The sequence below is a fragment of the Xyrauchen texanus genome, chromosome 6, assembly GCF_025860055.1.
Source record: "Xyrauchen texanus isolate HMW12.3.18 chromosome 6, RBS_HiC_50CHRs, whole genome shotgun sequence".
Taxonomy (NCBI): domain Eukaryota; kingdom Metazoa; phylum Chordata; class Actinopteri; order Cypriniformes; family Catostomidae; genus Xyrauchen; species Xyrauchen texanus.
In genome coordinates this window covers 41,806,843-42,931,212 of record NC_068281.1, presented here as the reverse complement: position 1 = coordinate 42,931,212, position 1,124,370 = coordinate 41,806,843, and the positions used below count along the sequence as shown (strand labels likewise).

The 1,124,370-nt window shown below is 39.6% G+C and overlaps 36 protein-coding genes and 5 long non-coding RNA genes across 84 annotated transcripts in view; 22 read left to right on the top strand and 19 right to left on the bottom strand.

The window, feature by feature from the left end:
- Positions 1 to 887, bottom strand: part of LOC127645531 (interferon-induced protein 44-like) — a 65,134-nt gene extending 64,247 nt beyond the window's left edge. For both annotated transcript variants that reach the window (XM_052129179.1, XM_052129180.1), the window contains exons 1-2: positions 797 to 887; positions 661 to 694 (exon numbers count right to left, since the gene is read on the bottom strand). In XM_052129179.1, coding sequence (XP_051985139.1) covers positions 661 to 694; positions 797 to 839 — 77 coding nt within the window. In that variant the 5' untranslated portion in view covers positions 840 to 887. The remainder of the gene's footprint in view (positions 1 to 660; positions 695 to 796) is intronic.
- Positions 888 to 2,838: 1,951 nt separating this feature from the next.
- On the bottom strand, positions 2,839 to 16,755 carry LOC127645469 (gastrula zinc finger protein XlCGF49.1-like). The gene is made up of 3 exons (XM_052129096.1): positions 16,682 to 16,755; positions 13,910 to 14,156; positions 2,839 to 6,181 (listed from the first exon to the last, which is right to left on the bottom strand). Exons 2-3 carry the CDS (start codon positions 13,992 to 13,994, stop codon positions 5,472 to 5,474), a joined length of 795 nt encoding a protein of 264 aa, XP_051985056.1. The 5' UTR covers positions 13,995 to 14,156; positions 16,682 to 16,755; the 3' UTR covers positions 2,839 to 5,471.
- Positions 16,756 to 19,513: 2,758 nt separating this feature from the next.
- LOC127645354 (zinc finger protein 239-like) lies at positions 19,514 to 32,316 on the bottom strand. Its single transcript, XM_052128944.1, has 3 exons — positions 32,176 to 32,316; positions 29,634 to 29,854; positions 19,514 to 25,278 (listed from the first exon to the last, which is right to left on the bottom strand). Exons 2-3 carry the CDS (start codon positions 29,716 to 29,718, stop codon positions 24,533 to 24,535), a joined length of 831 nt encoding a protein of 276 aa, XP_051984904.1. The 5' UTR covers positions 29,719 to 29,854; positions 32,176 to 32,316; the 3' UTR covers positions 19,514 to 24,532.
- Positions 32,317 to 37,619: 5,303 nt separating this feature from the next.
- On the bottom strand, positions 37,620 to 41,400 carry LOC127645454 (uncharacterized). 2 transcript variants are annotated; one of them, XM_052129075.1, is made up of 7 exons: positions 41,371 to 41,400; positions 40,272 to 40,329; positions 39,893 to 40,120; positions 39,401 to 39,774; positions 39,188 to 39,254; positions 38,841 to 39,006; positions 37,620 to 38,159 (listed from the first exon to the last, which is right to left on the bottom strand). In XM_052129075.1, exons 3-7 carry the CDS (start codon positions 39,945 to 39,947, stop codon positions 38,003 to 38,005), a joined length of 819 nt encoding a protein of 272 aa, XP_051985035.1. In that variant the 5' UTR covers positions 39,948 to 40,120; positions 40,272 to 40,329; positions 41,371 to 41,400; the 3' UTR covers positions 37,620 to 38,002. The 2 variants fall into 2 exon arrangements, with proteins under 2 accessions (XP_051985035.1, XP_051985036.1); XM_052129076.1 differs by lacking the exon at positions 41,371 to 41,400 and having other exon boundaries at positions 37,620 to 38,170; positions 40,272 to 40,540.
- Positions 41,401 to 41,830: 430 nt separating this feature from the next.
- Positions 41,831 to 48,499, bottom strand: LOC127645314 (gastrula zinc finger protein XlCGF49.1-like). The gene is made up of 2 exons (XM_052128892.1): positions 48,309 to 48,499; positions 41,831 to 45,206 (listed from the first exon to the last, which is right to left on the bottom strand). The coding sequence occupies exons 1-2, from the start codon at positions 48,397 to 48,399 to the stop codon at positions 44,695 to 44,697; spliced, it is 603 nt and encodes a 200-aa protein (XP_051984852.1). The 5' UTR covers positions 48,400 to 48,499; the 3' UTR covers positions 41,831 to 44,694.
- Positions 48,500 to 51,862: 3,363 nt separating this feature from the next.
- LOC127645567 (zinc finger protein 239-like) lies at positions 51,863 to 54,286 on the top strand. The gene is made up of 3 exons (XM_052129227.1): positions 51,863 to 52,118; positions 52,219 to 52,362; positions 53,076 to 54,286. The coding sequence occupies exons 2-3, from the start codon at positions 52,269 to 52,271 to the stop codon at positions 53,834 to 53,836; spliced, it is 855 nt and encodes a 284-aa protein (XP_051985187.1). The 5' UTR covers positions 51,863 to 52,118; positions 52,219 to 52,268; the 3' UTR covers positions 53,837 to 54,286.
- A 5,890-nt stretch (positions 54,287 to 60,176) lies between these two features.
- On the bottom strand, positions 60,177 to 68,374 carry LOC127645434 (gastrula zinc finger protein XlCGF57.1-like). The gene is made up of 4 exons (XM_052129052.1): positions 68,288 to 68,374; positions 66,645 to 66,721; positions 64,570 to 64,853; positions 60,177 to 62,530 (listed from the first exon to the last, which is right to left on the bottom strand). The coding sequence occupies exons 3-4, from the start codon at positions 64,664 to 64,666 to the stop codon at positions 61,347 to 61,349; spliced, it is 1,281 nt and encodes a 426-aa protein (XP_051985012.1). The 5' UTR covers positions 64,667 to 64,853; positions 66,645 to 66,721; positions 68,288 to 68,374; the 3' UTR covers positions 60,177 to 61,346.
- Positions 68,375 to 71,695: 3,321 nt separating this feature from the next.
- On the bottom strand, positions 71,696 to 92,332 carry dhx30 (DEAH (Asp-Glu-Ala-His) box helicase 30). The gene is made up of 20 exons (XM_052128179.1): positions 92,157 to 92,332; positions 91,940 to 92,067; positions 90,189 to 90,299; positions 89,373 to 89,539; positions 87,442 to 87,550; positions 87,168 to 87,317; positions 85,962 to 86,114; positions 85,388 to 85,864; positions 84,803 to 85,186; positions 82,018 to 82,093; positions 81,826 to 81,930; positions 80,109 to 80,284; positions 79,799 to 80,005; positions 78,786 to 78,867; positions 76,700 to 76,893; positions 76,412 to 76,559; positions 75,671 to 75,828; positions 75,200 to 75,303; positions 73,625 to 73,764; positions 71,696 to 73,514 (listed from the first exon to the last, which is right to left on the bottom strand). The coding sequence occupies exons 1-20, from the start codon at positions 92,323 to 92,325 to the stop codon at positions 73,249 to 73,251; spliced, it is 3,504 nt and encodes a 1,167-aa protein (XP_051984139.1). The 5' UTR covers positions 92,326 to 92,332; the 3' UTR covers positions 71,696 to 73,248.
- Positions 92,333 to 97,333: 5,001 nt separating this feature from the next.
- On the bottom strand, positions 97,334 to 98,217 carry LOC127645729 (SLAM family member 6-like). The gene is made up of 2 exons (XM_052129391.1): positions 97,875 to 98,217; positions 97,334 to 97,779 (listed from the first exon to the last, which is right to left on the bottom strand). The coding sequence occupies exons 1-2, from the start codon at positions 98,188 to 98,190 to the stop codon at positions 97,334 to 97,336; spliced, it is 762 nt and encodes a 253-aa protein (XP_051985351.1). The 5' UTR covers positions 98,191 to 98,217.
- Positions 98,218 to 106,382: 8,165 nt separating this feature from the next.
- On the top strand, positions 106,383 to 127,466 carry LOC127645728 (zinc finger protein 135-like). The gene is made up of 4 exons (XM_052129390.1): positions 106,383 to 106,469; positions 106,566 to 106,977; positions 113,774 to 114,451; positions 127,276 to 127,466. The coding sequence occupies exons 1-4, from the start codon at positions 106,383 to 106,385 to the stop codon at positions 127,464 to 127,466; spliced, it is 1,368 nt and encodes a 455-aa protein (XP_051985350.1).
- Positions 127,467 to 128,286: 820 nt separating this feature from the next.
- Positions 128,287 to 141,063, bottom strand: LOC127644809 (alanine aminotransferase 2). The gene is made up of 11 exons (XM_052128188.1): positions 140,342 to 141,063; positions 140,075 to 140,164; positions 139,890 to 139,998; positions 138,442 to 138,575; positions 138,048 to 138,291; positions 136,819 to 136,898; positions 136,590 to 136,726; positions 136,272 to 136,446; positions 135,952 to 136,107; positions 128,982 to 129,094; positions 128,287 to 128,885 (listed from the first exon to the last, which is right to left on the bottom strand). Exons 1-11 carry the CDS (start codon positions 140,444 to 140,446, stop codon positions 128,795 to 128,797), a joined length of 1,434 nt encoding a protein of 477 aa, XP_051984148.1. The 5' UTR covers positions 140,447 to 141,063; the 3' UTR covers positions 128,287 to 128,794.
- An 8,393-nt stretch (positions 141,064 to 149,456) lies between these two features.
- On the top strand, positions 149,457 to 160,112 carry LOC127644819 (gastrula zinc finger protein XlCGF7.1-like). 3 transcript variants are annotated; one of them, XM_052128214.1, is made up of 3 exons: positions 149,457 to 149,711; positions 151,422 to 151,547; positions 157,918 to 160,112. In XM_052128214.1, exons 2-3 carry the CDS (start codon positions 151,439 to 151,441, stop codon positions 158,754 to 158,756), a joined length of 948 nt encoding a protein of 315 aa, XP_051984174.1. In that variant the 5' UTR covers positions 149,457 to 149,711; positions 151,422 to 151,438; the 3' UTR covers positions 158,757 to 160,112. The 3 variants fall into 3 exon arrangements, 2 of the variants coding, with proteins under 2 accessions (XP_051984174.1, XP_051984175.1); XR_007970721.1 differs by lacking the exon at positions 157,918 to 160,112 and adding an exon at positions 151,923 to 152,210 and having other exon boundaries at positions 149,458 to 149,711; XM_052128215.1 differs by lacking the exons at positions 149,457 to 149,711; positions 151,422 to 151,547 and adding an exon at positions 153,853 to 154,001.
- Positions 160,113 to 176,291: 16,179 nt separating this feature from the next.
- On the top strand, positions 176,292 to 627,904 carry LOC127645727 (zinc finger protein 420-like). The gene is made up of 9 exons (XM_052129389.1): positions 176,292 to 176,539; positions 177,598 to 177,722; positions 182,381 to 182,422; positions 198,764 to 198,781; positions 589,460 to 590,633; positions 608,051 to 608,070; positions 615,509 to 616,457; positions 617,730 to 617,905; positions 624,848 to 627,904. Exons 2-9 carry the CDS (start codon positions 177,626 to 177,628, stop codon positions 625,621 to 625,623), a joined length of 3,252 nt encoding a protein of 1,083 aa, XP_051985349.1. The 5' UTR covers positions 176,292 to 176,539; positions 177,598 to 177,625; the 3' UTR covers positions 625,624 to 627,904.
- Positions 190,007 to 316,461, top strand: LOC127644814 (gastrula zinc finger protein xLCGF3.1-like). Of its 4 annotated transcripts, XM_052128208.1 has the most exons (4): positions 313,101 to 313,190; positions 313,443 to 313,536; positions 313,801 to 314,013; positions 314,284 to 316,461. In XM_052128208.1, the coding sequence occupies exons 3-4, from the start codon at positions 313,917 to 313,919 to the stop codon at positions 315,303 to 315,305; spliced, it is 1,119 nt and encodes a 372-aa protein (XP_051984168.1). In that variant the 5' UTR covers positions 313,101 to 313,190; positions 313,443 to 313,536; positions 313,801 to 313,916; the 3' UTR covers positions 315,306 to 316,461. The 4 variants fall into 4 exon arrangements, with proteins under 4 accessions (XP_051984167.1, XP_051984169.1, XP_051984166.1 ...); XM_052128207.1 differs by lacking the exons at positions 313,101 to 313,190; positions 313,443 to 313,536 and adding an exon at positions 190,007 to 190,098; XM_052128209.1 differs by lacking the exons at positions 313,101 to 313,190; positions 313,443 to 313,536 and adding an exon at positions 190,112 to 190,628 and having other exon boundaries at positions 313,718 to 314,013.
- Positions 214,944 to 222,710, top strand: LOC127644826 (transcription factor aptf-4-like). Of its 5 annotated transcripts, none has more exons than XM_052128228.1 (5): positions 214,944 to 216,583; positions 216,728 to 217,807; positions 217,971 to 218,161; positions 222,221 to 222,350; positions 222,451 to 222,710. In XM_052128228.1, exons 2-5 carry the CDS (start codon positions 217,698 to 217,700, stop codon positions 222,617 to 222,619), a joined length of 600 nt encoding a protein of 199 aa, XP_051984188.1. In that variant the 5' UTR covers positions 214,944 to 216,583; positions 216,728 to 217,697; the 3' UTR covers positions 222,620 to 222,710. The 5 variants fall into 5 exon arrangements, with proteins under 5 accessions (XP_051984188.1, XP_051984186.1, XP_051984189.1 ...); XM_052128226.1 differs by having other exon boundaries at positions 216,680 to 217,807; XM_052128229.1 differs by having other exon boundaries at positions 214,944 to 216,727; positions 216,824 to 217,807.
- On the top strand, positions 286,412 to 294,896 carry LOC127644817 (gastrula zinc finger protein XlCGF7.1-like). The gene is made up of 3 exons (XM_052128213.1): positions 286,412 to 286,551; positions 287,721 to 287,845; positions 293,522 to 294,896. Exons 2-3 carry the CDS (start codon positions 287,749 to 287,751, stop codon positions 294,373 to 294,375), a joined length of 951 nt encoding a protein of 316 aa, XP_051984173.1. The 5' UTR covers positions 286,412 to 286,551; positions 287,721 to 287,748; the 3' UTR covers positions 294,376 to 294,896.
- LOC127644828 (uncharacterized) lies at positions 316,468 to 329,765 on the top strand. 2 transcript variants are annotated; one of them, XR_007970725.1, is made up of 5 exons: positions 316,468 to 319,261; positions 319,858 to 320,072; positions 320,354 to 321,735; positions 323,870 to 323,970; positions 327,842 to 329,765. It is a non-coding gene; the product is annotated as an uncharacterized LOC127644828 (long non-coding RNA). The 2 variants fall into 2 exon arrangements; XR_007970724.1 differs by lacking the exons at positions 323,870 to 323,970; positions 327,842 to 329,765 and having other exon boundaries at positions 320,354 to 321,864.
- Positions 396,097 to 398,550, bottom strand: LOC127644831 (uncharacterized). The gene is made up of 3 exons (XR_007970728.1): positions 398,459 to 398,550; positions 397,661 to 397,873; positions 396,097 to 397,438 (listed from the first exon to the last, which is right to left on the bottom strand). It is a non-coding gene; the product is annotated as an uncharacterized LOC127644831 (long non-coding RNA).
- On the bottom strand, positions 426,415 to 442,830 carry LOC127644808 (gastrula zinc finger protein XlCGF57.1-like). 2 transcript variants are annotated; one of them, XM_052128187.1, is made up of 3 exons: positions 442,695 to 442,830; positions 441,771 to 441,896; positions 426,415 to 429,750 (listed from the first exon to the last, which is right to left on the bottom strand). In XM_052128187.1, exons 2-3 carry the CDS (start codon positions 441,877 to 441,879, stop codon positions 428,360 to 428,362), a joined length of 1,500 nt encoding a protein of 499 aa, XP_051984147.1. In that variant the 5' UTR covers positions 441,880 to 441,896; positions 442,695 to 442,830; the 3' UTR covers positions 426,415 to 428,359. The 2 variants fall into 2 exon arrangements, 1 of the variants encoding a protein (XP_051984147.1); XR_007970710.1 differs by lacking the exon at positions 426,415 to 429,750 and adding an exon at positions 440,648 to 441,671.
- On the bottom strand, positions 455,200 to 486,401 carry LOC127644815 (gastrula zinc finger protein XlCGF8.2DB-like). 2 transcript variants are annotated; one of them, XM_052128210.1, is made up of 3 exons: positions 486,237 to 486,401; positions 483,903 to 484,028; positions 455,200 to 458,720 (listed from the first exon to the last, which is right to left on the bottom strand). In XM_052128210.1, the coding sequence occupies exons 2-3, from the start codon at positions 484,009 to 484,011 to the stop codon at positions 457,804 to 457,806; spliced, it is 1,026 nt and encodes a 341-aa protein (XP_051984170.1). In that variant the 5' UTR covers positions 484,012 to 484,028; positions 486,237 to 486,401; the 3' UTR covers positions 455,200 to 457,803. The 2 variants fall into 2 exon arrangements, with proteins under 2 accessions (XP_051984170.1, XP_051984171.1); XM_052128211.1 differs by lacking the exon at positions 455,200 to 458,720 and adding an exon at positions 472,167 to 473,416.
- Positions 491,660 to 499,375, bottom strand: LOC127644810 (gastrula zinc finger protein XlCGF57.1-like). 2 transcript variants are annotated; one of them, XM_052128189.1, is made up of 4 exons: positions 499,332 to 499,375; positions 495,881 to 496,083; positions 495,248 to 495,389; positions 491,660 to 493,077 (listed from the first exon to the last, which is right to left on the bottom strand). In XM_052128189.1, exons 3-4 carry the CDS (start codon positions 495,342 to 495,344, stop codon positions 491,882 to 491,884), a joined length of 1,293 nt encoding a protein of 430 aa, XP_051984149.1. In that variant the 5' UTR covers positions 495,345 to 495,389; positions 495,881 to 496,083; positions 499,332 to 499,375; the 3' UTR covers positions 491,660 to 491,881. The 2 variants fall into 2 exon arrangements, with proteins under 2 accessions (XP_051984149.1, XP_051984150.1); XM_052128190.1 differs by lacking the exon at positions 495,881 to 496,083 and having other exon boundaries at positions 499,332 to 499,373.
- LOC127644824 (gastrula zinc finger protein XlCGF7.1-like) lies at positions 561,127 to 571,698 on the top strand. Of its 3 annotated transcripts, XM_052128222.1 has the most exons (4): positions 561,127 to 561,232; positions 561,938 to 561,994; positions 567,890 to 568,003; positions 570,890 to 571,698. In XM_052128222.1, exons 3-4 carry the CDS (start codon positions 567,907 to 567,909, stop codon positions 571,558 to 571,560), a joined length of 768 nt encoding a protein of 255 aa, XP_051984182.1. In that variant the 5' UTR covers positions 561,127 to 561,232; positions 561,938 to 561,994; positions 567,890 to 567,906; the 3' UTR covers positions 571,561 to 571,698. The 3 variants fall into 3 exon arrangements, with proteins under 3 accessions (XP_051984182.1, XP_051984184.1, XP_051984183.1); XM_052128224.1 differs by lacking the exons at positions 561,127 to 561,232; positions 561,938 to 561,994 and adding an exon at positions 561,769 to 561,896; XM_052128223.1 differs by lacking the exon at positions 561,127 to 561,232 and having other exon boundaries at positions 561,880 to 561,994.
- On the top strand, positions 577,172 to 944,730 carry LOC127644811 (gastrula zinc finger protein XlCGF7.1-like). 21 transcript variants are annotated; one of them, XR_007970714.1, is made up of 5 exons: positions 701,344 to 701,531; positions 704,688 to 704,801; positions 708,987 to 709,096; positions 710,257 to 710,345; positions 712,085 to 714,297. XR_007970714.1 is itself a non-coding variant. In XM_052128191.1 (5 exons), exons 4-5 carry the CDS (start codon positions 723,384 to 723,386, stop codon positions 939,366 to 939,368), a joined length of 1,215 nt encoding a protein of 404 aa, XP_051984151.1. In that variant the 5' UTR covers positions 701,344 to 701,531; positions 704,688 to 704,801; positions 717,221 to 717,248; positions 723,367 to 723,383; the 3' UTR covers positions 939,369 to 940,387. The 21 variants fall into 21 exon arrangements, 11 of the variants coding, with proteins under 11 accessions (XP_051984162.1, XP_051984154.1, XP_051984151.1 ...); XR_007970713.1 differs by having other exon boundaries at positions 709,225 to 710,345; XM_052128191.1 differs by lacking the exons at positions 708,987 to 709,096; positions 710,257 to 710,345; positions 712,085 to 714,297 and adding exons at positions 717,221 to 717,248; positions 723,367 to 723,492; positions 938,263 to 940,387.
- On the top strand, positions 638,992 to 639,846 carry LOC127645725 (oocyte zinc finger protein XlCOF26-like). The gene has a single exon (XM_052129388.1). The coding sequence runs from the start codon at positions 638,992 to 638,994 to the stop codon at positions 639,844 to 639,846; it is 855 nt and encodes a 284-aa protein (XP_051985348.1).
- LOC127644806 (gastrula zinc finger protein XlCGF26.1-like) lies at positions 648,973 to 671,104 on the top strand. Its single transcript, XM_052128184.1, has 4 exons — positions 648,973 to 649,156; positions 652,977 to 653,102; positions 662,881 to 663,303; positions 669,606 to 671,104. Exons 2-4 carry the CDS (start codon positions 652,994 to 652,996, stop codon positions 670,610 to 670,612), a joined length of 1,539 nt encoding a protein of 512 aa, XP_051984144.1. The 5' UTR covers positions 648,973 to 649,156; positions 652,977 to 652,993; the 3' UTR covers positions 670,613 to 671,104.
- Positions 679,249 to 730,252, top strand: LOC127644821 (gastrula zinc finger protein XlCGF49.1-like). 2 transcript variants are annotated; one of them, XM_052128219.1, is made up of 3 exons: positions 679,249 to 679,461; positions 685,481 to 685,606; positions 727,020 to 730,252. In XM_052128219.1, the coding sequence occupies exons 2-3, from the start codon at positions 685,498 to 685,500 to the stop codon at positions 727,682 to 727,684; spliced, it is 774 nt and encodes a 257-aa protein (XP_051984179.1). In that variant the 5' UTR covers positions 679,249 to 679,461; positions 685,481 to 685,497; the 3' UTR covers positions 727,685 to 730,252. The 2 variants fall into 2 exon arrangements, with proteins under 2 accessions (XP_051984179.1, XP_051984178.1); XM_052128218.1 differs by lacking the exon at positions 727,020 to 730,252 and adding an exon at positions 687,741 to 691,816.
- On the top strand, positions 752,519 to 758,607 carry LOC127644823 (oocyte zinc finger protein XlCOF15-like). Its single transcript, XM_052128221.1, has 3 exons — positions 752,519 to 752,675; positions 755,255 to 755,383; positions 756,404 to 758,607. The coding sequence occupies exons 2-3, from the start codon at positions 755,284 to 755,286 to the stop codon at positions 757,087 to 757,089; spliced, it is 786 nt and encodes a 261-aa protein (XP_051984181.1). The 5' UTR covers positions 752,519 to 752,675; positions 755,255 to 755,283; the 3' UTR covers positions 757,090 to 758,607.
- LOC127644829 (uncharacterized) lies at positions 772,049 to 779,483 on the top strand. The gene is made up of 3 exons (XR_007970726.1): positions 772,049 to 772,165; positions 777,271 to 777,412; positions 778,101 to 779,483. It is a non-coding gene; the product is annotated as an uncharacterized LOC127644829 (long non-coding RNA).
- Positions 780,203 to 823,602, top strand: LOC127644803 (gastrula zinc finger protein XlCGF57.1-like). 2 transcript variants are annotated; one of them, XM_052128182.1, is made up of 3 exons: positions 780,203 to 780,399; positions 797,693 to 797,836; positions 821,563 to 823,602. In XM_052128182.1, the coding sequence occupies exons 2-3, from the start codon at positions 797,722 to 797,724 to the stop codon at positions 823,020 to 823,022; spliced, it is 1,575 nt and encodes a 524-aa protein (XP_051984142.1). In that variant the 5' UTR covers positions 780,203 to 780,399; positions 797,693 to 797,721; the 3' UTR covers positions 823,023 to 823,602. The 2 variants fall into 2 exon arrangements, with proteins under 2 accessions (XP_051984142.1, XP_051984143.1); XM_052128183.1 differs by lacking the exon at positions 821,563 to 823,602 and adding an exon at positions 807,259 to 809,271.
- Positions 827,144 to 848,984, top strand: LOC127644802 (gastrula zinc finger protein XlCGF57.1-like). 2 transcript variants are annotated; one of them, XM_052128181.1, is made up of 3 exons: positions 827,144 to 827,243; positions 837,690 to 837,815; positions 846,837 to 848,984. In XM_052128181.1, exons 2-3 carry the CDS (start codon positions 837,707 to 837,709, stop codon positions 848,567 to 848,569), a joined length of 1,842 nt encoding a protein of 613 aa, XP_051984141.1. In that variant the 5' UTR covers positions 827,144 to 827,243; positions 837,690 to 837,706; the 3' UTR covers positions 848,570 to 848,984. The 2 variants fall into 2 exon arrangements, with proteins under 2 accessions (XP_051984141.1, XP_051984140.1); XM_052128180.1 differs by lacking the exon at positions 827,144 to 827,243 and adding an exon at positions 831,556 to 831,746.
- LOC127644807 (gastrula zinc finger protein XlCGF57.1-like) lies at positions 877,734 to 890,826 on the top strand. Of its 2 annotated transcripts, none has more exons than XM_052128185.1 (3): positions 877,734 to 877,771; positions 878,014 to 878,141; positions 886,063 to 890,826. In XM_052128185.1, exons 2-3 carry the CDS (start codon positions 878,066 to 878,068, stop codon positions 887,517 to 887,519), a joined length of 1,533 nt encoding a protein of 510 aa, XP_051984145.1. In that variant the 5' UTR covers positions 877,734 to 877,771; positions 878,014 to 878,065; the 3' UTR covers positions 887,520 to 890,826. The 2 variants fall into 2 exon arrangements, with proteins under 2 accessions (XP_051984145.1, XP_051984146.1); XM_052128186.1 differs by having other exon boundaries at positions 877,755 to 877,790.
- LOC127644827 (oocyte zinc finger protein XlCOF6-like) lies at positions 891,951 to 922,487 on the top strand. Its single transcript, XM_052128231.1, has 4 exons — positions 891,951 to 892,400; positions 898,065 to 899,020; positions 907,573 to 907,591; positions 919,476 to 922,487. The coding sequence occupies exons 1-4, from the start codon at positions 892,316 to 892,318 to the stop codon at positions 920,507 to 920,509; spliced, it is 2,094 nt and encodes a 697-aa protein (XP_051984191.1). The 5' UTR covers positions 891,951 to 892,315; the 3' UTR covers positions 920,510 to 922,487.
- Positions 944,731 to 960,648: 15,918 nt separating the features above from the next.
- Positions 960,649 to 966,900, bottom strand: LOC127644820 (gastrula zinc finger protein XlCGF8.2DB-like). 2 transcript variants are annotated; one of them, XR_007970722.1, is made up of 3 exons: positions 966,729 to 966,900; positions 961,357 to 962,206; positions 960,649 to 960,804 (listed from the first exon to the last, which is right to left on the bottom strand). XR_007970722.1 is itself a non-coding variant. In XM_052128216.1 (2 exons), exons 1-2 carry the CDS (start codon positions 966,811 to 966,813, stop codon positions 961,422 to 961,424), a joined length of 870 nt encoding a protein of 289 aa, XP_051984176.1. In that variant the 5' UTR covers positions 966,814 to 966,900; the 3' UTR covers positions 961,021 to 961,421. The 2 variants fall into 2 exon arrangements, 1 of the variants encoding a protein (XP_051984176.1); XM_052128216.1 differs by lacking the exon at positions 960,649 to 960,804 and having other exon boundaries at positions 961,021 to 962,206.
- Positions 966,901 to 971,385: 4,485 nt separating this feature from the next.
- LOC127644832 (uncharacterized) lies at positions 971,386 to 972,596 on the top strand. Its single transcript, XR_007970729.1, has 4 exons — positions 971,386 to 971,422; positions 971,544 to 971,588; positions 971,680 to 971,729; positions 972,579 to 972,596. It is a non-coding gene; the product is annotated as an uncharacterized LOC127644832 (long non-coding RNA).
- Positions 972,597 to 1,001,159: 28,563 nt separating this feature from the next.
- On the bottom strand, positions 1,001,160 to 1,008,360 carry LOC127644822 (gastrula zinc finger protein XlCGF7.1-like). The gene is made up of 3 exons (XM_052128220.1): positions 1,008,331 to 1,008,360; positions 1,007,737 to 1,007,923; positions 1,001,160 to 1,004,543 (listed from the first exon to the last, which is right to left on the bottom strand). The coding sequence occupies exons 2-3, from the start codon at positions 1,007,888 to 1,007,890 to the stop codon at positions 1,003,864 to 1,003,866; spliced, it is 834 nt and encodes a 277-aa protein (XP_051984180.1). The 5' UTR covers positions 1,007,891 to 1,007,923; positions 1,008,331 to 1,008,360; the 3' UTR covers positions 1,001,160 to 1,003,863.
- Positions 1,008,361 to 1,016,861: 8,501 nt separating this feature from the next.
- On the bottom strand, positions 1,016,862 to 1,032,032 carry LOC127644813 (gastrula zinc finger protein XlCGF8.2DB-like). Of its 2 annotated transcripts, XM_052128203.1 has the most exons (4): positions 1,031,618 to 1,032,032; positions 1,023,379 to 1,025,366; positions 1,022,972 to 1,023,113; positions 1,016,862 to 1,019,044 (listed from the first exon to the last, which is right to left on the bottom strand). In XM_052128203.1, exons 3-4 carry the CDS (start codon positions 1,023,045 to 1,023,047, stop codon positions 1,017,945 to 1,017,947), a joined length of 1,176 nt encoding a protein of 391 aa, XP_051984163.1. In that variant the 5' UTR covers positions 1,023,048 to 1,023,113; positions 1,023,379 to 1,025,366; positions 1,031,618 to 1,032,032; the 3' UTR covers positions 1,016,862 to 1,017,944. The 2 variants fall into 2 exon arrangements, with proteins under 2 accessions (XP_051984163.1, XP_051984165.1); XM_052128205.1 differs by lacking the exon at positions 1,031,618 to 1,032,032 and having other exon boundaries at positions 1,023,379 to 1,027,967.
- Positions 1,032,033 to 1,035,594: 3,562 nt separating this feature from the next.
- LOC127644830 (uncharacterized) lies at positions 1,035,595 to 1,037,474 on the top strand. The gene is made up of 3 exons (XR_007970727.1): positions 1,035,595 to 1,035,679; positions 1,035,990 to 1,036,313; positions 1,037,201 to 1,037,474. It is a non-coding gene; the product is annotated as an uncharacterized LOC127644830 (long non-coding RNA).
- A 1,005-nt stretch (positions 1,037,475 to 1,038,479) lies between these two features.
- On the top strand, positions 1,038,480 to 1,042,871 carry LOC127644816 (gastrula zinc finger protein XlCGF8.2DB-like). The gene is made up of 2 exons (XM_052128212.1): positions 1,038,480 to 1,038,733; positions 1,039,860 to 1,042,871. The coding sequence occupies exons 1-2, from the start codon at positions 1,038,667 to 1,038,669 to the stop codon at positions 1,040,771 to 1,040,773; spliced, it is 981 nt and encodes a 326-aa protein (XP_051984172.1). The 5' UTR covers positions 1,038,480 to 1,038,666; the 3' UTR covers positions 1,040,774 to 1,042,871.
- Positions 1,042,872 to 1,045,131: 2,260 nt separating this feature from the next.
- On the bottom strand, positions 1,045,132 to 1,060,389 carry gpaa1 (glycosylphosphatidylinositol anchor attachment 1). Its single transcript, XM_052128790.1, has 14 exons — positions 1,060,307 to 1,060,389; positions 1,060,138 to 1,060,208; positions 1,059,503 to 1,059,607; positions 1,059,215 to 1,059,394; positions 1,056,474 to 1,056,585; positions 1,056,050 to 1,056,197; positions 1,055,351 to 1,055,452; positions 1,053,610 to 1,053,806; positions 1,053,331 to 1,053,527; positions 1,051,111 to 1,051,264; positions 1,050,688 to 1,050,756; positions 1,050,320 to 1,050,516; positions 1,049,634 to 1,049,804; positions 1,045,132 to 1,047,082 (listed from the first exon to the last, which is right to left on the bottom strand). Exons 3-14 carry the CDS (start codon positions 1,059,574 to 1,059,576, stop codon positions 1,046,839 to 1,046,841), a joined length of 1,845 nt encoding a protein of 614 aa, XP_051984750.1. The 5' UTR covers positions 1,059,577 to 1,059,607; positions 1,060,138 to 1,060,208; positions 1,060,307 to 1,060,389; the 3' UTR covers positions 1,045,132 to 1,046,838.
- Positions 1,060,390 to 1,060,631: 242 nt separating this feature from the next.
- exosc4 (exosome component 4) lies at positions 1,060,632 to 1,064,244 on the bottom strand. The gene is made up of 3 exons (XM_052129073.1): positions 1,064,007 to 1,064,244; positions 1,062,423 to 1,062,629; positions 1,060,632 to 1,062,244 (listed from the first exon to the last, which is right to left on the bottom strand). Exons 1-3 carry the CDS (start codon positions 1,064,175 to 1,064,177, stop codon positions 1,061,885 to 1,061,887), a joined length of 738 nt encoding a protein of 245 aa, XP_051985033.1. The 5' UTR covers positions 1,064,178 to 1,064,244; the 3' UTR covers positions 1,060,632 to 1,061,884.
- Positions 1,064,245 to 1,071,231: 6,987 nt separating this feature from the next.
- On the bottom strand, positions 1,071,232 to 1,085,605 carry LOC127645310 (cAMP-dependent protein kinase catalytic subunit beta). The gene is made up of 10 exons (XM_052128883.1): positions 1,085,294 to 1,085,605; positions 1,080,232 to 1,080,293; positions 1,077,871 to 1,077,999; positions 1,077,508 to 1,077,606; positions 1,077,312 to 1,077,394; positions 1,075,594 to 1,075,720; positions 1,075,358 to 1,075,453; positions 1,074,950 to 1,075,072; positions 1,074,678 to 1,074,842; positions 1,071,232 to 1,072,879 (listed from the first exon to the last, which is right to left on the bottom strand). Exons 1-10 carry the CDS (start codon positions 1,085,337 to 1,085,339, stop codon positions 1,072,754 to 1,072,756), a joined length of 1,056 nt encoding a protein of 351 aa, XP_051984843.1. The 5' UTR covers positions 1,085,340 to 1,085,605; the 3' UTR covers positions 1,071,232 to 1,072,753.
- Positions 1,085,606 to 1,124,370: the final 38,765 nt, after the last annotated feature.

The following is a 1,124,370-nucleotide window of genomic DNA, read 5'->3' as shown; positions in this document are numbered from 1 at the left end:
ATATGTGTATATATGTTATATAACTGCTAATATACAAATGCACTTGCAATTCTATTGATTTTGTGATTTATTTCTTATAATTATTTGTTGAATAATCTATTGGGGGTTAATATCAGACATAATTGTGTCTATTGCAAAGAATGTAAATGAAATGTAATGTACAATGTAATGAGATTTGAACAGACAATAAAGTATAAAAAAGATCAATGAAAAGGTTAGTAAGTGATTTTATCACACTAAAATCATGTTAACAAAATATTGTTTACGTATTGTAGTTATATTTTTGAAACAGTGAGTATTTCCACGTTTACGGATTCACTTTCATTTTAAATATTTCACTCTAACCCAGATTTTTTCTTTCTTTTTTTAGAATCTATTTTTGTGGTAATCAAAATTATGCCACGAATGCTGTCAATTGAACTTAACTTGTATTGAACCAGGAATGTGCCCTTAATAAAAAAATACAGAGAGAGAGAATTACCCATGATATTGTCAAAGGAAATTACATTTGGCTCATAATCATCCATTCATCTCATTGGATCTGTGCATTGGCTGCTAAGCATGAAAATGAGGAATACACAAAGTAAATAAATGACTCAATATGATGGCATAGCTAGAATCTCCTATGTACTATACCTCATTTCTATGTATTGAACTTACTTCCAGTCAAATGTCCTCCAAGGTGTTTCCAATTCTAGGGGGAAATTTTAAGTTTAACAATAAGCTGAGGTATAAGTTGGTTATTTAAGTACTATTAAAACTTATATATTGCTGCTAATAAATAAAATCTTCTTACCCTGAAATGGTGTTTGATCCACTTTTGAGCCACTGCCTCCCATTCTTTTATTTTGTTCTTCCCAAGAAAAGGTGACTTGTATCTCACTCACCAAAACTCTGAAGCCCAAAGTAGAAGCTCAACTGTGACTTTGAATTATATACTTAATTTATTTTCACTTTCAATTTTGGGTGGGGTGAAGTTCTTGCTGAAGTTCTATACAACTTTTGTTTGCCAAAGGGGCAATGTTAATAAAGATTTTTATTAAACAAGTTTATTCTTTCATTTTTATAACAAGTCTGTTACAAGTCTAGATGATTTTACTATATTATGTTGTAGCCATAAGAAAGTATTTTGCTTAAAATTGTGCTAAATATTATACATTTACAGATTTTAAATATTGTAAGTGTACTTCTCAGATTTGGTAATGTTATCATATGAAAAGATGTCTTTATTTTTAGACAAAAAGATACAATTATGATTTAAACAAAACTGTTCTATTTTATTAACTCGTATGTGCTGTTGTTCAGACATTTTTGTAGGTATTAAGAAGATGCCATATTAGTATTTATTCATTTAATGTCCCTTGTTCATTTTAGATACAGTTACAGTTGTTATTTACACAGGCTAAATATACCATTAATGAAATCTTGTTTTATTACGTATCGTATTTCAGTGGGGATATCATTTATTACAGCTGACAGTTACTTGATGGAAACCAGGTTTGAAGAGGATAAACTGAAATTCACGGCTGTTTAACACTTCTGTGCACAAATTTCAAGACTACTTACTGGATAAATACATGTAAACGTCATATTATGTGACTAAACATTACTTTATGGAGAGCTTATGACCTACTAGAAGTTTGCCTTAAGAACAGGTGATGCAACCAAATTAAGGACTGACTTAGTTGCAAGCTAACTAGTAGTTACTAAGCCCTTAGTGTGAACTTTACATCTCAACTTAAGTGAGACCTCCTGCACTGTTGGTGCAACCCTACCCTAAAGACTCTCAGCAGGGGAGCGTCAGTATTGAGACTCTTGTATGGTCTCATCCAATAGCGTGGCTGAAGGTCTCCTGCACGTTCTGTCTCTGTTCATGTGCATTTAAATAATACTTTGATTATTTGATTTGAGTTTCATGTTTTAATTAATCTTATAATGTATTATTTTCTTTATTTCATCTGACTCCAATTGTGAAAAACCTTGTTGATGTATCTATGCTCTGAATATAATTTTGTATCTTATTAATTTTAGTAATTCTCTTCTAGACTGCATTTGTTATTTCAATGTTATTTGGGTCCTGTGCCGGCCGGATGCAGGTCCTTTAACTACAAACTCTTCAGTTTCAGATATTAGTCAATTTTAGACTAAGTCCTTATAGGTTCTCTGCTTTATCAGTTTAGTCTTATTTGGCTAAGTTCAGTATAGTTTCTTGACTCACCGTTCAGCCCCAGTCAATTAAGTTCTGTATTATAGATTCTCGGTTCACCGTTTTGCCTTTTAGTACATATTTAACTAATGGGTTACTTCTGAAGTAGATTAGTTAAGCCAACTCTGACCATAGATTTGTAGTTGATAAGAAATATACTAGAAAACAGTCCTTCAGAATGAATCATTATATAAATTTATTTCACCAGGTAATAGTAATACATTCAAACAATCCAATTAAAATAATAAATCAAACTCAAAGCTATCAGTGAACCAAGCATAATAATATAATTAAATTTGCATTCCATTCAAACATTCACCAAACATAAGAAATTCAATATTATACCTGGTAGAGTAGAAATGACACACAATGTTTTCTGTGTGGGTCTTCTGGCTACAGAGAACTACACACAGCAATTGTGTGCGATATCTGACTACAGACTACCCGATTCCTTTATCATCTCTCCTTAAATACCAAACAATTCTGTTATTTCATATGTGTGTGTTTGATGTTATTCAGGATTTGGTTTACAATTGAAGGGTTTGAACAGAAAGACTTTTACAGAAATTGATGCAGACAATGTTGTGCCAGTCTTACACTCTTCAGATTTCCTTAACTATATTTTTTTCTAGTTTACGGTTTTAATTTTACAGCTGTGATTTTATAACTACAGTTACCAAATCTGGTGAACTTATTTGACACTTTTCTGATCCACAGGAGTTGTTAAATAAAAATCAAGAATGGTCACCAACCACTTTGTTCCTCTGTCTCTTTATTCTGCAGTGTGAATGGTTCTGAAATACAGATGTCTTCATTCTCATATTTAACAAACTCCTCTTTAATAAATTCCATCTTTTCAGGTATGTGTCTTGAAGGGTACTTAAGTAGGTTCCACGAGGTAGTTGGTATTTCATTTTATTTTGTTAAACTTATTGAGAAAGAAATGGCAAATTATTATTAGGGCTGTAAATTAATTGGAATAATTAATCATTATTAACCTCAAGATTGTTTTTCTAGGTAATGCATTGCTCCTTATTTACAGCCAAAGTAAATGATTAAGTATTAAACAACATTTCTATATTTCTCAAATTGCCCACACATTATGGATTATGAGCCTTCATATATAGCAGATCTTTTGTACTCTGATGGTCTATATCCTCGTGTGACCCTGTGCACACTGCATGCATGTTGTATTTTGTCTTAAATGCAAATGGACTGATCTCAGTTCAGAAGATTCTGGGCTGTCAGTAAAGGGTTAAACTTTAGACACATGGAGTCATGTGACAGAACAATATGGCATGGATCACTGTGAAGTTTTTCTTTAGTGCCATTTTCCCTAAGAAATGCCATATTCATTGTGCATCATCACATTGAGAATCAATGGGTTCCTCCAAAAGCTGAAAAATGCTGTTATCAGATGCTTTATATACATTTACATTTATGCATTTGGCAGATGCTTTTATCCAAAGTGACTTACAGAGCCCTTATTACGGGGACAATCCCCCCGGAGCAACCTGGAGTTAAGTGCCTTGCTCAAGGACACAATGGGGGTGGCGGTGGCGGTGGGGATCGAACCGACAACCATCTGCTTAACAGTTTTAGTGTTTAGCCCACTACACCACCACCACCATATGGAGTTAGGATGAAAATAAGGTACATTTTGAACTGTTCTGACACCAGTGCAGGCAGAAAGCCATTCACTAAATAGAGAGCTTCCTGTAGCTTTCCATTTAAATGGATTTAAATTACGAAAACCAGAAACTCTTTCAGCTGCCGCGGCTGCAGACCTCAACCCTGAAATGGTGGGAAAATGTTTTGAACAGTTTGAGGCCCTCTTGGAGCAACTGGGCATAATAGATTTTCCTTCGTACCTGTGATGAGTGTGGTGTGCAAGACCAGTTCTGCTCCAGTCGAGAGATTGGGGAGGTAGGATAGCCATATGTGGAGATTACAGCGGGGAGAAAGAGGCCTATAGAAGCCTGATGTTTTAATGATTTAGTTAGAGCATTTTATGATCATAAAATTATCCAAAAGAATGTTACAAATATCCCATTTATAACAAAAGTAACGTTCTGTTTTTATGAGAACAACCTTTAACTTGTAATGCTACACATTTGTTGCTACACAGTTTAAGAAACACGCACACACACACACACACACACGTTCTTTTATTGTCCTACTACTGTACACCTTTGTCATGTCATTTTGTTTTAAAATGAAGTGAATTGTTCAGTGATTCATTGGCATGTTTAGTTTGAAATTGTCTGGTGTAATTTCCATGATAATAGTGTGGTTGTCTTTTTAGGTGACTCTTAACAAATTAACTGCTGTCGAACATGAACATTTTGTCTTACCAGTATGTGTGAACACTTTGAAATCATGCGTTACAACTAGTCGCACATTAAGATGTGACACGCACTCCACTACAATAATTAAAGAAGTGCAACTCGATTTGTTTACAAGAGAACGCTGTTCACAAGCTTCATTGATTTCACTTTAATTTGAACATGCCAGCATGCTTGCGTCACATGAGAGGCTGTGGATCCCTGGATCACCATTCACTTGCAATGCATGGAGCTACAGAGTTGTTCTTCTAGAATTCTCCATTTGTGTTCAACAAAATAGAGAAAGTCATACACAGGATGGCATGAGGGTGCGTAAATGAGAGAATTTTCCTTTTTAGGTGAACAATCCATTTAAGAGCGAGGGATGCTGGCAAAGCAACAATGTTATGCTTGGTTTCTGCCTGTTAGATCCAGAAAAGAGAAGCCTTCAAAGTTAGCTAAAATATAAACAAAGAAAATTATGTGGCAGTCTGCGCCCAAGTTAGAATTGTTTTAATGAAGCATAAATGTAATAGGAATACTGGAATAACCAGAATAAACTTCCTTATACAGTTATTTATATCCTTATATTTTCATATTCAAATCCTCAATGCATCAGATCCTTTCAACAGTGAACAAAATGTAACAAATTAAACTCATTACAATAGTTAATATTTCTATAAGTACATTTCTATTACTGCTACTACCCATCATAATAGAAAAGGCATTCCTAAAAACTCTTTTTCAAACTCACAATTTCATTCATCTTTACGTTTACCTGAAATTCAAACTGTATAAAGCATTGGACCTGAAGATGATCCTGAAGAGCAGCTCACTGTGACATTTTTCCACAATGCTTTTTTTCAGTTGGGTGCATGATGTGGGGAAACTTCCCACTTGAAGACTGTAAAGGATTGAAACTCTACACATTATAAACACTTTTAATTTGTTTCTTTAATATGGACTCTCTGGTGTAATTTCAAGTTGCCGGCTCCTCTAAAGACATCACCACACTCAGGGCATGCATAAGTTTTCCCAAAAGTATGAATTTCCTGGTGTTCCTCGAAACAGTTCAGGCATGAAAACCTCTTTCCACAGAAAGAGCACAAATGGGGCTTCTTGTGAATTTGCAGGTCTGATTCCGAGATCAGACTTTTATCGCACTGATCACAGTTTAATATGTTTGCACCAGTGTGCAGAGTGTGAAAATGGCATTGTAGATTATTTAAATATTTTAATCTCTGTCCACACCGATTGCATGTGAAAAGCATCTCTCTAGTGTGAACGATCATGTGCCTTTTAAGATTGTCTTTCCGTGAGAAACTCTTTCCACACTGAGAGCATGTGTAAGGCTTCTCTTCAGAGTGAATTCTCATGTGACTGGTAAGTTGTCCTTTTTGTCTGAAACTATTTCCACACTGAGCACAAGTGAAAGGATTCTCTCCAGTGTGTATTCTCAGGTGTTCCTTTAGGGTGGATCTACATGTGAAACTCTTTTCACAATTAGGGCAGGTGAAACAATTGGTAGTTTCTGTCCTTTCGGTTGTTTGCTGTGAGGAATTATTTCCAGTCTGTGAGCAACTAAACTGACACGATGTTTCCTCCTCCACTTCATCTAGTTCTTGTCTTTCTGTTTTTACTTCCATCAGGCCTAAAAGAAGAACATTAAATGGTCAATAATAATCATTTAAGGACAACAAATGTAAAATGAAAAGGAAATTAGTCCAGCGATATGTCAGACAAAGGTCTTGTTAATACATGGGTCCCTCATGGTTGTGTCTGATCACCAATATAATTTTCTCAGTATCTGTAACCTTCATTTTTATATTTTTTAAATATGCAGATGAAAAGATCTTGGTGGGCCTCCAGCACAGGAACAATGGAAAATACTTCAATATATAGATCTATATATGAACTGGGCAAACGTTTTCCTGAAATGCTCCACTGTCCATGCATAGGAGTTGAATTTAAATAAAAACCAAAAGAACTGATGATCAGCAACACAAGTCACAGTAGTGCCATCTTTGATTTTTTAAGTAAATAAAATTGAGGCTCTCTTTAATGGCACATTCTGTATAAAGCTAGAAGATCCATCTAATTTCTTTTGTTTTTTGTCTACTTAATGTTCCTGGAAATACATTTTTAAATTTTTGTCAGCAGAACAATCCAAAAACACTTTGAACTGTAGTACAGCCCATTGAAGAGACTTTACGTCTATACCTCACAGCCTCGTTGTCATTCCCGTCAAGGATGTTCCCCCCCCAAGGACAAGCACTTTGGTCTGTAAGAGCCCAGAGATTGTTAGCCGGGAGATTGTATTACACTTCAGTGACTATGAAGGTAAATCTTTGCGATAGCTGTAGAGGAAGCCCTTGCGTGCAGCCCTCTTTGTGTGAAGACATATCTTGGGTAAAGACCTGCAAGTCTACCTGCGCGAGCCCACCGCCAAGGCACCATTCACACATCACAAGTTTTATCCCCTTTTTTTCCTTTTTCTTCTACACTAGTTACGTTTCATTTCTATGCTTGTAATATGCATTTCCAGTGCATTCCAATTGTTTCCTGTAGGCAAAAATCCACAGAAACGTCATACTACGTACTCCAGAACAATTGAGGTCGCTTACTGCAGCCTCACCACAGACTCTCTCGGTCTCAGTTGGACTATGGAACTGCCAGTCAGTGGTCAACAAAGCTGATTTCATCCCTGCCTTCACCAGTCAGTCAAAACTCAATATTCTGGCTATGACTGAGACATGGATCAGCATAGACAACACTGCAACTCTCTTGGCTCTCTACCAACTTCACTTTCACCTACACTCCTTGTCTGACTGGGCAGGGTGGGGAAACTGGTTTACTAATTTACAACTCATGGAAATTCACTTCTCTCTCTCATCTCTCTTCAATAATACATCTTTTGAATATCATGCCATTACAGCTACTAATCCTGCTAATATTCACTTTTTGGTCATCTATCATCCTCCAGATCAACTAGGCAACTAGAAGCTAGATGTACTGCTATCCTCATTCCCTGAGGATGGCACTGTGCTGGTGGTCCTTGGGTACTACAATATCCAATATCTGGATTAACCTCAAGCTGCTGAATTTCTAGCTCTTTTCACCTCATTTGACCTCACAATATTGCACACCCCTGCAACATACAGAGCAGGAAAACAGCTAGATCTCATCCTTATCCATAACTGTATCTCCGATTATCCTCTTGTTACTCCTCTACATATCTCATCTTCATCTTCTGTCACTTTCCCTTTTTCCTTATCTCACCTATGGTTTCTTTAGTAATCTCCACTCTCTCTCACCTACTTGCTTCTCTTCTATGGTCTCTGCATCCCTTTCCTCCACTAAACGCTTCTCTTCACTTGATGTAAATAAAGATACAAATGCTCTTTGCTCAGCATTGACTTCTTGCCTCGATAGCGTATGTTCTCTTACCTCACGGCCAGCACGTACCACACCCTCTGGCCCCTGGCTGCCAGAGACACTTTGTGACCACAGCACTGAACTCAGGGCTGTGGAGAGGAAGTGGCGCAAGACAAAAGATTCCTGCTGACCTGAGCAAGTATCAGATCAGTAACACTTCAGATCCCCGTAAACTGTTTTCAGCTTTCTTTTCTCTATCCTCACTCACCTCCTCCCACTTCTTCTCTGACTACTGATGAGTTTGCAAAATTTTTTACTGACAAGGTAGTGAGCATCAGCAGTAAGTTCTCTGCACCACATACCCACAACTGCTCCCTTCCCACATTCTATACTCTCTTTTCCTCTTTCTCTCAGAGACCGAGATCTCAAAAGTGCTTCTTTCTAACCATCATACCACCTGTTCCCTTGACACTATCAATTTCCATCTTCTGCAAGCTTCATCTTCATCAATATTACCCACACTCACATGCATCATTAACACGTCTCTTATAACTGGATATTTTCCCAACACATTCAAGCAGGCTCAAGTTACCCCACAGTAGTTGATAAATACACACCAGTCTCTCTCCTATCCTTCCTATCTGAAACTCTCTAGAGAGTTGTTTTCAAACAGTTGTCTGCTTTTCGTTCACAGAACAACCTAAAAAAAAGGGAAACTTAACAGATTGCTACTGGTGAGAGCTAACTCCAAAGCATCCGTCCTCATCCTCCTTGACTTGTCTGCTGCTTTCGATACAGTGAGCCACCAGATTCTCTTGTCAGCACTCTCTGACCTAGGCATCTCAGGAATTGCACTTGGATGGTTTGAAACATACCTCACAGGCATATTCTTCTAGGTCATCGTGTCTTAAGATTTGTGCAAAAAACAAATGTCAAGCTTGTGACTTAATGTTTGCAAATTCTAAGTATGTGTATATACAGTATTACTCTGTTTTAAAAGAGTAATACTGCGTAATCTAAAGATTAATCTAAATATTTGGTTCCGTCCAGATTAATGTTGATAATTAAGAGTTAATATTGCGTGTTAAACAGCTGCTTTAACAGAAGACATAAAAAAACTGAAGAAATTAATTCTCGAGATTTGAGGAATCTAGCTGTAGTTTTACATACAGTATGCCTAAAGCTGCTATGGAACAATATGTTAACCTGCCAGAGTACAAATAGTCTACCAAGGTCAGATTAACTTTCGGACTGGGGCTGCAGCTGCCCGAAGCCTGAAGAGGTTTTTACTGCTTTGCCTATGGCAAAGAAGAATGTGAATAAAAAGGTAATTTATACGTACTACTATTAAAATAATAAATAAGACTACAGGATATAAAGACTTTTTTATGGGATGGCACCCTTGCCTTTGACTGAGACGTAATAATGTTAACCATATAACGCTGTTTTTCTCACATATGATAAACAATGTTTGACGGCTCCTGTCTTGTACTCTGTTGAAGCTAAAAAAAAAGTTATACATGTTTATGGTACTATCTAGTGTTTATCTGTGAAAAGAAAAATGGTTTCATTGTTTATATTGATCCATTTAAATTGCGGCAGACTTCTGCAAAACATTACTCTTATTTTGGGATAAATTAGAGCTTATATTAATAAAGTAAAAGTGTCAGTAGTGATAATATTGTTTCTGATATTTAAAAAAGTTTTTACTGAATAAAAGCAACTTGTGCTTGGTTAAGATGTTGTATATTATTTTATTGAAAAGCACATTGAATTGACATGCATCAAATATGATACAATAGGCTTTTGAGGTATATCTCTCAATGACCATTACATCCCATGCATGCCTACTATAAAAAAAAAAATATATCACAGAGCTTTAAAAATTCTGACATATTTTTTAAAAGATATATTTTAAAGTGTGAACTAATATTTCTGTGTATTTTCATATATGCAGCCTGCTCTGTCATTACAAAGATTTTCAAATTGTTCATCGAAAAAAACTATTTTATTCATATTGTATTTGATGAGATTAATTGATTGTTTATTAACTATTAATGCCATGTCAGCAACAATACTATTCACATGCCAAGCACATGGTAAACAATGAATACAATTTACAAAGCCAAGTCATTTGAGATTAATGCAAGAAACTACGTTCAGGTGATACCTTTCTAAATATTTAAATTAAGTACGTCTCTGAAAAAATCTAGTAAAAGAGGATTGACAGGGAAGGCATAGACTTCAAGTTAGAAGAGAATCTTCTTGTACTGGTGTTTATTTCATCCCATTCCGTCTGCCACTTTTTAGAGATATTAGGAATGCCCCCGACCAAAGATTTTCCTAGTCGACTAGTAGGCGTTAGTAAGCCATTAGTAGACTAGACGCACATTTATGATATTAATTTAATTTTAATATATATAAATAAATAAATATATATTGTAGCGTATGAATGAGAATCAGTGGACTCATCGATTCTGAATACAAAGAACCCCTGTAAGATCACTGAAATGGCGCCAGCTAGTCTGTGAAGTACAATGCGCTATTGACAGAGGGACACTCCAAAGTCTCGTGCTTTACCATGTGAGAAAGGCACGTGAAAAGTTGGCAACAAAGTGTGTGTCTTTCATTTAAAACCTAGAAGGGCTTATTTTTAAGGAAATATGTTTAATCCTCATATGTTTGTGTATTTCTGATTGACTTCAAACTAGTTAAAATTTGCTTAGTTGTGTTAGTTAAACTCTGAAGCTTTAAATAAAAGCCTGAGTATGTATATCCACTTTTAAGTGTACTAAATATCAAATTAAACCTTACGACTTGTCCTAGCTGAATATAAATATAAGATTACATTAAAACGTATTCTGCTATGTGTTACCATCGTTTGAGTGATTCAAACCACATCCAGGACTCTGTCATAAATTACCAGCCTTGACAAGACAAAGGGAACCTTCTCGCGCCAAAACTGAGGAGCCTCATTGGGTCATTCCTCCCTACCTTAAAAGTCCGGATCTGGTGTTGAATCGGCCTCTTACCTCTCTTCTGCTGAACATTTCAACTCTCTAGCATCTTTCTTCTCTTCTGCACTCTTCCCCTGTTCTTCGGAACAACCCTTCAACTCTCTCTTCCCCTCCCTCGGACTCCCCTGAACACTCTGCAACCCTCCGGAACACCCGTCGACTCTTCAACAGTTACCCTCTAAGACGCTTTGAACTCCCCGCGAGCAACCCACGCTCTGGGAGCACCGACAGAAAGCCCATCTCACGGACGCCACGAGGACATGACATACTTGATGCAGTCTTGCTCAGCTACACAAAGGTCCATTGTGCAAGTATTATTTCATTGAAATTCAAATGCGTTACAGTGTGTAACTTCCGTGCTGGCTCTAAAGGGTTAACTGTTGAAATAAGTTTGCTATACCTCTAATTCTTTATTTTCCCTTACTGTGTGTACTTTGTTTATTTTATGTTTATTCTATGTTAAATGTGTGTTTGTTAAGTGTAGTGATATATCCTAGTTCCTTGTATTAAACCCGATTATACGCTTGATTGTCTGTGTTTGTTGGTCATAAAACAAAGCCTCTTTAATGTGCGATCTAAAGCTACGAGCTGATATTATCAAAGTAAGTTAACATGCTTTGATGAGTAGGCTTATAACTAAGAATAAACCTTCTTGAGAATTGATCAAGAGTATTTAGCAAAGCGGTTCTCTGGACGAACTGGTTGGTTGCGATAGCCTACGGGTCAATTCCATTAAGGTGTTCTGAAAATTAATACAGCCTGTCTGCATACGATGTATATTCCTAATTAATTATAATTTGTTGTGTATATATATATATATATATATATATATATATATTGGAAGCAGACTCTTGGACTATATAAGCCCTTTTTGGGGCGTTTTTGTATGTATTGTTATCTAGTCAAAACCGTATGATTAATCATTGATTACGATCATTAATATTAGACGTACATTCCCCAAACCTGACCTAGATACCCTACAATATAAATAAAATAGAGAGATAGACAGTTGAGATTTAAAGTTGAAAAAGGACCTGAACTTCTGAAGATATGGAATTAACCACTTATCTTCCCGGCCCTGTCCTGCTCACCACAATCACACTGACATATAGTAATAAGACCCTTAATTCAGTATTTAGTTGAAGCAGTGATTACAGACTCTTTTTGGGAATGATGCGACAAGGTTTCCAACATAGATTTGGGGATTTTCTGCCATTCTTCTCTTCAGATCCTCTCCAGCTCTGTCAGGTTGGATTGGGACCATCGGTGGATAGCAATTTTCAGGTCTATTAAGAGAAGATCGACTGGGTTTAAGTCCGCGCTCTGGCTGGGCCACTCAAGGACATTCACAGAGTTGTACCTACGCCACTCTTGCGTTGTCTTGGCTGTCTTGGCTTAGGGTCATTGTCCTGTTGGACGGTGAACCTTTGGCCCAGTCTGAGGTCCGGAGTGCTTTAGACCAGGTTTTAATTAAGGATATCTCTGTATTTTGCTGCATTCAGCTTTCCTTCAACCCTGACCATTCCCTCAGTCCCTGCCGCTGAAAAACACCCCACAGCATCACGCTACCACCACCATGCTTCACCATTGGGATGGTATTTTGCAGCTGAAAAGCGGTGCCTGGTTTCCTCCAGACATGATGCTAGGAATTGAGGACAAACAGTTCAATCTTCATTTCATCAAACCAGAGAATCTTGTTTCTCACAGTCTGAGAGTCTTTTAGGTGCTTTTTTGCAAATTCCAAGGGGGTCTTGCACTGAGGAGAGGCTTCTGTCTGGCCACTCTGCCATAAAGCCCAGATCGGTGGAGTGTTGCTGTGATGGTTGTCCTTCTGCAATTTCTCCCATCTCCACACATGATCTCTGGAGCTCAACCAGAGTAACCATTGGGTTCTAGGTCACCTCACTAATCAAGGCCATTTCCCCGATTGTTTGGCTGGGCGGCCAGCTCTAGGAAGAGTTCTGGTTGATCTTCCATTTAAGAATTATGGAGTCAAATGTGCTCTTGGGAAACATAAAAGCAGACAAAAAATGTTGTAGCCATCCCAGAGCTGTGCCTCGACACAATCCTGTCTCTGAGCTCTGCAGGCAGTTCCTTTGAACTCATGGCTTGGTTATTGCTCTTGAGATGCATTTTCAGCTGTGAGACCTTATTTAAACAGGTGTGTGCATTTCCAAATCATGTCCAATCAATTTAATTTTCCACAGATGGATCCAAGTGTAGCAACATCTAAAAGAATTATCCAGATAAATGAGATGCACCTAAGCTAAATTTTAAGTGTCATAGCAAAGGTTCTGAATACATATGACAAATCAAATCACTTTGTCACTCAACCATATACACAATTGCAACAGTGGTTGGAAGTCTTGAGTGCGTTTTCAAGCAACATAGCAGTATGACAAGTACAATAAACATCTGATTTACACAACAGTTTACACATCTGTTACACAACACAATACACACCCCCAAGTAATCAAACAAAGTCAAAGTGATATTTTAGTTTTTTCTTTTGAATACATTTGCAAAGTTATCAAAAATCTAGTTTTCACTTAGTCGTTATGGGGTACGGAGTGTAGATTGATGTTAATTTTTTGAAGGGATTTTAGCATAAGGCTGAAACCAAAAAATAAATTAAAAAAATGAAAGTGTCTGAATACTTAATGAATGCACTGTATTCATCTAAATATCTTCAATTGTGTTCAGCAGAAGAAAGTCATACACATCTGGGACGGCATGAGGGAGATGGGAGATTTAAATTTTTGAATGAACTATCGCTTTAAGATGCACTTCACGTGTAGTGGTCACTGCTCTGTATACGGTTTTTTGTGAAGCGATTACAGAACATTTTGGAACCATTTTGCACTTTAATTTAGCGCAGACCACTTGTGATCAGAACACCGGAACCCAGCTTTATTCCTGAAACAGGGTCAGAGACACTCATAACACATCAGTGGTCATTAAATGAAGAATCAAGAATAGACACTAACCTGTTCGATCCTCAGTATCTTCGATTTTCACTATGTATATTTCTGGATACCCCGTGTCCTCTCTCTCCTCTTTAATAAAATCCATCTTTGCTGTAGTATGTCAGAAAATTGTTTACACACTTGAACTTTGTCCTGCTCTTCTGGAAATGCGACTTTGATTCAAAGATGACAGGAATATTCAGAGCATTTATTGGCGAAGTGCTCTGAATGTGGATTCACAATCACTGTGTGGTAGCGAAGATCAGACCTGCCAAAATTAAAAAATAAATGTCAGAATTTAACATTTTATGAACAAACACCTTTGAGTTTCTTTGCTTTAGTTTTTGCATATTTGTATTTAGAAGATATTTACTTATTTCTATCCTTCACTATTTACTCTATTTTTATACTTACATTTCACAACATACTTTAAAAGCACTCTCATTAATCACTTCTTGAAGAAATTCAATTCAAAATTCAAAGAAATTTCACAAAAGGAAGAAAAAGAAAAAAGTAAAATGATACAAGACTTTGCAACCTCTTCAATTCTCATGGGTCTGAAGGCTAGGAGTACATCTTTTTTGCGCGTTTCGGATCAGCTGGCGTCCGGTAGACCGCAATTGCTTTTGAAAGTATACTGTTCTGAACACGAGCCAATACGAATGCATTCGACGCATGCCAACGACTGCTTGGTGATGTGGCCAGATGAAGACCACGTCAAGGTCCTGGTATACTTCCTTTTTCTACGTTCGAGATAGGATTGCGCCCGGCCGACCACGTTGCCTTTTGGAGTATACTTTTCTGACCTCGAGCAAATATGAACACGTCCAACGCATGCCCATTACAGCGGCTTTGTGATACTCTTTTAGTACAGTCAATGGCCGGCGCATACGCGATGATGCGCACAGACAAGGAGTGCAGGCTGATGACATTGCATTGCCTATAATGTACGCACAGTGAATAGCAACGTGGATAACCGAAGGGTAATCAGGCCTTCAATGTTTTGAGAAAACTTGGGCCCTGCACGAGGTCAGTCCGCACAACTGTCCCGAGATGAAATTTGCATCACGCATACTGTGCGCGGACCGATCCAGAATACGGACAGGTGAAGTATACTTCGGTCCAATTCACACCAAAATAGTGCTGTTTTTGCGAGTTAAACTTTGGATGAATGGTCTATTCAGACAGAGACTGTAAGAAATTAAATGGAAAAACTATTTCACCTCTGCACGGCAGGCATATGTGCATGAGTTATAAATGTTCTTGAATATATTTCTGTGCTCATTCTTTTACAAGACTCACACAAAAACACTAAATTCAGTAAATCATGAAGAAGCTGTAAACGCATTTACTTTTATTTGTATTGAAGTGAGGGGGCAATATGGGACCGCACAGAAATCAAAACTTAAGAGAACAGAGCGCCAGATGGCACACTAGAAACTGCAGATAAGACAAATGGATGTGAAGTTTATACTAGCTGGCTCACTTTTTTTCCCCAACTGTGGTCGAACTAACAAAATATAAATATGTTGGACTTAAATAAGCCAGAGATTGAAGACCCACTGCAGTCTCTAAAATCTGTTGTTTGGAAGCACTATGGTTTCACAGTAAACTACAATAATACTGGCAATGAGTAGTGAACAGGATGAAGGTTGTGTGTCGGCTCTGTTTCACCGAAGTCGAGTATGTCTCAAGAAGCACATCTAACATGATGATTCATTTGCGGCGACATCATCCACATGTGTCTCTTGAGCTTATGGGAGCAAAACATAAACAGCCTGTCTCACCACGGCATTCAAGCAACCTCTCGCTGCAAGCTCAGCCAGAGCTAAAGCGATAACGAACGCCATAGGAGTATTTATTGCTGCAGATATGCGACCATACTCAGTCACAAAAAACACAAGATTTAAGCTTACGCTTAAAGTGCTTGAGACCCATTATAAAGTTCCTACAAGTTCGCATTTCAGCAATTATGTAGTGTTCGCTCTATATAAACAAGCATTTGTTGTAATTGTCCAGCAGGGGACATTTGACAATTCTAACCGATCCGCCCCATGTACACTGATAGTGTGGATATTCAGATTTTCCTGAAAACAAATGGTGAGCTGAAAGGCAAAAAAAAAAAAGAAAAAAAAAAGGAAGAAATCTGCATTGTTAATGTCTTAATTTTGTTACAATTATTATAATTGAACTTTGTTTTACTTTTATTATTAATTTATGTTTTACACAAATGTGCATATAAGAAGCTCTTAAGTTTTGTAAAGTAATTTCGTTGAAGAAATAGTGCAGTCATGTATAAATGAGCCTTCACGATAAGAATTGTTGCCCATGAGCCACTGTGTTTACACTACGAACTTGGTCCAAATGAATTGCTGAAACTCACTGCTGTTTTAAACGCCAGGAATATATATCTCATACACATTGATGTACATATTAAAGAATGTACATTAAGACAAAACACCAGTTAAATTATAAAAAATGAGCTATCTGCACATTATTATGTACACATGTACATAAATTACATAAATAATGAGTTTACAGCTTCTTCATGATTTACTGAATTTAGTGTTTTTGTGTGAGTCTTGTAAAAGAATGCGCACAGAAATATACTCGAGAACATTTATAACACAAGCACATATAATAAACACAGACCGGGTTTATGTCTGCAGTAACAAATGTTGATGAACTGTAATACAGTGCAACTGTCTGTTTCCGGAAGTAAAACACATTCATTTATTGCATAGACGAATTGATTTTTAACAATAAATTACAAACATTTAAAGACAGACTTACCGTGAGCTCTGAAACTGTTAATCGACTATATTTGCTCCTGCTGAAGCCATCAGTCCGTGTTATTTCAACGTCATTCCTGTTTCTTCTTTGGGTTTCCGCCGGTTGGCAAACTAGCTTTTGTGCATTTCCGCCACCTGCTGGGATGAAGTCTGACACTGTGCGTCCCCCTCACTTTTAATAAAACCAAAGTTCGTCCACTTGCGCTGTCTTTCATACAGCAAATATCTAAATATTTATATACTTTTAAGAATGTTTCGGTATGTTCTGTAATGCTGAGACAGATTTGAATTCTTCTTTGAGCTGGAGTCTTTCTCTGTCATCTGCAATGCAAATTAGCAGCACATGCTCAACAGTCTCAGGAAGACCACATTTATTACAGTTACCAGATTCATGTTCCCCTACAATGTAAAGTGACTGATTGAGTGCTGAGTGTCCAATCTGTAGTCGAGAAATTGCTGTGTCATCCCTTCTATTGACAAAATGGCTCCTCTCATAATCAACTTGTCTTTGAATATTGAATAGATGTCACCCTTTTACTTCCTTGTCCCACCTCTCTTGCCACATCCCCTTAACAGCCTCTTAATGGTGTAATGATGTCAATTATTAGATGTGTAAGAGCCTGATTGGCCATATAATCCACCTCCTCATTACCCTTGTGATGTTGCAGCAGTTATTACTACTGTAAAATTACAATAGGTTCATATTGGATCTCCTTTAAATAGGGTAAAAAAATGTTGGCCAAGGGGACGGGAGGAGAGTCCTTTGGACGTTTCGCCAACAAGACACCGCTTGGGTGTAGGCTCTGTGCAAGCCGGTGCAGCTGTCCGTTTACAGTTTCTACTTAAGCACAAGGTAGTTAATATGGTAATGTAACCCTTCCTTGTTCTGATGGGTCAATTTGACCCTTTTAACAATGATTTACATCAACTTAACTTAAGTTTTGTTTTTATATACCAAATCTTGTAACAAAGGCTCTGTTTGCTCAATCTCTCTCATTTTGGTCTTAAATCGTTCCACTAGATGGTAGCAAACACTAGAAAAATATATTTCTTAATCAGCTTCTATCACAATATACAGATCTGAAAGGCAACGGGGTTTGTGACTTTGCCCATATGGCATCCAGACTTTATTAGGACAGTCTTTTTATAAGTACACTCATACTCATACACATCATTTCATGCACTCACATCACATGAATACATCACAGACACTCACAAACGGTCATTGACAACAGACATATTATTATAGACATGCAAGATTATTGATATTAATTTGTTCAAAAGTTATTTTACTGTTAATGCAGTGTTCATTATGTTTATTAAATGTTCGACATGTTCAGTTGACATACAGGAAAGAAATACCTAAAATTTGTTTAGAATAAATGCAAATTCAATTAATTTGGAATAATCATTTATCATTTAATCAAAGAATTTCATAATGAAATTGTGAAAAAAAAGTGAGAAAAAAACTCATGTCTGCTCAAATCACTGATTCTGTGAGCCCCAAATAGCCACAAACTCTTCATCAGCTCTTAGGTTGTTTTCTATGAGTCTATTTTTACTTGTCTCTCAGCTGGTCTGGGAAAATAATCCACTGTACTGTCTCAAATGTTCAGGAAAAAAAGTTTTTTTTAGCTTTCAAATGATACCAAGGTCACGTTTGTAGTCCATTCAGAGGTGGATATTCCACAAAACATGGGGAAAGTGCGGGGCTTCCCAAAGAACACTGGATGTCAATGGGCTGAGTCATAAAACACGTTGTTAATACCATGGAAGGGTTAAAAGGATATACAGAAAAAGGACTTTTCAGGAGAGAGTTAAGCCCTATTCAGATGGGATTCGTTTTGCGTACATATGTCTTTAACTTTGACATGGCTAAATAAACACTCGACAGAATAAAATGCCTGAGAAAATTGCTTCAGTCTATGCACAACAGCCAGCGTTGTCTTCAGACCCTTGAAGAACTTAAAGTTAACTTACATTTTTGGGTTCACTCAAAAATTAAGATTCTCTCATTATTTACTCACCCTCGTTATATCCCAGGTGTGTTTGATTTTCTTTCTTCACCAGAACACATTTGAAGAAAAATGTCTTAGCTCAGAAGGTCCTTAAAATGCAAGTGAATGGAGATTTCTCTTTTGAAGCTCCAAAAATCACAGATATTGCATTGTATGGACCTACAGAGCTGAAATATTCTTCTAAAAATCTTAGTTTGTGTTCAGCAGATGAAATAAAGTCATACACTTCTGGGATGGCATGAAGGTGAGTAAACGATGACAGACGTTTCATTTTTGGGTGAACTATCCCTTTAAAGCCCAGTCCACAAGAGGCATGGATTCCTCTTGGAGAGTTAGTTTGGTTGTAGTATCCGGTTTTCACTCCTGCATTTTACTGAACTGTGTATAGAATGGGATTAAGCACGAAAAAAGAAAAAGAGTGCCAACAGAATTCAACTGCATTGTGTAGATGACCATAGACAGCAGTCTTTGAGGGATTTCAATGCAATAGAATATTTATTTCTTTATGCGTCACTAGAATATAGTGGCCTTGGAAATAGGGCTTCAACACTTTTTAAGAATTGCTTCTCAGAACTTTTCTAACCACTAATGATTATTCCTCAAATGTTTTAAAATAATTTTTTCGAGATTGTAGGGGAGGAATTCCTTGCCAAGTAGTCCACCAATCCTAAGAATTAAGAGAATACACATATTATGCATTGTACTTATTTGATAACACAATTACACGTATGTGTGCCTACAGAAAGAAAATACCACTACTACAACTAATAAAAACAGCCGAAACACATTCACAATAGAACTTTTCACGACTTTTATCAATTTATTGCACATCAGTGACTGTTCCAGGCCTGGAAATGACATATTATTGAATGTTTATTGATTTTGAACAATAATGACAGACAATATTCAAAGAAAGATTAAAATAAAAAGGACAAAACTATTAAAGTACAGAGCAAAAAAGAAAACTCACCCACCCTCACCCAGGATAGTGCACATACAAAGCAGCAGTATTATAATATGCAACAAAGTTACTACATTTTCCAAGAAATGTCTGATTGACCAAGCTCTAAAGTTTCATTAATTGAATCTGAGAGGGTTTAATGGAGACCAGGTATGTCAAAACACATTTACATTCCCTTTAAATTAAGAACTAGAAAATCTCCTGATACCACATGCGAATTGATGGTGGTTTATCCTTAATCCAATCTTCGGCCAGTAAAAAGCAGTTTCTGTACAAGATTTATATCCCCCGGTGTGAATGTCAGATTATGTACCAGTCCTATCTTTACCCACAGCATAACCAAATATTTTTCCTAATTTCCTTTGAACCTTGCTCCAAAATTGTGAGATTGATGGACATGACCATAATATATGACTATGTGTACCAATGCCACTCTTGCACTTTGAACAGACGATCACTTTGATGATCTTTGCAGGTTTGTTTTATTAAGGATATAATGGGTGCAATGGAGATGAGCAATTTTAAACTGCATTTCCCTTGCTTCAATGCAGCTGAATGTACTACCAGTATGTTTGAAGGCTTTCTCCCAATCTTCATTCTTGGTGGTACTACCAAAGTCTTTCTACCACACACCCCTATAGGCTGGAGTACTGGGAACAGTGTGTTTAAGAAATAAAGAGCAAAAGGCTGAAATAATTTTTCTTAACTTATCTTGAGAGAAGTAACTCAACCAGTGCTGCTTTTGACAAACTAGGAGAAGGGTGGGGGATCTGAGTTAATATAAGATGTTTAATTTGTAAGTAACCAAACAAATGCTGTTTTGGAATATTACATTTATCTTGTAGCTGCTGAAATGATAAAAGTGAGTCACCTACACAAGTGAAGTAGAAACTTGATTCCTTTTTATACCAATGATGGAATACACGGTCTTTTACCCCTGGAACAAGTTCCTTATGAGAGGCATCAGTAAAACTGTGGAATTGTTCCCACCATAAAATTTACAGATATCAAACCATACCTTAAATGTTCCCTGGAGAAAAGGGATACATTTCATATTTATCATAGTTTTGCTTAGATCCCCATTAAGTAAGCCAAGCGGAGAGTATGGTAGGGTAAAAAAAAACGAATCAACATCAGAAACAGAATACCCATCCTGACACCACTTGTGGAGAATTCTAGCATGGCAAGAGCAGTTCTAGAGGGCCAGACCACCTACCTACATTATCTGGTAACTGCAGTTTGGATATTTTTAACCTAGGTTTCTTCTTATGCCAGATGAACCTCGAAAACCATCTTTCCAAATCACTAATCATGTTCTTGCAAAGGTTAAGTGGAGTAATTTGTAATAGGTACAGTAGTCTGGGAAGAATGTTCATATTAATTAACCCTATCCAACCCAACCATAATAAATGCAGGTCCATCCACCTGACAAAGTCTTTAAAAATTTTATTAACAACAGGGGTGCAATTAAGATGAAGGTATTTAAATCCCATTTAAATTTGTAGAAACATGAATTAGCAAATAACCGAAACAGTCGACCAACCATTTAAATGGAAACATGGGCATAGCCTTTATGTCACCAAATGCTCCAAGTGGCATCGCCTCAGATTTGCTAAAAAGTTTATTTTATAACCTGAGAAGGAACTGAAAATGTATGTTATTTTAATGACAGTCAAAAACAACAACATATCATCTATAATTTTAATTTCATCCCTTTAATTTCAATACCCCCTACATCTGTGTGACTTCGAATGGCCTCTGCTATTGGTTTACGAACCAAGGCAAAGAGTAATCGTGACAGGGGACAACTGCTGGGTTCCTCGAAGACTAAAGGCAGGAGAAAGCATACCATTCATCAGAACAGAGGCTTGTGGTGAGCTATAAAGTATCTGAATCCATTTCACAAAGTCGTTTCCCAGTCCAAAGCGCTGCAACACCTCAAATAAGTATGTCCATTCTACGTGATCAAACGCCTTCTCTGCATTGAGTGAAGCCACAAGGACTCTTTGATGGGTCTGATAATAATATTGAATGATACAGAGAAGAAGCTGCATGTTGGTAAACGAATGACAGTCACATATGAATCCTGTTTGGTCAACCTTAATTGAATAAGACAAAAATGTCTCCAATCTTCTAGCTAGTACCTTAGAAAAAAATCTTGCAATCAGGGTTAATGAATGAAATTGGATGATACGCTGAGCACTCGTATGGAGGTTTATTCTTTTTAAGAATAAGAAATATATTTGCCTGATGATTGAGGTAGCGTTCCCTTTTCAAACGATGAAAAGTAAGCATTGCGTAGTTGTTATCACTAAATAAATGTCTGCATTTTTTATTAAAAATCCAGACCTAAACCATCCGGTCCTGGAGCTTTATCATTCTTCAATTAACCAATTGCCTTCAGGACCTCCTCCTTTGTAATATTACATGATAAAACTTCCCTATCGTCCTCACTTAATCTAGGGAGGTTTAAACCCTCTAGGAAAATGTCCATGACATTTCCAGATGACAAGATGGGGACTAATATTCTGTCATGAGTTTATCGACTAATAAAAAAATTGTTTTACCACTGTTGTCTTTTAATGAGGATATTACATTAGCTGACGGTCTGCCTTTAACCAGTCTTGCCAGCAGTCTTCCTGGTTTATTTCCCGATTCATATATTCTCAACCTGGCAAAAAATAAAGAGTATTAAGCTTTCTGCATATAAAGTTGTTCAAGAGCTGATCTGATCGTCTGCATTGCCCTATACAAGTGCTTGTCTAATGAACTTTTAAACCTGGATTCTAAATCTGCCAGTTTAGACTCAAGTTCCATCTGTTTTCTAATGGTCTCCTCCTTCCTCAATGAAGCATAAGAAATTATGGCACCTCTCATAAAAGCTTTGCCTGTTTCCCATAAGATTAAATGGCAAACACCCAGTGACTCATTAGTTTCTAGAAAGTAGTTCCACTGCATTTCCAGGTAATAGAAAACATTTGGACTGTAATATAATGAGTAATTGAGCCTCCAAGATTTACATGAAGGGTCCCTAAAGGGGGGTTCAAATCTTATACTTTAAGGTGCATGGTCCAAAATAGAAATTGATCCAATGTCAAATGATATAGTTCTATCCCAAGCTAACCTAGAAGCAAAGAAATAGTCTACACCAGAGAAAGACTTTTGTGGAGCGGAATAAAAAGTGAAAACTTCAATCAGAAGTCGCCACATATCCAGGAGGTTAAGGTCGTTACATAAATCGCTTAAAGCTCTATAGTTTCTACCGTCTCTGACAGGCAGTTACAGTTTTTGGTCAAGGTCAGCATTCATGACACAGTTGTAATCTCCACCCAGGACTGTGAATGGGCTGAGACAAGATGCTGCATCTCTCAACAACGATGGAAAAAAACATTTTTTGAAAGAATTAGGGGCATACACTGAGCCTATCATTACCATCTCTCCATACAGGTAGCCAGAATTAATCACATATCTGCCTTCTTTATCTTTAATCATGCTCAAGTTTAAAGTGGAAATGCTTATGTAGTAGTATAGCGACACCTCTACTGTTAGATTTAAAAGAAGAGAAAAATATCTGAGCCACTTGGTCTCGTTGTAATTTTGCATGTTCAATATCATTCAGGTGAGTTTTTTTTAAATGGGGCAACTTGAACCTTTTCTTTTTTCAACAAGGACAGAACTTTCTTGCGTTTACACACGTGGTTCAACCCCTTCACATTAAGGGATGGTATATTGAATTTACTCATAAGATTGTAGTACAATAATAAAAATAGGAATACTGCAAATGAAAAGCAAAAAAACAATCCACAAACAATGGGCCGCACACTAGCCACCCAACCCAGTTAAATCCCCAAGAGACAAAATCCAGAATGCATAACAACTGCTTCTCATTGGTGCAACAGCAACCAAGACAAATATTAACCATAAGAGAAAATAACAAAACACAAACATAGTTAAACAGGAGAACATGATACTGGAGTAGTTTTACCACTAATGAAGTTTCTCGCACTAAACAAAAATATTCGGCCAAGAGAAAAAAGAAAAAACGTGCATAGTCTCCACTAACCCGTCACCTTTTATGTCTTTCATAGTTGTTTTACCCATCTTTCCACATTTCGGAGATTACTGCCTCTGCTAGGCATTGTCACGCAATCGTTTCATATAAATATGTCTAAAAATATGAGCAAACTATGCTTTAAAAGGGTAGTGTGTGAGTGGGAGGCGTGGATCGCTCCTCTCAGTTAGGTGGCATCACGTGACCCCCGGAAATGACTATTTTGAAATTCCCTGACAATTCCAGGGTTTCCACTATATAATTGTGGACAGAATAAAAAAAAACAGATGTATTATGAACCATGCCCAATTTAGAGTTGTTTTCACAAAGCAAAAACTTTATATGAATACTGGAATTACCAAAATGTATTTCCTTAGAATTTCCATACACCAATGGTGGCAGAGCTGCCATGCAAGGCGCTAGCCTGCCATTGGGAGCAACTTTGGGTTCAGTGTCTTGCCCAAGGACACTTCGGCATGTGGAGTCATGTGGGCCGGAATTCGAACCACCAACCCTGCGATTAGTGGCCAACCCGCTCTATCAACTGAGCCACAGCCGCCCCCAAAATGTATATTATATTACTATTTCATACTGCTACCAACCATAATAAAAAAAAAAGTAATTCCTAAATACTCAAACTTTCTACCAAAAGAGCAATTTCTTTCATCTTTAGTTTTACCTGAAATTCTACACTGTGTAAAGCATTGGACCTGAAGATGAACCTGAAAAGCAGCTTTTCCACAATGCTTTTTTTTCTCAATTGGGTGCATGATGTGGGGAAACTTCCCACTTGAAGACTGTAAGGATTTTCTCCTTTCATTTTCAGGACTCCTGAGTGAGTGAAACTCTACACACATTATAAACGCTTGTTTTTTCTTTAATATGGACTCTCTGGTGTAATTTCAAGTTGCCGGCTCCTCTAAAGACATCACCGCACTCAGGGCACACATATGTTTTCCCAGTATGAATTTCCTGGTGTTCTTTGAAACAGTTCAGGCATGAAAACCTTTTTCCACAGAAAGAGCACAAATGGGGCTTCTTGTGAATTTGCAGGTCTGATTCTGAGATTAAACTTTTATCACACTGATCACAGTTTAATGACTTTTCTTCAGTGTGCAGAGAGTGAAGATGACATTGTCCTTTTAAATATTTAAATGTCTGTCCACATTTACGGCATGTGACCGGCCTCTCTTCCACGTGAACGATCATGTGCCTTTTAAGGTGTTCTTTCCTTGAGAAACTCCTTCCACACTGAGAGCATTTGTAAGGCTTCTCTCCAGAGTGAATTCTCATGTGACTGGTAAGTTGTCCTTTTTGTCTGAAACTATTTCCACACTGAGCACAAGTGAAAGGATTCTCTCCAGTGTGTATTCTCAGGTGTTCCTTTAGGGTGGATCTACGTGTGAAACTCTTTTCACAATTAGGGCAGGTGAAACAATTTGTAGTTTCTGTCCTTTCGGTTGTTTGCTGTGAGGAATTATTTCCAGTCTGTGAGCAACTAAACTGACACGATGTTTCCTCCTCCACTTCATCTAGTTCTTGTCTTTCCGTTTTTACTTCCATTAGGCCTAAAAGAAGAACATTAAATGGTCAATAATAATCAATTATGGACAACAAATGTCAAATGAAAAGGAAATTTGTCCAGCGATGTCAGACAAAGGTCTTGTTAATACATGGGTCCCTCATGGTTGTGTCTGATCACCAATATTATTTTCTCAGTATCTGTAACCTTAATTTTAATATTTTTAAATATGCTGATGATGTTCTTGGTGGGCCTCCTGCAAAGGAACAACGTAAAAGAGTTCAATATATAGATCTATATATGAACTGAGCAAATGTTTTACTGGAATGGTGCATAGGAGTTGAATATATATAAAAACCTAAGAACTGGTGATCAGCAAATACAAGACATGAAGTCATAGTAACTCCAATAGTGACATTTGTGTCAGGAAAAGAAACAGCTTTGGTGCAGGGGTGGTTCAAGTGTCATCTTTGAAGGGATGAAAATGAAAAATGCTTTGAAGGGTGTGGTCAGGACCTTGTGTTAATAGCCTTTTCTGGGTTTGACAGTGGCTCTTGAAAGACAGGGGCCAAACACCAGACATGAATTGTCAACTGAAAGTACATGCAGGTCACCTACCCATTTTACTGAGGCCAGAGCAAGCAGTAGTGCGGTCTTAATGGCGAGCATGAGCAAATCAACAGAGTCCAAAGGCTCAAAGGGGGGCCCTGCGAGAGCTTTTAGGACTAAAGTTAAGTCCCAAGTCGGGGCTGCAGCCGGCCGAGGTGGGTTTAATCAACTTGCTCCTTTAAGGAACTTTTTGATTAATTCATGCTTGCCTAAAGAGGCGCCGGTTTCATGTGCGTGATACGCAGAAATAGTTCCAACATACACTTTGAGATTTGACGGGGTGAGTCCTGTGTCTAATCGCTCTTGAAGAAATATTACAATTTCATGTATGGGGCAGTTTACTGGTTCCTTGCTATGCGAGAGACACCAATCAGTGAAAACCTTCCATTTTAATGCACCTTGTGGACGGTGCTCTGGCTTGTAAAATGGTGTTCATGACTGAACGGTTCAGTTCTGGCATGTGTAGAGCGCCCTGTTCAGGGGCCACACATGCATGTTCCACAGCTGGGGCTGGGGCTGGGGATGCCAGATTGTGCCCTGCGCCTGAGAGAGGAGATCCCTCCTCAGTGGTATTTCCCATGGTGAGCTGCACAGCATCTCCATTTCCGGAAATCATGGCTGGTTGGGCCATTTCGGTGCAACTAATAGCACCGTTTCCTTGTCCTCGCGGACTTTGAATATGATGGGAGTGGATCAGGCATATTGGAGGAAATGCATATTTGTGTTTTGCTGGCCATTTGTTTGCCATAGCATCCGTTCCCAACGGGGCTTGGGACTTCGAATACCAAAGGGGAGAGTGCGTATTCTCCACTTAGGCAAATATATCCATTACTGCTTTGCCGAATATTTCCCAAATCCTTAACACCGTTAGAGGATGACGTCCCCATTCGCTCGGTATCACCCCTTGGCGTGACAGTAGTGGGACAGATGTCGCTCTTAGGGAGAGGAGATGATGCTCGTTCCATAGGAGGAGGCGCCGCCTCAGTCTCAACAGTGGCGGTGAATGAGTTCCACCTTGGCGGTTTATATATGCCACAACTGTCATGTTGTCTGAGCGAACCAGGACATGACAGTTTGCCATTTGTGACTGAAAAGCCTTCAAGGCTAGAATTACAGCCGATAGCTCTAGGCGGTTGATATGCCATACCATCCTCTGACCTTTCCAGGTGCCGAAAGTTGGGCGCCCATCGCACACCGCCCCCCAACCTGTGTTGGAAGCATATGTAGTCACCACTTTCCGCCTGATCATTTTACCCAGCGCGACACCTCGCTGGTAAAATGCAGGAGCCGTCCATGGTAATAATGCAGCTATACAGTGGCGGGATATTATTTTCGGTTATTATACGGTTATTATTTTCAGAGCTGTTCTGCTGCAGGGTGAAGATGAATATTTAAAAGAGTCTACGTCATATCTTTCTCATAACTCTGTACAGATATTTTCTTTCTGTTCTTTGTGTATCAGTCAGTGTTGATCTTGTTTTTGTTGTCTAATTTCAAGTTTATATCCATACTCTTAATTTACAAATTAGGCCTAATATCTACCTACTGTATATTACACATCACAACCGATTAAGTAGCAAGTCTCCTCTCTCTGGGATTCATTTGTTTATAACATTCAGCCAATAATCAAATCTTTAACTTAGTGACTAAATCTTTGATTCTGCTTGAGAAAACTACACAGAATATTAAGGGGTCATGAAATGGAAAATCTCATTGTCCTTGATATTTAGACATCTAAGAATTAACTGTAATATAAAAATATACTGAACATTTTAGAACTCAAAACTTCATCCCTAGTCTAAAGAGTATTTATAACACATTTAAACGTCTCATTTTGAAAACTGTATATTGCTCAGTTGTATTTACATGCCCCAGAACATGCGTCAGTGCAACCTTGGCCCCGCCCAATGGCGTTCAATTCATATCGTAAACAGAGGGAGAGAGACCGGCCTAGTGTTACCAACTATATCTGAACATGGAAGGGGACACATCTGGACTATTTCGAATTTTTTTGTGCATGTAACATGCATTACACAGACATCTTTGACAGTTGTCATGTTTATTGCGGCACTTTTAAAAGACGCAGTGTTGGTTACAACTCAGAAAAGGACACTCTGTTTGGCTTCATTTAGCTGCTGTGTGTCTTGCTGTTCTTGCACCCAACTACATTATTTTTAATTGTTGGTGTATGTAAATAAGCACTAGCTGGATGTCTTTGACTGTTTGGATGCATTTCTGGCAATCTGTGCCCAAGTGCACCTATGTGTGTGCAGCATGTTTTAACGTGCTATAGTCTGTGTATGTACGTCTAATAGCATGGACTGCTTTTGAAAGGGTCATAATATGATTCAAGCTTTGCAAAGGAACTTTTTTTAAAGAATGGGGCAGTTAAAAACTTGGACTAATTAAGTTCTTAGAGTGTATTACTCTTTGATTTAAGGGTTACGACTCGAAATATTTGGTACTGTCCAGAGTAATGATGATAATAACAGCTAATATTGTGTGTTAAACAGATGCTTTAACAGAAGACATAAAAAACCTAAAGAAATACAGCTAAATTCATTCACAAGCTTTGAGGACACTAGCTGTAGTTTTACATTTTTGCCTCTGGCTTACTGTCACCAGACGAAAGCTGCTATGGAACAATGTTAACCTGTCCAAGTACAAACAGTCTACCTGGGTCAGATGAACTTTCGGACTGAGGCTGCAGCTGCCCGAAGCCTGGAGAGGTTTTCATTGCTGCTTCATCTTTTTTCTCATCTGATGAATTGCGTGGTGTGTTTTTGTTTTTTTTTCCCAATTTGGAATGTCCAGTTCCCATTATGCTCCAAGTCCTCGTGGTGGCATATTGACTCGCCTCGTGGTGATGGAGGATGAATCTCAGTTGCCTCCACGTCTGAGACAGTCAATCCACGCATCTTATCATGTGGCTCGTTGAGCGCATTGCCACGGAAACATAGAGTGTGTGGAGGACCACGCCATCCACCGTGGCATCTATGCACAACTCACCAAGTGACCCACCGAGAGCAAACCACATAATAGCGATCACGAGGAGGTTAACCCATGTGATTCTATTTACCCTCCCTAACAACCAGGCCAATTTGTTTTTTTAGTAGACTTGGCTGGAGTCACTCAACATGGCCTGGGATTCGAACTCACAAACTCCAGGGGTGGTAGCCAGTGTCCCAGTGTGTGTGTGTTTGGGATTGCTTTCTTTCACCACTACACCCTGCTTTCATTCTTACTCAAATACGGGAAACAGATGTGCACGGCAGTGTCCCTTTCAGGATTGTAATAGCATACTAGCATAATACTCTTAATATTTAGGCCGTTTCTATATATTGCTGAAATAGTAAGAGTAGTATGGTTGTATGCTATTGCGAATACAGCCTATAAGTCCGCACGCCGGCAACTTTCTGCTCGTATAAAGTGGTGGTGGGGCAATGTCACAGCTCTTGGCAACCATAGAAAGAACTCAGTTAACAGACTGGGAAAAATATAGACGCACGGTATGCCTACGAGTACGAAAGATTTCAAGCTATAGAAAAATTATCTGAGGGTATTATAGCCCGAAAGCCCATGGCTTTCTACACCACTGCTTTGTGTGATTCAGAACTTCAGATTTCTTATAAAAGAATGGTTGAGAGATTTTAAGTTATCTTAATTTATCATCTTGGTATGGGCATTTTAGCTGTAGACATAAAAATACCTTGAGTGGTTAACTGCCAGTAAAAAACATTGGCAACCCTGGATTCAGTAGTCATTAAAGAAGAATCAAGAATATATACTAACCAGTTCGTTCCTCAGTATCTTCGATTTTCACTATGTATATTTCTGGATAACCCGTGTCCTCTCTCTCCCCTTTAATAAAATCCATCTTTGCTGCTTGAACTTTGTCCTGCTCTTCTGGAAATGTGACTTTGATTCAAAGATGACAGGAATATTCAGAGCATTTATTGGTGAATTACTCTGAATGTGGATTCACAATCACTGTGTGGTAGCGAAGATCAGACCTGCCAAAATTTAAAAAATGTATGTCAGAATTCAACATTTTCTGCATTAAGTTTCTTTGCTTTAGTTTTTGCATATCTGTATTTATAAGATATTTACTTATTTTGTATCCTTCACTGATTTACTCTATTTTTATACTTACATTTCACAACATATTTTGAAAGCCCCCTCATTAATCACTTCTTGAAGAAATTACGAATCACAAATAAATACATTTCACAAAATAAAGAAAAATGATACAAGACTTTGCAACCTCCAATTCCCATGGGTCTGAAGGCTAGGGTGTACTTCGTTTTTGTGCATTCCAGATCAGCTGGTATCTGGTTGACCATGTTGATTTTCAGTATACTATTCTGAATACAAGCTAATACGAACACGTTCAACGCATGCCAACGACTGCTTGGTGATGTGGCCAGATGAAGACCGCATCAATGTGTCGAGAAACTGTGATGTTAGTCCAAACAGACTGTGCTGATGACAAAATTTGCATCACGCATACTGTGCACAGAGCGAACCGGAATGATGACAGCCGAAGTATATTTTATAGTTCACCCCAAAAAATTTATTATAATTTTCCAGGAGTAAATGGGGTCTGAGATCCTCATAACACATCAGTAGTCATTAATGGTCTTCTTAAAGGCCTATTCATACCAAAAGCATGTTGTTTTTTATTTTTTTTAGACGAACTTCGGACACAGGTCTATTCAGACAGAGATTGTATGAGGAGGCGCTGTTGCTATTTTCCCACTGTCAAGAGATCTCATCAGAGATTAATATATTGAACGCTGTTAAAGATTTTATTAGGCTAATTTGGCATAACTATTTCATTATGTACTATTTCAAATGCATCTAAACATCTATGTTTAGATGCATTTTGAGGAATATAGAATGTCTTTTTATGCGAGTGAAAATATACATCCTGTGTCTTGCACACCCACAACAGGATGCTGCCTCCCCCATACTTCATGGTTGGGATGGTGTTCTTCGGATTGCAAGCCTCACCCTTTTTCCACCCTTACCAGAGGACATTTCTCCAAAAAGATCTAAGATCTTTGTCCCCATGTGCACTTGCAAACTGTAGTCTGGCTTTTTCATGGCGATTTTGGAGCAGTGGTAACTTCCTTGCTGAGCAGCCTTTCAGGTTATGTTGATATAGGACTCGTTTTACTGTGGATATAGATACTTGTCTACCTGTTTCCAATAGCATCTTCAAAAGGTCCTTTGCTGTTGTTCTCGGATTGATTTTCACTTTTCACACCAAACTACGTTCATATCTAGGAGACAGAATGCATCTCCTTCCTGAGCGGTATCATGGCTGCTCACCACGGCATTCAAGCAACCTCTCGCTGCAAGCTCAGCCAGAGCTAAAGCAGTAACGAACGCCATAGGAGTATTTATTGCTGCAGATATGCGACCATACTCAGTCACAAAAAACACAAGATTTAAGCTTACGCTTAAAGTGCTTGAGACCCATTATAAAGTTCCTACAAGTGCGCATTTCAGAAATTATGTAGTGTTCGCTCTATATAAACAAGCACGTGTTGCAATTGTCTAGCAGGGGACATTTGACAATTCTAACAGATCCGCCCCATGTACACTGATAGTGTGGATATTCAGATTTTCCTGAAAACAAAAAAAACTGAAATCTGCACTGCTGTGCTAATGTCTTAATTTTGTTACAATTATTATAATTGAACTTTGTTTTACTTTTATTATTAATTTATGTCTTACACAAATGTGCATATAAGAAGCTCTTAAGTTTTGTAAAGTAATTTCGTTGAAGAAATAGTGCAGTCATGTATAAATGAGCCTTCACGATAAGAATTGTTGCCCATGAGCCACTGTGTTTACACTACGAACTTGGTCCAAATGAATTGCTGAAACTCACTGCTGTTTTAAACGCCAGGAATATACACACACACACACAACACACACACAACACACACACAGCACACACACAGCACACACACAGCACAACACAACACTACACACAACACACACACACACAACACAACACACACAACACACCAGGTAAATGATAAAAAATGAGCTATCTGCACATTACATAAATTACATTTATTACATAAATGCGTTTACAGCTTCTTCATGATTTACTGAATTTAGTGTTTTTGTGTGAGTCTTGTAAAAGAATGAGCACAGAAATATACTCGAGAACATTTATAACACATGCACATATAATAAACACAGACCGGGTTTATGTCTACAGCACAACAGTCTGGTTCCGGAAGTAAAACACATTCATTTATTGCATAGACGAATTGATTTTTAACAATAAATTACAAACATTTAAAGACAGACTTACCGTGAGCTCCGAAACTGTTAATCGATGATATTTGCTCCTGCTGAAGCCATCAGTCCGTGTTATTTCGACTTCCTTCTTCTTCTTGAGTTTTATTTCATTAAAAAAAGTGGATTATCGCCACTAACTGGTAAGGAGTCTCTCTGTGTGTGCGCTTGTGTGTGCTTGTGTGTGTGTGTGTGTGTGTGTGTGTGTGTGCGCGCGCGCGTGCGTGTGCGCGCGTGAGTGCGTCTTCTACTTGTCTCGGTTACTGGAGGATCGCAATCAACTTTAAGGCACATACCGCCACCTAACGTACAAGCTTTTCCTTCTCCTTTTCTAAGTGGAACTAATGTTACTTCCTTTTGCAATGCCCTTTTTTCAGTTTATCAGCACACTCATTTCCTTTCAGTCCCTCGTGAGCTGGTACCCAACAAAATTGTACATCAATACCACCTCTATGAAGTCTAAATAAGTAAATGAGTAAATGTTCTCTGACAATTTGTGTTGATTGTACGCTTTCCAAGACAGCTGTTGAATCGGTACAAATCACCACCCTATCTTGTCTGACCTCTTCAACCCATGATCTTAACTCTCTGGACTTCTCTAGCTTCTCTCCATACGCAGCACTATGCTCGTCTCCACAGTTACAACATTTAACCTTGGCATCCTTTTCACATTTTCCATACTCACGTTGGCCTCCACATCACTAACTAAATTTCCCTGTTGGTAAAATCATAATTGTTGCCTAGTTTTTGTTGTCAAAAATAATGTTGGTTGATTAAATAATTCAGTTTACACAAAATATAATGTTAAAATATAAATGGTACTCTTTATTCTAGGCCTTAAAAACTAGTTGGCTTATACAAACTATTCTTTACTGTTTATGAGATAGTCCTAAAGAATGAGGCTTAATGTCAAACTGAGGTTGAACTGATAATAATTTAAAGTTAGTTTGTCACCATTTCATTTAATTATTTGTATTCATTATTTTATTATTATTTTAATTTAGCAATGCATTATATTACAGTAACTAAATATATGATATAGATTTATTATATGTATGTTCCTTCCTTTTCATTTTATTGGATGTGGGTAATATTAGTTCCGCTTTCACTTGTTTCCGCGGGGAGTGTCATAAGAGCGACACACACTCAAGAGATGTTTTTTTTTATTTTTTTATTTTTTTTATTAGCAGAACATAATATATAACATTATACAAATATATACAGAAAATACCAGAGTGTACAAAATGTTAATTCCTTAATCAAAATAATAACCACGAAAAATACTACAAGTCTTTTTTGCTTTTTTGTTGACAATATTCTCCAAACAGGTGCTGTAGTTCTTGATCTCCTGGAGAAAATGAATGAAATTTGGCTTGGACCCTGACCATTTCTTTTTATGTATGTGGAACTTCCCCAAAATAATAAAAAGTTGCACAAGAAAAATAAAGTTTGAAAATTATTTAGTTTGAATATAGTTTTGGTTTTCCTTCTGATAAAATTTTCCATATCCACCCAAAACATTTTAGAGTATACGCAATTATAAAAAAGATGTTCAATAGATTCTTTTTCAGTTGCGCAAAAATCACAGGAATAATCAATATCTAAATTAAATCTCTCTAATACACTTTTAGCTGGATATGTAAAACTTTGAATGTAACCTCTTTTACTTTATTATTTAAACAATATTTTCACATATATTCCAAGCTTTAGCCCAGTTTAGTCTAAATACATTGTTCCACAATTAACTTTTATGAGTAGCTGTTTCGCCTATTCAAATATTCCTAATATGTTTATTGGTACAATGGTGTTTAAGGATATCAATATCTCCATTGTCTCAGAAATATCACTTCCACAAGCTCTTACAAAATGTGTAACCTGCTGAGGTATGAAAAGCTTCTTCTCAATTTATTTTACAGGTGGCTGCATTCGGTGGATGCCAAACCTGGCCTGAACAAGATGATGCTGGATATGCTGGAGAGAAGATGCCAGGGAGACCAGGCTAAATATGGATGTGTTTCACTCATGTTGGATGCCATGTCCATCAGAAAACATATGCAATATAATCCACATACACAGTCAATGTCTGGTTTTGTAGACATGGGTGATGGAAACAGTGAGACTGATGTTGCTACTGAGGCTCTTGTGTTCATGGTGGTTGGCCTAGAAGGACATTGGAAGGCTCCCATTGCTTACTTCCTGACCAAGTCTCTCTCTCCAGAAACACAAAGGGTCCTTCTCAGTCATGCTTTGGAGGAGCTGCATGCACGGGGCATTAGGGTGGTATGTGTAACAATGGATGGTCATGCCTCCAGAGTGTGTGTGTGTGTGTGGAGAGAGAGAGAGAGAGAGAGAGAGAGAGAGAGAGAGAGAGAGAGAGAGAGAGAGAGAGAGAGAGAGTCACAAATCATTATAAATAGTTTCTTCAATGTATTAAAATATCTTACTTTACTGCAACTATCTGTTTCTGATTCTTTATCATATTTATAGTGTGTTATTTATTAAATACCTTATATCCTACATCACATATTTTGATTTTGGACGTCTGGTCACTTTATATCTTATATATCAGAATATTATATTACTGTTAAGCCTACTATGAATATTAAAATACGCCGAACCATGTGTCCTGTATCATAGCTACATGAATGACCTTTGCAGCAAAAAAAACTCCGCGTGAAAATCAGTTCGGTATTCAGTGAGGTATGATTAATCAAATGCGCTGACAGTTCATTGCACCTGCCATAGAGATTACACTGAGTGGAGCGGGTGACCGGTCTAAGATGGCGGCGCCGCGGCTCGTCCGCGCCTCGTCCGCGCCAGTAGGCATAGCGGTCGATTATGTCTATGTGTTTCTGGACTTACTGTTAATGCTGTTTGCTCAGCAATCATTTAATACAGATGTTTGAAATATACCTCATCTTGTATTCTGCGTTATTATTATGATACGGTGCCTTGCGGAGACTGAGATGCTGCTACCGCAGATAATAATAAAAAACGCTTCACGCAGGACGTGCCAGTTTAGTGTAAATAAACTCGCGTAAGCAAACGGAACCGAACTCTGATCACTTCTTTTACTCTTAAGCATGAGAGGGAGTTGTGGAGCACAAAACCGCTCTGAAAACACTGTAAGAATGCTCTAATTTGATAAAGACTGAACTGAGCAGCGCAAATATACTTTGGGAAGGGAGCTATTTATTTAATTAAATCGCAGCCATTTGCAATTTAATAATCGCACAAGGTCATATCATGGTTTCGATTTATTTCGTTTAATTTTTGAAGCCCTAGTACAAACTGATCATTCTTGCAAATATGTCAACATCTTTGTTTCAATAATGTTTGATTTTCATTTGTAGCCCATTTAAACCACCGGTTTTATTCTACAAAATTGTAACATTCACTTTTAATCAGGGCATTTTTACAATCAAAACATTGTTTCGGTTGTGTGCCCATTTATAATGACCCATTTACATTCGAGTTAGAGGAATCATTTTAAGGAATATTCCGTGTTCAGTACAAGTTAAACTCAATCAACAGCATTTGGCATAAATGTTGATTACTACAAAAATGAATTTAGACTTTTTTCTTAAAAAAATAAAAAGCAAAAATCAAGGTTGGTCAGACACTTACGATTAGACTTACAAACACTGATGAATTCTTCTGTTAAAACCTGTGAATTATTTGAGCTATAAAATTGTTTAAATTGGCATTTTGTTGACACTGCTGTCATGGTAATGTAAAATTGGCTATAACTTTACACAGAAAATGTTAGCAAGTGATTTTATCACACTAAAATCATGTGTAGCCTACACACATATTGTTTAGTGGCTTTACATTTGAAACAGTATTTTAATGTGTACGGATTGAGGATTGTTGGATTAATTTCCTTATGTTGGTCCAACATAAGTTATTTAATTAATCATGCCAGGGGAGCAACTGTCAGTACAGTGAAACTGTTGCAGTCAATTAAATAACAACTGCTTATAGAGCTAAGAAACACCCAAATTACCACCCCTGGGGTCACAAGTTCAAATCCAGGGTGTGCTGAGTGACTCCAGTCAGGCTTCCTAAGCAACCAATTGTCCCGGTTGCTAGAGTCACATGGGGTAAACTCCTCGTGGTCGCTATAATGAGGTTTTCTCTCGATGGGGCAAGGGGTGAGTTGTGCATGGATGCCATGGAGAATAACGCGAGCTTCCACGCATACTATGTCTCCACAGTAACACGCTAAACAAGCCAGGTGATAAGATGCGTGGATTGACGGTCTCAGACACGGAGGCAACTGAGATTGTTCCTCCGCCACCTGGAATTAGGTGAGACACCATGAGCGCTTTGGTAATTGGGCATTCCAAAATTGGGCAGAAAAAAAAAAGAAATATCCAAATTAATTATGTGTGTGTGACAGAAGCAAGTAATTGTTGCGTATTAGATGGAAACGATGTCCAACGACATAATTGGCTATAGTGAATTAGTGCGAGTTCATTGAGTGCAGTCAGTACAATATTATACAATTAGGCCAAATTTAGAAAATTTTCACCATGACATTCATGGTGAAAATTTTCTAAATTTGGCCTAATTCGTATAATATTGTACTGACTGCACTCGAATGAACTCGCATCTAATTTCACTATAGCCAATTATGTCGAGTGAAAATGTTAGCTTTTCGAATTAACAGGTTTATTAAGGTTTATACATGTGTAATATCATAAGTTCAGTAAAAATGCTCTTGCTTGTTCTTCCCTGCACTCGCTCACACTAAACTCAAGCGTCAGCTGCTACTCTGACAGAGAGATATTACAGAAGTATATTATTATTAGAGTTTTTATTTATTAATTACCTGGCACCTTATTTTAGTTCTATTTTTATTATTATTTTTTGTCTTGTCATCTTATTTGTGTATTAACGCTTTTGCAATATTGTATGTAAACACAGTCATGCTAATAAAGTACTTTAAAATTTAAAATCTAATATATATATATATATATCACTGCAACATTTTTCGTTGTGAATTTACAATAAATAATTGGATAAATTTTGCATGACTTTCATAGTAAGGATTACAGCAATATACTGTGAAATATACTCACAGCATTTTACTGTAATTTTATATCTGTGATATTACAATGCATTGTTGTGAAAGCACAACTGTATACTGTAACTTCACAGCTTCAATGACAAAGCAATTACTGTGATATTACAGTACATTACTGGGGAATTACAATCTTTTGCTTTACATCATTACAACAAGGCCCTGTACTTTTACAGTGTGTACTGTGAAAGTAATGTACAAGTTGACAATAATTTACTGTGAATTTACAATGTATACTGTGGAAGTCATGCTAAAATTGTCCAGTAACTTACTGTAAAAGTAATGCAGATGAAGCTTCCATTTACTGTGAATTTACAATCATTGTACAATTAACCCCCCCCAACAAACAACTCTGAGGTAAAGTCAATGTTAGCCCAATGGCATATTTATTAACAAATACATATTTTTCAATGTACAGCAGATGCCAAGAACTTCAAGAGTTCAAGAAATTCAACTTTCTAGTCATAAAAGCCATCTTAAAATGCAGAAAATGCAGAGAAATTGTGCAAACTTGCAATTCAACTACCTGTCTCACAATTCAACTATTCAACTAGTGTCACAATAACAGTAATGGACAGGATGGGAATGAGGCCTTCATGGCAAGATAAGAGAGCAAGGGAGAGAGCGATGAAGGAATGTCATAAAGGGGTCAGGCGCTCCTCTCAGTCTCAAACATTATAATGAGTCCACACGTAACAGCATTGTGTAAAAATCTTGTAGTGCAAAGTTTTCTTGAAAAATTACAAAAAGAACAAGGCTACTCAAAACTGAGCCTGACAACTACCGCTGCAAAAAAAAAATATGATGCCCACTCAAAGTCAATAAGTTTCCTCAAAAGGGTGCTCACATGAGGGTTCATTGTTGTCCGCTTCTTGGTCTTTGAGCCTCTTTCAGGATTGATGCCCAGGAAGCACCTGTTAATAAGCTAAGATAGTTTCAGTTTTAAATAGACTTACAGTATGTATTGCAGACAGCATTTATCAAGGTGTGCTTTTTGCTGTGCTTTTTCCCCACATCAAACCCTAATAGATTTATAATCCAAACTTGTTAGATCTTACTCTCACCATTTTTTTTTTAGCCATTTTTAGCCAAGGTGCCTCAGGTTAGGTTTGCCTGAGGCAAAGTGGTTGATTTTCTACTATGAGAGGCCATATCAACGTGCGCTGCCACTGAAATGCATCTTCACGCAATTGGCCAGTTGGTAAATTAAAACCAAACCCTGTTGAAAGTATGACAAACACATCCTTTTCAAGTAAGGGCCTGAGAGCATTTTGTTCTGCTTTTAAAGAAAATTTCATCTACTTCATTCAATACATTCGCATTTCGCAATAGACGTTTCGAAATCATCATCACATAGCCTGCCCCAAAACAAAATAAATAGCTGTGATTGGACCAGCAGGTATTTGCATAACATGTGTAGAAAACCAGACTGATCTGCAGAGCGAAATTGAATGAGTTTGCGAGATCAGGATGGTCTCACCAGGCTAGCCTCAGGTACCTCGTTTGTCAGCATTTTAGACCTCAAGACAATCATTGAGTTGGAAGCCTGTACTATAATGTGAATTACAAGATTAAATGTGATCTTTATAAAATACCTTTGAATGAACTCCAGCGTCGACGATCCAGCGGCAGGATACTCAAGGTTGAAGACGTAATAGCTGCTGAAGAAAGCAGCTACTCTGTGTAAAAAGAAAGGGTGTGGGCCCATCACGACATGTCCCTCGATGGATATAAGCCATCCAGAGGGCTTCATCATGTCACCTGAAATGAACAGATACAACATTATGTGTTATGAGCACTTTGCGATCTGCTTAAGATACAAAGGGCTATACAAATGTAATTCTTATTATAATTATAATTATTTATTGTGGTCATGTAGATTTCTAGAATGAAACCAAAATAATGAGTTAGAAATGTCGATACTAGATCAAAGTAACATTACCTTGAATGATCAAGCAGGGGGTGCTGGGGAGTTCTGCAGTATTGACGTCCACAGCAGTGGCACATGGCTGTAACATAGTTAACACACAATAGCATGGATTTAGGATAAAGGATAAATATTGTTCATTTGTCAGAGGTAGTAAATCATGCAAGGTAAATGTTGATAATGTAATCACTCATTTTGCATTTTAAATATTTGAATAAAAAATCTTACATCAACTTCAAGCATCAAACTCTCCTTCGGCTCTTTGAAGTACAACATTAGGAGCAGCAGGATGCAGGCAGCCTTGTCAGAGTCTGGATCATAGCAGGCCAGAACATCACGGATCTTGGGGTTGTCCAGTGTTGCACAGTAATCCAGGATGGTCTGTCCTCGTCGACTAATTGCCTCCTGTAGCTTCTGAAGGACATCGACGTCCGTCAGGAGGCCAAAGTGTGAGAATAGGCATTTCTGAGAGAAGAGAAATGGCCATTCCTGTTTGATCTCAGACATCGCTGCAGCAGGCACTTTGTTAAGGTATTTCCGCAGGATGACGTATGTCTTTTCCATCATTGGTTCTGCTCTCTCTGCCCCACTCATTCCTTCCTCTGTGTATACAGACATACAAATGTATTGTTAGTACCCAAGTAACAATTTGGTCTTGTAGCCGCCCAACACACACAGTATTCAGATGTTGACCAATTACTAAAGTCTAAACAAAATTACCCAAAAAGACAGTAGATGGCATGTCTGAGTAAATGTTCAGCAGATCCCTCTTCATATTCTCCAACGTTGCCTCGGTCTCACCCTCTGACCAATCTGCTGGGCCCCACCTGACACCCTAGAGTGGGCATCACAGGGTAACAATACTATTGGGGATGGTTATAGCCCAGAAGTTGGAGCAAGTCGTCTCATGACTGAAGGGTCAGCAGTTTGATTCCCTGTTGTGACTGTCTAAATAGACCCATCCCACAGAAGTTATGTTACAGTGTAATAGTGTTGTAAACACAGGTGTATTTTATCAAACTAATTAAAGGGATATTCCACCATTTGGGGAATTAAGCTCATTTTCCACCTCCCCTCGAGTAAAACAATTGATTTTTACCTTTCTCCCATTCATCCAGCAGTTCCCTGAGTCTGGCGATACCACGTATAGCTCCAGCCTAGCATAGATCATTGGATCGGATTAGACCATTAGCATCTCGCCCACAAAGTGACTAAGATTTCCGGAATTTTTCCTATTTAAAAGTTGTCTCTTCTCAAGTTAGAACGTGCAATAAAACTAACGGAAAATGAAACGTGGCGATTTTCTAGGCTGATTTGACATGGAACTATACTCTCATTCTGGCGTAATAATCAAGGAACGTTGCAAACGTACCATGGGCGCAGTGATATCACGCAGCACCTGAAAGTAGTCCCCGTTGCATTCTACGGGGACTATTTTCACGTGCTGCGTGATATCACTGCGCCCATAGTACGTTCGCAACGTTCCTTGATTATTACGCCAGAATGACAGTCCATAATCACAGTTAATTAATTTACACCTGTGTTTACTATTAACATCGCAACATGCTTGCTGTGAAAAGGGTCCATGTCAAAGTGTCAGTAAAGTAGTCAAGAGAAAAGTATGTTTTGTCCTGTTTCAGGGTTATTCGTGGTCATATAGAATGCTTTCGAACAAATATTGACAGACTTTACATATTGCCACATACCCGTATGGTCAACAGGACCTCTTGCCAGTCTGGCCTCTCCTGCCAACCCTCCCGTTGTCGAACACGACATGAGACTAACTTACTCCAGTTAGCTCAGTCATGTTGTAACTAGGATATCCGCTGGAAAAATATTTTTTCATGGACCGTTTGAGTCACTAAGTTATTAAAGTTAAACAGCTAACGGTTAGCCCTGCTAATCTATAATAACCTTGACTAATTACAGAAATGTTCACACATAGTAATGTTTGTCCCATCATTGGTTTTATAAACTTTACAAACACCAGATTTGTCTAAACGGTGACAGTGACATGAAAAATTGTAGCGAAACTCTCGTCATTACTAACATTACTACTATTAGCAAATGCTGTGAGAGAACTTTCAACAATTCCGGGCACTTGCTAACAAAATGTGAACTGTGTCATGCGATAAACGTTTATTTGAAAGTAAATATTATTATCATATTAAAATAACATGGGTGTAAGTGCTGCTCACCTTCTCCATTCAGCCCGGAATAGAATGGACACGACGGAGCCTTCAGTTCAAAAAAGTTCGGTTATGTCATGTGACTTCCCAGGGCATATTTCAATACAATATTTCACTGTAATAATACTGTTTAATGCTGTGAAATCCTTATTTTTTTTCACTGTGTTGCTGTGATATTACAGACCTTGTTGTGATATAACAGCAGGTTTTAGATTGCAAGATTTTACTGTAAAATAAGAGTTAAATGCTGTAAAATCCAAGGATTCTGTAGTTTTTACAGGTATTCATTGGAATATTACAGGGAAACTTAATTACAACAAGTTACTGTAAAATAATACTGTTAATTATTGTGAAATGCTGGTAATTTCTAACAGTATACTAAAGATATTATATAAGACTTTTTATGGACTTCATGGAAAGTAAATGTAAGACTTTTTGTTATTAAATTTTTTTATTTATTCCATCCACAAGAGAGATAAACACAACATCATAAAATGGGAATCAGTTATATAAATTAAACCCCCCACCCCCGATACAAACACGCACTACAGTGGTCACTTACAATTATAAAATAATATAAAAATAAAGCTGCCACCCCATCCATCTCCCTGCACCACTCCCAAAACTTGGGTGCCCCAGCAATCTTCCACCCCCCAAGAATAATTTGTCTGCCAATCATCACTCTGGCTAGGACCCAACTTTTTAAGTGGCTATCCCCAAATGAATGACCCCATCACCTAAGAGGCTGGGGCAAAATAAATATTTGTGTCTAATACATCACACCAAAATCACTGAACCCTCAACCAAAATTCTTGTATATTAACATAGCCCACAACAGGGTTGTGTCCCCGTCTTCTGATTGGCATCGCCAGCAGGTGGGTGTCTTTAAGATCAAGTCTATACAATCTAGAGGGTGTCGAATATAATCTATGCAAAATCTTAAATTGCATCAGACGCACCCTTGAATCTCTAGATGTAGACGTTTTTTAAGATTCTTAGCCCCCACATCCCCTCCTCCAATACCAAGTTTAAATCTCTCTCTCATAATCTTCTGAGTGAAGTTGAAGCTCCGTCCCTCAGACTCTGAATTAGCAGGGAGTAATACACTGATGCTTCATGACCTTTTCCAAAAGCAGTAATCACCACTCCCAGAGTATCTGCCACTTTACAGGGGGTGTATGCTACTCCCAATAATAGTACAGAACTAGTGGCACAGCTGTAAATACCTAAAAGAACTGAGATCTGGGAATCCTGAAATATTGGACCATATTTTCAAACGATCCCAACACTCCACTCTCATTCTCTGTATTAACCTCCCTCACAATCCACTCTGACCAGCAGAAAATGTAAGACTTTTTAAGGACCAGTGAGTACCCTGATAGATACAATTTACATTCATATAGTTTTCACAGATCATTCCACATCCTTGTATGCAAAATATTTCAAAACATCCTTCCAATAAACTAAAAACCACAGGTAAGAGAGCGTTCTCTTTTACTGACCCCAAGTAATGGAATGCTCTTCCCATTGCTGTCCGAAATGCCCCACTCTGGACTGTTTTAAGAAAACCCACCTTTTTAATATAACTTTTACTGGATAGAATGTTTCATGCTGTGGTATATGTATTTAAATTTCATTGTTTGAAAATTTTGTTATTTTTCCTAAGCTTGTAGCGCTTTGGGTTGAGAAGAGTGCATAACAACTACAATGTACTATTGTTATTATTATAATATATTTGTAGCATATAATTCCCCAAAAACGAGTCGAATCTGAATACGCAACATGCTCAAATATCTGAACTATAATTTTATATTTATGTTTATAAATGGTCATATATTAGATTTCTTTATGTGAATGTGTTATGAGTCACTGAACTTCTCACACAGCACTTTGAAGTAAGAACAAACATGGCAGCCAAGCTGCAGGGTTGTTCAAAACACAAATTCAAATACAAATGACTTGTTAAATAACAGCAATTCCAAACTGACTTATTGAGCCCAAAACCTTTTAGCCCTCAGAAACTCTCACATGGTAAAGTCGTGCAAGGGAAGAGGGCACAGGGATGGTCACTTCCAAATGTAGCCCACCCTGTCGTTCTTGACTGAAACAAATGGTATTATCCATTATTATGTCAAATCTAAGTGTTTATAGCTTTACTAAAAGACGAGTATGCATGAGTTAGTAGTTTCTGCAACACTTGAGCCAACGAATGGAATCACAAATTTTTTTTCAAAACAGCTTTCTGAAGACGGCCCTCTTATGCCGTTGATGAAACAAAGAGATAGTCCCGCCTCCACCTCATGCCATCGGTTGAGCAATGTTGTTGGGTAGGGTCTAGACAGGTCACCAAAAACAAAGGTATTTTTATAGCATCAGAGAGACAGCGTTTACAGTTTACGATAAAATGGCTTACAGTTGTTTCTGCATATTCAGCTGGGATAGGAGAAAGTTTTTTAACAGAAAAAGGTACATACTTCAGCTTTAAGGGTTAAACATGTACACATTACCAAACATGAGTAAATAGGACGTGCATACATGTTTTTTCACAAGGAAGGCATGTAATGCGGAACAGTAATAAAACGCTTCTTAAAATTAAGGGCATTTAGCAAACTGGCCTCAAAGAAAGTGGGGAATTTACTGTCGCATGTTCTTGATGTCATCACAGGTTTCTTTAGAGGTTACCCTGGCAACTTTTTCAGAAAAATTAAAAGCATTAAGAGGTTCTCTGACCGGAATGTTGTAATCTGATAAAGATTTGCAAGGTATAACAATGTGCTTTACTATTTATTTCACTTTGTTGTCTATGTACCTGCCTCCAAAGCGTTTTGGTCTACCAGCATTGACATAGACCATACGCTATCATGTGAATATGATTTTTTGATGCCTAGATTCAATTCTAGAAAATAACACCAACTTCATCTTTCCACAACCTATCGTTCTTGCCATATATATTAATAAAAAATAAATAAATGCAAGAATCAATTAACTTTTTTGAAGGAAGTCTAAAGTTGAAAATGTTTTTTTGCTCCATTTCATCACTGGTAATTTCATACTATTCAGTCAAAACAGTGTACACTACATATTAGAGAACTTATCTTATAAGATATAGTAATAAATAGCATTGTTATTAATATACATTATTTAACTACAATAACTAGTACATGTCTATACTATACTGATTATTGCTATTAGTGGAATTTTCTCACTAGTATGTATTGTCTGGTGCCTTTTTAAACGATGCCGATTTATATAAAGAGGGCACAAGTAAGGCTTCCTATTTGCAGGAATGTTCAGGTGTACTTTGAGACTGCCACACTGATGTCACGGGAAAGGTTATTCTCCAGTATGAATTTGCGTGTGCAAATTAAATCTTCCTTTACGCATGAAACTCTTCCCACAATGATGGCACGTGAAAGGCTTTTCTCCAGTATGAAGATGCATGTGCACATTCAGGTTTACTTTCTGTGTGAAACTCTTTCCACACAGATGGCAAGTGTAAGGTTTCTCTCCAGTGTGAGTTCGCATATGCATACTAAGGTTTCCTTGAAATGTGAAACCCTTTCCACACTGACGACAAGTGTGAGGCTTCTCTCCAGTATGACGTCTCATGTGAATATCCCGGTTTACTTTTTGAATGAAACTCATTCCACACTGATGGCATGTGAAAGGTTTCTCTCCAGTGTGAATTCGCACATGCATAGTAAGGTGTCCATGATATTTAAAACTCTTTCCACACTGATTGCACGTGTAACGCTTTTCCCCGGTGCGAATTCTTATGGGATTCTGACCGTGATCATGCTTCCGCTCTTCATTCAGTTCTTGACTTTCCACTTTCACCTTTAAGTCTAGAGAGAAAACAACAAATTAATGAAATAAACTTCAAAGAGGGACAAGTAGGAAATGACAGGTTATAAAAGTAATCAACCTTGAGAATACAGAATGCTATCTTACAGATATGTACAGTCTCCTTCAAAGTGAAAGTGTAAAGCCATTCTCACACTAAAAAAACAACACGATCGCACGAGATATCGACATGTTGCTTCTGAAAGTTCATGTACCCTGAAATCAAACCCATACAGCTGAATAACTGAAAATCTCTTATTTCCCCATCACACATTTGTGCATTGATTCAAGCATTCAATGACATCATCCAGGACAGGCAGAAATCTTGGAATAATTTTTGATAAGTTGAACTTTACAGACCAATTTGTGAAGACAGATTTGCACTGTACAGCATTAGGAAGATCAGACCTTTCCTATCGGAGCGTGCTACACAACTCATTGTCCAGGCTCATGTTATATAGAGATTGGACTACTTCAGTGCTGTTTTGGCCAGACTTCTTGCATGTACGCTCTGAGTGTAGTGTCAGAAAATGTGTAAAATTCATTAAATAGGATTAAACATCATTATCAATGTTTTAACACCTAAATTTAAATACGCATGTAAAAATGGTCACACAAGCCCATTATAATATATGTCATGTCTAGGTGTGTCATTACTTAGTGTGAAAAACTCCAGATGCTGTTTTTCTGTCATTACTTCAGGAAAGATCTGTTCCCTCTTCGAATGAGCGCTGTGACTGAAAGGGTGAGCGCTGTCTGCTGGTGTATTTTAGCATTTCTGCACATCAAGATGAGCGGAAGAAAAAATAGTTCCAGAGCCATGCAACTATTAGTGCAGTCTGTCTCTATTAGAGCGGTCTATGCATGGCCCAGACAGTGAAAGCAGCAAACCTGCTAATCAGATGGCGGGATGTGTCCCTCGCATAAGGAACAATTACAAAACGACTTCTTTAAAAAGATGCGAACACGTAAGCAGCTCTTTTAGTAATATACACTCACCTAAAGGATTATTAGGAACACCTGTTCAATTTCTCATTAATGCAATTATCTAATCAACCAATCACATAGCAGTTGCTTCAATGCATTTAGGGGTGTGGTCCTGGTCAAGACAATCTCCTGAACTCCAAACTGAATGTCAGAATGGGAAAGAAAGGTGATTTAAGCAATTTTGAGCGTGGCATGGTTGTTGGTGCCAGACGGGCCGGTCTGAGTATTTCACATCTGCTCAGTTACTGGGATTTTCACGCACAACCATTTCTAGGGTTTACAAAGAATGGTGTGAAAAGGGAAAAACATCCAGTATGCGGCAGTCCTGTGGGCGAAAATGCCTTGTTGATGCTAGAGGTCAGAGGAGAATGGGCCGACTGATTCAAGCTGATAGAAGAGCAACTTTGCCTGAAATAACCACTCGTTACAACCGAGGTATGCAGCAAAGCATTTGTGAATCCACAACACGCACAACCTTGAGGCGGATGGGCTACAACAGCAGAAGACCCCACGGGTACCACTCATCTCCACTACAAATAGGAAAAAGAGGCTACAATTTGCAAGAGCTCACCAAAATTGGACAGTTGAAGACTGGAAAAATGTTGCCTGGTCTGATGAGTCTCGATTTCTGTTGAGACATTCAGATGGTAGAGTCAGAATTTGGCGTAAACAGAATGAGAACATGGATCCATCATGCCTTGTTACCACTGTGCAGGCTGGTGGTGGTGGTGTAATGGTGTGGGGGATGTTTTCTTGGCACACTTTAGGCCCCTTAGTGCCAATTGGGCATCGTTTAAATGCCACGGCCTACCTGAGCATTGTTTCTGACCATGTCCATCCCTTTATGGCCACCATGTACCCATCCTATGATGGCTACTTCCAGCAGGATAATGCACCATGTCACAAAGCTCGAATCATTTCAAATTGGTTTCTTGAACATGACAATGAGTTCACTGTACTAAAATGGCCCCCACAGTCACCAGATCTCAACCCAATAGAGCATCTTTGGGATGTGGTGGAACGGGAGCTTTCTGCCCTGGATGTGCATCCCACAAATCTCCATCAACTGCAAGATGCTATCCTATCAATATGGGCCAACATTTCTAAAGAATGCTTTCAGCACCTTGCTGAATCAATGCCACGTAGAATTAAGGCAGTTCTGAAAGCGAAAGGGGGTCAAACACAGTATTAGTATGGTGTTCCTAATAATCCTTTAGGTGAGTGTATATATACACACAATAACAACAATAGCTTATAAGGATACAAAAAAGTTTTACAAGTAAAGGAAAGGGTCAGTGTTAGAATAATAATATCTAACACTGTGTTTCATAAAGTTTTCTGAGAGTTTAGAATCATGAATTCAGTACTCTAAATCAAACCAAAACCTTACGCACTTTATTATTTTTTTTTTTATCATATTTTAATAAAATACAGGAAATAACATTTTGTTTTTATTCAAATAATTTATTAAATCAAAAAAAGAATTTAAGATTAATCGATTATCAAAATAATCGTTAGTTTCTGCCCTAGTGAGGATGTCAGGAGATACCAGTAATTGTATAAATCGAGTCTGAAAGAATTTATAGACATTTGTATGGGTCTAAACTCCTAAAGAGAAATAGCAGGCAGTAGATGTCATAACTCTGCCCCACCCTGATCTCAAACCCCAAAGTGTACCTCAAGTTTGACGCAAACTCTCAGGTACAGTCGATCGCGAGACTGTCAAAGTACACTACGTTCGGCGCATGCGTGTGGCGAAAGCTCATTGCAGAGACAAAATCCTGTACAGTAAATACCTGCGACAGCCTAACATTCATGTCAACATTTAACCAACAACTTAGCGATTTTAAGGTTTCAATTTTTTTTTTTTACATTTAAAGTATAATAAAAATGGTTTTAATTCAAAGGAATCTACAGATAGCACAAGGAAAATACTGGACATAAAATACACTATACATTGAAATAATGCACTTTTTCTGAGGCTGAGATAACTCCCTACATTTTATGTGATTTCAGAAATACTGTGATTACAAAAGCACCATGTCACCCTTACTTGTCTGAAGCTTTGTTACATTCATGTTCATCAGCCATTGTGAAGAATCTAAATAAATACCAACCTATTTGTTCCTCGATATCTTCAGTTTTTACTCTGCATTGTGTTTGATCAGTCATGTCTTCACTTTCACTCTCTTCTTTAATAAAGTACATGTTTACAACAGGATGTCACGCAGATCTACAGTCTCGGAAACGTGCAAAGATGGTTAAAATTTGTAACAAGCCACTATATCCACAAAAGGAGTCCAAAGAAAATGATTCTTCTTCTGAAGTTTTATGACGTTTCGAAAAACAGCTTTTTGTGCTTTACTGCCGCCAACTGGACAGGAATGTGGCAGCGTCGAAGGAAGGCAGAAAAAAACTCCAAATAATTCGTTATAAATTATCTGTTCATTGTAGCTATGTGACGGCGCTCATCAAAGTGTTAATACTGGCTTCTGAAATTAACCCTTGTGCGACCTTCGGGACATTTTTGTCTTTTTCAATTTTTCAATAATTTTGGCTGTGTTTATGCCAGCGGCATACGTTTTGCCAAAGATGTATATTTTTGTGGGAATTTTGATATTTCATCCACAGTTACTATCATGCATCAGTAACACACTGTGTACAAAAAATTGTTACTCAGGACCTTCAGGACAAAAATGTCCCTGTTGAAACACATTGAAATTGCAATATTTGACCCCAGTGCCATTAAAGCATAAAATCATGAATTCTAGGATATTATGCTTTCATTCCAGAGCCCTGGCTTCAAAATGTAATTTAAATATATTTTCCACCAGATGGCGCCATTTTTGCATGTTTAGCCTATGGAGCAAATACATGCTTTTTCCCTATTTTGTGTTTGCTGTATTATAGAGCACTGCAGGCCAACTGAATAAATGATGCAGAAAAAATTGTGTTGTATGGATGTCAGAGTGTGTTTTGTATGTGTGTATTTAGTCATTTGCGTGTGTGTGTGTGTGTGTGTGTGTGAGCATGTATTTATCACTTTGTGGGGACCAAATGTCCCCATAAGGATAGTAAAACCCGAAATTTTTGACCTTGTGGGGACATTTTGTCGGTCCCCATGAGGAAAACAGCTTATAAATCATACTAAATTATGTTTTTTGAAAATGTAAAAATGCAGAAAGTTTTCTGTGAGGGTTAGGTTTAGGGGTAGGGTTAGGTTTAGGGGATAGAATATAAAGTTTGTACAGTATAAAAACCATTATGTCTATGGAAAGTCCCCATAAAACATGGAAAAACTACTGTGTGTGTGTGTGTGTGTGTGTGTGTGTGTGTGTGTGTGTGTGTGTGTGTGTGTGTGTGTGTGTGTGTGTGTGTGTGTTTTTTTAGGCATACGGTAGGAATATGGTGGCCGGGCATGCAGGCTACATGACCCAGCCAACGCAAACTTGCATGCCGGAGGAGCTCACCGATGGGACTTTGTCCACATCTTTCCAAGATTTGTGAGCTCCTCGTTAAACCCAGGATGGATCTTAGGCAGGCCAGCCTAAATGTTTCTAACCGGCGTTCACGTTTCGCAAGCATAGAGAAGGGAGGGAATGACCATGGCCAAGAATACCTGAAGCTTCGTGCGGAGAGACAAACCGGGTAGCTTCCACACAGCGTTATACAACCGATGAAAAGATAATGCCGCTCGACTGATTCGGAGTGAGACCTCTGCTGTCAAACCGGAGCTGGTCATAAGCACACTGCCCAGGTATGGAAAACACTCTACTCTCTCCACAACTGCCCCATCACCAATTGGGAGTTGTGGGGGTGGAGTGTCCAATGGTACATAATACCCAGGCAGGTGCTTAGTTTTGGTTGGGCTGATGGTAAGGCCCCATCTCTTAGTGGCAAGCTCCAGGTTCATCAGTAGTACCCTCAACTCCCCCAAGCTCAACAGCTTTTGTTCAGCCGGATAAAGGGGGCTAAGCGGGTGCGGCACGGGCTGGAGAAGAGATGGAGTGATGTGGTACAGGAGGATGTGGAGGTGAGTGGACTTGCCGATGACTGGTACCAGCAATGTCAAGATCGGCCTCTTTGGAGGAGGCTTGTGAAGGACGCTACTGGCCAGTTGGACGCAGTCGCCCTCCAACAACAACGGAGAGCAGAGGAGCGACGCTCATAACAACTAGCAGAGCGCCGAGTGGCTAAAGCACACCAAAGTAGGTTTACGTAATTCCCTTTCGATGAATTACATCTTCTATTTGTAATGCTTTATTGTGTCTATACATTCAATGCATTTCTCATTACATTGCACATTCCATTTACGTTATTTTTCTATAGACACAATTATTTCTCACTTTCACATTTGTTTTTTTTTTGTCTTATCAATTTTCTCCCACCACCAATACATTATTCAGCAAATAAAATAATGACAATAATGAAATAAATTACTCCTAATCAATAATGCATACACAGAAGCTTTAGAAGTTTAAAGAAGAATAAAAGGGGACAAGTTTATATAATATTCCAAGAAAATGGTTGTGAAAAATTTGATAATATTAAATAAATATGGTAGGCTACATAGAATATAATGCAAAATAACAGATCGTTTTATGGGATCAGAGTTATAAAGGACATTGTGGCAGCGGGGGTGTGGTCAAGCGCCCGTCCGGGAGAGGAAAGCGGTAAGGGCGCTTACGCCTGAGCTAAATTATGCCTAACACCTGTGTATAATTCCAGTGAGCACGAGGAGAGCGGCATAAAAGCAGACCCAGCGCCTCCAGTCGAGAACCCGACAAGCCAACCCAGTGTGCTTGTGTTGTGTTGTATTGTGTTGTATTGTATTGTGTTGTATTGTGTTGTGTTGTATTGTATCTCTGTAAACCATTGTGAGGAAGATAGCAATTAAAAGCCTTACCTTTTTGTTGAAGACTCGTTTCCTGTCCTCCTTCCCGTGATGGTTGTTACAGACATATAACAACACAATCTCCATTTTGGAAAGATTGTGTATGCAAAAATATATGTAAGAATGGCTAATGAGAATCTTCACAAAATAATTTTTCATGTTTCGAGAATACCAATGCACCCAATGCCACTTCCACAGCAATTCACCAATAAATGCAGTGGCTCAAACTAAGAAAAATGGTTGCTGTTCTCCATCTGGATAGCTTGTTTTGGTAGTTTTTACCCTGCGTCTTGAGATCAGAAACAGAAAACAGGCAATTAGAATCATCATGGCGCCAACCAGTGATGGCAAACGAAAACGTGAATAGCCCAATTTTACAACTTGGTATGTCAAACATCAAACGACTGTAAAAATGACAAGTTAAACAACTTTACAGCTCAAATATTACATTTTTAATAGAAGACTTAAAGAAAATGCTTTTATGAAATTATGAGCTTCACATTTTTTACTTTAGACCCTCCAAATATTGGCCCCATTCACTTCCATTGTAAGTGCCTCACAACCTCCATGTTTTACCTTTTTTTTTTTTTTTAATGAGGTACTAGTCTAAATTAATTTTGTGGTAATCAACATTATGCCACAAATGCTGTCGACTGAGTTTAACTTATATTGAACCCAGAATATTCCTTTAAACCACGTTAAGCGTTCTCCACGACAAGCTGTTCAAAATGTCCCCTCCGAGTTGCTGTTGTTTACGTCACGCAAACATGGCGGCGCTCTGGTAGATTTGCTGTTGTGATAAACGTTTACTTTAAAACAAATAAAATGCACCAATGAGTAAAATAAATTAAACACAATTTTCCCATTATATGATGCTTAGCACACGTTTGCCGACATATGTAAAACGGTAAGCGATTATCTCTGTTGATACCCATATATTTGCAAGAACATCTACTGGCATTGTTGTTTTGTTTGTTTCTACATTATTGGAGCATCGGACAACAGACCGCCGCATGATTGAAAACCGGATAAGGTAGAAATATCCAGCATCCCACATGGAATAACACAGGCTAACAACAGACGTTGCAGCTAATAATATTCTCATCATCCTCAACGAAGACTTGTTTCAACAGGAATAACTCCAGGTGTTTCAACTGAGATCTGCTGGATAAAACATTGTAAAATGATGTTTATTAAAGAAGAGAGTGAGGACATGAGTTATCCAGAATCATGCGGTTCAAATGTCATGAAAAATGAAGATACTTTGGAACAAAGAGGTTTGTGTCCATTCTTCATTATGTAGTATTGCCTGTTCATAACATTAAAGTTCTTAAAGGGATAGTTCACCCAAATGAAAATGTACTCTCCCTCATGTCACCCCAGATGTGTCTGACTTTCTTTCTTCTGCAGAACACAAATGAAGATTTTTAGAAGAATATCTCTACTCTGTAGGTTCATACAATGCAAGTGAATCCAAAAATCGGATACAATCAGCATAAAAGTAATCCATACGACTCCAGTGCTTAAATCTATATCTTCAGAAGTGATATGATAGATGTGGGTGAGAAACAGATCGATATTTAAGTCCTTTTTTAATCTGTTGCTCACCCACACCTAACATCTCACTCCTGAAGATATGGATTAATACATGAGTCCTATGGATTTCTTCTATGATGCATTTAAGTGCTTTTTCTGTAAATTTAAAGAGCTGAAATATTCTTTTAAAAATCTTCATTTGTGTTCTGCTGAAGAAAGAAAGTCATACACATCTGGGATGGCATGAGGGTGAGTAAATGATGAGAGAATTTACATTTTTGGGTGAACTATCCCTTTAAACCTCTCAGATTAGATCACACTTATAAAGATCACATTAAAATAGATACTTAACACCTGTAGCTTTCTGCTAGAAAATTTGGGATCCATTTTATTTTCTGAATTTGAATATTTGTTCTGTGAAATGAATTATGACCATTTTGTGCTTTCATTTTAGATCTGATGGATGTGAAAGAGGAAAGTCAAGAACCGAATGAAGGGGAAGGGAAATGCTATCCAGATCAGACAATTTATAGTTTTAAAATGGAACAAAACTCTTTTAGTGGCTCGCAGACTAAAAGTATTTTCTCACTAAAAAGAACTCAAAGAACAAGAGGCAAAAACTCTTTCACCTGTGACCAGTGTGGGAATACTTTTACATGTAAGGCGAGTCTTAATAAGCACATAAGAATTCACACTGGCGAGAAGCCCTTCACATGCCATCAGTGTGGAAAGAGTTTCAGAGAGGCGTGTAGTCTCAAAAATCATCTGTCTGTGCACTCTGGAGAAAGGTCATTTAGCTGTGATCAGTGCTGCAAAACATTTTTTTCAGCATCAGTCTTAAGAAAACACCTGAAAGTTCATGCAAATAAGAGGCCTTTGTGTTCTATTTGTGGAAAGAATTTTACATTCCTGCACAATTTAAAACGGCACCAGATTTTGCATACTGGTGTGAAAGATCACGTGTGCTCTGAGTGTGGGAAGGCCTTTTACAAAGCGTATGACTTAGAATGTCACTTTAGAGTCCATACTGGAGAAAAACCTTACAAGTGCTCACACTGTGAAAAGAGATTCTCTCATTCAGGAAACCTGAAGAAACATGAGAAAGTGCACACTGGAGAGAAGCCGTACCACTGCGCTTCATGTGGGAAGAGTTTCACCCAATCAAGTAATCTACAGGCTCATAGAAGAAATAATTGTGCAGGTTTGTCACAGTGAGCAAAGTTAATCTTTATTTGCCTGGCAAATTGGGATGAAATGTAGAAATAACAAGATAGAATTTCTCTGAAAAGAACAATTACAATTAAGTGGGTGAATCGCTGTCATTGTATGTAAGTGGAAGAAGGATGTTTGTACTTTCTTAACAAACTAAAAGTCAAAGTGTTTGTTACATAAATCTATTGCAATACTGGCAGATGTCTTCCAGAAGTAAACACAAACATCAAGCAGACTTCTGGGTGATGTATGTGTGCTATGAGGGAATGATGGTGACTCTCAACACTACATTATTAAAGGAAAAGAACAAACACATGGTGGGGTTCAAAAGCCTGATTCAAATGAACCTGAAATAAAATTTCAGGATTTTGACAAATGTCATAAAAGAAATATGAAATTTCATTTTAAGGTTTCACACAATTTCTAGGTCATTAATCAAATAATAAAATGTTATCTCCTTTTGTAAAGGTCAGTTTTTCTTGCTTTCATATAGGATGACACTTGCACAAGGCATAATATACCATTGTAGTTTCCATTAACACCAATACAATTCACATTTGAGTTTCTATTTATTATTTTGTTCTGCTGGGGACAATTGAATCCTTTTATAAATTACAAAATGAGGCTATCTGGGGTCTGAATTATTGTGGTTTGAGAACCCCTGTTGTAGTACTAAAAGGAATATTTTGGGTTCAATACAAGTTTAGCTTTTGTGACAAAATGTTGATTACCTCAAAAATCATGTAGACTCGTCTCCACGCCCAAAAATCGTGGTTACAGTGAGACTTACAATGGAAGTGAATGGGGACATGAACAATATGTGTAAATATGATTTTAGCGTGTTAAAATTATCAAATTTTACTCTGTTGCCATGACAACGTAACACGGTAAAACCCAAATACATAAAAGGACTGTAAAACAAGGATTTAAACAGCTTTAAGGCTCACATAGTAGACATATTTTAACAGAAGAATTAATTATTTTTAATTTCATATTCAAATTTTAAGCTTCACATTTCTGCCTTTAAACCCTCCAAAAATTGGCCACATTCACTTCCATTATAAATGCTTCACAGTAACCTTGATATTTATTCTCTTGCTGTGTTACTTCTGTTTTATCTATCTATCTATCTATCTATCTATCTATCTATCTATCTATCTATCTATCTATCTATCTATCTATCTATCTATCTATCTATCTATCTATCTATCTATCAGTTTGCTTTAAACCGTTCGTTCGTGCCTGACGCAAACAACTGGCCATTTTTTAAATTCAAACCTGCTTTCGCGCCGCCGCAGCTGCTGCCGCTAAGCGCTTGTCATTTATATGCCTAAAACAGCTGCTTGAACAATCTTTTCAACCACAGAACATTTTTATTGTATTCAAATAACCTGAAGTATTAGAATACAAGTTTCATGAGCATATCTACACATGGGCGGGTCTACGTGGTGGCCAGGGGGGGCACCGGCCCCCCCTGAAATTCGATTGGCCACCCCAGGTGCCCCCCCTATAAGATGTCTTGTGATTGGTTCATTTTACGGCCAATCAATTTATAGACTCTGTGATTCAAAGAAGTTTTTTTTTTTTTTTTAAAGCTTAATAAAGTCATCTTTATTGCCAAAAAAAGGATACAAATCACAAGTGACTTATCAAAATATACATACAAATTTTCTCAAATAACTACTGTTATCCTTCAACAACACAAACAAACAAGGTACATCAATAAATCTCTGAATATAACCTCAATTGTTCAGCCATAGGTTGAGCATAGCTAGTACAAAGAACAGAAAACACACTATGAACAAACAAATAATTAAATAGAAAAAAAACTAAAATAAATAAAAATGAAAAAATAAATAAAAAGGGACTTTTTAAATTAATTTAAACGTATCCAAAAGAGAAATCAATTTAAGGGCTTTCTGATTTTTAACAAATTTTAAAGATTTGCACAAGAGTTTAACCTCATTCATCCCGTGATTAAAGTTGGGTTTAGATTTAAACCATCTGCATTTATGAATGAAAAACTTTCCAAAACATAACAAGAAATGAATAACAAAATCACAATCTTTGTTTTCCAGACAAACATCAAACTTAATTAACTTCCACGTGAGAGGTAGGAGACCTTAACCAATTCTGCACCAGATCAAAGAAGACATGCTCTAGATTTTCAATATTTGTTTCACAAAAAACACAATTATTCACATCAAAATTAAATTTCAATCTTAAAAATTCTTTAGTAGGATAAATCTCATTTAAAATTTTGAAGTTCACCTCCTTAGCTTTAGGAGGGAGAGGAAAGGACAAATCATTTGTCCTAATTTTTTTTATTTCAACCTTATCAAAATCTTTAAGGACGTATTCCCATCTAATTGGGTTTGGGTAATAAGCCTGTAAAAAATGTTTTCTAATGACTCTATTTGTACATTTTTTATCACATAAATCCTAACCTTCTAAGGAGAGCTGTCTCAGTACTGGGGAGATTTTGGAGTACAACATGTCTTCTTTAACCATTAATCTTAACGGAATTGGTATAGCTCTAATCATTCTATTACAAATATTAACAGTACACTGTACTTGGAATTTCTCACAAAACTCTCTATACAGTAACAAATTTCCATTATCATCCAAGAAATGGGCAATAGCCCAAATCCCTTTAGATATCCATTCCTCAACAGATTTTCTGCCAAACTTTATAAATCTACTATTCCAAACTGGAGTGTTGTGAGGAGTGAAGTTATGTTTGAACAATAGTTTCCAATAGAGCAGCACTTGCTAATGGAAGGATGAAAGTTTAACTGGTGCACTCAAAGTCACAACATAACAGAAAGTGTATTCCCCCCAGTTTGTTAAAGATAGCATTGGGGACAATAATCCAAAAGGTGTGGCTATTCTGAATGAAGGATTTTAACCATTTCAATTTCAAAACACCATTCATAATGTCAAAATCGATAGCATTCACCCCACCGTCTTCATATTTATTAATCATGTCCTCCTTTCTAATGTACTGACACTTATTTCTCCAAATAAATTTAAAATTCACCTTATTTATTAAATTAATCATTCGTGTCGATATGGGCAAGGAGAAGGCTGGATAGATGAGTCTGGACAAACTATCCATTTGAGATAAAAGAACCCTTCCAAAAAGTGTACGATCCCTCTGCCGCCATCTATTCAATATGGACTTACATTTATCTGTTATTCAACACATTTTTATTCTCCATAACATCTTTATCTTTAGAAATAATAATCCCCAAATATTTAACTTCCCTTTTAATTTGTATATTAGATAATGACTGCAAAGGAAACTCATGCAGGGTTAACATTACACATTTGTTTAGGTTTAAATGTAGCCGAAGCTTTAGAAAACTGGTTAATAGAATGTAAAGCTCATGGAATTTGATATTCATTCTTTAGAAACAATGTTGTATCGTCAGCAAACTGACTTATAAGTATATGTCTATCCAACACTGAAAGACCTTCAGTACCATTATTTTTAATCAATATAGATAATAACTCTGCAACCATTATAAATAATACTGGTGAGCTTGCCAGTCACCACCGAAACTAGTTGAGGTCTGCCTTCTTTCTTTTTCGACTGTTTTCCTCTCTTTCTGCTACTGTTTTTATTGTTTCTAAACTAAAGACTGTTCTTTAATATATTAGCAGAGCACAATGTAATGGATCCATATTTTATTTTTAAACTGTGGTGTTTTCATTTGAACTGTTACAGTGCTAAAACTTTAACTCTGTGTTACTCAGCTTTTTTGTAAATTAATCTGAAAGAAATGTTGAATGAAACACTATGATGTTTTGGCCAAACCATTTGAATTATTACAGTGGGGGGAATTATTTTGTGAATAAAACTACTGTATATTGTAATGGCCAAACTAATTAAAAGAAAATAGTTGACATCGTTTCTGTTTCTGGGTTTTTAAAATTGCTCATTATTAAAATTGCTTTTATTTTATAAACTTGTTAGTTTTATGAAAACACTAAAAATAATAAACACTGGCTCTCAAATTTAACTTAATGGATATATACAGGGATGACAAAAAACTAAATTACTACATGCTTTATTACTACATTTGTTTACAAGTAACTTTATTCAAGTTAAAAAAATAATAAAATCAATAGGATTTACGTAATATACTGTAGAATTTAGCTTTTTTTTTTTGGTCACTGGCGGCCACCCCGTTTGGAGGCAGTGCCCCAGCATGCCCCCCACTGAAAATGCTCTACACACTCGTGTCTTTGTTCTCAGTATCTATGGACATCACTAGTCTTCCCTTTCCCGCCGGTGACAAGTGATGACACATCACTTTTACCTCATACTCGCATCGAAGCTCCTCAATCTATTTTACACACACAACTAATTAATTTGATTTATTTTCAGTTTTATGTATACAATTGCCAAAGAAAAAGATGTCTGCTTTAAAAAGAAAACTAATTACAGATGAGGAGATCAGAGAAATACTTTTTAATTCTGATGAGGAGGGAGATTTTGACAATGAAGTGACACAGATGAGGAGATGCCCCCCAACCTCCAAGCCCTTGAGGTTGTTTTAGTGCAGATACTGCTTCTACACTAAAACAATTGAAAATAACCCAGTTTGGGTTGTTTTGCAACCCACGGCTAGGTCAAATATGGACAAACCCAACTGTGGGTTATTTTGACCTAGCATGTTGTGTTGTACAATCAACCTAAATCTATGGGTTGATTGTCTAACCCATCTTATGGGTAGAGATAATTTTTTGTTGGGTTGCATCAACCCAATGTGTAGGTAATGTGTTTCAAGCAGTGTATGACCATATCAGTGTTTTATGCAGTTTTTGTGAATTTACAGGTGAAACTCGAAAAATTAGAATATCGTGCAGAAGTTCATTAATTTCAGTAATTCAACTTAAAAGGTGAAACTAATAAATTATATAGACTCATTACAAGCAAAGTAAGATATTTCAAGCCTTTATTTGATATAATTTTGATGATTATGGCTTACAGCTTATGAAAACCCCAAATTCAGAATCTCAGAAAATTAGAATATTACATGAAATCAATTAAAAAAAAAAGGATTTTAAATACAGAAATGTCGGCCCTCTGAAAAGTATAATCATGCATATGTACTCAGTACTTGGTTTGGGCCCCTTTTGCATTAATTACTGCCTCAATGCGGCGTGGCATGGATGCTATCAGCCTGTGGCACTGCTGAGGTGTTATGGAAGACCAAGATGCTTCAATAGCGGCCTTCAGCTCTTCTGCATTGTTTGGTCTCATGTCTCTCATCTTTCTCTTGGCAATGCCCCATAGATTCTCTATGGGGTTCAGGTCAGGCGAGTTTGCTGGCCAATCAAGCACAGTAATACCATGGTCATTGAACCAGGTTTTGGTACTTTTGGCAGTGTGGGCAGGTGCCAATCCTGCTGGAAAATGAAGTCAGCATCTCCATAAAGCTTGTCTGCTGAAGGAAGCATGAAGTGCTCTAAAATGTCCCGGTAGATGGCTGCGTTGACTCTGGACTTAATAAAGCACAGTGGACCAACACCAGCCGATGACATGGCTCCCCAAACCAACACAGACTGTGGAAACTTCACACTGGACTTCAAGCATCTTGGATTGTGTGCCTCTCCATTCTTCCTCCAGACTCTGGGACCTTGGTTTCCAAATGAGATGCAAAATTTGCTCTCATCAGAAAAGAGGACTTTGGACCACTGAGCAACAGACCAGTTCTTTTTTTCTTTAGCCCAGGTAAGACGCTTCTGACGTTGTTTGTTGTTCAGGAGCGGCTTGACAAGAGGAATACGACATTTGAAGCCCATGTCCAGGACCCGTCTGTGTGTGGTGGCTCTTGATGCAGTAACTCCAGCCTCAGTCCACTCCTTGTGAAGCTCCCCCACACATTTGAATGGCCTTTTCCTGACAATCCTCTCCAGGCTACGGTCATCCCTGCTGCTTGTGCACCTTTTTCTTTTGCCATTACCTTTTGAGGCTTTCCCTCTTGTGGAGGGTGTCAATGATGGTTTTCTGCACAACTGTCAGGTCAGCAGTCTTCCCCATGATTGTGAATTGAACTGAACCAGACTGAGAGACCATTTAAAGGCTCAGGAACCCTTTGCAGGTGTTTAGCTGATTAGAGTGTGACACTTTGAGCCTACAATACTGAACCTTTTCACAATATTCTAATTTTCTGAGATTGTGAATTTGGGGTTTTCATAAGCTGTAAGCCATAATCATCAAAATGATATCAAATAAAGGCTTGAAATATCTTACTTTGCTTGTAATGAGTCTATATAATATATTAGTTTCACCTTTTAAGTTGAATTACTGAAATTAATGAACTTTTGCACGATATTCAAATTTTTCGAGTTTCACCTGTATAACAACTCAGGTTTACTTCGCTTTACTGCAGAGAGTATGTCATAGTTTCATATTTTACTACCTTCCATTATTGTAACTATACACAGACAAAAAATAGAAATCGTGTTTTATAGAGAAAGCATAAGTATATAAGCATATTTTCATTCTCTTTAAACAATAAAACAGCAAATAAACCATCTCAATTCATCCAATTTATGCTAACAAACCTTAAAAAAAATTACATAAATAGCTTTGTTTCAACAGTACATTTAACATTACAACAATAAGGTTAACAGAAAGTGGCACAAGAACACAGTGGCACACGTATAAAAATGCATTATCAGCTTGGTCAACCTCTGCAACCAGCTGGTGAAGATAGTGGAGCATCTAACAGCTAAAATATATATTTATATATATAAATAAATTGTTTAAGGTAGGTTTGACAACTTTCTTCTTCATACAAACTCACATAACAAATGTGGTTCCAGTACTGCTTAGCATGACAAATAACCACGTAGCAGTCTTATTGAAGGGGATTCTGGTCCTGTGAGTTTGTAGACAACGGTCTGCAGAAACTCCCACACGGGTGCGCACTGCGTTGGGAAATTAATGTCCGAATAATATTCTTCCATGGTCCAGTTCTGACGTTCACGTGCCCATTGTAGCCGCTTACGGCAGTGGACAGGGGTCAGCATGTGCACTTTGACCGGTCTGCGGCTACGCAGCCCCATACGCAGCAAGCTGCAATGCACTGTGTGTACTGACACCTTTTTATCATGGCCAGCATTACGTTTTTCAGCAATTTCTGCTACAGTAGCTCTACTGTGGGATCGGACCAGACGGGCTAGCCTTTGCTACCCACACGCATCAATGAGCCTTTGGTGCCCATAACCCTGTCGCCGGTTCACCGATTGTCCGTCCTTATACCCCTTTCAGTCGGTACTAACCACTGCAAAGACCTGCCGTTTTGGAGACACCCTGACCCAGTCGTCCAGCCATCACAATTTGGCCCTTGTCAAAGTCGCTCAGATACTTACGGGTGCCCATTTTTGCTTCCAACACATGAAATTCAAGAACTGACTGTTCACTTGCTGCCTAATATATCCCACCCCTTGACAGGTGCCATTGCAATGAGATAATAAATGTTATTCGCTTCACCTGTCACAATGACAGTTTTGGACAATGCTTTTTTAAATGAGTCTGTAGATTACTTGATGAGCTGAAACTCTTCCCACATGAAGTACAGTGGTATGGCTTCTCTCCAGTATGCACTCTTACATGTGTTTTCAGGTTTGATGATGTATCGAAACTCTTTCCACAAAACGAACACACGTGAGGTTTCTCATTAGTATGAGTAATCAAGTGTGCCTTTAGATGTGATGCCAGCATAAATGTTTTGCCACACTGATCACAGTTAAATGGCTTCAATCCAGAGTGATACTGCAGATGAAGTGTGAGATGGCCTACTTGTGTGAAACTCTTGCCACACTGATGGCATGTGTAAGGCTTCTCTCCAGTGTGTATTCTCATGTGATTCTTAAAGTGTCCACTCTCTCTGAAACTCTTGCCACATTGAGGGCATGTAAAAGGCTTCTCTCCAGTGTGAATTTGCATGTGACGTTTAAGGTCTCTTTTAAATGCAAAACTTTTTCCACATTGAAAGCACGAGAAAGGCTTCTCTCCAGTGTGACGTTTTAAGTGAGTGTTAAGGTTTCTTTTGTGTGTGAAACTCTTGCCACACTGATGACAAGTGAAAGATTTCTCTCCAGTGTGTATTCTCATGTGACTCTTAAAGTGTCCTCTGTCTCTGAAACTCCTGCCACATTGAGGGCATGTAAAAGGCTTCTCTCCAGTGTGAATTGTCATGTGACACTTAAGGCCTCTTTTAAATGTGAAACTTTTTCCACATTGAAAGCACGAGAAAGGCTTCTCTCCGGTGTGACATTTTAAGTGAGTGTTAAGGTTTTTTTTGTGTGTGAAACTCTTTTCACACAGATGGCAGGTGAAAGATTTCTCTCCAGTGTGAACTATCATGTGACATTTAAGGTCTCCTTTTTGCACAAAAGTTTTTCCACACTGAAGGCAGGTGAAAGGCTTTTCTCCAGTGAGAAATTTTAAGTGAGCGTTAAGGGTTCCTTTTTGTGCAAAACTCTTTCCACAGTGAGAGCAGGTGTACGTTTTTTTGCCTCTTGTTTTTTGAGTTCTTTTCTGTAAGAAATTATTTTCAGTCTTTGAGACAGTAGAAGATTCTTCACCAGTGACGAAATGATCAGATGCCTGATACTGATGGTGTTTCTCCTCCACGTCATTCAGTCCTTGACCTTCTTCTTTTACTTCAATCACATCTAAAATTAAGAGGGTAAATTGAGACATGTAAAAAGAGAAGTACAATAAAACCCCAATTTATTGCCAGCAAGCAGCAAAGGCAAAGTGTCTACTTTGTGATCTTTGATATGCTGAAGTTTAGTTCTGCAATTCTCATGAAGATTCTGGTATCATTTGTTTGTTTAACTATTGTTAAAAGTTTAACATTATATAAAAACACTTGCTTTAATTCTTCTGTTTAAACTCTTTTAAAAGTTTTTAGAAGAACTTGCATAAACGTTTTAAATTAACACGCATTATTAACAGTATACAGCACTCGTGTCGAGCAATGTCTGAAAACACTGATTGTTTTGTAAACATCTTTTGACCATCGCTGTTGTAATTGACTGCAAAAAGAAAATGTTCCCAGAAAGGAGAAAGGCAGGGGGCTTCTCTATCAGTGACTCTTTTTCACTGCTTCCCATTTTCAACTACATACAACGCATACAGAACAGTGATGTCATCAATTTGACACACTGAAACACAGGTAGAGTGTATCCATCTACAGATCCATTCAGGTGCATTAGCAGAGGTTGAACGTGTCCTGTCTGTTTGAAGCTTTGTTTTCTTGAACAAAACTTGTGCACCAAATGCATCTTTTAACCTGAGGTGAACCGACCGCGGTGCCAATGCTTCCTGAACCGTGGGTGGTGAACCATATGGTTGGTTTTTTTTACCGAGAATTGTTACACTCCTAATCCACACCTATCACATCCCTTCTGAAGATATTGATTTAACCACTGGAGTCTTATGGATTACTTTTATGCTGACTTTGGGTGAACTATCCCTTTAAGGGCTTTTGTCAGACCTGTATGAATGTCAATAAGAAGAGAGGCTTGGAAACGGTGAAAACGTGAGCAATGTCCCACAGGGACATTATATATAATGCTGAAATATAAACTAAAGCAAGATCATGCTTTATTAATGCCTACTTTTGCTATTTCATAGATTTTAATTCTTAGATCAGCGTAGTAAAATGTTTTAGTGTAGAAAGAATTTAGATTATTAGTTCTGGACAGCAGTAAATCCGCTCCCTAAACACAAAATACACAGCCTGCGTAGGGCACCAACCCCGGTTGCGCAACACTCTATTTGTCATTGCCTTGCGCCTGCACATTTCTCACACGCGCACCTCACTGTGCACGAGCAGAACTACTGTCTGTTCGCACTCCAGTTGTCTATTATATGTTCAACAGAGCTAAATGCATTTACACTTAACGTGGATGTTTACACGGACGTATACAGTTAATCAGCTCAAAATAGCTGTGTGGTGTAAATGCGTAAATACTGCTTATTACATGCAGGACGCGGGACAAAGCGCACTGATATACTGCAGCAAATTTTAAAATATACACTTAAAAACTGACATCACAAGAGCCCAGTTACATTATCACCTTGAAAATTACCATCACATTACACAAAAAAGGCCACACTATAATTAGAGCCACAACTTCTCTCAGCGTGCTGCCTCAATTTGGAGCTGAAATTTTAATCTTTAAAAATCTGCTTCTCTTGGTGTTAAATGAAGGCATTTCATGATGAAACTAATGTTTTTTCACTGTGCGGAGCAAAGAAAGCTTCACTTTGAAGATATTGTTGCTGCAGCAGTGATGGACTTGACTTGCGTGACATTCTGTGACAGCACGCGCAGCTGTGTAAATTTACGCTGTCGTAAAAGTCCCATTCAATAATCTCTCAATAAATTATGCATTATTTAAAATTAATCCCAGTAATGTAATGGCAGGAATGCCGCCCATTATAATGAAGTAAAAGTACATTTTTCATTAGAAATGTACTTGTGTGAGAGAAAAAAGTACCTACATTTATTTAATTTTAAAATCACTCAAGTGAATGTAATGTAGTAAATGTAGTGCGTTACTACCCACCACTGTGATTCAATATACATTTTTGTGGTAATCAATATTATGCCACAAATGCTGTCGATTAAGCTTAACTTTATTGAACCCAAAATATTCCTTTGTTCCTCAATGAAGATGAAGAATCAAGATTGAACACCAACCTCTTTGTTCTTCAGTATCTTCATGTTTAATTCTACATGTATCTGTTATACTGATGTCTTCACTCTCCTCTTTAAACTCTTCTTTAACACACTGCATTTTTATAATAGTATGCCAGTAAACTTCAGTGGTTCACACTTGGAGTTGTTCCTCTTTATAAACCACTTTTTTCTTTCTTCACTTGTTGGATGATGGAAATAATCACAGCATTTATTGGTGAATTGCTGTGGGAGTGTCTTCACTGCAGAGGTGAATCATGATCGCTGTGTGGTATGGAGGAGCTGATCTGCAAAAAAAAAAAAGTGACCAAATTCCTTAATTTGTACAAGAACACCTTTTGTAGAAAATCCCATTTCCCTTTTTTCCACGTATAACCATAGCTCGGCCTTGTAAAGTACAAATCAACCAGATAAGGCTTAGTACCGCTGCAATCACACCGTGAATTAGTCATTAGCAACTTTACATCGCTAAGGGCGTATATAACATATATATATATATATATATATATATATATATATATATATATATATATATATATATATATATATATATATAGGCCAGAGCTGAGCCCACAGAAGTCTCTCCCAATGTCACGACCATTCAGTTTGTGGCAATAATGTTAAAGAATGTTAAGACCTGTGTTTTTTCTCTGCATAGTCTAGCCCATATTTTATATTTTTAAAAAGGATTATCAAATGTGAATTCATATATATGTATCATTGTGTCATATTATGTTACATTCTCCTGGCATTAAAAACTAAAGAAAAGGTGATCAGAATTGGTTCTATGTATTATTTTACTTTTACTGAACCCACTTTTCATCCCATCTTACGACAGCGAAGACTCTTTCTTTTAATAAGCATAAACAAAATATTTTAAAGGGTTTTGTGTAGACATGTTAAACAATTTCCTGTAACACATTTTAGTACATTATTAAGGGCTTTTTCCAAAACCTTTTTTAAACTTACATACGTTTTAAACACCCGGCGCAAGCAGCAGACATTGGGGACAACAAAGCTACAGACCGGAAGAGGGCAAAAACAACTGATCGGGATGACCGCCAACTCATTCGAATGTCACTCAACAACCATAGGATGACATCAAGTGACCTAGAAACAGAATGGCAAATGGCAGCTGTGATGAAGTGCACGGTGAGGACTGTTCAAAATGGGCTTCTAGGGGCAGGGCTGAAGTTGTGCAAAGCTAGATAAAAGCCCTTCATCAATGAGAACCAAAGAAGAGCCAGGCTGAGGTTTACCAAAGACCATAAGAATTGGACCGTAGAGGACTAGAGTAAGGTCATCTTCTCTGATGAATCCAATTTTCAGCTTTGCCCAACACCCGGTCATATAATGGTTAGACAGAGACCTGGAGAAGCCTACAAGCCACAGTGTCTCGCACTGATTGTGAAAATCGGTGATGATCTTCTGGAATCCGGCAGATTCGTTTTTGTGAAGGATGCATGACTCAAGCCATGTACAAGGTTATCTTGGAAGAAAACTAGCTTCCTTCTGCTCTGACATGTTCCCCAACTCTGAGGATTGTTTTTTCCAGCAGGACAATGCTCCATGTCACACAGCCAGGTCAATCAAGATGTGGATGGAGGAGAACCAGATAGAGACCCTGCCATGACCAGCACAATCTCCAGACCTGAACCCCACTGAAAATCTCTGGAATGTGTTCAAGAGGAAGATGGATGCCACAAGCCATCAAACAAAGCCGAGCTGCTTGAATTTTTGCACCAGGAGTGGCATAAAGTTGCCCAACAGCAATGTGAAAGACTGTTAACGATCATGCCAAGACACATTAAAGCTGTGATTGAAAATCAGGGTTATTCCACCAAATATTGATTTCTGAACTCTTCTCAAGTTAAAACATTAATATTGTGTTGTCTAAAAATGAATATGAACTTGTTTTCTTTGCCTTATTCAAGGTCTGAAAACACGGCATCTTTTGTGTTATTTTGACCAGCTGTCAAATAAATGCTCTAAATGACAATTTTATTTAGAATTTGGGAAAAATGTTGTCAGTACTTTATAGAATAAAACAAAAATGTTAATTTTACTGAAACACATACCTATAAATGGTATATCCAGATATGCAGATCATTTTGCAGTGGTCCCTTAATTTTTTCCAGAGCTGTATATGAACCATCTAAACGAATCACAAGAACACATACATTTAAAAAATTGACTACTGCTCATCGTGTCTGCATGTGCACTGGGGAAATTCCAGAGAATGATGTAAGAGGGAACCCCCACTATCACAAAATGTCTTTTGCGATCTGGCTCTTGTCAATAGACAAAATGTCAGAAAATACAATCATCCGGAACACAGATGAGCCTTCTCATTTTACATACGCTGTGGTTGCCAGAATAATTATGTAAAAAATATAGTAAAAATTGAAACAAATTTACAGAACAACCTGTACATTTTACAGTTTAAACTGTTGTATTTTACACGACCACGATGGCACTGTAAAAACAACAAAAAAAATCTGTTAAATTTACATTTAAATCAACTTGATATTAACCTTCTGAAACTGTAGAAATCTGCTTTTTACTTTATAAGATATTGTTAATAACCATAGTATTTACAGAAAAGCATATGATGACCAGGAACAATGACCAATAAACATGTAGAGACAGCGCTCAGCGTCACTCACGCAAACACTGAACACCATCAGAGTAACGTCTGAAATTAAAATAATGCAAAATAATAAATATTAACTAAACTACATTCAATATAACACATAACACCCCGATGTACATAACTAATATAAAAAATAAGAAACAATTCCAATAACATATTATAAAATGGTCATGTGGGAATGCTCGATTATTTTTTTTTACAGTAATTTTAATAATAATTTACTGTAAAAGTACATGTGCTCTTTTGTTTAAAATAATGTACATGTATACCATTAATTATACAGGAACAAATCATACTTTTTACATCTAAACACGTTTATTTTTTACAACATTTTATTGTAAAAACTACTGTATTATCTTTTAAAATATATATATAAAAAATGTTACTGTATATTTTACAGGTAATTCTCAATAATCAAATACCGTTACAGTGTACTATTCAAAATAAATATTCTGCAGTTACATTACAGATGCTCAATGAAGCACAAAACGTCAGATAAATTAAAGATCCAATCGTCAGGGAAGTAGACCCGTGCAAAGCAGGAGGACTTTAATAGTGTCATAATTATTTCTTATTATTGCAACTGATCTTTTATATCACTTCACACAGTGATCAAAGCTAAATCACAACAGAGCTGCAGTTCTAACTAAATCCACACAATACAAAGACATCCGGGGAAAATTTGACCAAAAAAATCAAACATATTCAAAGCACATTTGACTAACAAACAATAAAAATGTCTTTCTCATGAGGACTGAACACAAGGACTGCTGTGTGATAGCAGCTCACTGTCTATGCCTCGTTCTGGTATTTATTTGTCCTTTATGTGTAACTTCATTTTTACCATTTAACAGTATCCTATTTACCTTATTTGTCAACTATACATGTTGTCTTTTTGTCCTGATTATGTAGTATAATATTGTGTTGCACTGTCTTTGTTTTATATGCAGCTTAGCTGTAAACGCTTCAGCAATACGAAAGATCAAATATTTGCCAAGAACAATAAACCACTTCAAAAAATAACAAACGCGTCACTTTTAAAAGTACTTTGCATATGAAAACACAAACCTTACAGCAGACGAAGGAGCCTCTTTCTTCCTCGTTTATTGGTGGTTTGGCGCCACGAGCACATACCGCCCCCTACCGTGCACTGTGGATCCAACCAGGGTTGCCAGATTGGGCGGTTTCCAGCCCAATTGGGCGGTTTTGCAATCTTTTTTGCGGGCAAAAATGGGTTTGGGCGGGTGGATAAAAATTGGGCTGGTTTCGGATCAGTTCGGCGGGTTTTTGTACCCGAAACATCGGTACTTCAGATCCTTCTTTCGGCGACTCTCTGTTCAGTAGCCTACTCTCACTCACTCACTCACTCACACACACACACACACACACACACACACACACACACACACACACACACACACACACACACACACACACACACACACACACACACACACACTACAGGTCTGGCTGACGTGCCCCCTAAACTCACAACAGACACTCCCTCCCTTCAGCTCACGTCACGCACGGATAGGCTAAGTCTAAGGTCGATGTACTTTTGCGTCCATTCCTTTTTCCTTTTTTAATTCCTAATTGAATAATGAAAAACATGCTTTCTTCTTTATTCGTTTTTAGACTGGTGAAACGATATTCACAAACTTATTTTCCTTATATAGGCCTACAATGCTTAGATATTTAACTTCACATATAAAAAAGAAAGCCTAAAACAAAAACATTTCAAAAACTGTAAAATGTTAAGTTATATAAAAATAAATTATTTTATGATACACATATTACTGTCTTAAGTGAACTCATTTATAAACACCATTAATAATTGTCATTATTATTATTAGCCTAAAAATCACCCACAGCCTAAATCACCTCTCTGTATTGTTCCAGAGACATGGCTCTTCTCATTCAGCACTGCATATATATAAATATTTTAACAGCAGCATTTGCAGTTCAAATTAAAATTTTGGTGTTCAACTTTGCATTTTAAAAATACAACAACCGTTAATTTTTGATTACAGGTTAAAAAAGGAAAACGAATGGACGCAAAGTACACGGACCAATGGGTAATTTTAAAACTCGTTAATAATTATCATGTGTTTAAATGAGAAACCATAGCGAGAAACAAGCCAATACAAATTTGGGCGGTTTTTTGTGCATTCTCGCAGTTTTTGACGAGGTTTTGGGCTGGAAAACCTTGCTGCCATCTGGCAACCCTGGATCCAACACGATGACTGTGTGCAGTGCGTGATCTGGGCTGTTGTGTGTTTAGCGCCATAAGACTGCACCTCAGGGTGTTTGTCAGTTCTATGTGTGTGTGTGTGGAATTTTTATGTTATATTAGTACCATTGTAACTCACACTGTGTTGCGACGAAGTCTGTTCACCTTATGTTTGCCCTTTGTCGAAGTCTGTTCCCCCTGTGTTTAATGTTTAACGGCACTATGTGGAACACTAACCGCTGTTCAGCCGTGACGTCAGTTTGTTGGCTAATTCACCATGGGTTCATACAGGATTTTACTATGGGTTCTAATAATACTTTTTGGTTTATGAGTAAAATAAAGACTGGTAAACATTACTTTAGGACATGAGGGCATTTTCTTCTACTCCATAAATAACACACACTCATAGCCTTCTGTATTTAAAGCTACACTATGTAACTTTTTCGTTGTTGTTAAAAATAACAACATCTGAAAGTAAAAGTTAAAGTGGAGATTTAGAGTTAAAAAAAGGACTATTATGTAGGGATGTGGCCGAAGCTGAATATCTTATTTGGAAAGGGACTAATAATGACTTCAAAACAAATAACTGATTCTTCCGAATAATATAAAAAATATTTGTATGACTGATTATCCAAGAGGCACAAGGATAAAGCAACAATTTAAATAAACAATCAAAATTACATACAAATTATGAATCTGTGCAGCCAATATTTCTAAAGTGTAAACCTTATGAATGAAAATGTGACATGGGGAAGACAAAGGACCCAAAAGCAGAGATGGCAGTTAAATGGTTTTATTAACAAGTTCTCAATGTCAAGGTGAGGTTTGCAGAAGGCAGAGATCCAGTGAGCCGCTATGGGCTAGTAAAGAGTGTGTTCATATGATGGGTGTGTGCATTGTGGAAGTCTGTTAAAGCTGGTGTGGTGTGAAGCAAAGCCCAGATCATATACTCCCCTGAGAAATGGACAAAGACCGAGGAATCCTCCTCCATATGAACTGGGCACCGAACTGGCAAGGGCGACAGCAAATGGGAAGGTAACCGCGAATCTAAGACAGGCAACCAACAGACAAACAAGCATGCTCTAACTACACAAGAGAGCACAGTTAACATTGACAGCTAACAATATACTGGCAAATAAAGAGTGGAAACACAAGGAATAAGTAGGGAGTGCAATCAGAGTGAAGCAGGTGAATTTTAGGATGATTTTTATGGATGAATTTAGGACTTATTCATTGTTAGTTGTTTGTGTGTGGGTTGGCCATGGTAAAGACAGCAAAACAAAAGTCTCAAAATTAAAATAAATAAAACAGAATAGACACAAAAACAGGATAGAAAGATGCATGTATAACATTTAGCGAATTGATGGATGAAAATAATTTTCATACTATATTCATCCCATACAGTACAGCCCATTGAGGAGACTGTTGTCATTCCCATCAAAAAATCATAGATTGCAGGCATGCAGGACTGGAACCATTGCATTAAAAGACTTTCAATTTCAGAGTACTAATAAATAATGCAATTACATGAAATATTATGTACTTAATATTATTAAGTTTTGGAACAGCATGTACGTACACGTTGTGATGAGTTACAGTATGTGTAACAGACAAGTATTATCATGTACAACAGGCCAGTCTTGTGACACACCTATTTGATCAATAGTTTCAGTTAACTCACTAGTACACCATGTAATGGCTTCATAATTACATTAGATTAACACAATATAAAACCGTATTAATCACTGTACGGTTGCAGATGTGGTAAGCCATTTAAAGTTACTTAATGCCCACAAGAGTCAAGGGAGCATGATTGAGGCCTTTAACATTGTAGGTGTGGACTGTAACACCCTGTGTCTGTCTGCTCTCCTGGCAAAAGCTTTATTGCATTTCCAAAGCACCCTAGTGTCCCACTATTCTACCCCAAAAAGGAGAAAATTGTAGAACTGTGAAACTGATGTGTGGAATCAATGACTCCAGAATTGGCTAATTTTGAACAATTAACCCAATGGTTCAAGAATGGTAAACTGTTAAACTTGTTACTGTTTAGAAATAGGTCTAATAAAAAAAGAAGTGTGTGCGCGCGCATGCGTGTGCATAGGGTTGGGGAGAAACAGAATACATGTAAGTGATAACATATTTAAAATACAAAATATAAGTAACCGTATTCCACTACAGTTACAATTTAAATCATTGGTAATTAGAATACAGTTACATTCAAAAAGTGAAGATATTACTTTGCATTTTATTGTCATTTGTTTCATTTAATATTTAGTCCTTTCAGATGGAAAACATTTATACATATAAATGATCCAAAGTGCATTTGAACAGTGATGAAACACTTTCTTATGATGACTTACATTCATACGAGCAGACAGAGAAGTTTGAAGTAAGTTTGGAGCACAAGTATGACGACACGTCTTCAAAATGTTGTGATGTTACATGTATCAGGCCATTATCATCCAACAATATTTCAGTACCCACTTAAGAGAAACAGAGCTGCTATTGAGAAAGTTTGACAATTATTTATGAATAAATAATAATGAAATTTTGTGTTCTGTTAACTACGTACAAATCTTTGAATTGTTTAGCTCCACAGTACTTAAGTGACCTTCTACCATGCTATATTCCATCACATTACGATCACAAACTTCTGGCCTGTTAATAGTTCCTAGAATATCAAAATCCACAAGAGGAGGAAGATCCTTTTCATATTTGGCTCCTAAACTATGGAATAGTCTCCCTAACACTGTTCGGGACTCAGACACACTCCCTCAGTTTAAGTCTAGACTAAAGACTCATATATGGAGTTTTGTGTTCCTTGCCACAGTCGCCTTCGGCTTGCTCACTAACGTTATAAATAGAATTATTATTTACTTATTTTTAAACACTATTAACAATCTTATTTTATCTAATTACACAATGATGACTCATAGACATTATAGATATTACAGTTTTATTGTCTGTTAATGCCTGATCTTCTGTAAAGCTGCTTTGCAATGATGTGTGTTGTGAAAGGCGCTATACAAATAAAAATGACTTGATTTGAGAAATGTATCAATATTTTTTGTCTAAAAGTTTGTCTAAAAAGTGTGATCACGAGTGCATACTGGAGAGAAGCCATACAGCTGCACTTTATGTGGGAGGAGTTTCAGCTCATCGAATTATCTACAGACTCAAAAGGAAAAAAACATTGTCCAAAGCTGACAGTTTATTCTCGTACGATTTCATCACGTGCAAATGTCCGGATGTGTAATATGGAAGTCGATTATAAACAGGAGCGATAGTGTTAGCGATAGTATCGCTGGCTTAGAGATGCAGAATAACGCGTTTATGAAAGTTTGTGTGTGTAACTAGTATGTTCAGAAAAAATGCACGTAAATGTCTGTTGGCTTCAATGTTGCACTTGCACCAAGAAATTAAGCAGTTTTATGGCTTATCTTCATTTTAATATACTATATTACTGTAGATATATATTCTTTTCGAATCTGGTGACATCAAACTCCACAGCAGTCTTTTTCTCCTTTAACAGACACATACAGATGCATATGTACATGCAACATTTATAATATTTGAGTAATATAGCTCATTTCATACACCCTTAGGAACAATTCTAGTTTTAAATTAGATTAGACTTTGCAATACAACATTCCCCAAAGAATCATTCTTACAGCTCAGTCTTTGTTTGGCTGGAATGTGAAATGTTTCAATTAATTGACAGCATTACAGACACTGGGCACGCTTACATTAAAAACAGCCTTGCCCCAACATTTGCAGTCCACTTTTCCATGTTTATTTGTCATTGCTCCACTGATCCATTATCACGATCACTTCTAGCACCTGAATCGGTGTTATTCAGAAGGTCTACTAATAAAGATATAAGTTGACTGTCTTGCCAGCTGTTTTCTGAGGAGTTGGATTTTAATCCAGAGGGTCGAAGTTTCCTGTGGATCATAGCCTGGATGGAAGTGCGCAAATCCCACAGCAACTCCCAAGTGTGAGGACAAAACTCCCATCGTATAAGTGCATGACCTGGTAAAGCCACCTCAACACGATCTCCTATTACTTAAAAGAAAAAGAAAAAAACATTTGACTCCGATGTGTCAAAACAAATCAGATTTTCTGAACAAAGTGGGAGATACAGTATTGTATTTGCTAATATGCAATTGTATTACCTCTCTCAGTGATGTCACAGTCTGTGAGGAGCAGCACAGCGAGTGGGTGAACCACTGAAGAGTCTCTGATGAAGACTTGACCGTTTGACATCACAGCAGAGAAGAACGTGAGCCAGCGACTCGAGAGTTTCTGCTCTCCCCTTAACAAGACAATGACACACATCAGATGACACATCCAATTAAGCAGAACAATTAGTCATTTCTTAAAGGAAAAAGTTAAACATATCCAGTCGTGTATGGTATGGCTATTGCCCAGTCAACAGACTTTAATTAAAACATTAAGAGATTGAAGTATGCTTTTTGAAGTATGATAAGCTAACGTTTAGTCTTGCGTAGCCAGACTTTTGACAGTTGTCATTGGTCTGTGGGTGTGTCGTCCGAGGCGGTGACCTGAGGCTGCTTCCGAAGCACCCACGCATATGCATAAATCATGGGTCTAGCCAACTTGTCCTGCCATCAGGTGTACGTAAGATATAATTGAATAAGTAGGAAAGGTTTGCTGCAATGAAGATTTTTTAAAAGGCTTTAAAGCCTTTCACACCTCAAGCAGCCACCTCATGATACAATATGTCACGATTCGATATATCGCGATACATTTCACAATTTGATAAATCACAATACATCATGATATCATGATTCGATCCTGTTTATCATATCATATTACATATATACATTTTGCATGCAAATTTGTACTATGTACAATATTAGTGGCTAATCACAGACAATTTAGTCGCATTTGAGAGTTATTTACGCATATTGTAGAGGGTTGCACATAGAATAAAAGAACACACTTGAGCAGGATTTTAAGAATTAACATCGGGATCTTTCAAATGATGATCGCGGTTAAGCGGAAAATCGATATTTTTGCCCGGCTCAAGTGCCAAACACGTGAGAGAGGACCGCTTTCAGGATTTGCACTTATTTAGGCAACCTGCTTCTTCATTGAAATGCTTGACATGATATGAATACACAAATAAATAGTGGTAAATGGATATAAAGTACTGACACAATATCATTCTGATATATCGATATTAAATTGCATCCACACAGCCCTAGTTTCAAGGTCACCGCCTCTAGGGAAAGCTCCCACAGCGTCAGCTACTGATGCAGCGTCAAAGTGATCGACTTGAAAGAGAACTCGCTCGCTTGTCATTAATACTGTGATTCCATGGTTGATTCGCAAATATGTCAAGTACTTCTCATCCGTATTAGGCAGAGGGTGGACCGGCTGAAAGGCGCATTGCTCAACTTATGGAGTAAAATTGACTGTCAATCAGCAACACCTGTTTTAAAGGAGTGTATGTGCTAACATGGTGGTGGTGCTTGGTTTTTGGTGTGAAGGGACCATTTGTTAGCAATACGCCTCACTTTCTGTGTCGTGTCCTGTGTGATAGGGCCTTTAGAAGAAAGTAACTGGAGTTTTTTAACAAGATCCATGATCATTTCATTCTGACATTTTACATTCAACAGTTTGAATAAAGAAAAAAAACCCCTCCCTGTACATTTAGTGCAACTGAAGGTACTGTCTTTTTCTACAACAGATTTAAAATCTTTCTCTATGCTGCATGAATTTACCTGTTGACAGAGGAGCGGTGCAGTAGCACAGGACCACTCTGTGAGCGGAAGGAAATATTTTCTGGACGAAATCTTCCGCCTTTAGTCACTGCGCCTCTTTTCACCTGGTAAAATTCAGATACAGGCTTATTAGATATGGATGTACCAATATAGAATAGCCAGATAGCCAAAATATTTTTATGGAGCATATAATAACGATGTAATTGTTGAAATTATAAAACTGTTCTTTTTTTGCCTGTTTGGAAAAAAGTGAAATCAGGCATCAAAACAATGTACAGCAGGAAAAGGTGGACTAGCTTACTGCTTTTGAAATCGATCAAAAATACATAAACTCTTTGAATAAGGGTGTAAAATGATCTGCTTGTGTTAAGAACATTGCTACATATGGCTGATACTGATCCGGTTACCGATATTTTGTGCATCATATCATAATAATATCACTATAATGAAGCAAATTAGTATTGGGGTCACCTGTATTAGATTGGGGTAAAGTCCTGCAAGCAGCACTGCTTTAATGAGCTGTTCCTGATGACTATGCTGGTTGAGCCGTGAGGAGAGACGAATACATTGAGCTGATTGGTCCACCAGTCCAGCCTCACACACGTTTTCACTGAACTGCTGCATCAGACCTGTTAAGAGAGAAAGAAATTAGGATTCTCATTTTCTGTTTGTTTGGATGCTCTCGTCAGCATCTCGCTGAATGGCCTGCTCACAGAAATGGGTGTGTCCATATGTTCCCATTGTTTTTCTATGTAAACATGCATCTCAGTAAATGTCTTGTTATTGGACACTTTCACTTTTGGATTCAATTGTAAGCTATTGATTTTGAATAATGCTGCATCCACACCACTAAGGTGTCACTAGAAGTCCAAGATGACACGAGCAAAGTTACAGAGAGAACCTTTAATATATATTATAATGGTGCCGTTTGGTTTGTATGTTTTCAGACAGCATTGTGTCCTCTGGTGGCGTGTCTGGGGAGCATACATTTACAGATATCTAAACAATTTTAAGCTGAAGAGGAGACTTGATTGACAAATCAGACGAGATTTCAAGGTCCTGATATCTTGAGATTTAGTCGTCATTCAAGGTTCTTCTTCTTCTTCAACTTAAAAGTATTGTGTATGTATATGCATGCTAACCAGACAAGCGGGACGAAGTCTGGTTGTCTTGTGACAGCGGGCCTCAGTATCCCATAAATGGGTGTCTCACCATGTATAAATCTCAGACTGGCTCCAGACAGAGTGTATTTGTCCAGAAAATCCTGTCTGTCCTCCTTATGTTGCTCTTTCCAACTCTGAACAGCACGACTGAAGACCAGATAATCACTGCAGCTTGAACCACTCAAAGATTTCTTAGCCTGCAGAGAGTGACAACAAAAAAACATGTTTAGTTTCTTTTTCCTTTTTGTTTTAATTAGGGCTGTCAATTAATCAGAAAAAAATGGGTTTGGAACAATTTTATTTTGGGGTGACCTATCCTTTTAAATTGTTCTCTGACCTTGGAGACAAGGGTCCGGTTCTGCATGCTGTTGTAGAATGGATCTCGAGTCAAACACGCTACCACAGACAAAATGGGGAGAACACAAGAGAACAGAGCCGAGAAAACCAACACTTTCCCCAAGCGCGGGTCACATGACATGCAGGCCACTCGCTCTCCCAGTGCAGTCAGATTCTCAGAGCCATCCAGAACACCTGACGAAAGAGAGAACAATCAAGAATGTCCTGATCTTCTGTACTGGATCATGCACAAACTTTAACTCAAAATACAGTCGCAAATGCGAGTGATTAACAAACAATGTAGAGTAAAAAATCTGTTGTGCACAGAGTAAAAGATCGATCTTGGGATTTAAGTATCTATATCAGGAACATTAAAAGAAAATCGTGATTAATTAAAATATCTATATTTATTGAACACTAGTTTAAAAAAGGAATTAAACAGCACAGTTTGGGCCCTGTTGTTAATTTGTACATATTGTATACATCAAGTTTCCTGTATAATTTACAGCATTAGCTGAGAGAATCGTTTTTCATTTGTGAGCAAAATGAACATAAGTGAAATTTACCCATATGAATCAAATCAAATTGGGAAATCTACATCGATACCAAACCAACAGTGGACTAAAATTATTGGCACCCTTGGTAAATATGAGCAAAGTAGTCTGTGAAAAAAATCTGCATTGTTTATCCTTTTGATATTTCATTAAATATAAATACAAATCTAAACTTTAATTGAAGTAAAACAATTGAAACGGGGGAAATAACTCTTTATCAAATCAATATTTTTCTCCAAAATGCATTGGTCATAATTATTGGCACCCTTTTATTCGATTCTGCAACCTCCCTTCACCAAGATAAGTTCTGAATCTTCTACTATAATGCTAAATGATGAGGTTGGAGGACACCTGGCGAGGGATCTGAGACCATTCGTCCATACAGAATCTCTCCAGATCCTTCAAAGTCAGAGGTCCATGTTGGAGGACTCTCTTCTTCAGTTCACCCCACAGGTTTTATATGGGGTTCAGGTCAGGAGACTGGGATGGTCATGGAAGAACCTTGATTTTGTGGTCAGTGAACAATTTTTGTGTTAATTTTGATGTTTGTTTTGGATGCTGGAAGATCCAACCACAGCCCATTGTAAGCTTTCTGGCAGAAAAAAAGCCCCACAACATTAAAGATCCAGCACCACATTTAACCATAGGCATTGGGTACTTCATCTCTGGTGTTCCATCTGAACATAGAACCTGGTCGCATTTGAAGCTCCAGTAGTGTCTGGCAAACTGAAGACGCTTGGGTTTGTTGTTGGATGAGAGCAGAGGCTTTTCTTCTTGAAACTCTCCCAAAGAACTTATGGTGATGTCTGATATTAATATTTTTTAGACTTTCTGACCCCAAGACTCCAACTAATTTCTGCAATTCTCTATCTGTGATCCTTGGAGATTCTTTGGCCATTTGAACCATCCCCCTCACTGTGCGTGGAGACAATATAGACACACGTCCTCTTCCAGTCTGATTCTCAAGATCTCCAGTTGATTGGAACATGTTAATTTTTGCCCTGATGGTGGAAATGGGTATTTTCAATGCTTTGGCTATTTTCTTACAGCCACTTCCCATTTTGTGAAGCTCAACAACCTTTTGCCACATCAGAACTATATTCTTTAGTCTAAACCACAGTGACTGATGATTAAGGCAACTTTACCTGTGTGTTACCTCATATTTATACTCCTGTGAAACAGGAAGTCATGGCTGAACAATTTCATGTTTCTAGTCACCCAGGTGTACTAAAATAATGTAAAATATGAATGGGAACAAACAAATATATTTTACTCAAAATCATTTCTAAGGGTGACAATAATTGTGGCCAATGTATTTGAGAAAAATATTTAATGAGATATTTCCCTTTTTACTTCAATTAAAGGTTAGATGTTTGTGAAATTTTGAGTGAACGATCAAAATGGATAAACAATGTAGATTTGTTTTCCAAAGACTTCTTTGCTCATATTTACCAAGGGTGCCAATATTTTTGGCCACCACTGTATATTACAAATAAATTACAATAAATTACAAATATAACCACAAAATCATACCAATATCCGTTAAGTTCTTTACAGCAACTTTCACTGCACGCTGGTCTGGGGAGTCCAGCACCTGTGACAGGAAGTCCACAACCTTCATGAAGATGACAACACAAAAGACAGGATTAAATGGTTTGTAAATAAGCAAATAGAAACATTGACACACCATTGAGGAGTACTGCCAAAAATAAGATTTAATAAAGCAAAAATGTAGTTTTGTGGCTTCTAGATCATTTAAAGCAATATTCTTGTGTATGCCTAAAAGTTGAACATTTTCACTTTTAGCAGAGATACACATTTAAACTTACAGTTTTTCTCTTCTGAGAAAAGACCAAAAATAGTGATGATCTTCCACTATGCAGATTTTTGTCCAATCAAATGCTCTCTAGAATGGGAATGTCACTCCCCTTAAAGGTATAGTCCAAAAATGAAAATTCTCTCATCATTTACTCCCCTTCATCCCATCTCAGGTTTTCTTTCTTCAGCAGAACACAAATTAAGATTTATAGAGGAATATTTAATCTCTGTAGGTCTAAACAATTAAAATGAATGGGTGCCAAACTTTTGACACTCAAAAAGCACTTAAGTCATCATAAAAGTAATCCAGACTCCAGTGGTTTAATTCATTTCTTTAGAAGTGACATATAAAACAAGAAAAGACTTACTTTTTCTGACCTACACCTATCATATTGCTTCTAAAGAAATGAATTAAACCACTGGAGTCCAATAGATTACTTTCATTTGCCTTTATGGAGCATCAAAATTTTGGCACCCATTCACTTGTATTGACCTACAGAGCTGAAATATTCTTCAAAAAATCTTTGCGTTCTGAAGAAATTAATACACATCTGGGATGGCATGAGGGTGAGTAAATGAGAGAATTTTCATTTTTGGGTGAACTATCCCTTTAACACCAGCTGCAACCAACTAGCAAGGTTTTCTTTACACAAAATGTTTAAACAGTAGAACATAACCACAGCTGTGGAATGCTTTTGAAACAGAACTTAGAGCATTCAGTCCCTCACTTTGCTCTCTGGACAATGAATCTTAGCCTGAATCACAACACTCTCCAGTGGGGTTCGGAGAATTTCAGGGACAGGAAACAGGGTCATGGTGTCCAGGTGTTTTCGTGGGAACAGGTGGTAGGCATATCCAGGTTGACACCGACCGGCCCTTCCTCTCCGCTGAGTCACATTTGATCTTGAAATCCAAACCGTATTTAAACCAGAGACCTAAAAATGCAGCATAACAATCAGTTTTCACTGAAGACTCGTTTGGTTTTACAGTCTATGGATTTCTGGTAACATTAAAAAGGAAAATTCTGTCATCACTTACTTTAGTCCTGGGATCGTAGTTCTGTTCTTTCTGACAGCCCACATCTACCACATGCACAATGTCGTCAATGGTGATAGAGGTCTCGGCTATGTTGGTTGCCAGGACGATTTTGCGCTGACCCTCTGGGGGGCGTTGGAACACAGCTTGCTGCTCCGCTACAGCCATACTGGAGTGCACTAGAGGATAACATGGAAGGGAGCTCTTAAAATAACTGTGGGTGGATATTAGACCAATGACATACAGTATATGAAAAGCTAGACAGACTTCAGTGATACCGGCTAGGCTGATTAATGAGACGATATTTGACTATTTTCAGATTATTTTCCTTGATATTACAGTGAATTTTGAGTAAATACAATGTAAAAGTACATGTATGTGTAGTATTACCATCTCATTTGTCATCAAATAATTGTATTATATCATATTGTGGAGGCAGAGGCATGACCCCAGAAGCAGGGAAGAAAAGTGGTGAATGATTTCCACCTGTGCTAAACATCTGTCTTGTGTTTCAGTGAGGAGTGATTGGGGCTTTTAAGGAGAGGAGACAGCAGCAGTCAAGAGAAAGAGCCCAGCTGATTTTGGGTATGGCATTTTAGTCTTTATTGGGGACATTATGTGCGGATGGGTTCTGCACCAGTGTATCGGTGTGTGGTTTGTGATTCGCTTGCTGGGGAGGCGGAGCCGGGGCCGTCTGTGTCAGCTCCGTACTTTTCTATTAGAAATGATTATATCGAGTGATGCAGGATACTCAGACAAAAGAGGATAGAACCCAGTAATTGATACCGAAGAGCTGTTGGGAAATGTTATTCCAGACATTCCCTCAAGATAATCAGATGTCGGGTCACTTAAGGTGTTAGGAAAAAAACACTAAACATATATAATGGCCCATTTCTATTGGCCAGGCATTCCTGGACCTGTTCGCAGGTGGTGTCTGGCATGCCGTGAATGTCAGCTGGTGAATCTGCCGGCCACCCCAAAAGCGCCTTTGTGCCCGCTTCCTTTGAGTTCCCCTTTAAAAGAATTGGTATGGACAAGATGGCACACTGACATCGCTTTGTATTGGATTTGGTGGACTACGCAACGTGATATTCGGAAGCAGTGCCTCTACGCAACATTTCAGCACGCAGTGTTGCAGAAACACTCTTCAAAATCATCTCCCGAGTGGGGATTCTGAAGGATATCCTGATCAAGGTACAAGTTTCATATCACGTACAATATGCAAGCTGTAAAAATTATTGGGTATTAAATCGATTCGGACAAGCGTGTACCACCCTCAAACGGACGGCTTGGTCGAACGGTCCAATCAAACCCTGAAATATATGATTTGAAAGTTTGTGCACGAAGTTGCTTGGAATTGGGATAAGTGGCTCAAAGCCCTGTTATTCGCAGTGCGAGAAGTCCCGCATGACTCCACATGTTTCTCCCCGTTTGAATTATTGTATGGCTGTAAGACCCATGGCAGATGGTTCCCTGGCCTGAGTCAGACAGTGGGGTTATGTAGCGCTCAAAACAAAAAGCCTACAAATGTAAAAATTACATTTTAAGATGGGAAAGAAAATATTTTAACACAGAAATAAATGGACATTCTTTATCTTTAAAAAGGCATTATATTTGCCATTCTGCCCAGAAAAACCACTATATTGTATGGTGTAATCTTGAAAGGTCCCCTGTATCGTCTCTTGAACCCCACAAATACACCTACAGCTGGTGTCCTTACAAGGTAAAATCAACTGTGAGCCTGATCTGTATGCTGCTTTTTCTTCCAGTTTCTGTTGCACAGCTTTAATGTCTTGCCATCCCGGGAGGAAACACAGCACAGCACCTGGAATCGAGTAAACATGGTTATCTCTCAACTCTGCAAGCGTTTAAAATCAGTGTTTAATCAGTGCACCTATCAAATGATCTATACCTGGTTCTCCACGGCAGTGAATATGGTCTATCACATCAGTTACTAGGTCAAGATCAGGAGCAGCATCATTTTCTTCCTTAAGACAAAGGACAAAACATTTTAGCTGATGGTGAGTTTGTGGTCTGTTCACAATGAAAATCTCTAGGGCACTTAACTTAAACTCAACTGTCTAACTCATATTGATGGGTAATCATAATACATTTATATGATTATATATAATCATTTATATATTAGAGACAGTCTACAACATTTAAGAATTATTGTCAAGGCAACTAAAGATGTCTTTTAAGCACATCAACAACCAGTACTTACTCTAAATTCTTGGTTCATTTCAAGTCAGACATGACGAATTATTAATTTACAGTACAGTCAATTTTAGGTCTTGGAATTATGGAATTGCTGTATGTTTCGCACTGTAGGTTCAAAATACCCAGCTCATTAGAGTCATTTTGTCAAAAATCATACTACAAAAGGTCACATAAATTTTTCACACTGTGGATTCAGTCAGTGCTGAATAATGTTAGAAGCCCCTTTCCCACATACAGTTCCAGTACTTCTACGTAGAACTTTCTAGATGAGAACTATTAAGAGGAACGGGAGACTTTTCCCTCTATTGCAATCGCACACTAAAAGGAAACCCCAGAGGCGTCATCTATCTAATGCAAACCATTCTTCCTCTTAAGTTGTTTGCACGCACAATTCAATAGGAACACCACCACTGATGGAGGATGCCAGTATCGGAGTTACACTTTTGTTAGGGCTGTTTTACACAAACCATATCTTCAGGATACGGCCTTTACAATGTGCGTGCTGTACTGCTTCCCTAAAGCCACAGTGGGAGGAGAGATGAGGTGTACGATCAGCCTTTTAACCATGCAGCAGATGTAGAACTCAACAGAAAACAAGTTGAAAATGCACTATAAACCAATTCATCAACTCAATCTTTTACAATAAAGGCTTATATTACTCAACATTACTGTACTGAACTACTCAACCAATGACTGGAAAAAGATGTGTTGATACAAGTCAACCACGCAGTAACATACAATACTTTCCTCATGTAAATTAGACTTCATGACAGTCAAGTTTATAATAGACTTCATTTACAAATTCTCAACATACATATTATGTCCATTATCCCAGGAAGAATTTGATGTATAGCCACACAGAACAGATCTCACGTTGAAGTAACACAGCAGCTCTGGTCACCACACACACGCACACAGTAAAACTCTTTGGACACTTTTTTGGTTTCATCTTATTTCTGTTAAGAGAATTTTAAAATTAGCACAATCCTCTGAGTAGCAGGCTAGCAGCTACAAGTTTTTTTATTCAAGGCATTGCAGACTCCTCGCATTTCTCATTGCTTTGTGCGGCATATGTGTTTGACCTTTGACAGTCCTGCTTCGCCTACCCACAGCACATACCCCAGAATAGTTTCTCAAGTGAAAGTGACGAAAAGAACTAGTTCAGAGTAAAAGCACATAAAACAGGCTTTAGTTCCTGAAGTGGGAAAGGGCCTAGAGTAGAGGTAGACCGATATATTGATATTTACTGATTAATCGATGTCGATAGTTGCTTTTTGGAACTATCGGCAAAAATCTACTTTGATAGTTTTTTCATCATTCCGTCATTTCAAAATAAGAGTCCCCGGTGTGTTTCGGGGTTGTTTATACTTAATATTCCCATGTTATGCACCAAATCGTAATTGATTTACTTTTGGGGGGGGGTTTGAACAATAAACTGCATCTGGGATTTTATTAATTTAAGGCCCATTCACACCAAGAATGATAACTATAAAGAAATCTATATTAGCATCCACAACAACAGAAGATACATTTCTATTTATTCTATGTGCGCACTGAAGTTTTGTTCACAAGAACATTTTTGTCAAGAAACTTTAGATGAAGTGCTACTGCTCTGTTTCGGAAAGAAACCAAAAGAAAAACAGACGGATACATCTTCAAAGGAGACAAGACAATGTTGTGGACAATAGCGCTAGATATCTTCGGTAATTTTATGCTACCAGCTTGCGCTAGCTTATCATCATCTCCTTTAATACTGAAGAAAAAAAAATTGCCGGTTCTTGAGTTAACATTTCGTTCGTGTGCATTACAAATGGTGATCCGGTGCTGAAAAGTGTTATTTTGAAGATGAGTGTACGTTGTGGCTCAAGCCCTTAAAGTTTGATGGATTTTGATTGGCTGTCAACATTTTTATCATTCATCAGCTGGAAAAAACAATTGCTCGAAAAGTGATCCCAACGATATCATTCCACGGTGTCGTTATCGTTGTGGACTCTTACAGTAAGAACGATTTTTAAAACTTAATGGTTAAAGTAATCCTTATAATTCTTGGTTTGAACAGGCCTTTAGGACTCTTTGTCTGTGCCCATCACAGTAAGGAAAGAACAAGAAATTGACATTCTATAAATCAATTTGAAAAACTATCGGACTTCCCTACCACATTAGTTATCGGTCAACCTCTAGCCTATCACTGTCAGGTGTCCCAGGCAGAAAAATGCATGTTCAAGAACAGAGAACTGACAAGAAAGTCCAATATTTTATTTTTTTTTTTTAATTGATCCAGTTCTGAATCAGAAATGGTTCTTGGTTCCCAAGTAAGGTCAACATAATAATCTTTGTTAGCAACACGTTTAGACTAATCTTGAAAAATGTAATCTTTGTTGCTATTGGAAGCCAATTTGTTTTAGTGTAGAACATTTTTATGCACAATTATAGCAGCATTAACCACACAGCCAAGCCAAGTCTTCATCTAAACTGACCTGTTTGTTTCTCTTCTCTCGGATCATCTCGTGTAACGGTCGACCCATCTCTGACACTACATCCTCCAGGTACTTCTCCTGCACGGGATGCATGAATCCAGGCACACGTACCACCGGGCATCCGCCGAAATACTCAGACAGTCGCTGTGTGTCACCCGTCGCACTCATGAGAACCACTCGAAAGTGTGGATTCTCTTTGAGGGCTGAACGCAGCAGAGCCAGAAGCAGATCAGTGTTGACGTCTCTCTCATGGACCTCATCCACCACGACATGACTGATGCCCTGCAGACTGGGATTAGACTGCAGTTTACGGAGGAGGACGCCAACGGTGAGAAAGAGCATAGCTCCACCGCTGCGCTCAGGTGGACGCGACTCAAGACGCACCTGTACGAGGAAGAGACATCTTTTAAACGCTGAACAATACTCTCCATTCCCCAAGTGACTTTATATAACATAAAAAATCCACATTAATGTGTTCGGCTATTAGAATGATATGCTGTGAGGTTTGCGAACACAGCCAATGTTTGGCAGTTTAGACAGAGAGATAGAAATTTCAAAAGGCTGAAGATATTTGTATGTTCTTGCCTGGTATCCCACACAATGCCGGAGCGCAGGACCCATCTCATGTGCGACGCGTTGTGCAACGGACACAGCACTGATCCGGCGGGGCTGCGTGACCAGGATGTTGCATTTGGCCCCGTCTCCCCTTCTGACGTTCCCCTCCAACAAAAACCGTGGGATCCGTGTGGTCTTCCCGCAGCCAGTCTCTCCTGCAATCACAACAACCTGTGAAGAGTCCACCGCTGAGAGCACGCTCGCTTTATAGGAGTCCACCGGTAGCTCCGCACCCTGACCAGGCCCCACCCTCATCCACAGGCTGAGGAGGTGGTCACTCAGATTCTCCGCCTCTTCAGGTTGCAAGGCACGGTATGGTTTATTGGTAATAGCATCTGTAATGATGTCATCATCATCATCATCATCATTAATGGATGATGACTCATGCTGAACTGCAAGCTCTTCCTCTTCATCCCACAATCTTTTGACTTCAGTCTCCACTGGATACTGAATAAATAGATGTCAAATGGTTACGAAATCATAAAATCAAGTGAGATGCTGATTTGAAAAGCATCAGTCCAGCGTGAATACTTTTGCACTTCACCTGTGTGAGGTACTCTTGAATCCTCTGCTCTAGATTGTCACGTATCTCGATTCGACAAGGCTGTCTCTCTCTCTCACCAGCTTCACGTACTTCCTCCTGATAGTATCTTGCATGAGTGAGAGGATTGTTCTGCTCGTCTAGGAGCTGCAGTTCCTGTTGGGATAAAGTCATTAATGAATGTAAAATGCTGTATGAAAGTAAAACACTCACCGACCACTTTATTAGGCACACCTACATATTATGCTATTAGCTAATCAGCCAGTCATGTTTCAACAGTGCAATGCATATAAATCATGCAGATATGGGTCAGGAGCTTCAGTTAATGTTCACATCAACCATCAGAATGGGGAAAAATGTGATCTCAGCGATTTGGATCGTGGCATGATTATTGGTGCCAGACGGGCTGGACAGTTTAATACTGGAAAAATGTAGCCTGGTCTGATGAATCTCGATTTCTGCTGAGGTACACTGATGGTAGGCCTATTGCAGCCTCAGTTTTATTTTCTTGGCTTACAGAAGTGGAACCTGACGTGGTCTTCTTCTGTTGTAGCCCATCCGCCTCAATGTTTGACGTGTTGTACATTCAGAAATGCTTTTCTGCATTGCACTGTTGTAACGTGAGGCTGTGTGTGTTACGGTCACCTTGTTGTCAGCTCGGACCAGTCTGGCCATTCTCCTCTGACCTCCATCATTAAACCGTTTTCGCCCACAGAACTGTCGCTCACTGGACGTTTTTGTTTTTGGCACCATTCTGAGTAAATTCTAGAGACTGTTGTGTGTGAAAATCCCAGGAGATCAGCAGTTACAGTCTGGCACCAACAATCATGCCATGTTTAAATTATTGAGATCACATTTTTTCCCATTCTGATGGTTGATGTGAACATTAACTGAAGCTCCTGACCCCTATCTGAATGGTTTTATGCACTGCTGCCACACGATTGGCTGGTTAGATAATCTCATGAATAAGTAGGAGTACAGGTGTACCTAATAAAGTGGCCGGTGACTGTAGATGGCCTCAATGCTAGTTGACAAGGATTTAAAGCCACAAAACAACAGTTTCTTTTTCATTCGGTGTCTGCCTTAAGATGCATCTTCAACAAATAGGAATTATTTGAGTAAACACTATAAAAAAAACTTTGAGTCGACTGCTTACTAGCACCAAGTTCTTACTGCACTATAAAATGCACAAACAAATCGAAGACCAACCTTAAACCGGAGACAGGCCAGTGCTGCTGCTTTTGATTCTGCCTCCAGTCTGCGACGGCCACAGGCTGTGAACTTCATCTCCTCTGGCCAGTGTACAGTCAACTCACATGTCTTTACCTTTCCACCTAACGTTCTGTACTGAAGCAGCTCCTATATATGGGAGGAATGAGAGGTTGTAACGAAGAGTAAGAAAGTTTGTCCATTTCTTAGAATAATCCTCTTAGAGTTATTAAAACAGAAGTCAGAGTTGTTCAATAGATGTTACAGAACTTACTCGGACTCTACAGGATGATGTGGCCACCTGAATGACACTTGACAGAAGTGCCTTTGGCTTTGGAAACATGGAAAGTGCTTCGGTGACTTTTGGATCTTCTTCGAATGGCCTAAAATACAAAATAAATATCTATAAATGAAGATCATTCCAAATGCCCAATTATGACATGAATGAATAAAACTCACTGATGCCGAACAGTGTGTGATCGATTTGTATCGAAATAGGATTGTAACGGTCTTCCTCACTTGAAGGGGGGGAGCATCTAAGGCTTTATTCTGTGCACAACCCTGGTTTGTTTTTCCAAGTCTGATCCTCAAGACTCACTATCTGCTCAGCAAATTTGTTCGGGCATCAATTTGTCAATTTCCAGTATATCTACATCAGGTGCTGTAGTTATAATGTAGGCATTAATCTGATAACAAGTGACTAAAGATACCAACTGACAAAAAGAATGGTCAGCATTGAAAGGCACACATTAAACTGGAAATGGGTACTTTTCTTACAAACGCCTTCGTGTTTAGAAGTGGTGCTGAGCTCACTTACATAGTTTAAAAAAATACAAAATTTAAAAGAAACTGACTGGTAACGGAGGCTGTCATTCCTGTGAAAAAATTGTGACATAGTTGTCATTTTTGGGTGACCAAACCCTTTAGGATTTCATTCACACCGTTTTTGTCAGACTGCATAAAAGTATTCAGATTTGAATTTGGGTTGCCAGTGTGAACAAAGCACAAGGCTACATCGACATTAATCCGGATAAATGTGAAAACGTCAATTTTGTTTTAGAAACGATCTCCATCCACACTGCTGTTTCTAAACATTCTCCAAAAGGTGCTCGTCCACACTGAAACGTATGAAAATGCTTAAATCCTCGTTCTCTGCATGCGAAAACAGCACAGGAAGCATGGCCGTGTTTTTTCCATGTACAGTCTGAAACGCAATTGGTCCACGTGTTCTGCCGGCAGACTGCAATTCCACATAAATTCCCATTGCCTTGGAAGGAATGTAATGTAAAGATTGTACAAAGCAATATTTATCTTTAACAACACTCTCAGAATAAATATTAGGTACAACAATGATGCTACAACGTGGACTGCCATCATGAACGTTTTTGGTTGAATGGATCACATGACTGCATCACATGACAACAAATACGTCGTTGTTTTCGAATATCACCATTTTCCCTTTCCACACTCCACGCGAAGAGGGCATTATCAAATGTATTTGTTGACAAAAACAACATCTCAGTGTGATGGAAGGCCAAAACGTAGAGAACAAGTGTGGCTGTAGCCTAAAACTCATAAGCTAACAACTGGTGTACCTCAAGGTCCAGTGCTCGGACCACTTCACTTCTTGTTATAAACAACATCAGTGGGCCCTATTAATCATGCACATTGCTTTTCCTTTTGATGTTACATCAATGAAACACAGCTCTCCCAGTCATTTCAACCTGACGACTCAACACTCCTTCATGAACCTCCGTTTGCTCTTTCACAATGCAGCTTTCAGCAAAAACCCCCGGAATAAACAATTTTCTTACATGCATGTGAGCTTAATATCACAATGATGTTGTAGATTGAGGAGATCAACTAGTAGCTGATGTACTTAAAATATATCTTAAAAATCTCCCTGTGCCCTGCATTAAATCCATCACTATTATCCCAGTGCTGATGAGAGAACACCCTTATACTGCTTATGGCACCATTTACTACATGTATATCCTATTAATGATCTCTTATGTACACAGTCTATTATTTGTATTTCGCCCAATGTGTATTGTGTTAACAACATCTGTATACTGTTGTAATTGCAAAGGGGTCCTGGAGCCATGTTATTTAATTCTACTACATATTTTTGTATATCTGTAATTACCAAAAAACTTGAAATGATGAAATCAGGGAATACAGTATTACAGTAGAGTAAAAGATTACCTTTGGGCTATTAAGGGCTTCCGTGATGTGCTCTTCTGGATGGGCAGAGATTGAACGCTACTGCAGACAGCCTCAGCCTCCTCTTTATCTTCCCACACAGAAGTCTGCGTCTGTCTCAACATCCCCTTTATGGACGGCTGCTTTCCTTGACCAAGAATACCCAGCTCCTAAAAAAACCCAACGCATGATTCTTTAGATGACTTAACCTGCAAAAAGTGTCCACATTTCTGACACTTCCACCGCTGAAATTTTATTTTGTTAATACTTAAGATATGGGGGGGGTCAAAATTAAAAAAATAAAATAAAATGTGGGTCACATGGTACGAAACTTCCGTGCAACAAAACTTACAAATAATATTGAAACTGGGAATTACATTTTCAATCTTTGCATGTAATTCAACAAAGTGAGTTCAAGTCAACTGATTTTAGTAATATCTCTACCCATCTCTACCTACTCGGGTAGAAATATTAATAACGGTTTGCCACCTTTCTAAGGTTATTTTTGACCAGTAGTTTTGCTCCAAAATCACAGGCGAAATTTGTCATTTTGACCCCCTTCTACAAAATAATGGATTACTAAGAACATATTTTTCCATGGCACTTTTTTTAATCATTTATGTTCATCCACCACCAGCAAAAGACAGAGACTTCTAGCTAAATTGACACAGAATGACCCTATAGCACCAAACGCTGAAAATTTGTTTTGTATTGTTATAATGCATGTTGCACAGCTGAACATACAATTTCCACATAGATTTTCAAAGACTGTATTCTGTTCTAGAGTGAAGTTCAAGTGAGACAACAGCTCATACTTACTCTCAGCTTACAGCAGGCCGCCGCTGCTGCTTGACGTTCTGCTTCGATCTTGCGAGACCCGAAACCCTCAGTCTCGATTCTCATTGGCCAGTGAAGTGTGACTGTGGCTCTCTGAAGAACACATCAACTGGACAGTTTCATCACAAATTTTCAGATACATTTTAAAGGAATCAGTGGCGTTGGCAGGACAGACCATAACAATAGACAAATTTGCACAAATCTTGACTTTACTAGAATTGAGGCTGCAATCATAACAGATTTAAGGTCAGATGATGTTTTAGAAATATTAATAAGATTATATTAACCAAACTTACATTAAATACTGATCAAATTGCCCAGTTATGATAGGAACACCACAAACACCACAAACTGTAATAATAATGAAATTCAGATTTTTTTTGCTAAATATAAACATATTAGCAGTCCAAAGGGAATAACCTCATTTCTTAAAGCAGTGGTTTTCACTTTGTCTTAAATATCATAAAATATTAATTGATATACGGGTCAATGACGTGATGGTCATATATTAATAAATTATTCAGAAACAAATTACAAATGTAATTCACATAAAACAATGACTTGAATACACCTCTGCGATGATGAACATGTTTTCAATTACTGAGTTAAGTCATGTTTATATTTTTTCAGGGTCTTAAATGTAAAAAAAAAAAGTCATGTGGTGTTACCGACTGGAGACAGAAAAGTCATCAAAAAGCTAAAATTCTTAAATTAAAATTAAAAAATCATTGAAATTTTTTTTTTGGCATTAATAGTGCAGAATAATGGGATAAAATGGGATTCATTTTTGAAAAAAAACTTCTGTCCATCGAATAAAAGTCATGTGATGTAACCAACATGCAAGTAGCCATTTTGTTGTCATGTGATTTTTCATCTAATTAAATATCAATATTTTGACATTTGTACGAAATGGCACATTTTGTTCAGGTTATTTGGCATAACCCAGAGAAAATATTGATATTCTTGACATAAAAATTCATAATATTACAACTGATTGTCATTTAACCTGTGTGTCAATTTAAAAAAGTTAGGACAAAAATGCCACTGCCATAATAATATTATATATTAATATTATTTTCCACTTTCACAGACTTTTTTAGCCAACATCAGTCCTGATCATAACTACCAAATATTCAATCATTTTCAGGATTTTAACTTTTAAATGGCAGTTTGTTTACATAATACCACTGTTGTTGTTGTTTTTTTTTTTTTCACACACACACACACACACACACACACACACACACACACACACACGCACGGAAATACAAAACACACTCTGACATCCTCACCCACACAATTTTATCTGCATCATTTATTCAACTGGCCTGCAGTGCTCTATAATACAGCAAACAGAAAATAGGGGAAAAGCTTGTATTTGCTCCATAGGCTAAACATGCGAAAATGGCGCCATCTGGTGGTAAATATATTTAAGAAATTACATTTTGAAGCCAGGGCTTTGAAATGAAAGCATAATATCCTAGAATGTTTCAATGGGGACATTTTTGTCCTGAAGTTCCTGAAGTAACTATTTTGTGTACACAGTGCATTATTGATGCATTATAGTAACTGAGGATGAAATCTCAAAATTCCCCCAAAAATATACACTTTTGGCAAAATGTCTGCGTTTGGCTTTAACACAGCCAAAATTATCGAAAAAAATAAATAAAATACAAAATACAAAAATGTCCCGAAGGTCACACAAGGGTTAAATGAGTAAACAGTAAGTTCACCTTGACTTCCCCATCAGTGCAGCTGTACTGGATGTGTTGAGAGAGGTCAGACAGTCCCAGTGATCGGGACAGTGTGGCGTGCAGCAGGTTCTTTGGTTCAGGAAACTCTTGAAGAAGGTCAGGACGATCTGTACGGAGGTATATGGGATGTGCACTGTCAGCGACAGGTATATGCATTACATGATGTGTTTGTATTCTCTTATGTAACATCACTTACCTCGGTTAACTGTTTCTGGCAGAGAATGTTTATGAATAACACCAGCTTTAGTCCTGTATCGACTAACAAATGTCCAATGTGAGCCGACCTGGTTGGTAATTTCAAGAGTATTTCTCCTTAAAGCGATCAGTGATCGGACTCGCATGAGTGCTGTACAGGACATCGCCATGTTTAAATGTCTTCTTTGCCGCTTTACATGCGAAACTGTGCGAACGCAGTTACAGCGGCATCTACTGAAATTAGTGCAAATTGAACGGAGTCAAAGTCTTTCTAGCGAGTCAGTCCACTATCGGCGATCATTGGAACGCTTCCGGGAGGCTATTTCCAGTCATGACAGTGCAGCTTCTATCTTCTTGAATGCGAAAAGACCGAAATCTAAAAAAAAAAACCGGTTAATCATAAATTGTGCGTCTTTACCTCATATTACGCTAAAACACGCAATGTCTTTTCCTGTCTTGTATAGCTAATGCGCATGCGATTTAGCAAGTTGATTGACAGGCGATGTCTGTCTAAAAGGTGATTGGCTATTTTACCTGTAAGGCGGGACTTCCGTTCCAATGTCGCCCATTCATTTTAATAGAAGTGGCCTATCTCTGCTAAATATTCTCTGACTGAGTGTCGTTCGAAGACCTATTTCATAACAAACATGCCATCAAATTTAATTGAGTAATCTTTTAACAAAATAAAAATCTATATTGAATTTAGTTGTACAACGGGGTTAAAGCACTTTTGACATGGATTTTCTCCCAAAACACTAAATAGCAATAGAAACTACCACAGCACTTTCCTAAACACCTGTTTGTCACGATACGTTGCTAAATTGTCACGATGAGGAAATATTGTGCAATGTCTAAAGGTTAATTTGATCTAATTTTGCAAATATATATAGCTATTGAGGATCCCTAAAATCATCGCATTTATTTTGAGACAAAATACTTTTGTCATTTTCAGTTTTGTTCAAGGTGTTCAAAATGGAGACTCGTTTGTTGAATGCTGAATGTGTAGGGTCAACTTTGTGACCAGGAAAAAGTAAATTTTTCTTAAGGAAATTGCAATTGTATCCAACAAGGAATATTCATAGCTATATGAAAGCATGCAGTGAATGTGCTCAAACATGTCTTCCCGCCAAAAACTGGACAAGGGATTCAAGCAGGCCATTATGAAAGACAAATAATCAAACACTTTGACTGAAATGATGTGTCTCATTTGGGTAAGAAGACATACAGAGCTCATATAGAGCAAGACTTCAAAGGTTTTGTCTTATTTCCTCCCCAGGACTTGTCCACACTGATGCTCCTAACAAGGGCACTTAATACTGTACGTCCACCAAAAGACTCAAGGTCATCTCATAATTAATTTCAATTACATTACTTAATAACTTTCACAATCAGCCATGATTAATTTAATCCATGAGTGAAAGTGCCTAATAACCAGGCAGTTACTGAGATTAAGCGAGTAGCTTGTCATGTGATTGTAACATGGCTGCCCCCATGAGGGCACCCCAGCCACATGTAAAATAAAACAGCATTTATAAAGTTACTGATATGACTCGAGTCTTATGCCTTATGTGAGTGCTCATGATTTTATACATATGTTTCAAAATTACAATAAATTTCTGTAGGAGAAACTTTTTTTTATGGGGAAATAATTACTGAGTGCACTTTAAATAATTTATTAAATTATGATGCTGTTGTAATAAATTAATGCTAATCAGGGCTGCGTTTCCCAAAAGCATTGTAGGATCCAATGGTCTCCACGATCAACTCGTGGAGACCATGCTTTTAGGAAACGCAACCCTGACCCGACTAGAGCAGGAGAATTGACAAGTCAAAGAATTGTTGCACCTTTTTGGGATTCTTTTCCTATATAAGGATATGCTGATTTTGTACATTTTCACACCACTCTTTACCCTTAAATGCATGGGGATTTCATCAAACACGCTTACATATTCTGGTCTTTAAAGACCGGCACATATCTTTCACACAAGGTTCGACAAAATGCCCAGACAGGGTCAAATTTGACAAACATTAAGTCAATTAGAAAAATAAGGGTGAAAAAAAGGAATATATTTTGATGTTGCAACAAATCAGGACAAATCTAGAACAGAATTCATTACATTCACACTGAAATTTCACGAGGTGCAACTGGCAGTCAAACACATATTGAGCTAAACATATGTATTTTCTCAGGCAATCATGGAGTCTAAACAGATGCATAACTTACAAAATTTCAGTCGTACACCCAAATGCCAATAGCATATCATACTGCTCATGTGTTACACTTGCTATAGTTTACTTCCATGTTGCTTCTTCATCAAATAGCATTGTCAAATGTAAATCAAGTTAATCACTGTATCATCAGCGGCACCTTGAGTAACAAATACCATGTATACTATAATATGTAGGTGTACACGCATATGGGATACTGATTAGAGTTCAACCGATACCAATAACTAAGGTGGCGGGAAAGGCCGTAACAGATTAATTGGCTGATCATTTTAAAAATGGATTAATAGAATGTCAATTAATGTCCTAACTGTGGCAGGCACTGAAAAACAACCCAAAATTAATAGAATCCCAGATGCAGTTTATTGTTCAACGAAAATCCTGAAAATAACCACAAAAAGACAAAAGATTTGGTGCATAATGCAGGACTTAAGTATTAACAAGCCTATAACACACTGGGGACTCTTATTTTGAAATTAAGAAATTACAAAACAATCTATCAGCAACTATCGGGATAGATTTAGCTGATAGTTCCAAAAAGCAACCATCGGCACCGATTAATTGGTAAAACCAATATATCGGTCTACCTCCAATACTGATAATTCACCATTGTTCATAAATCATAGAAAATCACAGAGATAGTCATTTGTTTAAAAAAGTACTAATCTCTCTTGTAATATACGAAGAATTTTTTTTCTTTCTATGATCGTAAACTTAGATACTCGAATGATTTTGTACATTTTTTGTGTTACAATATTTATAAGAGACACGGAGGAAGTTGGGCTAAAATGAATGAGGTGCAAGGGGCGGATTGAGGTCCCGGGTCACTAAACACCCGAGGTATGCTCCTCGTGCTGGTATGCGTATAAGGGTTAACAAAAAAAAAAACACATCCTCAAATGCATAAAAACAACATTTAAAACAGTTTATTTAAAACAGATCCATGCTTGCAATTTGCATTTACAGAGCAAAACATGCTACAGCTGCAAGAAACTCAATAAATACATCTATAAAACTAAATAAAAATACATTTACAGGCAGAAACGATGATCTGGTATGACGTGCTTAGTGTTTAAATGTGGATTAAAACATCAGTTCCAACACAACAATGTTCAAGCAACACAAAAAGTGAAATATTACAATTCACAGAGACATGTAAAAACACAGCTTGAGCCAAACACTGAAGGTTTTTAAAAACATACTGCATCAGACAACCATCATCATCTGAGTGATAGTAACACCAACACACACACACACACACACACACACTACATTTTGTACAAATGAAGCATTTTGGCCTCGGTTGTTGCAATATTCAGCTATTTTCCTCAGCTGGTTAAAACAAACACACAATTAAATGTTAAAGGTGCAAAACTATGGACAAAGCTGACTGATCAACAAATCTAAACTTACCCTCTTGTTCTGCTTTTCTACGTTTCCTGCAGACACACAGTATCATGACGATCACAGCGAGCGCTAGAGGAATCAGCCCGAGGAGAATCAAACAGTACAGCAGAGAGATCTCTGGAACGACAGAAATATGAATCTGAACACAGTACAATAAAACATTTCTCCATGTAGGCAATCAATGTAATGGAAGTATACTTCGATACTATTTGTTTAAGAGTTTGATGCTATATTTAATTAGCACAGGTGTCTCTCGTCTCTTTGAATTACAGCACACGACCTGCAGGAACATACTACTGTATATCACGCCTATTTTCTGTACAACAATGGTCAATTATCAGTATCTCATGTGTGCGCACTTATAAATGATGATATTTGTTACTATATTGATTTATATTTGACGAAGAAGCAACGTGGAAGTAAACTATAGCAAGTTACTGCAACACATGAACAGTACAATATGGTTTTCACCAAGCAAGAGTCACTCAGAAAAAAACAAATCCCCCCCAAAATAGCATGTAACTGCCATTTTCTTGTTCTTATTATTTGGTATTTTATTCTTGGTATTTTTTTTAATAATTAGTGTATCTAGATAAAAAAAAAAAAAATTGTATTTCATATTCTGTAAATGGCTATACTGTGTACTTTGTTTTAATGAACTACACAAAAATGCAAAAAAGTATTTTTCTTGGGGGAAAAATAAAGGTTGCCATGAGTAAAGTGGATTAATCTTTCTTTATACATTTCCTAAAATGTAAGCTGTGAAACAATGGTTTTAAAATGTGATTCATATTTAGAAACACTTTTGTCAGGGGGGCTTGGGTATCTCAGCGAGTATTGATGCCGACTACCACCCCTGGAGTCGCGGGTTTGAATCCAGGGTGTGCCGAGTGACTCCAGCTAGGTCTCCCAAGCAACCAAATTGGCCCGGTTGCTAGGGAGGGTGGAGTCACATGGGGTAACCTCCTTGTGGTCATGATTAGTGGTTGTCACTCTCAATGGGGCACGCGGTACATTGTGCGTGGATCGCAGAGAGTAGCATGAGCCTCCACATGCTGTGAGTCTCCGCAGTGTCATGCACAATGAGTCACGCGATAAGATGCGCGGACTGACTGTCTTAGAAGCGGAGGCAACTGAGACTTATCCTCCGCCACCCAGATTGAGGCGAGTAACCGCACCACCACGAGGACCTCCTAAGTAGTGGAAATTGGGCATTGAAAAAGGGGATACAAAAAATTTAATAAAAAAATACTTTTGTCCACCAAATCAAACATCAAGCTAGACATGTTTGCGTTGGAAAACAAAAACAGAGAGGATCCCTCTAGGCCCACAAGACTAAGAGTGAAGTCAAAATGCCACTTTGGTGAATAAAAGTACCAATTTCTTTCCATAAGTTAAAAATCTGTATATAATTCCAAACTTTTAGCCACCAGTGTATATTCTTTTCTAATTGAAAATGTAACGCTATCTGGGCATTTTGTAGATCCATTTCTGACGGACCGAGGTATGTAAAAATGATTGGCAAAACACCCATGCATTTAATGGTCAAGTTAGCAGTCTATAGGTTGTTATTGTGCGCCCATTAATATGGTCAAGACAGAATAAAATGCAAAGCCCTTGATTTAATGTAGTCACATGTTCATCATCATCTGAACTTGTCATACCTTCAGTGTTGTTGAATTGCCTCGACTGCCAACAGAGATCTGTAATGTTGACATGTGCAGTCTGGCTGCTGATGGCATTATTAACCACACAGCTGTACTTGTTTTTATCATCATACTCCACCTCCAGAGGTAGAGACAGGGTGCTGTTGAGCACAGAGCCACTGATGTTGGAGATTAAACCGCTGCCTTTGTAATAAGAGAGTGTCACCTGTGTTACATTCCTCACAGAGCACAGCAAGACACACTTTGAGCCTGAAGATCTTCCTGATGCTCGAGAATTTTGTGTTTGTGAAGAGTCCCTGGTAATGACTGGAGTGGGCAGAGGAGCTGGAATATATGACAAATACATACAAAACCACTTTTAACCCTGGGGCAATATTTGACACTTGCCATTTTCAAATAAAATGTAACAACTTTCTCACCATAGACTTTAACACTGAATCTCTTGTATGAAGTCTTTCTTTTGTTAATGATGGCTAATTTATAAAGGCCAGAGTATTCGAGTCCGATGTTCTTAATGGTCAGAGATCCATTTTGATGGTCCAGTCGCAGTGTGTCTCTGAATCGCCCCTTGTTGCACACGTATATGGAGAGCATATAGGACCATTTAAATATTTCCGCTATGCGAATGTTTGCACTGTCAGGTCCAAACATCCACACGATGTGATCATTTCTTTTGATTTCTTTAAAATCACTGTGTAAAGTGATTGAATCTCCCTCCATCACTCCCACTGACATGGTCTTGTTGTCTCTCTCTGCACCAAACACACCTGGAGATACACGGAAACACAATGTATCAGTGATGAGGACACCATCTTAGCAGAACAATACTAGATTTGAGAACGAAGAAACAAATCATTGGTGTAAATTACAGTTTTGTGCAGTAGAAGTTAAAAGGCTAAACGGATGCTGGTTTCATAAAACAAAATTACAGAAGAGGTGAAAGAATGAGGATCATTCTGTGAAACAGGTGCCGTTTTCAATTTAAAAAGGCGATTTTTTTTAAATATTCAATATTCCATTAGAGAAGAATGTCTTTAAGTGTGAAGAAATTGAACTGTGCGGCATACCGGTACTAACAAACTATCACTAAACCAAAAATTACAGTATACTGCCATTAACAAAATGTAATGTAATGTGAGAGTTTTGCGATGAAATCAAAGACCATTTTAAAATAATAATTAAAAAAAAACCTCTATATGGACAAGTGTGATCATTAAACAGCAGATGTAATTTAATGAAATAATAGGTCACATGCACTGCACGCCACAGTATGTATGAGGCGCCTCTATGCCCCGTCATCTCCTTCTCACACAAACAAAAACGCAACACACACTACTGATGCATGATTTTCATGCAGTGTGTCCAATAGTATCCATCTGCAGAGCCACAAATCACCGTGTTAAGTGTATGAAGGGTTGTGAACTCTCAAATGAACCCTTTCTCTGTTTTGCAGCTTGCCGATTTCAGCTTGTGAGTCATGGGAAGTTTAATATAATGAACTCTTCACAAACAAGAAGAACTTCAATTATCTTTCAAAATAACAGTCATGCTGAATTGAGATCTCTATTCATCTAATTGCATGAAATTGAAGACATTATGACAGAACAATATTACTACTGTATAAAATATATATTCAAAGCAGTCGCAATCACACTCATAGTAACAATAATATAATATTAAATGGTTATATTATTAGTATTATCTGTAAGCAATAACATAAAAGCAAGTGAACTGAATATCAGCATGTTGTGATTCAGCCATGGAATCGTTTTCATTTATTGTTTTCATTAATACTGTAAAGCTCTGTTGTGCATCTATTTTTAACCAAAAATATTTTACACACACACACACACACAAAAATGTATTATATTTTCATTTGATTAAAGCTGTACAGTGTGTACTTGATTAAACACAGTTTGATCATAACATTTAATTAAAATATTTAACATACAAATGAACAAAAAAGGCATCATTTGTATCTATAAGAATTGGTGCAGTACTTTCAGACAACTAATTTTCTAAGTACTTTCATAAAAAAAAATTTTTTATATCTTGTTATCAAGTTAAGGTGGTCGCACACCGCACATGAATTCCACACTGCGTCATGTTTAGGACATGGAACAGGTATCAAACACGGGGCACATTGATGTGGTTCACGTGGCAGACAGTACACACAAAAGTTACCAAGGTTTTTCCCTTCAACAATGAAGAACACTAAAGTAAATAATCCCTGTCCATTGATCATGATTTGGGTTGAATTTAATGTAAACTTTTTGAGTTGTGTTCTATGGCGCAGCAGAAATTTGAGTACCCTCCGGAGTTATAGCTGGGCACACCCAAAAGACACAGATTTGTGGTGGCGGTGTGTATACCTTCATTGAAAACAGTTGTTTCGAATTTTAGTCTGGTGTGCATCCCCCTTTAGTATCGATACCGAAGCCAAAATGTTGGTATCAAAGCAACACACACACACACACACACACACACACACACACACACACACACACACACACACACACACACACACACACACACACACACACACACACACACACCTAAAGGATTATTAGGAACACATACTAATACTGTGTTTGACCCCCTTTTGCCTTCAGAACTGCCTTAATTCTACGTGGCATTGATTCAACAAGGTGCTGAAAGCATTCTTTAGAAATGTTGGCCCATATTGATAGGATAGCATCTTGCAGTTGATGGAGATTTGTGGGATGCACATCCAGGGCACGAAGCTCCCGTTCCACCACATCCCAAAGATGCTCTATTGGGTTGAGATCTGGTGACTGTGGGGGCCATTTTAGTACAGTGAACTCATTGTCATGTTCAAGAAACCAATTTGAAATGATTCGAGCTTTGTGACATGGTGCATTATCCTGCTGGAAGTAGCCATCATAGGATGGGTACATGGTGGCCATAAAGGGATGGACATGGTCAGAAACAATGCTCAGGTAGGCCGTGGCATTTAAACGATGCCCAATTGGCACTAAGGGGCCTAAAGTGTGCCAAGAAAACATCCCCCACACCATTACACCACCTCCACCAGCCTGCACAGTGGTAACAAGGCATGATGGATCCATGTTCTCATTCTGTTTACGCCAAATTCTGACTCTACCATCTGAATGTCTCAACAGAAATCGAGACTCATCAGACCAGGCAACATTTTTCCAGTCTTCAACTGTCCAATTTTGGTGAGCTCTTGCAAATTGTAGCCTCTTTTTCCTATTTGTAGTGGAGAGGAGTGGTAACCGGTGGGGTCTTCTGCTGTTGTAGCCCATCCACCTCAAGGTTGTGCGTGTTGTGGCTTCACAAATGCTTTGCTGCATACCTCGGTTGTAAGGAGTGGTTATTTCAGGCAAAGTTGCTCTTCTATCAGCTTGAATCAGTCGGCCCATTCTCCTCTGACCTCTAGCATCAACAAGGTATTTTCGCCCACAGGACTGTCGCATACTGGATGTTTTTCCCTTTTCACACCATTCTTTGTAAACCCTAGAAATGGTTGTGCATGAAAATCCCAGTAACTGAGCAGATTGTGAAATACTCAGACCGGCCCGTCTGGCACCAACAACCATGCCACGCTCAAAATTGCTTAAATCACCTTTCTTTCCCATTCTGACATTCAGTTTGGAGTTCAGGGGATTGTCTTGACCAGGACCACACCCCTAAATGCATTGACGCAACTGCCATGTGATTGGTTGATTAGATAATTGCATTAATGAGAAATTGAACAGGTGTTCCTAATAATCCTTTAGGTGAGTGTATAATATATATATATATATATATATATATATATATATATATATATATATATATATATACACACACACACACACATATATATACACACACACACACAGATCAGCCACAACATTAAAACCACCTGCCTAATATTGTGCATGTCCCCCTCATGCCGCCGAAACATCGCCAATACGCATCTCAAAATAACATTCAGAGATTACATTTTTCTCACCACAATTGTACAGAGCAGTTATCGGAGTTACCATAGACTTAGTCAGTATGAACCAGTCTGGCCATTCTCTGACGACCTCTCTATTCAACAAGGCGTTTCCAGAACTGGATCACTGGATCTTTTTTTGTTTTTGGCACCATTCTGAGTAAATTCTAGAGACTGTTGTGTCTGTGTGAAAATCCCAGGAGACCTGAAGTTACAGAAATACTCAAACCAGCCCGTCTGGGACCAACAATCATGCCATGGTCGAAATCACTGAGATCATATTTATTTCCCCATTCTGATGGTTGATGTGAACATTAACTGAAGCTTCTGACCCCTATCTGAATGATTTTATGCACTGCTGCCACACGATTGGCTGATTAGATAATCTCATGGAAGATTGTTGGTGCAAGACAGGCTGGCATTTACTGGCAGGAAAAATATCAATAATAACTTCAAACTTGTAAATTGAAAATATGCTCATAATAGAAGAGGTTTATTCAATAATGTTTTTGTAATTGAATGCAAAAAAAAAAAAAAAAGAGCATCAATGTATATGCATATACAGTATAATTTTCACTAAAACATAAACATTTATGTAATACTAACGACATACTTATACTAAAACTCTCATTACAGGTGTTTTTTTTTTTTTTTTTTTTTGCTGTTGTTTGTTTTAAAAATCTATATATTTGTTAATACCCAACGACAAATTGGAAACACAGGCTGCAGTCATAATAATAATAATAATAATAATAATAATAATAATAATAATAATAATAGTAAAACAACTTATAAATAAAATTAATTTACTGGAATATGCGGTCATGAGGTCGGTTGTAAGGGTCACCAGCTATCCATTCTTAAAATAATTTACACAAGAACAGTTTTAAACCAAGGAATTGCAATTAAATATCACTGCACGTGCTGAAGGCTAAAACAGCAACTTAATGTGTTCACCACCAAAATCAACTTACCGGCCATCGCTAATAAAGCCAGAAAATACACCGTGTTGAGACGCATTTTCCTCCGGATCTCCAAACAGTTTCTGATGACTGAGTTCATGAGTGCGTTTGATAAATAAATAATAGTCCACTAGCTCAAACTAGTAAGATTCTCAGATGTGATTAGTGATTGACTCCTCTTACTAAACCAATATCAACAGAATCAAAAAGTGTCACGCGGAACGTAAATCGCTTTGAACCGGATTGAAGCCGGTTTTGATGCGTGAGCGTGTTTGTTAGCGCCACTAGATGACAAACGTTACTAACTTAACTCTGGAGCATGTGAGGCACTAATTGGTCTTGACTGGCTGTTAGTTAGTAACCATTTCGGCGCGAAACACTCCGTCCAGTAGGGAGCAGAAATACAGCAAGTCCATTTGTTTGTCAACCATAAGACGCCTGTAGAAGCGTTTCTAATCACGCTTAATTAACAACAAGTGTTACAGCTGAAGTCTTGACGATTTGCCCGTTTCTAAGATGGACATGATGAGAGGTGAGTGCGACATTACTGCAAGAGTATACAGAGAAACAAAGAGGTTGCTGTCTTTATAAGGAACTGCAGACAGTTTTTGTGGCTGTATTCAGGGGCGATTAGCATTTCAGTCCCCAATGACACTATGAGATGTGCACTTATTAATCTTTATCAAAGACATTTTTTTTTAAAACTATGTTTCTATCATTTAAGATAGCCAGCTCATATTCATTCAGACTATGGTCATTTTCTAAAATAAAAACACTTGTACAGTTATAAAAAAAAAATAATTGAAACTGCTTAAAGTACTGTTTAAAAAATAATTTATCTTCCATTTATTAACAAAAACAGCCTTTTATGGAAAAGCAAGCGTTTGTAACTTCTATAGATTAAATTTAGATCAAACATCACAAAACCTATTATTATTTACTACAATAAATGTATAAGTTGTCTCTGTAGTATGTCTTTAACTTGTGAATTTTAATTAATTCAAAAGAGAAAGTCAAATGAACATCTTTTGTGTGTTTTGGGTGAGTTATCAAACAGAACCCAGTGTTATTATACTATATCAAATATAACATTAATATCTGCGTGTGCTAGGAGACTTCAGCAGGGTATTTATTCATCACAAGCATTTTCCCACAAATGACAACAAAGCATATCATTTTGTGAAGTGCTGTGCATGACCATCCAAGTCATCCAAAAAGACAACATTATTAGCCTAATTTTTTTTTTGTGTCCTGATGTCATTAGTCACTTTTACTCCGTTCATCCAGACCCTTTCTCTCCTTGAGAGAGATATATATATATATATATATATAAACATTTGGATAATTTAAATGCATTACATTCTTGTAGCAGAAGAGTTCATCATTGATAAGACGATACAAAAAGCGGCTTTAGAATACAATGTATTGTTTACTACCATATTATTGATCATAAGTCAATCATTGACACACAGTTCACAGCAATCCATTTCACAAGTGAATTTGTCAATCAGTTGGAGATTTATTATGAGGGCTTGTTTAAGGACCCGTCAATTTACACCTACGTTAGACGTCTTAGGTGTGTTGCGTCATAAACCTAAGATGTTTATGTCACTGTGTCAAGTTAAATATAGTTTAATACTCAATATGTAAACACATCTTGAGATCCCTTAGTTCGCATTTGCGCTCCTTCGAGTGTTTTGAACGCAAGAACGTAACGCATGTACAGTGGGTATGGAAAGTATTCAGACCCCCTTAAATTTTTCACTCTTTGTTATATTGCAGCCATTTGCTAAAATCATTTAAGTTCATTTTTTTTCCTCATTATTGTACACACAGCACCCCATATTGACAGAAAAACACAGAATTGTTGACATTTTTGCACATTTATTAAAAAAGAAAAACTTAAATATCACATGGTCCTAAGTATTCAGACCCTTTGCTGTGACACTCATATATTTAACTCAGGTGCTGTCCATTTCTTCTGATCATCCTTGAGATGGTTCTACACCTTCAATTGAGTCCAGCTGTGTTTGATTATACTGATTGGACTTGATTAGGAAAGCCACACACCTGTCTATATAAGACATTACAGCTCACAGTGCATGTCAGAGCAAATGAGAATCATGAGGTCAAAGGAACTGCCTGAAGAGCTCAGAGACAGAATTGTGGCAAGGCACAGATCTGGCCAAGGTTACAAAAAAATTTCTGCTGCCTTTAATGTTCATAAGAGCACAGTGGCCTCCATAATCCTTAAATGGAAGACGTTTGGAACGACCAGAACCCTTCCTAGAGCTGGCCGTCCGGCCAAACTGAGCTATCGGGGGAGAAGAGCCTTGGTGAGAGAGGTAAAGAAGAACCCAAAGATCACTGTGGCTGAGCTCCAGAGATGCAGTCGGGAGATGGGAGAAAGTTGTAGTCAGTCAACCATCACTGCAGCCATCCACCAGTTGGGGCTTTATGGCAGAGTGGCCCGACGGAAGCCTCTCCTCAGTGCAAGACACATGAAAGCCTGCATGGATTTTGCTAAAAAACACCTGAAGGACTCCAAGATGGTGATAAATAAGATTCTCTGGTCTGATGAGACCAGGATAGAACTTTTTGGCCTTAATTCTAAGCGGTATGTGTGGAGACAACCAGGCACTGCTCATCACCTGTCCAATACAGTCTCAACAGTGAAGCATGGTGGTGGCAGCATCATGCTGTGGGGGTGTTTTTCAGCTGCAGGGACAGGATGACTGGTTGCAATCGAGGGAAAGATGAATGCGGCCAAGTACAGGGATATCCTGGACGAAAACCTTCTCCAGAGTGCTCTGGACCTCAGACTGGGCCGAAGGTTCACCTTCCAACACACCACTAAAATAACGAAGGAGTGGCTTCACAACAACTACGTGACTGTTCTTGAATGGCCCAGCCAGAGCCCTGACTTAAACCCAATTGAGCATCTCTGGAGAGACCTGAAAATGGCTGTCCACCAACGTTTACCATCCAACCTGACAGAACTGGAGAGGATCTGCAAGGAGGAATGGCAGAGGATACCCAAATCCAGATGTGAAAAACTTGTTGCATCTTTCCCAAAAAGACTCATGGCTGTATTAGATCAAAAGCGTGCTTCTACTAAATACTGAACAAAGGGTCTGAATACTTAGGACCATGTGATATTTCAGTTTTTCTTTTTTAATAAATGTGCAAAAATGTCAACAATTCTGTTTTTCTGTCAATATGGGGTGCTGTGTGTACAATAATGAGGGAAAAAATTAAGGGGGTCTGAATACTTTCCATACCCACTGTATGTGTTGTTCTGCCTACTGAAGTGTTTTCTTCACTGTAATAAACTGTGTGTTGCTCGTACAGCTGAAATTTCATTTACTGCCCTCTGGAGTAAACAGGTGGTACTACAAGCTTGCATTTCTCAGGAATCTTCCTTATTATTGTCCGTGGGCATTGCGATTAATTGCGTACATTTTTTTAACGTGTTATTTTTGGTAAAATTAATCGCACTGAATTAACGCATTAAATCGACAGCCCTAAAATATATATATATATATATATATAACAGTCATAGTTAAAAATTTGGTCCTAAATGGTCATAACATTGTATGCAAGTCATAAACTGCAAAAACGTTTAGTATTATTTTTGTCTAACTTTTCCAATAAAATATCTTGACATCCTTAAAACAAGTAAAATGATCTTTCTTGCTGTTTTTCTTGTTGGATATTTTCTTTTTTTTTCACCAAAATCTAAAACTAGATAAATTAAGGCTAATTATGAAGATAATCTTGACATTATGCTTAAAATGTGCCTTCACTTATCAAATGTTTAGATATATTATTATATTTTTGATATAATATTTTTATATTAATAATTAATTTTTATAGCACTAAGTAAACACTTCAATTAACGATCAAATAAAAATAGACACTTGGCCTGTTTCTGGCAATAAATTGGAGGTCCTCTTGATTTGTTTTCATTTTTACAATTTAATAGGTTAATTTTAGACCTGATGGAAGTGAAAGAGAAAAGTCAAGAACTGAATGATGTGGAGGAGAAATGCATTCGGAAAAGACCTCAAAGAACCAAAGGCTCTTTTGCATGTATTCAGTGTGGAAAGATCTTCACACGCAGTGATGGCCTGAAGAGACACTTGATAATTCACACTGGAGAAAAACCTTTCACATGCCTTCAGTGTGGAAAGAGTTTCACACGTAAAGAAATCCTGAAAGGTCACATGAACATTCATTCAGGAGAGAAATTACACCACTGTTCTCAGTGTGGCAAGAGTTTCACATGGGCTTCAACTCTCAAAAATCATCTGCGCTATCACTCTGGAAACAAACCATTTAACTGTGATCAGAGCAGTCAAACCTTTCTTCCGGCCTCAGACCTGAAGAGATGCAAGAAAATGAATGCAAATGAGACTCGTTACTGGTGTGCTGTATGTCTAAAAAGTTTTTCACGGCTGGACAAATGTAAACGGCACCAGGAAAAACATACAGACGTGAGTGCCCATATGTGCCTTGAATGTGGAAAAACCTTTGCTAAAGTCTGTGACCTGGAAAACCATCAAAGAATTCATTCTGGAGATGTCCGCAGAACAGGTAATAATGTACTACTTCACAACTTTAAAAGCTTTGTCCAAAGTTGTCGCAGTTTGTCGAAGTTTTTTCCGTTCCAACATTAATTACATGAAATTCAGAGAAATTCCAAGCATGAAATCTCTCCCAAGTATGTAGATTTCATCTAAGAACATTCTTCGGGATAAAGACCATGTGTTTCATCATTATTGTCCTCGTCATCAAACATCGGTATGGCTAGGTTATACTTGTTTTTTCGAACGCTGTTTCGTTTCATGCACTAGCACTTAGCTTTTTTTAAAGTACGCTTGTATAGCAAGGTAGACATATCGGCCTGTGCTGCATTTCCCAAAAGCATCATAAGCCTAAGTAAATCCTAGAAACCATTTGTACCAATGGTCTCTAAGCTTGCGATACTTTTGAGATGCCCAGGCCGATTATTTGTTGATAAAAGAAAGGGGAATCTGGCGTCCTCGTGGTGCAGTGGGGAATATGAGACTGGGTTAGGTCCAGGTATCATGGGTGAGGTTCAATGGCCCCATGCTCTTCCCTCATGGGTCTGGGTGTGAGGGGCATGGAAATGTTTTTTGAAGGTGGAAGTTCATAATTGAACTCCATTCCTGTTAAGAGTGCAATGTTTCTTTTATCATCCTTAATTGACGCTTTGAGCTTGAGACTCCAAAGAGTATGGAAAATGCTAATAAAAACAAAAAGGAGTGATTTTATTCTGTTCAGCCTGTTCTTGAAACCACCACAACAAATTTTTTTGTGAATTTTATTCACACCAGATGATTGGAACATTCTCCAATATATTTGGGACAGTCGAGTGTTTACCGCCGTGTAACATCACCATTTCTTATCATAACACTTAAGCGTTCGGGCACTGAAGACACAAGTCTAAGTTTAGCAAATGGAATTTCCCCCATTCATCCATTATGCAGGTCTTCAGCTGCGCAGATTTAAGGGGCCTTCGTTGCTGTGTTTGCACTTCAATTTACACATTCTTAATTGGAGACGGGTCAGGACTGCAGACAGGCTAATTTCCACATACACACTGCAGTTAAATACGGTTATCAGTTCACCCTTTTAGTGCTTAATCCTGTTCTGTTCACACACATTTCGTTAATTTACGGGAATGACAACCGCATTCTACAACCAAATTAACTCAAACAATTAATGTAGTGACAACCGCATTTTCCGAATTTCCACGCAGTGGACAGAACCGAACAACAAGTTGTTAATGACATGATCAGTAGTGTGTGATGTGCCCATCTTCTCCTGGTGCAAATCACTCAAACTGAGCTATTTGTCTTCGTTCACTTGTACAATGCCAAGAAAAAGTATGTGAACCCTTTGGAATTACCTGTGTGTGTATATATAAATTTGTCTTAAAATCTGGTATGATCTTCATCGAAGACCCTATTTACACCTGGTGTTAAGATGCGTCTCAGATGATCCGATCACATGTAGTCAGTTGAGACACATCACTGTTTACACCTGGTCGCTTTTCTGGAGAGATGGGACACCGTTTCAAGATGACATACATCAATCACTATGTCAGTGTGTTGCTGCATGACATTATAGCGCAACAAAGTCAGAAAAGACAAACACGCTATTTATCCCAGATCTAGATGAAATGTAATCTAAGCACAAAAGCAAACTTTCGAGCAGGATTTTCTGTCATCTCTTTCATATGTACGATCAAACTTGTGGGATTACACAAAGCGTTGCGCATAGCCGTCAAGCGCGATCACGATTGCATCTTATCTATCTTTAAAACCTCATATGTTTAATATATTATCTGTCCTCCAGTGCATCTGCTGTGAAGTGTAAGGAAAGAATCGTTTTTTATGACAGCGTGCAATAAAGAAGTTGTGCTGGGAGATCAGTCAGTACAGGAGAAACTCACATGCAAAAAGTTTATTTTAGTGGATTACCTGTATCAACCTGAGCTGCAGATGTTCGTGCTTCTCATATGTATCCCTGCATATTGATTTCAGACACACTAAAGAAGATCCGTGTAGTTCTCGTGTTTGTGTATGTATCCACTTTTTTCAATTTTCCAATCATGGCAAAGTTTAAACTTAAGTTTAAGCACAATCATATGCGTGTTTGACCACTTTCATAAGTGGTTTTTGTGTTTTAGACCCCGTTTAGACCTGTAATAAGTGCTGACCACATTTGATCGGATCACAAAAAACTGTTACAATATTGATGAAACACGATGTGTTTTAACCAATAACACACAAATGATTGTATTGTTCTTGTACATATTGAATACATCTTTCAAACATTCACAGTGTAGGTTGGAAAAAGCATGTGAACCACTGAGCTAATGATGACAGCAAAAGCTAATTAGTGGAAGAATTTGGATGAGTTTGGAGGTGTGAGTTATAGCTACTTTGACTTGTAAAAAGCACTCAAACATTTAGATTTTGCTATTCGCAAGCATCTGCTGACATGGACCGTGCCTTGCAAAAAACAGATTCCAGAAGACCTACGATCAATGTTTGTTGCTTTGCATAAAGCTGGAAATGGTTACTAATGTATCTTGACAAGCTTCGATATTCGTCTGTCCACAGTTAGACAAATTGTCTATAAATGGAGACTATTTAGTACTGTGGCTAATCTCCCTAGAATTGTCCATCCAGCAAGATGACTCAAAGGGTACACCACAGAATTCTCAATGAGGTAACAAAAGAACCATTTAGTGATGGCTAAAGACTAGAAGGAATTACTGGAACTAGTTACTGGAACGGCTGCCGGTTCATGCACATACTGAATTCAAGGCCCTGATGCTGGCATACAAAACAGTCACTGGGTCTGCTCCAGCATACCTAAAAACATTTATGCAGAGCTACTTTCCCACCAGAAGCCTGCGGTCGGCTAAGGAACGTCGCCTTGTCGTACCAAAACAAAGAGGCACCAAAACACTTTCCCGGACTTTCAGTTTCATCATACCACGGTGGTGGAATGATCTTCCCAACTCAATCCGGGAAGCTAACTCACTCTCTATCTTCAAAAAACGGCTAAAAATACATCTTTTCCAAAAGCACTTAACCGGCCACAAAAAAATAAAAATAAAAATAAATAAATATTATTTACATTTCTTGTTGCACTTAAATCTGTTTTGTATACTATTCTGACGATAGTGAAACTTTGTAATATGGCACTTTTCATACCACTGTCTCCCTAAGATGATTCACTGATGTTTTTCCTCTTTTGTAAGTCGCTTTGGATAAAAGTGTCTGCCTAATGAGTAAATGTAAATGTAGTTAACATCTCTCTCCATGAGTCTACTATATGGAAAACATTAAACATTGATGGTGTCCATGATAGGACACCACGATGGAAGCCACTGCTTTCCAACAAAAACATTGCTGCATGCCAGAAGTTTGCAAATGGCCAACTTAACTCCACAACACTACTGGTAAAACATTTTGTGGACTGATCAAACTAAGGTTGAATTGTTTGTGAAGAACATGCAGTACTATGTATGGCGTAAAAAGGGCACCGCATCCAAAAATAAAAACATCACCTGAACATTGAAGTGCGATAGTTGGAGTATTATGATTTTGGGCTGCTTTGCTGCTTCAGGGCCTGGACTACTTGCCATCATCGAGGTGAAAATTAATTGCCAAGTTTATCAAGACATCCTACTGGATAATATAGGTGTGGCTGTGTGTCACCTGAAGCTCAGTAGAAGTTGGGTTGTGCAGCAGGACAAGGCCCATTAACATTGAAGTAAATACACTAGAGAATGGCAGATTATTTAGGAAGATCTGCAGCTACAGGAAATGCTTGGCTGCGGTTATTGCTGCCAAAGGAGGATCGACCAGATATTAAATCCAAGGGTTACCTTTTTCCACAGCACTGTGAATGTTTAATGGGTGTTCAATAAAGACACAAAAGACTATAATTTTTTATGTTGTTCGCTTAAGCACATTGTTTGTCTATACTTGTGACTTTGATGAAGATGAGATCACATTTTTAAACAAGTAAATTCCAAAGGGTTCAAATACTTTTGTTGCCACTGGATATTCCAGTCTCTCTCCACTGTAGTTTTCTCATCAGCCTTGTGGTCTCGGGATAACGGTACATTACAGTCCAGAGAGAGTGCATGCTTTTTAACAAAAACCACTTGGATGCACATACAAAAAACGCAGCAATATTGTCAAAGACAGCCAATTAACATTGCCGGATAATAATACATATCTGGTGGATGATCTCTTTGCTAAAAAACAGCAAACTCAAAACAGGTTTGTGACGAGGAGGAGTGCATGGCCGGGCCGGCACTGAATTAAAGTGAGATAAAGGGCGGCCGGAGACACCAGTTCGAGAGAGAGAGACTCATGCACTTCATGTGTGTATGTGTGTGTCCTTCGGTTTTATGTTGAGTTTTGCATTAAAACTTTGACTGTTCAGCCAGTTCCCGCCTCCTCCATAACTGTTACAGTGGTGGCGAAGCCTGGGAGGGAGGAGGGATGCACTGTTGTGGAGTCCTCGCTGCTGCCGGCCGCCAAGAAGGAGAAGAGTGGTTCCGTCCACCAGGGCGATCGAGCTGTTGATCGAGCAGAGGGTGGAGGAGCAGTTGAGGACTGGGAGACAGTGTTTCTGGGGTGGACCACCAGCTGACAGAATGGCTGGAAAGACAGCATCTCCCCTCCCGATATGTGACGAGGAGGAGGGCGTGGCCGGGCAGTGAGGGTGCATGACCGGCATTGAATCGGATGATCAGTGGGAGAGAGAGATGAAGAGGGGCCGGAGACGCCAGTTCGAGAGAGACACACGTGGCCACGCTGCATGCGTGTCAGTGTTTTTTTTATGTTTGATAATAAAAGTTTGTTGACCTTTCAGCCGTTTCCCACCGCCTCCTTGCCCCTTTAACCATTGCAGGGTTAAACCAGTGGCATTCATGTTTCTTGTTCACAGGTGCAAGATGCTGCAGCATTGCTATGGCTATCACTTGTCAATCGCTGGGAATCAGTCCTGCATACCGTACACACGGAATAAAAATTTAGGGGCTTCACTCCCGCATTTAAATGCAGTTGTCTCTCCTGAAACTTTGTAGTGTGTACACGGACAATCTAGCACACCTACTCTCTGCTTGCATAGCCTTGCACTTGTAATTCAGGCAGTATGTGGCTTGACGTTGTCTTGCTTGAAAATGCGGCGACATCACTGAAAAAGACAGCGTCTGCATGGCAGTGTATATTGCTCCAAAATTTTTAAATATCTTTCTGCATTAATGGTGCCCTCATGGATATGCAATTTACCCATGCCATGGGCACTGACACACCCCCATACCATAACAGACACTGGCTTTTGGACCTGATGCTGATAACAGCTTTGATTGTTCTTTTTGTCTCTTTGGCCCATTTGGCAACAAGATTCCACTGTTCTACTTTCCATCTCTGATGAGATCGTGCCCAGAGAACTCAGCGGCGCTTCTGGACAGTGTTGATGAATGGCTTCTGCTTTGCATTGTAAACCCTTTACTCGCATCTGTGGATGCAGCGGCTATTAGTGTTGATTGACAAAGGTTAATCAAAGTATTCCCGAGCCCATGAGCCCTAAGTTACTACATCCATTATAGACGCATGGTGGTTTGTTGGACAGTGATGTCTGAGGAATCGGAGATTTCACGCATTTAGAATTGGTTTTCGGCCTTGCCCTGTACTCATCAATATTTGAACTGATTCCTTTTAACAATATTGTGCACTGTAGATGGTGAAATGCCCAAAATACTTCCAATATGTCATCGGGGAACTTTGTTTTCAGAGTGTTGAATTATTTGTTAATGCATCTGTTGGCAAATTGGTGAGCCTTGACCCATCCTTGCTCTTGAAAGTCTAACACTATTGCCTCTCCTGTTTAATATCAACTTATTACAACTCTTCAGATTGTTATTAGTCCTAAATTGCTTGTCTTAACTTTTTTGCACCATGTTGCAATCACCTGATTTAATGTATATTTTCAAAAATAAAAGATTTAATTCACATAGAAAAACATCAAATAATGTGTTGTAGAGCTTCATTGGAGAACTGGGAGAATAGAATTTACAAATCACAAATTTTTATTAGCATTTTCCATACCGTGTTAAACTTTTTTTGGAATTGAGGGTGTAAACGGTGTAGTGACAACATTATTATTCCTCAACAGAGCCGTTGCAAAAAGAGTAATGATGTCAAATTGTATGCTAATTTGCCATGTGTTCCCTCAGGAATTTCCATTGGATTTTAGAACCGCATATTCAGGACCAGCACTGGTCAAATTGATTCCCTACACAAGAGTTCCTTGATCATTGGTGGTGGGGTTTGGGGGGTGGCGGCGTGGAGGTAAGGGTGTGTACAAAGCGATAATCTAATGTGATGTTCCACCACTGCTATCGGATCCTTCAATAACGGATAACATGCTAGAAAGAGCAGATGTTGGAGTTTCTGGTGCACCCCTAGGGTAAGATGGTGCCCACTTAGGGAGCTGGTGCCCTACACGGACTGTGTAATATGCTTCTCAGTAGTGGCTGTACTGAGCATATTTATGATTTATAAATCAAATAAGATCTGTGGTTAACAGTACTTTTATTGCACTTTTTTAGCTTAAAGCTTCTATTAAGTTGCTACAAACAGCAGCCCTTTTAGGTTTAATTTTGTTAATCATTGCTGTTGTGCTTGGAGTGCTAATACTACTCTCACGTAACAGTAGAATATTATTTTTACATTTAACATTGCACCTTTTGATACATGTCACATACCTTAGTTGATGATCATTCCTCATTTGTGCCTTTTGAATAAAGTTTTGACAAGTTTGTTCATTTTAGACCTGCTGGAGCAGAAAAAGGAAAATCAAGAACTAAATGAAGTGGAGGAGAAACATCAGGTTCAGAAAACTCATGATTCCATCAAAGGAGAAAATTCTTCCAGTAGCTCACAGACTAAAAAGAAATTCTCTGAAAAAAGAACTATAAGAACAAAACCAAAAGAATATTTCACCTGCCCTCAGTGTGGAAAGAGTTTCACACATAAAGGACACTTTAATATCCACATAAGAACTCACACAGGAGAGAAGCCTTACAAATGCCAACAGTGTGGAGTGACTTTCACACGTAAAGACAGCCTTAAAGGACACATGAGAATTCACACTGGAGAGAAGTTACACCACTGTTCTCAGTGTGGCAAGAGTTTTGTTCGGGCATCACATCTCAAAGTTCATCTGCGCTATCACTCTGGAGAAAGACTATTTAACTGTGATCTTTGCAGTAAAACATTTTTTTGTTCATCACACCTGAAAAGACACCTAAAAGTCCATGCAGATGAGAAGCCTTACTTGTGTTCTCTTTGTGGAAGGAGCTTCTTACAGCTTGACCATTATAAAGAGCACCAGGAAAGACATACAGATGTGAGTGTCCATATGTGCCTTGACTGTGGAAAAACCTTTACTAAAGCCTGTGACCTGGATGACCACCAAACAATTCATTCTGGAGATGTCAACACACCAGGTAATGATGTATGACTTCACATTTTAAAAGCTTTGTCCAAAGATGTAAAAGTGAAAAAAGTTGTGTTTAAAAAAACCCCAAGCATGAAATCTCTCCCAACTGGCCAGTTTCATTGAAAAGAACACATGTTTAGCAAAAAGTAGCATGTGGCACAATTTTTTTTTTGTAATTTTGTGCATTTCACCAACAAATTGGATTAATGTATAGCTTTAACATGGCCCATAATCATAGTGCACATCATCACACTACCTTACAGACCATTAAGGAACCCCAACAGATCAGATTCTGTTATGAGCCATTTAACCTCAACAAGGTGCTAAACAGAACTTGTGACAACATGGCAACATACACAAGCATCATTCTAGATCACATTATTGAGATTCCTCTTTTGGCGCAGAGGAAAAGAGTTTAAATATAAGAATATACATTTTTCGAAAGATTATTGCAGATTAAGAAGTCTTCAAATTTCCATTGTGATCGCTGGATCAGGAAAAATATAAAAATCATGAGCTCCAGACCAGTGACGGGATTAGTGCGAGCACTCCTTAAAATGTGAGCTCTCGTGACTAATGTAGAGAGGATTAAATGCGCGATTAATTCGGGCTTACGTCATTCCATCGTTGCGCGAGCATCCCATTTAAATTTTACATGAGAATTTGCTATTTTAAAATACTATGGAGTGGTTCAACCATCATGTGAAACATCTTCACAAAGCCGACATTCTGAACCGCACTAGTGAGAGAAAGCGAAATCACCTGCTGCCCAGCACCTGCATCATTTATAAGACTTTACACATCTACACATCAACACTCAAAGAAGCCGGCCGTCTTCGCCACCTTCAGCCGTCCTGCGAGCTACGCCATCCGGCGACGTATCCTTTTTAAAGCAAGCTAGTTCTTAAGAACTTCACAAAAGAGTACGAGCGTCTTTTTAAAGATGCTTCGCTCCACTTGCGCCTCATGCCGCGCCCCTCTCAGCACCGGAGACCGCCACATCATCTGCGCTCTCTGCCTGGGACTGGGGCATGCAGAGCTCGCCCTCGCTGAAGGCGGATGCGATCTCTGCGAGGAGCCGCCGATGTCGACCCTGCGGGCTCGACTCAAAGCGCTCAGGACCGAAGCTGCCGCGCCGCCTTCTATTCAGCCTCGCAGAAAAAAGCGCCGCTCTCAAAGGCTGCCGGAACCAGTGGTAGAAGCGATTGCCTCGCCGGAGCCCATCCCTCGAGCATCGCCTTCACCCTCCCCGCCCACCCGGGACGCGCAGTTGCCGCCGAGCGGCTGCTCTGCTGCCATCTCGGACGAAGAAGCGGAGGATAAGGGCTGTTCCATCATGGCTTCGGACAGCGAGGAGTGGCTTCGGACAGCGAGGCTCACACGCCTCCTCCTCGGCCCAGGAATCCAGCAGGACCTGCGCCGGAGTCGAAGGGGAACTAACACGCTTCCTCACACAGGCCGTCGACCGCCTCAGGCTCGAGTGGTCACCGCCCCCTGAGCAGGCACCCAACAGACTCGACGGCGCTAACTCCTCTGCAGGCCGCCCACGTGAGCCTCCTGTACGAGCCTCTTCACAGCGGCAAGTTCAGCAAAGCAAGGCTTCTCAGCGTCGACAGGGCGGCTGCCCTCGATCGCGTTCAGACAGCCGCCCCACGGGTCTCGGCCTAGAATCGCGCTGAAACCTGAACAACCGAAGTCCTCCTAGCTTTGTTGACAAAACGACGGATCAGTCCCGCCGCGGCCGGACCACCGTCAAAGCTTCGCCCCCTGTCAGTCCCCTTCTCTCAGGCTACTACAGTGGTAGATTCAGCAGCCAACAAGCCGGTGTTAACACCCGCTTGCCTGCGCTCAAACGCCGTTTTCACGGCGACCCAAAGAAATCTTGTAAAGAGCAAACATGCCCTATGTGTAGAAAATGTGCCCACAACCCAGTGTTCACCCCTACACACAAGCATTACACATCCCGTGTCCCTATCAGAGCACACTCACATAAAGCGGTTACGAACCGCTCGAGTGTTAGAGTTAATAAACGCGCCCACGAGCCCGTGCGCGCGCCCCTCCTCTGCCCGCTGTGTCACACGGCCAGCAAACACCTCTCCGCATGTAAGTCCCGTGCCCGTGATTATGCTCGCACATCACTTATCAGATGTGACTCTTTCCCCATTTACCCCAATCGGGAAGTCACTCACAGAACAGCCTGTCTCTGCTGTCTGCGAGCAGTCTTGCATAAACACACTAAGCGCGCTCACACATTCTGTTCAGCGCGCTGTGTGCAGCAATCAGGGCGATTTGGCCATTCACCCTCTAACATAACGCTTCAAAGCGTGGGAAGATATTCCAGGGATATCCGAATGGGTGTTAAGCACAATAAATCAGGGCTATTTGCTACAGTTCGATCGCCGTCCTCCTCGCTTCAGAGCGCGGCTCGAAACTACTGTGAACACGGAAGCAGCATGCATGCTTTGTTCAGAAATAGCAAACCTTCTGTGTAAAAGGGCCATAGAGAGAGTGCCGCCGCCTCTGAGCGAGTCGGGGTTTTACAGCCGTTATTTTCTTGTCCCCAAGAAAGACGGCAGCCTCAGACCAATATTAGATCTCAGGGTTTTGAACAAAGCGCTTGCAAAAAGACCGTTCAAAATGCTTACATCCAGCAAACTCCTCGCGCATGTGCGCCAGGGGGACTGGTTTATTTCTCTCGATCTGAAAGATGCATACTTTCAGATTCAGATAAATCCCGTCACAGGCCATTCTTGAGATTCGCCGACGGCCAGGTTTATCAATACACCGTCCTTCCGTTCGGCCTGTCCTTAGCACCCCGTACTTTCACGAAGTGCATGGACGCGGCGCTCGCACCCCTGCGGAGTCAGGGTTTGCGAATTCTGAACTATTTGGACGATTGGCTGATTTTGGCACAATCACATACGGAGCTCCTGTCTCACAGGACAGTTCTCCTCAGTCATCTGAACTGTTTGGGCCTTGCAGTCAATTGGACCAAGAGCTCACTACAGCCCAGTCAGGCAATTTCCTTCCTTGGAATAGAACTAGACTCCGTGGCAATGACGGCTCGCTTATCTACACAGCGCGCGCGCCGTGTTCAGCGACTAGCCGCGTCCTTTCAGATGAACAGCCTCACGCCTCTGAAAAAATTTCAGAGAGTGCTAGGTTACATGGCCTCAGCCGCAGCAGTACTTCAGCTGGGTTTACTGCGCATGCGCCCGCTTCAGCATTGGCTAAACACCCGCGCGTCTCGCCGGGCTTGGGCCACAGGCCGCCAGCCGATCAGAGTGACTCAGACCTGTATCTCAGCTCTGCAGCCCTGGACAGTGGCCGAATGGTACCAGCGGGGAGTGACGATGGGAGCTGTATCTCGCCGAAAAGTCATTTCGACAGACGCGTCCAACACGGGTTGGGGCGCGGTCTGCGAGGGCTCTCCGGTTTTTGGCCTATGGTCAGTTCAGGAAAAGCTCCTTCACATAAATTGTCTGGAAATGATAGCGGTCGAGTACGCGCTCGTGCGCTTCCTCCCGGTCATTCAGGGTCACCACGTCCTGGTCCGTTCTGACAACAGATCTGTGGTATCCTATCTAAACCGTCAGGGCGGTGTCAGATCCAGGAACCTCTTCCATCTGACGAAAAGCATACTGAGTTGGTCCCAGTGCCACCTGCGCTCGCTGAGGGCGACGCACGTGCCAGGCCACCTGAACGACGGCCCAGACAGACTGTCCAGAGACAATATTCCCCCAGGGGAATGGTCCCTGCACGCTCAAACAGTCCAGACGTTATGGTGCATATTCGGCAGAGCAGAGATAGACCTCTTTGCGTCAGAAGAGAACTCTCACTGCCCAATATTTTTCTCGAAAAGCGAGGACGCGCTGGCCCAGGACTGGCCCAACCGCCCGCTTTACGCCTTCCCTCCCGTCTCGCTATTGCCACAGGTAATGCAGAGGATCAGGGAAACGCGCCACTCGGTGCTCCTCATAGCCCCGCGCTGGGAGAATCAAACATGGTTCCCGGAGCTTACGCAGCTGTCACTGACAGCCCCGTGCCCCATCCCAGTGAGAGCAGATCTCCTCTCGCAAGCTCGCGGCACGATCTGGCATCCCCACCCAGAGCGCTGGGCGCTACACGCGTGGGTGATCAACGACTACTCGTCGCTTTGCCAGAAGGAGTAATAAACACCATCATACACGCTAGAGCCCCCTCCACGAGAAGACTCTATGCGTCAAAATGGTCTGTGTTTTCAAAATGGTGCACCGACAGAGACCTGGACTCACGGACATGTGGGGTGTCGCCGCTGCTCGTGTTTTTACAAGAGCTGCTGGATAAGGGCAGATCCCCGTCCATGCTCAAAGTATACGTGGCGGCCGTCGCGGCGTTTGCTGAACCCCTGCACGGCCAGTCACAGGGTAAAAACGAGCTGGTCATCCGCTTCCTCAGGGGAGCTAGAAGGATGAACCCTCCGCGCCCCCCCATCGGTTCCTATCTGGGACCTTTCTATAGTTCTCGAAGCTATGAAAGCCCCTCCCTTCGAACCGCTTCAATCCGTGGATGTGAAACACCTCTCACTTAAAACCGTTTTTCTAACTGCCCTATCATCAGTTAAACGGGTGGGAGATCTTTACGCGCTGTCTGTTAGCGCTGCGTGTCTTGAGTTTGGACCAAGTGACTCCAAGGTCATTTTAAAGCCGAGACACGGCTATGTCCCCAAGGTGATCGGTACTCCTTTCAGAGCACAGATCATTTCCTTGTCGGCGCTACCAGCACCTGATAGCGAACGCAACGCCAATCTCCTTTGTCCAGTCAGAGCACTGAGATTGTATACTGCGCGCTCCGCATCTTTCAGACGCTCTGAGCAGCTTTTCGTTTCGTTTGGAGGGCGCACCAAAGGTCTCGCCGCCTCAAAACAGACACTGTCCAGATGGATAGTGGACGCTATTGCTGCCTCGTACGTGTCAAAAGACCTACCATGCCCGCTAGGCATTAGGGCTCACTCCACTAGAGGCATGGCCTCCTCGTGGGCATGGTCCAGCGGGATTTCCATTCACGACATATGTGTGGCAGCGGGCTGGGCTTCCCCCTCCACCTTTGTCAGATTTTACAATCTGGAAGTACCCGCTCTGCAGGCTAAACTGCTAGCGGTTTAATACGCTACAGCTCCCCTGGTGAGCTGCATTAATGGGACACATTCCACACAGACCGGCACCGCCGCTCTGTCTATGTGCTTATGTACTACACACACACAAGGGCTCCCCCGGGTCCCCCTTAATTCCCTGGGGCTCATGCAGTGGATGCTTGGCGCGCACGGCGTTAACAAAGGGTTCCCGTAGCGTAAGCTAGCTTACGCAATACGAGAGAACCTCTCGTAAGAGAACGAATCGGTTACTAACGTAACCTTGGTTCTCTCTAGATGAGGGAACGAGTATTGTGTAACCGGCCGTGCTCGCGCCACGAGCGATTTTTCGCTTCATTCAATGAAAACCAGGGTTCCAGCCTACGAACTACGCTTATATGCACTCTAGTCATGCCCATTTTGGCGGGCTTTGATGCAGTGAGCGCGCGGACGCCTCTCATTGGATGCAAGTTCGCCCGAGCTCGTCTATAGGCTGCAGCAGTTGCCGCAGAGCAACCTTTGAGCTCGCTAGCTAGCCCGCTCAAGGTCTGCAGCTGCCGCACTGCGTTGACAATGGATACAAAATTAAGGATAATTTTTTGGCTTCAATATCTCAGAAAAGATGAATCTTTCCCGTAGCGTAAGCTAGCTTACGCAATACTCGTTCCCTCATCTAGAGAGAACCGAGGTTACATTAGTAACCGATTCGATAGTTGGAAACAAGTCATGTGTATGAGTACTGTGAATTGGATTAAACTGAAAAATAAGCTGTAATCAAACGATTGATGATCACTTGTGTGTGACGTTATTTTTTTATATTATTATCGGTGTATTTTTTTTCAACATCCGAAGTACCTTACTGTGTATGTCCTAATGTGGATACTAAATTTGCTTTTATGAGCGCTCAATACATTCAAATTATTCTAATCATACCTATATAATAACTAATAAAAGTAAACATGATTGTATAATAGGGGTCCAAGCAGCTGCTGAAACCCTATTGATATTTTCGTTTTGCACATAACTCCAGAACTGTTCATGCTAGAATCAAACTTCTTTCCTCTGAATCCTCCGGTCAAGCCAAATGTTTACTCTTATTCAAATGTTTGGCCATGTTTCTTGTGAGCACAAATTACAAATGTCACAAAACTGTGTACCAGGACAGTCTGAGGACAAATGCCAAATTTCATCCATTTATGATAATAGGGGGATTATATATTTAAATAATGAATCTAATTAGTGTTGACACTTTTTATTGATTTACAATGCTAGGGTGCACTATAAATTAAGACAACCCTCAAAACGGTTTGAACAAATGAATCTATTCAAATGTATCCAAAGCATTTAAAGGTTCTGTTCTTTCAAACTTGGCAATTAAGGCCAAATTTAGCCAATTTTACCCAATTTTTCAATCCTCCTTGGACCCCACAAATTGACGCTTGTGGCTATATTTACATTTAATAATCTTTTAAGTGGTATATAAAACTACAGCGCTGCCCATATCCACCATTGATGCTCAAAAGAACCCGGATGCACAGCTGCCTTTGGAGTGACATCTGTAATTTTATCTATTGAACCTAAAACTTCTCGAAATTTCAACTCTTAACTTCCTTTCATTCTACATTTGTAACTTTTGAATTGGAGTTTGACCATTTTATGTTCGTTTTAGAAATGATAGAGCTGAAAGAGGAAAGTCAAGAACTGAATGAAGTGGAGGCAAAACATCAGGATCAGAAAACTCAAGATTCCATCGCTGGAAATAAGTATTTTAGTTGCTCACAGACTCGAAGAACAGGAGCCAAAACACACAGAGAACTTTAATATACACTTAAGAACTCAAACTGGCGAGAAGCCTTACACATGTGAACAAGGTAGAAAAAGTTTCACATATAAAGATTATGTGAGAATTCACACTGCAAAATTTTATAGCATTATAAGTAATGTCAAAACTTTACTTATGTGTGTGAATCAGTGGCGGAGCTAGGGGGTGGCCAGGTGTGACCATGAACCTAAGCCTGGCCACCACACTCGCAATGCTGTTTTAGTCACTTTTTTTTTTTTTTGTTTTTTTTGGCATAATTTAGTTCTTTATAGGTGAAATCATCTCTGTACAAACTTAACATGTGTGCACACCAAGGTTGCCAAACTCTTCCTCTCCGTTCCGGGTGTCATTGTATGGTAAATGGTCTGCACTTATATAGCACCTTTTTAAACTTAGCGGTATTCAAAGCACTTTACACTGCGTCTCATTCACCCATTCACACACACCAATGACAAGTCGGACGACTCTCACCAATGACAGAAGAGCTGCCATGCAAGGCGCTAGCCTGCCATTGGGAGCAACTTGGGGTTCAGTGTCTTGCCCAAGGACACTTCGGCATGTAGAGTCGTGTGGGCCAGGAATCGAACCACCAACCCTATGATTAGTCGACAACCCGCTCTACCACCTGAGCCACAGCCGCCCCATTATATCCACTCAGCCCAACATTTCTGTGCCACCGCAGACTGATCACTTGCCCCTGCCTGGCCACCCTTTTGGAAAAACTCCTGGCTCCACCCCGGTGTGTAACACGTATGAGATTCTAACTGTTTGAACCAGTTTAACTGATACTAGTGATGAACCGAAATGAAAATTCTTGGCTGAAACTAGGATGTCACATTACTCTATTAAATTGTTATTGTAATTTGTATCTGGCTTTTATTTTGGCGTAACAGTCCAGGAACTGCATGTTATTAGTGTGCGTCACCAACAGATCAGCACTTAATCACTGAAGCGTGCTGCAAATGCAGATTCCCTGCAGACTATATTTGACGGAGGATGCGCTTCTCGGCTGTTAAAACAGTATGTTCTTTTAGGTATGCATGCGAGTAGTATGAATAGATTTCGAACATACTTCATCAAGGGATGTGGCCATCATCTCATTACAACCACCATGAAAATATTCACTCAGCACCATTTATGCACAAGGAACAACTTTCATGGTGTGTATATATAGCATTTACAGTTAAAGAGAGTCGTCCGACTTGCAGTTCTCCACCATTCTTGTAAATCCAGTGTTTTGAATGTGACATCGCCTCAGCTCCCGAGGTATTTTTGGGATCAAAGTATCAAGTTGATCAAACTTCAGAATTTTACCGGAAATAGTATGTGTCCGTGATGAAGTACCTCCGGCCCCTTATCAGTCTAATCAAGACGACTAGAGGGATAAAGGCCACCAGAGGCGGCAGTTCAATGGAGCGAGAGCTACAGGCAGCTGCCCAATATGTGTGTGTGTGTGTGTGTTTTTGTTTAATTAAATATTACTTTGATGCTTCGTCCGGTTCTCGCCTCTTCCTTTCCCTTTTACCCCGTTACTGTATGTCATCTGGGTATTTCTCGCTTAATGTTTCATGAATCCTGAGAATTCGGACCTACTACTCTATTGGAATATTGCATTCAGCATACTATGTAGTAGGGCAGTGTGGATATACTTATGTAAGTATGTATGTAGGTATGTATGTATGTATGTAGGTACGTAGGTACGTACGTCTTGCAATCCACAAAACTGTTTAACTTGTGTAGAACCTGGAATATTCTCAAAGTTTCAAATATTCTCATTTGTCTTTACTGAATTTAATTTCATGTTAATTTCAGACCTTATCGAAGGGGAAATGGAAAGTCGTCAACTCAATGGAGGAGAATCATCAGTATCAGAAACATGATAATGTCATAATTGTTCACAGACTGGGAAGGATTTTGCACAAACAAAAACTCCAATAATGGATGGCAAACATTCTTGTCCTCCATGTGAAAAGAGTTTCAACCAGAGAGGACATCTAAAGAGGCACATGAGAATTCACAGTTTTGGCCGTGTTGAAAGAATTTCAGCTGAACATCATTCTGGATAAAGGCATTGAACTGATCAACATAATGTAACTTGAAAAGACGCTTGAACTGATCCAAATGGAAACTGTCACGATCAACTTGAAACAAAATATTCATTCTCCATTCCAATATAAATGGAATGAAATTCCGAATGAATAATGAAATATGTCCCGAATGTATTAGTAGTGAGTATGTGAGTAGTTTGAAGCAATGCTTTTCTTTATGATTACATTTGATAAAAATAGGAATTGATTATGATATGGCATTAATGGAACAATTAATAAATACATTTTATTTATGATGTATGAGTAGCAATAGGACTTATTTATTTTACCAATTACAACATAAGTTTATTTCTCAGTTCAGTTTATTTTTGTTAAAAATAAATGCAATGCTAATGACAATGGACGAGACATCTCTGTGGGAACTACTCTGTGGCATTAAACTATGTAAGGGAAAATGTACAGTCAATTGGTCATTATTGCTAAATAAACAATGATGCCTAATTAATGGGACAACCACTGTAGTCTTTATGTAGCAACTTGCAAGTAACTTTATAAATAAACCACACAAGCATGTAAAAACTGCCTTATTGTGTCAGTATATTTATTAAATGTTGTTTTGTAGTTACTGCTATGCAGATTTAGCTGCATGACTAAATGTAAAGGACTTTATATGTACAGTACAGGAGCAATCACTCAAACTGTAAAGTGCAAGAGAGACTTAAATAAAAAAGATGCCATATAGATCAGTAGTTCATTTTATTGGCTTAGTGTATCTTATTGGTGTTTAAATACTTGGAAAATAGTAATCTTAAATATAGATCTTTAAAGGCTACTACATTGTTTCTCTGTATTTCCAACAGCAAACCCTTAATGTATTCATTTTTAATATAAGACAAACAAACCTCTCCTAATTATCTTGAAAATAATTATCATGTAATTGTCATTAGTATCCAACAGAAATAAAAGGGCGTGCACTGTTAATGGATGTGTTGAATTGTTTTTTATATGTCAATAGGTCCCTGTTTTCACCTAATGATGGTGATTGACTAGGCTGTCCATCTCAATGTTCATCAAAATTGACGTACAAACTTTCAATATCCATTTCAAAATTGGATAACTCTGTTTAAATAGTTAAAGCATTTGACTAAAATTCTATAAAATGACAAACACTTAAAACGCCTCTCATCTCGGATACTATACTTGGATGTTGCCACCACAACATTTATTTGTCACATAAGAGGCTAGAAGACTTTTTCAGCCATAGGGGAAACTGTCCATTGACCTGAAATCCCCAACTGCTTTTAATTATTTACTCTGAAAAATGCTTTTTAGAAGAGCAACACCAATATAATGTTTTCCAGGTAACAACCAAGTTAAATGTCAAATTAAGCGAAAAATATGTTGTAGATGGTAAAACTCAAACTGAGGGAATTGTTTCAGATGAATAAGTGTTTGTAAGTTTAAAACATCAGGAGGCACTAAGGGTACGGTATAACATTTAATGTTATAAATATCGTTACTGTTTTACATGTTAGAAATCGCTCCAAAATATTCAGAGCTAGAGCCGTCTAAATGATTGTGTGAATCATGAACCAATTCAGACTGTTCTCCCAACACGGTTGAACCCTGATAGCTGTACATCACCCAGACGTCTTTTTGATGTATTTACATCCGGAAGATGGATTTCTGTTTCACCTTGGCGAAGCCCCTGGTTTTGGCTATTCAGGAACAAGTACAAAATAAAAAAAAACCTGACAGACTGCCATTGTAGGATTAGCAAATTCTCCACCCATTTTTTCGAAACTCTTTTTAAAATGGGCAATTCTCATCCACACACCAATCACAAATCTCATCTCCAGTGAAGCCCCTCCCACAGCAATTCACCAATAAATGCTGGGTGTATTGTCATCATCCTACAAGACTGAAGATTGGATCCACACAAGGAGCCAAATCCACATACCATTGTAAAAATGTATTTGATTAAACAGAGCGAGTACGTGAGTGGTTCGGAATGTGTAATGAGCAAAGAAGATCCTAAGGAACAAATAGGTTGGTGTCCATTCTTGATTCTTCGTTACTGATTGCTGAGGGACATTAAGATTTCAGGCAAATCTCTAGATTTGGTGGCTTGGACCAGTTAAAAAACATATTAGGAGCTGTGAAAATGTTAAACAAACATTTTACAGAAAAAGAGACAAAAATACAACCTCTACAATGCTAATAGCACTAGATTAACATGAAAATACTTTCTGCATTGGTTTTCACGTTTATGTAGCATCTAAACTTTAACTTTTAATTGATTTTTGTAGATTTAATGTTCATTTTAGACCTGATGGTTAGATCCAATGCCAACTAAGCTCTTAAAAGAGATATTCCCTGTAATCTCAGAACCTTTTCTTAATATTATTAACTCCTCACTATCCTTAGAACAAGTCCCAAGAAACTTTAAAATGGCAGTTATCAAACCACTTATTAAGAAGCCACAACTTGATCCTGGAGAACTTGCTAATTATAGACTGATTTCAAATCTCCTTTTTATGTCAAAAACTAGAAAAGGTATTGTCCTCCCAAATATTTTAATTTCTACAGAGAAATACTATATATGAAGAATTTCAGTCAGGATTTAGGCCCCACCACAGTACAGAGACTGCACTTTTCAGAGTTACAAATGACTTGCTCTTATCATCTGACTGCATTTCTCTTCTAGTGCTTTTAGACCTTAATGCTGCATTCAACACGATAGATCACGACATTCTGTTGAATAAGCTAGATAATTATGTTGGCATCTGTGGAGTTGCATTAGCAGATTGCAGACTGCTACCACTTTGTCTATGTAAACGAGGAATTGTCAAATCAAACAAAAGTTAATTTCAGTTATCTCAGCCTGTCCTTGCTATCCCAAGGTCACCAGAACCGGCCAGGTCCAGCTCCATTCCTGCTTGGTATTGGACTCCACTGCTACGTGTCTCTTGAGTAACAATGACTAAATGCAGCCAGTGCCAGCCAGACATCACTTCAGTCTACTACGATGGACTTCAGAGGATAAACTGATGACTGACTTCAAAAATATTAGTCTAATCTTACAGTTCTTAGACAATCTTTGTTTAAACACTGGCCCTTAACACTTACTTAGTTCAATAATTTTAAACCATAACTTGCACTGCACTATACAAAAGTAATATTGTCGTTATATTCATGATGTTAGCCAGAGGGGAACTGGCCCCCACAGTGATTCTGGTTTCTCCCAAGGTTATTTTTCTCCATTAATCAACATCTTATGGAGTTTTGTGTTCCTTGCCACAGTCGCCTTCGGCTTGCTCACTGGGTTTCTAAATACAATTATTACATAATTATTTATTTTTATACACAATTCACAATCATACTTGATCAAACTACACAATGATGACACTAAGACTTTATATATATTATGGTTTCATTTTCTGTTAATGCATGATTTTCTGTAAAGCTGCCTTGAAACGATGTGTGATGTGAAATGCGCTACACAAACAAAAATTACTTGACTTGATGAAAGTGAAAGACGAAAGTCAAGAACTGAAAGAAATGGAGTAGAAACAACAGAGCTAAAAAAAAATAGGGACCAAAAAATCCTTCACCTGTCCTCAGTGTGGAGAGTAGTTTGCAGTGGCAGACGCTCTCAAAAAACATTGCTGTTCTGAAGACCATTTAACTGTGATCAGTGCAGTAAAAACTGAAAGTTCCAATGTGAAGCCGTACATGTGTCCTCTTTGAGGAAAGTTTTTCATGGCTGTACTATTGTCAAGAACACCAGAAAACACACAGTGATATGGAAGTTCATGTGTGCTTTGAGTGTGGGTGTACCTTTATTTGAGCCAGCATCCTGAAATTGCACCAGAAGATCCATACTGGAGAAAAACCTTACAAGTGCTTATGTTGTAGAAAGGGTTTCACCAATTCAGGACTCCTAAAAAGACACGAAAGAGTGCATACTGGAGAGAAGCCATACCACTGCACTTCATGTGGGAAGCATTTCATCCAATCAAGCACTCTAAAGAGTCACTAGAATTTCATTGTCCAAACCTGTCACAGTGATCGAAGTTCATTTGCAGGTCCAACGAGATTCAGATTCAGCCCAAAGATTACGTTTCTCACAAAAGAGCAATTTCATGTAAAAAGCTAATTTTGTAAAATACATTACCTGAAGTTAAGTTTGCGCTTGCTTATTCAACAAAGGAAATTTAGAGGTTAATGCACTAGTTCACCAAACAAATGTATTTGTGGAGTCTTTAGCTTGGGTGGTTTTATGTTTTAGAGCAGCAATAGCATTACATTAATTGTGTGGTAGTGTGGCATCATTTGGCAAACTTTGGCAAGATTACTCCTGTTCATGCAATATTCTACCTCATTTGTTTCACTCATGTTTGTGAATTGCTTTTTTTGCAATTGTTTGGCTTGTCTGCCAATCCTGCACTTATAAACGTGCATACAGGCTTTGGGTGTAATATTTAACTGTCATTTTAATAAACTCCTGCATATGGGATCCAAACCTGTCTAGAAACCTGATCCATTGCAAACTAAGACTGAATTTGAATCAAATGGCATCTGCAAACAAATTAAATGATAACTTTCTCAGTGCCAACTGTTACCATTTTTGCCATGACATTTAAGCATCTGGTACCAAGGTGATTTTTAGTGGAGAGTCTCTGTTTCTTCAACTGTCAACCTTAATCAGCTGTCGAATTATGCATCAGCTTGTATGATGTGGTAATATGCTAACATTTAGTAATGGAATATTCTATTATGTTGGTGAGAAGCAATAGTATTACATTAAGTAGATTAATCATTTATGGTAGCATTTTTTAAACAAAGTCCATTATTTCTCCAAACATATCTTTATTTTTTGTCATCATAGAACTAAAGTGACACGGATCAATCTATTACAAACCTACTAACATTTCTACTGTATACAATGTGTACAAAAATGAAGTTTGTCACGTTTGGTGTTAAGTTAAATGTGTGCTGTATATATAGGTGGTAGTATACTTTCATAAACTATAATAAAACTGAAACATTTATTTGAGCAACATATTTAATAAGTACAGAAAGGTTTCCGTTTGTTATATTAAAAGGTCTTACATTCTGTCTAGCATCTCCTTTTGTGTTCTACAGAAGACATGAGTGCAAAAGAACATAAGGGCTGAATTGAAATTTTTGGGTTAACAATCCCTTTCATTTTCAATTTTGCTTTTAAAAGAACAGCAACATTGTATTCAACATTATCTTAACTCTGCAGGAAAATTTTGTTGACATTTTCTTTTTCAATTTACATCTAAATACACATTTGCTCTCATAATCTGGTCTAACAAATACACACAACCAAGATGGCATTAGCTAGGCAAACTCTTTCATGAAACACTTGTGGAACGTTTTCAGTCGTTGTAGAGCATCTTCCATGATATCCTCTTCATTTGCCAGACAAAGCCTTAGAGACAGAAAGATTTTGGTTTTTAAAGTATGTACTAGATGGGAAATTCTACAGATGAATTTGTATGAGGCAATCATTCATATCAGTCCTAACCTGATGTGATAGCTGTCCTCTTTTTGTCCATATTCACAGCCTGGTCTCACATGCAGACCGGTCTCTTCAAGCAAATGGAAACAGTAAGCCATGTCTGGTTCCATATTTTTATTCTAAGAGAGAAGTACTTCTTTTACTGCAGGACAATACAAACTTTAGAACTCTATTTAGAATACTGCAATATAACAACTCTTTAAACTGGAAACATATAACTTTTGCATGTGAACCTCACTCCACACAACCAGAGGGCACTTCAACACCTGGGTTGTAAAATGTGCAGGGTCACTCACTAGTTAAATGAGGCAAATTACAAGGCAAACGAGGGGGTGGGAAACACAAGACAGGGAACAGTAGGAGAAAAAAACTCAGCCCACATACACAAGGAACAGAAAGACTGGATGGACCAGGGGGGTTCCGGCAGGGATAAGCAGGGGGTGCATGTGAATCAGGAGACCATATGGTTGGCTCGGAGGATGGGGTAGTGTCCAGTAGCTCCACGGTAGTAGCAATGAACCAAGAAGGTGGCGGCAATGTGGCAGGGATTAGGTCAGGCAGCTCTGGGACAGGGGCAGGTAACAAAGGGTACAACAGATGTGGCGAACACTGGAGAACCGGCTGTAACAAAGTTAGGTTGTAGAATGTGCAGGGTCACTCACTAGAGAAATGAGGCAAATGAGAGTGCAAACGAGGGGGTGGAGAAAAACACAAGACAGAGAACAAGAGGAGGAAAACACAACCCAAACACGCTAGGAACAGAAAGACTGTATGGACCAGGGGGGTTCTGGCAGAGCTAAGCGGAGGGTTGCTGGCGGCGCAGGTGAAGCAGGAGACAACAAGATCCTGGTGGAGCTGGCCAAACGAGGTTTGGTGGTTGAAGCCATGGGGTGGCTCTGAGGTTGGGGCGGTGTCCAGCAGCTCCAAGACAGGAGCAGGGAACCAAGGAGGCGGCAGCTACAGGGCGGGGACTAGGTCAGGCAGCTCTGGGACAGGGGCAGGTAAACATGGGAGCATGAGACGTGGAGATCACTGAGATTCCACCACCCAGATTGAGGTGAGTCACAATGCCACCACGAGGACTTAGATTGCATTGGGAATTGGGCATGCCAAATTGGGTAGAAAATGGGAGAAAATATAAATAAATAAATAAGTGTCAAGGGTGGGCACATCCAAGGGAGCAGCAGCAACAAGGGCGCAACTTTTATCCTTTTTCGACAAAGGGCCTTGGGAGGACCAGAGGATTGGCTCAGCACATAGACATGTATATTTGTAGTATGCACATACAGTTGAAGTCAGAAGCTTACATACACCTTAGCCAAACACATTTAAACTCAGTTTTTCACAATTCCTGACATTTAATCATAGAAAACATTCTCTGTCTTAGGTCAGTTAGGATCACTACTTTATATAAAGAATGTGAAATGTCAGAATAATAGTAGAGAGAATTATTTCTTTCAGCTTTTATTTCTTTCATCACATACCAAGTGGGTCAGAAGTTTACATACTTTGTTAGTATTTGTTAGAATTGCCTTTAAATTGTTTAATTGGGTCAAACGTTTTTGGTAGGCTTCCAAAAGCTTCTCACAATAAGTTGCTGAAATTTTGGCCCATTCCTCTAGACAGAACTGGTGTAACGGGGTTTGTAGGCCTCCTTGCTAGCACATACTTTTTCAGTTTTGGCCACAAATGTTTGGTCGGATTGAGGTCAGGGATTTGTGATGGCCACTCCAATACCTTGACTTTGTTGTCCTTATGCCATTTTGCAGGTATGCTTGAGGTTATTGTCCATTTGGAAGACCCATTTGCAACCAAGCTTTAACTTTCTAACTGATGTCTTAAGATTTTGCTTCAATACATCCACATATATTTCCTTCCTCATGATGCCATCTATTTTGAGAAGTGCACCAGTCCCTCCTGCAGCAAAGCACCCCTACAACATGATGCTGCCACGTTTGGGATGGTGTTCTTCGGCTTGCAAGCCTTACCCTTTTTCCTCCAAACATAACGATGGTTATTATGGCCAAACAGTAACATTTTTGTTTCATCAGACCAGAAGATATTTCTCCAAAAAGATATTTGTCCCCATGTACACTTGCAAACTCTAGTCTGGCTTTTTTATGGTGGTTGTGGAGCAGTGGCTTCTTCCTTGCTGAGCAGCCTTTCAGGTTATGTTGATATAGGACTCATTTTAATGTGGATATAGATTATTGTCTACCGGTTTCCTCCAGCATCTTCACAAGGTTCTTTGCTATTGTTCTGGGATTGATTTGCACTTTTTGCACCAAACTACATTCATCTCTCCTTGCTGAGCGGTATGATGGCTGCATGGTCCCATGGTACCTTCAGGCATTTGGAAATTGCTCCCAAGGATGATCAATGTTTTTCTCAAGTCTTGGCTGATTTCTTTTGATTTTCCCATGATGTCAAGCAAAGAGGCACTGAGTTTGAAGGTATGCCTTAAAATACATCCACAGGTACACCTCCAATTGACTTTAATTAGCCAATTTGCCTATCAACCTATTGCTAATTTGCTAATTGCCTAAAGGCTTGATATAATTTTCTGGAATTTTCCAAGCTACTTAAAGGCAAGTTAACTTAGTGTATGTAAACTTCTGACCCATTGGAATTGTGATATAGTTAATTAAAAGTGAAACAATCTGTCTGTAAAAAATTGTTGTCTTGTGTCATGCACAAAGTAGATTTGCCAAAATTTAGTGTGCTAATATTTAATCTGTGGAGTGGTTGAAAAATTTGTTTTAATGACTTCAACCTAAGTGTATGTAAACTTCTGACTTCAACCGTATACTGTATGTCATAGGTCTTTGGCTGCTGCTTTGCGTCTCGTTGTTCCAGTGTCTGTTCAGTATCATAGGCTGTTATAATGTAGTCTGTTACAACAAGTACAAAAGAGGGCACAACTAAAATATAATGCATGATATTTTGTCATTATGTGAAGACTTGCTGGCCAATTTAGTGAAACAATGCTTAGAACACACATCTCTGCTCTTCTTCAGGTTACCATAATAAGCTTTGTAAGTGTGCACCACTGTTTCTGAACTGTGGAAACTGCCAGTCAGCTGTGACTGACAAAGCTGACTTCATTCCAGCCTTTGCAACACAGTCCACATTCAGCATCCTGGCATTGACAGAAACATGCATACTGTATGTCCAGAGGATACAGCAACACCTGCTGCTCTCTCCAACAACTTCTCTCACACCCCTCGGCACACCGGTAGGGGGAACCGGTTTGCTCATTCTAAACAACTGGACTTTTTCACAACACTCTTCACTATGTAACAACACTACTTTTAATTCCATGCTATTACTACAATGCAACCCACAAAAATACATGTTGTTGTCATCTCTCGCCCTCCAGGTCAGCTAAAAAACTTTCTCGAGGAGTTGGATGTCCTGCTGTCCTCCTTCCTGGAGGATGGTGATTTCAACATACATAAGACAAGCCCCAATCCACTGAACTTAATACTATTCTGACCTCATTTGACTTGGAAAGTCTAAGCACCACAGCAACTCACAGATCGGGCAACTAACTGGACCTCATTTTTACACTTAACTGTACCAACTCAAATATTCTTGTTACTACTTTACATGTTTCTGATCACTACTTTGTTCAATTCAACTTGACTCTCCCATCTACATTAAAACAGAATCCGCCTTTGGTTTCCTTTCGCCATAACCTCCATTCTCTTTCACCCTCTCACTTTTCCATTGCTGTCTCTACCTCTCTTCCCACACAACATTTATTTTCCACGTAAACACTGCCACAGACACACTAAGCTCTATTTTAACAACCTGTCTAGACAGCATCTGTACTCTCTCCTCAAGGCCAGCATGTACTACACCACCCAGCCTCTGGCTCATGATGTCCTTCATGAAAATGACCTCAGGGCAGCTGAGAGAAATATAAAAGAAAAATAAATCTAAAGATCCAGCAGATGTAGGTAAGTATCAGTCTCTGCTTGCAACTTTTTCAGATAACGTTAAATCTGCAAAAACTTTCAATTACCAGAACAAGATCAACAACACCACAGACACTGGCAGCTTGTTTAGAATATTCAACACACTTCTCTGCTCTCCACCTCCTGACACATCAATGACAGCAGATGTCTTTGCCACATTTATTTTACAACCATCAGCAATACATTCTCAGCACCACACCCTGTCAAACACCCATCTCCTGTATGCAACTCTTCTGTCTCTATGTTCTCTCCTGACTGACATTGAGGTCTCTAAACTCCTCCCATCCAACCACCCCATCACCTGTTCCCTTCACCCCATTCCTTCTCACCTTCTCCAGGCTATCTCTCCGTCCATCCTACCTGCACTCACACACATAATTAACACATTTCTACTTACAGGCACTTTTCCCACTACATTTAAGCAGGCTCGAGTAACCCCACTGCTGAAGAAACCCACACTTAACACCACACAAGTAGAACACTATAGACTAGTCCCTCTCATCCCATTCATGGCAAAAACACTTGAAAGGGCAGTTTTCAATCAAATCTCTGCCTATCTCTGACAATCAGTCAGGCTTGAAAAGTGGACACTCCACCGAGACTGCCCTGCTGTCTGTCACTGAGTTGCTGAGACAGGCGAAAGCTGAATCCAGATCATCCATCCTGATTCTGCTGGACCTTCCTGCAGCCTTTGACACAGTCAACCATCAGATCTTTCTCACCACCCTCTCTTCGCTGGGTATCAGAGGAACTGTGCTTGACTGGTTTAATTCCTATCTCTCAGGTAGGTCCTTCAAGGTAGCCTGGAGAGTTGAGGTGTCCAAGCCACATCGGCTACTTACTGGGGTACCTCAGGGTTCTATTCTCTATATACACAACATCAATGGGACCCATCATTCAGGCACATGTTTCTCTAACCACTGCTATGCTGATGACACGCAACTCTACTTGTCTTTCCAGCCCAACGACACCACGGTGACTGCTCGAATCTCTGCCTGCCTTGCAGACATCTCAGCCTGGATGAAGGAACACCACCTATAACTTGACCCAGCCAAGACCAAACTCCTTATCTTTCCAACCAACCCTGCTGTTGAACACAACATCACTGTGCAGCTGGGTGCAACTACAGTATTGCCTTCCAAAATGGTCAGAAATCTTTGGATAACTATCAATAACAAACTAAATTTCACAGATCACATCTCAAAGACTGCAAGATCATGTAGATTTACACTCTACAATATCAGGAAGATAAGATCCATCCTCTCTGAACATGCCACACAACTTCTTGTTCAGTCACTTGTCATAACTAGACTGGACTACTGTAACACTCTCATTGCAGTCCTCCCTGCATGTGCATTCAGACCCTTGCAAATGATCCAGAACACAGCAGCACTTCTGGTCTTTAATCAACCAAAGTTAGTGCATGTTACACCACTCCTTGTCTCTCTTCACTGGCTGCTGGTTAATGCACGTATCAAATTCAAGGCTCAGACGCTGGCATACAGAACAGTCACTGGGTCTGTTCCAGCGGTATGCATAATCATTTTAGTAGAGCTATGCCCCCACTAGAAACCTGCGGTCGGCTAAGGAACGTCGCCTTGTTGTACCAACACAAAGAGACACCAAAACACTTTCCCGGACTTTCGGCTTCATCATACCACGTTGGTGGAATGACCTTCCCAACTCCATCCGGGAAGCTGACTCACTTTCTGTCTTCACAAGATGGCTAAAATCACATCTTTTCCATGAGCACTTAACCAGTCACTTGTTGCATTTTAATCTGTTTTGAATGCTATTATTCTGTTTCTAGTGAAACTTTGTAATATGGCACTTTTCGTACCACTGTCTCCTTAAGACGATTCGCTTATGTGTTCCTCTTTTGTAAGTCGCTTTGGATAAAAGTGTCTGCCAAATTAATACATGTAAATGTGTATCTGCAAACCCCCGGTTGCCATGACTGGACATGCCATAACCTTCATGTTTTTAAAATGCTGTGTTTAGTTGAAAATAGTTTTGAAGACCCTGTGTTCTTTAACATTTAGCTGTGCTTCATCTAGATGTTTGAATGAAAGATTTTGCCTTATGTGTGTGTGTGTGAGTGTGTGTGAGTGTGTGTGTGTGTGTGTGTGTACTTCTCCAGAGAGTAGAGTGCTCCCTTTGCCCCAGACAGAAAGGTATGCTGTGCTCTGTTGGAGTTTGTTGTTGATATCATGCTTCCACTCATTTATCTCGGAATTTAAAAATTCATACTGGGAAAACTGCAATGTAACACCGCTTTATGTTTGACTTACAACTTGGAAACTCGTGAGAAAGTCTCAAGCTCTGATTTCACTGAGATGCAGGTGTGCTGTCACTCAAACTTGACGGCACCCAGGGAGATTTAGAATCAATGATAAACATTCACTTTTTTAAAATAATATACATTAATGAGTCAAAGTTTCTACATTATATGACAATAAAAACTTGTTTAGCGAACAAGTGCAGAGACAGGTGTTCAAAACACGGTTAATTATACACTCTTTTGATTATCGTAAACCTGTAGAACAAGTGTAACATTTCAGCATCATTTATCAGTTTGTGGTTGCTATGAGATGTCTCTGTTGGCAATCAAGGTTCCGCTGAAAACTTAATCAATCTCAAAATGTAAAATAATGCCCCTCTTTGATACATCTGTGTATAGTTGTCAGGTAGTTGTCTGTGAATTTCGAATTCAGTGAAAAGTCACATCACGCATTCTCATTATTGATCATCGTTTTCATGATCGATCATTGCTGTTACTTCTGAGTCCTCAGGTGGCCCATCCCTATTATTTTGGTATGTTACTCATTTTTAGACTTAATGGTGAGATGAACAGCAATTGTTTCAAGGATTGGAATCAGCTGTCATATATAGATAAACTGATTGATGGATGGATTGATTAATTTGCAGTTTAAGTGCTACTATTGCTGTTTTAACTCACTGTTATTTGCAAATGTATATAAAACATAGATTCTGACCTTGGCCCACTGTATTGCCCTATGAGGGAAATATAGACGTGGGAAGACAAAAAATCCCCCCTTCAGTGGCTGGCAGCTTATTCCTGGCATCTCTTCAAAAACTTCCTGCATCCGATGAGTGTTTTTACATATCATATTTTTAATTGACTGGACCTCCTGGTAGAAAAATTAAGTACAAACTATTAATACAGAAAGACAAGAAGCTGGTTGTATTTCCAGTGTTTGGAAAATGCATTACAAATGTGTTCATTTACAAGTTTGAAATATTTGATGTGCATCACTTTCCTATGTCTATTAATTGTAATATGGAGTATATGAACCTTAGAGAAGGTGGGGAATGAAGGATCTCCAGGTTTTGGTGGATCTGCCATGAGGTCAAGTGCAATTTGTCCACCAATAGGTGTGCAGGACTCAGTGTAAAACAGTTTACGGATATATTCCATAACTGAAGGGTCAAGATTCACCAGCTCAACATAGCCACCACGAAGCCCACACCTGGGCACAAAAGAATTATCAGTGTTATTTGAATGTAGTCTTGAATATGATTTAGAATAACATTGATATGGCAAGGGTACAGGGCAATGGTATGTGCAAAGAAATCAAGAAAGAAGAATAAAACATAACAGCTGGCCACTCACTCTCCCATGAAGCCCTTTGAGGCAGAATTGAAGGAGGCTAGTTCCACAGTGGTGGAAATAGTTGAGCCCATTTCTGATAACACTTTCTTATAAGAATAAAACTCAGTTCCTGCTCCATACACACAGTTCTGGTACACCTGATGTAAAGGAACAGCTGTAGCTCACTACACAGATGTTTCTTTTCTTTTTATTGACCATGTGTTCTTATATTTGTTTAAGAAGAACTCACCTCATCAACCAGTAGGAAGACCCTTTCTTCGGCGGCAAGCTGAATCACCTCTGCTATGGATTCCCTGCTCTGTACATGACCTGATAATCAAATAAATAAATAATCCATCTACAATTTTAAGAAACTAGACATTTTGACCAAGTATGATCTTTAAACGGTATGCAGAGCTTGTTTAATCTGTGATATGTACACCACCAGTGAAAAGTTTAGACACACTTACTTATTCCTTCACCCTGATCACATGAAAGCTACATGACCGTGGCGAAATTACTAAATTACATGATTCGTTACATTTCGCTGCACTTTCTCAGTGAAATGTCCAGCGAAGGGTGACAAAAGTGAATGAAATGGTGTCGTAATCAGACAAGGTGAATGTTAGAGGTTTTAATGAGTAAAACTTACCTAGCTAAGACTTTAGCATAAACCTAACCGATAGTGCCCTAAAAATGCGACATGAAAAGCACATTTTCTAAAGCAACCATGTTATGTTTTGTCACTTTTAAGACACTTTCATCTCACGTGTTTGCTTGCATGCTAGGCTGGGCTTGAACTGTGGTCTTCCGAGTCAGGTGAGCTACCAGAAAGCAAATCACTTTGGACTAAATGTGTAAATGTAGGAGAGTCTGTAATAAAGCAATAAAATGTACAGTTTAAAAGTGATTCGATATCACAACATAGCAGTGTGTGGGTAGTAGAGCGAAAACAAAGTGTTTATAAAGTCATAATCAGCCGATGTACTCCTGATATGTGTGAAAGTGATTACGTGAAAGTTAACAAATTTTAAGAATTTACGAATAGCTACCACCCCTGGAGTTCACAAGTTCGAATCCCAGGGCGTGCTGAGGGACTCCAGCCAGGTCTCCTAAGCAACCAAATTGGCCCGGTTGGTAGGGAGGGTAGAGTCACAAAGGTCAGACTATAATGTGGTTTGCTCTCGGTGGGGTACGTGGTGAGTTGTGTGTAGATTGCCGCGGTAGATGGCGTGGGCCTCCACACGCACTATGTCTCTGCGGTAACGCGCTCAACGAGCCATGTGATAAGATGCGCGGGTTGACGTCGCAGACGTGGAGACAGCTGAGATTCGTCCTCCGCCACCCGGATTAAGGTGAGTCACTACGCCATCATGAGGACTTAGAGCAAATTGGGAATTGGCCTTAGACACATCAGCACACTTATATTTTTAAAACTCCTGTTCAACATTATGCAGTATTGCAGTGACCACTTGTTACCTGTTGGATTTCCAGGGTTGCAGATATAGAGCGCTACGGGATTGCAGGTTCTTCTTCCTGCGTGGAGCGCTCGGCGAAGCTCTTGCACCTGCAGTTTCCAGCCCTGCTCCTCATATAGCTGGTAAGGTATCATGACAACACCCTGCACTGTCAGTGCCAGGTTAAAGGACGCATAGGAGGGCACGGGTATGAGCACACCAGTCTGACACGAGTCTTTACTCTGAACCAGAAGCTTCAGCATTATCTATGATGGAAATGGGCATGTTTTCCAAACATTACAAAATCATTTTACATTTTTAACAAATCGTTTTGTTATATTTTTCAATTATTGTACTCAAATTTTGATCTTGTTCATGACAGATGAAAAATTAATAATTGTTTTTGTTGATCAAACCATGAGAGCCCGCTGTGACCCAGAAGTGAAGAAGATGTTTTCGGGTGAGGAAGGAGCTCCTCCATCTCTCCTGGTAATGAACTTAGACACACAGTGTTTGATTTTGGCAATTCCACATGAATCTGTGTATGAGCCTGAAGAGATTAACAACACATGAATATCACATTCAAATAAAAACATTAAACATAAAAAACTTATTTGGTCAAATCTGGCCACAGTGTAAAATTTCAATTCATTCAAATGTAAAACTTAAAGATGAAGTGTGCAATTTCTGCAGCTCATGTGTCACCACGTGAAATTTCAGAAATAATTACTGTTTCCAAATAGGTTTCCTGAACACTCCCCGTTTCTGCAATTGGTCAGAAAAACAGATACTTCCACCCCAAACTCATGCCATTGGTTGAGCCTATGTTGCTGTGGGGCTGGTCGGGATTCTCAAAACAGATTAAAGTTTTTAAAGTGCCGCAGAGCCACAGTATTTACTCTTTTCGGGGAAATCTACGTGAAAGGCGTCTGAATTATCCCTGCATATTACACTGGAAAAAGAGAAGTATTTTAAACAAATATACAGTGTTCAGTGCAATTTAAGCTCTATCAACAGCATTTGTGGCATAATGTTGATTTCCACAAATATTAACTTCGACTTCTCGACTGACGACTTTGTCCCTTCTTTTATAAAAAATAAATAAAAGCAAAAATACGTGTTACAGTGAGGTGCTTACAATGGAAGTGAATGGGCTCAATTGGTAAACATTAAAATACTCACTGTTTCAAAAGTATAGCCACAAGACATAAACAATATGTGTGTTAACATGATTTTAATGTGATAAAATGGCTTTCTAAACTTTTCTGTGTAAGTTATATCCAATTTAAAAATTTGGTTGCCATGACGATGGAATGCCGTACACCCTGTAATCCCATAAAAAATACCATTTAAACAACTTTTCAGCACAAATAATACTCACTTTTTAACTAAATAATTTATGTAAGTGCTTATATAAATTGAAAGCTTTACATTTCTACCTTTAAACCGTCCAAAAAACTGACCACATTCACTGCCTTGATTTATTTTGTTATTTTTTTAAACAAAAGGAAAAAGCTTTTTTTTTTTTTTTTTTAGGTAATTAACATTTCAACACATATTGAACCTGGAATATCCCTTTAACATAAAATATTACACCCATCACCAAGTGTATACCTTAGTTCAAAGTAAATTTTAAGTGGTGTTCAAAAAGTATAAATGGCAGTGCCAAATTCATTGCATTTTTCAAACTCTCAATTGAATTACAGAAGAAGAAACTGAGCTCAGAGAACTCTAAATTGATAGCAAATAACAGAAAATATGAAGTTAAATTGATATAACATGGAAACTGTAAAGTGTCTCAAAATGACCAGGTATGTAATTACAGTATATCTATGCGCTCAACTTCTTGGGGACAAAAACTCACCGACGCTTCCACCCTCGCATTCTCTAAGGAGACTTTGTGCCCTTTTTCTGACATCCAATGGCAGACTGTCATCCTGCAAAAGAGCGGGATAGAAGCAAGCAGCAAGAACCTGAAGAACAGAACAGAAACATTTGAGCATCATGGAGGATTGTTCCATTTAGGTTTCAGCCAAAGCTGCTACCCACCTGACGAACAAAGGTGATGGGTTTTATTCCCCCTCTGTGGAGATCACCCGAAGACAAATCAAGCACCTCAGTATAGCCTTTTCTCTCACCCTACAGACAGAATGGGTTACTAAAATCAAGACTAATATGATTCAGTTCAGACCACACTGTCAATGACTGTCATTAGCATGATAATATCAACTCTTCAAATATGAAAAGATCTAGCACTTATTAAAGGTTTTTCAATTAAGGAAGATGAGAAACCAGAGTTAAAACGTGTTATCAGACCTGGTGTATTTCAGCTGTGATCCGTGCAGCATGACTTGCTAAAATATCCTTCTCTGAGACAAAAAATTTCTTCGCCATTGGGCTGATCTCTCTCAGGAAAGACATAGTCGTTGATCCGTCAGAATTTTGTGTCTTTTCTATGGAGTCTAAATTCCTTGCATTGATAATTACCCTTCTTTTTTTCTTTGCTAGCTTCTATTCCTGGAGAAATGAACTTCAGGAAGATCTTCACATTCAAGCCGAATGCTTAAAAAGCACGTCTTACCACTGGACGTGATGTGTTTAAGAAGTCTATTTTGTGGGCAGTGGTTATCAAACTTGAATACTCAGTCTTCTGAGTATAATGCTTGGGAGCAAAGTTCTCTAGGACGGGCTTCCTGAGACGCTGACAATGAAAGACATTTTAGGACAAATTGGTGACTATTCCCTGCTCAATCTCTCACCACAGGAGAGGAATGAAAATCATCTACAGTATTAAGATCCTGTTTGTCATCATGACTATACAAAGTATCATTGAAATAAGTGTAGACTTGAAGCACAGGATTAAAGTAGATATGCTAACTTAATGAAAAAAGGAGTACAATTTAAACCAAAATACTATTCCATTTTTTAACCCAAAAGTACACTTAATGAATCAAAACTATACAAATTCTTAACAAAGAATAAGCCTTATAGTAATTAATGGTTTTAAATAGCAAATTTCCCATTTGATTGCGGCAGAGATGGATGGATTTGCAAATATTAAATAAAATACAGTCTTTACCTCCAATTGCAACCCCTGGGAAAATGGTTTAATTCTTTGTGCAAAGCACAATAATCATTTTAATGCATGATCATTTTGGCAATGTCTCTTTGAAGAGTAAAACATTCTGAGATGGAGATTAATCTTTGTCAAGTTTTTGCCTTCTTTGCCTTTTCCACAAAAGTCACTTATTAAGCCACAATATCAAAAGTCTTTGATTGCTAAAGTTCAACAAGACCCAGACCATAATTTCTCCAGTTGCATGTCCGCACTGTAGCAAATGAGCCTTCTTGAGTAGGTAGGCCAAAAGTTGAGGAGAAAGCCTTTTTACATTCAGTAGTCTACACAGTTATGCAGTTTATGATAACAGCATACAGTATACTACCATAATAAAGCTCCAAACACATTTACATTAAGTTTGTTAACTTCCTTACTACATTCAGCATATTGTGTGCACAAACAGCCAATCAACCAGAATGGGCTAATCCAGTCATAGCAGTGTTGTATAAAGCACTCAATTGCAACACTTCAGTAAAATATACCTTCATGGATATTTACTCCAGTAGAAGTTAAAGTAGCTCTTAGGAAAAAATACAGGTACTAAAGAAACTGTTATCAATGTACTTAAGTATCAAAAGTATATGTACTGTAAATGCTATAAATTACAGCATAATATTAGGATACTGTACAGTTCACTCATGAACGTTGTCCGGGGTGCTTCCCTGTGGGATTTTGATTCAGATTTGCAATCACTGAGACTTTTATACCATGTAATCTCAACTTTAATACTTCAAATAGAGAGAACCTAACTAGCTAGTGCTAGTGAAAACAAACTAGTGTGCTAGCATGCTGAATGCACGCTAATTGGTAACACTATGTTTGATATAGACATTGCTTAATGAGTTAAAGCTGAAGTATTTAACTTTTTCTGTGTTCAAATCATTTCTCCTTTCCCAGCTTAATATGCAGAGACAACTATGAGACATTCAATGGTTAATTTTCTCAAAAACTAGAAGCATTCTTTCTCTCTGGTGCTTTCAAAATGTATATTTATATGATCAGGTCTTAAAAAGTCTTAAATTCGATTTTAAGCAACCCTGTTATAGTGTTTTAACAATGTATTTCTTATGCATAACACAGAAATAATGTTTTTAATGAATATCCCGCTCCATCTATTCAATACAATGGCAGTTGATGGCAGCTCCATTGACTATTTCCTGCATGGTCTACATTTATGATCTGTTTGGGTGATTTTTAGCTTTGAAGAGAGTCCACTGCTATTGCACTGCATAGATGAACCGCACACTCATTAAAAATGTCCCTTATGTGTTCTGCAGAAGAAAGAAAGTCATGTATTTTGAAAAACATAATGGCTAAGTAAATTATGTTGTTCTCATGTTATGTTGTTCGGGTGAACTTTTTTGCTTGCATGAATCTAAAACAGTGTCTATAAATCATCCAACCTCAGTGCTCAAAGATTAAGCAGCAACTTGTCAAAAGTTCAGATATAAAAGTTTAATTTAATGCAAGTTAACGATCAAGCTCTTAACTTCAACAGAAGGTAAAAAGTGCACTTCACCCTGTTTCTGAATGTAGTTGTATGTTTTTGTTCCAAACATGATTAACAGGCTTCAATGAGAATCCAAATCAGTTAGATTAGGAATAATTTTAATATACATCACATGCATTCATGAACGTTTCATTCAGCTGCAATGTTGTTTGACTCACTACATACTGGCCTTGTCATATAATGTAATTATATGAAGTAATTCTCACATTTGAAACTTTTGTATATACTTGTGTATTTACAACCAGGTTTCACTGATCAGATCTTCTTACTTTTTCCAGAAAGAGAGAAAGTGCTTATTAGTTCACAATCAGTTTCCAATATCAGCACAGTCAAGTGTTGTGAACGGGTGTTACTGTTGGGTGAAGTCAGTCACCTGTTGAATGCTATGATTAGGAAGGTTCGGTCGATCTGTGCTGCAGATTTAACAGCCTGGTCTCGTGGACTTATTTATAAACGTACAGTAAAGACAGGACCATCCTGACTAAACAGAGAAATGGATAGAAAAATAGAAAATAAAAAAATAGAAGGGGGGAAAAAAACTATATCATAAAGATATACCATCTTTATGAAAGCAACAAGTTTGAGTTCAAACTCATTTTAAGTCATTATATTCCTTTTCTGATTCCTTTTTTAACTCTTATGTTGTGTTCTGGTAATTTTGACCCAGAAAACATTTTAGGGGTGCACCCCATAACTCAGGTGCACAAATGCACACCCATCTTACCCTATGTGGCACTATAATAAACACTTGTGCCGTAAGGGCTAGAATTAAAATTAAATTTTCCTCCAATTCCTGGAGTCAAGACCTAGAAATTGTACACCTCAGATACTTTCGAACTCCTCTTAGACCATTAGTCAGATCAGTACGAAATTTAGTATACATCATCTACTGGCCCCTGTGACAAAAATTATCAAAATAATTTTGATATTTCAAATCGTTCCAAAGATTTCGGTTTAGCACAATTTCAGTAATTGATCAATATCTACCCAACGCAAACTCCAAATGTAACCAAACTGGGTACACATAGTCAAAAGTAATTTAGAAGATGTCAGCAAAGTTTCATACAATTCCACACCTAGGGGGCACTACAACTAAAACTATGATAACTTTGCAGCTGTTTGAGCGACAAAGTTGAAATTTAAATATGCATCTTCTTTGGTTCAAATGCTAACATATTCTTAAAAAATAGATTCCTCAAATTCCTCAAAAAAATGGCAGCAAATGAAATGTAATCACCGTATAACTCATATTGGGAATGGCAGAGGGTTATCGAAATTACTATACACAAGCAAGGTATCTACACAAAGCCGCATAGCAAAGTTTGTTACAATCTGCCACAATATTTAGCTAATTCATGTTTTTGCTAATATCTCCTAATATCTAATATCTTAACTTTTGATTAAATCAAGGTTTCTGATAATTCTGTTGCACCAAACATTAAACTTTGTTAAAAAAAAAAATAATCAGGGTTACATTTAAATCAACGTTTTTATCCTGATTTAAATTTCACAGCAAATCTGAATTGACTTCAATCCTGTTACTTTATTACTTTAAACTCTGATTTAAATCTCAGTTATCTATTAACTTTAAACTTGCAGCTGAGGTGGTTTAAATATTAAATTGACCGACAATAAAACGTGTGTGTGAATGACTTCATAAGAGAACAGTGAATATGCCGTCAGCCCTCTGAAGGTGGTTAGGGATCCATAGAATGTTTCCTGTCAAATTAGATTTTCTTTGTAATTTTTCCATATGTGCTTGGCCCCCGATAATTGCTGCTTACGGCTATATTTATTATTATTATCCACTCTAAAACTGATCATGCAGACCAAACTGTAAGGCCTAGATACTTGAAACTTTTAGGAATTGTAGTACTCCGGCTAGCTCGCCATAGGCTTTGAATCGGCTCAATCGGCCCAAACGTGGCACTATAGGGAACAAAATGAGAGGTTTATTTAGCATTTTTTGGCTGTAACTTATGAACAATAATGCCTAGAAACAAAATGATATGACAAAGACAGCAACTTAGCTAAATAAATCTAATGCATTTCTAAATATGCAACTTAAATTTCTTAATCTAAAATATGCTGTAGTTGTATCTTCAGAGGTGTGTGTGAGTGTCCTCACTATATACAACCATCTTAGCTGTGTGTAGCATGTATGTGTACAGTATGATTGTTTACCTGTGTTGGTGTGAAATACAGAAAAAGAATACTAATGAACTGAATACATTTCTGAAAACATTTGCAAACAGCTTTGATCTTTCCAGTGTGAATATACAGGTTTGCTTGTGTATCATGCATGTGTGCATGTACAGTATGTCTCTTTGTGTGTGTACATGTGCAACATGTGTGTGTTTACACAATTTCACAGAGAGTGGATTATTTCTACCTTCCTGCTTGTGCTCGGACAAACTGAGTATCCTTTATCACTTGTACTTCGGTAACGCTATTGCATTGTGTCTGTTTAATTGTTTACAATACATACTGGACATAAGAGCCGTTTTTCAAGATGCCGTTCTGCAAAAAAAAAACAAAGCGAGTCGCCTCTCCTACTACGGCAGCTGCAGAGGGACACACAAGGAAGCCACGTGAGGATGGGGTAGAGCGCAGAGTTTTGAGGAGGATTTGTTGTCAGCACAGCTTTGCATGCCTCTCTCCTCCAGCGAGGGCTCGCTGAGATTGATTGTGAGTGCATGAAATCTTGAAACGCTTTAGTTTCGTTTTCAATTTGAATAAACAACTACACTCCGCTGCAACCATCGTAACGCAGCTCACTCATCTGCCATCGCCTCGATTCGTGTCCTAAATGCCATGGTGGTTTGTTAAAGCGCATGCACATTAGCTGACACAGCAGCACACATAAAAGTACTAAAACTGGAACGTAATACATTAAAATTATAAAATGTATTCTACTTTATTAATATTGTTGTCTTAGCAATAAATGTGTAATCCAATTACTGTAATATTATTTGTGTCTATAACTGTAATCAGATTACTTAATTTTAAAGTAAAACATTAAATTCATAACTTACCACAAAATGTAATTAAATGACAGTAATGCATTACTTTGTAATGCGTTACAGCCAACACTGGTTTTACCTCATTCCAATTTTTGCTATGACCTTTTGTTTTTATGCTTTTTTGGATTTTGTGAAAACAAAAACTAAATCTAAATGAACTGGTCCTAGGCCGTTCACCCAATCAGAACGAAACCAGTGCAAAACGATTCAGCAGATTCCCAATATGAAAATTTGGCAAAATTATTTTTAATCAGCACTCCAAAACGCGCTCTGCCAATTTTACGTAAATGGTTATAAGTCTTGAAGGGACAGAGATATTGTCACCAAATTTACACCTATGTAAGGGGTCATTCCAAGCACAAAAGAAATTGCACATCTCTTCCTCTTGGTGGCACTATAATAGTTCAAAATCTAAAAATGTCTCTAACTATGGAAATGTTGGATCAATAGACTTGAAATTTAGCATGCATTGTCTTTTTCCATGGTGCCATCAAGGTCTGTGAGGACAGTTGCATATTTAAAAACATGGCCGCTATCAATAAAATAATACTTTTTGCAGCTTGTAAAACTCTCTCTCTCTGCAAGGACAACAGGAAACAGGTCTTCAGGATACGGTAAGCTTTAATTATCTTCTTTCCACACTATTTTACAGACACTACATATAAATGGCAAAACACTGGGTCTGCTTGTCGGTCACCCTCCCCTCCTCTGTGGCTGCTGGCATTTTAACCGCTCTCCTCACTCTACTGCAATTAGAGACAGGTGTTAGACATAATTTGGCCCAGGTGTGAGCGCCCTTACCGCTTCTCTCTCCCGGACGGGCGCTTGACCACGCCCCCGCTGCCACATACCCCCACCGCCCGACTCAGGCCGGGGCGTCATCCGGCCTGCCTACCACTCCCCCCCCATTTCTGGAGAGGAAGTCGGCGGCAGCCATCTGCACCCCCGGTCTGTGGACCACCTTGAACTTAAAAGGCTGGAGAGCCAGATACCAACGGGTGATCCGGGCATTGGTATCCTTCATGCGGTGGAGCCACTGGAGTGGGGCATGATCCGAACAGAGGGTGAAGGCCCGCCCCAGCAGGTAGTATCGGAGGGTGAGGACCGCCCACTTGATGGCCAGACACTCCTTTTCCACGGTGCTGTACTTAGTCTCCCTTAAGGAGAGCTTCCCAATAATCTTTGTTCCCGGGTTTCGGCACCAGTGTAAAACTCTCTCTCTCTGCATGGACAACAGGAAACAGGTCTTCAGGATACGGTAAGCTTTAATTATCTTCTTTCCACACTATTTTACAGACACTACATATAAATGGCAAAACACTGGGTCTGCTTGTCGGTCACCCTCCCCTCCTCTGTGGCTGCTGGCATTTTAACCGCTCTCCTCACTCTACTGCAATTAGAGACAGGTGTTAGACATAATTTGGCCCAGGTGTGAGCGCCCTTACCGCTTCTCTCTCCCGGACGGGCGCTTGACCACGCCCCCGCTGCCACACAGCTATTTGAACTAGACCTAGGCAGTTCGCTCGATCGGAACCAAACCAGTGCAGAAAAATTCTCTTTTCCATTCACCGTCAATCGTCATTGAACCCCGTTAATCGCGGCTTGCAGCTATATTTTTTATTTATATTCTTACTCCAATTGTAATAAAATTCCTTGACTTTGTTCCGATATGGTATCTGAAAACAAAAATAATTGACAATTTTCTCAAATTGTTTTTATTTCACTTTGTTACTATTATGGTGTTCCCAGTAAAAATGACCAGCCATTGGAAAGGAAAGGAAAGGATTAGACTAGAAAATATAGAAATATTAAATGTTCAGGAGCATCTCAATCCTTTAGATGAGCACATATGTGAATGTGTGTGTGGCAGCGGGGGCGTGGTCAAGCGCCCGTCCGGGGGAGAAAGCGGTAAGGGCGCTTGCACCTGAGCCAAATTATGTCTAACACCTGTCTCTAGTTTCAGTGAGCACGGGGAGAGCAACATAAAAATGGCCACAGAACCTCCAGATGGGGGAGAGAACAATGCGTCAATCCAGTGTTGGCGTAGACAAATACTAAGAGAGATTTATGTTATACAGAGAAGTTTTGTTTTGTTTGTTCTGTTCATGGAGACTTAAAGTTTCCATGAGCAAAACAAAACTTCTCTGTATAAAATAAATCTCTCGGAGGAAAGAAAGCCGCGACCGGAAAGTTGCCATGGTTATGTGAGAACAATGAGAACATGATCCATTCATAAAACGTTGCCTGCGTGTGATCGCAGCCCAGACACGCGAGGCAGCTCTTATGATCGTCAGAAGCGGAGAGATATCTGCCGGAAATACATCTTTAAAAAGACACATCTTTAAAAAGACATTCAACGCCAATTTTGTATACTCTTTTAGAGGAAATATTCTCTTTTACAGGTCTATGTGCTCTTTAAGGAAACACTGTCGAAGCACTCAGGGGCATGGACTGCACTGGCGTGCAGAGAAGGGAGAAAGCCGCTGGTAATGCGCCATAGGATCCAACAGCAATGCTCTTAGAGGCGTTCAGTAGTGGAACACCAACTTAATGATCACACAACCACTCGGCTCCGAAGAAAAAATCTGACTAGACAGATGCACGATTCCCTCCTTTTATAACCATATGTCCGGGGGAGGGACATGCAAATTCTGTCTAGTACAATCTCCTTTTGCATAAACCGTAATAAACATTATTCACAATGTATAAAGACATTTCCAATGTTCAAAAATGTAATTACTTAATGGTTTCAAATGTTACCATCTTCTTTTAATGTTTTTATACTTTAACTGTCCATTTATTTTCACTTTCTATTTATTACCTTCTTATATTTTTACTGTAAATGACTATACATTTCAATGAGTACTGGTTTTGTGTTACTTTGTATGTAAATCAGCACCGATTGGCTGATATTTGCTCATGTCAATTTGCGTCTGCTTTAGTAAATAAAAATTCGAATAGGTTTCTGAAGTGTTTCTACACCTCCTCAATATAATATCCTCACACAAAGTGCAACACATTCACTGCCACATACAGAAACACCTGTTATTAAGTAATAGCATTTTGGAAAATTGGAAATTTCTTTATACATGTGAATAATGTTTATTACGGTTTATGCAAAAGGAGATTGTATTAAAGAGTTATCCAGAAGGTGGGTTCACATTGGTCTGATGTGTTGTCACTGTGATCAGCAAGTCTGTGGATCCATGGGCTCTACAAGAAACATATTTTGGCAGCATACCAATTATAAATCCTGGGGGAAAGTGCATGACTTAAAGATCTTAAAATAGGCTATATACTCAGAATAACTGGAAGCCAAAGCAATAACATCCTTCAGAAATGGTGTGTGCTCTTTTTCATGTTTTATCTTATCTGTAATACACATAACAGCAAGGCCTAAAGCCTCTGACACCTTGTCATTTTGCACTCTTTATCAAATGTACCTGTAGATGGTGTTTCAGGTTGTGGCCCTAGACCTGCTGGTGTTGTGCTGATCAGGGTCTGAAAAATAAATAAATAAGTAATAATGTCAAGAATAAAAAAGTAAAGGGCATAGCATTAATGTGATAATGTTTGAAACAGCACAAGGGAATAGAAGAGCAGAGGTGTAGTTAACTAGGTTAAATTGGGACATACAGGTTTGAATTCATCTTGGGAAATTAAGGGTAAGGATTGAAATGGGATGTGTGAATTGTTGTGGTGTTTGAGAGACTGTGGAGCATGTGTTGTTGTTATGTAGTAGACGGCAGAGTCTCATGGTTTCAGCGCATCATTTGTGCAGGATGATACAGCAGGTGGCGGTAAATCTCCCAGTGAGTGAACAGACATTGAACAACAACAGCAAGAATCTCTGAGGCAGTTGTGACGTCGTAAGAGCTGCGCTAAAGCTCAGTCTGCTGCTTGTTGTGCTGTTGGGAGACTTTTGTGTAGATGTAGAGGATTATTTTTAAATGATTATTATTCTGTCTGTTTCAGGAGGCACCACTGAGATTTCAGAACAAACAAATTAAGAAACTGCTGCACGTAATGAAATCGGTGAGCGTTTTCCCCCTTCTGTTCATGTGTGCTCGTACGTCAGACTTGTTTTGCGTTTCAGGTGTTTGTGTATACTTATACTTGGCTGTGCACGAGATTTATTCTAATAGATTATCTGACACATCTTGGTGACACCACAGCTTTAATTCTCCTAAGATTTTGAAGCTCTTCAACTTAAACGAACCCATAATATCTTTATAGTTTTTGAGCAGGTATACTTTCTGATGTATTTGCTTTTACTTTGCCTTTACTCCTCCATAACAGGAATCAGTATTTTGACGACCAGATAATATATTAGAATAAATATATTTGTGATCACAACTGTAATGATCGGCTGGAATTATTATTTAATAAATAGTTTTGCGAGCCCTCACAATAAATTTACCATGTTTCCTTGCTGTAGTGTAGTCACCAAATTTTTTTAACCTTGATATTCGTTGTAAAATCGGAAATAAGACAGGAAAATAATAACTATGGTAATCAAAAATATAATGTCGTGGTTAATAAAACCACGATCACTATTATGGATACAGAATAAACAGTTTTTACCAAACAAAAAAACATGGTTACTCAGCCTAACTCACTCACTTAGCCTAACTCAGCCACTTAGCCTATCTCAGCCACTCAGCCTAACTCAGTCACCTAGCCACTTGGCCTAACTCAGCCTAACTTGGCCTAACTCAACCTAACTTGGCCTAACTCAACCTAACTTGGCCTAACTCAACCTAACTTGGCCTAACTCAGCCTAACTTGGCCTAACTCAGCCTAACTTGGCCTAACTCAGCCTAACTTAGCCTAACTCAGTTGGCCACATAGCAGCAACAACATTGGATGTGCATGTCAAGTGTGTGTGTGTGTGTGTGTGTGTGTGAGGAGGTCTGGAGATACCTGCATTTGTATAACTGGAGTCTGAAAGACATCTTTACAGGTCTGAACTCCTGAAGAGAAATAGTCCAGTGTCTTATAACAGTCGTAACGTGCATGCTCCAATCGCCTGTGTATGTGTGCTGTGGTTTGTATAGGATGATTGCGTCCCGGCTCCTTGGTGATTCTAGGTACAATTTTTGACAGCTGATTTACTCCTAGAGGAAAAGTTGTGTACCAGATGTTGTCGTTAGCTCCAAATGTGCTTCTAGGGTGCAGTTAGAGTGCTTTTGCATTCGGTGGTATTTTGCTGAGATAATTCTCCATTGAGGAAACTTCACACCCAGTGTTACAGGTGCCCCTTCTATTTTCTGTGTCTATCTTCAGTGGGTTTTTGTTGTTCTCATTGAAACTCATTGTAAAATATTGTGAACTGTTTTCATCGTGCTTCAGTGCAAATGATTCTGGTTTAAAGGGATCGTTCACCAGAACCCATTTGAGGAAAAGTAAAAAAAATATATTATCTCAATAGGTCTTTAAAGTACAAATAGATGGTGATCAGACTTTTGAAGCTACAAAAATCACAGACAGTCTGCATAAACATCATCCATACCGATTAAATTAATGTCTTCTAAAGTGACACAATTGCTATTGGTGGGAAAAGGATACAAATTTAAGGTCTTTTTAACTAAGTTGATTACTATTTCATCTTTGGTTGAACTATCCCTTTAAGTTGTCGATTGCCCTCCTGCCTTCGTTCAAATGAATTTCATACCGCAGAATTTGTAATTGCAATTTTTTCTTTTTTTGCACCAAATCATTTTTCTCACCCTCTCTGACCCTTAGAATAAAATCTACTTGACATGCTACTGAAGATGGAGTTTGTTAAAGAGGAGTTTAAAGAGGAGAGAGAAGACTTCTCTATTTCAGAACCATTTAGCCTGAAGAATGAAGACACTGAGGAACAAAGAGGTTGGTGCCATTCTGATTTTTAGTTAAAGTAGTTCACCCAAAATTGGAAGTTCTGTTGTCATTTACTCCCCTATAAGCCCTGTAATTATTTTACAATTGACTGACAAATATACAACAAATAATAAGGCTAAATAATTATAAAGAAAGGCGGCAAAGTAGTCTCTACATGCATGTGAACGATTTGGTAAACTTCAGTGTTGTGGCTGATCGTGTCGGTGATAAGAGCAGCATGCACACCATCGCCTGTGTTTGACAGATGCTGCGTGTCTCTGAAGGCCGACAGGCAACAAGCTCTAATTGCTCTTCCAAACATTTACATTTATGCATTTTGACAGAAGCTTTTATCCAAAGCGACTTACAGTGCCCTTATTACAGGGACGATCCCGGAGCAACCTGGAGTAAAGTGCCTTGCTCAAGGACACAATGGTGGTGGCTGTGGGGATCGATGCAGCGACCTTCTGATTAACAGTTATGTGCTTTAGCCCACTACGCCACTACCACTCCATTAAACCAGATGCAAGGTATCCTAACTGTTGCTGTGACAGACAGTGTATGGTGTATAGAATTTATGCATGCGTCTAGTGCTTCGACACAAAATATTTCCACAGTCTAAATAGCCTCTTTTAGAAATGTTTCAGCCAATTGTTACATAAATGCTATACATACTCAAGAAAATAATAATAATAAAAACATTTCAAACTGTCACCTTTTTCAACAGTACAGAGTTTGCAGGTATCCTGCTCAGTCAGTCTCCACTTTCACTTTCTTCTTGTGTTTTTGGTGGAGGGTGGCCCGGACGGTGGAGCTAAGGCTTGCTTATGACATGGCATGGAGCAGTCTGGGTCTCGGCTGTGACATGGCATGGAGCAGACTGAGGTTCGGCTGTGACATGGCCATGGAGCAGACTGAGGCGTGGCTGTGACATGGCCTGGAGCAGGCTGAGGCGTGGCTGTGACATGGCCTGGAGCAGGCTGAGGCGTGGCTGTGACATGGCCTGGAGCAGGCTGAGGCGTGGAATTCTGGCTTGGTGGCCATGACGTGGGGTCAAGCTGTGGGAGGCTCGAAACTAAGTGTCCTTATTGAGTGGGAAAAGACCTCAGTGGTCGTGGGCCTGTACAGAGACTCGGAAACAATCTCCGTGGTCGTGAACATGGGCAGAGACTTGCAAGCGACCTCCACGGTCGTGAACATGGGCAGAGATTTGCAAGCGACATCTGTGGTCGTGAACATGGGCAGAGACTTGCAAAAGACCTCCGTGGTTGTGAACCTGGGCAGAGATTTGCAAACGACCTACATGGTAGTGAACGTGGGCAGAGACTTGGAAACAACCTCCGTGAACTTGGGCAGAGACTTGGAAACGACCTCTGTGGTCGTGAACATGGGCAGAGACTTGGAAATTACCTTCGTGGTCGTGAACGTGAGGCCGAAATTGGTGGTGCAGGCTCCGGGACAGATGAGGCTGGCAACGCTGGCTCTGGGACGGACAAGGCTTCCAGCTTGTTGGCCATGGCAGGCGTGGGCATTGGCTCGTTGGCCGTGGCAGGCATGGACATTGGCTGTGGCAGGCGTTGGCTCATTTGCCGTGGCATAGGATGCTGGCTCGTCGACAATGATGTGGGACGCTGGCTCGTCGACCATGATGTGGGATGCTGGCTCAGCATCTGCCTCACCCACCGTGAATGTAGAACCAGTAATCGGCAGGGCAAGGTTGATACACTGAACCAGACTGAGGGAACTGCGACCACCAGTCACCAATGAGGAGATTTGCTCACTCAGTCCGATACGGAAACAGTCTTTGAGGGCTACCTCATTAAAGTCAACCTTGCTGGCCAGAGAGCAGAAGTCCCCCAACATAATCCTCCAGGGATCTATTCCCCTGATGTAGGTGCAGGAGCTGAATTGCTGGATCCATTATGGGCAGTCTAGTATTCTGTAACGACGCTGACAAGGACAATGATGAAGACTATGATGAAGACGTGAAGATGGACCCAAGTGCAGATTATTTCAAATCGTGATCAATCCAAGAACCAAAAACAAAACATGAACAAGATAAGACAATTAAACTAAACCAATGACAAACTAGAACTGATAACAACCTAATGAAACAATAAACCAATGAAAACAAGACACATGAACATGGAGGGAAAACAGGACATCACATGACTAGGGAATCAGGAACTAAACTTTTCAAAATAAAAGACATGTATTCAAAACATGAACAAAAACACATCTAAACATGACACTTATGGCTGCAGCAGCGGTCACACCAGTCCCGGCGCCATGGGTGGGCATTGGGGGGCCTGGCCCGCCCTGTGAGTCACTAGTGCCCGCCCTGGATGATCCTATCAACTCTACATCACGTCTCCCATCTCATTTAATCGCGATCTCACAAAGCTCTTTTACTATGCAGCATGCAGAATTCAGCACTGAACAAAAACTCCAACGTTTTGAGCGGTGAGTGGATTTTGTCTGAAATGCATCTGATTGGCCATTGCGTTTCAGAAATCAACACATGTCTGTGATTGGCAACATTGCACAACACTGCAAAAACACGTTATAGGCTAATGAGAACATCTACTTATGCTTGCGACTGTAAATCGTTATTTTGTTTAGATGTTCTTATTGCTTTTGTGCAATAGATGAATAACAATGTATTTGTTTTTGGATGTTTTATTTAGATAGGGAGTCCCACGAATCGTTTTATTCTCCCGCAACCCATTACCGCCTGCGCCCGCACTCGACCATCAAATCTAGTCGTAAATGTTAGTAGTCCCGCGGGAGTCGACCAACCACCAGTCCTTGCTTGTTTGCACTTTTATTTATATTTTATCAATAGGCTACTGTAACTTTCGTTACAAGTTGGTAAGTTGTCGTTTTGTATATACATGATGAATAAACTCCTAAATAAAAATGTGTTTGGTCTGATTTAAAAAATAATATTTTTAAATGGATTTGATTGGTTTGTCGATAGTGAGCGCGGGAATATTTCTTTGTGTACTAAGCATAGTAGCGCTTAATAACGATAGCTGTTATTTTTTTTAAACTACTATGCTGAGCTATTTCGTGTGACAGTTACCATGGATATACGGCGTTTCTTTAATCAAAGACCACCAAAGTTGGCAGAAGAGAGCAGCGAGGTAAGGGGAGAAGACCCAGTTCACAAGAGGTCGATCCAACTCCTAACACTGCAGAGGCTAGCCATTCCAGTGATACTAGTTGGTCTAACGTTACTTGCCAAAGCCATAGCCTCAAGCAAGGGACGTCACGGCCACAGGTGGCAGGCGGTTGACTGTGAGATGCGTTCTGTTTCTGCTGGGATCTTTGTTTTAAAATAGAACAAAAAGTCAATATTGCATGTAAAATGTAAGTGACTTAATATGAATTACTTGTTTATTGAACTATCGAAATCAGTGTTACATTTTCAATCGTGATGGTATTCAGCACTTGGTTGTATGGTGTTGCTTCATGTTATAAATATAAAAACTAACTTAGACATTTAGAATTTTTTACCACAGTATGCTAACTGAGTTTCTTTGTGTGAGCTGCAGTTAGGCCTATTTGTTTCATCGAGAGGCTGCGCAAGCCTAAACAGCACAAATCTTTAGCGTCAGTTATGAATTTGAATAGCGTCAGTACATTATGTAACAGGCTACTATCGATCATTATCATTGTATCATACATATTCAATTCATAATCGGTCATATCATTTAATGTTATTATGCAATTAGGGAATTAGGTTTATCTCAGTTGTGCCCCCCTGAAAAAAATGTAATGCCCGTCCGTGAATTTGTGTCTGGCGCCGGGTCTGGGTCACACCGCTCTTTGATTTTGCTGGCTCAAATCAAAGGTACCTTGACACTCAAGGCGAATCAGTCGCTTACATCTTGTGGTATCACACTGCTGTCTGGCCATGTTAACCACTTGGAATATGCCCAGGTTTTATCAGACGGGCTTAACGCTCCGACAAGTAGCCAGACACAAAGTGGTCACGACAGTTGACTCCAACATGGGCTGGGGAGCCCAGCGCAACAAACGTGCGCCTATTGGCACCTGAACAGGTGCACATCTGACCTGTGACAGACAATTTATTACTACTTACTATATATCTATCCTTGAGAGTCTTCTGGCCAGTCTTCCAGGGCTTTCACATTCTGGTCCGATCCGACAACACAAGTATGCGTTCCCTCCTGTCCACTTGCTTCACGTGTTGTGCAAAATATGGGAGGATGAGGAAACTGTACTGTTAGTTGCGTTGGAATGGCCCAACCACCTCTGGTTTCCAGAGCTAATGGAGCTCTCGGATGCCCCACTGTGGATGATTTTACTGTGCACAAACCAGTGCTCGCAAGCAGGGAGAGGGGGATAATTTGCCATCCAAACCTAGAATAGTGGACACTTTGAGTCTGGTCCCTAAATGGAGCCCGTACGAGGGTTGTTGCAGTCAGTGCTCGACACCATATTACTGGCTAGAGCTACTTGAACGAGACGTTTATACACTGGAGGTGAGGACCTTGTACATTGCACCGTGTAGTCTATACTCAACATTCTGCTGGAGCGTTTTGACACGGGTCTCACCCCGTCTATGTTTAACGTGTTTGTCGAAGTGATAGCAAACAGAAACGTTCCCCTGGGTGGTTCGTCAATAGACAGTCATCTACTGATTGTAAATTTTATGTGGCGGCTGAGACTATCTCCCTCCTTCACTGTACTAGTTTGGGATTTAGCGCTTGTTTTAAGAGCACTCACTGGTCACCAGTTCAAGTCATTAGCTACAGTGGTGTTACGTACACCCAAGACTGCACTGCTTTTCGCTTTGGCTTCTGTAAAACATGTCGGGGACCTTTAAGCGCTGGCAGTCGATGACTCTTTAGATTTACTGGTTTTGTCAAGTTTGCCATTCTAAAACCCAGGAAGGCCTACATGCCGCTTCCTGGGCATGGTCTAATGGTGTTTCCCTAGAGGACATCTGCTTAGCAATGGGCTTAGCTTCCCTTAGCACTTTTGCTAGGTTTTATAATCTGAATGTCACCTCTTTCTCTTCCCAAGTGCTTACTGTGAAGGAGGGTTAGCCCTTGAATTTCACTGCAGTACTAACCAGTTTTTCTATGTGGTCATTTCATAAGCTGCAACCTGCAGTTATCCAATGTTGTTTCATTACCCATCTGGAAAGTGACTTTACCGCTCTGTATAGCCCTACCACAGTGCATTGACAACAGTAAATTATGTTGCGCTACCCGGATTGGCTAGCACCACAGGCTTGAGAACCAAACGATGATCTAACTGACAATGATACTACTTAACCAGCCCACAAAAAACACAGCACATTGCGGTCTTTGCTTGCAACGAGGCTGGAGCTGCTATCCAAGTTTAATACAGATTACAATACAAGTTTAACGAGAAACGAGCAAGTAGAAGTTGACAATATATTGATGTTGTATTGTAATTCAAACTTTTGCCTAAATAAACATAATAAACACACTGACAGTGATGCTGTTTCTTATACTACTGTATATATTAGTATTTATCAGAGAAAACTGCATTTACCATTATTTATACCAGGTAGAATGTGCCTAAAATAAATGTTTGAGTCCTGAATGAGTATTTTTATTTCTTTTAATAAGCTTTGTAATGATTGGCTTGACCTGTAATGTACAGCGCTATAGGCCAGTATTTCCCAACCACTGTCCTAAAATAAACCCAACACTGCACAGTTTTGATGCCTCCCTAAATTAACACCCAGATTGAAATCTATAGCTCGTTGGCAGATTCTCCTTGAACTTGAAATTACGTTGCTGGTGCTGGCAATGACAAAGACAATGACGACCGTTTAAGAACCCAAGTGCAAATTTATTCCAACCTGTAATCCAAAAACCCCAACTACAAACATGAATCAAACATAAACTAGATTTGACATGAACTTGAACTCGCAACCAAAGTTGTTGACATCAACAAACATACAAACAATACCTGACCCTGATACAAAGGAAACATGAGACTTAAATACATGAACAAGGGAAACATCAACCAATGAACAGGCAGAACTATAAACAAGATAACAAGACAATGACTATGAACCAATGACACAACAGAATGAATAACAAGACACATGAACATGTGAAACACATGACAATGAAACAGGAAATAACATGACATGGAAGTACATTTCAAAATAAAAGACATTAACACAAAACATGACATGGAAACATGAACACCTTGGGATATGACCGTACTGAATTGGGTTCAAAGATAAATTAAGAGTTAATCTTGAGGATAAAAAGATTACGCATAAATGAATACTTGACCTCTTACTTTGCGCTATTGATGCGGCCCCTCTTGTATTTATTTTGACTTATTTATGTTTTGATTTTAGACCTGATGAAGCTGAAAGAGGAAAGTGAAGGACTGAATGAAGTGGAGGAGAAACATCAGAATCAAGAACCTGATAAATTCATAACTGGAGAAGAATCTTATAGTTGCTCCCAGACTGAAAAGGAATCTTCACAGAAAACAACTCGAAGAACAGAAACAGACAATTCTTTCACCTGCCCTCAGTGTGGAAAGAGTTTCGCACAGAAACGAGTGCTTAAAAAGCACATAGGAACTCACACTGGAGAAAAGCCTTTCACATGCCAGCTGTGTACAAAATGTTTCTCAGTAAAAGGAAGTCTTGAAAGGCACATGAGAATTCACACTGGAGAGAAGCCTTACATGTGCCATCAGTGTGGAACGAGATTCAGACATAAATCAAGTCTTAATATCCACATGAGAACTCACACTGGAGAGAAGCCTTACACGTGCCATCAGTGTGGCAAGTGTTACAAACATGAAAAAAGTTATAAGGATCATCTGAGAATTCACAATGGAGAGACACCATATATATGCCTTCAGTGTGGAAAGAGTTTATCAGACAAAAATGCCCTTAATTATCACATGAAAATTCACACTGGAGAGAGGCCTTTCATGTGCCCTCAGTGTGGGAAGGGTTTCATCAACAAATATTCCCTGAAGTATCACATGAGTGCTCACACTGGAGAGAGGCCTTTCACCTGCCATCAGTGTGAAAAGAGTTTCACGCATAGAGGAATTCTGAAAGTCCACTTAAAAACTCACACTGGAGCAAAGCCTTTCAAATGCCTTCAGTGTGGAAAGAGTTTTGCAAGAAAAACAAAGCTAAGAGCTCATATGAAATGTCATTCAAGAGAGAAATGACACCAATGTTCTAAAGACTGAAAGAGTGATATGGTGATAACTCTCATTGGATGAAAAAAAAAAATGATTATTTTGGTCATACCAGTATGCCCATTTAGGAATACATAGGAATGGAGAAATCATAACACTAAATATGGCAACTGGTGGAAATACAGTTCAAAGTATCAATCATCAAAAGTAATTTTCTGTCAGTGTACTTGAGAATGTCTATGTGCATTAGCTGGACCAACCTGGAATTTTTTAACATTTTATTTACAGTTATTATAGCTAAAAGAAGAAGAAGAAAAGAGTTTATTTCTGATTTGATTTATGTTGTGAAATTAATCCTAGGCCCATATTCACAAATAATTTTATTATATCACTAGAAGTTCTCCAAAGAGTTCCAAGCTAAGCAGTTTTGTGAATAGGTTGTAAGCAAAGACTCTAAGAGCAAGTTTTACAAAGGAAATCTTAAGGTAAGTGCAAGTGGAGTTGACTTTGTTGAATGCTAACTTATTTGTCTGTAGCGAGACTTCATCTACAGAAAAACATATGAATTGACTGCAGGTGTGGATCTAGACTTATAGGGTGGCATGCAGACTGTGAGGGGTGGCAACACCAAAGCAAGTGCCTATGCTTGCTCCTTATAGATTAAGGTACTAAGCATCATTGCAACAAGTACTAGTTCATTCATTTGAGTCACTGTCAAATTACAAATGCATCTCCACAGGAACCACGTAATAACCGTTTCGCTAGCGATTTGCCAACATTAAAATGAGTTTTTTTGCTTTAATAAAAAAAAGTAACAAAATGTCTGTCTCCAGAGAATCAAGACATGTTCTATTAAGCACAACAACAAATTCTAAATGTTCTTTAGCTTGACATAGAGAATTGGCAATTGGACAAAATGTCACCACCTTATGAAGATAAAAAGGGTTTTTTTATTGTGGTAAGTGTACCCATGGTTATTCTGCTAATAAAGTCATTTAGGCTTTGTAACAGCTTTGTAACAGCTAGAATAAGCCATTCGATAGAGCATTAACACAACGTTAGTTCTTAATGAAAATAAACAGAGAATTGTACTGTGAGTGGCAGTGCTGTGAAACTCATGACTATGAATTGTTATGCACAGTTGAAGATTCGGTAACACTTTCTATGAAGCCCATATTTATAATGCACTGTAAAGGCATTATAATGCATTAGTAATGTTTCATTATACACCTTATAATATGTTATTACTTCTCATAAATAATTGTAACCACAATTATAATACATTATACTTACAGTTGTGGCCAAAAGTATTGGCACCCTTGGTACATATGAGCAAAGAAAGCAGATAATAATCAGCATTGTTTGTCCTTTTGATCTTTCATTAAAAAAATTCACAAAAATCTAACTTTTAATTGAAGGAAAATCTCATTATTAAATAAATATTTTTCTCCAAATCATGTTGGCCACAATTACTGGCACCCCTAGAAATTATTCTCAGTAAAATATATCTGAAGTATGTTCCCATTCATATTTGAAAAATTGTAGTGCACCTGGATGACTAGGAACATGAAATTGTTCAGCCATGACTTTCTGTTTCACAGGAGTATAAATATGAGGTAACACACAGGTAAAGTTCCCTTAATCATCAGTCACTGTGGTTTAGACTAAAGAATATAGTTCTGATGTGGCAAAAGGTTGTTGAGCTTCACAAAATGGGAAGTGGCTGTAAGAAAATAGCCAAAGCATTGAAAATACCCATTGTCACCATCAGGGCAATAATTAACATGTTCCAATCAACTGGAGATCTTGAGAATCAGACTGGAAGAGGACATGTGTCTATATTGTCTCCATGCACAGTGAGGGGGATGGTTCAAATTGCCAAAGAATCTCCAAGGATCACAGCTGGAGAATTGCAGAAATGAGTTGGGGTCTTGGGGTCAGAAAGTCTCATAAATAATATCAGACATCACCTACATCACCACAAGTTGTTTGGGAGAGTTTCATGAAAGAAAAAAAACCCTCTGCTCTCATCCAACAACAAACCCAAGCATCTTCAGTTTGCCAAACACTACTGGAGCTTCAAATGCAACAAGGTTATATGGCAAGATGAAACAAAAAAAAGCTTTTTGGCAGCAAACACCAGAGATTGGTTTGGTGCACACAGAGATGATGAAGTACCCAATGCCCATGGTTTAATGTGGGGCTGGATCTTTAATGTTGTGGGGCTGTTTTTCTGCCAGAGGTCCTGGACATCTTGTTTGGATACATGGTGTTATGGACTCTATCAAATACCAACAGATAGAAAATCTAAACCTGACTGCCTCTGCCAGAAAGCTTACAATGGGCCGTGGTTGGATCTTCCAGCAGGACAATGATCAATACAAACATCAAAATCAACACAAAAATGGTTCACTGACCACAAAATCAAGGTTCTTCCATGACCATCCCAGTCTCCTGACCTGAACCCCATAGAAAACCTGTGGGGTGAACTGAAGAGGACTGTCCATCAACATGGACCTCTGAATTTGAAGGATCTGGAGAGATTCTGTATGGACGAATGGTCTCAGATCCCTCGCCAGGTGTTCTCCAACCTCATTATTTGGCATTATAGGAGAAGATTCAGAACTGTTATCTTAGCAAAGGGTGGTTGAAAAAAATATTGAATAAAAGGGTGCCAATAATTATGGCCAATGCTTTTTGGAGTAAAATATGTATTTAATAATGAGATATTTCCTCTATTTTAATTGTTTTACTTCAATCAAAGGTTAGATTTTTGTGAGTGTTTTTTTAATGAAAGATCAAAAGGATAAATAATGCATATTTTTTTTCACAGACTACTTTGCACATATTTACCAAGTGTGCCAATATTTTTGGCCACAGCTGTATCTATTCATAGTTATACCTCATAGTATAAAGCTTTAGAACACAAGCAAAATACAATTTAGTTATGATTTTATATATATATAAGATATATAATAGGTATGCATTAATAACGTGACAAAAGCAATGTCTTCTTATAAACATCCATCCATCTTCAACCGCTTATCCGAAGTCGGGTCGCGGGGGCAGCTGCTCCAGCAGGGGGCCCCAAACTTCCCTATCCCAAGGCACATTAACCAGCTCTGACTGGGGGACCCCGAAGCGTTCCCAGGCCAGTGTGGAGATGTAATCTCTCCACCTAATCCTAGGTCTTCCCCGAAGCCTCCTCCCAGCTGGGGAGGCGGCCAGGGGGCATCCTTACCAGATGCCCAAACCACCTCAACTGACTCCTTTCGACGCAAAGGAGCAGCGTCTCTACTCCGAGCTCCTCACGGATGACTGAGCTCATCACCCTATCTCTAAAGGAGAAGCCCGTCACCCTTCTGAGGAAGCCCATTTCGGCTGCTTGTACTCGCGACCTAGTTCTTTCGGTCATGACCCAGCCTTCATGACCATAGGTGAGGGTAGGAACAAAAATTGACCGGTAGATCGAGAGCTTTGCTTTCCGGCTCAGCTATCTTTCCATGACAACGGTGCGATAGAGCGAGTGCAATACCGCCCCCGCTGCGTACTTGAACTCCTTCACTTGGGGCAGTACCTCCTTCCCCTCTTATAAACATCCATAAGATAATTTTAAGTGGTATATACATTACACATGCACAAATTAACACATTCAGTCTAAATTGAGATATTACTAAAAACACTTATAAAGCTACAAAGTTGAAATCTATCAGAAACGCTCTCTTGAGAAAAAAATATGTATGTTGATCACACATGTAGTTTAAACTCACCCAAGAATAAAAATCAAACTGATTCTATAGACTTGTTTTATGATGGTGGCGTAGTGGCTAAAGCACAGGGCTGTTAATCAGTAGGTCGCTGGTTCGAACCCCACAGCCAACCACCATTGTATCCTTGAGCAAGGCACTTAACTCCAGGTTGCTCCAGGGGGATTGTCCCTGTAATAATTGCACTGTAAGTTGCTTTGGATAAAAGCGTATGCCAAATGCATAAATGTAAGATATTGCTTTTGTATCTTAAAGCAGGCAAAGACCACTAATAATATGACCATGTCATAAATCATTTTGACTATTTACACTATGCTGCTTGTGCATGATGGTACTTATACGAGTAACTTTAATGTCTTCTGCTGTTAAAAGTGGACTTTGCTTGTGTTATAATGCATTATACTCTAAAGTATAACTGTGAATGGTGGAAGTCTTAAAATGTATTGTAACTGGTTATAATTATTTATGAGAAGTTGTAACTTATTATAAGTTGTATTATGAGATGCTAATACAGTATAATGCCTTTACAATGCATTATAAATATGAGCTTCATAGAAAGTGTTACCGAAGATTCTTTTAAATGACCTTTTTTGATAAACAGTCATTCTTAATGACCGATTCAAGCACTCAAATACATATTTCATGTAATTATGGTTGATGACAGTTGATGAATTCATAGATCATCACTTTGATTAAGAACATGACTGATTGATCTAGTGGTAACATGCCTATAGTTTTTAGAGGCTCTGTGTAATAATTTGCCCAAATAAATGTTTTATTGTAATAAACCAAGATTGCATCTGTACGTCAGTGGAAATAAATGCAATAAAAGCTGCGGGAAGATGAGAGTAGTGGAAACACAGATGCATTTATTGACAGTTCTGTATATGAAAAACAGCAAACTTCGAAGCTCAGGCAGCGACAACCACAAACTCTCCGAACCAGCACCGGGAACCTGGAAAAAAGTAAATGTGCACCTGAGCACCCATGAACGAGTTGAATCCGTACAACCCAGCCATGAAACACTCTGTTTATATGGGAAGAAAACACACTGTGCACCTGGATACCCTCACAACTGAGTGCAATAAAGAGAGAGGGAGAGAAAAAAACAACACGCTTGTAACGAACGCTAATCCCCAAGTTCACCCCGCCCCCTCTAGCTCTCACACTCGCTCCCAATCACCGGAATATTAGTTTCACCTGCACTGTTCTTTTCCCCTGTTTATACCCTGCCCTTTCTCCCCACAGTTGTTGGTTATTGTTTAGTTTACCCCTTCGCTTTGCCAGCTCTAGTGTTTCGCTAGCTTTCCCCTGTTTAAACTACTCTCTTGTTTGTTTGTTATATTCTGATCTCCCGGCTTCGACCTTACGCTTCCCTTTACTACGCTTCTTTGGATTTGCCCCTTTGTTATATTCTGATCTCCCGGCTTCGACCTTACGCTTCCCTTTACTACGCTTCTTTGGATTTGCCCCTTTGTACTTTTGCCATTCTGCCAATAAAGCAGTTTTTCCCGACATTTGTGACTATCTCTTCTTGTGCGTGTTACAGAATAACCAACCCCACAAAATTTAGTCACAATGGATTCCGTGGAAAACCTCCAAGGCTCACTAGAGCGGATTTGTGCGGCGATTTCTGCCCAAGGATCTACCGTGGGGAGACATGATCAAGCACTTACAACCCAGGGGCAGCAGATACAAGAAATACTACAGACGGTACGTGCTCTTTCTGATCAGCTTAACCCTGTTCCACCTGTGTCTGTCCCTGAACCCGTTGATGCTCCCAACGTGTTCCCGAGCGCCGTGAGTTTTCAACCCCCCGAGAGGTTTGATGGCTCTTCGGACGCTTGCCAAGGGTTTTTAATGCAGTGCAGTGTTTATATGAAGTATCACCCCCTTTTACGCGCTGACAGTGAGAGAATTCATTTTTTGATCTCACTTCTCACTGGCAAAGCACGGCAATGGGCCACCGCGTTGTGGACGGCCGATAGCCCACTTCTTACTTGATACGATCAGTTTTGCCACCAGATTGCCGTGGTTTTTGATCACCCTGCAGCTGGTAGAGATGTGGGCAGCCGCCTCGTGTTTCTTAAACAGGCGTCACGCACCGCAGCCGATTATGCCCTTGATTTCCGCACCCTTGCCGCTGGCAGCGGGTGGAGCGACCCCGCTCTTCTAACTGTCTACCGCCTGGGTTTGAGCAGTCAACTGCAGATGGAGCTAGCCTGTAGAGGAGAATCACTGTCGCTGGAGAATTATATTCAACTCTCCATTACGGTTGATAATCTCCTACGCGATTGTGCTTTTCGTAGTCCCTCAGTCATCCAAGAGCGTACAGTGGGCTCCAACTCGTCTCACCCCCCACCTCTCGAAAGCTCTTCCAACTCTGAACCCATGCAGCTTGGTCGCGCTCCGTTAACCCCTGCAGAGCGCACTAGAGGTTTGACACAGAGCCTCTGTCTGTACTGTGGCAAACCGGGTCATCGTATTTCCTCATGCCCAGTCTGTCCCCAGCCTTCTCTCTCCAGAAGCCAGGTTAGAACATCCGTCATTCTTAACATTACCCAGAAACAAGTCTGCCTCCCTGTGGTTTTGATTTTTAATGATGTCTCCTTTTCTACCCCAGCCCTAGTTGATTCCGGGGCAGCGGGGAATTTTTTGGACGATGGCTTGGTCCAAAGACTTGGTATCCCACTTAGTCTGGTTGTGCCACCTCTCAAGGTTAATTCTTTGGATGGGGCACCCCTCGGATCGGGATTCATTTCCTTCAGAACCATGCCATTGTCCCTCCAAGTAGGCTTGTTCCACAAGGAGGCCATTCAGTTATTTATTGTTCAGTCACCCAGGGACCCAGTAGTTTTGGGTCACCCCTGGTTATCTCTTCACGACCCCCATATTTCCTGGTGCACGGGGGAGCTGTTGTGCTGGACTGACCATTGTTTGTCCCACTGTATTTCCCTTCCTGTCTTCTCAACCTCCGTCGAGAGCCCCGAGGTGAGGTCTCCGGTCTCCATTCCCCCGGAGTATTCCTCTTATGCCGATGTGTTCGAAAAGACCCAGGTTAATCTCCCTCCACATCGTAGTGTGGACTGCGCCATCGATCTTCTTCCGGGGTCCCCGCTCCCTAAGAGCAGAGTATACCCCTTAACGCTGCCCGAAACCAAGGCCATGGAGGACTACATCGACGAGGCGCTCAGTCTCGGCATAATACGACCCTCCACCTCCCCAGTAGCATCAGGCTTCTTCGTAGACAAGAAGGATGGCGGGCTTCGCCCCTGCATCGATTACCGTGCCTTGAATAAAGCAATGGTAAAGTTCGCCTATCCCTTGCCTCTCATCCAACCGGCCCTTGAGCAAGTCAGCAAAGCCAAGATCTTCACCAAGCTTGACCTCAGGAGCGCATACAACCTCATGCGCATTCGAAAGGTGGACGAGTGGAAGACTGCGTTCATCACCACCAGGGGGCACTACGAATACTTGGTGATGCCGTACGGCCTTGCTAACTCCCCTTCGGTGTTTCAGTCGTTCATGAACGAGATCTTCCGAGACATGCTGGACCAATTCCTCGTCGTCTACATAGACGATCTTTTAATCCACTCCTCCACACTCTCGGAACACACCAATCACGTCTCGAGGGTGTTACAGAGGCTTAGAGAGCACGACTTGTTTGTTAAGGCAGAGAAGTGTGCCTTTCACTGTTCCTCCGTCTCCTTTCTAGGCTATGTCTTGTCTGCAGGAACGATGAAGATGGAAACCAACAAGGTTGCCGCAGTCCTGTCCTGGCCGGAACCTAGGACGCTGAAGGAGCTCCAACGGTTTCTGGGTTTCGCCAACTACTACAGGCACTTCATCCGAAACTTCGGTAAGATCGCTGCACCCCTCACTGCTCTGACACGAGGCAACCCGAAGTCCCTCACATGGAGCACTCCCGCTCAGCAGGCCTTCCAAGCTCTAAAAGACGTTTTTACCACTTCCCCTGTTCTCCAGCAACCCGATCCCACTCTCCCGTTCGTGGTAGAGGTGGACGCTTCTGAGATGGGGGTGGGAGCAGCACTCTCACAACAACACGGGACTCCGGCTAAGCTGTACCCTTGTGCCTTCTACTCCCATAAACTGTCCTCCCCCGAACAAAACTATGACGTCGGGAATAGAGAGTTGCTGGCCATTAAGCTAGCCCTAGAGGAATGCCGTCATTGGTTGGAGGGTTCTAAGTTCCCTTTCGTTGTCTTCACCGACCACAAGAACCTGGAGTACATTCGCTCAGCCAAGATGTTGAACCCCAGACAAGCCAGGTGGGCCATGTCCTTCACCCGTTTTAAATTTTCTGTCACTTTTCGCCCAGGCTCCAAAAACACCAAGGCTGACGCCCTCTCTCGGCTCTTCAGCTACGGCTCTAAACCTCCGGGGCCAGAGACTATTCTCCCTACATCGTGCGTCGTAGCACCCGTTAGGTGGGAATTGACGGAGGCCATCCTACAGGCTCAAGGCAACGAGCCCGTGCCTCCTCAAACCCCCCCAACAAGATGTACGTACTCACCATTATTCGCCCTCAGCTAATGCAGTGGGTCCACACTTCCCTTTGTTCCGGCCATCCGGGTATCACCCATTCCACTGAGCTACTCGCAAGGAGATTTTGGTGGCCCTCACTCAAGGACGACATCCATGACTATGTCCTTTCCTGTCCAGTCTGTGCCCAGTCCAAAACTCCTCGTCACCTTCCCGCTGGGCTCCTCCAACCGTTGCCCATACCTGATCGGCCGTGGTCCCACATCGCCATGGACTTCATCACCGACTTACCTCCCTCCGACGGTCGGACGGAGATCCTAGTGGTGATAGACAGGTTTTCAAAGATGTGCCACTTGATTCCCCTACCTGGACTACCCAACGCAACCCAACTGGCCGACCTCATGATCAACCACGTCTTCCGGAACTTCGGCATCCCCGAGGAGATTACGTCTGATAGAGGGACCCAATTCACGTCTCGATTCTGGCGAGCCTTCAGCGACAGACTAGGCATCCAGCTAAACTTCTCCTCGGGATACCACCCCCAAACCAATGGTCAGACTGAGCGCCTTAACCAGGAGATAGGTAAATACCTGAGAGCCTACTGTGCCCAGAACCAGGGTAACTGGCACACCTACCTTCCTTGGGCCGAATACGCCCAAAATAGCCTGGTCAGCTCTTCGACTCGCCTCACCCCATTCCAATGCGTCCTGGGCTGTCAGCCACCCCTTTTCCCTTGGGAGGCTGATCCCAGTGACGTTCCGGCGGTGGATGCCTGGGCCCAGAAGTGCACCCAGGTCTGGAGAGCCACCCATGACCGTCTACAACGCTCCACTCAGACCCAGAAATCCAAGGCAGACCGCCGACGCCGACCCACTCCTATATTCCATCCGGGCCAGCAGGTGTGGTTATCGACCCGAGACATCCGTCTTTGTCTCCCGTCCAAGAAGCTGAGCCCTAAGTACGTCGGCCCTTTTAAGATTGTGCGGAGAATTAACCCTGTCACTTATAAATTACTTTTGCCACCCCGCTACAAAATCTGTCCTGTGTTTCATGTCTCCCTTCTTAAGCCCGTGTGTTACAGCCCCATGTTCCCGCCCACTGCATCCCAGACACCCCCTCCACCACTCGATGTCGGAGGTCAGCCCGCATATACTGTCCGGGCCTTGTTAGATTCCAGACGTCGGGGTGGCCAGTTGCAGTACCTGGTAGACTGGGAGGGCTACGGACCTGAGGAACAGTAGTGGGTGCAGTCGAGGGATGTCTTGGACCAAGCTCTCAAGCTTGATTACCATCGCCAGCATCCCGATCGTCCCGCACCACTTCCCAGAGCGCGGCCGTCCGGAGCCGAGGGGGAAGTACTGTAACGAACGCTAATCCCCAAGTTCACCCCGCCCCCTCTAGCTCTCACACTCGCTCCCAATCACCGGAATATTCATTTCACCTGCACTGTTCTTTTCCCCTATTTATACCCTGCCCTTTCTCCCCACAGTTGTTGGTTATTGTTTAGTTTACCCCTTCGCTTTGCCAGCTCTAGTGTTTCGCTAGCTTTCCCCTGTTTAAACTACTCTCTTGTTTGTTTGTTATATTCTGATCTCCCGGCTTCGACCTTACGCTTCCCTTTACTACGCTTCTTTGGACATTGCCATTCTGCCAATAAAGCAGTTTTTCCCAACATTTGTGACTATCTCTTCTTGTGCGTGTTACAACGCTACATAAAGTACACACAAACAAGAAGGCCATTGGACATTGTTGTTGTTGTGGCTGTTGAGAAAATAAAAAAACTCAACCCGCGAAAGCCCAAACACTGTACATGTGCTGTAATAACAACTATGCGATTGGTCAATGCTGTTATTGGCTGCTACAGTTGTCCACTCCTGTAATTTGTGTCTGGTATTGGTCTGTGTAGTAATTTGTGTTTGGTGAGATTTGAGGCAGTTCGACATGAATAAACCCCACACGATGTCAACATTAACTATAATATACTTACATTTATATTTAATACATTTGGATACTTATGTCGGGGTTGCAGATGAGGTGGCAATGCTATTTCTTAGGGTGGCATTTGCCACACGATCCCACCCCGGTATATCCGTCCCTGACTGACGAACAACGTACTGTCTGGAGAGGGCATTATTAGTTGTATGGATGATTCTACTGACTGATGACAAAGTAATTCCCAATTCATCTGCACTGCACAGGTGCACTTTATTTCCGGTGTAATTGGGTTGTTTACATTGCATTCCAAAGTAAGTTAGCAATTATAAAAACACCCTCCAGGCATGTGATCGGCTAGCACAAATTTTTTTTACTATGCCTTTAGGCAAAATAACTCTTTAACAAGAACTTTTTTGAAGTGGTCTGTTTTCATAATTTATGAAATATGATCATTTGCTGTACACCATACTGTTAAACATTCAGGAAAAACTTTATACAGATTGGAAAGGTCTCGACTAGAATAAAACAAGTATTGTTTCACTCACATACTAGATTTACACTACTGTTCAAAAGTTTAGTGTCACTTACTCATTCTTTATTTTTTTCACATTTTAGAATAATAGTAAAGTCATTGAAACTATGGAATAACATAAATGGAACTATGGGAATTGTGTTGTTACTAAAAAAATCAAAACTGTGTTATATTGCAACATCTTTAAAGTAGTCCCCCTTTGCCTAGAATTTGCAGACATGTACTCTTGGCATTTTTAAGTATTGAAGGAGTTCCCATACTTATTGGCTGATTTTCTTAATTATTCGGTCCGAGTCATCCATTTCAAACATGTTTTTTTTTTTTTTAATCAAATTTTAGTTTTGTAATTAAATAAATTAATATGGTGGCACAATTATATTTTTGTCTCTAAAACTAATTTCAAACATTTTATCATACGCCTTCAGATCAAAATGTTTTTAAGATCACTTTAAGAAAGTGTTTCAAAACTTTTGAACGGTAGTATTGAGTAAAAGACCTGAGAAAAAAAGCACAGTATAAGTTGTAAACGTGTGTTTTTAAAAGAATATAAAAACAGCATATGTTCAAAATAAAATGCAAAGCTACCTCAGATATAAATATTTTTTCATGCTCGGGGTGGTCTTTCATTGCACAGCGAACTATTTACAGCTGTTTTGGTCTGCGTTGATGCATCATGTAGTAAAATTTATGAAGAGCTGCATGTTAGGCTACACCGTAGACTACGTCTTAACTGCCGTATATTTTGAGTAGCCTATGACATACAGGACTGTGCAAAAGTCTTAGGCACATTAGATGTTTCACAAAAACATTTGTCTTAAGATGTTTTTTTATATCTTCAGCTTTAGTGTGTCAATAGGAAATATAAATGTCTCCCAAACATTCCTTCTGCTAATAGAAAAGATTAGAAAAGAAGAACAGGGTGCCCGGCACATCGTGTCAGTCTGAGATTAAATAAAGAGACAGAAGCAATTGAGACAGCCTAAATAGATAGAAGAACTGAGGGGTATTCTTCAAGAAGCTTGGAACATCCTATCTGCCAGCAACCAAGAAAAACTGTGTCCATGTTGTACCAAGAATTGGGGATGTTTTAAAGGCATAGGTGGTCACACAGAATATTGATTTAGCTATTTTTTTATGTTTACTGGACTTTATATGGCATTAATAGATACATTAAAACTGTTTATGTCATTATTTTTGAAGACATCCTCACTATGCAACATTTTTCACAAGTGCCTAAAACTTTTTAACAGTGTTTTCACTTAAAATGACATTTTGAGTAGCATCATCTCCTCCAAAAAGCTCACACAAAGCGTTTACACCTATGGAAAAGTGCACAGAATAATAAGTGCTCTAAAAAACAAAAAGTATTTGCATGCTGGGCCAATACACCATGTGGCAGGACATGCAACAAAACAAGTATTTCATCATAGATCAGTCCTAGTGTGTGTATCAATCTATAGCAGCACAGGTGGAGCTGCTCTCCCCAAAAACGGATCCACAAGAATTTTCAACCTGTGGGAAGAAGCTGTTTTTCAGTCTATTTGTATGTGTTGGCACTGTTCTGAACCACCTTCCTGATGGCAACAGCTCAAACAGTTGGTGTCCCGGATGAGTTGGGTCTTTGCTAATGCTCCTAGCCTTTTCAAAGTGATCTGGTATTTGCAAGAAAAAGATTCGGCAGTCCGGTCTGTATGGATTTGTTTTTAGTCTAGTTCGTATTCTGGCTCTCTTTCCCCTCTTCTGTTTTCTCTGCCTCCGCTGCCTGTGTCTCTTCTCCAGTGGGAAGTACTAACAGTATGGTGGTGTGCGTTGTACAGTGCATCCGGAAAGTATTTACATAAAAACATTTTATGTTACAGCCTTATTCCAAAATTGATTAAATTCATTATTTTCCTAAAAATTCTACAAACAATACCCCATAATGACAATGTGAAAGAAGTTTGTTTTAAATATTTGCAAATTTATAAAAAAAAAAAAAAGAAAAGAAAATCACATGTACATAAGTATTCACAGCCTTTGCCATGACACTCAAAATCGAGCTCAGGTGCATCCTGTTTTCACTGATCATCCTTGAGATGTTTCTACAACTTGATTGGAGTCCATCTGTGGAAAATTCAGTTGATTGGATATGATTTGGAAAGGCACATGCCTGTCTATATAAGGTCCCACAGTTAACAGTGCATGTCAGAGCACAAACCAAGCCATGAAGTCCAAGGAATTGTCTGTAGACCGCCGAGACAGGATTGTATCGAGGCACAGATCTGGGGAAGGGTACAGAAACATTTCTGCTGCATTGAAGGTCCCAATGAGCACAGTGGCCTCCATCATGTGTAAATGGAAGAAGTTTGGAACCACCAGGACTCTTCCTAGAACTGGCCACCAGGACTCTTCCTAGAACTGGCCGCCCGGCCAAACTGAGCGATCAGGGGAGAAGGGCCTTAGTCAGGGAGGTGACCAAGAACCCAATGGTCACTCTGACAGAGCTCCAGCATTTCTCTGTGGAGAGAGGAGAACCTTCCAGAAGAACAAACATCTCTGCAGCACTCCACCAATCAGGCATGTATGGTAGAATGGCCAGACGGAAGCCACACCTCAGTAAAAGGCACATGACAGCCCACCTGGGGTTTGCCAAAAGGCACCTGAAGGACTCTCAGACCATGAGAAACAAAATTCTCTGGTCTGATGAAACAAAGATTGGCCTGAATGGCAAGCGTCATGTCTGGAGGAAACCAGGCACCGCTCATCACCTGGCCAATACCATCCCTACAGTGAAGCATGGTGGTGGCAGCATCATGCTGTGGGGATGTTTTTCAGCGGCAGGAACTGGGAGACTAGTCAGGATCGAGGGAAAGATGAATGCAGCAATGCACAGAGACATCCTTGATGAAAACCTGCTCCAGAGCTCTCTTCCAACAGGACAATGACCCTAAGCACACAGCCAAGGTAACAAAGGAGTGGCCCATACTTGAACCTGATTGAACATCTCTGGAGAGACCTGAAAATGGCTGTGCACCGACGCTTCCCATCCAACCTGATGGAGCTTGAGAGGTCCTGCAAAGAAGAATGGGGGAATCTGCCCAAAAATAGGTGTGCCAAGCTTGTAGAATCATACACAAAAAGACTTGAGGCTGTAATTGGTGTCAAAGGTGCTTCAACAAAGTATGGAGCAAAGGCTGTGAATACTTCCGTTTTTTTATTTTTAATACATTTGCAAAGATTTCAAACAAACTTCTTTCACATTGTCATTATGGGGTATTGTTTGAAGAATTGAGGAACATGATGAATTTAATCAATTTTGGAATAAGGCTGTAACATAACAAAATGTGGAAAAAGTGAAGCGCTGTGAATACTTTCCGGATGCACTGTATCTCCATTAGAATAGTATTTTTTGTGATGATTACTTTGCAATCCCAACATGATTCTCTGATTGCTAATAACTCTAATCGACTGTAAGATTTAAGTGCAGTGGTTGCCCTTATTGCTAGACTGGAGACTACATATAAAACACAAAAAACAGTAAAGGAGCTACTTGTCACATGAGAGCCTTGTGTGTACATGCGGCGCCATACTTCTGTACTTCACATAGGGCCTATAACCCTCAGTTATTTAAATTAGTTTTGGGCATTAATATATTATTCTGATGTTATCGTAATTCTATATTTCTTAATATTAGTTTAATATTGTGTTTATTATATTTTGGAAGTTCACTTTGCACTCTTAGTTATTTAACCTATAGAGACCTTTATTTTGAAAGGCCGCTTGCCGGAAAAATGAACAGATCGCTCGTACACAGAGAGCGCGCATACAGATAGATTGCTGACAGACGGAGAGTCTGGTCCATTGTACACATTATGGATGGGGAAGGAAATTTCCTTAGTTATGACAATTTTTGTGAAAGATATAATTTTATTTGCACTCAGAAATTATATGTGACTTTGTTAAAAGCTGTTCCTGGTGGTTTGGTTCAGATGGTTAAAGGTGCATTGTGTTATTCACCTGTGATTCCGAGATTGAAAAGTTTAACAATTTCTGGTCTTAATTTTACAGAGGAGGGATGTAAGATTAAAGTTTTAAGAACATTGGTAAATATAGAGACTTTCCCTGTAGTAAAGAGCCTCTTATATTTGATTTCCGAAAGACAAAGTGGGTCAAATTAGAACAAGATTTCTCACTTTTCCACTTTTTCCAAAGGTAAAAGAGGTTCAGTTTAAAATTATTAATGATATTTATCCTTGTAATGATTTCCTCAGACACAGATTTAATATGGATTGTACTGAGTGCACCTTTTGTGAAGCAGATATAGAGTCGTTGGAACATTTATTTTATTTATGCAAATTCTCAAAGAAATTCTGGGATGACCTTTATGGTTGGTTAAGATTGAAATATGAAATACCTGACTTTAATTTTAACTTTAAAACTATAAAATATTTGTTTTTTTCTTTGAATTACGATCATGAGTTTTTGGTGAACAATATTGTGCTGTTGGCCAATTACTTACACAAATGCAGGTTCTTTAAGAACCCTCCCATTTTCTTACTTTTCCATAAAGATTTAATGATCTTTTCTAAATCTTTAAGACTTGTGCATAACAAAAAAGCCCTTAAATTGTATAATCTTTTGAAGGTATTTTTTTGATGATTACCTCCTTATGTAATATTTTATTTGTTATTTGAGGTTTTTTTTTTTTTTCAGATTTATGGTATTTATTTATATTTTGTGCTGCTATTTAGACTTCTTTGTAATTGGATAAGATTTGTATCTTGAGGTTTGTTTGGTATTTTGTATGTTTCTTTAAGCAATAAAAAAAAAGCTGACAGACGGAGACACGGAACCATGTGGTCACGGATTCACGGATCTGAATTCGAGTATTAATGTCACCTTTAAGTGAATTGAGGCATCTATTTGCTGTTGGTTTTTATTTTGTAGTATGTTTTTTTTTGTGTGTATATTTTTTAGCACCTGGTTGGAAAGGAGTACAAGGTGTATCATGTAGGCCTATATTTATGCGCTTGTATAATGTTACATAGCATATCTTGTCTTTTATAATTGTTTTATATGTGCTTGTTTCATTTCTAAGTAATTTATGTTGTTTAAAGTTGTTTATGATAAATGTTAGTATTAATCTCGTAATTTTGTTGTTATGTAGTCTTCTGTTTGTTTCATTTATATGTACGTGAATTATTTACAAATTCCAATAATGTTAATTCATCTGTTCTAGCTCTTACGGTGTTGTGATGGTGTTGTGAAGGTATTAAAGACAATAAACTGACAGCATCAGTGAGAGAGCGAATTTCCTTGATTCCAGGCTGCTACAACGCCCACTTATCTTAGCATTAGAAGGATGGCTTCTCAGCAGCTGTCCTGCATACTTATGCAAACTGGGTTTTTTCATAAAGAAAACATCAATTTTCTCATCATTCATACACCACAGAATGCTCTAGGTTTGGGCCTCCTTTGACTCGCCAAACACAATCCAGATATATCGTGGAGTGGTGCAAATTCGGAGGTGGAGTCAACAATCCCATCTGCGATGTCTTCACGCTGTTACGCCAATGGACATTTTCCACACCTATGGGTTTTGGAATGTGGAATTAAATGATTGCAGGGTAAACCTTGATAGTGGTGAATGGAAGACCACAGGAAATATTATTTTTGCTTACCAATTTGCTCCAACATCAAAACAAAAATGGCACTTTTACGTTTACACAACTTTCAAAATGATAAAAAAAAAATTGTGGTGAATTACTACAAGTTTACTGGCCCTCCCTCAGCAGCTGTTTTAGAAACCTCATCACATCGGTGGTAGTTTAAAAAAAAAAAGAATTCCGGGGTAATATAATACAAAGAATAATGTTATACATTTACATTCAATAATTAAAAAATGTTAAAGAATTGTGAAAGGCTAGATTTACCGGAAATGTGTCATCACAGTCTTTGAAAAGTTTCCATCGTGTCACCTGGATGGAAATATCTCAAACAGCCCACGTAACGGGCGTCCCTACTGTTTACTCCAATCTCTGTTAAGCTTTTAGTAAAGCCAAAGCTACTCAGCTACCTCCTCACCGAACTCAGGGTTGTGCCATCAAGCCCCTAAGAGCAATGTTTATCCTCTGTCGGCCTTTAAAAACCCCATTCATGGAGGAATATATCAATGAAGCTCTCAAATTTGGATTAATTCGTCCTTCCACTTCCACAGCTGCCTTTGGCTTCTTCTGGCAATTTTACAGCCATGCATTGGTTATCAAAGTCTCGAATGCTATAACAATAAAATATTGTTATCCATTACCCCTGATCACGGCCACTCTGGAGCAACTTCTCAATTAAGTGTTCGGAGATCTGATGAACAGGTGGGTGATAATCTGATGTACTGTCCCTTACTCAAGTCTCACACTCGGTCTAGTCTTACAGCGACTAATTGATAATCAACTGAATGCAAAGGCTGAGATATGCAAATTCATCGTACCACCATCTTGTTTTTGGGAATATATTCTGAGTGCACAAGTGGTAGCAATGGACAGCACAAAGTTCCAAGCAGTTCTGAACTGGCCCAAGTCTGTAAAGGAGCTTCAATGCTTAGAATACAGGTTTGAATTCATCTTGGGAAATTAAGGGTAAGGATTGAAATGGGATGTGTGATTTGTTGTGGCGTTTGAGAGACTGCGGAGCATGTGTTGTTGTTATGTAGTAGACGGCAGAGTCTCATGGTTTCAGCGCATCATTTGTGCAGGATGATACAGCAGGTGGCGGTAAATCTCCCAGTGAGTGAACAGACATTGAACAACAACAGCAAGAATCTCTGAGGCAGTTGTGACGTCATAAGAGCTGCGCTAAAACTCAGTCTGCTGTCGGTGAGGAGGTAGCTGAGTAGCTTTGGCTTTACTAAAAGCTTAACAGAGATTGGATTAAACAGTAGGGTCGCCCGTTACGTGGTCTGTTTGAGATATTTGTGCTGTTGGGAGACTTTTGTGTAGATGTAGAGGATTATTTTTAAATGATTATTATTCTGTCTGTTTCAGGAGGCTCCACTGAGATTTCAGAACAAACAAATTAAGAAAATGCTGCACGTAATGAAATCGGTGGGCGTTTTCTCTTTTATTTATCAATATTTTAAAAATAAAACCACATTGAATTGTTTTATGTTTTTGACTGTTAACTTGGAAAATGTATAATATTATCCCGCCGATATTATTGCTGATAACTTGCGGCTAATAAAAGTAAAACGATATTCTGTTTGTTTCATCAACATTAACATATTACATACTTGCATTTGTTATTCTGTGAATGTGTTGTATTGACAGTGTTTTAATTTCATATTTTGTGCTTTATATTGCTTACTCTTCAACTCTGGGGCATTTGTTTTTTAATTCACTCAATTTTAAAAGCTCAACATATACATGAGGTGGACTAATCCCAAATACATATAGTGGACTATCTGACCACTGCAAAATGATCTGCTTCTCTGGATTTACTATGTATAGATATGTGTTCGAGTGAAATGAACATTTTTCTTTATTCTAAATAAAATTATTATAATTTAGAGCATTTATTTGCAGAAATATACAACTGGTCAAAATAACACAAAATGCCGTGTTTTCAGACCTCGAATAATGCAAAGAAAACAAGTTCATATTCATTTTTAGACAACACAATAATAATGTTTTAACTTGAGAAGAGTTCAGAAATCAATATTTGGTGGAATAACCCTGATTTTCAATCACAGCTTTCATGCGTCTTGGCACAAGCATCAAACAAAGACGTGCTGCTTGAATTTTTGCAGCAGGAGTGACATAAAGTCGCCCAACAGCAATGTGAAAGACTGGTTCTCTACCAGTCTTTCACATTGCTGTTGGGCGACTTTGTCACTGCTGGTGCAAAAATTCAAGCAGCACACCTTTGTTTGATGCTTGTGGCCATCCATCTTCCTCTTGATCACATTCCAGATGTGATCATATTACAGGATTTTACTTAGTCAATAAATTTGAATTATTACCTTCACTTAACCTATATGAAGAACTGTTTCACATTCACAAACATTAAATAGTCAATTTTATTCACAGAAGCTTATCAAATATTTTTTTATATTTTATTTTGTCACCAAATCTTCACAACTTTCCACCCTCTTTCTGGCCTTTAGAATTAATCTGCTTGACGTGCAACTGAAGATGGAGTTTGTTAAAGAGGAGTTTAAAGAGGAGAATGAAGATGTCAGTATTTCAGAACCATTCAGACTGAAGAATGAAGATACTGAGGAACAAAGAGGTTGGTGCACTTTCTTGACTTATATTTAGTCACTTCTGAGGAGCATGAAAGGGTTTTATTCATTGTGCTGTGTCTGTTTTAGCATAAGAATGTGAGTCATTGAAAGTGCTTTGCTCACATTCAGTATTCAAATGCTCATATACGAATGTGCTCACATTCAAATGTTCAATTTATTTATATTAATCTGCTATCGACTCGTTTTCCCACCTTAATAATCGTATCAGTCGACCACATTTTTTAACCCTTTTTTGCACCCTAATAGTCTGGTGGAACTACAGTAAATTTTGACAGAATGCTACATTACTGCTGTTGATACATGCAAATTATTATTTTCTGTTTGTGCGGCCCAAGTTTGGTCCCCGCTTTATGCCCCTCTCTCCTGCCTATTCTGTTTTCTGTCTCCAGTCTTAATATTTCATTTAATACTACTTCTAATAATAAATAAACTGAATATTTAACAAAGTAGGGTGTGAAGATGTTGGAATAGGGAACAATTGTGATATGTGGTGAGATCTAGGGGTTTACTGGTTCTCTGTAAAAAAAACGAACTAAACCGTTCGCCACCCACGATTTGGGGTGCATGATTGGCATCTGGAGCACAAGCTGATTAGTGAAGAAAATAAAGCTTCAAATAGAAATGCACATTTACAACCTCCGCAAATGCACCTGATTAGATTTGTAAGGGTGTGTTCACACTTGGCAGTTTTGGTTTGATTAAAACGAACTCTGGAGTGATTGCTCTGTTAGTACGGTTCATTTGAACAAGTGTGAACACTGTCACACGAACCTTGGTGTGCACTAAACAAGCAAACTGAGAGCAACAGAAAAGTGGATCTCGGTCCGCTTCCAAATGAACTCTGGTACGGTTCGATTGATATATGAACGCAACATGGTCCAAAAACATCTAAATGGACCAAAAACATTATAACAATAATATTGTTGTAACCATGACTGCTGTCGGCATAGTTTTCTTTGCAGAAATCATGGTTTTGATACAATTAGTTTTCATATAGTAACTGTGATTATACTATATATTGTAAACATGACAATAACCATGTGGATTTTGTGGTTACAATGTTTTTACTACAGATACCATAGTTAAACTAGGGTTACTGTAAAACAATGATTAAAGGCAGTGGTGGCTCAGTAGTTGAGGCTCAGGGTTACTGACCAGAAGGTTGGGGGTTCAAGCCCCAGCACCACCAAGATGCCACTGTTGGGCCCTTGAGCAAGGCCCTTAACCCTATCTGCTCCAGGGGTGCCGTATCATGGCTGACCCTGCACTCCGACCCCAGCTTAGCTGGGATATGTGAAAACTAATAAATTTCACTGTATATATGCTAAAAACTGTGTGTATAATTTGTGACCAAAATAAAGGATTATATTCTACTCTATTTTCATTCAGGGAAAACCTGTTGAAGTGTTTATTACCAAATAGAGTATTCTTACTTTGGATTTGGCAGTAATATTTTTTTTTCTTTACATTGCAAATACCAAACTGTACCAAAACAGTGACCCTAAAATTGTGATACAAACTTAACCATGAGAAATGTGAACCGTTACACCCCTAGTGAGATGTATGTTGAAGAGGAAAAGGGGTGGGGAGGAATTATTTTTGCTGACCCACTCCGTCCTTATTCAGGGGTTTCTTGAGAGGCATTGAGTGTGGGAGCATAACCAGGCCAATCTAGGCTTTGGAGGGGCAGGTGATGCAGTCTCGCCTCATGTCGCTCTCCTACTTGATTTGTTGGAGGACTGATTTATGGATAGGCACTGGACTGGTGGAAGGCAGAGATTGATTGTTTTTTTTTAACAGAGAAGAGGTTATTAGGGTTGTTCTGCTCGTGGGTGGGGGTGGATTGTACCCTGGTTGTATGGTATGTCTTGACTGGAAAGGAGGAATGTTGTTGTGCGCTATGTTCAGGATCGGGTTTGGTTATTAACAATAATGAATAATTATCAAAGATAATTATTAATTATTAAAATCAATTGAACATTGATGAGAATCAGTGTTAGCTTTTTAATGGAGTGGTGGTGGTGTAGTGGTCTAAGCACCATAACTGGTAATCAGAAGGATGCTGGTTCGAGCCACACAGCCACCACAATTGTGTCCTTGAGCAAGGCACTTTACTCCAGGTTGCTCCGGGGGGATTGTCCCTGTAATAAGGGCTCTGTAAGTCGCTTTGGATAAAAGCATCTGCCAAATGCATAAATGTAAATGTAAATCCTTTAAATCAACAATCATCAAAGATAATGATCAAAATCAATAGAATAATAATTATTATCAAAGATAATCATCCGTTATTAAAATCAATGGAACATTGTTTAGAATTAACACTAGCTTGTGGATCCTTCAGTTTCAACAGTCATCAAAAATAATTATAATTTCAACAGAATATTAATAAGGATCATCAGGGCACCACACTGGAATCAGGGATTAATAACCAGACAGTTATACACTATCTCAATATAGTGTTCTCTTAGGAAAGTCGGTGTCCAGAGAACATAGACGTTCAAAAGGAAAACAACGAAGGCTTGAATCTGAGCACTGACATCCCCTGCCAGTCCTTGACACAGGTGTATGCAAAACAAACCAAAACACTTCTCTTTGAAATATAACAAAGGTTATTGATGCAGTAATATCAATTAATTATCAATACAATGCAGTCAATAAGCTTCCAACTTCCAACTACAAACTAAACAGTGACATGATTAGATATGGTAACAAAATAAGACGTTGGCAGAAATACACAACAGTCTAATGTGGTTGGACAACAACAAGCATATCTCATTCGTGATAACAGTACATGACAGTAATACCTTGAGTATTATTAGCAGAAATGGGCGGACTCAGCGGTCCATATACTGTAAAAGAAATATCCTTGATACACAAGAATAACACACTACAATAATCTATCTCTGCCTCTAATCTAACCTCTAACTTGAATCACGTGAGGACGTGTGTAGAATGTGTGTATATCCATCGTTTGACTCCGACTCTGTTCCTCAGATCTCGGGTGATGACGGTAGTCCGTTTCCTTGCTCTGTTGGCGGGCGGTATGGTTACTTATTCTCGGCTGAGAAATCAGCGATGTTGAAGCGGGAAGAGAAATCTTTCTTCACTTCTGCGAGCAAACGGGTGAAGACGCGGATTGCTCCGCAGTCTCCTTTGGATCCGTTAGTGTGTGCGGTGTCCAGCGAGATGTAGATTGTATGGCCACAGTTTCAAGACATACGTTACTTCCTTGTGCAACGAGTCTACACCTGAGAGCAGCAATCGCTGCGTCTACGCATGGCACGCAATGTTGCTGGAAGCGATGCCCAGAAGGATCTCAAAGGTTTTTCTACTCCCGATGACATCATGGTTGAGGGGCGTTCTGTTCCTCATCCAATAGGAGTTAAGGGTTTGATCCTTTAGGATTTCACACATAGGTGTAAAGTGAGCATGGTTTCATGGGATTTGTAGTCTGTTTTGCTGTCCCTTGTTTGATTTTTGCGGTTTTTATCAGTAAGGTTTTATGTGTGCGTGCGTGCGTGCCTCAGTCAGGCTTTACAACTGTGTAGGCCCTGAATGCATGAGGCCCAACAATGTCTTGATGGGAAAGCAAGAACGAGAGGCACTCAAAAGTGTCCAGCTGCAAGGGTGGCAGGAAGACATCCCTGACCACTGTCCCACCACCAGGAGATGTTCTGGGATTAATTGGGTGAAACATCTGTGATAGGTGGCTCCTGGCTGATGACACCGTAGCTGGACAACTGAGGGCACCGGTGGAGATGCAGCAGGCAGTAATGCGCAGCAGGTTTAAACATATTCCTGTGCATCTGATTAACAGCTGTAAGGTTAATTTCCTCATATTGATTTGGTCTTAGTGAATGTTGGATAGTTCAGAGATGGGTATGGTTTGGGTAAATGGTGGGGTCCGTCAGTCATACATGCTCCCCTCCTGGCCGTGAGGAGTGACCGCTTTTTCCTGTGGATCAGCATCAGTCATGACAAGATTTGTAGATTTCTCGAGTGAAGGTCTAGAGACTAAAGTTAAGGTTAGGTTTAGGAGTAAGGTTTCTGTGGGACTACAAATAAACACTGTGTAACAATGTCAGGAGGCAGCAATTGTCTACGTGAGTGTTTTATTACTCCTTCAGCGTGAACAGAAAAGGGCTCTTAGTTGCAAAACACACACACCAACGAGTCTTTGAGGGTTCACTCCCTGATATGACAGCCAAAACTCTCTAGTGTCTCTCTCTCTGCCACTCGGATGCGTTCGTGCCCTTTTTAGGTCTCCCTCCGCCATCACTATAACAAGAAATGGGTGTTGCCTATAATGACAGCCCAGGTGACGAGCCGCCTCTTTCTTTCCCGCAGACAGATACATGACCACGCCCCTTCCCCACACACTGCCAGTGATGAGACATTTTTCATGGTTAACCGACTAGAGCTCAAATCATTTTCAATCAGAGGGGCACTTGGAATGTTGTTTCCTGTTCCAAGATAAACCAATGAACGTGACAATGACAGAGTTAACCTTGAGCATAAAAGAGATAATTTATAAACCAATTCTTGACCTCTGTTGTTTTCTGCTATTGTTTGATTCACTTATCTACTTTCTTTTCACATTTATCCCTCTTGTATTGATTTTGTAGTTTTGTTTTTATTTTAGACCTGATGAAGCTGAAAGAGGAAAGTGAAGCACTGAATGAAGTGGATGAGAAACATCAGTTTCAGGAACCTGACAAATTCGTAAATGGAAATAAATCTCATAGTTACTTACAGACTGAAAAGAAGCATTCTCTAAAAAGAACAAAAACTGAACATTCTTTCATCTGCCTTCAGTGTGAAAAGAGCTTCTCAGTAAAAGGATCCTATGAAAGGCACATGAGAATTCACACTGGAGAGACTCCATACAAATGCCTTCAGTGTGGAAAGAGTTTATCAGACAAAAATGCCCTTAATGATCACATGAGAATTCACACAGGAGAGATGCCTTTCACATGCTGCCAGTGTGGAAAGAGTTTCAGGTATAGAGCAAGTCTTAATAATCATGTAAGAACTCACACTGGAGAGACTCCTTACAAATGTCATCAGTGTGGAAAGAGTTTCAGATATAAAGGAAGTCTTAATATCCACATAAGAATTCACAAGGGAGAGAAGCCTTACATATGCCAACAGTGTGGCAAGTGTTTCACACACCACAAAAGTTATAAGGAGCACATGAGAATTCACACTGGAGAGACTCCATACAAATGTCTTCAGTGTGGAAAGAGTGTAATAGACAAAAATGCCCTTAATAATCACATGAGAATTCACACAGGAGAGATGCCTTTCTCTTGCCTGCAGTGTGGAAAATGTTTCTCAGTAAAAGGAACTCTTGAAAAGCACATGAGAATTCACACAGGAGAGATGCCTTTCACGTGCCTTCATTGTGGAAAAAGTTTCTCTAGAAAGGGAAGTCTTGAAAGGCACATAAGAATTCACATTGAAGAGAAAGCTTGTGCATGTCTTGAGTGTGGATAGAATTTTAATGACAAAAATATAGTAATAATCGGGGGCCAAGCACACATTATTCACAGTAGCCCCATATTTGTTTTTTGACTGGATGAAAATGAGTGTGAGGGGCAAACTAACATAAATGTGATGTTTTGGAGATGAATGCAGGAATTATTATTTTTTGTTTGCAATGATGTAACTGTTATCATAATGAAAGTCTAGTCATCATGTTGTGTTACATGGATGTGGGATATTTCTGCTTGATATCTTTGATGTTTGATCATAAAGGCATTTAATTTCATGATGGTCGTAATATTATAAGAACAAATTGGAATCAGACTGTTATTAGAGACATATCAGAGCAACCATATTATAAATGTTGCTGCAATGCTCGCATTTGCGTTATTACATAAGAGTACAATGTTGCATGATTAGAACACGTGTCTTTGCAAATGATTGTTAAACAAGTTTATGTTATCATGTAATGCAGAACCTTTGCTTCACAGAGTGATATTTTTTAATTAAAATCAAGGTATAGTACCAAGTTTGTGCATCTTTCTGGTTTTGGAAAGTTTGTGTGACGACAGGCCTTTGAATCTTGGCAAGTATGGAATACAATATTTTGTAGGAATTTCCAAGTTGGAAGTCTAACATCAGGTGGTGGTAGGAATTATAAAATTGTTATTTTATTATGACATCTATTTATCTATCTAAAAATAACAAGCAGCAATAATTATTTTTTTTTTTTTACCAGCGCGGGAACGCAAACTCTATAAAATGTCTGTAAACACAGTCAAATATGTCTTAAGTGAAAACGGGCGAGACAAAAACAATTTAATATGATCAGATAGGACCTGATTATTAAGCTTTGCAGTGTGAGCAAGTGTTGGTGTCAGGTTACATCTGCACCAAGCGCTTCTTTGTCGAACACTACTTAACCTTTTCATATACAGATCTTAAATAATAAACTGGAGAAGACATGAAACACCTTTGATGATAAATAAATGGGAAATCCTTTGAGTGTGTAATGTTGTGTTTTTATACCCATTATTTTTCCATAAAACAATTTAACTTGGTCAATGACATACGTGAAAATATATATATATTTTTTTACTATTGCAATGTGTTCCACAAATTGTCCTGCAAAATACTCATGAACGAGCATGACTAGAAGAGGTGCCTCCGAATACTACATCTTGTGTACAACCGCCTACACGCGCTACTAAAAGTTTGTCATTCTATGAACCTGCTCTATTTAAACATGGATTTTTTAGCATGAACAAAATATTTAATCTATTGGTGCAATAAATATGAACTTTATTATATATAAACCAGGGGTATTCAATTAAAGTTCCAAGAGGTCCGCTCTCTACATTTCCTTCCCAACAAAGGTCAATAATGGTGTCAGTAGTCTATTACTAGTAATGTAGTGAAGTTCTCATGAGAAAGTTTCCATTATTTTATATTTATATTCCATTTATAATTCTACTTAACTTTAGCTAACAGTATTTTAATATTTTCTATCTATAAAGACCATGTTTATGCCAGTTTGCCTGTCAAGTAAATAAATCACATTTTAAGAAAGTTTAGATATTTTCTAAAAGAATGAAACAAAGATAAATCATGTCAGAAATTTTTCCACCTTTTATGTGACCTATAACGTGAACAATTCAATTGAAAAACAAACTGAAATCTTTGAGGGGGAAAAATAAAAAACTCACAATAACCTGGTTGCGAATTGAATAGTTTTGGTGATTATTAAGTTATATGGGGTGCCAACTTCACTGAGTTGTTTTTTACCTGTGTAGAAACTGCAATCATGTTGCTTTTTAAACTATGGCAGTATTGTTAGAAACACACAGCAATAATTAAATGAAAAGGTTTTATATTATTTGCTACCTTTACTCCTAGAATTTTTTGCCATCCTGACTGCCCATGTTAGCTGTGTTTTGTGCCAATATCCAAGATCTCAAGTTGTTGGCTAACATTTGATGTTTAGAAAATAAATATTAGAACATTAATTGATTTTGATTGAAAGTAGTTTAATAATTACTAGGTTAATTGGTGTCTCCAAAAAAATTGCCCTAGGTGTGGATGTGGATGTGGAGGTGAGTGTGAGTGTATGTCTGTCTATGTGTGGCCCTGCGATGGACTGGCGACCTGTTCAGGGTGTCCCCCGCCTTTCGCCCAATGTTAGCTGGGATAGGCTCCAGCCCCCCGCGACCCTGTACACAGGATAAGCGGTTGACGATGGATGGATGGATGGCTGGATGGTAATTTAATAATTGTCACATAAAAATACTTACTCATGCAGGAGGTGATGTCCCAACAGTGTAAAGCAGACCTGGGCAACTTACGGCTCCTACCCCACACATGGTTTAATGTGGTCCATGACTCATTTATCCTAAAAGTGTTTTGTTCTGTCACAAAGCCGTAAGCTGACACAAATACCTCCTTCTTTAAAACACATGAATGCAAGCCATTTCCTTCTCAACAAAATTATGGTTGGAAAACTGAATAAAATGAACACTTTCAAACAGCCAAAGACACACCTACGACCCATGTTTGCTGATTTTCTCGCTCGACAACGGCGACTTTGGCACCAGTGTTGCCAACTATTTCTCTGGTGAATAAGGCCCTGAGAATTGAACATGGGAAACACCAGGGTGTTGTCAAAACAAAACAATATTTGGTGTAAATTTTATTGGGCTAATAATGATTATAAGAAATTGTGCAGCATGTGTTATGAATCAACCTCTTCATGATGACCAATCTTTGCAACCTCTTGGAATCTAGGAAGTTAGGAATTAAGTCAGACAGAAATTCAAGGTGAGTACATTGACTGTTTTTGATTATTACGCTTCTATTCCAGCGGCAATTGTGATTTCCAACATCTCATCACAAACAGTTAAAAATTTTGCTCACTTTGACTATTTGTCAGCTATTGACCGGGTAGGGAAGGAGGTATTGCCTCAAGTGAAGGAGTTCAGGTACCTCAGGGTCTTGTTCATGAGTGAGGAGAGAATGGAGCAGGAGGTTGGCCGGAGAATCTGGGCAGTGGGGGTGGTATTGCACTCACTGTATCGTACCGTTGTCACAAAAAGAGAGCAGAGTCAGAAGGCAAAGCTCTCGATCTACCGGTCAATTTTCATTCCTAACCTCATCTATGGTCATGAAGGCTGGGTCATGACTGAAATAACTAGGTCGCGAGTACAAGTGGCCGAAATTAGTTTTCTCAGAAGGGAGGCCGGCTTCTCCCTTAGAGATATGGTGAGGAGCTCGGAGTAGAGCCGCTGCTCCTTTGTGTCGAAAGGAGCCAGTTGAGGTGGTTTGGGCATCTGGTAAGGATGCCCCCCGGGTGCATCGCTGGGGAGGCGTTTCAGGCACGTCCAGATGGGAGGAGGCATCGGGAAAGACCCAGGACTAGGTGGAGAGATTACATGTCCACACTGGCATGGGAACGCCTTGGGGTCTACGATGAAAAGACTACCAGTCACTGCTTATCACAATATTTGCAAGTTGTATGAAACTTGACAAAATAAAAATATAATCTGGTTATGAGCAAGCAGTATGCGGCCGAACCAGATGATATTAGTAAACCCTGCAACCGCTGACTATGAACGGAAGTCCTAATTTCTTCAGTTGCTGATTGCTCAGTTGGAAAAATGTTTGTCTCAGATTGCACCCTGCTGTGTTTAGAAGTTTTGTCACATATGGAGAAAAGGAAATCATATAGTTGGCACTTTAATGTATCCCTTTTGCAAAATCCTGAATTACAACAAATGTTAAAGGCTGAAATCAATATCTATGTGGAGACCAACTGGTCCTCAGTATCCTCTGTGGGCATGGCTTGGGAGGCACTTAAGGCAGTTCTTATGGGCTGGATCATACAATATACCACATTCACCCAAAAATCCAAAGCGCAAGAATTCATGGAATTAGAAGGGAATATTAAAAGTGCAAAGGCAGAGCTGAAGCACCAAATGTCGTCTAATGGCCTCAGAGATTTGATCTGACTGAAATACAGATCTAAAACTATTTTGTCACGGAAGGTGGAGTTTTGGCTATTCAGGGAAAGACAGTTATACTTTGAGTCGGAGAACAATGCAGGAAAACTTCTTGCTAGATATATAAAACAGAGAGAGTCTTTTTCTACCATTTCCTCAGTGAAATCTGCTGGTGGTGAAATATTTACCTCAGCCATTTATATTAACAATGTCTTTAAAGAATTTTATCTTGATCTTTATAGTTCCACATCTTCATCTACTGAAGAAGATATTAGAAACTCTGTGGAACCACTAGAATTTCCTAAACTGACGGCTGAGCAAAAAATTATCTTGATTCTGAGATAACCTTGGAGGAGCTTGGCAAGGTAATTAAGGCCTTGCCCACAGGCAAGACTCCGGGGCCAGATGTCTTTGCTGCTGAATTGTTTAAATCTTATGCTACAGAATTGGCTCCACTTTTGCTAGAAGTTTTTATGGAAAAAATTGATAGATTTCACTAACCATGACACAAGCCTGGATCAGTCTGATTCTTAAAAAAGGACAAAGATCCAAGCGAGTGTTAAGTTACTGTCCAATTTCCATGATGTTAAGATATTGTCAAACATGTTGGCTAACCGATTAAGTAAAGTTATGACATCTCTTATACATATATCAGGTGGGGTTTATTCGGGGCTGTAACTCTTCTGATAGCATTAGGCATTTCATTAATGTCATGTGGGCAGTGGATAATGATCAGACTCCGGTCACTGTTATCTTACTTGATGCTGGAAAAGTGTTTGATATGGTAGAATGGGATTATCTTTTAGGATTTTGGAAATGTTCGGGTTTGGGAATAATTTTATTGGGAGGATTAAGTTACTTTATAGACACCCGGTAACGGCGGTTCAAACGGATGGATTAATTTCAGATTATTTTACTCTGGATGCCCTATTTACCCCTTATTGTTCTGTCTGGCCCTGGAACCATTAGCAGCTGCGATAAGAATGGAAGATGATTTTCCAGGGGTGGTGGCGCATAAGCTTTTGCTGTACATAGATGGCATTTTATTATTTGCCTCTGACCCTATAGATCTTCTATGCCTTGCCTCCACAGAATTATTCATCCCGTTCTCAGGATATAGTCAATTGGTCTAAATCCGAAGCTTTAGCTCTGACAGCGTACTGCCTGGTAACAGCTTTTCAGCCAGGCGTCTTCCAGTGGCCCAAACAGAGTTCAGTTTGACCCATTAATAAAAAGGTTTTCGAAGCTATGTGAGCAGATGGGCTTCATTACATTTATATATGACTGAGAAGGTTAATGTAATTAAAAGGAAACTACCTGCTAAAATCACTCCCTATATTCCCAATAAATTAGATTTTGCCCCAGACTCATATTTTAGGTGATGGGTCAGTCATTAATGTAAGGGATAAATGCATTAAAAAGTGGGTCCTAGCCAGTGTTATGATTGACAGACATTCAAGAGTGGTGCACAGAGATGGGCAGGGTATACATATATATAATTATATATATTTTATATTGGCATATATATATATATATATATATATATATATATATATATATATATATATATATAATTTCAGTTTTTGGGTAAAAATAGGGTCAGGGTGGGGTTGGGAATTGGGAGGGGGAAAGGGAATAATGGGGGTTATAGTTGGTTGTATGAATATATGTTTTGCTTTTTGCTGCACATCAAGAAGGAAAATGTTGTGACTTCACCTGATTGGTTTTATACTCACCAAGGTTGGCAGGCTCTCTGGGACGACCAGATCAAGCTGGAGGAAGAGGGCAGAGAGTCAGGTGCTGGTGTGACAATACCTAGCGAGTTGCTGCATTTGGTGTTGGGTGGTTGCACTGGAAATCTACCATTTGATTGACTTTTTACTTTTCCTGATGTCATATATTTTTTATATTGATATTTTACATTTAGTTATTGTCATCGACAAGTTAACTATCTTAACTCACTATCTAGCTCGATCACGACCACTGAGGTATTTTCCAAGTCATTCAGGATTCTTAGTTTCGAGCCTCCCACGGCTCTGCCTTCCACGACTTTGCCCCCATCACGGCCGCCAAGCCAATTTCCATGTCGCAGCCAGGCCAGAGTCTGCTCCAGGCCATGTCGCAGCCAAGCCCAAGACTGCTTCATGCCATGTCGCAGCATCTGCTCCACGTTCCTGGCCCTCCTCTGCTCCCCGTTCCAGGCCCTCCTCTGCTCCCCGTTCCAGGCCCGCCTCTGCTCCACAGGGGACCTCCATCCCTACTGTTCCAACTTGGTCCTCAGCCCCAATGGCTCCACCCATCGAGCCTCTCATAGCTCCACCCCCACCACAGGCTCCACCTTGATTCCATGCTCCACGCCCTGTCATGCCTTGTAGTCATTGGTTGTATTGTTACCCATGTCTGTGTATATAAGCCTTCATGTTTGCCATTGTCTCTTGTCAAGTATTGTTTGTAAGTGTAAATTTGTTTAAACCATGCCAAGTCTAGTTTATGTCAAGCCACATTTATGTTTAGCCATGTTTTAGTCATGTTCATTTTTATGTCTAGTTTAGTTCTCATTTATAGTTAGGGTTTTGGTTTCACATTTATTTAATAAAACTGCACTTGGGTTTTTCACTCGATCCATCTTTGTCATTGCCAGCAGCAGCAACTTCGTTACAATGTGAAAGAGCCTTGAGTTACTGTATCAAGCCTGTAAATGTTTTTCTTTTTCTCTTGGGTGCAATACTCATCCATGCCACCATAGGGCAATAAACAGGGAGTATTTCACAGAGTTGTCTAGAAAGAAGAGTGAAGAAGACGCACAAGGAAGTATTGATGTATGTTGATTTTGTCAATCCATCTAAAGTCCGGATTGAGGAAAGTTCTTTTGTTCAGCCCTTATGTAAGTTGATAGTTTAAAATGTTGATACTAGTATTAGTACCTTTTTTGTATTGTTTAATCTCTGTTTTTCCAGATCTTGAGTAATTGTCCTGTATAAATGTTTGTTAGATGCAGGATTGTTTGAAACCGCTTTTGATGTTTGTTAAATTGAATTATGTTGTTGCTTTTTTTTTTTTGAGTATGACTGGCCAGTTGGAGACTTTTATTCTTGAGGTTTAATTGAATTATACTAATTTTCATCTTCTCCATCAACAGATTTAAAGCCTGCCTGCATTCATGTATCCACTTTAAATGAGCCATTTGAGACTGGACTATTGTTGAATGCCAAATTCTGTTTCTTGATTGTGATGTAATCTTCAATACATCAATTTTGTGGATTCATGTTTTTGTTGCAAATTATAATCACTTAATTTCTAAAGGACTGTGTGTTTTATAATGAATGTTGAATAATCCCTCCTTTAATCCATGTAATTGTTGAGAGTATTTTAGATGCCATAAAGATGATTATAGCCTAGCTTTGGTTATACATGGTTAATAGGGTGATGGCATTTCCTACAACAATGGGATATTGTATAAATTAAGGAATCTGGGCCTTTTTTTTTTTTTTTTGCCAGATCTTCTCCATACCACACGGCGATCCTGATTCACCTCTGCAGTGAGAAAAGGTGGTTTATAAAGAGGAACAACGCCCAGTGTAACCACTGACGTTTACTGACATACTATAACAAAAATGAAATGTGTTAAAGAAGAGTTTAAAGAGGAGAGTGAAGACATCAGTATTACAGAATCATGCAGAATGAAACACGAAGATACTGAAGAACAAAGAGGTTGGTGTTCATTCTTGATTCTCAATCTTCATAATGATAAACCGTTAACAAAGCTGCATACAGTTCACCAGATCTTGCAGCTGTAATTATAAAATCAAAGAAGCAGTAAAATTACAGTTAAACAAACAAATAATACCAGAATCAACATATGACAGAGAGGATGATCTTCAGCCAGTCAGAGATCACATTAAGTAGATTCTTGTCCTTTGTTTAAATAGTGGTTCAGTTGTATTTCTTTTTTCACATGTGTCTCAATTTACTATTCATTTTAGACTTGACTGAAGTAAAAGAAGAAAGTCAAGAACTGAATGACATGGAGGAGAAACACCATGATCATAAATGTGATCGATTCATGACTGGTGAAGAACCTTTAAGTGGCTCAAAGACTGAAATTAATTTTTCAACGAAAAGAACTCGAGGAGCAAGAGCCAAAAATTCTTTCACCTGCCATAAGTGTGGAAAGAGTTTGGCACATAAAGCAGATCTTCTGCGTCACATGATAATTCACACTGGAGAGAAGCCTTTCACCTGCTCTCAGTGTGGCAAGAGTTTTGCACTTAAAGCAAATCTTCTGCGTCACATGAGAATTCACACTGGAGAAAAGCCATACCACTGTACTTCATGTGGGAAGAGTTTCAGCCAATCATGCAATCTCAAAATGCATCTGCAGTATCACTCTGGATTGAAGCCATTTAACTGTGATCAGTGCAGCAAGAAATTTACACTGGCATCACAGCTAAAGTTACACCTGGCAAATCATTCTAATGAGAAACCTCACGTGTGTTCGTTTTGTGGAAAGAGTTTCGTTACATCATCAATCCTGAAAACACATGTAAGAGTGCATACTGGAGAGAAGCCATACCTCTGTACTTCATGTGGGAAGCGTTTCAGCCACTCAAGTAGTCTAAAGACTCATTTAAAAAAGCGTTGTCCAAAACTGTCATATGAGCAATGTTAACTTCAGGGCCAAAATGTATTAAATGTAATCAAATGTCAGTCAGTTCACTAGATCTGTTTGCTGTCGACTGAAAGTAATGAAATCGTTAGAAAATAGAAACTGAACAAGTGAGAGGACAGAAGTGCGTAAGTTGAGGCTCAGATTTTGAAATACTTTGTTTTAATTGACAATGATCTCTTGTGTTACATGACAGCAAGAAGAGCCTTTCTTCAGGAGCAAAGTGTGTAATTACTGTTGTGGACTCTCTGCTATGTACAGTGCCTTATAAAAGTATTCAGACCCCTGACCAATTCTCTCATATTACTGAATTACAAATAGTACACTGAAAATTCATTCTGATTGATATTTTATTTTAAAACACTGAAATTCAAAATCAATTATTTTACGTTGACATTATTTTTTTGATGGGAAATATTTGTATGAAATTCAACCCCCACATGGTAAAATTTGATCGAGCCACATTTTGCTGCAATAACTGTTTATTCTTCTGGGGTACATATGTAGCAGCTTTTCACACAGTGACAAAGTGTTTTTGGCCCATTCTTCTCAGCAGATTTTCTTCAGGTTGGTTGGGGGATACTTTTGGACTGCAATTTTCAAATAGTGCCACATATTCTCAATTGGATTGAGATCAGGACTTTGACTGGGTCACTGTAAGACATTTATATTTTTGTTCATGAGCCACTCCAATGCTGATTTGGCATTGTGCTTGGGATTATTGACCCGCTGAAAGGTGAATTTCCTCCCAAGCTTCAGTTTTTTAGCTGACTGAGGCAGGTTCTCTTGCAGTATTTCCCTATGTTTTGCTTCATCCATTCTTCCTTCAATTCTAACAAAAAGCACAGTCCCTGCTGATAAGTATTCCCACAACATGATGCTGCCACCACCATACTTCACTGTAGGGATGGTATGTCTTGAGGCATAGGAAGTGTTAGGTTTGCACCACACAGAGCACTTTGAGTTTTGGCCAAAAAGCTCTATCTTGGTCTCGTCTGACCACAAAACCTTCTCCCACATCTTACAAACCGGCAGCCATGCTTTCAGATGGTACATTTTGAGTAACGTTGCCACCCTCCCATACAGGCCAGCGATATGCACTTTTCTTGATATGGTTGACTGGTGCACCATTACTCCACTCCCAGCCACTGAACTCTGTATCTCCTTCAAAGTGATTGTTGGCCTTTCTGAGGCTTCTCTCACAAGTCTCCTTTTGTTAGAGGGTGTGGCCAGCGCTGAGTTGCTTAATCAACAGGAGAGCGGTAGAGGAGGAGCCGGGGACGCCAGAGAGAGGAAGACGTACGCGGCTGCTGTGTGTGCATGTCTGTGTTTTATGTTATGTTTAAGTGCCTTTGTACCATTAAAGTTTATGTTGACTTCTCAGCTGATTCCTGCCTCCTCCTTGCCCATCCTTGAACTGCGTTAGTTAAATTTAACACCTTTAAAAACCTAAAAAATATGATTCATAATTTTGTGCCCAAGGATGCTAGAAATTGGGACAAATGGCTCGATCCCGTTATTCACAGTTCGAGAGGTTCCACAGGGTTTTCCCCATTTGAGCTGCTGTATGGGCAGTGTGCCTGATGTCTTATGCGAAGCTTCGTCGGAGGGGCCTTCAACCAGTAAGACTAAATTCAATACGTTCTTGATCTTAGAGCAAAGGTTCTTAGGTTGGTTCGCAGTCCTTTTCTGCATATCACAGCGCCGTTTTGTGGTCCATTTTGCTTAGCGCCCCAGCTCATTTTTGCTTATTGCGGCCCATTTTGCGACCGGCCGACTCGGTTCTCCCGCTGGACAGTCCGCCCCTGATCGGCCGTAAAGAGAGTCGGCCCACCGGGATAATGCCCAGTTTGCCAGATTGCCAGTCCAGCCCTGTCAGAGACCCCAGTTATTGAACTAATTTAAATTCACCAAGAAAACGCTTAGACCTAAACAAGTCTTTTTATTATTTTCTGATATGAAAGCAACTGCAAGCTTTTTTCTCTCTTCCAAATACATGTTTTCAATGTTTCTTGTGCACACTGTCATGTCTAGATGTGTTTTTGTTCGTGTTTTGTTTTCATGTCTTTTATTTTGAAAAATGTCCTGTTTGTAACGCAGTTTAATAGAAAGGAGGCGGCGAGAACCGGCTTGGCAATATAAATAATATTTTAAATATAAACTGAAACAAAAGACACAAACACACACATGACGGTCAGCCAATCTCTCTCTCCTCGCACCACTGTCTGCAATCGGCCTTTATCCCTCTCAGAGGCTTAATTAGCCTGATAAGTGACCGGGTGTGTATAATCACGACCCGGCCCCGCCCTCCGCCCTGCCACATTCCTCCCTCGTTCTCTCAGGCTGGGGTGCCCTGGCATGACGTACACCCCCCCCCCCCTCTCTTTCCCTGGGGAGGGGTGTGCCTTCCACCCCGTCTGCCGGCAGGTCATCCCCGTCTTCCTGGATGAGGGAGGGGGCAAGGGGAGGGAAACAAATAATTAAATAGGGGGGGTACTACCTGTAATAGTGTAGTACCCCCCCAAAAAACACTGTAAAATTTAAAAGAGAGGGAAAAGGCCAACGCAGAGCGACAGTGAGAGAGAGATTAAAAAAAACTTAGTCACCAGTTCTCCGATACGCCGTAGCTTGGTCCCCGGCCACTTCTCCGCCCTCTAACAGACGACAGCCGCGCCTCACCAGGCGGATCGGAGGCTGTCCTCCAGCCCCTGTCGGATGGAACGCCCCGCCGCATTCTTGGGGAACAGAAGGGGTCTCCCCCGCCCCTGGCAGTGGTTCTCCCGCTCCAGGCGGTCGGGGTCTCAGTCCCTGCCATGTTTCAGCGGCTGGTAGGGGACTCCTCCGCCCCTGGCAGTGGCCCTGACCGCTCCAGGCAGTCAGTTAGGAGCCCCTTCTCCCCTCGTGGGTGGCTGCTCCGTTGGGGTGGACAGTAGTGGCGAGAACTCTACTACGCCGTATCCCTCCTCCTTCCCGGGTATCGGCACCAGTGTAACGCAGTTCAGTGGAAAGGAGGCGGCGAGAACCGGCTTGGCATTATAAATAATCTTTTAATTATAAACTGAAACAAAAGACACAAACACACACATGACGGTCAGCTGGCCGTAAACGATCTCTCTCTCGTCGCACCACCGTCTGCAATCGGCCTTTATCCCTCTCAGAGGCTTCATTAGCCTGATAAGGGACCGGGTGTGTATAATCACGACCCGGCCTCGCCCTCTGCCCTGCCACACTGTTTCATGTCATGTGGTTCCCTTGTCATGTGATTTAATGTTTCCCTCCATGTTCATGTGTCTTGTTTTCATTGGTGTATTGTCTTATCAGTTCTAGTTTGTCATTGGTTTAAAGTTATTAGTATTGTTATCTTGTTTATAGTTGTGTCTGTTTATTGGTTTTCTTGTTATTGTTTTATGTCTGTGTATTTAAGCCCTCATGTTTGCCATTGTCTCTTGTCAAGTATTGTTAATGTACCACTGTTGTATTGTTCAAATCAAGCTATAGTCAAGTCATGTTATGTCAAGTCTAGTTCATGTTTTTAGTTAGGGATTTTGGAGTACATGTTTGGTAAATAAACTGCACTTGGGTTCTACATCTTCACGTAATCGTCTTCGTCATTTCCAGTGCTAGCACATCGTTACACACACCTCTCGTTTTTTTTATGTGGCAAACTCATAAAATTGCACCTCTGTGACACTTTCTGCAACTCTTGTCTTGTGGAGGGCAATGCAGCGCTTGACTCCTCGACTCAACTCATGTGAAATGCACTTTACAATGACAAAAGTACATTATTGAAACTCAAAATGATTATTATTTGTCTATTGTCTTTTCTGATAAAAGCCATGCTCAGCAGTTTAAATAGGCTACTGTAGGAAAATGATACTGTAGATCTGCTTTGTGTTTATAATTCTTATACTGAAGTCAGTAGATTTGTAGTCATGCAAGATTTAATAAAGGACGTTATTGAAACTCACTATTATTGTTGTCTTTTTGGATGAAACATAATGCTCAGACTGACTATAGATCTGCTTTGTTCTTTTAATGCTTAAACGCTATAAAGTCTCGATAGATTTCGGTCATGAACTACTCAAAATGATTCACTGACTCACTCATCACACATAAGACGCTCATTTGTCGCCACCTAGTGACATTTCCAGAAGGGGTCACTGAACTAATCAGTTAATAAAATGAAATAAATTTGTGAAACATAAGCAAGCCTCACCAAAATACTCTTTATTTTGCAGCTAATTCTGCACAATTGTAAACTTGAATCACTAAAATAGCTTGAATTGATGCTTTTAGCTTAAAAAAATATCTCCAGAAAAAATGTTTATGGACCATTGATTGTCTTACCTTTTTTGCCCCTCATGAGTTTGCATCCCTGTAATTTGTTGTGGCATTGCAAAAACAAATCTACAAATTAGAAAAGAAAATGTGTCGTTTTTCATCACCCATTTAGAGCTCTTGTCACCTGTTACCTCACACAACGTAGCCACGTGATGTTTTTTTTTAAAGGAAACATGGACAAGTTCTTGAAAAGGAAAAATATCGATTATGTTTAGCCTATGTGGGATAGTGGTGTCTCGTAGTATTTTTAGTCGTAAAAGGTTGGGAAACGCTGTGGCTGTGTCTCGTTTGGAAGGCTGCGTCCTGCAGAGGTTTAAAAGAAACAACAACAATTTGCCTGTAAATATGATGTTCAAACGTGTTAAATCCCAAGTTTAAGTACCTCAGTTGATGGGTGCAGAGTATATAATATGTATAATTATATGAATAAATCATAAAATTAAATTATTAGACAAAAATAACACCTGTAAAAATCGATTTTCTTTTATCTCTACATCTTTATAACTCTCCTAAAATGTACCTCATACATTCCCTTCTAAAGGGACTTTGTTACCTTCTCACTCAAAGTGCTCGCGCTTGTTAAAGAGTGGCGTGCTGTCATAGCAACCATGTTACGTTCCGTTTCCGTTCGTCCTGTGAAGGCCGTCTTGTTTAAACGAGTTTTGTTTAAAGGGGGAAGCTCGGTATTCAGCAGCCTTCTTTAGGACGCGACCTCCGGAGGACGTATGCTTCCAAACAAACACACACACCCACACAATAAAAAAAGGGGCTTTGCGTTTATCCTGTACAGTAGGTGGCGGTAATGCTGCTAAGGAGTCAGCGGCCGTTAACCAATAAAGCGCTGCGCTGCGTCTGCTCGTTCTCTGTGTGCTGTTGGGAGACTTTTGTGAATTATCTTCTCTTGTCCTGCATATGGAGGTTTACGTGCTTAATTTTAGAAAGCAAATTAAGAAACATTGTTAAACACATTTTCATTTGGATTCTGCCTGATTGTGGAGGTACCAGTAAGAAATCTGGGCAAACAAAACAATACGGTGCTTCTAATGAAATTGGTGAGTGTTTTATTTTCACGTGTGCACGTGCATCAGAATTGTTTGTGCACGTGGCGATATTTCAGATGTTTGTGCAAACTAATATTCGGCTGTTTTTCATATGTGTTCTTATGTGTGTTATAGTGTGTTTTTATGCTCTAAACATTACCAAGGAAAATAGTCTATGGTGCAACAAAGCTCATAATTTAATAAAAGCAATTCCATTAATTCTTCGGTTAAAACTGGTGTAATATTTGAGCACTGAAGTTGTTTAAATGGATGTTTTTACAGTCATTTTAGGGTTTGTTGACATTACGTCGTCATGGTAATGAAGGTGTAAAATTGGATATAACTTTACACAGAAAAGTTTAGTAAGTGACTTTATCACATTAAAATCATGTTTACATGCATATAGTTTACGTTTTGTGTACTTTTGAAACGGTGACTATTTTAATGTTTACGAATTTGCCCCCATTGTTAGTGTTACTATAATTCAGATTTATTTATTTTAAAGAAAAGGTTTGAGGAGTCTTTTAATTTTTGTGTAAATCAACATTATGCCACAAGTATTGTCAATTGAGCTTAACGTGTATTGAACCCAGAATATTCTTTTTTTAAAGTTTAATTTTGCTTTCATGTTTTCAAACTCCATTTAACCCTCCTTTTGTCGTAAGGTTTTACTACATCAGATTTCCTACATCAGATCAGAATTTTGTTCTTCCAAATAAAATTGAACATATTTATCTCAGTTGCCTCCGAGTCTGAGACCATCAACCTGCGCATCTTATCACGTGGCTTGTTGAGTGCATTACCATTGAGATATGGGCAAGTGGAGGCTTCATGCTGTTCTCTGCGGCATCCATGCACAATTCCCCACCGAGAGCGAACCACATTTTTGCGACCACGAGGAGGTTACCCCATGTGACTACCCTGCCTAACAACTGGGACAATATGGTTGATTAGGAAGACCAGATGCTGTAGCAAAAAACTAAAGAGCTTGTGGGATCTGCTGTATGTCTTGACGAAATATAGTGTCATCTGCTAATTGACTAATTGCTATAGGTTTTCCAAACACATCCGATTTCTTTACTCAGGCTAATCATAGTGGTCAACATATCTGCTGCAAGAATGAAGAGGAGGGGGCATAAGGGGTGTTTTTATGTTCTTGTGGATTCGTTTGACATCATAATCCACTGCTGAAGTTCAATTAAAAACTGAAGAATGTGAGTACCAATAATGCTTAAAGTCACCCAAATGTGTTCTCGGTCAGGGCGAACATTTAGGATGCATTGCATAGACTGAGCCCTTCATAGGTTCATATAATTTTTTTATGTGATTCTTATAATGGTACCCCCAACAAATCGTATTAACTTTCTGCTCTCTCTTAGAATGAAATCTGCTTGACGTGCTACTGAAGATGGAGTTTGTTAAAGAAGAGTTTGTTAAAGAAGAGATTAAAGAGGAGAGTGAAGACATCATGATTTCAGAAACATTCAGTCTGAAGAATGAAGATACTGAGGAACAAAGAGGTTAGTGCACATTCTTTATATATTTAATCACTGCTGAGGAGCAGGAAAGGGGGTTGTTCACCCAAAAATGTCATTTGCTCATCTTCATGTCATTCCAAAGAAATAAGACTTGAATACTGTCCTTATACTGTCGTCTCTGCGCAGCACAGGAGCGTTACTCACAGTAGCTGATTTGGTTTGATTCTAAAATTGATTGAAATTTATAGTCAAAAGTGGTGAATTTGTACTCAAACCTTGCTTTCAGTAAAGATGATCAAATGAGACGTAACTTCTCTTAATAGACGGTGAGCTGAGGGGAGATTTCGTGTTTTCAGACGATCTGTGGGGATGGATAACCCAGTTTTTTTATAACCACTACACTTCTCAACAAAGCAAAAACAAATTGTGGACACTCACATACTTTGCACATTACTATAATATCTAGAGGTCGACCGATGTTGTTTTTTTCAGGCCGATGCCGATCTTTTGAAATCCGGGTCGGCCGATGGCCGATTAATGCTGCCGATTTATTTTGGCCGATATGTGCTTGTTTTTAACCTCTTATTTGAACCTTTTATTTGAAATATAAAATGTAACACAAATAATTACTTAAGATAGACAACATTTCTCAACAAACACATTTATTGAACACTTGACCGATCTGCACTTGTACACTTAAATTAAAAATGTATAATGTAAAAACATATTGTATAAATGATGTATAACAAATATATTAAATAAACAAAGCAGGTGTTACGAACTGCTCCGAGACACGAAGGTTGAGATCCAAATGCAGCTTTAATTAAGGGGCAATCCAGACACGTAATCCAATATTCAGAGCATCCAAGAGAAGCACAGGCATAACTAGGGATGGGTATCGTTAAGGTTTTAATGGTATTACAATCTTACCGATACTGTTTATCGATCCGGTACTTTAACGGTATTCTTAACGGTTCTTTTTGTTATATATATATATATTAGTGTTGTCACGATACTAGAATTTCTAGCTTCGATACGATACCTTGAAAAATATCGATATTCGATACCATTTTCGATACCACAGAGAAAAAAACTGCCACAATATTAAGAGGGTAGAACTGTCTAGAACATGACAATGAGGTATATTTTACATGAACAAAATGTCCTGAGGTATTGCACTTGTTCAAAAGCCTCTCAGATTGCCATACATTCAAAAACCAATAAAGTGCAAGTAAATAAAAGTGCAATCTTTTGTATTTCCAAGTCAAATCAAATCCAATCTCAATGTCAACAAAAGATACTTAAACGTCAAGGGGGGTTGGGGTTGACTAGCTTTCATAAGGTCTCTCGCTCTCTCCCTCTCTGCCGTGCACGCTTATGTATGTTGTGTGCGCGCTATCTATGTTATGCGTGCAGTATGTTCTGTCTCGCATGTGCGCTATAGATTCCGGGAGATTTGAACTAAATTGCGGGCATCAGGGAGAAGCTATCAATATGCGGGAGACTCCGGAACTTCCGGGAGACTTGGGATGTCTGGCTTCATATCAAAAATATTTCCAGATAGCACTCCTGCTGTGTTCTTTATCAAACAAAACTGGTCGCTGAGCGCCGCGATGCACTCGCTATCTTTACATTCACTTCACTTTTGCTATTTAACCAGAGCGAATGAGAGGAGTGCGAGTGTGTGTGGTGTTTGTCAACGCGCCTTTGGAGAGAAGTGAAAGTGACAGCTCGGCTAGTATCGATACTTAGGGAAATTAGTATTGGTACCGTTCAGATATTTCAGTATCGATATTTATCGAAATATCGATATTTTTGACAACACTAATATATATATATATAATTACACAAATATAAACGTTATATAGGCACAGTGATTTAATTTCAGGAAGGTCTACTAACATTACTGTTCAGGTGTGGTCTAAAAAGAAATCTAATAAAGTAATCAATTGTAAAATAACACTGCATAGTTTATCATAGATAGATTAATGCTTATTAATGCAGAAGTTATTCATTTAAGAGCTGTAAGTGATTTTGTCTTTGCCTTTTGTTGTTTGATTCGCAGTAATGGCTCAATCGTCACATGTTTAATAGACAGCTTCCCTTTAAGACCGAAGTTCAGATCTAATAGGCTCCTGATGCAGCATATTTTCTCCCCAACTATTTCCATAACTACGTCCATTTAAGACATAAACTGTGTTTTAGTGAATCTCCAAGCCGGTCGTTTTGACATATTTTTGTGTATATTTGATCGTTTAGACGCAAGCACATGAAACCCAAAGTAGCCTATACTTTGCTTGTCTCTTTGCGATGTGTTTCGAGCGTGCGTCGCCTTGGGAACGGTCTCTCTTGCGCTCTTTTTATTATTAAACGCGTCCCGCAATTTAGCAACAGTAGCATTTTACAACAATCACCGATCGTGCTGATTCTGACGTTAAGTTTGAGTTTTAGGGAGAAATGTCAGTGCACCGCTGTGAACGGAAGGAAGTTGTGCTAGACAGAATGCGGCTTATGTATAAATATTCTTTTTATAATCTTTGGAAGGCAAAATCTCAAATAAAATCAGACTAATAATCACAGATCTAAACCAGGCTATGTCTGAATGTTTAGTTCTGTCACTCATTTAGCAGGGCTCGTGTTGTGCTCGCTGTGGCACCGCGTGAGCGAGTTCTCTCTCTCTCTCTCTCTCTCTCTCTCACTGCGAATAGCTAAATTGCATCACAGACGAATGGTTTCATATTATTATACATAGAAATGGCTGGCGAGATAAAATAACTTTCTCTTTATAGCAATAAAGAATGTATTTTCTTAATTTCTCCAGTACTGACAGCAGAACCGATAACGTCCGAGCTTACCAAAGCCAGTACTTCACTAGCCTATACTGCGTTGGTATATTTTTATTACTTATTTATCTGCATTGAGTGACAACCCTCTCAAATATAAGACACACAAACAGAACAAATAAAAGTCTCAGATTCACGGTCTGTAATTGCAAAATTCTTGCTTGCTTATTGTGACATGATAGCAACCCTTCTGCTGTGATAATGCAACTTCAACTACGCTATCAATATGCAAAGTAGCCGAACGTCATGTCAACTACCGCGTTTGTCACGTTTTTTCTTGAAATTGGCAGTAACATATAAAAAGTTTTTAATTAAATCTAAAGAAGTTATACAAATTTAACCCTTTCTGTTTTCTCCAAGGAACTTAGCTCCTTCCTTAGGCACTGGATGAGGTCAGCTCACTCTGCTGGAAAATGACTCTAGGGGCAGCATGTGTCGAACACGTGTTCCACAACAACACTAGGCTGCCCACAGATGCGCCTGCCTGATAATCGGCTTGATATGCGTGGATATTGGCCGATGCCGATTATGTAAAAAATGCAAAAAATCGGCCGATTAATCTGTCGACCTCTAATAATATCGGTAACTTTCTCCAGGTTATTTTCCCGGCGAATAGAGCAGGCGGCTACGTGTGGGGTCCGACATGCATGACGTATTTGTTGCCTTCATCCAATAGCGTGCGTGGGAAAGTGTTGGTGTTGGTGACACGTTTGTCAACACACTGGCGCGCTGATATGAAGTTGCTGTCTGTGCACATCTTTTCGAGAAGTTATTTTAGTCCACGAAAGATTTGAACTTGTTAACTCATTTTGCCCACTTATGCTACATATTCAGTTTGACACAAAATGTGAATGTAGAGGTAACGTTATGCGTTTTCACTGTTTTTATTTTATGTAACCATCTTTTGTCATACGATGTCCTGTCATTTCATAATCTTTAATAAATATACCATTCTGATTTCACACATTTGATCCATGGTATTGCTTGGAAACACAACATCATAAAAACCATAGACATCTACAGCAGGATACAACGTTAAAATAGCCTAAATATAAAGTTATGAAACTTCACTTTGCCCTCAGCCAAAACGATTTGCCAAGGAACAAATTATAGATTAATGAGACCAAAGATCACCCGTTAGATATACACAAGATGAATTATATCTCATGTTTAACCACTAGACATCAGAGCCAGCGGCAAACGTCAGAAGCACTAGCCGAGGTAAGGCTGTTCCAGGTGGGGTACATGAGCGCTGAGCGCCTGGATCTCTCACTCCGAAAACGTCAGATCAAAATTTTAAATAGGCTCTATCTTTATGAATAAACCATAGATTTGAGCTTGAGACAACTACATTGTCGACTGAAAAACTACGTTTCGTGACACAATAACAGTAGTATTTTGAAATTTCGAATTATTTACTAATTGTATAATGGCCAAATACAACCAGAAACAAATGTTCAGTCTTGCTTGTGAAAGGTAATTCCTCGAGACCTGTTTTCAATTGTGTGGCGATTTGTACAGCCCCAAGCAGCACACGAAACACATTTTTCTCAATTCCCGGTATGAAAGTTATGGGAAAGTTGCCCTATGCAATGTGGCGGCACCTTTGACGTACGCTCCAGCGGGCAATTGGGCGTCTATGTATTTATTATGTCTATGATAAAAACGAGCCAGACAATACTCTTTTTCCCGCACATTTTTACTGTGGAAGAAATGGCAAAAACATGAAGTGCTGCATGCATATATGTGAGGGAAATGGACCCACCGTTCCCTTCACAGACATAAGTTGGGAGAAATGTATTAAATCAGTGTTTCTGTGGAAAGACCTTGAATGCAGAGAAAGTCTTATAGCAGAAGAGGCAGTACAGGCATACAAGTTACAAAGCCAGGAACCTACAAACCAGTTAGTCAAACCAGCTAACATTGGCTACCACAGGGAGTGCTACAGCCATTTCACAAATATCACGAAGATAGAACGAGCACAAAGGAGAAGAGAGAAGGCAGTATTAGTTGAAGAAACTGCAAATGAAGTTTGGTATTGTATTGTATAGACAGGAGGTGCAGTAAAAGACATACAGTGCAGTATTATATTGTATAGATGGGTGGTGCAGTTTAAGACATTCGGTACAGTGTAGACAGTAGTATACATTTAAGAAAGTAGTATGTTTTACAGTAATAGAAATTACATAAATGATCATAATAGAAATGGATATGCAGTATGACCAGACACAAACAGTTATGTGCAGTGTAGTAGCAGTAACAGTATAATAGTACAAATAATATAGTTATATACAGTGTATTAACAGTAATATAATAAAAACATCCTGCAAAAATGTACCCTTCCAATTATGGCATTATTAACATCAACAAGGCCAGACACCTGAACACTGTGAAACTGGTTTATTAACCATGTTAAGGGAACAGGTGAAACCAATATATGGAGCATGAGTTTTCCCCTGCTGAAAGTTATAAACCATTTTTCTTTAATCAGTGATGTGGGGAAGGGTGCAGAACCTCAATCTATTGTTTTGCACTTTTTTTTGTGGTAGAGGCAGAGGATGGTGAGGCAACTCCAGTAAAAACACGGGCTCTGAGGTCTAATGCCCGTGATCTCTACACTTCCAAGCAGGCCCAACACCTGCTTCCAGTACAATGCATTATTTGCAAACATGAGAAGTACAAGGTTCAGACACACAGCAGGAAAAGGGTAAAAGAAAAACTAACACAGTGTGAAACACTCCATGCTGGGAAACTGCTTCTCGCCGCTGAAGGGAGAAGGGATGAGTCTCTCCTTCTCCATATCCAAGACAGGGACTTGGTGGCTAGTGAAGCACGGTATCACTTCACCTGCTATCGAGATTATACCCGGTACCTGACCACACAAAAAAATGAGAGAACAGAAACAAACATATATGAAAATGGATACAAGCACTTCTGCAAAACAGTCATTGAGGAGAGGCTTTTAAAACACCGCAAAGTGCTTCGACTGTCAAAGCTGAATTTGCTATTCAAAAAAACTGTGGAAGAAACAGAGGGAGTGAACATTGCAGCTTATAAGGCACATTCACTTAAGGCAAGACTTCAAAAGTCTCATCCCTTCTTGAAATTCCTGAAGGCATCCACAACCTATCTTGTATATGTGGACAATCTGTCAGCTGACAAGATTGTGCATGAAGTTGCTGTCTCCTCTGCTTCCTCCTCATCTGAAGAAAGTGAAGGAGAAATGACAAGTCAAGAAGCTATTGAAAATGCCACCATCAACACAAATGATTCTCGGGCGTTATATCATGCAGCAATGATACTCAAAGAAATCTTACAAAAGACATCAAAAAGATCACCAAAGCTTCCATGGCCTCCCACAGCAGGTGACCTCACACTGGAAAATGCCCTGAGTGTAGTGCCTCACCAACTTTTTAACTTTATTGCATGGACATCAGGAATGTCATTACAACCATCAGATGAACGTGTTGATGTCACTTCAGAGGACAGCAGAAAGATAGTGTCCACTTGTCAGGACATTATTACCTTGGCAACCAGAGGACGGTGGCTCATGCCAAAATAGTGCTCACCTGCAATGGCAGTTCGGCATATGACTGGCTCTGCACAGCTTATAGGGTTGTTAAATGGTCTGGGTCACTGCTCATCCAATTCCCAGGTCCTTGAGCATGATACTGCCCTTGCTCACCTACAAATGGAGAGAGGAGAAATATACATCCCTGAAAACATCAATGCTGAAGTGCCTGTGACTCTTGTCTGGGATAATAATGACTTTGGAGAGGAAACTCTTTCAGGTAAAGGGACAACACATAACATCAATGGTATAATAATTCAGAGGGCCATAAACAGTTATACAGCATCCTTACCAGACACATTACCCAGACAGAGAACACAAGAACAGTCTGTTCATCCTCCTCCACTGAATCTTTCAACCTACACAAGAGGAAAGCGGTCTGGTCCACAGAATTTTGCATTGAAGATAGATCTCCAGCAGGACCAATACAGATATGCCCAAACTACCGGTAGAAGAATTGATGCTGCATTCTTTTTACTGAAAGTACCTGAGGCCCAGGGCAAAATCCTTCCTGGATGGACAGGGTTTAATATCATGTTAAAGGAAGACACAGTCCTGCCATCTACATATGTTGGCTACCTGCCAGTGATTGACGCCAGCCCGACTGATCTCAACACGGTCCACACCATCCTGAGCCGCTCCATTGCCGTTGCTGACAGCTTGAAACAAAAAGTTGTTTTAGTTATGGATCAAGCCATATATGCCAAGGCCCAAGAGATCCGTTGGCAAACAAATTCTTACTCTGAGAGAATTGTAGTGAGGATGGGAGAGTTCCACACAGCAATGGCATATCTTTCATGCATAGGAAAGTTGTATGGTGATGCTGGCTTTCAGGACATCTTGATCGAGTCTGACCTGGTGGCAGCAGGCTCAATTGATGGAGTGATCTCCGGCCATCACTACAACAGGAGCATACGGGCTCACAAACTCCTGATGGAAGCACTCCAGAAACTGCGCTGGTGGGCATACTTGGACACACTGACACAAGAACAAAATGCAGCTGCTTTAAAAGTAACAACAGATATGCAGGATTGTTTTCCCTGTGAAGAGTTCAAGGTCATGCTAACATCAGACACATTTCAGCAATTACTGCAAGGTTATGAAGAATTTGTGGTGAAAAATAACTGTAACCACACATTCGCATTTTGGAGCACATACCTTGACATGATGGAAGATTTGCTTCTTTTCATCAGGGCAACAAGAGAGGGGAACTGGGCTCTTCATTTGTCCACTGTGCAAAGTATGCTGCCCTGGTTTTTTGCCTGTGACAAAGTAAATTATGCCAGGTATTTGACGGCATATTGGGCTGAAATGACCAACCTGGAAGACACACACCCTTCAGCACACCAGCAGCTTCTTTCAGGTGACTTTGTGGCACAAAGACATCAAAATCATGGTTTCGCCGGCACTGCATGTGATCAAGTCATTGAGCAAACAGCCAATCGTGACTCAGAGACAAAGGGAGGCATCAGTGGGTTCTCTCTGAACAAGGGTGCAGTTCATCGCTGGACCCTAACACAACATGAGCGGGCAGCAATCACTTTTGAATGCAAAACAATGGCAGGAAAGTGCCCGGTAGGACATCTTAACTCCGAGCTAGACAACACCCGAATGCAGAGAGATCAAGCTGATGTGATGAACATTGTGGCCACTATCCAAAATATGGTTAATCCTTTTGACCCATTGCTGGATGGACAGTCTCTTTGTCACATCTCTTCTGGCCAACAGGCATCAGAAAATGTTGCCACAGATTTACTAGGGGCTAAACAAAGAGGTGTAATGGCACTCACTGAATTCTGTGAAAAAAGGATCGTCAATGGCGAAGCATCATTCCATGACCCTATAAAGAAAATGAAAATGAAAACATTCAAAGACACTGGCCAAAGTACAGTCACAAAAATTAGAGGAAAAGAAATCACCCTAACATCACATCGCAACTTGTTTGCAAGGCTAATTGTTGTGGGCAGTGTTAGGCAAATTAACATCGATGAAATGCTCACTTACAGTTTGGGTCCTTTTCCACAGTCAATTTCCAACTTTGATGGGTCTCTGGTCAAAACCAACAAAGCTAAGCTGATGCACATCTTGCTCGATGAGATCAACCCGCCTGCAACAGTGAGTGACATTCCTGATGGCTCAGTTTGGATTTGGGATGCTATGGCTCTGGTGCAACAACTAAAGCCACAGCCAACATTTGGGTTGTATGCGGATCATGTACTGAGGACATTAGTTCACTCAGCTAAGGCAACCAAGTCAACAGAGCTTCATTTTGTATGCGACACATACAGCGACCTGAGCATCAAAAATGCTGAGCGTAGTTGGCTCACAGAACAGGGCTACCAAAAAATCAAAATATATGGAGATGACCAAAAAACCCCAAAGCAGTGGAAAAAATTCCTGGCATGTGGCCAAAATAAAGAAAACTTACTGGAGTATTTCTTCCAACATTGGAGCTCATCTGCAAAGAACATAATTGACAATATAACCATCATTGTTGCTCATGGAAGCAAGTGTCACGCAATTAAGATGAATGTGAGCTATACTGACCTTGAGATACTGGAACTCAAAGACCTAGAGACAAGTCAAGAGGAGGCAGACACCAGAATGATACTGCACGCGGTCCATGCAGCCAAACACAGCCGTGACCTGGTAATCAAGAGCCCAGACACCGATGTCTTTGTGCTGGCTCTAGCTTTCTGTAGCCACATTGATGGCCACCTCCATTTCCATACTGCCAAGGGGAGAGACACAAACATTACTGACATTACCAAGCTACATGCCCATCTTGGCGAAGACAAATGTGATGCCCTTGTAGGTCTGCATGCCTTTTCTGGATGTGACACTGTGAGCGCTCTACATAAGGTTGGGAAAGCAAAAGCATACAAAAAACTAAGCTCAAAAACAGAATACATCACTATGTTTAGAGAGCTAGGAACAAGTTTCACCCCATCACCAGAACTATGTGAGGCTCTGGAAGCTTACACGTGTGACCTATATGACCAGAAGGACTGCCAAGATGTCAATATTGCGAGGGCTAAACTGTTCAAATCAGGTAAATGTTCTGAGAGAGACTTGCCTCCAAACAAAGACTCCTTGCATAAACACATCCAGCGGGCAAGCTATCAGGCTGCAGTACACAGGAGGAGTCTTGAGTGCATGCCAGACATTCCTCCTCCTGTAAATCATGGCTGGAAGATGGTAGGAGATTTCTACGAAGTGGACTGGATGACACTTCCGCCAGCTCCAGAGGCCATACTGGAACTTGTGCACTGCTCATGTAAAAAAACAAATTGTGTTGAGGGTAGATGCACATGTAAACTGCATGAGCTGCCATGTACAAACCTCTGTCAGTGTGTAAACTGTGACAATAAGTCACTTGAAGATGACTAGGACACATGTGGTTTTGTAAATACACATGTGGGGAGGGGTGTGTGTGTTTGTGTGTTGGCTACTCCTGCAGAAGTAAATCTGTACGATGTTTATGTACATTATAACTCTGCTCTGTTTGATGGCCTATGTTCTTTGATAGTATAATCTTATTTCTATTACATGCCGTTCTTCTTGAGCTCTTAGCTCTCCAGTTATAATATTGGCTGCTTGCTGACCCTTTAATGTTATGTCAGATGTAACTGGTAATTAAATGTCTTAACCATCAAGAGGTTCATGTTTACCTTGAGGTTTTGGCGAACATTTGCAAATCAGTCGGAGGTAATTATCCGCGGACGTACAGTGGAGCTGTAGCCTATGTGAGTTGGACGAAGTGTTACCGTTAGAATTAAGTATTTAAACTTTACACCAAATCAAATATGTAATCGCATGATGCTAGCTACTGCTAGTTAGCCAGCTGAAACTACCCTACTTAAAACGACACTAACGAGATAGTCACTGTGCTGCCGCCGCAGATGCTGCTCGTGTCTGACAGCTGAATCATCCGTGTAACAGCTGTTCTAAATAAGCTACATCTGATTGGTTAATAATAATCCTATGTCAGTATCTTGCCACGCTATTGGCTCGACTGATATAATAAGCAACCGCGTTTGCCTGCATTTTTACGGTCGTGCATTATGATTTCGGGGGAAAATGTGCAATAAATGGGAGTGGCAACACTTTTCATATCGTTGAGAATAAAACAACCTTCCCAACTTTACAAATTCAGGTTCTCCCTCCATGGGGATCATCCATTTCGAAAAGTAAAGCAGATACGGGCCCTCGGCCCACCGTCTATAAGTTTACTTTGCTGATAGTAACTCCATGCAAAAGCGCATAATACTGTAAGCACGCTTAAATGTCTTTTGGTCTTTTGACCAAATAAATGCACCATGTTTTAATGTAATGATCAAAATTGTCTCATATACATTTTTAAATGTTTTAATAAGTGAAAATGTAACTTTCAAACTTTTATTCAACAGCTGTTTTGCTTGTGATAATTTGTTTTTACAGAGAATATAACATTTTACTATACAGTTGTAATATATTTTATTCATTTAATTACTTCAATTTCAAGGATCAAGCTTTTATTTTGAATCATGCTTTTATTATGATGTTTTTATTTTGCCGTAAGCTTCACTTTTCCAGATAAACAGTTCACAACACTGCCCAGTGTGATCACTGAAGACTTTTAAGTCACTTCTGAAATCTCACCTGTTTACACTGGCCTTGAAGTCTTACAGATGAAATCTAGGACACAGTTTTGGAGTGTTTGTATTTTAGATTACTGATGTTTGTGTATGTGGTAATTTTGAAATGTTATGTTTCAAATTTTAAATACTGTTAAGCATGTCGGTCAACTCTGTCATTTAAATGCTATATAAATGCTGTAATTTAAATAAATGTATACTGGACATGTTGCATGGTTCACAGTGGTTTAGTGCTCTTATCATCTCAAACAACGTGAATTATTCTCAATATCTGTGGATTTTCCAGAGTATGAGCGGTCAGATTTATACATTCATTTAAAGTACGCAGCTCATCCACGCTAAGATTGCAGCCTTCAGCAGTTTAATAAATCACACAAGTACATGTCATTGTAACAGAGTATGCATTAAAAGTAAGCCTATGAGCATTTTAAAGATATCATGTGTCAGTCATATTGCATGCTTGTATTGGACACATTCGGTGCTCGGTACTAACTGTACTGCAGAAATAATTTTATTATAATACCTAATTGGCATCAGCCATGTTCATCGCATTGTTGATTCCTGGTCCCCTTCTCCGACAAGCAAGAGGGACAAGGGCTTTAAACTCTACATATCGAGTTATCTGCACAACTACAAGGGTAAGTATTTTAATCTAATGTGGTGTGCCGGCAGATAGTGGCTAAGCTAGTTCACGACGTGTTCATTTTTAATGTAACGTTAGTATAGAAGCTTGTTAATTTTTGTGTTAATTGTAATATCAGTTATATTAACTTGCTCTCCTCTCAGTTTCTAATAAAGATCAGGGCACAGGTGAAGTCACTGTCAGGGCATTGTGCTACAGGTCCATGAGGACAGCAGAGAAACCTCATAGTTTGAGTGTATGGTGAAGCTAGAATTGATAAGAGGGCAGTTATAGGCTTGTTACTTTAATAGCCCGGTGTTTCTGGGGATTTAGCAAAGGTAATTCATGTTTATAATAACTCTTAAATGAGTAGGTAATGAAAAGAGTTGCTAAAATTGGCAGGTAAAATGCATTCAAGTTTTCAACTCAGTCATTCGTTTAAGATGCAATCTTGTGGTATAAGTATTAGGTGATCATGTTTCAAATAAACAAATAGAGATTTTGATCTAATGCAGTTGTCATATTATGCAACATAATCTAATCCAATCTAATTTGGTCTGTTTATATAGAGTAGTAAAAAAAAAGATTATGTCCTAAACAAATGATTAAACAGTGAACAAGCTATATAAATAAGTATGACATTTTACTTATGCAGGTGGTACTGAAAGACCAAAGTTTAGAGCAACAACCGAGAGTGTAAGGTAAAGGCTGAAAATTGTAGATTTTACAATATGTTGCATTTTTTAATTAAAATACCTGTGGATATGCCACACTTCCCACTCATGAAAGTTTTATGTTCTACAAAGGAGCACACTCTACAAAGGCCTGACTGGAGATTTGCCTGATCTATCTGTCCTTCAGGTGAGTAGGGATTTAACAATAGCAAATTTCACTGTACAGTGTGATATATCAACCAAAATCTGTATACCAATATTTCATTATTTTCTTTTTCCTCCCCTTTAACAAACAAATATTCTGCTTCAAAGAAAAAAAATGAAATTGAATTGTTCTCATAAGGGTCCTTCATTATGAACTTGTATGCCATGCATAACATACTGTGGATAGAAATTACAGGGAAAGTTACTGGTATGATAATTGTGGTTATATTATATTACTATTATATTTAGTGTATTGATAATCAATATATTGTTACTTCCCAGGTGACAGAGGTTTATAAAGGTTTCTCTAAAGCTGAAGCACCAATGATCTGCAGCTTGAGCATCAGCTGTGAAATTCCCCTGGTCGACTCTGCCCTGGGCAAGGTTCAAGCCAGTAGTCCCTTGTCCTACCTGCAATAGCAAAGCAAAACCTGTCCTTCCATGCTGCCTCACCACAACCATGTGTGCCTCTTCAGAATTACCGCCTCCAGCCATCCAGTTGTATGTTTGTCTGCAGTGAACCACAACAGCTACACCATAGGAGTCTGGAGGTCACCTGGGACATGGCACACCAATATGAATGTGCTACTAGAGACCAAAGTTCATGTAATGAATGGCATCAGCTAAGGAGTCATAGACTAACTGCCTCACGATTCAGAGAGATCTGCCAGATTCGAGAGAAGACTGAAGAAGGTCTGGCTAACCGGATACTGCAAGGGACCCGTCAGACGGCGGCTATGAAGAGGGGGCTCTAATTAGAGGCAGATGCTATCTGGGAATATTGTCAAATAAAAAGGGTCAAGCACTACCCCTGTGGTTTGGTCATTCACACTGATGCTCCTTGGCTGGGGGCGTCTCCAGACGGGATAATCTTTGACCCTTCAGAGCCATGTCCGTTTGGGCTGATTGAGATGAAATGGCTGAATGTTAAAAGCTACATTGACTGCCCATATCTGAAAATGGAGTCAGGCAAATTGGAGCTAAAAAAAACCATGCTTATTACTGGCAAGTACAGGGGCAGATGCTAATTACGGGAATGGATTGGTGTGATTTTGTAGTTTCAGCCGAGGAAGACATACTCATCCAAAGAGTTTACAGAGACAGTGATGTTTTGGATGCAATCAGAGAAAAAGTAGACCGGTTTTATTACTATGTCTACATACTGAAATGTCTAATGCTTCAAGAGTAGGTGTTAGTAATGTTTCCAATGAAATGTTTTATGTTCTGTGTTACCATTAAATGTGAAAATGAAAGATGTTTTTATGATTAAGCACAATAAAAGTATTTTAACACTGAGCACCCCAAGAAAAAGACCAGTCATTTATTACCATTGTACTCAAGAGAAGGCAGACGTCTCTGGCACTACAACTTCTTCTTTGACAACTGTAAAATGCAAATGACTTCAGAACATCCACCTCTGACATTTGGGCCCTCTTGGAGAGGAAGGCAGGATGATGAACAGGCCCAGGTACATCATCCACCAAGAATCCCTTGTCCACCATTATGGCCATGTCAGGTGTTAAGAGTGATGTAATCCCTGACTGACGAAATACCTCCCTGTCACTCATGGAACCCTCAAAGAGTGCTGACACAAAAGTCAGGGCTCCGTGAGGGGACATGCCAACAACCATAGCCTTAAAGGTGCAGTGGGACTTGTAGTTGGAAAAAACTTCACTCTGAAGGAGAAGGGATGAAGGTGTTTGACACCGTAGTTCTGTACAATCAAGCACTACTTGTGTGTCGCTGTAGCTGCCATCAAAGTCGTGTGGAAGACTGGCCTTCACAGCTGCAGGAGACATCCATATACAGACCGAGCCCAGTAAGCTGTAGAGGAAGTTGGCCCAGGTCACAATGATTCGGCTTACTGTTGCTCTGTGGATGTTGAATCTATGGCCCAACTCTCTCTGGGTACAGCCAGTGGACAGGTATGTGAGGAAGAGCTCATCTATCGGCAGCAGTTTCTGGGGGGAGATGTTTAATGAGTAGGGGTATACCAATATATCGCAATACAAAAATGAAACCATATGTATCGTGGATAGTGAATATCTGTTTTGTGTATAGTTCACCCAAAATGAAAATTACAGTGATAAAAAAATCCAGTTTACAGAGTTTTACTGTCAGTCCTACAGTAAACTATATATAATGTTGAATATAATGTAATGGCGGAATATTTGAGGGTCCTTATAATGCCAAATGTTTGTATCGGCTTCAGAATCATGAATATTGTTATTCTGATGTCTCTATTTTCCTGTGCATTGGGTTATCAGCACCAAGTCCAAGCCTGTTCATTTCCACCCCAATGTAATACTAAATTTAGCATTTTAATCAACAGTACATTTTTGTTAACCTCTTTCCATATGTTTTGGAGTATTGTAATAATATTGTATTGTGAGTTCAGTATCTCATATGTATTGAATCGTGAAATGAGGTTATCATTATACCCTTATTAGAGTGTCGGTTTAAAACCAGAGAGGGAGAGAGAGACACACAGAGACAGATTGGTCTGGTTAAAGGGCTTTCATTTGTTGTGGTAGTAGCATAGGTTTTCTTTGCCCTGGTGAACGTAACAATTTTTGCTGTTGCTGCCTCAATCAGGTTCCAGAACGCCATCAGATGCTCATATAAGGAGAATCTAAAATACAGTATTACAATTAAAAATTTGTTGTCAGAAGTGCTCAAGAATATGATTAAGAAGACAGAGAAAAAATAATTACTTTGTCAGTCAGTCATTCAGTAAACAGTTATGAGAAGATGTTGATATTACAACTATCTTACCTGGTGTAAAATCTGATGTCTTAAGGCGACGAAGCAAACCGTTTAAGTCCAAAGGAGTGATGAAGATGAAATGTTTGGAGCTGCTCCCTCAGCGCCTCGATTTCCCTCAACGCATCTTCATACCGCTCCCGGTCCACACATACAGTACGACTGGCCCCGTACTCGTGGTCCACGACCATCTGGACCATGACTGGTTGATCGTTGTCTTCATCAGGCCCCGGCGGATCAGGTTCTGGACTTGGTGGTCGAGATCGGCGCTCCCAAACACCGGCCCGTACCACCTTATTGTAGTTATTCCACTCAAATAACGATGGAACACTGCCTACTGCTAAAACCCGTCTACCCTTAGCAGTAGTGTGGATTTCATTCTCGTGGAAATGTCGGCTGCATACCTTGGTATGGGTGGTCACCGAAAATCGTGCCCTACTTATTTTGTGTAGCCACTGCGCTCGAAGGTTGGTGTCCTTCGAGAAGCAGTGGAAGCTCAAAGGGGTGTTATATCGACTTGAAGCAGAGCAAAGTGGCACACAGCAGTGCTCCTTAGATCCACCTACAGTTCTTAGAAACTTAGATGTGTCACGCACATTATATCTGTTTTTATCGTACAACAGCAGCACTCATCTTGTTTGTTTATAGCGGATGCGGATGAAGACAGGAAGTAAACCGGAAGCAGATATGCCGACTTCTGACAATAGCGGAAGTCGGCATATCTGCTTCCGGTTTACTTCCTGTCTTCATCTTCAGCGGAAGTCTGTCACTACGCTTGTGCACGTAGCCTATTGGAGGGAGTGGCAGCTGTCATTTGTTAATCCCTTGACTGACTCAGCTCCCTGCTGAGATAATGGTTACTTCCCTTAAAAACTTCCATTTTGAGTTTGGAAAAAAAAAGTTCAGTCGAAGGGTTGGGCTTTTGTGGTCTCATCAAGCTTTTTCTAATTTGTATAAAAAAGGCCTCATGCTATGATCTCGATGCTGTCATTCACAAATGTGCTTTTTCTTGGTTTCTAATATACAGTGTTATAAAATAAGATACCAATGGCTAAATGGTCTGTTTATTGAAAGTAATAATTTTTTTCACTGAAAGCTCCATGTAAATGGGTGTATACGCTGTCGATGGAAAGCCTCAAATCAGTAAGTACTAAGGGTGTTCACACTTGTAGTTCGGTCCTCTTGGTCCGGACCAACAGCTTTTATTTTCTGACGGAAAATATAATTTACCAGCTGAGAACAAACGAAGAGCTAATAAATTGTGTAAAGGAGTCAAAACAGCGCCATAAATTCCTCCGTTGCGCACACAAGCGAAGATATGCTGCGTGGATGGCTGTTCCGACGCCTGTACAGAACTGTAATTGGCAACATACATTGGATATAAAAAGTCTACACACCCCTGTTAAAATGCCAGGTTCTTGTGATGTAAAAGAATGAGACAAAGATAAATCATGTCAGAACTTTTTCCACCTTTTAATGTGACCTATAACATGAACAATTCAATTGAAAAACAAACCGAAATCTTTGAGGGGAAAAAAACAAAACTCACACTAACCTGGTTGCATAAGTGTGCACACCCTTAAACTAATACTTTGTTGAAGCACCTTTTGATTTTATTACAGCACTCAGTCTTTTTGGGTAAGAGTCTATTAGCATGGCACTTCTTGACGTGGCAATATTTGCCCACTCTTCTTTGGAAAAGCGCTCCAAATCTGTCAGATTGCGAGGACATCTCCTGTGCACAGCCCTCTTCAGATCAACCCACAGATGCTCAATTGGATTCAGGTCTGTGCTCTGGCTGGGCCATTCCAAAACGTTAATCTTCAGAAAACTGTGCTGTATTAATCCCAGTGGTTCATACTACTGGTGTAGGTTGATGCTTCTGATCCTGGGGCAGGAAAACTGCGCTGTATTAATCCCAGTGGTTCATACTACTGGTGTAGGTTGATGCTGCTGATCCTGGGGCAGGAAAACTGCGCTGTATTAATCCCAGTGGTTAGTATTACTGGTGTGGGGTAATACTGCTGTACAGGAAAACGGCGCTTGGGGCAGGAAAACGGCGCTGTAGGCATTACTATTCCCCGTGGTTAGTGTTACTGGAGTAGGGTAATTCTGCTGCTCTTGGGGCAGGAAAACATTGCTGTATTCATCCCAGTTGTTAGGATTAGTGGTGTAGAGTAATACTTCTGCTCATTGGACAGGAGAGCGTATTTTATCTTAATATTCGATGCTTTAAGATTTGTGCCAATGTTCTCTATAAGGTAATGCTAATGTTTTCGAATAACAACTGTTGTAGTAGGCACACTATTAATTATTATGATGCATAGCCAAGACCAACCACTATGTATGTTAATTAGCACAGGTTTGTCCTCACTTATAACATATCATCTGTGTCACGATGTTTTCACATATAACACGTATAACATTTTTGTCTTCAGTCACGCAAACAGTGATTTAAAACTAGGAAATATAAGGAATATAATATAAGGAAATATTTTGGGAATTGAGGGACAAGACAGCTCAGGAGAAAGTAACCGAAACAACACCGGAAGTGAGGGACAAGACTGCTCAGGAGAAAGTAACCGAAACAACACCGGAAGTGAGGGACAAGACGGCTCAGGAGAAGGTAACCGAAACAACACTGGAAGTGAGGGACAAGACGGCTCAGGAGAAGGTAACCGAAACAACACTGGAAGTGAGGGACAAGACGGCTCAGGAGAAGGTAACCGAAACAACACTGGAAGTGAGGGACAAGACGGCTCAGGAGAAGGTAACCGAAACATGGGAATTGAGGGACACGACAGCTTAGGAGAAAGTAACCGAAACATCACTGGAATTGAGGGACAAGACGGCTCTGGAGAAAGTAACCAAAACAACACCGGAATTGAGGGACAAGATAGAGGAAATGTCAGTGTAAGACAAAGTACTAAGAACAATGCAGGAATTAAGGGAGAAAGCAGCTCAGGACACAGCCAAGATGATCAGTAAAGTTTTAAGTAGGATCTTGGACAAATACACTAACTTGCTTAAAAGTTTGTGGAGACCTTATCTTACATGTAACTTTCCATCTGAAATCAAGGGTGTTAATATTGAGATATTTTGCCCTTTGCAGCTGCTCTCTAACAGCTTTCATTTCTGGAAGGTTTTTGCAAAAGATGTTAGCTGTTGTAAAGAGATAGTCAATGTTATTCACCTGTCAGTGGTTTCAATGTTAAGACTGATCAGTGTGATTTGTTTGTCTAGTAAAGAACCAGTTGACACTGATAATATACACTGTATTCAATTTGCAGTAATAAAGTGTAAAGGTATTAATGGAAAGGAGGAGGTGAGAACTGGCTTGACAGTATAAATATTTTATTTTTAAGAACTAAACAAAAGACACAAACACACACATGTGACGGACATCTGCCCGCAAACGCTCTCTCTCATCGCACCACTACCTGCAGTCGGCCTTTATCCCTCTCGGAGGCTTGATTAGCCTGATAAGGGGCCGGGTGTGTGAACTCATGACCCTTCCCCGCCCTCCGCCCTGTCACATAAAGGAAATCAGGATGAAGACATTTCATGATGCTTTTGATGAGTCTAAGGAGAGCAAAATGCATTGAACAGTCTTGAGCAATAGTAATTAATTTTAATCTAAATGCATGCTATGCCTTTCCCATTGGTACTGTTACTATTCGTTTTTTTCCACCCTTCCAGGGGGATTCCTGGTGGAAAGTGTTTTAAAAGTTTCAGACTTTAACCAAGCAAAGAGGTAAAGACAGTATTTCATGGAATGGGTTTTTGGCCATGGTTCAAATCATTCTTCTCTCTTCCTATGCATGTAAAAAAATTTAAGATTATAATATGCCATTTATAAAGCACATCAGCCTTTTCAAATCATTATAATGTACTGATATAACACATTGATATTTCAGATACCTGGTCACGTCAGATGAACTACGGAGGAGATGCTCTCCACCGGAGAGCTACTCTGCGAACACTGTAGTGGCTTATCTACGGAAGGCCAAGGGACAAAAAAACAAAATTACAGGGAGGTTGGCAGAGTTGGAGGTGAAGCCCTCAAAGCGCACAAAGCTAACTTCACAGTGCTCCAAACTTTGTGAAGGTAATAATGGAGTAGTAGTAACTTTAAAGGGAATACTGACACCAGTATACTTGTTTTGTGGTTTTGAATGATAAAAGTTGAACATTTTACTGTTACAATAATTGTAACAGTAAATGTATAATAATACAATGTATAAATAAAAAGAATATATAATCATAGACAAGTTGTCTTGCCACTATGGGGTGTTATACCAAAGTAGGTCTATCCATTGTGTTAATAGCCCCTCAACTTAGTGCTATGTTGTTTCACAACCAGTTTTGGAGTATAATATACACTCACCACCCACTTTAATAGGAACACTATGGGATCAATTCCATGCCACATATATTTGCAAAAATATAAAGTTTTGCAAAATAAAAAAAGTATTGAGCAAACAAAATTATTTTTTTTAAAACAAAAATTAAGTATCACAAACGTAAAATAAAGTATCGAGAGAAAAAAAGAAAGTTTTGCAAACAAAAATAAAGAATTGCAAAATATAAATAAAATATAGCAAAAACCAAGATATAATTAATTGCAAAAATCAATGACTGTTGTAAAATAATCTAAAGATCTTTTATCCTTTTTTATCTCTGCAACAGATTTTTAGGCAGCAATGATTTTGCCACACATCTTTTTCTTTGCAATGCTCCTTTTAATCTGCATTTCCATCACATGTGAGCTCGTGATACCGGTTTGCCTTTGCGCTTCACTTTTCTGTGCATTTCACTTTATGGCACTGTTTTGACGTGGGGGTGGAGTCAGGGGATTGGGGCGTGTACAACGGGCTCAGTGATGCCTCCCTGGAAGTTATCTCATTAGCTTGAGACACGGATCAAACATCATGGCTGAGCACAGGCATGCAGGTGGATCTCAGGTATATAAAGTTGATTGTTTCCTTTTATTTAATTAGCATTAAATGTGCTTTAATAGCGTTTGCTTCAGATAAAGAAGTTAGAGATCAGTTAAAGCGGTGGATTTATTAGCCATACTCGCTAACATAGCCAGCATCTGCAGTTTTTTCTCTCTCAATTGATTGGACTATTGATTGATTCTTATGTTTATTTTATAGATTATAATTGTCTATACCATAGTATGTTGTCTTCTAAAAAAAAATGTAAACTCCATATTTAGATGTAACATTATCACTGTTAAAGGAGACAATAAATAGACTACAAATAAAAAGTTAAACGATCATAACAAATAAGCATCCCAGGAAACGATCTACAAACAATAAAAGAACATCACTTATAATGTTAATTGTGCAAAAGCAAAACAAATTTAACAGATTGATTCTTAAGAGTAGGTGCTGATAACCTGGTTATATCCTGCTGAGTATACTCGAGGCAGAGAAACAGCAGGAGAAAGCGGTTGTTGTTGTTGCTGCTGACCCTGAGCTGCCTGAATATGACCGAAGCTTTGAGTCAGAACACTAATAAGATTCGTCACGACATCTACATATTCTCTCTGCTAAATGTGACATGGCAAATCATTACATGAGATGACCTAGATACACGTACATTTACTGTGAGCATTGTAAGAACTTCAGTAGCTTGTGAACAGGTTCGTTGAGCAATGGAGGAGTCAGGAGACAGCGAAGCAGGTTTGAAATCAGCACTTTAATTTCTTTCACGAACATACGACGGTCACCGCCGTAGAAATGTAAACATAAACAAAACAATATCACACTCAGTCTGTGGAGCTTTCTGGATCCACTCTCTCTCTCCCTCCCTCTCGACGTCCCTTTAAATGTCTTTCTCCGTATCACTACAACAAGACACAGGTGTTAGAGATAATTACAAACCAGGTGACAAGCCTTACCGCTCTCTCTCTCCCGCAGACCGACACACGACCACGCCCCATGCCACATAGCTGTATAACGCAGGGTTAAGAATATAGGGGATGTGAACATTTTATATTTCAAAACTTTATTTTTAAAGACAGAACACACGCACGTTTGTTACGATCGTTTAACTTTTTATTTGTCATCTATTTATTGTCTCCTTTAACAGTGATAATGTTACATCTAAATATGGAGTTTACATTTTTTAGAAGACAACATACTATGGTATAGACAATTATAATCTATAAAATAAACATAAGAATCAATCAATAGTCCAATCAATTGAGAGAGAAAAAACTGCAGATGCTGGCTATGTTAGCGAGTATGGCTAATAAATCCACCGCTTTAACTGATCTCTAACTTCTTTATCTGAAGCAAACGCTATTAAAGCACATTTAATGCTAATTAAATAAAAGGAAACAATCAACTTTATATACCTGAGATCCACCTGCATGCCTGTGCTCAGCCATGATGTTTGATCCGTGTCTCAAGCTAATGACGTAACTTCCAGAGAGGCATCTCTGAGCCCGTTCTACACGCCCCAATCCCCTGACTCCACCCCCACGTCAAAACAGTGCCATAAAGTGAAATGCACAGAAAAGTGAAGCGCAAAGGCAAAACGGTATCACGAGCTCACATGTGATGGAAATGCAGATTAAAAGGAGCATTGCAAAGAAAAAGATGTGTGGCAAAATCATTGCTGCCTAAAAATCTGTTGCAGAGATAAAAAAGGATAAAAGATCTTTAGATTATTTTACAACAGTCATTGATTTTTGCAATTAATTATATCTTGGTATTTGCTATATTTTATTTATATTTTGCAATTCTTTATTTTTGTTTGCAAAACTTTCTTTTTTTCTCTCGATACTTTATTTTACGTTTGTGATACTTAATTTTTGTTTTAAAAAAATAATTTTGTTTGCTCAATACTTTTTTTCTTTTGCAAAACTTTATTTTATTTTGCAATACTTTATATTTTTGCAAATATATGTGGCATGGAATTGATTCCATAGAACACCTGTAAACCTCATTCATGGAGTTATCCAATCTGTCAATCATGTGGCAGCAGCACCCAGCATAAAATCATGCAGATACAGGTCAAGAGCTTTAATGTTCAAATCAATCATCAGAATGGGGAAAAAAATAAAAATTCTGTGACTAACCATGGCATGGTTTTTGGTGCCAGATGGGCTGATTTGAGTATTTCAGAAACTGCTGATCTCCTTAGAATTTCACGCACAACACAGAATGGTGTGGGGGGATAAACATTGAGTGGGCGAAGGTTCTGTGGGTGGAAACACTTTGTTGGTAAGAGAGGTCAGAGGCAAATTATCAGATTGGTTCAAGCTGCCAGGAAGCATACAGTAACTCAAATGATCACTGTTTACAACCGTGGTGAGCAGAAAAGCATCTAAGCATGCACAAAACATTGAACCTTGAGGTGGATGGTCTACAGCAGCAGCCAAGAATATTAATCGGAGGCTATCATGGGCACAGACTCACCTAAACTGGACAGTTGAAGACTGGAAAAGGTGATCATTTTTTTCTAATCTTCAACTGTCCAGTTTCTGTGAGCCTGTGCCCATGATAGCCTCAGATTCACATTCTTGTTTCTCAGGAGTGGAACCTGATGTGGTCTTCTGCAGTTGTAGCCCATCCACCTCAAGGTTCAATATATTGTGCATGCTGAGATTCTTTGCTGTAACAAAGGTGTGACTGTAAAAAGTGCTTAATTGAGTTACTATATCTTTCTAAGGAGCTCAAACCAATCTGGCCATTCTCCTCTGATCTCTCTTATGAACAATGCATTTCCACCCACAGAATTGTCACTTACTCAATGGTTTTAGTTTTTTTTGCACCAATCTATGTTAACTCAGACTTTTGTGTGTGGAAATTCCCAGGTGATCAGCAGTTTCTGAAATACTCAAACCAGCCCATCTGGCACCAACAACCATTCCACAGTTAAAGTCAGAGAGATCAAATTTTTTTTGTTCATTCTGATGATTGATGTGAAGATTAACTGAAGCTCTTGGCCTGTATAAGCATGTTGTTGTTTTACATTATGCTTCTGCCACATGATTGGCTATTTAGCTAACTGCATGAATGTGTAGGTGTTCTTAATAAAGTGGATGGTGAGTGTATCTGCACAATTCATCTTTCTTTGTTATTTATTTGTACTGCTCGTAAGTTGGACATTATTACAAATAATTGTGTTATGTATAATTACTATATTTTAGATGAATGCAGTGATCTGGCTGGTGACATAATGTACCTAGCAGCTAAATTCATCCCCCAGAAAAGAGTGGGTCAAGCCTTGTTGGAAGAGGGAAATGTCCATGCAGCCATGGCCAAAACAGAAGACTGCAGGTAATTTAGTAACAATTGTCTAATACACTTGACATTAACTGAATGATTCAATGATCAGTTGAACTGGAAAATAAACCGATTTTGGTATTTTCAATTGCAGGAAGACCTTGAAAGCTGTAAAGAATGCTTTAGAGGCTAATTGGGAAACATTTGACCTGGCAACACATGGTCTTGGGCCTGCTGTTATAAAAGGCACTTTTTCATTAATTGATGCATGTCTTAAAGAGAAAATGAGAACACTGAAATCAAAAGACTCCACAGATGAGTAAGGTTTCCCCCACTTTATTTTATATTTTCATTGTTTAAATGCTTGTTTTTTGTTGATGTACACTGTTTAGCAGTACAAGAAAAATAAACAAAGACATGACAAATAATTTCATGGTCCTTCAAAGTTTATCAAATTCGGTCAAATGTGTTGCAACTTCAGTTTTTATTTTTGCCTTCTGTTTTTTCGTTTACAAATGTAGTTCGTAGTGAGTACAAGTTTTGCCTTTTTTACCTGTTCACGATAGGCATGCAGTACAGTTATTTTTCTTTTTCTTGACAGAATACTGAAGTTTGAAAAAAACAGTTTGTGTGCCTTCTCTACAATCTTGTATAGCTCCCTGTTTTCAAGGTACTTGTCTGATTGGCTCCATTCAATAAGGTCTGTTAACATTGCCTGGAGTTCAGCTTTTGTCTTTCTGTTGGGTGTTTTCTAGCAATATGGATGATTGGAGATTAACTCACAAGGTGTCCGTGGAAGGTAGAGGATGTTGTGAACCAAGTTACAGACACATTTTTCATTATGACTATTTGCATTGCATGTACAGAAGTTTGGACTTTTGTGATTTACAGTCCCTACACTCCCATCACTGTGAAAGACCTTGAGGTTTTCATCATCTGAGATATACGAGTGACTATCAGTGATTGTTCTAGCAAGAGCAGACCTGATATCTTGAATATCTAGTCCTTGTCGCTGTGCAGCTATTCTCGAGAAAACTATATGTTTGCACAGAGAACCGCTTCTGGATCTTCTGCAGTCACATTTGACCATGACCAAATCAACTGTGTGAGACTGAGTGCTTGTATCTGGTGGAATAAAACAGGTTCCCTTTTCATTCATTTTACATTTTGAATCTAGCCCATTCTCAATCATAGACTTGACAGCATTAGAGAAGTCATCAGCATTGTCTCCCTTGATTCGTCCACTTTCTGCAAGCTCATCCATGTAACTGAAAATTACACAATCAGTCATTAGAAATGGAAATTGCTCTCAGTAAGTAGCAGGAAATAATTGATAATATATAAAAAAAAAATATTAAGTGGATTAGAAGAAAACTTCATGGATTTTGAAGATAACAGTAAATATTACAATAAACATTTACCAGTAATATTTGTGGATGTCTCCACAAAGCAGGCAAAGGAGCTGGTCAATCCGCCTGTTCGTGTTCCCCTTCAGGAATTTATAGTTTATCGTGAGGAAGAATCTATGTAAGAAAGATAACCAACTTGAACCATAAAAAAAAATGCCTCAACAGGATTAGCACACCAAGGAAATGTAGAATATGAAAAATGTCCTGGCAATACACGTTTTAAAAAGTATCTGTTATTTGATGAGTTAAGTATGGGTGTACATATTAGTGTAATTACAAACAAAAAGGCAACCATTCATTATGCATAGTGAAAATCACTGAAACTAGGAGTGTGTAAAGGAAAAAACATGCTTGTTATTACAATAAATAGGCCTATATACAACCCTGTACCTCTCAGCCTTGTTGTTAGTTTCGCTGTTTTCATGATTGAATGACCTTCCAAAATTGGACCAAAGCTCCCCGCAAGAAATCCACTGATTCTTCAGGTACGTAGCTACATGTGTACTACCAATGTAGGAATCCAGCTCTTTACACTTTGTGGCAGAAGTGTGGATAAACTCCTCTTCCTGAGGAACATAGATTTTTTAAAATTAATAATGTTTACAACCTTACAACTGTTTAAAAACAGAAGCTAAAAGAACAGAGTAGAGGAAGAATCTATGTAAGAGGCCTGAAAACGTCTCTGGTTACTTATCTGTAGCCCCAGTTCCCTGATAAAAGCGGAACGAGATGCTGCGCTGATTTAGCGATTTGGAAACGTCTTTTAGGAGTGACCAGCTGTGAATGTGTGTGCAACACATCAATGAAATTGACTAGAATTTATAGCATCTGCTGGTGACATCATAGGATGCACCTGTAGCAAGTCTATAAATGGACGCGTCACGGTTGCATCATCAGGTATTTTGTCTGAAGAGCAGTCCTGGGGCATCCTCAGTGTGGCAATGAAGCACAGCATCTCTTTCTGCTTTTATTAGGGAACAGGGTTACAGTTTAGTAACCCGAGACGTTCCCTATCAACAAGCTACACTTTGATGTTGTGCTAATTTAGCGCTTTGGGATCGAGAATACCCACGCCGCCACACTGTGGGTGTCCGGACCCCTTACGGTTGTGTAGTTATGCTCACAAGAGCGCAAGAGGTCTCAGACAAGAGCTTGTGATGTTGACTCAAGGATGTAAGAGCCCGGAGTGGCATGAATATCCAAACTATAAAATCTTATGAATGTGTGCGGAGAGGACCAGCCTGCCGCACCACAAATGTGCTGCAGAGGGACACCTCTGGCCAAAGCTTTAGAGGAGGCGACCCCTCTGGTAGAGTGAGCCCTGATACCTACTGGCGAAGCTTGACCTCGTAAACCAGGGCAATAACATCCCTCACCCAATGTGACATCGTTTGCTTTGTGGCGGTTACGGCCCCCATGACAAACGAATAGTTGCCCTGACTTATGTCACTGGCTAGTGTGGTGGACAGAAGTCTGAAGGGCACGGACTGGACACAGTCTGTGAATTATTTTCAGTCTAACTGTAGCCTGGCCACAGCCCGAGTAACCACCTCAAGTAACTCCTCAGCCACTTTATTATTGTGCATGGAACGTCCAGAGATGGGTAGCTCAAAGTCTGCAGACTCAAGAGATTCAGCGTCACCCTCGTGAACCGAAGAGGCACCGAAATGCACTTCAGGCTCACAAGAAGGACCAGCTGGATCTGGGGAGAGAGCGAGCAATAGGGGCGGACCCGTCTCTCGCTCCTCTGCCAGATCCATGCGAGAGCCCCACGATAAAAGAGTGGGCGCTGGCTCTTGGAAGTAAGCGAGACGAGTGCAAAGAATTTTCACTGTAAACAGATCGCAATGCTCGCACCTGCCCTGCCCCAACACTAACAGCATGCTCTTCCCCCAAACACACAAAACAAAACTGGTCTGCATCCATTTCAGCCATAGAGCGTAAACATGGGAACACACTGCTTGCTTTGCTTCACACTCATTCTTGGAAAGGAGAAAAGGTTTTCTGCGCACTGCCTAACAAATTCTAACTCCTAACAAAGGAAAAGAAAGTCCTATCGGGAAGACACGCAAGCTTGAGTGAAGTTTGAGATGCCATTTATTTGATAGATGTAAAACGGGAGGTAATGTCTCTCTCTTTGGCGTAGGCCCCGTCCGGCAGTCCGAGGGAGTTGTACCCGGAACCGTCATGTCCTGCCGGAGATAGGAGGCAGGGGCGAGGAGCCTGCCCCCCTGCGGGACAGGGCTCAACTGGTGGTGGGGAGGTGGAGGTTGCAGTGTTAGCACACCGAAACAGCAATGTGATAGATTGTGAGCGGACTTATAAAGCAATGGCCTACGTGCGATTGGCTAGGAGTTACCCAGCTAATGATGTGATGATGTACAGCTGCTGGTCTTTACGCTAGAACTACACTCCACTTCCATTTCTGACAGCTTGAGAAGCACAACACAAACAGAGTGGTCTGAAGACAAAAGACCTGACGATGCACCTGTGATGCATCTATTTATAGCCCTGCAACAGGTGCATCCTATGATGTCAATTTCATTGACGTGTTGCACACATATTCACAGCTGGTCACTCAAAGATGTTCCCAAAGCGCTAAATCAGCACAGCATCAAAGTGTAGCTTGTTGATAGGAAACTTAATTTATTCAGAGCTTTGTCAAGCTAAAATATTGTGGAAAAAGCTTGTTTTAGGGTATAGCTATGAACGAGTCTTACCGTTAAACACACCTTCATTGCAACCATTGCTTGAATCACCATGTTTCTCTGGCCCACTGGCAGGTTTCCTCCATCTCGTTTTACCAACCACCTATGCACAACCTACATGTTAAAGGAAATAAAAGTTTTATATTCAGTTAGCATTGTGTAATTTATTTTTAAACTATTTTAAATTTTCCTGTATACATTATGGACTGTAAAGCCAAAATTCTCAATTACATTTTATAATGGAGTGCTCGTACTAATGTTTTTAAGGGATCTGTGAATTATTGGCAATAATAATACAAGTGGTAATACATATACAATATTTTTACAGTGTTATCACAATTTGCTGCCTGAACTGTTCTGTCATCTACCTGCAGCACGTGAAACCAGCAAACAAGGACCTTTGCTGAAGGAAAAATCTGTCTTAAGGCATTGAGCTCTTTCAGGTCCCTGTCAATCATGACTGACCTATACAGAAATAAAAGCGAATACACATATGAAAATCATGAATTTAACAGGTTTTTGCTAGACAAGATGGAGGATTAAAGGGCCCCTATCTTACAATTTTTTTAAACTTTAACAGTGTTTACGTATTACTCCTCTCAAGAGCAGTTTAAGTACATAGGGTACTGACCGGGCAAGAAAGCCAGGATTACTGCTAGAAAGCTTTTCCAGGCAGAGAGTGAGTGTGGCTGTTGATTCTTGACTGATAATGAAGTATGCAAATGGAACTCCTCTTCCAATACTATTACTGAGAAGAAGTGCATAAAATGCATAGCCATATGAGGTCATCCCTTTGTAGGTGGCATCCATGAACATCATGGGATGTGGATGTCCCCTCAGTAGTTGTTTTTGCCAGGGTGCCTGTACAACAATTATCAAGGGTTGTTCATCACTTAATGGCTGATAAAAACAAATGTTCTCCTTTAGCTCTGATGTGGCGAGTATATCCACACTGAAACAATCATTTACATCAGGAAAAATGAGGGGATTGATGCTCTTTTTGATAATTCTTATATCCTCTGGTGTAACGTAGTATCGACGATTGTGTTTGTCCATATGTCCATGCCTTTCTGCCCAATCAACACTCTTCAGAAGGGTTTCTGAGACTGATATTCCTTGCTCAAGCCACATGTCAATGAAAGCCAATAGTTCTGGGTCAACACGTTTTTTTACACCCTCTTCTTGAACGCTGAAGTCATGTCCACTGTCTTTCAGCATTTTATGCACAACAGCACCTGTAAATCCAGCATCCTTGATTATATTGAAAGACACATACGCAAGAGTTAGCCCTGGTTTGGGTTGGTTTTCCTTTGCTACTTCCAGTTGCTTTGTTTGATCTCTCACATGCATAATAGTAGTAGTCCTTGTGAGTACATACAGGAGATTTAAAATAGCTGTGAGTTTCCTCTTCCAATTTCTTGATCTAAGACTGCATGAAGTCCTCCTCCTCAAAAACAATAACTTCTTGGATGACCTCAGGATCTGTAACCTTCATCTTTTGTTTAAAAATGAATAAAACAAAATTAGGAGAGTATTCAAAGCCATATTCTGAAAACAAAACAATTATTTTGACCAAAAAAACAAAACAAAAAACAACCATCTATAGAGTGTACCAATTAACAAATAAGAATATCCATCTAGGAATAGAATGCCTAAAGCACAGTTTTCCTGCCCCATGAGGAGCAGCATTACCCTCCACCAGTAAAACTAATCACTGGGATTAATATAGTACAGTTTTCCTGCCCCAGGAGCAGCAGCATTACCCTCTACCAGTAATACTAATCACTGGGATTAATACAGCACAGTTTTCCTGCCCCAAGAGCAGCAGCATTACCCTCCACCAGTAATATTAACTACTAGGATTAATAATGCTCACAGCGCAGTTTTCCTGCCCCAAGAGCAGCAGCATTACCCTACACTAGTAATACTAACCACTGGAAATAGTAATGCCTATAGCACAGTTTTCCTGCCCCAGGAGCAGCTGCATTACCCTACACCAGTAATACTAACCACTGGAAATAGTAATGCCTACAGCGCAGTTTTCCTGCCCCAGGAGCAGCAGCATTACCCTCCACCAGTAATACTAACCACTGGAAATAGTAATGCCTACAGCGCAGTTTTCCTGCCCCAGGAGCAGCAGCATTACCCTCCACCAGTAATACTAACCACTAGGATTAATACAGCACAGTTTTCTTGCCCCAAGAGCAGCAGCATTACCCTCCACCAGTAATACTAACCACTGGGATTAATACAGCAAAGTTTTCTTGCCCCAAGAGCAGCAGCATTACCCTCCACCAGTAATACTAACCACTGGGATTAATACAGCACAGTTTTCTTGCCCCAAGAGCAGCAGCATTACCCTCCACCAGTAATACTAACCACTGGGATTAATACAGCAAAGTTTTCTTGCCCCAAGAGCAGCATTACCCTCCACCAGTAATACTAACCACTGGGATTAATACAGCACAGTTTTCTTGCCCCAAGAGCAGCAGCATTACCCTCCACCAGTAATACTAACCACTAGGATTAATACAGCACAGTTTTCTTGCCCCAAGAGCAGCAGCATTACCCTCCACCAGTAATACTAACCACTAGGATTAATACAGCACAGTTTTCTTGCCCCAAGAGCAGCAGCATTACCCTCCACCAGTAATACTAACCACTAGGATTAATACAGCACAGTTTTCCTGCCCCAGGAGTAGCAGCATTACCCTACACCAGTAATAATAATCACTGGGATTAATACAGCAAAGTTTTCCTGCCCCAAGAGGAACAGCATTACCCCACACCAGTAATACTAATCACTGGGATTAATACAGCAAAGTTTTCCTGCCACAAGAGAAGCAGCATTACCCCACACCAGTAAAACTAACCACTAGGATTAATACAGCACAGTTTTCTGCCGCAAGAGCAGCAGCATTACCCTCCACCAGTAATACTAACCACTGGGATTAATACAGCACAGTTTTATGCCCCAAGAGCAGCAGCATTACCCTCCACCAGTAATACTAACCACTGGGATTAATACAGCAAAGTTTTCCTGCCCCAAGAGGAACAGCATTACCCTTCACCAGTAATACTAACCACTGGGATTAATAATGCTCACAGCACAGTTTTACTCGAAGAAAACCTCAGCGACCGCTAATTGCTGAACACACCACATAACAGATAAGATTTGGGCTTTTTGTCAGTCCAACACCAGTCACTCGACTTTAGACCCTCAGATTTGAGTTATTTTCTTCCAAACATCCTAACGTGCTTCAGTTAGTTGGAGTTCAACATGTTCAGTTCTGTGCAGAACTGTTATAATGCTACCTATGCTAATGCTAACTGAATATTTGCCTAATAATAATGTGCTCTTTGACTCATGATAGCTGAAATAGTTAAACCCAGATTACCAAATAAACTTTTTTTTTAAATCTTACCTTTGGAGAAAGTTTACTCACGTCTCAAATTCTTCCAACCGACGCACGCTCCCACTACCGACACTACTGAGAATCTTTTTTTTTTCTTTACTTGATCCCGCCTGTTTTTCAATTCTTGGACCCGCCTCTGTTTTCATTGGTTATTTTTGTGAACCAATCATATTCCGTTCTGCCCTCAGAACATGTTTGTGTAAGTAAAACTCCCATCTGCGTTTACAACCGGGCCAAGACCCACTTTTCAGACAGCCTCGGCCAGCATTCACACTTGTTCAAATGAACCACACTAGCAAAGCAATCGCTCCAGAGTTCGTTTTAATCGAACCAAACCTGCCAAGTGTGAACACCCTAAGTCACACAGTCACAGGTTGGCTCTATGAATCACATTCTGATTGAGTCTATTACGATTATGTTCCCTTGCTATGCTTGTTTTTATTTCTGAAAACTCGACATGACCGGGCATCAGAGTGAAATACTGAGGGAATATGTATGTCTGTCACATCTCCTTCATTCACATTCAGTGTGCTGGACCTCCAAATGAAGAGGGTGAGAAACTGTCAGCAAAACAGTCGGTAGGTGTGACACCCTTGGCCAAAATCAAGTCAAGTGTTGGTTAGTGAGATGCTGGTTTTACAATTTTTGTATAATTTCCACTTGAACACTGTTCGGAAAGGTAGAATTACAAAGCGGTCCTCGCCCTGGAATTTTCAGCGTTGTTACCTTACTGTACTTGGGGCAGAGAACCTTGCTGGTGGAACGACTTGAGGTATGTGGTGATGGCTAAAGCTGTTGTTGTTGTTATAAAATTCTTGCTGTAAAATTAAAACGGCTAAACTGACAGATATAGAAAAAAGAACTTGAAGTCCATATTAAGCCAGCATCCCACTAGTCGATTGGCACTAGCTGAGTACTCGGCCAATTTTAGTTGTGAGCTTAATTTATGTACACTTATGAATCTTTGTTAGATGACCGCTGCATTAGGGATGTAATTCATCTCTGGAAACCACACCGCGGACGTTACGAGCATTTCTCTTGTGCACGTGTGAAGATGAACCACTTCTCAAGCACTCTGATGTGAACGCCGTCTCCAGAGGCTTGTGCCAAACTCCTGCGAAAATATAAACAAGGTATAAACGTATTCGTTTTGTGAATGCAAAGCACTCCAGTTTCACGTAATGGCCATGTAATGTCAAATATCCGCAGCCATTGAGGGTTTTTTCAGGCAGTGTTGGCATGCAGTGAGACAGAGGAGATGCCCTGTTCTATTTCTGTGGAGATGATCAAATGCAAGAAACACAATCTCAAAGTCTCCCTTCATTAGAAATAAGGGCTTATGAGTTAATCAGAGAGCCTTAAAATAATGTGTGAAAGTGAAGAATTTAAGGCAGAAATATTTTATTATTGCGTAATATAATAATAGCTATACAGGTTGGCTGGGTTACAAAAGAAGCAAAAGAAAACTAAACATTGAAAAAGTCCAATGGATCAAAAGTAAATCGGACAAATAAGAGGGATAATTTAAATATTATTGTAAATTTTATGCTTCTATATTTGACTGTCATTCATATGATTTTGAAGCCTGAAAAGGAATTCATATACCCTTATTTTATTATATGACCCAAGCTTAATTTGTATAAATGACCTTGTTGTGTACATGAAGCACACATAGTGAGTTTGTATGGTAATTAATCGTCATAATCGTCAGCCAAATTTCACAATCGTGACCCCTAATTTTCATTATTAGGTTTTTACCTTGTGAATTGTTTTGTTAAAAATGTGTATGAAATTTCAAACAGCTTGTATCATTATTAAACATGTGATTTCATGACATCACATAAATTGATAGAATGTGAAATTTGTACATTTTTAAAAAGCTAAAATTATATTAAAATCATAAAGCAAAATATATTTAAAAAAAAATTACAATGTATTGTGTGAATAGCGCAATATTGACTGAGAGAAAATCATTCAGTGATCATACAAAAAGCTCTTTTGTACCACAAACCACTGTGAACACACTTGGAGTAATTTTGAGTTTTCTTTTGTTCAGGCATCACTCAGATAAGGCAATACTACTTGTGAATGGCAAACTCAAAAATGTGTGAGTGTTTTATAGGGCAGGGTGGCTCTGACCAACATTTCCAATCTCATATTATTGATTTGTATACTGTATGAAAAAATAATACTCAAGGTAAAATAGTGCTGAACTTTATTACAAAAATAAACAGTACTCACTGAACCATGAAAATGTATTGTACTTTTTTAAATTGGGTAAATATATAAATATTAATATATTTGAACACCACAATTCACTTTCCAAATGTCCCTTAAACTAGCGTTCCGAAAGCCTTTTATACCCATAGTCCCACTCAGACAATACCATTTCAATATATTTAGACCTCTCAAATCAACACAATAAATAACCTCTCTTTATACTTATCACATGTATCAAGAGCAAGAAACCGCAATAATGATTTATATTCAATTAATTATCACTTAAGCTTAAGACCCCTTGGCTAACATATGCAGAAGTAAACAGAGTTTGTGGAAGAGTAAAAGAGTACAAGGGCGAGTGACTGCGTTCTTAAAACAAACAAATTAACACGGTGGATGCCTGAGGTACCTCCCGGTATGCAAAGATCAAAAAAGGCTACCACTTATTCCAGTCCTTCCCTGTATCCATCACAAACTTCCTTACCATGTACTTTTTTGTTTGATTGAATCTTTCAGCTAACCCATCAGTTTGTGGATGATTGGGGGTTGTTTAAATGGCAGAGATGCCCAGTTGTTGGTGTGAATTTGTCATCAGTCGAAGTTGGTCCATTGATCGGTAAGTATCTCATCAGGTATGCCAACCCTTGAGAACAACTGCACCAGTTGGTCTGGTGATGCATCATAGGGGAAAGGCTTCAGGAAGTCATATCGCATAGTCACAGATGACTAATATATACTGGTGTCTCCGCTCCAATAAACGGATGTTTAATGGAATAAAAGGACCATCTATACCAGAGATCAAAACATACTTGCCTTTTGTTCCAAATTGCAAACAGACTGCGTATAATATATGAAGCATAAGCTATGTAGCAAATAATACAATTCATTTTTAAATAATTGTATTTTTTTTATAAGAAGCACATGAATATAATGTTAATTTCACCATATTGTGGGATATCCTAAAATAGTCTGTGATTCTGAGCCTTTTTTTTTAGATGGGCTAACCCAGTGGTTCCCAACCCTGTTTCTGGAGGCCACACAGCACTGCACATTTTGTATAGCTCCTTTTTCTGAAACCAAATTCAGCCTAATAATGACCGATTAATTTGAATCAGGTGTGTTGGAAGAGGGGTGTGGCAGGTTGGAGGGCGGGGCCGGGTCGTATCTGCCGGGGGACGAGGAGCCCAGCCGCCTGAACGAGGACGATGGCTGCCGACCGCGAGGGGAGAAGGAGCTCCTAGCCGACCGCCTGGAGCGAGAGGACCGCTGCCAGGGGCGGGGGAGGCCCCTTCTGTTCCCCGAGAACGCGGCAGGGTGTTCCGTCCGCCAGGGGCTGGAAGACTGCCTCGGATCCACCCGGAGAGGTGCGGCTGTCGTCCGATAAAGGGCGGAGGAGTGGCCAAGGAACAAGCTGTGGTGTATCGGAGAACTGGCGAGTAAGAGGTTTTTTTTTTCATTTCTCTCTCCTCTCTCTCTCACTGTCGCTCTGCGTTGGCCTTTATCCTCTCTTAAATTTTACAGTTTTTTGGGGGGTACTACACTGTTACAGGAAGTACCCCCCATTTTAATTATTTCTGTTTCCCTCCCCTTGTCCCCTCCCTCGTCCAGGTAGATGGGGATGACCTGCCGGCAGACAGCGCGGAAGGCACGCCCTCCCCCAGGGAAAGAGGGGGGTGTACGTCAGGCCGGGGGCTCTCCAGCCTGAGAGAACGAGGGAGGAATGTGGCAGGGTGGAGGGCGTATTAGGCTAATTATGCCTCCGTGAGGTTTAAAGGCTAACTGCAGAGGGCCGTGCAGGAGAGAAAGATCTTTTACGGACATGTCCGTCATGTGTGTGTTTATGTTGTCTTTTAAGTTTACTATTAAAAATATGATTTATATCGTCAAGCCGGTTCTAGCCTCCTCCTTTCCATTGATCCCTTTACAAGGGGAAACGTATAAAACCTGCAGGACGGGGTACTCAAGGACCAGGGTTGAAGACCACTGATCTAGATCACTGGATCTAGCACTACAAATAACAGGAGTGGAAGACCATGGGTGGGGGAACAACTGGACATATTGTCTAATAAAATGTTTTATTGAATGCAATTGGTTGCCTTGTATTCTGTACTATTGACCAAACTCCTTTCTTGGCTTAAATTGAGCAGTTGCTGGTGTGATTTGATATTTAGATTAGTTTTAACTTTGTCATTGCATCCAGTACTATAAATATAGGTATCGTCAATGCAGTAAATTGTAAAGTGTGCTAATTAATAAAAGAACATGTTTAACAAGTCCCATTTACTTAAACAATCTAATGTTAAATGTAAAGGAAAAAAGTCATCAGTAGGCTACAGTACGGTAGCTAGCATAGCCATTTCTAGCTCTGCATCACAATACTGCTACCTAGTGTTATACGCAGAGGCAAGGCAAGGCAAGGCAAGTTTATTTATATAGCACATTTCATACACAATGGTAATTCAAAGTGCTTTACATAGAAGAGATTAAAATAAGAATAAAAAAAATAAGAATAATTGAAACAGTTTAGAGTAAAATAAAATACAGTACAAACAGTCGGGCACACAGTGGCACAGTGCTCATTCAGTAAATGCACAGGTAAACAGATGTGTTTTGAGTCTGGATTTGAATGTGACTACTGTAGGAGCACATCTGATCTCTTCTGGAAGCTGGTTCCAGCTGCGGCTGGCATAAAAGCTAAAAGCAGACACTCCTTGCTTAGAGTGAACTCTTGGTATTTCTAGCTGATGTGATCCTAATGATCTGAGTGATCTGTTGGGTTTATATTCAGTGAGCATATCTGCAATATATTGAGGTCCTAGCCCATTGAGTGATTTATATACCAGTAATAATACTTTAAAATCAATCCTAAATGTAACTGGGAGCCAGTGTAAAGACCTGAGGACTGGTGTGATATGTTCATATTTTCTGGTTCTGCTCAGAATCCTGTCAGCAGCGTTCTGTATGAGCTGCAACTGTCTTATGGTCTTTTGGGAAGGCCAGTGAGGAGTCCATTACAATAATCCACCCTGCTGGTGATGAAAGCATGCACAAGTTTCTCTAGGTCTTGACTGGAAACAAAGCATCTAATTCTTGCAATATTTTTCAGATGATAGTATGCTGATTTAGTTATTGCTTTGACATGACTACTGAAACTAAGGTCTGACTGTAGAGACACACCAAGATTCCTGACTTGATTTTTAGTTGTTTGACCCCTAGCGTCAAGGTATGCATTCTCCTTGAGAACGTCATCTTTGTTTCCAAACACAGTGACTTCAGTTTTGTCTTTGTTTAACTGAAGAAAGTTTTGGCACATCCAACTGTTAACTTCATCAATGCATTGGCACAGGGAGTCAATGGGGCTGTAATCGTTAGGTGATAGGGCTAAGTAGATCTGTGTGTCGTCTGCATAGCTGTGGTAAGCAATTTGGTTCTTTCTCATTATTTGGCTCATTGGGAGCATATACATGTTGAACAGGAGTGGCGCAAGGATTGAGCCTTGAGGGACTCCGCATGTCATGGACGTCCACTCAGACTTATGGTCTCCTATACTCACATAATAACCTCTCCCTTCTAAGTATGATCTGAACCATTTTAGGACCATCCCAGAAAGCCCCACCCAGTTTTCCAGCCTGTCAAGAAGTATGTTGTGATCAACAGTGTCAAATGCAGCACTGAGGTCGAGTAGTACCAGTACTGATAATTTGCCTGTATCAGTATTTAAGCGAATATCGTTTATTATCTTTATGAGCGCTGTCTCTGTGCTGTGATGCGATCGGAAACCAGATTGAAAATTGTCAAAGTATCCATTTGAGTTCAAGAATTTGTTCAGCTGATTGAAGACAACTTTTTCAATGATCTTGCCTATGAAAGGAAGATTTGAGATCGGTCTATAGTTATAGTGCTTAATATGGTCTTATCCAGATTGCTCTTTTTCAAGAGGGGCTTGACAACTGCAGTTTTCAGGGAGTTTGGAAACTTTCAGGGAGTTTGGAAACAGCAGAGGCGTTTCCAGCATTGAAGGACATCCTGGGCTTAGCCCAGACAATTTTATTTGCATACAAGCAACCACTTCTCTGTAGTCCAAAGCTGGTGAGAGGGCATTCTTTGAGTTTAGCTCTGGCTGGGCCTGTTTCCACAGTTCCTAAATCTTCCACTGTAGTACTATCCTCAACTAACTCATTCTCTCTCCTCCTCTAATCATCTGTGATGCAAAAGAACAGATACAGCACATAACGTATTGCAAATCAGCTTCAAACAACTAATTCATCAAGTGCTACATATTTCAAATTGTAGACCAATACCATTGAAGAAAATGTATCTGGAAGAGCAGATCAGTGGGATTGCCCTTAGATCTATCATGATTCTTGAATTTTCATGTACATTACCATAAAGTCATCACAAAAGAGTTATATTATAGTGAGTAAAGTGAGGTAAAACATTTTTTAATATAAATAATTTATAATATATATATAGTCAAAATGATGTATAAGATCCTAAGTTAAAGCAATACATTAATTACTTTATTCTAAGTTCATTGACACAACATGCATCGAACTGTATATAAGTCTCCATGTTCATCTGTCAAAATCCTTTCATTAGGATCATTAGGAGCATTGGGATAAACAATGTTTCACTTTTAACCCTCTTTAAAGTAAAGTGACTGATTAATTGTTACAAGTTTCCATGCCTGATTCTGGCACAGCTGCTGCTGGCTCCTCAGTCTGTAGTAATAATAATAATAATAATAATATGTTTATTTTATATAGCGCCTTTCACAAACCCAAGGTCGCTTTACATAGTGGAAAGGCAATGAAACACAACTGCAAACAAACCAAAACAATACAACAAAGACATGTTATCTGTATGAAGCTATGAGTTTGTTGTGGAGAAATGATCATTAAACAAAAAGGTTTTGAGATGTGCTTTAAAGAAAGGAAGAGAAGCACAGTCACGAAGAGGTTGTGGGATGCTGTTCCAGAGTTTGGGGGCCAAGGCACTGAAGGACCTGCCACCCAGGGTGGAAAGTCTGGAGCGGGGGATAGCCAAGAGATTTTGATCAGAGGATCTCAGTGAGTGTGAAGGACTGTACGGGGTCAGGAGGTCGCGGATGTAGGGGGGAGCAAGGTTGTGGAGGGCTTTGAAGGTGAGTAGTAGTACTTTGTATTTGATCCGGGACGGAACTGGTAACCAGTGGAGTTGGTGGAGAATGGGTGTGATGTGTGCTGATCGTCTGGTATGGGTGAGCAGCCTGGCTGCCGAGTTTTGAATATATTGTAGCCTTTTAAGTGATTTAACAGGGAGACCAAGGAAAAGTGCGTTGCAGTAGTCAAGACGGGACATAATGAAGGAGTTTACCAAAATCTGTGCATCACTAGCAGAGAGAAAGGGTTGGAGGCGAGCAATGTTACGGAGGTGAAAGAAGTCTTAATGAGTGATTTGATATGAGGATCAAAGCTAAGGGAGGAGTTAAGCAAAATGCCAAGGTTTTTAACAACAGGTGTAGGGTGGATAGGTGAACCATCAATGTTGAGAGTGAGACTGTTAGATTTGAAGAGGATGCTTTTAGGGCCAATCAGCAGAATTTTGATTTTATCTTTATTGAATTTGAGAAAGTTGTTTTGCATCCATAATTTTAAGTCAGAGAGGCAGTCAGTGAGGGTACATGGTGGTGGATGAGAGGGAGAGGGAATGGTAAAGTAGAGTTGGATATCATCTGCATAACAGTGGAAGTTTAGACCATGGCTGCATATAATTGGTCCAATAGGGAGGATGTAAATAAGGAAGAGGAGGGGCCCCAGTACAGAACCCTGGGGGACACCACGGGTGACAGGGGACTTGGAAGACTGATGTGAACCAAGTGTTACAAACTGCCTTCCGTTGGAGAGGTATGACTGGAACCAATTCAGGGCTGTTCCAGAAACACCAATAGCAGACAGACGGTTGATTAGAACATTGTGGTTGATGGTATCGAAAGCAGCACTAAGGTCAAGGAGGATGAGAATGTTAAGTGAACCAGAGTCAGCGGACGAGAGAAGATCGTTAACTATGCGTAGAAGGGCTGTCTCTGTACTGTGACATGAACGGAAGCCAGATTGAAAAGGCTCATACAGGTCATGGTGATTAAGAAAGGTGTGTAGTTGTGAGGCCACCACTCTTTCCAGTACCTTGGCCAGGAAGGGGAGGTTGGAGATAGGGCAGTAGTTTAATAGAGATGTTGGGTCGCAGTCTGGTTTTTTGAGAATGGGTGTGATTGCAGCATTCTTGAGGGCAGCAGGCACAACACCAGAGTTGAGGCAGGTGTTTACAATCAATGCAATGGGTTCAGATACGGATGTGATGCAAGCTTTAAGTAGAAGGGTGGGGGCAGGGTCAAGCTGACACGATGAGGAGTTGGACTTATTTATAATGTCAGTGATAGTGAGAGAGTCTATAGCGGTGAAATGGGAAAGCTGAGGGCCCAGAGAGGGAGGAGAAGAAGAGAGAGAGATAGCATTGGGGTTGAAGCAATGATAAATTTGGCTAATTTTGTCATCAAAGAAGTGTAAGAAGGCCTGGCACTGCTCAGGGGTCTTGTGACAGGGGGTTTGAGGAGTTTTTCCAAGGTCCTGAACAGGGTTTTAGGCCTGGATATGGAGGATGTTATGAGCGATGAGTAATAGTTTGAGCGGGCAGCATTGAGGGCATCCTTATATGTCTGAGTATGTTTAGTGTAAAGCATGGAGTGAATTCTAAGGCCAGTTTTCTTATAGTAAGTTTCCTGAGCTCAGGGGTGAACCAGGGGCATGTATGGTTTGCTGGTACAAGCCTAGTCCTAGCCGGGGCTAAGCTATCAAGCAGGCTGGTCAGGGTGCCATTGTACATAGCAACCAAGTCATCCGCGGACGAGAGCTCATCAAGGCCAAACAGTGGAGAGGCCTGTATAGAGGCAGCAAACATGCTGTGGTCTATTGACCCGATGTTACGACATGTAATAGCTGTTTTCTCTGAGGAGGGAGGAGGAGTGTTCATATGAAAACGGCATTCAATGAGCTTATGGTCGGAGACACCAGAGATGGAACCAGAGACAGAGATGTCATTTAGACCAGAAGAGCAAAGCAGATCCAAAATGTGGCCATGAGTGTGAGTAGGAAAGTCAACATGCTGTGTCAAACTAAAACAGTTCAATACAGAGTTAAACTCAGAGGTGTAAGAGCAATTAGTATCCACATGAATGTTAAAATCCCCTAACATAATCATAGCAGAACAAAGAGATGAAATAACAGTGAGAAGTTCATTCAATTCAGACAGAAAATTTACAGATGGTTTAGGGGGGCGGTAGATTAGCAATAGTAGAAGGGGTAGGGTAGAAACAACCTTCACAGCAATATATTCAAAAGATGTCACTTCAAATGGCCTAAGTTCTTTAACAGTTAGATCTGAGCGGTGCACTACAGCCAACCCACCCCCTCTCCCTACAGATCTGGGTTTGGATAAGTAGTAGTAGCCAGGGGGGGTCAGCATGTTTAAATTAATGCAGTCACTGGGTTGTTGCCAGGTCTCTGAGAGACAAAACAAGTCACAATGATATCGTTTATTAGAGCCATTTTGTTTGTGATTGAGCACGCATTTAGGTGGCCAATGTTAAAGTTCTGACATGATGACGAGACAGGAGGAGGCAGCCTAGGACGACGAAGTTTGTCAAAGTTAATTCCCCTGTTCTTTGACTGGTATCGTCGACAGCGATCGGACGTGTAAACAGTTGGGATTTGAGCATCATGTCCATAGATGAAAGTCGATTGTCTTTTGGAGCGATGAACATAACGTGGATGACGAATAATTCCAAGCGAGCAGCAGAGTTTATACAGCGTCGGGTCGAGGGGGGTGTGACAGCGAAAAAGTTTGAGACCAGCAGGGGTGTAAACTGCCTCCATTGCCAGGTTACAAAAAACACACAAGCACAGTATAAGGCAAGCTGAGAGGACTTTAATCCAGCTGCCAACAGGAAACATAACATCGAAACAGTAAAGTTGCCACAAGCGACACAGCAACACCACGCAAATGCTACAAGTTAGCCAACCAGGCTCACAACACAACCCAGTCCGCAATGTAATTAGCGCAGTTTAGTACGCCAACCACTGTACAGACTGGGGACAACAACGAGGCAAGCGGGTAGAGACACACTCACCACTGTAGCAGTCATGTGAGGGGAGCGAGGAAGAGAGCTCATGCAGGGGAAGAGCAGGCGTGCCGGGCAGTGGCAAACAGAACTGGAAGAGCAAGTTTGTAGCAAAGTTTGTAGCATTAATCCACGGATTGAAACAACAGCAGCAAAGCAACAATGGTCCAGCGACAGAGCAGGAAAGTTCGGCAGACACCAGGAGGAGATGCGGTAATCCACTAGATTTCAGGTGAGAATGTCACACATGCACAGCGTTCACTCAACTGGAACTGAAGCTCATCTTTGCTACCCTCTACAAAACCATTTAATCAAATCAAGTCACACATACATTTTATGTTAATGCTTATTGGTTATCCTTAGAGGAAAAAAAACACCTGATAAACAAGAAAAGTACACTCTGAACGGAACTAGCACCTACGTCTCCGGCGTGAGAGGCGTATGCGCTAACAAGGAGGCTAAGGGCCGTTACATAGGCAACGCGAGCAAGCAACGCGAGTGACGCGAGCGATGCGCTCCCTTTCATAGTCTAAACTGTGGACGCAAGCAGACACACGCGTCACGGGCGATGCGTGAAATGCAATACACCGCTCCCGCAACAGGGGATAGTAGAGTCTGGTGATATTAGTAGAGTCGGGTCACGAGTGCATATTGCTGATTTTACATAGGCGGCATCAAAGGCAGCGCAGAGATAGACGGTGGTATGTTCGCCCTTTAAACCAAAAAAGAGATCAGGATGGTGAGTTTGTGTCTCTGGTGCTTCCCATGCGAAGCATGGACGAGGAGAGACATTTAAATATAAATGCGGATGTATGCGTATAAGCTCGCATAATTTTTCCTCTTCGCCCGCCATTGTATTCAAATCTTCTTCTGTAAACATAATATACTTGAATTAATGTACAATACTTGCAATGTCGCCCCCACCGACAACGCATAGTATTGCGTGCATCGGTGCTTCGCATATCAAAAACTAGGACGACACATTTGGCTACGCATCGACGCATAATGGCGGCCGAAGCGTAGCGACGCGCAGCCTTTCAGACGTGTACGCGTACCGATGCGTTGACTATGTAAGGGCCCTTAAGGCTACAGCCTTTAGCGTCAGTCGCTAGTGCACCTCTAGATGTCAGGAGAGTGAGGTTTACACACTGCACAGCTATCTATCTGCTGGCTCTCGTTACAAGTGCAGTGTGATAAAACTAGTGTTCCTGGCTACCCACTGACTTCTTTCGGAAAAATCCCCATAGCCTCATTTGCTTCATTTTTGCTGTCTTTCCTGCTAACTGCTGTTAACTCGCCAATAAGTCATCAAATGTCATCTCCTCCCCTACCTGCTGCATATTCAACAGAGAGGAAGAAACAGAGTAGCCCATAGGCTACCGACAGCAAAGTAACTTATTCTATAGGCTAGATTATTTTTAAGACCTATGTCTATTTTTACAGGCTGTATGCAGTATGTGCAAATCCAAAGCACAATGAAATAAGGCAACTTATGATTACGGGGGTTTACATAGGCTATTGTCTGGTTTCATATTTGTCAGTCAACATTTCAAAATACATTCGGGGCTACACTCAAAACATTCGGGGCTAAAGCCCCAGCAAAATCGGCTGATGCCGCGTCTGGTTATACGGTAATTAAATGTAAATAATAATAATAAAGTAGCAGACATATAAATGATACAACACTAGGTTAATATAGCCATTTCCAAATGCCTGAATGTACTTAATTTATCTGTACAAAGTAGGAGACACATTGTGTCTCCTAGAGATTAACGTAGTTTGGTGCAAATAAATCCCAGAACAACGGCAAAGAACCTTGTAAAGATGCTGGAGAAAAGATGTAGACAAGTATCTATATCCACAGTAAAACAAGTCCTATATTGACATATCCTGAAAGGCTGCTCGGCACAGAAGAAGCCACTGCTCCAAAACTGCCATAAAAAATGCCAGACTACAGTTTGCAAGTGCACATAGAGGACAAAGATCTTATTTTTTGTAAAAATGTCCTCTGATCTGATTAAACAAAAATGGAACTGTTTGGCCATAATGACCATTGATATGTTTGGAGGAAAAAGAGTGAGTCTTGCAAGCCGAAGAACACCATCCCAACCGTGAAGCATGAGGATAGCAGCAGCATCTTGTGGGGGAGTTTTGCTGCAAGAGTGTCTTGCGCACTTCACATAATATATGGCATCACGAAGGAAAATTATGTGGATATATTGAAACATCTCAAGACATCAGCCAAGAAGTGAAAGCTCTGTCTTCCAAATGGACAATGACCCCAAGGATACCTCAAGTTGTGGCAAAATGACTTGAGGACATCAAAGTCAAGGTACTGGAGTGGCCATCACAAAGCCATAACCTCAATCTAATGTCTAAAAAGTGTGTGCAAGCAAGGAGGCCTACAAACTTGACTCACACCAGTTACACCAGTTCCGTCTGAAGGAATGGGCTAAAACTGCAGCAAGTTATTATGAGAAGCTTGTGGAAGGCTACCCATAATGTTCGACACAAGTTAAACAATTTAAAGGCAATGCTACCAAATACTAACAAAGTGTATGTAAACTTCTGACCCACTGTTAATGTGATGAAAGAAATAAAAGCTGAAATAAATCATTCATTCTAATATATTTCTGACATTTCACATTCTTAAAATAAAGCAGTGAATCCTAACTGACCTAAGACAGGGAAAGTTTTCTAGGAATAAATGTCAGGAGTTAAAACTGAGTTTAAATGTATTTGACTAATGTGTATATAAACTTCTGATTTCAACTGTATATTTCATTACGCTTGGGGTTTCAATTGAACCACTATTTTAGTCTACTGCTATCGGTTTGCTTTGTCGGTTATAAAACGTGTAACACCGTTAATTAAATTAATTCGGAAGCACTCGCAGCATCTGCGCATTTGCACTCTGCACGCACACATACCAAGTGACAATCGCTTGCCCAGTCCATTCTCTGCTCTCTGCATTGCTTTGAATGTTACTTTGTAATGTATTAAATTAATTCCATTAATTTATATGCATGTTGCGATATGTGTATGTTTTAAGTACTTATTTTTTATAAATTTGATTATTGTGCAGCAATAGTATTTTAATATTTGTTGGTGTGTAAATAGCATCTTGTTTTGATTTGTGACTTTTAAATTTTCATCTTTAGACCTGATGGAAGTGAAAGAGGAAAGTCAAGAACTAAATGAAGTGGAGGAGAAACATCATTATCAGAAACAAGATGATTTTGTAAATGGAAAAATATATAGTTGCTCACAGACTGAAAAATGCGTCCAAAAAAGAATAAAAACAGAAAATTGTTTTAGCTGCCCTCAGTGTGGAAAGAGTTTCAAAGATAAAGAAAACCTAAAGGAACACATGAGAGTTCACACCGGAGAGAAGCCTTACACATGCCTTGAGTGTGGAAAGAGATTGACATGTAAAAGAAACTTCATTGATCATATAAGAATTCACACAGGAGAAAAGCCCTTTACATGTCATCAGTGTGGAAAGAGTTTCACAAATCAAAAATGCCTTAAGATCCACATCAGAATTCACACTGGAGAGAAGCCTTTTTCCTGCCCGCAGTGTAGAAAGAGTTTCACACAGAAAGTACACCTTAATATACACATTAGAAGTCACACTGGCGAGAAGACTTTCACATGTCATCAGTGTGGAAAGAGTTTTGTTTTGGCAAGATATCTCATTGTTCATCAGCGCTATCACTCAGAAGAAAAGACATTTAACTGTGATCAGTGTGGTCAAAAATTTATTCGTTCATCAGATCTAAAAAGACACTTGAAAATTCATGCAAATGAGAAGCCTTACACGTGTTCTCTTTGTGGCAGGAGTTTTTCACATCAGGCCAATTTTAAGCAACACCAGTTAATACATACTGGTGTGAAAGATCTTGTGTGCGGTGAGTGTGGAAAAGCTTTTTTCCAAATCAGCACTTTGAAACGGCACCAAAGAGTTCATACAGGAGAAAAACCGTACAAGTGTTCATACTGTGGAAAGAGTTTTGCTGATCCGACATACCTGAAAAAACATGGCCCAGTACTCTACGGAGACATTTACAGAAGAATTGCCCAAAGTTATCAAAGTGAGCAAACGTTATCTTGAGAATCTTTATCATGTGAAATTTCTATAAATGCAAAGACTACAAGAGTGATGTTATGTTGGAAGATTTGTTGGCCAACAACTCTATGTCAGATGGATGAAAAATATCAGTATGCCTATTGTCAGAGATGAAATGTGAGACTGGTCATTCTTCTACATGGCAATGGTTGAAATCTTACTGCAAAATATTACAACTGGTTTGAATGGAAGTCTTACAGCTAAAAGGGCCTTTATCACCTTTATATTAGAAACATTGGGATGGCATGAGGTTGAGTAAATGAGAGAATTTACATTTTTGGGTTAACCATTCCTTAACCATGTAAAATATGACAGCTTTTGAAATTATTATATATATTTTTTACTCTTTATAATACTTGAAAAATGTAATTACTCAGCTGGAGTTTGTCATTATAGTTCAATTTAAAGTACTGTGTAAAAATATGTTTGAAATATCTGCAAGGGCAAAATACAGTACTAATCTGTAAAGAGAGATGTAACCCTACTTTTTTTTCTTTTTTTGTGAAATAGCACATTTTGTCTTGTTTTCTGGCTACATGTCTCTTTAAATTCCAGAATAATTATTTGCTCACTATCAGTAATTTTCATTTAAGCATTTGTGTTTATGATCGGTCTCTTTCTTATAATATTTGACAGTATTCATCTTTCTTTCAGACCGTTCAATTTGGCTGACACATTAAAGTTATGCTTGTGATGGAGTGGTTTGAAGCAATGTAGAGAAACTTTAGAAACACTGCTCCTCATTACAGGTAAAAAAAAACACACCTTTCACATCCACCGTTTGGGACCCCTACAGTTCTGGGCCCATGACAACAGCCCATGTTGTCCCATGTAGAAGTCCAGCCCTGGTAACAGACACAAAAGGGGCTTTGCACCTTCAGTCCTGGGCCCCAAATGAACAACATTTTCAAACTGAAAGTTGATTTCTTCACATTGGGTTGTTCTGCGGATCGGTCTGTCGTGCATGCTCCACTCCTGGTTCGGGCTGTGAAGAGTAATGGCTTTCTCCCATGGCTTGGCATTATTTGTGTCTGCATTGTATCCCTCAATTAGCAAAAATATAGAGATTAATATTAGGGTTAGATTTAGGGATTGGAGTTTTTATTTTTTTGTGGGACTACAAATAATTAGTCAAGTCAAGCTCTTGACAAACTGCCAGTGATACTCCTATGCTTTAAGTGTTTATCCGTACTGTACAACACAATAGACATGGCATACACGTACCTGCTTGTGAGTATGTTTGTGTAAATGCACTGTTTGGCCAAAAAAAAAGAAGTCTCTAATATATTGTTATATACCTTTAGCTTTGACTGCGGCATGCATTTGTCATGGCATTGTTTCGACAACCTTCTGCAATGTCACAACATTTATTTCCATTCTGGGGTTGAATTCATTATTGGCAGAGATCTTGTGTTGACGATGGGAGAGTCGAACCACTCTTCTCCAGCACATCCCAAAAACTTTCAATGAAGTTAAGGTCAGGATGCTGTGGTGGCCAATTCGTGTTTGTAAATTGTTCCTCATGCTCACTGAACCACACTCTCAATTTGAGCCCGATTAATCTTGACGTTGTTGTCCTGGAATTATACCAGTGCCATCAGGAAAGAAAAAAAAAATCTATTGATGGGATAACCTGGTCATTTAGTACATTAATTAATAACAATAACAATAAATGAATTGCCGCTAGCAAGTTTTTTTGACCAGGCAGTGAATGTCTGTGCTGTCAGCATCGATGCATGCATTTAATTTAAAATGTCTAACGTGTACATTTTTGTACCGATTTGACATTCTTTGATTTTATTCAGCTCCGTGTGAGTTCTGAACTCTAGTTAGAGGACTAGAGTTTATGTATCAGGGACTTTACACTCGAACTCGCACTACATACAAACACACAACAGTGAGTCCGTGCTGGAGAAAGGACCTCTTATAAAACAAACGCTGATGGGATTTGTGACTTAAGTAAGTTCTTCACATCTTTTTGCAAGTCAACATTTCTTACAAGCCTGCTGCAGAGCTTGTACTCACATGGAGCTGGTCTGTTGATGCTCCACTTATCTAACATAATTCTGAAATAACTTTGTACATGTTGCTGCTGAGCTTCTGAGGCATCAGCTAATGATTACCAGACAATTCTGATCTATTATATTTCCATCGGCAGTGCAAGCACTAAAAGCAAATCAAGACGCACTTTTCATATGGAGTTCAATTCTGCGCTTGAACAAACCAGGTGCATTCCATATTCACAATGAAAAGACAGCATGATGACATTAATATTGTGTAGGATGTGGGTTTAAGAGATTTAATGTGCATTGCAATGAATGATAGTTCTATCAATAAGTCAACATTCCACTTTGGTAAATGTTTAATGTTAATATAATTGGTGTTATAATTTTAGTGAATTTCTGTCTTTTGTACTGTTGAGTTCTGAAAATGTTATTAAAGCATTATTGATACATATTGTTTAGTTCTATTGTGGTGTTCTTTCCAAAGATGGAAATAAATGAATTTTGACAAGAAAATAAATATATAGTAAATTTTCAGCACTTTTCAAATCTGTGATTATCTATGAAAAATCATGAGATTAATCGCGATTCGCTTGCAAGCCTCATCCTTTTTCCTCCAAATATATAACGATGGTCATTATGGACAAACAGTTTCTGTTTCATCAGACCAGAGGGAATTTCTCCAAAAAGTAAGATGTTTGTTCTCATGTGCACTTGCATACTGTAGTATAGTTTAAGGTGGTTTCTGAGTAGTGGCTACCTTGCTGTGCAGCCTTTCAGGTTATGCCAATATAGGACTAGTTTTACTGTGGATATAGATACTTGTCTACCTGTTTCCTCCAGTATCTTCACAAGGTCCTTTTGCTGTTGTTCTGGGATTGATTTGCACTTTTCGCACCAAACTTGTTACGGTTCCTGTACTAAATATAAATTAATAATTTTAAATAAAATTCGGGTGCCAGACAGGTTTAGGCCTTTCAAAATGTTCCAAATAGTTTAAAAGCCACCAATTACATGTGTCACAAACGCCTGCGAAGGCGCCTCCCCGATCGGCCACCGGAGATCCGACTCACCCGAATTCTGATCACCTCCGCACCCACATACCGGGGCTTAATTAATCCACAGCTGATTCCCATTTCATCTCCCTCTATTTAAGCTACACGCAGTGACTCACTCACTGCGAAGTCTTGTTTGTTCCGGCTACACTACTGAGCGTTCTAGTTTCCATTCCTCATTGATTATCTGTTTACCGACCTTGCTTTCCCTCCTGACTACGATTGACTGCTGCCTGCCTACCTGAACTCTCGCCTGCCCCTTCGTATTGCCATCTGCTGCCTGCCCCGACATTCTGCCTGCCTCACTACGCTCTTAGCCTGCCTACTATTGCCCTGCTTCCCCATTGCTTGACCATTGCCCGTTCACATTTGTGTGTTCAATAAAGAAACTGCCCTGCACCAACCTGCACTGGCACCCGCCGAACCCCAAGCCAGTCACGCGGTTGACACCGCCCCTCACTACCAAACAATCACCAGCCCGCGACTTGCCCTGCCCGAGAAGTTCGACGGCTCGCCCGCCAAGTGCAAGGGCTTCATCATGCAGTGCTCGTTGTTTCTCTCGCAGAAGCCGGCACTTTACCCCACCGATGAGAGTAAGATCCTCTTTGTGTGTTCAGTTCTCACAGGCAGAGCCCTCGATTGGGCTAACGCGGTCTGGAATAATCATGGTTTCGCCCAGACCACCTTCGATTCCTTCATGCGCAGCCTGATCAGCGTCTTCGACCATCCCGAGAGCGGCAAGAGCGCAGGTGAATAGCTGCTAGCATTGCGCCAGGGAAATCGTGCGGCGGCGGATTATGCGCTCTCCTTCCGCACCCTCGCCAAGCAGACCGGCTGGCTAGAAAGCACCCTCAAACTTCTCTTCCATCAGGGTCTGAGTGCCAATCTTCAGTCTGAACTGGCCTGTCATGACGAAGGTATCTCCCTTGATCAGTTCATCACCCTTGCAATATGCATCGATAATCTCATCCGCTCCAGACGACCAAACCGGTGGTCTGCACCGGCAACCCCGACTCGTCAGTTCCATGAAGAATCCGAACCTAGGCAGGTTGGCCGGACACATCTCACTCAGGAGGAAAGAGAACGCCGTCTCTCACACAATCTCTGCCTCTACTGCGGTCAAGCGGGGCATCAACGCGCTAACTGCCCGCGGCGCCCATCACAATCCGGGGTGAGTCACTTAACTACCTCAGCTCTCACTGTCTCTTGTCTTGAAGTACCCATCAAACTCACTCACGTCACAGTTAATCTCACCACCCATGCTATGATTGATTCGGGAGCGGCGGGCAACTTTATTGGTGAGTCACTGTGCAGACGTACTAACATTCCCTTGATATCTTGTACTCCTCCCTTGGCAGTGGCGTGTGCACGACTGCGCCATTGAGCTCATTCCTGGCGCGTCACCGCCCAAAGGCCGCATCTTTCCCCTGTCGGAACCTGAATCCCAAGCTATGAAGTCATACATAGAGGAGGAGCTTGCGAAGGGGTTCATTCGGCCATCCACTTCTCCAGCCGCGGCCGGTTTCTTCTTTGTGGGTAAGAAAGATGGATCTCTGCGTCCCTGTATCAATTACCGCGGACTCAACGATGTCACCGTGAAATTCCGCTACCCGCTTCCTTTAATCCCTGTGGCCCTCGAACAACTACGGTCTGCCAAGATTTATACCAAGCTGGATTTACGCTGCGCCTACAACCTTATCCGCATCCGAGAGGGGGACGAGTGGAAGACTGCCTTCTCCACCACTAATGGCCACTATGAGTACTTGGTGATGCCTTTCGGCCTGTCCAATAGCCCCTCCGTCTTTCAGTCATACATCAATGACATCTAACGAGACATGCTCAACCAGTGCGTCATCGTCTACATCGATGACATATTGATCTACTCCAACTCCCTGGAAGAGCACATCATGCAGGTCAGAGCCGTGTTAAGACGCCTGGCAGAACATCAACTTTACGCCAAGGCAGAGAAATGCGAGTTCCACTTGACCACTGTGGCATTTCTTGGGTACATCATCAGCCCAGAGGGGGTGGCCATGGACGAGAACAAGGTGCAGGCTGTCCAAAATTGGCCACAACCCAACACTGTGAAGGAGCTTCAAAGATTTCTAGGATTTTCTAATTTCTACCGTCGCTTTATCAGGAAATTCAGTACTGTCGCCTCGCCTCTCACCGCCATGGTAAAGGGGGGTCAAACCAAGCTTCACTGGTCCACCGATCCACTCCGGGAATTCAACCAGCTCAAAGAACACTTCACCTTGGCTCCCATCCTGCACCATCCCAATCCAGACCTCCCGTTCGTAGTGGAAGTGGACGCATCCAGCTCAGGTATTGGTGCCATTCTCTCTCAATACCAGGGCAATCCTCTCAAGCTGTTCCCCTGCGCGTTCTACTCCCGCAAGCTCTCTCCCGCGGAGCAGAACTACGATGTAGGCAACTGCAAACTCTTGGCGATGAAAGCTGCACTGGAGGAGTGGCGACATTGGTTGGAGGGAGCTCGACATCCATTCCAAGTTTTCACTGACCACCGCAACTTGGAATACTTGCGCTCTGCCAAGAGGCTCAACCCTCGACAGGCTCGTTGGGCGCTGTTCTTCACACGCTTCCGCTTCTCCATCTCTTACCTGCCGGGATCAAAGAATATCAAGGCAGACTCACTTTCCCGTCAACACGATGCCATGCCTCCGAGCTCCAGTATTGAACCCATCATTCCGTCCACCTTGATTCTGGCCCCAATCCAATGGGACATCATGGCTGATATCGCCCAGGCCCAGACGACCGATCCACCTCCGCCCGACTGTCCGCCCAACCGGACATTCGTGCCACACAGCCTCCGAGAAAGGGTAATTCGCTGGGTCCATGATGCCACGAACTCTGGGCACCCCGGCATCTTTACCACCATACGCCTGCTGCAAAACCGTTTCTGGTGGGAAACCCTACAAGAGGACACCACCGACTTCGTGCACGGGTGTCCTGCCTGCAACGCAGCCAAAACCCCGAAACAACCACCCGCAGGTCTCCTTCAACCACTCCCCATACCTCAACGTCCCTGGTCACATATCGCCGTGGATTTCATCACCGACCTACCGGTCTCCCGAGGCCACACCACCATATTAACCGTCATTGATCGCTTCTCTAAGGCATGTCGCCTAATCCCAATCTCCAAGCTCCCCACAGCTCTCGAAACCGCTGAACTCCTTCTCCACTGGGTGTTCCGCTATTATGGCCTACCCGAGGATATTGTATCGGACCGTGGACCCCAGTTTACCTCCAGGGTATGGCGAGCTTTCTTCTGACTACTAGACATCAATGTCAGCCTCACCTCAGGGTACCACCCTCAGTCTAACGGTCAGATGGAACGTCTGAACCAGGAGATCACCAAGTTTCTCCGCACCTACTGCCACCACAACCAAGCTGATTGGAGCCGCTTCCTCCCTTGGGCCGAGTACGCCCAGAACTCCCTCTTGAAACCTTCAACTAACCTAACCCCTTTCCAGTGTATCCTGGGGTACCAACCTCCTCTGTTCCCCTGGTCCGGCGAGCCATCAGAGGTTCCGTCGGTCAATGACTGGCTCCATCGCAGGTATGGGACCAAGCTCACATCCATCTCCAACGGGCTGTGGACCGAACTAAGAGGCAGGCGGATCGTCGCCGCCGTCCAGGCCCTGCCTACTCTCCGGGTCAGTGGGTTTGGCTTTCCACCAGGGACCTACGCCTACGTCTCCCCTGCAAAAAGCTCAGTCCCAGGTATGTGGGTCCCTTCAAAATCATCAAACAAATCAATGCTGTGTCATTCCATCTTCAACTACCTGCTAACTACCGCATCTCTCCCACCTTCCATGTCTCCCTACTCAAACCCGCCGGTGGCCCGAGGTCGGAGGAGGAGGATGCGAACCCCGGCCCCCCTCCCATCACCGTGGGCGGCGAGGAGGCATTCCTGGTGCGAACACTGCTGGACTCCAGACGTCTACGGGGTCGGTTCCAATACCTAGTGGATTGGGAGGGGTACGGTCCTGAGGAGAGGTCCTGGGCCGGAGCCGATGACATCCTCGACCCTAACCTCATCTCAGAATTCCACAGAACCCATCCAGAGAAACCGGCCCTCCGCCCTCGAGGTCGACCCCGGCGTCGATCAGGTCCTCGCTTCAGGAGCCGCTCACGGGGGGGGGGCTCTGTCACAAACGCCTGCGAAGGCGCCTCCCTGATCGGCCACCGGAGATCCGACTCACCCGAATTCTAATCACCTCCGCACCCACATACCGGGCTTAATTAATCCACAGCCGATTCCCATTTCATCTCCCTCTATTTAAGCTACACGCAGTGACACACTCACTGCGAAGTCTTGTTTGTTCCGGCTACACTACTGAGCGTTCTAGTTTCCATTCCTCATTGATTATCTGTTTACCGACCTTGCTTTCCCTCCTGACTACGATTGACTGCTGCCTGCCTACCTGAACTCTCGCCTGCCTCTTCGTATTGCCATCTGCTGCCTGCCCCGACATTCTGCCTGCCTCACTACGCTCTTAGCCTGCCTACTATTGCCCTGCTTCCCTATTGCTTGACATTTGCCCGTTCACATTTGTGTGTTCAATAAAAAAACTGCTTATGGATCCCAACTTACCTGAGTCTTTGTTACAACATGTAATATAACAATAACAAAATAAGAGTGTATCAAACTTCTACAAAAAAAGTGTATTATTCAAATAACAAAGAAAACGGTAAACGAAGGCAAGGAGTCAAAGACTCACAAACAAAATACCAGCAATAATCAAATGCATAAATCCCAACAGAACAAAACATTCAACAATAATTATTCAAGTGTGTGTGTGTATGAGAGAGAGTTAAGGCAGGAAAGTTTGTGGATGGTGCATGCTGGTTCATGGAGAGTTTGCATGTACCTGTGTGGTGACTGGGCAATACTGAGTCCAACACACAAGGGAATAAATGTAGGCCAGAAGAATCAAGGAATCACCTGGCGCTTCCACTATAGGCCTTTATTTTATCGTCACCTTGACCATGGAGCTCTTCGGCGACTGAAGATCCTCTGAACTCATGCCACTCCACTTTCAATCAAGAAGTGCAAATCAACAGCTGTGAAAAAATCCAGGCCTCACTCTGGTGATGAGCAATGTCAGATTTGTCCCTTTGTGGTTTCTTCCGGTCTTCTCCGATCACGTTCCTAATCCACCTCACCGTACACAAAAACAAACTTTCTTTCTCCTTACTCAGCTTGCACACCTTAACTTCACCTCACTCAAGTCTCAAATCTCTCTTTCTCTTTTTTGTCATGAACAACCATCTTCCTGGTTACCTTTATAGTAGCCTTTATTTTTGACACCTGGTAATCTGATGAGCAGCCATTTTAGTTGGTGGTGGTGGATCCTTAAAGGGGCAGTGCGCAGTTCTACTCTGCCACAAACTACATTAATTTCCAAGAGATAGAATGTGTCATATTTTTCCTGAGTGGTATGATGGCTGCGTGGTCCCATACTTGCATACTATTGTTTGTACAGATGAACGTGGTACCTTCAGGCATTTGGAAATTGCTCCCAAGGATGAACCAGACTTGTGGAGGTCCACAATTTTTTTTTGAGGTCTTATTTTTATTTTCCCACGATGTCCAGCAAAGAGGCATTAAGTTTGAAGTTAGGCCTTAAAATACATCCACAGATACACCTCCAATTTAGTACACAACCTATCACGATCTAATTGTCTTTAGGCTTGACATCATTTTCTGGAATTTTGTCTTTAAACAATTGTTGGAAAATTACTCGTCATGCACAACATCTTTAGGTAGATGTTCTAAACGACTTTTCAAAACTATAATGTGCTAATATGACTTCTGTGGAGTGGTTAAAAAAAGTAGTTTTAATGACTTTATATAAAAATAAACCTATGTAAACTTCTGACTTCAACTGTGTGTATGTATGTATGTGTATGTGTGTGTGTGTATGTGTGTGTATATATATATATATATATATATATATATATATATATCTCACACATACTGATAAGCCACAACATTAAAACCACTGTGACAGGTGAAGTGAATAACATTTATTAGCTTGTTGCAATGGCACCTGTTAATGGATGAATGTATTAGTTAGCAAGTGAACAGGTCAGTTCTTGAATTTCATGTGTTGGAAGCAGGAAAAATGGGCAAGAAAAAGAATCTGAGCAAATCTGACAAGGGTCAAATTGTGATTAGCTGCAGCAGAGAGTGCCTTGGTGATATCAGACGCAGAGGGCTCGAACGGGCTGGTGCCTTCGGGTGTGCCAACTCAGTTTGAGGCCGATGTGGAGCTGACCGCCATGCTTTCTCAGGCTGCCGCGAGTGTCGTGCTGGAATGGAACCCTCCACCCGCCCCTGAGCACTTAAGGCTTGATACTGTTTCTTGGGATCGGCACGCTGCTCACGGAGGTCGTGGAGGGCACCTTTCACTGCCCGAACCCGATCTTTCAGCTTGTCTGCTCTCACTACCCTCGACGGCGGAGCGGCCCCAGGTGGATAAAGCGATCGTGACAAGTCAGGCCAAGTCACTAAAAGAGCTGCATGAGGGTATTTCTGATCCCGATGTGCTACAAGAACTGCACTCGGCGACCGCCCTCCGCATGACAAAGGTCACTCCGCACGCAGGCAGATGATGTCCACTCTCATGGTCCATGAGCGCCACCTGTGGCTGAACTGCATTTCGTTATCTTTGTACTTGTACTCTACACAATGACAATAAAGTTGAATCTAATCTAAAAAAAAAAACATGGTCGAGATGAGGGATGTGGACAAGGCACGCTTCCTGAACGTGCCCATCGCCCAGGACGGCCTTTTTGGTGACACTGATGATTTTGCCCAGAAGATCTCGGCGGTGAAGACACGGCCACCGAGACACAGAGCACTCGAAGCTAGGGCCTCGCGAACAAGGCTCCCCACCTTTACGTGTCCGGCTGTAACACACAAAACCACACCCCTGGCCATTCGGGGGTGACAAGTTTCGAGGACGGCCCAATATACCCTCCTCCTGAGTTGCCGACCTGCCTTATGTCGGGTACGCAGAGCAAGTTAAGTGATTCGCAGGCTTCCTCAGCGCGGCCACCTGGGGTTGGAGCGTTGCTCCTTGGCGTGGCATTTCCAACCCCCCCCCCACCTCCTGCGAGGCCCCACCCCCAGGTGCATTGAATGCGATTCTCCTATTAGTGCCCCTTGCTTGGAGTTTGGACACGTGGCTAACACTCTCCAACCCGTGGTTGGCCAGAACCATCTGACTCGGCTATGCGATTCAGTTCGCCAGGCGACCGCACCGGACTAACGGCGTTCACTTCAGGTCCGTAAAAGGCAAGAATGCCACCATCCTACATGCAGAGATCGCGATCCTTCTACAGAAGTGTGCGATAGAGCCTGTCCTTCTAGGTGAGGCAAGAGTTTTACAGTCCTTCATCATTCTGAAGAAGGGCGGTGGGTTGCGGCCAATCCTGAACTTGCAAATTCTGAACCGGGCCTTGCACAGACTCCCATTCAAGATGCTGATGCAGAAGCACATTTTGGCGTGCATCCGGCTTCAAGATTGGTCCACAGCGGTAGACCTGAAGGACGCGTACTTTCACATCTCGATTTTATCTCGATACAGACCCTTCCTATGGTTCGCGTTCAACGGTCAGATGTATCAGTACAAGGTCCTCCCCTTCGGCCTGTCCCTGTACCCTCGTGTCTTCAAGAAGGTCACAGAGGCAGCCCTTGGCCAGATAAGGGAAGTGGGCATTTGCATAATCAATTACCATCGATGACAGGCTGATTCTAGCGCACTACCAAGAGTTACTGTGTGCTCACAGGGACCTTGTGCTCACGCACCTCAGCTGTATAGGGCTTTGGGTCAACTGGGAAAAGAGCAAGATCTACCCGGTTCAGAGCATCTCTTTTCTTGGCATAGAGTTAGACTAGATTAAATGTTGTTCAGCTCCTCTTTGTTTGCTTCGTAATCTCTATCTTTCCACACCATGGCTGCACCTAAATGTGTTTGTCCCAACCCTTACAAAATTCGAAAGTTCTTGGCAAATTTTCAGCAACTTGATCATTTTCACATGCAAATGAGCTTTGTGGCAAACTTGCGGCAAATTGTCCACTGTTCCCAAAAGTCTGCTGCAATGTTCACCACTACCGGTGAAGAGATGCAAACTTCTGACAAAGATTTATGCCTAATCACATGCTCATTTGCATGTGAAAATATTGAGTGGCAAATTTGCCATGATTCGTCAGACCAGGCAATGCTTTTCTAATCGTCTACTGTCCAGTTTTGGTGAGCCTGTGCCCACTGCAGCCTCAGTTTACTGTTCTTAGCTGACAAAAGTGCTACTCTGAGGGGTCTTCTGCTGCTGTGCCTCATCCGCCTCAATGATCAACACATTGTATGTTCAGAACTACATTTGAATTTTGGATGTGTGCCAATCTCTGATGACAACTTCAAATTGATCACTTTCTTAAACTAAAACAAGGTTAGACTCTGCAAAATGAATACTGTTCAATAGAGCACAGGTATCATGAGATTTATTTTTAGAGGTTGAAGTTCTTTTTAACTTAACATTGCATCTACAAAACAGCCTTCATGCATGAAACGCTGAATAAACTAGGATACACAGTGCAATGGTCAAAGACATCTTTCTAGTGCATGTTTACTTAGTAAAAAAGTTGGAAAACAACCCCTTAGGTGGAGGTCTTTGGCTTTTTAATCAGTGTTTTACAGAATAAGCAATGTGTTTTAAAAAGCTTTGTAAGGACAGGAGTTTGATTTAAAAATGTACATTTCAAGATCTCTGTGTTCTGACATTCTGTTTTGCTCATCTATTGAACAGCCCCTTGACTTAAAATCTGAGTCACTTCACCATCAAGTTCAGCCAAATACCACTGCTATCCGGGAATATTACTACTGTACATACTACTGTGACGAATGGAAAAACATTGTGGTATCACCGTTATTGTTAAGCTTAAGTCTGGTACTGTCATGGCATCAGTGCTACCCCAACTTAACATCGTACTGATACTGAGTTTATTTCCCCTTGTTTTGCTTTTTACTTAGAATTTGAGGATATGAACTGGCTAAATCCCAGTTTTTGTTCATTGTAATTTAAAAACCACTGAAGCAAAACAACATTTTTTCCCAGAACCTCTATAAATAAAATGTTATTTTGTTTAGTGGCCTAATGTTCAGGTTTTGTAAATCACTGAAACAAAACAAGTTCTTCAGATTCATGAGGATCATGATATAAATTCTAAAGAAATAAAAAAAAATTACTGTTCTCTATTCATTGAATCATGCAGCTCTGTGTTTATACAATTTTTGCATCAAATGGCATCTGCCTAAAATAAATGTTTTCAAGTCATGAATGAGTATTTTTGAATTGAGCTTGACCTGTGCTGTACAATGCTGTAGGCCAGTGTTTCCCAATCACGGTCTTGATGTACACCCAACACTGCACAGTTTTGATTTCTCTAAATGAACACAACTGAATGTGAACTCATAATTGTGAAATGTTGGGATATTCCAGGACCAGGATTTAGAAAAGCTGCTATAGGTGAAACAATACCAGCTTCTAAGCTAAAGCAGTTGAAGTTAGCGCCATTACCAACTAATGCACAATTAATTTTCAATAAGAGGAGCAAACAGAACATTGTTTCCTGTTCCAAGTCTCACTTAATATGAGAGTTAACCTTGAGTAAAAAGAAAGATCACGTATAAATAAATTCTTGACATCTATTGCTTTCTGCTATTGTTTAGTTCACCTTTATGTCCTTTCTTGTCACATTTATCTCACTTGTGTTGTTACTTTTATCTTTTCATTCAGACCTGATGGAGCTGAAAGAGGAAAGTCAAGAACCGAATGAAGTGGAGGAGAAACATCAGTATCACACACATGCTGTTTTTTTAACTGGAGAAAAGTTATTTAGTGTTGCACAGACTGAAAAGGAATTCTCACAAAAAAGAACTCCAAGAACAAAAAATATTTTTACCTGCCCCTCAGTGTGGAAATAATTTCACAACAAAAAGTAGCCTCAGTGTCCACATGAGAATTCACTCTGGAGAAATGCTTTACACGTGTCATCAGTGTGGAAAGAATTTCAAACAGAAAGGATACCTAAAGCGACACATAAGAATTCACACTGGAGAGAAACCTTTCACATGCCATCAGTGTGGAAAGAGTTTCAAACATAAAGAAAGCCTTAATGTCCACATGAGAACTCATACTGGAGAGAAACCTTTCATATGCCATCAGTGTGAAAAGAGTTTCACACACCACAAAAGTTATAAGGAGCACATGAGAATTCACACTGGAGAGACTCCATACAAATGTCTTCAGTGTGGAAAGAGTTTATCAGACAGATATGCCTTTAATAATCACATGAGAATTCACACAGGAGAGATGCCTTTCTCTTGCCTCCAGTGTGGAAAATGTTTCTCATTAAAAGGAACACTTGAAAAGCACATCAGGATTCACAGTGAAGAGAAACCTTTTGTATGTCTTCGGTGTGGAAAAAAATTCAACAACAAAACAAGCCTAAAGTGTCACATGAGGATTTACACTGACGAGAAGCCGTTCACCTGCCATCAGTGTGGAAAGTGTTTCAAACATAAAGAAAGTCTAAAGGGACATATGAGATCTCACACTGGAGAGAAACCTTACACATGCCCTCAGTGTGGAAAGAGTTTCAAATACAAAAAATATCTTACAAATCACATGAGAATTCACACTGGAGAGACCCCATACACATGCCTTCAGTGTGGAAAGAGTTTCAAATTTAAAAAAAGTCTCTCATTTCACGAAGCATTTCACAGTGGAGAGAAGCCTTACTCGTGTCCTCAGTGTGGAAAGAGTTTCAAATATAAAGCAAGCCTCAGATTTCACATAGGAATTCACAGCGGAGAGAAACCTTACTCATGTCCTCAGTGTGGTAAATGTTTCTTAATAAAAGGAAGTCTTAAAAGGCACATGCAAATTCACACTGGAGAGAAACATATTGCAAATCATTCAGGGGAGAAATTACACCACTGTTCTCAGTGTGGGGAGAGTTTTTCACAGCTGACCTATTTTAAACAACACCAGGAAATACATACTGGCGTGAAGGCTCATGTGATCTCAGAGCGTGGTAAAGCCTTTGCCTGTAACAGCACCTTGCAACGGCATAAAAAAATCATACGGGAGAAAGATTTTAAGTGTTCACATTGTGAAAAGATTTTTGCTCATCCAGCACACTTGAAAACACATGAGAAAGTGCATACTGGACAGAAGACATATGAATGTGCTCAATGTGCAAAGAGTTTCAGCACATCGTATAATCTACAGAGACATTTAAACAAGAACTGCCCAAAGTTATCAAAGTGAGCATACTTGTTATTTAGAGAATCTTTGTCATGTGAAATTTGTGTAAAGATAGACTTTCTCCTAAAGTGACTACAAGAGTGATGTGCTGTTGGAAGCTCAATAAACCAACAACTCTTAGAGGATGGGTAAATCAAGGATAAAGGGGTTATTTTGGTCATACTAATGTGCTTATTGTCAGAGACATTGCAAGGATGAGTTGGGACTTTCCTATACATAGGATTGGGCGGAATTGTACTACTAAATATGGCGACATGTTGGAATGGAAGTCAAATCTTTGACATTGGAAACATTTCCATCTGTTTACTTGAGAACACAAAGAGTGAAGCACAATTTAGGATACAATTGTTGTCAGATTTATTTGTGATTTGAATTTATATCTGTTCGAGTCGATTGGAGTTGAATTTGCATGCATAGAAAATAGCTGCCTGAAGGCATGGTGGACTGAGTGAACGGAGTCGTCTTAAAGGAACTTTATTATTGAGTGATTTGGGTGCAAAAGTCATTCAGGCTCGGTCGTGTGGTAGCTTATGATTAAAAAAGGAACATGAATGTAATTTTCTTACAAGGTGCCTTATACTATGGTATACTGTATAGTTTGCTGATTGTACTTTATGTAATTACCTGAAATAAAGAGGATCATGTTGGGGAGAGTGGGGTAAGATGTGTCATGTCCTTAATTCAGGAGACAGCATGTACTCTCCATCATATAGAGTTGCCTGTGACTGAGAGATGCACAAGAGAAAACCAATGCCAAAACGTTAACCAGAACTTTCTACATGGCAAATAGAATGACTTTTATATCAAAGCAAATTTATCCAGTTGGTGCATGTTGGTAAACTGATTAATTTAATTGTTAAATCAAGCATTTTCCCCAAAATATGTTTATGGTAGATTATGGGGGGTAAGTTGTGCCAATTATTCAGTGCAGCTGGCTCATGAGACAGCCTCTTCATCATCAAATAATCCACACATCCATAATGAAGTAAATAAAATGTAAAGATTTAAATTCAGTTCAACAGGAGTAGGTTTTTTTTTTTCAAAATCTCTTTATTATTTTTTCCAAGTGTTGTGGAAAATTTCTATTTTACTTTCTTTAAGACATTATGTGGATTTTCTTTCGATTCAATCATGTGTTTCTCTCCTCTTGTATTTTCTTTTTCACCTGGCAGGAACGGAGACACACACACAGTAAAACTGATGGTCAGGAAAAAGCCTTTTGAACTCCTTAATATGAGTACGGGAAAGACAGAGGGATTATTTAGCCAAAAATAAAGCCTTTTGTTGAGTTTCACAGGTGTGAAACTCAGTGAAACTCAACAAAGGGCCACTGTCTTCAGGACAAGATAGCGGTTATATGGCCTTTTGATGACCTCACAGCTGTAAGGACAGTAAAACCCAGGGGGCTTAGAAGAGCCATTGGTATTTCTAAAACCAGTTAAATCTGGTTTTACTGGGATGAGTGTAAAATTACGGAAGAAGGGACATTGAGGACAGGGGGGTATAAATAGGCCATGTGTTTTCTGTGTGAGTTAGGTCTTGTTCCTATTGCGAGGTAGCTGTTGTGATATTTTTGTGAACAAACCTCTTTTAAAAGAATAAACTATCTTTTAAAATATAATTTGGATCCTGATGTCTCTTATCTTGTTATGCATATTTGTTTAATGATTGTTTTTGCCACAACAATTGGTGTCAGAAGTTGGGATCTCACAGCAGTTTCTTCTGGTCCTGAAGACAGCAGATTTAATGACTGATCATCCCAGAAGCACCAGGCTTCTGGTCTTACCTTGAAAATTGAGAGAGAAGAGCCAAACTGCTTTCAGGGCCAGGAGTGACTCGACTGAGATCAGAAAGAACCCGGTGGCAGTAAAAGCATCTCGGTAAGAGACAGTAAAATTATTTTATTTTGGGTGGTGTAATTTGATATGACTGTGAGTGAACCATAGTGGCTGGAACTATCTCTTTGGTACAGACAGAGAAGGTTTTTTCGAGGGGGAAATTGTAACTTGAGGAAGTCGGTTACAATTTTATGCCGAAAAAAACTAGCTTGTAAGTGGACGGAAGAGCCACTAGCTCGCAAAAAGTGGACGGAAGAGCCACACCTGTTTAATTAGGTGAACCAGAATCAATCGAGCAGCGGAATGCGCTCACGGAAAGATTTTTTTGAGTAAACCGTAATTACAGAGCATATTTGCTACCCTTGCCGATTTGAGGTGACAAAATCGGATCTGTTGAAGACGTTTGACAGATTATTGGACGCGCGTCGAAGGGAAAATCCAGGAGAGATAGATATAAGCCAATATGGGGTCATCTATGTTAGGAATTCCTTGTCTTGTTTCACTGTTGCCCTTTGTCTGCCACCTTTGCATTCCTTAGATTTCACTTTTGTCTTTTGGTTAGCCTTCGTGTTCACTTGTCATTGTTTAGAACTACACTTCCCAGAATCCACCTGCCATCTTCACTGCCATTTTGTTCATTGTTTTCACCTGTATCTCATTCAGTCATCACTCACTGTGTATTTAAGCCCTGCTTTTTGTTCACCCCTTGTCGTTCGTTGAATGTTGTTGTTAGCCTGGTATGTGTTCCCTGACCGTGTTTTCTAGTTTTATGTTTTATTTCCCCATTGAGGGTTTTTCCTTTGTTCCCGTGTTTTGTGTTTTGCCTGTTTGTTTACTTAATAAAGTTGAACTGCGATTGGATCCGCATCTTCTCATCTGCTTCGCTGCCTCCACTCGTAACAGAACGAACGACCAAACATGGATCCAGCGGTTCGAAAAGCGAGCTGTCAGCTGCTCAGCCTTAGTCAGGGAAATCGTCCGGTGGAGGACCACATCCGCGATTTCCTCGCGATTGCGAGTGCCACCGAATTCCCTGACTCCGACCTGGTGGGGTTTTTCCGGGCGAGCCTGAACAGTGCGCTCAAGGAGCGGTTGCCACAGGCAACGCGCGGCTGGATGCTCCACGCGTTCATGGAGGAGACTCTGCTGGCCTGCGGTTCACCGTTTACTGTGGGCGTCATCGAGGAGAACCCTGCCACTCCTCCCACAGTGGTAACTCTCCCTTCGCCCATGGTTCGTCCCTTCACGCCTACCACGGCCAACGAGCCAGCGTTGCCAGCTTCGTCCGCCCGGCGGAGGAGGAGAAGAGGAAAGGCTTCTGCTCCCCAGTCTCCGCCTGCCACGGTCAGCGAGCCAGAGCCCACGCCTGCCCCGGTCTTCGAGCCAGAGCCCTCGTCAGCTACGGTCAGCGAGCCAGAACCCTCGCCTGCCCCGGTCTGCGAGCCAGAGCCCTCGTCAGCCATGGTCAGCGAACCCAAGCCAGCGCATACCACAGTCACCCAGCCAGAGCCTGTCACCTCAGAGGTCAGTGAGCCAGTACCTGTCGCCTCAGAGGTCAGTGAGCCAGTACCTGTCGCCTCAGAAGTCAGTGAGCCAGCGCATACCACAGTCAGTGAGCCAGTGCCTGTCACCTCAGAGGTCAGTGAGCCAGTGCCTGTTGCCTTGGTCATCCTTGAGCCAGCGGCTGTAGCCTCGACCGTCCCTGTGCCAGCGCCTGTAGCCTCGACCGTCCCTGAGCCAGTGCCTGTAGACTCGACCGTCCCTGAGCCAGCGCCTGTAGCCTCGACCGTCCCTGAGCCAGTGCCTGTTGCCTCGACCGTCCCTGAGCCAGCCCCTGTAGCCTCGACTGTCCCTGAGCCAGCGCCTGTAGCCTCGACCGTTCCCGGGCTAATGCCAATAGCCTGGAGTGACCAAAAGCCAGCGCCAATGGTCATGCCCGTCCTAGAGCCTGCGCCCCTCGAGCCTCCCAAGCTTCCCAGAGCTCCGCCTTCCGAGCTTCCCAGAGCTCCGCCTTCCGCGCTTCCCAGAGCTCCGCCTCCTGAGCTTTCCAGAGCTCCGCCTTCCGAGCCTCCCGAGCTTTCCAGAGCTCCGCCTTCCAAGCCTCCCGAGCTTTCCAGAGCTCCGCCTCCCGAGCTTTCCAGAACTCCGCCTCCCAAGCTTTCCAGAGCTCCGCCTTCCGAGCTTCCTGAGCTCCGCCTTCCGAGCTTCCTGAGCTTTCCAGAGCTCCGCCTCCCGAGCTTTCCAGAGCTCCGCCTCCCGAGCTTCCTAGAGCTCCGCCTTCCGAGCCTCCCGAGCTTTCCAGAGCTCCACCTCCCGAGCTTTCCAGAGCTCTGCCTCCCGAGCTTTCTGAGCTTTCCAGAGCTCCGCCTCCCGAGCTTTCCAGAGCTCCGCCTCTCAAGCCTCCCAGGGCTCCACCTCTCAAGCCTCTCGAGCCTCCCAGGGCTCTGCCTCTCGAGTCTTCCAGGGCTCCTCTTGAGCCTTCCAGGGCTCCGCCTCTCAAGTCTCCCGAGCCTCCCAGGGCTCCGCCTCTCAAGTCTCCCGAGCCTCCCAGGGCTCCTCTCGAACCTCCCAGTGCTCCGCCTCTCAAGCCTCTCGAGCCTCCCAGGACTCCACCCCTCAAGTCTCTTGAGCCTATCAGGGCTCCGCCTCTCAAGCCTCTCGAGCCTTCCAGGGCTCCGCATCTCAAGTCTCCCGAGCCACCCAGGGCTCCTCCTCCCAAGCCTCCTAGGGCTCCGCCTCACAGGGCTCCATCTCTCAAGTCTCTCGAGTCTGCCAGGGCTCCTCCTCCCGAGATTCCCAGGGCTCTGCCTCTCGAGCCTCCCTCTGCTCTGCCTCCTGAGCCTCCCGAGCTTTCCATGGTTCCTCCTCCCTCGGCTCTGCCTCCTGAGCCTCCCACGTCTCTGCCCCCTGAGCCTCCCGAGCTTTCCATGGTTCCTCCTCCCTCGGCTCTGCCTCCTGAGCCTCCCACGGCTCTGCCCCCTGAGGCCTCTGAGCCTCCAGAGCCTCCCTCAGCTCCGCCTCCAGAGCCTCCCTCAGCTGAGCCTCCCGAGCCTCCTACGGCTCCGCCTCCCGAGCCTCCTGAGGCTCCGCCCCCTGAGCCTCCCAAGCTTTCCATGGTTCCTCCTACCTTGGCTCTGCCTCCTGAGCCTCCCACGGCTCCGCCCCCTGAGGCCTCTGAGCCTCCAGAGCCTCCCTCGGCTCCGCCTCCCGAGCCTCCTACGGCTCCGCCTCCCGAGCCTCCTGCGGCTCCGCCTCCCGAGCCTCCTACGGCTTCACCGCCAGAGCCTTCCAGGTCACCGCCTTTGTGGCCTCCTCCCAGGCCTCCTGACCCTGTTCCCGTCCTGTGGCCTTCCCCCAGGCCTCCTGACCCGGTCCCTGTCCTGTGGCCTCCTCCCAGGCCTCCTGACCCAGTGCCTGTCCTGTGGCCTCCTTCCAGGCCTCCTGACCCTGTTCCCGTCCTGTGGCCTCTTCCAAGGCCCCCTGACCCAGTCCCTGTCCTGTGGCCTCCTCCCAGGCCTCCTGTCCCTGTCCTGTGGCCTCCTCCCAGGCCTCCTGACCCTGTTCCCATCCTGTGGCCTCTTCCCAGGCCCCCTGAACCAGTCCCTGTCCTGTGGCCTCCTCCCAGGCCTCCTGACCCTGTTCCCATCCTGTGGCCTCCTCCCAGGCCCCCAGACCCAGTCCCTGTCCTGTGGCCTCCTCCCAGGCCTCCTGACCCAGTCCCTGTCCAGTGGCCTCCTCCCAGGTTCCCCAAACCTGTCCTTGCCCGGTGGCCAGCTCCCAGACCACCTGAACCTGTCCTTGCCCTTTGTGCCCCCTTGAACTTCCTGCCTGCCATCTGTGCCCCCTTGGACTTCCTGCCTGCCATCTGTGCCCCCTTGGACTTCCTGCCTGCCATCTGTGCCCCCTTGGACTTCCTGCCTGCCCTTTGTGCCCCCTTGGACTTCCTGCCTGCCCTTTGTGCCCCCTTGGACTTCCTGCCTGCCCTTCGTTGCCCCCTGGACTGCCTGTCTGTCGTCGTTGCCCCCCTTGGTCTGTCTGCCCACCACAAGCTCCCCCCCAGTCAATGGACATTTTTTGTTTTATGTTGATCGTCTGGAATCCGATCCTTGAGGGGGGGCTATGTTAGGAATTCCTTGTCTTGTTTCACTGTTGCCCTTTGTCTGCCACCTTTGCATTCCTTAGTTTTCACTTTTGTCTTTTGGTTAGCCTTCGTGTTCACTTGTCATTGTTTAGAACTACACTTCCCAGAATCCACCTGCCATCTTCACTGCCATTTTGTTCATTGTTTTCACCTGTATCTCATTCAGTCATCACTCACTGTGTATTTAAGCCCTGCTTTTTGTTCACCCCTTGTCGTTCGTTGAATGTTGTTGTTAGCCTGGTATGTGTTCCCTGCCCGTGTTTTCTAGTTTTATGTTTTATTTCCCCATTGAGGGTTTTTCCTTTGTTCCCGTGTTTTGTGTTTTGCCTGTTTGTTTACTTAATAAAGTTGAACTGCGATTGGATCCGCATCTCCTCGTCTGCTTCGCTGCCTCCACTCGTAACAATCTAACAGTAAACTAGATAATTTTTTTTTACACACCAGTTTTCGGTCAAATAAAAATGAATTACTAACATAAATGCATGCTGGATATAGAAAAGTGGATCAAATATCATGATTTTCCTGAAGAAGGAACACTGAGCAAAAAAAAAAAAGTCCATAAAAAAAAAAAAAAGCAGTAAAAGCAACAGAGTTGTTGAGGTTGTTTTCGTCATGTGTGTAAAGAATGGGAGCAGACTATAGATTGTTGGATTGAGGAAGCCGACAGAAGAGAACGAAAGCAAATGATGAATGAATTAAGCAAAGGAATGAATGAGGATGTGTGTGAAAAAACGGCTCCACCAGAGCATAATGCTACTAATAAACCGTGTGTTTGTGTTTTCCAAAATGTAAAACTCTGTGTTGACTGGTGTTATTCGATCATGTGTGTTATGCCAATTTCAAAATCATCTCTGCCCAATCAACATCATTTATCTGCCATTTGTAAGCCCACTGTGGCTCAAATTTAGAGCATGTAATTTGTGGCTGCAGGTGAAGTTTCCTGTGGCTTGCTGAATGGGCATGTGAAGTTGACTTCTTTGTCGTTGATGACGGCTGTACAGTTTTCCGCTGTTCTGTCCTTCACATTGATTCTGACCCTGTAGTCAGACCATCCTGCTTTAAACAGTCTCGCATTGTTCTTGAATTCTTTTCAGTTCGCACATTTTCACGATGATTACTGCTTGTGAGCACACGATGGTTTTCACACAGGCCGTGTTATTCTCTGTGGTTGGCCTTGCTCTTCCATTGATAGTGGTACTTGGTGTTCAAACTTGATCTCGGCGTTTATTGACATTCACTCGGAACAATCTCCTCCTGTTGCTGATTCTCCTGCGATGTGGGTGGAACTTTCCTGCAGTGGTTGGCATGAACCCATGTAGCTCTCTCTGCGACCTTCACCGCCGTGTGAGTTGTCAGTAGTACTTGGAATGGTCCCAGCCACGTTTTTCGTCTTCCAGCTCTTTCACCTCAGGTCACGAATCACAACGAAATCGCCAGGCCTGATCTTATGCAGGAAGGTTTCAGCAAACTTCCCCTGAGCAGCTTTAACCTGAACACAAACATTGGACAACAGAGAAGACATTTCTTTGCAATAATTCAACATGTCATTCTCACACAGATCTGTTGATGGCAGCCTCTGTCAGCCCCCCATTCCCATGAATGGTGGTCTACCAAAGAGTATTTCAAATGGACTTAAATTTGTTTTGACTCTTTTTCTCATTCTGCATACATCAACACGATTGGGAGTGCTTTAACCCATGTGAGCCCAGTTTCCTCACAGCAATTAGCCAATTTGTTCTTGATTGTTTGATTCTCCCTCTCAATAGCGCCTCCAATGGCAGCGTGGTAACTGCAGTGTGTTCTCATGTCAATTCCCAAAAACTGACCCACCTGCTTTAGTGCTTCATTGACAAAGTGTGTCCCATTGTCCGAGCTGATTTTCCTTGGAATTCCCCATCTCGGAACAATCTCGGTTAAAAGAGCTTTCGCTACTGCTACTGTCTTGCTTCGACGTTGGGAAGACCTCAAACCATTTGGATAACATGTCACCTTTGTATTTCTGTGTCCCACAAGGGGTTAACTCGATGAAATGCATCATCAGATACTCAAAAGGACCACCCTGATGGTGGTTGAGATAATATAGGCCTTTATCACAGTGCTCTTTTCGTCACTTCCAATGGCGGATAGTAGCGTAAAGCGACTTCCGGTTTAGTCTGTAGCAATGGTGGCGCGAAGGTTTTCAATATCACTGCGGGATCTTCCCCATATCACCGACGTTTACACGATTGTGGAAAATCATTCACAAACAAAAATATCTTCTTGAGAACTTATCAAACTTGAGAAGGGATATAAATTCTTCTATGAAAACTACATCTTCAATTATGAAGGTAAGTTTAATTTTAATGTTTGTTTATTCTCTCGAAGTAGCTAACATGCTACCTAACTTAGCTGGCTAAACCATTATTGTCTTTGAATCCGTAACGTATAAAACGTACAAATACGAAATGATAAAATAATTACAAAATTATTTGTATTTTGCTGTGATATGGTGTTGTGATTATAATGCTGTTTTTGTGCAATAGTATCTGATGTTGTAGATAGTGAGGTGATTATCAGGGCACAGTGTTATCGGTCCATGAAGAAAAACAAAGTGCCACACTCTCTTCAGGTTACCTGTTCAGGATGAACTATAGTTAGGTCCAGTTCGAGGACACAAATTTGTTTGTGTTTATAGTTGCTACGGTTGTAGCGTGTTAGACTGCGGTTGCAGTTTGTTTGAAAAAGTGTTCAAATGAAAAATGTTAGACTGCTGTTGCAGTCAATATATGTTAATGTTTCATTTGTATTCTAATTTTAAACCATACGTAATGTTTTATTTATTTAGATTTCATTTAAAGTCGACGAGAATCCTCCTGTCATCAGTACTTTCTGCTGTTCCTGTGTGGCTGGGAAAGAGCTATGCAACCATTTGGTTGGCTTGCTGTTTCAGAGTGCACACTACACCATGATGAAACTTAAGACGGTACCACCCACTATACCAGCACAAGCACTCTACAGACTTGGCACAGGCCCAGGACTCGGGTATAGTAAACAGCTAATAACTATTTAATGCATGAATTATGACAACCTCATACAGTATTTTTGTCCTATGTGTTTTCATTGCTCCAAGGACATGAAAAAACAAGTTTTGACTTTCTGATAGCTGTCCACCACTGCAACCTCTAAACATAAAAGGATTTATTTAGAAAAAATAAGCTTTTAAATTTTGTAAACATGCTCTCAGTAATTACATAATTTTTATTTTTTAACAGGGAATCCATCCTGAAGCAGTGGATCGATTACTTGTGAGGAAGCCAAAAACCTCTAGCAGAAGTGGTATTAAGTCCACTCTTTACAGGGCCTACACAGGTGATTACATTTACATTATTTTATGTCTAGCAAAAAGATGTACAAATTAAAGGGCTTTTAAAAGTATTATTTCAATTTTCTTATTTTGTTTGCTTTGTTTTTAGGTCCTAGTCCCAATAATTTGGTGCTCTCTTCTGTGGAGTCTTTAATAAGTGTCAGGCCTCAGCCACTTATCTGCAAGGTTCTGCATGGCTTGTCAGAGATGAATCTGGTGGAGTCTAAGTTTGGCCTGGTACCCAAAGGTTCTTTGCTGTCCTATCAGTGCCCTGCTCAGTCATCAAGGGATGCTGTCAAACATGCAGAAGCCCCTCCTTTCCCTAAGCTTCCTCTGGATGGGTACAAATTTGAAGGAAGATTTAAATTTGTCCCAAATTTCCATGATATGTTGTTCTTAGAAAGCTTGGCAGTCACTCAAGAACTAAGCACAATAATTGAAAAAGACACACGGGACCAGTCACAGTCTGCTCTATGGAACCAAATGCGTACACCACGCATTACATCAAGTAGATTCCGTGAGGTGTGTCATGTCAGAGGAGAGTCGACCAGCCAGGCACTAGCTGCCCAAATCATCAAAGGGGTTCGTCAGACTTCTGCAATGAAGCGTGGACTGGATCTTGAGCCTGAAGTGCTATTTCAGTACTCTGGTATGATGAATGTGAATGTTTTACAGTGTGGGTTTGTTGTACATCCTGATGCGCCACACCTTGGCACAAGCCCTGATGGCAGAGTCTATGACCCTACTGAGAACCCTCCCTTTGGACTTGCAGAGGTAAAATGCCCTGACGTTGATGACATTTCTCAGGTGAAGAGCACATTGGAATTATTTTGGATTCATTGCATATTGCACCGCTTGCAACATATAGAATATGGCATGAATAGCATATTTCAGGAATCAACGTCATTTGTATCACGTCTGTTGAAATAAGACCCATTCGCCACCCGGATGGTATTGGTAGATTTAATATTTTCATGAATCACACAAACTCTGATTGCAAATTACTGTTTTTAATTTCCAAAGTGCAACCACTGAGGCCATAAATTATCTAACGATGATCTTACATGAACAAGATCACCATTTAAGATCTAACGGGATTAATGGTCCCCTTGTCTAGCCACCAAACGGCTTACTTAACGCAGTCATTTAGTCAATTTAAATCAGCTGTTAATAAGTTTGAATATTGAAAATGCCATATTATTTACTGTAATAACTTAAGCAGTAATTTAGCAATAATTTAATTTATTCTATACCATAGATATCCATTTTAAATTATTTTTATTTCCCTTACTTTAAAAAACATTATTACAATATAAAATACAATACAATATAATGCTTAAAAGAAACCGGAGCACAGCTCATATCCACCATTGAAATCTTCTACTCCGAAGAACTGCACGTTTGCTTAATTTGTGTGATTTTATATTTTAATCAACATTAATAATTGTGATTACAATAACAAGGGCAATAATCAACAATTATGATTTTTGCTATAATAGTGCAGCCCTACTATAGGGACTAAATGAGCATGTTTAGGTGTACAAGAATATTCTGATATGAGTCAGAATGTGGCCTTATTTAGATTCAACATGTGAGGTGTAAATGTTTTATTTTGGATATCAGGTGTAACAGAATATTTAACCCTATCTGCATGTTTCTATAATAAATTAATATTGAGGCCTATGAGATAACAGGCAGGTGTAATATACGGTAAGCAATAGCCCATGTCAAGCACATTTTAAATAAAAATATTTGCGTGCTCAAAGCAACTGTCACGAACCCCGCTCCTCTGCCCCATCTCCGCTTCCTCGAGCACGCACCCATACACTCCGAGCGTGCTCGCTTCCCGCTCCCTCGCTCCGCCCCCTTGAGCTCGTACGCTCTTTTTCCTCCCTCAGGCTTTCACGCCCGGTTTGCTATTACGAGCTCTAGCTCGTAAACTCTCTCCCCCCTCTGACACACATGCACTCCGCGAGCGTGCTCTCTTCCCGCTCATCTGCCAGAACATTATGACCACTTACACTCACGCGCTTCCTATCCCCACACATTAGTTACACCTGCACTCGTCTCGTCACCTGTCAGTTTACACCTGCACTCTCCCCTATAAATACACTATCCTTCCGTTTGTTTCTTGTTGGTTATTGTATGTATTTAGATTCCCGTGTTTATGCCCCGCTAGTCTCGTCTAGTTTTGCCCCTGCTAGTCTCGTCTAGTTTTGACCTCCCCACTGTTTGATTACCTGTTTAGCTTGCCAACTCTCTCGTTCCCCTGTCTTTGTTCCCGCTAGTCTCGTCTTGTCCTTCGCCCTAGTTGTTAACTGTTTTCCCCGCTTATCGTTCACCTCCCTCATTAGATCTGCCCCCTTGTTTATATCGTTGTTTCCCCGGCTTCCGACCTTACGCTCTCCCTCGACTACTCTCACTGGATTTCCCTTGTTTTGTACTTTTGCCTGCACTGCTTTTAATAAACATTAAAAGCAGTTTCATCCAACATTGTGACTGTCTCATCTTGTGTGTGTGTGACCGGGTTACAGCAACCTTTAAGCCCAAAGTATACTTTGATTTTGACGCAAACGCTCAGTGTCTGCGTGCAGTCGAACACAAGCCTGTCAAAAGAATACTCTATTTGATGGTGCATACATACACAGGCGATTGGAGCATGCACGTTACGACTGTTATAAGACATTGGACTATTTCTCATCAGGAGTTCAGACCTGTAAAGATGTCTTTCAGACTCGAGTTATACAAATGCAGGTATCTCCAGACCTCCTCACACACACTTGACATGCACATCCACTGTTGTTGCTGCTAAGTGGCTGAGTTAGGCTAAGTGACTGAGTTAGGCTGAGATAGGCTAAGTGGCTGAGTTAGGCTAAGTGGCTGAGTTAGGCTAAGTGACTGAGTTAGGCTGAGATAGGCTAAGTGACTGAGTTAGGCTGAGATAGGCTAAGTGGCTGAGTTAGGCTAAGTGGCTGAGTTAGGCTAAGTGACTGAGTTAGGCTAAGTGGCTGAGTTAGGCTGAGATAGGCTAAGTGACTGAGTTAGGCTGAGATAGGCTAAGTGGCTGAGTTAGGCTGAGATAGGCTAAGTGACTGAGTTAGGCTAAGTGACTGAGTTAGGCTGAGTTAGGCTAACTGGCTGAGTTAGGCTAACTGGCTGAGATAGGCTAAGTAACCATGTTTTTTTGTTTGGTAAAAATTGTTTATACTGTATCCATATAGTGATCGTGGTTTCACTAACCACAACATTATAATTTTGATTACCATAGTTATTATTTTCCTGTCTTATAACTGAGGTTTTACAACGAATATCAAGGTTTACTAAATGAAAACTATGGTGACTAGACTACAGCAAGAAAGCATGGTAAATTTATTGCGAGGGCACGCAAAACTATTTATTAAATAATAATTCCCGCCGATCATTTTAGTTGTGATCACAAATATATTTATTCTAATAGATTATCTGGTGACCTCTAAATCGAAATTATCATCATATCGCACTGAGTCGTGCACAGCCAAGTATAAGTATACACAAACACCTGGGGCCTGTACCATGATGGTAGTTGAACAAACTCAGGGTTGCAGGTGTTGTGGCAAAAATTATTAACCAACCATTATCACTGCGTAAGAGACACTCTGAATCAAACAGTCTTTTAAAAGAATTTATTCTTTCAAGAATGACCCAGTCATTACACAGGAATTAATCTGTGCCATGAGTGAGACACTGAAGGGGAGGGCTGACTTGTTTTTTATACTTCTTTTCCCCAAGGTCTCCCGCAGAAGCAGATCCTCCCCCTCTGTATTCCTCAGACACAGGGGCGTTCCTTTGCAATGACTATTACTGATCAATTAGTATCAAAATTTCTACAACAATTCCCCGCTTTTTATCATTCAGATTACTCAATCACAATAATAAACAATAAGACAAATTTTAAGTCATATCATCACATCTTATGGAGTTTTGTGTTCCTTGCCACAGTCGCCTACAGCTTGCTCACTGGGGTTATTAATACAATTATCATTTAATTATTTTTAAACACTATTAAAAATCGTATTTTATCTAAATTACACAATGATGATTAATCGACTTTATAGACATTACAGTTTTATCGTCTATTAATGCTGATATTCTGTAAAGCTGCTTTGAGAACGATGTACAAATAAAATTGACTTGACTTGAATTGACTTGACACTTACACTCTTCTTCTCTTATTTTCGCATAAATGATCACTCTCTTAAACATTTGTAAAATAACATTTGGAAAAAGTAAAAAAGCTTAGGCTGTTTTTTTTGTTTTGTGGGGATAGTCCCTTAAGTATTAGCAAGCAAGTAAAGACTTTATCTGAAGCCGGACTAAATGAGGAAACACCGTTACTGCACTTCTGACATGGAAATCAGACCCTCAGTCACCTCAGTATAAACAAGAAATAGTGCACAGATTAAGTAGGAAAAACACATCAATTTAACATTTTGGTTATGTCAGCAGGCTATAAAAATACAAAGAATAAAAGTAGAATAAAATCCCTCATTTCAAACCCTCTCCTTGTACGTCATCCCGTAACATGGATGACCGCTGCTTATAACCATCTTTACACATCAAAACTTTCTCAGAAAGAAAAGACATTTTAACAAATTTCACAGTAGCTCTCGCTACTAGTATCATATTTGTGTTCATCATCCTCTGGATAGACTGTCATTTTTACCAATTGAACAGACATCCCTGCTTTAACCAGTCTCTGTACTGAGCTGGAAACACACGTTATAATGCATGGTAAACATGACAATATCAACAGTCCTATCACCGCAATTGGTAACACAGTTTGAATCAGCCAATACCCCCATCCTCCCAAGAGATTCATAAACCAAGTAAACCATGTACTCTCAACATGTTCTGGCTCCTGTACGGCTTTTCTCATGTGTTCAATTACATTTGTGATGTTGTCGCTGTAATCTGGAATATTGAAACTACAAGTCATTCCCGACATTTTCCAAACTCCCCCTCTCTCTGCAGTTAACATATCAAGAACCAACCTGTTTTGAATGACCGCATCTCTTAACTGTTTCATTTCATCATTTATCATTGTCAAAGCATTTTCTGTGCTGTTAGCTATTGCTAATATTGTCCATGCTAGCCCATTTATCTTATTAATTGTTACCGTTGTACCCACCCCTAAGAACAATGACCTCCCCACATTTGTTCCAGGCGTCGTCCACGGATCAGATAATGTGTACCCTGCATAGTGCTTAGGTAAAACCCCAGGCAAAATTTCAACATCTCTTTTTTCCCTTCCCACCCCAGGTGCCTTGTTTGGCAAATACACAGATGTACCCACATTCATCAAAGCTGGATAACAACACCCTGACCATTTCTTTGGCATCCGAGGAAATGCCCTGTTGCCACACACCCACACTGCTGCAGGTGAAGTTTCCTGTGGCTTGCTGAATGGGCATGTGAAGTTCACTTCTTTGTCGTTGATGAAGGCTGTACAGTTGTCCGCTGTTCTGTCCTTCACGTTGATTCTGACCATCCTGCTTTAAACAGTGTCGCATTGATCTTGAATTCTTTTCAGTTCGTACCTTTTCACGATGATTACTGCTTGTGACCACACGATGGGGTTCACTCTGCACACAGGCCGTGTTATTCTCTGTGGTTGGCCTTGCTCTTCCATTGATAGTGGTACTTGGTGTTCAAACTTGATCTCGGCATTTATTGACATTCACTCGGAACAATCTCCTCCTGTTGCTGATTCTCCTGTGATGTGGGCAGAACTTTCCTGCAGTGGTTGGCATGAACCCATGTAGCTCTCTCTGCGACCTTCACCGGCTTGTGAGTTGTCAGTAGCACTTGGAATGGTCCCAGCCATCTTTTCGCCTTCCAGCTCTTTCTCCTAAGGTCACGAATCACAACGTAATCGCTAGGCCTGATTTTATGCAGGAATTTTTCAGCAACCTTCCTCTGAGCGGCTTTCACCTGAACACAAACATTGGACAACAGAGAAAACATTTCTTTGCAATAATTCAACATGTTATTCTCACACAGATCTGTTGATGGCAGCCTTTGTCACCCCCCAATTCCCATGAATGGTGGTCTACCAAAGAGTATTTCAAATGGACTTAAATTTGTTTTGACTCTTCTTCTCATTCTGGTGTACATCAACACAATTGGGAATGCTTTAACCCATGTGAGCCCAGTTTCCTCACAGCACTTAGCCAATTTGTTCTTGATTGTTTGATTCTCCCTATCAATAGCGCCTCCACTGGCAGTGTGGGAACTGCAGTGTGTTCTCATGTCAATTCCCAAAAACTGACCCAACTGCTTTATTGCTTCATTGACAAATTGTGTCCCATTGTCCGAGCTGATTTTCCTTGGAATTCCCCATCTCAGAACAATCTCGGTTAAAAGAGCTTTCGCTACTGCTGCCGAGTCTTGTTTCGAGGTTGGGAAGGCCTCAACCCATTTGGACCACGTCAACCATCACCAGGCAGTATTTCTGTTTCCCACAAGGGGTTAACTCGATGAAATCCATCATCAGATCCTCAAAAGGCCCCCCTGATGGTGGTTGAGATACTATAGATGTTTTTATCCCTCTTGCCACGTTATGTGTGTTACAAATGACACATCTTTTGCAAAATTTTCAGCAAATATCGTGAAACCCTTTGTAAACCACAATTATTTCATTTGCGCAACCATCCCCGCTTTTGATACATGGTCTAACCCGTGTATCAACTTTCCATAATGAGAAAAGAAGTGTTTGGGTAAACATGGAATGCCATCACAGCTCATCCACACATTCTCCTTAAAGCTACAGCCAGCCGCCTTCCACTTGTTTTTCTCCTCGCCTGTGGAAAAAGTTTGCATGCTCTGTAAACAAGAAGAAATGTCGAGGTTATTGTCAGATATCAAAGCACACGTAGTCTCTTTTGTCTCCATCGCTGCTGCGGCCTTCGCTGCCGCGTCTGCTCATGCGTTTCCTGTTGAGACTGAACTGTTATTGTTAGTGTGCGCTGCGCATTTGCAAATCGCGACCTTGTCTGGTAAAAGAATGGCCTCCAAAAGCTCAAACACAAGAGATGCATTTAATATTGGACGACCATCTGACCATCTGACTCAAGCACCAAAATTGTGTGTTACCCCAAAGGCATAACGCGAATCTGTGTAAATTGTCACACATTTGTCTGCCATAAGTTTACATGCTTCTGTTAAAACAACCACCTCAGCTGCCTGAGCCGAGTAATTTGATGGCAGTTTGCCAGATGTCACGACCTCAAATTCAGTGGTTATCGCGTAACCAACCTTATTCTTTCCTGTTTGTGGATCTTTGGAAGCCGACCCATCCACAAAGAGGATATTGTCACAATTGTATAATGGTGTGTCTAATAGATCTGGACGCGGTGTGCACACCTGTTCAAGCGCTGACAGACAACAGTGATGTTCCTCGCCATCCTCCTCTGTGGGGAGAAGTGTGGCAGGATTCAAAGTTGTGCATCTTTTAACAGTTATGTTTGGCATGTCCAATAAAATTGTGTGGTACCTCAGCCATCGGGCTGTAGATAATTGTGACGTTCTCTGTTCTTGCAAAATCATGGAGACTGCGTGTGGAACCATCAAAGTTAAATCAGAATACCCCACAATTTCCCTGGATGCCAGTACTGCCAGTTCAACAGCCGCCACAGACCTCAAACAGTGTGGTAGACCTGCTGCTACTGCATCAAGTTTGGTTGAAAAATATGCCACAGGTCGCAGTCTGTCTCCATGAGTCTGCAAAAGAACAGAAGTCATAAACCCATTTTTCTCATCAACCATCTGAACAAACAGTTTGTTTACATCTGGCAAACCCAAAGTGGGAGCCAGATCCATTTGTACTTTCATGTTAGCAAATGCCTCCTCTCACTTGTCCAAACAAGCTTGTCACATGACCTCAGCCCTTTCCCTGTCATCAGGGCTCGTAAAGGCTGTTCAAGAATGGCATAATTAGGAATAAATGTACGACAATAAGCACACATTCCTTAAAATGACAATAATTGGTTTTTCGTAATTGGTTTTGGCACATCTTTTATGGCCTGTACACGTTTGTCCTGTTTCAGAAACTGCAATTTTGAAAGACTGACTTTGTGTGCCTCTTCTTCTAGGTGCTTCAAAAGGGATACAGAGTCAGCCATACATGTAGCTTCATTACATGCACAGATCAACAAATCATCCACATACTGTACTTCAATCTCAAAATCACATTTTGACATGAATGCTCCTACACTTCTGCTGTGTTTCACTTCTGCACTTATTTCAGCTCAAGCTGTTGCTTTTATGCATTCTCTCACAAAAGGGGCCCAGATCTGTCCACAGCTGCTCTTTGGCCTTGGTCGCTGATAAATGTGGCACAGCTTCTCCTCCTATCAAAAAGAACTGCATTTGTTTTTCTGTCAGGCAAGCTGAGAGCGCACACACATTTTCTGTCCAGAAAATCTTATCAAATTTCACAGTCTCATTTTCTACCCCGTTAAACCACCCCTCCTCATATTGTGGTTCCCGTTCAATTATGACATGTGATGTGCAATGCAATTGGTCAGGCGTCATATATTCTGTGTTAAATGACATTGTTCGATCTTTTGCCAATTTCAAGATAATTTTTGCCCAATCGTCATTTTTCACACGCCATTCATATACCCACTATGGTTCAAATTTAGAACAACATATTTGTGGTTCTTCCTCAATGCTAATCCCAAAGGAACACCCGTAAGGATCAAATTCAATTCACACATTAAATCTCTGGCCATTAGAGGTACCGGACAAGCTGGTATACACAAAAATGCTTGTTTAAATGTTCTCCCCTTCTCTGTCTCACATTCTTAGGGCACTGTGAATTTTTCAGAAATCAAATGGCCCGAGGCCAAAGTGCTCTCATGCACTGAACCTGTCAATTTTGGTACACATGGCAAGTCACATGGTCGTATAGTAAAATTGCTAGCCCCAGAATCTACCAAAAAATCGACTAATGTCCCATCAACTAACATTTGATATCTCGGCATTTGTAAAAACCTTGAACTTTTGTACATTCTCAAGCATTCATCCGAAACATTATCACATAATGCTTCATCAGTCACACTCAAAGATTTGCAAGCATTGTCTTCATTGCAGAGAGCAGTATGTAAATCAGTGTATGTGTGCGTGTTGTATGTGTGTGTGGTTAAAAAAAAAATTCACTTCACTTGTCTGTAGCCAGCAGCTGATCACCCTCAGCTCGACCACCTCCTCGCTGCTCTCCACTTTGCTTGCTTCAGTCTGCCTTTTTCTTCCCCGGACAGTCTGTAGCCCAGTGTCCCTCTTGTTTGCACAGTTTGCATTTCGTGCATTCTCTGAACTCATGGTCGTCAGTCTCACACAAGCTGCAATTCCACTTCCGCTGATTTCTGTAGACTCTCTTCTTTTTGTCGGCCCATTTCTGCTGCAGTTTCGATGCGCTGACATTAGATTGTAGTCGCACAACTGCCAGCTGAAGATCTTTCTCCCCCTTTGCCTTGACTTTGTCTCTCTTTGTCAGCAGCTGTTCCTATGCGTGCACAGCATGTGCCAGGGTGGAGGTCAGCCGCCCGCTCTTCCATTCAATGTAACTTGCTTTCACTGCTTGCGCAATCTCAGGTCTCAGAAAAAAGTTAATTCAGGTCTCCTTCACTGTCCGAGTTGGGAGAAGCTGCTTGTGGTGCCTGTCTTCTGGGCGGAGAGCAGTCGAGGTTGGGGTCCAGCTTCAGGGCTTTCAGCTCCGCCACAGGATAGTGATGATTATACGCCGGCGGCGCGGGCACGTGGCCGTTGCATGTGGGGAAACACAAACATAATTTTCATTAGTCAGTTCTGGTGGTGCTATCACTCCCTCCAGGAAATAAATGACACCATGGTTCTGGTTACTAATGGATTTATTGCACTTGTCATCCCTTTCTCCGTCATCACATTCACCGTCAATGAAATCCACCATCAAACTACAGTATGACAATGTAAAAGATAAACACGTTCACGTACACTTTAAAGAGTTAAATACAAATACACTCGTAATACAAACGTAATACACATACCTCGCTGGCTGCATACAACCAAGAGGGAATGAGTTCACTTGAAAATACCCGGTTCAAAAAACAAAAATGGAAAACATCTTCTTTACTTCTTCGCTCCAACACAAGTAACTCTTGTATAGTCCACACACGGAGAATAACTTCACCAAAAGTGTATTTTTCCTGTTGCACCTCAAAAAAGTGTCCGTGTGCAACGCAAAATGTACTTTAGTTCTATAGTATATTTTTCAATATTCTAGTATGTTTCTTATATATCAAAATACTTATGAGTTTCCTGGCCTTTGTGTGACCCAGGAGAGAGCATATGAGGTTACTAAAATTGTTGTTGCTGCAGAGGCCACAAAGAGCACCCAGCTGTAACAAAATAATGAGACTAAGGACCTTGAAGATAGACTAAAGCCAAGTTTCTACCAGTAAAAAGATATCAAAAGGCTCTGTGAGATAATGGTGGCAAATAGTATCCACTGGTTACAAAAATAACAAAGGGGCACAGAAATGAGGTAATGCCAGATAACAAACTGTATAGAAGAGGAGGTTTTGGACTAAGACAGTCAGAACGGACAGCTGGCCGGTCTCATGTTTGTTGGTGTTCAATAAACTACAATTTTGGCATCTGGAACTCAAGACTCCGAGAGTTTTCTTACAACTTAGAGAGATTCATCGCGATATTCCACGACAGTTCCTAGTTAACATCAACACTTAATATTCATGAATAGATTAAACAAATATAACAAAACATGTTAAATAACAGAAATAATATGAATGGCAGTTATAAGTGCTGACACACAAACAGATCTTTCACACATTTTATTTTCTTCCACATTGTCAATCCTACATGCTAATTCTTTCTGCATTTGCTTTCGCTCTCTTCTATCTGCTTCTTTAAGCCAACAGCCCACTGTCTGTTCACATTTTTTACACACATGTTGAACGCAGCCACAACAACCTTTTTGTGCCTCGCTGCCCTGTTCCACTGATTCTCGCACCACTCTCAGTCTAGTCGTGCTCAGTGTTCCCTCTCCTGGGGAAATTGTGGTATTTGAACAGTTTCTCTATGTCCTGCATACATTTTCTCCTATAGTTTTTCTCATTTGACAGATAACCGGTGTATCAAATTTGGCAAGCTTGCTTTGAGATTTCCCCATACTGGCTGTTTCTGTTTCTCTGTGGATTTTACCATTCGACGCACGTCTAATAATCTGTCGGACGTCTCCAACAGATCTGATTTCTTAACCCAAGCTCAGCTAAGGGTGCACTCCCTAGTGCTTTGTTAATTACGGTTTACTCAAAATCTTTCTCTGGAGTACATTCCAGCGCTCAGTATTTTAGCTAACCTAATTAAACAATTTTTGCGAGAACTCAGTCTCTGTTTAGTAAACCTCTTGACCTGTTCGTAGGTCTCAGTTTCTGCTCGAGAACCTCTTGTACTTGCCCCACAGAAAACAGTCTCAGCCACTATGGTTCACTCACTCTTATACCAAAAGAAAATAATTTAGTCGTCTCTTATCAGAGAGATTTGGGTTGCCACGGGTTCGTTTTCATTTGATTCCAGTGGAGTTTCTCTTGCCCCTGATGCGGCCGGTCCCTTTCTCTGAAGCTTACGAGTTAGAGCTGGAAATTCTCAGTCCAGGTGGCAAAACACCGTCCGCTCTCAGGTCCAGAAGAAACTTCCAAGGAATCCCACTATTCTGACACCAAATTGTTGTGGCAAAAAATTATTAACCAACCATTATCACTGCATAAGAGACACTCTGAATCAAATAGTCTTTTATAAGAAATTTTCTTGCAAGAAGGACCCTGTCATTACACAGGAATTACTCTGTGTTATGAGTGAGACCCTGTCGGGGAGGGCTGAATTGTTTTTTATACCTCTTTTCCCCAAGGCCTCCAACAGAAGCAGATCCTCCCCCTCTACATTCCTTAGATACAGGGGCATTCCTTTGCAATGACTATTACTGATCAATGAGTATTACAATTTCTACAACAGTACTGAATTGGGTTCAAAGATAAATTAAGAGTTAATTTTGAAGATAAAAAGATTACGCATAAATGAATACTTGACCTCTTACTTTGCGCTATTGATGCGGCCCCTCTTGTATTTATTTTGACTTATTTTGACCTGATGCAGCTGAAAGAGGAAAGTGAAGGACTGAATGAAGTGGAAGAGAAACATCAGAATCAAGAACCTGATAAATTCATAACTGGAGAAGAATCTTTTAGTTGCTCCCAGACTGAAAAGGAATCTTCACAGAAAACAACTCGAAGAACATAAACCGACAATTCTTTCACCTGCTCTCAGTGTGGAAAGAGTTTCACACAGAAACGAGTGCTTAAAAAGCACATAGGAACTCACACTGGAGAAAAGCCTTTCACATGCCAGCTGTGTGCAAAATGTTTCTCAGTAAAAGGAAGTCTTGAAAGGCACATGAGAATTCACACTGGAGAGAAGCCTTACATGTGCCATCAGTGTGGAACGAGATTCAGACATAAATCAAGTCTTAATATCCACATGAGAACTCACACTGGAGAGAAGCCTTACAAGTGCCATCAGTGTGGCAAGTGTTACAAACATGAAAAAAGTTATAAGGATCACCTGAGAATTCACAATGGAGAGACACCATACATATGCCTTCAGTGTGGAAAGAGTTTATCAGACAAAAATGCCCTTAATTATCACATGAAAATTCACACTGGAGAGAGGCCTTTCATGTGCCCTCAGTGTGGGAAGGGTTTCATCAACAAATATTCCCTGAAGTATCACATGAGTGCTCACACTGGAGAGAGGCCTTTCACCTGCCATCAGTGTGAAAAGAGTTTCACGCATAGAGGAATTCTGAAAGTCCACTTAAAAACTCACACTGGAGCAAAGCCTTTCAAATGCCTTCAGTGTGGAAAGAGTTTTGCAAGAAAAACAAAGCTAAGAGCTCATATGAAATGTCATTCAAGAGAGAAATGACACCAATGTTCTAAAGACTAAAAGAGTGATATGGTGATAACTCTCATTGGATGAAAAAAAAAATGATTATTTTGGTCATACCAGTATGCCTATTTAGGAATACATAGGAATGGAGAAATCATAACACTAAATATGGCAACTGGTGGAAATACAGTTCAAAGTATCAATCATCAAAAGTAATTTTCTGTCAGTGTACTTGAGAATGTCTATGTGCATTAGCTGGACCAACCTGGAATTTTTTAACATTTTATTTACAGTTATTATAGCTAAAAAGAAGAAGAAGAAGCCCATATTTATAATGCACTGTAAAGGCATTATAATGCATTAGTAATGTTTAATTATACACCTTATAATATGTTATTACTTCTCATAAATAATTGTAACCACAATTATAATACATTATACTTACAGTTGTGGCCAAAAGTATTGGCACCATTGGTACATATGAGCAAAGAAGGCAGTGAAAAAATAATCTGCATCGTTTATCCTTTTGATCTTTCACTCAAAAAATTCACAAAAATCTAACTTTTAATTGAAGGAAATCTCATTATTAAATAAATATTTTTCTCCAAATCATGTTGGCCACAATTACTGGCACCCCTAGAAATTATTCTCAGTAAAATATATCTGAAGTATGTTCCCATTCATATTTTAAATTTTTTAGTGCAACTGGGTGACTAGGAACATGAAATTGTTCAGCCATGACTTCCTGTTTCACAGGAGTATAAATATGAGGTAACACACAGGTAAAGTTCCCTTAATCATCAGTCACTGTGGTTTAGACTAAAGAATACAGTTCTGATGTGGCAAAAGGTTGTTGAGCTTCACAAAATGGGAAGTGGCTGTAAGAAAATAGCCAAAGCATTGAAAATACCCATTTCCACCATCAGGGCAATAATGAACAAAGTTCCAATATTGAGAATCAGACTGGAAAAGGACGTGTGTCTATATTGTCTCCACGCACAGTGAGGGGGATGGTTCAATTTGCCAAAGAATCTCCAAGGATCACAGCTGGAGAATTGCAGAAATTAGTTGGGGTCTTGGGGTCAGAAAGTCTCATAAATAATATCAGACATCACCTACATCACCACAAGTTGTTTGGGAGAGTTTCAAGAAAGAAAAAAAAACCCTTTGCTTTCATCCAACAACAAACCCAAGCATCTTCAGTTTGCCAAACACTACTGGAGCTTCAAATGCAACAAGGTTATATGGCAAGATGAAACAAAAAAAAGCTTTTTGGCAGCAAACACCAGAGATTGGTTTGGTGCACACAGAGATGATGAAGTACCCAATGCCCATGGTTTAATGTGGGGCTGGATCATTAATGTTGTGGGGCTGTTTTTCTGCCAGAGGTCCTGGACATCTTGTTCGGATACATGGTGTTATGGACTCTATCAAATACCAACAGATAGAAAATCTAAACCTGACTGCCTCTGCCAGAAAGCTTACAATGGGCCGTGGTTGGATCTTCCAGCAGGACAATGATCAATACAAACATCAAAATCAACACAAAAATGGTTCACTGACCACAAAATCAAGGTTCTTCCATGACCATCCCAGTCTCCTGACCTGAACCCCATAGAAAACCTGTGGGGTGAACTGAAGAAGAGAGACCACCAACATGGACCTTTGAATTTGAAGGATCTGGAGAGATTCTGTATAGACGAATGGTCTCAGATCCCTTGCCAGGTGTTCTCCAACCTCATCATTTGGCATTATAGTAGAAGACTCAGAACTGTTATCTTGGCAAAGGGTGGTTGCAAAAAGGATTGAATAAAAGGGTGCCAATAATTATGGCCAATGCTTTTTGGAGTAAAATATGTATTTAATAATTAGATATTTCCTCTATTTTAATTGTTTTACTTCAATCAAAGGTTAGATTTTGTGATTTAAGATATATAATAGGTATGCTTTAAGTAACGTGACAAAAGCAATGTCTTATAAACATCCATAAGATCATTTTAAGTGGTATATACATTACACATGCACAAATTAACACATTCAGTCTAAATTGAGATATTACTAAAAACACTTATAAAGCTACAAAGCTGAAATCTATCAGAAACTCTCTCTTGAGAAAAAAATATGTATGTTGATCACACATGTAGTTTAAATTCACCTAAGAATAAAAATCAAACTGATTCTATAATTGGACTTGTTTTATAAATAACTTCAGTTGTATAAGTTTGACTTGTATTGTATGAGATGATACAAGTTTATGTAATGGCTGTTTATAAGGAGATATTGCTTTTGTATCTTAAAGCAGGCAAAGACCACTAATAATATGACCATGTCATAAATCATTTAGACTATTTACACTATGCTGCTTGTGCATGACGGCACTTATTGGAGTGGTGATGGTGGCGTAGTGGACTAAAGCACATAAATGTTAATTAGAAGGTTCGATCCCCACAGCCACCACCATTGTATCCTTGAGCAAGACACTTAACTCCAGGTTGCTCCGGGGGGACTGTCACTGTAATAAGTGCACTGTAAGTCGCTTTGGATAAAAGCGTCTGCCAAATGCATAAATGTAAATGTAATTTGAGTAACTTTAATGGCTTCTGCTGTTAAAAGTGGACTTTGCTTGTGTTATAATGCATTATACTCAAAAGTATAACTGTGAATGGTGGAAGTCTTCACCCTTTGCCTAGAATTTGCAGACATGTACTCTTGACATTTTCTCAACCAACTTCATGAGGTTTCACCTTGGGATGCTTTTTACATTTTTAAGTATTGAAGGAGTTCCCATACTTATTGGCTGCTTTTCTTAATTATTCGGTCCAAGTCATCCATTTCAAACATGTTTTTTTTTATTATCAAATTTTAGTTTTGTAATTAAATTAATTAATATGGTGGCACAATTATATTTTTGTCTCTAAAACTAATTTCAAACATTTTATCATACGCCTTCAGATCAAAACGTTTTTAAGATCACTTTAAGAAAGTGTTTCAAAACTTTTGAACGGTAGTATATATTGAGTAAAAGACCTGAGAAAAAAGCACAATGTATGTAAGTTGTAAACGTGTTTTTTGAAAAGAATATAAAAACAGCATATGCTCACAAAAAATGAAGTGAGTTCAAACACAATGTAAAAAGATCACTGATCAGTGGATACAATGCGTAGATAAAATAATCTTGAATAAAATGCAAAGCTACCTCAGATATATATTTTTTTCATGCTCGGGGTGGTCTTTCATTGCACAGCGGACTAATTACAACTGTTTTTGTTCTGTCCCTTAAGTCTCACACTCGGTCTAGTCTTACAGCGACTAATTTATAATCAACTGAATGCAAAGGCTGAGATATGCAAATTCATCGTACCACCATCTTGTTTTTGGGAATATATTCGGAGTGCACAAGTGGTAGCAATGGACAGCACAAAGTTCCAAGCGGTTCTGAACTGGCCCAAGTCTGTAAAGGAGCTGCAATGCTTAGAACACAGGTTTGAATTCATCTTGGGAAATTAAGGGTAAGGATTGAAATGGGATGTGTGATTGTTGTGGTGTTTGAGAGACTGTGGAGCATGTGTTGTTGTTATGTAGTAGACAGCAGAGTCTCATGCAGTGTTGCCAGATTGGGATGGTGATTTCCAGCCCAAAAGCTCACCAAAACCCGCCCACTCCAAGAAAAAACCGCCCAAAATTTTACTGCCAAAATAATGTGATATAATTGTATTGCCATGTCATTCAAGGTTGATAAGCACCATTTAGATCTCCTTAAAACAAAATAAAATATAAAATGAATAAATTTCCCAGGTTAAACGGATCAAAACAGGGAAATAATTAAGGAGAATTAGCAAATATGACTAAAATGCGACCACACACACAATGCACTTTCACAGTGTAGATTTAAAATGTTTTGCGATAATTTAAATACCCAATGTTTATTTTGTTATATTTAATAAATTATATAGGCTATGTATTTAAATTATATTATATATTTAAATTATTATTAGTAGTAGTACTACTACATTTTACTCCTGATAAACGGGTGTATGTGTGTGTGAAAGAGAGAGCGAGATATCTTACCTTTAAATGCAGAACAGTTTTCTTTAAATGTCTCCCCACCATTACGCTTGCTCCATCTGTTGCTATGCCAACCGTGTTTGCTACATCCAGTGCATTAGCTTGCAGAAAGCAGATGATAGCATCCACAATCCCATTAGCATCAGCATCCACAAGTTCGACAAGTCCCAGGTAAGTGCTCACAAACCGATTGAGTGTCTTAGAACGATATTTTACACATATGCAAAGTAACTTGTTTACAGTAATGTCGGTTGTTTCGTCCAAGTAAAGAGAGTAAGGCGAGTCACCAATGTCCTGTCGAAGTTGTTGTCTAAAATATGGCGCAAGAACTGACTTAATGACAGCCGTACATTTGGTTCTGTGCATCTGGAATGCTCCGATCTCATCCAGTATGTCCGATAAGTCGTCCACGGCATTAACTGACGTGTGGCAAGCAACGTATGTTGCTATCCGCAGTTCACGGCGCTTCTGGTCATCACAGATGGCCGCCGAGTTACTTAAACTAGCTTTACTCACTGTGAAAGCCTTAAATGTGGGCAGGCACCGCATCTTGTGCTTCTTGGTTTCGGCATAGTCCTTCAAATCCTTAAAGTGAGCCCTTATGTCGGTGTTGCAGAATTTGCAGTGAGCTTTGCTATCATCCGATTTAGACTGCGTTATCCATGGCTTTAGGTCCGAATCACTCTCCCACTCCTTTCGGTAAGTTTTTTTATATTTTGCCCACTTCGACATCTTTTTAATTTGTATTTCCCGCTGAGTGCTGCTGAGTCAATGTGAGGGGTGAAAATGTGAGGATGTCACATCAGTGCTGACTGAGTCCTGACGCAGCTTCTGCTATCATTCGATTGGCTCTTGAGTTGTGACTTGTAACGTTGGCGTCAAGCCGCCCGTCAACTGTCAACATCACCAACACAGCCGAGTATTCAGTGGGTGTGTTTAGTTACATTACAATGACTGATTGGATGGAGTACATGCACACTTGTGTTGTGTTAGTTGTGTTAAATAATTAGCCTATCATTTTTTTGAAAACCGCCAAACTGATCCCAAACCCGGCCAAATTTTGTCCACCCGCCCAAACCAATTTTTACCCGCACAATCAAATGCAAAACCGCCCAATTGTGCGGGAAACCGCCCAATCTGGCAACACTGGTCTCATGGTTTCAGCGCATCATTTGTGCAGGATGATACAGCAGGTGGCGGTAAATCTCCCAGTGAGTGAACAGACATTGAACAACAACAAGAATCTCTGAGGCAGTTGTGACGTCATAAGAGCTGCGCTAAAACTCAGTCTGCTGCTTGTTGTGCTGTTGGGAGACTTTTGTGTAGATGTAGAGGATTATTTTTAAATGATTATTATTCTGTCTGTTTCAGGAGGCTCCACTGAGATTTCAGAACAAACAAATTAAGAAAATGCTGCACGTAATGAAATCGGTGGGCGTTTTCTCTTTTATTTATCAATATTTTAAAAATAAAACCACATTGAATTTTTTATGTTTTTGACTGTTAACTTGGAAAATGTATAATATTATCCCGCCGGTATTATTGGTGATAACTTGCGGCTAATAAAAGTAAAACGATATTCTGTTTGTTTCATCAACATTAACATATTACATACTTGCATTTGTTATTCTGTGAATGTGTTGTATTGAATGTTTTTTAATTTCATATTTTGTGCTTTATATTGCTTACTCTTCAACTCTGGGGCATTTGTTTTTTAATTCACTCAATTTTAAAAGCTCAACATATACATGAGGTGGACTAATCCCAAATACATATAGTGGACTATCTGACCACTGCAAAATGATCTGCTTCTCTGGATTTACTATGTATAGATATGTGTTTGAGTGAAATGAACATTTTTCTTTATTCTAAATAAAATTATTATAATTTAGAGCATTTATTTGCAGAAATTTACAACTGGTCAAAATAACACAAAAGATGCCGTGTTTTCAGACCTCGAATAATGCAAAGAAAACAAGTTCATATTCATTTTTAGACAACACAATAATAATGTTTTAACTTGAGAAGAGTTCAGAAATCAATATTTGGTGGAATAACCCTGATTTTCAATCACAGCTTGAATGCGTCTTGGCATGATCGTTAACAGTCTTTCACATTGCTGTTGGGCGACTTTATGTCACTCCTGGTGCAAAAATTCAAGCAGCTCGGCTTTGTTTGATGCTTGTGGCATCCATCTTCCTCTTGGTCACATTCCAGAGGTTTTTAGTGGGGTTCAGGTCTGGAGATTGTGCTGGTCATGGCATGGTCTTGAATTTGCACTATACGCACCAGCGGGAATCACTATTTAATTCATAATGGTTATTTAATGGTTTAAAAGTAAAAAAATTTGGTATGTGTTGATTTTCCCATTAGAATTTAAATATTTTACTTCATATCTACAGAAGAATGTGATCATATTACAGGATTTTACTTAGTCAATAAATTTGAATTATTATCTTCACTTAACCTATATGAAGAACTGTTTCACATTCACAAACATTAAATAGTCAATTTTATTCACAGAAGCTTATCAAATATTTTTTTATATTTTATTTTGTCACCAAATCTTCACAACTTTCCACCCCCTCTCTGGCCTTTAGAATTAATCTGCTTGACGTGCTACTGAAGATGGAGTTTGTTAAAGAGGAGTTTAAAGAGGAGAATGAAGATGTCAGTATTTCAGAACCATTCAGACTGAAGAATGAAGATACTGAGGAACAAAGAGGTTGGTGCACTTTCTTGACTTATATTTAGTCACTTCTGAGGAGCATGAAAGGGTTTTATTCATTGTGCTGTGTCTGTTTTAGCATAAGAATGTGAGTCATTGAAAGTGCTTTGCTCACATTCAATATTCAAATGCTCATATATGAATGTGCTCACATTCAAATGTTCAATTTATTTATATTAATCTGCTATCGACTCGTTTTCCCACCTTAATAATCCTATCAGTCGACCACATTTTTTAACCCTTTTTTGCACCCTAATAGTCTGGTGGAACTACAGTAAATTTTGACAGAATGCTACATTACTGCTGTTGATACATGCAAATTATTATTTTCTGTTTGTGCGGCCCAAGTTTGGTCCCCGCTTTATGCCCCTCTCTCCTGCCTATTCTGTTTTCTGTCTCCAGTCTTAATATTTCATTTAATACTACTTCTAATAATAAATAAACTGAATATTTAACAAAGTAGGGTGTGAAGATGTTGGAATAGGGAACAATTGTGATATGTGGTGAGATCTAGGGGTTTACTGGTTCTCTGTAAAAAAAAAACGAACTAAACCGTTCGCCACCCACGATTTGGGGTGCATGATTGGCATCTGGAGCACAAGCTGATTAGTGAAGAAAATAAAGCTTCAAATAGAAACAACCTCCGCAAATGCACCTGATTAGATTTGTAAGGGTGTGTTCACACTTGGCAGTTTTGGTTTGATTAAAACGAACTCTGGAGTGATTGCTCTGTTAGTACGGTTCATTTGAACAAGTTTGAACGCTGTCACACGAACCTTGGTTTGCACTAAACAAGCAAACCGAGACCAACAGAAAAGTGGATCTCGGTCCACTTCCAAATGAACTCTGGTACGGTTCGATTGATATATGAACGCAACATGGTCCAAAAACATCTAAACGGACCAAAAACATTATAACAATAGTATTGTTGTAACCATGACTGCTGTCGGCATAGTTTTCTTTGCAGAAATCATTGTTTTGATACAATTAATACTGTAGTTTTCATATAGTAACTGTGATTATACTATATATTGTAAACATGACAATAACCATGTGGATTTTGTGGTTACAATGTTTTTACTACAGATACCATAGTTAAACTAGGGTTACTGTAAAACAATGATTAAAGGCAGTGGTGGCTCAGTGGTTGAGGCTCAGGGTTACTGACCAGAAGGTCGGGGGTTCAAGCCCCAGCACCACCAAGATGCCACTGTTGGGCCCTTGAGCAAGGCCCTTAACCCTATCTGCTCCAGGGGTGCCGTATCATGGCTGACCCTGCACTCCGACCCCAGCTTAGCTGGGATATGTGAAAACTAATAAATTTCACTGTATATATGCTAAAAACTGTGTGTATAATTTGTGACCAAAATAAAGGATTATATTCTATTCTATTTTCATTCAGGGAAAACCTGTTGAAGTTACTTTGGATTTGGCAGTAATATTTTTTTCTTTACATTGCAAATACCAAACTGTACCAAAACAGTGACCCTAAAATTGTGATACAAACTTAACCATGAGAAATGTGAACCGTTACACCCCTAGTGAGATGTATGTTGAAGAGGAAAAGGGGTGGGGAGGATTTATTTCTGCTGACCCACTTGGTCCTTATTCAGGGGTTTCTTGAGAGGCATTGAGTGTGGAGCAAAACCAGGCCAATCTAGGCTTTGGAGGGGCAGGTGATGCAGTCTCGCCTCATGTCGCTCTCCTACTTGATTTGTTGGAGGACTGATTTATGGATAGGCACTGGACTGGTGGAAGGCAGATATTGATTGTTTTTTTTAACAGAGAAGAGGCCTTGGATGTAGGGTAGTTCTGCTCGTGGGTGGGGGTGGATTGTACCCTGGTTGTATGGTATGTCTTGACTGGAAAGGAGGAATGTTGTTGTGCGCTATGTTCAGGATCGTGTTTGGTTATTAGCAATAATGAATAATTATCAAAGATAATTATTAATTATTAAAATCAATTGAACATTGATGAGAATCAGTGTTAGCTGTTTAATCCTTTAAATCAACAATCATCAAAGATAATGATCAAAATCAACAGAATATTAATAAGGATTAATGTCGTCAGGGCACCACACTGGAATCAGGGATTAATAACCAGACAGTCTCAATATAGTGTTCTCTTAAGAAAGTCAGTGTCCAGAGAACATAGACGTTCAAAAGGAAAACAACGAAGGCTTGAATCTGAGCACTGACATCCCCTGTCAGTCCTTGACACAGGTGTATGCAAAACAAACCAAAACACTTCTCTTTGAAATATAACAAAGGTTATTGATGCAGTAATATCAATTAATAATCAATATAATGCAGTCAATAAACTTCCGACTTACAGCTACAAACTAAACAGTGACATGATTAGATATGGTAACAAAATAAGCCTATAACACATGAGAGGAATGTATGTGTATTTATGAATGTGTGGATGTGGGGAAACTTGTTATCTACTAGCCAAATATGTCTGCGGGTATGTTTGTGAGGGGTCGCGCGTGTGTGGTTAGTACGAGAGAGAGAGAGAGAGAGAGAGAGAGAGAGAGAGAGAGAGAGAGCAAAGTGGCAGCACCGAATCCGGTTTCACGATCGTGGGAGAGAAAGCAGCTGTTAGTTTATTACTCCAAGACGCGGTGAATGGCTTGTAAACATTCCCGTGGTCTTTGTTTCTTTAATGGATAAACGCAGTGTGCCGGTCTCACCCGCGATGGCGGAAATACACAACAGTCTAATGTGGTTGGACAACAACAAGCATATCTCATTCGTGATAACAATACATGACAGTAATACCTTGAGTATTATTAGCAGAAATGGGCGGACTCAGCGGTCCATATACTGTAAAAGAAATATCCTTGATACACAAGAATAACACACTACAATAATCTATCTCTGCCTCTAATCTAACCTCTAACTTGAATCACCTGAGGACGTGTGTAGAATGTGTGTTCATCCACCGTTTGACTCCGACTCTGTTCCTCAGAGCTCGGGTGATGACGGTAGTCCGTTTCCTTGCTCTGTTGGTGGGCGGTATGGTTACTTATTCAGAAATCAGCGATGCTTACTCTGTTGAAGCGGGAAGAGAAATCTTCTTTCTTCACTTCTGCGGGCAAACGGGTGAAAACGCAGATTGCTCAGCAGTCTCCTTCGGATCCGTTAGTGTGCGGTGGAACACAGAGAAATCTCGACTTGTCCAGCAAGATGGAGATTGTATGGCCACAGTTTCAAGTCATACGTTACTTCCTTGCACAATGAGTCTACACCTGAGAGCAGCAATCACTGCATCTACACATGGCACGCAATGTTCCAGGCCAAGGATCTCAGAGGTTTTTCTACTCCTGATGACGTCAGGGTTGGGGGGGCGTTCTGTTGTGTGCCTCATCCAATAGGAGTTAAGTGTTCGATCCTTTGGAATTTCACACATAGGTGTAAAGTGAGCATGGCTTCATGGGATTTGTTGTCTGTTTTGGACTCCTTTATTTGATTTTTGTGCGTTTGTTATCAGTAAGGTTTTATGAATGTGTTTGGGCCTCAGTAAGGATTTACAACTTTGTAGGCCTGCCTTTGTCTTACATCTGAATGCATGAGGCCCAACAATGTCTTGATGGGAAAGCAAGAACGAGAGGCACTCGAAAGTGTCCAGCTGCGGGGGTGGCAGGAAGACATCCCTGACCACTGTCCCACCACCAGGAGATGTTCTGGGATTAATTGGGTGAAACATCTGTGATAGGTTGCTCCTGGCTGATGACACCGTAGCTGGACAACTGAGGGCACCGGTGGAGATTTAGCAGGCAGTAATGCGCAACAGCTGTAAGGTTAATTTCCTCATATTGATTTTGTCTCCGTGAAGGTTGGATAGTTCAGAGAAGGGTATGGTTTGGGTAAATGGCGGGGTCCGTCAGTCATACATGCTCCCCTCCTGGTCCGGGCCGTGAGGAGTGACCGCTTTTTCCTGTGGATCAGCATCAGTCATGATCAGATTTGTATTCCTCTTCGAGTAAAAGTCTAGAGACTAAAGTTAAGGTTAGGTTTAGGAGTAAGGTTTCTGTGGGACTACAAATAAACACAATAAATACTGTGTAACAATGTTTGTAATTTCTGCGCAATGGAGGTCAGGAGGCAGCAATTGTCTACGTGAGTGTTTATTACTCCTTCAGCGTGAACAATAGGACTCCAACAGAAAAGGGCTTTTAGTTGCAAAACATATACACACCAACGAGTCTTTGAGGGTTCAATCTCTGATATGACTCTAGTGTCTCTCTCTCTCTGCCACTCGGATGCATTCGTGCCCTTTTTAGGTCTCCCTCCACCATCACTATAACAAGAAACAGGGTTTGCCTATAATGACAGCCCAGGTTACGAGCCACACTGCTCTTTCTTTCCCGCAGACAGATACACGACCATGCCCCATCCCAGCACACTGCCAGTGATGCCCCGGTACTTCGTTAGTATTTATCAGTGTGCAAATATCATCTACCATTATTTGAACCAAATAGCATCTGCCTAAAATAAAAATTTCAAGTCATTAATGATAATTTGTATTTCTTTTATTAGGCCAAGCAGTGATCAGCTTGACCTGTATTGTACATTCCTATAGGCCAGTGTTTCCCAATCCTGGTCTTAACGTACCCCCAACACTGTACAGTTTGAAGTCTCCCTAAATGAACACCTGGATGAACTCTACATCCTAATTGTGCAGTGCTGGGTATTCCAGAACCAGGATTCAGAAATGATGCTAGAGTTGGAACAATAGTGGTTTCTAGGTGATGAGACATTTTTCATGGTTAACCAACTAGAGCTCAAATAATTTTCGATCAGAGGGGCATTTGGAACTTTGTTCCCTGTTCCAAGATAAACCAATGAACGTGACAATGACAGCGTTACCGAGCATTCACACCAGAGGCGGCGAGAACGTCAAATCGTCCGGAAGTCATTCATTTTCAATGACAGCCAGCGTCTCTCGGCGGCGAGAAGCGGCGCGGCAAGTCTTGGGGCGGTGTAGGCGTCAGATGAAAGTTCAAGTGCAGTCAACATTATGGTAATGAGCTGTGACGCGGTTCGGCGGCAACCTATTGGAATATAAAAGTGCTCTGCTCTAGCGAAGTCTAGAGAACATTTGGTTCCCACCAAATATTAGTTCGGAAGATAAAATGGAGGAGAAACTAATTATTGCCGTGGCGGGTTTCCCAGTAATATATGATCTGTCCCTGTTTGCTTACAGGGATATAAAACAACCAAGACCACAGTTATTATTACAAATGTGTTTTATTTTGATAACAAACTACTATAATTTTAATTATTTTCTGCCATCGATCGATTTCTTATTTTCACATTTTAGTTCATGAGGATATACGCTACTTGTGATAGATCGGCAAAAAGTAAATGGTCAACATGTCTGGATGTTTAAATTGCGGCCCCTTTAAATATAGTTCACAAAACAAAGCATTCTGAGCAAACTTTGCCACCTATTTCAACTACGTCAGAGCGTCCTCGAGCATTGAAGGCAGGGCAGCCAGAGCGAATTTTGACGCTCTCGCCGCTTCTGGTGTGAACGCACAGTTAACCTTGAGCATAAAAGAGATAATGTATAAACCAATTCTTGACCTCTGTTGTTTTCTGCTATTGTTTGATTCACTTATCTACTTTCTTTTCTTGTATTGATTTTGTACTTTTGTCTTTATTTTAGATCTGATGAAGCTGAAAGAGGAAAGTGAAGCACTGAATGAAGTGGATGAGAAACATCCGTTTCAGGAACCTGCTAAATTCGTAAACGGAAATAAATCCCATAGTTACTTACAGACTGAAAAGAAGCATTCTCTAAAACGAACAAAAACTGAACATTCTTTCATCTGCCTTCAGTGTGAAAAGAGCTTCTCAGTAAAAGGATCCTATGAAAGGCACATGAGAATTCACACTGGAGAGACTCCATACAAATGCCTTCAGTGTGGAAAGAGTTTATCAGACAAAAATGCCCTTAATAATCACATGAGAATTCACACAGGAGAGATGCCTTTCACATGCTGCCAGTGTGGAAAGAGTTTCAGACATAAAGCAAGTCTTAATAATCATGTAAGAACTCACACTGGAGAGACTCCTTACAAATGTCATCAGTGTGGAAAGAGTTTCAGATATAAAGCAAGTCTTAATATCCACATAAGAATTCACAAGGGAGAGAAGCCTTACATATGCCAACAGTGTGGCAAGTGTTTCACACACCACAAAAGTTATAAGGAGCACATGAGAATTCACACTGGAGAGACTCCATACAAATGTCTTCAGTGTGGAAAGAGTGTAATAGACAAAAATGCCCTTAATAATCACATGAGAATTCACACAGGAGAGATGCCTTTCTCTTGCCTGCAGTGTGGAAAATGTTTCTCAGTAAAAGGAACTCTTGAAAAGCACATGAGAATTCACACAGGAGAGATGCCTTTCACGTGCCTTCATTGTGGAAAAAGTTTCTCTGGAAAGGGAAGTCTTGAAAGTCACATAAGAATTCACATTGAAGAGAAAGCTTGTGCATGTCTTGAGTGTGGATAGAATTTTAATGACAAAAATATAGTAATAATCGGGGGCCAAGCACACATTATTCACAGTAGCCCCATATTTGTTTTTTGACTGGATGAAAATGAGTGTGAGGGGCAAACTAACATAAATGTGATGTTTTGGAGATGAATGCAGGAATTGTATTTTTTGGTTGCCATGATGTAACTGTTATCATAATGAAAGTTTAGTCATCATGTTGTGTTACATGGATGTGGGATATTTCTGCTTGATATCTTTGATGTTTGATCATAATGGAATTTCATTTCATGATGGTCGTAATATTATAAGAAAAAATTGGAACCATACTGTTAGCCTAGCAGGTGTTAGACTGTTATTAGAGACATATCAGAGCAACCATATTATAAATGTTGCTGCAATGCTCGCATTTGCGTTATTACATAAGAGTACAATGTTGCATGATTAGAAAACGTGTCTTTGCAAATGATTGTTAAACAAGTTTATGTTATCATGTAATGCAGAACCTTTGCTTCACAGAGTGATATTTTTAAATTAAAATCAAGGTATAGTACCAAGTTTGTGCATCTTTCTGGTTTTGGAAAGTTTGTGTGATGACAGGCTTCTGCATCTTGGCAAGTATGGAATACAATATTTTGAAGGAATTTCCAAGTTGGAAGTCTAACATCAGGTGGTGGTATTTATTTTATTATTAAATCTATTTATCTATCTAAAAATAACAAGCAGCAATAAATTAAAGTTAATATTTACAGGGCGGTTTATAGTAAGCAGATAAAACGATGCATTTTTTTTTTTTTTTTTTACCAGCGCGGGAATGCAAACTCTATAAAATGTCTGTAAACACAGTCAAATATGTCTTAAGTGAAAACGGGCGAGACAAAAAAAAATGTGAATATGATCAGATAGGACCTGATTATTAAGCTTTGCAGTATGAGCAAGTGTTGGTGTCAGGTTACATCTGCACCAAGCGCTTCTTTGTCAAACACTACTTAACCTTTTCATATACAGATCTTAAATAATAAACTGGAGAAGACATGAAACACCTTTGATGATAAATAAATGGGAAATCCTTTGAGTGTGTAATGTTGTGTTTTTATACCCATTATTTTTCCATAAAACAATTTAACTTGGTCAATGACATACGTGAAAATATATATATATTTTTTTACTATTGCAATGTGTTCCACAAATTGTTCTGCAAAATACTCATGAACGAGCATGACTAGAAGAGGTGCCTCCGAATACTACATCTTGTGTACAACCGCCTACACGCGCTACTAAAAGTTTGTCATTCTATGAACCTGCTTTATTTAAACATGGATTTGTTTATCATGCACAAAATATTTAATCTATTGGTGCAATAAATATGAACTTTATTAGATATAAACCAGGGGTATTCAATTAAAGTTCCAAGAGGTCCGGTCTCTACATTTCCTTCCCAGGAAAGGTCAATAATGGTGTCAGTAGTCTATTACTAGTAATGTAGTGAAGTTCTCATGAGAAAGTTTCCATTATTTTATATTTATATTCCATTTATAATTCTACTTAACTTCAGCTAACAGTATTTTAATATTTTCTATCTATAAAGACCATGTTTATGCCAGTTTGCTTGTCAAGTAAATAAATCACATTTTAAGAAAGTTTAGATATTTTCCTGGAAAACAAGACAAAAATACTTGTCTTGAAAATCATGGTTGGCAACCTCCTTGAAGTTGGCACCCCATATAACTTAACTTTCGTTTGTGCTGATTTGTGCCGCAAAAATAAACATTTGTGCTGGTTTGGTGTTTGAGATATTAAGCTTTCTTTTTTGGGCGTTGTGACGTGACTCTCCACCCCATCTCGCTCAAATTGATCCAAACTGGTGCTGGTCGTTTGTGCTCGGTTTGTGCTGTAAACAAACATTGCAACTATTTCCTTTCCTTAGATATAGGAAAAGGGTTTTCGGGAGCAGTAACGTCATTCTCTACCCCATGTTGTCCAAATCGCTCCAAACTGGTGTCATTCATTTGTGCTCGATTTGTGCCGGTCTGTGCTGTTGAAAGAAACCAATTCCCTGACATAGAAATAACAAAATTATCTCCCGGATCTGTGATGTCAGTCATGCATTTACATCATCTCGTCCAGTGCACTCATTTTCTGACTCGTTCGTTTGTGCTCACCTGGTGCAGGTTTCTTACCATTGCTGACTGCCATTGTTTATATATACACTCACCTAAAGTATTATTAGGAACACCTGTTCAATTTCTCATTAATGCAATTATCTAATCAACCAATCACATGGCAGTTGCTTCAATGCATTTAGGGGTGTGGTCCTGGTCAAGACAATCCCCTGAACTCCAAACTGAATGTCAGAATGGGAAAGAAAGGTGATTTAAGCAATTTTGAGCGTGGCATGGTTGTTGGTGCCAGACGGGCCGGTCTGAGTATTTCACAATCTGCTCAGTTACTGGGATTTTCACGCACAACCATTTCTAGGGTTTACAAAGAATGGTTTGAAAAGGGAAAAAGATCCAGTATGCGGCAGTCCTGTGGAAGAATATGCCTTGTTGATGCTAGAGGTCAGAGGAGAATGGGCCGACTGATTCAAGCTGATAGAAGAGCAACTTTGCCTAAAATAACCACTCGTTACAACCGAGGTATGCAGCAAAGCATTTGTGAAGCCACAACATGCACAACCTTGAGGCGGATGGGCTACAACAGCAGAAGACCCCACCGGGTACCACTCATCTCCACTACAAATAGGAAAAAGAGGCTACAATTTGCAAGAGCTCACCAAAATTGGACAGTTGAAGACTGGAAAAATGTTGCCTGGTCTGATGAGTCTCGATTTCTGTTGAGACATTCAGATGGTAGAGTCAGAATTTGGCGTAAACAGAATGAGAACATGGATCCATCATGCCTTGTTACCACTGTGTAGGCTGTTGGTGGTGGTGTAATGGTGTGGGGGATTTTTTCTTGGCACACTTTAGGCCCCTTAGTGCCAATTGGTCATCGTTTAAATGCCACGGCCTACCTGAGCATTGTTTCTGACCATGTCCATCCCTTTATGGCCACCATGTACCCATCCTCTGATGGCTACTTCCAGCAGGATAATGCACCATGTCGCAAAGCTTGAATCATTTCAAATTGGTTTCTTGAACATGACAATGAGTTCACTGTACTAAAATGGCCCCCACAGTCACCAGATCTCAACCCAATAGAGCATCTTTGGGATGTGGTGGAACGGAGCTCGTGCCCTGGATGTGCATCCCACAAATCTCCATCAACTGCAAGATGCTATCCTATCAATATGGGCCAACATTTCTAAAGAATGCTTTCAGCACCTTGTTGAATCAATGCCACGTAGAATTAAGGCAGTTCTGAAGGCAAAAGGGGGTCAAACACAGTATTAGTATGGTGTTCCTAATAATACTTTAGGTGAGTGTATATATATATGATGATGACACCGCAGATGCCGCATTCATGATGGCGCCGCAGATGGCTGCCTCGGTGTGGAGCTCTCCAATTCTTTTGTTGTTTTTGTTTGTATGTCCTGTGTTTAGCAATATTTTACCAGTCAGTTTTACCATGGACGAACTGGACGAACTGCTGAACATTCGGCAGCACATACCAGTTAATCTTTTCCCGGTTTTTGAATATTCGGTTTTTGAATATTCGCTGCTGTGTTGTTTAGACGCGATACGAGACGCAGGCGAGGGAGACGAGCTGGCCCGCTGGTTAAACTCCGTCAGCGCGGTGTTCGAACAGCACTGCCGAGCATTCATCTCGCGAATCTCCGCTCTCTTCCCAACAAAACTGACGAACTACATCTCCTCACACATAATAATAAGGACTTTTCAAACTCTGCTGCACTGTGCTTCACTGAAACCTGGCTGAGTGAAGCCATTCCGGACAGCGCATTACATCTGTCGGGCTTCCAGCTGTTCAGAGCGGATCGCATCGCGGAGTTAACGGGGAAAACGAGAGGCGTACAGAGAAGTTGGTGTACAGATGTAACAACATTAAAGAGGATGTGCTGCCCTAATCTGGAAGCCATCTTCATTAACTGTAAGCCGTTCTACTCGCCGCGGGAGTTTTCTTCGTTTATTTTGGTGAGTGTTTACATTCCTCCAAACGCGTCTGGGAATTTAGCGCGGGACATTCTAAAACGCTTAACGTGAAAAACGCTTAACGTGTCTTACTGTACTAATACAGTGATATTGAAAGACCAAACTCAGTACACATCATATTAATACACCATACTATGTATAAAAAAGTAAGATGAGTCCAAAATATGAACGCAACGCGTTTAATTACACGTTAAGCGTTTTCTTCCCATAGAAAACCGTTATAAGAAAACGCTTAACGTGGCTTACTGTACTAATACAGTGATATTGAAAGACCAAACTCAGTACACATCATATTAATAAATATGATTATATGTTTATATAATATTTATATATATATATATATATATATATATATATATATATATATATATATATATATATATATATATATATATATATATATATATATATATGTGTGTGTGTGTGTGTGTGTGTATAATATATATTTTATAGTATATTAGTAGGCTACAGTAAGCCTAAGCCACGTTAAGTGTTTTTCACGTTAAGCGTTTTCTATGGGAGGAAAATGCTTAACGTGTAATTAAACGCGTTGCGTTCATATTTTGGACTCATCTTATTTTGTTTTACATAGTATGGTTTATTAATATGATGTGTACTGAGTTTGGTCTTTCAATATCACTGTAGTAAGCCACGTTAAGTGTTTTCTTATAACGGTTTTCTATGGGAAGAAAATGCTTAACGTGTAATTAAACGCGTTGCGTTCATATTTTGGACTCATCTTACTTTTTTATACATAGTATGGTTTATTAATATGATGTGTACTGAGTTTGGTCTTTTAATATCACTGTCTTAGTGCAGTAAGCCACGTTAAGCGTTTTTCACGTTAAGCGTTTTAGAATGTCCCCTTAGCGCTGCAACAGCTGGCTGATCAAATCACAGACACAGAACAACAATACCCGGACTCAGTCATTATTATTCTTGGGGACTTTAACAAAACAAATCTCACACGTGAACTGCCCAAATACAGACAGCACATTACATTCCCACCAGAGACAGGAATATATTGGATCACTGCTATACAACATTAAAGGATGCATATCGCTCTGTCCCACGTGCAGCTTTGGGACTCTCTGATCACTGTCTGGTTCATCTTCTCCCGTCCTACAGGCAGAAATTAAAATCAACAAAGCCAGTTGTAAGGACTGTAAGGAGATGGACTAATGAAGCAGAGCTGGAACTACAAGACTGCTTTGAATGCACTGATTGGAGTGTTTTTGAAGCTGCAGTTACAGACCTGGACGAGCTCACAGATACTGTTACATCATACATCAGTTTCTGTGAGGATATGTGCATCCCTACTAGGACATTTTTATCATTCAACAATGATAAACCATGGTTCACAGGAAAACTCAGACAGCTTCGTCATGCCAAAGAGGAGGCTTACAGGGGTGGGGATAGAGTCTTGTATAATCAGGCCAGGAACACACTGAATAGGGAAATCAGAGTGGCTAAAAGAAGCTACTCTGAGAAGCTGAAAAATAAGTTTTCAGCTAACGACCCTGCATCAGTGTGGAGTGGCCTGAAACAACTTACTAATTACAGGACTCCTAACCCCAACCCTGTGGCGGACCAACGACTGGCTGACGACCTGAATGTGTTTTATTGCAGATTTGAAAGTCCCAATTTCACACCCCACATGCACTCGGACCTTCATTTCACAAAAACATTAACACCTCCTGCAACCCCCCTCCTACCCCATCCTGCTACACTACCTGCACTCAAGATCTGTGAGGACGATGTGTGCCGTGTCTTTCGGAAGCAAAGGTCAAGGAAGGCTCCAGGTCCAGATGGCATCTCACCAGCGTGCCTTCGTTCCTGTGCTAACCAACTGGCCCCCATCTTCACTCAGATCTTCAATAGATCACTGGAGCAGTGTGAAGTCCCATGCTGCTTCAAACGCTCCGTTATTATCCCTGTCCCTAAAAAACCTAAAATTACAGGACTTAATGACTACAGACCTGTCGCCCTGACATCTGTGGTCATGAAGTTATTTGAGAGACTGGTGTTGGCCCACCTGAAGGACATCACTGGACCCTTTCTGGACCCCCTTCAATTTGCTTATCGAGCAAACAGGTCTGTGGATGATGCAGTCAACATGGGTTTGCATCACGTCCTGCAACATCTGGACAGACTGGGGACATACGTAAGGATCCTTTTTGTGGACTTCAGCTCGGCTTTCAACACAATCATACCAGATATACTCCAGACTAAGTTAAACCAACTCCCTGTTCCCACCTCTACCTGTCAGTGGATTACCAGCTTTCTGATGGACAGGCAGCAGCTTGTGAGGCAGAGAAAATTAACTTCCACCACCTGTACCATCAGCACTGGTGCCCCCCAGGGATGTGTGCTCTCCCCACTACTCTTCTCCCTGTACACCAATGACTGCACCACCAAGGACCCCTCTGTCAAGCTCCTGAAGTTTGCAGACGACACCACTGTCATCGGCCTTATCCGAGATGATGATGAGTCTGCATATAGAAAGGAGGTTGAGCGGCTGGCTTTCTGGTGCAGTCAAAACAACCTGGAGCTGAACATGCTCAAAACAGTGGAGATGATTGTGGACTTTAGGAGGAACACCCCATCATTGTCCCCCCTCACCATTCTAAACAGCACTGTGGCAGCAGTGGAGTCATTCAGTTTCCTGGGCACTACCATCTCACAGGACCTGAAGTGGGAGATACACATCGATTCCATTGTGAAAAGGGCCCAGCAGAGGTTGTACTACCTTTGCCAGCTGAGGAAGTTCAACCTGCCACCAGTGCTTCTGAAACAGTTCTACTCAGCAGTCATTGAGTCTGTCCTCTGCACTTCAATAACTGTCTTGTTTGGTGCAGCTACGAAATCAGACATCAGAAGACTTCAAAGGACAGTTCGGTCTGCTGAGAGGATTATTGGTTGCCCCCTGCCTCCCCTTCAAGAACTATACACTTCCAGATTGAGGAAAAAGGCTGGTAAAATCACTCTGGACACCACTCACCCTGCCCACTACCTTTTTGAACTGTTGCCTTCTTGCCGGCGCTTCAGTGCTCTGAACACCAGAACCGTCAGACACAGGAACAGTTTTTTCCCTCAGGCCATCCATCTAATGAACAATTAAATTGCCCCATTGAGCAATAATGATGTGCAATACACAGGTTAATTCTAATTTTAATTTAGATTATCCAACATATCCACTTCTGCCATTACTTACATTGCTCTGTACATAATATACTGTTTTTTGTTCTTTATATACAGATTGTATTAGGTTTGCACTACGTGTGTGTATGTGGGTATGTATGAAGGTGAGTGTATGTACGTATATGTATAATTATTTATTTTGTGTTCTTTTTTGTTTTTAATTACCTATGTCTTGCTGCTGTTTTTGGTATTGTTTGTATTGTTGTACACTGGAAGCTCCTGTCACCAAGACAAATTCCTTGTATGTGTAAGCATACTTGGCAATAAAGCTGATTCTGAATAAAAAAGTTCTGAATATATACAGTTGATAAAAAAGTCTACACACCCCTGTTAAAATGACAGGTTCTTGTGATGTAAAAGAACGAGACAAAGATAAATCATGTCAGAAATTTTTCCACCTTTAATGTCAAGTCAAGTGGGGGTTTTTTTCAATAAAATGTGACCTATAACGTGAACAATTCAATTGAAAAACAAACTGAAATCTTTGAGGAGGGAAAATAAAAAATAAAAAACTCACAATAACCTGGTTGCATAATTTTCGGCACAAATGAATGGAATAGTTTTGGTGATTATTAAGTTATATGGGGTGCCAACTTCACTGAGGTTTTTGTTTTACCTGTGTAGAAACTGCAATCATGTTGCTTTTTAAACTATGGCAGTATTATTAGAAACACACAGCAATAATTAAATGAAAAGGTTTTATATTATATGCTACCTTTACTCCTAGAATTTTTTGCCATCCTGACTGCCCATGTTAGCTCTGTTTTGTGCCAAGTCGTACCAATATCCAAGATCTCAAGTTGCTGGCTAACATTTGATGTTTAGAAAATAAATATTAGAAAATTAATTGATTTTGATTGAAAGTAATTTAATAATTGTCACATAAAAATACTTACTCATGCAGGAGGTGATGTCCCAACAGTGTAAAGCAGACCTGGGCAACTTACGGCTCCTGCCCCACACATGGTTTAATGTGGTCCACGACTCATTTATCCTAAAAGTGTTTTGTTCTGTCACAAAGCCGTAAGCTGACACAAATACCTCCTTCTTTAAAACACATGAATGCAAGCCATTTCCTTCTCAACAAAATTATGGTTGGAAAACTGAATAAAATGAACACTTTCAAACAGCCAAAGACACACCTACGACCCATGCTTGCTGATTTTCTCGCTCGACAACGGCGACTTTGGCACCATTGTTGCCAACTATTTCTCTGGTGAATAAGGCCCTGAGAATTGAACATGGGAAACACCAGGGTGTTGTCAAAACAAAACAATATTTGGTGTAAATTTTATTGGGCTAATAATGATTATAAGAAATTGTGCAGCATGTGTTATGAATCAACCTCTTCATGATGACTAATCTTTGCAACCTCTTGGAATCTAGGATGTTAGGAATTAAGTCAGACAGAAATTCAAGGTGAATACATTGACTGTTTTTGATTATTACGCTTCTATTCCTGCGACAATTGTGATTTCCAACATCTCATTACAAACAGTTAAAAATTTTGCTCACTTTGGCTATCCTTTGGAAATCATCTCTGAAGATTTTAGATTATTTGTCAGCTATTGACCGGGTAGGGAAGGAGGTATTGCCTCAAGTGAAGGAGTTCAAGTACCTCGGGGTCTTGTTCATGAGTGAGGAGACAATGGAGCGGGAGGTTGGCCGGAGAATCGGGGCAGTGGGGGCGGTATTGCACTCGCTGTATCGTACCATTGTCACAAAAAGAGAGCAGAGTCAGAAGGCAAAGCTCTCGATCTACCGGTCAATTTTCGTTCCTACTCTCATCTATGGTCATGAAGGCTGGGTCATGACTGAAAGAACTAGGTCGAGAGTATAAGTGGCCAAAATTTGTTTTCTCAGAAGGGAGGCAGGCATCTCCCTTAGAGATATGGTGAGGAGCTCGGAGTAGAGACGCTGCTCCTTTGTGTCGAAAGGAGCCAGTTGAGGTAGTTTGGGCATCTGGTAAGGATGGCCCCCGGGAGCATCGCTGGGGAGGCGTTTCAGGCACGTCCAGCTGGGAGGAGGCATCGGGAAAGACCCAGGACTAGGTGGAGAGATTACATGTCCACACTGGCATGGGAACGCCTTTGGGTCTACGATGAAAAGACTACCAGTCACTGCTTATCACAATATTTGCAAGTTGTATGAAACTTGACAAAATAAAAATATAATCTGGTTATGAGCAAGCAGTATGCGGCCGAACCAGATGATATTAGTAAACCCTGCAACCGCTGACTATGAACGGAAGTCCTAATTTCTTCAGTTGCTGATTGCTCAATTGGAAAAATGTTTCTCAGATTGCACCCTGCTGTGTTTAGAAGTTGTAAAGTGGACCAAGGAAGGGACGGAAACAGACGTCAGCTTAAGGGGTAAGCTTTATTTTTTTCACTCAATTTCACAACACACACGTATTCTCTGCCTTGCTGTCAGGCTCTCTCGATGCTCTGTGGCTGCTGGCTTTTTATCCACTTTCCTCACGCTACTGCAATTAGAGACAGGTGTTAGACATAATTTAGCTCAGGTGTGAGCGCCCTTACCGCTTTTCTCTCCCGGACGGGCGCTTGACCACGCCCCCGCTGCCACATACCCCCACCGCCCGACTCAGGCCGGGCGTCATCCGCCTGCCTACCACTCCCCCATTTCTGGAGAGGAAGTCAGCGGCAGCCATCTGCACCCCGGTCTGTGGACCACCTTGAACTTAAAAGGCTGGAGGGCCAGATACCAACGGGTGATCCGGGCGTTAGTATCTTTCATGCGGTGGAGCCACTGCAGTGGGGCATGATCCGAGCAGAGGGTGAAGGCCCGCCCCAGCAGGTAGTATCGGAGGGTGAGGACCGCCCACTTGATGGCCAGACACTCCTTCTCTACGGTGCTGTACTTAGTCTCCCTCAAGGAGAGCTTCCGGCTAATGTACAGCACCGGGCGCTCCTCTCCCTCCACCACCTGCGAGAGTACGGCCCCCAGCCCTCTGTCTGAAGCGTCCGTCTGCAAAACAAAAGGGAGAGAGAAGTCAGGTGCATGCAAAAGCGGCCCCCCACAAAGTGCAGCTTTAATCTGTGTAAATGCCTGTTGGCACTGCTCTGACCATTGGACCGGATCTGGAGCCCCCTTTTTAGTGAGGTCAGTCAGCGGGCTGGTGACATCCGAATAGTTGGGCACAAATCTTCTGTAATAGCCAGCCAGCCCCAGGAACTGCCTCACCCCCTTTTTGGTCTTGGGTCTAGGGCAAATCGCAATCGCCGCGGTCTTGTCAATTTGGGGACGCACCTGGCCATGACCCAAGTGGAACCCCAGATACCGTACCTCCACACGCCCAACCGCGCACTTTTTCGGGTTTGCCGTGAGCCCCCCCCCCGCCGCAGCGATCTCAGGACGGCCCTCAGATGTTGCATGTGCTGCTGCCAATCATTACTATAAATAATGATATCATCTAGATAGGCAGCGGCGTAAGCAGTATGCGGTCTGAGGATCCTATCCATGAGACGCTGAAACGTGGCCGGTGCCCCGAACAAACCGAAAGGAAGCGTCACAAATTGGTGTAATCCGAACGGCGTGGTGAAGGCCATTTTTTCACGGGATATTGGTGTCAAGGGGATCTGCCAATAACCCTTCGTTAGATCCAAGGTCGAGTAAAATCGAGCCGTACCTAACCCATTGAGCAGTTCATCAACACGGGGCATTGGGTACGTGTCAAATTTAGACACCGCGTTGACTTTTCTATAATCCACACAGAATCGTACAGACCCGTCGCTCTTGGGAACAAGGACTGCCGGGCTGGACCAATCGCTGTGGGATTCTTCTATTACTCCCATCTCAAGCATCGCGTCCAATTGTTCTCGAACTACTTTCTTTTTATGTTCGGGCAAGCGATAGGGGCGGCAACGTACCACCACGCCTGGCTCTGTCTCGATATGGTGATGTATGATGTTTGTGCGGCCCGGTAGAGGAGAAAACACGTCCGCAAACTCCTCTTGTAATTCGGAAACCTCTGCAAGTTGGCGCGGTGAGAGGTGGTCTCCACAAGGAACCGGGGGTGAGATTGCGGGCTTTGTTTACCTCCGGTCCGAGTTCCGCCCTCTCCGGAACTACCGTTGCCAACGTCACAGAGGCCGCCTCTTCTCTCCACAATTTCAGGAGGTTGAGGTGATATATTTGCCGCGCGCCCCCTCTATCGGTACGTTTAACCTCATAATCGAGATCCCCTACTCGTCGTGTGACCTCAAAGGGTCCTTGCCACTTGGCGAGTAATTTAGAGCTCGATGTTGGGAGTAATACAAGCACTTTATCTCGAGGTGCAAATTCCCGTAGCTGAGCACCCCTGTCATACAGCTGGCGTTGGCGTTCTTGAGCCTGGAGCAAATTCTCCTGTGTTAATTTCCCCAGTATGTGGAGTTTTGCTCTAAGATCAAGAACGTATTGAATTTCATTTTTACTATTGGAAGGTCCCTCCTCCCAAGCTTCGCGGATGACGTCGAGGACCCCGCGTGGGCGTCGCCCGTACAACAGCTCAAATGGGGAGAACCCCGTGGAGGCTTGCGGGACCTCTCGTACTGCGAATAACAGAGGGTTCAGCCACTTATCCCAATTCCTAGCGTCTTCGTGCACAAATTTACGAATCATATTTTTGAGCATCTTATTAAATCGTTCCACCAGTCCATCTGCCTGAGGATGGTACACACTAGTGCGAATCGACTTAACGCCCAAAAGTTCGTAAAGTTCGCGAAGTGTTCGTGACATAAAAGTAGTGCCTTGGTCGGTGAGGATTTCTTTCGGAACCCCCACCCGGGAGATTATCTTGAAGAGTGCCCCTGCAACACTACGTGCTGAGATGTTGCTCAAAGGCACTGCTTCCGGATATCGCGTTGCGTAATCCATCAGGAATAACACAAAGCGATGTCCGCGTGCCGTCCATGCTAATGGCCCGACGAGGTCCATTCCAATTCTTTCGAAGGGAACCTCGATCAATGGAAGGGGGCGCAATGGCGCTTTTGAGGTGGCCGGTGGGTTTACGAGTTGACATTCGCGGCACGCCGCACACCACCTGCGGACGTCGCCGCCAATGCCCGGCCAATAGAAACGGGCTATTAGACGGAGAAGTGTCTTTCTTTCCCCTAGGTGACCGGCCATAGGATTATAGTGAGCTGCCTGGAAAACCATTTCCCGGCGGCTTCGTGGAATCAACAATTGTGTCACCTCCTCCTTTGTTTGAGCGTCCTGCGTCACTCTGTACAACCGATCATTAATAAGCGAAAAATATGGGTATGCAATGGCAATGCCCGGCCGGAGCTGTTGACCATCAATTACTCTCACTTGGTCAAGAGCATGTTTAAGGGTTTCGTCCCGCGACTGCTCTAGAGGGAAGTCCCCCTCAGGGAATTCCCTGAGAGGAGGGGCGGCCACCTCGCCCCTTCCCTCGTCATTCCGAGCAGCCGAGGACGGCCCCGGCTCCGCCTGCCCTGCCAAAGCATCGCACACCGCACACCTCTTTATGCAGGACCCATCCGCACAAATACCCTTTAAAATATCTTTGAAATTCGGCCAATCAGTACCCAAAATTAGCGGATGGGTGAGGCGGGAACTAACCGCTGCCTCCACACTATGGTTTTTTCCCCTGAATTTAATCGCCAAAGTCACCATGGGATACTTGTGAACATCCCCATGCACACACCTCACCCTCACCAGTTTAGCTAAGCCCAAAGCTCCGGGTTGAACCAAGCATTGGTGGATGGTGGTCTGGTTACAGCCGGTATCCAACAATGCTTGGTATGTACCCCCCTGGATCCTTACCGGAACACGGTACACTCCAGCCCGATCGGGGGCAGCCTGCGGGAAGTTGGAAACCTGCACCACCGTCCCTATTTCCATCAGCGGACACTGATCCCGGAAGTGGTCCGGGTCTCCGCACCTCTAGCAGACCGGCCCAGGCGCCACGGCCGCACCCGTGCTGGCGGGCACCCCCACCTGAGGAGGAGAGCGGCTGAAGGATGGGGAAGGGGTAGGCGGGTTCTCCCACGGCCGGGAAGTTGGTCTCACAAATCCGCCCAGCCTGCGGGGGGCAGGCACGGACCCTGGGGAGAGAGCAGAGCGAGAGGGAAGAGGGGAGGGGAAAAAAACAGGGGAAGACACGGGGGAAGGGGAGAAAGAGAGAGAGGGCTCATCCGCCCTTGGAATCGCTGCCATGTGGTCCTCCGCGAGTTGTACGGCTTCCTCCAGCGACGCTGGGCGGTGGCACTGGACCCACTCCGCCGTTCTCCTGGGCAGCCGTTGCGCGAATTGCTCCAGCACCACCTGATCGATGACTTCCTCGACGTCGCGGTCCCCCACGAGCAGCCACCGCCGACAGGCGTCCCGGAGCCATTGTGCAAACGCGAACGGGCGATCGGACTTCTCTAGCTTCATGCTCCGGAAGAGTTGGCGATTTTCTTCCGGACTCCGACTGACCCGTTGCAGTATGGCCCTCTTCAGGTCAGTGTAAGCCAGGAGGTTTGTCGCCGGCAGTTGTTGTGCTGCGAGTTGGGCTTCCCCGGACAGGAGAGGGATTAGGCGGGCTGCCCACTGTTCGGGCGGCCAGCCACAGATTTCTGCCATCCGCTCGAACAAGTCGAGGAAGGCCTCAGGATCATCTGCTGCCCCCATCTTCTGTAACGTGGGCGGGGGTAGCGTAGCGTGGGTGTCCGGGGTCGCGGCTGGGGCCGACGCAGTCTCCTGGCTGAGGAGGCTCGGATAGCGAAGTCGGTCCTCTGCCTGAGCCCGCATGATCTCGAAAAACGTCGATCTTGATCCTGCCGGAGCTCAAGCAGGGATTGTTGGTGGCCTTGATGGAGAGTAGCGAGGGACTGGAGGACTTCCGCCAGCTGGGAGGACTCTATGGGGCGACTCTGTTCCATAACTTGGAACAAAAAAGGTGTTCCTTCTAGTCCTGGGTTTCGGCACCAGTGTAAAGCGGACCAAGGAAGGGACGGAAACAGACGTCAGCTTAAGGGGTAAGCTTTATTTTTTCACTCAATTTCACAACACACACGTATTCTCTGCCTTGCTGTCAGGCTCTCTCGATTGCTCTGTGGCTGCTGGCTTTTTATCCGCTCTCCTCACGCTACTGCAATTAGAGACAGGTGTTAGACATAATTTAGCTCAGGTGTGAGCGCCCTTACCGCTTTTCTCTCCCGGACGGGCGCTTGACCACGCCCCCGCTGCCACATACCCCCAGTGTTGTCAAATATGGAGAAAAGGAAATCATATAGTTGGCACTTTAATGTATCCCTTTTGCAAAATCCTGAATTCCAACAAATGTTAAAGGCTGAAATCAATATCTATGTGGAGACCAACTGGTCCTAAGTATCCTCTGTGGGCATGGCTTGGGAGGCACTTAAGGTGGTTCTTAGGGGCTGGATCATACATTATACCACATTCACCAAAAAATCCAAAGCGCAAGAATTCATGGAATTGGAAGGGAATGTTAAAAGTGCAAAGGGAGAGCTGAAGCACCAAATGTCGTCTAATGGCCTCAGAGATTTGATCCGATTGAAATACAGATATAAAACTATTTTGTCAAGGAAGGTGGAGTTTTGGCTATTCAGGGAAAGACAGTTATACTTTGAGTCGGAGAACAATGCAGGAAAACTTCTTGCTAGATATATAAAACAGAGAGAGTCTTTATCTACCATTGCCTCAGTGAAATCTGCTGGTGGTGAAATATTTACCTCAGCCATTTGTATTAACAGTGCCTTTAAAGAATTTGATCATGATCTTTATAGTTCCACATCTTCTTCTACTGAAGAGGGTATTAGAAACTCTGTGGAACCACTAGAATTTCCTAAACTGACGGCCGCTGTTATCTCACTTGATGCTGAAAAGGTGTTTCATATGGTAGAATGGGATTATCTTTTTAGGATTTTGGAAATTTTCGGGTTCGGGTTCGGTGGGCTGGGGATCTCATCGCTGCTTTTTGCAGATGATGTTGTCTTCATGTCATCATCGGTCCATGACCTTCAGCTCTCACTGGATCGCTTGGCAGTCGAGTGTGAAGCAGCTGGGATGAGGATTAGCACCTCTAAATCTGAGGCCATGGTTCTCAGCAGGAAACCGATGGAGTGCGTACTCCAGGTAGGGAAGGAGGTATTGCCCCCAAGTGAAGGAGTTCAAGTACCTCGGGGTCTTGTTCACGAGTGAGGGGTCAATGGAATGGGAGGTTGGCCGGAGAATCGGGGCAGCGGGGGCGGTATTGCATTCGCTCTATCGCACCGTTGTTGCGAAAAGAGAGCTGAGCCGAAAGGCAAAGCTCTCGATCTACCGGTCAATATTTTTTCCTACCCTCACCTATGGTCATGAAGGCTGGGTCATGACTGAAAGAACTAGGTCACGAGTACAAGCGGCCGAAATGGGCTTCCTCAGAAGGGTGGCGGGCTTCTCCCTTAGAGATAGGGTGAGGAGCTCAGTTATCCGTGAGTAGAGCCGCTGCTCCTTTGCGTCGAAAGGAGTCAGTTGAGGTGGTTTGGGCATCTGGTAAGGATGCCCCCTGGCCGCCTCCCTAGGGAGGTGTTTCAGGCACGTGCAGCTGGGAGGAGGCCTCGGGGAAGACCCAGGATTAGGTGGAGAGATTACATCTCCACACTGGCCTTGGAACGCCTCGGGGTCCCCCAGTCAGAGCTGGTTAATGTGGCTCGGGATAGGGAAGTTTGGGGCCCCCTGCTGGAGCAGCTGCCCCCGTGACCCGACTTCGGATAAGCGGTTGAAGATGGATGGATGGATGGATGGACGGGTTCGGGAATAATTTTATTGGGTGGATTAAGTTACTTTATAGACACCCGGTAACAGCGGTTCAAACGGATGGATTAATTTTAGATTATTTTACTCTGGATGCCCTATTTACCCCTTATTGTTCTGTCTGGCCCTGGAACCATTAGCAGCTGTGATAAGAATGGAAGATGATTTTCCAAGGGTGGTGGCGGGAGGTGTGGCGCATAAGCTTTTGCTGTACATAGATGGCATTTTATTATTTGTCTGCGACCCTACAAGATCCACAGAATTATTCATCCCGTTCTCAGGATATAATAAATAGTCACACATTATACATACATTTCTGCATATACATGGTGAAATTATTTATTTTTCACATATCCCAGTTAAGCTGGGGTCAGAGTGCAGGGTCAGCCATGATACAGCACCCCTGGAGCAGATAGGGTCAAGGGCCTTGCTCAAGGGCCCAATAGTGGTGTCTTGGTGGTGTTGGGGCTTGAACCCCTGACCTTCTGCTCAGTAACCCAGAGCCTTAACCGCTGAGCCACCACTGCCCTGATGATATAGAGTCAATTGGTCTGCCCGGTAACATCTTTTCAGCCAGGTGTTTTCCAGTGGCCCAAACAGGACATTAAGTATTTGAGTATTTTATTCCCAGAAAATTTGTGTGATTTATTTAGAGTTCAGTTTGACCCTTTTGAGGTTTTCGAGCTATGTGAGATGGTGGGCTTCATTACATTTATATATGACTGGGAAGGTTAATGTAATTAAAAGGAAACTACCTGCTAAAATCACTCCCTATATTCCCTATAAATTAATGTAAGGGATAAATGCATTAAAAAGTGGGTCCTAGCCAGTGTTATGATCGACAGACATTCAAGAGTGGTGCACAGAGATGGGGAGGGTATACATATATATATATATATATATATTTTATATTGGCATATATATATATATATATTAACTTAATTAAATTTTTTGGGTAAAAATATTTGTTGAGGGTCAGGGTGGGGTTGGGAATTGGGAGGGGGAAAGGGAATAATGGGGGTTATAGTTGATTCTATGAATATATGTTTTGCTTTTTGCTGCACATCAAGAAGGAAAATGTTGTGACTTAACCTGATTGGTTTTATACTCACCAAGGTTGGCAGGCTCTATGGGGCAACCAGATCAAGCTGGAGGAAGAGGGCAGAGAGTGCTGGTGTGACAACACCTAGCGAATTGCTGGATTTGGTGTTGGGTGGTTGGGTGGTTGCACTTGAAATCTACCATTTGATTGACTTTTTACTTTTCCTGATGTCATATATTTTTTATATTGATATTTTACATCCAGTTATTGTCATCGACAAGTTAACTATCTTAACTGACTATCTAGCTCTCAGTTACAGCATTCATTTGCATTAATTTGCAAGCCAGTCACTAATAGGCTATTTGTAAAAAAAATGTTTTACTCTAAATGGCAGAAACGTGCTCTGTGTTTAATGTGTGTTCATGTTTATTCTGTTGGTTCATGTTTTCTTGTCTTTAATTCTGAAAAGTCTAGTTCCTGGTTCTTGTCATGTGATTTCATGTTTCCCTCCATGTTCATGTGTCTTGTTTTCATTGGTTCATTGTTTGATTATTTTGTTATTAGTTCTAGTTTGTCAATGGTTTTAGGTATTAGTCTTGTTATCTTGTTTATTTAATAAATCTGACTAGTGTTCTTCACTCCTTCGTCATTGTCTTCGTCATTGTCTTCGTCATTGCCGGCAGCAGCAACTTCGTTACAGAATACTTGACCAATACTTGACTCGTCCGTCCCATAGCCAGTGCTGCCAGCCTCGTCCATTCCAGAGCCAGCGTTGCCAGCCTCGTCCATCCCAGAGCCTGCATTGCCAACTTTGGCCTCCCGGAGGAGGAGGAAAAAGGCTTTTGTTTCTAAGTCCCTGCCCATGTACATGACCACAGAGGTCTTTTCCAAGTCATTCAAGATTCTTAGTTTCGAGCCTCCCACGGCTCTGCCTTCCACGACTTTGCCCCCATCATGGCCGCCAAGCCTGATTTCCATGTCGCAGCCAGGCCAGAGTCCGCTCCAGGACATGTTGCAGCCAAGCCCCAGACTGCTTCATGCCATGTCGCAGCGTCTGCTCCCGCCTCTGCTCCACAGGGGACCTCCATCCCTACTGTTCCAACTTGGTCCTCAGCCCCAATGGCTCTGCCCCTCGAGCCTCTCATGGCTCCACCCCCACCACAGGCTGCACCTTGATCCCATGCTCCACGCCCTGTCATGCCTGTCATTGTTTGTCTTGTTACCCATGTCTGTGTATATAAGCCTTCATGTTTGCCATTGTCTCTTGTCAAGTATTGTTTGTAAGTGTAACTTTGTTTAAACCATGCCAAGTCTAGTTTATGTCAAGCCACATTTATGTTTAGCCATGTTTTAGTCATGTTCATTTTTATGTCTAGTTTAGTTCTCATTTATAGTTAGGGTTTTGGTTTCACATTTATTTAATAAAACTGCACTTGGGTTCTTCACTCCTTCATCTTCGTCACTGCCAGCAGCAGCAACTTCTTTACAATGTGAAAGAGCCTTGAGTTACTGTATCAAGCCTGTAAATGTTTTTCTTTTTCTCTTGGGTGCAATACTCATCCATGCCACCATAGGGCAATAAACAGGGAGTATTTCACAGAGCTGTCTAGAAAGAAGAGTGAAGAAGACGCACAAGGAAGTATTGATGTATGTTGATTTTGTCAATCCATCTAAAGTCCGGATTGAGGAAAGTTCTTTTGTTCAGCCCTTATGTAAGTTGATAGTTTAAAATGTTGATACTAGTATTAGTACCTTTTTTGTATTGTTTAATCTCTGTTTTTCCAGATCTTGAGTAATTGTCCTGTATAAATGTTTGTTAGATGCAGGATTGTTTGAAACCGCTTTTGATGTTTGTTAAATTGAATTATGTTGTTGCTTTTTTTTTGAGTATGACTGGCCAGTTGGAGACTTTTATTCTTGAGGTTTAATTGAATTATACTAATTTTCATCTTCTCCATCAACAGATTTAAAGCCTGCCTGCATTCATGTATCCACTTTAAATGAGCCATTTGAGACTGGACTATTGTTGAATGCCAAATTCTGTTTCTTGATTGTGATGTAATCTTCAATACATCAATTTTGTGGATTCATGTTTTTGTTGCAAATTATAATCACTTAATTTCTAAAGGACTGTGTGTTTTATAATGAATGTTGAATAATCCCTTCTTTAATCCATGTAATTGTTGAGAGTATTTTAGATGCCATAAAGATGATTATAGCCTAGCTTTGGTTATACAAGGTTAACAGGGTGATGGCATTTCCTACAACAATGGGATATTGTATAAATTAAGGAATCTGGGCCTTTTTTTTTTTTTTTGCCAGATCTTCTCCATACCACACGGCGATCCTGATTCACCTCTGCAGTGAGAAAAGGTGGTTTATAAAGAGGAACAACGCCCAGTGTAACCACTGACGTTTACTGACATACTATAACAAAAATGAAATGTGTTAAAGAAGAGTTTAAAGAGGAGAGTGAAGACATCAGTATTACAGAATCATGCAGAATGAAACACGAAGATACTGAAGAACAAAGAGGTTGGTGTTCATTCTTGATTCTCAATCTTCATAATGATACAGTTAACAAAGCTGCATACAGTTCACCAGATCTTGCAGCTGTAATTATAAAATCAGAGAAGCAGTAAAATTACAGTTAAACAAACAAATAATACCAGAATCAACATATGACAGAGAGGATGATCTTCAGCCAGTCAGAGATCACATTAAGTAGATTCTTGTCCTTTGTTTAAATAGTGGTTCAGTTGTATTTCTTTTTTCACATGTGTCTCAATTTACTATTCATTTTAGACTTGACTGAAGTAAAAGAAGAAAGTCAAGAACTGAATGACATGGAGGAGAAACACCATGATCATAAATGTGATCGATTCATGACTGGTGAAGAACCTTTAAGTGGCTCAAAGACTGAAATTCATTTTTCAACGAAAAGAACTCGAGGAGCAAGAGCCAAAAATTCTTTCACCTGCCATAAGTGTGGAAAGAGTTTGGCACATAAAGCAGATCTTCAGCGTCACATGATAATTCACACTGGAGAGAAGCCTTTCCCATGTTCTCAGTGTGGCAAGAGTTTTGCACATAAAGCAAATCTTCTGCGTCATATGAGAATTCACACCGGAGAGAAACCCTTCACCTGCTCTCAGTGTGGCAAGAGTTTTGCACATAAAGCAAATCTTAAGCGTCACATGAAAATTCACACTGGAGAAAAGCCATACCACTGTACTTCATGTGGGAAGAGTTTCAGCCTATCAAGCAGTCTCAAAATGCATCTGCACTATCACTCTGGATTGAAACCATTTAACTGTGATCAGTGCAGCAAGAAATTTACGCTGGCATCACATCTAAAGTTACACCTGGCAAATCATTCTAATGAGAAACCTCACGTGTGTTCATTTTGTGGAAAGAGTTTTGTTACATCATCAATCCTGAAAACACATGTAAGAGTGCATACTGGAGAGAAGCCATACCTCTGTACTTCATGTGGGAAGAGTTTCAGCCAATCAAGCCATCTGAAAATTCATCTGCACTATCACTCTGGATTGAAGCCATTTAACTGTGATCAGTGCAGCAAGAAATTTAGGCTGGCATCACAGCTAAAGTTACACCTGGCAAATCATTCTAATGAGAAACCTCACGTGTGTTCGAATTGTGGAAAGAGTTTCGTTACATCATCAATCCTGAAAACACATGTAAGAGTGCATACTGGAGAGAAGCCATACCTCTGTACTTCATGTGGGAAGAGTTTCAGCCACTCAAGTAATCTAAGGACTCATTTAAAAAAGCGTTGTCCAAAACTGTCATATGAGCAATGTTAACTTCAGGGCCAAAATGTATTAAATGTAATCAAATGTCAGTCAGTTCACTAGATCTGGTTGCTATCGACTGAAATTAATGCAATCATTAGAAAATAGAAACTGAACAAGTGAGAGGACAGAAGTGCGTAAGTTGAGGCTCAGATTTTGAAATACTTTGTTTTAATTGATAATGAGCTCTTGTGTTACATGACAGCAAGAAGAGCCTTTCTTCAGGAGCGAAGTGCGTAATTACTGTTGTGGACTCTCTGCTATGTACAGTGCCTTATAAAAGTATTCAGACCCCTGACCAATTCTCTCATATTACTGAATTACAAATGGTACACTGAAAATTCATCCTGATTGATACTTTATTTTAAAACACTGAAATTCTAAATCAATTATTGTACGTCGTTATTGTTTATTTTTGTGGGAAATATTTGTATGAAATTCAACCCCCACACGGTAACATTTGATCGAGCCTTCTTTTGCTGCAATAACTGTTTTAAGTCTTCTGGGGTACATATGTAGCAGCTTTTCACACAGTGACAAAGTGTTTTTGGCCCATTCTTCTCGGCAGATTTTCTTCAGGTTGGTTGGGGGACACTTTTGGACTGCAATTTTCAAATAGTGCCACATTCTCAATTGGATTGAGATCAGGACTTTGACTAGGTCACTGTAGGACATTTATATTTTTGTTCATGAGCCACTCCAATGCTGATTTGGCATTGTGCTTGGGATTATTGACCCGCTGAAAGGTGAATTTCCTCCCAAGCTTCAGTTTTTTAGCGGACTGAGGCAGGTTCTCTTGCAGTATTTCCCTATATTTTGCTTCATCCATTCTTCCTTCAATTCTAACAAGATGCACAGTCCCTGCTGATGAGAAGCATCCCCACAGCATGATGCCGCCGCCACCATACACCATCCTGTAGGGATGGTATGTCTTGAGGCATAGGAAGTGTTAGGTTTGCACCACACAGAGCACTTTGAGTTTTGGCCAAAAAGCTCTATCTTGGTCACATTTGACCACAAAACCTTCTCCCACATCTGGCAAACTGGCAGCCATGCTTTCAGATGGTACTTTTTGAGTAATGTTGCCACCCTCCTACACAGGCCAGCGATATGCAGTGCTCTTGATATGGTTGACTGGTGCACCATTACTCCACTCCCAGCCACTGAACCCCCCTTCATTTGGAATGGTAAATGTTCCAGATTACACTTCAATAAGTTACATAGGCCGATTGACAACGTTGGGCTAGGCCAAGATTTTGTTTTATTATTATGCATTCAGTCTCAGGCATTTGGCTCATTTGTTGCTTCCACCTGAGAGAGCCCCTCCCTTGTTTTCTATTGAACAGGAAGCTTTTTCCCCTATTTCGCCATTGCAAAGCCTTTCTATCAAACTAACCGGAGAAGTTAAGTTACACCACGCTATCTCACATTTGCATGTGATATTGACAAAAGTTTCTACAGTGTTTAATGAGTGTTTGGCGAATTGGGCACTCACATTTGATTATGTCACAGACTCATATTTTAGGTGACGGGCGGTCATTAATATAAGGGATAAATGCATAATAAATTGGGTCCTAGCCAGTGTTATGATCGACAGACATTCAAGAGTGGTGCACAGAGATGGGCAGGGTAGCGGCATTCAAGGGGATGTCATGTAGAAGGCTAGGCAACTTCGATGGGAAAGGGAATAATGGGGATTATATTTGATTCTATGAATATATGTTTTGTTTTCTGTTTCAAGTATGTGAATCAATAAAAAGTGTTAATCTAAAAAATCAAAGCAAACGATGATAGAAATATTTTCCATTTCAGCTGTGTCACGGAAAACTAAATTCAGCAACTTTTTGCACCGAATATTTCAACCACTCACTCAAGTTATACCATGATGCTACAAATGACCGTTGCTAATTGTTGCACATCAAGAAGGAAAATGTAGTGACTTCACCTGATTGGTTTTATACTCACCAAGGTTGGCAGGCTCTCTGGGGCGACCATATCAAGCTGGAGGAAGAGGACAGAGAGTCAGGTGCTGGTGTGACAACACCTAGCGAGTTGCTGGATTTGATGTTGGGTGGTTGTACTAGCAATCTACCATTTGATTGACTTTTTACTTTTCCTGATGTCATATATTTTTTATATTGATATTTTACATCCAGTTATTGTCATCGACAAGTTAACTATCTTAACTCACTATCTAGCTCTCAGTTACAGCATTCATTTGCATGCCAGTCATTAATAGGCTATTTGTAAAAAATGTTTTACTCTAAATGGCAGAAACGTGCTCTGTGTTTAATGTGTGTTCATGTTTATTCTGTTGGTTCATGTTTTCTTGTCTTTAATTCTGAAAAGTCTAGTTCCTGGTTCTTGTCATGTGATTTCATGTTTCCCTCCATGTTCATTGTCTTGTTTTCATTGGTTCATTGTTTGATTACTTTGTTATTAGTTCTAGTTTGTCAATGGTTTTAGGTTATTAGTCTTATCTTGTTTATAGTTCTGTCTGTTCATTGGTTGTCTTGTTACCCATGTCTGTGTATATAAGCCCTCATGTTTGCCACGGTCTCTTGTCAAGGATTGTTTGTAAGTGTAACTTTATTGTTTTGTTTAAACAATGCCAGGTCTAGTTTATGTCAAGCCATGTTTATGTTTAGCCATGTTTTAGTCATGTTTATATCTAGTTATTTCTCATTTATAGTTAGGGTTTTGGTTTCACGTTTATTTAATAAATCTGCACTAGTGTTCTTCACTCCTTTGTCATCTTCTTCGTCATTGCTGGCAGCAGCAACTTCGTTACAGAATACTTGACCACCATAATGAAACCAGCAGTACAGCTCCTCCACCTATGTCAGAGGAATTGTCCCCTGGAGGATTATGTGGAGGACTTCTGCAATCTGGCATACCAGGTGGATTTTAATGAGGTGGCTCTCAAGGACCGTAAGAGCCAATCCCCACTTTGATGCCTGTCGGTCGCAGTTCCCTCAGCCTGGCTCGTTATATTGACTTTGCCCTGCGGATTACTGATTTAGGTTCACTGTGGGGGAGGCGGAAGACCACGTCATGGTTGACGAGCCAGCGTTGCCAACTTTGGCCTGGAGGAGGGCATTTGTTTCAAAGTCCCTGCCCATGTAAAGGACCACAGAGGTCGTTTCCAAATCCCTGCCCATGTTCACGACCACTGAGGTCTTTTCCAAGTCATTCAGGACTCTTAGTTTCGAGCCTTCCATGGCTCTACCTTCCACAACTTTGCGCCACATCATGGCCGCCCGATTTCCATGTTGCGGCCATGCCAGAGTCAGCTCCAGTCCAGGCCTTGTCACAAGCAAGCCTCTGCTAATTGGTCCTGGCCCACCTCTGCTCCACAGTGGACCTCCATCCCTACTGTTGCACCTTGGACCTCAGCCCCAATGGCTCCACCCCTCGGGCCTCTCATGGCCCCACCCCCCACAGGCTCTGCCTTGATCCCATGCTCCATGCCTTGTCATGCCTGTCATTGGTTGTATTGTTACCCATGTCTGTGTATATAAGCCCTCATGTTTTCCATTGTCTCTTGTCAAGTATTGTTTGTGAGTAACTTTGTTTAAACCATGCCAAGTCTAGTTTGTCAAGCCACGTTTATGTTTAGCCATGTTTTAGTCATGTTCATTTTTATGTCTAGTTTAGTTCTCATTTATAGTTAGGGTTTTGGTTTCACATTTATTTAATAAAACTGTGCTTGGGTTCTTCACTCCTTCATCTTTGTCATTGCCAGCAGCAGCAACTTCGTTACAATGTGAAAGAGCCTGTAAATGTTTTTCTTTTTCTCTTGGGTGCAATACTCATCCATGCCACCATAGGGCAATAAACAGGGAGTATTTCACAGAGTTGTCTAGAAAGAAGAGCGAAGAAGATGCACAAGCAAGTATTGTTGTATGTTGATTTTGTCAATCCATCTAAAGTTCTGATTGAGGAAAGTTCTTTTGTTCAGCCCTTATGTAAGTTGATAGTTTAAAATGTTGATATTAGTACATTTTAATCTCTGTTTTTCCAGATTTTGAGTAACTGTGCTGTATAATGGAAGTGTTTGTTTGATGCAGGATTGTTTGAAACCGCTTTTGATGTTTGTTAAATTGAATTATGTTGTTGCTTTTTTGTGTATGACTGGCCAGTTGGAGGCTTTTATTCTTGAGGTTTAATTGAATTACGGTATACTAATTTTCATCTTCTCCATCAACTGATTTAAAGCCTGCCTGCATTCATGTATCCACTTTAAATGAGCCATTTGAGACTGAACTATTGTTGAATGCCAAATTCTGTTTCTTGATTGTGATGTACTCTTCAATACATACATTTTGTGGATTCATGTATTTGTTGCAAATTATAATCACTTAATTTCTAAAGAACTGTGTGTGCATGTGTAATAATACTATTTTTATAATGAATGTTGAATAATCCCTCCTTTAATCCATGTAATTGTTGAGAGTATTTTAGATGCCATGAAGATGATTTTAGCTTAGCTTTGGTTATACATGGTTAACAGGGTGATAAATTAAGGAATCTAGGCCTTTTTTTTTTTTTTTTTTTTTGGCAGATTTTCTCCATACCACACGGCGATCCTGATTCACCCCTGCAGTGAAAAAAAAGGTGGTTTATAAAGAGGAACAACACCCAGTGTAACCACTGAAGTTTACTGACATACTATTACAAAAATGAAATGTGTTAAAGAAGAGTTTAAAGAGGAGAGTGAAGACATCAGTATTACAGAATCATGCAGAATGAAACATGAAGATACTGAAGAACAAAGAGGTTGGTGTTCATTCTTGATTCTCAATCTTCATAATGATAAACAGTTAACAAAGCTGCATACAGTTCATCAGATCTTGCAGCTGTAATTATAAAATCAGAGAAGCAGTAAAATTACAGTTAAACAAACAAATAATACCAGAATCAACATATGACAGAGAAGATGATCTTAAGCCAGTCGAAGATCACATTAAGTAGATTCTTGTCCTTTGCTTACTGGCATTAAATAGTGGTTCAATTGTATTTCTTTTTTCACATGTGTCTCAATTTACTATTCATTTTAGACTTGAAGTAAAAGAAGAAAGTCAAGAACTGAATGACATGGAGAAACACCATGATCATAAATGTGATCGATTCATGACTGGTGAAGAACCTTTAAGTGGCTCAAAGACTGAAATTCATTTTTCACTGAAAAGAACTCGAGGAGCAAGAGCCAAAAATTCTTTCACCTGCTCTCAGTGTGGCAAGACTTCTGCACATAAAGCAAATCTTCTGCATCACATGAAAATTCACACTGGAGAAAAGCCATACCACTGTACTTCATGTGGGAAGAGTTTCAGCCAATCAAGCAATCTCAAAATTCATCTGCACTATCATTCTGGATTGAAACCATTTAATTGTGATCAGTGCAGCAAGAAATTTACACTGGCATCACAGCTAAAGTTACACCTGGCAAATCATTCTAATGAGAAACCTCACGTGTGTTCGTTTTGTGGAAAGAGTTTCAATACATTAACACACCTGAAAACACATGTAAGAGTACATACTGGGGAGAAGCCATACCTCTGTACTTCATGTGGGAAGAATTTCAGCCACTCAAGTAATCTAAGGACTCATTTAAAAAAGCGTTGTCCAAAACTGTCATATGAGCAATGTTAACTCTTCAGCTTTCTAACGGACGCCTGAAGGTTTTGTGCCAAAACTGCCTGGTATTTGGAATGGTTCATAATTCCCTCCACCCTGAATAAGGCCCCAGTTCCAGCTGAAGAACAGCCCCAAAGCATGATGCTACCACCACCATGCTTCACTGTGGGTATGGTGTTCTTTGGGTGATGTGCAGTGTTGTTTTTGCTCCAAACATACCTTTTGGAATTATGGCCAAAAAGTTCAACCTTGGTTTCATCAGACCAGAACACATTTTCCCACATGCTTTTGGGAGACTTGATGTTTGTTTTTGCAAACTTCAGCCAGGCTTGGATGTTTTTCTTTGTAAGAAAAGGCTTCTGTCTTGCCACCCTACCCCATAGCCCATATGAAGAATACGGGAGATGTAGCACACAGCCAGTACTTGCCAGAAATTCCTGCAGTTCCTTTAATGTTTCTGTAGGCCTCTTGGAAGCCTCCCTGACCGGTTTTCTTCTTGTCTTTTCATCAATTGTGGAGGGATGTCCAGTTCTTGGTAATGTCTCTGTTGTGCCATATTTTCTCCACTTGATGATGACTGTCTTCACTGTGTTCCAGGATATGTTTGCTAATGCTTTGGAAATTCTTTTGTACCCTTCTCCTAACTGATATCTTTCAACAATGAGATCCCTCTGATGCTTTGGAAACTCTCTGTGGACGATGGCTTTTGCTCTGAGATGCAACTAAGAAAATGTCAGGAAAATCCTTCTAGAACAGCTGAACTTTATTTGTGATTAATCAGAGTCACTTTAAATGATGGCAGGTGTGTAATGACTTCTATTTAACATGAGTTTGAATGTGATTGGTTAATTCTGAACACAGCCACATCCCCAGTTATAAGAGGGTGTGCACACTTATGCAACCAGGTTATTGTGAGTATTTTTTGTATTTTTCCCCCTCAAATATTTCAGTTTGTTTTTCAATTGAATTATTCACATTAAAGGTGGGAAATGTTCTGACATGATTTATCTTTATCTCATTCTTTTACATCACAAGAACCTGGCATTTTAACAGGGGTGTGTAGACTTTTTATATCCACTGTATGTATCAGCTTTTCACAAAGTGACAAAGTGTTTTGGCCCATTCTTCTTGGCAGATTTTCTTCAGGTTGGTTGGAAGACACGTTTGGACTGCAATTTTCAAATAGTGCCACATATTCTCAATTGGATTGACTCACTCCAATGCTGATTTGGCATTGTGCTTGGGATTATTGACCCGCTGAAAGGTGAATTTCCTCCCAAGCTTTTTTTTGAGTAATGTTGCCACCCTCCCATACAGGCCAGCGATATGCACTTTTCTTGATATGGTTGACTGGTGCACCATTACTCCACTCCCAGCCACTGAACTCTGTAGCTCCTTCAAAGTGATTTTTGGCCTCTCTGAGGCTTCTCTCACAAGTCTCCTTTTTGTTAGAGCGCTTGCGAGTTTTGAGGGATGGCATTTTCTTGGCAGTGCCTGGGTGGTGTGGCGTAGCTTCCACTTCCTGATTATTGATCCAACTGTGCTCACTGGGATATCCAAACATTTGGATATTATTTTGTACCCTTTTCCTATTCTATGCATTTTTATTACATTACCTCTAACTTCTGTGGAATGCTATTTGGTCTTCATTTTCCTTCAGATGCACAGCCTGACCAATGATCTTCTTCTTGTTAATGGCCATTCATCCTTTAAGAGTATTACCGCCACCTACTGTATAGCTTACATGGGTGATGCATCTGTATTTTTATTATTTTATTATTCACACACTCACATATATATACTACCCTATATACATATATTGCACATATACATACATGAGGATGTAATACCCCACCCACCCCAGAGGATCAGAGCCCACGATTCAGCTGGCACTGCGTGTTCAGCTCCTCCAGCTTCCACGCTGGGCTCCTCAACCACTAGGATGGGCAGAAGCACCACAATCCCCATACATTATTTCCTGTGCTCTAGTCCTGTATTCTTTAAAAAGGTTAAAACAGCCCTATATGTCTGAGAATCTCTCAAACCCTTTCCTAAGAGGTCTGTGACATTTATTAGTCAATCCTTTGTTATTAAAAAGACTACTGCATTGAACATCATATTTGTTACATTTAAAGAATACATGCTCTACAGTTTCTAAAACATCACATTCATCACACATACCATTTTCATGCTTCCCCATTATTTCAAGTGTTGAATTTTCAATCCTGTGTGTCCCAGTCTTAATCTAGAAATCATTACTTCTTCCTTTCTATACCTTCCATAAAAATTTTATTTTCCTACTCATTTTGCAATATTATAATACCATCTCCCTGTGCTACTATTTTCCCATCTTTGTTGCCATAAATATACTAGTTTCTTTTTAATCACTGATTTTACCTCACTTCTCCCCAGGGGTACTTTAATATCCACCAAGTTTTTCTTTAATGCTTTTTTGGCTAACTTATCAGCTATTTCATTACCTGCTATCCCAATGTGTGCCGGTATCCAACAAAAGTATACTGTTATACACTCTGCTTTCAATCTGTACAATAATGTATAGATTTCCATCAGGAAATCTTCTCTGTCAGTTCTTGTATACATTATACTTTTAAGAGCTGATGATGAATCTGAACAAATTACAGTCCTAATTGGTTTAGTCTGTTCAATCCATTGTAGCCCTACTATTATAGCAATTCATTCTGTTGAATATACAGACAATTTATCAGTTATTCTAAGACTTATTTTGGTTTTAAAACTCGGAATATATACTCATATACCAACAATTTGATTAAATGGGTCTTGAGATCCATCTGTAAACATCTGTATAAAAGAGTAAACATTTTCTCTCATAAACACATTGATTTTATTACTATTATTATACCCTTCTTCTGCTTTTTCCCGGGCCTCTAATAATCTCATTTCAACAATATGTTCAGGAAAGTTCCATACAGGCACCCCATGTAGTGGCAGATTAGGGCAGATGACTTCACTTTCCAGACAACTATCCTTGACCCACTGTTCATACTTCCATCCAAAGGTATTTCCTCCATTATTTTTATATTCACAGCAATCTTTTAAAACTGTGCGTGAGCGATGATTGTTGTCACTTCCTTCCAAGTTAACCCAATACATAAGAGTTAGTTTTTCCCTTCTTAAATCTAATGGCATCTCCCCCATTTCAATCCTGATGGCATCTAAAGGGGTTGATCTTATTGCTCCACAACAGTAAGTGCTTTAGACTGTAAATTATCCAATTTATTCAGTTCTGATTTAGATGCAGCCCCATACACTGCACACCCTTAGTCTATACTAGAACCTATTAAAGCTTGATATACATGTAACAGTGAACTCTTGCTGGCTCCCCATTCATACTTGGCTATTGAATACAATTTATTATGCCTTTACATTTGTTTTCAATTTTCTTAATATGTCTCTTCCATGTTCATTTCTCATCAAATATTAATCCTAGATACTTGAATTCTGTCACTCTTTCTAGTGGTTGATCATATAATTTCAGAATAATTTGTTTCATTTTCTTTGTAAAATCATATACTGAGTCTTTGGTACTGAAAGTTTTAATCCCCAATTTATTGACCATTCTTCAACTTCACTTATTGTTTCTTGTATTCCTTTAACTACATTTCTTAAATTCCTACCTCTTTTCCATACTGCTCCATCATCAGCATATAATGCCTTTCCAATATTTGGATTAACTATTTCATATACAGTCCCTGACAAAAGTCTTGTCGCTTGTGTACAAATTGACCTGAAGTGCTGCTGAAATCAAGATTTTTTTTACAAGAAATGGCTCATTTTAATCCCAACAGCTTTTGTAATAATGTTTCAGTGCAAAACGAAACTGTTAAACAGTATTCTAAAATTCACAGCTTGGTAAAGCCCATTGAGTCAATTTTTGCAAAGACATAAGTGTTGTCGCCTTGTCATATGAGCTTCACCTGTGACTAATAATGGATCAATTAGGTCTCAGGTGTGTATAAAAACAACCCAGTACACTAGACCTTCACATCAACGGCAACTAGACCTCTGCAAACATGCCTAAGATTCACCCTGAGACTAAAGTTTTGATTATCAAGAGGCTGAAGACCAGATCCACTGCTGATGTGGCAGACACCTTCAATGTGTCTCAGCGTCAAGTACAGAGGATAAAAAAAGCACCTGAAGACACTGGAGACATTTTTGACAAGCCCAGGTCAGGCAGACCCCGCAAGGCAACTGCTCGAGAGGACCGTTTGTTGGCTCGAAAATCCAAGGCCAGCCCATTTTCCACTGCACAGAGCTCCACGAGACCTGGTCACCTGAAGTCCCTGTGTCAACCAGAACAGTTTGTCGGATTCTGTCTCGAAATGGCCTCCATGGTCGAATCAGTGCCCAGAAGCCAGCACTAAACAAAAGACAATTGAAAAACCGTGTGGCATTTGCCAAGGCCCACAGCCTGCTAAAAGGATGGACGCTGGAAAAGTGGAAGAAGGTGGATTTTTCAGATGAATCTTCTGTTGAATTACATCACAGTCGCCGCAAATATTGCAGGAGACCTACTGGAGCCCGCATGGATCCGAGATTCACCCAGAAAACAGTGAAGTTTGGTGGCGGAAAAATCATGGTCTCGGGTTACATCCAGTATGGGGGTGTGCGAGAGATCTGCAGGGTGGAAGGCAACATCAATAGTCTAAAATACCAAGAAATCTTAGCTACCTCTTATATTCCCAACCATAAAAGAGGCCAAATTCTGCAGCAGGATGGTGCTCCATCGAATACTTCCATCTCCACATCAAAGTTCCTCAAGGCGAAGAAGATCAAGATGCTCCAGGATTGACCAGCCCAGTCACCAGACATGAACATCATTGAGCATATGTGGGGTAGGATGAAAGAGGAAGCATGGAAGACGAAACCAAAGAATATCAATGAACTCTGGGAGGCATGTAAGACTGCTTTCTTTGCTATTCCTTATGACTTCATCAATAAATTGTATGAATCCTTGCCAAACCGCATGGATGCAGTCCTTCAAGCTCATGGAAGTCATACAAGATATTAAATTTGGATCTCACAGCACCACTACTTAATTTGCTGACATATTTTTGTATTTGCAGTAAATTTGTCCAATTTCTGTATAGGCGACAAAACTTTTGTCTTGCTAAAATTTGACCTTTCTGTCTTGTTTAAATGATAAATCTTTTTTCAGTGAAACTAATTTATTTCAGTGCATTAATCATCATTTGGGAGGGTTTTAGCTTTTCATATGAGCTATTTCTAACACCAATTGATTAATTAAAAGTCAGGTTAATAGCAGGTGTTTCTACAAAATAGATAAGCGACAAGACTTTTGTCAGCGACTGTATATCATTAATCATTAAATGAAATAAAATTGGACTGATGACACTTCCTTGTGGAGTCCCATTCATAATATCATACGGTACTGACATTTCTTCCCCTATTCTTACCTGGAATGTACGTTCAAATAGGAAATCTACTATCCAATTATACATTCTCCCTCCTATTCCAATTTAATTTAATTAAAAGTCCTTCCCTCCATAAAGTGTCGTATGCTTTTTCAATATCAAAGAAAACTTCAACAAGATATTCTTTCATTAGAAGTGCTTTCTTTGCATCATTTTCAAATAAGATCAGAGCATCCATTGTGTTAACTATTGGTATCACTATTGCATTTTTCCAATCTTTGGGTAAAGTACTTTCATTCCATATGATTATATAAATTAAATAGTGCTTTAATGGTAAGTTCTCTGGTAAGTTTAACATACTGTAACTGATCATGTCTGTTCATGGTGTTATATTCTTAGAATTGTTAATAGCTATTTTTAACTCAAAAGAATTCAAATCTTCATTCGTATTGCTATCAGCTCCTTGTTTTTTCATACGGACATTCTTATATATATTTTGCTTATTTCTTGTCGTCTTTTTAAAAACTTAAAATCCAAGTTTTCAGTACTGTGGATTTTAGCTTATTTGTAATGGCCATTTTCCCTTTCTCTTCTATTACAGGGATCTGCTTATAGTTATTAATACCATTCATTTTCCTAATCATTCTCCAAACCACATGCATTTCAGTCTCTCTCCCAATTGTACTGCCGAACTCTTCTTAAATTTCAAAATGCCTTATTTCTTTCTTTAATTGCCACTGTGCAATTTTCTGACCACCATGGTACACTTTTCTTTCCATTATCTCTTATTAAAGGAATCGACTGTTTTGCAGCAAAGATAATTCCTTCTACTATTTTATTATATTTTTCCTCAACACTTCCTTCCAATTTCATATTATTGAAGTTTTCTTCACACAACATGTAAAATTCCTTCCATTTTGCCCGTTTAAATCTCCACCTTTACACATTGATTAATATTTTGCTATTTTACTGCATTTTGGATTTCACATATTACTGATGAATGATCACTGCCCATATTATCTTCATGCACTGTCCAAGTACATTTACCAGCTAATGTTTGTGAATGCTGACCTCTTGTTATATCCATTCTTGTTGGTTTCCCACCATTCAAACAAACCAGTGAATGCTCTTCTATAAATTCATCTATTATTTCACCGTTATTATCAGTGTTTTTACTACCCCATAAACCATTATTTGCATTAAAATCCCCACACATAATAATTTTTCCCTGTGTGTCACCCATCACCTCTTTTAGAAAAGTATTACTTATTTCTTTACATGGATTATACAAATGTATAATTCTTTTAAAATCTTATGGACTTCTTCCGCTGAAATTCCTGTTAACTTTAGGAATTTATTTGCACATCCTACAATTATTTTTAACTTGTCTGACTTCCTTTCTACTTTTTGTACCATTTACCACTGCACAAATAAATGCCACAAAATCTATTTTGTGCATCACTAACAGAACATCTGATTCATTTCTTGCAGGATTTACATTATTCTGGATGGAAGATTCCACATTGATTCCTTGCACATTTATTCTCTTTGTTCTGCTTTGCCGTTTTGTGGTCCGTTCTGCATAGCTCGCCGGCTCATTTTTGCTTATTGCGGCCCATTTCACGGCCGACCAACTGGCCCGCTCGGTTCTCCCGCTGACCAGTACGCCCCAAAGGGCGTCGGCCCACCCGTAAAATGCCCGGTATTTCAGATTGCCAGTCCAGTCCTGTCAGAGACCCCAGTTATTGAACTAATTTAAATTCACCAAGAAAACGCTTAGACCTAAATGAGTCCTTTTATTACTTTCTGCTATCAAAGCAACTGCAAGCTTTTTTCTCTCTTCCAAATACAGGTTTTCAATGTTTATTGTGCACACTGTCATGTCTAGATGTGGTTTTGTTCATGTTTTGTTTTCATGTCTTTTATTTTGAAATTATAGTTCCTGTTTCATGTCATGTGCTTATAAATTGAAACAAAAGACACAAACACACGCATGCTGGTCAGCTGGCCGTAAACAAACTCTCTCTCTCTCGTCGAACCATCGTCACCGGCCGCCTTTATCCCTCGCACGCCTCATCAGGCCGATTGGGGACCGGGGGCGCGATATTCCGACCCGGCCCTGCCCTACTCCGCTCCACACTCCTCCCGGCGTTATCTCAGGCCGGGGTGCCACCGGCATGACGTACATCCCCCCCCATCCCTGGGGCGGGGTGTATCTTGCATCACGTGTGGTCATCCCCGCCTTCCTTGCCCTGGGAGGAGACAGGAGGGGAAGACAACAACAAAGAAAACTAAATGAAAAGGCCAACATGGTGCGACAGAGAGGAGAGAGAGAGAAAAAGCTTACTCACCGGTTCTCTGATGTACCGTCGCGTGGTACTCGAACACTCCTCCAAACTCAGGCAGACGAAAGCCGCTCCAACCCCGGGTGAACCAGAGTCAAACCTTTGACCCCCAGCGGGCAGAACGCCCCTCCACTTTTCTGGCAGCAAATTGGGACACTCCTCTGCCCCTGGCAGCGGCCCTACCGCTCCGGGCGGTCGGGGAATTTCTTCCCTCATCCCCTCGCGGACGGCGGTCTCCCTCGACCCCTCCGCGTCTCTGGGGATGGCAGGGCACTCCTCCGCCCCCGGCAGCGGCTCCCTCGCTCCAGGCGGTCGGGGTATCCAGTCCCGACTTGCCCCGCGGATGACGGCCGTTCCCCACATCCGGGCGGTCGGGCTACTCCGTCACCCGGCAGATGGCAGCGGCGCACCCCTGGGTGGACGGCAGTGTCGAGGACTCTGCGACAGGCATCCCTCCTCCTTCCCAGGTTTCGGCACCAATGTAACACAGTTAAAGTATGGGCAAGGAGGAGGCGAGAACCGGCTTGTCACCATAAATAATAATTTAATGAGAACTTAAACCAAAAGCACAAACATAAACAAACACACACACGACGGACATGCCCGTAATTCTCTCTCTCTCTCGAATCATCGTCACCGGCCGCCTTTATCCCTCGCGCGCCTCATCAGGCCGATTGGGGACCGGCGCGCAATATTCCGACCCGGCCCCGCCCCCCTCCGCTCCACATATTGTTATCTTGTTTATAGTTGTGTCTGTTTATTGGTTTTCTTGTTATTGTTTTACCCTATGTCTGTGTATTTAAGCCAACATGTTTGCCATTGTCTCTTGACAAGTATGGTTAATGTACCACTGTTGTATTTTTCAAGTCAAGCTATAGTCAAGTCAAGGTTAAGTCAAGTCAAGTCATGTTATGTCAAGTCTAGTTCATGTTTATGTTCATGTTTTTAGTTAGGGTTTTTGGAGTACATGTTTGGTAAATAAACTGAACTTGGATTCTTCATCTTCATGTAATTGTCTTCATCATTTCCAGTGCTAGCACATTGTTACACACACCTCCCCACTTGTTTTATGGACAAGTTCTTGAAAAGGAAAAATATCAATGAAGTTTATCCTATGTGGGATAGTGGTGTGCTGTAATATTTTTTAGTTGTAAAAAGTGTGCCATGGCAGAAAAAAGATTGGGAAACGCTGTGGCTGTCTCGTTTGGAAGGCTGCGTCCTGTAGAGGTTGCTTTTGTCGGCCGCATACGTCATCGAGGCGGAGGTCTCATTTCAGATAAGCGAGTAGGACACTTTGAATGCGACCTTCTTTCATGTGAATTTGGAGGATGCTTGAAGCGTATCACAATCAGTGTTGGGAGTAACGCATTACAAAAGTAATGCAATTACAATAATGTATTGCTTTTTGCAATAACGCATTACTAAAACAATTTTGGTAATATTATACCCGTTACAATCTCAGTAATGCATTTCGTAACGTAAACATTTCGGCACAAGAGAAAAAAATCTGTGCGTAAAAGAGTAACGTTATTTCCTGTTGCCGTAATCCGATGTTTGAGATGATTACTGCAGAGACTGATTCTACGTTTGCGAGATGGACATACTCCCATTATTTTCAGTTCGTCAGGGACAAGGATAAGAACATTATAGTCAAGTGAAATCTATGTGCTACACCGAGGGAACTCTGTACATCGAGAAATAGCACTAGTAACTTAGACGCCATAGATGCGCAGCCCATACACTTAATCTAATTGCGAACAATGAGGTTGATGAATGGCTAGCATGTAATCCAGAATCGAGGGCTGTTTATCGTAGTGCCACAGCCAAATGTTCAGCGCTATGGACAAAGGCCAGCCGCTCCACATTCGCATCAGAGTGCCTAGAAGTCAGTGATAGAAAGTTGATTGTCCTCACTGTAACACGGTGGAACTCATTCTATGGCGTCATAGAATGAGTTCCACCGTGTTACAGTGAGGACAATGTCCAGTGCAACTGGGAAAGGCTTCATATTGGAACAGTATTCCTTGAGAAACTGGTATTCCCGAGCCTATGCTCGGATCACAGAAATGCCCCTCACTGACATCAATAACCTCTGCACACAGCTTCAGATTAAATTTATGAAGGACAGGGAATACCAGTTTCTCAAGGAATACTGTTCCAATATGAAGCCTTTCACAGTTGCACTGGACATCCTACAGGGTGAGGACACTTGTTTTTATGGAACGCTTCAACCAACGCTAGAAGTTCTAATGGCCAAAATCTTAGCAACGAAAAATGGTCTATCGCAAATGACCACTGGGCTGCCTGAGGTTATTGTGGGAACAATTAAAACTCTATTTGCCGCAACAATTGACTCCAAGGATGAGCTATTGGTCACCGTCTCACTGCCCAAGTTCATGTTGCGCTGGGTAAAGGAAGAAGCTAGAACAGAGAACACATCAAGATCCTCCTCGCGACGGAGTGCCGCTCCCTAACAACAGAAGAGCCTGCAGCCCTGATGCCTGATGACCCTCAACCTTCTGCTGTCGCCTCCAGCGAGGATGACTTTTTTTCCTTTGACGCACTGCCCAATGCCACAGCTGATGTGCAAATGTCAGTGGAAACCGAGGTAATGTCTTATTTCAGTTCTGCCCCATGATGGAAAGCCTGCACCAGTTTCCAAGAATTTAAAAAAATTGCACTCCGCTATAACGCCCCAACTCTCGCTATAACGCTTCAACAGATATTTCTGTCAAGTGGGTAGTGGAATAGGCTAGCCCCACCACCATAGAACCAAAAGTAGGCTATATAGGTCTAGGCCAAAAGGGCCTTCATAATTCTATTTATTTGACCTGCCTTGTTTGGCTGCATGCTACCTCTGTTGTATATTTGGCAGTAACAGGTTTCCTGTTTAGACTTTAGCTTTTTTTTTTTTATTTCCTGTGTGTGTTTAGCCAAGCTTACATTTTTTTTTGTGAAGTTGGACTTAAATTACTGAGCTGTATTTCTTATGAGGTGTAATAGGCCTAAGCACTTTTACTTTATTTTTTTGTATTCTTGCAAAATTTGGCTAGCCTGACAGAGCCATTAGCTATAGGTCTAGCTAGAAGTGATTTAAATTTTAGTAATTTTTTGGCAAATAGCAGGGTTCGTCTGTTTGGCCTGTCTTTTGTTTCTTAGCAGTTGTAGGCTATGTTTAGCCTACATGTTAAATGTGAAGTTGGACTAAAATGAGTCATATTACTGGAGCCCTAATTTTCCATGAGCACTTTTTGATTCTTGATAAAGGACAAGCTATGCCCATCCAATGCATGCCAACTTTGTACTTTGAACTTGAAGAGAATAAAAGAATAGAAATGAAAAAAAGATTGTGCATCTTGTCATGTCATAAGGTGATATTTTACATAATAGTGGGTTCTAGCTCTGCTGTGTTTCATATGAATATGCCTAGACTATAAATATTTACATATTTACATTTCTCTATCATAATTTACCAGACTTTGATCCTTTGTCTGCTTTTGTGATTCTGACAGTGATTGTTACTTATTGAATTGCTCCATGAGACTTCACTTCACATAATATTAAGTTGTTAGTAGCCTTAGGAGCCTACACAGTCATTATGCTATTCCACATTGCCCTCCACTTGATTTACAATGAGCTTCAATAAACTCAGTTTTGGCATTTTAGAATGCCAAGTCATATTTCTGTGGTTATTTTGGTGAAAGTAACTCAAAAGTAACGGAAAAGTAGAGTAAAGCATTACAATTCAGATACAGTAATATTGTAATCTAACTAATTACTCTCAAATGACAGTAACTGGTAATCTATAATGTATTGCAGAGTGGTGGTGGCGTAGTGGCTAAAAGCACAGGGCTGTTAATCAGAAGGTCCACGGTTCGAACCCCAAGGCCACCACCATTGTGCCCTTGAGCAAAACACTTATCTCCAGGTTGCTCCGGGGGGATTGTCCCTGTAATACTTGCACTGTACGTTGCTTTGGATAAAAGCATCTTCCAAATGTGTAAATGTAAATATTAAATTTTGGAAGTAACTTGCCCAACACTGATCACATTTCTTTGCTTCAACTGAAATGTCTAAAAGAAACAATGACAATTTGCCTGTAAATATGATGTTCAAATGCAAGTAATGTTAAATCCCAAGTTTAAGTACCTCAGTTGACGGGTGCAGAGTATATAATATGTATAATTATATAAATATATAATTAAATAAAAGTATTAGACTAAAATTACACTTGTAAAAATCGATTTTCTTTTATCTCTACATCTTTATAACTCTCCTAAAATGTACCTCATACATTCCCTTCTAAAGGGACTTTGTTACCTTCTCACTCAAAGTGCTCGCGCTTGTTAAAGAGTGGCGTGCTGTCATAGCAACCATGTTACGTTCCGTTTCCGTTCGTCCTGTGAAGGCCATCTAGTTTAAACGAGTTTTGTTTAAAGGAGGAAGCTCGGTATACAGCAGCCTTCAAAGGACGCGACCTCCGGAGGACGTATCCTTCCAAACAAGACGCACACGCACACGCACACGCACACGCACACGCACAACGCACTGTGCTGTTATCCTGTACAGTAGGTGGCGGTAATGCTGCTAAGGAGTCAGCGGCCGTTAACCAACGAAGCTCTGCGCCGCGTCTGCTCGTTCTCTGTGTGCTGTTGGGAGACTTTTGTGAATTATCTTTTCTTGTCCTGCATATGGAGGTTTACGTGCTTAATTTTATAAAGCAAATTAAGAAACATTGTTAAACACATTTTCATTTGGATTCTGCCTGATTGTGGAGGTACCAGTAAGAAATCTGGGCAAACAAAACTATACGGTGCTTCTAATGAAATTGGTGAGTGTTTTATTTTCACGTGTGCACATGCGCACGTGCATCAGAATTGTTTGTGCACGTGGCGATATTTCAGATGTTTGTGCAAACTAATATTCGGCTGTTTTTCATATTTGTTCTTATGTGTGTTATAGTGTGTTTTTATGCTCTAAACATTACCAAGGAAAATAGTCTATGGTACAACAAAAATCCCCCCCAACCCTAATTGACTCATCCCTGAATGGGGCCAATTTTTGGAGGGTTTAAAGGCAGAAATGTAAAGCTCATAATTTAATAAAAGCAATTCCATTAATTCTTCGGTTAAAACTGGTGTAATATTTGAGCACTGAAGTTGTTTAAATGGATGTTTTTACAGTCATTTTAGGGTTTGTTGACATTACGTCGTCATGGTAATGAAGGTGTAAAATTGGATATAACTTTACACAGAAAAGTTTAGTAAGTGATTTTATCACATTAAAATCATGTTTACATGCATATAGTTTACGTTTTGTGTACTTTTGAAACGGTGACTATTTTAATGTTTACGAATTTGCCCCCATTGTTAGTGTTACTATAATTCAGATTTATTTATTTTAAAGAAAAGGTTTGAGGAGTCTTTTAATTTTTGTGTAAATCAACATTATGCCACAAGTTCTGTCGATTGAGCTTAACGTGTATTGAACCCAGAATATTCTTTTTTTAAAGTTAAATTTTGCTTTCATGTTTTCAAAATCCATTTAACCCTCTTTTGTCGTAAGGTTTTACTACATCAGATTTCCTACATCAGATCAGAATTTTGTTCTTCCAAATAAAATTGAACATATTTATATATATTTTTTGGAATTCCCAATGTACTCTTAGTTCTCGTGGTGGCTTAGTGTGACTCCTCAATCCGGGTGGCGTATGACGAATCTCAGTTGCCTCTGCGTCTGAGACCATCAACCTGCGCATCTTACCTGCTGTTCTCTGCGGCATCCATGCACAACTCCCCACCGAGAGCGAACCACATTTTGTGACCACGAGGAGGTTACCCCATGTGACTACCCTCCCTAGCAACTGGGACAATATGGTTGATTAGGAGACCTGGCTGGAGTTACTCAGCATGCCCTGGATTCAAACTTGCGACTCCAGAGGTGGTGGTCAGCATCTTTACTCGCTGAATTTGTCCCCAAATTTAACATATTTTGATTATTTTTAAGATGTAATCGTAATACCTAAATACTTTTCTGTGTTATAAGCTGAAGTATGGTCACATTGTAGTGCCATAAGGTCACATTTGTTTAACATGTTTAACTGAAGACCTGATGATGTAGCAGAATACTAAAGAGCTTGTGGGATCTGCTGTATGTCTTGACGAAATATAGTGTCATCTGCTAATTGACTAATTGCTATAGGTTTTCCAAACGCATCCGATTTCTTCACACAGGCTAATCATAGTGGTCAACATATCTGCTGCGAGAATGAAGAGGAGGGGGCATAAGGGGTGTTTTTATGTTCTTGTGGATTCGTTTGACATTTGCATTTACATTTATTCATTTGGCAGATGCTTTTATCCAATGCGACTTACATAAGAGGAAAACATCAGCGAATCATAAGGAGAAAGTGGTACGGAAAGTGCCATATTACAAAGTTTCACTATCTTCAGAATAGTATACAAAACAGATTTAAGTGCAACAAGAAATGTCAAAAAAATAAATAAATAAATTATGTTTTTTTGACATAATCCAGTGCTGAAGTTCAATTAAAAACTCAGATGTGAGTACCAATAATGCTTAAAATCACCCAAATGTGTTCTCGGTCAGGGCGAACATTTAGGATGCATTGTATAGACCGAGCCCTTCATGGGGTCATATAAATGTTTTTTTATGTGATTCTTATAATGGTACCCCCTAGAGGTCGACCGATTAATCGGCCGATTTTTTTGCATTTTTTACATAATCGGCATCGGCCAATATCCACGCATATCAAGCCGATTATTAGGCAGGCGCATCTGTGGGCAGCCTAGTGTTGTTGTGGAACACGTGTTCGACACATGCTACCCCTAGAGTCATTTTCCAGCAGAGTGAGCAGACCTCATCCAGTGCCTAAGGAAGGAGCTAAGTTCCTTGGAGAAAACAGTAAGGGTTAAATTTGTATAACTTCTTTAGATTTAATTAAAAACTTTTGATATGTTACTGCCAACTTCAAGAAAAAACGCGACAAACACAATAGTTGACATGACGTTCGGCTACTTTGGATATAGGCCCTTTTCACAATTACGTCACACAACTTCCGGTCTGACTCGAAGCGGGGTATATTTACTTCCGGTGTGCTTTCGCCTCGGAGACTTCTCCGGAAAATGCACAGATGCTCATCAACTTTACGAAATTGCGAAAGGTAAGGTTAAGAATAATATATTCAAATAAACGCCGGGCCTCTGATAGTGTTAGGATTTTAGTAGAGAGGGTCATATGCAGGGTGAAGGAGTACCATATCTGGGATGGCCTTGTTCCTCTTTCTATGGTAGGTTCAGTCAATCAGCTGTGGGTCATCTGCTGCCTAATGTCAAACTATCAGGGGCCACTTGATCTAAAAGGAGACAAACCAGTCTAAAGCCTCCCCACCCCTTCAAGTCACATTTCTTGGATGAACATTCATTACTGCAAGTAGCTGGGCTGGAAATAAAAAATGATCTATCTCTGTATATCTATATCTATCCTGTGTTTCTTTATAGCTATTAATGAGTGAATTAATGAATTAATGCTGTGTCGCATTCTGTAAAAACTTTTGTAAATAGCTTGTCCTTAGTAGAATGCATTTGTACATCATTTACATTTAACTTGCATCTTTTTGTATTTACACATTTGGCAATGAATATATTTAAGGGAAAGGAAATACACAAATTAAAGCTTTCATTGTGGAACAAAGCAGAAACAAGGTTTGTAGCAATTTCTTGCAAACATACATTTAATAATTCAGTTAAGCATTGTACATGGAGCATAAGAAACAATGAGCAAAAAAAGCTGTACATACAGATATAAAAAGCATACTGTGGGTATATACTGTATATATACACACACACACATCTAAATTCAATTCTCATCAGTTTACAAATTTGGTCCATTGAAAGAAAAAAATGTATTTACAAAAGGAATATCAATTTCACCTTCCGCATTAACCTAAAACTTTCCTCAGGGTTTACAACTTAAGAAGACATCCATGTAGATGTTATGATAGAAATGATCAAGCTTCTGTCTCATTGAGTGGATAATCTCCTCATCCCTAAAGATTCTCTCAACTGTGAAGTCAGTGCGGGTATCAGTAATAAAATCTAAAGTCCGCTTACAGCCAGTTGGCCTTGAACCTGATAATAGTACTTGTGGCTCTTCTTAAGGCAGGTCTGGCCTTTAAGTGTGATCAGGTGTTTAACTTGTGCAACATTTTCAACATCACAACTCTTTATCTCAGCTAACCCAAATGGCGGTGTTTCCTTCGGGTTGAAGATTTTTGCATCAGGGCTGGCTCCAAGGTGAGGTGCATCGGGGTGGATGATGATCCCACACTGTATCACAGAGACATCACACAAATCTGAATATTGCCTCAGTATTTCAGGTTCCAGATCCAACCCTCTTTTCATAGCGCTTGTCTAGGGAGTTCCTCTCAGAATCCGGGCTGCCAAGGCTTTGGTGGAAGACTCCCCGCGAACACGGCATATTTCACGGAATCTGCTGGCTGTAAGTCGGGGTTTGCGTACCTGGGTCCACAGCTGGCATTCTGATTGCTGTCGGGTTTCTGCTTCAATAGCAGCACAAATCTCATGTGATACCTTTATGCTCTCCAAGTGGCAATGTTGCTTGTAGTTGGGCTCAAAATCTAGTGGAAACTTAAAGTTGTAACAGGCAACTGAGGAAATTCCGGGGCACCTGGACTCGAATGTCCAAAACAACTCCTTTAATAACTCCTTTAATAGTGTTATGTTAAGCTGCCCCAAACTTTAATACTAAAATTGTATCATAAATTGTCAAACATAATTTCACAGAAGGCCTGTATATGTTAGAAATGCATTACAATGTTTGAATAGCTGGGGGCTCATTCACTCACCAGCATATGCTCTGTACAGTGTGCATTTCACACCAGTCCTGACCCTATTTTTTGTCCTTGCCACTGATTTACACACCGCCATATCATTTGTAGCCTCTGGTGCAATTCCCTGTAATATAGTAATGAATCATAAATGATTAATTTACAAACAAGTCGATACAAACTGTTAGTCCAACATCACTAAGTATAACTAATATTAATATCTGACCTGTGTTCTTGGCCGGTGCCAGGTCTGCAGTGAGCTGGTGCACGACAGAGGCAATGGCACTGTCTTGGAGCCCATAGTACTGTAGTGAGTAGTTTGAAACAGAAGTGCCACCATGTGATTGCACAGGGCTTTCCCAGCTGAGCAAGAACATGACATGCGCTTCAGGTCCACAGGAACCTTTGCAGAATCAAGTGTAACCTGTTAACAGGGACATAAGTATTATTGCTGAACATTTATATTATTTATTTTTTATTTTATCACACATAATCTGTCAGTCTTTTGTCCTCAAACAACCAAATACTGTTTTAAAAATATTTACAAAGACTTTAGCTAGCTACACAAAGTAATTTACATCAGACTGAGAAACACATGTAACTACAGTGGGATATTACCAAGTCTGCAACCGTAGCAAAACTAACAAAAAGAAAACTTAACCCCCTAATCATAACGTTAGATAACTGTTCGTCTGAGAAACCTGAAGGTAATGAGCCGCCTCGTTTTTCTTCATTGACCTGTGACATCGTCCTCTCACTGACACCTCACCCTCAACTGCAATCGAGACTGTTCCAGTACAGTATTTTGGGGAAACATTTCATTAACGTTACTGACTTTTATCTTACAAACCAGACTCAATAGCTAACAGCAGTAATATAGAAAAGTGGTTGCAAAAATAATTTACAGTCTGTACTATATGAACCTAATCAAGATTAGAGCCTAAAGACGTTATATTTGCAAAACAGAATATACAATCACGTAATGTTAACTAGCTACTGCTATCCTAGCATATTCATAACGGCTAGAAAAGACCAAAACACGTACCTCCATAATCAAACAAGTACTGTTCAATAAAGAATTTGTAGCCTTTATCAAGTTTTGAACATGTTGTCAGTGAAAACTTGTCTGCAAGTCGTTGTATATCATCAAACCGTATTTGTGGCAGATGTAGTAGCGACTGTGTAAACTCCATGCTCCGGAAGTAGAGATACCCTGCTTCGAGTCAGAACGGAAGTTGTGTGACGTCATGTGAAAAGGGCCTATTGATAGCGTAGTTTGTTCTGTTTGTGTGTCTTATATTTGAGAGGGTTGTCGCTCAATGCAGATAAATAAGTAATAAAAATATACCAACGCAATACAGGCTATTGAAGGACTGGCTTTGGTAAGCTCGGACATTATCAGTTCTGCTGTCGGTACTGGAGAAATTAAGAAAATACATTCTTTATTGCTATAAAGAGAAAGTTATTTTATCTCGCCAGCCATTTCTATGTATAATAATATGAAACCATTTGTCTGTGATGCAATTTAGCTATTCGCAGAGAGAGAGAGAGAGAGAGAGAGAGAGAGAGAGAACTCGCTCACGTGGTGCCACAGCGAGCACAAAACAAGCCCTGCTTAATGAGTGACAGAACTAAACATTCAGACATAGCCTGGTTTAGATCTGTGATTGTTAGTCTGATTTTATTTTATATTTCGCCTTCCAAAGATTATAAAAAGAATATTTATACATAAGCCGCATTCTGTCTAGCACAACTTCCTTCCCTTCACAGCGGTGCACTGACATTTCTCCCTAAAACTCAAACTTAACGTCAGAATCAGCACGATCGGTGATTGTTGTAAAATGCTACTGTTGCTAAATTGCGGGACGCGTTTAATAATAAGGGCAAGAGATGTCGTTCCCAAGGCGGCGCGCGCTCCGAAACACACCGCAAAGAGACAAGCAAAGTATAGGCTACTTTGGGTTTCATGCGTCTAAACGATCAAATATACACAAAAATATGTCAAAACGACCGGCTTGGAGATTCACTTAAACACAGTTTATGTCTTAAATGGACGTAGTTATGGAAATAGTTGGGAGAAAATATGCTGTATCAGGAGCCTATTAGATCTGAACTCGGTCTTAAAGGGGAAGCTGTCTATTAAACATGTGACGATTGAGCCATTACTGCGAATCAAACAACAAAAGGCAAAGAGAAAATCACTTACAGCTCGAATGAATAACTTCTGCATTAATAAGCATTAATCTATCTATGATAAACTATGCAGTGTTATTTTACAATTGATTACTTTATTAGATTTCTTTTTAGACCACACCTGAACAGTAATGTTAGTAGACCTTCCTGAAATTAAATCACTGTGCCTATATAACGTTTATATTTGTGTAATATATATATATATATAAAACAAAAAGAACCGTTAAGAATACCGTTAAAGTACCGGATCGATAAGCAGTATCGGTAAGATTGTAATACCATTAAACCCACCTCGGCTACTCGGACCACATCTCTGTTATGTTAATTCCAGCATACAGACCGCTCGTCAGACGCACAAAACCGCTTCAGAAGCAGGTGAAAACCTGGCCAGCAGGAGCCATCTCTGCTCTTCAGGACTGTTTTGAGTGTACTGACTGGCACATGTTCAGGGAGGCTGCAACATATGGCGGTTCTACCAACTTGGAGGAATACACAGCATCAGTGACCAGCTACATCAGCAAGTGCATTGATGATGTCACTTTCTCCAAGACCATCACCACACGCTCCAACCAGAAGCCGTGGATGACTGCGGAGGTGCGCACGCTGCTGAGATCCCGAGACTACGCCTTCAGAGCAGGCGATAAGGCAGCCCTAAGAACAGCTAGGGCCAAACTGTCACGGGCAATCAGAGAGGCAAAGCGCGCACACGCCCAGAGAATCCACAGTCACTTCCAGGACAGCGGTGACACGCGGCGCATGTGGCAGGGCATCCAGGCCATCACCAACTACAGGACAACATCAGTTGCCTGTGACAAAGATGCCTCCCTTCCAGATGCGCTGAACAACTTCTACGCTCGGTTTGAAGTGCAGAACGACGTGATGGCGAGGAAGTCCACCCCTCCTCCCAACGACCAGGTGCTCTGTCTTACCACGGCAGATGTGAGGAAAACTCTACGTGAGAGTCAACCCACGGAAGGCTGCTGGACCAGACAACATTCCTGGCAGAGTGCTCAGAGGATGTGCAGACCAGCTAGCAGATGTTCTTACCGACATCTTCAACATCTCTCTGAGCAGCGCCGTTGTTCCAACGTGCTTCAAGGCCACCACCATCATCCCCATGCCAAAGAAGTCTTCAGTGTCCTGCCTCAACGACTACCGTCCCGTCGCGACTTACACCCATCATCATGAAGTGCTTCGAGAGGCTCGTCATGAGGCAGATTAAGACCCAGCTGCCCCCTCACTAGACCCACTGCAGTTTGCGTGATCGTTCAAACCGCTCAACGGACGATGCCATCACCACAACCCTCCATCTGGCCCTCACCCACCTAGACAATAAGGACTCATACGTTCGAATGCTGTTCATAGATTTCAGCTCAGCATTCAACACAATCATTCCCCAGCACCTGATTGGAAAGCTGAACCTGCTGGGCCTGGACACCTCCCTCTGCAACTGGATCCTGGACTTCCTGACTGGGAGACCTCAGTCAGTCCGGATCGGGAACAGCATCTCCACCACCACCACACTGAGCACTGGGGCCCCCAGGGCTGTGTGCTCAGTCCACTGCTGTTCACTCTGCTGACTCACGACTGTGCAGCAATGCACAGCTCGAATCACATCATCAAGTTCGCTGATGACACGACCGTGGTGGGTCTCATCAGCAAGAACAACGAGTCAGCATACAGAGAGGAGGTGCAGCGGCTGACTGAACTGGTGTAGAGCCAACAACCTGTCCCTGAATGTCGACAAAACAAAAGAGATGGTTGTTGACTTTAGGAGAGCACAAGGTGAACACACTCCGCTGAACATCGACAGCTCCTCTGTGGAGATCGTCAAGAGCACCAAATTTCTTGGTGTTCACCTGGCGGAGAACCTCACCTGGTCCCTCAACACCATCTCTATCACCAAGAAAGCCCAGCAGCGTCTCTACTTTCTTCGAAGGCTGAGGAAAGCACATCTCCCAACCCCCATCCTCACTACATTCTATAGAGGGACTATTGAGAGCATCCTGAGCAGCTGCATCACTGCCTGGTTTGGGACTTGCACCGTTTCGGACCACAAAGCCCTGCAGAGGATAGTGAGGACAGCTGAGAAGATCATTGGGGTCTCTCTTCCCTCCATCAAAGACATTTACAAAAAACACTGTATCCGCAAAGCAACCAGCATTGTGGACGACCCCACACACCCCTCACACAAACTCTTTACCCTCCTCCAGTCTGGCAAGAGGTACCGAAGCATTCGGGCCCTCACGGCCAGACTGTGTAACAGCTTCTTCCCCCAAGCCATCAGACTTCTCAATACTCAGAGACTGGTTTGACGCACACGTGTCCTGAGTTGCACTTTAATAACTGTCACTTTATAACTGTCTGCTACCTCAATAACTGCTATGTGCATAGAACATTATCTCATAGTATGTTACGTTTACATTTTTAGAAACTGTCATCTTTTTGCATTACTGAGTACTGGTCGGCGCTGCACTGTCTATTGTCCTGTTCATTGTCAGTAATTTGTTGTACTGTCCTGTACTTTTTGTACATGTTTGCACGTGCACTTTATATAGGTATATATAGGTAGTTTATATAGGTATTTTATTTCGTTGTGTAGTCTCATGTGGTCCTATGTTGGTCCTTTGTTGTTTTTATGTAGCACCATGGTCCTGGAGGAACGTTGTCTCGTTTTGCTGTGTACTGTACTAACTGTATATGGTTGAAACGACAATAAAAACCACTTGACTTGACTTGACCTTAACGATACCCATCCCTAGTTATGCCTGTGCTTCTCTTGGATGCTCTGAATATTGGATTACGTGTCTGGATTGCCCCTTAATTAAAGCTGCATTTGGATCTCAACCTTCTTGTCTCGGAGCAGTTCGTAACACCTGCTTTGTTTATTTAATATATTTGTTATACATTATTTATACAATATGTTTTTACATTATACATTTTTAATTTAAGTGTACAAGTGCAGATTGGTCAAGTGTTCAATAAATGTATTTGTTGAGAAATGTTGTCTATCTTAAGTAATTATTTGTGTTACATTTTATCTTTCAAATAAAAGGTTCAAATAAGAGGTTAAAAACAAGCACATATCGGCCAAATATCGGCCAAAATAAATCGGCAGCATTAATTGGCCATCGGCCGACCCGGATTTCAAAAGATCGGCATCGGCCTGAAAAAAACAATATCGGTCGACCTCTAGTACCCCCCCCAAACAAATCGTATTAACTTTCTGCTCTCTCTCTGAATCTTAGAATGAAATCTGCTTGACGTGCTACTGAAGATGGAGTCTGTTAAAGAAGAGTCTGTTAAAGAAGAGTCTGTTAAAGAAGAGTCTGTTAAAGAAGAGTTTGTTAAAGAAGAGATTAAAGAGGAGAGTGAAGACATCATGATTTCAGAAACATTCAGACTGAAGAATGAAGATACTGAGGAACAAAGAGGTTGGTGCACATTCTTGATTTATTTAATCACTGCTGAGGAGCATGAAAGGGGGTTGTTCACCCAAAAATGTCAATTCTGTCATTTGCTCATCTTCATGTCATTCCAAAGAAATAAGACTTGAATACTGTCCTTATACTGTCCTCTTTGTGCAGCACAGGAGCGTTACTCACAGTAGCTGATTTGGTTTGATTCTAAAATTGATTGAAATTTATAGTCTAAAGTGGTGAATTTGTACTCAAACCTTGCTTTCAGTAAAGATGATCAAATGAGACGTAACTTATCTGGAGTTTACCTTGCTGATAGTAACTCCACGCAAAAGCACATAATGCTGTAAGCACGCTTAGATGCTCTCTGTGAAGTTGCGTCTTATGCAACACAGTAAAAAAATTTAACTCATGAGTTGGTTGTTGGATGACTGTCACATTTCTACTATAGGATCAGTCATCATTAATAACTCTCCCTCAGTTAAGAAATCCAAATACTCCCAAACAGCCAAAACGGCACTGAAATCCAATATAGTGGCTCTGTCGAGAACATCAAACCTTGCTGCTTGGGCGTCTTTTGACCAAATGTAATGTTGCAAGAACCAATGAGGTTTCATTTTATTGACATGTCATATTTGGTGTGGGATCTGTTTACATGAGTTTGTTTTAAAAGTTGACAATAGGGCTGGGTTAAACAATGATTTTTTAAATGATTAATCTAGCGATTATTTTTTCGATGCATAGATTAATCTAACGATTCCTTTTTTCCAGTCCGATTCGATTTAGATTATCTCCTCATTAATTTACTAATAGCAATTTATACATGTTGATTTAAATATCTCAATGAAAAAAAAATGAATTCCTTAACATTGCAATATATGTTTATTGCTCTTAAAATTCCAAAATGAAAGACTATACAAGTGCAAAGTAATGCATGCTTAGTCAGAGGTAACATTCAATAAAACCTTGAAGCCTTGAAAACACATAGGCCTAGCTTACTGAAAAAAAGTGCATCTTGTAATTCTCCTTTCAGATTAAAATAACAACAACTTGATGTCTAGCATTCAATAAAAAAATAAAAAGGTCACCCAAAATACTTGTTTAGAGCAATTGAAAGAATACAATAACCAATGTAAACTTGAGGGCTTTAAGTTAATACAGAAGTGCTTTTCCAACAAAAAATAAATAAAAATTTACAGCGACATTGGGAGCCAGCAGCCTGTCATGGCGTCCTTCCTGAACCAACAGAATTGAACATTTATGTTGAAAACACATAGTCCTAGCTTACTAAAAAAGTGCATCTTTTAATTCTTCATTCACATAAAAATAACAACAACATATAGTAATACACTCTGCCACTCACCTTTTTCTTAAACTCAAAATTCAAAAATAAAATTCAAGTGTACAAGAGCAAAATAATGCATTCTGATGTCTAGCATTCAATAAAAAAATTAAAAGGTCACCCAGTCACCCTTTTTTAGAGCTATTGAAAGAATACAGTAACTATTGTAAACTTGGGGCTTTAAGCTAATACAGAAAGTGCTTTTCCAACAAAAAATAAATAATGAAAATAAACATTTCAGAATTCAACATTACTGTTTAAGACTTACTGAAAAAGCATCTTCATTCACATGCGAATAACAATTTACACTCTGACACTTTCCTTTCACCTTAAAGTGTGTGTGTGTGTGTGTAACAGATAAACAGTTCACAACACTGCCCAGTGTGATCACTGAAGACTTTTAAGTCACTTCTGAAATTTCACCTGTTTACACTGGCCTTGATGTCTTACAGATGAAATCTAGGACACAGTTTTGGAGTGTTTGTATTTTAGATTACTGGTGTTTGTGTATGTGGTAATTTTTTACAATTTTAAATACTGTTAAGCATGTCGGTCAACTCTGTTGTTTAAATGCTATATAAATGCTGTAATTTAATTAAATAAATGTATACTGGACATGTTGCATGGTTCACAGTGGTTTAGTGCTCTTATCATCTCAAACAACGTGAATTATTCTCAATGTCTGTGGACTTTCCAGAGTATGAGCAGTCAGATTTATACATTCATTTAAAGTACGCAACTCATCCATGCTAAGATTGCAGCCTTCAGCGGTTTAATAAATCAGCACGGACACAGTCGGTGCTCGGTACTAACTGTACTGCAGAATTTTTTTGTTTTAGTACCTAATTGGTACTGAAGTACCAGTACTTTTGACAACACTTGCGTGCACATTTAAGGTAACAAAAGCCTTTTACTGTGATTTTTCAGTCATAAGCCTCATTTACAAAATTGTTAGCCAATTGGAGGGAGTGGCAGCTGTCATTTGTTAATCCCTTGACTAACTCAGCTCCCTACTGAGATGATGGTTACTTCCCTTAAAAACTTCCATTGAGTTAGAAAAAAAAAAAAAAAGTTCAATCGAGGGGTTGGGCTTTTGTGGTTTCATCAATCTTTTTCTAATTTGTATCAAAGACCTCATGCTATGATCTTGATGCTGTCATTCACAAATGCGCTTTTTCTTGGGTTCTAATATACAGTGTTATAAAATAAGATAACAATGGCTAAACGGTCTGTTTATTGAATGCAATAAGTTTTTTCACTGAAAGCTCCATGTAAATGAGTGTATACGCTGTCGATGGAAAGCCCCAAATCAGTAAGTACTAAGGGTGTGTTCACACTTGTAGTTCGGTACTCTTGGTCCGGACCAACAGCTTTTATTTTCTGACGGAAAAAAAAATGTACCTGCTGAGAACAAACTAAGAGCTAATAAATTGTGTAAAGGAGTCAAAACAGCGCCATGAATTCCTCCGTTGCGCACACAAGATATGCTGAAGATATGCTGCGTGGATGGCTGTTCCGACGCCTGTACCGAACTGTAATGGGCAACATACAGTGGATATAAAAAGTCTACACACCCCTGTTAAAATGGCAAGTTCTTGTGATGTAAAAGAATGAGACAAAGATAAATCATGTCAGAACATTTTCCACCTTTTAATGTGACCTATAACATGAACAATTCAATTGAAAATCAAACCGAAATCTTTGAGGGGAAAAAAAAAAAAAACTCACTAACTTGGTTGCATAAGTGTGCACACCTGTAAACGAATACTTTGTTGAAGCACCTTTTGATTTTATTACAGCACTCAGTCTTTTTGGGTAGGAGTCTATTAGCTCATCTTGTCTATCGGTACATCTTGAAGTGGCAATATTTGCCCACTCTTCTTTGCAAAAGCGCTCCAAATCTGTCAGATTACGAGGACATCTCCTGTGCACAGCCCTCTTCAGATCACCCCACAGATGTTCAATTGGATTCAGGTCTGGGCTCTGGCTGGGCCATTCCAAAACGTTAATCTTCTTCTGGTGAAGCCATGCTTTTGTGGATTTGGATGTGTGCTTTGGGTCGTTGTCGTGCTGAAAGGTCCACTTCAGCTTTCTAACGGATGCCTGAAGGTTTTGTGCCAAAATTGACTGGTATTTGGAACTGTTCATAATTCCCTCCACCCTGACTAATGTGGTTCCAGCTGAAGAACAACAGCCCCAAAGCATGATGCTGCCACCACCATGCTTCACTGTGGGTATGGTGTTCTTTGGGTAATGTGCAGTGTTGTTTTTGCGCCAAACATACCTTTTGGAATTATGGCCAGAAAGTTCAACCTTGGTTTCATCAGACCATAACACATTTTCCCACATGCTTTTGGGAGACTTGATGTTTGCTTTTGCAAACTTCAGCCAGGCTTGGATGTTTTTCTTTGTAATAAAAGGCTTCCGTCTTGCCACCCTACCCCATAGCCCATTCATATGAAGAATACGGGAGATTGTCACATGTAGCACAAAGCCAGTACTTGCCATAAATTCCTGCAGTTCCTTTAATGTCGCTGTAGGCCTCTTGGAAGCCTCCCTGACCAGTTCTCTTCTCGTCTTTTCATCAATTGTGGAGGGATGTCCAGTTCTTGGTAATGTCTCTGTTGTGCCATATTTTCTCCACTTGTTGATGACGGTCTTCACTGTGTTCCATGGTATATCTAATGCTTTGGAAATTCTTTTGTACCCTTCTCCTGACTGATATCTTTCAACAATGAGATCCTCTGATGCTTTGGAAGCTTTCTGCGGACCATGGCTTTTGCTCTTTAGATGCAACAAAGATGAGAAATCGTCAGCAAAACAGTCGGTAGGTGTGACACTCTTGGCTAAAATCAAGTCAAGAGTTGGTTAGTGAGATGCCGGTTTTAAATTTTTTTTAAAAAATTATTTCCACTTGAACACTGTTCGGAAAGGTAGAATTACAAAGCGGTCCTCGCCTTGGAATTTTCAGCATTGTTACCTTACTGTACTTGGGGCAGAGAACCTTGCTGGTGGAACGACTTGAGGTATGTGGTGATGGCTAAAGCTGTTGTTGTTGTTATAAAATTCTTGCTGTAAAATTAAAACGGCTAAACGGACAGATATAGAAAAAAGAACTTGAAGTGCATATTAAGCCAGCATCCCACTAGTCGATTGGCACTAGCTGAGTACTCGGCCAATTTTAGTTGTGAGCTTCATTTATGTACACTTATGAATCTTTGTTAGATGACCGCTGCATTAGGGATGTAATTCATCTCTGGAAACCGCACCGCAGACGTCACGAGCATTTCTCTTGTGCACGTGTGAAGATGAACCGTTTCTCAAGCACTCTGATGTGAACGCCGTCTCCAGAGGCTTGTGCCAAACTCCTGCAAAAATAGAAACGAGGTATAAACGTATTCATTTTGTGAATGCAAAGCACTCCTGTTTCACGTAATGGCCATGTAATGTAAAATATCCGCAGCCATTGAGGGTTTATTCACGCAGAGTTGGCAAGCAGTGAGACCAAGGAGATGCCCTGTTCTATTTCTGTGGAGATGATCAAATGCAAGAAACACAATCTCAAAGTCTCCCTTCATTAGAAATAAGGGCTTGTGAGTTAATCAGAGAGCCTTAAAATAATGTGTGAATTTGAAGAATTTAAGGCAGAAATATTTTATTATTGCATGATATAATTATAGCTATACAGGTTGGCTGGGTTACAAAAGAAGCAAAAGAAATAAGTGAGATATATATTTTAGTTATTTAGACATATTTTGATAATTTTATGCTTCAATATTTGACTGTCATTCATATGATTTTGAAACCTGAAAAGGAAATCATATACCCTTATTTTATTATATGACCCAAGCTTAATTTGTATAAATGACTTTGTTGTGTACATGAAGCACACATAGTGAGTTTGTATGGTAATTATTCTTCTTATTCGTGAAACACCTAAAACAGACAATTAATCGTCAGCCAAATTTCACAATCGTGACCCCTAATTTTCATTATTAGGTTCCTACCTTGTGAATTGTTGTGTAAAAAAATTTCAAACAGCTTGTATCATTATCATCTGAGTATTGATACATTTTTTTGTATCTCTTCATTCTCTCCTAAAACAACCCCTTTGACCTCCTTTTCATCCCTTATTGCCAACCCCAAAGACTCTGCCACTAAACTGTATAACTGTGCCGATAACGGACATCCTTGTCTAATTGATCTGGAGTTATTAAAAACCCCTGTTAAAAACCCCCTTGCACTTTATTGACTTTTAGCCCCTTTATATAAAATTTGTATCCACTTTATAAAATTCTTCCCAAACCCAAATTTTCCTAAAATCTGAAATAAAAACTCATGCTCCACTCTGTCAAAGGCTTTTTCTAGATCCAGACTTATCCCCTTTCACCCTCAGCCATCATGTAGCTCACCACGTCCCTTATGCTACAAACTGTCTGTTATATCTCTTCCTTCAATCGCATATGCCTGATTTGTTTCAATAATATTAGGTAAAAATTCTCTTTAATCTATTTGCTAAAATCTTTGCTAAAAGTTTAAAATCTGTGTACAGAGTACAGTGTTTGTGCATGTGTGTAGTTAGTAAGTGTTTGTATGGTGTGATAATCTGACAACCATTACACACAACAGGACTCTTTTAACAAATAGCCTGTAAAAACAACTCTTCTTACGGGTCTTCAGGGAAAACAACTTTAGTTGATTACGTCAAACATGAGATGTTTAAACGGCACTCTGGCAAATTATTTTATTCCAGGTTTGGAGAAACATTTATTGTGGTTCAGTCAACGTACTACAAAGTTAATGTACTTATGTACATTAGTGTAATGTATAGAAGGACTGGTCGTTGTGAATTTGATATTATAATGATACTTAACTTTAAAGTGTGTGTGTGTGTTAAAACTGACATCTTTGTAAACTAGAAAATATCGCAACATTTAAACAAATAACTATTTACAAATGAGGATAACTCTACAACAAACAAAAATCCAATTGTGGCAATAGAGGAACTTTTGTGAGTAAATGCAGTCCTGTAAACATGTTACTTCATCATTTATTGGTAGACTTTGTGGTTTTCTTGAAATAAAAATCAGTAAAGCGATGATCAGTTGGCATCACAACAGTACACATTTTTGTTTACATGTACACGTTTCTGAGTGTGGGGTTTGATCCAGGAATGAGTAAATTAATACCAAAAATATGAGTGTCAAAGTAAACTCAGCCTTTGCATTTGTGTTTGACACCCCACTGACGTAACAGTACCATGAATGTAGTTTCAGGGTGTGAATTAAGTGTTAAAATATCTTGTGTGTGTGTATATCACAAGTCATTTGATTGTTGTCCAGTATGCTAGCACCCCATTTCTTTGAAATGTTCACACTTGAATTGACATGGGTTTTATGATAACTGTGTACAGCATACTATAAAAACCTCTGAATTTGAACTATTGATTTAGCAAATGATTTCTAAAAACTTTCTATTCTTTGAAGTAATTATATTTAATTGTTGCCTGTATTACAAAGAGCAATACTTCTTTAACCACATCTCTACCATGTTTCACAACGTTACATGGAGCACTTGATGGGTAAAAAGAAAAACTTTTATAACAAAATAAACCCTTTTATCTCCCTTCTTTCACACTTTTGGTTGTCACCATGCTTTTCAATGAAAGCAAACCATAAAACACCAGGAAACTCATGGCACCATATTGTTTTGCTGAACAGAATTACACAAGACACCATTAGGTCTGATCAGGGGGTGTGTGCGTATTCTGAAAAACCTCCCACCCCAGACCTCTGACTTCCTGTAAGAGCTCAGTATCGATTGAAAGACTTTGGGTGGAAAAATGAGGCTTTGAGTGGAAAAATGTAAGAATCTTTGTTACATTTTACAATGAATGTATGGTATTTCATTTAAAATGATCATTGTTGAAATAAAAATGTTAAATACATTTTATGGTAAAGTTTTTGTTCAGCATCTTTAAAGCGTCATTGCTAGAGATGTGTTAGACAACCTAATGTTTAAAAACACATTTTCTTCTCTTTGTCAAAAAGTAAAAATGCAAGACAACATGTGTTAAAGATACATCTAAAATTACGTGAAATGCTTTATTGTGTTTTAGTAATATAAATCAAAACACAAAACTTTATTTTTGTTAAAATATTTGTTCATATTTAAACTGAATGTGTGTTTTGCTGCATAACCGTAGTCTTTGTTTTAGAATCTCACGTTTAAATTAAAAATGTAACAAACCTTTGTATTAAAGATATCGTCAGAATTCTTTAAAAACATTATTAGCGTTTTAGTCAAATAAACCTGTTTGCTAAAATACTGTATTGCCTAGTGAATGTGGATTTAATTTGCAGCACACCCTTTACACATCGTTTTAGAAAGATACTTTTCATGTCTTTAATAAATGTAAGAATCTTTGTGCTAAAGATACATCTAAATTAGCATTTAAATGTGTTACTGCATTTTAGTAACATAGCCGTGTTTGTTAAACTAATGTTAAACGTAATCTTTCGTAACACCATTTATTCCTTATCTTTAAAAGTGAAAATCTGAATGAGTTTGCTTCACAACCAATATCCACTGATTTGTAAACATTGTTAAAGGTCCCCTGACATGAAATTTTCACTTTCTGATGTTTTTTAACATTAATATTAGTTCCCCTAGCCTGTATTTGGTCCCCTCGTGTCTAGAAATTTCAGTCGGTGTAAACCGAGTTTTGGCTATCTTTCTCTGCCTGTGAGAAAATGAGATCTCAGACGGGCTGATCTTGAATCTCCCCCATATGACGTCATATAGGGGGAGGTTACCTCCCCCTTCTCTGCTTTGCCCGCCCAGAGAATTTGACCCGTCAAAAAAAAGTATTTTTTTTTACTTCCTTCATCCAATCCCCAGAAGGATCAATGGATAAATTTCATTTACTCGGTCACAGTAGAGCGAAGTTGTGGAGGGCTTTCTCGGTTACCATGTATTTCTAAAAGCTATTGACTGCGTTCGCAGCTCTTTGACTGAACGTAGGCTATTTGTAAGAGAAATCCCACCACTTTGAAGGAAAACGACCATCGCGCAAACATTGCGCTGACAGTTCTCATACGCACTGAATAACAGCTCACGCAGCTGCGGTGTTCAGCACTTCACGTCACGAAATCACTATTGCAGCGGCCGAACAACTCCGAAAGGTAGATAATTTTTCTTTCTTTTTTTAGGAGAGGTAAAGGTTTTACTGTTGATATTTCTTTAAAGATGTAGATATTAACACTTTAATATCGTCTTATGGTGTGAATGAGTGTGAAAATATGCGTTCGCAACATCTGAACGACTGCGTGTCTAAGTGCCATTGCAATATATCCAATGTAAACACCCACACTACACCTTGCCCCGCCTTTCTCCTCATCATTAGCATTTAAAACTACAGACACCGAAACGGCACGTCTGAAGGAAAGCTCATTATGGGTTGGCTTGTAGTGGCTATAATTCTGTACCAAGGCTGAATTTTGTAAAAGAGATTTCAGATACAGTACTAGGGACAACTAAGGCCTATATCAAAGCCTACAAAATGAAGCATGTCAGGGGACCTTTAAAGGTAAAAATGTAAGATATTTGTTGTTAGAGCTATAGCTAAAAAAATATATATTATTGTGTTTTAGTGAAATAAAAGTGTTTGCTAAACTAATGCCAAACATTAGCTTGGAAAAAATATCATTTTAAAAGAGTAATGCACTTGTTAAACACCCGCTGCCGTCTCGCACACAAACGTGTCTCATCTGTGACATTTGCACACAAAATACACTAGACAGTCTGTTTTAAATGGGTTGTGTTTTCAAATCTGAAATCTGAGTTTTTTTACTATGGCTTAAAATAAAATATTTTTAGATTGACTACCGAATAATACACGTGTATAAACCTCGTATTACCTAATGAAACGGTTTAACCCCTTACAGAAGTAAACAAACATATGGTTTGAAAGTGAAAACAACACACCGTTCAGCCTGCTTTTTACAACGAAAAGAAGAAATAGTTATATCATTTGTAGCTGTTTGATATTGGCATACTTCTGTCGCTCTGTTCTTTTATGTTGATACGATGTTGCTTGTTGGTTGCATAGTTCTGAGCATTGTACTTTTAAGTTTAATTCTATCATTTTCATCAGTCACATATCGAGAACTTGCACTTCGTTTGGCATTCTCTCTCTATAACGCTTCAGATTCAATTCAATGGTCTCATGTCTCCATTGCTTTTATAACCCGCTTTTGTCTCTCATGTTTAAGACGTGTTGTTAAACGTACATTGCATTTGTCAAATCTTTTGCAAGTGTAACAGTTATGTTATTTCATTAGGCCTATACTTGTCAATGCCAGAAGATAAATCACACAACCATTCAGACTATTTCACAAAGACAGTTTACTTTATTAAACATCAGATTAATAAGTCCAGGCTGCAATACAATTACTGCGATGCAGCACACGTTATAAAAACACAACAGCCAACTCAAGATCCACTCAATTCATTCACAGTTTTACCCCAATTCACCGCACCCCCATAGGACGCAACACCCTCCCCCTCCCCTGATCCCTTTCCCAATACAGTTCCCACACTGGGAACAGAGACAGACAATACATCCATACAATGTTACATATAATAATTTAAAACACTTCCCTTGTCCTGGGTCGGCAAGACCCCTCCCTATGTATGAAGTGCAGGCGCGGGTGATTCCAGCGGCCACAAAGTCACACCAGGATAATAATCAGTCCATGTCCTTTGGCGGATTCTGATACCAATAAAGTCCACTGTCATGCACAATAGCCCTATTACAGCAGGTAACATTATAACATTAGTCGTGATGTGTTCTTTTCGGAGATTCCGTGACGCTAAAATAACGGCGACCCTAACTCAGCTTCCTCACGCATCTCCCACACTGGGATCCCTCACTCACCCCGACCATCAAATTACATGTCGTGTCATGACTTCACAATCACACCACAGCTATCTGACGCCATCTTCTCTTTAAATCTGGGGTTCATGATGCTCCATGACAAACTCAAAATGACGTATAAAAGTTTAAAACACATTTTATTCATGTCTCTTTTATATAATTCTCAACAGAAAAATACACTTCCCTTAGACTAGACAACAATTGATCTCATTTTGCTTTCCATACATTTAAACGACCGCACATCTTTCTGTCTAGTGATTTAACTCAGCGGCTGTTTTTATTATAATATTATTGAATGTAGGCCTATTAGCTTGTTTTTAGTAGGCGGTTGCACGTGAAGAAAGGACCCATTAATTTACAATATTAATATGTTTAGTTAAAATCTCTTTTAGAACTGAATAATGCAACATTGGGACGTTTGATAGTTTAATCTGTGCCTGAATCATTTAAAAGGACTGTGGATAGGCTATACCAAAACCCCCGTTGTGAAATATTAAGAGATCAAAGATTTAAATTGACACTTCGAAATCTTGGCATGTATTATCACTACACATGCCCGCCACAAAACATCTGTCGACCGTCGCCTTTATGTCTGAGTAATATAATGAATTATCACGCCACAAGAAAACAGCGAGCCCCCGCTGCTCAGCGCCTAAAAACCTAGATCAAAAACGCCTTATCAATTTGGATAATCTCGTGAAATAATTTTGATTGGAAAAATGCAATACAACACGTGTTAAAGTTACAATTTATAATGCATACTATTTCAATGACAATATTGTGTTTGCCAATCTGAACCTAATGTTTAAAACACGTTTTAGTCTCTGGTAAAAGTAAATAACACTTGTTAATCATTTATTCAGTTATTTTAAAGTGACCGTCTGAATGAGATTGCTCAGCCAGTATCGTCTGTTTGCGTAAAATAAACTAATATCGTTCAATATCCACTGTTTTAGAATCTCATGGTTAAAAATAAAAAAAAATGTAACAAACTTTTGTATTAAAGATATTTCCTCAGAATTCTATATAAAATAAACCTGTTTGCCAAAATACTGTATTTTCTAGTGAATGTTGTTAAAGTTTTTATAATTTTAGAGTGCCTTTGCTGTATTTGCCAACTTGATAAATTTTTTAAAACAAAATTTCAAAGTTTTCGTTAAATACATTTAAACGTTTAAATAATGTTTAAAACACACAAACACTGATCAGGAGGGGGTTAAGCCCCACCCCCGCGGAGGGGCTTGTCAACTGATCTTACGCCATTGTCATTTTGGATGAGATCGTGAAAGGACTTTAAACGGAGTCGTGTAAGATTTCTGTCTTATATAGTTAAAATTATATATTATGTTTTTAGAAAATGTATCCTGTTTGCTAGGTCAATGTTAAACATCGTCTTACATCCCTTATCGCTGAATGAGTTCATGAAAGGATTTTAAACGGTAGATTTTGTGCTGCATTTTACAATTTATGCTATTTAAAATGCTCTTTGTTGAAATACAATTTTTAAATACATTTTATGTTTTTGTTCAGCATCTTTAAAGTGACAATGCTAGTGATGTGTTAGACAAACTAATGTTTAAAAACACATTTTCTTCTCTTTGTCAAAAGTTTAAAAAACAAAACAGTTTTTTCACCAAGCATTAAACCCCATTAAAGACATCATTTAAACACATTTTAAACGTAATACTACTTTTTTTGTCATCTCAGTTTTCCATTAAAGATTAATAATCTTTCTACTCTTTTAAATACACATATGGGGGTATCAGAACAGACACGTCATATCACAGCATGTACAACTGCCCGAGGGAGGGGAGGGGGCAGAGGGAAAGGTCAAATGTACAGCAATTAAGCCATAAATCAGGGCCATAAATCATTTTTTGTCACAACGTACATAATACCTACTACTAACATGTTTAACAAGTCCCATTTACTTAATCTAATGTTAAATGTAAAGTAAAAAAAATGGTTATCAGTAGTCTACAGTACGGTAGCTAGCATAGCCATTTCTAGCTCTGCTTCACAATACTGCTACCTAGTGTTATACGGTAATAGAATATAAATAAATGTAACTAATAATAAAGTAGCAGCAGACATATAAATGATACAACACACCAGTAACCAATGGACATTGTGTTAATATACTGAAAATTGCTGTAAATCTAGTTGGTGCTGCTATCTGTCCTGCTGAAAACCATTCACACTGGTTGACAGCACAGATTTGTTTGTAAGATTGAGAGCTACATGAACCACGTGATCACGTGTCGGTGAGATCAAAGAGTTTCATAACTCTTTTCAATGGCTCTGTCCAAAATGTTTTGTGTTTGGTGGCCTCCAGGAACTGGGATGGGCTAGCCTATTTTTTTAGTAAACCCATTATCAAATGTGAATTAATTTATATGTATATCATGTTATATTCTCCTGGCAATAAAAATATAAATATAGGAGCTAAAAAATATCAAATTAAATATTGTGAAATATTTGAATAAGAATCACAATTTTCCATTACATGAATTAAGAAGTGTTGTGACCACATTTTCTGTACAATATTTTTTCAATACATGTGCTTGATTTCTAGGCTACATCTAATAACCAGAAATGCTATGCAGTTCAAAACTGTAGGTTTTTTTCATTATCTGTCATAGTATTTCATTAGTAGTCAATATTTGCTATTAAATGATATTGTCCCAAAGTGATTACATTGATTTATATTTTGGAGCGACTATTGCATCCAGGTAAAATTAGAAAACCGATGTTTAAACAGACTGCTGCGTAAGTGTTGCTGCAGTGTCATTAGGGCGTAATGCCGGTGATCCTGTGGCTTTTCGAGGGGGGTTCGAATCCACATTATTTTTCCACTCTTAGTATTTTCTTCATCCTTCTTCTTCTTATTATTATTATAATTATATATAAAAATAATTTTTATACAGTGATATTGTAGTAACCATGTTTTTGGCAGAAAGCATAGTTGATGCAATGGTGTTACTACAGTAATATGTTTTAAATGTTTAATTTTGTTGTTACAATTAATTTACTACAAAATACCATGGTGATAATATGGCGACTATTTGTAGAGGATGTCAGGACAGATCTGTGCTCGTTTTTTTCCGGTCCCACTTTCATTCCCATTTCATGTCATCGGAGATGCACTTAATTTTCAGAAATGTTCACAACATTTTGAAAATGTGGAAATACTAAATTACACCAACTTTCCGTTCCGCGTCTATCTGTCAGTGGATCACCAGCTTTCTGACAGACAGACAGCAGCTAGTGAGATGGGAAACTCACTTCCAGCACATGTACAATCAGCACTGGTGCCCCCAGGGATGTGTGCTCTCCCCACTACTCTTCACCCTGTATACAAATGACTGCATTTACATTTACATTTATGCATTCGGCAGACGCTTTTATCCAAAGCGACTTACAGTGCACTTATTACAGGGACAATCCCCCCGGTGCAACCTGGACACAATGGTGGTGGCTGTGGGGATCGAACCAGCAACCTTCTGATTAACAGTTCTGTGCTTTAGACCACTATGCCACCACCTCTCCTACTGCACCACCAAGGACCCCTCTGTCAAGCTCCTGAAGTTTGTAGACGACACTACTGTCATCGGCCTCATCCAAGATGACGATGAGTCCGTATACAGAAGGGAGGTTGAACAACTGGCTCACTTGTGTATACAAAACACCCTGGAGCTTAACACGCTCAAAACGGTGTGGATGATTGTGGACTTTAGGAGGAACACCCCACAACACTGACCCCTCTCACCATTTTAAACAGGACTGTGGCAGCAGTGGAGTCATTCAGGTTCCTGGGCACTACCATCTCACAGGTAATGAAGTGGGAGACCCACATTGACTCTATTGAGGAAAAAGGCCCAGCAGAGGTTGTACTTCACCAGTTGAGGAAGTTCAACCTGCCACAGGCACTGTTGATACAGTTCTACTCAGCAGTCATTGCGTCTGTCCTCTGCACTTCAGTAACTGTCTCATTTGGTGCAGCTATAAAATCAGATATCAGAAGACTACAAAGGATAATTCAGACTGCTGAGAGGATTATTGGATGCCCCCTGCCCTCCCTTCAAAAATTATGCACTTTCAGAGTGAAGAAAAAGGCTGGGGAAAAAAAAAAATATATATATATATATATATATATATATATATATATATATATATATATATATATATATATATACACATACACACACAGTGGGTACGGAAAGTATTCAGACCCCCTTAAATTTTTCACTCTTTGTTATATTGCAGCCATTAGCTAAAATCATTTAAGTTCATTTTTTTTTCCTCATTATTGTACACACAGCACCCCATATTGACAGAAAAACACAGAATTGTTGACATTTTTGCACATTTATTAATGTGACACTCATATATTTAACTCAGGTGCTGTCCATTTCTTCTGATCATCCTTGAGATGGTTCTACACCTTCAATTGAGTCCAGCTGTGTTTGATTATACTGATTGGACTTGATTAGGAAAGCCACACACCTGTCTATATAAGACCTTACAGCTCACAGTGCATGTCAGAGCAAATGAGAATCATGAGGTCAAAGGAACTGCCTGAAGAGCTCAGAGACAGAATTGTGGCAAGGCACAGATCTGGCCAAGGTTACAAAAAAATTTCTGCTGCCCTTAAGGTTCATAAGAGCACAGTGGCCTCCATAATCCTTAAATGGAAGACGTTTGGGACAACCAGAACCCTTCCTAGAACTTGCCGTCCGGCCAAACTGAGCTATCGGGGGAGAAGAGCCTTGGTGAGAGAGGTAAAGAAGAACCCAAAGATCACTGTGGCTGAGCTCCAGAGATGCAGTCGGGAGATGGGAGAAAGTTGTAGTCAGTCAACCATCACTGCAGCCATCCACCAGTCGGGGCTTTATGGCAGAGTGGCCCGACGGAAGCCTCTCCTCAGTGCAAGACACATGAAAGCCCGCATGGAGTTTGCTAAAAAACACCAGAAGGACTCCAAGATGGTGATGAATAAGATTCTCTGGTCTGATGAGACCAGGATAGAACTTTTTGGCCTTAATTCTAAGCGGTATGTGTGGAGAAAACCAGGCACTGCTCATCACCTGTCCAATACAGTCTCAACAGTGAAGCATGGTGGTGGCAGCATCATGCTGTGGGGGTGTTTTTCAGCTGCAGGGACAGGATGACTGGTTGCAATCGAGGGAAAGATGAATGCGGCCAAGTACAGGGATATCCTGGACGAAAACCTTCTCCAGAGTGCTCTGGACCTCAGACTGGGCCGAAGGTTCACCTTCCAACAAGACAATGACCCTAAGCACACCGCTAAAATAACGAAGGAGTGGCTTCACAACAACTCCGTGACTGTTCTTGAATGGCCCAGCCAGAGCCTGACTTAAACCCAATTGAGCATCTCTGGAGACCTGAAATGGCTGTCCAGCGTTTACCAACCAACCTGACAGAACTGGAGAGGATCTGCAAGGAGGAATGGCAGAGGATACCCAAATCCAGATGTGAAAAACTTGTTGCATCTTTCCCAAAAAGACTCATGGCTGTATTAGATCAAAAGGGTGCTTCTACTAAATACTGAACAAAGGGTCTGAATACTTAGGACCATGTGATATTTCAGTTTTTCTTTTTTAATAAATGTGCAAAAATGTCAACAATTCTGTGTTTTTCTGTCAATATGGGGTGCTGTGTGTACAATAATGAGGAAAAAAAATGAACTTAAATGATTTTAGCAAATGGCTGCAATATAACAAAGAGTGAAAATTTTAAGGGGGTCTGAATACTTTCCGTACCCACTGTATATATATATATGTGTATATGCCCAAGACTTTTGCATGGTACTGTGTGTGTGTATATGTGTATATATATATATATATATATATATATATATACACACACACACACACAGTACCATGCAAAAGTCTTGGGCACAAAAGCATTTGTCTTAAGATGTTTATTTATACCTTCAGCTTTAGTGTGTCAATAGGAAATATAAATGTTAAACTCCCAATCATTAATTTTGCAAAAAGATTAGAATGGAAGAACAGGGACTCCTGCAACACATCATGGCACCCACAGATCCCCCGACTGAACATTGTGTCAGTCTGAGATTATAAAAAGAGACAGAAGCAATTGAGACAGCCTAAATAAATAGAAGAACTGTGGAGAATTCTCCACGAAGCTTGGAACATCCTATCTGCCAACAACCAAGAAAACTGTGTCCAGGTGTACCTAGGAGAATTGGTGCTGTTTTGAAGGCAAATGTCATCACACCGAATATTGCTTTCTCTTTTATGTTTATTGGATTTTGTATGACATTAAGAGATAAATGAAAACTATTTGTCATAATTTTTGAAGACATCCACACTATCCCAGATAGCAAAAAATATCCGCACGGCTTCTTTTTGCCGCCGTCCCTAAGCTGTCGGCTATAGGTGCGTCCCACTGGCGGGGATGAAGCGTTTGCCGCCGAATTCGTCACTCCCATTTCTTGCGACATGCCGCCGGCGATCAGACGGCGGGCCGCCCGCTTCATTTTCTCTGGCGGTTGCCTCGCGGCAATCGACCGCAGCCGGCCGGCGGCAAGCCGCTTTGAAATACGAGGACAGCTTAGACTCTCAAAATCGACCAGCCATGTTGGCTATTATTATTTTTTGCTCCAAAGCCATTAGGGTTTATAACAGATTCTTGACTCTTGATTCCATGATAAGGTAAGTTTTAGGAAATTACATTTAAATTACTTTGAAACTCTGAAGCGATTATACAGTAATATATGTAAAATATATTGAATTATTTATGCACTTAGGTGAAAATTGTTTATATTTCTTTGATTGATGCACATTGAGACATGCACCAATAAACCAAAAATAATTCCTTTTTGTAAACCTTGGCAATAAATATCTTTCTGATTCTGATTAGGTTTTAAAAATAGATATTTAATACAGGGTATGAACAATTTAGCAGAATAAATTGATGAAGTTAGACTTTTCACCAATGCCTGTATCAGTGAACGGTGAAAGACATCTGTCCCCTTTTTGACGTGAAGGATAAACTCAATGAAAAAGCTTTCTCCCCTGGTTTCACAGTTGCGCAGAAATTTCGTTTGTCTGTAATTTTTTTCCAACCTCGATTTTTTTTTTTTTGTTATTTTACCTTTTACAGGTAAGGGATTCATTTGCAATTACGACATGTACTAATGTTTAAGAAAGTGTGAAAGTCCCTGTAAAGGCAATAAAAATTAAACAATCCAAACACACTATACATGGTAAAAATGTATTGCTAAAACACATTACACTGTGGACTGTGAAGTACTTAATTGTGTAGTTAAACCGTTAAACAGTTTTGCACCAGTGCTGCGTTCAGGATTCTTTTGGGCGGGGCTAAAACGGTGGCTCGATGACGCACTGGAGCCACTGAGGCTGGCCCCTCCCGTAACAATATGACTAGAGCACATTCGGTTCAGTTTGCCATTCAATCACGAGTTACAGTCATACTCAGTACTAGTTACAACAGCCTACAGTTTGCTAGCTAGCAAAGTCATCGACTACCATCGTTTAAGTAAGTACATGTTTCCTTTTTGTGTAACGCAATATTATGTATTATTTTACATTGTTTTTAGTTTATCTTTTAAAAATATCTAAGTTAGTCACCTTTGTTCTTGCAGTATGCTGCTAGTCCAGTAGCTAGAGTGGCTAGAAAGTGTTAGCTAACACGTGCTGTTTTGCCTTACTTACAGTACACACTGAGGTTAAGCAATGTTGCTAGTAACATTACATGTAGAAATGTAATTAACTACTTACAGCAGTTAGCCAAAGCTTTACATCTAGAAAGACTAAGTATAACTTGTGTTTTTTCTAACAAAACAATGATGTATATAGGTTGTGTAAATGATTATGTTTGTCCGAACATGTATGCTGCTAGTTCAGTTCACAATGTAGCTATAGTGGCTAGAAAGTGTTAGCTAACACGTGCTGTGTTGCTTTCCTTACACACTGAGGTTAAGCAATGTTGCTAGTAATATTACATGTAGCAAATAACATTTCTACATACAGTAGTTAGCCAAAGCTTTACATCTAGAAAGACTAAGTATAACTTGTGTTTTTTCTAACAAAACAATGATGTATATAGGTTGTGTAAATGATTATGTTTGTCCGAACATGTATGCTGCTAGTTCAGTTCACAATGTAGCTATAGTGGCTAGAAAGTGTTAGCTAACACGTGCTGTGTTGCTTTCCTTACACACTGAGGTTAAGCAATGTTGCTAGTAATATTACATGTAGCAAATAACATTTCTACATACAGTAGTTAGCCAAAGCTTTACATCTAGAAAGATTAAGTATAGCTTGTGTTTTTTCTAACAAAACAATGAGGTATATAGGTTGTGTAAATGATTATTTGTCCGAACAATTAGGCTGCTAGTTCAGTTCACAATGTAGCTAGAGTGGCTAGAAAGTGTTAGCTAACACGTGCTGTGTTGCTTTCAAGTAAGTAATGTAAGTACAAGTAAGTAATGTAATTTGTGATGTTTTTTTGTCTTGGAAACTATTGCTTCTATTTAAGAAGAGGAATCCTTTAATCATCATCTGTTTTTCATTAGGACACTTGACGGGTTACTCGCCGCAGCAGTTTGTGGATGAAAGGTGTCGAGGTGTGTTGTACATTCCATTTGCTTTGCACAGTGCAATTATTGTTTCATTACAGAATATGCAATACTCTGTAGTGAAATTAAAGCTGTTATGTTTGCTCCCCCAGCTCGTCAAGTACTAAGCTTTACACCCCCAGCAGCACATTTACCCTGGCAGCATATGGGTGAAAACGCTGGAGGTATGTAATGCGTTGCGCTAAGTGTTACATTTAAGTCCAATTCATTACATGTATCCAATAACTTCATGCACATTTTTAAATGTCAATGATTTTCAATAGGACAAAGTCATCGCTCAGGTATTGGCCCTTGGACTCCCCTGGCACCTCGTGTACAGCATGAAGTTTTCTGCTATGAAGGTATTTTCCAGGCCTATGTCTTAGTGTCCAGTGTTTTAACAGTATTGAAAAAAGTGCCTTTAGTTGTTGTATTTTTTTAAATGTAGATTTCCAGAGACTCCAGAATGAGAACCAAGCCCTGAGGGATGAGAACCAAGCCCTGAGGGATGAGAACCAAGCCCTGAGGGAAAGCAATGCACCAGCAGGTGAGAACATGCACTCTTTCTTAAATTTAACTTTTTTGTGTGTGATGTAGGTCCAAAATTACCATATTCCTTTCATTTTGTAGCTTCGGATGACAGCGGATCACTTCAGGAGCAGGTGAAGCAAGTTGGGACAATGTTAAAGACGTTTGCTCTCACTGGGCAATCAGGTACAACTTGCGAACAACACCTGTGGTTGTTGGTTTAATTCCCACTGGGGCCACCTGTACATGTAGTAGACCTAGATATAAATGTCATAGTTTAGTAGTTGAAGGACCAGGACTGACTACTTTATTCTTTTATTCTGGAAACCCCTGTAGGTGCAGATCAGACCCTAATTCTGCGCCGTCTTGGAGAGTTTGGCGATGTTGTGCGAAGCATGGACAACAAAATGGACACTATGCTGCAACATTTTAGTGCCAGTGTGTCTGTTGGAGAGTTATCCCTGCCAGGGGATTTGTTACTCCCACTAGACACCCAGGATGATTTAGCGTTGCTTGACAGCAGTTTGAGGCAGGATAAAGAGCTCCAGCAACGATTTGTAAGTGTGCTGATTTCGTTTATAACGCCAAAGTGTAATCTAAAAAGTAAAATTAAGATTGTACACTGCATATTCTACAGTCTGAATCCACAGCCTGTCACATTTTAAATTTATAAGAAGCTTCAGAGAAATGTAATTTGTAACACTTTTTTTTTTTTGTATTTTCAGCTTCGGTTTTTGGCAATCAAATGTGGGAGGGACCTCAAGACAACTGTGTGGCGAATGCTTGAGAGTATCTTCTCTAATCGCCTTTCCATCAATACAACCTGGACTGGTGTAGGGGGGAAAGCATGTTTTAGAGACATGTTCCTGAAGACCATTGTTCAAAGTAAGTTGGGTATTTTTTTTTATATTTAAGTAGATGTGTATGACCTTATGCCAATCAAATGGAATGACAGATCTTTATTTTCTACAGGAGCCATCCGGAAGAACTCGGCAACCCAGGATGCCACTGATGAGGCGATCCAGGTTAACGTTACGCGTTACCTGAAAGGAGCAGCTGACCGTGAAGGTGGAAAAAGGCGCCGCACAGCTGAGAGGGACCCACAGCCGACCCCTTAAACCTAGGCTGACTACCGACACCCCTGCTAAAAGTGTCAGACTAAACACACCCAATCCACACTCTTCACTGGAAATTGCTGCTTTTTTTTTTTTTTTTCTCTCGTGACCCTGCCTTCAGGTCGGCTCCTTGGATGAATATGGGATGGTTTGTCTTTTTTTTTTTTTTTTTTTTTTTCCCTCTCATGACCCTGCCTTCAGGGCAGCTCCTTGGATGAATATGGGATGGTTTGTCATTTTATACAGGCGCACGAGGAATCACTGAAGATGTGCCAATTTGCACTGCCTCATTCTGGAGGTCGGGGAAAACCGGTGATTCTTAGCCCACTACGCCACGCAGACCCCAACCACTACAGACATTCTGATTGACTGTGTTCTCTACAGCCAGATTTTCTGCTGTTAATTGCATTTGTTCCCACTTATTGTCATGTTTAAGTTGAATGTAAAACTTGACATTATCCTGCACATTCTTTGATACCAAAGATCTCAGTTATCTAATATACAATTTGCTGCTTATTTCATTGTTACAGTGCTTAACTATTCTATTTTTAAATATAGCTTATAAATCCTAGATTATATATCTGGTAGCAAATATTCTACTTGCTGTGACTTTAGTATTGGCTTATTTCATTCCGTCAGTGCTTAACGATTCTATTATAGTTTGTAAATCCTATTTCATACCTCTGATATTTGATATTGCACTTTTAACTAGTACCAAAAATTCTACTTTCATTCCATCAGTGTGCTTAACTGTTATTCTATTAAAAATAGCTTGGTTATACTATTTCATACCTTTTGATATTGCACTTGCACTAGGACCAAAAATTCTACTTTCATTCCATCAGTGTGCTTAACTGTTATTCTATTGTTAAATATAGCTTGTAAATCCTTGTGCCACAAGTCAGCATTGCAGTTATAATGGTATATTCTACTCCAGAGCTTTACTCTAAATTATTACCACTTATCCTATTGTTAGAAATGACTTGTAAATATGATGTTATACCTCAATTTATTTGATATCCTGCACTTCATTTGGTACCAAATATCCTCATTGCTTAGGTTTACTGGTAATTCTTTTCATCCCAGAGCTGACCTCTTTATATTATTTACAATTGTTGTAAGTGTTACAAAAGTGTTTTTTTTTTATTATTATTTATTTATTTTTTTTTTTTTACCAAAATTTAATTGGAAACCTGCATTTTATTTGTGTGTATATATGTTTGTATTTTTCTGTTATTTATATTTCAGTGATCTGACATCTTGTTTCAATGACAGTTACCAAATGGAAATTTGTCTGCTTTGATCAATCATTATTCTTGATAAACTGCATGCTATAAATAAACATATATATATATATACATACAATAAGCGGCGGCAGATCACTCGGAAAAAGCGGTTTGCCTCCGACGCGGAACGAAGGCGGCTGCCGTCAAACGTGTTTGCGATATCGCCATTCTGCCGCTTCTACTGCCGCCGGCGCACCGCCAGCGGACCGCCGACTTATTGCTATCTGGGATGCAACATTTTTCACAAGTCCCTAAACATTTTGAACGTGTGTGCACGTACGTGCGCACATCTAATATACATCAACAAAAATAATCATGTCACATGATGCATGTCCTTGTATTTGAAAACCTCAAACAAAACTATGCAACATAAAAGAAAATGCAACCCAGGATACATTAAATAAAGGTTCGGTTTTTACTATGGTAAAATCTGGGTCCTGAAGCAAAACCAGTTGAGAACCACTGAGTTAAAGGTACAGACAGGAGCAGTCTGGCTGCGCAGTCGCACACCTACAGTATGTTAATTATTAATAATCATAAGACATTACATTAAAGCTCACACAGCTGATGTACTTTTTCTTTTGTTTTATAATTCTGTTAATTATTATAAATCTGTAAGCTTTCTTATTAATCCTATTTATTTTATTTTCAAAAGGGAGACACTTTTTACACACTTTTAAAAACTATTTTAAAAAATAGTTTCAAGTTTCAATTATAATAAAGTGTTTGCTCAACCAAAATAAAATAACCTTCTGTTTTACTCCTTTAAGGGTCATTATAACTGATAATAGTAATTTGTGTAAAACTGTGATTATTTTCTGAGACCGTTATCATTCAGTAAAAATCTCATACCGTTGCAACACTAGTCAGAAGTTTACATACACTAAGTTAGCTTTGCATTTTAAGCAGCTTGGAAAATTCAAGAAAATTATGTTAAGCCTTTAGGCATTTAGCCAATTAACTTCTGATAGGCTAGTTGGAGTCAATTGGAGGTGTATCTGTGGATGTATATTAAGGCCTACCTTCAAACTTAGTGCTTCGTTGCTTTACTATGATGGGAATATTTAAAAGATATCAGCTAAGACCTCAGAAAAAAAGTTGTGGACCTCCACAAGTCTCGTTCATTCTTGGAAGCAATTTCCAAATGCCTGAATGTACTTCTACTTTTATTTGTACAGATGAATGAACTACATTGTGTCTCCTAGAGATGCAAATAAATCCCAGAACAACAGCAAAGAACCTTGTAAAGATGCTGGAGAAAAGATGTAGACAAGTATCTATATCCACAGTAAAACAAGTCCTATATTGACATATCCTGAAAGGCTGCTCGGCACAGAAGAAGCCACTGCTCCAAAACTGCCATAAAAAAAGCCAGACTACAGTTTGCAAGTGCACATAGAGGACAAAGATCTTATTTTTTGTAAAAATGTCCTCTGATCTGATTAAACAAAAATGGAACTGTTTGGCCATAATGACCATTGATATGTTTGGAGGAAAAAGGGTGAGTCTTGCAAGCCGAAGAACACCATCCCAACCGTGAAGCATGAGGATAGCAGCAGCATCTTGTGGGGGAGTTTTGCTGCAAGAGTGTCTTATGCACTTCACATAATATATGGCATCATGAAGGAAAATGATGTGGATATATTGAAACGACATCAGCCAAGAAGTGAAAGCTCAGTTGTAAATGGGTCTTCCAAATGGACAATGACCCCAAGGATACCTCAAGTATCCTTAAGGACAACAAAGTCATGGTATTGGAGTGGCCATCACATAGCCATAACCTTTGTCTAATAGAACATTTTGGGGCAGAACTGAAAAAGTGTGTGCGAGCAAGAAGGCCTACAAACCTGACTCAGTTAAACAGTTCTGTCTGGAGGAATGGGCTAAAATTCCAGCAACTTATTGTGAGAAGCTTGTGGAAGGTTACCTAAAATGTTTGACACAAGTTATACAATGTAAAGGCAATGCTAACAAATACTAACAAAGTGTATGTAAACTTCTGACCCACTGTTAATGTGATGAAAGAAATAAAATCTGAAATAAATCATTCATTCTAATATATTTCTGACATTTCACATTCTTTAAATAAAGTTTTCTATGAATAAATGTCAGGAGTTGTGAAAAACTGAGTTTAAATGTATTTGACTAAGGTGTATATAAACTTCTGACTTCAACTGTATATTTCATTACGCTTGGGGTTTCAATTGAACCACTCTATTTTAGTCACACATACCAAGTGACAATCGCTTGCCCAGTCCATTCTCTGCTGTCTGCGTTGCTTTGAATGTTACTTTGTAATGTATTAAATTAATTCCATTAATTTATATCATGTCACGATGTGTATGTTTTAAGTACTTTTTTATAAATTTGATTATTGTGCAGGCATAGTATTTTAATATTTATGGGTGTGTAAATAGCATCAATGAATATTATCATAATTTTATCTAATTTCTATCTTGTTTTTATTTATGACTTTTTTATATTTTCGTCTTTAGACCTGATGGAAGTGAAAGAGGAAAGTCAAGAACTAAATGAAGTGGAGGAGAAACATCATTATCAGAAACAAGATGATTTTGTAAATGGAAAAATATATAGTTGCTCACAGACTGAAAAATGCATCCAAAAAGAATAAAAACAGAAAATTGTTTTAGCTGCCCTCAGTGTGGAAAGAGTTTCAAAGATAAAGAAAACCTAAAGGAACACATGAGAGTTCACACCGGAGAGAAGCCTTACACATGCCTTGAGTGTGGAAAGAGATTGACATGTAAAAGAAACTTCATTGATCATATAAGAATTCACACAGGAGAAAAGCCCTTTACATGTCATCAGTGTGGAAAGAGTTTCACAAATCAAAAATGCCTTAAGATCCACATCAGAATTCACACTGGAGAGAAGCCTTTTTCCTGCCCGCAGTGTAGAAAGAGTTTCACACAGAAAGTACACCTTAATATACACATTAGAAGTCACACTGGCGAGAAGCCTTTCACATGTCTTCAGTGTGGGAAGAGTTTGGCAAATAAAGCAACCATGAGAACCCATATGAAATGTCATTCAGGAGAGAAATTACACCACTGTTCCCAGTGTGGCAAGAGTTTTGTTTTGGCAAGATATCTCATTGTTCATCAGCGCTATCACTCAGAAGAAAAGCCATTTAACTGTGATCAGTGTGGTCAAAAATTTATTCGTTCATCAGATCTAAAAAGACACTTGAAAATTCATGCAAATGAGAAGCCTTACACGTGTTCTCTTTGTGGCAGGAGTTTTTCACATCAGGCCAATTTTAAGCAACACCAGTTAATACATACTGGTGTGAAAGATCATGTGTCGCGGTGAGTGTGGAAAAGCTTTTTTCCAAATCAGCACTTTGAAACGGCACCAAAGAGTTCATACAGGAGAAAAACCGTACAAGTGTTCATACTGTGGAAAGAGTTTTGCTGATCCGACATACCTGAAAAAACATGCGAAAATGCATTCTGAAGAGAGAAATACTGAAGAGAAGTCATACCACTGTTCTCAATGTGGGAGGAGTTTCAGCTGGCCCAGTACTCTACGGAGACATTTACAGAAGAATTGCCCAAAGTTATCAAAGTGAGCAAACGTTATCTTGAGAATCTTTATCATGTGAAATTTCTATAAATGCAAAGACTACAAGAGTGATGTTATGTTGGAAGATTTGTTGGCCAACAACTCTTTGTCAGATGGATGAAAAAAAGGTAGAATTTGTTATTTTTTTTCATATCAGTATGCCTATTGTCAGAGATAAAATGTGAGACTGGTCATTCTTTTACATGGCAATGGTTGAAATCTTACTGCAAATATTACAACTGGTTGGAATGGAAGTCTCACAGCTAAAAGGGCCTTTATCACCTTTATATTAGAAACATTGGGATGGCATGAGGTTGAGTAAATGAGAGAATTTACATTTTTGGGTTAACCATTCCTTAACCATGTAAAATATGACAGCTTTTGAAATTATTATATATATTTTTTACTCTTTATAATACTTGAAAAATGTAATTACTCAGCTGGAGTTTGTCATTATAGTTCAATTTAAAGTACTGTGTAAAAATATGTTTGAAATATCTGCAAGGGCAAAATACAGTACTAATCTGTAAAGAGAGATGTAACCCTACTTTTTTTTCTTCTTTTGTGAAATAGCACATTTTGTCTTGTTTTCTGGCTACATGTCTCTTTAAATTCCAGAATAATTATTTGCTTGTGGCAAGTTCCTTCCCACATACACATTCATCCTCACTATCAGTAATTTTCATTTAAGCATTTGTGTTTATGATCGGTCTCTTTCTTATAATATTTGACAGTATTCATCTTTCTTTCAGACCGTTCAATTTGGCTGACACATTAAAGTTATGCTTGTGATGGAGTGGTTTGAAGCAATGTAGAGAAACTTTAGAAACACTGCTCCTCATTACAGGTAAAAAAAACACACCTTTCACATCCACCGTTTGGGACCCCTACAGTTCTGGGCCCATGACAACAGCCCATGTTGTCCCATGTAGAAGTCCAGCCCTGGTAACAGACACAAAAGGGGCTTTGCACCTTCAGTCCTGGGCCCCAAATGAACAACATTTTCAAACTGAAAGTTGATTTCTTCACATTGGGTTGTTCTGCGGATCGGTCTGTCGTGCATGCTCCACTCCTGGTTCGGGCTGTGAAGAGTAATGGCTTTCTCCCATGGCTTGGCATTATTTGTGTCTGCATTGTATTCCTCAATTAGCAAAAATATAGAGATTAATATTAGGGATAGATTTAGGGATTGGAGTTTTTATTTTTTTGTGGGACTACAAATAATTAGTCAAGTCAAGCTCTTGACAAACTGCCAGTGATACTCCTATGCTTTAAGTGTTTATCCGTACTGTACAACACAATAGACATGGCATACCTGCTTGTGAGTATGTTTGTGTAAATGCACTGTTTGGCCAAAAAAAAAGAAGTCTCTAATATATTGTTATATACCTTTAGCTTTGACTACGGCATGCATTTGTCATGGCATTGTTTCGACAACCTTCTGCAATGTCACAACATTTATTTCCATTCTGGGGTTGAATTCATTATTGGCAGAGATCTTGTGTTGACGACGGGAGAGTCGAACCACTCTTCTCCAGCACATCCCAAAGACTTTCAATGAAGTTAAGGTCAGGATGCTGTGGTGGCCAATTCGTGTTTGAAAATTATTCTTCATGCTCCCTGAACCACACTCTCAATTTGAGCCCGATTAATCTTGACGTTGTTGTCCTGGAATTATACCAGTGCCATCAGGAAAGAAAAAAAATCTATTGATGGGATAACCTGGTCATTTAGTACATTAATTAATAACAATAACAATAAATGAATTGCCGCTAGCAAGTTTTTTTGACCAGGCAGTGAATGTCTGTGCTGTCAGCATCGATGCATGCATTTAATTTAAAATGTCTAACGTGTAAATTTTTGTACCGATTTGACATTCTTTGATTTTATTCAGCTCCGTGTGAGTTCTGAACTCTAGTTAGAGGACTAGAGTTTATGTATCAGGGACTTTACACTCGAACTCGCACTACATACAAACACACAACAGTGAGTCCGTGCTGGAGAAAGGACCTCTTATAAAACAAACGCTGATGGGACTTGTGACTAAAGTAAGTTCTTCACATCTTTTGCAAGTCAACATTTCTTACAAGCCTGCTGCAGAGCTTGTACTCACATGGAGCTGATCTGTTGATGCTCCACTTATCTAACATAATTCTGAAATAACTTTGTACATGTTGCTGCTGAGCGGAGGAGCTTCTGAGGCATCAGCTAATGATTACCAGACAAATCTGATCTATTATATTTCCATCGGCAGTGCAAGCACTAAAAGCAAATCAAGACGCACTTTTCATATGGAGTTCAATTCTGCGCTTGAACAAACCAGGTGCATTCCATATTCACAATGAAAAGACAGCATAATGACATTAATATTGTGTAGGATGTGGGTTTAAGAGATTTAATGTGCATTGCAATGAATGATAGTTCTATCAATAAGTCAACATTCCACTTTGGTAAATGTTTAATGTTAATATAATTGGTGTTATAATTTTAGTGAATTTCTGTCTTTTGTACTGTTGAGTTCTGAAAATGTTATTAAAGCATTATTGATACATATTGTTTAGTTCTATTGTGGTGTTCTTTCCAAAGATGGAAATAAATGAATTTGACAAGAAAATAAATATATAGTAAATTTTCAACACTTTTAAAATCTGTGATTATCTATGAAAAATCATGAGATTAATCGCGATTCGCTTGCAAGCCTCATCCTTTTTCCTACAAATATATAACGATGGTCATTATGGACAAACAGTTCAATTTCTGTTTCATCAGACCAGAGGGAATTTCTCCAAAAAGTAAGATGTTTGTTCTCATGTGCACTTCAAGTAATAAATGAAGATGATGAAATTAGCAATGCATCAAAAGTTACACCCCCATAATCTTTAGATCCCCCATGTGACCCATGTAAGGGGGGAATTCCCCCCCAGTTTAAAAAACGAAATTTAGGCCCATGAAATGAGGTATTAATGGGCCTCTGAAGTCGAATAATGTGACATTTCTCCAAAATGCTACAGTAAAATGGTTTGATATAAGGTGTGTATACTGTATGGGACGTCCCGTATAAGAACTGACCATTAGTTTTTTCTACTTATTAGAAATTTGGCTTTTAGAGATAGATAGATAGATAGATAGATAGATAGATAGATAGATAGATAGATAGATAGATAGATAGATAGATAGATAGATAGATAGATAGATAGATAGAAATAAAGAAAAAAGATAGATAGATAGAAATAAAGAAAAAATATAGTTAGAAAGAAAGAAAGAAAGAAAGAAAAAGATAGACACAATAGATAGATAGATATAAAGAAAGAAAAAATATAGATATAAATAAATAAAGAAAGAAAAAGATAGATAGATAGATAGATAGATAGATAGATAGATAGATAGATAGATAGATAGAAAGAAATAAAGAAAAAGATAGATAGATAGATAGATAGATAGATAGATAGATAGATAGATAGATAGATAGATAGATAGATAGATAGATAGATAGATAGATAGATAGAAAGAAATAAAGAAAAAAGATAGATAGATAGAAATAAAGAAAAAATATAGTTAGAAAGAAAGAAAGAAAGAAAGAAAAAGATAGACACAATAGACAGATAGATATAAAGAAAGAAAAAATATAGATATAAATAAATAAAGAAAGAAAAAGATAGATAGATAGATAGATAGATAGATAGATAGATAGATAGATAGATAGATAGATAGATAGATAGATAGATAGATAGATAGATAGATAGATAGATAGATAGATAGATATAAAGAAAGAAACAATATAGATAGAAAGAAAGAAAGAAAAAGAAAGAAAGAAAAGATAGATAGATAGATAGATAGATAGATAGATAGATAGATAGATAGATAGATAGATAGATAGATAGATAGATAGATAGATAGATAGATAGATAGATATAAAGAAAGAAAAAATATAGATAGAAAGAAAGAAAGAAAAAGAAAGAAAAAGATAGATAGATAGATAGATAGATAGATAGACAGACAGACAGACAGACAGACAGACAGACAGACAGACAGACAGACAGACAGACAGACGGACGGATCGATCTGGGCAACTCAAGTGCTCTGAAAGCGCGTTCTTTCTGTGCTGTTACTGAAATTACCGTATTCATAGTAATAGGCGCACACACTTCTTTTTTTTGGCGGCTGGCTTGACCGTGTATTTTCAAACCACGGCTGGCTTGACCGCAGTTTTGAAACTGGTATCCTTTGACTGCTTTACCTCTGTGAGATTTTTTTGTGGATCTTCAGTTTGGCTGCTTGTCGGCCTTTCGTTGTCGGAGACTTTTTTCTTTGGATTGTGATCTGCATCATCCGAACTTGTCTTTCGCTTCAGCCAGCGGCTCATATTTAAACCATATTTAGATATTTAAACTACGCTAACCGAACAATTCATTGTCTGTGGCCGTGTTTGTGCGCGCGGGAAATATGCTGCACATAACACAAGAAAACAAGGAGAAACGCGCAGTCACATGCTCAAACAATCAACAACATCGCTCTAGATGTGTAAATACAAGTGGACAGCGCGGGCGCGGCGCTGTCTCCTTTCCACAAGCGCGTGCTCTCCCGTGGCGTCTGTCATTGCTATGCAACCATGAACTGCGCTCTCCATGATGACAAGGAAGTATCAGCAAAAGATTAATTGATTTCTAGCCCTTGCTTTACTACTAGATATATTTATAGAGATGAATAATAAGGCGCCCTGTACAGCTATCATGATCAGCTGTTCGGCCGAGATTTCAATGTTGTTACGCTGTAAGCTGATCAGTTGGTTCGTTGCTGCGCGCTCTATCACTCGCACACCATAAAAAGCAAAATGGTTTTTAATGTTTCAATTGCGTGATTAAAATGACATTATTTGGAAGCGGATAATTTCTTCACAAACAGCTCATTATGACTCAAAATGTTAGAATGCTGCACCTACACTCGATAGTGTGGATAAGATCAGCGCAACGCAGACCACTGCATTGACAGCGTGAAACATTGACAGCGTCTGTCTGTAACAGCCAGGGCTCAGCGGAAGAGAATGCCGGTCCAGCGCTGATTGAGGTATTAAATTCGAAAATAAAATACAGTTTGACATCTTTTTTCTCGCATCTGTGAATTTATTTTTTAATCATTTGCTCTGAGATGAAGCAAATATATTTGTGCGGGAATTTCTCGCACTGCAAAAGCTAACCTTGCGGGAATGGCTTAAATTATGCGCAATCCCCGCATTCCCGCACCGAAATTCAAGCCCTGTATGATAAACTATGCAGTGTTATTTTACAATTGATTACTTTATTAGATTTCTTTTTAGACCACACCTGAACAGTAATGTTAGTAGACCTTCCTGAAATTAAATCACTGTGCCTATATAACGTTTATATTTGTGTAATATATATATATATATATATATATATATATATATATATATATATAACAAAAAGAACCGTTAAGAATACCGTTAAAGTACCGGATCGATGAACAGTATCGGTAAGATTGTAATACCATTAAAACCTTAACGATACCCATCACTAGTTATGCCTGTGCTTCTCTTGGATGCTCTGAATATTGGATTACGTGTCTGGATTGCCCCTTAATTAAAGCTGCATTTGGATCTCAACCTTCGTGTCTCGGAGCAGTTCAGTAACACCTGCTTTGTTTATTTAATATATTTGTTATACATTATTTATACAATATGTTTTTACATTATACATTTTTAATTTTAAGTGTACAAGTGCAGATTGGTCAAGTGTTCCATAAATGTATTTGTTGAGAAATGTTGTCTATCTTAAGTAATTATTTGTGTTACATTTTATCTTTCAAATAAAAGGTTCAAATAAGAGGTTAAAAACATGCACATATCGGCCAAATATCGGCCAAAATAAATCGGCAGCATTAATCAGCCATCGGCCGACCCGGATTTCAAAAGATCGGCATCGGCCTGAAAAAAACAATATCGGTCGACCTCTAGTCACGTGTCCACACTAAAGTGCGCATTCCCACATATCAATACTGTCCAAACAGTGCCGAATACTTCCCCAGCTCCAGCTGGACGCCCCATAAATGTAGATCGTGTGCCTATTGTCATGTATGCACCACTACACACAAGCACTGTTCCCACAGTTATAAACACTTCCCCAGTAAAAGTGGGAAATACTATAAAGGTAGCGCGCGTGCCTGCTGTCATGCATGCACCCCTACACACAAACACTGTATGCATGGCCAGAAACCCCCCGCCACGAGCGGGAGGCTTTATGAAAGTGGCGCACGTGCCTACTACAATATATGCACCCCCACCCATAAGCGCTGCCCATACAGTTTCAAACAGTTCTTTGGCTCATGCCGCGAGCATCACAGATGCGACGCGCGAGCCAAGAAACTCCCCGCTAAGAGCGGGAAGCTTTATGAAAGTGGCACGCATGCCTATTACAATGTATGCACCCCCACCCATAAACACTGTCGATACAGTTTCAAACATTTCTCCAGCTCATGCTGCGAGCATTACGGAGATAGCACGCGTGCCTGTAATCTCACATGCACCCCTGCACTCGGCACTCAACAAAGCTGCTCAGCGCGCGCCCACGCTTCTGAGAGCTGTAAGCTCAGTGTTAGCACAAGGCGATTCGCCGGTGGGGTCCATACGTCACTGCGACACGCCCCCAGCCAGCATTCAGCCCATATCTGTGCGAGCAAAAGCCTGGGAAAAAATCCCTGACATACCGAAATGGGTTTTGAACATAATAAAGCACGGTTACTCGCTTCAATTCGCTCACGAGACCACCCCGCTTTTCAGCGGTGGTCGAGACGAAAGTGAGGAAAGATGTTTCACATGTTCTACGCACCGAGGTGCTCAAACTGATAGAGAAGGGCTATAGAAACTGTCCCTCCCTCTATGAGCGAGGCGGGTTTTACAGCCGCTATTTTCTCGTCCCAAAAAGGACGGTGGACTCCGCCCATCCTAGATCTCAGACATCTGAACAAAGCTTTAATGATTCAGCTCGTTCAGAATGTTAACGACCAATCATATCCTCGTGCAAGTTCAGCCCCTGGGATTGGTTTCTATCAGTGGATTTGAAAGACGCTTACTTTCACATTCGATAGCGCCTCATCACAGGCCTTTTCTGAGATTCAGCTTCGAGGGACAGTCATACCAGTACACAGTACTACCATTCGACCTATCATTGGCCCCCGTACATTCACGAAATGTATGGATGCAGCACTTTCCCCCCTGAGACAGCGGGGAGTGCGAATACTGAATTACCTCGACGATTGGCTAATCATAGCACAATCAGAGAGTCAGTTAACAAGGCACAGATCATGGATTATCAGCCATCTAGAATGCCTGGGTCTGAGAATCAATTTTGCAAAGAGCGTGCTATCCCCCAGCCAAAATATCTCCTTTCTGGGAATAGTGCTAGACTCAGTGCAGATGATGGTGCGCCTCTCATCAGAGCGCGGGCTCGCTATTCGGCGCCTTGCAACATCATTCAGAGCGGGCGCACACGCCCCCGTCAAACGATTTCAAAGGATGCTCGGTCTCATGGCCTCGGCATCAGCTGTACTCCAGCTAGGATTGTTGCACATGCGTCCTCTCCAACGCTGGCTCAAGAGCCGTGTCCCCACTCACGCGTGGCGCTCGGGCCACTTTTTAATCAGAGCGAATCACGGCTGTATAAAAGCCCTGATGCCCTGGAAAGCCGTCGACTGGTATCAAACCGGCGTGAGTCTGGGCGTGAACACACGGAGAAAAATGATCACGACAGATGCCTCCAAAATAGGATGGGGGGGCCCTTTACGAGGGCAGGCCTGTCTCCGGCTTTTGGTCAAACCCGGAAAAGTGCCTACATATAAACTGTCTGGAAATGAAAGCGGTCGCCTTGGCTCTCAGAGCCCTGCTTCCGTACCTGAAAAACGAACACGTCCTGGTCCGAACGGACAACATGACGGTAGTATCGTATATAAATCGCCAGGGTGGACTCAGGTCGAGCTCCCTGCACTCTGTGGCCAGGGAGCTCATCTTACGGTCACAGCACAACCTGTGCTCGCTGAGAGCAGTGCATGTGCCAGGCGTCCTGAACCAGGGAGCGGACATGCTGTCCAGAGACAAAGTTCTCCCAGGGGAATGGTCTCTCCACCCCCTGACGGCTCAGTGGTTATGGCAAACCTTTGGCGAGGCAGAGGTCGACCTCTTAGCCTCCAGGAAAATGCGCACTGCCCTCTTTTCTTCTCAAAAATAGCGGACGCTTCGACCAAGTCTGGCCGAACCGCCCCTTGTATGCTTTTCCCCGATCGCGATGCTACCTCAGGTCATCAGTCGGATCAGGGAAGTGAAATGTGCAGTGCTCCTGGTAGCCCCACTCTGGAAGAACCAGATGTGGTTTCCAGAACTGATGCAGATGATGCAATCTGCCCCATGGCCGATTCCGTTGAGGCTGGACCTCCTCAGGCAGGCCAGCGGGATGATTCTTCATCCCCACCCCAATCTGTGGGCCCTTCATGCATGGCCCCTCAGCGGGTTCCGAGAACCTCCCCAGTGGAGTGTTGAGAACCATCACTGAGGCGTGGCGCCCTCTACGGCGCTTATATGCCCAAAAGTGGAAAGTGTTCAGTGACTGGTGTGATACCAAGAGCTTGAACCCCAAATCGTGCGAGATACCAAGTGTACTCGCCTTCTTGCAAGAGCTGCTGGAGGCGGGCGCACACCCTCTACGCTCAAAGTCTATGTGGCTGCCATAGCAGCGTCACACAATCCTGAAAAGGGCGCTCATTAGGGAAAAACGACCTAATCATTCGTTTCCTAAGAGGTGCTAGGAGGATGACCCCTCCTCACCCCCCCTCGGTGCCGATCTGGGACCTGGCCACGGTCCTGGACACACTCAAGAGTGCCCCGTTCGAACCTCTCCGAACCGTGCACCTTAAACAGCTCTCGCTCAAAACTGCGCTCTTGCTGGCTTCGCCTCAGTCAAGAGAGTGGGCGACCTGCACGCACTGTCATCAAGCTGCTTGCCTGGAATTTGGACCTAACGACTGCAGAGTTGTCCTTAGGCCAAAGCACGGGTATATTCCTAAAGTGCTCTCCACACCCTTCAGAGTACAGGTGATATCTCTGGCAGCACTATCGTCTCCAGCAAGCGAAGCGACGCTAATTTACTCTGCCGGTCAGGGCGCTCAGAGTATATTTGGAGCGTTCTGCCCCGTTCAGACAGACGGAACAATTATTCGTATGCTTTGGCGGCCGCACTAAAGGTCTCGCAGTTTCAAAGCAAAGAATATCGGCTGGATAGTGGATGCTATAGGCTGGCTTATGAAGCCAAGGGCCTTCAATGCCCCTTAGGCGTCAGAGCTCACTCTATGAGGAGCATGGCCTCCTCGTGGGCGTGGTCGAGTGGAATACCCATTGAAGATATTTGTGCGGCAGCAGGCTGGGCCTCGCCTTCGACATTTATCAGGTTTTATAACCTACAGGTCCCCTCATGGCATTCCAACATTCTATCAGCCTGACTGTAGTATGAACTGGAGTATGTATTTGCTGAGCATTATCTCCTCCCTTATAAGGTCTGTCTCTGACTGATTTAGAGGGTTTTTTATGCATATCAGTAAGTAGAAAAAAAAAATCAGTACATAAGATATGTGCTTATGTTTTTACAATGAGCGCCCCACCATGGGCCACCTTGGGGCAAAGGCGCTCTGTATTATCCCATTATATAGCTCGCCGTTGGCCGGCTCATTGAATAATCACTTTGCTTTAAGGCTCAGGCATCTGCCTCTGGCTTTATAGAGCGAAGTCAGCAAGCACGGCGTTTTGCATGGTGTTCCCATAGCGTAAGCTACTTACACAATAGGAGAGACCTCTCGAGAGGGAACGACTCGGTTACTAATGTAACCTCGGTTCCCTGAGAACATCGCTCTAGATGTGTAAATACAAGTGGAAAGCGCGGGCGCGGTGCTGTCTCCTTTCCACAAGCGCGTGCTCTCCCGTGGCGTCTGTCATTGCTATGCAACCATGAACTGCGCTCTCCATGATGACAAGGAAGTATCAGCAAAAGATTAATTGATTTCTAGCCCTTGCTTTACTACTAGATATATTTATAGAGATGAATAATAAGGCGCCCTGTACAGCTATCATGATCAGCTGTTCGGCCGAGATTTCAATGTTGTTACGCTGTAAGCTGATCAGTTGGTTCGTTGCTGCGCGCTCTATCACTCGCACACCATAAAAAGCAAAATGGTTTTTAATGTTTCAATTGCGTGATTAAAATGACATTATTTGGAAGCGGATAATTTCTTCACAAACAGCTCATTATGACTCAAAATGTTAGAATGCTGCACCTACACTCGATAGTGTGGATAAGATCAGCGCAACGCAGACCACTGCATTGACAGCGTGAAACATTGACAGCGTCTGTCTGTAACAGCCAGGGCTCAGCGGAAGAGAATGCCGGTCCAGCGCTGATTGAGGTATTAAATTCGAAAATAAAATACAGTTTTACATCTTTTTTCTCGCATCTGTGAATTTATTTTTTAATCATTTGCTCTGAGATGAAGCAAATATATTTGTGCGGAATTTCTCGCACTGCAAAAGCTAACCTTGCGGGAATGGCTTAAATTATGCGCAATCCCCGCATTCCCGCACCGAAATTCAAGCCCTGTATGATAAACTATGCAGTGTTATTTTACAATTGATTACTTTATTAGATTTCTTTTAGACCACACCTGAACAGTAATGTTAGTAGACCTTCCTGAAATTAAATCACTGTGCCTATATAACGTTTATATTTGTGTATATATATATATATATATATATATATATATATATATATATATATATATATATAACAAAAAGAACCGTTAAGAATACCGTTAAAGTACCGGATCGATGAACAGTATCGGTAAGATTGTAATACCATTAAAACCTTAACGATACCCATCACTAGTTATGCCTGTGCTTCTCTTGGATGCTCTGAATATTGGATTACGTGTCTGGATTGCCCCTTAATTAAAGCTGCATTTGGATCTCAACCTTCGTGTCTCGGAGCAGTTCAGTAACACCTGCTTTGTTTATTTAATATATTTGTTATACATTATTTATACAATATGTTTTTACATTATACATTTTTAATTTTAAGTGTACAAGTGCAGATTGGTCAAGTGTTCCATAAATGTATTTGTTGAGAAATGTTGTCTATCTTAAGTAATTATTTGTGTTACATTTTATCTTTGAAATAAAAGGTTCAAATAAGAGGTTAAAAACATGCACATATCGGCCAAATATCGGCCAAAATAAATCGGCAGCATTAATCAGCCATCGGCCGACCCGGATTTCAAAAGATCGGCATCGGCCTGAAAAAACAATATCGGTTCGACCTCTAGTCACGTGTCCACACTAAAGTGCGCATTCCCACATATCAATACTGTCCAAACAGTGCCGAATACTTCCCCAGCTCCAGCTGGACGCCCCATAAATGTAGATCGTGTGCCTATTGTCATGTATGCACCACTACACACAAGCACTGTTCCCACAGTTATAAACACTTCCCCAGTAAAAGTGGGAAATACTATAAAGGTAGCGCGTGCCTGCTGTCATGCATGCACCCCTACACACAAACACTGTATGCATGGCCAGAAACCCCCGCCACGAGCGGGAGGCTTTATGAAAGTGGCGCACGTGCCTACTACAATATATGCACCCCCACCCATAAGCGCTGCCCATACAGTTTCAAACAGTTCTTTGGCTCATGCCGCGAGCATCACAGATGCGACGCGCGAGCAAGAAACTCCCGCTAAGAGCGGAAGCTTTATGAAAGTGGCACGCATGCCTATTACAATGTATGCACCCCCACCCATAAACACTGTCGATACAGTTTCAAACATTTCTCCAGCTCATGCTGCGAGCATTACGGAGATAGCACGCGTGCCTGTAATCTCACATGCACCCCTGCACTCGGCACTCAACAAAGCTGCTCAGCTGCCACGCGCTTCTGAGAGCTGTAAGCTCAGTGTTAGCACAAGGCGATTCGCCGGTGGGGTCCATACGTCACTGCGACACGCCCCCAGCCAGCATTCAGCCCATATCTGTGCGAGCAAAAGCCTGGGAAAAAATCCCTGACATACCGAAATGGGTTTTGAACATAATAAAGCACGGTTACTCGCTTCAATTCGCCACGAGACCACCCCGCTTTTCAGCGGTGGTCGAGACGAAAGTGAGGAAAGATGTTTCACATGTTCTACGCACCGAGGTGCTCAAACTGATAGAGAAGGGCGCTATAGAAACTGTCCCTCCCTCTATGAGCGAGGCGGGTTTTTACAGCCGCTATTTTCTCGTCCCAAAAAAGGACGGTGGACTCCGCCCCATCCTAGATCTCAGACATCTGAACAAAGCTTTAATGATTCGCTCGTTCAGAATGTTAACGACCAATCATATCCTCGTGCAAGTTCGCCCCTGGGATTGGTTTCTATCAGTGGATTTGAAAGACGCTTACTTTCACATTCCGATAGCGCCTCATCACAGGCCTTTTCTGAGATTCGCTTTCGAGGGACAGTCATACCAGTACACAGTACTACCATTCGGCCTATCATTGGCCCCCCGTACATTCACGAAATGTATGGATGCAGCACTTTCCCCCCTGAGACAGCGGGGAGTGCGAATACTGAATTACCTCGACGATTGGCTAATCATAGCACAATCAGAGAGTCAGTTAACAAGGCACAGATCATGGATTATCAGCCATCTAGAATGCCTGGGTCTGAGAATCAATTTTGCAAAGAGCGTGCTATCCCCCAGCCAAAATATCTCCTTTCTGGGAATAGTGCTAGACTCAGTGCAGATGATGGTGCGCCTCTCATCAGAGCGCGAGCTCGCTATTCGGCGCCTTGCAACATCATTCAGAGCGGGCGCACACGCCCCCGTCAAACGATTTCAAAGGATGCTCGGTCTCATGGCCTCGGCATCAGCTGTACTCCAGCTAGGATTGTTGCACATGCGTCCTCTCCAACGCTGGCTCAAGAGCCGTGTCCCCACTCACGCGCGTGGCGCTCGGGCCACTTTTTAATCAGAGCCGAATCACGGCTGTATAAAAGCCCTGATGCCCTGGAAAGCCGTCGACTGGTATCAAACCGGCGTGAGTCTGGGCGTGAACACACGGAGAAAAATGATCACGACAGATGCCTCCAAAATAGGATGGGGGGCCCTTTACGAGGGCAGGCCTGTCTCCGGCTTTTGGTCAAACCCGGAAAAGTGCCTACATATAAACTGTCTGGAAATGAAAGCGGTCGCCTTGGCTCTCAGAGCCCTGCTTCCGTACCTGAAAAACGAACACGTCCTGGTCCGAACGGACAACATGACGGTAGTATCGTATATAAATCGCCAGGGTGGACTCAGGTCGAGCTCCCTGCACTCTGTGGCCAGGGAGCTCATCTTACGGTCACAGCACAACCTGTGCTCGCTGAGAGCAGTGCATGTGCCAGGCGTCCTGAACCAGGGAGCGGACATGCTGTCCAGAGACAAAGTTCTCCCAGGGGAATGGTCTCTCCACCCCCTGACGGCTCAGTGGTTATGGCAAACCTTTGGCGAGGCAGAGGTCGACCTCTTCGCCTCCAGGGAAAATGCGCACTGCCCTCTTTTCTTCTCAAAAATAACGGACGCGCTCGACCAAGTCTGGCCGAACCGCCCCTTGTATGCTTTTCCCCCGATCGCGATGCTACCTCAGGTCATCAGTCGGATCAGGGAAGTGAAATGTGCAGTGCTCCTGGTAGCCCCACTCTGGAAGAACCAGATGTGGTTTCCAGAACTGATGCAGATGATGCAATCTGCCCCATGGCCGATTCCGTTGAGGCTGGACCTCCTCAGGCAGGCCAACGGGATGATTCTTCATCCCCACCCCAATCTGTGGGCCCTTCATGCATGGCCCCTCAACGGGTTCCCGAGAACCTCCCCAGTGGAGTGTTGAGAACCATCACTGAGGCGCGAGCGCCCTCTACGAGGCGCTTATATGCCCAAAAGTGGAAAGTGTTCAGTGACTGGTGTGATACCAAGAGCTTGAACCCCAAATCGTGCGAGATACCAAGTGTACTCGCCTTCTTGCAAGAGCTGCTGGAGGCGGGCCGCACACCCTCTACGCTCAAAGTCTATGTGGCTGCCATAGCGGCGTCACACAATCCTGAAAAGGGACGCTCATTAGGGAAAAACGACCTAATCATTTGTTTCCTAAGAGGTGCTAGGAGGATGACCCCTCCTCACCCCCCCTCGGTGCCGATCTGGGACCTGGCCACGGTCCTGGACACACTCAAGAGTGCCCCGTTCGAACCTCTCCGAACCGTGCACCTTAAACAGCTCTCGCTCAAAACTGCGCTCTTGCTGGCGCTCGCCTCAGTCAAGAGAGTGGGCTGACCTGCACGCTGTCATCAAGCGCTGCTTGCCTGGAATTTGGACCTAACGACTGCAGAGTTGTCCTTAGGCCAAAGCACGGGTATATTCCTAAAGTGCTCTCCACACCCTTCAGAGTACAGGTGATATCTCTGGCAGCACTATCGTCTCCAGCAAACGAAGCGGCGCTAATTTACTCTGCCCGGTCAGGGCGCTCAGAGTATATTTGGAACGTTCTGCCCGTTCAGACAGGCGGAACAATTATTCGTATGCTTTGGCGGCCGCACTAAAGGTCTCGCAGTTTCAAAGCAAAGAATATCGGCTGGATAGTGGATGCTATAGGCTGGCTTATGAAGCCAAGGGCCTTCAATGCCCCTTAGGCGTCAGAGCTCACTCTATGAGGAGCATGGCCTCCTCGTGGGCGTGGTCGAGTGGAATACCCATTGAAGATATTTGTGCGGCGGCAGGCTGGGCCTCGCCTCGACATTTATCAGGTTTTATAACCTACAGGTCCCCTCATGGCATTCCAACATTCTATCAGCCTGACTGTAGTATGAACTGGAGTATGTATTTGCTGAGCATTATCTCCTCCCTTATAAGGTCTGTCTCTGACTGATTTAGAGGGTTTTTATGCATATCAGTAAGTAGAAAAAAAATCAGTACATAAGATATGTGCTTATGTTTTTACAATGAGCGCCCACCATGGGCCACCTTGGGGCAAAAGCTCTGTATTATCCCATTATATAGCTTCGCCGTTGGCGGCTCATTGAATAATCACTTTGCTTTAAGGCTCAGGCATCTGCCTCTGGCTTTATAGAGCGAAGTCAGCAAGCACGGCGTTTTGCATGGTGTTCCCATAGCGTAAGCTACTTACACAATAGGAGAGACCTCTCGAGAGGGAACGACTCGGTTACTAATGTAACCTCGGTTCCCTGAGAGGAGGGAACGAGTATTGCGTAAGCAGCCGTGCTTGTGCTTGGTCAGTTCGCTTCAGTCGATTGAACCTAAAGAACTCTCATGACAGGGCGCCTAATATATAGCCCTAGCCACGCCCATTTTGGCGAGCTCTGAGCCTGGCATGGCAGCGCCATTGGTCGCAGCGTTCAGAGTCGCCCCACCATTGGTTCGAGCAAGTTGCCGCAGCACAGCCAATGACCGAGCTGCCTCGCTCATTGCTGTCTGCTGTGCAGCTGCAATGCGTTTTACATAAAGACTTCAATATTTCTAGAGAAACGGAGTTTTCCCCATAGCTTAAGCTACTTACGCAATACTCGTTCCCTCCTCTCAGGGAACCGAGGTTACGTTAGTAACAGAGTCGTTTTCTTCGTTTATTTTGGTGAGTGTTTACATTCCTCCAAACGCGTCTGGGAACTTAGCGCTGCAACAGCTGGCTGATCAAATGACAGACACAGAACAACAATACCCGGACTCAGTCATTATTATTCTTGGGGACTTTAACAAAACAAATCTCACACGCGAACTGCCCAAATACAGACAGCACATTACATGCCCCACCAGAGACAGGAATATATTGGATCACTGCTATACAACATTAAAGGATGCATATCGCTCTGTCCCACGTGCAGCTTTGGGACTCTCTGATCACTGTCTGGTTCATCTTCTCCCGTCCTACAGGCAGAAATTAAAATCAACAAAGCCAGTTGTAAGGACTGTAAGGAGATGGACTAATGAAGCAGAGCTGGAACTACAAGCCTGCTTAGAATGCACTGATTGGAGTGTTTTTGAAGCTGCAGCTACAGACCTGGACGAGCTCACAGATACTGTTACATCATACATCAGTTTTTGTGAGGATATGTGCATCCCTACTAGGACATTTTTATCATTCAACAATGATAAACCATGGTTCACAGGAAAACTCAGACAGCTTTGTCATGCCAAAGAGGAGGCTTACAGGGGTGGGGATAGAGTCTTGTATAATCAGGCCAGGAACACACTGAATAGGGAAATCAGAGTGGCTAAAAAAAGCTACTCTGAGAAGCTGAAAAACAAGTTTTCAGCTAACGACCCTGCATCAGTGTGGAGTGGCCTGAAACAACTTACTAATTACAGGACTCCTACCCCCAACCCTGTGGCGGACCAACGACTGGCTGACGACCTGAATGTGTTTTACTGCAGATTTGAAAGGCCCAATTTCACACCCCACATGCACTCGGACCTTCATTTCACAAAACCATTAACACCTCCTGCAACCCCCCTCCTACCCCCTCCTGCTACACTACCTGCACTCAAGATCTGTGAGGATGATGTGTGCCATGTCTTTCGGAGGCAAAGGTCAAGGAAGGCTCCAGGTCCAGATGGCATCTCACCAGCGTGCCTTCGTTCCTGTGCTAACCAACTGGCCCCCATCTTCACTCAGATCTTCAATAGATCACTGGAGCAGTGTGAAGTCCCATGCTGCTTCAAACGCTCCGTTATTATCCCCGTCCCTAAAAAACCTAAAATCACAGGACTTAATGACTACAGACCTGTCGCCCTGACATCTGTGGTCATGAATTTATTTGAGAGACTGGTGTTGGCCCACCTGAAGGACATCACTGGACCCTTTCTGGACCCCCTTCAATTTGCTTATCGAGCAAACAGGTCTGTGGATGATGCAGTCAACATGGGTTTGCATCACGTCCTGCAACATCTGGACAGACTGGGGACATACGTAAGGATCCTTTTTGTGGACTTCAGCTCGGCTTTCAACATAATCATACCAGATATACTCCGGACTAAGTTAAACCAACTCCCTGTTCCCACCTCTACCTGTCAGTGGATTACCAGCTTTCTGATGGACAGACAGCAGCTTGTGAGGCAGGGAAAATTAACTTCCACCACCTGTACCATCAGCACTGGTGCCCCCCAGGGATGTGTGCTCTCCCCACTACTCTTCTCCCTGTACACCAATGACTGCACCACCAAGGACCCCTCTGTCAAGCTCCTGAAGTTTGCAGACGACACCACTGTCATCGGCCTTATCCGAGATGATGATGAGTCTGTATATAGAAAGGAGGTTGAGCGGCTGGCTTTCTGGTGCAGTCAAAACAACCTGGAGTTGAACACGCTCAAAACAGTGGAGATGATTGTGGACTTTAGGAGGAACACCCCATCATTGTCCCCCCTCACCATTCTAAACAGCACTGTGGCAGCAGTGGAGTCATTCAGGTTCCTGGGCACTACCATCTCACAGGACCTGAAGTGGGAGATACACATCGACTCCATTGTGAAAAAGGCCCAGCAGAGGTTGTACTTCCTTCGTCAGCTGAGGAAGTTCAACCTGCCACCAGTGCTGCTGAAACAGTTCTACTCAGCAGTCACTGAGTCTGTCCTCTGCACTTCAATAACTGTCTGGTTTGGTGCAGCTACGAAATCAGACATCAGAAGACTACAAAGGACAGTTCGGTCTGCTGAGAGGATTATTGGTTGCCCCCTGCCTCCCCTTCAAGAACTATACACTTCCAGAGTGAGGAAAAAGGCTGGTAAAATCACTCTGGACACCACTCACCCTGCCCACTACCTTTTTGAACTGTTGCCTTCTGGCCGGCGCTTCAGAGCTCTGAACACCAGAACCGTCAGACACAGGAACAGTTTTTTCCCTCAGGCCATCCATCTAATGAACAATTAAATTTAATGATGTGCAATACACAGGTTAATTCTAATTTTAATTTATATTATCCAACATATCCACTTCTGCCATTACTTACATTGCTCTGTACATAATATACTGTTTTTTGTTCTTTATATACAGATTGTATTAGATTTGCACTACGCGTGTGTATGTGGGTATGCATGAAGGTGAGTGTATGTACGTATATGTATAATTATTTTTTTTTTGTTCTTTTTTGTTTTTAATTACCTATGTCTTGCTGCTGTTTTTGGTATTGTTTGTATTGTTGTAGACTGGAAGCTCCTGTCACCAAGACAAATTCCTTTTATGTGTAAGCATACTTGGCAATAAAGCTGATTCTGAATAAAAAAGTTCTGAATATATACAGTTGATAAAAAAGTCTACACACCCCTGTTAAAATGACAGGTTCTTGTGATGTAAAAGAACGAGACAAAGATAAATCATGTCAGAAATTTTTCCACCTTTAATGTCAAGTCAAGTGGGGGTTTTTTTTCAATAAAATGTGACCTATAACGTGAACAATTCAATTGAAAAACAAAATGAAATCTTTGAGGGGGGAAAATAAAAAATAAAAAACTCACAATAACCTGGTTGCATAATTTTCAGCACAAATGAATGGAATAGTTTTGGTGATTATTAAGTTATATGGGGTGCCAACTTCACTGAGGTTTTTTTTTTACCTGTGTAGAAACTGCAATCATGTTGCTTTTTAAACTATGGCAGTATTGTTAGAAACACACAGCAATAATTAAATGAAAAGGTTTTATATTATTTGCTACCTTTACTCCTAGAATTTTTTGTCATCCTGACTGCCCATGTTAGCTGTGTTTTGTGCCAAGTCGTACCAATATCCAAGATCTCAAGTTGCTGGCTAACATTTGATGTTTAGAAAATAAATATTAGAAAATTAATTGATTTTGATTGAAAGTAATTTAATAATTGTCACATAAAAATACTTACTCATGCAGGAGGTGATGTCCCAACATCAGTGTAAAGCAGACCTGGGCAACTTACGGCTCCTGCCCCACACATGGTTTAATGTGGTCCATGACTCATTTATCCTAAAAGTGTTTTGTTCTGTCACAAAGCCGTAAGCTGACACAAATACCTCCTTCTTTAAAACACATGAATGCAAGCCATTTCCTTCTCAACAAAATGATGGTTGGAAAACTGAATAAAATGAACACTTTCAAACAGCCAAAGACACACCTACGACCCATGCTTGCTGATTTTCTCGCTCGACAACGGCGACTTTGGCACCAGTGTTGCCAACTATTTCTCTGGTGAATAAGGCCCTGAGAATTGAACATGGGAAACACCAGGTTGTTGTCAAAACAAAACAATATTTGGAGTAAATTTTATTGGGCTAATAATGATTATAAGAAATTGTGCAGCATGTGTTATGAATCAACCTCTTCATGATGACTAATCTTTGCAACCTCTTGGAATCTAGGAAGTTAGGAATTAAGTCAGACAGAAATTCAAGGTGAATACATTGACTGTTTTTGATTATTACGCTTCTATTCCTGCGGCAATTGTGATTTCCAACATCTCATCACAAACAGTTAAAAATTTTGCTCACTTTGGCTATCCTTTGGAAATCATCTCTGAAGATTTTAGATTATTTGTCAGCTATTGACCGGGTAGGGAAGGAGGTATTGCCTCAAGTGAAGGAGTTCAAGTACCTCGGGGTCTTGTTCATGAGTGAGGAGACAATGGAGCGGGAGGTTGGCCGGAGAATCGGGGCAGTGGGGGCGGTATTGCACTCACTGTATCGTACCATTGTCACAAAAAGAGAGCAGAGTCAGAAGGCAAAGCTCTCGATCTACCGGTCAATTTTCGTTCCTACCCTCATCTATGGTCATGAAGGCTGGGTCATGAAGGCTGGGTGCCGTTTCAGGCACGTCCAGCTGGGAGGAGGCATCGGAAAAGACCCAGGACTAGGTGGAGAGATTACATGTCCACACTGGCATGGGAACGCCTTTGGGTCTACAATGAAAAGACTACCAGTCACTGCTTATCACAATATTTGCAAGTTGTATGAAACTTGACAAAATAAAAATATAATCTGGTTATGAGCAAGCAGTATGCGGCCGAACCAGATGATATTAGTAAACCCTGCAACCGCTGACTATGAACGGAAGTCCTAATTTCTTCAGTTGCTGATTGCTCAATTGGAAAAATTTTTGTCTCAGATTGCACCCTGCTGTGTTTAGAAGTGTTGTCAAATATGGAGAAAAGGAAATCATATAGTTGGCACTTTAATGTATCCCTTTTGCAAAATCCTGAATTCCAACAAATGTTAAAGGCTGAAATCAATATCTATGTGGAGACCAACTGGTCCTCAGTATCCTCTGTGGGCATGGCTTGGGAGGCACTTAAGGTGGTTCTTAGGGGCTGGATCATACATTATACCACATTCACCAAAAAATCCAAAGCGCAAGAATTCATGGAATTGGAAGGGAATATTAAAAGTGCAAAGGCAGAGCTGAAGCACCAAATGTCGTCTAATGGCCTCAGAGATTTGATCCGATTGAAATACAGATATAAAACTATTTTTTCAAGGAAGGTGGAGTTTTGGCTATTCAGGGAAAGACAGTTATACTTTGAGTCGGAGAACAATGCAGGAAAACTTCTTGCTAGATATATAAAACAGAGAGAGTCTTTTTCTACCATTGCCTCAGTGAAATCTGCTGGTGGTGAAATATTTACCTCAGCCATTTATATTAACAGTGCCTTTAAAGAATTTGATCATGATCTTTATAGTTCCACATCTTCTTCTACTGAAGAGGGTATTAGAAACTCTGTGGAACCACTAGAATTTCCTAAACTGACGGCCGCTGTTATCTCACTTGATGCTGAAAAGGTGTTTCATATGGTAGAATGGGATTATCTTTTTAGGATTTTGGAAATTTTCGGGTTCTGGTTCGGTGGGTTGGGGATCTCATCGCTGCTTTTTGCAGATGATGTTGTCTTCATGTCATCATCGGTCCGTGACCTTCAGCTGTCACTGGATCGCTTGGTAGTCGAGTGTGAAGCAGCTGGGATGAGGATTAGCACCTCTAAATCTGAGGCCATGGTTCTCAGCAGGAAACCGATGGAGTGCGTGCTCCAGGTAGGGAAGGAGGTATTGCCCCAAGTGAAGGAGTTCAAGTACCTCGGGGTCTTGTTCACGAGTGAGGGGACAATGGAACGGGAGGTTGGCCGGAGAATCGGGGCAGCGGGGGCGGTATTGCACTCGCTCTATCGCACCGTTGTCGCGAAAAGAGAGCTGAGCCGAAAGGCAAAGCTCTCGATCTACCGGTCAATATTTTTTCCTACCCTCACCTATGGTCATGAAGGCTGGGTCATGACTGAAAGAACTAGGTCACGAGTACAAGCGGCCGAAATGGGCTTCCTCAGAAGGGTGGCGGGCTTCTCCCTTAGAGATAGGGTGAGGAGCTCAGTTATCCGTGAGGAGCTCGGAGTAGAGCCGCTGCTCCTTTGCGTCGAAAGGTGTCAGTTGAGGTGGTTTGGGCATCTGGTAAGGATGCCCCCTGGCCGCCTCCCTAGGGAGGTGTTTCAGGCACGTCCAGCTGGGAGGAGGCCTCGGGGAAGACCCAGGATTAGGTGGAGAGATTACATCTCCACACTGGCCTTGGAACGCCTCGGGGTCCCCCAGTCAGAGCTGGTTAATGTGGCTCGGGATAGGGAAGTTTGGGGCCCCCTGCTGGAGCAGCTGCCCCCGCGACCCGACTTCGGATAAGCGGTTGAAGATGGATGGATGGATGGATGGACGGGTTCGGGAATAATTTTATTGGGTGGATTAAGTTACTTTATAGACACCCGGTAACAGCGGGTTAAAATTAACGAATGGATTCATTTTAGATTATTTTACTCTGGATGCCCTATTTACCCCTTATTGTTCTGTCTGGCCCTGGAACCATTAGCAGCTGCGATAAGAATGGAAGATGATTTTCCAGGGGTGGTGGCGGGAGGTGTAGCGCATAAGCTTTTGCTGTACATAGATGGCATTTTATTATTTGTCTGCGACCCTACAAGATCCACAGAATTATTCATCCCGTTCTCAGGATATAATAAACAGTCACACATTATACATACATTTCTGCATATACATGGTGAAATTATTTATTTTTCACATATCCCAGTTAAGCTGGGGTCAGAGTGCAGGGTCAGCCATGATACAGCACCCCTGGAGCAGATAGGTTCAAGGGCCTTGCTCAAGGGCCCAACAGTGGTGTCTTGGTGGTGTTGGGGCTTGAACCCCTGACCTTCTGGTCAGTAACCCAGAGCCTTAACCACTGAGCCACCACTGCCCTGATGATATCGAGATATCGAGCTGGAGGCTTTTATTCTTGAGGTTTAATTGAATTATACTAATTTTCATCTTCTCCATCAACTGATTTAAAGCCTGCCTGCATTCATGTATCCACTTTAAATGAGCCATTTGAGACTGGACTATTGTTGAATGCCAAATTCTGTTTCTTGATTGTGATATACTCTTCAATACATACATTTTGTGGATTCATGTATTTGTTGCAAATTATAATCACTTAATTTCTAAAGAACTGTGTGTGCATGTGTAATACTATTTTTATTTTTATAATGAATGTTGAATAATCCCTCCTTTAATCCATGTAATTGTTGAGAGTATTTTAGATGCCATAAAGATGATTATAGCCTAGCTTTGGTTATACATGGTTAATAGGGTGGTGGCATTTCCTACAACAATGGGATATTGTATAAATTAAGGAGTCTGGGCCTTTTTTTTTGTGGCAGATTTTCTCCATACCACACGGCGATCCTGATTCACCTCTGCAGTGAGAAAAGGTGGTTTATAAAGAGGAACAACACCCAGTGTAACCACTGACGTTTACTGACATACTATTACAAAAATGAAATGTGTTAAAGAAGAGTTTAAAGAGGAGAGTGAAGACATCAGTATTACAGAATCATGCAGATTGAAACATGAAGATACTGAAAAACAAAGAGGTTGGTGTTCATTCTTGATTCTCAATCTTCATAATGATACAGTTAACAAAGCTGCATACAGTTCACCAGATCTTGCAGCTGTAATTATAAAATCAGAGAAGCAGTAAAATTACAGTTAAAGAGACAAATAATACCAGAATCAACATATGACAGAGAGGATGATCTTCAGCCAGTCAAAGATCGCATTAAGTAGATTCTTGTCCTTTGCTTACTGGCATTAAATAGTGGTTCGATTGTATTTCTTTTTTCACATGTGTCTCAATTTTCTATGTTCATTTTAGACTTGACTGAAGTAAAAGAAGAAAGTCAAGAACTGAATGACATGGAGGAGAAACACCATGATCATAAATGTGATCGATTCATGACTGGTGAAGAACCTTTAAGTGGCTCAAAGACTGAAATTCATTTTTCAACGAAAAGAACTCGAGGAGCAAGAGCCAAAATTTCTTTCACCTGCCATAAGTGTGGAAAGATTTTGGCACTTAAAGCAAATCTTCTGCGTCATATGAGAATTCACACCGGAGAGAAACCCTTCACCTGCTCTCAGTGTGGAAAGACTTCTGCACATAAAGCAAATCTTAAGCGTCACATGAAAATTCACACTGGAGAAAAGCCATACCACTGTACTTCATGTGGAAGAGTTTCAGCCAATCAAGCAATCTCAAAATTCATCTGCACTATCATTCTGGATTGAAACCATTTAATTGTGATCAGTGCAGCAAGAAATTTACACTGGCATCACAGCTAAAGTTACACCTGGCAAATCATTCTAATGAGAAACCTCACGTGTGTTCGTTTTGTGGAAAGAGTTTCAATACATTAACACATCTGAAAACACATGTAAGAGTACATACTGGAGAGAAGCCATACCTCTGTACTTCATGTGGGAAGAGTTTCAGCCACTCAAGTAATCTAAGGACTCATTTAAAAAAGCGTTGTCCAAAACCGTCATATGAGCAATGTTAACTTCAGGGCCAAAATGTATTAAATGTAATCAAATGTCAGTCAGTTCACTAGATCTGGTTGCTGTCGACTGAAATTAATGCAATCATTAGAAAATAGAAACTGAACAAGTGAGAGGACAGAAGTGCGTAAGTTGAGGCTCAGATTTTGAAATACTTTGTTTTAATTGACAATGAGCTCTTGTGTTACATGACAGCAAGAAGAGCCTTTCTTCAGGAGCGAAGTGCGTAATTACTGTTGTGGACTCTCTGCTATGTACAGTGCCTTATAAAAGTATTCAGACCCCTGACCAATTCTCTCATATTACCAAATTACAAATAGTACACTGAAAATTCATTCTGATTGATATTTTATTTTAAAACACTGAAATTCAAAATCAATTATTATACGTTAACATTATATTTTTGATGGGAAATATTTGTATGAAATTCAACCCCCACACGGTAACATTTGATCGAGCCACCTTTTGCTGCAATAACTGCTTTAAGTCTTCTGGGGTACATACAGTGGATATAAAAAGTCTACACACCCCTGTTAAAATGCCAGGTTCTTGTGATGTAAAAGAATGAGACAAAGATAAATCATGTCAGAACTTTTTCCACCTTTAATGTGACCTATAACGTGAACAATTCAATTGGAAAAACAAACTAAAATCTTTGAGGGGGAAAAATAAAAAAAAACTCCCAATAACCTGGTTGCATAAGTGTGCACACCTGTAAACGAATACTTTGTTGAAGTACCTTTTGATTTTATTACAGCACTCAGTCTTTTTGGGTAGGAGTCTATTAGCATGACACATCTTGACGTGGCAATATTTGCCCACTCTTCTTTGCAAAAGCGCTCCAAATCTGTCAGATTGCGAGGACATCTCCTGTGCACAGCCCTCTTCAGATAACCCCACAGATGTTCAATTGGATTCAGGTCTGGGCTCTGGCTGGGCCATTCCAAAATGTTAATGTTCTTCTGGTAAAGCCATGCTTTTGTGGATTTGGATGTGTGCTTTGGGTCGTTGTCATGCTGAAAGGTGAACGTCCTCTTCATCTTCAGCTTTCTAACGGATGCCTGAAGGTTTTGTGCCAAAATTGCCTGGTATTTGGAACGGTTCATAATTCCCTCCACCCTGAATAAGGCCCCAGTTCCAGTTGAAGAACAGCCCCAAAGCATGATGCTGCCACCACCATGCTTCACTGTGGGTATGGTGTTCTTTGGGTGATGTGCAGTGTTGTTTTTGCTCCAAACATACCTTTTGGAATTATGGCCAAAAAGTTCAACCTTGGTTTCATCAGACCATAACACATTTTCCCACGTGCTTTTAGGAGACTTGATGTTTGTTTTTGCAAACTTCAGCCAGGCTTGGATGTTTTTCTTTGTAAGAAAAGGCTTCCGTTTTGCCACCCTACCCCATAGCCCATTCATATGAAGAATACGGGAGATGTAGCACACAGCCAGTACTTGCCAGAAATTCCTGCAGTTCCTTTAATGTTTCTGTAGGCCTCTTGGAAGCCTCCCTGACCAGTTTTCTTCTCGTCTTTTCATCAATTGTGGAGGGATGTCCAGTTCTTGGTAATGTCTCTGTTGTGCCATATTTTCTCCACTTGATGATGACTATCTTCACTGTGTTCCATGATATGTTTGCTAATGCTTTGGAAATTCTTTTGTACCCTTCTCCTAACTGATATCTTTCAACAATGAGATCCTCTGATGCTTTGGAAACTCTCTGCGGACCATGGCTTTTGCTCTGAGATGCAACAAAGAAAATGTAAGGAAAATCCTTCTTCTTCTTTCTTTTAATGGCGGTTGGCAAACAACTTTTAAGTGTGCATTACCGCCACCTTCTGATATGGAGTGTGGATCACAATAGCCTTTCCTCACTACCCTTAAACTAAATATATAAATACCTACATACATCCATAATAAAACCAATAAATAACTTCATAAATATCTAATAACATTATTAATATTCATACATTTTCATTATTAATAAATACAATTTTCTAAGGAAACTAAACTCATATCCTTCTACTAAGCCCCGTATTACTCAAAAACACAAATATCGCTCTATACCCTACATGCCCTGAATTCATTTGTAATAGTTCCTTCATTTCAAATCTAATTTTTTCTTTCCTATACCAGTCTTTCAGCCTCATCCTTTCCTCCTTATACTTATGACAATTAATAATTACATGTTCTACTGTTTCGTTAATATTACAGACCTCACACATCACAGTTTCATGCTTCCCTATTAATTTAAGCGTACTATTCAATCCAGTATGCCCAAATCTCATTCTTGAAATAATGTCCTCTTCCCTTTTATTCCTACTATTTTCTCTCATACCTCCTACTCTCTTCTGGATACTGTAGTACATTCTTGCTTTTGTTTCTATATCCCACTCCACTTGCCACTTCTTTCTCATTTCTTCTTTGATTATGCTTTTAACTTCCGCCTTACTATAACTTATTACCATATCTATCTCTGTTTTTTATTGGCATATTTGTCTGCCATTTCATTTCCTTCTACTCCTATATGGGCTGGAATCCAGATGAATTTTACTACTACTCCTACTCTATTAATTCTATAAACAGCTTGGGCTATTTCCAACAAAATATCCTGTCTTGCTTCTGATTTCATGTTCTTAATACTGGTTAACGCACTACTTGAATCTGACCCTATTAACACTTCCCTTGACCTACTATTTTCAACCCACTCAAGGGCTAAGAGAATGGCCAGCATTTCTCCTGTATACACTGACATTTTATCACTTACTCTCTTATTTAACATAACATTCACTTCTGGTATAATGAACGCAGCTCCTACTCTATTATCTTCTGTTTTTGATGCATCTGTATGTATCTTAACAAACATAGAATACTTCTCCTCTATGTATCTACTAACCTGACTCCTATCAATACTATTCTCTTTTTCCACTCTAAAAGGTGCAAATCTACCTCTAACTCCCCTAATATCTAAGGTGGAACATTAGATAATGGCACAGTTGGACTTACCGTCATATCTCCTATCCCTATCTCATCGACTGCATACCTTATTATCCAACCAAAGCTCTTAATCTGTCGTCTTTCCCTTTCTTGACATGGTTGTAACACCTTCTGAGTCAGGTGTCTTTCCTTATGCCCTTTTAAATTTGCCCAGTACGTTAATGCTATCTGATTTCTTCTAATCTCCAATGGCATCTCATTCATTTCTACTTGTAATGCCGCTACTGGGGTTGTTTTAAAAGCACCACAACAGAGTCTCAACGCCTGACTTTGAATAACATCCAACTTTTTTAGTAAAGTTCTTGAAGCAGACTGGTAAACTGTACATCCATAATCAATAGCTGCCCTAATTAATCCAATATAAACTATTTTCAATGAGGTCCTATTTGCTCCCCACTCTCTACCCCTCAAACATCTTGTCATGCTAATAGACTCCTACCCAAAAAGACTGAGTGCTGTAATAAAATCAAAAGGTACTTCAACAAAGTATTCGTTTACAGGTGTGCACACTTATGCAACCAGGTTATTGGGAGTTTTTTTTTTTATTTTTCCCCCTCAAAGATTTTAGTTTGTTTTTCCAATTGAATTGTTCATGTTATAGGTCACATTAAAGGTGGAAACATTTCTGACATGATTTATCTTTGTCTCATTCTTTTACATCACAAGAACCTGGCATTTTAACAGGGGTGTGTAGACTTTTTATATCCACTGTATGTACCCCAGAAGACTTAATGCAGTTATTGCAGCAAAAGGTGGCTCGATCAAATGTTACCGTGTGGGGGTTGAATTTCATACAAATATTTCCCATCAAAAATATAATGTTAACGTATAATAATTGATTTTGAATTTCAGTGTTTTAAAATAATATATCAATCAGAATGAATTTTCAGTGTACCATTTGTAATTCGGTAATATGAGAGAATTGGTCAGGGGACTGAATACTTTTATAAGGCACTGTACATAGCAGAGAGTCCACAACAGTAATTACGCACTTCGCTCCTGAAGAAAGGCTCTTCTTGCTGTCATGTAACACAAGAGCTCATTGTCAATTAAAACAAAGTATTTCAAAATCTGAGCCTCAACTTACGCACTTCTGTCCTCTCACTTGTTCAGTTTCTATTTTCTAATGATTGCATTAATTTCAGTCGACAGCAACCAGATCTAGTGAACTGACTGACATTTGATTACATTTAATACATTTTGGCCCTGAAGTTAACATTGCTCATATGACGGTTTTGGACAACGCTTTTTTAAATGAGTCCTTAGATTACTTGAGTGGCTGAAACTCTTCCCACATGAAGTACAGAGGTATGGCTTCTCTCCAGTATGTACTCTTACATGTGTTTTCAGGTGTGTTAATGTATTGAAACTCTTTCCACAAATCGAACACACGTGAGGTTTCTCATTAGAATGATTTGCCAGGTGTAACTTTAGCTGTGATGCCAGTGTAAATTTCTTGCTGCACTGATCACAGTTAAATGGTTTCAATCCAGAATGATAGTGCAGATGAATTTTGAGATTGCTTGATTGGCTGAAACTCTTCCACATGAAGTACAGTGGTATGGCTTTTCTCCAGTGTGAATTTTCATGTGACGCTTAAGATTTGCTTTATGTGCAAAACTCTTGCCACACTGAGAGCAGGTGAAAGGCTTCTCTCCAGTGTGAATTATCATGTGACGCAGAAGATCTGCTTTATGTGCCAAACTCTTTCCACACTTATGGCAGGTGAAAGAATTTTTGGCTCTTGCTCCTCGAGTTCTTTTCGTTGAAAAATGAATTTCAGTCTTTGAGCCACTTAAAGGTTCTTCACCAGTCATGAATCAATCACATTTATGATCATGGTGTTTCTCCTCCATGTCATTCAGTTCTTGACTTTCTTCTTTTACTTCAGTCAAGTCTAAAATGAATAGTAAATTGAGACACATGTGAAAAAAGAAATACAATCGAACCACTATTTAATGCCAGTAAGCAAAGGACAAGAATCTACTTAATGCGATCTTTGACTGGCTGAAGATCATTTTATATGATTTTATAATTACAGCTGCAAGATCTGGTGAACTGTATGCAGCTTTGTTAACTGTATCATTATGAAGATTGAGAATCAAGAATGAACACCAACCTCTTTGTTTTTCAGTATCTTCATGTTTCAATCTGCATGATTCTGTAATACTGATGTCTTCACTCTCCTCTTTAAACTCTTCTTTAACACATTTCATTTTTGTAATAGTATGTCAGTAAACGTCAGTGGTTACACTGGGTGTTGTTCCTCTTTATAAACCACCTTTTCTCACTGCAGAGGTGAATCAGGATCGCCGTGTGGTATGGAGAAAATCTGCCCAAAAAAAAAGGCCCAGATTCCTTAATTTATACAATATCCCATTGTTGTAGGAAATGCCACCACCCTATTAACCATGTATAACCAAAGCTAGGCTATAATCATCTTTATGGCATCTAAAATACTCTCAACAATTACATGGATTAAAGGAGGGATTATTCAACATTCATTATAAAACACACAGTCCTTTAGAATTTAAGTGATTATAATTTGCAACAAATACATGAATCCACAAAATTGATGTATTGAAGATTACGTCACAATCAAGAAACAGAATTTGGCATTCAACAGTAGTCCAGTCTCAAATGGCTCATTTAAAGTGGATACATGAATGCAGGCAGGCTTTAAATCAGTTGATGGAGAAGATGAAAATTAGTATAATTCAATTAATCCTCAAGAATAAAAGCCTCCAGCTGGCCAGTCATACACAAAAAACAACATAATTCAAATTTAACAAACATCAAAAGCGGTTTCAAACAATCCTGCATCAAATAAACACTTCCATTATACAGCACAGTTACTCAAAATCTGGAAAAACAGATTCAGATGTACTAATATCAACATTTTAAACTATCAACTTACATAAGGGCTGAACAAAATAACTTTCTTCAATCAGGACTTTAGATGGATTGACAAAATCAACATACAACAATACTTGCTTGTGCATCTTCTTCGCTCTTCTTTCTAGACAACTCTGTGAAATACTCTGTTTATTGCCCTATGGAGGCATGGATGAGTATTGCACCCAAGAGAAAAAGAAAAACATTTACAGGCTTGATACAGTAACTCAAGGCTCTTTCACATTGTAAAGAAGTTGCTGCTGCTGGCAATGACGAAGATGGATCGAGTGAAAAACCCAAGTGCAGTTTTATTAAATAAATGTGAAACCAAAACCCTAACTATAAATGAGAACTAAACTAGACATAAAAATGAACGACTAAAACATGGCTAAATATAAACGTGGCTTGACAAACTAGACTTGGCATGGTTTAAACAAAGTTACACTCACAAACAATACTTGACAAGAGACAATGGAAAACATGAGGGCTTATATACACAGACATGGGTAACAAGACAACCAATGACAGGCATGACAAGGCATGGAGCATGGGATCAAGGCAGAGCCCGTGGGGGGTGGGGCCATGAGAGGCTCGAGGGGTGGAGCCATTGGGGCTGAGGACCAAGGTGCAACAGTAGGGATGGAGGTCCACTGTGGAACAGAGGTGGGCCAGGACCAATTAGCAGAGGCTTGCTTGTGACAAGGCATGGACTGGAGCTGACTCTGGCATGGCCGCAACATGGAAATCGGGCTTGGCGGCCATGATGTGGCGCAAAGTTGTGGAAGGTAGAGCCATGGGAGGCTCGAAACTAAGAGTCCTGAATGACTTGGAAAAGACCTCAGTGGTCGTGAACATGGGCAGGGACTTTGAAATGACCTCCGGGGTCGTGTACATGAGCAGAGACTTGGAAACGACCTCTGTGGTCCTTTACATGGGCAGGGATTTGGAAACTACCTCTGTGGTCCTTTACATGAGCAGGGATTTGGAAACTACCTCTGTGGTCCTTTACATGGGCAGGGACTTTGAAACAAATGCCCTCCTCCAGTCCAAAGTTGGCAACGCTGGCTCGTCAACCATGACGTGGTCTTCCGCCTCCCCCACAGTGAACCTAAATCAGTAATCCGCAGGGCAAAGTCAATATAACGAGCCAGGCTGTGGGAACTGCGACCGACAGGCATCAAAGTGGGGATTGGCTCTTACGGTCCTTGAGAGCCACCTCATTAAAATCCACCTGGTATGCCAGATTGCAGAAGTCCTCCACATAATCCTCCAGGGGACAATTCCTCTGACATAGGTGGAGGAGCTGTACTGCTGGTTTCATTATGGTGGTCAAGTATTCTGTAACGAAGTTGCTACTGCCAGCAATGACGAAGAAGATGACAAAGGAGTGAAGAACACTAGTGCAGATTTATTAAATAAATGTGAAACCAAAACCCTAACTATAAATGAGAAATAACTAGACATAAACATGACTAAAACATGGCTAAACATAAACATGGCTTGACATAAGCTAGACTTGGCATTGTTTAAACAAAACAATAAAGTTACACTTACAAACAATCCTTGACAAGAAACCGTGGCAAACATGAGGGCTTATATACACAGACATGGGTAACAAGACAACCAATGAACAGACAGAACTATAAAACAAGATAACAAGACTAATAACCTAAAACCATTGACAAACTAGAACTAATAACAAAGTAATCAAACAATGTACCAATGAAAACAAGACACATGAACATGGAGGGAAACATGAAATCACATGACAAGAACCAGGAACTAGACTTTTCAGAATTAAAGACAAGAAAACATGAACCAACAGAATAAACATGAACACACATTAAACACAGAGCACGTTTCTGCCATTTAGAGTAAAACATTTTTTTTTACAAATAGCCTATTAGTGACTGGCTTGCAAATTAATGTAAATTAATGCTGTAACTGAGAGCTAGATAGTGAGTTAAGATAGTTAACTTGTCGATGACAATAACTGGATGTAAAATATCAATATAAAAAAATATATGACATCAGGAAAAGTAAAAAGTCAATCAAATGGTAGATTGCTAGTACAACCACCCAACATCAAATGCAGCAACTCGCTAGGTGTTGTCACACCAGCACCTGACTCTCTGCCCTCTTCCTCCAGCTTGATATGGTCACCCCAGAGAGCCTGCCAACCTTGGTGAGTATAAAACCAATCAGGTGAAGTCACTACATTTTCCTTCTTGATGTGCAACAATTAGCAACGGTCATTTGTAGCATCATGGTATAACTTGAGTGAGTGGTTGAAATATTCGGTGCAAAAAGTTGCTGAATTTAGTTTTCCATGACACAGCTGAAATGGAAAATATTTCTATCATCGTTTGCTTTGATTTTTTAGATTAACACTTTTTATTGATTCACATACTTGAAACAGAAAACAAAACATATATTCATAGAATCAAATATAACCCCCATTATTCCCTTTCCCTCCCAATTCCCAACCCCACCCTGACCCTCAACAAATATATATATATTATAAATCACACACATTTAAAATGGCACAACTCTCTCCACTAGCCCCTCCCGAGAGCCCTCCAAAAAGGCCAAATAGCGGCCCCATTTTTTATAAAACGAATCGAAGTTGCCTAGCCTTCTACATGACATCCCCTTGAATGCCGCTACCCTGCCCATCTCTGTACACCACTCTTGAATGTTTGCCGATCATAACACTGGCTAGGACCCAATTTTTTATGCATTTATCCCTTATATTAATGACCGCCCGTCACCTAAAATATGAGTCTGTGGCAAAATCAAAAGTTTATTTGCAGATGATGGTGTTATGTGGAAAAAGGGAAGAAATATAGAATATATAGTGAGGAAGATGCAAGAGGCAATTGGGAAGGTAGAGAGTTGGGGAATGGAATGGGGTTTTAGGTTTTCAGTGGCAAAGACCAAAGTAATCTGTTTTTCTCAAAGGAAAAATCAAGAACAGATTTAACTTAAACTTTATGACAAAAATCTAGAGAGAGTGGAATGTTTTAAATATCTCGGGATATGGTTTGATAAAAAACTTAACTGGAAAATACATATTGAGAAAGTTGTAGAAAAATGTAAAAGAATATTGAATGTTCTTTTCAGGATTTTAAATGCTTTATTTCTCTCTTTAATTACCTTTGAGCATTCTTGTGTCCACCACGGAACGAATTTCTTTCTAATACTGCCTCCTCTTTTTATCGACTCTTTTGCTCGAGAGAGCAAAAGAGTCGATAATACTACTTATTTCTTCCACCTAAAATAATACTACTTATTTCTTCATTCAGATCTTCAACTCCCTGATTTATACAAACCTCCTTTAATTTTTCTTTGGACAATATTCTAAACTTGTTCCAATCTGCTTCCTTAAATTTCCACATACTTACTCTCTCTTTCTTTTGCATATCCCTTTCTATTCCAATTTCTATGTATATAGGATAATGATCACTCCCTATAGTACTTTCCTTATTTACTTCCCAACTACTTATCCCTACCAAAGACTGGGACACCAATGTAAGATCTATTGCAGTCTCTATACCCTTACTTAAATTTATTCTTGTACCAGACCCATCATTTAGACATACTAATTCCTTTTCATCCATTATTTCTTCTATAATTTCTCCATTTAAATCTTCTTTTTCACCCCACACCTTACTATGTGCATTAAAATCCCCGCACCAAATAATTTTTTTTCCTCTCCACTCCTCCAGTATTGATTCTAGTTGTACTCTCTCTAGTTTTTTACATGGGTTGTAGAAGTTAATCACTTTGATCTTTTCTTTCTTGTTCCACATTTCAACAACTATTACCTCTAATTCTTGTATTGTTTTTAACCTCCTATAAACTATACCCTCTTTAATTAATATTGCACATCCCCCTCCAATTCCATTTCTTCTATCTTCAACGTATGGTATTATATCCTTTAATAGTGAAATCCAGATTAGTTTTGAGCCATGTTTCCTGAATGCAAATGATATCTGGTTTCTTTCCTAGTTTATCAATATATCCCTTAAACTCATATCCATTTGCTATCAAACTTCTAGCATTCCATTGAATTACCAACATTAAGTTATGCTTTGAGAAGCTGTATCTGCGTTCCCTTCTCCATGGTAAAGATCAGCATGTATCTTTTCCCATGACAAATCTTTCATGTTTAGGAATTTAGCTGCTGCCTTAACTATGATTTTTATCTTCTCTGTTTTTGTTTTTGCTTGTTCTGAACAATTTATGACATATGCTACAAAAAGCACTATCCTATCCATTGACATTCCTGTTTTGACCCCGTTCCTTCTTTATTCGTACCAATGTCTTCATTTTCTCTTTCATTATTATATATTTTCACAGCCTCTGCATATGTTACTTTCTGATTTAATTTTACTTTTTGAACCTCAACTGCCTTTTTTCGGATTTCACAGCCCCCATATGCTGCTGTGTGGTTCCCTCCACAATTACAACACTTTATTGTAACATTACTCCCACATTCTCCATATGCATGTTCTCCTCCACATCTGTTTCCCTTTACATACATTTGCAGTATGTCCATATCGCTGACATTTATATCATCTTAATGGAGGAGGTACATATTCTCTGACATTAAAGCTCATATATCCTACCATCACTTTCATAGGAAGTACAACATCTTTAAACTGTAGCAGTACAGACTCACTATCTGTTTTTTCTCCATTTCTGAAAGCCTGCAATCGAGTGATTTCTGTGATCATTCCTCCTTTAATTACTTTCCTGAGTTCTTCCAGATTCTCTTCTACAGGAATTCCTGTTATCACTCCCTTAGTTCCTCTCTTCTCACCAATTATTTTTTTCTCCACTATTTCTTTCTTACATACTGATTGCAGTTTCATAGCTTTATTTTTCTGCTCAATATTTTTGCATTTCACCAATAGGCTCCCATCACGCAACACTTTCGCCATTTCTATTTCCCCAATCGCTTTCTTCAATCCATTTGTAAGAGTGATCGGGCTAACTGATGTAATTTCATTTCCCACTTTAAATTTAAGAATGATCTTAAACTCTTCCATCATTATCTTTTTCCTTACTTCTCGAATTTCTTCATCCTCTTCTAATGTTCTCTTCTTTGTCATCTGACTATTTCTATTTTCTTTTTTCCCTCCTCGTACTCTTTTCCCAACTCATCTGCATATCTTCATCCTCTGACAATCCACTATAGTTTGCCATTCTGATCCAGTCACAAATCAGATTATGCCATGAACCCGCAAACAAAACAAACAAACAGACAAAATAAACTTAACCCAACTAAGTAAAAAACAAAACAAAAACTTTCCTTTTCAGCAATGTCTCTGCTCGTCCTCGCTGGCAAACCACTTGCTCATCAAAGATCAGAGTCTCTGCTCAGATACAAACACACCCAGGAAAATCCTTCTAGAACAGCTGAACTTTATTTGTGATTAATCAGAGTCACTTTAAATGATGGCAGGTGTGTAATGACTTCTATTTAACATGAGTTTGAATGTGATTGGTTAATTCTGAACACAGCCACATCCCCAGTTATAAGAGGGTGTGCACACTTATGCAACCAGGTTATTGTGAGTATTTGTTTTATTTTTCCCCCTCAAATATTTCAGTTTGTTTTTTCAATTGAATTATTCACATTAAAGGTGGGAAATGTTCTGACATGATTTATCTTTATCTCATTCTTTTACATCACAAGAACCTGGCATTTTAACAGGGGTGTGTAGACTTTTTATATCCACTGTATGTATCAGCTTTTCACACAGTGACAAAGTGTTTTTGGCCCATTCTTCTCAGCAGATTTTCTTCAGGTTGGTTGGAAGACACGTTTGGACTGCAATTTTCAAATAGTGCCACATATTCTCAATTGGATTGACTCACTCCAATGCTGATTTGGCATTGTGCTTGGGATTATTGACCCGCTGAAAGGTGAATTTCCTCCCAAGCTTCAGTTTTTTAGCGGACTGAGGCAGGTTCTCTTGCAGTATTTCCCTATATTTTGCTTCATCCATTCTTCCTTCAATTCTAACAAGATGCACAGTCCCTGCTGATGAGAAGCATCCCCACAGCATGATGCCGCCGCCACCATACACCATCCTGTAGGGATGGTATGTCTTGAGGCATAGGAAGTGTTAGGTTTGCACCACACAGAGCACTTTGAGTTTTGGCCAAAAAGCTCTATCTTGGTCTCATTATGCACTTTTCTTGATATGGTTGACTGGTGCACCATTACTCCACTCCCAGCCACTGAACTCTGTAGCTCCTTCAAAGTGATTTTTGGCCTCTCTGAGGCTTCTCACAAGTCTCCTTTTTGTTAGAGCGCTTGCGAGTTTTGAGGGACGGCATTTTCTTGGCAGTGCCTGGGTGGTGTGGCGTAGCTTCCACTTCCTGATTATTGATCCATCTATGCTCACTGGGATATCCAAACATTTGGATATTATTTTGTACCCTTTTCCTATTCTATGCATTTTTATTACATTATCCTTTGTTATTAAAAAGACTACTGCATTGAACATCATATTTGTTACATTCAAAGAATACATGCTCTACAGTTTCTAAAACATCACATTCATCACACATACCATTTTCATGCTTCCCCATTATTTCAAGTGTTGAATTTTCAATCCTGTGTGTCCCAGTCTTAATCTAGAAATCATTACTTCTTCCTTTCTATACCTTCCATAAAATTTTTATTTTCCTGCTCATTTTGCAATATTATAATACCATCTCCCTGTGCTACTATTTTCCCATCTTTGTTGCCATAAATATACTAGTTTCTTTTTAATCACTGATTTTACCTCACTTCTCCCCAGGGGTACTTTAATATCCACCAAGTTTTTCTTTAATGCTTTTTTGGCTAACTTATCAGCTATTTCATTACCTGCTATCCCAATGTGTGCCGGTATCCAACAAAAGTATACTGTTATACACTCTGCTTTCAATCTGTACAATAATGTATAGATTTCCATCAGGAAATCTTCTCTGTCAGTTCTTGTATACATTATACTTTTAAGAGCTGATGATGAATCTGAACAAATTACAGTCCTAATTGGTTTAGTCTGTTCAATCCATTGTAGCCCTACTATTATAGCAATTCATTCTGTTGAATATACAGACAATTTATCAGTTATTCTAAGACTTATTTTGGTTTTAAAACTCGGAATATATACTCATATACCAACAATTTGATTAAATGGGTCTTGAGATCCATCTGTAAACATCTGTATAAAAGAGTAAACATTTTCTCTCATAAACACATTGATTTTATTACTATTATTATACCCTTCTTCTGCTTTTTCCCGGGCCTCTAATAATCTCATTTCAACAATATGTTCAGGAAAGTTCCATACAGGCACCCCATGTAGTGGCAGATTAGGGCAGATGACTTCACTCTCCAGACAACTATCCTTGACCCACTGTTCATACTTCCATCCAAAGGTATTTCCTCCATTATTTTTATATTCCCAGCGATCTTTTAAAACTGTGCGTGTGCGATGATTGTTGTCACTTCCTTCCAAGTTAACCCAATACATAAGAGTTAGTTTATCTCCCCCACTTCAATCCTGATGGCATCTAAAGGGGTTGATCTTATTGCTCCACAACAGTAAGTGCTTTAGACTGTAAATTATCCAATTTATTCAGTTCTGATTTAGATGCAGCCCCATACACTGCACACCCTTAGTCTATACTAGAACCTATTAAAGCTTGATATACATGTAACAGTGAACTCTTGCTGGCTCCCCATTCATACTTGGCTATTGAATACAATTTATTATGCCTTTACATTTGTTTTCAATTTTCTTAATATGTCTCTTCCATGTTCATTTCTCATCAAATATTAATCCTAGATACTTGAATTCTGTCACTCTTTCTAGTGGTTGATCATATAATTTCAGAATCATTTGTTCCATTTTCTTTGTAAAATCATATACTGAGTCTTTGGTACTGAAAGTTTTAATCCCCAATTTATTGACCATTCTTCAACTTCACTTATTGTTTCTTGTATTCCTTTAACTACATTTCTTAAATTCCTACCTCTTTTCCATACTGCTCCATCATCAGCATATAATGCCTTTCCAATATTTGGATTAACTATTTCATATATATCATTAATCATTAAATGAAATAAAATTGGACTGATGACACTTCCTTGTGGAGTCCCATTCATAATATCATACGGTACTGACATTTCTTCCCCTATTCTTACCTGGAATGTACGTTCAAATAGGAAATCTACTATCCAATTATACATTCTCCCTCCTATTCCAATTTAATTTAATTAAAAGTCCTTCCTTCCATAAAGTGTTGTTTGCTTTTTCAATATCAAAGAAAACTTCAACAAGATATTCTTTCATTAGAAGTGCTTTCTTTGCATCATTTTCAAATAAGATCAGAGCATCCATTGTGTTAACTATTGGTATCACTATTGCATTTTTCCAATCTTTGGGTAAAGTACTTTCATTCCATATGATTATATAAATTAAATAATGCTTTAATGGTAAGTTCTCTGGTAAGTTTTTTAACATACTGTAAGAGGTACTCCTGAAATGACCCCTCTAGTTTTATTTTATTTCTGTGCATACTACCTTTCCTTCTGCAAGTGTTTTCAATTTAAGAATCTTTTGTTTCAGCTTCTCGTCCTTGCATTTGATCATTATTCTTCTGTTACTGAGACAGGATACAGCTTTCACTATTCCTATCTCTTTCTCAATTGTTTTCGATAGTTTAATTGGATGCTTTTGTTGTTCTGATTGTTTAGAAAAAGTAACAATCGCTTTGATTTCTCTTTCTACCATCTCCTTACTGGTTTCATTTCTTATATTTATCAATTTGTTAATTGTTTGCTCACAATCAGATCCATCACCCATGCTGCTTTCCTTTTGGTGTATCTTACTTCCTGATAATGCATCTCTTGATTATTGTCGCCATCCGAAATATCTCCCCACGCCATTATCCCGACCTCCATCTTTCCCCACGAGCCCTGACCAATGATCCTTCAACAATGGGGTTTTTATCCAGAAAAAAAAAGGTTTTTATTTGCAACTTTAATGATTCACAGGTGGATGCCAATTTTAAAGTAATTGTGTCCTCGTTAGGGCAATTTATTTCATCGATGTAACCTGGCAGCTTCCACAGCACAGGGGTTGAACACTTATGCAAGCAAGATATTTCAGTCTTTTTTATATATATTTCCCAACATGAATCCAATGTCTTCTAACAATAATTGATTTTCCAGTGTTTTAAAATAAAATATCAAACAGAATGAAATTTCAGTGCACTTTGTAATTCAGTAATATGAGATAATTGGTCAGGGGTCTGAATACTTTTGCAAGGCACTCTACATGACCGGACAGACACAAATCTAACTTGATTAGGGCTGCTAGCATCACTGTGACAACTGCCCCACTGAGGTGGTTAGAGTTGCACTATGGTGACAGTGACACCAACATTTATGCATGTGGCATAAAAATATCAACATGTATTAAAGACCTTGCAGAAACTTCAAACTCCAGAAATGGTGTAATTTAGTGAGTAAAGCAAAGTATTACATCCTTAGTGACTGTTTTGTGGATCCTTCCATCTGGAATGTTTTAGCCATTGAGGTGTAGGCTACATGTATGGTGCAATAACACTCAGAAATGTTAAACCAATCAGTGTTGCCAACTATTTCTCATTGGAAAACCAAAGACTCGCTGAAATGTTGCTAAAAGTTGCTAAATCCCATGATAACGTGATTAATTGCATAAGACATCAGTGTGACGAGGAGGAGGGCGTGGCCAGTCCGCGATGATGCACGGCCAGCGCTGAATTGCCTAATCAACAGGAGAGCGATAGAGGAGGAGCCGGGGACGCCAGAGAGAGGAAGACGCACATTTACATTTACATGTACATGTATGCATTTGGCAGACGCTTTTATCCAAAGCGACTTACAGAGCACTTATTACAGGGACAATTCCCCCGGAGCAACCTGGAGTTAAGTTCCTTGCTCAAGGACACAATGGTGGTGGCTGTGGGGCTCGAACCAGCTTCCTTCTGATTACCAGATTACCAGTTATGTGCTTAGACCACTACACCACCACTCCAGAGTGAAACCAAACCAGACAGGAAGTCAGGACCTAGACACCAGGCTCCACTCCAGACATGAAACAGACAGACCGAAGAGCGCACAGCAGGGAATATAACCGAAACCCTACATTCACACAAAGACAGAAATGGGCAGATTTCACGGTCCTGTCAGACCAAAACCCAGACTGAGAGAGTGACAGGACTGTGACATAGGGGGGACTTGTGAGTATTTATCGGTTGTTACAGAGCAGTTCACAATCATTAAGCCATATCGGAAATTTATGACAAGCATCACTAAAGATCAACTGTTGATGATGATGATTTAGTATTTATGAAATATGACAATGTTTACTTTTAATTGTATATACAGGCTCTAGACTGCGACTAAAATGGTTGCAAATGCGACAAAAAATAATTGATTGCGACAATAATTGCACCGTTGCGTGCGTTCATATGCGGTTTCGTAAGATATCATCTTGTGAGTTATTGAATACATCTTTAGGTGGTGCACCAGTGTGTATCGCGCCACTTTTCACACATTCTGTTTCTGACGAGTTCGCAGTTTGAATCGGATTCACTTTCTCAGCTAATCAGCCATCAGTGAGCTCACAACTAGGAGCGCAGACATTTCAAAATAAGAGTCTCCTGTATTTCGGGCTTCTTGTTAAACCACTTTTTTTCTTCTGGTAATTATTGATTGAATTGGAGTAGCACAATAAAGTGCACTGGGATTTCATTCAATTTGTACTCTTGTAGTCTCTGTGTCTATATAATATATATATAATAAATCTAGCTTTTGACACTTAGGACAATTGAGGGACTTGTACAAAACTGTTACACAAGTTGAATCAAGTGGAGCTCAAGCAAAAACTGATGGCCTGGTGGAGCGATTAAAAAAAAAAAATTAAAAGTATTATTCATAATTTTGTGCCCGAGGATGCTAGAAATTGGGACAAATGGCTCGATCCCCGGTTATTCACAGTTCAAGAGGTCCCACAAGCCTCTACAGGGTTTTCCCCATTTGAGCTGCTGTATGGGCGGTGTGCTAGATGTCTTACGTGAAGCTTGGGAGGAGGGGCCTTCAACCAGTAAGAATAAATTCAATACGTTCTTGATCTTAGAGCAAAACTCTACACTTTGGGACAAATAACACAGGAGAATTTGCTCCAAGCTCAGGAACGTCAAAGCCGACTGTATAACGGGAACTCTGCTGCGGGAATTTGCACCAGAAGACAAAGTGCTCGTATTACTACCCACATCGGGCTCCAAATTACTCACCAAGTGGCAAGGACCATTTGAGGTCACACGACGAGTGGGGGATCTCGATTATGAGGTAAAGCAAACCGGTAGAGAGGGTGTATGTCAAATATATCACCTCAACCTCCTGTAATTATGGAGGGAGGCGGTCCCTGTGACGTTGGCTACAGTAGTTCCGGAGAGGGTGGAGCTCGGGCCGGAGGTGAATACAAAACACAATCATATCACCCGGGTCACTTGCGGACACCTCTCACCGAATCAAGTCACAGTGGTTGCCAAGCTGCAACAGGAGTTTGCAGATGTTTTTTTCCCTCTGCCAGGTCATCCAAACCTCATCTAGCACCACATTGAGACAGAGCCGGTGGTGGTGGTACGTAGCAGTCCCTACCGACTGACTGAGTGCCAAAACATTTTTTTAGAAGAATTGGATGCAATGCCCAATATGGGGGTAATAGAGGAATCCCACAGCGATTTGTCCAGCCTGGTTGTTCTGTACGTTTCTGTGTGTATTATAGAAAAGTTAACACAGTGTCTATATTTGATGCCTTCCCAATGCCTCGCGTTAATCAGTATAACGCTTTTACATTCACTTGATTTCTCTCTTCCTTTTCTGTTGCAAACGGACGCTTTGGATAGAGGGCTGGGGGCTGTACAGGTTGTGGAGGGGCAGGAGTTTCCGGTGCTGTACATTAGTCGCAAGCTCTCGCTGAGGGAGGCTAAGTACAGAACCATGAAAAGGAATGTCTCGCCATCATGTGGGCAGTTCTCACTCTCCAATACTACCTGTTGGGGTGGGCCTTCACTCTCTGCTCAGATCACTTCAATGGCTCCACCGCATGAAAGATATCAGTGCGGATTACCCAATGGTATCTGGCCCTTCAGCCGTTCAAGTTCAAGGTGGTCCACAGGCCAGGAGTGCAAAATGGCTGTTGCCGACTTCCTGTCCAGAAATTGGTTCGCTGTCCTTTTCTGCATATCGCAGCTCCGTTTTGTGGTCCGTTCTGCATAGCTCGCCGGCTCATTTTTGCCTATTGCGGCCCATTTCACGGCCGACCAACCGGCCTGCTCGGTTCTCCCGCTGGCCAGTACGCCCCAAAGGGCGTCGGCCCACCCGTAAAATGCCCGGTATTCCAGATTGCCAGTCCAGCCCTGTCAGAGACCCCAGTTATTGAACTAATTTAAATTCACCAAGAAAACGCTTAGACCTAAATGAGTCCTTTTATTACTTTCTGCTATCAAAGCAACTGCAAGCTTTTTTCTCTCTTCCAAATACAGGTTTTCAATGTTTATTGTGCACACTGTCATGTCTAGATGTGTTTTTGTTCATGTTTTGTTTTCTTTAAAATGTCTTTTATTTTGAAATTCTAGTTCCTGTTTCATGTCATGTGCTTATAAATTGAAACAAAAGACACAAACACACGCATGCTGGTCAGCTGGCCGTAAACAAACTCTCTCTCTCGTCGCACCACCGTCTGCAGTCGGCCTTTATCCCTCTCAGAGGCTTAATTAGCCTGATAAGCGACTGGGTGTGTATAATCACGACCCGGCCCCGCCCTCCACCCTGCCACACTGTTTCATGTCATGTGATTTCATTTTTCCCTCCATGTTCATGTGTCTTGTTTTCATTGTTTATTGTCTTATCAGTTCTAGTTTGTAATTGGTTTAAAGTTATTAGTATTGTGTAACACAGTTAAAGGATGGGCAAGGAGGAGGCGAGAACCGGCTTGTCAACATAAATCATAATTTAATGAGAACTTAAACCAAAAGCACAAACATAAACAAACACACACGATGGACATGCCCGTAATTCTCTCTCTCTCGAACCATCGTCACCGGCCGCCTTTATCCCTCGCGCGCCTCATCAGGCCGATTGGGGACCGGGCGCGCAATATTCCGACCCGGCCCTGCCCCACTCCGCTCCACACTCCTCCCGGCGTTATCTCAGGCCGGGGTGCCACCGGCATGACGTACATCCCCCCCCATCCCTGGGGTGGGGTGTATCTTGCGTCACGTGTGGTCATCCCCGCCTTCCTCGCCCTGGGAGGAGACAGGAGGGGAAGACAACAACAAAGAAAACAAAATAGGCGAGGGAAAAGGCCAACACGGTGTGACAGAGAGTAGAGAGAGAGAAAAAGCTCACTCACCGGTTCTCTGATGTACCGACGCGTGGTACTCGAACACTCCTCCACACTCAGGCAGACGACAGCCGCTCCAACCCCAGGTGAACCAGAGTCAAACCTTTGACCCCCAGCGGGCAGAACGCCCCTCCACTTTTCTGGCAGCAAATGGGGACACCCCTCCACCCCTGGCAGCGGCCCTACCGCTCCGGGCGGTCGAGGAATTTCTTTCCTCATCCCCTCGCGGACGGCGGTCTCCCTCGACCCATCCGCGTCTCTGGGGACGGCAGGGCAAATTATCACTGGTATCCAGTCCCCACTTGCCCCGCGGATGACGGCCGTTCCCCACATCCGGGCGGTCGGGCTACTCCGTCACCCGGCAGATGGCAGCGGCGCACCCCTGGGTGGACGGCAGTGTCGAGGACTCTGCGACAGGCATCCCTCCTCCTTCCCAGGTTTCGGCACCAATGTAACACAGTTAAAGGATGGGCAAGGAGGAGGCGAGAACAGGCTTGTCAACATAAATCATAATTTAATGAGAACTTAAACCAAAAGCACAAACATAAACAAACACACACGACGGACATGACTGTAATTCTCTCTCTCTCTCGAATCATTGTCACCGGCTGCCTTTATCCCTCGCGTGCCTCATCAGGCCGATTGGGGACCGGGCGCGCAATATTCCGACCCGGCCCCACCCCGCTCCGCTCCACATATTGTTATCTTGTTTATAGTTGTGTCTGTTTATTGGTTTTCTTGTTATTGTTTTACCCTATGTCTGTGTATTTAAGCCCTCATGTTTGCCATTGTCTCTTGTCAAGTATGGTTAATGTACCACTGTTGTATTTTTCAAGTCAAGCTATAGTCAAGTCAAGGTTAAGTCAAGTCAAGTCATGTTATGTCAAGTCTAGTTCATGTTTATGTTCATGTTTTTAGTTAGGGTTTTTGGAGTACATGTTTGGTAAATAAACTGAACTTGGATTCTTCATCTTCACGTAATTGTCTTCATCATTTCCAGTGCTAGCACATTGTTACACACACCTCCCTCTTTTTTATGTGGCAAACTCATAAAATCGTCGCCTTTTTTTGCATAGCCAAATTTTAAACATTACAAGGAAACATGCTACTAAGACGGACAGAAAACATGGACAAGTTCTTGAAAAGGAAAAATATCAATGAAGTTTAGCCTATGTGGGATAGTGGTGTGCTGTAATATTTTTTTAGTTGTAAAAAGTGTGCCATGGCAGAAAAAAGATTGGGAAACGCTGTGGCTGTGTCTCGTTTGGAAGGCTGCATCCTGTGGAGGTCGCTTTTGTCGGCCGCATACGTCATCGAGGCGGAGGACTCATTTCAGATAAGCGAGTAGGACACTTTGAATGCGACCTTCTTTCATGTGAATTTGGAGGATGCTTGAAGCGTATCACAATCAGTGTTGGGAGTAACGCATAATAAAAAATTAACATGGCGTCATAGAATGAGTTCCACCGTGTTACAGTGAGGACAATGTCCAGTGCAACTGGGAAAGGCTTCATATTGGAACAGTATTCCTTGAGAAACTGGTATTCCCGAGCCAATGCTCGGATCACAGAAATGCCCCTCACTGACATCAATAACCTCTGCACACAGCTTCAGATTAAATTTATGAAGGACAGGGAATACCAGTTTCTCAAGGAATACTGTTCCAATTTGAAGCCTTTCACAGTTGCACTGGACATCCTACAGGGTGAGGACACTTGTTTTTATGGAACGCTTCAACCTTTCTAATTGCCAAAATCTTAGCAACGAAAAATGGTCTATCGCAAATGACCACTGGGCTGCCTGAGGTTATTGTGGGAACAATTAAAACTCGATTTGCCGCAACAATTGACTCCAAGGATGAGCTATTGGCCACTGTCTTACTGCCCAAGTTGCATGCTACCTCTGTTTTATATTTGGCAGTAACAGGTTTCCTGTTTAGACTTTAGCTTTTTTTTTTTTTTATTTCCTATGTGTGTTTAGCCAAGCTTACATTTTTTTTTTGTGAAGTTGGACATAAATTACTGAGCTGTATTTCTTATGAGGTGTAGATGCTGTATTTTTGCAACTTGTCATTTGTTTAATCAGAGCATCCCTTCTGATTAATGTTGACGTGCAGTAGCAGCAGTGAAAATGTGCTGCTTGTCTGCAGTCTAGACTGCACTTTATGATGACAAAATCTAAAATGTAGAAAGAATAACTTCTTTTTTTGAAGAGGCCTTTTTGAACTTCTTCATTGTCTTGTTTACAATGTTTTATACAGTGCAGTGCCCCTGTAGATGTTTTTACATCCCCTGGTCTAAAGAGAATATCTATAGTTTTACTTGTTTATGAATTTAACAACAATGTCATTTATGAATTACATAAAAATTAAATTACCATAAATGTAATTTGCCAATTTTTAGATTGTCTTATACAATAGGACAAAAAAGAGAAGGGGAAAAAAGAGCAATACACAAGAATCAAATAAAAGTAGTGGAGTTAGGGAATATTAATCATTTGTTGAGCAACCTACATTTTGGCAAATTACATATAGTGATTGAATTAAACTGAGTTTATGAACCCCTTTGGAAGTTTGTTTTTCATATTTTAGACATACTTCATTATGTCTTCATCTACGCTACATTTTCTGATAAAATATGGCATGATTAACAGAAAACGCAAAGAGTTTGGATATATTTGAATTATTTACTTAATACATGAAGTATCCTTGTGTGCAGAAGTATGTGAACCTTTGGGATTCAGACTTCCCAACGGTTTCACAATGCAAGGAAATGTTAAATGGATTTATATGTTCTTACTTTCAAACTCTAGGGAGAAATGAGAGAGGTCAAAACATGCAAAAAACTAAAGGGTTCATAATTTTCAAACATGATTTACACACACAAACAATAATTGAACTGTATAAGAAACGTACAATAATTCACACCTTCATGATGAACTGAAACTCAAACATGATCTACTACATGATTCTGTACCTCATTCAAATGGTTAAACACCAAATTGCAGTAGGCACAGTGGTATTTTCTGCAGCACAATGTGCATCTCTTAATAGAGAGAAGGGGATCATGTCCTTTCTTCTGTATTGTCTGATGCTTCTGTGCAGGTTAAACAGACACACATAAATCAGCAAAGAGTAAATAACTAATTATACAGATATATAAATCTATATATATACACACTTATCATAATACACACACTGCCCACACTTGCTAAAAGTTGACAAAGGCAACAAGTGGTGTCCACATGTTAATGCCAATAATATGAAATTAATCGCTTATAATAAACAGTGTTAACATAAGCTGATATAAAACGTAATATGCTTCGCTGAACCACAAATAATATGTATTTAGGTTCTCGGGTTTGTGACTCTAATGTTAACATATGCACGATTAAACATTCAGGGACTAAAATAGCTAACATTAATATTCATGTCGAGATATGTCTAAGGAAACATTTTACACACGTCTCAAAGTTCAGTTTTATCTTTAAAATTCAGTGTTTACGTACTGCCATTACGTCGACATTCCTGTGACTGTCCGCCATATTTCCAAGTGGTGCCGTGCGCGTGCGCTGACTGCATGTGCTTACGAGCTTACGTGTGCTCCTCCTCGCTGGACGTCTAGCGAAGGGGAGCTAAAAGTAAGCTCCATCCATTTGCTCTGCAGTGAGCAGCCTCTCATGGCTTGTACTGTTGTGTAAATTGCGTTTATAAGATATAAAAGACATGAGGTTTCTGGTGTTGTAGGCTTACATTTTTTTGATGTTAACATATATACAGGTTGCACTGTATTGATAATGAGGGGAAAGTTAATTTGTCTTTTTATTGAACCGTATCGTTCTTCCGGTTCAAAAACTAAAGTTACGTAAAAGTTAAGCAACGTAACAAAAATGAGCAGACTCTTACGTGCGTTCAGACCAGAGGTGGCGAGAGCGTCAAAATTCGCTCTCGCTGCCCTGCCAAAAACGCTATCCAAAATTCGTGGACGCTCTGACTTCCGGTCGATTTGACGCTCTCGACGCCTCTGGTCTGATCCATGGAGGCGTCTGTGGAAATTTGTATTGAACAGGAAGTTCTTGCCCCTATTTCGCCATTGCAAAGCCTTTCTATCAAACTAAACGGAGAAGTTAAGTTACACCCTGTTATTTCGCATTTGTATGCGGTATGGATAAAAGTGTCCAGAGTCCAGAGGACATTTATTTAAATGAAATAAAAGCATATGGCTGAACCCAAAATTATGTATTAATAATTCCCCTTTCTGCTCGTCAGAGTGGATTGTGAGGGGTTATTACACTCAGTGACCTATATGAGAGTGGAGTGTTGAGATCCTTTGGACATTTGGTTCAACATTTTGTTATTCCCAGATCTCTGTTCTTCATGTATTTACAGCTGTGCCACCTGCTTTGTACTATTTTTGGGAGTAGCACACACACCCTAAAGTGGAAGATACTCTGGGAGAGGTAATTACTGCTTTTGGAAAAGGTCATCAGTGTATTACTTCCTGCTAATTCAGAGTCTGAGGGACGGAGCTTTAAATTCTATCAAGAGATTATGGGAGAAAGATTTAAACATGCTATTGGAGGAGGGAGTGTGAGCCAGGATTCTAAAAAACATCAAGTCTGCACCTAGAGATGCAAGGGTGCGCCTTATACAATTCAAGATTTTACAGATTCTATTGGACCCCCTTCTAGATTGTATAGGCCAATCAGAAGATGGAGATACAACCGATGTTTTGTGGTGGTGTGTTAAGATCCAAGAATTTTGGTTGAAGTTTCAGAGTTTTATTTGTGACGTTTTTGGCACTCAAATTTCATTTTGTCCCAGACTCTGTATTTTGAGCTATGGTGCGGTCATCAATATGGGGGATAAACACATAAAAATTGGGTTCTGACCATTGTGATGATTGGTAAGCAGGTTTGTGGCAGAATAGAGGGCGGGGCTGGGTGGTAATTCTACACACCCCGTCCCTTATCAGGCTAATCAAGCCTCCGAGAGGGATAAAGGCCGACTGCGGAAGATGGTGCGGAAGAGAGAGATCGTTTACAGGCATGTCTGTCATGTGTGTGTTTGTGTCTTTTAAGTTTTTCATTCAAATATTATTTATATTGTCAAGCCAGTTCTTGCCTCCTCCTTGCCCATCTAAATCCCTTTAAAAGGTTATTTTAAGGTTATGGAAGTCGGATGGAGCGCCCTCGTTTCTGGAGTTGTGTGCAGAGATGGGGAGGGTGGCAGCTTTTGAGGAGGTGTTAAGTAGAAGGCTGGGGTTTTGGTATTTGTTTGATAGAAAATGGGGCAATTATTTAGCATTTTTGTGTGACTCTTGGGGAGGGGCTGGGGAGAGAGATGGTTAGTTTTAATTATCTATGATTATTATAGTTTCTTTTTGTTCATTGGGGGTCAGGGTGGGGTTGGTGATTGGGGAGAGGTAATGGTGGGGTTAAACATACATTTTTATTCAATGTATATATGTTGTGTTTTACTTTGTTATATATCTTCAAATCAATACAAAATTTTAAATCTGCCACACTTAAAAGCCCAATTAAGTTAACTGTTTTCTTCCCAAAGATTAGTTTAATAATATTTATAACCACAGAAGGAAGTACAGGAAAATCCATCATGGTGGAGGTTTTGGGTTATTGAGGCTTTTTTGTTCCCCATGAGAAATGAGGCATGTACACCAAGTTTCAAAAGAATTGGACAAATGGGGTGGAAATGTCATCACTTTGAAAATATTTTTTTTGGCGTGGCCTGTAGTGCCACCTATGGGCGAATGTGGGCCATTCTTGATGTGGGGGTACCCATTGACAAGGAGTATCAATGTGCCAATTTAGAAAATTTTTGACCAGTGACTTTTTGAGATATTGGTGCTTAAGGAGAATAATAATAATAATAATAATAATAATAATAATAATAATAATAATACCATCAATTACAATAGATTTCCTCCAACAGAAGGAATCTAAATACACAAGGATACAATGGAAATCAAGCTTGACTGTCCCACATTACCTTTTGTCCCAAATTACCCATCTTCACCCTCTATTATAAAATTTTGAAAATTTACAATCCAACTTGATTAACTATAAAAATGCCTTAACTAAATCAAAATTTTACAAACACGAAATTGAAATAAGTTGAATCAAAAATAGAAATAAAAACTAAATTGAAAATCCCAAACTATAATAAGCCTGATCTGAATAATGCCTGAATAAAATAAAACCCAGAACTGCACATTTTTAACAGGTCAAATGTAAAAGTATTTTCCACATGCCAAGCTCACCATCACTACTACTTGAGCCACTGGCACAGCATACACCAAGGCACCTACCCCACACCTACTATTTTGGGGAATTTGCTTAATTTAAGCATTCAGATTTGTCAATTCATCAACATGCACCAACTGACACATTTTAGACATGTCTACTGAGCCAATTATTATTTCTGCTAATTTAATTTAATTTAAGTGCACTCAGGATAATATACAATGTCACACAGTATTCATTTCATTAATGTTCTCTATTCAATCATGAACTACACCACTACCAAGTTAAAATGAGTTTAGCAAACAAATGACACACCAGCAAAATCCTTTAAAGCAAATCATGCCACTCAGTCTGCCATGTTTGCAGCACCTCCAGGAATATATTTTCTCTGCATGCAAGTACAACTCCAATATACATGAATGGGGAAACGTGTGTTTTTTCCAAGGCTGATTTTTAGTTCCTGTCCAGCTCTGCTCCAGAGTGAATTCTCATGTGATCTTGAAGACTTTCTTTGTCTGTGAAATTCTTTCCACAGTGAATACATGCAAAACGTTTCTCTCTAGTGTGGATTCTAATATGCCTTTCGAGGGTTCCTTTTATAAAGAAACTTTTTCCACACTGAGAACATACGTAAGGCTTCTCTCCACTGTGAATTCTTATGTGAATTGTGAGGCTTCTTTTATGTCTGAAACTCTTTCCACACTGAAGGCATGTGAATGGCCTCTCTCCTGTGTGGATTCTCTTGTGATCCTTTAGGGCTTTTGTGTCTATGAAACTACTTCCACACTGAAGGCATGTGAAAGGCTTTTCTCCAGTATGAATTCTCGTGTGGATTTTAAGGCTTCCCTTTTGGGTGAAACTCTTTCCACACTGGAGGCATGTGTAAGGCTTCTCACCAGTGTGAATTTTCATGTGCTCCGTAAGACTTCTTTTGTGTGTGAAACTCTTTCCACACTGGAGGCATGTAAATGGCTTCTCTCCAGTGTGAATTCTTATGTGGCAATTAAGGTTTCCTTTATGTCTGAAACTCTTTCCACACTGAGGGCAGGTGAAGCAATGTGCTGTTTTTGTTCTTTGAGTTCTTTTTTTGGAACATTTCTTCTTAGTGTGTAAGCATCTATAAGATTTTTCTCCAGTTCCAAAATTATCAGGTTCCTGATGCTGATGTTTCTCCTCTTCATTCAGTTCTAGATATTCCTCTTTCAGCTTCATCAGGTCTAAAATGAAAATGTAAAACAGTCAAAAATCAGTACAAGAGGGATAAATGTGAAATGCAAGAAGATAAAAGCAAACAAAAAAGAGAGGTCAAGAATGTATTTTTATATAATCTTTTCTTGTATTAAAGGTTAATTCTCATGTTCAGTGTATTTTTCCTGGTATAAGCAACAAAGCTCCGGATCTGCCCCTCTAATTGAAAATGTATTTAAGCATCACCAACTTCCACTGCTTTATGTATGCCTATATTTAACATCAAAGCAGGGTGCAAATTTTATGTACTATCAACATAAGATTGCAACATTGTTTTCATCATTACTAATGTTTATGGCATTGTTTATTATGATCAATTGAATGCATCCTTAGTGAACAAAAGCATGAATTTCTTTCAAAAACAAAAATGTCTTCATTTTAAAGCTTTAAGGAATTTAGCTTAGGAAGAGAATAATAATTCATTTGGGGAAAATTGAAGGAATTAATGTATTTGCCAGATAAACCTTTTTGGCCAGCTATATATTGAAGTGCACGTACAGTTGAAGTCAGATGTTTATATTCACCTTAGCCAAATACATTTAAAAACAGTTTTTCACAATTCCTGACATTTAATCATAGAAAACTTTATTTTAAGAATGTGAAATGTCAGAATAATAGTAGAGAGAATTATTTATTTAAGCTTTTATTTCATTAATCACATTCCCAGTGGGTCAGAAGTTTACATACACTTTGTTAGTATTTGGTAGCATTGCCTTTAAATTGTTTAACTTGGGTCAAACACTATGGGTACAAAAGAAGTTGCTGGAATTTTGGACCATTCCTCCAGAACTGGTGAGTCAGGTTTGTGGGCCTCCTTGCTCGCACATGCTTTTTCAGTTCTGCCCAAACATTTTCTATCAGACTGAGGTCAGGGCTTTGATGGCCACATCAATACCTTGACTTTGTTGTCCTTAAGCCATTTTGCCACAACTTTGGAGGTATTCTTGGGGTCATTGTCCATTTGGAAGACCCATTTGCGACCGCGTTTTAACTTCCTGACTGATGTCTTGAGATGTTGCTTCAATATATACACATCATCTTCCTTCCACATGTTGCCATCTATTTTGTGAAGTGCACCAGTCCCTCCTGCAGCAAAGCACCCCCACAACATTCTTCATGGTTGGGATGGTGTTCTTCAGCTTGCAAGCCTCCCCATTAATGATGGTCATTATGGCCAAACAGTTACATATTTGTATCCATTAGACCAGAGGAAATTTATCCAAAAAGTAAGATCTTTGTCACCATGTACACTTGCAAACTGTAGTCTGGGTTTTTATAGCAGTTTTGGAACAAGTGGCTTCTTCCTTACAGAGCAGCCTTTAAGGTTATGTCGATATAGGACTCATTTTGCTGTGGATATAGGATACTTGTCTACCTGTTTCCTCCAGCATCTTCACAAGGTCCTTTGCAGTTGTTCTGGGATTGATTTGCACTTTTCGCACCAAACTACGTTCATCTCTATGAGACAGAATCCTTCCTGAGCAATATTTATGGCTGCGTGGTCCCATACTTGCGTACTATTATTTGTACAGATGAACATGGTACTTTCAAACATTTGGAAACTGTTTTTGGAGGACTTAACTCATTTCTTTTGATTTTCCAATGATGTTAAGCAAAGAGCCACTGAGTTTGAAGGTAGGCCTTAAAATAAATCCACAGGTTCACCTTTAATTCAGTACACCTCCTATCAGAAGATAATTGGCTAATTGTCTAAAGGCTAGACATTATTTCTTGAATTTTCCAAGCTGCTTAAAGGCACAGTTAACTAAGTGTCTGTAAACTTCTGACCCACTGGAATTGGGATGTAGTCAATTCAATGTGAAACAATCTGTCTGTAAACAATGTTTGGAAAAATTCCTCATGCCATGCACAAAGTAGATGTCCTAAACGACTTCCCAAAATGATAGTTTGCTAATATTAAATCCGTGGAGTTGTTTTAATGACTTCAACCTAAGTGTATGTAAACTTCTGACTTGAAATGTATATACCAATTAATTATAATTAACATAACATTACTGATTGCATGTTCTCCAGTTCCCCGATTGTGAAAAGGGATATTTTTATCATTGCATTTTAGATCATGAATACAATGCAAATGGCAACAATTTACTTTACAACAATGCTCTGGAAATGAATCAATGACATAGAAAACATAATTGTGGCAGGGTGGAGTGCGGGGCCGGGTCATGATTCTGACCGAAGATGGCAGTGCGACAGAGAGAGAGATTTACGGGCAGCTGTCTGACACCTGTGTGTGTTGATCTTTTTGGTTAAGTTTATAATTAAAATATTATTTATATTGTCAAGCCGGTTCTCGCATCCTCCTTTCCATTAATCCCTTTACACTGGTGCCAAAACCCGGGAAGGAGGAGGGAAGTGCTGTGGTAGAGTCCTCACCACTAACATCCACCCCACCGGAGCAGCCACGGCCATCTCCCGGGGGACGGAGGAGCCCGGCCGTCTGAGAGCAGAAGAACCGACGGGTCAGGGCCGCTGCCAGGGGCAGGGGGAGATCCCTACCAGCCACTAAATGACGACCGCCGACCACCTGGAGCAGGAGAACAGCTGCCAGGGGCGGGGGAGACCCGTTCTGTTTCCCGAGAATGTGGCGGGGTGTTCCGTCCGCCAGGAGCCAGAAGACTGCCTCTGATTTACCCGGGGAGGGTCGGCTGTCGTCCATTAGAGGGTGGAGGAGTGGCCCAGGACCAAGCTACGGCATATCAGAGAACCGGCAAGTGTTTGCTCTCTTCTCTCTCTCCCACTGCCGCTCCGTGTTGGCCTTTCCCTCTCTTTTTTAAATGTTTTGATAATTTGGCACGATTGCCGTTACGGTGTGTAGGTGCCAAAACTTTTTTGGTTTCCCTCCCCTTGTCCTCTCCCCTGATCCAGGTAGATGGGGATGACCTGCCGGCAGACACAAGGCCCCCCAAGAAAAGGGGGGGATGTACGTCATGCCGGGAGCTCCACGGCCTGAGAGAATGGGGGAGGAATGCGGCAGGGTGGAGGGCGTGGTCGGGATTCCACACACCAGGCCCCTAATCAGGCTAATTAACCCTCGAGAGGTATAAAGGCTGACCAATGATGGCAGTGCGGCAGAGAGAGAGAGATTTATGGGCAGCTGTCCAAAACCTGTGTGTGTGTGTGTTTGTCTTTTTGGTTAAGTTTATAATTAAAATATTATTTGTATTGTCAAGCCGGTTCTCGCTCCTCCTTTCCATTAATCCCTTTATAATAATTAAAATAATTTAAATTGTTAACTTGTTAGATAATAGACATGAAAATACATGATTCAAAATCATAATGGTTAACTTATTGTTTTTAAGACATGGATAGCACGTGATTACATGTCATAACACCATTTTCAGGGTTGTTGCCAGACTAGGCAATATGTTGAGCAATCTAATACGTTCTGGCATTTAATGATAAAGGTTCTGTGCATTTGTAGAGTGAAATGATAAAAAGGAAGTTCTGAGACTGTATTCATGAATCTCAGGTTTTGTACATGGCGTGCGCATAAAATGGTCAACAGGATGCCCTGGTCTCATGATCAGCCATTTGGTTGCCTAAATTACCAAGACTGAAGGGAGTTTCCCTGCTTATTCCCACTATTCCGTGCTTCGTTCAATAGACAGTTTGAGTTTATGCAGATAAGCATTCTAAGTTACGGCAGACGTCTTGGCTCCATCTCAGCAGAGTCTGGATTATGGCTTAGTGATCCCAGTGTGGGGACCAAGTAAGTCTTTCTGCATAGACTTGTTCAATTTCTATGCCAGTTATCACCTTCAGGTACTACATATACATCTATATTGGCAAGAAAAAGTATGTAAACCCTTTGTAATTAGCAGGTTTTCTGAATTAATTGGACATACAATGTGATCTCATCTTCATCAAAGTATAGACAAACACACAAACAATGATATTCTTTCATGTCTTTATTGAAAACATCTTATTAAACATTCACAGTGATGTGGAAAAAGAAAGTGAACCCATGGATTTAATAACTGGTCAATCCTCCTTTGGCAGCAATGACCACAAGCTCAGAAGGACTTTGACCATTCTTACTTACAGGACTGCTTCAGCTCAGCCATATTCTGAAGATGTCTGATGTGAATGGCTCTTTTGAGGTCATTCCACAGCATCGCTATTGCGTTAAGGTCTGGGTTCTGACTGGGACACTCCAAAAAGTGGAGTTTCTTTTTTGAAGCCATTGTGTATTGGATTTACTTTGATGTTTATATTCTGAAGATGTCTGATGTGAATGGCTCTTTTGAGGTCATTTCACAGCATCGCTATTGCGTTAAGGTCTGGGTTCTGACTGGGACACTCCAAAAAGTGGAGTTTCTTTTTTGAAGCCATTGTGTATTGGATATACTTTGATGTTTAGGGTCATTGTCCTGCTGCATCACCCAGCTTCTACTGAGCTTCAGCTGGCACACAGGCACCCTGGCATTATCCTGTAGAATATCTTAATAAACTTGGGAATAAATTTTTCCCTCTATGATAGTAAGCGTGTCCAGGCTGCAAAGCAGCCCCAAATCCTACACAGTACTTCACCATTGGGATGATGTTTTCATGTTGGCATGCGGTGCCCTTTTTACACCATACATAGTACTGCATAATCTTCCTTGACAATTAAACCTTAGTGTCATGAGTACAGTGAGGGAAAAAGGTATTTGATCCCCTGCTGATATTGTAAGTTTGCCCACTGACAAAGAAATGATCAGTCTATAATTTTAATGGTAGGTTTATTTGACCAGTGAGAGACAGAATAACAACAAATAAATCCAGAAAAACGCATGTTTTAAATTGAATTGAAATTTAATGAGGGAAATAAGTATTCGACCCCTCTGCAAAACATGATTTAGTACTTGGTGGCAAAACCCTTGTTGGCAATCACAGAGGTCAGATGTTTCTTGTAGTTGGCCACCAGGTTTGCACACATCTCAGGAGGGATTTTGTCCCAGTCCTCTTTGCAGATCTTCTCCAAGTCATTAAGGTTTCGAGGCTGACGTTTGGCAACTCGAACCTTCAGCTCCCTCCACAGATTTTCTAAAGGATTAAGGTCTGGAGACTGGCTAGGCCACTCCAGGACCTTAATGTGCTTCTTCTTGAGCCACTCCTTTGTTGCCTTGGCCGTGTGTTTTGGGTCATTGTCATGCTGGAATACCCATCCACGACCCATTTTCAATGCCCTGGCTGAGGGAAGGAGGTTCTCACCCAAGATTTGACGGTACTTGGCACAGTCCATCGTCCCTTTGATGCGGAGTTGTCCTGTCCCCTTAGCAGAAAAACACCCCCAAAGCATAATGTTTCCACCTCCATGTTTGATGGTGGGTATGGTGTTCTTGGGGTCATAGGCAGCATTCCTCCTCCTCCAAACACGGCGAGTTGAGTTGATGCCAAAGAGCTTGATTTTGGTCTCCTCTGAATCATTCAAATGTTCATTGGCAAACTTCAGACGGGCCTGTCCATGTGCTTTCTTGAGCAGGGGGACATTCGGGCGCTGCAGGATTTCAGTCCTTCACGGCATAGTGTGTTACCAATTGTTTTCTTGGCGACTATGGTCCCAGCTGCCTTGAGATCATTGACAAGATCCTCCTGTGTAGTTCTGGGCTGATTCCTCACCATTCTCCTGATCACTGCAACTCCACGTGGTGAGATCTAGCATGGAGCCCCAGACCGAGGGAGATTGACAGTTCTTTTGTGTTTCTTCCATTTGAGAATAATCGCACCAACTGTTGTCACCTTCTCACCAAGCTGCTTGGCGATGGTCTTGTAGCCCATTCCAGCCTTGTGTAAATCTACAATCTTGTCCCTGACATCCTTGGACAGCTCTTTGGTCTTGGCCATGGTGGAGAGTTTGGAGTCTGACTGATTGATTGCTTCTGTGAACAGGTGTCTTTTATACAGGTAACAAGCTGAGATTAGGAGGACTCCCTTTAAGAGTGTGCTCCTAATCTCAGTTCGTTACCTGTATAAAAGACACCTGGGAGCCAGAAATCTCTGACTGAGAGGGGGTTGAATAGTTATTTACCTCATTAAAATGCAATTCAATTTATAACATTTTTGACATGCATTTTTCTGGATTTTTTTGGTTGTTATTTTGTTTCTCACTGTTCAAATTAACCTTCCATTAAAATTATAGACGGATCATTTCTTTGTCAGTGGACAAACGTACAAAATCAGCAGAGGTTCAAATACTTTTTCCCCTCACTGTATACAAAACATTTTCTTAGTAGCATTGAGGAGTGTCAAGGTGGTCTTTTGTAAACTTCAGGCATGCAGCAAAGTTTTTGTTCGAAATCAGCAGTTTCCTTATGGTGTCTTGGCATGGACACCATGCCTGTTTAATGTTTCCATATAGTAGACTCATGAACAAAGATGCTAACCAGTTCCAATGATTCCATCAAGTCTTTATCTGTCACTATAGGGTTCTTTTTACCTCATTGAGCATTCTGCGGTGTACCCTTTAAGTCATCTTTGCTGGACAGCTAGTTCAAGGATGAGTAGCTACAGTACTAAATCATTTCCATTTATTAGACCTTTTGTCTGACTGTGGACAGCTGAATATCTAAGCTCTTCGAGAAAACTTTGTAACCCTCTCTAGCTATATGAAAAGCAACAATTCTTGATCGTAGGTCTTCTGAGATCTCTTTTTTGCAAGGCATGGTGCATCAGATGCTTCTTGTGAATAACAAACTCAAAATGTTTTAGGGCTTTTTATAAGTCAGAGTAGCTCTAACCCACACCTCCAATATCCTTTTATTATTTCTGAAGACATCCTCACTATGCACCAAGTTGCTAAAACTTTTGCACATATATATATATATATATCACAAAAACATTTGTCTTAATATGGTAATTAATATTTTCAGCTTTAGTGTGTCAATAGGAAATATACTGTAAAGTGATCAATGGAAAGGAGGCGGCGAGAACCAGCTTTTCAATATAAATAATAGTTTAATGATAAACTTAAAAGACAACATAAACACACACATGACGGACATGTTTGTAAACGATCTCTCTCTCCCGCACGATCCTCTGCAGTCAACCTTTATCCCTCGGAGGCTTAATTAGCCTAATACGGGACCGGGTGTGAAGGATCACGACCCGGCCCCACCCTCCGCCCTGCCACATATACATTTTAGACATTTAGACATTTCTTTTGCAAATATAATAAGATAGAATAGAAGAACAAGGATCCCTGCAACAGATGGCTGGGATTAGATAAAAGAACTGTTACAAATTATCCAAGAAGCTTAGAACAACCAAGAAAAACTGTGTCCAGCTGTATCTAGGAGAATTGGTGTTGTTTTGAAGGCAAAGGTGGTCACACCAAATACTGATTTAGCTTTTTGTATGTTTACTGGGCTTTGTATGACGTTAATTGATAAATAAAAAGGAATTATGGCATTATTTCTGAAGACATCCTCACTATGCAACATTTTCCACAAGTGCCTAAAACATTTGCACAATATATATACACATCTCAGTGGGTCCAACCAATTATATGCTCCTTCACAGACCTGCTCTCAAATGTTATTGGCTCACGCTTAAGACTTACATTTTTAAAAGCATGAAAAAGACAAATGGAATTTGCATGTCTACAAAAGTAGGAAGACACTTTAAAAATAGAGTTCAAATAACTGTTTTAATCACAAATGGCAGGTTCTATTTTCTCTATATTTTGTCTAATTCTGGGCTTAATTTGAACTAAAACAACGAAAGTTCAAGAAAAGCACAACTTTCATCTGTAATTTGTGTTATTTTAACTGAATGGTCTTCAGTTGTTTTCACACATTCATAAATTGGGGATCATGTTTTGTGTATACCTATAATTGACTCACATCCTGAACTGAACGAATGACACACCTACATCTCGTTCAGTCTTTCAGCAGATCTTGTCATTCACGAACAATTTTATCATTTATTTAGCTCAAACAACATCTCATCTCATGGTGACCGACTAGTTCAGTGAAGGGGTTTACTCGATCAGTGGGTGAAACAAATAATAGTCTCCTTAACAGCATGCGCACAAATGCTATTGGCTTGCACTGAAGTCAGTCTTTACAGGCATGAAAAACAGTACACATTAATGGCATCGAAAGCCTGACTTTTCTCTCCGATTCAGTCACATGAAGCTTGCAGACTAAACAGGAGCACTGTATATACAAACAGTTATAATAGACTAAATTAGGATGTAATTTATACAATTCATTTAGTTATGACTGCCAAGATGGACAAGGAGTATAGGAGTGTAAAATTTAAAATAAATGATTGCTGTCAGTGCTGGGAACAGGCATGACCAAGACAACGGAGCTATAATTCAACAAAGTGGGTTATTATGTACAGTGTTAGCAGCACTGAATAGTGAATCACTTGCAAAAAGTTAAAATTACAATGACAATGCACAAAGGGGGGGATGCGAGGCATGCCAAATTAAACTTAAAAAAAAACGCTCACTTGCTCTCATTAACCCAAACATCTAAAACTGACTAACAATGATAAATGAACTAAAAACAATTCTTAAGTGTCCAATATGCCCAACTAATATATTCTTACTATTGAAAAAACAAAGCTTATATAGGGTGGCACTAGGGTTGCCACCGGTCTCATAAAACACGTGATCATTCCATATTTAAAGATTAAATGATGTGTCCCATATCAAATCAATAAAGGACGTGATTTGTCCCATATTTAAGATGGTCAGATGGCATCATGGCGAAATCGTTCCAGATCGTTAATTTAGCCATGATATTCCTTGGAAATTTTGCCTATGGTAGATAGGGATAGTCTAAAAAGTCCACACATTGAGCTAAAAATGTGTAACATATGGACAGTCAGAATGAGAATTCATGGGTGAATTCTCATGTGATCCCAAAGGCTTGCTTTGTCTTTGAGATTCTTTCCACAATGAAGATATGTAAACGTTTTCTCTCCAGTGTGAATTCTTATGTGCCTTTTAAGGTTTTCTTTAAATGTGAAACAATGTAAGAGCATCTGTAAGGCTTCTCTCCACTATGAATTCTTATATGAATTGAGAGGCTTCGTTTATGTCTGAAACTCTTCCCACACTGAAGGCAAGTGAAAGGCTTCTCTCCAGTATGAATTCTTGTATGGATTTTAAGGTTTCTTTTTTGTGTGAAACTCTTTCCACACAGAAGGCATGTGAAAGCCTTCTCTCCAGAGTGAGTTCTCATATGGATATTAAGTTTTCCTTTTTGAGTGTAACTCTTTCCACACTGATGGCATGTGTAAGGCTTCTCTCCAGTGTGAGTTCTGATGTGCCTTTCAAGGTATGCTTTTACTAAGAAACTTTTTCCACACTGATTGCATGCATAAGGTTTCTCTCCAGTGTGAGTACTTATGTGCCTTTGCAGGGATCCTTTAACTAAGAAACTCTTTCCACACTGATGGCATGGGAAAGGTTTCTCTCCCGTGTGAGTTCTTGTGTGCCTTATAAGGTGTTCTTTTAATAAGAAACTTTTTCCACATTGATGGCATGCAAAAGGTTTCTCTCCGGTGTGAATTCTTATGTGCCTTTTAAGGTTTTCTTTAAATGTGAAACTTTTTCCACACTGAGAGCATATGTAAGGCTTCTCTCCACTGTGAATTCTTACGTGAATTGAGAGGCTTCTTTTGTGTCTAAAACTCTTTCCACACTGAAGGCATGTGTATGGAGAATCTCCAGAGTGGATTCTCATGTGATACTTTAGGGCTTTTGGGTCTATGAAACTCCTTCCACAGTGGAGGCATGGAAAAGGCTTCTCTCCAGTATGAATTCTTGTATGGATTTTAAGGCTTCTTTTTTGTGTGAAACTCTTTCCACACAGAAGGCATGTGAAAGGCTTCTCTCCAGAGTGAGTTCTCATATGGATATTAAGATTTCCTTTTTGTTTGTAACTCTTTCCACACTGATGGCATGTGTAAGGCTTCTCTCCAGTGTGGGTTCTGATGTGCCTTTCAAGGTATGCTTTTACTAAGAAACTCTTTCCACACTGAAGGCATGTGTAAGGCTTCTCTCCAGTGTGAGTATTTATGTGCCTTTGAAGGGATCCTTTAACTAAGAAACTCTTTCCACACTGATGGCATGGGAAAGGTTTCTCTCCTGTGTGAATTCTTATGTGGCTATTAAGACTTCCTTTTTGTGTGTAACTCTTTCCACAATGAGGGCATGTGAAAGAATTTTCTGTTTTTGTTCTTCTAGTCATTTCATGTGACAATTTCTTTTCAGTCTGTGAGAAACTATAAGATTTTTCTCCAAATTTAGCATGTTCCTGATACTGATGTTTTTCCTCCACTTCATTCAGTGCTTCACTTTCCTTTTTCAGCTTCTTCAGGTCTAAAATGAAAATATAAAAGCCAAAAATCAATACAACAGCCACAAATGTATGATGCAAGGATATAAAGGTGATATTAGTCATGTTCAGAGGCTTTTCCTGGAATAAGCAACAAAGTTCTATCTTCCCCTCTGATTGAAAAGGGTTAGGGAGACAGGGCTTGGCAATAATGCTCATCTTGGACAAGTGGATTTTTGAAGGGGCAAGTGAAAATGTTTTTCTTGCCCGACAGGACAAGTAGCCTGGTTAAAACGTCAATAACAAAAATAACCGTCTCTATGTGTGATATAACCTAGGCCTGTATCACTAAAAAAAATTATATTAGGCTTTTGAAAACTGGAACTGAAATTTCGCATGGGATTGCAGGGAGCACACGATTTTGAACATTTCAGCAAGTTCCACATTCATAATGTGGGGAAATCCTGCAGTCTTTTATTCACTTAAACATTTAGCTGACAATTGGTGAACCAATCCATACAGAAGAACAAATCAAATCAATTTTGTCTTTGTATCAAACTGTAATTTCAGAATTTTAAGAGTAAATCAGCTCTTCCCTCCCGCTCTCTCCTGCAGCAGCTTATTTAATGCTTGTTGAGTTTAGTGTGAGAGTGCCCAGTGTGGATGCACATTTTGTCCCGTATTTAACGAACTTGAGATGTCATGGAAGTATAAACCTTTTATTTTGAAAAAAGAATGCCGTTGAACTGCGTCTCTGTGAATGAGTGATGCTATAAAACCAGTTTTGGTGAGCCCGTGCTCACTGCTGCCTCAGCTCTCTGTTCTTGGCTGACAGAAGTGGAACCAGACATGGTCTTCTACTGTTGTAGTCCATTCGCGTCAAGGTTTGACTTGTGCATTCTGAGATGCTATTCTGCTCATTACAATTATACAGAGGGGTTATCCAAGTTACTGTATCCTTTCTGTAATCTCAAACTTGTCTGGCCATTCTCCGTTGACCTCTCCCATCAAGAAGGCATTTCTGTCCGCAGAACTGCTGCTCACTGGATGTTTTTTTGTTTTTGGCACCATTCCGAGTAAACTCTAGAGATTGTTGTGATACCAGGAGATCAGCAGTTAAAGAAACACTCAAACGAGCTCATCTGGCACCAAAAATCATGCACTGGTTGAAATCAGAGATCACGTTTTTTCCACATTCTGATGGTTAACATTAACTGAAGCTCCTGACCTGTATCTGAATGATTTTATGTACTCCAGCCACATGATTGGCTGATTATATAAATCGCATGAATAAGGTGGTGTATAGGTGTACATAAAGTGGTCGGTGAGGTGTGTATATACATAGGATATACACTGATCAGCCATAGCATTAAAGCCACCTGCCTAATATCGTGTAGGTTCCCTTGTGCCGGAAAACAGCTCTGACCCATCGAGGCATGGACTCCACAAGACCTCTGAAGGTGTCCTGTGTTATCTGGCACCAAGACGTTATCAGCAGATCCTTTAAGTTCTGTAAGTTGCGAGGAGGAGCCTGCATGGATTGGACTTGTTGCACATAGATGCTCAATCAGATTGAGCTCTGGGGAATATGGAGGCCAAATCAACACCTTCAACTCTGTCATGTGGAAGAGTTATTAGGGAGGCCATCAGGGGGTGCACACACTGCGGTCTGTGTTGTTTCTAATGCCCCAGTATAGTGATGGGGACACCATGTAAAAAGGCACCATCCTTCGGATGAGACGTTAAACTGAGGTCCTGACTCTCTGTGGTCATTAAAAATCATAGGGCACTTCTCATAAAGAGTAGGGGTGTAACCCCACTGTCCTGTCCAAAATGCACTTTGAGTATAGTGTAAGAAAAGCTCTATATAAATGTAACATTCATTCATTCATTCCTCAAAACCATTCCTGAACAATTATTGCAGTGTGGCAGGGTGCATTATCCTGCTGAAAGAGCCCACTGCCATCAGGAAATACCACTGCCATGAAGGGGTGTACATGCTCAGCAACAGTCTTTTGGAAGTTGTTATGCATCAAAGTAACATTCACATGAATACCAGGACCCAAGGTTTGCCAGCATTAATTTATTCAGCAATTTGTGCTACAGTAGCTCTTCTGTGGGATCAGACCAGATGGACTAGCCTTCATTCCCCAGTGCATCAAGCCTTGGGCGCCCATGACCCTGTCGCCACTTCACCGGCTGTCCTTCCTTGGACCATTTTGATAAGTGCTAACCACTGCATACTAGGAACACCCCACAAGACTTGCTGTTGTGGAGATGCCCTGACCCAGTCGTCTAGCCATCACAATTTGGTCCCTGTCAAAGTTGCTCAGTTCCTTATGCTTGCCCATTTTTCCTGCTTCCAACACGTGAAATTCAAGAACTGACTGTTAACTTGCTGCCTAATATACAGTGCATCTGGAACGTATTCACAGTGCTTCACTTTTTTCACATTTTGTTATGTTAGAGCCTTATTCCAAAAATTTTTAAATTCATTATTTTCCTCAAAATTCTACAAACAATACCCCGTAATGACAACGTGAAAGAAGTTGGTTTGAAATTTGTGAAAATGTAATAAAAAATACATTTAAAAAAAAAAATCACATATACATAAGTACTCACAGCCTTTGATCAACACTTTGTTGAAGCACCTTTGGCACCAATGACAGCCGCAAGTCTTTTTGTGTATGATGCTACAAGCTCGGCACACCTATTTTTTTGGGCAGTTTCTCCCATTTTTCTTTGCAGGACCTCTCAAGCTCCATCAGGTTGGATGAGGAGCGTCGGTGCACAGCCATTTTCAGATCTCTCTGAAATGTTCAGATCTATCTAGAGATGTTCGATTGGGTTCAAGTCTGGGCCACTCAAGGACATTCACAGAGTTGTCCTGTAGCCACTCCTTTGTTATCTTGACTGTGTGCTTAGGGTCGTTGACCTGTTGGAAGATGAACCTTCGCCCCAATCTGAGGTCTAGAGCGTGCTGGAGCAGGTTTTCATCAAGGATGTCTCTGTACATTGTTGCATTCATCTTTCCCTCAATCCTTACTAGTCTCCCAATTCCTGCTGCTGAAAAACACCCCCACAGCATGATGCTGACACCACCATGCTTCACTGTAGGGATGGTATTGGCCAGGTGTTGAGCAGTGCCTGGTTTCCTCCAGACATGACGCTTACCATTCAGGCCAAAGAGTTACATTTTTGTTTCATCAGACCAGAGAATTTTGTTTCTCATGGTCTGAGAGTCTTTCAGGTGCCTTTTGCGAAACTCCAGGAAGGCTGTCATGTGTATTTTACTGAGGAGTGGCATCTGTCTGGCCACTCTATAGTGCTTGACACCATCTGAACCAAATACGTTTATCTTGGTCTCATGTCCTTAATCTGCTTGTCTTCAGCAAACTGTTTGCAGGCTTTCTTGTGCATCATCTTTAGAAGAGGCTTCCTTCTGGGACGACAGCCATACAGACCAATTTGATGCAGTGTGTGGCATATGGTCTGAGCACTGACAGGCTGACCCCCCCCCCCCCCACCACCACCACTTCAACCTCTGCAGCAATGCTGGCAGCACTCATACGTTTATTTCCCAAAGACAACCTCTGGATATAACGCTTAGCACGTGCACTCAACTGCTTTGGTCGACTATGGCAAGGCCTGTTCTAAGTGGAACCTGTCCTGTTAAACCACTGTATGGTCTTGGCCACCATGCTGCTGCTCAGTGTCAGGGTCTTGGCAATCTTCTTATAGCCTAGGCCATCTTTATGTAGAGCAACAATTCTTTTTTTCAGATCCTCAGAGTTGCCATGAGGTGCCATGTTGAACTTCCAGTGACCAGTATGAGGGAGTGTGAGAGCGATGACACCAAATTTAACACACCTGCTCCCCATTCACACCTGAGACCTTGTAACACTAATGAGTCACATGACACCGGGGAGGGTAAATGGCTAAGGGTTATTTTGAGGGGACAGCAAATTTACACTGTTATACAAGCTGTACACTCACTACTTTACATTGTAGCAAAGTGTCATTTCTTCAGTGTTGTCATATGAATAGATATAATCAAATATTTACAAAAATGTGAGGGGTGTACTCACTTTTGTGAGATACTGTAATATATATATATATATATATATATACACACACACACACACACACACGCACTTATATTAGTGCCCGACCAATATATCGGTTGGCTTTTTTTCAGAACATAATACAGAAAACGCTTTAGAATTGTTTGTTTGTCCAGCAGAGCATGTTCTGACTCCCTTGTTTAATCTGAAATTAATCCATTTGTTTGTACCGCAGCTACCGTGTGTCTTTAATCAATCCATCCAATAAAAGTATTCCCGAAACCATACATTTCCAAAATCTTAAAGAAAATCACATTCTACCATATCAAACGCTTTTTCGGCATCAAGTGTGATGGCAGCGACCGGAGTCTGATCATTCCCCACTGACCACATGATATTGATAAAATGCCTAATGTAATCAGAAGAGCTACAACCCTGAATAAACCCCACTTGATCTATATGTTTAAGAGATGTCATAACTTAATCGGTTAGACAACATTTTTGACAATATTTAAACATCTAGCTGGATCAGGAAAATTGGATGGTAACTTTTACGCTAACTTGAATCTTTGTCTGTATTAAGAATCAGTCTGATCCAGGCTTGTGTCATGGTTGTCAAAAGCTTTCCATTCTTTATTGATTCCGTATAAACTACTAGCAAAAGTGAAGCCAGTTCTATAGCATAAGACCAAAAATTTTAGCGGCAAAGCAGTCTGGTCCTGGAGCCTTGCCTGTAGGTAAGGCCTTAAGTAACTCGCCAAGCTCCTCCAAGGTTATCTCAGAATCAAGGGATTTATTTTGTTCAGCTAATAGTTTAGGGAGTTCTAATGGTTCCATCTAATATCCTCTGTAGTAGATGAAGATGTGGAACTATAAAGATCAAGATTGAATTCATTAAAAGCATTAATATCAGTGGCCGAGGTAAATATTTAATCACCAGCAGATTTCACTGAGGGAATGGTAGAAAAAGACTTGCTGCTTTATATATCTAGCCAAAAGCTTTCCTGCTTTGTCCCCTGACTCAAAGTATGACTGTCTTGCCCAGAATAGCCAAAACTCCACCTTCTGCGACAAAATAGTATTATATCTGTATTTCAATCAGGTCATCAGACATTCAGAGCTTCAGCTCTGCCTCAGCACTTTTAATTTCCCTTCCAATTCCACAAGTTCTTGTGCTTTTAATTTTTTGGTGAATGCGGCATACTGTATGATTAAGATTAAAGTCTCCTCCCAATATTATATAATGAGGGGTGCCAGCTGCTTGCAACATTCCTTCAAAATCTATAAAAAAGCCCTGATCATCAACATTAGGTGCATAAATATTTGCCAAAATAAGAGTTTGTCCCTGAATTTCAGCTAAAACAATAATGACTCTTCCTAATTTATCTTTATTCTGTTTAAGACATTGTATACGTTTAATTATCAGCATAATGACTCCCCTGTTCTTACTCGAGCCAGCACCATAAAAAAAATACCTACCCCATATCTTTCCAAATTTTTCCGCTTCCTGCGGAGAAAGATGTGTTCCTTGAAGAAACACTCTATCATATTTCTTATGGTTAATAGAAATAACCTTCTTTCATTTTATGGGGTGCCCCAACCCATTCACATGGAGAAAGACAATCCACTCATATTAAAATTTGACATTGACATAAGAAAAAATTTATTGTGTGTCAAAAACAAGATCATAAAGACCACATCCCAACATTAGTGTGACAATCAAAACACGAACTTCAGAAAAAAGAAAAACGTGTGCATAAACCCCACGCATGACAGCGCCAATTGGTGTCCATCCCTCCAAACTCAAACAGTCTATATTCGGATTACTCAAGTCTGGTGTTTCTATTTTAAAAATGTTTATGTATAAATTTTGAGAGACAGAATTACACAGCAAAAGATAATCTACAAAACATGCAGGCCAATAGGCGGAACAAGTACAGAGTATGTAGTTGTATCCATAAAACTGTCCTGAAGGTGTGTTACGCTACAAAATAAACTCCAGATTTTTTTATGTTTTACGGCTTGTCATGTGGTACAAACGCGTGTAAGCATGCAGCACGAGTCGGTCTTGTGGAACAGGTGTATTGCAAGAGTTCACTCTTTTTTTCTGTTTCATCCATCTGAAAACTGTTTGCGAGAATAATGTAATCTATGAGAATGCTGCAAATGCTCTCCGATCATCTCAGGATGAGCTGTGAATTCAGTTCGCTTTATTTCCATGGATCAGTTTGTGGATAACATGCATTGAGAAAGCAACTCTGCAGGCTCAGTAATATATACCTTTGTATTAAAGAAACAGATGAAATTGATTAAATCATAATAATACAAGACACGTTCACCTTGAACCAACAATTTTGTTTTTCTTTTCTTTTGGCAGCATTATCTATTACCAAAAATGTAGTTTTTAAGATAAATTCGATAAGAACACACACATTTGGCAGCATTATTTTGGGAACAAAAGGGAATTTATGAGGCTTAATTATTAGGATTATTATAATCTTTACATTTATTATTGTCTTTAGTTCTTAATATGTAGGCTATTAGTCCAGCTGTGGCCGAGTCCAGGGCACTCTCCCCCTCCCATTGCTCACTAGATAGCGTCCATTTGGCCGAACCACTTCCACTTTTCCTTGATGGTTCTGTAGTCACTTTTAAGTTTATTTTTTTAATTTTCCCTACACTGTTTGTAAGGTCAGTGTCTCAGCTGTGCGGCCAACAGCTGAGACACTTTCTAAAAGGCTTTTTCGATTCGTTCGTCGCTAACGAGAGGAACGTCTGCGCCTTGTTCATTGACCACGACATGGTTTTACGCACAGCCATTTTTTTTAACAATTCTTTTTCTACCATTCCCTCAATGAAATCTGCTGGTAGTGAATATTTACCTCGGCAATTGATATTTATAATGCTTTTAAAGAATTCTATCTTGATCTCAATAGTTCCACATCTTTGTCTACTGATGAGGATATTAGAAATTTTGTGGAAGCATTAGAACTCCCTAAACTGACGACTGAGAAAAACAATTCTGTTGATTCTGAGATAAACTTGACGCAGCTTGGCAAGGTAATTAAGGCTCTGGGGCCAGATGGCTTTGCCTATTAGTTATTTAGATCTTATGCTACAGAACTGGCTGCACTTTTGTTAGAGGTTTATATGGATTCATTAATGAATGGAAAGCTTCCGACAACCATGAAACAATCTCAGATCAGTCTGATTCTTAAAAAGGACAAAGATCCAATCGAGTGTAAGAATTGTCCAATTTCCCTGATCCAGCTAGACATTAAAATAGTGTCAGAAATGTTGGATAACTGATTAAGTTATGGCATCTATTATACATCTAGATCAGGTGAGTTTTATTTGGTGCTGCAGCTCTTCTGATAGCATTGGGCATCTCATCGATATTATGTGGTAAGTGGCGAATTATCATATTCTGGTTGCGGCCATCTTACATGACGCTGAAAAAGCATTTGATGTGGAAGAATGGGATTATTTTAAGATTTTGAAAATATACGGGTTCGGAAATACTTTTATTGGATGGATTAAGTTACTTTATAGACACCCGGTAGCGATACAAACAAATGGATTAATTTCAGACGATTATTTTACTCTGAATAGGGGCACCTAGCAGGGTTGCCCTCTTTCCACATTATTGTTCTGTCTTGCCCAGGAACCATTAGCAGCCACGATAAGAAGGGAAGATGAGATTCCATGGGTTGTGGCGGGAGTTATGGCACTTAAGCTTTCGCTTTAAGCAGATGATATTGTATTATTCGTCCACAACCCTACTAGATCTATGCCTTGAGGTCAATTGGTCTAACGCCAAAGATTTGGCTCTTGACTGCGTACTGCCCAGAAATGTTTTTCTTTTCAGCCGGGCACCTTCCAGTGGCCCAAACAGGGCATTAAGTATATGGGCATTTTATTCCCAGCAAATATGTTTGATTTGGAGTTAATTTTGATCCTTTAATAAAAAGGTTCTCGAGCGATGTGTGCAGGTGGGCTTCATTAAATTTATCTTATTGGGAAGGTTAATGTTATTAAAATAAATTGTATAACAATATTTAACTACCTGCTACAATCTCTCCCTGTAGATGTCCCCTCTCATATTTCGTGCAATTTGATAGCATAGCGAAGTCTTTCATTTGGAATGGTAAGAGTCCTAGATTACGTTTTAATAAATTACATAGGCTAAGCTTACCCAAGATTTTGTTTCATTATTATGCATTCGGTCTCAGACATTTGGCTCATTGCTCGCTTCCACCAGAGAGAGCCCCTCCCTGGTTTTGTATTGAACAGGAATTTCTTGCCCCTATTTCGCCATTGCAAAGACATTCTATTAAACTAATCAGATATGTTACACCCCATTACCTCACATTTGCACTTGGTGTGGACGAAAGTGTCCAGAGTGTTCAAATCAGACTTTTATTTGAATGTTGCCAAAGCATATGGCTGAACCCAAAATTATGTATTAATAGATCCCCTTTCTGCTGGTCAGAGTGGATTGTGAGGAGGGGACACTTGGTGACCTATATGAGAGTGGTGTTTTGAGATATTTTGAAATTTTGGTTCAACATTTTGGGATTCCCAGATCTCAGTTCTATAGGTATTTACAGCTGCACCACCTGCTGTGTACCATTTTTGGGAATAGCATACACCCCCCTAAAGCGGCAGATGCTCTGTGATTACTGCTTTTGAAAAAGGTCATTAGGCATCAGTGTATTACTCCCTTTTAATTGTGGGATCAGATTCTAAAAAATGTCAAGTCTACATCTGGAGATGCAAGGGTGTGCCTTACCCCTAAATTAAACCAGGCACTTTTGCGGAGCGTTCCGGCTCTGGCGGCCATGTCGGAGCCGGAAGTGATTGTGGTCACTCTAGTCAATGCTTGTGATTCCATCAGATGCTCCGCGGCACGTTTCAGAAGCGTCCCAGAAACAGCTCTCCGCTCTGCTTCACTAATGATAGATGTCTTGTCTATTTTTGATGGATACCACGTCCAAGCCGCAGTTCAAATACAAAGTTAAAGTCAGAACATTTGGTAAATTTATCCATGTCGTTCATAACTGGACTGTGTATTAACTTTGTCTTTAAGCTACAGCACAACAAAATAGGACACAAAAACAAAAAACAATTAAACCAGACAAAAAAAAAAAAACATTTAGCCAACTGCCATGGTAGAACCCCAAAAATCAAGGAAAAAATACAAAATGAAAAAGAAAGTCAACGTCGGAAAGGCAAAGTAGTTTATTGATTTTTGTTGATCTCGCCAATACAGCTGCCTCGCAGCGCTCCGCTTCTGAAATGCTACCGGAGGGGTTTGACGCCGCGGTGGACAGAACAAATCCTCGTAGCTGGAACGTGCACCAGAAGTGCCCAGTGTAATCTAGGCGTTATGCAATTCAAGATTTCACCAAAAATCACCAAACAGCAATGTTAAAGAGCATGCCAAGACACATGAAAGCTATGATTAAAAATCAGGGTTATTCCACCAAATATGGACTCTTACAAAAAACTTTTTTTTTTTATCGTGTTAATAAATGAATATGAACTTGTTTTCTTTGCATTATTTATATATTTATAAATGACTTTTTTTTTGGTATTTTTTACGAAGTGGGCTAAATGTTCAGTCAAAGCCACATGTGAGATGGTAAATGAAGCTTGAAACGTGCTATGTTTCGGGGCAGAAGACGTTTTGGGCTGTGAAGGCTTCGTGGCTGAGTTTGCAGCAACAGCTAAGTTTAACAAACTCTTCATAGTGCAGTTTATGTTTGCTTCTTAAAAAAATCCCACAATGCGCTTAAAAATCCAGGGAGCATGTTGTTTACCATGTTCCCTTACCGAAAACGTCCTTGTGTCTTCTGAAGTCTCTCAAGTCTTTAGATGACGATATAGCTGACAGTCAGAAAGCTGACAACATCTCTGCTTGGGAGTGGCAATAGGTGATCGCACACGCTCCGTCTCTCTCTCTCTCTCTCACTCACACACACACACACACACACACACACACACACACACACACACACACACACACACACACACACACACACACACACACACACACACACACACACCCATCCTTGTTTAACCAAGAACTTGTTTGAAACAGCACAAGCCATGATACTATTTCTAAAGTGACATTTTTCAATTACTAACGGAGGTTTGGACGCATCATATGTTTTGAACCAGCAATTGCAGATTCTGATCCGCCGTGTAATAAAGTAGTTCCATGCACAAATGCATTTTATGACCGTACTCAGTTTTTCCTGATTTTTTATTTTATTTACTTGTTCATTGAACTGTTGTATATGAGCAATATCACACTCGCATTCATGCTATATGGCCCTAAATCAGCACTGCTGTAATTACCTACGGCACCGCCTGAACCCTTGTGCCTGCGTCAGAATCACAGCAGTGCTGATGTAGGGCCATATAGCACTCTGGCTCATGTGATATTATGTAATGCTGAATATAATGATTAATAATGCTATGGGTCCTGATATTTGAAAGTCCTCTTGATAATGCCAAATGTAATGTCTGATTTCACTAATTAATTTATACAATGGCAAAAATTATTTTACTGGTTAAACACAATTTTCTTTTTTAAAAGAATAGTTTAGAAACATGTAATCAGTGAAAATACTATTTTAAAAACTATAATATTAAAATACTTACATTTATGTAATCAGTGACAGTGTACAAGCACATGTATCCAACATAATTATGTGTTTTATGCATGTTTTACAAGTTAAGAAACTGTCCTGAAATTAATACATTAATAACAGTGAATATTCTTGATTTAGTGATTTTGCATTGAAAATGTATTTATTTAAAAATGAAAAACGTAAATCAAATACATTTCTTAATTCAAATTAAACTCCAAACGAAACAAAAAAGCAATTCAAATAATTAAATGATCAAAAAAATAATATGTACACACAATTAACCACCTTTCCATTTACCATCAGGCACAAAATTACTTACACAACTGAAGACCTAAAAAAATTATTGTTATAATGATGATATTAATCACTGAAATATAAATCATGGTTCGAGGTGAACATGTATTTGTATTATTTTAATATATAATCAGATTTATAGGCTATACATAATGTTATCCTGCAGAGTTGGCCACAATGTACCGCTCTGTGGAAATAAAGTGAACTGAACTCAGAGCATCTTCTGTGCTGAGATGTCTGAGGTCATTTGCAGCACTCATAGTCGACACTGTGCTTGCAAAAAAATATTTTTAATAATAATAATTCAGAAGAACCTTTTATATGCGTGTGTTCCACAAGACTGCACACCTCCATACAAACAGTGCATCAGACATGTGCAAAGACGGCTTTTCTTTCTTCTGTTCTTAATAACATTATAAAGTGTATTTCTTAAAGCACGTGTCTGTTTGCCGCAGGGCAAATGACTTGTAATACTAATAGGAGTTTCCACTGAGATTTCAGCAACAGGCGCTCACTCTGACCATCGTTGATCCCCGAGATCATCGTCTATCGGCCCAACCCTAGGCAGACCTGACTGTCTGGAGGAATGGGCAAAAACTTCAGCTATTTATTGTGAGAAACTTGTGAAAGGCTACCCAAAAAGTTTGACTCAAGTTAAACTATTTAAAAGGCAATGCTACCAAATACTAACAAAGATTATGTAAACTTCTGAACCACTGGGAATGTGATGAAAGAAATAATTCTCTCTAGTATTCTTCTGACATTTCACATTCTTAAAATTAAGTAGTGATCCAAACTGACCAATGACAGGGACAAGCTGTTTGTAAAAATCTGACTTTAACTATACTTTAAAAAAAAAAGGTAAGAATTGAGGGTTACGGGTCCAGGGTTACAGGTTCATGGACGCGCACACAAGAGCACCACTGCTGAAAATTCCATGGGGAAACACTGATAAGGGTGAGTAAATGAGAGAATTATCATTTTTGGGTGAACTATTCATTTAATGCTACTCAGCAGTCATAAAAAAAAATCTGAATGGGCACCAACCACTTTGTTCCTCAGTATCTTCATTCTTCTGTCTGAATGGTTCTGAAATACTGATATCATCATTCTCCTCTTTAAACTCCTCTTTAACAAACTCCATCTTCAGTAGCATGTCAAGCAGATTTCATTCTAAGAGTCAGAGAGAAGGTGGAAGTTATGATGATTTGATGCAAAAAAACCAACAACTGTGCTGAAGCATTATTTTCATACAGTAAAACAAAGATGAAAACTATTTAACCATATGACTTAAAACATTTTCATAAATTAAAATTAATATTGCAAAGTAAATTATAAAGTAAAATTAAGCCAACCTAACAACAGTTATTGGAAAACAAACTGTAATAAAAAACAAAATAATAAAAAATAAATAAATGGCCTTTTTATAATCATCTAGCACTCCCATATCACAAGGCAGAATAATGTGACCTGTGTGGCCGTGTAGGTGAAAACTTTGCATGTGGCGTGTGATGCGAGTGAGGGAGGCTGATACTGATAAAGAGGACAGGGACATCAAATATGCCTGGTAAGAAACGACAGAGCCCTGTGTGGGACTATTAAGAAAACGAAAATGCATCGTCAAATACAATTTGTGGTGTTTAAATAGAAGGAAATAGTCCCCAAAACCTTAAGTGTATCGGGAGTTGTGGAAATTATTTATGGCTAAAGATGAGTTAAATGAGAAAAAAAAATGAGTAACATCGATCATGTTAGTAGAGATCAATGTGGGAAACAGCAGACTCCGATCTCATGTTTCCAAACAGTTGAGTTTGGAACAGTTTAGGCGTGAGTTCAGTTCACATGAATAGGTTGCCGTTGCCGTTGCCAACTGTCACCGACCGAAATGAAGACGTCTTTTAATTAAGCGGTAGCACCCAACCATTCTGATACACAGGAACACATCACAATAATAGAAGAGAAAATACTCACCAAATTACTTGCAGCATCGTCTCTTCTTTTGTTGGTTCGGAAATCTCAGTGGAAACTCCTTAAACAAGCAGAATCCAAATAAAAAAGCACCTAGATCTCCATATGCTGTACAAGACTAAACCATGCAGAAGAGCCGTGGCGCAGATTTATGACGTCACCATGATCTATAGATCAGTGGTTCGGAGATTCTTCTTCTTGTTTTAATGGCGGATCGCAAACTTAAATAGCCCATTACCGCCACCTTTTATTAGTAGAGACTAGAGACATGGGGGATACGACTGATACACTACATCCTACACAACAATTTATTTTTAACATAGCCTACCATATACCTGTAAATCCATTTTATAAATACCTACATATCTTCTTACACACACCCACTTACATCTATCTATCTATACCCGTTTCATTAAATTTGCACATTTTAGGAACTGTATAAATACAGATACTGAGCTGGTTTCAATTTCTGGATTTAAACTATTCCTTTAAATGTTAACATTCACCCCTCCTTTCATCCTCGTCTCCTCCATTTATTTTTTTCATTTCCCATTTCTTCCTGCAATGAATTATTATTTCATCATTTTATGCTGCCTTTATGTCATTTTTGGAGCTTCAAAGTTTTGGTCACCATTCAATTGAATTGTGAGGACCTCCAGAGCTGGGATATTCTTCAAAAAAACATATTTTGTGTTCTGCTGAAGAAAGAAAGTAATACACATCTGGGATGGCATGAGGGTGAGTAAATGTTGAGAGAATTTTCATTTTCGGGTGAAATTTACCGTGAAGTTTTCTTTTTATTGTTATATTTTACTTTAAATCTATTCTTTTGTTGTGATATACATTTTATTTCAATTAATTCTCCATTGGCATTTCTATACGTAATGCTGTCAACTTTCCTAAATGATATGCATATGTGTGACAAAAGATATTGAGATTATGCTGTACTCATAATAATAAAGAAATTTTGCTAATTATTTTGAGTGACGTGACAATAATCTGAAGTTTAGTAAGCACAGACTAATTTTTTAAGATGCCATGGAAAACCATGTGATGCAAAATGTGAACGAATTCACTAAGTTTATTTGGGGCTGGCTGGCATGTTGGATGAGGAGAACTCGTGGTGGACAACACTAAGTTTTTGCCAAAAAGTTCAAAGGTGAATTACTTTAAAAATCAGTAGAGATTTTCTGTTGTTGTAGCTATACATTTTCTGTGTATTCAAGTTTCTATCTGCATAAAGAAGTTGTTAACTTACGTTAAGTTTGTCTGAGGCTAATTAGATGTGTACATGTTCACAGTCGAACAAACACAAACTGCGAATTATTTCACCAGACACTCTTCATCTTCAAACGCTGCTTAGGGCCTTCACAGTTCATACCTGTCAACACTCCCGTTTTTCCCGGGTTTCTCCCGTTTTTTAGCCCTATCTCCCGGACCCCTCCCGGTTTGTTATTTCTCCCGGGAAACTCCCGTAATTTGCATGGCCCAAACTCCTTTATGAATAATCGCCGATTATTATTATTAATCGGACCAATATGTTTGTCTAATGTTGATCAGTTGCCAGATTGTATTAAATGCATTATAGTCACACAATCCACACACACCATTTACAATTCAACCCATTTGTCACCTCAACCTGGCAACCTAGTATAACCCAGTTGCGCAGTCGCGGAAAGTTTAACCCGAAAGCGAGCCGATAGACATGATGGCAGGTGAAGGTGGTGTCCCCGCAAAGAAACTGAAGTACAATTGTAAATTTCAACAATGTTGGACGCAACAATGTACGTGCATCTTACCCAGTCATATAGACAACCTCCACGCTTTTTGTAAGGTATGTCGCATTGATTTTAATGTAGGCCACGGCGGGAAAAATGACATTAGCCAGCACATTAAAACACAGCGGCACCATCGCGCAGAAGAGGCAAGTATAGGGCACACAGGCGATCTCATCCTTCATCACGAAAGGACAGACAGAGAGTTACAGAAAATCGCATGAGCATGAATAACAGCACTCTTTGCTCTCTCCTATCCTGCAAAATAAACCACACCGGTTTGGTTTCAAAATACACTCCGTCCAAGAGGGCACTGAGAGCAGCAAAATCTGCCACATACAATTACAACACTTCAAAAAAAAAAGTGAGCACAATATTCATGTTTACAAAACATACTGTACTTATGTTTACAAAAGAGAGACAGTTATTGATGCTCAAGGAATGAACTGTAAATAAATGTGTTAAATTAGTTTGTACCACAGTGTTATGTGTTTGTACCAGTGTTAAAAACTGTGATGTTTTGTTGTAATAAAATGACAAATAAAAAAATTAAGAAATATTAATAAATTAAGTTATGTTTTCATTTATGGGTATTGCAATGTAAATAATACACTTAACACGTGCAGTACACTTAACAGCATGAGCCTACCTCTTACAGCATGAAGAGGTAGGCTCATAACAACCCCCCCAAAAAAAATCTCCCGGATTTTGAAAACCAAATGTTGACAGGTATGCCTTCACTTACAACTCCTCAAACTCGGCAAACAACAGGTAATTCCAGTAAATGAATCTCATTGCAACACCATGTTAATTTTTTCAAATTGTACATCTTGAAACCAACTAATATTTTCTAAGTGTTGGTTTATATTCGGCTTCATTAATTGCATCTAATTTTAGCGTTCAGTTAGTGTCTGAGACGACATGAATAAATACATCATTATCATGTGAAGCATACCGGTCTCTGTAATGAGTTTCACGGTTGTGGTTGCCGCTTGTCTTAAACGACATTGAGGTTGTAATTAATATACTGTATGTGGCGCTCACGCCATACTTTTCTCACGGGAAAATACTGCGCTTTCTCATTGTCGGAGAATTCCCGCGGATTTTTCACCAGAGTCACTTCATCTCAACCGTTGCTCAGGCGTCACTCGAGTCGCGCGGCAGAAACAACAATAAGTTTTCTACATGTTTCAATGCAAAATGAGACCCTTCTTCTTAAAGGGAAACCATCTTACAATAGCTGAGTGTTGGTTTATGTTTTCCAGCTTACTCAAACGATTTTAGTAGTTCACCCAAATATGATATTTCTCTTGTAATTTGGCCTTCTCACGCCTTATGCATTCTCAAACTGACTTTCTGTCTTCTGTGGAACACAAACAACAATTTCCACTCAAAAGTCAGGTGGATTACATTGATGCTGCCTTTATGGGTCTTGAAAGTTTTTAACCTCACTGACTTGTATTATATGGACAAACACACATCATATATCCACCAATATTTGTGTTCCCCTGAAGAAAGTCAAATGAGGCTTAAGACTGCATAAATGATAAGAGAATTATAATTTCTGGTTTGCCCCAAGGAGAGAAGCTGTGTGCTTCAAAAGAAAATTCTCTCATCATTTACTCACCCTCATGCCATACCAGATGTGTATGAATTTCTTCTTCTGCTGAACACAAAGATTTTTAGAAGAATAGTTCAGCTCTGTTGGTCCACACAATGCAAGTGAATGGTGACCAGAACTTTGAAAGTACAAAAAGCACATAAAGTTAGCATTAAAAGATATGAATACGACTCCAGTGGTTTAATCCATGTCTTCAGAAGCTAAATTATAGGTGTGGGTGAGAAACAGATCACTATTTAAGTCAGTTTTAATATGAATTTGCCTCCCTGCCCAGTAGGTGGTGAAATACACAAAGAATGTGAATCCCCAAAACAACCTGCATATAATTTCCTTGAAAACTATAAACAATGTGGCTCTATAAAAACTCATCTGTGTGAGCAGCCTGCTTAGAATTCCAATGTTATCCTTCAGGGCTGAAACTCTTTTCACAACGGCGGCATGGAAAAGGCTTCTCGCCAATATGAATTCTTGTGTAAATTTTAAGCTTTGCTTTTTGTGTTTAACTCTTTCCACACTGCAGGCATGTGAAAAGCTTCTCTCCAGAATGATCTTTTATGTGTAAATTAAGGTATAGTTTGTGTCTGAATTTGGGAAATGTAGGCAGTCCAGGGAGGTTGTGTATGTGAAACACATAAAATTTGTGTAAACAAAAACAATACTCAGGTAGCGGAGCCAAATAAAGGATAGCATGCCTGACTTGATGCAAACAAACAATAAAAGATTGTAAGGAGACTAGTGCTGCAACAACTAATTGATAAAGTCGATAATTATCGATTATGAAAATCATTGACAATTTTATTATCATTTAGTTGGAAAATTGAGGCAAGCACAGTGATGTTCCGTCAGTGACGTCACGTTACATCTATGTGTAAAAATGGGTTGCATGATGAAACTGGTTTGATACGGGGACAAATTGAAGCCAAAAAAAATAAATAATCTAAATTGTCCAGTGCAAAAGAGCACTTTATAAACACTTCAAAGAAGATCATAATAAGCATACAGTTTATTGTGGAGCAGTTGTACCTTGGGTGAGTTGACAAATTAATTGTTCTGTTTGATGCATGCACTTCAGTGTTGTTTCTCTCCAGCGCATTGTATTGCTATTTTCTATGTTTTATAATGTATACAAGTTATGAATTCAAAATCAGGCATGTATTTCCATTTCGCTAAAGTATTTGTCTTTACCACAAAGAAGTCTCTGTTATACTTACTGAGCAAGTGAGCGCACGCATCCATATCCATCACACCGATCGCAATGGAGAAAGGTAGCGCAATCAATTTGATTAATGTGCTTTGCAGATTAGTAACCTTGCAACATCATACCTCGAATTTAGTTTCAGTGTAATCAAGTTTGCAGCTTTCATGGATATCACACTGATATCTTAGAGGTCCAAATGTTAATAACAAGACTTCGCAAGGGCACTAGAGACAAACCAGTACTTACTGTACATACACAGGTACTGAGCACCAATTGCAAGATTTAGAGTCTGTGTCAATACTCAGGCTATGTTGACCTCTGGTGGGGAACTATAGGTTCTGCAGCAGCGGTTGATGCAATAATTATAAAAATAATAAAAACAATTAAACAACTTTTCATGATTCAGGCTTTGTTCAAAGTATATAGAATCGTTAATTCATTATCGTAAATCAAACCAAACCCTTAAGACCTTTATCACTGCTGTTTTTAAATAATCACATTTTAATTAAATATAATCAATACAATTTGGTTGATTCAAATAATCGATAAATCAAATAAATAATTGAAGATTAATCGGTTATCAAAATAATCATTAATTGCAGCCCTAAAGTAAATCCAGTGCCAGATTAAAAATATGGGCAATTGGGCTTGTGGCCAAGGGGACCACGTTCAAGGGTGCACTATGTGACAGCATTTTTTAAATTGTTCCAAATTTTACACACCACTGTGCAAACCAGTGTCTCTCTTGGAAACCATGGCGACTAGCTCACACCAAGCTGAGTGGCCTGACTGGGAACGTTTGCAGTTCTAGGTCGTATGGCACCTTGGGCGAAACCTGCCTCAGGATGCCCCCAAAGTTATTATAAACGAGATGGCTGGTGGAGTTTGTGCCGTGGAGCACATGCCTTCACCCCCGCAAGGTGCCTCCTTCCAGCAAGATGCCACCCTGGGCAGCTGGCTATGTCGCCCATGACTAAATCAGCTACTGATTGGGAACACCTGACGGCAATCTCCCTCAAGTCTCAGGGGATATAAACACAGAGCACACAGCAAAGGTGAGCTGTGTGTTCTCATGAGTGAGAAGATTCCAGACATGCACTGACTTCACAAACTTCCAATTATTTCTCACCACTATGAAGTAGGGCTGAGCGATAAAACAATATCGATATATATATATCACGATAAAGAAAATCCACGATAAGCTTTTGAGGAATGTTCGATATTTACTGCGTGTCGCCAAAACAAAAGCAGTTCGGCTTTCTCAGGCTGCGTTTCCCCTGGGGAGGACGAAATCCATTCAAAAGACGCTCACAGCACTAGGAGAGAGCTTGCTCAGCACCGCTGCCAATCCTATGATCCAATTTGCGAGCATGATGCTCGGCATTCATAGGAATTAATTAAAAACGCTCTCAGCTTCGCTCACAACCCGCCAGTGGAAATGTAGGGTCAGACTGGATGAACTTGCTAATGCTAGCTGCCTTGCTAACGATTAGGCTATGTCGGACACCTGATTGATTTAATCCGCACCCAATCCTACGATCCAATTTGCGAGCATGACGCTCGGCTTTCATAGGAATGAATTGAAAACGCTCTCAGCTTCGCTCACAACCCGCCAGTGGTAACGTAGTGTCAGACTGGATGAACTTGCTCATGCTAGCTGCCTTGCTAACGATTAGGCTATGTCGGACACCGGATTGATTTAATCTGCACCACAAGATGTCATGACAACGTTGCACCCTCTCAACGTCTCTAAATATATCTTTATTAATCAGCATGTTACGAGACTTTAATAATAAACAAATCAAATAAAACAAATCGATTTCTGTTCTAATATTGTGAAAATTAATTAGATGTCTGGAATGGATAAGGAAAGACTTAAATTACGAATAAATTAGTCTCTCGCTTTAATGAAAATATACAAATTTTTTTTATATTTGTTAAAAAACGTTTTCTACGTTTTCTCTCGGGACACCTCCTGAACCCACATTCAGCATCATTCCACAGTCACAAGGGCTTCTATGCTCCATACTTGGGTATCTGAATCTAAAGAATAGATTTAATTTTAATGTAATATTTTTACATTAAAATATTTAATTTTAATGTAAAATATTCCAACAAATACTGGACGGCTGTCACTATGCTTCAGAACAAACAGATGATCTTTTAACATTCATTTTCAATTGATAAACGGTAAAAGATGGTAAAATTGGTAAAAGATCCCACAGACCCCACTGCTTTCGCCATCTCTGGACCCCCTGTGCAGTTTTTTAGAGACTATTTTGACTGTTTAGAATGAATTTTTTCTTCTTTTCTTCTGTCATCTTTGAAATAAAAAAAGAAAGTGTAATGTGTAAATGTATATCGTGATAAATATCGATATCGAACAATATGAAAAAGATTATCATGGTAACAATTTTGGCCATATCGCCCAGCCCTACTACGAAGCCTCCGAACACAGAACCGCCCTAATCACCACCAACACGCTGCACTTAATCTCTTAACTCTCAAGCACCCTCTGCATTTTTGTAATAAAGAGCCCCCCAGGGTATTTCACCTGCAAATCTGTGTCTGTCTCATGCACCCCATGACAAGTGGCGGAGAATGTAATAAAGTATCCAAAATTTTACAACAATTTCAACTAATTCTCACTGGGGGGATTATTTTCTAAATTCTTGCCTGTAGTTTTACTCAGATGGAATGATGAAGTTTACATTACAGCCTACATAATGGCCTCTCTTCAGTCTCTTTTTTCCCAGCAAGATGTGAAGCATTCATGAGCTAACAATATATATATATAAAAAAAATATTTCTTGGCAAATACCTTTAAAAACACTTAAATTTCACCCCAAAACTGTAATGTCTGTCATTATTACTCAAGCTTCTATGAATTTCTCTCTTCCGTGAAACACAAAAGATGTTAATCAAAATGTTAATCTGTCACCAGTGCATATTTTGTTTTTCTACAATTAAAGTGAATCATGAATAAAAATATAATTCTGCCTAACATCTCCTTTTGAGTTTAAATAAAGAAAAACGTCATACAGGTTTGCATCAAGAACCCTAATTTATGAGTGAACTATCCCTTTAAGAGTATAAGTCAATACTCAGCACAACTACTATGGTAGTTTCTAAATGTTTATAGTTTATGTAGTTTTACTTGTTATTGGTGCTGTATTTATTAGAAAAATGCCATAGTTTGTTTTATAGATGCTTGTTTCACCTGTGGTTACCATGGTCTTGTTACAAACTGTTAAAAAAAGGTACATTTTAATAAGGGCAAATTCAAATAATAATAATAATAATACTAATAATAATAATAATAAATATAGCTGCAAGCAGCAACAACGATGCCAAGCACTGAAATGGCAAGCATTTCACCACACTAATACGAGCACAAAGAGCACAACACCACTTCACAAGTTGTCCCAGAGCAGAATCGAACCAGTACCTTTCTGCTTCCCATTTCTGCACACAATCCACTGAAACACACAGCAACAAGGCTGACAGCCACCAAAAGGCACATACCAAGCTGAGAGTCAGCATAGCGGTCATTCTAATTAGATTAGATTCAAATTTATTGTCATTGTGCAGAGTACAAGTACAAAGACAACGAAATGCAGTTTACGTCCAACCAGAAGTGCAAAAGAAAAGTGCAATGTGATAATCAAGTATAGACAGGTGGTGCATAGGCAGGTACAGAAATATATTGCAGTGTTATAGTGCAGAATAAATATGGCTTTGTAATATGAGCAGTGTATGAACAACATGTACCGATATGTGCAATGTAGTAGCAGTGACATTTGAAATAGTAGTAGAATAATATAGATATGCAGTGTATTAGCAGAATATATAGTAAGAAAACAGTAAATATGGATAATCTGTATTAACCATATAGAAATGTACAGTATGTACAGTGTGGTAACATTATAAGAGCAGTAAGAATAAGTGTAAGTGTATGTACAGGATGAAGAGTAGTACAATATGGCTATGTATAGGTGTAATTACAGTATGTCAATAGTCAATTGTCAGCGGGATGCAGACCTAGAGTTCAGTAGGGTGCAGCGGTAGAAGTTCACCAGGATCTGAGGAGACAGGTGGACCTTCTTGAGTCTCCTCAGAAAGAAGAGATGCTGGTGAGCCTTCTTGATCGGGGTAGAGGTGTTGAGGGTCCAAGAGAGGTCCTCAGAGATGTGGACACCCAGAAACTTGAAGCTGGTTACACGCTCCACCTCAGTCCTGTTGATAGAAATGGGTGTGTGTGCCAGCTTTAGACTTCCTGAAGTCCACAATGAGCTCTTTGGTCTTCTTGGTGTTGAGAGCCAGGTTGTTGTCAGTGCACCACGATGATAGGTGCTGGACCTCCTCCCTATAGGCCGTCTCATCGTTGTTACTGATGAGACCAATCACTGTAGTGTCGCTCATGTAACTTGACAATGGTGTTAGAGCCATGTACAGGTGTGCAGTCGTAGGTGAAGAGGGAGTAAAGGAGAGGGCTCAGCACACATCCCTGTGGTATGCCGGTGTTCAGGGTGATGGTTGAGGAGGTTAGGTTAGCTAGACTGAGGTCTGTTGGTTAGGAAGTCCAGAATCCAGTTACAGAGGGAGGAATTGATGCCCAGTTCACTGAGTTTGGTGATGAGTTTGGAGGGGTTGATGGTGTTGAATGCTGAACTAAAGTCAATGAACAGCATTCTCACATAGCTGTTGCTATTGTCAAGGTGGGACAGGGCAGAGTGTAGTGCCATAGAGATGGCATCCTCTGTGCTCCTGTTCTGACGGTAGGCGAATTGGAAGGGGTCCAGTAAGGGTGATAAGTAGGTCTTGAGATGGGCCAGGACCAGCCTCTCCAAAGCACTTCATAATGATGGGGGTGAGTGCAACTGGACGGTAGTCATTAAGGCTTGTTGCATTGGAGTGTTTTGGCACCGGCACGATGGAGGTGGTTTTAAAGCACGCGGGGACAGCTGCTTGGTCTAGTGACAGATTAAATATGTCGGTCCAAACCTCAGTCAGCTGCACAGCACAAGCCCAGAGTACGTATCTGGGGATACCATCAGGACCAGCAGCCTTGCGTGCATTAATCCTGCTCAGTGCCACACACACATCGGTTGAGGAGAGTGTGAGGGGCTGGTGAACTGCAGAGACCACAGCCTTGATGGCCACTTCCTTCGAAGCGGCCATAGAAGTGGTTCAGCTCATCAGGCAAGGAGGTGTCAGAGACGGGGGGTGGAGTTAGTAGTTTTGTAGTCTGTGATGGCCTGGATGCCTTGCCACATGCGTCGGGGGTCAGAGTTGTCCTTGAAGTGATCCTCAATCCTTAGCTTGTGGTTGTGTTTGGCCTTTTTGATGCCCCTATTCAGGTTAGCCCAGGATGAGCTATAGGCTTGAGCATCACCTGATCTGAATGCAGTGTCTCGTGCCTTCAGCAGGAGTCTTACCTCACTGTTCATCCATGGCTTCTGATTAGGGAAAGTGGTAATCAGTTTGAGGGTGGTGACACTGTTGATGTTTGTGTTGATACAGTCCAGAACGGAGGAGGCATATGAATCAATGTCCGTGTGGGAGTCGTGGGTGGCCTGAGTTGCGAACACTCTCCAGTCAGTGTTTCCAAAACGCTGCTGAAGTGCCGAGTCAGCTCATTTTGGCCACACTTTGACTGTCCTTGCTGTTGGTTTCACACATTTGATGAGTGCTAAATACTTGGGCAGTAGAAACAAAGAGAGGTGATCTGAGTGTCCTAGATGGGGGAGGGGAGCAGCTGTGTATGCATCAGCTAAATTTGTGTAGACTTGGTCTAAAATCTTTCCTCCTCTTGTGGGGCATGATACATTTTATGGAATTTAGGCAGTACAGTCTTTAAATTTGAGTGGTTGAAGTCACCCGCGACAATGTAGGCTGCCTCGGGATGCAGAGTTTGTTGTTTGCTGATAGCAGAATGCAGTTCTTTCATGGCAATCTTAGCATTAGCATCCGGTGGTATGTAGGCTGCTGTTACTACAGTTGATGTAAACTCTCTGGGCAAGTAGAAAGGTCTACACTTAACCATGAGATACTCAAGGTTAGCTGAGCAGTGACTCTCGGTGATGGTGGTGTCCGTGCACCACGTTTTGTTGACATAAATGCACAAACCCCCACCTCTGGTCTTACCACAGTCATCAGCTGTTCTGTCCGCACGGAGGAGGCAGTTTCCAGCTAGCTCGATAGCGCTGTTGTGTATTCCGCTGTTAAGCCAAGTTTCTGTGAAAATCATGATGTTGCAGTCTAATCAATCTGTGTGGTGATCTGCAGCCGCAGTTCATCCATTTTGTTCCCCAGCGAGCGAACATTGGAGAGGAAAAGGCTTGGAAGAGCGAGTCGATGTGGAGTTAGCTTTAGCCTCGCTCGAATTCCTCAGCGTGATCCCCTACGGCCTTGTTTGCGTGTCCGTCTGAAGAGCCCTTCCGTCGGTGTGGGGATGTTCGGAGATCCCGTTGGTTTAGCGATCTCTGGAAATACGCTAATAACGATGTCAGAATTGCTGGAACCGATGACCACAAGTTCCTGTCGGGTGTACGATATGTACACTAAACTGTTTTTACAGAGAATACTTGAGATAAACAAGCATATTACCACTAATTTGCAGAATCTGGAGAGACACTGAGTGTCGCGATGCATTCACGCCGCCATCTTGGTCTATCAAATTTGTATTGCCGTAACTTTTCAACAGACATGATAATCAAAATTCTGTTCAGTAATTTCTGTGCAGCTTGGACAAAAGATAACCTGAGACATTTTTTGTAGGATGTGTAGTGAAAAATGCCTCAACTCAACATGTTGGCCACTGTAACAAATGGAGTTCTAATGCAAAAGTGGTCATTAAAACCACCATTAGGAGAATAATCAGGAGAAAGTTTTGTTTCTTTCTAGAGTAAACCATTACAGATTTAGAAGCAAAAGAAAAGTGACATTTTGCCTGATGGTGGCACCGTTTCATTGTGTACACATCATAGCGCTGCCTTAAAGTCCCATCGGGGAGAAAGATGAAGAATAATAAGAATACCTGGAAGCAGAAATGCTCTGTGATGAACACAAAAATTTTGAGTTCGCCATTCACAAAAATGATTGCCCAATATGAATCATGCCTGAATAAACTAAACTCAGAACTATGCCAGAATCTATGAAGCAATTTGGTCTCCTCTTTAAATTTTTCAACAGGTCAAATGTAAAAGTTTACACATTTGGATACACAAGCTCGCTATTACTATTATTTGAGCCACTGGCACAGCTTACCCCAAGGCATCTAAACCCACACCTACTACTATTTTGGGGAATTTGCTTAATTTATCTATTTTGTCAATTTACCAAATTCTTTTTTTTACAACCAATCCGATACAGATTATTTGTATATCGTTATATCTTATAATTGATTTGCAGAATTGATTTAATAAAATAGATTTTTCATCTTTATATTTTAAAAGTTAAATAGAGCTTGCATTCAAGTAGGAAACATCTCAAATTAATTTATTTATTAAGAACTAAAAATGTGCAAAGGTTTTATATTACAACTATAATAATAATAACAGCAGCAGCAACATTGATAATAATAATAGGCTAATGAATTGAAAAAGAAACAAAAATAAATGACAATGGGAGTTTACCAATTTTGCATAAATGTAATCTATTATAAACTAGTTTTAAAAGGTTTAGGTGTTGTTAAATAGGCTAAAGTTGGCTAAATTGTGATTACAGATTCTCCCGAATAGCATCAGAATTATTAAAAATATCTTTGGACTAGAAGATTATAACGAAATACCTGCTGAAACAGTACTTTTTTTATGTTTTACCGTGAGCACCACATCTGGCAGCAAATGACAAACACTTCTCATCAACACTCATTGTCACTCAACACAAAGCAATTTTAGACATGTTTCTGGTTTATTGTGAAAAGTATTTTGCCCCATGAATTTCTGTGTTTATGGAAAACTTATACTCAAAGGATGCTGCAGAGATAATAAATTAATTTCCACAGAGCTATAATTACATAGATGATGATTCATAGCAAATTAATTTAAATAGAAAATGTTGATATAATTAAGGTAATTTTAAACAAATGGATCTTGTTTATAGCAGCTGGCAACATACGGTAGAACACGCCTGAGCATCAGCCTAGAGAATGGCAATTTTACTAATGAGAATAATAAGAATAGCCAACAGAGAATTAAATTAAACTTATTTATTTCCAACATGCATTCATCCAAGACTTTTCGATATAATACAAAAATTCTCCCCTTTTCTCCTCAATTTGGAATGCCCATTTCCCAATGCGCTCAAAGTCCTCGTGGTGGCGTAGTGACTCGCCTCAATCCGGATGACAGAGGACAAATCTCAGATGCCTCCGCATCCAAGACCATAAATCCCAGCATCTTATCACGTGGCTTGTTGAGTGCTTTACCACGGAGACATAGTGCATGTGGAGACCCACACTATTCTCTGCACAACTTACCACGCCCCCACCGAGAGCGAGAACCACACATTATAGTGACCACGTGGAGGTTACCCCATGTGGCTCTACCCTCCCTAGCAACCGGGCCAATTTGGTTGCTTAGAAGACCAAGCTGGAGTCACTCAGCATGCCCTGGATTCTAATGCGTGACTCCAGGGGTGGTAGTCAGTGTCAATACTAGTTTCCTTACATGCACTGCTGTAATAGCGGTCTTGCGTGTAATTTCTAAAACATCCACCAGATGGTGCCAGTTATCGTGGTCCAATATTACATAAACAAAATCCGATTAAAGAAAATGCTTGAATATCAGAAAATATATGGAAAAAACTATAATCAGTCGATCTCTACACAATAGTATACTAAACCTTGAGAAATCAATTACATTAATGTTCCCTATTCATTCATAAACTGCAATACAACCAAGCCAAAAGGATTTTAGCAAACAAATCACCAGCATAGCCCCTTTAAGGCAACTCAGGTCACTTGGTATGCCTTGTTTTTAACGCAGATAAACTCAGCAAAAAAGAAACGTCCCTTTTTCAGGACACTGTATTTTAAAGATAATTTTGTAAAAATCCATTTAACTTTACAGATCTTTATTGTAAAGGGTTTAAACAATGTTTTCCATGCTTGTTCAATGAACCCTAAACAATTAATGAACATGCACCTGTGGAACAGTCGTTAAGACACTAACAGCTTACAGACGGTAGGCAATTAAAGTCACAGTTATAAAAACTTAGGATACAAAAGAGACCTTCTACTGACTCTGAAAAACACCAAAAGAAAGATGCTCAGGGACCTTGCTCATCTGCGTGAACATGCCTTAGGCATGCTGCATGGAGGCATGAAGACGGCAGATGTGGCCAGGGCAATAAATTGCAATGTCCGTACTGTGAGACAGCGTTACAGGGAGAAAAGAAGAACAGCTGATCATCCTCGCAGTGGCAGACCATGTGTAACAACACCTTCACAGGATCAGACATCCAAATATCACACCTGTGGGACAGGTAGAGGATGCCACAACAACTGCCCGAGTTACACCAGGTATGCACAATCCCTCCATCAGTGATGAGTGTGTCCGCAATAGGCTGAGAGAAGCTGGACTAAGGGCTTGTAGGCCTGTTGTAAGGTAGGTCCTTACCAGACATCACCAGCAACACAAACCCACCTTCACTGGACCAGACAGGACTGGCAAAAAGTGCTCTTTACTGTGAGTCGTTAGTTTGTCTCACATGGGGTGATGGTCGGACTCGCGTTATCATCAAAGGAATGAGTGTTACACAGAGGCCTGTACTCTGGAGCGGGATTGATTTAGAGGTGGAGGGTCCATTAATGGTCTGGGGTAGTGTGTCACAGCATCATCGGACTGAGCTGTCATTGCAGGCAATCTTACCACTGTGCGTTACAGGGAAGACATCCTCCCTTATGTGGTACCCTTCCTGCAATCATCCTGACATGACCCTCCTGCATGACAATGCCACCAGCCATACTGCTCGTTATGTCTGTTCGTGCAAGACAGGAATGTCAGTGTTCTGCCATGGCCAGGGAAGAGCCCGGATCTCAATCACATTGAGCATGTCTGGGACCTGTTGGATCGGAGACTGAGAGCAAGGCCATTCCCCCCTGAAATGTCTGGGAAATTGCAAGTGCCTTGGTGGAAGAGTGGGGTAACATCTGACAACAAGAATTGGCAAATCTGGTGTAGTCCATGAGGAGGAGATGCACTGCAGAAACTGACTGTTACTTTTGACTCCCAATTTGTTCAGGGACACATTATTCCATTTCTGTTAGTCACAGGTCTGTGAAACTTGTTCAGTTTATGTCTTAGTTGTGGAATCTTTTCACATACAAATATTTACACATTAAGTTTGCTGAAAATAAAGCAGTTGAAAGTGAGAGGACGTTTAATTTTTTGCTGAGTTTATTTTCTCTTCATCCAAGTACAACACCAATCTACTTCAATGGGGAAAGGTTGTTCCAAGGCTGGTTTTTAGTCCCAGTCCAGCCCTTCTCCAGAGTGAATTCTCATGTGAACCTTAAGGTTTCTCTCCACCGTGAATTCCAATGTGACTTGTGAGGCTTCTTTTATGTCTGAAACTCTTCTCACACTGAAGGCATGTGAAAGGTCTGTCTTCAGTGTGGATTCTCATGTGAACCGTAAGGGCATTTTTGCTTGGAAAACTCCTTCCACACTGAAGACACGTGAACGGCTTTTCTCCAGTATGTATTCTTGTGTGTATTTTCAGGTCTCCTTTTTGAGTGAAACACTTTCCACACTGAGGGCATGTGTAAGGTTTCTCTCCAATGTGAAATCTCATGTGCCTTTTAAGACTTCTTTTGTGTGTGAAACCCTTACCACACTGAAGGCATTTGAAAGGCTTTTCTCCAGAGTGAATTCCAATGTGATCCTTCAGGGCTGTTGCGTCTATGAAACCACTTCCACACTGATGGCATTTAAACAGCTTTTCTCCAGTATGAATTCTTGTGTGAATTTTAAGGCTTGCTTTATGTGTGAAACTCCTTCCACAAAGAAGGCATGTGAAAGGCTTCTCTCCAGTGTGAGTTCTCGTGTGATCCTTAAGGGCCGTTGCATCTCTGCAACTCCTTCCACACTGATGGCATTTAAACGGCTTTTCTCCCGTATGAATTCTTGTGTGGATTTTAAGGCTTCTTTTTTGTTTATAGTTCTTGCCACACTGGAGGCATGTAAAAGGCTTCTCTCCAGAATGACTTCTCATGTGGTAATTAAGGTTTCCTTTATGTCTGAAACTTCTTCCACACTGAGGGCAGATTAAATCTTTTTTTGTCTTTGTTCTTTTTTGTGAGAATGTATTTTCAGTCTGTGAGTAATAAAATGATTTTTCTCCAGTTAAGAAATTATCAGGTTCCTGATGCTGATTTTTCTCCTCCACTTCATTCAGTGCTTCACTTTCCTCTTTCAGCTTCAACAGTTCTAAAAAGAAAATATTAAATAGTCAAAAACAGCAGGGATAAATGTAAAATGCAAGGAGATAAAAGTAAGCAAAAACATATGAACAAAGTAACAGAGGTCAAGTATTTAATGTGATCTTATTTATACCAGGTTAATTCTAATGTTCCTTGGCTTATCCTTAAATAAGGGATAAAATTACGACCAAAGTAGACTTAGGTCAGACATGTGATGCAAATTTAGTCATTGGCAGTGTTCACATGCAGCCAGATTTTTCTAACCATGCATACACTGAAGTTGCAGCATGCGTACATGCGCCAGTAATTATTTGCACTAATTAGAGGGACACAACTTGGCCAGACTGACAAGTGAGCCTTTGCAGTCACAAAGCAGCACTTGAAGATATAATCACCAGTAAACAACGGGAGACGAAGCTGGAAACAACAACAGTGGATGTACACGTGAAGGTTGCATGTGTGAAGAGGTCAGTGGATACCAGCATTTGTAAATCTTGAATCTGAAAGAATATAAATCTTTATGGGCCTAAACTCCAGAAAAGAAATTGTCCAGGATCTCTTAGCTATTCTAGTGATTTTGCAAACACACCAGCATACCCCCTATAAGGCAACTCAGGTCACTTGGTCTAACATGTTTGTAACACTTCCTGGCAGATATTTTTCTCTGCATTCAAGTACAACTCTCAACAATCTAATTAAATTGGGAAACATAGGCAGTCCTGGGAGGTTGTATGTGCAAAACACATAAAATGTGTATAAACAAAATCAACACTCATGTAACATTTCAGAGCCAATATAAATAAAGGATAGCATACCTGACTCGATGATAAACACTATCAGATTGTAAGGAGTACTGAAACAACTAATTGATAAAGTCGACAATTATTGATAATGAAAATCATCAACAATTTTTTTTTATATTAGTTGGAAATTTGCGGCGAGCACAGAGAAGCTCCATCAGTGACATCACTTTACAGCCAAGTATAAAAATGTGTTGCATGATGAAACTAGTTTAAAAAATGGCGGGGGAAAAGTTGAAGCCGAAAAAAGCACAACCCAAATTTTCCAGTGCAAAAGAACAGTTTATAAACATGTCAGAGAAGATCATAAGCATGCATTTTAATGTGGAGTGGTTGCTGTATCAGGTGAGTTGACAAATTGATTGTTCTGTTTGATGCATACACTTCAGAGCTGTTTCTCTCCAGCACATTGTACTGCTATTTTCAATGTTTTATAATATACAGTATACGTTATGAATTCAAAATTCAGGCTTGTTTTTCCATCTCACAAAACTATTTGTCTTTACCACAAAAAAATCTCTGCGTGCGTGCATCCATGTCCATCGAAGCGATCGCAGTGGAGAAAGGGAGCGCACACATTTTGATTAAACTATGCAGATTAGTAACCTTGCAACATCATACCTCGATTTCAGTTTTAGTGTAATCAATTGTGCAGCTTTGACCCATAAAATGTGTAATAGACATATGCCAGCATTCCAGTCTGACTATAACACCATGTAAATTAATCTGTTGCCATGCAACACTATTTAAGATATCAAGGATCCCTTCAAAATTTTCCATCAGCAGTGTCTTGACATTATTCTAAACAATTGTGAAGTGACCTGGGTAAATGCAAGAGGACTATTTCAAAGTCTGTTTTAAGTGCCACACACCTTGCTGCCAGTTGGTGGTGTTATCACCGTGACCCACAATAGCCCTGTGATCAGCTCCCATAACCAAACATGAATCTCAATTTTGATCTAAATCACACAATGCGAACAGGATATATGAGGACACTTCCTGTTTCCCTATTTTTGCCATTCATTTAATGCCTCACCATGCTTCAATATATAAAAACATCAGTTTGCAATTTAGCATCTTCAATGTTTTGGCATAATGTTGCTCACATTTGATGGCAGTCACATTAATCCCCTAGGAGCAGTATTCAAAAGTTCTTTGACTTTTGTCAAAAGATGGTGCTACAGAGGTCCCCATCCACGCCGATGATTTAACTTATTCCCAGGCCTAATGGCCAAAAACTCTACCCAAGTACCTCAAAAGATATCAAGAATCCCTTTAGAATTTGAAATCTGCACTGTCTTGACATTATTCCAAAAAAAGTTAGAGAATCACATGACGATATGTGAGGTTCGGATGTGTGAACGGCTAAATCTCGGCAGTTTGCAAGTGTTTTATACATTTTGTGTCATAAATCGATGAGATTCAATACACCCTGATGCATAAATGTTCTAGGAAGACAATATGTCAAATAATTCAAAATGCTCTGGCTCTGGAGACATTAAAAGACACTTGCGTGCTCAAGCTGATGCCCCCCCAGAAGCCTTGAGCCAGGGAGATGATTTGGCCAGAGAAGTGAAGGAAATTCAGTGAGAATTGTTTAAGAGAATTGATGTTCCTGGCCAAATGGAGAATAGATACTAAGGATGGCCATAAAGTATTTACATGTCCCCAGCAAAGGACTGAGTAAGTTATTTTGTGGTTCTCACATTGCAGCCAAGTGAACCGACTCAATGAAAATCCACTTGATCGCCCGAGGAAGAGGATCGCCTTTTTTGTTTCTTTATTAGCTGGTTCCGCCTAGCGGTTGGAATTTGTTTTGGATAGCAGAACTCCTTCTGGACAGTGTTGTGGATGAATCTGCACATTCTTTGTGCTTATACCTCCTATTGGTTGGAGTTTGTTTTGTAGAGTATCTCTTGCAGGACATTGGAGTGATTGGGTCATTTGTTGCACTCATGTAGCAGTTAAATGGGCCAGCTCAGTTAGTATGAGTGGATTGTCTCTCTCCACGTGGAATGTGAATGGGTTGGGGCACCCAATAAAAAAAAAGAAAAGCTATTTCTCTTCTTAAACATAAGAAATATGATATAGTGTTTCTTCAAGAAACACATCTTTTCCCACAAGAAGATTCAACATTTGGGAAAATATGGGATGGACATGTTTTCTTTCGTGCTGGCTCAAGAAAGAGCAGGGGAGTCATTACACTGATAAGTAAACATCTACAATTCAAATGTCTCATACAGTTTAAAGATAAATTAGGAAGAGTCATTATTGTTTTTGCAGAAATTCAGGGCAAAGTTTGATTTTGGCTAATATTTATGTACCTAATGCTGATGGTCAGGGCTTTTTTATAGATCTTGAAGGAATGTTGCAAGCCACTGGCACCCCTCATAATATAATATTGGGAGGAGACTTTAATATTTTGATGGACTCAGTCCTTGATCACAGTGAAGGAAAAGTGTGTAAGCCCCCTAGAGCAACATTGATGCTTCACAGGATGTGTAAAAATCTTGGTCTTACAGATATTTGGAGACTTTTGAACCCATCCGGTAGGGAACTATACATTCTTTTCATCGGTCTCATTTTTTCATATATACAAGTCCCTCATTTAATCTGTTGTTGATTGCTCAATTGGAAACATTTTAGTCTCAGATCATGCCCTGTTGAGTTTAGAGGTGTTGCCACCTATGGAGAAAAATAAATCATATGGATGGCACTTTAATGTATCCCTTTAGCAAAATCCTGAATTTCAACAAATGTTAAAGGCTGAAATCAATGTTTATATGAAGACGAACTGGTCCTCGGTGTCCTCTGTAGGCGTGGCTTGGGAGATTTTTTTAAATTGAAAAAATCCAAATCACGAGAACTCGTGGTGTTGGAAGGGAATATTAAAAATGCAGAGGCAGAGCTGAGGCGCCGAATGTCGTCTGATGGCCTCAGAGAATTGACCTGATTGAAATAGAGATATAATACTATTTTTTTCACAGAAAAAAAAGCCGCACAAAAGTGGTAATATAGATGCATCTCTTACACGCACGCCACACACACACACACACATTTACGTGGAGGGTATGTGTTTATTAATTTATGGTTAATCTCTATATTTAATTTTCACTCTTTCTTTCTGTCCTCATTTATTTTGGTTACAGTATAATGGTAGTTGACAATAACCACAAGAATCAATCTGTATTCTTTATTGCTTTAGATTTGCATATCTTTATTTACATCGTTACTGATTTGGAGTGCACACAAGTTAGTTTCGTTGTGCCTGTTATTTATATTTGTTTCTATTGAGTTTAAGTTTACCGGTGATGAGTGGCGATGATCTTCAGACACGGATGGCAGAAGCAGCATACTGGGGTGACGAAAATTAGAGTCCGGGCAGGAACAAGGAATTTAAGCATTATTGGTTCCGTCCGAACATACCATTTGCTCAGATTGCATGGAAAAAATTATATCTTTATTAATTGACTTCTTTAGTTATATATTTATCTTTATAAAATTTGCTTTTCTTCAATTTTGATTTCATAAATGTATTTGTTGATTTGATCATGATTTAAATAGGGTTAAGTGTTAAATGTAAAGTTACTTTGTTTTCCCTTCTTGTGTTGTAATGGGCCCGTCCTTTCCTTTATAAGCTGTTGCTTTGTTCATTACAGGGGACAGCTTTAGTTTGTTAGTTGTTTTCTGTTGAATGTTGTGTTATCTTATTTTCTTTTTGTTTGTGGATTTTGTTATGTTGTAAGAAATTTATGAGTTTGTAAGTCCTTTTTTATTTGGGTTCAAATAAAGACCAATTTTTTCAGTTAAGAGCTTGTGTTCCTTGTTTCTGACCCTCGGTCCCTCACAGGAGGTATGGCGCATAAGCTTCTGCTTTAAGCATATTTAATTGTATTATTTGTCTCCAACCCCACTAGATATATGCCTTACCTCCAAAGAATTATTCATTCCTTTTCTAAGTTCTCAGGATATGGAGTCAATTGGTCTAAATACAAAGCTTGGGCTCTGACAGCGTAGTGCCCTGTAACAGCTTTTCAAACCCAACAGGCCCAAAATAGTGCATTAAATATGTGGCCATTTTATTCCCATCAATACATATACAGGTACATAACATAATATAAATGTGAATTTATCTATGGCGAGCAGGACATGGCCAAGCGGCGTCGGGGCACAGCGATGCCAGAAAGATAAATGGTAAACAAGTTTCACCTGTGCGCCACACCGGTCTTGCATTCCAGGGAGGAGCGTAGGGAGTATTTAAGGACAGCGCAGACAGGCAGGGAGACACACAGAGCTGTGTTTGTGACTGTCACAGTGAATGCTGAAAAACAAGGCTGTTGCATGTTATTGAATGCGTTTGTTTATTGTGCTGAAAAGCACTTTTATGTTTTTATGTACACTGAAAAGTTAAATTAAATTAAAGTCTTACATGGATTATTCAACCAGCACCCAATGCCTCCTTTATAGGAAAGGCAGAGGTCTGCCACACACACACACACACACATATATACACCGTATACACACACACGCATAGAGATAAAGTCAGAATTGTACATACACTAATTCTTTGTCTTAGGTCAGTTAGCATCACTATTTTAAGAATTATGAATGGAAGAATAATAGTAAAGATAATTATTTCAGATTTTATTTCTATCATCACATTCCCAGCGGGTCAGAAGTTTACATACATTTTGTTAGTATTTGGTAGCATTGCCTTTAAATTGTTTAACTTGAGTCAAACATTTTGGGTAGCCTTCCACATAAGAAGTTGCTGGAATTTTGGCCCATTCCACCAGAATTGACAGAACTGGTGTAACTGAGTCAGGTTTGTAGACCTCCGCACACACTTTTTCAGTCAGATTGAGGTCAGAGCTTTTTGATGGCAACTTCAATACCTTGACTTTGTTGTCGTTAAGCCATTTTGCAACAAATTTGGAGGTATGCTTGGGGTCATTGTCCATTTGGAAGACCCATTTGCAACATTCTGGCTGATGTTTTGAGATGTTGCTTCAATATATCCACATAATTTTCCTTCCTCATGATGCAATACATTTTGTGAAGAGCACCAGTCGCTCCTGCAGCAAAGCACCCCCACAGTACTAGGCTACATTAATCTGAGCTCTTCTCCCTTGGCCGCAATCTCCTCCTCAATGTTCCTGAGCTCAGCTAACGTTTCCTTGCAGCCTCTCCTCAGAGCATTTGACTTTGTCATGAGCTGGGCCATCTGACTACCAGCCTTGCCCTCAGCCTCTTTCATATACAATTGAATGTACATGGTGCTTCAAGGTAATTCAAATAATACCATGGTACTACTATGGTATTTCACTAGATGACTACCTTATTCATAAACCACTGTATTAACATAGTGCTCCCAGGTAATTGTAAAAACATGGTAATGCCATTGTACTTTTCCATGTGTTTTCATGTAGAATATTTAGTGTTTTGATACTCTTTTGGTCATACAATTTCTTTACATGCAAAAGTCATTTACAAGCTTCACACGTGTGTTGAACTTAATAAAGACCTTCTTTATCACTGGCAAATGATAGGATGCGTGGTCAATATGTTTGGTTTCCATTGATTGCAGATCCACTGCAACCAGCCTTTTCTTTATTTTCCACGTTTTAAAATATTCTGTGAGCGTATTGGCAAAAGACAGCGTGCACCAAATTATTCAGCAGTGTGCGCAAGTCATTCAGACTGCTTTCCTATCATGTGTGACCAATTCATTGTAAAGAACTGACTTAGATGAAAGATTCATTTATGAGTCAGACATCTTTATTTCAAATCAAAATCAAATCACTTTATGTCACACGACCACATACACAAGTGTGCAGTTCCGAGCAACATAGCAGTCATGACAGTGATGAGACATATACCAATTACAATAAACAACATATTTACACAACACAATTTACATATCAAATGTACGCATACTTACACATAATAATATACAATGTACAGTAAACAATACACACAATATAGAATACACATACAATAAAAAAAATAAAAATAAAGAGTACCTAAAAAAAAAAAAAAAAAAAAATATATATATATAGTAGATGTATTGAGGAGAATATACTAATGACAGTCCAGTGTGATATAATGGATTAATAAAGTGCAGTGCTGATTATTGATCGTGAGAGATCAAGTGTTCAAAAGTCTGATTGCTTGGGGGAAGAAGCGGTCATGTAGTCAGCTGGTGCGGGTCCTGATGCTACGATACCGCCTGCCTGATGGTAGCAGTGAGATCAGCCCATGACTCGGGTGGCTGGAGTCTCTGATGATCCTCCAAGCTTTTTTCACACACCGCCTGTTATAGATGTCATGGAGGGAGGGAAGCTCACCTCCGATGATGTGTCTGGCAGTTCGCACCACACTTTGCAGGGCTTTGCAGTTGTGGGCGGTGCTATTGCCGTACCAGGCAGTGATGCAGCCAGTCAGGATTCTCTCTACAGTACTGGTGTAGAACCGTGTGAGGATGTGGTGGTTCATTCCAAACTTCCTAAGCGTCTCAGGAAGAGGCGGCTGGTGATCCTTCTTCACAATGTCCTCAGTGTGGACAGACCATGTGAATTCCACAGTAATGTGGACACAGAGGAACTTGAAGCTGCTGACTCTCTCCACTGGTGCTCCATTAATGGTGATGGGGCTGTGTATTCTGTCTTTCCTCCTGAAGTCCACTACAAGCTCCTTGGTTTTACTGACGCCGAGCTCCTGACACCAGCGTGTCACACTCGTGCACCTCCTCTCTGTAGGCTGTTTCATCATTTTCAGTGATCAGACCTACCACCGTCATATCGTCAGCAAACTTAATGATGGCATTGGAGCTATGTGTTGCCACACAGTCATGTGCGTACAGGGAATACATGAGTGGGCTGAGAACACAGCCCTGCAGGGCTCCAGTGTTGAGGGTCAGTGATGAGATGTTGCTGCCCATTCTAACTACCTGACGTCTGCCTGACAGGAAGTCCAGAATCCAGCTGCACAGCGAGCCGTTTAAGCTCAGAGCCGGAGTTTCACATCAAGCTTGGAGGGCACTATGATGTTGAATGCTGAGCTGTAGTCTACAAACAGCATTCTCACATATGTGTTCCTTTTTTCCAGGTGGGAGAGAGCAGTGTGTATTGTAGATGCAATGGCATCATCAGTGGAGCAGTTGTTGCGGTAGGCAAACTGCAATGGGTCCAGAGAGGTGGGCAGCACAAAGCAGATGTGATCTCCGATTAGCCTCTCAAAGCATTTGCTGATGATGGGGGTCAGAGCAACAGGACATCAGTCATTTAAACAAGTTATTTTTGATTGCTTTTGTACAGGCACAATGGTGGACATTTTGAAGCATGTGGGGACTACAGACAGGGAGAAGGACAGGTTGAAAATGTCCATAAAAACACCAGCCAGTTGGTTCGCGCACGCTCTGATGACCCGGCCCAGAATGCCTGGACCCGCGGCTTTACAGATGTTCAGCCATCAGAAGGGTTACATCTGCAACATAGACTGAGAGTGAACCATCCTCTATAGCATCGGCCGCGAGTGCTCTCTCCGCGAGGGCGGTGTTATTGTCCTCAAAACGAGCATAAAATGTATTAAGCTCATCCGAGAGAGGCAGCGGTGTTCACGGCGGAGTTTTTATTCCCTTTGTAGTCCATGATGATGTTAATTCCCTGGCACATACTTCAAGTCGGTAGTGTTGAACTGTCCTACAATTTTGTGCCTGTACTGGCGTTTGGCTGCTCTGATAGAGTTATGGAGTGCTTAACTGGCTTTTTTATGCTCCTCTACGTTCCCGTAATTAAAAGCGGAGGTCCGCGCACTAAGTGCCGCGCGAACATCGGCGTTAACCCATGGTTTCTGGTTGGGGTAGATCCGTATTGTTTTGGTCGGAACAATGTCCTCTACGCACTTCCCGCTGAAACACGTTACGCTATCAGCGTAAACCTCGATGTCATCAGAGGCGGACCGGAACATCTTCCAGTCCGCGTGATCAAAATAAGTCTTGTAGCATAGAGTCTGATTGGTCCGACCAGCACTGGATCGTTCTGAGGGTGGGTGCTTCCCGTTTCAGTTTCTGGCCGATTATAGGCAGAAGCAGATCAGAAGAGTGGCCTGATTTGCCAAATGGTGGGCGGGGGAGGGATTTGTAGCCATCTCGGAAAGGAAAATAGCAATGGTCCAAAACCAGGTCCCCTCGTGTGTTGAAGCTGATGTGTTGGTGGTATTTTGGTGTGATTGTTTTAAAATTGGCTTTGTTAAAGTCCCCGGTAACAATGAACGCGGCCTCAGGGTGTGCGGTTTCCTGCTCAATTATGCTTCCATACATTTCCTTGAGTGCCCGGTCTGTGTCGGCTTGTGGTGGGATGTACACAGCTGTGATAATGACCGCTGTGAATTCCCTCGGTAGCCAGAGTGGTCGACACAGATGCATGAGACATTCCTGATCAGGAGAGCAGAAAGACTTTATAAAATGTCCATTCCTCTGATCACACCATGATTTGTTGATCACTTTTACCTGAGAGGTCTTTCGCTCTGTCCGCTTGGTGCGCGGAGAAACCTGCGGGTTCGATGGCCGAGTCTGGAATCTCCGCAGACATCCAGGTTTCTGCAGATAATGCAGCAGTCCCTCATCTCTCATTGGAAAGAGATCTGCGCTCTCAGAGCTTGTTGTCCAGAGACTGAACATTTGCCAGTAGTATAATGGGTAGCGGGGGTCGATTTGCGTAACGTCTTACTCTGATGAGACCCTGGCTCTTTTTCCCCTTTTCCTTCTGCGTTTCCGCGGCCGGGCAGCCCAGACAAAGGACTCCGTAACAATTCTTAAAACTTGTAACAATTCATCCAAAATTTTACAACAATCTTACTGGGGGGCTGATTTTCTAAATCCTTGCCTATAGTTTTTTTCAGATGGAATGGCCCTTTTCTTCAGTCTCTTGTTTCCCAGCAAGACGTGATGAGGTCATGAGTAAACAATAGAATTTTATTATTTTTCTTGACAAATACCTTTAACAAACACTTAAACAGGTAGTTAAAAAGATAGTTCACCCAAAAAAAAAATGTAATTTCTGTCATCATTAGTCACCCTCAAACCAGTATGAATTTCTCTCTTTCGTGGAACACAAAAGATGTTAGAAAGAATGTTAATCTGTCACCAGCGCATCTTTTTTTCTATTATGACAGTGAATCATGAATAAAAATATAATTCTGCCTAACATCTCTTTTGAGTTAAAATGAAGAAAAAAGTTATACAGGTTTGCAACAAGAAACTTCATTTTTTAGTAAACTATTCATTTAAGAGTACAAGTCAATACTTGGCACAACTATGGTAGTTTCTAAAGGTTTATATTTTGTATATATAGTTTTACATGTTATGGGTTTTTATTAGAAAAAGGGCAAATACAAATAATAATAATAAATATTGCTGCAAGCAGCAACTACAGGGCAAAGCAACAAAATGGCACCCATTGCACCACACTAAGGATAGACGCAACGAACAACGTCTGAATATTACATGCACAAACCAACACCACTTCACAAGTTGTCCCAGGGCAGAATTGAACCAGTACCTTTCGGGAAGACTAGTCATATAATCTCTCTTCCTAAACCCATTTACAGATTTTTTTAATGCAGTATATACTAACACATGAATCAGCCGCATTTTACTCAACTGAATGTTGACCTCCTATTACACTAAAACATGAAATGTGCATGCATGTTAGCGAGTTGATTGGCAGGAAATGTCTGTATCTAAAAAGTGATTGGCTCTTTTACATGCAAGGCGGACCATCCTTTCCACTGACTGTTGGGTGCTAAAGCTTCTTGGTTTAATGTACCAATTTCTCCCATACATTTAAATAGAAGTGACTCATCTCTACTAAATTGTCTCTGGCCTATCACTCTATAAAACTACAATGCCAATCTTCTCCCCAAAATGTGCACACTTTTACTCCTTATTTTTCGCAAGTAAAGGTGTACAAAAGCAACGCGTTTCTTTATTTAAAAATGATCTCAGATATTATGGTCTAAAATAAAAAAAAAATTGCATTAGTTTAGTCGTTACTCGAAAAAGTAATTGATTACGTTACTATTTTCACATTACCCCCAACACTGCCGGTAGTACAAAGCACCGACTTAATTTGGGACCCGCACACAGTCTTGCTGACACACAACTGCTTTCAAATGCTTGCACGCTTAATTGAGCATGTGCTCTGTTACTCTTTTTACAATTAATTGCACAACTAATCCAATTGAAATCATGAAATGTCCTAGTGTGATTATTAAACCACAAAATGTTGCAATCTTAATCTGAATGAGCGTCAAATGAATGTGTAGACCGCTCATACACTGGAAACTCCACAGACTATGAGAATCATTCACGTTGTATAAGAGATGACAGAGTACTAATCCACTCCTAAGTGTTTTTTTTTATATAATTTCTTATAATTAAATCACAGCATTTGTGCTTTAACGATCACACTGGACCATGAAGTGAACTGTTTATCTGGAGAAGTTCAACTTCTGTCAAAAATAAATGTAAAAATAAAAGCATAAAATTGAAGAACTGGAAACAGAAATATATTATAACAGTATAGTAAAATGTATTCCTCACTGTAGAAATAATAACAATAATTATAATAAAACAATGATTAATGAATGATGATTGTAATAATAATAGAAATTAAGCATTATACTGTATCACAAGCAAGATTGCGTTTGAACTGTATAAAGGTTTGTTGAAAATGCAACGGTATGTTGATAAGTAATTGCTAAAAGTTTTTAAAAGTTTAAGGATTTTTTTTAAATTAGACATCATTTTGATAAAGGAATCAAATTAAACTTAAAACATGGAATTCTGGAAAAAATTATTGAAAAAAAATAGGAAAAAGGATTTAGGGAAAAAATAAAACAGATTTCAGTAGGGCCCTGCTTAAAAACAAACAAGTGTTTTATTAAAAATGTTATTTATTATTTACATTGAAATGTAACTTTATGCTAAAGTGTGTTCAATAGCACATCATATTAGCAAATTTTTTCTATGGTATCAAAATTGGTACCGAAAACCTTGAAATGTCACAGGTATCTAGGGCTGAAACGATTAGTCGACATTATCGACGTTAAAAAATTGCCGAATAGTTGTTTGATCTCATTTTATGTAACAAGAAATCACATTAAACTAAGAGCAGCAATGCAGTTCACGTCTGATTGAAGAGAGGAAGAGGACCGATCACAGTCCAGACGAACTCTAAAATTTCCAAACAGCTTCAGGTGATGTAGATTGCAAATTATGAGGGAACTATACAAAAAACAACAAATAAGTAAATTCAGAAGCACTCTCGTTGTGGAATAAGTGAAGCTGGAGCTCTTTAAAGGAAACACCCTGACATTACATCTTTAATGCAGTTATATTTAATGCGTTATAGCTTTATTAAAAGTTCAAATAATAAAAGTTCGGAAGCAGATCATGTAAATAACTACAAACTCCAAAACTGCCATTTCTCTGTGCGGACTAATGACATTTTAGTATTGTGATAATGTAAAGCCTTTAGTGTACATGGTAGATCTTGCTGCAATAACATGATGAAAATGTAGATTTCATTCCGTAGACATGCGAGCACCCCTGCTGTAAATGATGGTGATGTAGGGGGGCCTAGGTAGCTTTGCAAGTAAAGACGCTGACTACCACCCCTGGAATCATAAGTTCGAACCCAGGGTGTGCCGAGTGACTCCAGCCAGGCCTCCTAAGCAACCAAATTGGCCCGGTTGCTAGGGATGGTAGAGTCACATGGGGTAACCTCCTTGTGGTCGCTATAATGTGGTTCTTGCTCTCGGTGGGGTGAGAACCACATTCGATTTCATCGTCATATTAGTTTAAATATCCCTAATATGTAGCATATTTGATTTTGTCTCGATCTAGACAACATTTTCAGTTAGAAATGGCTTTGCGTAGTAACAGGCGTCTAATAAAACATTTGTTCCATTTAATATTTTGTAGCGTTGGGGAACTTTTAAAAGTGTACTTACATAATTTATGTTTCTGGATGAGAGTGGCAGAGCATGTGTGCGATCTCTTTCCCGCTCACACATACAGCATGTGCCCTTGATCGAGAGTGCTAAAAAAGTACTTTGAAAGAGTGCGCACTGCTACTCTCAGCCAGGATCACACATAAGGACATATGCTTGTGAAAACTGATGTGCAGTATCAAATACACTGAATGTATGATAGTGCTAACTGTAGAGAGCACATCATTACGAAGACCAAGCCAAATCCCGGACAAATCCCCGGCATTTTTTAAATCCCGGCCAGACCCTTTATTCAGGTCTGGGAAACAGAGGATGTATGGTCACCCTATATTACGTTATTTTTCTGTCATTGCTCACAAATGCCATGGACTCCTAAAGGCTTGAGTCCAAACAAGTCTGAGTAAAAATGCTCAGTCTGAGAGTCCATGACAAGACCAAACCCATTAAAATTGGACTTGTGACTCGAACTCAAGTCTGAACTCGAATATCCTAACTCTAAAAGCAACACATTTTCCATTTGAATGTTTCCTCTCACATGAAGTGCAGTAATGGCGGTCTTGCATGAAACTTCTGAAACGCCCAGCAGATGTCGCCAGCTACCGGTGATCCAATATTACATCAAATAAATCTGATTAAGGAAAAATGCATGAATGTCGAAAAAATATAGGAAAACCTGATCACAGTCGATATTTACACAACAGTATACTAAACCTTGAAAAATCAGTTACATCAGTGTTCCCTATTCAATCATAAATTGCATTGCATCCAAGCCTAAATGATTTTAGCAAACAAATCATCAGCATAGTCCCTTTAAGGCAACTCGGGTCACTCGGTCTGCCTTGTTTGTTACGCTTACAAACTGATATTTTCTCTGCATGCAAGTACAACTCCAATCTACTTGCCCCCATTTTCCAAGGCTGATTTTTTTTCCCCTGTCCAGCTCTTCTCCAGAGTGATTTCTCATGTGAACCTTACGGTTTCTCTCCACCGTGAATTCCAATGTGACTTGTGAGGCTTCTTTTATATCTGAAACTCTTCTCACACTGAAGGCATGTGAAAGGCCTGTCTTCAGTGTGGATTCTCATGTGAACATTAAGGGCATTTTTGCTTATAAAACTTCTTCCACACTGAAGACACGTGAACGGCTTTTCTCCAGTATGTATTCTTGTGTGTATTTCAAGGTCTCCTTTTTGAGTGAAACTCTTTCCACACTGAAGGCATGTGAAAGGCTTTTCTCCAATGTGAAATCTCATGTGCCGTTTAAGACTTCTTCTGTGAGCGAAACACTTGCCACACTGAAGGCATGTGAACGGCTTTTCTCCTGTATGAATTCTTGTGTGGATTTTAAGGCTTGCCTTTTGTGTGAAACAGTTTCCACACTGAAGGCATGAGAAAGGCTTCTCTCCAGTATGACTTCTCATGTGATCCTTAAGATCTGTTGCGTCTCTGCAACTCCTTCCACACTGATGGCATTTAAACGGCTTTTCTCCAGTATGAATTCTTGTGTGGATTTTAAGGCTTCTTTTTTGTTTATAGTTCTTGCCACACTGGAGGCATTTAAAAGGCTTCTCTCCAGAATGACTGATTATGTGTAAATGAAGGTATCTTTTGTGACTGAACTTTTTTCCACACTGATGGCATGTAAAAGGCTTCTCTCCAGTGTGAGTTCTCACGTGGCAATTAAGGTTTCCTTTATGTCTGAACCTTCTTCCACACTGAGGGCAGAATAAATTATTTTTTGTTTTTGTTCTTTTTTGTGACAATTTCTTTTCAGTCTGTGAGCAACTATACGATTTTTCTCCAGTTAAGAAATTATCAGGTTTCTGATGCTGATGTTTTTCCTCGACTTCATTCAGTGGTTCACTTTCCTCTTTCAGCTTCAACAGTTCTAAAAAGAAAATATTAAATAGTCAAAAATCAAAACAAGAGCCATTAGAACAATGCAACAGAGGTCAAGAATGTAATGTTTTTTTTTTTGTATATCAGAGTAATTCCCATGTTCCTTGGCTTAGGGCTGGGCGATAAAACGATCTCGATATGGCATCGCGATAATATTTATTTAGACAACGATGATAAACTTTTGACATGTTTACTCGATATGGATAGACCTAACAGCCTATTACAAAGCAGAAATAAACAGACAACAGCCAGTCAGAACTCAGATTTTGGCTTGTGCGTCTAATTACACGCCCATTTGCTAGCAGAGCACTGTTTGAGCTACCAGCAGTGAAGAAAGTGAATGTAAAGAAAAAACGAGTGGAAACGACGAACACGAAAGCGACGGTGAAAGTGAACTCGAACTATCTTCCAAAGCTGAGGAAATTGTTGACAAAAAAGGTAACAAGACGTCAATTATATGGAAGTGGTTTGGATATCTGAAAAGCGATCCAAACCACTGTCTGCAAAAAGTCTGAAAAGTCTGCAAAATATGCCGTCGGTCGGTGATAACCAAGACGGGAAACACAACAAACCTCTTCGGTCTTCTGGTTTCTTCAGGCATCATTATCAGTATACTTTTCAAATGGGCAGCATTATTAAATTATATATCGTAACAAATATCGATATCGATCAATATGGAATAAAATATCGTGATATAATATTTTGTCATATCGCCCAGCCCTACCTTGGCTTATCATTAAATAGGGGATAAAATTAAGACCAAAGTAGACAGGTCTGACATGTGCTCACGTGCAGCCAGATTTTTCTAACCACGCATACTCTGAACTTGCAGAATGTGCATGAGGCAAGAATTATTAGCACTAATTAGAGGGATGCAAGGTGGCCAGACTGACAATTGAGCCTTTGCAGTCACAAAGCAGCACTAGAAGATGCAGCAATCACCGGTAAACAACAAGAGACATTAAAGCAAAAACAAAAACAGTGGATGTGAAGAGGTCAGTGGATACCAGCATTTGTATATCTTGAGCCTGAAAGGATATAACTCCAGAAGAGTAATAGTCCAGGATCTAAGGATGCACAATTAATCGAAAATGAATCACAATTACGACTGCCACGATTATGAAATCATGAAAACTGATGATTACAGCGTTCAATTAAGTCTGCCCCCATTGCATCAATGGTTTCTATTTACAACATGTTTTTGCAGCAGTTGTGTATTCTAACCAATCACTAACATGTCCGTTGAGCAATGAAACAGCAATTGTCAATCAGAGCCGCTTAGATTATCCCCTTAGATTCTATCAGTAATGACAACTGATCCTATTGCGAAAGTTTTAAACCGTCTGAATGCCCAGATGGTTGCTTAATGTTCCACCTCTGTTCACAGTGGCACATGAAAATTAATGCAGAAGAAACATCACCTGACACTTGAAAAGAAGCTGTAAAATGAGAGCAAAAAGCACTTATGCTGATTAGACAGCTTTGTTTTTAATTTGTGTATTTGGCGTCATTGAGCTGGCGTTGAAATGCTGGTCTCAAACAGTGTAAATCTGAAGTGAGTGACAGCAGTCATTGTAAAGGGAGAGTTTGTTGCATTGCTTGATTACTGTGTACAATTTAATTTTTCAAGTTAATAAGTAGGCCAATGTGAATTTGATTTGTACAAAACTGTTCCAAGTTTGTTTTGAAGGTGTAGCCAACATATGGAATATGGCATAAATAGCATATTTCAGGAATCAACGTCATTGTTATCATGGCTGTTGAAATAAGACCCATCTGTCACGCAGCTGGTTTTTGTAGATTTAACATTTTCACGAATTGCACAAACTCAGATCGCAAATTAATTTGAAGATCTAACGGGATGAATGGTCCAATCTCACCAACAAAGGGCTTACTGAACGCAGTAAGTAACTTGGTCAATTTAAATCGGCTGTAAATAAGTTTGAATATGTAATATTATTTACTGTACGTGGATGTAAAGGTAAATCAGGAGACGGGAACAGTGAGACAGGTAAGGCCATTTAATTCCCTTTGCCTGTGCACAGCGTATGCACTTTTCCTGTGCTTTTACTCAGTCCAGTGATACTCAAAATAAACATCAATTTCGGCAAACACTCAGAATACACAATATCGACAGACACCAACACTGGACTCGTTCTCTCGCCCCTTCTGCTGGTGGCGAGGGTGGTTTTATCCGCTCTCCCCGTGCTCACTGGAATTAGAGACAGGTGTTTAGTCATAATTTAGCTCAGGTGTAAGTGCCCTTACCGCTTCTCTCTCTCTCCGGACAGCCACTTGACCACACCCCGGCTGCCACATACCCCCACTGCCAAACCACCACCCCCGCAATCTCTGGAGAAGTAGCCAGCAGCAGCCATATGCGCCCCCCTGTGGACCACCTTGAACTTAAAAGGCTGGAGAGCCAGATACCACCGGGTGATCCAGGCGTTAGAATCCTTCCTGCAGTGGAGAAAATTGTAGTGGGGCGGATGGTGATGGCCTGCCCCAGCAGGTAGTATTGGAGAGTGTGAACCACCCACTTGATGACCAGACACTCCATTTCCACGGTGCTGTACTTGGTCTCCCTCAAGGAGAGCTTATGGCTGATGTACAGCACCGGGCACTCCTCCCCCTCCACCACCTACGAGAGTACGTCCCCCAGCCCTCTGTCTGAAGCGTCCGTCTGTAATACGAAAGGGAGAGAGAAAATTGGTGCATGTAAAAGCAGCCCCCACAAAGTGCGGCTTTAGCCTGCGTGAACGCCTGTTGGCTATGCTCCGACCACTGGACAGGGTCTGGAGCCCCCTTTTTAGTGAGGTCAGTCAGCGGGCTGTGACGTCCGAATAATTAGGCACAAACCTCCTGTAATAGCCAGCCAAGCCCCTGGAACTGCCGCACCCCTTTTTTGTCTTGGGTCTCAGGCAGGTCGCAATCGCCGCAGTCTTGTCAATTTGGGTACGCACCTGGCCCAAATAGAACCCCAGATACCGTACCTCCACACGGCCAATCGCGCACTACTTGGGGTTTGCTGTGAGCCCTGCCCGCCACAGCGATCTCAGAACCGCCCTCAGATGTTGCAAGTGACGCTGCCAATCATTGCTATAAATGATGATATCATCTAAATAAGCAGCGGCATCAGCTGTATGTGGTCTGAGGATTTGGTCCATGAGACGCTGAAACGTAGCCGGGGCCCCAAACAAACCGAACGGAAGCGTCACAAATTGGTGCAATCCGAACGGTGTGGAGAAGGTTGTTTTTTTTTGTGGGAAATTGGTGTCAAGGGGATCTGCCAATAACCTTTGTCAAATCCAATGTCGAATAAAATAGAGCAGTACCTAACCGATCGAGCAAATCAATGCGGGGCATCGGGTACGCATCAAATTTAGACAACGCGTTGACTTTTCTATAATCCCCACAGAACCGTCGCTCTTAGGCACTAGAACAACCGGGCTGGACCAATCGCTGTGAGATTATTTTATTAACCCCATATCGAGCATCGCATCTAATTCCTCCCGAACCATTTTCTTTTTGTGTTTGGGCAAAGCGATAGGGACGGCTACGTACCACCACTCCTGTTTCGGTCTCGATGTGGTGCTGGATGAGGTTCGTACGACCCTGTAGAGGGGAGAACACGTCCACAAATTCTTGTTGCAACTTGGCAACCCCTGCAAGCTGATATGGTGAGAGGTGGTCTCCACAAGTGACCGGAGTGTTATGAATAGGTTTTGTGTTTACCTCTGGCCCGAGCTCCGCCCTCTCTGGAACTACTGTAATCAACGTCACAGGTTGAGGTGATATATTTGACGTGTGCTCCCTCTATCAGTTCACTTTACCTCATAATCGAGTTCCCCGACTCGTCATGTGACCTCAAAGGGTCCTTGCCACTTGGCGAGTCATTTGGAGCTCAATTTTGGGAGAAATACGAGTACCTTATCTCCCGGTGCAAATTCCCTTAGCTGAGTTCCTCTGTCATACAGTCGGTGCTGTCTTCTTGAGCTTGGAGCAAATTCTCCTGTGTTAGTTGCCGCAGTGTGTGGAGTTTTGCTCTAAGATCAAGAACGTACTGAATTTCATTTTTGCTATCTGAAGGTCCCTCCGCCCAAGCTTTGTGGATGACGTCACGCACCCTGCACAGGCCCCGCCTATACAGCAGCTCGAATGGGGAGAAGCTGGTAGAGGCTTGTGGGACCTCTCGTACTGCAAATAACAGGGGGTCAAGCCATTTATCACAATTTCTAGCATCATCGTGCACAAACTTACAAACCATGTTCTTAAGGGTTTTAGTAAATCGCTCCACCAAGCCATCTGTCTGCGGATGGTAAACACTGGTGCAAATCGATTTAATACCCAATAATTCATAAAGCTTGCATAGTGTACGTGACAAAGGTTGTACCCGGGTCGGTGAGGAATGCTTTCAGAATTCCCACCCGGGAGATTATTTTGAAGAGTGCCTCCGCAACACTACATGCTGAGATGTTGCTCAGAGGCACTTCTTCCAGATATCGCGTTGCATAATCCACTAGGACTAATACAAAGTGATGTCCGCGTACTGACCGCTCTAATGGCCCGACGAGGTCCATGCCAATTCTCCCGAAGGGGAACTCATTAGCGGAAGAGGACGCAATGACGCTTTAGGGGTGGCCGGTGGATTCACCAACTGACATTCACGGCATGCCGCACACCACCTGCAGACATCGTTGGCAATGCCCGGCCAATAAAAAAAATAAAAATAAAAAAGAGGGCAATTAATCGGTTCAGTGTTTTTCTTTCTCCTAGGAGACCTGTTATCGGATTATAGTGAGCCGCCTGGAAAACCATTTCCCGCCGGCTCTGCGGTATTAAGAGCTGCGGTGTATCTTCCTTTGTATGAGTGTCCTGCGTCACTCCATACAACCACTCGTTTATAATTGTAAAATAGGGATACGAAGATGACTCTGGCTCCGCCTCCCCTGCCAGAGCATCACACATTTCACATCTTGTCACTGTTATGCAGGACACATCCGCACATATTCCCTTCTAAATTCAGGCCAGTTAGTCCCCAAAATCAGCGGATGGGTGATGCGGGACCTAACCGCTGCCTCCACTCTATGCTTGGTTCCCCAAAATTCAATACTAGGGTCACCATAGGGTATTTGTGAATAAATCCATGCACACACTTCACCCTCACCATTTTAGCTGTTTGATTACACCCAGTGTCCACCAATGCTTGGCGAGTACCCCCCTTGATTCTTACCGGTATGCGGCACGTTCCGGCTCAGTCAGGGGAAGTCCGCAGGGCGTCGGGAATCCCCGCAACCCCAGCAGGCCGGCCCAGACGCCATGCCCGCACCTGTGTCGGCGGGCACCTCCACCTGAGGGGGAGAGTGGCGGTGCATTGTTGGGGGGGGTGTCCACCACCTTGCGTTAGGAACTTGTCACGGAGGCATCAGGAATGAGCTCTGGGGAGAGAGCAGAGTGAGGAGGAGGGGAACACACAAGGGAAGGAGAAAGGGGCTCTTCCGTCCTCAGGTATGCCACCATATGGTCCTCTGCCAGTCGGAAAGCTTCCTCCAGCGACGCCGGGCGGTGGCACTGGACTCACTCCACCGTTCCCTTTGGCAGCCGATGTACAAGTTGCTCCAGTACCACCTGGTCTAGCACTCCCACGACGTCGCGTTTCCCCACCAGCAGCCATTTCTGACATGAGTCTCGGAGTCGCTGGGAAAAGGCAAACATGCGGTCGGACTTCCCCATCTTCAGGGAGCGGAAGAGCTGCTGGTATTGCTCCGGGCTTTGACCCAACTGCTGCAGGATGGCCTTCTTCAAATCATCACAGGCCAGGAGGTTAGCCGCTGGCAGTTGTTGGGCAGCAAGTTGGGCTTCCCCGGACAAGAGCGGGAGGAGCCTGGCCCATTGATAACGCGGCCAGCTCCAGATCTCAGCCGTCCTCTCAAAGAGGTCTAGGAATGCTTCTGCAGCATCATCTGCCCCCATCTTGAGGAGAGTGGGTGGAGGCAGGGGGCTGCGGTCGTCCGGGGTTGCAGCCAGGGCTCTCTCCTGACCAAGCAAGCTCCGGATCGCATGACGGTCCTCCACTTGAGCTCGCATGTTCTCGAAGAAACGACAATCCTGGTCCTGGCGAAGCTCAAGCAGGGATTGTTGATGAGACTGGTGAAGGCTGGCGAGGGACTGAAGGATCACGGCCAGCTGCGAGAACTCCATGGGGAGTACTTCGGTTCCCGGGTTGTGGCACCAGTGTAAAGGTAAAACAGGAGATGGGAACAGTAAGGCTGTTTATTTCCCTTTGAACAGCATATGGATTGGAGCTCATATCCACCACTGAAATCTGCTAAGAACCGCACGGTTGCTTTGTGTCATCATGGTAATTTTTTAATCTTCGTGAATCATCGTGATTACAATATCAAGGGCAATAATCAACAATTATGATTTTTGCTATAATGGTGCAGCCCTATCCAGATCTCTTAGCAGTTCTATTAATTTTGCAAACAAATTACACTCCAGCAAAAGCTCCTGTAAGGCAACACAGGTTACTTGGTCTAACATGTTGTAACTACTCCTGGCAGATATTTTTCTCTGCATGCAAGTAAAACTCAAATCTACTTTAATTGAGAAACGTAGACAGTCCAGGGAGGTTGTGTGCGTGAAACACAAAATGTGTATAAACAAAAACAATACTCATGTAATGGAGCCAATATAAATAAAGAAAAGCTTGCCTGACTTGATGGAAATTAAAAACTAACAGATTGTAAGTAGACTAGTGCTGCAACAACTAATTGAAAAAGTTGATAATACTAATCATCAACAACGAATATCATTATCAATTAGTTGGAAATTTGACCAGCACAGAGAAGCCATGTCAGTGATGCCACTTTACAGCCATGAGATATAAAACTATGGTGAGCCACCAATGTACAAAACAGTGTCTCTCTTGGAAACCATGACGACTTGCTTACAACCACCTGATAGTATATTTTTCAATATTCTAGTATGTTTTTATATCAAAGTATTTATATGAGTTTCCTGGCCTTTGTGTGACCCAGGAGAGAGCATATGAGGTTACTAAAAGTGTTGATGCTGCAGAGGCCACAAAGAGCACCCAGCTGTAACAAAATAATGAGGCTAAGGACCTTGAAACACAGTTGAAGATAAGGAGTAAAAACAACTAGTGGTAAAATTAATTAAAAAGATAGACTAAAGCCAAGTTTCTACCAGTAAAAAGATATCAAAAGGCTCTGTGAGATAATGGTGGCAAATAGTATCCATTGGTTACAAAAATAACGAAAGGGCGCAGAAATTAGGTAATGCCAGATAACAAACTGTATAGAAGAGGAGGTTTTGGACTAAGAGTCAGAACGGACAGCTGACCGGTCTCAAGTTTGTTGGTGTTTAATAAACTACAACTTTGGCATCTGGAACTCAAGACTCAGAGAGTTCTCTTACAACTTAGAGAGATTCATCGTGATTTTCCACGACAACAGCAGTCTCTCTCATCAAGGCTCAGGGGATATAAACACAGAGCTGTGACTCTATTAAGTCAATACGAATTCACGCAATTCCGATTATTTCTCTCCGTAGCATCCGAACACAGAACCGCTCAAATCATGGCATACAATCCCAGCCCTACACGTAGCACTTCATCTCTTCACTCTCAAGCACATCTGTATTTGTAATAAAGAGTCCTCCAGGGTATTTCACCTGCAAATCTGTGTCTCTCATGCACCCCATGACAAGACCAGACCACAAAAAAAATTATTATATTTCTGCAGTAGATCCAAAGTTGATCTTCTGAGTTTGTAATTTCATTCACATGGAATTATTAAGTTTGCATTACAGCCTACATTATGGCCTCTCTTTAGTCTCTTGTTTCCCAACAAGACGTGATGAAGCCATGAGCAAACAACAGATATTTATAGTTGTTCTTGGCAAATATCTTTAACAAACACTTAAACAGGTAGTTCAAAAGATAGTTCACCCCCAAAAATGAAATGTCTGTCATTATTACTCAAGCCTGTATGAATTTCTCTCTTCCGTGAAACACAAAAGTTGTTAGGAAGAATGTAAATCTGTCACCAGGCCATCTTTTTTTCTACAATGAATGTGAATCATGAATGAATATAACATTCTGCCTAACCTCTCCTTTTGAGTTAAAATAAAGAAAAAAGTCAAACAGGTTTGCAACAAGAGTTTGTATATATAGTTTTACGTGTTATGGGTACAGTTTTTATTTGAAAAATTCCATAGTTTTTTTTTATAGATGCATGTTTTTACCAGTGGTTACCATGGTCTTGTTACAAACGTTTCAAAATTATATATATATATATATAATTTAGGGCAAAGGGCAAATAATTATTATAATAATAATAATAAATAAAGCACTGAAATAGCAAGCATTACACCACACTAAGACAGACACAAAGAACAATGCTGGATATGACATGCACAACAAACCAACACCACTTCACAAGTTGTTCCAGAGCAGAATCGAACCAGTACCTTTCAGCTTCCCATTTCTGCACACTATCCACTGAAACACACAGCCACAAGGCTGACAGCTATCAAAAGGCACATACCAAGCTGAGTCAACACAGCGGTCATTCCAATAAAATTTTTATTGCTGTAACTTTTCAACAGACACGAAAATCTAAATTCTGTTCAGTAATTTCTGTGCAGCTTGTGAAAAGGTCATTTGAGATATTTTTCATAGTAGTGAAAACTAAACACCTCAATCCAACATGGCGGCCACTGTAGCAAGTAGAGTTCTAATGTAAGTTGTCCACTAAAATCACCATTAGGAGAATAATAAGAGGGGAAAAATCTAGAGCTAACAGTTGACAAGTTAAAGTAAAGAAAAGTTACATTTTAAATTTTGGCTGGCAGTGGCAATTTTTCATTATGTACACACCATAGCGCTGCCTTAAACTCCCATTGGGGAGAAAGAGGAATAACAATGAGGAGGATACCTGCAGAAACAATCAGTGATGAGCCCTGCAGCTATTCAGTAAGCACAATACAAAAGACCTCCAGTGCAATAGAAAGTGTAAGACCTGCTAAGGTGGGGATCGTCAAGAACTTTACACATTGTCCCACTCAGTTGACACATCTCAGCCATGGTAAAGAGACATGATGAGTTTAGAGTCAGCACGCAAGTGTGGGTTTTCTTTTGAACTATAGGTGGCACTGTCTAAAAATGCAGTGCCACTTATAGTTCAATCCTCAGGACATGTTGATCATGTATACCAATTTTCTTTCAAATCCAACAATGCATCCAATAGTAATTTCACATATTAAAGGGATTTCTTTTATTATTGCATTTATACATACAGAGAGACAAACAAGAAATTTACTACAGTGAAGAAAATTACAAATGTATTGAGGGAAAAGAAAAAGAGAATACATAAGTAAATAAGACAACAAAAACAGAGGTAAACAAGAGATTGCTAAATACAAATAAAGAACAGCAAATATATAGACATAGTTTAAAAAGATAAAGGGTGGAATTTTTTTTTACATGCATGTACATTTATCTGATGTGGAATACAAAAGGAAATTTCGGACAATTCTGTATTACTATTAGCTCCAGACTACCGTGTGGCCTGAGTAGCTCAGCGAGTATTGATGCTGACTACCACCCCTGGAGTTGAGAGTTCGAATCCAGGGCATGCCGGGTGACTCCAGCCAGGTCTCCAAACAAATTGGTAGGGAGGGTAGAGTCACATGGGGTAACCTCCTCGTGGTCGCGATTAGTGGTTCTCACTATCAATGGGGCACGTGGTAAGTTGTGCATGGATTGCAGAGAGTAGCATGAGCCTCCACATGCTGGGAGTCTTAGTGATGTCATGCACAACGAGCCACGAGTTAAGATGAGCGGAGGAGAAGAGGCGGCAAACATTGTCCTATGATTCCAAGCACTTCATGTTGCATAACAGGAAAATTTGCAGAACTTTTGCTTTTAAATAGTCTAGTAAAACCACAAAAGCCTCTGGTGACTTTCTTAGCAAATACTGAAGTGACAATCGTTCATACTTAATAACTTGATTTGATTTTCAAGCATGACCATTTCATTATTATATCCTATGCACTGTAATAACACATGCTCCACTGTCTGTGGTAGCCCAAATGTGCTACACAAGCCTGTATCATGTTTTCCTATGATATGTAAAGACTGTTTAAGAGCTGTATGCCCTATTCTGAGACATGATAGGAATCCTCCCTTCTATTACCACAAATCGATCTCTTATGACCTACTTCCCTTTGTAAACTGTACAAGTGCCTTCCTTTTCCATCCTTATCCCACATTTCCTACCACATTCCTTTTATTGCTCTTTTTATTATCCCATTGATATTCTGACAAAAGTCAAAAACTCACACCATTGCATCCCTAATGTTCTGCAGAATATTAAAAGCCATGTGTTTGGAACGGCATGTGGATAATAAATTGCATCACAATTTGCATTATTGCAAGAATGGGCACCAACCTTTTTGTTCCTCAGTATCTTCATTCTTCAGTCTGAATGGTTCAGAAATACTGATGTCTTCACTCTCCTCTTTAAACTCCTCTTTAACAAACTCCATCTTCAGTAGCATGTCAAGCAGATTTCATTCTAAGTGTCAGAGATAGTGGAAGTTATTTGGTGCAAAAACAAAATAATAAAAAATAATAAATGGACCATAGAAAAACAAATGATAAGACTCTGTGAAAAGTGCTGCAAGCGATTTTAGCCATTCTGCTTCCACAAGACGGGAGATGTTGAGTTAGCCACGGACCCTCTTTCCAAAACCCAGCACATCACAGACACCATTGAGGCCAGGGTTGTGCAAAATTCTGAATTTCAAAATGGCTGACCAGCAAAAGTGTCAAAGACAGCAGCCCTTGGACACATTTTTGTTTGCTGTTTACAAAGTCTCCAGCTGTCACAGAGACCGCTGAGATATCTCAGGACACTTAGTGATTTCTTTCAGGGAGTATAAACATTTTCTGAGTAACATTCCATAAAATCAAAAAGGGGCAAATTTATGTTCTCTGCAAGAAAATATTTTTTTTCTCTGTTGAACTTATAAAACAAAAAAAGGTATGATTTAAAATAGAAATAACAGGACTGGGTAAAAACATACATTTTCTGATTGTTCTTTATTCCTAGATCAATCTCATAATATGCAATTTTCAGCCCTGACATGCTTCCGCTAAACTAGGTGATGAGAGAAAAAGTTTGGATTGACTCATTCTATTTAATACATTTCCAAAGATGAGATCCATGCAATCCATTGTTAATGTCTCTTTCAATACGATTGCTGTTCACTCAGTTGCTGATCAAAAACGTAAAAAAGAAACCGTAAAACTGCTGGTTTTCTTGAAGAGAAAGTAGCGTTTTAGCTCTTCATCTACATATCAGTCTATTTACTTGTAAAAAGTACAAATTGTACATGTAATCAAACATGCAGGCCTAACAAATATATACATTTGTGAACATGTTTATTGTTAATGCATGTTAAAGGTGCAATATGTAATATATTTTCAGTACTAAAGCATAAAATTATCATATGTTATGAGAGATTTTGGAAACATGCCAAGTTGAAATACTGGCTTCTCCGAAGACAATGTCCGCTCCAGGCCAGAATTTCTGTTTGTGTTTTGGCGTGTGTGATCCCACTCACAGCCCATATCCCAATAGTATTTTGACACCCAAGTTAGCGGAAAAACAACGTGCTGCAGTCATGGAAGCCAGCAATACATCTAGCAAACACTGACAGTTATAAAAATCCACATGAGCTGGTTTATAATTTACAAGCAATAAAAACATTGCAAATGTATGTAGCTGATCAATTTGCAGTGTAAGGCTCATCGCTTGACATTGTCAGTATGCTCGTTCCTGTTGCGTGTCCTCAACCTGGCAATCCGCGTGAGCTTCGACTTTGGGGAGGAGGGGGCGGGGGAGACAACTCTCTCCAATATTTAGAATTTGGACTGCAGTGCCCATTTTAAACACTTCATGTCAATGTTACATATTGCTCCTTTAATATACTGTTTATCTCATTTATTGAGGTGATGATCTGCACACAGATGAGACACTTTTCAGTTTATTTCACACAACTTGTGATGAAATTGTTTGTACAATAGTTGTAATCTTTGTACACAACATTATTTAAGAGACTAACTAAAATATGATCACAATTGCAGGCCAAAATGTATTTTCACTTGAATTTAGCACAGCATATTTTGCATCTGCATCACTTCCTGTGTATTTTTGAATGCAGCCCAAAAATGTGGGCTATTTGAGTTTTATTAAATGCACTAATTACAGTTTCATGTTATGATTATTATACAGCTCTTCATTTGAATAGAAGAACAATGTGCAGCAGTGAGTTTTGTTTGACTTGTGTTAAGACTAGAGTTGTTTAACTCTAAAGGCTGTGCCTTACCAGTGGCACACAGTATTTGATTTGAGCCAGAGTATTTTTTTGTTATTTTTGTACTATAGTAAAGGTAGCACAAAACCCTTTAAAAGTAGAAAGAAGTTAGGACCTTTGTGTGTTTTAAATGGCGCAAAATTATGTTATACGGTTCATATAAACAACGGATGTACTATTATTAACGTGCACATGCCCGGTTGATCAATAACACCTCTGGAGTAGAGGGACTTAAAACATAAGGTCGCTAGTTAACAAGAAAACCAGTTAAACGTAACACCGGTCTTGCGGAAATTGTACTTGGACATCAAGTTGCACAACTGTCCTATATTTAAGCGGTAAAACGCACCAAACCAGTCTGATACACAGAAACACATGACAATAAAACAAGAGAAAATACTCACCAACTTAACTTGCAGCATCGTCTCTTCTTTTGTTTGTTCAGATAGCTGCGGAAACTCCTTAAACAAGCAGAATCCAAATAGGAAAACAGTTACTTGAAATAAAAACAATAAAGCACCTAGAGTAGATCTCATGCAATACAAGAGAATTTTACACTGCAGTCAATGTGTTGCCGTAGCGCATACTTATGACATCAGATCTTTCCTCTTGTTTAACTTTTTCTTCTTCTTTCAGTTTTGTAGCAGTTGGCAAACAAACCTTTTGTGCATTTCCGCCACCTACGTGGGGGGCGCGCTCCTGTATCATGTTTTCCTATGTTAGATAAAAGACTGTTTTAGAGCTGTATGCCTTATTCTGAGACGTGATAGAACCGAATCCTCCCTTCTATTAGGCTACCACAAATCGATCTCTTATGACCTACTTCCCTCTGTAAACTGTACAAGTGCCTTCCTTTTCCCTCCTTATCCCACATTTCCTAAAACATTCCTTTTATTGCTCTTTTTATTAACCTATTGATTTCTAATTTACTTAATGGTATACTTATTTCTATTTCTGAATTTTTTAAGTATTCTTGGCTATATCATCTGATTCCTCATTCCCTTCCACCCCTTCATGAGCTGGTAGCCTTACAAAAAATATGTATATTCCTTGATAATGTTACCTGTATTGTTTGTAATATTTCTAATAATATATCTTGTCTTGATGATGATTTCCCATTCATTTAACTTAATTTAACATTTAATGGATGAGTGTCCTCCACCCACTGAATTTCTCGTTTCTGCTGTGTAAACACATAATTTGTTATCCCTTTTATTTATTATATATTTAAACTGGGCAATGACCATTGCTGAAGCTGTTTGCCCAGAACCTGGATCTTTTGATCCTTCAGCATATATTTGCAAACAATGGTTGTATTTCTGTTCTAAGTATTTCATCACTGCCAGTTGCTTCGAAATACATCTTTGTTTATCCTTCAACTGGAGATCGACTGAAGAAATGGGAAATAACCAATGTGTTATAATATGTATTGCTATTGTTGGACTAACATCCACATCATTTATACCAATTCGCTGTTTATTCATCAGCAGTCCATCCATACCTCTCCAACTTTGAATACTCATATTCCCAGCATTTCTCCGTACTTTCTTTATTGGGTGACATGTTACACTACTCTTCCCACCAGAAGCCTGCGGTCGGCTAAGGAACGTCGACCAAAACAAAGAGGCACCAAAACACTTTCCCGGACTTTCAGTTTCATCATACCACGTTGGTGGAATGACCTTCCCAAATCAATCCCTGAAGCTAACTCACTCTCTATCGTCAAAAAATGGCTAAAAACACATATTTTCCTAGAGCACTTAACCAGTCACTTAAATCTGTTTTGTATATTATTCTGATGATAGTGAAACTTTGTAGTATGGCACTTTTCGTACCACTGTCTCCTTAAGATGATTCGCTTAAGCTTTCCTATTTTGTAAGTTGCTTTGGATAAAAGCGTCTGCCAAATGAATAAATGTAAATGTAAATGACTGGTCTCCCCCAGAGGAAGCGGAACAGTCTTGCCTCGATTATTGGTTCCAGCAGTCCGGAAGCCATCAAACGGCAGCAACCCGCAAAATTCTTACCCTAAGTTCATAACATACTATCAAAGTCCTGGAGCGCGACCTTATACGGCACGCTCGCGCAGTGAAGCTGTCCTCTTTAATGTGGATCACAGGAAAGAAAACGGCCCAATTACCCCCTGTGGAGAAGGCGGTAGCAGCACACCTCTGCCCAGCGAGAAACATGTACATCCTTCCAAACAGTGTCAACAAACAAGCTGAATCAGCACTCGACACAATGGTGGTGCTCCAGGGCAGAAATGAGTGATAAGGAAAACACCACTCTTTTGGATGCTCCAGTGTCTCCAGCTGGCCTTTTTGGCGGCTCTGTAAATAAGTTTGCTGAGCGTTACATCGCAATTCAGCAGCAATCACAGGCTATGAGACACCTTATGCCCAAATGGAGTATAATCACCCTTGCTCTGTTTTGAGCCAGCGCCCGACAAAAAGCCCCATACCTGCTGCCTCACAGGCACCTGCGTATAAGCACAACCCTTTGAAGCAGAAATCAGAGCCTGCGATTCCCTCCGGGTCTGCTCCAAAAAAGGCTCGATTGGAGACACAAAACACAGTTCCCCATGTCCTCACTATGTTTGTACTCCTCATGGGAATGGTGTGTCCTTACAAGACATATGTTTTGCAATTGGATGGTCCTAGCAAAACACATTCCCAAGGTTTTACAACCTAGAAGTAACATCTCTTTCTTCACAAGTCCTCTCTGTTTAGAGCACTTGCTATTCATTGGCCACACACACACACACACTCAGACTGGGTCGAAGGTTCATCTTCCAACAGCACAATGACCCAAAGCACACAGCCAAGATAACAAAGGAGTGGCTACGAGACAACTCTGTGAATGTCCTTGAGTTGCCCAGCCAGAACCCAGACTTGAACCCGATTGAACATCTCTGGAGAGATCTGAAAATGGCTGTGCACCAACACTCCCCATCCAACCTGATGGAGCTTGAGAGGTTCAACAAAGTAATGAGCAAAGTCTGTGAATACTTATGTACATGTGATTTTTTTCGTTATCTATTTTTAATAAATTTGCAAAGATTTCAAACAAACTTCTTTCACGTTGTCATTATGAGGTATTGTTTGCAGAATTTTGAGAAAAATAATTAGTTTAATACATTTTTGAATAAGGCTGTAACATAACAAAATGTGGAAAAAGTGAAGCACTGTGAACACTTTCCAGATGCACTGTATATGACTATAGTTAATATATTCATTATGAGTGCTATCCTCCCGATCATCACAAGGATACCTCACTGCGGCATGCTCATGGCTGCCACGTATCCTCTCTGGGAAGTTATGTCTTGTAGTGCGGCGTGATGGGATTCTGTTCCCCATATGCGTTAATAAATGCAATGTAAAGTGGACTGAGTCGTAAGGGAATGTCTCAGTTACATATGTAAACTCGGTTCCCTGAGGCGAAGGGAACGAGACATTGTGAACGCTAGCCACACTACAAGACTCAAGGCATGAGTGATGTGCTCCTTGTTCTGTCAGAAATACTGAGGAAATGGTGTCTGTGCACCTGTTTTTATAGCAGTCAGTTTCGCACCAAAACAAGTGGGGCTCAAACACCATAGCCAATATTAGAATATTGGCGTTATTGTAGAGAGGTTTCAAATAGGTTGTGTATGAAGGCTCTCACCATATGTGTTAATAAACATAATGTCTTGTTCCCTTCATCTCAGGGAACCGAGGTTACGTACGTTACCGTGATTATTTAATTGTTGACTCGATCAACAATGAAATCCAGATAACTCCCTAATCAACGTATGAAGAACGGGCTCCTGAATTGAAAGGTGTTTCTATTATTGTAAACTTAATTTGGTATGCAATTACATTTCCCACAAACTGAAACAACCCAATTACACCGGAAATAAAGGTTTTGACAACTCTGTGCTCCCAGGCCATTAGCAAAATGCAACTGTGTAGTGCATATGAATTGGGAATTTCTTTGTCATCAGTCAGCAGAATCATTATTACAACTAGTAATGCCCTCTCCAGACAGCACATCTCCATCAATTCATACAGTGAAGAAAATAAGTATTTGAACACCCTGCTATTTTGCAAGTTCTCCCACTTAGAAATCATGGAGGGGTCTGAAATTGTCATCGTAGGTGCATGTCCACTGTGAGAGACATAATCTATAAAAAAAAAATCCAGAAATCACAATGTATGATTTTTTAACTATTTATTTGTATGATACAGCTGCAAATAAGTATTTGAACACCTGAGAAAATCAATGTTTATATTTGGTACAGTAGCCTTTGTTTGCAATTACAGAGGTCAAACGTTTCCTGTAGTTTTTCACCAGGTTTGCACACACTGCAGGAGGGATTTTGGCCCACTCCTCCACACAGATCTTCTCTAGATCAGTCAGGTTTCTGGGCTGTTGCTGAGAAACACGGAGTTTGAGCTCTCTCCAAAGATTCTCTATTGGGTTTAGGTCTGGAGACTGGCTAGGCCACGCCAGAACCTTGATATGCTTCTTACAGAGCCACTCCTTGGTTATCCTGGCTGTGTGCTTCGGGTCATTGTCATGTTGGAAGACCAAGCCTCGACCCATCTTCAATGCTCTAACTGAGGGAAGGAGGTTGTTCCCCAAAATCTCGCAATACATGGCCCCGGTCATCCTCTCCTTAATACAGTGCAGTCGCCCTGTCCCATGTGCAGAAAAACACCCCTAAAGCATGATGCTACCACCCCCATGCTTCACAGTAGGGATGGTGTTCTTGGGATGGTACTCATCATTCTTCTTCCTCCAAACACGGTTAGTGGAATTATGACCAAAAGTTCTATTTTGGTCTCATCTGACCACATAACTTTCTCCCATGACTCCTCTGGATCATCCAAATGGTCATTGGCAAACTTAAGACGGGCCTTGACATGTGCTGGTTTAAGCAGGGGAACCTTCCATGCCATGCATGATTTCAAACCATGACGTCTTAGTGTATTACCAACAGTAACCTTGGAAACGGTATTCACAGCTCTTTTCAGGTCATTGACCAGCTCCTCCTGTGTAGTTCTGGGCTGATTTCTCACCTTTCTTAGGATCATTGAGACCCCACGAGGTGAGATCTTGCATGGGGCCCCAGTCCGAGGGAGATTGACAGTCATGTTTAGCTTCTTATTTTCCTGGGGAAGAAGGCTCGCTACAAAGAAATAAGGCGGCATTTATGGCCATCGCTAGACTGCCCGATGTGGTTGATGTAGTAGATAGGATGCACAGCATGTTTGTATAATTACACCAACAACTGATGAAGATGTGTTCGGCAACCAAATACGCTTTCAAACATGACTCTCAGATCCTAATGAAGTGGCTCTTGACTTTCTTTTCAGCTTTGTGTACAAATACAAAAACGTCATAATTTTTTTACATTTACATTAGTATAGCATATAATATAATAAAATATATGCAACTTCCCGCTGTATAATTAATGAATTTGCTGACAAATTGCTGTCTCGTGTACCAATAACATTGGCCAATTAAATAAAGTGTGCTCATGTGACATCATCCATAGCAACAAGGTCAACTCCGTCTTTCTCTTACCTTAAGATTTCTTAAGTAAAACATGCTCTTAGCATTTTTGAGAATGGGTTTTAAGCAAAGACTCTTAGCTAGGATCTCTTTGGAGAACTTCTAGTTATAAGTTAACATTCTTTGTGAATATGGGCCCAGGATTAAGTTCACAACATAAATTAAATCAGAAATAATATCTGGCAAAAATGGTCTTCTAAATTGTGTTATTTTTTTAATTATTATTTAGCTGTAATAACTCTAAATTAAAAAAAATTTCAGGCTGGTCCAACTAATGCACATAGACATTCAAGTACACTGACAGAAAATTACTTAAGATGATTTACTCTTTGAACTGTATTTCCACCAGTTGCCATATGATTTCTCCATTCCTATGTATAGGAAGGACAAGTCTCATCCTTATAATGTCTCTCAAAATAAGCATACTGATATGACCAAAATCATTTTTTGTCTTTATTTCATCCATCCTATAAGAGTTATCACCATATCACTCTTAGTCTTTAGAACAATGGAGTAACTTCTCTCTTGAATGACATTTCATATGAGCTCTTAGCTTTGTTTTTCCTGCGAAACTCTTTCCACACTGAAGGCATTTGAAAGCCTTCGCTCCAGTGTGAGTTTTTAAGTGGCAACTCAGACTTCCTCTATGTGTGAAACTCTTTTCACATAGATTGCAGGTATAAGGCTTTTCTCCAGTGTGAATTCTGATGTGATACTTCAGTGAATATTTGTTGATGAAGCTCTTCCCACACTGAGGGCATATGAAAGGCCTTTCTCCGGTGTGAATGCTCATGTGATAATTAAGGGCACTTTTGTCTGTTAAACTCTTTCCACACTCATGACATTTGTATGGAGTCTCTCCAGTGTGAATTCTCATGTGCTCCTTATAAATTTTTTCATGTGTGAAACTCTTTTCACACTGATGGCATTTGTAAGGCTTCTCTCCAGTGTGAATTCTTATGTGGACTTTAAGACTGACTTTATGTCTAAAACTCTTTTCACACTGAAGGCATGTGTAAGGCTTCTCTACATTGTGAGTCCTTATGTGGATATTAAGACTTGCTTTATGTGTGTAACTCTTTTCACACTGATGGCATGTGTAAGGTTTCTCTCCAGAGTGAATTCTTAAGTGGACTTTAAGACTTCCTTTCTCTGTGAAACTCTTATCACACTGGAGGCATGTGAAAGGCTTCCCTACAGTATGAGTCCTTATGTGGATATTAAGACTTCCTTTATGTCGAAAACTCTTTCCACACTGATGGCACGTGTAAGGTTTCTCTCCAGAGTGAATTCTTAAGTGGACTTTAAGACCTCCTTTATGTGTGAAACTCTTTTCACACTGATGGCATGAATAAGGCTTCTCTCCAGTGTGAATTCTCATGTGCCTTTGAAGGCTTCCTTTTACAAAGAAACTTTTTCCACACTGAGGGCATGTGAAAGGTTTCTCTCCAGTATGAATTCTTATGTGCCTTTGAAGGGCTACTTTATTTGTGAAATTCTTTCCACACTGAGGGCAGGTGAAAGAATTTTCTTTTTTTTTAATTCGAGTTTTTTTATGTGAGTGTTTCTTTTCAGTCTGGGAGCAACTATAAGATTTTTCTCCAGTTACAAATTTAGTAGGTTTCTGATACTGGTGATTCTCCTCCACTTCATTCGGTCCTTCACTTTCCTCTTTCAGCTGCATCAGGTCTAAAATCAAAACAAAGACAAAGTGGGATAAAATTAAAATGATATAAAAAGTGAACCACATCAATAGCACAAGTAAAAGCTCAAATATTTATTTCAATCAGGCATGTTCATTTAAGGAGACCTCCAAACTGTGTAGTGTTGGGGGTATTTTAGGATAGTGATTAGGAAATTCTGGCCAATAGCGCTGCACAGCACACGTTTTAATACTTGCTCGTTCATCTGTATTGACCTTGCACCATGGCTCCATCCTCGATGTAAGCAAAGACCGCAATGTGCTGTGTTTGTTCGTGGGCTTGTTAAGTAGTATAGTTGTCAGTTAGATCAATATCCGGTTCTCAAGTCAATGAAAAAGCGATCAGACTCTGTATCGCTTCTCAGTTTCCCCAGCTCTGGCACGAGAAGCAGCATAGTGGAAAGGGGGTATATTAGAGTGTATGTGTGTGTGGCTTTTGAAACTAGAACCTATTGGATATAAATTTTTAAAAGACACAAGCCGTTCAACATGTCCCATTTCAACTTCATGTTTCAATAGGAAATATGTCAGAGGACCAAAGAAATCGTCAAGGCAGTTTACAGGGACTTTAAGGTAGGGATTTGCACAAGTAGTAGAGTAAAAGAGTATTTGGTCTGCACCAGCTACTAAAGTATTTTAAACACTTCTCGAATATCGAAAATTCATTTTCCTTTCGCGTTCGACTGCTGTGAGGGGCTCTGAATTAGCGCTGTGGAAACGTGTTGATGAGGTGTTGGATGAGAGAAGATATGTCATGGTGTCTGTGCTTCTAAAGCAAAGCCAAGTTATATTACAAGGCAATACTTACTAAATTCTACTCTATTGTCATGCAAACCAACAGATGACTATCTGCTTTGGTCATGGAAAACATTTGAAGCGACATTTTCCAGGCTCAACCCTGCTTGGTTTCAGTGGGCAAGCAGTCTACAGCTAGAGGGTGATATTGCTACTGATGAATATACTTTTTTTTTTAAAACACGTAGACAGAAGTCACTGGTAGAGGTCCAATACATTCTAGAAATAGGAAATATGCTCCTCTAGTCATCCAACAACCAATTAGTATGTTCAATATTTTTTGCTGTGATTCTCTTAAAGGAATGAATTGAGAGACGAAACTTCTAAGAGAGAGTTAAGCACGCTGCTTAGTTGTGCTTTTGCATGGAGTTACTATCAGCACAAAAAACATTGAGAAGTCTATTGAAAGCAGTACTTGAGTAGATCTTCACTATCAGACTTTAAACAGCCTGCTGTGAGCAGTGTTCCTAATTATATGCATAGTCTACTATTACAGATAGCTTAAACTTTAGTTTAGATACCACACTTCCATTAACATGCCATACACTGGGGGGCAGGGTGGAGCTTACACTTTGCTAGTGGCGCATGGATACTGCATGTGATTTGTTTATTTTCTAGACCAGCGGTTCTTAAACTGGGGCAAATTTGTCTTTAATTAATTATAGGCTTATTCTAGCTATAAGTGGTATAAACTAGTGCCCGGCCAATTTATCGGTATGATATGAGCGCGTTACTGCGTGAGATAAAGCACGTGTGAAGGCTTCACGCTATTCTCTGTGGCATCCACGCACAACTAACCACACACCCCACAGAGAGCGAAAACCACATTATAGTGAGAACCACATTATAGCAACCAAGAGGAGGTTACCCCATGTGACTCTACCCTCCCTAGCAACCAGGCCAATTTGGTTGCTTAGGAGACCTGGCTGGAGTCACACAGCATGCCCTGGATTCAAACTCATGACTCACGGGGTGGTAGTCAGCGTAGCATAGTTGCTGAGCTAACCAGGCCCCCCAGACTTGTTTACAGAGCTGAGCTGATAGAGTTAAGCGGTCTCTTCATAGTAAGTTGCAAACTAGTTTATAAAATACATACTGGAAATACTGGTTAATAAGCAATGACCCCCCTATATTTTCCCTTTTCAATATAACTAATATAACGTTGACTCTGTCCCTGACAACCATGTCGGGCTCTAGTATAAACTGCCAGTTATGGCCCCCAAGCCACCAGGGTCCCCGAACAAGCTGTTTTTTTTATAACATGAGGGGGAATAAATGACAACAGAACTTCCAATTTTGGGTGAATTATTCCTTTTTTGATCTTCAGCAGTCCTTACATAAAAATCAAGAATGATCACCAACCTCTTTGTTCCTCAGTATCTTCATTCTTCAGTCTGAATGGTTCTGAAATACTGATGTCTTCACTCTCCTCTTTGAACTCTTCTTTAATAAACTCCATCTTCAGTTGCAAGTCAAGCAGATTTCATTCTAAGTGTCAGAGAGTCTGGAAAAAATTATTTGGTGCAAAAAATAAATAAATTCTAAATGGACCTCAAGGAACATAAGTAGAAACATTTATATTATAAATAATAATAATAATAAATGATTGTTATAAATAGTGTTTGTGAATAGTTATGGAAAAACTATTATTATAACATTTCAGTTAAATGAAGGTAATCACTAAAATGTATGGGCCATGAGCAACCTTTTTAAGGGGCCAGAAAAACGTGTAATAGGGCTGCACGATATGGAGGAAAAATGCAATATGCGATAAGTTGTTGGATAATGCAATACCATTAGCTATATGGCAGATATTAAAATTCATATTTAAATATTATTTAAAAAAAGCATATGAATACAAAGTTAACTTCACCAAATCCTACAATTGTGTGTTTTATGAAATATTAAACTGTTACACTGTAATTTATGTACGATTTATTTAATAATTAGTTTATTCAATGTAGGACTTGAAAAATGTTGTCCAGAAGCACTTGCCATAGACATTCGCTTTGGTTTAATGTTCCTTTTCTCAGTTGACACTGCGGCTGCACTTATAGCCCTTTTTCACCAACATGGTTCGGGAGTGGGTTCCTGGCCCGGTGCGAATTCTCGAAGTGTTCTGCGCATTTCCACCACAGAAAAGGCAGTTCTGGGGCCAAAATCCTGGTTCGACACAGGCCCCATATGCTTGCTGGTCTCTACGCAGGAAACGATTATGTCAGTGTATGGAGGGTGGGATAATGTTTCATCGCCATGGTAAAGTTTTCCTAAACAACAACAGTTGCTACCTTCTGCAGCAAGGATTACTACTTTGCTCTATAACAACAATAAAAAACCCATAAAATTATCAGACTTCAAAAGCCTTCAGGTAACATAACAAAAGGAGTGCTCTACTTTGATATGGTATTAACGAAGATTCGAGATAAACTAGAGAGATCGCAAAGGAAAAAATGTATCTACGCGAATGAAGATACAGCACGAAATTATGCATGCCACCATCCATCAGACAATTGACCAAATCATAAACAAATTGAAAAAACTTAAGGGAGTACGCAAGCAAAAAGCAACAGTGGATGGAGCAACATTGTTTTGGACTCGGTTAACGACCAGCCTGCTGATTAATCGGGGCACTGAATTCAGTAACGCTCATGATAAACAGTGAATCGCCGGTGTCCTCTGCAGCTGATCTTAGGAAGTTGTTATATTTGCCAACTTTGTTAACTTTTCTTACACTGTTGTCATCTTATTTTGTGCATCGTTTAGTTCTGTAAGGGGATTTTTGATCAGCCATTCACAAAGTTTGGAAGATCGCAGCTATCTGTTAAGTAAAACGGGGGATTCTCAACTATATGCTATGGTAGGGGTGTTCAAACTTTTTCGGTCGAGGGCCAAATGCAGAAAAAAAATGTGCCGTGGGCCACATCGCTGTAATAATTAAAACAATGGCTAGAAGCTTCTAGATTGCCACAATGCATAATTTTTATATTGTACGTTTAATATTAAGCCAGTTTTAATCATAATTTGTGCTCTATAGTATGCTTGTGTAGGCCCTACATGTAAATAAAAATAGGGTATTTCACTCACAAATAAGTTTTACAATGGAACAGTGATGCGTCTTATCCAAATATTATACTCATTTATTCACATTTGTATCTTTTTGATATCCATTCAGTGGCACTGCAAAGAACAAAGATCTGCTACTGAGTGTTGGGTGTGACCAATCATCACAATAATCAGAATCAGATTACATTTTATCAGTTGATGAAGTGATGCAAGGAATTACTCTTAATTTTTCAAAGAATTATTCTTTATAGCTATACAGCTAAATCTTCTGTTCTGTTGTTACTTGCGTTACAAATAAGATTTTAATTTGATCAAAATTATCTCGTGTGATATCACTTATGTAAACTGATAAGGTAACACTTTATTCATTAAACGTTTGCAAGGTAAACCTCGATAGCGGTGAATAAGAGATTAAGGCAAATATAATTTTTTGCTTCAATATCAAAAGAAAAATGGCACTATTAAGTTTCCTCAACTTTCCAAAAAACTGTTCTTTTTTTTCACTGTGAGGAGCAAAGAAAGTGTTTCACTCTGAAGATCTTGATGCTGCAGCAGTGATTGAGTGACAGTCTGTGAACTTCCGCTGTTGTAAAAGTCCCATTCAATAATCTCTTCAAAAAATAAACCCAGTAATGTAACGACAGGAACGCCACCCATTGTAAAGAAGCAAAAGCACAACAATTTCATTAGAAATGGACTTGAGTGAGAGTAAAAAGTACCCACTTTTAAACCTACTCTAAAAGTAAAAAAAAAAAGAAATCAAAAGGTTTCTCAAATAAATGTAACTGAGTAAATGTAGCACGTTACTACCCACCTCTGTCCATACTAGATTGATGAGTTAACTGTGTACCTTTTTAAATAGTCCGCATCAGATAATTATATAAAGTATTACTGTTACACAATAGTAATTAGTGAGTGCTAATTACTACTGTGTTAACTCATTGTATGTACTGTATTTTCCCAAATCAGTCAGCAGGCAGAGAAAATGATTCAGAAAGAAATCTCAGTATAGACTATTATTTCTTTAGATAGGGATGATTTTAAATAAAACTAAACTAAATTGACAAATTGAAAATGAAGTAGAAATTAAAGCTAAATTCACATTCAAAACATAATAACCTTGATTGTCATGACTAACGCAGCTTTCACGTTCTTTAGTCTATGTTTGAGTGGAGGAGAAAAGCAACAAATAATTGAAATGTCAATAGAACGCAATAAAAATTGTGTTGAAGGACAGTTTTGTCTTCATACACCTAAAGCATACACTTTCATTCTGAAACCACTTTAAAGTCTGTTCAGTAGGATACTAATCATAAAATATATATGAAAGGCAACAGAGCTGTTTTTGTTACCTGTATATTGACAAATTGTTTTTCTTAGTTGTGAAGTTTAAAAAAGGAGACAGAAGATTTCAAATTTACTGTCACTCTTTCAGCAGCTATATTAGATACTTCATCACATCTGTGGTATCTCATTTTTTAAAACTAGCTCTAGGGTAATATAATACAAAGTATGTTTTAAATTTACACCAAATAGTTTAAAAATTGCAAATATAACAATGTTTGCTAGATTTACACTGCTAAATAAGGCAGAAACACATCATCGAAGTCAGTTGGGAGGCTTGACATTTTTAATGTTGTGTTAAATTCCTGTTGCTCAGTCTAATTTTCATAAGCAGGCTCTCTTGTCATGGTCCATGATCTTCAAACACAATGTTTCTCCAACTAGCTATTTTTGCAATAATAGGGATGCATGTTATAAGCGCCAGTCACTGTTTTTTGGAAAATGGTTAGAATGGCATCAATCTTGCAAGACAATTATTCAATAATGGATCACAAGATTTTCAACTTTTACTTTAAGAATGTATTATTTGGGTTTAATGAGTTCGAGAAACAATATGAAGACATATATTTAAATGTAACTAATTATTTTACTTGTCAAGAACTGTATTCATAAGTGTTGAATATCAAACCCATTTTCTCTCAAAATCTCAAAAGATTTTGGAATTCACAAAAAAAAAGCCATAAAACTTGTGTACGAATCTTTATATAACATTTGGTATAATATGACCCCATACCTCTGCTATTTATGACTTTATTTATGTCTCAGCACCCCCCACTTATCTTGTTCCTCTTTTGTTTTTATTTTTACTAGTTATAACATTTTAGTCTTTTTAATTCCCTTGGCGTTGAGTGCTATTTGTCCTTTTGTCTTTCTGTTCTGAAAACTCTTGTATATTATTGCAATGCAATAAAAAAATAAATAAAAAAAAAGTACGTCGAGAGCCTCATATTAATTTGCACAAACACCTGAAATTTCGCCATATGCACTAAACTAGTCTGATACACGAGCACAAGAGAAAATGAACGACAAAAACACTCACCAGTTTCATCTCTCGCAGAACAATCTTCTTTCGTTTGTTCTGATATATCAGAAACCAACGCTAGAGGCGCATTCCCGCCACCAACTGGACTGGAGTGTAAAGCGCACTACGACTCTTCTTCTTCTGTATTCATTGGCGGTTGGCAAACCAGCTCAGGTGCATTTCGCCACCTACTGTTATGGAGTGTAAGGCATTGTTTAATCTGAATATCATATTTCCCCAAGGGCTTGATGTTATAATCTTCTAATCAGACCTGTTGTTTTTAGGTAATCTAATACAGCCTTAGTAACCTTTGAATTGTTATTCTATAAATTCTGCAATGTTAAACTATTTATTCCTTTGGATTTAGCTTTAAAATCTTCTCCGAGCTGAGATCTTTCTTTGTAAAAACCTATGCATTCTAATAAAACATGTTTAACAGTTTCCGGTAATCCACAATTATTGCAAAGTTCATTGGTATGCTTTCCTATCTTAAATAGTGACTGGTTCAATACAGTGTGTCCGATAAAGAGTAGTGGAATTACTGTGTCATCCCTTCTTTTGCCACAGACTATCGCTCATTTCCTACCTCTTTTTTATTCCATATAGATGTCTTCCCTTTCTCTCCTGGGTCCACATTTCTTGCCACCTCCTTTTACTTTGTGGTGCATTAATATCTATTCTTGTATACTTTAATGCCAGTTTAGCCATTTCATCTGCTAGTTCATAACCTTTTACCGCCACGTTTGCCAGCACCCACAGAAATAATGTTTTTATCCTTTGTTGTTGTATTCTAAACATATTCTGTCTAGAATTAGATTTCATTAAGCTGGTAAGGCCAGAAAGAGACCAACACATTAGTGGCTGAACTTCTTCCACCCACTGAAGAGCCAACTGTATTGCTATCATTTCTGATGAGAAAACAGATAAATTATTAGATGTTCGTTTCCCTATTTTACAGTCAAACTGAGGAATAACTAGTGCTGTTGCTGTATGTCCAAACTCTGGATCCTTTGAACCATCAGTAAAGATTTGTATAAAATAATAATACTTTTGATCTATATTTTGCCTCACTACCATATCCTTAGAAACCCATCTTTGTTGTCATTAATTTTTTCATGCAAATGTAAATCGACTGATGACATTGGAATCATCCAGGGAGGTAACACTGGCATTGCCACTGTTGGGCTTACTTCAGCATTGAAAATTCACATTCTGTGAGCCTCATTATTTGCGTTCCAACCGAAACTCACCAACTGTGAATACTCATATTCCCAACAGTTGTCTAGACATTTCGTTACAGTATGACTATAACTATGTCCTTTTATTGATATCCAATAAACCATTTTCAGTTGTAACCAGTGAATTTCCAAAGGCATTTCTCTCACTTCCATTTGAATAGCAGCTACTGGGAACATCTGCATGCATCACAACACATTCTTAATGCCTGTGATTGGATAACTTCTAGCTTTTTTTCAGAGACTTTGCAGAACCTGAACTATACTGCCATAATACATAGTGTATCTTATTAAAACACTATATATTCTCCTTAGGGAAGGGTGACTTGAACACCAATCTGTCCCAGCCAAGCATTGAAATACATTTATTCCCTTCTTACATTTGTCTACTACTTTTTGAATATGGCATTCAAAGGTTAACTTTGAGTCCATCCATACTCTCCCAGAAACTTGATTTTTGATACTTGTTCTAATACCTGATTGTACATCTTTAGTTTAACGTTGTACATTTCAAGTTTTAGCTTCTTGAAAAACATACTACCTGCATTTTAGTTACTGAAAATCGGAACCATCAACTGTTAGCCCACTTTCCAACTTCATCTATTGCCTCCTGCATTCTATCCTCCACATATTTGACATTCCTTCCCCTCTTCCATAATGCTCCATCATCTGCATATAGAGATCTTCCTACCTCAGTCCCAATTAAAAGTACATGATCTACGGTCTCTAAATGACCACATTTTTCACAGTTACCAGACTCTACCTTTCCAATTATAAAGGTTGTGATTTAAACCAGAACGTCCAATACATAGTCGGGATGTAACAACGTCCTTTAATCTGTTGATGCTGTATGTCTTACCCTCTCCACTCCAGCCTGTCCCTGAATACTACACAGATGTCTTCCCTTGTATTCATTATCCCACAACTCCTGCCATTTCTTCATTTCAGCCACCCTGATTAATCCTTTCACTTCTGATTTACTCAGTAACACTTTAATATCAATTTGTGGATGTCTCAAGGTGTTTAGATTTCTGAAATGAAAAATGGGGACATTTCTAGTTCAGTGGTAAATATGTCATTGAAATTGCACATGTTACATTTAATTAAAAAAGGGGGACAATTCAGATGTTATGTATTTTGACCTTGGTGAATGTATTAATGTCATGAGCTATGGTATATCGTACTCTTCTGGATATGTCTCAATGATATATGGTATATCATTCTTTTCTACACTGTATACAGTAGATGACACTGTGGCATGAAAGTGAACAGCAAACATATATAAACAAAGGTTGAATATAGGAACTATTGCAGCTGACTCCACAGCACAGGGAAACCTGCCCTTGGTCTCACTCTGCATCACTTTTCTTACTTTCTTCTAAAATTGATTCTCACCGCCTGTTTTCCTTCACCTTTACCTGGCACTTTCCCAAATGTAAGATGGTAGGCTACAAATTTGCTTTGTGGCATACTGGCAGAGGAATTTCAATAGAGCTCACTTGACTACCATTTCCTTCAACATTACAACTGAAATCATATGAAACACTTACTCTATGTATTATATCAGTGCCTGAAATTCATTTCTGAAGGGGGGATTGCCCCCCTCAGATGCCTCAAATTGTTCGAGATTTTTTCCATTTTGTAGTCATGACACAAATATATTCAATATTGTATAATCATAATAATAGTTCTTGTTAGTATTACACTATTTCACTTAACCGTTTCTATCAGTTATATCATATGGACCTATTTTTCTTAATTATATCTTTTAATTCGATAAAATCTTGTTTTATGTATTATGATGCTTTTTTTCAGTCACTTGTTTATTGTTTCCCAGCAAGGTGCAATGTAATTTGTGCTGTAACCTGCTCGCTTACATTTATTGCTGTTCTTTGCAGATACTTTATTATACATTTAATTTATATTTCCATGTAATTAATGTTGAATTCTTATTTTAAATGCATTAATTTTATATAATACATAACAATCTAACTTATTTATAACATAACTAGTATGTGCCTCACCTCCAAGCTGTTAAAGATGATGATGTTTCTTTTCAATTGTGCTTGCTCCCTGGTCCAGGTCAATGGCAAAACCGGCGTTGAGCGGGGGCGCTGGGCTTAGTGGGGACGTTGTGCGCGCAGGTGTATGCACGATCTCCGGATAGCAAGAGACATCGGGGGATTTACCTGGAGGAAATCTACTCTTTGAGAGGAAAAGTCAGAATGAAGCCGCATTCCGACCTCCCTTTTATACCTGTATATTGGGGGGAGTGGCATGCAAATTCTAAGGTGTATCGGGCTCTCAAAAGTGACCCCTAGTGTTACTTCATTGACACAATGTTGAGTGAGTGACAGAAGGGGAAATTCTTGCATGTTGGCCTTTTCAATAAATGGAAACCATTGCTTAATAGATATATTTTAATTGTATCTTCCTGAAAATCAAAAAGAAAATACATTGCATACAGTCAGCCCTGACTTTATAGCTTGGATCAGGCTCCTCTACACCTCCACTGTTGCATCAATCAAAGTTAATGGTATTAAATCCCACCTATTTTTATTGTCTTGTGGCACTCATCAAGGTTGCCCTTTGTCCCCATTGCTGTTTGCCCTGGCTGTCAAACCCTTGGCCATATGGCTCTGTGCTGAGGAAATATTTGAGGGTATCAGACGTTATGGTATGTCTCATAAACTTGCTTTGTATGTAGATGATCTTTTGCTTTATATTTCAAATCATGCATCCTCTCTCCCTGTAATTGTCGGCATTTTAGAAAGATTTGGGAAATACTCCGGTTACAAGCTAAATCTCAGTAAATGTGAGTGTCTCCCAATTAACCTCTCTGCTGAGCAGCTTCCTCAAGATCTCCTTCCTGCTAAAAGGGCAATTGAAGGTTTTAAATATCTAGGAATCCTTGTTACCAACTCATCCCAAGAGCTTTTTGCAAAAAATTTAAACCCGCTTTTAGATCGGTGTAAATCAGATTTTGCTAGATGGTCTTCCCTCCCGCTTTCACTAATGGGGCGGGTCAACCTAGTGAAAATGGTGGAACTCCCCAAGTTTCTTTATGCCTTCAAACACATTCCCATACTTATAAGTAATTTTTCTCTTCTCTAGACCAGTTAACACACGCTTTCTTATGGTGTGTTGGGTGTGCTCGCATTAGGAGAAGAGTCCTCCAACTCCCTAGGTCTAAGGGAGGACTAGCTTTTCCAAACCTTCGTCACTACTACTGGGCGTGCAACATTAGTAGACTTCCATTCTGGAACACAAATAAACTACAGAGCAATCAACCTCAGTGGGCCCATATAGAAACTTCTTTTTCAGATTTATCAACAAATTTAACCTTCCAAATAGCCATCTGTTCCGCTACTTCCAAATTCGACACTATTTACGATCTCAATCGCCTAACTTTCCTAACCAACCTCTAGGTTCTATGATTGATAAATTCCTATCACAAAACTCAAATCAACAGGCCTTGTATCGACAGTTTATAATCTAATTTCAAACATGAAGTCAAACTGTTTGGATGCCCTAAGGACTACTTGGAGCCAGGATCACTGAGTCACTTTAGCAGCACGAGCAATGGGAGCAGATATTAGACTTTGTACACTCCTCTTCGATATGTGCAAGACACAGCCTTATACAGTGCAAGATTCTACACAGAGCCCACCTTACAATTGCAAGATTAGCTAGAATATACCCTGATAGAACTGATAAGTGCAACAGGTGTAATCAATCGCCTGCCGACTACATGCACATGTTTCTGCTCTGTCCCAAGTTATCAGCTTTCTGGTCTGCAGTATTTGTTACAATTAGCTCAGTCCTAGACAAACCGGCACACCTTGACCCCCTCTCTGCCCTCTTCGGAATCTCTCCCACACTCATCACGTCCAAAACCGCAAAGCAGGTGATTTACCACACTACTCGCTAGGAGGCTCATTCTTCTTAAATGGACTCACTCCTCCCCTCCCACACATAACAAATGGATTGTTGAGGTACTGCAATGTGTAAGGCTTGAAAAGATCAGGTATTCTTTAAGAGGCTCCCTTAAGACTTTCCGTAAAATCTGGCATCCCTTTTTAGCCCATGTCAACACATTAGATATCAATGAAGAAACTGACCAGTCTTAACTGAGCCCTGAGCTAATCCCCTCCTTCCCTTCTTGTATGCCATTTTATTTATATATATATATATTTTATTTGTCTATTCTGTCTTTTCTGTCCTGGTGTGTGTGTGAGTGTGCGCGCGAGTATGAGTGCTGGGTTTTTGTTTTCTATTCTGTGGGTGGTTTATAGGGACCTGAAGACAGGTGTGTGGATGGTCCAGTAAATGGGTTTGAAGCTCCTTCTGTTATTACTTATCTGTACAACACTTTGTTTATGTGAATGTAATAACTTGGAAAAACCAATAAAGAGATTTAAAAAAATAAAACCTACTCCTGTTGAATTTAATTTAAATCTTTACATTTTATTTACTTTATTATGGATTCATGGATTATTTGATGATGTTCTTTTTGGACAGATTATACTGTATATGGTTTTGAAGTTAATGTTATGTATGGGTTGAATAACACCACATGTTGTCAATTAAATAAGTTCGAGGGCATTCCCTCTTCGTTTAGTTCACAGCAAGCAGAGCTGAGAAGAGGTTGTCTCATGAGCCAGCTGCACTGAATAATTGGAACAACTTACCCCCCATGATCTACCATAAACCTATTTTGGGGAAAATGCTTGATTTAACAATTAAAATTGATCAGTTTACCAACAAAATCTTTTTTCTCATGTGCATCTCTCAGTCACAGGCAACTCTATATGATGGAGAGTACATGCTCTCCTTACAGTATCCCAAGACAAATTTGTGCTGTCTTCTGAATTAAGGACATGACACATCTTAACACACGACTGAGCCTTAATGACTTTTGCACCCAAATCACACAATAATAAAGTCCCTTTAAGACAACTCCGTTCACTCAGTCCACCATGCCTTCAGGCAGCTATTTTCTATGCATGCAAATTCAACTCCAATCGACTCGAACAGATATAAATTCAAATCACAAATAAAATCTGACAACAATTGTATCCTAAATTGTGCTTCACTCTTTGTGTTCTCAAGTAAACAGATGGAAATGTTTCCAATGTCAAAGATTTGACTTCCATTCCAACATGTCGCCATATTTAGTGGTACAATTCCGCCCAATCCTATGTATAGGAAAGTCCCAACTCATCCTTGCAATATCTCTGACAATTAGCACATTGGTATGACCAAAATAACCCCTTTATCCTTGATTTACCCATCCTCTAAGAGTTGTTGGTTTATTGAGCTTCCAACAGCACATCACTCTTGTAGTCACTTTAGGAGAAAGTCTATCTTTACACAAATTTCACATGACAAAGATTCTCTAAATAACAAGTATGCTCACTTTGATAACTTTGGGCAGTTCTTGTTTAAATGTCTCTGTAGATTATATGATGTGCTGAAACTCTTTGCACATTGAGCACATTCATATGTCTTCTGTCCAGTATGCACTTTCTCATGTGTTTTCAAGTGTGCTGGATGAGCAAAAATCTTTTCACAATGTGAACACTTAAAATCTTTCTCCCGTATGATTTTTTTATGCCGTTGCAAGGTGCTGTTACAGGCAAAGGCTTTACCACGCTCTGAGATCACATGAGCCTTCACGCCAGTATGTATTTCCTGGTGTTGTTTAAAATAGGTCAGCTGTGAAAAACTCTCCCCACACTGAGAACAGTGGTGTAATTTCTCCCTGAATGATTTGCAATAGGTTTCTCTCCAGTGTGAATTTGCATGTGCCTTTTAAGACTTCCTTTTATTAAGAAACATTTACCACACTGAGGACATGAGTAAGGTTTCTCTCCGCTGTGAATTCCTATGTGAAATCTGAGGCTTGCTTTATATTTGAAACTCTTTCCACACTGAGGACACGAGTAAGGCTTCTCACCACTGTGAAATGCTTCGTGAAATGAGAGACTTTTTTTAAATTTGAAACTCTTTCCACACTGAAGGCATGTGTATGGGGTCTCTCCAGTGTGAATTCTCATGTGATTTGTAAGATATTTTTTGTATTTGAAACTCTTTCCACACTGAGGGCATGTGTAAGGTTTCTCTCCAGTGTGAGATCTCATATGTCCCTTTAGACTTTCTTTATGTTTGAAACACTTTCCACACTGATGGCAGGTGAAAGGCTTCTCGTCAGTGTAAATCCTCATGTGACACTTTAGGCTTGTTTTGTCGTTGAATTTTTTTCCACACCGAAGACATACAAAAGGTTTCTCTTCACTGTGAATCCTGATGTGCTTTTCAAGTGTTCCTTTTAATGAGAAACATTTTCCACACTGGAGGCAAGAGAAAGGCATCTCTCCTGTGTGAATTCTCATGTGATTATTAAAGGCATATCTGTCTGATAAACTCTTTCCACACTGAAGACATTTGTATGGAGTCTCTCCAGTGTGAATTCTCATGTGCTCCTTATAACTTTTGTGGTGTGTGAAACTCTTTCCACACTGATGGCATATGAAAGGTTTCTCTCCAGTGTGAGTCCTTACGTGGATATTAAGACTTCCTTTATGTTTGAAACTCTTTCCACACTGAGGGCATGTGAAAGGTTTCTCTCCAGTGTGAGTTCTTATGTGGATATTAAGACTTCCTTTCCGTTTGAAACTCTTTCCACACTGATGGCATATGAAAGGTTTCTCTCCAGTATGAGTTCTCATGTGGACATTAAGACTTCCTTTATGTTTGAAACTCTTTCCACACTGATGGCATGTGAAAGGTTTCTCTCCAGTGTGAATTCTTATGTGTCGCTTTAGGTATCCTTTCTGTTTGAAATTCTTTCCACACTGATGACACGTGTAAAGCATTTCTCCAGAGTGAATTCTCATGTGGACACTGAGGCTACTTTTTGTTGTGAAATTATTTCCACACTGAGGGCAGGTAAAAATATTTTTTGTTCTTGGAGTTCTTTTTTGTGAGAATTCCTTTTCAGTCTGTGCAACACTAAATAACTTTTCTCCAGTTAAAAAAACAGCATGTGTGTGATACTGATGTTTCTCCTCCACTTCATTCGGTTCTTGACTTTCCTCTTTCAGCTCCATCAGGTCTGAATGAAAAGATAAAAGTAACAACACAAGTGAGATAAATGTGACAAGAAAGGACATAAAGGTGAACTAAACAATAGCAGAAAGCAATAGATGTCAAGAATTTATTTATACGTGATCTTTCTTTTTACTCAAGGTTAACTCTCATATTAAGTGAGACTTGGAACAGGAAACAATGTTCTGTTTGCTCCTCTTATTGAAAATTAATTGTGCATTAGTTGGTAATGGCGCTAACTTCAACTGCTTTAGCTTAGAAGCTGGTATTGTTTTACCTATAGCAGCTTTTCTAAATCCTGGTCCTGGAATATCCCAACATTTCACAATTATGAGTTCACATTCAGTTGTGTTCATTTAGAGAAATCAAAACTGTGCAGTGTTGGGTGTACATCAAGACCGTGATTGGGAAACACTGGCCTACTGCATTGTACAGCACAGGTCAAGCTCAATTCAAAAATACTCATTCATGACTTGAAAACATTTATTTTAGGCAGATGCCATTTGATAAAAAAATTGTATAAACACAGAGCTGCATGATTCAATGAATAGAGAACAGTAATTTTTTTTTATTTCTTTAGAATTTATATCATGATCCTCATGAATCTGAAGAACTTGTTTTGTTTCAGTGATTTACAAAACCTGAACATTAGGCCACTAAACAAAATAACATTTTATTTATAGAGGTTCTGGGAAAAATTTTTTTTTGCTTCAGTGGTTTTTAAATTACAATGAACAAAAACTAGGATTTAGCCAGTTCATATCCTCAAATTCTAAGTAAAAAGCAAAACAAGGGGAAATAAACTCAGTATCAGTACGATGTTAAGTTGGGGTAGCACTGATGCCATGACAGTACCAGACTTAAGCTTAACAATAACGGTGATACCACAATGTTTTTCCATTCATTACAGAAGTATGTACAGTAGTAATATTCACGGATAGCAGTGGTATTTGGCTGAACTTGATGGTGAAGTGACTCAGATTTTGAGTCAAGGGGCTGTTCAATAGATGAGCAAAACAGAATGTAACAGAACACAGAGATCTTGAAATGTAAATTTTTAAATCGAACTCCTTTCCTTACAAAGCTTTTTAAAACACATTGCTTATTCTGTAAAACACTGATTAAAAAGCCAAAGACCTCCACCTAAGGGGTTGTTTTCCAACTTTTTTACTAAGTAAACATGCACTAGAAAGATGTCTTTGACCATTGCACTGTGTTTACTAATTTATTCAGCTTTTCATGCATGAAGGCTGTTTTGTAGATGCAATGTTAAGTTAAAAAGAACTTCAACCTCTAAAAATAAATCTCACGATACCTGTGCTCTATTGAACAGTATTCATTTTGCAGAGTCTAACCTTGTTTTAGTTTAAGAAGGTGATCAATCTGAAGTTGTCATCAGAGATTGGCACACATCCAAAATTCAAATGTAGTTCTGAACATACAATGTGTTGATCATTGAGGCGGATGAGGCACAGCAGCAGAAGACCCCTCAGAGTAGCACTTTTTTCAGCTAAGTACAGTAAACTGAGGCTGCAGTGGGCACAGGCTCACCAAAACTGGACAGTAGACGATTAGAAAAGAATTGCCTGGTCTGACGAATCATGGCAAATTTGCCACTCAATATTTTCACATGCAAATGAGCATGTGATTAGGCATAAATCTTTGTCAGAAGTTTGCATCTCTTCACCGGTAGTGGTGAACATTGCAGCAGACTTTTGGGAACAGTGGACAATTTGCCGCAACTTTGCCACAAAGCTCATTTGCATGTGAAAATGATCAATGGCAAATTTTCAGCAACTTTGCTGAAAATTTGCCAAGAACTTTCGAATTTTGTAAGGGTTGAGACAAACACATTTAGGTGCAGCCATGGTGTGGAAAGATAGAGATTACGAAGCAAACAAAGAGGAGCTGAACAACATTTAAACTAGTCTAACTCTATGCCAAGAAAAGAGATGCTCTGAACCGGGTAGATCTTGCACTTTTCCCAGTTGACCCAAAGCCCTATACAGCTGAGGTGCGTGAGCACAAGGTCCCTGTGAGCACGCAGTAACTCTTGGTAGTGCGCTAGAATCAGCCTGTCATCGAAGTAACTGATTATGCAAATGCCCACTTCCCTTATCTGGCCAAGGGCTGCCTCTGTGACCTTCTTGAAGACACGAGGGTACAGGGACAGGCCGAAGGGGAGGACCTTGTACTGATACATCTGACCGTTGAACGCGAACCATAGGAAGGGTCTGTATCGAGATAAAATCGAGATGTGAAAGTACGCGTCCTTCAGGTCTACCACTGTGGACCAATCTTGAAGCCGGATGCATGCCAAAATGTGCTTCTGCATCAGCATCTTGAATGGGAGTCTGTGCAAGGCCCAGTTCAGAATTTGCAAGTTCAGGATTGGCCGCAACCCACCGCCCTTCTTCAGAATGATGAAGGACTGTAAAACCCTTGCCTCACCTAGAGGGACAGGCTCTATCGCACACTTCTGTAGAAGGATCGCGATCTCTGCATGTAGGACGGTGGCATTCTTGCCTTTTACGGACCTGAAGTGAACGCCGTTAGTCCGGTGCGGTCGCCTGGCGAACTGAATCGCATAGCCGAGTCAGATGGTTCTGGCCAACCATGGGTTGGAGAGTGTTAGCCACGTGTCCAAACTCCAAGCAAGGGGCACTAATAGGAGAATCGCATTCAATGCACCTGGGGGTGGGGCCTCGCAGGAGGTGGGGGGTTGGAAATGCCACGCCAAGGAGCAACGCTCCGACCCCAGGTGGCCGTGCTGAGGAAGCCTGCGAATCACTTAACTTGCTCTGCGTACCCGACATAAGGCAGGTCGGCAACTCAGGAGGAGGGTATATTGGGCCGTCCTCGAAACTTGTCACCCCCGAATGGCCAGGGGTGTGGTTTTGTGTGTTACAGCCGGACACGTAAAGGTGGGGAGCCTTGTTCGCGAGGCCCTAGCTTCGAGTGCTCTGTGTCTCGGTGGCCGTGTCTTCACCGCCGAGATCTGCTGGGCAAAATCATCAGTGTCACCAAAAAGGCCGTCCTGGGCGATGGGCACGTTCAGGAAGCGTGCCTTGTCCACATCCCTCATCTCGACCATGTTTTTTTTTTTAGATTAGATTCAACTTTATTGTCATTGTGTAGAGTACAAGTACAAAGATAACGAAATGCAGTTCAGCCACAGGTGGCGCTCATGGACCACGAGAGTGGACATCATCTGACTGCGTGCGGAGTGACCTTTGTCATGCGGAGGGCGGTCGCCGAGTGCAGTTCTTGTAGCACGTCGGGATCAGAAATACCCTCATGCAGCTCTTTTAGTGACTTGGCCTGATAGACCTGTGGGAGGGCCATGGCATGCAGGGTGGAGGCAGCCAGACCGGCAGTGCTGTAGGCTTTGGCAGCCAGAGACGATGTAGTCCTACAGGCCCGGGAAGGAAGTGCCGCGCAATTCCGCCAGGTGGAGGTGCTCAGCGGGCACAGGTGTGTCACGATCACTTTATCCACCTGGGGCCGCTCCGCCGTCGAGGGTAGTGAGAGCGGACAAGCTGAAAGATCGGGTTCGGGCAGTGAAAGGTGCCCTCCACGACCTCCGTGAGCAGCGTGCCGATCCCAAGAAACAGTTGTCAAGCCTTAAGTGCTCAGGGGCGGGTGGAGGGTTCCATTCCAGCACGACACTCGCGGCAGCCTGAGAAAGCATGGCGGTCAGCTCCACATCGGCCTCAAACTGAGTTGGCACACCCAAAGGCACCAGCTCGTTCGAGCCCTCTGCGTCTGATATCACCAAGGCACTCTCTGCAGCAGCTAATCACAATTTGACCCTAGTCAGATTTGCTCAGATTCTTTTTCTTGCCCATTTTTCCTGCTTCCAACACATGAAATTCAAGAACTGACCTGTTCACTTGCTAACTAATACATTCATCCATTAACAGGTGCCACTGCAACAAGCTAATAAATGTTATTCACTTCACCTGTCACAGTGGTTTTAATGTTGTGGCTGATCAGTATGTGTGATATATATATATATATACACACATACACATACACACATACATACACACAGTTGAAGTCAGAAGTTTACATAGGTTTATTTTTATATATTTATTTTTAACCACTCCACAGAAGTCATATTAGCACATTATAGTTTTGAGAAGTCGTTTAGAACATCTACCTAAAGATGTTGTGCATGACGAGTAATTTTCCAACAACTGTTTAAAGACAAAATTCCAGAAAATTATGTCAAGCCTAAAGACAATTAGATCCTGATAGGTTGTGTACTAAATTGGAGGTGTATCTGTGGATGTATTTTAAGGCCTAACTTCAAACTTAATGCCTCTTTGCTGGACATCGTGGGAAAATAAAAATAAGACCTCAAAAAAAAAAAATTGTGGACCTCCACAAGTCTGGTTCATCCTTGGGAGCAATTTCCAAATGCCTGAAGGTACCACGTTCATCTGTACAAACAATAGTATGCAAGTATGGGACCACGCAGCCATCATACCACTCAGGAAAAATATGACACATTCTATCTCTTGGAAATGAATGTAGTTTGTGGCAGAGTAGAACTGCGCACTGCCCCTTTAAGGATCCACCACCACCAACTAAAATGGCTGCTCATCAGATTACCAGGTGTCAAAAATAAAGGCTACTATAAAGGTAACCAGGAAGATGGTTGTTCATGACAAAAAAGAGAAAGAGAGATTTGAGACTTGAGTGAGGTGAAGTTAAGGTGTGCAAGCTGAGTAAGGAGAAAGAAAGTTTGTTTTTGTGTACGGTGAGGTGGATTAGGAACGTGATCGGAGAAGACCGGAAGAAACCACAAAGGGACAAATCTGACATTGCTCATCACCAGAGTGAGGCCTGGATTTTTTCATAGCTGTTGATTTGCACTGCTTGATTGAAAGTGGAGTGGCATGAGTTCAGAGGATCTTCAGTCGCCGAAGAGCTCCATGGTCAAGGTGACGATAAAATAAAGGCCTATAGTGGAAGCGCCAGGTGATTCCTTGATTCTTCTGACCTACCTTTATTCCCTTGTGTGTTGGACTCAGTATTGCCCAGTCACCACACAGGTACATGCAAACTCTCCATGAACCAGCATGCGCCATCCACAAACTTTCCTGCCTTAACTCTCTCTCATACACACACACACTTGAATAATTATTGTTGAATGTTTTGTTCTGTTGGGATTTATGCATTTGATTATTGCTGGTATTTTGTTTGTGAGTCTTTGACTCCTTGCCTTAGTTTACCGTTTTCTTTGTTATTTGAATAATACACTTTTTTTGTAGAAATTTGATACACTCTTATTTTGTTATTGTTATATTACATGTTGTAAAAAAGACTCAGGTAAGTTGGGATCCATAAGCAGTTTCTTTATTGAACACACAAATGTGAACGGGCAATGGTCAAGCAATGGGGAAGCAGGGCAATAGTAGGCAGGCTAAGAGCGTAGTGAGGCAGGCAGAATGTCGAGGCAGGCAGCAGATGGCAATACGATGAGGCAGGCGAGAGTTCAGGTAGGCAGGCAGCAGTCAATCGTAGTCAGGAGGGAAAGCAAGGTCGGTAAACAGATAATCAATGAGGAATGGAAACTAGAACGCTCAGTAGTGTAGCTGGAACAAAAAAGACTTTGCAGTGTAGCTTAAATAGAGGGAGATGAAATGGGAATCAGCTGTGGATTAATTAAGCCCGGTATGTGGGTGCGGAGGTGATTAGAATTCGGGTGAGTCGGATCTCCGGTGGCCGATCGGGGATGTGCCTTCGCAGGCGTTTGTGACAGAGCCCCCCCCCATGAGTGGCTCCTGAAGCGAGGACCTGGTCGACGCCGGGGTCGACCTCGAGGGCGGAGGGCCGGTTTCTCTGGATGGGTTCTGTGGAATTCTGAGATGAGGTTAGGGTCGAGGATGTCATCGGCTCCGGCCCAGGATCTCTCCTCAGGACTGTACCCCTCCCAATCCACTAGGTATTGGACCCAACCCCATAGACGTCTGGAGTCCAGCAGTGTTCGCACCAGGAATGCCTCCTCGCCGCCCACGGTGATGGGAGGGGGGCCAGGGTTCGCATCCTCCTCCTCCGACCTCGGGCCACCGGCGGGTTTGAGTAGGGAGACATGGAAGGTGGGAGAGATGGGGTAGTTAGCGGGCAGTTGAAGTCGGAATGACACAGCATTGATTTGTTTGATGATTTTGAAGGGACCCACATACCTGGGACTGAGCTTTTTGCAGGGGAGACGTAGGCGTAGGTCCCAGGTGGAAAGCCAAACCCACTGACCCGGAGAGTAGGCAGGGCTTGGACGGCGGCGACGATCCGCCTGCCTCTTAGTTCGGTCCACGGCCCGTTGGAGATGGACGTGAGCTTGGTTCCATACCGCTTCGCTGCGATGGAGCCAGTCGTTGACCGCCGGAACCTCTGATGGCTCGCCGGACCAGGGGAACAGAGGAGGTTGGTACCCCAGGATACACTGGAAAGAGGTTAGGTTAGTTGAAGGTTTCAAGAGGGAGTTCTGGGCGTACTCGGCCCAAGGGAGGAAGCGGCTCCAATCAGCTTGGTTGTGGTGGCAGTAGGTGCGGAGAAACTTGGTGATCTCCTGGTTCAGACGTTCCGTCTGACCGTTAGACTGAGGGTGGTACCCCGAGGTGAGGCTGACATTGATGTCTAGTAGTCGGAAGAAAGCTCGCCATACCCTGGAGGTAAACTGGGGTCCACGGTCTGATACAATATCCTCGGGTAGGCCATAGTAGCGGATCACCCAGTGGAGAAGGAGTTCAGCGGTTTCGAGAGCTGTGGGGAGCTTGGAGATTGGGATTAGGCGACATGCCTTAGAGAAGCGATCAATGACGGTTAATATGTTGGTGTGGCCTCGGGAGACCGGTAGGTCGGTGATGAAATCCACGGCGATATGTGACCGGGGACGTTGAGGTATGGGGAGTGGTTGAAGGAGCCCTGCGGGTGGTTGTTTCGGGGTTTTGACTGCTTTGCAGGCGGGACACTCGTGCACGAAGTCGGTGGTGTCCTCTTGTAGGGTTTACCACCAGAAACGGTTCTGCAGCAGGCGTATGGTGGTAAAGATGCCGGGGTGCCCAGAGTTCGTGGCATCATGGACCCAGCGAATTACCCTTTCTCGGAGGCTGTGTGGCACGAATGTCCAGTTGGGCGGACAGTCGGGCGGAGGTGTATCGGTCGTCTGGGCCTGGGCGATATCAGCCATGATGTCCCATTGGATTGGGGCCAGAATCAAGGTGGACGGAATGATGGGTTCAATACTGGAGCTCGGAGGCATGGCATCGTGTTGACGGGAAAGTGAGTCTGCCTTGATATTCTCGTTGATCCCGGCAGGTAAGAGATGGAGAAGCGGAAGCGTGTGAAGAACAGCGCCCAACGAGCCTGTCGAGGGTTGAGCCTCTTGGCAGAGCGCAAGTATTCCAAGTTGCGGTGGTCAGTGAAAACTTGGAATGGATGTCGAGCTCCCTCCAACCAATGTCACCACTCCTCCAGTGCGGCTTTCATCGCCAAGAATTCGCGGTTGCCTACATTGTAGTTCTGCTCCGCGGGAGAGAGCTTGCGGGAGTAGAACGCGCAGGGGAACAGCTTGAGAGGATTGCCCTGGCGTTGAGAGAGAATGGCACCAATACCTGAGCTGGATGCGTCCACTTCCACTACGAACGGGAGGTCTGGATTGGGATGGTGCAGGATGGGAGCCGAGGTGAAGCGTTCTTTGAGCTGGTTGAATTCCCGGCGTGCATCGGCGGACCAGTGAAGCTTGGTTTGACCCCCCTTTACCATGGCGGTGAGAGGCGAGGTGACAGTACTGAAGTTCCTGATAAAGCGACGGTAGAAATTAGAAAATCCTAGAAATCTTTGAAGCTCCTTCACAATGTTGGGTTGTGGCCAATTTTGGACAGCCCGCACCTTGTTCTCGTCCATGGCCACCCCCTCTGGGCTGATGATGTACCCAAGAAATGCCACAGTGGTCAAGTGGAACTCGAATTTCTCTGCCTTGGCGTAAAGTTGATGTTCTGCCAGGCGTCTTAACACGGCTCTGACCTGCATGATGTGCTCTTCCAGGGAGTTGGAGTAGATCAATATGTCGCCGATGTAGACGATGACGCACTGGTTGAGCATGTCTCGGAAGATGTCATTGATGTATGACTGAAAGACGGAGGGGCTATTGGACAGGCCGAAAGGCATCACCAAGTACTCATAGTGGCCGTTAGTGGTGGAGAAGGCAGTCTTCCACTCGTCCCCCTCTCGGATGCGGATAAGGTTGTAGGCGCAGCGTAAATCTAGCTTGGTATAAATCTTGGCGGACCGTAGTTGTTCGAAGGCCGCAGTGATTAAAGGAAGCGGGTAGCGGAATTTCACGGTGACATCGTTGAGTCCGCGGTAATCGATACAGGGACGCAGAGATCCATCTTTCTTACCACGAAGAAGAAACCGGCCGCGGCTGGAGAAGTGGATGGCCGAATGAACCCCTTCGCAAGCTCCTCCTCTATGTATGACTTCACAGCTTGGGATTCAGCTTCCGACAGGGGAAAGATGCGGCCTTTGGGCGGTGACGTGCCAGGAATGAGCTCAATGGCGCAGTCGTGCACGCGATGAGGCGGGAGCTGCGCTGCCTTGGTTTTGCTGAAGGCTAAGCTTAGATCAGCGTATTCAGAGGGTATCAGGGATGAGACGTGGGGTACTGCCGAGATTCTGGCTGAACCTACAGTGGTAGGCGTGATGGACTTCAGACATCTCGTCATGCAGTCGGCAACCACTGTGTGATTTGATGATCCTGCCAGGAGATTTGTGGGTTATGTTTTCGTAACCAGGGATGGCCGAGAATAACTGGATTGTGAGGTGAATGAATGACAAAGAAGCGTGTGGTCTCGGTGTGCAGTGCCCCCACCTGCAGAATCACGTCAGTGGTGGTGTAGCACACGCGACCGGTCCCCAGGGGGCGCCCGTCTAACGCCGCCACTGCCAAGGGAGGAGTACAAGATATCAAGGGAATGTTAGTACGTCTGCACAGTGACTCATCAATAAAGTTGCCCGCCGCTCCCGAATCAATCATAGCATGGGTGGTGAGATTAACTGTGACGTGAGTGATTTTGATGGGTACTTCAAGACAAGAGACAGTGAGAGCTGAGGTAGTTAAGTGACTCACCCCGGATTGTGATGGGTGCCGCGGGCAGTTAGCGCGTTGATGCCCCGCTTGACCGCAGTAGAGGCAGAGATTGTGTGAGAGACGGCGTTCTCTTTCCTCCTGAGTGAGATGTGTCCGGCCAACCTGCCTAGGTTCGGATTCTTCATGGAACTGACGAGTCGGGGTTGCCGGTGCAGACCACCGGTTTGGTCATCTGGAGCGGATGAGATTATCGATGCGTATTGCAAGGGTGATGAACTGATCAAGGGAGATACCTTCGTCACGACAGGCCAGTTCAGACTGAAGATCGGCACTCAGGCCCTGACGGAAGAGAAGTTTGAGGGTGCTTTCTAGCCAGCCGGTCTGCGTGGCGAGGGTGCGGAAGGAGAGCGCGTAATCCGGCGCCGCACGATTTCCCTGGCGCAACGCTAGCAGCTGTTCACCTGCACTCTTGCCGCTCTCGGGATGGTCGAAGACGCTGATCAGGCTGCGCATGAAGGAATCGAAGGTGGTCTGGGCGAAACCATGATTAGTCCAGACCGCGTTAGCCCAATCGAGGGCTCTGCCTGTGAGAACTGAACACACAAAGAGGATCTTACTCTCATCGGTGGGGTAAAGTGCCGGCTGCTGCGAGAGAAACACCGAGCACTGTATGATGAAGCCCAGCAAAAGGACCTTGTGAAGATACTGGAGGAAACAGGTAGACAAGTATCTATATCCACAGTAAAACTAGTCCTATATTGGCATAACCTGAAAGGCTGCACAGCAAGGTAGCCACTACTCAGAAACCACCTTAAACTATACTACAGTATGCAAGTGCACATGAGAACAAACATCTTACTTTTTGGAGAAATTCCCTCTGGTCTGATGAAACAGAAATTGAACTGTTTGTCCATAATGACCATCGTTATATATTTGGAGGAAAAAGGATGAGGCTTGCAAGCGAATCGCGATTAATCTCATGATTTTTCATAGATAATCACAGATTTGAAAAGTGCTGAAAATTTACTATATATTTATTTTCTTGTCAAAATTCATTTATTTCCATCTTTGGAAAGAACACCACAATAGAACTAAACAATATGTATCAATAATGCTTTAATAACATTTTCAGAACTCAACAGTACAAAAGACAGAAATTCACTAAAATTATAACACCAATTATAGTAACATTAAACATTTACCAAAGTGGAATGTTGACTTATTGATAGAACTATCATTCATTGCAATGCACATTAAATCTCTTAAACCCACATCCTACACAATATTAATGTCATTATGCTGTCTTTTCATTGTGAATATGGAATGCACCTGGTTTGTTCAAGCGCAGAATTGAACTCCATATGAAAAGTGCGTCTTGATTTGCTTTTAGTGCTTGCACTGCCGATGGAAATATAATAGATCAGATTTGTCTGGTAATCATTAGCTGATGCCTCAGAAGCTCCTCCGCTCAGCAGCAACATGTACAAAGTTATTTCAGAATTATGTTAGATAAGTGGAGCATCAACAGACCAGCTCCATGTGAGTACAAGCTCTGCAGCAGGCTTGTAAGAAATGTTGACTTGCAAAAAGATGTGAAGAACTTACTTTAGTCACAAGTCCCATCAGCGTTTGTTTTATAAGAGGTCCTTTCTCCAGCACGGACTCCCTGTTGTGTGTTTGTATGTAGTGCGAGTTCGAGTGTAAAGTCCCTGATACATAAACTCTAGTCCTCTAACTAGAGTTCAGAACTCACACGGAGCTGAATAAAATCAAAGAATGTCAAATCGGTACAAAAATTTACACGTTAGACATTTTAAATTAAATGCATGCATCGATGCTGACAGCACAGACATTCACTGCCTGGTCAAAAAAACTTGCTAGCGGCAATTCATTTATTGTTATTGTTATTAATTAATGTACTGAATGACCAGGTTATCCCATCAATAGATTTTTTTTCTTTCCTGATGGCACTGGTATAATTCCAGGACAACAACGTCAAGATTAATCGGGCTCAAATTGAGAGTGTGGTTCAGGGAGCATGAAGAATAATTTTCAAACACGAATTGGCCACCACAGCATCCTGACCTTAACTTCATTGAAAGTTTTTGGGATGTGCTGGAGAAGAGTGGTTCGACTCTCCCGTCGTCAACACAAGATCTCTGCCAATAATGAATTCAACCCCAGAATGGAAATAAATGTTGTGACATTGCAGAAGGTTGTCGAAACAATGCCATGACAAATGCATGCCGTAGTCAAAGCTAAAGGTATATAACAATATATTAGAGACTTCTTTTTTTTTGGCCAAACAGTGCATTTACAAAAACATACTCACAAGCAGGTACGTGTATGCCATGTCTATTGTGTTGTACAGTACGGATAAACACTTAAAGCATAGGAGTATCACTGGCAGTTTGTCAAGAGCTTGACTTGACTAATTATTTGTAGTCCCACAAAAAAATAAAAACTCCAATCCCTAAATCTAACCCTAATATTTATCTCTATATTTTTGCTAATTGAGGAATACAATGCAGACACAAATGATGCCAAGCCATGGGAGAAAGCCATTACTCTTCACAGCCCGAACCAGGAGTGGAGCATGCACGACAGACCGATCCGCAGAACAACCCAATGTGAAGAAATCAACTTTCAGTTTGAAAATGTTGTTCATTTGGGGCCCAGGACTGAAGGTGCAAAGCCCCTTTTGTGTCTGTTACCAGGGCTGGACTTCTACATGGGACAACATGGGCTGTTGTCATGGGCCCAGAACTGTAGTGGTCCCAAACGGTGGATGTGAAAGGTGTGGTTTTTTTTACCTGTAATGAGGAGCAGTGTTTCTAAAGTTTCTCTACATTGCTTCAAACCACTCCATCACAAGCATAACTTTAATGTGTCAGCCAAATTGAACGGTCTGAAAGAAAGATGAATACTGTCAAATATTATAAGAAAGAGACCGATCATAAACACAAATGCTTAAATGAAAATTACTGATAGTGAGGATGAATGTGTATGTGGGAAGGAACTTGCCACAAGCAAATAATTATTCTGGAATTTAAAGAGACATGTAGCCAGAAAACAAGACAAAATGTGCTATTTCACAAAAGAAGAAAAAAAGTAGGGTTACATCTCTCTTTACAGATTAGTACTGTATTTTGCCCTTGCAGATATTTCAAACATATTTTTACACAGTACTTTAAATTGAACAATAATGACAAACTCCAGCTGAGTAATTACATTTTTCAAGTATTATAAAGAGTAAAAAATATATATAATAATTTCAAAAGCTGTCATATTTTACATGGTTAAGGAATGGTTAACCCAAAAATGTAAATTCTCTCATTTACTCAACCTCATGCCATCCCAATGTTTCTAATATAAAGGTGATAAAGGCCCTTTTAGCTGTGAGACTTCCATTCCAACCAGTTGTAATATTTTGCAGTAAGATTTCAACCATTGCCATGTAGAAGAATGACCAGTCTCACATTTTATCTCTGACAATAGGCATACTGATATTTTTCATCCATCTGACAAAGAGTTGTTGGCCAACAAATCTTCCAACATAACATCACTCTTGTAGTCTTTGCATTTATAGAAATTTCACATGATAAAGATTCTCAAGATAACGTTTGCTCACTTTGATAACTTTGGGCAATTCTTCTGTAAATGTCTCCGTAGAGTACTGGGCCAGCTGAAATTCCTCCCACATTGAGAACAGTGGTATGACTTCTCTTCAGTATTTCTCTCTTCAGAATGCATTTTCGCATGTTTTTTCAGGTATGTCGGATCAGCAAAACTCTTTCCACAGTATGAACACTTGTACGGTTTTTCTCCTGTATGAACTCTTTGGTGCCGTTTCAAAGTGCTGATTTGGAAAAAAGCTTTTCCACACTCACCGCACACATGATCTTTCACACCAGTATGTATTAACTGGTGTTGCTTAAAATTGGCCTGATGTGAAAAACTCCTGCCACAAAGAGAACACGTGTAAGGCTTCTCATTTGCATGAATTTTCAAGTGTCTTTTTAGATCTGATGAGCGAATAAATTTTTGACCACACTGATCACAGTTAAATGGCTTTTCTTCTGAGTGATAGCGCTGATGAACAATGAGATATCTTGCCAAAACAAAACTCTTGCCACACTGGGAACAGTGGTGTAATTTCTCTCCTGAATGACATTTCATATGGGTTCTCATGGTTGCTTTATTTGCCAAACTCTTCCCACACTGAAGACATGTGAAAGGCTTCTCGCCAGTGTGACTTCTAATGTGTATATTAAGGTGTACTTTCTGTGTGAAACTCTTTCTACACTGCGGGCAGGAAAAAGGCTTCTCTCCAGTGTGAATTCTGATGTGGATCTTAAGGCATTTTTGATTTGTGAAACTCTTTCCACACTGATGACATGTAAAGGGCTTTTCTCCTGTGTGAATTCTTATATGATCAATGAAGTTTCTTTTACATGTCAATCTCTTTCCACACTCAAGGCATGTGTAAGGCTTCTCTCCGGTGTGAACTCTCATGTGTTCCTTTAGGTTTTCTTTATCTTTGAAACTCTTTCCACACTGAGGGCAGCTAAAACAATTTTCTGTTTTTATTCTTTTTGGATGCATTTTTCAGTCTGTGAGCAACTATATATTTTTCCATTTACAAAATCATCTTGTTTCTGATAATGATGTTTCTCCTCCACTTCATTTAGTTCTTGACTTTCCTCTTTCACTTCCATCAGGTCTAAAGACGAAAATATAAAAAAGTCATAAATAAAAACAAGATAGAAATTAGATAAAATTATGATAATATTCATTGATGCTATTTACACACCCATAAATATTAAAATACTATGCCTGCACAATAATCAAATTTATAAAAAAGTACTTAAAACATACACATCGTGACATGATATAAATTAATGGAATTAATTTAATACATTACAAAGTAACATTCAAAGCAACGCAGACAGCAGAGAATGGACTGGGCAAGCGATTGTCACTTGGTATGTGTGACTAAAATAGAGTGGTTCAATTGAAACCCCAAGCGTAATGAAATATACAGTTGAAGTCAGAAGTTTATATACACCTTAGTCAAATACATTTAAACTCAGTTTTTCACAACTCCTGACATTTATTCATAGAAAACTTTATTTAAAGAATGTGAAATGTCAGAAATATATTAGAATGAATGATTTATTTCAGATTTTATTTCTTTCATCACATTAACAGTGGGTCAGAAGTTTACATACACTTTGTTAGTATTTGTTAGCATTGCCTTTACATTGTATAACTTGTGTCAAACATTTTAGGTAACCTTCCACAAGCTTCTCACAATAAGTTGCTGGAATTTTAGCCCATTCCTCCAGACAGAACTGTTTAACTGAGTCAGGTTTGTAGGCCTTCTTGCTCGCACACACTTTTTCAGTTCTGCCCCAAAATGTTCTATTAGACAAAGGTTATGGCTATGTGATGGCCACTCCAATACCATGACTTTGTTGTCCTTAAGGATACTTGAGGTATCCTTGGGGTCATTGTCCATTTGGAAGACCCATTTACAACTGAGCTTTCACTTCTTGGCTGATGTCGTTTCAATATATCCACATCATTTTCCTTCATGATGCCATATATTATGTGAAGTGCGCAAGACACTCTTGCAGCAAAACTCCCCCACAAGATGCTGCTGCTATCCTCATGCTTCACGGTTGGGATGGTGTTCTTCGGCTTGCAAGACTCACCCTTTTTCCTCCAAACATATCAATGGTCATTATGGCCAAACAGTTCCATTTTTGTTTAATCAGATCAGAGGACATTTTTCCAAAAAATAAGATCTTTGTCCTCTATGTGCACTTGCAAACTGTAGTCTGGCTTTTTTATGGCAGTTTTGGAGCAGTGGCTTCTTCCGTGCCGAGCAGCCTTTCAGGATATGTCAATATAGGACTTGTTTTACTGTGGATATAGATACTTGTCTACATCTTTCCTCCAGCATCTTTACAAGGTTCTTTGCTGTTGTTCTGGGATTTATTTGCATCTCTAGGAGACACAATGTAGTTCATTCATCTGTACAAATAAAAGTAGAAGTACATTCAGGCATTTGGAAATTGCTTCCAAGAATGAACGAGACTTGTGGAGGTCCACAACTTTTTTTCTGAGGTCTTAGCTGATATCTTTTAAATATTCCCATCATAGTAAAGCAACGAAGCACTAAGTTTGAAGGTAGGCCTTAAAATACATCCACAGATACACCTCCAATTGACTCCAACTAGCCTATCAGAAGTTAATTGGCTAAATGCCTAAAGGCTTAACATAATTTTCTTGAATTTTCCAAGCTGCTTAAAATGCAAAGCTAACTTAGTGTATGTAAACTTCTGACTAGTGTTGCAACGGTATGAGATTTTTACGGAATGATAACGGTCTCAGAAAATAATCAAAGTTTTACACAAATTACTATTATCAGTTATAATGACCCTTAAAGGAGTAAAAACAGAAGGTTATTTTATTTTGGTTGAGCAAACACTTTATTATAATTGAAACTTGAAACTATTTTTTAAAATAGTTTTTAAAAGTGTGTAAAAAGTGTCTCCCTTTTGAAAATAAAATAAATAGGATTAATAAGAAAGCTTACAGATTTATAATAATTAACAGAATTATAAAACAAAAGAAAAAGTACATCAGCTGTGTGAGCTTTAATGTAATGTCTTATGATTATTAATAATTAACATACTGTAGGTGTGCGACTGTGCAGCCAGACTGCTCCTGTCTGTACCTTTAACTCAGTGGTTCTCAACTGGTTTTGCTTCAGGACCCAGATTTTACCATAGTAAAAACCGAACCTTTATTTAATGTATCCTGGGTTGCATTTTCTTTTATGTTGCATAGTTTTGTTTGAGGTTTTCAAATACAAGGACATGCATCATGTGACATGATTATTTTTGTTGATGTATATTAGATGTGCGCACGTACGTGCACACACGTTCAAAATGTTTAGGCACTTGTGAAAAATGTTGCATAGTGTGGATGTCTTCAAAAATTATGACAACTAGTTTTCATTTATCTCTTAATGTCATACAAAATCCAATAAACATAAAAGAGAAAGCAATATTCGGTGTGATGACATTTGCCTTCAAAACAGCACCAATTCTCCTAGGTACACCTGGACACAGTTTTCTTGGTTGTTGGCAGATAGGATGTTCCAAGCTTCGTGGAGAATTCTCCACAGTTCTTCTATTTATTTAGGCTGTCTCAATTGCTTCTGTCTCTTTATATAATCTCAGACTGACACAATGTTCAGTCGGGGGATCTGTGGGTGCCATGATGTGTTGCAGGAGTCCCTGTTCTTCCATTCTAATCTTTTTGCAAAATTAATGATTGGGAGTTTAACATTTATATTTCCTATTGACACACTAAAGCTGAAGGTATAAATAACCATCTTAAGACAAATGCTTTTGTGAAACATCTTATGTGCCCAAGACTTTTGCATGGTACTGTGTGTGTGTGTGTGTGTGTGTGTGTGTGTATATATATATATATATATATATATATATATATATATATATATATATATATATATATATTTATATTTATTTTTTCCCCAGCCTTTTCTTCACTCTGAAAGTGCATAATTTTTGAAGGGAGGGCAGGGGCATCCAATAATCCTCTCAGCAGTCTGAATTATCCTTTGTAGTCTTCTGATATCTGATTTTATAGCTGCACCAAATGAGACAGTTACTGAAGTGCAGAGGACAGACGCAATGACTGCTGAGTAGAACTGTATCAACAGTGCCTGTGGCAGGTTGAACTTCCTCAACTGGTGAAGTACAACCTCTGCTGGGCCTTTTTCCTCAATAGAGTCAATGTGGGTCTCCCACTTCATTACCTGTGAGATGGTAGTGCCCAGGAACCTGAATGACTCCACTGCTGCCACAGTCCTGTTTAAAATGGTGAGAGGGGTCAGTGTTGTGGGGTGTTCCTCCTAAAGTCCACAATCATCCACACTGTTTTGAGCGTGTTAAGCTCCAGGGTGTTTTGAATACACAAGTGAGCCAGTTGTTCAACCTCCCTTCTGTATACGGACTCATCGTCATCTTGGATGAGGCCGATGACAGTAGTGTCGTCTACAAACTTCAGGAGCTTGACAGAGGCGTCCTTGGTGGTGCAGTAGGAGAGGTGGTGGCATAGTGGTCTAAAGCACAGAACTGTTAATCAGAAGGTTGCTGGTTCGATCCCCACAGCCACCACCATTGTGTCCAGGTTGCACCGGGGGGATTGTCCCTGTAATAAGTGCACTGTAAGTCGCTTTGGATAAAAGCGTCTGCCGAATGCATAAATGTAAATGTAAATGCAGTCATTTGTATACAGGGCGAAGAGTAGTGGGGAGAGCACACATCCCTGGGGGCACCAGTGCTGATTGTAAATGTGCTGGAAGTGAGTTTCCCATCTCACTAGCTGCTGTCTGTCTGTCAGAAAGCTGGTGATCCACTGACAGATAGACGCGGAACGGAGAGTTGGTGTAATTAAATATTTCCACATTTTCAAAATGTTGTGAACATTTATGACAATTAAGTGCATCTCCGATGACATGAAATGGGAATGAAAGTGGGACCGGAAAAAAACGAGCACAGATCTGTCCTGACATCCTCTACAAATAGTCGCCATATTATCACCATGGTATTTTGTAGTAAATTAATTGTAACAACAAAATTAAACATTTAAAACATATTACTGTAGTAACACCATTGCATCAACTATGCTTTCTGCCAAAAACATGGTTACTACAATATCACTGTATAAAAATTATTTTTATATATAATAATAATAATAATAATAATAACAACAACAAGAAGGATGAAGAAAATACTAAGAGTGGAAAAATAATGTGGATTCGAACCCCCCTCGAAAAGCCACAGGATCACCGGCATTACGCCCTAATGACACTGCAGCAACACTTACGCAGCAGTCTGTTTAAACATCGGTTTTCTAATTTTACCTGGATGCAATAGTCGCTCCAAAATATAAATCAATGTAATCACTTTGGGACAATATCATTTAATAGCAAATATTGACTACTAATGAAATACTATGACAGATAATGAAAAAAAACCTACAGTTTTGAACTGCATAGCATTTCTGGTTATTAGATGTAGCCTAGAAATCAAGCACATGTATTGAAAAAATATTGTACAGAAAATGTGGTCACAACACTTCTTAATTCATGTAATGGAAAATTGTGATTCTTATTCAAATATTTCACAATATTTAATTTGATATTTTTAGCTCCTATATTTATATTTTTATTGCCAGGAGAATATAACATGATATACATATAAATTAATTCACATTTGATAATGGGTTTACTAAAAAAATAGGCTAGCCCATCCCAGTTCCTGGAGGCCACCAAACACAAAACATTTTGGACAGAGCCATTGAAAAGAGTTATGAAACTCTTTGATCTCACCGACATGTGATCACATGGTTCATGTAGCTCTCAATCTTACAAACAAATCTGTGCTGTCAACCAGTGTGAATGGTTTTCAGCAGGACAGATAGCAGCACCAACTAGATTTACAGCAATTTTCAGTATATTAACACAATGTCCATTGGTTACTGGTGTGTTGTATCATTTATATGTCTGCTGCTACTTTATTATTAGTTACATTTATTTATATTCTATTACCGTATAACACTAGGTAGCAGTATTGTGAAGCAGAGCTAGAAATGGCTATGCTAGCTACCGTACTGTAGACTACTGATAACCATTTTTTTACTTTACATTTAACATTAGATTAAGTAAATGGGACTTGTTAAACATGTTAGTAGTAGGTATTATGCACGTTGTGACAAAAAATGATTTATGGCCCTGATTTATGGCTTAATTGCTGTACATTTGACCTTTCCCTCCGCCCCCTCCCCTCCCTCGGGCAGTTGTACATGCTGTGATATGACGTGTCTGTTCTGATACCCCCATATGTGTATTTAAAAGAGTAGAAAGATTATTAATCTTTAATGGAAAACTGAGATGACAAAAAAAATTAGTATTACGTTTAAAATGTGTTTAAATGATGTCTTTAATGGCGGCGCAAGGTACTGCAGCGGCTTTGTTCTTCCCTATGTGGTTATTTTTGTTTGTTTTGTTTACGTCTGTGTCTACAAACACCCGGACATTTAATCGACAGGAACTTTTAAAGATTGGGACACTGTATGGAGAATTAGTTCTAAGCAAAACTTACAATTTTGAATACTTACCACCGGAGATCGCGCGACCAGTGGGGAGCAAGTGGATTATTATCCCGGGAGATAGACGCAGGAGGCGGCGCAGAGATCGACGACAGAAGCGAGGTCGTAGAGCCGGGATTAGAGTCCGTCTAAGGAGGGCACCACACAGGCCCGCACTGCCCAGCCTTTTTGTGTCCAATGCCAGATCGCTATGCAACAAAATGGATGAGCTGGCGATGATCATCGAGGCAAACATTTATGCTAAAGACTGCTCGCTGGTAGTAATTACAGAGACGTGGCTGCACTCTGGGATTCCGGATGAAGCTATTATACTAGCGGGTCGTACAGCACACCGGGCCGACAGAACCGGCAACTCCAGAAAGAGCAAAGGAGGGGGGCTCTGCATCTATTCTAACAACAGCTGGAGCACCGATGCCACAGTAACTGAAAGACACTGCTCACCAGACGTGGAGTTTGTCACACTGAAATGCCGGCCCTTCTATTTGCCGCGTGAGTTCACTGTTGTTTTTATCACGGCTGTTTATATTCCACCTAGCTCTAATGCTAATGCAGCTATGGATATCTTGCAAACTAGTATGAATAGACTGCAATCCACCCACCCGGATGGAATCTTTATTGTGGCATGGGATTTTAATCATGCTAACCTGTGTACTGTACTTCCCAAATTTCATCAGTATGTAATATGTCCAACCAGAGGTGATAATACTCTGGATCATGTCTATAGTAATATCAGAGGGGCATATAAGGTCTCATCTCACCCCCATTTAGGGCAGTCTGACCATCTGACCCTCTTTCTTACACCAGTGTACAGACCTGTGTTTAAGAGATCCATGCATACTGTTAAACTAACCAAACTGTGGCCTGCTAGTGCGATCCCACAATTGCAAGACTGTTTTGAGCACACTGACTGGGCACTTTTCTCACAGCAGAGTCTTGAGGATTACACCTGCACTGTTTTGCACTACATTAAGACCTGCATTGATAATGTCGCTGTTGAAAGACAGGTCAAATGTTATCAAAACAATAAACCATGGATGAACAGGGAGGTCAAGCTGCTGCTGAAAAACCGTGATAAAGCCTTTAAGTCCAGGGATACGGAATTATACAGCACCGCCAGATCCAAATTAAAGACAGGCATCAAGGAAGCAAAAGTGGCCTACAGGAGGAAGATAGAGGAGCACTTTGACGAAGGGGATCCACGGCGCGTTTGGCAGGGAATACAACACCTTACGAACTTTAAGGGTTCAAAAGACCCAAGCCCAAGTACCAGCAGCAATTTGGCCGAGGAGCTCAATCACTTCTTTGCGCGCTTTGAGGTGAATGGGACTGAGTCAGCATCGGCCGGACCAATAATACTTTTGCCCAAAAAAGATGCCCCGACATTCTCCTTGAGAGAAGAGGTCGTCAGGAGGGCATTTCTTGGTGTGAACCCCAGGAAGGCTGCCGGGCCCGACAGGATCCCTGGGAGAGTGTTGAGGGACTGTGCAGATCAGCTGGCTGGGGTATTTACTTCCATCTTTAACCTCTCTCTGTCTACCTGTTCCATTCCCAAGTGCCTTAAATCTGCTATCATTGTGCCGATCCTGAAAAAATCAGCTGTGAGTAGCTTCAATGACTATAGACCAGTGGCTCTCACTTCCACTGTTATGAAGTGCTTTGAAAGACTGCTGCTAAAACATATAACATCCTCCCTTCCCCCCACACTGGACCAGCACCAGTTTGCCTATAAAGCAAACAGGTCAACCGCTGATGCCATCAACACAGCCCTGCACTGTGTGCTGACCCACCTGGAACATCCTGGCACCTATGCAAGACTGTTGTTTGTGGACTTTAGTTCTGCGTTTAATTGTATCATTCCTGGAAGACTGGTGTCCAAGCTACATGGACTGGGCATCAGCACAAACATCTGCAGATGGATCAATGACTTTCTCACAGACCGTCCCCAGTCAGTTCGTCTGGGCTCGCAACTTTCCTCTGTTCTCACACTCAGCACTGGGGCACCCCAGGGTTGTGTGTTGAGCCCCTTACTTTACATTTTATACACTCACGACTGTAACCCAGTTCATGAAAGTAATACTATTATCAAATTTGCAGATGACACCACTGTAGTTGGACTTATTCACAACAATGATGAGACTGCCTACAGGGATGAAATCCAAAAACTCTCCGCCTGGTGCTCCACTAACAACCTGTCTCTCAACGCCTCTAAGACCAAAGAGGTGGTGGTAGATTTCCGCAGGAAGAAAATTGACCTTGCTCCCGTCTACATTAATGGAGAAATTGTGGAGAGGGTTGAGGACTTCAAACTCCTTGGGACATACATTTCACAGGACATCACTTGGGCAACCAACACTACAGCCCTTGTGAAGAAAGCTCAGCAGCGACTGTACTTTCTCAGGTCACTCAATAAAATTAACCTCTCCCAGAAATTGCTTTTATCCTTTTACAACTGTTCTGTCCAAAGTATTATCTCACACGATATTCTGGTGTGGTTTAGTAGCTGCACCGCTGTTGATAAAAAAAAGCGCTGGACAGAGTTAGGAAATCAGCACAAAATATTATTCACACACAGCTCCCCTCACTCGTGGACATATATCACACCAGATGCATGCAACGGGCAAAAAAAATTCAGGACTGTTCCCATCCAGGTCACGGCCTCTTTAGTTTGCTGCCATCTGGAAGGCGCTACAGATCCTTCCGGGGTCGCACCTCTAGACTTTTGAACAGTTTTTATCCAAATGCTATAAAATACCTGAACTCATGAGCATTTAGACTGCTCTGCATTTTTAATGACTATATTTTAGCTATTTTTATCATTTTATCGGTTCTTGCTTATAATGTATTTATGTATTGATGTCGTTTTGTCATATTATGTGTTACCACCATGGGAAGGGCAATTTAAATTTCGATGTTATAGGCAAAGACAATAAAGGCAATAATAATAATTAATGGGGTTTAATGCTTGGTGAAAAAACTGTTTTGTTTTTTAAACTTTTGACAAAGAGAAGAAAATGTGTTTTTAAACATTAGGTTGTCTAACACATCACTAGCATTGTCACTTTAAAGATGCTGAACAAAAACATAAAATGTATTTAAAAATTGTATTTCAACAAAGAGCATTTTAAATAGCATAAATTGTAAAATGCAGCACAAAATCTACCGTTTAAAATCCTTTCATGAACTCATTCAGCGATAAGGGATGTAAGACGATGTTTAACATTAACCTAGCAAACAGGATACATTTTCTAAAAACACAATATATAATTTTAACTATATAAGACAGAAATCTTACACGACTCCGTTTAAAGTCCTTTCACGATCTCATCCAAAATGACAATGGCGTAAGATCAGTTGACAAGCCCCTCCGCGGGGGTGGGGCTTAACCCACTCCTGATCAGTGTTTGTGTGTTTTAAAGCATTATTTAAACGTTTAAATGTATTTAACGAAAATGTTGAAATTTTGTTTTAAAAAATTTATCACGTTGGCAAATACAGCAAAGGCACTCTAAAATTATAAAAACTTTAACAACATTCACTAGAAAATACAGTATTTTGGCAAACAGGTTTATTTTATATAGAATTCTGACTGAAATATCTTTAATACAAAAGTTTGTTACATTTTTTTTATTTTTAACCATGAGATTCTAAAACAGTGGATATTGAACGATATTAGTTTATTTTACGCAAACAGACGATACTGGCTGAGCAATCTCATTCAGACGGTCACTTTAAAATAACGAATAAATGATTAACAAGTGTTATTTACTTTTACCAGAGACTAAAATGTGTTTTAAACATTAGGTTCAGATTGGCAAACACAATATTGTCATTGAAATAGTATGCATTATAAATTGTAACTTTAACACGTGTTGTATTGCATTTTTCCAATCAAAATTATTTCACGAGATTATCCAAATTGATAAGGCGTTTTTGATCTAGGTTTTTAGGCGCTGAGCAACGGGGGCTCGCTGTTTTCTTGTGGCGTGATAATTCATTTTATTACTCAGACATAAAGGCGACGATCGACAGATGTTTTGTGGCGGGCATGTGTAGTGATAATACACGCCAAGATTTCGAAGTGTCAATTTAAATCTTTGATCTCTTAATATTTCACAACGGGGTTTTGGTATAGCCTATCCACAGTCCTTTTAAATGATTCAGGCACAGATTAAACTATCAAACGTCCCAATGTTGCATTATTCAGTTCTAAAAGAGATTTTAACTAAACATATTAATATTGTAAATTAATGGGTCCTTTCTTCACGTGCAACCGCCTACTAAAAACAAGCTAATAGGCCTACATTCAATAATATTATAATAAAAACAGCCGCTGAGTTAAATCACAAGACAGAAAGATGTGCGGTCGTTTAAATGTATGGAAAGCAAAATGAGATCAATTGTTGTCTAAGGAAAGTGTATTTTTCCTGTTGAGAATTATATAAAAGAGACATGAATAAAATGTGTTTTAAACTTTTATACGTCATTTTGAGTTTGTCGCGATGCTTCATGAACCCAGATTTAAACAGAAGATGGCGCCAGATAGCTGTGGTGTGATTGTGAACCTTGTGACAAAAAATATTTATGGCCTATGCTTTATGACCTAATTGGTGTGCATTTGAACTTTTAATTCCTGCCCCCCCTTACCCTCAACACAAGAAATCGTTAACTCAATGTTTTGTTCAGCATATCGGGGTAATAAACATCCGTTCGTCTACTAAAATAAATAAAAATAATCAATAATAGTCTAATTAAAAACAACTAGTGAGTTAAATCCAAGCCAGAAAGCCTTGCATTCGTTATATGGAAAGCAAAATGAGATCAATTGTTGTCTAGTCTAAGGGAAGTGTATTTTTCCTGTTGAGAATTATATAAAAGAGACATGAATAAAATGTGTTTTAAACTTTTATACGTCATTTTGAGTTTGTCGCGGAGCATCATGAACCCCAGATTTAAAGAGAAGATGGCGTCAGATAGCTGTGGTGTGATTGTGAACTCATGACACGACATGTAATTTGATGGTCAGGGTGAGTGAGGGGATCCCAGCGTGGGAGATGAGGAAACTGAGTTAGGGTCGCCGTTATTTTAGCGTCACCGGAATCTCCGAAAAGAACACATCACGACTAATGTTATAATGTTACCTGCTGTAATAGGGCTATTGTGCATGACAGTGGACTTTATTGGTATCAGAATCCGCCAAAGGACATGGACTGATTATTATCCTGGTGTGACTTTGCGGCCGCTGGAATCACCCGCACCTGCACTTCATACATAGGGAGGGGTCTTGCCGACCCAGGACAAGGGAAGTGTTTTAAATTATTATATGTAACATTGTATGGATGTATTGTCTGTCTCTGTCCCCAGTGTGGGAACTGTATTGGGAAAGGGATCAGGGGAGGGGGAGGGTGTTGCGTCCTATGGGGGTGCGGTGAATTGGGGTAAAACTGTGAATGAATTGAGTGGATCTTGAGTTGGCTGTTGTGTTTTTATAACGTGTGCTGCATCGCAGTAATTGTATTGCAGCCTGGACTTATTAATCTGATGTTTAATAAAGTAAACTGTCTTTGTGAAATAGTCTGAGTGGTTGTGTGATTTATCTTCTGGCATTGACAAGTATAGGCCTAATGAAATAACATAACTGTTACACTTGCAAAAGATTTGACAAATGCAATGTACGTTTAACAACACGTCTTAAACATGAGAGACAAAAGCGGGTTATAAAAGCAATGGAGACATGAGACCATTGAATTGAATCTGAAGCGTTATAGAGAGAGAATGCCAAACGAAGTGCAAGTTCTCGATATGTGACTGATGAAAATGATAGAATTAAACTTAAAGTACAATGCTCAGAACTATGCAACCAACAAGCAACATCGTATCAACATAAAAGAACAGAGCGACAGAAGTATGCCAATATCAAACAGCTACAAATGATATAACTATTTCTTCTTTTCGTTGTAAAAAGCAGGCTGAACGGTGTGTTGTTTACACTTTCAAACCATATGTTTGTTTACTTCTGTAAGGGGTTAAACCGTTTCATTAGGTAATACGAGGTTTATACACGTGTATTATTCGGTAGTCAATCTAAAAATATTTTATTTTAAGCCATAGTAAAAAACTCATTACATGTGGTCTTCAGATTTGAAAACACAACCCATTTAAAACAGACTGTCTAGTGTATTTTGTGTGCAAATGTCACAGATGAGACACGTTTGTGTGCTGAGACGGCAGCGGGTGTTTAACAAGTGCATTACTCTTTTAAAATGATATTTTTTCCAAGCTAATGTTTGGCATTAGTTTAGCAAACACTTTTATTTCACTAAAACACAATAATATATATATTTTTAGCTATAGCTCTAACAACAAATATCTTACATTTTTACCTTTAACAATGTTTCCAAATCAGTGGATATTGGTTGTGAAGCAAACTCATTCAGATTTTCACTTTTAAAGATAAGGAATAAATGGTGTTACGAAAGATTACGTTTAACATTAGTTTAACAAACACGGCTATGTTACTAAAATGCAGTAACACATTTAAATGCTAATTTAGATGTATCTTTAGCACAAAGATTCTTACATTTATTAAAGACGTGAAAAGTATCTTTCTAAAACGATGTGTAAAGGGTGTGCTGCAAATTAAATCCACATTCACTAGGCAATACAGTATTTTAGCAAACAGGTTTATTTGACTAAAATGCAATAATGTTTTTAAAGAATTCTGACGATATCTTTAATACAAAGGTTTGTTACATTTTTAATTTAAACGTGAGATTCTAAAACAAAGACTACGGTTATGCAGCAAAACACACATTCAGTTTAAATATGAACAAATATTTTAACAAAAATAAAGTTTTGTGTTTTGATTTATATTACTAAAACACAATAAAGCATTTCACGTAATTTTAGATGTATCTTTAACACATGTTGTCTTGCATTTTTACTTTTTGACAAAGAGAAGAAAATGTGTTTTTAAACATTAGGTTGTCTAACACATCTCTAGCAATGACGCTTTAAAGATGCTGAACAAAAACTTTACCATAAAATGTATTTAACATTTTTATTTCAACAATGATCATTTTAAATGAAATACCATACATTCATTGTAAAATGTAACAAAGATTCTTACATTTTTCCACTCAAAGCCTCATTTTTCCACCCAAAGTCTTTCAATCGATACTGAGCTCTTACAGGAAGTCAGAGGTCTGGGGTGGGAGGTTTTTCAGAATACGCACACACCCCCTGATCAGACCTAATGGTGTCTTGTGTAATTCTGTTCAGCAAAACAATATGGTGCCATGAGTTTCCTGGTGTTTTATGGTTTGCTTTCATTGAAAAGCATGGTGACAACCAAAAGTGTGAAAGAAGGGAGATAAAAGGGTTTATTTTGTTATAAAAGTTTTTCTTTTTACCCATCAAGTGCTCCATGTAACGTTGTGAAACATGGTAGAGATGTGGTTAAAGAAGTATTGCTCTTTGTAATACAGGCAACAATTAAATATAATTACTTCAAAGAATAGAAAGTTTTTAGAAATCATTTGCTAAATCAATAGTTCAAATTCAGAGGTTTTTATAGTATGCTGTACACAGTTATCATAAAACCCATGTCAATTCAAGTGTGAACATTTCAAAGAAATGGGGTGCTAGCATACTGGACAACAATCAAATGACTTGTGATATACACACACACAAGATATTTTAACACTTAATTCACACCCTGAAACTACATTCATGGTACTGTTACGTCAGTGGGGTGTCAAACACAAATGCAAAGGCTGAGTTTACTTTGACACTCATATTTTTGGTATTAATTTACTCATTCCTGGATCAAACCCCACACTCAGAAACGTGTACATGTAAACAAAAATGTGTACTGTTGTGATGCCAACTGATCATCGCTTTACTGATTTTTATTTCTAGAAAACCACAAAGTCTACCAATAAATGATGAAGTAACGTGTTTACAGGACTGCATTTACTCACAAAAGTTCCTCTATTGCCACAATTGGATTTTTGTTTGTTGTAGAGTTATCCTCATTTGTAAATAGTTATTTGTTTAAATGTTGCGATATTTTCTAGTTTACAAAGATGTCAGTTTTAACACACACACACACTTTAAAGTTAAGTATCATTATAATATCAAATTCACAACGACCAGTCCTTCTATACATTACACTAATGTACATAAGTACATTAACTTTGTAGTACGTTGACTGAACCACAATAAATGTTTCTCCAAACCTGGAATAAAATAATTTGCCAGAGTGCCGTTTAAACATCTCATGTTTGACGTAATCAACTAAAGTTGTTTTCCCTGAAGACCCGTAAGAAGAGTTGTTTTTACAGGCTATTTGTTAAAAGAGTCCTGTTGTGTGTAATGGTTGTGTCAGATTATCACACCATACAAACACTTACTAACTACACACATGCACAAACACTGTACTCTGTACACAGATTTTAAACTTTTAGCAAAGATTTTAGCAAATAGATTAAAGAGAATGTTTACCTAATATTATTGAAACAAATCAGGCATATGCGATTGAAGGAAGAGATATAACAGACAGTTTGTAGCATAAGGGACGTGGTGAGCTACATGATGGCTGAGGGTGAAAGGGGATAAGTCTGGATCTAGAAAAAGCCTTTGACAGAGTGGAGCATGAGTTTTTATTTCAGATTTTAGGAAAATTTGGGTTTGGGAAGAATTTTATAAAGTGGATACAAATTTTATATAAAGGGGCTAAAAGTCAAGTAAAGTGCAAGGGGGTTTTTAACAGGGGTTTTTAATAACTCCAGATCAATTAGACAAGGATGTCCGTTATCGGCACAGTTATACAGTTTAGTGGCAGAGTCTTTGGGGTTGGCAATAAGGGATGAAAAGGAGGTCAAAGGGATTGTTTTAGGAGAGAATGAAGAGATACAAAAAATGTATCAATACTCAGATGATACAACTTTAATAGTGAACGACGTTAAAAGTGTTAGAAAAGATATGGAATTATTACAAAGATACTGTAAAGGATCCGGGGTGAGAATAAATATACAGAAAATGGTGTACATGAAAATAGGGGAAGGTGAGAATCTTGAAAAATTGTTTCCTTTCAAAGAAGAAGAGGGCTTAAAGATTTTGGGTGTAAGAATTGGGAAAAATGAAAGAATGATGAGGGATCTAATGTGGGAAGAAGTGGTTGGGAACATAGAAAGAGTTTAAAATTTCTGGAAACAGAGAGAGTTAACCCTAAAGGGAAAGGTCTTGGTCTTGAATGCTCTTATACTAGCGAAGGTGTGGTATGTGCTGGGAGTCACACCGATGTCTGTATGGGTGGGGAAAAGAATAAAAACTGTAATTTTAAACTTTCTCTGGGATTCAAAACCATCCAAAATAGCATACGAAATGATAATAGGGGCGGTGGAAGAGGGAGGGCTAGGATTACAGGCCCCAGAATTAAAGAAAAAAAAGTTTTAGGGTTAAGACAGTGAGAAAGTTTTTAGATGATGAAAATCAGGCAGAATGGAAGATGATGATGATGAAGGTGTTTTTAAATAAATGTGGAAATATGGGAATGTGCTCTGATATTTTATGTATGAAACTGAAACGACACATGATTACTGAAATACCAGAATTTTATGCAGAAGTACTGGAATCATGGGGTGAATTTAAAAAACATGTATGCATAAAGCCGAAAGGGAGGGTGCAGATTTTAAATCAACCATTGTTCTTAAATGAGAATATTTGATATAAGGAGGTAGTATTGTATTTTAAACAGTGGATTAACGCAGGTTTTTAAAAGAATAAAAGATGTTTTATTTGAAGTAAAAGATGGATTCTTACCTTTTTATGCAATTTTAGATGAGCTGAAGGGGGTTGAAGAGGTAGTTAACGTGAAGGTATTAGAAAAACAATACGAACAAATAAAGGAGGCAATGTTTTGAGAAAGAAAAGGAGGGGGATGAAGAAAAGCATGAAAGTATTTTTAAAGGAAGAAGGAGAAGATGGTCTTTTTAATCGTTGATCTTTTAAGGATTTTTATGTGTATTTTAGGAAAGATGCTTTTAAAAAGCCAGTAGCCAAACAATTTTGGGAAAAAGTATTGAACGATTTTGATAAAAGGATGTTATGGGAAAATGTAAGAAAATGGTACATGGATGCTAGAATGGAAAACTTAGACTTTAGTATAAGACATAATATTATATTCTCTGAACTGAAACTGTACAAGATTGGGATGGCTGAAAATTCACTGTGTAAGGTCTGTTTGGCAAAAGATGAGGGGATTTTACACGTTTTTATCATGTGCAGAGTTGCACACTTTTAACATCGTTCACTATTAAAGTTGTATCATCTGAGTATTGATACATTTTTTGTATCTCTTCATTCTCTCCTAAAACAATCCCTTTGACCTCCTTTTCAGCCCTTATTGCCAACCCCAAAGACTCTGCCACTAAACTGTATAACTGTGCCGATAACGGACATCCTTGTCTAATTGATCTGGAGTTATTAAAAACCCCTGTTAAAAACCCCCTTGCACTTTACTTGACTTTTAGCCCCTTTATATAAAATTTGTATCCACTTTATAAAATTCTTCCCAAACACAAATTTTCCTAAAATCTGAAATAAAAACTCATGCTCCACTCTGTCAAAGGCTTTTTCTAGATCCAGACTTATCCCCTTTCACCCTCAGCCATCATGTAGCTCACCACGTCCCTTATGCTACAAACTGTCTGTTATATCTCTTCCTTCAATCGCATATGCCTGATTTGTTTCAACAATATTAGGTAAACATTCTCTTTAATCTATTTGCTAAAATCTTTGCTAAAAGTTTTAAAATCTGTGTACAGAGTACAGTGTTTGTGCATGTGTGTAGTTAGTAAGTGTTTGTATGGTGTGATAATCTGACACAACCATTACACACAACAGGACTCTTTTAACAAATAGCCTGTAAAAACAACTCTTCTTACGGGTCTTCAGGGAAAACAACTTTAGTTGATTACGTCAAACATGAGATGTTTAAACGGCACTCTGGCAAATTATTTTATTCCAGGTTTGGAGAAACATTTATTGTGGTTCAGTCAACGTACTACAAAGTTAATGTACTTATGTACATTAGTGTAATGTATAGAAGGACTGGTCGTTGTGAATTTGATATTATAATGATACTTAACTTTAAAGTGTGTGTGTGTGTGTTAAAACTGACATCTTTGTAAACTAGAAAATATCGCAACATTTAAACAAATAACTATTTACAAATGAGGATAACTCTACAACAAACAAAAATCCAATTGTGGCAATAGAGGAACTTTTGTGAGTAAATGCAGTCCTGTAAACACGTTACTTCATCATTTATTGGTAGACTTTGTGGTTTTCTTGAAATAAAAATCAGTAAAGCGATGATCAGTTGGCATCACAACAGTACACATTTTTGTTTACATGTACACGTTTCTGAGTGTGGGGTTTGATCCAGGAATGAGTAAATTAATACCAAAAATATGAGTGTCAAAGTAAACTCAGCCTTTGCATTTGTGTTTGACACCCCACTGACGTAACAGTACCATGAATGTAGTTTCAGGGTGTGAATTAAGTGTTAAAATATCTTGTGGTGTGTATATCACAAGTCATTTGATTGTTGTCCAGTATGCTAGCACCCCATTTCTTTGAAATGTTCACACTTGAATTGACATGGGTTTTATGATAACTGTGTACAGCATACTATAAAAACCTCTGAATTTGAACTATTGATTTAGCAAATGATTTCTAAAAACTTTCTATTCTTTTAAGTAATTATATTTAATTGTTGCCTGTATTACAAAGAGCAATACTTCTTTAACCACATCTCTACCATGTTTCACAACGTTACATGGAGCACTTGATGGGTAAAAAGAAAAACTTTTATAACAAAATAAACCCTTTTATCCCCCTTCTTTCACACTTTTGGTTGTCACCATGCTTTTCAATGAAAGCAAACCATAAAACACCAGGAAACTCATGGCACCATATTGTTTTGCTGAACAGAATTACACAAGACACCATTAGGTCTGATCAGGGGTGTGTGCGTATTCTGAAAAACCTCCCACCCCAGACCTCTGACTTCCTGTAAGAGCTCAGTATCGATTGAAAGACTTTGGGTGGAAAAATGAGGCTTTGAGTGGAAAAATGTAAGAATCTTTGTTACATTTTACAATGAATGTATGGTATTTCATTTAAAATGATTATTGTTGAAATAAAAATGTTAAATACATTTTATGGTAAAGTTTTTGTTCAGCATCTTTAAAGCGTCATTGCTAGAGATGTGTTAGACAACCTAATGTTTAAAAACACATTTTCTTCTCTTTGTCAAAAAGTAAAAATGCAAGACAACATGTGTTAAAGATACATCTAAAATTACGTGAAATGCTTTATTGTGTTTTAGTAATATAAATCAAAACACAAAACTTTATTTTTGTTAAAATATTTGTTCATATTTAAACTGAATGTGTGTTTTGCTGCATAACCGTAGTCTTTGTTTTAGAATCTCACGTTTAAATTAAAAATGTAACAAACCTTTGTATTAAAGATATCGTCAGAATTCTTTAAAAACATTGTTTTAGTCAAATAAACCTGTTTGCTAAAATACTGTATTGCCTAGTGAATGTGGATTTAATTTGCAGCACAATCTTTGTGCTAAAGATACATCTAAATTAGCATTTAAATGTGTTACTGCATTTTAGTAACATAGCCGTGTTTGTTAAACTAATGTTAAACGTAATCTTTCGTAACACCATTTATTCCTTATCTTTAAAAGTGAAAATCTGAATGAGTTTGCTTCACAACCAATATCCACTGATTTGGAAACATTGTTAAAGGTAAAAATGTAAGATATTTGTTGTTAGAGCTATAGCTAAAAATATATATATTATTGTGTTTTAGTGAAATAAAAGTGTTTGCTAAACTAATGCCAAACATTAGCTTGGAAAAAATATCATTTTAAAAGAGTAATGCACTTGTTAAACACCTGCTGCCGTCTCGCACACAAACGTGTCTCATCTGTGACATTTGCACACAAAATACACTAGACAGTCTGTTTTAAATGGGTTGTGTTTTCAAATCTGAAGACCACATGTAATGAGTTTTTTACTATGGCTTAAAATAAAATATTTTTAGATTGACTACCGAATAATACACGTGTATAAACCTCGTATTACCTAATGAAACGGTTTAACCCCTTACAGAAGTAAACAAACATATGGTTTGAAAGTGAAAACAACACACCGTTCAGCCTGCTTTTTACAACGAAAAGAAGAAATAGTTATATCATTTGTAGCTGTTTGATATTGGCATACTTCTGTCGCTCTGTTCTTTTATGTTGATACGATGTTGCTTGTTGGTTGCATAGTTCTGAGCATTGTACTTTAAGTTTAATTCTATCATTTTCATCAGTCACATATCGAGAACTTGCACTTCGTTTGGCATTCTCTCTCTATAACGCTTCAGATTCAATTCAATGGTCTCATGTCTCCATTGCTTTTATAACCCGCTTTTGTCTCTCATGTTTAAGACGTGTTGTTAAACGTACATTGCATTTGTCAAATCTTTTGCAAGTGTAACAGTTATGTTATTTCATTAGGCAACTACTTGTCAATGCCAGAAGATAAATCACACAACCACTCAGACTATTTCACAAAGACAGTTTACTTTATTAAACATCAGATTAATAAGTCCAGGCTGCAATACAATTACTGCGATGCAGCACACGTTATAAAAACACAACAGCCAACTCAAGATCCACTCAATTCATTCACAGTTTTACCCCAATTCACCGCACCCTCATAGGACGCAACACCCTCCCCCTCCCCTGATCCCTTTCCCAATACAGTTCCCGCACTGGGGACAGAGACAGACAATACATCCATACAATGTTACATATAATAATTTAAAACACTTCCCTTGTCCTGGGTCGGCAAGACCCCTCCCTATGTATGAAGTGCAGGCGCGGGTGATTCCAGCGGCCACAAAGTCACACCAGGATAATAATCAGTCCATGTCCTTTGGCGGATTCTGATACCAATAAAGTCCACTGTCATGCACAATAGCCCTATTACAGCAGGTAACATTATAACATTAGTCGTGATGTGTTCTTTTCGGAGATTCCGGTGACGCTAAAATAACGGCGACCCTAACTCAGCTTCCTCACGCATCTCCCACACTGGGATCCCCTCACTCACCCTGACCATCAAATTACATGTCGTGTCATGACTTCACAATCACACCACAGCTATCTGACGCCATCTTCTCTTTAAATCTGGGGTTCATGATGCTCCGCGACAAACTCAAAATGACGTATAAAAGTTTAAAACACATTTTATTCATGTCTCTTTTATATAATTCTCAACAGAAAAATACACTTCCCTTAGACTAGACAACAATTGATCTCATTTTGCTTTCCATACATTTAAACGACCGCACATCTTTCTGTCTAGTGATTTAACTCAGCGGCTGTTTTTATTATAATATTATTGAATGTAGGCCTATTAGCTTGTTTTTAGTAGGCGGTTGCACGTGAAGAAAGGACCCATTAATTTACAATATTAATATGTTTAGTTAAAATCTCTTTTAGAACTGAATAATGCAACATTGGGACGTTTGATAGTTTAATCTGTGCCTGAATCATTTAAAAGGACTGTGGATAGGCTATACCAAAACCCCCGTTGTGAAATATTAAGAGATCAAAGATTTAAATTGACACTTCGAAATCTTGGCGTGTATTATCACTACACATGCCCGCCACAAAACATCTGTCGATCGTCGCCTTTATGTCTGAGTAATAAAATGAATTATCACGCCACAAGAAAACAGCGATCCCCCGCTGCTCAGCGCCTAAAAACCTAGATCAAAAACGCCTTATCAATTTGGATAATCTCGTGAAATAATTTTGATTGGAAAAATGCAATACAACACGTGTTAAAGTTACAATTTATAATGCATACTATTTCAATGACAATATTGTGTTTGCCAATCTGAACCTAATGTTTAAAACACGTTTTAGTCTCTGGTAAAAGTAAATAACACTTGTTAATCATTTATTCGTTATCTTAAAGTGACCGTCTGAATGAGATTGCTCAGCCAGTATCGTCTGTTTGCGTAAAATAAACTAATATCGTTCAATATCCACTGTTTTAGAATCTCATGGTTAAAAATAAAAAAAAATGTAACAAACTTTTGTATTAAAGATATTTCGTCAGAATTCTATATAAAATAAACCTGTTTGCCAAAATACTGTATTTTCTAGTGAATGTTGTTAAAGTTTTTATAATTTTAGAGTGCCTTTGCTGTATTTGCCAACGTGATACATTTTTTAAAACAAAATTTCAACATTTTCGTTTAATACACTTAAACGTTTAAATAATGCTTTAAAACACACAAACACTGATCAGGAGGGGGTTAAGCCCCACCCCCGCGGAGGGGCTTGTCAACTGATCTTACGCCATTGTCATTTTGGATGAGATCGTGAAAGGACTTTAAACGGAGTCGTGTAAGATCTCTGTCTTATATAGTTAAAATTATATATTGTGTTTTTAGAAAATGTATCCTGTTTGCTAGGTCAATGTTAAACATCGTCTTACATCCCTTATCGCTGAATGAGTTCATGAAAGGATTTTAAACGGTAGATTCTGTGCTGCATTTTACAATTTATGCTATTTAAAATGCTCTTTGTTGAAATACAATTTTTAAATACATTTTATGTTTTTGTTCAGCATCTTTAAAGTGACAATGCTAGTGATGTGTTAGACAACCTAATGTTTAAAAACACATTTTCTTCTCTTTGTCAAAAGTTTAAAAAACAAAACAGTTTTTTCACCAAGCATTAAACCCCATTAAAGACATCATTTAAACACATTTTAAACGTAATACTACTTTTTTTGTCATCTCAGTTTTCCATTAAAGATTAATAATCTTTCTACTCTTTTAAATACACATATGGGGGTATCAGAACAGACACGTCATATCACAGCATGTACAACTGCCCGAGGGAGGGGAGGGGGCGGAGGGAAAGGTCAAATGTACAGCAATTAAGCCATAAATCAGGGCCATAAATCATTTTTTGTCACAACGTACATAATACCTACTACTCATGTTCTTTTATTAATTAGCACACTTTACAATTTACTGCATTGATGATACCTATATTTATAGTACTGGATGCAATGACAAAGTTAAAACTAATCTAAATATCAAATCACACCAGCAACTGCTCAATTTAAGCCAAGAAAGGAGTTTGGTCAATATTACAGAGTATACAAGGCAACCAATTGCATTCAATAAAACATTTTATTATACAATATATCCAGTGAGAAGGTAATGGTTGTTCCCCCACCCATGGTCTTCCACTCCTGTTATTTGTAGTGCTAGATCCAGTGATCTAGATCAGTGGTCTTCAAACCTGGTCCTTGAGTACCCCGTCCTGCAGGTTTTATATGTTTCCCTCTTCCAACACACCTGATTCAAATGAATGGGTCATTATTAGGCTTCTGCAGAGCTTGATAACAACCAAGTGCTAACCGCATTTAGAATATAACGATCTGTTTTCTTACGATAAACTTTTACTAAAGCTGGCTACATAAAATACCACAATTGACTAAACTGATAAGGAGGTCCAATAATGCTTGAAATATGAAAACAAACAAAAACAAAAACAATGCTTCGGAAACACTGAAAATGAATGTGGTTGCATGTTGGAACTATTGGTCGGCCCATTACATGCTTCTATTACAATGGAAGTCTATGGGAGTGTCACAACTCTTTTTCAATGGCTCTGATATTGGATATCTCCCTAATCAATCACACCTGATTCAACAAATCAACACATTAGTGAAGTCTCCAAGACCTGAACTGGGTGTCAAAAAAAGTAGCTATACAAAATGTGCAGTGTTGTGGGGCCTCCAGAAACAGGGTTGAGAACCACTGGGTTAGCCTCGAAAAAAAAAGCTCAGAATCACAGCCTATTTTAGGATATCCCACAATATGGTGAAATTAGTAGTGCTAGATCATATTAGTAGTGCTAGATTATATTCATGTGCTTCTTATAAAAAATATTATTTGCTACATAGCTTATGGTAAATCTTCATATATTATACACAGTCTGTTTGCAATTTGGAACAAAAGGCAAGTATGTTTTGATCTCTGGTATAGATGGTCCTTTTTATTCCAATAAACATCTGTTTATTAGAGCGGAGACACCAGTATGTATTAGTCATCTGTGACTATGCGATATGACTTGCGATATGACTTCCAGAGGCCTTTCCCCTATGATGCATCACCAGACCAACTGGTGCAGTTGTTCTCAAGGCTTGGCATACCTGACGAGATACTTACCGATCAATGGACCAACTTCGACTGATGACAAATTCACACCAACAACGGGGCATCTCTGCCATTTAAACAACCCCCAATCATCCACAAACTGATGGGTTAGCTGAAAGATTCAATCAAACAAAAAAGTACATGGTAAGGAAGTTTGTGATGGATACAGGTAAGGACTGGAATAAGTGGTAGCCGTTTTTGATCTTTGCATACGGGGAGGTACCTCAGGCATCCACAGTTTTCTCCCCTTTCGAGCTGCTGTATGGATGGCACTTTCAGGGACCACTGGATCTACTGAAATAAATGTGGGAGGTACCAACTTCACCACATTTAAATCTGATCATCCTAAGGATCAAACATTGTTCCAGAAGAGGCCAGGGGGGACTCATGTCCTGCACAATCACATCTAATTAAAAGATCCTTGTCCTGTTGCCAGCAACCTTACCGGGTACCAGGGAGACACACCGATTGCATTGAAGGAGATTGATCTCATGAGGGATTTGGGAGTGATAGAACCATCCAGTAGTGAGTGGAGTAGTCCGAAAAAAGGATTTATCCAACCGAATCTGCATCGAATTCAGAAAAGTGAATTCCATCTCCCAGTTTGATACATATTCATTGCCGAACTGATATGTATCAAAAAAAGCAAGATACATCACCACACTGAACTTCTGTAAAGGTTCCTGGCAGGTCCCACTGGATGAGAAGTTATGAGATTATACAGCATTCAGAACTCCATCTGGGTTGTTTCAATTTATAGTGATGCGCTTTGGGTTGAATGGCGCATCGCCCACATTTCAATTTGACTTGAAAACACACAAGAATCCTTCCTGGATACAAACCATGAAAAACCACAACGCTCGAGTGATAAGGTGGTACTTGGCATTACAACCCTTCAAGTTCCACATCCACCACAGAATGGGGAAAAGCGATCCTCGTAAATCTCAGAGAGGAGGGTGGGAATGTGAGAAGGCTCTGTTGGGCTCCAACACACATCACCTTAACACTCTCTCCATACACAGCCAAAGCAAGTTGTCGCGAGGGTGCACACTTGCGTCAGTTTAGTGGTTTTTATTCCCATATGCATACACACAACAACTCATTGCTAGGCAATAACATTTAAACATGACACAAACGCGGTGTATGAGTTCAGTGTTTTATTACCTAATTTGTTTAAGAACGCAGTCACTCGCCCTTGTACTCTTTCACTCTTTCACATTCTCCGTTTACACCTGCATATGCACACTTTAAGAAAGTGATAATTGAATATAAATCATTATTGCAGTTTCTTGCTCTTGATACATGTGATAAGTATAAAGAGAGGTTATTTATTATGTTGATTTGAGAGGTCTAAATATATTGAAATGGTATTGTCTGAGTGGGACTATGGGTATAAAAGGCTTTCGGAATGCTAGTTTAAGGGACATTTGGAAAGTGAATTGTGGTGTTCAAATATATTAATATTTATATATCTAACCAATTTAAAAAAGTACAATACATTTTCATGGTTCAGTCAGCACCATTTATTTTTGTAATAAAGTTCAGCACTATTTTACCTTGATTATTATTTTTTCATTCAGTATACAAATATATCTTTTTTTTTTAAACTAACAGTTGATTAATCGATTATCGGCAGGTACTGCCCAACTTAGTTATTGCATCGGTAAACTCCACTATCGGTCGACCTATAGTAAATTGTTTTCCTTCTCGCTTGTTATTGTTCTTGGGATTTTTGGACGCACTCAATAAAATCGCTGTTGCACTAAAGTACTACTTCTGGTGGAGCTAGATATTCTTACAACCCAAAGACATGTTATTGGAATACACGAACACATTGGATAAACATTCACAGTGCTGGGTGGGAGAGTATGTAAACTCAAGTTTAAATACTTCCCCCAGACCTGTTTGGAGTCAGGAGTCAGTTAACCTGGAGTGTAATCAATAATATGAGATTGGAAATGTTGGTCAGAGCCACCCTGCCCTATAAAACACTCACACATGTTTGAGTTTGCCATTCACAAGTAGTATTGCCTTATCTGAGTGATGCCTGAACAAAAGAAAACTCAGAACCCCCATTACTCCAAGTGTGTTCACAGTGGTTTGAGGTAAACAAGGAGCTTTTTGCATGATCACTGAATGATTTTCTCAAGTCAAGCTTTGCACTGAAACACTTTTTATATAATGACGTTACAAACTACCACCACATCTATCAATGGAGCAAGCATGCTTGTTAATTTATTTTAGGCTCATTATTTATTCGCGAAAACAGAAATTCTGTTTCAGATAAGACAACTTGCACTAAAAAGGAATACAGACAGCACTAAAAAGGAATACATAACTAAACCAGGGTTTACATTCACTGGGTTGAAAACCAAGCAGTTTAAAACAGCAGTAAGAAGATTCAAAATCTTTACAGAACATTGTTTGCATTTAAGGAGTATGTGCAGGATTTATTAATTTTCTAATGTTAAATTAATTAAGCCAATGTGAACAACATCATGTCTGACATCTTGCAAGCAAACAGATGAAGAGTAGACCATTGATCGTGTGTATAAGGTTTGCATATCATCTAACAGGAACATTTAGTGAAGCAATAATTGCAATATAAATAAAATGTGTCATGTGTACACACAGATAGTCTCATCTCCAAATCAAACAGTGTCACAGAATTAACAACTTAATGTTGTAAGGCTGGTGCAAATATGTCTGTACGCAGTTAGCACCACTTTCTCAGAAAACAAAGCACTTCAAAAATACACATATGAACTCACAAAGTTCTCACCTCCACCTGAGGCTGAGACGCCACACTCCACTAAGCAAGAATTGTAAATTTACTAATTGTTTCTCTACATTTGTTCCCTTCTCCTCCTCTCAGCTCAGAATCACCTCAAACTTATATAAGATCTAGCAGGCATGTGATCAGACAAGGACAAAAAAATAAGATAGGCTGCAACCCCAGTGACCCCCTCCCCAAACCACATTTGGCCACACAAAATACTCACACAATAGTGTATTGTATTTTTATATATATATATATTCACATCAGAGTGCTTGAGAAACGGTTCATCTTCACACGTGCACAAGAGAAATGCTCGTGACGTCTGCGGTGCGGTTTCCAGAGATGAATTACATCCCTAATGCAGCGGTCATCTAACAAAGATTCATAAGTGTACATAAATGAAGCTCACAACTAAAATTGGCCGAGTACTCAGCTAGTGCCAATCGACTAGTGGGATGCTGGCTTAATATGCACTTCAAGTTCTTTTTTCTATATCTGTCCGTTTAGCCGTTTTAATTTTACAGCAAGAATTTTATAACAACAACAACAGCTTTAGCCATCACCACATACCTCAAGTCGTTCCACCAGCAAGGTTCTCTGCCCCAAGTACAGTAAGGTAACAATGCTGAAAATTCCAGGGCGAGGACCGCTTTGTAATTCTACCTTTCCGAACAGTGTTCAAGTGGAAATAATTTTAAAAAAAAAAATGTAAAACCGGCATCTCACTATCCAACTCTTGACTTGATTTTGGCCAAGAGTGTCACACCTACCGACTGTTTTGCTGAAGATTTCTCATCTTTGTTGCATCTAAAGAGCAAAAGCCATGGTCCGCAGAAAGCTTCCAAAGCATCAGAGGATCTCATTGTTGAAAGATATCAGTCAGGAGAAGGGTACAAAAGAATTTCCAAAGCATTAGATATACCATGGAACACAGTGAAGACCGTCATCAACAAGTGGAGAAAATATGGCACAACAGAGACATTACCAAGAACTGGACATCCCTCCACAATTGATGAAAAGACGAGAAGAAAACTGGTCAGGGAGGCTTCCAAGAGGCCTACAGCGACATTAAAGGAACTGCAGGAATTTATGGCAAGTACTGGCTTTGTGCTACATGTGACAATCTCCCGTATTCTTCATATGAATGGGCTATGGGGTAGGGTGGCAAGACGGAAGCCTTTTATTACAAAGAAAAACATCCAAGCCTGGCTGAAGTTTGCAAAAGCAAACATCAAGTCTCCCAAAAGCATGTGGGAAAATGTGTTCTGGTCTGATGAAACCAAGGTTGAACTTTTTGGCCATAATTCCAAAAGGTATGTTTGGCGCAAAAACAACACTGCACATCACCCAAAGAACACCATACCCACAGTGAAGCATGGTGGTGGCAGCATCATGCTTTGGGGCTATTGTTCTTCAGCTGGAACCACATTAGTCAGGGTGGAGGGAATTATGAACAGTTCCAAATACCAGGCAATTTTGGCACAAAACCTTCAGGCATCCGTTAGAAAGCTGAAGTGGACCTTTCAGCACGACAACTACCCAAAGCACACATCCAAATCCACAAAAGCATGGCTTCACCAGAAGAAGATTAACGTTTTGGAATGGCCCAGCCAGAGCCCAGACCTGAATCCAATTGAACATCTGTAGGGTGATCTGAAGAGGGCTGTGCACAGGAGATGTCCTCGTAATCTGACAGATTTGGAGCACTTTTGCAAAGAAGAGTGGGCAAATATTGCCACTTCAAGATGTACCGATAGACAAGATGAGCTAATAGACTCCTACCCAAAAAGACTGAGTGCTGTAATAAAATCAAAAGGTGCTTCAACAAAGTATTCGTTTACAGGTGTGCACACTTATGCAACCAAGTTAGTGAGTTTTTTTTTTTTCCCTCAAAGATTTCGGTTTGATTTTCAATTGAATTGTTCATGTTATAGGTCACATTAAAAGGTGGAAAAAGTTCTGACATGATTTATCTTTGTCTCATTCTTTTACATCACAAGAACTTGCCATTTTAACAGGGGTGTGTAGACTTTTTATATCCACTGTATGTTGCCCATTACAGTTCGGTACAGGCGTCGGAACAGCCATCCACGCAGCATATCTTCGCTTGTGTGCGCAACGGAGGAATTCATGGCGCTGTTTTGACTCCTTTACGCAATTTATTAGCTCTTAGTTTGTTCTCAGCAGGTACATTTTATTTTCCGTCAGAAAATAAAAGCTGTTGGTCCGGACCAAGAGTACCGAACTACAAGTGTGAACACACCCTTAGTACTTACTGATTTGGGGCTTTCCATCGACAGCGTATACACTCATTTACATGGAGCTTTCAGTGAAAAAACTTATTGCATTCAATAAACAGACCGTTTAGCCATTGTTATCTTATTTTATAACACTGTATATTAGAACCCAAGAAAAAGCGCATTTGTGAATGACAGCATCAAGATCATAGCATGAGGCCTTTGATACAAATTAGAAAAAGATTGATGAAACCACAAAAGCCCAACCCCTCGATTGAACTTTTTTTTTTTTTTTTCTAACTCAATGGAAGTTTTTAAGGGAAGTAACCATCATCTCAGTAGGGAGCTGAGTTAGTCAAGGGATTAACAAATGACAGCTGCCTCCAATTGGCTAACAATTTTGTAAATGAGGCTTATGACTGAAAAATCACAGTAAAAGGCTTTTGTTACCTTAAATGTGCACACAAGTGTTGTCAAAAGTACTGGCACTTCAGTACCAATTAGGTACTAAAACAAACAAAAAAATTCTGCAGTACAGTTACTACCGAGCACCGACTGTGTCCGATACCTGCATGCAATATGACTGACACATGATATCTTTAAAATGCTCATAGGCTTACTTTTAATGCATGCTCTGTTACAATGACATGTACTTGTGTGATTTATTAAACCGCTGAAGGCTGCAATCTTAGCATGGATGAGTTGCGTACTTTAAATGAATGTATAAATCTGACTGCTCATACTCTGGAAAGTCCACAGACATTGAGAATAATTCACGTTGTTTGAGATGATAAGAGCACTAAACCACTGTGAACCATGCAACACATGTCCAATATACATTTATTTAATTAAATTACAGCATTTATATAGCATTTAAACAACAGAGTTGACCGACATGCTAAACAGTATTTAAAATTGTAAAAAATTACCACATACACAAACACCAGTAATCTAAAATACAAACACTCCAAAACTGTGTCCTAGATTTCATCTGTAAGACATCAAGGCCAGTGTAAACAGGTGAAATTTCAGAAGTGACTTAAAAGTCTTCAGTGATCACACTGGGCAGTGTTGTGAACTGTTTATCTGGAAAAGTGAAGCCTCTGGCAAAACAAAAATATATATAATAAAAGCATGATTCAAAATAAAAGCTTGATGCTTGAAATTGAAGAAATTAAAAAAATTGAATAAAATATATTACAACTGTATAGTAAAATGTTATATTCTCTAAAAATAATCACATTACCACAAGCAAAACAGCTGTTGAATAAAGGTTTGAAAGTTACATTTTCACTTATTAAAAGCTTTAAAAATTAACTGAATAGAGACCATTTTGATGATTAAATTAAACTTTAAAACATGTTATGGCAAATAATAATAATTCTTAAACTATAATTATTAAAAAATATATTTTAAATAATTAAAATTCTGTTCAATAGCACGTATACATATTTTTGCGGTGGTATCGAGAAATTGGTATGAAATTTCACTGGTATTGGTACGACTACTGACATTTTGGTTCCGTGATAAAACTAGTGCAGTCATTTTTTTCCTCATTATAAAATAAGTTTTACTCCTAAAGAACTTAATACTATTTTGAAACATATGTATAAAATCACGAGCACACATGGGATGAAGGCTCCAGTCAGATCAGTAACCTTATAAAAGACGTTTTATTCTACATGGAAAGGGTCTTCTCATGGGGGCAGCCATGTTAGAATCACATGACAAGCTGAATATTACTCGCTTAATCTCAGTAACATCTTGTTATTGGACACTTTCACTCATGGATTAAATTAATCATGGCTGATTGTGATTGAATTTCTACAATGGCACCAACTACAGAAAACACTTGTTTAAGTGATGCTGCATCCATGCCACCAGATGTCAGTCTATGTCTAATAAAATATACATAAATTACTGAGTGCACCTTTATGGTTTCATAACTCAAATTAATAAAAAAAATAAAGATTCTCTCATCATTTACTCACCGTTTAATCAAATGTTGTCAACTAGGGCTGGGACAAAATATGCGCGTCGATTCGTCAGACCCAAAACAAAGATGGCGGCACCGGAGAGTAGTAGCAACACGAGTGGCTCCTCAGACTATCAGAAGCGCAAGGTGGCACGCACTCGTTCCTCTAAAGTATGGGAATTCTTTAATTTAAAAGGAAACAATTCCGTGATATGTCGTCTTTGCAAAATGGAGATGGCCTTCCATGCTAGCACCACGGCAATGCACCAGCACCTGAAGAGGCGCCACCCGGGAGCAGCTGCATGTTGAAATGCTCACATTCCTCCACTCCCAATATATGACTGTATTTTGTCTTGAATGACACACACACACGCACACACGCACACACGCGCACGCACGCACACACGCGCACACACACGCACACACACGCGCACGCACGCACACGCGCATGCACGCACGCGCACACGCACACACGCGCACACACACACCTTAAGGTGAAAGGAAAGTGTCAGAGTGTAAATTGTTATTCGCATGTGAATGAAGATGCTTTTTCAGTAATTCTTAAACAGTAATGTTGAATTCTGAAATGTTTATTTTCATTATTTATTTTTTGTTGGAAAAGCACTTTCTGTATTAGCTTAAAGCCCCAAGTTTACAATAGTTACTGTATTCTTTCAATAGCTCTAAAAAGGGTGACCTTTTAATTTTTTTATTGAATGCTAGACATCAGAATGCATTATTTTGCTCTTGTACACTTTTACTTGAATTTTATTTTTGAATTTTGAGTTTAAGAAAAAGGTGAGTGGCAGAGTGTATTCCTATATGTTGTTGTTATTTTTATGTGAATGAAGAATTAAAAGATGCACTTTTTTCATTAAGCTAGGACTATGTGTTTTCAACATAAATGTTCAATTCTGTTGGTTCAGGAAGGACGCCATGACAGGCTGCTGGCTCCCAATGTCGCTGTTAATTTTTATTTATTTTTTGTTGGAAAAGCACTTCTGTATTAACTTAAAGCCCTCAAGTTTACATTGGTTATTGTATTCTTTCAATTGCTCTAAACAAGTATTTTGGGTGACCTTTTTATTTTTTTTATTGAATGCTAGACATCAAGTTGTTGTTATTTTAATCTGAAAGGAGAATTACAAGATGCACTTTTTTTCAGTAAGCTAGGCCTATGTGTTTTCAAGGCTTCAAGGTTTTATTGAATGTTACCTCTGACTAAGCATGCATTACTTTGCACTTGTATAGTCTTTTATTTTGGAATTTTAAGAGCAATGAACATATATTGCAATGTTAAGGAATTCATTTTTTTTTCATTGAGATATTTAAATCAACATGTATAAATTACTATTAGTAAATTAATGAGGAGATAATCTAAATCGAATCGGACTGGAAAAAAGGAATCGTTAAGATTATGCATCGAAAAAATAATCGCTAGATTAATCATTTAAAAAATCATTGTTTAACCCAGCCCTATTGTCAACTTTTAAAACAAACTCATGTAAACAGATCCCACACCAAATATGACATGTCAATAAAATGAAACCTCATTGGTTCTTGCAACATTACATTTGGTCAAAAGACGCCCAAGCAGCAAGGTTTGATGTTCTCGACAGAGCCACTATATTGGATTTCAGTGCCGTTTTGGCTGTTTGGGAGTATTTGGATTTCTTAACTGAGGGAGAGTTATTAATGATGACTGATCCTATAGTAGAAATGTGACAGTCATCCAACAACCAACTCATGAGTTACATTTTTTACTGTGTTGCATAAGACGCTAACTTCACAGAGAGCATCTAAGCGTGCTTACAGCATTATGTGCTTTTGCGTGGAGTTACTATCAGCAAGGTAAACACCAGATAAGTTACGTCTCATTTGATCATCTTTACTGAAAGCAAGGTTTGAGTACAAATTCACCACTTTTGACTATAAATTTCAATCAATTTTAGAATCAAACCAAATCAGCTACTGTGAGTAACGCTCCTGTGCTGCACAAAGAGGACAGTATAAGGACAGTATTCAAGTCTTATTTCTTTGGAATGACATGAAGATGAGCAAATGACAGAATTGACATTTTTGGGTGAACAACCCCCTTTCCTGCTCCTCAGCAGTGATTAAATAAATCAAGAATGTGCACCAACCTCTTTGTTCCTCAGTATCTTCATTCTTCAGTCTGAATGGTTCCGAAATACTGATGTCTTCACTCTCCTCTTTAATCTCTTCTTTAACAAACTCTTCTTTAACAGACTCTTCTTTAACAAACTCCATCTTCAGTAGCACGTCAAGCAGATTTCATTCTAAGATTCAGAGAGAGAGCAGAAAGTTAATCACGATTTGTTTGGAAGGGGATGGCCGATTAATGCTGCCGATTTATTTTGGCCGATATGTGCATGTTTTTAACCTCTTATTTGAACCTTTTATTTGAAATATAAAATGTAACACAAATAATTACTTAAGATAGACAACATTTCTCAACAAATACATTTATTGAACACTTGACCGATCTGCACTTGTACACTTAAATTAAAAATGTATAATGTAAAAACATATTGTATAAATGATGTATAACAAATATATTAAATAAACAAAGCAGGTGTTACGAACTGCTCCGAGACACGAAGGTTGAGATCCAAATGCAGCTTTAATTTAGGGGCAATCCAGACACGTAATCCAATATTCAGAGCATCCAAGAGAAGCACAGGCATAACTAGTGATGGGTATCGTTAAGGTTTTAATGGTATTACAATCTTACCGATACTGCTTATCAATCCGGTACTTTAACGGTATTCTTAACGGTTCTTTTTGTTTTAAATATATATATATTTATTACACAAATATAAACGTTATATAGGCACAGTGATTTAATTTCAGGAAGTCTACTAACATTACTGTTCAGGTGTGGTCTAAAAAGAAATCTAATAAAGTAATCAATTGTAAAATAACACTGCATAGTTTATCATAGATAGATTAATGCTTATTAATGCAGAAGTTATTCATTCAAGAGCTGTAAGTGATTTTCTCTTTGCCTTTTGTTGTTTGATTCGCAGTAATGGCTCAATCGTCACATGTTTAATAGACAGCTTCCCCTTTAAGACCGAGTTCAGATCTAATAGGCTCCTGATGCAGCATATTTTCTCCCAACTATTTCCATAACTACGTCCATTTAAGACATAAACTGTGTTTAAGTGAATCTCCAAGCCGGTCGTTTTGACATATTTTTGTGTATATTTGATCGTTTAGACGCGCACATGAAACCCAAAGTAGCCTATACTTTGCTTGTCTCTTTGCGGTCTGTATCGGAGCGCGCGCCGCCTTGGGAACGACATCTCTTGCGCTCTTTGTATTATTAAACGCGTCCCGCAATTTAGCAACAGTAGCATTTTACAACAATCACCGATCGTGCTGATTCTGACGTTAAGTTTGAGTTTTAGGGAGAAATGTCAGTGCACCGCTGTGAAGGGAAGGAAGTTGTGCTAGACAGAATGCGGCTTATGTATAAATATTATTTTTATAATCTTTGGAAGGCGAAATCTAAAATAAAATCAGACTAATAATCACAGATCTAAACCAGGCTATGTCTGAATGTTTAGTTCTGTCACTCATTTAGCAGGGCTTGTTTTGTGCTCGCTGTGGCACCACGTGAGCGAAGTTCTCTCTCTCTCTCTCTCTCTCTCTCACTGCGAATAGCTAAATTGCATCACAGACTAATGGTTTCATATTATTATACATAGAAATGGCTGGCTGAGATAAAATAACTTTCTCTTTATAGCAATAAAGAATGTATTTTCTTAATTTCTCCAGTACCGACAGCAGAACCGATAGCGTCCGAGCTTACCAAAGCTAGTCCTTCACTAGCCTATAGTGCGTTGGTATATTTTTATTACTTATTTCTCTGCATTGAGTGACAACCCTCTCAAATATAAGACACACAAACAGAACAAATAAAAGTCTCAGATTCACTGTCTGTAATTGCAAAATTCTTGCTTACTTATTGTGACATGATAGCAACCCTTCTGCTGTGATAATGCAACTTCAACTACACTATCAATATCCAAAGTAGCCGAACGTCATGTCAGCTATCGCGTTTGTCGCGTTTTTTCTTGAAGTTGGCAGTAACATATCAAAAGTTTTTAATTAAATCTAAAGAAGTTATACAAATTTAACCCTTACTGTTTTCTCCAAGGAACTTAGCTCCTTCCTTAGGCACTGGATGAGGTCTGCTCACTCTGCTGGAAAATGACTCTAGGGGCAGCATGTGTCGAACACGTGTTCCACAACAACACTAGGCTGCCCACAGATGCGCCTGCCTAATAATCGGCTTGATATGCGTGGATATTGGCCGATGCCGATTATGTAAAAAATGCAAAAAAAAAATCGGCCGATTAATCGGTCGACCTCTAGGGGGTACCATTATAAGAATCACATAAAAAAACATTTATATGACCCCATGAAGGGCTCGGTCTATACAATGCATCCTAAATGTTCGCCCTGACCGAGAACACATTTGGGTGATTTTAAGCATTATTGGTACTCACATCTGAGTTTTTAATTGAACTTCAGCACTGGATTATGATGTCAAAAAAACATCATAAATTTTATTTATTTTTTTTACATTTCTTGTTGCACTTAAATCTGTTTTGTATACTATTCTGATGATAGTGAAACTTTGTAATATGGCACTTTTCGTACCACTGTCTCCTTATGATTCGCTGATGTTTTCCTCTTATGTAAGTCGCATTGGATAAAAGCATCTGCCAAATGAATAAATGTAAATGCCAATGTCAAACGAATCCACAAGAACATAAAAACACCCCTTATGCCCCCTCCTCTTCATTCTCGCAGCAGATATGTTGACCACTATGATTAGCCTGTGTGAAGAAATCGGATGCGTTTGGAAAACCTATAGCAATTAGTCAATTAGCAGATGACACTATATTTCGTCAAGACATACAGCAGATCCCACAAGCTCTTTAGTATTTTGCTACAGCATCAGGTCTTCAGTTAAACATGTTAAACAAATGTGACCTTATGGCACTACAATGTGACCATACTTCAGCTTATAACACAGAAAAGTATTTAGGTATTACGATTACATCTTAAAAATAATCAAAATATGTTAAATTTGGGGACAAATTCAGCGAGTAAAGATGCTGACCACCACCTCTGGAGTCGCAAGTTTGAATCCAGGGCATGCTGAGTAACTCCAGCCAGGTCTCCTAATCAACCATATTGTCCCAGTTGCTAGGGAGGGTAGTCACATGGGGTAACCTCCTCGTGGTCACAAAAATGCGGTTCGCTCTCGGTGGGGAGTTGTGCATGGATGCCACAGAGAACAGCAGGTAAGATGCGCAGGTTGATGGTCTCAGACGCAGAGGCAACTGAGATTCGTCATACGCCACCCGGATTGAGGAGTCACACTAAGCCACCACAAGAACTAAAGAGTACATTGGGAATTCCAAAAAATATATATAAATATGTTCAATTTTATTTGGAAGAACAAAATTCTGATCTGATGTAGGAAATCTGATGTAGTAAAACCTTACGACAAAAGAGGGTTAAATGGATTTTGAAAACATGAAAGCAAAATTTAACTTTAAAAAAAGAATATTCTGGGTTCAATACACGTTAAGCTCAATCGACAATACTTGTGGCATAATGTTGATTTACACAAAAATTAAAAGACTCCTCAAACCTTTTCTTTAAAATAAATAAATCTGAATTATAGTAACACTAACAATGGGGGCAAATTCGGGGCAAAAGTACACAAAACGTCAACTATATGCATGTAAACATGATTTTAATGTGATAAAATCACTTACTAAACTTTTCTGTGTAAAGTTATATCCAATTTTACACCTTCATTACCATGACGACGTAATGTCAACAAACCCTAAAATGACTGTAAAAACATCCATTTAAACAACTTCAGTGCTCAAATATTACACCAGTTTTAACCGAAAAATTAATGGAATTGCTTTTATTAAATTATGAGCTTTATATTTCTGCCTTTAAACCCTCCAAAAATTGGCCCCATTCAGGGATGAGTCAATGAGGGTTGGGGGGGATTTTTGTTGTACCATAGACTATTTTCCTTGGTAATGTTTAGAGCATAAAAACACACTATAACACACATAAGAACAAATATGAAAAACAGCCGAATATTAGTTTGCACAAACATCTGAAATATCGCCACGTGCACAAACAATTCTGATGCACGTGCACACGTGAAAATAAAACACTCACCAATTTCATTAGAAGCACCGTATTGTTTTGTTTGCCCAGATTTCTTACTGGTACCTCCACAATCAGGCAGAATCCAAATGAAAATGTGTTTAACAATGTTTCTTAATTTGCTTTATAAAATTAAGCACGTAAACCTCCATATGCAGGACAAGAGAAGATAATTCACAAAAGTCTCCCAACAGCACACAGAGAACGAGCAGACGCGGCGCAGAGCTTCGTTGGTTAACGGCCGCTGACTCCTTAGCAGCATTACCGCCACCTACTGTACAGGATAACAGCACAGTGCGTTGTGCGTGTGCGTGTGCGTGTGCGTGTGCGTGTGTGTGTGTGTCTTGTTTGGAAGGATACGTCCTCCGGAGGTCGCGTCTTTTGAAGGCTGCTGTATACCGAGCTTCCTCCTTTAAACAAAACTCGTTTAAACTAGACGGCCTTCACAGGACGAACGGAAACGGAACGTAACATGGTTGCTATGACAGCACGCCACTCTTTAACAAGCGCGAGCACTTTGAGTGAGAAGGTAACAAAGTCCCTTTAGAAGGGAATGTATGAGGTACATTTTAGGAGAGTTATAAAGATGTAGAGATAAAAGAAAATCGATTTTTACAAGTGTAATTTTAGTCTAATACTTTTATTTAATTATATATTTATATAATTATACATATTATATACTCTGCACCCGTCAACTGAGGTACTTAAACTTGGGATTTAACATTACTTGCATTTGAACATCATATTTACAGGCAAATTGTCATTGTTTCTTTTAGACATTTCAGTTGAAGCAAAGAATTGTGATCAGTGTTGGGCAAGTTACTTCCAAAATGTAATATTTACATTTACACATTTGGCAGATGCTTTTATCCAAAGCATCTTACAGTGCAAGTATTACAGGGACAATCCCCCCGGAGCAACCTGGAGATAAGTGTTTTGCTCAAGGGCACAATGGTGGTGGCCTTGGGGTTCGAACCGTGGACCTTCTGATTAACAGCCCTGTGCTTTTAGCCACTACGCCACCACCACTCTGCAATACATTATAGATTACCAGTTACTGTCATTTGAGAGTAATTAGTTAGATTACAATATTACTGTATCTGAATTGTAATGCTTTACTCTACTTTTACGTTACTTTTGAGTTACTTTCACCAAAATAACCACAGAAATATGACTTGGCATTCTAAAATGCCAAAACTGAGTTTATTGAAGCTCATTGTAAATCAAGTGGAGGGCAATGTGGAATAGCATAATGACTGTGTAGGCTCCTAAGGCTACTAACAACTTAATATTATGTGACGTGAAGTCTCATGGAGCAATTCAATAAGTAACAATCACTGTCAGAATCACAAAAGCAGACAAAGGATCAAAGTCTGGTAAATTATGATAGAGAAATGTAAATATGTAAATATTTATAGTCTAGGCATATTCATATGAAACACAGCAGAGCTAGAACCCACTATTATGTAAAATATCACCTTATGACATGACAAGATGCACAATCTTTTTTTCATTTCTATTCTTTTATTCTCTTCAAGTTCAAAGTACAAAGTTGGCATGCATTGGATGGGCATAGCTTGTCCTTTATCAAGAATCAAAAAGTGCTCATGGAAAATTAGGGCTCCAGTAATATGACTCATTTTAGTCCAACTTCACATTTAACATGTAGGCTAAACATAGCCTACAACTGCTAAGAAACAAAAGACAGGCCAAACAGAGGAACCCTGCTATTTGCCAAAAAATTACTAAAATTTAAATCACTTCTAGCTAGACCTATATCTAATGGCCCTGTGAGGCTAGCCAAATTTTGCAAGAATACAAAAAAATAAAGTAAAAGTGCTTGGGCCTATATATCATTATAAGGATGTTCAAAGAACATTGTTCTAAAACGTTTTCCCCAAATATTATTAGAACATTATTCAGTTGTTAATAACATCAACAGGACATTCAAAGAACATTGTTCTAAAAATATTTTCTCCCAACCTTATAAGAACAATCTTCAGTTGTTAATATCATTATAAGGACGTTCCAAGAACATTGTTCTAAGAACGTTTTCTCCCAACATTATGAAAACATTCGCCAGTTGTTATAAACATCAAAAGGACGTTCCAAGAACATTGTTCTAAGAACGTTTTCTCCCAACAATATGAGAACATTTGCCAATTGTTAATAACATCAAAAGGACGTTCCAAGAACATTGTTCTAAGAACGTTTTTTTAGAACGTTATGTGAACGTTTATCAAACACTTATAACGTCATAAGAACGTTCCATGAACATTATTTTAAGAACGTTTCATCCTAACATTTACATAACCTTTACAGAACGTTAGCAAATGTTGTGGGAACGTTCCCTGTTAGCTGGGTAGACAGCCTCTACACACAGCACCATCTCCATCTCCAGCAGTAGCACCACCTCCTTCTCCAGCAGCAGCAGCACCACCTTTAACACCAGCAGCACCATCTCCATCTCCAGCAGCAGCACCATCTGCAGCACCACCTCCTTCTCCAGCAGCAGCAGCACCACCTTTAACACCAGCAGCACCATCTCCATCTCCAGCAGCAGCACCATCTGCAGCACCACCTCCTTCTCCAGCAGCAGCACCACCTTTAACACCAGCAGCACCATCTCCATCTCCAGCATCAGCACCATCTGCAGCACCACCTCCTTCTCCAGCAGCAGCAGCACCTTTAACACCAGCAGCACCATCTCCATCTCCAGCATCAGCACCATCGTCAGTAGTAGGATTATGCGTCCGGCAGCAAGTCAGGGTGACTTGCACACACTGTGGCATTCAAATCAATAAAAAGAACTTGCTGGTTCACATTAATAGAAAGCACAGGCAAAGGGTAACTGAAATTTCAGCTAAACGGCACCTGTCATGCCAATGCATTGATGCCAAAAATGACATCTTTGCTGTTGATAAATCATTCTTTAAGCCTTGCTCGCCTATACATGTTCAGAAAAAAACATAGGGTGCAATCCAAAACCTAATCTGTGAACTGGATGAATGCAAGACAAATGCTGAATTTGCAGTCAGGAGTGGAATTCTTCCTCATGAGTGCATGCATCTAAAGTCTTTGCTCTTCCGCCCTCGAATGGACACCGCATTCATAATTTTCGAGGAGGAGGTTCTGTCAGAAATGGATACTGCGATGATATTTGGGGACGCAAGGAAGCAAAGTTGCTTAAAAGATATCACACAACAGCAGACTGGGCTGCAGAATAGCAGCATATGTTTCTAAAAAGAATTCCTGGCACTGCCCATGTGCCAAAGCAAGACAGACATGTCTCCATAAAACAATTGAGACTATAACTATAAGTGTCTGTCTATGCAAACTGACTGGAACTAACTGTGCAGTAAACTGTTTTAATGCACACCACCTTCCACCAATCAGAATCCAGTATTTAGACTGACTGTGGTATAATACAATATGATCAACTTTGTTTTCTGCTTATATGTGGCTGCTCCAGAAGATATATTGTTGTATAATAATTAAATGTTTTGTGTTATTGTTTTATCATATAAACTTAGAATAAATACAAAATAATGCACACTGGAAAATGTTCCAGTTTTTCAATTTGACTGTTTTGTCACTTTTTCTTCAAAGCCAACAGTCAGTCACCAAGCAAATGATCCAACCGGATCTAAACATCATGGCGGTCACCCCATCTGTGCCAGACTTCATGGAGGTCACCCCGTCTACGAGAATCCATGTATGTACTGTTTGACTATTGTTTGTATATGTAATAACCTTTCCTGTTTCATAAGTGTTTGAGCATATTAGGAGCATAATTTATTACCTTAATTTAATTGAGATAAATTCACAAATAGCCTTAATACGATGGGGAAGAAAAAAAGCAGGGATGCACAGATAGTCTAGTCATGCCGTTTGTCACAGTAACAATGCTGAAAAATCATGAAAAATGTTAAAGAAAGGTCAGGCAATATCAGCTATGCCAGCATCTCCAGTTCCATGCAAATCTTATGGTTACTTTGACCTAATCTTTGCGTATCAACAATACTAAAAAAATCCTCATTAGGTTAAGATCGATCTGATGAAGGTCCTGCATTAACGTTAACAGCCATTAGGTGGCGAAATGAGTGGCGCTTCACTAGATCCATAGAGGTGGAGCTAGACTAAGTCAAGAGAGGAGGAGCAGCTTACGTGTAGCTCCTCCTCGCTGGACGTCTAGCGAGGAGGAGCTTGCTCTGCAGCGAGCACCACTTGCAAGCCATTGAGTCTGCACTATAGATGGCGGTATGCTCCTTATGAGTGAACAGACATTAACCAATAAGAAGAACGATGTCATGAGTGTGACCACGACGACTCAGTCTGCTGCTTGGTGTGCAGTTAATTGAGAAAAAAATGTTTTAATGGTAAGAAACTTACTTTTTTATTTGGATTCTGTCTGATTAAGGTTCACTGAGTTATCAGAACAAGCCAAACAAGACACGCGCAGCAAGTCATGAAATTGGTGAGTGTTTTCTCATTTATAGACTTGTTTGGTGCATGTGGCGATATTTCAGGTGTTTGTGCAAACAATGAGTGCGTCATATTGACAATTCCTTAGAAATCACCGGAGTTATATATCGGACATGTATGCAATATTTTAGAACACTAAAAATTGTATTATTGTTATTATTATTAGTTTTTTTTTTTTTTTTTTTGTACATAACTACGTTATAAAATTATGAAGTTTAGACTGAAGTTAATTTTGTCTGAACGGAGAAAACTTTGGGAAACTTTATAGTTAAAATAAAAAAAAACTACTTAACGGAAAAAACTGTTCTGCAGTAAATCATAAGTTACTTTTTAAAATTATTAATAATAATTAATACATTATTATTATTATTATTATTCAAAAAATCGTATGAAGAGGATTGGTAAGAAGTTTCCATTGTTGACATTGTTCTAACCATTCGAGCAGCTAATGTTAGCGTCCTCAGCTAACAATGTTTTGTTCTCAGAACGTCCCCATACATTTTTAACGTTTGTTAAAACTTAACATTAACCATTAGAGAACGTTCTCTTTAGGTTGTTACAAAAAAAAAACCTCCCTGAAATTTTCTGGGAAGGTTAGTTTTTGGTTACAAAAAGAGAACGTTAATAAAACGTTATTATTTGGTTACCCCAAAATATAACCAAACGTGAAACATATGCTAACGTTAGGGGAACGTTCTGTGTTTGCTATCTCCTCCTCGTCGGCAATGCAGTTCTCCAGTGTAGCGATTTGGTTATAAACAAATGAAATATCAAACCACCTTTGATTGTTAAATGATTGATTTATTGCACCATGACAATAATAAAGTGTATTGCATGCATACCTTGTTTTTTTTTTTGTCTATTTATGTTTCAAACCTGCTTTTGAAGGACCTTTCTCTCTGATTAGCAGTCACATAACGCAAAAACAGTCAGTGACTGTTTTTATTTAACCTCTCCAGGGTTTTTCCTGGGTCAAAAATGGTCTTCAGTGGTGGATGACATACACGTTCATCACAGTGCATTTTCATTTTATTACAAAATTGCAATTCATGTTTGTTATGAAATGTATTTATTTGTGATCATCTGAGCATCTAGAAACTTCTGAACGATTGTACTTCAAGGAACAGTGGGAAATAAATCGAACTTAACACCTTATTTCTAAAGGGCTAGTTATATTATTCATGAGTAAACCACTTTACTGATTTGGGACTGTACTTTTATAGTAAATATGTTTGTTTCCTACTCCATAACAAAAATTGTTTCTCGTATCATTGTGACTCTGGAAATATCTCAATCCAAACCAGGCCAGTATGTTTCCTAATATCAAACATCATTAGAACAAGAAATATATTACACATGATTTTCTTTATAGTTTATAACCTTTAACCTTTAGTGTTGCTGGTGCAGGTGTTTTCTCTTTCCCAAGTCAGTGTGCTGTTCGGTCTGTCTGTCTTGCCGTTTGAAGTGGGTTAATTTCTCCATAGTGCTTTAAAAAAGAAAATTCAAAGATAGAATTCAAATGGGTCGCATTATGTTTGTTTTGTGCCATGATACCAAGGGAAGCCCAGTTTTATTGCTCATCAATCCGCTCTGCGCTATCCTGTTACCGGAATTCGCTTATCGACTGAAGACCGGTTGCCACACGTGCGCATTTGCAGATTCTCTGTGGATCATGAGACACACGAGTGTGACCTGTTTTCATACATCCCACGCATATATGTGTACCACATGTGAAGCATATTTAGTGCCATGTTATCTTGCTTTCGGCACTTTATATCAATAAATTTGCCTCGTCACCAAATTTCACATTGCCGGCTGCCGCACAATTTTCAATGCAGGAAAAACCTTGCTCTAGAAGGCACCGTTATGTTTTTGAACCATTTAATTCAGACTCTACAACTCTTCAGTGCTGGCCATGGAGAAATGAAACCAAAAAAAATATCGGAAACTGTTGATTTTTTTCGATAGTCAAAATGCAACTATCGGCCCCTGATTAATTGAATAAAATCAAATCAAATCAAAATCAAATCAAATCACTTTATTGTCACACTACCATGTACACAAGTGCAACAGTAGGTGAAATTCTTGTGTGCAGTTCCGAGCAACATAGCAGTCATGACAGTGACGAGACATATACCAATTACAATAAACAACATACTTACACAAAACAATTTACATATCAAATGTACACATACTTACACAAAACAATTTACAAATCAGATGTACACATACTTACACAACACAGTAATTATATACAATGCAGAATATAGAACAGAATATACAATACAATACAATAAGTGGGAGTATATGAAATATATATGTGTGTATATATATATATATATATATATAGCAGTTGTATTGAGGAGAATATGTTGACAGTCCAGTGTGAGATTATAGATTAATAAAGTGCAGTGCTAATTATTGATCCTGATAGATCAAGAGTTCAACAGTCTGATTGCTTGGGGAAAAAGCTATCATGTAGTCGGCTGGTGCGGGTCCTGATGCTGCGATACCGCCTGCCTGATGGTAGCAGTGAGAACAGCCCATGACTTGGGTGACTGGAGTCTCTGATGATCCTCCGAAGCTTTTTCACACACCGCCTGGTGTATATGTCCTGGAGGGAGGGAAGCTCACCTCCGATGATGTTCCTGGCAGTTCGCACCACCCTTTGCAGGGCTTTGCAGTTGTGCGCGGTGCTATTGCCATACCAGGCGGTGATGCAGCCAGTCAGGATGCTCTCTACAGTGCTGGTGTAGAACCGTGTGAGGATGTGGTGGTTCATTCCAAACTTCCTCAGCCGTCTCAGGAAGAAGAGGCGCTGGTGAGCCTTCTTCACAACGGCCTCAGTGTGGACGGACCATGTGAGTTCCTCAGTAATGTGGACACCGAGGAACTTGAAGCTGCTGACTCTCTCCACCGAATAAACTCAGTTTTTCACAAATCCTGACATTTAATCGTAGAAAACATTCCCTTTCTTAGGTCAGTTAGGATCAGTACTTTATTTTAAGAATGTGAAATATCAGAATATTAGTAGAGAGAATTATTTATTTCAGCTTTTATTTCTTTCATCACATTCCCTGTGGGTCATAAGTTTACATACACTTTGTTAGTAATTGTAGCATTGCCTTTAAATTGTTTAACTTAAGGCGGGTGCACACTTTACCATTGTTGCTTGTCAGACTGTACGATATGAACTCTTTGATATTGCAATGGCACATTGCGACATTTTGTCAGACTGCACGATATACACCATAGCCGACTGTGGTCCCAATAGTCCCGATTGGTGAACGTGACTCGCGTTATGGGAGTGTAGCAGAATAGAAGCGAAATGGTGAAATTTACCCACCACGGAGGAGCATTTTGTTTTTCTCTCTGAAAGTCAGAACATCAGCAGTTCCATTGCTCCAATACCACTCCATCACGAGCATATGCTAACATTTACAAAAAAGATTTTGTCAATATAATAATACAACTTGATCACAAATACAGAAAATTACAGATGTTGAGAATAAACGTGAGTGCTGGAGGTAGCCTACAGTAATAATGAGCTACCACAGTCAAATATTCATTGTGGAAATAAAGACTTGTGGCCCGAAAAATTACAAACTTCACCGTTCACATTGGGAAAAACAAAAAAAGGTGGGTTATAGAATGTCTTTCTCCTCTTTTAGTTAGTAACCTATAGGCCTCGCAAAATTTCAAAAATTCATAAAGGCTGATAATATATCACGCTTGCAAATTCCCTATGGATGATGCACATATGTGACATAGATCTCTATAATTGTATCCAACTCTATTTGCTGATTTGCAGTAAAACATTCAATAAATACGTATACAATAAATATTAATTGTTCAGTCTTTCTACTTTATTTATTTTTAAATAAAATTGGAGCAGTGTGAATCTTAAAAAGACAAAAAATTATCGTTTTAAAGTAAGTTTATTAAAAGTAAAATATTAATTACAATAATTTTGTAAAGGAAAAAAAAAAGAGAAAATGCAGTCATTTATTTATTTTCATTTTGCAGCCTAATCTCTGTATTTATTTAATTCAGAGAATAATGCTTTCATATTGCTGATGTGTTACACTTTTCTCCAAGTATTTTCTGCTTCTTTATTTATTAGAAGCAGAATATCTCATCTGGCCATCGTAATAGCAGTCACACTATACAGCTGCAATGCTAAATTTCAGACACTGCCCAAACTTCGTCGGAGGCTGAAGATCATCGCAAAGGCTATTAATCGGCCTTCTGTGAATGTCACACTGAACGTTGTAAGATTGCCGGCAGAATCATGGCCAAAATCGTACAGTGTGCACCCGCCTTTAGGCCAAACATTTTGGGTAGCCTTCCACAAGCTTCTCGCTATAAATTGCTGGAATTTTTGGCCTATTTTTCCAAAATTAACTTGTGTAACTGAGTCAGGTTTGTAGGCCTCCTTGCTTGCACATGCTTTTTGATTTCTGCCCACAAATTTCGGATTGAAGTCAGGGCTTTGTGATGGCCACTCCAATACCTTGACTTGTCCTTAAGCCATTTTGCCACAACTTTGGAGGTATTCTTGGGGTCATTGTGCATTTGGAACACCCATTTGCAACAGAGCTTTAACTTCATGGCTGATGTCTTGAGATGTTTCTTCAATATAGCCACAATTTGTCTTCCTCATAATCCCATCTATTTTGTGAAGCGCACCAGTCCATCCTACAGCAAAGCACCCCCATGCTTCACGGTTGAGATGGTGTTCTTCCACTTGCAAGCCTCACCCTTTTTCCTCCAAACATAACGATAGTCATTATGGCCAAACAGTTCAATTGTTTCATCAAACCAGAGAACATTTATCCAAAAAGTAAGATCATTTTTTTGGGGTGTCCGATTCAACTCTGTGAGCATGAGTGCACATCTCACAAGCTTGCACGTCCAAAACATTCTTCAGTTTCCACTGAAGTAATTTCAAAAGCACCATTTCATGGGGACCCGGGTAGCTCAGCGAGTAAAGAAGCTGACTACCATACCTGGAGTCGCAAGTTCGAATCCAGGGTGTGCTGAGTGACTCCAGCCAAATTGGCCCATTTGCTAGGGAGGGTAGAGTCACATGGGGTAACCTCCTTGTGGTCTAGATTAGTAGTTCTTGCTCTCAATGGGGCACATGGTAAGTTGTACATGGATCCTGGAGAGTAGCATGAGCCTCCACATCTTGAGTCTCCGCAGTGTCCTAGCCATGTGATAAGATTGACTGTCTCAGAAACAGAGGCAACTGAGACTTGTCCTCTGCCTCCCGGATTGAGGGGAGTAACTGTGCCACCACAAGGACCTACAAGTATTGGGAATTGGGCATTCCAAATTGGGGAGAAAAGGAGATGAAAATATATATACACATATATATATATATGTGTGTTATCATAACTGATTGACAACTCGCCACATGTCCATCATATTCGTATGCAAAACAACTATCATGGTTATCATGTAACTAAAATGGTCTTGTGATTTTCTGCTCATTGGTCCACACAAGTCCAAGCAAGAACCTCTTTCCACTGCTCTGATCTGCACAGACTCTTACTTCGATTACAACATGCACAGTATGCGTGATGTAAATTGACTACACTAAAAGCGTATCACAACGCAGTCGTAGTGCACGTTGAACGTGTTTGAATTCACATAAGGAAACCCATTCTACCAGGCACAACAAAGAAAAACTAAGTATACCCAGTCCATAGGAATATTATTGTGTGGCGTGTCATTTACCACTCCCTTGCAAACTCTTATCACTGAAAACCTTTCAAATAGACAGTGTGGCAATCTGCTGAAACCAATTTAATAAAAGTTTCTTCACCACAGAAGGAATAATTAATAATAATTGTCATAACTTTCTACCCTCTCTAAACCTTAGAATGAAATCTGCTTGACATGCTACTGAAGATGGAGTTTATTAAAGAGGAGTGTGAAGACATCAGTATTTCTGAACATTTCAGTTTAAAGAATGAAGACCCAAAGGAACAAAGAGGTTGGTGCCCATTCTTGATTTTTATATAATCACTGCTGAGCAAATTAAATTAAATTCACCAAAAATTTTAATTCTATCATTTATTCATCCTCATGTTGTTCCCAGCATGTATGACTGACTGACTGACTTCTGTAGAATACTAGCTATGCCACAGGGTTTTTGGTAGTACAGTTACCATCTGAGAAAAAAGAAGTGTTAAACCGGTTTTACGGTAATCTGCACATTTTCCTATTATGCTAAGCACAGCCCTTTAATAGCATAACTCACACAACAAATAAATAGGCTAAATTATGTTTATGTAATTATTACATGTAACTGTGAAAAACGATTTAAATTATTAATGTAAAATACGCTCCAGCGTACAGCCACACAAATCTTATATGCACTACAATAGTGATACATTTCCTTTGTAATTTCTTAGGACTTTTATTTTGACTTTATTTTGGTGAACTGCTTCAGTGATACTCCAGAATAGTGTTTGTTTTTAGGCTAGTTCACAGAAGATTAATTAGCTTCTCATTCAATGTCTGGTGAAATGCTCATCTGGTGCCGTTCTTAATGCATGTTATAAGCGAACCTAACTGTTTAGCATCTACATCTGAGATGAAGTTTGTGTGGAGCCCTCACATATTGCTTTAAACAGACACAGGACATGTACATCTACTTCTGTTATACACTTTCTCAACATCTTGCATGTTAAGAATTAAACGACTTCTACATCCCAAACAACAAAACCCGTCTTCAGTCTGACCCATTATAAGATACTTGAAAATGTAATGACTGTAAATGATAACATGGCAATTTGATAAAAAGAGACATACACGATAAGCCACAACAGTAAAACCACATGTCTAATATTGTGTAGGTCCCCCTCGTGCCGCCAAAATAGTGCCAACTCTCATTTCAGAATAGCATTCTAAGAATAAATTTCTCACGACAATTTTGCAGAGCTGTTATCCGAGTTACCGTAGACTTTGTTATTAAAAACTAGTCTGGCCATTCTATGTTGACCTCTCTCATCAACAAGGCGTTTCTGTCCACAGAACTGTTGCTCACTGAATGTTTTTTTTTTGTTTTTGGCACCATTCGGAGTAAATTCTAGAGAATGTTGTGTGTGAAAATCCCAAGAAATCAACAGTTACAGTATACTCAAACAAGCCCATCTGGCACAATGGGATTATCTAATCAGCCAATCATGTGGCAGCAGTGTAGTGCATAAAATCATGCAGATATGGGTCAGGAGCTTCAGTTATTTAATATGAAACAGTGGTAACTTGTGGTTAACCTAAACTGATATCTAGAGATCAGCGTTGCCGATGGTTGATATAAATGCCGATAAACATAATAAATTGTATGATTATTTGCCAACAGCAAATCAGATATACACACAATTTCAGTGAAACAAACTCTTCTTATATGCAATATATCACACCCCAATAGTCTGGTGGAGCTATAGAAAATTGACAAGTGCGAGACTAGTGGTGTGGAGCAATTATTCGATTATTGCAACAATCACTCATTAGCTATCAACCAATTATTCAGCTTGTGCTTATTTGAAGCTTATTTGAGCCTTATTCTGCTTATTCCAACGAGAGTGCTTCTGTATTTACTTATTTTGTATAATTCTCTCATACTTCACAATCTAAATCACCCGAAGCTGTTTGGAAAGTGCATCTAGACTGTGATCTGTGTAATTCTTTTCCTCAGTCAGGCGTGAGGTGTAGTGCTGCTCTCGCGCGTCATCATTAGAGTTTAATGTGATTTTCATGTTACGATAAATGAGAGGGAACAACTTTGACAAACTTTTTTGTCACTTTTTTTATTGCTGATGTTGTTGATAATGTCAACTAATCATTTCAGCCCCTAGTTCAAAGAAGGGTTTAGTCTTAAGTGGCAGGGTCTGTCATTCATACACGCTTCCCTCCTGGTCCGGGCCGCTAAGAGTTACAGCTTTTTCCCACGGCCTGTCATCAGTCGTGTCTTGATTGTATCCCTCCTTTAGTACAAGTTTAGAGTCTAAAGCCAGCGTCACACTAGAAGACTCCAAACAACTTGAGTTTGGCCGAGGGTGTCACACTTTAAGACTGTTTTGCTGAGATCTCGTTGTCTTCATTCAGAGGTATTACACTTGCGGATTCAGAATGGAGGGGTGACAGACATACCACTTAGCCATAACTATTTGTCTCTAATGTCTTGTGGAGCTCGCCAAAATAACAGAGTTATTTCTAATGATATGCATCGTTTTGATACCTGTTTTTCCTTAATGTGCATTATTAAATGTGTGTTTACAGCATATCACTACATTTGTGTATTATTATCCATAATTATGGATAACCAGAGGCAATTAGCATCTACCATTTCTTGCACCAAACGTTTTCTAAATCTTGAATGAGTATTTATTTCAAAAAGCCAAGTAGTGAAGAGCTTTACCGATGCTGTACAGGGCTATTGGCCAGTGTTTCCCAATCATGGTCTTAATGTACCCCTAAGACTACATGGTTTTGATTTCTCTGAATGTGAACTCATAATTGTGAAATGTTGGGATATTCCAGGACCAGGATTCAGAAAAGCTGCTATAGGTATAACAATACTGGCTTCTGGCAGATGAGACATTTTTCATGGGCAGACATAAAGCAGTTGAAGTCAGTGCTGCTCTGCCATTACCAACAAATGCACAATTCATTTTCAATCAGAGGGTGGACAGAAATGTGTTGTCTGTTCCAAGATAAACAACTTGATGTGAAAATGACAGTTAACCTTGAGGGAAAAAGAGATCGCTTATGAACAAATACTTGACCTCTGGTGCGTTCTGCTATTGTTTGGTTCCCCTTTTAATTCTTTTTTACATTTAATCTTCTTGTATTGATTTTTTTATTTTAATTTTAGACCTGATGCAGCTGAAAGAGGAAGAACTGAATGAAATGGAGGAGAATCATCAGTATCAGGAACCTGCTAAATTTGTAACTGGTGAACATTTTTATAGTTGCTCACAGACTGAAAAGAAATTCTCACAAAACACAACTCGAAGAACAGAAACAGAAAATTATTTCACCTGCTCTCAGTGTGGAAAGAGTTTTCCAACTCAAGTAGCCCTTAAAAGGCACATGAGAATTCACACTGGAGAGAAACCTTTCACATGCCCTCAGTGTGGAAATAGTTTCTTATTAAAAGGATCCCTTGAAAGGCACATAAGAACTCACACTGGAGAGAAGCCTTATTCATGCCATCAGTGTGAAAAGAGTTACACACACAAAGCAAGTCTTAATATCCACATAAGAACTCACACTGGAGAGAAGCCGTATTCATGCTTTCAGTGTGGCAAGTGTTACACACACCTCAAAAGTTATAAAGAGCACATGAGAAAGCACATGCAAATTCACACCGGAGAGAAAACTTTTGCATGTTTTCAGTGTGGAAAGATTATCAAACATAAAAAAAACCTAAACGAACATATGAGAATACACACAGGAGAGAAGCCTTTTAACTGCCATCAGTGTGGAAAAAGTTTCACACATAGAAGAACCTTTAAAAATCACATCAAAATTCATACGGAGTAGATGCCTTAATGCCCCTGCACACTTCATACAAAACTGAAGTGTGTCCCCATTCGCATGCCTTCATTGTGGAATGAGTTTAATAGACACATGAGACAATTAAACACATGAGAGCTCCTACAACATGCCTTTCATGTTTCAGTCAGGAAAGAAGTCTGAAAAGTGCATACAAATTCACAGTACACATGCCTTCATTGTGGGAAGAGTTTAATAAAAACAAATCTCAAGAGGTTATATGAAATGTCGGTATAACTCTCTCTCTGTGTGACAAGTGCTTCACGGAGGATGTTGGGAAGGTCGTTCCACCATCGAGTTGCAGTGAAGTAAAATGTGTGGGAAAGTGATTTGGTGCGTCTTTGTGTTGGTACCACATTGTGCCGCTCATTTGCTGACACGCAGCCTTCTGGTAGGAGCGTAGCTCTGCAGGAATGATTAGACCTAGTGACTGTACGCCAGCATCAGAGGCTTAAACTTAATTTGCAGCAGCCAGTGAAAAGAAACAAGGGGTGTTACATGCACTCTCTTGAGTTCGTTGAAGAACAGCTGTGCTGCTGCATTCTGGATCATTTGCAGAGGCCTGGTCAAGTCATTTTTATTTGTATAGCGCCTTTCACAACACGCATCATTTACAGAAGATCAGGCATTAAGACAATAAAACTGTAATATCTAGAATGTCTATGAGTCATCATTGTGTTGTTTGATAAAATACGATTGTAAATTATGTTTAAAAATAAGTAATTAAATAATAATTGTATTTATAACCCCAGGCCAAAGGCGACTGTGGAAAGGAACTCAAAACTCCATAAGATGTTGATTAATGGAGAAAAATAACCTTTTGAGAAACCAGAATCACTGTGGGGGCCAGTTCCCCTCTGGCTAACAGCGTGAATATAATGCCAATATTACTTATATGTGCAATGCAAGTTGTGGTTTAAAAAAAGATTTTGTATGAACTGTAAGACTTTGAAGTCCATCCTATAGCTGCAGAAGTTCACATACACTAGATACATTGTCCTTTTGTTAGTTGGCAGATGAAGGGTTTTGTTGGCAATTCATTGATAGTCTATGTATTTAATTTCAAGAGTTAGTCCATCAATAGACAAAGGTGATGCAGGCAGAGATCAATAAGGTGCATCACAGGTAAATTCGGTGAGGTCTATCCTAAGTCCATGGTTCCGGCTATGGCATATGAAGTATCTGATGTCTTGCATATGGAGTTGGCATCGGATCATCCTCTGAAGTAAAAGACTGAAGTGATGTCTGGCTAGCACCGGCATGTGGTGATATTTTTCTGTTGTCAAAAACCAAGGCATTTTGGTGGTAAGAAGGTTTTTGTTTATTTGCATTAAAATCACCAAATTTGCTAATTAAATTGATTATTAAGCATGTTATTCTTCTAATATGCGAATATTTTCAGCAAAGGAAAACTGTTGAGAGCCCACAGTCTGCCATTTACTTCAAAGTTCTGTGTCTTTTCCCAAAATACAATGCGAATTAGACTGTACAAACAGTTGTGAACTTGTTTTATGCAACAGGATTTCTATGATTCTTTAGTTAGTCTGACTAATCGTTAAATTAACAAGTAGTTAATGATATCAAATTAACTAACCACAACATCTACCCCAATTTGGTGGAGGCACGGGTAAAAACTGGTTATTTCGACTTTGTGAAGTATCTGCATTATAGAGCCACATGTAAATGTTGTTGTTTTTATTTTTTTTACAAATGTAATGCACTAAACATTACATTTTCCTCTAAGAACATACAGCGATGTGAGTGAGAGCAATGGAGACCGTAAATTGAAAACAGGCATCCGTTATGAATCGTGTAACACAATTCTGTGTTCAGGAAAAAGTTGGATAGCGGTGTCGAAAATGATCGTGTTCACTTATTCACTATTTCCTATGTAATGGATGGCAGTGAGTGCAATATTTCTGCAAGGGGTGAACAAATTGTGTGAGTGAATTCAGATACTGACATATACACCATACATCAGAGAGAGCACTAAAGCTGTCGCAGAAACGACTAGGTGCAACCCTGGAGCAAATAGTGGCAGATATTATTTGCACTTGTACATAAATAGCAGTGTCACAGAGCTGCTCTCTGTTCCCTAGATTTCCCCTTCAATTAAACACCCCTTCCCTTTCAAATAAAGACAAACACACATGCATTTGATTTACTATAAGGATGCACCTAACAAGTCAGAGATGCATACTGGCATGTTGGAGTTAGTAACCATTAATTTGGCAGATACCACCAATGAGTAAAGTATTTGCAAACACATACAACATAACCGTGAATGCCTCATACTGGCCAACTGGGCATAGAACAATTGGACATTCATTCTACAACACTTCAATGAACTCCGTTTACCTATAATCAGACATGCATACATGGCGGCAGCCATGTTCAAGACCGGCTGCCCACTGAAGCTAAGCAGGGTTGAGCCTGGCCAATACCTGGGTGTGAGACATCCTGGGGAAACTAAGGTTGCTGCTGGAAGAGGTGTTACAGAGGCCAGAAGGGGGTGCTCACCCTGTGGTCACTGTGGTTCCTAATGCTCCAGTATAGTGATGGGGCCACTGCAAAGGCACGTCCTTCGGATGAGACGTTAAACCAAGGTCCTGATTCTCTGTGGTCATTAAAAGGCCAAGGGCACTTCTGGTAAAGAGTAGGGGTTTAACCCCTGGCCAAATTACCCCCATTGGCCCTTCTTCATAATGGCCTCCCTAATAATCCCCATCCATTTATTGGCTCCATAACTCTACTCTCTCCTATCCACCAACAGCTGGTGTGTAGTGAGTGCACTGCGCACTATGGCTGCCATCGCATCATCCAGGTGTTTGCTGCACCCTGGTGGTGTTTGAAGAGTTTCAAACATCCAAATTCATTTGTATTCAGCAGATGCAAGAAAGTCATACACATCTGGGATGGCATGAAGGTGAGTAATTAATGAGAATTTTTTTTTTTTGGTGAACGATCCCTTTAACCCTTTCCCCGCCAGCGTTTTTTAAAAAAAAGTTGCCAGCCACCGCCAGGGTTTTTGACGATTTTCGCTAAACTTTAATGGCCTGCAGAATATTTTCTTCCGTGAATATATGAAGATGCTATATATCACAATAAAGATCTGAGCCTCTGCTTTTAGGCAAAAAAAAACCGATTTTATTTTATCTTCATTTGTTCTTTTTTTATTGCAACTTGAACAGAGGTAGGTTTTGTCAAAAAACAACATTTCAGACAAAAAGCTGAGAAAAAGGCATGTTTATGTCTGATATTTTGAGGTTCTCATACTCCACTTCTTCATGTTTGAGACGATCGCAGTCTGTTTCTTTGATCAAAGAGTTGAGTACTCTTTGAAAACATGCGCAGGGGTCTTCCTTACCGTATAACACCTAAAACACGGAAACCCGGAAAATTCCGTGTTTGGCGGGGAAGCGTTTTTTCATAAAACACGGAAAATTCCGTGTTTGGCGGGGAAAGAGTTAAGGATCTCGTCAGATCTCGATTCATTTGTCAATAAGAAAAGAGGTTTGGAAACACTTCTAGTAATCATTACTGTAAAAACATGAACATTTCCCACAAGGACATTATATATAATGCTGAAACATAAACCAAAGCAAGATCATGCTTTATTAATGCCTACCTTTTGCTATTTTATAGCTTTTAAAGTCCTGTGTGAATTCTTATTTCAGTGTAGTCACAGATTTCAGTTTCGAAAGAATTTAGATCATTAGTTCTGTACAGCAATTCAGCCGCTCTCTAAATGCAGAGTACGCAGCCTAGTGCGTAGGGCACCAACTCCGGTCGTGGAACGTTTGCTGTGTCTGAGACCGCCCCTATCCACTATCCACTATATATTGCACTTTTTTGGGTGTCAAACATTTTGTAGGATTGTCTGAATTCCGAGTGAGCCACTCTTTCCCTACTTTTGTTCACTCATTCTTACCCACGACGCACTCTAATTTCAAGTGTACATTTGATGGTTAATTGTCTACAATTTACTACAGGGAAGACGTACCAACTGGGGGTTTACTGCTTCCTTCATTCCTGCAATGTTTATTTCATGCTGAATGTAGTAAATTACTTTTTGACAAATCATTACTTGATTAAAATAACAACATATAGAGAGGCAAAACATACAGATACATTTTAAAATTTACTTTTTATTTGATAAAATGTGTTTACTCTTTATATTAGCATACAGTATATATTAAAAGTGACAGAATGAAGATTTATTGTATTAATATATTATTTAATAAGAATAACAAGTAAGGCCCAAGTATTTTAAAAGTGCATATGTGACGTTGTTTATGCGACAGCCCCAGAGCTCCGACACTCGATGTATACGTCAGTTTCCGAATTCACTCACTCATTTTCGACACAGCCACTTTCGCCATACGATCGCCTCGTGCACGCACATCTCTCAGCACACCGCGTACCTCGCTGGTTCGCGTTGTCAATCATGCGAATGGCAGAGCAAAAGGCATTTACACTTAACTTGGATGTTTGCATGGATTTATACAGTTAATCCACCCAAAGTAGCTGCAATAGTTTCCAGTAAATGCTTAAATACTGCTCATGACATGCGGGACGTGGGGACAAAGCGCACTGATTTAAGTGGTGTGGCTAAAGCACACAACTGTTAATCAGAAGGTCGCTGGTTCAATCCCCACAGCCACCACCATTGTGTCCTTGAGAAAGGCACTTTACTCCAGGTTGCTCTGGGGGATTGTCCCTGTAATAAATGCACTAAGTTGTTTTGAATAAAAGCGTCTGCCAAATGGATAAATAAATGAAAATAAATAAATAAACCTTGAAAATGACCATGACATTGCACAGAAAAGCCAGCGTTAGGATTAGAGCCACAATTTACCTCGACGTGCTGCCTTAAATTGAAGCTGAGATTTTAATCTTGAAATATCAGCTTGTCTTGGTGTTAAATGAAGGCATTGCATGAAAAATCTATTCTTATTTTTCACTGTGCGGAGCAAAGAAAGTCACTTTTAAGAGCTTGATGCAGCAGCTGTGTCAATTTCCACTCTTGTAAAAGTCCCATTCAGTAATCTCTCAATAAATTACACAAACTAAAATTAAACCCAGCAATGTAATGATAGGAACGCCGGCCATTGTAATTTAGTAAAATCATTAGAAATGTACTTAAAGTATCCACTTTTAAGCCTGCTCTAAAAGTAAAAAAAAAATCAAAAAGTTACTCCAGTAAATGTAACTGAGTACATGTAGTATGTTACAACCCACCTCTGGAAAGCACAGTATATATAAATTAATGCATTGGGTATTACATTCATATTGTATTATAATATATATATATTTATTGTGTAGTATTTAGAAAATAGTACATTTAATATCTGTTCCCATGATCCTTTCTGGTTCTCATTGGACTGTGAGGAACTCTAGTGGTTCTGGGAGGGGAGAAGAGATAGTAATACTGGGCTCAATGAACAGCAGGTGGCGGTAATGCACTATTGTAGTTCGCGATCCGCCATTAAAAGAGGAAGGAGAAGAACCACAACGTGTGACGTCATACGGGCTCCTCTATCTGCAGCGATTTGTTGTTTTGAGACTTGTGTGTAAAATTTCAGTGCTTTGTTTTCTTGGACGGTAAATGAAGATCTATGTTTTGATTTATTTATTCTGTCTGTTGAAGGAGTTTCCACATATATCTAAACAAGGACGATATGATGCTGCATGTAAAGTTGGTGAGTGTTTGCTCTTTTATTGTTGTTACTCCCAACCAAACTGTGCAGCATTTCTGAGCGCAGATAAGAGATGACGTGTGCTCAGCGCCCTCTTGTGACTATAATACAGTACTAAAGTTACCGATAACTTGACATCGATTTATTTTAGAGGAATGCGTTACCTACACGTGGTAACCCGATATTTGAATAATTTCCACTGTGCGAAGTCTTCCGAGTTATCAGTAATATCACCTCAGTGAATAAGTGAAGAAAGAAATCCTGACAAAATAAAATATAATTTCACCTTAATAAATAAATCATAAATTGTTAAATTGACTGAAACTAACAATTATTTTGATAATCAATGAATCGAATGATTATTCGACAACTCTGTTATTATTGGATAAACATTTTGCTAAGTTTAATTCAGTAAAGAAATTCACTAAAAGTGCCATTGTTATCAAGTGTTTGTGTCTTGTTTTCCATTTAAAATGGTCTAAAAATCCTTAACAAAAAACATGTTTACTTGAGATATAAACATATAAGTTATTTAGACTTACTTTCAGAGAACGTATGTTAAATATTTAAGCGTATTATACTGCTGCGAGTGCTGTAAAGACAAAATGTACTTCTATTCAAGATACTTCCTCTAAAAGCAATTTTAAATATATGCTGCTTTTCTGGGAATGCATCTTTTTTAAAAGGATTTTTATACATATTTTTTTTCTTCAGCAGTAGAGCTGCTAAAGTAAATGTACATTGTTTTAAAGAGTTTTAGATATTTATATTGGAAAACAAGCCAAAATCAAATCAAAAATGTATTTTGTTGCAGTGTATAATGGCGAAGACTCTCTCACCTTTCTGTTCACTTCAATCCAACTTTAAATCACACATACACATAAAAAAAAGAAAAAAACTCTCTCTTATAAATAAAGCTGCGTATTGCCAATTTTCTTCAAGAAAAGAAACACACAGTGACTTACAATATGATTCAATACATCACGAGTCATCACGTTACAATCTAGCTGCAGCAAGCGTGCGCTCGAGGAACATGTGTCCCTGAGACTGAGTGTGACTCAGCCAGGTGCAGTTTCAATCTTCCCCCACACAAAACTCATAGAAGAGATGCTGACCACACAGAGAAATGACCGTTTCAGAGTTTGTAGTTATTTACATGATCTGCTTCTGTATTATTTGATTTTCTTTTAAAGCTTATTCCAACGAGAGTGCTTCTGTATTTACTTATTTTGTATAATTCTCTCATACTTTGCAATCTAAATCACCCAAAGCTGTTTGGAAAGTGTATCTAGACTGCGATCTGTGTAATTCTTTTCCTCAGTCAGGTGTGAACTGCAGTGCTGCTCTTGCGCGTCATCATTGGAGTTTAATGTGATCTCATGTTACATTAAATAAGATCAAACGACTATTTGTGACTGACAATAAAGGCAAAAATAAATTAAAGGACCAGAAGTGACATCATATAGCAGCATGCAAAGGACCCATTGAAAACATTTTGAAGGTCATTACCACTCTTTAAAATTGTGAAAATAATCATCTTTTGAACTGCCAAAATTGACCATCATGTGGTATGATCTCAAAAAGAAAATTAGTTTTTAGAAAAGCTATAATTTTATTATAAAGATCTTAATTGTCTTGTGTTGGAATAATGCCTGTTTTGCTGGAAATTTGACTAAATAAAAAAAAACAACAACAATGTGGTGCAACCATTCCTGAACATTGTCTGTGATTTGAAATATGTCCTGGTTTTCAACTTTCTATACTTCCACCACTTCACCATATTAAAAATATTACATTCAAAATTCGATATTTAGTTTCTATTTCTGAAATATTAATTACTTATACAATATGCTTAAGTTGATTTTGTTGTACTTTTTCTGTAAATTGTATGTGTTCTAAAGAAAAACAACTGAAAGTCTCTTAATGGGTAATTTATTAATATTAGGCTACTTAAATATAGATAGATAGATACATACACTGTATATGAGCCGGAACATTGTGACCACCTGCCTAAAATGCTGTTGGTCCTCAGCGCGCCACCAAAACATCGCCGACCTCCGAGGCATGGACTCTACATGACCCCTGAAGGTATCTTGTGGTATCTGGCACCAAGACATTAGCAGCAGATCCTTCAAGTACTATAAGTTGGGAGGTGGAGCCTCCGTGGGTCGGACTTGTTGGTCTAGCACATCCCACAGATGCTCAATCAGATTGACATCTTGGGGAATTTGGAGGCCATGTCAACACCTTGAACTCTTCATCATGTTCCTCAAACCATGTGTGGTGGCAGGGTGCATTTTTCTGCTGAAAGAAGCCACTGCCATCAGGGAATACCATTGCCATGAAGGGATGTACCTGGTCTGCAATGATGTTTAAGTGGGTGGAATGTGTCAAACTGACATCCACATGAATGGACAGACCCAGGGTTCCCCAGCAGAACATCGCCCAGAGCTTAACACTCCCTCCACCAGCTTGTCTTCTTCCGACAGTGCATCCTGGTGCTTGGTGAGATCATCTTCCACTGCTTCAAGGTCCAGTTCCCACTCCCATTGTAGGCACTTTCAACGGTGGATGGGGTCATCATGGGCAGTCTAACCAGTCTGCGTCTTTGCAGCTCTATACACAGCAGGCTGTGATGCACTTTGTGTTGTGACACATTTCTCCCATACCCACCATTAACATTTTCTGTGACTTGTGTCACAGTAGACCTTCAGTTGGTTCGGACCAGACAGGATGGCCTTCGTTCCCCTAATGCATCGATGAGCTTTGGCGCCCAACACCCCGTCTCAAGTTTGTGGTTTGCCCCTCCTCGGACCACTGCCAGTAGGTATTTACAACTGCTGACCGGGAGCACCCCACACGTCTCTCCATTTTAGAGATGCTCTGACCCATTCGGCTGGCCATAAAGTCGATCAGGTCTTTACTTGTGCCCATTTCTCCTGCATTCAACACGTTGACTACGAGAACTGATTGTTTGCTTACCAGCTAATCTACCCAGACCTAATCTACATGTGGCCATGTTAGGAGATGATCAACATTATTCGCTTCACATGTGAGTGGCCATAATGTTTTGGATCATCAGTGTGTTTTTTTTACTTCTTTATTAACATCTGCAGAAGAATGTGTTCATATTACAGGGTTATATATTATAATCTATAATAATTACAGTCTTCTCAAATATTTTGTATATAATTGTTTTTCTGAGGGCCATTTTATAAATCAAGTTTTTTTGCACCAATTTATCACAACTTTCCACCTTCTCTCTGACTCTTAGAATGAAATCTGCTTGACATGCTACTGAAGATGGAGTTTGTTAAAGAGGAGTTTAAAGAGGAGAATGAAGACGTCACTATATCAGAACCATTCAGACTGAAGAATGAAGACACTGAGGAACAAAAAGGTTTAAAGGCTTAAAACATATTATCCACATAAAGGACAGGAAGGCATCATAAATGTTACCAAGTGACTAGTAGTTTAATCCATTACTTCTGTAGAAATACAATATGTTTTGGGTAAAAACAAGCCAAAATGTAACTCCTTTTCCACTATAAATGTAACTGGACATCTGCAGTCTCATTGGTAGATTATGATTTGAGGGTCAATAAAGTGTAATCGATCTTGACCAAACATCATCATGTCATGTTGCAAAAACCAATGAGGTTTATTGTTATTGGGGTGTGACTTTTATCTCACTCTCCCTCTGATCATCCGATTAAGCGCCGGCCGTGCACTCCTTCTCGTCACAATGATATAATATTCATTGATAGAATGTAGAATTTTTATATTTTTAAAAAGTTCAAATATGATAAGAATCTAGACAAATAAATTATTGAAAAAATATTTATTTTTAATTTTTTATATGGTCGGTTCTGTTCCATTCTGTTTGTTCTGCAACTGATCAGCCTGAATGTAGTCCACTCTCTTTGAAGGCTGATCTTTTCTTATAGAGAAAGGTAGAGGCCGACCGATATATTGGTTTTACTGATTCATCTGTACAGTTAGGTACTTTTTGGATCTATTGGTTATCAGTTTCTTTTATTAATCCTCTGTGGCGGGTGGTGGAGGATTCTACAGATTAGAATCAGAATAATTGCCAAGTATGCTTACACAAACAAAGAGTTTGTCTTGGAAACAGGAGCTTCCAGTGCACAACAATACAAAACAGCAACAAGACATGGATAATAATAGAAAATTAAATATATATAGAATACACAAGAAAATATATATATATATATATATATGGTTATAAGCAAATTTTGTTATTTTGATTACTCAAGTGTTTTAAATTAGAGAAAAATTTTACTGCACACATGGCATCGATACACATGCCAATACCTGTGTTTTTGTTTTATTTATTTTTTGTAATGTTTTCAAATACAACACTGTAAATTTACAATACTGTATAACATTTCACAGGAAAAAAATCTTTATAAAAATAATCCCTATAAAATACCTGACCTGCTGACACTTGGTTACAGTAACTCAAATTAAAACCAAGATGTAAAGGCTGTCTGTCAATATGGATTATTTTGCTAATTTAAGGGGAAGATTATTTTTCATGAATAGAAGCATCTCTGCATGTCAACATATATATATATATATATATACACTCACCTAAAGGATTATTAGGAACACCTGTTCAATTTCTCATTAATACAATTATCTAATCAACCAATCACATGGCAGTTGCTTCAATGCATTTAGGGGTGTGGTCCTGGTCAAGACAATCTCCTGAACTCCAAACTGAATGTCAGAATGGGAAAGAAAGGTGATTTAAGCAATTTTGAGCGTGGCATGGTTGTTGGTGCCAGACGGGCCGGTCTGAGTATTTCACATCTGCTCAGTTACTGGGATTTTCACGCACAACCATTTCTAGAGTTTACAAAGAATGGTGTGAAAAGGGAAAAACATCCAGTATGCGACAGTCCTGTGGGCGAAAATGCCTTGTTGATGCTAGAGGTCAGAGGAGAATGGGCCGACTGATTCAAGCTGATAGAAGAGCAACTTTGCCTGAAATAACCACTCGTTACAACCGAGGTATGCAGCAAAGCATTTGTGAAGCCACAACACGCACAACCTTGAGGTGGATGGGCTACAACAGCAGAAGACCCCACCGGGTACCACTCATCTCCACTACAAATAGGAAAAAGAGGCTACAATTTGCAAGAGCTCACCAAAATTGGACAGTTGAAGACTGGAAAAATGTTGCCTGGTCTGATGAGTCTCGATTTCTGTTGAGACATTCAGATGGTAGAGTCAGAATTTGGCGTAAACAGAATGAGAACATGGATCCATCATGCCTTGTTACCACTGTGCAGGGTGGTGGTGTAATGGTGTGGGGGATGTTTTCTTTGCACACTTTAGGCCCCTTAGGGCCTACCTGAGCATTGTTTCTGACCATGTCCATACCTTTATGGCCACCATGTACCCATCCTCTGATGGCTACATCCAGCAGGATAATGCACCATGTCACAAAGCTCGAATCATTTCAAATTGGTTTCTTGAACATGACAGTGAGTTCACTGTACTAAAATGGCCCCCACAGTCACCAGATCTCAACCCAATAGAGCATCTTTGGGATGTGGTGGAACGGGAGCTTCGTGCCCTGGATGTGCATCCCACAAATCTCCATCAACTGCAAGATGCTATCCTATCAATATGGGCCAACATTTCTAAAGAATGCTTTCAGCACCTTGTTGAATCAATGCCACGTAGAATTAAGGCAGTTCTGAAAGCGAAAGGGGGTCAAACACAGTATTAGTATGGTGTTCCTAATAATCCTTTAGGTGTGTGTGTGTGTATATATATATATATAAAAATGATAATCGCACACATTTATACCTCCACCTCTCTCTTAGAATCCTTGCCACACTTCCTCCTCCAGTAGCAAGTTTAAATCTTTCTCCCATAATCTCTTGATAGAACTTAAAACTCCATCCCCCAGACTCTGAATTAGCAGGGAGTAATACACTGATGCCTCTTGACCTTTTCCAATAGCAGTAATCACCATTTATAGCAGGTAGTTGAATTTCGGAAAACAATTAATTTTAATAACATTAACCATCCCAATAAGATAAATGTAATGACGCCCACCTGCCCACATCGTTCAAACCTTTTTATTAAGGGTATAAATGTGGTGTGAAAATGGGAATTAAATGCCCAAATACTTAATGCCCTGTTTGGGCCACTGAAAGGTGCCCTGTTTGGGCCACTGAAAGGTGCCCAGTTGAAAAGCCGTTACTGGGCAGAGCCAAAGCTTCGGATTTAGACTAATTGACTCTATCCTGAGAACTTAGAAAAGGAATGAATAATTCTGTGGAGGCAAGGCATAGATCTAACAGGGTCGGAGACGAATGATAAAATATTGTCTGCATAAAGCAAAAGCTTATGTGCCATACCCCCCGCCACCACCACCCCTGAAAAATCATCTACCTTTCTTATTGCGGCTGCTAATGGTTCCAGGTCAAGACGGAATAATAATGGGGAAGGGGGAAATCCTGCTGGGTGCCCCTATTCTGAGTAAAATAATCTGAAATTAATCAATTTCTTTGTACCGCTGCTACCGGGTGTCTATAAATAACTTATTCCATCCAATAAAAGTATTCCCGAACCTGTATATTTCCAAAATCTTAAAGATAAACCCATTCTACCATATCAAACACCTTTTCGGCATCAAGTGAGATGGCAGCGACAGGAGTCTGATCATTCACCACATGATATTGATGAAATGACAATGATATCAAATGATATCAGAAGAGCTACAGCTGCAAGGAAACCTCTCCTGATCTATATGTATAAGAGATGTCATAACTTAATCGGTTAGCCAAAAATGTTCACACTTTTAATGTCTTGCTGGATTGGGGGAATTTGTACGGTATCTCTTAAACTCACTTGGATCTGTCCTTTTTAAGAATCAGACTGATACGGGCTTGTGTCATGGTTGCCGGAAGCTTTCCGTTCTTCAATGGTTCCGTATAAACTGCTAGCAAAAGTAGAGCCAGTTCTGTAGCATAAGATCTAAAAAATTCAGCAGCAAAGCCATCTGGTCCCGGAGCCTTGCCTGTAGGCAAGGCCTTAATTACCTCGCTAAGCTCCTCCAAGAATCAAGATAATTGTTTTCCTCAGTTGTCAGTTTAGGGAGTTCTAGTGGTTCCACAAAGTTTCTAATATCCACATCAGTAGACAAAGACGTGGAACTATAAAGATCAAGATAGAATTATTTAATTATTAGCATTAAGCATTATTAATATCAATGGCTGAAGTATATGTTTTACCACCAGCAGATTTCTCTGAGGCAATGGTAGAAAAAGACTCTCTCTGCTTTATATATCTAGCCAAAAGCTTCCCTGCTTTGTCCCCTGACTCAAAGTATGACTTTCTTGCCTTGAATAGCCAAAACTCCACTTTCCACAACAAAATAGTATTATACAGTCAGGTCCATATATATTGGGACATCGACACAATTATAATCTTTTTGACTTTCAGCTTTAATTTGAGGGTATTTACATACAAATCAGGTGAAAAGGTGTAGGAATTACAACAGTTTGTATATGTTCTTCCCACTTTTTAAGGGACCAAAAGTAATGGGACAGATTAACAATCATAAATCAAACTTTCACTTTTTAATACTTGGTTGCAAATCCTTTGCAGTCAATTACAGCCTGAAGTCTGGAACGCATATACATCACCAGACGCTGGGTTTCATCCCTGGTGATGCTCTGCCAGGCCTCTACTGCAACTGTCTTCAGTTCCTGCTTGTTCTTGGGGCATTTTCCCTTCAGTTTTGTCTTCAGCAAGTGAAATGCATGCTCAATCGGATTTAGGTCAGGTGATTGACTTGGCCATTGCATAACATTCCACTTCTTTCCCTTAAAAAACTCTTTGGTTGCTTTCGCAGTATGCTTCGGGTCATTGTCCATCTGTACTGTGAAGTGCCGTCCAATGAGTTCTGAAGCATTTGACTGAATATGAGCAGATAATATTGCCCGAAACACTTCAGAATTCATCCTGCTGCTTTTGTCAGCAGTCAAATCATCAATAAATACAAGAGAACCAATTCCATTGGCAGCCATACATGCCCACGCCATGACACTACCACCACCATGCTTCACTGATGAGGTGGTATGCTTTGGATCATGAGCAGTTCCTTTCCTTCTCCATACTCTTCTCTTCCCATCACTCTGGTACAAGTTGATCTTTGTCTCATCTGTCCATAGGATGTTGTTCCAGAACTGTGAAGGCTTTTTTAGATGTTGTTTGGCAAACTCTAATCTGGCCTTCCTGTTTTTGAGGCTCACCAATGGTTTACATCTTGTGGTGAACCCTCTGTATTCACTCTGGTGAAGTCTTCTCTTGATTGTTGACTTTGACACACATACACCTACCTCCTGGAGAGTGTTCTTGATCTGGCCAACTGTTGTGAAGGGTGTTTTCTTCACCAGGGAAAGAATTCTTCGGTCATCCACCACAGTTGTTTTCCGTGGTCTTCCGGGTCTTTTGGTGTTGCTGAGCTCACCGCTGCGTTCTTTCTTTTTAAGAATGTTCCAAACAGTTGATTTGGCCACACCTAATGTTTTTGCTATCTCTCTGATGGGTTTGTTTTTATTTTTCAGCCTAATGATGGCTTGCTTCACTGATAGTGACAGCTCTTTGGATCTCATATTGAGAGTTGACAGCAACATATTCCAAATGCAAATAGCACACTTGAAATGAACTCTGGACCTTTTATCTGCTCCTTGTAAATGGGATACTGAGGGAATAACACACCTGGCCATGGAACAGCTGAGCAGCCAATTGTCCCATTACATTTGGTCCCTTAAAATTGGGAGGCACATACAGGTGAAACTCGAAAAATTAGAATATCGTGCAAAAGTTCATTCATTTCAGTAATTCAACTTAAAAGGTGAAACTAATATATTATATAGACTCATTACAAGCAAAGTAAGATATTTCAAGCCTTTATTTGATATAATTTTGATGATTATGGCTTACAGCTTATGAAAACCCCAAATTCAGAATCTCAGAAAATTAGAATATTGTGAAAAGGTTCAGTATTGTAGGCTCAAAGTGTCACACTCTAATCAGCTAATTAATCCAAAACACCTGCAACGGGTTCCTGAGTCTTTCAGTGTGGTTCAGTTGAATTCACAATCATGGGGAAGACTGCTGACCTGACAGTTGTGCAGAAAACCATCATTGACACCCTCCACAAGGAGGGAAAGCCTCAAAAGGTAATTGCAAAAGAAAAAGGTGCACAAGCAGCAGGGATGACCGTAGCCTGGAGAGGATTGTCAGATAAAGGCCATTCAAATGTGTGGGGGAGCTTCACGAGGAGTGGACTGAGGCTGGAGTTACTGCATCAAGAGCCACCACACACAGACGGGTCCTGGACATGGGCTTCAAATGTCAAACGTCTTACCTGGGCTAAAGAAAAAAAGAACTGGTCTGTTGCTCAGTGGTCCAAGTCCTCTTTTCTGATGAGAGCAAATTTTGCATCTCATTTGGAAACCAAGGTCCCAGAGTCTGGAGGAAGAATGGAGAGGCACACAATCCAAGATGCTTGAAGTCCAGTGTGAAGTTTCCACAGTCTGTGTTGGTTTGGGGAGCCATGTCATCGGCTGGTGTTGGTCCACTGTGCTTTATGAAGTCCAGAGTCAACGCAGCCGCTCTACCGGGACATTTTAGAGCACTTCATGCTTCCTTCAGCAGACAAGCTTTATGGAGATGCTGACTTCATTTTCCAGCAGGACTTGGCACCTGCCCACACTGCCAAAAGTACCAAAACCTGGTTCAATGACCATGGTATTACTGTGCTTGATTGGCCAGCAAACTCGCCTGACCTGAACCCCATAGAGAATCTATGGGGCATTGCCAAGAGAAAGATGAGAGACATGAGACCAAACAATGCAGAAGAGCTGAAGGCCGCTATTGAAGCATCTTGGTCTTCCATAACACCTCAGCAGTGCCACAGGCTGATAGCATCCATGCCACGCCGCATTGAGGCAGTAATTAATGCAAAAGGGGTCCAAACCAAGTACTGAGTACATATGCATGATTATACTTTTCAGAGGGCCGACATTTCTGTATTTAAAATTATTTTTTTATTGATTTCATGTAATATTCTAATTTTCTGAGATTCTGAATTTGGGGTTTTCATAAGCTGTAAGCCATAATCATCAAAATTATATCAAATAAAGGCTTGAAATATCTTACTTTGCTTGTAATGAGTCTATATAATATATTAGTTTCACCTTTTAAGTTGAATTACTGAAATTAATGAACTTTTGCACGATATTCTAATTTTTCGAGTTTCACCTGTATACAAACTGTTGTAATTCCTACACCGTTAACCTGATTTGGATGTAAATACCCTCAAATTAAAGCTGAAAGTCTGCAGTTAAAGCACATCTTGTTCGTTTCATTTCAAATCCATTGTGGTGGTGTATAGAGCCAAAAAGAGTAGAATTGTGTCAATGTCTCAATATTTATGGACCTGACTGTATCTGTATTTCAATCGGGTCAATTATCTGAGGCCATCAGATGACATTTGGCACTTCAGCTCTGCCTCTGCACTTTTAAAATTCCCTTCAAACTCCACAAATTCTCATGCTTCTTTTTTTTTAATGTTTTTTATATAAATTAGGCATATTGTATGATCCGACACCTAAGAACTGCCTTAAGTACCTCCCAAGCCATGCCCACAGAGAATACTGAGGACCAGGTGATCTTCATATAAACATTGTTTTCAGACTTTAACATTTGTTGGAATTTGAGATTTTGCAAAAGGGATCCATTAAAGTACCAACTACATGATTTATTTTTCTCTGAATGTGGCAACACCTCTAAGCTCACCATGGCGTGATCTGAGACTAAAATGTTTCCAACTGAGCAATCAACAACAGATGAAATGAGCGACTCAAAAAGAAATTGTAGAATAAATCTTATGGACTGATGAAAAAAATGTATAGTGCCTACCAGATGGGTTCAAAAGTCTCCAAATATCTGTAACACCAAGATTTTTACACATCCTGTGTAGCATCAATGTTGCTCTAAGGGGCTTGCGCACGTTTGCTTCACTATGCTCAAGGAGTGAGTCCATCAAAAGATTAAAGTTTCCTCCCAATATTATATCTTGAGGGGTGTCAGAGGCATGCAACATCCCTTCAAGCTCTATAAAAAAAGCACTGATCATCAGCATTAGTTACGTAAATATTTGCCAAAATCAACCTTTGCTCCTGAATTTCTGCTAAAAACAATATTGACTCTTCATAATTTATCTTTAAACTGTTTGAGACATTTGAATTGTAGATATTTACTTAGTGTAATGACTCCCCTGCTCTTACTTGAGCCAGCACTAAAGAAAACATGTCCACCCCATATCTTCCCAAAGTTTTCATCCTCCTGTGGGGAAAGATACGTTTCTTGAAGAAACACTATATAAAATGTCTTGCATTTAAGGAAATAAATAACCTTCCTTCTTTATTTGGGGTACCCCAACCCTTTCACATTCCACTTGGAGAGAGACAATCCACTCATATTAACATTTGACATTTTGACACATGAGAGAAAATTTATTGTGTCAAAAATAAAATGATAAAGACCACATTCCAACATTGGTGCAACAATCATCAAAAAATAAATACGTGCGCAATAAGTCTGCACATGGCACGGCCATACGGCGTCCATTCGTCTAAACTCAAATAGCACATGTATGCTTACGGGAGTCCCCGAGACAACTTTGCCATTGGATTGCTCAAATCTGGTGCTTCTATACAGATTTTGTGAGACAAAATTACACAAAAAATCTGTAAAACTAACTCCAGCCAGTAGGCAGAATAAGCACAAAGAATGTGTATTGTTCCTCCACAAAACAATCTCCAGCCGTTAGCAGAATCAGCACCAAAAAAACTACAGTTTCCACGGCATTCCAACAAATTTTCAGTGAGTCAGGCCCACTCCGCTGCATCGCGAGCATCACACAATGACTTACTCATTCCATTGACTTATAAAGGACATCACTTGCTGTGGGCATGTAAATATTTTGCGGCCATCCTTAGTATCTATCCTCAATTTCCGGGAAATTTCCAAAGTACGCGTTAAAAGATACTGATTTATCTCCATTCTTTTGACATTTAATCCATCTTGTATTGATTTCTGACTTGTATGTATTGTTTTGTTTTTCATTTTAGACCTGATGAAGCTGAAAGAGGAAAGTGAAGAACTGAATGAAGAGAAGAAACATCAGTATCAGGAACCTGCTAAATTCGTAACTGGAGAAAAAACGTATAGTTTTTCACAGACCGAAAAGAAACACTCACAAGAAAGAACTCAAAGAACAAAATCAGAAAAATCTTTCACCTGCCCTCAGTGTGGAAAGAGTTTCACACGTAAAGTAAGTCTTAATGTCCACATAAAAACTCATACTGGAGAGAAACCTTTCACATGCCCTCAGTGTGGAAAGAGTTTCACACGAAAAGTAAGTCTTAATATGCACATAAGAACTCACACTGGAGAGAAGCCTTATTCATGCCATCAGTGTGGAAAGAGTTTCACACGTAAAGTAAGTCTTAATATCCACATAAAAACTCACACTGGAGAGAAGCCGTATTCATGCCATCAGTGTGGCAAGCATTTTACACACACCACAAGTTATAAGAAGCACATAAGAATTCACACTGGAGTGAAACCTTTTGCATGTTTTCAGTGTGGAAAGAATTTCATTGACAAAGCAAGACTTGGAGATCACATGAGAATTCACACTGGAGAGAAGCCTTTCACTTGCCTTCAGTGTGGGAAGAGTTTCACAAGTAAAACAACACTAAATGCTCATATGAAGTGTCATTTTGGAGAGAAGTTACACCAATGTTCTCAGTGTGGCAAAAGTTTCATTCGGGCAAGATATCTCATTGTTCATCAGCGCTTTCACTCTGGAGAACGGCCATTTAGCTGTGATCAGTGTGACAAAAAATTTGTTTGTTCATCAAACCTAAAAACACACTTGAAAATTCATGCAAATGAGAAGCCTTACACGTGTTCTCTTTGTGGTAAGAGTTTTTCAGAGCTGGCCTATTTTAAACAGCATCAGTTAATACATACTGGTGTGAAAGATCATGTGTGCGGAGAGTGTGGAAAAGCCTTTGCCCGAATCAGCTCCTTGAAACAGCACCAAAGGATTCATACAAGAGAAAAACCATACATGTGTTCACATTGTGAAAAGAGTTTTGCTTATCCAAGACTTCTGATTACACATGAGAAGATGCATGCTGGAGAGAAGATGTATGACTGCTCTCAATGTGGGAGGAGTTTCAGTTCACCAAGTACTCTACAGAGACATTTAAAGAAGAACTGCCCAAAGATGTCTCTGTGAGCAAACTTGATCTCGAGAATCTTTGTCACATGAAATTTGTTAACATTTTAAAGATGGATTTAAAGGTTCATTATTTATGTTTTTATGTTGACTTGGACCTTGACCCAGTGGCATGGGTGCAGTATCATTCAAACAAAATTTTCTGTTACAGATGCCATTGTAGAAATTCACTATTCACAGTCAGCCATGATTAAATTAATCCATGAGTGAAAGTGTCCAATAACAGGGCGATTATTGAGATTAAGCGAACATTATTCGGGTGGTCATGTGATCCTAATATGTTCACCCTTATGAGGTGATCCTTTCCATGTGAATTAAAATGACATTCATAAGGTTATTGATATGTCCGGTGTCTTCATCTCATTTTCCATGTGAAATAAAACTACTTTCATAAGGTTACTGATATGTCTGGTGTCTTCATCTCATGTGAGTGCTCATGATTTTATACATACAGTGCATCCGGAAAGTATTCACAGCGCTTCACTTTTTCCACATTTTGTTATATTACAGCCTTATTCCAAAATTGATTAAATTCATTTTCCTCAAAATTCTACAAACAATTCCCCATAATGACAATGTCAAAGAAGTTTGTTTGAAATCTTTACAAATGTATTAATTAACACATTTATCACAGCCTTTGCTCAATACTTTGTTGAAGCACCTTTGGCACCAATTACAGTCTCAAGTCTTTTTGTGTATAATGCTACAAGCTTGGAACACCTATATTTCGGCAGTTTCTCCCATTTCTTCTTTGCAGGACCTCTCAAGCTCCATCAGGTTGGATGGGGAAAGTCGGTTTACAGCCATTTTCAGATCTCTCCAGAGATGTTCAATCAGGTTCAAATCTGGGCTCTGGCTGGGCCACTCAAGGACATTCACAGTGTTGTCCCGTAGCCACTCCTTTGTTATCTTGGCTGTGTGCTTTGGGTCATTGTCTTGTTGAAAGATGAACCTTCACCTCAGTCTGAGGTCCAGAGCACTATGGAGCAGGTTTTCATCGAGGATGTCTCTGCACATTGCTGCATTCATCTTTCCCTCAATCCTGACTAGTCTCCCAGTTCCTGCTGCTGAAAAACCCATGCTTCACTGTAGGGATGGTATTGGCCAGGTCATGAGCAGTGTCTGGTTTCTCCAGACATGACGCTTGCCATTCAGGCCAAAGAGTTCCATCTTGGTTTCATCAGACCAGAGAATTTTGTTTCTCATGGTCTGAGAGTCCTTCAGGTGCATTTTGGAAAACTCCAGGTGGGCTGTCATGTGTCTTCTGACTGGCCACTCTACCATACAGGCCAGATTGGTGGAGTGCTGCAGAGATGATTGTTCTTCTGGAAGTTTCTCCTCTCTCCACAGAGAAATGCTGGAGCTCTGTCAGTGTGACCATCGGGTTCTTGGTCACCTCCCTGACTGAGGCTCTTCTCCCCCGATCTCTCAGTTTTGCCGGGCGGCCAGCTCTAGGAAGAGTCCCGGTGGTTCCAAACTTCCATTTACGGATGATGGAGGCCATTGTACTCATTGGGACCTTCAATGCTGCAGAAATGTTTCTGTACCCTTCCCCAGATCTGTTCCTCGATACAATCCTGTTTTGGAGGTCTACAGACAATTCCTTGGACTTCATGGCTTGGTTTGTGCTCTGACATGCACTGTTAACTGTGGGACCTTATATTGACAGGTGTGTGCCTTTCCAAATCATGTCCAATCAACTGACTTTACCACAGGTGGACTCCAATCAAGTTGTAGAAACATCTCAAGGATGATTAGTGGAAACAAGATGCACCTGAGCTAAATTTTGAGTGTTCGGCCGGGCGTGCATTGTTCCAGCCTGGCCCCGCCCTCCTCCGCTCTACAGAGAGGTTGAAATCAAAACGAGTGAAAAATAATGTCCAGTAAACCTGCCTAGAGTTAAGATATTTGGCGCTACGGTTGTACTCAAGGTCCTTGTGATCAAACCATGAAAGGTATCCTCGAACCCTCTAAGCAACGATGCCACTCGCCCAAGGCCAACTGGACATTCAGTGATTCCCGGTTACCAACGTTGTAATTCCATATCGTTGGTGTGAAAAGAACATACACCGATGCATCTTTCCATCTGAGGGAGGAGGGGTAAGACAAAGGACACAAAAACGGAGAATATAGATCATGGAATTAATTTACAAAGGATTTAGTCAATGAAAGTCTCTCTCAGCACAGGCTGCTAATCGCAGATCTAACAAGCAACTTTGGGCTAGTGACGAGTGTGTTCGTAAGATGAGCAATCCGAAGAGAGTCTGTTGAAGATGGTGTGTTGCGAAGTAAATCCCAGACGATTCTTCTGCAACATGGGCAGATACAGCACCGAACTGGTGAGAGTGACTGCAAGCAGGCAGGTAACTGCACCACTACAGCTGGTGACTGCAACCAACAGATACATGAGCACGCTCAAACTACACAATTGAGAAATGTTAAACATGACTAGAACAATAAACTGGCAAAGAAAGAGGGAAACACAAGGAATAGGGAGTGTTATCAGAGTGAAGCAGGTGAATGCGGGCAGGTAATCCATTGTCCTGATCAGTGTCTCTCCAGAATGGATCAGCATTCCCATGGAAACGCTGATCACGCATATCGGCTCCACCTGTGAGGCACGAGGGAGCGAAAAACAAACAACAGTGTGAGCTGGCACACATGTCTGAACTGACATTTTTAGACAATTTTTAATGGAAAACAAGACAAAAACACTTGATAACAATAGGATTTTTTGCAGTGAATTTCTTTACTGAATTTAACTTAATGCAAAGTCTTTTTCCCCCTTTAATTCAGCGAATGTCATTTAGAGGTATTTTTAAAAGATGATTTTGTCCTCTTTATTGTTAGTAAGCACGTTTAATACAACCTTTTATGTCAGGGCACAAGCTGAATAAACAGTTAAGAGCTAATGATTAATCGTTGCAATAATCGGTGAATAGTCAAATAAGCGTTCTGATAATCATTAGATTAATTGATTGTCAAAATAAGCATTAGTTGCAGACCTACTCGCAACACAAAGTGTGCACGTTAATAATTAAATATCTTACCCATGACATTTTTCACCAGACCCTGTAAAGTTTAGCACAATTATAAGCTGAACAAGGCTTTCAGTGCAAAATATAATGCATAAATCTTCCAATCCTGACCGCTACTATAACGTTTATACTGATTAACTTTTCCCTTATCGCTGACCTGTAGTGATCAATTGCAGCAGGCACATTAATACAAAAACGACTAATTCTATTTTAGAATCATTTGAATATTATTTAAGAGCTCTTTGATTTTTTTTTAACGAGTTCATTTATTTATTGACCAATACTTACTTTCATTATGCTTCACTAAATTATATCTTCTGTCTTAAAAATGGCATCATTCCAGATTGATGTATCATAAATTATGCATTACAAATTAAATCACTATGTAGTTTTTAACATGCTGCTAATCAATACTATTTAAATAACCATTACATGAGACTGCAAAATCAAGAATTCAGTTTGTTTATTTGCTAACTCAGGCTGTCAAATGCACGTGAATCATAGTAAACAGGGGACTTATCGTCTCTTGCTGTCTGACAAACAAGGACGCAAAATAAGTTTTCTTCTAACCTCACTGGAGTGAGTGCTTGAACTTTGCTGGTGCTTCCAGGCTTGTGCATGAGCTTTGACGTCAGCAGCATGGGACAGGGGAAAAACAAGTCAATTACATGCCTTTAGCAGCCTGTTAAAAAAATTGGTATAACCATATGCTGACGTAGCGCTGTTTGGGCGGAGTAAAGTTTACATATGCGCTTTGAATAGACCGATGCATTTACACTTGTCCAAGTGATGAATTGAATGTGTCTCAAACCTGCTCCTGAAGTGTGTTTCAGAGGGCATTTAGACTGGGAAATTTGTCATTTTTAAGAAAAGTTTGTGGACCATTTTGGCAACATTTCCAAAATTTTATTACAATTGTTTTCTTTTTTTTCTTTTTTCTCTCCCAAACATTTATTTTTAATTTTAATATAAGAGGTATCTTATGTCAGAAAATTAAAGTCCGATGCTATTTGCACCCTGGTGCAAATAAAGGTGTATGCCATTTGCACCCCAGTGCAGATAGAGTCAGATACTATTTGCACCCACATTTAAATACTAACATACAGTATATGGTCATCACAGCAGCATGTTTATTGTGTGTTTTTTTTTTTTTTAGAGTCCCACAGACACCCTACTCCTAAACCTAACCTTAACCATCCCTTTGAAAAAGTAACATTGGGTTTACTACAGTAACCATTGTTTCACCATGGTATTTTGTAGTACAATTATAATAACCACAAAATTAATCATGTTACTATATTACCATGATATTACTGTAGTTACACCATGGTTAATTGCATTAAAACTATGGTTTCTACCAAAAAACACTTTTACTACAATAGTATATTAATACAGTGATGCAATCTACACACAAGCACATCGAGTCTCGGGGGGGGGGGGTAACGAGTGCAATCGATAGACTCCACCTCCGGATGCACTCCTCGACATTCACCGTGACCAAATCACTGTGAAGGAGACTTCAAATGCAGAACGATCCTGGCCATCATGTTGAAGGGTTATTCCAAAACGAAGGGCTCAAAAATAGCTGCTTCGATGGGCCCTTCAAAATGGGTGTTTCCATAGGGTTCAACTGATGTACACTTAACTGCTAAATGGACTGGAATTGGAGCATATGTCACAAATCTGGAGGTTTGCCAATTGTAATTCAGTGTGAATTAAACCAGCTGCAATGGCAATCTAGTTCTATAAACAAACACGTGCCATGCTTTCATCTCCATAGTCTATAAATGCTTTTAAATATTTTAATGAACTTCAAAAAATTTTTTAAACACCTGACTTTTTGTTTGAAACTGGCTAATGCTTGTGTTTTACTGTAAATTCTCTTTAACAATGAACTATTTTGAACAAATCGTCTAAACGTTCACGAAAATACTTATCCTCTCCAACTTCTTCCACTGGCCTCTTTTACAGTGCCTTAAAAATCATTTTAGACAAGACAAGAGGTGGAATAATGCCATAATTTGATCATAAATACAATTGTAATAAAAATGTGAGAACTGAGTTTTAACATTGCGCTGAAAACAGACATGATTTTGAAAAATATGTGGAGCGGAGGGTGGCGGGGCCAGGCTGGAATGTCGCACACCCGGTCTCCAATCGGCCTGATGGGGCACACAAGGGATAAAGGCGGCCGGTGACGATGGTTCGAGAGAGAGAGAATTACGGGCATGTCCGTCATGTGTGTGTTTATGTTTGTGCTTTTTGTTTTGAGTTTAATTAAACATTATTTATTTTGACAAGCCGGTTCTAGCCTCATCCTTGCCCATCTGAATCCCCTTACAACGTCTTACTGTATTTTTCAGGAAAATAGAAAATTGCTCTTTGCTCCACTTCATTAACATACAATACACACAGGTTGTGGTCATACACCCACAGATAGCACTCCCACCCGCTTGCGCTGGCACAGAAATTACACTTAGAATTAGAGCTCTTACAAAATAAGATAAGACTTTGCGCAACATCGTAGCACGAAACCCATGGCCACTTCAATGGGTTGTACTGTTGTTTAAACTGTTTCTGAACGTTCTGCTGATGAAACATTAAAAAACATCTTTTCAAGAAAATTCGGTCAACAAAAACATTTTGTTTATACAGTAGATGCCACCAAAGAGACTCTGTTAATCCCTCGCAGCCTCATTTTTATTCATGTCAAAAATCTACTATTGTGCAACTGTGAATCAGGTCTATATACTTATTGTTTTTTAAGCTAAATAATGTTTCTTTGAAAGTTTTTTGAGACATTAATAAGGAAGCAGTGTAATGGAAATATTTGAGTGGACGAGTCAGTATGACCTGTAGGTTGGAGTAAGTCACATATGTGCATATTTATTTTACAGTAACCAGTTATTCCACATGTACAGGATGGTTTATTTGACCTCTTCTCATTATAAATAAAATTAAGTTGTCATAGACATGGCCGGCACATGTTCCAACATGTTCCCAAGCTCGAATCCGGCTTGTTGTGTTACTCCCCTCTCTTCTCCCTATCATTGCCTCTCACTTCTGCTCTCCCCTGTCCCAATAAAGGTAAAAACTACAAAATTATTTACTTGACATTTGAAAGATGTTTAAACATTTCGAGCTTTAACAGAATGTGCAACTGTGAGGGGAAAAACATTATTATGCCTGCACTAAACTAATGTTATATATCTCTTTTTCAGCTGTCATCTCGAGGCTTTCTGAAGTGTCAGTAAGGAGAGGATCAAGATAATTAGGGTTAAACTTGGCATTTTTATGTTTAACCCTCAGAGACCCAAGCATAGAGATTTATATATTTTCTTATGTGTTAAGGAGGCCACTGAATATTTTGTTTTTAAATCTAGATTTTTGTAAAGCATATTTTGCTTTGTGGTGAATTTTGTGGGACTTCAGCTAACAAAAGGAGTCTATGGGAAAATCTAGATTTTGTTGTTGTTGTTTAACACATTGCTTTGAGGTGACCATTGTGATTTTAGCAGGCTGTGGCATTCAATGTGCATTTTAACCCCTCCAAAATTGTTGTTTTTATATTGTTCAGTGTCAACTTATGTGTAGTTTGTTGAAATGTGACTTATGTTGAAATTCTTCTGTGCTGAGTGTTATGGTTGTGAAGTTCTTTTATAATTTAATTTATAATTATTAATTAGACCTAGTATGAGCTACATGTTGTATGTATAGTATTTACTACTAAATACTTTTTTGGTAGTGTAATTACAATACAATTGTAATATATATTAATAAATCCAGTATCCTGTGTTGCATTATTACTCTCCAAAGTTTACACTGGCACATGTCGATTATAATTGATTAATTTATTCTGCAGTTTAACCTGTGCCTATCATCTCTGTTCAAATTAATTCATTAAATAACAAAACTTGTGAAACTGCATGTGTTTTATTAATATTAATATTATTATTACTACAACCAAAGATTTCAAGCTTTCATTTATCTTCCAACAAATATTTCAAAAAAATAATTAGAACTGTATCAACAAACACTGGCATCTTTTTTTTTCATTTTTATTATATTATTTTGTGATGTTTGCAGACTTTTATTTGGTTCTCTGAACCGCTGTGTTTGTGACGTCATCAGGTCTGCGCGGCAGCTTCTCTCCTGTTGTTGTTGTTGTTCTGCTGTAGAAAGGTTTGTGCTTTTGAGTGGTTCAGAATTTAATGGGTATAAAAGGCTACAAAACATAATGAAATAAGTTTAAGTTTTAACAAACGTGCTTCAGCTATGTGGTAATATTATTGAGGTAATTTTGGAATTGTAACATGAAATGAGTGTAGATACAGATTATAACATCATAAAGCTTGATGTGAAGTTCTGTCCGTTGGTCTCTCGTGAATTTGAACATGAAATAAGCGCATTTCCCATTGACAACCGTATAAACTTACTGTTGTGAGTCTTAAAGTGTCCCATTCATACAACAGCGTACAGAAGCAGTTCGAAAACTGTCTGTATGAACGAATAACTGAAGTCACAACTGTATTTTAACAGCTGTAACCATAGTAACTGACAAAATTATGAAATATCAAAGATGGCGACGTCCATAATACTAGCGAGTAAAACATTGTTTCTATTCAGAAATTGTATTCCGATTCATGTATTGCAAACTGTCTCACCAGGAAAATGTTTAGAATTGTTATCAAATGTAAAATTGAAGGATCTTCCTGAGTCTCATGACGCTTTATATCCAGCCTGATCTCATTATTTATACGTAACATTTAAACGTACGATTTTGTACATTTGAATAGACACTAAAATACAAAAAATAGACATAGTGACAGCAACTAAAACTAAATTTTTTAGGGCTGTCAATTTAACAATTACTTATTAATTAATGCAAGTCAGTGCATTAAAAAAATAATAAATGCAATTAATCGTGTCTTCTGTGTTAATTAAGCAATGCAACCAAAGATAAACGCTCCAAAAGTGACCGTCTAACGCATGTGTACATCCTTAGAAAAGCCCTTATCCACAATATTCCTGAGTCACATGATGTTTGCGGGTGATGTGGGCAGAACTTCTGGTTAAGCGTTAACAATCTTAATGTTACGTACTAACACAACATTAAAAATGACAGAAACACAAATTATCACAGAATTAAAACGAGGTGATATTGTTCTTCCAACAATTATGGTAAATGTTCTGCACTTAAATAGCGCCTTATTAACCTTAGTGGTATTTAAAGCGCTTTACACTGCATCTCATTCACCCATTCACACACCAATGATGGCACAGCTACCATGCAAGGCTCTAGCCTGCTATTGGGAGCAACTTGGGATTCAGTGTCTTGCCCAAGGACACTCTGGCATGTGGAGTCATGTGGGCCGGGAATCGAACCACCAACCCTGTGATTAGTGGCCGACCCGCTCTACCAACTGAGCCTATATGTTTGAGGATGATGGCCAAATATATCAAATAGAAGCATTTGAGTTATTTTGTTGAATCTTTATCCATCGATGGAAGAATCTGAGCAGATTAACCTGAAAAGTTATGTTAGTTGGATATATTTTGAGAACTGTAGACATTTATGTTTATTTTAAAGCATATATTGAGTCTAGTCAGAACCTGAAGAGTTTGTTGTTCTGAGATAATGCACTTACTGCAGATACAGGGGAGGTCTAAACAGCATGATGCTCGTGTATTACAGGACTCAGGCGATGAGACCGTCATGCTGCCGTTTTTTATTTTGAGGGAGATGAATGTGCAGTAAACTCAATCTAGCTTTATAATTGTTAGTTTATATACATAACATCTGTATTTAAATGCTATAACCTACATGAAATGTTTTAGTGTTGACTGAGCAACTGATCCTGTTGGTAGATTGAATATATTGTTCTTGTGTAGGAAATAAGGATGTAGTAGCTGCTACACAATAAACCGTACCGTCCAAAAAGAACTACATAAAATAAACATATTTATTTGGACATACATTATTATACACATTGTACACAAAAGTTCAATGTTCTCTGTAAAGCAACTATAAAACAGGATGTCTCCGTAGAAATACATTTAATTGATACTGAATAAATGTCCACACTGTTTCCCAAATACATTTTCCCCTCAAGGGAAGACATGCACATTCTGCAAACACACAAGTGAACTGCCGGCAGAAAAAATGCAGAAGAGGAAACTCAGAATACAGTTCATTTCAAACGTACTGTACATGTCTCATCTTATAATTATGGTCTTCCACTATAGAATTGATCCATTGGGCATCACAGCATGAAAACAGTTGAAAACATCATCACTACTCAGAGAGAGTTCAGGAAAAACACAGTTCCTTTTTATACTCAGTTGCAATGCCATTTCAAATGTGAAGCATTCACAAAAGTCAACGCTGAATAGAAATGAACAGACTCTCAAAATGTCTAATGAATTTTCAGCACATGTACACACACCTGTTAGCACAATAATGCTATTGTTTATATGTAATTCATTGCACTCCATTTCTGGACGTCTATCGTAGCAGACCGTAACGGTGGATAAATTAAGACATTTCTGCTGTTGACGTCTTGCCAATAAAGTTAAAAGAGCACAAAAACAAATTATTCCAAGCTTTTTCAAACAGATGTTTCTAAGTCAATCCTTCTGTAGGCAGTCGATGACAGAGTCAGCATCTGGAACTGGAGCTCTGTGCTTTGCTAGTGGTTTCTGATAACAACATTGCTGTTTTAGACAAAACGTTAGTTTGGCTTGATTATTAGGATAACCATTAACTGCACACATTGTCCGGGAAATTGTAAAGATATCTTAAAACATTTAAAAGCAAGAGTTTAACCGCATGACACACAAGCAAGCAATGACCGGCTACACACATAACACACTTCTGCTAGCCAACCGGAAATTCCGCCCACCTTGTGAAATACAGTGGACTCGCTGAAAATATTGTGTATAAAGTTATTGTTGTTATATTGCAAGACATTTTACTGTATGTTGTACTTACCTTGCTTGTGCCATGAAAATAGCCATTGATGCTGACATGGCATTAAAAGAATAATGAAGAAATAAAGATTGATGGTAGAGAGCGGCATGGTCCACGCCGCTTTCAATCCCACAAGCCACCTCACGAGATGGGCACTTGGCTTCCATAGGAATGAATGCTGCCTTCAACTGGACCTGGGAAGCTCGTACTTCAGAGTGGGGCATTCGTTACAATGACATGTGTGAACGCATTCAAGTGGGAAACAAAGTACAGAAGAACCCAAACTTTAATGAATGATGAGAAAAGCTCTTTTACTGTTGTACCTGTGAATAAACAGAAATGAATACACTTGTTCACAACATACATGAGTTATGAGTGCATAGCATCTAACAAATTAACAATTAATTAGCTTAAAACAGACTGCAAAGGGTGAGGCATTAGTTGAGTGTTATATATATATATATATAATAATTTAATAAAAATAAAGTACAGAATTTTTAAATGTTTTGCTAAATAATTAATTTCCTTCAACACACCCCTTCCAACATCCCATCTCGGCAACTCGTGTATCATGTAGAATTATGACTTGTAAGTATGTCTTGATTGTTCATGTGCTCAGAACTCGTAATTATGATATTTCTGACTCCACTTGAAGGGCACAGAATTGAAAATGCTCGCTCGGCTTCACTCAAAGCGTGCCAGTGGAAACGTATGGTGAATGGGAGCCGAGCGACATGCTCTAATTTGTGGAATTGACAACGGTGCTACGCAAGCATGGGGGAGTGACCGAGAGTGGCAAAAAAAGTAGAGATTTCTCATTTTTATGCAAATAAGAAGTGGAAAATGGCTGGCATGAGCCAATCACTGTGAGCTCAAAGCAGTGGCGTCTGTCTTAAGAGCTTCAAAACCTACAAATTATAATTGCATGCATTCATTGTGGCAATATTGAGGCTGGGTAAGCAAGTGTGTAATAAATCAACAATGTTTGTGGCATTTGGAAATGAAGCTGGCATCATTCCAACTGTAATTGCATATATATAAAATTATATTATTGCTCGTGTATTGAAAAAATGAGAGACAATTCACACTTGCTTTTGCATATTACAAACACGCTCCAAACCAGCAACTCTGTGGCGTGGTGAATGGCGTTGAGCAGCTGTTTTCACGGCAGTGGAAAAGTAAGGTCACTCTTACCAGCCACTTTGGTGGGCGTCCTTTTTATTAGGGATGACCCGATACTGGTATCGAGTCCTATACTGCGCTCATGTACTGGTACTTGTACTCGTAAACATGCTCTGAAACCAAAAACGATAGCATTTGACATACAAATGTCATTACATAAACATGCACAATAAAAAGTGAAGATACGGAGGACAAAATAGGTTGGTTTCCATTCTTGTTTCTTCATTAAAGGTGCAGTCAGTAATATTTTCATCATTAAAAAAGTTTTATTCCTAAAGAAGTGAATTGTAATTTTGAAACAAATAAAATATAAAAATCATTATTACTCACATGGGATGAAGACTGCAGTCAAATCAGTAACCTTATAAAAGCCGTTTTATTCTACATGAGAGGGTCTCCGCATGGGGGCGGCCATGTTAGAATCACATAACCAGCCGAATACTGTTAGCTTAATCTCAGTAACTGCCGTCTTTTTGGATCATGGCTGACTGTGAAAAGTGAATTTCTACAATGTCATCAGTAACTGAAAACTAGCATTTGAAAGATCCTGTATCCATGCCCCTAAGGTGTCAGTGTCCAATTCGAAGTGCATAAAAATGTCTGATTGCACCTTTAATTACTAGTGGGATTCAGTCATCCCAGTTACTTTTTTTAAATCAGTGAATCAAAAAGATTTCATCACTTATTTGTTCATTGACCCATTTATGTTGGTTGTATTGTCAGTATGTGGTTACAAGTGAGTGTAATTTTGTATTAAATGAGTGAGTCACTGAATCATTATCACCAAATTTATTTTAAAACAAGTTCAAGTAAGTTGGTATTTAGTATTATTATCTTTTAAAATCTATATGTAAAAACTATATAACTCATTCAAATCTGCTAATAAAAGTTCATTAAAGCATTATAAGTGTTTTTACCCACCAGTGATTGAACAGTTATTCTGCTGCTAATTCTTCCTAGCCAAATTTTAGGCCTTTAGTTGTTAAAAGATTTTAACATACCAAACCGTTCCCATTTATAAGCAACTGTTGGTACTTCTTTGGTTTTTTATCCCCTTTTCTCCCCAATTTTGAAATTCCCAATTCCCACTACTTAGTACTGTAGGTCCTCGTGGTGGCTCAGTTACTCATCTCAATCCGTGTCGCGGAGGTCAAGTCTCCGTTGCCTCCGCTTCTGAGACAGTCAATCCGCGCACACTGTGGCTCGTTGTGCATGACGCCACGGAGACTCAGCTCATGCTACTCTCCACGATCCACGCACAATTTACCATGCCATTTATTGCGAGAACCACTTAATCGTGACCACGAGGAGGTTACCCCATGTGATTCTACCCTCCCTCCCTGGGCCAATTTGGTTGCTTAGGAGACCTGGCTGGAGTCACTCAGCACACCTTGGATTAAAACTCCAACTCCAGGGGGGATAGTCAGCATCAATACTCACTACCCAGGTCCCCTTCTTTATGGTTTTTAATCCACTGACTAAAATACTCACTGGAATGCTATTCAATAACATTTTTGGAGTTTGCCAAAAGGCATCTGAAGGACTCTCAGATCATGAGAAACAACATTCTCTGGTCTGAAGAAACAAAGATTGGCCTGAATGGAAAGAGTCATGTCTGGAGGAAACCAGGCACCGCTCATCACATGGTCAATACCATCCCTACAGTGAAGCATGGTGGTGGCAGCATCATGCTGTGGGGATGTTTTTCAGCAGCAGGAATTGGGAGACTAGTCAGGATCGAGGGAAAGATGAAAGCAGCAATGTACAGAAACATCCTTGATGAAAACCTGCTCCAGAGCGCTCTGGACCTCAGACTGGGGCGAAGATTCATCTTCCAACAGGTCAATGACCCTAAGCACACAGCCAAGATAACAAAGGATTGGCTACGGCGCTGTGAATACTTTCCAGATGCAGTGGATGCTTATATACATACAATGTGAGTCAATAGGGTCCAAAACTTCCAGGCCTTTAAAAGAACATGAAGGCAGAATAAAAGTAATCCATATGACTAGAGTGGTTTAATCAATGTCTTCTGAAGAAATGCAGTCAGTTTTGGGTGAGCAACAGACCAAAATGTAACTCCTGGATTATACCACTAATAAATGAACATTTTGTGATTATATAATCAGTAAACTATTCCTTTAATTGCTCTTGAATTTATTTTTAACAATGTAATATTTTTACTTTAGACCTGATGAAGCTGAAAGATGAAAGTCAAGTACTGAATGAAGAGGAGGAAAAACATCAGTATCAGAGACCTGATGATGTCATTACTGGAGAACAAACTTTAAGTTGCTCAAAAACCGAAGAAACAAAATCCAAAAAATCTTTCACTTGTCCTCAATGTGGAAAGAGTTTCACTTGTAAAGAATACTTGAATTGTCACTTGAGAATTCACACTGAAGTGGACTCTTTCACTTGTCATCAATGTGGAAAGAGTTTCTCACATAAACAATACTTGAAAACTCACATGAGAATGCACACTAGAGTGAACTCTTCACATGCCATCAGTGTGGAAGGAAATGCAAAAATAAAGGTGGTCTTGAATGCCACATGAGAACTCACCCTGGAGTGAAGCGTTTTGTTTGGTTTCATTGTGGAAAGAGTTTTGCATCTAAAAAAAATCGTGATACTCATTTAGAAGTTCATATTATAAATGAGTCTTTCACATGTCACCAGTGTGGAAAGAGTTTATCAAGTAAACAATGCCTGAATCGTCACATGAAAATTCACACTGCAGAGAAGCCTTTCCCATGTTGTCAGTGTGAAATGCTGAAGTGTTTTGAATGCAAAGTGTCACTCAATAGGCACATGGACATTCATGCTAGATTGACTTCTTATACATGTGATCAGTGTGGGAAGAGTTTCAAAAAACAAGGGTCGCTCAGTTACCACATGAGAATTCACTCTAGAGACAACTCTTTTACATGCCCTCAGTGTGGAAGGACTTTCCAATACAAAACAAGCCTTGCTAACCACATCGGGATTCACACTGGAGAGAAGCGCTTCACATGCTGTTACTGTGGAGAGAGTTTCAAATACCAAAGTCATCTTAAGAAGCACGTTAAAATACACGCTAGAGAAGCATTTTAACATGCCATCAGAATCTAAAACAGAATCAGAGACAGAAAGTGCTTTAATGCCAAGTTTGCTCACTGACTCAAGGAACGTGTCTTACGTTACAGAATCTTCCAGTACACTCAATATAGACACTGATACACCGAAGAATAAAACAATTTGTCATATAAAATAATATATATTTTTTAGAAATCTAATTACAAACAGGACAGGATAACCTGTCTTGATTCATTTCATCAGTTTTACATAATCTTTTTTTTTGTCACGTGACTGATTTACATAAATAGGTTATGCTAGTTAGCTAACAATAGCATGTGTTAGCATGCTAAATGTTAAGTTGCTGAGTAAAAAGTAGATGAGGAAGCAAAAGCTCCACTCTTCATCACTATGGTTACCCAGCGTAACAGAGTCCCAAAATACCAGAACATTTCCACCTTTTCTCGTCTTGCTCACCAACACATAAAATAACACTTAATTTTAAAATGTTTACTCTCCCAATCAAGTCCCATGCAAAGCATGCTGGGAACTACGAATTCCCCCCACCCAATTTCAGTTATGCCAACAAAAATGTATTAATGTACAAATACGAATGGATAAAGTAAAACTCCATTAATACAATTTAGTAAATTGAATACTTTGAAATTAAGTATTGAGTGGTATTATCTCATTTTAAGTATGTAATTTGAACAAGCATCAAAAAATATTTTTGCTCTGTAGTTGAACATGATTGGTTCATATTCACCCTACATAATTGAATATAGTAGCATTCACATTTTTGAGAATTACATTAATTAAAAGCAAAGAAAACAAGTTTAGAAGATAAACACAATTTTATTGTGTAGATTGCAAATAATATGACTTAGTAATTTGGTCAACCAGCATTTAACCATTATTATAATTTTTTCAGTGATGCTGGCTGCCAGAGAGTGCAAGATTGACCCTATTTACACCTGGTGCTCACATGCGTTTCGGGTGATGCAAACATAACTGCTCACGGGTGATGGATTTGAGCGACCAGGTGTAAACGGCGCTCTCGTCTGTCCACTTGTGATCAGATCATCACCTGAGACGCATCTTAAAGATGCACTAAGTGAGATTTTAGCAAGGATTTAGCTTGCTCTTACTCATCCCATAGGTCCTAGATGTACTTGCGGTTTTGGACTCTATACTGACACCCATCATCCTTGAGTGCTGTCGTTTCACACCAAATGTGTTTGTTTATCTTCTGTTTTGTTACTTTTAGTCTGTTTTTATCAGTCTCATATTACACACATCCCTATAATGGAAATTTTTCTAACCAATCCAAACAAATGTTCTCACGTTTTTGCTTGTCGAACTATGTCCAGACCTCAGCGACTCGCGAGCTCTCAGCCGGCTGAACATCGTTTTGTGCTTATGCTTGGCGTTTGATGTCGTGCTGCTTATCTGTGATCCTCGATGTGAGAGCTGCAGGTCGTAGCAGTTTAATCACTCTAGCAGAGACCTCTCGTTTGGACATTTTATCTTTCCACTTTTACTCATTCTGGAAGGACTGTCTGGTGGATCACACTCCTGTTTATCAATACATACCTTCATTGGGACCACTGATGTCCATTGCGGGGTAGGGGGTGACCCCTATTTGTCAAATTAAACAGCTTTTATGGGGGTTCTCATAAGACTTCAGTCTTTATCTTATATAAGTGTAAATCATTTTCAACATATTTAAAAAAGTACTATCCATGTCTTTATGTGTAAAACGTTTTTAATTAGCAAAAACTTACTTAGTGCACCTTTAACACCAGATGTAAACCAAGACATTTTTGCCAATTTTTGTACATGTTTTATGGCCTGCAAATGTAAACTTTGTTTTCTAGAATGTATTGAAAATTGTTGCAAATTTGCTGATTAAAATATGTCACATATGGTAACGTAGTGTAGCTGGCTAAAATATATAAGCTTTTGAAAGTTGCGAGATTGGCTTGTGATAGTTATGGTAGCATAGGTCTCAATGGGTTGAAAATTATAAATTGTTTTATTGTTTACTTGTGCAAGTGTATATGCTGTAGCTGTCTTGAAGTAAAATAAAAATGAAAAATCTTATCAGTTGTTTGATGTAAGTGGTTTAATTTTTTGGTTCACTTGTATTGTACACTTACTGTTTATAGGTTGCCATATTGTGGTTCATAAACTTAAGTCTGATGAAAAATTGGTGTTCTATTTAATAATTCGTGAACATACTTTGAAAAGTGTACATAGGTTTTTTTTTTTCCCAGCTAAGAGTGGAAGAACGCTCTGGTGATCTTTCTGTCTATATAAAGCGCAGCGAGTTAGCAGCCCAGAGTGTGCAAGTGTATTTTTGGCTACAGGAAACAATAGGAATATAATGAAAACACATATTACAAGCATAGCAAGGAAATATAAGTAATGTGGCTGCCCCTCCCTCTCATCATCGTTGCCCCACCTCTGAGGGCCGTCCTTATGTGAGGAGAGAGCATAATTAAAAAGCCACGTTTGGGCACCACTGCTGGCAGAAAAATGTAGAGCATGCCTCTTCTCGGGTAGACTGCTTCTATCTTTTTGTGTGCACACACTGGTGCCCTCTCAGATCCAGGAGCAGAGCAGGGAGTGTTCTGGCTGAATTAGGTGCTTGCTGGACCCGGACCCCCATAGTGAATTAGTTGCGATTCCGGGACATTGAAGCACGCATCGTGGCCAACGGATGCGGATGCCAGACCGATTTCCCCTCACATACATCATGGCCCTGGGAAGACACCACCCCACGCGCCACAGACCAGTGAGGGGAGAGCGTGTGGCTGCCGGACCCCGGCCATGTCCTGGATCCTCCTCTGGACACTACCCATCCTACACGATGCCCCCATTCACCGTGAGGGTGCCAGATTCCCCTTTATTTTGGACACTTTCCCCATTGGACACTATTTTCCCCATTTATTAACATTTTATGTTTATTATTATTTTAAAAAAATGCCTCTCAGAGGCTTGATGCCACACCCACTGTGTCTGTCTCTTGCTCACCCCGCCACAGTTGTAGAGAAAAGGGAAAATACAAAACTTAGCATAGTGAATGGCTCTTTATCAGAGTCCTTGCTTTGCAGGTTCTAATCTGATGACCCCACCATCTCAGCTCATATCTCTGCCTGTCTCTCAGAGATCTCGGTCTGGATGAAGGTACACCATCTTAAGCTTAACCTTGCCAAGACAGAACTCCACATGATCCCAGCCAACCCATCTGTTGATCACAACATCACTAATCATCTTAGATCAGCTACACTAACACCAACCTGGACAGCCCAGCACTTGGGAGTAATGGTTGATGACAAGCTTAACTTCACCACCCACATCTCATAAACCACTCAATCGCTTTAGAACATCGGGAACTACTGTAACGCTGCCCTGCCTCCCAACTAGTGCAATTACGTTGCTGCAGATGGTCCAGAAAGCAGCAGGACATTTGGTCTTCAATCAACCAAAAAGGGCTCACATCATCCCCCTTTTTATTTCACTCCACTGGCTACCTGTAGCTGCCTTCATCAAATGAAAGGCTTTGACCCTGGCCTTCAGGACAGCCAATGGAACATGGCACTTACTATTTCATTTTATTCTTTTTATATATATTTTTCCTTGTCTCTATTTCTTCTGCTCTAGATTCTGCACTATTCTAGTTACTCTGGGAACTTAAAAGGGTCTGCTAAATGACTAAATGTAAATGCAAATGAAACTGTCATGTGCAGGTGCTCATGTACTTCGAAGTACATCTTGCTGCTTCTTTAAAAGGCAGTGGTCCATTCTGTGTGTTATAATGCTGCTCTTGTCACCGCACTGACTGGTGAAAAGGTTATAAATCAATACATATAAAAAGGTGTGGGGGTGGGGGGCAATGCTGTGCCTTAAACAAGTACTACATGGATGCCTTTAACCATTGCACAATGTCACCATGTCATCAACCACATCTCCCTCTGAAATCATTTAAACACGCTCCTCCCTTGAACATGGATAGGGGAAAATGGGCCCTGTGGCCATGAGCTGGGCCCCATGGGAGTTATAGACCCCTGGACTTCAGCCCATAAGCCCATGCATTAATGCAACCCTGGTGATAATACGCTATTTGCAATACAACAACGATTCACAAACACCCACATAGGCCAAAAGGTATTTGTGTGACACCAAAGGAAAGACATTTTTAGATCTTTTATATATATTTATATTAAAAAACAAATCTTACTAAATAAACTTACTACTTATTTCTAAGTACCACAAAAAAATAAAAAGAAACTACAGTGGGGGATTTTTTCTACATTCTGATATATACGTATCTCTTATTCTCCTTTTTTTCCTTATTATTAAGTGATCTTAGCTGCAGCGTTCCAAACTTTGAAAGGGATGGAGACGACCGGGAGGATTGGCTACACTGGTCTGTGACTGGTTCGTTGATGGAAGGAAGTAGCGTAGTATCCGGACGTGATTCGGAGATGGAAGGTGAAGCATATGGCGGGGAAGGTAGAGGTGGAACAAATTTGAAATGGTCGGTGGTGGAAAAACGAAAAAGGAAGACCTGGAGTAAGATTTCGGGAACAGACAGTGATAAGGAGCAGAGCTCTTTAAGAATAAGGAAGGGAGAGTATAAGGTACTGTTGAAATTTTCGTCTGATGTTGTTGGTATAAGCAATCTATTGAAAATTACCAAAGCCATTATGGAATCGATTGTAAAGATTGAGTGTGCGAAAAATTTGAGGGATGGTAAATTACTAATAATATGTAAGGATAGTTGTCAACAAAAGGCAGCACTTGGATTAAAAACATTGCTAGGTCAGAAGGTAATATGCACAGTTGTAGAAAGAAAGAAAGTGGGTACGAGGAGTAATATGTGGCTTTCCGACTGATATTTTAGATGAAAAAATCCAAAAAGGTATAAATCGAGCTGTGATGAAAGAGGTGAGATGGTTGAAGTGTATTAGGGACAAAGAAAGGGTTGACAGCCTTTCGGTTATTCTGCATTTTGTGGAAGATAAACTGCCTGAAAGAGTATATATCTGATTTCTAAGCTATGCAGTTAGACAGTATGTTCCACCACCACTGAGATGCTATAAATGTCAGAACACATTGCTGCTGTATGTAGAGGGAAACAAAGATGTGCCAGATGTGGAGGAAATCATGAGTACGGTGAATGTGAAAAAGATGTGAAGCCAAAGTGTTGTAATTGTGGTGGGGAGCACAGTGCAGGCTATGGGGGCTGCCAGTACAGGATAGAAGCTGTGAAAGTTCAGAGTGTGAGAGTGTCAGAAGGTCTGATTTATGCAGAGGCTCTTAAAAAGGTTCAAATGTCAAAACCTAAGAGTGACAGCAGATTGGAATTGAGTCATCCAGTTAACAAACCAGACCCTAGCACAGTAAATATGAATGGAAAACTCATGGTAGTTGACAAGATTGCATTTGTTTCATGTTTGACTGAGGTAGTGAATTGCTCAGTGCAAACTGAGAGAAGAACAGAGAGGATTAAAATGATCATTAGGGCAGCAGAAAAATTCTTGGATGTTGAGGGGGTATCAGTAGAACAGATAAACGATAAATTAAAGATTCAAATGGCAAGCTCTCAGGCACCATGTGGTTGATCCTAATGGTGCTATTGATCTTGCAGTGGAATGGAAAATCTAGATGGAAATTTAAGTCAGCTGACTGTGATCTTCAGGAAATTCATTGGATAACGAGTTTACCTTTTACGAGCTAAAAAGGGCTATTGTTGGAGCTAAGCAAACTTCTCCAGGGAAGGACGAAGCACATAACTGTTAATCAGAAGGTCACTGGTTCGATCCCCACAGCCACCACCATTGTGTCCTTGAGCAAGGCACTTAACTCCAGGTTGCTCCGGGGGGATTGTCCCTGTAATAAGTGCACTGTAAATCGCTTTGGATAAAAGCGTCTGCCAAATGCATAAATGTAAATGTAAAAATGATTTAGAAGTTTATAGAATTTTTTTTTTTTTTGGTAACTTTTATTTATTTATTTATTTTACCCCATTCCAACAATGGTCAATACTTCAGCCCAGTAGGTGGCGGGAATGCACCTATCGTTTGTTTGCCAACCACCATAAAACGCTAAAAGAAGAAGAACATGTGAAAGGACTTTTCTTTTGCTTCACCAAATCGCTGTGTGCTGGTCTGACGTCATCAGGGCTGCGCCGTGGCGCTCTTCTGTTGTTGTTCGGCTGAAGAAAGGTTTGTGTTTTTGAGCGCTTCAGAATTTAAGGTATATAAAACAATACAAAGCAATACAAATTGAATTTAAGTTTTTAACAAATGTGCTCCAATAATGTGATAATATTATTAAGATAATTTCGAGTTTATAACATAAAATGGGTGTTGCCAATGTAATATTGTAGTGCTTTATGTGAAGTGCTTATAATTACTAGCTTGTAAATTGCGCAGCATTTATCTGTTATTTCTATCTTTCCAAATTTGAACAAAAATGTCCACATTTCTGTCCCCAGCCTTTTCAAAAGGCATACACTTTAAATACAGTCACTGTTCTTTGAACATTTATATCTATTTGAATCATGAATTAGTCAATGTTTCTATTTTAATAAACTATATAAAATTCCATGTACATGATATGTTATGACCGTTATGAAAATGCAGTTCCCATTTGAAAAGTAATAATACTTTATGCATAATTAAATTAAATGCTACATATATATAATAAATAATATGATGGAAATAGTTCCTCCGAAGTGTCATGTCACCGGTGTTACTGCTAAAATCAAAACCTTGTTCTGAAAAAATGTCCAGACTTTTACGTCACTGAAAACAATCAAGAAAAATTCAACTGTCCTTTTACATTTCTCCCAAAATATTGTCATTTAGAGCATTTATTTGCAGAAAATGAGAACTGGTCAAAATAACACAAAAGATGCTGTGTTTTCAGACCTCGAATAATGCAAAGAAAACAAGTTTATATTCGTTTTTAAACACAATACTAAACTTTCAGAAATCAATATTTGGTGGAATAACACTGATATTCAATCACAGCTTTCATGCGTCTTGGCATGATCTCTACCAGTCTTTCACATTGCTGTTGGGCGACTTTATGTCACTCCTGGTGCAAAAATTCAAGCGGCACGTCTTTATTTGATGGCTTGTGGCATCCATCTTCCTCTTGATCACATTCCAGAGATTTTCAGTGGGGTTCAGGTCTAGAGATTGGTCTGGCCATAACAGGGTCTTTATCCGGTTCTCCTCCATCCACACATTGATTGATCTGGCTGTGTGACATGGAGCATTGTCCTGGAAAAAAAAATCCTCAGAGTTGGGGAACATTGTCAGAGCAGAAGGAAGCAAGTTTTCTTCCAGAATAACCTTGTACATGGTTTGATTCATGCATCCTTCACAAAGACGAATCTGCCGGATTCCAGCCTTGCTTAAGCCCAGATCATCACAATCCTCCATCTGGTCGTCTAATGGTTAGAAGGAGACTCCAGTGAGACCTGGAGATGCCTTCAAGCCAAAGTGTCTCATGCCATCTGTGCCCTCTTTCTTAGTTAAAACATTAGTATTGTGGTTTTTTTTAAATGAATATAAATGTGTTTTCTTTGCATTAAATAAAATGTACATTTTACTCAAAAACATACCTATAAATAGAAAATCCAGAGAAGCTTGTAGTTTGAGATTTTTTATGAATGGCATATTTCATGAAAATCGTCACTGGTGTTACTATTTCTCAGTGATGACCAGTAACAGCAGTGACAACCTTGTGTAAAGAGGCTTTAGTAAAAATCTATTCATTATGTTGTAATGCATAAAATAGTGCTCATTAATTTACATTTTATGATTATGACTTTTCCTGATTGTTTTTAAGTGAGTTAAATGGTTAAACGTGATATAGAAGCTCTTCTGGCTAAGCTCTAGAAATGTTGTTATTGGTATGGTGATAAACAGATTGTTTGCTTTATTCCAGAACCCCTGATCAGAGATCAGTTCAGATTGAGCAGGGGTTCTGGGAGTTCCTCATGAAGCAACTGGACATTTAAAGCTGAAGAGTGCAATTTCAGTGCCACTCATCGGAACTGCAAAAACAAACCTCTGTTTTCAAACAGCTTCCTGAATGCGCCCCCTGTATGCCATTTTACATTTGGAAAATTTGAACACCATAAAAATAAAGTGAGTAGGTTGAAAGAAAGATGGAAATGCACCATGTTTTTTTTTTTATATTAGCTGAAGACGGATCCAAGTTTGTCCAGTATAGTAGCAGACAGTTGCAAATGAGCTTTAATATGTCTTTTATTTTGAGTGATTTCATCATGCATCATTTATTTAAATGGTTGTTTAAGATTTTTTTGAATGATCTTTAGTTTTATACCAAACACTGTATTTTCTCTGTAATGAATATTGAAAGATTGGTGCTTTGTGTTTTTTGTTGTTGTCATATTTTACCTATAAATTACATAACATTACTTGACTGTTGCTTCATGCAAGAGTAAGAATTTTAAGGATTGTATTGTTGAATTTCTATGTCCTTTAAATATTTGTATTTAAAAACTGTAAAGTAACACCTGTTAAAAGAAAGATAGCACAAGCTTTTTATTTTAAATCAGTGTTTTTTTTTATGTATAAAATCTGCTAAACTGCCATTTATGTGGCTTCATCAAGCCAACGGGCTAACTCAAATTATAGCTTATGATTAAAAATACAATACATTTGAACACATTTTGGTACTCGAATAGCAGACGCTTCTGTAGAATGACCCATATTTCTGTGATACTTTACAGGTTCCCAAAATGAATTGGCATTTTCATTCTTTTCACTTTTTTATATTATTCATAACATGTTCAACGTGATGGAGAAAAGTTCCCACATATGGAAGAAAAACGTTAGATGAAACGACTGAGATCTGTGAGACAAACTGCTGTAAAGATGGAGTTTATTAAAGAAGAGATTGAAGACATCAGTATTACTCAACCATGCAGAATAAAAAGTGAAGATACTGACGGACGGAGAGGTGGGTGTCCATTCTTGATTCTTTATTCATCATTGGCACACCAGTATACATAGCCAAAAATAACATTTAGTTGATGTATTAATATTCAAATGGTCATTATACCATGAGGCCACTGATTAATACAGACAAGGACAGACCTTGTCTTGCTTAGGCTAATGTTAAAATATGGCTAAACTCATTTTATCAAGCCAGCTACTACACTGCATCTGGAAAATATTCACAGCACTTCACTTTCCACATTTTGTTATGTTACAGCCTTATTCCAAAATGGATTAAATTCATTATTGTCCTCAAAATTCTTCAAACAATACCCCATAATGACAATGTGAAAGAAGTTTGTTTGAAATCTTTGCAAATTTATTACAAATAAAAAATGAAAATATCACATGTTCATAAGCATTCACAGTCTTTGCCATGACACTCAAAATTGAGCTCAGGTGCCTCCTGTTTCCACTGATCATCCTTGAGATGTTTCTACAACTTGATTGTAGTTCACCTGTGGTAAATTCAGTTCATTGGACATGATTTGGAAAGGCACACACCTGTCTATATAAGGTCCCACAGTTAACAGTGCATGTCAGAGCACAAACCAAGCCATGAAGTCCAAGGAATTGTCTGTAGACCTCCAAGACAGGATTGTATCGAGGTAACTGTTTTAAACAGTGCTAAAATGCTTGCATTGCTGTGACTGGAGTAATGAATGGGCAAACTATGACCCACGGTTCGGATATGGCCCTTCAGATGGTTTAATGCGGCTCCGTTATCTGAAGAGTATTTATTTTACAATTTACAAATATTTCAAACTTCTTGCGTTGGGACCTAACACACATCCACAACATTTTAAAATGCACGAGTTGAACCCATGACTTGCATATGGTTGTCAATGAACAATAAACTGGGATAGGAGAACATATTATAGAATAAAAAAATTACATACTTCACCTTTTAAAGGAGTTGTTCACTCAAAAATGACAATTCTGTCATAATTTACACACACTTGTGTTGTTAAAGCCTGTATGACATACCTTCTTATGCAGAGCACAAAAGAAAATAAAGTATGAACCATAAATAATATTGTATTGCTCGTCGTCTTAGAATTTCATTAGAACCCAAAACTAAAAAATAAACAAAAAATAAGCAAAGGATGGAAGTCCTTTAAAATTGTTCATGCAGGTTTATATTTTACTGTGTTATGCTATGATTCCCTTGTTTATTTTTCCTGTTTTGCCAAACTGTGGGTCTGTTTTGTTGATCTCAGCCTTAGCTGTTCTTGCCTGCAATTCCAAAAGGCATCGTAAGCCTTATTAGATCATAGAGACCATTGAAACAAAGGGGGGGAACGTTTTGCTTTATGACATTTTATTAAAAATGGCAGTGTTTTATAGATTTTTTTTTAAATGCAAGTGTATGGGAAGTGTATTTGGATAATTTCTATAAATCAGTTTAAACCCATCCAAAAATATGGTTAATGAAAATCAATGGGGCTAATCCTATGGAGCGAGCAGCAGTTACCTGGAAGGATCTTAGTGAAGGGGAAATTAAGATTTATTTGTATTGTTTTGTTTAATTTTAATTGCTCTTGAATTTGATTTTTGACATTTTCATATTTTTATTTTAGTGCCGATGGAGCTTAAGGAGGAAAGTCAAGATCTGAATGAAGTGGAGGAGAAACAAGAGTATCAGGAACTTGATGTCATTAGTGGAGAACAATCATTTAGTTGCTCACAGACTGAAGAAACCAAATCCAATAAATCTTTCACTTGTCCTCAGTGTGGGAAGAGTTTCAAAGAAAACAAAACGTTTAAGAGTCACATGAGAATTCACACTGGGGAGAAACCTTTCAAATGCCCTCAGTGTGGAAAGAGTTTCAGACAAAGCAGAGGCCTTATAGATCACAGAGTAATTCACTCTGAAGAGAGGCCTTTCACATGTCATCAGTGTGGAAAGTGTTTCAAACGTAAAAATCATCTGGATATTCACATGCTAATTCACTGTGAAGAGAAACCTTTCACATGCCTTCAGTGTGAAAAGAGTTTCAGACGTAAAGGAGATCTTGAACAACACACGAAAATTCACTCTGGAGCGAAGCCTTTCGTATGCCATCAGTGTGGAAAGAGTTTCAGACATAAAAACACCCTTGATTATCACACAGCATCTCATAATAGAAATAAGTCTTTCACATGCCACCAATGTGGAAAGAGTTTTAAATGTAAAGATAGTCAGGATTGTCACATGAGAACTCATAATGGAGAAAATCCGTACACATGCTGTCAGTGTGATATAAGTTTCAAATGCGAAGCATACCTCCGTAGACACATGAAAATTCACTCGAAAATGAAGTCTTTCATATGCCCTCAGTGTGGAAAGACTTTCCAAAACAAGAAAAGCCTTGCTAACCACATGGGAATTCACACTGGAGAGAAGCCCTTCACATGCCGCCACTGTGGAAAGAGTTTCAAATTCAAAGGGAGCTTGAAGAACCACATTGGAATTCACGCTGGAGAGAAACATTTTCACATGCCATCAGAATTGGAAATGGAATCAGAAAGAGCTTTATTGCCAAGTTTGCTCTTAGACTCAGACTAAACATTCATACACAAAATAATAATGTTGGTAATGTAACATTTTAAAGAAATACAATAACACATAGGACAGGGTCACACAAGTGCAGATATGCTATATAAACCCCAGGGCTCAACAATAAGGATGGCCTGCTGGCTTGGGGCATGTGCAAGAGAATTTTGGGTCAGTTAATGGACCTGTCATGCCATTGATAGATTGTCACTAAATATTGAACATGTTTTATGCCTTACAAATATAAACTTTTGGTTGTCTGTGATGTTTTGAAAGTTGTTCGTGAATTCTGATTGAAATATGTCACAGAGATGTGGTTTTATGAAATTGAGAGATAGTTAAGTGAGCCTAAGCTTCAATGGTTTAAAAATTATGAAGTAAATTACAGTATGTTATCGTTTTACAGCAAAGGTTTATACATTTTAAATCTTCAAGTTATATTAAATCTGCATAGGCTTTCCAAATGCACACGCATTAAAAATTTAAAAAATAATTGTTTTAAGTTGTTTCAATTTTTGGTACACCCATAAATGAATGACCATAAAAATTCCGTAGCACTTTCGGAAAATACGATCAGATTGGCCATTGGGAGAGTCAGGACATCTCAAGGTAGGAAAGCTCAATTATACTTTCTACAGTGCCATCTACTGCGCATGTGTCAGGCATTAGATGGTGTAATTGAGCTTAAATCATGATTGTGCTTAAGAGACTGCACTGGCACGTTGTACATTGAAAAAGGAGTTATATTTTGGGTTGTTCTCACCCAAAGACGATTAGATCATTTCTGAAGACATTGATTTAACCACTGGAGTCTTCAGAATAACTTCTATGAAGCGTTTATAGGATATTTGGACTTTCGGAGTTTGGGTCACCATTCACCTGCATTGTGAGGATCAACAGAACTGTTTTTATTTATTTTAGTATAATAAGTTTGTGATGGTAGACACGGCGTGTCTCTTATTTATCCAGGACTTTTATTTTGCCTGTCCGCGGTGAGTGATTGTGACGTCATAAAGAAATGCGCCATCAATTCTCTAGTTACTGCTCGGCTGAAATAAGGTGTGCAGCGGTTCAAAGTTTTTACGAATTGGCTCCAAAACATACAATTGTAACATAATAACAACATTTATGAGGTAATTTTGCAAATTACTGTAGATTGTCATTGAATGTTACAATATGATTTTGGCGTATGAGTGTTATTTTTCTGAGATTAAAGTACATCCACTCATAAAAAGCAGAGTGATTTACTTTGTATTTCTTTTCAGTTCATTATTCATAAACGTGACAAGGTTTGCAGATGAGGAGGGAAATCTCCAGGTGAAACGACTGAGATCTGTGAGACAAACTGCTGTAAAGATGGAGTTTATTAAAGGAGAGATTGAAGACATCAATATTACACAACCATGCAGAATAAAAAGTGAAGATACTGAGGAAAAAATAGGTTGGTATCAGTTCTTGAACTATATAGTGGTGATAATTTTATTTCAACCCTGTGAACTGAATCTTTTGAATGCATGCAAAATAAATATATATTCAGAGAATCTGTATGATGCATTTATACACCAGTAGATAATTAAATCTTTAAAAAAATACTCACTTTGTGGGGCCTGGTAGCTCAGCGAGTATTGATGCTGACTACCACCCCTGGAGTCACGAGTTCAAATCCAGGGTGTGCTGAGTCACTCCAGTCAGGTCTCCTAAGCTACTCTCTACTAGGTAGGGTAGAGTCACATGGGGGTAACCTCCTCGTGGTCACGTTTAGTTGTTCTTGCTCTCAGTGGGGTGTGTGGTAATTTGTGCATGGATCGCGGAGAGTAGCATGAGCCTCCACATGCTGGGAGTCTCTGGTGTGTCATGCACAATGAGTCACGTGATAAGATGCGCAGATTGACGTCTCAGAAGCGGAGGCAACAGTCAGACAGTCATTAATTATAATGTAAAGCCCAACAGATCTCCAACGCAAACTGGAGGTGGATTTCAGCCGTTCAGCGATTTCTTTCTTGTTACATAAATTACATAATTTCAATGCAAATCAATATATTATGTCCATGTTTTTATTTATTTGGTTAGTAGCCGTGCAGTAAGCGGGATAATGTACAGTCAGCTGGTTGTTATCGCAAAATAAATCCCTTTAGGTTGATACGCCTCTGCTTCTCATCGGGGCCCTGATCACCTTGTCAGGGTTTTTATTTTGTGATAACAACCCACCCCTGTACATTATCTACATTACTTAGAAAGTTATTTGGCCTATTTATTTGTTGAAAATCCATTTGTTACCATGTTGAAGTGCTGCACTAAGTGTCCGTTTATCCCTCTGAAACATGTCTGAACGGGGTCACGTGAACATAACGGAGCATAAATATACATTATCACCAACTAGTTGACTATCAAAATTGGTGATTTTGCACATCCCTAATAGCAAAAATATATATTTTAAAAGTAATTAGTTTGGTTCTATTTCTAATGATAACTTAAAACGATAAATATACATGCTTTCACACATACAGCCTTTTCCTTAAATTTAACACCATTTTTCCATGCAGAGGTCATGTGTGAACAGACCCATTGTCAAAATGCCATGCAATCAGCTTCTGTAATTTGTCGACTTAAGAAATTGTAACGTTGCCAGAAAAGTTCTGTATTGATATGATGTGAGAACAAAGCTGTAAAATTACCAGTTTTAGCACATACAAGTTTATGACAGTGACATAATTCACTTAATGATTCAACTGACCCTTCGCTAAGCTCTGTCTCCCTTGGCTATCATCACCTGCTCTGAAGAGCTTTGCAGAACTTCCCATGGGGATGAATGTGAGATTGCCGTGAATGCCATGTTTTAGTTTAGTTTTTTGTTAGTTTTTCCGCCTTCTAAAGGTCGATTCTAGGGGGTTAAATAATATCATAAAACTCAAGCAGGTCATGTGCAGACTAAAACAATTACAATGTAAAGTGGTATTCCTTCAAGAAACACACCTGAGGTCTGAAGATGTTTTGAGAGTTTGAAAGAGATGGCTTGTTTTTTCTGCATCTTATACTGTACTAGCCAGGCAAGTGGGGTAATAATCTTCAAACGTGATGGAGGCGGGGCATGGGTAGCTCAGCCAGTATTGATGCTGACTACCACCCCTGGAGTTACGAGTTTGAATCCAGGGGGTGCTGAGTGATGGGTCACATGGGGTAACCTCCTCGTGGTCTCTATAATGTGTGGTTCTCGTTCTCGGTGGGACGCGTGGTGAGTTGAGCGTGGATGCCGCGGAGAATAGCGTGAAGCCTACACACGCTTTATGTCTCCATGGTAATGCTCTCAACAAGCCATGTGATAAGATGCAGATTGACGGTCTCAGACGTGGAGGCAACTGAGATTCGTCCTCCGCTACCCGGATTGTCACTACGCCATCACGAGGACCTAGTGTGCATTGGGAATTGGGCATTCCAAATTCGGGAGAAAAGAAAAACGTGATGGAGACGTTTCATCTTAGAATGAATGTCAGCATCAGAGACTTGAACTTGATATGTGCAGCATCTGGCAGCCAGTGTAGAGAGACAAGAAGAGGTGTAACATGCGCTCTCTTGCATTCTGGATCATTTGCAGAGGCCTAATTGTGCATGCAGGAAGGCCAGCTAAAACAACATTAGAGTAGTCCAGTCTAGTTATGACAAATGACTGAACAAGGAGTTATGTGGCATGTTCAAAGAGTAAGGGTCTTATTTTTCTGATTATCGTGCTGTTTTTGAGATGTGGTCAGTGAAATTGAGTTGGTTGTCAATGATAATCCCTAGATTTCTGACCGTTTTGGAATGTATTATTGTAGATGAACCTAGCTGCATGGTAATGTTGTTCTTTACAGCAGTGTTGGCTGGAAAGTCGAGGAGCTAAGCCTTCACTGGGTTAAGTTGCAGGTGGTGTTCCTTCATCCAGGCCGCGATGTCTACCAAATAGGTTGAGATTTGAGCAGTCACCTTGGAGTCGCTGGGCTGGAAAGACAAGTAGAGCTGCGTGTCATTGGCGTAGCATTTGTAAGAGAACCTATGTGCTTAAGTGATGGGTCCCAGTGTTGTGTATTTAGAGAAGAGAAGTGGGCCAAGCACTGAGCCCTGATGTACCCCAGTAAGTTTCTGATGTGACTTGGACACCTCACCTCTACAGGCTACATTGAAACACCTATCTAAAAGATAAGACTTGAACCAGCCAAGCACAGTTCCTGTGATGCCCAGAGTAGAGAGGGTGAACAGGAGAATCTGATGGTTGACTGTTTGGAATGCTGCAGATAGGTCCAGTAGAATAAGGATGGATGGTCTGGCTCCAGATCTCGCATGTCTCAAGGACTCAAGTTACAGAGAGCTGGGCAGTCTCTATGAAATATCCACATTTGAAGCTTGACTGATTGTCGTTTAGCAGCTTGTTCTGTGAGAGAAATACAGAGATCTTCTCTTTTGAGTGTTTTCGCCATGAGTGGGAGGAGAGAGACTGGTCTGTAATTTTCTACCTGTGTGGGGTTAAGTGCAGTTACTCAAGCCTGCTTCAATGCAGTGGTATAAGTGTATGTAAGTAGAGATGTGTTAATTATGTGTGTGAGTGCAAGTAGGATTGACGGAGAGATGGCTTGGAGAAGATCAAGGGGGTAAGTGGTGGGGTGGTTGGAGAGGAGTTTTTTAGAGACCTTAGTGTCAGTTAGAGGAGAGAACAGCTGCATAGAGGAGGTTGGTGTTTGAGAGGATGTGGTGCAGAGAATCTACTGCTGATGGCTGTAACCTTATCAGGAAAAAAGTGGCAAAGATATTTGCTGTTAGCAAGGTGTTAGGAGGAGGGGGTGTGGACAGAGGAGTGTGTTAAATGCTGTGAGTGTTTTTGGCCTTGTCCTGATAATAGAATGTTTTGGCAGATGCTACTTCATTGGAAAAGGAAGCAAGCATAGACTGATACTTACTCAGATCTGCAGTAAGTATCAGAAGTAAGATATTGCATCAACATAATGGCAGATCTCTTAAGTGCTGTGTGGAAATACAGCTGTACCGACATCGCTTTGAATTTATGTTTGAGTGAGCAAGGACATTCTGTTATACAAACACAGTACTTGGTTTGATTTCTTCATCCTCACTAGGCATGTAACAATTCATAGCTTTCTCAATACGATTAAATAAAATAAAAAAAAAGAGTTGTAAACTTGTAAACCGCGTTATTGTGATACCCATGTCTGGCAGAGGTGTTTCACATAGGATGCAGTAAATGATGAAAGCCCACACAGTTACAGACACTTTCCTTGTTTCTTTTGTGACATATGATTAGTTAATGTGATTGGCCAAATTAAAAGATCACCAATCGCATCACCGACTTATTTGAGTATTGACTTGATGTATGTTTCTTTTTGCCATTACACTGACCCTTGACTAAAACCCATCTTATAAACACAACTGACCACTCCTACCTTTATAACACCTTACTGTTGCCATCTACCATATCAGACAAGCTAAGTCTATGAAAGTGTATTTGGATAGTTGTTAAGGACATTTACACACTAGGTCTGTCAACAGGGCTGAGAAACTAAATTAGAATCTTTCATTTCAATATGACCAAAATTGTAATTATATTTTAATTTGAAAGACATTTCAGTGGGGGGAAATCTGTTATCACCAGATTTTATCGTTGTTTTCTCCCATGTCACTAGAGGGCCCAACGAATACATATAAACCAAACAGCTCTATGTTATTGCAAAGAACATACCTGTCTGTTAACAATAGTGCATTCCATTTTAAACTAATTTGCATACAATTTAAATGAACAATATCAATAATGATTGAAGACCTGACTTCAAATTCAGTAACAGTTATACACAAACATGTAAAAAAAGGAGACTTAAAATGTTTTTATTTTTGATTGACAACATTGTGATTATTCGGCAGTTCCTTGCGATATGAATCATGACAGCAACAAGCTCCAACACAGCGCATCGTGACTTTCTGTCCAGGGAAGAGACAGCATTTAATACTATAGAGAGGTACACGTACCATAATTTCCGGACTATTGAGCGCACCTGAATATAAGCCGCACCCACTGAATAAAATTTTTTTTTTTATTTTTAACATAAATAAGCCTTACCTGTCTATAAGCCGCAGGTGCCTACCGGTACATTGAAACAAATGAACTTTACACAGGCTTTAACGAAACACGGCTTGTAACAAAAATAAATAGGCTTTAAGGAAACACGGTGTGGCAGCGGGGGCGTGGTCAAGCGCCCGTCCGGGAGAGAAAAGTGGTAAGGGCGCTTACATCAAGTGCTGAAAACTGTCACACTGGTGCCAGTGTGACAGTTTTCCCAAGAAGGACACGTGAAGCAGGGCACTTGACGTTCCAGGTAAGGCTTTTAATGGCCACAGCAATGTAAGTTTCTCAATTCTTGGACTTCTATGCGCCAACACTAGACTGACGTGTGTCTGTCTGTCACTCTGTCACTCACTCACTCACTCACACACACACACTCTCTCTGCTGCCTTTTTATGCCGCTCTCCCCACGCTTACTGAAATTAGACACAGGTGTTAGACATTAGCTCAGGTGTAAGCGCCCTTACCGCTTTTCTCTCCCGGACGGGCGCTTGACCACGCCCCCGCTGCCACACACGGCTTGTAACAAAAAATAAAAAATTAGCAGTAAACAGTAGCCTAGCAAGAAAGTCATTGGTCACTATCTTCCTCCTCTTGTGCACATGAAACCATTGAAGTCATCTCCTTCGGTGTCGGAGTTGAATAGCCTCAGCTTTAGTTGTCTTTTTGAGTCAATTCATCATGCTGCTGTTTCCAACGTCTCCCGTGCAGCAGCTCTATTTCCTTTTCCAACAGCCAGATCAATCGCATTCAACTTGAAAGCTGCATCATATGCATTTCTCCGTGTCTTGAGGGTGACAAAATGACTACCGTAATCAGAGCGATGGGAAGTTTGAGCGCTCTCGATTTAATCTAAACAGTACCGGTAAACAAAAAAGTTGTTTGACCTTAACCCGTTCGGCAATTTCATTGGTCTAATGAAAGCTTCATGCTGCCAAAAAACTGAGCACCTCACAGAATGTTTTTTCTTTTTTTTTAAATAAAATTTGAAAGCGGGAAAAATCCATATATTAGCCGCATCGTTGTTTAAGCCGCGAGATTCAAAGCGTGGGAAAAAAGTTGCGGCTTATAGTCCGGAAATTACGGTATATCGGATGAGTTTATTTGTTCCCCAAGAATGGAATTTGTATGGATTTCAGTATTGCATAACAGTCATAGCACAGTCAAATGGAGTATACTTTAAAAGGCTAAAGCATTCAACTATGCATACTCCAGCATTCGAGTAAAAAACATAAATTAAAGTAAAAAGTAATAGGTAAATTAAGTATACATTGGGCTTAAGATTGTCCACAAAGAAGCGTTACAAAAAAAGATTGTCCGCATCAAGCATATATAACATAATAAAACTGTAGTTGTCATATAAAAAATATTTAAGTATTTTTATTTTGTTGCAATTAACAACAGCTCATTTTGAACCTGAAATCATATTTAACTCTTGATATTTAACGCTAATGAAAGTATGAAATTTAATTTCTTACGAACATATGAAATTTTATTTCTTATTAAATCTCTTGGTGGCACAATACACTACATCTTGTTGGACTAATGTAGCCACATTGACCATGTTTACATGCATATGTAATGGGTTTTTTGCTGAAAGCGTTGTTCTGAAACTTCATGTAAACTAGTGGGTTTCCTTGTGGGTTATCTGGCCATGTAAACACATTAGCAGCGTTCTAACAGTTTTTGGAAGAGTGCATGTGCGTGGAACAGACCGGGACAACAAAAATCAAAGGATGGAACAAGTCAAAACAATTCAAAATTTCTGGAAGTACAGCGGGAAAATCACATATACTATAAAATATACCCATTTACACCAAAGTAAAATACAGACTGTCCCACACGTTGGTGTACATGCGCTCGTACATTGAGGAAATCCTGAAGTTTTACGTAAAAGGGAAATTCCACTGCAGGTTATAGAAAGTGAAGAAAACAAACATAGCAACAACTCTGGAATATCTGGAAATAAAGCAAAGAAAAAGAGAATAAATAGTAAAGTCTTCTTCGGATGCCATGTTTGTTATTTACACATTTATAGCTGTGGAGAAAGCTGCTTACTGACTGAGCCGCATATATAGAGTAAAGAATACACTTATACGATGTAACACAGCGTTCTCGCAATAACCCGCTTACTTGCGTTAAACCGCTTTAAATGTCTGGGTCGCCTCATCACAGCAATGGGGAAAAAATATTTCTACAACTTTACATTAAATTATATCGATTTTAGAAACTATTGATTGATTAATCGTTTACTTGACAATGTGATGTTTTTTATTTTTTTAGACATCGTGGAAGTGAAAGTGGAAAGTCAAGAGGAACTCAGTGAAGTGGATGAACCTGATGATGATGTCATAACTGGAGACAATACTTTTAGTTCCTCAATGACTGGAAGTATAAGACACAATTCTCAATTCACACAAACTGTACCTCAAAAAATAGAAACCAAAAATGATTTCACTTGCCTTGAGTGTGGAAAAATTTTCATTCAAAAAGGACACTTTACTAACCACATGATAATTCACAGTGGAGAGAAGCCTTTCACATGCCAAAAATGTGGAAGGATTTTCCAATACCTGGGAAGACTCAATAACCACATGGAAAGTCACACTAGATGGAAGAATTTAAGATGCCATTACTGTGGAAGGATTTTCCAATACCTAGGAAGACTCAACAACCACCTGGAAGTTCACTGTAGAAAGAAATTATTCACATACCATCAGTCCGGAAAACGTTTCAGTTACAATGAAGGTCTAAGTAACCACATGAAAAGTCACGCTGAAGAGAATCCTTTCAAATGCCATCACTGTGAAAGGAGTTTCAAATACAAATCAAGCCTCATTAACCACATGAAAGTTCACACTGGAGAGAAGCCTTTTACATGCCATCAGTGTGGAATGAGTTTCAAATACAAAGAAACCCTTAGTAACCACATGGGAATTCACACTGGAGAGAGGCCTTTCATATGCCATAAGTGTGGAAGGATTTTCAAATATGAAGGAAGACTCAATAACCACATGGCAGTTCACTCTAGAGAAGCTTTTCACATGCCATTAGTGTAGGAGTTTCCAATGCAAAGAAGGCCTTAGAAACCGTTTGGGAATTCCTACTGGAGCTAAGCATTTTAACATGACTTAAGTATGGAAAGAGTTTCACCATTATGCAAACTTAATCGCATTCATGAATAGGGAAAAAGGGGGTTACATTTTGGTCAGAGCAGCAATGTTTATGCATTACAAAAATTATCCTACTGTGCACTGACTGCTATACAGACTGTAGGTAGCAGCCTTGAGCACGACTGACATAAATCCTACAGATGAGCTCTTAAAATAATAGCCTGCTTCCATTAATAATTCAGAAACAATAGTATACTGAATTATCCACTTTTTAAGAAGTTACTTTGTTGTAAATTATTCATGCTTTAGAGATTGTTCATAATTTTCTGTTTTAGAGAATTTTTAAGATTTGCATTACATAGAACATTGTTACGTCCATGCCATAGTCACAACTCATAGATTTTTGCCATCTTAGTAACACGAGAAACATTTTTCAAGTTCATCTGTGCATGCGTTTGCTTTATTGTCTGTGCAGACGTACGTTGTATTACATTTGTGCTGTTTTGCACTTTCTTACCCCGTTTATGCTTAATAAGCCGACAATGCGTGCTGTCATGTAAACGCAATAAACGGCATTCCTTTATTAGTCCAAGGGCATAAATGGCGTAAGAATAAACCAATCGACAAGTGTAGATTTCTACCCATTACGGCGATTTCATGTGGCATGCAAACACCTTAACCGGCATTCTTACCAGCTCATCCAACGTGCGCACGTGTCGAGCACGTGCCTCTTCGCGGTTTGACGACAAAAACAGAAAATAACGTGATTATTTCAAATGTAATGAAACGTGGATTTCTTTATTTCTCCGATTTTTTTTTTTACATTTTAGAGAGTAATGTGCTTTTTGATGTGCATGTAAACATGCTCAGTGAGTATATTATTAATTTATGTAATTATCATAGATATTAGTAATTACTAATTTACTAATAGCGAACAGAGAATCCAAATTCATTTCTATGTATTTTATTTTGTTTCAGAAACAAATTATCTTGTATGTGCATGTTTTTACATAACTGCACAATAAAGCGTTTAAACTTGGCTAAAGACTCTTCTCGCTGAACGGAGCTGGAGCCTTGAAGTGGGAAATGGAGTACCACACGGTAAAATGTATATCGTGTTTAACAGGAGAATACATGTACATATTACATACATACAATGTAAATACAACAGTTCAATGAACACGTACATTATAAAAATTACGGTATGGTCATAAAAACTAATTTGTGCATGGAACTTCTTTCTTACACGACGGATCAGAATCTGCCATTGCTGGTTCAAAACTAATGATGCGTCCAAACCTCTGTTGTCCCTTTAGAAATAGTATCACGGCTTGTGCTATTTCTAACAAGTCATTGGATAAACAAGGATAGACGGATGGATGTGTGTGTGTGTGTGAGAGAGAGAGAGAAGGAGCGTGTGCGATCACCTGTTGCCACACCCAATCAGAGATGCTGTCAGCTTTCTGAAGGTCAGCTTTCTCAGTGGAAAATAGACGTCCAAGCGGGGCATTCCTCTCTATTTCGCGGTAGCCGGTGCGCAAGTGTCATTACTATAGAAACAGCGATGTCCTCCGCCATTTTAAACAGTATGTATCCAATGTGGAAATTCTGATAAAAGGTAAGGACTTTTGAGTTCTGTAATAAATCAATCTGTTGTGTCTCAGCATGAGCCTTAATCATGAAGTTGTCCGTTTAAAGCTGTTTAAAGCTATTTCCTTGCTTTGGTAATGTATTAGTAATACGAAAAATCAAGGAGCACTGTTGTATGTAAACAATGTCTAACGGATTCACTTTACGTCACCAACTGGCTCAGATTACACACAAAAATTATCTTTTGCCACCACCTGCTGGCTAACAGTAATTTTTTAATTTAATTTAATTAAAAAATAAAGACAGTAACTCCTAGCAGATATGCACTGCTCTTACACTTTAGTTTAGAAAGGCAGGAACACAAGCGGAGTGATACACACACAGTGAAGCGTCTGAGTGCTGATGTGTCAGACCATCAGTGCTCATGGAACGTCTCTCGTCCAATCAGATTCGAGGACCAGAACTAACTGTGGTATATAATAAAATACAACATAAATGTAACAAATAGATGCACACTAGGGGGGCTTAATGCAGATTTACATAAAAATATTCAAACATTTGCAAATTTTCTTTTTGCTTCCATTTCTTTCTTGAATGATGTAAAACAGGGTTTTTATAGGAAAACTTACAGTTGTGAACATGGAATTTTGTAATTAAAAGAATAAAATGTATTATATAAATCTGACCATGCTTGTCTCTACAATTCTCCAGAAGACCAAAACAGCACAAATTGGTCATCAATGTTTTTGGTGATAAAATCACAAACATTTTGTTACAAATGGGCAGTACCAGAATAAATGAACCACAGTTTCAGGGCAACTGGCACAAAAAGTGCAATTAAAATCAATATCACCTTTTACAAATTTTACAAAGTAATGTTTCACTGGGTATATTCTATGTATAATTTTGAATGATACCTCCTTAACTTTGTTTGTAATTAAATATTGATTAGGTATAAGCCTAATTTTAATTTTGCCAATTGTAATTCAGTGTGAATTAAACCAGCTGCAATGGCAATCTAGTTCTATAAACAAAACATGTGCCATGCTTTCATCTCCATAGTCTATAAAAGCTTTGAACTTTAAAAAAATATTTTAAACACCTGGCTTTTTGTTTGAAACTGGCTAATGCTTGTGTTTTACTGTAAAATTTTATATTATGCTAATGTGCGTTCCAAATGACTGATATTTTTGAGCCCTACACCCTTCCACCCTCCAAACCTCTCAGTCTGGAGGGGAAATCCTTTGATGGGATCAGGGCATAGGGATGAGCCCTCCGGAATGGAACGTACCAATACTCTTAAAGGGTTAGTTCACCACAAAATTTTAATCCTATTATGATTTACTTACCTTTAAGCCATCCCAGACATGTAAGACTCCTGCTTCAGCAGAACCGAAGTGATGATTTTTGTAAACAGATTTCAGTTCAGTTTGTCCAAACAATGTAATGGCACTTTTCCACTGTATGTTACGGCTCAACTCTACTCGCTTTACTTTTCTGAGCTTGTGTTTCCACTGCAGTATAGCGTCGCCTCAACGTGAGTGGGATTATAGGCTGATCGCCATAGTTGCACCACCTCTACTGTCATGACATCATCTTAAACATGACACAAACCAAAACAATAACACAACCGCTAGCTGTTAGCTACTAGCTCATTGTGCTGCATAAAGCAGTTGTTGCATGGTCATTTTACACAAGTGTAACAGTTAAATTGGCCTGGTTGTTTTAGAAGTCATTTTTCCAGTAGCTGGTCAACTAAATAAAGTGAAGCTTTCAAGCAGAGTATAGAGTTAACGTAACAAAACATACCATCCTCCATCGTAGATCAACGCCGTGGCACTCTCCCTCCCATTGCTCGCCGGATTAGAAACTGTCCATTTGGTCGAACCAGTTCCACTTTTCCTTGATGGTTCTGTTGTCACTTTTACATATTTTTTACTTTTCCCTACACAGTTGGTAGGTCCAGTGTTAGCCATGTGTGGCCAACAGCCGATACACTTCCTGAAATACATTTTGTTTTGCTCATTGCTAACAAGTGGACCGTCTGCACTTCCTTTATTGACCACGGCGTGGTTTTGCGCACAGTCATTTCTTTCCCACAATTCGAAAGTCGCATGAACAAATGATACTGCTATCACTGTTGCTAACTTTAAAACTAGCAGGTTAATGTTGCGTGTCGGAAATCCAGTGATGCTGGTAGTGACAATTCTCCCTGAACAATCAGTGATCTGCAGGATTTTTTTTAAATTTTTTTTTAATTCTTTATTTTCAGTCAGCAAGATAGAATTACAGAATAAAAGTAGTAATAATATCTGTCTATTTGCTGTTGTTTTTTTCAGAACAGTACATATACATACTTTGAACAATTAGGGAGAGATAAACTTATATATATAAATAACTACCTTGTTTGAGACATATAAGGAGAGAATAGATAAGAAGACAGAACAATAAAGCACAGGATCATTAAATCAGCACCTCTACGAAGTCTGGTCTTAAGGGCCTTACATATTTGACCCATTTGGCCCACCAACTAACAAATATACTTTTCTTATGACGAATGGAAAAGGTAATTGATTCCATTACATATATCTCATTAACAATATCTATCCATTCTGAGACTGTTGGGGGGGGGGGGTCGGGAAGCAGCCAACGTCTTGTAAATGCTTTCTTGCAGGCATATGTAAGAATGGCATATAAATACTTATCAGCAATTCTGAGCAGGAACCCACAATTCCCCAAAAACAGAGAGGAAAACTGTAAAGGTACTTTATTGTTGAATATTGTAGTTAAGATCTTGTGAAACTCTGCCCAAAACGGTTTGATTTTTTGGCATTCCCAAAATACATGCCAGTGATCAGCCTCCCGAGCGCCACACAGCCTCCAGCATTTAGCACCACCTGGGTCAAAATGTGCTTTTTGCTTTGGTGTTATAAAAAAACGAATAAGACATTTCCAGTTAAACTCACACCATATATGAGAGTTTGTACATTTCCATTGAAACTCACATATATTTAACCAGTCATCTGTAGATATTGACACATTGCTTTCCTTTTCCCATTTTTCTATTATGTAGTCCGTGGAATGGGTATTTTTCACCAAGAAACCTTTGTAAAACTTAGAAATAACCCCTTTAACAGTAGCATTTTTATATGCACTCAATATTGTTTTTAATATTGGGTCATTAAGGTCTGTTTTAGGTTTAATATTATGTTCAAAATAATTGCGTACTTGCAGGTATCGGAAAAAATCTGACTTTTCAAGATAGTATTCATTTTTCAGATCCTCAAATTCCCTTAATTTTCCATTTTCTGTGAGTGAATAAAAAGTTGTTATACCTTTGAAAATCCATGATTTAAAACGATTATCCATCAAATTTGGCCTGAAACCAGGGTCAAAAGCACACCATTGAATTATCTGTATTTTATCATTTAACTGATACTCTCCTTTACTTTATTCCAAATTTTTAATTGGGTTTTGATCCACGGATTTTGCGTATCCTTTATAAGCCTATCTAGGTTCGTACAGGCCAATAATGCGTGAATCGGGGGTCCTTCATGATTGAAAGTTCAGTATCTTTCCACCTGGCGTGAAAATTTGGGGAACATAGGTTAATAAAGGGTTTACTTTGGGCCGCGTAGTAATATCCTTTAAAATAGGGTAACCCCATTCCCCCCTCCTCCTTCAAGACCTGCAATGTTTTAAATTTAACCCTAGGTTTCTTCCCTTGCCAAATAAACCGGGAAATGATTTGATCTATTTCTGAAAATTCTTTTAAAGAGATTTCTACAGGAAGGGCTTGAAATAAAAAAAGATATCGTGGGAGGATATTCATTTTCACACAGTCAATTCTATGACTCAGACTAAGAAAGGAAACAGAGTTCCACCTTTTGATATATTCTCTAATTTTTATCCAAAGGGGGCCATAGTTCATCTCTGCAAGCCTTGAAACATTACTTGGTAGGTGTATACCTAAATATTTCAATGAGCAATTATCCCAGCTTAGCTGGAATTTGTCAGTAAGACATGTTGGAGGGGAGTAATTAAAAGCTAACAATTGAGTCTTTTGTACATTCAATTTATAACCAGAATAACTACAAAATGATTGTAAGAGGTTCATTAAATTCGGAAATGTATTAGAAGGGTCACTTAAATATATCAAGATATCATCTGCGTATAGAGCTACCTTATGATCCTCCCCTTTTATATTAACTCCCCTGATACTCTCTGTCTGTCTCAGCCATTGTGCAAGGAGTTCGATATAGAGAGCGAAGAGTAAAGGGGAGATGGGGCACCCTTGTCGCGAGCCGCGGTTTAATGTAATAGTGTTTGAAAGATTGCCATTAATTTTTATTTGAGCAGAAGGTTTGTCATAGAGAGTCCGTATGACATTAGAAAAATTTGAATGAAAGCCAAATCGTTCCAGAACTTTGTATAGGAAAGCCCAACTGACTGAGTCAAAGGCTTTTTCCGCATCGAGGCTTACCAAAAGGGCTGTTAACTTATTCTGTTCTATATGGTCCATAATATGCAATGAGCGTTTAATATTATCCTGCATCTGTCTTTGTAAAATAAAACCAGCTTGATCAGTAAGTATGAGCTGGGGTAATATTTTTTTCTAATCTTTTAGCAAAAATGGCCATAAATAACTTATAATCAACATTTAGCACCGAAATAGGTCTGTATGATCCACAGTCTGAAAGATCCTTTCCCTCTTTAGGAATAATAGAGATGACTGCTTCCCTCCAGGAGGGTGGCATCTTTGAATCTTTAAAAACAGTATTGCAGGCCCTAAGAAGGCTAGGTAACAGCTCAGTTCGAAATGCTTTATACCATTCTGAAGGGAAGCCATCTGGGCCTGGTGACTTATTTGCCTTCAACCTGGAGATGGCTCCACTTAGTTCGATTTCAGTTATTGCAGCAGTCAAAATTGTATTATGTTCTTCTGGGACAGTTAGTAAGTTAAGAGATTTAAGAAAGGTTTCAATTTGTTGTTCATTCTCCAACTGTGGTTGTGAGTACAATTTTGTAGTATTTCTCAAAGGAATTTTGTAGCTCTTCTTGTTTATACTGTAAAATATTGGAAGCAGGATGCTTTATTTTATATATGGTGTTATCTGCTCTTTGTTTTTGTAACCTCCTTGCAAGAATTTTAGCCGATCTAGGTCCGGATTCATAGTATTTTTGTTTAGCAAAAATCATATTTTTTTTCTATTTCTTGGGTATATAATAAGTCAATTTCATTTCTGATTGTCTTAATTTTGGTCAGCAAATTAGAGGTTGGTGCCCTTTTATGTTGCACTTCAAGGTTTTTTAATTCTTTGTTAAGATCTGTAAGTCTTAATTGTTTATTTTTCCTATTGTAAGCACACCAAGATATAATTTTCCTGCGAATAACTGCTTTTAAGGCATCCTTTCTCATCTGAGCCACAAATTGTGGATTATTTAAAGCACTCGTGTTCAGTCTCCACAATGTTTTACGTGGATTATCACTGATATGGACCCCACAAGATACAGATGCATGGTCAGACAGATCAGTAGAGCCGATATCACAATAACTTATTTTGGAGCGATCACACTTAAACACAAAAAAGTTATCTATTCTAGAGTATGTATTATGGGGGAATGAATAAAAAGTGTAGTCACGTCTAAGTGGATTGAATTCTCTCCAAAGATCTAGTATGCCCAATTCCACCATGAGATTGTTAACTTTCTTGTGTAATGATGTAGTAGGTACATTTTTGGATGTATCTAGTTCCGGGTTGAGGCGAAGGTTCCAGTCACCCCGCAGATTACAAGTACTTTTGCTTTCGCCATTAAATCAAACATGTTTCTATACAAACCAAAACTGCTTCCAGGAGGAACATAAACATTACAAATTGTAATTATTGCATTATTTATCTTTCCAGTAATCATTATATACCTCCCTTCCTTATCAGATATCTCTGATATGTACTCAAAAGCTATTCTTTGTGAGATTAATATTATTACCCCTCTTCTTCGACCAGATCTGTAGGATGAATAATATGCCCTTGTGTATCCCATTCTTCTAATTTTTTTATGTTCTGTTAACGATAGATGTGTCTCTTGTAAGAGAACAATCTGAGCATTTTCCCGCTTCATTTTTGATAAAATTTTACTTCTCTTAACTGGATTTGAAATGCCCTTCACATTAAGTGATACTATCTTAACGTCCTGTATATTCATACTTTTCCTATCCAATGAACCCAAACAAGGCCTCCCCCAAGCGCCATGTCCAGTTTTTAAAGCTTATGCACCAACAAAATCTCTCCCATAGAACATGTATTAAACAAAAACGAACAAAGTAAACAATGTCATCATTATCATGATGTAGCCACAATAAAACCCATGTTTCCAAGGTTGAGGCTCGTATCAAGAGAGCCCTGCAAGGCCTTGAATGGTCTAGGTCCCAATAGGGAGACGTCCCACCTCGTCGCAGAGACGGGGCCCTATATATTGTCCGCACACTAGCAAGAATTTGTGTTGCAAAAAACATAAGCATACTCAAAATTTGGTTGTCCCGACCCTTAATTATATTAACCAAAAAAATAAAAGGAGTAGGAACCCTTTAATTGGATTAATTGAAAAATTAACTTTAGCCCTACTCAATTATTATATTTGTAAAAGTAAATGAAAAGGATACAAGTCACTCATACCTCTAGCAAAAATTAACCAACTTTGAGAGGTGACCTTGAAGCATCAGTCCTCAATAGTAGATAGTCTTCTGAATCCCTGGAGCTTTTCCTTGAATCGTGCGTGATGGCTTTTCCGTGTATTTTCCCCTGTTGAACCGAGCTCTTGGTCACCGTTCTGCGCATGTCGTCGTCTTCTCACCGTGTGCCACGAAGACAAGAGTTGAATATCCTCATGATCCGGGTCTGCTGTGGGCGGTACGGCGGCGACAGGAAACCCGCGAGCTGCCATATCTCTCGTCGCTTCTGATGCGTCCTGGTAGAGATGGGTGCCATCATCATAAAACACCTGCATCTTTGCTGGATATGGGGTCTGAAACCTGATGCTTTCATTCTTCAGTATTTTTTTGGCATCCGCGTACTCATTGCGTTTTTTAAGCACTTTAACTGGAAAGTCATGGTCAACAAAGAAACGCGTTTCATCACAGCATACTTCTTTTATCTGCCATGCTTTCCAGAGAACTTCCTCTTTTGTACGGTAGCTCCCAAACTTTACGACGATAGAGTGGGGCTTCCCCTGCGCACTGTCCGGCTTTTGGGTCAGTGCTCGATGTGCTCGTTCAATTCTCAGATCCCGGTCGTCAGGAAGGTCTAGCGCTTTTTTAAACAAATTATCCAGAAAAGGAACCATATCTGCCCCTTCCTTATCTTCAGGTATCCCGTAGATCCGCAGATTCTCCCTACGTGCACGACCCTCCTGGTCTATCAGCCTAGCTTCCAGCTTAGCTTGACGTTGGGATAGCCTCTGAATTAGCATCGATGCCGCTTGTAGCACCGTCTCTGTTTCCTCTATTCTTCCCTCCGCTTCATCCAGTCTGTCGTTCACGCCTTGTATTTCTTGTTTAATGTCTGCCAGCTGCACGTTATTATCTTTTCTAAATTCACGTAATTCGTCCAGGATACGTTGCAGGCTGGGCTCGGGTGTGTCGCCGTCCTGAGGGCTTAGCTCCAGGGGGTAGCCTCGGTCACCAAGGCTCGAATGAGTGGTCTCGTCCACAACCAGATTTGCGGTTTTCCTACTTCTGGTAAAAACCCCCCTTTCCATCTTGACAAAAATTCCCAGGTATTAACAAAAAGAGTAATTTAGGGGTGTATTTTTAAGACACCGTCAGGAGCTAACAAATTAAGCTGTCATCCTCTCGCTAGCAGAACCGGAAACCGATCTGCAGGATTTTGATGTCACATTTAGTATTGGCTCGGCTCACTTGAAACCTCAACCGAGGTGGTACTAAAACAGGTATCAGGTACTATCCACATTGGAAATCCCAAAATCCCCAAAAAAGCGAGCAGAGTCAAGTTGAGTCGAGTTGTACCATGCAGTGGTAAAGCCCCATAAGTAAACGGGTGCCATCAGGCTGGCTGTTTGACGGTCGAAAAGGCATATTTAGGCAGCATAAAAGTAATGCACACGACTTCAGTTGATCAATGAATGTCTTCTGAAGCAAATCGATAGGTTGGTGGTAGAAACATCTATAATTAAAACTTTATTAACTTTAAAAAAATATATATTTCTGCCAGCAGTTTACACTCTAGTGACATAAGGAAGTGTGCGCTTTGTGTACAACAGAGGAACGAACGTCACGCGTCATATATATATCCTCTCCAACTTCCACTGGCCTCTTTTACAGAGACTTGATTATTAAAAAAAAAAATCTAGATTTTTGTAAAGCATATTTTGATTTGTGGTGAAATATGTGGGACTTCAGATTACAAAGGGAGTCTATGGGAAAATCTAGATTTTGTTGTTGTTGTTTAGCACATTGCTTTGAGGTGACCATTGTGATTTTAGCAGGCTGTGGCATTCAATGTGCATTTTAACCCCTCCAAAATTGTTGTTTTTATAATGTTCAGTGTCAACTTATGTATAGTTTGTTGAAATGTGACTTATGTTGAAATTCTTCTGTGCTGCGTCTCTGAGTGTTAAGGTTCTGAAGTTCTTTCATCTTTTTTTATGCAAGATTTAATTCTTAATTAGACCAAGTATGTGCTACATGCTGTATATATACTATTTACTAATACATACTTTTTGGTAGTGTAATTACAACACCATTTTAATATGTATTAATAAATCCAGTATCCTGTGTTGCATTATTACTCTCCAAAGTTTACACTGGCACATGTCGATTATAATTGATTAATTTATTCTGCAATTTAACCAATTGATCATCTCTATTAACATGAACAAAATTAAGAAATATATGTGAAATTACATGTGTTTTATTATTAGTAATAGTAGAAGTAGTAGTACAACCAAAGATAAAGTTTTTATCTACACAGAAATTGGTTATTTTAATATTTGTTCCACCAAATATTTTCAACAAAGAATTAAAACTGTATCAACAAAGATTGGCGAATGTTTTTTTTTTTTTTTTAATTTTTATTATATTATTTTTGTGACGTTTGCAGACTTTTTTTTTTTTTTATTTATTAAGCAAACATCAAAAATATTACAACAAAATGGCATTCAATTTACAATCAGCTTAAATGTAACATGGGCTGACACACAAAATATTAATATAATAAAAGACAAAAAAGAAAACAAATAAACAATAAAATAAAAAAATAACAAAAAATAAATACAAATTACAACATCATATGAAGTCACCAGGGTACAAAAAATAATTTTATAACTAATTATATTCTTTGATTGTATCTAACAAAATCACAGTTTTTTATTTTTTATTTTTTACAGGGTTTTTAGGTATTGAACTAAGTCATTCTTGAAAACTACAAACAGGGGGGGAGATTTAAAAAATCTACATTTATGTATAAAATGTTTGGCCAGCAACAGAATATTGTTAATCAAAAATTCTACTTTGCCGCCTTCTTCGTAATTCCCATATTTAATATCTACAAATGACAAGTTCAATACAGCGACCTTTTTCTCACTCAACCAGTTCTGCACTCGATCCCAAAAAGCATGCGAGAATCAGTATCAGTATTCTCTGTAAAGGAATTACAAAATCTACAAAGAGCTTTTTCAATATTAAATCTATTATTTAGAAACTCATTAGAAGGATAAATATCAGCCAAAATTTTTAAATGAGTTTCTTTAACTTTAGGATGAATCGGAAATTTTAAATAGGCGGTTCTAATATATTTAAGAGTTACAGACTTTTATTTGGTTCTCTGAACCGCTGTGTTTGTGACGTCATCAGGTCAGCGCCGCAGCTTCTCTCCTGTTGTTGTTGTTGTTTTGCTGTAGAAAGGTTTGTGCTTTTGAGTGGTTCAGAATTTAATGGGTATAAAATGCTACAAAACATAATGAAATAAGTTTAAGTTTTAACAAACGTGCTTCAGCTATGTGGTAATATTATTGAGGTAATTTTGGAATTGTAACATGAAATGAGTGTAGATACAGATTAAATCATCATAAAGCTTGATGTGAACTTCTGATCTTTGGTCTCTCGTGAATGCTGCAACATGTGTGTGTTATTTTCTGTGATGCTTTACGCAGTCCCACTTGAGGAACAGAAAGAATTTACTTTGCATTTCTTTTTCAATCTTTTTGGGATTCCCAACATCATAAATGTGACAAAGTTTGCAGATGAGGAAAACCTCCAGGTGAAACGACTGAGATCTGTGAGAAACTGCTGTAAAGATGGAGTTTATTAAAGAAGAGAGTGAAGACATCAATATTACTCAACCATGCACAATAAAAAGAAGATACTGATGGACAAAATAGGTTGGTTTCCATTCTTGTTTCTTCATTAAATGTGCAGTCAGTAATATTTTTATCATTAAAAAAGTTTTACTCTTAAAGAAGTTAATTGTAATTTTGAAATAAATGTATTATTCTACATGGAGAGGGTCTCCTCATGAAGGGTTGGATGGCAGCGGCGCTCCCTCGGGTGGACGGCAGTTTCAAGGACTCCGTGACGGGCATCCCTCCTCCTTCCCAGGTTTCGGCACCAGTGTAAAGGGATTTAGATGGCAAAGGAGGAGGCGAGAACCGGCTTGACAATATAAATAATAGTTTAATGAGAAACTTTAAACAAAAGTCACAAACACACACATGACGGACATGCCTGTCTTTCCGCAGTCTGCCTTTATCCCTCTCGGAGGCTTGATTAGCCTGATAAGGGATCAGGTGTGTAGAATTACCAGTGCAGAGCTCAATATTGGCAGCAGGTTGGTGTGAGTGCATCTGCACACAGAGTGAGGCGAAGACTTTTGGACAATGGCCTGGTGTCAAGAAGGGCAGCAAAGAAGCCACTTCTCTCCAAGAAAAACATGAAGGACAGACTGAAATTCTGCAGGAAGTACAAGGATTGGACAGCAGAAGACTGGTGCAAAGTTATTTTCTCTGATGAAGCCCCCTTCCAACTGTTTATGACATCTGGAAACTCGATAGTCCAGAGAAGAAAAGGTGAACGCTACCATGAGTCCTGTGTCGTGCCAACAGTGAAGCATCCTGAGACCATCCATGTGTGGGGTTGCTTTTCATCCAAGGCAGTGGGCTCTCTCACAATCCTGCCCAAAAACACTGCCATGAATAAAGAATGGGATCAAAAGCTGTATATTGAACGTTTTTGCCAATAAAAGCCTTTATAACTTGTGAAATGCTTATCATTGTTTTTTCAGTATACCATAGAAACATGTGAAAAACTGAAGCAGCAAACTTTGCAAAACACAAAATGTATGTCACTGCCAATACATTAATTTCTATTTCTGTTTTAATTATAATGATGATGATTAATTGTGTAATTATTGATTTGATAGTAACATTGAAAAAAATTGCTTCAGTAACTAGCTTCAATGTAGCTAGCTTCTTTTTGTTGTAACTTGTGTAGCTAACTACGTTTTCAAAAGGGCAGCTTGACTGTAGCTTAACTATAAATTATGAGTAGCTATTAGCTTGTCAAACAACAGTTTCAAAGTAGCTTCCCTAATGAGTTTAAGATGGCGTAAATGTGACGGGAGTAAAACATTTTGTGAATTTATCACATGTAAACTATTCTTTAATAGCTCTTGAATTTATTTTTAACAATGTAATATTTTTTCATTAGGCCTGATGGTGCTGAAAGAGGAAAGTCAAAAACTGAATGAAGAGGAGGAAAAACATCAGTATCAGATACCTGATGATGTCATTACTGGAGAACAAACTTTAAGTTGCTCAAAAACTGAAGAAACAAAATCCAAAAAATCTTTCACTTGTCCTCAATGTGGAAAGAGTTTCACTTGTAAACAATACTTGAATTGTCACTTGAGAATTCACACTGAAGTGAACTCTTTCACTTGCTATCAGTGTGGAAACCATTGCATAGAAAAAGGAGGTCTTGAAAAATACATTATAATTCACACTGGAGAGAAGCGTTCCATATGCTACCAGTGTGGAAAGAGTTTCAAACATACAAACATCCTTCAATATCAAACAGCAGTTAATATTAGAAATAAGTCTTTCACATGCCATCAGTGTGGAAAGAGATGCAAAGGTATAGGAGGTCTTGAACGCCACATGAGAACTCACCCTGGAGTGAAGCGTTTTGTTTGCTTTCATTGTGGAAAGAGTTTTGAATTAAAAAAACAACGTGATTCGCATTTAGAAGTTCATATTAAAAAGAAGTCTGTCACATGTCACCAGTGTGGAAAGAGTTTATCAAGAAAACCGTGTCTGGACAAAGTGGAAAGAATTACAAAGGCCATGCCTGAACACCAAAAGAGAGTTCTCATCAGTTCCACACTATGTAGAGTTCAGAAAAGCTCTGAACGCAAAGATCCGAGGAATTCTAATCATCATCCCATCTCCCATCCGGCATCAATGATCTTCAACAGAATTCCAAAACATCAACGCAACAGACAAAGACTTTCTACGGACCCAGCCAAAGAACCAAAACAATTCGATGCAATGCAGCTAACGCAAATATAAATCTCCAAACTTTTGCTGAAAGTGCTGGTGTTTCATTAGATAATTGGGTAACCTGATTGATCTCAGATCAAGGCAAACTAAATTAAGTATTGTTGGTTCTCAAAGCATGATCTGTAGGCTCCATAAATGTTTTATGTTACTGATCATTTTCCATTCATCTTCTGTTAAATCTCACCCACCAACTTGTGTTTGTGTGTGAATTTGTCTGTGTGTGTTAGTTAAGTTTTATGTTGTAGATTAGCTAATAAAAGTCTTGTTTGTATTCAAAGAGAAGCTGACTGTGTATTTGATCAATTCATATTGGTCCCTTGAAATCTGTCGACCCTAAAAGCTGCGTGCTCATAAACAGTATTTCAAAGTATTTGTGATATTATTTTCAATGGCCATGAAAGTAGTACTACTGTAAATATTAACCTTATGTTCTGATCAACTCATCGCTGGCTGAAGACTTAATTATTTTAATGTTCCTTGAATTAATTCCCTTATTGAGCTACATCTGTTGCTGATATATGTGGCAGTTGTAAATGTACCCTGTCACAAAGTCGCTAATTCCCAACAGCAAACAAGTTTAGAAGAGAAACTATTTTGTTTTGTTGTGTAACTGTAATAAATGTAAATATATAGAATAAAACATAAGAATAAAATACAATATATTAATACTACACTGTGCAAGAATACAATACTACACTTCACACATTTTAGGCCTTTTTTGGAAACCTGAGAAACACAAAAAATATTTTTTATTGAATCAAAAAAAGTTATCCAACATCTATATCACCCATGTGAAAAAAGAACTGCCCCCATAAACTTAATAGCTGGTGTAGCAACTGTAACCAAACACTTCCGATAACTGCAGATCTTTCACAACGCTGTGGTGGAATTTTGGCCCACTCTTCTTTGCAGAACAGCTTTAGTTCAGCCACATTGGAGGGTTTTTGAGCATGAACTGCCCATTTATGGTCCTGCCACAGTATCTCAATCGGGTTCAAGTCAGAACTTTGACTAGGCCACTCCAAAACTTTAATTTAGCTTCTTTTGAGACATTCAGAGGTGGACTTACTGTAATCCTATGTTTTGGGCCATTGTCTTGCTGCATAATCCAGTTGCGCTTCAACTCACGGAATGATGAACAGATGTTCTCCTTTAGGATTTTATGGTAGAGAGCAAAATTGCAGTAATGTCGGATGTTTGGCGGCCTGGGACCTGGAGGAGTTAGAACAGAGAACGTAAATTTAGTAAAGTCACAAAGAAATGGGTAAGTGTAAATTCCAGCAAAAGAGGCTGGAAGACAAAGAATTTAGGACATGGTTGCAGACCGTTGGTTGTCAACATGGAGCCGTTAAATCTCATATACAAATCGGCTGTAAAAGGCAGACAGCAATTAACTATCTCTAGTTACTTTGCCGTGACCAACAAAGTAACCTCTTCAGCAACTACTACTACCTTCACAAACACCAAAACTGCTGCTGTAGTGACCACCGCTTCCTGCGGATCCACTACCAAAGGAAAATCGATCGACCTTCGAGTAGCGTTTGGTTCGAATGCAACGCTACAGGCAGAGGTGCAGTGCCACTCATACACTGAAGGATGCGTACTTCCACGTCTCAATACTGCCTCGACATCGACCATTTATACGGTTCACATTCGACGGCCAGGCGTATCAGTACAAGGTCCTCCCCTTCAGCATGTTCCCCCCCTCAATTCGCTGCCTGCCACTCACATCCCCGGCAACCTCAATGTGGTAGCGGACGCGCTATCACGACAACGCTTGCCCAGTGGAGAGTGGAGGCTTCAACCCCAGTTGGTCCAGCTGATTTGGGAACGGTTCCGCAAGGCTCAGGTAGACCTATTCGCCTCCAGAGAGGCCTCCCACTGCCCACTCTGGTATGCCCGAACAGAGGCTCCCCTCGGGGCAGACGCACTGGCACACAGCTGGCCCATGGGGCTGCGCAAGTACGCATTTCCCCCAGTGAGCCTTCTTGCACAGGTGATGCGCAAGGTCAGGGAGGATGAGGAACAACTCACTCTAGTGACTCCCTATTGGCCCACCTGGGCTTGGATCTCGGACCTCATACTCCTCGTGACAGCCCCTCCCTGGCAAATTCCACTGAGGAAAGACCTTCTTTCTCAGGGATGGGGCACGCTCTGGCATCCGCACCCAGTCCTCTGGAACCTCCACGTCTGGCCCCTGGATGGGACGTGGAAGATCTAGCAGATCTACCACCTGCCGTCTTAGACACGATCAACCAAGCCAGAGCTGGCCCATGGGGCTGCGCAAGTACGCATTTCTTGCACAGGTGATGCGCAAGGTCAGGGAGGATGAGGAACAACTCACTCTAGTGACTCCCTATTGGCCCACCCGGGCTTGGATCTCGGACCTCATACTCCTCGTGACAGCCCTACCTTGGACAGCCCTTTGCCAACCCTGGCAAATTCCCCTGAGGAAAGACCTTCTTTCTCAGGGATGGGGCACGCTCTGGCATCCGCACCCAGTCCTCTGGAACCTCCACGTCTGGCCCCTGGATGGGACGTGGAAGATCTAGTTGATCTACCACCTGCCGTCGTAGACACAATCAACCAAGCCAGAGCCCCTTCTACCAGGCAGCTTTACGCCCTAAAATGGCACTTGTTCGCGAATTGGTGTTCTTCTCGGGCCGAAGACCCACAAAGGTGCGCAGTCAGGTCAGTGCTCTCGATTCTGCAGGAGAGGTTGGAGGGGAGGTTGTCCCCGTCCACCTTGAAGGTGTATGTAGCTGCTATCGCAGCCCAACATGACGCAGTAGATGGCAAGTCTTTGGGTAAGCACGACTTGATTATCAGGTTCCTAAGAGGCACCTGGAGGTTAAATCCCTCCCGGCCAAGCCTGTTCCCCTCCTGGGATCTCTCAGTGGTCCTTTGGGCCTTCAGAGACCCCCCATCGAGCCGCTAGAATCAGTTGGACTCAGGACCCTCTCCCTAAAGATGGCCCTGCTGATCGCGCTCGTCTCCATAAAGAGGGTTGGGGACCTGGAAGCATTCTCTGTTAGTGACACTTGCCTGGAGTTCGGTCCGGCAGACACACATGTGATCCTAAGACCACGGCCGGCTATGTGCCCAAGGTTCCTACCACACCCTTTAGAGACCAGGTAGTGAACCTGCAAGCTCTGCCCTGGGAGGAGGCAGACCCAGCCCCTTCATTGCTGTATCCGGTACGTGCTTTGCGTACCTATTTGGATGTTCTGAGCAGCTCTTTGTTTGCTTTGGTGGACAACGGAAAGGGAATGATGTCTCCAAACAGAGGCTCTCCCACTGGGTGGTGGACGCCATTTCATTGGCCTATCGCACCCAGGCCTTATGATTACGGGGGTTTACATAGGCTATTGTCCAGTTTCATATTTGTCAGTCAACATTTCAAAATACATTCGGGGCTACACTCAAAACATTCAGGGCTGAAGCCCCGGCAAAATCGGCTGACGCCGCGTCTGCCTGCAGATATTCAACGCTCGTGTTATTCAGTAATACCCACTGAAGAACATCAGCCACTTTATTGTCAAAAATTGATAACTGCTGGTATAATATTATGTGTCTCTATTCTGACTTCAAGGGTTTTAGCTGTAGATTGGAGTTTGATAATGCCTAATTTCTCCACCTGAGAAATTATCTGTTCTGCTTCAGTCTGTCTGTCGGAGCAGTCACCGATTTGGCTATTGACATCTGTTAGCATGATTGTCACTGATTCAAGTTTGCCTGAAAAATCTGTCTTCAGTGAAACAATTGCTTAAAGAATATCTTCCATGCTTGCTGCTTTACTCAGTGGTGCTTTCTCGACCTTTGAAAACTTGGTCTCTGTTCTCTGAGATCTTTCTGCTAGCTTTGTCTCTTTGGCCCTCAAAGTCAGAGAGTTCGTCATCAAGATCTGTTTCATCTGCTTTCTTCACTTTTCAGGTTTTTTTTTTTTTGTGGATTTATTGTCAGAAATATGTTATTCGTCAGTGATTATACTCTTTATACAAATGTAAAAGCATTTAACAATAAATTTACATAACTTTTTAGAGCGAATTGAAGCCATGCTACCACTTGGCACTGCACCATAACCGGAAGTCCCAAGAGTGCATTTTTAGTAGTTACATTTAAATGAATTAATTTAGCAGAAGTTTTTATCCAAAGCGAAAAGAGGAAGAATACAACAGAAGCAATTCATCTTAAGGAGACAGTAGTATTAAAAGTGCTGCATTGCAAAGTTTCCGTTGCATCAGAAAACAACTGTCCATGCAGTATGCCAGCATCAGAGACTTGAACTTGATATGTGCAGCATCCGGCAGCCAGTGTAGAGAGACAAGAAGAGGTGTAACATGCGCTCTCTTGCATTCTGGATCATTTGCAGTGGTCTAATTGTGCATGCAGGAAGCATCTAATAAAATAATATTAGAGTAGTCCAGTAGTTATGACAAACAAATGAACAAGGAGAGATGTAGAGTGTAGACAATGTAGAGTGCAAATCTACATTATCGTGCTGTTTTTGAGATACGGTCAGTGAAATTGAGTTGGTTGTTGATGATAACCCCTAGATTTCTGACCGTTTTGGAAGGTATTATTTTAGATGAACCTAGCTGAAAGTTAATGTTGTTCTTTACTGCAGTGTTGGCTGGAAAGACGAGCTCAGTCTTCACTGGGTTAAGTTGCAGGTGGTGTTCCTTCATCCAGGCAGAGATGTCTGCCAAACAGGTTGAGATTTGAGCAGTCACCGTGGAGTCATCGGGCTGAAAATACAAGTAGATCTGCATGTCATTGGCATAGCATTTGTAAGAGAACCTATGTGCTTAAGTGATGGGTCCCAGTGTTGTGTATTTAGAGAAGAGAAGTGGGCCAAGCACTGAACCCTGATGTACCCCAATAAGTAGCTGATGTGACTTGGACAACTCACCTCTCAGGCTACATTGAAACAACTACCTAAAAGATAGTACTTGAACCTAGCCAAGCAAAGTTCCTATGATGCCCAGAGTAGAGAGGGTAGACAGGAGAATCTGATGGTTGACTGTGTGGAATGCTGCAGATAGGTCCAGTAGAATAAGGATGGATGATCTGGCTCAGGATCTCTCCTGTCTCAGTGACTCAGTGACAGAGAGCTGGGCAGTCTCTATGAAATGTCCACATTTGAAGCTTGACTGATTGTCGTCTAGCAGCTTGTTCTGTGAGAGAAAGACAGAGATCTTCTCTTTTGAGTGTTTTCGCTATGAATGAGAGGAGAGAGACTGGTCTGTAATTTTCTACCTGTGTGGGGTTAAGTGCAGGTTTTTTAAGCAGTGCAGTTACTCAAGCCTGCTTCAATGCATTGGTATAAGTGTATGTAAGTAGAGATGTGTTAATTATGTGTGTGAGTGCAAGTAGGATTGACAGAGAGATGGCTTGGAGAAGGTGGGAAGGAATAGGATCAAGGGGGTAAGTGGTGGGGTGGTTGGAGAGGAGGAGTTTAGAGACCTTAGTGTCAGTTAGAGGAGATAACACAGAGAGAGAACAGCTGCATAGAGGAGGTGGGTGTTTGAGAGGGTGTGGTGCTGAGAATGTATTGCTGATGGTTGTAACCTTATCAGGAAAAAAGTGCAAAGATATCTGCTGTTAGCAAGGTGTTAGGGGTGGAGGGGAGGACAGAGGAGTGTGTTAAATGCCGTGAGTATCTGTGTCTATTAGGGATGCCACAATTCTCAATATCGGTTTTGCGTTCTCTCCGAATTTGCTCTGTTTGTGTGTGCCCGTGAGTCTATGTGCTTAGATGACGAAACGCCTCCCTGCAAGAAAATATCTAATCACTATGCACTAAAGTTAGGGGAACTTTACCATGCTTGCAATGCTGATGTCAGATTTCACACTTTAACATGGCGAGCGGTGAGGCTGCAGTTCGAGGAAGCACCACCGTCTTTCAAATCTGTGGTGTGGAGACATTTCGTTTTGCCATTTAGTATAATGCCGAGGAGGAAAAAATGGTAAACAAAAAATTACTGTGTGCAAGCATTGTTTTACACATGTTGCCTACACAAATGGAAACACTTCCAACATGACTGCACATCTGCGGCACCATCACCAAGTGATATCACTGTCTGAAAGCAGTATAGCAGGGCAGGTACTACAGTCATCCAAAAGCAACAGTTCCTTGCTGATTCCTTCAAGCATACATACTCAAATAGTTCCACAAAGGCAGAAAAAATGGCAGTAGGGGTGGGTTTTTTCTGGTGATTAGAGATGTGGGCTTTCACCACCTTATGAAAGCACTCGATCCGCTTTACAGACTACCGTCTCCCACTTTTTCCGAGCCGAGTTCATTCTCAACCTCCAGGGCTGGACTGGAATCTGGCATACCAGGCATTTTCCCGGTGGGCCGATGCACTTTGGGGCCGATCAGGGGCGGACTGGCCATCGGAAGAACCGAGCGGGCCAGTGGGTCGGCCGCGAAACGTGCCGAATGGGCCGCGATAAGCAAAAATTAGCCGCCATAAAATGGCGCCGCGATATGCAGATAAGGACCGCGAAGTGGTTCTGTGCATGCATGTGAGTGCACATCTATGTGGGGGAGGTGTAATTATACTAAAGGATCAATCTCTTTGATACACAGGGTCTAGTACAGACTCCTGTGCCCTCCACAGGGGAAGAAATTATACAATATACTAGGAATGTGTACAAGTGGAATTTTTTTTTTGCTTTTAAGTAAATTAAAGAAAGAGTATTGCAATAAAAAAAATACAAATTCTCCTTAACCTCTTACTGTTCTTGTTGCCTAAGCATAGAATACTAAAAACAATCTGATGTGCAAGCCATCAGAACCGAACCGAAAACCATGGTTAAAAAACGTGGAATGTATTGAACCGTGGGCTAACTGTAATGTTGCATGCTTAGTGTCTATGGTGTTGTTGGCCTTGTCCTGATAATAGAAAGTTTTTGCAGATGCAACTTCATTGGAAAAGGAAGCAAGTAGAGACTGATACTTACTCAGATCTGCAGGATATCTTTACAAGTAAAGTTGCATCAACATAACGGCAGATCTCTTAAGTGCTGTGTGGAAATACAGCTGTAGCGACATCGCTTTGAATTTATGTTTGAGTGAGCAGGGACATTCTGTTATACAAACACAGTACATTGTTCCATTTCTCTGTCCCCACGATGCATGTAATGATTCACAGCTTTCTTAATACGATCCAATATGCTCATGTTACGATTAAATCTAAAAAAAGTGTTGTAACCTTGTAAACCACGTTATTGTGATACCTATGTCTGGCAGAGGTGTTTCACACAGGACGCAGTAAATGATCATTTTTTTTGGCTTACAACATTTTGCCATTGTTCCCCACACACTGATGACATCACAGTGATGCTGAGGTCTCAAAAAAGCCTTTGTTTCTTTTGTGACTTATATGATTGTGGCAGGGCGGAGGGCAGGGCCGGGTCGTGATCCTACACACCCGGTCCCGTATTAGGCTAATTATGCCTCCGTGAGGGTTAAAGGTCGACTGCAGGGGATCGTGCGGGAGAGAGAGATCGTTTACGGACATGTCCGTCATGTGTCTGTTCGTGTCTTCTTTTAAGTTTATCATTAAAACTATTATTTATATTGAAAAGCCAGTTCTCGCCTCCTCCTTTCCATTGATCACTTTACACTGATCAGTTAATGTGACTGGCCAAATTAAAAGATCATAGGCTACCTCATTTTTATGACGTTACACCAACTTTCGTTTTTAAGTTTGGAAGAATGAAATGGCTCAATAAAACGAAAAAAATAAACACTCTCCCCTTAACAATAAACATAATGAGTGCTATTATTGTTTGCAATTATGTGTAACCTGTATATATCCGTTAACTTATCAAAAAACATGTTTTGGGGTTTATGACTCTTCGAACAGACTGTAAGTCTGACACACTATATTCCATCACGTTCTTTACAATCGCAAAATTCTGGTCTGTTAATAGTCCCTAAAACATCAAAATCCACTAAAGGAGGAAGATCCTTTTCATATTTGGCTCCTAAACTATGGAATAGTCTCCCAAACACTGTTCGAGATGCAGACACACTCTCACAGTTTAAGTCTAGACTAAATATTCATCTATTTAGCCAGGCATACACCTAATTTATCCTCCAACCCACAATTAGGCTGCTTTAGTTAGGTCAGCCGAAACCAGAAACATTGATCATGATCTATAACCCTGCAATAAATGTAATGGCATCCATGCTAATATTATTTAATTTATTTCCCTGTCTCAAGCTCTAGACTCCTATCCTGGGTCACCAGAACTGGCTGGATCCAGCTCCATTCCTGCTTTGTGTTGGACTCCACTGCTCATGTCGCTGTGTGATGATGATGACTAAATGCATCCGGTTTCAGTCAGACATCATTTCAGTCTATTATGATAGACTTAAGAGGATGAACTGATGCCAACTCCAACCATAAGACATGAGATACTTCATATGCCATTGTCTGAACCTTGGACTTGAGATAGACCTCACCGAAATTACTGACCAGGTTGAACTGTGATGAACCTCACTGATCTCTGCCTGCATCACCTCGGTCTATTGATGGACTACACTCTTATAATGGAATAAATAGATTATCAATTGCCAACAAAACCCTTCATCAGCCAATTAACTGCTGTTAATACAGGATGAACTTCAAAGGCATTAGTCATTAACTTTACAGTTCATACAAATATGTGAATAAACACTGAGCCTTAACACTTGTTTATTGCAAGTCATGGTTTAAAATGATTCAACTATTGTCATTATATTCATGATGTTAGCCAGAGGGGAACTGGCCCCCACAGTGATTCTGGTTTCTCAAAGGGTTATTTTTCTCCATTAATCAACATCTTATGGAGTTTTGTGTTCCTTGCCACAGTCAGCCTTCGGCTTGCTCACTGGGGTTATTAATAAAATTATTATTTAATTACTTGTTTTAAACACGATTAACAATCGTATTTTATCAAACAACTCAATGATGACTCATAGACATTATAGATATTACAGTTTTATTGTCTGTTAATGCCTGATCTTCTGTAAAGCTGCTTTGAAATGATGTGTTGTGAAAGGCGCTACACAAATATAAAGTAGATGGCGGTAATGCTCCTAACGAGTGAATGTCCATTAACCAAAAAGAAGCATCTCCATCTCATGTAGGGTCATGTTGGGAGATTTAAGTGACATTGATTAGTGTTTTTTGTTCCTCATATCGAGGTGCTTAATTTGAGTAAATTAAGAAACATATTTTAGTCTTTGGTTAGTGACTGTTCAAGAAGGTTCCACTGAGCTATGAACATACAGCAGGGTACGGTGCTGTAAGGAAGGAAGTTGGTGAGTGATTTCTCATTTGTTTTATTGTGTTCGCGTGTCGATATTTCAGATGTTGACAGGTTGTGGGACCGTTAATAACACTATTGTGCATGAGGATTGCACCATTAAACATCGGTAGGACGTAACCCTACAGATAAACTAAATATTTCCGGAAGCCTCCGTTTGGGAGTAACGCTTGGACTATAAAAGCAGAATGATATTTAATGACATAAATGTGCTCATGTTTTGCATAAATCCTTTAGATGTGATGTTGACATTTACACTTGTTTACATTTACAAGAGAGAACATTATGTAAAAAAAAAAAAAAAAACGTAGGCTAAGCTCTTCAGCATAAACCCGATATAACTGTGCACTTTCTGGGGTGCGTCGCCCGTTGTCAAGGTTCAAAACATACAAAATATATAAGATATTAAAATGAATAAATGTAAATTTTTCCAGCCTGATGTATTTGTATTTATTTATTTGCCTGTTATGATTTTAGATACAGTTCCTAAATAATATTATTTACAGAGGCTGAATATACTATTTATTAAATCTACAATTTATTACGGATTGTATTTAAATGGGGATATTATTTATAACAGCTGACAGTTATGCATGGCATTTTAACATTTTAGTGTTCAAATTTTAAGGCTGCTTATTGGCTAATACAGGTAAACGTCATATTATGCGACTACGCATTACTTTAGCTTACGGGGAGCTTACGGCCTATTGTTAAGTCTTGCCTTAAGAACAGGAGGTGCAACCAAATGAAGCACCGACTTGGTTTCAAACTAACTAGTAGTTACTAAGCCCTTAGTGCAAACATTACGGCCCAATTTACGTGAGACCTTGTGCACAGTTGGTAGGGTTGCACCAGCTGTACATAAGGTCTTTTAATGTTCTCTCTTGTAAATGTAAACAAGTGTAAATGTCAACATGACCATTGAGCATATATATCTAAAGGATTGAAGTCTGTCATGCAAAACAAGAGCTAATTAATGTAATTAAATATCATTCTGCTTTTTTATTCCAACCGTTACTCCTGATTGGAGGCTGCCTTAAATATTTAGTTTATACGTAGGGTTAACTTCTACCTAAGTTTAATGGTACAATGCTCAAATATTTAGTAGTGTGTAAATTGTGACATAGTGCCCATTTACACCACAACTTGGCTAAGTTGTATCTTGCGTATAGCTGGTGTTTATTTAATGATGAGCTGTGTCGGGGGGCCTTGGTAGCTCACTGTGCGAGTACTGATGCTGACTATTACCCCTGGATATGCGAGTTCGAATCCAGGACGTGCTGAGTGACTCCAGCTCTGTCTCCTAAGCAACCAAATTGGCCCGGTTGCTAGGGAGGGTAGAGTCACATGGGATAACCTCCTTGTGAACACGATTAGTGGTCCTCGCGCTCAATGGGGCAAATGGTAATTTGTGCGTGGATCGCAGAGATTAGCATGAGGCTCCACATGCTGTGAGTCTCCGCGGTGTCCTGCACAACGAGCCATGTGTTTAAATGCACGGATTGACCGGTCTCAGAAGCGGAGGAAACTGAGACTTGTACTCTGCCACCCGGATTGAGATGAGTAACTGTGCCACCATGAGGACCTTCTAATTAGTGGGAATTGGGTATTCCAAATTGGGTGAAAAAAGTTAGAAAAATAAATGATGAGCTGTGAAATCAAGCAGTGCATTTACTAACTATAACAATTGACAATGTATAAATTATACACAAATCAATTTTTTGCGACAACTTGAGAGGTAAACAATGCACAATGGAGAATGACAACCACATATTAAATTTTTTCCCCAGGTTTTACTCTGCTAATACACAGGAAAGACACAGTCCATGTCACAAAAGGAAAGCAAAGAGAAAAAGGCAAGAGGTTTACAATCATTTGCTGAGGGTTTTGTATGCCACCAGACATGAACATGCTGAAAGTCTGGGTAAAAGTTCCCAGACTAGCTAAAAAGGATAATTATTGACAATATATTTTAGAAGTAGAGGTGTGTAGAAAAATAAATGTAGGCTGCAATACTAGTTAAACCATCATCATGAATATACACCAAAAATACACTATTTATTTTAACTTCAGCCAAATATGGCTGTGTTGGAAAACATACAATGGGAGTGGTGGTGGCGTAGTGGCTAAAGCACAGGGCTGTTAATCAGAAGGTCACAGGTTCTAACCCCACGGCCACCACCAGTGTCCTTGAGTAAGACACTTAACTCCAGGTTGCTCCGGGGGGATTGTCCCTGTAATAATTGCACTGTAAGTCGCTTTGGATAAAAGCGTCTGCCAAATGCATAAATGTAAATGTAAATATTAGTGAATTTGGCAAGCTGGAAACAACTAAAAGCTCTACAAGTTACCTTGGCATTGGCAAATTGACAATCGTAAGTTGTTGCGTACTAAGGCCATTCCACCAGCACCAATGAGAATGGTTGAGTACGGTTAGCTAACACTGCCTAGAACGCTTTATAATCGTGCCGTGCCAAACCACGCTTATGTGGAAATGCAACAGTAACCGTTCCGTACCATGCTCAAAACCACGCACACGGCCAGATGGTGGAAAAGTGACTATACAATCCAAGTCTCTGAAGCCATACAATCACTTTAAATAATGACAGAATTTTATTTTTGGGTGAACTATTCCTTTATGCATCCACAGCACCAACCACTTAACTGAGTTGCAATGGCAAGATTTAGGTGAGTGGAGCAGTTTCATTGTTGGCCACGGTAAGCAAAGGCACAAAGAAAAATCTAATTGTATATTTGAGTAGTGTTTTTTCAAGTTGAATATTTCAAGTTCAAAGAGTGCTCAATCAATCTATTACTTGTGCACATGAATTAAAAAGTAGGTAATTTGAAATTGGGGGTTGGGGGGGTGGCACATTATGTTCTATCATCACCATGTGAAGGACCAAACATCTTACATGAACCTAAAAACACACCAAATAGTCAAAACATTATTTACACCTTTTTTACCCTGCTAGAAAAAGAAACAAAATTGGCAATATTTCATTTAACAAACAGAGAAATACCCAAGTGGCATACACAACTGATCAAACCCAACTGCAGGTTTTATGATAATTTTTTGCTGATAATTATGCTCATAATAAAGTTTATATTCCTAAATTATGCTTATAATAAAGCACATAGAGCTGCTCAAAAAAGTTTTTCACAAGATCACAGTTAATTTTAAATGAGCGAGGCAAGCAGTATGGATGGCTGAACTGTCCCGAATATGCTGTATGTGTCTCATGCCAGCAGAGGGAGTGCCCCGCCTGGTGCAGCACCAGAGATCGCTGCCACTTCATGCGACTGTCTGTATCACCTATGCTTTTATGCCACTGCTCGAAGCAAATCATTTAATTTAGTTCATTTTTAAGTGTCATTTCAGGTTTAATACTGATTTATTCATTGTTTTACCCTTATGTTGTGTTCAGGTCATTTTGACCCAGATTACTTTTTTCTAAATTCAATTGGTATAACATTCCTTGACTTTTTTTACATATGGTACCAGAAAACATAAAAAAATTGGACCATTAAAAAAAAAAAAAATATATATATATATATATATATATATATATATATATATATATATATATATATATATATATATATATATATATATTACATATGGGTTGGTTTTCTCCTAGAATATTTTTATTTTTGAATATTTTATTCCACATTTCCCAACATCTGCAGATGAATGTGATTTAAATTACAGGTTTTTCTAAATTGTAATAATTATCTTCACTTAGGGCCACTTTTTTTTTTTTTTGTTTTTTTACCAGATCATTATAACTTTCCACTCTCTTTCTGACTCTTAGAATTAAATCTGCTTGACATGCTATTGAAGATGGAGTTTGTTAAAGAGGAGTTTAAAGAGGAGAATGAAGACGTCACTATTTCAGAACCATTCAGACTGAAGAATGAAGACACTGAGGAACAGAAAGGTTGGTGTCCATTCTTGTTTTTAATTTAATGACTGCCGAGGAACATAAAATAAATAGTTCACACAAAAATGTAAATTGTCATTTACTCATGCCATTCCAAACATGTATGACTTTCTTTTGCGGAATACTAGAGCTGGCGCCGTGTTAGTTTTTGATGTTACAATTACTGTCTGAAACAGGTTCCCTTACAACTCAGTACACTTGATATTGCGTTTTGCTAACGCATATGGGCGAGTGTCCTTCCACATGACCTAGTTGAAACCTCTCTACAATAATGGCAATATTCTAATATTGGCTATGGTGTTTGAGCCCCGCCCATTTAGGAGAGAAGCTGTCTGCTTTAAAGCAGAACATTATGTAAATTTGAGGTGGACCTCATGCCAGCACATGCCCCGCAAGCTCCTCAATCTCCACGTAATGTGTCTATGCCGATACATTATGTGCGTGATGAGCTCCAGCCCACAGCAGGAGCGCACAGGTCGTTCGGCAGTTCTGATTCTGGGGATGATGACGATGTCATGTCTCTCGCTGTAACAGGCGAATGATCAGTGGACGATGCTATCACCCCTTCCCCCAGCAAGGGTGAGGATCGTGTACGTGCCACTGACAAGGAGATGCTTTGCTTCATTTCAAGGCCGGTCGAAGACCTCTATATTGAGAAGTCTCACAATCTCGCCTTGATGAATGGTTCCTGCAGTCCGGACACCGTCAAGGGACCGCGTCTCGTAGATCTGCCCCGTTCTTCCCTGAAGTTCATAATGAACTGTCAAAATACTTGCGTGCGCCCTATTCAGCTTGCTCATGCAGCGATTACATCCTCTCTAATGTGGATCACAGGGAAGGAAACGGTTATGCCCAACTACCCCCTGTGGAGGAGGCGGTAGTGACACACCTCTGTCCACTGAGTAGCAGGGCATGGAAATCACGGCCCATTCATACTTCCAAGCCCTGTCGACTAAAGTTTGCACTGGCTGGAAGAGCATACTCCGCATCGGGCCAAGCTGGTTCAGCACTCTACACAATGGAGGTGCTCCAGGTCTTTCAAGCCAAGCTCCTCAAGCAAATGGACGAGCAAGGCTACGATCCAGAGACACTCAAAGAGCCCTACACCGCTACGGACTTAGCACCACGTGCCACGAAAGTCACTGCACAGGCCATTGGCAAGTCAATGGGCAACCTTTTAGTTCTGGATTGTCATATCTGGCGGACTCTAAAGGAAATACTTGACAAGGAAAAATCAGCTCTGTTGGATGCTCCAGTGTCTCCAGACGGCCTCTTTTGCTGCTCTGTGGATGACAGGCACAGCCCTTTGAAGTGGAATGCAGAGCTCGCTGTTCCCACCGAGTCTACTCTGAAGAAGGAGACGCACAACACTTCCCCATCTCCCCTCTGTTGTTTGTTGGGAAAGGAATATTGCTGTTCACAATATTGTTCAAAATGTTGTTTCTGTGTTTCATTCATATGAATGCAATAAAAATGCAATAAATGCAAAAAAGGCTCTCTGGCTCCTTGCACATTCACAAAGTGCATCAATTTGTTTCTCGCACCTCTGAAACTGAGCAGCATGCGCATTTTGAACTACCTCAACGATTGGCTGTTACTGGCCCAATTAGAGGCTCTGTTATGCCAGCACAGAAACTTACTGCTTCAGCATCTAAACAGATTGGGCCTCAATGTCATCTGGGCGAACAGATCTCCTTTTTGGGTCATCTGAATTATGGTGCGGACATCAAATCAAGCCAAGGACTGATACCGGCCAATTGGAGACTTCATCCTACAGCTGAGGAGTGGTCTCCTCTCTCAGGTGCAAGGCACAATCTGGCATCCCCGGCCCAAGCTGTGGAACCTGCATGTGTGGCCCCTGAATGGAGCACGCCAAACATGCCAGAACAGATGCATTCAGTCATGAACACCATTTTACAGGCCAGAGCACTGTCCACGAGATGCCTCTACACGCTAAAATGGAAACATGGCAAAGACCCAGTAAACTGTCCCATACATGAAATTCTCATATTTCTTCAAGAGTGATTAGAAGCAGGACTCACTCAATCAACAATCAAAGTTTATGTGGTGACTATATCTGCGTATCACATACCTGAAGCCAGCACAGCTATAAGCAAACATGATTTAATCAAAGTTGCTTAGAGGATCAAGATGATTAAATCCACCTCAACCAGCTATAGTCCTGACTTAGGACCTAACTTTGGTCCTAAAAATGCTTGCAGGACCCCCCTTCGAGCCTTTGCACACTGTTGATTTCTGTATGCTCTCCATTAAGACCGCACTACTGCTGGCTCTGGCCTCAGTAAAACAGGTTGGTGGCTTAAATGCACTATCAATTGACAATTCATATCTGGAGTTTGGCAACTCGCACTCAACATATGCGTTGGGGCTGGGCGATATATCGAATATCCAAGACATAGACCTTATTCAGACTAGTGCCATCTTTTATTGGGAATGACAATGAGACCGCGAGGGAGACTGACTGTCTCTTCAATGGGCTATACTGCAGTTTAAAGTGTTTTTGGATCGATCCACAGAAAAACCATTGATAAAATATCTGTCCAAGAACAATCAGGATACAAAGAACTCCAAACAACATGAGTTGTGGAATATTAGCTGTGATCTAGGAGCTTTATACAGCTTTATACCATTTGTGCCAATGAAGAGACTGTATGTTTTTACTCTCAGCCTTTTCATTCCGATAAAAAAAATTAAAGCTGGCACCAGCTTGAATAAGGTCTATAATCATGATTGTTTTGCAAATAACATCATATTTTTAACATCATGTGATTATTGAACTGCAAAAAGCTGCAATTAATGACAGTTAAACATAACAAAATAATCAAAACACATTAGCAAACATAACAAAATAATAAACAAAATAATCCGGGGAAGCATGTTTTCTGCATGGGCTCATGTTTTTGGCTCTTTTAGTGCAGTTCACTTCACATGCATTGTGAAATTATTACATGTTCAAGCATTTGCACGTTTCCAAACATCAGTAACCAAGTTAGTGAACACATCTACAAATCCAGCACATTATAACAGAAAAGGAGGAAATGACAGCTTTTCACCAGATGAGGAACATTGTAAACTACACTCAACACTTTCAGTGTCATAATAAAAGCTTCAGGTGAAGGTTAAGTGTCAAAATAAAAGCTCCAGATGAAAATAATTTAAATGTAATCCTCAAAGAAAGAGATGTGTCAGAGCATCTCTGAAACGGCAAGGCATGTGAAGTGCTCCCAGTCAGCAGTGGTGAGTACCTACTGACAGTGTTTTAAGGAGGGACAAACCTCAAACCGGTGGCAGGGTGTTGGTTGGGCTGAAACAATTATTCAACATTATCGACAAATTCGACAATAAAACATTTACGACAAAAATGTTTGTTGTTGAATAATCGTTTTAGAGCATCACTGCAGCTCACGCTTGATTGAGGACAGGAAGAAGACACAGCTCACCTTCCAGATGCACCTTAGATACAAAAATATAAAATAAGTAAATACAGAAGCACTGTCGTTGTGGAATAATAATCCAATGAAGCAAAACTTGTGTGTCGAGCATCTTTAAAGGAAACCCCCCGGCGTTACATCTTTAATGCAGTTATATTTAATGCGTTATAGCTTTATTAAAGTTCAAATAATACTGAAGCAGATCAGGTAAATAACTACAAACTCCAAAACTGGCATTTCTTTGTGCAGTCAGAACCTCGTCTATGAGTTGCACGAAGTGTCCCGATCTAAGGGAGAGAGGTTGAAACTGCACCCGGCTGAGTCACACTCTGTCACTCTCATCACTCAAGCGTGCGCTTGCTGCAGCTAGATTATAACACGATGACTCGCGATTTAATGTATCTTAATACAGTTGTCACGTTCACTGTTGTCTTTTGTTTTTGTACTGTTATTTTGAAGTTAGTTTAGTTCCTGTTTTGGTTTTTGTAGTCCTTTTGTAGTTTCTTTTATGCTGTCATGTTCCCTGTTGTCTTTTGTTTTTGTACCGTTATTTTGAAGTTTAGTTTAGTTCCTGTTTCCTGTTTGGTTTTTGTAGTCCTCTGTAGTTTCTTTGTTTCATTGGTGTTCCCCTGATTGGTTATCTTTCCCTGATTGTTTCCTCCAGGTGTCCCTCATTCCCTTGTTTGTTCCCTCCTGTATTTAAACCTGGTTCTTTGTTCAGTCTTTTGTCGATCGTTGTTGAATGTGACGTTTCATGTTTGTTGCTGATGTCTCCTGGTATGTTTTCTGATTTTCACTCTTGTTTCCTTCGTGTGTTCGGTCGAGGTAACCCTGCCCTTCGTGGATGTTTTCCCAACCTGTGTGGCCCCTGAATGTTCTTCCGTGTTTTAGTTTCTTTTCCCATCGTGGACCTTTCATTTGTTCCTGTGTTTGTGTCATTATTATTTTCCTGCTAATAAAGAACCGCATTTAGACCCGAACCTCACGTCTGCCTTCTCCTACCTTCACACTATCATAACAGAACGATCGACACTACAATGGATCTAGCGGTTCAGCAAGCAAACTACCGTCTACTCTGTTTAAAGCAAGAAGACCACCCTATAGAGGACCACATCCGCGATTTCCTTAACCTGGTGAGTGTTTCAGACTTCCCGGACTCCTCCCTTGTGGTCTTCTTCAGGGACAACCTGAGTGGCTGGCTGAAGGAGCGGTTGCCACCGGCAACGCGCTACTGGACGCTCCATGACTTCATGGAGGCGACTTTACTGGTCTGCGGCTCACCGTTCACTGTGGGCGTCGCTGAGGAGGACCCTACCTCTCCTCACTCAGTGGTGGCTCTTCAGTCACCCGTGGCGCTTCCTGTCACGCCAGCCCCATCTGTCAGCGAGCTCACCCCCACGCCAGTCGCCTTCCGCGAGCCAGCGCGGTCCACTTCGTCTGCCCGGAGGAGGAAGAGAAGACGGGCTTCCGCCTCCCAGCCATCGCCTGCCACGGTCAGCGAGCCTGAGCCTACGTCAGCCACGGTCAGCGAGCCTGGAACCCCAAACGTCAGGGAGCCAGTGCCAGAAGCCTCAGACGTCAGTGAGCCAGTGCCAGAAGCCTCAGACGTCAGTGAGCCAGCGCCAGAAGCTTCAAACATCAGAGAGCCAGCGCCTGTAGCCTCGACCGCCCCTGAGCCAGCGCCTGTAGCCTCGACCGTCCCTGAGCCAGCGCCAGTAGCCTCGACCGTCCCTGAGCCAGCGCCAGTAGCCTCGACCGTCCCTGAGCCAGCGCCAGTAGCCTCGACCGTCCCTGAGCCAGCGCCAGTAGCCTCGACCGTCCCAGAGCCAGCGCCAGTAGCCATGGCGTCCCAGCGCCAGTAGCCATGACCGTCCAAGAGCCAACGCCCCTTGAGCCTTCCAAGGCTCCGCCTCTCAAGTCTCTCGAGGCTTCCAGGGCTCCGCCTGTCAAGTCACTCGAGTCTTCCAGGGCTTTGCCTCTCAAGCCTCTCGAGCCTTCCAGGGCTCCGCCTCCCGAGCCTCCCAGGGCTCTGCCTCTCAAGCCTCTCGAGCCTTCCAGGGCTCCGCCTCCAGAGCCTCTCGAGTCTTCCACGGCTCCGCCTCCCGAGCCTCCTACGGCCCTTCTCCCCGATCCTCCTGCGGCTCCACCTCCCGAGCCTCCTGCGGCTCCGCCTCCCGATCCTCCTGTGGCTCCATCTCCTGAGCCTTCCTCGGCTCTGCCTTCTGAGCCCCCCGAGCCTCTCCCAGCTCCGCCTCCTGAACCTCCCTCGGATCTGCCTTCTGAGCCTCCCTCGGCTCCACCTCCCGAGCCTCCTACGGCTCCGCCTCCAGAGCCTCCTTCAGTTCCACCTCCTGAGCCTCCCCCGGCTCCGCCTCCAGTGGCTCCCTCAGCTCCGCCTTCTGAGCCTTCTAAGCCTTCTAAGCCATCGCCTCCCTCGGCTCCGCCTCCCGGGCCTCCCTCGGCTCCGCCGGCTCCCCCAGTGGCCACTCCTCCTCCCAGGCCCCCTGAACCGGCCCTTGCCCTACGGCCACCTCCTAGGCCACCTCAACCAGCCTCTATTCTGTGGCCACCTCCCAGGTCCCCTGAACCGGCCCGTGCCCTTTGGCCAGCTCCCGGGCCATCTAAACCGGCCTCTGTCCTGTGGCCACCTCCTAGGCCCCCTGAACCTGCCCTTGCCTTGTTGCCAGCTCCCGGGCCACCCAAACCTGTCCCCATAGCGTGGCTGCCTCCTAGACCACCTAAACCAGTCCCTACCCGGTGGATGCCCCCCAGGCCACCTGACCCTGGCCCCGTCTCACACCCCCGTGGACTGCCTGTCTGCTCTCTCGGCCTCCCTGGTCTACCTGTCCGCCCCTTGTGCCTCCGTGGACTGCCTAATTGCCCCTTGTGCCTCCGTGGACTGCCTAATTGCCCCTTGTGCCTCCTTGGACTGTCTCTGTGTCCCTTGTGCCCCCTTTGGTCTGTCTGTTCTCCCCCAGTTCTAGCCCCTGTCTCCTTGAACATTTGGTTGTTTTTGTTATTCTTGTGTTTTTCAGGACCGTCTGGAATCCGGTCCTTTTGAGGGGGGTTATGTCACGTTCACTGTTGTCTTTTGTTTTTGTACTGTTATTTTGAAGTTTAGTTTAGTTCCTGTTTTGGTTTTTGTAGTCCTCTGTAGTTTCTTTGTTTCATTGGTGTTCCCCTGATTGGTTATCTTTCCCTGATTGTTTCCTCCAGGTGTCCCTCATTCCCTTGTTTGTTCCCTCCTGTATTTAAACCTGGTTCTTTGTTAAGTCTTTTGTCGATCGTTGTTGAATGTGACGTTTCATGTTCGTTGCTGATGTCTCCTGGTATGTTTTCTGATTTTCACTCTTGTTTCCTTCGTGTGTTCGTTCGAGGTAACCCTGCCCTTCGTGGATGTTTTCCCAACCTGTGTGGCCCCTGAATGTTCTTCCGTGTTTTAGTTTCTTTTCCCATTGTGGACCTTTCATTTGTTCCTGTGTTTGTGTCATTATTATTTTCCTGCTAATAAAGAACCGCATTTAGACCCGAACCTCACGTCTGCCTTCTCCTACCTTCACACTATCATAACAACAGTACATGTGTTACTGTGAAATACAAATATTTTAAAATATCTAAAAATCCTTTAAAAATAGATGCATTCACTTGTTAAGCAGCATATAATATATTTAGACTTGCTTTTAGAGAATAGATCTTGAATATAAGTATATTATGTTTTTACTGCACTCGCAGAAGTATAACCAAGTGCAAAATACACTTACACTGGCAGCCAAAAGTTTTGACTAATGTACTGATTTTGATCTTATGGAAAGAAATTGGTACTTTTATTCACCAAAGTGGCATTTAACTGATCACAATGTATAGTCAGGACATTACTAACTTGAAAAATTACTATTACAAGACTTTACAACTTCTTAAACTACTTCAAAGATTTCTCATCAAAAAATCCTCAGCGTGCAGCAATGACATCTTTGCAGATCCTTGACATTCTAGCTGTCAATTTTTCCAGATACTCAGGTGACATTTCACCCCACGCTTCCTGTAGCACTTGCCATAGATGTGGCTGTCTTGTGGGTTAAGATCCATAACACTTTTCCAATTATCTGTTGTCCAGTGTCTGTATTTCTTTGCCCACTCTAACATTTTTGTTTTTCTGTTTCAAAAGTGGCTTTTTCTTTGCAATTCTTCCCATAAGGCAAGCACCCCTGAGTCTTCTCTTTACTGATGTACATGAATCTGGTGTTGAGCAGGTAGAATTCAATGAAGCTGTCAGCTGAGGACATGTGAGGCGTCTATTTCTCAAACTAGAGACTCTGATGTACTTATCCACTTGTTTAGTTGTACATCTGGCATTTCACATCTTTTTCATATCTCTTTCTGTCCTTGTTAGAGCCAGTAGTCCTTTTGTCTTTGAAGACTTTAGTCTACACATTTGTATGAAATCTTCAGTTTTTTGCCAATTTCAAGCACTATATATTATAGTCTTCATTCCTCAAAACAATGATTGACTGACGAGTTGCTAGAGAAAGCTGTTAACCAAATAGCTTTCAACAGTGTTTGATATAATGACAAGGGATTTTCTAGTACCAAATTAGAAATTTATCATGATTTCTCAAGGATAAGGTGTTGGTGTGATGGCTGCTGGAAATGGGGACTGTCTAGATTTGATCAAAAATGACTTTTTTTAAATAGTGATGGTGCTGTTTTTTACATCAGTAATGTCCTGACTATACTTTGTGATCAGCTGAATGACACTTTAGTGAATTTAAAGTACCAATTTCCTTCCGAAACATCTGTACATTATTCCAAACTTTTGGCTGCCAGTGTATATTCAAAATACACTTATATTTGTCTCTTAAAGCAAGTCTAAATATCTTATATGTTGCTTCTCAAGTAAATATATTTTTAGAAAAATTTAAATGGAAAACAAGACAAAAACACTTTATTATAACAATAGGAATTGAACTTAATAAAAAGCTTTTTTGTTTTTCTTTAATTCAGTGAATCTCATTTAGAGAGATTTTAAAAAGATAATTTTGTCCACTTTATTGTTAGTAAGCACGTTTAATGCAACCTTTTAAGTCGGGGCACAAGCTGAATAGCCAGTTAAGAGCTAATGATTAATCGTTGCAATAATCACCCGAATAGTCAAATAATTGTTCAAATAATTGTTCGTTGCAGCCCTAGGTGTTGAGCAGCCAAAGCTAATCGATGCACAAGGGCAAGGAAGGCTAAACTGTCTGGTCCGATCCGACAGTAGGTCTACTGTGATTTTAACATTTTAATGATGGTTACAGGATGACTGTGTCACAACACACCCTTACCCTGCTGCGTAGCCACAGACCGGTCCGAGTTCCTATGATGACACCTGTCCACCATCGAATGTGTCGGAGTAGAGGAAGAAGGTCTCCTTGTACGATGAGTCACGATTTCTTTTACATCACGTGGATGGCCATGCATGTGTCCACCATTTACCTGGGGAAGTGATGTCACTAGGATGCACTGTGGGAAGATGACAAGCCAGTGGAGGTAGTGTGATGCTCTGGGTAATGTTCTGCTGGGAAACTCTGCATCCGGCCATTGATGTGGACGTCAATTTGACACGTGCCACCTACCTAAACGTCGTTGCAAACCAGGTACATCCCATTCATGGCAATGGTATTCCATGATGGCAGTGGCCTCTTTCAGCAGGACAATGCACCCTTCCACACTGCACACATTGTTTGAGAATGGTTTGAGGAGCATGATTAAGAGTTAATGATGTTGCCCTGGCCTCCAAATTCCCCAGATTTAAATCCGAGCATCTGTGGGATGTGCTGGACAAACAAGTCCGAGCCTCAGCAGCTCCACCTCGCATCTTACAGGCCTTGAAGGATTTGCTGCTAATGTCTTTGTGCCAGATACCACAGGACACCTTCAGGGGTCTTGTAGAGTTCATGCGTCGGTGGGTTGACACTGTTTTGGTGGCACGTGGAGGACCAACAGTATATAAGGCATGTGGTTAGAATGTTTTGGCTCATCAGTGTGTAGTATATACACATACATGGTGTGTGTCACAAATATTTGGATTGTACAAATATTCCACATTTTATTTGGAATAAAAAAGTGGCTGGTAAAATTGGACAATCACCAGCCTTTTTTACCCTGTTTGTTTGAATGTACTATATGCATTAACCTTTTATTTAAAAAAAAAATATATATATATATATATTATCTAAAAATAAATAATTGATCTATGTTGATTTCTGCTATTGATAAGGTTCACTTTTGTCTCCTTTTCACTTTTGACATATTGATTTGACTATTTATATTTTCATTTTTAGAGCTGATGAAAGTGAAAGAGGAAAGTCAAGAACTGAATGAAGTGGAGGAGAAACATCATTACCAGAAACCTGATATTTATTTAAGTGGTAAAAAATATTTTAGTGGCACACAGACTAAAAAGAAATTCTCACAAAAAAGAGCTCAAACTTCATTCACCTGCCATCAGTGTGGAAAGAGTTTCACTCGTAAAGGAAGCTTTAATATCCATGTGAGAGTTCACACTGGAGAGACCCCATACACATGCCATCAGTGTGGAAAGAGTTTCAGAGAGAAATCAAATCTTCAGGAGCACATGCGAATTCACACAGGAGAGAAGCCTTTCACGTGCCTCCAGTGTGGGAAGAGTTTTGCAAATAAAACCAACATGAAAGCCCATACGAAATGCCATTCAGGAGAGAAATTTCACAAATGTTCTGAGTGTGGTAAGAGTTTTGTTCGGTTAAGATATCTCATTGTTCATCAGCGCTGTCACTCTGGAGAAAAGCCATTTAACTGTGATCAGTGTGGTCAAAAATTTGTCTGTTCATCACACCTGACAAGACACTTGAAAATTCATGCAAATGAGAGGCCTTATATGTGTTCTCTTTGTGGAAGGAGTTTTTCAATGCTGGCCTATTTTAAACAGCATCAGACGATACATACTGGTGTGAAAGATCATGTGTGCGGAGAGTGTGGAAAAGCCTTTGCCCGAATCAGCTCCTTGAAACAGCACCAAAAAATTCATACAGGAGAAAAACCTTATAAGTGTTCATATTGTGAAAAGAGTTTTGCTTATCCAAGACACCTGATAACACATGAGAAAGTGCATGCTGGAGAGAAGACGTATGACTGCTCTCAATGTGGAAGGAGTTTCAGTTCGCCAAGTACTGTACGGAGACATATAAAGAAGAACTGCCCAAAGATATCTCTGTGAGCAAACGTTATTTCAAGAATCTTTGTCATGTGAAGTTTTTTTAACTTCCGAAGTTGGACTTTGTCTTAAATAGACTGAAAGAGTGATATGGTGTAGGAAGCCAACAACTCTTATAAAATGGATGAAATAAGGAAAAAAGGTTATTTTTGTCATACCAATATGCCTACTGTCAGAGACATTAGGATGAGATGTGTCATTCCTACACATAAATGGGAGACATTGTAACACTAAAAATGGCGACTGTAGGAATGGAATACAGTCAAAAGCCAATAGCTTTTTTGAGAGATATTCTGTTTGTTTACTTTAGGGATGTGCACTCGAGTATTAAAATCACTACTCCGATATCGCAAATTCATTTTCCTTCCCACATTTGCCGGCTGTGAGCAGCTCTGAGTTACAGTATATTTTCCCTCTATATCTCTCACCAAATCTTTCAGTTACAATTGAGTCCACTGGGGGCGCTGTGCATGTGTGTCGTTGAGTGTTGGTTGAGAGAAGATATCTTGCTTTCTGTACTTCTGAAGCCAAGTCAAGTTATTTTACAAGACAATACTTCTATATTTTTATTCATATTGAATTCTACTCTTTGTATTCAGTTCTGGTTGGAGTCATGCAAACCAATGGACGAGGTTCTGCTTTTATGGAGGAAAGTTACTAGGAACACTGAAGCTATGTGTGTATGTGCGTGAAATCTCTAAACAACGGCACAGGGCATGTTATAAAAATCCAACTTTCACCACTTGCTTTTTCTCTAAAGAAAAGAATAGTTTAAGTTATATTTTGAAACCATTCTTGGTAACATTTGTGAATACAACAAATGATAAATTTCCATACATCTCTGAGTGACATTTGCTTGGACACACTGCTTGGAGTAACTGTTTTTTGTGGGTTGGAATCCTCAAATGCCCATCTCTAGTTTACTTGAGAATGAACATTATCAGGAACCGTTTTTTATTTTATTTTTTTTTTGCATTATTTTGAGCTAAAGAAGCACAATTTAGAATACCATTGTTGCCAAATTTGATTTGAAATATGTTTGTGGCAGGGAGGAGGGCGGGGCCGGGTCGTGATTATACACACCCGGTCCCTCATCAGGCTAATTAAGCCTCCAAGAGGGATAAAGGCCAATGGCAGACGGTGGTGTGACGAGAGAGACATGGTTTATGGACATGTCTGTCATGTGTGTTTGTGTCTTTTAAGATTATAATTAAAATATTATTTATATTGTAAAGCCGGTCCTCGCCGCCTCCTTTCCATTGACTGCTTTACACTGGTGCCGAAGCCCGGGAAGGAGGAGGGATGCCTGTCGCAGAGTCCTCGACACTGCCGTCCACCCAGGGGAGCGCCGCTGCCATCCACTGGGGAGGGAGTAGACCGACCACCCCGCTGTCCGCGAGGCGGTCGGGGGTTCGGTCCCCACTCGCCTCGCATACACATATGACAGACATGTCCGTAAACTATCTCTCCCTCCCGCACAATCCTCCGCAGTTGGCCTTTATCCCTCTCAGAGGCTTGATTAGCCTGATAAGGGACCGGGTGTGTATGATCACCACCCAGCCCCACCCTCCACCCTGCCACAATGTTGTATACGTTATCCTGACCAACAGTTTCAGATTTTTATCAGTGATCACTGGAAGCTGTGTATGGACCTGGGATGTGCACAGATAGTTATTATTCAGTTCATTGGTTGATGCACCTTTATTTGAATACCAAAATCACTATTCAATTATTCTACACTAACATTTTGAGCCTGACGGGACCTGACACACTGTCAGGTTTCAGGCCAGGTTTGGGTCAGTTTTATAGGTATGGGGTGAGTTAGGGCTGTTCATATGTGTTTTTGCATGCCACTGCACTATTTAGAGGTCTAAGCACCAAACACACACTACTTCGGCTCACACCCCATCTGACCCTATGTGGCGCTGTGATAAGACTATTTATGTTTTTGTCCATAACTCTGGAACCGAAAGTGCTACAATAAAAATTATTTTCCTCTAAATCCTTGAGTCAAGCCCTTTTTATTTCCGAATTTTCTGAAAAACATAAATTTTCAGAGTGCTCTTAGAACATTTGTCTGATTTGCACAAAATTTGTTATATACCAATCAGCTACAACATTAAAACCACCTGCCTAATATTGTGTAGGTCCCCTCATGCCGCCAAAACAGCGCCAAACTGCATCTCAGAATAGCATAAATTCTACAGACCTTTGTGCGTGACAGATCCCAGGAGATCAGCAGTTGCAGAAATACTCAAACCAGCCCAGCTGGCACCAACAATCATGCCACTGTCAAAATAATTGAGATCAAATTTTTTACCATTCTGATGGTTGATGTGAATATTAACTGAAGCTCCTGATCCCTATCTGCATGATTTTATGTACTGCACTGTCTTCACATGATTGGCTGATTAGATAATCTCATGGATGATTGATGGTGTCAGATGGGCTGGTTTGAGTATTTCTGTAACTGATGATCTTCTGAGATTTTCACACACAACAGTCTCTAGAATTGACTCAGAATGGTGCCAAAATCAAAAACACCATGTGAGCGGTAGTTCTGCTGATGTATATGTCTTGTTGATCAGAGAGGACAATAGAGAATGGCCAGACTGGTTTGAACTAACAAAGTCTAATTGACACCCCATCATAAATAATCAGCAGGGCCGGAGTGGGATTCATATTCAGCCATGTCTAAGTCAGCCAAAACCCAAAAGGGGGGTTGGGGGTGAAGATGATGATAATAAAAGATCACAGCAAAAAATATGCAATAAAAGCAATTACTTGAAAATTATTTAAGCTCTCCATGATATGGCATATGATATACCATATATGGCATTCACTAAGATTTTCACTTTGTCATAAGATTTCATTGTATGTGTTGTAAAAATAAGTGAATGTTAAAGGGATATTTGATCATTTCCTCACCCTCATGCCATCCCAGATGTGTATGACTTTCTTCTGCAGAACATGAATGAAGATGTTTAGAAGAATATCTCAGCTCTGTTGCTCCATTCAAAGCAAGAAAATGAAAAGCGGTGAGAAACAGTTCAATAATTAAGTAATTTTTAACTATAAGTATCTACTTTCACTTTCATAAGTGCTCTTCTCTCTTTAGAGTTCTTCTTCTGTTTTTGGTGATTTACATAAGCATATCGCCCCCTACTGGGGAGGGAGGAGAATTTATAGTAAAAAAGAAAAAAAATAACTTTAATATTGATCTGTTTCTCACCCACACCTATCTTATCTCTTCTGAAGACATAGATTAAACCACTGGATTGTAGTGATGTATGGATTATTTTTATGCTGCATTTATGTGATTTTTGTACCTTCTGAGTTCTGATCACCTTCACTTGCATTGAAAGGACCAACAGAACTAAGAAATTGTTCCAAAAAAAAATGTATTTGTGTTCAGCAGAAGAAAGAAAGTCATACACATTTGGGGTGGCATGAGAGTAATTGATGAGAGAAATTTCATTTTTGGGTAAACTGTTTATGTTAAAGATGATCTAGGCGCATAATAACACTGTAGAACTGTAAATGTTTATAACTCTCAAGATGTACAGCCTCGCACTTTAAATCGTCAGTGCTTTGTATTTTAGATAATAAAATAGCAAAAGATCCAGTGAAACAATGAAGGTTGTTTTTATTTTTTTTAACATGCCTTTCAAAAACGTGCCATTTTACAGCGATAAGAGTGAAATAAAAGAATAGAAATAACACATTTGTACTTTTCTTTTACTTAATGTAAACGTTCAGAGCAAAGGCAAAATGGTTACTGTCTCTTTAAGAGGGTTTTATCGCAGGATACGACATTAAAGGCACTCTTTGCAGTTTGTTTCGTTGAGTTTAATCTTTTGAGAGCTGTAAAGTCACATTATTTGCGTACCGTGTCGTGCTGTTGCCTCTGTATTCATTTACTTTAAGTATTCTGTTATTTTGTGACAAAAATGTGTTTTTGCTGTTATCATTGTGCACTGATAGGGAAGAGGATTTCAGAGATTTATTGATTGAGATTGTGAGACTGCAGTCAGTATTAAACTTGTGATGATCTTGTACCTGAAGCACATTCATCCATTCAGCTATTAGTAGTTTATCTGTTCTCGATGGATCTTCCGTGATCCTTCCCGCGCTGTGATGAGCAATGGCTACTCTCTCATTTGGGTGTGAGATGATAAAATACAGACTGCGTCCGCTATAATACGGAATTCAGAATAGCTACAGTTTGCCAGACGCAGACCAGCTATGCGGTTTATGTCAGAATAAAAAGAAGACAGGAAAAAGAGGATGCATGGTCACTCTATAATAGATTGTTGCAATAGGCCTATATGCTAGAATAAATTATTTATTTTATCAGTAATTTTATTTATTTTACATGAACATAATAATATATTAAACGTTAAGAAATGGAGAAAATGTGTTCTCAAATAGTTGTGCATGATAGGAATTATTTCTCTCACTGCTCCCAATAAAACACAGTTCAATGTGAAACAAAGGATGCGATAATAAGCTATTTTATTATTTAATCTAAACAAGTAAAGGTAAATAGGCTGTTGTGTTGTCTATTTACAACAAAGTGTCTGAAACATAAATTGTTTCATAAAATAAAATTGTTCTTTTATCAATTTCACATTAACCCGCCTCTTCGTCTTGTAAAATAAATACTGTGGTTGTTCGTTTTACATCACTATCAGACAGACTCTTCTTACCGTGCGTTCACACCAGAAGCGGCGAGAGCGTCAAAATTCGCTCTTGCGAATCTTGACTTCAACGCTCGAGGACGCTCTGACGTAGTTGAAATAGGCGGCAACGTTTGTTCAGAAGGCTTTGTTTTGTGAACTATATTTAAAGGGGCCGCAATTTAAACATCCAGACATGTTTACTTTTTGCTGACCTATCACATGTAGCGTATATCCTCATGAACTGTTTAAAATCGATCGATGGCAGAAAGTTATTAAAATTATAGTTATTTGTTATCAAAATAAAATACATTTGTAATAATAACTGTGGTCTTGGTTGTTTTATATCCCTTTAAGCAAACAGGGACAGATCATATATTACTGGGAAACCCACCACGGAAATGATTTTTTGCCGTGGCGGGAAATTATTGCCGTGGTTCTCCTCCATCTTCGGAACTAATGTTTGGTGGGAACCAAAGTTTACACTGTTGTGTTCTCTAGACTTCGCTAGAGCGGAGCACTTCTATATTCCAATAGGTTGCCGCCGAACCGCGTCACAGCTCATTACCATAATGTTGACTGCACTTGAACTGACGCCCACACCGCCCAAGACTCGCTGTGCCGCTTCTCGCCACCGAGAGACGCTGGCTGTCATTGAAAATGAATGACTTCCGGTCGATTTTACTCTCGCCGCCTCTGGTGTGAACGCACGGTGAGCAGCAGCTAGCCTAGAATACGCTTCAAGTTTGGTGGACGTTTTGCCGATAGAAGTTTGGCTTCTACTCATTAAAGAAGGCTGTTAGTTATAATCAGACCAAAAAACAATGTAGCATTTGGTCACGCTACATCACTTCGTGCTGGAAAAAGTAGTTAGCTTCTGGAAAAGCTACTGTACACTGTTTTAGAAGCAGCTGAGCTACTGGAAAAGCTACTGAAACATTTAGTTAGGTTAGTAGTGTTGCCAAACACTAGCCACTGAACATGCAACTAACCTTTAGGATAAAAAGATCATTGAAATAAGTACTTGATCTCTGTTGCTTTCTTCTAAAGATTTTGTTTCATGTTATGTCTTTTGCATTTCACATTTAGGCCTGTCTGTTTGTTTGATTTTTTTTATTTTGTTTTTTCAATTTAGACCTGATGAAGCTGAAAGAGGAAAGTCAAGAACTGAATGAAGTGGAGGAGAAACATCAGTTTCAGAGACCTGATGATTTCTTAAGTGTTAAAGAATCTTTAAATGGCTCACAGACTGAAAAGAAAATATCATATAAAAGAACTCAAAGAACAAAACATTATTTCACCTGCTCTCAGTGTGGAAAGAGTTTCAGACATAAAGGAACCCTTGAAAAGCACATAAGGGTTCACACTGGAGAGAAGCCATTTACATGTCTCCAGTGTGGAAAGAGATTCCCGCATAGAAAAAACCTTAAGAACCATATCAGTATTCACACCGGAGAAAAGCCTTTCACGTGTCTTCAATGTGGGAAGAGCTTCAAACATAAAAGAAGCCTCAAAAATCACATAAGAAGTCACACTGGAGAAAAACCTTTCACATGTCTTCAGTGTGGTAAGAGTTTCGCAAATAAAACGGCACTGAAACCCCACATGAGAATTCATTCAGGAGAGAAATTACACCACTGTTCTCAGTGTGGAAAGAATTTCACTCTGGCAAGATATCTCAAAATTCATGAGCTCTATCACTCCGCAGAAAGGCCATTTAACTGTGATCAGTGTGGTCAAAAATGTATTTGTTCATCAGATCTAAAAAGACACTTGAAAATTCATGCAAATGAGAAGCCTTACACGTGTTCTCTTTGTGGAAGGAGTTTTTCACTGCAGGAAAATTTTAAACAACACCAGTTAATACATACTGGTGTGAAAGATCATGTGTGCGGTGAGTGTGGAAAAGCCTTCGGACGAATCAACACCTTGAAACGACACCAAAGAATTCATACGGGAGAAAAACCTTACAAGTGTTCATACTGTGGAAATTGTTTTGCTCATCCAAGACTCCTGATATCACATGAGAAAGCGCATGCTGGAGAGAAGACGTATGACTGCTCTCAATGTGGGAGGAGTTTCAGCTCGCCAAGTACTCTACGGAGACATATAAAGAAGAATTGCCCAAAGATGCCACAGTGAGCAAACTTCATCTTGAAAATCTTACCCTGCATTCCAAATGGGATAAATCCTTCTCCGAAGGGAACTTCAAAGGGACAACAATCATTGATCATATAGACTGACATGTTGAATGGTGGTTCCAAACCAAAGTGGTCATGAATAGCTGTTTTGAAGGGCTTTCAAAGCAAGACTTTCAGTAGAGTTCAATGGATGGACACTTCGCTGCCAAACAGACCGGTACCAGACTTTATAATACAGTAAATCTGCAGGTGTGCCAACTGCCAAGTGTCATATAAAATAAACCAGCTGCAACTGCAAACACACTCTGGTTCTATATACCAAAACGTGACAACTCTAAGACTAATAAAAGCTTTAACCTTTGTATTGAATTTTTTAAATAATTTTTAATAGAATCGAATAAATAGAATAGAATTACCCTGGCTATTTGATGTAGCTTACATTTCTTCATAAGTCCCAAAAGTTTAAAGCAATTATTTTTGCTTTTTATAGTGATAGTCGTTAATATTGAGGCGAAATCATGTGTAAATATTTCTGATTACGTACAACTGATGTTCAGCAGTAGACTACTTATTTTGTGTTATTGATAGAGTGTCCTACAATTTTGTGGACTGGCAATAGTTAGCCAGCTTAAAAGTACAGTCTTTAACATTAACATGTTTTCATTTACCAGTCAAGAATGGATAATGAAGGAAGAAATGGAGGATGGAAAAAGATGACAGATATGTTAATGTTTTGGGTATGTGTGAGCAGTTCTGAAAATATACACTTTCAAAAATTGCAAACTAAAATATGCAGCGCTCTATAGCATTGGTTCCCAACCTGGGCGTTGCGACCCCCACTAGAAGTTGCCAGAGCATCATGGGGGTCGCCAAGCTCTCTCTATTTTGAGGTTTACAAGAAGAAGAACAATGAATGTGTGAAAAAGTTACAATTATTTTTGAGTATTTTTATAATATTTAATTGTTTATAAGATATATGATAAGAAGAGATATGTATGTCTAACATAGGCCTTTTTTAAGGTGTGAATCTTGCGAGAGTACATAAGGACTCAGGATTCTTTCAAAGATGGGGCAAAATCACTTGTTTTATGTAAAGTACTGAGCAATGATCAGAACAACAAGCAAGCTAGCCAAATGAAAGCAACGATTATGGCAAAGTCATCAGGGAGTGGTAAAATACACAAACGTACTCATAAGTGGTAAAAAGAAAATTAAGATTTATTTGGTTTTATTTATTTTTTATTTGTATTGAATTTGGTTTCAAGACAATGGACAAAGTGCAAATTGAGCATGTGATTTGTGGTGAAAGACTAGCAAATGAAAAATTAATGAATAGACTGGGTGCGCGATTGAGTGCTCCAGGGCTTGTGTGCTAACGGAAAAGCATGAAATACTGTCTATTCCAGAGAACACAAACATAGTTGTCTTTGTTCCTAATTGCATATACACTACGTATAATATATGGTTTTCTCATTAGGGGGGTTTGCAGGAGAGGGGGTCATTGGGAACCACTGCTCTATGTTACTTGAAATAAGTTCAATTATTTTGGTAAGTGGAGGAAGGTGACCACTCAATCTTCAATGTACCAATACATCAAGTTGTTCCCGCTCCTACTTTCATCAGTATTCACATATAAGCCTACCAAACATGTTTATGCCTCTGTGTCAGACAGCTCTTTTGAAATATAGGGGTACATCAGAAAATTAACTAATTCATTGCCTTGAGAGCAACTTAAGTTATATCTGTAATTTTAGGTTTGAACTAAAATGCAACAGCAGGGAAATGTTTAAGAACTTCAGAGGACTGTATCATTCATCAACATATTCTGCCCTGCAAAGGCAAAAGACCTTGCTAGAGTATGGAACTGAGAAAAATGACTTTAAAGTTTTAAGTTGTCCAGCCAAATGTTTTATAGGTAGGACATTGGAAATCTGGCAATTAGTCTGAAATTAATGAAATGTATCTACATAAAATAATTGTGAGGTCAAACTTGACTTTTGACCCCTATTTTGGTACTCTTCCTTTGTATTGTCTGCAAAATTGAGAAGTCACGCCATGGAAAAAGGCAGTAACTTCCACATTATCAATATTTGGTTTCTGTTCACCATTTACAAAATCATTATAGTAACACCTGTATAAAATCTAGTAATCATGGCATTTATTTTGGATGATTTACAATTACTTATAGCCATGTACTTATTGCTATCCTGTGCTTTGGTTGTATTCTGATGGCATTTTTAATACATTATTCATGACACATGCCTCCATAATGGTAATCTTCAATTGGTGTGCAGCACAACTAACAGGTTGACTGCAAATATGTGACACTGAATTATATGAATACATACAAGATAAGCATATTTATAATGAGTAAACATAATAATTTAATTAATAATGGAATGCAAAGATATAACAAATCATGTACAAATTTAAAATGCATGGGATTGGAATAAGAGATAATAAATCATGAACTTGGAATCCTGTTCATTTCTTGTTGTGTCATGCTCTTCATACTTGTCATCCTTAACACCGGAAAGCCCTCCTGGTTGGGGGCATAAAAGGACATCGATTTTTGATGATGTCCTTCTTCTTTACCTCGTCAATCCTCTTCAACAAGGTACGTTCAGCTCGAACTTAGCCCGGAGGAAGTCCAACTCGGTAAAGTGAGCATCTGCATGGGTTTGTTTGAAGAACAGGCTCCTGGAGCCACGTCGCAGCTGAATCACTGACATCTTGCCCAACTTTGGTGCCTTCTTGGTCTAAACACTAGGGTGGCCATCCTTCCAATTCAGCACATTAGCACTCTTCATTTCGACCACTTCCACCTTCCTGGAATTTGAGCTTGACACAACACTCACAAAATCCTCAAAGTCATACACCACTCCTCCAGGATGATTTCTCATCTGCTCGACACCATGGTGAAAACTGTCAGCACTCATGAAAGTGTGTCCCTTCTCAAAGTATTTTAAAGTGATATCCACTATAGAGGTTTAAACCATTAATAAGTCAGACCAGGGAGGATAGCAGGTACTAATTCTTGTTTTGGGTAGAACATTTGTCCACCCAGAAGATGCTGTGGCATATGTCTCTTTCTTTCTCTTGTGCAGTCACATAGGCAGAGGTGATCTCTGCTGCACTTCGCCCTGCCATGCCTTCATTCCACAGAGATTTTTATTTTTTTCTTGCCTACAGAGGCAAAGGTCTCATGAAATGCCACAATACGCTTTGTGAAGATTGATGTTTTCAGACCAGGCATACAAGTCAACATGATTACTTTTTGAAGGTCCACACTCCTCACTGATGTGTCCTCTGGCCAGTCATTTTCTGCATTCCTGGTATGTCATCCTGCTCTGCACAGCAGACTCCTTATGCCCATGCCACCTCTGGCACTGCAAGCAGTCCATGACATGGCCATCCCCATCTTGGTCATTTTTCATGTGCTGATCCTGCAGTAGGCACTCCTCACATTCCTCCTCTCCAAGCTTTGCAAAGCTGATGTTCTTATGCTTCACATCTTTGCAGTAGCTTTCATAGGAGCAGCTGTTGCCTTTTTCCAAATAATCAGCATACATGAGCTTGATGTTAATGTTGCTAGGGAGGTAGGGACGATATGGGGCATGCTCCCTTCGATAGTGGCTGACTGATGGGTGGAAAGATTCAATATGGTCATACACAGGCAAGTGTATTTCTTCCTCTTTGGTGTCTTGGGATCACCTCATTTCCTATCTCCTTCCCCATCACAGAGAGGACCAGGCTGTCATTTGCTGGGTGGTACCCCAGAGTGGCCAAAAAGAAAGTTTTACAGACCTGCTGTGGGACCTGATCTTCATTCTTTAGCCTGTAAACAAGGGACCTGCCACGCGACTTGTTTTTCCATCCACACACAATTTTGCTGTTGGTAGCTGGCTGGAGCGAGGGTGGTCTCTGGTGCTGGTAGTAGAGCTGTGGCTGGAGCGAGGGTGGTCTCTGGTGCTGGTAGTAGAGCTGTGGCTGGAACGAGGGTTGGCTCTGGTGCTGTAGTAGAGTTGTGGCTCGAGCAAGGGTGGGCTCTGGTGCTATGACTGGAGTGAGGGTGGGCTCTGGTGCTGGAAGTAGAGCTGTGGCTGGAGTGAGTGTGGGCTCTGGTGCTGGAAGTGGTACTGTGACTGGAGTGAGGGTGGGCTCTGGTACTATGACTGGAGTGAGGGTGGGCTCTGGAGATGGTAGTAGAGCTGTGGCTGGAGTGAGGGTGAGCTCTGGTGCTGGAAGTGGTACTGTGACTGGAGTGAGGGTGGGCTCTGGTGCTATGACTGGAGTGAGGGTGGGCTCTGGTGCTGGAAGTAGAGCTGTGGCTGGAGTGAGTGTGGGCTCTGGTGCTGGAAGTGGTACTGTGACTGGAGTGAGGGTGGGCTCTGGTGCTATGACTGGAGTGAGGGTGGGCTCTGGTGCTGGAAGTAGAGCTGTGGCTGGAGTGAGTGTGGGCTCTGGTGCTGGAAGTGGTACTGTGACTGGAGTGAGGGTGGGCTCTGGTACTATGACTGGAGTGAGGGTGGGCTCTGGTGCTATGACTGGAGTGAGGGTGGGCTCTGGAGATGGTAGTAGAGCTGTGGCTGGAGTGAGGGTGAGCTCTGGTGCTGGAAGTGGTACTGTGACTGGAGTGAGGGTGGGCTCTGGTGCTATGACTGGAGTGAGGGTGGGCTCTGGTGCTGGAAGTAGAGCTGTGGCTGGAGTGAGTGTGGGCTCTGGTGCTGGAAGTGGTACTGTGACTGGAGTGAGTGTGGGCTCTGGTGCTGGAAGTGGTACTGTGACTGGAGTGAGGGTGGGCTCTGGTACTATGACTGGAGTGAGGGTGGGCTCTGGTGCTATGACTGGAGTGAGGGTGGGCTCTGGAGCTGGTAGTAGAGCTGTGGCTGGAGTGAGGGTGAGCTCTGGTGCTGGAAGTGGTACTGTGACTGGAGTGAGGGTGGGCTCTGGTGCTATGACTGGAGTGAGGGTGGGCTCTGGTGCTGGAAGTAGAGCTGTGGCTGGAGTGAGTGTGGGCTCTGGTGCTGGAAGTGGTACTGTGACTGGAGTGAGGGTGGGCTCTGGTGCTATGACTGGAGTGAGAGTGGGCTCCGGTGCTGGAAGTGGTGCTATGACTGGAGTGAGGGTGGGCTCTGGTGCTGGTAGTAGAGCTGTGGCTGGAGTGAGTGTGAGCTCTGGTGCTGGAAGTGGTACTGTGACTGGAGTGAGGGTGGGCTGCTGGAAGTGGTGCTGTGACTGGAGTGAGGGTGGGCTCTGGTGCTATGACTGGAGTGAGGGTGGGCTCTTGTGCTGGTATTAGAGCTGTGGCTGGAGTGAGTGTGAGCTCTGGTGCTGGAAGTGGTGCTGTGACTGGAGCGAGGATGGGCTCTGGTGCTATGACTGGAGTGAGGTTGGGCTATGGTGCTGGCAGTGGTCCTGTGGCTGGAGTGAGGGGAAACTCCATAAGAGCAACAAGGGTGGTGAACCAAACGCTGGGAAACTAAATTTGAGTTTGTTCATTTTTTTTTAGTTTTGTTTAACATGAGTATGAATCATTAACATTAAATTAAGTTATTCGAATTTAATCTTTTTTACTCCCATATGACATAACCCATTGTCATAATGTGTATTTATTAACATCTCCCTTAATACGGCGAAAATCCATTGCATTCCAACATAACAAGCAACATACTGTCCAATAACAATAATAAATAATACATCCAAAAAGAAGAAGAAAAAATGTATAGATTATAATGACTCCCACTATGGTCCTTTCGTATTGGACCTTTAATTAGAGCTTAGATGGATATTCAGCTCTAAAGGGTAATGCTCAGTCTTCCTCTTTAAAAGGCAAGCCATATCCAGAAAACAGTCATTATAATAGTCTGTCCCCAACATAATATTTACAATTCTAGAAAGACTTTCAGAGCACAAAAAAGAAAAGGCCATTTAATAACTGATCTGTAATTATCAAATTACCTTAAAAGTCCATTGTCTTTTTGTTTTCATTTTATCCCATTTAATCCGAGACTGCAGCACATCTAAAGGTTTGGAGCTTTTCCTTGAAGCCAAGATCTGGATGCCTTCGTCCTCCTCTCATTTCTGGGTAGTTTTTGCCAGGAGATTTAACTACAGTGACCTGATAATTCTTTGCAGATATATCTTTCGTTACTTCCTCAGCAGATTGATACACCTTCAAGCCATCCTCGTAGTTTACCTTGCAGGATATAAAGTTTTGAAGGCAATGTTACTGTATTTTAGATCTTTTTTAACCTCCAAATATTTTCTGCGTTCGGTTGCAATTTCAGGAGGATAATCGTGGTCGATGTTTATCTTCGTTCCATTCCAGATAGATACTTTATTGGCCCAAGTTGATCTGAATATCTTGTCTTTGATGGTGTAACTTAGCCACAGTGGATCTAGGTTTGTTGCATCAGTCGATCTTGAAGTTAGAGCTCTATGGGCTCTCTCAATCTGAAGATCAATTGAAGGCTCTAGGTTTACCTGGGTCTTCAACATTTCTTCTAGAAATCCAATCATATATTTGCCATCCTCAGAGTCTTCTGGTACACCGTAGATTCTTATATTTTGGCGTCTGGATTGACTTTTCTGGTCAGTTCCTTGAATTTAATCTCTCTTGCACCATTGACGATTCCTCAATCACATCCTCTGCATTTTGAATTCTAATTTCTGCCCCTTCAATGTGTGTTTCAGCCTCTCTTGGTGAAATTACTGATTTCTTTCTTTAATTCATCTTGTTGGGTTTGGTTATCTTCTCTGAAGTTTTTTTATTCACAAAGTATCATCTCGAGGCTTAGGTTAGTTTGTTCCATCAGGCTCGCATCGTGATTTTGAGCTTCAGGTGAACTTAATGAGCAGTCGTCGATGTCGTCTCATATTTCGTTTTGTTTAGTTTGTCTTTGTGTTTTTTCTTTCTGGATTCCTCTTGTTCACATCATCGCTTTAACTAAATAGACGTGGGGAGAGCATTGTCTCTATCCTGCCATTTTCCGCTCGGCTCCACCGGAAGTCATGCATGGCTCCTTAATGTTTAAAGGGTTTTCAACATTTGTAACTCATTAAAACACTGGGACAGGTCCATTTTAAAAACATGCATTTGGGTGTGATGTTTTCTAAATGTATATTTATGAATAAAATTATTTAACAAAAGCTTCAAATTATTTAAAACAAAAATATTTTTTATTGTATCTCATTTCAAAATATCCAGCGATTTTTTTTAACCAGTTCTATGCAACATTTCAAAATGTTTTCACCAAACTATAATAATAATAATAATAAAAACTGATGTTCAACCGTTTACGCATCACTATTACACAACTAGCATATGTTGGTTAGTTGGTCACCTTTATTTAACCAGGATTAAAAACTCATTGAAATTAAATCTATGTTACAAGAGTGACTTGGCCAAGAATGCAGCAGAAACACAATGTCAGATAACATCAGTCAAGTAGTAGTGTCGGAAAAGAGGTGGGCATACTGTGAATTTATATATATATATATAGTATATATATAAACATGTTCACGCCCAGCCTCTGCAAGTAATATATTAAGCAAATAGTTCTCCTTGGTTATTTCCAATGCCAATAATTGACATCCAGCTGCAATTAAAAAATTAAGAATGAGAAACAAGTTCCCAAGGAATCTGCTGTTACAGCAACATCTAAATAAAAATATTCAGCAAATTTCAGCAAATCAAATTTTCACAGATGCCTCCAAGGATCCCATATCAGGTACCACAACTGCAGCTGTTTATATTCCAAATTCAATATCAACATTAAGAAAAGGACAGGAACACAGTTATCTGTATATTCAACAGAATTAATAGCAATTCTGTTAGCCCTTCGCTGGGTGGAGGGTGTACAGCCAATTAACGTAGTAAAATGCACTGATTCTATCTCCGCTTTAACGAACCTCTTAAGTGAACAAAAATCATCAAGACAAGATTTATGAGGTTCTCTTTAGTTTATTCTGAACCCATAACATGCAGCTACTATTCATGTAATTTCTGTGGATACAAGCGCATGTAGGAGTAGAGGGTGATGACGAAACAGTTGAAACATTTGCCAAACAAGCCTTATAACACCCAAATATTGAAATGCAAGTACCGCTAAGTAAATCAGAAGTTAGAGCAATCATAAAAACATACATTAATAATAAATGGCAAGAGAAATGGGATAGAGCAATCAAAGGAAGGCTGCTTCACAATATTCAAAAGCAAGTCACAGGGACAGGAAGAATATATACACGGAAAGAGGATATAATTATCACTCATTTCAGAATAGGGCATTTGCATTAGGGCACATGAAACAGGAAAATTCATGTAGCCAAGCAGAAACAGTTGAGCATGTGCTTCTTCACTGGACAGCATATGAGAATGAAAGATCTGTAGACCTACTTTAGGAAAAAATGGCAAAATGAGTATGGTCAATATTACACAGAAAGTTCTTCTTAAAAGTAGTCAAGGACAAGGCAAAGTGCATGCTATATTACTGCACTACCTCGGAGTTTAAGGGCTATGTAACCGTGTTTAATTCTGCGCTTCAGACTCCTGTCCAGACGGTTGCAGCAATGCACCAAAAAGCTGGTTTGCCTACCGTCTACAAGCCTCAGAAGAATCTCTCGACACATGTTGTGACGTCATAAGGGCTGCGACACGGCTGGTTCTGCAGTATGTTGACAAACTTTTGCGGATAAAACCAGTTTTCTTCTCTTGTCCTACATATGGAGATCTAGTTGTGTAAAGAAGTGAAGAAACATTGTTTTTTATTTGGATTCTGCCTGTTTAAGGAGGTTCCACTGAAATATGAACAAATAAAAGAAGACTCGGTGCAGTAAGTAATGAAATTGGTGAGTTTCACCCCTTCTTTTATTTTCATTTGCCCCCTGTATCAGACGGGTGAAGATATTTCATGTTATGAGAGTTATGATGATCATCACTTAGTAGTCACTAATGAAGTTAAAGTGGATCCATTCACTTGTATTCCTGTAATCGATACATTGTGCTTGATATAGTGCTTGTTTATATGCGATATGTGACTATAATTTGGAAGGTCCCATAATATCTAACTGTCTCTGAATGAGAGGTGCGCATGTTTCTTATATGGTGAAAAGTAAAACTGTGAGTGTGAACACAGGGCGGTCCTAGAGCGTTTTGCTGCTTAAATACGGGACAATATGGGTCCCGTCTTCAATTCGGCCAAAGAGACGGGACGTCCCGCCTAGAATGGGACAGTTGGCAACCCTATTGTGCTTGTCCAAGTACATTTTCTCCAGGACCAGTAATCCAGTCAGCAAATGCATTAATGTTAATTTAGTAATGGTACATTTTTAAATGGCAACAATCTCAACGTCTCAAGTACTCAACTGCGGCTATACTTTTGAAAAAGTTAGTATTGTAAAGTTCAAAAATTGGTTCCCATTCATTTCCACTATAAGTGTCTCTTTGTAACATATATTTGTAAACTTTTTTTTTAAAGAGAGGCAAGTCTTTGTGGTAGGCTAATCAATATTATGGCACAAAATGCTGCGATTGAGCAAACCATGTAAACAGTGTAGAAAAAAGCGCAGTAGGGGTCAAATCAAGCAATAAATAGATTATGATGTTTGTTGCAAATTTTCAAAATATCGAGTTTTGCCTCTATATGGTTGGTCATTTATTTGGTTTGCAATATTCAATATATTGTCCCATCCATAGAAGCTAGCAAGCTAACTCTGCTAACACGGTAAGTTAAATGCTACTCAACCATAGCTGACATGTAAAAGTTAACAATCCCAACATGCCTCTGTCTGTGAGTTTTCAGATGCCTCACCAAATTGGACATTGTTGATAAAGCATCTGTAATTGTACTTGTTGCAATCCTTTTGTTGCCTTCGATAATGTATTGTTTATACCCAAATGATATTACCTTTTGGTATAATTTTGGCTGGGTCTTCCTTGAATGCGTGATCTTCAAAATTGGCCTTACTCTTGTGGTTTGTTGTCTGATTGGTTTCATGTGGAAAGTGTAAATGCAGATTTGAAAATGAAATGAATTGTTTATTTGCTGCACATTTTTAAATGTACAACTATGATATTTGGTTTTATAAGGTATCAAGTCTTTCCAAGTCAGAGGGTTCGAATCCAAGTCAAGTTGCAAGTCATTGTTGTCTAAGTCAAATCATAAGTCGTCTTTGATTATGTCGAGTCACAAGTTATCAAATTTGTGACTCGAGTCCAAGTCGTCTGGAGTACACAATCCTGGTAATTGAACTGTTAACTAAGAGAAACTTAACCTTTGTGCGACCTCGTGACATATTTGTCTTTTTCATTATTTTGGCTGTGTTATTACCAATGGCATACATTTTGATGAAAAATGTAAGATTTTTATTTTTTTATGTAAAATGTTCCACCAGATAGCGCAATTTTTCTCATGTTTAGCCTATGGAGCAAATACATGCTTTTTCCTTATTTTCTGTTTGCTGTATTATAGAGCACTGCAGGCTAGAGGTCGACCGATATTGTTTTTTTCAGGCCGATGCCGATCTTTTGAAATCCGGGTCGGCCGATGGCCGATTAATGCTGCCGATTTATTTTGGCCGATATGTGCTTGTTTTTAACCTCTTATTTGAACCTTTATTTGAAAGATAAAATGTAACAGAAATAATTACTTAAGATAGACAAAATTTCTCAACAAATACATTTATTGAACACTTGACCAATCTGCACTTGTACACTTAAATTAAAAATGTATAATGTAAAAACATATTGTATAAATAATGTATAACAAATATATTAAATAAACAAAGCAGGTGTTACTTAACTGCTCCGAGACACGAAGGTTGAGATCCAAATGCAGCTTTAATTAAGGGGCAATCCAGACACGTAATCCAATATTCAGAGCATCCAAGAGAAGCACAGGCATAACTAGGGATGGGTATCGTTAAGGTTTTAATGGTATTACTATCTTACCGATACTGCTTATCGATCCGGTACTTTAACGGTATTCTTAACGGTTCTTTTTGTTATATATATATATATATATATATATATATATATATATTACACAAATATAAACGTTATATAGGCACAGTGATTTAATTTCAGGAAGGTCTACTAACATTACTGTTCAGGTGTGGTCTAAAAAGAAATCTAATAAAGTAATCAATTGTAAAATAACACTGCATAGTTTATCATAGATAGATTAATGCTTATTAATGCAGAAGTTATTCATTCAAGAGCTGTAAGTGATTTTCTCTTTGCCTTTTGTTGTTTGATTCGCAGTAATGGCTCAATCGTCACATGTTTAATAGACAGCTTCCCCTTTAAGACCGAGTTCAGATCTAATAGGCTCCTGATGCAGCATATTTTCTCCCAACTATTTCCATAACTACGTCCATTTAAGACATAAACTGTGTTTAAGTGAATCTCCAAGCCGGTCGTTTTGACATATTTTTGTGTATAGTTGATCGTTTAGACACGCACATGAAACCCAAAGTAGCCTATACTTTGCTTGTCTCGTTGTGGTCTGTTTCGGAGCACGCGCTGCCTTGGGAACGACATCTCTTGCGCTCTTTTTATTATTAAACGCGCCCGCAATTTAGCAACAGTAGCTAGACTGCATTTACAACAATCACCGATCGTGCTGATTCTGACGCTAAGTTTGAGTTTTAGGAGAAATGTCAGTGCACCGCTGTGAAGGGAAGGAAGTTGTGCTAGACAGAATGCGCTTATGTATAAATATTCTTTTTATAATCTTTGGAAGGTGAAATCTAAAATAAAATCAGACTAATAATCACAGATCTAAACCAGGCTATGTTTGAATGTTTAGTTCTGTCACTCATTAAGCAGGGCTCGTGTTGTGCTCGCTGTAGCACTGCGAGATCTCTCTGCTCTCTCTCTCTCTGACTGCTAATAGCTAAATTGCATCACAGACAAATGGTTTCATATTATTATACATAGAAATGGCTGGCTGAGATAAAATAACTTTCTCTTTATAGCAATAAAGAATGTATTTTCTTAATTTCTCCAGTACTGACAGCAGAACCGATAACGTCCGAGCTTACCAAAGCTAGTCCTTCACTAGCCTATAGTGCGTTGGTATCTTTTGTATTATTTATTTCTCTGCATTGAGTGACAACCCTCTCAAATATAAGACACACAAACAGAACAAATAAAAGTCTCAGATTCACTGTCTGTAATTGCATATTTCTTGCTTACTTATTGTGACATGATAGCAACCCTTCTGCTGTGATAATGCAACTTCAACTACACTATCAATATCCAAAGTAGCCGAACGTCATGTTGCGTTTATTCTCGAAGTTGGCAGTAACATATCAAAAGTTTTAAATTAAATATAAAGAAGTTATACAAATTTAATCCTTACCGTTTTCTCCAAGGAACTTAGCTCCTTCCTTAGGCACTGGATGAGGTCTGCTCACTCTGCTGGAAAATGACTCTAGGGGCAGTGTGCGTCGAACACGTGTTCCACAACAACACTAGGCTGCCCACAGATGCGCCTGCCTAATAATTGGCTTGATATACTTGGGTATTGGCCGATGCCGATTATGTTAAAAAATGCTAATAATCGGCCGGCCGATTAATCGGTCGACCTCTACTGCAGGCCAATTGAATAAATGATGCAGGTAAAATTGTATGGGTGTGTTGGTATGGATGTCAGAGTGTGTTTTGTGTGTTTTGGTGTGTGTGTGTGTAAAAAAACAACCGTGGCATTATGTAAACAAACTGGCATTTAAAGTGTTCAAATTCTGAAAATTAATGAATATTTGGTAGTTATGATCAGGACTGATGTTGGTTAAAAAATCTAAGTGTGCAAAAGTGGAAAAGAATATTTCTATTGCAGTTTTTTGATGTGGACATTTTTGTACTCTAAGGACCTTTTGAGTAACTTTTTTTAAATTGAAGAATTAATTTGACTTTTTTTTTTGCTGTGGGGTCTGGGATAGACTGAGACCATCTAGAAACCAAGAGAAATAAATTATTATAAATTATTTACACTAATACTTTATCGCTAAAATGAAATGAAATAAGAAACCCGAAATGAGGCCCAACCGAACACAAGTGCAAGTTGAGCGCACACAGGGCAGGCAGAGATGCAAAACGGTTTTGATTGCCCTCTCTTATGTCTTAACTCTCAATTCCATGAATAAATTTGTCATGTTTCAATGAAACATCAGAATGAACCAAACTTCCCATTGCTGCATAAAACATTCTAGGAGAATGTGCTCGGCTTGTGCAGATCTGTGCACGCTCGATAAACTCAGTGCGGCCGCTCGTGCTGCACAGTGGCAACTGTACTCTGTTGTACGATGCATGGTATCAGGACATTTGGTCAAGAATGAATAAATGAGGAAAGTATCTAGCCAATACCAGTTCTATAACAAATTCATCATTATATTTGCGTGGCGCATCATCAGTGGAAATCTGGAGGATTCCAAACTCTTGAATTTTTGGATGAAGCTGGGCACCTGAAACAGACATTAAAGGAAAATGGCTGAACATACATTGGCATTTGTAATGCATGAGCACGCAAATGTTTTCTCATGCGCACATATAAATCTCAGGATTTTTTTTCCTCCCGTAAAGGTCACTTAAGGGGCTCCGTATTTTTGTAATCCTTTACTTAAGCAAAGCTGCCTAGTTTCATTATTTTACTCATTTTGAGAACAACTTTTGATTTTGTTAATAGGTGTTTAATACATAAAAATGTTGTCATCTTTGCTTGAATTATAATGCTAATAATTTAGAAATAGAAATATATCTATGTTCAGAGGAGTGTACCCATATATGCTGCATACTGTATTTTACATGATAAATTATATATTATTATTATTATTATATCATGATATGATATCAAATATTTATCATGTTTTGTAAATATTTAGAAAAGTTTAATACAAATGGACAGAATGCGTTCTTATACATGGCTGACTAGTCAATTGGTAGTTTTGCACATCCCTAACTTTTACCTAAAAATTCTGTATAACAGAATGAAACAATGGTGAGAAAAAGAGTCACCACAGTTTTGATCTTTTTATGATGTTTTTATATCAAAACATCAAATCGCAATACATATCATGTCGGCAAGGAAATATCGTTGTAATATTGAATCGGGAGGTCTGTGACAATTCCCAGCTGTATTAACTATTATCTTATCTTATGGAGTGTTGTGTTTCTTGCCACAGTCGCCTTTGGCTCGCTCATTGGTGGTCAATAAAACAACACAAAAAAACTGCACAAATGATGACTTGGTAGTTGAACGATATGTGTTTTCTAATGGCTAATTCTGATATCCAGAGAGCAGGGTGGCCGATAGGCCGGTACAATGCGATATATCACAATATTTAATATAGTAAATAACATAAAAATAAAATGCTAAAATATGAATACATTTTATTTCGAATGATATTTACTCAATTTCACTCAAAACTTATATTTATAAGTTATATATTAATAAACTTATATTATTTTGAATTATCTTTAAAAAAAATAAGATAACAGAAATCAGAGGAAAACTGCTTAGTCATAAAATGTTTGTAATTTAATTATGCATGAAGAAAGTAATAGACGGTACACACAGTAGTCCCGCAACAATGGATGGCATTTGCGCATTACCAATTGCATTTTCTCATAAAAGGCCCAATCAAAACAATTGTGCACACAGTTCACAGTGAATATGGCATTTACTCTATAAGTTGCTCTCACACACTCATACGGATCCAGCGAGAGCAGCAGCAATCTACTGAGAGTTGAAACACGTGGATCGCCTGCTTGGATGCTTGGATATCTCAGACTGACCATCATGATTTGTGAATTATTAAAGGAACATATCATCCTTATCCTGAAGTTTTTATTCTCTCTGACTCTTAGAATGAAATCTGCTTGACATGCTACTGAAGATGGAGTTTGTTAAAGAAGAGTTTAAAGAGGAGAATGAAGACATCAGTATTTCTGAGCAATTCAGACTGAATAATGAAGATATTGAAGAACAAAAAGGTTGGTGCCCATTCTTGATTTTTATTTCATGACTGCTGAGGAGTATGAAAGGAATAGTTCACTCAAAAATGCAAATTCTGCCATTTACTCACCCTCATGTCATTCCAAATGTGTATGACTTTCTTTTGCAGAATACTGGGGATGCCATTGAGTTTTTGATGGTACAATTACATCTAAGAAAAACATTGTGCTGAACAGGTTTTATGGTTACCTGCAAATTGTCCTATAAACCACATATCATATCACAATTGACTGTTGGCAGGCACAGACACCATTTAGGGAATTATAATACTCAAAACAGCTGGCAAGCTCAGATTTTTCACCAGAGAGAAACTCTCTCAGCTCTTTGCGCAGCGCATACACTCGATTTAACACAGCACCGCGGGAAAGCCAGCGTACCTCTGAGTGAAGCAGCAAGCTCTCATAATCAGCACCCATTTCTTTGCAGAGAAAACCGAATAGTCTGTGTTTCAAGGGGTGTGATTTTATATAGCTCAGTTTTAACAACATCCCTCAGCACGTGATGAAATCATCATCAATGCGTTTGGCCACAAGAGCCTCACGGTGAAGCATACAGTGTGTGGCAACAGCATTGGGGGCTTTCGCTTTGACAGGGTCACCGCACCACTGTGCTTACCGGTCATAGCGGTAGCACCATCAGTGCACACACCAACACACCGAGACCAGTCTATTGAATTGACCGTCATGAACTGATCCATCATATTAAATATGTCCTGCCCTGTGGTTCTGCCTTCAAGGGGTCTACAAAAACGAAGTTCCTCGATAAATTTGTCCTGCCCGAGGAAACGAATGTAGACCATAAGCTGTGCTTGATTTGCAAGAACCCCAGTTTTGAAACCCCTAAGCTAACAGACATAAACATCAACAATCTGCATAGGCATATAGTACTAGTTGGCCTCACAGCTGCTAAAAAGATGATTGCAATGTGATGGTAACCCCTCATTCTCTTTCTGTTAAACGTCAGATCTTCACATTTTGGGGTTTTATCTAGAATTGTCTACTGCTTGAGTTAAGGGTGCGAATGATAAAACCCTCTGTAGTTTGCACACTGTTGCTGAGTCACTGAAAGACTTCAGGTGATCTCTTCGCGTGTGTGTGTGTGTGTGTGTGTGTGTGTGTGTGTGTGTGTGTGTGTGTGTGTGTGTTACAACTGTTTTGTTGTAAATTTGTAATGCCTTATAATATTGTTGATACTTATTTTTCTTCTTAATAAACATTTGATCGCAAATAAAAAAAAACCTCTCCTATGGTCTTCTGTCATTTTTGCTGATTTATTAAAAATGGTTTCCCTTATCTGAGCTGGACAAGACCTTTGGTCTTTGCGGTCAAAATTAACCAACCATTGAAAATTAATGGGAAAGACAACACGGAGCATTTTTTTCATTATTTGTCTTACACACACACACACGCAGATACATAAATTAACTGGTTAGACTATAACAGAATAGTGTTTTTTTTTTATTTGTCAAATAAAACCAATAAATCAGCCACAATGCTAAACACACACTCCAAAATGAGGGGGTAAGTCAATACCACACCCAAAATGCATAACGCACACAAAAAATGGGTGAGAATAAACCAACCAGGAGGCAGAACACACACACAGAATAAAGGTGTGTGTGGGCTATCTCCGAAGAGACATTAAAGGCACAGCATGGTGTACAAAAAATGCAAAAAAATCCATCTGCAAGGGACATGTCACCATAACTACACACTGCCACGGATGCATGAATGCATATACATTGTATCATTCTTTACTGTTATTATAGTTTTTCATTGTTTACCGTTTGTTCTTTATGCATTTATATGCATCTTTATGGTAAATTAATGGTAAAATTGATACATTTATAGGTAAAAATAGCATAAAATCCCAAGAAGTGCATAATGTTATTGTTATTACTTCAGGGAAGAAGAAATGGTATCATTATTATCATCATCATCATCATAAAAAAAAAAAACAAGTTTGCTCTTTCCTGTCAAAAATGACCAGGAGGACCAAAAGTAGGGCTCATTTATGAATCTCATTAGAGGGTTAATAAAGGCATGAAAACATAATTGCTTTTGTGTTTGTGTCTCTTGAATTGATTTTTGACTATTTTATGTTTTATTTTAGACATGATGATGCTGAAAGAGGAAAGTCAAGAACTGAATGAACTGGAGAAACTTCAGTATCAGAAACCTGAACATTGTTTTAGTGCAGAAAAATCTGTCAGTTGCTCACAGACCAAAAATAAATTCTCTCACAAAAGAACTCGAAGAGCAAAAACAAAAAAACAGTCTTTCATCTGCTCTCAGTGTGGAAAGAGTTTCCTCCATAAAGGGAACCTTAAAAGCCATTTAAGAATTCACACTGGAGAGAAGCCTTACACATGCCAGGAGTGTGGAAAGAGTTTCAGACATAAAGGAAACCTTAATTTACACATGAGATATCATTCAGAGAATCTTTTCACATGCCGACAGTGTGGCAAGAGTTTCACACACAAAAGAAGTCTTGAAGCACACATAAGATTTCATACAGGTGAGAAGCCTTTCACCTGCTCTCAGTGTGGAAAGAGTTTCGCACAAAAAGGAAACCTTGATTTGCACACAAGAGTTCACACAGGAGAGAAGCCTTACACATGCCATCAATGTGGAAAGAATTTCACACAAAAAGGAAGCCTTAATTTACACATAAAAAATCACTCTGGAGAGAAGCCTTTTACATGCCTCCTGTGTGGCAAGAGTTTTGCACTAAAAGGAGACCTTGGTTTACACACAAGAATTCACACAGGAGAGAAGCCTTTCAAATGCCTCCAGTGTGGAAAGTGTTTCACACAAAAAGGAAGCCTTAATATCCACAAAAGAATTCACTCTAGATAGAAGCATTTTCAATGCCACCACTGTGGAAAGAGTTTGGCAAATAAAACAACCCTGAGAGCCCACATAACACATCATTCAGAAGAGAAATTACACCACTGTTCTCAGTGTGGCAGGAGTTGTTCACAGCTGTCCAACACCAGTTAATACATATTATTGTGAAAGCTAATGTTTGCTTAGGGTGCAGTAAAGCCTTCGCCCAAATCAGCACCTTGAAACAGCATGAAAGGATTCAAACAGAAGAAACACCTTACAAGTGTTCACATTGTGAGAGAAGATTTGCTCACCCAAAACAAATGACAAAATGCATACTGGTGAGAAGACCCATGACTCCACTCAATGTGGGAGGAGTTTCAGCTCGCCAAGGACTCAACAGAGACATTTAAAGAACTGCCCAAAGATGTCACAGTGAGCAAACTTTATTTTGAGAATCTTTCTGTGTTCCAAATGGGATAAATCCACCTCCGAAAGGGATTTCAAAGGGACAGCATTCCTGACTGCCATGTTGAAGCTGATGGGGTCATAAATAGCTGCTTTAAAGGGGCTTTAAAATCGACGTTTCCATAGTGTTCAGTTGATGAGCACTATGTTCCCACATACTGTAAAGTCCTGAAGACTTTCCCTCTCTTGCATTTGCACACACGAAGGAACCCCCATGGTGAAGTCACCTAGCGTCGACCATTTTCTTCTTGTGATGTTTGCATGCACAATTCAACAACAACAACAACACCACCGATGGAGGACACCAGGATCAGAGCTACACTTTTAGGACTGTTTTACACAAACTATGTTTTCAGGATACAATGTTTACACCCGTTTCTCCTCTTCCAGGAGGCTGGGCTCCTCCGTCCCCCGGAAGATGGTTGCGGCTGCTCGTTGGGGTGGATGGTAGTGGCGAGGACTCTGCTACGACACATCCCTCCTTCTTTCCGGATTTCGGCACCTGTGTAAAGGGGATTAAGGAAAAGGATGAGGCGAGAACAGGCTTGACAATATAAATTATATTTAATTAAGAACTTAAAACCAAAAGACACTAACACCAGTGTTTCCCATTCATTGACTAGACTCTGGCAGCCCGCCACAGTCTAATTTGCGCCGCAACAGTCTCATAATGAACCGACAATTTTTTTACACTTCTCATCTAAAATATTTTTGCACTTTTCAGTCTCATAATAGCATAAAATAAAAGGTAGTGTTTTGCGCTCTCTCGCGCGTGCCTATAAACTCATGTGCATGCACACACTCCCAGATATCTGCACTGGAGTATTCCTGGATCCGTCTAGTGTCATTTGGTTGAGGACGATGACAAATCTTTGAGGTAAGTAACGTTAACATAACAGCCCTCTACATTGCGAGTAAATTAATTGCAAAATCGAATAAATTTCGCACTATGTGACCAAAAAACGTCTATTATTAGCAACTGGCAAAAAGTTAATATTAATATTTCACTCGCCAGTGATAGAGTTGTGTAGTTTCGAAGCACCGAGTCCCTTTTACTGAACAAAAACAGTTGATTAAGAAACAGCCTCGTCTTTCCCTGCATGCAGTGAGACCCAGGCAAATCACTCGCAGTTCAAATGCAGGAAACAGAACCTCGAAGTCTCCCTTCATTAGAAATAAGGGCTTGCGAGTTAATCAGAGAGCCTTAAAATAATGTGTGAAAGTGAAGAATTTAAGGCAGAAATATTTTACTATTGCATAATATAATATAATGGCTGTACAGGATGGCTGGGTTACAAAAGAAAACAAAACATTGAAAGTCCAGTGGATCAAAAGTAAATCGGACAAATAAGAGATATATTTTTACACTTTTATATTTGACTGTCATTCATGTTTTTGAAGCCTGAAAAGGAAATCATACCCTTATTTTATTTATGACCCAATCTAAATATGTATAAATTAATTTGTTGTTTGCATGAAGCACACATAGTGAGGTTGTTTGGTAATTAATCGTCATATTCGGTGAAACACCTAAAACAGGCAATTAATCGTCATAATCACAATTATTTGTTTGACAATTATTTTTCAGCCAATTTTTGTTTTATTCTGGTTTTAGTCATCTGTTGTAAGTAACTATGACATTTCCCATATTCAGTTGGTTTCATGAGTCAATAAACGAACCCCCTAGAGGGTCGGAGGTGCACCTCCCCATAGTCATACATAAGCAGAAGCACATTCATAACACACAAACCGCGGCTGCACTGCATGATCCGGCTGCCGGCACTAATAATACACCATGTATTATTATATATCTGAAAGGAGGTGTACTGAATTGGAGGTGTATCTGTGGATGTATTTTAAGACCTACCTCAGTGCCTCTTTGCTTGACATTATGGAAAATCAAAAGAAATCAGCCAGGACCTACAAATTGTCCAAATGTCTGGTTCATCCTTGGGAGCAATTTCCAAATGGCCAAAGGTACCACTTTCAACTGTACAAATAATAGTACACACGTATAAATACCATGGCACCATGCAGCCATCATACTGCTCTGGAAGGAGACACATTCTGTCTCCTAGAGATGAATGTAGTTTGGTGCGAAAAGTGCAAATCCCAGAACAACAGCAAAGGACCTTGTGAAGGTGCTGGAGGAAACAGGTAGACAAGTATCTATATCCACAGTAAAACAAGTCCTATATCGACATAACCTGAAAGGTTGCTCAGCAAGGAAGATGCCACTGCTCCAAAACTGCTATAAAAAAGCCAGACTACAGTTTATAAGTGCACATGAGGACAAAGATCTAACTTTTAGAGAAATGTCCTCTGGTCTGATGAAACAAACATGGAACTTTTTGGCCATAATGATCATCATTATGTTTGGAGGAAAAAGGGTGAGGCTTGCAAGCCGAAGAACACCATCCCAACCGTGAAGCATGGGGGTGGCAGCATCATGTTGTGGGGTGCTTTGCTGCAGGAGGGACTGGTGCTCTTCACAAAATAGATGGCATCATGAGGAAGGAAAAATATGTGGCTATATTGATGCAACATCTCAAGGCATCAGCCATGAAGAAAGCTTAGGTGCAAATGGACAGTGACCACAAGCTTAAGCTCAAAATGGCTTAAGGACAACAAAGTCAAAGACCTCAATCTGATAGAAAATGTGTGTGCAGAACTGAAAAAGAAGCAAGAAGGCCTACAAACTTGACTCAGTTACACCAGTTCTGTTTGGAGGAATGGGCCAGAATTCCCGCAACTTATTGTGAGAAGCTTGTGGAAGGCTTCCCAAAACGTTTGACCCAAGATAAACAATGTAAAGGCAAGGCTAACAAATACTAACAAATACTAACAAAGTGTATGTAAACTTCTGAACCACTGGGAATGTTATGAAAGAAATAAAAGCTGAAATAAATCATTCTCTCTAGTATTCTTCTGACGTTTCACATTCTTAAAATAAAGAAGCGAGCCTAACTGACCTAAGACAGGGAATGTTTTCTACGATTTAATGTCAGGAATTGTGATAAACTTAGTTTAAATTAATTTGGCTAAGGTGTATGTAAACTTCTGAATTCAACTGTATGTTCATAGGGAATCTGAGAGTGTGAAAGGGCGTTATGAGTCTTAGGAGTGTTGCCAAAGGTTGTTTGAAAATATACTTTATTTTTGTAATTCCGTTAGGTGCCACTAGTAGCACAGATATTACATACTTCACTTTTAAATTGACTTTTTTTTATATTTAAGGCTATATAAATATCTTAAATGAAATAAAAGATGTCTGCCAACATTCAGCAGGAAGCCCATTGTTGACGCATATTCGATGGATTTAGGATGTTATAGATGAATAAACCTATTATCCTATCCGATATGCAAATGGAGTTATACTATATTTATATATTCTTGGCTTGGTTCCAACAAGAACAGTGTAAATGGACCAAGGCTAAAGTTAAACAAGGCTAAACAGTGTAAAATGGACCAAGGCTGAAGTTGACCAAAAAAGAGAGACAGATATTTTTAAGTATTTTGATATTGTAATTTAAAGTTTTTAAGCATTCAAGGAAATCATGCAAATGTTAAATATGAATAAGGTTTATGAAGCACACATACACCTATACAAATGTATAACCAATAATCATACCCTAAAGCCCTAAACAGAAAATTAATCATAACCGCAAGAGCCTTTAAACAGACAATTAATCATCATAATCAGAAGTATTGGTTTGAAAATGAATCATCAACTAAATTTCATAACAGTGACTGCCTTACATTCATTAATTAAAAAAAGATGCAGTAACAGTGAATGGTGACTGAGACTAACATTCTGCTTAACATCTCATTTTTTGTTTTACGGAAGAGAGAAATTCGTCCAGGCATTTTAAAAGTTGCATCTGTGAGAAAGAAAGGGGCCAAAACTCTGAGCAACAAACAATTGATCAAAGAAGTGTGGTGTAATCAATGTACATGTTACATCATAAGGAGAAGCCCTGGAGTTGAATTCAACTTATGAGCTCAAGGGAGTCAGAGTCAGTGGACTCGTTCATCACAGCTTCATATGCACTGGCAGAGTACTGTGAGTACAGACCACTATGTGATGATCTGTTAAGATAATTGTAGGCATTACAGATAAGGCATTGTCACAGAAAATCCAGATGAAAAGCAGACAAGACTTGGCGTATGCCATTAATAGGGTCAAGCAACCTGAAGACATGAAACAGTAGCAGACCGACTTGAGAGGTGATACTGTACATGCTAACAAACCAGGACCAGGGGAAAAAAAAAATGGCTCTCCATTTAAAAAATGTTGCCGATCCCTGATATAGGGGTTAAGCGCACTGAAGTAATATTCAAAATACAGACACATGGGCTGAAGTTACGGTGACACCAGAGCAGGTGTGTAAGCAGATAAGTCAAGGGGCTGCATGGGACCTTGCTCCAGGTAACAAAACAGGACGGACCAGGACGGACACTTCTCACTGTGACAGGCGTGGCCAAGGAGATGCTACAATTTGCTGATAGAAGCACCAGAGGATATTTATGTAGTGAAACACTTGAATACAGCCCTGCTTAGCAGATCAGCCTCAATTAAGCTCATGTTAGTAGCTTGAGTAGATGTGGACACTTTAAAGCAAATGTACTCAATGTTGTGTGATGGTTATGTTTAGTACAGAAACTGTACACAATCAAGCTCAAGCCAGATGCCAAACCAGTCTCTCTCAAAGTGCCAAGGTGTGTCCCTCTACCATTGATGGGAAAGGTGAAGAAAGAGCTGGAGCCAGTGGTGTATTAAGACTTCAAGATGCCCCTGGGCAACAGCCATGGATGTCCCACCCACCCCGATTTTTATTTAAATAAAATAAATAGTGCGCAAGTAAATGTATATATTTGGAATATACTGAAAAGGGCCATACACAGGAGATTCCCTCACAATTTGACAGATCTGGAACGTTTTTGCAAAGAAGAGTGGGAAAATATTCCCAAGTCAAGATGTACCAAGCTAATATACTCTTATCCAGACAGACTGAGTGCTGTAATAAAATCAAAGGGTGCTTCAACTAAGTGATATACTGTGGTTCTCTTACGAGAGGTTCTCTCGTATTGCGTAAGCTAGCTTACGCTACGGGAAAGATTCATCTTTTCTGAGATATTGAAGCCAAAAAATTATCCTTAATTTTTGTATCCATTGTCAACGCAGTGCGGCAGCTGCAGACCTTGAGCGAGCTAGCTAGCGAGCTCATAGGTTGCTCTGCGGCAACTGCTGCAGCCTATAGACGAGCTTGGGCGAACTCGCATCCAATGAGAGGCGTCCGCGCTCACTGCATCAAAGCCCGCCAAAATGGGCGTGACTAGAGTGCATATAAGCGTAGTTCGTAGGCTGGAACCCTGATTTTCATCTCTTCAGCGAAGCTCTCCGCATCGCTGACCTGGAAGCCGCGTCGCCGTTTGAGGGGCATCTAGCAAGCGTGGACAGCGCTAGAAGAAGCCGGCCGTCTCAGCCACCTTCAGCCATCCTGCGAGCTACGCCATCCGATGACGTATCCTTTTATTCAGCAAGCTAGTTCTCACGAACTATTCACAAAAGAGTACGAGCGTCTTTTTCAAGATGCCTCGCTCCACTTGCGCCTCATGTCGCGCCCTTCTCAGCACAGGAGACCGCCACATCATCTGCGCTCTCTGCCTGGGACTGGGGCACGCAGAGCTCGCCCTCACTGAGGGTGGATGCGATTTCTGTGAGGAGCTACCGATGTCGACCCTGTGGGCTCGACTCAAGCGATCAAAGCAGAAACCGCCAGCGCCCTTACCCTCAGCCAGCGCAGGAAGAAGCGCCGCTCACAAAGGCTGCCGGAAACTGTGGTTGAAGCAACCACTATTCGCCGCCGGCCAAGCCGCATCTGCTCTGCACTCAATGGCCGTTTTACAGATCCTACAAGCAGACCTTCTTCGAGTGGGATGAGAAAGGCAGGCACCCAGAGGCTGTTACTGATCTACTGGCGCGACAGACCTCGCCCTTCAGGCTACCAAAGCTGCAGCCCAAGCTCTAGGGAAGTGCATGGCCTCGCTGACTGTGACCGAGAGACACTTATGGCTAACACTAGCCGACATGGGAGAAGCAGAGCTCCACGTTCCTCAACGCACCGCTCTCTCCAACCGGTCTCTTCGCTCCGCGGTGAGTGGCATTGTTGACCGCTTCTCAGAAGTCCAGAAAGCCACCCAAGCCATGAACCTCTTCCTGCCGCGTCGCTAGCTCCTCTGCAGGCCGCTCACGTGATCAGCCTCCTGCACGAGCCTCTTCACAGCGCCCAGTTCAACAATCTCAGACTTCTCAGCGCCGACAGGGCGGCCGCCTCGATCAAGGCTCAGACAGCCGCCGCGAGACCGCCGCCTCGCTGGCCTCGATCTAAGGTAACGCTGAAACCCGAGCAGCCGAAGTCTTCCTAACTGTGTTGAACAACGACGGCTCAGTCCCGCCGGCCGGACCACTGTCAAAGCTTTACCCCTGTCAGTCCCCTTCTCTCAGGCTACTACAGTGGTGAATTTAGCAGCCAACAAGCCGGTGACACTGCCCGCTTGCCTGCACTCAAACGCCATTTTCACGGCGACCCAAATAAATCTTGTAAAGAGCAAACATGTCTTATGTGTAGAAAAAGTGCCCACAACCCAGTGTTCGCCTCTACACACAAGCATAACACATCCCGTACCCCTATCAGAGCACGCCTCATAAAGCGGTTACTGAACCGCCGAAGCGCCAGAGTCAATGAAGGCGCTCACAAATGCGCGCGCTACGCCCATTCTCTGCCCGCTCTGTTACACGGCCAGCAACCATTCCTCTGTGTGTAAGTCCCGTGCTCATGACTATGCTTACGCATCACGTAACAGATGTGACTCTTTCCCCATTCATTCCAATCGGAAGTCACTCACAAAACAGCCTGTTCATGCTGTCTGCGAGCAATCATGCATGAACACACTAAACGCCGCCACACATTTTGTTCAGCTCTGTGTAGCGGCAATCAGAGCTGAATTGGCCATTCACCCTCTAGCGCTACGCTTCAAAGCGTGGGAAGCTATTCCAGGGATATCCAAGTGGGTGTTAAGCACAATACAACAGGGCTATTTGCTACAGTTCGATCGCCGCCTCGCCTCAGAGCTGCTCGAAACCACTGTGAACACGGAAGCAGCGTGCATGCTTCGCTCAGAAATAGCAAGCCTTCTGTGCAAAAGGGCCATAGAAAAAGTGCCACCCTCTCTGAGCTGAAGTCGGGCTTTACAGCCGCTATTTTCTTGTTCCCAAGAAAGACGGCGGCCTCAGACCCATATTAGATCTCAGGGTTTTGAACAAGGTGCTTGCAAAAAGACCGCTCAAAATGCTTACAATCAGGAAACTCCTCACGATGTGCGCCAGGGGACTGGTTTATTTCTCTCGATCTGAAAGATGCATACTTTCAGATTCAGATAAATCCCCGCCACAGGCCATTCTTGAGATTCGCTCGACGGCCAGGTTTATCAATACACCGCCCTTCCGCTCGCCTGTCCTTAGCACCTCGCACTTTCACGGCGCATGGATGCGGCGCCGCACTCCCTGCGGAGTCAGGGTTTGCGAATTCTGAACTATTTGGACGACTGGCTGATTATGGCTCAGTCACATATGGAGCTTCTGTCTCACAGAGCAGTTCTCCTCAGCCATCTGAACAGTTTGGGTCTTGCAGTCAATTGGACCAAGAGCTCACTACAGCCCAGTCAGACCATTTCCTTCCTGGGAATAGAACTAGACTCCGTGGCAATGACGGCTCGCTTATCTACACAGCTACGACGCCGTGTTCAGCTGACTAGTCGCGATCTTTTCAGATGAACAGCCTCACGCTTCTGAAGAAATTCCAGAGAGTGCTAGGTTACATGGCCTCAGCCGCAGCAGTACTTCAGCTGGGTTTACTGCACATGCTCGCTTCAGCATTGGCTAAACACCGCTGCCTCGCCGGCTTGGGCCACAGGCCGCCAGCCCATCAAGGTGACTCAGACCTGCATATCAGCTCTGCAGCCCTGACAGTGGCCGAATGGTATCAGCGGGAGTGACAATGGGAGCTGTATCTCGCCGAAAGTCATCTCGACAGACGCTGGCCCAACACGGGTTGGGGCGCCGGTCCGCGAGGGCTCTCCGGTTTTCGCCTATGGTCAGTTCAGGAAAAGCTCCTTCACATAAATTGTCTGGAAATGATAGCGGTCGAGTACGCCGCGGCGCTTTCTCCCGGTCATTCAGGGTCACCACGCCCTGGTCCGCTCGACAACAGATCTGTGGTATCCTACCTAAACCGCCAGGGCGGTGTCAGATCCAGGAACCTCTTCCATCTGACAAAACGCATACTGAGTTGGTCCCAGTGCCACCTGCGCCGCTGAGGGCGACGCGACGCGCCAGGCCACCTGAACGACGGCCCGACAGACTGTCCAGAGACAATATTCCCCAGGGAATGGTCCCTGCACGCCAAACAGTCCAGACGCTATGGCACCTATTCGGCAGAGCAGAGATAGACCTCTTTAGCGCCCAAAGAGAACTCTCACTGCCCAATATTTTTCTCGAAAGCGAGGACGCCGCTGGCCCAGGACTGGCCCAGACGCTCGCTTTACGCCTTCCCTCCCGCCTCGCTATTGCCACAGGTAATGCAGAGGATCAGGGAAACGGCCACCGGTGCTCCTCATAGCCCCGCTGGGGAGAATCAGACATGGTTCCCGGAGCTTACGCAGCTGTCACTGACAGCCGCGGGCCCATCCCAGTGAGAGCAGATCTCCTCTCTCAAGCTCGCGGCACAATCTGGCATCCCCACCCAGAGCGCTGGGCGCTGCATGCGCAGTGATCAACGACTACCCGCCGCTCTGCCAGAAGGAGTAATAAACACCATCATACACGCTAGAGCCCCTTCCACGAGAAGACTCTATGCGCCAAAATGGTCTGTGTTCTCAAAATGGTGCACCGACAGAGACCTGGACCCACGGACATGTGGGGTGTCGCCGCTGCTCAGATTTCTACAAGAGCTGCTGGATAAGGGCAGATCCCCATCCACGCCAAAGTGAGGTGGCGGCCGCTAGCGGCGCTCGCTGAACCCCTGCACGGCCAGTCATGGGGTAAAAACGAGCTGGTCATCCGCTTCCTCAGGGAGCTAGAAGGATGAACCCCCGCTACTTCATCGGTTCCTATCTGGGATCTTTCTATAGTTCTCAAACTATGAAAGCCCCCTTTCGAACCACTTCAATCCGTGGATTTGAAATACCTTTCACTCAAAACCGCTTTTCTGACTGCCCTGTCATCAGTCAAACGCGTGGGAGACCTTCACGCGCTGTCTGTCAGCCATGCGGTCTTGAGTTTGGACCAAGTGACTCCAAGGTCATTTTAAAGCCTAGACACGGCTATGTTCCCAAGGTGATCGGTACTCCTTTCAGAGCACAGGTCATTTCCTATCGGCGCTGCCAGCACCGGATAGCTGAACGCGACGCCAATCTCCTTTGCCCGGTCAGAGCACTGAGATTGTAGTACTGCGCGCCCGCTGCTTTCAGACGCCCGAGCAGCTTTTGCTTCGCTCGAGGGCGCACCAAAGGTCTCGGCCACGAAACAGACACTATCTAGATGGATAGTGGACGCTATTGCTGCTGCATACGCGCCAAAGATCTGCCATGCCCGCTGGGCATTAGGGCTCACTCCACTAGAGGCATGGCATCCTCGCGGGCATGGTCCAGCGGAATTTCCATTCACGACATATGTGTGGCAGCTGGATGGACTTCCCTCCACCTTTGTCAGATTTTACAATATGGAAGTGCCCGCTCTGCAGGCAAAACTACTAGCGGTTTAATACGCTACAGCTCCCTGGTGAGCTGCACTGATGGGACACATTCCACACAGACCGCACCGCCGCCTGTCGCTCCCGTCCCTACTATGTGCTTATGTATTACACAATCAATGACCCGCGATTCTTGCCGCCAAATATTATTTCCCCACTCATAAGGGCTCCCCGGTCCCCCTTAATTCCCTGGGGCTCATACAGTGGATGCTTGAGCCAGACGGCGCTGACAATGGGTTCCCGTGAGCGTAAGCTAGCTTACGCAATACGAGAGAACCTCTCGTAAGAGAACGTATCGGTTACCTAACGTAACCTCGGTTCTCTCTAGATGAGGGAACGCAGTATTGCGTAGCCGGCCGTGTCGCGCCTACCTAGCTTACTTTTCGCTTCAGTCAATGAAAACCAGGGTTCCAGCCTACTAACCACGCTTATATGCACTCTAGTCACGCCCATTTTGGCGGGCTTTGATGCAGTGAGCGCCGGACGCTCTCTCATTGGATGCGAGTTCGCTCAAGCTCGTCTATAGGCTGCAGCAGTTGCCGCAGAGCAACCTATGAGCTCGCTAGCTAGCTCGCTCAAGGTCTGCAGCCGCCGCGACTGCGCTGATAATGGATACAAAAATTAAGGATAATTTTTTGGCTTCAATATCTCAGAAAAGATGAATCTTTCCCGTAGCGTAAGCTAGCTTACGCAATACTCGTTCCCTCATCTAGAGAGAACCGAGGTTACGTTAGGTAACCGATACGTTTTCTCAATCTATACTGGAAATGAGACGTATGAGTTAACATTAAATATCACTCTTGAAAATTAATTCAGATAAATATAATTTATAATTTCCTCTTTGCATTTAGGGGTGATAGGAAACACATTTACTTTATTGATTTCACATGCTGTGATGTTCTTTTGTAGCACTGAAGGATATAAACTCTTTATATTTTCTGTATATACAGGTGAAACTCGAAAAATTAGAATATCGTGCAAAAGTTCATTAATTTCAGTAATTCAACTTAAAAGGTGAAACTAATATATTATATAGACTCATTACAAGCAAAGTAAGATATTTCAAGCCTTTATTTGATATAATTTTGATGATTATGGCTTACAGCTTATGAAAACCCCAAATTCAGAATCTCAGAAAATTAGAATATTACATGAAATCAATAAAAAAAGGATTTTAAATACAGAAATGTCGGCCCTCTGAAAAGTATAATCATGCATATGTACTCAGTACTTGGTTTGGGCCCCTTTTGCATTAATTACTGCCTCAATGCGGCGTGGGCATGGATGCTATCAGCCTGTGGCACTGCTGAGGTGTTATGGAAGACCAAGATGCTTCAATAGCGCCTTCAGCTCTTCTGCATTGTTTGGTCTCATGTCTCTCATCTTTCTCTTATAATGCCCCATAGATTCTCTATGGGGTTCAGGTCAGGCGAGTTTGCTGGCCAATCAAGCACAGTAATACCATGGTCATTGAACCAGGTTTTGGTACTTTTGGCAGTGTGGGCAGGTGCCAAGTCCTGCTGGAAAATGAAGTCAGCATCTCCATAAAGCTTGTCTGCTGAAGGAAGCATGAAGTGCTCTAAAATGTCCCGGTAGACGGCTGCGCTTGACTCTGGACTTAATAAAGCACAGTGGACCAACACCAGCCGATGACATGGCTCCCCAAACCAACACAGACTGTGGAAACTTCACACTGGACTTCAAGCATCTTGGATTGTGTGCCTCTCCATTCTTCCTCCAGACTCTGGGACCTTGGTTTCCAAATGAGATGCAAAATTTGCTCTCATCAGAAAAGAGGACTTTGGACCACTGAGCAACAGACCAGTTCTTTTTTTCTTTAGCCCAGGTAAGACGCTTGACATTTGAAGCCCATGTCCAGGACCCGCCTGTGTGTGGTGGCTCTTGATGCAGTAACTCCAGCCTCAGTCCACTCCTTGTGAAGCTCCCCACACATTTGAATGGCCTTTTCCTGACAATCCTCTCCAGGCTACGGTCATCCCTGCTGCTTGTGCACCTTTTTCTTCCACACTTTTCCCTTCCACTTAACTTTCTATTAATGTGCTTTGATACAGCACTTTGAGAACATCCAACTTCTTTTGCAATTACCTTTTGAGGCTTTCCGTCCTTGTGGAGGGTGTCAATGATGGTTTTCTGCACAACTGTCAGGTCAGCAGTCTTCCCCATGATTGTGAATTCAACTGAACCAGACTGAGAGACCATTTAAAGGCTCAGGAACCCTTTGCAGGTGTTTAGCTGATTAGAGTGTGACACTTTGAGCCTACAATACTGAACCTTTTCACAATATTCTAATTTTCTGAGATTCTGAATTTGGGGTTTTCATAAGCTGTAAGCCATAATCATCAAAATTATATCAAATAAAGGCTTGAAATATCTTACTTTGCTTGTAATGAGTCTATATAATATATTAGTTTCACCTTTTAAGTTGAATTACTGAAATTAATGAACTTTTGCACGATATTCTAATTTTTCGAGTTTCACCTGTATAGTAGGTGTCAGTATTAATGTTTTCAAGCGTGAACAGTCATTAACCGAGAAGAAGAAGAATCTCCGACACATGTTGTGACGTCATAAGGGCTGCGACACGGCTGGATCTTCAGTCTGTTGAGAGACTTTTGGGGGGGGGATCAGTTTTCTTCTCTTTTCCTACATATGGAGATCTAGTTGTGTAAAGAAGTGAAGAAACATTGTTTTTTATTTGGATTCTGCCTGTTTAATGAGGTTTCACTGAAATATGAACAAATGAAAGAAGACTCGTGCTGTAAGTAATGAAATTGGTGAGTTTCACCCCTTCTTTTATTTTCATTTGCCCCCTGTATCAGACGGGTGAAGTGCATGTGATGATATTTCATGTTGAGGAGAAGTCACTATTTAATCAAGTAAAATAAATATTCTAAAAGATTAAATCGTGAAAGTGCATGTTTATATGTAACTATATTTAGGAAGGTCCCATCATAGCTGGCTGTCTCTGGATGGGAAAATACATTAAATATAATTACGTGACTTGCTCTGAATATCTTATCTTAGTATGATAACTGATGAAAGTATAGCCTGTAGTTTCCATACAAAATAATAATTATATAATTTTTGGTGTGTATGATCTTCCCAAATGATCGTATACGGACTCAATGGAAATGTAATATTAAATGTAGCAAGCCAAATACATTATGCAGCATAAATGAGTACACCCCCCTCCGAAACCTAACAAATTCAGCTCTTTCTCTTTACAAATAAGACTGTGTTGACATTATTATAAGAAAAATAAGATGTTCATATATAATGCAATGTGTTTTATCAGATACTAATGAAACAAAGAAACTAAACAAGACAAAATGACTTATCGAAATGATAAAAGGCCATGTTGCTGAAACGAGTACACCCACCTTGAACGTTATAATGTAAAACGGATTAAAAATTTTCTGGTGCTAGTTGAGCGACAGTGACCAGCAGATTATTCTTTTGAACCATCACACTAAAATAGACGTAGTTGGTTCAAGTGTAAAAGTGTTATTTATTCATGTCATGCACCTTTAAATTTAAAACCCTCGTGCTTTTATTTTGATGACCCTAACACTCCAGGAAGTCTTGTCGGTGTCTGTTTGTGGGTTTCACAGGAGTTTAATTCGCCTCTTATTTAAATCCTGCTCCTTTCTAAATGCATATTATAAGTGAACTGAACTACTGAGCATCTACATCAGAGATGTTGTTCATGAGTAGCGCTCAAATATGAAAATAACCGCAATCTCTGAGGGCTGAAAATAGATGTGACTGCCTTACCAGCCACCATTTTTTACAGTTTACATTTTATGCATTTGGCAGACGCTTTTATCCAAAGCGACTTACAGTGCACTTATTACAGGGACAATTCCCCCGGAGCAACCTGGTGACAATCCAACCTGGTGGCATCTTGGTGGTGGTGGGGCTTGAACCCCCTTGAACCCCCGACCTTCTGGTCAGTAACCCTGAGCCTCAACCACTGAGCCACCACTGCCACCAGTACATTATGTCTGTGTGTCAACAGAGCCGCACCATTCACTGTACATACTATATATTTACTTATTAAACACAGCCTTTTGCGATTCATAAAGCTATTGCACGTCTTCAAGTGGCTTTGAATAAAATGTAATAATGTCATTTTTGTACAGAGCCCCTTATGTGACATTTTGCGGTTAAAATAATCAAGACGGTTATCCGTTTTGATTTGTGAGAATTGCAAGCTACACTTGGATACATTTTATGGTGCCCATTGATGAGTAGGCTATTTATGATAATCCTTGAATGTGGCTATTTATATGGTTTCATGGTAATCCTGAGGTAACAGATTTAGTAATGCATTAAACCAGGGGTGTCCAAATGTGTTGGGGGCCTCATCTTAGTAAAAAATAAATAATTATCTAGTTGCCACTATTGCTACTCATCTTTATAGGCTATTGTATGCTTAATATTATGCAAGTTTAATTACATTTTGTGTTAAAGTATATTTCTCTCTCGGGTGCGGGATTCTCGTGGTAAAAAATGGCACCAGAAGTGACAAAATACACTAGTTCAAAAATGTTGGGGCAAAAAATGCCCTGATTTCTATTTTTATGTATATTTTTTAATATCTGAGATAGTTCTTAAAATTCTACTTTAGGAGTAGCACTACATACTATAACATAAAATATGTTTTGATAAAGAATTAAAGAATGAAATGTATATTTTGATTTAGTTTAAATTCTGTAAAGTCTGTAATCTGTGTCTGGTCCATCGGTAGCAGTAAAGAAGGACTAAGGCAATATTTTTATATATATATATATATATATATTAGTGATGCACCGAAATGAAAATTCTGGGCCGAAACCGAAAATTCAGGATGCACTTGGCCGAAAATGCCTTTTTTTTAAATACCCATTTTAAAATAGTTGTTTCTAATATAATTGTATTAATATTATACGTTTTAATTAATTTCATGAATTTAATGAATCTGAATTGAAAAACTACAAATCAATAAAATGATCACACTTTTATTGAAAATAACGCACCAAAATTGGACAGAAAATATAATATAACAATATTAAATATATTATTCTTTATTCAGTTCTTTAACAATCAAATTTAACTGATTTTTTTTTTTTTTTAATTATCCAATAAATGTAACGTTCTAGAAAACTCTAATGATATGCAAAACAGCAGTCAAGTAATGAACTTAGCAACTCTAGGCTAGCATCTTGCAAAGACAACAAGGTTAAATATGCTACACAGTCATTTTAATGATAACAACAGGCAGAACACAGAACGGCATAGGGCCTCTATCCTGTTTATGTAAATGTATTTATACTTTAATATAGAATTATTGTGCAAAACAACAGTAATAGAACTAAAACCAACCTCAAACTGTAAATGAAAGATGTAGCCTCAAGTGAAGAACAAAGTTTTGCAGGGCTAAACAAATTTTTGAAGCGATCGACTGTGTTCCGATACTGCTTTCGGGTCCTTGAATAACGTATACGTGCGAGGAAGGTCACCTGGTGGACTTTCTGGTGCCCTCCTAGGGTAAGATGGTACCCTCCTAGGGAGTTGGTGCCCTACGCAGACTGCGTAGTATGCGTATAGGGAGCGGCGGTACTGTTTTGAAGTATTACCACGCCGCTGACATCAGCCTTTGCTTGGCAGTGCCGTGATTATGATTAGATCGATCGAGATTGAAACCTGAGCACTGAGGGGCGGGGAGGCATATATATATATATATCGCCTCATATTTTCGTATTTCTTTCTCTTTCGGCCAAAACAAAAAATGCCATTTTCGGTGTCTGAAATTTCAGTGCATCCCTAAATATATATATTACATTCACTTAGGGCCACTTATTACGTGGGGTTTTGTGTGTGTGTGTGTGTGTGTGTGTGTGTGCGCGCGCCAAATCTTCTTAATTTTCCACCTTCTCTCTGACTCATAGAATGAAATCTGCTTGACATGCTACTGAAGATGGAGTTTGTTAAAGAGGAGAGTGAAGACATCAGTATTTCTGAGCAATTCAGACTGAAGAATGAAGATATTGAAGAACAAAAAGGTTGGTGCCCTTTCTTGATTTTTATTTCATGACTGCTGAGTATGAAAGGAATAGTTCACTCAAAAATGCAAATTCTGCCATTTACTCACCCTCATGTCATTCCAAATGTGTATGACTTTCTTTTGCAGAATACTGGGGATGCCATTGAGTTTTTGATGGTACAATTACATCTAAGAAAAACATTGTGCTGAACAGGTTTTATGGTTACCTGCAAATTGTCCTATAAACCACATAATCATATCACAATTGACTGTTGGCAGGTGCAGACACCATTTCTCAGTGCTATATAGACACTAAACACAGTTCTACTATAGCTTCACTGACAAATATACACAAAATAATTCGGCGAAATAATTGTAACCTTTAACTGTACAAAACTTTCAAATTTATAAACCAACTGATGCTCCAATTTAGAGCAGCACAACACCGCCCAAAACATTAGTTTAGTTTTGACACAAACATTTGGTGTATGTGTACAGTTGAACATTCAGACTTTCAAAGGATAGTTATGATGGCAGAGGTCCAGTCAATAGTGACCACGAGCTTCATGATGTAAGTTGGGATACCTCGAACATTTACGCAGCACTGACGAAAATCTCAACCAACATGGATGGCCTCACAGAGATACTTTGAGCAATCACATCTATGGAGGTGAAACCTTCCACCCTGATCACAAGAATGGACGATGTTGAAAAACAGGTTGAGGTTCTAGAATCGGCCGAAAGAGAGCAAAAGGCTAACCCTACTGCTTCCAAGACTGCTGTGGAACAGGTTTGGACTAGAGGATATGGAAAGTCGGAGCAGGCATAATAAAGTGTTTTTTATTGGAATCCTAGAGGGAAAGCAAGGTCAGGATAAGGTTACGTTTTTGAAAGGGCTTATTCAGAATTTGATCAACACATGACCGCCAGCTTGAAATGGAGCACACCCACAGAGTTCGGTCCATCCTGGCAAGATTTTTGCAGTCAGCTGACAGAGACTTTGTTCTATGAACGGCAAGGAATAAAGCTGAGTTGTGCTGGGAAGGACCACGGACCAACAGATTCAAAGAGTGTAAAAAATTGGGGAGGGAAATAACAATAACAAAAAAAACATGGTACTTATACACCTTAACGGTGATTATACCCAACTAAAACAATACTAATATTTAAAAAGAGAGGGAAAGGCCAATGCTGAGCAGTAGCGGGAGAGAGAGAGAGAGAGAGAGAGAGAGGAGAGAGAAAACATTATAATATTATATATAAATTATAAAATAATAATTTACTCGCTTGTTCTCTGATACGCCATAGCCTGGTCCTCGGCCACTCCTCCACCCTCTAGTGGATGACAGCTGAGCCTCCCTGGGCGGATCTGTGGCAGTCCTCCGGCCCCCCCTGGTAGGGATTCTCACACCCAGGAGCCCCTCCCTGCTCGCAGTCGGCAGTCTCAGACCCCGCTGCATTTCAGTGGCTGGTAGGGGTCTCCTCCGCCCCTGGCAGTGGCCCAGTCTGCTCCAGGCGGTTAGGAGCCTCTCCTCCCCTCGTGGTCGGCGGCCGTTCCTCTATTTTCAGGATGGCTGCGTGGCTGCTCCGCTGGGGTGGATGGTAGTGGCGAGGACTCTACTACGGCGCATCCCTCCTCTACCCCGGGTTACTGCACCAGTGTAACACAGTTCAATGGAAAGGAGGAGGCGAGAACCGGCTTGACAATATAAATGATAACTGAATGATAAACTGAACCAAAAAGACAAACGCACACAGGTGTCGGGCAGTAACTCTCTCTCTCTCTCCCGAACTGCAATCTCTGGAAGGCCTTATCCCTCTCGGGCTTGATCAGCCTGATTAGGGGCCGGGTGTGCAGAATCATGGCCCTGCCCCGCCCTCCGCCCTGCCACACATATATATGTAAAAATCACAAGACTTTAGCAATCTGGTAGCAATAGTGTCGTGCAAAGTCTTGTGAGTGTGCATGGACCGTCTGACACAGGTCTGACACAGGTTGGGACTGTTATGTGTGATGTTGAAGTACATCTTTTTTTTCTGTTCTGTGGGTTAATAAGGATGTTATGGTTACATCAATGCTGGATAGTGGTCTATATAATTTTGCCTTTTTCTTTTCATGTCAATATGTCACTTTAATATACTGTAGGTAAAATGTTTCTCTCCACATGGAATGCTAATAGACTGTGGCACCCTATAAAAGAAGGAAGGTTGTATATTTTCTGAAGCCTAAAAAATTTGAAATAGTATTTAATCAAGAAACGCACCTTTCTTCACAGAAAGCTGAAAAATTGGCTGGGCACGGGGTGGGCATGTGTTTTGTAGTGCTGGTTCGAGTAATAGCAGGGGAATATCACACTGATTAATTAGCATTTACAATTTAAATGTCTCAAATGGATTAAAGATAATTTAGGAGGAATCATTGTTTTGGCTGAAATACAGGGGCAAAATCAGATTTTGGCTAATATTTATGCACCCAACGCTGATGAAGAGAACTTTTTTTATAGATCTTGAGGGAAAGCCACAAGCTGCTGAGATCCTTCGTGATATGGTTTTGGGTGGAGGCTTCAATCTTTTAATGGATCCAGTCCTTGATAATGGTGATGCAAATTCTGAATCCATCTGGGAGGGACTACACCTTTTTTTCATCAGTTCATAAGATTAACTCTAGAATATATATTTTTTATATCCAAGTCACTGATTCCATCTGCCACTGACTGCTTAATTGGGAACATTTTAGTTTCAGATCATGCTTTGGCAGGTTTACAGATGCTGCCACATATAGAGAAAAGGAAATTATAGATGGCGCTTCTGCAGGATACAACATTTCAACAAATGTTAAATATACATTTACATTTATGCATTTGGCAGACGCTTTTATCCAAAGCGACTTACAGTGCACTTATTACAGTGACAATCCCCCCGGAGCAACCTGGAGTTAAGTGCCTTGCTCAAGGACACAATGGTGGTGGCCGTGGGGATCGAACCAGCAACCTTCTGATTAACAGTTATGTGCTTTAGCCCACTACACCACCAACTCCATAGAAGTTAGAAATATAGAAGTTAATGCTTATGTAGAAACCAATTGGTCCAACGTGTTCTTTGTGGGGGTGACATGAGAGGCTCTTAAGGCAGTTTTTAGGGGGCAGATCTAACAATATACCTCATTCATTAAAAATATAAGACAGGAATTCATAGAATTGGAAAAGAGTATTAAAAGTGCTGAAACAGAGCTGAAGAGCTGAATGTCATCCAGTGGTCTTCGGAAGTTGACTCAGCTAAAATATAGGTACAATACTATTTTGTCACAGAAGGTAGAGTCTTGGTTATTCAGGGCAAAACAGACATATTTTGAGTCTGGGAACAAAGCAGGGAGACTTCTTTACAGATACATAAAACAGCAAGAGTTTTTTTGTCAGACCATTCCTTCAGTGAAGTCTTTTGGAGGCAATATATTTACTTCTCCCACAGAATTAATAAGGGCTTTAAAGATTGTTATTTCAATCTTTATAGTTCCACGTTTTCTGATAAGGATATTAGCAGCTTCGTAGAGCCAATAGAACTTCCTTTATTGAACAAATGATGAAAAATAGTCTTTCTTGACTGATTTATTACTTTTGAGGAGCTTGTTGAGGTAACTAAAGCCTTGCTAACAGGTAAGGCACTGGGGCCAGATGTTTTTTCCCTCAGAGTTAGATCTTATGTCACCGAATTGGCACCACTTATGTTAGAAGTTTACACAGAGTAATTAAAGAAACTACTGCCAGCCATGACACATGCCCTGATCAGTCTCATTCTTAAAAAAGATAAAGACCCAAATTAATGTAAAACCTATCATAAAATTTCTTATATCCAGTTAAATGTAAAAATATTGTCTAAAATTCTGACTAATCGATTATGCAGAGTAAATACATCTCCTATACATATAGATCAAGTGGGGTTTATATGTGGTCATAGTTTTTATTATAATATTAGACATTTTATAAATATTATGTGGTCAGGAGCGAATGATCAGACCCTCATCGCTGCTATCTCACTTGATGCCGAGAAGGCATTTGATAGGGTTGGAGTGGGACTGTTTGTTTTAAAGATTTTGGATATTTACAGGTTTGGGAAAATTTTCAGTGGGTGGATTAAGTTACTTTATAAATAACGAGTTGTGGAGTGCAAACTAATGGATTAATTTAAGATTTTTTTGTTTTTGTAGGGGAACCTTGTAAGACTGTCCTCTCTGCCTTTCATTGTTCTATCTTGCCCTGAAACCATTAGCAGCCACAGTAAGAAAAGAGGATGAATTTCCTGGCATTGAAGCAGGAGGTATTGTGCATAAACTTATATCCTCTATGCAGATTATATATTATTATTATTATTATTATTTGTCTCCAACCCTAGTAGATCCATACCTAGCCTCCATAGAATTATTAATTCTTTCTCCAAATTTTCAGGATGCCTAATATTGTGTAGATCCCTCTTGTGCCGCCAAAAAAGCGCCAACCTGCATTTCAGAATAGCATTCTGAGAGGGGCCTGGGTAGCCCAGCAAGTAAAGACGCTGACTACCATACCTGGAGTAGCAAGTTCGAATCAAGGGCATGCTGAGTGACTCCAGTCAGAATTCTTAAGCAACCAATTGGCCCGGTTGCTAGGGTGGGTAGAGTCATGTTGGGTTAACCTCCTCGTGATCGCTATAATGTGGTTTTCGCTATTGGTGGGGCATGTGGTGAGTTGTGCGTGGACGCCGTTGAGAATAGCTTGAAGCCTCCACATGCACTAGGTCTTCCTGTTAACGCTCAAGAAGCCACGTTGGGGTAGTATTCTGAGATGAGAGTCTTCTCACCACCAATGTACAGAGGGGTTGTCTGAGTTACTGTAAACTTGGGCATTTCCATCCACAGAAATGCTGCTCACTGGATGTTTTTTGCAGTTACAGAAATACTCAAACCAGCCCATCTGGTACCAACAAAAACAGGCCACTGTCCAAATCACTGAGATCACATTTCATCCTCATTCTGATGGTTGATGTGAACATTAACTGAAGCTCCTTACCCATATCTGCATGATTTTATGCACTGCACTGCTGCCACACGATTGGCTGATTATATAATCGCATTGATGATCATTGGTGTCAGACAGGCTGGTTTGAGTATTTCTGTTAGTGCTGATCTTCTGGGACTTTCACACACCACATTCTCTAGAATTTACTCCGAATGGGGCCAAATACAAAAAAACATCCTGTGAGCTTCAGTTCTGTGGACGGATATTCCTTGTTGATGAGAGAGGTCACCAAAGAATGGCAAGACTGGTTCAAACTGACAAAGTCTACGGTAACTCCGAAAACTGGCCTGAACAATTGTGGTGAGAAGAATAGCATCTAAGAATGCTACCAATACCAAAACACGTTGGCCACATTTATTGGCACCCCTTGAAATTCGTATGAGTAAAATATATCTTAAGTATGCTCCCATTCATATTTTGCAGTTTTTGGTGCACCTGGATGACTAGGAACATGAAATTGTTCAGCCATGACTTCCTGTTTCACAGGAGTATAAATATGAGGTAACACACAGGTAAAGTTCCCTTAATCATCAGTCACTGTGGTTTAGACTAAAGAATACAGTTCTGATGTGGCAAAAGGTTGTTGAGCTTCACAAAATGGGAAGTGGCTGTAAGAAAATAGCCAAAGCATTGAAAATACCCATTTTCACCATCAGGGCAAAAATTAACATGTTCCAATATTGAGAATCAGACTGGAAAAGGACGTGTGTCTATATTGTCTCCACGCACAGTGAGGGGGATGGTTCAAATTGCCAAAGAATCTCCAAGGATCACAGATAGAGAATTGCAGAAATTAGTTGGGTCTTGGGGTCAGAAAGTCTAAAAAAAAAAAAATATTACCAGACATCACCTACTATCACTACTTGTTGTTTGGGAGGATTTCAAGAAAAAACCCTCTGCTCTCATCTAACAACAAACCCAAGCGTCTTCAGTTTGCCAAACGTTACTGGAGCTTCAAATGCGACCAGGTTCTATGTTCAGATGGAACACCAGAGATGAAGTACCCGATGCCCATGGTTCTGGATCTGAAATGTGGGGCTGGATCTTTAATGTTGTGGGGCTGTTTTTCTGCCAGAGGTCCTGGACATCTTGTTTGGATACATGGTGTTATGGACTCTATCAAATACCAACAGATAGAAAATCTAAACCTGACTGCCTCTGCCAGAAAGCTTACAATGGGCTGTGGTTGGATCTTCCAGCAGGACAATGATCAATACAAACATCAAAATCAACACACAAATTGTTCAATGACCACAAAATCAAGGTTCTTCCATGACCATCCCAGTCTCCTGACCTGAACCCCATAGAAAACCTGTGGGGTGAACTGAAGAAGAGAGACCACCAACATGGACCTCTGAATTTGAAGGATCTGCAGAGATTCTTTATGGACGAATGGTCTCAGATCCCTCGCCAGGTGTCCTCATTAGGCATTATAAGAGAAGACTCCGAGCTGTTATCTTGGCAAAGGGTGGTTGCATAAAGTATTGATTAAAGGGTGCCAATAATTATGGACAATGCATTTTGAAGAAAAAAATATTTTTTTAATGAGATTTCCCATGTTTTAATTGTTTTACTTCAATTAAAGGTTAGATTTGTTTTTATGAAAGATCAAAAGGATAAACTGCAGATTTTTTTTCACAGCCTTCTTTGCTCATATTTACCAAGGGTGCCAATATTTTTTGCCACCACTGTACAGTATATACTGTATATACACTACTGGTCAAAATTTTTTAAACACTTAAAGTCATCAAAACTATGGAATAACATAAATGGAACTATGGGAATTATGTTTTGACTAAACAAAATCCAAAATAAATAAAAACTGTTTTAAATATGTTAAAATATTTTAGAATCTTCAATGTAGTCACCCTTTGCCTAGAATTTGGCCAACTTCTTGAGGTATCACCCTGGGATGCTTTTTAAACTGTATTGAAGGAGTTCCCATCTATGTTGGGCACTTACTGGCTTCTTTTCTTCAAATTCATCAATTTCAAAAACTTTTTCTTTCAATTACATTTTAGTTTTATTATAAAATAAATTAATATGATGGCGCAATTCTATTTTTGTCTACAAAACTAATTTAAAACATTTAAGCATACGCCTTAAGATCAAAAGATTTTTAAGATCATGAGAAACATTTCAGTCGTGTTTCAAAAGTTTTGACCGGTAGTGTATATGGTACATTTTCAAAAGGGCAAATGCATGTTTAAGTTTAGCAAGCTGAATTTCCCCCCATTCATCCATTATGCAGGTCTTCAGCTGCACAATTGAGCAGAGACAAGAAATGGGTCAGGACTCCTGACAGGCCAATCTAGCACCCAAACTTTCTGCTTACACAGCTATGCACTTCTAATCAGGGCAGTATGTGGTTTGGCCTTGTCCTGCTAAAAAAAGAAAAGGCAGAGATGTCCCTGGAAAAGACGGCATCGGGACGGCACCTTATGTTGCTCAAATTTTTTATATATCTTTCTGCATTAATGGAGTCCTCACAGGTGTGCAAGTTACACAGTCTGCACAGTGGATGTTTACACAGTGTGTTTAACCCTCCTATGGTGGAGAACACGTGATCAGCTAGATTATATAGTGGCATATATCGATTCTCCTCACCCAGTACTGTTTATTTGGCCTGTATTTTCTGTGAAGCCATTGCAGAGTCAGTGTTGGAGAGGCAGCATGACCTTGACTCACGCTTTGATCAACTTCAACATTATGTGGGAATGTCCACGTCTGAGGTAGTGTCCATATTATCTGATTTGGTTTCAGCAGTGGTGACTGTAACTGTCCATGTCTTATAAGCTAACGGACTTAAACATCAACAATCTGCATAGGCATATAGTACTAGTTGGCCTCAAAGCTGCTAAAAAGATGATTGCAATGTGATGGTAACCCCTCATTCTCTTTCTGTTAAACGTCAGATCTTCACATTTTGGGGTTTTATCTAGAATTGTCTACTGCTTGAGTTAATGGTGCGAATGATAAAACCCTCTGTAGTTTGCACACTGTTGCTGAGTCACTGAAAGACTTCAGGTGATCTCTTTGCGTAATTTAAATAATTTGAGCTCCTGAAGTCTTACGTTTTTCCCTTTTGTGTGTGTGTGTGTGTGTGTGTCATCGGAGTCATGTGAGTGCAGTGATTTTGTACCTCTCTCTTTCCCTTCCTTACTTATTCTTACTGCGTGTGTTTTGTTGCATCTGTTTTGTTGTAAATTTGTAATGCCTTATAATATTGTTGATACTTGTTTTTCTACTTAATAAACATTTGATTGCAAATAATAAAAAAACTCTCCTATGGTCTTCTGTCATTTTTGACAAGAATCACTTTTGCTGATTTATTAAAAGTGGTTTCCCTTATCTGAGCTGGACAAGACTTGGTGGGTGTTCCTCCACATGCTATCAAAACTATATATATAAAAAAATGTATAAACGAAAACAAAGACTTCTTATTAAAGTCTTAGTGGTCATGTAAAAACAAATAAAGCAACACCTTTGGTCTTTGCAGTTAAAATTGACGACCATTGAAAATGAATAGGAAAGCATATTTTTTTTTTATGTTTTACACAAATTAATTAATCGTTTTTGTTTTGTCAAATAAATCAGCCACAATGCTAAACTCACACTCCGAAATGAGGGGGTAAGGCAATAACACACTCACAATGCAGAACACACTCACACAAACACAGAAAAAATGTGTGAGAATAAACCAACCAGGAAGCAGAACACACACACACACACACACACACAGACAGAATAAAGGTGTGTGTGGACTATCTCCCAAGAGACATTAAAGGCACAGCATGGTGTACAAAAAAAAAGGTCTCCATAGAACACTGCAGCCGTCTATTGCTATTATTGCAACAACATTATTTTCAAGTCATGTTATTTATATTTTATTACTTCAAGGAAGAAGAAATGGTATCTTTATCATCATCATCAATAAAAGTTACACCTTTGCTCTTTCCTGTCAAAAATGACCGGGAGGACCAAAAGTAGGGCTCATTTATGAATCTCATCAGAGGGTTAATAAAGGCATGATAACAATTGCTTTTGTGCTCCAAGTCGCCAAAGATCGCTCGTGTCGCCACAAGTCGCCAGCTCTCAATTAAAAATGAATGTGATTACGTCGCTGTTGTTAGACACTTCATGTGTGAACGGGCCTAAATTAAGTCTATTAGTATTCTTTATATAGTGCTTATTTTTAATTTCTGCAAGTTTCATGTGACAGAATTGGAGAGAAAAGTCAGAGGCAGTTGTTCAGCCTGTCACCCGTCTTCCTTTCTGAATTGGTCGTATAAACAGACGTAACAAAAAAACATGAATTCAGTTTCCTGTGTGTGAGAGCTTCTTAACAGTGCACAGATAAAGTTTTCCAGAATAGTTTGTAAGAATCTCTGTTGCTTTCTTCTAATGATCTTGTTTACCTTTTCTCTTTGAATTTCACATTTGTGTCTCTTGTATTGATTTTTGACTATTTTATGTTTTATTTTAGACCTGATGATGCTGAAAGAGGAAAGTCAAGAACTGAATGAACTGGAGAAACTTCAGTATCAGAAACCTGAACATTGTTTTAGTGCAGAAAAATCTGTCAGTTGCTCACAGACCAAAAAGAAATTCTCTCACAAAAGAACTCGAAGAGCAAAAACAAAAAAACAGTCTTTCATCTGCTCTCAGTGTGGAAAGAGTTTCGCACAAAAAAGAAACCTTGATTTACACACAAGAGTTCACACAGGAGAGAAGCCTTACACATGCCTCCAGTGTGGAAAGAGTTTCACACAAAAAGGAAACCTCGATTTGCACAAAAGAGTTCACACAGAAGAGAAGCCTTTTACATGCCTACAGTGTGGCAAGAGTTTCAGACATAAAGGAAGCCTTAATTTACACACAATAAATCACTCTGGAAAGAAGCCTTTTACATGCCTCCAGTGTGGCAAGAGTTTCATACATAAAGGAAGTCTTGAGGTGCACATAAGAATTCACTCTGGAGAGAAGCCTTTCACCTGCTCTCAGTGTGGCAGGAGTTTTGCACAAAAAGGAACCCTTGATTTACACACAAGAGTTCACACAGGAGAGAAGCCTTTTAAATGTCTCGAGTGTGGAAAGAGTTTCACACAAAAAGGAGGCCTTAATGTCCATAAAAGAATTCACTCTAGAGAGAAGCCTTTTCAATGCCTCCACTGTGGAAAGAGTTTCACATACAAAAGTTGTTTTAATTTACACGTAAAAATTCACATGCCTTCAGTGTGGTAAGAGTTTAGAAAATAAAACAACCCTGGGAGCCCACTTAACATATCATTCAGAAGAGAAATTACACCACTGTGATCAACATCTCCTCGATGTCCCACGCTCGAGTCTAAAGCGTAGAGGAGGAAGAGCCTTTTCGGTTTTGTGTCCTATTTTATTGGAATAGTTTGCCTATCAGTATCAGATTGTCACCCACATTATCTGTTTTTAAACCTCTTAAAGCTCAACTCTTTTCACTGGCTTTTAATAGCAATGTCCTGGTCTTAAATTGTTGTGTGTTTTTATAATTTTGTATTGTACAGCACTTTGGTCAGCCTTGATGCTGTTTTTAAATGTGCTAAATAAAAGAACTTGAACTGTTTTCAGTGTGGCAAGAGTTTTTCTTTTGTGCTCAGAGTGCAGTAAAGCCATTGCCCAAATCAGCACCTTGAAACAGCATGAAAGGATTCATACGGGAGAAAATCCTTACAAGTGTTCACATTGTGAGAGTAGATTTGCTCACCCAAAACAAATGAAAAGTGAGTTTCAGCTCGCCAAGTACTCAACAGAGACATTTAAAGAACTGCCCAAAGAATTTTTCCCTGTGTTCCTAATGGGATAAATCTGTCTCCAAAAGGGACTTCAAAGGGACAGCATTCCTGACTGCCTGATGAGACCCTTTTCTGATACAGTTCCAGTACTTTTCCCTTGATCTTCCTACATGAGAACTATAAAGAGGAACGGGACACTCAATGAGACTTTTCTCTCTCTTCCATTTGCTTACACGAAGGAACACCCATGGTAAAGTCACTTAAGTGTCGACCATTTTTCTTCTCGTGATGTTTACATGCGTGATTCAATAGCAAGAACACCACCGATGGAGGACGCCAGGATCGGAGCTACACTTTTAGAACTGTTTTACACAAACTATGTTTTCAGGATACAATCTTTACACTGGGCGTGAGAGCCATGCGTGCGATTCTGCATCCCTAAAGCTGCAGTGCCTAATGTGCTCAAGTTCAATTAACAACAAATACATTGTGCACTTAGCATGATCATTTCTCCAGTTGTGGGGTGGCTGTGGCTGTGGCTCAGGTGGTAGAGTGGGTTACTAATCACAGGGTTGGTGGTTTGATTCCTGGTCCAAATGACTCCACATGCTGAAGTGTCCTTGGGCAAGACATGGGTGAATGAGATGCAGTGTAAAACGCTTTGTAGAACCACTAAGGTTAAAAAAGTGCTATATAAGTGTAGACCATTTACCATTTATAATCTTTGAGTAGAAACGACACCTAAATTTGTGTGAAGTGTACTCAAAACTTTCATGTTACTTTACTCGACTAAACTAAAAGATTTATACGCAAGCCGTTTCCATATCATACCCCATCATTCATCAGCGAACGTTACAAAGCGGCCCAAATGCGGACCTAAGTGGACGTTTGCAAAGTCTGGGGGACGTCCACTGTTTGCTGGGTTAGCGCCCTCGGTGCTTGGCCCCTAAAATTGTATGTTCTGAGAACCAAAATTTGTTAGCTGGAACTGTGTTGTTTTCTAAATCCAGACTGATATGAGACAATGAGAAATATGTTTGAGCTAACAACATTAAATATCACTCTCGAATATTCATTAAGATAAAAATCTTTTATCATTTTAAAGTGCACCTCTTTGCATTTAGTGGTGATAGGAAACACATTTACACATTTACTTTATTGATTTCACAGTGTTCTTTTGTAGCGCTGAAGGATGTAAACTCGTTATAGTTGGATATAAGTTGGATAATGAATAATCGGTTAATATTCTTGTACTAGACATTTTCTTGAAAACTTTGTTAGTGTATTTTTTACTTCTTTAAATGTAATTTACGAGTGTCAAAGGTTCAGATTGTCGTTCGTGCAGGATATAGTCTACTATGTACAGTATGTGTCAGTATGTTTTCAAGAGTGAACAGTCATTAACCGAGAAGAAGAATCTCCGGCACATGTTGTGACGTCATAAGAGCTGCGACACGGCTGGATCTTCAGTCTGTTGAGAGACTTTTGCTGATAAAATCAGTTTTCTTCTCTTGTCCTACATATGGAGATCTAGTTGTGTAAAGAAGTGAAGAAACATTGTTTTTCATTTGGATTCTGCCTGTTTAAGGAGGTTTCACTGAAATATGAACAAATAAAAGAAGACTCGTGCTGTAAGTAATGAAATTGGTGAGTTTCACCCCTTCTTTTATTTTCATTTGCCCGCTGTATCAGACGGGTGAAGTGCATGTGATGATATTGCATGTCGGTTGATAGTCAGTTGCCAGTGTGTTATTAAGAAAAAATATAAATGATGACAGTCCAGTGTGAAACCAATAAAGTGCAGTGCTGATGTAGATATCGCGAGAGATAAAGAGTTCAAAATCACGAGCTGTCATGAAGTGGCTGGTGTGATGTAGATTATCCCATGGCTCGGGTAAGGTCTCACGCAAATTGAGATGTAATGTTCACACTTAGGGTTTTGTTACAACTAGTTAGTTTGTAGCTAAGTCGGTGCTTAATTTGGTTACACCTCCTGTTCTTAAATCAAGACTTATCTAGTAGCTTGTAAGCTCTCTATAAAGTAATGTGTAGTCACATAATATGACGTTTACCTGTATTAGCCAATAAACAGCCTTCAGATTTGTACACAGAAGTGTTAAAAAGCCGTCTGTTTCAATATGATCTGGTTACGGTTGATGTTCAAACCTTGTCTGCGCACGTAACTGTCAGCTTTAATGAATTATATCCCCATTAAAATACCATACGTAATAAAACTAAATTTCATTAATTAAATATTTAGCTTATGTAAATAACAATTTTCCATTTGGATGACTCATTTGCAACCAAGCTTTAACTTCCTGACTGATGTCTTGAGATGTTGCTTCAATATATCCACATACATTTCCTTCCTCATGATGCCATATATTTTGTGAAGAGCATCAGTCCCTCCTGCAGCAAAGCACCCCCAAAACATGATGCTGCCACCCCCATGCTTCACAGTTGGAATGGTGTTCTTCGGCTTGCAAGTCTCACTCTTTTTCCTCCAAACAAAACGATGATGGTCATTATGGCCAAATATTGGTTTAATCAGACCAGAGGACATTTCTTCCCACGTGCACTTGCAGACTGTAGTCTGGCTTTTTTAGAGCACTGGCTTCTTCCTTGCTGAGCAGCATTTCAGGTTATGTCGATATAGGACTTGTTTAACTGTGGATATAGATACTTGTCTACCTGTTTCCTCCAACATCTTCACAAGGTCCTTTGCTGTTGTTCTGGGATTGATTTGCACTTTTCGCACCAAACTGCATTCATCACTAGGACAGAATGCGTCTACTTCCTGAGCGGTATGATGGCTGTGTGGTCCCATGGTGTTTGTATAGATGAACGTGGTACCTCCAGGCATTTGGAAATTGCTCCCAAGGATGAACCAGACTTGTGGAAGTCCACAATTTTTTTTCTGAGATCTTAGCTGATTTCTTTTGATTTTACCATGATTTCATGCAAAGAGGCACTGAGTTTGAAGATAGGCCTTAAAATGCATCCACAGGTACACCTCCAATTCAGTAAACCACCTAGCAGAAGCTAATTGTCTAAAGGCTTGACATCATTTTCTGGAGTTTTCCAAGCTGCTTAAAGGAGAGTTAACTTGGTGTATGTAAACTTCTGACCCACTGGAATTGTGATGAGTGAAACAATCTGTCTGTAAACAATTGTTTGATCATGCGTTTGATCATGCGATGCACAAAGTACATGTCCTAAACTTCTTGCCAAAACTATAGTTTGACATTTACACTTGTTTTTATATATATATTGAATGTGTCAAAACTTGACACCGGTTGACGCATCCTGAAAACTGCATCGTTTTCATGCTGAAGATCCACTTTGAAGTATTTTTTTTCTCTCTTGTAAATATAAACAAGTGTAAATGTCAACATCATACTGTATGTCGATATGATTTATGCCTGTAACACAAAACATGAAAAATATTTTGTTTATACGTAGGGTTATGTCCTACCTAAGTTTAATGGTGCAACGGTCACATATTTAGTAGTGCTTAAATTGTGACTTGGTGCCCATTTACACCACAACTAGGCTAAGTTATAACTTACATATAGCTGGTGCAACCAGCCCCTGAAGTCCACCACAAGCTCCTTGGTCTTGCTGACATTGATTGAGAGGTTGTGTTCCCTGCACCAGCATGTCAGAGTGTGCACCTCTTCTCTGGCTGTGTCTCGTTTTGAAGGCTGCATGCTAGGTAGGATGTATTCTTTGTAGGCTGCTGTATACCAAGCATCCTCCTTTAAACAAGTCTTGTTTAAACAAGACGGCCTTCATAGGACAAATGAAATGTAACATGGTTGCTATGACAGCACGCCACTCTTTAACAAGTGCGAGCGCTTTGAGTGAGAAGGGAACAAAGTCCCTTTAGAAGGGAATGTATGAGGTACATTTTAGGAGAGTTATAAAGATGTAGAGATAAAAGAAAATAGATTTTGTGAACTTTTATTCTACTACTTTATTTTATTTATATATTAATATAATAGAACATATTATATACTCTACACCCGTCTACTGAGGTACTTAAACTATGGTAATGAGTAAATGAACATTACTCATTACCATATACACAACATTACCGGATCTGGTAACCTCGTGATATGAATATAGAGGCTGAGACATATGGAGGCCCAAACCTGCATAAATAATAAATATATAAATGTAATAATAAAAAAATAAATAAAGGAATAAATGTCTTGATAAATATAATTAGTTTTTAATTAAATGTATTCCTGAATTTATTATTGTATGACTTAATTCCTTTATTATTTTCTATATTTATTTTTAACTTTATTTTTATTCTTTTTAGCTTTTAATTATTTATTCATTTATTTTGCATATTTTTTTTATTTGTGTTAATATATTTTTTATATTTATTTATTCCCACATATATTTATTTCCATATTTATATATTCCCATATATATTTATTTATTTATACATGTATTTATTTTTACTTTTCTGTGTGCAACATGAAAATGAGGGAGGCGGTCCTTGCTGAGCTCCAGTGTATCACTGGATGAGAGCTCAATAGTACCGTACTTATCGGGAGCAGAGGGACGTCCCACCTTAGCATCCTCTGACTCGCACAGATTTTGAATATGCAGGAAAACGTTTCGCAGAGATTCTAACAATCCAGGATGTGCTTCTACATTCATACCGGCATACAGCTCTCCTAAAACATCATTAAGCACCTCTACTCTAAATGAAACATAGTTATTTGATGCGTGGTTATCGACTTCATTCGCATCTCTCTAGATATATGTGAAGCATCAGCTATAGATTTTTTTATTATTTTATTGCAGATGTATACATACATAAACAATCAGGGAAATGAAGCATGGTTGTATCTTTTACAATGAACAATCATAACAACAGAAAACAATATTATGGATTTGCAGACATCAAAATATGAAGTTATATACACAGAAAAAATAGAAAAGCATAAGGTTAAATCATATCATTTATGAAACTTGCTCATTTTGTGGTTTTGTTGAAGAAACAGCTCCCCATTTATTTTGTGATTGTAGTATAACCAATAAATCTTGGATTGACTTAAGCTCTTATGTTTTTAGCCCCACAAATAGCTATAGTTTACAGGATATGGCTGATGACCTAACGTCACATCAAAACAAGTCAAGAGTAATCGAGCACATGCTTCAGTCTACAATAAACCTATGGTAAGCAGGACCCGCCCACATCATTATCATACAAGAGACAGAAATATAAGAATAAATACAAAAATAAATAAATGTGGGAATATTTAAATATAGAAATAAATACATGTGGGAATAAATAAATATAAATGAATGCATAAATAAATTATTAAAAAAATAAAAACAAATGAAAGAATAATTTTTTTTTAAAGAATAAAAATAAAAAGAGGAAATAATAAAGGAAAAAATGTCATACAAAATTAAATTCAGGAATAACTTTCATTAAAAACGAATTATATTAGTTTTATCAAGACATTTATCCTTTAGTTATTTTCTTATTATTACATTTATTTATTTATGTATTTATTTATTATTTTTGCATGTTTAGTCCTCCATAGAGACATGGAAACAAATAGAATAATATTAGTGTAGATGCCATTCAATTTTATTCAGAGCTAAAGATCATGATTAGGAGTGTAACGGTTTGAATTTCTCACGGTTTGGTTGAAGGGTCATGGTTTTGGTACAGTTCGGTATTTGCTTTGTTTTTAACGAGAACCATTACATTACCGTAATCATGATAAATGTTTCTGGTTCCGGCAGACCACAGCAGCCAATCTGTGAGTTGAAGGATAAATTAGGTGTATGACTGGCTAAATAGATGAGTCTTTAGTCTAGAATTAAACTGAGTGAGTGTGTCTGTGTCCCTAGGGAGTAGATTAGGGGGTGTCCTAGTGGTAGGGAGACCAATCCATCGTTTAGGAGCCAAATATGAAAAGGATCTACCTCCTTTTGTGGATTTTGATATTCTAGGAACTATTAACAGGCCAGAATTTTGCGGACGTGATGGAATGTAGCATGTCAGAATGTCACTTAATTACTGCAGAGCTAGACCTTGTAATTCTTAAGAATTTACAGACAGTGGAATCAGAATGTAAAACAAAAATTAAAGTTGGGAAGGCCCCTCTCATCTCCAACTGTGGTTTTTGTTCCCAGCTCAGAAAACTGGATGGGATGGTTATGTTTTAGATGAGCTTTTAGGTTAGTTGTATTGCCACTGATTTTGAACAAATTCATACCAGCTCACTCACATTAATGGACTCTTTAATTCTATCTCATTCGGCTTAAAGCTCAAATGTTCCCTCACCGGAGCTGTGGAATCATTTTCTCCTAATAGGGAATAAGAACATAGTGCTGAAAGATGGTAAATCATCACTCATCCTCAAGCCTGTATGAATTTCTCTCTTCTGAGGAACATAAAATTAGATTTTTGGCAGAATGTTAGTCAGTCACTATTCACTGTCACTGCATCCTTTTTCTTTCCTCCATAAAATAAAAGTGGATTGAGACTGAAACTAACATTCTCTCTAACATCTCCCTTGAGTTTCACAGAAGATTGAAAGTCAGACAGGTTTGGAAGAACATGAAGGCGAGTTTACAATAAGGTTCATTAAAATGAGATAATGCATTAGCTGTCAATGCACAATATTTGAATCAATCTTAGTTAATGTTAGTTACTAAAAAAATACAATTGTTCATTGTTGGTTCATAGTGCATGAACTAATGTTAAAATATCCAACTTTTAATTTGAATGTATGAAAATGTATTAATATACTTTGTATATCAACAAAGTATACTAAGAATCAACTAAGATTAATAAATTATATAAAAGTGATGTTTATTGTTAGCTCATGTTAACTGATGTTTTTTTATTTTTATTTTAAGTCTTTATTTTGATTTTCAGTTAAGGTGTGCAGTTCAACACTTATAAGGTCCAAAAAGAAACATGACATAACGTGATGTCACAACGTGAAGGAACATAACACAATGTGATGTCACAGCATTTGCTCAATACAAGCATTAAGAATACAGTATATTAAAAATGGCAAAGCAATTACATTCCTACGTTTTCCAACACAGGCTTCCACATTTTTTTAAATAAATGTGACCTATTGTTATTGAAAAATCTTAATTTCTCTATATGTATAATGTTCACCAGCTCTCTCTCTCCACCAAATATCAAATGTTGGAACTGTATCCAATTTCCACCTCTGAAGGATCAATTTCTGCTAAAACCATAAATAAAGTGATAGACTGGTGCTCACTCTTGTTAAATAAAAGCTCGCATTTTGCCCCTAATATAGCCACAACTGGATCTGGCGTGACCTCCCTTTTATGGGTGTTCGAGATGAAGTCAAAAATGTCAGTTCAATAATTGTGGAGTTTACTCCATGACCATAACGAATGAATTAGTGTTCCTTCTGCAGCTTTGCATTTATTGCAATCAGGTGATATTTCTGGAAAAATTGTATGTAAATTAGTTTTACACATGTAAAGCCTATGCAAAGTTTTAAATTGTATTAAGTTATGTCTTGCGTTTAGTGAGCATTTATCTATTAAAATATTTGACTTGAGGTTTCTGAAAATCTGCAGAAGAATTTGATCATAACACAGGTTTTTCTGGTCCCTTGAAACATTGCTTGTGGTCAATCAATTTAAATGATTACCTTTACTTGGGGCTGCTTATGTGGGATTTATTTTGTGTGTGTGTGTGTTTATTGACATGCATTTCCACTCACTCTCTGACCTTTAGAATGAAATCTGCTTGACATGCTACTGAAGATGGAGTTTGTTAAAGAGGAGTTTAAAGAGGAGAGTGAAGACATCAGTATTTCAGAACCATTCAGACAGAATAATGAAGATATTGAAGAACAAAAAGGTTGGTGCCAATTCTTGATTTTTCTTTCATGACTGCTGAGGAGCATGAAAGAAATAGTTCACCCAGAAATACATTTTACAACCATTTGTCTCACCGGTATGAGTTTTGATATAGGTCAGACTGGTGTGACTACGGTACATAGTTGGTCAACTTGCTCTCTCTCTCTCTCCCTCCATTCATGCACTGCCATATCCGCTACCCGGAAACAATTATTAGCACAGAGCACCGCGAGTGCAGAGCGTTTACCTGTTCTCAACTAGAGCTGCAATAACTAATCAATAAGTATCCAGAATGAAAATCATTGACGACAAATTTCATTATTGATTAGTTTGATATATGCGGCAAGCACGGAGAAGCACTGTCAGTGACGTCACATTACAGCTCACTTTATAAACACTTCAAAGAAGATCATAATAAGCATGCAGTTTAATGTGGACCAGTTGCTGCTTCAGGTGCATTTACAGAGTGATTGGGCTGTTTGATGCGCTTAAGAGTTGTTTCTCTCCAGCGCATAACTTGCATTTCACTGCTATTTTACAAATTCAAAATCAAGCATGAATTTCCATTTAGAATTTTTTTTTGTCTTTACCACAAGCTAATCTCCAATAATGTTCAACGAGCAAGCGAGTGCACACGTCCACATCAATCAAACCGACCTCAATGGAGAAAATGAACGCAATAATTTTGATGAAATGAAAGATTAGTGATTTCAACTAATACCTCAATTTCAGTTTTAATGTAATCAATTGTGAAGCATTTATGGATATCAATGCAAGTGTTTAGACAGTGTACACTCATATGTACTGTATCTAACATAGTTATATATTTTATAGCTGAGCAGAATTATTAAAGAGCATCTATTATGGTTTTTAAACATGCCTAATTTTGTTTTAAAGGTCTCATACAATAGATTCACATGCATCCAAGGTCAAAAACATTTTAAATTTAAATTGCGGCTTTACCTTTTTCCCCAGTGTCAAAAACGACTCGTTCAATGATCCGTTCTAAAGCATTCATTCTAAACTCCTCCTTTCAGAGAGCATACTCTGCTCTGATTGGTCAGATGTCCTAGTCTGTTGTGATTGGTCTACCGCTTAGTGTAGTGTTTGAGGGCGGGTCAAAGCTGTTCACGAGCAGCCAATGAAGACCAGAGGTGGGTTTTTTGTTACCACATTATGTAGGTTAGTACAGGAAGTGTCTGGATTCACTAACAACTCGTTTCATGTGTTCAGAATTGGTTCTTTCTTTGGGAGTCAGTAACTCTTATTTGTCGTGCACTTTGATTTTTGAAACTTTACAGACTTCTTTACATTCTCAAACAGCTATATAACACACTACATGAAAGGTAATATATGAAAAACCATAATAGGGGCTCTTTAATATTTCTGTTTAGGTCTGAAAACTTTAGTCGACATTATCGATTGATCATAATTGGTGACAAAAATGTACATTGTCGAATAGTTGTTTGATCTCATTTAACATGACATGAGATCACATTAAACTTCAGTGATGGCACACGAGGGGGCCTGGGTAGTGCAGCGATTATAGATACTTAATTCACCCCCAAGTCCTCTATCCTTAACTCCTCCAGAGAGGACTTGTCAGTCAGGTTCAGAAGTGTTCCTTCCATTCCCCATCTTTATCACCAGGCAAGGTCAGATCAGCCTGGTTAAAGCCCTTTTTTCGTTTCCACCACTAGCATAGTCACAGTTCTTCTGGCTTGTCATTACCTATTAGCTGAAATGTAGTTCCTTGGGCTAACAATCCCAAAAGGCCACCCTCAGCCTGACAACTTCACTGATGGTGTCCACCAACAGGTTTTAATTTTTTGCCATGGCAGGCACCAACAATCTTCAAGCCATAGGTCCCAGCAGCTTCTTACATCATGAAGGCTTTAAAAGAAGCCTACTTGGAGTCCATTTCCTCAGCCTCCCTCATGTTGTTGATCAAGCTCCTCCTATATGTGGTAGAAGATCTTCTGGACAGAAGCCTTTGCCAAACATATCCAGTTAACCCTCACAATCCTGTTAGGATTGCCAGGTCTACCCGGCAGCCTCCCCCACCATCTGATCCAACTCACCACTCAGTGGTGGTGGGTTCACCAATCTGCTCTTCTGTTTCCTTGAGTGTCCAAAACATATGACTAAAGGTCTGATGATATGATGGTGAAGTCGATTAGAAGGTCCCCAGTATAATGTACAGCAAAAGCTAAGAATTTTTCATACATAAGCAAAGTGGATATTATAACTGAATTCATCCAAATTTATTTGAAATGAATCGGGAAAGCTGTATCGATACTCGGCCCTACTTAATTTCCCTGTTGCCATGAGGGTGGTCTGTTTAGATTCCTTGGCACATGCATAATACACTGATACCAATTTTACTATTTACTAATTTATTTTGAATATTTCTGTAAAGGGATTAATGGAAAGGAGGCGGCGAGAACCGGCCTGACAATATAAATAATAGTTTAATATAAAACTGAACCAAAAAGACAAACACTAAGGTGTCAGACAGCTGTCTATAAATCTCTTTGTTGCACTGCCATCTTCGGTTGGCCCTTATCCCTCTTGCAGTCTAGTTAGCCTGATTAGGGGCAGGGTGTGTGGAATCACGACCCGACCCCGCCCTCCGTCCTGCCACAATTTCCTACAGTGTTCATCATATCTTCTCCAAAATGTGGTCAGTTAATTTTCAGCCATGCTGCCCAGAATTTTTCAAAAGCTTTTTGTGGACCAAACAGTTCACACATGGCAATTTAAAAGATTTGATGGTAAGGACATACAAGGCTGAATTTTGGAAACGCTTTGTTGTAGTATCACAAAAGTTTGTGCCATTGGCACAAAGCCAATGGGGAAGTATTCCCTAGCCCATGCCATGATATCATCACTGACGCATGATGGTTTTTAGACTGTGATGTCTAAAGGATTAAAGACTGCATGCATTCAGAAGTTGTCTTAGTCCTTGCACTTTCTTCACCCAAAATTTGACCAGATTCCTTGAATCTTGTAATTAAATTGTGCACTGTAGAGTTTGAAATGTCCAACATCTTCCAATTTGTCTTTAAGGAACATTATTATCAAAGTACATGCCTCAAACCCATCCTTGCTCTTAAAGGACTTTGCTTTTTTGGAGGCTCGTTTTATATACTATAATGCCGGCATCACACTAGACGATTTTTTCAGTCATTTTCAGGTGTGAGCTTAATTTACATAATCAACGGCCAGTTGGTGAAAGACAAAGCACGCATTAGCTTCTATCAGCCGGAAGTTGTCAGTCACTTCACCGTCAGGACTTCCTGTTGAGTTAATGTTAAAAGAAAAAAGGATCAAACATGAAAGAAAAAAAAAAACTTTGTGTCTGGGGCGTGCCCATGAAATAGAAATAAATACCCTCTGTTTTGTTCTTCTAATGATAATTTAAATTTTATTTCTTAGCATTTCACATTTATACCACTTGTATTGATATTCATTTTTTTTGTAATACATGATGTTTTTTGTTTTTACTATTTTATGTTTTCATTTTAGACCTGATGAAGCTGAAAGAGGAAAGTCAAGACCTGAACGATTTGGAGGAGAAACATCAGTATCAGAAACCTGATTGTTTCTTAAGTGGTGAAAAATCTTTTAGTGGCACACAGACTAAAAAGAAACGCTCACAAAAAAGAACTCGAAGAACAAAAACATCAATTTCTTTCAACTGCCCTCAGTGTGGAAAGAGTTTCACACGTAAAGGAAACCTTGATGTACACTTAAGAAGTCACACTGGAGAGAAGCCTTATTCATGCCATCAGTGTGGAAAGAGTTTCACTCAAAAAGGAAACCTTAATTTCCACATAAAAATTCACACAGGTGAAAAGCCTTTCACATGCCATCATTGTGGCAAGAGTTTCACACTTAAAGGAAGCTTTATTAGCCACAAAAGAATTCACACTGGAGAGAAGCCATTTACATGCCTCCTGTGTGGAAAATGTTTTGCTCATATAGGAAGTCTGAATGATCACATGAGAATTCACACTGGAGAGACCCCATACACATGCCCTCTGTGTGGAAAGAGTTTCACGCAAAAAGGAAACCTTAATTTCCATATGAAAATTCACTCTGGAGAGAAGCCTTTTACATGCTTCCAGTGTGGAAAGAATTTCACACGCAAAATAGGTCTTAAAAAACACATCAGAATCCACACTGGTTAGGGGCCTTTCACTTGCCTTCAGTGTGAGAAGAGTTTTGCAAGTAAAACTTCACTGAGAGCTCATATGAAATGCCATTCATGAGAGAAATTACACTGGTGTTTTCATTGTGACAAAAGTTTTTCACTGCTGTCTAATTTAAAACAACACCAGGAAATACATACTGGTGTGGAAGCTCGTGTGTGTTCAGAGTGTGGAAATGACTTTGTTGAATTTGATACAGGAGAAAAACCTTACAAGTGTTCACATAGTAAAAAGAGTTTTGCTTATCCAAAACACCTGATAACACATGAGAAAGTGCATGCTGGAGAGAAGACACATGACTGCACTCAATGTGGGAGGAGTTTCAGTTCGACAAGTACTGTACGGAGACATATAAAGAAGAACTGCCCAAAGTTGTCTCTGTGAGCAAACTTTATCTTGAGAATCTTTCCCTGTAATCCAAATGGGATAAATCCGCCTTTGATGGGGACTTCAAAGGTACAACATGGAGCAGTTGTGGCTCAGTTGGTAGAGCGGGTCGGCCACTAATCGCAGGGTTGGCGGTTCGATTCCCGGCCCACATGACTCCACATGCCGAAGTGTCCTTGGGCAAGACACTGAACCCCAAGTTGCTCCCAATGGCAGGCTAGCGCCTTGCATGGCAGCTCTGCCGTCATTGGTGTAGGAGTGTGTGGGTGAATGAGTCACAGTGTAAACGCTTTGAATACCGTTAAGGTTAAAAAGGCGCTATATAAGTGCAGACCATTTACCATTTACAACAATAATGACTGCCATTAATGACAATAATGGTTGTTTCAAACCGAATGAACCTAAATGGTTCTTCTAAATGAACCTTTCCGTAGGAATGGAGTTCAAGTTTGATGAACTTTGACAGGCGAATTCATTGCGTTGACCAATAGGAAGTTGCTTGGTTTGGCATTGACCTCTATGTGGGCGGAGCTTCGTACACCGCTACACTGAATGTTGGCAATGGGTGAGGCACTCATTCTAGTGGTGTCTACTCAGCCAGTCCTTTACAACTGCAATATTCAAGAATACAATTTGCTGCATGAAAAAGGTGCTGCTCAGAAAGTAGTTACTCAAGGGAAAGGAGTAGATTCTATGTTAATCATTTAAAGGCCAAAAAACTGTTTTAGAATTGGTTCATTAGCTAGCCGGTAGGACAGTTCAAGATTTATATTGTAATCCTTACCATATTTTACATTTACATTTATGCATTTAGCAGACGCTTTTATCCAAAGCAACTTACAGTGCACTTATTACAGGGACAATCCCCCCGGAACAACCTGGAGTTAAGTGCCTTGCTCAGGACACAATGGTGGTGGCCGTGGGGATCGAACCAGAGACCTTCTGATTAACAGTTATGTGCTTTAGCCCACTACGTCATCAACATTTCCCTCAGTGTAGTCCATATTTTTCTTTCATCTTTGGAATTTAGTCTGTGACAGAACAAAAGGAAAACTAGCTTGTTTTTATGTGCTTTGCAAGCCCAGCTTACCAGTATGAAACGTTTATAAAAGTGGAATGTTATGACAGCTGGTATTCGTTTTACCATTTGCCAGTTTAAAAAGACATCACACACTGTATGGTCCTGAACATAATTGTTTGTTTTATCCATTATATTAGTTTAATGCATTCATTCAAATGAAGTAACGGTGAACAACATGTCTTTACAGCATTTGTAAATCTTGGTTAATGTTACTACAGATGCTAATATAGCCCATGTCTAATGTGTTAATTATCGGAACATCACTTGATCGGTTACTAATTTTGTAGGTTCTTAAGAAACTACTGTATATTATTTATTTTAAAGTATTTAAGGTGCTCACAAACCTTTGTCAACTATGTTAAACAGACTGTATTAGTAAATCAATTAACACAAAAAAGCTATAATTAATGATGGTAAAAGGTTTTCATTGTTAGTTTGTTAAATAACAAACTAACAAATGGATTCTTAGACAGCTGAGAGCTACATGCTTCACAGCAAAAATCAGCTTAATTTAAATCCCGATTATTGTGTCTCACATTAAAAGTTTTACAAATACTGTGCACACCTGCAAATAAAAAAACATGGAAAGGTCTGTGTGAAAGGAGGAGGAACAAAAGGAGCTGTGGAAATACTATGGAGCGAAGTATATAAAGGAGATATATGATGATAAAAAGATGGGTGACAGCACAAATATATTTTATATATGAAACAATACCAGTGTAAGTCCCAGGCGGCAGCTCAGCTTTGGCAAATACGGTGCAGTGATGAGTTTAATAACCTCATAACAGTTAAAAAGCATAAGTTGCTATGAAAAAGTGTGTGATTTTTTTTCTATATATTGTATTGGGGCATACATAAAAATAAAAAAAATCACTTTTGTCAAGTATGTGTAAAATGTTGCAGACACCAGGTTCTTTCTGGCACTGACAGGAAAGAAAGATTTGTATCTGAAATAAAAACCTTATTTTAGTTTGCGTTTCAAAACCATGTGATCAATATGTGACTTGAATGACAACTTATAATTGGTAACAGTTTCATTTTGGTGCCTTGAAAAGGAACAAGTTTGAGTTGATGTAAACATGACTAAACAGAGTCAAAATCAGACTATTGAAATATCTGTGTAAACAGAGGATGCACAGCAGTAAAAAATTGTATCATCAGCATAAAGACGATCTAGCATTTGGGAATGTTATCACAAATATTATTTATATATATTGTGAATAAAAGTGGTCCTAAAACTGACCCTTGATGAACACTCTTTACATCAAGTGACACAGATAAATTGGAGTTGTCTTTCTGCACACACTGGGATCTGTCAGAAAGATAACTGGCAAACCAACTAACAGCTTGATTAGCCCAATAGGATGCCTCGTTAATAAGATGCAATTATCAACTGTCAAAAGCCTTAAAAGATCATGGTAAATGGCTGTACAAGTCTTTCTGTCTTTGGCTTCAATATAATCACTTGTCACTTTAATAGCAGAAGTGATATTACTGTGTTGTTTCCTAAATCCAGACTGAAAATGAGAAAGATGTTTGAGTCAACAACATAAAATATAACTCTCCAAAAAATCGTTAGGATATTTGTAATTTATAATTTTAACGAGCACCTCTTTGCATTTAGGGGTGATGGGAAACACATTTACTCCTGATTTCACATGCTTATGTTCTTTTGTAGCACTGAAGGATGCAAGCTCTTTATAGTTTCTGTATATATTTTCTTTAAATGTTATTTATGAGTGTCTAAGTTTCAGATCGTCGTTTGTGCAGGATGTCTGGTATGTACAGTAGGTGTCAGTATTAATGTTTTCAAGAGTAAACCGTCATTAAACGAGAAGAAGAATCTCCTACACATATTGTGACGTCATAAGGGCTGCGACACGGCTGGATCTTCAGTCTGTTGAGAGACTTTTGTGTATAAAGTCAGTTTTCTTCTCTTGTTCTACATATGGAGATTTAGTTGTGTAAAGAAGTGAAGAAACATTGTTTTTCATTTGGATTCTGCCTGTTTAAGGAGGTTCCACTGAAATATGAACAAATAAAAGAAGACTCGTGCTGTAAGTAATGAAATTGGTGAGTTTTACTCCTTTTATTTTCATTTAATTTGTTGGGTACAACGGGGCTAAAGAAACACCTTAAGGAAAATTCGTTGTTTTTTTTTTTTTGTCACTGTAATGCACTAGAAATGCATAAATTGTTATTGAATATTTATGGAGCGCCATAAAAAATACAGGATTGTGTTGAATAAAATGCAACTTTTTATTATTATTTTTAAAGGGTAACTAAACCCTTAACCAACTTTTTTTAGTTAATGATCTGTAAGCATGGGGCTTTATTAGTACTGGTCATTGATTCAAGTAATTTTTTTGACATTTGTGTATTGTTGTTTTAATTCTACAATATATGGTGTAAAAACGTCTGAGTGCTGCCCTCTTCAGGTTGAACGGTTGCTACTGCAGTTGAATTTTCCTATTGGCTGTTGCGGTACTTCGTGACGTAAGCGGTGACAGCTGACGTAAGCAGGTTCCAGCTCACCATGCCAGATTCATGTACATGTCGTCTTGCGACCGTGTGAGGAATAATAATAACATATAGTCTGACAGCAGCTGTCAATTAATCCGTCACAACGAGTCTCAGGTCGCGTACTTTGAAGGCTGCAGTACACCGAGTGTCCTATAAACAAGCCTCGTTTAAATGAGAATGGCTTTGCAGGAGAAACGGATAGCCACATGGTTGCTATGGCTGCACGCCACTCTTTAACAAGCGCGAGCACTTTGAGAAGGGAACAAAGTCCCTTTAGAAGGGAATGTATGAGGTACATTTTATTAGAGCTATAATGATGTAAAGAGAAAAGAAAATAAATTTTGTGAACTTTTAGTCTAATACTTTATTTTAATTATATATTAATATAATAGAACATATATATACTCTACACCCGTCTACTGAGGTACTTCAACTTGGGAATTAACATTACTTGCGTTTGAACATCATATTTACAGGCAAATTGGCGTATTTGTTTTTTTTAGACATTTCCGTTGAAGCAAAGAATTGTGGGTTGTGAGTGCCCACGAAGGTTACACCTCATGCATCCTCCGAATTCCTGTGAAAGAAGGTAGCATTCGAAGGCTGAATATGAAGTGCCCTACTCGCTTTTCTGAAACGAGACAGCCTTGATGACATATGCAGCAGACAATTGCGACCTCTGGACGACGCAGCCTTCCAAACAAGACACAGCCTATGTTACCCCAAGTGAGCCTATCCACAAAATTCCCATGACGCTTTGTGGGCGGAACTTCCGGTTAAGCTTAAACAATCCTTATGTTATGTACTAATGTAGCATTAAAAATGGTAGGAACTTGTGAACAAATGATCACAAATGATCACGGCGAGTTGATATTGTTCTTCCCCACCTATCTTTTATTGATTATGGGTGGGAGGATGATGGCCAAATATTGCAAATATCGGCTGTTGTTCTGGGATTAATTTGCACTTTTCGCACCAAACTACGTTCATCACAAAGAGACAGAATACGTCTCCTTCCTGAGTGGTATGATGGCTGTGTGGTCCCATGGTGTTTATACTTGTGTACTATTGTTTGTACAGATGAACGTGGTACCTTCAGGCCTTTGGAAATTGCTCCCAAGGATGGACCAGACTTGTGGAGGTCCACAATTATTTTTCTGGGGTCTTGGCTGATATCTTTTGATTTCCCCATGATGTCAAACAAATAGGCACTGAGATTGAAGGCAGGCCTTAAAATACATCCACAGGTACATCTCCAATTGACTCAAATTAGCCAGTCAGAAACTAAATTAGGCTTGACATAATTTTCTGGAATTCTCCTAGCTGTCTAAAGAAACCGTTAACTTAGTGTATGTAAACTTCTGACTCACTGCCACTGGAGTGGCATTTAGATCATCTGAATGCCACTCCAGTTTTTATCCCAGCTCCCAAGTGACTTGTTTGTATGATTACTGGGAGAAGTGGATGGTGTTGCGTGTTCTTTGCTCCGATGGACAATCTCCCAGATTATTGCAGCATATACAAGCATGGCTGCACCTGTAGCCATAGGTGGAAATCGCTGGGAGTCGGGGGTCAGGACCCCCCATCTGAGGGTTGTCCCCCCCCTAAAATATCATTAAAATATGTGTATTGTAAATAATATAATGATATATTCTTAAAATAATTGTTTAAGAAATAAAATAATACAAATGCAAACGGGGCAACAACAAAAAACCCCTTGGTGTCCCCTTCAAAAATTGCTCTTGAGAATTGTTATGTTTATTGTCCCCCCCAACATTTTGATGAAATTTTCGCCCCTGCCTGTAGCCTGTTAAAACTCAACATTATCTCAATGATAATATGATGATTATAAACGTTTAAAAACATGTTTATTTTCATATATTTAGAAATCGGAATGTTACATTTCATTATCTAATGAAGAAGTTTATGGATATTGTGTATATAAATAAAAAAACCTAAAATGTAGGTCCTTTTTCCCCCTCCCTTTGACAAGTGAGGTCATCACTACGTCACTTTTACCTCAACACTGATTTTGGACACACATTCACTTTTCAACACTGTTTAGCAGTTTTGTTTTACAATTTTTACATTTTAATCATACATTAAGTCCTTTTACAATGGACAGAAAAAGAAAACAACTGACAAATGAAGTACTTGGGGACACATTTTTTTTGCCCTTGACATCAATGAAGATGAAGGTACACATGCCCAAGTCAATTCACTGTCAAATGGAGTTGATGCGAACTCTTGCTCCTGGAGGACAACCAGCGATTTTAACCCTCCTGGACCTGGGGTGGCCTTTGATGACCGGACGTATGGTGTGCAAAACCCTCCAGAATCCCTCAGTGAAGTACAATGTTTTAAGATGTTCCTTTCTGAGGAAATTGTTGAGGAAACAAACCGCTACATTTCAGAGCTGCTGGATAAAACACCACCTGAAGTGAAAAGGAAGATCGCAAAGTGGTTTCCAACAAATGCTCATGAAATGTACACGTTCCTGCTGGCAGTGCTCCTAATGGGAATTGTGAAAATGAAAAAACTCACTTCGTGATTATTGGAGTACAGACCCCATGGTCCTAACACCATTGTTCAGGTCTTTGTTTTCCCAGGACTGCTTCCATCTGCTCCTCCGCTGCCTACACTTCTCCAACAATCAAACATCAACGACCCCCTGCAAAAAATCTGAAACATATTCACTGCTTTCATGTCATCATTTCGTTACATCTTTGTGCCTTACAGGGATCTGTGTGTCGATGAGTCGCTGATGAAATTCAAGGGTAGTCTGTCATTTTGCCAGTTTACCACAGATTTGGGGTAAAAAAACCAAACAATTGTGTTATGTGATGTGTTCAACGGTTACGTGCAGGACATGATCATATACACCGGATCCACCACCGACATCCAGCACTATGAAGGCCTTGGGATCTCTGGCTCCATACTTGAAAAAGGGTCACATCCTTTATGTGGACAACTGGTACAGTAGTCCCACACTGTTCCAGCACCTCCTGTCTCTGGACACAGGAGCTTGTGAGCCAACAGGAATGGAATGCCAACATTCACCTGCAAAATAACAAAGGACCAGGTTGAATGAAAAGAAAATGGAACACAACTGCCAGTGAAATGGCATGACAAGAGGGATGTTCACCTTCTTACCACTGTCCATCCATCCACCATATCAGCCACTGGAAAGGTTGATCACATCACAGAAGAAAGAAAGATGAAGCCTCTCTGTGTGCTGTAATATAACAAAAAGATGGGGACTGTGGACAAGGCTGACATGTTGAAAGGCTTTCTTGAGTGTGCCAGAAAAACCACCAAATGGAAAAAGAAAGTCTTCTTTCACCTACTTGACACTGCTGTACTGAACATCCACATTGTCCACCGCCAACATATGGGTGAGAAATTTGCACATCATATTAAGTACAACATATAATTTACATATAAATAAACAGTTTATTTTAATCATTTTTTTTAATGTAAATAATGAATGCATTTAAGCTCAGCTAAAATGAACAACAAATTCCACACTCCTCCTCACTTCCCAACCATGTGCTTTGCTATCAATTGGAAAAGTCATCACGTCCCTGCAATTCAGTATGAACCTGATGAGAGGATTGCTAGAGGAGCACAGCTCACCTCGGTGTCTATCCAAAGGGGGCCGCCCTGTCTTAGACACTCCACTGTGTTTTTTCCCCTCCGAAGTCCCAGGGCAGCAGGACAAGGCGGCACTTCAAGGTCTGTCTATCCAGCACTCGCAGGACAAAGTAAAGGCGCCTCACCAAATTCATGTGAGTGCCATGTGTGTTGCCCCACGTTTTGAGGAGTTCTAAACACTGAAGCATTACGGAGAACTGTGAAATAAAATAGGCAGATGTTTAGTAGCTGTTATTGTTGTTATGACATTTGTATTTGTTCTTGTTATATTTCCATTGATACCTATTGTAAATTGTGTATTTTGCCTTGTAATTTGTTTATTATCTATGACATGTGTGCATTGTGGGCTTTTGTTTACAACAAATGCGATGTAACTGAATGTTATGAATGCTGTTTAGTAGCGTTTATGGTTATGTTGATTGTATTTATTTAAATGTTTGTATTGTTATTCATTATTTTTATATTTATTAAAAATTATTATCTATAAACAAATGTATATAAAAGCATAGATCAATAGATAAAATAAAAATTATATAATTTTACAAATAATGCTAATACTAAATTAAACTATTCTCAATCAAAATAGTTTGAATGTACTCACCAATAGTAATCCTGTAATGTGTTGGTGGAAAAGTAGCACGTGGGAGTGAAATTCAAAGCCAGAGAAAAGAAATAAATGCCCAAATAAACCGTTGGTTAAAACATTTATCGTTTATACATGTTTTAAACCAATTAGGAAGGTTTTAAAGTGAAGAAACGTGACTTATATTGCTTACCTACACTCATGTGACTGCCCAGTGTCACGTGGCAAGCTTGATGCGTCACACTGGAGTTTAAAATTTGATGAATTGTATAATAACCACAGATTCAAAAAAGCAAGAATTTAACCACATGATACGCAAGCAACCAGTGACCGGCTACACACAAAACGGCAACCAATTGCACTTCCGCTTGCCAACTGGAAATCCTGCCCACCTTGCGAAATACAGTAGACTTGTGGATAGGGCACGCTTTGTTAACTTAAGCAAATATATTTGAACTCAAAATAACTACTTCAGAAAAGGGTGCATCATTTCTTGTTTTCAGTCAAGTTTACATTACAATTCAAGTATTGTATAAACCAGTGTTTCTCATTCACTGTGCCGAGGCACACTAGTGTGCCGTAGAAAATTATAAAATTCCACAAAATAAATAAATGCATGAAAAAATTATAATTTCAGGGATCAAAACTCCTCAGCTTTCGGAGAAATTCGCCATTTTGAAACCATAATCGGTCACTTTTGTGATTGTGAAGAGCAGTGATTAATGTGCAAAAGTGAGTGATATTTATACGTGTTAAGGGTCTTTCACATGACTCGTGTCAGCGCTGCAGAATACATTTCATTTAGATTTCAAACATTACAAGTAAACACTGCTTAGGTGGACAGAAAACATGGACAAGTTCTTAAAAAAGAAAAATATTTATGATGGTTAGACTATGTGGGATTAGTGGTGTGCCATAGAATTTTGTTTTTGTACAAAGTGTGCCAATGGTTGGGAAACACTGGTATAAACGAATGAGTCTCCATTGTGATTGGATTGGTCAGTGTTCCCCCCACTTAAAAACAAAGTGAATAATTGGTGAATAATAATGTCTTCCTAACATTGACATATGTTTTCGAACATCTGCAGAAGAATATGAACATATTAAATAAACTAAAAAAATGTTTTGGCCCTTTGAATTATTACTCATGGTTCATATATTTAAATGATTATATTCACTTAGGGCTGCTTGTTATGAGTTGTGCATGGTTTTTTTGTGCCAAATCATCATAACTTTCCAAACACTCTCTGGTCCTTAGAATGAAATCTGCTTGACATGCTACTGAAGATGGAGTTTGTTAAAGAAGAGTTTAAAGAGGAGAATGAAGACATCAGTATTTCTGAACCATTCAGACTGAAGAATGAAGATACTGAGGAACAAATAAGTTGGTGTCCATTCTTGATTTTTATTTCATGACTGCTGAGGAGCATAAAAGAAATAGTTCACCCAGAAATGCGTATTCTGCCATTTACTCACCGTCGTGTCAGTCCAAACATGTATGACTTGTGAGAGTTTTTGATGGCACAATTACAGTCTAAATCTGGCTCTACTCTAGCTGATTTATCCAATTATTTTCAGGTGTTAGCATCATTATCATAATCACTGGCCAGGCAGAGGGAGACGGAGTGCCACTTAGCACCTCTTAGCGGGAGATATTAATCACTAGACTGTCTGGTGATTTACATTAATTTGTTAAACAAGCGCTATAATGGTACTTTCACTAAGTGTTTATCACACATCTCACAGACTCGCACAGGTTTTTCTGTTCGTTCATTCATTAATGAGAGAGAAGTCTAATTTTTTTGTGTATTCGTGCTATTTGTGATCAACATTCATATTTATTTTTACATTTTATCTGATTGTAAATAGAAAGGAGAAAGAGAAATTATGTTAAAAGGCACATTAGGGATCTCATCTTTGATGGACACACACTACACGGAAGAAATGGTCCATTTTAATCTGTAGCGCTTTAAAAAAAAATACCATTTTCTTGGTATTCCAGTACTTACATTTCTAAGAGCCAAATTCAAGCATTTTAAGCACTTTAGCGACCTTGAGTGAACTCTGTAAACTGTAGAAAAAAATGCAGTAGAGGTAACATCAAGTGATAGAGAGGTTATGATGTTTGATGGATCATTTAAGTTATGATCACATGAAAACGATGTTTCAGATTTCGGAATATCAAGTTTTGCCTCGATATGTTTCTTAAGTTTTTTTGGTTTGTGATATATCGAAATTCAATATGTCGTCACATCCTTATTATTTAGAGATATGGTCATGACTCCCTATCGTCATTAGCAGAGTGCTCATGCACTGAACGTGTGCGCAGGGCGCGACATTAATGCTTGTCTGGGACAAGTGAAAGAGAATTTTACTTCCCCTACTGGACAAGCAGCCTGATTAAAATGTCAATAATGAAAATATTGCTGACTATATTTTTGAAATAGCCTAGGCCTGTGTCTGGGCATGAAATTTGGCATGAGATTGTATGCAATTTTTTTCGTAATATTTTTATATTCTATAGTAATATAAGAATCAGCGTGACTGATCAGTGCTACTGCTTCTCTTTTAGCAGTCTGTGGCTTATTTGACACATGTCGAGTTTAGTGTGAGCAAATGTTGTTACACCTATATAAAGAGCAGTCTCTGCAAACATGTGACACAATTGGACTATTGCTCCAGTTCGTGAACACAAAAGTAGACTATAGTGCTACGCGTGTATCCTAATCTCATTTTGATTTCTCTCTTCTGTGGGTTTGGAACAACATGAGGTCAAGTAATCATGGCAGAACTTCTGTTTTTGAGTGAACTATCCTTTTTAATGACTTGTTTAAGTATTTGTTAAAGGTATTTGCCAAGAACAACCATTTAAATGCTAAATATGGTCCAGATGGCAGCATATGTTGCTCCAAAATTTGTATATATCTTTCTGAATTAATGGTGCAAGATGTGCAAGTTACCCATGCCATGGGCAATGACACACCCCATACCTTGACACAAACTAACTTTTAGACCTGATGCTGATAACAGCTTGGAGAGTCCATTTCCTCTTTGGCCCGGAAAACATTGCTAGTTTAAAAAAACTGTAAATTAAAATGTGGACAAAGCTCGATTCCACTTTTTCGAATCGAGCTTTGTCCACATTTTAATTTACAGTTTTTCCATCTCAGATGAGACTGAGCCCAGAGAAGTGATGTAGGGCTTCTGCTTTTCATAGTAAAGCCTTAACTTGCATATGAGGATGCAGTGGTGAATGGTGTTGACTGACAAAGGTTTAACAAAGTTTTCTCAAACCCATGTCATGATATCCATTACAGATGCATGATGGTTTTTAAGACTGTGAGGTCTGTTTTCTGTCTTGCCCTTTATATGCAGAGATTTGTCCGGGTTCCTTGAATCTTTTAACTATATTGTGCACAGTAGAGGGTGAAATATTTGCTGATGCATCTGTTGGCAAATTGGCGAGCCTTGAACCATCCTTGCTCTTGAAGCACTAGGCTTTGTTTTGGAGGCTCCTTATATACTCTAACACGAATACATTGCCTTGTTATTTCAAATAGTCAGATTGTTATTTGTCCTAAATTATCCCTTTGTCGACTTTTTTGGAATGTGTTGCAATTATCTGATTTGAAATAAGTGTATGTTTTAAAAAATATATATATTGTTGTAGTGCTTTCAATATAGCACTGAGTAAATGGAATTTACAAATCACTCTTTATTTTTATTGGCATTTTCCATCTGTCAAAACTTTTTTGGAATTGGGGTTGTAAATTAGTAAAATAAAGATGCAAGCACAGAAGAAAGAGACAGACAAGGATTTTTTAATGATTTTTTTTATTGTTAAATAGTATGTGCATTTAGAGTGGATTGGTTAAGTGCTCACCGAACAGATGTGTTTTAAGCTGCTTCTTGAATGCTGAGATCATATCATAAGATCGTGTGGAGGATGGAAGCTCTTTCCACCACAGAGGAACAGAGAAAGTGAATGATCGTGAAATGGACTTTGTGCCTCTTTGCGATGGGACCACCAGGCACCGCTTGTTCGTGGACCGCATAGAGCAAGTTGGGACATAGACCTGGAGGAGTGAGTTTAAGAGGGTGCAGTTTTATTGGATGTCCTGAAGGCCAGAGTAATGTGGGCAGATACTGGCAGCCAGTGGAAAGAAATCAAGAGTGGGGTGACGTTGGCCTTCTTTGTCTGATTGAAGACCAGATGTGCTGCAGCATTCTGTAACATCTGCAATAGCATAATCTTGCTAGCTGGCAGACCGGCAAACAGGGCATTACAGTAGTCCAGTCTTGAAATTACCAGAGCTTGGACCAGGAGCTGTGTAGCACATTCAGATAATTATTTAATAATGGAAGTTTCTAAATGGTTAACATGCATGTTTTTGTTTACTTAATTTAAACTTAAAGTTGTTGTTGTTGTTAATACCAGTAAATTTACATCTGCATCCCAAATGAAGATCAATGCCTTACTGTCGAATGAGCATTTCAATTCAATTTATGAAATATTGGTTATTGCAATTATTTTTTTAATATAATAATAATAATAATAATAATATCATGCCCTGATGAAGGCAGCTAGTCTACCAATACACGTTGACTTTTTAATGTTTTGTTGCCTAATAAAATAACTTTGACTTGCTCGTTTTCAACTTAAATTTGATGTTGATAGCAGCCCCAATGAGCAATGAGTGCATCTCCTTATGATATATGATTCTTTCTGGATATCTTTTTTAAGCCAAGGTAGCTGTCTTCCTTGTGAATGTTGTCACTTTTTGGAGGATTTAATGGCGGAAATGTAAAGCTTATAATTTGATAAAAGCACTTATATTAATTATTCTGTTACAACTACTGTATTTTTTGAGGTGTAAATTTGTTTAAATTCACATTTTTTACAGTAATTTGAGGGTTTGTTGACATTGGTAACTAATTTGTAAAATTGGCTATAACTAAACATTGAAAAGACCAAGATCTAACTAATAAAGTTCTGAATAAAATTATTTTATTTTGATCAGAAAGTATTTCTCCCTGTGGTGACCTAACTCGTGGAATCAATCTCGATGCTGCTACGGCTCAAACTTGGTGAGCTAATAGTTTGCTTGGCTTGTCTGCCATTTCAAAAACACCCTGTCTGGATTTGAGCAGTTGAAGTTCAGCTTTACTTGTGGTTAAAAGGTCAAATGCTGCTTGTGTGTGAATGGGTGGTTGGGACACAGTGTGAAGTGCTTTGGTAACCTCTAAGGTTAAAAAAAAAAAGCGCTATATAAGTGCAGACCATTACCATTTACCATTGTAAAAGTCTGGGTTTGAGGCAGTTGCTCACTGACTGTCCAGAATGCGGAGATTCCCCAAAATATCCTATAATACTGTGTTATTCACAGTAGGGCTGCACGATAATTGTTATGATGGTTATTTTGCCTGATATTTTAATCATGATTATTAATCATGATTATTCTTCCCTTTTGAAGTGTTATTTATTTAATTTTATTGCAGGGCTGCACAATTTGGACAAAAATAAATAGAAAATACTGTTGCCACAGCTTTGACATTTTGTTCTAGTTAAAACTGCGAACAAGAAAATTATTCTTTTTGACCAAAATTAAGTCATGTTTTGCCCATGATTTATTTCCAATTTTAGGGTTTTCACACTTAAGTGTGTCTGTGGACAACAGTTTTGGCAGGCTCTGGTGTTACATTTATTGCATTTATGCATTTGACAGACGCTTTTATCCAATGCGACTTACCAGGCCTTTATTACAGGGACAATCCCCCCGGAGCAACCTGGAGTTAAGTGCCTTGCTCAAGGACACAAGGGTGGTGGCTGTGGGGATCGAACCAGTGACCTTCTGATTACCAGTTTACCAGTTATGTGCTTTAGACCACTACACCACCACCACTTGGTGTTCCATCCAAACATGGTGAAATAATCTTTTCTCTTCCTCGACCCACAAAACCCTGGTGCCATGGGTTTACTTTAGATGTTTTAGACTAGTGTGATGGCCAAACATACCTGAAATTACGCAAATGTGAAATTAGATGAATTTGGAGCACTTTCTAACACATTCAACATATGTTCAGCTGCTGGTGTATAATGAGAACACGAGATGGAATTCATGGCTATTGAGCACAGAACTGCTCTAAATCTGCTGTTACACCGCACTGCAACCAAAGATTATTCAGCTGACTTGCTGCATAATCGGTTAATGGCTGTTGAATGACTGGTCTCAGATTAGTTTGAAAGGCACCAGATTTTCATTCTACGGATGACAATCACTATACTTTCCCACCATTTGGTATGGCAAAAACCAACTCCATTGTTACTGTAGTTACAATAGTGTTTACAGCTGTTAAGGAAGCCTGAAACTCAGTTATGGGAAGGGGCATTACATTTCTGACACGCGGTTGACCTATCACAACTGACTGGGCCAGCTGACCAATCAGAGCAGACTGGGCTTTTCAGAAAGTGGGCCTTTAAAGAGACAGAAGCTAAATCAGAGCATTTAAACAGCGGATGAAAATAGGTTTAGTAGAAATGTACAGTATGAGAAAAATTTAGTTTTTTGAACATTAAACTTATTCTATTAGACCCCCAAAATAAAATAATGAACCTGTAAATTTGCATAATATGGGCTCTTTAAGAGATACATGGGCAGCTCAGTCTTTCTTGATAGAGTTCTTCTCCTTTCAAATCATGTTTGAAAGGGGAATGTTTCTGCATGTTTTGGTTAGGGGCATTGAAATTAGTTTTTTGAAAACATTTTAGGCACATTTCAAGTAGATTTGGGAAAACAAGTGTTCTCCAGGCCAAAGAGCTAAAGGACCATCCAGGCTGTTACCAACATCAGATCCAAAAGCCAGTGTTTGTCATGGTATGAGGTTGAGTCAGTGCCCATGGCATGAGTAACTTGCATATCTGTGAGGACACCATTAATGCAGAAAAATATATTCAAATTTTGGAGCAGCATATATATGCCCTTCAGACGGCATCTTTTCCTGGGACTTCTGTGTAATTAATAAGTAAGAATTAATAGAACAAAACCTTTAAAATACTTTTAGTATTAACAAAATCACATAAATACTGCTGTTTATACTTAAAAGGCTTCTGTTGCTTCTATTGAATTAGTTCGCTCTTATTTCCTTCTGTTTCATGTTTATTCCTCTTGTATTGATTTTTGACATTCATATTTTTATTTTAGATGTGATGAACCCAAAAGAGGAAAGTCCAGAACTGAATGAAGAGGAGGAGAAACATCAGTATCAGGAACCTGATAAATTCATAACTGGAGGAAAATCTTTAAATGGCACACAGACTAAAAACAAATCCTCGCAAAAAAGAACTCGAAGAAAAGAATCAGAAAATTCTTTCACCTGCCATCAGTGTGGAAAGAGTTTCAAGCATAAAGGAAGTCTTCATTTACACATTAAAATTCACTCTGGAGAGAAGCCTTTTACATGCCTCCAGTGTGGCAAGAGTTTCACACAAAAAGGAAACCTTATTAGCCACATAAGAACTCACTCTGGTGAGAAGCCGTTCACTTGCCTCTGGTGTGGCAAACGTTTCACACAAAAAGGAAGCCTTGTTAGCCACATAAGAACTCACACTGGAGAAAAGCCCTTTACGTGCCTCCAATGTGGTAAGAGTTTCACAAATATAGCAAGTCTAAATGATCACATGAGAATGCACACTAGAGAGACCCCATACACATGCCTTCTGTGTGGAAAGAGATTCAGTGAAACAAAAACCCTTGATGATCACATGAGAATTCACACAGGAGAGAGGGCTTTCACATGTCTTCAGTGTGGGAAGAGTTTTTCTCAGTTGGTCTGTTTTAAAAAACATCAGGAAATGCATACTGGTGTGAAAGCTCATGTGTGCTCAGAGTGCGGAAAAGCCTTTGCCCGAATCAGCACCTTGAAGCAGCACCAAATAGTTCATACAAGAGGAAAACCTTACAAGTGTTCACATTGTGAAAATAGATTTGCTCACCCAAAACACCTGATAACACATGAGAAAGTGCATGCTGGAGAGAAGACATATGACTGCTCTCAATGTGGGAGGAGTTTCAGCTTGCCAAATACTCTACAGAGACATTTAAAGAAGAACTGCCCAAAGATGTCACAGTGAGCAAACTTCATCTTGAGAATCATTCCTTGCAATACAAACAGGATAAATCCTCCTTCGAAGGGGACTTCAATGGAACAACAGTCATGACCAACATGTTAAAGGGTTGTTTCAAACCGAAGGGGCTTTGGAATGAATCTTTCTGCAATGTTCAATTGATGGACAATTCGCTGCCAAACGAACTGGGCCATACATCCTAAATCTAGAGGCAAGCCATGTGTGATGTAAATTAAACCAGTTTCGACCACTAACAGACTCTGGTTCTTTATACCAAAACATGTGGCATCTGTAAAGGCACAGTCACGTTTACCTTGTGAAAAGTGAAACTTGCATGTGAAATATTGTGCAATCGTCTATTTTGAACTATATAGTTCCCGTGGTGAAGAGTTTCCCCTCAAGGATTTCGTGTAGAATTCATGTTTGGGTGAACTTTGACATTAGTCATCACGTTGACTAATAGGAAGTTTTAACACTATTAAACACACAGGCATTACACAGTCACATTGTCACATACCTAGACATTCCATTTGCACAACACATAATAAAATGCATAAGTAGATAAATACAGGACACAAAACAACCATCCCATCCAAGTGTTGCATTGATAATGAACATAAATTCACAGTGTTGCACAGCCCTTTCACAGACAGAGTATTGTAAGGTGGGTTTTTCCGACAGTGGTTCAAGCTGTAGGAATGCTGACTAAGAAGAGGAAAAAGAGCCCAGACCATAAGTTAAACTACACTTTTATCCTTTCCTTGACCATGTGACCAAAACTAGACCTGCTACATTTAAACTGACTGATCAGCAGACCACCTTTAACCCCCATTGTACTCAAGTCATGACCGTTTGCAGACCTCCAATATACATACACCTCAAACAATAGGTTGATAGGTCACTTTTAGCACCCTCGGTGTGCTATGGAATGGTCTGTTTTCACAAAGGAATAAGGGTTGTAACAGAAATGTATTTAATTGTTAATTTTCAATCCTAAAGTATATAAATCCATGACAACACACATGGTCAGAGGGCACATTGAGCAGCAGACAGTATGGGGAAAGTGGTTTAAAGATTAGTAATCTGTTGCATTGCAGAACTGTTATTGCAGTGGGAAAGAACTGGTTAAGCCAATGTTTGGTGAGGTGCAGTTACATGAAATCGGTTTGGTTCAAAAGTATAACACCAGTAAAATGTCATTTTCATCTGGTAATAAGATGCATTGTGGTGAGCCGATCACATGTGGTCAGTGCTAAATACAGGTCTAAATGGGTTCTAAAACTGTGATCGCATCCCAAAAACCACATACAAATGTGGTCAAAACGTTTGTGACTGCATCGCATTTGAGGTGTAAATGCTAATTTATCCTGTATGCATCCCGGCAGCAGCAAAGTCTGCAAATGCGTTCACGCCTCCCGATGCCATACTACCTGCTCCGCCCCGCTGCGAAGCACCGCCGGGTACATAAAAAATAATCGTCCCCTTGGTGCCCCTAGCACAGAGCTTGGATGCGTGGCTTTCACTTCCCAACCCGTCACGCTGGCTGGCCCGAACCATCCGACTCAGTTACGCAATTCAGTTTGCCAGGACCCCGCCCCCCTTCACGGGCGTCCGCTTCTCCGCAGTACATGGCGAACATGCCAAATCCCTGCATGCGGAAATCGCTACTCTTCTACTCAAAGACGCGATAGAGCCTGTCCCTCCAACCGAGATGAAGAAGGGTTTCTACAGCCCTTACTTCCTCGTACCCAAGAAAGGCGGCGGCTTACGACCGATCTTGGACTTGCGAGTTTTCAACCGGGCCTTCTACAAACTCCCGTTCAAAATGCTCACGCAAAAACACATCCTAACTTGCGTCCGGCATCTAGATTGGTTTGCAGCGATAGACCTGAAGGACACATACTTTCACGTCTCAATTCTGCCTCGACACCGACCCTTCCTATGGTTCGCGTTCAATGGCCAGGCGTATCAGTACAAAGTACTCCCCTTTGGCATGTCTCTGTCCCCTCGTGTCTTCACGGAAGTCACAGAGGCAGCTCTTGCCTCGCTCCGAGAAGCCGGCATCCGCATACTCAATTACCTCCACAACTGGCTCATACTGGCCCACTCCCGAGAGTTACTATGCACTCAAAGAGACCAGGTGCTCAGGCACCTCAGCCGCTTGGGGCTTCAGGTCAACCTAGAAAAGAGCAAACTCACCCCATAGTTCAGAGTATCTCTTTTCTCGGCATGGAGTTAGACTCAGTCTCAATGTTAGCACGTCTCACCAATGAGTGCACTTCAGGCCAGGCGCACAGGTCCCTTTAAAACTTTTCCAGAGGCTCCTGGGGCATATGGCATCCTCCGCACCAGTCGCGCAGCTGGGGTTGATGCATATGAGACCGCTTCAGCACTGGCTTCAGTCCCGAGACCCGAGATGAGCATGGCGCCACGGCATGCACCGGGTAACAATCACCCCCGCCTGCCGCCAAACGTTCAAACCCTGGACAGACCTCTGCCTTTTTACGGGCAGGAGTGCCCTGCAGCAGGTTTTCCGACGCGTCCTGGTCACAACCGATGCCTCCAGATCGGGTTGGGGCGCCGTGTGCAACGGGCACACAGCCGCGGGCCGTTGAAAAGGGGCCCCGCTGCGCTGGCACATCAATTGCCTAGAGTTGCTGACTGTATTTTTTGCACTGCGGAAGTTTCTCCTGTTAGTTCGAGACAAACATGTCCTAGTCAGGTCAGACAGCACCACCGCAGTAGCGTACATAAATCGCCATGGCGGCGTATGCTCCCGCCACATGTTGCGACTCGCCCGTCGTCTCCTCCTTTGGAGCCACTCCAGTCGCTGCGCGCCACTCACATCCCCGGCGAACTCAATGCAATGTCGGACGCGCTATCACGACAATATTGGCCCGGTGGAGAGTGGAGGCTTCACCCCCAGTCGGTTCAGCTGATTTGGGAACAATTCGGCAAGGCCCAGGTAGACCTGTTTGCCTCCCAAGAGACCTCCCATTGCCTGCCCTGGTATGCCCGAACAGGGCAGGCAATGGGAGGTCTCTTGGGAGGCAAACAGGTCTACCTGGGCCTTGCCGAATTGTTCCCAAATCAGCTGAAGCACGACTTAATCATCAGGTTCCTAAGAGGTGCCCAGAGGTTAAATCCCTCCCGGCCAAGCCTGTTCCCCTCCTGGTATCTCTCAGTGGTCCTCACGGGCCTTCAGAGACCCCCCTTCGAGCCGCTAGGATCAGTTGGTCTCAGGGCCCTCTCTCTAAAAACGGCCCTGCTGATCGTGCTCGCCTCCATCAAGAGGGTCGGGGACCTGCAAGCGTTCTCTGTTAGCGACGCCTGCCTGGAGTTCGGTACGGCAGACACCTATGTGATCCTAAGACCGCGACCGGGCTATGTGCCCAAGGTTCCTACCACGCCATTCAGAGACCAGGTGGTGAACCTGCAAGCGCTGCCCCGGGAGGAGGCAGACCCAGCCCCTTCGTTGCTGTGTCCGGTACGTGCTTTACGTACCTACTTGGACCACACGCAGAGCTTTAGACGTTCTGAGCAGCTCTTTGTCTGCTTTGGCGGACAGCGGAAAGGGAACGGTGTCTCCAAACAGAGGCTCTCCCACTGGGTGGTGGATGCCATTTCATTGGCCTACCACACCCAGGCCATGCCCCCCGCGGGTCCGAGCATACTCAACAAGGAGTGTTGCGTCCTCATGGGCACTGGCCAGGGGCACCTCCCTGGCAGACATATGTGGAGCAGCGGGTTGGGCAACACCTAATACCTTTGGGAGATTTTACAATCCCAGGGTTGAGTCCGTATCGTCCCGTGTCTTCTCAGGTCCGAGCCCGTAGAACTCTGAAACACGCTGATGAACTGACCGGGTGGATTGCTTGCACCTAGTGCCCTTTCCCTCGGTCAAGGTAAAACTGTGCGCTTTCTCTCCCAGAAGATTCCATATATTCGGATCCCTGAACAATTCCTCCCTAGCCCTATGGGTCCGTAATTCGGCGGAGGAATTCGCTGACCCAGTCCACTACAGGGTACTTAATCTACCCGTACTGGAATAGGTGCTCCACAGGTCCGGACTCCTGCGCGGACTCCTCCTGTGTGTATATTCTGCGGTACGATCCCCTTGCGAGTGGACCCGCGTCTCCCTTCGGCAGTTCCAGCTGTAGCATCTCCCCCCTCCATTGAGGCTGGATCTACCACGCGCCATTTTTTTCCACATGTGACCTGAGGGGCCCATGTGATGTATCTCGCCACTTACCTCCCCGTTCCTGGGCAGGTGTGGTCTTCGCAGGGTCTTTTTCCCCTGAAAGAATAGGGAACTGGGTAAGACCCCCTTCCCATGATGCGTGTAAGGGCCCCAGCCGCTTTGGCTCTATGCAAGAAACATGGAGAGAAAAGAGGCCCGGCTAGGCTCGGCCCATTCCCAGATTGGCAAGCGTCGCCTTGTTCCCCTGCTTAGGGTAACCAAAAGGGTTCCGACGTCTTTTATGGGGCATTGGGGAAGGGTACGTGCAGTCTGACATAACTGGTCACCTTTGCACGTAAATATACCTGCCCACTCTTGTGTCATCAGTACACGTACACGGCTCAGCGCATGGCTTGATTTGAATTGGACCCCTAGTGTCGCTTCTTCGACACAACGTCGAAATGAGCGACAGACGGGGAATGTCTAGGTTACGGATGTAACCTCCGTTTCCTGATGGAGGGAACGAGACGTTGTGTCCTCCCGGCCACGTCGCTGAGCCGAGCCACTGTAGTGGCCGGACCATTCCGGCTCCTCAGAAAATTCCTGAATAAACTCGATGTATTTGCCCGCTTTTATACCCAGTATGTCCAGGGCGGGGTATGCAAATACTGTCTGCCTAATTCCCATTGGCCTTTTTTCATAGATCAGAGGCATATTCGGTGCTCAAGAGAGACCCCTAGTGTCGCTTCTTCGACACAACGTCTCGTTCCCTCCCTGTTTGCTTGAGAATGTGCATAAGCTGAACTCCAAGCTGGAATATATACAGTATATATATTTATATAGCATCATTCAACCCTAGAATGCATATGTGGTTTGTATAAGACCCACCTAAAATGTTAGATGCTTATTCTCTCAAACTTGTTTTTTCAAGAGCAAATAAAGGAGCAAAGTGTAACATTGACATAAAGCATTTAAAATGGGTTCTGCAGTCCAAATTCAAAATATTGGAGAGAGTTGTCTCCCCAGATGTGAAGTTCACGCATGTTGCCAGGTTGAGGACACGCAACAGGAATGAACAAACTGACAATTGCAAGCGACGAGCCTTGCACTGTAAGTTGATCAGCTAATGAATACATTTGTAATGTCTTTTTTGTATGCAAATTATAAGCCAGTTCATGTGGATTTTTATAACTCTGTTAGGGTTAGCTAGATGTATTGCTGCATCAATGCTGCAGAGCGCTGTTCTTGCCCGCAAATTTGTTTCGAATCTGGCAACCCGGGGTGTCTAAATACTATTGGGAAATGGGCTGTGGCAGGATCACACAGGCCAAAACACGAACAGAAATTCTGGCCCGGAACGGACATTTCAAAATATACTGGCTGTAGTATTGTTTTCAGAGAAGCCAGTATTTCAACTTAGCGTGTTTCCTAAATCTCTTATAACATATGATAATGTTATGCTTTAGAGGAGTAAATATATGACTTATTGCTACTTTAAGTGTAATTATAATTGTATTTATTATTTAAATTTTATGTGGTTGTTATATTTTGTTCTTTCTCTGTTGGACCAGGGAGATGCACGACTGCGTGCAGCCAAACTCTTTGCCATCTCAGCAAAGGGGTGAGCGTCTGTCTACAGGATGCATGATGCAAATCTCATCATCAGAGTGCTCGAGCACTGAACACGCACAGCTCGATTTTTCAAACCGCATGTCTTTGAATGTGAAGAAAGGCCATGCACCTGGAATTATTTGCAAATATTAGTGAGTCCACAAGGTGACAATACTGATATCATAACTGAAGATTTAGAAGAAGAATCACCAATAGATAAAAGGAGAAGATGGTAAAAATAACAACACGTCAAGAGTGCATGTGTGAGGAGGTCAGGAGATACATGCATTTTTATAACTCGAGTCTGAAGGACTAAAAAATCTTTATGGGTCTAAACACCTGAAGAGAAATGGTGTAGGATCTCATAGCATTCATGGCTCACATGTGGCAGCCGCCTGTGTATGCAGGCACAGTCATATCAAGTATACTTTGACAGGCTCGCGTTCGACCGTATGTAGACGTTGTGCGCTCATGCCAGAATCAAAGAATACTTTGGGCTTAAGTGCTACTCGAGAGTTGCTGTCAATGTGACAGTGCTGAAATGTGACCGTATGGACTGTATTCACGCTAACGCCATCTTTGATCTTTCCATTTTTAATAGGAATGACAACAAGGTCTTGAGGGATAGATATAGTCTTTTCAGTGGGCTGTACTGCAGTCGTTCCGCAGACAAAACATATCTTTCTGAGATCATTCAGTAGATAAACACCAGACAACAATGAGGTGTGGAAAATCAGATGTGATCAAGGAGCTTTTTACAGCTTTATACTGTTCGTGCCATTGAAGAGACTGTAAGTCTATCCCTCACAGCCTCGTTGTCATTCGAATCAAATCAAAGATGATGCTACAGTGAATAAGGTCTTGTTGTTCGTCATTGTAACTTCATTATATTTGTGTTTAACTTTATAAATATTTATAGTTTGCCTCACTGTAAATGTTTAAAGATATCTTCTTAAATATTCAACCTAATTAACTACTAAATTAAATCTTATTCAAAATCACTGCTTTGTCCATCAGGTGTACATTTGTAATATTTTGTTTTACAAATTGTTCTGTGGGATGAGATGAAAGTTTCCAGGATCAGTGAAGACAGTGAAGGCCCTGTGGATGATCCTGCCAATGACAAGCATTAATTGAATATTACGAGGTTCACCATGCTATTGGCTAGGCACAGAACTACAGGATAAGACGAATAGTTTATGTACGCAGTTTTTATACAGGAACGTGCAAAGGAAATTTTTCAAATGGGTATGAGTTTGTAAAGATAGAAGTATAAATATGAAAAATAAAATGTAAAAATGGTTTAATTGCTTAATTGCTTGTTTTTATTATTGGGGTGATTCCCCATGGAATTTATGCCCCCGACTCCTATTCTTGATTCTCGACAAACATGTACAGAATTATAGGAAGACATGTCATACTACATAGTAATTGATTCAGTTATCCATGTTTCTGTTAAGGCAATGATGGAGAAGTCATGATTAAGAGAAGATAGATAGTTAACAAGACGGTCATGATTTTTCAAAAGACTACACATATTTAAATGAGCAGAGAAGAACAGGATGAGAGATCTGTATGTATTTCAGCAGATCATCAAATTGTTGTGCATGTAATATGTAGGCTACAATAAGTGTGTTCATTACTGTTAAATTTCAAACAGTTCAAATCAGGATCAGCACAATTGATGTAATCTTCAGCACACAGCATAAGATGGATCAGTGTCTGTAGATCTGCTGGACGGGGCATGAACGATCAGCTGGCCAAACTATTACTTTTCTCACGTTCTCCTAACTGTGTCCACAGCTTATAAATGGGGTTATAAATACAATTATTATTTAATTATTTATTTTTAAACACAATTCAAAATCGTATTTGATCTAATTACACAATGATGACTCATAGACATTATAGATATTACAGTTTTAACTTCTGTTAATGCCTGATCTTATGTAAAGCTGCTTTGAAGCAATGTGTGTTATGAAAGGCGCTATACAAATACAATTTACTTGACTTAACAGCTCTTCTTCTGGAATGTACCTTCTCTAAAAAATCCTCCTTAATGTGCAATTTTGTCTCTTTTAGTCATTTCACTCTCGAGTATTTCCTCCTTGTCTTTGAAGTGTAGTTATTTCATTACAATTGTCCTGGGTCTTCCCTCTGATGAATATTATAATTATTAGTTATTTTTCTTCAAATGTGTTCTGGTGAAAGAAAGGAAGTCATACACACCTGGGATATCAGGAAGGTGAGTAGGCCTAAATGAAGTTAGAATTTTCCTTTTTGGGTGAACTTTACCTTTAATAGCAGCTGTGATATACTGTGTTGTTTTATAAATCCAGACTGCAAATTATATATATATTTGAGTCAACAAAATTAAATATCACTCGAAAATTTGTCAGGATTTTTATTTATAATTTTAAAGTGCACCTCTTTGCATTTAGGGGTTAATATTCTTGTACTAGACATTTTCTTGAAAACTTTGTTAGTGTATTTTTTTCTTCCTCTTTAAATGTAATTTACGAGTGTCAAAGACAAAGTTTCAGATTGTCGTTCGTGCAGGATATAGTCTGCTATGTACAGTATGTGTCAGTATGTTTTCAAGAGTGAACAGTCATTAACCGAGAAGAAGAAGAATCTCGTCACGTGTTGTGACGTCATAAGAGCTGCGACACGGCTGGTTCTGCTCTATGCTAAGAAACCTTTGCGGATAAAACCAGTTTTCTTCTCTTGTCCTACATATGGAGATTTAGTTGTGTAAAGAAGTGAAGAAACATTGTTTAAGGAGGTTTCACTGAAATATGAACAAATAAAAGAAGACTTGGTGCTGTAAGTAATGAGTAATTCTTTTATTTTCATTTGCCCCCTGTATCAGACGGGTGAAGAGCATGTGATGATATTTCATGTTGTGCACTACAGAGTGTGTTATGATAATCACTTAGAAGTCACACATTTTGTGTAAAATCCGTTCTCGTTTAATGATTGTAGGAATGTTTAACTGGTTTGCTGTTTTTAACTGATTGCTGAACTAGAATAAGTAGGACAATGAGGACTCTCAAAAAGGACTCTGAGGACAACCTTTTATTTTTTTGCTTATTAAATTTTTTCTATTAAATCTTACAATTAATAAAGAGAAAGCAAAAACTATATATATATTTTCAAGATCTATTCTCTACAAGCAAGTCTAAATATCTTATATGCTGCTTCTCAGGTAAAAATAAAATATACAAATAAAATATTTTTATTTTTAATATTATATTCAATATTCTTAGATTAAAAAATATATATATTCTGCAGTATAGCTGCTAAAGAAAATGTACATTGTTTTAAAGAGTTTTAGATATTTGTATTGGAAAACAAGCCAAAACAAAATCAAATAAAAAAATGTATTTTGTTGCAGTGTATAATGGGGCGAAGACTCTCTCACCTTTCTGTTCACTTCAATCCAACTTTAACTCACACATACACACACAAAAAAAGAGAAAAAACTCTCTCTTAGAAATAAAGCTGCATATTGCCAATTTTCTTAACGATAAGAAATTCACAGTGACATATATTGTGATTCAATAAGTCACGAGCCATCACGTTATAATCTAGCTGCAGCAAGTGTGCGCTCGAGGGATGAGCGTCCCCATGACTGAGTGTGCATCTGGGTGGTGCAGTTTCAACCTCTCCCTCTTAGATCGGGACACAACTGAACTTTGGTTATGAGAGCTCTCATAACCGAAGCTACAGAAGTTAGTTCACTCTCCGTCTCTGTAGCGGATGTAACCTGATCCTTCTGATGGGCGAATATCCGTAAAGCTGTGGGTCAAGACGGCATTACGGACTACGTCTTCAGAACGTGCGCGAAACAACTGGATGGTGTTTTTACTGATATTTTTAAACTTTCCCTCTCCTTGTCTGTGGTCCTCACATGCTTTAAAACGTCCACCATTGTGCCTGTAACAATGCAATCCAAAATCACTTGCTTAAATGACTGGCGTTCTGTTGCTCTGTCCCCCATCATCAGCAAATGCTTTGAGAGACTAATCCGAGATCACATCTGCTCTGTTCTGCCTGCTTCACTGGACTCACTGCAGTTTGCATACCGCAACCACCACACCACTGATGATGCCATTGCACTTACACATCACACTTACACATCTCTCCCACCTGGAATAAAAGAACACATATGTGAGAATTCTATTTCTAGACTACAGCTCAGCATTCAACTCTAAGCTTGATGTGAAACTCCGGGCTCTGGGCTTAAACAGCTCACTGTGCAGCTGGATTCTGGACTTCCTGTCAGGCAGACGTCAGGTAGTTAGAATGGGCAGCAACATCTCATCATCACTGACCCTCAACACTAGAGCCCGCAGGGCTGTGTTCTCAGCCCACTCATGTATTCCCTGTACACACATGACTGTGTGTCTTACACACAGCTCCAATGCCATCATTAAGTTTGTTGATGATACTGTAGGTCTGATCACTGACAATGATGAAACCACCTACAGAGAGGAGGTGCACACTCTGACACGCTGGTGTCAGGAGCACAACCTCTCCCTCAATGTCAGTAAGACCAAGGAGCTTGTGGTGGACTTCACGAGAAAAGACAGAGTACACAGTCCCATCACCATCAATGAGCACCAGTGGAGAGAGTCAGCAGCTCGGTGTCCTGAGGAACTCGCGTTCTCCGTCCACAATGAGGCCGTTGTGAAGAAGGCTCGCCAGTGCCTCTTCTTCCTGAGATGGCTGAGGATGTTTGGAATGAACCAGCACATCCTCACACGGTTCTACACCAGTACTGTAGAGAGCATTCTGATTTGCTGTACAAGGCGGTGATGCAGCCATAGCACCGCCCAAAAACGCAAAGCCCTGCAAAGAGTGGTGTGAACTGCCAGACACATCATCGGAGGTGAGCTTCCCTCCCTCCAGGACATATATACCAGGTGGTGTGTGAAAAAAGCTCGGAGGATCATCAGAGACTCCAGCCACCTGAGCCAAAAATAAAGTATTTTTATTGTATCCAGTCTTCTTATTTTGTGTGCACTGTATATTGTATATTATTAGGTGTATATTGTGTTGTGTAACAATATGTGTAAACTGTGTTATGTGTAAATCAGATGTTTATTGTAGTTGTCATACTGCTATGTTGCTTGGAACAGCACCCAAGACTGTGACAATAAAGGGATTTGATTAAGTACCCCTGAGTTACACGTACTCCCTGGAGTCACTGTTTTAGTTAATAATAGATGTAACTTTTTGATAAGGGTTGGTATTCTTCCTAGAATTTAAATATTTTATTTCATGTTTCTGAACATCTGAAGAATGCGATCATCATGTTGTAACGTTTTTCTGGCCCCTTGAAATGTGTTCCATAAATTTGAATGATTAACATAATTTTCCAATCTCTCTCTGACACTTAGGATTAAATTTGTTAGCCTTGCTGCTGAAGATGGAGTTTATTAAAGAAGAGTTTGTGAAAAAGGAGAGTGAAGATGTCAGTATTTCAGAACCCTTCAGTCTGAAGAATGAAGACACTGAGAAACAAAAAGGTTGGTGCCCATTCTTGATTTTTATGAATTGATTACTGAGGGGTATGAAAGGAACAGTTCACCAAGAAATGCAAATTCTGCATTTTACTATCATAATGGTTAATTAATTGGTTTTACAACATGGATAATACAAAATTAAGGATTATAATAATTGATTTCTCAGTTACAAGTGATTTATAAATCACTTCACATATTTTAAAAGGTACATCAGGCTATAATCATTCATTTGTCAGTTATAAAAATGATCACAGGTCATAACATTATTTTCACAATTATCTTATTTCTATACACTTGAGAAGTTCATTTGTACATTTGTATTTATGAGCATTACTTTTGTCCTGCTAAATAGAACTTCAACAGTTCAGATCAAGGAAGTCTGTACAATCTCTGTGTCTTGAAAAAGGACGATATCATGTGAATTTTTATGTTGACCAACACCTCTGCCCTTGGGTGTCTTTGTTGTGATGGTTAGTTGTCATGTGATAATCATTAAGTGTGGGGAATTTACGAAGTGTGTATTCGGACAGATCAGCCCTTTTGTTCTTTGACCATTTTATCATCCATAGGCAGGCCTCAACTAGACTCCTTGGTGTAGAGCAGAGTCTTTTAATTTATGATGTTGAGGAATTCCAGGGGCCTCTATTTGTGCCTTAGGTTTAACACTTAGAAAGTAAATATCATCTTCGCTCCTGGATTCAAGTGATTTTTGCATAGCAATTGTTCATTCTTCTGCGCCTAATATAATACAGGGGTTAATTTTTTTTCACATATGCTACTGCTAATACATGTTAACACCTTTTCAACCGGCCGTTTGAGTGCACACATAAACACCAATGTGGCACGGGCTGAAAATTAGTTTGACACCCCTGCTTTAGTATAAAAAAATAAAAAAAAGATCATGAACAAAGAAATATTCAACCCCTGTTGCTTTCTTCTGATTTTAATTATTTGGTTTTCTTTTTGCAATTCATATTTATGCCACATGTATTGATTTTTGACAATTTTATATTTTCATTTTAGACTTGATGAAGCTGAAAGAGGAAAGTGAAGAACTGAATGAAGTGGAGGAGAAACCTCATAATCACATGAGAATGCACACTATCAAGAAGCCTGTCACATACTTTCAGTGTCTGATACGTTTTGCAAATAAAACGACCATGAGAGCCCACGTGATATGTCATACAGGAGAGAAGTTACACCAATGTTCTCAGTGTGGAAAGAGTTTCAATCAGGCATCACATCTCACTGTTCATCAGCGCTTTCACTCTGGAGAACGGCCATTTAGCTGTGATCAGTGTGATAAAACATTTGTCTGTTCGTCACACCTGACAAGACACTTGAAAATTCATGCAAATGAGAAGCCTTACATGTGTTCTCTTTGTGGTAAGAGTTTTAATTTGCTGGCGTATTTTAAACAACACCAGACGATACATACTGGTGTGAAAGATCATGTGTGCGGAGAGTGTGGGAAAGCATTTGTCCGAATCGGTACCTTGAAGCAGCATGAAAAAATTCATACAAGAGAAAAACCTTTCAAGTGTTCACATTGTGAAAAGAGTTTTCCTTATCGAAAACACCTCATAACACATGAGAAAGCGCATACTGGAGAGAAGACGTATGACTGCGCTCAATGTAGGAGGAGTTTCAGCTCTTCAGGTAATCTTGGGAGACACTTAAAGAAAAACTGCCCAAAGTTGTCACAGTGAGCAAACTGTAATGATAATTTTATTTATAATTCACATTTTCAGTTAATGATATATATTGGTACTTTGTGTGTGTGTGTGTGTGTGTGTGTGTGCGTGTGTGTGCGTGTTTTTGGGATTTACGAGGACAATTTTGTAAGTTACAAATTAGTAATTACAAGGGTATTATGCTATAAATGTGATTTATGAGGACATTTCTAGTGTCCCCATAATTCAAATCAGCTTAAAAATCATACTAAACAATGTTTTATTGAAAATGTAAAAATGCAGAAGGTTTTCTGTGAGGGTTAGGTTTAGGGGTTGTGTTAGGTTTAGAGGATAGAATCTATAGTTTGTACAGTATAAAAGTCATTATGTCTATGGAAAGGCCTCATAATGATAGGTAGACCAACGTGTGTGTGTGTGTGTGTGTGTGTGTGTGTGCGTCGCGTGCGTGCGTGCGTGCGTGCGCGCGCGCTGCCAAACTCGTTACCACCTAAACAGAGAGGCCGGGGCTCGAGGCCCCAGAGCCCCGACCCTCTGCACATGCTTGGTGAGGCATACTGAATAAAGAAAAGTTGCAGATTCAAGCACAACGAGAAGTGATCCAGCAGCTATTACCATTGTGACATTATACCTTTTACCCTGTAAATGTCATGCACTTTGGATAAAAGCATTGATTTCCTATAATTGCATACGATTCACAAACATGAACATGGTATTTAGTTATGTAAAAAATGGAAACAAGAGTAATACCAGTGTTAAATGCATTGATCACCTAAACACATAGCAACCACAAATGCATTCTTGGGGTAGGCTTTTGTGGTCTCCTTAAGTGACCAATGAGCTGCTGCTTTTACTGAAAAATTGACAAGATGTCATGCTGATCTGAACGTTTTCATCTACGTTTGCACACACATTGCAAATGCCAATTTTAATCCAAAGTAATTCTCCCAAGTATTTCTCTTGGGGATTTTCCTACAACAAAAACAAAATAAAGGAAGAATAAAATGGAGAACAATCTTTTTTTTATTAAACTGAAAGTCTTTTCAGTCCTTCACTGAAAGCTGCGTATGGACAGGCATTCAAGCCTTGATGGGATAAATACACAATATTTTATTCACACGGTACACCTGTTGTTATTTCGGCATGCTCCACCTGAAAGGGAGTCGGAATATCTGTAATCCCTCCACCATTTTGAATTCAGCAAGTGTGTCATACGTCAGACTGAAAAGAGTGAGATCTCCGCAAGAGTCGATAAGTGTGATACCCGCAGACAAAATCAAGTTGTTTGGAGTTGGCTAGTGTGCCACCAGTTTAAAGGGACTTTGCTCTTGTGGAATTTATTTGTAAAAAAAAAACAAAAAAAATAATTCAGGCTTGGTCATATGGTAGTTAATTGTTGACTGCAACGTTAATGTTATTTCTTTTCTTACTAGGTGTAGTACATTTGCATATTGTTTGTGTATTTTGCTGATTGTACTTTATGAAATTACCAGGAATAAATTTTTTTTTTTAAATCTTAATCCAGGAAACTGAATAATTTTGTCATTTGAGAGCATGTATTTAAAAAGGGTTCATCATATAGAGTTGTCAGTTATTGAGAGCTGCACATGAGAAAAGCTTTTTTACCCCACAAAGTCAAAAATGAATTTTATATATATATATATATATATATATATATATATATATATATATATATATATAAAATCTAGTTGGTGATTTGACAAACCCATCCTGTTTCCTATCTCCACTCTATATTCATACAGGAGAAAACCCTTACAAGTGTTCTTATTGTGAAAGTAGTTTTGCTCCTTGAAGATACCTGGGGCTGTATTTACAAAAGAAATCTTAAGGCTAATAGTATTGGGCCAGAGTGGAACTTTGTAACTAAATTGAACCCAATTACACCAGATATGAAGTTTTTCACAACTGCAGCGGTGTTGCACGGATGACTTGGGAGTTTCTCAGTCATTCGTCAGCAGAATCATCCAACAAACTTTACTGTAAATGTCCTCTTTAGAGCACATTTCATCCTTTAATTGAAATTGTTTCCTGTGGATGTGTGCTTGCTTTTAGAAAAAAATGCTGCATTCATGGTCATCACTGGGCTATCCGGTGTTGATGCAGTAGATTGGATGCATGTTCCTATCATTGCACTAACACAGGATAAAGATGTGTTCGACAACAGAAAAACACTTACTTGCATCCTTGTGAGTAAAGTATATGATATAAGTAAAATAATATAAAATATCAGACAAGCCCCCATTTTGTTACATTTAAAAAAATTCTAACAATGGATCACTTGACTTATGTAAGATGGAAAAACACTGCCACGATGCGCCCCATAAACAAATCAGCTCATCTGTTAACTGCACACCTAAGAGCAATTTAAAAAGAGAGGGAGAGAAAGAGAAAAAGACAACATACTCTACATACACACAAACAATATGGCTGAGGTGTCACCCCCTCCTTTAAAAACCCCAACGGGTTGCCTAAGTCTAAAGGGTTTAACAATTTTCAAGGTCATCTGAAAAACATATCACAAACTCACCAATGTAAAATTGGAATAAATAGATGTACAGTCCTAAACCACAAGCGCCCGAGACAAGGTGTCATCTAGAACATTGTCAGTGCCTTTTAATGTAGCGAATATCAAGGTGATATGGTTGTAGAATGTCACCAACTCATCAACCACTGATGGGGGTTTTGCAAAAAATGTAAAAATGTCAGGGGTTGTGGTTGCACCAATGGCATCACCCCTCCTCCAACATAAACTTTTAAATGTTGCTTTAAGGACTTCATGTGGCAGGGGAAAGGAGGACACAGGGAGCTGGATAAGACTTTTCATAAACAACTCCAAAATTGCTTTAAGCAACACACTCATTAGCTTGACATACGGCAGTCAGTTTCAGACGGGTAGCTCTCTCTCTCTCCTTGCCGCTGGCGAGGTCTCTTATAGATTGCTCTCACCAAGCTCACTGCAATTAGAAATAGGTGTTAGTCATTATCTGGCTCTGGGGCCGGTTGCATAAAACTGTTTTAGACTAGTCTTACTAGTTAGTCGTCTAAGATGTTGGTCTTAATTTTTTCAGTCAGTTGCATAAAAACTTAGATGAGTCTAATTAAAGACCAAAATGTAAGACAGCACAGCTCAGGCTAACTTTTGTTTACATTCTATTTTGCCTCTGAAAATAACTGTCAGCTGAGCCAGTGGGGGCTGAAAGGGGCTTGAGTTGAGACTTGGTTGAAGACTTTGACTTAAAAAATGGTAACAAAATGTTGTGTTTTTAATTATTTGGGTTAAATCACTAAATGTGTTCATTAAAATACATTTTGAAGCATTGTAGTCCTCTAATAAGCAAATATTCTCAGCGGATAAAAAAATGTATTGAGCGTCCACTGTCGGCCATTTTTTTTAAGCTGTTCAGTGTCTTATTTTTCCCGCAATGCAATTACTAAAGACAACTGTGAGCTTCTTTTATGCAACAGGCTTTCTATGGCGTCTTTAGCTAGTCAAACTAATTGTTAGATGCAGTCTTAAGTTAATGGCTATGTTTATGCAACTGGCCCCTGGTGTATGCACCCTTACTGCTTTCTCTCCAGACGGACTCTCGACTATGCCCCCACTGCCACAGTTGCAAAGCCCAAACCAATGTAAGAGCCTCCTCAAAAAGAGAATAATTCTGTTGATATGATATACATACATATAAAAGACAAACTGGTTGATCCACTCCACGGGATTCATCTAGCAAAATCACTGCCCCTGTGGCCACATTGCTGGCATCCACATGGATTTTAAACACATTATGCAGCTGTGGAGAGTTTTAACTGTATCAAAAGTACTGACAAGTGGCCGACCATTCAAATTTGGCTGAAGACTTTAGCAGGTCAGTCAAAGGTGTAACAACATACAAGAAATCTTTGCAAAATTGGCATTAGAATCCAACCATGCCTAAGCACCACATTGAATCCTTCTTAGTAGAAGAAGGTGGATACAAATCAATGGCTTGAACGTTTGCACGAATTGGCTGCAGTTGCCCTTGGCCTACAATTTTTCCCAGGTACATTACAGTTGCTTTGCTGAACTCGCACTTCACCAAATTTACAGTTAGGCATTTCTGAGATAAACAAAAAGCACACTAATTCATTAAATGTGCTGTTCCCACTTGTCACTAAACACCACTACTTCGACCAAGAATACAGTGCATCCCCACAAACCAGCGACAACCTGATTCTTCAGCCGCTGGAACATTGCAGGGGCATTTCGTAAACTGAAACTCAGTTTCTCTTCTGAGAAAATAACCTTTCTGGACTTATAAAAGCAGACAATTCCTGCATGCAACTGGTTAGTGGAACTTGCCAGTAAACTTTTAACAAGTCAAATGTACTCCCATATAAGGCACCAACTTAATAAACACAATCATATTTTCAAGGAACGGAAATGAATCAGGTTCAGCGAGGTCATTTTCAAGAAGATAGTGTACCTCTGAGGAAAGCTGTTTTAATTTCTCTAACAGGACGCAATATAAAATTTGACAAACAAGCACCGCTTCCTGAGCATCTATATCATGCTGGAGAAGATGCATCTGAGAAGGAGTATCAGAAAATAGGCAACAAAATTCTTCAATCACATCAATTAACTCTGTACACTTGTCGTCAGAACACGTTTTAAAGACAGCAGAAAATTATGCAATGTCTCAGTTTCACAAACACGTTCATAAAAAGGCATCATCTTTAACATTCATCTCATCATCCTCAGCTCCCACCAAGAGATCCAGAGAATTAGCAATCCCAGAGCAAACTGCTATACTTACAGGCTTAACTTAACTGTTCTTTAGAACACCCATAATACATTGTAGGACATTACAGGCAGAGAAATTGGACAATTCTATGCAGAACAACTTAAATCCCCTGAGCTACAAAGAACTTCCTGACAACTGGTGTCAGCAAGTCTTAGTTTGTTGTATACGGCTAATGTTAACTGCTTTGAAAACAAAGGTAGATCTGTGGAAGCAACACTAAACCCCTCCTCATTCTCTGTTGTAAATTAAAATGAACCCAACAAAATGGACGAGGCATGACAGTTGCCTGACCATCCTCCATGATTGCTATGGGGACCATAACCGGTCAGAAAACATCCTTTCTTCCAACAGGACCAACTTCCTATGCTTAAAATTATACTAATGTGAGATCATGAGACATGTTTCCATTTAACCATCATATGTTCAAAACTCTTATCTAAGACAAGAGATCTGATATTCGGTGTGTCCTCAGCCAGCGAACAGTATCAACACAAGATTGCCAATTGATTAGGTGGGATTGAAGGTGTTGAAATCATCTAGGATGATGTGATTGTTCATGCTGGTGATCAAGAGACACATAACCAATGTCTGCACATGTTCATGGCAAGACGTGCTGAGCGAAGACTGACTAAACCCTGAAAAGTGTCAGGGGAACAACCTTCATGGCTGTGGACACAGACTGTGACAGGGATATTACCGCCGTGGTCATGGGCAGTGGCAGGGGACCAGCCTTTGTGGCTGTAAACACAGGCAGTGACAGGGGAGCGACCTCCGTGGTCGTGGGCACTGGCAGAAACAGGGGAATAGTCTCAGTAATTATTATAGCTATGTCCATATATATTCAGATGCATCGAAAAATATAGAAAACAAAGTAGGTGTGGCATTCAAGGTTTTGGATTTCAATATTCAGGTTAGTAAAATAATCTTTTAGTGTACACTGGAGAAATGGTGGGTCAAGGAAAAAAGACCATTGATACTCATGTTCATCATTAATAACATTAAAAACATGCCATACTGAAAGTACACTGTAAGCCCCATTAAGTTATTTTAAATTATTTCTTATCTTTAACTCCAATTGTCATGACAAGATTTGGATATTGATCTCAAGTTTGTAAGTTTTCAAAAAAGTAAACTTAATCAATTGTCTTGACTACTTGTGAGTTTTGTCTTGGTTTTCAATGTTCATTTAACTCATGAAAAAGGGGAATGGGAGGAGGAGGAAGAGGAGGAAGGTGATATACAGAGAAGTTCCCGCCTTTTTGAGTGAGCTGGAGTAGCTGAATTTCTGTTGAGTAACACAGGGCAGATAAGGTGTAAGTTCATTCAGTGTAAATAAGGAAACTGGCAAACTTGCCGTTATTAGTCAAGATGAGAAATATATTTAAAAAACTATTTAAAAACATCAGTGCTCTTAACTTAAAATGGCAATTGATATGAATATAGCTGAAGTTATCTTAACTTGAAAGTGTGAGTTGAAACAGTGAGGAATTCTGTTTATTTGACAAGATAAAGTGAGTTTTCTTGAATTGATAATGTAATATTGTAAGTTGTTTTAACTCAGAGTATCAAGTTGAAACAACAAATTATTATTAGTTAAACAACTTGTAAAACATAACTAATTGAGTTGAAAAAAAAGGTTATCTTCACGTTGAGTTTACTCACGTTTTTAAGGCAGCAGGTGAACTTTCTTTTCTAAGTTTAACCAACATGAAATCTTTTACAGTGTAGAACAGACATTTGATTGAGATACTTCAAACAATATACAGGATTCAGATGATGGGAATAATTGTAACTTTTTGTTGGGTACCAGCTCACGTTGGGGTAAAAGGAAATGAGATGGCAGATGAGGAGTATAGCAAAAACAATTGGAGGAGGATAGAACAGGAAGATGGTTTTATAACATTCCAAAAATTATGGTAAAGGTAGAGTAACAGGGCAAAATAGAAGAGAAGAAACAATAATCTCTAGATTTAGATTTGGTCATACAGCACTTAATAGTAGCAGCTAACACAAATACGTAACTGTTACGTAACTGCAAACGTAATCTGGTGACCAAACTTTCGTCGTGGCGACGTAATTACGTCGTGGCAACCGGAAAAGTGAAATTCCCAGATACGTTGTGACAACGTCACGTTGCGACGTTACCAGTTAGTAAGCACGACGCTGGTGTGACAACGTCCTGTGCTGGTACTAAATATGTCATTTTCAAGGTGGACAGTTGGTGTCTATTTAAATCTGCTGAATGATGAATGCATACTCAAAATTAGGTAAATTCAGCTAATTTATTTCGAAAACAACAGTACACAATAACATTTTAATTAATTATAACACAATTATAATTAGTTTGAACAAAGAAGGGGAATGTAGAGGAATGCAGAACAAGCGAACTACTCCAATTCTGCAGGGCCTACTGGCAGTCGATCCTAAAGAAACAACACAACAACAAAATACTCCAAAGGAGCAATTGCTGATTGGTTGTTATTATCCGCCTTTAAGATAACGTCTGTTGTAACGACTCTGCAGAGGACATTTTTTCCCATGAAAAGATTGGCGGGCAAGATGGCGCCTAGTAAAGTCGCAAAAGTTCATGGCTGATCGGCGTTTTCAATTTTCATCCTTTATTATCATCTTTTCAAACTCCATTTGAATCCAGAATACCTTGTAAAACATCTTTGTACTGTATCACATGGATTAACCGGGAAAGTGCTTTGCCAATATTGCAACCTTCATCAAAGATCGCCGAGCACTGTAGCCAGCTAACCACAACTCTGTTTATCTCCGGCTAAGCTAACTTGCAACATGTCTTCATCTGAGCACGACGCTAAGCGTAAAGATAAAGACAAAATGTTATCCACCAAAAACGTGACGAGAATCTCACCTAAAGGCACGAAGGCATCTGCTGTAACAACTGGTGTTCCGGCTCGTTCTACAACTGCTGCCCATGTTCCCTGCGAACATGACTATACTTTTTCCAACATTTGCAGCCAGAGCCAGAGCTATCACCCATGCCAGAGTCCGACCCAGATACACCTGCCAAACCAGAGGGAAAGAGACTCAAATGTGACTTAACTCTAACTGATTTGCAAAACAACATTGCTGCCATTATCAACGCGCGAGCTGATAACCTGGAGAGCATGATCAATCATAACACTGTCAGCATCGGAGGCTTGAAAAAGTCAATTGACTTTGTGTTTACTGAGATTGAAAGCTTGAAAACAGACTTAAGATCGACAAAGACCACATGTGAGAATAATATCCTGAAGTTGGCCGAGGTGGAACTGAAAATTAACGAGGCAGATGGAACCAGCGCAGATGGAACCTCAGACTCCATGGTATCCCAGAGAACAAGCAAGAAAACATAAAGAAGAAAGTTACCGATATTTGCTGTGCTGTCGTCGGGAAAACGCAGGAAAAGATCAGAGAAAATATTGACATTGTTCACCGTCTGGGTCGCTATAACGACGCGCAGAATAGACCGAGGACTACCATCATCCACTTCTCCAACAGATCAGCGCGGGACCTGGTGTGGAGAATGGCAAAGGGCTGTAGCTTCCTCAAAGAGAATAACCTGAGGTTTACAGAAGATCTAACTGCGGCTGACAAAGCAATGCGGGAGAAGTTTTGGCCACTGATCGATGCTGCCAAGAAACAAGGAAAGAAAGCTCACTTTGCGGGGATTCGCGTGATAATAGAAGGCAAGGAGATACGCCCACCGTTGTCTCCACTACATGCACAACTGACACCGGCTCAGATGAACACTACAAGACCTCCCTGATGGACGTCTGCAGTCACAATTCAAAATTAGCATAAAAACAGTTTTTTAGGTATGACTACATTTCCGTTTAAAGCTGTTAGGCCTGTGAGTATAAGGCTATGTCATTCCCGGTTGGTTTAGTCTAAAGTCCTTAAATTTAGTTTTATTAAGGGATGAAAATTGTTTGTTGTTGTTGTTTAAGTTACTTAATTGAATACTAATTACACTGTCTTTATCAGTTGTTTCTCTCAATGCCAGGGGACTAAGAGAGAATATTAAGCGTAAAGCTCTGTTTTTATTTGCAAAACAGCAAAAATCAAATTTGTATTTTTTTCAGGAATCACATTCAGTGGTAAATGATGCTGCCTTTTGGAAAACTCAGTGGGGAAATGACATATGGTTGTCGCACGGTTCAGAAAGATCTGCAGGGGTTGCTATCTTAAAGAATAACTTTGATGGAGATGTCTTGCACTCAGAAAGTGACCCCAATGGCCGTTACATGTTAATAATTCTTAATATTGATAACAACATTCTCCTGCTTGCCAACATATATGGTATAACACCAGACTCGAAAATGTTTTTTTGCTTGATGTTTTAGAATCCCGTTTTTTACATTGGTTATCCAAATACCCAAATTTACTGCTTCTGGTGGGTGGTGACTTCAACATTGCTTTAAATGGTTGCTTAGACAGATGGCCTCCAAATTCAATAAATTCCTCATCTTCCAATTTGTTGATATTCATGCAAAAATGTAACTTGATAGATATATGTAGGGGAAAAAATCGTAATGTTAAACTCTATACGTGGAGTAACAAGGCTTGCACTTCAGTGTCACGTGGTGACTATTGGTTAATTTCTGACCACCTAAATAGTAATAGCATTATGGTTGATGCACTAACAACTCCATTAACAGACCACAGAGCTGTGTCACTCCAAATCTCTTTTAGATCCAAAGCTAGTCAATCATTAAGAGGCTCCTATTGGAAACTTAATAACTCTACTTTAAAACATGATCTAGTAATTAAGAAGGTCCAAACATTGATTCATTGTTTCTGGAACAAGGCTTTAATAGAAAAATGCTTTTCCAGAAACTGGGAGCTCTTTAAATTTGAGGTGTCAAAATTCTTAAGAGAGTACGGGTCCTTTTTATCCAAATCCAGAAAAGCGGAGGAAACAAGGATAATTACCAGAATAACTGCTCTCTTTCAGATTATGCCTGAAAATCTATCAGAAAATGACAAACAGGATTTAATTGTACTGCAAAATCACTTGAATGAAATATACAGAGCAAAAGCTGAAGGAGCATTTGTGAGGTCAAGATGTAAATGGTTAGAGGAAGGAGAGCAAAATACTGCCTATTTCTTCCAATTAGAACGATCCCACAGTAAATCCAACTCTATTCAAAAACTCAGCATTATTGGTGTTAGTACTGATGATCCCCAAAATATAGCTAATTACTGCTCCACCTTTTATAAAAATTTGTATAAATCTCAGTATAATGAGGTAGCGGCTAACACATTTTTAGGAAACCTCACTAAAACAAAGTCAATATTGAATGACCAAAAAGATCTTTGTGATAGCCCAATAATTGCAGATGAAGTCTTGTCTGCCATTCATCATCTAAAACTCAACAAATCTCCAGGTGTTGATGGCTTAACCTCTGAATTTTATATTGCTTTTGCAGAACAACTTGCCCCCTTCCTTCACCACGTGCACACAGAAAGCATTGAAAATCAAACTCTCCCTCCCACTCTATCTCAAGGACTTTTAACCCTTATTCCAAAACATAAGAAAGACCCGCTATGCATTGACAACTGGCGGCCAATTTGCCTTCTTAATAATGATTACAAAATCCTAGCTCTAGTTTTTGCCCAAAGATTAAAAGCTGTTTTGGACCAAATTATTGATGAAAACCAAACCGGGTTTATGAGGCATAGACATATATCCAATAACATCAGGTTGTGCTGGACCTCATTGATTATGCTGATCTTAGTGACGATGATGGCTATATACTGTTTCTAGATTTCTGCAAGGCTTTTGACACAGTCGAACACAACTTTCTCTTACAGGCCTTAGATAAATTTGGCTTCTGCACTTACTTTTGTACAGTCATTAAAACCATATATAAGAATGCAAATTGTTCAATTAGACTGTGTGGAGGCACCTCACCTAGATTTGACCTAAAGCGTGGCGTCAGGCAGGGGTGTCCTGTCTCACCATACCTGTTTCTGATCTGTGCTCAATTACTCTCTGATTTCATTAAGACCAGCCCCTTGAAAGGTATCACAATAGCTAAAAAAGAAATAATCATTAGTCAGCTAGCTGACGATACTACCTTATTTTTAAAGGATGCCTCACAGGTTTCAGTTGCTATTGATACAAGTAAGACATTCTCTAAAGCCTCTGGTCTATACTTAAATATCAATAAGTGTGAGCTGCTCGCCCTTAAAAACTGTAACGTTCCGTCTATTTCTACCATTCCAGTGAAAGAGTCTGTCACCTACCTTGGAAGTGTTATTAACAAAAACAACGACACCAGATGCTCTTTAAATTTCGACCTAATCGTAGGAAAGGTACAGAAAAAATTTAATTTATGGCTTCAAAGAGACTTATCTCTTAAAGGAAGAATTTTGCTAACCAAAGCTGAGGGCATATCTCGTCTTATTTATGCAGCCTTATCTCTAGATGTTAACAAACGGACCTCCACGGTCATTGATAACTTACTATTCAACTTTGTATGGAGAAATAGAATCCATTATGTTAGAAAATCAGTATTAATGAACTCCTATGTAAATGGTGGTCTAAACTTTCTTGATTTCTCTACCCTCAACAATACTTTTAAGATAAATTGGATAAAACAGTTTTTAAAAAATCCAAACTCAATCTGGAATTTTATTCCCAACTACCTGTTTTCAAAGCTTGGAGGTCTTAATTTCCTCTTACTTTGCAGCTATAATGTTGAAAAAATCCCTTAAAACTATCAAACTTTTACAAACAATTGCTTCTTTCCTGGTCCTTAATTTATAAACACAACTTTTCCCCTCACAAGTACTACATCTGGAACAACAGAGACATATTATATAAACACAAATCATTATTCTTGGAAAACTGGTTTGTCCATGGAGTTTATCTGGTTAAACATCTCCTCAATTCTAGTGGTGAATTAATGTCATACTCCGAACTTCTAGACAAGTATGGTATTCCTATACCACCGAAGGAATATGCCGTAGTGTTTGATGCAATCCCTTCTGGTGCTCTAATGCTTCTTAGAAACGATACAGCATCTGTACCAACTTTTTTGCCACTGGATCCTTGTGCGACTACTGTTGGCCAGACCTGTTTCTCCTCTAACTTGAGAAACAATAACCGAACTATACGTACTCTGTTTCAAAAAGAAATAGTCTCTGTTCCAAATGCTGTTCCTTATTGGAATAACCTTACTCCAAATCTGGACTGGAAGAAAATTTGGTGCTTACCTTCCAAATACCTAATTTTAAATAAGATTAAGGAAGTATCTTTTAAAATGTTGCATCGCTATTATCCCTCCAAGGTATTTCTACGAAGATATAAGAAGGACATTGATGTGGACTGCTCATTTTGTCAAATGGCTCAAGAAGACCTGCATCATTTATTTTGGACTTGTCCCCACTCTTGCACTTTTTGGCAAGATATCTGTACATTTATCTCCCAATATATTGACTCTGAATTCTCACTTTCCTATGACAATTTATTGTTTTTTTTTTTACATACCCTTCTATCAAGGCAAATAATTTCTATTTCATCAATCTGATGCTGGCAAAATCACATATTCACAAATCTAAGTTCTCCAACCATAAACCTTCCTTTGCCATCTTTGAAAATGAAGTCAAACAATACATTAAGACAATCCTATACTCTAAAAACAGGAAAGCTATCAAGACCTTGCATCTATTTACCCTGTTTAACATCTTTCAGTGCTGATTTGTGATTTTTGTTTTTTGTATTTTAATTTTTTTGTTAGCCCTATGCTCCCCTGGTATTGTCTGCCTTTGTGAATTATATGTTTTCCAAATTGTTTATCAATGAATGCATCAATAAAAAATAAAAAAATTAAAATAAAAAACATTCCCATGAAACGTTTTTTTTCTTCCCTCTTCGCAGGAAATGTTCAGTTTCTTGCTACTGCTAATTATTCAGGAATAATATACCATTTTAAAATCTTCTCAAAGACAAAGGTAAGTCTGATTTTGATCTAACCTTATCCCGTGTGGTGATTTATGTTTGTTGATTAAATGTTGCATATTGTGAGGAAACTCATAGGCTTAAGGTCACATAAATTACAGAGATTTTGCAAATTAAATCGAGGAGATAATATTAGGTTTATTGATATTTAAACCTGCACATGAGCTTAGTTATGGGAGCTGTCCAGGGTGATGAAAGCAGTTTGTAACTTTTTCCTAACAAAAATGCTGTGAAAATGTTGACTAACGTGGAAATTGTGTTTTGGGCTTAACTTATCTTAAAATAAAGCTCTTAAGTTCTATTTAAAACAGACGTTAACGTGGGCATTTGTGGAGAAAAAAGTTTACAGACCGGTAATGTAACTATACACATTTTATTGTTGTTATTTTTTATTTGTTTTTATAGTCCTGATAAATAATATCGATTGGAAAAAGCAAAAATGAAATGTTTTTCATTTTAAGTCAGTCCTTTTCATAACATCTTGTGAGAAAAAGATGCAACTCCTGTGACATAAGATCTTGTGGCAATCAGGGTTTAATATGGAAAGGTAAAGCGACATTTTCTCGTAACAACGATATGTTATGTCGATAGAAAATGAATAAGACTCGCGAGACTTACAGTTTCAAAAAGTGCGGTTAGCAGTGTGTGTATTGCATCACCCGACCCGTGCGATGGGTTTAACAAGGTTTAGGGGAGAATATAGGCTGAATAGGCACTCTTTGAGATCCAGATTGTGTTCGTCAGTAGAGTGAGTTGATTATTTCTTTGATATGGAAATTTACTATTCATGCAAGTACTATGAAACTTGTGTAACTTTTGACGTGCATGTTGATTTATTTGTGTTGTAAATTCAAGAAAACTTTCCGTTTTACATTTTCCCCCAACATTAGTTTTTTTTCTTCTTTTTTTCGCATTTAATTATTTATGTAGAATTTTGTGTATTTATTTATATATTTATTTGCGTGTTTAAATATGTATTGTTTTTGCAGGTTTTGCCCTCCATTGTTTCAATCAAATCGAACCATTGTCTGATTAATATGAAATATTTTGACTTTGTTCCCCCTATTTTCTTATATACAACATCAATACCTGAACATGTTTTTTCAGTTGGGCTGGCACATGTTTCAGTGTCTCTGCAATGTAGCACTCTACGTCCTTCTCTCCCAGATCAGACTTGCATTTCATAACAGCATCTGGAACAAAACAGAAATCACGAATATTATGCAAGTAGCCTACCATTTATTTATGATGTGTTATCATTTTAAGTTTGGTAAAGGTATTTCACTTACAAAAGTTATTATCAGACTTAATGATTACAAATTTTTGATTTGTTCATAAAGCTGATTCATTCAGTAAAGACACCTTTTATATTGAAAGGACTCAAACTTGTGATCACGGAGAAGGAAGACCCAACTGACATGAGTATAGGCAAAACCCCTTAATGGTGGACAAGAAATAGCAGCGGACAGGAAAAAAACTGATTTTTTTTATTATGGACCAGGACTGACCTGAAGGAAAATGCTATATACTGTAAATGCAGCTACACTATTTTTTCCTACAGAAGGAAGGCTTTTAGTGATTTTACTTCATGAAAGTTGCATAGATACATATTTTTCGGCTTTAATATTTGTATTGTGTGGCAACCGTTTTATAAAAGCAATAAGGCACTCGAGGCAAGTGCTGTATCGTGAATAAGTTATGGCTGAAGGGGTTACTCCGCTTCGTGTCGCCAAACAACACCCTTCAGCCGTGACTTATTCACGATACAGCACAGCCTCTCGTACTTATTGCTTACTTATATATATATATACTGTATATAGATATATACCCCTACAGCAGTTCCGTCAACTGTCCCGAGGGTCGGACCATCGGGCAGTACTTATTGTGAAGCCCTGATTATTATTTACTTGACTCCATGTCCTTAAAACAATTTTTTTTTTTCTGGAACACTAAAGATATATGATGCTCATATTTTTAACACAAAAAAGTGCACAGTGATTTTATACTTTTAAATGGCTTAACATTCTGCAAAGCATCCCTTGTTATATGCAAGAAAGAAATACAGTTTTGAATGACATAAAAAGAAATGTTCATTCTTTACAATGTTATTTATTTTTTTCAATGTTATTTATGTTTGATGACTTTACACAGAGATGTGTCAATCAGAGGCAATTTCTCCCTTTTCCCCTTCAAACTGAAGTGGCTCCACACGATGTTTGTCGCTACTGCCCGCATCACTCTCCTCACACAATCCCCTGGATTTGCCCCACCAATAAGGCTGAGATGGTGAATCTGTGAAACATCATGGTTTGGCATGCAGGTTAGTACAGTCAACAAACTCATAGTCATTTTTCATTTCTCATTGTCACAGTTTAGTTGTTGAATATGTAAAAGTAGAAACTTACATAATTGTATATATTAATAAAGAAATTGTGCGTATTTGCTACAGAAATACTATAGAATTGTATCACCGATTTATAGATTTTATTTATTAGGAATGAGGAATTCATTAAATAATTTATTAAATAAATATGACAAATAAAAATAATTGAAATAATAGTAATGCTAATTTCCATTCCTTGTAAATTAGTGCTAAAAAAAACAATAATGACATAACATGAATGTGTTTTGTAATTGTTAAATCATATTTAAATAAATATATAATACACAGTTTTTTAAAAATATCAAGGTAATTTTATGTGCCCCGGAAAATAACCAAAATACTCACCACTCTCTTTCTGAAATACGAGTCTTTAAGACGGTGGTCAAGGGCCTCAAGCTCCTCTTTGTTCTGAGCAATATTGAGCTCCAGGATGTCTTCCGCTCTCTGATGACCCTGGCGTTTCCTCAGCAACTGTTGACGCAGTGGGTAATGCAAATACTCCATGCCACATTTCTGCATTGTGGTTATTTTCCTAGGTGTTTTGAGCAGAGTACGAGCAGAGGATGGAAGATTAGTGTGGCCATGTTTCTGAAGAATTTTCAACAGATGGTCAACAGCATTGTTCTTTACTTCGAACTGAGAAGCCCAGGATGCCAGTTCTGTTGCCAGGGATAAGCTTGCCATGCTGTCTTCCTGGTCAGTTGTACCATCTTTTTTTTCTGTAATGTCCATGACTTCCTCTAAGTCATCCTCCAAGTCAGTTTCTTCTGAAGGCCAGGATGCTTCAGAGGACAGTGGAGATGAAAGGTTCATTGTGTTCTCCGTGGAACCTAAGGTATCACCTGCATCCCATTGACCTTCTGTGACTGTTTCGGACTCTTCCAGACTGTCCAATTCAGTGTTGTTATTTTGTGTAGATATCTTTTGAAGAACACGTTTAGTTGCTCTCCAGGATCTTAGATACTGCCTCGAACGTTCTATTTTGTCCGCACTCATCGTTAAGTCTGTAAATATTTTAGTGTAATGTCTGAATGTGCTTCTGTTTTTCTAACAACAAATCTCACTTATCATTTTTGATTGAATTATTTTGATTACTGTGCAAATGGTAACCCATCATTAAAAACACATGAAGTTACTTAAAAGTCTTAGACTACATAAAAGTCTTAGATGACTACATAAAAAATTTAAATAATAAACAAAGCTTGAAGTGAAGCTAAAGAATATTACTTACCTTGAAATAAAAGATGGTAAGAAAATAAACTCAATGGAGGAGGCACTTGAAAACAATGTAAAAATCTACTAAATTAAAAAAAAGATAATCATTGGGTTGGTTTAGGTAAATGCATTGGTATCATGAATCGAAAAAGAGATCAGAAACTGCAAGAGCTTGTGAATCAAATTGAATCATGAAATCTATATGAGTCTCCAGGCCAACATCTGACTTATAACTTTACTAAGAATGTATCTGGTAGGCATTCAAAACATATACTTACAAAGACAAAGTCGCTATGTGCTAGGGCTCTTAAAAGAGCCTTTGGGGTGTAGTTAGATGCTGTTGACACACAGGGAAAGGGGAGAGAAAGTAGAAACATGTCTAAATATGTGTGAGATATGAATCTGTACAAATTAAAATGCATTCAATTCCGTCAATGATTTTTGACTAATCAGGATGACTACTAGCTTACTTATCACTTACAATAATCAGACTGCAATATATACTGGAAAAAAGAGAAGAGAATAATTATTTTCATGGTATAAATTTCAAAAGTTAATAAAGGCTCTTGATTTATTAATATATCAATTGCATCACAAAATGCATAAGAATGCAGTAATGCATCTGATGAGAGTTCACAACCCACTAACAAATAAGAAACCATATTAAGTCAATAAAATACATTTTCTTTCTTGAAAATACTACTACTAATTAGTATTATTATTTTTAATACTGTTAACAGTATTAATAAAATATAATTATAATTAAGAATAGTATTAATAATACTAATAATAGCTTATTTTATTATTATTTGCGTTTAATTATTATTAACACTGTTAACAATAATGATTGAAATAAAATATAATCATAATTATTGTTGTTATTAATAAAACAATATTTATATTTATACATATTATTAAATGTAGTGGTATTAATAATATGACAGACAGACGGATGGCCTATTTCATTATAGATCTGATCTCATCTTTACAAGCCACGTCTCTCGCTCTCACAGGCTTGGCTGCGAGCGCGTGAGCGCTGGCGCGTTCACCAGAAGTGCTCATTCGCTCGCAGCCAAGCCTGTGAGACAAAGCGCTTTCCATACAAAGTAAAGATATAGTATTATTAATAATTGTATATTTTATTTATTTTAAAGTAACGATAACATCACAGACATGACTGATGAAACGAAAAAGTTCATTTCACTATGAGCGGATTTTCTCTATTATCCCAAATGACGTCAAACAGACTTAACGGCATTTAACGGTATTTTATTATAGCGACTAGTGGACGGTGGGGAAAAAAACGGAAAATGTAGTGGTACATTTACTGGAAAAGACAGTTAATAAATTTTGTGACAATTAAAAATGTTCATTAGGTGAAAGCGACAGTTGTTTATCTTATTTATCTGGTTACCCTGAGTAGGGGCCTATAGCATATAATATAGTATGCTAATTAGATTTTATTATTTACTTTCTTCAAAGTTTTAAGTGTTATTTACCTTTGTAGGGGGTTCGTATGTTTTAAAAGTAATGTACCTAAATCAGTTAAGTAAAAAGTACTTTACCTCAGAAATACTGGTAGAATAGGATGTCCACTTACAATGAAAACCGGGTTCTGCTTACATGGTCACAACCCCTGCTTATATATGCCCGCTGGCAGGTTTCGCGGGCTTGGCACGCGCACAAATATATATTATTTTATTTTTATTTTTTTTAAATGTACATTTAAATAATGATACCTTGCGTTACCTTGTCAAAAAGTGATATACCACAATAATCTAGTAGGGTAAATATAAGTTATATATAAACTTTAGAATATAAATATGTTAACTAAATTGGCTAGATCAACGCGTGGCAGCCTTTATGGTGGAAGCATTCGCCTTTGATGTGCAAATGGTTGAGAAGTAAGTAGTATGATATGGAATAATATGTGGAAATGTATGTTTTTTTTCATAGTGTGATCATTTGTGGGATTGTGAGCGTTTTGCACGCTGCCCTGTTAAAGGAGCTTTATAATTTTTTTAAATGCAGTGATGAAATCTATCTTATAGAATTTAAAGTAAATCAAACATGTAAAAGAAGTGCAAGGTGCATCCAAATGTTAATTAGTTTTGAATGAAACAGTTTTGCATACAAAAATAACCTACAGGAATCCTGCAGGTTTTTTTTGGAAGATATTGTTTTATTTATACATTGACAATATGTGCAGGAAATTTGTACAGGTTTTAGAATGAACCCTTCAGTACAACAGAAACATGCAGGGAAGGCACGTTTATTAATATAGCACATTGCATACACAATGGTAATTCAAAGTGCTTTACATAGAAGAAATTAAAATAATCAAAAGAAATAAGAATAATTAAAGTAGGAACAGTGGCACAGTGCTCATTCAGTAAATGCACAGCTAAACAGATGTGTTTTGAGTCTAGATTTGAATGTGACTACTGTAATAGCACATCTGGGCCCGTATTCGTAAAAATTATTAATGCAAAGAGTAGCTCCTAGTGACAAAATCCTAAGAAAGTTCTTAGAAATGTGGGTGTTACTGTTTACCCTTAAAACTAAATAAAAATCCTAGTAAAGTCATTCAGAAAGCACCTTACCCTTAAAAGTGGTCTTAAGGTCAAAATTGTTAGGAGTACGGACGAGGACTTTTAAGAGGCTTAAGAGTTTTTTTTTAGCAGAGGAGAAAATGACAAAGATGAAGAGGGAGAAGAAATGTTTTGCATACAATGGATCACAGTGAGATGCTATAAATTAGATCTAAATGTAACTGGAAGCCAGTGTAAAGATCTGAGGACTGGTGTGATATGTTCACATTTTCTGGTTCCTCAATCTGGCAGCAGTGTTCTGTATGAGCAATTGTTTTATGGTCTTTTTGGGAAGTGTTGTATTTCTGTTCCACTGTAATACATAGATCCTTCTAAAACATTTTCATAATCCACTTACCTTTAGATTAAAGATGCAAGACGTCAATCCAGGGTCAGTCAGCGGAGCATCTAACCAGTTCAGTTCTAGTTTCAGGTTGCTAGGGGCATTTGCTAATATTACTGTTTTATTACTAAAATTCATTTAGTATTAATAGGGAAAAATTACTCATAGTCTTGTTTAAAAAGGTTTATGAATCATCACAACATGATTTTGTTTTCTTTGGAAATTTTTGTCTTTGTATGATTCTAAATATTTTTAAAGGCAAAAAATACAAACACTTAAAAGTCTTTACCTGAATTGCGGCTCTTTTTGCGTTGTCCCTCTGGAGGTATTCAACTATAAGATCGTCCATAAAAATATCGACTTTGTCTGTGACAAGTCATTTCTTGTACTATTTTCATCTGAGATGAAGCCAAAATTTCAGGGGTAAAAATGACTTTAGTGAAAGTGAAGGCCAAATACTCGAATTTGGCCTCTGCACTTAACCCATCCAAGTTAGTTTACACATTAGGAGTAGTGAACAGTGGGTAAAGCGCAAGGGCACCTCAGTTTTTTCCTGTCTGTATTGAGACCTTTGAGTTAAAAGTCTGACTCTAACCATTAGGCCACAACTGCCTTTAGAGAAATGGCAGCATAGTTATTTTATTTTTACACAGAGATTTGTAGATCTATTAGTAAAATCTGTTGACTGTAGCAATTTTTGTTGCATTGTATTCCAAGAAATATTAAAGACATCTTAATATCCTTTTTAAATTCTGGTTCTTAACAAAATGTTATTTTGGTATCATCATTTTGAAGGCCCTATACAGTTTAATTCTAAGAATGAATTGTTCAAGTTTAATGAATGGTCTGAAAAATACATACATTTGCTAAATTTAGTTTTTCATTACACCCAGGCAGGCTTGGTTTGGAAACTGCTCTACAATGTCCAATGGGTGGCTCAAGAAGGGAGACATTTGGATGTCCTCAGTCTCCTGACGTCTGGTCACTTCAACACAATGTGTCATTGGTGCGTACAGTGAGGTTGTCCACCTCTGGGTAAGTCTCTCGTCCAGAAACCCATGTGCCCTTCTGTGTGCATTTGTATTGATGTATCAATACTCTAAAGTTTATACCATGATCAGCAATGCAACGATTGGCAGGCATCAAGACAGCAACATAACAACACCATGTAATTAAAAAAGGAAACGGCCAAGCAGGCAAAATTGAATGAAATGTCTAATAGATAAATAAAATGATTGTTACACAATTACTAATTATTACAAATGTTCACTAATTTGTGTATTTGAACAGGCTTTACTTTTTCAGTTCCAAGAATATGGCCTATTGTAATGAGCAATTCACATTTCTTTAGGGCCAGGAATAAATTAATAACATTTTTACATTATTTAATGTGTAAGGCTCCAATAAAATTAAGATAATTATTCCCTCACAAATAAATCTCTCAATGAGTAAAATCGGCTCTATTATTATGGACTACTAAGAACAAGTACATTTATACTTTTAATGATTAATTTCCCTGGTTCTGTAGGGTGTCATGTTCCTGCCCTTCTGCATGACACTTCCTCATTCTAACGTCCGTGGTAACAAAGCTAAAGGCACATCTCTTCACCTGAAACAAGACGCTAATAAATGCTAGATAAATAATAGATGATGATGATGATGATGATAATAATAATTATTATTATTACCATTATTAATTTAATATCTTATCATTATTTTACAGGTCTTCATCTGTTTAAAGATTTCCTCATTTGGCTGGTTTGGAAGGACCGAGTGTCAGCATTACAGGAAAGGCACCGATGGCTGAAAGCTGGTGAATGACACAAGTGTGTTTCCTCTATATGCATTAATCAGTGTCGTAGTTGAATAGAGCATATACATACTCAATCCAACACACACACACACACACACACACACACACACACACACACACACACACACACACACACACACACACACGTGTGTGAGCACAACAGATAAACAGGATATCTGACAAGGAAGAGCAGAAGGGGTTTTACTTAATTTCTTTACCAGAGGCAGATGAAATACAACACAAGTACCAGAGTTTAGTTAAACATGAACGTTTCGGAGTGTCCATGGAAAAGTGCAAAACCAAACTAACTGGCTACTAGTTAATCCTGTTTGACTATGTAGGACACGTGCTGAATAAATTCTTAAAACTGCAAATAATAAGTAAGGGATTATGTAGAGCAAGGCGGTTGTTATAGCGAATTCAACCCCGACAGGCTGATCAGGAGGAAGCGGAGGGGTCTTGAATCAGCCTGAAGGGGTTGTATTCACTATAACAACTGCCTCGCTCTACATTATCCCGCTTATTACATGGCTACCTACCAAATAAATAAATAATTTGACACAAAATATTGATTTAAAAAGGAGTTTGATTTAAAAACGATTGTATAGCTTCTGCTAAAGAAAATAGTCTGTTCCGTCTCTACGGTTAGAATCCTGCGTGTCCATGGCAGTGTTCTGCTTTGCATGGCAACGGTGTGTTATCCTTAGAGTAAATTTTATATAGGTTTATTACAAGCCATGTAATAAACCTATATAAAATGTACTCTATATTACAAGTGACACATTCTTTTTTTATAGGAATAGTGCAACCAAAATGGAAATTCGTTCATTATTTACTTCCCATGTCACTCCAAACATGTATGCCTCTGTTTCATGGAACACAACACCGTGAGAAGATCGACAAAGCCCTTAAGAGTAAAAGCTGTAATAATTTATCAGTTAATTATTATTATTATTATTATTTTTTTTTATCTTAATTACTTTTATTATCTAAATAATTGCCAAGTGAAATCAACATTACAGTGTTTGCAACATGCTTCTAATTTATATACCCCTTTACTGTTAAAGCTACTCACCAAGGCTCTCTCAGTTTTAAATGGACTTCCCATGAGACCGGAGTTTACAGCTCTTTCTGTTGAATGTTTTTTCTCACTCTTGTGTGCATGAAGCTGGAACTATTTGGCTCCAAAATGCAGATCTCAGCTCCTCCGCAGCCAGTTATTTCTTTTTTTTAATGCTGTAACACAACTTTGTTCTGTTGTTCCATTTGTTCCTGTTTTAATAAAACTTTTAAAGCCTGTTGTGTAGTTGTATTGTCATTTTGTTTAGTCTTTCCCTAAAGACTATGACCCAAAAAAATGTGTTTGTATGGTAAAAATCACAAAAAATCTTTCATATTTAAATAGTGTCTTACCTGACTTACAGTTGGTAACTTGATGGTAATAAAATTACAGACATGCGACGTCGAGACTACGTTGTCAGTTGGTAAGTCATGAAATTACCAAAAAGTAGAATAGATTACGTAACTGCGACGTCGTGTGTTAGCTGGGAGGTTACTTTAAAGAGAATAGGGAAACATGATTCGGGGAAATGTGACGTTTGTAATCAGGAAGAAACAGTAGAGCATGTAATGATGATCTGTCCGGGGTAGAGTAATGAAAGAAAGATATTGATTTCTAACCTTAAGAAAATTAAGATGATATTTGAGTTTACAGGCATTCTTGGAAAAATTCATGGAATGAATGTTTCACATTTTAATGCAAACTATGAAAGCGACAGAGTTAAATAAAATAATATAGGGTTGCATTTCCCAAAAGCATCGTAAGCCTTAGTAGATCGTAGAAGCCATTGGCGCCAATGGTCAATGCGATGTGTGGTCATGTTTTTGGGTCAGTCGGCCCACACTCCCAACCAGCAGGTGACGGTAATGCACCTATCGTTGTCTGCCAACCGCCATAAAATAATAATAATAAGAAGAAATCAGTAGAACAATCTCCGACACATATTGTGACGTCATGAGAGCTGCAACACTGCTGTCTTCAGTCTGTTGAGAGACTTTAGCTGTTAAAATCAGTTTTGTTCTCTTGTCCTACATATGGAGATCTAGTTGTGTAAAGACATTGTTTTTCATTTGGATTCTGCCTGTTTAAGGAGGTTTCACTGAAGTATTAACAAATAAAAGAAGACTCGTGCTGTAAGTAATGAAATTGGTGAGTTTCACCCCTTCTTTTATTTTCATTTGCCCCCTGTATCAGACGGGTGAAGTGCATGTGATGATATTTCATGTTGAGGATGATCATCTATTAGAAGTCACTAATGAAGTTAAAGTGGGTCCGTTCACTTGTATTCCTGTAATAGATTAAATTGTGAAACTGCTTGTTAACAATGTGCCGTAGTCGAGAGATAATGAGAATGAGAAAAAGAAATGTTCTGAACATGACTGCAGCGTCTTCAAAACTTTAATTCAGCCTAAACAGATCTGAAAAAGCTATGACCGGTAAAGCGCATTTCAATGTTTTCCTCACATGGATGTCTGTCAGATATTTCACCGCACATCAGAGGAGGATGAAGGAGACTCGTAAATGTTGTCAGCACCAGCGCTCTTGAATCATGAAACGACTACAATTCAGTGCATCAACCCGTTTTATTAAATGTATGTTTGAATCTCTATTTTGTGTTATTGTTTCATTTGCCTAGTTTCCATCCACTTTTCGTGGCGTTTGCGTAAGTTTGGGAAATTTGCCGTCTTCTGCCTGTTTCCAGTCAAATGACCTTTTATCGATAATAATGGTGTGCATGATGACGTCACGCCTTTCTGAAAGTGATGTCATTATTGGACAAATCATTCTGATAGTTTATAGTCTTGAAAAAAGTGCAGAACATTCTGAGAATGTCATTCAACCGACTTTTTGCGTCTACAGAACAGGGTAAGGCTAATTTAAGTTTGAATAAAGAAAAGGCATACATAAATGTATATAAATTAATTATTTTATTTAATGCTTTATTCATTTGGTAGGCTAATTTATTTGATTTAATACAGGGAATTTTGCTGTAACTTTTTAACAAAAGTATAAACAATAATTTATTAGAATTGAGCATTATGTTATTGTTCCAAAAAAGAAAAAGAAAAAAAAAAAGCAACTGATACTTTTCTCCTTGTATTGTGTATTTATTTTTTAATTTAAAACATCTTTATGCACAGAAATTGTATGTTTTTTAATTTAATTTTGTATTGTGGGCTAATTTCATGATTGCATCTATTATTTTGAATTGTGTGGAAAAATAACTTTAATAAATGAAACGGATGGCTATTAAATTAATCGCAAACAGTGGCCATTAATTTGTTCTCTGTGCATTTGTCGATATGCTTGATATGAGATATTTGTGTTGGCACTCCTGGAAGTGTCATGTTTGCAGCATTGGATCTACAGTGCTGTGCAAAAGTCTTAGGCACATAAAATGTTTCACAAAATGTTAATGCCAATTTTCTCGACAAAGTGTTTCCAAACCAGTTTTTCGTGACATTTGATGTATTGAAAGCTTCAAATGCATTCGTATTCGCTCGCAGTCAGAAAAGTATACTTTGAAAGGCAACGCTGGCACACACGCAGTAGAACGAAGGATACCTGTATGGAGCTAAAAGAGTCTCAATAAAGATAAATGCACACACTACATTCACATATGCACACACATGATTCATACATGCACACACAGGATTCATACATGCACACACAGGATACACAAATGCGCACAAAATTCACAAATGCACACAAAATTCATAAATACACACACAATTCAGAAATGCAAACAAAATTTACAAATGCACACAAGATTAAGAAATGCACAGGACAAGATTCAGAAATGTATTTCTGATGCACGCACAAATATCTTGATTTACAAACTTTTTGCGGTCTGTGAACTTCACTGCATTTGTGTGTGAACTTTGAGACTCCCCTGACTTGGCTCGACACACAAATGCCTTTTTTAAACAAGGAATGATCTGGAACCAATCAGATATCTCCCTTGTTTTAGCCAATCACGAGAACGCACCCCACGTGGGGATTGAGCCAATCACATGAGCAGCGTTCACACAGCGCGTGCATGTGGTGCGGGCAGCGTTCACGGTCATTGTCACTCAGTTGAGACCTCAACATGGCTTCTGGCAACGACAGGGGAGCGGTAAGTATAACTTAACGTGTTTAGCTAGTTATAGCCCTGTTATGAGATGTTGTTTAATTGTTAATGTTAACCGGTTTATTTGTGCAACTATCAACATAAGCTAGCGAGCTGAGCTAGCGAACTACGCTAGCGTCTGCATGCTAATAGGGTCAGGCTAACGTTAGTATCTTTCCATAAAGTTGAAATTCTTGTGAATTAAGTGACTGTTTGACAGGGTCTGTCAGCCCCAAGCCGAGGTAGCAGCTCGGGCTTTTGTGCAGTTATTGGCCCGGGAGCTGTCCTCGGCTCCAAACGCACCGAGAGAGAGTACAGCAGCAGTCAGGGCTGGAGGCAGTGCTCCTCTGCCGGTTAGCGATGGTAGGGTGAGACAGGCTATGAGAAGGTGATCCATTTAACTTAGTATTTCTACATTTGCTAGTAAAGTATAAAGAGAGACCATAGTCCCTCATCTAACTATTCTTATTGCCCTCTGTCTGGTAGGGTTGGGAATCTGAACTCAAAAACTAATTTTATTTTGGGGGTGTTCCATGCAGGTGCTGAACTTGTCCCAAACTTTATTTCAAATAGCTTAATTGGCATGAATGTTTAGGTGAAGAATGTTGCTAAAGCAGAAATTCACATACAAATTTACATTTGGTGCTTAAGAAAAGATTAATCAGTCCTCCAAAGTTTTTGGTACATAGATAAAGCATTATGTATTGTTTATTAAGTGACACATGTTTACTTTACTGACAGTGAATAATATTATTCTGACACATTTAATATTGGTGTCTGGAACAGTAATGAATAGCGTTAGTGTATTTTATACTGTTATTGAGACATTATTTAAATTATTGAAATTATTTTAATTATTTATTATTTAAATTAAACGAAACACAAAAATATCTGGTTTCCCTACAAATCTTTTTGTCTTTCCCACATCAGGCAGTTCCCAGTATGTTTAATACTGATCACCTCATCGTGTTTCAAGTGGTCTGGTATACTTAACATCCTCTTCCCAAGGCCAGCATGGGCAAGTTCTAGCTCTTCTGAGCCCTTTGGTGTTAACTGACTGGGTTCCGAAAGGACATAAATATGAAAGTCTGTCCTTTTCACAATGCAAGGGGCAGGGGTCGAGAATCGTCGTTTTCCTCTTGGCTGATCAGTATTAAACATACTCGGGAACTGCCTGATGTGGGAAAGACAAAAAGATTTGTGGATCTTGTGGAAATATGGACTTGCATTCTTTTGTGAATCAACTGAGTCCTTGTCAGGCATTAGGCATGACAATGACGCTAGGGCTGTCAATAATTGATTCATGTCATGTCCAACAGTTCAGTAAAGACAAAAGCAGGTTGTCTAAATAAGTTCAAACTCAGAGCGGCATTTCTCAGTGCAGTCAGAAATGCAATCTTAGTTTGATTACATCGATTTTGATTCTTAAAATCCCAAAAGCAATCTTTTACTCTATGCGTAGCACTTTACAATGAGAATAAATCACTTGCATACCCGGGCCGATTTCTTTTCCCTTTCCAGCCCTGTTTGCAGCATTCTCATAGACGATACTATTCTTGTAAAAAAAAATTCAGAAGACTGAAACAAAGAAAAAGTGAGCACTTTATACGCGTGTTCTCATGGTTTTATGGTTATTTAGAAAACACCATTCAAAATCACAACATTTTGATTAGAGTAGCATACCATCACATTGGATATACACTGCATCCGGAAAGTATTCACAGCGCTTCACTTTTTCCACATTTTATTGTGTTACAGCCTTATTCCAAAATGGATTAAATTAATTATTTTCCTCAAAATTCTACAAACAATACCTCATAATGACAATGTGAAAGAAATTTGTTTGAAATCTTTGCAAATTTATTAAAAATAAAAAACGAAAAAAATCACATTTACATAAGTATTCACAGCCTTTGCTCAATACTTTGTTGAAGCACCTTTGGCACCAATTACAGCCTCAAGTATTTTTGTGTATGATGCTACAAGCTTGGCACACCTATTTTTGGGCAGTTTCTCCTATTCTTCTTTGCAGGACCTCTCAAGCTCCATCAGGTTGTATGGGGAGCGTCGGTGCACAGCCATTTTCAGATCTCTCCAGAGATGTTCAATCGGGTTCAAGTCTGGGCTCTGGCTGGGCCACTCAAAGACATTCACAGAGTTGTCCTGTAGCTACTCCTTTGTTATCTTGGCTGTGTGCTTAGGGTCATTGTCCTGTTGGAAGATGAACCTTCACCCCAGTCTGAGGTCCAGAGTGCTCTGGAGCAGGTTTTCAACAAGGATGTCTCTGTACATTGCTGCATTCATATTTCCCTCAATCCTGACTAGTCTCCTTGTACCTGCCGCTGAAAAACATCCCCACAGCATGATGCTGCCACCACCATGCTTCACAGTAGGGATGGTATTGACCATGTGATGAGCGTTGCCTGGTTTCCTCCAGACATGACGCTTGCCATTCAGGCCAAAGAGCTCAATCTTTGTTTCATCAGACCAGAGAATCTTTGAATTAGACCTTTTGGCAAACTCCAGGCAGTCTGTCATGTTTTTTTTTACTCTGGAGTGGCTTCTGTCTGGCCACTCTACCATACAGGCCTGATTGGTGGAGTGCTGAATAGATGGTTGTTCTTCTGGAAGGTTCCCCTCTCTCCACAGAGAAATGCTGGAGCTCTGTCAGAGTGACCATCGGGTTCTTGGTCACCTCCCTGACTAAGGCCCTTCTCTCTCAATCGCTCAGTTTGGCCGGGCAGCCAGCTCTTGGAAGAGTCCTGGTGGTTCCAAACTTCTGCAATTGACGGATGATGGAGGCCACTGTGCTCATTGGGACCTTCAGTCCTGCAGACGTTTTTCTGTACCCTTCCCCAGATATGTGCCTCGATACAATCCTGTCTCGGAGGTCTACAGACAATTCCTTGGACTTCATGGCTTGGTTTGTGCTCTGACATGCACTGTTAACTGTGGGACCTTTTATAGAAAGGTCTATATTATAATAATGTCCAATCAACTGAATTTACCACAGGTGGACTTCAATCAAATTATAGAAACATCTCAAGGATGATCAGTGGAAACAGTACACCTGAGCTCAATTTTGAGTGCCATGGTAAAGGCTGTGAATACTTATCGTTTTTTTTTATTTTTTTATAAATTTGCAAAGATTTCAAACAAACTTCTTTCACGTTGTCATTATGGGGTATTGTTTGTAGAATTTTGAGAAGAATAATGAATTTAATCCATTTTGGAATAAGGCTGTAACATAACAAAATGTGGAAAAAGTGATACTTTCCGGATGCACTGTATCAACATAAATATCAAAATCAGTAAATATGTCAAAGACATCAAAAATAGTAGAAGTAACCCAACACTTAAAAAGTAATTTTCTTTCAATGATCCCGATGACAAAAGATGTTCGCCCCAGTTACTTTGGGGAATATATCTTTATTGGAGGATTCAATTTCCTTGCAATTTGGTCTTTCTGTCCATTCAGAATTGTTTTTGTATTGCATTGGACCATTCACATTGATCAGTGTCATCTGCTTTGCTGCTGCTCGAATCAAGAATGATTTGATCAATGGTAACACACAATAATTGTTGCACCCCATTTTCCTAATGATAAGTCGAACCAATCCCAAATTTTCACTTCTTGAATTTTCTGCAACTTCCTTTCTAAATGCTTTCAATTTAGTCATGGCTACAGTAAATGCACCTTCTGGTGCTGTGTTGTTAAGAATAAAAGTACAACATTGGTCTCCAAACAGAATAGATACACCTGATCACCTGGAACAATTGAACAGGGTACTTGTTCACTAGGCTCCTTCCTTTTTTCCTGCAAATATATTTGCAATTGCTCAAGCGAGGGTCCTTTATAAGGACCTCTCCAGTTTGGCACCGGCCTGGGTTGACCCGTAAGCATTTCATGCAGGGTTAGATGCGTATTTCTGTTAGTTTGCATACGATAGCTCATTAAAGCAAGAGGCAAAGCTTCAATCCAATTGAGCTTAGTGCTTGTACATATTTTGTTTAAAGTTTGGCCTTGAGGGTACCATTTACCCTTTCTACCATTCCCTGTGATTGTGGATGATAAACACATCTTGGTCTATGTCAGAGGTTGTCAATTGGTGAGGCACGCTTCCCCTGGGTGGACGCCAGAGAGCCCCAGGGGAGGCGCAGCGCGGGTTCGTACGGTCATGAAAATAATGTCATGAAATTTAGAAATTGTGTTTTCCAGGCCTGGAAAAGTAATGAAAAAAAAGTTAACTCTGAATGTTTTTGGAAAAGTAATGTAATTTTCAAAAAAATATTTTCAGCAGTACAAGTGTGCTAATAATTCTTCAAGTTTGGAGAACGCCGATCCATTGTCTGAACTATTTTCTGACAGTATTCCAAATCTAGGTATTACCTCTTGTTAGAAATTTGATTACTGTTCCTGATCCCTGGTATGATTCCTGGTATACTGGTATGTGACCTATGGGTGGTGTTATTCCATTTCTGACATTGTTTTGAGCACAGACTTAACATGTGGACAGAAACTCATCAACCTTCACTTGCAAAAATTGAGACCAATATCCCTGTTTTTTAATTGTCCTTATCACTTCCCCCCTTGGACAATGATCAAAACCATGCACATCTGAAATAAGAACAATTTGAGAAGCAAAGTTGATGCAACAATCTGTCCTTCATGCAGTGCTTCCCATTAATTGACTAGAATATGGCGGCCTGCCACATTCTAATTTGCCCCGCCATAATGAACCTAAAACATTTTTACACTTCTCATCTAAAATATTTGAGCACTTCTCAGTCTCACAATAATATAAAATAAAAAGGTTGTGTTTTGCGCTCTCTCTCACACATCAGTCAGTTCAGTCAGCTCCTCACCCGCTGCTGTAAACTCACACACTCACACACACTTGCAGATATATGCACTTTAGTTTTCCTGGATCCATCCGGTAAGTAACGATAACTATAATTAAATGCATACACTGCATTTATTCTAGGGCTGCCCCAACCAAAGAATTCCCTAGTCAACTTGTTGGAGTTAATTTAATTACTTGAATATATTTTTTGGGGGGTCATCAGAAAATGATTTGAGTTCCAGGGCTGAGAATGAATGTTATAAGTAACATTGCTAACACTGTTCTACATTACAGAGAAATACTAAACTGTAATAATGAGTCTTTAAAATATACATTTTACAAGTGCATGCACAAAGCGAGCCGCAGTGACACCGGCATAAGCTGTAATGATCCGGAATGTGTCGGAGAAACCAGCAAGGAGACTGTCTGAACATTTTGTTTATTTATAGAGAGAAATGCACATTAGGGTTGTGCCGACAGTAGATGATCTCGGGGATCGATGATGCTCAGAATGGTCGCCAATAGCTGATGCCTTTGATGATGTCAAGATATTTGGCTAATTTTCCCATGTTTTAAATTATTATTAAGATATTATTATCAAATTAATATTACAAATAATTTGCCCGTGTCACACAGACACGTGCATGAAGAAACACTTTATTGTATTATTAAGAACAGATGATATATGTGCATGTATGACGTGCTGATAAGAGGCGTGCAATCTTGTGGAACACGCGCATGTAAAAGGTTCTTTGTTTCTGTCTTCCGATTATTAATTAATTAATGTATTTATTTATTTAAAAAAAGAACAGTATCGTCTATGCAAATGACCTCAGACATCTTAGCTCAGGAGATGTTTTGAGTTCAGTTCGCTTTATTTCCACAGAGTAGTTTATTGTGACCAACTTTGCAGCCTATACATCTGTGATTAAACATATTTATTTCATTTTCATTTATGTGATTAATCACATATGTTAATACAAAAATAACTTTTTGAACCATGATTTATATTTCATTGATTATTATCATCATTATTTTTACATTTATAATTGTTTTTATGTCTTCATTTGTGTAAGTAATTTTCCGCCATGATGTTTAGACGGATTCTTGCCTGACGGTAAATGGAAAGGTGTGTGTGTGTGTGTGTGTGTGTGTGTGTATATATATTATTTAGGGCTGTCGGTTTAACACGTTAATTCAGTGCCATTTAATTTTATAAAAAATACTGCGTTCAAAAAATTTACGCAATTAATCAAAAAAACTTAGCGATTGACAGCCCTAATATTATTATTTATTTTAATTGATTTTTCATTTAGTTTGGAGTGCAATTTCAATTTAGAAATGTATTTGATGTAAGTTTTTCGTTTAAAATTATTATATATTTTTTTTCAATGCAAAATAATTAAAGCAAGAATATTCAGCGATACCTCAGCCCAGGTTTTTTGCCAGAGAGATGTTGACAACTGTTGTAAAAACCATCTTTCAAAAACAACACCTTTTAATTGCACTTATTTTTTTTTTCCAGTTTCATTAGAATTGTTTGTTAAAATAAATACAAAATAAAGTTCTAAGTTTGAAATCAAAGTGTCTTGCTTTATTGTGTAAGCTTAACCCTAACCCAGCTTAATTAAAATTACCCCATAGTACCACCTAGCGTCCAACCAGCGGTAATACGTTTGTCGTTTTAATGTGGAGACTTTGGTCGCTTGTACAAGCGACCAATCAAAACTTGGCAAATCAAAAATCTAATAACATTTGTTCGACTATCAGGGGGTTGCACTAATTTATACACTACACCACACAGTTTATCATCATCAGTGTACAAGAGAAAACATAATATTACTGCATAAGTTAGTATCATGATGATTAATGTAAGTTAACATTTGCGTTACTAGGCTAATTGACATAATGGTACACTGCTTACAGCTTCACTAGCTAGCTATCTTTAACAGTCTGAGGTAACGTTAAAAGATAAAAAGTTGAAACTGACATCACTAGTTTTTACCCTTCTTTACTATTTCCAATATCATCCAATTGTGGTTGTGGTTCAGTAAGAACCATTTGTGTTAATACTGCTACTTGACAGCCAGAAGCCTTTTTGGCTCCTAAATCTGCTGGATTATTTCTATTGATGACAAAGTCATTGCCCTTTTTGTGGGCTTGACATTTAACGATAGCCAATCTTTCTGTTCTGCATGTTGAATTGGGGTTCCATCACTTTTTCTGAAACTTCTTTGTTTCCATACAGCTCTAAACAGGTGACAAACACCATGAGCATAAGTCGAATCAGTGAAAATGTTAACTGTTTCTCTTTTTGTTAACTGACAGCTGTAAGAGCTTTCAATTCTGCTAGTTGAGCAGAACAAGGTTGAGTACAATGTTGTGATATTACCGATATAAAGTCATCTCCGTCTTATTTCAAAACTGCATATCCTTTAAGATTTCCCAAATGATCCCTGAAACAAGAACTATCTATGAAATAATGTGCTTCAGAGATTGGTATAGACTCTAGCTTTGGCTTCAACCTAGTGAATGCTAATGATTTAGCCACTCAATTTTGTGGTGTTCCTTCATGGGCTAAAGGGTTCAATTCTGCTGTGTTAGAATACAAGCATAAGTCAAAATAAATTTGCCTGGTTCAATTAGTTCCACAATTTTGTGATACATATATATTATCACTGGATATCCCATAGTTATTGTTGAAGCTTTCTCTATGCATAATGCACTGCTGCAGGGCCCTGTTGGAAAAATGGCAGGTAGCCCTGAGCTACACTTTCCAATTTGGTGCTATAATAAGCTATGGGCACTGACTCAGAAAACACTAGTTTATTAATAAATTATTAAAATGTTCAGACATTCTTCTTTCTGTTTTTTCCAACACATTCACAATCATTTATTTTGCCGGTGCGCTGCGGCAACCTTTATGCATGCGCATGAGCACTTAATTTATATTTTAAAGGCTCATTATTATGGTTTAGTATTTCTCTGTAATGTAGAACAATGTTAGCAATGTTACATATAATATTCTTTCTCAGTCCTGGAACTCAAACCATTTTCGATGCCACCCCCCAGTATATATTTAAGTAAATAAATTACATTTATATAATAAACATGCACTAGTTGACTAATGGCTTAAGTGAACAACTACTAGTCGACTAATGGCTTAAGTGAACAACTACTAGTCGACTAATGGCTTAAGTGAACAACTACTAGTCGACTAATGGCTTAAGTGAACAACTACTAGTCGACTAATGGCTTAAGTGAACAACTACTAGTCGACTAATGGCTTAAGTGAACAACTACTGGTCGACTAATGGCTTAAGTGAACAACTACTGGTCGACTAATGGCTTAAGTGAACAACTACTAGTCGACTAATGGCTTAAGTGAACAACTACTAGTCGACAAATGGCTTAGGTGAACAACTACTAGTCGACTAATGGCTTAAGTGAACAACTACTAGTCGACTAATGGCTTAAGTGAACAACTACTAGTCGACTAATGGCTTAAGTGAACAACTACTAGTCGACTAGAAAAATCTTTTGGTCGGGGGCAGCCTTAGCTCCAACGAAGTGGAACAAATCATCAGATCATCCACATATTGTTGTAACGTTCTGCCCATCACAAGATATTCCAAATCAGCCTTAAGTACCTGGTTGAACACATGTGGCGAATGTTTGAAACCCAGTGGCATAAGTATACAGTTTGTTACCATACGTAAATGCAAACAGATGTCTGCTCTCCTTGGCCAATGGAACACTGAAAAATGCAGAACAAAGATCAATTAAAGTAAAATATTTAGCATCGGTAGGAACATTCGTTAGCAGTGTGTGAGGATTGAGAACATCAGCTGGCCAATCTTCTACTATGTCATTAACTGCTCTCAAATTATGTACAAGATGCCATTTAGATTTGTCTGTTTTTGCCAAGGTAAAATTGGAGTATTACAGTAGCTTTCTGTCTCTACTAATACTGCTGCCTCATCCAATCCTTCAATGGTGTTTTTAATGCCTTGTTCAGCCTCTGCCAAGAAAATCACAATACCCACTGTGACCAAACAAACACCTGGCCTGGTTTTAATTCTTATTGGACTAGCTGATTTTAGCAGCTCTACGTCTGTATCATGTTTCAACCATAATTCGGTTGGCACCTGATGTTCCATTTCATCTAACAATTCGTTCTTCACATTTTCTGCTGATTCTGGTACTGTTGACATTTGTTTTTTGTTTTATGACTGCTTCCTGTGGAATACCTGTCATTAACGCCCCTCACAAAATCTTAATGTAAGCTTTGTCAGCTGAATGAAAAAACAAGGGCTTAATAGTTGGTTCCCATATACATTGTTTAGCTTTTTTCATCATCTGTCCCAAATCTTTTGATTCCCAATCTTTTCCTACATACAGTGAAAAATGCAGAACTGAGTTTTGTACGTTGAACCATTCTGTCACAAATTCACATTCGTCTATGTTTATAGCTGCTCCCTGTTTACCTATTATGATGTATTGTGAGTAGAGGTAGTATAGTGAGTGGAGATATGCGATTTTTGAGACCGATACAAATTTTAAAGGGGGGAAATTCACCGATTATTTGCCCCGTGGCACACAAACATATATGGTGGACCTTTTCTATGTGGATTGTTCACAGATTTTGCACCGATATGACTATGCAAAGGAACTCAGAATGATGCTTTCTTAAACAAACATTTTTATCAAAGTATATTTGACATTATTATTATACATGGTCAAAAAATTCTAGAAATGAAAAATACAAATAAAATAGCTAAATAAACATCAATATTACTGTTTAGTATCAGTCAAATGATGACCATTAAAATAAAGAATAAATAAAAATAAAATAAAAAGTTAAATAATCATCAGTATTACTGTTTAATATCAGTAAATTTTACACTCCTGCCAAGTCAAGAGAGAAACAGCAGCAGCGATGTTACACCATATTCTGCTTTGCAAGTTCAGGGGAAACTTTCTACGGTTGAAAGCCAGACTTTTAAATATTACATTTTGTAAATTCAACGACAGGTATTGTTCGGTTGAAGGGAGTACCAAACTGTGAATCCTGAACAAAACAGTTTGGTGAATACATGTTTATACGTTAGCTTCCACTCAGCTGACAAGGTATGAAAGTAGCTACGTGGTTAGCTTGATGGCTATAAGTTTGTTGTCACGGAGAGTAAAAGATTGATCAGCATTGCGTCTCACCAACTAGGTAACAGCGTAGCATGATATCAACAGACACAGTCCACCACCACACCGTTGTCAGATGAGCTGCAAAAAGATGCTCTTATGCTTACCTTTCAATATGCTACATTACTTACTGCGCTGACAAACTACAGCTGGCTAACAGCAAACAGACATGAGTGACATGGTTGTCAGGGACAGGGTTAACGTTGTATTAGTTATATTGAAAAGGGAAAATGATGGGTGACTGTGCCTCAGGGATCTGAAACCTGATAAACCTTCCCCACTTACTGATTGTCGTTCTTACCTCATCTTCTATCTGACCAAACCAATACACATTTGCACCTGTCTCACATCTTTCTTTTTTTAGTCTGTTGTTACGTCTGGCCAGGCTTCTGCTTTGTTAAAGCTTATTTCTGAGCTTACCTCTCTCATTTCTTCTTCACTATCAACTATAACTTCAGTGGTGGCAAAAGCATGACTATTTTATTTTATATGCATAAAACACACTATAATCACTTCATATGGTTACGTATTTTATATTGACTAACAATCATTACTTTCTTTATTAATTTGATTGTTATATTAAAGGCTTTTAATTGGCTTATTACAGTCGTTTTTTTGTACAAAACATCCCTGTAAGATGGAGAAATGTGTGCGCTGCAAAAGGAGGTGTTTGATCCTCAACACACACCCATTTCACCCCATCCCTCCAGTATTATTACATACATACATTCGTTTCATCTCGTCTCTACTAATTAACACAGATATATTATCTGCATCTTTCAGGCACCATGTAGTGCCTGACTCTGCTCTAATTAAAACATTAGATCATCCTTTAATATCGACACACACTTCTCCTTCTGGGTTATTCACAGGAAGGGTCATACAGAGAGAGGCTGTAATTCTCCATAGAGAAGTTAAGTTGTATTTTTCCATTGATTTGCACTTTGATTATTAAACTGAGTAAATTCTAATTAAATCAATAAATGAATGATTAAATATCTAACATATTGAATAACATTCATATTCATAGTACATTGATTACACATTGTTAATTTTAGAACATTGCATATTGCATACTAGGGTTGTAACGGTATGATCTCAGAAAATATTGCGGTATTACACAATTATTATTATCAGTATACAATGACCCTTAAAGGAGTTAAAACAGAAGGTTTTTTGTTGTTGTTGTTGTTGAACAAACACTTTAATATAATTGAAACTTGAAACCATTTTTTGCCCTTTGGAAAATAGAATAAGAAAGCGAATTAAATTAAAATAATAAATCGAATTATAAACATGATAACAAAATAGTATGTAAATATATCATGTTACATAACTAAAGCATGTTAGTTTACATGTTATCATAGCGTGTTCAATTAACTACTAAATGAAAGAAAACATCAGCTGTGTGAGCTTTTAAAGTAATGTCCTATGATTATTAATAATTAACATATACTGTAGACGGCTCCTGTCTGTACCTTTATCTCAGTGGTTCTCAACTGGTTTTGCTTCAGGAATCAGAAATCAAGTGTCGACCTGCCATAGATTAAACATAACCTGTATTTAATGTATCCTGGGTTGCATTTCCTTTTATGTTGTATAGTTTTGTTCATGGTTTTCCAGTACAAGTACGTGCATCAAGTGAGATTGTTTTTGTTGTTGATGTCAACAACAAAAACTACAAGAAGTTTTCTCTCCCACCTTTAAAAAATTGAAGAGCATATTTACATATATGTGCCCATTATTATCCCATTTGTTTCCTAATTTCAAACATAATTCAAACAGAACGTACATATTACGCAAGAGGAAAGGCTCCTCATTACCATGGTCTAGTCTTGAATAATAGTAATAATAATAATAAATTAATCTATTTATGAAAAATAAGTACTAGCTGAAACACATCTTAAAACTTTAACTATAACTACCACTGTTGATATAAAATGAGGTCTAATAGATTATTTCATAAGAAATTATAACATTTTGTCAACATATAACAGTTACTTTTACTCATGTAAAATCATGAATCAATTTTGTAAAGGTGATGTATAATGAAAAAATATATATATTTAGCACATAACTGTCACAAACACCGACGAGGGCGTCTCTCTCCCTGCCCTGCGGCGATCGCACTCGCCCGAGTACTAATTGCTCTGATTGTTCCTAGCTGCCTCTCATTACCCCTGTCTATTTAAACTGTGCCTGTGAATTCCTTCCTCGCAAAGTCTTGTTAGCCCCGGCCACATTACTGAGCGTTCTACCCCGTTTTCTTGTCTATCTCGTGTACCAGTCTAGCCTGTTTCTCCCGACCTCGATAGTTTGCCGCCTGCCTAGTTTATTCTGCCTGTTCTCCGTTCACGATCGTTTGCTGCCTGCCCTGACCCACTGCCTGTTCAAGTTACGAGCCTGCCCGTCCTCCTCTCACTGTGTCTGTCTGTTTGCGGACCCCGGCTGCACGTCCCGAGTTGACACCTCCCCGATAAACCGCACATGGATCCCAACCAGCCCGAGTCCTCGTCACAATAACAGTGTTGCTCTTTTCCTCCTCAGTGCTGTTTGGCATGTCAGGGCTTTCTACTGTTTGAGAGGTTTGACTTGACTTCCTCCGTAACGCTTTAAACTAGAAAAGTCTCGCTAGAATTGAAATTGGTCACATCAGTTTTGAGGTCTGTGCTCCGCTATATCGAGGGAAGCCCAGTTGTTACACGTGCGCCAGAGAGAAGAGTAGATCATGATCGCGATCTGGTTCTGTTACACTCGTGCAAAAGTGCAGATGATTGCGAGATTATTATTAAATCTGCCTCGGCAGTCCTAAATAGGCGATCACTTGGACGACCGCCGAAATAACTTCAATGGCATTGTTTTTTCCGCTGCGTGTGTGTGGGGCAAGTTGACGAATCTGACAGGCAGTCAAGGTGGAAAGGAGATGCGCATGCGCAGGTGAGATTCTCCATCTGGTTGCATTTTTTTCTAAATACAGTAGATAAGCAAATGTACATGGCATGAAAACCGTGGTATAGCATGAAACCGGTATACCACTGCAACCCTATTGCATACACATTAATTCAATTATCAAAATGGATTAACTGAATGATTAAACGAAATGGACATAACTGCCATATACGAGTGTGAACTGGAATAAAATTGAGGGCATATGAATCATGACATTGTGACATATGTATCGTGATATGTATTGTATCATGAGATGGCTTGCAATACCCAGCCTAAATGACACTAAATGGCTCCTTTTGAGGGCTGCACGATTTGGACAAAAAGACATATTGCGATTATTTTGAAAAATAATGCGATTGCAATTTGAACTGCGATATGATGAACAAAAAACTAGTAAGTGATTCCTTTGGTCCAAAATTTGATTGTGTTTTGCACATGTTCTAGTACCAATAAAAGACTTGGGCTACTGAGGGATCACAATTGAATCCTTTAAAAAATTAAATCGCTTCAGCCACAATAAAAATCAATAAATGTATTTATATCAAAATGGTACTCGTCTATGTTTACCTGTTTTTGTCCACTTTGTGATAGGATCTCAGTCCACTATTCATCATCGTTATTTTTTGAAACCCAGCCAACTTAAATATTAGTGATGATCTGATCAGTATATTTAAAGCCCATACCGTTCACAGATTTCTTTTCATCTGATCAGCCGATACAGATCCTGATCATTTATCCTTTAAACATCCACTCTGTCAAAACTGGTGATGTGTTGACATCCTGCTCACTGTTAGCAGAATTTCCCTGTAGTTGTTGCATAGTTTTTGCTGACAAAAATATTGTAGACTGTTTAAATGATAATCAATCTTTACAATAAAATGTTTTAATAGGCCTTAAAAACAAGTAGGCTTACACAAAATATTTTCTAATAAATATTAGGATAGATAGCCCTATAAAGAACGAGGCTTAAGGTCAAACTGAAGTTGAAATTATAACCCATTTTGTAATTAAAATGAATGTGTAAATTTCAGTTTCTTGATACCTGGCTGCCACCATGGACGGATAAAAGACTGCTTGCTTCACGCAGGACGTGCCAGTTTGGTTTGAGTGTTCAAGAGAAAACCCTCAAAAACCATCAGAGGTCAAAAGATCTGTTGTAGATTATGGTAGAAAAAGTGTAGGTAATTTTGTTAGATTCATCATTTCATTGCAGATTTGTATTTATTTATTTTTTTGAAGAGAGAGTGAGATGAGTAAAGGCTGTAGACCTGAAGAGGAACTGAACGCATTATGGTAAAACCTACCAAAAATGTATTAATCACAATTATTAAAATCTATTGAAATTCCTAATATGTTTATTTTATTGAAATTCTCTTCAACTACATTGGTTCAACAAAACAAAGCCAGCATCCTTCTAAGTACCTCTTGTAACCTGCTTAAATTCTCCTTTTCTACACATTCCACTGTGAGTCACTGTTTTAGTTAATAATAGCTTTATGTAAACTTTTTGGTATGGATTGATTTTCTCCCTAGAATTTAAAAATTGTACTTTTGTTTCTGATTCTGAATATTTACAGAAGTATTAGCTGTATTAGCAATATTAGCTGTTTCAGTGACATCCCTTTTTAACCACAGCCACAATATTTGTTGCCATCAGCGGGAAGAAACATTGACGGTCAATGGAAAAACATCTGCAAAACGATATCAATAACAATTTTAAATGCTTTTGATCCATGCCAAATCCCAGGAAAGGTGTATACATGTCTGAAGACAGCACAAATATTGCCAAATTTGACTTTGGCTAAGATTTAAATATATTTTATACATGATTCATCTCAGTATGCCAATTAGTCTGATGTGACCCGGCGAGTACACATGCCCACAGGTATATCACTATAAACGTCTTTCATTCTAAAATTTCATTTTTTGTGTTGTTTCTGGGTCGTATTTGGTCACTATATTACAAAACGTCTGTGATCCCATCTGAATGAATGTAAGAGCTGCTTTTAACTCATAAGGATACACAGAAAGCCATACATTTACATTGTAGTCTGATGGTGTGAACAAAGTCCAGCATGACATAGCCCCTGTGAACAAAGTGAGGTCCATAAAGAAACGGTTTACTGTGTCTGGCGTGGAAGAAATTGACTGGCCTGCACAAAGCCCAAACCCCACTGACCCCATTGATCATTTTTGGGGTGAACTGGAACAGCAATTGTAAGTCAGGCCCCATCAACCAACATCAGTTCCTGACCTCACTGTTAGCCTTGTTGTTTTCCTGATGGTTGCATTTGTTTGTGCCAAATTGTCATAACTTTCCACTCTCTCTGACTCTTAGAATTAAATCTGCTTGACATACTATTGAAGATGGAGTTTATTAAAGAAGAGTTTGTTAAAGAGGAGTTTGTTAAAGAGGAGAGTGAAGACATCAGTATTTCAGAAACATTCAGACTGAAGAATGAAGATACTGAGGAACAAAGAGGTTGGTGCCCATTCTTGATATTTATTTCATGACTGCTGGGGAGCATGACAGGGACAGTTTGCCTAAAAATTTAAATTCTGTAATTTACTATCCTTGTGTCATTCAAACATGTATGACTTTATTTCTAGGGCTGCCACAGAGTTTTTGACTGTACCATTACCATCTGAGAAAAAAAAACCCATTTTAAACTGTATTGTGATTGTGAGTAGCCTACTGCGCAATATAATCATCACACTATGCACCACAAGTGCATTGGGAATTGGGCATTCCAAATTGGGGAGACCTCTGTACATATACCGATACTATGCATCTTATCCTGTAATTCTTTGTCTTGCTGTTGCATTTCTGTATGTACTACATGCTTCTGATCAGAGGCCACATTTCTTGAGTGTTAGAGCCCATCTGGGCATTAACAATGTGATATCTGATAGTCAGTTAAAAGTGAAACAATCTGTTTGTAAACAATTGCTGGAAAAATTACTGGTCATGCACAGAGTAGATGACTTGCCAAAACTATAGATTGCTAATATGAGTGGTTAAAAAATGTGTTTTAATGACTTCAACCCAAGTGTCTTCAACAGAACTCCATCAAAAAGCAGCATCTTATATTTTTCCATAAATTAGAACATCTGATGGTTATTTAATCAGATGATAATCAAAATATAAATAACCAATTCAGAGAGTTTTTTCCTAAATTATATCCATTGGATTCAGTAGTAGATGTTAATTATTTTGATGCATTTATTTCTATGATCTGAGCATTCAAACAATTTACTCTGATTCTAAGGAAGAATTAGAACAAGATATCACATTGGAGGAAATTGACACTGCAATTAGGTCTCTTTAGAGTGGTAAAGCTCCTGGTCCAGATGGGTTCCCCATCAAGTTTTTATAAAATATTTAAAGATAAATTCGAAAATACTGTTCTCCCAACTACACTCCGCCAAGCATCTTTTACATTATTATTAAATAAAAATAAGGATCTACTTGACCATTCATCTAATAGACCCATCAATTTGACAAATTGCTATGGTAAAGTTCCCAGAGGTTAACGATGTATGTTGTGAAAGCACTATACAAATAAAAATGACTTGACTTAAAGTGTTCTCCTAAGTCATAGCGCTTCACCTTGAATGATCTCAGATGAGCAGACTGGATTTATCCAGGGCAGACAATCTTATTTCAACTTGAGAAGGTTGTTTAATAGAATCTATACACAGTCCAACACTCCATCTTCGTAAGCATTAATATCACTCGACACCATAAAGGCTTTCGATAGAGTGTAGTGGCAAGCTTATATATGTTAATCCAACTCTGTTTATACCAATCATATATCATCTGATTATTTTCCTATACACAGAGGGACCAAACAGGGAGATCCATTAAATCCACTACTCTTTGTTCTAGCTATAGAACTGTTCGCTGTATGCTGATGATTTAATGTTGTATGTGTTTAACACCATTACAACCGCACCTAAAGTCCTTAATGTTCTAATTTCTGGGTATAAACTCCATCTTTGCAAAAGTGAGTATTTCCCTATCACTAGGAATGCTGAAGTTTATCCCAACTTGCCATTTCAATTATCCATACCTGTGTTTATACCTCAATCATTCTTTAAGTTATTTAACCATATGATTTATTCCTTTATAAGGAATAATAAATCGGCTTGAATAAGGAAAGAATTTATGGAGAGACCAAAGTAGGTAGGTGGCTTGTCCCTTCCAAATTTACGTTCATATTATTGGGCTGTGAATTTCAATGCTGTTCTCCTTTGGTTAGTAGACTGGAAAGGTGTAACTCCTGCATGGCTTCATATTGAAAAAACAACAACAAGTAATCCACATTCATTGCCCACTTTTCACTGCTCATCTTTGCCATTATTAATTAATAGCATTCCTGCTAATGTAATTGTAAATCAGACATTATGCATTGTGAAACAGTTTAGGAAATGCTTGGGCATTCAGAATATGTCTATTCAATCGCCTATAGTTAACAAAAAACCTTTTCAACCCTCTTTACTAGACAAATGATTTCAAATGTGATCTAACAGGGAATTCGATTTGTTGAAGATTTATATATTGATAACACTTTTTTTTTTTTTTTTTTGCAATTATCTACAAAATGTGGGCTAACAAATACTAATTGTTTTGCTTTTGCAAATTAGGGATTTTGTATGTAAATCTTACAAATTTTCCTGACATGCCCGCACTATCATGCCTGGACTCTATATTAAAAGTTAATATGTTTAACAAGGGCAGAGTCTCCGATGTATCCCATATTAAAGGGCAGTGGGAACATGATTTAGGGATTCCCTATCAAATAAGGAGTGGAGCATGGCTCTTGCAAATGTTAATTCCTCCTTATGCTCAAGGCATACCTTAAATACAGTTTAAAGTATGGCTGAACAATATTGGAAAAAACTGACATTGCGATATATTTTTTTCTGCGATATAAAAAAATACAGGATGGCTTCACAAGATGACTTGAATATATTTGAGAAGAATTAATTATTCTAGAATGATTGGGGTGATTTGGTAGGGAACGGCATCTTCATGGAAAATTAAAATAAAAAAAAAGAAACTTAAAATGACCATTTACTTTTCGACTTATTTTGGGTAGTTTATTTTATTATAATAATCAATACACATAAAATAAAATGTTTATAAATCAAATAACTTACGTGATGGTATTACATTCCGCTTGTCAAGCGACCGGATCATGTTTTTAAAACCCTCTTTGGTAAGCGTGTTAATTGGTACCATGTCTTTCGCGAGGTGAAATGTTACTGTTACTTGTCTTGTATGGTGTAACACTGGCAAAGGCATCCGAAATTGTTTATTTTTTTTGCTTTGGACTGCATTCAGATCTGGCTTTGCACTCGTCATAAAAGATTTGTGGTGCCAACTTAAATTATCAAACAAATTGGTGATGTTGCGGCAACAATTGCAAGGCACTCTCGACCTTTACCTGTTTTTGGGTCAACATCATCCTGTCTGTAGCCAAAATATTTCAATATAACTGACGATGCATTTCTTTTTGCAACCAAATTCTCCATTTCTTTATTTTTTTGACTGTTCCTCACTCATAAGTTCGTCATGCACAAGCAGAGCCTGCACATCAACAACCTTTAAAAAAATTAATAATAAACTCTGTGTATCCAAGAACCTATAAATCGGAGTAAATTATGTCATTTCAGACAGATATAATGCTAGTTTTCCTTTTGAAAAAAACCCCCAAATATTGCAGACCAATATATCTTACTACATCGCACATTCTTTTGTGTGACTATTGTGGATGCGCACATCACAATTTCAATGCTGAAACGATATATCGTGCTGCCCTAGTTTAATGTTCTATACTGGCTCAATTTTTCAAAAGCTAGACATGCATTTGTGACAGTTGCAAACAGACCCCAACCACCATCTATCACATGTTTTGGGCCTGCCCAGAAACCTTTCTGGTTATACTGTTTTTTCTGGTAAAAGCATTAAAATGAATTCAAAACTTAAATGAACATCAAAAAATTTAAATAATCAAAAGCTAATGTGTAAACAAAAACATCAAGATCAAATTTGTGCTCAACCAGCACTTACAAAGAAACAGTAAAGTAGACTTTTAAATGTAAATGTAAACGTAAAGAATGCATAAACACACTATATAATGGTTATCATTTATACAAACATTTGCACTCACACAGGGCTACAAGGAAATTTGTACATAGCCTAATAAATGCATTAATACATGCTGTCTATATAACCTAATGGTTAACATTGATACTTTTCACATGTTTTTATTAAGAAAAACAAGTAAATACACATGCTCAGGTGAATGTTGGCTCTATGGTCTGTTAACAAGAGCACCTGTTAACCAGCTGTAGAAAAAACATGCTCTGCTGGCATAGATGTTGAAGGGACACCGAGAATAACAGCTTGATAAGCAACCAATCTTTTTATAGCACTTCATTTTCTTCCCACCAATAAATCGGATCCTCATCAGGTGGGATTCAAGGCTCTAGTATGAAATGTTCCCATTCGTCTTGGCTAGACTCTCTGTAATCATCATAGAAGAACTGATTCAGCCTTTTCCGATGTGTCATTGCCCTCTCCATCATCATCAGCGGTGACAGTTGCATTCACACCACTAACAGCTTGGGGAAGGCTTTGGGACTGTTCAAAATGTTTGTTTCTCACTGCTTCTGTCATGTTGGCGTCAAAGACCCTGAGGTGTTTGTGTCAAAGATCCAGGGCAGACATGAGAAGTGGAATTTTCCTTCCATTCTGCATGTCACATTTGCTTATTCTTTGATTGAGAGATAGCCACAGTGTTCATCTGTAGATACGAATAAGATAAAATAATTGAAACAGCCTAATTTAATTACATCTGTCTATCTCCGGGGTGAGCGAGAGACAGACACAATGAGTGTGGTCTCAAACCTCGGCAATGCATTTATTGGAAATAATAAACATGAAATGTTAAAAATGGGAAAATAAAGTGTCCATGGGGAATCGGTGTCTAAAATAAAGCGGAATCTGGTGTCCTCGGCTATGTGAAGGCAGGGAGTGCAAATAGGGGAAGGTTCAGGTATAACGCTCTCCCCTCATGGATCCAAGGTGCATGAGGAGCATCCCTGGGCCTCATCGCTTGATGGCAAAACCCTGCAAAACAGTACAGCATCTTAAAACATTGACTTGCAGTCTTGACACACTGCCCACATAATTTTTCAAAAATGTGTTTAACTGTCTAGAACTGCTAGAAATAGTCAATGTCTAACTCCTTTAAGGCACTTTTTTTAACTGCACGAAGTCCCTAAAAACTGCAGTTGTTGAGTCCCTTCTAAAAAAAGAACAATCTGAATAACTCCGTTGTAAACAACGACAGACCAATTTAAAATCTTCCTTTCATAGGCAAATCAGTTTTCAATCAGCTGAATACGTTCTTGAACTCAATTTCCAGTCTGGATTCTGACAGCATAATAGCACAGAGACAGCGCTCCTAAAGATATTCAATGACATTCTCTTAAACACTGATTAAGGCTAAATATCAGTGCTAGTATTACTAGATCTTAGTGCTGCTTTTGACCCTGTTGACCACAACATTCTCATAGACAGACTGGAAAACTTGGTAGGGCTCTCTGGGATGGTCTTCAGCTGGTTCAGGTCATATCTAGAAGGGAGGAGTTATTATGTGAACATGGGTAACCATGAAAATGAGTGGACATCCATGATGTGTGGAGTCCCACAAGGCTAAATTATGAAAATTAACCAAATTGCCTATGCATATGGCACCCAGATTCACCTAAACCCTATCGCTAAATGACTATAGCTCCATTGACTCTTTGTGCCAGTGCATTGACGAAATTAACTGTTGGATGTGCCGAAACTTCCTTCAGTTAAACAAAGACAAGACCGAGGTCATTGTATTTGGCAACAAAGGTGAAATTCCAAAGGTGAACACATACTGTACATTGATTTCAGGGGTTTAAAGACAAAAAATCAAGTCAAGAATCTTGGTGTTATTTTGGAGTCAGACCTTAGTTTCAGTAGTCACATCAAAGCAACAATAACTAAATCATCCTACTATCATCTTTTTCTGGCTATACTTTTTTTAGATGTTTTGTATCCAGTCAAGACTTCATCACCAGTAGGGTGGACTACTGCAATGGACTTCTCAAAAAGTTTTGCAAAAAGACCTTTAGACACCTGCAGCTCATTCAGAATGCTGCTGCCAGGACAAACAAAAAAATGTGAGCATGTTACTCCACAGGTCTTTACAATGGCTTCTAGTTACTCCTATAACCTAGGACCTAAACACATTGCAGTTACTCTTGTTGAAAATACACCTAACAGACCTCTCAGATCATTAGGATCAAGTCAGTTAGAAATACAGAGGGTTCAGTCAAAACAAGGTGAGACAGTGTTTAGCTATTATGCCACCCGCAGCTGGAACCAGCTTTGAAAAGAGATCAGGTATGCTCCATCAGTAGCCACATTCAAGTCAAGGCTGAAAACACATCTGATTAACTGCATTTATTCACTGAGCACTGTGCTGCAATCACTGATTGCTCTGCATAATGTTATGTATTATTTTTCTATTTTGTTCATTTTGAATAATATTTACTTTTTAAAATGTATTTTATTTCTTTTTATTCTTATTTCTTGTTCTTAACTGGTTTTAAAATGATTTTTTTATACATCTTGTATTTTAATTATTGTTTTTATGTAAAGCACTTTGAATTGCCATTGTGTATGAAATGTGCTATATAAATAAACTTGCCTTGCCTTGCTTGAGGGGAATAGCAGCCCATCATCCTGGCCCGTTGGCCGCAATGTGTGCTCCAAATCCCGGCGTCACATCTAATTCTCGCCGGGAGTTCCAGAGTGTGAGTCCGGTTATGCATCTAATATGCGCCGGACACTGCCCACTCCATTCCTGAACCTGCAAAGGACACCAGTGTGTGCTCCCAAGGAGATAGAAGCCGGCTTCCCAAGGAGAGGTGTGCTCTGAGTTTTAATTGGAGCAGCAATGAGACTATATTCACATCAGGTGTGCCTCATCAATCACAGCCACAATGAGGCTTATAAGGTTAATTCCCTCCTCTCTCCATCCCACTCTGTTGTCAGCCTGGCTGAAGGACAGCCATAGGAGGCAGAGTGATGGTGACAAGAGGGAGCGTTACCCCAGTGTCACCTCTGCCCATGCTCCTATCTGAACACTGAGTCCGGAGCCAGAGGTCCACACTCTTTAGTTGCCCCTACGGGAATGCCATTTCCTCAGCCAGGCCCTACGGTCGGAGTGGGCATATAGGGGAAACCTCTCCGGGCCAGCTAACCCCTTTGCTCGCACACAGAAAAAACAAAATTAAACATGACAGTCTCAACCTGGGTAAATGATTATTAAGTGCCACTTACCCTTTTGGTGGTTGGGAGGCCATCCCCATGGATTATCCATCCTGGTCCAGGCTTTTCATCTAACCAGTGAACGAGAGGCGAGTGATGTCAATGTTGGTGCCTAACTCTGCTGCCCACAAAAGTTCCTGCATTCTTCACCACTGTGGTGGGGTGAGCAAGAGACAGACACAGTGGGTGTGGCATCAAGGCCTCGGAGAGGCATTTATTTGAAATAATAATCATAAAATGTTCAAAATGGCAAAATAAAGTGTCCGGTGCACTCCCCTCCGTGGTCCATGACATGAGGGGCGGTGACTTCACTGGTGGCCTGTCTTCCCAAGACTTCCCTGAGTACAAGGGGAAGGCAGCCCGGCATCTATGCCCATCGGCCACGGCTCATACTCCAATTCCCTTGGTGCCTACATCTAACTCTTGCCGGGGGGTCTGAGGATGCAGGTCTGGCATTCATCTAATTCAGTCGATACCCTCTCCGCTCTGCTCCTGGACCTGCGCAGAATGCCAGTGTGCAAACAAGGAGATAGAAGCCTGCTTCCCAAGGAGAGTTGTGCTCTGTGTTTAAATGGCAGCGGTGATGAGACTATGTTTACATCAGGTGTGCCTCATCAATCACTGCCACAACAAGGCTTATTAAGTTGCATCTGTCCTCTCTCCAGCCCACTCCCATTGTGAGCCTGGCTGAAGAATGTCCCTAAGAGGCAGAGTGATGGTGACAAGAGGGAGGGGCGCACACACACACACACACACACACACACACACACACATACACATATATATATATATATATATGTATATGTATATATACAGCATTTAGTAAAAAAAATAAAAACAGTCTATTATAATTAACGTATTCGTTATTCAAGATGTTTAATAAGTAAATACATACAGTATACTTTTTCCCCAAATAGACGTACCTGTACAGATTCCCAGGTCAGTTGTCTGTAGGTAGCAACCATATTGCTGGTATTATCATGCACTCAAGTGACCACTTTTCCTTGGAGGACCAATGCTTTTATACAGGCTTTTATGTGCTCCACAAGGTTGGCTGCAGAGTGTCATTCTTCCATCGCTCTGGTTTGTAGGACAGCTGCGTTAACCTTCCCATCAGAAATAGAATGACATTTTATTGTCGCATATGATTCCGTAGTCAATGCTGTCCAACTATCAGATGTAATGGCCACAGAATCTGTCGTGCCTAAAGTAGTTTTGAGATTGGACATCATGTATTCATTTTGTAGCTCAACTCTGAATGTTTTCCATGAGGGAATTATGTAATCAGGCTGAAGAAAGTGCATGACTTTCAAATTTGAAGGAGACAAGTTCAAAGGAAGTATATCTCTTGCAATCATTTTAGCAATCAATTGTGTTGTCTTCTCAGCTCGCTTGGGGTACATCTGCGCCTACCTGTAGCAGTGAATGCTTCGATAGGAACTTGGCTTTGCTCATTTGATTGCTCGGGCTTGACGGTTGCGTTTGAACCGAGGATGATTTGTCAGTGGGCTGGTGTTATTACGGTTGCTCGGCCTGGCAAAGCTTGCACACAACATTTTGTTGGATTTGATAAAAATATTTACATACATCACCGCGCTTGGAGCTAGACGACGGCATTCTCTCTCATCATATTCATGTCACGAGTCGACAGTGTATTCAGCTTGAACTGCAAGTTTTAGGTGAGCGATTTAGGACATATATATTTCCATTAACAGCAAGCAAATGAAATTCGAGTAGCCTTTTTACTACTCGAGTAGTTATTGTGGAATGGGTACTCGATTAGTTGATTACTTGTGCACATCCCTAGTCTAGATTGGATCCATACATTAGTGAAAGTTTAGAGACTAATGCCCAAAATATACTTAATTTGACTGCGCGTGCATAGACAGACAGCTCGTGAATGCACGCTGTGACTGCTATGAGATACTAGACTATTTATCTTGAGGAGTTTTGATCCATAAATATGTTAAACAAATGCAGGTTTCTCCTGACCTCACACACTCTTGGTAAACATCCACTGTTCTTATTTGTTTTCACCTTCGTCTCTTGTTGTTTAGCAGTGTTTTGCATCTTCTAGCAATTCTTCGTAAAGGCAACGGCTCAACTGTGAATGTTGCTACCTTGTGGACCCAATAAGTAGTGCAAATAATTCCAGTTGCATACGCATACTGCATGGTCAGAGTATGTGTGGTTGGACAAATTGGGCCATATGAGCTCGGTGCTTGAGCACGCTGCTGATAAAGAAATTTGTGTCATGCGTCCTGTACACAGATGCCCAGCGTTCACGTCTAACAAGATTATACTTTTGGCCTAAGGTAAGGTTAAGGTTAGGCTTGGAGCTAGGAGTAGGGGTTGTACACCAAATAAGCACAATATATACGCTGCCAGTGGCGACCATATATTTTATTTTAGTATTTATTGCTATGCAGATAAAGCCTCTACCATTATAACCATAATTTTATCTCCTTTCATTTCACATATATCCCTCTTGTATTGATTGTGACTTTTATATTTTTCGTTTTTAGACCTGATGGAAGTGAAACTGGAAAGTCAAGAACTGAATGAAGTGGAGGAGAAACAACAGCATCAGAAACCTGATGATTTTTTAACTGAAGAAAAACTTTACATTTGCAATTCTCAAATTAATTTCTCACAAAAAAAAACTAATACAGAAAATTATTTTGCCTGCTTTCAGTGTGGAAAGACTTTCAAATTTAAAAAAAACCTAATGGAACACATGAGAATTCACACTGGAGAAAAGCCTTACACATGCCATCAGTGTGGGAAAAGTTTCAGATATAAAAGAAGCTTCAATGATCACTTAAGAATTCACACTGGAGAGAAGCCGTTCACCTGCCATCAGTGTGGAAAGAGTTTCAAATATAAAAAAAACCTGAAGGAACACATAAGAATTCACACTGGAGAGAAGCCTTACACATGTCCTCAGTGTGAAAAAAGTTTCTCTTTAAAGGGACTTCTTAAAAGCCACATAAGAATTCACACTGGAGAGAAGCCTTACACATGTCCTCAGTGTGGAAGAAGTTTCTCTTTAAATGGACATCTTAAAAGGCACTTAAGAATTCACACTGGTGAGAAACCTTTTGAATGTTTTCAATGTGGAAAAAGTCTCACAGACAAAGCAATTCTTAAGGACCACATGAGAATTCACACTGGAGAAAAGCCTTTTACATGTCATCAGTGTGGAAAGTGTTACACAAATAAAAAACGCCTTAATATCCACATAAGATGTCACACTGGAGAGAAGCCTTCTACATGTCTTCAGTGTGGGATGAGTTTTACAAATAAAGAAAAGCTAAGAGAGCATATGACATGTCATTCAGGAGAGAAATTATACCACTGTTCTCAGTGTGACAAGGGTTTCACTCTGGCATCACATTTTAAAGTTCATCAGCGCTATCACTCTGGAGAACGGCCATTTAACTGTGATCAGTGTGGTAAAAATTTTGTCTGTTCTTCTATACTGAAAAGACACTTGAAAATTCATACAAATGAGAAGCCTTACACGTGTTCTCTTTGTGGAAGGAGTTTTTCACAGCTGTCCAATTTTAAGCAACACCAGTTAATACATACTGGTGTGAAAGATCATGTGTGCGGTGAGTGTGGAAAAGCCTTTGTCCGAATCAGTACCTTGAAACTGCACCAAAGAATTCATACTGGAGAAAAAACGTACAAGTGTTCCCATTGTGACAGTAGTTTTGCTCGTCCAACACTCCTGAAAACCCATGAGAAAATGCATGCTGGAGAGAAGACCTATGACTGCTCTCAATGTAGGAGAAGTTTCAGCACATCAAGTACTCTACGGAGACATATAAAGAAGAATTGCCCAAAGATGTCACAGTGAACAAGCTTTATTTTGAGAATCTTGTGTAAATTCCAAAGATGAACTTGAAGAGACTATAAGAGTGAAATGGTGTTGGACGTTTAAGAAGCCCACAGCTCTTGAAGGATGGATGAAAATAGGAAAAGGTTATTTTGATCAGTAGTCCAATATGCCTATTGTCAGAGACATTACAAGGATTAGATGGGTCATTCCTTTACAAAGAAATCTGTGAAATCGTACTGCTAAATATGGCAACTGGTTAGAATGGAAGTTTCAACCTACAGGTAGAAGAGCCAATCACCTCTATAATAGAAACATTGTCCGTCTGTTTACTTAAAAACGTGTGTGTGTGTGTGTGTGTTTTGAGCTTTAGAAGCACAATGTAGGATAAAATTGATGTCAGGTTTTATTTCGCATTTGAAATGCATTGCCCCTCTCAAGTAGATTGGAGTTAGACTTGCATGCGTAGAAAATAGATGCCTGGAGGTGTTAAAAAATTGTAGACCGAGTGACCTGAGTTACCTTAAAGGGACTTTGAAATTGTATGTTTTATTTTTGCAAAAATGACTCGTGCTTGGTCATGTGGTGTTTATGATTGATTAGAGACCATTAATGTAATTTTCTTACAAGGAGTAAGCTATTATGCTATTGTGCATTGTATGTTTTTCTGATTGTACTGGATTCAATTACCAGAAATAAAAATGATCAAAATCTTGTTGGGGAGAGTGGGTAAGATGTGTCATGTCCTTAGTAGGGAAGGCAGAGGTCTTCCACACTGTTTTATTGGGCAGGGTGGCTCTGACCTCCAATCTTGTTTCATTGAGTAAGGCCAAAGTATACTTTGGTTGTCCGCATTGCTGATGGCTTGCACTCATTACTAGTGATGCAAATTTCATCATCAGCACAGTCCGCGTGTGGCCCTGATATTCTCAACATGCGGACTGTACTCATCTGTGCACAACGACAGCCCATCACGTTCCATCACATTCAGAATAGTATCATTTGAAAGGCAGTGTGGTTGACCGGACACAATCTGACCCGGAACGGACGAAAACAAAGTATACCTGGGCCTTAATTATCAAGGTTGTGTGTGTGTGTTCCAACATGGAAAACAATCGTTTTATTTTAGAGCACAATAATAGTTGCTGACTGCACACTGAAATGCAAAACAGACTAAAAAGGGTCTAGTAAAAAGATATAACAATTAAATTTGCATCCTAAAAAACAAAAAATGTGCAAAGTGAGTTAAAAGCCAGACCAGCAAAGGCAGCAGACGTTTCATCTATGAAACCTTGAGATTAACCTGATCACTGGCATTATGATACATGTAAATATGCCAATATTATTTAGCAGCTTGAGGAAAATGGTCAGAACACATACTTGTCGGTGTAAATAAAACAACATTTTTGATGTAGCACCGGGACATGACACAGTTGTGTGTCTATTTGGACAAGCTGTAAAGACACAATAAGAAGTATTAAGTAGTACTAAATATTAGTGTTTGCCTTCGATCTTCGAGCTCTCAACTTGACAATTTCAGACAAGCTGCTCTGTTCTGCAGTTGGATACCACGGCCAGAGAGAAGCATGTATTTCGCCACTCTTAATGTTGCACTGCTCTGTTTTAAACACTTCTAAAGCAGCAGCCGTTTTAACACTACCATTTATCAAATTATTTATGTATCATACCATACAAACACTATCGTATTGTGTGCGTTGTATCGTACAACACAATACAATGTTCATAGGGATATTGTTCTATTATTGATGCGTGAAAAAGGCAATGAAAATGAATCATTTTTTGTGTATTCCCTGCAACTTTACAACAGTCCCGAAGGGACCAAGACCGTTGCACACATTCAAAGGGTAAAATAACTGTCTATTATAGTTGTATGATGCTCCAGTTCTTATTTCTGCAAGATTTATGTGATGGAATTGGAGAGGCAGTTGATTAGTTTGTCACCTTTCTTCCATTTTGAATTTGCGAGTGTGACAGACATGTCACAGTATAGGGTGAGATTTCTACATAAAGTCTGTAAAGTGTGACCAGAGGTTGCGCAACAAAAAATCTTTGACACTCTTTTGACGGACCGAGCTGTAAAATGTCCGTCATAATCTATTTTTAGCTGTAATACTTGTTCCCTTTCAAGTCAGTCACTCAACACTAGTGGTCACTCCTGAGAGCCCCAATCTCTCTGAAGGGTTTTCTATCATGCCAATTTCATTTGCAGATGTCTTTTGAAGTCCTGCCTTCCATGCTCAGCGAGCATATATATGTCTGATTGGAAAACCTCAACAGATCTTCTCCTTCTGAGGTAAGAACGGATCTCTCTGTGGATCATGCCCTTTATTTAGAGTTGTGAACTGATTTCAGTGGACAGAAACCCCTTCCCTCCTGCCTAGCAGTGCAAGTTTTTTCGCCTATGAGGTTCAGCAGAAGATCTTCTGTTCCCTGGGTGCCTGGGAAAGTGCATCCTTATATTTAATGTTTTGTGTGTTTTTTTTCATTGGCATTCAAAATAAATGCAAACACTTGTGATTTACATGTCCTATTCAGGACAAAATAATTGCAAGTGATTTCCTGAACTATTGCAACTTCTGTGTAACACAGATGGGTGTTGCGTGAGGCTCACAAATGGAGTCCGGAGAACTGAAGGTGGCTCCCACTGGCGGAAGCTTTGCAGGCCTCTTGCTCTCCATGTACAGCATTTCTGCCTGTGGAAAATGCCAATGAAATTAGATGGATGGTTCACTTTCATTTGGTATATCCCCAGACAATTGTGTGGTGTCTATAGTGGCATTGGAAGGGGAGTAGTCAGGCTCAAGTGGTCTCCTCCATCCGCATCCAAACACTCAGTTGGGTTAATGGTATCTGAGTGCACAACTGAGATGACTGCCCAAGCAATCGGAGGATTGCTGGACAGTTTGGTGGCACTCGAGTGGCATCTCTGGGTTTCAGAGATGTGTGAGGCAAACAAGGTAATGCTTCAAAACACTCTGTTGCAGCTGAGCTTGGTCTGAGACGCAAATAAGCTTTCTCCAAACAACTCCAAGAAGAAGAAAAATGTCCTGACTTTTCGTGCTGCAGCTGCTGAAAAGCCGCTTCGCTCATGAATTTCGTCATGGGCACACCCCGCCAAAACCAATGCTCCTCTAGCTTCAGCTCTGTCCAGCAATGCAGAACTGGTAGTGAGACTACAGCACTCATGACCAAGATGCAAAGCATCATGGCGGGGAAAACCCAATGGGCCAGCCAAAATTCTCCGGAGTATGTCAGATCGGTGAGGAGAAAACCAGGGCTCCCACCATTGTTTGTCCCTGCCCAGAAAAAGGCTTGGTTCATGTCTCTTCTCTCCACACCTCTCGAAGCTGTTGCCTAGAAATTTAATTACATACTCGAAAAAGAGCTCTTTTTCCTCATCAACTTTGACGCAAACCCAATCCCCACACATTATTGGCCAGAAACCGAGATTCTGTGCCTTCTCGTGCTTCACTCAAATGCTTTGAGTGTGTTACCACACATTTCCAGGTGAGAACCGTGATTTCAGATTTCAGATTCAGATTTCTGTTCAAAAAGACTCCGTGGAGATATATTTAGCGCAGTCAGGAGCTCAGTTTGTCAAGGACAAAGACATTTTGCTTGCACATCTGTAACAACTGGGGGTGAACGTAAACTCTGTGATGAGTTCTCTCACAATATTAATTTATTCTCAATCAATAGAAAGGCTTTTAGCGATAATGGTTCCTCCTTAAAGCATTTCAGAGAGCACTCAGATTGATGACTGCCTCAGCTGCTGCCACACTGCTGGGCTCACTGCACATGCGACCCCTTCAATGTTGGGTCGGTGCTCATTTGAATGATCAAACAGTCCAATAGGAATAAAATTAGGGGTGGGAATCTTTAGGCACCTCTCGATTCAATCTGATTCTGGGAGTCATGATCCAATTCCAAAACAATTCTTGATCTGCATATTTTTCTTATTAATTATTCTGCTGTGCAAATATAGTAACTTCACATTTTGACCAAAATTGGGGTTCCTGTACTTTTTTTGGTGTGGTTACAGCCTTTTTTATTGCAGTATTGTCATCTTAAAAATGATAAACACTGACTAGATTTCTTTCATTTTATTAACAAAGTGGCTCTTTACATTCAGTATGAATCAAAACGCTCAGTTTAGTAGTTTCAAACATTTTCAGCTTCTTTGGTTTAGAGATTTTTTTTAAATAAAATAATAATGCAGAAAAAATAACACGCTACCAGTTAAATAAGAACACTGATAAATAAACAACATTTACCATAGTTTATCTATTACTATACTGTCATGTTTTTGTGTAGGAACAGCAGTTGGTCCACATGTTCTGTCATAAGTGTGCTTCGGTGTACTGTAACGATATCTCCTGCAGTGGAAAATACTCTCTCTGCAGTGACACTGGTTGCAGGAATGCATAAATACCTCTTTGCCAACTTGGAGAGCAAAGTAAATGTCACCTTGTTGACATGCCACCAGTTAAGGGGGTCCTTAAGTGTGGTGGGGTACTCTGATATTTGGACAGCTCCTCTTCAGCTCTGGCATAGACTGACTGCTTATGCAGTGGAACTGAAGCTTCAGAGAAGGTCTGTACGAGCAGACTCTGTAGCAAGGACAGAAGGACATTGATCTTGCTTCTCTGTGATTTCAGGCAGTGGACTATTGGCTTCTTTCACTGTGCTGTCTTCTGGATTTTCATACACTTTTGCCCCATCTACTTGCTTTAGGCAAACACAACAGAAGCAATTAAACAACACTATTCAGATAAAACAAAAAATTGCTTATTTTTTTGTCTGTCAAAATGACTGAAAGCATTTGGAAATATCCATCAATGTTTAAAATAAATCTGTAAATGAGAATAAAAACAGAGAATTTTCAATTAATGAAACCCCTGGTTGAGACCTCCCCTAACTAAAGAGTGGAATTAAGCTGGATAATGTGTTGCCAAGTTAAATGATCCAAGATGGCGGCGCGGTAGCACGCAGCGGCCACTCCGGATCCACAATGGTGCTATTTTTGTTAAAAAAGCCCGACTTTTGCAACACATGGACATCGGAGCAACCGGTGTTCGTGTCTACCATCACCAGACACTACTGAAATATAAGACTCATGCAAAAACCAAGCTGCATGATGACCTGAAGGAGGCGCTACGCGTACTCGGCTTGCTGCGGAGACCAGGCCTCCAGCCCTCGGCGTCGCCTGATGCCGGTGGCCGGGGGAGAGGACGTCGTAAGCGGTGTGCGAGAAAGCGGAAGCGCGGAAAGAGGGCGGGGGTCCATGCTAGGCTAAAAACAAACCCTAGCCGACCGGCTCTCCCGTCTATCCTGCTCTCAAATGTTTGCTCCCTGGACAATAAACTGGACTATGTCCGACTCCAGCAGGCTACGCAGCGTGAGTTTAGAGACTGCTGCGTCTTTGTTTTCACGGAGACGTGGCTCAGCGACAGAGTTCCGGATGCCGCCATTCAGCTAGACGGGCTCGCCTCGTTTCGTGCCGACAGAATCACAGCTCTCTGCGGTAAGACTCGCGGTGGTGGCTTGTGTGTTTACATCAACACGGAATGGTGCAAGAACTCTATGCTAGTCTCTAGTTACTGTTCATCGCTGTTGGAGCTTGTGACTGTTAGATGCAGACCTTTTTATCTACCACGGGAATTCACCACTGTTTGCATAACCGGAGTTTACATTCCCCCCAGCGCTAACGCTAAGGAAGCGCTCTGTGAACTGTATGGGGCTATGAGCGAACTGCAGAACGCTCACCCCGACAGACTGTTTATTGTCGCCGGAGATTTCAACCATGCAAATCTCAAGACAGTGCTCCCTAAATTCCATCAGTATGTGGACTTTGCAACGAGAGGGGCGAACGCGCTTGATCTTGTTTACACAAACATCTCAGGCGCGTACCGGGCGGAGCCCCGCCCCCACCTCGGCTACTCAGACCACATCTCTGTTATGTTAATTCCAGCATACAGACCACTCGTCAGACGCACAAAACCGCTTCAGAAGCAGGTGAAAACCTGGCCAGCAGGAGCCATCTCTGCGCTTCAGGACTGTTTTGAGTGTACTGACTGGCACATGTTCAGGGAGGCTGCAACATATGGTGATTCTACCAACTTGGAGGAATACACAGCATCAGTGACCAGCTACATCAGCAAGTGCATTGATGATGTCACTTTCTCCAAGACCATCACCACATGCTCCAACCAGAAGCCGTGGATGACTGCGGAGGTGCGCACGCTGCTGAGGTCCCGAGACTCCGCCTTCAGAGCAGGCGATAAGGCACCCCTAAGAACAGCTAGGGCCAAACTGTCACGGGCAATCAGAGAGGCAAAGCGCGCACACACCCAGAGAATCCACAGTCACTTCCAGGACAGCGGTGACACGCGGCTCATGTGGCAGGGCATCCAGGCCATCACCAACTACAGGACAACATCAGTTGCCTGTGACAAAGATGCCTCCCTTCCAGATGCGCTGAACGACTTCTACGCTCGGTTTGAAGTCCACCCCTCCTCCCAACGACCAGGTGCTCTGTCTTACCACGGCAGATTTGAGGAAAACTCTACGTAGAGTCAACCCACGGAAGGCTGCTGGACCAGAAAACATTCCTGGCAGAGTGCTCAGAGGATGTGCAGACCAGCTAGCAGATGTTCTTACCGACATCTTCAACATCTCTCTGAGCAGCGCCGTCGTACCAACGTGCTTCAAGGCCACCACCATCATCCCCATGCCAAAGAAGTCTTCAGTGTCCTGTCTCAACGACTACCGTCCCGTCGCACTTACACCCATCATCATGAAGTGCTTCGAGAGGCTCGTCATGAGGCAGATTAAGACCCAGCTGCCCCCCTCACTAGACCCACTGCAGTTTGCGTATCGTTCAAACCGTTCAACGGATGATGCCATCACCACAACCCTCCATCTGGCCCTCACCCACCTAGACAATAAGGACTCATACGTTCGAATGCTGTTCATAGATTTCAGCTCAGCATTCAACACAATCATTCCCCAGCACCTGATTGGAAAGCTGAACCTGCTGGGCCTGGACACCTCCCTCTGCAACTGGATCCTGGACTTCCTGACTGGGAGACCTCAGTCAGTCCGGTTCGGGAACAGCATCTCCACCACCACCACACTGAGCACTGGGGCCCCCAGGGCTGTGTGCTCAGTCCACTGCTGTTCACTCTGCTGACTCACGACTGTGCAGCAATGCACAGCTCGAATCACATCATCAAGTTCGCCGATGACACGACCGTGGTGGGTCTCATCAGCAAGAACAACGAGTCAGCATACAGAGAGGAGGTGCAGCGGCTGACGAACTGGTGTAGAGCCAACAACCTGTCCCTGAATGTCGACAAAACAAAAGAGATGGTTGTTGACTTTAGGAGAGCACAAGGTGAACACACTCCGCTGAACATCGACGGCTCCTCTGTGGAGATCGTCAAAAGCACCAAATTCCTTGGTGTTCACTTGGCGGAGAACCTCACCTGGTCCCTCAACACCAGCTCTATCACCAAGAAAGCCCAGCAGCGTCTCTACTTTCTTCGAAGGCTGAGGAAAGCACATCTCCCAACCCCCATCCTCACTACATTCTATAGAGGGACTATTGAGAGCATCCTGAGAAGCTGCATCACTGCCTGGTTTGGGACTTGCACCGTTTCGGACCGCAAAGCCCTGCAGAGGATAGTGAGGACAGCTGAGAAGATCATTGGGGTCTCTCTTCCCTCCATCAAAGACATTTACAAAAAACACTGTATCCACAAAGCAACCAGCATTGTGGACGACCCCACACACCCCTCACACAAACTCTTTACCCTCCTCCCGTCTGGCAAGAGGTACCGAAGCATTCGGGCCCTCACGGCCAGACTGTGTAACAGCTTCTTCCCCCAAGCCATCAGACTCCTCAATACTCAGAGACTGGTTTGACACACACGTGTCCTGAGTTGCACTTTAATTACTGTCACTTTATAACTGTCTGCTACCTCAATAACTGCTATGTGCATAGAACATTATCTCATAGTATGTTATGTTTACATTTTTAGAAACTGTCATCTTTTTGCACTACTGAGTACTGGTCGGCGCTGCACTGTCTATTGTCCTGTTCATTGTCAGTAATTTGTTGCACTGTGCTGTACTTTTTGCACATGTTTGCACGTGCACTTTATATAGGTATATATAGGTAGTTTATATAGGTATTTTATTTCGTTGTGTAGTCTCATGTGGTCCTATGTTGGTCCTTTGTTGTTTTTATGTAGCACCATGGTCCTGGAGGAACGTTGTCTCGTTTTGCTGTGTACTGTACTAACTGTATATGGTTGAAACGACAATAAAAACCACTTGACTTGACTTGAAGTGATCAGAACCCTGTACAGTAGTTGTCTACCTGATGGTGTTAACATTGGCAGTGGTGGTGCTGGCTCACTTGGTGCCATAGATGAGATCAGACATGATGCCCCTATACAATAAACAGAGTGACCATTCCCACCAAGGTGTTAATAGTTCCTGCCACACACATTGATGTATACGATTACCCCCTGATTCAGAAGATCTCAGAAGACATAATTTATGAAGGCCTGGAAGACAGAAGGACTGTTGGCTAATCCAAAAGGTATCACCCGGTATTCATAATGGCCAGTGCTGAATGAGAAAGCTGTTTTCCACTCGTCCCCCTCTTGAATGCGATTGAGGTTGTAAGCGCTGTAAAGATTGAGTTTAGTGAAGTGGCAGTGCAAAGTTGTTTAATGGCAGCTGGAACCAATGGCAGGGGATAACAAAACTTAACAATGATATCATTAAGACTGCGATAATCAATGCATGGGCAAAGCCCTCCTTTCTTACCAACTGAAGCAGGGGAAGTTGAGTGTCGGATAAATCCCTTGGCTAGTTCTTCCTCAATGTAAGTCTTCATTGCCTCAGACTCAGACAAGAAAGATTCTTCCTTGTGTGGGTGAGGAACCGGGTAAAATTTCAAAGAGTGATGAGATAGTTGTGAGGCTTTGGTCTTGCTGAAGGCTTCAATTAAATCAGCATACTCAGGAGGTAGATTCAGAATAGAAGCGGATTCTACTTGAACAGCCACAGCTCTGAAAGTTTTGGAAGGAAAGGGCTTAAAGCAGGTTGAGATGCAGGTACTAGACCACTAGGGGAGTTGCCGATCGCTCCATGAGATTTGAGGCTATGTTCCTGCAATCAAGGTAACCCTACAATTACTGAGTACTGGGGTGAAGGGATGATATAAAGGTGAATGGTTTCAATATGTAGTGCTCCAACTTGCAATGTGATATCAGGGGTTAAGTGAAATATTATGAGCCCTGGTGAAATCCTCATCAATGAAGTTGCCTTCAGATCTCCCCACAAAAGTTAATGTCAGTGGTAAATTCACACATGATTTGGAGGAATTTAACAAACTACTGGCACTCACCATAGTTGAGCGATTATGAAGAGGTCAAACTGGGCAGGAAACTCTATGTCCGACTTGACCACAGTACAATCACAGATGCTGCTGAATTCGACGATCTCTCTCAGATGAAGTAGGGTGGGTTTTTCCAATGTGCATGGGTTCAGAGTCACTTGGATAGAGTGCGGTAGTTGTATGAGCTGCAGGAGTTTTGGGTTTACATGCTTGGAAGAGGTTATTGATGTGTTTAGTCAATTCAATGAACTGATCCAAGGTTTTTCCCGGTGAGCAATGAACAAACAAAGGAAATGTGACTCTCATCAGTGGGGTAAAGTGCGGTTTGCTGGTTAATGAACAAGGAACATTGAAGCAAGAATCCCTTACATTTGGATGATGACCCATTTAATTTTTCAGGGAAGGTAAGGCGTGGATTAGCGATGGATGTGCCAGATGGAATCAGGTGAGTTACTGGATTGAGTGAGGAAGTTGACTGGCTGGGTGTTGACAAATGGAGGTTCTGCATTGTTTTAACAAGTTGCTCTGTAAGTGATGTCAGTCGATTTAAGCTGTTGGTGGTGTGTGGCCAGCAAATTGGCTTGCGCTGCGACTTTGGCAGTTAGATGAAGAAACGCCACTGGATCAGTTTTTGGCAAAGTCTTCTATAATGATGTCATCGGAGTTGAGCTCCATGTGCAGCTTTATTAATAATAATGAAAACAGGCAAACCGGCAAAGGTCAATCACCAGCAGTAGCAGTATCCAAGGATAATCAAAGGGGTGGTCACAAACAGGCAAGAGTTCAGGGCAGGCAGCAAACAATCAGAGTAGTAGTCCAGGTAAACAGTAGTCAACGTAGGGCAAAACAAGACTTCGCAATGATAGCAAGAGAGAGAGAGCGAGAGTCTTATCTAGCAGAGTAGATGAGGAACAGGTGAGCATGGAATCAGAACCAATTATGGGAAATGTAGTTTATAGAGTGAAAGTCAATTCTCAAGTGATTGACTCCTCTGGTGGTGAGTGGAAGGAACAGCGGAGGAGGGATTTGTGACATCTATGCGCATCGTGGAGATTGGACTTTTAAAATCTTTTTAAAATCCGTTCTTTCCAATACATGTGATGTCCTATGCCTACAGCATGCAGGCATGCAACTGGAAATTGCTTTGTTGTACACTAGCAGCCAGGTTTTGTACGATGGGTTTGGCAAGAAATGTGGAAAACAAGCTATGGAGTTTTGTGCTTCTTCAGTTAACATCTATATGATTTAATATGTAACGTCCATAAAAGCACACTATAATAATCACAGCTTGCTGTGTTCGAGTAATTGTGCGACACCATATCGCTGTTTTTAATGCTATTAGTTGTGCAAACTTCAAGGGTACCATTGTCCCAGGCATCAAAGGCTGCAGGTTTAAACCATTTAAAATGGTTTCCCCCTCAACATGTAAACATATGTAATACAGGGTGCAAGAGAGTGACATGCCGTTTCAGCTCTGTCAAACACACACACCTGTTCAGAATGGCAGAGGGGGTGACATACCGGCTAATTCTTTATGCTTCCCTGTCACGTGGAGATTAGTGATGTCCTATGAGAACATCTCTTCAGTCTACATCAGACTGTTCGAAGTTATTTTTAAGTTTTAAATAATTTTGATCTTATATTGAATAATCTGAATTTGGGGGCCATTCAAAGCAAATATTGATATATGCGATTAATTGGCATATCATGTAATTATTTGGATTACTTGATCAATTGACAGCCCTAATATACACTGCATGCACAATTATTAGGCAAATTGTATTCCTCTGGATTAATTTTATTGTTGAAAAAATACAGTGCTCTCAGTCAATCCAAAATGTTATTGAACCTAAAACCTGAATGTTTAACAAAGGAAAAGTAAGTTTTATCTTTCTCAGGGGTGCACAATTAAGTGTGCACAATTATTAGCTACTAAATTACAAAAATTATTTCTCCCAACTCAATTGTTTTATCAAAATTTTTAGAGTAGGTGCAACAATAACAATAAAAGTTTTTGCCTTTTGAAAATATTCATTGACCAATATAGCCACCCTTCTTTCAATAACTGCCATGAGCCTTCCATCCATTGAGTCTGTCAGTTTCTTGATCTGTTCACAATCAACGTTTGCGGGAGTATCAACCACAGCCTCCCAAATGCTGTTCAAAGAGGTGTATTGTCTTCCCTCACTGTAAATCTCACATTTGAGAAGGGCCCACAAGTTTTCAGTAGGATTTAAGTCTGGCGAGGAAGGGGGCCAAGTCCTTATTTGGGCATCTTTTGAGGCCCTTGCTGGCTAGCCAAGCAGTGGAGTACTTGGATGCATGTGATTGAGCATTGTCCTGCATAAAGATTATGTCCTTCTTGAATGCTGAGGACTTCGTTCCTGCTTGAAGTAAGTACTTTCCAGAAACTAGCAGAAGGTTTGGGAGTTGAGTTTCTGTCCATCTTCAACTCGAAAAGGTCCAACTACCTCATCCTTAATGATAGCAGCCAATACCAGTACCCCTCCTCCACCTTGCTGGTGCCTGATTCAAAGTGGTGCCCCTTAGTGATCCAGCCATGGGCCCATCCATCTGGTCCATCAAGAGTCACTCTCATTTCATCTGTCCATAAAACCTTTGGAAAATCTGTCTTCAAGTATTTCTTTGCCCAATCTTGATGCTACAACTTATGAATCTTATTCAGTGGTGGTCGTGTTTCAGCCTTCTTGACCTTGACCATGTCTCTGAGCACTTGACACCTTGTACTTCTGGGCACTCCAGGTAGGTTGCAGTTCTGGAATATGCAGCATTGGAGGATAATGGGTTCCTGGTAGCTTCACGTTTAATTCTTCTCAAGTCTTTTGGAGCTAATTTGCACCTTGTCTTCTCCATGCATTTTTTGTGCCCCAGTTGACTATTTGCAACAAAATGTTTGATTGTCCGGTGGTTACGTCTCAATAGTTTAGCTATTTCAAGAGTGTTGCATCCATCTGAAATGCATTTTACAATTTTTGACTTTTCAGAGTCAGTTAAATCTCTAAGGAAGGAAGGAAGATGCCTAATAATTATGCACACCTTGATATAAGGTGTTAGTCACTTTCACCACACCCTCCTCATTACACAAATTTGATTGAATCAAAATTACATTTTATATGGTTTGGAGTTGGAAAATGTGCATGGAAAAATTACAAGATCAGAATACTTGCCTAATAATAGTGCACGCAGTGTATATAATATTTATTAATAAAGACAATCAATTATTTTATATTTCTTAATATTATGTATTCCACTATATTTCATAGGGGAAAAGTGGTTGTAAAAAAAAATCTAATTGTATCTGGCTGGCATTCACCAGCCACTGTGGCTGGTGGGCAAAATGTTACTTTCATACCCTGTTTGTTGAAATTTCCCATTTTCCAGGAAAAAGCCCTTGACATGAGAATGAACCTTTTAGTATAGAATAAGATCACATTAAAAATATATCGACTTCTGTTACTTTCAGCTATTGTTTGGTTCACGTTTCACATTATGCCACTCTTATTGATTTTTGTCTATTTTATATTTTAATTTTAGACCTGATGGAAGTAAAAGAGGAAAGCCAAGAACTTAATGAAGTGGAGGAAAAACATCAGTATCAGAAACACGATAAATTTGTAATTGCAGAAAAGTCTGTTAGTTCCACACAGACTAAAAAGAAATTCACACAAAAAAGGACTACAAGAACAAAACCAGAACATTTGTTCACCTGCTCTCAGTGCGGAAAGAATTTCACACTTAAAGGAAGCCTGAATATCCACATGAGAATTCACTCCGGAGAGACTCCATATGCATGCCTTCAGTGTGGAAAGAGTTTCAAACATAAAGGAAGCCTGAATATCCACATGAGAATTCACTCTGGGGAGACCCCATACACATGCCATCAGTGTGGAAAGAGTTTCAAACATAAGGGAAGTCTTGATGAGCACATGAGAATTCACACTGGAGAAAAGCCTTTTACATGCCCTCGGTGTGGAAAGAGTTTCACACAAAAAGGAAGCCTGAATATCCACATGAGAATTCACTCTGGAGAGAAACCTTTCACATGTCATCAGTGTGGAAAAAGATTCACACACAAAGAAAATCTGAAGCAACACATGAGAATGCACTCTCGAGACACCCCATACACATGCCTTCAGTGTGGAAAGAGTTTCAAACATAAGGGAAGTCTTGATGAGCACATGAGAATTCATACGGGAGAGAAACCTTTCACATGTCTTCAGTGTGGAAAGAGTTTCACACAAAAAGGAAGCCTTAATATCCACATGAAAATTCACACTGGAGAGAAACCTTACACATGCCATCAGTGTGGAAAAAGTTTCACACATAAAGAAAACCTGAAGCAGCACATGAGAATTCACTCTGGAGAGACCCCATATACATGCATTCAGTGTGGAAAGCGTTTCACACACAAAGGAAACCTTAATATCCACATAAGAAGTCACACTGGAGAGAAACGTTTCACATGTCAGGACTGTGGCAAGAGTTTCATACATAAAGGAAGTCTTAAGGATCACATGAGAATCCACACTGGAGAGAGGCCTTTCACCTGCCTTCAGTGTGGCAAGAGTTTTAGATATAAAAAAGGCTTAAAATATCACATAGGAATTCACTCTGGAGAGAAGCCATTCACATGTCCTCAGTGTGGAAAAAGTTTTTTAATTAAAGAAAGCCTGAAAAAGCACGTAAGAATTCACAACAATTTAAAACAACACCAGAGAAAACGTACTGGTGTGAAAGCTCATGTGTGCGGCGAGTGTGGAAAAGCCTTTGTTCGATTCAGCACTTTGAAACAGCACCAAAGAGTTCATACAGGAGAAAAACCTTACAAGTGTTCACATTGTGAAAGTCGTTTTGCTTTTCCAACACACCTGAAAAAACATGAGAAAGTGCATACTGAAGAGAAGACAATTGATTGCACTCAATGTGGGAGGAGTTTCAGCCAGCCAAGTACTCTAAAGAGACATTTAAAGAACTGCCAAAAGATGTCACAGTGAGCAAACGTCATCTCGAGAATCTTTGTCGTGTGAAATTTGTTTTCCTTCCAAAGATGTACTGTGTTTAAAGCCTTAACGTGAATTTTCACCACAAAAATTACATTTTGAATTGAAGCATGAGTCAATCATACCCGAAACAACATTCTGGCAAACTTACAAACTAAACTGTTTTTTTTTTTTTACGGTTAGCGCTGTATGATTGCTCCAGAGTACTTGTAACCCTACAAGCATTTTCAAGTACTTCAGTTACAGTGGCTTTGGGAAACAGGCCACAAAACTAAGATGAATAGTAAGATGGATTCTTCAATCTATTTAGACTTATGATACTTTTGGGAAACAAGGCTCTGACTAATAAAATATGAGCTTTGGACTACGTGTCAGGAGCTGTTACAGTGACCAAAACAGCACAACATGCGGCACTAAAGCACAAAAAGCTGAGTTGACTGACATTAAACATTGAAGGAACTCAAGAAATGCTGAACCAGCCATGAGGAATATGTGGTTTATGTCAAACAGGGGTGGAGCTTGGGGGTGGCCAGGCTTTGGTCCACCTCTGGCCACCTCCAAGCCCCGCCCTTGTTTGACATAAACCACATATTCCTCACAGCTGGTTCAGGATCCCATTGGCCACCCCACTCACAAAGGTGCTTCAAGCAAACTACCGTACCACTTGTGAATTGTAAAGTTGGGAATGTGTTAAAGGCGATCATTTGCGTCACTTTTTATGTGAAAGGGCCATTCGTTTGAGATTCGCTTCTCTTAAGCGCCTTTGGTGTGCAAAGAGTGTTAGAGAGAATAGTATTGAAATTATGATAGAAGCGTTACAATGCAACAACTCTTACAGGATGGGTAATAAGAGGAATGAGAAAATTGTAATGTTAAATATGGTGACTGGTAGGAATGGAATACAGTAAAAGAGCCAGCCGCCATTTTGACAAAACACGACCAGCCTAAAAAGAAGTTTTTAGCATGATTTGTTCACAATGTAGTTATTGTATTTAGCTTGATTTGAGCTAAAGAACCACTATTTATAATACCATTGTTGCTAGATTTAATTTCTGATTTGAAATATGTTGTACACAAAATCTTGACCAACAGTTTGAAATTTTAGTCTTTCCCTAATCAAGCAGATTGGAGCATTACAAACATGGCAGTTGGGGGCTTGAACATGTGTAGTTAATGATAAAGGGAACATTTAATAAAATTTATTTTTCCTATAAGGTGTTGTTTACAATTGTTTATTGTTTGTATATTTTGCTGATTGTACTTCATGAAATTACCAGAAATAAAAGGATTTAAATCTGGTTCGGGAGAGTGGGATAATGTGTCATGTACTTATTCCAGGAAACTGCACAATTCTTTCATTTAAAATTATGTATTATGAATGGGCCCATCAGTTAGTCTTGCCTGTAATTGAGAGATTCCATGAGAATCTTAAAGATACAGTAGATTTTTATAAAACAGTTGAAAGTCTGATTTTTATCTGATGAACGGTTTTGTTAGTGGTTAATTCATTTTCTATGTAGTTCTTTTGTTTTTGGAGAGAGTGTTGTCCCTGTTTTGACCAACTTGATATAGGTATCTTTCGTTGAGGACCATCGCAGTCTTAGCTTATAGGCAGATGATTTTTGTGAACTCCATCCTTAGGCCACGCGTCAGACATGAAGAATCCCATGTCTTTGAGCTTGCATCAATTCATACTCTGAGAAATCCATTTTAGTAGATTGAAGTGAAGTCTGGCTGGCACATTCTGCAGTTGGACATCATCGCTCAGCAACACAGTGGGAGTTGGACATCAGGCATGACCAGAGATGGATCTGGCAGGCTCTGGTAACGGCGGATATAATCCTGAGGTTTAGACAGGGAAGGAAATAGAAAAACATTTGTGTAGATGCCATTTACTTTAAAGCAGGGTTAAAGAATGAGAGAAGTGTTTTCAGTTCCGTCAGACCAAACTTAAGCAGCATAACTATAAATTGAGGGATAAATTAGGTGTATGCCTGGCTGAATAGATAAGACTTAAACTGAGAGAGCGTGTCTGATTCCCAAACACTGCTAGGAAGATTATACCATAGTTTAGGAGCCAAATATGAAAATGAACACAAGCATTAGTTTTTTCAGCATCAGAAACAGATAGCATATGTCATAACTTAGCAATATTTCTGAGGTGGAAGAATGCAGTTCTATAAATATTGGAAATTTGTTTTTCTAAGTTTAGATTGCTATAAAATAGAATACCTAAATTTTTTGTCGTAGAAGTGGACATTACAATGCTGCAGACTGACGATGTTACACTCAAGCACAGGTAGAAAATAAATTGAGGTGGTTAATCTGATGTGTCTCACTTTGCTCTTAAATCAGACTCAATTCTTGGTGGCTTGGATTCCACAAACAGTTCTTTTGAGATTCTGGTCCATGTTGACATGACTGCATCACACAATTTCTGCAGATTTTTCAGCAGCAAATTCGTCTCCCGTTCTACCACATACAATGGTGTCCTATTAGATTCAATATGAGCAGTGAACTCATTGTCATGTTTATGAAACCAGTTTGAGATTATTTTTGCTTTGTGACATAAGTAGCCATTAGTAGATGGGCAAATTGTGGCCATGATGGGATGCATCTGGTCAGCAACAATACTCAAATAGGCTGTGGGATTCAACAATTATTTATTGGTATTAACGGTCAGAAAGTGTGCCAAGAAATATTCCCCACACTATTACACAACCACCACCAGCCTGGACTTTTGACACAAATAATGTAGGGTCCATAGAATCATGCTGTCGGCACCAAATTCTGACCCTACCATTTTTGGTAGCCTGTGTCCACTGCAGCCTCAGTTTTCTGTGAGACTTTATTCTTGATAATTTTCAGTATTCACACACACTATTTGCTTTTCAGCACAGCCGGTCACACACACAGCCAAAGGTTTGTGTGTCGCTCTCCCTCTCCAGAACCAATCACAGGGACTGCCTCTCTCCCCAATTTTAGTAGATTGTGGTGGTTAATCTGATGTGCTCCACCTTTATTCTTTCATTCAATCTCATAATCGACTTCAACTTCGCCATGTGACCACAAAGTTTCCTTGCCAATTGTCAAGTAATTTAGAGCTCAATGTGGGGAGTAATACAAGAACTTTATCTCTCGGTGTAAACTCTCATAGCTGAGTACCCCTATTACAGAGCCGGCTTTGACATTCTTGAGCCTGGAGCAAGTTCTCATGTGTTAATTGCCCCAGTGTGTGGAGTTTTGCTCTCAGGTCATGAACATTTAATTACGTTTTAACTGTTTGAAGGTCCTTCCTCCCAATTTTCCCATAGGACGGCGGGCACGCCGCACGGTCATACATTAATTTAAGTTCACCAGAACCAACACAAAGCAATGCCCGTGTGCTGTCCACCCTAATAGCCCAACGAGGTCCATGGCAGTTTTTTTGTAGGGCACCTCAATCAGTGGAAGGGGGCGCAATGTGGTTTTTGGGGTGGCCGCCAGATTCACCAGCTGAACTTCATGGCATGCCGCCCACCACCTGCGAACATCCCTGTGAATGCCTGGCCAATAGAAACAGGCCATCAGATGGTTTAGTGTTTTTTGCTGCCCTAAGTGACCCGTCAGCAGATTATGATGAGCCATCTGGAAGCTCATCATATTGCTCTGCAATACCTGTCAGTCCTCTGCCTGGAAATACTGCTCCTGCTCCGCACATAGTCCAAGAGGTGCTGGCAAGAGCCTTGATGACTTCCGCTACTGGTGAGGACTCCATGACGGCATTTTCTTCCTCCTAATTCCTGGGGTTCGGCACCACTGTGACAGATCTCCATGTCAAGGAGGAAGCGGGAGCCTGACAAACAATGCAACATGAGTCTTTATTCCTGATCATTTTCAGTATTCACACACACTACTGGCTATTTGGCACAGCTGATCACACACACAGCCAGGTTCCTGTGTCGCTCTCTCTCTCTTCTCCGGCAGTCTGGGCTGCCCTCTTTATCCATCTCCAGCTCTCACTGTAACACAGAACAGCTGTTAGAGATAATTTCCCACAGGTTCCAATCCTTACTGATCTTCCTCTCCCAACCTCGCTCTCTACAGACGTCGCTTGGCCATGCCTCCATCACCACAGGCACCTTTCTGAGTAAACTAGTTGTGACAGTTGTGCCCAGGAGATCAGCTGTGTAACGCAGACCAAGGAAGGGATGGAAACAGACGTCAGCTTAAGGGGTAAGCTTTATTTTTGTCACTTAATTTCCTTAACACACACACACACACGTATTCTCTGCCTTGTTGTCAGGCTCTCCCGATGCTCTGTGGCTGCTGGCTTTTATCCGCTCTCCTCACGCTACTGCAATTAGAGACAGGTGTTAGACATAATTTACCTCAGGTGTGAGCGCCCTTACCGCTTTTCTCTCCCGGACAGGCGCTTGACCATGCCCCCGCTGCCACAAGCTGTTACAGAAATACTCAAACCAGCCCATCTGGCAGTAAACGATCATTCCACGGTTGAAATAACTGAAGCATCAGTTATGTCAGCAAATAAGTCGCTTTGGATAAAAGCGTCTGCCAAATGCATAAATGTAAATGTAAATGAATGTTATTTAGTCTGTGTAGTCTCATGTGGTTCTGTGTTTGTCCTATGTTGTTTGTCCTGTGTCTCACCATGGTCCTGGAGGAACGTTGTCTCATTTCGCTGTGTACCGTACTAACTGTATATGGTTGAAACGACAATAAAAACCACTTGACTTAATTCTGGTGACTTTAGGAGCAGCATTTTTACCTTTTCGCTAGTACATATCTTGTGCTGCAGTTAATGAAACTATGGGCTACATTTGCATTGCTAAAAGACTTATTCACACAGCACATCCAGCACTAGTTAAAGTTTCTCAAAATCAGCTACCTTTTAAAAAAAATTGTTTGCTGTGGCAGGACCATGGGATTTTGATGGTATCAGATGATAATACTGTGGTGCATTGTGTGGTGTGTTTTTGTTAGATCAATGTGAAAATCTGACTGCATTTACACAGCACACACACAGTGTTATACATTAACCAGTTAATTCTAAAAATCGAATAATAAGGTATCTAGAAGTATTCACAGTCTTTTTAAGTGCCCACAATAAAAATACTGTGCATTTTCATTAATGCAATTTACATATATATGTAATGTATACTCGTACTTGAGGATGATGTTTGAACCCAAGCAGGTATTTATTGACACACAAACAAACACAAACAGAGACAGCAGGTAAGTGATTACTTGGCAGTACTGGGTTGAAGTGGTGATAGTTTATGATGAAGACTGATGCTGATAGAGATGGTGACTTTGCAACAACGAAGTGTTGAAGAGCTGGGCACTGGAGTCGCTGGAGAGGAATCGTGATGGCTTTAATGCTAGAGATACAGGTAAGTGAATCCGTACACAAAGTTGAGACAAGACACAGAATGGAAGGGGAGTGAGGTTTATATAAAGGAGTTGATTGATGCAATGACTAGAGGCAGGTGAGTACACCCCTCACTCTTTTGTAAATATTTGATTATATATTTTCATGTGACAACACTGAAGAAATTACACTTTGCTACAATGTAAACTAGTGAGTGTACAGCTTGTATAACAGTGTGAATTTGCTGTCTCCTCAAAATAGCTCAACACACATTAATGTCTAAACTGCTGGCAACAAAAGTGAGCACACCCCTAATTGAAAATGTCCAAATTGGGCCCAAAGTGACAATATTTTGTGTGGCCACCATTATTTTCCAGCACTGCTTTAACCCTCTTGGGCATGGAGTTCACCAGAACTTCACAGGTTGCCATTGGAGTCCTTTTCCACTCCTCCACGACGACATCATGGAGCTGGTGGATGTTAGAGACCTTGTGCTCCTCCACCTTCCATTTGAGGATGCCCCACAGATGGGGTTTAGGTCTAGGTGTGTTTTGGGTCGTTATCATGCTGGAATACTGCCCTGCTGCCCAGTCTCCGAAGAGGGGGATCATGCTCTGCTTCAGTATGTCACAGTACATGTTGGCATTCATGGTTCCCTCAATGAACTGTAGCTCCCCAGTGCCGGCAGCACTCATGCAGCCCCAGACCATGACACTCCCAGCAACATGCTTGACTGTAGGCAAGACACACTTGTCTTTGTACTCCTCACCTGGTTTCCGCCACACACGCTTGACACCATCTGAACCTAATAAGTTTATCTTGGTCTCAGACCACAGGACATGGTTCCAGTAATCCATGTCCTTAGTCTGTTTGTCTTTAGCAAATGGTTTGAGGGCTTTCTTGTGCATCATCTTTAGAAGAGGCTTCCTTCTGGGACGACAGCCATGCAGACCAATTTGATGCAGTGTGCGGCGTATGGTCTGAGCACTGACAGGCTGACCCCAGTGGTACTATTTTAATGTAAATAAACACATTATTTACCATTTTGTTTTTATATGTTAACATGTTCGTTACAATAAAATTGTTAGGTAAGATAAATATGGATAAAAAGTTTGGTCCCAGTTCAGTTTATAAATACTCAAGATTTACTCATTTTTAAATAAACCCATGTTGAGATCAAAAACGGTTTCAGAGTATATTTTACCTCCCCCTCCCACACACTTTTTTCTTCCACTTCAAGCACTGCATTTACTGAGTCGAGGGTAGCTTTTTACATAATGTGTGCTCGCGGTTTCAGGTGCAAACATTGCCATGGCTACACAGTCAGAAAGGGCTTGATTTTGCCCGACATGTCAATCTATATAAATTATTAAAGTGAAATATGGAGTGGGGGCCTGGGTAGCTCAGCGAGTATTGAAGCTGATATCACAAGTTTGAATCCAGGGCGTACTGAGTGACTTCAGCCAGGTCTCCTAAACAAGTTGTTAGGGAGGGTAGAGTCACATGGGGAAACCTCCTCATGGTCGCTATAATGTGGTTCATGCTCTTGGTGGGGCATGTGGGGAGTTGTGTGTGGATTCCGCATAGAATAGCGTGAAACCTCCACATGCGCTACATCTCTGCGGTAACGTGCTCAACAAGCCACGTGATAAGATGCGCGGATTGTAGGTCTCAGATGTGGAGGCAAATGGAATTCATCCTTCGCCACCTGGATTGAGGCAAGTCAATACACCACCATGAGGACTTTGTGAATTGGGCATTCCCAGTTGGGAGAAAAGGGGAGAAAAAAAAAGGGAAATATGGTGTTATACATTTGTGTAAACCAAGTCCTGAAGTATTAGCCTATATGTTAATTGGAGCAGAATGTACCATACTCTTAAATAATTTTCATTTATTGTTAGGAGGCCGCAACTAACCAGGAATTAAAAAAAAATGGCTCATCTATTCACTTGTGTCTCTTCAACATCATTCTGGGCTATGTTATTTGCAAGCACTATTTTTCTATTCACAATGTCCATTGTCTGTATGGCTCAGAGCACCAGACAATGAACTTGAACTTGATTACACCCACCTGCTTTGATTGGCGTGTCAGTAATTCTCTTGCTTAAATGAAAGAGATCCCAAAGCAAGCTGTTAAATGAAAATGGAAGCAGAGAGCTACTGTTTAAATGAAATTGATTCAAAGCTAGTGCAGAAATGAAATACATAATTTTTTAATACAGATTTTATTTATCGATTGAACGATGCATTTGATTAATTCATTATGTACTGTTACGTCCTAAAACGTTTTCTTACATCTTATATATTGCAGATGTGTGTGTCTTATTTTTTTCCATCTTGTTCCTGATCTGTGCCCTTCTACTTTCCTCTCACAGGTTCTTAATTGACATCAGCTGTCACCAATCAGCAAGTGTCCACTGTGATTTGTTTGTGGACTGTTGAAGCCAGGATAAAAGTGCCACAGATATAGGAGCGTGAACTTGTGTTTTCATTGTTGTTTGTGTCAGTTTACTTCAGTTGTGGTGCTTTGTATAAGACATACCAGAAAACACCTTAGTTTAAGCTTTGATTTTATTCAATGTTCTCACTTATTTTTTCTTTACTTAATAAATAGTTATTAGGAACTGTAGGGGGAGGCTGGCCATTTATTTGTAAATCTTGTTATCTCAGACGGTTTTTGACTATAGAGGAAGCTAGTGAATTTTTTTTTATTTATGTCTGGGACTAGTTTAGTAACTACCTGATAGTTGTAGTACATTTGTTGTTTTGGCCTTGCCCTCCCCTGAAGTGTGTGCGTGCACGCACACTCACACGCGTTAATAAAATAAAATATTCTAATTTGAATTTTGTTTGAAGTGCTGGGGGCGGGAGATTGGAACACTCACTCTCCAACTGTGGTTCTTTTTCTTTATATTATTGTTATATAGTAAAAATAATAATCATTATTTTATTGCCTTTAATTGCTCTCGTATTTATTAAGTTTTCAAATTCTAATAAGTTCTGCAACTCTGCCGTTTTTAAGGAATTTCTGTTATTGTGAAAATAACAAGTTTAAGCTGCAAGAATGAATTATCCATCTTCGAATGCATTCAATAAATCTCGATACGTGTTTTAACGTCATAAGGGTTGTGACGTCATAAGAGATGGACACGGCTGGATCTTCAGTCTGTTGAGAGACTTTTGCTGATAAAATCAGTTTTCTACTCTTGTCCTACATATGGAGATCTAGTTGTGTAAAGAAGTGAAGAAACATTGTTTTTCATTTGGATTCTGCCTGTTTAAGGAGGTTTCACTGAAATATGAACAAATAAAAGAAGACTCGTGCTGTAAGTAGGCTAATGAAATTGGTGAGTTTCACCCCTTCTTTTATTTTCATTTGCCCCCTGTATCAGACGGGTGAAGTGCATGTGATGATATTTCATGTTGAGGAGGATCATCTATTAGAAGTCACTATAATCAAGTAAAAGATCGATGTATTCCTGTAATCGATTAAATTGTGAAAGTATTTGTAGGGTGGAAGGGCTGCATTATCCTTTAAAACATTTAAAATAAGAGGTATCATAAAAATTGCATTTTGTTTTTATTTAGTACTGCCCTGAAGAAGATATTTGACACAAATATACTCATACTGTATATTCCTCAAGACAAAATAACAGCTGAATTTACACAAATGATCCTGTTCAGAAGTTTACATTCCGTTGGTTTCTAATATGGGGTGTTGCTTTCTCGATGATTAATGACTGTTTGTGTAATAATTGTTCATGGGTCCCTGTTTTGTCCTGAGCAGTGAAGCTGTCAACTTTTCTTAAGAAAAATCCCTCCAACTACTGTACATTATTTGGTTTCACAGCATCTCAGTCCGTGTGTCATTCGTTCATTTCATATTCAATTAGCAATGAAAAAAAAAAAAACGAAACTACGTTTACAAAACCAATATTAAAAAACAAATGAATTATTTTTCGTAATTTTAATTTAATGCTCAAGTTAAAAATAGAAAACTGAACAAATAGCCACGGGATACTGTGTTTAGATTATTTGATTTCACTAATATATGGCTTGAATATTTGATTGGCACATCTGGGTGGACCTGAAACGCCCCTTTCTTCTGATTGGTCAACCTGCACAATCATCTTCCTCAATGCTGGGAAACAGAATTAAAGTTATATGCTGTTTAATTGTTCAAATGAATTAATCGCAGTTCATATTCAATTCTTTACCATTTATTCTCCAAAACTCGCCACGTGTATTACAGCTGAGATATATTTCACATCAAATAGCCCTACATATAAACCTTTGTTTTAAATGATATAACGAAAAAAAACATACATTCATAAGACTATGTTTGCATAAGGCTAAGATATGCCTACATTGTAAAGAAACTGCGAGGTAAATTTTGTTTTCGGTTCGATATTAGTTGGATATTCGACTGTGGTGCGTAAGGGACCGTCTGAAAACTCCACCCACAACAAAAACGATCACTGGCGTCAGTGGAGTCAAAAACAACAAAAAAACAAAACATTCTTTATATATATATATATATATATATATATAATTAACGAAAACATCATTTTCACATTCCAGTCTTTCCATTTGTTGAGTGAGGATGTTTGTTTTCATATGTCTGCAGAAGTTATTTACTGATAATTAATAGAGGTTTGTCTATATTTAGTGTTGCTGATGTCATTTTGTGGTTTAAGTCACCATTATGGTGATTATTGTTCTCTTTGGTTAGATACCTGATACTTTTATCTTCATTATAGTATACAGCTGTTCAAATACAAAACACTGCGATAGAGAGACTTCCGCTGGATGTTATCTGATATATTTAAGTGAGATCTCATCAAAAGTAAAATCATAATGTAAAATTCAGATATACTATGGAATTTTTTTAACAGTGCTCAAATATTCATAAAGGGTGAATTTAATGCTGTGATTTATGATAAATAAATGTGACTATTAATGATAATTTATGAGCTGTCAATGATACACACAGATATCAAAATGCCGCATACAAACCTCAATGGTGACGAATTCAATTTCAGATGCTGTGATTAGTAAAATGAAACTTTGAATCTGCTAAAGAAATCCTCTTTTTATATACATGTATTATTAATTATATTTAAAATGTGTAACATTAATATGACAGTAATTAAGTGCAGCCTCTGTAAAAATTAAAGCCAAATGTTAATGTGTAAAGTTTATTGGGGAAAAATATTAACAGGCTAGTAATTCCAATGTTGACTAGCATACAATAATAATAAATATATGCCTGTATATTAGATACAGTGGATATAAAAAGTGTACACACCCCTGTTAAAACAGCAGGTTTTTGTGACGTAATTTTTTTTTACAAAGATAAATCATAACAGCATTTTTAATGTGAAAAATTACAACCTATCCAATGCCACAGAAAACCAAAGTGACACATTTCAGAGAAAAAAAAAAATAAATAAATAAATAAACGTATAATGACCTAAATGCATAAGTGTGCACATCCCTGAACTAATACTTAGTTGAAGCACCCTTTGATTTTATTACAGCACTCAGTCTGTTTGAATAAGAGTCTATTAGCTTGGCACATCTTGACTTGGGAATATTTTCCCATTCTTCTTTGGAAAAAAACGTTCCAGATGTGTCAAATTGCGAAGGCAACTCCTGTTCGGCCCTTTTCAGGTCCCCCCACCACATATTTTCTATAGGATTCAGGTCTGGGCTTTGGCTGGGCCAGTCCAAAACATTCATCTTTTTTTTGCTGAATCCATTGTTTTGTTGATTTGGATGTGTGCTTTGGATAATTGTCATGCTGAAAGGTGAAAATCTCATAATTTTCAGCTTTCTAGCAGACGCAAGAAGGCTCGGTGCCAAAATGTACTTGTACTTGGAGCTATTCATGATTCCCTCCACCTTCACCAAAGCCCCATTTCCAGCTGAAGAAGAGCAGCCCCAAAGCATAATGCATGCCATTTTCTTTTTTTTTTTTTGTCTTGCCACCCTGCCCCACAGCCCAGACAGACGAATACGGGAGATAGTGGTCACATGTAGGGAACAACCAGTACTTGCCAGAAAGAGCTGGAGCTCCTTTAATGTTGCTGTAGGCCTCTTGACAGCCTCCCTGACCAGTTTTCTCTTATCAATTTTGGAGGGATGTCCTGTTCTTGATAATGTCACCGTTGTGCCATACTTTCTCCACTTGTTGATGGCTGTCTTCACTGTGTTCCATGCTATATCTAATGCCTTGGAATTTTTTTTGTAGCCCTCAACAATGAGATCCTTTTAATGCTTTGTAAGCTCTTTGTGGCCCATGGCTCTTGTAGTAGCATGCAACCAAGATGATGCCAGGAAATTCCTACAAGAAAAGCTGAGATTTATTTGGAGTTAATCAGAGTCACTTCAGGTGAAGACAGGTGTGTACGATTTCACATGAGCTTGAAGATTGGTTGATTCTGAACACAGCCACATACCCAATTATAAAAGGGTGTTCACAATTATGCAGTCAAGCAATTCTAAGTGTTTTTAACGTATAATCAGGACATTACTGATGTAAAAAACAACACCATCACTATTTGAAAAAAGTAATTTTTGATCAAATCTAGACAGTCCCCATTTCCAGCAGCCATCACTCAAACACCTTATCCTTGAGTAATCATGATAAATTTCTATTTTGGTTCTAGAAAAACCTTGTCATTATATCAAACACAGCTGAAAGATAATTGGATCATTAAACAAAGCTTAAAATTGCCCTTGTGTTTGTTTTTGAGTTGCAACATTATGCAATAGACTGGCATTTCTTAAGGTCAATATTAGCTCAAAAATGGGAATAAAAGAAGGCTTTGAGGAATGAAGGCTATACAATCCTTGAAATTGAAGATTTCATAAAAAGGTGTACATTACAATCTTCAAAGACAAAGGACAACTGGCTCTAACAAGGACAGAAAGAGATGTGGAAGGTCAGATGTACAACTAAACAAGAGGATAAGTACAACAGAGTCTCTAATTTGAGAAATAGACACCTCACATGTCCTCAGCTGACAGCTTCATTGAATTCTACCCGCTCAACACCAGTTTCATGTACAACAGTAAAGAGAAGACTCAGGGGTGCTGGCCTTATGGGAAGAATTGCAAAGAAAAACACACTTTTGAAACTTTGAATCAAAAAGAAAAGGTTAGAGTGGCCAAAGAAACACAGACAACAGATATTTGGAAAAGAGTGTTATGGATCTTAACCCCATTGAGCTTTTGTGGGATCAGCTAGACTGTAAGGTGCGTGAGTGAAGTGCTCGACAAGACAGCTACATTTATGGCAAGTGCTACAGGAAGTGTGGGGTGAAATATCATCTGAGTATCTGGAAAAACTGACAGCTAGAATGTCAAGGATCTGCAAAGCTGTCATTGCTGCACTTCAAGGATTTTTTGATGAGAACACTTTGATGTAGTTTAAGAAGGTCTGATTTTTTTTTTTTTTCCAATTGTAATAGTCATTTTTCATGTTATTAATGTCTTGACTATACATTGTGATCAGTTGAATGCCACTTTGATGAATGAATAACCCATCTATAATGATCCTAAAGTAATTTTATGCTATTGCTTCACTGACTCCTGTAAAAATGGGTCCGGCTTTACGGACTCATGGAGGCGTGCACAACAGCACTGCTGCTGAAAAAAATCCTAGGGGAAACACTACACTTGGTACAGCATTTTAAAAAAAGGTCAGAACTCCAAGCACCAGTCACAAAGAAGGGCAAACAAATCCAATTCATGAGACATGAGCTCCATGAGGAAATCACTTGCAATGTGCGACCAAGTGCGTTTGGGAATGAGCAGTAGTTCTAACTGGCCAGCCAGGAGCTGATTATCGGGCTTGGATTTAAGTGTGACAGCCTTTCACAAACACAGTAACATCCGATATGAGAGTGGGCCACCAGAATTAGTTTTGCACTAGTGTTACCATCCTTTGAAAACCAGGGTGACCAGAGTTTTAGAAGGAATTAACCCACTGAATCAAATGTTTGCGTACCTGCTCGGGAACGTAACTTTTCAGGTGGGCAGGTCCTAGGCAATGGGTCAATAAACTGAATGCACACTGAATCTGTGAGTGGAATGATGAGTGACGTAGTGGGCTAAAGCACTAAACTGTTAAGCAGAAGATTGTCGGTTCGATCCCCACAGCCACCACAATTGTGTCCTTGAGCAAGGCACTTAACTCCAAGTTGCTCCGGGAGGATTGTCCCTGTAATAAGGGCTCTGTAAGTCGATTTGGATAAAAGCATCTGCCAAATGCATAAATGTAAATTAATCTCCTCCGGATCAGCCCATCTGAAGTGGTCCAGTAATTGTAAATTGACCCTAAATGTGGAAATGGAAATGTTTTGTGTTGCACAGGAGAATATACAGGGTTTAAGGTGAGTACATTAAATTTTTTGGTTGAACTGCCCCTTTAAATGTACTGTATTTAGTTAAAGTATCTTCCAAAAACAACAATATGAATTTAATTCAGCACAAGTTGCATTCCATCTTGCTGACAAACAAGGGACTGAAGAGAAGGACCATAATTAGGCTATATACTTAAAAATCATTCCATCTGAATAAAACTAGTGGTAAAAATTAAGAATGTAGCCCCCCGTTAGATTGTTATACATTTTGTACTGTTTTAATAAATGTTATTTACACATGAGACTGAAACCAGGCTTGAGCGGGTAATGAGTTGCAGTCGGTAAAATTTGCACATGCTGGTTTGGCCAGATTCACTAAAGGAATTATGCACAAACACGTTGCTAATTCTTAGCAGTTCTGATTTTGTGGGCCGATTGGTAGTGCTCTATACTAGAGGAGGCAGCAGTCCACCAAGACACACTCTACCGGGACCGCATCACTGTTTCAGACACCTGAATCATCTCTTTAACATGCGGAGGTGCACTTAACTACAGTTTTCTAGAAAAATCAAGAAAATTAAGGGGAGCTTGTTATTAAAACGGGTGCGACATCAGTGTTGTAGGTTCACAAAAGCAGACACAGATATATATATATTTATATTAGTAATCTTGATTATAAATTTACTTATATCGTGATATAAGATTTTGGTCATTTTGCCCATCCCTACTTCACTGTTTTAGTTAATATTGCTTCATGCAAACTTTTTGGTATGGGTTGATTTTCTCCCTAGAATATGAATAAAATTTTACTTCATGTTACAGAACATCTACAGAAAAATGTATCATTACAGGTTTTTCTGGCCCCTTGAAATGTTGGCTTTCATAACTTACCACTCTCTCTCTTTTGACCTTGAACTTTAGAATGAAATCTGCTTGACATGCAACTGAAGATGGAGTTTGTTAAAGAGGAGTTTAAAGAGGAGAGTGAAGACGTCAATATTTCTGAACCATTCAGACTGAAGAATGAAGATACTGAGGAACAAAGTGGTTGGTGCCCATTCTTGATTTTTATTTAATCACGGCTGAGAACCATGACAGTAAAAGTTCACCTAAAAATGTCAGTTCTGTCATCATTTACCATCCTTATGTCATTTCAAACATACAAGACATACTTTCTAGGGATATACCGATATTAACATTAAAAAAAACATGCCAAAACCGATATTTTGCCACTCACCTTATTTGGTCATCAGATCACTGTTTTGCTTAAGAATTATGCTTTGTTTTAACATAATTTTCATTGTGTAAAGAAATACAGTTATACCCAGAGAGAGAGACCAGTATGAACAATGATGACCTGGAGTCAGAGTTGAAGTTTCAATCAACAAAGATGGAGTTTACTGAAGACAAAGTTCTCCACATTTCCAAAGGCAAAAGACAGAAAGAGAAAATTAGTTGAGGCTCAAACCTTGAACTAACTTCGATTGCAGAAACAACAGTAATTACAGAATAGGCATATGCAAATCAATTGTTATCATCTCTTACAAGTTCGGAGTTCTGATTGGTGAACATTACAAAAGAAATTCTAGAACTCTTACAAACATGGCGTTCTGTTTAACAACCTGAATGCAATCAATCAAAGGGTTATATTTTTTAAAATACTAAATCAAGTTGGAAAGCAGAAATGGGTCAGAGGTGAGAGTCTTCTCTTTAGAGAACTGGCATCCAGTTCCTTTGACTTAAGTCACATTATTCTCAAAACTACAAACAATCCCTCCAATGACATCTATAGACAGAACACAACATAGGCTATCTTTTCTCTCTAGGTTTAGACACACTCACTGGGACTCCGGCCTTATCCAGATGTACAGTATATTTGTTCTCCGGGAAATGGGCTAAAAGAGTTGTGAATCTTCACTGGCCTCATAATTAGATTATGATTCACAGGGGTAACAATTCAATTATAAAACGATTGTTGATGCATCTTGTCCTTCAATTTTCTTTTTTCAGAATTGATTTTAACTCTTTATTTTTTCCCCCTTTCAGCTTTTTATTTAACAGCGGTTTTAAAAAAAAATCAGAATGAGTCTTCTCATTACATAAACCGGCCTTTTACATTCAGTATGAGCGGTGAACAGAAGATGGAACATCCACAAAATTTAATACATGCTTTTTTATTTTAAAACAGTCTCAGTTTTTCAGTTTCTTTTTTAGAACCTTCTCTTAAAAGCACAAGAATAACAATTATTATTAATTACTATTTATATTTTTTAAGCATAGTAAATCATTTAATTATTTAAAATTAATCTATGCCATGCTATTCATTTTCAAGCACAAATGGAAGTTGCTGGTCCAGGATGAGAGATATATCTTCTTCTATGAGAGTGCATCTGTCAGCTTCTCCTCACCTGCACATGACTAAAAACGCTTGATTACCTTTTGATAACAATTATTGAATGCATTCAACTCATCAGTAGGCCCAAGGGACAGGGATAATCCACCCCTTCAATTGAATGGATCTATTGAACACATGACAGGCCAAAATATAAAAGAGAGCAACTTTAAGTCAGACGATGAAGGCAAAGGACTTGGATCCACATGCAGAATATTCCATTTCCAAAACGGTAAATCGAAAGACAGAGACGTAATCCAAAGACGGAGCAAAAGGTCAAAATTCCAAGCACCAGTCCAAAAGAAGGGCAAACAAATCCAATATGTGAGACAAGAGCTAAATCCAGGGCAACTGGCAGAAATAATACAAAAACAACAGAATATAGAGTAGCAGTGATAACCACTCAGAAATTCCAGTGTTGAAACATTCAATACTTCACAATGAATGTTAATGAGAGCTGGGTATTTATACACCAGCAGAGTCTGATTAGAAAATGAGCATCAGGTGTTTTGAAAGAAGTCCCATGTGATCAGTAATCAGGAGACAGAGTCCTCTGGTGGCAGGACAAGTGTGTTGCTGTGGATATGACAACCACAATGAAAGATAAATAGAAGACAAAAACAAAAACATCCTAAATATGATAACATGGTGATTGATATGAAAAAAGGTTATTTTGTACTTACACAAAATTTTTGTACTTCTGATTAGAACCCTGCATTTCAGCCCGAGTCTCGATGGGCCCCGACTTATTTATGCCCATAGGGCCGGGCTTCGGGCCAATTTTCACGTCATAGTTCACGCGCGGGCCGGGCATCGGGCCTGTTTTATGATCCTCAATTTTTATATTTTAGACATTTATTTATTAAAAGAAACTATGAGAAGTTGATGGTAAAACAAACATAGAAAGACGTTTTATAACCTATCACACTGACACAGTCTACACACACACATGTACACAGGTTTCCCACAGACCCACGATTCACCTCACGTGCAATGGAGAACATAAAGAGAAAAATCACCACTGGCGAACTTAAAACTGCTGTGCCTGCACCTGTTGCTGTGGGCCATGCAGCAAAGAGAGCGGTGGCCGAATTTGAGGAAGAGTGGGAAAACATTGTGGAGCATGAAGAGTATAACGATGAAGTACAACATTACCTGCGCCTCAATCCCAACATGGAAGGTGATGGAAGAGATGTGCTGCGCTGGTGGAAACAACATGAGACCATGCTACCGCGACTGTCAAGACTGGCTCGCACTGTGTTTAGTGTCCCCACCAGCAGCAGTAGCAGCGAACGTGCCTTCAGCGCAGCTGGAATAGTTGTAGAAGAAAGGAGGACTGGATTGAAATCTTCCACTGTGGATGCTGTGCTTTTTCTCCACGATGCTCTGTAAGAGACTGTTCTACTGGCTGTAGCCATGTTAAGACTTGTTTTTCATTGATTGGACTTCATTTTCATTAGTCTAACTATTGGAAATAAGAATGACCATGTTCTGTGGTGAAGCCTTGATTTTTGAGGTAAGGTAAGAGAACATGCATATTTTTTATTTGTTTATATTGTATAGCCCGTTCTTTCGTTTTTCCGCACACCGTTGCGAGCAGCAGAGCAGCCTGCCTCAGCTTGTCAAAATGCCTTTTAACAGTGGTGGTGATAATAAACATTTAAAATACATTGTGTGATATACTTGAAGAGTTTTATATCTATGGAATTTATTGTTGTTTGCAAGTCAAGTATTGATTTGAGAGGCTAAATTGATCAAACTTGATCAACTCACTGTCGGCAGCTGGTCGCTTGGTCGTTACTTTAAAAAACAAAAACTTTAATTTAACAAACAAAAACATTTTAATGGCTGCAACAGTAGTATAGGTTGTGTAATGAGAAAAAAAAAAAAACGGGCTCCAGGCGGACTCGGGCTGAGAATTCTGATAAGCTGCCGGACAAGGGTTGGGCTAGGGCCTGAGCATCTCGGGCCGGGGCCGGGCTAGGGCCAAGATTTGAGGCCCTTGCAGGGCTCTACTTCTGATTATGCAGTTCAAAACAACAGAACTAACATGTACATGTATGTACTGTAAATTGGGCAATTTCACAGAAATGTCAACCAAATCATGGAAAAATAAAAAGTTATAACCAAAGGTTAAAACAGAAGGTTAAATTATATTGTGGTGTAATGGATTTTGGATATTGCCATCCAGACTGCTAGTGGGTGCCTCTTGCTCACACAATGCTGACTGAAGTGCTAAATGAAGCAATGAAATGCATAATATATTTTAAAACACAACCTTTTAAATGGGTCATGAAATGCTCTTTTTTTTTTTTTTTTTTTTGTAATACATTTTCTTTATTGATTCCACAAAACATATATACAAGAGCAAAAAGAAAAAGATATGAAATATGAAAGCCGAGTGCCCATTACATCACATACAAGACTCTGAACTTTCAACCAAAATTCCTGGATCTTAACCCCAGCAAAAGACATGGGTTATGTCCATCCTCTGATTGGCATCGCCAGCAGGTTGGTGTGTCTTTAAGACCAATCCTATACAATCTATAGGGGGTCCAATAAAATCGATGTAAAATCTTGAATTGCATAAGGCACACCCTTGTATCTCTAGATGCAGACTTGATGTTTTTAGAATCCTAGCCCACTCTCCCTCCTCCAATACCAAGTTTAAATCTTTCTACCATAATCTGTTGAGAAAGGTTGAAGCTCCAAAAGCAGTAATCACCACTCCCAGATTATTTTCCACTTTAGGGGGGTGTACGCTACTCCCAAAAATAGTACAGATCAGGTGTCGCAGCTGTAAACTTCCAAAGAATTGAGATCTGGGAATCCCAAAATGTTGAACCATATTTTCAAAGGATCTCAACAGGATCTCATATAGGTCACCAAGTGTTGTAACCCAAATCCCAACAACATTTCCAAAATCTTAAAAAGATAATCCCATTCTACCATACCAAAGCCATTTCGGCATTAAGTGAGATCACGACCAGAGTCTGATCATTCGCTACTGACCTCATGATATTGTTGAAACACCTAATGTAATCAGAAGAGCTGCGGCCCAGAATAAACCCCAATTTATCTATCATAACTTTACATAATAGGTTATCCAGAATTTTTGACACTATTTGTACGTCCAGCTGGATCAGGGAAATTGGACGGTAACTCTTACACTTACTTTGATCTTTGTCCTTTTTAAGAATCAGTTCGAGGTGATAGCTGAAATGGAGGGGTGGAATAGTAGCGAATAGGTGAGAACGCTTGCGTCCTTCATAATGGGGGAAGCGCAGCACACCTACTACGCACTCAGCCCAGCCACCATTGATGACTACAAAGAGCTAAAGAATGAGATCTTTGCATGGGTGGGGCTTTCACCGGTATGTGCGGCGCAGTGCTTACATGAATGGGTGTATAATGCTCAGGTTTCTGCCCGCGAACGGCATTGCAGCTATCCTGTCTAGCCCATCTATGGCTGTTGTCTGGGCAACCGACACTGGTACAGGTAGCGGAACGTGTGGTGGTGGACAAGTTCGTCCGGTCCCTCCCCCGCATGCAACAGCATGCTGTGGGAATGCGGAACCCAGAGACTCTCAACACCCTGGTGGAGGCTGTGGAACTGGCGGAGGCAATGCAAGCTCTTCGATGTGGGGAGAGAGCTGGCACCTTTTTCCGGAAAACGCACCAGGAAAATCGACCACTGGAGGGCACCTCGCGGGCAGTAGGCAGACCAGCAACACTGTCCGCTCTGGAAGAACCCATGCCCACGGACCCAAACCCCCCCCGGAGGCCCGAGCCTGGCTGGCAGTTTGCGTCAATTACCAAGCAGTGCCCCGGGAAGCACTGGAGAGGGAGGTGAAGGTCGAGGGCTGCTGCGTGAAGGCCATGCTGGATTCCGGGAGCTCCTTAAGCCTGCCCCAGCACCAGGTAGTTTCCCCCTTACCACACAGCAAGGCCACAATCCACACCACCTGTGTACATGGCGACACACGCTATGTCCCAACACAGTCAGTTACCATCAAGGCTGAGCCGGGAAGCTGGCCAGTGGAGGTTGGGATTGTCAAAGATCTGCCAGTGCCCCTAATTTTAGGACAAGACTGGCCAGGGTTCAAGCAGCTGTTGGCCCAAGCTGTCCAACCTGCCAGCCGCTGGGGGAAGCGCTGCAGGGGACCCCGCCCAAGACCACAGAGATGCCCGGTGTTGCTGGCCACTGACAGCGAGCGAGATAGTGAGTTAAGAGTGATTGCTCCTAACATATATTCTGAACTCTTCCAACAGATAATGATGGGGTCGCATTCGGCAAGGAACAACGGGAGGATGACCCCCTATGAAACTGCTGGTCCCAGGTCAGAGTAGACGATGGGAAGGTATGGCTTTACTGTGTCGCTCACAGGCGGGTGGAGGAGAAACGCCTCTTGGTGGTACGAAGACTGAGACCATGCTCGAGTTGGCCCACTCGCATCCCATGGCCGGGCACTTGGGGGTTTAGAACACCACCTGACAAATTAGGGACCATTTCTATTGGTGCTATTACCAGAGCTGAGCAATCTGTCAAAGAACGGCTCCACAGCGACCTCCCCCCAGCCCCCTCATACCCCTGCCCATCATCAAGGTGCCCTTCGAATGCATCGGGATGGACCTGGTGGGACAGCTGCCGAAGTCTGCCTGGGGGTGCGAGCACATCCTGGTCATGGTGGACTATGCAACTCGGTACCCTGAAGCAGTGCCTCTGAGGAAAGCCACCTACAAGAACATCGCTCGAGAGCTGTTCCTGCTGTTCAGCCGAGTCGGCATCCCAAAAGATATCCTCACCGCCCAGGGCAGGGGCCTACTGGACATTAGCCGGGAGGCTTGGGAACAACAGCCCTCACAGCACCGAACAGTAATTGAACCCGTGCATGAGATGAGAGAGAGAATCGAGAAAGTGATGCCCCTGGTGTGCGAACATCTGGAGGAGGCCCAACGGGCACAGCAGCGCACGTACGACCGCGCTGCCCAAGCTCATGAATTTCACCCTGGAGACCGGGTCCTGGTGCTGATCCCCTAAGTTTCTGGCCACCTGGCAGGGTCCCTACACCTTGGTGGAACGGACAGGGCCGGTAACGTAACACAGCCGGGATGAAGATGAACGGAGCAGATCTACCATATCAACCTCCTCAAATGCTGGACCGAGCCCGAGAGACGGGTCATCGGGTATGCACAAACAGAGGCCCCAGTGGTAGATCTAGGAAACCAACTCTCTGTGAATCAAAGGAAGGAGCTAGAAGCCCTGGTAAGAGAGTTCAGTGACGTGTTTTCCAGTTGCCCTGGGCAGACCAACATGATCTGTCATGAAATTCAAACACCTCCTGGAACTGCCGTGCGGCAGCATCCCTACCGGGCCTTGGAGGCTCGCCGTCAGGCTATAGAGGAGGAAGTGCAATGGATGCTACAACTCGGGGTCATTGCAGAGTCTAGAAGCCCCTGGTCCAGCCCGATCATGATTGTTCCAAAGGGCGATGCCCCCTCTGCTTCTGCAGTGACTTTCGGAAGTTAAATGAAGTCTCCACCTTTGACGGGTACCCCAAGCCCAGAATGGACGTGCTCATCAAGCGGCTGGGTCAAGCGTGATATATATCCACCTTGGATCTGACCAAAGGTTACTGGCAGTTACCCTAGCCCCATCATCCAAGGAAAAGACAGCGTTCAGCACACCTAGTGGCCACTGGCAGTACCGGATGCTACCATTTGGCCTACATGGGTCACCTGCCACCTTCCAACGGATGATGGACATCCTCCTAAGACCCCATCAGTCGTACGCAGCGGCTTAACTGGATGATGTAGTAATCCACTCCGAATGGTGGGAGGACCACCTAGACTGTCTGCGGTGGATGCTGACTGAACTGAGGAAAGCTGGACTCACCGTCAATCCAAAGAAGAGCCACCTAGGAAGGCACGCTACCTGGGATATCAAATCGGAAGGAGTCTGATCATGCCCCAGGAACAGAAAGTGGAGGCAGTACACATTTTGGCCGACCAACCACCAAAACCCAGGTACGTGCATTTCTTGGATTGGCAGGATATTATCTGCTTCGTACCTCACTTCTCCTCTATAGCCTGCCCCCTGACCTGACCAAAAAGGGACAGCCTGAAAAGGTGCAATGGAGACACCCTGTGGAGGAAGCCTTCCAGAAGTTGAAGAATGCCCTGACCACGGCTCCGGTCATACATGCCCCAGATTTCAACTGCTTCCTGCTACAAACGGACACCTCAGATATGGGGTTGGGAGCCATCTTTTCCCAAGTCCAACAGGGAGAAGAGCACTCCGTAGTATACATCAGCCGGAAGCTGAACCCAGCTGAGTATCCCATGCGTTTCAGCATCGCCCTGAAATTGGAGCTCTTAATCAACTCTGGCGCTGATCAGCGTCACCTGCGAACGATCAGCTGAAGGGGATTTAAATGCCGGAGAAAGAGGAAGACGGTGAGCACCAACTCCTAGGCATGTGTTTAATCCTCTTCTCTCTCTTTCTCGAATTCCAGACTCCAGCGATGAGTGAGGGCCGATCACCGCACGCGTTTCATGGAAGCAGCACAGATCACTGGACTCACAGTCACAGATGCCCCTTCATTCTACTTGTCACAATATAACACACCCTTTGTGGGTTTTCTTTGCACGTGAGAATAGTTGTCTGTGCCTCGTTCATCCTGCCACATTAGCTGTTCAGCAATGTTAAGCTTCCCAAAAGACTGTAGTCTCATAGCATTGTCTACATGGCTGCAGATGGATGCTAGATGCATTTTTCAGAAAGATGTTTTAAGTCTCGTACCCCCATCGTTGTCCACAACGCTTCAGAGCCAGAACTTTGAAATAGCATACAGGGAAAACAATAAAAGGCATTACTTACACCGCACCCAGCTATCCAACTCCTTTTGCCATAACATGAGCTGGAGAGAGCGCGGGCGTAAGCTCATCCTCGATCATTTGATGACTGCTGAATTTGAAATTCAGACCGATCCGGTCCAAGCTCCTTTATCCTCTTTTTCTTCAGGTGAACACCTTGCGCAGAGAAAGCAACCAATTAGAGAGCAACCTGCTTGCCAAAAGTTTAAGCAAGATAAACACTCAAATATTGTCATTAAAATCAATGTTACTCTTATTCCTTCCAACACATCACTTCCGGGTCTCATGATGCTACGATGCCAGCGACTTGCTGTTCCGTTTCTTGGCTTCTTTTGGGGGGCATTCGAGCTTAGATCAAGTCTCGAGCCCTCTGCCAGAGACAGCAAGCCACATATGTTTATGCTATCCTCACTGCACGATTACATTCACTTGCAAACTACTGAAATGGTGTTTTATTAAAGTTTGCTAGGAGCAAGTTAATCCAACCAATCACACAGCCATAGTTAGAGTCTATAAACAGCTGGTATTACCTCTATGTAGCATTGAGTGTTTCCAGCATCCCACCACCTCCTCATCTCCTATCTATTGCATCAATACTAATCCAGTCCAGGGGGCATTCGAGCTCCGGTCAAGACCCGAGCCTCGAGCCTTCAACCAGGGACAGCAAGCCACATATGTTTTCGCTATCCTCACTGCAGGATTACATTAACTTGCAAACTACAGAAATAATTTACCTGTTACTTTCTGCCATTGTTATGTCACTCATATTGATTTTTGTCTATTTTATATTTTCATTTTAGAGCTGACTGAAGTGAAAAAGGAAAGTCAAGAACTGAATGAATTGGAAGAGAAACATCAGTATCAGAAACTTTGCTCACAGACTGAAAATAAATTCTCACAAAAAACTAGAAGAACAAAAACAGAAAATTATTTTATCTGCCCTCAGTGTGGAAAGAGTTTCACACATAAGGGAAGCCTGAATATCCACTTAAGAATTCACTCTGGAGAGAAGCCTTATACATGCCATCAGTGTGGAAAGAGATTCACACATAAAGAAAGCCTGAATATCCACATAAGAATTCACTCTGGAGAGAAGCCTTTCACCTGTCATCAGTGTGGAAAGAGTTTCACACATAAAGGAAGCCTGAATATCCACACAAGAATTCACTCTGGAGAGAAGCCTTTCACCTGCCATCAGTGTGGAAAGAGTTTCATTAAGAAAGAAAACCTAAAGCAACACATACGAATTCACTCTGGAGAGAAGCCGTTTTCATGCCATCAGTGTGGAAAGAGTTTCACACATAAAGGAAGCCTGAATGTCCACATAAGAATTCATTCTGGAGAGAAGCCTTTCACCTGCCATCAGTGTGGAAAGAGTTTCATTAAGAAAGAAAACCTAAAGCAACACATAAGAATTCACTCTGGAGAGAAGCCTTTCACCTGCCTTCAGTGTGGAAAGAGTTTTGCACACAAAAGAAGTCTTAAAGAGCACATGAAAATTCACACTGGAGAGACCCCATACACATGCCTGCAGTGTGGAAAGAGTTTCAAACAAAAGGGAAACCTTAATATCCACATAAGAACTCATACTGGAGAAAAGCCTTTCACATGTCTTCAGTGTGGAAGGAGCTTCATAGACTCAAATGCCCTCAAAGATCACAAGACAATTCACACTGGAGAGAGGCCTTTTACATGCCTTCAGTGTGGAAAGAGTTTCAAACATAAAAGAAGCCTCAAAATTCACATTGGAATTCACAGTGGAGAGAAGCCTCACATTTGTCCTCAGTGTGGAAAAAGGTTTTCAGTTAAAGGAAGCCTTAAAAGGCACATAAAAATTCACACTGGAGAGAAACCTTTTGCATGTCTTCAGTGTGGAAATAATTTCACAGAAAAATCCAGCTTAAAGGATCACATGAGGATTCACACAGGAGAGAAGCCTTTCACCTGCCCTCAGTGTGAGAAGTGTTTCACAAGTAAAACAACCATGAGAGCTCACATGAAATGCCATTCAGGGGAGAAATTACACCACTGTTCTCAGTGTGGCAAGAGTTTTGTTCGATCAAGATATCTCATTGTTCATCAGCGCTATCACTCTGGAGAAAGGCCATTTAACTGTGATCAGTGTGATCAAAAGTTTGTCTGTTCATCACACCTGACAAGACACTTGAAAATTCATGGTAGTGAAAAGCCTTACATGTGTTCTCTTTGTGGAATGAGTTTTACACAGATGGCCTATTTTAAACAACACCAGACAATACATACTGGTGTGAAAGCTCATGTGTGCTCTGAGTGTGGAAAATCCTTTGTCCGAATCAGCTCCTTGAAACGGCACCAAAGAGTTCATATGGGAGAAAAACCTTATGAGTGTTCTCATTGTGAATGTAGATATGCTCATCCAAGACTCCTGATAACACATGAGAAAGTGCATACTGGAGAAAAGACGTATGACTGCGCTCAATGTGGGAGGAGTTTTAGCTCACCAAGTACTGTACAGAGGCATTTAAAGAAGAATTGCCCAAAGATGTTACAGTGAGCAAACTTTATCTTGAGAATCTTTGTTATTTGAAATTTGTGTATCTTCCAAAGATAGACTTTCTCTGTGAGAGACTACAAGAGTAATATCAACTCATATAGGATGGATGAAATTATTTTAGTCGTACTATTCTACTTATTGTTAATGACAATATTAGGATGAGATGGATCATTCCTATAATGCTAAATATGGCGACTGGTCGGAATGGAATACAGTAAGAGCTAATCACCTTTTTGATAGAGACGACCAGCCTTAAAATATTGTAGTCATAGACTAAAAATACTCAATCGGACTTGGATGTTATGATTACAGGAACATTAAGGAAATTAAATTTTGTTTTCTATTGTTGTATGCTATTAATTGTTTGTTAATTGACTGTATATGTTGCTGATTGTATGAAATTAAAAGGATTTAAATCTTGTTTAGGAGAGAGGGGTAATGTGTCATGTCCTTAATCCTAGAGAATGCACAATTTTGTCATTTAAATTATATATATAGAAAGGGCTCATCATATAGAGTTGCCTGTAACTGGGAGATGCCATGAGAAAATGTTAAGGTTACAACTGTAACCCTGGTTCCCTGAAAGGAGAATACAAGGTGCTGCATCAGGTTGCTGACACAATGGGGAATTCAGCAGAAATAGACGATCTCTGAAGCGCTTTACAATCACGGCAGTTAATTTGTCGATAGCGCTCCGTTCACGTGTCATTGTGCGTATATACGGCAGAGGACTGCAGTTATTGGATCAAAATATTCGACTGACAGGCATAGAGCGATACTAAGCCCTTACAGGGAGTAGTGTGGCCAGCATAGGCAGCATCTTGGTTCCTCCTTTCAGTGAACCAGGGATACAGACGTAACCTTAAAGTTCCCTTTCAAGTCGGTTGCTTCGACACAGTTTGCTGACACTATGGGGAATTGTATTCCTTCACGCTGTGCAACTAATTTGCACGCTTAAGCAAAGCCAGGTTCTAAAACCTGGCAAAAGTGTTTGAGGCATATGTCCTCAAGGGACACACCATTTGACTATGCCCAGGAGGAAGCCATGTCTCTGTTGGGGTGTGCTTAAACACCAATAGGGCACTACATGCCTTGCGAGTCGTATGCATGTGCAATGGCATCAACAATTCAATGGGAAAGTTTTTGTTTAGCCAAATATTTTGAGTGGCCTGTGACACGAACAAAGAACTGATCTGTCAGCCTCATTTGGCTCATATGATCAACGTACTTAAACAGCACCTTCACATGGCAGAGTGTGTGTAGTTTCTCTGCCTCGTTTGACGTGAATGGAGGCTATCTTAGGTGATAACCTAAGCCCTAAAGGGAGTGGTCAAAAATCGTGGGCACATAACCTTTCCTGGTTTTGAGAACGGCTTTCGACAAGGTCGGACCATACGCTAAACAAGAATCAGCGATTGACAATGCTTGAAGGTCTCAGCACGTTTTGCTAGAGCCAAAGCGAGCAGAAGTGCAGTCATCAATGAGAGTACAAGACGGTCTCAGCCACCTTACACCATGTAAAATGTAATGACCAATGGGTGTCTGTCTGTCTAATGATGAACCATCAAATCAGTCGTGCCTGGTCGCAATAGCAGCGATATACATAAGTATAGACGGGGTGAGGCCCGCATCTAAATGCTCCTACTGAAAGTATGGGCTGCACAACACAGCATGCAGTGTCCTCACCTCGAGAGGAACACCAATCAGAGAAAATTCATCATTTTAGGGTGTATAATCGCCTTGTAGATGGGGCTCTGGCCTGTAATATGGTGTGAAACACTGGCTGCGACAGACCTTCCTTGTCAGACAAGCACTGTTCATGGGCCAGACGTAGAGTTTTCACAATTCTGGATTTGAATGCCAGATTGTGCCTCCAGCCTGCAAAAGCAGGTCCCTCTATGGAGGGGCATGCAACAGCTCTACCAGGTCTGGAAACCAGGGGCGGCCATTCTGGCGCAACCAACAGCACAGTTTTTCTGTCTTCCCGTATTTTACACAATACTTTATGGAGCAATTGAAATGGAGGGAAAGCATACTTGCATTTTGCTGGCCATTTCTGTGTTAGTGCATCAATATGTCTTCATAGGCAAAAATGTCTTCTTCTCTGAATAAATTCCATATCATCAGAACTGTCTGAGTATGAAGTCTCCATCACCCTTTTATCACCTGTTAAGTTGATCAGGGATGTGCGTCGCATGTATCAACAGATGTCTCTCTTACCAGAGGAGGAGTTGGAGCAGCAAGTTCAGCATTGGGTATGACTGAATTTCCCCTTGCGGTTTATGGATGCCTCAACTGCCATGTTGTTGGATCAGATCAGGATGTGAAAGCCCTGCATGAACGATTAGAAAGCTCCCAAGGCTACAAAGTTTGAAAGTTATTCTATTTATATGTCAGGCCGGACGTCCGTCCCACAGGGCTCCCCAGCCCCTTATGGAGGAAATCCATTGTGACCACTTTGTGTCTGGTTACTTGAACAGGCGCTACATCCTTCTGATAGAATGCAGGTGTTTTCCAAGTGGTTAACACAGCCAGACATCGGTGTGTTACTACAAGTGATGTGGAACCCTCGATCTGAGCCAGCATTGGAGGGATCTCATATGTAACAGCCCCAATGGGGTGACAGCTACTGCGGCAGCCATGAAAGAAGCTGAGTGTGCCTCAGCTACAGTTGTTAGGTTATGTAATTAACATTTTTACTGTCTGATTAATGTTTATTTTTATAAGCAAAAGCAGCTTAGACGTCAGCACCAAGCACTAGAACACCTTTTATTTCAACATTGTTAAGGTGCGAATAGACTCACATTTTTTTCTTTATTCAGACTAAAACATGCCAAAGTGCTCAGTGCATGAAGAGACAAAATAATTTTTTTAATTACATCGTCATCAGCAACACTGTGACCCCATCTACCTGCACTTAAAAAACTGCTTATTCCAGGTTTTGTTTTGCAGAAATCAGTATTCTGAAACTTACTGTAAATGTGAATGCCATTTTCCTCACACTGCTTAAGAGATTAAAAGAAAGCAGTTGAACTAACCTAGGTTTCTTCCCAATTATTTGGTCATTGTAAAGGCATAAGCAGCATTCTTAAATATTTTTAGACTGTGCATGTGCATGGAAATAATATTTTAGCAACATTTAATCTCAAACTTCAAATTGTATTTTTCAAACTCAAAAGTATTCTTTATTTTCACCAATATTTTTTTTTATTAAACTTTGCTCATTACCATTTCTTACGACGCAGACGACATGACTAAGCCAAAATCCAAGAAATTAGACAAATCGGCAGAGGATACCGGTGAACAAGGTGTCTGTCTGACAGACAACACCCAGGCCGTTGCTAACCTCAAGGACCCAGTTAATCTCGTTGACATTATGGAGGCCACATTTTTGAACTCGAGGCTTACTGCCGCGATTGGTTCGAAACATGTAAATCTCTGACGTCCAAGTTAGATGACCTTGAAGGGTGCTCGTGGCTGCAAAGTATTAAGATCATTGGTCTGCCCGAAAAATTGGAGGTGGGCCTCCCCAGCCACCCAACTGCACGCGTCTCATGTAGGAAAATTATGTCAGGCAAAATGGAGCGTAAATAAGAAAACACTTTAGCCCGTTTCACCTGACCATTCAAGCCTCACACATTCCAGCTTGCTAAGGTAATATTGCCACCTTGTGGTGAAATCACGTTATGCCATTTGAAAGGATGCACTAATCAACAGCAAAAACAGAATCGCACAGATAGAATGAAGGAAAAACAACAGTAAACACAAACTACATCCCTCAACCCTGTCCCAACCGCGTCCCCAAACCAAGCGGTTTAAGAAACCCATTTACTGTATAGCCGAAAGGCAACATAAAGAGTAGCAGTATTGCAAAAAGAATAAAACAAAACGAAAAAGACATATCAGGATGTCTGGGGCTGAACTGCACTTCAAATCCCTTTAAACACTTCAACAACAACAAAAAGACACAAATTGATCATTAGAAAAATAAACACTGAAAGTGTCACACATTGTGCTCTTACCTAATTAAAGAAGAAAGATTGGCAAGCATGCAGATCAAACCAATCTTCTCCAATTATGTAAATATAGGCTACTCACGTTGTCCAGCAGATGGTAAAGAACCAAAAATGTTAAAGCCATAAAGCCTTGCCCAGTCTTCTGACTGCTAAAACGACATAGTTATACAGAGTGCGCCAAGCTGTCCTCAACAATGATAGAGTCAACAAAGACTTGAGCCTTCTCAGCATAGTCAAACACATTTGGATGAGTTGTAAGTCACGATAAGGCGAGCAGGGAAGAGCAACCCATGTCAAACTTTCGCCTCATTGAGTCTTTTCCTCACGGCGTTTAAAGCCTGATGCTGCTTCAGATGGCTGTGGCTCAGGTTGTAGAGAGGGTTGTCCACTAATCGTAGGGTTGGCGGTTCGATTCCTGGCCCACATGACTCCACATGCTGAAGTGTCCTTGGGCAAGACACTAAACCCCAAGTTGCTCCCAATGGCAGGCTAGCGCCTTGCATGGTGAGTGTGTGTGTGTGTGTGTGTGAATGGGTGAATGAGTCACAGTGTAAAGAGATTTGAAAACCGCTAAGGTTAAAAAAGCGCTATACAAGTGCAGACCATTTACACACATTAAACATGTTGAACAGAAACGTTTAAAGTGTAATTGTATTTCAATCCACTTTTTTGTGTAGTCAGAGGGTTTGCAATATTATTTCGTAATTCAGTTTTGTTTAAACATATATCTACGTTAACAGACCCTAACAGTCGCTATGTTCTTGTCACTGGCTTAATTGCCTCTCAACACTTTACTTTTTTATTCTCTATGTCCCTAATTATGACGACCCTGATTTTTCTTCTTAAAGTGTTTAATCTTCTAACTTATCTAATCGATACTCACTTTATAGTTGGTGGTGATTTTACCTGTTCGTTCAGATCCTTCTCTCAATTCTATGTTGGTCATTAAACATCTTACCGAGTGACTGGATATTGTTGATATCTGGAGGTTACATCATCCTTCTGATAAGGAGTACTCATTCTTTTCCCATGTCCACAAATCATACTAAATCACTTATCTCCTTTTAGATTAGATATTTTGCCAGCATATTTCAGATCCCTTGGCAGAGTTTATAGAGATCAACGATAAAGGAGATGTTTCTGATTCTGTGTAATGGGAAACTTTTAAAGTTGTGGTGAGGGGACACATAATTTCTTATGAGTCAGCAGCAAAGAAACTCAGACAGAAACGCTTAGTGGAGATAGATGCCCGTCTTACAAAATTGGAAAAACTATATAGAGATACTACAGACTCTTGTGTTCTAAATTACATTTTGTCACTTAAATATGAATATAATAAAATCACTTCTGACCAGGTGAATAAGATGTTATTAAAAATGAAGCAGAACATTTTGAGATTAGAGATTAACCAGATAAATTATTAGACTGGCTATGGCTATATTAGACTATGCCAGTAGATCAATTAATAGTATAGCTGACAAGGATGGTAAATTATTGACTAATCCAAAGGATATCAATAATCACTTTACTGAAGTCTATGCAGATTTGTACAAATACAAGGCGTCTGTATCACCTGAGATGAGATAAAATGGCACCTCTTATGTTACGGATGTTCAATCATTCCTTTAGTAACATTCCTCTTTAACAACGTTAAAGAGAATGTGCTGTCCTAATTTGGAAGCACACTTTATTAACTGTAAGCCTTTCTACTCGCAGCAGGAGTTTTCCTCATTTATTCTGGTGTGTTTTCATTGCTCCAAATGCATCTGGGAACATAGCGCTGCAACGGCTGGCTGAACAAATCACAGACACCGAACAACAATACCCGGACTCAGTTATTTATTCTTGGGGATTTAACAAAGCAAATCTCACACGTGAACTGCCCAAATAAAAACAGCACATTACATGCCCCACCAGAGACAGGAATATACTGGATCACTGCTACACAACAATAAAGGATGCATATCGCTCTGTCCCACGTGCAGCTTTGGGACTCTCTGATCACTGTCTAGTTCATCTTCTTCCAACCTACAGGCAGAAATTAAAATCAACAAAGCCAGTTGTAAGGACTGTAAAGAGTTGGACTAATGAAGCAGAGCTGGAACTACAAGCCTGTTTTGACTGCACTGATTGGAGTGTTTTTGCAGCTACAGACCTGGACGAGCTCACAGATACTGTTATATTATACATCAGTTTCTGTGAGGACATGTGCATCTCTACTAGGTCTTTTTTTTTATCATTCAACAATGATAAACCACATTGAGCAATAATTATGTGCATTACACAGTTTAAGTCTATTTATATTATCTAACATATCCTCTTCTGCATTACATACAAAGGAAATGTTTTTTTGATTTGCACTACGTATGTGTGTATGTATGAAGGTGTGTGTATGTATGTATGTATAATTATATATATATTATTATCTATGTCTTGCTGCTGTTTTTGTATTGTTTTTTGTATTGTTGTGCACTGGAAGCTCCTGTCACCAAGACAAATTCCTTGTATGTGTAAGCATACTTGGCAATAAAGCTGATTCTGATTCTGATTTAGGAAGCAGAAATGTCCTTCCTCTCTCTACTCCACCAATATTTCTTTACTTCTTAAGAAAGGCAAGGACAAGACTGACGTGTCTTCTTTTCGTCCAATTGCTCTACTCAAAATGGATTTAAAAATTCTCTAAAATGTTGCCAACTAGATTAAACAAATGTATTTCAACTATTATTCACCTCGACCAAGTTGGCTTTGTCCCTAAAAGATTTAATTTTTTTAATGTCAGACGTTTTCTAAATATAATCGATTCTAAGCTAAAATCTCACTCTAAACTGGCAATCATCACATTAGATGCAGAAAAAGCTTTTGATCAAGTTGAATGGAATTACATCTTAACCACTATTAAATAACTTAATTTAGGAGAAAGGTTTCTTCCTGGGTCAGCAAGTTGTATCACAATCCCTTCGCATCAGCGCTAACTAATCTCGATAGATCACGCAATTTGAGTTGCATAGGGACACACAACAGGGGTGTCCACTTTCATCCCTGTTGTTTGCCATTGCCATAGAACCTTTGGCAATAGCTATTAGACATCATCCGCAGATTCTGCCCTTAAGCTTAGGTCAGGTAGATTATATCATATCTCTTTATGCTGATGATGTTCTTTTGTACCTTTCAGATCCCAAGCACTCTGTTCCCCCTCTGTTGTATATATTAAACTCATTTAGCAGCTTTTCTGGTTATTCTGTTAATTGGCAAAAAAGTGAATTTATGCCCGTCAGTGACAATATAGATCCAGTTTTCAAGCATAGCCTGCCATTTAAAATGGCTTTAGACAAGATAAAGTACCTCGGTGTGGTGGTCCCCAAGAATCCAAAGGATTTAGTGAAATTAAGAAGTTTTGCTTTACTAGACAACCTAAAGCAGGACATAGAAAGATGAAGATCACTCTCTATCATTGTCATTGATGTCACTCTAGTCATTGATAATGATCGGCTGCATTAACGCAATTCAAATTGTGATCCTTCTGAGAGTTTTATATATTTTTCTAAATCTGCCTTTTTTCCCTAAAAAATATTTTTCAGAACTCTTGATTCCATTATTATGCCTTTCATCTGGGGTTTTAAAATTACTTGTATATCCAAAATTCATGTGTATAACGGGTCTGCCCAACTTTCGTCATTATCTCTAGGCAGCGAACTGCAGAAAATGTATGTATTGGCAGGATTCTTTTCCAGGCATTGTTCAAGCAGATACCCCCTCTTGGCTAGCGATAGAACAAAGTGCCATTCACTCGTCTCTTTCTGCTCTGCTTTTTTCAGCACCTTTGCCTAACAAAGAGGTTCCCAAAAATAATTGAATCCTTAACAACTCTATCAGAATATGGTACCAGATCAGGAAGGTAATTAAGTTACCATATACTTCCCTATTTACTCCGATATGTTATAATCATGCATTAAAACCCTCACTTACAGTGGAAGTTTTTAGGGAATGGCAAGGTAAAGGAATTCTCAGTATGAAAGATTTATATATTAATAATGCTTTTGCCTCCTTTGCTCAACTCAGTGAGAGATTCGACCTTCCCTCTTCTCATTTTTTCAGATATCTTCAAGGCAGGAAGTATGCTCGTATAAATATTACACACTTTGAAGTTTTGCCTTTTAGAATACAAAATATTTGATTTATTTTCTAATTCTCCTAATGCTAGGGGCCTTACATCTATATTTGTAAATGCTTTTAAAGATAATACAGACTTTTCCTCCCTTCACTTGAAAACTGCTTAGGAAGAAGATCTAGGGATTCGGGTTTCTGAGACTGATTGGGACATATGCCTTCTATCTGTTTATTCATGTTCCATAAATTCAAGACACCAGCTTATTCAATACAAGGTATTACATAGACTGCACTATTCTAAAATAAAGCTTAGCAAATTCTATCCTTCTGTCTCTCCTATATGTGATAAGTGTAAAGCTGCCGAGGGTACCCTGGCACATTTTTGGCTAGAAATATTCAAGTTTTTTGCCAAGGTCTATAACTGTGTTTTACTTCCTGACCCAATGATAGCAATTCTTGGTTGAGTCTCTCAGTCCAAAGGTACGGTTACTTGTTCAATATGGTATGATCATAGCTAAGACAGTTATCCTGTTTTTATGGAAGAAAAACACTAGGCCCCTCTTTTCTGACTGGCTAACTGGACTCACTTCTACATTACATTTCTGAGGAATTCTGCAGAATTCGACAAAATGTAGGAACCAGTTTTTACTTTTTTGTTGAATGATTTATTTTTTATTTATTTATTTCAGATTTGTAACTATCACTTTCTGTAATTATTGTGATTATACTTTGTAGGAGCGGTTGGCCTTGTATATCGTCACCCCCCCCTTTTTTGTCTTATTTTTGTGTTTTCATTTTACATATTGCACAGATTTCTGTTATATGAAGGGTCTCTTTGTCTGTTATTGATGTTTGAAAAACCATAATAAGAATAATATTCATAAATGGATGATATAGATGTTAAGAGAACATTAGGAGGACATTAGAGGAACATTCTCCAAACCTGGTGGCTGTGGAGAGTCCCCTGTTCACTATGTGAAGCACTTTGAGTGTAGTGTCAGAAAAGCACAATATACAGTAAATGTAACATTCATTATTTCATACAAGGAACATTTCTGTCTGTAAAATCAAACAAACAAAAAACTTTCCAGGTGAACCAAGGGAATGTCAGAATGTCCATACAAAAACTAACATTTCCAAAATGTTTTGCAAACCAAAAATTGTTATCTGGAATGTAATTTGTCATTTTAAAGTGCACCCTGTTGCATTTAGGTGTGATAGGAAACTGAAGTTATTTACACGTGATTTAACATGCCGATTTAATTTCGGAGAGCTGAAGGATGCAAGTTCTCATTACAGTTTATGGATAACATTCTTGTACAAAATTTTGTCTTGAAAATGTGTTTGTTTTTTTTATCTATAAAATGTAATTAATTATAGAGTCTTTTAAGGTTATTATAGGTAACTGAAAATAAAACTTATACGAAATTCCCCAAAATAACCTAGAAAAAACTAAATTCGATCTTGTTATATAATATTGAGAACATGCAACCCCGCCTCCTTGTTTGATGACTCAAGTCAATGTATTAAATATTATATTTTGATTACAAGAGATATATTAAACTATGACTGAACTGCTGTTATATGTAAAATATGTTATCAATTTAAACAAAGAATTTAAAATGTGTTACCCAATTGCGTTGTATGTATTAAATAACTTATACATAATTTATTATGCAGTTAAAACCAGAGCGTACATGTTGCTGCATATAGGACATGTCTGAACATGTTGTACAGATGAAATGTCAGCAAGATGAAGACAGAAGAGCAGAGAAAGAAGATCAAAGAGATTCGATTAATGACCCCGGTGCTAGAAGATGACTGCTGAGTGAGGAGTTTCTAGGTGCTTTCCAGAAGTCTTGGCACAGACTACAAAGACACAGACTTCAAAGATTCCAGCGACGTTTGGGAATGTTTTGAATATTGTGCATTGACAGATAAATCAAAATGTCTAGTTGTTTCTCGTTATAACACATGCTGTATCTGAAAAGGAAAAAAACCCAACCAACCCAAATCATGCAGAAGCTGTACAAAGACATGGAAGCCTGGGGGGGCTCAGCAAAGCTCTGTTGGAGGACCAGGGAAGTCATATCACTCATCATCTCACCTGTTAGACAAACAACAGATGTTGAAGCAGTGCTTTAAATGGTGTCAAAGCTGGTAAGCAAACTAAGAGAAATACTCAAGGAAGTTAGGAAGGTAACTATTTGTGTCGACGGGTGGAGAAAGTAGGGCCTGTCTGCGTCCTTTCTGGGCATTTTTGCATGTTTTTATCACCCATCAGCAGGAGCATCCTGCATCCTCATACTGGTGACAGGCTGGCACATTGCAATAATGATTCATTATATGAGTATACAGTTTTGCTGGTCATCACTGACAGCGGTGCTAACATCACAGGGGATCAACCGGAGAAGGGATAGGCAGATGGAGGCTGATCCAAATGTGCAGTTGGAGGATTCGGTGTCTGATTTGAATTATGAAGAGGACATTTTTTAATCAAATTAATTACATGGTATGCCAATTAATTAATAAAAAATTTCACATTTAATCACATACATTTTCAGTATTTTCATTTTCTGGGTAGAATGTAATAAGTAATGTAGGCTTGACATGTATGTCTCTAATATTTTTTTACTGTTTTTGTCTGCCATAGAAGAACTGAATGATCTTTTTAATGGGTCAAGAGACTCAAGACTTAAAAAACTTTCAGTGGATGTCGTGTCAGGCCCACACACTACAGCTTACCCTAAAATATGTCATGAAACACCCAAGTGTGGAGGGGGAAATCTCAAAAGCAAGGAAGCTAATTCACACCATACGCAAGTCTTCAGTGGCTAATGAGGAGTTAATCTCAAAGTGTGCCAAAACTGACATAAGAGACTGTAGTACAAGATGGAATAGCTACTATGACATTTTTTAAAAGGCTTCTGGAAGTCAAAACAGAACAAAGTTCTTGAGAAGTTGAGCATAGACACTTTGCTCTATAGTGACTGCTGCTGAAGCATTTTGCAATTCACACAGACCAGATATAAACTGATAGCCAGTGTCTCTCAGAGGTTGTGCCATCACTACTGAAACTCAAAGCTCACCTTGAGGCATGTGGACCTGGGAAGCAACTGGCATTAATAATGTTGAAGTCCCTCTGTAACAGGTTTGCCTTTGTACTGAATCCACAGTCATCTGGGTTTGATTCAACACCATCAGCTGCATGTCTGATAGATTCAACCATTTCTGTTGTCCTTCTTTTTAAGAAAATGGAGCCACTAAAGAATGAAGCTGAGTAATTTGTGATTCATTTGGCAACACAATATAATCAGGTACTGACGTCATCTGAGATGGGTGGCAGGAAGGATACCAGCACTCCAGATGGTGTTCAGGCCTCAAGCACTCTTCTCTAATGTAACCTAGTTTCTTGCATCCCATTTTGGTGATTGACTTGACTGCTGGACAAGAGCACATCAGAGACAAATGTATAGGCTCTCAACTGAAAAAAAAGAGGTAAAAATGGGAGTGCATGTAGAATCACCAATCCAGTTCTGGAGAGCAAGGGAGGCTGTGTATCCCAAGTTAGTCCATGTGACACTAGACTTAGTGTGCGCCCCTGCTTCCCAAGCCTATGTTGAACATGTTTTTTTAGTGTGTGGGAAGTTATAATTAGGGATGAGGAACAGGGCCGCCACATCACTGGAACAAAAGGTGTTCCTCAAAATCAAAAAGAAAATTCTGTCTGATAATCACACTCCTATGTTCTCCACCTCCCACCTCCTCACTAACAGCAGATGTCTTCACCACTTTTTTTTACTAATGAGGTTACAGCTGTCAGCAGTACGTTCTTAGCACCACAACATCTTAAACACCCACCTCCTCTATGCAGCTGTTCTCTCTATATGTTCTCTCCTCTAACTGACACTGAGGTCTCTAAACTCCTCCTCTCAAACCACCACCTGCCCCCTTGACTGTATTCCTTACCATCTTCTCCATCTCTTTGTCCATCCTACCTGCACTCACACACATAATTAAAAAATTTCTTCTTACAGTCTCTTATTCCACCAAATTTAAACTGTTCACCCTTTCTACTCTGAGCATCACAGGAACTGTGCTTGGCTGGTTCAGGTCCTATCTATCAAGTAGGTATTTCAAGGTATCCTGGAGAGGTGGAGTGTTCAAGTCAAATCAGCAACTTACTGTGGTACCACAAGGCTCAGTGCCTGGCCTATTTCTCTTTGCACACAAAATCACTGGAACCTATCATTCAAGCACACAGGTTTTCTTACTTCTGCTACACTGATGGCACGCAGTTCTACTTGTCTTTCCAGTCCGATGACCCCACGGTGACTGCTCTGATCTCGGCCTGCCTGACATACATCTCGGCCTAGATGAAGGAAAACCACCTTAAACTCAACCTGGTGAAGACCGAGCTCCTTGTCTTTCCAGCCAACTCTGTTGTTAAGCACAACATCATCGTTCAACTGGGTTCATTTACAATAACACCATCCAAAATTGTAAGAAACTTGGGGGTAACCATCAACAACCAACTCAACTTCACCGACCATATCTCAAAAACAGCCCGATCATGTAGATTTGCACACTATAATAAGGAAGTATTATATAGTTATCTTCCTATAATTAGGAAGATAAGACCCCTCTTTGCTGAGCATGCCACACAACTCCTTGTTCAGTCTCATGTCATATGTAGAGTGGATTCTTGTAATGGTCTTTTAGTCTGCCTTCCTGCATGTGCAATCTGTTCTCTGCAAATTATCCAGAATTCAGCTGCATGGCTGGTCTTCAACAAACCCAAGAGAGGGCATGTTACACCCCTCCTTGTATCAAGTTCAAGGTTCTGAACTGGCATACAGAAGTCACAGGATCTGTGCTAGCTTAACTACAATCATTCCTGCAGAGCTATGTTCCCACCAGAATTATGCGGCCAGCAAATGAGCAGTGCCTTGTGGTACCAAAACGAAGAAGCACGAAATCACTTGCACGGACTTTCGGCTTCACTGTACCTCAATGGTGGAATAATCTTCCCAACATGCACTCCTTATCTGTCTTAAAAAAACAGCAAAATATGTTTTTCGTAAGCAATTAAACAAACTGTATTGGCAAGTACTTTTCTAATACAATTGAAACTTTGTATTGCAGCACTTTTCAAATCCTCTCATTATTCCCTCACCCTCATGCCATCCCAGATGTGTATGACTTTCTTCTTCTTCTGAACACAAATTAAGATTTTAATAGAATATCTCAGCTCTGTTGGTCCTCACAATAAAATTTAATGGTTACCAGAACTTTGAATGTCCAAAAGTGACATAAAGGAGGCATAAAAGTAATCCATATGACTCCAGTGGTTTAATCAATATCTTCTGAAGTGATATGATAGGTGTGGGTGAGAAACATCAATATTTAAGTCTTCTTTTTTTCTATCAATCTCCACCTTTGATCAGTTCCAACCAGTAGGTAGCTGAATTTGAAAGTGAAAATCACTTCCACACCAGAATGGTGAAGTGAAAGTGTAGATTTACAGTAAAAAGGGACTTACATATTGATACATGGTGAGATCATGAATTTGGGGAATATGGTGGAACATCAAAAGCGGAGAGGTACTCACTGGGGACCATGTCGATATTTCCAATACGACAACTCCAGCTCCATCAAATCATTCTGGTCTACCGCCCACCGGCCTTTGAAGATTACCGGACGCCGTGCTGATCACTCGCTTTTAGCTTGTGTTCAGAGTTCAGCTAATGCTAATGCGGCTGTTAGTCTCAGCTCCATCAAGTCATTCTGGTCTACCGCCCGCCGGCCTTTGAAGAATACCGGACGCCGTGCTGATCACTCGCTTTTAGCTCGTGTCCAGAGTTCAGCTAATGCTAATGCGGTTGTAAGTCTCAGCAGCACCGTGGTCAACATCGGCCTTTTAAACATTCGCTCTCTCACGAACAAGGGTCACCTCGTCCAGGATCTCATGATGGACCGTCAGTTTGACATCTTTTGTCTGACTGAGACCTGGCAGCAGCCAAACGACTTCGCTTCCCTCAGTGAAGCCACTCCACCGGGGTTTGTTTACCAATCTGCACCTCGTATGTCTGGGAGAGGGGGTGGTCTCGCGGTAATATACCGTGAGAACTGGAAAGTTGTTCCTGTGAATCTGCCCGCCTGCCTCTCCTTTGAGGCTACTGTCTGTCAGCTCTCTGGACCTACTCCCACTGTTATTGCGACTCTCTACAGACCACCAAAACCTAACAAGGATTTTATTTCAGATTTTTCTGTATTTTTGTCTCATTTGGCTACACTTTCATCTAATGTCATGCTACTGGGAGATTTCAATATCCACATGGACAACTTCAATAACATTCTCACTAAAGATTTTTAATCATGTATTGACAGTCTTGGATTTCAACAGTTTGTCAATTTTCTCACACACAATAAAGGACATATTCTGGACTTAATCTTTTGCTCAGGAATAACACCTATGGACTGCAAAACAGATCACCTCCTTTACACGGATCATCTGCTTCTTTCATTTAATGTCAATTTGTCTTTCACTAAATCCAATTCATCACGTACTATTAATTTTCGTAAAATCAAGGACATCAACATGGACTATTTCATAACTCATATTAATAATCTTCCCAGTGCAGATAGCCTTTCTACGACAGATGAGTTTCTCACACATTACAATACACACCTCCAAAACATTCTCAACATTCTGGCACCACTCAAAACTCGATCTGTCACCTTCACCCTGGTTCACTCCTACCCTCAGAAAACAAAAAGCAATAGGCCGTCGGCTGGAAAGACTCCACAGGAAAACTGGACTCACCATACACAAAGACATGTACACAACTCACATCCTCAAATACAAAGACTCCATTTCTAAAGCCAAAACATCCTACTACTCCCGGTTAATCAGCTCCAATGAAGGTAATTCAAAGGCTCTTTTCTCCCTCATTTCCAACATCACAAAACCACCTGATTCTCTTCCATACCATCTCTATTCTTCTGATTTTTGCAATAAACTGGCATCTTTTTTCACCACAAAAATTCAACACATTCACCAGCAACTTCGTCCGTCAGTTCTAAACCCACTCATTCCACCATCATTTAATCCAGCCCATCCATTATCAACATTTACTATTCCCTCTGTACACCAGATTTCTACTCTCATCCTAAAATCAAAAACCCCGTCTTGTAAACTAGACCCTATCCCCTCTTCTCTTGTCAAAGCTTCCATTCCTGCTCTTTCCCCTCTTATTACTAATATTATTCATGCATCCCTCACTTCTGGTACTGTACCCCCCTCTCTGAAAACTGCTGCTGTTATTCCCATACTCAAGAAACCCGGCTCTGATCCACTGACCTCAATAATTTCCGCCCCATCTCGAACCTTCCTTACATCTCCAAACTTCTTGAAAAAACTGTTGCTGATCAGCTCCATACCCACCTTTCCTCCAATAATCTTTATGAACCTTTTCAATCTGGCTTTCGTTCTCTCCATAGTACCGAAACGGCCCTTCTTAAAATTACTAATGATCTCCTCCTTTCTGCTGACTAGGGTTCACTAACCATCCTCCTTCTGCTTGATCTCAGTGCAGCCTTTAACACCATTTCACACTCGATCCTTCTAGACAGACTTTCCTCCATTGGCATCACTGGTATTCCCCTCACCTGGTTCCGTTCTTACCTCTCTGACCGCTCCCAGTTTATTCAGCTAAAGTCCTTCAGCTCTCATCCCTTCCCTGTCACCTCTGGTGTTCCACAGGGTTCTGTTCTTGGCCCTAAATTTTTCTGATCTATCTTCTCCCCCATGGTCACATCTTTAGGAAACACAACATTCATTTTCACTGCTATGCGGATGACACCCAGCTCTACATCTCCAGTAAACCCAACAGTATACTTGCTCCCTCCTCCCTAACCAACTGCCTTCATGAAATAAAGTCCTGGTTCACTTCAAATTTCCTCAAACTTAATAGCAACAAAACTGAACTTCTACTCACTGGTACCAAATACACCTTAAGTAAAATAAACAATTTCTCAATTTTCATCGACAACTCCTCCATTTCCCCCTCCCCTCAGGTAAAGAGTCTGGGTGTCATCCTAGACAGCACCCTCAGCTTCAATGCACACATCAATAACATTACTCGTTCAGCCTATTTCCACCTCAGAAACATCCACCGTCTTCGCCCTGCTCTCACTCCTCTCTCCACTGCAGTTCTTGTTCACAGCCTTGTCACTTCCCGAATCGATTACTGTAATTCTCTCTTGTTTGGTCTCCCTCAAAAAACCCTCCATAAACTTCAACTTGTTCAGAATGCTGCTGCACGTATCATCACTCACACACCCTCCATAAAGCACATCACCCCAGTTCTTCAACAGCTACACTGGCTCCCCATCTCACATCGTATTCACTACAAAATCCTGCTCCTCACTTTCAAAGCCATCCATAACCTCGCCCCTTCATATCTGACTGACCTCATTCATATTGCCACACCAGTCCGTTCTCTCCATTCCTCCTTTTCTCTCCATCTCACTGTCCCGTCCGCCCGCCTTATCACTATGGGGAGTAGGGCCTTCAGCCGCTCTGCTCCACAGCTCTGGAACACTCTCCCCCCTGACCTCCGCAACTCTGATTCTCTCAAACACTTCCAATCTAGACGTAAAACTCATCTGTTTAGACAATCCTACTCATTGTGACTACTATTATCCTCTTGTATTGTTTTTAACTGATGCATTTTAACATGTTTTTATTTTAGTTTTTAACAAAATTAGTTTTTATTTTGTTTTAATGTACCCTTTTCGTTGTTGTAAGGCGAACTTGAGTGTCCAGAAAGGCGGCAAATAAATAAAATGTATTATTATTATTATTATTATCCATTTAAAATAACATGAATTTAACAACTGGAGTCTTATGGATTACTTTTATACTGCCTTTTGGACCTTCAAAGTTCTGGTCACCGTTCACTTGCATTGTGAGGACCAACAGAGCTCAAATATTCTTTTAAAGATCTTCGTTTGTGTTTTGCAGAAGAAAGAAAGCCATACAGATCTGGGATGGTATGAGAGGTGGGTAAATGATGAGAGAAATTAAATTTTTGGGTGAGCTATTCCTTTAAACAAAATAAACAGAACACCACTTAATTCCAAGTTATTTTCTGAAATCTCTGCATTTTTATCTAAATTGAAGCTTTTTTACCCAAATGATAATACAGTGCCTAAAGTATTCAGACCCCTTTAATTTTTTTTTTCACATCAATGTACACTCCATACCCCATAATGACAAAGCAAAAGCCAGAGTTTTGATACATTTGAAAATGTATTAAAAAGAAAAATCTTTTGCTATGGCACTTGAAATTTAGTTCAGGTGCATCCTATTTCTCTGAATCATCTTTAAGATGTTTCTACACTTTGTTTGGAGTCCACCTGTGGAAAATTCTATTGATTGGACATGATTTGGAAAGGCACACACCTGTCTATATAAGGACTCGCAGCTGAAAATGCATATCAGACCAAAAACCAAGCCATGAAGTCCAAGGAACTGCCTGCAGAGCTCAGAGACAGGATTGTGTCAAGGGCACAGCAAAATCCTCAGTGTTAAATTAACACTCTTTGGTGTCTCCACGAGTCCACTGTACAAGAGTGTTAAAAACTAACACTGAGCAGTGAGGAACAACAAGAACAAGAACAAAGGAACAACAAGAACAAGAGAACAAACCAGCAGACACCACAACAATTGAATCTGTCTGACTGAGATGTACATCAACAGAAAATAAAATAGATTATTGACAACAATCAATCGAACCGGCTATTGTTAGACGATGCCAGGCTCCACGTCAAGGTCTCATATTCCAATGGACTGTGTTACAGGTCTCCCTCCCTCATGGGGTAATAAGGGGTAATCCCTATGGTTGAAGACCATTTCTGCACTCTGCCCAAGCTTCTTTCTGCTAAGAATACCACTTAAGTCATAATGGAAAATGTGTTGCAGATCCACAGATTTCCTGGGAATGTGGATTTTGACAGGGACCCTCAATTTATGTCCTATTTTTGGAAGTAATTCTGCCGACTGCTTAGGGTGTCTGTCAGTCTCTTTTCTAGGTTCCACCCATAGACCAACAGCCAGACTGACCTGCTAATCAAGATCTTGAGAGGATGTTGCGTATCCTAGCTTCTCGGAATCCCTCCTCCTGAATCTAACAACTGGCTTGAGGCGAATATGCACACAACTCCTTGCCGGTATCTTCCACGGGTCTGTCCCATTTCCATTGCTGCCCAGGATATCTTTCCCTATTCCCTTCCAAGCATGTGGTCGTCTAAGCACAAAAAAATGTGGAAAATGTACCGAGCAAATTGGGGGACAGCAAACACAACTTCACCCCACCCGGATTGCTGACGTCATTGGACTTCCTGTTGCTGACGGCACAGCACGCTGCACGCTGCACGAGAGTTTGTTTGTGGCCTGCTTAGCACTGCTTATTCTCATATGTTCAATGTTATAGTCATCGTTCATAGTTATCCTTTGTCATTGTACCGCGTCGTTCATAGTTATATCCTTTGTCATTTTACCGCGTTTCAGATTCTTCCGCTTTTTCTCCCGTTTCATCTGCGTGTATTTTACCGGTTGCTGCTGACACCTAGCTAGAGTCTGTGTTTGTAGCCTTTAATCCTTAAACATCTGCCATTTTTAAGCACGCATCAGGTCTTCCCGTATTATTCTCTTATCGGGATTCAACTGCGCGCATATTCCACCTGCATCCGCGTTCTATTTTTATCGCGGTTAAACTGCGTGTATTTTTTCAGCGCGCACCCGTTTTTTCTCCTCTGCGGTACACAGATTATTGCATCGATCTCAAAGCACCGCTTACCAAGAACAACCACCACCAACAACAAACAATTTTGTGAGGGATTCAAATCAACCTCAAAACCCTCACCGCTCAGGAACAACGAACAATTTGCGGTAAGTCATGGCATCGGCTCATGTTATTTGTTCATGCATCGCATGTCACATGTTTAAAATAGCCTCCACCGTCAGCAGTGAGGGATTCACTTGTGATAAATGTAAGGAATTAGTCAGGCTGACGGAGAAGGTTAATGAGTTAGAGACTCGCATCCGAACGCTAGTAGAGGTCAGTGAGAAAGAGAAGCCGGTAGATACTGTTTCGGATGCGGGCAGTACAGAGAGCAACACACACACTTTGGTTCCGGTTATAGAGCCCCTGCAGCAGGGCATTTGGGTGACGTCTCGGCGGCATACTCGTTCAGCAAAGAGACACCACTCTCCCGTTCCTGTTAGGGTTTCCAATAAATTCTCCCCACTCAGTGATACACCCACTGAGAATCATATTGAAAGAGCCCTTGTTATAGGTGATTCTATTGTAAGGAACGTGGAAATAGAGACTCCAGCCACTATTGTTAATTGCATTTCGGGGGCCAGAGCATCTGACATCAAATCAAATTTACAAGTGCTGGCTAATGCTAAACGTAGATTTTCTAAAATTGTTATCCATGTCGGCACTAACGATGTCCGGCTTCGCCAGTCGGAGATCACTAAAGATAATGTTAAAGAGGTGTGCAAATTTGCAAAAACGATGTCAGACACTGTAATATGCTCTGGTCCCCTCCCTGCTCGTCGTGGTGACGAGGTTTATAGTAGATTAGTGTCACTGAATGGCTGGATGTCTGAGTGGTGTCTGCAGAATAAAATAGGATTTATAGACAATTGGAAAAGTTTTTGGGGTAGACCTGACCTGCTAAAGAGAGACGGACTCCATCCCTCCAGGGAAGGTGCCGCTCTCCTCTCTAGTAATTTGGCTCATAGACTTAATAATGATATTAATTGACTAAATGGGGCCCAGGTCAGGAAGCAGACAAACTGGTTAATCCGAACGTCTGCTAGCTGCCATGAGGCGTCACACAGGTCACATAAACTACAACACATAGAGACTGTATCACCTAGATATCTCATAGAGACTGTGTCTGTTCCCCGAACTACCAAACACAATACCCTCACTAAATCATTTAGAAAAAATTTGATTAAGGTCAAACTTGAACAAAACAAACAAATTAAAAATAAACATCATATAAAAATAGGACTACTAAACATTAGATCTCTTGCTACCAAAGCACTAATTGTCAATGAAATGATTACAGATCATAGATTGGATGCGCTCTGTTTGACTGAAACCTGGCTTAAACCGGATGAATATATTAGTTTAAATGAATATACTCCCCCAGGTTATTGTTATAAACATGAACCTCGTCTGAAGGGTCGAGGAGGAGGTGTTGCTACAATTTACAGTGAAGTTTTTGGTGTTACTCAGAGGACAGGATATAAATGTAAGTCTTTTGAACTAATAATGCTTAATGCGACGCCGTCAAATAAAAAAATCTCTGTCGTCCTTTACCCTTGCTACAGTGTATAGATCACCCGGGCCTTATTCAGATTTCCTTAGTGAATTTGCAAATTTTTTATCAGATCATGTAGTTACTGTAGATAGAGCCTTAATTGTTGGTGACTTCAACATTCACATAGATAATGAATATGATACACTGGGATTAGCATTTATCGATATTCTCAACTCTCTTGGAGTCAAACAAAATGTAACAGGACCAACTCATCGCCATAATCATACGCTAGATTTAATTCTTTCATATGGAGTTGATGTTGATAATATAGAAATTCTGCAGCAGAGCGATGACATCTCGGATCATTACCTCGTCTCTTGCATACTGCAATCAGCTAATGTTACTCAATCTACACCACGCTATCGTTCAGGTAGAACTATTCTTTCGACCACTAAAGATGACTTCACTAATACTCTTCCAGATCTATCTCATATACTCAATAAACCCCAAAGCCCAGAAGAACTTGATGAAATAACAAAAAATTTAAATGCAGTCTTCTCTAGCACCCTTGATGTTGTCGCCCCACTTCGATTAAAGAAAATTAAAGAAATAAGCCCTGCATCATGGTACAATGATCACACTCATGCTCTCAAGAGAGCAGCTCGGAAAATGGAGTGCATGTGGAAAAATACAAAATTAGAAGTATTTCAGGGTGCATGGAAGGATAGTGTCTGTAGCTACAAACACGCACTCTTTTAGTAAACTCATAGAAAATAACCACAACAATCCTAGATGTTTATTCAGTACTGTGGCTAAATTGGTTAGGAATAAAGCCTCAACCGAACCAGATATTACGTCACAGCTCAAGAGTAATGACTTCATGAATTTCTTTACAGATAAAATTGAAATAATCAGAAATAAAATTGGAATTATGCAATCATCTGTCATAGCACCTCAGAAAACAGTGTCGAATAATTTCCCTCATGTGCAACTTCAATCCTTCACTATCATAGGTCATGAAGAGCTAACAAAACTTATAGAAACATCAAAAGCCACAACTTGTTTGTTAGATCCTATACCAACTAAGCTCTTAAAAGAGGTATCTCCTGTAATATCAGAACCTCTTCTTAATATCATTAACTCCTCGCTATGCTTAGGACATGTCCCAAGAAACTAAAATGGCAATTATCAAACCGCTAATTAAGAAGCCACAACTTGATCCTGGAGAACTTTCTAATTATAGACTGATTTCAAATCTCCCGTTTATGTCAAAAATACTAGAAAAGGTAGTATCCTCCCAAATATGTTCATTTCTACAGAGAAATAGTATATATGAAGAATTTCAATCAGGATTTAGGCCTCATCACAGTACAGAGACTGCACTTTTCAGAGTTACAAATGACTTGCTCTTATCATCTGATCGCGGCTGCATTTCTCTTCTAGTGCTTTTAGATCTTAGTGCTGCATTCGACATGATAGATCACGACATTCTCTTGAATAGGCTGGAGAATTATGTTGGAATTTGTGGAGTGGCATTAGCATGGTTTAGGTCATATTTAGCAGACCGCTACCACTTTGTCTATTTAATTGAGGAATTGTCAAACCAAACAAAAGTAAAGTATGGAGTGCCACAGGGATCAGTTTTAGGGCCTCTGCTTTTCTCCATGTATATGCTTCCCCTGGGAGATATTATCAGGAATCGTGGAATAAGTTTCCACTGCTATGCTGACGATACACAACTTTATATTTCTTCAAAATCTGATGAGATTTCACAATTCTCAAAATTAGCAGAGTGTATCAATGAAATAAATGATTGGATGGCCAGAAATTTCCTTCTACTCAATTCTGACAAAACAGAGGTTCTAATTATTGGACCAAAAACTCTAAAAATAAGCCACTAAAATATAATTTGACTCTAGATGGATGTACTGTTACATCATCTTCAACAGCGAAGAACTTAGGTGTTATATTTGATACCAATCTGTCCTTTGAAAATCAAATTACAAATGTTTGTAGAACAGCATTCTTCCACCTAAGAAATATTGCTAAATTAAGGCATATGCTCTCGGTTGCTGATGCCGAAAAACTAATTCATGCGTTCATGACCTCAAGACTAGATTATTGTAATGCATTACTGGGAGGATGTCCAGCAAGATCAATAAATAAACTTCAATTGGTTCAAAATGCAGCAGCCAGAGTGCTGACGAGAACCAAGAAATATGATCATATTAGCCCCATTTTGGCTACCTGTTAAATTCCGTATTGATTTTAAAATTCTGTTAACTACGTACAAAACTTTGAATGGTCTAGCTCCGCAGTACTTAAGTGATCTTCTAACACGCTATATTCCAACACGTTCATTAAGATCGCAAAATTCTGGCCTATTAATAGTTCCTAGAATATCAAAATCCACTAAAGGAGGAAGATCCTTTTCATATTTGGCTCCTAAACTATGGAATAGTCTCCCAAACACTGTTCGAGATGCAGACACACTCTCTCAGTTTAAGTCTAGACTAAAGACTCATCTATTTAGCCAGGCATACACCTAATTTATCCCACAATTAGGCTGCTTTAGTTGGGTCTGCCGGAACCAGAAACCAGAAACATTGAGCATGATCTCTAACTCTGCAATAAATTCAATGGCATCTACGCTTACATCTTTTTATTTGTTTCCCTGTCTCAACCTCGGGACTCCTATCCTGAGGTCACCAGAACCGGCTGGATCCAGCACCATTCCTGCTTCATGTTGGACTCCACTGCTACATGTCGCAGAATGATGATGACTAAATGCAGCCAGTGCCAGCCAAACATCACTTCAATCTATTATGACGGACTTCAGAGGATGAAATTATGCCAACTCCAACCTGCATCACCTCGGTCTATTTATGGACTACGATCCTGAAATGAAATGCTTAGACTAACAATTGCCAACAAAAGCCTTCATCAGCCAATTAACAAGGACAATTGCATCTATGTGAACTTCTGCAATTAATCAAGATGGACTTCAAAGACTTTGGTCATTAATCTTACAGTTCAAACACAATCTATGTTTAATCAATGACCCTTATCACTTAGTTTAATATTTTTAAACCATGATTTTACCTATGCATAATTAATATTTACATTACATTCATAATGTTAGCCAGAGGGGAACTGGCCCCCACAGTGAGTCTGGTTTCTCCCAAGGTTATTTTTCTCCATTAATCTACATCTTATGGAGTTTTGTGTTCCTTGCCACAGTCGCCTACAGCTTGCTCACTGGGGTTATTAATACAATTATCATTTAATTATTTATAAACACTATTAAAATTCGTATTTTATCTAAATTACACAATGATGATTAATCGACTTTATAGACATTACAGTTCTTATCGTCTGTTAATGCTAATATTCTGTAAAGCTGCTTTGAAACGATGTGTGTTGTGAAAGGCGCTATACAAATAAAATTGTCTTGACTTGACTTGACTTAACTGTCACGCTGGTTTTTACACATCAATGTGAAAATGATAATGAATAAAATTTGTATATTAAATAAAACAGTACATTTTCCAATCTAAACTGAACATTTTCTCATTTCTGCACTCTATCTGTAGGGTTTAATGATTATACATACAAACGGTTCGATATACTGGCAATGAGTATAGTATAAGATGAATATCACGATTTTGCTGCAAATGTCACGTCAGTAATGTGGTAATTGCAGCTTAACAATAGCTATTTTAAACCTGTCAGCAACTGTGACAACAATTCAAAGTCATTTTATATCCGACCATTATTTATCTTGATGGATTGGAATAATCCTGTTTTACTCAGATGAAGTCCTGAGGGCTGAAAACCAGGAGCCTCAGTCTTGCGCATTCCCAACAAAGTGTGTTTGTGTGTGATGCAGAAGCAGTTGTGAAGTTTGAGTGAGTGAAATTGTTCCAAGGGAAGTTTGAATGACACTTTTTGTTAAAATTCACACGGGTCACATTTTTGGGTCAGAAAAAAACAGAATTCTGGATTAATCAGGAAGAATCACATCCCTCCCTTCTCAGGAGACTGATGCCTCAGTTCCCTTATACCAAGCCTTTATCAACCATTGCCGTCGGACATGCCAATGAAGCCCTCTTTCGGTCCGGGAAACAAGCGAAGTCCATAGCAGACCACCATCGATCTAAGGCTACCATACTATATATGTCACTGGACAGAAAGGTTGTCTACCAACACTGTAAAATGTAAATACTGGCAGCAATTTACAGCAAATATACAGCACATTAACTGTAAAGCTCAAATGCAGTTTTTACTGTATTCATCAAATATGGACAGCTACTGCTTTTTCAAGGTAATTACAGTAGAGTTCTACAGTACTATATCGTCACTTCAGTTCCCAGCATGCACTGCGACATTAAGAAATTACATAATTTTTTTACTATTTAATGATTTTACTGTTGTTTTTGTTGCAGTTTTAGTTACTTGTTTTTTAAGGTTCAGGTTTTACTTTTTATCTAAAAGTATGATTGTTGATTGTCACTATTGTTGAGTTTTGTATACTGAGATTTGATATCTGTATGTGTCTAGAAAACAATTCTCAAATTCACTATTAACAATAGACACTCAGTATAATTATCTGCATTGCTGAACTCTTTGAATGCTTATAATTCAAATGTTATAAATTATAAAATTAGTAACTTAATTTATAACATTTTAAATATATTTATAGGCCTAAGTAGAAAATGATTAGGCTGCTTTGTTTTCCTTTTAAAAATTAGTACGTATAAACAACATATAAAACCACAAAATTAACCATAGATATTATTATATATCTGCCATTACTAAAACCAAGTTACAATATGGATACTCTATTGATGCTGTAGCAAAACCATGGTTAATTGTATCAAAACCTTGGTTACTGCAAAAAAACTAACAAAACAAAAAAAAAAAACATGGTTAATACAGTCGTGTTTACTAGTCATGGTTAATACAATATTACTACAGTAAGTCCATGTGTAGTTTTCATAAGGGTATAATTTATTAATGAGGATTAAAGATCATTAGCAATGTTTTAATACCCGATTTAAATAAGCCTTTACAAATGGTCACACAAGCCCATTATAATACATGTCATGTATAAACAACAGGCAGAGGTCAGTATCCAAAAAATACAGCACCGTAGGCAAATCCAATAATCGTGGTTTCAAAACAGGCAGAGGGTCGAAGCAGGCAGAAAACAATTACTAAGAGTATTCCAGGAACAGATCAAGGTCAAAAGGCAGGCAGCAGATAATCAAAACGATGATAACAGGCCAGTAGTAGAAACGCAGGCAGACTAGAATAGAAAGATGCTCAGAATTGTTAACCGAGGCAAAAACAAAACTTCGCACTAAACCCTGTGTTTGGAGTGCTTAAATAGTCCATGAAATGAGATACAGGTGCAATTTAATCAGTCCCGCTGAGGATAATGGGAATCGTAGTTCGTAAGCGCAGTTAATACTCGGGTGACGGCGCTCTCTGGTGGTTATTGAGGGGAATGTTCGTAACAGAGACCCCTCACCCCCCCTCCGCGAGCGGCTCCCGACACGAGGAAGCATACGACGCCTGGGTCTTCCACAGGGTGTGAGGGCAGGTCTTTGTGGGTGAGTCCTGCGGAATTCTGTTATGAGGTTGTGGTCAAGAATGTCCTCCATGAGTCCTCGAACTTGGTAAGCTTCCTCGCCATCCACTATTATGGGGGGAGGGGGTCTTACAGCAATGTCTTCCACCTCTTCCCTCGGACCACCAGCAGGTTTGAGCAGCGAGACATGAAATGTGGGAGAAATATTATAGTTAGCAGGCAGTTGAAGATGGAATGATACGGGAGTGATTTGTTTTGATTTTGAAGGGACCCATATACCTGAGATTACGTTTTTTGCAGAGCAGTTGAAGGCGTAGTTTGTGAGTGGAGAGCCAGACACATTGACCTGGTGTATACTGGGGACTCGGGCAAAGATGTCGATCGGACTGCTCTTTCTGTCTCCTCACAGCTCGCTGTAGAAGAACATGCACCTGGTTCCACACCTCCTCACTCCGCTGGAGCTAGTCGTTGATGGCCGGCAATTCCGTGGGTTCTCCTGACCAGGGGAACAAGAATGGTTGAAATCCCAGCACATGTTGGAATAGAGTAATTCCCTTGGATGGTTTCAGTAGTGAATTCTGGGCATATTCTGCGCACAGCAGGTACCGGCTCCAGTCAGTTTGATTTTGATGTAGAGTGTATTGCTGTTAGAATTCAGCCATAAATTTATAGACATTTTTAACAGTGAAGGACTTGCCTCTCAAGGTCCCCTCTTACAAATTGGCTCCCAATTTCAATGGTCTATCTTCCATTGTTAAAGTTATAAGCCCTGTTATGGTCTGGTTTAAATTACCCCCAACACTTCACAGAGTTCACCTGGCATTCCATGTCTCCTGGATCAAGCCTGTCCAACACTGCGCCCTGGCTCCACCAACCCGCCAACCACCCCTCGTCTTATTGATGGAGCACAGGCTTATATGGTCAAAAGGGTGTTGGAGGTGCCGAGGCTTTCTGGACCATTCCCTCATTAAAAAATTACATCTCCGGGTGCCACCTCCTCTCTTGACCAGGAGACAAAGTGACATCATGCTGAAGTTTAACTGTACCAACCATATCAGGAACTGAATTGCTGCTCCAGCGGTGACTGCTGGCAAGCATTTACAAGAACTCATCACAATCTGAATCAGGTCCTCTTGGCATAGAAATCACTTCCCAGAGTCTTTCAGCCTGTGAATGACATATTTAATTATATTTAATGAGCTCATCCACTTGGCCTGGAATGACAAGACAATAAAGTTACAGCCTTAACTTCAAGTTGTATCTCACACACTTTTCAGGAACACACATTTGCCTCCACTTTTTTACTCTGTTTTGTGTTTTTGGTGTGTGGCTCTGTGTATGTGTTTTCCAGATCTTCCTCTCTTGTTAGTTCTTGATTGGGAAAATCGGTGCACTAATGATTTTCACCTGTTGCTCGTTATCTTCCTATTTATTTAGTCTTTGTCAGTTGTTCTGCGCAAGATTGTACCAAGTGATTCAGTCCTGCCATGCTGTTGGTTTTTCCTGTTTGTCTGCTGTTGGGCTCGATCTCTTCAAAGTTTTCACTTCTGTCCTTTGGAGTTATTGCGTATTTGGATGGTTTACCTGATTTTTATGAACAGCAGACTTAAAGGGTAACTAAACACCTGCTCAGAGTCTGACTTCACCCACTAGAAATATTTGAAAATGCAGGAAAAGTGGGCAGACCCCGGCGGGGATAGAGGGAACGAACCGAGTGCGGTGCTGAGCGGGGGAGGGGCACCTGAGACTCGTAGTGACGGATTAATTGACAGCTGCTGTCAGACTCTGTTATTATTATTCCTCACACGGTCGCAAGACGACATGTACATGAATCTGGCGTGGTGAGCTGGAACCTGCTTACGTCAGCTGTCACCGCTTACGTCACAAAGTACCGCAACAGCCAATAGGAAAATTCAACTGCAGTAGCCACCGTTCAACCTGAAGAGGGCAGCACTCAGACGTTTTTACACCATATATTGTAGAATTAAAACACTTTATACACAAATGTCAAAACAATTACTTGAATCAATGACCAGTACTAATAAAGCCCCATGCTTACAGATCATTAACTAAAAAAAGTTGGTTTAGGGTTTAGTTACCCTTTAAAACTGAAGAGATAACAGATGAATCAGATATTTAGATTTATTTCCACTATGTTTACGTAAAGGTTCACTCAGTAATTTTTTTTTTCCTCATTTAAAAAGTTTCACTTTTAAAGAAATGAATCATAATTTTTAAACATATGTATACAATTAAGACCACTCATGTGAGATGAATAGTTCAGTCATATCAGTAACCTTATAAAAGCTATTTTATTCGACATGGGGCAGGGGCGCCTCATGGAGGAAGCCATGTTATGATCACATGAACAGCTGAATACTACTTGCTTAATCTCAGTAACTGTCCTGTTATTGGACTCTTTCATTCATAGATTAAATGAATCCTGGTTTACTGCCTATAATGCATTTATACAATGGCATGGGAACTGAAAACTACAGCGTTTGAATGATGCATCATCCAGGCCACTAGGGGTCAATGTAAACCAATGTAAGCCACTTCAAACAATCACTGAGTGCGCCATTAAGTCATTTTAGAAAAATAAATCACTAGTTACTTTTCAGTTCATGTTAGCTTTTCCCAATCTTTTCCCATTTTAAGATTAATTCTGACCATTGGACAAAAAAACTGTGCAGGTTTAGAATATAATAAATATCTTTATTGTCATTGTATAAATATAATTATTATTGTACATGTACAACGAAATTAGATTTGCGACTCTCCTTACGATACTATAGAACAACATAGCAATAAATGAGATTAAATAAAGTAAATAAAATAAAAAATACCAAATATATAAGGAAAGTCCAGCAAATGTAACAATAGGTATGTAGTGCACCAACAGAATCAGTAGTGTGGAAGGATAAACAGACATTTTGGGCGTGTCAGAATTCCGTGAAATTACATTTTTTAACATGTTAGTTTTAGGGCCTTACGTTTTTAAAAGTTTTAAAAATTGTGTTTTATAATTACTTAAGCAATTTGTGAATTAAGACGACATTTTATTTTGATTGTCCGAGGTTGTGACGTCAAACTGGCTGCGCCACTGCTGTCTCAAGTCAGTTTTGATTCGGATGAGGAAAGGTTGGTCTTTGCGTTAAAGGTGTTTAAAACTATACAAAACGTTCAATACTTATTTTAAGTGTTTACTAATGTGATCAAATAGCATGGTAACATGAAATTAGTGTTTAATATTAATGGTTGTAATACATTGATTTATGTGAAGTGCTAATAGTTGTTCTCTCACTATGATTGCTATTACACTTGAGGAACAGAGTGATTTAACTTTGCATTTCTTTTTCATTTTATTCCAAACATTGTAAAAGTGATAAAGAAATGGTGGATCATCTGGGACCTGCGTGACAAACTGCTGTAAAGATGGAGTTTAGATATGAAGACATGAGTTATCCAGAAACATGCAGAATAAGAAGTGAAGTTGCTGATGAACAAAGAGGTTGGTGTCAATTTTTTTATTTTTCATTAAATGTGTACTCAGTACTTTTTCCACATTAAAAATTTGCCCCTAAAGAAATGTTTTTTTTTAAAAATATATCTCTGAAAATATGTAGCCTAAACTCTCATGAAACTGAGATTTTTCTGCTTTTGTGTGCTGCATACAAGCAGCTCCAATGATTGCTGAGGAAATTAAAGGTGCAATATGTTATATTTTTACTGTACTAAAGCATAAAATTACCATAATATGTTATCAAAGCTTTAGAAAAATAGTATATTTTACTTTGAAATGTGATCCTGCCCACTGCCCATTTTCCAATTGTATTTTGACACCCCGGGTTACCAGATTAGAAACAAATTAGCGGGCAAACAGAGCGCTCTGCAGACATGGATGCCAGCGATACATCTAGCTAACATTGACAGAGTTATAAAAAATCCACAAGAGCTGGTTTATAATTGGCAAACAATAAAAACATTGCAAACATATACATTAGCTGATCAACTTACAGTTTAAGTCACTTGCCATTGTCAGTATGCTCGTTCCTGTTGCGTGTCCTCAACCCACATGAGCTTCGAGTCTGGGGAGGAGGGGGCGGGGGAGACAACACTCTCCAATATTTTTTATTTTGGACTGCAGTGCCCATTTTTAACGCTTCATGTCAATGTTACATATTGCTCCTTTAATGTAAAGTGTAAAATAATTTGGCAGACTTGGTGGCTCATTAAATTATAAAAGGCAGTAAAGAAAAGAAGCCTCGTTAAACCAATAAAAGAGAGTCTGAGCCAGCTCCTGAAAATCTCTGACAATGTTGCTATGTAACAAAAGTAATAATCATTTAATACAGGAGCTGTACAGTGATAAATGTGTCATGCGCAAAAGCTGGCTTTATGAATTACTACAGAATTCAGAAACAACAGATATGCAGATAGTTCACATCTTCGAGATGTCTGTTTTAGATCATTTAATCTGGAAAGCCTCTCAATCTAATTATCATCTGATAAATATCTTTAAACAGATCAGATTTATATATATGTTAAATCATAAATGTCTCCAAGACATCTGCTGAATGTTTTTTTAACATCCGTGAGGAAACGTCTTATAGACTTATTGCAGATGAGCAAACAACTTAAAATATACATCTTCCAGATGTAAACACACACATCAAATAGACGTCTGGATGATGTATGTGTGCTATAACAGTTTTATTGATTGAGACAAATAGACACCTTCTATGATATGTGGATGTTTTTAGTTAACCAACAACAAACATGATTTTCTGATAAACAAAAATATATTCATGACACTGTATATTTTCATTAATCATCAACAAAAGTTATATAATTCTTAACAGACTACCAGGGCTCAAGATTAAACATTGTCATGTGCTTATCTTTTGCACAAGTAAATTGGTCATTCACTTGTCTGAGTAAAAAGTTACTTAAAAATAAAAATTAAATGTTTCTAACCTAATGACAGATGCCCAACCTAATAGAATTTTTATGCCATCAACTCAGTTAAAACCCCTGAGTTACAATGTTACCCAGGGTAACATTTATAATACCAAAAAAATTAAGATTTAGAGTAATCTTACCTCAAATTTTCTCAATTCTTACCTTGTTTTATTCAAATGGAATGCTTTTTATCTTTTATTTTTAATGAAACTTTATACATTATGGCCTTCAGTCACTTGTTTCTAATGAAATTTCCATGGAATAATAAAAGTCTTTGGTCTACAAGTTTGCAACAACACAAAAGTGAGTAAGTGATGACAAAATGTTCATGTTCATGTCAATATTGACAAAATGCATAAAAACGTTAACAGATGAATCCTGAGAGAGAACATTGCTTATATAATATGTAGATTAAAGACAGATGTAATATATTTTCATACTATGTACTGTACTGTAACAGTATGTCATTTATATTTCTATATGATTAATTTTATTATTTATTTATGTACACTACCATTCAAAAGTGTAGGGTCACTTAAATTTATTGTTTTTTTTTTCACAATAATAGTACGGTCATCAAAACTATGGAATAACATAAATGGAACTATGGGAATTATGTTGTGACAAAATCAAAAAAATAAAAACTGTTATATTTTAGCTTGCAGAATGTACTCTTGACATTTTCTCAACCAACTTCTTGAGGAATCACCCTAAGATGTTTATAAACAGTATTGAAGGAGTTCCCATCTATGCTGGGCACTTATTGGCTGCTTTTCCTAATTATTCGGTCCAAGTCATATAGTTCAAAAATGATTTTTTTTTTTAAATAAAATATGTTGGCACAATTCTATTTTTGTCTACAAAACTAATTTCAAACATTTAAGCATACTCCTTCAGATCAAAAGATTTTTAAGATCATGAGAAACTTTTCAGGCAAGTGAACTGACTGATTTACATCAGATATCAAATGGAGCTCTAGAAAGATGTGTTATGACTCATGTGGGAGTGTCACGATGTGAAAGGCGGTAAAACTAGATCACTCCAACATTTGCGAGCCTGCAACATTGACAGCTTTGATGATAATAAACAGGAGTTTTAGTGCATCACGGTACAACGCCATTCTCATATCTAATTAACATCTTAAGTTTGGCAATTCTGCGACAAAATGCGTTTCCTCACAAGTGTTCAATGGGATGCTGCACGAGACAGAGAGAGTCGGATGCTGGAGAGCAGATCCAGGAATTGCAGATTTATACGGAGACAATATTATTGATTTGATTTGTTCATCTGTATGGATTAGTTTACAGATTCTCAGCTAAATGTTCGTGAATAATGTAGTGTGGGAATTCCCTGCATTTCGAACACAGAACGTGTGGGAATGATTTAAATTGTATGCTGAATTTCAGGCCCTGTAGATTATTTTCAACAGCTAAATAAGAATATTTAGGGATGCACGATATATCGGTGGCCAATATATTATTGGCCGATAACCGAGAAAATCAAAATATTGTTATCGCCCCTCTACTGGTATTGCCGCCGATATTTTAGCTGATAATTTGTTATGGTCTATTTATTCATGGCTGAAATTCTCTGACTGCCTGCGGCGTCTTTCCTTCATGCAGAAACTCGGGCAGTCTCAAGCGATGATGTGTGTGTGCATACACAGTGTGAGGATTATTTCAACATTTCTGCACCTTGTTAAATTGTTTTGGGGCTGGTTTTCGTCATCTGTTGTAAGTAATGATGGAATTTCCCATATTCTGTTTGTTTCATGAGGCAATAAATGAAATGTGACAAAAATATGCATGATTGTTACATGGCGGCTATCGTTTTCGCTTATTAATTAATGAAACATAAACAGAATGTGGGAAATAGCACATCGTTACTTACATCGCAGCATTGGGATTTAAACATGTCCAGGCACAACCTAAAATGGCACATTTAGTAAGATATACAGCGGAACTGTCACAGATGATCACTGAAGCAAGCGTCTGTGAATGAGACGCACGTAAGAATAAGCACGCACATTCATAACACACACAAACTGTGGCTGCACTCGCAGTCCGGGTGCCAGCACTAATAATACACCATGTATACAGAGATTAGGGTTTGTTTTGTGCATTTTGTTGTTTAATATTTGTTACATGCAGTTTATCACCTTATTTTGGTTTAATGCATTATTACAGCTGTTTGAAGTTCATTATTCTTTCTGTGAGCATCACCAGGATTTCTGTAAATACCTAAGTACATGGGAACCATAATATATGCAAGTGCGTTATTATTTGTTTCTCATTTAAATCAGCTCACATCTGTAATATAGGCACATTTATGGTTCATGTTACATCCATCAAACCATAAATAGCAGTCCAAATTCAAGATTTTAAATTACACCTATTCTAAAATGAGAAGCTTTTAATGAATTAGCCAGCGGTTCCATGTTGAGAAATTCCTAAGATTATTAACTTTTTAATAAGTGGCCCAGGCCTATGTTGTGCCACAAATATTGCCCTTTTTATGTTTTAATCAGGTTACTTCTCTGGTCAGGCAAATTTCCTTTCTCTTTCACTTGCTCCTTCAAAAATCTGCTTGTCCCGGACAAGCGTTAATGTAGAGCCCTGACTAGTGAAAATATATAAATCAAACTTTCGTGACATTCATAACTATGGTATATATTTTTACTATTTAACAAATAATCTGTTGAGCAGTGTTGGCTAATGCAATAATGTTTGTTAATGTTAAACAAGAAATGTATTATAAAATGTGAACAATACACTGGTGAGCCAAGAAATTATGACCACCTGCCTAATATACTGTTGGTCCTCTGCGTGCCTCCAAAACAACACCGACCCGCCGAGGTATGAACTCTACAAGACCTCTTAAGGCGTCTTGTGGTATCTGGCACCAAGACATTAGCAGCAAATCCATCAAGTACTATAAGTTGGGAGGTGGATCCCCTGTGGATCGGACTTGTTGGCCTAGCACATTCTACAGATGCTCAATTGAATTGAGATCTGGGGAATTTGGAGGCCATGTCAACACCTTGATCTCTTCATCATGCTCCTCAAACCATTCCCGGACTATGTGTGCAGCGTGCATTATCCTGCTGAAAGAGACCACTGCCATCAGGGAATACCATTGCCATGAAGGGGTGTACCTGGTCTACAACGATGTTTAAGTAGTTGGCACATGTCAAATTGACATTCACATAAATGGCCAGACCCAGGGTTTCCCAGCAGGGCATCACACTCCCTCCACCAGCTTGTCGTCTTCACACAGTGCATCCTGGTGCCATCATTTCCCCAGGTAAACGGTGCACACGTACACGGCCTTCCACGTGATGTAAAAGAAAATGGAACTCAGTGGACCTGGCATCCTTCTTCTACTGCTCCATTGTCCAGTTCTATCCCTCACGTGCCCATTGTATACACTTTCGACTGTGGACAAGGCCATCATGGACACTCTGACTGGTCTGTGGCTACGCAGCCCAATACGCAGCAGGGTGTGATGCACTGTGTTTTGTTACACATTCCTCCCATAACATCAATAACATTTCTGTGACTTGTACCACAGTAGACCTTCTGTTGGCTCAGACCAGATGGGATAGCCTTCATTGCCCTCACGCATTGATGAGCCTTAGGTGCCCTGGTTTGTGGTTTGCCCCTCCTCGGACCACTGTTGGTAGATACTCATCACTTTTGACTGGGAGCTCTCCATAAGCCTTGCTGTTTCAGAGATGCTCTGACTCAGTCGTCTGGCCATAAACAATTTGGTCCTTGTGAAATTTGCTCAGATCTTTACTCCTGCCCATTTCTCCTGCATTCAACACGATGACTATTAGAACTGATTGTTCGCTTACCATCTAATCTACCCAGACCTTGACATGTTGCCTTGTTGGATGATCAACGTTAATCACTTCTTCTGTGAGTGGTCATAATATTTTGGCTCACTTCCATTCATACATTTATATACACTTAGGTTGAATTCATTAAAACTCATTTTGTTTAACCACTTCACAGATTTCATATTAGCAAACTATAGATTTGGCAAGTCGTTTAGGACATCTACAGTTATTTATAGTCAGATTGTTTCACTTTTAATTGACTATATCACAATTCCAGTAGATCAGAAGTTTACATACACTAAGTTAACTGTGCCTTTAAACAGCTTTGAAAATTCCAGAAAATGATATCAAGCCTTTAGGCAATTAGCCAATTAGCTTCTGATAGGCCAAGACCTCAGAAAATAAGTTGTGGACCTCCACAAATCTGGATCATCCATGGGAGTAATTTCCAAATGTCTGAAGGTACCACATTCATCTGTACAAACAATGGAACGTAAGTATAAACACCATGGGACCATGCAGCCATCATACTGCTCAGGAAGGAGACAAAGTCTGTCTCCTGGAGATGATCGTAGTTTGGTGCGGAAAGTGCAAATCAATCCTAGAACAACCACAAAGGACAATGTGAAGATGTTGGAGAAAACACGTAGACAAGTATCTATATCCACAGTAAAACGAGTCCCATATCGACATAACCTGAAAGGTTGCTCAGCAAGGAAGAAGCCACTGCTCCAAAACAACCATAAAAATTCCAGACAACAGGTTGCAAGTGCATTTGGGGACAAAAATCTTACTTTTTGGAGAAATGTCCTCTGGTCTGATGAACTGTTTGGTCATAATGACTATCATTATATTTGGAGGTGAAGAACTCAATCCTAACTGTGAAGTATTTTGGGTTGGCAGCATCATGTTGTGGGGGTGCTTTGCTGCAGGAGTAACTGGTGCACTTCACAAAATAGATGGCATCATGAGGAAGGAATATTTTGTTGATATATTGAAGCAACATTTCAAGACATCAGTCAGGAAGTTAAAGCTCGTCACAAATGGTCTTCCAAATGGAAAATGACCCCAAGCATACCTCTAAAGTTGTGGCAAAATGGTAAAAGGACAACAAAGTCAAGGCATTATAGTGGCTATCATAAAGCCCTGACCTCAATCTGATTGAACTGAACTGATTGAACAGAACTGAAAAAGCGTGTGCGAGCAAGGTGGACTACAATCCTGACTCCACCAGTTACACCAGTTCTGTCTGGAGGAATGGGCCAAAATTCCAGCAACTTATTGTGAGAAACTTGTGAAAGGCTACCCAAAACGTTTGACCCAAGTTAAACAATTTAAAGGCAATGCTACCAAATACTAACAAGTGTATGTAAACTTCTGACCCACTGGAAATGTGATGAAAGAAATAAAAGCTTAAATAAATCATTCTTTCTACTATTATAGAAAATCTTAAAATACTTTGCATAAATCGTTTAATAAATTAAATGTATTTATTTTCAGAAAAATACGATGGCAGACCACTAGACCACTGCTGAAGCAGGCAGCGCGTAGACGGTGCTGTCACGTGGTACCTGTTACTTTTGGCAGCGCTGTTCAGAATGGGCCAATTACAATCAAGTGTTACTGGAGGATTTAAACAAAATCTAGCACACGCTTATGTAAAGAAAGCTTTGTGTCTCACAAAATAGGTTATTTCTGACCAGTACCACTGCTCCCTATAAGCCGACTATGCAGTCTGCGTTGGGCACCAACTCCCTAGGGGAGTCCACCGGCTGCCCTTACTCGCACGTTATACGTTATTCAAGGACCTGAAAGCAGTTGCGGAACACAGATGAATTTTCTGACAATTCTTTCATGTCAGGCTTTACAGTATTAATTTAATCCAATTAAGAAAATTATTTTTATTCCAGGGTTTTTGTAGAAAGCAGTATTCTGAAACATTATTTAAACTTGAACGGCATTTTTCTTACGCCGTTTGTGGGATTAAGCGAAATCGGTTTTACACACCTGGGTTTCTCCCCGGAATTGCAGATTGTGTGGTCATGGAAATGCATAAGCGGCATTCTTAAAGGTTTTTGAAGAGTGCACATGTGCAGGATCAGACTGGATAACAAACATCATAGCATGTAGCCCTACATCATATCAAGTAAACACAGTGAAAAGAATTCAACATTTCTGGGAAACTAGAAAATCAAACACACTAAAAACTATGCCAATCGTTACACATCAATATAAAATATCAACTACTGTTCCTCATGTCCACATATATGCACTCAAGTACAATATGTCGCCATTATCTAACAGATTTAATGACATTATCATGAGCAGTAGTTACTTGATTTGGCTGTCTTCTATTAAATTGGTGTTCATTTGTATTTGTTGTTTAACCTGTCTTCATCGGCCGCGACTGATGTCGCATCGCAGTGCCTTGAGGATGCCTACACTGGACGCGTTGAAGCAAACGTTCTGAACCATCCATTTGTATTGTTGGCAGGAGTAACGCCAGCACTTACTGTACAGTGCAAAATCGAACAGAGCATGCTTTTATCGCGCCACGCTGCTCGCGTCTTGTGTAGACAGGGTGTTTTATCTTGAATTGATTTTTGACACATAAATATGTTTATTTTAGATCTGGAGGAGCGGAAAGAGGAAAGTCAAGAACTAAATGAAAAAGTGGAGGAGAAACATCAATATCATAAACCTGATGATTTCATAACTAGTGAAAAATCTGTTAGTGGCTCAGAGACTGAAAACTCACAAAAAAGAACTCAAATTTCTTTCACCTGCCATCTATGTGGAAAGAGTTTCATACGTAAAGGAACTCTTGAGATCCACATGAGAGTTCACACTGGAGAGAAGCCTTTCACCTGCCAACAGTGTGGAAAGTGTTTCAAACAAAAAGGAAATCTTAAAAGTCACATGAGAATTCACACTGGAGAAAGCCCTTTCACCTGCAAACAGTGTGGAAAGAGTTTCACACAAAAAGGAAACCTTAAAAGTCACATGAGAACTCACACTGGAGAAAGCCCTTTTACCTGCAAACAGTGTGGAAAGAGGTTCACACATCAAGGAAATCTTAGGCATCATATCAGAACTCACTCGGGAGAGAAACCTTTCACGTGCAATCAGTGTGGAAAGAGTTTCACTCAAAAAGCAAGTCTTAATTGCCACATGAAAATTCACACTAGAGAGAACTGTTTTATATGTCTTGAGTGTGGAAAAAGTTTCACAGACATGGAACACCTTAACCGGCATGCGAAAATTCATACCGAAGAGAAGCCTTTCCCATGCGACCAGTGTGGCAAGAGTTTCAAATTGAATAAAAATCTCAAGATTCACATGAAACATCACACTGAAGAGAAGCCTTACACGTGCCATCAGTGTGGAAAGAGTTTCACACAAAAAGGAAACCTTGAGATTCACATGAGACTTCACACTGAAGAGAAGCCTTTCACATGCCATCAGTGTGGAAAGAGTTTCGCTCACAAAGGAAACCTTAAGGTCCACATAAGACTTCACACTGGAGAGAAGCCTTACAAATGTCCTCATTGTTGGAAGAGTTTCACATATCAAAGAGACCTGAAAAGCCATTTGAAAATTCATTCTGGAGAGAAAGAGTGTTCTGAGTGTGGGAAGAGGTTTGTAGATATTAACAATTTCAAAAACCATCAGCGTATTCACCCTACGCAAAGGCCATTTAAATGTGATCAGTGTGGTAAAAATTTTTGTTTGCCATCACACTTAAAGATACACATGAGGAATCATGCAGTTGGAAGACCCTATTTGTGTTTTTTGTGTGGAAAGAGTTTTAAAATGCTCTGCCATTTAAAATCACACAAGAGAATGCATACCATTTTCAGTGCTTTTAAGAGAGCAAACTATTTGAAACGGTACCAAATAATCCATCATGCCAAAAAACCTGATAAGAGTTCACATAGTGGGAAGAGTTTCACTGCTTCAGAAAAACAGAAAACACAAGAAAGTGTGCATACTGGAAAGACATCATACAACTGCCCTTCATGTGGGATGAATTTCAGCACATCAATCTATCTTCTGGCTCATATAAAGAAACATTGTTCAAAGTAGTCACAAAAAGCAAAGATCATTTTTTTTTTTTTTTTATCCAAGTGTTGCTAGTAAATAGTGTGATATTAAGGTGTAGCGGAAGATGGAATTAATCCCAAATGGGCAAATTTACCTGTAGTGAAGAAGTTTGTGCTTATTCAAGAAAGCAAGTGGAGGTCAACATATATGTTGGGGACAAACATAGTATTTAATTAACTAAATGTTAATTTTATATTCATCCATGTACTTAACAGTTGTAAGGATAACATTAAGGAATATTTAAAGGAGTAATTTAGCCAAAAATGAAAAGTCTGCCATTTTTATACCCATATGACTTTTCTTTTCATGGAACACAAAAGGATGTCATGATTGCTGGTTCCCTTACAATAGCAATGAATAGGGCTAACAAAGCACCCAGAAGTGTCATAAAAGTAGTCCATGTGACTTGTTTGTCATGTTTCAAGTTTGCTGAGGGTGTATTTGTATGAAAAGGCCAACATTTAGTTCACCCAAAAAAGGCAAATTCTCTCCTAATTTACTCAAACTCATGCCATCCCCGATGTGTATGACTTTCTTTCATCAGCAGAACACAAACAAAGATTTTTAGAAGAATATTTCAGCTCTGTAGGCCCATCCAATGCAAGTGAATGGAGACCAGAATTTGAAGCCCCCAAATGCACATAAAGGCAGCATAAAAGTAATCCATACAATTCCAGTGGTTATATCAATTACTTCAGAAGTGATATGATTGGTTTGGGTGAGAAACATCAAAATTTTAAGTCCTTTTTTTACTCTATATGTCCACTTTCGCTTTTACATCTGAATGTCACATGTGGTGCCTGTTTAGTTCCGACCGATCTCACTGAGATCGGAAAGAGTAGATTGAAATTTTATTATCTAAAATCGGCGTATACTTACCAAAATTCGTTTTTTACTTTTAACAAGTTAAAAATAGAACAATTACTTTTTTAACAAACTTTTATTCAGTGCAAAACAGTCTTGCTTGTGATTATATTGTTTAATTTTTACTACAATTACATTAATTATTTATTACAGTGAGGATTACATTTTACTATACAGTTATAATATATTTATGTTGCAATTTGTTCAATTTCAGGCGTTTAGCTTTTATTATGAATCGTGCTTTTATTTTGACGTGTATTTTTGACTGAAGTTTAACCTCTCCGGATAAACAGTTTGCTAAATGGCTCCGTGTGATCGTAAAAGCTTATTCAGACAAATATTGCAACATTTAGTGGTTTAATCATCACACTAGGACATTTCATGATTTTAATTTGATTATTTGTGCATTTCAGTGTAAATGGAGTAACAGAGCGCACACTCAAATAAGCATCTGAGCATTTGAAGAAGTCGTGTGTCAGTAAGACAGTGTGCAAGTAACAAATTGAGTCGGTGCTCGATACAACCGGTACTGTAGAAACACTGGTTACATCTTTTTTTATTTTAGTACCGACTTGGTACGGAAGTACCGGTGTTTTTGACAACACTATCACCTATCATATCGCTTCTGAAGATATGGATTTAAACTATATGGAGTCTTATGGATTACTTCTATGTTTGCTTTATGTGCTTTTTGGAGCTTCAAAGTATCGGTTACCATTCACTTGCATTGTATGGACCTACAGAGCTGAAATATTCTTCTAAAAATCATAATGTGTGTTCTGCAGAAAGTAGAAAGTCATACACATCTGGGATGGCATGAGGGTGAGTAAATTATGAGAGAATTAAAAAAATTTGTGTGAATTATCTCTTTAAAGGAATCTTCCAGGTTCAATACAAATTAAGTCATTTGACAGCATTTGTGATATAATATTGATTGGTTGAAAAACCAGAGGGAGGGGACATGTCAATGAGAATGTCATCTTTGAAATTTTAGTGTGGAAATTCAGATGACGGTGTAATTCGTATTTAATGAAGTCTCAGATTCTTAAACTGTTGACTAAAAATTATTATTTTAACTGAATTTAATTTAATCGAAATAATTAACTCTATTGACAATTTATAGTTTTCAGTCTTGTTATACAATTAACTGGAGGCATTAGTATAACTGTCAGATATTGTGCTGTATGGCTAACATTAGCTAACAAATAACAAGTGTTGTTCGGACACTGAAGCCTCTTGTTTCGGAGCATATTTTCCAGAGGGTCATAAAAGAATTACATAATGTGAACAGATTGTCCATATTTTTAAGTCAAGGTTGTAAAATTGATTACAGGCTTGCTAATGTTACCAGTTGTATTGCATTATTCAGGTAGATATTCCAGCTATTCCAATAATTCTAGATAGACTACAGCCTATTTTCATTTTTTATTATCCCCTTTTATCCCAATTTCGAATGCCCAATTCCCACTACTTAGTAGGTCCTCGTGGTGGCGCGGTAGTTCACCTCAATCCGGTTGGTGAAGGACAAGTCTCAGTTGCCTCCTCTTCTGAGACAGTTAATCCACGCTTCTTATGACGTGGCTCGTTGTGCACGACACCGGAGACTCGCAGCATGTGGAGGCTCATGCTACTCTCTGCCATCCACGCACAACTTAACACACGCCCCATTGAGAGTGAGAACCACAAATCACGACACGAGGAGGTTTCATCATGTGACTCTACCCTCCCTAGCAATGGGACAATTTGGTTGCCTAAGAGACCTGGCTGGAGTCACTCAGCACACCCTGGATTAGAACTTGCGACTCCAGGGGTGGTAGTTAGCATCAATACTCGCTGAGCCACCCAGACCCCCTATTTATGTGTGACTTTAGTGCGTAAATGCAGTGAGTTTATGCACCCATCTCTGGGATCTCTACAGACATCCCTTATCCCGTGCGAATCGAAAACATACAACAGACGTAATAATTCATCTTTAAGTCACACGTAGAAAACGTATCACGTCCAAATATGGTTTTACTTAATTGCACAGTTGTTGGATATGGTAAATGCATTCAGTCTGACTAGAAATGGCTATAACGTATCCCCTCCGGAGATAATAATGTACAAATTTCCCACCCCCACTCAGCAAAATGCACCTTGTTGATTTGCCACAAAAATACAATCTGTGTTACAGTGAGCCACTCACAAGTCACAATGGAAGTGGGCAATTTATGAACATTTGATATAAAAATAACTCTCACTGTAGTATTCCAGCATTTGTCTTTTATCCAAAACTACTAAATGTGTATAATGTGCATAGTTACTAGAAATTAAGGGACCTTTTACAATGTACAGGAAACAAATGGGATTCATATTATACATTTTTGTTTTTGCTTGATGCTGCATTCATATTAATTGATTTCAGTTATTCAGAAATTAAACAATACTCAATGAATCATGTTCATTGTTTCGTCTCGTCATTTCTTTCAACTATGGGTTGTGACAAATATGCAATTATTAAAATTAGTTTTATTTCCTCAGAGTAACTATTACTGCAAATGCACTCTGTTTAGTCTGCTTTTCCAGGCAGGTCACGCTACGTTTGACAGTTTCATAGAACTATACATGCTATAGAATATGTCTCTGCTCTTCTTTAATGATGCGCAGAATAATATCATCTTTCTATGGTATCAGCAAAGTGCGCTGTCAGGTGCTGCTCATGTTGTGAACTGTCACTCAGTTTGTTATTCTCTTGGACCATTCAGACCAAGCCTGAATTTTCAGTGCGAATGTTCGATCCGAATGAACTTTTGAAAAGAAACAATGGGTTACTATGGTGCTATTCACACCGGGTCTGACAAATCGTCTCCCGATAGTGTCGTTTCTTTTACGAAGAGCAGTCAGATATTTTTCTTCCTCTAACTGCAAAGAAAACTAACCAATGAGAATTTAGCTTAATGTCCATCTGCAGCTTTCAGTGAAGAAATTATGATGAATACTAGGGATGCCCTGGATTTGAGAAAGTGGAAAACGGCTTGCTGCGGGAAAAATGCTAGGAAGATGATTGTGGAATCACTGTTAATAATGATCTGAAATGTGTACAGACTTGTTTAGTTTTTCTTCATAAACTGATATTTTTTCAATTACAACTGAATGTAAAGGAACCATCCAGTGATATAAATAACAATGAAACAAAAGCCAGGGGGTTAAAAAAAAAGAGAATGAAAAATATTTAATAAAGATCAAATTAAAATATTAAAGAGGCACAAAGATTATTATTGTTATTTATTTTTTAAAGATGCAAATATAGTTTTTGGTTTCATAAAAAATCGCCAGTACATTTGAATTTGCATGAGTATATTTACACCTTTGCTAAAAGTAATACAATAATATTGCCGTTTTATGTTCATTAAAGCTACACAGAACATACTTCAAAACTAATAAATTATATACATAAATAACATAAAAATAACATTTTTAAATTAAGCATAATCAAATATTTGTATTAAGTGTTTTCGAAGCGTTGTGTTGTGACGTCATATGAGCTGTGCCGGATGCAGTTCTCGGCTAATGAAAGGTTAGCGCTTCAGTATTTGTGGTTTAAAAAACGATCCGAAACGTTCCAAAGGTTTAAGTGCTCCAACAACATGACAATATCACTAAGATCATTTTGAGTTAGTAATAAGATACATGTAGATTATTACCGAATGTGATATTGTAATGATTTATATGAAGTGATGATAGTTAGTTGATCTCATTAATGGCGCAACATTTATGTGTAAAGCGAATCCATACACGATGAACAGAGTGATTAACTTGACCTTGTCGTTTTATTGATTATTCACAACACCTTAAAATAGCACCATCAAATTTCCAGAAAAAAGGAAAATCTCCAGGTGAAACGACTGAGATCTGTGAGACAAACTGCTGTAAAGATGGAGTTTATTAAAGAAGAGATTGAAGACATCAATATTACACAACCATGCAGAATAAAAAGTGAAGATACTGATGAACAAGGAGGTGGGTGTGCATTTTTAATTATTGATGAATCACTGTGTAGAGCATCAGGCATTTCACCACATTAATCATAATGGCAGAAAAATAGCGTATTTTAACCAATAGTCTTATTCTGACAGAGAAAATGCCATACAAAAGTACATCTAAAGAAGCAGTGTTTGCGCGCGCGCGTCCTTGTGAGTGTGTGTGCGCGTGTGTTTGTGTTGGTAATCTACCAGACTAAATAATATTTTAGGAATAGTTCACAATTTCTAGACTATTTTCTCATGCTCATGTACAAATACACCTTCAAAGTTTAGTTAATTTTTTTTAATAATAATTATAATTCATATTTATATTGTTGTTTTTTAACAAAAACACATGTATGTAATAATTTCACATTCAAAAATGTGGCAGAATTAATTTATTCATAATTTCTTAATTTGAATGCAGCTATGCGGTCCGGTTAAACCTGAGGTGCTCACACTTTTATGGCATGAGATATACTTTATCATAATGCTTTCACAGTAAGATCTACCATAATAAGTCACACACAGCAGTTTACAGTATGATTGTTGTCATTTGTGGAGAAACGCGTATGATGCTTACACACCCTACTGAAGTCTCTCTCTTAGTAGATTTATAGACATGACCATTAGACTTCTTTTGGTCATAAATTACTCTGTTTTGGTTCAGTGTAAGGACTCGTTTAAAATGTAAAAGATGCTCATTTGTCGCCATCTACTGACGCAAAGGTGTAATTTGCAGAAATGGTCAATGAACGAATCAGTTAACAAATCTGAATGAAGCTTTTTGGTGAATGGATCTAAAAGACTTGTCACTGGGATTACTCTAAATCCCCATCACTTGTGCTGATGCACAGTCTCACTGGACTATTTGCATTGAGCCCCATGACGTACTTAGTCTTAAAAATAATGGGCTTTATTAATCGTAGTTCCATCTTTATTTTTTGCCAGGATTGACGACAAGGCTGTGAAGGATAAAGGGCCCTATTTTAAACCTTGTGCACTGTTCGGATCTTTTTGGACCCTATTTGATTTTCTTTTTTTTCTTCAATAGAAAATTTTGATTATTTTATCTGAGTTGTACAAGACTTGGTGACTTTTTCTCCACTTAGCTATCTGAACACACACACAAAAATCTGGACTTGATTTGATAAGTTTAATGGCTTGTGAATAAGAAAAGAAACACTTGTGTTCACGGTCATTTTTGACCCACCATAGGATTTGAATGGGAAATACTAAAATACAGAGATTTTTTTCATCACACAAACATGTGCACATAATTAGATTTGAAGATCAACGTCATCTGACCAATTTATGACAGAGCTTTGTCTGGCCATTTCTATACTTTAAATTAGTCTCTCCGAGCAATCTGAAAACTCTGGGACATAGAAGCAGCACTTTCCAGCATGGAGGGACAGCTGACGGCAGTCGAAGCGTTATGCTCTACTCTGCTATCCAAGAATGACAGCGTGAAGCTCAAGATTGCTGATTTGGTGAATCACTATCGGAGACAGAACCTGCTGACCATTGGCAAATCAGAAGGATTGGAAAACCAAAGCCCTGCCACTCATGTTTTCCTTTACTGAACCATTTGGTGAAAATGCCTTCTCGAAACCAGTGGAGATTGCCAAACACACCATCGAGGCACTTGTTCATGAGTCTTCATCGCTTACTAACTAAGGAACTTACTAGACCTATGAACTTCTTCACAACTACCATTACGCCCTATATGAACAAGGACTAATGAGCAGATATTGAAGAGAGATGAATTCTAATGGACTTAGCTGATTGAACTCCATCTCAACCCGTTTGTTCTGTGTGTAGGTCCAGACCATGTTTAACAGCAGGTCTCGACATTAAGCACTGGCATGTGCTTGTCCTTTGGACAATTAAATTGTTAATTCACTTGTCCAAGTAAAAAAAAGTAAAAAATGTATTAATTACTACCACGGTTCCTTTCTCATCTTTATGTAATTATTTAAAATGTAAATTTTAATGCTTTTTATTTGTTATATGAAACCACATACTGATAAGTTGTAGAAAGCAGTCTTTGGTTGTCTTATATAAATGACAAGCCAATGCATATAATTTAAATGGTTTTAGTAGTAGCTATTAATGGGTCACACAGGTTTATAGAATAAAGTTTTTTATTAAGTTTTATGCAGAGAAACGGAGTAGAAAGAAATAGTTTATTTAATATTTTGCAGCAACTTTGGACATATTTTAATGTGCGAAGTATTGAAAGTTAGTCAAAATAATTAACTTTTACAATTTGACATGATAAAACATTATACAAATTTACTTATATTCTACGGCACAATACACTTACAACCAGTAGTGTAATGATAAATTAAAAGAGGGTTAAAGGGGGTTAAGCAGAATGGTCAGACGGAAGCACCTCAGACTGTGAGTCTGATGAAACAAAGATTGAACTGTCTGGCCTCAATTCAAAGCATCATGTCTGGAGGAAACCAGGCGCCACTCATTCACCTGCACAATACCATCCCAACGGTGAAGCATGGTGGTGGTAGCATCATGCTGTGGGGTTATATTTTGGTGGCAGCGACTGGGGGACTGGTCAGGGTTAAAGAAATGCTGAACACAGCAAAATACAGAGATATCCTTAATGAAAACCTGGTCCAGAGAGCTCAGGACCTCAGACTGGGCTGAAGGTTCACTTTCCAACAGGACAATGACCTTAAGCACACAGCCAAGAGACCGAAAGAATGGCTTAGGGAAAACTCTGTGAATGTCCTTGAGTGGCCCAGCCATAGCCCGAACTTGAACCCAATCGAAATCTCTGGAGGAACCAGAAATGGCTGTCTGCTCCACATTCAACCTGACAGAGCTTGAGAGGATATCTTCAAAATCCAGAAAATTCCCAAATCCAGGTGTGTAAAGCTTGTAGCATCATAACCAAAAGGACATGAGGATGTAATCGATGCCAAAGGTGCTTCAACTAAGTACTGAGTTAAGGGTCTGAATACTTACACTGATCATCCACAACATTAAAACCACTGACAGGAAAAGTGAATAACATTTGTTATCTCGTTACAATGTCAAGGGGTGGAATATATTAGGATCACCTCAGTCCAGGTGGCGGAGGACGAATCTCAGTTGCCTCTGCATCTGAGACCTTCAATCCATGCATCTTATCATGTGGCTTGTTGAATGCGTTACCGTGGAGACACAGCGACATATGCACGCTATTCTCTGCGGCATCCATGCACAACTCACCATGTTCCCCATCACGGGCGAGAACCACATTAAGGTGACCACGAGGAGGTGTACCCCATGTGACTCTACCCTCCCTAGCAACCGGGCCAGGTAAAATGTTTTTTTGTTTTGTCTCCGCTTCTGAGACAGTCAGTCCGCACATCTTATCACGTGGCTCGCTCTGCATGACACAATGGAGAATCACATCATGGGCGGATCATGCTATTCTCCACAATCCACACACATCTTACCACGTGCCCCATTGAGAGCGAGAATGCCTCATCACAACCACGAGGAGGTTACCCCATATGACTCTACCCTCCCTAGCAACCAGGCCAATTTGGTTGCCTAGGAGACCTGGCTGGAGTCAAACTAACAACTCCAGGGGTGGTAGTCAGCATCAATACTTGCTGAGCTACCCAGGCCCCCAGTGGGCAAGCTTAAGGATCTGAAAGACTTTGACAAGTGCCAAATTGTGATGGCTAGACAACTGGGTCAGAGCATCTCCAAAACGGCAGGTTTTGTGGGGTGTTCCCGGTATGCAGTGGGTAGTACCTACCAAAAGTGGTCCAAGGAAAGACAACCAGTCAGGGCTGGACTGGCATACCGGGCATTTTCCCTGTGGGTCAACGCACTTTGGGGCCGATCATGGGTGGACTGGCCAGCGGGAGAACCGATTGGGCTGGTGGTGCGTCCACAAAAGTGCCGAATGGGCCACGATGAGCAAAAATGAGCCGTCGCGATTATGCAGAACGGACCACAAAACGGTGCTGCGATATGCAGAAATGGACAGTGATAGGGTCACAGGAATCCAAGGCTCATTGATTCACATGGGGAAGGAAGGCTAGCCCGTTTGGTCTGATCCCTCAGAAGAGCTACTGTAGCACAAATTGCTGAAAAACTTAATACTGGCCATGAAAGAATGGTGTCAGAACACATCAGCTTGCTGCGTAGCCGCAGACTGGTTAGAGTGCCCATGCTGACCCATCCACTGCTGAAAGCACCTACAATAGGCAGGTGAGCGTCAGAACTGGACCATGGAGCAATGGAAGAACGTGTCCTGGTCTAATGAATCATGTTTTATTTTGGATTATATGGATCATGTGCGTGTGCGTCATTTACCTGGGGAAAAGATGGCAGCAGCAGGATGCACCATGGAAAGAAGGCAGGCCGGCGGAGGCAGTTTGATGCTCTGGGCAATGTTCTCCTGGGAAACTTTGGGTCCTGGCATTCATGTGAATGTTACTTTGACAAATACCACCTGACTAAAGAGTGTTGCAGACCACATACACCCCTTCATGGCAGCAGTATTCCCTGATGGCAGTGGCCTCTTTCAGCAGGATAATTCACCCTGTCACACTGCAAAACTTGTCCAGGAATGGTTTAAGAAACGTGACAAAGTGTTCAAGGTGTTGACTTGGCCTTCAAATTCCCCAGATCTCAATCCGATTGAACATCTATGGGATGTGCTGGACCAACAAGTCCGATCCATGGAGGACCCACATCGCAACTTACAAGACTTAAAGGATCTGCTGCTAATGTCTTTGTGCCAGATACCACAGGACACCTTCAGAGGTCGCGTGGAGTCCATGCCTCGACAGGTCAGAGCTGTTTTGGCGGCACGAGGGGGCCCTACGTGATATTAGGCATGTAGTTTTAATGTTGAGGTTAATTGTTGTCAATTTGATATTTCAGTTTTTTATTTTTTAATACATTTGCGAAGTTATCAAAAATCAGTTTTTTGCTTTGTCATTATGGGGTACGGGGTGCAGATTGATGTACAAAAATATTTAAAGCATTAAATATTGCATAAGGCTGCAATTTGTGAAAGGGGGTCTTTTAAGGGGTCTGAATACTTTCTGAATGCACTGTGTATATTTATACTGGTACTTAAAAAAACAAAAAAGTAATTACTTGTCACCATTTGTATTACTAGCCCGTTAAATAATTGTGACTCAAACCTGAATTTCTTAGTAATAAGAACGTTTTCTCTCTGTCCTTTTTCCCCTTTATTGAAAAGAATGAAAGTATTTATAATAGTTATACTTTGTGATTTTTCTTTTCAACAAATGCAAACCCTGCTGGCTATTATATAACTATTTCAGTGTCTGGTGGTCACACCTCTAACAGTAGCATCCTTGTTATAGGGTTCTTTTAATTTGGACTTTTCTGTGTCGGTACGTTTGGCCCATTTTATCAGTGGAAAAAAATCTGCCTATTAATTATCCACATATAATTATGCACGGGGTATTCCATGAAGGATTAGATATCACCTGAAGAGATTTATACTTCGCAATTATTCAGGTTGATATTGTTTTGAATTTGGAAATATATGCTTAGAAATAATATATAAGAATAATGACTTGCCTAATAATTGTGCATGCACTGAATCTCGTTTTAAGTTTCTATGAAATTGATTGTTTACTATTTAATCTGTTCCTTTTAGATCTGATGGAAGTGAAAGACAAAAGTCAAGAAATTAACGAAGAGACGGAGAGACATCCGTGTCAAAAACCACAGAATGTTGTAACTGCAGAAAAATCTGTTAATTGCACACAGACCGAAAATCAATTCACACCAAAAATAACCAAAAAAACACGATCCGAAAAATCTTTTACCTGCCCTCAGTGTGAAAAGAGTTTCACACGTTTAGGATACCTTAAGAAACACATAACAGTCCACACTGGAGAGAAGCGTTTCACATGTAATTTGTGCGAAAAGGGTTTCACTCATAAAGGAAGCCTTAATGAACACATGAGAGTTCACACCGGAGAGAAGCCATTCACATGCCACCACTGCGGAAAGAGTTTCTCACATAAAGGAAACCTGAAGATTCACATAAGAGTTCACACTGAAGAGAGTTGTTTCACATGCCCTCAGTGCGGAAAGGGTTATACAAATAAAGAAAACTTGAAGTGTCACATGAGAATTCACACTGGAGAAAAGCCTTTTGCGTGCCATCTGTGTGGGATGAGTTTCACTCGTAAAGTAATCCTTCAGTCCCACATAAAAACTCACACTGGAGAGAAGCCTTTCACATGTCCTCATTGTGGAAAGAGTTTCAAAGATAAAGCATACCTGAAGCGTCACATGAGAGTTCACACTGGAGAGAAGCCTTACATGTGCCCTGAGTGTGGAAAGAGTTTCACACATAAAGGAAACTTTCAGACTCACATAAGGGTTCACACTGGAGAAAAGCCTTCCACATGCACTCAGTGTGGAAAGAGTTTCTTACATAAAGGAAGCCTTAATGATCACATGAGAACTCACACCGGAGAGAAACCTTTCACGTGCACTCAGTGTGGAAAGAGTTTCACATGTAAAGGACACCTTAAGAATCACATAAGAACTCACACTGGAGAAAAGCCTTTTACATGTGATCAGTGTGGAAAGCGTTACAAAGTTCAAATAAGCCTTAAAAGGCATATGAAAACTCATTCTGGAGGGGACTGACACCAGAGTGTCTCAGTGTGCCAAGAGGTTTGCAGAGAGCAGCATTTTAAAAACTCATCAGCACTTGCAATCTAGAAAAAGGACATTTAGTTATAATTATTGTGCAAACGCTAATTAGTATTCCATATGCATACTAGCTTCAACTTAATAATTCATACTGTAATGTCAACTGTAATAATGTTATGTAACCATTTTAAGTATGTAATCTTTTCATACAGTACTGTTAATAAACACTTTTCTCCTCCAAACCATGTGTAGTTAAATGGCAATGTTGATTTTGATGTTACAAATTTAGATTGCATCAAAAATATGGTTAAATTTTGCTGTGTTAAATATTTTCCTGCATATAAACATGTTGAAAGAAGTAGCAGTAGATAGTAAAAGACTAGATGTGGGAAGTTTACCGTAATGCTTTTAACATTTCTTTAGCCATACAACAAGAATCACTGAACATCTTTTACCAGATATCATGTCAATAACCCTCTTATGCATAAATTATTTAATCGCAAAGTGTAAAAATATATTGAAGGGATAGGTGAACGATATCTGAATGAATATGTACAGTTTGTAATATACGATGTCAAGAAAAAGTTTGTGAACCCTTTGGAATTAGCTGGGGTTTTTTTTAATTAATTGGTCATAAAATGTCGCAAGTATAGACAAATACAAATGCATCCCATTAAACATACACAGTACAGTGGAAAAAGTAAGTGAACCCTTGAGTTTAATAATCGCTCAATCCTCCATTACCAGCAATAACCGGTAGCTGCGGATTAGACCTGCACAATGTTCAGAAGGAATTTTGGACCATTCTTCCTTACAGAACTGCTTCAGCTCAGCCACATTCTTAAAATATCTAAATAGATCTTGTGAGGTCATACCACAGCATCTCTATTGGGCACTCCAAAAGGTGGATCATTTTTTTAACAATTCTGCAGTGGATTTACAGTTGAAATCAGAAGTTTACATACACCTTAGCCAAATAAGTTGCTGCGGTTTTGGCCTATTCCTCCAGACAGAACTGGTGTAACTGAGTCAGGTTTGTAGGCCTCCTTGCTCACACACACTTTTTCAGTCCTGCCCAGAAATATTTTTTATCAGCATGAGGTGAGGGCTTTGTGATGGCCACTCTAAAACCTTGACTTTGTTGTCCTTAAGCCATTTTGCCACAACTTTGGAGGTATTCTTGGGGTCATTGTCCATTTGGAAGACCCATTTGCAACTGAGCTTTAACTTCCTGGCTGATGTCTTGAGATGTTGCTTCAATATATCCACAAAATTTTGCATCCACATGATGCCATCTATTTTGTGAAGTGCACCAGTCCCTCTTGTAGCAAAACATGATGTTGTCACCCCCATGCCTCACGGTTAGGATTGAGTTCTTTGGCTTACAAGCCTCACCCTTTTTCCTCGAGACAAATGATGGTCATTATGGCCAAACGGTTACATTTTTGTTTCATCAGACCAGAGGACTTTTCTCCAAAAAGATTTTTTTCCCCATGTGCACTTGCAAACTGTAGTTTTTTTTTTGTTTTGTTTTTTTGTCACTACTCCACCATGAGGACTTAGAGTGCATTGGGAATTGGGCATTTCAAATTGGGGAGGAAAAGGGGAGAAAAAAAGAAGAAAAGTATGGGGAAAAAACGTGATATCAGTGATTTGGACTCAGATTGGTGCCAAAAACAAAAAACATCCAGTGAAGTTCCAGCAGTTCTGTGGATGATGAGAGAGGTCAACAGAGAATGGCCAGACTAGTTTGAACTGACAAAGTCTACCATAACTCAGATAACCACTCTGTACAATTGTGGTGAGGAGAATATCATCTCTGAATGGTAATCTGTGATGTAATTTGGTGCTGTTGTGGTGGCAGGAGAGGGGCCTACGCAGGGCCAGCCCTACCCAATAAACAACCTAAACATTTGTTTAGGGCCCTGTGATTGGTTCGGGGCCCCATCCACCACCCCCATTTATTTTATTTTTTGCCCATCAATTACTCTAATCAACAAAACACACAACCGTATCAATGAAACGTAGTATGTTTCATTTCGTATATTTTTTCTAAATTAACTAGAATTTTCTAGAAACCTGTAGGGCCCCATACACTTGTTTAGGGCCCCAAAAAGCCTAGGTCTGGCACTGGGCCTACGCAATATTAGGCAGGTGGTTTTAATGTTGTGGCTGATCCGTTTATTTCTGTACAGCTGCTGTGGAACTTAAATTTGAATCTAAATGTAAAGATTTGTCCTCAGGTGTGTACATCTAACATTACTCTTAATACTGGAAGAAAAAAGATACACAATCAAATTTTTACATCGTAAATATTTTCCAGATATTTTAATAAATTATTTTAGATTTAGCATATTGATAATATAAATATAAATTATTTCATTATGCAAACAACATGTCTTAAATTTTCTCATACAGTATAATTTGGTCTTTATACAAGAAAATAATTATATCGCTGCCTTTATAATTTAGTAATTGAATCCCTTGCGAGGAAAGCATCATGTTCGGAAATCCCAAACTTTCCATGTTGAAGACTAAACGAACACCCTCGTGCTTACTTTTTATGATATCCTATGCCATTCTTGATTTTAGACTTTTATTTTGCTTTTCTGCACCACCTGAGTTGTTGTGATGTCATAAGAGCTGCGACGCAGCTTCTCTGTTGAGTCGTTTGGTAAAAGGTTTGTGTTTACAGCGTTACTGTGTTTATGCAGAGTATAAATATACAAAACGTTAAAAAGTGGTTTAAAGTGTTTGTTTAACCGCTCCAACAACATGGTTATCGTAATGAAATCAATTTGTACGAATGTAGCTTATTACTTTATGAAATATTGAAATGCATTATGTGAATTACATTTGTTTATAATTTTATTGATTATTCTCAACATCTTCAACATGAGAAAAGTTTCCAGATGAGGAGGAAAAACTCCAGGTGAAACAACTGAGATCTGCTTGACATAAAGATGGAGTTTAGTACAGAAGACAATGAAATCATGAGTTATCCAGAACCATGCAGAATAAAAACTGAAGATACTGACGAAGAAAGAGGTTGGTGTCCATTCTTGTTTCTTCATGAATTACTGTTAATGTAGCAAAGCATCATCAAGTTCTTCTAATTTGTTAGCTTAGGAAATTATAAAAGTCAGTTAAACCAATTAAACTCAGTCAGATGCCTTATCTAAGTGCACCTATATTCATAATAGCACGCAGGCTTTGAAATTAATACCCATCAAATGCAGGTATTTAATGTGCAGTCAAGGGTAATTTTGCTCATCTACCCACCACTGTGCTGAGTGACCTGTTGAGTCGGCGTCAGACTAGCAGACTCCAAACTACTCGATTTTGGCCAAGGGTGTCACGTTGACTGTTTTGCTGAGATCTCGCTCTCTTCTGTCGGAGGTATGGCACACTTGCCATTACAGAATGGTGGAGAGATGACAGACATACCCAGTCACTCCAACTCTCTCTCTTTCTCTCTCTGATTCCCTGTCACATGGACCTCGCTGAAATAGCAACTGGAGTACCACTTGAGGATAAATAATAGCAATATAGTGATTTATGGTGTTTTTTTTAGACTTGTAGCTTGCTTGATTTCTTCCGAAACCGGGACTAATATAGTTACAATGTTGCATTTTCTTCATTTAGAAGATTTAGCTCATACATCGGTATACCAGTTAAAATGCTATACTTGTAAATGTTTGGCAACGGGTATATATATTTGAGTATTGTTAAGTCACATGGCATAGAACGCGGTTCTAGTCAGAGGTTGCACTGTAAATAAACATTTTCCGACACACGGATGGGGATAACATTTTTGTTGTGGTTAATTTTGCCCATCATTAGTTGCTTTTGTATTGAAAAGTAGCTTTTCGCTGCCTCTCGCACCCGCACATAAACACATACACACAGAATGAAGAAGCCAAGGCCTGTCACGATTATGAAATTTGGCTGATGATAAATTGTCAAACAAATAAATGCTAATATGATGATTAATTGTTGTGTAGGGCTCTCACAATTATGAAAGCCCTAAAATAAACAATCAGTCGTCATAATCGCAATTATCAATTAGACAGTTAATCTTCATAATCGTCAACGCCCTTTGAATTACAGTTACGAGTTGACCTACGGCTTTCTTCTCCAGAGATCCACCAGGCACTGTATGTTCATGGCTTTTATAGAGATATTGTTTGGTTCATTGGTCCATTGGGTCGGATTGCATTCTCACCACAAGCGTACCGCTCTAGAGGTTGTTTGCAGTTGGTCCGAGACCTTTTCGTTAGAGATGCACCGATTGCAATTTTCTTGGCCGATTCCGATTTTTTGCAAGTGTGACCTGTCGATACAGTTTTTTTTCCGATTTTCTTTCTAAGAACTATTATTGACCACATATACAAACAAAATCTACCTTTCTTTTTTCATAATAAAATTAATTATTAAACATTACAATTTCCCCCAAACTGCACTAAGTTACAGGATCTTCTCTCACTTAAACAACTCTCAAAATAAAGTGCTCTGTGACTGGAAAGAGGTAGAAATAACAATTAACTGCAAATGAGTTGCTTTATATAACAGATGTCATTTCCCACTATTTTTATAAATGGACCTTTTTCTCTTTATTACTCGTCTAACAAAACAATTATTTAGGTTTATGACCTCAACCTGGCAACCTACAACCCATTTGCACTGTTGATATCTGCTTAGGCAGTAGACGCGGGATGTTAAATCAAGCATCGCTGGTAGAGGGGAGGAGAAGACTCAGCTGGTGCTCCGCTGAAAAAAACTAAATATACATGTACATTTAACAACAGCTGGATCGAAGAATTTAATTTCATATCCCGAAGCCATATCGACAATGCCCACGCCTTTTGCAATGTGTGTCGCACTGATTTTAATATCGGACACAGTGGGAAAAATTACGTTACACAGCACATTAAATCACAACAGCACAATTTGTATAGTATTTAGCCTGCCTCTGCCATCCAGCACCCCACTTCCCCTCTCACATTTGTGTACCCAAATGTTAACAGATAACAGGCTGCGTGTGTGACATGACACAAGATTAAACAACTCGGGCAACGTGACGTCGGAAAATAACCACCTACTCTGTATCGAGGAAATGTATCAGATTTCTGATCCCTCTGTCCTCAACTATGGAAAACAGCTGGTCATCCAGGGCCATGACTTTCATCATTTTCCTCGTAATTGCTTTGGTCTTTTCGCTGCTCATTACAAGGAAAGATAGGAGAGGCTGCTGACTTGTGACTGGCTCTGAGCTCTGGCTAGCTTTAGCCGCTTTCACTTTTTAGCTTCTTTTTTAAAATGGGCATTTTCAGCTGGGTGATGGTGTTTTAAATGTCTAATTAGGTTTGTTGTTCCGAAAGTTATTGTGGTGGTTCCCCCACGGTTTACTTTGGCCTTACAATTATTACACATTTCGAACTTTATGTATTTTTCAGTCACAGTGAAGATCTTCCACGCCAATGACATGTTTACATGCGGCTTTGATGTTATTGCCTGCGCTGCTGGTAACAAAACGGACCGGCTTGGAATCGGAAAGACGTGGCCGGTCACCAATCTGGCCGAGCATGCGGAAAATCGGCTGATTCCGGTCCCTGGCCGGTCGATCGGTGCGTCTCTACTTTTCGTCATGGTGGTCTTGGACTGAATGTTTTAGTGCGGATCTGAGTGCAGTTACTGTGTTCATATATGCCTATACGAAATGAACCAAAAGAGAAAAAGCACCAGGTTTTGAAACAAATGCTCCAAACGAGGCAGTGTGAAATCGCAATTAGGATGCTATTCATGGAGTAACTTTACCTTGTGAAAGTGTGTGATTTGTTTATTTATTCCCCCACTAACAAGGGATCATTCCCATCAACAAGGCATTTCCGTCTGCAGAAATGTCACTCACAGGAGTTTTTTAGGCACCATTCTCTATATACTCTAGAGAGTGTTACGTGAAAATCCCAGCAGTTACAGAAATAACAATCATGCCACGGTTGAAATTATCTTATTTCTACACAATATTAGGCAGGTGGTTTTAATGTTGTGGCTGATTGGTGTGTGTGTGTGTGTGTGTGTGTGTGTGTGTGTGTGTGTGTGTGTGTGTGTGTGTGTGTGTGTGTGTGTGTGTGTGTGTGTGTGTGTGTGTGTATATATATATATATAATGTATATATACAGTGCATCCGGAAAGTATTCACAGCTCTTCACTTTTTCCACATTTTGTTATGTTACAGCCTTATTCCAAAATTGATTAAATTCATTATTTTCCTCATTCTACAATTCTACAAACAATACCCCATAATGATAATTTCAAAGAACTTTGTTTGAAATCTTTGCAAATGTATTAAAAATAAAAAACTGTGCATGTTCAAGCACCTTTGGCACCAGTTACAGCCTCAAGTCTTTTTGAGTATAATGCTACAAGCTTGGCACACCTATTTTTGGGCAGTTTATCCCATTCTTCTTTGCAGGACCTCTCAAGCTCCATCAGGTTGGATGGGGAGCGTCGGTGCACAGCCATTTTCAGATCTCTCCAGAGATGTTCAATTGGGTTCAAGTCTGGGCTCTGGCTGGGCCACTCAAGGACATTCACAGAGTTGTCCTGTAGCCATTCCTTTGTTATCTTCGCTGTGTGCTTAGGGTCATTGTCCTGTTGGAAGATGAACATTCACCCCAGGTTGAGGTCCAGCGCGCTCTGGAGCAGGTTTTCATCAAGGATATCTCTGTACATTGCTGCATTCATCTTTCCCTCGATCCTGACTAGTCTCCCTGTTCCTGCCGCTGAAAAACATCCCCACAGCATGATGCTGCCACCACCATGCTTCACTGTAGGAGTGGTATTGGCCAGGTGACGAGCAGTGCCTGGTTTCCTCCAGACATGATGCTTGCCATTCAGGCCAAAGATTTCAATCTTTGTTTCATCAGACCAGAGAATTTTGTTTCTCGTGGTTTGAGAATCCTTAAGGTGCCTTTTGGCAAACTCCAGGCGGGCTGTCATGTGCCTTTTACTGAGGAGTGGCTTCCGTCTGGCCACTCTACCATACAGGCCTGATTGGTGGAGTGCTGCAGAGATGGTTGTTCTTCTGGAAGGTTCTCCTCTCTCCACAGAGAAACGCTGGAGCTCTGTCAGAGTGACCATCAGGTTCCTGGTCACCTCCCTGACTCAGGTCCTTCTCCCCCGATCGCTCAGTTTGGCCGGGCGGCCAGCTCTAGGAAGAGTCCTGGTTGTTCCAAACTTGTTCCATTTACAGATGATGGAGGCCACTGTGCTCATTGGGACCTTCAATGCTGCAGAAATGTTTCTGTACCCTTCCCCAGATCTGTTCCTCGATACAATCCTGTCTCGGAGGTCTACAGACAATTCCTTGGACTTCATGGCTTGGTTTGTGCTCTGACATGCACTGTTAACTGTGGGACCTTATATAGACAGGTGTGTGCCTTTCCAAATCATGTCCAATCATCTGAATTTACCACAGGTGTACTCCAATCAAGTTGTAGAAACATCTCAAGGATGATCAGTGGAAACGGGATGCACCTGAGCTCAATTTTGAGTGTCATGGCAAAGACTGTGAATACTTATATACATGTGATTTATTTTTTATATACATCGTTTTTTATTTGTAATAAATTTGCAAAGATTTCAAACAAACTTCTTTCGCCTTGTCATTATGGGGTATTGTTTGTAGAATTTTGAGGAAAATAATGAATTTAATCAATTTTGGAATAAGGCTGTAACATAACAAAATGTGGAAAAAGTGTAGCGCTGTGAATACTTTCCGGATGCAGTGTGTGTGTGTGTGGGTGTGTGTGTGTATATACATACACAGTTGAAGTCAGAAGTTTACATACACCTTAGCCAAATACATTTCAACTCAGTTTTTCACAATTCCTGACATTTAATCATAGAAAACATTCCCTGTCTTAGGTCAGTTGGGATAACTACTTTATTTTAAGAATGTGAAATGTCGATGGAGTCCCATGGCTCCATGCAAAGTTTAGATGCATGAACTGCGAGCTCTGCGCACTTTGCTAGTTTTAATACTTTTTTGTCATAAACCGATGAGATTCAATACACCCTGTTCTATAACTGTTCTATGAAGAAAGTGTCAAAGACAGTGTCCCGGCTCGGAGATCCTCTGAGGGAGACAGGCCCGATCAATTCTGGCCAAATTTCTGAGATCACCTGATAAAGATCTTGTGTTACGTGAGGCGAGGATTAAAGAAGGCACCGTTGTCGCGGGGACTGGTAGGCGTGCATGGACTGTTTGAGTTTAGAGGGATGGATGCTGGTTGGCATCGTCGTGAGCAGGGTTAATGCGCAATTTATTTATTATTATTTTTGTGGGGGATGTTCGGGGGTTGACTGCACCAGTGGTGGAATGTGGTCTTTATAATTGAATTTTTTACATGCAATACATTTTTTTCTCATATGAGCAAATTGTCTCTCTCCATGTGGAATGTGAATTGGTTGGGGCACCCCATAAAAAGTAGGTTATTTCTTTTCTTAAATGTAAGAAATATGATGCAGTGTTTCTTCAAGAAACGCACCTTTCCCTGCAGGAAACTGAAAAAATTGGGGAGAAATGGGGTGGACATGTTTTCTTTAGTGCTGGCCCAAGTAATAGGAGAGGAGTCATTACACTGATAAGAAACATCTACAATTCAAATGTCTCAAACAGAGTAAAGATAAATTAAGAAGAGTCATTATTGTTTTAGCAGAAATTCAGGGGCAAATGTTGATTTTGGCTAATATGTATGCACCTAACGCTGATGATCAAGGCATTTTTATAGATCTTGAAGGGATGATGCATGATATAATATTGGGAGGAGACTTTAATCTTTTGATGGACTCAGTCCTTGATCATAGTGATGCAAAAGTGTGCAAGCCCCTATAGCAACATTGATGCTTCACTGGATGTGTAAATATCTTAGTCTTGCAGATATTTAGAGACTTTTAATCCATCTTGTAGGGAAAATGTTCATCAGTCCATAAACAAAAAAAAAACAAAAAAAAAGAATTCTAGAATATATTTTATTCTTATCTTTTTTTATTTATTTTTTTAATTATTTTTTTTTATATACAAGTCATTAATTTCATCTGTTGTAGACTGTTCATTTGGAAACATCTTCGGATCATGCCCTGGTGAGTTTAGAGGTGTTGCCACAAAAGACATCATATAGTTTAATGTATCCCTTTTGCAAAATCCTGAATTCCAACAAATGTTAAAGGCTGAAATCAATGTTTATATGGAGATCAACTGGTCCTTAGTGTCCTCTGTGGGCGTGGCTCGGGAGGCATTTAAAGCGTTTCTTAGGGGTCTGATCATACAGTATGCCTCATTCATCAAAAAATCCAAAGCACGAGAATTCATGGAGTTGGAAGGCAATATTAAAAGTGGCAGAGGTGATGCGCAGAATATCGTCTGATGGCCTCAGAGAATTGACCTGATTGAAATACAGATATAAAACTATTTTATCACGGAAGGTGGAGTTTTGGCTATTCAGGGCAAGTACGTCATTCTCGTGGGACAAAGCAGGGAAGCTTTTTGCTATATATATAAAGCAGAGAGTGTCTTTTTGTACCATTCACTATACCAAATTTTTACCTCGGCCATTGATATTAATAATGCTTTTAAAGAATTCTATCTTGATTTTTATAGTTCTACATCTTCAACTACTGATGTAGATATTAAACTTTTGTGGAACCATTAGAACTCCCTAAATTGACAACTGAGCAAAAAATTCTCTTGATTCTGAGATAAGGGATGAGGAGCTTGGTGAGGTAATAAAGGCCTTGCCTACAGGCAAGTCTCCGGGGCCAGATAGCTTTGCTGCTGAATATTTTTGATCTTTTACTACAGAACTGGCTCCACTTTTGCCAAAATTTATACAGAATCATTAATGAACGGAAAGCTTCCGTCAACCATGACACAAGCCCGGATCAGTCTGATTCTTAAAAAGGACAAAGATCCAAGTGAGTGTAAGAGTTGCCGGCCAATTTCCCAGATCCAGCTAGATGTTAAAATATTGTCAAAAATTATGTTGAAAAAGCATTTGATATGGTAGAATGAGATTATCTTTTTAATCGGGAATAATTTATTGGGTGGATTAAGTTACTTTGTAGACACCCTGTAGTGGCGGTTCAAATGAATAGTTTAATTTCAGATTATTTTACTCTGGATAGAGGTACCTGGCAGGATTGCCCTCTTTCCCCCTTACTGTTCTATCTGGCCCTGTAACCATAGCCAGCTGCGATAAGAAAGGAGGATGATTTTCCAGGGTGGTGGCGCGAGGTGTGGCACATAAGCTTTTACTTTTACGCAGATGACATTTTACTATTTGTCTCCAACCCCACTAGATCTATGCCTTGCCTCCACAGAATTATTAATTCATTTTCTAAATTCTCAGGATGCAGAGTTAATTGGTCTAAATCCGAAGCTTTGGCTCTGACAGCATACTGCCCAGAAACAGCTTTTCAGCCGGGTGCCTTCCAGTGGCCCAAACAGGGCATTAAGTATTTTGGTATTTTATTCCCAGCAAATTTGTACGATTTAGTTAGTTAATTTTTACACTTTAATAGGAAGTTCTTGACACTATCTCACCATTGCAAAGCCTTTCTATCAAACTAATTGGAAAAGTTTCACCCAGTTATCTCGCATTTGCATGTGGTATGGACAAAAGTGTCCAGAATGTTTAAAACAGACATTTATTTATTAATGTTGCTTTGAGTATATGGCTGAACACAAAATGGGTTATGTATTAATAAGTCCCCTTTCTGCTGTACAGATTGGATTGTGAGGGAGGTTAATACGTTCGTTAAACTATATGAGAGTGTTGAGATCCTTTGAAAATATGATTCAACATTTTAGGATTCCCAGGTCTCAATTCTTTAGATATTTACAACTGCGCCACCTGCTCTGTACTATTTTTGGGAGTAGCATACACCCCCCTAAAGCGGCAGACACTCTGGGAGTGGTGATTACTGGCTTTGGAAAAGATCATGAGGCATCAGTGTATTACTCCCTGCTAATTCAGTGTCTGGTGTACAGAGCTTCAACTTCTCTCAAGACAAGATGGGAGAAAGATTTAAACTTGGTATTGGAAGAGGGAGTGTGGGCTAAAATTCTATCTAGAATCTAGAGATGCAAGGTGTGCCTTATGCAATTTAAGGTTTTACATTGATTCTATTGGACCACCTCTAGATTGTATATGCTTGGTCTTAAAGACTAACCCACCTGTTGGGGATGCCAATTCGAAGATGGGGACACAACCCATGTTTTTTGGTGATGTGTTAAGATCCAAGAATTTTGGTTTAGGGTTCATAGATTTATGTGTGATGTATTGGGCACTCAAATTACATTTTTGTATTTTTTTTTTTATTTAATTTTGCCCCAGGCTTTGTATTTTTTGCGATGGGCTGGTGAAATCGAACCTTTTGCGATTATTAAATTTGCTAAGGCTGTGATTATTAAATTGCAAAGGGCTGCGATTTAATTGATTAAATAATTAATGTGCTCTATACACTTTATTTACACTAAACTGGCGCGTCCTGCATGAAGCATTTTTTATTATTATCTGCGATAGCAGCATCTCAGTCTCCGCAAGGCACAGATAACACAATAATAACGTGGAATACAAGATGAGGTATATTTCAAACATCTGTATTAAATGATTAATAACAGTAACATCTGTAGAGTCCAGAAACATCTCTTTATTCTCCTGTCATTTGTTTCCCTCACGAGAGAGTCACACTTATTACACTCCCCGTGGAAACAAGTGAAAGCGGAACTAATATTACCCACATCCAATAAAAGGAAGGAACATATAATAAATCTATATCAAATATTTAGTTACTATAATGTAATACATTGCTAAATTAAATATAATAAAATAATGAATAAAAATAAGTACATGAAATGGTGACAAACTATGCAAAATTTTCACTTTAAATTGAATTACACAAATGGGTTATCAGTTCAACTTCAGTTTGACATTAAGCCTCATTCTTTAGGACTATCTCATAAACAGTAAAGAATAGTTTGTATAAGCCTACTAGTTTTTAAGGCCTAGAATAAAGAGTACCATTTATATTTTGTTATCAACCAACCAACATTATTTTTGACAGCAAAAACTAGGCAACAATTATGGTTTTACCAACAGGGAAATTTAGTTAACAGTGACATTGAGCAGAAAGCTTACATATAACCAGTTTTGACAGAGCTGCTGATAAAAGTTAAATGATCAGCATCGATTGATGAGATGAAAATTGGAGATCAGATTTTAAAATCCTGATTGGAGCATCCCTAATATTCAAGTTTCAAAAACTAATGATGATGATGATTAGTGGGCTGAGACTGTCACAAAATGGACAAAAACAGGTACATGGTGGATGGTAACACTTGGATATGAAGAAGACTTTGTTTCACTGTTTATATATTTATTTGTTTGTGGTTGAACTGAAAAAAGGTCTCAGTTTGGTTCTTTATAAGAAGGCTCAAATGTGAAAACCCCAGCAGCCTTTTTGCAGTTGAACATGTGGAAAACATTACCATCATAATCGCAGTTCAAATCGCAATCGCAATATTTTTCAAAATAATCGAAATAATATGACTTTTTGTCCAAATCGTGCAGCCTTACTGATTATGTAACTAGGACAGAAACAATTAGTCGAACTTTATCGTCAACGTCGACAATAAAAAAAAATTAACAACTGTCGACAAAAACTTCTGTTGTCGAATAGTCACTAAATATGCACTAAACTTTCCAAATTTTTTTTGATTCAAAAATACAAAATAAGTAAATACAGAAGCACACTCGTTGTGGAATAAGAGGAGCTGGAGCTTCCACTGAAGCAAATCTTGCGTGTCGGGCATCTTTAAAGGAAACACCCTGGCGTTACATCTTAAATGCAGTTCTGTTTAATGCGTTTTTACTATTTTAAAGTTCAAATAATACAGATGTAAATTACTACAAGCTCCGAAAGTGTCATTTCTCTGTGCGGTCAGCGCCTCTTCTATGAGTTTTGCAATTGTTCCGATCTAAGGGGGAGAGATTGAAACTTTTGCACCTGGTTGATTGGAAATATGCAGCTTTATTAAGAAGAGTGAGTTCTTTTTTTTTTTGTGAGATAAAGATGGATCAAGGTGAACAAAAAGGTAGTCTTCACCCCATTATACACTGCAACAAAATAAGTTTTTGTTTTCTATATAAATATCTAAAACTCCTTTAAAACAACGTACATTTTCTTTAGCAGCTATACTGTAGAAGAAAGAATTGTTATCTGAGAAAGTTTAATATAAAAAAATACAAATATCTAAAAATCCTTTAAAAAAGATGCATTCACCTGAGAAGAAGCATATAAGATATTTAGACTGACTTTTACGAGAACAGATCTTGAATAGAAGGGTGTAGGGTATTTCATATATAATTTAGGGATGTGGACGGGATCAGTTAAAATCCCTGCATTCCACGTGCCATTATATGTAGGCTACTTTGCACGCATTCACCACCATTATATGTTGGGTATTACATATATAATTTAGGGATGTGGACGGGATCAGTTAAAATGCCCGCATTCTCACACCATTACATGTAGGATACTTTGCACACATTCTCCACCATTATATGTAAGGATATTTGGTATGCTAAATTTAGAAGAGAAATTTAGGGTCTTGAAATATATGAGCTATGAACTAAATTAAACTGTACTTATTGTAATGAAATGTATAACGGAATTAGTCGCGTTCGACAACCATTATAAATTAGATAAATAACAAATAACTAGATTATTTGTCTTAATAGATTCTCCACCATTGAAATCGTAATACAAAGTCTCGTTGTATCCACTCATAATTTCTACTGTAAGGAATTAGCTTTAATAAGTGAATTATAATTAACTAACTTATTGGAGTGTTATTATTCTCATGGCTTTTTGAAAATAATATCATACGTATTTAGGTACAGCTTTGAAGCGAAATCTTTCAGAAACCGGAATGAGATATTTATCAAAATATACCGCAGTCACGTCGTCTTTGAACAAAGACACACTTTTATTACTATTCTAAACATAAATCTAATCTAACACATATATATATATATATATATATATATATATATATATATATATATATATATATATATATATAAGACAGGTTGGTGAAAAGAGTGATCAGTACAATGAAAATGTACTTTACGGAGTCTGTTGACAATACCTTAAGAACCATTTATCCTTCTTTGAGTCTACATCGATTTGCTATCGGATTACCCAAATTATATAATTAATACATCAGCACTTTGAGCACAATAATGTTACTTGCGTGTCTTTGTGGTGTTTCCTTGCGTTCTTTGTGTTGCTTGGTTCTTGGTCAAAAGTTCGTTCCATCGATGTTTTGATATCTGTATGATCGAAGTTATTGTCTGTATGAATGATCATTTTGAAGCAAGGCCATAGAGAGTGATGAGTTTTTCTCAGGACATCGAGTCCCGAGCTCCCTTGGACCTCACTTGGCATGGATGCGGTTCCGACGAGATCCCGAGAATACCACGAGGGAAGAGTCAGAGCAAAGTCTGAGATGTCAGGAGAGGCCGGACGAGAGATGGCGACAAAAGAGCTGAGAAGGAAGAGAAGAAGAGAGCGTGTTCTTCCTGTTTGGAAATATTTTAACTGAAATTGGCTGCATCCCCAAAGGTGTCCTGCGCCAATTAGAAGTGACTTTTCAGAGTCACATGGTCGACTGGGCTGTCGATTTATGGTCCTTTACTTTCTGACAGTCGATTTATGGTCCTTTGTTAGAGATTCTCACTATTTTCCTGCTCAAAAATAATGCATATTTAATCATGTACTTTACATCTTGCAAATGGTACAAGAGACATGATATTCGTTGTCATCAGCTTTCTCTATGTACCAAAACAAATGCTTACATACTAAAAAATAAGATTTTTTATGGATGTTATACATGTAGGTAACAAAACATGAAAATCCCTGTTTACAAAATACTACTGGTTAATTCATGGGTTATACAACATGGATGAAACATTACACACATTTTAAAGAGGTATATCAGGCTATAATCATTAATTTGTCAGTTATACAAGTTACCACAGTTCCAAGCAATTTCAGAATTACCTAGCAAGACTAGGTCTTGTATAAATCGTGGATTTAAATGCATTCTGTACATTCTAGAGGGCTAAATCGGTATAGTGTTGTGCCTTTGTGTAAAATGTTCCTGGTTTAAAATGAAATGTCTTTGTATTCAAGTCATGCAAATCTGATGGTCTTTTGGAAGCTTTTCAAAGAGAAGTCTGCTTTAACTCTGTGTGGAAGATCAGGAGGTCAGGCTGCGGAGGGGCCTTTCTGACCAAATAGGATGACTGGGCCATTTGATTTATGACTGTGAAGAATTCCAGGATTGCAAAGGTTGAAAATCCTGGATTCAAGTCATATCGTTTCAATTCTTCTGCATGTATAATACAACAGAAGTATATTTGGTCTTTACTGCACTCACAGAAGTATAACAAAGTGAAAAAATACACTTGTATACAAAATACACTTATTTAAGATACATTCTCTTAAAGCAAGTCTAAATATCTTATATGTTGCTTCTCAAGTAAATGTATCTTGTTTTAAGGTTTTTTAGACAATTTTAAATGGAAAACAAGACAGAAACGCTTGATAACAATTGGATTTTTTGCAGTGAATTTCTTTACTGAATTAAACTTAATGAAAAGTGTTTTGTTTTTTTCAATTTAATTCAGTGAATGTCATTTAGAGGTATGTTTCAAAGATTCTTGTGTCCTCTTTACTGTTAGTAAGCATGTTTAATACAACTTTTTAAGGCTGGGCACAAGCTGAATAATCGGCTAAGAGCTAATGATTAATTGTTGCAATAATTGCAGAAAAGTCAAATAATCAGCTCTGTATGAAATGTTATAAGTATTCTGTTACTCCCAAAGTGTGTGTGTGTATGTATGTATATATATATATGTATGTATATATGTATGTATATATGTGTATATATATATATGTGTATATGTATATGTGTATATATATATGTGTATATGTATATGTGTATATATATATGTATATATATGTGTATATATATATATGTATATATATATATATATATATATGTGTATATATGTGTATATATATGTATATATGTGTATATATATGTATATATATGTGTGTATATATATATATATATATGTGTGTATATATGTATATATATATATGTGTGTATATATGTATATATATATATGTGTGTATATATATGTATATATATATGTGTGTGTGTATATATGTGTGTATATATACAGTGAGGAAAATAAGTATTTGAACACCCTGCTATTTTGCAAGTTCTCCCACTTAGAAATCATGGAGGGTCTGAAATTGTCATCGTGAGGTGCATGTCCACTGTGAGAGACATAATCTAAAAAAAAAATCCAGAAATCACAATGTATGATTTTTTAACTATTTATTTGTATGATACAGCTGCAAATAAGTATTTGAACACCTGAGAAAATCAATGTTAATATTTGGTACAGTAGCCTTTGTTTGCAATTACAGAGGTCAAACGTTTCCTGTAGTTTTTCACCAGGTTTGCACACACTGCAGGAGGGATTTTGGCCCACTCCTCCACACAGATCTTCTCTAGATCAGTCAGGTTTCTGGGCTGTCACTGAGAAACACGGAGTTTGAGCTCCCTCCAAAGATTCTCTATTGGGTTTAGGTCTGGAGACTGGCTAGGCCACGGCAGGACCTTGATATGCTTCTTACAGAGCCACTCCTTGGTTATCCTGGCTGTGTGCTTCGGGTCATTGTCATGTTGGAAGACCAAGCCTCGACCCATCTTCAATGCTCTAACTGAGGGAAGGAGGTTGTTCCCCAAAATCTCGCAATACATGGCCCCGGTCATCCTCTCCTTAATACAGTGCAGTCGCCCTGTCCCATGTGCAGAAAAACACCCCCAAAGCATGACGCTACCACCCCCATGCTTCACAGTAGGGATGGTGTTCTTGGGATGGTACTCATCATTCTTCTTCCTCCAAACACGGTTAGTGGAATTATGACCAAAAAGTTCTATTTTGGTCTCATCTGACCACATGACTTTCTCCCATGACTCCTCTGGATCATCCAAATGGTCATTGGCAAACTTAAGACGGGCCTTGACATGTGCTGGTTTAAGCAGGGGAACCTTCCGTGCCATGCATGATTTCAAACCATGACGTCTTAGTGTATTACCAACAGTAACCTTGGAAACGGTGGTCCCAGCTCTTTTCAGGTCATTGACCAGCTCCTCCCGTGTAGTTCTGGGCTGATTTCTCACCTTTCTTAGGATCATTGAGACCCCACGAGGTGAGATCTTGCATGGAGCCCCAGTCCGAGGGAGATTGACAGTCATGTTTAGCTTCTTCCATTTTCTAATGATTGCTCCAACAGTGGACCTTTTTTCACCAAGCTGCTTGGCAATTTCCCCGTAGCCCTTTCCAGCCTTGTGGAGGTGTACAATTTTGTCTCTAGTGTCTTTGGACAGCTCTTTGGTCTTGGCCATGTTAGTAGTTGGATTCTTACTGATTGTATGGGGTGGACAGGTGTCTTTATGCAGCTAATGACCTCAAACAGGTGCATCTAATTTAGGATAATAAATGGAGTGGAGGTGGACATTTTAAAGGCAGACTAACAGGTCTTTGAGGGTCAGAATTCTAGCTGATAGACAGGTGTTCAAATACTTATTTGCAGCTGTATCATACAAATAAATAGTTAAAAAAATCATACATTGTGATTTCTGGATTTTTTTTTAGATTATGTCTCTCACAGTGGACATGCACCTACGATGACAATTTCAGACCCCTCCATGATTTCGAAGTGGGAGAACTTGCAAAATAGCAGGGTGTTCAAATACTTATTTTCCTCACTGTATGTGTATATATATATATATATATATATATATATATATATATATATATATATATATATATATATATACACATATAATGAAAAATCAAAGTGCCTTGTAAATTTGGGTGGGAGATTAAAAGTTAATTTCATATCCTGATAGCGCTAATATATATATATATATATATAAAGTATTCAGACCCCTTAATTTTTTTCCATTTGTTTCAGCCTTATGTTAAAATGCTTTAAATTATTTATTTCTCATCAATCTGCACTCCATACCCCATAATGACAACGCAGCTTTTTTATATCTTTGCAAATTTATTAAAAAGAAAAAACTGAAATATCACATTGACATAAGACCCTTTGCTATGACACTTGAAATTTAGCTCAGGTGCATCCCATTTCTCTGGATCATCTTTGAGAGGTTTCTACATGTTTATTGTCCACCTGTGTCAAATTCAGTTGATTGGGCATGATTTAGAAAGGCACACACCTGTCTATATAAGGTCTGATAGCTGAAAATGCATGAGGTCAAAGGAACTGCCTGCAAAGCTCAGAGACAGGATTGTTTCAAGGCACAGATCTGTGGAAGGCTGCAAAAATGTTTTGGATGCATTGAAGGTTCCCAAGAGCACAGTGGCCTCCATAATTCTTTAATGGAAGTATTTTGGAACGACCTGGACTCTTCCTGGAGCTGGCTGTCTAGCCAGATTGAGCAATCGGGGGAGAAGGGCCTTGGAAAGAGAGGTGACAAAGAACACAATTGTCACTCTGGTTTAGCTCCAGAGATCATGTGTGGAGATGGGAGAAACTTGCAGTAGGACAACCTTTACTGCAACACTCCACTTATGGCAGAGTGTCCAGACGGAAGCCAATCCCCAGTGCAAGACACATGAAAGCCTGCTTGGAATTTGCAATAAAGCACCTAAAGGACTCTCGAACTTTGAGAAACAAGGTTCTGTGGTCAGTTTGGCCTCAATTCCAAGCATTATGTCCGGAGGAAACCAGGTACCGCTCATTACCAGTGCAATACCATCCCAAAGGTGAAGCATGGGGGTGGTAGCATCATGCTGTGGGGGGTGTTTTCCAGCGTCAGGATTCACGAGTGAGGGAAAGTGAACGTGAGATCGACAGGTGGATCTGTGCAGCGTCTGCAGTAATGTGGTTGCTGTACCAGACCATGGTGGTGAAGAAGGAGCTGAGCCTGAAGGCAAAGCTCACAATTTACCAGTCGGTGAGATTTGGGTAGTGACCGAAAAAATAAGATTGCGAATACAAGCAGCCGAAATGAGCTTTCTTCTCAGGGTGTCAGGGCTCACCCTAAGGGATAAGGTGTGAAGCTCTGACATCCGAGAGTCGGTCCTCCGGTTTGGAAGGAGCCAGTTGAGGTGGTTTGGGCATCTGATTAGGATGACTCCTGGACTCCGACCTGTGGAGGTGTTTCTGGCATGTCCAACTGGGAGGAGGCCCAGGGGAAGACCCAGAAACATGCTGTAGGGATTATATCTCTCGGCTGGCCTGGGAACGCCTCAGGATATTCCAGGATGAGCTGGAGGATGTGGCCAGGGAAAAGAACGTATGGACTACTTTGCTTAGTCTGCTGCCACCGTGACCTGGATCCGGATAAGCAGTCGAAGATGGATGGATGTCCAGAGCAGTCAGAACCTCAGACTGGACTGAAGGTTCTCCTTCCAACAAGATAGTGACCCTAAGCACATAGCCAAGACAACGCAAGAGTGGCTTAGGGAGAACTCTGTGAATGTCCTTGAGTGGCCCAGCCAGAGCCCAGACTTGAACCCAATTGAACATATCTGAAGAGACCTGAAAATGGCTGTCCACTGACAGACTCCATCCAACCTGACCGAGCTTGATAGACTCTGCAGAGAAGAATAGCAGAAAATCCCCAATTCCATGTGTGCAAAGCTTGTCGTATCATACAGAGAAAAGACTTGAGGCTGTAATAGCTGCCAAAGGTGCTTCAACTAAGTCCTGAGTTAAGAGTCTGAGTACTTAAAAATTATAAAATAATTATAAAAATCTGGTTTTTTGCTTTGTCATTGTGGGGTATGCAGTGTAGACTGATGTGAATATTTAAAGCATTATAGCACAAGGCTGTAACACAACAAAATGTGAAAAAATAAGGCGTCTGAATGCACTGTATATATTTATCGCTTCGGTAGTCTTTCCATTTGAATGGCATTAAAATGAAAGTTAACCTTTAGCAAATTAAAGATAACATAAAATTACTTTATGTAACTAATCAATCTGTTCATTTTAGCCCTGATGCAAGTGAAAGAGGAAAGTCAAGAACTGAATGAAGAGGAGGAGAAACATCAGTTTCAGACACTTGATGATTTTGAAACTGGAGAAACATCTTTTTGTTCCTCACAGTCTGAAATGGATTTCACACAAAATATAACTGAAAGAACAGGATCCAAAAAATCTTTCACCTGCCCAGAGTGTGGAAAACATTTCATCCAAAAAGTAAACCTTCGAGATCACATAAGAATTCACACTGGCGATAGGCCTTTCTCGTGCCATCAGTGTGGAAAGAGTTTCATTCATAAAGGACATCTTAATGATCACCTAAGAATTCATACTGGAGAGAAGCCTTTTACATGCCCTGAGTGTGGAAAGAGTTTTGCACAAAAAGAAAACCTTAAGAGTCACTTAAGAATTCACACTGAAGAGAGGCCTTTCATGTGCCATCAGTGTGATAAGACTTTCACACGTTTAGGATACCTTAAGAAACACATAGCATTCCACACTGGGGAGAGGCCTTTCACATGTCATTTGTGTGAAAAGAATTTCACACATAAAGGAAGCCTTAATGAACACATGAGAATTCATACTGGACAGAAGCCTTTCACATGCCACCACTGCGGAAAGAGTTTCTCACATAAAGGAAACCTTAAGATTCACGTAAGAATTCACACCGAAGAAAGCCCTTTCACTTGCCCTCAGTGCGGAAAGGGTTATACAAATAAAGAAAACCTGAAGTGTCACATGAGAATTCACACTGGAGAAAAGCCTTTTGCGTGCCATCTGTGTGGGATGAGTTTCACTCGTAAAGTAATCCTTCAGTCCCACATAAAAAATCACACTGGAGAGAAGCCTTTCACATGTCCTCATTGTGGAAAGAGTTTCAAAGATAAAGCATACCTGAAGCGTCACATGAGAGTTCACACTGGAGAGAAGCCTTACATGTGCCCTGAGTGTGGAAAGAGTTTCACACATAAAGGAAACTTTCAGACTCACATAAGGGTTCACACTGGAGAAAAGCCTTCCACATGCACTCAGTGTGGAAAGAGTTTCACACACAAAGGACACCTTAATGATCATATGAGAACTCACACTGGAGAGAAACCTTTTACATGTCTACAGTGTGGAAAGAGTTTCACATGTAAAGGACACCTTAATAATCACATAAGAACTCACACTGGAGAGAAGCCTTTTACATGTGATCAGTGTGGGAAAAGTTACACAGTTCAAGCTAGCCTAAAAAAGCATATGAAAGTTCATTCTGGATAGAAGTGATACCAACGTTTGAGTGTGCCAAGAGACAAACCTCACCTACACATTCACGCTGGAGACTGATATGATGTGCAGATAGGATACCCTATTTGTGTTCATTGTGGGGAGAGAGAACATACATCAGTGTGGAAGCTCTTGTGTACCCTAAGAATGGTAAAACCTTTACCAGAGCAGACTACTTGAAACATCACCAATCCATCAACAGACCCGTTCTTGAGAGAGAGAGAGAGAAAAAAATTGCTTATAAAAAGGAGTGATTTGTAAATTCTTTTCACCCTATGCTATATTCCAAGCTCTACAAAAACACATTATTTGATTTTTAATCTCGAATTACATTTTTAAATATTTGTTTTATTCAGATGATTGCAACATGCTTGGATAAAGCTGGGACAGTCGAGTGTTTCCCACTGTGTAACATCATCATTTCTTCTAATAACACTTAAGCATTTAAGAACTAAAGACAACAGTTTGTTATGCTTAGCAAGCTAAATCTTTCCCATTCATCCATTATGCATTGTCTTCAGCTGCTCAATGGTACAGGGCGTTATGTTCCATATTTTAGGTCAGGAATTCAACATCGTGCTCAGGTTGATTATGAATGCATACATGTGAGTCCTTATGTGAAATATTGCTTTATCCTTGTGCTTCTTGGATATTCAGTCTATCAAATTATTTTTCTATTATTCAAATTCATTTGTTATTCATTTTTAAGTTATTATTCATGCCTTTCTGAATAAGGCATTCAGGCTTTGGCCCCATCCCTAGTATCTACTGTCTCATAAAAAGGCATTGTTCAAAGTTCATATTCAGGTTCAACATTCTAAGTAGTGTATATATGATTAATAAATCATTTTGATAAGTAAACTCTAAAGCCTTTATTTTGCACGAAAAAGTGAAGAAATACCTTTACGTTTCTCCTATTGTGTTTAGGGATAAAAATGAACAAAAGGAATTTACTACCCTGCTTCTTAACTAGAAAGGACCTTTGCATTGCTAAGAAGTTTCAGTTTTGGGTGAACAATTCCTTTAAGTCTTGTTTCGCCTGGCACTGTAGCGCGACTTGCGCGTGCAGCCCGAGGCATTCATACTTGATGCGCACCGCGGTTGCACTCTTCTCCAAACGACAGATGAACCTGTAGTAGGCTTTTAACATTGTCTGTCAGTGGCTAAACTCAAACACTTTTATTTGTTAACAGTTAACATACTTGTGTTTTATATTTTATAGCCTAGTCTAGATAAGTCCTACATTTAATACAATTGTATGTACTTCAGTTTCTTTAAAACACACATTAATATTTATTTAAAAAAATATATATTTTACACAGTATAAAATAAACGTGCTATTCAGTTATATAGTAATGAGACCAAACTTTAGTGTATTGTTTAACCCTTTTTGTTCAATGTACGAAATGGTGGATAAATAAGGTTGTCTTCCTGAACAAGAATAACTAAGAAGATGCAACAGATATTTTCACTGTGGAAGAATTATTTGCAGTTTACTTATCAAAAGCACAGGCACATCTGCCCAGCCCCTTCCCTAAAATTCATCTAATGGGATTGTAGGAACCCCCCCAACCCCAAAAAAATGAATTCACGACCATAAGAAACGAAGCTTTGCGGAGGCCAGGCGACAGCCGCAGTGATGTCAATTTGTGCGTTCAAACCCTCACAAACAAGCAGCAGGCTTTAAAGTCTCTTAGCTGAGATCCTTGTACAGTTGAGGTAATATTGTCTGCAGATTGATCAGCTTGAATGTCTCCTGTTTTGGTGACTCTTTGATTCTTTATTCTATGTGGCTTTTCTAAAGCTACTGTATGGTCTCTTTTCCTAACTTACTCTCAAGTAGTATTCCACATGCATACTAGATTCAACTTTGTCATATAAACTATCTGTAACATAATCATATAATAAGAAACCATTTGAAGTTTGTAATCTTTAATACATTACTGTTAATAAACCCTTTCTCCTCCAAACCATGTGTTGTTAAATGGAAATGCTGATCTTAATGTTACACATTTCAACTGCATCAATAAAATGCTCACAACGCTGTCCCATATATTTTCCCTCATAAAAATTATAATTTTGTTTATGCAATTAGGAAAGGATAATAATAGACACACAATTCTGAAACACCATGCTGTTAACATTTGTAACGTACAGATGGCCTCTATAGAAGGTTTAGAACCCAAGTGCTTTTTAATAAAAAGTGACAAATGTACAAACATATATCCAAAACCAAATGAGAAGAAATCCTCAATCAATCCACATGAAGGGCCTTGGTTATGACTTTTACCTTGGTTCCCTAAAAGGAGGGAACGTGACTCTGTGTCAGTTACTGATGATACAAGTAACTCCTTCCAGGAGTGTGAATTGCTGAAACCCCGCAAAGTCATGCCAATTTATTGGCAGATTGCTCTTGATGCTCTGCCTCTTCATTTTTTTTCACATATATTTTTGATAACTTTGCAAATTATTAAAAAGAAAAAACTCATATCACATTTACATAAGTATTAAGACCTTTAACAAGCACCTTTGGCAGCAGTTACAGCCTCAAGTCTTTTTGGGTGTGATGCGACAAACTTTACACACCTGTATTTGGGGATTTTATGCCATTCTTCCCTGCAGATCCTGCTAATTTCTGTCAAGGTTGGATGGGGACCATCGGAGGACAGGTCTCTCCAGAGATGATTCATTGGGTTCAAGTCCGGGCTCTGGCTGGGCCACTCAAGGACATTAACCAAGTTGTCCCTAAGCCACTCTCACATTGTCTTGGCTGTGTGCTTAGGGTCATTGTCCTGTTCAAAGGTGAACCTTCGGCACAGTCTGAGGTCCTGAGCGCCCTGAACCAGGTTGTCATTAAGGATATCTCTGTATTTTGCTGTGTTCAGCTTTTCTTCAATCCTGACCAGTCCCTGCCGCTGAAAAACACCCCCACACCATGATGCTATCACCACCCACCATGCTTCACCATTGGGATGATATTGTGCAGGTGATGAGTGGTGCCTGGTTTCTTCCAGAAATGTCACTTGGAATTGAGGCCAAACAGTTCAATCATTGTTTCATCAGACCAGAGTTTGTTTCAAGTCTTTTAGGTGTTGCAAATTCCAAGCAGGCTTTCATGTGTCTAGCACTGATAGCCCGTAATGCCCAGGTCAGTGGAGTGTTGCAGTGAAGGTTGTCCTTCTGCAAGTTTCTCCCATCTCCACACATGATCTCTGGAGCTCAACCAGAGAGGCCATCGGGTTCTTGGTCACCTCCCTTTCCAAGGCCCTTTTCCCCTGATTGCTCCATTTTTCCAAACTTTTCCATTTAAGAATTATGGAGGCCACTGTGCTCTTGGGAAGTTTCAATGCAACCGAAATATTTTGTAGCCTTCCCCTGATCTGTGCCTCGACACAATTCTGTCTCTGAGCTCAGGCAGTTCCTTTAACCTCATGGCTTTGTTTTTGTTCTGATATGCATTTTCCGCTATGAGACCTTTTATAGACAGGGGTGTGCCTTTCCAAATCATGTCCAGTCAATTGTATTTTGCACAGGCGGACACCAGTCAAAGTTTAGAAACATTTCAAAGATGATCCAGTGAAATGGGATGCAGTTAAATTTCAAGCCTGAGTCATGGAGTACAACAGATGACTATGTGTGGTCTCCTGGGAGGCAAACAGGTCCACCTCTGCCTTCCTGAACATCTCCCAAATCCTCAGAACAGTCGGGTGTATGTACATCACCACTGCTTTGTGCAGCATCAACACATTTTGATAATGTGCGAAAAGCTATGGACAAACCGTAGGGTAGGACCTTGAATTGGTATGCAGTCTTCTCGAAGGCGAATCTCAAAAATGGTCTGTGGCATGGGGCTATTTGCACATGAAAGTAAGCATCTTTTAGGTTGATCAGAGGATGGACATGGACAGTCTCATTTTCAACCATCTTGAACGGAGTGTCTGGTTCAAGTGTCTCAAGTCAAAAATTGGCTACAGCCCACCAACCTTTTTGGTGACCAGAAAATAATGGCTGTTGAACCCTTTTTTATTTCACATGCTGGTTCTTGCTCTATCACTTCTTTGGCAAGGAGCATAACATGGCACATGCCACACTGTCACGGTAGATTACAGAACGCCATCGCACATAGTCATCATTTGACTGTTCGCAAAACTCAGCTGGATGTGCCCGAAAGACCACGCCATGTGTCTGTGTAGTGGGCCTGAGGATGTCTCTTGGGGGATGGTCGCTCGGTGCAACAGCTTAGTCAGTTAAAGCTGGATTTTTACTCACTTTGCCATGCAATAAATGAAAAAAGAATTCAGGAGGGGTCCAGGCTAAAACAACAAACATAAAAATATGTTTATGGAACTAATACACACACATGAGCACAAAAACCATCACATCTGGGGCAGGAGACCATGACCACTCCAGTTTTGATTGCTTGCAACAAGTATGCCCGTGACGAGAACTTGTTATGATGGTAAGCATCTCCCTCTTTGATCTTCCCAGCTTTTATACATGCTCTCCCTTCAAAGTGATCACCCGTAGCTGGTCTCAAATAAGAGGCTGAAACTGTAAGAGAGAAAGGGAAAACACAGCAGAGAAACAACACACAAGACTGCACAGTGCACAAATAAAATACAACAGTATGTACAGTCAACATTGTACGCACCCAAGTACCCATGGCAAATTTTAAGTTTAAGTGTGCTTTTTGAGAGCCTGTTTTATTAAGAAATTGATCAAATCTGATATGACGATTGATAGCACATTCATAACACTTCAGGTTGCTACTAAGGCTGTATAACTCTGTACATTTACATGTGCAGTTATAATTGAGCTACTGCAAGTTTCTGCGCAGTTGAACTTCAGTCTTCATCAGTCATCACTTTTGCCAGTTTCAGTCATTTTCCTGGCTTGTATATTGACAGGCACTATACAATTATATGAGTTCACTGACAGGCGAATCTAAAGGTGATTGTATCTAAAGGTGATTGGCTCTTTTACCTGTAAGGTGGGACTTCCTTTCTACATAAGTTAACTATTGGGCAGTTGAACTTCTTTGCTGGATGTTCCAATTTCAAACATTCATTTAACTAGAAGTGGCCCGTCTCTGCTAAATAGTCTCTGGTTAGATACACTCAGCCTATTAAGCGACATGTGCGGCTGCATAGGGCCACCAGGAGCCCCCTCTAAACCATGGTTTTAGTTTAGACAAATAATTATTTGCAATAAGTGTAAAAATAGCACTGGGCACACAGCCTGGCTATATGCATGCCAATAGTCCAATGGAACCTGTCAAAACTATTACAAATATTACATAAAGTTTGAAGAAAAGACATGGAGTGATAAGTATGTTAATTCGACCTTCCTCAGCCTAAGATCTGATGTGTTGACATTGGTAAGATAGTTCATTAGTTGTGTGGCCAATCTGGGTTCAAATCCACCTTTTGCCAATTTCACTAATCACTTTTCCCCTTACCGATCTATGTCAGCGAAGACAGACAGTACACGGCATCATTAAGTCATTTATTTTAAATACAAATGAACACAAAATGGTTAAATAAAGTGTGATATCAATGAAAGTAAACGTGGTGTTCTCGTTGTGATCGGGGGCTCACAGTGCAGAGAAGGGAGGACTGGTGCACGAACACCTTTCCCTGTCTGGAATGCGTGGCTGGCAGCTTGAGAGGGTCATGATGGCAACGCTGTTACCCGTTTCCTGGAACTGAAGAGACCGCTCCCTCTAATGCCACCCATGGTATTCGAAGACAGCACAAGGTACCATTACTTGGCACATTACGATTGTACACAGTGTGATTGTAGCTCAACTTCGTCCACCATGCAGGTATATGCCGGCTTAAGACCATAACTGAAGAACTGAATGATCGACATGCAACTCCTCCTTTCGATCAGCAGATCATTCATGGTGACTGATTCATTGAATTAATCTGTGAACAAGTTAACCAGTACATGCAGTTTGTTCATGACTGACATGACCATCTAGTTCAGTGAAGGGGTGTATTCATTCAGGGAGTCAAACCAGTGATATGCTCCTTCACATCCCGCTCTCGAATGCTATTGCCTCCTATATATGACTATAGCGTGAGGCAATAGCATCATGTTGGTTAAGTTTACTCAAACTAAGCAAATAACCTTTTGGTTTCCTTCTTCAGTTCAAAAACTGTTATAACATTCAGTGTATGTTAGTAGCCATAGCAACTTACTCTCTTAAGATAACCTGCTCCAGAGTAGGTTATGTTTCAGGGTTAGTTTATTTCAGATTATGCACATTATTATACTTTTAAAGCATTATTATGATTTCTATCTTGAAGACTCGCAGACTTGAGTGAAATTTAAGATGATAATTATTTGATGAATATAAAACAGAAATGTAATGTCTCTCTTTGGCATAAGCCCCGTCTAGCGGTCCGAAGAATTTGTACTTGGAACCGTGATATCCTGATGGAGATAGGAGGCAGGAGCGAGGAGCCTACCCCCGTGCAGGACGGGACTCAACTGGTGATGGTGGGGTGGTGGAGGTTGCCGTGTTAGCACACCGAAACAGCAATGTGATTTTGAGCAGACTTATAAAGCAATGGCTTACATGTGATTGTCTAGGAAGTTCCAAGCTAATGGTGTGATGATGTACAGATGCAACTCTTCCCGTTAGAACTAAGCTGCGCGTACATAGCCTATACTGGAATACTGATTTGCTTTCAAAAGTTAACAAATTATGTTCATTGTGCTTTTTTATTTTAACAGGAAGTTTTAACACTGTAATAATTTCAGCGTAGAACACATTGAAAATAATTTAATTTCATGATATTAATATTATTAGCATACCTATAAGTATCATAGAATAAAATGAATATAGAACCCACATTCTTTTTACAGTTCTTTCAGTCAGTGAATGGTAATATGTTCATTGCATGTTAGGTCTGCTAGATAACTAGATAATACAGTGATCATCTCATGAACCACAGATACAGCATAGAGGTTGGAGATCACTTTAATTCATGTACTCTACATGAAAAAATGCACAAATTTCCAGACGTGTTTTTTGAATTTTCATTATGTGAAAGTATAAATGAGACATGTTGTCATTTAGAGTAACCAACGGTGTCCTCCTTTAGCTGGTGGTCAAGTGGTTCAATCAAAAGATGTTTCTACTGTACATGAGAATCAAGCAAGTTTAACCCTTGAATGCATGACACAAAAAACCTACACGAATGCATAGAGTCAAAATGACTATTTTATTTATGACTGTGAAGAAATATGAAAATGGTGAATACTGGTGAGGGTCAGAAAAAAGATTTTTGAAGCTGTCATGGACGATCAAGTAAATCATTTTTTTTACTGATAAAATCTTTCAAACATCAGCCCCCTTTGGGTCAATTTGACCATCTTTTTGCATTATAGGGCCAATGCCACATCAAATAAGAAAAGGACATATAACTTTGTGGGCCTCCCATCATCGTCCACCTCTGTTACAGCAGATCTTCATCTTATAATGGACATGAATAATCGTGCGTGGCCTACTGATAAGCATTTCATTAAATCTATGGAAAATGATGACAACGTGTGGGAGATCTTACAATTGAAAGAGGTTCTATGAATACAATGACACCATCAGCATCTGTGGGAAATGGAAGATGATATGATGCTAATTCAAAGTAATTTTCAGAAACCCCAATTTTAAACGGTACATCAAATGGTATTAAGTTCATACAGTTCACATGACTTGCAGTAAAATAAAATAAGCATGCTCAGTTGTAAATACCAGTAAAATTAACCTTAAAATAATAAATATAGTAAACTGATATAGGCTTTTATTATAATATGAATTGATATTGAATATCACCATGATCGCACATATGTACTGTTTATCCAAGTAGTGCCATCTAGTGGTATTTCTTAGAACTATTAGAAATAATACAACAAGTCAATCTATGGGTGAATTCCCAACTGTATTTTTGGGCCCTTGAAGAGCACTGCTGGAAGCGGACGCCATACGAAGGACGTTCCAAACGAAAGTGAGCAACTCAACCCCTCCATGAAGGGCCCTTCCAGAAGGCCGTTAGCCAAGGATACAACCGATGGTCACTTCAAGGAAGTAATTTTATCGTTTATGATCACGAGACCCTGTGTGGTGTTCTCGTGATATATTTTAAAGCAGAACATATTACCTGTTCAAACGTGCTATAATTCCCAAAACCCTCACAAGCCTAAAATGCTTTTTAATACGATAAATAAGTTACTCTCTCCTTTCTCCACCACCTGTCTTGATACCACCACTGAGATGTGTAGCGTTTTTAAAAAATGTTTACTGGTAAAATCAAACTTTGCTTTCAAGCTTCAAAACTAGTATTGAACAGCCTTTGGAAGCTGTTGCTTGTCCCATTCTGTTAGACTGATTTGCACATATTTCTCATATAAATGGCTTGGTCCCACTTTATCTCTCGGACCTGCTTATCCATCATCATATTTCCTGGATTCTCAGATCGTCTGACAATCTTCTCCTATATGTATCACGCTCTCACATGAAGTCCATAGGAGATTGTGCTTTCTCTGTAGTCGGCCCCAGATTATGGATTCATTGGCTTTTGAGTGAAAGCGATCTGTTTTATTGCTTGTCTTGTATCTTATATTATTCTATGTCTATGTTCTTTGTTTTAATTGTTTATGTACAATATGTAAATTGACCTTGACCTAGTAAGTGCTATAGCTCTTCTGTAGCAGATATCTCCTCTGTTGTTTACATTCATCATCATACATATCCATAAACACAGGAAAAAATACCGTCTGTCACGTCTTCTGGCCGAGGATGCTGGTCAGTTCAGTCATTCACAATCACACAGTTCAGGACAGCATCGCAGCAGGCTGGATGGATGTTTATTGGTTATCCATTTGACAAAGTTGTTTACTGGCTATAATGCTTCGATATAGTATGTTGTCTGGTAGGGTTTTAATACTTTTACGAATCGAACTTTACCCGTGTGTTTAACGATCGCAAACCATCTATGTTGTGCGGTGAAGTTACTGTGTGTGTTTACTAAATGTACGACGACTTTTCATTGTTATATTGCATATTTACACATATTATTTTAATTTTTAATAAAGTATATTTTATCCGGAACATTATTGCTCATTTTTTTTTTTTTAGTTTACAGTAATGTTACAGTTTCACTTGCTTTATCAACTGAAGCTGTATCCAGTGTTAATTCTTTAAGGTTTTCGATTTAGTCATAGTTTGTCATAGACAAAAATATCCTTTAAAAATAATAAATATTTCGACATATCATATTCATTAATTTTAGTCGCTTTAACTATAATGACATATAATTTATAATTTAATATCGCTCCCTACTGGGAAGAATAATTTAAAGTAAAAATTTACTTAAATATTGATCTGTTTCTCACCCACACCTTTCATATTGCTTCATAAATATGGATTACTTTTATTCTGCCTATATGCTTCAGAATGTTGGCACCCATTCACTTGCATTTGTGGACCAAAAGAGTACTACTAATACTAATTCTACTAAAGCAATTATTTGCTCCTAAACAGGTTATGCTAATGTTTGTTCCACCAGAGATATTCAACAAAGAATGAAAACTATGCCAACTAACACTATCATATTATTTCGTTTTTATTATATTAATTTCTTGATTTTAGCACAGGGATCTCTAAAATACCGTTTTAGCCACCGCTTCTCAGCGTGTGAAAGTACTTTTATTTTGCTTTTTTTATTTTTATTTATTTATTAAGCAAACATCAAAAATATTACAACAAAATGGCATTCAATTTACAATCAGCTTAAATGTAACATGGGCTGACACACAAAAATATTAATATAATAAAAGACAAAAAATAAAACAAATAAACAATAAAATAAAAATTACAAAAAATAAATACAAATTATACAACATCATATGAAGTCACCAGGGTACTAAAAAATAATAATTTTATAACAAATTGTATTCTTCAATTGTATCTAACAAAATCAAATTTTTTTTATCTTTTATTTTTGACAGGGTTTTTAGGTATTGAACTAGACAATTCTTGAAAACTACAAACAGGGGGGGGGAGATTTAAAAAATCTACATTTAGGTATAAAATGTTTGGCTACTTCTATTTTGCTTCTCTGAACCTCTGTGTGTTTGTGACGTCATCAAGGCTGCGCCGTTTGTTGTTGTTTGGCTGAGGTATGTTAAGTGTTTTAGAAATGAAAGTAGATTAGAGTATAAAAGCGTACAAAACGTAAAAAAATACAATTTTAAGTTTAACCATTTAATTATATTATTTAGATAATTTTGGTCGATTAATATGAAATGAGTGCAGATACCGATTGTAATTTGATGTGAAGTTTTGATCGTTGGTCTCTCGTAAATGCTGCAACATGTGTGTGTTATTTTGTGTGATGCTTTACGCAGTCCCACTTGAGGAACAGAAATATGTAGCTCTTTCCTTTTAAATTCTTTTCAGGATTTCCCATCATCATAAATGTGACTGTTTGCAGATGATGAGGAAAACCTCCACTTGAAACAACTGAGATCTGTGAGACAAACTGCTGTAAAGATGGAGTTTATTAAAGAAGAGAGTGAAGACATCAATATTACAAAGGAATGCGGAATAAAATGTGAAGATACTGAGGAAAAAATAGGTTGGTTTCCATTCTAGATTCATCATTAATCACTGGTATCTAGGATTATGAATCTTAGCAACAACTCTGTTATTTGACACTTTGTCATGGATAAAATTAATAAATTTCTACAATAGCATCTGAAACTAAAAACTCTTGCATTTGAATGATGCTGTTTCCATTCCCCAGGTCCAAATCCACATAAAAACAAACGTTACTGAGTGCACCTTTAATTACTGCCAACTACTGGGAATGTATTCATCCCTGTTGCTCTGTTTAACCCTTCTGCGACCTTCAGTACATTTTTGTCTTTTTGATCATTTTGGCTGTGCTAATGCCAACGGCATACATTTTGTCAAAGGTGTGTATTTTTTGGAACCGTTTTGGGGGGGGGGTGATATTTCTGTCATCGTTTACTCACCCTCATGTCATTAAAATCCATATAACTTTCTTTCTTTTGCAGAAAAATAATGATGAAATAGTTTCATTGCACCCAAAAATGAATTTCTCTCATCATTATACCCTTATGCCATCCCAGATGTGTGCAGAACTCAAATGAAGAATATTTTGAAGCTCCAAAAATCACATAAGGCAGCATAAAAGTAATTATAAGACTTCAGTGGTTAAATCCATGTCTTCAGAAGTAAAATGATAGGTGTGGTGAGAAACAGATCACTTTCACATTCTTCTCCTTGTGAGTTTGGTGATTCACATTCTTCATGCATATTGCCCCCTACAGGTGAGATTTCAAGCAAAAGTGATATAAATATTGACCGGTTTCTCTCCCACATCTATCATGTCACTTCTGAAGATATGGATTAAAACACTGGAGTCATATGGATTACTTTTATGATTTCTTTAGGCGCATCAACATTTTGACACCCATTCACTTGCATTGTATGGGCCTACAGAGCTGAGATATTTTTCTAAAACTCTATATTTTATGTTATGCAGAAGAAAAAAAGTCATACACATCTGCAGGGTTTTCACGCATCCCCGAAAACCTGGAATGTTGCTATGCAGTTTTCCAGTCATGGAAAAGTCATGGAAAATTAGAAAATACCTAAATGTCCGGTAAAATAAATATTTGTCCTAGAAAATATTTTAGTATAATAAAATGGTTTGACTGTTGCTAGCAATGTTTTTGTTACATGTACAAAAACATGGTAACAATCAGGACTCAGAATAGGAGTCAAATATGCAAATTTGAATCGTCATGTCACTGTCGGAGGCTGTGCATTGTGCAACAACTTCAACAGTTAAGGGTGTTTACACCCTCGTGATTGATTACAGCAGTGGCCAATTGTGTGCTTGGCAGTCGTGGTCCAACCGAGGCAGATCACTTGATTGGTTACAGCTACAGCCAATCACATTCTTGGCTACAGCAGCACATGCACAGTGAGAAGCGGCACTTGAATGACCTGGTACATGTTCTGACCGACTGAGTGAGTGGGGCATGCTGTTAGTTTACTTCAGCATCAGCATGTGAATATACCTTGTTCCTTCACGCATTGAAATGTTGTAGGAAACATTCTACTGAAGTCAGCAGATTTAACATGCATATTTTAATAAAGGAGAAGGTAAGGACATTATTGATACTCATTACTATTATTGTTGTCTTTTTGGATGAAAAGTCATGCTCTGCAGTTCACAAATTAAACTGAGATATATAGATCTGCTTTGTTCTTTTAATGCTTAAACACTATATATTCGTTTGGCAGATTCCGGTCGCAAACATCTCAAAATGATTCAACGACTCACTCATTGCACATAAGATGCTGATTTGTCGCCACCTAGTGACATTTCCAGAAGGAGACAATGAGCTAGTCAGTTAATGAAACTGAACAAATTTGTGAAACAACAAGCAAGCCACAACAAAGTACCCTTTATATTTGCATCTAATTCTGCACAATTGTGCAGATAATTATAATAATTATAATCATTAAAATAGCTCAAGTTGGTGATTTTAGCTTATTCTTTAAAGAAATAACCCCAGAAAACATGTCCATGGATCAGTGATTTGTCTCACCTTTTTCGCCCCTCATGAGTTTGCATCACTCTGAGCTATAAATTTAGACATTGATTACAGTTGGACCACTGATTTTTTTCAAAATGAATTCACACTGAGTTGGTAGCGTGGTGATTTGAACTTAATACCTCTTGATGTGAATACATTTTCAATAATTAAACAATCCGTGTCAGTTTATACCATGGTTACCACATGTAGAATGCGGAAAACACGGAAACTAGTCATAAAAATGTAGTTTGCAATAAACACTGCATGCTGTGGAATATGACATATTTGGATGAAAATTAATGATAATTAAACCAAAAAAGTCCCTGTTTTAATTGAATAAATAAATAATCTGCAAGTGATGTGCGCTTCAAAAATAGCCAGCTGCTCATACCCTGAAAACACCTCATCATGATCATCACTCTTTTGTGTGAATTGACACAGACAGAGAGCACTCTGAAATTCCTAAATAAAATCTCAATTTAAATGAACCCATGTGTTTTTGGTTAAATATTACACTTGTTGGGTGCATAAAATGTCCTGGAAAATGGTGCCTTGAAAAGAGTGGGAACCCTGATCTGGTACGAGGGTGAGTAAATGATGAATTTTCATTTTATCATCATTTTGTTTTTTTTGTGACTTAATTTTTTTTATTGATTCATACAGTAAACAAAGAAAAGCAAAACATATATACCCAGAATCAGCATTCAACCCCCTTTATTTCCTCTCACCCTCCCAATCCCAAACCCACCCTGACTCTAAACAAACATTCCTGTGGGCACACAAGAGAATATACACACACAAAAAACATATAACTCTCTCTCCATTGCCCCTCCCTGAGAGCCCACCAGGAACACCAAATAGTGGCCCCATTTCCCAACATATGCATCCAAGTTCCCCAGTCTTCTAGATGACACTTCCTTGAAAGCCACCACCCTCCCCATCTCCGTGCACCACTCCAGCTGACTTCCATAACCTTAAAACGTATTGTCTAGTGATCATAACACTGGTTAGGACCCAATATTTTCTGTGTTTATTTCATCTATTATGACAGCCCAATTGCATAAAATACAGGGTCTGGGGCAAAATTAAATTTGAGTGCCGAATACGTCACATAAAACTCTGAACCTTAAACCAAAATTCATGTATCTTAACATGCTACCAAAAACCATAGGTTGTGCCTACAGCTTCTGATTGGCATCGCCTGCAGGTGGGTGTGTCTTTAAGACCAAGCCTATACAATCTATAGGGGGTCCAATAGAATCAATGTAAAATCTTGAATTGCATAAGGCAAACCCTTGCATCTTTAGTTGCAGACTTGATGTTTTTTAGAATCCTAGCTCACACTCCCGCCTCCAATACCAAGTTTAAATATTTCTCCCAATCTATTGATAGAACTTTAAGCTGTCATAGCCAAAGCTTCGGATTTAGTCCAATAAACTCTATATCCCGAGAACTTAGAAAATGTATTAATAATTCTGTGGAGACAAGGCATAGATCTAGAAGGGTCTGGGATGAATAATAAAATATAATCTGCGTGAAGCAAAAGCTTATGCGCCATACATCCCGCCACCACCCCAGGAAAATCATCCTCCTTTCTTATTGCAGCTGCTTTTGGTTCCAGGGCAAGACAGAACAGTTATGGGGAAAGAGGACAAACCTGCCGGGTCATAGTATGTCATAACATCTGTTTACAATATTTTAACATCTAGCTGGAACAGGGAAATTTGATGGTAACTCTTACACTCACTTAGATCTTTTTCCTTATTAAGAATCAGAATGATTGTGTCATGGTTGGCAGAATCTTTCCATTCTTTAATGATTCCATATAAACTTCTAGCAAAAGTGGAGCCAGTTCTGTAGCATAAGATCTAAAAACTTCAGTGGCAAAGTCATCTGGCCCCAGAGACTTTGAAGTATCACTGTCTTGCCCTGAAGAGCCAAAACTCCACCTTCCACGGCAAAATAGTATTATACCTGTATTTCAATCGGGTCAATTCTATGAGGCCATCAGATGACATTCTGTGCTTCAGCTCTGCCTCGGCACTTTTAATATTCCATTCCAACTCCACGGGTTATCTTGCTTTGGATTTTTGGTGAATGGGGTATACTGTATGGTCCAGCCCCTAAGAACCACCTAAAGTGCCTCCCAAGCCATGCCCACAGAGGATACTGAGGACCAGTTGATCTCCATATAAACATTGATTTCAGCCTTTAACATTTGTTGGAATTCAACTATATGATTACATTTTCTCCATATGTGGCAACGACTCTAAACTCACCAGGGCGTGAGCTGAGACTAAAATGTTTCCAATTGAGCAATCAACAACAGATGATATGAGGGACTTATGTATGTATATGTATAAATTAGTGGATTTAAATTTTATTTATTTTTTATCAATCCATAAGATTTATATTTATATACTGTGTGATATATATGTATATATATATATATATATATATATATATATATATATATATATATATATATATATATATATATAAAATCTTATGGATTGATAAAAAAAATTATAGTTCCTACCAGATGGGTTCAAAAGTCTCAAAATATCTGGAAGACCAAAATTATTACACATCATGTGAAGCGTCAATGTTGCTTTAGGGGGCTTACTCACTTTTGCTTCACTATGATCAAGGACTCCATCAAAAGATTAAAGCCTTCTCCCAATATTATATTATGAGGGTTGCCAGCGGTTTGCAACATCCCTTCAAGATCTATAAAAAATCCCTGATCATCAAGGTTGGTGCATAAATATTAGCCAAAATAAGGCTTTGCCCCTGAATTTCTTTTAAAACAATAATGACTCTTCCTAATTTATCTTTAATCTGTTTGAGACATTTGAATGGTTGATGCTTACTTATCAGTGTAATGACTCCCCTGCTCTTACTTGACACTGCACTAAAGAAAACATGTCCACCCCATATCTTCCCACATTTTTCAGCTTTCTGTGGGGAAATATGAGTTTCTTGAAGAAACATTATATCATGTTTCTTACGCTTAAAAAATAAATAACCTTCCTTCTTTTTATGGGGTGCCCCAACCCATTCACATTCCACGTGGAGAGAGACAATCCACAAATTTTTATATTAATAGAAAAATAGATTGCGTGTCAAAAACAAAATTATGAAGATCACATTCAAACATTAGTGCAACAATCAAACCCCAAACTTCCCCCAGAACTAAACAAACAGAGAAAAGAAAAATGTGCGCATTAACCCTGTGCATGACAGCACCAACTGGCGTCAATCCCTCTAAACTCAAACAGTCCATGTATGCCTATGAGAGCCCTCGTGACAAATTTACCATCAGATTGCTGAAGTCAGGTGTTTCTATACAAATTCTGTGAGACAGAATTACTCAACAAAAGATAATCTATAAAACAAACTCTAGTCAATAGGTGGAATAAACACAAATAATGTGTAGATTCATCCACATAACTGTCCCGAAGGTGTCCTCCTCCACAAAACAAACTGCTAGAGGTAACCAGCACAAAAAAGGTGCTCCGTTTCCTCAGACAGTCAAACGAATGTTCAGTGAGCTGACCCATTCAGCTGCTACATGAGTGCAGCAAATCACCTAATCACACCAGTGTCTTGCAAGAAATACTCCACAAAACAAACTCCAGCCACTAGGTGGAACCAGCACAAAAAGAAACAAAAAAGGTGCTCAGTTCCTCAAATAGTCAAGTGAATGTTCATTGAGTTGTCCCACTCGGCTGCAATGTGAGTACCACAAAATAACTTACTCCATTGACTTTATGAAAGACATCACTTGCTGGGGACATGTGAATGCTTTACCGCCATCCTAGCATCTATTCTCAATTTGGCCAGAAACATTTGTGCAAATGCGACCTTCCATTGATGTAAGAGTTTCTTGCATTCCTTGAATCGATCACGTTTCTCTCTTGTCGAATCTGCAAAGTCTAGTAACAAGAAAATGCTGTGGTTCTTCCAAAAAAGCCTTCCTTTACTCTTCGCCTCGTGGAACACAATATTTTTATTGAACGATCTCAGAAATTTGGCCAGAATTGATTGAGGCATGTCTCCCTCAGCGGATCACCAAGCCAAAACCCTGTGAGCTCACTTGATTTCCAGATTATGGCCTGTTATGTCGAGCAGACTCCGAAAGAGCCTGTCCAGGAATTTCACCATATCCTCCTCGGCCTCAGGAATCCCAACTATTGGGACGTTATTCCACCGGCTACGGTTCTTCATATCCTCTAACTTTTCTCAGACATGCTCCAAATCCACCATGGTCACTAGAGGATTAGCAGATAATTCCCTCTCTGATGACTCCAAATAATCGATCAGTTTTCGTCATCCTCCACTCTTGTAACCACCTCAGTGAATTTCGTCTCCATGGCAGTGATCGATCAACGTATTACAGCAAGATCCTCCAAGTCAGCAACGACCTTCATCAGCATTGCCGACATATTAAAAATTTTCAACGAATTTCCCTTATTTCTCCGATCAAATCGACTCCCAGGCTCGAGGCCCGCTCAGGGGTGCCAGCTTGAACACGTAAGTGTCTTTTAAATGTCTCCAGAGCCTGAGGATTTTGAATTCTTTGACATATTGTCCTCCTAGAACAATTATTGAACAGAGTGTATCAAATCTCACCATGTGTTAAAACTAGCAAAGTGCGTCTTGCTCGGCATTCACATGTCCAAACCTCGTATGTCGGCACGTGACTCCCCTGTCCCTCATTTTCTTAAAAAAAAAAAGCAGCGATCTATCACTTTTAAGAAATACAATCTGTTTAGGGTGAGAAACAGACCAAAGTTTAACTCCTTTTTACTTTAAATATTGACATCTGCAGTCTCCTTGGTGCAAACCTGATTTGTAAGCTCAATTACATTTCCTTTAGCTTGACGTTTTTGCAGAGCGCTGTACACACAGAACACATGGATTAAACCACTCAAGTCTAATTAATTACCTTTACAGTGCTTTTTATATACTTTCTTTGGAGCTTGAAAGTGTTTGATCCCTTGACTTATGTACTTGAATATATCATTTTGTGATTTTATCATAAGTAAACTATTCATTTAATAGCTCTTGAATTTATTTTTAACAATTTCATATTTTTACATTAGACCTGATGAAGCTGAAAGAGGAAAGTCAAGTACTGAATGAAGAGGAGGAAAAACATCAGTATCAGAGACCTGATGATGTCATTACTGGAGAACAAACTTTAAGTTGCTCAAAAACTGAAGAAACAAAATCAAAAAAATCTTTCACTTGTCCTCAATGTGGAAAGAGTTTCACATGTAAAGGAAACTTTAATCGTCACATAAGAATTCACACTGAAGGGAAGCCTTACACATGCCATCAGTGTGGAAGGAGTTTCAAATCCCGAGTAAGCCTTTTTAACCACATGAGATTCCACACTAGAGTTGACTCTTTCACATGCCCTCAGTGTGGAAAGAGTTGCAAATGTAAAGTAGGGCTTGAAAACCACATGAGAATTCACACTAGAGTGAAGCGTTTCCCATGTTATCAGTGTGGAAAGAGTTACATATATAAAAAAAGCAGTGATTGTCACACAGCAGTTCATATTAGAAATAAGTCTTTCACATGCCCTCAGTGTGGAAAGAGTTTCACACAAAAAGGAAGCCTTAATATCCACATGAGAATTCACTCTGGAGAGAAGCCTTACACATGCAAACAATGTGTAAAGAGTTTCACAAAGAAAGAAAACCTAAAGCAACACATGAGACTTCACACTGGAGAGAAGCCCTTCACCTGCCATCAGTGTGGAAAGAGTTTCACAAATAAAGGAAGCCTGAAGCAACACTTGAGAATTCACACTGTAGAGAGCCCTTTTAAATGCCTTCAGTGTAGAAAGTGTTTTACACAAAAAGGAAGCCTTAATATCCATATGAGAATTCACTCTGGAGAGAAACCTTTCACATGTCTTCAGTGTGGAAAGAGTTTCACACAAAAAGGAAGCCTGAATATCCACATGAGAATTCACACAGGTGAGAAGCCTTACACTTGCCATCAGTGTGGAAAGAGTTTCAAATTAAAAAGAGACCTTGATAACCATGTAAGAATTCACGCTGGAGAGAAGCATTTTTACATGCCATCAGAATCGGAATCAGAAATAACTTCATTGCCAAGTTTGCTCACAGACTCAAGGAATATTTCTTCAGTGACAGAAGCTTCCAATACACAAAATAAAAAGAGTAATATAAGATAATATAATAAATATTATAGCAAACAGGACCGGGTACACCGCAAAAAATCCCTGGTGTTAAATTAACACTCCTTGGTGTTTCCTCGAGTCCAGTCTACAAGCTTGTTAAAAACTGACACTTGAGCAGTGTTGAATCTACTCTGTTGTGTTGAATTGTTCAAACAGTTCATGAGATCAAGTAGACACACTCTCTGAATGATGATTGATCATTAGTGATGACACCTGCTGTTAACCAGCAGAATCTCAAAAACATAATTTGTTCCCATTAATTTATGGAATAGGGTCTTATTAATAACTTAATAAATAAATTATAAAACTCCATTTAAAACATTTAAGTAGATTGACTACAGTGAAATAAAGTTGTAACAACAGTTTCAAGAATTGTGTTGCATTAGGTTTTTTAATAATGTAAATTAAGCAAGTATAAACATTTTTTTTAGTAGTTCACATTTTAGAGAATCACATTATTCAAAATCAAAGAAAACTATTTTAGAAGAGAAACACAATTTTGTTGTGTAGATCACAAATAATATGATTTAGTAAATCGGACAACTAGCTTTTCCCATTTTTATTTTTAGTGATGCTGGCTTGGGGCAAATGTGAGAGAATTTTAGGCCAGTTAATGGAACTGTCACTTGCCATATTGTGTGCTTGATTGATCCCAGTTTACACCTGATATTAACATGCTGCAAAATGCAAGTGGTCACAGCAGATGGATTTGAGTGACTAGGGATCACCCGAGATGCATCTTAATACCTGGTGTAAAAGGGGTTATAGTCACAAAATCTTGTACATGTATTTTTATGCCTTGAGAGATACTAGTTCATGTTTGTTTTTCTGTGATGTATTGAAAGGTGTTACAGAGGATAATGTTATTTAGCAAGCAAATACATCTTAGTAATTGGGAGATTGGCTTATGATAGTTATGGAAGCATCAGTCTCAATTGGTTGAAAATTATAAACAAATTACTGTGTTATTGTTTTCTTGCAAAGGTGAATGTCTTACAGTTCAATTAAAAACCTTATAAATCAATTATTTGTTGTAAGTTGTTTAATTGTTTTGGTTGACTTATGGGACACCTGTTACTATATGGAAACTATAATAAATAAATAAAAAAAGATCTAATAAAATAGAACGTGTGTGTGTGTATATATATATATATATATATATATATATATACTAACGGTCAAAGGTTTTGAAACACTCACGCCCGTTTCACACATACTCCGTTTGCGGTGCGTATTTTTTCCGTACCCATGTTAACAGGTTAGAGCTTTTACACTGCACGCGGATGCAGTCCGTCGATCCTTTCCAGTTGCGGTGCGTAGACAGCAGTGCAGCGATGGTTTACGGACCGAGTCTATTTTTGCTGTGCTGCACTGCACTGAATTAAAGTGACAGCACATTGTTCACATTAAAATAGACATAGATTGTCAAGAAACTGTAATAATTTCATCATATACGCATAATTACAGTAAAATACATTTAATATGGTGGTACAATTATATTTTTGTCTACAAAACTATTTTCAAACATTTAAGCATACTCCTTCAGATCAAAAGTTTTTTAAGATCATGAGAAACATTTCAGGCAAGTGTTTCAAAACATTTGGCCGGTTCTGTATGTATGTATGTATGTATATATATGTATGTGTATCTATATATATACTCACACACACACTTACTGACCACTTTATTAGGAACACCTGTACACCTACTTATTCATGCGATTATCTAATCAGCCAATCGTGTGGCAGCAGTGCATAAAATCATGCATATATGGTTCAGGAGCTTCAGTTAAATTTCACATCAACCATCAGAATGGAGAAAAAAATGATCTCAGGGATTTCAATTGTGGCATGATTGTTGGTGCTAGACTGGCTGGTTTGAGTATTTCTGTAACTGTTGATCTCCTGGGATTTTCACACACAACAGTCTCTAGAGCAGTGGTTCTTAACCTTGTTGGATGTACTGAACCCCACCAGTTTCATATGCGCATTCACAGAACACTTCTTAATTGGAAAAATAAAATAAGATTTTATTCAAATTCAAAACATAAGTATATATTTTACTGGTGCACAAAATGAACCGTGCATCAACATCACTGTGTTCAAAGAACAAAACCATTAAAACATGATTTTCACACAAAAACAAAAACATAATAATGAATATTTACTGCAAATCAGTGTGACTTCTGCTGTTGCCTTTCAGAGACCAGTTCAGAAATGTGCGGCTTCACCTTGGCAAGTGCCACTCTCATGTCATTTTCGCAACAAAGTCTGTTCCTTTTCTTCGTTTTTATGTCCAGCATCCTCGAAAATGATTGCTCGCAAAGATATGTTGTAACAAACGGTATGAAAATCTCCAGAGCTTTCTTAGCAATAACGGTACGTTACCATTTGTTGACACCAAAACCTTGAGAGCGTTGTTGTTCTGAAGAGTTGCTGTTGGACCTGGCTCTGCTGAATTTCAATGATTTCATCGAGGTATTCATCATTGAAATCTGTTGTCTCAACACTAAACGTGAATGGCTGTCTCACCCATGCTGGATAAGACTCTCTTGTAGGGAAGTATCCGTCGAGAGACTTTGCAAGCTCATCTAAGTGTGGCAATTGCTTGCTTCAGTTCCGCGGGTAAAGAAAAGTCTCCGATTCCAGATACATCTTCGATCTTACATGCACAGTCGTCTAGCAGGGGAAAGTTTGCGAAGTTATCGTTCTCTATTCGTCGTTTCCATAACGGTAGCTTTTTTTGAAAAGCCTTCAGGTTTTCTTCCGCTTCGATGATGTTGACTCCACCGCCCTGCATCTGTTGATTGAGATGATTGAGAGCTGCGAAGATATCAGCCATGTACGCTAAAATGAGAATGAACTCAGAATTTTTGAAGCAATCTGCATGAAAATGTTGGTGCTCTTGCAAAAACAGGGCTAATTCCACACGCAGGGCAAAAACACGATTCAGCACCTGTCCCCGGGGATAACCATCGAACGTTAGAATGGTACAAAAGTACCTCGAATTCAGAGCCCATTTCTTTACACAGCTCACTGAAGATGCGGTGCCTCAGAGCACTATTTCGCACATAGTTCACGCATTCCACTACAATTTTTAATACTTCTGCCAATGTTGGAGGTAAGGTTTTTGTTGCCAACGCATGCCTGTGCAGAATACAATGCGTAACAATGATGTGTGGTGCATCAGCTTTCACTAGCGCACCAAAACCAGACTTTCTTCCCAGCATGACTGGAGCTCCGTCCGAACAAACTGCAGAAACCATATCCCACGAAAGATTGTTGTCTTTGAAGAAGTCATCCACAAGTTTCTTCACATCGGCTGTCTTAGTTGTTGTTGTAAGAGGCTTACAAAATAAAAAATCTTCCTTTATCAAGTCACCTTTCACATAGCGCACGAATACAGCAAGCTGGCTTAGATTGGAAACGTCTGTGGTCTCGTCGAGTTGAAGGCTGAATTTTGCCGGGCTTGAAATCAGATCTGCAACTACTTGAGCCAAGATGTCTTTGCTCATGTCCTCTATTCTGTCGCTGATGGTGTCATTTGAAAGAGGAATTTGGGATAACTTAACTTCAGCCGCTTTTCCCAGCATGATATTCGCCATCTTCAACACAGCTGGTTTTATGAGTGTTTCACCAATGGTGTGTGGTTTGCCCTGCTTTGCGATCAGGTAAGCAACTTCGTACGATGCTGTGAGGATCGGTTTGTTGATGGGTACAAAGCCGAGAACAGGCAAAGTAGCCTTTTCATCGAATCTGGCTCTCTTCACCTTGAATTCAGCGAGCGTTGTGTTCTTGTATTGTCCATCTCCATGCAGCTTAAGGAAGTGTTCTCTTAGTTTTGCTGGTGCTAGACTAGAATTGCTCAACTTGGCATTGCAAATAATGCAGTTAGGACGCTGACTCCCATCATGTTCCGTTATACATGTGAATCCATATTGTACATATTCGTCCGACCACTTTCTTTTTTTGCTCGACATAGTTAGTATGAAGGGATTAAAATATTAAGAAAAAAATCACATGACGTACCATCACGACAGTCACAAGTCGACTACTGGGCGCACCAAATTTCCTGCAGCACAGATAGGCCAAGCGATGTTGCGTGTTGCCAACGATGGCCAAGGGGGGCGTGTCATCACGAATCATATGAGTTGGGTGTGTCTTATCCTCCGCCGAACCCCTAAGACTGACTCACCGAACCCCTGGGGTTCGATCGAACCAGGATAAGAACCACTGCTCTAGAGTTTACTCCGAATGGTGTGAAAAACATCCAGTGCGTGGGAGTTCTGTGGACAGAGATGCCTTGTTGATGACACCAGAGAATGGCCAGATTGGTTCGAGCTGACAGAAGGGCTACGGTAATTCAGACAACCACGCTGTACAATTGCAGTGAGCAGAATAACATCTCAAAATATACAATTTTGAGGCAGATATGCTACATCAGCCGAAGACCACTTTGGGTTCCACTTTTGTAAGCCAAGAACAGAAAACAGAGGCTGCAGTGGGCACAGGCTCATCAAAAGATGAGATCTCAGACTGACATGCAGTTTCTTCACAGGAACTGGAGATATCCTAAGTTGTCAGGTCATGTTTTCCAAGTAAACAAAGTATCTAGCAAACAATTGCCTTTGCACTGTATATTTTGAATGTGGCAATAGCAACACAGATTTAACTGTTCAATACTTATGTCAATATATTTCAGTTTTTCTTTTTAATAAATTTGCAAACTTTTCAAAAATCAGTTTTTTGCTTTGTCATTATTGGGTATGGCATGAAGATTGATGTGATTTTTTTATTTATTTTTTAAAGCATTTTAGCATAAGGCTGCAACATAACTAAATGTAAAAACAATGTAGGGGTCTGAATACTTTATGAATGCACTGTATACGAATATGGTAATCATATTTTAAATTATCATGATTGTACCAAGGTATTCTTTGAAGTACTTTGATATACATTTACCATATTTATGTAATAATCTTTATTTACATGGTGCTTCAAAGTACCATGGTATTACCATCTGATGCCATTAGATATCACATTGTAATCTCTAAATGCTCTAGGTCTGCAGTCTGAAAGTGCAGCTGCCTGAGAGTGGAGGTCTGCAGTCTGAGAGTGCAGCTGTCTGAGAGTGGAGGTCTGCAGTCTGAGAGTGCAGCTGTCTGAGATTGGAGGTCTGCAGTCTGAGAGTGCAGCTGCCTGAGAGTGGATGTCTGCAGTCTGAGAGTGCAGTTGTCTGAGAGTGGAGGTCTGCAGTCTGAGAGTGCAGCTGCCTGAGAATGGAGGTCTGCTGTCTGAGAGTGCAGCTGCCTGAGAGTGGAGGTCTGCAGTCTGAGAGTGCAGCTGCTTCAGAGTGGAGGTCTGCAGTCTGAGAGTGCAGCTGTCTGAGAGTGGAGGTCTGCAGTCTGAGAGTGCCGTAACTGGTAATCTGTTAATCAGAAGGACACTGGTTCAAACCTACAGCCACCAACATTGTGTCCTTGAGCAAGGCACTTAACTCCAGGTTGCTCCAGGGGGATTGTCCCTGTAATAAGGGCTCTGTAAGTCGCTTTGGATAAAAGCGTCTGCCAAATGCATAAATGTAAATGTAAATGTACTAAGCCAGGCTCTTTTCCGTTGCCCCGCTTAGAAGATTGTGTGGACCGAGTCGGTTCTGCTAAATATGTAACTAAGCTCGACCTTTTAAAAGGCTACTGGCAAGTTCCTTTAACACCGAGAGCTTCAGAGATTTCTGCTTTTGTCTCCTCTGACTGACCTGCTTAGTGCTTCCAAGAGTTTTGTCTTCCAGAGTGTTAACATGCATTTGTAGCTGCCAAAGACATTCTTTGTAATACCCCAGTTCTCTCTGCACCAAATTTTGATCTACCTTTTAAGTTACAGGTAGATGCGAGTGCAACGGTGGCAAGACCGTGCTGATGTAGGAGGATGCTAGAGGTGTGGAACATCCTGTATCCTACTACTCAAATTTTTTTTCAAAGTGTCAGCTTCACTACAGTACCATCGAGAAGGAGGCTTTAGCTTTAATGCTAGCTCTACAACACTTTGAGGTTTATGTGGGTGGTAGCAGTACTCCTGTAATTGTGTACACTGACCACAACCCTCTTATCTTTTTGTCCAGGATGTATAACACCAACCAATGATTAATGCGCTGGTCATTAATAGTTCAAGAGTACAATCTAGATATTCGGCATCAAAAGGGCTCTGAAAATGTGGTGGCCGATGCCTTATCTAATGTGTATAATTTTGGGGGATAAAGATTTGTTTACAAGTCAGTGGATTTGTGGGGGTGTTACGTTCCAGAACATATCTTGTTTTGTAATATGTTATGTGCATATATGTTTGTCTGTCTCTCTTTTCGGCTCCTGTAGGATAAGTAGTGGCACCTGTTGCGAATCAACGTGATTGACTCTTCTGATTGGCACCTGTGGCTGTGTGCTCTTAAATAAAAGCTCTCCAGTTTGGAGTTACGGGAGAGACATTTCACGGCAATCTCTCTCTTGCTGGGTCCCTTTTCTCTTCTCCCAGATGCTGGGTGTTTTTCTCCCTGTGTTATATGCTTTGTGAGGTATTGTACTTTGGTATAAATTTGTTGTAAGAGAGCAATGTTACCCTGCAGGGCTTGTTGAAAAATCTTGATTCTTTCTTTAATGAGTTGTTTTAGGAAGCTGTAGGGAGGTGGGTGGCAATTATTTAGCATATCTTTTTCTCCTGTTTATGATTAGAGAGGGAGTGAGGATCACTATTAACTTTTATTTGCATCTTTGTTTTGTATACAGTTTATTTACAACTAGCACAAGTAGATTCTTTTGTTTGTTATTTTGGCATTGGCCCCTCCTGAGGTGAATTTATTGCTTCCCTGTAAAGATTCCTAAGTTTCTATTTTCAAAATAAATCTTTATTCTAATGCAGGGGTTTTCAACCGGTGGTCTGCGGCCCCCTGGTGGTCCGCGGCGGCATTGCATGTGGTCCGTGACATGCATCCCAGCCTACGTAATTTCACTATTAAAATCACTTTTTTCCATAATTTATTTGCGCATTGGTGTGAATACTAAATTGAATGAAAATATCTAAAATAATATAGAGGAGTTGAGATTCAAACTGACACAGGATAGGCTAGCTTTACATTTATGCATTTGGCAGACGCTTTTATCCAAAGCGACTTACAGTGCACTTATTACAGGGACAATCCCCCCGGAGCAACCTGGAGTTAAGTGCCTTGCTCAAGGGCCCAACAGTGGCATCTTGGTGGTGCTGGGGCTTGAACCCCCGACCTTCTGGTCAGTAATCCTGAGCCTCTACCACTGAGCCACCACTGCTAGCTTTGCACCTATCAGGTCTATCCTATGCGTTGCTAACGTTGTGTTTTGCATCCCCAACGTCATATATGTACACATTTATCTTGCGCGCGAAATAGACCAGCATCTCGGAGTTAAGTAAATACATTATTGAGGTATCATTGAAAAGACGCTTAATATTGGTGTATTAAAATTTGGAGTGGAGTGGAGCTGTTAGCTAACGTTTCTAACTAAGGCCAAGTTTGCTAGTCAGCACCAGCATGGATCGCTTTTTAGTGAAACAAAAAGCATTAAATACACGCCTGTTTGCATCCCTATGTCAAGGCTTAGGAAGTGAACACACCTCTCTCCTTTACCATTCAGAGGTGAGATGGCTGTCTCGCGGCGCGGTGCTCGCCCGTGTGTTTGAACTACGTGACGCTCTATACTTGCTTGTGCGAGAAGGAGTGCACTGAACTGGCTTACATGTTCAAGGACAGCCACTGGTTAACTAAGCTGGCGTATCTCACCGATGTTTTTGCAGAGCTTAACAAGTTGAACACTTCAATGCAAGGGAGCGATTCAAACGTCCTGCAGCTCTACGAAAAACTAGAGGCATTTGTTAAAAAAATGTCAAGATGGATAGAAAGAGTGGAGAGTGGTAACTTGGCTATGTTCCCTTCAGTTGAGGAATATTCTGACAGCACTGACATTAAAGACATTGTGTGTGAGCATTTGAGGAAGCTTGTGCTTCAGTTCCGAAAGTACTTCAATAATTCTGATGAGTGGCGCTGTGACAGCAAATGGATCCTGCTCCCATTCAGTGATGATGCAGCAGCAGGGTCAAGCTTAAATACTGTAGAAGAGGATCAGCTCATAGAGATGTCCACAGACTCTGTCAGGAGGCATATGTATGATACACAACCCCTTGTGAAGTTCTGGATAAGTTGCCAGACAGAATTTCCAGAGCTTACAGTAAAAGCAGTGAGGTGTCTTTTACCCTTTTCAACTACATACCTCTGTGAGAGCGGTTTTTCCACACTGGCATATCTAAAGAACAAGTACAGGGCAAGGCTGGAACCAGAGAATGATATGAGGCTGTCACTACCACTATATCACCACGAATAGACAGACTGTGTGGAAGTCACCACGCCCAGAAATCCCACTAACAGGTAAGGAGTACCCCCCCACCCACCCACACACCCACACACACACACACAATAGTGGGCCGCCGATTACTTGTTAGTCAGAATGGTGGTCCCTGGCACAGAACCAGTTGAAAACCCCTGTTCTAATGAATTGTGTTCAATGTTGCTGGGATGGGAAAACAGGGGCTCAGCAATGGCAGCAAGTAACGTTAATTGTATTATTATTTAGTTTCCTTAATTTTTTATTTAAAACTGTTCCTCTACCCTAAACAGGGGAGGTTGTAACACTACTGTCATTTTGAATAAAATATTAAAAGAAATCTTAAACATTTAATTGTACTTGTGTTTATATATATATATATGACACTTAAAGTATGCAACTCTTAAATACCACACATAACAATTCATAAGACGTTATAAATATAATAGTCCAGACAGCGGCCAGATTTTGTACATTTGTACAGTTCTCACTGGTCTCTTCTATCCATTTTTACAGATTCCATTTTATTAATGGATAAAAACTCTGTGCTACCACAGTGCACATCAGGGCCGGAGTGGGATTCATATTCAGCCCGGGATGTCATGTCCAAGTCAGCCAAAACCCAAAAGGGGAGTTGGAGGTGAAGATGATAACAATAAAACAAGATCACAGCAAAAAATATGCAATAAATGCAATTACTTGAAAATGATTTAAGCTCTCCATGTCATTATACCATATATGGCATTCAATAAGATTTTCACTTTGTCATAAGATTTCATTGTATGTGTTGTAAAAATAAGTGAATGTTAAAGGGATATTTGATCATTTCCTCACCCTCATGCCATCCCAGATGTGTATGACTTTCTTCTGCAGAACATGAATGAAAGTAAAGTATCTACTTTCATAAGTGCTCTTCTCTCTTTAGAGTTCTGCTTATGTTTTTGGTGATTTACATAAGCATATCGCCCCCTACTGGGCAGGGAGGAGAATTTATAGTAAAAAAATATTATTTTTAAAAAAAATATTGATCTGTTTCTCACCCACACCTATCTTATCTCTTCTGAAGACATAGATTAAACCACTGGATTGTAGCGATGTATGGATTATTTTTATGCTGCATTTATGTGATTTTTTGTACCTTCTGAGTTCTGATCACCTTCACTTGCATTGAAAGGACCAACAGAACTAAGAAATTCTTCCAAAAAAATGTATTTGTGTTCAGCAGAAGAAAGAAAGTCATACACATTTGGGGTGGCATGAGAGTAATTGATGAGAGAAATTACATTTTTGGGTAAACTGTTTATTTTAAAGATGATCTAGGCACATAACACTGTAGAACTGTAGAAACTGTAACTCTTTCAAGATGTACAGCCTCGCACTTTAAATGGTCAGTGCTTTGTATTTTAGATAATAAAATAGCAAAAGATCCAGTGAAACAATGAAGGTTGAGTGATTGTTTTTATTTTTTTTAACATGCCTTTCAAAAACGTGCCATTTTACAGCGATAAGAGTGAAATAAAAGAATAGAAATAACACATTTGTACTTTTCTTTTACTTATTGTAAATGTTCAGGGCAAAGGCAAAATGGTTACTGTCTCTTTAAGAGGGTTTTATCGCCCCGCCCTGAAGCAACCACACACAGAAAAATACAGCAACATTGGGAAGTCCATTTAACAGGTTCGTACTAGGTGCTCGAAGTACTTGAATTTGGCTTTTTCAAATGTAATTGCCGGAAAACCCTTGAAAAGAGCCATTTTTACCAAGAGTTGCTTAAAGTTCTTGAATTATAGAAAATCTTAAAATACGTTGCTTAAATCGTTATTTATTTTCGGAAAAACACAACGACAGACCACTGCTAAAGCAGGCAGCACTGTCACGTGACACCTGTTACTTTTGGAAGCGCTGTTCAGAATGGGCCAATCACAATCAAGTGTTATAGGAGAATTTAAAAAATATATATTTTATAGATACTGATGTGGCAAATTTAACAAGTATGAACACTTACAACTATAATTTTTAATAAAAAATTACTCCCCAGTGTGAAAAAAATTATATGTGGTTTAAAACATTGTGAGATTTGAACGGAGATACATGGAGACTGCAGTTCCCTTACGACTTCAGACACCATTTCCTCAGAATTTCTTCCTTCCCAATTACCTCTTGTCTCGAAGCCCTCTACCTTTGCCATTGATACATACCAGTCAGCGGACGAAATCTTCACGGCAGCGAGTGTTGTGGTTCGTGCCATCTCTGTGAAAAATCACTCTCAAAGACTTGTCGTTTTTGATTTCAGAAGAATAGACTTTATTATCAGACCATAAAGCCGAGTTGCCTGCAGAACAACTGAAGCATCTCTGGGTTTTTGTTCACTTAAATACATGTCCTCTAACAAGGTGGGGCTAATACATTCCAAATGTGTCACCATTATCCATCATCCTATTTTTTGACTCCAGTCTAATTATTTTAAGAAGTGGACAGGAGACACCTGTGAAAGAGCCTCAGCCTATATTTTCTCAGCAGGCATGAGAGCACATATGTGAGGCTATTCCTGTTCCTGCACAGGCCTCTAAAAACACACACTCACATAGTAAAAGACCTGCTTGACCATCAGAAATAATTGTAGAATAAAATGGCATTGATTATACTTGATTAATGTATACTTAACTTGATAAAAATACACCACACGAGAAGACTCCGCTCCCCTGCAGTGCTACGGCGAACATCACTCCGCCTCGCCACTTGACGCTTCACTGGTGAACGGACCTCAGCATCCTGATTCTCCACAGCGCATTGGCAGGTGTAGAGTATCCTTTTAAAGCAAAATTGTACTTGTGTGTTATAAATATATGTTATATAAATTTAAATCTATATTTATATATCTAGAAGAGCCACTTACATGTTCGTGTCTTTTTCAAGATGTCGTTCCGGAAGTGTTCCTTGAGTGAGAGACACATCCCACCGTCAGACAAAACATGAGAGCTGCGTTTTCTGTCTGGGCCGCACCCACGGAGAGTCAGCTCTCATGGAGACAGACTGTCCTCACTGTAAGGACATGAGTCTCAAGTCGCTTCGCTCACGAATCGCCCTCGTTCTGAGGGATTCAGCCTCTCGCGCCCTCCCACCACGATACACGAGGGTTCACACAAGGAGGCACGGCGGGGCCGCGAGGTTGAGCAGGACGAACTTGAGGTGGATTTCGTGCCGGCACACGCCCCACAAGCCCCTCAATCTCCATGAAGCGCATATATCCCTATACACTATGTGCGAGATGAGCTCCGGCCCTCTGATGGAGCGTGTGGCCTCGTCTCGTTTGGTGGATCTGATGCTGGGGATGATGACGATGTAATGTCTCTCGCCGCATCAGGCAAATAGTCAGTGGATGATGCTGCCGCCCCTCCCCCAGCGAGGAACGTGCACGCACCACTGACAGGGAGATGCTCCATGTCCTTACAAGGGCAGTCGAAGAGCTTCACCCTGACTGGTCTCCCCCAGAGGGAGAAACCTCTCTACAAATTTCCTGAACAGTCTCGCCTCGATGAATGGTTCCAGCAGTCCGGATGCCGTCAAATGGCAGCATCCCTCACATTTCTTCCCCGAAGTTCATAATGAACTATTCAAGTCCTGGCGCGCAACCTCATATGGCGCGCTCATGCAGTGACACCATCCTCTAATGTGGATCATGGGAAAGAAAACAGTTTTGCCCAATTACCCCCTGTGGAGGAGATGGTAGCAGCACACCTATGCCCAGCGAGTAACATGTACATCCTTCCAAACCGTGTCAACAAACGTCCGCACTGGCGGGAAAAGCTTACTCAGCTGCAGAACAAGCTGTATCAGCACTCCACACAATGGCGGTGCTCCAGGGCAGAAATGAGTGATAAGGAAAAAGCCACTCTTTTAGATGCTCCAGTGTCTCCAGCCGGCCTTTTTGGCGGCTCTATGAATAAGTTTGCTGAGCGTTATGTTGCCATTCAGCAGAAGTCACAGGCTATGAGACACGGTATGCCCACATAAGGTATATCACAGCCTGTTTGCCCTCGCTCAGGAAAGGGATATTGTTATTCAAAATGTTGTTTCCGTGTCTTGCACTCAAATAAATGCAATAACAATTGCAATAAGTGCAAAAAAGAATACAGCATTTGTTGCAAATGCACGAGATGATCACACATTCTCAATAAAGAGACTCTTTTTCCTCTTCAAAGCACACACATTATGCGCAACCACTTCCCTATAGTGAACGTTGCATCATATCATACAGTGAGCAAACCAAACAGCCCTCTGTCTCATTATGCGGATGCGTGGCGAGCCCTAACGGTATTTCAGAATGGGTGCAAAAACTATCGAACATGGTTATACGTTCTTTTTTTGCACACCGGCCACCCCTTTTCAACGGCGCTCTGTCTTCCGCGGTTTCGTCCGATGACGCGCCAGTGTTACGAGCCGAAATACACCTCTCATTGTGAAAAACGCGATAGAGATTGTGCCAAATTGTCAAGCACACAATGGTTTTACAGCCGTTATTTTCTTGTTCCAAATGACAGATGGTGGGCTTCGGCCAATCCTGGATCTGAGACATTTAAAGCGCCTATTCAAAATAATTATTCAGAAAAGGATCTTATCGCATGTACGCCCACACGATTGGGTTGCGTTGATAGATCTGAAGTATGTGTACATTCATATCCAAATTATCACAGGATGTTTTTGAGGGAACAGCATATCAATTCAAAGTCCTGCCCTTCAAACTGTCTTTGGCTCCTTGTACATAAGCACAAAGTAGATGCCTTAGTAAAGTAAGACAAATTATATCAGACAATAGACATCCTCTGTTTGATAAATTTGAGATATTACCCTCAGGTAGAAGATTCAGGATGCCAGCAATTTTTAAAAACAGGGGGAAAAATTCCTTCTTGCCACAGTCAGTAAAATTATTAAATGATAGGTAGTGTGGGTGTTCACTGAGCGGGTCTCAGTGAAGATTAGAATTTGTTTTTATTTATTTTATATATAAATCTGCATATTTGTTACATGTATATTGTTGGTCTTATATGTACACATGTTGAAACACAAGCAACAAAAATTTCCCTAAGGGGATAATAATAAAGCAATCAATCAATCAATCAATCAATCAAAGTGCATTGATGCGGATCTAGCCCCTCTGAGACTGAGCGGCATGTGCATCTTGAACTACCTCGAAAATTGTCTGTTACTGCTGCAATCAGAGGCTTTTTTATGCCAGCACAGATTTACTGCTTCAGCCATTTTAAAGTGTCTCCAACTCAGTTCAAGCTGGGGAGAACATTTCCACTGAAACTTGTTTCAGAAAGCACTGGGATTTGTGGTGGCGTCATCCGCCTCTTACACATGAGACCTCTTCAGTGCTGGCTGAAGCGCCGTGTGCCGCGACGTGCTTGGCACCAATGACATATGTGCATCACTATATCCAGCCTCTGTTCAGCACCATGGACAGCTCCTCCTGCATTTTACCAGCGAGGTGTCTCGCTGGGGCAAGTGTCACGCAGTGCCTAAAGCCATCGGCTGTATTTCTAAACTTAAAGGTTTTTCAGTCAGAAATATCAAACTGTCATGTCCTGTTTCGCTCAGACAACATGACAATTGTGGCATATATAAACTGCCAAGGCAGAATTAAGGAGACTTCACCCTCAAACTATATTGAGGATTTGGGAAATATCTGGCAAAGCAGAAAACAATCTATTTGCCTCAGTGGAAAATACCCACTGTCCCCCCTGGTACCCGAAGTCCCAAGTTGTCAGGCAGAAAGGGGTGACCACGGATGCTTCCAACACAGGTTGGGGGGTGGTGTGCAATGGACGCCCAACTTTTGGCACCTGGACAGGTGCGAGGAGGGCGTAGCACATCAACCGCTTAGAACTATTGGCTGTAATTCTAGCCTTAAAAGCTTCCAGTCTGAAATAGTGAGCTGTCATGTCCTGGTTTGCTCAGTCAACATGACAGTTGTGGTATTCAGTGGGTACGGAAAGTATTCAGACCCCCTTACATTTTTCACTCTTTGTTATATTGCCAAACTGAGCTATCGGGGGAGAAGAGCCTTGGTGAGAGAGGTAAAGAAGAACCCAAAGATCACTGTGGCTGAGCTCCAGAGATGCAGTCGGGAGATGGGAGAAAGTTGTAGTAAGTCAACCATCACTGCAGCCATCCACCAGTCGGGGCTTTATGGCAGAGTGGCCCGACGGAAGCCTCTCCTCAGTGCAAGACACATGAAAGCCCGCATGGAGTTTGCTAAAAAACACCAGAAGGACTCCAAGATGGTGATAAATAAGATTCTCTGGTCTGATGAGACCAAGATAGAACTTTTTGGTCTGATTTCTAAGTGGTATGTGTGGAGAAAACCAGGCACTGCTCATCACCTGTCCAATACAGTCTCAACAGTGAAGCATGGTGGTGGCAGCATCATGCTGTGGGGGTGTTTTTCAGCTGCAGGGACAGGACGACTGGTTGCAATCGAGGGAAAGATGAATGCGGCCAAGTACAGGGATGTCCTGGACGAAAACCTTCTCCAGAGTGCTCTGGACCTCAGACTGGGCCGAAGGTTCACCTTCCAACAAGACAATGACCCTAAGCACACCACTAAAATAACGAAGGAGTGGCTTCACAACAACTCCGTGACTGTTCTTGAATGGCCCAGCCAGAGGCCTGACTTAAACTCAATTGAGCATCTCTGGAGAGACCTGAAAATGGCTGTCCACCAACGTTTACCATCCAACCTGACAGAACTGGAGAGGATCTGCAAGGAGGAATGGCAGAGGATAAAAATCCAGATGTGAAAAACTTGTTGCATCTTTCATAAAAAGACTCATGGCTGTATTAGATCAAAAGGGTGCTTCTACTAAATACTGAACAAAGAGTCTGAATACTTAGGACCATGTGATATTTCAGTTTTTCTTTTTTAATAAATGTGCAAAAATGTCAACAATTCTGTGTTTTTCTGTCAATATGGGGTGCTGTGTGTACAATAATGAGGAAAAAAAATGAACTTAAATGATTATAGCAAATGGCTGCAATATAACAAAGAGTGAAAAATTTAAGGGGGTCTGAATACTTTCCGTACCCACTGTATATAAACAGCCAAGGTGGAATTCATTCACCGCCACACAGAATGACGCGTCACCCCCTCCTATGGAGTGAGCATCATCTCTCCCTGAGAGTGACATATGTCCCAGGCTGCCTGAATTACGGTGTACGCTAAGGGGTGATACCGGGTGAATGGAGACTTCATCCTCAAACTATACTGAGGGAGGGATGCAATGGCACACAAATGGCCGGTGAAAAACAAATATGCGTTTCCTCCAGTATGCCTGATCCACTCTGCCATATGCAAAGTCTGAGAGGACAAGGAAACGGTTCTATTAGTTGCACCGAAATGGCCAACCAGCCATAGTTTCCAGAAATGATGGAGATACTGTACAGCTCACCATGGGAAATACCACTGAGGGATCTCTTCTCAGGCGCAAGGCACAATTTGGCATCCCCAGCCCCAGCTGTGGAACCAGCATGTGTGGCCCCTGAATGGAGCGTACTAAACGCACCAGAACTGACGTGTTCAGTCATGAACGTCATTTAAAAAGCCAGAGCACCGTCCACTTGACACCTCTATGCACTAAAATGGAAGGTGTTCGTTGATTAGTGTCTCTCACACAGCAAGGACCCAGTAAACTTCCCCATACATGAAATTGTAATATTTCTTCAAGAGCGATTAGACGCAGGACTCACCACGTCAACAATCAAAGTGCATGTGGCAAATATATCTGCGTATCACGCACATGAAACCGGTGCCTCTATAGGCAAGAATGATTTAATCATAAAGTTCCTTAAAGGAGCGAGACGATTAAACCCACCTTGGCAGGTTACAGTCCCGACTTGGGACTTAACTTTAGTTCTAAAAGCTCTCGCAGGGCCCCCATTCAAGCCTTTGGACTCTGTTGATTTGCGCATGCTCTCCATTAAGACCGCACTACTGCTGGCTCTAGCCTCAGTAAAACGGGTCTGTGACCTGCATTTGGCCCTGGTCTTTCAAAAGCCACTGTCGAACCTAGAAAATGCTATGCGCCTAAGGTCCTAACCATGCCCTTCAGATTACAGGTGGTTCACCTTCAGGCCTTCTTCCCTTCTCCATTTAATTTGGATGAGGAACAATCATTGCATTTGTTATGCCCTGTATGGGCACTACACGCATACATTGAGCATACCCACCAGTTCACACTGTCTGATCAGCTTTTTGTAATCTATGGAGGATGCACGAAAGGAATGTCCATATCCAAGCAAAGACTTTCTCAACTGGATTGTTGATGCAACTGCCCTTATAAATCGCAGGGTAAGACTTACCCAGTTGGTGTAAAAGCACACTCAACTAGAGGCATGGCCTCCTTATGGGCATGGACGAATGATGTGTCCTTATGTTTTGCAAGCAGGATGTTCTTAACAAAACACATTCGCAAGGTCTCTCTCTTCACAAGTCCTCACTGTTTAGAGCGTGTAGTATATTTTTATCAAGTTAATCAGGAATAATCAATGAAAACATTGTTGATTTATACCACAGTTATGTCTGAGGGGCAAACATGCAGGTTACTCTATGTAAAGGCCTGTGACGTGATGAATATGTGCTCACATATGTTTGACTATTTGACTGTGTGTGCAGCAACATAAATAGCATTACTTAGGGGGGAGAATTGATCTCTTCCAAAGGACATTCTGTTACTTCTTAATATGGTCAAGACCAGAGTCAATGAAGAGCATGATAGATAATGCACGTAACCCCACCTTGTTTGAGGAGGTGTATTTAAGTAAAACCAAACCAGAGATAGTTCAGTTGTTGTTGGTACTGTGGTTTCACCGTAGGCAACTCGGCTTTATTGTGTGATAATAAAGTCTATTCTTCTGAAATCAAAACCCCAAAGATGCTGAGTGATTTTTCACAAAATTGGCACAAGAAACCACTACAAGCGCTTACTATTTCATTAGCCAAATATACTCATGCTCCTCCCTTTAATGATCTTAAACTTTTTACACAATCCGCCTGCATTCAGGAAGTTGTAATTTACCATAAGTCATAAGCACTTACATTATAAATAAACTCCCTTCTCGAATGGGTTTGTGAAGAGTTAATTCATACTATATGACTATAGTTAATATATTCATTCTGAGAGCCCTCCTGGCCCAACACGAGGATCACTCACTGCAGCATACTCCTGTCGGCCACCATCTCACGAGACTGCAGCATCATGTTTCCTTTCTGGGAGGTTGTCGTGTAGTGCGGCGTGATGGGATTCAGTTCCGCATATGCGTTAATAAACGCAATGTCAAGTGTGCGGAGTCGTAAGAGAACGTCTCGGTTACGTACGTAACCTCGGTTCCCTGAGATGAAGGGCACGATACGTTGTGAACACTAGCCGCACTACAAGACTCAGAGTTCTTGAGGTATGAGTGATGCGCTCCTTGTTCTCAGTCAGAAATTCTGAGGAAATGGTGTTTGTGCACCTGCTTTTATAGCAGACAGTTTCGCGCCAAAACAGGCAGGGCTCAAACACCACAGCTAATATTAGTAGGCGGTGGGCCGAGTCCCTCTATCTCGTTTAGTTTTTGATTTGATAGTTACCCAGCAGCTGTCTGGCTCATTTTTTTTATTTGTCTATATGAATAATTCACAAAAAGATTACCGATTGTTTCCAACGCCAATTGTTGCACATTAAAGTATAAAAATAGATTTAATTTCGCTAGCTGATCACAAACGTTGGCCGGAGTGAGATCCAATCAACGCTTGTGTTGTTACCTTGTTGAATTGATTTGGCCAATCACGTTATTCGTTGAATCGGCGTCGCGTGACTCGCGTCAGTCTGAAGCCAAATTAGTCTACAACCCAACCTGGAGAGAGCGGTGTGTCTCGGCAAGACAACGTCAAGGTAAGATTTGTTTTACAATGATTATACACCCCTATATCTTAATGCTTTTCATATAAGTTGTATTTAAGACTGTCGTGAATATATGCGTTGTCGTTGATGAGAACAGTAGCCACGAAAGAATGTTGGTAGTGGAGCAGTAAAGCTAGGTCTAACGGTATGTTGCTTAGGCTAATCCAAATCATTCGGTACATACACAATGAACTAAGCAAAGAGTATTCAAATACGGGATAATTACGGGTAAATATTTAAACGGGAAGACAGTAGGAAATAATTTGACAGGTATGTCAAGGTTGGATTGGTTTATAGCAAGCTACCTAGGCTACAAGTAAACTAGACTAATTATCATCTAAAAAGAGTGCAAAGCAAAACAAAGAAATGATTTCAAATCAACTTTATAGTGGTAGTCATGGAGTTACATAAGCCATTTATGGTTGATTGTCACAGTTTATACAATGACACAATTCTGTGCATGGTAGCTTATGCTTTTTGCAAGTGCAGTTCCCTCCCACACATTTAAGGGTTTTGCATTGGCAGTGCACCAGCTCTAAGACACTCTGTGGTGCTGGGGGCAGTGCCATCCAGTGCACTACCAGGTATTCTCCCTCCATCCTCCATCCATGCTGTACCGGCGGGGGTATTTATTTAAAGATGAATGTTTTTGAGCTATTTAACAAAATTACTTGTGGTTAGAACCGCAGTAGTCTTGTCAAGCTCGTTTAAGATGGTTAGCATCTTAATACAAATGTCAAGATGAAAAATGTGATTTAAAATTATCTAGTAATGTGTGCTTTCTGTGTTTATTTATCTGAATATAATTCAGTTGTTTATCTAACACACAGACACGGACAGGACAACATCATATCTCTCCACACCCAAATGACTACAGAGGTGATCGTTGACAATCATCACATCAACAGCACCATGAATGGAGCAGGTCAAGATCACGGAGTTGCTTAGTATCCACATCACAGATGACCCATCTTGATCTATCGACACCACCAACAGAACCTGGCCAAGAAAGTCCAAAAACCTCTGCACTTCCTCCCACAGTTGAGGAAGGCTCATCTCCCACAAATCCATCCTCTTAACTTTCTTTAGGGGAATCATAGAGAGCCTCTTCCTTCCACCCCCACCCTCCAATAACCTAAGGGCAGCTGATTCACTCTTGCACAAATACACTGGTAGTTTACACTATGATGCTGCTACATTGGTTTATTTTTTTATTTTTAAATTTGTTATGAACATTTGACCCCACTTACACACATATTGCACTGCCTTTTGCTACTTGTCATGTCATCCACTTGCACTGAAATACTATATTAATTAGGGATGAGTCACGATTTTCGAATATTCGATTAGTTGATTTTATTATAGAATATTGAATAGGATGTGCGGGATGATTGTCTTTAAAAACTCCCCATGTTTTAGTTGTGGTTATAAGTTGCAATCCTAAATTCACATAATATTTGTATACATTTTATAAATATATTCTTAATATTTGTTGTTTTTGTTTCTATGTTTGAGCTTATATATCTCAATATTAATAACAGTCTGGTTAATTTTGAGTCTTGAAATGTAAACTCTCAAGGGTTGGCTTTCTAAATATATGTTGGTTATGTGTAGAATGACTTCTGAACAGCAACCTTTTTATTTTGGGGATGTCATGAATGCATCACTTGCCAAAATTGGGGCTGACTAGTAAGGGGTTAAACGTATATAAATGAAACCTTTTATATAAAAATTATACATTTGATACAAACCTTCACTGTTGTTAGCTGCATTTTCTATCTTCTTACGTGCTCTTCTTATGTGTTCTTTGTTGGTGAAGAGCATGTAGCATTCTCTGTGAAATCCAACATTAGCCGGCACATCTTGGACGTCTTCGGAATTTAAGTTAAATGCCAATACGGCTTTTTCAGCTACTGTACTCTCTGTGGTTTGCAGGTTCACCCATAAATTTGTACATTGAACAATCTTTGCCCAACTTGTCTGGGAAAGGGGGGTTACAGGGCTTTTTACATTTGAGGCTAATTGGATAAAACACCTCATTTTTACCTCAGTATTACTGAACTACAGAACTAAATTTACATTTTTAATGATTTACAGCAAAATTGTAATTTCAAGAACGCAGCTTCCTGGTCATCTGTGTTCATTATTTACATTGGTTGTCAAGGAAACGGGAGGTTTTCTAACGTTATGATTAGTACTCCTGCTTATTTGCCGGTTTAAAAAAGTAAGAGTTTGTAAGGACATTTTGCGTCAAATGTGCAAACAACAAAGTTGGAAACAATGTCTGTAGTACTTATACGATTTTATTACATGACCTCAGCAAAAAAAAGACTTACACAGCTGTGAGGTAAGTATTAAATTCATAATTTCGAGGTCCGGCCCACCGCCTATAGAATATTGGCATTATTGTAGACGTTTCAACTAGGTCGTATAAGAAGGTACTCCCCATATGTGTTAATAAATGCAAGGTCTCGTTCCCTTCGTCTCAGGGAACCGAGGTTACGTACGTAACACAGACGTTTCTTCGTCTATGTATTTACATACAGTTCCTGTTCCACACGCTAGCCATTGACACCACAGAAAACAGAGAGTGGGGGGGGTCTGCAGTCTTTTTTGTGAATCAAATCAATTCAATTTATATTTCTTACCAAGAAAAACTATTTCACTATACAAAACATAGATAAGCACATTATAGCACACCAATGCAAATAACATTAATTCTTATGTATAAAATATAAGATCATTAAATTGTTTGCCAAATGTAAATAATGTCATGTAAATGAAGTTTTCTGTTAATTCCTAAATTATAATTACTATTACTGAAGATAAAATATATAAAAACTGTTACAAACCACCCGGCTCAAGGTAGAGAAAAATGAAATAGAGAGTCGACACGTGGATACAAATTTGCAAAAATAAAGGAGTTTATTAATTATTAACAATAAAATATCATAATCCAAAAAGAAAACAAAAGAGCAGATCCAGGTGCTGGTGAGAAGAGGCAAATACTCTGGGGAGAAGGGCCTTTTTATAAAGCTCAATTCAAGGCTCAAGTAATTCAATGCACTTTCTTCTAGACTCCACCCTGGACAAGAAGACAAAAATAGTATCAACACCCAGGGCCGTACAAAGCAAAATGGAAATGTGTTCTCAAAATAAAAACTAAATTACAAAATCATTAAAGAATCTAACCAAAACTAAAATGTATAACACATTTGAAAACAGTATATATATATATATATATATATATATATATATATATATATATATATATATACATATATCATATATAATCCTGGTGAAACTGCTGAAAGGATGCCTGAAAGGATTCTGAAGTTCTGGATGCCAGAACTGTACTGTAATGACTAATAGTAGAGAATAATGAGAATAATAGTAGCTGCCAGTATTTTATGAAAAAAGTAAAAAAAAGATGCATTTGAGCTTTACTTAAAAAGTACTGGCAGTACTTTTTTTCCACCAGAATGTACTACAAATTTTCAGCAGACAATGTAAATTGAAAGTTTTTTTTTCAGTGTGTACAACACATCCACGCATTCAATCTGGAGATGTTATCAGACCCAATTGCTCTAAGACTGTCTAGTGAAAAGGGTGCAGCAACAGTTGCTTGAAAACATACTTTATTTCTGCAATTCATTTGGTGCCGCTGGAGTCACAGAAATGACATAGTTCACCTTAAGTTACTCAATTTAACAAACAAGCAATTAAATGTCCTTTCTCCAGAAAATGAATTTTCATATGAACTATAAAGTCTGTTCGAACTGTGAAACTCATCCCACATTGATGACATGTAAAAGGCTTCTCTCCACTGTGGGTTTTTGTGTGAATTTTAAGGTTTCCTTTTTTATTGAAATTTTTTCCACACTGATGGCATACAAAACTTCTCTTTCCAGTGTGAATTTCTATGTGTTTACGAAGAGTGCTTCTCTCTGTGAACTTCTTCCCACAGTGGAGGCATGTGAAAGGCTTCTCTCCAGTGTGAATTCTCATGTGATTCTTAAGGTACCCATTTTTCCTGAAACTTTTTTCACACAGATGGCATGTGAAAGGCTTTTCTCCAGTGTGAATTCTCATGTGATTCTTAAGGTTTCCTTTTCTCTTGAAACTATTTCCACACTGATCACATGTGAAAGGCTTCTCTCCAGTGTGAGTTCTTTGGTGAACCTGAAGGTTTCTTTTGCAAGTAAAATTCATTCCACACTGTGGACATGTCAATTGCTTCTCTTCAGTGTGAATTCTCATATGACGATTAAAGTTTCCTTTATGAATGAAAGTCCTTCCACACTGAGAGCAGGTGAGACATTTCTTTTTGGTTCTTGTTGAATGAGTTCTTTTTTTTGAGAAATTCTTTCCAGATTGTGAGCAATTCAAATGTTGTTCTTCTGATTTGAAATGATCAGGTTTCCGATACTGATGTTTCTCCTCCATTTCATCCATGTCTTGACTTTCCTCTTTCAGCTCCATCAGATCTAAAATAAACATGGGTAGATGACATGAAATGTGGGTTCATGGGTAGATGACATGGGGTATGAAGTACCCTATTAAATGTTTAAAAGTAAAAAAGAATTAAACAAAATGTTTACAATTTGTCTATAAAAATGTATTTATGCACTTTGTATGAGCTCGCAATTGAGGCTACATGAAATATTTGTGCTTTTAAGGGGACCAAAACATTTACTGATAAAATGACAAAAAGGTGATTAAAATGGTTAAACATTTGGTGGACATGGTGACCATTTACAGGACCTAAGATACTGTATATATTTTTCCTTTAACATAAGTGTACATTTTAACCTTGAGTCATAATTTTGAATAAAAAAAGTTGGCCATGGCCATGTTATCTTTGGCCAGGGCACAGTGGTTACACCCCTACTCTTTATGAGAATTGCCCTAGGATTTTTAATAACCACAGAGAATCAGAGCCTTGGTTTAACATTTCATCTGAAGGACAGTGCCTTTTTTCAGTATTGTGTCCCCGTCACTATACTGGGGCAATAGGACCCACACTAACAACTCTTCCAGCAGCAACCATAGTTTTTCCCCAGGAGGCCTCCCATCCAGATAATGACCCGGCTCAACCCTGTTTAGCTTCAGTGGACAACCAAGCAAAAGCTGCAGGGTGATATGGCTGCTGAGGTGATAACTAGCCCTTTCACTGCTAATATCATGGCTGCTATTTCCTCACTTAATAAAAGTGTGGACACTAAATTAGTAAGCATCACAAACTCTATGCAGGCCATGCAGAACTCCTTAAAAGGCATTCATAGGAATAGTACATACACAATGAAAAGATGACAGCCTAGGAATACAGGTGTGCATCCTTACAAGCTAGGCTATATTCCACTTCATTTTAAAATTATACTTGCTAACTTCACTAAGCACTTCCCCGCCCACACCGAATCCTTGCTGCCATTTTGACCCACAACCCCTCAAATTTGACCAAGGGAGTGAGCCAACATGCATGTACCAATTAAGCAGTTCAGATTTAAGAGTTATATTGATATTTAACTGCATAATACTTGTAGCTACCTTAAACTGACAGTCATAGCCTTTGTGTTCATTGCAATGTTACCATTTTTTTGTGTAAAACTTGAATAATCCTTTCTAACAATTAATATGTATAACAATGTTTAGATATAAACCTCTGAAATTACAACTAAACTTTACCTGAATCTATGATTGCATCAATCTCTGAAGACGTTGTTTACTAAGGTGCAAAAACTGCCAAATAATTCCACAAAATGACATCAGTCCTATTGCAAAAGCGATAAGGAGTAAAGGACGTAAAAAGGAAGTGGAACGCAGCACTATTGTGGATAGGCAACAAAAGAAACAGGAAGATCTGGAATCACACCGCAGGCATCAAAACATCAGAATACTCAGGATCCCAGACAGCTCGGAAAAAAGGAGATCCCCAGAGTTTGTGGCAGAGGTGATTCCAGCTCTGCTTGGGGCAGAACATTTTTAATCACCCATGGTGGTGTATCGTGGCCATCGGACAATGGCACCTAGAGCCCAAAGTATACTTTGATTTTGATGTGAAAGTTCAGCATCTGCGTACAGTCGAACGAGAGCCAGTCAAAGTATACTCTATTTGATGCCGCACGCACACTGCGACTGCTATAAGATACTGGACTAATCCTCTTCAAGAGTTTAGACCCATAAAGATGTCTTTATATGCCTTCAGACTTGATTTATACAATTGCAGGTATCTCCTGACCTCCTCACACTGTGCTCTTGACATGCAAATCCATTGCAGCAGTTTCCACTAAGCCAGAGGGGTTTTCATCATTTGTGACCTTGTCAAGGCGGTGAGAAATCATCAGAAAACATTTGGAGAAGTCTGACGGAGATGTGAGTCAGCCAAGCTCAAGTATGGATGGATTCCTCTTTCATGTGCACTTTCGTATCAAGGTGGACGATAAGTCCTAGATCTTCGAGAATGCAGGGAAAGTAAAAGATTCCTTAACAAAAAGCTGACTCCGTTGGGGCTTATTTAATTGAACTGGGTATTTCATTTTCAAAAAGACTCACTACCTTGCTGTAGGTTTTATTTAAATTATTTGGTTTAACTAGATTTGGAAAATGTATTGTTTCAATGTTCACTGGCAAGCTGATTAAAGGCAGTAGCCAGGTACGATTTGTTAAAATTTAACTAGGGCTGGGCGATATGGCAAAACATATTATCACGATATTCTTTTTCATATCATTCGATATCGATATTTATCACGATATTTGATCACATTTGCAGATTGCACAAGTGTAATCAAGCTTGAAATCATGATCGCCAAGAAGACTGCTGTCAAGTTTATAGTGGAAAAAGGAGTTATATTTTGGTCTGTTCTCACCAAAAACAAATTGGATTGCTTCAGAAGTCATTGATTAAACCACTGGAGTCAAATGGTTTAGTTTTATGCTGCCTTGCCTTTATATACTTTTTGGATCTTCAAAATTTTGGTAACCATTCACTTGCATTTTATGGACCTACAGAGCTGAATTCTTCTTCTAAAAATCTTAATTTGTGTTCAGCTGAAGAAAGAAAGTCAAACACATCTGACATGAGGGTGAGTAAATTATGAGAATTTTCATTTTTGAGTGAACTCTCTCTCTTTATTGGTGCATTTAAGTCACGTCATCATATTTATGAGACTGGTGCAAATGAACAACACCACAAAGTTGTAAATCCACTAAGATTTTCATCGAATGCTAATTTTCTGAGATAGGGGCATGTCAATTTAAGAAGCATGGCAAGAATCAAGCAAATTGGTGACTGTACAGTTTAGATTGATGCATTTTCTCTGCTACTGATGAAGAATAAATCTTGCTAGAAAATAAAACTAATTTAGCTAGTTTATTTGAAGTGACAGGCTTGTGCAACAAATCAAATTGCCCACCAGTATTCAGTATGTGGCCACAAGAATGACACTGTTGCGTCGAACAGAGAGTGCTAAGGAAGTTAAAGAAATGTGCCTTTCACTTCTATAATACAACCTTCTACAGATAAACCTCGTTCCAAACTCTAGTTGAGCCTTAGCGCTCTCCGTAGTACATCAGTGGTATGAGCACAGCATCTCGGGCAAAGAATATAGAAGCACAAAAGTGGAAGCTCTGGCGCTTTTTTGACAACCACCGCTAGATGGCGCAGCAGTAGCGCTGGACAATGGGACAACAGTTACACAGCACACAACCTAGTACCTATTCAATATCGGCCTATATTATTTATTTTAAAAACTTGGGGATTATATTTTTTGTCGCAGTGTCCTTATTTAACTGGTAAACTTCCTGTTGCTTTGGCCAATTATCACAAACAAGCATTACTGTTCTGGTCACTTTTGTACAAACACAAATTTTATCCTAGCAGGTATTTTAAAAGGAACAATGCTAATATCATTCATAATATGCAGCCATTGTACATGGAGAATTGGGTTCGGCACAACATATTAATTGTAAACCAGCTTATTGACAAGAACGGGCAATTATATACATACCCTAAGTTTATTTCAAAATATTATTATTATTTTTTTTGTAAATTAAAAAGAATTTAACAACGTAATTAAGGCTATCCCCAATGGCATAATATTCTTAACCAAATTCTCAAATGTAGATATACATTACAACCTTAAACAATCCTCAACTTTTGGTAAATGCTCTCTCCTTTTTTAACGTTTTAATAGCAATTTTATAAGAAATTCCTCCAATCCTCAATGTAAATCAAAATGCCTTAAACTTCATTGGATATCTTGGCACAGCATTTGGACAATACCACATAAATATGTTATTTATAATAAAGTAAAATAAATAATTTACAAAAACATTCACAGATAATATCCTGTAAATGCAGCCATTAGTAGATATATTCATACGGTTTGTGATAAATGTACTTTTTGTAACACATCATTTGAAGATATTTAAAGTTTATTTTTTACTGCCCCTTTTCTATTTCTTTTTTTGGACTGACTTTAAAATAGACATGACAAAAAACTAAACAAAACTCTTAATTTAGAACCATATGACATTTTACTTTGTTTTCAAAACCCATATTTTTCTGAAAAACAAAATAACATTAATATTAATTAATAACATAATTATTTGGCAAAGTTTTATAATCATAAAACAAAAATAACTCAAAAGAAACCCTCATATACTACGTTTTGTAATTCTGATAGAGGTATAAAATACATGGCGATAAAATATAGATAATTTTGTTTGTACTTTTATAACGCAGCTCAGGATTCACAGTTCAAAATGGCGGAGGTGTTGCTCTGCTTCTGCGCGCAGATTTTGCAATGGAACGTCCTATTAGACTTCGTCTCTTGTGCTTCTATACTCATTGTCTTGGGGGCAATCTTTTTGAGGACACGCTTCCACAGAATCTGACGGGGAAACAGACTTCGACACAACAGTGACAATCCTATTTTCTATGCTCCAAAACCCGATGAGCAGCTTAAAGTTGCATTACGAGAGAGAACGTAATGAAGAATGGACACAAACCTCTTTGTTCGTCAGTATCTTCACTTTTTATTCTGCATGGTTGTGTAATACTGATGTCTTCACTCTCTCCTTTAATAAACTCCATCTTTACAGCAGTTTGTCTCACAGATCTCAGTCGTTTCACCTGGAGATTTTCCTCCTCATCTGGACATCGCAAACCTTTCCTGAGCAGAATGAGACGCGGCGCAGCTCTAACGACGTCAAAACAACAGCAGTTCGGAGAAGCAAAATAAAAGTCTTAAACATAAAAAAAAGCTAACTCAATATTTGGTGTAACAGCACCAATTCTCCTAGGTACACCTGGACACAGTTTTTCTGGTTGTTGGCAGATAGGATGTTCCAAGCTTGTTGGAGAATTGGCCACAGGTCTTCTATCTATTTAGGCTGTCTCAATTGCTTCTGTCTCTTCATGTAATCTCAGACTGACACGATGATCTGTGGGGGTCATGATATCTGTTGCAGGGCTCCCTGTTCTTCTATTCTAATCTTTTCTTTTTGCAAAATTAATGTTTGGGAGTCTAACATTTATATTTCCTATTGACACACTAAAGCTCAAGATATAAATAACCATCTCCAGACAAATGCTTTTGTGAAACATCTTATGTGACTTTTGCACAGTACTATATATGTGGAGATTTCTTGTTTACTTGCTACTCTATGTCTAAAACAAACTTAAACACCTTAGAAAGATATAATGCTAATAGTGTCGGAAAATAACTGGGACTTGGGGCAAAAATGCCACTGAAATTGCCAAAAAATATCCCCAAAATTCAGCACAGACGGCGTCTCCGCTTCTATCAATCGCATAAGTTTGGTATCGTACTCCCACGTTAAATTCCGTAACTGTTCGCCCATCTTGTCCAAAATAAACTGTCCTAGCAGGTCACACTCTCACTCATGGTGCTGCTGTTTATCTGTATGAAAAGCCTCACCGACTAGAGACCGAAAGTGTGCATGGGATGGATGTTATGTAAATAAAGTATGAGTAATCACAAAACATAATGTAACCAAATTCTATAATTTACTTAATATCTCAAAATGTTAAATAACCATAACGGTAATTAAGACTTTATTATTACAACTGTATAATACATATAATAATATAATACATATACAGAACAGCCACGTTATATGTTCTGTTTGAACTCTTGCAGCAATGCAGGTCTTTGGCATTTAGAAGCTGCTAGTTTAGGACCTGTGAGGAGTCCGTTTCTCAAACTGAGATTGTGATCTACTTCTTTTTGTTGTGCATCTGGCCGTCCACTTCCCTCTCTATCCTGGTTAGAGAGTCATTTTTCAAAACATTAATGCAAAATAGCCTTCATCTCTTTAAAACAGCAGACTTTAGGAGAAAATAGAATTTCAAGATAAATGTGTTTCTTTTTGCCTATTTTTAAAACCAAAAATTGACTTGCAAGTGTAAAGCAACTTGTAAGAATCCAATACATCAGCAAACGGGGAAAAACCCTGTATTGTGATTTCCGCATGGTAGCGCAACCATTTTCAATTGTTCTAATAAAAAGAATGTTTTCTTGAGTACCAAATTGGCAGTTTAGAATGCTTTTGTAAGGAACTGGTGACACAGTATATGTTTGCCATCACGGGTAAAGACAAAATGGAATAAATACCAATTAAAGCAATTATTTAAAATCGTAATAATAATTTGCAATGAATGATTTTGGCAGTATTTTTGATCAATTTCATGCATCCTTGGTGAAATGAAGCATCAATTTACATTCTAAAAATGGAAGCTTACATTATATACTATATATAATATGTAACTTGTAATTACTGGAGTAGTTTTTTGGCAGAATACTTATTTACTCTTACTTGAGTCATAATATTAATACTATTTCTCAGTACTTCTACTTGTACTCAAGTGAATTATTATTAGTAGCAGTACTTTTACTTAAGTAAAAAAAAAAAAAAAAAAAACAGTACTCTTTCCACCACTAGTTGAAGCAGCTTCTTTTACTGATCACATGTGAATTCTTCTCATAGAATGAGGCTTGAAGTAATTGATAACACATTTTAATATAACATTAGTTGATGTTTTACATGTAATCTTGAGCATACTCATTTTTAAATGCTCCTCTAAACACGTCCATCAGTGACATGGCTGGTGTCAGAATATTCACAAACAGTATGTCGTTGCGCAGCTGTTTCGCACTTCCTACTAGCTCTGAGTGAAGAAATTCGCCGTGAATGAATCTGAGCATTTAGGTGCTTCCTAAGGTGTCTTTCTTGTGTGAAACTCTTTCCACACGGACTGCATATAAAAGGTTTCTCTCCAGTGTGACTTCGCAGGTGCTTCCTAAGATATCCCTTTAGTGTGAAACTCTTTCCACACTCAGTGCATGTGAAAGGCTTCTCTCCAGTGTGAAGTCTTAGGTGCTTCCGAAGGTGGCTTTCTTGTGTAAAACTCTTTCCACACTGAGTGCATATGATGGCTTCTCTTGAGTGTGAATTCTCAGGTGCCTCTTAAGGTATACTTTTAGTGTGAAACTCTTTCCACACTCAGGGCATTTAAATGGCTTCTCTTCAGCATGAATTCTTGCGTGCCCATTAAGATATGATAAATTAGTGAAACTCTTTCTACATTGAGGGCAGGTGAATATTTTTTTAGATCCTGTTCTTCGAGTTCTTTTTTGTGAGAAATTCTGTTCAGTCAGTGAGCAATTTAAAGATTCTTCTCCAGTTATAAAATTATTAGGTTTCTGATGTTGTTTCTCCACGTTATTGAATTCTTGACTTTCCTCTTTCACTTCCGTAAGCTCTAAAATGAACATGGTAAATTATGACAAATGTGAAACAAATATAAAATACAGTTGAACTCCAATTTATTGTCATTAAAGGTAAAATAAAGCATTATTTATTTCTTGTTTTATGTTTAAAAAGTCACACCAGCATCAAAAAATGTACTTTTTTATTAAGGTACAATATTTGCAGCTGGATTTGATTTTCAGGGGCATTTCTTTTCTTTCTTACCATTTTAAAACAAACTGTATCTCATCTGTTGACTTCAATGGCCACAAATCTTAAAAAATTTATTTGCTGGTATGAGTCTCCAGAGACCGACTGGTGTAAAGCAGAAGCAAGTACTTGTATCTTCACATCACTTTCTGTTCTAATCATGACAAAATTGCTACTTCTCAGTATACTCATGCACATCCCTAATCTGTAATAATCATCTGTTCCCTGCTGGCTAAATGGATTGTATGTTGGCAAAATGGTGGAGGGTACACATGGTTAAATGTGTTTTTTTTTTTTATATAGACATTACTTTTGCTAGTTTTAATGATATTCAGGGGTCACAGTCTAATCTGTTCCGCAACTTTCAGGTCTGACATATTCAAACTTGTCCTACCACCTACATCACTATTGGACAAAGTTTTACAGAATTCTCTGGTTCTTAAAGGTAAGATTTCAGAAATATATGACACAATAATGTCTTTAATCAATGGTTCAATTGACACAATTAGAGCAGTGTGGGTAAAGGAGTTGGGAACTGAAATATCAGATGAAGTCTGGGATGAGGCTCTGAGCAGAGTAAATGAATCGGCCTCTTGTGCACACCACAATCTTATCAAATTTAAAGTCCTTAATTGTACATAGGCCTACTACACAAAATCTTTAAATACAGAAATTGTCAGGTTTTCAATCCACACATCACAGATTTAAAAAAATATTTACCATGAACAATCAATATGTTGGGGTAGTAAGGGAATACCCATTTAATTTCTGGATGTGTTTTTCTTGTGAAAAATGCAATAATTTATTTTATGGTTACTGTCCATCTAATCATGGTTTTACTTTTACCTTTGGTCAAACTATTGGATAAAAATCTTGTATAATCAAGCCAGGAACACACTGAATAAAGGAAATCAGGGTGGCTAAAAGTAGCTACTCTGATAAGCTGAAAAGCAAGTTTTCAACTAACAAAAAAATGATTTTTCGGTTTTGTTCACTTTACCTGAACAATTCATGTTGAATTAATGCCATTTTGGCTATTTTTCATTTCAACATGATTGTGTCATGTTAAACTGACTTAAAACTGTCACTCGTTGGTTTAACATAAAGTTTCATTTTAAAAGTACATGTTTCAATCACTTAGCTCAGTCAAACTGTTGACTGAATTAAAAAAATATATATAATACCTCACATAATATTTATAATTTATTTGAAATATTTTTGTTTATTAATTTATAGCTTGATTATAATTATAGAAGTGCAATTAAATGGTTATTGGTGTTTTTAGGTTTGTTATTTGTCTTAAATTTCTGTTAAATCAGACTGATACAAATAATGTTTAGTAAAAGTCAATCACACATATAAAATGTGTGTTTTTATAAAGTCAGCCGGACTGAATGTCAAAACAGCCTGAAAACAAACCACATTCTCAACCTAAAGGAAGGGAAATTTGTTGTGACGCAATTCTGGCGGCAACATTCATAAAATACGTTAATGCTGTGCATGTCTCAAATAAATCGCCACGCCATTAACTGGAATATAAGCTTAAAACAAACAGGTACGTGTCCATCCATTTCCATCACTGTTATTAGAAACAATATTATCAAACTGTTTTATGATGTCGGTTGATACTAATGTGTTATTACTTATTATGACAGAATGCACGATTGTAAGCCTAAATGAGATGGCCGCGCCATAAACTGTATTAAACAGCACACGAACAGGTAACTGTTAACTTAACTTATCTATCCATTTGCATCAGTGTTGTTAGAAAAAATATTAGCCAACAGTTTTATTATATTGGTTGAACGTTATGTATTTATGGCCTGATTGCACTATTTTAAGCCTAGATGACCGCGCCATCAACTGAATTAAACGGCAAACAAACAGGTAACATTTTCGTCCATTTGCATCAGTCTGATTAGAAACAATTTTAACAACGGTTTTATTATGTCGACTGATACGGATGAATTTATGACAGAATCCACGATTTTATGCCTGAAAGAGATCACCGCGACATCAAACGAAAAGGTATGTGTCTAAGTTTGCACATGTTTGTTAGTTTAATCATCTATCTTTGCACTCTGTTCATTTTCATGGCATCGATCAAAGATATTATAACAATGTTGTGTTGTGTGGTTGATGGTTCAGTGTGTTTTTAAAGCATTAATGACAATTATTATTGGTTACTGAATATTGTTAATAATAATATCAATAATGGGTATTCGCGCCTTTGGTTGCTAGAATGGTATGTATGGCTAATAATTTTTAGTTATTCATATTTGTTATTTGTGTCTTTCAGAACCACACACATTTTAAAGTTGTATAAACTAATAGAAATACTGACTGTAACCAGTACAGTACAGTGTTTTTTTGTTTTTTTGAATGGTCTCATTTTACAACTCCCATAGAGAAAAACATGAATTTGACCATTTTTGATCTCTAGGTCTAATCTCTAGGTCTGGTGGGGGCACTTTTAGTTTTCATTAAATCCAATTGGTCTAGTAGCATCTTGCTCAAAAATGTTTTTGAACACAATGTAACTACAGAAGAGTGAAGCTTTAAATAGGAAAATTATTGAAACTATTTGGTAATTTAAGTGCAAGATGCTACTGGACTAATATGATTCAGTGATCTGTGCTAAGCTAAACTAAAAGTGCCTCCGCCCTTTAGGCCTTTAAAAAAAAAAAAAAAAAAAAAACAAACTCATCTGCTTTTCTCTAGAGGGGTTGTAAAATGAGTCTATTTCCAAAAACAGGTAATGTATTGCAATATAATTAATACTGCAATAATATTGTATCATAACACATGTATTGTGATTATTATAATATGGCAACGCTGATGATGCACACGCCTTGTTGACACTAATGTATTTGACAGAATGCCAGCTTTAATGCCTGAAAGAGATCGCCGTGTTATCAGCTGAATTAAACGGCAAACAAACAGGTATGTGTCCCATCTATTTGCATTGGTGTTATTAAAAACAATATTAGCCAACTGCTTTAGTATGTAGGTTTATACTAATGTATTTATGACAGAATGCACAATTTTTTATGCCTGAAAGAGATCACCACGCAAACAACTCAAATCAAACCTCAAACAAACAGGTAACTTGTATGTCCATCCATTTGCATCATTGTGATTTCATGTCTGTCGATACTACTGCTTTTATGATAGAATAGCCATTAGGGCTGGGAGATAAAATGCATATTAGAGATAATATTGCAGTAATTGTAAGGAAAATGTAGAATTTTGGAATTTCACAAATTTAGTATATTTTAGATTCAAGCATGCTTAACTAAAACATTGTTCCAAGCGTCCAGTATTGCCCCTTTTTATATTCATTTATATGTTTTATATATTTTGTTATATATTATATATATAATATTTTATACGTTTGCATTTTACTCCATAATAGCTGTTCTAAAGTAGTTCTTGTTTTTTTTTTTGTTTTTTTTTATGGGGATACAAGAAAATCCAAATTTTTGTATTTAAAAGAAAATGCAAACATATTGAGAAATATATTGAATATAGTTAAGAAATTTGACAATATCAAGATATCAAATAATTGTGTATATGGCCCGGCTGTAATAGCTTATTTTTGTAGATAGAAATGATTATTGTTGGTAAGGTTTCAAACCATGAACTACAACAATCAACTAATTTTTTTTTTAAACTCTTTTTTTTCTAGATTGTCTGACAAATTTTCTTTGGCTTAACACTGAAAGACCCATTTAGATATGTGGAAGTGTAAGACCTGTGAGTTTTCAGCGTCTTCTAGATCAAACTTGTTGAAACATTACAAGTTAAAGCATAAACACTTTGGCCGAAGCCACTCGTTCCCATGCATGCATTCAAGTTGTCCTTGTTTTTTAAGACATGGAATGCTTTATTGGTCCATCTTAGTAGAGTCCATGCAAATCATCAAGATCCTGCACAATCAGAACTGACTACCTTCAGCTGTCCTTTGTGTTCAAACTGTGGACTTTGTTGTGAAAAGGATTATTTTGCTCACATCGGTACACATTTGAAGAAAAATGAAGTGATTACTTGCATGTTTTCTGGTTGTGATTTTCAGACAAATGTTTACGGTACCTTTAGGTCCCACAAAAACAGAAAACACACTCCCTATTCATTGAGTGACTTTAAGTTTGGTGTAGTGTCTACGTCTACAACACATGTGTCTGACAGCGACATTCACGAAAGTGTACAGGTTAATGAAGTTGCTTCTGATAATGTAAGTTTTGAAAGCAGTGCAGAAGTTCAGGACCTACCTGGTGTTATTGTTGAAAATTTTGCAGCAATGTTATTGAAATTGGAACATTTCTTTCATGTTCCAGGCATAGCAGTTAATGAGTTTTTAGAAGAGCTGCACTTTTTGTTGAGTACCTCATCCCAAACTGCTGCATGTGACAGGCTCAAAGATCTGTTTCAGGAACACAGTCTTGCCTGTGATGATGCAATTATTCAAGACATTGCTAAAGCTGTGTGTGAATCTCATCCACTGCACACAGCAATAGGACAGCATGGTCCACTAAGCACAGTGTATCGGCGCAAGGAGTTTTATAAAAGTCACTTCTGTGTTGTTGAACCTGTTGAGTACATCCTTGATTCACAACAGGGAAAAACCTTTCAGTATGTTCCCATTTTAAAGTTCCTGCAACAGCTGTTGGCCAAGGAGGATGTGATTGAAACAATACTGGCAAACCACAGCTATGAGCGTAATGAAGCTGTTTATTCATCATATCAGGATGGCAGTATCTTTAGGGAAAATGCATTCCTGTCAGGAGATGATTTAAGACTTTTGTTAAGGTTGTACGTTGACGATTTTGAAGTGTGTAACCCTCTTGGTACCTCTCGGAGAACACACAAGCTCTGTGCAGTGTATTGGACTCTAAGCAATTTGCCTACAAGTTCTCATGCAACAATGTCGTCCATTTTCTTAGCTGTGTTGTGTAAAAGTAATGACGTGAAAGAATACGGCTTCAGTAAAATCCTTGAGCCTCTTCTCCAGGACCTGGCACATTTAGAAGAAGTTGGAATTTTTATTCCTTCAGTTGGTCATTTTGTGAAGGGTACTGTTCATGTTGTGATTGCAGACAACCTTGGGGCCCATAGCATAGCTGGTTATGTTGAGAGTTTTTCTTCTGAGTATTACTGCAGATTCTGCACTGGAAAGAGATCGGAAATTCAGACTAATGAGGTTCGGTCAGGTAGGTTTAGCCTTAGAAAGAGAGAGAGCTATGATGCTCACCTGAAATCTGCACAACAGACCGGCAGCTGTTGTTTTGGTGTTAAAAAAGAATGTGTATTCTCCACACACCTTGCTCATTTTCATGTTCTCTCTGGCTATCCCCCAGATGTCATGCATGATGTTTTTGAAGGTGTTGTACCATTTGAGCTTAAGCATTGTTTGTCAATGCTTTTATCAAAGAAGTACTTCACCTTTGAATTTCTCAATGAGCGTGTTGTTAATTTCCCCTATAAATGGACGGACAAGACAAACAGACCTCATGCAATCCCTCGCTCAATGTTCAGCCAGAATACTATTGGAGGCAATGCTCACGAGAACTGGAACCTGATAAGGTTGCTTCCATTGCTTGTAGGGCACATGGTGCCAGAAGATGAGCCTGCATGGCTGGTGCTTATGGATCTCAAAGATATTGTTGAACTTGTGGTATCACCAGTTCACACTGATGAATCAATTGCATACCTTGATGGCAAAATTTCTGAACACCGACAGAGGTTTCAGGAAGTTTTTCCAGATGTGAAGTTAATTCCAAAACAGCACTTCTTGGAACATTATCCTGAACTTATCAAGTCATATGGTCCACTTGTGCATCTGTGGACTATGCGCTCGAATCCAAACATAGCTTTTTCAAGCAAGTTGCTCGGCTTACCAATTGTTTCAAAAATATCCCCCTTACACTTGCAGCTAAGCACCAACTAATGATTTCTCACAGTTTGAAATCATACCATCTTGAAAAATCTGCACTAGACGTATCAACTGTGTCAACAGTGCCTCTGACTGTTTTGAGAACAGAAATAACACAGGTCGTCCAAGACAAGTACCCAGGCACTGAATTCATCCAGATCACCACAAGTGTCACCAGTAAAGGCATCAGTTACAGAAATGGGATGATTGTTGTTTGTCGCTCTTTAGACGGGCTCCCTGAATTTGCAGAGATTATTCAGATGTGTATAGTGCAGAAGGGACAGTGTTTTGTACTTAAAGGTCTGTGTGGTTGGTATAGGGAGCATTTTAGGGCCTTTGAACTGACCTCTTCTCCATCGCGGGAGATTTTCTTTCTTGAACTAAGTGAATTAGCTGATGGCTATTCATTGGCTGACTACAAGGTTGGAGGTCTTCGTTTGGTGTCACTGAAAAGACAAATTCATTCATAACAGGTGCCATTTAAATATTTCTTGTTTAACTGTATGAATGAAGCTTATGTATCTACAGTCTAAACAATACACTTTTTTTTCTCATCAACAGGATTGTAAATATGACCTCCACCATCATCCTGCGTGTAATTCTGGGAGAGAATGATGCACAGAAAGTGAAACTTCAGAATGGTGTCCCTTGTTCTTTGGCAGAATTAAAGAATGAGATACAGACACAGTGTAATTTGTTGGGAGAAATCAGACTTCAAATCATGGACCCTGACTTTAATGAATTTGTGAACCTGACTTCCACAACTGATGTTCAGAACAAAAGCACCCTTAAGGTCATGAAACTCTGTGACTCTTTAGCAGTATCTCCATTTCCCTCATCATGTGACACAGAGATTCTGTCTTCAAGATCATCCTCTGAAGCATCATCTTCTTCATCCCTTGACCCCCAAGAGTTGACTTCGAATACAAGGTCTTCTTGGCCAACATGTTTTGTTGTGCCCCGTTTCTCCTATGATGCAGAAATTAAGCTGGAACAAGGCAATTCAGAATACCAAAAAAAAGGCTCTCTACTGAATCCAGACCCAAAGCTGAAATCAGACATTTTGGATGGACTTGCTGAAGAAATAGTAAAATTCAAAGTGTACCTCTCTGATGCTGAATTCAATGAAGTGGCAGAAGCCCTTATAAAACGGCATCCTTGCCTTAAGGAACAGGGATCCTTCACAGGCTGCAGTGGCTGGAAAAGAAGCCTTAAATATAAAATGTCAAATTACAGAACCAAGCTGCGAAATCTTGGTTGTAGTGAAGTGACCGTTAATTCCATGAAGCACAAACCTATGGGTGTAAGCAATCCAGCTTTTGGTGTCAAGAAGCCACGCAAGGCTGAAGTAAACTTTTGTCCCTCATTTCTTTCTGGTGAAACTCCTGACAGCATGGAGCAAATCAGAGTCTCCCTTCTTTCTGAGGCTAAGAAGAAGAACAATGAGCAAACTGTGAGAAGATTAATGGACCTTTCATTTGCATTGAGAAGACAAGAGGTTGTCAAAGAATCTCCACTTATTGCTGACTTTATGAGCAGATGGCCGGCTTTGTTCCAAGAAAATGAGGTAATTCACCCTAATGTCTTTAAGTGGGATTTAACATAAAATTAAATGTATTAAAATGCCAATAAGTCAAAAAATAATAATAACACCATATAAGCAAGTTAGAACACATAGGCTAGCTAGCTTTTTTGGGCATACATTAAAGGAGAACTCCGGTCAATTTTAACATTGAGCTCATGTTTTTGTACATTTGGAGTGCTGTCAGTACAGTCAAAAACGACAAAAATCGGTGTTGCCTACACCGTGTTATCCTCTTTTTAAAATTCGCACCCTGTTGACTTCAATGGGGCAAGTTCTAAACCTGCTTTTAGCCTCTTAACATCCTTGATTTGTCATTACAAGTGCACAGCCATGTGAGTGGTGTTATTAAGAGTGACCACGGTCAATCTGACTGCAGTAGATGTGAAAGATATTAATAAAAATGATGTTAATTCAGCCAGCTCACATACCTGTATTTACTTCCTGTTTTCGGTCGAAGTCCACAGTAGTCGATTATCGAGTTCGCGCTCGATCATTGGTAACTAAGCAACATCATATCATAATGTCATAGAATATCATAATATCAGAACACCACACAGCACCGTCATCGGCTGACAGTCTGAGTCTCCACTGTTGCTTAGTTACCAATGATCGCACGCGCAAACGCGACAATCGACTTAAACTTTAAATAGTTTTCAAAGATGTTCCACATAGCTCACATTGTGTTTGCTTTTCCTTTACAAAGATTATCCAGGCACATTTTGGAATTAGAATACATTTACAGACAGCTTGATGGACACAAGCAGTTTGATAAAGTTTTGCACTTCAGTGGAGGCCTGATGAACAAACATAACCCAAACATACTATTATTTTTTTCTTTGGAATTGCAGGTTACTTTCTTTTTGTGAAATGCATTAAAAGCAAACACACTTTGCTATTTTTTTTATTAATGGGTTGTTGTACATGTAGGAATGTAAACCTGTTTGTTTCATTTTGCATTGTAAAGGAAAACATTTCTGTACACATTTGTGTTTTATATAAATTGCCAAATTCTGGCTTAATGTGTTATAAGTGTTTGAAATGTTTTTGAAAGTGTGACACCTGCTTAAGCTGTTCCCTAGTAAAAAGAATTTATTACATATTTGCTGCCTCTGTAGTCATCATTGAATTATGGGGAAAACGGGTGATATTCATTAATTTATAACATAGTAGTAACTTGACTAAATGGGATTCATTGGAAGTGATGTAAACATATCGGCTTAACATCAAGGATTAAAGTTAAGATAACATGATTAATTGAAGTTCAATAAAAAACATTAATTCAAGTTAAAAACAAGTATTTAAATCATGTTTAGTGAATGTCATCTTCATGTTAAATGAACACAAATATTTCAAGCTGGTTGAACATCATCCATTGTTGTTAAGATAATGTGGTGTAATCACGTGGAACCACTGTCCACGATTAAATCATGTTCAACCAATGTGCTATTTTTTTGAGTGTGCATCAGTCTGGAGAGGCCTAAACCACTTTATTAATTTCAAGACACCATCCCTAACACTGTAGAGAACCAACTGATGACTTGAATGTGTTTTACTGTAGATTGAAAGACCCATTCTCACACCACACCACACCTGCTCTGACCTTCACACAAGCATCAACTCCTCCTGCAACCCCCCACCTCCCCCCTCCTGTTACTCAACCTGCACTTAAGATCTGTGAAGAGGTGTGCCGTGGCTTCCGGAAACCCGTCGCTCTGATATCTGTGGTCATGAAGTAATTTGAAAGGACTGAACCCTTTCTAGATCCCCTTCAATTTGCTTATTGAGCTAAAAGTTATGTTGATGATGCAGTTAACATGGGATTGCATCATATCCTGCAACATCTGGACAGACCAGGGATATAAAGGATCCTTTTAGTGGACTTCGGCTTTCAACACCATCATCCCAGCTATTCTCCGGAGTAAATTACACCCACTCTCTGTTCCCACAGCTATCTGTCATTGGATCACCAGCTTTCTGACGGACAAGCAGCAGTCATTGAGACAGGGGAATTAACTTCCAGCACCTGTACAATCAGCACAGGTGCCCTTCAGGGATGTGTGCTCTCCCCACTACTCTTCTACCTGTATACCAATGAAGGCATCGCCAAGGTCACCTCTGTCAAGCTCCTGAAGTTTGCGGATGACTCCACTTTCATCGGCCTCATCCGAGATGATGATGAGTCTATACACAGAATGGAGATTGAACAACTGAGCACCAGAACCATCAGCCACAGGAAAATTTTTCCCTCAGGCTATCCATCTCATGAACAGTTAAAACTGCCCCACTGAGGAATTATGTGCAATACACAGTTTAGTCTATTTATATATATATATATATATATATATACACTATATCTATCTATCATATCATATCCATATGCATCTGTATATACCAGATTTGCTTTTGTCATTCATGTCATTTGTATCTATATATATATATATATATATATATATATATATATCATATATATATATATATATATATATATATATATATATATATTTTTTGTTATGTTACAGCCTTATTCCAAAATGTATTAAATTCTTTATTTTCCTCAAAATTTCCTACAAACAATACCCCATAATGACAAAGTGAAAGAAGCTTCTTTGAAATCTTTGCAAATTTATTAAAAATAAAAAACAAAACAAAAAAAAAATCACATGTACATAAGTATTCACAGCCTTTGCTCAATACTTTGTTGAAGCACCTTTGGCACCAATTACAGCCTCAAGTATTTTTTGTGTATGATGCTACAAGCTTGGCACAACTATTTTTGGGCAGTTTCTCCCATTCTTCTTTGCAGGACCTCTCAAGCTCCATCAGGTTGGATGGGAAGCGTTGGTGCACAGCCATTTTCAGATCTCTCCAGAGATGTTCAATCAGGTTCAAGTCTGGGCTCTGGCTGGGCCACTCAAGGACATTGGAAGATGAACCTTCACCCCAGTATGAGGTCCAGAGCGCTCTGGAGCAGGTTTTCATCAAGGATATCTCTGTACATTGCTGCATTCATCTTTCCCTCGATCCTGACTAGTCTCCCAGATCCTGCCGCTGAAAAACATCCCCACAGCATGATGCTGCCACCACCATGCTTCAATGTAGGGATGGTATTGACCAGGTGATGAGCGGTGCCTGGTTTCCTCCAGACATGACGCTTGCCATTCAGGCCAATCTTTGTTTCATCAGACCAGAGAATTTTGTTTCTCATGGTCCGAGAGTCCTTCAGATGCCTTTTGGTAAACTCCAGGCAGGCTGTCATGTGCCTTTTACTGAGGAGTGGCTTCCGTCTGGCCACTCTTCCATACAGGCCTGATTGGTGGAGTGCTGCAGAGATGGTTGTTCTTCTGGAAGGTTCTCCTCTCTCCACAGAGAAATGCTGGAGCTCTGTCAGAGTGACCATTGGGTTCTTGGTCACCTCCCTGACTAAGGCCCTTCTCCCCAAATGCTCAGTTTGGCCGGGCGAAAATAATTAATTTAATCAATTTTGGAATAAGGCTGCAACATAACAAAATGTGGAAAAATTTAGCGCTGTGAATACTTTTCGGATGCACTGTATATATAGCTTTAATGTGTATTTCTATATGTGTAAGCATTCTTAATTCTGTGTAAACTATTTTCTAAAACCCTCTGACTATAGAAAAAAGCCTTTGTTTGTATTCAGATGACTGCATTTTAATCCTGATTAAAAGAAACTGAGACAGAAAACTCATTCCCACTGTCAGAGTGTTTTAACTGTAAAGATGAATAATGAAAATAATTTTTAAAAAAATCCATTATGACTATTTGGATATTTACGCTCTATAACTTTCGCGACATCACTTTAGTGAAAACACCTTTCTAAGAGTGAAAAAAACACATTTGAAAAATGGTGTAGAGCTGCAGCAGAAAAAAACACGACCCAAGTAGCCCAAAGCATACGAGCACTTTATAAAAAATGCTTTATAGAAGCTTCAGAGACATTTATCCCCAGCTCATAACTTACACTTTAATGATTTATTCCAATCTTTAAATATTATAAACTCAATTAAAAAAAAATAAAACAATAAAACGAGTTTCTCTCAAATTCCAAATAAAAATATTGTCATTGAGCATATATTTGCAGAAAATGACAACTGGTCAAAATAACTAAAATCAGTGACCTTGAATAACGCAAAGAAAACAAGTTAATTTTCATTTTTAAACAACACAATACTGTTTTAACTTGGGAAGAGTTCAGAAATCAATATTTTGTGGAATAAACCTGATTTCCAATCACAGCTATTTCAAGCAATATTTAATATTCCTAATATATGGACATTTATAAAAAATGTGGTAATATTGCCTCAGATTATAAGTACTTTACGCTTTACTCATTTTAATTATTGTACATTTTAGACAGCACTTAACTATCTATTTTAAAGACTCATACGGTACAAAATTAATTGCTAATATTTTTTATTGCTTAACATGCTCAAATGAGGAATCGCAATTGGTAAACACAACATCCCTTGAGTAATGTTCAATTAAAGCATGACAACCAATATAAGCTTCAACATATCTTAAATGGTTAAAAATGTCAGAGGAACCATCATATCATCCAAACAGCCAAAAACTACATGTTAACTCACTTTTTTATGAAATCTATTGAATATGATACAATATTGAATAATTATTGTGGGACAATTTATTGTTATACCATAATATTGAATATTATTAGTTTGAGGACTGGATTAGTTTTATACAGTAGTCATACAGTTGAAGTCAGATGTTTACATACACTTAGGTTGAAGTCATAAAACTCATTTTGTTTAACCACTCCACAGATATCATATTAGCAAACTATAGTTTTGGCAAGTCGTGTAGTACATCTACTTTGTGCATGACATTTTTCCCCAAATAGTTTCCAGACAGATCGTTTCACTTTTAATTGACTATATCACAATTCCAGTGGGTCAGAAGTTTACATACACTAAGTTAACTGTGCCTTTAAGCAGCTTGGAAAATTACATCAAGCCTAATTTAGCTTCTGATAGGCTAATTGGAGTCAATTGGAGGTGTACCTGTGGATGTATTTTAAGGCTGTGGCAGACAAGCCTCTTGTTCATCAGAAAATGAGGAAGCAGGAACCGGATTAACACTTAAGAAGACTTAAATAATAGCTTAAAACACTGAACTGCAACATAATAACAGGACGACACACACACACACACAGCTCCATGTGTGTCTCTCTCCAGCACTCCCAACTCCTCTTATCTCTCTCCTGTTGATTGGGCCACTCAGAACCAGGCTCCACTCACATCCCGGCCATGCACTCCTCCTCGTCAGAAAGGCCTACCTTCAATCTCAGTGCCTCTTTGTTTGACATCATGGGAAAATCAAAAGAAATCAGCGAAGACTTCAGAAAAACAATTGTGGACCTCCACAAGTCTGGTTCATCCTTGGGAGCAATTTCCAAATGCCTGAAAGTACCACGTTCATCTGTACAAACACCATGGGACCACACAGCCATCATACCGCTCAGGAAGTAGACGCATTCTGTCTCATAGTGATGAACGTAGTTTGGTGTGAAAAGTGCAAATCAATACTAGAACAACAGCAAAGGACCTTATGAAGATGCTTGAGGAAAAGAGTAGACAAGTAACTATATCCACAGTAAAATGAGTCATATTTTGACATAACCTGAAAGGCTGCTCTGCAAGGAAGCCACTGCTCCAAAACAAAAAAGCCAGACTACAGTTAACTAGTGCATATGTGGACAAAGATCTAACTTTTTGGAAAAATGTCCTCTGGTCTTATGAAAAAATATTGAACTGTTTGGCCACAATGACCATCGTCATGTTAGGAAGGAAAAAGTGTGAGGCTAGCAAGCTGAGGAACACCATCCCAACCGTGAAGAATGGGGGTAGCAGTAGGGATTGGAATTTTGGTCATTTTGTCTACTCGAGTACTCAAAGTTAAAAATAAGCTCCCTCTTTGACATGTTTGCGTTTAGTGTCAGGTAATTGTCACTGGATTTCAAATTAAGTGAAGTCACATCATGAGTGATCACTATTGACCATCATTGATCATTGCTGCCACGTCAGAGTACCCGAGTCCTCAAGTAATTGTGCCCATCCCAAGATGGCAGCATCATGTTGTGGGGTGCTTTGCTGCAGGAGGGACTGGTGCACTTCACAAAATAGATGGGACCATGAGGAAGGAAAATTATGTGGATATATTGAAGCAACACCTCAAGGGTTTAAAGGCAGAATAAAAAGTTGTGGAAAATGTCTTAAGGACAACAAAGTCAAGGTGTTGGAGTGGCCATAACAATGCCCTGACCTCAATACAAAAGAAAATGTGTAGGCAGAACTGAAAAAGTGTGTGCGAGCAAGGAGGCCTACAAACCTGACTCAGTTACATCAGTTCTGTCTGGAGGAATGGACCAAAATTCCAACAACTTATTGTGAGAAGCTTGTTGAAGGCTACCCAAAACATCTGACCCAAGTTAACCAATTTAATGGCAATGCTACCAAATACTAACAAATTGTATGTAAACTTCTGACCCACTGTTAATGTGATGAAAGTAATAAAAGCTGAAATAAATAATTCTCTCTACTATTATTCTGGCATATCTGAAGTGATCTCTGAGATTCTAATTTGTCGTTTGTCTCTCTTTTCCTGTTGGCCTGTTAAAGAGATCAACCACCATTCATTCATGATTTAATACAAAACATTATAACAAATATTTTGATAATCAGTTAATCTGTTGATTATTTCTTTGATTAATCAAATTTGAAAGCTAAATGGTATTTTATTGAGGAGAACACATGATTACACATCTTGCCCAATGTTCTCCTCCAAACAATGTGCCAACTGTAATATGTACAAAATAAATACACTTTTCACTGCACACTGCATAGAGTTTTTCACATGAAAAAAAGAAAAAATCATTTGTCCAGGTTTAAATCAATAAATGTACCTAATTATATTAAAGCAAACTCTGTTTTATAATCCCTTACAGTTAATTAAGACAAAGTAATGAGTGCACATATCAAGAACTAACACCAACCTCTTTGTCCGTCAGTATCTTCACTTTTTATTCTGCATGGTTGAGTAATACTGATGTCTTCAATCTCTTCTTTAATAAACTCCATCTTTACAGCAGTTTGTCTCAGAGATCTCAGTCGTTTCACCTGGAGATTTTCCTCCTCATCTGCAAACTTTTCTTGTCACGTTCGTGGAAGCTGGGAATAACCAACAGAACTAAAAAGAATTGTAAAGACAATCACATGATGCGTGGATGCACTTCACACACACACAAAAGAAAAGGGATATATCATCACTTCACATGAAGCATTACAATAATCTTTCTGTACTCATACACACTCATTTCACATTATTAACCCTTTAAACTAACGTAATATTACCATGTTATTGCAGCACGTTAGTAAAAGCTCAAAATCTAGTATGAACGTTCTGTTTCGTTTTATCGTTCATTTTAAATGCTGAAGCGCTCAAGAACTCAAACATTTCCACAGTCGAATCCATAGACATAATAAATACATAGACGCCCTATTGGCCGCTTTGGAACGTTGCTGCGATACGTCAACGCGTCCGCCATTTTGCGGAGGGCAAGACTGCGCTGTAATCAAATGCAAGTAAACGGGTGAGTTGCGGTTTTTCTTAGACTTATAACATTTTATTTTTTAAAGGGTAACTAAAACACCTGCTCAGAGTCTGACTCCACCCACTAGAAATATTTGAAAATGCTGGAAAAGTGGGCAGACCCCGGCGGGGATAGAGGGAACGAACCGAGTGCGGTGCTGAGCGGGGGAGGGGCACCTGAGACTCGTAGTGACGGATTAATTGACAGCTGCTGTCAGACTCTATGTTATTATTATTCCTCACACGGTCGCAAGACGACATGTACATGAATCTGGCGTGGTGAGCTGGAACCTGCTTACGTCAGCTGTCACCGCTTACGTCACGAAGTACCGCAACAGCCAATAGGAAAATTCAACTGCAGTAGCCACCGTTCAACCTGAAGAGGGCAGCACTCAGACGTTTTTACACCATATATTGTAGAATTAAAACACTTTATACACAAATGTCAAAAAAATTACTTGAATCAATGACCAGTACTACTAATAAAGCCCCATGCTTACAGATCATTAACTAAAAAAAGTTGGTTTAGGGTTTAGTTACCCTTTAAATAAGGAATTGTCAAAGCTCAGGCTTGTCATGTATTTGGCTTTTTATTCTTGGATAAGAATTGTGAAGACCCGCATATACTGAGATATAATTTAATTTTCATATTAAATGAAATAAAGTTTTCTTATTGTGGAAAAAACATTTTCTGTCTTTAATCCGATTTTAGCTTCTCTTGTGCTTACAATTGAGCCATTGAGAAAATAAAACAAATCAGCAAATCACACATGCAGGTGCTTTCTGTATTTTTATAGCACTAAAATATTGGATATTTACAGATAGATACTCCAAATATACAATAACAAAGATAACTGATGGATCCTTTATGATAATAGTACATATTATATGGACGGTCCAACTACAGTGCAGTGCAAATAGTAAATATAAGATAAAGTGAGAAGTAATAGTAAATAGTTTAGTGTATAGTCAATAAAATAAACAAACAGTATAAAGCAAATAAAATAGTAATGAATAGTATAATTATATAATATCATAAGTACAATAATATAATAATTATAGGTAATAGCATATACTTTATGTATAATTCTATAATAATACCAATAGAATATGAAATATTAATTACAGAATATAGTAAATAAAAATTAATAAGTTAAATAGTGACTAGTACAATAATTTAACACCGTAACTATAATAGATTGATAAATCGCAAGTGGTATAATATAATAATAGCAAGCACCACATGAGGCAGGCATTTTTCCTCAACTCCCGTTAAGAGAGAAATGGGAATGTTGCCCTCCGCAATATGGCGGCCCGTTGACGTACGCTCCAGCGGCCAGTAGGGCGTCTATGTATTTATTATGTCTTGACTCTTTGCCGTGTTTCTAACATTCTGTGAGGTTTTTCATTCTCGGGGAACTTACTTCTTGTAAGGGTGCCAACCTAGGTTAGAGAAACGTTAAACTTGTTCTAATGAACGTTATAATGAGGAGGTCTGGATAAGTGTTGCACTCACTTTTTGTCTACCTTAATCCATTTAGAAGTTTTAGTTTTACTTACTATATAATAGATTTTGCTTTCACGTTCTTGTTCGTTTGTTTTTATGTCATTTAAGTTAAACGGTTTTTCACTTAATGTTAGGGGAATCCGAGACTTAACCAAACGTAAAGCTTTATTTCTTTTTTGTAAATCGAAGTGTAGAGATGTCTATTTTTTACAAGAAACGCATTCAGTTGTGAAAGACGAAAGTTTCTGGTCGAATCAGTGGGGGAGTAAAATTATCTACTGTCATGGTTCCAATAATTCTGCTGGGGTTATGATTTTATTTAATCAACACTTTAATTACACTTTACTTGAATCACATTGTTCAAATGAAGGCAGGTGGTTAATTATTGTTATCCAGTTTGGGGAAAACATTGTTATTCTAGCAAATGTCTATGGCTTTAACCGATCCAGTCTTAATAGTTGTCTCTTTACAGATTTAACCTCCAAATTAATTTCTTTAAAAACAAAATACCCATCTACATCACTAATTATGGGTGGGGACTTTAATGAGGCTCCTGATTTATGCTATGATAGATTTCCTCCAAAATATGGCATTACTACTGTCAACAAAATAATTAGTGATATGTGTACCAGTCTCTCTTTGGTAGATATTCATAGATTCTTACATAATTACTCTCTCCCTTCCTTCACCTGGTTTAAATCTGATTTGACACAAAAATCACGTATTGATTTTTGGTTAATATCTGATAATCTGATTTCTTCTGTTAAATCATGTTCTATTTCCAATGCACCCTTAACTGATCATGCAGGTATCGAGTTAGAAATCTCTGACATTAAACATAACTTATTTAGGAAACCAGGGTATTGGAAATTGAATAGCTCTTTATTAAACAATTCTGATTATTGTTTGAGTATTAAAGGCATAATTGATTCTTTTAAAAAAATACTAATATTTCTAGTACCTTAAACTGGGAATTGTTTAAATATGAGTGTCGAAAGTTCTCCATAAAATTTAGTAAAGATCTTTTAAAGTCAAAAGGATTACAATTTGAATTTATATGGAAAGAAATTAACCGCATTACTTGTCTTCCCAACCCAAATGATGCAGATAAAGAAAGTTTATACCTATTAAGAGAAAAATTAGACTCCTTTTATATAGAAAAGGCTAAAGGGGCCTTCATTAGATCTAGAGCCAAATGGCTAGAAGCTGGCGAAAAAAACTCTGCATACTTTTTCAATTTGGAAAAAAAACGATCTGAACTAAAAAAAATTTCCTCTTTGTATATTGATAACACTCTTATATCAGATGATAAAATAATTTCAAAATTTGTTTCAGATTTTTACCAAAAATTATATACATCATTTTTTAATCCTGATTCAAGTAGTTTATTTTTTAACAAGATACAGCCTTACATTCCTAGTATAAATATAAACAGCAAAAACCTTTGTGAAGAGGAGATGTCATTGAAAGAATTAGATGATATCATAAAAAAACACCACTTAACAAAAGCCCAGGACCCGATGGTTTACCTTTTGAGTTTTACAGATGTTTTTGGGAAGAAATTAGAGAGTTTATTTTGAATGTGTTCAATGAATGTGCAGCAAATGGAGAACTTACAGAATCTATGAAACAAGGAGTAATAACACTAGTTCCAAAACCAAATAAAGACGTTTTGCATTTAGATAATTGGCCTCAATCACACTGCTCAACTCGGACTACAAATTGTTAGCATCTCTATACGCCAATAGGTTAAAACCATGCTTGGAGGAAATCATATCTGTCACACAGTCTGGATTTATGAAAGGAAGAAGTATTTCAAACAATATTAGACTGATCTTAGACCTTTTAGATTATTCAGATTTGGTCAATGAGGAAGCTCTTATTTTGTTTTTAGATTTTTGTAAGGCTTTCGATACAGTAGAGCACAATTTCATGTATCAAGCTCTTAATTATTTTGGTTTTGGCCCAACTTATACAAATATGATGCACACACTTTACAAAAATATTTCTAGTAGTGTCTCTTTATCTAATGGTACGTCTGCTCGTTTTGGTATCCAAAGAGGCATTAGACAGGGATGTCCTATTTCCCCATTTTTATTTTTATTAGTAGCCGAAACTTTGAATCTTTACACTCTGCATTGCTCTCAAATCAAAGGTATTGAAATAGGAGATTTCACTTTAACTATTAGTCAACTCGCTGATGACACTTGTTTATTTTTGAAAAACAAAGATCAGATCCCTGTTATTTTGGAGGCACTTAAATTGTTCTCTGATGCCTCAGGTCTAAGTGTGAATCAGGCTAAGAGTGAGATTATGGCTGTACACCAACTTGAAGACTCAAATATATCTGGAATACAGGTTAAACAATTAGTCAGATACTTGGGTATTGTAATTAGTAAATCAGATTCTGAGAGACTAACACAAAACTTCTTGAAAAGATTACAAAAAACAAGAAATATTTTTAACTGCTGGCTCCAAAGAAATTTATCTATTCAAGGTCGTGTGTTGATTTCAAAGGCTGAAGGCATCTCCAGAGTTGTATATCCAGCATTATCTCTTTATGTAGATTCTAAAATGTGTGCTGCAGTTGATAAAATCTTATTTAAATTTATTTGGAGAGGTAAGACAGAATATATTAAAAGGAAAACCATAATTAGAAGTGTATCAGAAGGAGGACTAAATGCTTTAGACTTTGACACTATCAATAATATATTTAAAATTAATTGGATCAAACATTGTCTTTGTGATAATAGCCTTCCATGGTTTTTCATTCCCAATTTAATCTTCAAAAAATGTGGTGGTCTTAATTTTCTACTTGCTTGTGATTTTAAATGTACTAAACTCCCAATTAAGTTGTCCAACTTTCATAAACAAGCTTTGAATGCGTGGAAATTAATTTACAAACACAATTTCTCTCCCCATTCATGTGTTATTTGGAATAATCAATATGTACTATTCAAAAACAAAACCATTTTTTGGAACGATTGGTTTAACAAAGGTTTAATTTTTGTTAAAGATTTGATAAATCAATCAGGTGACCGACTTAATTATAATGAATTTATTAATTATATTGGGACAAATGTATCTTCTAAAGAATACTTTAAACTTATTCGTTGTATCTCCCCGAAAGTACTTTATCTTATAAAAAAAGAAAAGATGTATAATCCTGTAACTCCAAGTTTTCTTCCTCGTCTGACTGTTGGGGGCCTTTCTATTAGAGATAAGAAATTTAATAATATATATATCAGAAGAATTTTAACCAAAGATAAAAGTTCTTCACCTAAGGCAATGGTGAAGTGGAAACAGGATTACCACTTTCTGGTTTTTAAAAATTTGTGGTCTGATATAAATAAATATGTACTCCCTAATAAAGTTAAAGAAACTCACTTTAAAATATTAAACAGATACTATCCTTGTAATGACTTTATTAGTAAATTTAAAGAAGGGTTTTCACCACTATGCAGTTTCTGTAATGAAGAAAATGAAACAATAATACACTTATTTTTTAGTTGTAATTATACTAATTTATTTTGGTCCCAAGTTTCTTGGTTTCTTTTTGAGTTATTTTATAAATTTGTCACAATAACTGAGGTAATGGTCTTGTTTATGGATTGTAACTCTGATTTATTGGAAATGAATAATATAACGAAACTTCTCATTTTATTTGGAAAATATCATATACATAAAGCAAAATGTATATCCATTGTACCAAATGTTAGACTATTTTCCACTGATTTGAAGATGTTTTATAACTCTCTAACTTCAATACAAAACAACCGCAAAGCTCTAAAGACATCAAAACTGTTGAAAAGGATACTTAATGTATTAGAAAGATGATTAATATGTGAAATAAGATGCAGAATTGTGATTTTTTTTTTTTTTTTTTGTTTGTTTGTTTCACGGATTCAAATGTCTCTGTATTTCCCTTTAACGTTTTCTCAATAAAAAAAAAAATTTATTATGTCTATGGTTGAATCATAACGGACCTGAAATCAGTGGCGCAGCCAGTTTGACGTCACAACATTGGAGAAGCAGAATAAAAGTCCTTGAATGTTTCTTGTGTGTTGTGTGGACTGTGTCCGGAAATGAGTTTTCCTTGCTCAAGAGTGTTTTTGGTTAAACTTCTGTTCATTTGTAACAGGACATATTATGTCTATTTTCCAACTATGTTTTGAAAACGTTTTGTTTGGTTTCTTTAATTAGGTCTTTATTTATGTCTTATTGTAAAGAATATTATTGAATTAATCTGTTACACCGATCAGCCATCGAACCAGTCTGGCCATTCTCCATTGTACAGACTACCAGAAGTTCAGGGCACACCTGCATCCAGGGGCCCAGGGGCTCAAGCCCCCGGTAAGCCAGTAATGCGGCCTTGCCGACTACTGGAATTTTGGCATTAAGCTCCATAAACCTGATGAGCTGCCTGAAATTGTTTTACCAAACTGTTACAGTTTCTAACAATCCGTTCCTCGTGTGTGGATGCGCACATATCAGCGTGTCACATTAAAGTAATATTCCGGGTTCAATACAAGTTAAGCTCAATCAACAGCATTTGTGGCTTTATGTTGATTACCACAAAAATGTATTTAGACTCGTCCATCCTTTTCTTTAAAAGAAGCAAAAATGGAGGTTACAGTGAGGCACTTATAATGGGAGTGAATGGGGTCCGATTTATGGAGGCTTTAAAGCAGAAATGTGAAGCACTTTTATTAATTCTTCTGTTACAACTCAGCAGGGCTCATTCAGGTTCCTGGGCACTACCATCTCACAGGACCTGAAGTGGGAGACCCACATTGACTCATTGTGAAAAAGGTCCCGCAGAGGTTGTACTTCCTATATATATATAGTCTTATTGTGTATTCTATATATATATATACAATATTTTTTATCCAATTTGTATTTTTATTCTATTTCTATTCTATTTTATACAGAATATCAGCATTAACAGACGATAAAACTGTAATGTCTATAAAGTCGATTAATCATCATTTTTTTAATAGTGTTTAAAAATAATTAAATTATAATTGTATTAATAACCCCAGTGAGCAAGCTGTAGGCGACTGTGGCAAGGAACACAAAACTCCATAAGATGTAGATTAATGGAGAAAAATAACCTTGGGAGAAACCAGACTCACTGTGGGGGCCAGTTCCCCTCTGGCTAACATTATGAATGTAATGTAAATATTAATTATGTATAGGTAAAATCATGGTTTAAAATTATTAAACTAAGTGTTAAGGGTCAGTGATTAAACATCGATTGTGTTTGAACTGTAAGATTAATGACCAAAGTCTTTGAAGTCCATCTTGATTAATTGCAGAAGTTCACATAGATGCAATTGTCCTTGTTAATTGGCTGATGAAGGCTTTTGTTGGCAATAGTTAGTCTAAGCATTTCATTTCAAGATCGTAGTCCATAAATAGACCGAGGTGATGCAGGTCGGAGTTGGCATCATTTCATCCTCTGAAGTCCGTCATAATAGATTGAAGTGATGTTTGGCTGGCACCGGCTGCATTTAGTCATCATCATTCTGCGACATGTAGCAGTGGAGTCCAACATGAAGCAGTAATGGTGCTGGATCCAGCCGGTTCTGGTGACCTCAGGATAGGAGTCCCGAGGTTGAGACAGGGAAACAAATAAAAAGATGTAAGCGTAGATGCCATTGAATTTATTGCAGAGTTAGAGATCATGCTCAATGTTTCTGGTTTCTGGTTCCGGCAGACCCAACTAAAGCAGCCTAATTGTGTGTTGAAGGATAAATTAGGTGAATGCCTGGCTAAATAGATGAGTCTTTAGTCTAGACTTAAACTGTGAGAGTGTGTCTGCATCTCGAACAGTGTTTGGGAGACTATTCCATAGTTTAGGAGCCAAATATGAAAAGGATCTTCCTCCTTTAGTGGATTTTGATATTCTAGGAACTATTAATAGGCCAGAATTTTGCGATCTTAATGAACGTGTTGGAATATAGCGTGGTAGAAGATCACTTAAGTACTGCGGAGCTAGACCATTCAAAGCTTTGTATGTAGTTAACAGAATTTTATAATTAATACGGAATTTAACAGGTAGCCAATGTAGCGATGATAAAATGGGGCTAATATGATCATATTTCTTGGTTCTCGTCAGCACTCTGGCTGCTGCATTTTGAACCAATTGAAGTTTATTTACTGATTTTGCTGGACATCCTCCCAGTAATGCATTACAATAATCTAGTCTTGAGGTCATGAACGCATGAATTAGTTTTTCTGCATCAGCAACCGAGAGCATATGCCTTAATTTAGCAATATTTCTTAGGTGGAAGAATGCTGTTCTACAAACATTTGTAATTTGATTTTCAAAGGACAGATTGGTATCAAATATAACACCTAAGTTCTTCGCTGTTGAAGATGATGTAACAGTACATCCATCTAGTGACAAATTATATTTTAGTGGCTTATTTTTAGAGTTTTTTGGTCCAATAATTAGAACCTCTGTTTTGTCAGAATTGAGTAGAAGGAAATTTCTGGCCATCCAATCTTTTATTTTATTGATACACTCTGCTAATTTTGAGAATTGTGAAATCTCATCAGGTTTTGAAGAAAAAACAATTTATAGGCGCAAGGTTGGTGGCTAATTCAAACAAATTCTTCCTCGTGCTCCGTGCGTGCTCCTGAGCCAAAATGTCTGAGCATGAAGACAGATCTCTTTATGCCACAGATGTTAACACTTTATTAGAGAAAGGAAAATAATACATTCTGAAACCAGCCAAAGGAAAATCAGATATTTGGCAATGTTTTTCAGTTGTATGTGACAGCGAGGTAAAGCACCTTCCTTTTGCCTGCTACAACAAATGCAACAAAGTGCTAACCTACAACGGGCACAAGTCTGGCACTTCAGGTCTGAAGCGTCATGTGTATTCGATTTTGAAAGGCACAATTTTCCAGACTTTCGTGGCAAGTCAATTGAAAGTGTCAAGTGCACTAAAAGATGAAACGACAGAAAAATGTGTTGACTGTTTGTGCAGACCTACAACCTTATGTCAACATCTCTGACCAGGGTTTCATTAAACTAAAGCAGCACCTTGATGACACGGCAGCCGACAGTGTCACACTATCTGGGTGAAAGGCCACAAAAACATAGAAGGGCTGTTGTAATTTACATAGATACGAACTAAGACTTGGTGTCAAGTGTGCTCTTTGAATCCCTGTTCAAGGTAGGCACTTCAAAGACTGGTGAAAACACTTGAGCTGTCTTATTTCAAAACCTCAGAGTCTTTGGAATTAATCGTTCACAAGCAAAGAAACTCAACTTCGTCACTGATAGAAGAGTGAGCATGATGGTAGCCCTGCGTGGCTTCAACATTTTTAAATCACATGCTTACAAAAAGCGACATTTCTAATCCCAAGCTGCATCAGCTAAAGATGATTGATGAAAATGAATGACAATCTGTGATCGGTGCCGGTTGATGAGTTGGGGTTTGTTTATGTTTATTTATCACACTGCTCATTATCTTTATATATGGCTAATACACATGACTCATTGAAACGTAGAAGTCTCTCTGGTCCCTTATTTTATATGCAACACCAAGTAAATTCTATGGATAGGTGTTACAGGTTAACAACATCCTGTTCATACATGGACATATTCAGTAAGCCTCAAGAAACAAACATGCATCTACTTCAGACTTTTGCTATTTTTTCCTTAAGGTTCAAGTAAAACTGTGACCTGCAGGCAAATTAAGCAAGCTTAAACAAATAGGTCTATTGCCATTTTATTGTAGATGCTTTTCATTGATTTAATTTTTATTTTTTAGCTTAATGGTGTTGAAGATATTTTCATAATTTGGGTGTATTTTAGTTTATCTTTAAGGCATTATTCCTAAAGCAAGAAAGGCTCAGGCTATTTCTTGAGCAGGCACTATAGACATAAACAATTTTCTGTTATAAAGCTGGCTTTAGAAAAACATGTTAGAAATTGTTAGAAATACATGTTATTTTTTTTAAATTTATTTCCATTATTATAAATGTATATTTCTTTTCTTGTTTCTTTGGCAATATGCCTAAATATATAGGCTGTAAAAGTTTTTTTACAAAACACATTTTTCCCTCTGCATGTTAAAATAAACATAAAAAGAGTGTTAACGAAACACATTTTTTTCTTTCTCCTTTTGCTCTTTCCTTTTTTTTATAGGTGGGAATTGGAAAAAGAAAAGCCCATGACACAAGAGCAAGACAGAATCTTACAGGAGCTCAACTGAAAAATCCTGAATGAGGTCAACTGAATGTAGAGGTCAACTGAATGTTGACCTCTACCTGCGGCTTTTGCGAGCAGGAGTGGGAAAAAAACGTAAAAGTTGAAAAATCCATACCACGCAGACTTATAACGCAAACCACCTACACAGAACAAGCATGGCTGTTTAGGGCTGGAATATCATTGAAAAAATATCCCTGGCAATATAAAATGGAGTAATATTGTGAATATCACAATGATATTACGAAAGTAAATAATACTATTAAAAGACTAAATAATTGTATGATTTATACAAGGCATATAGTATTTGATAGGTGGATTTTTTTTTTTGAAAATTGGCTTTTCATTTAGTTTTGACGCAATTCCGGTTTAAGCCCTGCCCACAGCCAGTTATATCCGAGTACAGATACAGATCCTTTTGCCATTGCAACAGATTCAGATACAGATAACGGCTTCACTGCACACCCGTAACAAGTACATTAATGAAAGGACAGTAAACACAATATCTACAGGAAAAGTTCAATCATTAAAGCATGACAACATATATAAGACATCCACAATATTAACAGAAAACATATCCAAGCTTTTAGCAAGCAACTTCAAAAAAACAAAAAAAACATGCCGATTAACGCAAGATTTGAGGAAAATTAATGATCTAGTTGTTCCATTGTTACCAGTGGTGCCGGATGTGTTCACTACCATTAAGTAAATTAAAGCAGACAACACTCATTTTACTGTTATTTTTAGTGTGCCAGTTGTTCCTGTTACGTAGCCCTTATTCGCATTCACAATAGACAAAGCCTGCACCGAAACCGTAAGAACATGGGTTGATGTTCTACTGGCTGTGTTGACTGAACTCAGAATATCACCATCCTCAGTTGTTAAATTCTCTCCATTTGAAATACTAATGGGTAGGCCTATCCCGACCCTTTGGGTCAAAGGCAGCACTTGCTCTCTCTCCACAGGTGACACGGAGGTGGTGATTGCAGAATATGTGGATTCCCTCATTAAGACATTAAATGGCATTAATGGTGATATCTCTCTCTCTTCTCTCCCTCTACCTGCAGAAAGCCCTATTCATTCTGGTGAAGTGTCTGAAACCAACAAATTTAGGTGAACCAAAGCTTTTGGGCCCAACTACTGTACTGCTGGTGACCAGAACGGGGGTGCTGACTGACCTTCAACCACAGTGGATCCACGCAAGCTGCGTGAAGCCCGCTCCAAAGGAGGGCCTTACTGATTCAAGGTGAACGGTGAAAGCACTGGAGGAGCTGAACACACAGCGGCAGTGCCCAACTGGGAATCTGTGAATTAGGAGGACCTGAGGAGGCACCCAGAATAGTCAACATGAAAACATTCCTACTGACACTCTGCATATGGTAGGGGGTCATGCTTGCCTATGCTCGTTCAGTGTTAACACAACAGCAAGGAGTCACAAGTGTAATTCCAATTCCCAGAAATAATGTATGTTGGTTGTGGATAAACTACAATGCTGGTGGTAAACAATGTATAGTGTGCTCTAGATAACCAGCATAAATTTCTTATGTCATCCCCGTGCCAATGAATACATCAACATGCCTAACTTATCAGGAGGAGCTGATTAAGAGGAGGCCTCCATGTTTGAACTATACAATCAATCTGCCACTAGCCGGAACCAACAAAACAACTCGAACTTGCACCGACCATAATGCCATATCAGTGCTTCAGAGTGAGTCAATGTGTCCTTTTATTTGTTTACTTTACAAGGCCAATGGACGTGTTAATGAAACTATGCTGGATAATTCCAAATGTACAAACTGGCCAGTGCCAGGTGCCAGTCCATCCAAGCTGGTTTCCTGGGTCAAGTTCAAGCAGACTGAATGTTACAAATTCTCAGATACGGGTAACAAAACTTCATTACATAAAAAAATGTAAAATAAAATTAGGATCAAATAGTATTCTCAGGTGAGGTGGATCAAGGCTGAAGAAATGTATTCACATCAAAGCGTCGGTTTACCCACACAAATATTACAGAACATGAGAGGGGTTGCAGATATGTGGTGGGTATGTTCTGGTAATGATTCAGAACTCCTTATTGCACCCCCCACCCCAAATAAAAACACTGAATGGATCAATTACCTATATTATAATCTGCAATGTTTCTTTAATAAAACTAAACGGGCCTTCGATTTGGTGAAAGAACAATTACATGCCGCAAGTGAAATGACTAAACAAAATCGTATAGCTTTGGATTACCTCTTGGCTAAAGAAGTATGTAAAATGTTTGGTGACAAATGCTGTACATATATCCTGGGTCACACCGATGATGATGGTGAATTCACAAAGTATTAAAGGAAATGGATAAGTTGAATAAAGAATTAGCTGATAACGCCGGTCTTCAGGGGATATGGGGAAATTATTTCAATATGTTTGGGTCATTCGCGCCCTAGATGTCCTCCATTATGTACGCAAGTTGGTTGAGAAGGCTACGTGATCCTTTCAGGATCAAAGTGGGCAATGTGGAATAATAAAGACCTCTTATAAACTTCTCTTGTTTGTGTAGCTGCAGCTGTTCCCTGTTCAAAGGATGTGTCTATAGGAATGTATTTCCTGTTTCTGTGCTCTCACGTTTCACACGTAGCTCAAACATATATGTTACCCCAATATAGGGTAAAGAACTATTTCATTGGTGGGTCCAATGGAATGTGGTTTTGCTGGACCATATAATGAAGTGCTGTACAATAAACGTTGAAGTAGGATTTGATAGCATTGGGTCTCTGTGTCATTTTTTTCTTACCTCAGCTGAGCCGCATCAAGATGGGGATTGCAGATCAAGAAAATAAATTAAATACATTGAATGACAAAAATGTCTTACAGATTGTTGCATGACTCGACTACTGATTTCTATTAGTCAACCAGTCGAATACATTAGTTGAGTCAAATTTTACTAGTCGTAACATCATCCCCCCAACCCCCACCAGAAGCAGAAATTCAACTCCCTTGTCGACTGAATACTTACAGTATACAATAAATAGATCTACATATTAAAGGGTAGATATAGCTAGTTATATGTCATTAAAAATAATAAATGGAGCACTAAAACCATGTTTATCCTCATATCCTTTAGGTCTTGTGGGCCTATACTTTTGAAAAAATATTTTTACGTAAAAAAATTGCCCCCCATTCAGTTCCATTTTAAGTGCCTCACTTGCTTTTTAATTATCAATATTATGCCACAAATGCTGTTCATTGAGCTTAGCTTGAAATGAACCCGGAATATTCTTAAGTAATATTACATTCACAAATAGACTACATTCAGATAACAATTATCTCAGTAATATAGGCATATTAATAGAGCACATGTTACAAACTATAAATAAATACTTTTAGAAAGTTTTACATCGTTTATTAAACATGAAGCGCTTAAAAACATAAACCTGTCCTTATCAGGAGACCCTGCACAGCTCTAATGACGTCACAACAACAACTGTTCAGAGAAGCAAAATGAAGTTCCCTTACTCACGCTGTCTAAAATAACAAAATATGTAGACATATATATATATATATATATATATATATATATATATATATATATATATATATGCATATATATAGACCTTATTTATGAATAATCACCATCTTTGATTTTGAATGGGAATGACAATGAGGCTGTGAGGGATAGACTTACAGTCTCTTCAATGGGCTGTACTGCAGTTTAAAGTGTTAAAAAAATTTTTTTAAATATCTTTCCAAGAACATTCAGTATACAAAGAACTCCAGACATCATGAGTTGTGGAAAATCAGATGTGATCTAGGAGCTTTATACAGCTTTATACCATTTGTGCCATTGAAGAGACTTAAGTAAGTCTATTCCTCACAGCCTCATTGTCATTCCCATCAAAATCAAAGACATTAGTAGCATGAATAAGGATTATTTGTGCCAAGTTGCATGTACATGCAGGGTTGGGGAGTAATGGAATACATGTAACAGTTACATGTAATATATTTAAAATCAAAATATAAGTAACTGTATTCCACTACAGTTTCAATTTAAATAATTGGTAATTAGACAACTGGTACAGTTACATTCAACAAGTATTTTGATAACTGAAGAGATTATTTTGCATTTTACTGTAATTTGTTTCATTTAATATTTCGTACTTTCTGATGGAAAACATTTATACATATAAATGATGCGATCCAAAGTGCATTTGAACAGCGGTGAAACACTTTCTTATGATGTGTAACATTCATATGAGCAGACAGAGAATTCTGAAGTAAGTTTGAATAAAGTTTGGAGCAGAAGAAATTGAAATAAACCTTGTGTAATTGTCAGCTTTACGCTAAGCTAAAATGCTATTTCTAGCCGTTTTACATGCACGTTACCAGAAATGAGCATATTTTTTCATCAAGAAAATTTACAATGGATCATAATTTCTTTTTCTAGTAAGATCTTTGATATTAGGGCAAAAATGTTCATATTTTTTGTATTGTTTTCCTGTTAAAATATCTAAAAATCCTTAAAACTATCAATTAGATTTATCTTGTTTTAGAAACAACACTGCGTAAGATATTTAGATTGTTCAGAGAATGTATTAACATATGTATTTTGTCTTACTGTACTGACAGAGTTTTTATAGTCAAAACAAGTGAAAAAAATCAACCAGTGCTTTAGAAGTAATCCAAAATATTTAGAATATGTTTCTGATCTTGAGTAATCTAACAGAATATGTTACAAATGACTTTTTACAGCATGTATTCTGTATTCTGTAGAGGAATACATTTCAAAAGTTACCCTCCCAACCCTGTGTACATGAACATCAAAGCACCACTTGTATACAAAGTCACAGCATATGGTAATACACCTCAAGAAAGTCACTGTAGGAGATAAATTGCTCTGCTGTAGTCTATTAATGCATAGTCTAAACTCACTGTGTTGTGGAGATTATTTTTCAGGAGTCATTCAGCAGATTCTGTCTTGCATTAAAAAATAATTGCAGTAAAAAAAGGCTCATCAACTGCATGTTGCACCACTGAAATATTTATAATCTAAATTATGCAAGTTAACAGTTATTCTTTATTATGTAATCTTTCCTTAAAGAATAAATAAATGTGCTACATCGGAAAAGGCATCTATTCTTTCCTAAACATGACAACTACAATAGTAGATTATGCACTGCAGTGCACACAACAACAACCTAAACTAACACCATAAAACAAGGTGTGGTTGGCAGGGCGGAGGGCGGGGCCGGCTTGTGATTCCACATACCCGGCCCCGCCCTCCGCCCTGCCACACAAGGATTCAATAATGATGGCCACGAAATGCACTTTATTAAACATGAAAATAATATGCAGAAATATGCTTTATAACTATTACAATAATACGTTTCCTCAATCAATTCCTTAACAGTAAATTTACAATAGAGACACGATAAACAAATTAGTATGTACATAACTGTGCTATGAAATCTGCACATTATAAACAACTTTGACAAGATGATGATACATTTTATGGAGAACTAACTAGTTGTAACTTGTACCTATAGTGACCTTTAAATAGACAGACTATTTGCTAAAAGCCAATGGAAAGTAATAACTTGTGCATTTCTGCTACTGGGGCAAAACAAATTTGAAAACAGCTGCACACGCACACTTTGGGAATCTCAAAATAATGCAATATAACACACAGAGGTCAACAATATTTGTAAACATGTTAAAGTAACGGACAGCTCAAAATACATTTCCTAGGATTACCTTAGTGAATCGGGGTTTTGAACATGGATTTTAATATAGGCCTACTTGCCCAATTATGTAATTTTGTTAATTTTTAACAAAATAATCTTCCATAGTGCAGTTTTGTGGCCCCGGCACACATACAGATACAGAAAAGTTCTTCTTCGATCACAGCCAAAAAGGAGTTCGAAACAGCTGATCAACAACAAACCGCTTGCGAACATACAAACACTGCCACACTGTTGGGGGAGGGGTTTATTTATATTTACATATGAGAAAGCTCAAGATTACATGTAAAGTATCAACTAATGTGACATTAAAATGTCAATGGCTTCATGCCTCATTCTATGAGTAGAATTCACATGAGATCAGTAAAAAAAGCTGTTTTAACAACTTGAAGATTATTTAAAATGTGATATACAGTATATATATTAGGGGTGTAATGTTCCATTTTGTCATGGTTCGGTTTGTATCATGGTTTTAGGGTCACAGGTTTTTTACAGTTTGGTATTAGCTTTGTTCAGATAAAATATTACTCCTAAATCCAAAGAATATTCAATTTAGTAAACACTTCAACAGGTTTGCCCTTAAATGACAATCAGTGTTTTACAACAGAAACCATAGTTCAACCATGTTATCTGCAGTAAAATCACAGTAACCACAAAATAAACATGGTTACTGTCATGGTTACAATATATAGTAAAATCATGGTTACTATAGAGAAACTACAGTATTACTGTTATAAAACCATGGTTAATTTTTGTCAGGGTCCTTTACTAAAAAAAAAAACTATTTCTCTAATCACTAAATCAACATTTTAACTTAATATCTGTAATGCTGGGAAGAAGACAAGAGAGCTGGATATAGGTGCATTAATGAAAATTAAAGGATTTTAATGAAAATAAACAAATACAAATAACTGGGAGACACAGGAACAAAATAAAACTTCCACGAGGGGAGACAAAAACATAGACAGGAGAAAACATCCACGAAGGGCACGGACAAAACACGGTAGGTCAGGATACATTCAAGTACACACATTCAACAACTGACCGAGAACAAGCAACCAACAGGGCATGATATACAAAAAGACTAATGAGTAGACGAAACACAGGTGGGGACAATGGAAGACAGCTGGCAGTGATGAGGGCAGGGAATTATGGGAAGTGTAGCCCATGGGGAACAGATGACAAAGGCAAAACACAGGGCAGACAACAGTGAATCGTGACAATATCTGTACTAATACTCTACATACATCATACATACATGGCAAACCTTTTTTTTTTACCTCCTAATATATATATATATATATATATATATATATATATATACATACATACATACATACACACACACAAACACTGGCGGTCAAAAGTTTGGAATAATGTACAGATTTTTCTGTTTCGGAAGGAAATTGGTACTTTAATTCACTAAAGTTGCATTCAACTGATCACAAAATATAATCAGGACATTACTGATGTAAAAATCAGCACCATCACTATTTGAAAAAAGCCATTTTTGATCAAATCTAGACAGGCCCCATTTCCAGCAGCCATCACACCAACACCTTATCCTTGAGTAATCATGATAAATTGGTGCTAGAAAATCACTTACCATTATATCAAACACAGTTGAAAGATATTTGGTTCATTAAATTAAGCTTAACATTGTCTTTGTGTTTGTTTTTGAGTTGCAACAGTATGCAATAGACTGGCATGTCTTAAGGTCAATATTAGTTCACAAATGGCAAAAAAGAAACAGCTTTCTCTAGAAACTCGTCAGTCAGTCATTGTTTTGAGGAATGAAGGCTATACAATGCTTGAAATTGCCAAAAAAATGAAGATATCATACAAAGGTGTACACTACAGTCTTCAAAGACAAAGAACAACTGGCTCTAACAAGGACAGAAAGAGATGTGGAAGACCAGATGTACAACTAAACAAGAGGATAAGTACATCAGAGTTTCTAGTTTGAGAAATAGACACCTCACATGTCCTCAGCTGACAGCTTCATTGAATTCTACCTGCTTAACACCAGTTTCATGTACAACAGTAAAGAGAAGACTCAGGGGTGCAGGACTTATGGGAAGAATTGCAAAGAAAAAGCCACTTTTGAAACAGAAAAACAAAAATGTTAGAGTGGGCAAAGAAACACAGACATTGGACAACAGATAATTCAAAAAGAGTGTTATGGATCTTAAGTGGCAAGTCCTACAGTTGTGTGGGGTGAAATGCCAAATGAGTATCTGGACAAACTGACAGCTAGATTGCCAAAGATTTGCAAAGCTATCATTGCTACACGTGGAGGATTTTTTTGATGAGAACTCTTTGAAGTAGTTTAAGAAGTTATGAAATTTGTTTCAAATTGTAATAGTAATTTTTCACATTATTAATGTCCTGACTATACATTGTGATCAGTTGAATGCCACTTTGGTGAATAAAAGTATTTAATAAAAGCAGTTTCTTTCTATAAGAGCAAAATCTGTACATTATTCCAAACTTTGGGCTGCCAGTATGCAGTAGATGATGTGTTATTTGTCATGTTTACCTTTTGCATTTATGACGCTAATGTGCTAACATTCTATTTGCGGCCATAATATCTGCCAATTACACTCTGTTATTGTAATGTATGATGACTATGATACTACTGCAAAGATGGGTGTATGAAAGAGTGTTGATGGGCAGAATACAGACAAAAAAAGTGATGATAGGCATAATCACACTTTGGACTGCAGATGGCATATGACTGAAGCAGCAAATCAAACAACAGAGTAAAGCTGCGTACACACTGCCAGCTACTTTGTCGAAGCATGTTGCCAGTGGCTGGCGTTTAGGTCACTAGTGGTGCGTATGAAGAGTAGCCTTTCCTCCATCTTTCCTTCACTGCAGGAGCTGAGAGAGTGAAGGATCACGTGAGCTCTACCATCTTCTCTCGTATTGGCTATCGCTCCCAATAGTCGCTCTTCATTTGCATAAAGTAAAACATTTCTCAACTTTGTCACGTCGCTGGACACGCCCACATCCGGTTGCCGGAAGTCGCCAGCTATCATTGAAAACGAATGAGATGAGGTAGTTTTGTCGCTGCATATTGCTGGCAGTGTGAACGCAGCTTTAATAGTCACACAAGAGTATTTGAGTAGATTTGATAATTACATTTTACTACAAAATCACATTAAATGGTCTTAGAAAATGCCTCTACGCAAATTATCGTACAGATGAAGTTAAGTTTAAACCAACTCGCTAAAGGCTCTGCACACCGGTGTGTTCATGCTGACTAATCTTAACTGACTGAACAGGAATTAGTTGTCAAACTAGGTGGAGCTCCAGGTCAAATCTACCAATGATGAGGACCAATAGCAATAAGAGGGTGATTAGCAGCCAGTAAGAGGTTTTCCTGAAAGTTCACCCAAGCTAGAAAACAACTTCGTTTTGGCCTGATTTTGTTCTATAATAACATCATACATGTTCGTTCTTCAATTTTGTAGGAAGTGTGCAGAGGCCTTTAAATGGTCTTTCTCCGGAGTGAATGCACAGATGAGTTTTGAAATTACTAGGTGTGAAACCTCTTGCTACCCTCAGATCACTGGTGTAATGTCTCTCCAGAATGAATTTTCATATGAGTTTTTAGGTTTCTTCGAACTTTGTAACTCTCTCCACATTGATGGCATGCGAAAGGTTTCTCTCCAGTGTGAATTCTTATGTGACTCTTTAGGGTACCTTTCTGCGTGAAACTCTTCCCACATTGAGGACATGTAAAAGGCTTCTCTGCAGTGTGAATTCTTATGTGTCTATTTAGGGTCCCTTTGTGCGTGAAACTCTTCCTACACTGAGGACATGTGAACGGCTCTTCTCCGGTGTGAATTTTCATGTGACGATTAAATTTTTCTTTTTGGCTGAAACTCTTTCCACAAAGATGGCATGTCAAATGCTTCTCTCCAGTGTGAATTTTCATGTGACAATTAAGGTTTTCTTTGTGTCTATAACTCTTTCCACACTGTTGACATGTGAAAGTCTTCTGACTTGTGTGAGTTCTTATGTGAATCTGAAGGCTTCTTTTACGTGTGTACGTTTTTCCACACTGTTGGCATGTGAAATCATTTTGTGCTCTTGTTGTTTGACTTATTTTCTGTGAGAAAGTCTTTCCTGTTTGGGAGCAATTAAATTTCTGTTCCTCTGCTTTGAAATGATCAGGTTTCTGATACTGATGTTTCTCCTCCACTTCATTCAGTTCTTGACCTTCCTCCTTCAGCTCCATCAGATCTAAAATGAACATGGGTAGATGACATGAAATTAGGTTATATGGGTGGATGACAAGGGCTGTGACATAATGTACCTCTTTCCCTTACAGAAAATGTATTTATAAAGCACACAGTTTTATGTGACGTTACTGTAAGACACGCCGCCATGTTTCTGACCAAAGTTCCATATACCTTCAATGTGCTGTGGAATGCGACAAAAGCCTTCAGGAGTTAAAAGCAGCTCAGAAATTCACACAGACGGCATCATCACAGATGTTTTGAAATATTGTGACCAAATCAGACCAGAAAACAACACAAAACATTTGTAATTTCTGAATGAGAGATGTTTACGGTGATGTACCAGTGGGTGTGTGTACTTGCCGGTCATCAGACACACCGGCATACAGAGATGAATCGTGGATCAAATATATTTAAATGTCCACGAAATACCAATTTGGCAATATTTACACTGACTTGAGACCTGTGCACATGTTTCCTGTGCATTCTTTACAGATCTGAATTCATGAATACATTGTATTAAGTGGAGTGGTGGTGGCGTAGTGGGCTAAAGCACATAACTGTTAATCAGAAGGTCGCTGCTTCGATCCCCACAGGCACCACCATTGTGTCCTTGAGCAAGACACTTAACTCCAGGTTGCTCTGATTGTCCCTGTAATAAGGGCACTGTAAGTCACTTTGGATAAAAGCATCTGCCAAATGCATAAACGTAAATGTAATATTAACCTCAGCGGTCCTGCTATTAACACGTGTTTTTCAGTGAAGAGTTCAGTGGAGCAGATGATGGGTTTTCACCTGTTAAGTCATGCTGTCAACTTTTTGGCCATGTGTAATATTTTCACAACCAGGATCAAAGATATAGTCACGGAGTTAAAGTTATGATTATTGGATGAATGTAATAAACATATGAATGAGAGGAAACCTTGCTACTAAATTGGTTGCTACATGTAATATACAGTAGGTACATATTGGGCCTATTCTGTGAATTATGAATGTGGATATGAGGCCTGGGTAGCTCAGCGAGTAGACTAAAACAATTTCTTGAGAGTGCAAAAGTTATCCATTTGCTTGGACAAATATTTCATATTCTAGAGAAGGCAATTCTATTTAGTAAAGAGGACTGTTGCTGTTTCTTGCAAATTATGTGGTCCGTGCATGGAGAGATGCTTAACAGCGAGCTGACGCTGACTACCACCCCTGGAGTCACGGGTTCGAATCCAGGGTGAGCTGAGTGACTCCAATCAGGTCTCCTAAGCAACCAAATTGGCCCGATTGCTAGGGAGGGTAGAGTCACATGGGACAACCTCCTTGTGGTCGCCTTTAGGGGTTCTCGCTCTCAATGGAGAGCGTGGTAAGTTGTGCGTGGATCGACAGCACGTGGAGACTCACAGTCTCCACGTGCTGTGAGTCTTAGCGGAGTCATGCACAACAAGCCACCTGATAAGATGCGTGGATTGACTGTCTCAGAAGCGGAGGCAACGGAGACTTGTCCTCCGCCACCCTGATTTCGGTAGAGGATTGCAGATCTCACGCTACATCTCACGCCACCATGAGGACCTACTAAGTAGTGGGAAATGGGCATTCCAAACTGGGAGAAAAAGGGATAAAAAAGGGTTTTTTTTCCCCTGTAATTTTCAACCCATTGGAAATAGATGCTGTTAAGAAACCTGGAACAGAGCACTTTAGTGTCCTATCTTATCAGCTTGGTTCAGTTAGGATCTCATGAGGACAAAAACAAATGGCCCAAATCTCTCTTACATTCGTCAAGCCCCGTCATAGTAAACACATATTGGTCGTACAGGACCAACAGATGTATTCAAGGAGTAGTGATGCAAATTCTCTTATAATTCAAAAAATATTCAGCTAAATGTATAAAGTCACTTCGCATGATAGAAGAACCTTCATTGAGGAATACATGGAGTGGCAAATCAAAAGACCACATAAAAATGTATGTCTTATGACGCTGGGTCATTTTTGACCCACATGCATTCTAGAGTTAATTCCTTCAAAGCTGGTGGTAAACCACAATAAAATGTTAAGATAATTGAGATCAGTGGTTCTTAACCAAGGTGCCACAATCTACAATGAGGCCTATTAAACTGAATATTGGGATGAAGTGGTAAATGAAGGAATTAAGTGGTAAAACCACTTTCTGCCTGTTCCTCCCTTCACAAATGACAATTTTACTAATTAGATTTCACCTTACAAAATATTCAACAACAGAAGTTGAGGTGAAAGACTTGTTCGAGTGAAACGCCAACCATAAAAGAAAAAAAACATTTGTCTAGTCACACAAGATTTCAAAGACTGCTCATAGGGCACATTTACACTTGGTCACTTCGTGCGTTTTTACTTATTGGATTGCTAACTGATTGAAAAAGCACATTCCATTTACACTAGGCCACATCAATGTGTCTCTGCCAAGCGGATACAAATCTGATCTTCAATTCCCACGCTTTATGCAAATAACACAGAGTTCACTTCCATGATTATGCTTATGCCGGGCAGAAAATGTAAAAGATGGAAGTTATTTTTAGAATCCAAGTGACTTTGAACAGTGCACGTGTGTCTCTATGTGTGCACATAGTATTTCCCTCCCTTTGGGCTTCTTGTAGGCAAGATACATCATGCGCGTTAGCTGCACTTATTGGCAGTGTTTAGCTTAATTTGCTGTTATCTATTGCGCGATGCGAGGCCTATGCAAATACTCCGTAGCAGCTGTTATATTTCCCGTTTTCCTCATGCTTATATAGTGCTGTTTGGGCGGAGTAAAGTTTATGCGCCTTGCACGGCCAGATGCATTTACACTTGACCAGTTTCATTTGGAATGCGTCTTAAACCACCTCCTGAAGTGGTTTGAGTGATCGGATTGCAATCTGTCTCGAATGCGTTCCTGAGGGCATCAGACAGCTATCCAATCTGTGAAAATGCATGAAGTGGCCAAGTGTCAGACTTGTTTCCACTTGTTTGTCAAGCATCTCTCCATACACTGACCACATCAATCGCAAGAAACAGCAGCAGTCCTCTTACAAAATAGAAATGCCTTCGCTAGAATATGAAATATTTGTCCAAGCAAATGTATATCTTTTGCACTCTCAAGAGATGATTTTGGTTTAACTAATTAGGTGCAATTATACTGATTTCTTGATTTTCTATGCCCTAAAGTGACTACTGAATAATCAAGAACTTACACCAACCTCTTTGTCCATCAGTATCTTCACTTTTTATTCTGCATGGTTGTGTAATATTGATGTCTTCAATCTCTTCTTTAATAAACTCCATCTTTACAGCAGTTTGTCTCACAGATCTCAGTCGTTTCACCTGGAGATTTCCCTCCTCATCTGGACCCATTCGGCAAGCTGCAGACAGGTATACTTGTAGAGACTGAACGACAGCCAGAGAAAATAATAGTTTTGAGATTTTAAACTTCTGCAAATTTAACTTCAGCATTCAATGTTTTATATCTGTAAGTACAGCCTAATAATGCATTGGCAAAGTTCACTTAAGTTTCTCTTGCCAATAAAGTTTAATATGAATGAAATCTTACCATTTGATCGTATTTTAAAAACATTTCATTTGCCCAAATCTTAATTACAACATGCCCACTGATTTTATGGCGTGTGTATACGTGTATCAAAGATTAATACCTGTAAAAAATTGTCTATTTAACTCAATCCGGAAAATTGAACATTTTAACATGTACACATTTTTTTAATTAAAATAAAAAATTACTAACCCGTTTCTTGCATGTTCTCTGAGACAAAGTAAAAATAAATAAACAAGAATCATACCTTTTCAAAGAAAAAGAGACGCGGCGCAGGCCTTATGACGTCACAACAACACAGCTGTTGGGAGAAGTAAAATAAAAGTCCCAATAAACGTGCTGTGTAAAATCACAAAATACACTGATTATTGTCTATTTCTCAACACAGAAGGCAAATATTTATTTAGAACTCTGAGAATTCCAGTACTAAAAAAAGGGGGTTAAAGTTGACACCACCACAAGAAATAGCAGAATATTAAATATCTATTGCCAATAATACTTGTCAGAAGATATATTGTAGAAATAATTAAATATAAACTGACTAATCAAAGGTTATGAGTTATTTGGAACTACATTTCCTTACATTAACAAATTAGACATTCAAAATTTTTAAAATGGATGTATGTATGTTTGTATGTATGTGTATATATATATATATATATTTCTTTTTTCCATATATATCTGTATGGATGTTTAAGTATGCACATATATGTACAGTATATTTATAAATTTAATTATGCATATTATAGGTCAATTATATATAAAAGAGAGCAGAAACTATGTAGGCCTATCCAAATATTTAAACATAAAAACAAGGAAAATATCAAAGTAAGGGTAAACACAAGTGCAGGTAATTTTGGGTCAAATGAAATGCAGGTATATGTATGGTTGATTGAATTAACATGTAAGCACATTGGAACTGTATAATTTCTTCTTTTTCTTCTTTTATATTTTTATTTATTACTTAGTTATGCATTAAGCTAGTTTTTCTTTTCAGTTATGTTTCAGTTACTGTTAATAAAAATGAAAATTTTTCCATGTTTTTTTTTTTACATTTTTACATATGTACAATAAAAATACAAATATGAGAGAAAAAAAAACATGCTGTGTAAAATAACAAAATATCTAGACAATTAATAAAAACCCAAATAAGGTAATATCGGAACAAAATGTATAAATTAATATAAATTCTATGCTGTACCATTTTAAGCCAAATAAAATACAATGTAGAATAGTAATATATTATTTATATATATTTAATTAATCTTGATTTTAACATGTCAATTCATGTTTAGTACATGTAATCAAAGTATTTTTAGGTAATGTAATTGTTCTAATATATATACAGTGTATATATATATATATATATATATATATATAGGTGCCCTTTTATGCAAAATTCACTTTTACATGGTGTTTGAGCATAAATGTGTGTTGGCAGTGTGTGGCAGTACACAACCACCCAATAATGATCAAATTCCACTTTAATCCCCATTAATCATAAGCACTGTCTCAGAACAAGCCATTTACAGATTCTGTACAAAGCGACATCACTTTTAACAGGCCCCGCCCACGACTGTAGAAGGACACTGCCGATGGACATGTTTGTTTGTGTGTGTTGTTTCGTTACACCGCATAGTGAATATTGTAACAGTATTTGTGTGTGTGTGTGTTGCTCATCCATTGTTGCAAAACTGCTGATAAAATTCTAAAACAAATAAATCAATTTATCAAATAACCATTCGGAAACTTCGCCCTATTCTGTGAATGCACCAGCTCATTTGAATTTAAAGACACACACAAAAACATCTTGTTCCCCTTCTGTCACTCACTCGACATTGTGTTGAATGAAGCGACACATGGGGTCTTCCTTGGGAGCCTCGCGTACCTCTGAACTTGAGAAAAGGCCAATGAGAAATTGGCAGACAGAATTTGCATGTCCCATCCCCGGACATACAGGTATAAAGAGAAGCGGGCATGTGTATGTCAGTCAGATTTTTTCTTCGTAGCCGAGCAGTTGTGCAGAAGCAAGCTGAAGTTCACCACTGTTCCACTCACCACTGTTGGCAAGAAGCACTGCTGTTGGATCCTACGGCACATTTCCAGCTGGCGTTCTCTCTCTGCATGCTGTGCAGTTCACGCCCCTGGATGCTTCAACAGCGCTTTCTCTGTCTAAAAGAGTGTTTTCCCTCCTAAAAGAGTTTTGATTTCTCTAAAAGAGTTTGTTTTCACTCATAAAAAAGCAATACCCAAGCAGGAGTTGGACGTCCTTTTCAGGACGTATCTTTTTAAAGATGCCCTTCCGCCTCTGTGTAGTTCCAGGATATGGCCACAGACGCTGCCTCTTGTGCCTGGGCAGCAAACATACTGAGGCAGCGTTTGTGGATGGCTCATGTACTCACTGCAAGATGGCAGCGTTGCGGTCATGGCTCTCCTTCCTTAGCACCTCAGCTGTCTAGGGCTTCAGGTCATCTACGAAAAGAGCAAGTTTGTCCCGATTCAGAGCATCTCTTTTCTCGTCTCAATGACAGCGCGCCTCGCGAACGAGCACGCACAGTCAGTGCTCAGGTGCCTCGCTCTCTTCGAGCCCGGCACAGCGGTTCCTCTAAAACAATTCCAGAGGCTCCTGGGGTTGATGTATATGAGACCGCTTCAGCACTGGCTTCAGACTCGAATCCCGAGATGCATGGCGCCGCAGCACATACCGTGTGGTAATCACCCCCTCCTGCCATCAGACTTTCAACCCTTGGACAGATGTCTGTTTTCTGACCAGAGTCCCCCTACAGCAGGTGTCCAGATGTGTTGTGGTCACCACAGACGCCTCTCAACAGGGTTGGGACACCGCGTGCAATGGGCAGGTAGCCTCTGGCCCCTGGAAAGGACCCCGGCAGCATTGGCACATCAATTGCCTGGAGTTGCTGTCTGTAATTCTTGCCCTACGGAACTTTCTCACACTATTCCGAGGCAAGCACGTCTTGATCCATTCAGATAGCACCGCGACAGTAGTGTACATAAATCGCTGAGGTGCCGTGCGCTCTCGTCATATGTCACAACTCGCCCACCATCTCCTCCTTTGGAGTCAGCAGCGACTCAGGTCGCTGCGCGCCACTCATTTCTCTGGCAACCGCAACACGATGGTGGATGCAGGTTTCGTCACCCCGGTGGTCCAGCTGATTTAGGGCCGATTCAGCATGGTACAGGTATATCTCTTTGCCTCACAGGACAACACTCACTGCCCGCTCTGGTACTCAATGACAGAAGCCCCTCTCGGGCAGACGTGTTGGCACACAGCTAGCCCCAGGGGCTGCGCAAGTACGCATTTCCCCCAGTGAGCCTTCTTGTACTGGTGCTGTGCAAGATCAGGGAGGACGCGGCACAAGTCACCTTATCGGCCCACCCGGACTTGGTTCTCGGATCTCACGCTCCTCGTGACAGCACCTCCCTGGCAAATTCCCCTGAGGAAAGACCTTCTTTCTCAGGGATGGGGAACCCTCTGGACCTCTGGAACCTCCACGTCTGGTCCTTGGATGGGACGCGGAAGATCCGAGTGACCTACCACTTGCAGTCGTAGACACGATCAACCAAGCCAGATCTCCTTCCACCAGGCAACTTTATGCCCTGAAGTGGCAATTGTTCGCGAATTGGTGTTCTTCCCGAGCCAAAGACCCACAGAGATGCGCAGTTCGGTCAGTGCTCTCATTCCTGAGAGAGAGGCTGAAGGGGAGGCTGTCCCCCTCCACCTTGAATGCCACACCACAATGCAGTGGACGGCAAGTCCTTGGGTAAGCACGGCTTGATTATCAGGTTCCTTAGATGCGCCTGGAGACTGAATCCTCCCCGGCCAAGCCTGTTCCCCTCCTGGGATCTCTCAGTGGTCCTTTCGAGCCTTCAGAGACCCCCATTCGAGCTGCTTGACTCAGTTGAGCTCAAGGCCCTCTCCTTGAAGATGCCCCTCCTGATAGTGCTAGCTTCCATCAAGAGGGTTGGAGACCTGCAAGCGTTCTCTGTCAGCTACACCTGCCTGGAGTTCGGTCCGGCAAATACTCGCGTTATCCTGAGACCGCAACCGGGCTATGTGCCCAAGGTTCCTATGACCCTTTTCAGAGATCAGGTTGTGAACCTGCAAGCGCTGCCCTTGGAGGAGGTAGACCTAGCCCTTTCGTTGCTGTGTCCGGTACATATTTTGCATATCTATTTGGACCGCATGCAGAGCTTTATATGGTTTGAGCAGCTCTTTGTCTGCTTTAGCGGATGGCGGAAAGGGAACAGCGTAGCCAAACAGAGATTAGCTCACTGGGTCATTGACGCAATCTCTCTGGCTTACCAGACCCCTTGCGGGTCCGAGCACACTCGACGTGAAGTGTGGCATCCTCTTGGGCACTGGCCAATGGCAGCAGACATCTGCAGAGTAGCGGGCTGGGCAACACCCAATACCTTTACGAGATTTTACAATCTCAGGGATGAGTTGGTCTCTTCCCGTGTTTTGTCAAGTCCGAGCCGGTAGAACTCAGTAATGCGGAACAGCAGACCAGGTGTTCCACTTGCACCCAGCGCCCTTCACTAAGTTGATCCAGTGCACTTTCTCTCCCAGGCTAGCCACTAAGCGTCGCTTCCTGGATGTTCTTCCTCCCTAGCCTTCTGGCCTGCGAATTTATAATGTAAAATTTTATGTTAACATGGTTGGCAGTGATTGGATGATGCTGGCCATTACTTTGAATCAGAATTTTTTTTACGCTAATTTCTAATTGGTAAAATGCTTCAGCGCTGGCTATCACTTGCTTGACAGTGAAATAAAAAACTTTTTTGCCTAATCAGAAAAAAACATTGTAACACAGAATTCAAATCATGTCAAATCCTTTTTATTTGAATAGTTTTTTATTTGTGCTTTTCACAATACACATTGTTGAAAAGTAACTATATAGAAACTCAGCTGTAATGTCGTAACGTCTAAAAAACGTGAATAACCAACACTCCAGAAAACATAAACAATTTGATGAAGAAACAAAAATTTTTATAGCTTGGTATTATTTAAAATTTTAAATAAAACATACATTTTTAGGAAAAATATTTGCTCTCTCTCTCTCTCTCTATATATATATTAAAAAATGTGGCATGTTTATTAGGGGCTATACATTACAAATCAAAAAGGGAAATGGAAAAAGAACACAGCAGTCACACTTGGGTCTGTGTAGGTTAAAGGTGAATACCCAGACAATTTGCCATGGACAATTTGCCAGTTTTTTGTATACTTACCATAATCTAGCAATTAAATGGTCTTTCTTCTGAGTGAATGCTCAGATGATTTTTTTAATTTCTTTTGTCTCCTAAACTCTTGCCACACTCAAAATACTGATGAAATTTATCTGCAGAATGAATGTACTAACTTTGTACTATTAAGTCTCTTTGAACAATGTAAGTCTTCCCACATTGTTGGTATGTGAAAGGCTTCTCTCCAGTGTGAATTTTCATTTGATGATTAAAGTTCTCTTTAAGCTTGAAACGCTTTCCACACTAATGACATGTGAATGTTTTCTCTTCTGTGTGAATTCTTATGTGTCTATTAAGATTCCCTTTCTCTGTGAATCTTTTCCCACACTGATGGCATATGAAAGGCTTCTCGCCCGTGTGAATTTTTACTGTGAGAATAAAATGTTTTCAATTGAGCAATCAACAACAGATGAAATCAGGGACTTAAATATATATATAAAAAAAATCTATTCTAGACTATATCTTATGTACTGATGAAAAAAATTTACAGTCCCTACCCGATGGGTAAATGTCTCTAAATATATGTAAGACCAAGATTTTTACACTTCCTGTGAAGCATCAGTGTTGCTCTGTGGGGCTTATACACTTTTGGTTCACTATGATCAATGACTGAGTCCATCAAAAGATTAAAGTCTCCTCCCAATATTATATCATGAGGGGTGCCAGCGGCCTGCAACATCCCTTATAAAAAGCCCTGATCATCAGCCTTAGGTGCCTAAATATTATCTTAAACCATCCTTTGCCCCTGACTTTCTACTAAAACAACAATGCCTCTTCCTAATTTATCATTAATCTGTTTGAGACATTTTAATTGAAGATGTTTACTTATCAATGTAATGACTCCCCTGTTCTTACTTGAGCCAGCACTAAAGAAAACATGTCCACCCCATATCTTCCCAAAATGTTCAGCCCCCTGTGGGAAAGAACTAAATTAAACTGTTCTTATTCTACATTATTATGAAATGAAATATATAATGGAATTAGTCGCATTCGACAACTATTATAAATTAGATAAATAACTAGATTATTTTTCTGAATAAAATTCTCCACCATTAAACATCTCGTTGTACCCGCTCACAATTTCTACTGTAAGGAATTAGCTTTAATAAGTGAATTATGATTAATTCTCTTATTGGAGTAATATTATGCTCAAGGCTTATTTAAAATAATATCACACATATTTAGGTACAGCTTTGAAGCTAAATCTTTTAGAAACAAGGATGAGATTATTTATCAAAATATAGAACAGTCAAATCATACAGACAAATTTTATTGGTATTCTAAACATAAATCTAATCTAACACATGAGACAGGTTGGTGAGTAGTGACAGAATGATAAATAAATTATCAATACAGTGAAACTGAACTTTATGGTGTCTTCTGACAATGCCTTAAGAACCATTTAACCTTATTTGAGTCTACATAGATATGCTATCGGATTACCCAAAGTATTCAACTAATACACCAGCACTATGAGCACAATACTAGAGATGTACTTCCATGTCATGGTGTTTCCTTGCGTTCTTTGTGTTGCTTGGCTCTTGGTCAAAAGTTCGTTCCGTCGATGTTTTGGACCTCTGGAAGATCGGATATTTATTGTCTGTATGAATGATGAGGTTGGCTTTGAAGTGATGCCTTCTCTGAACCGTAGAGATTGAGAGGCATCCTCGGGACTTCGAGTCCCAAGCTTCCTTGGACCTAAAATGGCATGGATCGGGTTCCGAATAGATCCAGAGAAGACCTTGAGGGAAGAGTCAGAGCGAAGTCTGAGCAGTCAGAAGAGCAGAAGACCTGAAGAGGAAGAGCAGAGCATGCAGTGATCTGACGAAGAGATGAGAAAAATCATCAGCTTCCTCTATGTAACCAAGCGAGCATTTCTATACTAAACATGACATTCTTTCATGAATGTTATAAGTGTAGGTAACAAAACATGAAAATCCATGGTTACAAATCATACTCTCCCTTCTTGTGGATATGTTATAGTCTCAACCAATAATTTCTGTCTGTGTGTGTTCTACATTGTGGCTGAATTATTGATTTTATTTTACAATTTAAAAAAATGCTCTGTGTTATTGTCTCACCCTTTCATTTCCTATAGTTGGTCAAATGTGACTGCAAACAACACAAACATAGCTTCTTTTTTTGACATGCGCCTAAACATCAAATCCAGTCAAATTTGTATGTGTGTGTGTGTGTGTTCAGATGGCAAATCTAGGAAAAGTAACCAAACATCGAGTCACTCAGACGAAGTATCGCATTTTTATTAAACAAAATAGATTTCAGTCAAAAATAGCTGAACAGTGCACAAGGGTTAAGTACTGTAAATATATGTGTTTTATCTACTATAACTGTTTGTATTGTACTACACTTACCTAATTTAGAGGTGAAACTCATGATATGACTGATATCAGTTCAGTTGAAGACTTTATTACGTTTGTACAGCCTCAGTCTATAATGCAATAAACACATTTCAAGTAAAAGTACATCTATGAACTGCACATGGTAAAACAGTATAAGAAAAAAATAAGAATTCAATAACTTGCAAGAGAACACAAAGTTAATCAGAACTTAAACGAAAATGCAGATTTTTCTCAGGGAAACACGAACACTTTGTGAGTGAACGCAAAGATTCTCAGGTGAACGCAAATGTTTTGAGAGAGCACGCAAAAGCATCGGTAATATTTTCCTCCTCCCTTCTTATTTTCCCCGCCACCGTGTCCCTTTTATGAATGAATAAACGTTACATTTATATTGCGCTTATATGACAATGCTATCAAAACGCATTTCCACAATCATGAACAGGGGACTCTCCTCAGCCACCACCAATATGCTCGGGATGTCTCAACACTGTCACAAGGGGCGGTTGAGGCTCATGTGTTAGAGTGGGTCGGCCACTAGTCGCAGTATTGGCGGTTCGATTCCCGGCCCACACGACTCCACATGCCGAAGACGCCGTGAGCAAGTGAACCCCTAGTTGCTTCCAGCATGGTAGCTCTGCCGTCATTGGTGTGTGAATGAGACGCAGCGTAAAGCACTTTAAATACCGTTAAGTTTAAAAAGGCGCTAAAAGTGCAGACCATTTACAACTCTCCCGCCACTTGACTACACCCACATACATTTTTTTTTTTACTTGTTTCATTCAAGTAAATATCTATAATTTGTAATGTGTAATATATATTGACCAAATCCATAATTTTCTTACAGTATTCATATTATGTTGTGAAACACTCTGTGACAGGGTTGTGTGTGTGACCGAGTTGTTTTCTGCTCAAAATGGCCACTGTTCCTCATGTGGTGTAGGACAGAAGACCGCATAGCATGCATGACATTTATCTTAATTTAATGAGATTGGGTTAAGTTGTTAAGCTTGAACATAGCATTTTACTATAATACACTTCCAAATATGAAAACAAATGATGACATTTCTTACCTGTTTCTGCACCACGCTGCTGAAGAAAGTGGAATGACGTCACATGTATCTAGGTACAAATTCAGTGAAGTGCCTCAGGACATTACAAAATGCTTGGTATAAGATAGTAAGGCATGATTTTATGAAAAAGATTTTAATGCATATTTTAATGCAATAATACTTTTCATTATTTATAATGGACATATCAACATCTTGCAAAAAGCTTTTAACATTTTATTTTAGTGAACCAAAACTTCTGGGGAGCTGAAATATTACGGAGTCCCAGGAATGACCCATGAAATGCATTTTGTTAAACATGAAAATAATATGCAGGCATATGCTATGTAATAATTCCAGTAAGAAGTTATCTTAATCATTTCTTTAGCAGTAAATGTATAATAGAGACATGCTAAAAAAAATTATGTTCATTACCGTGCAATGAAATCGTAACATTATAAACAACCTGAGATGATAACAGTATATATTCATGGCGAACTACCTTGTAGTAACCTATAGTGGCTTTTAAACAGGCTATCTGCTAAAAGGAAAATGGAAAATGATAACTTGTGCATCTCTGTGACTGGGTTAAAAGGAATGAGAAAACAGCGAGCATACACACTTACGGAAAACTCAGAACTAATTTAATAATATTAGTAAACATGTTACATTAACTTCACTGGAAAATGTAGATACATTGCGATCTGTAAACACATGAGTAAGGATCCATTCATTAAAACATGACGACCAATATAAGCTTCAGCAACCATACTAGAAAAAATATCTGAGCTTTATATCAAGTAAACAACTTCGCCAAACAGTTAACTGATAAACATCCATCCAGAGACCGATGTCCTGCTGCTGCTGTCGTGAAATGTGTGACTGCTCACGTGACAGGCGGACCTTCTTTCTGTGTTCCATAGCGCAGATTTAAACGGCCTTTCTTAAGTGAATGCACAGATGATTTTTGAAATTACTAGTCTCTGCAAACCTCTTGCCACACTCTGATCACTGCTGTAATGTCTTTCCAGAATGTTAGACAGAGTTTTTAGGTTTCTTGGAACATTGTAACTCTTTCCACACTGATGACATGTGAAAGGATTCTCTCCAGTGTGAGTACTTATGTGTCTATTAAGGTTCCCCTTCTCTGTGAAACTCTTCTCACACTGATCACATGCGAAAGGCTTCTAAGCAGTGTGAATTCTCATGTGGACATTAAGGCTTCCTTTTTGTGTGTAACTCTTTCCACACTGATGACACGTGAAAGGTTTCTCTCCAGTGTGAATTCTTATGTGTCTGTTAAGGTTCCCTTTCACTGTGAAACTCTTTCCACACTGAGCACATGGGAAAGGCTTTTCTCCAGTGTGAACTCTTATGTGATCCTTAAGGTGCCTTTTCTGTGTGAAACTCTTTCCGCACTGATGGCATACACAATTTCTTTCTACAGCGTGAATTCCTAAGTGTATTTTAAGGGTCCCTTTGACTGTGAAACTCTTTCCACACTGATGGCATGTGAAAGGCTTCTCTCCACTGTGAATTCTCATGTGACGATTAAGGTTTCTTTTTTGCATGAACTTTTTACCACACTGAGGGTAGGTGAAATAATTTTGGGCTCTTGTTCTTCGACTTCTTTTTGGTGAAACTTTTTTTCCAGAATGCATTTTCATATGAGTTTTTAGGTTTCTTGGAACTTTGTAACTCTTTCCACACTGATGACATGTGAAAGGCTTTTCTCCAGTGTGAGTACTTATGTGTCTATTAAGGTTTCCCTTCTCTGTGAAACTCTTCTCACACTGATCACATGCGAAAGGCTTCTCTGCAGTGTGACTTCTCATGTGGACATTAAGGCTTCCTTTTTGTGTGTAACTCTTTCCACACTGATGACACGTGAAAGGCTTCTCTCCAGTGTGAATTCTTATGTGTCTGTTAAGGTTCCCTTTCACTGTGAAACTCTTTCCACACTGAGCACATGGGAAAGGCTTTTCTCCAGTGTGAACTCTTATGTGATCCTTAAGGTGTCTTTTCTGTGTAAAACTCTTTCCACATTGACGGCATGTGAAAGGCTTCTCCCCACTGTGAATTCTCATGTGACGATTAAGGTTTCTTTTTTGCATGAACTTTTTTCCACACTGAGGGTAGGTGAAATAATTTTGGGCTCTTATTCTTCGACTTCTTTTTGGTGAAAAATTGTTTCCAGAATGTTGTTCTTCTGATTCAGGTATCTGATACTGATGTTTCTCCTCCAATTTAATCAGGTCTTGACTTTCCTCTTTCACTTTCATCAGATCTAAAATGAACATGAGTGGATGACATGAAATTGGGTTAAACTGGTAGATGACATGGGGTGACAAAGAATCCTTTAAAAAAAGAAAAAATCCAAATTGTCCATAAAATGTGTACATGCTCATTGTATGACCTCATAATTGAGACTATATGGAATATTTGGTCTTTACAGCTTCATTCTTGCACCACAGCACCATTAAATTAACTGATTTAGACAAAAAGACTAAAGTTAAAAAAATTAATTGAACTGGTTCAAGAGGTTTGAATTTAGAGGACTTAAGATACATACTGTACTTTAGGGCTGGGAATTGCCACAGACCTCCTGATTTGATAATAAAGCAATATTTACATGGGGATTTATGGAGCCAGAACGATCTCAGAAAGAATATATTTAACAAATAAAATTCATAAATGCACAGGACAGATCACATTCACAAAATCCAATTCATAAATCCATAATACAATTCATAAATACACAAATAAAAGCACAAATATTTCCCCAATTGTCCACACAAATACTTCTAACTTAAATTCAAAACGTTTTTCCAAATACGTATCTATCAGTTTCTTGAATTAATTTGCATCAAAGGAATGTTGATGCAATGTTGTTACATTTATTTATGGATTGTTAAATCTGCATTTGTAAATCGTCACATGTGTGGCTATTTTGAGACTTCCCTGCCAGGTTTCAATTCACAAATTGCATTGTTTTTTTTTTTATTTTATTTTTTTTAGGAAATCCTCTTTAGCTAATCACATTAAGTTTTTAATCCACCAATCATAACACACCTTGCTGGTGGATATCGGCAGTTTCCAAACATGTACATCACCCATGTGGAAAAACGAACTGCCCCCTTAAACTTAATAGCTGGTTGTGCCACCTTTAGCAGCAACAACGGCAAGCAAACGCTTCCGATAACTGCAGATCTTTTACAATGCTGTGGTGGAATTTTGGCCCATTATTCTTTACAGAACTGCTTTAGTTTAGCCACACCGGAGTGTTTTCGAGCATGAACTGCCCGTTTAAGGTCCTGCCACAGCATCTCAATCGGGTTCAAGTCAGAACTTTGACTAGGCCACTTTAAAACTTGAATTGTGCTTCTTTTGTTCCATTTAGAGGTGGACTTACTCCTATACTCCTATGCTTTAGATCATTGTCTTGCTGCGTAATCCAGTTGTGCTTGAGCTTCAACTCACGGACGGATGACCGGACGATCTCCTTTAGGATTTTCTGGTAGAGAGCAGAAGTCATGTTCCCATCAATTGTTGCCCTGGCCCTGAAGCAGCAAACATCCCCACACCATCACATTTGCTTGACCGTATGTATGATGTTCTTTTTGTGGAATTCTGTTTTTGATTTATGTCAGATGTAACAGGACACCTATCTTCCAAACAGTTCCACTTTCGACTCATCAGTCCACAGAACATTCTCCTAAAAGGTTTGAGGATCATCAAGGTATGTTTTGACAAATTTAGACAAGACATAATGTTCTTCTGGGTTAGCAGTGGTTTTCACCTCGCCACACAGGGATGGCATTTTTGGCCAGTGTCTTTCTGATAGTGGAGTCATGAACAGTGACTTTTATTGATGTGAGAGGCCTGCAGTTCCTTGGATGTTGTCCTTGGCTTTTTTGTGACTTCCTGGATGAGTCGTCACTGTGCTCTTGGAGGAATTTTGAAGGTCGGCCACTTCTGGGAAGGTTCACTACTGTGCCAAGTTTTCTCCATTTGGAGATTATGCTCTCACTGTGGTTCTTTGGAGTCCCAAAGCCTTTGAAATAGCTTTGTAACCCTTCACTAGACTGATGCACTTCACTCACCTTTTTTCTCATTGTTTCTGGAATTACTTTCGACCTTTACATAGCGTGCGACTGGATGAGACCTTTTAGCCAACTTCATGATGCTGAAAATTAAAAAACTTCGAACAGGAGTATCAAGTATTAAAGTAAACATTCTTACATTCTCGTGGATTACAGCTCTTCTCTGTATGATTATAATTAATTCATATTTTATTTTAAAAGCTACTAAATGTATCCAGCCATGAGCAATGAATGGTTTTCTTGTTGTTGATGTTAATATTAAATGACATAGACAGTGGCATGTCTATATTTTGTGTCCCGGTGTTTACGCTTACAGTGTTTTTATCAATACCTCACCAAGACTGGCATTTTGAAATATATTTGACCATCACCGAGTGCATATTTGCATTATCATGAGAACTCGTACAACACACACACACACACACACACAAGCACAAATAGAAGCCATCTGTCAAACAGAGCACTGGGGGCAAGTTTTCGAAACGTAGGGTGACAGAGAAAGAGTAATTTATATTCACAAGGAAAGTGATACCTGATTGGACGATTCAGTAATATTTATCAGGATAGCTACCTGATTGTTCAGAGAAAATATAGCCCTACCCCAATCATAACCTGAACCAATCAGGTAGAGTTTTCCATATGAATATGAATGAGTCTTCTCCTGCTATCCTTCATTTTGGAAATCCACCCACGTGGGAGCCGAAATGAGGAAATAAAATTGATCTTTAAGAATTTTGTCATAGAATAGTTTCTCTCTCTACTCTCTTTGCTGTTTGACCTGTTAATGAGATTGACCAGTGGTTGTCTTGCGATCAACGTAATGAGCACCCCTGTACTAAACCATGTATCCAACAAATTTCCTCCTCTGGAGGTCGCATTTGTCGGCCGCATACATCATCGAGGCTGTAACTTTAGTTTTTTAAAAAGTTTTATTGGGAATGCAAAAAAGGTTAACAATTGTACAAATGTAAGTGCATATACATAAATGGCATTGACAATAGATAAAAAAGCCCTCCTAAAAAGGATCTTGTAACGCCGTTGGTTAACACTCACGAGTCAAATGATTTAAAGCATTCAATATTTCAGTTAGAGTCCAACACTGACTGAGTATAAAGGTTAGTTCACCCAAAAATGAAAATGATCTCATGATTTACTCACTCTCATGCCATCCCAGATGTGTTTGAGTTTCTTTCTTCTGCAGAACACAAATGAAGATTTTTGGAAGAATATCTCAGCTGTGTAGGTCCATTAAATGCAAGTGAATGGGAGGCAAAATGTTGAAGCCCCAAAATTCACATAAAGGCAACATAAAAGTACTCCAGATGACTCTGGTGTTTAGATCCATATCTCCAGAAGTGATATGATAGGTGTTGGTGAGAAACAGATCAATATTTAAGTAATTTTTCCTTCACTTTCTCCTTCTTCGGTTTTTGAAGATTCACATTATTTGTGCATATCACCCCCTACTGGGCAGGGAGGAGAATTATTGATAAAACAAATGACTTAAATATTGATGTTTCTCAACCACACCTATCAAATCATGTCTGAAGATATGGATTAAACCACTGGAGTAATATGGATTACATTTATGATGGCTTTGTGTGCTTTATGAAGCATCAAAATATTTGACAAATCTTATCACTCGAGTTTTCTCATTGAATTTACACGCCTGTGACCAGCAGATGTCCTCAGAGTGCAGCGTTCCAAAACAGTGAACCATTTTACGAAGCAACAGGTTCAATTGGATTGAAGTACGGAAAGCTTCGTTTCTGCCATCACTAGACACAACCAATTCAAGTCTTGGCGCACACTACTAACGAGTTGGACCATGTGTGTTATCTTAGGAAAATAATAATAAAAACGTTTGCCGTTGTACAGGACCACATCATTCACAAGCAACAGCTAACCGTCCTCTCACGAAATAACTGCATTCTCTAGTTAAGTGTGAAATATTTGGCAAAACAAAATTATCTATTTTGCAGTCTTTAGAGATGATTTTGATGTAACTAGTTGTGTGATTTATTTCATGAGTTTCTGCACCCCCAAACCCGATAAACTAACGTTGTGTTTATACAAGTGACGTAAATGAATAATCAAGAATCGACACCAACCTCTTTGTTCGTCACTTTTTATTCTGCATGGTTGTGTAATATTGATGTCTTCACTCTCCTCTTTAATAAACTCCATCTTTACAGCAGTTTCTCACAGATCTCAGTCGTTCCACCTGGAGATTATTCCTCCTCATCTAGACATCTTTATCATGTTTTTGATGTTATGAATAATCAAAAGAATGAAAGACAAAGTAAAAAAAACAAAAAATTAAAGTAAATAATTGTGTTCTCTTGTGTGGACGAGAGACTATAAGTACTTCACATGAAGCTTTACAATATTACTTTAAGTACAAATCAACATTAATTCAGATTATTAAATCAAAGTAATCTGTCATATAGAGCACATAGAAACATGTATGTTACTTTTAATATAGTTTTATACTCTTCATACGCTCAAAAACACAAACCTTTTTTGAGCTGTAAGATACGCGGCGCAGCTCGTATGACGTCACAACAACACAGCGGTTCATAGAAGCAAAATAAAGGTCCCGTTAAACACGCTGCGTAATATCACAAAATACGTAGAAAATAAATGAATAAATAGATACTGAAATAAGGGAACCAAATGCAGAAATTCAGATGCATTTTTACATTTTGTCTGTTTATGACATATAAGTTCCACTTGTTTTTAACATTAGCACACACACACCCCTTAGCCAAATAAATTTAAACTACATTTAATCGCAGAAAACATTCCTTGTCTTAGGTCAGTTAGGATCACTATTTTAAGAATGTGAAATGTCAGAATAATAGTAGAGAGAATTATTTATTTCAGCTTTTATTTCTTTCATCACATTCCCAGTGGATTAGAAGTTTTCATACACTTTGTTAGTATTTGGTAGGAATGCCTTTAAATTGTTTTAACTTGGGTCAAACGTTTTGGGTAGCCTTTCATAAGCTAATCACAATAAGTTGTTGGAATTTTGACCTATTCCTCCAGAGAGAACTGGTCAGGTTTGTAGGCATACAAAATTGGCTTACCTAGCCTGTAATAGTCATTTTCTAGAGTACTTAAAGAGGGTACTAGGGTCCTTTCCCATCTGCTCAGCAGGAAAATAACTTGCACGATGCGGTGTCACATCTAATTTGCACTGTGGGTTCGGTGTGTGGGTCCGGCAATGCATCTAACTCGTGCCAGACCCTCCCCACTCCGTTTCTGGACCTACAAGGGGATGGTAGTGGTTAGAGACTGGTTTCCGTAGGAGAGGCGTGTTCAGTCAAAGGCCACAGTGATGAGGATCCATTAACTTAAGGTGCACTGCCAAATGGGGAATAGTTCTGTTGTCTGTCCTGCCCACTCCCGTCAGAAGCCTAGGAAGGGAAGCTGATCCAAGTAATGGGGCGTCAGTGACATCAGGGGAGGAGGTCGTTCAGTCACATTCAAATCCCCTCCCTCGCTGGTCATCCCGGTTGCATCTCCCATTACTCCTCTCCTTCGCTTGGATCCAGAGCCGGACATGCCTACACCGCAGCCACTCCAATGGAACTGCTTAACCTTCTCTAGTCTCCGCTTCATATGGTCGGAGTGGGCGTGTTAAAGATATTTCTCCAGGCCAGCTCTCCCTCTCGCTTGCCCCAGGGCAGGGACAGAGAAACATGAGTTAAAGATGAAAGCTTCAACCAACAGCAAGGCAAATGGCACAATTACCCTTTAGGCAGTTGGGAGACCATCACCGTGAATTCTCCGTTCCCTTCTCTTTCTGTAGAATGGCATGCGAGAGGGCTCGTGACATTCCTGTTGTTTCCCAACTGCGCCATCTCCCCCGACACTCTTCACCACTATGGGGGGGGTAAGCAAGAGACAGACACAGTGGGTGTGGCTCCAGTCCTCGATGAAGCATTTACTGTAAATAACAATAAACAGAAAAGAAGGAATAAAATGTCCATATGGAAAAGTGTTGAAAATAAGTGTCCTCGCGGTGAATAGGGCTATGTGCAGGAAGGGTAAGGTCTAAGTTATAGTGGGCCAGGTCCAGCAGTACGCACTCCCCTAACGGGTCCGAGGTGTGAGGGTATTTGACTTCACTTGAGCAGTGTGGCTTCCCTGGGCCTTGGCGGTTGAGGGGAATTGCGACCCAGCTTCCTGGCCCATCAGCCACGACTGATGCTCCAATCCCCCAGGTTTGCATCTAATTCACGCTGAGGATCCGGGCTGTGGGTCCGGTGATGCATCTAATTTGTGCCAGACCCTCCCCGCTAAGTTCCTGAACATATAAAGATGCCAGTGGGTAGAGACCAGTTTCCCTATGAGAGGCGTACATCAGGTGTACCCCATTACGTGCTGTCAAACGGGAATAGTCACCGTGCCCCTCCTCTCTCCAACCCACTCCCGCTAGGAGCCTAGGTGGCTGATCTAAGGGGCGAGGCATCGCTGACATCAGGGGAGAAGGTTGTTCTGTCACAAGAGACAAACCAAGGAGGATGAATGAAAATGTTGTTACATTTTACTTGTGATAAACTCTATTTAAACAACACTCTTACATGGAGAAATAGACTAGTAGGCCACCTATACAAATGTTTTCTCTCCAATAAACACCCATTATAAGGAAAGTTTGCTTAAATAATAAGACAGTGGCCCTGATCAAATGTATTTTTTAGTCTTGTTTTTGCACATGAAAAACAGAAAAGCTTTAAAAAGAAATGGCTGTACGCACTTCATTATTTAGGAAAGAAAATGCTAAACAAGAAATTGTCTTTCTACTTTTTAAATTATTGTCGTTCCTTTGTCAAAATTATTTTGGTTCTGCATTGTTTTAATACATTAGGTCACGTAAAGCATTTTTCATGTTCTAGGTGTTTTAGAATGTCTCGTTTCTCAATTCAATTATTTGGCTGGAAGTTAGCAACCCATGCACAATGTATATTTAACAGCAAATTTGACGTCCTTCCTTCAATTATGCATTTTGTCACGTATACATGGACAGACAGATGAAGACTTCAACTAGACTCCACAAAAAGCTGTTGTAGCTTGGTTACAACTGCGCATGTAAATGTACTGAGTGGTTTCAAAACGTTTTTAACAACTATGTATGCTAATAAGGCTGCCAGCTGTCTCAACTGTCTCGTCTTAGACAGGACAGCCCATATTTTAGCTTAAAATGAATGCATAGGGATTCCCATTGTCCCGTATTTAAGTGTCACTAGATGTGATCAGGACTTATCCATGCGATTATCTAACCAGCCAATCGTGTGACAGCAGTGCATAAAATCATGCAGATACAGGTCAGGAGCTTTAGTTAATGTTCAAATCAACCATCAGAATGGTGAAAAATATGATCTCAGTGATTTGGACTGTGGGATGATTGTTAGTGCCAGAAGAGCTTGTTTTTTTATATTTCTGTAACTGCTGATGTTCTGGGATTTTCACACACAACAGTCTCAAGAATATACTCAGAATGGTGCCAAAAACAAAAAACATCCAGTGAGCGACAGTTCTGTGGACAGAAATGTCTTGTTGATGAGAGAGGTAAATAGAGAATGATGAGAGAGTTAAATAGAGAATGATGAGAGAGTTAAATAGAGAATGATGAGAGAGGTAAATAGAGAATGGTCAGACTGGTTTGAACTGACAAAGTCTATGATAACTCGGATAACCACTCTGTACAATTGTAGTGAGAGGTATAACATCTCTGAATGCTATTCTGAGATGCGGGTTGGCGCAATTTCCAGAAACAATTAAGAGACTACTGCAAAATTATCAGTTTCTCTGGATTTAGGTATGGTTTGAGTAAAATGAAATGTTTTGTTTTGTTCTATAATGTACTGAAAAAAATTCTCCCACATTCCAAATAAAAATAGTAATTTAGAGCATTTTTTTGGCAGAAAATGACAACTGGTCAAAATAACAAAAAAGATGCTGTGTTTTCATATTCATTTTTAGACAACACAATATTAATGTTTTAACTTGAGAAGAGTTCAGAAATCAATATTTGGTGGAATAACACTGATTTTCAATCACAGCTTTAATGTGTCTTGGCATAATCGCTAACAGTCTTTCACATTGCTGTTGGGCAACTTTATGCCACTCCTGGCACTCATTGGTTTGATGGCTTATGGCCATCCATTTTCCTCTTTATCACATTCCAGAGGTTTTCAGGTCTGGAGATTGGGCTAGCCATAACAGGGTCGTGATCTGGTGGTCCTCTATCTACACCTTGATTGACCTGGCTGTGTGACATGGAGCATTATCCTGCTAGAAAAAACAATCCTCAGAGTTGGGAAACATTGTCAGAGCAGAAGAAAGCAAGTTTTATACCAGGATAACCTTGTACATGGCTTGAGTCATGTGTCCTTCACAAAGACGAATCTGCCCGATTCCAGCCTTACTGAAGCACCCCCAGATCATCACAATCCTCCACCATATTCCACAGTGGGTGCGAGACACTGTGGCTTGAAGGCCATGACCAGGTGGAGGATCGGTGATGACTGAATTGAAAATCAGGGTTATTTCACCAAATATTGATTTCTGAACACTTTAGCCAAGTTAAAACATTAGTATTGTGTTGTTTAAAAATGAGCTTGTCTTCTTTGCATTATTCGAGGTCTGTAAACACTGCAGCTTATTTCTTTTTTTCACCAGTTGTCATTTTCTACAAATAAATACTCTAATTGACAATATTTTTATTTGGAATTTGGGAGAAACGTTTTCAGTACTTTAATTTGACTCAAACACATACCTAAATCTATAGAAACTGATAATTTTGCAGTGGTCTCTTAATTTTTTCCAGAGCTGTATATAAGTACAGTACACACACATGAAATAATAATACAAAAATGAATGACATGACCCTTAAAGTAATCTTAACCATAATCTAGCGACTAAATGGTCTTTCTCCACAGTAAATGCACAGATAATTTTTTTTAAATTGCTTGTCTCCAAAACTCTTGCCACATTCAAAACACAGATACAAGTATCTTTCCATTATTAATTTTCACATGAACTATAAAGTCTTTTCAAACAGTGTAACTCCTCCTACTCTGTAGACATGTGAAAAGCTTTACACAGTGTGAGTTCCTATGTGATTCTGAAGGTGTCCTTTTTGACTGAAACTCTTTCCACACTGATGACATGTGAAAGGCTTTTCTCCAGTGTGACTTCTTATGTGAATTTTAAGGTGTCCTTTTTGACTGAAACACTTTCCACACTGAGGACATGTGAAAGGCTTCTCTCCCGAGTGATTTTTTATGTGTTTATTAAGGTTCCCTTTCTCTGTGAAACTCTTTCCACACTGATGACATGTGAAAGGCTTCTCTCCTGAGTGATTTTTTATGTGAACATAAAGGCCTGCTTTATGAGTGAAACTCATTCCACACCGATTGAATGTGAAAGGCTTCTTTCCACTGTGAACTGTCATGTGACGATTAAGGTTTACTTTGTGTTTGTAACTCTTTCCACACTGATGACATGTGAAAGGCCTCTCTCCTGTGTGAATTCTTCTGTGACTCTTAAGGTTTCCCTTTTCTGTAAAACTCCTTCCACACTGATGGCATGCGAAAGGCTTTTCTCCAGTGTGAATTCTAATGTGATTCTTAAGTTTTTTTTTATGCACAAAACTCTTTCCACACTGAGGGCAGGTGAAAGGAGTTTTGGTTCTTGTTGAATGAGTTCTTTTTAGAGAGAAAGTCTTTCCAGATTGTGAGCAATTAAAATGTTGCTCTTCTGATTTGAAATGATCAGTTTCTTGATACTGATGTTCCTCTTGAACTTCATTCAGTTCTTGACCTTCCTCTTTCAGCTCCATCAGATCTAAAATGAACATGGATAGTTGACATTAAATTTCAAGCAGGTTTAGTGGTGTTGCACTGTGTGACTTAATAAATCAAAACCTTTTTTGAATAAAAAAAGATTTCAAATTATTTACTAAAAAAATATACATACACTTTGTGGTCTCATAATTGAGACTAAATGAAATATTTGTGCACCAAAGGGCCATATAACTGTACTGGTTTAGCACTATGCAAGTCTGGACTCAAGAACTGTAACTTCCGATGCTCAAGTCAACAGCTTGACATACATATGATCAAAGCTTTTGATTGGCTCATGGACAAAGGCAAACATGCCCCTCTGGCCATCATAGTGTGCAGATCTCCCTTGATTGACAATGAGGATGACGGGCTGGCCCCACACATAGCAAATAAGAACGATTAAATGGCTTTAATGACAAAGAAACTTATAATTAAAGAATTTATCAAAATAATATCTACTGTTGTCTTGTATAATGAACACAAAACAAGTTTAAGATGCGGAAGTTATATTATTTCTTAAAATAAATGTATGATTATACCACGCATTATGCACAACAGCGCCACATCTGGCTTCTTGAGGCAGCAAATATATCATGTTTAAAGGGATAGTTCACCTAAAAATGAAAATTCTCTCATCATTTACTGACCCTCATACCATCCCAGGTGTATGTATTTCTTCAGCAGAACAGATTTAAAGAGAAATTGAAAAATATCTCAGCTCTGTAGGTCCTTAAAATTTACGTGGATGGTGATCTGACTTTTGAAGTTCCAAAAATCACAGACAGTCAGCAAAAACATCGTCTATACAATTCCAGCTGTTAAATGAATGTCTTACAGGAAGGAATACAATCGCTTTTGTTGTGGAAAAATATTAATATTTAAGTAGTTCTTAACTATAAACCATTGCATCTGGTATACGCAGTATACGTATTCACAAGAGTGCCAAATTTACGTTCTCGTGACAAATTCGCATTGGTATGTTCCAGATGTAATTTGGGGTGACTCTGGAGGGTGAGTTGTTGGCAATTCTAAGCATTCACAAATGTAAACTTTCAGACAGGCTGTAAATCAGGTGAATATACCGGTTTGTTTTTAAAAATGTGTAAGAATTATGCATGAATATTATGTTGCCCATTTTCTAGAGTCATTACGGTAGTAATTCTGGCAACATTCTCACCACAGGTGAATGTGGCCCAAATCACTCACATGTGACATCTGTTAATTGGATGACCATGTGAACAGCCACAAGAATCTGACATTTTCAAATCATTAATGCATTCAGTTCCTTTTTAAGAAAAGGAGTCACATGACACTATGCGAGTGGAGGCTGCCTAATGCCAAGCTCCGCTTCACTTTGCTACAATTATCCTTTTAATCAATATTACTTGACAATACAAGATATTGTGAACATTTATGCAGCACTAATGGAAATACGTTGGGCGACCACATATGTGGAGGCGATCACAAGAATAGACAAGGTTGAAAAGAAAATCAAGTTTCTGTAAGTGGCAGAGAAAGAGCTACAGACTAACCCACCAGCCACCAAAACTGATTTGGATCAGGTGTGGGAAAACTTAGAGGCATCTAAAAGCCATCTAAAAGAGGCATTCAAAATTAGAATGGAAGCAGATGCAGTAATGCTTGTTTTGATGGAATCCCAGGGGGAAAGGAAGGTCAAGATATGGTCAAGTTCTTGGATGGGCTCTTTACGAATTTGTTCGACACAGCGGGTTGTCATCTGGAAATAGAGTACGTGCACAGAGCTCTCGGTCAGCTTCACGAAGCAGGTGACAGGCCCCGATGCATTCAGGCAAGATTCTTGCCGTTGTCAGACAGAGACTTTCTTTTACATGTGGCAAGGAATAAAGGCAAGTTCTTTCTTTCTTTTAAAGTGGAACTTTTTGTAGTTTCCCCCCTCATTTTGTATTTAATTATGAGGTTGAAATACTTCATTTTGGTGACTTTTTTGTAAGTAATTTGTGCTGGATCAGCTTGTCTGCTAACGTGCACGCTTTTTGATGCACTGAAAATATTTATGACCATGTTGTCAAATTGCTTATCAAGTATAACAACTGTACCCTGTTAGGCAGTCTTTTAAGTAATCTATTTTAGAGGATAGAAGGATTTACTACGTAATCCCTAAAATTCTTAAAAAAAAAAAAAAAAATACTACAGCCTTTAAAATGAGAAAATATAATTTTTGTGATTTTTTTTTTTTTTTTTTCCTTCTATAAAATAATTGATTACTGTATTTATATAATTGATGATACTGTAATAATCTATCCTGTAATAAATCCATACATCCTCTGGGAAGTTACTACAACCTTTACAATGAGAAAACATCATTTTGGTGAATGAGTGAATTTAGTGAAACTGTAATTATTTAATTGATCATACTGTAATAATCTCACCTGTAGTATGTCTGTCTGTCCTCTGGGAAGTTATAAGAACATTCTGAATGTGAAAATGTATTTTACAGATTTTTTTTTTATTTTTCATGTATAACTTGCACGTGTATTGAATGAATAAGTGGACATCTCCTATGTTTTGGCGTAGTGAATGGAATTTTCAGACGGTCCCTTACATCTACAAAACCGAATGTCCAAAGAATGTCGAACGTCAAACTAACTTTACCGCGTTCAAAGATTGTGCTATGGGTGTATAACGTCAGTTGCTGCGCATGGCACCCCTGTAAAGGATTATATTAATGAGAAGAAGAAAAAACGGGCTTAAATTCTGGATCTTTGGCAGTGGGGGATGTCGTTCGAACTAACTTTTTCCCAAGGCCTGTGTAATTTTTACTGATTTCATGATTTTCTGTCCTCTAACACTAGATGAACAGATGGCATGAAATTGTTTTACCTAAGTGACGTTAATAAATAATCAAGAATGGACACCCACCTCTTAGTCCGTCAGTATCTTCACTTTTTATTGTGCATGGTTGAGTAATACTGATGTCTTCAATCTCTTCTTTAATAAACTCCATCTTTACAGCAGTTTGTCTCACAGATCTCAGTCGTTTCACCTGGAGATTTTCCTCCTCATCTGGAAATCATTATCACGTTTATGATGTTGAAAATAATCAACAGAATGAAAAAGAAAAACAATGTTAGACCCTGTTTCTCATGTGAGGACGAGTGACCAACTATCACCAAAAGACGTACTGCAATATTTAATTGAGTAAAAACTTTATTGATTTAAGATTACTAAATAAAAGTTATGTCCGTCATTTTGACATTTTAAGTTTTATATCGTTTCATATTCATGATGCACTCAAAGAACGCTTTCCAAAACAAGAGAAGGGACGCGGCGCAACTCTTATGACGTCACAACAAAACAGCGGTTCAGATAAGCAAAATAAAAGTCCCATTAAAAACGCTCGCTGTGTCTGAAACTGCCCCCTACCCACTATATAGTGCACTATTTCGGGTGTCCGCCATTTTGTAGGAGTGTCTGAATTCTGAGTCATTACTTGATTAAAGTAACATATCACATAAAGAGGCAAAACATACAGATACATTTAAAATGTACTCTTTACTTATATTTATACAGCATTTTTTATACAGCATATTTACTAAATAATTCACTTGGGTGTTATTATTTGAATCATATGAAATTATAATTCTGTGTATGATTTAAATATTGGTTATAACATGAATGTTATGATAATTTGGCCATGAAACGCTACCCAGCTTGTATTGAAGTTTAAATATACTAAAGTATAATAAATAAATACAATAACGTAGATTTGATAAAACATGCTTACTCTTTATATTAACATATAGGCTGAATATAGGTGAATGAGTGAATGATTTCGGACACAGCGGGTTTGTAATATCACACAATATATATATATAAGAGACCAGTCAGATTTTATATATATATATGTATATATATATATATATATATATATATACATACATACATATCAGTCAAAAGTTTTCAAACACACTCATGCGGCTGTGGCTCACTTGAGTGTCCTTGGGCAAGACACTGCACCCCAAGTATCTCCCAATGGCAGGCTAGTGCCTTGCATGGCAGCTCTGCCGTCATTGGTGTTGAAAAAGGTTGAAAAAGCACTATATAATTGCAATAAACACAATAAGACACTGTATGTGTGTGTGTATGTGAATGTGTGTGTGTGTATATATATATATATATATAGTAAGTAAAGTTTATTTATAAAGCGCATTTCACAGATAAAATCACAAAGTGCTGTACAGGAGGATAAGTAAAAACAAACAGTATAAAATGTATATACATATGTAAGATTAAAGTGACACTGGTAAAAACCCATCAACCAAAAGCCTTATTAAATAAACATGTTTTCAGCACCTTTTTAAAAGAGGCAACAGTGTCTGCCAGACGCATGGACAGGGGCAGGGCGTTCCACAGTCTGGGAGCTACAGACTGAAATGACATGTCCCCTCGGGTCTTATAACGAGTCTTAGGGACTGCAAGCAAGTTCTGGCCAGAGGACGGGAGAGTGCGGTCAGAGGAATACAACTTCAAAAGGTCCAGGATGTAATGTGGGGCCTGACCATTTAAGGCTCTGAAAGTCAGCACTAAAATCTTAAAATCAATCCTGAATTTTACAGGGAGCCAATGTAGATCCATTAAGACTGGTGTTATGTGAGACCTTCGAGGGGCACCTGTTAAAAGTCTAGCAGCAGAATTTTGAACAATTTGCAATTTGTTCAAAGCAGACTTATTCAGACAGATAAAAACAGAGTTGCAGTAGTCAAGTCTTGTTGATACTGAAAGCATGAATTATTATTTCCAGATCTTTCTTTGATAACATTTTGCGAATTTTAGAGATGTTCCTAAGATGATAAAAACAATTTCGGACGAGCTGTTTAGAGTGTGTCTCCAAAGACATGGCCTGGTCAAACACAACCCCCAGGTTTTTGAGGCTGGATTTGACAGAGCGGCCCAGAGAGCCAAGGTGCTGTTTGATCAGCGGGATCTTATGGTCTGGGGCAAAAATCAGAGTTTCAGTCTTGTTTGGGTTTATCTGTAAATAGTTTGTGGCTAGCCAGTCTTTGATGGAGGACACACACTCTAAAAACAGAGACAAACGATGAAACTCAGACTCGTTAAAAGAACAATACAACTGGACATCATCAGCATAGAAATGGTATGATACATCCTTGAAACAACCAATAATTTGACCTATATATATATATATATATATATATATATATATATATATATATATATGTCTTATTGTGTATTCTATATACACTTTATTTTCTATTCCAATTCTCATTCTATTTTTATTTATCTCTGTATTGTTTATGCACTGGAAGCTCCTGTCACCAAGACAAATTCTTTGTATGTGTAAACACACTTGGCAATAAAGCTGATTCTGAATGTCAGGGTATCACAGACGGTCCAATGAGAACTTTGAAATGGTGTTTGCTCCACTGACTAACAGTCACATAACAATTCACATTAGAGAGAATCCTTTCACATGTCATAAGTGTGGGAAGAGTTACACAATTCAAGAAGACCTAAATAGTCATATGAAAATTCATAGAGCATTTTAGGAGCAAGTAACGGACTCACGTTAGAAAATCCCAGTCCTTTGCTTTGTAAAATGTCTGTCTTTATTGTATCTTTAATGTAAAAGTGTTAGATTCACACCACATTTGCTCTATTTCAGCATTTCCATGTTCCAATAAATTTTTAACCCATGGTCCAACTTTTCATCACACGTTTCACTGCTTTCCAAACAGGATAAATCAGCATCCGAAGGGCACTTTGAAAGGTGAATTATCATGGCCTCCATGTTGAAGGGTCGTTCCAAACCAAAGTGCTAAAAAATAACTGCTTCAAGGGGGCCTCTCAAACAAATGTGTTCCTTGGGTTCAACTGATGGACACTTAAATCCCAAGCTATCCGGAACTAGATCTGAATGTGCACAAGGCTCTCAAGTGCATTGCAAATTAAACCAGCTGCACCTGCAAACACACTCTGATACTGGACAACCTTTGACAACATTTAATTTCTGTGGTGTATTTTATTGTGAGTTTTAGCTTGAATGCCCCATCTCGAGAGTGGGGCTGTGTATTATTTTGCTCTCATGCACTCTCATGAACAATCACAGGACAACAACAGTCAGTCAAGAGTTTCACTAATTCAATAGATTTTGGTTTGTTTCTCACCAAAACATATCGTATGCCATCACAACAAGGAATGAGATGTAGACAATCATTTATTAGACTTCAGAATTTTACTTTTGCATCCTTCATGAAGCTTGAAGAGGTAGTCAACATGAACTGCCATTGTATGACATCACTCAGCATGTTTTCACAATTGTTAAGAAAATAAAAGAAAATAATATGAGGTTATTTGAACAATGACTGAATTTTCTTGAATGACTTAAACTATCCCTGAATAATGTCTTTTAAATTAAAATATATTTTGATATTTAATTTTAGTGAAAAATGAGTTTCTAGTTAAGTCTCCCATCCATATTGACAGGCCTACCAGATGTAGTGTAGTGCACACTAATTATCCTATATTTTAAGGATATCATTGGTTGTATTTAAATGTGTTGTACTTTGTCAAATGTGATGCTAGAAGAAATTTTTAGGTAAATATCCACTGATCTATATATATATATATATATATAACTGGATAGCTCATGACGTCACAACAGTGAAGCTACTGCGCCGCCATCTTGGTATTCCCTAACGTTCTGTATTCCTGTGGGTCTCAATGGGAAATCGTCTGTTTTGGTGAGTAATTTTTACCTGTCCAGTCACATAAAAAAAAATGTTTTATGTCTGCATACACTGCAATCTTCCTAAATATGTAATTCATTATTTATTTTGACTTTCATCCCCCCCTCCCCCTGCTTATTCTAAATGTGAGCGTGTTATGTTACTCTTTATTGCAGCAGCATTACGTTCAGCGGCGCACGTGTTACCTCAATAGAAACAAGTTTAAGAAACTGAGGTAAGCTATCAGTAGACATTTTCAAACATATTTTTAGCAGGCTTTAAAGTTTTTATTCTGAATACATTTATGTTTTGTAGCTTTTGTTTACGTTGAACGTGCATTGTGGTTATTTTCTTAGGATAAATGAATATTAGCTATGCAGCTAACATTAACTTAGGAAAATAACCACAATGAATAACAGTATAACTCACCAAGTTAGCTTTTTTGGTCAAGTTGAATATCTAATTGCAGATCAACACCGGTTACATATGATAACTTTAATGTGGGCTTTCATTAATTGTCTGTGTGTGATTTGTACTTTTTGCAGTGCAGGCCTGAATACGGACCAGCTCACGGGCATCATTTATAAAGTGATCAATTGGAATAGACGAGGAGCAGGGCAGGACTGGTAATCTGGACTACCGGACATTTTTCCGGCGGACCGACGCACTTTGGGGCCGATCAGGGTGGACTGGCCATCGGGAGAACCGAGCGGGTCGCTGTGTCGGCCGCGATAAGCTAAACGAGCCGCCGCGTTAGCGAATACTCTCCTCCAACAACTTTTGGGCCAGTTATGTCAAATCCCGGGCCGATTTCTCTTTCCAGTCCAGCCCTGACAAGGAGCACATGGATATTGTTGAAGTTAAACCAGGTAAGTTTGCCATTTGGATTTCAATAAACATCGCACTGAATGTTAGATAAAACTGGAATTGGTTTGCAACAGGAGGAAAAGCTGTACGAGGAGACAGTTGTCAGCCTGGCTTCACTGAAGAGCTGTTTTAACAGAGTAAAAAATATGTTTTATTTGCAATGAAGATACTTTTGCAACATGCAGTATAAGTCTCATAAAATTACTGTGTTTCAGATAGTATAACATAACATTTTAAGTAATAACATTTAATATTAATAGAAAAGTTGACCCAAATATGTAAATACTGTCATCATATACTCAACCTCATGTCCTTCCAAATCCATGTGACTCTTTTGCAGAACCCCCAAAAATGTATTTTGTATTCCATATAAGGAAAGTAAATGGTGAGCAAAATAGCTTGTTTTGGTCACCAATGGCATTCATTATATGGACAAAAACATTTTTTAAAATGTCATCTTTTGTGTTTCACAGAAAACATCATACAGGTTTGGAAGGACATGAGGTTGAGTAAATAGCTGTGCGTAAGGTCTGAAGTTGGGGTATAAAGTTCAAGGCTTCGTAACTACTAGTTAGTTTGCATCTAAGTCGATGCTTAATTTGGTTGCTCCACCTGTTCTTAAGGCAAGTCTTAACTAGTAAGTTGTGAACTCTCCATAAAGTGATGCGTAGTCGCATACTATGACGTTTACCTGCATTGATCCAGTAAGCACCTTCATATTTGTACACAGAAGTATTAAAAATCCATGAACTTCAATGAAACAGGTAGTGCACAGAATCATCTTCATAGTTGTTTTAACTGTATGCTATGTACCCCACCACAGCCTCTTTGAACATGGACAAGCTGGGAAGACATACAGTGATGTTTTTCTCTGTGTCTTCTGTTTCAGGCTGAACGTCACTGCCTGAAATGCCAGCATATCAGAAGATGTCGCCTCCAGTGTCACTGTGCTCTCCGGTGGAGAACTGTTGCCACTAGCTCTGATGGCATGTTTTGCTACCATTCTTTTGAAAGCTGAATAATGTGGGATTGTGGTTAAATCCATTAGCAGATTTGTTCCCACATATCTGCAAATTTTTGTTGTATTGTTCAGTTTAAGTCAATTTTTGTATGTACTTGGAAGCTTTTGTTATTGAACAAATAAATATGTATGATTTCCTTGAGTGTGCATATGTCAATAAACTTATTTCTAATTATGATTTAAAAGATCAGGGGATTGTTGAAATAATTAAATGCTCACAAGCTGGTATGTACATGTTCCAGAAATGAATGCAAATGGATAATTCCATTAAGTAAAGGTAAATTAATTTATGTGTGTGTGTGTGTGTATGTATGTATGTATATATATATATATATATATATACATACATATGTATACATGCGCACACACACACTGTATATGAACTTGTGTGTGTGTTTTGTTGATGTGCATGCACCCCCCAAATTAGTTCACATTTACTATATAATCTAGTCAAAAATGATTAATAATGTTGGCAAATTATGCAGATGTATAATTTGACAACATTATGAACGAGGAGCAGCAACAGATTTAAACTATGAAGGCAGAGAAACATTGCATCCTGTAACAATCTGCAGATGGATAACTTTGCTTTAAAAAGGGGTATTAATACACTTTGGTGTTGTATTTTTACTGTTGATTATTAAAGATTATGATCGTTATGCCCACTCTACATGGGGATAAAGACTAATGTGTCTTTAATATGTACATAGTCATAAATTACAACCTGTGGGCACTTTAGCCACATCCTTAAGTGAGTGTTGTTTCGCGGTTAAACGCTGCACATGCCGCGATGCCCTCTGTCGGTAGGGAATAGTAAGATGGCCGCCAGAGCACTTCCGGTAGCTTCACCTACTGCTGGCAGTTTAGAATTCTATGAGCAATCCAGTTATATATATATAGATCAGTGTAAATATCACATGAGCAAAATATTGTTGTTGGGTGTCACTTTTCATCAATATTTACTTGGGAAACTTTATATATATATATATATATATATATATATATATATATATATATATATATATATATATTTATATATATATGTAGGCATTTTGTGATTTTAGACAGCGTGTAAATCGACTTTTATTTTGCTTCCCGGGCAGCTGTGATTATTACGTCATAAGTTCTGCGCCGCGGCTAAGTAATGTTAAATGTATTTAGTGTTACTGGATGTAATATCGTAATGCTTTGTCAAACGCTGATTGTTGGTCTGTCGTAAATTGTGCGACATTTATGAGTGATATTTTTCTTTGAGTAAAACGAATCAACACTTTGCATTTCTTTTTCGTTCTATCGATTAATTCTAGCATTTTAAAAGTGAAAACTCTGTGAAGATGGAGCGTGATGGCAGTATTACAGAAGCATGCAGAATAAAAGATGAAGAGAATGAAACAAAAAGAGGTTAGTGTTGCATTCCCATTATGCTTACATGTACTATAGTAAAAAAAAAAATGACTAATAGAAACATTTAACTACAAATAAATAGAATTAAAGTTGATAAAATATTTGTTATGTTACAATTATATTTATAAGTGTATAATTACTTTATTTTGCTTTTATAAAATAAAGTTAAGTAAAAAGTACAGAAGAATGTGAAGATTACTAACTTTGAAGTATTAAAGACTTTCTACTTCCAGGAAACCCTTTCCCTTGTGAAAATTAAGTTACTATATGAAGTAAAAAAAAAGTGAATTCTAATTGCACATTTAAAAAAATAAAAATAAACTGTTGTCAAACCTAATATATAAATATATATATATATATATATTTTCTCCCCAATTTGGAATTCCCAATGCACTCTTAAGTCCTCATGGTGTTGTAGTGACTCGCCTTAATCCGGGTGGCAAAGGACAAATCTCAGCTACCTCCGCATATGAGACCGTCAATCCGCACATCTTATATTGTGGCTTGTTGAGCGCGTTACCGCGGAGATGTAGCACGTGTGGAGGCTTCACGCTATTCTCTGCAGCGTTCAGAGTGAGAACCACACTATAGCAACCACAAGGAGGTTACCCCATGTGACTCTACCCATCCTAGCAACCGGGCCAATTTGGTTGCTTAGGAGACCTGGCTGGAGTCACTCAGCACACCTTGGACTCCAGGGGTGGTAGTCAGCGTCAATACCATATTTATGATTTCATAATGACATGAGCGGCACCATATCAATGGAAACAGGTGTGTGGCTGAAAACAAAAAGCCTATTGGCTAGGTTTTTTAAAAGGTACAAGCCATTCGACATTTCCCACTCCCACTTCCTGTTTCAGTATACATTAAAAACCAAGTAGAACTGCGCTCGTCAGTGCACTTCACTGCAATGTTTGCCTTAACCAGTTCATTTATATGGTCCTACGGTGTCAAAAAATGACATTTTAAAAGTACAAATATTGTCTCACAATTTATATGAGGTCATACAGGCTGCATACAAAACTATTACCAATATTAATAAACTAATATTAATATAAGATTATTTGAAATAATGTCAAACTGCTAAGACAGTTAAAATGTGATGTTCCCATGTTCGTTTTAGACCTGATGGAGCTGAGTGACGAAAGTCAAAATCTGGATGAATTGGAGGAGGAACATCAGTATCGGAAACCTGATTGTGTCATTACTGGAGAACAATCTTCTAATTGCTCACAGACTGAAAAGAAACTCTCACAAAAAAGAACAGGATCCAAAAAATCTTTCACCTGCCATGAGTGTGGAAGAAGCTTTCAACGTGAAGGACACCTCTTAGGTCACACGAAAATTCATACTGGCCAGAGCCCTTTCACCTGCCAACTATGTGGAAAGTGTTTCACTCAGAAAGGAACCTTGAAGAGTCACGTGAGAACTCACACTGGAGAAAAGCCTTTCACATGCCCTCAATGTGGAAAGAGATTCTCAGATAAAGGGACCCTTAAGAATCACATAAAATTTCACACTGGAGAGAACTGTTTTCCATGCCATCAGTGTGGAAAGAGTTTCACACTAAAAGTGTATCTTAAGGGTCACTTGAGAACTCATTCTGGAGAGAAGCCTTTCACATGCATCCAGTGTGGAAAGAGTTTTGTACGTAAAGTTAACCTAGAGCATCACATGAGACTTCATACTGGAGAGAAGCCGTTCACGTGCCATCAGTGTGGAAAGAGTTTCACTTGCAAAGGACGTCTCCAGTGTCACACAATTACTCACTCTGAAGAGAGCCCTTTTACATGTCCTCAGTGTGGAAAGGGTTTCAAAAAAAGGGAACACCTTAAGAATCACATGAGAATTCACACTGGAGAGAAGCCTTTCACATGCCATCATTGTGGAAAGAGTTTCAATCAAAAAGGAAACCTTCAGAGTCACATGGCGATTCACAATGAGGAGAAGCCTTTTACGTGTCCTCAATGTGGAAAGAGTTTCAAACGTACAGGAGACCTTAAGAGTCACATTAGAATTCACACTGAAGAGAGATGATGACTTAAACCATACCAGGGAATGTATAATGCAGAAACACCTTGACAAGGGCTCACATTGAGGAAGGATATATATGCATTATTTCGATTTTAGGCATGGGACATATTCATGGACTCACAGCACCTCCCGAGATGTTCTGAGATAATTTGCAGCGTTCTCATAGACGACATTATTCTTGCAAACAGTTTTCAGAGTGAAAACTCTTTACATGCGCTTGTTCCACGAGACCTGTTCCAGCTCGCGCTGCACGCCTCAGAACAAACAGCCAATCAGACACGAGCAGTAGCTCTTTCCATCCAAGGTGTGAATTTAATTTATGCGAAAAATCTGAAAAACAATGTGCGGATAAAGCAGCGTTTACATCCCTTGCGTTCAAACGAACTAAATCGTCACTTCCGGGGAAATTGTAGCGACTGTGTGACTCATTTATTAATAAACGTGGTTTAGGACGTGCAGACAAAACACTGAATTAACTCATTTCATGACTGGAAAAGACAGCACGTCACACAGTTCTGGGAGCACTATGTGTGTGTGTTCCTCCGTCATAACGTTGTGGTGGGGATCTATAAGATATTCATTAAAAGTATCAGTAAACAAGTTTGTGTCAATAAACGTACTTGCTCTGCAAACTCTTCGCAGGCGTTGGATTTTTAGGACACCGGTATTTCAGAATGACCAGGGCAACAATTCAGATGCGATGATTGGTCCGCTGGTTCGTTCAGTTATGAATTAATTATTCAGTCACGTGATCTTTTGATTCGCATCTTGTTAAATTCAATAGGAATTTATTCGGTAAATGTGTTTCCATCATAATTTATGCGCATTTCTTCTTATCAAATATAAAACGTATCCATCTCAAGTGAGCGTTTAAGTTTTCCATGCACATCTTGGAGATTTTAATCGCATCTTGGTGTTTCAATCCAGCAGATTTTTTGCGATATTTTAAAATGAGCATAAAAAAGCATTGATGGAAACATAGCTATTGACGGCTTTACTTTTGTCTGCTCTAAAAAATATAATAAAGTGTGTTTTTTAAAGCACGTGTCTTTATGACATTTGCCACCTGTTGCGGGTAGTTGAGCAAAATTACCCACGGATAAAATACATTTGGAGGAGGAGCTTGCGAACTCGATTCAGCCTCGTCGCATTTGGCGGGTGCTAGTTTCGCACCCTGGTCACTGTTTAATATATTTGGCGACTTCCCAGATCCATCGTTATACCATTTTCCAATATTGCCGATCATGTTTGTTTGGAATCCCCATCGGGATTTTTGTAAGATATCATCGATATCCGATTACATCGTCCTATCGCCCAGTTCACCATACAAGCTAGAACCACCACTGCATACACATACACTTGTACATTCTTACCGTTTCTGCCAGTTACCAAGTGCATTAATACATTTTCTATAGCTGGGTTTCCATCCACGTTTATGTGCATTTTGGGATATCGCGTAAACACTGCTGGATGGAAACGTGGAAATGTGACTATTTGCACATTGTTTTTACAATATTATGGTTTTTCTCATAAATTAAATTCTCAACTTGGATGTTGCGTTTCATGTTTTCATAAACTTGTAACAATATCTAAGCTTTTCCAAAGACAACTCCTGTATCCGTTGCTTTATATTGGGGCTATTAGTTTAGGACATTTAGGGATATTTTGGATCAACACCAAAGGCAAAGAGTTTAACACCATTTCCCAAAATAGAGGTGAATTAGGCGGCATTCCCATAAGCAGTGAAATCCTTTCTCTGAATTACATTGACACAATGATCAGGAATATTCGGAATACATTTATGTAATCATTTGCGTGTTATATATAAATATACTCTCATAATCCATTTATACTGCATCCGTTTAAAAGAAAACAGTTTTACTGCTTCAGAAACCCTGAAAGGACATGATTGTGTCACGCTGTAAAGAAGACCCCTTCATATGGGATGAATTTACCTACAAGGTGAGATGTCTCAGAGGGAAACTAACTGTAGCAGAGAAGTTTGTGCTTGTTCTAGTCAAAAGGGGGCGGAAAAATGTGTTTGGCAGTTTGCCTGTGGAAATGTCTGGTGTGGAGTTACTTTGAATTGGGGAGAATAAATGTTGGCTGATTTAATCAATTTCAATTGCTTAAGTCTTTTTATTTTGATAACTTTTTTTTTCAAAACTCAGAATGTGTTTCTGTGTCAAAGTAACCCACAATTATGTTGGTTCACAAATATCAGGGCGCTGATACATTAAGAAATGATTCAACATTAACAAATGCTGTAAACAATTTATGAAATAAGCTCCCAGAGGGCTGTTTCACAAAAGCAGAATTTAGAAATCCAGGATAAGAGATAAAGCTGGGCTTGACCTAGTGTGATCAGTGCATCCTGGCTTTATCAGTTTCACAAAGGCCAAACCAGGCTCAGGAGGAGCGGCTATGTCAAGCCAGGTGTAAGTAATTCAGATAAGTGGGTGTCAACAGCTTTCTTCAAGAGACCACACGGTCCATCACAGATTCATTGATGCTACAATGGATAAGTTGCGTGCGCCATACTTCACAGCAAATGAGCAACATCTTTTAATGGAGACTTACGACGAATTGAAGCACATCATACTCAGAAAAGGAAACACTGCCGCTATTATAAAGGAGCGAGAAAGGGCATGGCAAACAATAGCGGATCGACTGAATGCGTAAGTAGCTACTGAAAACGTCATAATTATACATTCAAGGAGTTACTTGTCATTTGCTCAAATGAACAACTGTAAACTTAAAATGAACAGTGGAAGTCAATGTTGTAACATGTGTGAATCTGACAGCTGATTAATTTATGTTACTCTTTTTGTTACACATCCTATCAATATTTATACAGAACAAACATGACTGAACCAAAGAGGACCTGGCAACAGGTCAAGATCAAGACTCGGGAGTCATGGACTGAGCCAGGCCACTTTGCCTCGATATTGCTGAAGATGCAGTCAGCATCACAGATCATCTGAAGCAATAAGTGTTGAGGTCATTTAATGCACATAATAAATGTATGTAGTTGATAGTAGGTCTAATCATAACCCACTCTTACCTGAACATTGATACTATGAAAGGATTTTCTGTTAACAAAATCACCTTCATGTGCACCAGAGGGGCGTTTTATCCTAATGTGTGTGCAGTCCAGCGCACCAATAACATTAGGGAATCCTGTATCAAAAAAGGAAAGAAAAGTATTCCACCTGTTCTAAAGTTTATTTTGTGATGTGTAGCCTAATTCATGTTACCTGCAATGTTGTAGAATCCCTCCTTGATATAGTTCATTCTTCTGTGGCCGGGGAAGGTTATGAAGATGTGCGTATATCCTTTTAATGCCAAATACACACTTCTGACGGTGCGGCAAATAGTGGCTTTGCTAAGATTTTCAGCATCTCCTACTGCATATAGGAACATACCACTAGCGAAAAATCTGAGCCCAATACAGATCATCTGTGAAATGGTCAAGGCATGGCTCCATGCGGTGCGGTGTTGAATTTTGGGACCCAACAGTCTGCACAGGTAGCGGATGCCATCCCCAGAAAAGCGGTAACGCTCTTGCAGGTAATTGTCGGGAAAAGCCAATGGGTCGGACCTGTCCCGAAACACTTTTTCACGTCTGAAAGCCCTTCTCAATATAAGTGCTTCATCTTCTACGATGTCATCCAAAAATGGGCATGCCATTGTAAAGGACGAAACATGTGTTTAGAGCTACTTATATTGCCTGACTTGATTGACAACACTTTTGCTTCTTTATCAGCCATTTCTCTAATTCCCTCATCACATACAATAGCCTATTAAAGACCTATCTGTCAAACTTAGAACAACAGCAGTCTTCAAAAACACAATTGAACAGTAACAATGCCCATATGGATAATTATTATTAATAATGGTAGGCTACCATCATAATGTTACAATAATAATAGTACTTGACTGAATGCCAATATGTATCTGAGGTATTTTAATGCAGGCTGATAAAAATTGCGCTGAACACATAGATGACAAAACGGAATAACTGACAAAACACATTGGTTTCTGATCGGCGAGACCACTGACTGAACAGATAAGGCACCAGGATTGACTAAGCCTGGCTGTTAGCCTGGTCTGGAGCAGGCTAGCTGCACAGAATAAATCGCCATGGTAACTTATGTGCTACTGCTTTCGTGAAACCGAGTCCCGGCTTAATTCAGCCAGGATATCTGGAAAATCCCGGCTTAATCCGCTATCTTGGTTTTGTGAAACAGCCCTCAGGTAATATTGTACTATTGGAATTTGTCGTTCATCAGATTGTGCATTAGTGTTTGAATACACAGAGGGGACAAAATAAAGGAAATAACTCATTCAAATGGTATTCATTTATTAGGTATTGGAATCCTGTTGTTTTATTAACATTTGAGGTGTGGGATACCTTCTTTTAATATTAATACACGCACATAATTAGGAAACAGACTTTCTTCCACATAATTTAGTTTATAACAAAGTTAATTTGATCAATACCTTAAATAACCAAAAGAGCCAAAATTATTTACTGGAGCATATAAAGACCGTCTTGCATAACAGATATAATCAAGTGACACGATCAAGTGATAACATCTGTATCATCAACCCTTGTAGTGTAAATAAAAAAACTTTCAGATACTGTTCACATGAAATATTGAAAATAAAAATAATGTCTATGTCTGAAAGCATCCGTTCAAACTCATCATATAGGCTAGCAACTTTACTTAACAGTACCGGTGTTTCCATCCACTTATTTGTTTGCGCATTTTGGGATTTCACATAAAAACTGCTGGATGGAAATGCCAAGATGTGAATAAAATCTCCAAAATGCGCATTAAATAACGTCATATGCTCGCTTGAGGTGGATAAAGATATTTTTTGGATTTTTTTGAGTTACTGTTCGATTAGAAGAAATGCGTATAAACTATGATGAAAACAAACCAAATAAACTCCCATTGAATTTAACAGGAATACAAGATGCGTGTTGAAGAAAAGTCACGTGACTGAATAAATCGTTCACAACTGGCCCGAGGACCAATCATCACTTCTGAAATGTTGCTCTGGTCATCCTGAAATAAAGGTGTCCTGAAAATCCAAAGTCTACGCAGAGCAAATAAGTGGAATACACACTTGAACTGTGCCGAAAATCAGGTTTATTGACACTTTTGAAAAATGTAATATTGATCCATGTTAAAGTCGTAAGGATGGACACATATGGTGCTCCCAGAACTGTGACGCGCCGTTGCTCCCAGACATAAGCAGAGTTCATTTTCTGTTTTGTCTATGTGCTCTAAACCACGAGTGTTTTATTAAAATAAGTCACAGTGCCTACAATTTCTCCAGAAGTGATGATTTTGTACTTTTAAACCCATGAGATGGAAAAGCCAATTTATTCGCGTATTGTTTGTTGCGATATTACGATTTTTTGCTTAAATTAAATTCACAACTTGGATGGAAACGTAGCTAGTAACTGTTGTAATCTTTCTGGGCGTCATACCATAATATTAAAGTACCCTATCAAGTTTCTTAACTTCGTGCTCAATGTTCATCAAGACAGACCATGTTAAGTCTTTTGAAGAGGTGCCCAACAGTATTTTCATACACAACATTTTCCTGAAGTTTTGGCATTTAAAACGTATAAATACATATCAGAATAATCAATATGGAATTTCTTTTTCAGTGCATTTCCAATGAATCGCATTTCTGCTTAATTCATTACTTGCTATATTTCCATCCTTTTAAAACATACCTAGCCTTCATGCATATAGTCATATTTTGTCAAATTGCTTACCAAAATGTGTCAACAGAAGCAAGAAATAAAGCCCTCCCCCAACTGGCCATGCCACTTAATACTTAGACCAAAAAATTATTTATTAAAGTTTCATCTGTAACCACTCTGTATTTGGACCTGCGTTACACCTTAAATCCTCTCTCTGATCTTCTTTCTGCCAACCCCTCAAGGGAGATAATGTCCACTTACGGTCAATAAATCTTTGGCACACAGTGGTATTAGGATCAAGAATAGCTGACCCACAGCGGCTACGGCAAACATTTAAATGTTGTTACTTCCAGAAAAGAACATTCCAGAACATTAGCCAGCAGGGGTAAATGAAAAGGGCTAAAAGTGGGTAGACGAGCGAGCCGTAGAGGTCGTGATCGAGAACTCCCTGCGAGATGACCGACAGGTAGAGCATCCAGCCCTCGGTGATGGTGACAGGAGCTTCTATGAGCTCCTGGTAGATAAAGACAGAGTAGAGGATTGTGAAGCAAGGACTGAGGAGGACCATGGCCAGCACGCCCCAGGCTCTGGCAGAGAGACACAAACACAGACAGAAAGAGGTATTTATAGAAATATGACTGGAATCACAGCCAGTTTCAAAGCATAAAAACAGTTGTCTCAGTAGAACATAGGGGTGAAATGGTTTCCGTAATAAAACCGACACACTGTACAGTTCGCAATATGAAGTTTTTTTTGGTAGTTCTCTGTATTACTGAATTCCTGTAGAGATGGAGGCATAAAACCTAAACAGATAGTGGTAAATAACCAAAAAAGGTTAAACAAATCATACCGCAAAATAGATTTACATTTAGATATTTAGGAGACACTTTTATCCAAGGTGACTTACAATATGATCTCACTGGAGCAGTTTTAGGGCTCATATACAATATCAATTTGTTTAATTAAATATTGTAATTAATTTGATAGTGTTTTGGTAGCTAACAATAAGAGTGGAGCACTCTTAGCTCTGTTTAATAAGTTTAAATTAATTTAGCAGATTTTCCCAAAAATATTGCAGAAAATGGGGGGAAAAAAAATTATGAATCAACCATCAGGCACCAAATAAATTAAAACCAATCATGTTAAAATGCATCCAATTGGTATATCCCTAAATTTATAACCATAACACCCTTAATAGAATGCATCATTAATATGAAGTAATCTTTCCTTCAGATGCAGACAGGGCATATACTGAAATCTAAAAAATGCTAAACACTTACACTGGCGGCCAAAAGTTTGAAATAATATACAGATTTTGCTCTTATGGAAAGAAATTGGTACTTTTATTCACCAAAGTGGCATTCAACTGATCACAATGTATAGTCAGGACATTAATAACGTGAAAAATTACTATTACAATTTGAAACAAATTTCAGAACTTCTTAAACTACTTCAAAGAGTTCTCATCAAAAAATCCTCCAGTGTGCATCAATGACAGCTTTGAAGATCCTTGACATTCTAGCTCTCAGTTTTCTCTTTACTGTTGTACATGAAACTGGTGTTTAGCGGGTAGAATTCAATGAAGCTGTCAGCTGAGGACATGTGAGGAGTCTATTTCTCAAACTAGAGACTCAGATGCATTTATCCTCTTGTTTAGTTGTACATCTGGCCTTCCACATCTCTTTCTGTCCTTGTTAGAGACAGTTGTCCTTTATCTTTGAAGACTGTAGTGTACACCTTTGTATGATATCTTCAGTTTTTTGGCAATTTCAAGCATTGACTAGACTTCATTCCTCAAAACAATGACTGACTGACGAGTTTCTAGAGAAATCTGTTTCTTTTTTGCCATTTTTTAACTAATATTGACCTTAAGACATGCCAGTCTATTGCATACTGTTGCAACTCAAACACAAAGACAATGTTAAGCTTCATTTAATGAACCAAATATCTTTCAACTCTGTTTGATATAATGACACGTGATTTTCTAAAATCAAATGAACAATTTAGAATGATTACTCAAGGATAAGGTGTTGGTGTGATGGCTGCTGGAAATGGGGCCTGTCTAGATTCGATCAAAAATGACTTTTTTCAAATAGTGATGGTGCTGTTTATCACATGGCACAATGTCCTGACTATACTTTGTGATCAGTTGAATGCCACTTTGTGAATTAAAGTACCAATTTCCTTCTGAAACAGCAAAATCTAGACATCTGCCAGTGTAAGTATCATCTTTACATTTTACACTTCAGGAGGAAGATACATTTACTGGATTTGCCCAAGTCAAAGTTCATAGCTTTGAAAGGTTAAAAAAAATATTCAAGAGTTTTGTTTGATAAACTAAGTAACAAGTAAACAAAATATTCAAGAGCACAGCTCTACATTCTGTATATTATTTTTGAGATTATCAGGATTGGCAAATAAGAGTATTTTGTAGTGGTAGTTCCAAAATATTGCAACAGTATTATCAATGGATGGTAAAATGTTCTGTTCTTTATGAATTCTGAATAAATATTGTTTACAATAAGTGCTTGTTTGAGTTGAGTTTTTTCTTTTTATGTGCATCTAATTTGCTTTCATAAAACGTATGTCAGTCAGTTTAGGGGAGAAGTTAACAAAGTATCAACACTAATAACTTCAATAGCTCTGTTACTTCCACAACAATAGTGTCGCTTGGTTTTCAGTTACAGATGCCACTGTAAAAATTCACTATTCACAGTAAGCCATGATTAATTAAATTCAAGAGTGAAAGTGTCCAATACCAAGATGGTTACTAAGATTACACGAGTAGTATTCAGCTGGTCATGTGAGACTAAAATGGCAGCCCCCATGAGGGCGCCCCTGCCCCATTTACAATAAAACCGCTTTTATACGGTTACTGATCTGACTAGAGTCCTCCCTCATCTCATGTGAGTGCTCATGATTTTATACATATTTTTCAAAATACCATTAATTCCTACAGGAGTAAACCTATTTTTAATGAGCAGCAAATTACTGAGTGCACCTTCAGTAGCTTGTAGCATGGGAAGTAACAATTTGAAAGTAGCTTCACCAACAATCAGCCTTCGGCCACCCTGATCTCTTGATATCAGTCTAACTGCAATAAGTATGCAACAGTGAGTGTTAGTACGAGGTTCATACTTGGACATGTATGGCGTGACGCAAGCAGCGATAGGCACCAGTGTGATGGCCAGGATGAAGCCCAGAGAGAAGTTAATGAGGGCTGTGCAGCCCAACAGCACAGCCAGATAGAGCAAAGCCGTGAGTTTCAGCACCCTCCAGCCCAGCTCCGTGCCATCTCCAGATAACAACCTGTCAGACACAGACAACATCATACAAAAATACATACAATAATAACCACCTGGAATATTAATTTTTTTGCAAAAAGCCCCAACAATTTACATATCTAAAAACATTTAAGGCATTTTTGTCACTTTTGGTAGCATTTTTGCATCGAGCCCTGGTTAATTTCTGACCATGGTCATTAGCATGTTGCTAAGCTAACTGTGCGAAACTAATACAAACAACAATACATAGCACAAACAAACATTGGGATAAATAATCAATTTTAACAACACTAAACTATATTTTATCAATACAATTTATTTTTGTTATCTTTATTGTTATACTTATGTTTTGTTATTTTTTCTCTCAGCTAATCGCAGTGAATTAAGTAATTGCCCCCTTACAATTGGGTCAAAATGAGATATGTTAGAAGGCAGCATAATTAAGTGGTCTACATTTAGAAACAGCCTTAAAGTTGGAAGCGAGCCAATGATGCCTCCGTAGGGAAATCACTAGAATTTGAACTGATTGTGTATGTGTACCGTTGTGTGTTGTGTGGTAGCGCTAGCCCTGCAGTATAGATGGCAATGGCAGTGAGCACCACAGCTTCAGTTTCAGACACAGGGAAGTGTTCCACGGCCATTTCCTGCATCTGAACAGGACACAGATAGAGTGCCACACCAGTCAGGTGACTGATGACAACTGGAGTCAACACTGACAACACCCCCAGACTGGATGCCTGGTGGGAAACGAGAGAAAACAAATGTTATGTAATGAGAAACCAGGCATCCAACACTGAATGGGATGCATTTATTACATTTTGTTGTTAAGGACATGAAGACTGAAATTTCCTCAGTTTCTGAGAGTAAACCTTAAAAAGTAGAGCACCTTAAGATGACATGGGATTTACCTGTTCCACTTCACTAACTCCATCCTCCGCAAGAGCTGGTGTTCCAAGATTAACCCAGAGGTCCAACGCCTGCACTGAAGTAAAGGAGTCTAACAGTCAGCCCTGAGTTACACATCAAATACTGGAGTTACATTCTGGATTGCATAATGGGTAATGGCTTACTGGCCCCAGGAGTTTTGTTCAGATGAGTAGTTTAACATAGTCATGAATTACACCAATCTAGATTATACACATCTATAGTATTTTCCATAAATAGTGCTGTATGCTCATAAAGCATAAGGCTGGCTAATATATCAAATATTTACTCTGTATATTTGTAAATTATTTTGTTTTCAATAAGAAAATACTGAGATTTTTTTTCAACTATTGCCCAGGTCTAATAGAAAGAATTCTACAGGCCATCAAACAGACAGATGTGGATACTCGAAGTAGTAAGATGACTGCCAGGAGGCCAAACGCTGGCATGTAGTAGCCAATGGAGACGAAGCGAGAGAGTGATGGTAAGAGATAAAAGAAGTACGACTGATGAAGACGCTCCAGAAGATTGTTGAGTTTACGGATCATTCCCTCCAGCAACCTGTCATACAGAGGTGATGAGAAAAAGAGAAATTAAAGACTGATGGATGAAATACAGGAATGGATGATCAAGAAATCGCAGAACATTTAGAACGCATGAGAGTGGCTTCACTACGTGACTTTCCCAGTGAAAAAATATATATAAGACTACACTGCAAAAAACACAAGTTGACTTATTCCAGGGGATCAAGGTTTGGCCTGACTTTTAAGCATTTAGCTCCTGTTGGTAAATGTCACAACTACACCATTGTGTGGCAAAAAAGCGTCTCTTAACAAGTCATGTTTTCAAGCTCAGAATTTCATTTGTGTGCAAAATTGGAATATCGCAAAAACAATTTGGGTATAAAGCATCTTTTCCATCCCATGTGCTTAAGAAAACAAAACCATTACTTCTGGAGAAATTCATGCAAAATAAAATTATTTGGAGCCACTGTGGCTCCTAAATGTAAATAATATCTTGGGGTTTAGATCACACAGACAAAATGCTGTGATGAACTTCATGTTGCTAGCATTCCGTGACAGATGCTTTATGTCTGGAAGCAAAAGCATGTCAAACAATTCTGGTAAAAGTTTTCAATCACTTTGATGACAAGGCAATTAATCGGCCTAACCACGAAAGCCCCGACCGAAACAGGCAATTAATCGGCCTAACCGCGAAAGCCCCGACCGAAACAGGCAATTAATCGGCCTAACCGCGAAAGCCCCGACCGAAACAGGCAATTAATCGGCCTAACCGCGAAAGCCCCGAAACAGGCAATTAATCGGCCTAACCGCGAAAGCCCCGAAACAGGCAATTAATCAGCCTAACCGCGAAAGCCCCGAAACAGACAATTAATCGGCATTTGTGTTGTCACAACACCAAAATTTCAGTAGTCGGAAACAATACCAGTTCAATTTCACGGTTCTCGATACCAATTTCAATACCACGGCAAAAATATGCTAATGTGCCATTGAACACACCAGTTACTTATTTTTTTATTATTTTAATAATTATAGTTTAATAATAATTAATATATTTTTTTAAAAGTTTAATTGAATTTCATCATCAAAATGGTGTCTAATCAATAAATTCTTAAAACTTTTAACAAGTGAAGAATCGTGCTTTTATTATGACGTGTTTTTTGCCGTATGCTTCACTTTTCTGGATAAACAGTTTGCGACAGCACAGTGTGATCACTCTAGACTTTTACGTCACGTCTGAAATCGCATCTCTTTAAACTGGCCTTTAAGTCTGACTTTTGTGTAGGAAACAGGTTTGGAGTGTTTGTATTTTAGATTACTGGTGTTTGTGTATGTGGTCATTTTGAAATGTTGTTATGTTTTATATTGTATTACTGTGATGCACTTTGGTTAACTGTTGTTTTAAATGTGAAATAAAGCTGAGCTGAGATTAGAGCACAGATGCTGTGATTTTAATTATATAAATATATATGTTACATGATTCACAATGGATAAGTACTCTGCTTGGACAACGTGAATGATTCTCAATGTTTGTGTAGTTTGTAGTGGATGAGAGGTTGGATTTATTTAACATACATACACATCTCTTCCAATGTAAGATTGCTGCCTTTACTGGTTTAATAAATAATACTAGGGCATGTCATGATTTTAATTTGATTAATTGTCCGTTTCAGTGTACAAGTAGTAACAGAGCATGCATTCAAAATAAACCTGTGAGCATTTTAAAGCTGTCGTGTGTCAGTCATACTGTGCGCTGGTACCGGATAGATTCAGTGCTCGGTACTACCGATACTGCAGAAACACTGGTATCATTACATCTTTTTTATTTTAGTATCGACTTGGTACCAAAGTACCAGTACTTTTCACAACACTAATTGGCATAATCGCAAAAGCCCTAAAACAGACAATTAATCGCCATAATTGGATAGTAATATACATCACAGTTTAAGTGCATGTCTTCTTTTCAAATAAAAAGTAAATAAATAAAAAATGTATTTGCTTCTTTTCATTTATATGCTGCATTTATACGCAATATCCAAAAATGGTATTACAGACCTCTAAGACTTGGTCACACTTCAAATGCCGTGTGGGCAACACAAAACCAACCTGCCAATGGTGGTAGCATCCGTCTTGTAATGTCTGAAACTGTTGATGCCCCGAATAGAAGCAGCTTCAATGTGATAGCGCAGGAAGAGTCCATGATCACCCCAAGAATGCCCGCTGGCCTGTTTCAGCACCATCAGCATCATGGTCTGAGCTGCATGAGTGTAGCCCTCCGCACTGTCCCAGTCATTCCTCTGGAGCTGAGGGACAATGAACAGTATATCTGAAGTGTTTAGCAAGTTAACAAGTCATTAGTAGACTCTTCTATCCAAAGTGACTTACCTTTCCCTGAATGGTGCACAGAACTCCTAACTTCTGGCAGAATGCATAGAAGAGGTTTGCCAGGTCGAGGTTGGGCAGCTGACCATTGAGCCCTTCTAAAATCAAGTCCAGGCTGGTGATGACATCACTGCTGAGCTCCAATGAGAGGGCAGCCTGAATCGACCCCGCCCGACCCTGCAGGGGCGAGTACTCTATTCCTGCATGAACATTAGAATTAGGGCTGCAACTAATGATTAGTTTGATAATCAGCTAATCTAATGATTATATGAATGATTATTCAAAGATTATTGCAACGATCAATCATCAGCTCTTAATCGATTATTCAGCTTGTGCCCCCTCTTAAAAGGTTGTATTAATCATGCTTGCTAACAATACAGAGGGCAAAATCATCTTTTAAAAATACCTTTAAATGACATTGACTGAATTAAAGGGAACATTTTTTAAGTTTAATTCAGTACAAAATTCACTACAAATAATCCTATCATCAAGTGTTTTTGTCGTTTTCCATTAAAAATTGTCTAAACATCCTTAAAACAAGCTACATTTATTTGAGAAGCAATATATTTTAATATTAATATAGCTCAATCGTGCACCTTTAACCTTTAAACCCTCACGCTTTTATTTTGACATTCGGAACTCTCCAGGAAGTCCTGTATGTGTCTGTTTGTAGGCAAGTTCACAGTAGTTTAATTCGCCTCTTCTTAAAATTCTGGTAAAATGCACCTCCAGTGCTGTTCTAAATACATATAAGTGAACCGAACTATTGAGCATCTACATCTGAGATGATGTTCGCGAGTAGTGCTCAAATATTGTGCCGCGAGTGTGTGTAAACAGAACAGCACCATTCAATAACGCGCTGGATCTGCACGTGCATTTTATACATTTACTTATTAAACACAGCCTTTTGTGATTCACAGAGCTATCGCACGTCTTCAAGTGGCTTTGAATAAAATGCGCAAGTTATATGAACTACTTTGTGTTTTAATGGTTCTTTTATGCCATTTTTGAGCTTGACCCGATCCGTCTAAAAGCTTCAGTATCTGAGCCGATACCGATCCAGGTATCGGAGCATCCCAAAAAAACAGAACTCTCTTATTAATAAAGTTGCGTATTGCCAATTTTCTTCACGATAAGAAACACAGTGACATATATTATGATTCAATAAGTTGCGAGCAATCACGTTATAATCTAGCTGCATTAAGAGTGCGTGCTTGAGGGATGAGCGTCCCCGTGACGGAGTGTGAGTCAGCCGGGTGCAGTTTCAATCTCTCCCCCTTAGATCAGGACACTTCACGCTCATAGAGAGATGACAGTTTTCGAGTTTGTAGTTATTTACATGATCTGCTTCCGTATTATTTGACGCCGGGGTGTTTCCTTGAAAGATGCTCGACATGCAAGTTTTGCTTCAGTAGAGTGGCAGCTCCGCTGATTACACAACGAGAGTGCTTCTGTACTTATATTGTATTATTCCTTCATACGTCACCTGAAGCTGTTTGGAAAGTTTGGAGTGCACCTGGACTGGTAGCAGTTTTCTTCCTGTTCTCAATCAGGCGTGAGCTGCAGCACTGCTCTCACGTGTCATCATTAGTTTAATATTTTATCTCAGGTTACGTTAAACAGGATCAAACGACTATTCGACAACTAACATTTTTGTTGGTCGATAACGATGACTAAAGGGATTTCATGGTCTGGAATACAACAGGTTTTCATTTTCACATTGTGAAGTGCAATCTGTACACACCTGTAATGTTAGTGTGATGGTAGCCTTCCAGCCAGGCCTGCATACCAATCAGATCATGTTCATTTACTAAGAATATGATGTCTTTGGCCCAATAAACCTGATCTGTGGGGAAGAAGTGGAGCAGAAAAGATCAATTTATTCTGATAATTCAGTACACATCATAAATGTGCTGGGTGCAAGTCAGAACTCATGCATAAAGAGTCTTAAATGTAGCTATTCTTTAATGCCAACATGCAACATGATTCTTTAATGATCAAAGTTGATTATACAAGATCGTATTAGCGGAAGACCTATATATATATATATATATATATGTTAGAATAGATTAGAATAGAAGAACAGGGAGCCCTGCAACAGATGTGTGTGTGTGTGTGTGTGTGTGTGTGTGCGTGCGTTTCAATATGACTTTTCATTTCATTAGGAGTAAAACTTGTTTTAATGAGGAAACAATTTCTGCTTTGGGAAACTTGGGTTGTGCATTCTGCATCACCCAGCTCGTCTCAGTCATTTTTCAAATGGTTATGCATGCAAATGCATTTTTCACAACTGTAAAGCCTCTCTGTGCATATATTCAAGTAAACAATCATTCTATTTACTTCCTTATTCATTCTTAATTATATTGATTAAATGCCGCAGCAGTAATTGCAACATGAAATCAAATTGAAAATCTCAGTACGTTCATAGAGTGAAGTATCTTACTCCTGAAATAATGTGCAAGACCCAACAGGAGCCCGACCGCCTGGTTGTTGCTGTTGCCAGGACTACATGGCGCACTGATCACCAGTGCCTCTGTCCGAGGAGCGCGAGGAGCCCGCAATATCCCATATACGTTTGTGCCTCGAACCATCTGAATAAATGAGAAAATGTATTTGAATGGATTGCACATACATTTCTCAAGCACAAATAAAGATGCGTTAATCAATTGCAAGCGTTTAGCTAACTGTTAAAGATTGAAACCTCCCTTCAACCACATGCCCTCTCTCCAAACAGCAAATAAACAATGTCAGCAAATCAAAATGTATGATGTGTATACATAATGTTTTGTGCATAATAAAGTTCATATTTACATTCATGCCATTGTACGTTTCTAATACAGACATAAACATTTGTAAAAAAGACTCACGTAACGTTCTTTGTTCTCATCGGGGAAAGGCAGCGTACGGGAGAAACTCTGAGTGAACACCTCCAGTCCTCTCGCTTGCATCGTCTTAACTAACCACTCCACTGGCATGCCACTAGAGAAAAAGAGAAGTGAGAAAAACAAACTGGAGGAATGTCCATCTCCTTGTTCCTGAATCTTAAAGGGGTCATGAAATGCTATTTGTAAAAATATTTTTAGTATCTTCCCTGAGGTCCACTGATAATGTCAGTAAAGTTTTTTGCACCAAACGGTCATAGTTTAATAATAAATGATAATTTCCCACCCTGTCTCTGGCCCTCTGACTAAAACGCTTGGTTTTGGCCTCAGCATCTACTTAAAACGTCAATGTAAACAGCAGCTGTTCTGATTGGCTAACATCGTGCAGTGCCTCAAATTCAGCCATATTTGAAACTCAAATGGAAGAGAATGCACAAGCTCTCCACAACATTATAAAACTAAATGTCAGGGTTTACACATAACGCACATCGCATCCAGTATATGACATATTCATGAATGAAACCGTTGACTCATGATTTTGCAGTCAAGTCCAGGTGTTTTTAACTGACCCATTCCTCTTCAATAACAGTTCTTTTGCAGCACATGTATCGTATTATGACTGGTTCACAAGCAGTCCACGCTGATATGAGTCGCACATACACAGTCCATAGTACGGTAAAACATGTTGCACACACGTAGGTGCACTGAGGCACAGATCAGCAGGTACGCATCCAAGCGGTCAAAGATGTGCAGCTAGTGCTTGTTTGCATACACCATCATTTAAAAATAGCGCAGATGGCCGCAAGAACAGCAAGCTGAATGAAGCCGATCTGAGTCTCCTTTTCTGAGTTGTAACTTGACACTGCGTCTTTTAAAATATACACGACTGTAGTCAAAGACGTCTGTGTAATGCATGTTTTATGCACAAAAAACTTCAAAATAGTCCAGATGGCTCCCCTTTGTGGTTTAGGAATTGTTGGTCACACTAGTAGAGGTCTGCACGGGCCTTAAAATGAAACCCGTACCAGAGACCATGTGGCCCGTCCTTACCCGGCCCAAATGATACCGTCAAGAGAATAAGCAGAAACCCACCCGCCATTGCTCACTATCTATATCATTTCTTCTCCTAACAAGTACTGTTGCAGTAGACTGTATTTTATGTAAGCATATAGGCTACATTCGTAACAGTACTGAAACAGTAAATGTACAGTTTTAACATGGCGCAGCAGCCCCTTTGTGCACTAGAGCAGAAGGGGGAAAAAACACTGCCTCACCGTTTATTTGCTGAAAATTCACCTGGTGCAGAACAATCTGGTATATTATGAAACAATGCAACAGTCACATCTATGCAGCCTGAACTTGTTCAGATTGTTGAATCTTTGTGACACCTGCGCTAAAAACAAATCGCATCACAAAGTTCTTTTTAACTTGACATGACGTTAAGCAACAAAATTGGCCCGGTTGCTAGGGAGGGTAGAGTCACATGGGGTAACCACCTCGTTGTTGCGATTAGGGGTTCTCGCTTTCGATGGGGCACGTGGTAAGTTGCGTGTGGATCGCGGAGAGTAGCATGAGCCTCCACATGCTGCGAGTCTCCACGGTATCATGCACAATGAACCACGTGATAAGATTGATTGTCTCAGAAGAGGAGGCAACTGAGACTTGTCCTCCAACACCTGGACGGACGTGAGTAACCGCACCACCACGAGGACCTACAAAGTAGTGGGAATTGGGCATTCCAAATTGGGAGAAAAGGGGATAAATTATTTCTTACAAATTGACACAGTGTTTAAAAAGTGCCAGTCCTGTAAGTCACTGAAGAAACAGCGAGACGTGGTGCAACCATCAAATACTTTTCTCCACCATGTGTTTACATAGGAAAACTAGGGGAAAACAGAACAGATACATGCAAAAACACATTCAGTGTGAACAGCCCCTACCTATCTGTTTGTGTGCGAGTCTGCGAGTGAGAGCACGAAACAAGTTCAGCAGACCGACCAAACCAGAACCCGACCTAAACCCGAAGTCATATTTGAAAAACTGACCCGAACCCACCCGAAACCCGTCGGGTTCTCAGGTCCCAATGGGCCCGGGTCTGGTTGCAGACCTCTACACACTAGGCCTGTCTCTCTCCCTCCGTTTACGATATGAACTGAAGGGCAGTGGGCAGGGCCAAGGCTGCGATGACATGTTGTGGGGCATGTAAATACAAATGAGCAATGTCTCGTGACGTCACAAACATAGTTTTCAAAACAAGACGTTTCAAAAAGTGGGAATTATTCATGCTCTTTTTAGTTTTGAAATTGACATTAAGTTTTTATAGTACAGTTACCTCTTATATGTCTAAATATCATGGAAAATATGATTTTCCATTTCATGACCTCTTTACAGAGTCCCAGAGAAAAGGATCGGCCTTTAAGGGAGCCTGTCATATTTTGCCCCAAAATCAAAAGAAAGAAATCAGAAATTATATTTGGATAATTTTGATTAAAAAAAAAAATGTAAGGTTTCTTGTACAGTGACATTATTTTCTAATTACTTCTGAATATATTCTCACTGCTGTAAAGCAAAAACTCTCATTCAAAAAAATTACATTTGTATTTAAGTTGAAAAGTATATAAACATCATGATAGTATCATGGTAGAACTCTCACACAAAAAAAGTTTAAACAAAGACTTAAATAGACCTTATTATCCAAGATGCACTTATTCTGCACAGATACTCACCCAGCCTTTTTTTTGTGACCATCAAACTCTCTGGCAGTGGACAGCGCTCGTTCTCCAGATGGGAACCGTTCCTCCACCATGGTTGAACCCATGGCGTTTTCTGACATGTACGTTCGCAGCGTGAAGGGCTCAAACGCCAGACCCATGAACCAGACTATGGCTGCCAGATAACACACCATACTGAAACAAATGAACAGAGAACCATATAAGGAACAGAAAGAGGTGGAACAGTCAAACTGGAGGGTTACGAGTAGTATGGTGTTATTTCAATGGACAATGAGCACCAACCATATGGGTGTGTTGAGGCGGGTCAGGAGGTTGGTCAGGGCCTTTCTGCGATTCGGGTCAGACAACAGACCCATGATGATAACCTGCTGCTCTACTCCAAAAGACCTGTGATGAGATGATTATACAATTCAAAATGTGAATATTTACCACACAAGTGCATCTTGAGCATTACAAAGGATTTCAAGGAATATATGGGGTTCAACACAAGTTAAGCTCAATAAGCATTTTTGGTATAATATACCAGAAAAAATTATAATATTTGGACTCATTCATTAACTCATGTTACCTCCCCACAACCCCCTACATTTTAGCATTTATGGTCTGGCCCCATTCACTTCCATTATCAAAGCCTCACTGGAACACAGATTTTTTTTTTCTTGTTCTGAACCCGGAACATTAATTTAATTTGAGTAGTTGTAGTATACGATATTTTTGGTTAAAATCATTAAAGAAAGTGTTACCAAATCGATTAAATAAATATTACTTAAAAACACAAATTCAAAAATAAAAAAGGGATCATAAAATTACGAGTGTCGATTATCAAACACGCCAGCAGGGTAGCAAGTCATATTAGTCAAATGACATACATTAAACAGCAAGACATTATTATCAGCATTAATTTTAGATTAATTTACCTGGATTCTTTGTGTGGTTTATTAGGCGTTAATGCTGATCCGCTGTATGAATGCACACTTCAGCTCATCATCTGCAAATGAGAATATAAAATGTTAAAACAATCACAACACCTGCGATATCGTTTAGTAAAAACTGAGGAATATACACGTCTGTGTGTCTGGATTTTACCGTGAAAAATCGAGCATTAGACTGCAGCTTCAATATATTCATTGATTCTCAGTTTTGTTCCGTGTTTCTAGTCGAAAGTAAAACGGTGCGGACCAACTTCCGCTAAATGGGCGGGGCTTATGTCCCAGGAGCTTTCAAAACGATTGGGTTTTATAGATTTTAAAGTCATACTTTTTCTTTGTAGGTCTCTCTTTTATGCAGTGTATATTAAAGTCATTATTCGGGTGTAAAATATTTCCCAGACGGTTGCTAAAGTACTGAAATAGCGTATAGACGGTGTAGTCACATGGTATTCGTTACGCTTCTCAGCGCTGTTCAAAATGTACCAATGAGCGTCACAGCTTGTTGAGACCTGTTAATGTTAAATTAATAAATAAATAATAATGATAATAATAAAAACATTTAATTGAGAATATCGGTCCAGATTTCCCTTTATGTCAAATGCCAGTCTTTAGAATTATTAGATTTAAGCAGTTAAATATTTCAAATGAATACACAAATGTCTCAAATAAGAAAAAAAGAAGATAAAATAATAACGTGAGGCTTTAGGAACTTTATCTTATTTGTTTTAAAATACAAATATGACCCCATTTGATGTAACCCGAGGGCTCATTAATGTCAATAAATCAAACTTTATGACCTGTTCAGTCTTTTTCAGTGAACGATAGCTTAAAGGATTATTCCGAGTTCAAAACAAGTTAAGCTCAATTGACAACATCTGTAGCATAATGTTGATAACCACAAACACTAATATCAAATTCCTGCAAAAATCTGAGTTACAGTGAGGCACTTTACAGTGGAAGTGAATGATGGCCAAACGTAAAAATACGAATTGTTTCAAACGTCCAGCACAAGACACAAACAATATGCATTTTAACATGATTTCCGTGATAAAATAGCTTACTAACCGTATATCTAATTTTACAACTTTATTGCCATGACGACACAATGTTAATACACCCAAACCCTAAAACAACTGTAAAAATACACACAGCTCAAATAACACACAAGTTTTAACAGACATAACAACATAAGTGCTTCTATAAAATCATAGCTTCACATTTCTGACTTATTTCTGCCCCATTCACTTCCACTACAAGTACCTCACTGCATCCTCGATTTTTGCTTTTTTTTTTTTTTAATAAAGGATGGGCGAGTCTAAATGATTGCTTTGGTAATCAACATTATACCACAAATGCTGTTGATTGAGCATAACTTGTATTGAACCCAGAATATTCCTTTAAAATTCAGTCTGTTCCTGGCTATAATTCACTAGAGTAAGTTGTTCAAGCTTTTGAGCTATCAATGACATCAAACTGCTTTTCCTGTGCTGAATATTTTATGATTTTGAATACGTTTACCTGATGTGTGATATTTACATATACAAAACACAAGAAAAAAATAAATCTCATCACTGAAAATGATTTTTTTTTAATTTTCATATAAATGATGTAAATAGAATTATTGTAGAGAGTCTCTGTGTCTCCACCAGGCAAAACGTAATTTTTTTTTGTGGGTTAATGTGCCCTTTTGGTCATATAATCTTCCTGCCATGGGAAAATACTAAACAGCTCAGCTTCAGTCGCTGGTAAGAACTGAAACCTCCTTCAGATGCTGCTGCACAGCAGTATTCAGGACTTCACTAAGACTTTTGCATGCCGTCATGGCTGCCTCTATTAATGTGTCCAAGTGGTCCTGATGGAGCCGGGCGTCCATCTGCAGAAGGGCGATATTCCCACTGCGGGGCAGCAGCGCCAGTGCCAGTGAAGTGCCCCCTCCAGTCTCCTCTGCATGACAAAGATCAGCCAGCGGTGTGTCTTCGACAAAGCCAGCAGTGCAGGCGCACACATAGTCACGCATGGGGATGCCAGCGTCCACCAGAGCCAAAGTAGCAGCATTGACACATGCGCTGTAGTTCCCGCCATCAGCCTGCAGAATCTACAGGACACCATAAGAGACATGGTTTATATTCTTACATATTATGCACACTAATATCACCCTTCTAAATGGTTTAATACAGTGTTTCTGTTCACAAAAGGGACAAGGGCTTTGTAGTTTTTTGGCTGATAAAGTAGCATGATCTACTGTACTGTGTGGTTGAATTGAATGCACATACCTTGACATAGATGTCGATCTGTGATCGTGGGTAGAGCTGAGTGAGAACTGCAGCTTCAAAGGTCTGTTTCAAGTGAAGACTCATCTCACTGGACTTGCGATCACCATGTGGACGTCTCTTCCTCTCCGCTGTGCTGAATGTGGCCATACTGTACTGACAGTTAATGACTGCACGATCATGCATTGATTTACTGCGGGAACCTCGTGTCTAGAGGGAGAGATACATTTTTTTTTTTTTAAATAATACAAAAAAGTAAAAGCTGTGATTATATCAGGGCTCAAAAATAAGGATGGCCGGCTGGCTAGTGTGAGAATATTTCGGAACAGTTGACGGAAGTGCCAGTGCTGTTGTCACTGAATGTTACTAGATCGTTGATATTGTAAATGTGTTTTTATGCAAAAGAAGCGTAAATATAAGGGGCCTGGGTAGCGCAGCGAGTATTGACGCTGACTACCACCCCTGGAGTCGTGAGTTCGAATCCATGGCATGCTGAGTGACACCAGTCAGGTCTCCTAAGCAACCAGATTGGCCTGGTTGCTAGGGAGGGTAGAGTCACATGGGGTAACCTCCTCATGGTCGCAATTAGTGGCTCTAGCTCACAATGGGGCATGTGGTAAATTGTGCATGGATCGCAGAGAGTAGCATGAGGCTCCACATGCTGCGAGTCTCCGCAATGTCATGCACAGCGAGTCACGTGATAAGATGCGTGGACTGACTCTCTCAGAAGCAGAGGCAATTGAGACTTGTCCTCCGCCACCAAGATTGAGGTGAGTAACCGCGCCACCGAGGACCTAGTAAGTTGTAGAAATTGTACGAAAAAGGGAATAAAAAAACATATTTATTTGGAATTCAGTGATGTAATAATGCTGTTCTGAATTCAGGTGATTGACACTTTTGACCAGTGTAAGCTGGATGATGCATACAAGTTTGTCAAAATTTTAAAAAATGGCATCAGTAAGAAGAATGGGTTTTAAACGGGGACTAAAAACGGTTCAAGGAACGAAAACCGAAAACAAATATTAATTACTACATATACTGTACATGCACAGCTATTAATACAGATTGGATGCTGCCTGGTTTTTAAATGAGAAGCAGATCTGTAATTAAATTTATACTTAACTGTTAATTAACTGTATGCTACACTGATAAGTCCACCACACAGGAAAAAATTGAATTGCTTATTTTCACTTATTTTAGTGAGGCAAGTGCTTTTTTTTCAGACCAAGTTGCTTGTTTCTCATGCGAGATCTGGCAACACTACAATTGGAAATGAGGCTGCATTACTTCTGAACCACAACGGAAAAAATACCGTTTCTGCTCTGAACGAAACGAAATTAAAAAAACGATCAGTAATGTTTTGCATTGTATGTCATCGTTATTGTTTAAGAAAAGTTAGCTTTTAATGACAAATCTACATTTTATTCTTCTTGCACATATACAGTACATCCAATACATATACATATTGACACTATAATATAATTGTACTAAATTATAGGAAAAACTACATCGTCCAGCACTGTTTACTTCACGTTCATATAAGATGCACACATACTGGGACACACATAAGTGATCATCATTTCTCACCTCATGTGGTCCATACACCACTGCCAGAGCTTTAGTGTTTCCCTGCTCCAGATAAGCAGATCCGTCTGCCTGAGCAAACACACTCATACGGGCCTGAAATTTACGCAGCTCGGAGGCTTTTCGTCCATCCAGCCGGTATCCCTGATCTGACAACAACTCAACACCTGCCATTGATCACAGTTTTATTCAACACAAAACACACAAACGCGTGGACCCACAAGTCTTCTTCTTCTGCTGTTGATTTCAGTGTCAGTGTGAAGATACCGCCACCTGCTGGACTGTTGCACACATATCAGTCCATTTTCAATCACAGGCACGGTTAGATACAGTATGTACTGTTGATTTTTACTTACGTGATTATTTTTTTCCTTTTTGCTTTGTGAAGGTCACAGTCGTGTCACAATAAGGTCGCAACTGTCTTTAGGAAACATTTTAGGATTATATTCTTATTTCAGTTCAAACTCGACCATATGTTTTTGTAATTAATGAAATAATTGGACTTTATTGGAACATTTAGTTACTTGTGTGTATTGTTGACTGTACATTGTATATTATTATTGTGTTGTGTAAGTATGTGTACATTTGATATGTAAATTGTGTTGTGTAAATATGCTGTTTATTGTAACTGGTATATGTCTCGTCACTGTCATGACTGCTATGTTGCTCAGAACTGCATACAAGACTTTCACCCACTGTTGCACACTTGTGTACATGTTAGTGTGACAATAGTGATTTGATTTGATTTATTTTCACTTGAATACGTTTTCAGACCATGAAAAATTACTGCACCTTTAAATGTTGTTTGCCTTTTCAGATTTCTTAATGAAGAAATGTAAGTTTCTTAATGAAACCTAAATCTGTCTGAAAGTTACTGAAAGTATTTTGTAGATTATATGGTCAGTAGTAAAGTGAACATCAATAAGTGAGTAAGCTTACTGCACTGCTGCAAAACACTGTGATCAAATTTCACTAAAGCAGCTGCATCCGAAAACAGGAAAATGCTGCCTTCAGTGGCTGTAAACAGAGGTAGAAAGGCACATCATAGATGAATCCTTCACTGCCTATGAAATCCCAAAACATCTGTGCTCCCAAATCCATGGCGGTTGAACTGAATAATAAAATGGCAGCCGAAGAGGAGGCTGATAGACAATTTGTGTATAAATATTAATTTGTATTCACTTTATCACACTTTTGATTCTATTTCTAGAGATAAATTAGTATTGTAGTTATGAAATATACACCCAGCGCTTCTCGCACGCTCACTCTCTCTGAATTCTACACCGCATTCAGACACTACACTGACATCATTGACTGAGCTGAATGACTACCTGTCAATAATAGCTGAACTCTCGCTATTCATAATTAATTATTTCCGACTATATTATTAAGTGTGATCAAGCCAAACCAAGTCATCCAAACTCATCATCCTCCCCCTTCTAATAAATTGAGTTTCATAACAAATTTTGGAGGAGCATGTTCGAGGGAGCATGAGATGTCCCTCGAACTCTTCACCTCCAGTGAGAAATTCTCTGACTCTCCACAATAGCTTGATGAGTCCGGGATAATCTCTCCTTCTCCCAATGCTGTTTCTTAACCTCCATATGCAAATTGGGGTTGCCAAGCTATTTGCTTGGAATCATCCACCCCCCAGTGCTGCTGCAGGAACACATCTTCTCCTCCTTCTTTGAGATCTTCTCAAACCTCCATGACTGCCGCCTCCAGCATGTCCAATTACCCAGCCATTCCCAACATTTCCAAGTGGACAGTTAATGGCTTGCGACATGCTTTAGCAGCCGCAGACATCCCATTCTCTCACCGTTCAAGCAAAACACAGCTTTACGATCTGTACGTCTCAGCAAAACATGATGATTTACTCACACCGTCAACACTTACTCCATCAACTAAACCCCCTAAACACTCCAAGTGGTCCAAATTGGCTGCTTCTAGCAAAAAAAACAACCAAAGCACCCGCAATCTCAACTAGCGCCAGTGGAAATAATATTTCTCCCAAAGTAAACACTATATCCCCACTCCCCTCACCAACCTCCCTAAAAGCAGCTGCATCCTCACTCAACAGCAGAGCTTTCAGAAAACTTACCTCTCAATACTCATCAGATCATCTTCTGTCTTCAGAATTTTCCACTTCCATCGTTCTCTCTCTTCTATGACAGCTCTTCTAAATATCTCTTTATTCTTTCTGCCAGTGTTCTATCTTCTATCCCTCCCGATCAATGGGCAACTGGAGCGGAATCCCGCATGAAGCTGCCTCTGTCGGAGGTCTATCGGACACCAAACCGAGTCCTGCACCACGCAAACTTAATGGTTATGAGCAAACCAACAAGTTATGTCCCTCAGCCCAGCATTGGCCATTCTGCTTCCTATTTCAAATATTTCAAAAGGTAGAACGTTGAGCTACTCAGCAGGAAAACAAATCTGTAACAATTTCAACAACTTTGGCTGCACCGAAGCTCAGTGCCGTTTCCTGCACATCTGTTATTTCTGTGGAGGTGCACACACTCATTCCATATGCCGGTTCAAAAATCTTCAAATCTCAAAAAGTACCTTAGCACTCCTGTCATTATTTCTTTCCTAGCCAAAGAACTGGCTAACTATCCTGATACATGTTTCTCCCAATTTTTATGACTGGACTAAAACATGGCTTCAACCTAAGGTTAGAGTGTCTTTCTACCTCAAATCTCATCTGTCATAACTTACAATCAGCGCTTGCTGAATCCAAAGAAGTCGGCAACCTATTGAGTAAGGAAGTTAAATCTGGCTTCATGATAGGCTCTCCCTCCTCTGTCATCTAAATGTCATCATGCGCATAATCCAACAAGGCCGCCCTTTCATTTCTCATCTCCTCTCATTAGCATCATCTGTCAATTCACTAAACGACCCTCTAACCCTATTCAAATCATGCTGTGCAGACTTGCAACAATGGCTACATTTTCTCAACTACTAGAATGGTCTCACCTTCTTTTATGATGATTTAATTTCCTCCGCTGACAAAATCCACTTGTACACAGACACAGCCCCTTCCATCGGATTCGGAGGATTCTACCAGGGCCACTGGTTCGCATCCACCTGGCCCCCGATCTGATTAAATTACCTCCTCACTCAGCTTCCTCCGCCTTGTTCGAACTTTACCCCATCGTGGTAGTGACCTCCCTATGGGGGCCAGAATGGTTTGCTAAAAGCATTTTAGTCCATTGCGACAAACTAACCACCGTCCAGTGCGTTAATAAAGGCAGATCCCGATCTCCAGAATTTTGCACCTTTTCTTAGATGCCTGATATGCATCTCCATCCACAACTAATTCATAATTAAGGCCAAGCACGTTCCAGACTCAAGAATTGTATGGCTTACTCTTTCTCTGGCTTCCTCTTCCAGAGATTCAAAACCTTGGCTCCAGAGGCGAACCTGAATCCAACCCCAGATCCTCCACCCACTCAGACTCCTCCTTCAAGCATCTCTGGACTCCATTCTCCAAGCCATCTCTCCACGAAACCTCCAAACATATTGGTCAACCTACAAAAGGCCCTTCCCAGAATACTCTACTTTCCATTTCATCTTTAGTCTCACATCTCAACCAATCCAAAGGTCTTTACGCTGGGACTATCAAGGGGTACCTGAGCGGCATCCATTTTTCCATAAAATTATTTTCTGCAAAAACAAATCTTCAAAAAAAAAACCCTCAAATCTCACTCCTTGTCAAGGGCATCCAAAAAGCCCAACCCACCAGAATCGACACCAGACAGCCTCTAACCATTGATCTCTTAACCAGATCCCTAACCACACTCAGTCAGGGATACATTTCAGAAAACACCATCAAAACCCTTGATGCCATGTTCATTCTCACTTTTTTCAGTCTCCTCCGCTGCTCTGAATTCACCACCACAGCAAAATTAGATTCCAGAATTCATCCCACTATCTCTGATTGGCACATCCTCAACAACGATACAATCAGATTCCACATTAAACAGAGCACAACATATCAAACCAGAAGAGGGCATTACATTTATATTTTCAACCTGCCAACACCCATCCAGCCCTTTCAAACACTCCCACAACTTGCATTACAGAGGTTCCAAGTCAAAACCCCTCTTTACCCGCTCTTTGCTCTTTACAACCAGGCAGCATCATGATTTTGGTTACAAAAACACCTAAAATCGGTCCTCCTCAAACCTGGCATCCCAGGAAATCCCAGCTTACTCCAAAAAGCCTCGCCCGCACACAATGAGGGCCCCCCAGCTAGACCGGAAGCCCTCCTGTTCATACCGCTGTAAAAGCACACCCACTTACATACATTCAAGGGCTCTCCCATTCAAATGGCAGCGAGGGTTCTCCCGTGCGACTGCTGTGTGAGCTAACTCATGTTTATATGTATCATGGGCTCTCCTGTTTATACCACTGTGAGGATTCCCGTTCGAATGCAGTGAGGGCCCCCGTTTGATCGCGGGATGCCGCTCAAGCGGCAGCCAAGCACCACACCCGTGGGGTTAGCCCGTTCGCTGTGCGGGCCACGTCCGTTGAATGACTTGCGTCTGGAGGTGGCTTAAGTTCGAGACCGGGGTGGGGCGGGCCTGAAGTCCATAAAACAATGTGAAAGACTGGTAGAGAGTATGAGAAGACACATGAAAGCTGTGATTGAAAATCAGGGTTAATCCTCCAAATATTGATATCTGAACTCTTCCTAAGTTAAAACATTATTATTTAAAAATGAACATGAGCTTTTATTCGAGGTCTGAAAACATGGCATTATTATTGGCATGGCGTTATTTTGACTAGTTGTCATTTTCTGCAAATAATTGCTCTAAATGACTATTTTTATTTGGAATTTGGGAGAAATGTTGTCAGTACTTAATAGAATTAAACAAAAATGTTCAATTTACTCAAACGCATATCTATAAATAGCAAATCCAGAGAAACTGATAATTTTGCAGTGGTCTCTTAATTTTTTCCAGAGCTGTATAAACCTCAATCAGCCACAACATTAAAACCACCTGCCTAATATTGTGTAGGTTCCCCTCATGCCACCAAAACAGCACAACCCGCATCGCAGAATAGCATTCAGAGACAGTATTCTTCTCACCACAATTGTACAGAGCGGTTATCTGAGTTACCATAGACTCGAACCGGTTTGAACCAGTCTGGCCATTCTCTGTTGACCTCTCTCATCAACAAGGCATTTCCATCCACAGAACTGCTGCTTGCTGGATATTTTTTGTTTTTGGCACCATTCTCAGTAAACTGTAGACTGTTGTGCGAGAAAATCCCAGAAGATCAGCAGTTACAGAAATACTCAAACCAGCCAGTCTGGCACCATCAATCAGCCCACAGTCCAAATCACTGATATCACTTTTTTCTCTATTCTGATGGTTGATGTGAACATTAACTGAAGCTCCTGGCCCATACAGTGCATCCGGAAATAATTCACAGCACTTCACTTTTTCCACATTTTGTTATGTTACAGCCTTTTTCCAAAATTGATTAAATTCATTATTTTCCTAAAATTTTTACAAACAATACCCCATAATGACAACGTGAAAAGTTTTTTGAAATCTTTGCAAATGTATTAAAAATAAAACCGAAAAAAATTTACATACTTATTCACAGCCTTTGCTCAATACTTTGTGGAAGCACCAATTACAGCCTCAAGTCTTTTGTGTATAATGCTACAAGCTTGGCACACCTATTTTTGGCCAGTTTCTCCCATTCTTCTTTGCAGGACCTCTCAAGCTCCATCAGGTTGGATGGGGAGCATTGGTGCACAGCCATTTTCAGATTCCTCCAGAGATGATCAATTGGGTTCAAGTCTGGGCTCTGGCTGGGCCACTCAAGGACATTCACAGAGTTGTCCCGTAGCCACTCCTTTGTTATCTTGGCTGTGTGATTAGGGTCGTTGTCCTGTTTGAAGATGAACCTTCGACCCAGTCTGAGGTCCAGAGCACTATGGAGCAGGTTTTCATCAAGGATGTCTCTGTACATTGCTGCATTCATCTTTCCCTCTATCATGACTAGTCTCCCAGTTCCTGCCATTGAAAAACATCCACAGCATGATGCTGCCATCATGCTTCACTGCAGGAATAGTATTGGCCAGGTGATGAGCGGTGCCTGGTTTCCTCCAGACCCCCTTTGCTATTCAGGCCAAATAGTTCCATTTTTGTTTCATCAGACAAGAGAATTTTGTTTCTCATGGTCAGAGAGTCCTTCTGGTGCCTTTTGGCAAACTCCAGGCAGGCTGTCATGTGCCTTTTACAGAGGAGTGGCTTCCGTCTGGCCACTCTACCATACAGGCCTGATTGGTGGAGTGCTGCAGAGATGGTTGTTCTTCTGGAAGGTTCTCCTCTCTCCACAGAGAAACGCTGGAGCTCTGTCAGAGTGACCATCGGGTTCTTGGTCAACTCCCTGACTAAGGCCCTTCTCCCCCGATCGCTCAGTTTGGCCGGGCGGCCAGCTCTAGGAAGAGTCCTGGTGGTTCCAAACTTCTTCCATTTACACATGATGGAGGCCACTGTGCTCATTGGGACCTTCAATGCTGCAGAAATGTTTCTGTACCCTTCCCCAGATCTGTGCCTCGATACAATCCTGTCTCGGCGGTCTACAGACAATTCCTTGGACTTCATGGCTTGGTTTGTGCTCTGACATGCACTGTTAACTGTGGGACCTTATATAGACAGGTGTGTGCCTTTCCAAATCATGTCCAATCAACTGAATTTACCACAGGTGGACTCCAATCAAGTTGTAGAAACATCTCAAGGATGAGCTCAATTTTGAGTGTCATGGCAAAGGCTGTGAATACTTACGTACATGTGATTTCTAAATTGGCAAAGATTTCAGACAAACTTCTTTCACATTGTCATTATGGGGTATTGTTTGTAGAATATTGAGGAAAATAATGAATTTAATCCATTTTGGAATAAGGCTGTAACAACAAAATGTGCTTGTTTGAGTATTTCTGTAACTGCTTATCTCCTGGGATTATTGGATTTATTAAGACATTATTAGTCTCATATAAAGATTGACATTTTATAAATGAACAGTACCTGTTTTGTAAACTTACCCTAATCATAAAACAAAACGTTTTGGATCTCTTCTAGACAGTATATTTAAAGGCAAAAAACATTTTGTAAATAAGATGCTTGTTTGGGAATTTAAGTTCAGACAATAAATTAAGTTTCAAAATCAGAGACAACAAATTTTAAAAATAAAATTTATTAGCATCTCTCTAATGTGTATAAATAAAAACATTTATAAGAAATAATGCATATATGCCTTATGAGCGGAACAATAACTGGATTATATGTGATACAAAGGAGCATAGGCTTATTAACCTCTCTTTTTTTTCATCTCTTTAACATTTTCAATTTCTTAGTATATGTCTGTGAGAATGTACCTCAAACTTCAAACAATACGCATACAAAGTTTCAATTCTACATTCGGTCATACGAATAAAAGAAACGATGACAGAAGTTCAACAGCAACAATGGAGAGAACATGGAATTTTGTCAGTTTTACAATTTTCATTTAAGAGAGAACTTTGCAAAACAGCGTCAACTTTAAAATGAAAAACGGTGACCAAAAAAAGTGAACGTTGTCACACGTAACTGATAAGTGCCTTACTGTGACAATAATCAAATTCATCCTACAGCAATTCTGGCCAGTTTTTCGTCATTTTAAATAAACTGCACAGTTTCAACAATTCAAGCAAGATCTTTAAAAGGCTAGTTTACCCAAAATGTAACTTTTTAATTTAAATGTAACATTTACCACCTAATGAGGGCAGGTAAATTATCCCTTTAAGGTAGTTGTTTAGATTTGAGAATAAATCTTGTGAAAAATAAATAAAAATGCACAAAAGTGGTAAAATTGACATATATATCGTGCATTTGTAACATTTGTTAGTTTATGTTCATAAAAAAAAAATCACGGTAACACTTATAACTCAATCATTTTGTGGGCTCTTACTGGGTTTTCTAAGAGTTAAGACCTCCTCTGCCATCCACAACACACTGGTTTTGGTCATGCTTTCAACACACGGGATGGTTGAAATAAAATCAAATCTACAGATTTGTACAAGTAACGAGAACTTCCAAACAAACAAATCCCAAAAAGTTGTCAGTATATTGGTCTGAGGTAAAAAGAAAACAAACACGACTAACGTGAACAAATGTGGATGCATAACACGCAAAAATGGCGACAGCTAAAAGGCAACACCTACCTTTCGAATCACAACACTGTGTGATGCTGCCAAGAAACAAAATCGTCATACTGTCATAACATGTAACAATGCTCAATTGGCCTTTGCAGTACTTTCAAGTCCATATTTTGAATGCCACACTAAAATCCTTTTTCACGAAAACAGAATTAACTTTTCAAATGGGGAACACCACATCAAGAACGGTTTTCAGATGTTGTTAGATTAAACAAAACAAATGTATAAGAAATAGTGAGCTGAATGAGTATGTGATGTGTCAGTATATTATGGTTGGGATTTGGCATAGTGGAGCATGAGAACCCTGGTGACGTCTCTAAAGCCGAATGGAATGAAGGAAGTACACAAGAACTTTGAAGAATGATGTGCTCTCTGCTCATCCCATGTCATCAGAGTGCAAAGATACCCTTATTTGATGTGTTGTGTGATACACACACACACACACACACACACACATATATACATATATTGACAATTAAATATATACGTATATATGCATATGCCTAGCTCTAGTGTCCATAACTCTGAAAAACTAAAACTCTGAGAATTCTTTTGCGCATTTTTCTGTAACAGACACGCGAATTTCTTCCTCTTCATAGTCGTCGAAGTTGCTTGTGTCCCCGGGGCCTCTGCACTTTGGTATGAATGGTGCTTCCACCTGATGAGAGATAGGAGAGAATGGTGTTTCAGCAAGTCTACCCAGCTTCTTCAATATTCATTCTCGCTAACCAGTTAAATGTTATTCAGGTCCATATGATATAAATAAACAAATATTTATGACCAAGTAGAGTCAATCGATTCCATTTTTCAATTGAATTACATGACATGCTGATTCATTAATCAAGTGAATGCATTAAAACAACAGTCCCATTATAAATATATATATATATAATATTTTGGCTCTGTTCCTAAACCTTGTGAGCTCACTGTCTACTGACTACATAGGCAGCTACCTTCAAAAGGCATCTTCCAAACCTAAGTGGAATTCATACGTTATCTCTTTATTGACAACAACTCAGCCAGACATACAAGTAGCACTCATCATGCAAAGTGCACAAAGAACTCAACTATTTTTAATATTTATAAAACGTTTTATCAATGCTTTTTAAATGTAGTGCAGCAACTAGCAATTATATTAAAACACGATTAGTTGATAATTTCTTAGATTAATCAGCTTAAAAATGCACATTTTTATCCTTTTTAATACAATTATTTTATTTTGTTCTGTAACAGTTAATCGAAATAATCGATAATGAAAATCAACAAATTTTGAAAAATAATACACGAAATAGCAAATTTCATTGTCGATTAGTTGGAAATGGACAGCATTCACAGAGAAACTGTCAGTGACGTCACTTGCAGAGTGGCTTTATTCTATAAATATAAGGGACTTTATACAGTTACTGTTCAGAATAAAGACATTAAAAGGGCTGCAACTAACGATTATTTTGATAATGGATTCATCCGATTAGTAATTTAATCGAATAATAAAAAATAAAAAAAGTGTGATTTTCAAAAAACAGAAATGATAAAGGGCTTAACTATTTGGTTTGATTTAAGGTACCGAATTCACAATTCTACTCACAAAACTTTGAACACAGCCCGAATCATGAAAAGTTAAGGTTAAATGTATTATTTGCATTACTTTCAGGACATATGCAAAACAGTTCCTTTATTTGTAAAACTTAAACAGTACTGGTCTTTAAAGAGTAAAATGATCCAGCGGTGATGGAGTGGGACTAAAAACTTTGTTTGCTTGTTTCTTAGCGCCATGCCAGCTTCGATAGCTATTTTCATGGCGAAAAACAGGTTAAACTAATAAAAGTAAAACTAAAGATGTTTAAGATGAATTTTTACTAAACATTGTAAAACTAAATTTGGACTAATTTTGTTAAAATCCTTTTCAAGGGTGTCCAAAAATTTGAAGTGTTTAAAGTGCTCGTGTGCTGGACAACTTTGGTCGTTTTCAAACACATTTCATCATGCGAATGCATTTTTCACTCCTGTATATATTCAAACCTTTTCTGTATTCAATGTATGCATAAAATAAAATAAAAAAATTGAATTGGCTTTTTATCCAATCAATCGAAGAAATGATCAAAGACTAATCGATTATCAAAATAAATGTTAATTTTCAAAAACATTTACCCGGAAAATCAGTTACATTTATTGTTGATTAATTTAATTACTGATCAGTTGTTGAAGCACTAACTGAAATGGAATACAAATATATATAAAATCAACATTGTGCTCTACACCATCCGCCATCATGGATTCTATTTTTCCGCAAAGTTCGTCACAATGCAATCATAATTTTGCTGCCTACTTTTTGGATCAGTGCACCTAAGATTCTGTTTGCATAGATATCTCACTTAGTCTGGGAACAGAAGTTTTGGAAAAAACAAAACATGATGGGATCTAACAGATAAGCTCAATAACTGAAGACAATCTCTTACCTTTCTCTCATAGATGGCTATCCAATCAGTTGTGGCAAACCATTTGTGGTTTTTGATATCATTGACACCGTTCCTGAGGTTGCCATACCGCTTGGTCAGATCCACCTGAAGCAGATTCCTCAGTAGATCTTTCAAATCAGAGCTGAAGTGTGATGGAAATCGTACCTATAAAACATGGTCAAGTTGGCATTTTGATTGGGTGTTTGTGTATGCAAATGAATTAAATTAAACAATTGTGTAAGTACAGTAAACCCAACACAATTTGCCCGTACCTTTCCGGACACTATTTTCTCATAGATCTGAATGGGCTGGTCTGCAAAAAATGGGGGATATCCAGCTGCCATTTCATATATGAGGACACCAAGAGCCCACCAGTCCACGGCCTTGTTGTATCCCTGAATTAAGACAATAAATAAGTAATTTGCACCAATTGTAAATCAGCTGTGATCAAACTGCATCTGAATGTGGCCCAAATTCTTTTTCCCCTCACAGGTCTATTTTTTGGATGACAGTGTGAACAGTAAAAATCACATTAAACCTGATATTTTTCAATTCCAATCTGGACCAGTGTGTTATATGGAAATAAATCAGATACGTGATCATGTGAAAAATGTGAATTGGTCACACTGGCCTATAGTGGGAATGTAGCATTAGATTCAACGCAAGAGAATAGTTCTGACCTTGCTGAGGATGATCTCTGGGGCCAGATACTCTGGAGTTCCACATAATGTCCAGGTTCTGCCTTTTACTCTTTTTGCAAACCCAAAGTCTGTTACCTGCGAGGGACATAACAGTTTAGTGCATTTTAAATTTTTAACCCATAAAGATGATATCTAGTATAACAGCATTGGGATGCTAATATATTATATAATACTATAGTATTGTGTTTATCTGCTCATATAATCCTTCAGGTTACCTGTATGTATCCTTGCTGGTCAATAAGCAGGTTCTCTGGCTTCAGGTCTCTGTAGATGAGGTCTAGTGAGTGGAGGTACTCAAAGGTCAGGACGATCTGCGCTGCATAAAACCGTGCATGCGGTTCACTGTGTGCCCAAGAAATTAAGACAGAGTTAGACTCAAAGCAAGAGACATAATCCACAGAACAACTTTACCATACTATGTAAAATCAAAAAAGTGTCAGAAATTAATAAGGGCATGGGGTAAAAATGGCAAAAAGGCTTATTATCTAGTTATGGGTTTAGAGACTATTATAGCTGCACTACAGAACTTTGGGCTCTCTAGCGACATCTGTGGTTGAAACCTGAAATTTAACTTGCGGAAGAACATTTTACACAAGTGGTGTTTCCGCACTGTTTTTCTGCGAGGAATAATTTTATTGTTTGTGGTTACCTGCTTTGCATGAGGTATTCACCGGCAGAGTCATGATGTGCTATCTTCATGTTGATAAGTTTTTCATTTAAAGGAGATATTAATTGCATTTTCGAAGATCAACAACATTCTTATTTATATATTTGAATATGATCATTCATGTTTACTCATCCAACACACATTAATGCTTGTACTTGTGATGAGAAAGTGAACCACCACCATTTAAAAGGTGGAATACATTTAGTGTAATTGCACCAAAAAAAAATGTATTATGAGATTTACATATAACACATTTCAAGCATATTTCAGCAACATGAAGATCAAATAGTCATACAAAACAGGATGTAAACAGCGCAAGTATGAATGAGTGCTCACCATCTAAAAGAGATTGAGGCAACCGACAAAACATTTTCTACTTTCATTGGATTAAAGGCCTGGCAAGTCATCACTCTAGCTAAACATTCAAAGATTTTTAAATCTGTCAAGTTCTCTGTTTGGTAAACAACTTCAGTACAGAAAAGTGGAAATGTACATTCTCTTGTATATTGTTAATAAGGAGAGTCCAGCAAAAAATAATAAAAAATTCTGTTTTGTTTTTCGACGTTCTGTACACGTTTTCAGCTTTCTTTTTTTAAATTCCCTTTTCTCCCAATGTTGGAATGCCCAATTCCCACTACTTCAGTATGTCCTGGTGGTGGCGCGGTTACTCGCCTCAATCCAGGTGGCGTAGGACAAGTCCCAGTTGCCTCTGCATTTGAAACCATCAATCCACGCATCTTATCGTGTGACTCGTTATGCATGACACCGCGGAGACTCACAGCATGGGGAGGCTCATGCTACTCGCCGCAATCCACACACAACCACTAATCAGGACCACGAGGAGGTTACCCCATGTGAATCTACCCTCCCTAGCAACAGGGCCAATTTGGTTGCTTAGGAGACCTGGCTGGAGTGACTCAGCACACCCTGGATTTGAACTCGTGACTCCAGGTGTGGTAGTCAGCATCAATACTCGCCGAGCTACCCAGGCCCCTTACGGTATTCAGCTTTCTTGAAATTTTCATTAAATGTTTTCAAGGTACAACTTCAAATTTCAATGATCTGATACATTTACCCAATTACTTCAAATTTAAGTGTGTCAGGAATTGGGTTGGGAACCAAGAACCGGTTCTGAAGAAAATGCCGGAATCGTATGATCTGCATGACTTTCGGTTCCGTTGACAAACTGACGTTAATGCAGTTTCACACTGAGTCAGGAGAAATGAATGAATCGCTCTGACAACTTGAACGCATCTTCACACTCACCTGAACCTTCCAATTCTTCTAAGATGTGAGAACATCTCTCCTCCTGGTACATACTCCATCACCATATATAAATTGGAGTTGTCCTATGAGAATAAATTATTATATGCAATTATATAATTTATATAATAACATATATCAACATATGTAAATTAGAATTAACTTTGAGAGACACACAGAGCGAATGACTGTAGGATACCTTGAAAGCATATTCCAATCTGACAAGGAACGGGAAGGATACTGCTTGCAATATTCTCTTTTCATTTAGCGTGTGCTCCACTTGTTTCAACTTCACCACCTTTAAATAAAAAAAATAAAAAGCCAATTCTTGAGCTGACATATGATCAGAGAAAAAACAGTGACGATGCTAATTTTGTCTCAAAAGAATGTTCTGGGTTCGAAACAAATTAAGCTCAATTAACAGCATTTGTGACAATGTTGATTACCACAAACATTTATTTAGTCTCATCCCTTGTTTATTAAAAAAAAGAAGCAATAATCATGGAAATAACATTTCAAGAAACGGAAGGTTACACAAGTTATAGCTCACTACTCCACACACCTTTTGCTTGTCCAGAATTTTCATGGCATAGAATTGATCTGTAGCCTTGTGTTTTACCAACATGACTCTCCCGAACGATCCCGTGCCCAGCGTCTTCAGTCTGTCAAAGTCATCTAGGCCAGTTGTGCTCTACAAGATACAACAAACATTAGAAGAAAAGTTCTCAGGCAACAATTCAGATATTCCATCATTACAATATTGCAAACGTAACAGAAAAAAGTATCAATTCATGCACAGAGATGGGCGAAATACGGTTAAATCGTAGTTGTGCAAAATTATGCAGTGAGGCCTCGTAAAGAATTTTCAAATGCAACCTGATGTGATAGTTCTTGCCTCCTAAATGTTTTGCTTTCTTGTGTATATTTTATATTATTTTCAACCTGTTAAAATGATGGACAGCATTTTGAAATGATAAATGTTTTAGTGATAAATAACAAAACATTCTGGCCAATTCAACCTCTGCTTCCAATCACTTAACAATACAAGAGAAAACGAGGAGCAGCAACTTCTGTGGGGTGGAACAGACCCTCCTCTATAAAGCCCAAAGTATACTTCGGCTTGGATGCGAATGCTAGCATCTTCAAACAGTCGAACAAAAGTCAAACAGAAGTCCAAAGTAAACTTCCATTTACGGTGCGCACACACACACACAGGTGGTTGGAGCATGCATGCTACGATTGCAATGGGACACCAGACTATTTCTCTTCAGGAGTTTAGACACTTTTTTTTATAGTCCTTCAGACTCGAGTTATACAATTGCTCTTGACCTCATCACACACACACGCTCTTGACACGCACACCCAATGTTGTTGTTTCCACCATCCTCTACTGTTATTTAGAGGCGATTACAAACTGATGTTTATTAATAAAAATGGACATGATTTGGGAGTCCAACTTTACTTTGATAGACTTAAATGTGAATCACTTTTCATAAAAGTTTGTATATTTCAAGAATACTGCAACAGGGGGCCAGGGTAGCTCATAGAGTATTGACGCTGACTACCAATCCTTGAGTCATGAGTTTGAATCCAGGGCGTGCCGAGTCTCCCAAGCAACCAAATTGGCCCGGTTGCTAGGGAAGGTAGAGTCACATGGGGTAACCTCCTCATGGTCACGATGAGTGATTCTCAATCTTAATGGGGCATATCATAAGTTGTGCATGGATTGCTTTGAGTCTCCGCGGTGTCATGCACAACGAGCCACGTGATAAATTGCGTGGATTAACTGTCTCAGAAGTGGAGGCAACTGAGACTTGTCACCCGGATTGAGGCGAGTAACCGCACCACCACGAGGACCTACCATGTAGTGGGAATTGGGCATTCCAAATTGGGAGAAAAAGGGGATAAAAAAGAAAAAACCATAGAGTTCCTAATAAAATGCTAGGTGAGTGAAAATTTCTGCTTAAATCACCCATCCCTACATACACTATTCTTACTACACACTCGAACAGAGCAGTCATACAGTGTCTTAAATATGCTACTAACAAACAGCAGATCTGAAAACCCAGGACAGATGGAGAAACATCAAGACAGCAGCAGCATTTTCATCAGTTCCTGACAATCACAAAAAACACTAGAAAACTTAATATATTATCCCATTTATGTTTTGTGCATTTTAAAGGATATTAGAGTGGTTAGAGCTTTTATTGCCTTGGAAGTATAACAAGAAATCAAAACAATCTACCTTCGAAATAAATTTCCTTTTCAGCTTATGTCACCAATCTCCCTTTTCAATCCCTCCCACCAACTGGTATGTAACACTCACTTTTCACTCACCTAGTAGATAGGTTTATCAACTCGTCAGACTTATGGTAGCCTGAAATAATTAGGTTGGTTTTGGGTTCACCTCACTCCGATCAAACCCATTTCTTAGGGGACGTTTACATGCATTGCTCACATAGACATTCTTGTGTTCAATACCAGCTAGACTGAGTGCAACAGAATGGAACAAAATGCAGTGGACACCTTGAGAACGCATATGCATTATATGGATCAGCATGAACAATTTTTTTTTTTTAGGGTGATCTGAGCTAAAGTACAATGATACCATTGGTGCCAGACTTTACTGTTGATTTGAAATACGCCCTTTGATTGCAATCTTGACCAAAAGCTTTGGAGATTTTGGTCTTTTGCCATTTAAGTAGATAAGAGAAACAGAAAACAGCTGCCCGGGATCTTTTCCAAGATGGCCGCCGATAATAATGACATTACTTGACTAGTCGAACGCATCCAATACATTTCTGCTGGATAAAATTTTGTCCGGCCCTACACTTTTTTTTTTTTTTTTTTATCTGGTAAAAAAATCTGTTTCACATTTACAGCAGTAAAATGGTTTACGTAAGCTGTTTCATGTTGTGCTCACCTGTGGTGGAGATTCCCATTTTCTCAAGAAATCTTCTTTGGCTTTGGCTAGAAACTCTTTGACTGCATGGAAAGAGAGGAAACAAAGTTGTAAGCTTGAAAACAGATGGTTTAATCTGAGGCACTAACATTACAGGTCTTTTAATGTATGTGAATGCTATCAAGCATTAAACGACGCTGCGTATCAAGTCAAAATAACTAATCAGACTGAATTAAATGAAGGTTATTTCTTTATTCTAGTCAGCAAAATCAGGCAATCTCACAAGGGTTGACATGGACGTCAGTGGTGAAAAGGTGTTCTTGTGATGCATGCATCTCTTTTGTAATTAACAAACACAGGAGGAGCACGATATTAACATTATTAAAGGAATAGTTCACCCAAAAATTACAATTCTCTCATCATTTACTCACCCTCATGTTATCCCAGATGTGTATGACTTTCTTTCATCTGCTGAACACAAATCAAGATTTTTTTGCATCTCAGCTATGTAGGTCCATACAGTGCAAATGAATGGGTGCCAAAATTTTAAAGCTCCAAAGTGAAAACATACTCCAGATGATTCCAGTGGTTAAATCAATATCTTCTGAAGTGATATGATAGGTGTGGGTGAGAAAAAGATCAATATTTAAATGTTTTTCCCTTCACTTTCACCTCCTGTTTTTGGTGATTCACATTCTTTGTGCACATCACCCCCTACTGGGGAGGAGAATTAATGCTAAAGAATTACTTAGGCCTAAATATTGATCTGTTTCTAACCCACACCTATAATATCATGTCTGAAGATATGGATTTAACCACTGGAGTCTTATGGATTACTTTCATGCTCACTGTATGTGGATTTTGGAGCTTCATCATTTTGGCACCCATTCACTTGCATTGTATCGACCTACAGAGCTGAAATATTCTTCCAAAAATCTTCATTTGTGTTCTGCAGGAGAAAGAAATTCATACACATCTGCAGGGGGGTGAGTAAATCATAAGAACATTTTCATTTGTGGTTGAACTATCCCTTTAAACTCAAGACAATTCCATTTAAAGAGGAAAAAACACCAAAGCAGACTTCAGTTGACTGCAGTGACAGAAAAACAATGAGGAAAAAGACAGCTAATCATTTAGAATTGACTGCATCTTGCAGAGGCCAAGAGAGTTTTTACGACTGTTTTCCGTCACTGCGGTCACCTAATTTAATTATGATCATACCAAAAGTCTCTATAGATCACCAAGGATTTTCAGGAACATTCACCCATATGGATGGGATGATTGAGAGACAGACAGACAGACAAAGAGACACAGAAAGAGAGAGACAGAGAGAGAGAGATAAAAGAAAGTTTTCTGTCAAACAGTAATATCAGTTAAGCTGTGCAAGACATGACAAAAAATACAAGTCTAACAAATGAAAAACAGCAACTAGACATGAAGCAGATGTGGATAGAAAGAGTCGACAATTTATGCAGAGTAAAGACAACGTACCAAGATGACTTTTAAATATGTTTTAGAAGTTTATGCATGATAACTAGACAACATAGATATTCATGGATATATTAGCCACAACACAGAGTCATCTGTACATGACAAATGTTAAATTTAACTAGGCTTAAAAACTATTTTGGGCATTGTATTGCCATGTAGCTTACGTATACTTAATTTCTAACAGCCAGTTTCTGTAGCTCTGACTGGACTGAAGATTTTTTACAACAGTGGATGTCTGCAGGAGGATTCTTCTCACGGTCACATCCTTTTATGGTATGTTCTCCTTCCACAAGTATGTGCAGGCCTGGAATAGGCCATTTTGAAAAGGACACCTCCTCAGAATAACTGGTTAGACAAAGACTGGAATGTAAACCAGTATGAGCACAACCTATGCGCATGTGTGACAAGTCGGTAAGAATACCAGTAAAGGTGTACAATAACATGGAATCTGATGATGTGTGCTGATCTTTTTTTTTTTTTTAAATGGACCTACTACAAATTATTGCAAATAATTCCAGCACATGCTGCGCGTTAAGGCCAAAGTCTACTTTGCGCATTCCGATCAGCAAAACGTACAAACATAGTATGCGTGGCGCAAATGTAGTCATCAGCACAGTTCGGCAGACTGTCTGCGCGTGGCCCAGATTTTGTCAACACGTGGGCAGTCCTGATCTGTGTGCATCATAAGTTTCGAAACCATTGTATTCTCTTGCGGTCATAAGAGTATACTGAGAAAGTCACCGTGGTCGATCAGGTACAATCCCATCCAGAAAACACAAAAAGAAAGTATACCCAAGCCTTAAAGCGTATGTGCAGTTAGAAAAATCGGCACGTACACGTTCGGTGCTCGAGCTCTCTGCTGATGACAGAATGTGTCACATGTCCTGTATGCATACACCCAGCATTCGCGTCTGACCAAAGTAACCAGTTTTCCTAGCAACCACTGGGCGGCGCCATGATGATTCCAATTGCCTGTTTGCCGTTTCTGGTCTTGAGATGTGATAACTACCAAAATGAGTGATCCAGACAGAACAACAGGCACTTACATATTTTTGGAGTAAAAATAAATTTCAGGCTCAACTTGTGCTATTGTTGGCTGTCATAACTCAAAGGAGTTAATGATATCAGCACCTCTAACCTGGGACTAGCCGGGCTGGGCAGTAGGATGATGTTATCGGACATCGACGATGTCTTACAAAGACCCTGATGCTTATTGCGACACTCTCTGACATACGATAATTGACAATATTGGAAACTGGCAAAACCATGGATATGGGAAGTCTCCAAACATATTAAACAGAATCCCAGGGTGTGAAAATAGCACCCACCATCTGCAAAATGCGACAAGGCTGAATCCAGTTTGCGAACTCCTCATTCAAATGCAAGTATTTCATGCACGGATAATTTTGATCATCTACCTGCAACAGGCTGGCGACTTGTAAGGTGTCTCAGAGTGACACATGACAAGAATTGCTGTTAGTAACAAAGATACATGCTTGAAGAAACACACTTTATTATAATTAAAGAACAGACAAAAGAAAAGCCATAAATCCTCGTGTCTGATTGGCTGTTTGTTCAGAGGTGTGCAGTGCTAGTTTGTCTCATGGAACAAGCGCATGTAGAGTTTTCACTCATTTTTTCTCGGTTTCATTCATCTGAAAACTGTTTGCAAAAATAATGTCATCTATGAGAATGCTGTAAATGATCTCCGATCATCTCAGGCAGTGCTGTAAGTTTAGTTACTTTATTTCCATGCAGTTGACATCCATTGTGAACGCAACTCTGCAGGTTCAGTAATATATATATTTGTATTAAAGAAACAAAGAAGAAAGGGATTAAATCATAAATAAATAAAAATCACCTTGAACCTAAACATTTGTTCTTTCAATTTTATTTTATTTAGACAGCATTAACTGTATTACCAAATGCAATACAAACACAATTTCGATAAGAACACACATTTGGCAGCATTATTTAGGGAACAGAAGGGAATTTATTAGGCTTATTTTTTAATATTCTCTAGTAGTAATTTTCCACCTGGTGTTGTTGACAAATACTTGCAAATGGAGCCGGTGAATATTTAAATAAGATTTTGTGATTACTTCTTTGTGATTAATTAGCTTTTTTTTTTTTTTATTTAGAAATGCCTTTTGTGTTTTTGTGTAAAGCAAAATCAATTAAGTAAAGAAATTAACTGACCCTCGGCAAATTTTTGCACGAATTAGTGGATCCACAAGGTGGGAATACTCACATTTGAGCCGCTGTTGTCACTAAGAAACGCTAAAAGATGTAATCGCTGGTAAATTATAAGTACAACAACAGTTGCAGAGCGCATGCGCCAACCGCCTGTGTATACGCGCAGTCAAATGGGGCATACTTTGACATAATTTTCGATTGTATACAGAGTTGCACCGCACCAAAACCCTGACAGCCAAAGATGTGACAGCAAATGAGAGTTAATAAATGACAAATTATTAAATAATATGTGTGAACTATTCCTTTAATAGTCCTTTAAATATGTTCATCTCAACATACACACCGCCTGAAATGACACCTCAGGAGTCAACTTCACAAACAATTTCCCGCCTTTTACAAGTTATCTGCGAAGAACGACTTATCTGAGGTGTTAAAAAGTATGACAGATTTCTAAACGCTGTACAAGCCTAATAAAATATCACTTTTATTATTTATGACAAACAGAACATACTAAAGCATGAAATTCTGCATAAAATGTTATATTTAATATTAAATATAACATTTACATCGGTATAACTCTGCATGGAAGTATACAAATAAACTCAAGGCTAACAAATCCTCTCACATGTATATACTTTTCAATCGTAAAACGAATTGATAAATTAAGCCGTCTTAGTCAGTAGTTGTTCGAGCGGCTATAACAAGCGTTTAATTAATTAAGTAGCTTTGTGTTATTAACTAGAGACAGACTGATGTCAACAGGCCCGATCTGACAGTTTATGCTCAACCAGATCAACGGATAATTTCAACCGCACTACCTAATGGCGACTAAAGCGACGTAAATGAAGAAAACATGTGTGAACGATAAGAGATCGCGAGTGTTTCTCCCGATACAGGCGGAGCAGCTCGTCTATCTGTCTGGGCCTCCTGTACATGAGCACATGGCCTATTAACCTCCAACCTTTGGGCTTTAATACACACCTCAAGCAGTAGTTATGAAAACAAAATGCTTTTGCATGACACTGGTTTTTCTTATTATAGCAGAATGCATTCAATCGCTTCCCTTCATGTATAAATAACTGACACTGCTTGTTTAGGCCTACAGTGAAGCTAGTTTTACTCACTTACGGGTTTCTAGATGACAAGCAACTGCTGTAGTGTAATTTACACATAAAAACCCTGTGCTAGTTTTGATCAACACAACATAAACACTCATTTCCATGCCATTGTAGTTTGAAAGCGCCAACCCTCCAGATCTGTTTCACATTTGCATGATACAAACTCACTAGCAAGCTAGCCAACTAACATTAGCCGTAACGTATTAACACTATCAAGACCTGAGCTTTGTTAAGTAATGCACCACTTTATAACAGTATGCATAGTCGCCAGCTCGTACCGCTCTCCTGTTCATTGCCTTTCTTGGCGGTCGCTGCGTTGCCCATCGTGCGGGAGACCCGGACGCTTCTCGGCCGTGAGTGCGGACTCGACGACAGTAAGTCCTTGGAGGAGATAGGATCCCTGCACTCGACACCTCGGCCCGTGTCTTATGGATAAACACTTTACACAAACGATGGTCTACAAACAGAGAAACGTGTCGCGCGATAGTTCCCCGTCCTTGCCGCAGTTGGCAGCGCTGGTCTCCGCCAGTGATCGCGGAGTCTCTTGACTTTCTTGCCGCGTTCTTCACTCGCTGAGCCGGACACTCTTCTTCTACTGGCGGGTAGGCATGAAGATTGCGCTCATCCCGCCACCTGCTGGACTTGAGGAGAGATTAGACTCCATCAATTGAGCACAGGAAAAGATTACAGAGCAGCAAATAGATTTGTTTTTGTTGTGTTTTGTTTTCTTCAAAAATGTGTTTTTATTTTTGTTTATGTCAGAAAATCAAATGGGAAAAATATTATATGCTAAAACATTTTAATGCTCTTGCTCACCAAGGAATCCTTTTCATACACAGTGGTAATTCATGTGTTCCAGTCATTTTGACCCAGGCGTCCTTTTTATTCTTACAAAAAAAAAAAAAAATATATATATATATATATATATATATATACACAGTGCATCCAGAAAGTATTCACAGCGCTTCACTTTTTCCACATTTTGTTATGTTACAGCCTTATTCCAAAATGGATTAAATTCATTATTTTCCTCAATTCTTCAAACAATATATAATGACAAAGTGAAAGAAGTTTGTTTGAAATATTTGCAACTGTATTAAAAATAAAAAATGAAATAATCACATGTACATAAATATTCACAGTCTTTGCCATGACACTCAAAATTGAGCTCAGGTGCATCCTGTTTCCACTGATCATCCTTGAGATGTTTCTACAACTTGATTGGAGTCCACCTGTGGTAAATTCAGTTGATTGGACATGATTTGGAAAGGCACACACCTGTCTATATAAGGTCCCACAGTTTACAGTGCATGTCAGAGCACAAACCAAGCAATGAAGTCCAAGGAATTGTCTGTAGACTGCCGAGACAGGATTGTATCGAGGCACAGATCTGGGGAAGGGTACAGAAACATTTCTGCAGCATTGAAGGTCCCAATGAGCACAGTGGCCTCCATCATGTGTAAATGGAAGAAGTTTGGAACCACCAGGACTCTTCCTAGAGCTGGCCGCCCGGCCAAACTGAGCGATCGGGGGAAAAGGGCCTTAGTCAGGGAGGTGACCAAGAACCCGATGGTCACTCTCACAGAGCTCCAGCATTTCTCTGTGGAGAGAGGAGAACCTTCCAGAAGAACAACCATCTCTGCAGCACTCCACCAATCAGGCCTGTATGGTAGAGTGGCCAGACGGAAGCAACTCCTCAGTAAACGGCACATGACAGCCCGCCTGGAGTTTGCCAAAAGGCATCTGAAGGACTCTCTGACCATGAGAAACAAAATTCTCTGGTCTGATGAAACAAAGATTGGCCTGAATGGCAAGCATCATGTCTGGAGGAAACCAGGCACTGCTCATCACCTGGCCAATACCTTCCCTAGAGTGAAGCATGGTGGTGGCAGCATCATGCTGTGGGGATGTTTTTCAGCGGCAGGAACTGGGAGACTAGTCAGGATCGAGGGAAAGATGAATGCAGCAATGTACAGAGATATCCTTGATGAAAACCTGCTCCAGAGCGCTCTGGACCTCAGACTGGGGTGAAGGTTCAACTTCCAACAGGACAACGACCCTAAGCACACAGCCAGGATATCAAAAGAGTGGCTGTGGGACAACTCTGTGAATGTCCTTGAGTGGCCCAGCAAGAGCCCAGACTTGAACCCGATTGAACATCTCTGGAGAAATCTGAAAATGGCTGTGCACCATGCAACCTGATGGAGCTTGAGAGGTCCTGCAAAGAAGAATGGGAGAAACTGCCCAAAAATAGGTGTGCCAAGCTTGTAGCATCATACACAAAAAGACTTGAGGCTGTAATTGGTGCCAAAGGTGCTTTAACAAAGTATTGAGCAAAGGCTGTGAATTTCTTATGTGTTTTTTTTTTTTTTTATTTGTAATAAATTTGCAAAAATTTCAAACAAACTTTTCACATTGTCATTATGGGGTATTGTTTGAAGAATTGAGGAAAATGATGAATTTAATAAATTTTGGAATAAGGCTGTAACATAACAAAATGTGGAAAAAGTGAAGCGCTGTGAATAACTTCCAGAAGCACTGTGTGTATGTATATATCACTTAATCCAAACGGAATACAATTCCTTGAATTTGTTCCCATTTAGTATTTGAGAATTTTTGGACCATTTTCTTTACATTTGTATTTTTTCTCACTTAACATTGTGTTCCCTGTCAAAAATGACTGGCCGTTGGAAACGAATGGATTGGACTACAAAATACAGAAATATATGTTCAGGCGCATCCTAATCCTTTAGATGAGCACATATGTGGCAACAATCTCTCAATATATTGTGTGAGGATTTTTTTTCATATGCGTGCAAATATTTTTTACTGAACATTAATAGATGTGTTGCTGATGTTATTTTGTTGTCACCATTATGGTGATTGTTCTTTTTGGTTAGACAATTGAATCTTGATTAATATGATCGTCTTCTGAGTAGTGCAGTGTTGTTCAAAAGAACAAAACTGTGATTGAGAGGATCCACCTAAATGGTATATCTAAGTGTAATTTCATCTAAGGTATCATTACTAAATGTGAACTCATAAAAATAAATTCATTGTTATGGAAATATAATCTTGTAACTGCTCAAATGCCCAAACTGTCCTGAAAGTATAATTTGGTGGTGGTGTAGTGGCTAAAGCACAGGTTGCACCGGGGGGATTGTCCCTGTAATAAGTGCACTGTAAGTCGCTTTGGATAAAAGCGTCTGCTAAATGTAAATGTGTAAATGTACATCAAAATTCATCAATGGTGACAATCAACAAACTCAATTTCAGATTCATGCCGCACTGCATTATGGGTGTTCCCATAGTACACAACTCAACAATGGCACCCAGCATGCATTGCAACATGAATCTAAAAATTAGTTTGTTGATATTCACCGTTGTTGAGTTTTGTACGCTGAGTGTTATTGTCTGTGTGTGTAACTATGCAAAAGTTGTTAATCCCAAAAGGTTGTTGCATCCTTCACTGACTGCTTAACTTGACAAATAACTGCTGAAGTAACTTTCATATTAACAGCATACAATGACATGATTAATGTAGCTTTGAGTTCATATAAAATAACATTTATCCAACACAATCAGTGCATTACACTTCTATCAGATACTTTTCACTATGAGAATAACCTGAATTCAGCTAATTTAATTATCTCCCACCACAATGCAATTACACTTGTTTTGATGAAATACTATTGCACTGGTTGAAAAAAAATTATTATAACAGAATAAGGTTCAAGTGAATAACCAAAGATAACACTAATCACCGTAATGGTGACTAAATAATTTTTTTTATAAATAACAAAATCAGCAACACTAAATGAAGCTAAAGCTTTATTATCTCCCAACCTTTTACACACATGAAAAAAAATACCAAAGTTACTTATAATAATAGAACATGGCAATGTTGTATTTTGAGCATTTTCAGGCATTCTCCTGTGAGATGTTGAGACATTTAATTTGTTGTCCAAGAGCTTATTTTATTTCCAATTGATGTACATCTCAGTCAGACAGATTCAATTGTCGTGTCTGCTGGTTTGTTGTCTTTTATTCCTGTTCTTGTTGTTCCTGTATCCTTCAGTAGATTCTGCTTGTTAACAACAGGCGTCATTATGAAAGATCAGTCATCATTTAGAGAGTACCTTGTTTATTAGATGAGGGTACCTTGTTTATTTAATTATCTGCTTTGGCAATTTAACTGTTACGATTCTCTGTTGTTTGCCCTGTGTTTGCCATTGTCAGCTCTTTCCCCCGAACTACAATTCCCATGATTCCCTGCCCTAATTCCCTATTGTTTTCACCTGTGCTTCATTTACCTAATTATCCCTCATGTATGTAATGCCTTGTTTTCTGTTCACCTTTGTCAATTGTTAATGTTTCTCCCCAGTTCAAGCCAGAATCTGCTCCACGCTACGTCACAGCCACGCCCAAGTCTGCTCCACGCCACTGGTGTGGCTCGCCCATCCTAGAGCCTGCGTTGCCAGCCTACTTCGGCCACCCATAGGAGGAGGAGGAGGAGAAAAGTTGAGTCTCTGCCAACGCACATGACCTCGGAGGTCGTTTCCAATCTCTGCCCATGTTCACGACCACAGAGGTCGCTCCCGAGACGCTGCTCAAGTTCGCGACCATTGAGGTCATTTCCCAATCATCATGGACTCTTAGTCTCGAGCCAGCCACGGTTCTGCCTTCCACGGCTTTGCCCCTCAAGCCTGCCATGGCTCCACCTTCCATGGATCCACTCTTCGAGTCTCCTACGGCTCCGACTTCCATGGCTCTAGTCTCTAGTCTGTGGTCACCTCCCAGGCCTCCTGACCCTGTTTCACTCTGTGGCCATCAACCAGGCCTCCTGATCCAGTCCCTACCCTGGGGTGACTCCCTGGTCTCATGGCCATCTGCCTATTCTGCTCTGGTCTACTGGATATCCTGGCCATCTGCTCTGGTCTCCTGACCGTCCTTCTGATCTGCTCTGGCTTCTTTGGTCTCCTGGCCATCTGCATGATCTACCCAGGTTTCCTTGGTCCTATGGTTGTCTGCCTGATCTGCGCTGGTCTCCTTGGTCCCATGGTCGACTGCGTGATCTACCCTGGCTTCCTTGGTCCCCTTGTCGTCTGTCCTGGTTTCCTTGGTCCCATGGGCATCTGCCTGATCTGGTCTCCTGGGTCCTCTTGTCATCAGCTTGATTTGCTCTGAACTCTTTGTTCTCTGGCACCATCTTAGCCTTGCCTCCCCTTCCTGCCCTCCTTGGGTGTCAGGAGCCACCTCTGTTGTTTGCCCATTTCAACACTAACATTCAACACTACAAAGTTTAGATTCAACACCGTTTCAGTGTTAGTTTTAACACCAGTGAGTGAGACCCAAATGAACTTGGGGTAAATATGTTCGTACCATCCAGACACTCTTTTACTGTCTTTTACTGGCGACTACAGCTGGACAAACAATGAACTGAACAGACTGATTATAAACTCTGATTTTCATTTAATACACATTTAGAATAAAAAAACGATGTAGTTAAGCACTTGAAACATAAGTAACTGTTATCAATCCAGTAGTAGGCTATATTATTTGTATGTAACTAATTGAAAAGGCATTTAAATATAAGCTGTAAAAGGGAACTATTGGTTCGGGATGTGCTGTGTTTGGAGAACTTTCCAGTGTCATCATTGAGAAGGAACATACAGTAACTAAAATGACAGTGAAGATTTCTTAGTTTGAGATATTTTCTGTTCTCTTACAATCATGTACTGAGATAAGTTCAGCATTTGAATAAAGATGATCTGTAATGCGATGCGCACTTGACTCAGACTGACGTGAAATGGCTCAGTAAAATAGACAGTATCTATAGGCACTGCTGGCCACATTCAGTAGTCGAATCAGAAACAGTATTGTACAGCTGTAAACAGGTACAGCAATGCACATAAAATGCACACTCTTCCGCTAGCTGGGATAAATTTAACAATGAGGATTTTGCTGTAAAGATTTGCTTGTTTTTGGGCTCATTTGAATCGGGATAGTCTGCTGTAAGTTAGAATATGACATTGTCTGTTATATGAATGTTTCAGGAAGTAATATGTAAAAACGTGACAACAGACACTCCTGTTTATTATATATATGTGTGTCATTGGGAATTTCAAACAGTAATACTCACTGCAGTTTGACTTATGAGTGAAACAAATTTGCTCATTGCATTCTAATAATTTAAACCCGTTGTAACGATATATAACACATTGCTATCTCCTCTTTTTTATGGTTTTACCAACTCTGAATATAATTGTTGTGATAACTAATTAGACGATGGGGACGATGAGAATGAAACAGTCCGTATTTGTCCGAAAATACAAAAGCATTATTTAAGAATTGGTAGCATCAGCTATATGCATTGTAAAGTCCAGATTCTAGGCATTAAAATGACACATATTTTGTTCAGATCAAGGTAGTGGTTATTCATTTATTATGTTATTATTATTATTATTATTTATCCGCAGGAAAAGCCCCCACTGGCCCATTATAAGTTTAGATCAATTAATCCTTCTAACAATAAAAATATATATTAAAAAAAAATTCTTCCAAAAAGTAGTAAAAAAATCTACAATAATTACTGAAAAAGAAGTTGATAAAATTATCTAATACAATATCTTATAATACTATATGCAGTATGAGAGATTTATAAAATTTTTAGTGGGCCAGGAACACAAAACGTGTTAGCACAAAACAAACACAACACAAGGGTTAAAAGCAAGAAATAAAAATAGGAATAAAAAGACACTGAGTTTGGCACGGCCGTCCACCTTTCTCTTTGTCCTGGTGAGATCCAGATTGATTTCTACAATCAAAATTGTTGTGCATGGAATAGCCATCTCTCTAAAAACTACAGACTGATGAATTTCATGAGAAATGTGTTTATTTATAATCTTTTTGGCCTTTTTGTAAAATTTACTTGCAAGTGACTTGCAATACTTCAGAAATGAGCAAATTATCTCCTTAGAATGATTTCTAAATAGTTTAAAACATTTTTAGTAGACTGTATCATTCAAAATACATAAATTCTTGATTAGTGTACAACAGTAAAGAACCCCATTCAAAAATCTGTTTATATATATTTAAATTGTTTTATTTTGCAGTCCAAACATGTTTATACATAGAGGGAATAATGATATACATGTGTACTGAATATTAATGGAGTTAAACAATTTAAGATGTTTTGAAAGAAATATTACAAACATTGGCCAAGGATGTCTCTATTTATATTTATTTCAAGCACATTTGTCATTTTATAATGTCGTTTATTTGAGATTTTATCACAATGCAAACTCACTATTCACTATCAGTTTCACAAATTAATCTCTATTGCCTTTTGCAGCAGTCAAAATAAGCCCATTCTGCACCCATTTGAAGAAGCGGCAACAATAATTTATTAATATAATGAATTATAAATTAATATAAAGACTTTATCTAACAGTAATAAGTAGGGCTGTCAAAATTCTATGCAAACTGTAAAACAGACCAGATAATTTAAGCACAGACATTTTACTAATTTAGAAGAACTGCTTTAGTCATGATTGAATAATTTGCCTCAAGAATTTGAAGCCTAATAAAAGGAGCTCTTGTTGGCTGGTGTGAATAATTGCGCTCAATCTTTCAAGGGGTTTCGAGAAGTTTGCAGGACTAAAGTAAGTTATCTAAACTGTGACTGAACTAACTAAGTCTTTTCCCCCATGAGTAACACAAGTAAACATCCCCACAGATTAAACAAAGGACAACCAAAGCAGTGGTGCTTTAATAATGCAACAAACTAAGGCAAATACAACACACTTAAAACCAAAAAGGGCTCTTCAGACTGCCATAGAAGAACCATTTTTTCTAAACATCATGTTTTGTTACATAAAAATCACTATTTATACACTCCATAAATGCATCTCATGAATATATATTATATTGTATTATGAATATTAAGTCATAATAATAAGTTGAGGGATTGTTTACACAAAAGTAAACTGAATAGGAGTGTATTTAACCATAAAAGAGAAACACGACTGAAGAGAAGTGCTTTTTTAGCATTTTAAAGCTTTCTCATGACTGAGCTCATGAATAGCCATGCCCCCTCATCCCAAAACCATAGATAATATTTAAACCAAAACCGAGCAAAAGAGCAGCATTGTTTGTTCCTGTAGCTGTCAAATTCAACAGTGGCACAATAGCTACCTCAACTGACAAATATTATGACTCATAGCCTCAATGATCCGCTTCAAATACAACACTATGAGAACAAGCAAAATGATTGACAGGTGAAAAGCAGTTTGTGGACACATTTTTGTTTGCTGTTTAGAAAGTCTACAGCTGTCCCAGAGACCTGTGAGATATCTCAGGACTCTTATTTCATTATCTTAAAGGGAGTAGGGACATTTTTTGCATACTTTTCCATGACAAAAAAAATCGCTTACAGCACCTTTAATCCATATTCGGTATGAAAGAAATACACAAGTGTAAATTAACTTTTTTTTCCCCCCTCACCTTTTTCAAAATGTAATTCATTGCAATTTAAGTAATAGAAGCGCAGCGTAGTTCTAGCGGGAAGACTAGCAGCTGTACATCATCACATCATTAGCTGGGTAATAAATGGGTAACTCCTAGCCAATCGCATGTAAGCCATTGCTTTATAAGTCTACTCACAATCTATCACATTGCTGTTTCAGTGTGCTAACACCGCAACCTCCACCACCCCACCACCACCAGTTGAGCCCTGTCCCGCACGGGGGTAGGCTCCTTGCCCCTACCTCCTATCTTCGGCAGGACATGACGGTTCTGGGTACAACTCCCTCGGACCGCCAGACGGGGCCTACGCCAAAGAGAGAGACGTTACTTTCTGTTTTACATTGATGAAATAAATAGCATCTTAAACTTCACTCAAGCCTACGCGTGTCTTCCCGATAGAAATAATATGCATAGTTAAATTGTATTTTCATCGTATTTATTCTCTCAATGCAATTGGAATAGTATTGTTTCAATTGCACTGATGCTAAGGGTGTCAAATGATTACAGTAAAAGACAGCTGGGAGTTTTTCATGGCATGGCTTGCTTTGAGCATGCAAATTCACAATCTTATTTAAAAAAAATGGTAAATGTATATTTTATAGCAATAATCAAAATTAATAATTCATATAACAATAAATCATGAATTTCAAGGGAGAAAAATCAGGCTAATTATTGGCTATTTCATATGTATAATAGCATGTGCCCAAATAGTTTGCAGTTTGTTATTCCTAGTAATGCTGGTAAGTTAACATTTAATATTTTTTAACTTTTTAATGATGTCTCATTTCAGTTGAAAGAGCTGGACTTCTGCATTAACTAGCAAATATCAGAAGATCCAAGACCCCAGTGGCATTTATATTGATTCATGGGGTGTACATTTGAAGGAAATTCACTTATCTGGTGTCATAAAGAGTTAAATAATAACACAAAGGGCCTCTGCAGCACCAAATAAATATGCATGTGCCAGATGCTTTAATCCAAAGCAAATTCAAGTTTTATTTGTATATCAGTTCTCGTGCTCCCTGGGAATCCAACCCATGAAATTTCTGGGCCAAATAAATAAATAACTCAAGGTAAGCACTATTAATTGTTTTCATCATGTGTCTCCAACTCTCCATGAAGAATGATGCTAATAAAAAAGAGCTAGTTGTGATTATTGTTCTAGACGGCACTCCTTCTGGCCTGTACTATTTTGATTAAGACATACCACTATTTTACTGCTTTGATCATTTATATTAGACTTTAGACACACTCAATAGCTCATGAGAATCAACTGAAAGGAACAGTTCATTGAAAAATAAACATAACATTTTCTGTCATTATTTACTCACCCACCCTCATGTAATTTCCAACGTGTATGCTGTTATTTTTTCTGTGGAACACAAAAGGAGAACGTTTCAACCTGGTCTTATGAACATTGCGTGACCAAGGCAACATTTTTGCAAAACGTAATTACATGCTTGGCTGCAGTTTCTCTGTGAATGTCCAGTGGGGGGCGCCAAAAGAGAGTGAAACGATGTCGTAATCATTAATCAAATGAGATTTTTAGTTGAAAGGAGGTTTTAATGAGTAAAACACACCTCCCTAACCTAAAACTTTAACATAAAAGTATTTTCCTTTCAACAACATTGCATAGTGACTGTCAAAAAGAGCTAAAGTAGTAGTCTTTACTAACTAGTGCACTAATTTAGCACTATAGCAAATAGTGAGGAATAAACTGAACTTTGAATAGTTTTTTACTGATAATCATGGTCTCCACCGAAGCTCTGGAATCTCATTTGCATTTAAAAAATGGCACGCTGAAGTGTCAACTTTAATGTTATTGACAGTAACCAGCACTGTACATACAGTACATTATCACTTTGCACTTTTATTTAATATATATAAAAAAGCACTGCATAAAGATTCTTTAAATTCTCCTTTTGTGCTCCACAGAAAAATAATAGCATATGACTTCAGAAGGACATACAGTATTATGTATTGTAAATAATTGTCATTAAGCTTGCTTGCACCTGTAGAGGACAGCAGTGTACTGTACATGAATTTGTTTGCTGTATGAATTTTGCAGCAATATTTCATCAAGCTCTGGCTAATGCTATGGACCCTCTTCGTGCTTCAATTGAGAAACACGAAGATGGCCTGTTTTGCAATATGAGGATAATATTTTGATTGCTGGCCCAACAAAGCATGAATGTTTAAACGGCGTTTAGACATTTTGAGACCTGTCTTAAATGCGGGAGACATACCGATGTTGACAAACCCTTTCATCTGTGGACATGTGGGGCTAATAAATCCAACTCAACCGGGCTGGAAGTTCCAGGAAGGTTGTCATATGGAATTGGAGTCTATTACTTCACCTTCCCCCCCTGTTATGACAGGGTAACATCTGTATGTGTTGATCTGTGACTGCGTTGAATGGGTTCATTCTTCTTACAAAGATTTTCAAACTGTTCATTAACAGACGTCTTTATTTCAGTTAGAGGTGTGCCAATGGGAAAATACCATTCTGAGTTTTGTTGACTGTTGTGAGTTAAACACAGGCAGTGATGTCAACCCTGCATCAATGTTGCCTGAGGAATGGACTATGATGCTTGTATGCATTTAATTAAATGTGATAGCAATGTGTATATAAACTGTAAATATGCTTATGGGGTTGTTGTTACTGATCTGTTTGTAAGTAAGGATTTTCTTTTTCTTCTTTCAAGTTTTTCTTCTTCTTCTTCTTCTTCTTATTATTATTCTTTTTATACCACTGTTGGGATTACAAATCTCACATCAAAAACAGATGACTGGGTTGATGTTGTCCTGCTTTCTTCAAAGTCACCAGACAACCTTTTGATTCGCATTGGAATTGTTTATTTGACTTTGCTCACATGACCTCACATTAACTACTGTGTCTGTTCCCTGAACTACCAAACACAAAACTCTCATTTAGAAGGTCAAACTTGCACAAAACAGAAATATTAAAGATAAACATCATATAAAGATAGGGCTACTAAACATTAGATATCTTTCTTCCAAACCAGATGAATGTATTAGTTTAAATGAATCTACTCCCTCAGGTTATTGTTATAAACACAAGCCTTGTCTGAAGGGTCGATGAGGAGGTGTTGCTAAATTTTACAGTGGAGTTTTTGGTGTTACTCAGAGGACAATATGCATGTTAAAATCACTTACTAACGTTTTCTGTGTGAAGTTATATCCAATTTTACAACTTTGTTGCCACAAACCCCAAAATGACCATAAAACAGCGATTTAAACAACTTTGCATCTCTAATAATACACAAGTTCTAATTAAAAAAAAGAGAAATGCCTGTTTTCTCAGTTTTAGCCACTGCAACTTAAAATGTCTGCGCATGGCCCTGGACTACATAATATACAACACTTACAGTCAGTCCTGTTTTACTATAAATTGTTCTCCCTGCCCAGTAGGTCGCGATATGCTCTAAAAATGGGAATCTCCAAAAACAAAAGAATAAAAACTCTTCTTAGAAAAGAGTGCTTAGGCGTGCAGTTTGAAGGTGGAGATTTATAGTAAAGGATGACTTAAATATCGATCTGTTTCTCACCCACACCTATCATATCACTCCTGAAGACATGGATTAAACCACTTGAGTCATATGGATTACTTTTATGATGCCTTAATGTCCTTTTTGGAGCTTCAAAGTTCTGCCCAGCCCTTACTTGCGTTTTATGGACCAACAGAGATGAGATATTTTTCTCAAAAGTTTCATTTTTGGGTGAACTTTTCCTTTATTACTATTGAAAAAGCACTGAAATTGAAATAATTTAGCAAAACCATTGCTTTCCACTATGTTAACATCCCTCTTCCAACATCACAACTTAGCAAGTTTTCCACTTGTAAATACGACTTCGCTTAGTCATTCATGTGCTTGGAACTTATAATTATGATATTTCTAACTCCAGTTGAATTGCTGAGCTTCATTCATTATAATGGGAGCTGTAGTCACTTTTAAAGATCTACCTATCAAACTGTGAACAAACTCCAACAACTCAAAATGTGGCTCAAATTTCACTCACCTACCAGAAATGTGTGCTACAGTTGCTATTACTGCACATATCAAACTCACTTTACTGCTGCAGTTCATGCGTCCATTTGTGGTTGTAATTTTGGAGATCAAAACACTTTAATTTCCGTCAGTTCCAGGCATCCAGCCACCGAACAACATGGTCCACATTTTAATAATGGCATTTTATGACAATCATGCTAAAGTCATTATGAATAAAGCGCCTCCTGCTGTTGTTTTGAATGAGGGTGCTTTATATTCATAAGTGATCATCCCTATGCCCTATTAGCTTCGAAGAATTTACACTATGAGAGCTTTGAAATGCTAAAAGGTGTGGGGCTCAAAAATAAGGGTATCTCACTTTTTAAATCACTTTTATTGGAAATTCTGACTGAAGCGATCTTACAGCATGACTATCACTATCTCCCTTCAAAGTGCCCTTTGGAGGGTGATTTATCCCATATGAAGCACAGTCAAATAGCCCGATCCAGCTCTGGTCCTGCTTGATGTCCAAATCCCATTGCTACGTGCCACTGAGCGATGGACCATGTTGTTCGACAAAAAGCAGGAAATGTTAAAGGAACAAAAAGAGGTAACTTCCTTAAGCCATCTTAAAAAGGTCTATATTGATCTGTCAAATATGTCAATTACTCAAGAAATATCCTCCGTAGCCACTGCTTAAAAACAGTAGTAATACTGTAGCCAGGCTAAACACACACACACACACACACACACACACACACACACACACACACACACACACACACACACACACACACACATTTTTATCATGTTTCCAGGAGTGTTGGTGATATATGTTTTTGAGACGTTATAGGCATTACAGCTGATTTTCAAAACGTTTTCTGAATAAACAATTCTAATTCAAAGTAATGCCAACCAATTAACATCAAATTTAGCATTAGAAATTCTGAATCTATGTTCTGATTATCATTGCTCCATGTCTGCCAAACATGTTGAGTGGTCCAAACATCATCTGCAGCCTGAAACTGAACTTTTAGTCAGATTTTAGGAGTGAATGAACTTAGCTGCATAGAAAGCTATAGCATGTCCCCTTGTTCCCTATTTAGTGAATGACTTAACCTCCAATGTACTGTCTGTCTGCACTGGTGTTAGAACAGTTTGAACTTATTTTCATCCTAACTCCATATAAAACCTCTGAAAGCATTTCTTTTTTTTTTTTTTTCAGCTTTTGGATGAACCCATTGATTCTCAATGTGAAAATGCACAGCAAATATACAGTAGAAATGCACTTACTGTTCTAATGTTTTAAGTTATTCAAAGTAACTCACTGTGGCGAGCAGGGCGTGGCTGAGCGATAAGGATGGACGGCTGGGGGAGAATTATCGTAATCAGCCGAGAGAGATAAGGAGGAGCCAGAGCCGCAGTTCCAGAGAGGGAGAGAGCCCAGCTGACAAGCTGTTTGTGTATTGTACGTTTGCCGTGTTACTGAAAGCTGCCCTGATTTGTTTCCACCTTTGATTTATTTATATCCCCGTTTTCTTTATCACTGTTAAGCAAATATATTTGTTTGAATAAACAAATTTTCCTGCGTTGGAATCAGCATCTCCTGCTTCCTCATTCCCTGGAGCTAAAGGTCTTGCCACATTGGTGTTGAAACCCGGCATTGTAGGAAGAAAGTGCAGTCATGGATTCCTTTCTGCTGGCTGAAGACCGTTCATTGGCATATTCGGGGGGCGGCAAGCCCTCTTCTCTCTCTCTCTCTGCTTGGATTTTTTAAAGTAGCGCATCAAATGAAACTAGAGTTGCTACTTTTTACAACCAAATAGGTTTCAATCAAAAAACGTAGAGGTTTTTTACCAGAGGCACTTTTGTTGGTGCTGTGCCCGTAGCTTAGTCATGCTGCCTGTAGTCATGCTATTGTGTCACGTGACTCGTGCGGCAGAAGTTTAACCCTTAAATGACAGTATAGAGTGTCGTGAACAGTATTCAGTCTGTTTAAATTAATACAAATTATGTGTTTTATATAGTGAAGCCAAAATACAATGTCCACACATGTGGATGCGAGGCCGCACAAGATTAATGGTCAAATCAAATAAAATTTTGTAATGTTGTGATTCACCTTGGAGCATGTTGGTTTAGTTTATGGCTTAGAATGCTTTAATAGAAAGGTATAATAAAATCCATTTAAAAAGTAAAAATGCTAAAAATGCTTCTGGAACCAAGATGGCTGAATTAGTGGGTCTCTATTGTAGCATTTGTTCTCTCTTGTGCAACTCTTTTGCAACCAAACATCTCAATACAGAATCCACAGAATCTTCATTCCACAACTTTTTGAGATTTTTGTAACAAAACGTCTAGGTTACAGATGTAACCTTCGTTCCCTGATGGAGGGAATGAGACGTTGTGTCGAAGAAGCGACACTAGGGGTCTCTCTTGAGTGCCGAATATACCTCTGATCTATGAAAAAAGGCCAATGAGAAGTTGGCAGACAGAATTTGCATGTCCCACCCTCAGACATACGGGTATAAAGGTGGGGAAATGTGTCTGTTTCATTCAGGTTTTTTCTGAAGAGCCGGAAATGGTCTGGCCACAACTGTGGCTCGGCTCAGCGAAGTGGCCGGGAGGACACAACGTCTCACATCCGTAACCTAGACGTTCCCCATCTGTCGCTCACTTCGCAGTTGTGTCAAAGAAGCGACACTAGGGGTCCAATTTAAATCACGCCATGCGCTGAACCATGTACGTGTACTGCTGACACAGGAGCGGGCAGGTACTTGATGTGTCAGAATGACCAGCTGTATCAGACTGCATGTACCCTTCCTCCAATGCACCATAAAGTCGTCGGAATCCTTATAGTTACCCTAGACAGGGGAACAAGGTGATGCTTGCCAACCTGGGAATGGGCAGATCCTAGCCGGGCCTCTTTTCTCTCTATGTTTCTCGCATAGAGTCAATGGCTGGGGCCCTTACACTCATCAGGAAAGGGGGTCTTACCCAGTTTCCTATTCTTTCAGGGGGAAAAGACCCTGCAGAGACCACACCTGCCCAGAGAGGTGGAGGTAAGAGTGGTGACATACACCACATGGGCTTTTAGGTCACATATGGGAAGTGGCGCGGTGGTAGATCCTGCCTCTTCGGAGGGAGGTCGCTAGGTGCAAGCGATCCAGCCGGTCAGTCCGTCAGCGTGTTACCAAGTTCTACTGGCTCGGACAGCCTCCCCTCCAACCTCTCTTGCAGAAACGAGAGCACTGAACTGAATGCGCACCTTTGTGGGTCTTCGGCCCGAGAAGAACACCAATTCGTGAACAAGTGCCAATATAGCGTGTAAAGTTGCCTGGCAGAAGGGGCTCTGGCTTGGTTGATCGTGTCTAAGACGGCAGGTGGTAGATCTGCTAGATCTTCCACGTCCCATCCAGGGGCCAGACGTGGAGGTTCCAGAGGACTGGGTGCGGATGCCAGAGCGTGCCCCGTCCCTGAGTAAGAGTTCGAGGTCTGAAAACCAAGCCCGGGTGGGCCAATAGGGAGTTACTAGAGTGACTTGTTCCTCGTCCTCCCTGACTTTGCACAGCACCTGTGCAAGAAGGCTCACTGGGGGAAATGTGTACTTGCGCAGTCCCAGGGGCCAGCTGTGTTCTAGTGCGTCTGCCCAGAGGGGAGTCTCTGTTCGGGCATACCAGAGCGGGCAGTGGGAGGTCTCTTGGGAGGCGAACAGGTCTACCTGAGCCTTGCCGAACCGTTCCCAAATCAGCTGGACCGACTGGGGTTTGCCCTGAACCAGCGGGAGAAACCTCCGCAGGGCAAAGAATACAGTCAACAACTCTAGGTAGTTGATGTGCCAGCATAGAGGGGCCCCTTTCCAACGTCCCGCGGCTGCGTGCCTGTTGCACACGGTGCCCTAACCCAATTTGGAGGCGTCGGTCGTGACCAGGACGCGTCGGGTCACCTGCTGCAAGGGGACTCCTGCCCGCATAAGGCCGAGGTCTGTCCAGGGTTGAATGTTTGGCGGCAGGCGGGGTGACCATCACACGGTTCGTGCAGCGGCGTCATGCTCATCTCGGGTCTCCAGTCTGGAGCCAGTTCTGAAGCGGTCTCATATGCATCAACCCCAGCGGCGTGACTGCCGCGGAGGACGCCATATGCCCCAGGAGCCTCTTTACATTTTTTAAAGGGACCGCAGTGCCTGGCCTGAAGGCGGCGAGGCATACCAGCACTGACTGCGTGCGCTCGTTGGTGAGGTGTGCTGACATTGAGACTGAGTCTAACTCCATGCCGAGAAAAGAGATGCTCTGAACCGGGGCAAGCTTGCTCTTTTCCCAGTTGACTGGCAAACGGACTTGTGGACTTCATGTGGGGAGGACAGAGGGTTCCAGTCCAGCCCCACACTGGCGGCGGCCTGGGCAAGCATGTCAGAAATCAGGCCGTCAGCCTGAACCTGGGCATGCTGACCCGAAGGCGGCAGCCCAGACTAGTCATCCACGTCACATGCCGGACCACTCTCCGATGCAGCGGCGAGCTCATCCAGCTCGGGGGGGCTCCAGAGGATAGGCAGGCTGGCTGTGAGGCAAGCCGCTGTTGCCTCGAGCCCGGACGGAAGTCAACGAGCGTGCCGGGGGCGGGTGGTTCGCGGGGTTGTTCCCCGCGAAACTGAGCCCGCTGCCATCCCCAGATCGCCTCCATCGCCAGCCGTGTCATCCTCAATCTCGTGGGAAGAAGGAGCGATGCAGGGGGCGGCTGGAGTGCCGTTCCTTTGGTTGAAGGAAAGCCGCGACCGCAACGTTGCCATGGTCATGTTCTCGCAGTGAGAACATGAACCATCCACAAAGGCTGTCTTGGTGTGATCGCAGCCCAGACACACAAGACAGCACCTGTGGCCGTCTGAAGCGGAGAGCACTCTACCGCATCCAGTAACTACATAGGGGTGGAAAGGCATCTTTTTAAAGAAGCGTCCTGAAAAGGACTTTCAACAAATCACTCTTTTAACAAACACTCTTTTAGTTTGCGCTGTCGAAGCCCCCAGGGGAAAACTGCACTGCCGAGCAGAGAAGGAGAAAGCCGCTGAAGTGCGCTTTCAACAGCAGATCGCTCAAGGTAAGATCGCTCAAGGTAAGAGGAACAGGTGTGTGAATCGCAGCTCACTGCATACATGACCATCGGCTCTGAAGAGAGACCCCTAGTGCCGCTTCTTCGACGCAACGTTGAAGTGAGTGACAGACGGGGAACACTGAGTCATGTGGGAGCATTAGGTCTCAAGGAAGATGATCATATCCCCAACTTCTGAGGCAGTCCGATCCCCTTAAAGTTTAAAGCTACATTTGTTAAGGGGTTAATGTGGTTCAACGTTCTATATGGGAGCATGTCATACTGTAGATACCATCATTGACTCAAAGGGTCTGATTGGGTTATTTTGTCTTGTCTATAGTTCACATAATATAATTTCAAGGACAATGCACAGTACTACCTCTTCCCCTACTCTCTATTTCTCAAGGCAGCTTTTAGTGTTTGATTAATGTGTTCAACAGACCCACTGAACAGTAGTCTAAAGGCATTATAGAAGTGTTACTTCACACCAAGTGACTTCTTCACATTTGTCATTGCTCTACCAATAATGTGTGTTCCCTGCTGAGTCCAGCTGTAAGTGCAAATGAAACCTTGTTAATACTACAGTTCTATAAGCACGACAATGCAATAAATACAAATGCATGAATTGAAAGTTTTATTAATAATCCAGTAAATATAATTTCTGTGGACAATTAAGGTCATGTTTTTGACCCACACTTATACTGGTAAAATGTATATCTTTCATGCACTGTAAGTTACTTAATTGTCTTATATTGTTTTAATAATAATAAAATAAGCATTAGTGCTTATTTCAGGACACAAAGTCTGACACTGTAGGGCACTGCTCAAAATTAGCTTTTCCTTCTAATTTCAAGGGGTTGTTGCACTTTCAAAAGTGTTTGTTATCAAATTCTTAAAGGAATATTCCAGGTTCAAAACAAGTTAAGCTTTAATCTTAATTACAGTGAGGCACTTACAATGCAAGTGAAAGGGGCCAGTCCGTAAATGTTAAAATTAGGGCAGTCAATTGATAATTTTTTTTAATCAAATTAATTACACAGTGTCCCGATTAATTAATCACAATTAATCATATTTAATCACATATACAAATATTTGCTGAGAAATCCACTCATGTAACAATAATTCAATATATAAGGATGAAATAATTATACATAGTTATCTTTAAATATAAAAAAAATTATATATATATGATTACAAATATTCAGATAATTCAAATGCATTACATTCTTGTGGCAGAAGAGTTAATCATTGATAAGACAATACCAAAAACAGCTTTAGAATACAATGTATTGTTTACTACCATATAAATGAACATAAGCCAATCATTGGTATACAGTTCACAGCAATCCATTTCACAAGTGAATTTGTCAATCAGTTTAAGATATATTATGAGGGCGTCAATGTACACCTTTGCCAGACAGATGCTTGTGTAGCGTCTCGGGTGCATTACGTCATAAACATAAAATGTTTAGGTTACTCTGTCAAGTTAAATATAGTTTAATACTTAGAACACATCTTGAGATCCCTTAGTTTGAATTTGCGCTCCATCAAGTGTTTTGAACGCAAGATCGTAATGCATGTCTGTGTTGTGCTGTCTGCTGAAGGGTTGTTTTGTCCACTATATAAACTACGCGTTGCTATACAGCTGAAGTTTCACTTACTGCCCTCTGGAGTAAACAGGTAGTACTACAAGCTTGCATTTCCTCAGGATTCTTCCTTATTACGGTCCGGGGGTATTGTGATTAATTGCGTAAATGTTTTTAACGCATTATTTTTAAATAAAATTAATCACATTGAATTAACGCATTAAATCAACAGCCCTAGTTAAAATACTCACTGTTTCAGAAGTATAGCCACAAGGTGTAAACAATATGCATGTTAACATGATTTTACTGTGATAAAATATCTTACTAACATTTTCTGTGTGAAGTTATATCCAATTTTACAACTTTGTTGACACAAACCCGAAAACCGAAGAAATGATTTTTTTCCAGCCACTAAATACATTTATAAATAATGATTTACAAACTTTGTAAAAGTCATATTGCTAATAATTAGGGGTGGAAAGAGTACTGAAAAATAATACTCAAGTAAAAGTACTTATACGTCTTTAAAAATTTTTTGAGTAGAGTAAAAGTATCTGTCCTAAAAACTACTCAAGTAAGAGTAAAAGAATAGTTAATTTAAAAGTACTCATGAGTAGTGAGTATTGAGAATTGAGTTGCGAAAGCTATGCCCCATTATAATAAAAATAATAAAAAACGATGCTGCAATTTAAAAACGTAGCACAAATACCCTAATTTACATTCCCGTTCATGTTTGCTATAAAGAATAAAAAAATATATTTTTTTGTGACTGACAACTTTTAAAATAAATAATGTATCTATGACACTGTAAACACTACATGAATCAGATTTTTTTTAAATAAATAAAAGGGCGACATGATTACAGAAATGAAAAGATAATTTTTTTTTCAATATCATAATGCATGAAACAATTACATTATATGTCAGCATTGAGTAGAAGGAAATTTCTTGATGCCGGATGTATGTCAGAATGACATATTGAACGGGAATCTGTGTAAGGCCCGGTTCAGAACTCGCAGGTCCAAGATTGGCTGCAACCCCCTACCTTTCTTGGGTACGATGAAGTAGGGGCTGTAGAACCCCTTCTCCATCTCGGCTGGAGGGACAGGCTCTATCGTGCCCTTGCGCAGAAGGGTTGCGATTTCTGCACGCAGGGTGGAGGCGTTTTTGCCCTGAACCAAGGTGAAGTGGATGCCGCTGAAGCAGGCGGGCTCCTGGTGAACTGAATCGTGTAGCCGAGTCGCCACCGTCGGGTTGGAAAGCATAAGCCACGCATCCAAACTCCGGGCAAGAAGCACTGAGGGGACGTTCACGTGTGACGTAACTGGAGGTGAGGCCATGTGGCGGGGGAGAGCACGTGACATCACGTCGGGGAGCTTTGCTCCGTCCCGAGGTGGTTGTGCTGAGGAGAGGCTCGAAGCACTTACCTTGCTCCGCGTACCTGGCCTGGGGTGGGTAGGCGACTGAGGAGGAGGTTCTGTAGGCCTTGGTCGCCAGAGATGACGTCAACCTACAGGCCTTGGAGGGGAGCGACATTCGATGGGGGAGAAGACAGAGGTTTCCAGTACAGTCCAACACTCTCGGCAGCCTGGACAAGCATAGCGGACAGCTTGGCATCGGCCTCAGACTGGGCCGGCACACCCGAAGGCGCTAGTCCTGTTGAGTCCTCAGTAGCGGAGTCCGCCAAGACACTCTCTGATGCAACGGTGAAACTCTCATCCAGCTTGAGGGCTCCGATAGAGACATCAGACTCTCCGTAAGGCGAGCCGGTCTCATCTTGGAACAGGACAGGGGCAGACGAGCGTGCTGGGGAACGGGTGGTCCGCGGGGATTTACCCGGCGAAACCGTGCCTGTTAAACTCCTGAAATAGCCTCCAGCACCAGCTGTGTTGGCCCCATACCCGTGGGTAGAAGGCGCGACTTGGGGGACGGCTAGAATTGCTTTCCCCCGGAAGAAGGAATGCAGCGACCGCAACGTTGCCATGGTCATGTTCTCGCAGTGAGAACATGAACCATCGACAAACGCTACTTGGTGTGATCGCTGCGCAGACACGTGAGGCAGTGCCCATGGCTGTCAGAAGCGGAGAGGTAACGACTGCATCCAGGAATAAAACAAAGACGGAAGGGCATCTTGAGAAAGTTGCGTCTTTAAAAAGGCGTTCAATGTCAATGTGTCCTCTTTTAGAGAAATATAGCGCCCAGGGGCGTAGTCTGCACTGGCTTGCAGAAGAAGAGAAAAGCAGCTGAAAATGCGCCGTATCTCCAACAGCGTATGAACTTATAGAGGTGAGCGGAACAGCAGTGGGTTTACTCAGCTCGCTGAAAAACAACCGCTCGGCTCCGAAGAAAATATCTGTCTGAACAGACGCATGCTTCCCTCCTTTTATACACGTATGTCCGGGGGAGGGGCATGCAAATTCTGTTCGCCAATTCTCATTGGCCTTTTCTCAAAGATAAGAGGTAACTGAGGCTCTAAAGAGAGACCCCTAGTGTCACTACGTCAACACAACGTCGATTGAGTGGCAGAGGGTGAACTTAAAACTCTCTTTTAGGAGAAAAATGTACTCGCTTTTAGCACCACACAGTGGAAATTTCACCTCTGGTCCATGTTATTTTGTTTAGCAAATATGCCACAGTCATGTAATGGGATTTAGTTTTTTATGGAAATCTAACTAATGGGAAGTATTATTTGCTTAGAAATGCAATATCACACAAGCTATGTGCCAAAATGTAATGCTTAGGATTATGGGATTTGTTCACATTACTAAACTTAAGTATAAGAAATACTGATGCTTGCCTTGGCAAACACCACTGAAATTGTTCTGCTCTGTGTCAAATCCAAATAACATGGCATATCTTGAAAAGCCACTGTAATTCTGAACGGGTTGTTCAGCTGGGAAACTTTCAGACCGGATGGGAGCTCCATGGTGAGATGTAAACTAAAGCACACCATAGATCAAGCTTTTAGTTCAATGAGCCAATGTTTACATTTTTACAATGGCAAAAGTTAAATGTATATATATACTATAACTACTTCCAACTTCGATGAAAATTTCAAGGTGCCCTCCATACGATCCACAATGGGCACGAATTTGAAAGAGTAAGAACCGCCCGCCTCTTACTTCAACCAATAAACACTGTATCCAACCTTTCTGTGCAGCTGTCTCTCATATTGGTGTTCATATGCTTCACACAGTGTGAGGCAGGCCTGCTTCAAAGCCACTGATTGATGGAGTAGAATGAAGGATGGGGCCGGTATGCCTGCGGGCCAGTTGGCTTTCTGTCCCAGGCACACAAATTGTTGGGCGCAGTATGTTGTTTTGATTCACTCGCATCTGTGTTACTGCACAAATTCATCTACAGCACACCAGTTACTGACATGACATCAAATTATGAAGCATATCTGCACTGCTCTGTGACATATGCATCTAAACACAGAGCTGGTTCATGTCCAAGATTTCATTGCACTGTAAATAGTAATACCTACTAAGAAACTTTCTTTTCATAGAGCAGCATTTCTTTTTAAGGCTGAATCTGTGGTTGGAATACTCTTCATATATTCAATATCACTCTTTTTAAAAATACAGATAATAAGTAAGGCTAAATGGTATGATGTATGTCACGCAATGGTGGAAAATAATTAAAATAGTTAAATTCTATCATAATTTACTCAGCCAAATGGCTTTCTTTCTCAAGCAGAACACAAACGATGTTTTAATGAATATCACATCCCCCAGTCTTTTCAATACAAGGACAGTTGATAGTGACTCACTTTAAAACTTGAAAATGACCAAAGCGTGTCATAAAAGTAGTCCATGTGGCTTGTGTGTCATGCTGTATTCCAAGTCTTCCAAAGGCATATAATAGTTTTTGGTAAGAAACAACCCAAAATGTAAGTAATTTTTCGGTGACATTCTTGATGTCTGTTGCATCTTCATGAGCACTATGTAAGAAGTGAAAACTTTTACTCCCATTGAGAAAAATAAACCAAGTTTAACCCCTAATCCAAACCTAAAACTAAACCTAAAGTAACCTAAAAAAGCTCTTAACCTAATAGTGTTAGAAGGCTATATTAATATTACGTGTTGTTATTATGACCGCTAGATGGCGCAATTGACTAATCACTTTATTTTTTAGCCAAGATAATTTTTTGCATGCTGAAAATGACAGAAATGTAATTTCAATTTCCAATCATCTTTCCAGTCCTCTGTTGTGTTTGGTTTTAAGTCCATCCACAATTAGTTAACCTTACAATGTGTTTATGTATACTGTTTACTTTCACTTTTCTTCCCATAGAAAGCCATTATACAGCGTATGTTGAAAAAGACCAAATAGACGGATGATGCTGTTGATCAGTGCTGAGCTTTTTATTAAAATCAGATCAAATAAATACAAGCATAACAAAACAGTGCACCAGCTGCTCCACACAGCAGACATGCCCAAAACACAATGTAAGCTTTAATACATATGCATCAACACACATTTGTGTGTGTGTATGTGTGACAGGACAGATATCATTACTGATACAGTGTGATCTGAAAGATGATCTGGCAATGGCTTCATAATCAATTAATGCATTGGATTATGATGTTGGAAGTGGATGCAGGACATAACCCATTTCCTCTGCTTTACATCAAAGCTGCCCCTCACCAGTGAATGCTGTCCTGATGGCTTCCAGATGAGCACAAGGAGACTTTTGAGTTAGTGTACAGAGAGACATGTATATAGCTGTGGCCTTGAAGGCTCTCAGCAGCTGCCGGGTCTCGCTGTGAAGTGCAGACACTCAGTGACACATTTGGTTTTCTTGTTAAATTGGAGCAAGATTAGAGGATCTTCATGGCCTGCTGTTGGTTATTCAGTTTGCATGCTGAAGAATTTGGTCAAAATCAAAATGTAACTAAATAGTCAGAGGTGTATACATGTGGTGGATTTCTGAAATTAATATCCCACTCAATTACGACCTGAACCAAGTTTTTATTAAACGCCCAAGCACACACAAGGTGAAGTGCTTCTTTGTTCTTTGCTCAGAGCCAATAACAAGTTTGAAACAGATGAGCAATTACATACTGTTTGCGAACATTCAGATACCGACCACACTGCTTGGTGATTGCCAGTTCGTGTATGAAATGTTCTTTTGAACATGTTCTTTTTAGTGAACGAGTTGAACCAGTTCACAAAATTGGACTGAATTGTTTGAAACAGCTTGCATCTCGAGTCAACACTGATCCAAATATACTCTACCTGTCTCTCGCACGTGCATGACACTACTATTTGAAATGTGCAAATAACCGGGAGTGATATGATCTTAAAACTGGTGATATCTAGCTTTTCTAAATCTTCTTTGCTATGAACCACTTCGACTGGTTGCAACAGTTCTTGAGTCAACAGTACAATGAGTTGCTCGTAACAGTTTTTGAGTCAACAACAGTACACTGAACTGAGAATCATCTCTTTCGGAGGTGTCCATCATACTGAGAACCGATGAGCTGCTGATTCTGAGCATCCGTGTGATTAAGGGATGAAATGTGTATTTCTGGTGTATTTTGCTGAACAGCAGAAAGTATAACAAATAAAATATACTGGTTTTATCAAAGTATGATGATGATCCGGTCGCATCAGTTCTCAAGTCAACAGTACATTGATCTGGGGACAACTGCAACAGTACATTGAGTCGATCGCAGCAGCTCTCGAGTCAACAGTACATTGATCTGGGGACAACAGGTCTCGAGGCAACAGTACACTGATCCCGGGACAGCAGCTCTCGAGTCAACAGTACATTGAGTCGCTCACAGCAGCACTCGAGTCAACAGTACACTGATCCTGGGACAGTAGCTCTCGAGTCAATAGTGCACTGATCCCGGGACAGCAGCTCTCGAGTCAACAGTACATTGAGTCACTCGCAGCTGCTTTCACGTCAACAGTACACTGATCCCGGGACAGCAGCTCTCGAGTCAACAGTACATTGAGTTGCTCACAGCAGCTCTCGAGTCAACAGTACACTGATCCTGGGACAGTAGCTCTCGAGTCAACAGTACACTGATCCCGGGACAGCAGCTCTCGAGTCAACAGTACATTGAGTCATTCACAGCAGCTCTCGAGTCAACAGTACATTGAGTCGCTAACAGCAGCTCTTGAGTCAACAGTACACTGATCCTGGGACAGTAGCTCTCGAGTCAACAGTACACTGATCCCGGGACAGCAGCTCTTGAGTCAACAGTACATTGAGTCACTCACAGCAGCTCTCGAGTCAACAGTACATTGAGTCGCTAACAGCAGCTCTTGAGTCAACAGTACACTGATCCTGGGACAGCAACTCTCGAGTCAACAGTACATTGAGTCACTCACAGCAGCTCTCGAGTCAACAGTACATTGAGTCGCTAACAGCAGCTCTCAAGTCAACAGTACACTGATCCCGAGACAGCAGCTCTCGAGTCAACAGTACATTGAGTTGCTCACAGCAGCTCTCTAGTCAATGATACACTGATCTGGGGACAACAGCTCTCGGGGCAACAGTACACTGATCCTGGGACAGCAGCTCTCAAGTCAACAGTACATTGAGTCGCTCACAGTCAACAGTACAGCTCTCAAGTCAACAGTACACTGATCCCGGGACAGCAGCTCTCGAGTCAACAGCACACTGATCCTGGGAGAGTAGCTCTCGAGTCAACAGCACACTGATCTGGGGACAACAGCTCTCGGGGCAACAGTACACTGATCCTGGGACAGCAGCTCTCGAGTCAACAGCACACTGATCCCGGGACAGCAGCTCTTGTGTCAACAGTACATTGAGTCACTCACAGCAGCTCTCGAGTCAACAGTACATTGAGTTGCTCACAGCAGCTCTCTAGTCAATGGTACAGTGATCCTGGGACAGCAGCTCTCGAGTCAACAGTACACTGATCCTGGGACAGTAGCTCTCGAGTCAACAGTACATTGATCCCTGGGACAGTAGCTCTTGAGTCAACAGTACACTGATCTAGAGACAACAGGTCTCGGGGCAACAGTACACTGATCCTGGGACAGTAGCTCTCGAGTCAACAGTACACTGATCTGGGGACAACAGCTCTCAGGGCAACAGTACACTGATCCTGGGACAGCAGCTCTCAAGTCAACAGTACATTGAGTCGCTCACAGTCAACAGTACAGCTCTTAAGTCAACAGTACACTGATCCCGGGACAGCAGCTCTCGAGTCAACAGCACACTGATCCTGGGAGAGTAGCTCTCGAGTCAACAGCACACTGATCTGGGGACAACAGCTCTCGGGGCAACAGTACACTGATCCTGGGACAGCAGCTCTTGTGTCAACAGTACATTGAGTCGCTCGCAGTAGCTCTCTAGTCAACAGTACACTGATTCCGGAACAGCAGCTCTCGAGTAACACATGGTTAAAAAAAAGATTCACCAGTTAATTTACGTGATTACGCAATGACGTACATGAACTGGTCAGTCTTTCATTTTTTTACCGGTTCATTGAACCAAACCATCCGAAAGAATCGGTTCACGGAAAATAATCGACTTCCCATCCCTAGTGCTTCTTGGGAATGGTGTTTGGAGGTTCATTTAAATATGAAGACATGTACAAAATAAACTAATATGACTTGTTGACATTAATATAACTAATGTGTAGTCAATGACTGCATGCCGCATTAGAATTCACACAAGATAAGTAAAAGAAGCTGCAGTACTACTCATTGAGGATTTAAAGTAATATATATGCAGTAGAAAATGTGTAATTTGTTATTTTTACCTAGTGAATTCATGGCGCTAATGCACTAACACACTATATATTATATACACCGACTACACTCTGTTATAGTAATTTGATGATGACACTGTTACTACTGCAAATATGGGTGTATAAAGTGTTAATGGGTAGAATACAGACAAAAGAATGATTACTTACATAGCTTTCATCTGCAGACAGCAGATGAGTAAAGCAGCATAAAAACAAAAGCGTGAATGGACACTTTGATATTTGAGTAGTTTTGATACCTTTTGTTGACTAATAAAAAAAATGACATGTTTTTGGAATATGTCTCTACGCGAACGATTGTACAGATGTAGGTAAGTTTCCACCAGCTCGCTTATAACTTTAAATGACGCTGTGTTCACCTTGACTGATCTTAACTTACTGTACGGGAAGCTCTCGGTCTCAAAGTAGGTGGAGCTCCAGGTCACACCTACTAATGATGTGGACCAATGGTAACAAGAAGGTGTTTTGCAGTCGGTACATTTTTTCCTGAAAGTTTGACCAGGCAAGCTATTACGAACCACTGAAACAAATGGAAAAACACATTCTTTTTGCCCAGATTTGGTTCTAAATGACATAACACCAGTTCATTATTAAAATTCATAAGACGTATGCAGGGACCTTAAGTTTATTTTAATCGAAGCCATATCAAATCTAAAAAAGTTTAACCCGTTTACAGTGTTTCAATACAATAATACAGCATCAAGCATATTCAGTGCCAGTCCTGCCCAATTTGGCACCCTAGGAAGGATGTTGGGAATTCAATGCAAACTTGTGTTGTGAATGAATTGTGGTTTGAGACATTTTAAATGCAAACTGCGAAATTAAGCTTGTGTGCTAGAAGCATCTGCTTTCACGCACTTACGTAGAGATGTTTCGGCCTTTATCAACAGCAGTTTGATGCTTTAATTCATCAAATGTTATTTTCTGTTGAGAATTAAGACCAGCGCTGTCCCGTCAAACAGACTGAATTATAAACATGAAAATAAAGTTTAAGACTGCTCACTTTCTCATTTTGCCTTTTACACATACACATTGTATTCAAACCCAAAGGGGTAATTCATTTCAAGGCTTGTCAACAGCAAATCAAGAAAGTGTTCTTCTAGATTTCTTTCCGTGCTGAGCTTTACACTTTAATCTCTGTGTACTTTTCCCAGTGCTCTCGAGCCATTACTCATTCTGCAGACACTCTGAAGTCACGTCCATACATTTTCAGTCTCAGCTGGATATTTTACAGAGGCAAAAGAGGTTAAGTACTTTACATGATACCAAAATAGCTGTAAATCCCCTCCTGGGGTATAAACTTACCAGCCCCTCATTCCGATACTCTCCCACTGTGGACGAACTCCTTGACGCTGATCTGAAATATGTGGGAGCTGCAAGGGTTGTGTAAGGTTTTGAGTTTGTGTTGGGCTGGTGTAAAGTAGGAACTTAAAAGTGGTGCATCTTCAAACTGATATAAAAAAAACAAACACATTTCCAGTTGAAGATCTTATTTGTGGGGTTTGCTAAGGCAAGTATCCTTGTTATTATTGCTTATACTTAGGGTTAGGGATTTAATCAAACCCCTTACCACTAAGTGTTAAACTTAAGAAGTAACATTTGTGCTACAGACATGTATTTTACCTCAAATCATGTGGCTTCTTGAGGAGTGGTGTGCTATTACTTTCCTATTTTTGATTAGACTGATTTGGACGGTAAAAGGGGGAAAACATACAACAGATTAAAATTGAGGGAGGTTCCTGAGCCTGACCAGGTCTAAGGACATCAAATAGGCCCGGATCTGGATTTTGTACACTTTTGTTAATGTCAGGATATGTATCCCAAGGTTGAGACAGGGAAACAAATAAAATAATATTAGCGTAGATGCCATTCAATGTATTGCAGAGTTATATAATATGAGAAGTGTTTCCAGTTCTGGCTGCATAACTATGAGTTTGAGGGATAAATGAGGTGTGTGCCTGGCTGAAGAGATGAGACTTTAGTCTAGACTTAAGATCACAGTCAGCATATGGCATGGTCAAACAAAAACACAAAAACACATGAGGCAGGGGAAACATGAGGACAGACAAAGACAAAACCGGGTTGATCAGCCTGGAGTCCTGAAAAACAGATCAATATTTAAGTCCTTTTTACTATAAATGTCCACCTTTGTCCAGCCCTGACCAGCAGGTGGCGATATGCACAAAGAATGCGAATCAACAAAAAAACAAAAGAAAAAAAATGTGGAAGTGAAAGTGGAGATTTATAGTAAAAAGGACTTAAATATTGATCTAATTCTCACCCACACCTATAATATCACTTCTGAATAAATGGATACAGAGCTCAAATATTCTTCTAAAAATCTTAATTGTGTTCAGCAGAAGAAAGAATGTCATAGACATCTTGGATAGCATGAGGGTGAGTAAATGATGAATTTTCATTTTTGGGGGAACTTTCCCTTTAACATCTTTAACATCATAATCAAAGTATTCCACAATATATTGATAGAAATGCACTAAAACGGCACCAATTCAAATAACATTAAAAGTTTTTGGGAAGTTGACCAAAAAAAGGTTAAGTATTGATTGCAATGGGCATTAAATCTTTTAATCTGTCTTCCCCACACAATATTAATCAAGGCTATTCACTTGGCTACACCAATCGAGAAGCAGCATGTGCATGATATGCTCCGTTTTGAACTCCACATGAAAAGCACTGCGGAGAACGTGCACTGAGTGCATAAATGATGCTTTATTCAAAATGTCCGTTAAGACGGAATCGCAACACGTCCCCGGGAGACGCTGATGCGTATTTTCACAGGTCATATCTGGGTTTGTTTTGTACAACAACAACAAAAAATATAGTTAAGAGGTCCTTTCTCCATTACTTGATAACTGACATGGAATCGCTGTTGTATGTGTGTTGGGTGTGTGTGCGTCAGTCTAATGACACCGGGCAGACACATCGCAAAGGTTCTGCCCTATTCCAACCAATGTTCAGAACTCACATGGAGCTGAATGAAATGTCAAATGGGTTAATCGCGATTAAGAACATTAAATGTTTTAAATTAATCGCATGCATTAATTTCGACAGCTATATTAATTATAATTTATATATTTATATAAATATACTTTATATATGGAGGAATGTCTATATGACAGGAACTCTCCGATTGAGGATGGAAATGGGGAGGTGGAGGGAAAGACTGTCACTAGAGTGAGGTATGCGGCTTATATATTCTGCAGCCTGCTGGTTGATTGGCAGATAAGATGAGCAAGCTCCTCCCGAAACTTTTGTTTAAGAACTCCATTTCACGAGTCTGCCTGTCCATCTAAACTTTGAGTAATAAAGGGTAAACGTATGTGATTTGCTGTCCATAAAGTAGGGGCTCAAGGAAGAGCTCGACTTGAGTTCCAAAAATGCTTGAATTAAAGGACAGCAAGCACTTCATCATAAGTGCTTTAGATAAATATTTAAGATATTATATACTTAAATGTGTATGGGGATATGACATAAAATGCTGGCAGGAAAAATCAGAGTAGTCCCAGTGTAGTCTAATAAGATATAGTTATTAAACGTAATACTTAAACCCCCAAAATGAGAGAAAGAAATGCCAATGTAAAGGCTAGTGGGAAGTGCTAAAGTGGAAGCGAGGCTTCTAAGACTACTGCACCACCACTGCCTTTGAAAGGGAGAGCCTACGGAGTGAACAACATGAAAGATTCCACTGCATTTGAATGGGAGAGCCTGCACTGTGTTTGAACAGGAAGGCCCACACTGCGATTTGAACTTACACTGCCTTTCAGTGGGAGATCTCAAAATATTATTCTAAAATAAACTTTAATAAAATAAATACTCCATGAACATGTAAACAGCCACTGTGACATTTATTCATCATCCTGATTACAACAACAACACTGTCCGGATAACAATAAAAACATCATATAGTCAACACCGCCTTATCATTCATAGTTCAAGAGAGTCTTCAGTCTCCAAAAAACAGTCATTCATTTACTTCTGTTACCAAACCAAAGATACCCCAAAAATACCTTTATTTTGGTGACAAGAGATGACAGAGCAGAGATGGTGGCAGTGTGAGTTTGGGAACCAAGCACCTCCTGAAGACTCTTCTAGCACCTTTTTTCTTTGGTTTGAGTATGTGCTGAATTTTTGTTTGTTGAAATGGTTAAGAGTCTTAAGCTGCTAAACTGACTTTTTTTGTGTTTCTTTGTTGAATTTGACTGTTAATTTGAATTCATTTTCCCTTGCAACTTATTGGGACATTTTTTTGGGGATGTGTGGACACGTTTGTAAATTTGAGTCTTTTTTTAATTGACTGCGTACATACTGTGGTTTTATGATTGTGAAACTATTGTTACCTCCCTTAAGGTTCATGTATATTGTTGATATTTATTTGAAAAAAATATATGGTATTTCATGCATGAAACCTTTGAATGTTTTCCTTTAATTTACTTGACTAAACCATGGGGAAACTGACACTTAATACAAACGACAGAATTCCTGTCTGGCACCCCAACATTTTAATAAGTAAATGAAAGTGGAAAACGTTACAGTTCGAATGGGAGGGCCCATACTGCGTTCAAATGGCAGGTGGAGCTGAGTAAAGAGCTTTGCTGAACTGAGGTTTGTGACAGGTGCAGATTCATAAGCTATGCCCCATGTTCATTAAAAGGAGGAAAACCTGCCACACGAGTCCAGATAGAGACGAGAGCACTATTAGAATGGCAAAGAGCCCAAAAACAGACTGGGCATTTCTGTACATTTAGGTGAACCTTAACCAGAGAAATATTACAAGTCTCACAAATCTGTGAAATATGAAAAGACTATGGGGTCTAATATCCATTGCAAATGTTGGGTTACTGCAGCTGGAGAGGAAAAACCTCATGATGTTAATGCTTATTTATGGGGAAAAGCATGCGGTCGACGTTTCAGAGACCTGAGTGTAAAGAAAAAAGTCAATGAATATAAGTGACAAAAAGGATGGCATGGCCACCATTGTGGCCACTGGGTCAACACAGAAGGGAGAAGCTTAATTGCGTTGGTGGAAAGTAGTCCTTGTTTGCTTACATTATAATGCTGGCATGGAAACATACAGGTATAAAAGGAGATGGCGTGCATCACTCATTCAGTTTTCCTTTCGAGCTGAATGCTTGTGTTTTCCATCCTCTCAGCTGTCAGCCTTGCACGGTCGAGTGTGGTGATTCCCTTGGGTGCTTCGGCAGCCTGAGTCTAAAAGAGTATATTCATTTGTGTATATTTCCTCTAAATGAGCTAGCGCAAACGCTTGGTGTTTTTTAAAGATGACCTTCTGCATTCGCGCAACTGGATGTGGCCGTTATCTCTCCCCTCCGGATACCCATGAAATCTGCCTCGAGGGTCTGGGGTGCCAGCACGCCGAGTGGTCTCTCGTGTAAGGGTTGTGTTCTTATTGCAAGAACATGCCCATGAGAACTTTGCGGTCATGGCTCACTTCCTTCTTCATGAAGCAAGGAGCCACCGCGGCTGCTCCCCAACCCGGTCCGTTCTGGATTGGTTTCTGGGCCCCGTTGCCTTTCTTCCCGGAAGTGCACGAGGAGCTAACGAAGTCATGGAAGGCAACTTTTACATAGTGCCGACAGACTTTCAGCCCTTGGTCGGACCTGGGATTTGTACAGGCAGGTGTTCCACTAGAGCATGTTTCAAGGTGCATCGTGGTCATGACAGACACCTCGAACTCGGGCTGGGGCGCAGTGTGCAATGGACAAGCAGTGTTGGGGCTCTGGACGGGCCAATGGCACATCAAGTGCTTAGAGTTGCTGGTGGTATTGCTGGCCCTGAGCAGGCTTCGGCCATTGATTCAGGGCAAGCATGGGCAGTGTGGATTGCTGACAAAGGAGGGACTACAGGCTTTAGTGTATGCATTACATTACATTTACATTTATGCATTTGGCAGACGCTTTTATCCAAAGCGACTTACAGTGCACTTATTACAGGGACAATCCCCCTGGAGCAACCTGGAGTTAAGTGCCTTGCTCAAGGACACAATGGTGGTGGCCATGGGGTTAGAACCTGTGACCTTCTGATTAACAGCCCTGTGCTTTAGCCACTACCCCATGCAAAGGGAAACTTGCGTGAATATCGATACCTCCCAGCTGACAAGTCAGGTTTTCTCTGAAATCTATCTGGGTTAAGTTTACCAGTCCATGCTCATCCCCTGGGGCCACACAAATATGTTACCATTCCTTAAACAAAAAAAGGTCTTTTTTTTGTAGGATGTCTTAAGATTTTATCATTTGGTCTGACCTATCAACACCGCCCATGTTTTTGTTATAATCGCTGATGGCAGTGGGCTGGAGGGCTACTTCTTTTGTCCAGTCACCATAATTTTTTACAAACCTAGTAATTTCGGTTGAGCCATTCGCATTGTGAAAATTGGAGAGGCATGTATCTGCATGTATGTCCTTCCACTGAATTACAAGTTTATTCCCCTCAATCCTACACCACCTCATATCACCACGAGCTGTATTGTGTTCCCATCTTTTCATGTCTTCAAATTCTGCAAGAACAACTTAACCATAAGAGCAGGGAATGTGTAAAAGTTGTCAAACCAAACATTGTGGCCCCTGTCTTTGAATGGCTGCTGTAATGATTCAACTACTTTGGTGGCCAAGTCAGTAACACGCCCATCATGACTACCCGTGTAAACATTAAAGTCAAGAGTATACCCAGAGTCTGATGTTGCAATTACCCATCATTTAAAACCCCATGAGTAGTCTTGCTCTTCATGTATTGTTTAAATCCTGACCAAGATTTAGACTTGACCATACGTTTATCTATTGCAACATTTTGGTTAGGCTGAAAGAGCTGCTGGTATTTTTGTTTGAGGTGGTCCATAAGATAACTGAACTTCCTAAGGTAATCCTGATTATCCTCTGTGGTAGGGTCTACAACATGTAGAGCTGCTAAAAGAGCCTTGTAGCGGTTACGTAACATAAATCCTCTCGCCCAAGTGACTTGGTTCCCCAATGACGATGGGAATCAGGGAATGTTAAACCCCATTTAAATGACCAAATTTGAATGAAAAGAAATTTGTCAAATTAATCGGGGGTCACCTCCATCCAAGCTCCTTGGTAGCTGGAATATGATGGACAGTTTAGGACGAGCTCCCACCCCTGAAGGTTTGTAAAGCTGCATATATAAGCAACTACAGCCTGAGTAAAAGTCTAAGCCAATAACGAATTGATGGCTAGGCTTAAATGGGAGAGGTTTTGGTGCCTGTGAATCGATATCAGAGTACAAGGGATAAGAAACAAATCCTGGTCCATAACATATTTTTCTTGTGTGCTCATGCCCTCATGCCAAGTCCTCCTCTGCTATGAAGCTGCCTTCTCCTCTTGAGGGTGCTGAGCAGGGAGCCATAGTCTTTATCCATCTCCAAAACAGAAAAAAGTAGAACAATTGGTAGCCAGCAGTGTGTTCTTCACAAATCTGTACACTGAATAGTCTCCAAATGCTTGCAGACTAACCAGAATGTCCAACTGCCGACAGCCCTCTCACACGTTCCTTGTAAACAGGAAGCTACACACAATCTAAAATCATGTCTGTGTGATGGATGGGTAAGGCTATCTGCTAAATTATAGAATTACAGATATTATTGGGGAACATATCTACCATTTTCTATTACATGGGAAAATCAACAAGCTAGAAAACTTATCTTACTAGCAGGCCAGTTTGTAGGCATGTCTGAACAGCGTCAAAAAAAAAAAGAAAAAAAGTCTGAACAGCGTCTGCTCTCTGCCTCACATTACTTCAGGTGGATTTTTCACAAGCGACAAAATTGGCAAAAAAGTAATTGATATTTAGTTAAAAATGTACATAGTATTGCAATCTAATGTTTATTTAGCAAGTTTCACAGAAACTGCCAAAAAAAAATTTTTATAAAAAGAAGAGTTTTGCCGATGATGGTCAAGTTTTTTCCCAGACAAAAAAATAGCTAGCGCTACTACAAATAAATGCATTCTACCTAAAAATGTTTGACTATCTTCCACAAGCAACAAAATTGGCAAAAAAGATATTGATATTTAGCTACAAATGTAGCTAATGTTTATTTAGGAAGTTTCACATAAATTTGCTTAAAAAATTCAGGCTAGCTGTCTGTCTGTTTTTATAGTTAAAAAAGGAAAAAAATCTACCAGTGTTGAAGAAGTAATCCAAAGTATTTAGAATACATTACTGACCGTGAGTAATCTAACAGAATACATTACCAATGACATTTACAGCATGTATTCTGTAATCTGTAGTGGAATACATTTAAAAAGTAACCCTCCCAACCCTGGCATTGAATAAACACCCTGTATGCTTTTGAAGGTTAAAAGATCAGCAGTTTAATTGGTATGAATGATTAGGCTTGGAATGCAGAAGCAGATTAGAATAGGTTAGATCAAAGGAATGGGGGTGGCATGAATCCTGTGGGGCAAGGTGGGGCACTGCAGCAGCAGTATCGAGCTCCTGCTGGAGCTGTAATCGGACTGGAGAATTTTTGCGCTTGAAGTTGAAACTCTTCCCTCTGCTGCATCGACGAAATGGAGCTAGTAGGGGTGAAAGCTTTTAACCCTGCAAGGAATGGACCTGATGACACCCAAGCAAATCCCCCATCTGAACCACGGAATGATGTGAGGGCCCGCTGCCTCCAGGTGACGAGATCCTGGCACCTCCAGTTGCGAGTCTTTCACACTGCCATCCAAATGGGAGATCCCCATGGTGAAGGGCATGAAGGATCTCACTGCACTTTGGAAAGGGAGAGCCCACACTGCATTTGCAAACTCCTGTGAAAATATAAACAAACATATATAACTTTGATAGTGAATGCAAAGTGCTCCGGTTTCACTTTAATTTAACGATCATGTATTGGCAAATGTTCCTGTTCATAAGGGTTTCATATACACGCAGTGTTAGTAAGACGCAGAGACAAAGGAGGAGACGCATAGTTACCCTATTTCTGTGGAGTGATAAAATGATTAAACAAAATCTCAAAGGGTTTCATCAAAAAGCCTTAAAATAGTGTGTGAAAGTTAGGAATTTAGGACAGAAATATTTTACTATTGCACAATATACAGTCATATAATAATGCAATATGATATAACTGCTATTCAGGTTGACTGGGTTAAAAAAAACGACAGTGTAAATCTAAAATTGACCTAGACTAAAGTTGACCATGTCGCCCGCTCCTCATCTGCTCCTTTGCCCTCTGGCGGATGCCAGCTCGCTTCTCCCCCAAAAGACGGCAGCGAGTCCTCCGGTCCCTGGTGGATGGAACCACTCCTCCCCTTCTCAGCAGACGGCCGCAGTACCTCCGGCTCTTGGCGGCAGACAGCGGCCCTTCTGTCCTCAGGCAGATGGCTGTGGAGGCTCCCTTGGCGGATGGCAGTGGTGAGGACTCTGTGACAGCATACCCCTCCTCCTTCCCAGGTTTTGGAACCACTTTAACAGGTAAAGGACAGGCAAGGAGGAGGTGGAATCCGGCTGATTAAATTAACTTAAATTAAAATAAATTAACATAAAACAACATGAAATATAAGGACACAGAAACACATGCAATGCGTCACTCTCTCACCAACTGGTGTCTCCAGCTGCCCCTTATCTCGCTCTACCGCTGATCAGCCGATTCAGTGCCGGCCATGCTCCATCATGGCCCAGTCACCCCCTCCTCCTTGTCACAAAAGCCTTAAAAGGAAATATATTTATATAATTATATATTATTTGATTTATACTGTATATTTGAAGTTAATATGTAAAAAATGACTTCTTAAGGTGTATGAAACACTAATATATCCTAAGAAATGTGACAATTTGTTTGTCTTAATAGTGAAAGCTCCAAAAACAATTAATCGTTACAGCCCTATAAACAGAAAATTAATAGTCATAATCGCAATTATTTGTTTGATAATTTAGCGTCAGCCAGATTTTATATTTGTGCATTGCAGCCCTACAGCTAAATAACTGATATATTCTGAGGATGAAAGCAAAATGCAATAACCAATAACATGTGGCAAACAGAAAATAGAGAAGACTTGTCTGCGAGATTGAAATGAGATGGTTTGATTTTACCTGTGTGAAGCATTTGTCCTGGCTGAGGGAAGAGAGAAAGTCATACGACAATCCATAATGTTATACATCTGAATAAAATTTCTTGACAAAAACACTTGCTGCATGATTATTGGAGCATCATAGTGAGACGCCTGCATCCCTCCATTAATTTTTATATGGACTACAAAGACTCTTAATCTATAACCTTGCTATTTAGTAATGATCTTTACAGGTTGAGTAGTTGATTATGAACAACCTCCTCCTGAACTTTCATTTAAGAATGCTATTTAGCTTAGCAAAATGCTAATGTCAAATTCCATTGAAATAAGATGCCAGTTCAGTACAGAGCATTATTTGTGTGGCACTTAAATTTGCTGCCTATTTAGACTGTTCTAAATCAGTCAGGTTCCGTAATGTTAGGATGCTGCCAATATAACTCTGCTTTAGGGTTTCAGAACAGAGCTACTGTCGCTGATTGCACAAATCACTATGCACCTTTACATAGACAAAATGTTATACTTACACAACGAGAAGGTTCAGTATGCAGCCGCCATCCTCAGCAATTGCTAGCATAGAAGAAAGGGAGATAATTTTGCATGACATTGTTGTCTGACTCAGGCAGACAGTCTGATTTAAGCTTTTGCAATCAAAGGTCCACAGAGATCCACAACTACTGCCTAGAAGAACATCTTTAAAACATCTAAAACTTTCTTCTCAAAGTTTCTCATCTCTATGGAATAGTTCATCAATAAGAGAAGAGAGCGAGGTACCAAAACAAAATTTTTATACCAGATGTCCTTGCAAATCCACTCCAGACCATTCAATTCTACCTATACCGCCACTGTTCTCCAGATCAGTGGCTCTCAACTAGCTTTGATTAAGGGGCTGGATTTTAAATGGTGACTCAGAATTGATTATCATACAAAAGTAAACATAAATGTGCTCGATCATTATCTTAATAGGCCCAAATTTATAAACAAGACAATAGGTGATTGGGAATTTTTTTCTTTTTCAATTTTGTTCTCAAAATGTCTCTTAAATTTAAATGATTTCGTTCAAGTCAATAATTAATGGCACTAAACAAATTGTGGTCCGCACAAACTATGTTTATCCTTTAAAATTATCCCCTTATTATTATTATTTTGCAATCCTAAGGGAAGATTTTCTGAAATTAAAAGTCGGTGTGTTCCTCACACAAAGCTGTTCCCTATCTGTCACTCACTCGACATTGTATTGATGTAGTGACACTAGGGGTCGCCTTTGAGAGCCTGAAACACCTCTGATCTTTGAGAAAAGACCAATTGGAATTGGCGAGTGGAATTTGCATGCCACTCCCCCAGACATATGGGTATAAAGTGCAGTCGTGGCTTTCCTTCCTCAGAGGAAAGGCCACCCCAGCAACTCCCCACCTCGGTCCTTCTACCTACGGGCATGAGGTTAGCACTGGAGCGATTCTGGGACCCCAATGGTAGCTATTCCACCGGGTAACCCCCCACGGACCTCCCATTCCCCAGTACGCTTGTTTGCCCAGTCGAGTTCAGGTGCACCAAGCCAAGGCACTAAGAGAACTGCGCAAGGGTAATTCTGACCGGGGATTGATGCAGGAGCTGCGCTCAGCGACCAGTGCAGACACTCGGGCAGGTGATGTCCACGCTGGTGTTCCAGGAGCGCCACCTATGGCTCAACTTGGTCGAGATGAGGGAGGCTGACAAGGAGGCTTGACAAGGGAGGCTTGACACCCCTGTCTCCCAGGTTGGCCTATTCGGCGACACCGCCGAGGACATTACCAGCAGTTTTCGGCGGTTAAGAAGCAGATGGAGACTATTCAGCTTGTCCTACCCCGGCTTGGATCGAGATCCCGCACCCTGTCTGCTCATCACCAGGGGCATCCCCCTGTGGCCGTGGCATAGAGTCACCCGCAGGAAGCAGACAACCCCCCGTCTCATGGCCTGCCACCAAGAACCCGAGGAAGGCTTCTAAGCGCCCTGGAGACCCAGGGATGTGGAGACCCGCTGCAGATTTGCAGCTAGTAAGAAGACCACTCCATCCCCTAGTGAAGGGCCGGGGGGAGAATCTTCTGTTCCCCTTTCTTCTGATTTCGCCACATGCCCGAGGAGCTGCGGTACCCACATTCTCAGAAGAAGAGCGGTTTCTTCACTCCCAGGGTCACACACACAGTATTTACGGCCATCGTTGTCACAATCGCCAGACACCACATATTTATGGCAGGCATGACGCTGCGGAGGCTGGCCCACCCAGATGTGGCACAAACACACCCACTCTAGGGTGGTTGTGACTGATTATGAGGACGGTTCCCCTCCTCCCCTGTCACTGA

Coding starts and splice junctions, on each gene's coding strand:
- LOC127645354 (XM_052128944.1), bottom strand. CDS start 29,718: ATGGATTTTATTAAAGGGGAGAGAGAGGACACGGGTTATCCAGAAATA. Junction 25,279..29,633: donor AGATACTGAGGAACGAACTG/GTTAGTATATAT, acceptor TTCTTCTTTTAG/GCCTAATGGAAGTAAAAACG.
- LOC127645727 (XM_052129389.1), top strand. CDS start 177,626: ATGGAGTTTGTTAAAGAGGAGTTTAAAGAGGAGAATGAAGATGTCAGT. Junction 616,458..617,729: donor AGAGCTTTATTGCCAAGTTT/GCTCTTAGACTC, acceptor ATTTCTTTTCAG/TTCATTATTCATAAACGTGA. Junction 617,906..624,847: donor AGATACTGAGGAAAAAATAG/GTTGGTATCAGT, acceptor TTATTTTTTTAG/ACATCGTGGAAGTGAAAGTG.
- LOC127645725 (XM_052129388.1), top strand. CDS start 638,992: ATGGTGCTGAAAGAGGAAAGTCAAAAACTGAATGAAGAGGAGGAAAAA.
- LOC127644810 (XM_052128189.1), bottom strand. CDS start 495,344: ATGGAGTTTATTAAAGAAGAGTTCAAAGAGGAGAGTGAAGACATCAGT. Junction 493,078..495,247: donor AGATACTGAGGAACAAAGAG/GTTGGTGATCAT, acceptor TTTTGATTTTAG/ACCTGATGCAGCTGAAAGAG.
- LOC127644806 (XM_052128184.1), top strand. CDS start 652,994: ATGCTATTGAAGATGGAGTTTGTTAAAGAGGAGTTTAAAGAGGAGAAT. Junction 653,103..662,880: donor AGACACTGAGGAACAGAAAG/GTTGGTGTCCAT, acceptor TTTCATTTTTAG/AGCTGATGAAAGTGAAAGAG. Junction 663,304..669,605: donor TCACAAATGTTCTGAGTGTG/GTAAGAGTTTTG, acceptor TTTTCAATTTAG/ACCTGATGAAGCTGAAAGAG.
- LOC127644817 (XM_052128213.1), top strand. CDS start 287,749: ATGGAGTTTGTTAAAGAGGAGTTTAAAGAGGAGAATGAAGATGTCAGT. Junction 287,846..293,521: donor AGATACTGAGGAACAAAGAG/GTTGGTGCACTT, acceptor TCTTTATTTTAG/ATCTGATGAAGCTGAAAGAG.
- LOC127645310 (XM_052128883.1), bottom strand. CDS start 1,085,339: ATGGGCAACGCAGCGACCGCCAAGAAAGGCAATGAACAGGAGAGCG. Junction 1,075,721..1,077,311: donor AGAAGAATTGGAAGGTTCAG/GTGAGTGTGAAG, acceptor TTGGGCACACAG/TGAACCGCATGCACGGTTTT. Junction 1,074,843..1,074,949: donor AGAAAATAGTGTCCGGAAAG/GTACGGGCAAAT, acceptor CATGTTTTATAG/GTACGATTTCCATCACACTT.
- LOC127644815 (XM_052128210.1), bottom strand. CDS start 484,011: ATGCTACTGAAGATGGAGTTTGTTAAAGAGGAGTTTAAAGAGGAGAGT. Junction 458,721..483,902: donor AGATACTGAGGAACAAAAAG/GTTGGTGCCCAT, acceptor TTTTCTTTTTAG/AACTGTTGAAGCTGAAAGAG.
- gpaa1 (XM_052128790.1), bottom strand. CDS start 1,059,576: ATGGGTCTGTTGTCTGACCCGAATCGCAGAAAGGCCCTGACCAACCTC. Junction 1,059,395..1,059,502: donor CGCCTCAACACACCCATATG/GTTGGTGCTCAT, acceptor CATTTGTTTCAG/TATGGTGTGTTATCTGGCAG. Junction 1,055,453..1,056,049: donor TCTTGCACATTATTTCAGGA/GTAAGATACTTC, acceptor TCTTCCCCACAG/ATCAGGTTTATTGGGCCAAA.
- LOC127644811 (XM_052128194.1), top strand. CDS start 723,384: ATGCTACTGAAGATGGAGTTTGTTAAAGAGGAGTTTAAAGAGGAGAGT. Junction 723,493..938,262: donor AGATATTGAAGAACAAAAAG/GTTGGTGCCAAT, acceptor TTTTTACATTAG/ACCTGATGAAGCTGAAAGAG.
- dhx30 (XM_052128179.1), bottom strand. CDS start 92,325: ATGGCGATGTCCTGTACAGCACTCATGCGAGTCCGATCACTGATCGCT. Junction 75,304..75,670: donor TTTACCCCAATCTAATACAG/GTGACCCCAATA, acceptor GAATTTTACCAG/GTGAAAAGAGGCGCAGTGAC. Junction 73,765..75,199: donor CACCGCTCCTCTGTCAACAG/GTAAATTCATGC, acceptor TGTCTTGTTAAG/GGGAGAGCAGAAACTCTCGA.
- LOC127645729 (XM_052129391.1), bottom strand. CDS start 98,190: ATGTCAGTGGGAGTGATGGAGGGAGATTCAATCACTTTACACAGTGAT. Junction 97,780..97,874: donor ATTCAGTGTTAAAGTCTATG/GTGAGAAAGTTG, acceptor CATATATTCCAG/CTCCTCTGCCCACTCCAGTC.
- LOC127644827 (XM_052128231.1), top strand. CDS start 892,316: ATGGAGTTTATTAAAGAAGAGATTGAAGACATCAATATTACACAACCA. Junction 892,401..898,064: donor AGATACTGATGAACAAGGAG/GTGGGTGTGCAT, acceptor TGTTCCTTTTAG/ATCTGATGGAAGTGAAAGAC.
- LOC127644807 (XM_052128185.1), top strand. CDS start 878,066: ATGGAGTTTAGATATGAAGACATGAGTTATCCAGAAACATGCAGAATA. Junction 878,142..886,062: donor AGTTGCTGATGAACAAAGAG/GTTGGTGTCAAT, acceptor TGTTTATTTTAG/ATCTGGAGGAGCGGAAAGAG.
- LOC127645469 (XM_052129096.1), bottom strand. CDS start 13,994: ATGGATTTTATTAAAGAGGAGAGAGAGGACACGGGGTATCCAGAAATA. Junction 6,182..13,909: donor AGATACTGAGGATCGAACAG/GTTAGTGTCTAT, acceptor TTCTTCTTTTAG/GCCTGATGGAAGTAAAAACA.
- exosc4 (XM_052129073.1), bottom strand. CDS start 1,064,177: ATGGCAGGTGTTGAGTTGTTGTCAGATCAGGGATACCGGCTGGATGGA. Junction 1,062,630..1,064,006: donor TGGTGTATGGACCACATGAG/GTGAGAAATGAT, acceptor CTCTCCCTCTAG/ACACGAGGTTCCCGCAGTAA. Junction 1,062,245..1,062,422: donor AGATCGACATCTATGTCAAG/GTATGTGCATTC, acceptor GGTGTCCTGTAG/ATTCTGCAGGCTGATGGCGG.
- LOC127645567 (XM_052129227.1), top strand. CDS start 52,269: ATGATGTTTATTAAAGAAGAGAGTGAGGACATGAGTTATCCAGAATCA. Junction 52,363..53,075: donor AGATACTTTGGAACAAAGAG/GTTTGTGTCCAT, acceptor CTTTCATTTTAG/ATCTGATGGATGTGAAAGAG.
- LOC127644820 (XM_052128216.1), bottom strand. CDS start 966,813: ATGGAGTTTATTAAAGGAGAGAGTGAAGACATCAGTATTACACAACCA. Junction 962,207..966,728: donor AGATACTGACGAACAAAGAG/GTTTGTGTCCAT, acceptor TGTTTATTTTAG/ATCTGATGGAGCTGAAAGAG.
- LOC127644821 (XM_052128218.1), top strand. CDS start 685,498: ATGCTACTGAAGATGGAGTTTGTTAAAGAAGAGTTTAAAGAGGAGAAT. Junction 685,607..687,740: donor AGATATTGAAGAACAAAAAG/GTTGGTGCCCAT, acceptor GTTTTATTTTAG/ACATGATGATGCTGAAAGAG.
- LOC127644822 (XM_052128220.1), bottom strand. CDS start 1,007,890: ATGGGTCCAGATGAGGAGGGAAATCTCCAGGTGAAACGACTGAGATCT. Junction 1,004,544..1,007,736: donor AGATACTGATGGACAAAGAG/GTTGGTGTAAGT, acceptor TGTTCATTTTAG/ATCTGATGGAGCTGAAGGAG.
- LOC127644824 (XM_052128222.1), top strand. CDS start 567,907: ATGCTACTGAAGATGGAGTTTATTAAAGAGGAGTGTGAAGACATCAGT. Junction 568,004..570,889: donor AGACCCAAAGGAACAAAGAG/GTTGGTGCCCAT, acceptor TTTTAATTTTAG/ACCTGATGCAGCTGAAAGAG.
- LOC127645454 (XM_052129075.1), bottom strand. CDS start 39,947: ATGAAGAGGGATCTGCTGAACATTTACTCAGACATGCCATCTACTGTC. Junction 39,775..39,892: donor GCCATCTACTGTCTTTTTGG/GTAATTTTGTTT, acceptor CTGTATACACAG/AGGAAGGAATGAGTGGGGCA. Junction 39,007..39,187: donor CCCCTGCTTGATCATTCAAG/GTAATGTTACTT, acceptor TGTTCATTTCAG/GTGACATGATGAAGCCCTCT.
- LOC127644803 (XM_052128182.1), top strand. CDS start 797,722: ATGGAGTTTATTAAAGAAGAGTTTGTTAAAGAGGAGTTTGTTAAAGAG. Junction 797,837..821,562: donor AGATACTGAGGAACAAAGAG/GTTGGTGCCCAT, acceptor TTTTAATTTTAG/ACCTGATGGAAGTAAAAGAG.
- LOC127644808 (XM_052128187.1), bottom strand. CDS start 441,879: ATGCTACTGAAGATGGAGTTTGTTAAAGAGGAGTTTAAAGAGGAGAAT. Junction 429,751..441,770: donor AGATACTGAGGAACAAAGTG/GTTGGTGCCCAT, acceptor TTTTCATTTTAG/ACCTGAAGAAGCTGAAAAAG.
- LOC127644809 (XM_052128188.1), bottom strand. CDS start 140,446: ATGTCTTTCCTGAGAGAGATCAGCCCAATGGCGAAGAAATTTTTTGTC. Junction 136,447..136,589: donor TCAAAGGGCTTCATGGGAGA/GTGAGTGGCCAG, acceptor TTTTGTGCCCAG/GTGTGGGCTTCGTGGTGGCT. Junction 128,886..128,981: donor GAGGACAGCTATCACATCAG/GTTAGGACTGAT, acceptor TCTGTCTCTAAG/GCTTTGTCTGGCAAATGAAG.
- LOC127645728 (XM_052129390.1), top strand. CDS start 106,383: ATGGAAGTGAAAGAGAAAAGTCAAGAACTGAATGATGTGGAGGAGAAA. Junction 106,978..113,773: donor TGGAGATGTCCGCAGAACAG/GTAATAATGTAC, acceptor TGTTCATTTTAG/ACCTGCTGGAGCAGAAAAAG. Junction 114,452..127,275: donor TGGAGATGTCAACACACCAG/GTAATGATGTAT, acceptor CCTTTATTTGAG/CCAGCATCCTGAAATTGCAC.
- LOC127645434 (XM_052129052.1), bottom strand. CDS start 64,666: ATGCAGTGTGTTAAAGAAGAGTTTAAAGAGGAGAGTGAAGACATCAGT. Junction 62,531..64,569: donor AGATACTGAAGAACAAAGAG/GTTGGTGTTCAA, acceptor TCTTAATTTTAG/ATGTGATTGAAGTAAAAGAA.
- LOC127644802 (XM_052128181.1), top strand. CDS start 837,707: ATGCAACTGAAGATGGAGTTTGTTAAAGAGGAGTTTAAAGAGGAGAGT. Junction 837,816..846,836: donor AGATACTGAGGAACAAAGTG/GTTGGTGCCCAT, acceptor TTTTCATTTTAG/AGCTGACTGAAGTGAAAAAG.
- LOC127645314 (XM_052128892.1), bottom strand. CDS start 48,399: ATGTACTTTATTAAAGAAGAGAGTGAAAGTGAAGACATGACTGATCAA. Junction 45,207..48,308: donor AGATATCGAGGAACAAATAG/GTTGGTATTTAT, acceptor TTTTCTCTCTAG/ACTTAAAGGTGAAAGTGGAA.
- LOC127644813 (XM_052128203.1), bottom strand. CDS start 1,023,047: ATGGAGTTTATTAAAGAGGAGAGTGAAGACATCAATATTACACAACCA. Junction 1,019,045..1,022,971: donor AAAAAGTGACGAACAAAGAG/GTTGGTGTCGAT, acceptor TGTTCATTTTAG/ATCTGATGAAAGTGAAAGAG.
- LOC127644814 (XM_052128207.1), top strand. CDS start 313,917: ATGAAATGTGTTAAAGAAGAGTTTAAAGAGGAGAGTGAAGACATCAGT. Junction 314,014..314,283: donor AGATACTGAAGAACAAAGAG/GTTGGTGTTCAT, acceptor TATTCATTTTAG/ACTTGACTGAAGTAAAAGAA.
- LOC127644816 (XM_052128212.1), top strand. CDS start 1,038,667: ATGGAGCGTGATGGCAGTATTACAGAAGCATGCAGAATAAAAGATGAA. Junction 1,038,734..1,039,859: donor AGAGAATGAAACAAAAAGAG/GTTAGTGTTGCA, acceptor TGTTCGTTTTAG/ACCTGATGGAGCTGAGTGAC.
- LOC127644819 (XM_052128214.1), top strand. CDS start 151,439: ATGCTACTGAAGATGGAGTTTGTTAAAGAGGAGTTTAAAGAGGAGAGA. Junction 151,548..157,917: donor AGACACTGAGGAACAAAGAG/GTTGGTGCCATT, acceptor TTTTGATTTTAG/ACCTGATGAAGCTGAAAGAG.
- LOC127644826 (XM_052128228.1), top strand. CDS start 217,698: ATGCTATGCCTTTCCCATTGGTACTGTTACTATTCGTTTTTTTCCACC. Junction 218,162..222,220: donor GTGCTCCAAACTTTGTGAAG/GTAATAATGGAG, acceptor ACTATATTTTAG/ATGAATGCAGTGATCTGGCT. Junction 222,351..222,450: donor GCCAAAACAGAAGACTGCAG/GTAATTTAGTAA, acceptor TTTCAATTGCAG/GAAGACCTTGAAAGCTGTAA.
- LOC127644823 (XM_052128221.1), top strand. CDS start 755,284: ATGGAGTTTATTAAAGAAGAGTTTGTGAAAAAGGAGAGTGAAGATGTC. Junction 755,384..756,403: donor AGACACTGAGAAACAAAAAG/GTTGGTGCCCAT, acceptor TTTTCATTTTAG/ACTTGATGAAGCTGAAAGAG.